Source organism: Chrysemys picta, chromosome 7 (genome assembly GCF_011386835.1).
Source record: "Chrysemys picta bellii isolate R12L10 chromosome 7, ASM1138683v2, whole genome shotgun sequence".
Lineage (NCBI taxonomy): Eukaryota > Metazoa > Chordata > Testudines > Emydidae > Chrysemys > Chrysemys picta.
The window spans coordinates 3,585,541-4,738,973 of record NC_088797.1 but is presented as its reverse complement, the minus strand read 5'-3'; the positions used below and the strand labels follow the sequence as shown (position 1 = coordinate 4,738,973).

The 1,153,433-nt window shown below is 43.5% G+C and overlaps 4 protein-coding genes and 1 long non-coding RNA gene across 37 annotated transcripts; 2 read left to right on the top strand and 3 right to left on the bottom strand.

Annotated features, from left to right (window-relative positions):
• Positions 1–49,701: 49,701 nt before the first annotated feature.
• CADPS (calcium dependent secretion activator) lies at positions 49,702–404,016 on the top strand. Of its 21 annotated transcripts, XM_065550655.1 has the most exons (31): positions 50,010–50,513; positions 120,961–121,074; positions 137,412–137,744; positions 193,742–193,822; positions 202,080–202,316; positions 204,760–204,881; positions 249,265–249,376; positions 257,346–257,485; positions 262,135–262,201; positions 273,239–273,347; positions 274,949–275,161; positions 286,592–286,728; positions 293,139–293,326; positions 294,366–294,530; positions 303,863–303,964; positions 305,082–305,145; positions 305,854–305,977; positions 308,305–308,373; positions 309,237–309,254; positions 321,756–321,862; positions 328,441–328,597; positions 329,799–329,940; positions 338,097–338,243; positions 342,734–342,889; positions 347,672–347,819; positions 356,709–356,783; positions 358,092–358,175; positions 369,073–369,105; positions 373,739–373,846; positions 400,973–401,077; positions 402,809–404,016. In XM_065550655.1, exons 1-31 carry the CDS (start codon positions 50,142–50,144, stop codon positions 402,986–402,988), a joined length of 4,209 nt encoding a protein of 1,402 aa, XP_065406727.1. In that variant the 5' UTR covers positions 50,010–50,141; the 3' UTR covers positions 402,989–404,016. The 21 variants fall into 21 exon arrangements, with proteins under 21 accessions (XP_065406730.1, XP_065406733.1, XP_065406731.1 ...); XM_065550658.1 differs by lacking the exons at positions 308,305–308,373; positions 309,237–309,254 and adding an exon at positions 318,315–318,425 and having other exon boundaries at positions 49,702–50,513; XM_065550657.1 differs by lacking the exon at positions 308,305–308,373.
• Positions 404,017–414,927: 10,911 nt separating this feature from the next.
• FEZF2 (FEZ family zinc finger 2) lies at positions 414,928–421,976 on the top strand. Of its 3 annotated transcripts, none has more exons than XM_065550644.1 (6): positions 414,928–415,190; positions 418,583–418,835; positions 419,072–419,893; positions 420,066–420,200; positions 420,393–420,525; positions 421,351–421,976. In XM_065550644.1, the coding sequence occupies exons 3-6, from the start codon at positions 419,123–419,125 to the stop codon at positions 421,596–421,598; spliced, it is 1,287 nt and encodes a 428-aa protein (XP_065406716.1). In that variant the 5' UTR covers positions 414,928–415,190; positions 418,583–418,835; positions 419,072–419,122; the 3' UTR covers positions 421,599–421,976. The 3 variants fall into 3 exon arrangements, with proteins under 3 accessions (XP_065406716.1, XP_065406715.1, XP_005297926.1); XM_065550643.1 differs by lacking the exon at positions 414,928–415,190 and adding an exon at positions 417,368–417,968; XM_005297869.5 differs by lacking the exon at positions 414,928–415,190 and adding an exon at positions 417,368–418,167.
• A 15,800-nt stretch (positions 421,977–437,776) lies between these two features.
• CEP15 (centrosomal protein 15) lies at positions 437,777–454,846 on the bottom strand. 4 transcript variants are annotated; one of them, XM_005297873.3, is made up of 5 exons: positions 454,734–454,846; positions 452,775–452,859; positions 451,109–451,232; positions 443,103–443,177; positions 437,777–440,123 (listed from the first exon to the last, which is right to left on the bottom strand). In XM_005297873.3, the coding sequence occupies exons 2-5, from the start codon at positions 452,825–452,827 to the stop codon at positions 439,980–439,982; spliced, it is 396 nt and encodes a 131-aa protein (XP_005297930.1). In that variant the 5' UTR covers positions 452,828–452,859; positions 454,734–454,846; the 3' UTR covers positions 437,777–439,979. The 4 variants fall into 4 exon arrangements, with proteins under 4 accessions (XP_005297930.1, XP_065406713.1, XP_023955910.1 ...); XM_065550641.1 differs by lacking the exon at positions 454,734–454,846 and adding an exon at positions 454,587–454,726; XM_024100142.3 differs by lacking the exon at positions 454,734–454,846 and adding an exon at positions 453,591–454,535.
• Positions 454,847–483,679: 28,833 nt separating this feature from the next.
• PTPRG (protein tyrosine phosphatase receptor type G) lies at positions 483,680–1,063,576 on the bottom strand. Of its 8 annotated transcripts, none has more exons than XM_065550638.1 (30): positions 1,063,224–1,063,576; positions 939,191–939,295; positions 760,984–761,163; positions 751,739–751,887; positions 687,018–687,113; positions 638,264–638,330; positions 620,305–620,462; positions 614,550–614,742; positions 592,983–593,167; positions 590,764–590,872; positions 587,986–588,035; positions 584,294–585,221; positions 574,287–574,419; positions 559,065–559,151; positions 536,473–536,564; positions 516,868–516,959; positions 505,726–505,822; positions 504,317–504,399; positions 503,946–504,080; positions 503,551–503,685; positions 502,961–503,133; positions 501,341–501,476; positions 500,837–500,983; positions 496,373–496,466; positions 495,325–495,401; positions 494,734–494,862; positions 492,332–492,478; positions 490,353–490,495; positions 486,369–486,504; positions 483,680–484,934 (listed from the first exon to the last, which is right to left on the bottom strand). In XM_065550638.1, the coding sequence occupies exons 1-30, from the start codon at positions 1,063,306–1,063,308 to the stop codon at positions 484,788–484,790; spliced, it is 4,488 nt and encodes a 1,495-aa protein (XP_065406710.1). In that variant the 5' UTR covers positions 1,063,309–1,063,576; the 3' UTR covers positions 483,680–484,787. The 8 variants fall into 8 exon arrangements, with proteins under 8 accessions (XP_065406710.1, XP_065406711.1, XP_065406705.1 ...); XM_065550639.1 differs by having other exon boundaries at positions 584,294–585,083; XM_065550633.1 differs by having other exon boundaries at positions 574,287–574,416; positions 1,063,224–1,063,441.
• A 14,540-nt stretch (positions 1,063,577–1,078,116) lies between these two features.
• Positions 1,078,117–1,088,436, bottom strand: LOC135972520 (uncharacterized). The gene is made up of 3 exons (XR_010588987.1): positions 1,088,397–1,088,436; positions 1,083,711–1,083,789; positions 1,078,117–1,080,934 (listed from the first exon to the last, which is right to left on the bottom strand). It is a non-coding gene; the product is annotated as an uncharacterized LOC135972520 (long non-coding RNA).
• Between the last annotated feature and the right edge of the window lie 64,997 nt (positions 1,088,437–1,153,433).

Below are 1,153,433 nucleotides of genomic sequence, written 5' to 3'. Positions count from 1 at the left end.
GAACCCCCTTTCAGGTAGTTGAAAGCAGCTATCAAATCCCCCCTCACTCTTCTCTTCTGCAGACTAAACAATCCCAGTTCCCCCAGCCTCTCCTCATAAGTCATGTGCTCCAGCCCCCTAATCATTTTTGTTGCCCTCTGCTGGACTCTTTCCATTTTTTCCACATCCTTCTTGTAGTGTGGGGACCAAAACTGGACACAGTACTCCAGTTGAGGCCTCACCAATGTCGAATAGAGGGGAATGATCACGTCCCTCAGTCTACTGGCAATGCCCCTACATATACAGCCCAAAATGCCATTAGCCTTCTTGGCAACAAGGGCACACTATCGACTCGTATCCAGCTTCTCGTCCACTGTAACCCCTAGGTCCTTTTCTGAAGAACCACTGCCTAGCTATTCGGTCCCTAGTCTGTAGCAGTGCATGGGATTCTTCCGTCCTAAGTGCAGGACTCTGCACTTGTGCTTGTTGAACCTCATCAGATTTCTTTTGGCCCAATCCTCTAATTTGTCTAGGTCCCTCTATATCCTATCCCTACCTTCCAGCGTATCTACCACTCCTCTCAGTTTAGTATCATCTGCAAATTTGCTGAGGGTGCAGTCCACGCCATCCTCCAGCTCATTAATAAAGATATTGAATAAAACTAGCCCAAGGACCAACCCTTGGGGCATGCCGCTTGATACCGGCTGCCAACTAGACATGGAGCCGTTGATCACTACGCGTTGAGCCCAACGATCTAACCAGCTTTCTATCCATCTTATAGTCCATTCATCCAGCCCATGCTTCTTTAACTTGCCGGCAAGTTACCAGCAAGCTCTACTGGGATACTGGCACACAGATGCATGGCTTGGCCAAAAACTGGTGATATTAGCAAAATGACAACAACCCATCTGATCCTGTAAAGTGTATATGTGCTATTGCTTTTCTCATGCTGTATGAGCACTTATGGAATTAAAGCCAGGTTTTCAAGGAATCATGCTGCATGCTCTTGAAAAATCTATCCCATGGTATACATGCGGTCTGTACTACCAGCTCCAACAAGTGGATATTCAGAGGATGTGTTGAACTTAAGTCACAATGTCAGCCATAGGTAAGCTAATTTCAGCTTTCCAGCCACCTCCACAGATATGCACACAGAGTTTTCTGGCTGTGAATTTTGCACATCTCTTGGCTAAATTGAGTTCCAAATGCAAAATCTAGCATGCGTGGGTATCATGTGGATTTGTGCCATCCACTTCAGGTGCTTAAATCAATAAGTGAGCTCCAAAGAGACATGAAGACAGTGCTCTGCTCTGTGATAGATTCACTCCTGTTTGAATATTGTTCATGCTATTTAAAGGATATTTTCATCCGATTCCCCTCACACCAACAGTCTGAATTTTAAAAGAATGAGAAGCAGCTCTCGGCATGAATAAATGCAGCAATAATGTTATCTCCTTGAGAAACTTCAGGCTTCTGGCACTTGGACACCAAGGGGAGAGCTAAACCCAGGTGCTAAGGAAGTGGCTTTCTTTTAACTATTTTGTAGTACCACATATTGTTATTATTCTGATGGGCTGTAAGCCCTGCAGTGGCACAAAAAGAGTGAAAGGAACCTGGTAATGCTAGTAACCTGAGGGCACCTGGGGAAAGTGTGACCAGGTGAAGGGGGTGGACTTAACAAAGAAGAGAAAAGTTCAGTTGGGACAGATCCTGGGGAGAGGATGTAATGGGTTCCTCTCGTAGTAGGAAGAGAGCCTGAGACATAAGCCCTTGTATCAGAGGCCTGGTCTGAGTTCTGAAGCCTGGGCTAAAGTAGTGGTCAAAGCTTTGCTAATATAAAGCAAAGTCAGGCAGTGAACGAGAGGCAGGCCCTGCTCACAGAATCTGGCAAGAACAGGGCTGATATTGCAGAAACACACATTCCTAAGAAGTGCTAGGCACAGAACACACACAAACACATTCCAAAAGGATGGTACCAAAACACCACATACCAAGTATGGTACAAACACCTCCCACCTCCACAAAAAATATCAAGAACACTCTGACCCCTCCTAAAGATAAGGTCAGGATGACAGTGTGATGGATAGAGATGTTTTGATTGAACCAACACGTACAAGGTAATGGGTGGTAGCTAACCACATCAGGGGCAGTGACTAACCATGTCAGCAGGGCGATACGTAACTTGTTTGTATTGGTATAGAAAATGGAATCTCAAAGGGGGTGTCTTTGGCCAGCCTTGGGGGGCAATGGACAGTCCCGCCACTGACTGAGCTTCCCCAGAGCCCTCTCTGGAGCGGAATGTTGGGCATTTTGGATTCAAGGGCCAAAAGGATCATGGGATCCAAAATGTGCTCTTGACAGAGAGCGAATAAATGCATAAGCAGCCTAACATAGAACCGAGTAGCTGCAGTGAGCTCTAAAGCACAGGTGCTGGAACTAGGGGTGCAGGGGGTGCTTGCAGCACCCCCGGGCTTGAAGCGGTTTCCATCATATACAGGGTTTACAGTTTGGTTCAATGGCTCTCAGCACCCCCACTATACAAACTGTTCCAGCGCCCCTGCCCTAAAGCAGGAGGCAGAATTGATTAAATGTACACTTCCCGCTACTTAAACAAGGCCAATAAATCATGGTTCTTACTGTCTATGCTCCATTTTATTGGCGATTTCCTATGGAAATAAAAGCCAGCGTGGATGTGATCCAGGAAGATACTCAGTGGGAAAGCCAGGCTTGGAAAGACAGGCCCAATAGATCACACTTTGTTGTTAAAAAAGTTTCCTCCTGTACGTCTGTCCCTGGCAACTCGAAGCTGCGTGCGCAATGGGGAATGCCTGCGATGGAGGGATGGATTGTCCCGTAAAGTGCTTCCACGTGACTTGGAACCAGAGTGCAGTAGTCTTAAACAAAGGGGTGGGGAGAGACCCTCCTGCCCAACAGAGTTCCTTGCGGGATCAGGGCCGCCAACAGTACAATACTGTAATCAGTGGGTGTGTTTGAGCCATCAGCTCCTGCTTTAAAAGGGGGGAGGTGTGGAGCAGCCTTGACTCTGAAACACAATCCTCCACCTCCAGCTCACTTCCTAGGTCTGAAACCCCTCTCCTGCGTTGATCTTTACCAAAGGCAGATCTATCCCTTGGACATTTGGCAAGACGTGAATGGCCAGGGGCACTGGACAGGGGGGCAGGGAGAATGGAGATTTATGCTTTATCTGGCTTGTTGGTTTATTCTGCGAGACTGTTCGAGACAGCGGCGGGATTCTATTTTCCTTTGGATCCTTCTTTTATGTTTTAAAAGTTTGCACTGGGGTCCGTGGTGGGCATTTCACAAACTGAAACAGACAATGTGACGACCTTGTAGAACCATTTGCAGAACCACGAGGGAGAGCTTCAGCATTGTCCCCAGGTTAAAAATGGTGATTTGCACAGAAGAATCATCCCAGCTTGGGGGTGGGGGGGAGATTAATTCTCCTCTCACTTGCCCTATTACATTGTAGACAGGGCTGTGCTCGGGGAGATCAGTGCGGAGCTCCCTGCCCCAGGTGGTTTGCCAAATGGAACCCATCCAGCAAAGGCTCCTGCACATGGGGAACTTTACTGAAACAAGTAGTTACAATGCGTGAACCTTTGCAGGACTGTGTGCGAAGGGTGCAATCCAATCTACATCCATTGCATAACATCCAAGCAATCAGACTCTCTCAGGTGCAGGCGGTGGGGGAGATGAAATCTACCCACCAATGCAAGGCTGATGGGTGGAACAGCTGTTGCAGCCATGGCCATCCAATCTAGTTGCATGGGGTGCCGGGAACATGGATCTTTTTAAAGGTGGATGTGATGGGACATCCGCTCCACTCCGGCTTGGAAGGGGTTAAGGTGGCCAGGCAGGCTAATTAACTCCCCCCAGATGCACCTGGAGCCAGGGAGCTGGCCACTAATTCGGAGTAAGTTCAGCTGTGCCAGGCCAGACGGGGCTCTCAGTCAGTCCCTGAGTGGAGAGAGTTAAGAAGCTGGCAAACCCAGAGAGGGGAGAAGCCAGTAACGTTGGAAGAAGCCCTTGGAAACAGCAGTGAGGACTAAGGAGATATAGGCCTTGGGTGCTTGTTATAGTGTCCCCGGGCTGGAAGCCAGTGTAGAGGGCGGGCCTGGGTTCCCCTACTGGCCACTGGGTAGTGGCACAGGGCGTTGGAGACGCCAGCCAGAGAGCAGGGTCTGGAAAGCCTTTGAATTCCCCGGAAGGGGAGGACTTTAGGGACCTGGCCGGAGGGCCAAGCCACGAAGAGGAAGCTGCAGATCCAGCAGTGAGCGGGGCAGCAGAGTCAGGCGAGAGGGGGGAAGACCCCACCGGAAGGAGAGCGCAGGCGGGCAGAGCTAATCCTCAGGATGGCCAGCAGGCGGCGCCGCGAGTGGTGCGTGAACCCTGTGATGGTGGATCTCATTGCCCCACTTGTGGCCTGACCCCCATTACGGCCTATGCAACACTCTGTCTGGGCCTGGTGCCAGACCCCTTACCACAGCATGGGGTGGGGGGGGAAAGGGGGGAATACAGCTGCACTGCCCACCTTTCCCTTCCCTTCCCCTCACTCCCCAGACAGCTTTGCTATGGCTCTCTGCACCGGGGGGCCAGTGTGCCACACGACACAATGAGAACTCTCTCTGGGCCTGTAGTGGGGTGGTCACCCTGCTCCGGCCCTGGAAGGGTGAAAGCAGCCCTGGGGAGGGCTGCAGCAGGGTAAGAGGGATTAAGAACGGTTGGGGAAGCTGACTGGGTAGCTGACCACAGCTGTGGCTGGCTTAATCAGGGCCCAGCTGGCCCTTATAAGAGGTCTGGGGCCAAATCCAAAAGACAGTCTCTCTCCAGATGTTGAGAGGGATGGGCCTGGCTGCTGGGAGCTGAGCAGGGTACCTGGACTGGAGCAGGGATGGGGAAAGGCTAGAAGGGCTGGGGAGCTCTGGCTTGGAAAACCCCCAGGCTGCAGGCCTTGCTAAAGGCCGGAAAAGGTACTGGGGTTGCAGAGGGCAGCCCAGGGGTAGGCAGAGGCAGCAGGTTCAAACTCTCCTTGCCAATGATGAGTGGCAATTACACTGCGGTCTGCCCCAGCGAGTGGGGGCTAGATGGTGACTGGCAGTAGCCCAAGAATGAGGCGAGATGGGGATAGGGGGCTGGGGGTTTCCCGGGGAGGGGAGACCCAGCGAGACTGTGGAGTACAGGGCCCCGATCCTGCTTATGCATGTAACTTTGTGTACAGAAATCAGTGGAGTTTCTCAGGCACAAACTGGCCCTTACCAGTTTAAATTATATATTGCTTTAAAATTATTGTCACCTCAGCCCCCCAAAAATGCTGGAGATATTCAGTGTGTTCCTAATTGAAGAGGTTTATTATGTATATAATTAAATTATTTCCCCTTTTAATATGATTATCCCTTAAGCCACAAGTTTTTTCCATGCCAAGTACATTTACAAAACCTCTAAAACATGTATTAATAACGTGGAGAAGAAACCTGTCTTTAATACAAATAAGTGTACAGGCTTTATGTGCTTAAGAACAAAATGAAGAGAGGTGTCAGGCCTTCGGAGTGTACATACAGTGTTTGCATTTTGCAGAAATTGGATCATTGGATCACTGTCAGCCATCTTCTAATTTGGGTTAATGTGTGTGTTAAGAGGGCCCTTTCTCAAGGCCCTCTAGATATCTGTAAATCACAGTCAGCATCAAGTGCTTATTTTCCCCAGCAGCTCACTAAAAGGTTTGATGACTCAGCCATTTTCCATGACTTGCTAAGTGCCAAGTCATCACTTCAGATGTCCTGGCTATCCAGTCACATGCATGGGTGCACATACAGTTTGGCTAGCTCTTTCAGGCAAGCGGAGAGAAGAAACAGCTAGTTGCAGTTGTGATTCATGGGCAGGAGAAGGAGAAATGAAAAACATAAACCAAAAAAAAAAAAAGGACAAATGCTAAGAGAAACAGGCTGCAGACAGCTTATGAATGGGCGCAAGCAAATGGGGAGGAGTAAGGAATGAGGGTACGACAAGCATTCCAAGAAGGCAGATGCCTGGGCAATAATGATGACGCTGTTAAAAGGAAAAGCCGGGACTGGAAAAATATTAAAGATACTGCACAGAAATCCATGCGATTACCACCATCCTGGTCAGCTCCAGGGACTGAATCAGGGACCTACAGAATGAATGTCATAAGCATCTACTGTGTGAGCTAAAAGACTGCCCCCCCCCCAAGCAATAGACTTGATAGAGCTGTGGGAACTGCAAATTTCCCTCTTCCCGGTAGTCACATTTGCAACGGATTTTGCTTTGGCTCTGCTCCCATCCCTCCGATGTTTACTATCCGGAGCCCTTCAGGTGGCTGAGCGTTACTAGCGGGAATGTTTGCAGATAGTGAGTTTCAAAGTTGCGTATGCGACTCGTGGAAAGTGACGGTTCTATTTGCCTGTGTGAGTGAGTTCCCACTGGAAGTCCTGAGCACTTATCCACTCAGGGCACGGAAACAATTCCATGATTTTAACACAACTAGCCAACAGACTGGAAGAGCTGGTATCTAGTATTTGCAAGCTATGTATCTGTGATCAAGAGTTAAGGCGATTTACGAAGTCCACTGTCAGATCATTTAAAATACCGAATACATTCAGAGAAATCACAATCTGCTCGAAGATATTATGAAAACAGAAGAAGAGGCCAAATTCACTGGTACATTTTTGTTGTTGTCATTGTCAATGATTCACCCAGCATTAGGAATGATACATAAACTGATAACAGAATGAGTAGTGACTTGTCTGAGATGAATTAGCAGGGTACTTCAGAGAAGGAGAATAATTTCATTTACAGGATGCTGAGACCTAGTCACATCCATATGTCCGTAAAATAAAAGCAATCTTTCCCTACTCACCTACTCACTGACCCAATAAGGTTACAATGTGAAGGGAAGAGAAAATATCAAAGGAAAGTGGCTTAGTAGTGGCTTTCTTTCTCCTGTTTGATATCATCATTGGAAGAATCTTAACAGATTGGACAGGGGAGGAGACTGTAGGCTGGGAATAGAGACGGCTGCTTTCATAGTTCCTGTTTACCATTTGCTTTGTGTACTTCTACAAAGAGACACATGACTGTCCAGGTGTGAATGGAAATTGATAATAGAAGAAAGGGACAAGTCTAAGCTCATGTAGATATACAGAGAAAAGATCAAGGAATCCAGACAACAAACAAAATGAATGATCTGAGAGTGAGAGACTAATGAAGCTCAATCTATTTAGTTTATCCAAGAGATGGTTAAGAGGCAACTTGGTCATGGTCTACAAAGGAAAATACCTCTGCTAGAAGAGGGCTCTTAGTCTAGTAGACAAAAGCATAACAAGATGCAAGGGCTGGAAGATGAAGCTAGACAAAGAGACTAGAAATAAGGTGCATTTTTTTTAACAGGGAGGGTGAGAAGGGGGTGTGCACCCCACACAGAGGAGGAATGGGTTGATGCAGGCCCGAGAGGCTGATCATGCTCTCTAGCTGCTCCTGGAGGGTGGGCCAAGTTTAACTAAAGATGAAGCCCTACTGGGGGAGGAACTGGATGGCAACTGTCATAAGAGGAAGCCCAGATTAGAAAGAGGTTGCAGGGAGGAACTCTGCAGTCACTCTCTGGGACTGGAGAGTAGAGAGACTGGGTCAAGTAGGAATCCCAGAGGGAGAGTTGGCCCTGGGCTCCTCTCCTGAGTACCGAAGTCTGGTGAGAGGCCAGGAGAGTCATGGAGCAGCTACCAGGGTGGACCAAGTGCTGAGGGTGAGCCCTGATCAAAGGGCAGGATTTGGACTTCCAGAGAAAGCGAGCCCTGGGAGAATTGTGTAAGGTAAACTGAGGATAACAAGTCAAGTCTGAGGAGGGCAGAAGTTGGGTTAAGTTGTAATGTTGGTTCTTAATCAGGAGGTTTCCAGGGGCAAGTCCTGGCCTTGAAAGCAGGGTATAAACTAGAGAGACTGTGGAGAGAAGACCTGTACAAGGCTATGGCAGAAAGAAGCCCAGGGAGGTAGAAGGGGTGGGTCTGAGTAGACAGACCTTGCCTGCTCACTACAGAATCCCTGGGCTGGAACCTAGAGGAATGGGGAGGTCTGGGTTTCCCTACCAGCCACTAGTGAGGTGGTGGGAGGCCAGGGAAGGGACAAGAGTGGCGGAGAGCCCCAAGAAAAGGGTGTGAGGACCACTGGGACCAGAGTTGGAGCCGAAGACCTTTTTGTAAAGACATCTGGACTGTTATTTGTTAGACTTCTGTTACCCTGAAAGGGGGGGACTCAACCATGATCCTGCCAAGTTCTGGGAGGAGAGACCACCACTGGCTGGAGCAACCATCAGCAGGGGGAACTAGAGAGGAATGCCTTCTACGTCACACCATGTCCAGCCATGAGGAGGAATTTTAACGGCGAATCCACTTCTTGACAGAGGGCAATTAACCATCGGAACAAATTACCTAGGGATGTGATAGGTTCTCCATCACCAGATGCAAGACTTTTCTGAAAGATATGTCCTACCACAGTCGTTTTCAACCTTTTTTCATTGCAAACCCCTAAAATATTCAAACAGAGGTGTGGACCCCTATGTAAATCTTAAACATAGTCTGCAGACCCTCAGGGGTCTGTGGACCACAGGTTGAAAACCACAGTTTATGAAGTTTTGCCCTTCTGGTCACACAGAAATCTATAAAAATGCAGTTCCTCTCCAAGAACCCACTGAGCGGTTGTTAATTCACCTTTAGTGTCTGCGGTGATTGACATTTTAATGCACTCTCACGACAGTGCTGAAGTGTCTATAGATTTCTGAAGGGGAAACCCAGTACAAGCCTATTCCTAGACAGCAGTCTCCAGTAATACAAAGTGCTGACTCGTTCAGAGATTGTGTAGTCTGTTGACATATTTTTGTGGCTACAGTAATTCACAATGAAGTGTTGCTTACTTTCTCCCTGCGCTTTGAGCCATAGGAGTTTAGCTGATGCTACAGTCTTTTTCCAGCCACTGTAAATCCAGCAAGCATTAACTCTTCACTGGGCATAAGCGTGCACTCCTTTTCCTCTCTGCCATTGCTGGCTTCCTTCAGTGATGCTTTGGCTGCTGAAATGGAAAAAGCAGAAATCTGTAGGTTGTTTAGTTATCTTATTTAAATAAAATGTAGAGCTAAAATAGCGTCATGATCGTCCTTGGACAGGATTCAGCAGGGACTGCATTAAAAATCAGCCCAAACATACCTGGAGTCTCATTGTTGTAGGAGCTGTATTAGCTAACCAATGTGGTCTAGTGCCTTAGAGCCCTAGACTAAGAGACAACAGAGCAAGGCCTCAGCTCTGCCGCTTGGATAATGGGCGATATTGGGCAAGTTACTTCCTGTGCCTCAGTTTCTTCATCTGTAAAATAGGGATAGTGATACGGACTCCCCTTTAAAAAGTGCTCTGAGACACAACACAAGAAAACTGGTAGATAAGAGGTAGCTATTTATTGTTACTCTATGTGTGATGTTAGCTGGTAGCTGCTGCCGCTACCCCACTGTCCTGTCTGAAGTGGAAGGACCTGTTCTAAATGCAGGTGGACAAGAGCTTTTTTTAAAGAACAGCAAAGGAAACTTGGCAAGAAAATGCCTACTTCAACGCTCTGTTGCTTCCAATAAAACATACAAATTAGTCAGTGGCAATGCACAGAATTAATTACTGCTGTTTCTCTGCATCATTAGTTTCATCAGCAGTGTAACTTTGCTAGAAAGATTTTGTGGTATTCTAGACTCCTGGATCCTATGTTACACAACGCTGTAGAGAAGGAGTTAAATCCATCCCTAGCGTAAAACTATTGATTTCAGTGATGTTAGACCTGGGATGAATAGGATCCAAGATGTCCCCTACTGTGGAGCTATCCATAGTGCTGATGTTTACTCATGCTTCCCAATGTCAGAGTATTTTCTGTCTCTGAATGTTCATACATAAGAACGGCCACACTGGGTCAGATGAAAGGTCCACCCAGCCCAGTATCCTGTCTTCCAACAGGGGCCAATGCCAGGTGCTTCAGAGGGGATGAACAGAACAGGGAATCTTCAAGTGATCCGTTCCCAGCTTCCACACCACCTGTATTAGGGTATCAAGCATTGAGTATGAGATTTGGGGTCAAATATTAAGGAATGATAAGATGGACAAGATAAGAGAATCTGAAGAGAATATTCTTCCCTTCATTCACATGGGTAGCTTCCATTAGCGTTAATGAGCATGATTCTCAGCTGCATTGCACCTTGTAACGGTATTTACATCTGCACAAACTGGGTGTAAAGTCCTACTGAATCATCACCCATTGGTGCAAACACTCTTGCCAGTGTCTGCTTCAGCTGAACTGGGTGTGTGGCCTTTTCCTGTGAGTTTTTGTCCCGAACCCACTTGAGATGAGGCCAATTCATTTGTGTTCAGCTGTTATTGGGAGCGGACGCTGAATAATGTAGGTACCTTTCCAAAGATGCTAATCTGCCTTGTACAGCTGAAAGGTTTCATGTCCCCCTTCCCTGGCCGCTCTGACTCAAGGTTCAGAAAGCCACTGCTGCAAGAGTGCAGAAAGACATGTGTAGTTCTTTGCATGTTTATAGCACCTTGCGTCTAGGGAACTCAAAGCACTTTACATGTAATAGTTTACTAATTAAGCATCCATAATCTCCCATGAAGCAGGTATTTGTCTACGGTGGAAATTGGAAAACGGTGGCGTGGAGAGGTTAAATTCCTTGCCCAAAGTCATATAACAAACCAGTGATAGTGTTGGGCCTGTACTTGTACCACTGAACCGATACCATCTCTCTCTTCACCACATTCCCAGCTCCCCAAAGCCACCTGATAAGCACACTCTTATCTAAAATCCAATAGCGCTAGAACAGCATGAAGCTGGAGTACCCTAGTGGTGACTCTTTCCCAAAATACTCACAATAGTATTTTTAGCAACAACAAAAAAAAGGTGATTTGCATGAAAATTTACTTATAACACGAATCGTCGGTATATAGCAGATTGTCCTACTGATGGCACTGTGTTACCCCAATGGATATATTCAAAGCATAGGTGCTAAAAGAGAAAGTTGCTATTATGTTCTGTGCTATACTTGATATTTATTTCAGTACCCTAGAAATCATCATCTCAGACCAAGGTGGATGTTTGTTTATTCTTCATCTATGTTATCCTCAGCATCTAATTTCTGTAGATCTCTGCGGTAGCAATGAAGAATTGTGCTTTGAGACATGCTCCAAGAAAACCTTTCCATAGACATTTCATTTTCTGCGGTGCAGCTTTTAATTGACAGCTTCCTATCTTATCTCCAGCAAAATCGGCCAAATCATCGCTCAGAGCAGCTGGGAAGTGTCAGTCTGAGACAGCCGGGACCAGAGCTGTGGAACTGAAAAAGCTATCTTGATTTGATTTTCCTTGCACCCCCGCTTCAGAACAGATGTGCAGTCTAAAAGGGAATTGTTTTACTCTAAGACTGAAGACAAACAGCAAAACTGTCCTGTCCATTTGGTTGGGGAAGGGGGACGAGAGAGAATGGACACAAAGGCGCCGACCAAAATAAGGTTGTGCTTCCAGAGAAGAATGGACAGTCGTCTTTGGATTCGCTGGCAAAAAAATGCAAATTTGAACATTCCTCCAAGATTTGTTTCTGTGGATCATGGTATGGTCAGAAATCCAACCATTTTACTCTTGGCAGATTAGAGACGGCACAGTCAGCCAGGCTATGTTAGAATGTGGGGAAACAGGTAACACATTAAATATCTCTCTGCAAATGCCAAGCAAGTAAGAGAATCCTCTAGTCAAGATCATTTATTCAACAAGGGAAACAGGATAGACTCAAGACATAATCCTTGTATTTGATATAAGCATAGGAGCTATTTTGCCACTGTGTAATTCCAGGATTGTGCTAGTGTTGCTCCACTGGTGAAACAAGCCTTGCCTTAGCTGCTATTAGCCCCATGCATGGAATCCCCACATGGAACCTTATAAGACCTGAACACTGGTAGTTCTACGTCCTCCATTCACACACATCCACAAGGCAATGCCAGAGGTCCTAGAGGTGCTCTGCCTCTTATGCTATTCCACAGTACAACAAAGAGCTCTCTGCAAATCACTGTTCTGAACTGGCTTGTGTTTTTTAAAAAACCCTTCACTGGGTTGGCGTTTGTCATTTCCATGTCATAAAATCAGCCTTTCAAACCTGCCAGCCAGGTCTTGATCCTTTGTGTGCTGCCTCCAGCCGTGCGATGTTTCCATTTCAGCTGGATCAAGGTTGCAAAAGACGCCGTGAGGATAATAGTTGACCCTCTGCTCTCTGGAAATGCACAGCATTGAGTGTCTCATGAAACTTTACTGAGTCTGTGTGGAGAGCCAGTCAAAATGCAGTGATATCCTCCATCAAATCTCTCCCCCAAATTCACCTCTTCCATACTATATAGAGGAAATTGCAACCTGATAACAGCAAGGCAGGTAGCCAGCTGTGATTTCCACTCCTGATTGGATAAGAACAATGCACACCCTATTATTTTTGTTACTCAGTTCCTCCCCACCCCCACCCCAACCTACTGGTCTGTCTCATCCACCAGTTATGGTTGATTTCCTTTAGGATTGATTGGGAAATGGTTTTCCTGTTAAAATTTTCCGCATTTCAAAAAACGTTCTGTCCCAATAGTCAGTCTCAAATTTTCATGAAGCAAAAATCCAATAAAATTTTCAGTTCAGGTCAATCCAAACATTTTGTTTAGGTCACTTCAAACTGTTTTGTTTCAATTTTGAGCATTTTCCTTTACTTAACCTTACATATTGTCATGTAAATTTGCAACAATTCCTAAACAAAAAGTCATTTTGACTTGAAAATCCAGAACGTTCTGGTTTGACAACCTCAGATCTTCTTTTACCAACAACATTGTGAGTCGGGCGTCTCATAAAACTCAATATTGTTGCCAACAGTTTCAGTTTCAATGAATGAAACTTTTTTTTGCTGAAAAAGGACCATCGAAAGATTCCCAACCAGTTCTTGCCTTTTCAGACAGCAAGTTTTGGGGCAGGGTCTGTCCTTTCCCATTGTTTGTACAGCACCCACCCCAATGGGACCCTGATCTATCTGGCCTCTAGGTGCTTCCATCATAAAAATGTTCAATAATGATATTACAAACCCTTTGTCATGGTCTCCAAAAAGTGAGGCGTTCTCTTCTTATAAGCTGGCACTCCTATAATCAAACACCATGAGGCAGACTCTCCCTAGATGACAGCTACCACAGCTTGGAGCCTTGCACCAGTTGAGGAAATCACCACAACCAGACAGGTAATGTTTCTGCTGCCACAGGGAGCCCATCTTTACAGTTTGCAGAGGCCCGGTAGCAGCCCTGCAGACAGAGCCTGCATGGGGTATGCGCTGAATCAGGGCATCTCCTAGCTAGGATGTGCTCCCCTGGGATATGCCAACCAATTCTGGACTGTGATAGGCCACTGTGGTCCCTCCCCAGGAGCAGAGATGTCAGCTGCTTCTCCCCACTGGTGGGTTGGTGCTGAGTGCTGGAGGCTTCTCCAGGGCTCACGCCATCTTCCAGCAGCACAGACTTTGGGGTGAATGAGGGCCCGGTTCTGAGCTCTGTGACCTTGCTCAGAGACACCTGGCGATGATGAAACCTGAAGGAGCTATTCCTGCTGAAACACTGCACCTCGAACTGGGCCTAGAGAGCTCCTGGCTCCCGTAGTGTGGTACTGTATCATTGGCCCGGAGCTCGGTAGGGCAAATTCTCCACTGACTTACACCCTGTGCATCTCCAGTGAAGGCGATGGGTGGAAACCAGTGCCGAATGTAGCATGCTGGTTCTCCTCACAGGCTGGCACTGGAGACAGGAAGATGCACTGGATGGGTGCACTGGCGTAGCATCTGTGCTGTTCCAGTGTTTCCTGTGATAACGACTGATGAGACGTGGCACCGTAATTCCCAATCTGGTCGCTCTTCCCAAAGTGATTCCCAGCAAACACCTGATGGCCTAGGATTCTTCACTACTATCTGCAGTAGCTCTGCTCCTGGCGTGTGTCCAGTCACTAAACCCGTCAGTAACATTAGTCATGCTCCGGCCCAAATTGCAGCCAAACCAGAACCGAGCCATGGAGTGTGACAAGCGCAGAACTCGAGCGAGCGAGTGGGACGGTGGCTCCACCTGGCCCTTTCTCTGGCTGTAACACTTTGCAGAAGGTGTATTTATTTTAATTGCCAAATGCCACCTGACATCACGCGCCTGACTACGCTGGCAGGCAGTGCTTCAGCCAAGGGCAAGGAAATGCTTTTGGACTCCCTGGCTTCATTGGCAGGTGCCTCAGGGAGGCATTAATACTGGATACCTGAGTTCCAGTCTTTGCGTTCACCGGGGCCCCCATTGTAGCCAGATGCAGCAGCTGCTTGTAAGTCAGAACAGGAGAGCAGCGAGAGCGCACCTTCCCGGTGACCTTAGCACACCAGCACTGGGAGTTTGGAGAGAACGGCTGGGAGGAAGGGAGTAGCATCTGTTCTCCCCAATCCTGGCTGCTTGTGGGAGGTGATGTTGTGACCTATGGGAAGGGATTAGGAGTGGGGAGAGGCAGACAAAGCACCTCCCTGGGGATTGCTGCCATCTGGCTGCCTGCTCCAGCGGGGGCTGGCAGGAGCCTCAGTAACAGAGACAGGAGAGGCACTAGGGTGACCCATGAGTGAGCCAAGGCCCAGGGGCAAGGGAGAAAGGGCAGCCCTTGGGTGGCATGCCTGGCTCAGCAGGGCTGAACATGCTGCCAGACTCTGCCCTGGGGAGGACGGGGGAGGTGTGGACCAGCTGATCAGACTGAGAAGGGCACAGCATCTCTCGCTGACAGACAGGCCAGCCGCCTGGTGGCAAGGAAGCAGTATAAACGCTACGTGGGTGCCAGTGAGAGGAGCTAGGGAGGCAGAACACAGAAAAAAAAAAAAGACCAGTCTGTGCAGGGCAAGAAGGACTGAGTGGGAAAGTCAGGGAGTCTATATGGGCCATGAGGGCTTGGAGAAAGATACCATCCATGGGCGAGAAGAAGGAGGAGGAAAAATCTGTCGAGGCGTGGACTGGAGGATGGCTCTGTCTACATCATTTTGTGAGGTCCCCCCTCCGCAATGTGGCTGGATCCAGGTGCTGGTTTGCTCAATCCAGCCTTGTAATGAAGGTGGGGATAGTTAGGGAGAAAATGATCTATAGACATAAAATAAAAATAAATGGGCAACAGCACTGGACAAGCTAGCTACATGTTAATAAAAGTAACAAATAACTAAATAACCCAGAGTGCTGCCTGGGGCGGTGGATGATCACGTGATAAATGGATACTTCTCTGTAATTGTTTATAGAATAACTCCAGGATAATTAGCCCGGAGCTAGGTTTGCAAAGGCTCATTATATATAATAGCCTGTGAATGAGAAGAATGAAGGGGGATTTGATAGCTGCTTTCAACTACCTGAAAGGATGGATGGATCTAGGCTGTTCTCAGTGGTAGCAGATGACAGAACAAGGAGTAATGGTCTCAAGTTGCAGTGGGGGAGGTTTAGGTTGGATATTAGGAAAAACATTTTCACTAGGAGGGTGGTGAAGCACTGGAATGGGTTACCTAGGGAGGTGGTGGAATCTCCTTCCTTAGAGGTTTTTAAGGCCCAGCTTGACAAAGCCCTGGCTGGGATGATTGAGTTGGGGATTGGTCCTGCTTTGAGCAGGGGGTTGGACTAGATGACCTCCTGAGGTCCCTTCCAACCCTGATATTCTATGATTCTATGATTCTGTGGACCAATCAGCCTCCTCGGAACCATTCCCTTTGCTACACAGCAGCCCATGGGGTAAAGATGGGTGAAACTGACAAACTAGATGGTAATGGCATCGTGTTAAAGTCAATTAGAAAACTCTTTAACTAGCACATTATTGACTCTCCAGAGGCTTTGCCCTTCATTTTATGCAGACCAGAAAGCTGACTCTTAATTCCTGTGTAGAAATCCAAGGGTGGGCTTTTTCTAGATTACCATCAGGTCTTGCCTTTGAGTCTCTCACCTCCCCAAGACAGGTGGATGCCACACTGGCTTGAGAGGTTGGAGGGTGGATTTAGGTGGTCACTAAAGGTCACGTTTGCAGAAAGGGCCACTACCTTGCTCCCCTGGAAAAATTGCATGTGCTTCATTAGGGAACACAGACCCGACATTTGCATGCCCGAATCAAGGAATTGCACATCTATCTTACTAACTGTAGGCACACTAACTAGCACAGAGGGGTCCCGAGCCTGGTTGCGCCACTACTGCACTACAAGTTAGAATCTAGTGCCCAGATTTGCAGACAGGGAGTTGGGTTGTGCATATTCAATTTTGTGGGGAGAAGTTCAGGGCCTACTCTTGAAAATGTGGATGACAATGCTTGTGCATCTCCGACCTGTCTAGCACAGGTGTTTGTTGACCCTTACCACCTGCTGGACAAGGGGGGATAGCCTCTTTCAGCCTTCTGAGGCTTTCCATTTCTGAGATCTTTGCGAGAGTAGATTTCTGCGGGCTGGCTTTCCTCTTCCTCTACAGTAGCACCGGTTACATTTTATTTCCCCCCCACAACTTCACTCTTTGCCTTCTCCACCCCGCCAGCAACACAGCGGTGAAGTGTCACACACTGTTCCATGAGTCCCTCCTTCAGGCATCCCATGAGAAAAATGCAGCCAGTCCAGCATAGCAAGCCATTCTAACTAGCTAGTGTAGCACTCTCCGCATCTTTCAGGAGCATTTGGACCTGGCCGTGCTGCTAGCCGGCAGTTGCCTTTTGACGACTGTGCCTCTGTTTTAGACAGCAGAAATACAACAGATGCTGTAAAACAGTCACTTTTAGTGATCACGCCAGCTAGGCCAATAACCCAACTTTCGTTCCACTTGTTAGAGCCCCATTTCTACCACTGTGTGGTACCAGTGATCACTCAGTGCTTACAGTCCTGGTAAGAGATCTGCTGTATTCCGTGTGTGTCCCAACCCGCTGGGCAGAACCAGAAATTCAGTGCCCCACCCAGACTCTCCGCTTGGGAAGCTCAGTGTTTAAGGGCACAGTCCCCAGTAAATGCCACATGCTCTTTGGAAAGGGCATGGCACTTGCTGGGCACTACCATTAGTAAATAGCACCGCCAATCAAGTGCTTCTGCAGAAGAAATGAAGCTTTGTACTTTGTAGGGAGCTCTCCCCCCACCCCCGCCCCCCGATCAGTCGGAGAAATTATTCACATAAAAAGCCAAATTTGCAAAGGATGGCCCAGACATAGACAAATCAGAGTCAGAAGCCCACCTGTAGTTATTTTGGGGTGGCATTCATGCTGGGCTGAGGGCCGACAGGTGTTCTCATGACTTAGGGCCCTCAGCCCAGGGTACACATCACCCCTTTTGAGCACAAAAAATGTACACGTCCTGAGGGAGCCACAACTATGGAGGCAGTGCCATAGTCCTCCGGACAATTGACCCCTCTCTTACCACGTTATGGGGAGACTGTTCCTCTGAGCTGCAATTTGTTCACTGCTAAATGTTCACTACAAATCAAGTGCAGACACAGGTTTTTATGGAGGACAAATAATTCCCTGTAAACGACTGCACTGACTGTATTCCCTTTATAACCAGCAGCTTTAAGGTTCCTGATAAACTAGCGCACAGAAAATATATATTACCTTGTTCCTCAGGGTTTTGAAGAAGATAAAATATCCATAGCACTTTGTATACACAATTCTGTTGCCTTGTCATTAGCACGGGGATGAGTTGGTACCAAAAGGCTGTCCCCGGACACACTGGTGCTCTGGGGAAGTTCAGCTCTGCATGCAAACATTTTGGGGCTCACTTCTCTTTTTCCCCATGTTATAATGTTTGGTGCCCATGTTTAAGTGGGCACAGATCCAAAGAAATGCATCTAAAGAAAGATGTGTGATGTCAAATCAAGTAAGTAGATGTAAACCATGATCAAGAGGGTCAGAAGGAATGTGCACTTTTTTACTTTCTGCGTGTAATTCCAACATGTGCACTAAGCAGCCAGGAAAACCTTTTCACGCCACCCAAGACACCAACACAGAACTGCTCCAACATTGAATGGCAAACCCTAGGGTGCACTGTTGCATACACCCAGAAGGACTTGTCACCCTAAGCATATAGGGCTTCAGGCGGAGCCAGGAGTTAGGGGGCAGATGTGGCTGCATTGACCCAGGCGACGCTCCAGCAAGAAACTGGGGTTCAGAGTGTCACAGTTCCTGCCTTGTTTCCCTCTTGCTCTGGGGTGGGAGAATAGAAGGGCCTACAGGTTCCCGTGCAGCCCTCACAACCTGGCCACCACTAGGCAGCTCACCCAAGCAGTGAGGCGCTAGCAGAACTCTGACCCCTCCCAGAGGCACCGCCCACGAAGATCCTGACTGGGGAACAATGCCTGGCCCCACAGATTGGCCAGACCAGCTTATTTAAACCAGAAGGAAGCACAAGAAATCAGGGCAACTGAGACTTCCTGATTGGATGCTGCACTGGCTCTGACCCCTGGCTTGGTTCCTGGCCTCTGATTCTGGCCCTGACCACTAGGTCAGATTGCCTGTGCCCCAGTCATGATGGGGGAGTACATTACACCACCCCTATTTAGGATGCAGTTTCCTGTTCCTTTCATGCATGACTTGTTCAAAGGGAAGTGGGGGAGGACAGACCCTTGGTTCCACTCATCCCCCACCTCTTTGCACGCTGGATGATCATGCTATCCTGCCCACAAGCCTCCCCTGTTCTCCACTCCAGGCCCACAGCTGCAGTCTGGGTGACCCTAACACATTACACAGGCTGGATGGGAGAGCCTGTGCTCCTATGCTGGAGCTAGGGACAGTCTAACCCGGGGTGGGCAAACTTTTTGGCCCGAGGGCCACATCTGGGTGGGGAAATTGCATGCAGGGCCATGAATGTAGGGCTGGGGCAGGGGGTTGGGGTGCGGGAAGGAGTGCGGGGTGCGGGAAGGGGGGCAGAGGAGGGGTGTGGGATGTACAAGGGGGCTCAGGGAAGGGGGTTGGGGTGCAGGAGGGGTGTGGGGTGCAGGAGGGGTTTGGGGTGTAGGCAGGGGTTCACGGCAGGGAGTTGGGGTGCAGCAGGAGGCTCAGGGCAGGAAGTTGGGGGTGGGGTGCAGGAGGGGTTTGGGGTGTGGGTTCCGGCCCGGCGCCACTTACCTGGAGCGGCTCCAGGGTGGCAGGGGTGTCTACCGGGGCCAGGGCAGGCTCCCTGCCTGCCTGCCCCGGCCCCATGCCGCTCCGGGAAGCAGCCGGCACCACGTCCCTCCGGCCCCTGGGGGGAGGGGGGCAGAGGGCACCATGTGCTGCCCTTGTCTACGGGTACCTCCCACAAAGCTCCCATTGGCTGCAGCTCCCCGTTCCCGGCCAATGGGAGTTTTGGGGGAGGTACCCACAGGCAAGAGCAGCGCACTCAGCCCTCTGACCCCACTCCCCCAGAGGCCGGAGGGACGTGGTGCCAGCCACTTCCCGGAATGGAGCGGGGCCCACGGGGCTGGATCCAGCCTGTGGGCAGTAGTTTGCCCACCCTTGGGCTAACCCAAAGAGGGGATTCTGCATGCTGGTCAGCAGCACCAAGCACGCTGGGATCAGATCCAAACCTCCCAAGTCATGCATTATTGATCCACAGTTTCATTATAAGATGCCTCAAGTAGTAACAGGTGATGCCAAGTCTCTTCAAACGGAGCGTTCAGTTAAACAAGCAACAAATGCAGCTGCAGCCAAAATCTCGTAGAAGATGATTACACCGAGTACTTTGATGTGGTATGGAGAGTGGGCCAGATGCTGCCAAATGAAAGCAGTAAAAGTTTCGCCTGAGGCAGGACTGCAGGCGATATGCAACAAAATGGCAGGCACTGCACTAAGCAGTTTGAGGCTGTTGCCCTGGCATATGAGGGCTCGGAGCCTTTTATGAATATGGAAAGCAAAGAGTTAGGAATCGAAAGCAGACGTGGAGATATCCTCTGTACCTTCAACGCCACCAAGGGCCCTGGGTGAACTGCTCGATACGTTAAAGAGAAAATACTCGGTGTTTTGAGAATAAAAAGAGCACAGCCTGTTGGTTAAAGTGCAGGATGGGAAATCACCTCTGGATCCTTTCCCCAGCGCTGCCACACTCTTTGTAGGAAGTTGCTTAAATGCGCTGGGTTCACGCCTGTCCCCATTCACGTCAGTGGAAAAACTCCTGCTGACCGGAACGGTGCAGGATCGTGGGCTTTCTGCACCTCGATTTATCCATCTCTAAAATGGGATAATATTTCTTCCCTGACCCCTTCATCCTCAGACATTTGGAAACGGTTCATATTTTCCCATTTCCCTAAAAGAACCTGAAGTTGACATCTCACTTTATTTGTGCAGCGTCAGTGATGATTGGGAATTGGCCATGTCTTGCTTTCTGTCATGGGATTTATTCACTGCTGGTGGCGCCTCTGGCTGGCCATCCTGCACCCTCCCCTGTCTCCCCTGTCTCTCCTGTTGTCCTCTCGTCCTGCGGATCCCTCTTGCTCCAGGAACCACACCCTCCTCTGGCCGGGTCATCGTACATGTTCCCCCCTCCCAGGGTATCAAAGTCCCTCTTGACAGATGGGCTCAGGCAGTCGGCCTGCTCACTGCCCCACTGGTGCTACTTCATCACCAGCTAGTAGGGAGACCTGGGTCCTTTACTCTGGGTCCTGGCTCAGACCTCGCTGGTTTTTCCCTGAGCCCTGCCTATCTCTCTGGCTCTCCTCCTTCTCTGGGCGTGCCAAGCCACACTCCTTCCTCCCAGGAAGTAACTGGAGGCTACTTGCCTCTAGCCCTGGACACCCCTTTCTTCTCCCAGGAAGTAACTGAAGACTTCTTCCCTCCAGTGCCTGGTTTATATAGGCGCCACCTGTTCCTGCCCAGCTGAGCCTGTCCTACTTATATCCCTGCTCCCTGTCTCCTTCTTCATGTGCAGCCCTGGCAGTTAATTGGTCCACTTAGCCATCTTAACCCTTCCAGGCCTTGTGTGGGGTGAATAGCACATCACACTTAGCTAGCTTTACACCCGCACGGCCGCAAACCCTGTGAAAAAACACTCATCATAAATAGCAGGGGCTACTTTCTGGATTATCTGCCAAAGAGTGGTGATATTTAAGCGGGGGGGGGGGGATATTTCCCATCTGGAGGACACACCCCCAGTGGCAACATGACAAAATATATAGTGTTGGCTACATCAATACAAATACAACAAAAGACAGATTAGCTAGACATGTAAAAATGTTACAGAAGTCACACCAGATTCCTATGTGACATCAGATCAGAAGCATGCCACAAAGCACTTTAATCAGTGAACTGTCCTAGATGCATTATAGTGTGAAGATGGAATCATAGAATCATAGAATATCAGGGTTGGAAGGGACCTCAGGAGGTCATCTAGTCCAACCCCCTCCTCAAAGCAGGACCAACCCCAACTAAATCATCCCAGCCAGGGAATGGAGGATGGACTACAGCCCCAACAGTTCACACTATGCTCTCATTGGATCTGATCAGCTATTCAAGGTCAAGATGGGGTCTTTGTACAGAATGCCTTAAAAGAAAACCCCAGTACAGCAGGATTGGTGATTAAATGGCATTCTTCCCTTTGAGTGGGTACCAAACAATGACTCAGCGTGGTGTTTAGAGTAGGCCTTTCATTTGCATGAGACATAAGCAGAGGTCTTGACCACTTCCGCTTACTAAAGATCCCATGGCAGTTTGGTTAGTTACGCTCTCCCAGCAGTTTCCATCAGAAGAGGTATCTGTGTTGTTTAGTGTTGCTGGGATATATTAAGCAGCTGCTGCATTTCAGCTAACTGGTGGCCACGCTTTTGTGGAAGGCCGAGAGATTTAGGCAGGCAGAATGTATTTGACAGAGCTGGGGGAACACTGTCGAAATTTTGCCACAAATATTCAGTGGAGTTGTTCACTTTCCACAGACACTCCCGCGTTTGAATTTTGCTGGCCTGAACGTTTGTGGAAAGCAGTCTTCAAGCTTGCACCCTTGAATATTTATCCACAGCCAATTTCGAGCTTGCCTGCTCAAATATTTGTGGAAAGTGAATTTGAAGTTCCCTTTCTGTGAGCATTGCCGCCGGCAGGCTGACTGCAACAGTTGCGTGGATTGTATCTGGGGACAAAAATTGCTGTGTGATTTATCTCGCCATGCACAACTAAGCAACATCACTTTGATTGTGAATGATAAATAGCCAGCCCTAATTTTAATTGAATAATATTCAAGAACACAACAATCCAATTATTAGGACCTGAACCACCGCTGATTAAAGTCAATGGCCCTTAATATTCATTATACAAACGGGGCAGGGGGGGTGGGGAATGTGGCTTGATCTATAGTTGGTTGAAAAACCTGAAAATGTTCAACAAAAAATTTTCAGTGAAACTTGAATTTTTTTGTCATACTTGAAATTCAGAAATCTATGGCCAGCTTAGCTTTAGCAACTGTAAAGTCCACCCCGTGCCGGATTCTCCCATCACACCAGTTTTATCTAGTGTAACTCCATTGCTCACAGCAGAATTAAGCTTGATTTAGACTAGGGCAGGTGTGAAGAGAAGCAGGCCAATTGGCTCGGACATGAACAGAATGATTTTGGTAAAAAGATTGTGTCACAAGAAACTACGGTGTAATAATTACTGGCACAATCGGTAGTATGATGAGCAGAACTGGAGAAAGAGGGTCAGGTTTCAGGAGGGGTTTACTTCAGTGCTGCACCAGACGGCTCAGCAACACAAGCTGTGCCCCAAACGCTTGCACATAAAACCCTAGAGCCTCAGCGTGTAACACTGGCCATCCGGCAATGTTTAATGTAGATCTCTTTCCTACGGGTCTGCCTACCTGCTGCACCACATAATGCTAATGAACCACAAGCCATTTTGCTTCTTTATAATATTTAGGCAATTGCTGTTGAATTTCTATCTCCCCCCAGTAAAACTAAAGTCATTGCAGTGTTCCTATGAATCATCTAAAATGGTGCATATGGGAGCAATTTATTTACTGCCAAATGATCTGACCATTTCGATCATTTAAAGAAGACTGAAAATTAATAGTATCCCACGTTCAATGCACAGTGTCATTTTTTTTAATAATAGGTTCACAGGGTAGCTATTTACTTGCTATTATTATTCTCTTACCCTCCAATTATCCATTAAAATAACCCTCATCAATGCCGAATTCAGCAATTCCAATGTTAGAAAATTAGAGTGCTTCATACCATCACAGAATCAAGAGGGTTTTGCAACGGAAAAAGTTCTGCAGCTAAAAGGAAGGCTACAGCTTAGAACAAAGACTACCTGAGAGGTGATAGTAAGTACTCAAGCAGCACAAGAATGACTTGGAAGGGATCCAAGCCAATGCTTTTAAAGCCTACATCAAACTCCCATTTCTGTTGCCGCTGTTATGTGATATCATGTACAAAGATGGCAGGTCACTTAGAAGGCGGAAAACTCTGCAGCTCAGCATTTTTGTTGTTCATAAATTGGAAAATCAAAGTGGAATCAAACTATCAAAGGATGTTGCCATGGGGCAGAGGGATGAAAAATACTGCCATACATTAACATGTCTAAAAGAGAGAAATTCATCTGGCTGTTTCTTTACCAGCTAATGAATGTGATTAGTGGCCATTGCCCAGCTACGATAAATGCTGTACCATACATCACGTTGCACGTTCAAATCTCTTTCTCTATCAGAATATGGAGAGCTGTATGAATAGATAATGTTACTTAGATCACTTTGTACTGACAATGGCTTTGGTGTTATTTGCCAGCCAGCATATATTAGATTCATCTGATCCAGGTAAGACCCTTCCAAATTCAGGCTGAATGGTTTCAACAGAATAGAGAGTTTATAAACTCTATTTTAAGGCGGTATTTCTCATTATTACCTTTGATTCTGTGCTTCTTCCCCCATTCCCCAAGATGTACTAAAGCCTTCAAGTAGGCTTTGGGGCCATCTGTTAGAAGGAATAATTTCTTTTTAACATGGGGCTAGATTGTGCCTTGGACTCTATGCTCACATGGGGAAGTAAAAGCCCCCTGCACAGGCAACCCACATCTTAGGGCTGGGGACACAGGAGTGGGGGGGGCATGCTTGCCACAGCAAGTGCATGAAGATGGATAAGAAATGTTGGAAGAGAGCCTTTACCCCACCTTCTCAATATGCTGGCCAGCTGAGACAAGCGGGGGGTAGGAGATGGGGTAGGGGGTTTCTAAATTACAACCAACTAACTGTGATACCTTAAAAAGAAAAGACCCTCCCCTCCCCCATTTTTCGTCACTGACATTCCAAATTAGCCTCAGAGCCTTTGGTTCTAGCAGCACCCACAAATGAAAGTGTAGTTAAGAGTCCGCCAGCATATGCATTTTAATTCCCCGTTGTCAAGTTTAAAAACAAAATATGCTCCCCGCTGAAGCTTGGCATGGAAATTTACCGTCTTCGGGTTGAGTGACTCTTGTGTAAGTTACAAGAGGAACAACGAAAATAGAAGTTTGGTGGTTTCAAATATCTTTACACTGCTGTAGCTTTAAAGAAACCTTTCTTTTGTTAATAGTCTTTCAGTGCATACACACCAAAAATAAGAAAGGACAGCAATAAGGGTAGAGAAAAGAAAAATCACAGACCCAGTGATTAAAGGCACAGTTTGGGTATCACATACCACAACGAACCAATAACATACAACCAGGTCATGACACCATCAAAATATTAAGACAGTTCAAGCAGCTAAGCAGTTTCTTTGGTTCATTCAGATTAGGGTCTCTGGCCGAGGCGCCTAAAATATCTTTGAGGTATTTCAAAGGTATGTTCTGTATGTTCACTAAATGGCTGCCTAGAATACAGGGTTAACTTCAATTAGGCTCTTTGAAGTCTCAAATAAATTACATTAAAAAGATAGTCTTTTTTTGAGAGCAGATATTTTTATTTTTATAATCCCCTATGTTCATCGGCTTATATCTGTCTGAAATCTTATCCTTTGGGGATGCCCACAGAGAAATTTCTTCTAAAATACATTCAGCTGGTCTTGAGTTATTCAGAAGTGAAACAAATACACTTTCCTGCCTAGTATTTTAAGACATTCATTATATTTCCAATATGATTGGGTGGGGGAGGGAGAAGCCATCTATGCTTTACAGACCTGAGTCTGTTAGGATGAGACTTTGATGGGGCTGGCTTGTCCTCTGTAGGGTTCCTTTGTAGAGTTTTTTTGCGCCTGTTTCTGTTGCACCTGGGGCTGGCCCCTGTTGGAGGCAGGATACACAGGTCTGATTTCATTCCTGCAGTCCACTGGACGTCAACAGCAACTTTCCCATTGACTTAAAAGGGAGCAGGAAGGATTGTGACCCCATTGAGGAGAAGGCCCTTTGCCACAATTCCGACAGAGAGGATTAAAAATCAAAACACTGCAAGCGATTGCAATGGCACGTTGGAGCATGTGGCACCTGTTATAGCACTGCTGTAAAACGCTCTCTCAGCCGGCTGGTATTTGGGTAGAATTGTTTATATTTAAGCAGAGTGCATGCTGTGCATTTAAATCACTTTCACGCTAAATTTGGAATGAGAATCATTAAATATTTATTGCATGCTTAACACACTGCTCAAGTGTCCTACTTACTGATATTACCTATTAATTTACATAGATTTTGCAGTATTAATCATGCATTTATTTAAAAGCTGGCTCTGAAGCATTTATTACGCGTGTGAAAAAAATCTTTCGGATTCAGCTTTGCGGAGGAACATGCTAGAGCGAATCCCTCTAAAACCTGGAAAGAGAAAAGTGACCTGTGGACAGCAGAATTCGGGGCTGATAATGACAGAGGCAAGCACAAGCTGGAAGCTCCAGTGATCTAGTGAAGGCCAAGAAACTGAGGCCGTACAAATACAGTCATTTCACAGCCTCTAAGAAATCACTGGTTACTTTCTGAGCAGTAGGAGGACAGTATATTCATAGAAGCAATTGCTCAGCAACAGCACAATTACTACTGAATCAATTACTACCCACTGCAGGTTAGTTCCTGGAAACTGGATGGCTGAGAGAGGAACTACCACAAGTACTTTTATGGCAAGGACCTAGAAGGATCCTAGTCAGGGTTTTGCAATATCTGAATTCAAGAAATAATCAATCTCAGGATTTACACACGACCCAGCACACAGATCGCTTGTGGTTATCTCCAGCCAGACTGCTGGCAGAGCAGGTGCATTTAATCAAGTTCCTGGTTCCTCTCCTTGACAATAAGTCTCAGTCCTTTTTAATTATTGGTTCACAATAACCCGGGAGCTAACACCGATCAAACAGCAAAATAACCCTTCAACCCTGTTGATGCCATTAGAGAAAACACTGGAGAGGGTTTTACAGATGACCTGGATGTGGCACTGTGAGTCTAGCAGTAAAGCTGAAATCAACTCTGCAGTGCTGGATTTTGTGGGGTGACTGCAAATAGTCAGACTGTTTTCTTAAAGGGTTTGAGAATTTTTTTTTTATATTGAGGCTTATTGAATCTCCTGAAGATGATTTAGCGTGTCCTACAGAAGGGCCAGATTTGGGGATCAATATTTTGATTTGGGGGTTCTGCAGAATGGACTATCTTACTTCTGCAGCTGCCTGCAGTCATCATCCAGCAATACCACTGCTGCCCTGGGTCCTATTGAGATGATGACCAATAGCCTGAAAAAATTACATTGGAAAAAGAGTAGGAGAAAAACTGGTGACAAATTCTGGAAAACATAACCGATAGTTTGGAGATTATCTTTAATATATACAATTTCTGTCAGCAAAAACAAAGATTTATACGCAATGTTTTTGGGCGTGAGGTGTCTGTTGCCTTCTGACTCTGAAGGCCAGTTGTGGGGTGGAGAGCAGTGCAGAAGATAACCTAATGCTCTGGTTGACTCTTTTCAGTCCACCTCTGGCATTACCAAGATCCCCATTACAGTTGTGCTGTTTTTGAGTGTCATTGCCAATTGTTCAATTAAAAACACAATCAACAACACCAGTAAATGCAGCAGCTACAACAAATATAAATGCAATTCCATGATGTAACAAGAAAGCTTAACTTGTTGGTTAATTGACAGTTCAGAATCTTATTTATAAAATTGGGTTCCAGCTGACATCAAGACTCTGGTTGTCCTTGAAGGTGAAAATCAGGAGTAGAGAACAGCATAGAGCATTGACAAGTAGGATGAAGCTGATTGGGAAAAACCCAGAAATCTGGTGAATGGATTTGAGTAACGGAACTTTCCAGCATCTACAAACATGTTACTCACAAATAAATTAAGAGGTGACCTCATTTCGAGCTTCAGTGTGTTGCTGGCAACATTTTCAGTGAAAGGTATTTACAATTATCTTAGCATTCTACTAATCTTTAGTGTATAACTAGAGTATTGGAGAGAGCAGATAAACTTTCCTATTCATTATCCAAAAGGAAATAATGTTGCCAAAAGTTCACTCTGGCCTACTCTACAGTATCTGTGACAGAAGATCCTGCTGCAATAATTTATAACATTGTGGAAATAGCTTTGGTTCATGGGCATATTCCTGCTTATTGAAGCCACTCAGCCTTGATAAGACCAGAGATCAATTGTCTCATAGAAATTACAAACTGCCATTAGCTTTGAGAGTTCAACAAAGAGATGGAGTTAGCCAGTCACATGGCAATGCAGATGTGGAATGGAGGTTTGGTGACTTTTCTTATTTTTGATACAATAAAAGATGGCGGCACTTAGCATCCTCCTGGTTGGCCTTTGATAGGAGTCTTTGCTAAAGAACAGAAACCCTGTTCCCTGACAAATGCCAACATGGGGTCTGAGGCAGGAGACAAACCAGAGATCAGAACTGCAAGTGAGAGAGCGGTCAGGAGCCAAGCCAGGTCAGGATGCCAGGTAGTCAAGCCAGGGAGTGGGAGCAGGAGGCATGAGGTACACAGTCAGGAGCAGGGTGGATCCCAAGTGTTCAGACAACTTCCTGTTCCTGACTTAAATAGGGCCAGCGCATCCGCTGCTCTGGAACTTCACCAGTAGGACATCAGGGGTGAAACCTCAAACTGGGGCTGGGCTTCATAAATCCTGGGTCAGCAGTTGTCAGCAGTGGAAGATTGAAGCATGGCTGCTGCTGTGGACCTGGGTTCAAGGCCCATGGGTCATGACAGTTATATCGCATCACTTACATAGTTCCCGAAGTGTGCCAGGCACATCACGGCCATGCAATGGTTACTGCTCCCCTTTCCACTCCTGGGAAAGGTACCAATGGGGTTGGTGGAGCACATCACTCTGAGCAGTCTGGCAGCTCATCCGTGCCTCTGGGACTGTGATTGCTTGAAGTAGCCCGAAGCTGGCCATTTCCCTGGGGCACCTATTGGGAAGCCAAAGAAGTGGGCCTTTTAGGCAGATGTTAGATTGATCATTCAGAGATAGGTAGTGCTGGACCTTCTCTGTTACTGCATCTGTAAGGCCTTTGACCTTGCACTCATTGTGAATTGTGATATTGACTACCAGGGTTTGCCATCCTTGCCAATATTATAGATCAGGCTTTCTCAGCTCTTATCAGTTCAAAGCAGGGGCTCCTGATAGATTTCCCACTCTTGCTGTCTGGCCTGCCTGGCCGGGATTTCACCAAGCTTGTTGTGCTGCTAGCAGGATTCCTGAACCACGAGGCATTGTCCCAAGGTGTGGGAGCAGGTCTCAAAAAAGATATACTGGCATTAGAAAAGGTTCAGAGAAGGGCAACTAAAATGATTAGGGGTTTGGAACGGGTCCCATATGAGGAGAGATTGAAGAGGTTAGGACTTTTCAGCTTGGAAAAGAGGAGACTAAACGGGGATATGATCAAGGTATACAAAATCATGAGTGGTGTGAAGAAAGTGAATAAGGAAAAGTTATTTACTTGTTCCCATAATATAAGAACTAGGGGCCACCAAATGAAATTAATTGGCAGCAGGTTTAAAACAAATAAAAGGAAGTTCTTCTTCACACAGTGCACAGTCAACCTGTAGAACTCCTTACCTGAGGAGGTTGTGACGGCTGGACTATAACAGGGTTTAAAAGAGAACTGGATAAATTCATGGAGGTTAAGTCCATTAATGGCTCTTAGCCAGGATGGGTAAGGACTGGTGTCCCTAGCCTCTGTTTGTCAGAGGATGGAGATGGATGTCAGGAGAGAGATAACTTGATCATTACCTGTTAGGTTCACTCCCTCTGAAGCACCTGGCTTTGGCCACTGTCGGTAGACAGGATACTGGGCTAGATGGACCTTGGGTCTGACCCAGTACGGCCATTCTTATGTTCTTATGTTCATACTTAGCAGAACAGCTTCTGTATCAAACATCACAGCTCTGACTTTGTCTCACCCTAGGTATTCCTTGGTAAAATATACATTCACACTGAGCTTGACAGCTGTGATGAACCGGTGATCTTTGAAGCTCTTGTGACATCTTTATCTATCATTGCTTACTGTACCATTGTGAAAGTGCTGGACCCCATGCTTTGGCAAGGAAGCTCTTTCCACTGAAGGAATTCTGCATCTCTCCATTTGCAAGGGACTAGGTATTTCACCCTGGCAGCTGGCCTTTCTCACTTTTTAAGGGCCCCGAGAGCTCCCTGACATGTCCAGCTTATCAGAGATCATTACTGGGGCAGTTATGACGGACGCCCTGCTCTCCCTCCCATCAGCCACAGTTTCTTGAATGCCTCCTCAGTGACATTTGCCATCAGGCTGTGTCATCCTTGGAGTGGATGATTCTCTGGAACTGCCTCATGTGAAGAGATAGTGAGAGCGGTGAATCTCCCCACCTCCAAGCCTCCATCCCTCAATCTACATAGGGTATTGCAGGTGTTGGCTGTCTGATGAAGTGACCCCTTCATTGCCCTCCTGATAGTATCATCAAGGGAAGAAAGAGGAGTTCTCTTGAAATGAGTATGGTCAGCCAGGTAGATAACCCAGGGTATGGTGAGCACATTCAGTATGTCCAGTTTCTGCCATGTTTTGAGAGGGCTAATCCTCTTAGTTAGGGTTGATCCTCTCTAACCAGGTATCAAGTTTATTGTACAGTGCCAGATTGGAGAGCCCGATCCATGGATCGACCTTCACCATGGAGTCTCGCTCAGAACCTCCTGGAATTATTGTGTTGAGCCCATCTGTACCTACTTTCCAAATCTCAGAGTTGTTCATGACAGGAGAGTTATGAGTGGGGCTGAAGAAGATCACAGGACGCTTCCTGGGCCAGGCAGCCTGCAGGAGGACTCCACAGTGCTGATGTTTTTGTTCACACCTTCTCACAAGTTACTGAACAGGACCAGATCATCAGTGGAGGCCAGATCTGGTATTCATTGCTGGATTGAGATTGATTTACTCAGCAGATGGGTCTAACAAATCTTTATTAAGGCAAAACACTCAGTGATCAGTTACTTCCAAGTGGGAAGCTCATCAGGACAATCTCTTCACAGTCACCTCCATCGCCAGACAATACAGCTTCACCCCAGGGCCGCCCAGAGGATTCAGGGGGTCTGGGGCAAAGCAATTTCGGGGCCCCTTCCATAAAAAAAAAGTTGCAATACTATAGAATACTATATTCTCGTGGGGGTCCCTGCGGGGCCCGGGGCCTGAGGCAAATTGCCCCACTTGCCCACCCCCCTGGGCGGCCCTGCTTCAACCTCCCTTTGTTACACAAACTTATTTATAACTTTTTGTTATCTTTTCTTGTACTGTATTAATCTCTCATTTCCTTGTTAACTCTCCTGCCCCGTCAGTACAGGTTTAGTGTTAATTCCAGCCGGCCTTTTCTAGCTTTTTAGTTACTTTCTCTTTCCTTTTTTCTCACAAACGTCGCTCTGCAATTTCTTACACATGCGCAGTTCTATTTCTGCTTACACTGTCAAATGTTATCAGAACAGACTCTTAAAATACACAGCAGGCTTCTCTCAGGCCTAAATATGCCTTTGCTTTCAACACGCCTTTAACGCCATACCAGAATCCGCTTCCTCCTTCCTCGCACAGGGATATCAGAGGATCCAAGTGCTAGGTTAAATCTTAGGGGAGTCATTGGGGCACCAACTTTGACAGTGATAGCAGGTAGTTGATTCCATGGGCAGGATGCTGCCAGGATTCCCCAGTCACTAACACTAGGATCCCAAGACTCGGATAAAATAGCTGGCAGAATATGAGAGAATACGTGAGAACAGCGTTGTTTTAACATATTATGTTGTTTGAAAGATACAGCAATCTGTATAATGCAGTTCCCAAGAAACTGGGATTGTCTCCATTCTATTTTAGGAGCTCGTGAAATAAATAAATCCTGGTGCACACTAGAATTCAATTTCCTTACTATAAATCAGTATTATTACCAACAGGCGATATTTCACACTGCCATTCTGCAACCCACTGGACTTTATTTATGCATAAAACAAAGCATGCGTTGCTTGAACCTGCTTACTCCATGCCCTGAGTGTTAATTTTCTTAGTTGCTTTTCTTTTTGTCCACACAGCTGCTAGATGGCATGGCATAAATTGCCCTGCACCGCATAATCAGTGTACAGTTAAAAGACAGCAAGTCGTCTAGCGTATGCACCATTTAGTTCCCGTTCCTCGTTCAGTCTACTCAAGGTTCACGCCGAATCAACGCTTTGCTCTTTGTCTTTCAGATGCTGTCAAACCTTGGTGTCTGTTGCTTGTTTTGTTACATTAAAAGTCTTCTTTAAGTAATATTTTCATCGTTTTCTTTCATTCTTTCGTTTCTCATTTTTAACATTGTTGTTTGAAAAATCTCAGTTATGCCCAAGAGTTTTATTTTAAAAATACAGATGAGTAAACATTTCTCATTCAGATGAGATTGCATGCTATTAATTTTCTTCTGAAATTCCTGTATGGGATGGCTGGGAGGATAAATGGAAAAGATGATTACATATAAATGTTTGGCTTCTGATAGGTGATTATATTGTTAACTCAGTTCCTCTCCTACATCAACCAACCTTCAAGCATTGGGGATCCTTAACTAGCTTCTTCATGCAGGTTCCTGCTTATAGAGGACCTGGGAATCACCACAAATATTCATACAAACACCCAGCTTCCTCTGTCCGTATCCAACTTCCTCACCCGCATAATATTAAGGTGCCTTTCCTTGATAGGCTTGCATATTAATCCCTATTGATTCATTACCATATTGCTAAAGCAAATTTGTGGTTAGACATCTGCCAAAGATCCTATCCTAAAATATCCAAGCTTAGTATCAGTTCAATATTCCTGCCGTTGCCTTGTCTCATTTTATGCCAACTTTTCTCTTAAGCAAGCTATTCCCAGTTCCCCAAAATCTAGAATGACCATTGGGTCACTTTATCTATGCTAAAGGTCATAGGTCTATGCTTCACTTACGTTAACTTGCTTAAGTCTTCCAGAAGGCAGGGCTGAAGGTTCCTTGCGTTACTGCTAAGTAAAATAAGGCTTTAACGATTTCACATTGCCCCTTTGGCCGTTTGTACCTCCTTCCATTAGATTTGTTATCACTGGCTAGTTGGACAATCCCTGAACAATGCTAATGAAAAAGTGAGTCTTTTATCTTGTGGTCCATTTAGTTCACCATTAATAACACAAAATGTATTGCTATAATAAATCTCACAACAGTTCCCTGTCTATCAAGGCAGTATATTTTCAGTGGACTCCCAACAGATTTCTTAAGCACCAGGCTATTTCTGCACCAGTCTTTAGCAGGAAAAATGGCAGAAATAAGGCATAAATTAATTGAATTAAGATGTGCATTAAACAAAGAGTCTGGGATTAGTGAAGAATCCATTCAATACTAACCTTGTTTATAAATCTGTCATCCTCCAAAATTCACTGCTACACTAAGTACCATGTGACCTCAGACAGCTCTTTGATAGAGCTAAATATGATAAGAGAAATACTTTCTCATATGCTTTGGATACTTTAGAGTCCGTTTTACTTTCTCACCGCCCTTCATACATGCACACAAATTTTACAAAGGTGTGAATTGTGTCCAGACTTTAATAAATAGTGTGTTCTAGGCCTTTACCCAGGATTAATAAAAGGGAAGAGGGTTCTTTTTTATGTAAATGTGAACCTTCCCCTGGGAGCTATTCAGTTAAATGGTCAAAATGGATCCTCTTAATGGTGTTCCCCCTTATGGGGGCTTCTTCTAAACCATTCACACCTACAGAGTTACAAACCTGGTTATAAAGACATCTAAGCCATCGGGATATAGCAGGTGGGGTCTCCTGCCCATGTAGTCACACCTATAAACTAAGGGCCAGATCCTGCTTTCGTTTAGATTGGTTTTACGTCCATTTAAATCCATTAATTTCCAATGGTGTAACAGGGGCATGCTGTATTGAATGTGATCTATTTCTAAACAAGCTAAGGGTTTGGAATGTAAAATTGGCAGGGCTTGATTGCAATGGAATTACTTCTGATTTACACCAGTATACATGAGAGAATAGGGCCCCCATACTGCAGTATAGAACATATATGCACGCAGTTAAATGCACATATTCAGGGCAAGATTCTGCTTTGCTCTTACATAGGATCACAGCGGTGGAGCAGGTACATGGAACGTTCTCCCCCACCTTGTGTAGTCTGCATGAGGAGGAGGCAGAACCTCAGGGCATGCATCCTCGGTTGTCTCAGGCCCTGTTCCCCAGCTGTGCACAGCTCCCAGTGAGAGTGGCAAGGAGGCAGGGCCATGGCCCCACCCACCCTCCGCACTGGAGCATGGCAGGAGCAGTCTCCCCCCTGTAGGGGTGTAGTGGTGATCAGGTTCCCCCAGGGACCTCCTGGCTGCATTGTCTCCTTGTGCTCCTTTGGATGGCTGGGTCCACATCATCCCCATCACTGGCTGCACCTTAAAGGCATGAGTGATGGATTGGGATCACCCAGAGGAGTAAGGGGTTCTCTCATTGCCTGCCCTGTAACCTTGGGTGCCTTTATTCTGGGCTACTACGGCTCAGAGCCCTGACACCAGCAGCCTTCCCACAAGCACAAGGGCTCACCCTGGCTTCCACCAGCCCAGTTAATCTTGGCAGGGTGACCCCAATGGCCCTTTGAGTTCCGAGTCTCCCCAAACCACTATAAGTTGCCGTGGGAGAGGTTTAGGTTGATATTAGGAAACACTATTTCACTAGGAAGGTGGTGAAGCACTGGAATGGATTACCTAGGGAGGTGGTGGAATCTCCTTCCTTAGAGGTTTTTAAGGTCGGGCTTGACAAAGCCCAAAGCTGGGATGATTTAGTTGGAGTTGGTCCTGCTTTGAGCAGGGGGTTGGACTAGATACCTCCTGAGGTCTCTTCCAACCCTAATAATCTATGATTCTATGGTACCCCTGGGCTGCATGATCTTTTTCTGCAAATGTCCGTGGGGATCGGAGGGTCAATGATGTAAATGGACCCTAGAACTGCAGAGCAAGCTCCCTGGGATCTAGAGGAGGGAGGGATGATGCCACAGAAGGAAGCTGAATCCCCTTTGCACGGAGAACAGAGGAGATCCTGACACAGCCTGTCCTCTGTGAGCATTTCCATGGGGGACAATCCTACCCGTGATGCACAGTGCGTACCGGTATTTACAACACCGCTGAATGTGGCTGTCTGCCTATTGGATACAACAGTATATACGAAGGATTCGAGCTGATCAAGATTTGTTGACTGAAAAATTTTCCTGCTGAAAATTAGGCTTTATGTTCTATTAAACGTGCTCATTTTTCAATGGAAAATTCTAAAACAAAAGACATAAACTTCATTTGGTTTTACATCAAACTGAGCTTTTTATTTCTGTTTTCAAAAACTACTTTTTTTCAAAATTTGGATTTATGTCCCCCCCCCCCCCAAGTTCTCCCCCTATTTCTTGTTTGCTAGGTTGTGGGTGGGTGGGAGGAAGGGGTGCTTCGCTTTTTCCGTTTAATTTCTTTATTTTTCCTATTTCCACTCTGCAACTTCTCAAAACTTCCTCACTCCGGGAAAGTTACAGAGCAGTAAAAAAGAAAAAGGAAGTTCTGCAAGTCTGCTCCTCTGGAACTTTTCCATAGTTTCAGTTTTGAAAAGTGAGAGTGGAAAAATGAAATAAGTGGAGGGAGGGGGGAAATAAACCCTGGTAGTTATTTTGTTTGTTTGGTTGGTTGTTTTTTGCATTCAGTAGAAAGAGGGGAAAAAATAACATTTGAAACTTCAACAACTTTCCTAAACATTGCAAAAAAACCCAACAACCCTTTTTAAAAACCCTCTATTTCAAACCCTGCAAAATGGAAATAACTTTGAAATTTTTCACAAAATAGTTTTCTGTTTTTGACCCACTGCACCAAGTTATTTGGGATCAGTTGTGGCCTCATTTATGCAGCTGCCACTCTTACAGCATGGAAGAGGAAAAATTGCCATTGTTATCTCCTTGGGGATAGGTCATGCAATCCCGTGTGTATATTTAATCAATTGCTCATTGTTTGTCGAGCAAATATAACCAGGAGCTTGGAATCATGTATTCTAACACAGTGTACATTTCATGTTACTTTAACAACCAAAAGACCTAGAAATGTAGACTTTTTATAACTAGTAATTGTCCTAGAAAGCTATTTAGAAGTGGTGATTGGTTTGTGATGCTAGGAACAAATATATAGGGTCAAATTTCTGAAACCTTTCTGCTTAGAACTGAATATACTCAAAAGGGCAGTAGCTCCAACCAGATTCAAGATCCCCTGTTATGCAATTTACATTAAATCCGACAAACTGGGTTACCACAATGCTATGGATCAACAGTTATTGTTTGAGCAACCTCAGTGAGTGAAGAGAATATATACACTCTCAAACGTTACTCAGTTAATGCTTTCATTTGTGTGCATTTGACCAGTCCCACTGGGTAATTATACAATTGCCCATCATGAAAAATCACCATTGAAAGCTACATGGGCATAATTATAATCATAGCACCACTCACACGGCTCCCTTTTCTGAGCAATGCGAGACTAGGCATGCCTATATATCGGGACATATTGGCTCCCTTTAATGACATATTTTAGATCGATTTCTTTGTGCAAAAATCACATGTGCAGGCTTTCGCCGGGGATCTAGTCCATGAAAAGTTCTCCCCTGCAAAGTCCCATGCGGGTATAGGCCTGGGGCTACGTTCTGAGGTGTTAATCTTCATCTTTCTACTGCTCTGGTCGTGGTAGCTGCTGGATTACGTGAGCAGATATCTAGGTAGCGAGGCAGGCAGGAATTAGCAAATCCTCAGTTACGTCTAGCCAGCAGAAGGGGTCATCTTGGTACACCAGGTACAAAGAAAGGCACTCTCTGCTAGGAGAGTAACAGTCTTCCATTGCCAGCATTCATTTCTGTGGAAAGGTGGGTGTAACCATTTGACTAGCTACTCCAAAGGCATGGACAAATTGTTCCTTTCTGTCTTGTTCTGAACAGAGAGGGGGACCAGGCTCGAGCTTTATGACATGCAATAAAGAAGCCCTGTTTTCTCATAGGAGTGGCTTAAATCCTCCTTTTTCATTGCTGAAATTGGTGCACAGCTAAATACCAGGTCCTTGAAGTCCTGTGCTCATCTGGCCATCTGCACGTGGGAGTGGGACATTCCATTAGGGCACTGGAAATGGGCACAGCTCTCCGGTAGCGCTCCCTTCAGGCCAGAGTGTGGCTCTGCTATCACCGGCCTTAGTTCCCCTTTCAGTGAGATAACCGTTGGTACGCGTCAGCACTCCACAAAAAAAAGCCAAACATGCTAAGTAACATCAGTGGCTCGTTAATGGAGCCTTCTTAAAAGGGCATTTAAACACTACTGTAAAGGCTCTCATCTCAGAGCCCCCATCCGGGCTACTCGGCACTTTGAGTCCCCAAACACTTGTCTTCAGGTCTGATCAGACCAATCTTTGGAGAGCTGGCCTCGGATCATCTCCCTTGGCAGGTGTGCAGCTTCTTATCAGTTAGTTTCCACTTTCTCAAGCAGCAGGACCTTCTGCTGGAAGACCCAGACCTGAAGCCTCCCACACTGCACGTTCAGGGTCAGCTAGTGGTAGTCACACACACTCTCACCTTGCAGCGTCCTGCTGCTCTTTTCTAAGGCATCAGCCCCTCTTCATCCAGCTAATTAAGTCCCGCACCCCCTCTTAGCTGTGGCTCCAGGCCTCTGCCCCCCTTAAAGGGGCAGGCCACCCCGTTACTGGCACCCATTTGAAAACCGGGTCCTCACTGTGATTTATGATGGGGCATTTGGCCCTGTGGTTACTCAAAGGAGAGGTGTATTCCCCGAGGCTATCCCAGGGAGCTAAACTGTACATAACATGGCTGTGAAGAGGAACCAATAAATCTTGGGGCATCAAGGAAGCTGAGGAAAAAAAGACTGTGAGTAGTGGGATTTTCAAAAGCATTCAGCACTGGCCTCTGCTCCCGCTGAAGTCAGTGGTAAAACGCCTATTGATTTCAGAGGGAGCAGAGGTTGGCCATTGCTTACAGCTTCTGAAAATCCTGCCCATATTGTTTTCATAGATGGAGGATCTCTATGCTGAAAGGTGATCCATGCACATAACTGGCGGGGTGTTTTCAAGCATATGGGTTTAGATACACTTATCGAGACAGGAATGGTCAGTTAATAATAGAAACTCCACACCAGGTATACACTCTCTGGGCTTTGCTCTTTTTCATTCATGAAAGAGCAGTAATTTAGTAACTTTAGGTCTAGACATAATAACAATACAATGAGGAAAACTAGACTGTGAAAGCTAATGAAAGGAAAACCAGTCCCTGTGCTTGGAAGTGGAGTTATTTTTGTTTTTCTGGACCTAATGTTCTTCAAAATGAACCTGCTTTAATCCTTCCTTGGATGCCTGATCAATCTCCTTCAAGCATCTCCATATTCAAATATGGTCAGCAAAGTTGCATCCGCTAAAGGATAAATATAATTCTGAAGACTCCTAGAGAAGTACAAACTTCTTCACCATGTTGTGTTTCTGTTTTGCATCAATTAATTACAAGAAATCCCTCCGGGTAATAACTCAATCCATAGCTATAGACAGATACAGTGCATAGATGGTGGCACTATCCACAGGATAAGTTAAATCTCTCATGCACTTTTGCCCATCTCATCTGTATTCTACCCACTAATCGGTCTCTGCTAGGACAACTTTCAACAGTCCAACCACTCAGCAGTTTCAAACAGTTGCTATTAAAATAAAAATGGCCAGAACAAACTTTCCATCTTTTCCCATTGCCCGTTAAAATGTACACTGCCCCAGTGGCTAATGGGCAAGATTCAGTGCTGGAACAGGTCTATCTCATGATCCATCATGATTCAGGAGTCTTATGCCATAGAAAAAAGAAAGCTCTCTGCTTTCTAATGGGACAAACAGCACTTTTATCCAGCCCTGGAGATTCCACACCTGGCAGATTATACACGGTGATATTACTATGCATAGAAAAGCTACTTTCAATGACTTTGAAACGTTTCTAAATGTTATTCATTTTATTTTTTCTCTCCTTCCAAGTCCTGGACAACGGACCTCGTGGCAATGAGGTTTTGTAGGTGGAGGATGTAAAAAATAACACCAATTTGAAAAACGGAAATTCTCTAGAAACATGTATAAAATAGTTTTCTGTAAAGTAAGTAACAGATACTAACTCCATGATGGTGGGGGGCGTAGAGAAAGGATTTGATTGACATTCATTTGGAATTATCAGTAGTTGTAATCATGTTTATTACGGTATTGCCTAACAACCAGCCAAGGTCGGCACCCCATTGTGCTAGGCACGGTACAAATACAGAGTAGTAGACTGCCCATACCCTATAGAGCTTACAGTCTGAATAGACCAGACAGATACAGTTTTGGGGAAGGGGTAGAACACACAAGCAGAGTGAACAATGTGATGGTGGCAGACATCACGTTAGTTGCATGAGTTTTTGCGGAGTGGGTTTAGTTAGGACAGGGCCGGCTCTGGGTTTTTTGCCGCCCCAAGCAAAAAAATAAAAATTAAAAAATTTAAAAACTGTGGGAGGGCCGGAGCGGTGAAGCAAAAAAAAACAACACCTGCGGGGCGGCCGGAGCGGCAAAGCACACACACACACACACACACACACACAAAACACCTGAGTGGTGGCCGGAGCAGCAAAGCAGAAGGAAAAAAAAAAAACCTGCAGGGTGGCCGGAGCGGCAAAACAACAACAAAAAAGACCCTGCAGGGTGGCTGGAGCCAGGGTGCAGGGGGACTCCCTGTGCTGCAGACATGCAGCGGAGTGTGCGCCCGGTCTAGCAGGGAGAGGGGAAGGGAGCGGGGGGAGATAGAGAAGGGGGGTAGCCAGGGCTTCAACGGGGCGCTCGCCACGCGGCCCCAACTGCTGTGCCGCCTGCCGGGAGGGCTCTGCGCCGCTCCGGTCGGCTGGGAGGGAAGGACGGGGGCTCCCTGCCGAGTTTGCTGCAGGGCGCTCCTCTCCTCCGCGCCGCCACCCCCTACAGGGCGGCCGGAGTGGCAAACCAAAAAGAAAAAGAAAAAGAAAAAAAAAGGGTGACCGGAATGCCGCCCCTTGGAATCTGCCGCCCCAAGCACAAGGTTGCTCGGCTGGTGCCTGGAGCCGGCCCTGAGTTAGGAGGAGAATAAGCTAAATGGAAAGGAAAATGAAGTGAGAGAAGACACGGGAAGGAAGGAGGTGTGTGTGTGGGGAAGGATAAAGGGTAAGAGGGTTACTCACCTAGCTAATAATACATCATCCTGATCAAACCCTTATAACACCCCACCCCATCATATATTCCCTCCCTCTATAGCTAGATACACACATACCTAGATCTGTATCTCGCCAAATTCTGAAGGGTATGGGGCACTCTTGAAGAAATGCCCTAAACGTTCAATGTATGGCTTTAAATTTGGGGAGGGGGGACCAGCCTTCAAAGTTTGCATCTTTGCTATATAGGTGGGCACACCCTGAGCGCTGTGGTTCACCCTCATGTGTATTTTGCCGTATAGTCTGTGACCATCTCATCTGACCTAGTTACAGCAAACATGGCTGAGTTGTGTTTGCACATGAACAGTTTTCAAAATACAAAACCGTGCATCAGCCATATGCAGGCCCCCTATTACACTATGCAAGGGGAAGGCAGAGTTTGAAGGGGTTGCATTGGAGGAAGCACATCCAGTACTTAATTTGTGCCATGGCTTGGGCACCTCTAGGCATGGTAACTCATAGCCCCGGTACCTGTGGGCTTGCTGCATCAGTTATGAATGTAAAAAAATTGCATACGCTCTGGCCCATCTTTCATTACAAATTAAGCACGGGGCACATCACCTGCATTAACTGAGCTTTGCTCCTTCTTTCTGTGGTACTTATAAGACCCCCCCCCCATTACTGTAGAATCTGATCAACAGATTTATCTCCTGTGAGACAGGGCCCGGCTATCATCCCCCTTTTGCAGATGGGGAACCATGGCATAGAGAGGCTAAGTGACTTGCTCCAGAGCAAAACGGAAGTCTGTGATAGAGGAGGGCACTAAGCTAGTGCTCTGACCACTGGACTATCTGTCCTCTCTACAGCAAATCTCTGTGGTCAGTATGCAGAGAGTAGAGGTAGACAGAGCAGTGGCAAGGCAGGACAGAGAGCAGTAAGGTGCCAGCTGTTGGAATGTGGATGGATGGCCCCTTCCTATCCCCCACCTCCTTTCAGAGAGCATGTTACAGTCACAGTGGCTACAACAGCCTCGGAGTTGGATTAACTGTCTTGAAGCTACTTGGGCTGGCAGCAGGACTTGAGGAACTGGCCAACAAGGGCAAATTTCGGAGGCGTTCCCAGATGAAAGCGTTAGATGGTTAGGAGGAGCCATATGGTTGTTAACAGCTTTACTTGCAGCAATGTCAAGTCGCTGGTGTTTAAGTACAGCTTACAATATTTATTGAAATTTACAGAATGTGCAATAGTGGGACACACTAGATTGGCTGTCAGTGAGTTGCCAGTTAATGATCTAAAGAGGAAAAATATAGCAACGGAGTCCCTCGGGGCCTGGCTGTGCCACCCTCATTCACAGCAAGGCTAAAGAATGACTTGGACTACATGCCTGCACCGGAGAGTAAGAATCTCTGTGTGCCCCTGAATGGGCTACCTGGGTTTTGACTCGAGGCATGCACCGACTTCCTCCCTCTGCAGAGCAGGTGGGTGCAGAGAGATGGAGAGTAGGAAGAGCTTTGGCTCCAACCCCACTTACAGGCTGGTGCAAGCTGAGTTGATGCAGGATATGCTGTCATTTGTTGATGGCATCAGACTTCAGCAAATGACTCTACCCCCCCACCCCCGTGCTAGAACAAAGATGAAGCAAGGCAGGAACTGTGCCTCTGGAGGTCTTGCTGTGAGTCACCTCCTGAGGCTGCTCTTGGGTTGGAGCAACTTACGCATTATCCCTTGATCAGGGCTGTGCTTGAAGTCCAAATCTAGCTCGCCGACCAACCCCTTGCTCCCATATGCAGTTCCACTGATGGCACAAGGCCCTTGATTTGCATCACCGCCTACCTTCACCCTGTCTCTTCATCCTAATCCCAGCACATTTATGAAGATAGAGATGCATCTTGAAATGACAGATAATGAGAATAGACTGTGGCTTAATTGTGAAAATCAATACACTGAGACATCTAATGTGGAATCTCAGTCAGCCAGTGCCCGCTGTTTTCACGCCGACTAGCTGTTCCTATCCTGATCATAATAACTAATGCTGTCTCAAACCATTGTCTATAGCAGTCTTTTATCTGAAAGCATTTCCACCCATTGCAGTTCCTATGGGCATGCTGAGGCAGGTGAAGTGGGAGAGAGACTGCTGATAATTGTACCTTGGGGTCATGAAGACCTGCTCGGATCAGTTCGACACAAAAGTATCCTTAACTGAGCTTTCTTATGTGACATTTCGAAGATGGTTGAAATTGCAATCATCCTACTTCAGGGGTGATGACAGAAAGTGGCGTGCTAATTGTAAACTTGCATATACAACCCAGTTATATAGTGCACCTCATTTACCACCACATCACAGGGTGTAACAACATGTACAACATTATGCTGAAATTGGAGGTGAAGTCTCAGAACATTGCATTTAATGCAATTTAAGAAAATCAGATTAGTTGGTCGTAATGCTCCCTTCCAGCCTTAAAATCTAGGAGTCCAATACAGCCAAGGAAAAATAACTGGAATCACAGTGAATTATTTCAGTTGGCTGAAACTTTGCCTGCAATTAATCTACCCCAAGGTCTCATTATTTCCCTGGCTTTAACCACCAGCTCTGTACTCATGTTCTCTGGGCTGGCTTTGAGTGAGAGAAGAGAATGGTGCGGGGATTTCTTGCGTGAACTGCTCACCTGCAAATGTCATCAATTTAAGTTGTTCTCTATTGCTCTGAATGAAACGTTAGGTCCCGATCCCGTAATCGACTCCACTAGCAAGGAGCCCTGAGCCTGTCTAGAGCCCCGTAGCAGCAAGCAGTCACTCCAGCACATCCAGTTGCAGGACAAGTCTCGTGCTTGGGCACAGCAATGTGTATAAGAGAGGGTTGTGAGTGAAAGCTTCCTCTTCCATTAATTGTTATTGTTATGAGAGACAGGTGATTGTGGAGAAGATATCCAAACTATGGCACACCTAGTGAACTGTGGCACTCTAAGCTCCTTCTCCAGGGGGACAGCCTTGGTACATTCCATGTCACTGCAAGCTATAGAGTGGAGGACAAATTTGGATGTTGACCTTTATTGTTGGTATTCAAGTTGTTATACAAATGAAGAAGGACTAATCCAGAGCAAAGTACGGGGCTCTCTGCTGCCTTCAAGTATAGTTCAGTACCGGTTACCTCCTGGTCCAGCAGTGGGCAGGGTAGTTTCTGAGCTGGGTTGGGGAGATGGAAGGGTTTTGAGTGGGATCAGGAGAGGTCCTGAGCCATATGGAAGACTAGCTGGCGGGAGAAAAAGAGGTTTCAGAGTTGGGGGAGTGGTTCTGAGACTTGGGTAGGAAGTGGGATATTCTGGGCCTGGTGAGGTCATGGGAAAGGAAGGAGTGTTGAGCATTGGAGGAAGGATAGAATGTAGAAATTTCCACCTTAGAAAACACCAAATCATTAGGGACATTTGTTGTTGTGTAAACATGCTACTTAAATTAGCTAATTTGCATCTTTGTGGTTGATAAGCATATAACCAGAAACTTCTGATTTTACAACTGTTATTCATGGATTTAGTGGTGGTGAAAGGCTACGGTGAAGGAAGCCTGCTGTTTATCTACATGCAAGCTGCCCCCATGCACTGCCCTGCCCCAGCATGTCTCAACACTGATACGGGGAGGGGGTGAAAGGGAAGCTCAGACTTCCCAGCTCAGGAAGTTCTTGGCTTCACAGCTGAGTTTGCCAGAGAGTGCAAAGTATGGTGGTGAGTTTGTTATGTGGGAGTTGCAAACCCATTTGCACCCCCCATCTGCTTCCACCCCGCCCCTCCCGGAATGAAAGAGGCTCCCCAACTGACCTTCTCTACTCAGAATGAGCGGGAGGGCACAGGGTATTTCCTTGAACATGGGGCCTGTCTAGATGAAGTGGGGATAAGTTGACAACCCCAGTGGGAGGAGGTTTTGGGGTTGGGCTGGAGGGAGATGAGTTGATTTAGGCTGGGTTGGGTTGGTTGAATTGAGTGTATGGGAGAAATGAGCGGGTGATTGTGTGTAGATGGATGGATGGAGCGAGAGAGAGAGAGAGAGAGAGTGTGTGTGTGTGTAGAGAGAGATGGTTAAGAACCAGATTGGAGTGGGAGAGAGAAGAGGCTGGAACTGGGAGAGACCAATAAAGTCTCAGAGCAGAATGCTGCTTCCTCTACCGTCTTTTACTGTGATGTGTCTGTTTTTCACCTTGAATGGAGGAGGGTGGTGGAAGAGGAAACAGAGGAATCCCTCTTTCCTATCCACTTCCCAAGTCCCCCCGCAAAACACCCTTCCCCAGGACACCCCTCCACCCCCACCCACCAGTAGTTTTTCACTTGGGAGATCTGGCCAAGCTGCAATAGAAGGTGATGGGGTGGGGTTAGGAGGCTCTGGAAGGAAGTGAAGGCTTGGCTACCTGCAGCCCTGTCACTAGCCATCAGGCTGCTGAGTGACCCTGCCTGGCCACCCAAGCTGGTTTTAGGGCCGGTTTAGGAGGCAGGGCAAAGTAAATACATTGCACCAGGAATGCAAAGCCTGTTCGGCCTGCACATTTCTCTTCATCTGCTCCCCAGATTTACTGCTCCATACCCGCACTCCTGCTCTGCTCCTCTATTCTCCCTGTCCCCCAACGCTGGTCCTCCACCTCCCCCATCCGCTGCTCCTTCCCACTCTCCAGATTTGCCCCTAATGGCCTATGCAGAACCCCAATCTACCCCTCCATCCTCCCAGGCCCCCTATCTGTCCCTCCATCCTCCCTATCTGCCCCTGCAACCCCCTAATCTGCGCCTCCATCCATCTCCCTGCAAGTCCCCTTCTGCCCCTCCAGCTGCCTATCTGCCCCTCCCTCCTCTGCCAACCCCTTTCTGTCCCTCTATCTCCCTCTAACCCCTATCTGCCCCTCCCTCCTCTGCCAACCCCCCATCTGCCCCTCCATCTCCCTGCAACCCCCATCTGTCCCTCCAGCCCCCATCCACCCCTCCCTCCTCTGCCAACCCCTATCTGCTCCTCCATCTCCCAGCAACACCCAGCTACCCCTCCAGCCCGCTATCCACCCCTCCCTCCTCTGCCAACCCCCTTCTGTGCCATCTCCTGCAACCCCATCTGCCTCTCCAGCCCCTATCCGCCCCCTCCTCTGCCAACCCCCATCTGCCCCTCCAGCCCCTATCCGCCCCCTCCTCTGCCAACCCCCATCTGCCCCTCCAGCCCCTATCTGCCCCCCTCCTCTGCCAACCCCCATCTGCCCCTCCAACCCCTATCTGCCCCCTCCTCTGCCAACCCCCATCTGCCCCTCCAGCCCCTATCCGCCCCCCTCCTCTGCCAACCCCCATCTGCCCCTCCAGCCCCTATCCGCCCCCCTCCTCTGCCAACTCCCATCTGCCCCTCCAGCTCCTATCTGCCCTCCCTCCTCTGCCAACCCCTATCTGGCCCTCCATCTCCCTACAATCCCCATCTGCCCCTCCAGCCCCTATCTGCGCCCCCATCTCCCTGCAACCCCCATCTGCCCCCTCCAGCCCCTATCCGCCCCCCTCCTCTGCCAACTCCTATCTGCCCCTACAGCCCCTATCCGCCCCCCTCCTCTGCCACCCCCCCATCTGCCCCTCCATCTCCCTGCAACCCCCCTCTGCCCCTCCAGCCCCCATCCACCCCTCCCTCCTCTGCCAACCCCTATCTGCTCCTCCATCTCCCTGCAACACCCAGCTACCCCTCCAGCCCGCTATCCGCCCCCCCTCCTCTGCCAACCCGCTTCTGTGCCATCTCCTGCAACCCCATCTGCCCCTCCAGCCCCTATCTGCCCCCCCTCCTCTGCCAACCCCCATCTGCCCCTCCAGCCCCTATCTACCCCCCCTCCTCTGCCAACCCCCATCTGCCCCTCCAGCTCCTATCTGCCCCTCCCTCCTCTGCCAACCCCCATCTGCCCCTCCAGCCCCTATCCGCCCCCTCCTCTGCCAACCCGCATCTGCCCCTCCAGCCCCTATCCGCCCCCCTCCTCTGCCAACCCGCATCTGCCCCTCCAGCCCCTATCCGCCCCCTCCTCTGCCAACCCCCATCTGCCCCTCCAGCCCCTATCCGCCCCCCTCCTCTGCCAACCCCCATCTGCCCCTCCAGCCCCTATCTACCCCCCCCTCCTCTGCCAACCCCTATCTGCTCCTCCATCTCCCTGCAACACCCAGCTACCCCTCCAGCGCCGCTATCCACCCCTCCCTCCTCTGCCAACCCCCTTCTGTGCCATCTCCTGCAACCCCCATCTGCCCCTCCAGCCCCTATCCGCCCCCTCCTCTGCCAACCCCCATCTGCCCCTCCAGCCCCTATCCGCCCCCTCCTCTGCCAACCCCCATCTGCCCCTCCTCTGCCAACCCCCATCTGCCCCTCCAGCCCCTATCCGCCCCCTCCTCTGCCAACCCCCATCTGCCCCTCCAGCCCCTATCTGCCCCCCTCCTCTGCCAACCCCCATCTGCCCCTCCAGCCCCTATCCGCCCCCCTCCTCTGCCAACTCCCATCTGCCCCTCCAGCTCCTATCTGCCCCTCCCTCCTCTGCCAACCCCTATCTGGCCCTCCATCTCCCTACAATCCCCATCTGCCCCTCCAGCCCCTATCTGCTCCTCCATCTCCCTGCAACACCCAGCTACCCCTCCAGCCCGCTATCCGCCCCTCCCTCCTCTGCCACCCCCTTCTGTGCCATCTCCTGCAACCCCATCTGCCCCTCCAGCCCCTATCTGCCCCCCCCTCCTCTGCCAATCCCCATCTGCCCCTCCAGCCCCCATCCGCCCCCTCCTCTGCCAACCCCCATCTGCCCCTCCAGCCCCTATCCGCCCCCTCCTCTGCCAACCCCCATCTGCCCCTCCAGCCCCTATCCGCCCCCCTCCTCTGCCAACCCCCATCTGCCCCTCCAGCCCCTATCCGCCCCCCCTCCTCTGCCAACTCCCATCTGCCCCTCCAGCTCCTATCTGCCCCTCCCTCCTCTGCCAACCCCTATCTGGCCCTCCAGCCCCTATCTGCGCCCCCATCTCCCTACAATCCCCATCTGCCCCTCCAGTCCATATCTGCGCCCCCATCTCCCTGCAACCCCCATCTGCCCCTCCAGCCCCTATCCGCCCCCCTCCTCTGCCAACTCCTATCTGCCCCTACAGCCCCTATCCGCCCCCCTCCTCTGCCACCCCCCCCATAGAATCATAGAATCATAGAATCATAGAATATCAGAGTTGGAAGGGACCTCAAGAGGTCATCTAGTCCAACCCCCTGCTCAAAGCAGGACCAATTCCCAGCTAAATCATCCCAGCCAGGGCTTTGTCAAGCCGGGCCTTAAAAACCTCCAAGGAAGGAGACTCCACCACCTCCCTAGGTAACGCATTCCAGGTGTTTCACCACCCTCCTAGTGAAATAGTTTTTCCTGATATCCAACCTGGACTTCCCCCCACCGCAACTTGAGACCATTGCTCCTTGTTCTGTCATCTGCCACCACTGAGAACAGCCGAGCTCCATCCTCTTTGGAACCCCTCTTCAGGTAGTTGAAGGCTGCTATCAAATCCCCCCTCATTCTTCTCTTCTGGAGACTAAACAATCCCAGTTCTCTCAGCCTCTCCTCATAAGTCATATGCTCCAGACCCCTAATCATTTTTGTTGCCCTCCGCTGGACTCTTTCCAATTTTTCCACATCCTTCTTGTAGTGTGGGGCCCAAAACTGGACACAGTATTCCAGATGAGGCGCTCACCAATGTCGAATAAAGGGGAACGATCACGTTCCTCGATCTGCTGACAATGCCCCTACTTATACAGCCCAAAATGCCGTTAGCCTTCTTGGCAACAAGAGCACACTGTTGACTCATATCCAGCTTCTCGTCCACTGTGACCCCTAGGTCCTTTTCAGCAGAACTGCTACCTAGCCATTCGGTCCCTAGTCTGTAGCAGTGCATGGGATTCTTCCGTCCTATGTGCAGGACTCTGCACTTGTCCCTTGTTGAACCTCATCAGGTTTTTTTCTGCCCAATCCTCTAATTTTGTCTAGGTCCCTCTGTATCCGATCCCTACCCTCTAGTGTATCTACCACGCCTCCTAGTTTAGTGTCATCTGCAAACTTGCTGAGAGTGCAGTCCACACCATCCTCCAGATCATTAATAAAGATATTAAACAAAACCGGCCCCAGGACCGACCCTTGGGGCACTCCACTTGAAACCGGCTGCCAACTAGACATGGAGCCATTGATCACTACCCGTTGAGCCCGACGATCTAGCCAGCTTTCTATCCACCTTACAGTCCATTCATCCAGCCCATACTTCTTTAACTTGGTGGCAAGAATACTGTGGGAGACAGTATCAAAAGCTTTGCTAAAGTCAAGAAATAACACATCCACTGCTTTCCCCTCATCCACAGAGCCAGTTATCTCATCATAGAAGGCAATTAGGTTAGTCAGGCACGACTTCCCCTTCGTGAATCCATGCTGACTGTTCCTGATCACTTTCCTTTCCTCTAAATGTTTCATAATTGATTCCTTGAGGACCTGCTCCATAATTTTTCCAGGGACTGAGGTGAGGCTGACTGGCCTGTAGTTCCCCATCTGCCCCTCCATCTCCCTGCAACCCCCCTATGCCCCTCCAGCCCCCATCCACCCCTCCCTCCTCTGCCAACCCCTATCTGCTCCTCCATCTCCCTGCAACACCCAGCTATCCCTCCAGCCCGCTATCCCGCCCCCCCTCCTCTGCCAACCCGCTTCTGTGCCATCTCCTGCAACCCCATCTGCCCCTCCAGCCCCTATCTGCCCCCCTCCTCTGCCAACCCCCATCTGCCCCTCCAGCCCCCATCCGCCCCCTCCTCTGCCAACCCCCATCTGCCCCTCCAGCCCCTATCCGCCCCCTCCTCTGCCAACTCCCATCTGCCCCTCCAGCTCCTATCTGCCCCTCCCTCCTCTGCCAACCCCTATCTGCCCTCCAGCCCCTATCTGCGCCCCCATCTCCCTACAATCCCCATCTGCCCCCTCCAGTCCATATCTGCGCCCCCATCTCCCTGCAACCCCCATCTGCCCCTCCAGCCCCTATCCGCCCCCCTCCTCTGCCAACTCCTATCTGCCCCTACAGCCCCTATCCGCCCCCTCCTCTGCCACCCCCCCATCTGCCCCTCCATCTCCCTGCAACCCCCCTATGCCCCTCCAGCCCCCATCCACCCCCTCCCTCCTCTGCCAACCCCTATCTGCTCCTCCATCTCCCTGCAACACCCAGCTATCCCTCCAGCCCGCTATCCGCCCCTCCCTCCTCTGCCAACCCGCTTCTGTGCCATCTCCTGCAACCCCATCTGCCCCTCCAGCCCCTATCCCGCCCCCTCCTCTGCCAACCCCCATCTGCCCCTCCAGCCCCTATCCGCCCCCTCCTCTGCCAACCCCCATCTGCCCCTCCAGCTCCTATCCGCCCCCCTCCTCTGCCCCTCCAGCCCCTATCCGCCCCCCTCCTCTGCCAACCTCCCATCTGCCCCTCCAGCCCCTATCCGCCCCTCCCTCCTCTGCCAACCCCTATCTGCCCCTCCAGCCCCTATCCGCCCCCCTCCCTCTGCCAACTCCCATCTGCCCCTCCAGCCCCTATCCGCCCCCCTCCTCTGCCAACTTCCATCTGCCCCTCCAGCCCCTATCCGCCCCCCTCCTCTGCCAACCCGCATCTGCCCCTCCAGCCCCTATCCGCCCCCCTCCTCTGCCAACCCCCATCTGCCCCTCCAGCCCCACCCCATCTGCGCCTCCCCCCGGGCACGCCCGGCTCCTCCCCCCCCCCCCCCCCCCGGATCGGGGCACGCGGAGGGCACGGGGGCCGTGGGCAGCAGCTCCCCTTGGCTCACGGGCACGTGCACAGGGGGAAGGGGCGGGCGCGCGGGGGAAGCGAGCTGGGCATGCGCGGGAGGGGCCGGGGAAGGGGGTGGAGGGAGCGCGCGGCGGTGGCTGCCCCGCCCCCTGCGTCCCCGCACCACGGTCAGCGGCCCGGGCCAGCGCGCGGCGGCGCTGAGGCAGCGGCTGAGCAGCGCCGGGCAGGGCAGGGTTAACCCGGCGCGGCCTACGTCAGCGCCCCCCCCTCTCCGCCCCGCCCCGCCGGGGAAGATGCTGCTTTCGCTCTTCGCTGCGGTGACAGCTGGCAGCAGCCGGGCATCGTCCTGCCGCTGAGCCCCGGCGCGCTCCGGGTTTGCAGTGCCAGGGGGCTGCATTGCATTGCATTGCAAAGCCCCCCCCCCCGGCTCGGGCGCTGCAAGCGGGGAGCGGCGCGTGCGAGCCCCGAACCCGGGAGCGGCGCGTGCGAGCCCCGAACCCGGAGCGGCGCGTGCGAGCCCCGAACCCGAGAGCGGCGCGTGCGAGCCCCGAACCCGGGAGCGGCGCGTGCGAGCCCCGAACCCGAGAGCGGCGCGTGCGAGCCCCGGGCGGGGAGGCGAGCGGCGCGTGCGAGCCCCGGGGCTGCGGGCGCTCCATGCCCCCGGCCGCTCCCTGAGCCCCCGCCGCCCAGTCGCTCCCCCCGCAGCCCGGCCGGGCCGAGCCCCGCCGCCGGCATGTTGGACCCGTCGTCCAGCGAGGAGGAGTCGGAGGAGATGGTGGAGGAGGAGAGCAGCAAGGAGGTGCTGGCCCGGCCCCCGCCGGGCTCGCCTCTCGCCCAGCCGCACCCAGCGAGAGCTCCGGGCCGGGGGCCGGGGCTGCAGCCCGGCGGCCGGGCCGGCGGCGGCGGGGCGGGCGGCGGCAGCGTCCGGCCTTCCAGCCCCAGCCCGTCGGTGGTGAGCGAGAAGGAGAAGGAAGAGCTCGAGCGGCTGCAGAAGGAGGAGGAGGAGAGGAAGCGGCGGCTGCAGCTCTACGTCTTCGTGATGCGCTGCATCGCCTACCCCTTCAACGCCAAGCAGCCCACCGACATGGCCCGCCGGCAGCAGAAGGTACGGGCTGGGGGGGGCAGCAGTGCCAGGGAGACGGGGGCACTGCCATTGCCTCGGGCAGTGTCTGGCGGGCACCCCGTGTGCCCGGCGCCCACTGGGCAAAGGCTGAGTGGGGGGCTAGCAGGGCAAGGAGGTGGCGACCAGGGGCTGAGGGTGGGTGGCTGTGCCAGTGCTGGGAGCATCTTGCAGCTGCTGTTTCTGCAGGGGCTCGGGAGGGGCCCAGCCAGAGGCCGCCTTGCCCAGGGGTAAGGGAGTGGGAGGCGGCTGGGCTCACACTGCTTCCCCCTGCTCCGGAGGCAACCCCAGCATGCAGCAAGCCAGGCCAAGGCAGAGAGGGAGGGTGGAAAAGGGGCAGCGGGGAATATAGGAATGGAGACAGGAAAGTAAGGGAGCCTTGGGTACCAAGAGCCCATCTTCGCTCCCTCCTCGCTGCACCTGCCCCTGCTGCCCCAGTGGTGGTGACATTGGAAATGGACCAGCCCTGCTTCCAGTCAGATGGCCCCTGTCCCCATCTGTCTGCCTTTTCCCTTTGCCATATGTAACCGCAGATATGGCCAGGGCCCCTTCAGCTTTTAAACACAGTCATAATATTGCTAATAATAATGAGAGAGAGGGGCCCAGGCAATGATCCCATTCCCTTTCACTCCTCTGTCTTTCTCCCTAGCCTTCCTTTTCCAAGGGATTCAGCTGGGCCCGTCTCAGGGAAGCAGTCCAACCATTGATCTAAGAGAGATCTAAGCAAGGGTTACTTTGCCCCAGTTGCTTACAGTGCTTGTACCGCTGTGAGCTCCAATTATTGCATCAAAGCTTTTGTGTCCCTGCTGGAGGAGTCCCAGCCATCTCAGTGCAGCTTTGATGCCTAACAATAACAAACCATGCTCCGCATCAATTCGGCTCACTTGTTTTCTTTCAAAACAGTCATTAAAAACTGCACCGCTGATGATTTTTGCATAATTCCTTGACCAATTATTGCACCTGCGGAGTTGGGTTTTGAAAAACGTCACTGGCCAGACCCCTGATGGAAATGATCAAATGCATAAAAATGCCTGTATTTAAATAACATTAAGGCCCACAAACAGTTCTGATAAATTTAAGAGCAATTGAAATGCATTGGTTGCGTATATACGTATGTTACATTGCAAAGGAAATATTTACCCTGTGGCCGGTCAAGTTGTTGGGGGAGTATAAACTTATGTTTTTTAAACACAGGTTTAATTTATCCACTCCTAATAAAGATGTTTTCTTCAGATGCATTGCACTCCAATGTACATTCAGATACATACGAATCTTTGCAAAGATGCATCTGAAGATTAGATATTCTGTTTATGCAGTGTCCAGATTGTAAAGTTTGGAATCTTGGCCATTTAAAGATTTTTGTTTTCCCCCCCACACACACCCTAAAAAATACAGGAGATTTGACTGTACTGTTAAATATGTGCTTGTTAAATTTATATTTTACCTAATTCAAAGTGGTGTTTGAGTTACATGTATGTCAAAAAAATTAACATAAGCGTATGTGTTTGCACTGTCGTATTTTTATATATACACACACATGCTCTCGCTCTTTACTTCTCTGTTGTAAAGCACTTCAGAATCAAACTAGAAACTTATATTCTAAGTTTCAGCCTGTAGTAAATGTTCATGGACAAGTTACAAATATGTTACTAATTACCAACTGAAGAATATATGAAAATAGAGGTTTTACAATGGAAGTGCTGACACAACATAACTATACCTTTGTGAATGCGTCACTACAATACAGCAGTATATAGCACTTCCAGACAAAAGAATAGGAAAGAACACCTCATGTGGAGTCTAAATCAGGAGGTACAATACTGCAGTGAATTAAAAGAAGTGTTATTGACTCTTACAGTTATGGTGGATTTATCTGCTAGTTCTCCGTCTGTCAGATTACAGACCAATACAGCAATTTGGGTTTTGGAGGGCAGTTAATTCCCACAGGCACAGAACGCATTTCAGTCAAATGCAGCTGACTTTCTTCCTGAAGCAGTCTGAGTAGAGAGATAATGGGACATGACTATATGGAATGTCTCCCTGCTTTCCCCCCCCCCCCCCCGTAATTTAATTAAGTTTATTGGCTCTGTAGTTTTGGACCTGATTCTGTTTTGCATTTACAAAGCATCAGTATAAACCAGCAAGATTTCAGGACATATTGAGTAAACAACATTCATTCAGTCCGGTCACACCACAAAGCTTCTATTAGTCATTGGTGCATGAGGAGGTAGAAATGAATATCTGTATCACAAATCATCTGAAGGCAATATAGATAGCAATCTGATGTTGATGCAACATTGAATGGCCCCATGCTTTGTTGGTTGAGTGAAATACAGTGATGATGATATAGCTAGATTTTTATATTATGTTTTTTTTTTATTGCAACTCTTCTAGTAGGCTGTGGACATATATTTAGTTTTGCCACCCTGTTTCCTTTAGAACTTCTCCACATTAGAAAAAAAAAAGGGTGGGGAATGTAACCTAATCACTAGTTTTTGTGTAGCTGCAAAAGGAAAAACTAGATTTCCGTTAAAAGTGAATTGCTAATAGAAATTAGCTTTCCACAGGAACCTAAAATATTTTGAGGATCTGAAAATTAATGTAGAGCAGGGAATAAATCCTATCACATGAAAAAAATACAGCACTAACAAGAAGAGAAAGGAAGATAGGAAAAAACCAAAAGGGGAAAAAAGCCTATAAAGGCAATACAGGTGAAACAAATAAGTGGAAGTAGTGGGGGGGGGGAAATGATAAAGTGGAAAACAGAAAAGGGGATCGTGAAGTTAAAACAGGACTACAGAAGAAAGTGAATCACTTTCTGTCAAGAAGAATAATATGAGAAAACATATTTGGCCTATTTATGTAAGTAGTAAAACAACTGTCAAAATAAATGAGTTGCAGTGCATTTAAAAATAATCTCCTATCCCATAATAAGAGTTTGGGAAACTGAAGAATCTCTATGGTTTTCCTTGACTGTATGAGTTCACTTTCAAGAATAGTTACATTCTGTTTTTCTACTGTATATTCCTCAACTGTGTTGTCCCAGAGATTCCATGGGATGGAGGCTAGACTCTTGGCTCAGGCAAAAAAACTCCCATTGACGTCAATGCAAGGATTGCCTGAGCAAGGCGTTAATGACTGGACCACAGGTGAACATAGGTGCTGGATCTAGGGGTGCTGCTGTACCCCTGGCTTGAAGTGGTTTCCATCATAGACAGGGTTTACAGTTTGGTTCAATCCTCTCGGCACCCCCACTATAAAAATTATTCCAGCACCCCCTGCATGCGAACTGTTGTTATCCTGACAGATTGTTGTAGAAAAGGGAAGTGGCGTTTTTGGTGTTTTTCTGTCTCACTTGGCTATGGTGCATCATTAGCGAGAGAACAAAATGTGGAGCAAGTTAGACTCATTCCCTGTCTGGCCAGTCGGGGTTGGATGTTTGTCACGATAGTGTTGCTGGATTTAAGTCTTTCTGGAAACTTTATATTCATTCATGTGTTTATTTAGAAGGACTTTTGAGGTCCTGACTCAAAAACATGCACCTCGAGACAAACTGGGATATACCCAAATACATTTTCTTTCCTAGAAGAAAAAGGATTCATTTTTTTTCAAATTCTTGTTGGATCGGTTTCCCTATTTTACAAGAGATTGATCCACCACTTTCTTTTTTACGCGTAATTTGCATTTTACCCCTTAAAAAGTTTGACATCTGGAAAGGAGTTGACCAGATTTTACAAAACCATAGTTTTTAAACAGCAAGACTCCTCTCCTCTCCTCCAGTATCGATCAGAGTTTAGAGTAAATGGAATTAGTCTAACCCTCTCCACCTTTTCTCAGAATCATGCAGCAGGGCAGGCAGGAACTGTGTCACACTAGGATGAGCAGGAGTGTTAGGTTTGCTGAAAGGGTAATAAGGGAAGGGTTTGCTTCATTACACGCACAGGGGGCCCTGGTGATTTTATTGGAGTGGGTTAGAGAACAAAGGAAATTAAATATTTCATCCCACAAGAACTTCGTCGGCCCTTGGCTTGATGAATGCAGACGGGAAAGTGCTGCGTTACTAAGGGACTGCCTTCCACTTTCGATACTCTGTGGTAAATTCCGTACATCTTATAGAACTATATATATCTATAGAAACCCTAATGAGTCTGATCCCGCAGTCCTCGCTCAGGCAAAAGCCCCCTTGATTTCCATGGCAGTTCCACTGGACTGCATTCTGCTAGGTCAGGCATGATATTTACCAGCTGCAGCTGTGATGGTTGAACAGTGTTATGGCAGCAGGGAACTACGAAGTTGGAAATATTTAGGCCCTTAGGATGCAGTCCTGAAGTGGCAGGATTATCGAAGGTGCTGTGTAACCTCCCTGGGTCGGGCCCTTCATTGCCAGTGAAAACAGCGGCTTAGAACATATTTCTGGTGGGGTGGATGGAGCCATTAGGCTCAGCCCAGAGTAAGGGACAGTGCACGCTGCTGCATGTTCCCCAGGATAGGCCAGGAGGAACTGTGCATGGGGGTGGGAGAAGTACTTTGCCACAGCCCTGTTCAAGACACAACACGCTCCTCTCCTTCCACCCACTCGGCTCTGCGGGGGCCACAACTTGCTTTTGGTGGGTGTCAGGCACAGAACCCCTGCTCTCCCCCACTGTTTCCAGAGTACAGGCCATTTAAATGGGAGCAACGTAAAACTCAGGATGTGCCATGTTATATGGGGTCTATTCAGACTGCCTGGGCTGCTTGCCACCTCCTTCAGTTATTTGTTTACTGCTACCTTAGAAATAAATAAAAAAAAAGAGGTAAATTGATTTCAATGACATTCAGACAAGTTGCAAACTCAAGGTCTTGTGTATGCTGTGTAGACATTAAAGATCCCAGATACTTTTCTGAAGAGTTGGGATTCCACCCCGCCCCCATCACCAAAGTGCAGGTATGTGTTATACTTATATAATGCCTGGCTGCCATCCTCCACCCCAGAGGTGGCCGCATTACAGTAGTGTGGTATCTGTACACTGTAGTTGCTATTTATGTAGCACCATGGATATGCATAGTGATCTATAAATAGAAAATGTAAGTTGTGAATTGTTTTGAGGTCCTTCGAGGTGAAAGGAACTATATAAATTTAAGATACTGTCATATTGGCAAGATAATTATATGCAGTTATGATAAATTATAACGTATAGCAAAACAAAGAATCTCGTGGGAATGTATGACTGCACAGCCTTAGATGACGGTGCAATGCACAGACAGTAGAGCAAGTATTCCCTGTTTATGCTATAGTCAGAATTCCTCTTGGAGTTTGAAATCGAGTGTATTTATCTATTGCTGCTCCCCTAGGATACTATTTTCAAATCACTGATTCTTGATCCGTTTCAGGGACACAGAAAGGTGTGTTTATCAGTATATTCAGACATAGATTAACTTCTTTATCCTTTCATTTATTTGCTACATATGACCTTCACGTTAGTCGATGCAGATATCTGTGGTTTAACTGTCAATCTTATTCACATTTTATTTTAATGTTCTAGAGGGTGTTTAAATTTCTTAGCAGCTTGCCTCAGACTTTTTTTGCCTCATTTGATTGTTGGGAGAAGAGTTAAGCATGGGATTTCCCTGCACCCAGTTGAGCATGAATCATATAAATCCCTTGTCGAGGCTCATGAAGGGTAGGGGAGTCAGATGGCATATATCAATTTAGGAGGGATTTGTTCGAGGCTTCGGTCCAAGCTGTTGCTTTTTTCCTATGCAACCCCTGACCTTTTGCCCCCTTCTTTCAGCATAGCTGTGTTCCCTGGCACACGTTTGTAGCCAGCTGGGGACACTTTTGATAAGACGCTAGCTAACACTTTCCTCCGAGACTGAGAGCACCACCTCCATGACTCCTTGAAACCCAAACCCCAAATACGTGAGGTTAAACGGGAGACGCCATATAGCTCAGTTCATTCATTTGAACAAGCATAAGGCGAGTGAAAGATGGATGGATGTTAGGGTTATCAATGCCACATGTTCTGTATTTTATTTAGAAAGCAGCAACGTGAAGGACTCTTTAGTTTTTTCTAAAATGTAATGAATCCATTAGGCGAGACATTAAAATTAATGAATATGTTAACAGTGGTATTAAACAGACGCCTGTGTTTTTATGCAGTGTAGGTGAACAGGCAAAAGGGAAATATCTAGCGATGTTGTCATTTCATAACAGTATAATACTGTAGTGAAAAAACAGAGGGCTTGATTCAGATTACTGTGAATTACTCACTTCAGTAGAGCTACTCTGGATTGGTATCGGTGTAGTTATGTGATGCTGTAAGGTATTTCATTATTGTTCTGGCCCCTGTTCAACACAGCACCTAAGCATCAGCTTAAGAAGCAGCACTTACTGATTTGTTGACTAAGGATGGGTTTATGCCCATGCTTAAAGTTAAGTATGTGGGGAAGGTGAATCAGGGCCTGAAAGGCCAGTTAAAATACATTTTAAATATCAACTTCTGTTTTTCATGCATAAATTCAGACTGCTATAATAACAGAAAATCACAAAGCTAGTGCAATGTCTGGAGTAACTAAATCTTTCATGGATCTCCCAGACAGCATTGTAGATCCTGCGAGAAAAGCCTTCCACCATGAGTAGACTTGCTGAAGACACTGATATATTGTGCTTCTTGGACTGAGCCGCGAGCAAGGGATGCTGTGACGCTGCCCTGCACCAGCAGCAGCCTTTGGGTGGAATTGTGACTTGGTGTCGGATTCCTCCCATCTCTCCACTCTTGCTCCGGGGATGGAAGTAGTGTACTGCAGCTCTCGAAAGCAGCTGCCTACTTTCCTTCATACCCCAGTCAGCTCCGCTGGCCCTCTGCCGTCAGCAATCCCTCGGAGTTTGAAGATGATTGTTTTCCATAGAATGAGAGCCAGTTATTGCTGGTGGATCCACAGGTGGCGAACGAGACTGATCCGGGATCCACAGATCTTGTCACAGTTGGGGCAGACATTTCCCGGTGGAAGGAGCAGAGGTGAATGGTTGAGTTGGGCTGCAGCATGTTTTTTCCTCCTTTCCAATTTCTCTTTTTTCCTGTTGTCTTTGTTGGATCTTAAAATACTGGGATCCCTGCCACAAGGTCCTTTTCCATTTTGGTCGGTTGAGGGCTTAGGTTTCCCATGAGTTAACATCAATATTGCACTTCTTTATGTTGGCTTTGAGGGTATCTTTGATGCTGGCCAGCATGTGGGAGGTGAAGCCAGTGTTCCGTCCACTTCCTGCCTGGTCTTTGACCTCTTTGTTCCCTGGGAGGAGCATCTACACCATAGCTCCGGTGTTCTGCAAGGAAGTGTGTCCAAGATCCAGGTGACCCTGACACGGCCAAGCAGGGGGATGAGAGGGAGCCCTTATGCCTCGGTGCAGCTGCGTTAGAGGTATTCACAGTCTAGCTCACACGATTAAGGCTGCAGGACTAGTCTTTAGATTGGTGTCTAGTATTCTGCTGAAGAAAACCTTGGATGACTAGTCTCAGGGTATGTCTTTGCTGCAGAGTTCACTCAGGTGGTCAGCACTAGGGTCTGAGCAACCAGATTAGCCTAGCCTGGTTGTGAGCGTCCACACTGCAAAGCTGCTCTTGAGTTACTGCATCTACCCTTGCGCTGTACTCGCCTCGTGTGGTACTAGGACTTCTGGGGTCATATCCTGTGGTTCTTAGCACTGCAGTAAACTGAGACGCGCTCTGTGTCTTTCCCAGTGAATTGTGGGAGGAGTTGCCTATCCTTCTAGGCTCACAAAGGGAATTGTGGGAAGACATCGGAGAACTAGTAGCACTGAAGTGATTTAGCCTGTGTCCTCACTGCAGAATGGGCAGATGACCAGCCCGAGTGAAAGCAGCATGGGAGCTTTAACTTATACCCCAGGCCAACCTGATTGTAAATCCCTGGGTTAGAGGTGGCATCTGAGTCAGACTAACTCTGCAGTGAAGACAAGCTGTCAGTTCGACGAAGGATCACTGCTTGGAATACGTTTACATGGGAGAGGAAATACAGCATGTTTGCAATCTGGAATTTGTGCAGAGTGAAAAAAAGAATATGAATGCTGAATGCAAAGTAGTACCTGGAACACACAAAGAATCAATAGTTTCACTTAAAAACGTCTGTAATTTATTTTGCTGGCACCTTGTCTTAATTTAATTGGAGGGTATATTAAATATTTGTCATGCTTAGGCTTTTTTTTACACTTTATAGATTATTAAATTATTAAGAAGAGATTAAATACCTTGTAAACCTGTTATTCGTTTGACTGTTTGAGATTTGTGGGTTGCTGATCAGTGGGCCAAGACTATTGCCAGCATCTCTGTGAATTAATTAATTCACAATGTGTGGAATCTCTCAGCCCAGAGACCTGACTTAACTAACAGTTGTGGGGACTCTCTGGATGGTTCAGTTTAGTTCGGCGGTTAAGTCTACCTTTAAAAATACTATTTATAGACTTGCTATGCATAGTCTAGACACTCTCCCTAAAGCAGTTTGCCTTTTGCATAACTTGTAATTTCTTCTGCTGAACTATGAATGACAATTTCATTCCAGCAGACAGTGGTCTGCAGTAATTTACCTGTATAGTATTTGTGTTATATGTGATGCAGCCTTACTCTTTTATAGGTTATGTCAAAGGAAAATATAATGACTGTGTTAGCATTAAAAGCATTTAGTAGCAGAAACATCAGCCATCAGAATCATGGTATTAGGATACTGTCACTGAAACCTTTCATTTGCAAGAGATGCTACAAAATGCTTGCTAAAGCACCCTCCATTTTTCGTTTTCTGAAAATGCCACTGTGCCATTACCCAGGGCATAGACGCTGACTCCATGGGTGCTCCACAGAAAAAAAATAAGTGAGTGATCAGCACCAATCGGCAGGCAGCTCCCCCCGCCCCCAGCATCTGCCAGTGGCCCCGCAGATCAACTCCTCCCCCTCCCTCTCAGCGCCTCCCGTTATTTTGTGGCGTGCAGGAGGCGCTGGGCGTGGGGGAGGAGCGGGGCTGGGCACACTCAAGGGAGAGGGTGGAGCTAGGTGGGAAGAGGCAGGACAGTGGCGGAAAGAGGTGGGGTGGAGGCTTGGGGGAAGGGGGCGGGACCAGGGGCAGAGCAGGCGGTTGAGCACCCCTGGCACCTGGAGGAAGCCGGCGCCTGTGACCCAGGGTACAATCTGGACTGTTGAACAGCTTTGTCCCCTCAATTCTGCAACTGGGAGTGCCTTTTACACTGCTTCTATGTGAGAGCAACCACTCCTGGTCTGTTCACACACAGCCTCTAGCATGTAACTCACTCCCAGCTCTGCTGTAGGAGTGCTATTGCCAGCCACTCTCGAGTTACGCTGCAGAGCAACACCAACGAATTCCCAGTCCCAGACTTCCCCCAGAAATAAGAACGGCCATGGTAGGTCAGACCAAAGGTCCATCTAGCCCAGTATCCTGTCTGCCGACAGTGGCCCATGCCAGGTGCCCCAGAGGGAATGAACAGAACAGGTAATCATCAAGTGATCCATCCCTTGTTGCCCATTCCCAGCTTCTGGCAAATAGGGGCTAGGGACACCTTCCCTGCCCATCTTGGCTAATAGCCATTGATGGACTTCCATGCACTCATCTAGTTTTTTTTTTAACTCTGTATATAGTCTTGGCCTTCACAACATCTTCTGGCAAGGAGTTTCACAGGTTGACTGTGCATTGTGTGAAGAAATACTTTCTTTTGTTTGTTTGAAACTTGCTGCCTATTAATTTTATTTGATGACCCCTACTTCTTGTGTTATGACAAGGAGTAAATAATATCTCCTTATTTATTTTCTCCACAGCAGTCATGATTTTATAGACCTCTATCATATCCCCCCTTAGTCATCTCTTTTCCAAGCTGAAAAGTCCCAGTCTTATGAATCTCTCCTCACATGGCAGCTGTTCCATACCCCTCATCATTTTTGTTGCCATTTTTGGTACCTTTTCCAATTCCAATATATCTTTGAGATGGGGTGACCAGAGCTGCATGCAGTATTCAAGGTATGGGCGAACCATGGATTTATATAGAGACAATATGATATTTTTTGTCTTATTACCTGTCCTGTTCCTAATGATTCCCAACATCCTGTTAGCTTTTTTGATGGCTGCTGCACGTTGAGTGGATGTTTTCAGAGAACTATTCACAATGAATCCAAGATCTTTTTTGAGTGATAATAGCTAATTTAGACCCCATCATTTTGTATGTATAGCTGGGATTATGTTTTCCAATGTGCATTACTTTGCATTTGTCAGCATTGAATTTCATCTGCCATTTTGTTGCCCAGTCACCCAGTAACTCTTGTGCATCTTGTACTGCCCAGCCCTCTCCTGGACAACACAACCTCATATAAAGTCAGTCATTTTATTAATAGAAAATGATATGCACAAATCCTGTTATCTCAAATGATGTTTCCCAAACACTTCAGTCCAAGAACCCTGGTTTCGATAAAACAATAAAACAAGTTTATTAACTACAGAGATAGAATTGGTAACAAGAAAATAAAAGTAAAACACAACTACAGTAAAAGCTTTATCTGGCCCTATACCAACCGGAAAGCTCTATAAACAATCTTCTAATCTTCATAGAAAGTCTGATTTGTAGTCCGGTTGGTGCGGGGCTGGCAGGCTCCCTACCTGGCTCCGCGTGGCTCCCCAGAAGCCGTGACCTGTGTCCGCTGCTCCTAGGCAGAGGCGTGGCTAGGCAGCCCTGCACGCTGCCTCTGCCCACAGGCACCACCTCCGCAGCTCCCATTGGCTGGGAACCGCAGCCAATGGGAACTGCAGGGATGGCGCCTATGGGTGGGGGCAGTGCACAGAGCCGCCTAGCCGTGTAGGAGCAGCAGGGACAGGTTGCCACTTGCGGGAGCCGCCCAAGGTGAGTGCCTCCCAGATCCAGCACCCTGAGGCCCCTCCCACAGCCCAACCCCTGCCCTGAGTCCACATCCTGCACCCCCTTCCACATCCCAGCCCTGAGCCCCCTCCTGCACCTAAACTCCCTCCCTCTTAGTTAACTGGAATTTTTCACTTACCGGCACCCCCATCATTTCCCCCATATGCTGGATAAAAAAGCTTTTACTGTAATATCTAATTTAATAATCTAAGTGAATTCAAAGCAGAAGTCTTTCTCACCACATGCTTCAGCAGATTTTCTGGCTGAATTCCTTTCAGACAGGATTCCTCCCTCACTCCAAAACTGTTTCTTTGTTCCACAGATGTTGTGGCTACGGTGGGTAGAGAGAAAAGGAGGAAAAACTTGGGGCATCTGTTCCCCATTCTTATACTTTTTTCCTTTTTCTTTGAGAGTGATCTCTAGCTGGGATTCAGGAGACAGTCTGTGGGGACAGGAACCTCCAGCTGTTTCTTTGCCAAGATCTACACTTCTCGCTCACAATCTTTTTCCTGTCAAAGAATGACCACTTAACCAGGGGATGGTCCATTTGATTTTGTTTACATCTGGCTGAGGCATCAGTTTGCCTTTTGCCTCCGAGGAACTGGTCTATGCCTGCTTTTCTAAACTTGGAACATGTCTCAGTAATGTCATACAGTAGAATTTTATAACTTTACATACAATTATGCTACACATTTTACTAGGACAATAATGATCAGCAAATTATGAGTTTTCGAATGATACCTCACTAGGTATACTTTGTACAAATTTATCATAGTCTTGTGAAAGAGGTGAACATACGGATACAGATTGTCACAGCTGGCAATAACTTAGTTCACAGAAGTACGTAGTAAACATCCTATAATTGCTTAATTACATAATCCCGGTTGATATAATAAATCTAATCAATAAAGATGAAAGGTGAAATCCTGGACCCATTGATGTCAATGGGAATCTTGCCATTGACTTCAGTGGAGCCAGGATTTTGCTCACAAAACACTGTCTAGTAGTGAGATGTTATTATATTTTTCAAAATTAAGATTGCATAATATGGATACAACTTACTTACAAATGGTTGGAGAAAGGATGTTCCACAGTGTGGGTACTACCAGTTTGGATACTACCAGTTTGGACCAGTGGGTAAATCCTTTTTACCCCTCCATCTAGGGTGACCAGACATCCCGATTTTATCGGGACTATCCCGATATTTGCTTGTTCGGTCGGGACACTGGACAAACAAATAATTTTGCCCTCCGCTCCGGCGCACAGGCGGAGCCCGGAGGGGATCTCGCCCCCCCCCCCCCAGCCCGACTCTGTCCCCTCCCCTCCTTCCCCCATTGGATCCCTCCCCAAATCCCCGCCCCCTCACTACTCCCATTGGATCCCTAGCTGGGCCTGGGGAGGAGATGCCCCGTGCAACAGCCTGGGCACACGGGCCATGGCTGGTCGGGGCCAGGAGCGCTGCAGTTCAGCGTGGAAGCCGCTCCAGCCCTGCAGCCCACGGGGCAGCGCATTGGGTCCGGGGGCAGCGCGGAGCGGGCAGGGCCCAGGTGGGCGGCGCGGCCCGGGGGCGTGGGCCGCCCGCCGGAGACACACGGCAGAGAGGGGTTGCGAGGGCGAGACTTGTCCCAGGTGGGGCGGCCGGCAGACAGGGGCGAGGAGCCAGTTGGGGTCCCCCGAACCAATAAACTTCCCCGCCGCTGCCGGGGAGCCCCGTGCCTCTCCCGCTCGGCTGCGCTCCAGCGGCTCGCCCTGCCGGGAAGGAGCCACTGTAGCACAGCCGAGGGGGAGAGGCGCGGGGCTCTCTGCCGGTGGCGGGACGCGCCGCATGTGCCCGGGGCGGGCCGGGGGGGACAGGAGGCTCCACGGGGAAGGCAGCGCGCGCAGCTGGGGTGCTGTGTGCAATCCGGCGGTGCGGCTGGGGCCTGCTAATGCCCCCGGCCTGCGAAATTGCTATATATATGTATATATGTATATATATATATATTTTGCTCTGCTCCCCTACCCCGTCCCTCCCACATCCCGATATTTCATCCCTGTGATCTGGTCACCCTACCTCCATCAGGTGGGTGGTAGCCAGTCCATATGCAGGATTGCTTGCCCCAGTTGCTACCCCACTTGTTCTCCTGCGTCACCAGAAGGGACTGCAGATGGTGCCTCTCTGCTAAGATACCATCTCTCGTCCCAGGCCTCAGCAGAACCTGGATGGCTCTGAACCAGGTGCTCTGATCTCTGCTTTGGCAGCTCTCTGCAGATAGTGGAGGCCAGCTGAACAACTCCCAAGTCCTCCTGAATACTCAAGAACATCAGAAGGACAATGGGAGCTCATGCAGTGACAAGCTGGAGGCATCACCTTAACTACATCCCCCTACCTCAAGTCTTTTCTCATCTGTGGTCCTCGGGCATTTGTAGTGCATCCATTGGACTGCAGCCCCGAGAGTGGCTCAGTATTAAGACTAGAGAGAGATTTGATGGACACAAAAGAAGCTGTCAGTATATCTCTGTTATCGTCCCTGCCTCAACAGCGAGGCTTAAATTCATAGATTCCAAGGCCAGAACTGTCATCATTTAGTCTGATCTCCTATATAACACTGGCCATAGGACTGCCCCAAAATAATTCTTGGAGGAGACCTAGAAAAACATCCCATCATGATTTAAAAATTGTCAGCGATGGAGAATCCACCATGTCCCTTGGTAAATTGTTCAGTGTTCTCTTCCGCTATCATGCTGAACTCCCTAACAAATTCATGTAGGCAGCCAGAACTCGGGCTGTTGTGAGTGGCCCTTTTGTGGTCTCAGTTGCAGATTGCACCCCTCAGTACCCTGGGCCATCCTGGGCTGCACCAGCAAGATCTCTCTCTCTCTCAAGCAGAAGCCATCTGCTGGTATTATCTGGGAATGTGGAGTTGCCTGAGCTGTCTGGACTTTTTGTTAGCTAGTGTAAGGACTGCAGTGACCTGATTGGAATTCAGTGATTTGGACCAGCAATAGGGAATGAATGAATTCCAGTGCGTTGTAAGAGGGATGATGGAGTCAGGAGTTTGCAGAAGAGAGGTGGAGCTGGGATGAGGGGAATTTTTATCTTCTCCTGAAATTTTGCCCTGTTTGGTACCTACCTGACTAAACAAGTTTTACCGTGTACTCTACTGTGGCTTTGACTGGTCACGGGAGGCCCTGTTGCACTTTTGTCTGCCACTTAGACAGTCAGGACATTTTTTACATTTCTGCTTTGTCTTACTATAAGAGTGAGTTCCTGCTTCAAGTGTCCTGCGACTCCTATAGAGTGTTGTTATTCAGTGCTGACAGTGTGCTTGACGCTTTCCAAGAGACACAAGGAACCATGCCTACCTTGCCCTGAGGAGCTTACAGTCTAAACAGATGTTCTGTTCAGAGAAGTTCTGTAATGTCTTAGCCCATTTAGCGAACAGGAGTGTGAAAAATGACTGTGTTACTTAGCGAGGCTTATAAGATGGCCTCTAATCACAGGCTTTGCTGCATCCTACCCCACTTCCCTCACCTCTATTATTTATTACAGAATAATTCTTTTCCTCCTTCTGGACGATCTCACCTGGTCTCTTGCTAGCAGTGATAACTGTAATGAAACCTGCCTTTCAGTTCAGGGGGTTACAGTCTTCTCCACCTCGGAATGAATCTGAAGAAGGTAAAGCCAGACAATTAAATCAACTGAGCTATGACAATTTGCAGATGGAGCCATGATGCTGAGCATCTGCCCATACACTGTCCACTGACCAACGATCGCTTCAATGAACTGCAGTTTCTGCAAGGCTGAGCAACCTAGTCTTTGAAAAATGTAGGTCCTGATCTTGCAAAAAGAGCTGGCTGTGGGCATGCAGACCCCTGCCCCAGTGCAGAGCATCCTTCAGTGAGGGTTTGCAATCAGAGTCCCATTAGGGACCTTACCGAGCCCATTTTGGAGACTGGCTTAGTTGGTCAGAGAGCAGACTGAAAACAGCCTGCTAGGGAAGTGCTGTGTGATAAGGTTGGACTTGGACGAGTCGGCGTGTCATTCTATCTTCATTTGTAAACTTTGTTTGTTCTAAATGGTTTTTGGAGAACTGTGCCTATAAAAGGGGGTCGTAGTCATTGTGCCAGAGGCTTTTGCTGAGGACCCACAAGCCACAACTCTAACTGGAGTCAGTGGCAGAGGGGAATGCTCAGCGCCATTGAAAATCCGGTCCTGCTGGTAATTCATCGGACAGCTGCAGCCAGGGCAACATCATTCTTCACCCAGCCCCACTCACGTGTCCCAGCCCTGTGTTAAAGGGACACCCCTCTAGGAGTAAGGTTGTTTTTGTTCAGTGCTCGTTCAGTCCTTGGCCTCTCTGCTAGTGCTGCCAGCCAGGCTGCTAACTGCGATAGTGGACTCCTGTCTTATTCGGTTCATATCTTTTGAGGATCTAGGCCTTTGTCCTTTGCGTTTGTTCATCATCTATCACACGGTGGATGCCACTGGAAACCGATGATAATCCTCATCTTCCAACGACCCGTTCATTTCACACAGGGGACCGAGCAACAGCCAGATGGTGATTTTCAGCTTTATCAACATAGGCCAGATTGGAACTGGTCAATTAGAGGCTGAAAGCTTTTGTGTACCTTTTAACAGCATCTGTCCTTGTCCCCCTGTTTTGCCAGCTTCTTGTACAACCCCCTCTCTGCCTTCTTCCGTGCAGCACCCTCTACATGGTGGGTCTTCACTGACCTCATCCCTGAGGCCCCTACCTCTTTACATTTAAATTGCACGTATAGACCCACTTCTGCCATGCTGTCTGTAGTGAATGCTGCATAGGGGTTTTAGCCCACGGAAGCTTATGCCTAAATAAATTTGTTAGTCTCTAAGGTGCCACAAGGACTCCTCATTGTTTTTGCTGGTACAGATTAACACGGCTGCCACTCTGAAACTTGCCTTTTGTTGTTTCTCTTCCCCTAATCTCTGTCTGCTTGTCCAGCCATCATTCAGGTGTGAGCTCCTCGGAGCAGGACTTTGTCGGGTGTTTGAAAAGCCCCTACTATGAAGTGGGCACTAGAATGAATAAATAATAATCTCAGCATTGCTCAGTCCCGTGAAACATGGTACATGTGAAGCACATGTTGGTATGTTGGCCTGTGAAAAATATGATCCCTTGAAATAATGATTTTACGCCTCAACCGACAGACCTTCATTTTTAAGTTGTTTAGGCTGAGGCCTACAATGCTGAGGCTTTGGTTATTGTATTTTTCACATGCAGTGTGCGTGTGTGTGTGTGTGTGTGTGTGAGAGAGAGAGAGAGACAAATAGGCAATGAAGATTCTGGCTGTCTGATGGAAATATTTCCATGTTTATGCAGAATCACCCCCAAAGTGAATCGAATCGTTCTGTTCAGTGAGACAGTTTTCACACTGCTCTATTTATAGCACATGCAATTACCGTGAACACATCCCAGACCTCTAATTGCCTTTTTATTGCTGTTTAGCACTGTGTCAAAGGTATCTGAACACTCTTGCCTTGCTTTCTCATTAACTTTGTTTTTTATGTGTTTCCACTGACTTTCCTCCTCCACTGCATCTAATTCAAGCTTTTTGTCCTTGCCTTCAGGGCCCTGCAGAACTCTGCCAGTCGCTGCTCGTTCACCCATGTCCCTTGTACATCTCTGGCTTGGGTGCCCTGTGCCCTATTAATGATGCCACCTTGATACGCCATTTGTACCTTCTTTCTGCACGCATGTCTGCACTTCCTTCCTTGCCCAGCCCTTATACAAGAAACACACTTCCTATAACTGCTCTGCAAAACCACTAACCTCTTCACCGTCCAGTTCCTCATGAAGTCCCGCTCACGATGGGTACAAGCACCTAACCAGCTGATGACAGTAAAGCTGTGGGTTATTTGAGGGTGGTCTGCATATCTTTACAGGTACATCCTGTGGATGCCGCACAGTAGCTATCTCGATATTAACAACTTCCGGTGAATAGCAGCATTTTGCTCTGAACAATCCCATCCTGTTGACTTTAAAGTGAATGGGCTCTGAACATTGGCCACCGCTTGTTGAACACTTCTTTTGGAAGAAAGGCCCCAGCTGCAGGAAGGCTTATGAGGATGCAGCCAGGGAAGGAAGCAGTGGGATGTGCCTCCCCTGGCTGCAGCTCCACAAACTCCCTGTGCCTGGAGACTACACAGGTAACAAGGGGCTAGGATGTCCCTGGGCATGCTACCATGCAGTGCCATGGGCCCTCCGTGTCCCCACTCTACTGCCCACAGCCTCCCCTCCCCATGGAAAGCCCTGGCATCTGCTCCGCTGCTCTGCCTGCAGGCAGCTTTGCAGGGCTGCAGCCAGGGAAGGCATGTCCCAGGCTGCAGCCCCACAAACCTCCCTTCACCTTATTAGCAGCTGCAGGATAATGGCAACTTTTTGCTGGCAACTGAGGGGTTGCTAATAAGCGGAATCCACTGCATATAAACAGGACAAGACCAATTGCCCCCGGACCACTTGATTTGTGTGTTGTGCTCTTTTCCCCTGCCCTCCACCTTGCTGTTGGTTTCTTTTGTCATTTAAAAGTGTAAGTCCTCTTCGGAGCAGGAATGAGAGGCACTGAAATCCCACTGAGGATGTGGGCTAACTCTCATCTCAGCTTTGTGTTTGTACATCAGCTAGCACATTGTGGGTGCTATTGGAAGCAAATAATAAATCTCTCTTGGGTTTGGACGCCTACGGCCTTTGAGAGTTTATGGTCCCTTTTTTTTAATGGTTTTTCTTTAAAATTTAGCCTTGTTGTTCAGCAGTTGTGTAGCATGAATTGTTTAAGTTAATTATCTCCCCAGGTTCTCGCTCTTCCAGTGTCATTCGGAATTTTACTGCCCTCCTCTTTTGCATTGAGTAACCCACATAGCTCTGAATCATCGGCAAATTGAATCATGTTGTTTTAAGTTTGTTCTTCCAGGTCAGCAATACATAAAATAAACCAAACCAGTCTTAATACTGGTCCATGTGGCTCCCTCTTAGGCACCTGGCTGTGTTTTGAAGTGCTTCCTAACCTTACATGTCCAAAGCACTCAGCCTTAATAGTATACCTATTGACTATATAGATACATTATCCACAGTTTTTTTAGAGAGTTTCTGATACAGTGTCACATAAAACATTAATGTCCATAACGTGGCCTTGTCAGCCTTATCACATTTATTAAGCATGATCTCACTGCTGTGAATCCACGATGACTGTTCTTAGTTAAATCCAAGCCTTCAGCTTTCTCAAGGTCACCAGTTCAGAGGCAGGTGGAGTATACAGTGAATTCAACATTCCCATCCTCATCCAGACATGGCTCAGCTGAACGTTATCTAACAGTAAACTGTGACCCAGTCAGGACACTGTTTCTGTTGTGTCTCCCGTTCAGTTACCTATGAGCAGACTCAAGCCAAGGGCTGGGTTGATTAACTAGAAAGCAAATCGCTAAATCAGAACAGTCATTGTGTAGGCTTCTTCTAGGTGATGTTTGCTAGTTCCAATGGTTGCTTTTCCATAAGTGTGTGGGGCCCATTTCACTGCTGCATTGTATTACTCTAGCACAAAGCGAATGCAAAGACCAACTCAGAATGGGTGGGGAAGGATCAGACCCTTAAAGTTAATGCTGCAAATCAGGAGTAACTTTGTGACCCTCAGTGAATTACAGTGATGTGAGAACAGGGGGGGTCAGCAGCTGGGATGCTGGTGTGGGTTTCGGTTGAGACTTCGGTTCAGTTCCCTGTTCTGCCTGTGTGACCAGGGCAATTCACTGAGCTTCTCTGTGCCTCTTTTTCCCCTCTGTGAAATGGGATGATAAGATTCTTCTACCTCACGGGAGGGGTGTGAGGATAAATCTAGTAAGGATTGTGAGGGGCTCCGGTGTTACAGCAATGGGGCTGCATAGGTACCCAGGAGTGATAGAATCAGACCCAATAAATAGGAATATGTTGCAGAGTCTGTGTGTATCTGAACTAAACATCCCTGCATTGCCCCCTCTGTGACTTACTGTGTCCTCTGAGCAGTGTCTGCAGCTGCTGCCTCTTATTGTAAGACCGCTAATACAGCCTTGCATAATTCATTATTACAAGTTGTACACGCTTGATGATAAAGAGAACTGATGTTTAATTTACACACAACCTCATGGTGCCTTGTGTAGGTCTTCAAATGTATGCCAACAATAGCCATGATAAAAGGAGGTGAAAGGAAAAGGTGTGTTCCAAGGGGCACCGTGCTAGAGAATTGCAGTGAGCTGTGGAAGATTAGGGGCCTCTGGTCTCCACTTACATACAGTTCTTATTAAGCTCAGATAGGAGGTACTGCAGGATCATCTGGATGAAAGCTAATTCTAGGGGCACCAGTGAAATGCCATTATCCTGATGCATCAAGTGTTGTTTTGCATTTAAATGCATGCTTTAAACTGAAACTATATCCCCCTCCTTCAATATATCCCTCAAAGTCACTTTTTTGACACTGTTCTCAACAGTAACTCTGCCGCTGGCAATGTATGTGGATACCGCTAGAAATCCCCAGATTCCCTTCCAGAATGGCTGTATATTGTGAGGTACATACAGTACTCACCATACTGTAGGGTTACGTGCTTGCCTGGTGGGGAATTGCTGTGGGGGCAGTGGTCTTAAGATATTCTCCCACACTTCCTTCTCATCCTCAGAAGTCACTCTGTCTCTCCTATTCTATGAGGTCAGCCCTCCCAATTTGTGATTGGGGCCATGCCAGGGAACATCTGCTCTCTATGGTGGCATGAACCAGCAGTGATTTCCTGGTGGGGAACAATGCTAAGCCAGTCAACCTTCTCTCACACAGGGTCACCCTCCATGTTTTGAGGCCTTCCCACTCTGCCCTCTCTCCCTCTACCATGAGAAGTGGGCTGGAAGCCATGGCAACGTGGTTCTTGTGGGAGCCATATTTCCTGGGTGAGGTTGGATTCCATAGAGGAACTGTACTTTTTAGCCCTTTTATTTATTTATTTATTTTAAATAAAACCAAAAAAGAAGGAAAATCAGGTTAAAGCGTTTGAAATATCAGGTATGAAGCAAGGCTTTCATTTTGTCCATGGTCCTTCTGTCGTCTTCCATCATCCACATCCTTTTGCTCCATATCTGCAGCTGCTGTACAGTGGTGTGCAGGTGTTTGGCTTTTGTATGATCAAGACCCAATGCCTTGTTATCGTCTAGGCCACACTGAGTTAACGTTTGCAGGGATCACTGTTCCCTGTCGAAAGAGTTGCTGCTGCCTGACATGAGTTGGCAGGCCCAATTGCATGACAGCTGTGAAGATAATGTGCCACCACTGTCGGAGGAGGAAACAGCTCCTGAATAGCCAACCCCATTTCATTTTGGGGCTAAATCCTGGGAGTTGTAAGTCCCTCCAAGGGAAGAGTTTGTCACTAGCAAGTCAACACTCAGCACGTTTTTTTCCCCAGAGAGTAGCCTAGAGAATGACACGTTTGTTTGGTTTTTAGTGTAGTGCAATACCAAGAAGGTAAAATACTGATTTTTATGGCTGTTCCTTTGTTTTCTTAAATGCTACCGAACAATTGTTGACTCACAAAAGGAAGATCCCAAAACTAACTACATACGAACCTTTGGGCCTAATTATCCGCTGCCTGGCACCTTGTGCGGTCATTCAAATGTCCATGCCGAATGAGAGTGTGACTCAGGAAAGCACATAAACAGGTGCTTACGTCCATCCTTCCTCAGGACAGCACTTGCTGTCTCGAATGGGGCTGCTTTCCTAAATCAGGGCCTGAGTGCTGAGTGGATGTGAAGTGCTGTTCAGGGCTAGATGAGGTGCAGGACCAAGGGCAATCGAGCCTGCTGATATTAGAAGTGCAGAAAGTGCAGTATTTAGTGGACAGACAGACTCTTCTCTCACATCCACTTTAAACTAGTGTAACTCCATCGTTTTCATTGTAATTGAGAGGCGAATCAGATTCCCGTTCTTTCGATCAGCCAGATTTCTAGGATTCGATGGCCAGCAAGAAGCAGATGGCTCACTATGTCCGTGCCCTTTAGTTTTATTACTGCAGGTCTGGGAGATCGTTTAAAGCTGCTCCAGCAGTTAGGCAAATCAGCTTAGTCTGTCTCGTGTTGTGATGTCAGGCAGTGTTTTACATTTCAGAGATGTTCAGACTAAGCAAATCATGAATTTTTTCATCAGAAGCTAATGCTGAAAGATGACACTTCGACCTTTAAAAAAAAACTGATTGTTTCACTCTGTATCTCTCTCCTTGCACTAACTGTAATAATATTTTTCTACCTGTGACTTGGAAGAACAGATGTGCCTTTTGATTCAGATAGAATACTCCTTTAAAAAAAAAATTACTTGTAGTACAAAGCTTTGACCTATAGCCAAGGTGAAATTTCTTATAAATATTTGTTTTGAGGGGGGGAGGGGAAGAGACACTTTTGAAGAAGATTAAGGCATGTCAGACTGCAGCTGCCCTTTCAAGTAGACAGCAGAACACAAATCATTTAGACTTCAGTTTATTTCAAGGTGAGAGTAAAAAGGATTTAATCCACTTTGAGATGAAGTTGAAATCCTTATGTGCATTAATTATATTTAGTCAGTTATGCTTGCTAGGTACTGTATACTGTAAAGTTGAAATTGAATGAGAATATCCTCCAGTGATATTTTTGTCATGCAATAAAAGGTTTGCAGTCTACACAGAATATTTGTTCACTCAAAGAACTGTAATGGAAATCATCAGTAGATGGAAAAATGACTTTTAAAGCTGCAGATGTGATGGCGATTCTCCAACTTCTGATGTCCCTGATTGAGTTATTTATTTATTTTTTTGTATGGGATATTAATAGGTAAATAGTGCATGAGCCCCAAAAATGCAATTAACGTAGTGTTTGGGGACCAATCAAAAACTCTTAAATGCGATCATCTAAACATATCTTCCAAGGCTTAAATCCACGGTCTTCCAGATTACAGTACATGTATTTATCTATAACATAGGCCTAAATGTTCATATAGAGCAAAACTCCACCCTTACTAATACCCCGTATTAGCCCACTGAAGTTAATTGGGTTGGATGGGAACGAAATATACAGTATTTGTGTGCGTGTGTGTTGTTTCCTTTTGTGTCATACTTAGTGTTTCTGCCAGTTTTAAAGTTTCCACTAGTTTAAAAGACATGTAATGGGGAATACCAGTAAAAACTTCAGACTGATAGAACTGGGGATTAAAAGTTTCTGCAGTTGAATCCATGCATGTGTGATCTTGCCTGTGAGTGCAAGGATCTCTCCACATGGATCAAATTGCAGGATAGGCTCTTGAGTGTGCCAGTTACATGCGTACTTACAAACTATGGTGTGCCCACGTACAAAAATATACAATGCATACCTATCAAATGTATTGACATCAGTGGGACTTCAGCACATGCTTAAATGCTGTCCAGAATCAGGGCCAACGTGAGCACACGTGGCATAGGCTGATTAGATGTAACTTCAATATATTCAGATTAAATCAGTCTTCCTTAAATGGGAAAGATTTAAAAATCTGCTGCTCACCATCAGAGGAAGAATGGATACAATGAGTGCAATGTGTCAGAATGGACAAATTCTCAAAAATTGTTGAATGAACAAGATCAAGTCGGAGTGGGGGAGGAGAAGGCGAACTGCCGCTTGTGTCTTTGAATATATCCCCCTTATCCTCCTTATGCAACTGAGCTTGGAACCAAGACAGTTAAAGTACCTGGCTTACATAGCAGTATGAAATGTAATGCAATATGTTCTCCCCAAAAACTTAGGAAGTGGAGAAATGAACTGCCCCAGTGGAGCCGTGTGACTCACATGTTGTAAACTTAAAGGTTATTTTTTCTTCTCTCGGTTTTAAAGGGTGAGTGGAAGAATTTTGGTGGTTGAAAACCTTTTAGTTATGTTGTTTTCTGTTTTAAGAGGTAAAAATAAAGGCAGTTAAAGATGTTAGAAAAGGCCAGGTAAGAGAGAGATCAGAATTCTACTCTATATACTGTATATAAAGCTTCAAAAACGCGGGGCCTTTCTCTACAGTGTATATGTTGCTATTCTTTCTGCCTTCTCAACAAACCTAAATGAAATCAGATTAATGACCCCTCCCATAAAACATCTCCTATTAAAATACTGTGTACAAGGTCACAGACATTTATGTAGCAAATCTGACTTGATTTGAAAAATGGCATGTCTGGGTGGATCTCTTGTAAGGTTTGTCAATGGTGTTTATAGACTTGCAGTGTACTGCTTTTGTACTGTAAGAGGTTGTTAGGTGTCATAACTACACACTGTAGGGTTGTGTTCTCTCTCTCTCTTTTTTTTTTTTTTTTTTTTTTGACTTGCAGGCCAAAGTTTTGAAACGTGGATGACTAAGCTGTGCTTAGATACTGCGTTGAAGGGTTCTACAGAAAAGAAAAGAGAAAGAAAGAAAGTTAGGCAGCGAAATCCATAGTTAGGTCTCTAAGGGCTGGTCCATGCACAAACTGATGCTGAAATAACTAAATTGGTTTTAATTCATCCCTTTTCTCATTACTGTGCAAGTCCGCATGTGGCTGCTCTTACTTTGGAATAAAAGTGCCCTATTTTGGTTTTGCTTTCGTTGTTTGTCTCTCCCTGCGCCCCCCGCCCCCCTTTCTTTTACTGTGGCCTGGTTTCCAAAGGGCTGAGCAACTGAAGCTCCCGCTGGTATCATTCAGTAACACAGAAGTGGTGTTTTGACTAGTGCCTTTTGCAATGCCAGAATACCTGCCACCAGGTTGTGCTCCTTGTGTCCCATGTGACTTGTATCTTCTGCTTTAGACTGGATTGGGTGCCCGATCCTGCTCCCATTGACTTGTGTAGCAGCAGGATCAGGTCCTTCTTGTCTTCTATTTTCCTCTTTCTGTAAACTCCGCATTGCAGACCGCTTCCTTGATGTCATTGGAGCAATGCCAGTTGACGCCAGCTAAGGATCTGGCCTTGAAATTTTAAATTACACCAGCAAATTGAGTTTGGTGATACTCTGCTCTGGCTGTTACCATCTGCTGCAGCTAATTGTATTGTCAACACGGTGGTAAATTCTGCCTATAAATAGGAATGTAGAAGACAGAAGGGAAAATTCTGGCCCCGTTGAAGTCAATGGCAATGTTCCCATTGATGGTGGGGAGGCCAGGATTTCAATTTACTGTGTAAGAGCTATGTGTTCCTAGAGGACAGGGAGTAAAAGTGCAGTTGGTGACTACTGGCTTCATTGTGTGAAAGGTCACAATAAGGGAGCCTAAACTATTGTGGAGAAAAATGAGCAATCTCTGGAGTGCTGACCTAACACTGGCTTCATCTCACGTTTCAGTTATGATTGTGATAATCCTCATTGCTCTGTGATATTTATTAAAGGAAAGAATGGGGCCAGGCAGTCTGCTCCTTTCAAAAATGAGATGGCTCCCATGCAATGCATTCATCTGTATGGTCTGGGGTTATGTCTTATGAAGTAAGTGCCAACTCCTGAGTGCTGTATCGGTAAGGTAACTGGGAAGGTGAGCGATTCCAACACCTCTAGCAGTGAATGAGAGTCATTGATTATAAACCGTGACATTTCTGTTGAATGTGAGGAAAAAATCCTGCACCTACATTTTAAGATTTTATTTTTAAAGAGAAGAGGTACTGGAAATACTATACTGAATATTCCAGTAGAAGAAAAACATCTTTCTCTGCCATGCTATGTTGGGATTAAAAAATTGCATTATTGAAAAAAGAAGAAAAAATGACTCCGCTTTTAAATTGGTTTTAAAATGTGCATGCCAATAGGTGTATGGCGCCATACTTATTCAGCTTAATGGCACAGCTATATTCGCTAAACAGCTGATTAGATTATTTGTGTTCGTGAAATATTATTCAAATGTACTAACTCCTCATCAGTGGTCACAGGGTGTTTTCTGTGTGTCCAGAGACCCATGGCCCTTATGGAGAGGACTCTTTAGTTCATGCCATTCTGACTAAAGGATCAAGTTAAACTTTTGACCTCCCTTCCTTCCCTTGCTTTCCTTAGAGGCTGACGTTTTGCCCCGTTGGGATGGCTTGTGTGAAATTCACAAGCAGTCAATCGATCTACTTTTACTGGCTTTTAAGACTGTGTAGATGAAATTCTCCTGCAAAAAATGCACAGCATCTAGTCTCCACCTTTGCTGTGGCTGATCTGGAGAGGTGCTTCTGGAGTTAGCTGCTATGCGCAAAGCAGAAGCCCTTTCTTTCTAGAGAATGCATCGTCTCCATTGCAGCTTGCCCCTGGTTCCCAGAACTGGCTGCGCACAAAGGAGAATATATGCTTCATCCCCATAAAGCTGTGTTAACAGCTGGCACTTCCCTCCTGAGGAAAGGGGAAAGAGATCTCCCTCGGTCAGAAATTCTCCCGACGCTCCCACTGGGGAATGACACAGCTGTGTGCCTGACACACCTAATTGAACCCGGAGTAGGGACCCCTGCAATTTAGCTCATCATGTGCATGATACTGGTGCATTTGTGAGGGCAGGCGTGTTAGCCTTAGCAGACTAGTACTTCCCTCCGATGTTTGATATTGTTTCCAGATGGTGAGTTGTGGTGCTGTAGACTTCGATTCTTCTTCATGACCAGGCGGTCTGATATAGCAGAACCCAATACATCTCTCTCATGAAGAGGAACCTAGAACCAGGTATTTCTTCTGTAGCATTGAACTGAGCATCATCTCTGCTTCCTTGGTAACCCATATTAACCTGTCTCTTTCAAATTACGTGATCCTCCGGAGCTTGGATCCAAGAGAGCACTATGTCACCAGTAGACAAGTTCCTCTTTCCCGTCCTGTGATATTGGCCCGAAAGAAATTATAGTTTACAAATCTGTATTCTGAAGATATGCACTGTTGAGGCTGTGCTTAGGGACCATGCTGGTCCCTAGGCCTGGCTTTTTTTTAGACTCGTCATATATAGATATAGTTTGCAAAATTATTTTGAAACTTCCCAGCAGGAAGGGGCTTGGTTTCTCTTAATATAACGTTTTTGCCAGAACTTCTTGTAACATGTCTGCCAGGCCTCCTGAGTGCCTGGATCTTGACTGGGTGGATGTAAACATAACTTCACATGAATCATGTGATTTATGCATCTACTAGAACAGTGGTTCTCAAACTTTTTTTTTTTTCGTGGACCACTTGAAAATTGCTGAGGGTCTCGGCAGAGCACTTAATGAGCTTTCCAAATGTTGTTTGTACCGTTAGCTAACTATTGTAAAGCGCTTTGGGTAAAAGCGCTATATTAAAAAAACACCTATTAATAATGAACATTTTTTGTTCTACAAATAAAAGCACACAACTCAGATTTTAATATCAGTAGTCTTATCTTTCTAATTCGATGGATATGCCCTCTCTCCCTCGCTGCGGCAGCCCCTGAGCTGGGTATCTCCCCGCCCCAGCAGCCACAGAGCTGAGGCTGGGAAGGAGGGCCATCTCTCCCCGGCAGCCCTGGAGCTGTGGAAACTCACCTCTTTCTCTGGCCGCCGCAGCCCTGTACGTCCCAAAGTCTCCCCACCCCATCTTCTCAACCCACTGCCCACTCCCACCTACCCTCTATTCCCCCAAAGCCACCACCTCACCTTACATGTGCGTCTTCTCCAGGGTCCAGGCACCTAATTAGTGGAGCCACGCCTGCGCGGCTCCACTAATTAGCTGGGTGGCCCTTCATTCTCTCGTGTGTGGCTACCCAGGCGCGAGCCTTATAGGAAACTATCCGCGGACCCCCTGAATGGAGCTCGTGGACTACAGTTTGAGAACCTCTGTGCTAGAAGCTCTAGTATATAGGTATGCTGCCAGTTGTCTCCGGCAGTTTAGCATAGAAATGGGGAAGAATGGGGAAACACTCGTCAGGCAAAAGATAAAGGAATATCTGCTATTGCTCACACATGGTTTGAATCCGTGCAGTTCTCCAGTCCAGTTGCGTCACAGCAGCTGTGAGTAGGGATAAAGCCAGAGGTCAAAGGTTCACGGAGCCTATTTCCCAGCCACCAGAGATTCGGTGGAATGGGATTGGTATCTATGCTGAGTGAGCTGGAACATTTGAGAAATGCAGCTAATGCGAAGGACCGAGTGATTATTTGGTACTGAAAGTTCTCAGTGTGCCGCAGACCTGTCTCCTGAGATAATTATTTTCCCCTGGAGTTGCAGCGAGCCCTTCACCTACGATCGAAACGCTGACAAAGCCCATGTAGTTCCACCTGGAACAAGCTCACCAACTTCTTGCCGTTTTACCAGTAAAGCTCAAGGTGCAAAGCGAGCCTGAAAGCGGCCAGTATTTCTACTTGGAGAGTCTGTGTGTTTGTGTGGTTTTTTTGTTTTTGATCAGGGACTGAAAACAGCCAGGAAGAGAGGCATTATTTTAATCCCACAGCAAAAATAGCATCTCTAATTGCCGACCCCTCCCCCTTAGAGAAATATCCATTGATTTTGATAATCTCTCCTTGGGCTTGCACACTTAAGGAGCTATTAAAAGGTTGCAAAAAGGCCTGGTCACCAGGTGGGTTTTTCTAAGCACTTACAAAGCTAATTCTCTCTACCTTTCCACTGGAGGGGAGGGACTCCGGGCACTCATGCATTTAATGGCCCTGAGTGCACTCTGGACTCCAAGCTGAGAGGGAGATCTTTCATCTCCTGTGGAATCGTAAAGACACTTAAAGCAAAACATTCCAGGATTTAAAGTGTGGGTGAGACACCCCAGGTATACTTTCATAGCTGTGTCACTCCCAGCCTGCCTTGGAAATTCATGAGTGCCTCTGAAGGAGACTTGCACCAGTTGTGAGAGTGACGGGAGAAATCTTACACAGTACGTAATGTTGCTTTGTAGGTGCCCGTTTCTTACAGAGCTTGGGCATGATGATCATCACTTGTGCTCTCAGCAGCCTAGATTCTCAGCCTGGGTTAAGTCCACCCTCTAGTTTAGGAGGCAGAGAAGAGATCAGGAGAGATGAGAGTGGAGCCAGTGTGCAATGTGCTGTGGTGATCCTCCGCTGGGCTAGCTTTTCCTACAGGGTCATTCCAGCTGGCATAAGCTAGAGCAACCACAGGGCTGCTCTAACATATGCTGGGGGCTGGTTCTGCCTTCAGTTAGCCCCATGATAAAGGAAGGTAGAAAGGTGCCTTAGAGCCACATTTGCACCCTTTCCTTCACTAGTTGTGTTGAGCGTGATCCACCATTTGATGTTTAAGGAGTTACTTAACAGAAAGTTATAAAACTCTGCTTCTGTTTTTGCACATTTCTGTACAGAAGGGTAACTGGCCAATACCTATTTTTAGTAAAACTGCATCTCCCTTTCCATTTCTCTCACTAGCAGCTTGATCCTTATCTATGCACAGTGCAAATCCTCTAATTACGGTTAATTACTACTGTGTGGATGAGTGCTGTATTGTAGCCTGTCCTGCTAACAGTCATTGTTTTATAGAAATATGAAGTGTCACTTTGCCTTCCCTCCAAGCATATCCGAGTGCTGTGTAGACATTAATAATCTAATTTTCCCAGCCCCTTCTGTGAGGGTAAGTGTTACTGGCTCACTTTTGGAGTTGGAAGAATGGGGATGCAGAAAGGTTGTGTGTCACTTGCCCAAGATTATGTAGGAAATCCTGAGTTCTTCTGGGTGCCAGTTCTGTGCTTGAGCAACAGGTCTGTTTTCCTCTCCCAACTTGCTAGCTGTGTATATTCCCTAGTACTACCAGCTTGATGTATTTTCATAGCTAATAAGCTTCCAAGAAGACCTAATTACCACTATTGATTTATGTTCATGAATTAACTAGTAGCCCCCTGTACTCTTGTCTGGTTCAGAAATGTACTTACGCTATTTCTCAGCAGGGTGAATGGTAGTGGATAGTTTTTCTTTTTTTTTCCCTCCCTTTTCAACTTTGTGTGTGCTGTGCAGCCTAATAGTTACACAATCTAGAACAAGAAAAGACAATGTGTAGGCAACTGGAACAGGGTTTGTACTGCCTTGCGTGGTCCGGTGCTTGCAAAATTCCAGAACCAAAATCCATTTTGTTTTCAAAACTGTCTTTGATGGAGTTTGATAAGCGGGTTGTTTCAGTACTGAAGATCCTTTCGTGTAGTTCCTTTGTGTGGGAACCAGGTTCAATGACTCTGTCCGTACCTTTTCCACTCTAGAACAAGTAGAAAGGCCAGGTAAAATCATCTATTCATTATTTGAGGTAAATCATGACAATTCTACAACTATATTTGCTTCAAATTAATGTTCTGTGTGTAGGTTTCTTGTGATAAGAATTTTGGGGCCTGATCCGGCTGTCATGTGCCTCAGTGGGAGTTTTGCCATTGTCTCCAGTGGGAGTGGAAACAGGCATTATTGAGCAGCCCAGAGTGAGGTGAATAACTGAACTGCAACAAAGCCTATGTCGGGCAAGTGCTGTTTGTGTCTGGGGCATGTTGGAAACCAGAATGCTAATGCATTAAGCTAGCAATGGGGCAGTCCCAGAGTTTGGGAAATGGTCAGATACGGGGTATCATGACCCGAGATCCAGTCTTGCATACGTTGTTTGCTCATAGCTGCCATTGAAATCAATGGATAGCCTCAGGTATGAAATGAATATCAAAGGCCCCCATCCTGCTTCAGCTGCTCCTTATGACTCGAATACGGGGAAGGTGACGCATGTTCAGGGCTGGGGGGGCAGAGCAATAGGAGGAGTATTTGGTAGTAGCAGGGCCAGACAAAGAATCAGAAGCAAAATTCTCCTCAGGATATGTTTGGAGTCAAGTTCAAGAAATAGCCCTTCCCTGTGTGGCTGTTGTAGTAATAATAATACCTAGCATTTATATTGCACACACTCTCAGAACATCTCAAAGCGCTATTAGACGTTGGCACTTTATTAATTATTATTATTCAAGAGCTCTTGCATTGGGCTTTTCATCCGTAAATCGCAAAGTGCTCCCCAGTTCACAGATGAGGAAACTGAGGCACAGATGGGGGAAGTGGCTTGCCCAAGGTCACTCAGCAGGCCAGTGGCAGAGCCAGGACTTAGAACCGAGGTCTCCTGAGTCCCAGTTTGGAGCGCTAGTCACTAGGCAGCACTGCCAGCTCATGAGGCAGGTATGGTAACTATTATCTCCATTTTCCAGATGGAGAAAATGAAGCCTTGAGAGGAAATCCACCAGGTTGTTGGAACTGGCCATTGGTGGTAAGGGCCAGAGGTCACAATAGGGTAAACCGGGGGAGACCTTTACGGCTTACAAGGCAAGAAAACCACAAGGACTGAGGCCTGCCAGCTAATTGTTGGTCGGTGTGAGGTACGGTCCTATATAGGTAATTAATACAATAAGACTAAAGTTAGAGGCCTTTAAATTAAAATGAGGTTTTGTGAGTCTTATTGGCACAGCTTGCAGGTGATGATGGCCCCTCAGCTCAGCAGTGATAGAGGACAAGCTTGTAATATCTTTTATTCTATTTTTATAGTCTTAAAAATGTCATACACTTCAGAGGAGGGGGAAGAGGTTCGGAATTATGGAAATGTGTCGCATTGTTACGGTGGGGAACTTTTAGAAAGCCCAGAAGCAGAGAGGAGTTTGTGCAGCAAAACCTTATGATCTTCCCCCTGGCTTCCATTGTTTAATATGTGTGCAGAAACACACAATGTGAAAGTTCATGAAAATCCATTTGGCCTGTAAGTCAGATAACTGCTTGTGTTTTCAATAGCAATCCTTGCTGCACTAGGTAGTTTACAAAAGGAACTTGTTTTAATGTGTAATGAACTTTTCCTTTCACCCATTAAAATACGTTGCTTGTGTCTATTATTAAAGCCAAGAATCTACCCTGTTATCCCATTCAGATACTGTGCATTATTATTTGGATTCTTTAAAATAAGGCAGAGATCCATTTTGTTTTTTGTGTGTGTGATGGAATTATTGTACAAATCCTTTCTCCTGTGGCTAGCGCTTCTCAATGAGCAATATACTATTTTCGTGTGTTTTCAACTTAGTTTGACACACTTATATTAATTAAATTACTTGTGAAGGATCCTGTTTATTTTCTGTCTTGCTGTCAAAATACATCTTGACATCAAACCTGTTAAGTGATATGTTTAGAAAGGTATTTTTCAGAGCAAGCTCATTATTTTGTTCCTTATGTCATGTGCTGTATTTAAATTAAACTGAAAATAGTTTTGTGATTTTTTTTTTTTTTTTTTTTTTTTTGGCTTCAAATTTGACTATGGTCACATTCCTGAAAAGAAACTGTATCAGCTTTTTATGCTGCATCATAAGAAGTCAAATTCATTTGATTTATAATCCTTTGGCAGAAGTCATTTTACCAAGTGTACTTTAAAAAACAAACAAACAAACAAAAAAACCTGTGTCAAGCTACTTAGTAGAACCGGACAGGGGCCAAGAGGTCAGAGTTCAACTAAGTCCCATTTTCCCCCTGGGAATGTCTAGGATTCCATGTGAAAAGGCCGACTGTTCAAATGTAGCACAGTGGTCATGTTTAGGCTTGGAAGGGTTAGATTTTTGTTGGTAAGGGTCTGTGAATTTCACCATCTACACACAGACAGGTGGAAAAAAAATATTTCCATTGATGATCATAGAAATTTACAGGTAGGCAAAACAAGAAAAATGTTGCTGGAGATCATATTAGAGTCAAAATCCTGTGATTTAAACTTCGGACTGGGGCTTATCATAGAACTGGAAGGGACCTCGAGAGGTCATCAAGTTCAGTCCCCTGCACTCATGGTAGGACTAAGTATTATCTCGAGCTTCCCTGACAGGTGTTGTCCAACCTGCTCTTAAAAATCCCCAATGATGGAGATTCCATGATCTCCCTAGGCAATTTATTCCAGTGCTTAACCACCCTGACAGGAAGTTTTTCCTAATGTCCAACCTAAACCGCCCTTGCTGCAATTTAAGCCCATTGCTTCTTGTCCTATCCTCCTTGTAACAACCTTTTATGTACTTGAAAACTGTTATCATGTCCCCTCTCAGTCTTCTCTTTTCCAGACTAAACAAACCCAATTTTTTCAATCTTCCCTCATAGGTCATGTTTTCTAGACCTTTTTGTTGCTCTTCTCTGGACTTTCTCCAATTTGTCCACATCTTTCCTGAAATGTGGCGCCCAGAACTGGACACCATACTACAGTTGAGGCCTAATCAGCGCAGAGTAGAGCGAAAGAATTATTTCTCGTGTCTTACAATAGTCCTGCTAATACACCCCGGAATGATGTTTGCGTTTTTTGCAACAGTGTTACACTGTTGACTGTATTTAGCTTGAGATCCACTATGACCCCCAGATAACTTTCCGCAGTACTCCTTCCTAGGCAGTCATTTCTCATTTTGTATGTGTGCAACTGATTGTTCCTCTGTAAGGGGAGTACTTTGCATTTGTCCTTATTGAATTTCATCCTATTTACTTCAGACCATTTCTCCAGTTTGTCCAGATCATTTTGAATTTTAATTCTATACTCCAAAGCATTTGCAACTGCTCCCAGCTTGGTATCGTCTGCAAACGTTATAAGTGTACTGTCTATGACATTATCTAAATCATTGATGAAGATATTTAACAGAACTGGACCCAGAATCGATCCCTGCAGGACCCCACTCATTATACCCATCCAGCATGACTGTGAACCACTGATAATTACTCTCTGGAAACGATTTTCCAACCACTTATGCACCCACTTTATAGTAGCTCCATCTAGGTTGTATTTTCCTGGCTTGTTACAAATCAGCTAGCGAATGAATGGTAAAACCAGGTATGATTTGTTGATTTAAGGATATTTGCTTTGTGAATTCTGACACACGATATTGACCATTTGTGTATTAAGTTATAAAGCTTTACCTTTGTGAATCTCAGCATCTACTGTTGTTAAATAATTGTTTGAGCCCCTCTCCCATAATTTTTTGCAACTGTGAAAATTTAAATAGATAAAAATAAACGTTGATATTCTCCATCACAATTACATATTAAAACATAATTCAATTCTGTCAAACCTAATTAGATTGTATCAACAAACAGGCAGGTGTCACGAATCACATGGGCCTGAATCTGCTCCCATAGAAATCCATGCCAAAACTTCCATTGACTTCAGTGGGAATGGGATCAGGCTCCAGCCTTTTGAAATTCAGCCACTGGCGTGATCAGTGGGGGTCAAATCAGAGACTTGAGCCTTGATTTAAAACAAACAAAAAAAAAGATTTAATTTAGGTTCCTAGAAACATGTTTAGGAACCGATGTCAAGTGGCCTGATACTCAAAAGAGCACCCAGCAACTCCTGTTAATTTAGGAGCTTAATGTTCAGCTCCTATTTTTGAAAATCTCTGCCTAAATTTTAAGTTCTTCAGCATTTAGTTTTGCGGTTATTTTCCTACAATTCCCTGCCCTTATGAGAAATCTTCCTTCTACTTCCTTATGGAACGTGTTTTCTCCTCACTTATCTATTTGTGACTCGTTAGAGTGATCTATCCTGAAATTTGGGGTCAGTCTGTGTCCACTCTTCAGTGTGCATATGGCAAAAAAATAAAGAGACTGGGAAGAATGGAAAATAACTACACCTCTACCTCGATTAGAACGCTGTCCTCAGGAGCCAAAAAATCTTACTGCGTTATATCGAACTTGGTTCAATCCACTGGAGTGTGCAGCCCCTCCCTCCCCCCCGGAGCACTGCTTTACCGTATTATATCCGAATTTGTGTTATATCGGGTCGCGTTATATCGGGGTAGAGGTGTACTCCTAAAATAATTGCTTTTACTTTTCCTCATCTAACACCCCCTCCCACCCATTATAGGAAAGAGTTACCTATCCCGGTACCTAGGTTACTTGCTTTTTCCCCTAACAAAGATGATGTCAGTAATGCAGATGATTGCACTGCTGATGGTAGCATGGCTTCATTTGAGACCTGTTGCTGCAATAACTTATAACAGAGACACATAGAATCTGTGTTTTATTTAAATTTAGTTTTCATAGCTATCAAGCTGCTTTATTAAGTAGCTACTTTGCTGGCATTCTGGAAAGAGCATAAGATTAAGTTATTATAATAATAGCCGTGCCTCTTCAAGAACATCTTGGCTTTCCTGGTACAAAACATAGCTAGGGGAGTTTTACTTATGATTTTTGGGATTGCTTGGTTATTGCATTCTCTTCCACAGAGAATGAATGTGCTTTTCTCAGAACATTCCTCGGTTTCCTTGGTCTTTGATCAAGGATAAATTGACCCCATTTCAGAACCTGGCTTTATAGTTCATCAGATGGCAAATTTCCGTAGAAGCTAGTGTGTTAAGTGATTCAGTGAGCTCTCCTAGTACAGAGTCCCACTGATTTAAATATGGCTCCATGAGGGCACAGGGCCGTACTAAGGACTGAGGCCATAATTTTTACAGTTTTTGATTTTAAGAATAAATACCCTAATGCTTGCAGTGTTGTTGGTCCCAGGAGACAAGGTAGGTGAGGTAAAGTCTTTTATTGGACCAACTTCTGTTGGTGAAAGAGACAAGCTTTCAAGCCACACAGAGCTCTTCTTCAGGTCACCCTAATGCTTATAATGTAGCATGCTCTATAAACAATTAAGGATTGATTTTTTCCTTTCAACTAGTGAGGGCTGCATTAATGTCCGTCTAGGAAAATCAGCTACTGCACAGATTATTAGAAATGCAATGCCACCATCTGCACACCTCCCAAAATGTTCTGAGGTCGGGAACATTTGAATGACGACAGCAATTGCTATCGGTACGACGAGTTTGTATTTAGTTCTCTGTGTTGCAATCCCTGTAATCTAGGATTATATCCAGTTGTTTCCTTCATGCATTATGTAGAGTCTGATAAAAGCAGTAGCTGGAGGGAGAAAAATGGCCGAGTATGGGGCTGAAAGCACCGAATATCTGTTGATGTTGCTGTCAGGAACATGAACCTGCACTCCAGTAAAATCCATGCAGGTCCACAGGCTGACAGGCTGATAGATGGAGACCCTGGGAAGGCAACCGGTTGCAAATGAAATGGTAATTGCTTTCCCCTCTCTGAATGAAATCTTCTCTGAGGCGATTATACAGATTAAAGCTTCCCACTGAAATGTACCAGAATAAATATAGTCTGCACTTCTCACAGGGACCACTGCAGAACATGGACTGTCTACCAGCTGGGTGATTAGAGCTTTATAGGGAGCAGGGGGCTGCGTTAGAATTAATTCTAATTGCATCATACCGCTGCAGTATTTTGTAGAGCTGGAAAAAAAAGTCCTCTGTCATGGAGCTATATCTGGCCTTATTAGGCGTGTTGGACTGTTCCTCTGTCTCGGCTTGAATGGGGGGGGGGGGGCATCGTGCAATGAGGTCAGTGGTCATGTGAGCAAGGATTGGCGAACTGGAACCTAAAGCATGTCGAAATCCTCCGATGGATATGCTACATGAACACAGAGTGCCCAGGCTAGTCAAGTGGGTTAATAATCTCATTCATGCTGCAGCTTTTAAAAACCGTTTTACAGCTGGGTCACAATAACATATTTGAAGCTGATTGGGATGGCAGGGTGGGGGAGTTTTCTGGAACAGGGCTTTTCGGGGTGCTGGCTAGAGAAACATAGTATTCGGCTCTCCCAAGCACTGCAAAATGCATTGAAACTGGTGCTCGAGGACAGTGGCAGCGTGCTAACACTTTTCTGAAAATGGTTTCATTTACCAGGGCCATGCGGTTTAAACAGTGTTACATTAAACTGCTTCCCAAAATAAAAGAGAAGGTGTTTTGTGCCAGTGTGACTGAGGGGCAGCCCTGGATGTGCAGGAGGCACGAAATCATTTTCTTTGCTTATCGCGGCATGATTTAACTACCTGGCATTGTTAGTGCTTGATTGGGTTATGTGCTAGCTAACTGTGCGCACTGTGTGTGCATGGTAATCACACAACGCAAATTACAAATCCCTGACACACGGGAGTCAGAAGTCGGAGAGCCACGGAGGGGTTTTATTTCTAACTAGATCCTTTCCAGAGACAAGAAGATAAATGTGGGGAGAAAAGAAGGCCCAGCTGAGCAGGTAGTAAAAGAAAGCTTTGTAAATGGGCAGGTGCCTCTCTGAATATCGTATGGCATGGCAATATGGAGAGCAAAATCTTACCTCTTGTGACAGACCCAGACCAGTGGGGTACAGGAGTCTGGGAGAGGGCAATATACTGGTCACTGGATGAGTAGTTTTCTGTTCCCTGAGTGACCAGAGCAGGGGCTGTACTAGAGGAATCAGGAACCTGCTAGAACCAGTTAAGGCAGGCAGGCTAATTAGGACACCTGGAGCCAATTAAGAAGAAGCTGCTAGAATCAATTAAGGCAGGCTAATCAGGGCACCTAAGTTTTAAAAAGGAGCTCACTTCAGTTTGTGGTGCGAGTGTGAGGAGCTGGGAGCAAGAGGCGCAAGGAGCTGAGAGGGTGTGCTGCTGGAGGACTGAGGAGCACAAGCATTATCAGACACCAGGAGCAAGGTCCTGTGGTGAGAATAAGGAAGGTGTTTGGAGGAGGCCATGGGGAAGTCGCCCAGGGAGTTGTAGCTGTCATGCAGCTGTTACAGGAGGCACTATATAGACAGCTGCAGTCCACAGGGCCCTGGGCTGGAACCCGGAGTAGAGGGTGGGCCCGGGTTCCCCCCAAACCTCTCAATTGACCTGGACTGTGGGTTCTTCCAGAGGGAAAGGTCTCTGGGCTGTTCCCCAACCCACATGGTGAATCTCTAAGGCAAGAAAATCCGCCCATAAGCGCAGGACCCACCAAGATAGAGGAGGAACTTTGTCACACTCTGCTCCACTCGTTAAGGATCGCTCACCGATCCAAAGCCCATCGACGTTCCTGGAAAACTGCTGCGGAGAGAGGCAGGGTCATAACCCTTCCTCCTCGCTGCCCTCTGGCTGGAGCACAGAGAGCAAGCCCTGCACCACCCAAACACTGACCCTTTGTCTGTGATAGCCGCGCAAGGAAGCTCCTTGTGTGCTTGTCCCTCTGACGGCAGCATCCCTGTTGGGTCCTGTCACAAGCTGGCCCCGAATATACTGGATCGATTGTAAGCGTGTCAGCGCCTTGGGGCAGGCACCAGCTTTTTGCTCTGAGTTGGTATAGCACCTAGCACAGTGGGGTCCTGGGTGATGACTAGGGGTCACGGGGCAGCTGTCTTCTATGGGGAGTTAGGGTCCTGTCTGCCCGTGGCTGCCTTATGAAGGCCCCACCTGGGGGGAATGAGCTGCCACAGGTGGCTGATTAGCACCTGGAGCTAATAAAGGTTACCCAAGCTCAGTGAGAGGGGAACGCCAAAGGGAAAGGAGCTCACAGGGGAGGCCTGAGCTGGGAGTCTGGATGGGGAGCTCTCTGGGAACCCACCTGACCGGGGAGCCTGTTTAGAGGTGCTTCTATAGGGGAAGCCTCTTAGACCGAGGATGCACTTAAGCATCCAAGCGGACCTGGTCTCAGACAGGAATCTCCCAGACACCATCTGGAAACTTGGCCAGCACCTGCTGTCCCTACAGAAGAGTTGCAGTGGATGGACATCCCCAGACCCATAAATGCAGTGAAAGAACTTGTTCTACTAGGGGCAAGAGGCCTAATGCCAGGACAGAGACTGGAACTGGGAGGACGCCTGGGGAAGAGTGTGGATAGCAAGCAAGCACAGGACTCGGTTGGGGACAGATGGACTAAGAAAGACCCAGTCACCCAGCTGAGACCTTAGGGTGAACATTTTTTGTATGTTAATAAATGAGACCCTCCACCAGTGGGTACTCTTTAGTATCTAGTTTGACTAGACTTGTTGATAACCTGCGTGAGGGAAACTAATAATAAAATTGTGTACGGCAAAGAGCCCCTCGGTGCTTGCATGGCTGTGAATTAGATAGAACTGCAGTGGTTTGAGTAGAACAGACTGTTAGAAAGGCACAACCACTTCCTTTTAATAATGCTCTGGATTATGAAAATGATCCTAATAATGCGGAATGTCAGTTGGGACCAAATAATGATAAAACACCCTTCTCCTCCCCCCCCCCCCCAATCCATTTTTATTGGCTCATAGTTAGCTTAATTAGAGGAAGAATTCGGCCATTTCTAGCCTTTAATGGTTGATGCTTCAGACATAGTTTTTGATTTAGTAGATGAAAATGATCTTTGCATTGTTACTGATACAATTGTAGTAAATGATCAGGCCAAAGTTCCAGGATAAAATGATCTGGGTAGCTGCCAACAGAGCATTAGTGAAAAATGATGATGGAAAAATTGGGCTGGATCTCAAGACCCAGTTATTTTGATAGGAATTAGAAGTGCTAAGCCCCTCTCAGGGTTTCCCTCAGGTTGGATGGTTTACATTATAAACAGCAGAACAAGTTTAAACACCTTCTTATTAAACAATTTCATAAAGAAAGCAATCTTGGCCCTGAAGTTAGCGTGCTCGGGCTCCATCCCCTTTCACTGGATGGACATTCCATACGTGGCTCTTTGTCTAGTGGGATCAAAATTCATATTTATGTTTCTGAGCCAAATTGTAACTGTTTGGACTAGTTTGCATCGCCAAAGTTATACCCTCAATCCTTGCAAGCGAAAACTTCAGAAATAGTAACAAAGGCGTTTCCATACGGGAACAGAAATTGATTTCTCAGTGTGCTTCAAAATATAGCATGACGATTGTTGAAATTCTAGCAATTTAACTAGTATGCGCTGTAGGAAAATAAAATTGATTTCTTTAATGATGCTGAAATGGAACACTTAGTGTATTAGCCCGCTTCTTCCAGTAGCCTATAGTGGCGGAAGGTGAACATGGTCATTGTACACCTGAAAAATTGTCCTGTGCGATTGGGGATGGAGATTTCTTCCTGACCACAGCCAGTGATCAACTGATTCCCGGAACCAGGTGAATTAATAGTAATCGCTATCGTTATTTTTGCTCAGTCCTATTTATCTAATCAGATTTCGAATCTTGCTGTCATTTTGCTTCAGCACTCTACAATGATGACTTGCGTAAAGCAGTTTTTCCTTTCATCCACTGCCCCTTCATTTTGTGTGTCCTCCGGTTCTCATATTTTATGACAAGGTAAAAACAAACAGGCCTTTTCTCTAACACTCAAGTTTTTATAATAATCTTTTAATTTTTAAAGGGCCTCTGAATGTACATTAAAATAAACTAACCCCAGAAAATGTCAAGGGTCAACAAGACGCCATCCCTGAACAAAGCACACAAACCAGCATGTAGCATCTTAACAAACAACCTACAACAGCTAATTAATAAACCCCCAAAAGAAATTAAACAGCTCTCTGTAATGTCTCCTCTTCCAGCTCTCTCCTGCAGACAAAATAATCGAAGAGCCGAACTCTAATGTCGTGGAGGAGAGGGACCTCAGACACATTTTAAAAGATTTGGTCTAATTTTTTTAGAAACCTTTGTTATTCCTAGCGGGTGGAAACCAAGGTGTCGCTCTCCTTTCCCCTCCCTGCCCCTGCCTTCCCCGTTACCTTTCTGTTCTCCTGCCCCTTCATTTTTTTTCTGTTCTCCCCTTATATTGGGGGCAAGAGGAATTAAATTATATGTATGTATATGTACATATGAATTTGTGTGTGTATATATATAACAGGAATGGGCAAACTTACCGACCCTCTGAGCCGCATACAATAATCTTCAGAAGTTCGACAGCCGCAAGACACGCACAACCTACGCCTTGCGGCGGTGCCTTGTGTCTTCTGCCCTGTTCCCCACGCAGCGCCCCCGCGGTGCTAAAGTCCTGAGGCTCTCCTCCCTGCAGGGCTGAATCCCCAAACTCTCCCCACCCGCAGTTTGGCAGGTGGAGAATGGTGGACGTTGGAGGGGGGCAGGGTCCACGAGCCGCACTGTGGCTCACAAGCCGCTCTTTGGCCATGCCTGATCTATAATTTAGAAGAGAGTTAAGCCCTTTACTCCTTACTGACATACTGGGAGCTTTGCTTGAGTAAAGGGCTGCAGGATTTGTTCCATCGTCTTTCCCCTTTTTAAGACTCCTACCACGGCCTTCCCATATAATGCAGTTGCCAACATACTTTTTTTAACAGTACTAAATATATTGGTAAGTTACAAGCATAATAGCGAAGCCTTTTTGTTCTGCATTGAAATTTTGGATCATGAGTGGAGACTGACTGACTGAAGTCCATGTTCAGTTTTTTAAAGCAAGACACGTTTAAATAAAAAAGCAAGGATAGCCAAGTCGCTGCTTATTGAAAAATAAATACAGTACAAGCAGGTTCTTTACCCTTGGGTGCTGAAAAGGGGGGGGAAAATTAAACAACATTAAAGTGTTTTCAGTTTAAAATAGAGAGACCTGCAAAACAACCCCTGATCTAAAACCCCTCAACTCTGAATCTAGATCTAGGTATTTTAATAATAGACTCAATCAAAATCCTGATCAGGAAACATTTGAGGTGTCTGAGGACCAGATCTGAGCTTTGCATCCTACATCCCTCTTTAGTTCAGCTATTCAATGGATGATGTTTTTACATATGGCTCCTTCCGAGAAGTTCAAATGCATTCAGCTGGGAGCTAGGGAGCCTTTCTGTCAGTGCCTCTTTGTTGCTGTATCGTTATTCTGCACGGCAAGTCCTCCTCATTACAGGGGAGAGCACTTTTATTCCAAGCCCCTGATTTTCAGTGCTGTATACCGATCCCCCACAAAACACTTTGGGGGCCGGAATCTGTCCTGTTTATTCTGAGGGCAGAAAGGTACCCCCTGCCTCACCCCAATACTTAAAGATAAACATTATGTCCAATCTCTGACGATAACCACAATCAGCTGATGCAGAAACAGATGCAAGAAACTGGTTCCACCCAGCCTGCCTCTGGGGATCACTTCCTCTTGAATGCCAGAGGTTAGAAGCAGTGTGGCTTAGATCCCTTACAGTGCTTCTATTGATTTGTTAATCTTTTCTGTTCTAACTCCGCATCCCTATAAACATCCGATCCTTCTCTGAATCCTGTTCAGCGCTATGCCTCCATGTCGTCCCTTGGCAATTTCCTATACCTGCTAGAGAAAGTGCTTTGAACAGTGCAAATACTGTGACTAGCTAACTACAGTACTTTAGCTATCAAAGGTGATTGGCAAGGGTTTTTTATACTGCCACCACTGTCGGTGCATGAATTCCCATTCGCGCTAATGGAAATTACACGCTAACATCAGCGGCAGAACAGACCACACCTGGTGCTCCGCGCTGTTTGACAGTGGGATCGTGCAGGATTAACACGGTCGGGAGTGTAGAGGTAATTCAGGCCGCACCTCAGCTCTAATTGGTGTCTAATCGCAGTGTAGACCGACCCTTTAAAATCTCTGTTATCTGGAAGTTTTCCCCCAGGGCGTTTCTGCTTTTTGGGAGACTCCTACTCCTTTCCCCACCCCCACCCCCCCGCCTCAGTTGTTGCAAGCAGCATGGAGCAACTCTTTCTCACAGGACAACCCTGTCTCTAGGGTCCCGTTCGTTGTCAGGGCTCCTGCTGGACTCTTTTTGATTCTTTTCTCGCCTTCCCTCATCGGTCTCCCTGGGGTCTTTGGAGAAGTCTTTGGTCTCCCTGGGGTCTTTTATTTTGTTGCTCTTGCTGCGTTCTGACTCTGGCACCATGCTTGAGGACAGAGACCCAGGACGCAGTGTGAGGGTATTTCCTGTCCGTGCAGGCCTTTTAATACTGGGTTACAAAAGGCCCTCTGGTAGCCTTCGAAATGTAGTGGCTCTTAGCTGCTCGAGCACTCCCTGCATTGCAGAGGCCCCTTTTCCCACCAACTGGTGTCTCTCTCCTCCCTGAAGCAGCTGCTACTGCCGCGCACTGATTGTTTCCAAGATGGAGAGAATGCACTTGTCTTCAAGACTACCATCAATCAACGCTGCCTCCTGAAGCAGACTTTGCGCGCCATTTCTGCAACATGCCAACTCGCCACAAGTTTTCACAGAAGTGCAGTACCCGTAAGTTTGGTAGGGGGACTAATCAGAACAGCTGCCAATCAGACATTTGAGTGACACCTTCAGGTAAACACAGATGTCTGTTAAATCACTTCATTTCCAAGTTCTCACTCCTGCAGCCCTTACTCAGGCAAATGTGAAGGTCTGGAATGTGACTTGTAAATACTGTTAAAGGTCTTTCTTCACAGATTGGCTGAGGTTTTTATGGCGTTCGGATGCAGCCAAACCAATGCACTGTAGATGGAAATGAGTGGGAGTCGATGGAATGATGCATGTGCGTTAAGTTAAGCACGAGAATCCATCTTTTCAGGACTGTAGTCGGGGGAAACTCCATCAAGGCTCAGACTATTGAATTATAAATCCAGTATCAAGACATAGCTTATCCATCAAAGAGAGAGCGAGGGAAAACGAGGCAGTGCAAGCCATGGCCTGAGGCACCACATTCCCTTTTAGGGATACCTCTCCTTTTGTATTTTTGGTTTTCATAATTTCAGTTATTAGTTCAGTGGGATTTGGGGACTGGAGGGCAGTGGCAGTAATAAGAAAGCTGTAGGCACATTCCAGCACAGCTGCCTTTTTCAAAGGAATAATTTGGTTTTGTATTCAGCTCTTATTTATGCCTAGATCTGCGAACGCTTCTCTAAAATGATATGCTCCAAATTCACCACAGACGGTCTGGTTCTTTTTGTGCTTCCGATACTGCAGTCACAACTCTATTACATTTGGTATAATAGACGGAGATCTTTTTTGCCCCTTCAGTTAGCATTGTACTTTTGTGTACTCAATGCACATCCTGTTTACATATGTTGATTTCATGTTCTTTCAGGCAACGCTAAAGGGAGAATAAAAAACATGAAGTTTTTGCCCCCCTTAAACTTGAGGAGGAAAAGTACAACTCCTTTTTTGTGTGTGTGAGACTAGCTGCCTCCAATGTACTGCTGAGTCTAAGACTTCTTTCTAACAGTGCCTATACAGTCATGAAATATTTACTATGTATACCAGAGTATAAGCTAATACATACATACTGTAAGTATCAGAGGGGTAGCCGTGTTGGTCTGAATCTGTAAAAAGCAACAGAGGGTCCTGTGGCACTTGCATCTGAAGAAGTGAGGTTCTTACCCACGAAAGCTTATGCTCCCAATACTTCTGTTAGTCTTAAAGGTGCCACAGGACCCTCTGTTGCTTTTTACATACTGTAAGATTACTCCTTAATTTAAATGAAAAATTCTTCTATCAGTCGTGTGACCTGTGTATTAGCAAAGGGACTTGTATAAGATTATTTACAAAAGACAGAGCAACCACGTTGGGTGTTTATAATTACCAAATTTTAGACCAGCTATGGCAGTGATCATGCTATATGGACTCTGCTTTTGCTGTGATTAGAAGCACCACAAGTCAACACCAGGTGTGTAACCTTTGGCCAGAAACATGGGCCTGCATGCTAGAGTTTATGTAGATGACTTTTGGCTTACCAATACTTCTCTCTCAACATTTCTCACCATATTATTTGAGCTCTGCATATGTATTAAAATCACATTGGAACAGAGCCAGGAACATGTACTCGCACTGAATTGTACCTTACACCTCAAGAGGTCTCATAGAAACCAACAAGATAATTTTTGCATTAAGGTACTACTCAATGTGTTAGAAACAGCCAATTCCCAGTTGTTGTTCACCTGGGAATTAGCCAGTTTCTTAAGGGTTAAACTGATTGTCCACAGACGTAAGTCAGATAGCCTCTTTATTGCGTTTTAAAAACCACAGGCCTGATTTTTAAAAAAGAAATTGCCCATAACGGTGTGCCTAATATGTATGCACAACCACCTACACAAATAGCCAGTTGCCCCATTTGTAGGCATCATCATAATGTTGGACACAGATTAGATACACATTTTGCACATGCAATTATGAATTGACTTTTCTATGAGAACATTAACTGCATATTGATTTACAAAACTACTAAAACCATTCCTGATTACTATCTCACCATTGGCACCATCAGTGTTTTGAGTTTTAAGATTGAAGGCTTCAACAAGGATACATTATAAATTAAAGCAGGTTGAAAATTTTCCATTGACGTGTTTTGTTTAGTTTATTTTTAACAGAGAATCGCTCTTGGGGAGGGGGGGGAATGGAAATTTGCACAAAAAAACTTTCAGTTAAGTTTTTCTGGATTTTTGTCACAAACAGTAACCAAAAAATTTAAACCAAACAAAATGTGTTTTTTTGGTGTTTGAAAAATGAATTGATTTGGGTTTTTGCGTGTTCAGTTTTTCAATGAAAACCTGAAAATTTTAACAAACTAAATTTTCGGTGTGGATAAATCTTTTCCTGACCAGCTCTAATTATAAATTCATATAAACTACTGTTAAAATGTGTATTCTAGTATTTACGAACTCTCTATGACAGAGAGAGCAGAAGTTATGATGCTTAAACTTGCCGGCAGCATTTTGCTGCTTCACAAAGAAAATGAATTGTTAGCAAACTTTCTCCCAACTGCAAGGAGGATACCATTGGGAGCGTCTGACTTACTCATTTTGGCAGGAAATGTTGTGGCGGAGGAAGAGGTTCAATATGATCCTCTCTCCTCTTTTTTTTTGTTAATCTAGAAATCAGTTCCATTCTGTCTTCACTACTTGATTCAACCTTTTTCAAAATGCCATCCAAAGAAGATTGCTTATCCTTTTACCAGTTTGGAATGATGTGTTTTGCTCCTTCACAGTCTGCCTTAAAACCATGGATGTTTCTTTTTCATTTGACTTTCACAGAACTAGGGGAGGTTTCAGACTGCACAGTTTGAACATAGGCATAGTCTCAGGGAGGAAAGATTAGTGCCCTTCAAAATGGGCCTAATCAGGAAGAGAAATGCGGGCCGGAATTGGGTGTGCATTTTTTCCCCTCCCAAGTCCCAATTCTTATCTACTTTACAGATGGCATTCATCTGTTCTGTGGCCAGTGATTTCATTGCCCTTCCAATGCAGGAGTTCTGCATCTTGAGTCTCCAGTCATTCGTGCATTGCTGCTGCTCAGTAGGAACCCTTTTATTTATTTATTTATTTATTTATTTATTTATTTTTAAAGTGACCTGAAGAGGAGAATCCAGGATAGTAATAAAAAAGGGAAGGAAAATAACTACTAATGGCAGAATCCTACATCTAAGATAGCTTAAATCTTTGTTACCAAATCAGATAAGAAGTTGCTTTTCAAGGTCCAGGCTGTTGGTTTTTAGTTTTGCAGATTGCAGTGACTGTAGTGGCTCTGTATGTCTGATAGCATCTGAGTCTGGAGGGACAAGTATGCTACACTGCACGTTAATCAGGGGGGAGATTAATTTATATCAAATGTAAGCACCACTCTGAAAAAAATATTAAAAACTGGGGCTGAATAATGTAACTGCTCGAGTAGGGAGAGATTTCCTAGCATTGATGTAAAATGATGTGATTAGTCTGGCTGTGTTGTAATTACACCGACTGGTGCCTCAGTGAGGTAGCTAAGGGTATGTCAGCATTTCTGTGGCAAACTTTTGTTTTTGGGGTTTAGAACTCAACTGGAGAGAGACTATTCCAGCCTGCAAATTGGCATTTGAAGTCTCTGCCAAGCAGCACATTTATTTCTGCCTTTTATAGCTGGATTTTCAGTTCCAGCAGCATGTTTTAAAAAAGAAAAAGTGGAAGCGTTATTGATGCAAGCTGTGTCTGTATCAGTTTAAAAGACTGGTTTTGACTGGAAAATTTGAGAATGTGGTGACTGCTTAATGTCAATTAATAGGAAAACCTATGTTTAAAAAAAATGGCTCAAACCGGGTGAGTTCAAAAGTTCTGTCTTATCTACATATATGGCCCCATCACCATAGTATTTGTCTGGGGTATTGAGCCTCACCACATCCCACTTTAACTGAGGCATGGAGAGACAAATGGGAAGCATGTGGCAGAGAAGAGAATTTCACCTGGGGCTCCTGAGTAGACCAGGATGAAATTTGTCGGCCACAAATATTGTTTTTGCCCCCCCCCCCCCCCCCAAAATGCAATTTGAGTCAAACAAAACATTGAGAGAGCCATATTGATTTCAGCTGATTGTTTCGGTCGAAAGGAAAAAAGAAAAAATGTCAGAAATGCGAACTGCCTTGATGGTTCCAAAACAGAATGTTTGGATTTTTCAGGCTATGTTTGCCAAAGGGACTTAAGCTCTATTCACAAAAACCAAGGAGGAGGTGGTGCTGCTGCTCCCTTGTACTCAATAGTCCAATGATTAGGGCACTCACCTAGTATATGGGAGCCCAGGGTTAAATCTCCACTCTGAAGCAGGGACTTAAACCCACATCTCAGGTGAGGCCCCTAGCCACTGGGCTATGGAATATGTCTGTCTCTCCTGTGGAAGCAGGGACTGGAACCCAGGTGTCCCCTCTACCAGGGAGTACCCTAACCACCGAATTAGAGTTTCTCTCTTTGGTCTGATGACTGTTTGTTTTTGTTTTTTCTGACTTTTGATTTCCCAAAATTTTTTATTTTAGGTTTAATCCAAACAGATTTTTTTTCTTTGATTTTCCCCCCTCTCCCCTCCCCCCCCCCCCCCAAACTGCCAGTGAACTGAAAAATCAGTTCCTGGGACTCTGGCTAGCACCTTACCCATTGGACCATTCTTTTTCCCTCCGTTGATCCTTACAGCGCATAGCAATTACTTTTATAATAATACTAATTGGTATTAATCTTCAAAGTGCTGTACAATAATCCACATGGCATCCCTGTGGATGGTAGGAAAGTACTGTTACGTTTTAATTGTTGATCAGGAGGTTGGGGAGCAAACAGTGTGTGTATTCCTGGGGTAACCTAACAGGGCAGGTTTGCTGCTTTTATTTATTGGTTGACTTAGTGAAAACCATTATTTTTATATGATTGTTTTTTTGCCGCTGGGTGGTCAGTCATCATTTGCGATTGTCAGTCTAATTAATTTTTAGGACTCCCAGGACCTTTTGCACAGGCTTTCTTCATTGTTGTTTAAATCTAAATATACAGTTATATCCCTATTTTTGCAAATGGTTCAACAGAGAGATTAAATGACTTGCTCCGCAAACACTGATAGAAAAAGGGCTCAGGATTCCATGGTTTCCAGTCCTGTGTATCCTCCATTAGATCACACTGCCTTCCCCCCTTCCCCATAGATCCATAAAATATAATGGTTACTGGAGGTTCTACCCCGAAAATATTCAGTGGGAAGGACGTATACATTGTAGTGGATTCATAGAACAGTTTGCCATTGACTTTTTCCAAGGGCACTACACAGTGTGAATGAGAGAGGACCTGTAACTTTCTTCAGCTCCACACAGTAATCTTTTAACGTACAATGTACCATGCTCTTCATGCACGAAAGCATGTAACATAATGTTTTGGAAGCCATGTCATGTCAGCACTCGTAAATTTCATGAGATTGTGCTTTATTTTTCACCCAAAGAAAAACAGAGAAAAATATATAAGGTAATGTTATATGCCTGACTTAACCTGCAGACAAAAAAGGGAAGCTTAAGTTGAGATGGAAACTCTTTCCTTGACCCATTTTCTTGTCCTAAATGTTTTGAGACCTCCCAAAATAATGGGCAGTTTTACCTATCACATGAGCTACATTATAGAGGTATGCATGTAGGTTAAGCAGCAAACCATTTACAATGCATACAGAAGATAGCTACTTAACCTGTTCAGTTGCAAACTTAACATTCTTCCTATCAAAATATTTCACATGGGGCTGATACACTGCCAGGGTTTGCACAGGAATTCTAGTTAGTAGCAGGCATCTTCTCTTGGTCCCTTTTCCAGTCCTCCTTGTCTCTCTCTCTCTTTTTTTTTTTTTTTTTAAATTTATGACCCCATGTTCTGACCCTTTTCTTCTTGTCCCCACCCTTCAATTTCATTGTATCGCTATCCCCTTCGCCCTGCCCCTTTATAGCCTTTTTCTTTTTTGCATGACTTTGTGCATGTCAAACGTCAGTCATAATATTGCATCAGTGTGATCTTGGCATTTATTTCCTTGTTATTGTTTTATATAGTTCTTTAAAGAAAAACTGAAAGGTGTGTATGTGTGTGTGAGAGACTGCCATGTTAAATAAGTGTCTGCATTAATGTGTTGCGTAGGATAGACCCGCTCATGTTATTTTGGCTGAAATCATGAAGTGTGGAGACAAATGGAGAAAAATGGATGCAATGTGTTGCTCTTCAAAATATGTTAGGAGTTTGCAGTAGACATGGGTCCAAACTCAAGCCTCCAAACTTTCTGCAATGTTAAAATATGGAGTTGGACCCTGATCTGACATCTTGAGCCTATTTCTAATTTGTAACTTAAGTGAATCCATTCCCAAGTTTATGGAACTGTGGTCCAGCTAACTAGTTTAATTAGCCAATCTAACAGAGCATGGGAGGGCAGAGGCCATTTTGTTAGCAAGCAGTAAAGCTGTTGACTCGGTGGGTTCCTACTGAAAGTGGTTGTTAAACAGTTCAAAAACTCTTGTTTCCTGTGAGTCAGAAGAAAGGAACATTAGAGGATTCATTTCCAATTGATTCATACTCTATCCAGATTGGTGCACCCATGCCTAGTTAAAACCACAAAGCAAATACTGTAGATTGAAAAATAGATTTCTAACATCTTCCGAACAGTGAGATCTGGCGCCAAAATGGCTGGGTTTTTATTTTTATTTTAACCATTCTGTTGTTAAAGGCAAATACGATAAAACAGCAATGTATAACACACATTTTATATCTATCAGCAGGAGCATACTTAGACCCCAGTCCTGCAGTTTGATCCTTGTGAGTGGAACCATGTTCCCACATATTGTCCCAATGGGTTCTCTCATGCTAAGCTAATTGCAGGATCAAGGTCCAGTGTAAAGGCAGTATATGCTGTCATCGACATCAATTCCCAACAAGGACCGTGCTTTTAATCCCCCTTTCAACAGACTGTAAATATTAGCATTATGTATTTATTAAGCAAGCAAATCCTTGTTTAAAAAAATCCCTGTTAGTGCAATTCTGCTCTGAAAAATGATTGTGGAACAATAGCATCCAGGGGTTCACCTTTGATTCTAGATCAGATGTGCTTAATTTGCAATACAAGTTGGGTTCTTTTCACACCAGTAATAGAGGCACTGCAGGTAAGCTCTAAGAGTCTGCTCCTGCCCTCATGTTAATCAGTAGTAAGGCTTCCATTGATTTCTGGGAGATGGATCATCATAGAATATCAGGGTTGGAAGGGACCTCAGGAGGTCATCTAGTCCAAGCCCCTGCTCAAATCAGGACCAATCCCCAGACAGATTTCCCCCGCCAATGGCCCCCCTCAAAGATTGAACTCACAACCCTGGGTTTAGCAGGCTAATGCTCAAACCACTGAGCTATCCCTCACCCCAGTTCATGTCCCAGATCTGTTAATGATGTGCATGCAGGAATAGAATCCAAATCCCTTTTTTAACTGTGTTGGCTCTGCAGTACTAATAGGAAGCAGTAAAACTTTCAAGTCACTAAAGATATGACTGACTGTACACAAGGGGTGAAATTCACCTTCCATTGAAGTCCGTGGCAAAACTGAACTCCCATTGACTTCAGTGGGGTCAGGATTTTGCCCAAGGAGCTATGCTGAGTAAAATTTACCATTGTTGGAAATCACTTTTCAGAGGAAAAATGCAACGAAAACAAATACCCACAGAAATACTCCTGAGAAAGAGAAGAATAGAAAAAAAAGACACCTGGACTTGATCCAACCCACCATCTCCCATGTGATGGACATGGGGCTGCCTGTAATCATTTAGGAATATTATATGTTCCATTGCTTTGCGTGATAGTTATTGTGGTGTTTGCTGTGTGGATATAATGGGTTAATCCAGGCGGAAGCTGACTGCACAGATGCAGGAAGGGAAACAATGATCTGACACAGCTGCTCTGCAGGCACCTGAGACAATGCAGAAAACCAACCTCTTTGAAGTCCATCCCCATCCCCCAAGTGAGCTGCCCAAAACGGTTTAACCAGGTGCAAGAGTCACAGGAGAAAACAAAGGACTTGGCTTGACCCAGACAAAGTACTATCTTCAGTCTGTCTGGGTTATGGGTCACAGCACCCAAAGGGAAGAGTTGCAGGTGCCTGAACCTAGCTCAGCTTGCTGAGAAAACCTGGGTGGGGCAGGAGCCCAGGGACCCATTTGAAGCATGGCGAATGGTGGGATTCCACCCCCATAGGAGGTGAAGGCAAGAGGCCCAACACATGAGGGATGCTGGGGAGGGGTCAAAGGAGCAGCTAGCCCTGTAACCATGACAACCTAGTATCACGTTTTCTAGATTTTAAATGTGTGTCAGTTGTATTTTAAAACGTGACCTGCAACATTTCCCCATGTTGAAATAAGTTGTCACATTCTGCATTTAATATATTGGGTTTCTGGCACAAAGGTTTATGCATGTCCATGTCACCCAAAATGTACCTTTCCATCATATGAAAAATAAGGGCTAGATTCACTGGTATGCCCTGACTTCTTTGCGCTGCTCCAGTGGCACACATTAGACTCTACTGATGGATCTAGCCCTAGATGGTTTGCATTTAATAATGCAACTGAGATCCATTTTTTAAAGTTTGTTGTTTTCCTTAAGGACAATAGATTAATAGATTCTAAAGCCAGAAGGGACCTCTGTGATCATCTATGACACCTCTATAACGCAGGCCAGAGACCTGCCCCAAAATCATTCCTAGAGATGATCTTCTAGAAGAACATCCAATCTTGATTTAAACATTGTCAGTGACAGGGAATCTACCACAACCCTGGGTAAATTGTTCCATTGGTTAATTACTTTCACTGTTAAAAATATATGGTTTATTTTCACTCTGTGTCTAGCTTCTACTTCCAACCATTGGATCATGTTATACCTATCTCTAGTAGATTGAAGAGCTCATTATTAAATATTTGTTCCCCATGTGGATACTTAGACTGTAATCAAGTCACCCCATAACCTTCTCTTCGTTACACTAAATAGATTGAGCTTCTTGAGACTGTCACTGTAAGGCATGTCTTCTAGTCCTTTAATCATTCTCATGGCTGTTCTGTGAACCCTCCTCAATTTATCAACATCTTTCTTGAATTGTGGTCACCAAAACTGGATAGAGTATTTCAGCAGCAGTCTCACCAGTGTCAAATATAGAGGTAAAATAATCTCTACTCCTCCTTGAGAGTCCCCTCTTTATGCATCCCAGAATTGCATTAGCTCTTTGAGCCACACATTAACACTGCAAGCTCATGGTCAGCTCATTATCCACAATCACTCCCAGATCTTTTTCAGAGTCACTGCTTCTCAGGATAGTTTCCCATTGTGTAAGTAGGGCCTACATTCTTTGTTCCCAGATGTCTACATTTACAGTTAGCTGTACTAAAACACATGTTTGCTTACGCCCAGTTTACCAAGGGATCCAGATCACTCTGAATCAGTGACCTGTCCTCTTCATTGTTTACCACTCCCCCAATTTGTGTCATCTGCAAACTTTATCAGTGATAACTTTACCTTTTCTTCCATGTCACTGATGATTAAAAAAAAAATTAAATAGTGTAGGTCCAAGAACCGATTCCTTTGGGACCCACTGGAAACAGCCACCTGATGATGGTTCCCTGTTTACAATTACATTTTGAGACTTATAGTTAGCCAATTTTTAATCCATTTAACTTGTGCCATGTTAATATTATTTCATTCTAGTTTTTAATCAAAATGTCGTGTGGTATCAAGTCAAATGCCTTACAGAAGTATATTACGTCAACGCTATTACTTTTATCAACCAAACTTGTATTCTCTTCCCAGAAAGATATCTGGTTAGTTTGACTGGATCTGTTTTGCATAAACCCATGTTGAATTGCATTAATTACGTTACCATCCTTTATTTTTTTGTTAATTAAGACCTGTATCACCTGCTCCATTATCTTGCCTGAAGTCAATGTCAGACTGACGGGCCTATAGTTAATTGGGTCATCCCATTTACCCTTTATAAAAACTGGTACAATATTGGCTTTTTTCCAATCTTCTGGAACTTCCTCAGTATTCCAAGTCTTATTGAAAATCAACATTAACAGTCCAGCGAACTTCTCAACCAGCTCTTTTAAAACTCTTGGATACAAGTTATGTGGACCTGCTGATTTAAGAATGTCTGACTTTTAGTAGCTTCTGTTTAACATCCTCCAGAGATATTAATGGAATAGAAAGAGTGTTGTCATCGCCATCTGAGTCTGCATCATCTGTTTTTTTTCCCCAGATATAGAACAGAAATATTTGAGATCACGAGCCAGGTTTTATTACATTGAAAATAATTCCTGATTTGAATAGTTAAATGAGATGACACCATGCTCCTTCTTTCAGTTTGACTCTTCCAGCTGCACAGCCAGTTGGTGTGGCTATTTACAAGAATAACTAGGCTTTGCAGATCAAGTGGCATCTGTGTTCTTGGGGCCTTCAATGCCCATTGAAGACAATTGGAAGACTTCCATTGATTCCAATGGGCTTTGGATCAGGCCCTTGGTTGGTGCCATAGGGAGATGTGCTGACGACACTGAAGCTGCTCCTAGATTAATTATGTGATTGGGCTGATGCCAGTAACTTAAGATGCCGCATTCTTCTGAATATCAATTTATTTTGGCTTATCTAGAGTTATGAACTATTTTCAGTCTTAGAATATGGTCGTGAGCCAGTTCTACGATGTAATGTGTGTGGATCTTTTATGATTAAAAAGGAGAATTTCCAATGTCTAACTGGCTTTATGTTCAAATCTACATAGTGCTCCTAATTAGAGTTCAGCAAAAAAAAAAATGGTGGTTTGGTGGCACTGAAACATTTAGCATATATATGTCAATTTCACCAAATTGCTTGTTTTGTGGGGAGGGGGGAATCTGAAAAAATCAAAACATTTTTAAAATGAAATGATTTTATTTTACAGTTTGAAATTACTTTTTGTTTCAAAATTTCCTTTTAATTTTATTTTAAACTGCAAAAATATTTTAAATACCCAAAATAAAAAACAAAATATTTATTTTTATTTCACCTGAAATGGGGGGTGGGGGTGTGTGTGTGTGTGTGTGTGTGTGTGTGTGTGTGTGTGTAGTTTTTTGGTTGGGTGGGGATCTGTTTTTGGTATTTGAAGAGGGGTTATTCACCAAAAATTTTTGAAAATTTTCTTTTTTGGTCTGACCCAAAAAAATTTTTAGTCCACTTTTTGAAATCGCCAACAAATTAAAAAATCCATATTTCCCCAGGTCTACTCCTCTTATTTTTTGTATCCTGATATGCTGCCATGCTATTTAGTATTTGCATATGAAAAAAATGCCAAATTAAATAATTTCTGTAGTGGCATGCATTGTTATGTAGCAAGTATATCTGGAATAAGCAATGCTAGGCATAACAACGTGCTTTTCATTGTCTTAACAGTTCCATTAGCTGATTCAGAATGCTGAGGGTAGCATTTAGCCAAATTGTTTGATGCCAGAATTATACTTCCTTATGTGTATTCACCTTTAGTTCATTATATGAATTTATTTTTCTTCTTTATTGGTTTTGAAAGTGTCACTGCTCAGTGAAGTGGACAGCTTGGTTTGACAGCAGGGCATGTCACATTTCTTTCTAAATTAACTTTACTTAGTGTGATATTTTGCCTTCATCTAAGATCAAAGGTATATTTTTATTATTCAATTAAAGCTTGAAAGCCTCTGTTTGCTGATGTAATAGAATAAAATACTGGCTCTCTGCTGTATTTGTCCATAACTCATTTTAATAACGGTTTACTTAGGTTCCAGCTTTTTATTTAAAAAATGTAAAACTGGGGGGGAAGTTCACACTTACTGAACACTTGTTAGTAGAGTGTCCTAGTGTAACACTGACATACCCCAGTCATCAGCGGGTAGGATCAAACCTGGAACTTTTGGAGCTAAATGCCTGAGCCTCTATATACTGCATGAGCTAAAAGCCTCATGCCTTTTAGCTAAGGCTGTAGCAGACTCATTTGGACTGAATGGTGAGTTCGTCATGGGCAGAAAAGAAGAGGCTTCAGAGGAAATGCATCAGGCAGTCACCTCCGTTTGAACACAAGCCTTTGTCAAACACTATAGATGTGTGGCATGAACTTATCCAGCCTCTGCCAAGAGAGAACTAGCGGCTGCTCTCAGGTGCTGGTCCCTCCTCTACTTATGTGCTGCTTTGGGAGACCCCAAGTGACAGTTATGGCATGGACAACCTTGAAGAAAGAAAATGGGCAGCTAGGGAAAACTTCCCTGTATATTGTAACCTCCTTGGGGCCAAGGACCACATTGCCCTCTTCTTTTTGCAACACTGAGCACGCTAATGGCATTCAAGAAGCGGTAATAGCAATAACAATGTATGTAGCCTGTATAACATGGGGGGGGGGGGAACCACACAGCCAGAATTCTGACTAGCAAAAAAGAGAGATGCACAAGTTTTGAAAGTACATTTGTTGGTTTTTTTTTTTTTTTTATAAATGGAGATATCCCATCTCCTAGAACTGGAAGGGACCTTAAAAGGTCATAGAGTCCAGCCCCCTGCCTTCACTAGCAGGACCAAGTACTGATTTTGCCCCAGATCCCTAAGTGACCCCCTCAAGGATTGAACTCACAACCCTGGGTTTAGCAGGCCAATGCTCAAACCACTGAGCTATCCCTCCCCTGCCTAGAGCTATCCCCCTCCCCCAGCTGTAAAGGTGCAACCCAATGCTTGAGTTTGATGGGTCTTTGGCAGCTCCTACCCCAGCTCTGCCACTGTGGCATCCCTAAGACAATACTTTACCGGGCCTGCCCAACAAGCCCTGAAAGCCCAGGCTAATTCCCAGCCAGGATTCAGCTGCAGCCCAGGGAAGTACTACCAGCTGAGAGCTAGTTAAGCATAGCTGGGCCAATTGAGGCTAAGCACCTTAAAAGCAGGGTGTTTGCCTCAGAGAGAGATGAGGGCTTGTGCTAAAAAGAATTGAGGATGAGGTAGTTTGGAGAAACCTCAAAGGTATCCTGCACGACCTGTATTTTTTTTTTTAAGTTTAGTAGCATTTTTTCCAAGTAGTAAAGACTTGTGGCAGCTTGGTGTCAATGTGGATTAACTTAGCACCATCCACTACAACCCTGCTTGGAGTGGGAGATTGTGGGTTCAAATCAGAGCCTCTGGTGAGCTTTCCTCTCTTGTTGCTCTGTCCCCTGGGTCCTGTGAAAATGAGAAATGCTGACGCGGGGGTTAAACCACTGCTTGCTCTGGAGATGCAGGGCAGTTCCGAGCATGGAACTGCTACTGTAAGTTTTAAGCAAGCTCCTGCGTTGTTTCTGGAGCAACAAGGATGTGAAATGTGTCATTAGATTAGATAAAGAGCTGTGAGCTCAGAAAAATAACACTTCTACTTCTTAGAGACAAGGTGGGTGAGGTAATATCTTCTATTGGACCAACTTCGGTTGGTGAGAGAGACGAGCTTTTGAACTGCACAGAGCTCTTCCCCAGTCTGGGAAAGGTACGTCACAACTAAATGCAAGGTGTAACAGATTGTAAAGCATAATAGTTAACACACGTTTGAAGAGACCATTAACACTTCTGCAGTCAGAAGACAAAAAAGAGGAGTTAGTGGCTTACAGACTGTAATAAGCCATAAATCCAGTGTCTTTATTAAGACCATGATTTTTAGTGCCTAGCGAAGTTATGAATTTAAGCTCCCAGGGTTGTCATTTGAAGGTTTCCTTTCAGGGCAAGGCCTGAGAGGTCAGTGTTAGAGTGATCGCTTTGTGAAAAGTGTTCACCCACAGGTGATAGGGTGTTTTTGTCTTTTATCATTTTTCTATGTGAGTTCATTCAAGAGCATAGTGATGTCTGGTTTCACCCACATAGTTGTTATGGGGGTTTGTAGTGCACTGGATGAGGTACACCACATGGTGTGATAGGCATGTGTAGCTTCTGAGTGCTGGTCCCTGTGTATATTCCACTGTCCTCCGTACAGCCAACAAAAACAGAACCGCTTTTGAGTTGCAGTTGGGGGCAGGCAGCTCCTTTGAAATGCTGAGCAGCTCCTGTGAGCTGTTGAGTTTAACAGGACTCGTAGGTTGCAAATGAGCCCAATTCTCCACTTGCACGTGGGAAATTCTATTGAAGTCAGTTTTGGATACTACGGGGTACAGCCAGTGTGCGTGAGAGGAGTTCTGCTCGACAGGTACTGTGAATTCCCAGCGCCACATAGCATCTTGGATGGCCAAGCCCAGAGGAAGAAAGTGCAGCTCCATTTGTACACACAACGTACATAAAGATAGTATTTATCAGCAGGATTCGGGCCATTGGCAGTGACGTTGAAAAGGCGAGCTGACAGCACTGTGTGTTTAACTGTGGTAAAATCAGGGCTCTTCTGGCACCAGTGTGAAACAGCAATATTCTGCTGCTAGATTACCATATACCAAAGGGTTACTAACCTGCTACATCAGCCAGCAGGGCTGTGAATGCAGAGAGTTTTAACATGAAGTGCATGTGAGAGAGACCGTGACATCACCCTATAGGAAAAACTTGGGCCCTATGGAAATGCCAGCCTTTAGCTAGCGCTTCAACCTCCAACCATTGGATCTTGTTGTACCTTTTTGCCTGCTAAATTGAAGTGTCCGCTGTCAAATATTTGTCCCCCACGTATATGCTTACAGACCTATCAAGTCGTACCTTAACCTTCTCTTTGTTAGGCTAAATAGCAAGGATGATTTAGGAGGATTGGTTGTGACTATGTAATAGAGAATGTGAGAACTAGAAAGAGACAAAAGAAGCAAATCTCCTTGTCAGCATAGACAGACGCAGATAGTGCTGCTGTTGAAATATGCTCTACCACACACTTTCTGTAGAGAAATGGACAGGCCAACTTGGTATCCCTAGAAAGACATATAGTGTCTGTCAGAAATGGAAGCTCTTCAGCACTGTGACAGGATGTACCAGACTCTCTGAGGCTTCCTGCTGGAGGCCTCATAGCCCTGCCGCACCCTGTCCCAGAAAAGGGCAGTGGAGAGGATTCTCCAAGTTGCCTAGAGCGGCTGTGCGGAACATAGCCAATCAGGGCCCAGCAGGCTAGTATAAGAAGAGCTGTAGGGTCAGAGTGAGATTCATTCCTTCGGAGCTGGAGGAGTGTAGGTGCTGGCTGGCTGAAGGAGCTTCAGGACCTTGGACAGCAGTGCTGGTAGAAGCCGGGGAGAGTGAGAAGGTATTTTGGGCTGGTTGCTGGGACTCCATCAGGACAAGGCCCTGAGGTAAGGGTGAAGAAAATGCGGGGCCACGGGGTAGTGGCCCAGGGAATTAGAGCAGTGGCGTGGCGGATGGCTGCTATCTATAGGGTCCCTGGGCTGGGACCTGGAGTAGTGGATGGGTCAGGTCCCCCTGCCCCCATTAGCCACTGGGGGAAGTGGCCTGGCCTCTGAGGCACCCCAGAAGGGAAACTGAACTCTTTAGTGGCCCAGCAGGAGAGCTGGGGCCTGAAACACCTAGAGAGGGTGAGGACATTGCCTCTGGGGGGAAGCCCTGGAGTACGGCTCGATACCAGGGCCGAGACCATTGCTAGACTACAGGACTAATTAAGGACCTAAACCCAAGAAGGATTACAGGGAGAGAAAGTGAAGGCCTGCACACACTTGACCAAGGGGTGCCCCTGAGAGGTGGGTGCATCCCCTAGCAAACACAATGAGCCGTCTTTGGTAATAAGTGCAAAATGTGTTTGAAATGAGGATGTTAAGAAGATTGGATCAGGTTGATAAGCAGCCAGAAAAGACTCGCTTAGACTTACCAAGAACAATTAAAACTGGAAGGTGCTGAGAAGTTGCTAGTGAGGAGCGAAGTGTCAGAATGCTTGTCTTCCTGGGTTGTGGTATTATTTGCTTTCGTTGGCTTTATGCTGACAAGATGTTGGGCATCATGGACAATGGAAACCTCAGAAGAGCTTAAAATATCCAAGATAAACCTACAGGGCCTGATTGTCATTTACACTACAGCCTCTTTATTCTGCCGGAATGCTATAATGAGGCCTTCACGTAAAAGAGAGTTGGGCCCATAGAAGAGAGAACACACAGGAAATTCCAAAGGAAGAATAGCTAAGTCTATTCTATTCTGTTTGAATTTGTATAGTGTGCCTGTCACTTGGGTATCTGGGCATCTTCCAGTGATACATTGGTAGAGTTTATTTAGTTAACAGCATCAACGGTCTTATTGTGGACTTTGCAGAAGTCTTTAGGAGAGAGTTGAATAATAATGTAATAGGAAGCTCTGGTTTGAACTGGCCTTACTCCCTGGCAGTCACTGGGGTGGACACCAGAGCTGGGTTTGGCTGAGGGAGTCTAAGAGTTTTGTGGGGGAGGTATAACTCTTACAGAGTGCTTTGGAGGGCACGTCCACACGATGGCTGTTGAGTTAAAGCATCCACAGTCAGTAAACCTGTAGCATGTATGCAATGGTTTGCTGTTAACATACACATCTCTGTGCAAGAAACTGCCCTTTAAAGAGAATAGGTGCCACATATTTGGGGTCTTACACTGAAAGTATAATAAAAAATGATAGTGAAAGTACAGTAGTTTCAGATCAGGACTTTAAGGAGGGGAAATGGTCCTGTATCAGTATTAACTGAGTAGCCTGTCATCTGTGTTTCTGGTTCATTCGAATTTAATCGATTTAAGATGTGTGTCCATTGGTAAAGTGATGTATAAAGAAGCACATGTGCAGTTGGCAAATGACCGTATGGATTACTGGAAGTGTTCAGTGAGAACTTGGCTGTGCATGTACATCTAAAACAAGCGGCATGATTTGTTCTTGTGAGTTTTAGTTCAGTTGCAGTAGGTAAGAGGGTAATGAATGCTCTTATCTCAATTATGGGCTGAGGAAATCACGCATCGATTTGACCTTTGATCAGCAGTGATTATCCTGGTTATCGTACACCCTATACATAATTAGGTAGTTGGCTGTATCCAGCCTCTCTGATCTCCTAAATGAGCATGCGTTCTAAATCCTTGTGATTCACTGTCATTAGTGCAGCTTGTGAAGATCTAACTAGGCACTGACTGTCCTTGTTATGGATGATTATCACTTTGTTAGAACAGGTGATCTGCCTTTGATTTTCATCCTTCTCTGAGTCCCGGGGAATTGAAGTAGAAGCTGGAAATATGTTACAGATTAGTTTTGAGATGTGTAAATAGGGCCCGAGGCTTCATTCTCCACCAGCTTAGAAGACTTTGTGGTTCCTGGAAGCAACGGTGCTGAGGCGTGAAGGCAGCATGCTGACTATGCTGTTAACAGTACTTCTTAAATATTTGAAAACAGGGCAATCCTCAAAGGCAGGTGGTATTAGGAGGCTGCAAGAGCATGCCGCAGCCCATATAAATAGTAACATAGTCTATTGTGTACCTAATTGCACGTTGGGAATGAAGTCCTGCTTCCTGTTGTCATTGCACCGATCTGGCTGCTGGGAAAATAACCAAGCAGTGCACACGGAGTCTGCAGCAATAGACAGTTCAGTTCTCTGTACTCCCTCATTTTGGTCCTTTGCAGCCCGCTGCAAGGCATGCAGGGTGGTGGTGACACAATACAGGTGCGAGCAGTAGCTCTTTGTGAATGCAGTTCATGACAACCACTAGGCATGGTCCTATGCACCGAGCAGTCGTAAATCTCAGTCCTCCCGCCAGCCTGCTACTTTATGGAAGGGCCCACGGGATGCAAAGAGGGGGCACTGTGTGAGTGGAATGGACATGTCTGATTAGATGCAGACCTAGGCACAATCCCCATCATTCTAATGTGGCTTTAGCTCTACTGCCCTCATTGGCCTTCCTACAACTGGTGGTAGTGCAGCAGTGCTCTCTGTAATGTAGGATTGGGTCCCTCTGCCCTCCCCGTCCTGCCCAATACTTGGATGCAGAACCGTATGTTGATACATCAGCACTGGGGATGGACAGGTGAGTGCTCTTTACCTAATTTCAAACCTACTTGAACACCCTGAAGAACAGACCTCACACCTTCCTGAGGTTCACGCTCTGTGTGGCTGTATCAAAAGGCCAGCTTCTGTCTGCCAGTGATAACTGCATGGGTTCCTGGCCCAAGCGGGACACTCCCTTTCCTCCTGACCTCAGAGACGGGCATAAATTGCCAGGCTGGGTCAGATCTGTGGTCCATCTAAGCCAGTATCCAGCCTCTGACTTCAGCCAAAACTGGACAGTGGCTCCAGATGGCGCAGAAAGATGGTTCCCTCCGCTTGGCACCCCTCTGCTTGCCCTAAGGAGCGGGAGAATATTACATTACCCACTGGCTCAGCCCCTTCCCTTGCCCCACTGAGAAGGGGGGATAGTGAAGATTGCTGTGCCTCCCATTAGGATGGAGGTGATGAGAACCCAGTGTCCCCGACCCTTCACTAATTTTGGATGTTTTCTTGATCTGGATGACTCTTGCATTCTTTACATTTACAAAATATCTTCAGGGGATTTTCATTCTACAGCAAGCAGTCTATGTAAATTCATTTGCATTGGGTAGATTACTGGCTCCATAAAACCTGTTTGGCAAAATCAAGTAATTTTGTGTTCTGGGTCAGTCAGGGATGGATTAAACCATCTAGTCTACTTCTCACACCCTGCCAATGAATAGAATCTCATCTATGCAATGGCCAATAGCAAAGTGACAATTTGTGTCCTTGTTCAGCTACTTCAGTGATGAGAGGGGCTTTAGTCAGGGGTGTTGTGAGGATCTCCATGTTAAAGATTGTGAGTGCTCAGATACTATGGGAGTGAGGGCTGTAGTAGGAAGAGAGTCTGAGACATAAGCCCTTGTATCAGAGGCCTGGTACGAGGCCTGAACTAAAGTGGTCAAAACTTTGCTGATATAAAGCAAAGTCAGGTTGTGAGCAAGAAGCAGGCCCTGCTCACAGAATTTGGCAAGCATAGGGCTGATATTGCAAAAACACATATTCCTAAGAGATGCGAGGCACGGAGCACTCACGCAAGCACATTCCAGAAGGGTGGTACCAGAACACGCTGACAGACACATTCCCCAAAGACAACAGGAACATGCTGACCCATCTTAAGGAGAAGGTCAGGATGACAGTGTGATGAATAGAGATGTTTTGATCGAACCTACTGGTACAAGGCAATGGGTGGCACCCTGATATGTCAAGGGTGATACGTCACTTGTTTGTATTGGTTATAATGATGCATCTCAGAGAGAGTGTCTTTGTCCAGCCGAGGGGGCAGTGGAAAGTCCCTCCACTGACTGAGCTGTGTCCACTGTCACAGACGTACATGTGATAGTGTAACTGTAGACATTGATCCGAGGAGCTAGGACCATGGTTTGCTGACCAAGCGCCTTCGCACCTTAATGGATTTTGTGGTCAATGGGCGGTTCACTCGAGATCCGCTGTGCCAGCTATCTGTGCAGAGCTGGGACAGCACACAGGGAGAACACACACAGCCGAACATCTGACGACAAGGACCAAATTAGTACCTTAGATTTTGGGGAAGGATAGTTCCATAAAAGAAATGCACCTTCTAACTACTCTGTGAGCGGCATCCGTTCCATTGACCACTGCCTTACTTTGTGACTGATCTGTACGTACAGCTGTGGTTATGGCAAGGACTTCTTATATCCCCATTGATGGCAAATTATGGCTAATCCCTGGCTCCATGACCATGTCTGTTCTGACTGTCCAGTCCAGCACGGCTTTTCTGTTAACTTCTCTGTTGGACATAATCTGAACCAGCGGAACATTAGCCGCTCTCAGTTGGAGATTGTTTACGCCACGCATCAGCCAACGCGCTAGTGAATAAGGCTCAGACATCTGGAGGTGCTGAGCACCTGAAGTTGTAGGTTCACAACACCTGTGAAAATCAAACCACCTGGGCCAGGTCATCTGCAGTTGAGGCCAGATTTGAAGGATGCTCAGCCCCCAGCCATTCCCATTGTGACACACCCCCCCCCCCAGTGTGCTATGCTGACTTGAAAATCGGGCCCGGTGTGTCACTAGGAAATCCAGTACTAAACTGTATCAGCCCCTTTGCCTGAATTTCTCTCACACCGCGATTCTGTGACAAGCACCACAAATAATGATGCTCTCCTGTAACTCGGTACTGCATTTTACCCAATTATTGTTGCAGTATTTTCTGTAGGGATTGCAGCATCCCATGGATACGTGAAGATAAAGAGTATGTCGTAATCTGGCTTTTCGATTGCACCATGCCACATGCTGTAGGTTGTGGCATGCCAGATTTGAATAGCAGCGTGCTTTTGGTGTCAATGTGGGGACAGGCCACTAAATACTGCTACTTCCTCTGACCTCTTGTATGCAATAATTTCATTCTGCTTACCCTCGCACATGGAGATGTGAAACTGTTTGTTAGTTTTTAAAACTAAGAAGGAAAAAGCTTCAGAGCTTGGCTCTAGGACTGAACTTCCCCAGAACTTGAGGCAGTTTCGATCTAGGCTTTTGGTTTGTGCCCCATCTGTATTATAGCTTCTTTTTAATTGATATCCGTAATTTTATATTGAATTATCATTGTCCGACTTACCCATAGTGATAAATGAACATTGCCCATTCTGCTGCAGAGCCGGCTTGTAGTGAACTCAAATATAATAACTCCATTGATTGATAGTGAGGCATCTTGGAAGAGAAGCCCTGGATTGGTTAAACCGATTGCAATGTGCAATATGTAATTCTGCTTGCAGAGAAGCTATCTTTTGAAAAAAAATTACTTCCCTTTAGGATGGTTCTGCTATTGATGAGTGTCCACCATTCATTGATTTGTGACCCACAACTCTTCAACCGATGACCCCAAATCAGTGTTATGGCTCTGTGCAGCAGGTTTTGCATTTGGCTTGCTGAGTCAACTAAAAGATGCATAAAATCACATATAGTCAGAGCTTCTAGCTGATTAGTCATCCTGTGGCGAATTCTGCATATTTCACTAAGGTCTGCTTAAGTTGAACTCATGAAATTTCATTCTTGATATGCTTAATGCACACAGAGACCTATGTATAGCAAGTGCTCAGGGCTGAGTTGTTCCAACTGGGTCAGCCACATCTCATTTCTGGGGTCACTAAGCAAGTGTGTAGGACTAAATGTGTATATCTGGGCTAACTTACGTTAGAGAAGATGGTAGGAAGGCTTGTGGTGGAAGAGCAGGTAGCACACTCTTCTCAAACCCATCGTCAATTCCATTTTTCCTGGATCTGCATGTATGGTTCCAAGATCCAAACTGGGCATTTTGTACTTAGAATATTTTACAGCTGCTATTTATTTTATTACTATAAATGCACCATAAGATTAATGAGACATCTCGTTCGCATCCGAAAATCAATTTATGCAACTCCAGCAATCTACAATGTCTGTAAAGTGTAGCAGTGACTATTAGTGCTTTCCCTATTGCCATCCAATAATGCGAATGATCTAATGGCTGTGCATGTTCGTAGTGGTAGCGAATGCTCCAAAAAGGAGTAACGAGGGGTGGAAAAGTAACGGAGACTAATGAATATGGTAATAAGAAAACTCAACTTGTCACTACTAAATATAACCATCTATTTGCTTCTCTTCTTACAATTCTGGCACACATTCATAGAGCTACATTTGGATCCCATTAAATCTATTGAAGTTACAACCAGTTCAGTGTGGATATACAGGTGCAACAGAGCAAAACTTGAGCAAAGTCCTGCCAAGAGAGCAGAATGCTGATGTGAAGTATTGATTGAATCCGAGTTGTTTCAGTGGAGCAGTTATTCTGTTTTCATGCCACTTGTAAGCACACTATGGAAGACAACTAAGTGAAAAATGCTCTTTCTGTATTGGCCTCTAAGTCCTTACTGGGTCTGCTCAGTGAGATAAGAGGTTATTTTTGTGTAGCTGATCATATTGCCTCTAATAAATATGCCAAAATAATGTATCTGGACCCTGATTTCACAAAGCATTTAAATGTGCTTATTTTGAGCACAAGTGGCCCCATGGAAATCAGTGGCACTACTCATGTGCTTAAAGTTAAGCCTCTGCTTAAGTATTTAGCTGAATATGGACCTTAGTGTTCAAGTTGGAAATCTCTGAAGAGGCACATTATAGGTTGGTTTAGATAGAGCTGCTGTTGAAATAAACCAAGGTCAGCAGATAGGACAAAAGAATCTGCTAAACCTCTCAAACTTAATGGGGTTCTGCTGCTCAGGCATGTTAGGCAACCTGATTAGGGAACTATAGTCAACAGGACTGCTGCTCACATGCATACATGCTTTGCTGAATCAGGGCATACATCCCATGCATTAGTTGGTTCGACTGATCTGATCCTGGAGAATCTGGCATTAAGCCTGGAATACTGGTTAGAATGTTTCCTTCCTGTCACCAAATTCTGAATTTTTTAAAATTAGTTAATACTGACCTTAGCATCTGAGCTGGGGCAGGGGGAGGGGGAATTTCCACATACGATCCATAAAATTTTCAGAAGGTAGAAAATCCCACAGCCCTGCCCCACGCATGGCGTTAAAGGGCTATTGACAGAGGGAGGTCAGCAGCTGTCCAAATGGCAGTTAATTAGCTCTTTGCTTATAGAAGTTGCTAGAACCAAGCAGGAACAGCCAGGCAGAGATTTCCTTCATTTACAACAATTATTTTGACTTCCAGAAGGGCCTCATGCAGCAAAGTACTCTGCTGTCTGTAGGATCCAAATCTAGGCACTGAGCTCAGTCTCTAGAGCTGTGAGCTGGGAATAATGTTGGAAAGAATTCAACAAAAGGGTGAACTTGATGTTACGGTGCTGGATTGGGAACTGGGGGGATATGGGTTCGATTCCTGGCTCTGCCACGCCTGCCCCATGTGACTGTGGCCAAGTTGTTTAGGGCCGTCAGAGTTCACTTTTCACCTGGTCTAACTAGGACAGACTCCTGTGTGGACATTTTGGTTTGAGTGTGCTTTATTTCAGTGGAGCTTAAACTTGTTCAATTTAAGCTAAACCCAAGTAAGGCTGAAATGAGTGTTCACACTGCCTTTTGCACCATCTTAAATCCAGTTTAAAGTCACATCTTTATCTAAACTGGTGCAACTCTGCATGCAGGCAAGCCCTCAGTTGCCCCATGCCTCAGTTCTCCATCTATAAAATGGGGATAATAATCCTTCCTCCTGCCCGCTCTTTGCCTGTTTTAGATTGTGAGCTGTTCAGGGCAGGACAGGTACTGCCTTTTTCTGTGTGTTTGTAGCAGCAGGGGGTGCTACTTTAATACAAATAATAAATATGCCACAACTCAAGTTAACATTAAGCACCAAGGAACTGTGTCTAACAACCAACATAGGGAACTCGTGGTTGGGAGAATTTAAAAGGCGCATGCACAAAATCAAATACCCAAAGTGTGGTCAACCCAGGGTTTCCTTTCCTGGTGTGGATTGTGTTCAAACACATTCTCTTCTTTACTTAGGCTTATGGCAGATGAAATTCCTTCACCGGTCATCTGTTACCTTGGCACTGCAAAAGCTAAATAGAATATGAAAGCAATTTAATTTTCAGTTAGAAATTGACTTTTTCTTGATGATATTCATAGCTGTAGAAAGAGGAAAAAGATCAATAAACCAGCGCTATTTTGCAGCCGGGGGGGGGGGGGAGAAATGAGAACATTAAGGTGCTATTAAGCAACACTGCACATGTGATGGGATTGGAAAAAAGGGGGCCTCCCCCCTCCCAACTGTGTGGTTTAAAGAAAACCAAACCCACAGCTCTAATAAGGAAATTTCCAATGATGCCTTTACACTGCCCCCTGGAGTAATTAACAATGCATGAGATGAATGCTGTTAGTCTCCAGAAATGTCAGGCAACATCACTCACTTTGAAGGCAGTTCAACCAATCTCCTGCATAAGTGTGGAGCAGAAACGACTTTTGTTTTGTAGTAATTGAACAAACGGGCTTTTGGAAATTGCCGTGAGAGGTAATGTGCTACAAATTGAAAATTAATAAAAAAGTTCTCTGACAAAATTATCTTAAAACAAACAAACAAACAAAAAAACCAAACCAGTATGTGGCACTTGGCCCCCACAAAATGCAACATGAAAAGTGAAGATGCAGGACACCAGGTACATCTTCCTCTGGTGTATCAGGATGTATATTTGTCGGCTGAATTTTCTTTTTTTAATGGCTTTTCTTGGTTCCTAACCTCTATTTCCTGGAATAATTTCATTGTCCCTCACTGATGTTAATAAAAGCTTCCAGTTTAGTATCCTCTACAGTTGTAATCCATGTGCTGTTTATTACTAAGCTGGAGGAGGGGTAAAGAGTGAGACCCTTGAAGGTACATTGGCATCTAGGTTGTGATTTTAGGCACTGCTGCAATTCCCCAGCGCTCCTGCTCAACAGCCATCAAAGCCTGTAAGTGCCTAACCTCACTTGGTACCTAAGGTGTTTGTGTGTAGGGCAGAGGGACAATGGGGGAGGGTTTGCTCTGAGCATGCACACTGCAACCTCAATCCTGGCACCCAGGTATCTGTCTCTTGCCTGAGCATGTGCAGTACTGCCTCCTGGTAGGTGTTCGGGCCATATTAATACCTTAGATTTGGGGGGTGGGGAAGGGATAGTTCCATAAAAGAAATGCACCTTCTAACTACTCTGTGAGCAGCATCGGTTCCATTGACCGCTGCCACCTATGCCCTGGAGCCATTACAAACCAGGGAAGAGAGGTGTTTGGCTCCCTAAGTCACAGGGGCCTGATCCAGTAGGCATGTTCAGAGGCTGCCTGCCAGATTGGGTCCTGCAGGTGAGTTCACACTATACAGCTAGGAGGTGGGGGGACAAGAAGGCAGAGCCTTATAACCTGTAACCTAGTGGTTAGGGTACTCACTTGGGTTTAGAGACCCCCTTGCCCTGGTTCAAGTCCCTCCTCCTGAGGAGAAGGGGCTTGAACAGGGATCTGACACCTCTCAGGTGAGTGCCCTAAGCACTGGGTCTCCTTCAATCTCTCCTATTGAAGCTGTTCCACTGTAATTAAACAATTGATTAACTATTAATTGGGCCAAAGAAGGAGTTAGGATGACTCTGTAACTAGGGGCCTCCCATATCCTGGGTGAGTACCCTGGCACTAGGCTGAAGGTTACACGGGAGTTTTTTCCGTCCCCCCCATTTTGTTTCAGGCCCTATGAACAACTTAAGCAGCCAAATGGCTTCTCCCCCCACCTGGTCATGAATCATAGCAGAGATCGCCACCTCCCTGCAGCCTTGTCTTAGGTGCCTGTCTCTGGGAGAGGGGTGGGTCTTAGCGCACACCCCTCGTGTCGGCATCTCCCATTAGCAAGCTTAGGTGGCTCCCCACCTAGCGTGCTGGCTTTGTGGGTCCCGTTCTTAGGCAGCTCTTGTGCTCTCCCCATTCATGGTGTAGGGGGTGTAACTCAGCTTTGTGGGATGCAGGGGTGTTCCTCTGACTTTTCTAGGCACCTAGAAGATAGGCCTTGCAACGCTGCACATAATAGCACCTAAGTCCTGTCATGGATCCCACCAATGTGCTTGGTAGAAGTAGACCTACCAGCGTTTCCCCTGGCGCTTTGCTGGTCTCGCCTCCCGCTTGCTCAGTACACTATCTTTGTGGTGATCGTTTGGCCAGTTTTCAATCTATTTCTCAGTACTTCCATCCAAGTCAAACCAAACAAATCTGTCAAGCTTTGGAAAGACCGTCTCAGGCCTGATGATGTAATGGGCTGCTGACAGAACTCGTTGCCAGCTTGAGCACTTGATTGATTTATTTTTAAATAGGATAACCAATCAACTTACCCATGTTTGATTGAGTTTCCTTGAGAGCTGTGAACTCTGAATTGTCACTAGTCACCGAACCAGGGACTGTGTTTACCCATTTCAGCAGAACTCTCCACTGAACTCCTTTTCACTCCATTACCAGTGTGGTAGGTTCTAGGATGCTGCCTAACAGTACAGGGCTCCTGCTGACGTGGTCAAATTTCAGGCGTTAGAACCCTGAGTAAATGGAGCTATTTTTGCTGATTTCAGGTCAGGTGCTCCAATCCCAAGGAATGAAGGGGTTCGTTGGAGCCTAATGTTTCGTTCTTGTTTGTTAAAGACAAAGGCTAGGAAATACTAGACACCATGTATGTTGCTGTGTTTGGAGCCGGGTGGGCCAGCTGCTTATCGCTCCCGCTTCCCATCTCGCAAAGGGGGAAATGCAGATTTGTTTCTCATTTTCTTAAATAAGCAATGACATACTTTTTTTGCAAAGCAAAGCAAGGGAACTTTCCGATAGCAGCAAAATAAACCAAACCCGATAGCCACACTGCATTTCCTTCGCTCATTCACCTTGTTCACCATGACATTCCAAAACTTATTCACAATATTCCTTAGCTAACCACATTCGCACCTTGTGAGTTGTCATCTAGACCTGGTTATATTTATGTCCACATTTTCTAAGTGTTCCCGCACCTACATTTTATCAACAGCTGTATCTAATGGGCCTTCATTATTTCTTAATGGTCTGTATTTCTCTGCTTTATTGTCATTTTGAAGAGAGATTTTTAAAATCCAGTTTGGTAACTTGGCCATTTTAGAACCATCATTACTTTGATTTCCCTCTTACATGTTGAATCGGTCTGTTTTCTAAGTTGTAGTTCCTTCTCCCACTGATGTACACCTCTACCTCGATATAATGCTACCCAATATAACATGAATTCAGATATAACGCTGTAAAGCAGTGCTCCGGGGAGGGCAGGGCTGCGCACTCCAGTGGATGAAAGCAAGTTCGATATAACGCGGTAAGATTTTTTGGCTCCCAAGGACAGCGTTATATCGGGGTAGCGGTGTAGTTGTACAAACTCTTCTGATTCTTCTCAGTGCCTTTTGTTGGCAGTAACTCATTCTGCTTTTCATAATGTCCTTATCTTTTCTCTTCAAGACTTAATTAGTCACCTATATTTTATTTAGTTCGCTCTCCCTTATTTAGATTCTTTCTTATCCTCAAATTCTGGAGAAGTCACACAGGGATCTCAGCCTACCAACCTTCTGCTTCATAATGTTCCTGTTGCTCTTGTAATCATCATTGGACTCATCAGTGTGCACATGACATCTTAAGGAATCATCTCTCTGGATTTTAGTTTTTCCCTCACTAGCTTTTATTATTCATTAAGAACATAAGAATGGCCACACTGGCTCAGACCAATGGCCATTTAGCCCAGTATCCTGTCTTCCAACAGTGGCCAGTGCCAGGTGCTTCAGAGAAATGAACAGAACAGGGCAATTATCGAGTGATCCTCTGTCATCTAGTCCCAACTTCTGACAGAGGTTTAGGGACACCCAGAGCATGGGGTTGCGTCCCTGACCACCTTGGCTAATAGCCATTGATGGACCTGTCCTCCATGAATTTATCTAGTTCTTTTTTTAATCGAGATATATTCATTGAATCCAGTTATACTTCAGTATTTATATTTAGCATTATTTCCAGTTAATCTTTCATTTCGCACACGCCTCACATTTGAATAAACCCAATTTTGAAATGCTCTTTTATTATTGCCATATTCCGCTTTTGATGATATTCCGAAAGTAAAGGCAACAGTTGATTGCTTAGACATGGCGTTAGTTACACAATAGGTGGCAGATCCTGGGGCTGCTCTATAAACAGATTCTTGTATCCATTTAACTCCATTTAGACATGACTATAGTTAAATCAGTGCAACCCCATTAGTGTGGATTCAGTTATACTGGTAGAAAGATGTTTATAGCTTGTTTCAGTGTACCAATTGGGATTTGGTGAACATTATGGGTTGGATCAGTTTTAACCTCTGTATCTAAACTGATAGTTAGAGCTGTACAAAAACGGTGTGCCGTTGCCTTGAGGCCAAAGTAAGTCTGCTGTATGCTTCCTATTGACGTCTCTGGGCCAGAATCAGTGGAACTATGCCATGAACTGTGGTGTTCAAGTTGTGTCAGCTGTAGATGGATCAGAAAATGGTCTGACAGTTAAAATGGCTTGATCTGTGCTGATTTGGTGTTCGGAGGGTGTGCAAAATGAATGTAATTTAAATGCTTTTTCTTTCAGCAGATATCAGTCGAGTGAAAATTCTCATCTAAACGAAGTTTATGGTCAAGCCTATTCTTTAACTTGGGTTAAAGGTGCAAAACTGCTTCTACAATAGGTGCTAAGTGGTGGTGCAAATTCAGGCCTAAGTGGGCCAGATTGTATAACTATATTTCAACAACAAAAAAATCCCACTTTCTTTTCTAGTCCAGGTCTAAGAGCACCCTTCTAACTCCAAGTGTAAATTATATTGTGGTTTGTGTCGCCACTGAACCTGGCCAGTATCCTGGAGGTGGGGGGAGGGCTTAGTAGTTCTGTTCAGAAAATTCCCAGTTTGGAAGAGGTAGCAATTTGTGTGCATTTTGCGTTGGAAAGAAGATGTGGATGTAGTGGGTTATTGCCCAGAATTATTTCAGATGTTCTTAGGAGTGGCCAACAGTATGAATATACTTGCCAGGATGAAGGTATTTGTATCTCATTCAACCTATATTATTGCAATAGGCAAAAGACCATGTGGTAGAGGTGTGCCTCATGGTTTCACAGGTATGGAGCAAGGGTGCCCAGCTGTTACAAGATAGAATATTATATAGGTTATTTATTTGGTTATTTTAATTCCATAATTTCCATTTTGCTAACTAATCTCTTTTCATTTGAAATGTCTTTGCAGATAAGCAAGCAGCAGCTCCAGATAGTCAAGGATCGATTCCAAGCATTTCTCAATGGAGAAACGCAGATTGTGGCTGATGAAGCTTTTATTAATGCAGTCCAAAGTTATTTCGAGGTAAGGTGAGGCAATTGTTGGGCATGAAATACACAAATGAGCACAGCGGACAATGGTTTCTTATGAACAAGTGTTGCATGGCCTCTTCTGCATTAATAGTCCCATCCAAATCTCTTTGGATGGGCCCTGACAGCCAACAAATAAACTCAGTGCTGTTTAACCCAATTCTCCCAAAATATTTTAAAGAAAATTAAATTACGGTTCAACAGTTAAATCATCTGTGCTAAGTTTAGTGCCGTGCTAAATGTATCTTAATACTTCATGTTCTTACTTTTGGGTTAAATTCTGTCCGAATGGATACCTCCACATTGCTGTTGAGGTCAGTTGGGCCAAATTCTCCCGTTCATTCAGCCTGGTGGCATGTGTAGAGAAATATCAGGGATGAAGGTAGTCCATGGGGGTGACATGGAATGCAGAAAAGAGAAAATTTGGCTCTTTGAGGGTACTGTCATAATGTATGTGGTGACCCAACAAGAATAGCAAAGGCCTTGAAAAGCTTTACATATTGCAATAGAGAGCATCATTAAAGTCTCTGCGCTGGTCATTAGCAAGTAATCTGTGTCACCTCTATACTAGAGACAGCACCCCAAATGCTTCAGTAAAATTAGTCAAAAAGTAAAATTATAAATATTTTGATGGCCACTAATTACACTTAAACCTGGTAAGTTGGGGCTAGCACAGACACTTGGCTAATATTAACGTTACCTTTTAATTGCATGGTACTATGTTTACTTATTAACAAATATAGTGAATGACAAATAGTACTGAATAGTGCACTTACAATGCTGTCTGCAATTCAGAAAATGTTTTGTTGGGAGCATTTTAAGGCCGTAAAATCACATCTGTCCTTCCACTCCCTGCTAATATTCTTTGTTTCTCTGTTGAAAACTAGCCCACTCCCTCCCCCAAACCAAACTTGTCACAAATAATTGTTTAGCAACTTAATTTTCTGATTTTGGCTAAGATATTGATTTAAAATATATATATTGCAATTGGATTCAGGATTGTTAGCAAGCATTTTTGGCAAACAAAGCTGTAAAATGACAATCTAACATGATTTTGATAAAGGTATTTAAAATGCCACCAAGACTCTGGCAAAAAAGGAAAAACCGGTATATTTTGAATCCTGCGCAAAACGTAAGGTTGAAAAAAAAAATGCTCAAAGCTGATCAATGGCAACGCAGTACTGCTTTCATGGTTGGCTCACCCCCGGCCTGCTGGTCCAACAACTGCAGTAGAGGTGGAAAGCCGTGGGACCCCAAAATCCATCTCTTGGGGTGCAGAGTGGCAGCAGCAGCAAATCTTCAGGTCAGGTCATGCCATCGGGCACCGCAGCCGGCACCACGGTGAAGTGCAGTATCTCAGGGATGTGGGGCCTTGGGGTGGACCACAGCTGCGTGAGACACACTCCCCAGCCCAGCCAGCTTTGCGTATTCTAGCTCGTGTGGTCGGAACGGAAGCACTCGGACTGGCTGCCGAGGAAGTGAGTCACTTCCTTGGCACGCAGCCAGCCAGCCCGAGCACCTGCACCCCACCCAGCTCTGCCGGGGGAGGGCTGAGGGGGTGTCGGCCACTCCACAGGGGGGCTGTGCTCAGCGCTGGGAGGGGGGAGGAGAAGAAGAATGTGCATTACGCTGGGGCAGCAAAAGGATACCGCCAGAGCCGGTGCCACCCGACCCCCTCGCCTCACGGCGGCGGGGAGAGAGTCACACAGGTGAGTTCCCCCGCCCCTTCCCAGAGACCACAGAAGTACTCTCCCTCAGAGTGCACCACTGTGCCGGCTGATTTGGCACTACGACCTGACCGCTCTTACCTGCTTGCTGTCCCGTCCCGGTGGTGGTGCCCCCAATTTAGTGGTGCCTGGCTGCGTATGCCTAAGGACGGCCCTGCCCATTGTGTCCGGTGCTTGGAAGACTACATTTCCCATACACCAATCTGCTGATATCTCGCCAACTGAGATACATAGTGCATCATGGGAGGTGCATTTTGGGAGATGTGGTTTGGGAGCCTGATGCCTCCATTCTCCTCTAGGAGCCAGGCTCCCTGGCCTGACTGTCTCCCATAACGCACATAGATCCATGCAACTCCCTTGATTCACCACACAGCTCAATCAGAGCTCAATCCCGTAAGCCCATTGCCTTATGGGAAATGTAGTCCTCCAGGGAGCCCAGCCTATAGGAGAAATTAGGGCCAGAACTGCAGCTGTGCCACTGTAGTGCAGATGCTTCCTACGTCAGTGGAAGGGGTTTTTCCATCAATGTAGTTAATCCACCTCTCCAAGAGGTAGCAGCTAGGTCATGGAGGAACTCTTCCGTTGACCAAGCTCATCTACAATGGGGGTTAGGTCAACCTAACTACATCGTACGGGACATAAAATTTTTCACAGCCTTACCACTGTAGCCAGGCTGATCTAATTTTCAAATGTAGAGCAGGTCTCAGAAATTTAGTAAGAGACAGAGCCGTGGAACTGGCTTCAGTTTGGTAGCCTGTAGGTGTGGTGACTGGGCCTGAATCTTGCACTGATTTTCCATCAAGCAAATCCATCATCTCCTGCTGCTCCCATCAGGCCTGATTCTCCTTTTGCCTAAAGGAGTGTACTTTACATGCTGAGGGGACATGAGGTGTGGGAGTAGCAGGGATACTCACTAAATATTGGGGGGAGGGATAGCTCAGTGGTTTGAGCATTGGCCTGCTAAACCCAGGGTTATGAGTTCAATCCTTGAGGGGGCCACTTGGGGATCTGGGGCAAAATCAGTACTTGGTCCTGCTAGTGAAGGCAGGGGGCTGGACTTGATGACCTTTCAAGGTCCCTTCCAGTTCTAGGAGATGGGATATCTCCATTATTATTATTAAATCTGTCTTCTCATATAGCCTACAAAATGTTCACTTACTTGTTTTCCCCAGCCACACCCTCCTTCCTGCTTCCTCTGAGCGAAAGTTACTTCTTATACACACTAATGGCCTTTTACTGAAAATCAATGGCAAGATTCCCATAGAATTCAATGGCATCTATAGGAATAGACCCTCGGGGAATATCAGAACAATGCAGGTTACGTTACACTGCTTTATCAGTTACACTTAAAGTGTAAAGTGGGCTGATCAGAAGATGGATGTAACTTGCATCCTTCTTCCTTTTTTCCTTTTCAGAAACCATCCCCGCTTTTCCAGGAAAATATGTAAGATTCTATAACGGGGATTGCTGTGTTTTTATATTTCTCTGAGCGCTTGAAATTGCCTTGATGGATGCAAGATTCCACAGATACTTCCGAAGGCAGTTAGTTTGATCTTACATGGGTTTAATAGTTCAGTTGTTTCTATTTTGCCCGGTGGCCTCAAAATGATCTAGTGGCACAATTATTGATTAGGAGTCCAATTAATGTAATAGTAAACAGTATGATGTGGCTGGCCTGGTTGATCCAAAGTGTTTTCCTTGCAATGAGCTTTCTAATTGGTTACTGTGTTGCATTTCAGAACACTTTTATATACAGTCCTTAAGAAACCAAAAAACCGCTCAATGGGGTTGACATCAGTTATTTTGAGTAGATTACAAAAATGACTTGGATTTAGTCTGATAGATACAATTTTGACTCTTCTGTTGTATTAAATGGAGAGTTGAAAATTGCCTTATAACTGAGCGACCATATCGCATATAGTAACTTGAATAAGGCATCCCTTCCGCAAATGTGTATTGGATAATGGGGTTGTTTTTTTCCAGTTTTCTAATGATGGAAAGCAGTTGGAAGGCAATAAAAGAATTAATGTGAAACTGGGGATGACTTCACCCAATAATACTCAAACATTTAATGCATATCATTTGCACAATTCCAAGGCCATAAATCATAATTAGGAAACATACTTCTCTAATTATGTTCCTTTTTAAAGAAAAGTAATATTTTGGCAATTAACTAGATTTGGTAATGAATAGTCTTCATTGTACTAATTACTTTGTAGGACTAATCACCATTAAATCTCTAGTTGTTGACATGTTGTCATTTAGCACAGTGAATGTCTTTATAACCTCGCTTTGTACATTTCAGTCTAGCAATAAACCAAGGCACAATTCCGTAGGATTCTAGCTTCACATATTTACATCCACATACAGAATTTATATGAATGGTTGTGTCAAAATACATAATGATGCAAAGCTGGGAGTTTGTATCGTCCAACCTCCATACCAGTGTTTAAATCTGAGGGCTGTTAATTCAAGGGTGTAGGCAGATCAAATATGTCAGGGTAAACACATGGAGAGAGACCCTCTGTAAACACACGGAGAGAGACCCTCTGTAACCCTAGAAGACTCGAGAGGTCAAAATCAGCATCCTGAGTTGCTGCTGGAAATGAATTGCAAGGAAGTGCAGATGCCCCAATGTACAGTGACTGTCGTGCTCTCTGAGAAATATCACTGTGACTGGGCAGTCACAGTCTGCTCTTGCTGGAGTTGGGGTGATTATTCAGGTGAATTTTGGATTATTGACAAGAATTTCACGTTTTCACCCTGAATGGTCTCTGGGTACTGTTACAGGAGTTTTCTGTCTCTATATATGTAAATAGTTAGATTAGCTGGAACATACAGCTCTGGTCATAGCTTTTGGAGGACCACTGAAACGTCTTGTGCACTGCAAATAGCTTTCTTTGTGCAGCTCTTAACGCAGACTTTCATACCCTTCCTCCGAAGGGAAGAAGGACTTGTCAGAAGGGGGACTGATTTATCTGAGCAGTGTAATTTATTTTTGTCAGCCTTCCTGTCAATCATCTTTCTCTCTCCAAGCTATTCACCATAAAAGGTGAAGATCTGGTTTATAAATTGTGGGAGTGGAGAAAAATTCAATGGTAAAACCTTGAAGAGAATTTAAACTCTCACGCATGATAGCAAAGGGCAGCAACTGCCGTTGTGCAGGGAAAGACATAATTCATCCCTGGTTTAGCTTTACTGAATTGGTCTAATGGTCCCAGCTCTGTTTCTTTTCTCTAGGCAGGTAGGAAGCAGAGAGTAATTTTCATCCCTCATCCAAAAGGGTATTGCCAGGGGATTGCCAGTTTATCACTGCTTCATTGAACACGTGCTCTTGGAGAGAATGTTTCCAAGATGGCAGTGGGATTTAAGACACGCTTAACTGATTTACTTAGATGGGACTGACTGTGAGAGGAAAAAAACAGACTATTTAAACCCAGCTGGGGGGAAAATGAAGGGGGCAAGATGCTGTGAAGTTATTTGCAGTTTCTCTCCACTTCTTTGTTGAAATCTTGATCTGACCAGCTCCACCATACAGTAGATTTTGCTTATTAGCAGCCCCTTGTTTGCCAGCAAAAAGTTGCCATTATCCTGCAGTTGCTAATAAGGAGAAGGCACGTTTGTGAGGCTGCAGCTGGGGGAAGAAGCCCTGCGATATGCCTCTCCTGGCTGCAGCCCTGCAAACCTGCCTGCTGGCAGGGCAGCATCGGGGAGGGGACTGCAGTCCGGATGCTTGAGGTTTCTGCAGAGAGCGGGGGCCAATGGAGCTGGATGGTACCTCTCCCTGCACTCTCTGAGGTCAGGGCTCAGCACGTCCCAGCACTTCCCTGGCTGCAGCCCCGGAGAGCACAGGAGAAATACCATGCAGCTCTGGAATCCGGACTGCATCATCCCCCGTCCTCGCTACTGCCCGTTCCACAGCTTCCTCCCCCGCCTGCAACTCCTGTGTCCCTGTGTGCAGGCAGGTTTGTGGGGCTGCAGCCCTAGAAGGAAGCACTGGGACGAGCCGAGCACTAGCTGCAGGCAGGTTTGCAGGGCTGCAGCCAAGGAAGGCACCTCCAACACTTCCTTCCCTGGCTGCATCCACGCAAACATGCCTGCAGCTGGGGCTTTTCTTCCAAAACAACTTTTCAGTAAGTGGCATGCAGTTGCCAGTATCTGAATCCCTTTCCCATTAAAGTCAATGGGACAGGATTGGTTCCCGGCAAAATGTTGCTATTAACTGGAAATTGTTAATATTGAGGTTGCTATTAAGTGGAATCTACTGTACTTGTGCCCTATATAAAAATGTATTTTTTAGCTTCTAATAATTTAACTTCCAGCAAACACTTGAACAAAACTTACAGAACTGAAACCCCTTTGTTCCTTTGCAGATAGGCACCCACATGGGTTCCGCCCCCCCCCCAAAATCTTATCACTGGTACCCTTTCAGATAGGGCTAATGCAATGATTCCCAGATCTCTTGGGTTATTGCCGCATACCAGTCTGCCAGGCAAGCACCTCTCTGACGCCCAAGGTAGATGCAGTTGAATGTCAAACTGACTTGAAACAAAATGTTTCAACATCTCCAAGCTGCAGTTTTTCAGAATTTTGTTATGCAAAAAATTTCGATACTTCAGTTTTTGTTTTCATCCCAAATTAGGGTGAAAACAAAGGTTGAAATAGAAAAATTGCCTGTGAGGTACAAATTCCAATTTTTTTACTCCGCTTTACTCATGGTTTGGTCAAGATTTGCAGAAGGCTAATCTCATGGCAAGTAGGAGCTGTGAAGCATTGACTGGGAGTGAGGAAACTAGTTCAGGGATATCCAGCACACAAGTCAGTCCTTTAAATGCAGGATGTGTTTATCAAATAGCTAATTGAACAACACAGAACTCACTGATAGTAAAGAATTTATGAAGGCTACATTCAAAACTTATGAACCATGTAAGAGAGAATTCTAATCGAATGATACATGTCACTTTCAATTCATTGTCAAATCTGCTTGCTATATTTTTGTTAACAGGGCCTTGGAGAGTACAGCAGAAAGTAAGATTCAAACCTTTGAATGTAGTTGCCGCATCGTAATGTGGCTTGGTAAGCCTCTGATTGGAATAGAATGGAATTTGACAGAAGTGTACAAAATGCATTCTTAATATTCAGGTTGCATTGGAACTGGATCCTAAAATAAACTGGATGGCTGGGATAGTCTTTGTTTGAAAGTTGACAGGCACCTTCTTAATATACAAAACTAGCCTGTGTTTCATGATGTCTGAAAAAGACATCTAGACCCACATCTTCAGAGGTATTGAGCCACAATCCTTTGAAGATCTGGATCATAGTAGAATCATAGAATATCAGGGTTGGAAGGGACCTCAGGAGGTCATCTAGTCCAACCCCCTGCTCAAAGCAGGACCAATCCCCAACTAAATCATCCCAGCCAGGGCTTTATCAAGCCTGACCTTAAAAACCTAAAAGGAAGGAGATTCCACCACCTTCCTAGATAACCCATTCCAGTGCTGCTTAACCCTCCTGGTGAAAAAGTTTTTCCTAATATCCAACCTAAACCTCACCCACTGTAACTTGAGACCATTACTCCTTGTTCTGTCATCTAGTACCACTGAGAACAGTCTAGCTCCATCCTCTTTGGAACCCCCTTTCAGGTAGTTGAAAGCACCTATCAAATCCCCCCTCATTCTTCTCTTCTGCAGACTAAACAATCCCAATTCCTTCAGCCTCTCCTTATAAGTCATGTGCCCCAGCCCACTAATCATTTTTGTTGCCCTCCGCTGGACTCCTTCCAATTTTTCCACATCCTTCTGGTAGTGTGGGGCCCAAAACTGAACACAGTACTCCAGATGAGGCCTCACCCATGTCGAATAGAGGGGAATGATCACATCCCTCGATCTGCTGGCAGTGTCCCTACTTATACAGCCCAAAATGCCGTTAGCCTTCTTGGCAACAAGGGCACACTGTCGACTCATATCCAGCTTCTCGTCCACTGTGACCCCTAGGTCCTTTTCTGCAGTACTGCTGCCTAGCCATTCAGTCCCTAGTCTGTAGCAGTGCATGGGATTTTTCCGTCCTAAGTGCAGGACTCTGCACTTGTCCTTGTTGAACCTCATCAGGTTTCTTTTGGCCCAATCCTCTAATTTGTCTAGGTCCCTCTATATCCTATCCCTATCCTCCAGTGTATCTACCACTCCTCCCAGTTTAGTGTCATCTGCAAACTTGCTGAGAGTGCAGTCCACGCCATCCTCCAGATCATTAATGAAGATATTGAACAAAACCGGCCCCAGGACCGATCCTTGGGGCACTCCGCTTGATACAGGCTGCCAACAAGACATGGAGTCATTGATCACTACCCATTGAGCCCAACGATCTAGCCAGCTTTCTATCCACCTTATAGTCCATTCATCCAGCCCATACTTCTTTAACTTGCCGGCAAGAATACTGTGGGAGACCGTATCAAAAGCTTTGCTAAAGTCAAGGAATAACACATCCACTGCTTTCCCCTCATCCACAGAGCCAGTTATCTCCTCATAGAAGGCAATTAGGTTAGTCAGGCACGACTTGCCCTTGGTGAATCCATGCTGACTGTTCCTAATCACTTTCCTCTCCTCTAAGTGCTTCAGAATTGATTCCTTGAGGACCTGCTCCATGATTTTTCCAGGGACTGAGGTGAGGCTGACTGGCCTGTAGTTCCCCGGATCCTCCTCCTTCCCTTTTTTAAAGATGGGTACTACATTAGCCTTTTTCCAGTCATCTGGGACCTCCCCCGATCACCATGAGTTTTCAAAGATAATGGCCAATGGCTCTGCAATCACATCCGCCAACTCCTTTAGCACCCTCGGATGCAGCGCATCCAGCCCCATGGACTTGTGCTCGTCCTGCTTTTCTAAATAGTCCCGAACCACTTCTTTCTCCACGGTGGGCTGGTCACCTCCTCCCCATACTGTGCTGCCCAGTGCAGCAGTCTGGGAGCTGACTTTGTTCGTGAAGACAGAGGCAAAAAAAAGCATTGAGGACATTAGGTTTTTCCACATCCTGTGTCACTTAGGTTGCCTCCCTCATTCAGTAAGGGGCCCACACTTTCCTTGACTTTCTTCTTGTTGCTAACATACCTGAAGAAACCCTTCTTGTTACTCTTAACATCTCTTGCTAACTGCAACTCCAAGTGTGATTTGTACCTCAAAGGGACTAGATTCCCATCAATTCAGCTTGTATCCAAACTCACTGTTGTCAAGGTCCAATAGGAAGATTATTGTATATAATGTGAGAGTGCCCTAAATTTAAAAAAAAAAAAAGGCAACAGATTTTTTTACACTCCTCAATGAAACAGCACACTCAAGTTCTGTGTTACTTCAAATGCCAAACTATGCTCACCGCCTCACATTAAAAATCTGAAAATTAATTAAAAATGTAACTGCTGTTTATGCTCAAGGGCAGTCTGGAGACTTTGAGCAAATGAAAAAAAGGCTGAAATTTTTATGAAAGAGAGAGAAACTATAAAATGGCTGGGTATGCTTTTCTCATGGCTATGACATCGTCAGGATACTCTGCCTCTGACCCAAACTGAACTCAAAAGCAATGTCATAGCTACCTTGCAACAGACCTCCTTTCTCAACGCACTGAATGCCCACTGTGTCTGTTCCTTTTACTTTTTTTTTATTGTAGCCTTTAAATGGAAATCCGTGTTTGGAGTTTACACCAGGGACAATAACTAGTAGTTCCTATGGCACTACCTCCTTGTTTTACCAATGGGGAAACTGAAGCACAGAGGGGCAGTGAGTTGTCATCCAGTCTCAGAGCTGGGAATAGAGCCCATGTCTGCGTTTCAGTCCACTGGACCACACTGCTTCCCTGATTGTGTTTGTTTCCTGGCTCGTGTGCCTGGCTCTTAGCAAGGAGTTGGAAAGTATCGACCCCAAAAAACATTAAGCTCCTGGATTCAAGGGTTGGTGCTTTAATATCCAATGTGCTCCCAGGGCAAGGCCAGGTACCAAGAAGTTGGGAGGAACGCTCTTTGCTCCCTCTACTATGTGCCTCCAGACCAGGGACTAGGGCCATGCCCCTTGCCCGCACACCTTAGGGTGCAAGCCACCCAAAGGGAGGTATGAAGAAATGGTCCCAGTCTGCCGCTTTGGCACATACCAGCAGATCTAGGTAGCCACAGAGGCAGGTATATGTTGGATCCTCTGCAGCAGGCAGGTTCCCTGCACCGTGGGGTGCTCCAGGAAGAGGTGTTGCCCTTTTGGTTAGCTCCATGCACCTCTCTGAGCAGCATTGCCTGGACCAATGGCACTATGTGCTGCTTGCTCTCCTTTGACTGCAGCTGTTGTTACTACACAAGGAGCATCAATTGAATGCGTAACACAGGCATGTCCTTCCAGGAGGTCTGTGTTCACCTTTGCCTGCAACAGCTGATTGACAGGCCGTTAACACCTCTTCCATAGCAGCATGTGCCAAGCACAAGCCCTCTGCCATGTGGTTCTTTCTACCTCTTGAGCTCCTCCACTGTATCGTCTCTTGGTGTCTTTATAGCTCTCTACGAACTGCAGCTAAACATTGCACCCCGACTAAGCCATCTCCAAATGAACAATGTGGGGTTGGCTCCCTTGCGGAAGCAGGTGTCTGTCCATTGGAAATGTAGGGTATGTCTACACAGCAACCGGGAGGTGTGATTGCAGCTTGTGTAATCATTCAGAAGCTATCTAGCCCTAGCCACACACGATCCTGAGTGTGTACACGTCTCGTGCCGCCATGGCTTCACTGCTATTGGTTCTCAAGCTAGATCAAAAGTGCAGTCACTCCTCCCAACGGCTGTGCAGACATACCCTTAATATAAAGGCAGGGAGGCACAGCAAAGTAACAAGACTGCAGGACCAGTGAACCGTTGTCCTACTTTTTCTTTCTAGTCCTTTATTAAGGAGCATTGTGAGAAACTTGTTTATGACAAACACAAACAAGGTGGTTTTCAATAGAGTGAGGGGGATGGTGGATAAATCAGCCCAGCTGACTAATCCACTGTTCTTTTTGTATATTTTTATCTAGAGACTATTCCGTATTGCTGCCTATTTCCCACAATCATTTCTCTTGAATGTCCCTTCAGTTTACATTTATGCATTAGAAATCCATATACCCAACACCGTGGTTGGATAGCCTGAAGAATCGCAGGATTTGCTTTGGGCGTTGGGGAAACTTCTTTTTTTTAGTCAATCTGGAAACTTTATCACTGACAATCCCAGCACAGGACATAATCAGTATTCCAGGTTTGAAAGATTCCTCTGAACATTCCTATGCAGTGTTAACATGCAGCTTACTCTGTTCTCTGCATTTTGTCCCCTTACCAAAATTCTGTCCTGGGAGAATGAAAGGGGAACAGATTAAATGTGGGGAGCTCGCGGGCTGTTTGATATCATTGCTCTTCCTTGTTCTGGTTGTGTGGAAGTGGCCATAGTCTCTTCCGTCATTCGACTTGGGCATGTGTGATCAATAATTTTATGAAGGACGAGGGTTTTTTTTTCTACTATACCAGATTACCGGCTTGAGTTATGCTCATCTCTACATCAGTGCCATCAGATGAAAAGTCTAGTGAACTGCACAGGCTGTGCCGGGGGTTTGCAAAACATCTGTAATGCTGTAGAAATATTGCAAACGCCACTGGGACAAGCAGACTTCCACAAACAGCAGTGCAGGGAGCCAATACCTTTTAGCTGACGGGCTTTCCACAACCTGGCCACACCCTGCTCAGCCAGCCATAGCATAGATACTCGGTAGAGTAGAGATCAGACTTTCTGAACATAGGATGCAAGACTTTCTCGGCCTTTCTCCTGTTCACGGGATTCTTTGTTCAAAATGTTTTCAGTCGAAGAAAATGATGCGAGTTATATAATGTCTGTTAGAAAGTGAGTTTTCCTTGCAAGGATCCTGTAATGGAACAAAGGGCCGAAGCCTAATCACCTAGCTCATGCTGCCACTCCCACAGCAGTCACTAGGATTACACATGTGCAACTGGCAAACGGGACTTGCTTCAAATGCATCACACTTCTGTATCCCCTCAATAAAAACACGTCTCCATGAACAGGTGTGAGCCCTTCTGGCCTGACTGTTACCTGGACACCGATGTAGTTCTGACCCGGTAATGCTGCCATTTAGACATCTAGGTACCTGATTACATCTGCACTTACACCCATTACCTTTTTCCATTGTTAATCATAAAACTGAAAAAGCCTGGATGTAAGTCTATACTATAAATGGCCATTTTACACAGGAATTGGTTTAATGGGTGTTTTGTAGCACTGTTCGCATCCTCATGACGTTTAATGTATTAACTAGCTGAAAACCTTCATCTCATTTCTGCTACTTCCCTGTTATCTGCTCAGTAGCTGACAGAGAGACCGAGAGTTAGAACGGTCCGTATAAGGCCTAGGCTTTGTTGATGGACATGCCAACAGGAATAGCTGACTTGCATAGTGAAAGAGGTGTTTGGTTTTCTTTGAATAAACACTGACACACATACACCCATTAGAACTTTGTAAGTCTTTCTCAGCCTGCCATATTCCTACTGGACATCCCAGAACCCACTGAGCGCACGGCTTATTTTCCGAAGAAAGATGCACAGTCTTCGTGACGAACCAGTTTTCCATTGCAATTGTGTCAGCATCTCTTCGTCTCTCCCCAGCTCCCTTCTCTGCCTCACTTGCTGCATGCATCGTTTTCTGATGTCCAGCACCTCCAACCCCGATGTCATCTATGGATTACCTCCTGCCTGGACCAGCTGATCACAAATCTGTGCTGGCCAAAGCTCTTGAAATGCTGCTTTTTTCTAAGTGGCATTTAGTTCCCCTGGCTCTGAGGGTTGCCTAAAAACTGTCACTGTATTAATTGGAATGAGCAATAAATGTAATCTCATTTCACCAGCGAGGAGAAGGTCACACTCCCTTCACCGGCCCTGCCCCTTGCTGACTCACCACAAGATAAACACTCTTACTGTTCACAGATAGGCTGTATAAGTACAAGTCACAGTGGCTACTGGTGAACTTCCAGTGCAGAATCAGTGCCATTTCAGGAACACCAGAGGACGAATTTCCAAGTCCCCTTTCACTCTGCTGCTGATGTTACCCAGCTGAAAAAGGCAAAGCTGGAGAAGGGTCTGTGAGTGTGCCCTGGACATGAGTAACTCTGGGATCAGAGTCCGGCCTGGTCTCAGCAAGTGTGTAAGGAGAGAGCAGGTACTCTGACTCTCTCTCTCTCTCTCTCTCCAGGACTTGCACACCCATGACAAGCACCGTGTCTTTATGGATTAAAGTCCCATCCCCCTTCCCTGACAGATGCATCTGAGAACATAAGCCCATCAAACGGCTGGGGATGCTCTGAATGCCACGCTTGAAACACTGTGGAGTGGTGTAAAAACCTGCCATGTCCTCAGGTCATCCCTGAGGTCTTTAATTATTGAGAGCTCATAGCTACCCCCCCCCCCCACTGCCTGCACAGCTTCCTCCACTGTGCTGTACTCCTGTCAACCTCTGCTTCATGAATAAAACAACCCTTTGTACTCGCCAGGCAGCCCTAGCGCTGTTCTCGTTTGGGAAGGCGGAAAGGAGTCACTCTTTCCCCCTGTCCCCTACATTGCTGCTCTCACAGCATTTCCTGCTCTCCACGGGCCTGCGTTGTCTTGACCCTTTCTTGTAGCAGGGAGAATATTCTCACCTAATATCTGGTCTGCTCTTTTTATCTACTGCCCCCACCCCAACATATCTTGTGCTGGGCAATAACCTCTTTATAACATGAGACTCACGAGGCTGAATCAAAATGCACCCTGGGTGTAACAGCCTCTGGTTCAATGGAGTTACACGTAGGCGGTGGGTATAAGAGGCCAGGGAAAGCCAAACCTCCCCACCAGCCTCATCCTCTTCTCCTGAGGCTCACCCTCTTCCCCTCCATGTTCCTTCCACATGGGAGCCTCATGGGAGGGGGTGAAGAGGTAAGTGTGAGCGGGCAGGTGGGTGGGCAGGGGATCCGGGGGGTGGGGGCAAAGGGGCACATCAGCTGGCTTGCGGGTGGGCGAACGGGGGTGAAGAGGCATGAGTGGGGGGGAAGTAGGGGGTGATGAGACGTGCACGTGATTGGGGGGACCTTGGGGAGGGTGAGAAGAGGCATGGTCATGGGGGGCCTCTGGGAGGGTTGGAAAGGGGTTGGGCAGAGCATGGGCAGGGCTTCTGGCGGAGGAGGCTGAGTGGGGGCGGGTTTCGGGGCAGGGCCCCGGTCCAGGTGCACGCCATCTCCCCAAATGGAGGAGTCACATGCTGCCCATGGAGTTACAGCAGGAATGAATTTGCCCTTTTCTGACTATGGCTGTAGAATATGCTACATTTTTATTTTAATTTATTTTTAGGCTATGAGATGTCTCTGAGTTAGCCATTGGTTTACAAAGATCAGAAGCTTTCCCCCCATCTTTTGCTCTGTTTCCCCCCTTGGTCTAGAAGGTTTGACCACGCTACTGCCATGTTGCTTATGGTCTAAGTAGGAGGGATAAAATCTCAGCATATGAGAGCTTCTGGAGACTCTTTTGCCAATGCATTATTTCTTTTGAGAAGGCATTCTTTAAGCACAACATCCTTTACATACATAGTTCAGCTCCTACATGCAGAATCCTCTCTCTCTTGCTATCTCAGCAGGACGGTCTGCTGAGGTCTGCTTCAATTCAGTAGCCTAGTGTGGGCATCTGCCACTTCCTTCAGAAGAAGGATAAGTGGATGTCATGATGTATGGAATCCAAGTCTGTCTTAAACCAAGTTGGGTTTATTATAGAATCTACACCTACAGACTTCCACCCAGCTTGAGTTGCAGTTTTGTCTCCCCTTTTTATTGGGGAATACTCACTTGTCGGCTGCACAAGAGAGTGGCTGAATAACATACCGCAAGTAAACGTACATCATTACAATCGGCAGCCATTTAAAAACCTGAACCAGTGAGAGCCTGGAAAAAGTGTTGAACGGAACTTTGTCGTGCCGGATATGGGACTACAGCCAACTTCAGGGACCGAGGCTGGAACTCAGACTAACACTATGGAGATTTCAGAGCTGTCCATTCCAGCTCTGTCATCTGTTAGTGAGATCTCAAAGCTTCCAGCAATTTTCAGTCCAGCCACCGCTCTCCAGGGTAAATGCCATCACCTCATACACCTTCGAAGATAGAGATGTATTGTTTTTCCCCAAGGGAGGGGGATCTGTGTGAGCAATTATCTCTCCGGGATGGATTCTTTTCCTTCATCCTTTAATCTCTCCCATCTCTATGGGGAAGGGGGGGTGCCTAGGAATGGAAGAGCGTGACGAAATATTTTTAATGTAGTGGCTGTCACAACACCAAACACTTTTCATCTTGATTGCCTGCCCTCTGCATGCTCATACAGACAGATAAAACAAAGCCCACTGTGAACTATGAGAGATGTGAAACAGTTACAGATAGGTTGCTAGCCCTTACCTAGTGCTATGGGTTTAACCAAGTGGCCAGCTCTGAAGTAGTGTCCTGTCTCTGGAGTCCTATATTTTAATTTAAAAATTGTTACGACAGTTCATGGTTGCCTGCTCTATGCAGTCTGTGGAGGCCTTTCTGTTCTGGGGCTAGGGCTAGGAAAGGGAGTTTGGTGCCCAGCTTGCATGCTGAGATTGTACTAATGGATGGAAGGCTCGGGGTGCAGGAGCTCTGTTGAATCCCAGCAGTGTTCCAGCCCCCATGATGCTTCTCTGTTAGTTGCCAGGTTATTGCCATGTGTTTAAAATTACATTTAAATACTGACTGGTTAAAGGAGCCAAATAGCAAGGATCATATTAAGATTTTAAGGCAGCTTCTTCCATCAGTGTTATACCAGAGTAACCACACACAAGCCAAGGGAGAAAGCAAAGGTGTGGCAGTGCACATGCACGCACAAACCCCACGTGGACCAACTAGTGCAGATCAGCATTGCTCCATTTTTTTTTTTTTACACCAGCTGAGGGATCTGGCCCTGTATGGCCAGGATCTAGCCAAGTGATAAATGTCAGAGCCATGTAGCAGAGAAATTTTATCCTGCACGTTTTGACTGCTTCACCTGCCAACTGATCTACCCCGCCTCCCAGCATTGCTCTAACATTCCAACTCCCGAGCAGCTAAACCGCTGCTCTCCTTGTGGCAATTCATTAGACTGGTGTAAACAGCCTAACTCCACTACTTTCAGTGGAGTTAGTCCAGGTTTACACTGACAGGAGAATTTGGTTGGAGAACGGTAGCTAGAATTTGGTTGTCACAACAGTAGCTAGAACTAAAATACCCTCCTGCATCCTGAGCGGTATTTATGTATTTGGTGCAACGTGACGATGACATTAGGCGAAGTCCTGATTACATCAAAATGCTTTTGCTTAGTGGTCTGGCTTCGTTACATCTCAAAGTCCAAACGTGACCGTTCTAGTCTAGCAGCGCTTGACTGCTGCATGGGGAATTGGAAAGCATTGTATAAATAAGTTAGCTTCGGGGCCTGCAGCGCTTCAGATAGACAAACCGGGTTTTAATGATGCTTTACAGTAATTGGCGACTACAAAATGGAGTCACTTTTCCCCTCCCCCGGCCTCTCTCTCTCTCCTTGCAGGTGTTTCTGAAAAGTGATCGTGTGGCCCGGATGGTGCAGAGCGGGGGTTGCTCTGCAAATGACTCCCGAGAAGTTTTCAAGAAGCACATTGAGAAGAGGGTGCGCAGCCTGCCCGAGATCGACGGCCTCAGCAAGGAAACGGTGCTCAGCTCTTGGATGGCAAAATTCGATGCTATTTACCGTGGCGAAGAGGATCCGCGCAAACAGCAGGCCAGGATGACTGCCAGTGCTGCCTCGGAGCTGATCCTCAGCAAGGAACAGCTGTACGAAATGTTCCAGAACATCTTGGGAATCAAGAAGTTTGAGCATCAGTTGCTGTACAATGCGTGTCAGGTAAGGGTCCCTCCCCATCTCGGGGGATCTAGTCTTTGACGGTACCTCATGCACCTTTTTGCGGTCATTCTCTTTGCCTTTATACTGCCAGCTTGCCAGTGTAGAGGGGAAGCACACATCCTGTGGGAAATCATATTCGTATTTGACTTTCAGATGCACAAGGGGTGAACGTTTTATGCAAACCGGCTTGTTGAGATTGTGCTGGATTGTCTGTGACCTGGGCACTGGTGTGAAGCTAATAAGGCTAAGCAATAACCAAATCCTACTACTCTCGCTCATGCCTGACCCTAACGGGACCACTCCATGAGTTAAGGGAGAAAGGATTTACTACTTAATAATGGGGTTTTTTCGCCTTCCTCTGCAGCGTGGGGCGCGGGTCACTTGGTGGAAGATTCTCTGCACCTTGAAGTCTTTAAACCATGATTTGGGGACTTCAATGGCTAAGACACAGGTTTGATACAGGAGTGGGTGGGTGAGATTCTGTGGCCTGCGTTGTGCAGGAGGTCAGACTAGGTGATCATAATGGTCCCTTCTGACCTTAAATTCTATGATTCTAATCCTTGCTGCTTGTGGTATCACTGGCTGGGCAGGTAAGGGTCTCTGGGCTTCCGCTCCATTCTTCCCCCTTTCTCAGTCCCCTCTGCCTGCCTGTAAAGGGACAGTGGGTGGTGAAGAGGGGGCGGGAATGCATGGTGGGGTATGGAGGGAGGTGAGATAAGAGGAGAAACAAATGGAATTGGAAGGAGATCACGCTTGTAGGCTTTAAATTCGAGTTCAGGCTGCTCTTTGTTCCTCTGTGTGAGAATTTGCTCTAGGAATGATTCTGGGGAAGTTCTATAGCCTCTGTTCTACCGGAGGCCGGACTACGTGATCACAATGGTCCCTTCTGCCTTTAGAATCTATGAACCCTTTGAGGTTCAGTGACCATAGTTTGCAGCTTTGCTGTGGTCCATCCAACTTGTAATTGCATCTCCTTTGTCTGAACCAGCCTGGTTTGATTAACTACGGCTTTGTCTTCACTGCTAAGAGGTGAGTTTTTACTGCAGGATAACTAACTCAGGTTCCCTATCCTTCTGTAAAATGCTAGTGGAGACAAGGCACCTGTAGTGTTTATCACGAGGTAACTAGGTGAGGTCAGCCACGGGCAAGGAACAGTGCTGTCCTCATCTAGCTACCTCGTGATAAACACTGCCTCGTCTCCGCTAGGATTGTACAGCAGGACAGCTAACACATATTACTTATCTCCTGATTCCTCCGTCTTTTTGGCAGCGGAGACTTAACCTTAGATGGAATATTTAGGGATCCTCTGAATGCAGACTCTGCAACAGGGACCAATAGGACATTCACTACAGAGTAAAAATACCCTCCAAGCTGTTTCCAAGGAAGACTGAGATCTTGGCCTCTCCGCTGTATGGAGAACGAAATGATTTTATCACTTTCTCCCCTCGTTTTGGTAATTTGTGCCCAGTAAAGATGAATTTTGCACCATTTTCTGTTCTCCTAGTTCAGATGATCTTGGCATTTCCATTTTCAAGACGGGGGTTATTTTCTGTGCCGTGTTTTCCCCTCCTGACTAAATTAATTCTCTCCTTTTCCCCCCTTTTTCATCTCTGTCATTTAAAAAAAAAAAGAGAGAGAGAGTGAGAAATGTGTGACAATGAAAAAGGATCTAATCAGCATTACAGCTCTGGTTAATAACATGGCTTCTTGGCAGAGACTCTACCGAAGAAGGACTTAAGTAGCAAATGGGCAGGGCAACCCAAGCATATCCTGGTTCAGGGTGTGCTCTGCAGTCCCATGACCACAGGGCCGTAAATATGTAACCCAATAAAACTTGGCAGATTTCCTTTGTGTGCTGAAGTTCTTCTGACCACAAACTGCACCATGCTGCTGTAGCCAGACTGTAGGACATGTTGGTGTCTGCCTTAGCAGTTTAAAAAATGGCACAAATGATATGTGGTTTTCTGATTAGTCTTGAGATTGTCTCAAGGAGCAGGAAATGCTCCAGAAAATGGCAGAAAATGATTATTTTCACCGTGATAGGACCCATAGTGATGGGCCCTGGATTCTTTGTAAATTTCTATGGGTATCATCAATCCCTAAACTGTGTGTTTGTCTGTGGGTGTGATACAAAAGTTATTCCGTGCATTGTTAAGACACGTTCCTCAAGGAAAATAGTTTCTCAGATTGATCAGTAGATGAGAGGCAAACTGAATTACCCAGACTGTTGTTTTTTCTTGCAGCAGTGTTCTCAGATACATCTGAACAATGGTTTTTCCTTGACCCACAGTGTTGATCCATCGACCTTGGAAAGGGAGTTACTTTCCAAGTGACTTCAGCGTAAAGTTAGCTTGCCCAAGTAGGAAGTTTAGCATTTGTTTTTATTACCCTGTATTTCCATTCATTCTAGCCTACTTTCTCTCCCTGAATAATCCCTGGTTGTTGTTTAGGAACACCACTTAATGCAGTCACTCTGGATTGATGGAGCAGATAGTTACTTGTAAAACAGGATTTCTGCCCAGAACCCACCTGCTAGGAGATGCAAAAAGCAGTGTGCTCTGTAGCATTTCCTAGAGCCTGAGAGTGACATCTGAACAAAGGTCCCTGCTCCAGCTGGATTGACAAGTGAAATTGCCAAGGTCATGCCCGAATCCCGTGTGGACAGCTTTACTCATATGCTTCCACTGCACAGCTAAACTATCTGAAATCATTATGGCCAACCCCACGCACTCAAAAAATCTTGTCATGTCTCCCCCAACCCCCAAAACCGTGAGATTGGCTTAAAAATCTATAGAGCGAGACCATCAGAGAGCCATGCAAACAGAGTCATTTAGTGCACCAGTGATCAGGCCAAAAAAAAGGGGGCGAGTTGGGTTATAAACCCAAATGGCACATGATTTACCTCTGAACACCGGATACTGCCAATGGTGTCACTGCTGCACTAGCCGTAGGATCATCCAGTGGTTTGCCAGTTCCTGTTGTGGGTCAGACACCAGGGCTCCATTGTAGCCAACTGCCAGTCTGGCCCTTTGACACGTGTGGACACTGCAGACTGTCTGGAAGTCAGTCCTAAACCGGACTTAAATTGGGCAGGAGGCACCTTTAACTGAGACACTGACATTAGTCACCCTTACTCCTGCTTGCCCTACGTAGCAACAGCCAGTGAGAGTGTACGCACCTCCGTTTGCATTAGCCACCCGGTTCCTGCCTGCACCTCATCCTCCAGCCCACCCTTGCCCAAGGCGCTTCTGTCACATGCACCGAAGTGTCAATTACCCTGCCGTCTCACCCACGGGCCCCAGGCGACTCTGTTGGCTACCTCTCATCATTGCTGCGCTACCCGAGGTGAGTGAAAGCCCATGATGTGTGACAGTCTTTCGGGGGTAGGGGGGTGTTAGTAGTAAGTAAGATATACTAACAGTGCTGTACCAATTGCAAATGGCTAGCGGAGCTCCTGTCTTGCATACAATATTCCCTGCAGTCAGCTTGTTAGTTTTACGGCTAGCAGGAAAGACTTTAATGCTCGGTTTGTTTCGTCCCTCCTTTGGAATCCTCACTGAAGAAGCAAAGCTGCAGTTAGGCTTTTGAGAGAGGTGTATTTTTAAAATTGAACATGCGAATGCTACTATGAGTTACTTTGCTGTTTGTAATATCTGTATGGTAACCCTCGGAACTATACCAAGGGAAGGCACCTTATATAAAGCTCTACTTGGAAACCTCCAAGCTTGTAGCATAGGCCTTTTGCCTAAGGAGACTTTTCGTGGAGGCTTGGTTTAGTTTTTGATCCCTGTCTCTGTGACCAGACTGTGGAGAAAAGTAGACGTGCTTTTGGAGCCAAATTATCCTCTAAATTCAAGCGTTGTCTTTGGTAGGGATTTTAACTAGCTATCAGAATAGCTGCCTGAGGGCAAACTTCTAGTGTGCACAATCGCCACCAGGATGAACAGTGCAACAGTGCTTGAAACTGGGGAAAGCAGCACTGGTCCTCGTAATCGGGGTGGATCCCCAATGCAGACAACATCTTGTACTGGTGATCGCCTGGAACCAGTCCCTTGCAGTCAGTGAAGTTACAGCAGCACAAGCAGGGCCGGCTCCAGGGTTTTTGCCGCCCCAAGCGGCGAGGAAAAAAAAAAAGAAGAAAAAAAAAAGCCGCGATCGGCGGCAGCTCCACCGTGCCGCTTTCTTCTTTGGCGGCAATTTGGCGGCAGGTCCTTTCCTCCGAAAGGGACCGAGGGACCCACTGCCGAAGAGCCTGACGTGCCGCCCCTTCCCCTTGGCTGCCCCAAGCACCTGCTTACTGGGCTGGTGCCTGGAGCTGGCCCTGAGCACAAGTGAGGAGAAACAGTCTCCCAGGACAAAAATAAAACCACATGCATATTAGAATTCTTTTTGCTTGGATAGAAAGATCAGAATTGCCAGATTGGGTCAGCCCCATAGTCCATCTAGCCCAGTATCCTGTCTCTGACAGTGGTTCAGGGTTGGCTTAAGCCCTGAAGCAGGAGGGTTTCTCTCCTTTCCTGAACTCTTGTTTCTTTGTTAATGCTTCCTACTAAAAGTGTGGGTGTTCTTGTGGCCCATGGGAGACTTGGAAAGGCACAAGTGGGGGTTAAGTGCTTAGTTCCCATTGACTGTTGCTGGAAACCATGCACCCAAGTGCTTCTGGTGCCTCAGAAAGTCTCCCCCATGCAGCCTTCCTGAATGCTGCTGAGCTCATGTTTGTGTGTGATGTTTCGTTGTTGTTGTTGTTTTTTTCAAGTTTGACCCCAATTAGAGAGAGAGAGAGAGACCTGCCAACATTTGAAAACTATAAATAGAGCCCTTCAGAGAGAGAACTGAGATACATCATGTAACACCACTGACATGCCTTGGGTTCAGGGAGTCTCTGGAGACAGAGTGAGGGAAAACGAACGATGTTTTGCGTATCTAAATAAAGGGTGTATGTGCGGAGGTAATATTTATGCTGTAGATCTGTTTCAGGTGGAATGGCCCATTGCAATACGGACAATTAGCACATTTTAAAATGCGTTCCCTACTACCCCTGCTTATTTTCCATGAATTTTTGTTCAGCTCTTTTCATTTTCACAAGTATGCCAGTCTGAGAAGTGATCTTTGTATACAGTTCTGCCACCCCATCAGCCTGCCCTTAAAAATTTACAGGACAAGCTCGCTGAGCAGGTAGGTTTCTGAAGACCTCTCAGCCCTATCTTTGGAGTGATATTTGCACCATGTAGTACCTTTTTATGGGCTTCAGTGCAGTTGACCTATTTGTAGATAAATTGCTAATTTGATTTCATCAGGCTGTATTGTTTCAATCCTAGTCTGTCTAAGCATTGCGTATTTGTTTCCTAGCAAAGATGTACCAAACTCAGACTGTGATTGAAACTGATACACACTAATGAGTTAGATTAGCATGGTCAGACTCTCTTGGCTCATCAAAGTTAACTGGAAGTATAACTTTAATCTTTCTCTAAGTAACCTGATTGACGTATCTATTGGCTGTTTCCTATGAATAAAACCGTATACAAATATTTTAATTGTTGATATATGAATGTGCGGTAAATAAAAAAATTTAAAATGTGTATGCCTGCCACATTTGACTGGCATTTCTCTGGATGTGCTGAAAAAACTGTAACCTTCACATGAGAGCACTAACAACTCACATTGAGCATTTGTGCATAATTAATCAGGCATGTGCCTATAGTGGATACTGAATATGGACCGCTCTTACTCTAAAATGCCACAGCAGAATCTGACTCTCTCTCTCTCGCTCTGAAAAAGTGTGGCAGAAAGGTTTGGTAGCTATAATGCCACCACAGTTGCAGGCTTCGCTCTGTAACTGATCAAGCTAAATAAAGCTATATCTTACTGTTGAAAATAGAGGTAACAAGGTAGTTTTCCATGTGTGGTTTACTTTAAGTAACATGCAATATACTCAGAAGCTATTTTGACTGAACTTATCTGATGCATAGGTACTGGTGTTAGAAAACTATTTATTTCCCTGATTGGCTTTCTGAATTTCATTATTCTTTTCAGAACTCTCAGTATACTGCCACTAATGCAGTTAGTAAGACAAGGTGGGCGAGGTAATATCTTTTATCAGACCAACTTCTGTGGGTGAGAGAGAGAGAAGTTTTTGAGCTTACACAGAGCTTTTCTCGTACCTCCCCCACTTTGTGTGTCTAATATCCTGGGACCAGCCTGACGACAACAACGCTGCAGACAACTAATGCAGTGAATGATTCAATCCGTCATGTTTAGAAAAGCTGATCAGATCTGCTTATGATATTGTTTTAGATGATTTTTGTGGCTGGGATAGTGGCATCCCCGTGAACTGTATTCTGCAGACTTAGAGACTACTCCGTAAGATCTTTTCATATCCACCCTGACCAAATGCATTATGGAGTGCAGCCTCTAGAATTAGATCTTAGCATTAACAAGTTGGTGCCTGTGTGTCCAACGCTCTTGGAACAGAGTCCTAATGGCTCAGGAAATCGGTGCCAAGAGCCTCATTACAAAAACAGATATTGCCCCAGATGTATCCAGGACAGAGCCAAGGAAATAATTTCCATGTTGACAAATCTGCCCTGTTTTACTGCTCTCCTTTCTTTCCTAGCTAGAGGTATGTAATAATTATGATCATATTTTGCACTTTGCTCAAACCTTTCAACTGACCATCTCGATGTGCTCTAGAAGGGTGGTTAAGTATAACTGCCCCCATGTTAAAGATAAAGAAACTGAGTCCCGTGATGGTTAAATGATTTCCTAAGGGTCAGCAAACACAAAGGCAAGTCCAGCGATAGAACCCAGTTCTCTGAGTTTCTAGTCCAACATTAGCTGCTAGATCAGGGGTGGGCAAACTTTTTGGCCCAAGGACCATATCGGGGTGGGGAAATTGCATGCAGGACCATGAATGTAGGGCTGGGGCAGGGGGTGTGGTGTGCAGGAAGGGGCTCAGGGCAAGGGGTTGGGGCAGAGGAGGGGTGTGGGGCGTACAAGGGGGCTCGGGGAGAGGGTTGGGGTACAGGAGGGGGTGCACAGTGTGGGAGGGGGTTCAGGGCAGTGGTGCAGGGAGGGGTACGGAGCACAGGAGGGGGCTCAGGGCAGGAGGTTGGGATGCAGGAGGGAGTGCAAGGTGCAGCAGGGGGTTGGGGCGCAGCAGGGGCTCAGGGCAGGCAGTTGGGGGTGGGGTGCAGGAGAGGTTTGGGGTGTGGGTTCCGGCCCGGCGCCGTTTACCTGGAGCGGCTCCAGATTGGCAGTGGTGCACACCGGGGCCAGGGCAGGCTCCCTGCCTGCCTGCCAGCCCTGGCCCCATGCCGCTCCGGGAAGCGGACGGCACCATGTCCCTGCAGCCCCTGGGGCAGAGGGCGCCACGCGCTGCCCTTGCCTGTGGGTACCTCCCTCGAAGCTTCCATTGGCTGCAGTTCCCTGTTCCCGGCCAATGGGAGCTGCAGGGGAGGTACCCACAGGCAAAGGCAGCGCACGGAGCCCTCTGACCCCACTGCCCCAGGGGCCGCAGGGACGTGGTGCCAGCCGCTTCCCGGAGCGATGCGGGGCCTGCGCTGCCATGGGGGTGGCAATCCCACGGGCTGGATCCAAAGCCCTGAGGGGCTGGATCCCGCCCACGGGCTGTAGTTTGCCCACCCCTGTGCTAGATCATGCTGCCTTCCCTGACCCCATTTCAGGTGGGTTTGGAAATCCATTTCAGGCTTTCTTTTGCTGTTAAAGTATGTCAACTGGTAGCTACTAATGCTAATCTAAGAAATGCGCTGTATGAATTCTTGCTTCTGTCTGTAGTATTGATCCTTTTTTTGCTTAAGCGAAATGACATGGTTTTCAATGGAAATGTTCAGGTTTTTGAGCACTTAGAAATATATTCTCCCTTTGATTCATGCACAGAGCTTGCAATGATATGAATGGTAGTTAAGCGAGCTGACATTACATCCCTCAGAGTATATCCCTTTGTGATTCCCGTTGCATCTAGGTGTATAGACTGCAACATACATGCTGTAGAAAAAATCCTGAGGCAGGAATAAATCCACTTGGCCATACAATGCAAACACTGGAGTCTTAAGGGACATTCCCACCTTGAAAATTGCATTCCTGTCTGAAAACCTCGTGCCTACTCCTAGCACAAGAACAGGAGGGACATTTGGTAACATTGAAAGGTGGCAAATTCAAAACTCATAAAAGGAAATACTTTTTTCCACACAATGTGTAATTGGACTGTGGAATTCATTCCCCCAAGATGCTATTGAGGCTAAAAACTTCACAAGATTCATGAAAGGATTGGACATCTCTGGATAGTGAGGTAATCCATAGAATTGTTCTAATTTAATGCTAACAAATTTTGGAAGGTATATTAAACCTCATGCTTCAGGTTTTAAGACAATCTCTGACTACTAGGGATTGGGAAGAGATCCAACGTGGGGAGCATATTATTCCACCTCTGCAAGATTTCTTGTTCCTTCTTCTGCAGCATTTGGTGCTGGCCACTTTCAGAAATGGGATCCTGAATTAGATAGACCATGGGTCTGGTCCAATCTGGCAATTACAATGTACCTGCTGATGTTTCCAGATCTAATGTTGCTGTAACTGAAGTGTAGCACGGAAGTAAGCACACTTTTTCTCCTGGATGTGTTTCCTTTGTGCGTTTGAAAGCCCTTTTTATAGTCCGTTTCAGTGTCTCCCCTCTATAATCATGTACGTCCCAGTCCTGCAATCAGATCTGGCCCTATGTCCACATGCCCTCCGCATTCATGGGGCCTTTATCATTTTTCCCCTTGTAGAAAGACCCTTATAAGCATCAGTGGGAGAGCAGGAAAATCCACAGAATAAACCATTTTTTTAGAACAATTTTTAAATACAATTTTCAGACCATCCCATTTAAAGGGTGCTCGGTCAGAAACTGGCCTCTCAGTCAGGGCGGAAGGCTTAGCCTATTTAATCCTGAAACAAAAGGAAAGTAAATCTCAGGCACTATCCCTAGTGAGTGCCTTTTAGTTGTCAATATTGTATGTTGTTTTTCCTTTGTGCTTCACATGTACATAAAAAGCTTAATGTTACAGCAACCGAAGAACATGTTGGCGGTGAAGAGTTATTTAAAAAGACTCGCCTAGTTGTTTTTCTCTGAAGCAAACGTTGACTGGGGCCCTGGCAACACGCCTGTTGAGGGAACCCAACTGAGCCTGAAAGTTGGAGCCAATGTCTTTGCTCTGAGATAACCCTGTCACTTGCTTCACAGCTGTGCCGGCTGGGCTGTGGCTGATTCCTGCAGGGCACGAAGGGGGCTGTAGCAGATGCAGTGTGTTGTTCCTCTCCAACCCAGTTTTGCCCTTGTGGAGTCCCGCTAGTCATACCTACTAGTCATACCCCCAAAATGCCAACTCTCGCCCCTCCCACCACCACCTCTACCCTGCTACAGTGCCGAGAGCCCTTGGAGGGAGGATCCTGTGAATGAGGCCTAAATATTTGGGCCTAAAACAGGTAAACACCAGTGGGCACTTTCAGCTACATGGAGGCAGTGTGGCAGAGTTGATCCACTCCAGGTTGGACCTCTGGGAGGAGACGCTGATTAATTCATGCTGAATGTGTCTCTTTTTAGCTCCACCTGGATATAAGGGAAGTGGATGTGGCTCTTTACTCAGAAGTAGGGTGACCAGATGTCCCAATTTTATAGGGACAGTCCCAATATTTGGGGCTTTTTTTTAATATGGGCTCCTATTACCCCTCCATCCCCTGTCCAGATTTTTCACACTTGCTATCTGGTCACCCTACTCAGAAGGAACTAGGATTTGGGGGAAGGAAGCCTCTGCAGAGAACATTTAGACACAGCCAAGCTTTGGGAGGAAATGTAGATGCGGGTTTGTACTTTAGTTACTGTTTAACAAGAAAGGCAAATCCCAGGCAGGGAATAAGGCTGGGCCAAATAGGGTGGGTGGAATCCGGGCCCCAGTGAAGTCAATGTCAACATTCCCACTGACTTCAATAGGGTCAGGATTTTACCTAGCAAGTGTAGATTCTGTTCAGAGCACGGTAGGAACTCCAGCAGCTTACATATGCCTCTCAAAGTGTGTTTCCACCGTGGATGACTCTGGTGCCTTACTGTGACCCGCTATTCATTACGTCATGGAGAGTGTATTTTTTATTCACTTCTGGAGGATATTTTTATGTAAAGGAAGGATTATTTCTAAAGAGACTTTTTATTTTTAATACTATATCCCTAAGCAGTATTCTAGGAGTATTCGTAATGTAATGGAAGCGATGCCATGGAGTCTGCACATATAACCAAAACAAACGAGATTGATGTGGTTGGAACGGTTTTGAGGAAACAATTAGATGAAATTACATTACAGTGAAATCATGATGGATTTGTCTAACAACTTTCTGACACGAAATTTTCAAATAGTGCACAGAGTCTAATAGTTTTGCATATTCACATACTTTCCTGCAGAGATGGTTTACTCCACTTGTGACAGTCTAAGAATAAAGCATCTGGGCTCCTATTGAAGAATTCTTTCTGTGTGTGTGTGTGTGTGTGTGTACGCGAGACAGATGTTGTTGATATCTGTAGTGTTTTGAGAGGAAGGGATGCTCTTGTGTGTCAGGCTCAGAGCCAGGAGACTTGGGCTGAATTCTTGGTTCTACCTTAAAATTCCTCTGTAACCTTGGAGAAGTTAGTTAGGGCCAGATTTTCAACAGAGTTTAACCCCCATTGTGCTGCTCCAGTTGGAGGCTGAGCTGTTTTGAAAATGTGGCCCTGACAGTCTAATTTTTTTCAGAGGTACTGATAACTCGCAGTTCTCGTTGACTTCTATTATAGCTGTGTCCTTGGCGTTTCTGAACATCAGGTTGTGTTAACCTCTGCCTCAGTTTCCCCATCTGTAAAATGGGGATATATTTATCTACCTCATTTACGTATTGAAGGTCCAAGAAAACCAATGAATTTGAAGCGGACTGAGAAGTGACAGGTTATTGCAAATTACTTCTCTTAGATTAAACTTTTTATTCTGAATCTCGACTCCAGTTACCTGTAATCACCTGTAGTCTTCTGTTTTTCCTTCTACAGAAAAAGCAGTAAGTTGGTATGGTTCTTATCACTCATTACTGACTGTGGCTGAAATTGGTTTCATGCCTTAATTTTCTAAATGTACGATTAAAAAGCTTATCAAATATTTTTCTTTGCATGGCATATACATTTCTCTAAAATACCAGTGTTATAATTCCAGTAGACATGAAATTTAAAACAAAGGGTAGAGCCTGTATCCATTACTTGCTGAGTATTGCATACTAGAACATGCCCTAGGTAGTGCTCTTTCACATTCTATCCTCTCAACCTCAGTGTTAGGTAAAAGAGCTCTGTAGAATATAAGTATGTGTATACAGTATATATATATATATATATATATATATATATATATCTCACAAACACAATGAGGGGCATCCCTATCTAGTGGCTAATCCACATAGCAAGATAAAAGCTTACTCCTGCTATCAGCTAATGGAGTTATTCCTTTAGCTCAAGTGCTAGGAGCCTGTGTTTTTTAGATCTGAAGGTCTTGAGCTCGAGTCCTGATGACTAGAGCTGGCCTAAAATCCCATGGCTTTTCATCCCATGGCAAATTCAAGTATTTCTGACATTTGTTTTCATCCCAAATCAGGATAAAAACCCAATATATATATATATATATATATATATATATATATATATATATATATAAAAATTCCTGGAACAAAAAGTCCCAAAAATTTCAATTCAGAAATCTCAAAATAAATACTTAAGTAGCCTCTTCCAATTAAAATATTTTATTTTGGCTTGATTCAGGATTAATTTTTGTCCCCCTGAGCAACTGTATGGCACAGGGGAGTTGTAGTTTGGTTGTTTTGTGCCCCCTTTCTCCTCTGAGCCAGGTGGCTTGGCTGGACTACATCTCCCATGATGCACCACAGCAGTTCAGCAAGGGGGGCTGTGGTGCATCATGGGAGATGTAGTCCAGTCAGGGTGGTCAGCCGATAAAGGAGAACAGGGACATGAACCCCGTGAGACACTGCATCATCTGACACAGATTAAAGTGAATCTGATACCCCACCCCCAAAAAACCATTTTCATTGAAATTAATATAGGTTAGATTTTTCCCAAGAGAAAATCAAATTTCAGCAAAATCAGAGTTTTCTAGTGGAAAATTTCAATTTTGCAGCAACTACCTTTTCCATTGGAAAAAACTCTTTGGTGGAAAATTTTCAACCAGCTGAAGTGCTACTGACTGAGGCAGGAGTCCTACTTCAGATCTATCCATCTTTATGCATATCTCTGTGTATCTTTATTATGGAGATGCAGATAGGCAATAACAGACAACATCTGCATTTGTTATTTTTTACATATCTTGGTGGCTGCTCACCTGCATTTTCAGATGACTTTTTGGCCTAACCGTATACACTGAAGAGCTTTATTGCATTGTAGAAGAAAGAATTAACATTTTTTGAAGAATGCTCTAAAATTAACATATCAAAAATACATTTTTTTACATAAAAGGAATGATTTTTAAGTTTACACATTACAAACTTTAACTCTGCAGGTGAAATCGTTTTGAACATTAATGGCCTGTTTAATGACCCCTCTGAAACGAGATTTGTCTCAGTCCAGTACCCCGTGGAAAAATATCCAACTCACAAAAACCAGCACCATCGTTGGCACTGACAGAGACTGGCCTATTGGCCCACTCTACTCAGGGAGGCCAGGTTTTGAAATTACTATGAAAAATCCTAGATCTGTTCCATCCAGAATATTCAGGAGGCAAGACAGGAAAACTTGATCTGTGGATAGAGTTTCAGGTCAGAAGGGACCACCAGATCATCCAGACTGACCCCGTCTTTTTTTGTAAAGCTATCTGGGAAAATGGAGGGTTAGGGTTGTTTAGGGGTCACAGGCTACTAACCACCGCCCAGCATCCACTCACCAAGCCAACAACCAGAATTAGACCAAACTATTACAACCCTCAGGAGCACAGACGCCGGCTTCCTCTGGGCCCTGAGGTTGCTCAACACCCCGCTCCACCCCTGGCCCCACCTCCTTCCCCTAAACCCCCACCCCTGCCCCACCGCTTCCTGCCCCTGCCCCACCTTGCCTGTTCCTGCCCAGTTCTGCCCCTTTCTCCGAGGGCGTCCTGTTCCCCCTCCCCCCCCAGTGCCTCCTGCATGTCGTGAAACAGCTGGTCATGGCGGGCGGGAGACGCTGGTAGGGAGAGGGAGGAGTTGATCTCTGGGTCACCAGTGGATGGGAGTTGCTGGAGAGGAAGGGGAAGGGAGCTGGCTCCCAGTGGGTGCTAAGTACCCACTAATTTTTTTTCTGTGAGTGCTCCAGCCCTGGAGCACCCACAGAGTCGGCACCTATGCTCAGGAGACTAAACTACTGTGCGTCACAGGCAGAGAACAGGATAAACGGAGGACTTCAGTCTGCACAGCTGTCCAACTAGCACCTTCACAACCATGAGCTTGATTCCCTCTCTCTGTCTCTGTTGCTTAAAGTCACATGAGTCCTTACTATTGCTGAGTCTATTGTGGAAAAAAAAAATCCCCCACACCTTGGCCGACGTGCTTTTAAAATAATCACTAGTTCCAGTCCTTTCAGCCCCATACTCTGTTGGCGGTAATTCAGTGTTGATTTCCATGGAAACGGGAATGGCAGACTGAAACCTTCCTCAGGGTTGCAATTACTCTTGCTGCTTTCAATGACTGAGGCTCAGCGTGCTTGTCAGCGCCGGGGTAGCTTCGAACGCAGTTTGGGATGTTAAATTGAAAAAGGAAAGTACTGGGTGAATGGCATGAAATTGCCTTTTATGATCATCTTTTTGTGTAAAATTATCTGGGGAAAATGGGGGATTAGGGTTCTTTGGCGGTTAGGGGTTTGTTAGTATTGCAGATACACACCTGAGAGGTGTCTGAAAGGTGGAGAGCAGAGAGTCCACGTTTACCGGCTTTATTTTATCACTCTAGTTAGCTTTTCCAGTTGTAGCTGCCCAGTTTTGGAAAAGGAGGCCCAAGGTTTGTATGTAAAAATGTGCACGCGGAAGTAGAGCAATTACCAGTGTTGATCAGTCATTTGGGTGCCTTGAAGGTCATTTGTGCGTGCAAAGTGGTCCTCTGTCCAATAGCAGTGTGGCCCTTAAAGTGTGATTCCTCTCTGATCAGTGACTGTGTAAAATGTTTGTGTGTCAATTCTTTCCCTGTCAAATATGTTCAGCTTCCCAAGACTTATAAAAAAAAGGGAGAAAGGGGTTCCCGCTGGCAGTTACGCAGATGCAGTCTGGGCTCTGAGAGCCAAGCCTTGGTTCTTTCCTGCCTTCCCAGCATTAGAATATCATGAATAGACCTAGAGAAAGCGGGTCAAGTTTAAGGAGGGACCTAGGTTTGTGAGGGAGGGACCAGTGGTGGGAGATAAACAGCAGAGCCTCCGTGTGTTTAATAAAGCTTTGTGGATTATAGATCTCCCATTTTACTTACAGCTAATGAAACAACTCCCACCAGTAATAGAGTACAGCAGGTCAGATTGGACCCTGAGGCTATGGGGACACTGCAGCTGGGTCGTGTCATTCCCCGTTTGGGTAGTCGTAGAGGTGCTAGCACTGGAGCAGTCTAGCCGCAGCCAGGCCCCTATTGTCGCACGCTAGTTCAAGCAGAGCCAGTGCACGTGTGTCTGCCTGAGCTGGGATTTACACTCCCAGCTACTGTGTAGACCTATCCTTAGTGACACCTGTGCATCCCCCTTGTTTTCAGCGGGTTTGCACACGTGACTGGCTGGACCTTGGTGAACAGTTGTACTGATGATGGACTCAGCTCACAGAATCTTACCTAGGCTAGTTTGAGAGCAGGGAGGCATAGATGGCAGTAATCTCTTGCCTTTCTCAGCAGGGATCACGAAGTATACAACTGGAGCTGTAGGGTCAGAAGGTGCCATTTGTACATAGACACTTTTCAGAGCAGGACCACACTTCAGTAATTTAAGGGCTCTCTCCTTCTGCTGTGTATGACATATAAAGCATGTATGTATGCATGCAGTCACTGGCTGCTGGATAATCTATTATGTTCTGCACCATAATGGACAGAGAGAGTAATTTCGGCTCCTCTAATTATATTTGAAGCAAATTAGCTCTACCATTAACCAAAATAAATCTGACGTAACATAATATGAAGTTCTCCGGTGATGGTTGATCAATAATTCCTGTGAGCAGATGGTCATGGCTGAGACATGGTCAATTAAATTTGTTTTAGATCCTTTCCTTTCATCAGAGGGTTTTTTAACTCCTTTCTTTACCTGCTGGGGATGTGTGGCTTTTGTTCAGTGGGAAGCTGGGCTCGGTTTCTGCTGTGGACTCAATCTTCTGGGGTTTGGATTTGTTCTAGAAACTGAATTAGAGCACATGAAATAAATCGGAGACACTAAGGGAAAAAACGATCATGGCCCATATGTTCCAGTAATAAAGACTCCCAGAAAAAGTTGCTTGCTCCTAGCACCAAACAGGGATATTTATTGGAAAGAGGAAAGCAACAGAGCTTCTATGCTGCATCTTTCCCAGGCTACCTCCTTCAGAGAGAGAGAGTGGATGCATCCCCACGGCATAGTGAAATGTCACTCTTCTCCCAGTGGAGCCTGAGCCATAGGTGACCTTGTGCATGGTGCTGTAATTCTCTCTTCCGGTTTGTGGTCTGTTTCCACATCTCTGTATTCCACTGTGGCATGTGGGTCAACATCCATACGGTATGTGGATATGAAGGGGAGCCTTGATTCGTGCTCTCTACTTTTCTGGCAAATGGCTTGAATGCTCAGTGTCCCATATGCCATGGCACTAGTTTGGAGATAGATTTCATTCCTAAACTGCAGCAGAAGTTCACTAGGTCTCCCCAGCTGAAATGCAGAGCTTTGTTTTTTTTATTATTATTTTTTGCTTAATAAGAGTGCTCAGTGGTAATTGTTCACATCTTATCTACCTTGCTTTTTTCCCTCTGTTCCATTCAGGTTTTCCCACTGCACTGTCACCATGGTACCTATCCCCTATATGTAACCCATTGCTAGCCTATGAGGAGAATGCGACCAATGGAGTTGTATTACATGTTTTCTACCAGCCTAATGAAAAGAGTGAGTTCTGAGCACCCACTGCAGTAATTTCAGAAGAGATCGACTTAAAAAGGCTCTGAAGTATAACAACAATAGAGCTGCTCAGCTAACCAGTAGAAGTTATCACTGGGCAGCACTGGGGGGCAGGGAGTGCACCAGTAACCGCTGTCCTGGTGCATTTCAAGCAGCAAATTCAAATTAAATTGAAAACCGTTAGGCTTCAGCTTCACAAGTAAAACCCGACCTACTCGGCACCAGCAATGCTGATGGTAGCAGAGACTTTAAGATCCAAATTCAGGGTGATTTTTTTTAACATTAATTCTCAAGGCAGTTGTTGTTGTTTTTGTTATTTTAAATTATTTATTTATTTATTTATTTATTGCTGGAGTGATGCTCTCTTAACAGTACAGGCTTTCTATACTATCCACAGTTCAAAGTTTAAATTACCATCAAGATGGCTCCTCAATTTTATTTTTTTCTAAATGTTCCCATATTTGTTCTTCATCATCGGGTTTTCAAGCTGAAAAGGGGACATAAAAACAAATGAAGACAGACACTGTAAAATATAAATGCCTTGACGTTTTCAGTCTCTTTTAATCTCTCTAGTCAGGGACTTGTAATGCTTTTTTCCCAATCTATTGGTAGGATTTCCCTATTTCATCACCAGATTTATTTTTAATCAAATCAGAAGCACCATTTCAAATGGATATTTATGAACAAGGTTCTTCCATTTCAGGAAAGAGAAGCTGTGCTATGAATTCCTGACACTAGATAATAGCTTTCAGGGGAAAGAAATAATGATCATTTTGCAAGTGCCCAGTCCAGCGTAGGGAATTTGCCTGCTGAAACTACCGTATGCAGAGGATCAAAGAACTTGAGGAGGGGAAAAGTTTTAAAACTTGAATTATGAGATGAGAGAACTGCTTTGGAAGTGTTTGAATGCCTCTGATCACACGTATCAGTTCAGTGGAATGTAGAGATGTGGAAATAGACCATAATCCAGAATGAAAGGGATGACAGGACCACACCTGACGTTGCTGTGCAGGACGAATGCTGAAGAAGTGGGGAAATACTGACAAGAGCTGGAGAAAGAATAAAGATTCTTCAGGGGCATTAAGTATGCCAGGTTAGGAAAACTTAGCTTTAAATTCACTACTTAAAGAGGAGATTTGAGGAGGTTATAACTGAGGCCCAGAATAGGAAATAATAGGTATATGCCCCAAAATTACTAGCAAGAAGAGTCACAATTAAAAATGAGAGGGAGCAGATGGAAAAGAGAGACGTTTCCTCTAAGCTTCTTTATGCTTATTGAAGGATAATTGATGTGCAGAATGGGCTCTTAGATTTGCAACAATAAATACGCTGAAATAGGTTTTAAAAGGAAAAACAATTTCCAGGTTCAAAACACGAGACAGGCAGGCTGCGACTCAGCGGAGTCCCCACTGTTACTGTGGTAGACTTCTTGTCTGGTGCTGTGTGAAAAATTCTGGGCGCCAAATTGTCATTTACCTTTCACGACAAAGTTGCCGGATCAGTCACGGAGTTCCTCCATGTCAAGTCAGTGGGAGGGAGGAGAAGAAAGAGAACCTTCAAATATATCCTCATGTATCTAGGCTTCATGGAGCAAAGGCAGTCCCCTCAGACAGTGCAGCTGTTGTAGCTCTACTGTGCAAGGATGAGGCAGGATTTGGAGGGGCCAAAGGCTGTAGCTTTATAATATTCAATATAGGTTCTTATTCCACCTTCATCGTCATAATATTTAAGCATCTTCCAGTCATGCACTGAGCTGTGTGACTAACATTTCTCACATGTGGTTCATTATTTCTCTCCTTCTCTGGGCTTTCGTATGTGGTGGGAACACCGTGGGGCTACGTGGGTCGTTCCACCTGTTGGGGAAAGGATCCCTCATTCCCAGCAGAGATACACAGGCTTGGAGTGGGGACTCTTGCCTCAGGTATGTTGTTATAGCCTCCTCACAAGCCAACTACCAGGCCAAGTTACACATCTGGGATGTTGCCATTCCATAAACCCAAGCTGGACATTGTTCATCATTGGACACTAGGGGACTAAATCACAAAAAAGCAGCGTCAAGTGCTTTAGGAAAGATCCACGGTAATTTAATAATAGTCCACAGAGTCAAGCAAACAACTGACACCAACAGGAGATAATGGGACAGATCTTGTATTTAGAACAAGGATTCCCTTGCATTCCATTGGTGTCAGTGGTGGTATCATTCCTGAGGGAGAATTTGGCCGTAGAATTGAATTTATTTCAAACGATGCCTCATTTCCTTGTGAGGAAGAGTTCAAGTCCTGTATCTGCCCTGTATCTGCAATACAAGTTGCAGGGTGAGAAAGCCAATGAATGTCACAAGGTGTGAACTGTGTGTTCAGTTAGCAATATTTTAGCAAAGCCGATTTTCATTCCTCTCTCTTTGCGTTCTCCCTGACCCAGCATGGCCAGCAGGAGGCCAAACGAAGAAATGACTTTTACCCTTTACTCCCTGAAAGCATGGAAAGATGCAGAATTATTTTTAGTAGCATTCTGTGTCTCCCCCCCCCCCCACGTGGTCCTGCCAATCAAGCTGGGAAGCACTCAGCGACAGAAGGGATGTTACCCAGACTCATCTCCTTTTTAGCAATTGAGCACTGACCAGAATCCATATGCAGTGGTGGTGGTAACAGTGCTAAGGAAGGCTAGACTATTCAATAAGGCATAACTGGTGCATGTCCCTGCCCTGTATTAGCTTCTTTTCTTTTAACATGGAATGTGATGAAGCAGTTGAAGAATTAAATTGTGTGTTCAGGTCTTTTAATTTAGTTTTGCATTCTGTGTGAGACTGTTGACCTTTGGCAGCACTTTGCTCCTCCTCCTCCCCGTTTCATGCTATCGTATTGTAGTTTTACTGGGTGAATTGTCAGTGATGGGCCAGGATTTTTGTCTAAAAACATCAATAGTCGTATGCATAGCTCCCTATGGGAACTATGTTGAATATTCACCCCAGCATGTCCAGGGTCTTCATTGCAGCCAGAAATGGTTAGTCTATACTAGAAAGGCTTTGCTGATACACCTGTATTGGCATAGCTCTACTGGCGGAGCTCCCAAGTGGAGCCATGTCTTATACTGATATAAGGAGATCTTCTGTTGGCATAGATAATCCACCTCCCTAGACGATATAAACTATAATGGCAAAATGAGACTTTCTTCCCACCCCTGACCAACGTAACTATGCTAACAACACTTTGTAGTGTAGACCTGGCCTAAGAAACAGGAGTGTTTTCTGTTGGTCTGCACTGGCCTCAGATTACATCTCAGATCACTCTTTCTGCTTTCCCTATCAAATATTTTACAAAGTGTTCTCTAATCTTTGTTTCTCCAGCAAAGTGATAAAGGTGTTTTTGGGGTGATAGTTGCTTATTTCCCACTGTTCATATCGTGTTCACTCTTCCAGAAAATAGAACTATTGAATATCTGTCAAATAATACAGAAATATGGACAACCTAGAAGAATGAACTGTACAGGAAGGGGGCAGGGAAGAGTTGAGTTTATAACTCTTCATCCTGTTGTTTTGAATGCAGTACACAATATAATGTCATTTTAATTCATACAAGTTAAAAATTGGATGGCTTATGGTGAGGACAGAGCAGAATAAATTTAAAATAAAATTAGGTGAACCCATCAATCTTGCATCTAAAACAATGCTAAAATAAAAGCTGAGAGTAAGCATATTTGCTAAGAGGAATGGAAAATCTCAGCAATTGTTTCTCCTAAAAGATATCCCTGCAGGGCTGCCTTTGCATCTCTCCAAAATGACTATAACTCAGGAAGCAACCAGCAAACATTTCAAATGCTCTGTTTTAGTATCCATAGAGCATGCAAGCCACCTCTTATAGCTTTTTCAATATGAAACTTTCATACTCAAAATATTATGCATTGGTGGTTGAACAACCTTATTCTACTTGTGCTTCTGAGTCGCTCAGTGAGAGATTGGAATGTGAGTTAAATGTGCGCTTTGATGTAAGCAAATATCAGATGTAGTGACCTAAAGAATCCCTTACCACAACACTGCAGTTGTTAAAAATCATACAGCGAATAGACCAGTCTCCAGCACGCAAGTTCAAGTGTGTTCTCTGCAGGAGAGTGGTGGTGAGAACTCCCTGGGACATTTTTCACACGTTGTTTGCCATTGTCCCAATATTAGAAATGTTTGGCCAAGGGTCTAAGAGATAAGTTGCCAGCTGAGAGAGAGCTTTGTTTGCTATGTGGTTTTTCATCATTTCCATGGGACTGCAAAGTCTTTTCATAAAATGACTGCAATCGATCGACCTTGGCCATGCAACGAAGAGAGAAAACTCATGCATTCCACTGCTTCATGACGGCAATGTCGAAACAACAATTGCTGGAAAAGAGCCTGGCATTTATAAGATTAATGACAAAAGTGAAAAGAATTTCATGGGGTGCAGGAAAAGTGTGTTTCTGACCTACTGTGCAGATGAGGTATATAAGGGGTGCTATACATCCAGCTGGGATTTCGATTTTTGGCCCTTAGTTTATACTATGCAGAGTTTGGTGGTGGTGCGAAATGAAGACCTTTATATAAGTTAGGGTTACAGTTAAGGTGGGGTAGGGAAGGATGGTGGAAGTGTCAATACACAGCAGCTGCTGGCAGATGACCGGTATGGGTTGGGTGAACAGATGGAACGGAGCATGTATCCTACTGGAGAGTCTTGAAATCAGAAGGTAGATCCTCATGCTAGTGACATTTCTTTTAGGTGTAAGTGTTCCAGAATTGCAGGAGGAAGGGCAGGGAAACAGACTCGGCATTCCTACAAAATGTATTATGAAGCGGTGATAGAGTTTTGCTGTCCTTTCATGAGCATGTGCCAAGGTTAGTGACATCAATAATAGAGAGTGCTCTCTTAGGGGAAACTGACGAGGCCACTAAAGCTATCAATGGTTAAAGGTTAACACATAGGTTTTCTGTATTCAGCTACTAGGCATGCACTTGCCCTGAATTATCATGGCAAACCATGTGTTCGGCTTCTATCCATTGCCTGACAATGGCTTCCTTTGTTTCTGTATTGGGAAAAGGAGGGATATTCTACAGAGATCTGTAGACTTACAGTTTTATCCCTTTGACCCACATAAAGAAAATGAGCACCAATTGGAGCTTTTCATCTGCATGGGTTGGGAGGGGCTGAGAGTTTCCCTGCTCATGGGTTGAGTGCATAACTTTGACTGCTCAACTTCTACTGAGTTTGTAACATAGCAAGCTAGTTTTTAGTCTTGTTATTTTCAGAGAAGATGGAGAAGTCTTGTGGATGGTGATGATTGGTTTAAAATAATAATACAGGAGGGAAGAATGTTCCGTCATTTGTTTCTTCCCTCTATACCTTTATCTCGCTGGTATTTGAGCAGGTTTGCTGGCAATCTGTCTAACGCAATTGAAGAGAGCACGTGGAAAGAGGCAAATACCTGGCACACCTTTATTCAGAATCAGGTCCTGGTTTAGGAAATATTTGTACTACTGAGTTTTATTAGAAATGCTTCAATGGCAGAACAGTTTTACTGAATCAGCTGATGCCAGCTACATGTGGTGGAAATGTCACTATGCATGCATAGAATTTTTGACATCGTTTTAAATTTCCAGTATTTTTCTGTCGTTCCTGAAACATGCAGCTCTCATAAATGGAAAGATGTGCAGTGTAAAATTTGCAAATATCTCAAACATTCCTTACTGTAGTATTTTTTTAACCACTATTGATCATTGTCTTCTAATTGCTCAGTCTGATTTTTTTTCTTCTTCTGTGTAAATTTTTTTATTTTATTTTGAACTAAGAGTAGCAGAAGTGCCAGTTCCTCAAATAGCAGCATGCCAGCTGTGCCACTGAGTTTTTGAACAATTCTACTTAAAAAAAAATGTGAATTTGCCTGTTTGGATTAAATCTTACCTTTCCCCCTCTGATTTGGGCTTCTGCTCCCCCACATTGTGCATAATTATTCCCAGCCAAAAATCCAGATGGCTAAATAGCAATTTAATGTAAATGAGTTGGAAAAGCTGTGTTTGCCATTGTCTAAATTATTCAAAAATAGTCTTGTGGAAGGTAGCAAATATCTGGTCAGAAGATGCACCCTCTTTTCAGCCGGGGAAAGAGATTTAATTTGAAATATTATATGAGAAGTAAAAAAATGTTAGACCGCATCAAAGATATGTATTAAGAATTGACTTGGTGGTAAGCAAAGGGAGTGATGAGCAATAGGATTTTGGGAAAGGAACTATTTGCCGTCCTCTAGAAAGGCTGGAAACAGAGTATCTTGGAACATCCTTGCATTGTTTTTAAAGAGACAAGAGCCGGTGCTTCAAGACATGTACAGTGACTTCCTTTGGGGAGCCCCTCTTGACAAGCGAGGCCTTAACAAACTGTACCCAGAAGGGAACCTGCAGATCCCATGTATTGTTAAGAACATAAGAAAGGCCGTACCGGGTCAGACCAAAGGTCCATCTAGCTCAGTATCCTGTCTACCGACAGTGGCCAGTGCCAGGTGCCCCAGAGGGAGTGAACCTAACAGGCAATGATCAAGTGATCTCTCTCCTGCCATCCATCTCCACCCTCTGACAAACAGAGGCATGGGGCAGGAATCTCTAGCAGGAGGGTTCTCTGCCAATTGAAGTCACTAAGACACAGGATTTGGGGACTTCATCAGCAGAGTCAAGGAAAGGGTAGGGACGGTTTTGTGGCCTGCAGCATGCAGGGGGTCAGACCAGATGATCATAATGGTCCCTTCTGACCTTAAAGTCTATGAGTCTATGAGGCTAGGGACACCATTCCTTACCCGTCCTGGCTAATAGCCATTAATGGACTTAACCACCATGAATTTGTTCCTCCCCTTGCTTCCCTACGGCCAGCAGTGTGACTCCTGGTCTTTCTTCTTATCATTAAACTATAGGCAATCATTCAGGGCCATGGCTTGGTCAATCTGTTCCTTCTTTATGTGTTGATGATTAAAAAAAAACAGCTGAGAATGTCCTAAAGTCAGTAGGAGAAGGTTTATTTCACCAGATGAAAATAGCCAAAGAAGCTAAAATACATAAAAAGGGATAATTGGGATCATTAAACCTTGCCATTATAATGACAGTCACTGCCCTATCCATTGTATGTCTAAAAAGGCCAGCTGAAGAGAGAGATTTTCATCCTGAGTATACCATCTAGTGCATTTTAATCCAATGCGAGATGGTTGGCCTACATTAAAGCTGCAGCATTTTAAATAGTGATCGCAGTAAAATGAAATCATCCTCCGAACTGATGCATTCTGCTGGACAAGATAAATATATTCACCCGGTACTATTATTATTATTACATAAACGTGAATAGGAGCCATTCAGGGGTCAGGGCTCTGGGCTCCAGCATGCTAGGAGTCCCACCTTCACTTGCATTATAGACATTCCCTACATTATACTTGTTTTGGCCAGCTGAACAATCCCGCTCTGTACAGTAAACTGGGTAAAATCTCACATGGTCTCTGAGCAACCAGCACTTCCCTCTCTCTGTATAGGCTACAGTAGAGGGAAGTTTTGAGCAGGGTCTTGGAGGAGGATTAGGAGGTGGCTTTATGGTTTTTGAGAGCTTTTTCCACTTGAAAGGCATCATAGGAGAAAGCTTAAAGGTCCTTGTGGGGGAAGTGGACGCGTGGATGATCTAGGCTGTCATGGTGGACTAAAGGTGGGAGTGGACCGTGCAGTAAGATAATAAGTTGGATAGAAAGGGTGGGGCTAGCTTGTAGAGGACTTCAGAGGTTAGGGCAAGACGTTTGTGATGAATGCAGTGGCGGAGGAGGAGCCAGGGGAGAAACTTAGAACAGAATGGCAAAGTGACGTGCCGGGGAGATATTAGCAGCAGCATGGAACTTGAGGGTGTTGAGGAACCAGGCATCGAGGCCAGAGAGCAGGAAACTGCAGTAGCTAGGGTGCCAAACAATCCAGCCACGGGTGAGAGTTTTGGGTCTTCGAGATGTGCAGGGAAAAGTGCCAAGATTTAGACTGTGTTTCGACATGTGACTCAGAAACGAGGACAGAGTCAAAAAAGAAGCGGAGACTATAGAAGTGAGCAACAGAGAGGAGGAGGGTACTTTCCACCAGGATAGAGGAAGGTGTGGTGGGGAGGAGGGCTTGGGGAGATAGATCAGGAGCTCAGTTTTGACCAGGTTAAGTGTCAAGTGCCAGCTAGACATTGATGCAGAAATGTCAAGACCGGTTGAGATTTTAGTTTGGAAGGAGGGAGACAGATCCTGAATAGTGATTTTGAAAAGAAGGGCTTGCGGGGAATGGCAAATATCAACTCAGCATGAGGGGGATGCTTTGGCGAAGAGGGCAAACTTGATCCTTGGCTGTATAAGCAGGGGAACACGAGGTAGGGATAGGGAGGTGGTGTTACCTCTGTACATGGCAGTGGCGAGACCATTACTGGTTACTGCAGCCAGTTGTGGTGTCAACACCTTAAGAACAGGTTCAGAAAAGAGTTTTAAGACTGATTTGAGGTCTGGAAAACCTGCCATCTATTGAGAGACTAAAGAAGCATATGCTATTTAGTTTGTCCAAGAGATGGTTACATGATGATCATGGTCTATGACAGGGGTGAGCAAACTACGGCCCGCAGGCCACATTTGGCCCATGGGACCATCCTGCCCGGCCCCTGAGCTCCTGGCCTGGGAGGCTACCCCCGGCCCCTCCCGTGCTGTTCCCTCTCCCTCGCAGCCTCAGCTCGCTCCGCCGCCGCGCAGTGCTCTGGGTGGCGGAGCTGTGAGCTCCTGGGGCAGCGCAGCTCCAGAGCTCGCCCTGACCTGGTCTCTGTGCTGCGCGGTGGTGGCGGCGGCGGCGTGGTCTAGCTGTAGCACCGCCAGCCACCGGTGCTCCAGGCAGTGCGGTAAGGGGGCAGGGAGCAGGGGGGGTTGGATAGAGGGCAGGGGAGTTTGGGGTGGTGGTCAGGGGGTGAGGGTGTGGATAAGGGGTTGGGGCAGTCGGGGGGGGGGGGAAATAGGAGGTTGAATAGGGGCAGGGGTCCCGGGAGGGCAGTCAGGAAGGAGGGGGGGGGTTGGATGGGGTGGCAGGGGGCAGTCAGGGGACAGGGAGAGGGGGTGGTTGCATCGGCCAGGGGTCCTGGGAGTGGGGGGGATTGTCAGGAATAAGAGGAGGAGTTGGATGGGGCGGCAGGGGTCTGGGGGCGGTCAGGGGACAGGGAGTGGGGGGAGGGGTGAATGGGGCAGGGATCCAGGTGGGGAGGGCTGTCAGGAATGAGAGGAGGAGTTGGATGAGGCAGCGGGGGTCCGGGGGCAGTCGGGACTGGGAGCGGGGGGGTGTGGATGAGGCAGGGGTCCGGGGGGGGGGGCATCAGGCAACAGGGGGGTTGGATGGGGCAGGAGTCCCTGGGGGGGCAAATAGGAGGTGGGGGCCGGGCCATGACCTCCTCCCCTAACCGGCCCTCCATACAATTTCCAAAACCCGATGCAGCCCTCAGGCCAGAAAGTTTGCCCGCCCCGGTCTATGAGTACCTACATAGGGAAGAGATTTCTGATAGTAAATGGTTCTTTGATCTAGCAGCCAGAGGCAAAGGAGAAGAGGAGAGGGCCAATAATGGAGGTATCCCCACTCAGCGAGAGAGAAAGGGGAGGAGGAACAGGACCAGCTCCAGGGTTTTGGCCGCCCCAAGCAGCCAAAACAAAAAAAACCAACCAACCAAACAAAAAAGCCGCGATCGCGATCTGCAGTGGCAATTCGGCAGGAGGCCCTTCACTCCCAGGCGGAGTGAGGGACCGTCCGCTGAATTGCCGCCGAATACCTGGACCTGCCGCCCCTCTCCGGAGCGGCCGCCCCAAGCACCTGCTTGAGAAGCTGGTGCCTGGAGCTGGCCCTGAGGAGGAGACCTACCAAACAAGACACTGATATACAGGAATACCATTAATCTGTAAATGTTACAGAACTAGGCATCACAAAATGTTCTTGTGGGGGATATTTGAATTAAGCCCACTATGTTCCCAACCTAGCAAATTGACTGTTGCTTAATGCCACCCTTGTGTTGATTTCAGAGAGATCCTGCGAGAGAAGTCATTCTGAAGGAGAAGTCATTGGGCATTTCTGTTAGATTTTTTTGTTTGTGTTGATGGCACTGCTCTTTTCACTTTAGGAAAGGGCACCATGAAGTGTTTCTAAACAGTCACAGATGGCTGTGTGAACACAAGTGCAAAGATCTCCTTTTAGACTGGAATACTAACCAGCTGCACCTCCACCATGCCCATTTCCTGACTCTGTTATCTTACCACGATGAACACTTAGGTTTTCAGCTGTGCCCATTTTCCCCCACTCTCCATTTCTCCTCTTCTTCTCAGCTCATTTATCATACACACCAGGAAACCTCTCAGTGAGCCCTGCTGTTTTCTCACGCCATTCTGTTCATTCTACCTGTAAAGAGCACATTTGGCACAGATGTGAAAACTATGGTTTGGTGTAACAGTGCTACAGACAGACCCAGGAGGGTTGGAGTTGTGGTGTGTGTGTGTGTGTGTGTGTGTGTGTGTGTGTTGTTTTTCAAGTGGAATATGGAAAATCATTTTAAATGAATCTTTGTTATATTTTAGGAGCATACTATGCAGAGCATGCGTGTGTGACATTTATAATGCACGTGGCCTTCTGTTCTGGGCCAGTCATGGGGCAATCTTTTACAGACCATGGGTCAGAGTTTATGGGGTGGCTGCACAAATGCCTCTGAAGCTGTTGGGATGGGGAGCTCTGCCTCAGTTCTGATGGCAAGCAAGCCAAGGCCTGGGCTAAAGGCTGGATGAGAGACAAAAAGATTGCCCAGTAGCTAGGGTGCTGGCCTGGGACTTGGGCGACCCAAGTTCAGTTTCGTGCTTTGCCACAGACTTCCTGTGTGACCTTGGCGAAATCCCTTAGCCTCTCTGTGCCTCAGTTCTGCATCTGTATAGCAGGGATATTGGCAGTGTCCTGCCCCACAGGGTGTTGAGGATAAATCCATTAAAGATTGTGAGGTGCTCAGGTACGACAGTGAGCATCTGTCCTTATGTAGAACCAGTGTTGGGGAACCCCCTCCAGGAGAGGAGTGAGAGGCAGTTGCCGCTTCTCCAACCCTTCGACTGGACTAACGTCCAAGGAATGTTCTCACTCTGCAGCCTGCCCGTAAATTGTGGATAAACTGCATGTCCCCCATCTAACCCTATTTGATCCACTGCGCCAGGCCCATTTACTGTGTTTGGCTTCTGTGCTGGAAGGAGTGAATTTCACTTATTCGCATTTGATGAAACCATATGTCGACACAATGAACATCAAAATGTACTCAATGCCACCTTGTAGCTGTGGAATAAGCTAGCGGGTCTCCGTTCAGCAGACAGTTGCGCGCTTTGGAAAAACCACCAACCAAAGAGGCTGCCGGAGAGAGTCTCAGAGCAAAGGCCACCTCACCCCGTTGATGGAACTGTATGGAGAAGGTTTCTCATGCTGTACCTGTCCTGCAGACAAACAGGGGACCTTGACTTTTCCAGTGCTATCAATGTGATGGGGGATGAAGTGGAGGTGGCAATGGGAAAGGAAGGGTCCGCCAGGGAGGGAGGCCCTGCGGGAGGTAGGGTCTGTCTGTAGTGATCCTGAGATTTTGGTGGTTCTGTGCCCTGATTAGGCTTAATTCATCCCCAAAAGTATCATAGTTTTGCATTTTTCACACAATCCAGGTATGTATGAGCATCTTGAAGGAAAAATTGCATCAGGCTGAGGTTTTCTTTCCACTGTCCTTGGGTTATTGAGCAAAACTTCTCATGAAGCCATTAGAGAAAAATCACTTCCCACTGCAACCAAATTAAGGACATTTCAGATTTCAGGGACAGAGTCTAACCACAGTTATCCCCATGGAAATCTGGAGTAAATCCATTTAAATCAATCGACATACTATGAATTTACAGCAGTGTAGAGGGCACCAGAATCTGTCTCTGAGATCTCAAAGAGTATCATGCTGGCAGCATGTCTGTACAATGCAGACAACTTTCAACATATAAATATTCAGTTTCTTAGCACACTCTTGTAGTTTTAAAACATTCCCACAACCTGTTTGTCAGAGTGCGCCACCTAAGTCATCGGATGCTGGTGTGCTTCATTAGTGACCGCTGGCCAAATGCCGTTTGGGTTTGACTAGCGTGCATGTCTGTGTGAGTATGTCGTTACTCATGGAGCACATCCCTCAAATGGCTCCCTAATAAGGTAGGTACCTCTTTCTCTCTGGAGTTTCATGCAGCTACCGAATGGTTAGACTCTGTTGCTAAAAAGCACAGTGCTGAAGGCAGTGGAGGTAAAATCTGTTAGATTACATGACTCCGACCCTGGACTGTGCTCATGCTGCTTACAGGAAGAGACTGCTGGGTTTATTCACAGTAGCTGTCTTCACTACTCACGGGGGGTGCTGGCACAAGTGGGTAGAGTATGGCACCCCCTTATTCTCTTGTGCAGGGGTGACACCACAGCTTCCTGGGGAAGCAGGCTGCATGGACCTAGTATGCCCCCCCTTTATGAAGGTGGGAGGGGATTTGGTGGGGCTGAGTCAAGGCTCCGTCCCATGCCCTGTGGTGCAGTTACTGTTGCATGTGTGAGCCTGCCCGGCACTGGGTATATGCCTGTCACAACTTACTCCCTCCTCGGAGTAGCCGGGAAATTGTGACTGCTCGCACAGTGATGCGCTACCTCTTGCTGAAGGAAGATCCCAGACTGGTGTCCAGCCCGAAGAAAAGCTGCAGTCTTCATTTCTGGTTTAAACGACGGCTTTTCTGTAAGCCCTGAGGGAGCATACCAGGAACCAGATTCTGGTTTAGAGCCCCAGGCTGATCCCCAGCAGTAAGTATGCTGTGGAGGTAGGTAATCTGTGCCGGTTTGTACCTGCTGCAGATTACTTCCCCAGCTGGATGTGGGGGCAGGGGCAGCCAAGGCACTACCTGCTCCCTGCCCATGGCAAGAGGGGAGTGTCAGTCCTCATGGAGGCTGCTCTCTCCCGCTGTTTCTGATGATATAAGTAGTGAGAATTGGTACGTAAGGGAACACTTCAAACCCTGCTACTCCTCTGCCTGGGTGTGAGCAAGGCTCACAATCTGGCCCATAATTAGTGTTCCGTGTCTGCAGTTTTTATTTTTTAAATCCAGGAATTTTTCAGTGTTTATTTTCCAAACATTCCAAAAATCAGAAAAAATTGGGGGGGGGGGGGAAATAAAACACTTTGTCATATACACATTTGAAACTTTTTTTTAATGTACAAAGGTGTATTGCGTCTCTCTCAAAGCTAGTAGTTTTTCCAGAAATCCTGGTTTGACGTACAGTGGCCTAATTTTCTTTAAAGTCTGTTGAGCCTCTTGCGCTCTTGGAGGTAGTCCAACTTTGAAAATACGCACTCTGCATCAGTACATCCAGGGCATACACTCCAAGCTCACTGTGCCACTTTGCTGAAGTTGGAAAGGGTGTCTTGATGACTGCTCCAAAAGCCAGCACATCCAGTTTTGCATTGTCAGGGTTAGGCAAGTTCGTGTAAGTAGTAAATGCCCCTTTCAGATCTGAAATTTCATCTCTAGTGGCAAATGGTTGAAATGCTCTGGAATAACAGTCAAAGTCTACTGCAAAATTCACCTTAAGGCACGGGCGAAACACCTGGATGACATTCCAAAAAGAATCTTTGGCACCAAACACTTTGGGGTTCAGATTATGGGTTACGGTTGTCTCCCATTTCTCGCTGAGCATTGTGTGGAAGATTTAGAATGCTTTTTTCGTTTTCTCATGTTCTGGGGTGAGAAGGAATTCCAGAAACAGTTGGGTTTTCGAATATGTTTCTCCTGCAGCTTTTGTTCTCAATTCAGCTGAGATTTTGGTTGTCAGGATCCAGTAAAGTCTGTATTGGCAAACGTATCGGCAGTGGTCTGCGAAAACTCCAGTGTTTTCTGTTTCAGAGTAGCAGCCGTGTTAGTCTGTATCCGCAAAAAGAAGAACAGGAGTACTTGTGGCACCTTAGAGACTAACAAATGTATTAGAGCATAAGCTTTCGTGGACTACAGCCCACTTCTTCAGATGCATATGCATAAGCTTTCGTGGACTACACCCCATATGCATATGCATCTGAAGAAGTGGGCTGTAGTCCACGAAAGCTTAGTCTCTAAGGTGCCACAAGTACTCCTGTTCTTTTTGCAGTGTTTTCTGTGTGTCATACAGTGATTCCAAGTTTTTAACAATGAACATTACCTTGGTGCGCAGAATCTGAGAGTCATTCTGGTTATTTGCCGGTCTCTTCAGAGTTTCTGCTTTAGAACCAGCAAACTCAAGATGATCTAGGAGACTCATTAGCAGTCCACGGTTTATTTACGTGGCAGGTAGCAAAGTACAAGCTCATCCACCCGTGTGGCCCAACAGGGGTGGGTAATCAGCAGTCCGCTCTGCACTCGTCTCACACTGTGTAAAACAAAGCCTGCGACTTGTTTGCATGCTTGAAAATGGCTCTTAATCCAATGATGCAAGATTTCACGTCTTTCATTTCTTCTGTAGCAGGAGCTGCTGACAGAGCAATGTTAATCAGACGAGCAGGATAGATAATATGTAGCAGCTCTGGTTTCTGATTGAGTTTATAATCTCCCAGGAAAATTTAGCTATGAAGGAAGCAGAATCTGTGTTAGTTGTGGCCACATTTTCCCCAAGTTAGTTATTGTCAGTTATTGATGCGTCAACAAAACGGGTGTCAGCAGAGGCAATGACTGTCACGTCAGCACAAAACAGTGCAATTTTATTCACTTTGAAATAAAAAAATGAAAACAAAAGGCCAAGAATCAGACAGTCTAAAGCATCCGGAGACTTGTCAAAAATCAGACTAGACACCACATTTCCATCAATTCGTTCCATCAGTTTAGATACTAAATCATCGTCATTTTCTTTCAGATACTTACGAGTGAGGTTGTCTGCATTAGGAAGGGGTTTTGCTGTTGGACAGTATTGCGGGACAAAGTCACCAATAGGCCCCTCTGCAGTTAACAGTGGTTGTCCTGCGAAACAAAGATCACGCACAAATTCATTCACGCAATCGTGCTGCGTCCTCTCTTTCATTAAAGCCCTGGTGAAAGCTCCTGATATTGACTGGTTATCCCAAAGCTCACTTTCTTCCTTAAGCCTTTAATGTTGCTTGCTTTTGACATGCTCCTTTGTTCTGTCAGCTCCAGCACTGACCTCAGTGCTGCAGCACTTGCAGCGGAATGCATCCTCTTCACTCCCATCTTTACTCCTCTTGAAAACTTCTAAGCACCGATTTACTTGTTGCTATTCAGGCCTAGATTTGCATTTTCACCCCATGTTTACCTTTTTACCTTATCTTTATCTGTGGAGGATTGATTGATTCAATTCAGCGCTGCACTAAACGGACGCAAAGAAATAGGCGGTCAGCATCTCCTTGTGAGCCAATCATAGCGCAATATTAACATGGTTTGATTTTTTTTTTTTTTACCCGACCTCCACCTTGTGTGTGTTCTGTGTTTTACACTGAGAAACTCTGCTTCAATCTCAGAGCTGCAGGACACAACAATCGTGTAAAGCATTAGTGTTTAACAAAAATAAGTACCTGGAAAAAAAATGAGTGGCTTGATAAAATGGGTGTAAATCAGTAAAAACTGAACTCATTTCATTAAAAAAAAAACCCTGGTAATTTATCAATGAAAATCGGTAAAAACTGAAAATGTGGAACACTACCAATAAGGTCATAGACACACAATTTGATTTTTATAATTCCCAGACCATTGTATGGGCACCTGTTTGGCTTCCATAAATCTAAATAAATAAACTACTTGAGACCTAGTGACCCGCAAAAGGAAAATGATTTCAGGTTGGCATTTCCTATTAGTGTGCCACCACACTCTCCCAGCAAGCAGCAACATTCAAAGGTACATGTAGTGCCACAGGTGTTTTAACTAGCTGATTGGCTACAGCAAAATACCACGGCGGCACTATCTGCACAGGATTACACGCCAGAAAAGAAGAAAGCTAAACCCCTGTGGAAATGTTTTCATAGTTTTCTTTTTAATCTTGTGATTCTCTTTTAAAATGAGTGACTTAAAAATACAACCAAAAATGCAAGGGATTGATGAATACACTACATGTATGCAAGGCAAATCTGTACACTGTAGGAAAATTATGCTCTTCTGTCCATAGTGCAGATCTCCGTTGCAAATTCTGCACTCTTGCATATCCTGTCCCTGTGTAAAACTCACTCACTAACCTCAATGCTAAGCTAACCAAACATTTTGAGAACCAGGACTCCATCCCGAAAGGAAACTAAGGCTTTGCCTGGAGGCCTGGCCTATACTAAGCTCCAGGGAAAGAGAGTTAAAAGCCAGTGGAGGAAGAATTGACTTGTGCGCAAGAAACTGAGAGTCAGGACACCTGGGTTCTGTTTCCATTTCTGTCACAAATTCCTTGTCATGACAGAGACGAGGGCAGTCAGTGCTTGTGATTGAAGCAGGTTAAGTCAGATACCGGGAGGTCAGAATCCGAGGCAGGCCAGAGGACGAACTGAAAGTCAGGTGTCAGGCGGCCGGGTCAGGTTACAAGGAAATCAAGGTCAGGCACTAGGTTACAGACAGCAATCAAAGAGCAGACTTGAGGAAAACCAGGATTGGAAGCCAGAGTCTAGGGTCCATTACAAGCAGGGGTCTGGAGCAGAGACAGGCGGGCAATCTGTGTTGTTGCTCAGACAGATTTCTGTCATGGCTTCCTGGTCTAACTACTGGGCTAGTCAGGGGCCCATGAGGGGCTGCCACTCAGGTCCTGCATTGAGGTATTTCCTGCTGAGCCCAGTCTCGCAGGGTCCTCCCATGGGAGCCCAGCCTAAGCTTCCTATGGCAATGCAGAGGTGTCAGTGGCTCAGACCTCCCCGGTCCCACCTTCCACCCTGTCAGGTTCTAACAGTGCTTGGATGAGCCACTTAACCTCTCTGGCCCAGATCCTCTCATGTATTTAGGCACCTAATTCCCATTGAAATCAGTAGGAGTTAGGCTTCTAAATACCTTTGAGGGTCTAGGCCTCTGTGCCTCAATATCCTCCTTTGTAAAATGGGTATAACACTTACCTACTTCACAGTGCTGTTGCGAGGATTGATTAATGTTTGTAAAGGGCTTTAAAGGGCACTGTACAAGTGCTGCATACAGAGGTATTAATTTTGTTTTAAAGAGGCATAAGCATTCAACGGTATGTTGGCTCAATCTGCCATCTTGAGGCAATTCTTAATCAAGTGTTTCAATCTACCTCAGATACCTTAGCTATTTCCTAGCACCATAAAGCACTAGGCCTCCAGGATTTCAAGATAATGGCAGTGATTGTTTCCTTAACAAGCATTCTTTGCAAAAGGAAAAAGTGCTGTGAGGACGTTATTTCCATACACACATGCAGAAAACAATTAGATAAATTTGAAATGCTTTAATGTAACATTGTTCTTCATACAGCAGGCTATTAATGACCGTGAGATTGACTGACTACATTTTCTATTGCCATTACCTACTGTATCTCTATTTAAATTGGCTTATGTTAACAGCAAACATATTTAACTCTGCAATCCTGAATTTTGAGTTAATTAGTTCGCAACTGCAAATCACTCCATGATATTTGTAATTATTTTTGAATAAATATTTGTAATGTTGCTTAATATCTTCCATCAGACAAGAGCTAAAGTAATCTTGGAAATCAGAATGTTGTTGCCGTTATTTTCTTGGTGTGGTATGAGATGGAGAAGCCTGAATGTTCTCTTAGCTAAAAAACCTTTGCCTTATAGAGCTGATACATCAGAGGTCAAGGACAACAAAGTGTCTTTGTGCAGCAGAGTCCTTTAAATAAAGCCATCTCTAAATAACTTGATATTACATATATCACAGACCAAACACACTGAACCTAGAATCCATTGTGCAGATTGAATTCAATGGCTGTCTGGCCAGGGTGCACAAAACCAAGACCTTGAGCACAGCTGTAATTAAATTGTTGGCTGAAGTGTACTGGATTATGCTTAGAGCAGGGGTGGGCAAACTTTTTGGCCCGAGGGCCACATCGGCGTTGCAAAACTGTATGGAGGGCCGGGTAGGGAAGGCTGTGCCTCTCCAAACAGCCTGGTCCCCGCCCCCTATCTGCCCCCGCCCACTGCCCGCCCCCAGACTCCCCCCCTCCAACCCCGCCGCTCCTTGTCCCCTGACAGCCCTCTCCCGGGACCCCCACTCCTAACCGCCCCTGGGGACCCTACTCCCTATCCAACCCCCCCTGCTCCCTGTCCCCTGACTGCCCCGACCCCTGTCCCATGGCTGCCCCGACCCCTATCCACACCCCTGCCCCTAACCGCCCCCCGGGACCCCACCTCCTATCCAACCCCCTCCCCCGCTCCCTGTCCCCTGACTGCCCCAACCCTATCCACACCCCCGTCCCCTGACAGTCCCCCCAGGATTCCCATGCCTATCCAACCGCCCATTCTCCATTCCCTGACCACCCCCCAGAACCTCTGCCCCATCCAACCGCTCCCTGTCCCCTGACTGCTCCCAGGACCCCCTGCCCCTTATCCAACCCCTACTTCCTTCCCCCCCCCCCCCCCCCCCCCCCCCCCCGCCGCTTACCATGCTGCTGAGAGCAGCAGGAGCTCACAGCCCTGCCACCCGGCCGGAGCCCGCCATGCTGCCCGTGCTGCCCGGCAGGAGCGATGGGCCAGAGCGCTGGCAGCGTGACGCGCTGAGGTTGCAAGGGAGGGGGGACAGCACGGGAGGGGCCGGGGGGCTAGCCTCCCTGGCGGGAGCTCAGGGACCTTGCAGCACAGTCCCACAGGACAGATGTGGTCTGCAGGCCGTCATTTGCGCACCTCTCGCTTAGAGGCCTTGCAGGCCAAAAGAGGAACAGGCAATCCCCTTCCACTCCAGTATCCTAGTAAGACACAGTAGGTTCCCCAGACAGAAAAACGTAACACACACACACACGCACACACCCATTTTTCCTTCCCTCACTCCAACCAAGCTGACCCATGCTCATATTTTCTCTTTGGATGCTGGCAGTTGGGTGCAGCAGTTTGTCATTCATTTAGGAATCTGCAGGCGGGCTGCGAGACACTTTGTTTACATTGACCGTCTGCAGGAATGGCCGGCTGCGTGTCATCTGTACCCTGCTGGAAATTCCACCAGCTTTCCTAATGGTGTCCTGCTGAGGGGGAGAGAATCTCGTGACCTTAAGCAAGTGAGTAACCCACTCAAGTCAGCGGGGCTACTGGCGTGCTTAAAGCTAGGCACTTAATAACGTACTGACCCAGCATCCCAGTCAGAGGAGTTTCGGTAGTGGAAGAATATTTGCCCATAACAACCATCTGGGTTTGGTCTGAGGGAAAGGCCCGAGTCACTTCCGGGGATTTCCATGCATGTTAGTTTGAGAAGCTGACCCTGTGTGTTACCCTCAAATCGTGAGGAATCAGAATTTCAAAAATGGGACAGTGGCTAACTGTCAGCCAGTCGCCGAGGTATCCATCAGACATGGAACCATCCACACTACTCCTTTGACGTAACAGCAGTCAAGTGATAGTGGTGAAACGTTAGCACGGGGGCAGCATTTCCAGCTTCACAAATGGGTTTGTGGAACGATCATCACGTTGGTCGTCACTGGGGATTGAACCCCAGGCCTCCATCCTCCACACCTTGTGGTAGAGGCCTAGTCACCTGGATGAGAGCTGAGCAGTCGTGTCCTCTGTGGGTCAGGCACATAGGGGGATGCAATGAACCGTGGGCTACACTTACTTTGCTTCCATTTTATTGTCAGTACGTGCTTCCGCTCCGCAGAGGCCTCCATCTTCATGTCAAAGCATTTTGCTTCACTGATGAAGCATGTGATTTTGTATATATGTAAGAACATGTGCAAGATGGTCAGACTGCTTGTTGGCTGTCCCTCTTTGCTGGGAAAAGTTCATTATTCAGCCAGTCATGTCTCAGAAAGTGCAGCACACTCACTGGAGAACTTGTCTCATCAGCTGGAGGGACTTTTCCATTTCCAATACCTCCAACATACCCTACTCTGTTTAAGACTGGCTTCTTCTAAACATGCTATGTTTTTCTGTCCTATGTTCTCCTGTTATAGCTGCCCCCCCCTTGTTACCTCTGTGTCCAATTCAACTCTCCTCATATCCTTAATCTTAATGCTAATGCCAGACCACCTTGGAACATTATCACATAGCATTAAACTACATGTGACCACCTCTTTTCAATCCAGCCCCACATCAGGTGGGATGCATTCATATTGTGTTAGTCTTCCAGAGAATGTAGCATTTCTAGTTTTGATTCTGATAGGACAGAAGGCGTGGATTACTTTTTTGTTTTAGCCCTGATCAGAGCCCTCTGTTTCTGGAGGTTGGAACCTTCATAGATTCATAGATTCTAGGACTGGAAGGGACCTCGAGAGGTCATCGAGTCCAGTCCCCTGCCCGCATGGCAGGACCAAATACCATCTAGACCATCCCTGATAGACATTTATCTAACCTACTCTTAAATATCTCAAGAGATGGAGATTCCACAACCTCCCTAGGCAATTTATTCCAGTGTTTATCAGATTGTTCCTAATTTTAGACTAATATACAAACTGTTTAAAAAAAAATTATAACCCTACACTGTCACAGGACCACTCTCTCCTATTTTAATATAAATGTCTTGGCTGTCCCTCAACATTTATTTTTTAAGTGCTTTGGCTTTGCTTCAGCATTTGCGTAACAGCAGGAGACCTTTATCCCAGGGAAATGTTCTATCCCTTGATGTTGTGTCTCAACAATAAATATATTTTTCAACGTTAAGCGTGTAGTCTTTTTTCACTTAAATTTCTGAGTTCAGGGGTGTGTTCAGAGTAGGCAAAGGGAAGGATAACAACGCAACCAGTGCCATTTCTTTCATTGTCAGATAATGTCTGGAAAAAATAAGGGCTTTTGTGAAAACCCCAATATGAAACTTGTGCAGCAAGTAATCAAATTCTATTGTCGTGGTTAATAATATTGCTTCTGTTAGAACTGGGAAATTACGTCAGACCTAAATTTAACTAAAACCTTGGAATGCTGTGAAATCTCAGCAAGCCCTCACAAGAGAACTCGGAGGAAGATAAAGTAATCATTTTTAATTGGCATTATGAAAGTTTTGTTCTGATTATTATATCTTGATGAAAGGCGCTTACAAATTCAGTGTCTCTGCTCTGGAATTAGATAAATGATATTTGCTATTTGTAAGAACATAACAGCTATATTGGGTCAGACTAATGGTCCATCTAGCCCAGGGGTTTTCAAACTCTGGGTTGCGGCTCCGCAGGGTTAGCTGCTGGTGGACCGGAGATGCTTTGTTTACCTGCGGTGTCCGCAAGTATGGCTGATCGCAGCTCTCAGTGGCTGCGGTTCACCGTTCCCGGCCAAAGGGAGCTGTGGGAAGTGGTGACCCGCCCCACGCTTCTTCCCACAGTTCCCATTGGCTGGGAACAAGAATATCCACCCCATCTTCTGCGCCACTTTAATGAAACCATTTAAAAATCTAATTCAAGTAAAACCAGTGCAACTTTCTTCTGTATTCATGGCTTCAGTTCTCACTTACTGCAGTGGATGGAAATTTTGCCACTGACTTGTCTGGGAGCAGGAGCAGGCCCTCAGTCCTTATCCATCTGATAAACATATTTTGCAGTGTTTCTAGTGCAACTGGAGCCAACCCAGCTGCTTTGGCTTCCATCTCTTTCTATCGGCCCTATTGAAATATATACAAATAATTTGTATACAAATAGTTGACAAATAGCACTTGTTAACTGATGTTGCTTGCACATCACTTCTGTGCGCATTTAAAACAAAACAATGCGTATTGCATTTTGTTAATCAATGACAGAAAGATGGATTAGAAGACAGCAGACCGTTTGAGTATGGAACGTGCTTTCTAAAGGGATATAAGAACAGCCCTACTGGGTCAGACCAGTGGTCCATATAGCCCAGTGTCCTGTCTGCTCACAGCGGCTGGTGCCAGATGCTTCAGAGGGAATGAACAGAACAGGGCAATTTTCAAGTGACCCATCCAATCCCAGCTTCTGACAGTCAGAGGCTTAAGGATACTTAGAACATGGGATTGGGTGCCTCACCCAGGGCCGGCTCCAGCATTTCTGCTGCCCCAAGCAAAAAAAAAAAAAGCTGCGATTGGCGGCGGCAGTTCAGTGGCAGGTCCTTCGCTCCTAGAGGGAGTGAGGGACCTGCCGCCCCCGAATTGGCACAGGTGCCGCCCCTCTCCCTTGGCCGCCCCAAGCACCTGCTTGTTCAGCTGGTGCCTGGAGCCAGCCCTGGCCTCACCATATTGGTTAATAGCCATTGAGTCCATTAGAGCTAGAGATAAAGCATCCTCAGGTGAGGGGATCCAGCTATTGCACGGTCTTCCAGAGAGCAAGCTAGTCCAGAGTCCAATTGTCTTTAGGATATGCTGCCAAACCACCTCCTTCAAAAAGGCCTGTCCACCATAAGAATGATACATTCAGCCATCATGTAGTCAAGCCACAAAGCCATTCTAGTACAAGGTTATAGTTGAGCCAGGAGAATATGCATAATAGCCACCCTCCACTGTGAACCCTGACCCTCCTCACCCCTCAGCCCCCAGATTAAGGCTGCATCCAGTCGCACCACTTCCTTCAGCTGCTTATGCTTCAGTTCTCTGTATTGAAGCAGGTTCTCTCTGGGTATTTGCGTGGCCTGGTCCATGTACAATCTACTTCTCTGGTGGAGTGTCCTGTTTGGTTAAGGCAGTTTTAAGTGCATTAAGGCATGTATCCCAGACCTTCTCCTTAGAGACTCTGCAAGTAGCTTCATTGGATCAGATCCTCAGCAGGGGTATGGAACAGCTTCCATATGAGGCGAGATAATAAGACTGGGTCTTTTCAGCTGGAAAAGAGACGACTAGGGAGGGGGGATATGATAAAGGTCTATAAAATCATGAATGGTTTGTAGACAGTGAATAGGGAAGTGTTATTTACTCCTTCCCATAACACAAGAACTAGGGGTCACCAAATGAAATTAATAGGCAGCAGATTTAAAACAAACAAAAGGAAGTATTTCTTCCCACCACTCACAGTCAACCTGTGGAACTCCTTGCCAGAGGATGTTGTGAAGGCCATGACTATAACAGGATTCAAAAAAGAACTAGATAAATTCCTGAAGGATAGGTCCATCAATGGCTATTAGCTAGGATGGGCAGGGATGGTGTCCCTAGCCTCTGTTTGCCAGAACCTGGGAATGGGCGACAGGAGATAGATCACTTGATGCTTGCCTGTTCTGTTCATTCCCTCTGAAACACTTGGCATTGGCCACTGTTGGAAGACAGGATACTGGGCTAGATGGACCTTTGGTCTGACCCAGTATGGCCATTCTTAAGTTCTGGTGAAAAGCAGCATAGATCCGCTGACTTCAAGCCATATCTTTTCATTATGCGTGTCATGCTGTCTGGAGTGGCTCACAACTGAGAGTGCCAATCTCAGGGCAGACTGTCAAAAGCAGGGCGAAGCCTTCTGCACATACCACTCCATTGATGGATGGGGAGATCAACATAGCTTTTGTCCTAAAATGACCCACTTAATTTTAGATAGTTCTCCTGGATCGGTGTGGGCGGGGACACTCTTTCAATCTGAGTTCACAAGTTCAGAACAAGCATTTTTACAGTTATCAGACAAACTTATGTTTTCCCTTCTAGCATGGAATGCAGATATTACCAGTGAGATTAATGCAGGCAGCAATTTACAAGCATTTCACAGTCTAAACACTAAATACATTCTTAGAAGACTAATACCTATTTTTAACAAAACTAACGTACGGGTGAGCTGGTTTGATTTCCAGCCAAGAGTTTCAGTTCTTAGCTAATGCCTATGGCCTTGGCCAGAGCTGGTACTTGGTTTACCAGCATCATTGTGTGTGAATTTGTTTAGCTTCCCGATGTAACTTCTTTGTATTTAACATTAAGTTTTTAATCAAATGACTTATGTTGGGTATGCACAGGGTTTTTTTTTCCCCCATGTCAGTTAGAATTAATATTTAAACTGCAAGATTAGCTGTTCGAAATCATAGTTTATTGTGCAGTAAAACACATGAAATGTTTTTCAGATATTGATTTGAATTTCATCTTGGAATATTTAGTGTAACAGATGAACTATAGAGAAAAAATCTGACCGAATCAACTGAACGCTGCAGGCCCCTTGCACCTTGGGCTATATGTCCTTGGAGTGGGGCTTACAGGGGACATATGTGAGGCACTGGCCCTCTGCATAGGAGTGCCTTTCACCTTTGTACAATGCCATAATACCTGAATAATCAGTCCCTTCTTTTTATTCCACACTTCAGTGTCTGCAACTATATGATTGGTGACCTGTACATCCGTGCAATGATTTTAAATTGGAATTCTGGGGCTCCAGAAGTGCTTTAAATATAGCTTCAAAGGGTGTGGTATCTTTAAGAGAGTGGTATCTTGCTTTCCCAGTCAAACCCCAACTACTTTTTAAATGCCTTTGAAAATGTACAGAAGAGCAGGCAACATCTACTTTCTCCACTCTCTCTTTCTGTTTTGTTTAATGTAATATTTATCTTGATTTATTGTTGCTCATAAATATGTAACCTTCACGTAATTCACTTGAAAATTTTCTGCTAGAATTGCTTCCCGCCCCCCACCAGCAGCGGAGAACAATCTGTCCTTGCAAAGGGACCAACATGGAATGCTCCCAATTAGATTAATGATTTAGATCAGAATGAAGAATTCCCCTAGATTTCATATACAATGCCATACACAGGGCTTTGTTCCCCGATCTTCCTCCAGTGCCACATGCGGATGCTGATTGCTGAATGGAATATCTGGGGCTTGGCGGTGGGTAGCCAGGTGTGATGTTGCAAGGGTGTGAGGAACTCTCCCAGTCTTGCAGGTGGCCTGGCACAGTGGTGGCCCATAAACACAGACCAGTCATGTGGGTTCAGATTGGCTACAGCTTCTTGCAACAGCAGGTAGGAGTGAACCAAAGAAGGAAGAACTTGCCAGAAAGCATGACCCATGTGGTGGCATGAGCCCCAGGCCTATCGCCCACCAGACTAATGAGTCGTCTATGAGCCCCTGATCTTGGCAAGAGGGACTGGTCCAAAACTTTCTTCCTGCTCAGGCTTTGTCAGCTTCCCCAATAGACAGCATACATGCCACCAACAGCACCTGCGGCTCTCTTCCCCAGTACCCTGGTTGCACTGCTTTGGGAAAGCACCTTCTCCCCGCGCCCAGTGGAAGGTGAAGCATTTGGCATATGCAAAAACGCAGTGCCACTGGTGGGCTTCAACCAGGTTAGGACCTGCCTAGCAGGTAAAAACTACGCTGGGGTGTCTGCCCATGGTGTAGAGCACAATAGTGTGTTTTTTTACCACAATGTCATCCTGGGCAGGAGATGACAAAGTTCCGTGAGCAGAGAGATGCCTGTCAGTTTACAGGTAAGCAGTTGCATCAGTACTTGGCTCTCCGTACAGCTGCCATCTCTCTGCCAGTGCCATTTCCCTTTGCACATAACTGAAAGGTAATGTAACTCCTGGAAGTGACACCATCTGGCTGTGGTGGCACAGTGCCACTGAAAAACAGACAGATTCACTAGTGCACTGTAGAGATGGGACTTCTTTGGGTAGCTGAATTGCTCCCTAGGATGCTACATGCACAGCATGAATGGTGACTGTTTCCCCACCTACAGTCTACTAACAGAGCTACTTGGTATATTCAGAACTAACGATTTGAGGAAAAGCTAATTTAACTGCTAATTGAATTTTACCCCAAAGAAGCAGGACTGACTTTACTGTTTTCAGCAACATCATGGAAACCTGCTTACTGGTGTGATTAAACCAGCATTTCTAGACCCTCTTTCTATAATAGGTAGCATTTGGAATTGAGTTAATTTAGGTTTCAAATGTTCAAGCCTGCTAAGAAGACCTATGTTCTGGCACTTATTAACTTACCTCTTCTAGAGGGCTTGGGCAGCCAAAGCTCTACGTAAAATCTGGAAATATAGCTGCTGAACTTTTTATCATTAGCATTCGGGAAGGGTGGACCAATTGCCTCAGCCTTGGGAATATTTTTATTGTCGGATCCGGGCCCAGCCCTAAAGCTTGTGAACTGTGAAATAAGATTTCAATTATTAAAGAAAGAACCATCAGCCTCTACAACATTGTGCAAGTCCCCTGTGCTGCCTTAAATAGCTCACGCTAGTACCTTCTGATTATTTTCTTACTGCAGGGTTAGTTCATTGGGTAATATGGATGCTTGCTGGTATACCAAAAATAACCAATGATCTGCAGCTACTTAACTAAGAGCCAATAGCGTGTGGCCTTATTTGTGAATGATTTACACGTCGCAGACAGTCAGATTTTGCATAGCTAAATGGAAAATTGCACAGGGCTCTTCTCCAGCAAAACCCACGTGCAGTCAGTGTTTGTCAGTTCAGTGCATGATGAAATGCTTGGTCAGATTGCGGAAGGAGTTGTGCAGTCCAGAGAGGAGGTGGTGAATTGCAAGGAAAGTGAATGAGACAGCACAGCGATTTACTAACTGGCACATCTAACGGGGCTGTGTGTAATTCCCAAGCAGAGCTAGTCAATGAATAACGTATTCCATTAATTTTAAAATAAATTATACTGAGTGGCTTTTGCCCAGCTTATGAAACCAATTGGATACATGGCCATTATGTTTCCCGAATTATCTATTTGACAGTTTTTAAAAAAAATTGAAATGAAATAACCAATGAATAATCTTCTCCAGGCACAAACTTCATTTCATGGGATTTTGCTGGAAAATGTTTCCCTGATTTGCCTGAATTTGACCCTTTCCCAAAGTTGTGTGCAATGACAATTATTGTCTAGTCAACATGAGGTTTGCAAGTATTCAGGGTGACTGCTGCCTTTGCTCAGAGGAGGGACCCAGTTTTGTTCATTTTGATTTGAAAACTGGTCTCTTCTGTTCAAAACCAGTCATTTCCTCTGCAGGTGGACCTGCTGTTGCTTGAAAATGTTGTGTACCTTAGCGAAAGTCTAAAATAAACTGGGCACATTTCCAAATTGTGTGAATTTAGAGAAGTTTTGCATTTCATCATCAATATTTTGATTACTCTAAACCTGAGACTGTTTCCAGGGAATCTAAATGGCCAAGTTAAAGGTACCCTTAGGCAGCTTTTAATTATGCCACTTGTATTTGAAGAGCAGAAAAATCTTTGGCAAAATTACTAGTGACAGTAGTGGGTAGTATAACTGAAGTTATGCTGAATCAAGGTCTTCTTGAAAGGTTCATAAAAAGACGTGCATTGGTTAAAACTTATTTCTCTTGACCCCAGAAAAGGTTGACTTCTTTCTCTGCCTCTTTTTTTATACTATGATTATTGTGGTCAATTTGAAAAAAATCCTACTCCCTACATGTATTCTGTCTCTGTTGCCTGGCCATGGATTTAGTACAGGCTATTGATGCATGCAGGTAAGGTTTTGGAGGATTCCCTTTCAAGATTCTAGAGCTGTGGAGCAGTGGGTAGCATTTGGTTTTTCTCTGAACTAGTATTTTCTTATTTTGGGATGGAAATTCATTTTCTTTCCCGATGTTGGCGTGTAACAATCCCAAATGCATCCTGTCCTTCTTTCCATGGGATGATGATATCTCAAGAGAGGAGACATCAGCATGACCACATTAAGTTGAAGTAGTTCTTTCTCAGCATGCAACCCAACAACCAGTTCCTAGCTCTACACACACAGGCACACCCCTCTGACCCTGCTGCATGGGACCTACGCAGATCTTAGGACTCTTGGGACTGAGGGAGGTGACCGTGCAGTGGCTATGTGCCTGTGAGTGAGGGGTAGGGAGCAGGCAGTCCTGGCTCTCCCCACCACCACGTGCAGCAGCTAGTGGAGATAATAAGCTATATTTGCTGTCCCTGTGGAAAATTGGAACTGGGGAGGGGGCCCTGCTGCACAGTGCTTTCTGGAGGCTCATCGTGTTGCTCCATCCGCGCACCATGCCATTCTCAGGGCTGAGTCAAAAGCCTGAGTCTGGGCCTTGGGGAGCAAAGGAAAATACTTCCTGTCTGGTGTACGAATGCTGGCAAATGAGTATCATCTGTCAGTAAAGTTCTTTAAAATAAAATTCAGTGGTGGGCTGGTATAAACACTGCTGTTATGGCCTCGTTAAAGCATAATGAAGATAAAAGATGACAAAACTAGCTACCCCCAGATCTCATTCCGGCTGTGTTGCACACCGGATCCTAAGCTCTTAAATCAAGAAGCTATTTTTCCTCTGAGGCTCATTTGTGTCCTAGATTTCTGTGAATTGCAGTAGGCATTTCTTTGACCAAAAAAAACCCCACCGCCCTGCAAAAAAATTTTTTTACGTTTCTTTACCAGCTATTATTATCTGCCTTCTCTAATAGATAGCTTGTCAGCATGGTGTCCAGAGAATAGCACTTGCACTTCTAATTCTCTGCATATTGTTCAGAAAACGTCCCTTGAATATTTCAAGTGGTAACTTAGAGTGTACATCCAGATGAGCTGATAACAGTGCCAGGCCCCTTACATAAGCTTGCTGACACAGAGGTCTATGACACATCAAAACTTCCATTCTTTCTCCTTTTTCCTCCTCGTCATTTCAAATCCCAAAACAGCTGGCACTACTAGGATTGGAATTTACTGTGCAGAGGATTAACACATTAGGAAAGTATTAGTGACTTTAAGCTACCAAGACAGCTTAACATCATTCACATTTCCAATTTTAAGAGAAAATTCAACATCCTACCTGACTGGGGGGTCATCAAAAATTAAAAATGTAGATCCCCCAGTTTTTATGAGTACAGCATCAAAAGTATTCCAGGACGTCATGTACAGTTCACAATGCAGAATATATTACAGCGTGTCCTCCCGGCTTATGCCAAAAACAGCCTGCTTTATCTCTGGGAGCAGCGGCTTTCTGATAAGAAACTAAGGGCTGCCAGGAAACGTATCAATTCAGAAGGCATGCATTTGATTTTTATTCTATTTTTTTTTAGCCTTCAGCACTCTATGGTGTCAGCTACTATAAATTACTAGAATACGTTGACTTACAGATTAATTATTAATTAAAAGAAGCTTATGAATTTTTCAGTATTTTTCTCATTGTACATTACCAAGTCAAACCACCTTTTACTAGCAAAAGGATCCCTCTAAAAGCCCTACATCAAAGCTGCAAATTGTCACCCGTATTGTTATCTTGTTCAGCACAGACTTACACTATGTTTACTTTGAAATGTTTAATCAACCATTTGCTGAGTTAGATGGCACATGTCATGGTTGAGTGGTAAGAGCCATAAAACTTTTTCTTTGAAGCCTTTGGGTATTGTGGTTGCATGATTTGCTGTTTGTATGGTGGTGTTTCAGAGAATATTAATGTTCCAAAAAGCACAACCCAATCTGCAGTCTTTAGGTGGTTATTAAATGCACACAACCCTGTACTTAACAGCACAGCCATAATTGATTAATATCGTCTTAAAATGGTCGTATGTTAAGCTACTACGATGATAAGACCTTTAGCTTAAATAGGTGAAATGCAGCTCTCTGCCATGAGTCAGCCAGTGCCTCCCTGAAACAGGGGTTACTAGAGGGAAATACATCTTAAGACGGTCATAGGCTTTATGCTGCCCCTATGCACAGGGGGTGAATTTCACCCAAAGGGACTTGGATAAGTGGGCCTCATTCTATAATGGTGGGTGTATTATTGTTCGCACACAACTAAAAAAATTGATCATTTTCTTCTGTATATGTCTAACTTTGACTAAATTCACACATTCACTATAATCCCTTTATTAAAAAAGCAAACTAAGAAAAAGAACCGGACTTGAAACCTGCCAGTTCTGCTTGTAGCTGGTGTGTGTGTGTGAGAGTATGTGTTACTCTTGCTACTAACCTTGTCTTCCTTTCACCGGCCTCCCTCTCATCTTCTATACCAGCTCGACTGGATCCGGTATTTAACTAGATGACAAACTGTTCAGAGCATGGATTGTCTTTTTCATTCTCTTTGTACAGCGCTTGGCTCAGTCAGGCCTTGCTCTTCATTGGGATCCCTAGGTGCTGCTGTAATAAAAAGAACAACAATAATAATGATGTTCCTTGCCTGCCTTTTAAATCTTGTATTCCTTGATGTTATTGCTGTTGTATTTGACAGCCTACAAGACTGCCATGCTTAGGATATATAGGGGGTTGTGACAGGATATACCAGGCATTTGCTGGAGGTCCCACTGCCTTGGCACAACCCACCCTATGATGCTGTCCTTGTGGAAAAGAGCAGTGAGTTTGGACCTCAGGGATTGCCTATAGAAATCTCCTAGGATTGGCTGTTTGTTGGTCCTCCAGTGGCGGAAATGGCCAGGAGCAGGAAGAAGCCAATCAGGGCCCAGCAGGCCAGATAAAAAGGTACTGCTGTTTCTTTTAAAGGCAGTTCTGGGTGAGGCTGCGACAGCGAAGGAAGGTTCTCCCTGTCTTAACCTAACAAACCTGGCCTGGTGATGGATCAGTGATGGACTGTTTTATGTTATGGACTTTAGTGTTCAGGTGGCCATTTTGAGTCAAGTGTTAATTTATTTCCTGTAATGGGAAGGTGAGGTTGCTCTGCCTGGCTCAGGCGAATCTGTGATATGGTCGTGTACATGCCCAGTCTTCAGAGGCAGAGAGGGAATAGAACATTTAGTTATCACCTCTCTTGGATTTCCCAGCACACTCTGTGTTCCTGAAAGGCTGGTTTTTAATGTCTGATCCTGCACCACTGAAGTGCATGGGAATGTTTGCCATTGATATCAATGAGCACAGAGTGAACCCTGAGACTGTGCGCGCTCCAGGTTCAAGGGCTGTTTTTATCTTTGTGTCTTGTACAGCATCAAGCATGTTGTTCTGACGAAGCAAATTGCTGTTTGCAATGATCCACAAGCTGCTACGATAAAGCGGAGGTACGGCATCGCCATATTCAAAAGCAGTGCAAGGCACAGGCTGAGACTAGTTTGCACCCTATGAATGATGTGGAAACCTTTCCCAACAGGGAAAAGGTTCAGACAAATGGGTCCTTGTTAACCCTGAGGCAGCATGAATCAGGACTTCCTGATGTTTATTTTGTAGCAGCACTCAGCATTAGGAGTGACTGGCAGGAAGGGGTTAAAATTAGAAAATGATCCCAACACTTTTTGGCCTTCTTGCTGCTGTCTTGTATGGTTGGAGACAATAGTGTAGACAGTGTTTGTCACATCCAAGTTGTATATTTTAAATGCCCGGCTAATAATTGAAGGATATATCTGTATGTTTCATCTTTTTATTAAAAATCCTTCTAGTTCACCATGAAGATATTTCTAATTGTGTTGCTCATTATGCTAATTTCAGGCCTAAATATTTAAGGATGCACAACACTTCACTTGAGGTGTGGTATTGTAGTCTTACTTTCCTAGTATTTACATAAGAGCATAATCTATTTAAACAACATTTGGCACTAGTGAGGCCACATCTGGAGTATTGCGCCCAGTTTTGGGGGCCCCCACTACAGAAAGGATGTGGACAAATTGGAGAGAGTCCAGTGGAGGGCAATGAAAATGATTAGGGGGCTGGAGCACATGACTTATGAGGAGAAGCTGAGGGAACTGGGGTTATTTAGTCTGCAGAAGAGAAGAATGAGGGGGGGGTTGATAGCAGCTTTCAACTAACTGAAGGGGTCTCCAAAGAGGATGGAGCTCGGCTGTTCTCAATGGTGACAGATGACAAGGAGCAATGGTCTCAAGTTGCAGTGTGGGAGGTCTAGGTTGGATATTAGGAAACACTGTTTCACTAGGAGGGTGGTGAAGGACTGGAATGGGTTACCTAGGGAGGTGGTGGAATCTCCTTCCTTGGAGGTTTTTAAGATCAGGCTTGACAAAGCCCTGGCTGGGATGATTTAGTTGGGAATTGGTCCTGCTTTGAGCAGGGGATTGGACTAGGTGACCTCCTGAGGTCTCTTCCAATCCTGATATTCTATGAACTCCTTATGTGTTCTGAATCACAACTTGCTTATGTTATTGACAACATCTAATGTTAACAGCTAACGGAGACCGTGTAGCTATGGGATTGTCAGCTGGTTTGTATCCAGCCTCATCTTCAACCCTGGCAATTAAGGTCTGACTGCCAAATCAGCATTACAACTGATGATTAAAAAAAGCAGAAAGAACATGCACAGCTTGATTTTGTTTTTCAGAAGTAGGTTGGGCTTGAAGAGGTTTCTTAACTCTCTTGTTTTAAACAACCTGAGATGTATATAATGGAGAGGGAATAAATATGACATTCTGATGTCATGTCTAGTCACCTTTTTGACTACAACTGCACTTGGATGGGTTTGTTTTCAATCTGTAACAACAAAGCCCTTACTAGAGCATTTAAACTGGGATCAATGGTGGCCTGTTATTTTTAACTGATGAAAACCCAGATTAACTCCACTGAAGTTCCTTCTGGTTTTCACTGATGTAACTGAGATCAGAATCTTGGCTGATAACCTTAAAACATAAAGCATGGTTCAGGGCATGCAGGTGTCTTAGTAGCAAACTGAACAATGTAAGACTTGAAACTGGTTTGATCCAGATTTCTTTACTGCTTCATCTTAGTGTTGCAATTCATATTGTTTAAAATAGGGCAGGTTAAATTACTAGTGGTTGTTTTCCTTTTCCTCTGACTTTTCTTCCTGCTCCTAAAGGGCAGTGTCTTTTATTCATGATGTCCCTAAAGTACAGAAGTTGAGTTTGCCACGTTCTCGTGGTGAGTGTGACTCAGTGCCGTAGACTACAACTTTGAACACTAATTGGCAAGGTTGTCATAATGAAGAGGCTCTATTAATAACCTGAAACAGTTCTTGAGTGGGGTTTATAAATTGTCGAGGGTGTATCAATTGTACACAATCATAGGATGGATTGTTACTAAAGTCCTCCTTATGTCAATAACCTGCTTTAAAAAAAATTTAGCCAGTCAAAGAATATTTCATAAACAGTTTGTATATAAGCCAATCTTTTTGCCAGATTCTTTTACTGTAATGGAACAGTCAACATTTGGTAACTACAAATGAATGTACCAGTACTCTGTTGTACATTTAGGGGCAGATTAACTCTGGTTCTGATACATATTTGTTCCTAATTTGGGTCAAATCTACATATTTTTAAACTTTTAACAACTGTAGCACCAAGGTAAATCTCTTGTCGAGGCAAAGGGAAAGAAATAATGGCATGTGTGCATAGACGTAAGAAAACACCCAATATGCAACTAGGCAATTGTGTAATGAGCAGATTAGAATTGGAAATTGAGCATGTCCTGTATTTCTGACATGTTGCTGAAGAAAAATTGGCACATGTAACATATCTCATGTACACTGAGATTTATAATACTTTTTGAGACTTAATTGACTGGGGCAACCTTATGATTTATATCTTTGCTTTATTCATAGCACACCCATAAAAAAGTCATAATGCAGAACCAGACTAATTCAATTTCTCTTTGACCTTGTAAATCATTTATATATTTGGCTGTCAGTTTTTGAATATGAAGTATGCATATATACTGCAGAAAATAAATTGCTGACTCTCTAGCTAAGAAATTGGGCTTTGATTGCTATTCAGGGATAGTTTCCTGTCACCAGATTGTTAATATTGCTTGGATAACTTATTTTACATTAACTGTTTAACTGTGTTTCACAAGCAAATTATATTTCACCATTCTCGATCTAAGATCAGTGCCCTCCTTGGCACGCATCCTTATTCTATATGGAGAAAGAATTCGAATGTATTTGGTAAACTAAGGCCATGTCTACACTCTGAGTGCTACAGCAGCACATCGGTGGAGCTGTAGCTATGTGGCCATGGCACTGTAGTGTAGATGCTTGCTACAGTGATGGAAGGGGTTTTTCTGTAGCTGTAATCCACCTCTCCGAGCGGCAGTAGCTAGGTTGATGGAAAAGTTCTTCCACTGATCTAACCATCTCTACACTCAGGGATAGATTGGCATAGCTACAGTTAACTTAGCAATGTTAGACCAGGCATAAGTTTCACTAATATATGCTACAGACTAGTTCTGGGTCCGTTTTTCAAAGAATGAGTGGTAGCCATGGAGCTGCCATGTACGATTATTGGAGTTAAGTACTTAAAAGCTTGCGTAATGTTTTAAAATTGTAGGGATATGTGGCTCTTCATATCGCTTTGTTCAACTGGTCATGGCAACGCTTCCTTTTAAAAAGGAATGCTTTATCCTCCAGATCAGGACTGAGAATGCTGCTGTGGATGTAACCTCATAACACAAATAATCTCCCTAGTCATATCCTTCCCTTCACAAGAGAGGTTCACACAATTTCCTCCAGCTGCAGCGTTACTGGAAAATGCCTGCAAAATCCTGATAGTGTAGAAAGTGCTGCTGTAAGACATTGCACTGGCTTATTAGCATATTAGAAGGACAGCTCTCCAAGAAGGTGGCATCCTGGGTTTCTACCTTTAGAATTCAGGTTATTTGGGGTAATGTGATTAACCTCAATTACTGTCGCTCAAATCGAACTTGGAATAACGACGTCTGTTTCAGAGTTCTAAAGGAAATGGGGACTTGGAATGGTACATTTCCCTCATTTAACGGAGCTGCTCTGAGAGTCTGTTCAGTCCAGTGGAAGCAAGTCTGCAGAATGCATTTGTTAATGGGGAAGGTATCTGGGGAACGTGGCATGGGGAAGGGGGTTTAACAAACTGTCCCAAAGGGCCTGCTCCTGAGAGGAGTTGAGCTCCTATTGGTTTCAGGACCATGGCCACATAGAATCCAGAGCAACCCCGTGTCAAGTTCTGACGTTAAAAGGTCAAACTATGAAATGTTTGTGGCGCAGCCACAGGGAACGGAGTACAAATAAGCCTAAGCCAAAGGTCATGGACAGGAATCGAAATACTCTCATTGACCTCAGTGAGCTTTTGATCAGGTCCAGAATGCTTAGCAGGTTTGTTGCTTACGTTAAATCAGTGACTGAGGCCTTTAAATTGAATCAGAAATGTACATTCTCTCAATGCCAGCTGTAATGCCTCTGAACTCTCTGGGAAATCAGACCTACTGATGCACACAGACACATGCGTACATATATGAGGGGAAAAGAAACATTTAAGTTATGCAAGGAGACAATAGGAAGGAAACTGTGGCACACGAGTGTTTTGATGGCATATTGCAAATACATTCAAACCTAAGCGCTGCTATCTAGTCATATTGGGAATTGAAACTCTAATGGTTGCTGTAGCTGTAACTTTCCAGACTGCACTGCACCAGGCAAGTGGTTGCTCTGTGGAGCAATTTGTCTCTGGAGAAGGATAATACATAGGGAGATAGTTACAGCAACTCTAAGCCAGGTTATAAAATTGCTTTATGGGAAGCTGTGACTGAGAGCACTAGTGGTACAATGGCTTATGGTGATGTTGCTTTCCAACAGGCAGAACAGGTCACTGTGACCATTAGGGTGATCAGATGTCCCGATTTTATAGGGACAGTCCTGATATTTGGGGTTTTGTCTTATATAGGCACCTATTACTCCCCACCCCCGTCCCGATTTTTCACACTTGTTGTCTGGTCACCCTACTGACCATCATCGTTAGAAGAGCCAAATAGCAAGACAAGATAACTGCTAGGGGAAAGGAAACCCTTTTTTCAATGTGGTTGACTTCAGTAAAAGTTGGGGGGGAGGCATTGATAAGTTATTTCTTACAAGAGACAAGAAGTGGCATTGGTACTGTCATAGAACTAATATTGTGGTCCTAGATTTTAGTTTTTGATTCCCCAGTCTCCTAAACAGATACTACTAGGAAACCGTGACAGGAGAATCAGTTTCCACTTGCATTAAGGGATATTTACAAAAGAAAGATGAACCAGAACAATATCGAAATGTTTAATGCTGCTGAACTTGATGACACTCCTGTATCTTGTGAAAAGAAGTGTTGCTACTAGCACTCCTACTTACCATTGTCAATTTGAAGTTTTTAGATTCCTGCTGTGTCTCAACTTACCCAAAGGAGTTTAAACTGTAGTTATAGTTGGGAAAGTGTCTGTAAAGTCAGCATAAAGTTGGGCATTTGAATGCTCGAAAAATACTTGGTCACTTGACCAGTCAAACATTGGTCAAATAGTGTCAAATAATGTCAAAAATGGTCAAACACTTTAAAGCAGTAATTTATTAGAACAATAATAAAGAGTAAGACTCTATGGTCTCCTGTAGGTTTAGCCTTGGATAAATATTTGCCTAATTATTAAAAAAAAAAAAGTGACTTAACTGAGTTGTTTGAGCTCAGAATAAGGCAAAATACAATGAAATTAAGTTCTTAAAAATGAAAGAATAATTATTACCTTTTTAGCAATGGTTGGTTAACATTTAAATACAAACATTAAGACTGAACATTTACAACTGAAAAAACAAAGTTAAAATGCAATAAAACAAAAACATTGCAATTATAAAAAAAAAATAAAGTCCTCTTTAAGTGCACTTATGCTAGGTAGGCAGCAGGCTAACTCTTCAAGTACCTTGCTTTTCATGATCTCTTTCTTTAAAGCTTCAGTTGCTTCATCTATATCTTTGTCATCATCATTTTAATGTGCTTTGTAAACTGATATGTACATTGGTGGCCTTGTATACAAATAAAGACACCCCCCACACACACACCACCACCTGCAATGTTCTGTTCTAGAAGATTCTAGCGAATCAAGAGGCTCAACTTTCAGTTATTTGTCTTTTCCCCATCAGGTGACCTTAGCACATAGTAAAGTGAGTGATCGAGACATTTAAGTAAGCTTGCTAACAATCAAAAAGGTAGGCCACCGCCTACACAAGGGCATTCTTGCTGAAATATTTGATTATATTTGACTGTGGTGAAATAGGCAGGGAGCTGACTGGCCAATTAACTGGCTTGCCAAGCCTTAGTTGGCACCTTCTTATTCCTCTTATCGGGGCTGGATTTACACCTTAGTGCCCCCAAGCACAGCATCTTCAGTGCCCCCCTACAGCTGACCTTCGTGTTTTCTGTAGAAATGAAACTTTTAACCCACTTTTAGCTTTTAGGCACCCCTAGAACGCCGGCGCCCCTAAGCACACTGGAAATCCGGCCCCGCCTCCTATATGCGCCTTTTGGGTCTGATTCTGATTTCACGTACACTTGTACCAACGCTGAAGATAATGGACTTACCCCGGAGTTACACTGATGCAAGAGAGAATTAGCGCCTGAGTGTCATAGAACCATGCTGGAACTGCGTGCTTAACTATCACAAGCAACTCCTTCCTGTTAGAGCTTTCAGAGTCAGTGCAACACTGCAGGATTCCACGCAGTCGACCGTGAAAGGATCTCGCCCCTGAACGCTTCAGCTAACGGGTGGTGTGGATTGGCTGTCGTGAGGGTTGAGATCTTAAGGAAAAAGAGAGAGAGAAGACGCACAACAGCATTGCAATTAGGGTGACCAGATGTCCCGATTTTTATAGGGACAGTCCCGATTTTGGGTTTTTTTCTTATATGGGCCCTGTTACCCCCCACCCCCACCCCCTGTCTCGATATTTCACATTTGCTGTCTGGTCACCCTAATTGCAATGCAAACTAATGGCCGTAAGCATTCTCAAGGGCTGGTCAAGCCAGTGTGTGTCCGAGGTGAATATTGTGTACACCTGCCTATAGCGCACAACAAATAGAAAAGCACAGCTATACTTTCTCTGTTATGATCCCTGCACACTAGGAAGTTATTTCCTATACGGCACGATAGTGAAGCCCGTGCCAATCTTTATTCAGTCCAAATTGCTATGGAAGTCAGTAGATTCAAGAACTGTTAATATAATGGGCCAAATCCTCAACTGATATAAACCAGCATTGCTCCATTAACTTCAGTGGATGCACAACAGCTGAGGGGGCTAGCCTAGTGTTTATGTAAATGTGACTATTACCCAGAAATGTAAAATTCCCTAGGAATTATTATGCATGAATCACAAAGGTATTGATCTAAACCTTCAAAGAATAACACATCAGAGTAGCCTCTTTTATTTCTCTCTCATTTAATTTAAGACTCTTTTTGAATCTAAAATGAAACTGGTGCCCAATGTGGCCCTCTCTCAGAATATCTTCAACACACCTTGAGACCAAATTGGGACATTTGCCTCATTAAAGACTTCAGGACTGGGCCTCTGCTTTTAAGTGCTAGGGAAAGAGCAGTGCTGAGAACAGAATGTTGTGTCCCTGGAAATGTGTGATGGGACTTTTAACTTCAACAAATGTGTAAATAAAAAAAAATGGAAAAGGTAGCTACTCTTTTACCTACCCCTGCATATCTTAGTGGTTTATAACAGTACTGATGACCTCTGGGTAGAGCGCTTTCAGGCATCTGCTAACCAGCCAGATTCTAGGCCCTTGGCTTCACCTCCAGCCATTAGTTATTAGCTGCCATTAAATGCCCTCCTCATCGGTCACAATTGGTTAATTAAAATCTCCAGCAGACCAAATTGATCTGACACAAGGGACACTGCAAGGCACTTAAAGCAAAAATAAAATGCAATTGAAACTTCGAGAGCAGCCTGTCACGTCCTCTGCTGAGCAAACTGGAAACCTGGTCACAACAGCTTTTCCTAGTATTTTTAGACCAAACACGAACCTGGAGCACTTGCTGTGCGTAATAGTTGCGATGGCAGTACTGATGAGAGTCCAGAGCATGAATCCCTAGCTTGTATTCCAGAACCTGAAGCTGAAAATGAAAAATAGGAGGAGAAGATGCTACAGGAATAGGATGTTATGTCCTAGAAAGGAGTGGGGTTAGCAAATGTAGTGAAAGCCTGAAAAATAAAAGGGATGGTGAAGTGTGTTTTGGCGTTATTGTCCTCCTCAGCAAAGCATCTTCCTTTCCTCTTTATATAGGTACAGGTATCTTCTGATGTTACAGGTTGACATGTGCTACTATAAGGCATGCCGCCATTACTGTCAAGAATCTGTACAGAAGGCTAGTGCATCCCAGAATTGTGCCTTTGGGTTCCCCAGGAGCCTGAATGAAGCCTAAAATGTTGACCTATAGGTAACACTGCTAATGGAGAAAGTATAATGTGAACAGGGAGGGTAGACTTTGCCCTAGAAGTAAGGAAGTTTGGGCTTAGTGCATACACTGAGTTTATCTTCAGTAAATTCCCACCATGCCTCATGTGTAAGGCTAAGATTTGGGCATGGGTATTTTTAGTAAAAGTCACGGACAAGATGCGGTCAGTAAACAATAAATCACGGAAGCCGGAGCCCCACTGCCCAGGGCTGACAGCCCAAGCCCTGCCATGCGGGTCTGAAGTTGCAGAGGTCACATAAAATCACATAATCTGACCAACTCAGCCTTACTCATGTGCCTGTGTGAGACCAACTCTATGTTCCCCATTTGCTCCTTTCTGCTGCCCTCTGCAGTAGTGCTATTTTAAGTGGCAATGATACTGGTTTTCCCACATCCGTGAATGTAGAACTGGCCCAGTAGCCCAGGGGGATTCATATGTCTGTCCATGACGGAATTTCTACTCACAGAGGTAGCGACATGGGCATCTAATGCAGTCTGACAAAATGCATTCAACTGAGCATGTTTGTTTAAATTTTTTTTGGAAAAATGACTCCATATGCGCGTGTACCATGCCTTGCAGAATGGGGCCTTGACTGGTGCCTGTCAGAGCTAGCGCAATACAAATATTAAATAATGATGTAATGAAGTCGTACACTCTGAGAAGCTGAACAAGCTTCTCCCCGGGTGGTGCTATGGTGGCCTTTTTTCATCCTAACAATCCTGTTTACCTTTTTTTCTGTTTTGCCACACAGCTGGATAATCCAGACGAGCAAGCTGCGCAGATCAGACGAGAGTTAGACGGACGCCTTCAAATGGCAGATCAAATTGCCAAGGTAAGAAAACTCTAAGTAGTAACTAGCACATACGTAGCTCCGTGGAGCCACCATACACCCCTCTTCTCAGCGCTTGCGCCTCAGGGATTCTGAGCCCCCACAGCTCCTAGTGAAATTAGTGGGATCTACGGACACTCTCTGTGTTTCTTAGGCCTTGGCTACACTTACCCGCTAGTTCGACGGCTGGAAATCGAACTTCTGGGTTCGACTTATCGCGTCTAGTCTGGACGCGATAAGTCGAACCCGGAAGTGCTCGCCGTCGACTGCGGTACTCCAGCTCGGCGAGAGGAGTACCGCGGAGTCGACGGGGGAGCCTGCCTGCCGAGTGTGGACCAAGGTAAGTTCGAACTAAGGTACTTCGACTTCAGCTACGTTATTCACGTAGCTGAAGTTGCGTACCTTAGTTCGAATTAGGGGGGTAGTGTAAACCAAGCCTTAGTGTCAGGCTCAAAATTCCTGTTGGGGGATAAGTGTGGGTTCTGGGGAGGTGCTGTTGGAAATGGCTGAGGTATTTGGGTTTCTTTCCTAGAAGCAGCTGTTTTGTTAGGAGCTGGGGTTGGTTCCTCTGTTTCTTTCCCTGCCGGTAGGTAACCTTCCCTCAATGACTCCAGACTTGCAAGTGCACACAGAACCACAATTGGCCAAATATCAGTGCTGTGCACGGGTGGGCTAGCACTCTCCTGGTCTAGTCTCATACTCCAGTCTGGGACAACACCCTCCTCGCATGTTACAGTTGAATTGCCTTTGATATCTATCCAGTGCAGCAGGCCTCTGAGCCATTCCCTCAAACTATCCTCGGCAACAAAGCATCTGGAACCACACCACTCTGCCAGGGCAGACTGTCACCACACCACAGCTTCCTGAAGCAAGTCATTTCTCTGTTTGGTATCAGGGTAACTCTCACACAGTTTCAGGTGACCTAAAGAGGACAATAGCTTTGGGAGCTTTGCCATTGAGTTCACTGGGGCCAGGATTTCACCTCTGATTTGGCCAAATCTCCTGAGTCTTATATCCAACTCCTAATGTGAGCGGCGTCGCATGTTTGCTCTGCAGCACCATGTTCAGTGCCTCTGTGATCTAACTGAAATGTTGCAGTCAATAGTCAGGACAGCATAACCCATTAGAAGAAGAGAGAAAAACAAAAAAAACTAGTAGACATCTAATCAGCAAACTAAATCCACTTCAATTCAGGATGCAAATAACAAATCAGAATTCCCTGCCTTCCACCAGCAGCCCGTGTTGTGAAACAGCTGATTTTGCCCTTTCCCTCCATGAATAAAAAAAATCCCCCAAATGCAGACTGCCAGCATATCTCCAGCCCCGTCAGTGGGTTCCTCATTCCTGAGGATAAACACCCATGCACTCTCCTCTTTGCAAACACAGAAAAGTCAGTCTCTTTATGTATCTGTCAAAGCCCTCCCATATCACTGAACAAATAAGACTCCATACTTTCCTGACAGAGCCAGATAATAAAATAATCCTGAATGGACTTTACAAGACAGATTTGATTAACAAAATGCCACAAAATGAATTGCCAATTCTGACCCCTCTGGTTTATTCTAGAGAAGAAAAGTCACACTATGAGTCCCTCCATGGTAAACTGTAATTCCCTGAAGTATAAATGTGGTTATTATATCAGAATTTTGAAGTCTTCTACAAGGAATGCAATCTTGAAGCTGCTTCTAAGTAAAGTATTTTGAGATCATTGGTAGTAAAGTATGTATTTGTAGTCTATTATTAATTAATTAGCAGCAGCACTTGTGGGTAAATCACATCCTTACAGATTTGCTTTGCATTTTTCAAAGCATTGTACAAACGGTAACCAGTTAATTTTCATCACTGCATCCTTGGGAGGGTAGCTGGTATGATCCGTATTTTACAAATGGAGAAAATGAGCTGTCTGAGAGCCATATGGCAAGTTAGTGGCAGATAGATAATCAAAACTGACTCTCCTTCCCCTCTTTTAAATCAGAGTGGCCTATTATTTTAAGGAAAATATTGAACCTTCTCTTGTTTCTTTAAAAGAAATTCTGCATGAAGCATTGTCACCGTCTAAGGTTTTGAGAATGTTAGCTGGTCATTTGGGTATTGATACTAGAGGTTCTACCTATTTATTTATTTATTTAACTTTCTGTTTACTACATTTTCGAATGAGGGCAGTAGTATTCATAACTCACTGGCAGTCAGCAGAGGGTGCAACTGCATGAGTTATATTTGCAAACCATTTTCATTTCCCCCAAGGACAGTAAAACATAAACAAGCTGCTACCGGGCCTATGAGATTAGGCCATGTGAAAGCTCCTAAAACAAATATATTCCGAAACTTCCCTTTTGCAGGGCTCAACTTTCAAAATGCAACTTTGGAGCGTGGAGGGAAATTGTATTTGAAACCAGCATATCAGTCATGATAATATATTCAGTACATATTGTTACTTAATCCCTTTTCCATGATTGCTGCTAGCCACCAATTTAGCATGTCAAAATTCTACAGCGTCTGTATACTAAGATACTTGCGGTTCTCACAACTTCATGGATGCTGCTTTTTGCTGGCATCCAAGTGACTTTCTGGATCCTTCTCTATAGTTTCTGTGCTCAAGTTTCACAGCCGGTAATTCAGTTCCGGGCTAGTCTTTAATGTTATGAAAAGAAAAATCTCTAATTTACTGGTCCATATTGCAGAATTGTATCATGCATGGTGATTGATTGTGGGTGCACAATCAACGCACTAAAAAGTACTTTGCAGCACCGAGGTGCCCATCACTGAGTTTCAGTTATAATCATATAAGAAATTAAAGTTAGGATATTTTCAATTAAGATGTGATGGAGGCTGTGCAGTCTAATAGGACCAAGCGGCAGGAGTGCCCCAGTGCTGTTGTCTTTGTAGAGCCACTTAATGGCCAGCTATGGGACCTTGAACAAGTTCTGTGCCCAGGATCCCTCAGTAACCTGATCCACACACCAGAACGCTCGAGCAGAGCTGTGTGTCTTTTCCTATGCCCAGGACAGCTCAAATGTAGTTTTTGGTGTTCAGTGAAGTCCTGCTTTGGGCCCCGTTTCAGCAAAGCACTTACGCATGTGCGAAGCCCCAGGCCTGATTAAGGCCTGTGGGTGATGCCATCATAATCATAATGGAGTCTATAGCTGAGGATCTATTGGCCACAGTCCTGCCCCTCTTCCAGTCAGTCCCCTTGTGCGAGAGCAGTGGGAGCCTTCCTACATGGGGCTCACTCCTTCCTGCTCTGTCTGCCTGACCCCAGTGCTATCCATCCCTACCATCCTGCCTCAACTCACTAGCTCCCACCCAGACATCTCATCTGCGGTATCATCACCTGCTACGTTTGCCTTCTCACACCCACCTGCGTCGTGATCTCCGCCTCCCATTGCTCCCCAGACAGCTCATGAAAGGGCAGAGTCTCCACCGGTTCTCAGCACCGCACACATGCGCCGTCAGTATGAGAAGCTCAGGCCCCATCTCATGGTTTCCTTTGAGCATTTAAAGGAACAAACATGCACGTTTCTGGGCTGCTTTATTCCTCTTACCTCCCCTTTAGCCTTAGAGACTCCTCTTGTCTTTTTTCTTTGACTTGGACTTAGTGAGACTCACCTGGTCCTCCTGTCAGGGTGAGTCAACAGAATAACCCTACATCTCCATACAATGTCCTAGAACCTGATAACCTAACACACAGATAAATCCATCTTGTCCCACTTCCAAAGTGCCTCAACTCTCCACCCTCTACATCTGTCCTGCTCACCCCACTTGCCAACCATCTATCGACCCTCCCATCACCCCATGAATATCCATCCAATTTGTTCCTCCTCTGAGCCGCCTCACATATACACCTCAGATTTTCAACCTGTCTCACAGATGTGTCCACCCACTTCAGTGGGAGTCTCGTCTGTCCAAGAACTACAGGGTTTGGGCATTGATGGAGAAGCTACTGGTGACAAACAGTGAGATTTTGTTTCTGATAGTTACTGCATTTGAAATGTGATGTATGGAAGCTGTGCAGAAGCTGGTACTGTGGGAGAGATGAGTAGTGCAGTGATGGGACATTGTTTGAGCATCAGTGCTTTCAACAATATCTCCCACCATTTAAAAACCATTTGGGTTTTTTTTTATGGGTGGTCTCTGTCTCATGTAATGCATGGGCCATCAAACAACACAATTAGATAGTTTGTCTTATGCCAGGAATAATTTACTTGAGAGGATAGTTTCTGAAGACGGAGATTTGAGATTGAAGGCTGCATTTTAATTGCCTGGCACAAGTGTTGCTTTGAAATGTGTTTGTAATGAATAAACCCTTGAGTACTCTCCGATACACTCTGCCAGCCTGTGTTGCTGTTTGTATTTCTTCTACAGCCTTAAGAAGGTTTCCTGGCAGAAACATGGTCTTGTTTTCTTTTCCAGGGTGCATTTTATGAACCTCTTTTTATGGTGTCATTATGAACTGTCAGCCCTGGAGCGAGAAGGTATTTCTCAAGTCGTCTCCACAGTTCTGTATTTAGAGCTTTTTCTGGTAGTGAACTCTGGCCGGATAGCTTATGCCTCACACAGTTACTGGTGCCCCCTATAAAACAGTCAAATTGGAGGTGACTTAGGGGGATGGACAGATGCATCAGATGTCTTAGGACAGTCCTCGAATTAGAGGCTAGTTTCTTCGAAGGGGGCGGATAGTCTTGGATTTGAACCCTTGGGTAGTAAAATAATAAAACATAGACATTGTGAGTAGGGGGACCAGACAGCAAGTGTGAAAAATCGTGACAGAGGGTGGGGGGTAATAGGCACCTGTGTAAGAAAAAGCCCCAAATATCGGGACTATCCCTATAAAATCGGGACATCTGGGCACCCTAATTGTGAGTAAAAGGCTGCTTGGCAATGGCTTTTTAATTAGTGAGCTGCTGGCCAGAGGTGCTGGAACTGTTTGTGTAGTGGGGGTGCTGAGAGCCATTGAACCAAACTGCAAACCCTGTTTATAATGACAACCACTTCAAGCCAGGGGGTGCAGCAGCACCCTCCACACCCCTAGTTCCAGCCCCTATGCTGCTGGCACCAGAGGCGGCACCTGGGGGGCTTGCAGTGGCTGTAATCACCCCAAAAGGTGCCTTAGCCACCCTCTGGAGCAGCCGCCACTTGCCAGCCACCCAGCTTTGAAGGCAGAGGGGAGAGAGTGGTGGTGGCTGGCCAGGCGCCCAGCTCCGTCAGTGGCAGTGCCCCCACCGGCAGCAGCACGGAGGTAAGCCTGCCTGAGAGCAGCCCCGGTCCATGTCCCCACCTGCTGAGATGTGCTGCCCAGGGCAGCTGGAAGGTCCGGGACTCCCCACAGCTGCCTGGACTGACCCACCTGGGCCCTGCCCCCTGTGGCCGCTGCCCCCTGGGCTGTTAGGGGGGAGGGAAGAGGAGGAGGTGGGACCAGAATTTAGGAGGAGCAGGAGGTGAGGCCTCATGGCAAGTGGGGACACAGCCTCCCCAATTTTCTGTCTAACCCACCTCAGCCCCACTCCCTCCCCCCGGGAAGAGGCTGGCGCCGCCCCTGGCTGGCACCCATTTCTGTCACTGAAGTTGTACCAAATGAATCTGGGGGTAGATTCTGGTCTGTTGTCACTAACTTAGGAAACACTTAGGGACAGATTTTCACAGGAGCTCAGAGCCGGAGTGTAAGCGTTCAGTACCTGCAGTGTTGTTGGGATAACGTTTCCAAAAGCGCCTATCTCCCATTCTCAAACGTGACTTTCGCACGCAGGAGCCATTGCAAGTCAGTGGGATGAGGGCTCTTAAGTCATTTAGGGTACGTCTACACTGACAAAACAAAAAACCCTCCACGGCAGTGAGTCTCAAAGCCTGGGTCAACTGACTCGGGGCTGATCTTAGCCATGTAGGCATTACTACTCAGTATAGGAGCCTGCGATTTGAAACTTGGCAGACAGGTGGGTCTCAGAGCCTGAACTGGCATGTCTACACTGCTATTTCTAGCCCTGGAGTGCGAGCCAGAGTCAGTTGTTTTGTTGTTGTTGCAGTGTAGACATATCCTTAGGTGCCTTTGAAAGTTTTACCGCAGGTGCCCTCACCCAGACGCTCCCATTGTGACGACGTGCTGAGCTCTCGAAAATCTAGTCACCCACTGAAGTGCCTAGATGGAAGCTGAGCAGTCTTTTGACATCAGGCCTCAAGTGCGGGTGTAGGCCTTCTGAAAATCTTGGCCTGAGAGAGAGATTGCCCTTTGAATTACCTGCTTGGCCAGTTTGTTGCAAAGAAATTGCAGGGAAGGTGCTGAGGAGACTAGAATCATTCACTGCTTCAGCCATTTCCCGCCACAATGTTTATTCCTCATTTTGTTAATGACTTAGTAGCAGGCCCTGCCCTCTCCTAGCACAGTGGAGTGGAACGAGTGTGTGTCCCAGGGGTTTGGGAAGCATGCAGGGAGCCCACACGGAGTTCCCACACCCCTTCTGAGCTACAGAGCTCTGCTCTACCAGGGCTGCATCTGCGCTGACAGGCAGGTGAGACCCAGGGCTGGTGGATCTGCACAAACCCTTCTCCTGCTATGGATGAGAGTGGGGGGGCTATGGAGGCTACTGCTGCCCCGAGACCTCTCCTGCCTGCCCATGGCCTGGGAGGGAATACTTGGTTAGCCCATCTGCTGCCCATTGCTTGGGCTCAGTGCAGCGACCAGGACTTAGGTCTTAGGATCCTGAGCTTTTAACTGGGATGATAAAGCTTAGTCAGTCACCTCTAAACTCCCATCCCATGGTAGCAGTGCCCTCTGGGAGGGAGCTGTGCCTAACACCAACCCCTTCCTGAGATGCAGCTTCCCACTGGGACCACACACACTGCATTCCCGTGGCCTAGATCCCCGTTAGCACTTCAGACCCAGAATGAGACAACCAGGGGGTGTTTAAGACAACAGCAGGGAAACCTGGAGTCAAAGCCTGGATGACGTCACAAGTGAAATTGATGGCCTCGCCCAAATCACTGGCAGATATTTGGCCACCTATACAAACCCAACGCACAGCAGGGCACAACTGGCAAGGCTTGCTCGGGGGAAGGGCACTGGCCTGGCACTGCGGAGTTCCTGGCTGTATTGCAGACTCTGGGTGACCTTGGACAAATCACTTCTCGGTGCCTCTGTCCCAGCCATGTAAAAAGGGGACGATAATCATTTGGAACCCTTCTGCGGGGGCATTGTGAGAATAAATCCTGTTGTGTTGGTGCTATGCAGCTAGGCAGGAAATTCCCACGGCTTTCTGGAGCGTTGCAGATCGTAATAAAGGTGACCTGACAGAGCTGCATGTAGGAGAAGACGCTTCTGGTGCACATGCCAGCTGGGACCAGGCAGAGTAGAGCCCTGCCACCCGACAGCACTTGACTACAAGCGCTGGGTTCAGGCTGTGCATGAAAAACAACCCGAGGCTCCCTGGGCCGGGTCGTCTATGATCACCTCCTCCCGCCCATGGGGTCAGCACGACAGCTGCCTGCCCCACTCCTGCTGGCTGTTGCCACCTCTCTCCGCTCTGCGTGGGCCGCAGAGACAGTGTGCTAACTAGTTGTGCAGCAAGGCACCGGTGGCCGGTAGGAGTAGCACATACAGACACCACCATGACAACCTCACACGCAGAGACAGATCACAGGCATCGGGAGTGGGAAGTGCCCAACGGGCTGAGCCCCAAAGACCAGTCTGCAGGGCTGACACGGGTTCCCATGCAAGTGTCGGGCTTGGGTCAATTCTGAAAATATCACGAGGCTCTTGGGTTAGGTGGGGGTTGGCTGTGATCAGCTCCAGGTTGGACTTTAGAATTCGGCCTGAGGAGATCTCTAAGTAGGAATCTGTCATTTCAAAGAGGGGAGAAAAACCCGGGTGCCATTCCTCCGCTTGTGTAAATTTGGCAAAGCTCCATTAACTTCAGTGTAGCTATGGCAACACACACCAGTTGAGGATGTGGGCCAGGGCGTGTATACTGATATATATAGGAGACAAGCTGTATGAACAGATAATGAATGTGAATCTGAGAAATGCATACAGGAAGCTACAGTTTATCACATAAATGCCAGGCACTGGTTCAGCCAGTTGCTAAAGGTAATGTATCCATCCAAGGGGCTTGGGAGACAGCTGTTATGGATGGTGGTAGTTCTCCATGTACAAGGCACTTTCCAAATGCATGTGGAGACATAACCAGATCACTCATGTGGTGTGACAATCCAACAAGCGACTCTTGAGTCTCCATTAAATCTTAATACATTTTTCTTGTTGTTTTAATCCAAGGAGCGTAAATTTCCGAAATTTGTATCCAAAGAAATGGAAAACATGTTTATCGAGGAGCTGAAGTCTTCTGTCAACCTGCTGATGGCAAACTTGGAAAGCATGCCAGTGTCCAAAGGCGGCTCGGAGTTCAAGTTACAGAAGCTAAAACGCAGCCACAACACCTCAATCATTGACCTGGGAGAAGAAAATGAAAACCAGCTTTCAAAGTCCGATGTGGTGCTGTCCTTCTCCTTGGAGGTAAAAGCTACAGACTGTCTCCATTTGAACATATAATGTGCTGAATTAGTGTGATTAAGAATCACCCCAATCAATGCCTAGCCAGTTTGAGCCATGAGAGTAGATATTAAAATAACAGCTTGAGGGGCAGAGGTCAGTAAAAGGATTTCCTAATCCCCAAGCGGGGCTTTCTTCCCTTTTAGGAAACAATTATAAAAGGCTTTTACCAAGCGTCATAATATGCCCTTTTAGATTTCTCCCATCTTCTTAGAACAATCTATGGAGATTATACTAATGTGAAATTCAAGGTAGTTTGTATCAAGTCGCTCAAACAGTAGTGTAATTAACTAGCATCTTCACAGTGTCGCAATGTTTGTACCAAGTGTAGAAGCCATGAGCTAAATTCATTTGCAGGGCAACTCCACTGAAATTGGGTGGAATTAATCCAGGGACTAATCTGGATGCCTCCTTTCTCTATACTACCTAAAAACACTCTGTTTCAGGGAATTGCAAAGTTTCATTCTCTTTGCTTTTTGCAATAATAGGGTTATGTGGGTTTTTTAATCAAAAATAGAACTTCTGGGATAGAAATATTCATCAGTGTAATTTCATAGAGACTTTATTACTGGTTCCTAAACTACTAAAACCTTGTGCTTTAGGTGTCTTTGCGTTTGATTATTGCTAAGTAGAGATGTCACTTTATTCCTCAGAGAGACAAGGTGGCCAAGGTAATATCTTTTATTGGACCAATTTCTGCTGGTGAAAGAAACAAGCTTTTGAGCATACACAGAGTGGAAAAAGATGTAAAATGAAATAAAGAGGATTTATATTTACCATTTCCTCCATTCTTTTCTATTGTTTTTTTTGCTAAATATCCCCTGTGCTGTGTAAGTTACACCAATTTTCACCATTACCCCAATTTAACAACATGCAACTTACACCACTGTTTACAATATCACTGAATTCAGCGTTTAAAATATCTAAGGTAATATTGGCTTTACGATATTCACAATATTCAGTTCAGCCTTATTGGAAATTTGGTTGTGTATGAATCCAGGGCTAATGTCTTTGATGTCGACATCAAACAGGGCATAACTATTATGTGCACAGGTATCAAGAAACAGTGAAATGTCACAAAGCACTAGACCTACTTGTAAGAAAAATATGTGCCATTCATAAACGAGCTGTTCATGACAATGTTGTTTAGCATGTTTATCCCTACTGAAACCGATTCCGAAGGAATTGTAAGTGGCGCTTTGAAGTTCTAGAGGGTGAGCAATCCATTCATATGCACAAAACATTTGCACAGCAGAAGTTTGGCCAAGAAACATTGATTCATCAGAGAGTCTGCAGAGATCTCTGTACGTATGAGAGAATCTGCAGGCGAATGACAATGTATCAGGGAATATATAGCATGGAATTTGAAATTTTAACTTATACGCTGCATCTCTAGTTATAAGAAGAACAGAAACATCCATGTGATTTCTTGATGAAGACACATTGTTAACATGATGATTCATCAACATTAAAAGAAGGAAAAAGGAAATTCCTTCTAAAAAGTTTTGATAAGACGAACTTAAGGTTGGAAATTATATATATTGTGTCGTAAACAAACACGTGCATCATCCTACTGCACTTCCTGTATAATGACACTCGTTGATGAGTCATCTACAGGGACTGAACCCTTGCTCTCTGGACCTAAACACATAAGCTTCTCCTGCTTGAGCTAAGGGATCAGTTCCATTAGCTTACCCAAAGTAGCAGACTGATAAGTCTCTATGTGGCCTAGCCATTGGAAAGGGACAGAGAGCCACATTCTGCTAGTGTGGGTGATGGAAAGAACTGGGATTGACAGAATTTGCAAAAATATTAGCAGAAGGTGAGTCCAAATGGCAGCGCTGATAGTGATATGGATTATTGATGTTTTGTGGGTGGCTTCTTGGTTGTATCTCAGCCCCTCACAGGGATTATTTATTGGTCTTACTGTGTTGTGAAGTTGAAGGCATTCAGTACCCCACAAGAGCAGACCCATATCATACAGATGCTCCCCGGGTTATGCAAACCCGATTTATGCAAATCTGGACTTACGGAAAAAGTTCCGTAAATCCCGTAAGGGTTTTTTTTGACGTACTTGTCGGGTGTACGTTCCCAACTTACGCAAAATTCGACTTACGCAAGGCGTTCTGTCACTTCCGGAATGGAACACTTGCATAAGTCGGGAGCGTCTGTATATATTTGGGCAGTCTCCCTGATGCAAGATAGGGTGACCAGACAGCAAATGTGAAAAATCAGGACAGGGGATGGGGGGTAATAGGAACCTACATAAGAAAAAGACCCCAAAATCGGGACTGTCCCTATAAAATTGGACATCTGGTCACCCTAATGAAAGAGCTTCAGCTGAAAGAGCTAATTTGCTGTTGTGTTGCCCAGTACTTTCCTTACACTTCCTCTCTTCACTCCATAGGTCGTCATAATGGAAGTGCAGGGTCTAAAATCCTTAGCTCCAAACCGCATCGTTTATTGCACTATGGAAGTAGAAGGTGGAGAGAAACTGCAGACTGACCAGGCAGAAGCTTCGAAACCAACGTAAGTTTCTCTCCCTCTCCTGCACGTTCTTCTCTGCTCCGTTGCAGCACTGTTCTCATGAAAAGTCAACAAATGTGGAGAACGTACATTCATAAATGTATAGATATCAAGGCCAGAAGGGATCATTAGAACTTGCATAGGGAAAGCTTCCTTCATTTATTTCCAGATGAGAAACATATACAGAGCTTCACCCTGCACCAAATGAACAGCAGGTAGGCCTATTTAAGCAAAGCCCATAAGCACATGCTCAAGTCCCGTTGAAGATAATGGGAGTTAAATATGTGCATAGTGTTTATTTGGTCCAGGGCCGTTTTGGGTATGTATCCATCATCTCATCCTTCCTGTCGTGTCTTTGGAAATACGGTATTCTAGGAAAGAAAAACAAGGATGATGGAAAAGGACCTCCCTTTTGAAAGGCAGCATTAATGAAGAGAGAAGGGGAACTGAAAAGCATAGATGGGGGTGCGGGGGAAGGGAAGGAGCCTTTAAAATACTTTCAAGAAACATTGGTGGGGAAAGAAGAAAGGGAGCCTGAGCAGAAGTTGGTGATGGGTGAGAACGTGCAGGGACAGCAGCTGGGGAGGTGAGAGAGAATGAGTCACATGTCAGGGATGTTAGTCATGTCACTTGCTGCACGACTGGAGAATACTCAGGTACTGCGGTGATATGTTATAAAGACCTACATCGACTAGAGCAGCAGTTCTCAAACTATTGTACTGGTGACCCCTTTCGCATAGCTAGCCTCTGAGTGCGACCCCCTGTATAAATTAAAAACACTTGTTGATATATTTAACACCATTATAAATGCTGGATGCAAAGCGGGGTTTGAGGTGGAGGCTGACAGCTCGCGACCCCCCATGTAATAATCTTGGGTCCCAACCCCCAGTTTGAGAACCCCTGGACTAGAGAGCGTGAAGAAGATAAAAGAAAAGCGGGAGAGAGGAAAGAGGATGCATTTTAGCATCCTTTCATTTCCTCTTCACTTTTTACTCCTTTTGTGCCTCCATGTCCCCACTCAACCTTCTCCTCTTCCCTTTCCCTGACACCCTGTCCCCTCATGTGTTGGTCTTTTCTTGTCTCTTAAGCAAGGGGGCGGGGGCCAGTTTTGGGAATGATGGAAATAAAGCGCTTTCTTGTCCAGGGCCCCAGAGAGCGATTGGAGAAACCTCTGCAGGGATTCCGGAGCTTGGCTCTGCTCTGTGCTGTGCCGAGGTCTTGAGCACCTAGTGCAGAGCTGGGCGCTGCTGCAATCTATTGGCTCGCGAAAGGAAAATTCCGTTTGGTTAAAAGGGGCTAGATGTGAACCACCAAACGGAATGCCCTCTCCCTGCTGCCGTCTTCCCCCACCCTCCTCTTTGCTGTTCTCCGCTCCTCTCCCCTGCAATACCTAGCACCACCCCATTCTCCCCTTCCACCGGCTGCCCCATGCTTCATTCCATCAAGGGGCTGGTGATGGGGAGGTGACAACTGTTATCATGGGAGATAAGTCTTTTCTCACAGGCCTCTGAATCTAAATCCTGACCGGCAGCACTCCCTGCTATTCTAGTCCTGAGTGGGAAGACTGGCTAGGTGCGCAAACCATCTCTGTCAGCTGAGAGTCTCAAAAGCAGGCGGAGCTCATACCAAAGCTGCTAATGAAAATGCCAGTGGCACGAGGTAAACATTGTGCACAGCTCTGATTGGCAACGTTTGAGAGACAAAAAGACCCAACGGCGTTTTCCCTAGGATTTTAAGAAAGGGCCAAGACAAAATTCCCTCTGGACTCTCTCCACACCAGGAAAGACCCAGAGAGATCCTACAGTATCCGCCCCAAGCCGCCTCATTTTTTTAAATACACTTTTCTCCCTGTAGCCCAAGCTAGTCATTGGGGGTGAGCAAAGTGGTTTATTACATGCCTTGGTGGGTTACTTGAGAGGCAAGGCAAACTCTAGAAATTTGCCTCTGAATTTTGGTGAGTTATATATCCTTGTTCTTGGTGGGAAATGGCGTGTGATGCCATCGCTTTTCTCTTTCCTCTCCTTCCTTTGCACCAGAACCTGCGGTGTGTCCTTTTTCCTTCTCTCGTTACTCTTTTAGTGGCACGGGAACATTTTATGAACAGAGCCAGTTGAATCGCAGGAGCTGCCTAGGGGCCTGCTCAAAGACCTCTCTGACTGCTCCTGGGGATATAATGAGCCCAATGGGGGCACTTGTTCATGTCCCACCATGCACAAGAGATAGTGGAACCGCTGCATGTAGGATTTATGGGTAAAATGTAAAACAATAGACTCTACTGGCCAGATTTTCCAAAAGTGCTTAGCTCCCATCAGCTCTCCTTGAGAAAACTTGGATCTAAATGACTGTTTAAGAGAAATTCCAAGGACATGGGATTTCTCAGCTCTGCAAACTATTACTTAATTTGCAAAACAAGGCTTCCAGCACCTGGAACCAAAATCAAATTAGTAAGTGGCTGTGTGAGGAAGTAGTAAGCAGGGTCCCCAGCGTACATATATCATCAGCACTGAACAGCTTTCTTGGATTAATCTTGGCCTCAAATCAGCAGTTATCAACGTTTCAGTCGCCCTGCCCAATAGGAAATCCTGAATTTGTTTACCCAGCCTAGCTGCCCAGTTACCTATCGGGCATGTTAGTACGTATTTCGGGTGTTTTATAGTACAAATATAGTACAAACACAGAAGCGGAAAAGATGGTATGTTATGCACCATTTCATACGGGCCAGTTTCACTCTGGTGTGGGCTGACTATAGAAACCAATGCCATCAAGGTAGTGGAAGGCACCAGAGAGCTGCAGTTATTTAAGCAGGCTAATGTGTCATACATGCAAAGGACAACTCATGGTACCTCACTGTTGTCAGATGATGTTGGCACCAACTTACATCAGCTGTACATACTGGCACCGGGTAGTAGAAAAGCTGTTTCAGCATTTGTTTGGGATAACTTGAATAACTGATACGTGGTTCTGTCACTCATGAGTAATGTGACCATTCCAAACTCATGCTGATAAAATCTTTCTACTATACCATTGTGTGTACAGACGCTCCCCAGGTTACACAAGACCCGACTTATGCGAATTCGCACTTATGGAAAAAGTTCCATAAGCCAGAAATAAGATTTTTGAGTTGCAGAAATTTTTGCGTAACGTACGGGTATACATTTCCGAGTTATGCAAAATTGGAGTTACGCGAGACTTTCCAGAACGGAACGATTGTGTAGGTCGGGGGCGTCTGTATATGTATATATATTGGTTCTTAGACATATGTCTATGCATAGTTTTCAAAATGGGTTCCTAAACTTAGACTCCGAAATCCATATCTAGGTATTTAAATAAGCAGCCAGCTCCCATTGGAACTTCTGGCTGCTTGGCAATTTTGTAAATCGGGCCACTTACTTGGGTCCCTGAATCAGGATTTAGGAGTCAAACTTTAGGCTCCCATTTTTGAAAAGCTTGGAGCTAGAGCAGCATCTCTCTGTAGAGAGAAATAGATCTACCTCCCGCATGAGAGGCTCTTCCCCGTCTGTGAGCACTAACCGGGAATGCTCTTGCTCACATATGAGTATACCAGTAAGCACATTTTTCACTCTGCGTCCATTATCCAGAAGTGCCTTGCCTTTCACATGGTATGTACTATAGCCATGTGATACAAAGCAGCTGAATCCACCTACATACGCACTTATATTACCCATGACTACCGTTGTTTCCAGCATGTTCGCTGCATACCAAAAGCTCTTATGATATGTTTTTCTTCTCTTCACTGGATGCCATTTGAAGACAGAGATTTAAAAAAAAAAAAAAGTCCCTCAGCTGAAGCCCAGTTGCCATTAGCCTAGTGATCAATAGGATGTCCATCAAGCTTTTATGCTAGCTTTACTCCTGCTGCAATCTGATTTCCTCTACTGCTAACTAAAACCTAGTCCCAGACTGTGTTTTCCATTTCCTTGTCTCCAGTTGCTTCCATCCCTCTGGCAGTTAGGAGCAATGTTCGCTCTCATTTTTTATATCCATGTGCGGAATGAATTGAATTAGATGCACCAGTATGGAGGTGATATGTGGCGGGGTGGGGCCAAGGGGTTCGGAGTGTGGGAGGGGGCTCGGGCTTGGGGTGAGGGTTCTGACTGGGGGTGCGGGCTCCGGCTTGGGGCTGAGGTTGAGGGGTTCAGGGTGTGGGAGGGGGCTCAAGAGCTGGGGCAGAGTGTTGGGGTGTGAGGGCTGCAGTTGGGGGTGTGGGCTCTGGGGTGTGGCTGGGGATGAGTTTGGGGTGCAGGCTGCCCCAGGGCTGGGGCCAGAGGACTCCCCACATCCCTCTCCCTGCCGGCAGCGGCTCCGGGGGAGCAGCCCCCCTTCTCCCCGCCGGCAGCATGGATTTCCGGGGAGGGGCCCTCCCTTTCCTTGCAAGTGAGGGTTTGCCTAGTGTTTGCTGGTTAGAAAACCCAGCAACCCTTCTGTAACCCTTCATGCAATTCCTTAGTTTGCTGAGAGGACATCCTAGACCTCTTTTAATCCCTGCTTTTTCAAATGTAATGGTCTTCCCTGTTAATGATGTAGCATCTGTATTAATGTCAAAGGAGAAAATGATTTTGTGACTTTTGCTTGCTAATTTTGGGGATTATTCATTTTGAAGCAATATCCATTTGGATGAAAGACAGTTTTCTCCCTTGATTCACTAGAGAGTCTTGGCACTTTTTAAATGAAACTCAAACTGAACAGCTTTATTGTGTAAAGGTCAGAACCTGAGTTACGCTAGGAGGCCCACTTTTCCTCTGATTCCCAAATCTTCAGATTTTCTTTCTCCAGAGAGCAACACAAATCCCAGTGGAGGGATGAGGAAGATGAACTAGATGACCTAATAAGTCAATTCCATCTCGTATTTCTATGATTTTTAAGATTAGTTCCAAGCACACCATTTTTTGTAGATGACTGTGCCACAATGATTGTTTCAAAGGCTGAAGAAAACACAGCTGAAAATCATTGCTTGAACTAGAAGCTGAAAGTTTCAGATTGCACTCCGCATCTGTACACAATTAATATAGCAAACACACATTTCCAGACCGATTTTCCAAGACTTTTAAGGCGGTAACAACAAAAATAAGCATTTTCGTCTGACTTTTTTTTTTTACTTAATTTGGGTTGCCCGAATATGATGTGAGTTCAGATGTTAAAACCTCGTATATGATGTAAGAATTATAAGGGTTTTTTAATGTGAAGCTTACAGCAAGTTTCTTATCTGAACAAAAAAGCACCATCATAGAGGTTTAGAGCACAGTCCTGCAAACTGTATCCCCTCCGAAGTCAATGCATGAAATCCTGGCCCCTCTGAAGTCAATGGCAAAACTCCCTCTGGCTTCAATGAAGAAAGGATTTCACCATTGTGACTAAATATTAATAAAAATCCTTCTCCTTCGAGAGATGTCCCTGTGGGTGTTCCACTCCAAGTGTCGGTGCGCTCCTGCACCTTCACTCGGAGATTTTTACAGCAATACCCGAACGGGCCGTGCACACGCCCGAACGGGTGCCTGCCTCGCACGCCAACCATGCTTCAATAGTGCGTGCGCATGCGCAGCCGGGCTCCTCAGTTCCTTCTCTACCGTCCCCAGCCTGAGACAGAGCTCAGCAGATTCGTTCAAAAATTTTTCGTTTTGGCTAGTTTCCACACAGTTTTACCCAGTAATTGGTAGATAAGTTTTAACTCTCCTTTCCCCGTTCTCTCCAACAACAACAAAAAAGTTTTTTTTTTTCCCCTTCCCGTTTTTCCTGTCAGTTAGTTAGACAGTTCGTACTGTGCCTGGCTCACCAGGTTTTAAGAGATGCACTCCGTGTAGAGACGCCATTCCTATCTCGGACAGCCACTCTCAATGTGTTCCCTGTTTGGGGGAGTTCACTGTTAAAGACTAGGGCATGAAAGGACAGAGACATGAGGCTCAATTAATCTTAACGCAGAAGTGCCTCAGACCTCCCTCCGACCCAGGTGTTTAGTCATCCTCAAGACAATGTCCGCCTAGGTCAGCAAAAAATTAAAAATCAGGAAAAAAACAGCCACTCTCCTCGCCTCATAGAGACCAACCACTTTCCAAACGATCTCCGAGCAGGTCTGTCTCGTCAGTGCCGACTGCTCCGCGGCTCAGTACGTACCACACTCCGGACACCTCCAGCACTGCCCGTATCTCGGTTGCTGCCGATGCACACTGCTCCGGTGCCGAGGCTTCAGACTTAAAGTTGCCTGCCTCTTCTCGTATTCCAAGGCCCTACCACCCTGGTATGGACACCCGTGGGTGGGACCACCCCTGCCATTCTCCGGACAGTGGCATTGCTGGAGCCCATGGAGACACCCTAGTGACTGACACAGCCCCAGAAGTGGTGACATCAGATCTCCTCCTGAGCCTCTGCACATTTCTGCGACTGAAGGACAAGAACAACCTGCAACCCTGCACATGGAAAAGGGGGCACCTGACACTTCCCGACCAATAACAACTCAGCTCCCTCACCTAGGGTGACCAGATGTCCCGATTTTATAGGGACAGTTCCAATATTTGGGGTTTTTTTATATGGGCTCCTATTACCCCCCACTCCCTGTCCCGACTTTTCACATTTGCTATCTGGTCACCCTACCCTCCCTGGACAAGACTATTATGCCCCCACCTCCAATAATAACAGATGATTTTACTCATTTTCACGACCTCTGCAAAAGAGTGCCTGATGCACTCAAGATTACTCTGGAAGAGGTGTCGGAAAATCAGCATGAGCTGACCAACATATTACAACCTTCCAGCACATCCAAGATTGCCCTCCCTATTAACACAGCCATTCTGGGCCCTGCTAAGAATATCTGGCAGACACCAGCCACTATAACACCTACCTGCAAACACGCAGACCGGAAATACTATGTCCCATCCAAGGGCTCAGAGTTCCTTTTCACACACCCAGCACCAAATTCACCAGTGGTTGAAGCAGCCAACCAAAGGAACAAACAGCAGCATTCCCGGTCCACCCCCTCTGACAAGGACAGTAAAAGACTAGATATACTCAGTCGAAAAGTTTATGCGTCATTTACACTGCAATTCAAGGTGGCTAATTACACGGCCCTACTGATCGAATATGACCACAGAAATTACGGGAAACTCATGAACTTTATTAATGACATTCCAGAGGACAAGAGAGAGCAATTCAAAGCCGTAGTCTCTGAGGGACAAATCCTTTCTCGCACAGCAGTACAGGCTGCCCTCGATGCTGTTAACGTGGCTGCCAGGTCCACTGCGACGGCCATCGTTATGCATCAGGCTTCATGCTTTACATCTTCTTCTTTCCCACGCGACATTCAAAATACCGTGGAAGCTCTCCCCTTCGATGGAGAGAAGTTATTCGCTACAAAGACCAACAAAGTGTTGCACACCATGAAGGACTCCAGAGCAACACTCAGATCCCTAAACATCTACACACCATCAACTAGAAGGAGACAATATAGGTATCAGCCTTATCAGTGCTCATGATATCTGGCCTACACTCAACATCACCACAGGCCATATGATCAACAACGCCAGAGACCTAGGCACCAGCAACGCCGCCCCATGCTGTCAGCACTGTCCCAACCCCCTCCACCTAACGAGCAGATTTGAAGCCTTGGACGAGGGTATAGAAGACCTCTCACCCACTCCAGCGCTCATACTACCTATCCAGATTTTGGGGCACCGTTTGCTCCCTTTCTACCACAACTGGCAGGCCATCACTACAGACAAATGGGCACTAGAGGTCATCAGAATTTTTTTCACTCACCTGGAGTGGGGCACCCACAGGGACATGTCCCTGTGGGTGCTCCACTACCCACCCTGAGTTGGAGCGGTCTCTGTTGTAGAGAAGGAACCGAGGAGCCCAGTCACGCATGTGCGCTGTTGGGGCATGGTTGGTGCACGAAGCCTGTGCTGGTACTGCTGTAAAAATCTCCGAGTGAATACGTAGGGGCGCACCGACACCTGGAGTGGAACACCCACAGGGACACTCATCTCGAACATCAGTTACTGCACGGATGAGTAAAGATTTTCAGGGTGAGAGCCTGCCATTCATTACACATGAAGCAAAAGGTGCACCTTTATTGCTGATTCACAAGAGAAGTGTGCCATAGACATTATTTTATCTTGTGGTTTTGTTTGCCAGCCTCCTCTAGCTAGAAAATGTGCTTCCTTCTTCAAAGAAGGCAAATATGATGCAGCATCCATCATTTTAATTTTTTTAGATTTCATTAATGTTTTAATTTTTATGTTCTTATGTTTTGAGTTGCTGTTGACCCTGACATTTTTATATATATGAACTGTTACATCTTTAAGAAAAGCCAAAGTGGAGCCTGTATGGGATTTGTACTTTTCATCAAGGACTTTTGGCTAAAACTGGTAGTCCGTACACCAAAATACAGATGCCATTGGTTATCAGCATTCCAGCCTGAATGAACTAAACTCTTACTTCCACAGGGAATGTTTATTATAGAGTTACCATCCGTCCGTATTTCCCCGGACCTGTCCGGTTTTTGTGTCTTTAAATAGCCATCCGGGAGGAATTGGTAACAAGGTTAAAAGGTCCAGGATTTTTCCCCTCCCTTCTCTCCCTCCCTTCCATGCAGAGTGTGGCTGCTGATTGGGTGGCTGGGCCTGATTGAGCCGCTCCCATTGGCCTCTAGCAGCCAGAACCCTCCCCTGCTCCCCCCTGCTGCCTGCAGCCTGTTTTGCCTACACATGGGCATGGTAAGGGGAGTCCCGGGGGGCAGTCAGGGAGCAGGGGGAGGGTTGGATGGGTTCCCGGCCTCCACCTGCCACCTCCCCTCCGCGCATCCCCTCCCCATTGGTTTCCCCCCCCCTCTGCCTGCCTGCCTCTCTCTTGCCTGCTTGTACTGCCAGAGCTGGCAGCAACTGCTGTCTGCTGCCCCCGGGTCCTAGTGCCCCCCATCCACTAAAGGCAAGACAGGCTGCCCTTACCCTGCCCTTCCACCCTAGCCCCGAGCCTCTCCAACGCCCCAACCCCTTATCCCCAGCCCCAGCCCTGATCCCCCCGTACCGTAATCCTCTGCTCCAGCCCTGAGCCCCCTCCTGCATCATGAACCTCTCATCCTCAGCCCCAATCCTCATCCCCTGCACCCTAATCCTCTGCTCCATCCCTGAGCCCCCACCTGCATCATGAACCTCTCATCCTCAGCCCCACAGCCCTCACCCTTGCACCCCCTCCTATCCCCAAACTCCCTGCCAAACCCCCTCCCCCTTCCCACACATCCCCTCCTGCCCCCAAACTCCATCCCAGAGTCTGCACCCCTCACCCCCTCCTGCACACCTACCTCCTGCCCCAGCCCAGAGCCTGCACCCAGCACCCAAACTTTATCCCAGAGCCTGCACCCTGCACCCCTCCTGCACCCTAATCCCCAGCCCAGGACCTGCACCCCGACCACCTCCCCCAACCCAACCTCCCTCTCAGAGCCTTAGGCAGGTGTGGGGGGGATTCTGGGCACCACCAAAATTTCTACAACCCTACCACCCATGTGAGTGGATAAGGGTCGGGGTAGTCAGGAGACAGGTAGGGTCCTAGGGGGGCAGTTAGGGTGGGGGGTTCTCAGCAGGGGGCAGTCAGGGGACAAGAAACGGGGGGGTTGGAGGTTCTGAGGGGGGCAGTCAGGGGGTGGGAAGTAGTGGATGGGGGCGGGGCAGGACTAGGGCGGGGCTCCTCACCCCTCCCAGTGTCCTCTTTTTTGATTGTGAGAATATGGTAACCCTAGTTTGTTACCATATTAAAAGTAAGTGGCAGACTTCTGAATCTGCACTGATACAGTTGTGGAATCAGGGTAGTATTCTATAAGCGTTAATTTCCATTCTGAAGACATAAAAGATGCTGCTACTCTTCCAACTTTGCTTGGTTCTGTGCCAGAAAAATATGAATATTCAGTAATCTGTATCAAAACAATACAGTTGAAAGTAAGGAAATATTCTCAATCAAAGAGTGCCCTCCAGCAGGGCTCACTTTCCAGAAATATTTTTAAATCCATCTCAGAGGGGGAAATAGCAGAGCTGTGCTTGGAAGAAAATTTCCATAAGAACCTGCAGTTCCTATAATTTTAGGTATTTTTGCTGCTTCCGTGGAGTTAGTCAGGATCCATTTATAGGAGACTGTTCGTACCCATTTTGAAAAGTGCCCTCGGACTGGTCTGCACATACTGTGTTAGTTTAGGCAGCCCTTACTTGAATGAGGAGTCCTTTCTCGTGCAAGCATTTTCACTGACCTCAAAAGGAGGTCCTCCTGGGAGCGTTGCTTGTAAAACTAAGGGTTGCAGGATTTGGCTCTTTACTTGGATTATTTTACACCATAATGAAATGTAGCATCTGGGCATAGAGCCATCCACCCTCAGGAAACTCCAGGGAGTTCAAAATGCTGCAGTGCGTCTCCTCAGCAACACGAGTGCCGCAAGCTCATTGCACCTGTCCTCTGCTCTCTACACTGGCTTCCCATAGAATCTCAAATCAAGTTCAGGGTCTTGGTCCTTCTCTTCCCGGTGCTCCCTGGCCTGGCCACAGGATAGCCAGAAGAGCCTGCAGCTCCAGGATGGGGACTGTGGTCAACAGCTCCTGCTCCAAGATTGTGGAATGAACTCCCCCAGGAACCAAGGACCATCGCAAACCTCACCACCTTTCACTCCACATTCCAGGGGCATTTCTTTGACCTGCCTTCTGTAGCATAAACCCAGAGCATTAAAAAAACAACAACAACAAAAAATAACCCTATGAACATCAAACACTCCACTGCATGTACAGTTCTTCTCCTGGAGAGAGGATGAACCTCATGTGACTGATGTTAGTCCTTTTCCTTAAACCACTATTGGAAGGCATTCAGCTACTACGGTGATGAGGATGGTGTAAGAACCTATATTGAATAGAATAGTCCCCAGTGCATTTTAAAAGGATACTACACTATGGAAACAGATGCCATTTCTGGTATTCATCAGTCACCCAGAAATGCCAGGTTTCATCTGTTTACGGAATTAGAGCCCAATCCTCAAAGGGGCCAATGCCTCTTTTTGAGGTCCTGAGCTTCCTGAGCTCTCCTTGAGGTCATGGGCACTGGAGTTGCTTTTGTACTTTTTACTGTATGGAAAACATCCTAAAAAATGCAACCATTCTGCAAGGGACTAGAACAGAGAAGAAACATGTAACTATCTTCCCAAAGAAATATTCTCTTCTTAACCTCCATACTTGGACAACCACTTTCTGTATGCTTTGATACCAGACTGTGTACATCATTTTCCCCCTACAAACACCAGGAATTTCAATCCTTACCTGCAAGAAAGGGCCATCTGTAAAACCTGAACCAGTGAGTTTTAACTTCTTAAGCAGTCAACCTTTTTGTGCGCATGGTATTTCGTTCTGGTTTAAGGATGTGTAAATCCACAGAAAAGTCTCTCTCTTACAAACTACAGTGTGAAGTGCAGGTAGATGAAACCATGCCCTCCTATACAAGAGTCTATCTGGGTTTAGTAACATACATCCCAAAACACGTTGCTCGGAAGCAAAATTGTCTACAGAGAAATAAGTGAAATGTAAATTCCTTGTACTCATGAAAAAACTGCTTATCTGCTCTGAAAATAAAGGCCACTGTCTCAAATTTAAATGATAAATAACATCTAGGTCCAAACTGACTGAAATCCAGTTTCCCCATGATCTTTCAGACTGTGCAGGGCCACCAGAAGACTACATTGCTCATGTAGTTAGAGAGACAAGATGGGGAAGGTAATACCTTTTATTGGGCCAACTTCTGTTGGGGAAAGAGACAAGGTTTCGAGCTATACAGAGCTCTTCTTCCGGTAGTTGTTGTCATTCAGAGAAAAATTACATTTGAACCAGCAGGATTAATTTGAAAACTGGAACTTTTATTCGGGTGAGGGGGGGAGATGAGAGGGATTGGAGGGGGAAGGCACAGGCACAGGGGGAAGATGATGTAAAATGTTTCGGTTTAGGTAACAATGCCTTTGGGAGTTGCTGTCTGTTATATGCAGGCACACCCTTCTAATGCCTACATTCATTGTCTTTACAATCTATGTGATCTTATACTTATATGGGGGGGTGTTTGGTTATTTGGTTTACACTAGTGTCTACAGGTCCTTATCAGTGCTCCTTGTTCTGAGCACTCTACACTCACCCACACTAACAAAAGGCAATCCCTGATCCAAAGAGTTTACAGGGAGGGATTTTCAAAAGCCTTCACCTAACTCTGCTCACCTTGGACTCAAAAGGAGATCTACCCTTGCAACAGTCCTATTTGGTGCAGTAAGTAGCAATGTTGAAGGGTAAACTTTTTAAAAGCATACAAGTCACTGAGGTGCCAAAGTCCCATTAAAAGTGAGTTGGGATTTTGGTTCCTAAGTCACTTAGGGTATATCTGCACAGCAAGGAAAAACCCGTGGCTGGCCAATGCCAGCTGACTTGGGCTGCGGGGTTGTTTCATTGCTGTGTAGACTTCTGAGCTCTGGGACCATCCCACCTCGCAGGGTCCTAGAGCCGGTCTCTGGCCCAAGCCCAGGATGAAATACAGCAATGAAACAGCCCCACGGCCTGAGCCGGCTGGCAGGGCCCAGCTGTGGGTGTCTAGTTGCTGTGTAGACATATCCTTAGGGTATGTCTGTACTGTGATTGCTGTGTGGTGTGCATATCATGTTAGCTCTACCTAACACAGCTAAAAGTAGCAGTGAAGATGCAATCCAAGCCCACTGGGAACCTTGCTACGTATTGGCAAGTCCTCTGGGGACTATCCCAAATCCACCGGGATTTTGACCGGTGTTTGTATGGCGACTCTACACTGCTACACAGCACTGTAGTGTCTAAGCTCCTTCCGTGCAAAATCAATAGCAAAGTCCTGAGCAGACTTGACATAGTCTCTGGTACAGCTCTGTTCTTGGGGTCAAAAGTCTGCTTGGGGTAGGGTGATTGGTTTTTTTTGTTTGTTTTGGGGTGGGATTGCGGTCTGGGGATAGCCGGATAAAAATACCGCTGTCCTACAATCTGCCTAATAGCTCCACATCTGAGGCTGTTGTGGGGAATAACTTTTCACTTGAAATGGCCGGTTTTTAAATGTAACCTGCCCTTTGGTAGCACAGTGGGAAATTCATGTTCAGGATTAGTTTGCTAGAAAAGCCCCACGGCCTGATGTAGGAGATGGACAGGTCTCACATAATGCATTCTGTGTAAAACAATCCTATTTGGACTATGGGAAAATCCCATGTAACTGGTGACATACTCCAGCATCCCCAAATAGTTAAATTCCACCTCTTATGAGGTCTTTAATTTTCAGAGCTGAGCCTAGGGCTAAATTCTGTGCCTGGCTTCACTTGTATTGAATAATCATGTCTGCTCTGCAGGTATAACTTACAACCCACTCAAAGGAGTAATTGTCTGAGAACGTATATGCCTAGTGTCCTCTCTACACCTTTCAAATAGTGAATTAAATCCCTCTAAAATCTGAGAGGCCCCTGGCTATCTTAAGAGCCTCATGGGCTTGCTTACCACGGAGGTCTGGAGTGGAGAGGATGAAATTTGAAGACAGATGGGCCTTATTCTCCTCTTGCTTACACCAGCATGAATCAGGAGTCACTCCATTTTACTCAGCGGAGCCACTCAGGTATGAAACTGGAGTGACTGAGAGGAGAATCAGGCCAAGCTGAATGTGGGTTTTAACCGTGTTAGCCCTTTTTGTCCCAAGCGGTGAGCCGGTTTTCAGGGTCTATTGGGTTATTTCCATTAGGAGAACAAATTGATGTTGCAGTGAGGTATTTCTCTGATGCAATCCTGTTAATTTCAAAGAATGTACAAAGTCCCGTTTCCCTGAACACATCAGGAATCAAATAAGAGACCGTTTCTTTCCTCACAATTCTATACCTTTTCCAGCCATCCCTGGAACCAAAAACTCTCTGTCTCTTAGTATATTTTGTTACGGGTCACACTGTCATCTCTGCTCCTTCTTTTTGGGTATGTCTACACTGCAATTAAACATCTGTGGCTGGACTGGGTCAGCTGACAGGCTTGTGGGCCCTGGGCTGCCGGGCTGTACAGTAGCAGTGTAGACATTTGGGCTTGAACTGGGTGTGCGGGACCCCTCCCCCGACCTCGGGGTCCCACAGCCTGGTGTCCAGCCCAAGCCCGAAGTCTACACCGCAATTGTACAGCCCCCCAGCCTGAATCAGTTGGCATGGGCCAGGCCTGGGTGTTTAACGGCAGTGTTGGCATACCTTTGTGTCCTGTGTTTCTGACCCTTCTCTCCCATCCAGCTCCACCAGACACACCGAGCTCCACCAATCCATCTCCCAGCCGCTGCATTTGTTTCAGTCTCCAGGGAAGCCCCTTGGGCCACATGGTTCAGCTTTTACTCGCGCCTTGCCGTGTGCCTGTGTTTTGAGTGGCATAAGAACATAAGAACGGCCGTACTGGATCAGACCAAAGGTCCATCCAGCCCAGTATCCTGTCTACCGACAGTTGCCAAACCCAGATGTCCCAGAGGGAGTGAACCTAACAGGTAATGATGAAGTGATCTCTGTCCTGCCATCCATCTCCACCCTCTGACAAACAGAGGCTAGGGACACCATTCCTTACCCATCCTGGCTAAGAGCCATTAATGGACTTAACCTCCATGAATTTATCCAGTTCTCTTTTAAACGCTGTTATAGTCCTAGCCTTCACAACCTCCTCAGGCAAGGAGTTCCACAGGTTGACTGTGCGCTGTGTGAAGAAGAACTTCCTGTTATTTGTTTTAAACCTGCTGCCCATTAATTTCATTTGGTGGCCCTAGTTCTTATATTATGGGAACAAGTAAATAACTTTTCCTTATTCACTTTCTCCACATCACTCATGATTTTATAGACCTCTATCATATCCCCTCCAGTCTCCTCTTTTCCAAGCTGAAAAGTCCTAGCCTCTTTAATCTCTCCTCATATGGGACCTGTTCCAAACCCCTAATCATTTTAGTTGCCCTTCTCTGAACCTTTTCTAATGCCAGTACTTCCTATTGTTTCAGCTGTCTGGTTCCATAAAGGAGCATGGTTTCTTAGAATAAATGGAGATATACCTATCTCATAGAACTGGAAGGGATCCTGAAAGGTCATTGAGTCCAACCCCCTGCCTTTACTAGCAGGACCAAGTACTGATTTTGCCCCAGATCCCTAAGTGGCCCCCTCAAGGATTGAACTCACAACCCTGGGTTTAGCAGGCCAATGCTCAAACGACTGAGTTGTCCGTCCCCCCCCCTCCTTATTTTGAATGAAGGGTGACACTAAACCTACCAGCTTCAGTGAGTTGTCTCTCAACTCCCCAGCATGACTACTCTAGGGGCGTTCTGGAATGATTTTCATTTTGGGCTAAATCTGACCCACTTTACAGAGGGCCCCACACCAAAAGAGCCTTGCAGGAGCTCTGAGCACGGCGGCCTGGATGGAGCTCCGAGCTGGATGGCCTCAGCCCCTGATGCCTGATAGGCCAGCATTGGGTGGAGTGAGGGGAGCTACACTGAGGAGATGCTACTAGATCTGCACCTGCATTCATCCACTGGCTGAGGAGCTGAGTGGATGGAGGCACAGCTGCCACCTTAAGCCGATGTAATGTCCCTGGAGCATCTGTGTAGGGTTAGGGGGGTGGCTTTTGTTCCCCACCCCTACGCAGGACATCCCTGTAAAGCCTGGTATAAGCTGGTGGGTGGTTTCCCCAGCCAGGCAGACATGAGTTCTTAAAAGCCCTTTCTTCAGCGCTTGTTTTATTGTCCCCAAAACAAGAAGCTAATGGGTTGAGAGACACCCCGGGAAATCATCTCTATGGGCTTCCCCGCTTCAGACCGCCAGAATGGGAGAGGATAGACGTGGTCCCTTAGCTCCCCTTGGACCCAGATGCTGCTTCCTATCCTACTTGGCCCCAAGCAGCCACGTCACAGGCAGGCACCTGGAACAGGTATAGCAGCCTTTCCTTGTCACACCTGGGTAGCTGGGCTTCATGCGCTTTCCAGAATTTCTCTCTTTACAGACTCCATTCTGCATCGCTTTTGAAATATTTCAACCACTCTCCACGCATTCCTCTTTCCCTCCCTAGTTTTATGGGCCGCCCTGATTCCGTTCCAGGAGAAAGGGGAGCACCTCTTAGCCTTCGTTATCTTTCTGCTCCTTCCTTGATTAGCTTGCAAAGGGCTCAGCTGCCAAGGGTGCTTATCGCTTATTTCACCAAGTACCTTCCTTTTGCTCACTGCACCAAGCTTTCTCTAAACTTACCACCTGCCGAGGGTCTTAGTTTTCAGACTCATATGCAGCAGTTTACTGAGGCCACTGGCTGACCGTGAGCATCTATAAGACTCCACAGCTTCTGTCTTCTTAACTCCACTCCTTGAAAATCGCCTGATGGGCAATGGAGGTTTGTCAGCAAAGTTGAATTTCCCAGCTCTCGGGGGAATTTCCCATAGGCCTTGCTCTTCTTTATAGCAATAGAAAATCTGTTCTTGTCATGAGTTCAGGAAGTTGAGTCCCCCACCCCAGCTCCTGAATTTTAAAATGACCTAATGTAACTTTTTTTTGCTACGAAGTGAACGGATGATTAAAATATTCCATTGCAGTCAATATTCTCTGACTCTGGTCAGAGGAGGGTGATGCTGCGGATGTCAGGTAATAATGCAGTGTGAATTAGGTCCTCTTGCGATAAGATAAATAAATTCTCCACCCAGTGCAGGACTAATACATTGGTACCACTCCCTGGAGTTGAGTGTAACTCAGAGGAGAATTTGGCCAGTTACGTGAGTTTATGGGCTTGTTTTCACTGCAACAGTTAACTAGAGTTACTCCACTCAAGATACCCTAGCTCCAGTGAGAGCAGCGCTCTGTGAACAGCACTCAAGGAACACAGAGGTTTTGTCTATGCTGCAATAAAAGACCTGGAGCTAGCCCGGGTCAACTGACTAAGCTCATGGGACTATAAAATTGCAGTATAGATGTTCAGGCTCCCGGTTGGAGCCTGGTGTCTGAGCCTCTGTGAGGGGAGAGGGTCTCAGAGCCTGAGCTCCCACCCAAGCCTGAACATTTACACTGGAATGTTATAGCCCTGCAGCAGATCCCCGTGAGCCTAGGTCAGCTGATCAGGGCTCTAAGACTTGGTGCCACTGAGGTTTTTATCACAGTGTGGACATACCCGAGTGATTGGATTAACAGCTGATGGCTTCTTGTAACTCAAACCCTTTGCACAATTAGCTCCAGTTTCAGCAGCCCTTGAGCTTCAAACCCCCATCACCACTATGAGCCCCCAAAGGGCCAACTAGCTACATGACTCGAGCTCGAGATTTTTGTGTGTGGATAGGAGTCAGGTTAGGGGCAAAACTCAGCTTACACTTTGAGCTAACAAGGCAGTGAAGACAAACCCTAGAGCTTTGTCATTCTGTTCGTCCTGATGTTAGCAAGGGCACTATTTTGAGTGAATCACAGAGACCAAATTCCACTGTCCACACAATGCAGCTGATTTTATATCTCAGTAACCTAGTCCCAGGTGACTGCTTGGGCCTGTTAAGATCCAATGTTCAAAGCTACCAGAGGAAGCCTTTGCATTTAACAACACAAACAAGTTTTATTGGTTCTATAAAACCCAGGAACTGTGTGACGTATCCTTGAATGCCAGCTACTGATAGCTTATCTATGAGGTAACTATTTACAGATTCTGTAACCGGTCTGTCACAGGATGTGCTCCCGTATGCTGCACCTGTTCAAGCAACCAGCTTGATCCAGCTGTCCTCCCTGGTTCCAACAATAAGATGGCAAGGGCAGAGAAAAAAGGCTCTAACTGAGTGGAGGCAGGGAGCGGCCAGAGAATCTTTTGCCAGCATGCCTGCTCACCAAACCTGAAGGCTCGTAATATATCCTGTTTTCAATCCTTTGTTTTTGTTGTGCGGGGTACAACATAAGTATTCTTCACTATTTCCCTACCAAAGCCAGTAGGAAGGGTGTGCTTGTGTATTTAAATAATAATTTAAATGTATGTTTGCTTTCATAGAGAAGCCCTAAGCAGAATTCACAACTTTGGGTAAAACCAGATCAGTAGAAAATTAAAAACTGAGGCTTGTTTCCCCCTTTCTACAGTTTTCAATGTTAATTTAAAATGAACTGCCTTAAATGCGCAAGATAATTGGATTACCATTCTAGTTGCATAGTTTCATTTAAGAGCTTTACAGACGTTTGCAGTTCTGTTTCATTAGGAGTCACGAGGAGCCTTCTGCAAAGGTGAAGATTGACAGTGGGAGAGGTTTGTTTTCACCTAGAATCGGGTGACTGGTCTGATAAAAATGATGAGGAAATCGCAGTACTCTTGAAAGAAAAAAAAAAGGCTTTCCAAATCTGGCAAAATGCTATTCAGTCCACCTCAGAGAGACAGATTCAATCACCTGTAAAGCAAGGCACAAAGATAACTACGCTTAATACAAGATAAATGGTGGGAGAAGGTAGCAGAGGATACTCAATGGTATGCGGAAACAAATGAAACAACAAGTTCTTTGATTCCTTGAAGCTAGTCTATGGACCTTCAAAGGTGGGCACAGGTTCGCTCATGATGGCTGATGGCAGGACAGTCATCAAAGACAAACGTGGCATGGAACAGAGCTGGGCTGACAAGCGAGAGCCTGTACTTTTGACTCTCCTGTTCTAGCCATAAAAACAACAAGGAGTCTGGTGGCACCTTAAAGACTAACAGATTTATTTGGGCATAAGCTTTCGTGGGTAAAAACCTCACTTCTTCAGATGCATCTGTGAGGTTTTTACCCACGAAAGCTTATGCCCAAATCAATCTGTTAGTCTTTAAGGTGCCACCAGACTCCTTGTTGTTTTTGTAGATGCAGACTAACACGGCTACCCCCTGATACTGTTCTAGCCATGTGGCCTCCGTTCAGTTCAGTACCAATAATGTCAGCACCAGCTGTCACGTTCCAGGGTTCAATCCAGACCAGTGAGAGGTTGTCACCTCTAGGGCCGGCTTTAGGTCGATTCCCCCCAATCCAGCCTCACGCCTAAGAGGGCCCCACGCCCTACACCTAAGAGGGCCCCGCGCCCTAAAGAAGAGCACCTAACTTTTTAATTTTTACTCACCCGGCGGCAGTCCAGGTCTTTGGCGGCACTTCGGCGGCGGGTCCTTCACTTGCTCCGGGTCTTCGGCGGCGGGACCTTCAGTGCCTCAGAAGACCCGGAGCAAGTGAAGGACCCACCGCCGAAGTGCCACCGAAGACCCGGACCGCCGTCGGGTATTCGAATCAGGCCCCGCACTTCCTAAAGCCGGCCCTGGTCACCGCCTGCCCCATAACCCTGGGTTCCTACCAGTGCTTTGCTGTTCTAGCTCCCAACGTAGGTGCTCAGAAACGGCCTAACAACGTGCAGGTCACACCCTGAGTGTCTCTTCTGTGTTTTACCTTCATTGTTATTCCCTGAAAGTAGAATTGTCACTTTTCAGGAGACTTGTCATTTTCTTCATGTTTTTTCCTAAGAAAATAGTCCTCCTTGTTTTGACTCGAGAGCAGAATATTACCTTCCTCCTACAGGGGGGACTGTGTAATTAATAGTGTCTGTGTGTCTGAGTTTGTACATGACAAAGGTAACTCCTGAATATGTTGTATGGGAGATTTTTCTGATGGAGGTTAGGCCAGCAAGTTCATTTCCAAAATAATATTGAAGGCCAGATGGTGACACTGTCACTCACAATGATTGTTTCCTAACTCCACAAATGGTTCCATTGACGTCAGTGGGGCCTCTCCTGAACTAACGTGCTATTCACCCTGCGTGTGGATATCAAAATTTGGCCTTCAGTAAGTGATCTGTACTGTTTGGTTTATACTATCACTTTTTAATTGGGCAGGGTAATTTTAGAGTAGCGGAATGTAACGCTTTTCATTTTGTTGGCACTGGGGATGCAGTGAATATCTGTCCACAAATCCATCCAGTTTGGGGTTTTGCTGAATCGGTCAGATGGCCGTTGCTATTAACAGGTGAATCTCTGATACCCGCCGGATTGTCACCTTTGGAATCTGCCCTGCAAACAGTGTACCCTGGCTGGTCAGTCTGTGTCAAAATTCCAAAGTACCTAAGAGACTTGGGAGCATAAATCCCATTTGCCAGTGTGACTTAGGCACTTAAAAACCATTAAAACCCAGTGGGGTTTAGGCTCATAGGGCTAGATTTTTAAAGGGGTTTACATGCCTAAAGGATGCAGATATGTGGGTAGTGGGGTTTTCAGAATTAAAATCAAGGGAAATTAGGTGCTTAGGTCCAGATTTTTTAAGTTATTTCGATGGTGCCGCCTTCAGCATTGCAATGCCTGACTGATTTCAGAGACTAAATCTCATTTTCAAAAGGAGTTTAGACACTTATGAGCCAAAATTCTATTGACATATGGGACAATGCCAATGCTCTGAGCATGATTAAAGCTTTCATCCAGTGCATTGGTGGCATCCTATGACGTGGGGTAAGGCACTTTAGTATAACAGGACTTCATGCTTACATTCAAGAGGAGCTGAGTACCCTTGCCGAGAATTCTTCTGCTTTTCTAAAGCTCCTCATGCTTTCGCTGGCAATGGGGAAGTCAGGCGTCCCTATCCCTACTCCGTCTTTCCAAGAGCATAAGGCATTTCTTTGTAGCCCTGGTAAATTGTGAGATATTGGACCTCTATAATATTGATATTACTGTGCGTACACTGGTTGTTTTCGGTAAGTTGTAGTGGTTTTGAAAATATACTAGTTCTAGCATTTCTCTCCCCCTCTGACATGTACTCCTTGTAACTAAGGGCTTCTCTACACAGTGAGTTAGTCTCCATGAGGGGGGTGTAAATTCTAGTGCATGCTATCGAGTTGCACACTAACTGGCCCGTGTGGATGTTAATGTAGTACTGTTTGCAATGGGACTTTATTAATGTGCATTAGGGAACACATGGGCTAGAACCCTCATGGGCTAGTTAGTGCATAACACGATAGCATGCACTGGAATTTGCATCCTCTAGTGTGGACTAATTCGCTGTGTAAGCAAACCCTAAGGTGACCTGGCTTTTCACACAGTGGAATACCAAAAACTCCTGAGACCTCCCAAGCATTTCTAAACTATTTATTTTGGGGAAAATATGTGACATGCTGGGTACAGGGTAGTGTCATAGGTGCTGGAACGAGGGGGACTGGGAGTGCTGCCACTCTCTCTGGCTTGAAGTAGTGATAACAACCCAAATACATGGTTTCCACCTTCAGCACCCCCACTACAAAAATTGTTTCAGCACCACTGGCTGGTGAGGTTTGAGATAGAGATTTTTATTGGCACCCTTGTAAGATAATCTACATCAAGCCACTCTCGAGTAATATGACCAGCCCACACTCCTGCTGATGAAAATGCGGACCTGTCATATGTTCTCTGTATATCTCACATGCACTCTGATATATTAGCTAGGCGCATTGTTTAAAATCCTTACTTATAAGACAGTCCCTCCCGCCAGCCCCTTAATTGTTTTTGCGGTGCCCAGAGGTGCACACAGTATGCGCAGTATCTTCTCTCAGCCCAGCTACTGCACAGACATCCTGAAAGTAGAGTGCATGGGTCTGGCTTGTTTAGACTTGATTCCTTCAGTTCATCTCCCAGTGCCTGATTCGCTTATGGCATTTTTAAAATCTTTGCTACTGTCCAAGTATTTTTCTCCCATTTTCTCCCTGGTTTGGGTGGTTATTCCCCAGGTGCATTACCTCACATCTACCCAGATTGTGTATCTTATTTCCTGCCCATGTTTTCAGCCTCTCCACGGGCTTGTCTACAGTACAAAACCTTTGTCGGTATAGCTATGTTGGCATAGCTACCTCAGAGCCCCCTAGTGGATACACAGCGTCTGCCAACTTAAGGAGTTCTGCTGGCACAGCTTTACACTTCCCCAAGCAACATGGGCTAAGTCAACAGAAGCACTCATCTGTCTGTCGGCCTAGTTGCATCTACACTGAGGGATGTGGGGGGGGGGGTTACTCTTAGACGACATAGCTATGCTGGCAAAACTTTGCAGTGTAAACTAAAGCGCCTGATCCAAACTCCCTGACAGAATCACGTTGGCCTCTGTGGGCTTTGAATCAGGCCTGACGTGCTGTTAGTTTGTTTCTCAGTATCCGTACGTGAGATACACGACCCTCTCCGTTAAGTGTCACCTGCAGAGCTAATGAATGTCCTGTTTCCCCGGCTTCCATATTATTAATAAATTGTTAAATAAAAAAGAGCCTAGCAACAATCCCTGCGGAGCCCCATCAAAGCTTTCCTACACACTGGAGAATTGCCATTTATCATTGTCCTTTGCTTAGGGCCCGTCAGCTATTTTTCAGTATACGTGACAGTGCCCACACCCAAGCTATTCTGAGTTAATTTTATGCCAGTCAAGTCCAAGAGGCAACATAACAGTCACTTCACTAAAATACATCTGTCGCGCTGCTTGGTATCTGTGGAACTTTTAAAAGGGATGGGACAGATCTTGCGGATGTCAGGGCAAGAAGGGGGTTGAATAAACAGAAAATAGAAGTGGCAATAGTTGGTGAATTAAGCAACTTCAGGATAAAGCAAAGTAAACTCTTCTTTTTTGAGGGGCACAAGAAAAAATCATTAGATCAAGCTGGTTTAGGTTCAGTCTTGTCACTTTTAATCAGGGAACTGCTTTTAAAAAATGAAATTAATCTCCACCTTAAACTCCACCGTGCAAAGATCTGCCCAGCACATGTCTGGTTAGAAGAGGCAACTCAAGCATGTGTGCAAAGGTCCCCCATTGGTTGTTTCTTTATTGAGCATTGTGTACAACCAGAGCATGTTATTATTTAAAGAGGGATACTGTAATTAATATTGCAGACTAGCATAGGGAAATATACCCTAAGAGAAATCATGCTTCAGAAGATCATTACATGGCTATTCCTTACATGAGCAAAGAGTCCAGAACATGTGCAACTGGGGACGCCAGTGCCTGCAGATCTGTCCTTAGGGAGTGCAAAAAGGGATGGTGCTGTTTCTATGGTACCTGTATGCTTTCCCCATGGAGCCCCTCCATGGGGTTCTGGCAGGGTGGGTACAGAGGGGTCAGAGAAAGGCAGGGAAGTGTCATTGCCAGATTCTCCACTCTGCCTATGAGATCTTCTGGGAGAACTGAGATACAGCATCTGCAGCAACCTGTGCTGCCTCCAAACTCCATTGTCAGGAACGCATGTTAAGAGGGAGCAGAAGATACTTGGCTTTGGCAGATCTCCAAGATCTATGGGATGCAAACTTTGCCATTTTGGAAGAGTCTGGAGGAAGCTCTCTAAGTGCAAACTCATGCAGGGTTAGGGGTTACTGAGCCCTGAGATCACAGCAGTGACCAGAGAACCAGCATAGGCTAGTGCCGGGGTAGGCACTACCTATGGCATGCGTGCCGAAGGCGGCACGCGAGATGATTTTCAGTGGCACTCACACTGCCTGGGTCCTGGCCACTGGCCCAGGGGGCTCTGCATTTTAATTTAATTTTCAATGAAGCTTCCTAAACATTTTAAAAACCTTATTTACTTTACATACAACAATAGTTTAGTTATATATTATAGACTTACAGAAAGAGACTTTCTAAAAACGTTAAAATGTATTACTGGCACGCGAACCCTTAAATCAGAGTGAATAAATGAAGACTCGGCACACCACTTCTGAAAGGTTGCCAACCCCTGGGCTAGTGAATGGCTCTCCTGAGTTGTAATCCATGTCTGCTGCTGCTGCTGCTGTTTGGCCAGGGACATCCCCTGCCATGGTTTCCTGTGGGGTGATACTTACCTACCTCACAGGTGTGCCATGAAGACTATTCAGTGGATGTTCATGTGTCACTTGGAAAATATAAAGCACCACAGAAGGGCTAAGCCATAGTATTCCTCTGATTATTTTAGTTTCGAATTGGTAGTGGAATGATACTCAACTGAGTTCTGTGTTGGGCTTATAACCATAAACCGTTCTTCTACCAAACCACTCTAGAAGTTGTTCATTAGTAGGGTGACCAGATGTCCCGTTTTTTGGGACTTTTTCCCGTTTTTTCACAGTTGCTATCTGGTAACCCTATTCATTAGCAGGACTGGGATTTTAATGGTGTGAAACCAGTAACTTATTTACCTTTTGGGAATGGGATTTTTCCCTCTTTTCAGCCAGGAGGCCCCTCTCATACACTGTTGAGACTTGGTGCATGGGTGTGAAAAACCCCAAAAGCCTCAGCAAGTTATTCAGATCATGGGCTGGACAGTCAGTGTCGGCAGCCAGGCTCTAATCAGAACAACATTTTCCTAGTAGAGTTTTATTTTCCTCTGGACATTTTTTCTCTGTCTTGGTAACAGAATTTTATTTAAAAGATTGAATGAAAGGGAATGCTGGGCAGTTACTCAGCTGTGCAGTACATTGTATGTGGTACACTATGGAGTATAGAACGGTATGTGGTAGCAACTGCAGCTGGTAAACGCACATGGACCAAGTTTGTGGGATGACTTTGTCTTGAACTGGTTCCATCTCCCTTTCCTCCAGCTGAGCTTCTCTCCTAAATTGCCATGTCATAACAGTAAGCATGAAAGCAGAGCACGTAAGGAACAGTGACATTTAAACAGTATTAAATAATAGTGCCATTATTATTCTTTTAAATATATAGTTGATTGATGAAAACATTGCTATAAATTGACTTAGAAGTCAGATGAAAAATTTCTGCAGCAAAATGCAGTCAGGAAATGCACCTGAAAGCATTGTTGTTCAATCCTGGAGATACAGCTATTGTTGCTTTTAGGAGCCTAAGAGAAACCATCTACAGCCCTGTTTTGCCATCTAGTGGCTTAAAGATGTTATGTAATTTAATTCATGAGCGGTTCTCTTCATAAACCTTTACTGTACTATGTTCAATAAATAGTTAAACTGAAAATGATTTATATACCATGACACTCCAATTTCTTCATGGTAAAGATCACTGTTTTTCAAACCCATATAGACAGTTGTCCCAGATAAAATGTACAACTAATGGTGCCTAGCCAGGACACAGGTAAAGATAAATGTAGCATAATCAAGTACAAATGAGGTCAAAACCGCTATTGTCCAGAAAGCCACAATAGATATTAGGCTTCCACCTCAATAATGGCAGGTCCTAGTTTGAAAGAATCATTTGAGGCTTTATTATATTCTTCATAAAGGTCATCATGTATTTTCTGCATCACATACTTTCAGTATGCTAGGCTCATATTTCATGTGACATTAGCTAAGATGGTATCAGTGATTCATCATGCTGTCCTCATGATTCAGACCTGTAGGAATTGCTCTAGGTGATCTACGCAGACCTGGGGGTTATGGACTATCTCGGCTATTGTCAAGACAGTTGTAGTTCCTGGGACATTTTCATGTTGTTGTCCAGATTTACCAAAATATCAACTAGTTGGAGAAGAAATAGTGTATCTTCTTCTGCATCGGGGGTGTATTGATCGCATTCAGCACTTGAAGAAAGATGGCGAACACCCTGTCCTTGCGGAGAGGAATTATCAGCATTATTTGTTCTCAGCAGAATTGCTACGGAGCTCAGCCAGGAGCAGATGCAGGCTCAGCTGGAGGGAATGACACTATTCTGAGGAGCTATGGGTCTGCTCAAAAGCCCATCAAAGTCATTCCAGTGACCTCAGCCGGCTTTGCATCAGGCCTTGTCAGAACAGTGAGTTGTTAGTCAATTATTTGTAGAGCAGGAGCGCTTGGAGGCCCCAGCCAAGGTCTGATGTTCTAGAGACAAATAAAATGTTCCATGCTGTGACCCATGCTCACAGTTGGACCTTTGTGCGACAGAGGGAGTGTGAGGTCGTGCTGACAGTGAGAGGGAAAGAGACAAAAGCGAACAAAAATAGTGCCCATCGTCAATCTCCATCTGATCATTTTGATCTTGTTGGAAAATGAGTGAAGGCAGGGGGCTGTACCTATTTTGGGATGATTCTCTGGGTAGGCTAGTAGGCGTGGGGAAGGAAACTATGCTAAAATGGATTAGAAACTGTGCATGCTTCTTATCAGGGAAAGAAGTAACCTGATTTTGACGCCTGATTTTTGTTTCACAATTAGGAAACACAGGGGGAGAGAGGGGTTTAATATGTTAATTTTGGTTTTAGTTTCAAACCCTCTTGCCACGTTGGTTGGGGAACGCAAGATCTCTCACTCCTTCCCATCGAAGAGCCAGCTTCCTTTTTTCCCATTGACCTGCTTTGGCCCCTGCTTGTCACCTTAATTTCACTTCAGGAAAGCAGTCTTTCAGAATGTTGCATAATAAAAACAAGGGCTGTGGTGTGGATGAGTCATTCCCTTGGTGCTCGTGGCTGACACCCCTAATCCTTGCGGCAGGTCCTTTGACATGCAGAATCAGAACTTGGCGCCGAACACCCCACAAAATCACTGGCAGGATAGAAATGACATGAAGTTATGCCAGAGATGTCACCAGGGCTGCAAAAAAAGTTAGAAGTTGAGGACTCGGCACTGCACAGAATAGAGCCCTGACTGCATTTTTATGCTTGGATTTCTATACAGCACAATTGCTTGTTTCAATTTAAATCTTTTGGATTCTTTTTAAAATATCAATGTCTTCTCTTAATTGAGATGATGTGCTGTCCACAAAGGTGTGCTTGTTAAAATAAATCAGCTGTTCTCAATCTTCAAATCACCATTTCCAGAGGTATAGCCTAGTCATAGAAAAACACAGACCCTTTCCTGACTGCATATGCGTCTCTATTATAAATTGCCAAAACTGATCTATTTTTATATCAGGACTCATTACACGTGATTTGTGGTCTCGGTGAAATTGCATTTCATTGTGGTGCACTGGAGAAAATCTCTCAGTGTTTATGTGGCCCAGATCCATTCTGTTTTCTTGCAGAGACACAATATGTCTTTTTAAACAATTGAATTCTTATTTTCTTAATATTTTCTGTAATCCCGGAGACATAAAATAAAAATCCATCCAGTGTCTATGATAGCTGCAAAACAATACTTTCCAGAAATCTTTGGAAACACAAGGTTTTTTCACCCTTAAGAGACCTGATCATTTTTTTGTCATCCAGCTCTGTGCATCTTGACTTTCTGCCATGGGACAGCCATTGCATACACATTCATAGGGTCACAGCGCCATCTTTGATGTTTAATCTAACCATTAGTATTCTCAAGTGAAGCAGCTATTCAAAGAAAAACAAGACGTGTCCGGTCACAGCTACTATAGATTTTAAAAGTTGGCATTTAGTGAATTGGCAGTGGAATTTAGTTGGCATTTTATGGCTTAGATGATGCGTGGAAATATACAAGCCATCATTTTCTATAATGAAATTATCATTTGCATCTTAATGTAATTAAATTAATGACTACAATGCCCTGAATTTTCCTGATGACTGATATGCCAAGTAAATGTGTTACAGTGAACTGCTGCCTATACTTCTGATGGGCAGCTTGATGAAAGTCCAGAAAGTGATGTGTCTGACCAAAAGTCTATAGGCAATCGGACAACATTCTTGTGCACTTATCTATAGTTACGAGTAAAAGTTTTTACATACTTAGAAGACCTAAAACACTAGAGACCATTAGGTTCAAGTCTTATGTGGGGAGATAAGGAGTGAGTTGAAGCATCCTTTATTGGACAGAATGGTCACGGGAACTGGATCGAGACTACGGCGCTCGCTCTAACAATGAACAAGAATGACGAGATTTATCTATGATCAGAACAAGATTGCAGTTCTGCAGGGTACTTAAGCATGAACCTAACTTCAAGCATGTAAGTCAGGGGTCGGCAACCTTTCAGAAGTGGTGTGCCGAGTCTTCATTTATTCACTCTAATTTAAGGTTTCGCGTGCCAGTAATACATTTTAATGTTTTTAGAAGGTCTCTTTCTATAAGTCTATAATATATAACTAAACTATTTTCCCTACATACATAGTCAGAAATTACTTGTAAATACACAGGGAGTACTCAGATCCCAGGGTGATATGTCATATAAGTACCTAAAAAAATGGATTCTAGGCGGCGGGGGAATTAGCGTCTTTTCCCCCCTGCAATTCAAGCACTGAATTTGCCATATGAAGGTATTCTTCCTGACAGTGGAGAAACAGGCTTCTAAAACAAAACCACAGTCCTCTGGTACGAACTTCAGTAAGAGAAGAACAGAATGCCTATTGAGTCCACTGGGTTGCATCAACATCTCAAGTGAAATGCTTTTGGACTGTAAACCCCACAAAAGTATAATATAATGGCATATAGGATATTCTAGCCCATAGCGAATTTGCATAACAGCTTAACTCTTAGCTCCATTAAAGGAACAATATTTTACCCCTTTTATTAGAGTCCTAAAGGAGTGATTTAGTACAATAATAATCATTTCACTACTTTCTTTATAATAAGCCAAACTGATTTTGTCAGTAGCCTGCACTATGGAATCCCGACAAAACAACCAAGTCCAAGGGTGTTTTTTCAGGCAGATAATTTTATAGTTAAAATGGCTGCACAGTTATAGTGCAAAGACTGAAAGTTTTGTTTCAGGAAATGCAACAGCTTTCCATCCATTTTGAATTGGCAGAGGAGTAGTTGCAGTCGATCAAAATACCCTTTAATTTCTTGCAAGAATTTTCATCAAAACGCATTCTAATTTTTGCAAGACTTCACAGAGCGGTACATTATGCCTGTTAAAGGCCTGTCCAATTTTGCTCCAACCACGGACATGTATAAGGAAGGAATTTCACAGTGGCTGAATCTGCTTCCACTCACAACTTACATTCCCTTTTCCATGAAATGTGAATATCAGTTTAAAAGTGATTCTGTGTATTTGGGAGGATGGCAGGAAATGATGGACCAGCCAGCTGGGCGGGCAGGTGCACAGAATATTATACATTCACAACGCAAAGCTCCTGGTCTGGTAGTAAACTCTAGGGACTGGCTGTTAAACTGACTCAGACATAAATTAAAGTTGATGATTGATGCAGAGCAAGTGGTTCACTAATGCAAGTCTGGTCAGTGTACACGCCTTCCTCAATATAGAATCCTAGGACTCGAAGGGACCTCGAGAGTTCATCTAGTCAAGTCCCCTGTATTCATGGCAGGACTAAATATTATATAGACCATCCCTGACAGGTGTTTGTCCCACCTGCTTTTAAAAATCTCCACTGATGGAGGTTCCACAACCTCCCTAGGCAATTTATTCCAGTGCTTAACCACCCTGACAGTTAGGAAGTTTTTCCTAATGTCCAAACTAAACCTCCCTTGCTGCAATTTAAGTCCATTGCTTCTTGTCCTATTCTCAGAGGATAAGAAGAACAATTTTTCTCCCTCCTCCTTGTAACAACCTTTTATGTACTTGCAAAACTGTTATCATGTCTCCCCTCAGTCTTCTCTTCTCCAGATTAAACAAACACAATTTTTTCAATCTTCCCTCATAGGTCATGTTTTCTAGACCTTTAATCATTTTTTGTTGCTCTTCTCTGGGGACCTTAAATCTCAGTTCATGATCATCCACTCCCTAGTCAAGTTCCCCTAGTCCTCCGTAACTTTCATCCATGTGGATCTGACCACCACAGAGAGCCGTCTATGTGGTCCTATAAAGGGGAGAATGGTGCCAGGGAGGCCAAAAGTGGGTCAACCTTTTCTCCCTTCATCTGTGCTGGAAGGCTGAGATTCACATCAGAGTGTGTGCACGTGTGAGAGAAAGAGAGAAAGGGCTACTCTGTGGGGCATCATCTGGCCATCGTTAGAGCACATCTACGGGTATGGGGGAAAAAATCACACTGGGGAGGCAAAGAAGAAAATCATTTGTAGGACTGGAAGGAAAGCAATAAGTTGAGGCACCCAAAGTAAGCCAGAAAAACATCAGGCCCATTGGAGAGATCCAAGTTTATCAGAAGTCTGAGAAGTAAGGACTTTATAAAAAATCATCATTGGTTATACGTATCTCATGCTCTGCTTTGGCCTCTTGCCCTTGAGCAGACGAGATCCTGGTACAATAGGGCCCAATCCTGTTGGCCCTCTGATGCTACCACAAAAATAATGTTAAAAATGATAAAAAAAATTCTGCATCTTGGAATCTTTTGTCTTCATCAAAGTCACACACACACACATAAAAAATTGCAACAACCATCTACAATATCCCAGAATGAAACACTGAAGCTTATGCTCCAGCTTCCAGTGGTCCCTTCTAAGACTCTAGTGTGTGTTTGTGACTCTGTTGTCGGATTGCTCAAAGATGTTGGGAAAGTTTCACGCTCTCTGGAAAAGGGCTTTTAAAAGAAAACAATGAAGCAGAAAACACCCTCCTGGTCAATAACTGATAGAGAGACAATGAAGGGCTACAGGTAATGCTGGGTCAGGTGCACCTTCTTATGTTCCATGAACACTGATAGTTATGAATAAGGACCGAGACACTATTTCCCCCCACCACCACTCTATAAGGCCAGATAAAATTTTATTGCAAGAATCTTACCAATAGACTTTGAACCCTCCTGCAGTCCTGAGATATGGGCATGTTTGTTTTTAGTGATATTTTTGGATATTTCTGCCCAGTGTTATTTCCCTTAATTATAATGTTGGAGGCAGCTTTTACATTTTCAATCTTCATTTTAACAGTCCAATTATCTTTATTTATAATCTGCAATGTCGCTTGACAAGTCACTGCCAAAAGGCTTTACATTTCACTGGCCTAGGGGATAAAGCATCTTTAAAAGCATTACGTGAAGCTATAGTTAAAAGATAACCTGGTGGAATGTGTGTTCCAAAGTGGATTCACTTGTGAGACTTACACTATGTGCGAACACTGAGGAGCAGCTGCTTCCTCCTTTATGCCCCCAGTACCTGACCAAACAGCCTTCTTGGTCAATAGCCGTCTGTTCTTGCCAGAGACTCCAAGGACCAATAACTGCTTCAGAGGACCAGATGCTGAGTTCAGTTATGCCTGTGACTCCATTGAATTAAGTTCAATTACTCCTGATATATACTGGTATCATTTAGACCAGAATCATGCCTAGAAGTTTGTCTCCCAGGAACTCAATAATGAACTAACTCGAGAGATGTTAAGTAGTAGAGCAGAACTCCATAGAACCCAGAGAGAAGCCTTCAGACTGGGCTAAGCAAAACACTCCCCAAATGAGCACCTGCGTAGGTGAGCACAGATATCCTCAAGGAGCAACGAACTGAACAACACAGCAGCATAAAAAGCACACGGATTTAAAGGTTTGGTCCCTCCAGGACCTCAGCTATGTTTTTGAACAGTAAAAAGGAGAAATGAGTTACAAAAGGGATGTCTTACTGCAGTACAGTAAAGGGCTGGGGAAGGACACCGAAGCACTGGGGCAGCAGAGGACAGAGCTGCAGGAGCACAAGAAGGGCCCAGGGAGAAGCAAGTGGGAAACACTGGAATAGCAGAAAAAGCAATAGAGGCTCATTGGGGAATTGGAGGAGGCAGTAAAACAACAGCACAGAAGATTCAGGGGTAGAGTGACCAGATAGTTAATGTGAAAAATTGGGACACTTTTTTTTTTGGAGTGGGGGTATAGTTGTGTATATAAGACAAAGCCCCTAAGATCGTGATGGTCCCGGTAATATCAGGGTGTCTGGTTACCCTATTCAGGAAGCAGCAGAAGAATCTTCAGAAGGGGGTGGGGGGATAGCTCAGTGGTTTGAGCAATGGCCTGCTAAACCCAGGGTTGTGAGTTCAATCCCTGAGGGGGCCACTTGGGGATCTGGGGCAAAATCAGTACTTGGTCCTGCTAGTGAAGGCAGGGGGCTGGACTCAATGACCTTTCAAGGTCCCTTCCAGTTCTAGGAGATGGGATATTTCCATTAATTAACACATTCCAGGATTGAGATATTTGAAAAATAGGATCATATAATTAAACTCCTACATCCATATCTAGGCACCTACATAAAGTTATCCAATGTTCAAAAGTGCTGAACATTCAGCAACTCCCATTGAAGTCAGTGGAAATTGTTGGGTGCTCAGCACTTTTAAAATCTGCCCCCATGTGACTAAATATAGATTAGCTAGCTTTAGCCACTGTTTTTTGCCTATCTTGCTCAAGATGTTCGGCAGTTCCTAGCATCACAAATTATAGACATCACAGAATCAGAGATCCTAAAAATAAATCGCACTTCAGCACTCCTCTAAAATGTTGAACAAAACACAAAGGACAGAGCATGGGAGAGGTGCATTTCAGAAATCAAAGGAGATAAAATAAATATTGTATCACTTGGAACACATCAGCAGGAATGGAGTAAGTGCGGCAACTTGTCACTCATTCAAAATCCTCAATTGTTCTGCTCTCATTTAATCAGATCTTAATTTATATAAAATATTATAATGTATTCTTTATTAAGCATTATATGTACACTACCCCACTTTCCTTATTTATTTCAAATGCACAGTGCAGCTCCATTGGAATCAAAGATCTGAAATCAGTGGAGCAACGCTAATATATACCAGTTAAGAATCTGACCATGAGATCTTATATTTCTCCACTGTAAGCATCAAACAATATTTTCTGCATTGGAAAGTTACCAGGAAGAATAATAAATATCATAGAATCATAGAAGATCAGGGTTGGAAGGGACCTCAGGAGGTCATCTAGTCCAACCCCCTGCTCAAACCAGGACCAACCCCAACTAAATAATCCCAGTCAGGGCTTTGTCAAGCCGGGCCTTAAAAACCTCTAAGGATGGAGATTCCACCACCTCCCTAAGTAACCCTTCCAGTGCTTCACCACCCTCCTAGGAACCGCTATCCTCCCTCACCCAAATGGAAGCCTCACACATGACAACCCAGAACCACCACCTGCCCTCATCTGGGATTTATTTTCCTTTAGATCCAAGGAATCTGGATGCTGGAGTATAAATAACTGATATAATTTACACCTCCCTTAAATATCGTTCACAAAGTAGCATGGTTTTCTTCTTTGCTCCATTCAGAGTATCATTTCCTATGACTTGGCTTTTTTAGTTCTGCGCTTTCAATACAGCCCTGATTAAGTGAGTCATTTTCTTGGTAGATTTTGCTCTGAAATTTTCCGACTAGATGGCACACTATACCACCCAGGGTAAGTACACTTAATCTTTTATGCTGATGCATCAAAGTGCCAAAAGTGTCTGGCAGCAGAGGTTTGGAATAAATTATCTATAGCACCATAGTTCCATGAGCATCCCAAAGCGTTCTCGTGTGGGATCTGTCAGCGATTCAATAAATGTTTTAAACATGAAGAGCAGGAAATGGCCTTATTTTCTGCTTTCAGCTTAAAACCACAGACTGTTATTTATGTGTGCTCCTTTTCCAAAAAGAAATGATGCATTGTCACCAACAGAGAAACTGAAGAAGTCAGTGGATGAATGTGCTTTGGGGGAAAGTGGGGGGAAAAAGTAAGAACACCCCCCCACACACACACAACCTTCCACTGTGTATTTTCATAGCATCTGCTTTACAGAACTCATTACTCTGTTTACTATTAAAAGCCTCTTATTTGCTGAAGCATTCCCAGACCATATGTTATCAGCAAATGTTACTAACCAAATACAAACAGTAATTTTCATTAGGTTTCCTTCATGAGAACAACAGCATTAGCCACAAAGGGAATAAACCTTTGTAAATGTCATTAAACATACATAGCAAACCTTTGACGACACTGTGGTACATATACATTCATGCTCAGTAAAGCCAAGAAAATAAAATGTCAATAAAATAAAAGTGCTTTGAAACTGGATTTAGCGTAGCAGCTGATATATCATTAGTTGCCATAGTGATGTTCAGCATAAGGGCATAATTCATGTGACTGAAATATGACTTGCATTCATTCTAAGGACACAGTTCATGTGCACTGCATATTAGATTATGGTTGATAACATTAGCTTCAGACCACTAGCAAGGTAGTAGCGTCGTTCCAGAGACCGAAGGAACGATGATTTTGTGGCTACCAAAAAAAGTTATTAATAGCTAAATGAGCTACAGCTAAAACAGTTAATTCTTTTGGGCTCCATGCTCAAACCCATTTTACACACTACACAGATCTCATAGTCAATCAATTCTGCAATGCTATTCCCTTGGCACAAAGCTCATTGTTATAGCACATTTTTATGCAGGAATGAATCCAGAACAAACTTATCCTTTCAAAAATATATATTTGCCATGGAGATGGAAAAAAACAACCACCCATGGCCAACACTTCCAAACTTGGGTGTCTAGATTTAAGGTACCTGAATCTTGCATGCCTCAGAGACTTCATTGGGAGCTGTTGGGTGCTCAGCTAATCTGAAAATCAGCCCACATCTTTAGGAATTCAGTAGGATTTTGTTGCATATACTCTTGTGGACCACAGGCAGAACTTTACATCAATAAAGTGCCACCAAATGTGATATATACTTTCAGCTCCCACGCTTGGAAAATGTGGGCCCTTAGTTTAACCTTTACAGCAAAAACACCACACGTAAGCTATACTGCCATCCAGATGGCGCCAAAAGTGCTTTCATCACATCCCTAAATCACATTGGGGCATCCATTTACCCCGATATCCCCTATCCTTCCATGCACACAGTGGCTGACTTCCACCTCATGGAGTAGAGGCACACTATCTCTTAATCTCATGCCAGGAAATCAGCAGAGAGAATGTGCTGAAGTAGGATGTCCAGGATGTGTTGACCGCCCAGGTCCTTTGCTCTAGAGCACCACTAGGAGAGGCCACTTACATTACCCAACCCAAGGTTTCCTCAGCTGCCTTTGACATAGCCTGATTTAATCATCATTTCTATTCACCTCTAGTTTGTAAGCTCCTCTAGAGAAAACACTTCTACCTGTGACCTTACAATAGAGAACATAGACACTAATACTCATGAGAACGCATTCAGTGCTTTCATTCATATGCTTCTGTACGTGGCAGAGTCTACACAATCTCTATTTAAGGTATAACAGTGAGCTTTCTCCCATTATTATTCTTGTAACTTGATCTAGCCATTATGTTGAAGCCTGTGATTTCTATAAATAATGAATAAGCATAACTCTGATTCATATCACTGTGCCAGGAATCAACCCTGGATAACTAGCTAGGCCTGTCAATAGACTAATAGCAAAGCATGTAGAGAATGGTTTGGTTTAGAGGGGATTGACATTAAAAAAATTATATGTGATCAAGTCTAGTAGACTTTAAAAGAGAATGTATCTTTTCTTTCTCTCGCTGCTCACCACACATTCATCTGCCAGTTAATAGACAAGAAACATAATAATCAGAATATCCAAATCTACTTTAAACCTGAGATAGGCAAACTGTTCCCATAAAGGGGGTCATTGCAGTTGTGTTGTTATGTATTATTTGCATTACAGTAGCACTTAGAGACCAATCAAAATCGGGGCTTCATTGTGCAAGGTACTGTACGAACACACAGTGAGAGACAGTCTCTGCCTTAAAGAGCTCACAAACTAAATAAAAACTATTGTATACCAAGCTGGGAGGGGTTACAAGTGCTTTGGAGGGTAGGATTATAATTCAAAATGATCTGGACAAACTGGAGAAACTGGTCTGAAGTAAATAGGATGAAATTCAATAAGGACAAATGCAAATTACTCCACTTAGGAGGGAACAGTCAGTTGCACACACATAAGATGGGAAAGGACTGCCTAGGTAAGAGTACTGTGGAAAGGGATGTGGGGGTCATAGTGGATCACAAGCTAAATATGAGTCAACAGGGTAACGCTGTTGCAAAAAAAAGCAAACACCATTCTGAGTGTTGTCAGCAAGAGACAAGAAGTAATTCTTTCACTCTACTCTGCTCTGATTAGGCCTCAACTGGAGTACTGTGTCAAGTTCTGGGTGCCACATTTCAGGAAAGATGTGGACAAATTGGAGAAAGTCCGGAGAAGTTAGGGAGAAAAGGTGATACAGCCTAGGCCATATAGCTTGTTTCCCATCCCCTCCTTGGTGAGTATTCTCCTTTGAGGGGGTTCCTGGGGGCAGCCATGGTCAGGAGTCCCTTGCAAATCGGCTGCCAGGAATTGGAGAGGGAAGGGGGGGGGTTGCAGATCCTCCCTCTGATTTCTCTTTTCTTCCCTTCTTCTGTTGAGTTCTGGGTGGACCCTTAGTCTCTCTGTGTGTGTGCGTGTCAGAGATGGAGAAAGGGAGGAGTGATGAGGGAGGAGCATCTCTGAGGGGAATATTTCAGAGTTTCCCAGTATTGCCAACTTTCTCTATTTTTTTGTTGTTTTTTTCGTAAAGCTCCAGCTTCTGGAGTCATGTGACAATGTGAGAATCTCAGCTTCCATTAAAAAATAAAGTACGTTTCTGGACCTGGTTGCAAGGAAAAGCTTGAAAATGTGCACCCTAAAGGCACAAGCACCAGAAGGCAAATAAACAGAACCCCACAATTATTCTTGTAAAAATCTCGTGATTGTTAAGGCAGTCTCATGATTTTGGAGGCCTGACTCATAACTTTTGACCATGTGGAATGGGGTAGTACTGTTTTTTTTCCCCATGGATGTTACTATAGGAAGAGGTGACTCAGTCCTATATAGAACATCAAGAAATGTGCAGTAAAATGCTATTAAAATTAAAAACAAGGCCCAAATTCATATTTCAGTTATTTTTGTATTTTTGTATTTCTGTACCCCTACTGAATCAGTATTTGTTTAGAGCATCTATCCCACTCCTGCAAAGGAATAACTTTAACTTTACTCAGTTATGTCAGTGGGGCTACTCATGTGAGTAACGTTACTTATGTACCTGTTTGAAGGATCCAGGTCTAAATCACCTACATGGGAGTGCAGCCGTTGAACAGACTTCGTTTCACAAATTTCATTAGCTTGTGGTCTTTCTAAATCAAAGCTGAATTTTATAAGAGTTCTGAGAAATGTCACGAGCATATTCCTCTTGATAGCCAAAGCCAAAATGCACTGCCAGGCATTCTAGGGAGAAGCAACTGCAGTCAGGATTAGATTAGTGTATTGATTTTGTTATTCAAAGGGGCAAGTTCTTTGATACTCATATAAACAGTCTGCTGTTGAGTGTTCTATAGGGTTTTGTAAACCAAACTGAGCACATGAAAAACATCAAAAGTTACAGGAAGGATTAGCAATGGGCCCCAAATGGTTTGGGCTTCTCCCCAGAGATCCACAGGTGGTGATTGCTAATTAAGGAGTGCAAGGAAATTCAAGAAAATGCCCTTATCGAAGAGACAAAAGCTTGATCTATCTTCACAGTCATTGTGTAATACAACATGGTTTTCATACTAAAATAAGACATTTCGGTCTTTTAGTATTTCCCTTAATAATAAGGCACAATAACTCATTTCATGGCAGTATTGCCCAGAATTAACTGATGTTCTTGTTTCCATGAGCATTAGTTTGTTCTATTAGGGTTAGCTGGTTTTATTTGCATTACAGTGCCAGGAGTTTGGCTGGCGTTTCAACAAACATTTACGGACATGAGCTATTCCTGTATCTCTAACACCTAAAGGCTGGGCTGGGGTCATTGTTTCTGATAATCAAATGCCCAGCTGCAGTCCTGGGCAAAAGGAGAACACACAGTGTGCCGATCAACTGGATGGTTGACTGTTGATCTGAAGTGTTCATGGGCAGGCACCAGCTAATACCACCCTGTTTCTTCCAGAAGAGTACACTACAAAATGGCTCGGATGCGTCCTAGTGATTCCCTGGTGTGGGTTGGAATGACTAAACAGTGATTAGAGCAGCAGCAAGCTGTTTACCAGAGATTTGAGTCTCAGGTGAGCCAACCCTCCTTTGGGTCACATGAATAATCAACCCGTTCTCTGCTTGCCTCCTGTGGCTCAGACCCAGTGTGCTGTCGCTTGCTGTCACAGCTGAGATGTCAGCTAGCTGTGTTTATGCCCCCATGAGACTTTAGATGAATTCTTATAAAATCTCATGTTAAGAGGTACCCTTTCCTGATACTGATCCACAGGATATTCCTGGAGTCATTAACCTGCATTGGGCCAATAACACTGCCACTAATACTTATCACCATTCGCTACATATTTTCTCAGTATAGGAAATCATTCTAAATGTTACAGGTGAGTGCCTGCATATACGTTAGAGTAGATGAAAAATCTCTAAAAATAAGTAGAGAGTAATAAGACTGAGACATTCTTGGATGCTTCATAGCAAAAATAGTTGTAGACGGAGCTCATTAATTAAGGTTGATCCATAATTCCCATTATAAGACCCTGTCTTCAGTTGCTGTGAAAAAAAATATTATGTGATCATGTAATTAAAGACTCTATCCTAATACATACATCCAAAGCTGATGGTGAAGTGTTACAAAGGGATCTCACTGAAGTGGGTGACGGGGCAACAAAATGGCAGATGAAATTCAATGTTGATAAATTTCAGAGTAGCAGCCGTGTTAGTCTGTATCTGCAAAAAGAAGAACAGGAGTACTTGTGGCACCTTAGAGACTAACAAATTTATTAGAGCATAAGCTTTCGTGGACTACAGCCCACTTCTTCGGATGCATATTATGAAGTGGGCTGTAGTCCACGAAAGCTTATGCTCTAATAGATTTGTTAGTCTCTAAGGTGCCACAAGTACTCCTGTTCTTCTTTTTAATGTTGATAAATGCAAGGTAATGGACACTGGAAAAAATAATCCCAGCTATACAAGCAAAATATGATGTGGTCTAAATTATCTGTTACCACTCAAGAAAGAGATCTTAGAGTCATTGTGGATTGTTTTCTGAAAATGTCCACTCAATGTTCAGCTAACAGAATATGAGGAACCATTAGGAAAGGGACAGATAATAAAACAGAAAATATCATAATGCCATTATGTGAATCGGTGGTACATAGGGTGACCAAATAACAAGTGTGAAAAATCGGGACAGAGGGGGTGGGGGGTAACAGGCGCCTATATAAAACAAAGCCCCAAATATCGGGAGAGTCCCTATTAAACCAGGACATCTGGTCACCCTACTGGTACACCCACACCTTCAATTCCTGTGTAGTTCTAGGCTCCCCATCTCGAAAAATTTATAAAGACGGGCAGCAAAAATTATATGGGGTATGAACAGCTTCCATAGGAGGAGAGATTAAAAAGACTGGGGCTTTTCAGCTTAAAAAAGAAACAACTAAGGGGGAGGACATGATAGAGGTCTATAAAATCACGAATGGTCTGGAGAAAGCAAATAAGGAAGTGTTATTACAACAAACAAAAGCAAGTATTTCTTCACACAATGTACAGTCAAGCTGTGGAACTTGGTGCCAGGGGATGTTGTAAAGGCCAGAAGTATAACTGGGTTAAAAAAAGAATTAGGGCACGTCTTCACTACCCGCCGGATCGGCGGGTAGCAATCGATCTATTGGGGATCGACTTATCGCGTCTAGTGAAGACGCGATAAAATCAATCCCTGATTGCTCTGCTGTCGACTCCGGAAATCCACCACGGCAAGAGGCGGCAGCGGAGTCGACGGTGGCGCGGCAGCGGTCGACTTGCCGCTGTCCTCACAGCCAGGTAAGTCGACCTAAAATACACAACTTCAGCTACGCTATTCACATAGCTGAAGTTGCGTATCTTAGGTCGACCCCCCCGCTGTAGTGTAGACCTAGCCTTAGATAAGTTCATGCAGGATAGGTCCATCAATGGCTATTAGTCAAGATGGTCAGGGATGCAACCCCATGCTCTGGGTGTCCCTAAACCTCTGACTGCCAAAAGCTGGGACTCAACAACGGGATGGATCACTCGATAATCGCCCTTTTGTGTTCATTCTCTCTGAAGCATCTGGTATTGGCCACTGTCAGAAGACGAGATACTGGGCTAGATGGACCATTCATCTGACCCAGTACGGCCATTCTGCTGTTCATAAGGGGGCTGAATTAAGGTTGTCTGTGCAACCTTAATTCTGGTATTTCCTAACTTTTGAGTGCTTGACTCTGCAACCTTAATAATGTTCTTTTAATGTCATTTTTGGATATAATTTATATAGTCTTTCCATCATGTTCCTACAAACTTCTTTGGAATCAGTTATGCCAATATAGAATAGTGATATAAGAGGTAAAGAGTTGTACAGATAGACTTCTCCTGTTAAAAAGGTGATTTCTAATAAAAACAACTTTTCTTAACTAGTTAGACAAGCCCATTCCAGTTTCTCACTGGCAGCAATAGCAGCTCTGTATTTTGGTGCAGTTTTCACTTGTAACACCACGGCTCATTTAGCTTACAATGGCAGCAGTTCTCAGAGCTCGCTGATACCTTGAGGTAGCTTAAAGCAGGTGGCTGCTCAAACAGTGTTGATGCAGGGAAGAGAATATTTTAAAGTGACAAGTATAATTTCCTAAAAACATTCTAAAAAAATAGTTTGTGCAGTGTCTCTAATACAGCTGATCTCTGTGGCAGCCAGACTTCCTCCATCAGTTCTCCCAGGATCTACAACCTAGTTCCTGGAAAAGCCAAGTGTCTTTCTGGTAATAGATTTACAACTAAAATCCACCACTGAGTGGGACCCAGATTAAGAGGTGCAGCCATGAGTGACCCATGTAAAACTGCACACACATTATGGCTAAAATCTCATTAAATCAGTCACTCAGTTCTGAAAGTTGCAGCCTTTATCTCCTGTTTTAATAATGTGTCATCACTTAAAAATTACACACAACTGTTAACGCTTTATTACAGCCGGTATTATTTGCAACATGGTTTTGACCATACAGCTGATGTTTATCGCTACTTATTTGGCTTTTTTGGTACAAGAAATGTAGCAGTTCTATAGTCATGGAACAGGCTGCTACTTCTCTGCAAACAGGGTAGAGCTGTGAAAGTTTGAAATATCCCATATGGCAAGAAAGCTCTGAAAAAGCAATTTTGAGATTTCAGGCTTAAGGAGAGCCACTTCTGAAAACTCATCTATGTGAATTAGTGACATCAGTTAATCCTATGATAACTGCATCATTCACATGTCAGTGTACGTTTGAGGGGAGGACCAGATTAATACTCTGAAGACTGCAGATAGATGGAGCATTTGTGTTGTCCTAAGAAATCACTTGCCTGGCAGTTTGGAAAATGCTACTACTCTAGGAGTTAAAGCATACAGTGAGATATTGTCAAGGAAATAAACAATTTAGACCAACGGTCTTTTCTGATAGGCCTAAAATTAGACCTAGCATCTGTATTTTGGTTTAAGTGCTTACCCCTGTTCTTCACCTGCCGTCCCTGTGCTCAGTACAGGTAGGGCATTCAGAAACACAGCCCAAGAGTTCTGCTTCCCTCTCTGCTACTCTATATTCCATATTAATGGGGCCCTACCAAATTCACAGTCCATTCTGGTCAATTTCATGGTCATAGGATTTTAAAAATCGTAAATTTAATTATTTCAGCTATTTAAATCTGGTATTTCACGGTGTTGTAATTGTAGGGATCCTGACCCAGACAGGAGCTGTAGAGGAGGTTGCAAGATTATTGTAGGGGGTGTTGCGGTACTGCTACCCTTACTTCTGCGCTGCTGATGCTGGCGGCTGGAGAGCGGCGCAGCTGGAGAGCGGCGGTTGCTGGCCGGGAGCCCAGCTCAGAAGTAAGGAAAGGCATGGTATGGTATCGCCACCCTTACTTCTGCAGTGCTGCCGGCAGAGCTGGGCCGTCAATCAGCAGCCACTACTCTCCGTCCGCCCGCCTCTGAAGGCAGCAATGCAAAAGTAAAGGTGGCATGGTATGGTATTGTCACACTTACTTCTGTGCTGCTGCTGGCGGGGCGCTGCCTTCAGAGCTGGGCATCCGGCCAACAGCTGCCGCTCTCCAGCAACCTAGCTCTGAAGGCAGCGCAAAAGTAAGGGTGGCAATACTGCGACCCCCCCCTAAAATAACCTTGTGACTCCCCTGCAACTCCCTTTTGGAACAGGACCCCCAAGTTTGAGAAATACTAGTCTCCCCCGTGAAATCTGTATAGTATAAGGTAAAACCACAACAAGGACCAGATTTCACGGGTGGAAGGGTGTGGGAAGGAAACCAGATTTCACGTTCCGTGATGCATTTTTCATGGCTGTGAATTTGGTAGGGCCCTACATATTCATATAGGAGGAAAAAAGCTAGGTGAATTAAGAGCCAGCTAGTGTAACTGAAACTAAATATATTTTGAAGTTCGAGATCTTTATGTATTTGGTGTTTATTTTTCCTGCCTTTGTACTTCCTCGTTTCTGCTGAAACTGGAAGCAGAATGCTATTCTTGCAATAGTTCCAAACTGGATTGAACCAGACAGAACCAGCAAGTTCACAAGAAAAGCCTATTCATACAAGGTTGCCAGCTCAATGGATTTACAAAATTAACTTTGGATAAGCATCCAGAGTCAAACATTTGAATGTTTTTCTTCAACTAACTTCTAAATCTTTTGAGATTTTCCTGTTCCAATTCCTTACCAGGTGACAGAACAGAGCAGATAGACCGTACAGGGTTATGATGCAAAGTGCATGAATATGCCAGCAAGCCTGAGGGCTTGTTTACACAGGGACATGCAAGACAATTAATTCGAATTAACTAGAGGTGTGAATTGACAATGGATTAGTTAAATCCCTGTGTGACTAGTCTTCAGAATTAAAGTGCCCTTAATTCGGTTTATTTTAATTCACTTCCAAAATGGTTTAAACTAAATTGATTGAAGGCCACTTTAATTCTGAATAAAAATGTTCACAGAGGAATTTAGTGCAGTTTAAGTAATCCACTTTGAAAGATCATTTGGGTTATTTTTCCTGAGTATCCACATGTAGACAAACCTTAGAAAACTCAGTGACCTTCCCAGTGGGTTTTTACTAATATTGTAGCCTCGGTTTCAGAAAATTGGTAGATTTTTCCAGAGAGAAAGTTGGAAAATAATGTTGTTAAAATAACAACTGTCTGTTTAAGGACAATAGCAATAATATGGATACTTTGTCAGGGTTTATTGAGCTTTGTGTGCTACATTAAGGAAAAGAGAGAAAAGGGAACTGCCTACTTTTGCAACAGCAACTGCACTGATTTTTTAAAAATGGGAGCACGGTTTTAAAGTTCCTAAGACAAAATTAAATGAGCTGTGAAAATACTGAAAATCCATTCTGTCTATGATGAAAAGTTTCCTGTCCGTCCAAAATCTGGAGAGAGAAAAAGCGGACGAGCACACATTAAGCACAATTGAATGGAGAAAGTTGTGCAGTAAAACTTCATTAAATCTCTGTCCACTAATCTGTAAACCCAGTAATTCCCCTACAGACGCCAGTGGACTCACCTTACAAAGATCAGTAACAGAAACAGAGCTGTGGTGAAGTCTCCCATTACTAAGAATTTGACTTTGGTTCAGGCTCTTTTATGGTCTCCAACCCCAGGTAAGTTAACGGGGATTGTATAAATCAGGGAAATATTTACTAGTATTCTATAAGTCATGAATAGCTATAAAACTAAATTGCACATGTTAAAATGAATGAGGGCAGCACACTTTGTAGTGGGATAACCGTGATTTATTGATTACTCAGTAGTTCACAAAATGTTATGATCTACAGTGGGTCTGCTAGTTACTAGCAAGATTCTGCTGAATGTTGAGGGGAAAATCCACATGCTCTGTGAAATTAGTTCGTGTTGTCTGCATACCCATAGATCTTTCAGTGACTGCAGAACTTTAGGGAGTAATGTAAGGACTGGTTGGCTATGGGGTTTGTTTATGAGATATGGGATATTTAACTTTTAGGTCGCTGTTTTCAAACCCAGGCTACCATTTGATGGATGATTAGTAGATTTTGTATAATGAATTAGTGGTCTCCATCCAGTTCTTACTTGGATAGGCCTCCATATCCTCAAAATCAGCACACCTTGGCATCCTAGTTAGCTAATCTTGCTCAGAGGTGACCACTCCAGTTTAAGGCTGGAGTCTATGGATGGGCAAGCCCGGCCACTACCAACACTGAACCTGTTTTGTGGGTAAATAGAGCTGGCAGGACTCATCCTTAAGTAACTTTTGGGAATGCAAAATTAACTTGCAACAAAAAATGAAAAGAGGAAGCTACAATAGAGAAGACTAGAACAACAGATACAAAGCATTACAGACATTATGTGTTTAGAGAGCCAATATCCTTCTACTCTAGAACTATGCTACAAACATTCACTGCAGGCTGATTATTGGGCTTTGTTTTATTAATTGGCAAACTAGATGTAAATAAATAAAGTTCTCTTCAAACTTGATTTTGTATTACTTCCACATACTCCATTGTCTTCCATGAAGAGCCAGTATGACATTTCTGAGTTTCTATCTTGCATTTTCCTAGCAAGTTAATTAACACATTGTCACTCACACAGTTGTATCACTTGTGTGTGTGTGAGCCAGACCGTGACATATGATATTAACCATTTACACACCCAGGTGACAGCACAACTGTCCTGCTCGTGTTTCTAAACATTTCCCTGTGGTTGTGTTCACAGCTGGGGCACTCAAGGTGACTTTACCACAACGCACGCACTTCCCGCAGTGAAGGTGAAGCTGTTTACAGAGAGCACCGGAGTGCTGGCTTTAGAGGACAAAGAACTTGGGCGGGTAAGAAAAATCTCCACTTTAATGATGTCTCTCTAGGTCTGTTGACGAGGTTAAGAAAATATCTCTGGAAGCAAGCAGAGCTTGGAAGTGATTCCAAGACACACAGCAAAAGAGGGCGTGCTAAACACACTCTTTCTCCACGACAGTGTTGGAAATTGATGCAGTTCATAAGTTGTTTTTGGTGTTAGCTTTTAATGGCAGTAGTTCAGCTGGCTAAGCACTCACAGAACAAATGCAGAATGTCTTTTGTGTGATATTGGCAGTCCTGGATCCCTTAGAAGTGCACACAGCTGAGGGAAAGAAGACAGAGATTCTTTTAAAGCAGAAAAAGGGGTTTAAGGCTAGACAAGTGAGTGTGAGGCTGCTTTCATATACACATTACATTCACTGCCGCACTTGGGGAAAATAGCATTGAAGGGGCTGATTTGCAGCACCTATTCACCAGGGTGAAATCCTGACACCATTGAAGCCAGTGGCAACATTCATGTTGGCTTCAGTGGGGCCAGGACTTCACCCTAGGACAAGGGTGGGCAAACATTTTGGCCTGAGGGCCACATCTGGGTGGGGAAATTGTATTCAGGGCCATGAATGTAGGGCTGGGGCAGGGGGTTGGGGTGCGGGTGGAAGTGCGGGATGTGTGGGGGGGGTGCGGTGTGCAGGAAGGGGCTCAGGGCAGGGGGGTTGCGTGCAGGAGGGGTGCGGGGTGCAGCAGGGGGCTCAGGGCAGGGGGTTGGGGTGCAGGAGGGGTGCGGGGTGTGGCAGGGGGCTCAGGGCAGGGGGTTGGGGTGCGGGGTGCAGCAGGGGGCTCAGAGCAGGGGGTTGGGGGCTCAGGGCAGGGGTTGGAGTGCAGGAGGGGTGCGGCAGGGGGCTCAGGGCAGGGGTTGGGGTGCAGGAGGGGTGTGGGGTGTGGCACGGGGCTCAGGGCAGGGGATTGGGGTGTGGGAGGGGGTGTGGTGTGCATGAAGGGGCTCAGGGAAGGGGTTGGAGTGCAGAAGGGGTGCAGGGTGCAGCAGGGGGCTCAGGGCAAGGAGGTTGGGGGCTCAGGGCAGGGGTTGGGGTGCAGGAGGGGTGTGGGGTGTAACAGGGGGCTCAGGGCAGGGGATTGGAGGCTCAGGGCAGGGGTTGGAGTGCAGGAGGGGTGTTGGGTGTGACAGCGGGCTCAGGGCAGTGGGTTTTGGGGCTCAGGGCAGGGGGTTGGGGGCTCAGGGCAGAGGTTGGAGTGCAGGCGGGGTGCAGAGTGAGCAGGGGGGTTGGGGGCTCAGGGCAGGGGGTAGGGGTGCAGGACGGGGCTCAGGGCAGGAGGGTTGGGTGCAGGCGGGGTGCGGCAAGGGGCTCAGGGCAGGGGGTTAGGGGCTCAGGGCAGGGGGTTGGGGTATGGGAGGGGTACTGGGTGCAGGCTCCAGATTGAAATCCCACAGGCTGGATTGAAATCCCTGATGGGGCGGATCCGGCCTGCGGGCCGTAGTTTGCCCTCCACTGCCCTAGGAGATGAAATGTGGCATTACATCTGGGAGGTGGATTTCATCTGCCAGTGCCCTCATCAGTAAAGGATTCAGATTCCCTGGCTTTGGCTACAGAGCCTCTGGTGACCCCTTCCTCCCCTCTCACTGCCCCACCCTTCCCCCGCAGTCACTGCTGTTCCCAATCTGGATTCCACTCTTTGTGGCTGTGTGTCCACTAGTGCCATTGCCTGCTCAGAGAGCCCATGGAGAGCACTTTTCTGTTGCTTCATGACACGTCAGTGTGTCCGTGCCTCTGATCACTTTCCTCACCCTTCCTATTTCTGTTTATGAGATCGGATGACCAGAACTGGACACACTGTCCCAGGTGAGGACATCCCATTGCCATATGCAGTGGCATTCTAATATTCTCAGTACTGTTTTCGAAACTCATTCTTTAAACCTTCTACCATGGCGCTTTCTTTTGTGACAATGACTGCCTGCCGAGCAGAGCCCTTCGCTGAACCATCCACGGTGACAAGCAGCTCTTTCTCCTGCGTGGGTACAGTTGGTTTAGACCCCAGTTGCTTTGTCGCTCTTGTTTCAACTGAAGAACTGTGATTTCCTTGCCAGGGGGCAATTGTGAGCAGTGTTGAATTTGCCAGGCTTGGAAAGGAATTAGCAGTGCGTGTTGTACAAAACATTTTTCGGGCTCTGCCTTGTCCCCAGTTACTTCTGGAATGCTGATGAGCCAGCCCCGGTGCTTCAGCGTCATTCTGAGTCCATCGGGGAGTTGCAGCTCCTTTTTAGCTTCCCAAACCCAACTGGGACTGGCCGGTGCTGATAAACACAGAGGGTGACGTGATCATTTCCTTTGGAGTACGTCCACCAGCACTTCTCAGCCAGCTGCACTTCAAAGAGGCACTCGGTATGCCTGAAACTGCCTTCTTCTTCTAGTGATGGGGCTTGTCTGGTTGGGCTGCTTTGAGATTTGTTTTTGTTCAAACAACTACATCTTGAGCGCATTAAGCCCCTGATTTAGCTGTTCAAATTGACACAAACCTGTCTGAGCTGATGAGGGAAGACAGCAGAGTCTCAAAGGGAAAGGAAACTAATGCCGTCCTGTACACAAAAACATCATGCCTAGCTGCCCTTTAAGAAGTGTTTTGTGGTCTGCCAGACATTTACAATTCTCGTTTACAATGGCAATAGCTGAATTGGGAACTGGCTAACGCTTCCAATTTAACTGTTTCACTTGCTGGTGAGAACTGGAACATACCCATGAGTCTTAAATGGCTGCTCCCAGGGCCGTGTTAGACTCATGGGGTGAAATCCTGGCCCTGTTGAAGTCCATGGCAACATTCCTACTGACTTCAGTGGGGTCAGGGTTTCACCCACGGGGGGCAGCAAGGTCAATAAAATATAAGAACACTAAGTACATTTTTTTAATGAGAACAATTTAAAAATACATCAAAACAGAGGGTCCTAAAAGTACTTACAAGGAAGCTGCTTTCCTCAAAAGCAGATGTTTTACTGGACTGGAGATCAGAGGTTTCTGTCTGCATCAAAGCTGGGGTGGAGGATCTCTGGTCCTTACTCCTTAATACCAAGCTCTGTGGGGAGTGGGGTTCCCTATGCCCCTTTGTACTGGAGGCTTTGGGAGATGGTGTGGCAGATCCCCCAATCATATGCCGATGTTACTGCAGCAGTCAGGTTGCAGGACGACCCACAGATCAGCTCTGCTCTCCTCCATGGCCCTACAGGGAGGACTCCATCCCAAGTGAACACCCTACCCCTATCCAAAGCCCAGCCACTTGGGCATGACATAGGAGAAAGGTTCTTCCCCTGGAAATAGAGAGCAGATGTTTATAACACTATCCCTGCCCTTCCCTCCTGCCCTTTTACTGCCAAATGCCAAAAACTTGCTTTGAAAAAGATTTTATTTTTAAAAAGTGATTGGAAATGAAAGACCATTATAACAGCACTAAGAAACGCGGGCCGTCTTCAGGGATGCTGGAATCAAACCTTTCAAAGAATAATACATGCCCTGCCAGTATTGTCAGTATTAATCCATATAAATAACACAGTTTTGGAATCATACCAGTAAAGTTTGTCTGGATGATTAAACATAAAGGATGAATCTAGTGGATAAAATTCAGTATGTATAGCATTAAACAAGGTGATGAATAAGGGCCTGATCCAAAATACATTACAGTTGACGGTCGATTTCAATGGGATTTGGATCAAATCCTAAAAAAGTGCACTGGGTATCAGTGTCAAGGGCACTTTGGTCTCCATGCAGAAAAAATAAATTATAGTTTGTTGTATCAGAAGTAAAGCTGAAGCTCAATGGAGTATAAAAAAGGGATGATAAACTGGGTTGGTATTTGGAAGTTGCATGGAATAATACCAGTCAGGAATGAATGATAGAAACACCATAAGTAATGAGGGTGAATACTGCCAGTTATAAAAAGAATTTGCTTGCCTATAGGCTAATATATTATGAGGAGATGCATCTCGCTGCCCAAGAGTGGAGACTTTAAGGAATTTTAACATGCATTGGTGTGAGTCACCAGAACAGGATGAAAACAAAACCAAAAAACCAATGTAACAAAAAAACCAAGTATGAAAATGAAAAGATCAAAAGACCGATGTTTATGCATCAGGAATGGAGAGAGTCATTTCAATACACAGAATAGTTACGAAATTACTGAGGCTTTAGCCACACACATCTACATGTATTATAATAATTGGGAATAAATTACATGAAGGGATAGAGGTAGAGTCACTAGAAGGAAATGAAATATTGTACTCCCAGAAAGTAGTGACAGGCTTGGTCTTTCTATTCTTCCTTATCTGAGAGGCACTGTCCTTTCTAAACAGTGGGCCATTGCTTGTCTGCAATCCATGGCCCAGTTATCATCGATGTCAGTGAAAATTCCAAGCACACAAAGAGGGTAAAACATGACCCCTTGTGGCAATTAATATTAAATGCCATGATAATGAGTGTAGAATAAGCAGATGGACAAAAAGATCCTTTTGAAGAATTTTCAGAATTCTTAGAGTTACCAGGTCATGACCTCAGCCGGTATAAACCAGTGTAGTTCCACTGCAGCCAGTGAAGTTCCACTGATTTGCACCAGTTGAGGTTCTGGACCATCATCTCTTCCCTGCCGGAGGCGGAAGTGAGAAACGCTGAAAAGGTTATAAACCTTTTGCAACAACTGATATCTTGGCATCTGATATGAATATGCACTGCTATAGGAATATGCCAGATGTATTTATGTGCATTTTAAATTCCAGCCCTGTGTTCAGTCAGGAAGCATAGAATATAGAAGGTGAACTATTGCTAAAATTTAACCCAAAATCAATTGCTCCAAAAGAGGATGTATGCTCAGACTCACAAAGGGGATGGGGGGCTCTTTGAAGACCCCTGCCAACAAACTGACCTGTCTGAAATTTTGCCTGCTGCCTCTCATCTGACTAGGTAAAAAAAAAAAAAGTAAAAAGTTGGGGGGGGGGATTTTATCTGAATTTTATTTTTCCCCCTTTTTTTTAATCTCATTGTGTGTTTAGAATGGCCAGGCAACTGCTATATTGTTCCTTTTGCGAGACAAGGTGGGTGAGGTAATATCTTTTATTGGACCAACTTCTGTTGGTGAGAGAGACAAGCTTCCGAACCACACACAGCTCTTCTTCAGGTCTCTGAAGAGGGTCCAGTAAAAGATATTAGCCCAATCCCACACCTTGTTATTTAATATCCTGGGATCGACATGACTACAACTATTCTGCAACATTGTTACTTTGTTTTGTGTGTTGCAGAGCAGTCCCTTTGGTATTTTCGGGGGGGGGGAGGCAGCTTAGTTAGGAGATAAAATGCAAATAGCTGTTTGTACGTGATGTCCATAAATATAGCCAAATATCGCTCTGCTATGGTTTGCTGGGTATTGGTGAACCCCGCCAGCAGAGGCTGTCTGGGGTCTGCTCCATGACACCTCCAACTCTCTCCACAGGAGCAGACTGTAAGCGGACCCTCATTCAGGGCTAACGAGCTGAAGGCTGATTTACTTTCAGGACTGTTTAATTGAATTCAAAGGGATTGCCTGCGGTGGGAAAGTGACCGCCGCTTCCCTTTTCAGTAGGGGTTACTCACTCTCACATTGATGTTCCAACTTGTTTCTTCTTCAGTAATATTGTGTCAAAGAATTGGGCTGCATCCTCCCTGACTGGCGCACCTGCAGTAATTTGACTCCGAGGCGTTCTGAAAGGAGCCAGACTCAGACACTGACAGGAGCCTAGTGCAGAAAAGAATGGGAGTGAGAACCAACTAGCTATCTGAGAACTTCAAGGAAGAAGGATTGTTGTCAGGGCATATATATGTAACAGAGACAAACCAAAGCGCCTACAAAAGCTATAATTTAATGAGCCAAAAGCCTCCATTTGGGAAGTGTTTGTATTTCTTCAATTAATGTAATTTTGTCCTAAGTCTTATAAAAATAACAATGAGTAAAGGACACACATCTGCTGAACATTTCTCTCCATAATTATAAATCTTTCATGGTTTACATTTAAACTTATTGCACTCTCCTGTTTAAATTACTTGACTCTGTGGCATATGATCTAAAATCGATAATTGACTGAAACACCTCTCTCCATTGAATCAGTTACTCATGGATCAGAGTCATCCAAAAATTAATTCAAATAAAACCCACCAAAACCAAATAAAAGCCAACAAATTATTCTCCTTCTAGCAGACTTTGATCAGGTACATTATTCCATTCAAAATTATAATACATCCAAATTGTCTCAGATGAGTACTAAAGGAGCTGTGACTTCTGCATTTCTGCTCAGCGCTGTTCATTTTCTTAACCTCATCCCACTCATATGTCAGTTTCGTCATTTAATTGTGTCCTGTCTATCATTTAGGTTGTGATCTCTCTAGGGCACGAACTGCCCTTTTTGTTACATTTCTGTATAGTTCCCAGCTCAATGAGACCCTGAGTTTTGACAGAAGTTCCTAGTAATATTATTACTACTAATAAAGGATTTTTATCAGTAATAATCTTTATTCTTTTCTCTTTTATTGTGTATGCTTTACTCCTTAAACTATTTTAATGAATACTTATTAATAATAGTTAATAATAATTAATAGTTAATAATATCATACATTTAAACAATTTAACCTAGATCACCAATTAATTAGTTATTTAACAAGGTTGCTCATGACCACCAGGTATTAGCTTTTCCAATTTAATAACAAATGCACTAAACCAAAACACTGATCTCTAGTAGATATTTCCCATTATTCCTTATCTTCTGCTTTGAAGGGTAAATAATATATAAAGTGCCCACACTGTAAATAGAATTACAGAAAAAAAAAAGTGTGTTAAAAGAACATTAAGGTTGCAAAGCCAAGCACTCAAAAGTTAGGATATGCCATAAGAATGCACAGGCATCCTTAATTAATTTGGCCTCTTTGTATGTATGCATTATGATGCAATTTGTAATTGCATGATCTCCTGCTACTGTTCCCCTGAATCTCTGATCCTCTCCTCTCATCCTGTTCCTTACCCACTTCTACATTCAAGTCAAGATCCTCCTTCTCCTCCACGCTGCCTGGGCACTAGCAGGGGAAACACTGAGAACACAGGTTCCCTGCTCTCAGTTCCTGTGCTCGACATCACTGTAGCCTCCAGTGGCCATGAAGAGCATTTGTAGGGAAAGTCTTGCTCAGTACCTACAGCGCTGGACTGGAGCACCACTGGTTACTCAGAGGGGATGACATACATTGATTCCAGTCAGCATGTAGGATCTGCGAAGGGAAGGAGCAGGCCCAGTGGGGTGCAGACAGAATTGTCATAGAATTTAGCTGGCAAACTTTAACAAGACTTTACTGAGCATGTGCTAACTGAGATTTTTCAAAGGCTTTTCATTTTGCCAAATGTGGGCAGATTTTCACAGGGACAGCAAAAGGCACATCCTTAATGCTAGGTTGACCTCTTTTAAGTCAAATTTTAAGTCCCTGTTCCAAAGCATTTTTAATTAAAACTTTCCAAAAAATCTCTACCTGAGGCAGCCAGCCAGTCAGCCCGAACTTTTGGCAAAGTTATAAGCAACTGAAAACGGTATCAAAATGGAGAATGTCCATTAACTATAGCAGGTTGCTACCTGCTCCGCTTGTAGTATCAGTATGAACTGCCCTGGAGACTGACTTATCTGTGAAACTGTGAATTCTTTTGCCTTAGTCGTTTCTCAGATGATTTAAAGATGGAAAAATACTGACAATGGTAAATGTCACATATCGTGACCACATGCAATTACATTTTTCAGGACACTGAGAATAATTATGCAGCGCTAGAGCAGCCAAGTAGGTACAATATAAAATCCCAAAATAATAAAATTTAACTTAAAATATGGTGAGTGAAATCCTGCCCCTAATCAAGTCAATAGGAATGTATTTTAATTCCCAGTTAAAACCAATGTAATGGGTCACTTCTCTCCTTCACCATTGCTATCTTTGTTTTGTGCAGGTGGTTCTTCACCCTACTCCGAATAGCCCAAAACAATCAGAGTGGCACAAAATGACTGTTTCCAAAAACTGCTCAGATCAAGATCTAAAGATCAAACTTGCAGTCCGAATGGATAAACCTCAAAACATGAAGCATTCTGGGTAAGTGCTTTGTTTTGTTCTGAATCAATTGGGTTTGAGTTTGGATTTTATAACTTGAGCATGACAGGAGTGGAGAGAGACTGTTTTATTCTCAAGTTCACAGAAGGATGAAAGAGGCATAAATATAGAAATGGAGCTAGTTCACTCATTTGCAGTGCACTTTACATATTTTAGCATAATCCTTTTAATACGCTCATGTGCATCATCCTAACAATTTAAATCCTTAAGCAGTACTCCTGAGGAAATGACTAAGGATTTTAGTTTCTCTGATAGAAAATAACCAGTGAGATGCCCTGGTCTTTTATTTCAACATCAGTATAATTTCCCAATTTATTCTGTTTCTTCCAACGTTGAATTCTCAGAACCAACAAACAACGGGCTTTCTGCTTGAGATATGCACCAAGGATGAAGATGAACTATTAGCATCATTATTTATATTGGGATGTATAATCCTTTACAATTGTAGAATTAAATAGAATTCACATAGAGTAAAACATGAGGGTATAACTAGAAGTAATGGGATGGAATTTAAAGTCATTAAAAGTTATACCTGAATATCAGACTGAAACTCCCACCAGAGATATCCTAGGCCATGGAATAGTCTCATGAGGGAATGATGGAATCCCCCATTGACTGAGACTTTGAAAACTACAGTAGACACAGCAGACACTAAAAAAATACAGTAGGGAAAATGTTCTTTGTTGGCAGGGAAATGGGCTAGATGACCCAACTGGCCTCTTCTGTCTTTTGGGCCCAGATCTTCACTCACATTGAAACAGTGGGAGTTGTATGTTTGTTTCTGAGGGCAGAAAATGAGGTCTTCCTATCATGATTCCATAAACCATATGCACTTCAGCCAATCCTGAGCTGGCCGATTCAATAAACTCATTTAACCAAAGAAGAATACTTCCTCGTCCTTTATTTTCTCAGACAGGCAGATAAGCACATTCCCCATACTACCGGATTATAAACCAGATCAGCTCTAGGAGGATATAACCAAGGCCATTGGCAAGGCTTTCCTCTCTGATTTCTCCTCGAGGAAGAGTATGTAATAAATAGCTACCACATAAACCATCCAGAAAAAAGATTGTTTTGTTTAACTTCTTCTCCAGATGCGTATTTCTATAGCTACAAAAATTATTTATTTTCATAAAGTTTTGCATCATAATTGATAGAGGGATCAAACCACTCATCTCCTTTCTTTTGTCTTCCTCCGCCTTGTTTGTCTGTCCAGTAGTGCGGTCAGGATCCCTAGCCACATTTGGAGCATAGTTGGCCATCACAGGGTTCCAGAAATCATCCGTAGAGGATATTCTTTCATCCGTCATATTTGTTTTCCTTGCAGCTTCTGATGGCAACTGGACTGAATAGCCTAGCTTCGGTCGTGCTTTTTTGGTCTAACGTTTGATTTAGAAGGTGCTGGTTAAAATTATTTACTTTGAAATATTGGTTCATTGCAATAGCTACCCTTGGAGCCTGATCCGGAACCCATTGAAATGAATCAGAACCTTTCCATTGACTTCACTGGGCATGTGAATCAATCCCTACAGCTTCATTGCAGAGAATCTGTGTGTTAGCTAAATATTGTACAGTGTGGAGACCAAATTTGAGGAGTTCTATTGGTGTATGTCTGGATGACCTCACTGGAGTTACTCTGGATTTATAATGGCATCACTGAGAGCGGAATCTGGCCAAAGTCTTTATTAGAATACGCTTCTCTTCAGCACTCACATCCTGGCATGCCACTTTGTTGTGCAATACATTTAGGTTGTCAATCAATGATTTGACTGTTCAAATACAGAACAACTAAAAACAGCATGTTGCGGTGCTTGTCAGCACTGAAGTCTTGCAATGTTTCACTGCTGACACTTGTTGACAAAACAGCATTTAATTATGAGAAATCAGTTATAGGTTGGGATTTTACGTTTTGTTTTGTTTTTAAATTAGCTGAAACAGGAAATCTCTATGCAGAAGGACCTAGAGTGAGTCTCAATCTTAGCGTAGAACCTACAGCTTTATATGTTACCAGGTGTGAAATCCTGGATCCACTGAAGCCAATGGCAAAGCTCCCTTTGACTTAAATGGATCCAGGATTTTAGAAGGTTTAATTTACTTGTTTGCCTATTAATTTGTGTTGAGATCACAAGTTTGCTGATACTAAATCATAACATTTCTTTTAGGGTGCCTAATGAAACAGGGTTACCTGTGGGAGGAATGGGCAGAAACCATTCTACCTTTGCACCGAATGGTCTGTATCCAGGGCTGGTGGAAGGATATTTCACGCCCTAGGCGAAACTTCCACCTTGTGCCCCCCTCCCCCGTCCCTGAGCCCCCGCCCTCAGGCACCCCCCCCGTGGCAGCTCCCCTCCTCCGCCCTGAGGCACTCCCCCTCCCCCCGTGGCAGCTCACCCCTGCCCCGCCTCCTCCCCGAGCATGCTGTCGCTGCTTCACTTCTCCCGCCTCCCAGGCTTGCGGCAGCCAATCAGCTTAGGCACCGCGAGGTGGGAGAAGCGAAGCAGCCACAGCGTGCTCAGGGAGGAGGCGGGGCGGGGTGAGCTGGGGCGGGGAGTTCCCCGGCGTGCCGCCCCCCCCCTTGCTGCAGGCGGCCCTCCCCGCGCTCCACTGCCCCAGCTCCCTCCGCCTAAATGCCGGCGGTGACTGGGGTGGCCGAAGATCCGGCTGCCGCGGTCGCTGCCAAAGAAAATGGCGCCCCCCCAAATCCTAGTGCCCTAGGCGACCACCTAGGTCGCCTAAATGGTTGCACCGGCCCTGTCTGTATCCACCTGTATAAGGACATGAGAAACCTCCCATTAAAGTCAATGGAAAAACTCCCATTAACTACAGATCAGCATCTATAGATGAAGCAAAAGTAACTCACAGGACTTTTGATTATATTCTTAGAATGCTTTTTGATGCCTGATTCTGTTAATTGGCTGGTGCACCCTAAAGTCTGAAACTGTGCACATTTTATGTAAGAGTCACACAGAGTCAAACCCCAGTTTACCATTCGAGACAATGACAAACTTCTCATTGGCTCCAGTGGCAGCAGAATTGGGCTCCAGGTTTTTGTAACATAAACCAAGACCCCACTACCCAGGTTAGCGTATTATGTGGAATTGGGTGTGTACCACGATGGAAGCCTATACACTCGCAAAGACTATGTATTCATACGGGATCGCTTTTGACAAACAGGACAACCAGCATAACAGAAAATTACTGTCTTTGTATTTATTGGTGCAGAAAAAAGGCAAAGGGATCAGATATCTTGAGAGAAACATGTTGATACAGTACACCACAGTCCCATTGAATAAAACCAGTTAACCGCACTGGATGATGTCTTTGTGTTTATTATTGTTATTATTACTACTACTACTATTATTTTTGCCAGTGTCTTTATTATGGATTGCAGTGGCAGCTACAGCAGGTGCTTTATCACAGAGATTACGCACAAAATGAGTTTTAAAAGCCCTAATTCTTCCTTTATAGGGGTGATGAATTCACTTCCTTATTAGAGAGAGTTCATTCCATCTGAATTACGGTAACCAGGTAGATGCCTAGAAATTTGCCTTAAGTTTATCAATCAGGTTATTTAGTTGAGTCAGTCCAAATTCTACAGTCCCAGTTTTTCGTGTTTTGAGTAACCCTTATGTTAGATAACTCCCCTCAACAAAATGGGTTTGTGAAGGCTAGAAAGTAATGCTAAATGTTTCCAAGATTTTCCACTGCAAATATCATCTGTTCCCACTTGACTGTATGGTAGCTGTTCTGTAAAGTTAAAGGACTCCAATAGTCAATAACTCCACAAACGTCCTTTCCTAATTCAAACGGCCCACTTCTCTGAGTTATACGGCTCTTATAGCAGATCGGATGACTTATGCTCCTTACGCTCATCCTTACTATTTATTTTTTCCTTTTAAAGAAAAAAAGGGGGAGAAAATAATGCTGAATAAATACATTTTGCCTTTTTAAAATGTGGCCATAAAAATAGGCAGTAATAGGAAATTCTCTGAATAAATCATCCCCAAAGAGCTGATAGCGTGAATCCCTGAAGGTTGGTTTCTGGAATTGCCTGCCTGTGTTAGTTCTGGATCCTACTAGGTCATCAATATTCCTCTGAAACTTGATCACAGTGGGCCCGATTCTGCTGTCACGTAAGGCCCAGTCCAACACTCATTGAAGTCTAGGGAAGGACTTCCATTGTCTCCTACAAATTTTGGGTCAAGCCCTTTATCATGTTTTACTCCTGATTTACACCAGAGTAAGCAAGAGAAGAATCAGCCCCTTCATGTTTGAGAGTTAGCAAATAATGAAATGATGGCAACTACTGTACATAACACACATTTTCCTGCTTACATTTTACCAGTTCTCCATCTAAGAGATTTAGAGCACATTGGAGATTGTGTAAATGTTCTCTGACATTAATCATGAGTCTATAATAGCTTTTTATGTTGCTATCTTTACAGCTTATTTTGACAGTAGAAATCACAACCGTGTTCTTTGCTAACTGTGCATAGTTTGGGACCCTTGTAATTCTTCCTGGTTTTGTGTTGACTTCCTTGTCGAGCTGTGGAGCAATGACACTACAAAGCAATAGGAGAATAAGCAGTGTGTGTATACTGAATTCAGCTATTCTGTATTTTTTCCCCTAGATACTTATGGGCCATTGGTAAAAACGTTTGGAAGAGATGGAAGAAACGGTTCTTTGTGCTGGTCCAGGTAACATTTCAGCTAAAAATTAGTGTTAAATTTAAGACTGATCAGTGGATTTAAGTTTGTTTTCATAATAATTTGAATTTTAACACTAATTGGTGGTATTGTTAAATCTGTTCTCATAATAATCTGAAATTTTTATAAAACATTTTCTAAAGTATCATTTGGGCAGCCGTGGGGTTCTCAACTTTGTCATAGAACAAAGGTTCTGAAGGAAAATAGTCTCTTGAAGACACATCCGCTTGCAACCTCCAAATCCAAATCCATAGCATTCCTGCAGCTACCGTGGTGCTTGGTAACATGAGGAAGTAATATTAGGGCAGGATAAGATACTGAGATAAGAGGAAATAAATTCACTCTACTGTGATTTGTGCTGTTGGGTGCAGATTCTCCATTTTGTACCTGTGGGATGAAATTCTGGCTCCTCTGAAGTCAACGGAAACTTTGCCATTGTCAGCCATGGGGCCCACATTTCACCCAGGAGTTTATCTCCTCTCCCTGCGTTTGAGCCATCACAGTTATCAGTACTGAACATCCTCTCATTCAGCCCTTACTGGTCACTGTGCAATGTCTTTCTTTCTTCCTATATATATATTTTTTTACCCCTCCACTTTTAGTGTCATCTGTAAGTTCAGTCATGGTTGAGTTTCGTTCAAAGAAACCAAAAAAACAAAAACAAACCAGGCAGAAAGCAGGCGCCACCCTGCAGAGACTTGTTTGGGTTTTTTGTTAAGTGAGTTGGTCCAGAAAGTACCCTGTAAACTCTAGAAAAGTCTTGGTCTGGGCAACAGCTGGGTAGGAAGGGTGTCTTCTTGGAATGTTTGATCCTTCACCACTGTCAGAGAAGCACTTCCATTGACCATCTGGAAATGTTGTATAAACCAGCCGTAGTCTGTCAGTCACAGCTTCGGGACTCTATCCACTCTGGCTAGACAAAGCAGCTGGAAACCTAGCAGATCCAGCTTCACTGATGATTCCCCCAGTGGAGAGGACATGTCTAATAAAAATGATGTGTGGCCAGGGTGGATTTTAGCCATGCCCATGTGTTGCCTTTGGAGCTGTCGTCAGGTGTAAGGACAGCCCTGAAGTGAACCACTAAGGTAGAAAAAAGCCATCCTGGGCAATGGTCCTGTGCTGAGAACAGCTTGGCTAGACCAGAGAATTCATGCCAGAGAGAGAGAGAGAGAATATAAGGCCTGATTCCGATTTCATTTACACCAGTGCAGATCAGGAGTAATCAAGTTAATGGGTGTAATCTTGCTCCCATTGAAGTCAATGGCAAACTTTCAGTAGAGTTAGGATTGCACTCCATGTGTGAAACTGTTGGATTTGATTCTCATTTTGCACAAAGTTTCAAATTTCAGTCTGAATTCCATTGCCTTTGCTACAGCTCACTCTTTATGTGTATAAATCTTAATTTATAAAGAGGTCATTCTGCTTTGGTACTATTCAATATTTTCATTAGTAACTTGGATAATGGAGTGAAGAGTATGCTCATAAAATTTGCAGACCAAGCTGGGAGGGGTTGCAAGCATTCTGGTGGAAAAGAGTAGAATTCAAAATGACCTTAACAAATTGGAGAAATGTTCTGAATTCAACAAGATGAAATTCAGTAACGATAAAAGGGCAAAGTACTTCACATAAGAAGGAAAAATCAAATGCACAATTACAAAATGGTGAATAACTGGCTAGGTGGTATTATTGCTGAAAAGGATCTGGGGGTTTTAGTGGATCAAAAATTGAATGAGTCAACAATGTGACGCAGTTGCAAAGCAGGACAATATAATTCCGGGGTGTGTTAACAGGAGTGTCGTATGTAAAACACGGGTGATAAAAGTCCTGCTCTACTCGGCACCGGTGAGGCCTCAGCTGAAGTACAGTGTCCAGTTCTGGGCCCATACTTTAGGAACAATGTGGACATATTGGAGAGAGTCCAGAGGAGAGCAACAAAAATGATAAAAGGTTTAGAAAACCTGACCTCTGAGGGGAGCTTAAAAAACCGGACATGTTTAGTCTTGAGAAAAGAAGGGGGAACCTGATAACAGTCTTCAAATATGTTAAGGGCTGTTATGAAGAGGATGGTGGTCAGTTGTTCTTCATGTCCACTGAAGGTAGGACAAGAAGTAGTGGTCTCAATGTACAACAAGGGAGATTTAGGAAACACTTCCTAATTCTAAGTTCAGGAATAGGCTTCTGAGGGAGGTTGTGGAATCGCTGTTACCGGAGGTTTTTAAGAACAAGTTGGCCAAACACCTGATTCTGTCTCAGCACAAAGGGCTGGACTTGATGACTTCTCGAGATCCCGTCCAGCCCTACATTGATATGATTCTACGGCACATTGTTAAAAATGCCAGTTTACACCACAGTCAGTGGAACTGCACCAGTGTTAAACCAGCAGTGAGAGGATTGCTTAGCATTGTCACTGTAGACAAAGCGCAATTGGTTTAGATGGTAATTGGGAGCCCTTGGTATCTTGCAGGAGGCACTCAGCTTGTCACAGGCCTAGGCTCTCGGAAACTAAACCTTAAACTGTTTCAGACTTAATTGCTGATAAAGGAAACTACTATGTCAAGGCATTTGGGGAGAGAACAAAGCATTATTAATGACCCTTTATGTCCAGAAGACACAGAAACACATGCATAGATAATCTGATGCTAAATATTTTACGGTGCTATTTTCTTTCTTATATTCTGTGTCTGAATTAACAACCATATGGCAATATAATTGGCAATGAAACTGGCAATTGGATTATCCTTTAGCATTGAATTATAGGTATCAATTCAAACTTTGTCTCTTCTTTTCTTGTGCACTGGAATTCTCCAAACCAGAAGCCTTACTCAGAGAAGTAGCTCTTAATCCAGGGACTCTCTCTCCTTCATTGCAGGGTCCTCTGGGAAGGTTCCTTTGGCATTGCTTGGAAAGCAAGGTCTGGGCATAACTAGAAATAAATAAATGAAGAATAATTGTGAATAAGCGTTTGCAGGGTTGGACCCTAATCTCCCATCTAATGAGAAAAGCCAATCCCATTTGTCTCACACAGAGTCCTTATTCTGATCCTTTCCACATTATTATAATTATTTGTATGGGTTTGGATTTTGTGCATTCCTTAGCATGAGTCTCACTACTAATCACATATGCAGGCATCCCACATGTGAGAGCTTGGTGTTAAACACATGAAGCCAGGCCACATTTTCGAATGATACTAGGTCTTTATTCTTCAAATGGCGTGAGTAAGATCATCATTTGGCCTAGTGGGACAGTTCGCTTGAGTAAAGCAAGCAGGATTTAGCCACTGAGAAAACTGCACTTCTATAGTCTGCCTCAGAAATTCCAGCTGCCATAACAACTGCTCTGTTATGTCACTTTGTTAATGTGAAATGTTCTGCTGTATGTCAAATATAAACAACAAATGCACTCTGTCCTGTCCCTTAGATGTAGCTCAGGCCCATTGAACTTGTCAGCAGGCAATAAAGATTGAATACAAATATTTTGATCTCCGTATGTTTGTCATTTGCTTTTCATGGGATGCTAAGGTTGGCTGCTGGTATTAACCCTGACTGGAAGCAAAGGCACTGGTGCCTGTAATTCACTGGATTCTGCTAAATGTACTGAGCGTGATAATGGTTAATTATATAGAGAATGAAGGATGGGGAGCGGTGATGCATGAGGCTAGACACCTGTGGTGGAGTTTCTGCCGAGTCTCCAGAACCAAGAGATGGAATTCGAAACATACCCGGGTCTTGTGGTACAACATCTAGATAGGATGGGTCCTATGTACCATATGTATGTTGGGGGAGAGGGAGAGGTGTTCTGTCTTCCCTGTCTTCCCGGTTATAGTTAGCCATGTGGCGAGGATTAGACTTTATATCTGAGTTTATGTCTGTGGGTTGTAATTGTAATGGTTCTAAAGGACTCCAAAAGAAGGATAGGGGAGCTTTTAGGCAGTGGTCCTGCCATTGGATCAGCGTGGGTGCAAGGAGCTGCCTGTTTGGCTGCAACGACCATGCCCAGTTGTGGCATTTTTGAATTTTATAGCAATCTGAACGAATCAATAAACGTGGTTGCCTTCTCTTCTTCTGTCCTCTCCCTTTCCTCCCCCCAACTTCGCTCCTTCTTTTGCTTCTCCTCTCCCCTCCGTTCAAGTCCAGTGTATGCTCCCAGTACAGCTTCAGCCCCACCATAAGTAATTTTTGCTGTGGGGTCTGAGAGCAGTTAAGTTATTTCCCTCTCCGTTTGGAGGGGAGAGCAAATCCTAGGCATGTCGTCCCAGGAGAAATTCACAGGGGTGATATTGCTGCCATGTATTAGCCCTTTGGGGGGGTCGGGTGTTTCATAGATTGCAAGTATTTATTAGAGTACTTGATGCACATCTGGTATGTTTTATATGGGATAAAAAGTGGCTTCCATTCGAGTAATGGGGTATTGCACAAGAAGCCAGAAGGAGATGCTTTCCAGGAGGCAAGTCCACTTTTAGTTGTCTTCAGTGTGAAAGTGCAGTTATGATTTTACTCACATTTAAAAATGTGAGAGGAGAGTAATAATTCATTTATAGTTTGGCTAAAACAATCATTTTCATTTTTTACTGGGGCTCTCTGTGTATAAGTGCTCAGATATTACAGTGATGAGGGCTATGAAAGTACCTAAATGGATGGATAGATAAATGATCAGCTGGTGTGTAGAGGAGAAATGGTTCCTTTGCTCAATTTCTATGTTTTGTGTATTGTGCTCGCTAATATACACTCCCCTTCTGCATGCAGGAGTGTGTCACTACGTGTCTCACAAAACAGTCTCCTGTACTTGCTCTGCTAACACACCGCCGTGTATTAGAGGACAGGATTGAATCCAATAGATACAATTTTCTCTTGAGTGTGTCGCCCACCCCCCTTATAGCATGTGCCACCCTTTGAGATGAGCAGCAGAAGAGCAGAATACTGATTAGATGTAAATTACATGGCAGAGACTCGTTACTTGCCTCATTTTAAATTCCAAGATATGCAGTGTGAAAATGATGGCAGAATATGGCCCTAAGGTTGGATGGAAACAACCTCGCAAGTGAGGAAACTGCTTGGTAAAGTCAATCCTAATGCCAGTGGCTGTTGTAAGCAGTGAAATCTTTTAGATCAAAGTTTTACCATGACTGGTTGAAAAAGGTAGTGCACATTCATCCTAGTACATCTGAGCCCATCACTGACTTTCTAAATGTCTCCTAACTGGCTGCTTCAGCTAAATGTACTCAGCATGCGAATTTCAACCAGCTGGCTGTTGTGGTCCTTGAGAGGCAATATAAAATACTTGGAGCATGCAGAGCTAGAATTCGTGTATAGCATACAGCAATGCACTGCAGCACATAGTGAAATGAACAGGAGTTAGTACTCATGTTGGTTTTGTTGGCTACAATAGAAAATTCACAATTGATTGTAATTCTTAAGGGCAAGAGAATTAATTACTTTGAGATTTCAGACTGAATCTATTTTTGTCATGTCATCTTCGCGATAACCCCGTTTTGATTCTCTGGCAGCATGTGGGAAGTAACACTTTACAGTACCTGGATGACATGTCTGCCATGTAGCTTGAAGCAATTTTCAACTGATTGTGTCTGATGATGTTTGTAGAACATTTTGGAACCAGATCAACTTGCTGTAGATTAAAAACAGTTGCCGTGTCTGTGCCTGGATCTATAGTTCTAGTGACAGACTCTCTAAACTCACTATAATTTAGACTAACAGTGACAGCTCCTGCTTTCAGCAAAACTCAGTTGATTCTGGGTAAGATAAGATGAAATGAGCATTTGGCAATGCCCAATAACTAACAGTACTTAAAAATAATTCCATAAAAACAGAATATTTTAAACAGACATGCTGGCTCATCACGGTAGAATTCTGACAGTAAGGGCCCAAATACGCAGCTCTTACTTGTGTAGATTGGTGTAAGTGGCACTACTTGCATAGATTTCCTGGATTCAAATCTGCCCTTGGGAACACATTCTCACAACTCCCGTGAAAAAGTTAATGTGCTTGTTACGTGTGGTAGGTACGATTGCTACCTTTAAACATTTAGAAATTGAACGTAAAGAGTAATTTATTGATATCTGACATTTTGTTCTGGTCTGTAGTGTTTTTTAGGTTAAGATAGAGTGCCCATTACGTTCACTTATGTCAATAAAGTGCTCGGAAGTCAATATATCTATCTGGAACCAGAGGAACTTAAGTCTTCTGTCGCTGTAGAAAACTGTACTGCAGCCGGAAGTATTTTAGTACAGTTTCTGTCCTCTTGGAAGAAAATATTTGTTGTTAATCTAGAAATGGTCCATTTAGGAATTCCTCATTGTCCCTTCAGTAGTGAGGAACCGGGATGAAACTGAATAAGCTGTGTTGTACTCAAAGTGAGGTACAGAAATGAACAAGTATGTGCAAAGTTCTAGGAGAAGGGGTGTCAGACAGAATTGGTGTATTTGATTGTTAAGGAGCAATTAAAAACAGTACTCATGAATATACATCCGTCCCGTTTATTAATTATTAGAAATATACACCTGGTGAAGGAATACGGTGAAACGAATAAGTAAAATCTAATTTGCCAATCTAAAATCAGTGACCCTTGTCATTTCTCTCCTGTTTTCTCTGTTTTCCCTTTTCTTGTTCTCTTTGTCCCTTTCTCTCTCTCACCTTTTGTTCTTCTTCCTTTCTTGTCTGTTTCTTATTAAAAGGGATATTCCTCTCTATGTTCTGTCTCCCTTTCATCCCCCTCCCTGTCTGTTCCTTTCCCTCTTTTCCCAGTTTGTACCCCTCAACTTTGGCTCTGTGTGAACCTTGCAGGCTGTCAAGTAAATCTTGTGCATTAGTCGTTCCTCCTGGCAGGCCACTCACAAACCTCCATACAGAGTAGACCACTGGTAAGCTCAGACAGGTTAGGGGCTGATGTAGGCAAGGTGCAATCTCCATCCAATTCTGCAGTGCTAGCCAATGGAGAAGAAATCTGTGGTTACACAACAGGCAACGAGGATTCTCTTCTCCCACCCAGACACCCCAAAGAAAAAACGCTGCATCCAGACATCTCCGTGGGTTTAAAAATAGTAACTGCCCATTTCAATTCCTGCAGAGGGCCCAGTCTGACCCTCTGAAATGAACCTGGAATATAAATCTCCCAGTAAGCAAATTTGTAGAGAATCGTTCTTAGACTGAGTGTGATGATCCCATCCCTCATGGAATAGAAAGATTCGCATTTTATCACTAGATGTGGTGTCAGCTTGTTTCTGAACCCAGGGGTAAATACTTCAGGGCCAGCACTTGCACATAGACCGCTCCTTTTGTGTCGCAATCCTTCGTCTCATCTACCTGAGCTGTTTTAAATGTGAATATTCTGTACTGCTCCTGCACAGTTAATACTTTTCGTGACTAGCAATGACAGCATATTGCTGTCTCATCTGATACCAATGAGACCTTGACATGCCATCTTCCAAGAACCTTAAAATAAGAGTGTCTAGCGTATTCGTACTGAGTTTGGCCTCGTTGGGAGCTTTATGGAAGTTCCATGATTATGTTCTTAGAAGCCTATTCTCCTCCCCATGGTATCAGAGAGGATTTCTGCAGTAACTCCTAGGAGTGCTAATGGAAAAGAGCAAACCAACTCTACATCTACACACAGGAGTCGCACTGGTTTAACTAAGGTTGGCTACTGCACTAATTGAGCTTAAACGTCTTTGACTTTGAGTGTGGACAATCTTATGCTGGTTTGAACATGGCTTATAGCTGTGTAGCTTATATCTGTTAAATAATACAATGGGGCAAGCTACACCAATATAAGCTCAGTTTAAACCCATGGACGAGTGTCTACACAGAAAGCTGAAGTGGTTTAAGCTTACTTGGTACAGCATCACACCTTTAGCTAAACCTGCGTAACTTTCTGTGTGGAGCAGACCTTGGTGAGATTTCATGAAAATGCATTTACTTGCAATACTGTAAAACTTTATTACACAGTTCCACATTAGGCTGTCCTCTGAACTCTCTACTTCTGAATATTGTCTTGCCTTTAAAAGCGCTTTATAGTTCCGGTGCTACTTAAAAGTATGTCTGCACTGCAGTTGGAGAGGGGATTGCATGTAGACATGCACCCAAGCTAGCTTTAATCTAGTCAATGCAGTACCAATTGCAATGAAGGCACAGCGTCATGGGCTTGAGCGCAGGCTGCACAAGCCCATCCAAGATCCTGGGGACTTGGGCAGCTAACCTGTGCTGAAGTCCATCACGCTTCACTGCTATTGGTGCTCCCTCTAGCTAGACTAAAGCTAGCTCGGGTGTGTCTGTACGTGCTGCAATCACACCTCCAACTGCCGTGTAGACAAACTTTAGGTCTCTGACCTCATCTCTTTCTATGGTATCATCCCTCTTGTTCCCCGTATTCTCTTTCAACCCTTTTACTTGGACACCAATTACTGCACACCAGGAAACATCCATCAGCTCCCTCAAAGCGACTTTTAAAAACTACTTATTCCATGAAGCTTTCCAATCATTCTGTTTGTTTTTACTTTGCATTGTACTTACTCGTGCCTTTAGACAGTAAACTTTTCAAGGGAGGGACTTATTTCTTGGCACCCTTCGTCTATTGCATAGCCCTTTGCTCACTTACAGTGCTATATAAATCATATTTTAAACTTGTCCAGAGGACAGTGGCTTTTGGACACTTCTGTTTTCATTTGACTCATCTTACTTTTCCTGTCATATGACATGTAACCTCTCTCTCTGATGTAAATTAACCCTATGGTAAGTGCTCAAAATCCTGTTATACCACCAATATAAATCATTAGCTACATTAAAGATCAAAAAAACTAATAGGAGATGAATGAAAACCTGTAGACTAAGATTTGGGCTTGAATTTTTAAAAAATCTATCTCAATTACAGTACCATAACATGGGGAAATATTTTTTTGGTTATGTCAGACTGAGAAAAGGAAAGTTATTGGAGTTCAAAGGTAATAAAAAAAACCCTTAGTCTTACCAAAATAATATATGTAACAACAGTGCAATTACATGTTTTAATACTTCATGAACTCTATTCTTGATAAGTAGAATGTTCCAAGCCACAGATGGAGCTCTAACAAGAAAGTTTCCTTGGATCAGTAGAATGAGAGTAGTGGTATTATTTGTATAATACTGTAAAATTAGAAATACTGACTAAAGTGTGAATATATGTGTGTAAAATATGTGTGTGTACATAGTTGATTTGGCTGGTTTCTTATTGGGAATGAAGAATATTTTCTGTGTCCAAGAACTCTGAGATGCAATATATGCATAGTAAAGAGAGTTTGAAAATCAGCACCCACTTTCTGGGTTAGAGAAATTATTCTGTACTAGAGAAGAGTTGTTGTATGTTGCTATAACTGTTGCAGGAAATAAACACAAGTTGTATCACTAGAGGTTGATGTTAGATTAAAATTGAATCACTCCAAAGTTAATTTTTTCTTGACATCCCTAATTTCAGAAGGTAACTACTTGTAGAGTAATACAATTCTCATTATTTTCATGAAGTAATTGAGAGCTGTCAATAGTAAATAATCAGTAATAAATTCAGCAGTTTGTCCAGCAGGTGGCAGCAACATACTACATGTAAAGTACAACTGATTGAAAAATAAATGCAAGAGTGCTCTAAATTCCGTGTTTGTAGGCACTAGGCTTAATTTTAAATGTATTATTGTTTTTACATTCTTTTTAATTATTGAATAGCTAGGAAGGTTGAGTACATAATTTCAATCAAAGTTCATGCCAAATGCTTATGTCTAGTATGCATCTGAAAACAATATCTGTTGGTTGTTGCTCAGTATTCTTACTGGTGGTACTAAGCAATGAACTTAACAGGTCACTAGTATCTGTCTTTTAATCTTATTCCCACAAATGTGCGGGCTGTAGATTTTTAAGAGCCGTTCCTGAGAATAAGTTGCCATAATGAAATAATTCTTATGAGTGCATGACAGTATTTAACACAAACCAGTAGAGGGCAGCAGTGTATCGAGCAGTGATGTAATCTGCTTGCAAGTAGTTTCATGTCTACAGCTTTAAATAAATAGCATTTTATGAGCGATAGATGCCACAAAAATATATGCTGCATGTATATTTATACTAGAGCAATGTCTCTGTAGTTTGGAGGCAAATCTCTTAGCTGCTTGGCTGCCGTGGAGAGCGAACACTTGCACACAGACTGTCTTTCAAGATGTTTCCGCACTTCCAAAAAATGACGAACACGATCCATTAAGATAAGAATTTTAAGGAACCACATGAAGTCAAAGTTTCATCCAGAGGTCAACAAAATGTCTAAACTCATAAAATTATGTAAGGAATCCAGGCTCTGACACAACCTTAACAAAGTCATTTGAAATCATTTGACAGTAAATTTCCCTGTAAGTTCCTAGCCTAAAGCACAGAGAATCCTTTGCTTTCTAACAGTCTTCTTTCAGACATTCCAGATTTTAAAATGCTAAGTACAAGTTGGGTCTTGATGCAGCCTGATGGCCTCCTCAAGGCAATTTGAGAGCTGACGGAGATCCCGGAAGCTGAAAAGGCTTCCATCAAGAACTTGACATTGAATGTATCATGTCATACAGATGGTAACTCAGAGGAGTGAGATCTGCCATTTACAGCACTGATGACAACAACTGCAGAGATCAGTGGGATTTTAAGATTGCTTTAATATGACTGGCACCTAGCAATTTAGCTCACATTGTTTGTGACAGGGTGTCACTCTGGCACTTGTCTGAGATGAATGATAGAGTTTTTAAAGCATGTAGCTTCCTCTTTTAGGGAAATAAAAAAACATATGTATCAATGCAGAGAATTAGGAATCAGCTGTAAAAGAATGTGTAAGAAAATGTTTTGCTAAGCATATTAAAGTCATAGTCTGGCAACGATCAATAAGAAAATAAAATCTTCTTGATCAGTAAATGAGGACATGCCCTGTGCAAAACTCCAGTTATGGAACATCATTTGTAAGCATTTACACTTTGAATCTCCCTGTTGTGGTAGCGTGGTGCCATCTTAGCTTTGTGGTTTTCTTCAGGTTAGTCAATATACGTTTGCTATGTGCAGTTACCGGGAGAAAAAGGCTGAGCCCCAAGAACTACTGCAACTTGACGGATACACAGTGGACTACACTGACCCACAGCCAGGTACGAGGAACGGTGACAGGGTTTTGCGAAGCGATAAAGCTTGTCACATTTATGAAACTGCAAAATATAGCTGCAAAATCAAATCCTTTTTTTTTTCTGTCTTTGTCGCTAAACCGTGAGTGGTTGTCTTATACATATGTTTGTGTTTATACTGATCGTTATCTGTTCAAAACTTGAAAACCACACAGCCTCTAAGTTGATGTGGGGAAACCAGCTGAAGATGAAATATTATCAAAGGTCTTTCTTAATGGCACAGAGGCTGGCATTTTCACAGGAAGCTAAGGGGGTTAGGCACTCCCAGTAAAACCAGTAGGAACTGAGTTTCTAACTGAGCTAGTCACCTTTGAAAATCCCAACCTAAGCCTTCAAGTTATTCTCCACTGACACACACGCCCACCCCTCCTATGCCAACCAATGTACCTGTTTTCATCATAAAAAAAAAATACTTACAAGACCAGAGTGTCATTTTCACTGATCTGGCTTTTCCATGGCCTTTCCTCTACCTGTTTATATACACAATAGTCCACTTCCTGATCCCATTTCTCACGCTGAGTAGCACCACACCTTACTGATTTCAATAGGACCACTTGGCAAGGACAGTGCTACTCATCATCGGGCTCTGGTTCTCTGTGCTGAGTTGTGACACTGCATTCCAATCTGAGCAGATGGGATATGCTACTTTGGGCTGTTGGGAGCTCAGCTGTTCTTCAAAGATGACCAGCTCAGCTTTGTGAAGAACTAGGAAGGACCGCACCACTCCACTCTGAAATCATGGCCACAGCGGTGTCAGTGGTAAAACTCCCATTGGCTTCAGTGGGTCTGGGATTGTACAGATTGAGGTTACTGTAGACAGAGGAATGCATGTATTCGTCCCTCTTAAATGAACTTCAGCAAGTAGCCAGAAAACAGCTGCTAAGGATCTGATTCTCTTACTCCAGGTTTACACTGTTGTAACTGAGGTCAGAATCTGGCCCCAAATCAGGGAGCGAGAAAGAAACAAACATGCACCCTCTGGAAAAGAGAAATGCATGAAGCCCTGGGTCCACCCTGAGTCTCGTTTCAAAGATGAGAATTGGTCGGGGGTTGTATTAAGGGCATGGCAGATAGCGGGAGTTTTGCTTGAAACTACAGTGCCAGGCCCAAACACCTGATGTCAAGAGAAGGGCTGATAAATGTTACATATAACTGACATCTAGCTTCTGTAAAAACAATCTAATGCTCCATTAGACTGTTAAGATCAAACAGTTTGAAAAGTTTCTTAAACCCTTTGACACACATTGTGCTCCAGCAACACCAACGCAACTTGTAGACTCTAAAGTCAATCGAGTTATTTTGGAGTAACTGAGAGCAGCTGATACACACACATTGCTATAGCTATCCAATGTGTCACCTAGGGAGGTGGTGGATTCTCCATCCCTGGCGGTCTTTACATCAAGGTTGGATGTTACTTTTTAAAAGGAATGTTTTGCCTCAATGGGCTGAAAGCAAGAATCACTGGGTGAAATTCTACACCCTGTGTTGTGCAGGATGATCAGTTCTGCTGTTAAGCTCTGCGAATCTCTGTTACCACGTTCAAATGTTTTGTTTTTTTCTCCTGCCAGGTTTGGAGGGTGGCAGAACATTTTTCAATGCAGTGAAGGAAGGAGACACAGTGATTTTCGCAAGTGATGATGAACAGGACCGTATCCTGTGGGTTCAAGCCATGTACCGGGCCACCGGCCAGTCCCACAAACCTGTGCCACCGACCCAAGTTCAAAAGCTTAATGCTAAGGGAGGAAATGTTCCCCAGCTAGATGCCCCAATCTCTCAATTTTGTAAGTAAATAAAGTTCTCCTAGACAGCAGAAGTCTCTGATGGAAAGAGTTTCTGCACTGATGTGAATAAATAGTCAGACACAAAATTCCAACTTTTTGAAATATTTTTTTGTGATTTCTAAGCTGTTCTTACATCAGTGAATTCATAACCAGTTAACCTTGTGTTTTACCCACAATCAAACTCAAGAAACAAATTATGAGGGGAGATTGTAAAATGAGTATCTTAAAGTGCAATACTTGATAGAAGAGAGATTCTGGGAGAAACATTTTCAATAGGGCTAAAGCCCAACCTTCTCTTTTACGGGAATGCAAGTGCCCAGATTTACACCCACACTTCAATTGCACATTCAAAAACATAGGTACAATTGTGAAGGTGCAAAACTCACCCACAAAAGGAGGCTCCCTGTTGAAAACTTAAACTATGGGAAAGCATGTGGTATTTTTATTAGGTTGCTTTTACAGATCAGGTAGATGTGAATTTTCATCTTATAACTCTTGATTATCTGCACATGCTGTGTGTTTCTTCATAGTTTGCTGAATTTTATATTTAGCATGATTCTTTTTGCCTTGTCAATATGATCTGATTTTAAACTAAACAAAAATCCATTATTTAAACAATCATAAGAAGCCAACACAAGTAAAAAAAGGATGAATGAGGTGCACATTTTTTCTTGAACATATCTTAGTACCACCTTTCATAGCTCTTAATTGTGGACGTGTATCTCCCTTTAACTTCAACCAGAATTATGCATGTGCATCAAGAAGAGACTGAAACCATTAGGTAAAATAAGGAAAAGACCATAAATTCCTTAAGAATTTCTTCTAATTAAATCAACTTTACATTTAAAATTGAAGAGCAATTAAAATCGGATCTATAGAACTGTAATTGTTTTGAATATTTTGACATGATCAAGGAATTTAGAACTATATTGTCCATATAAGGTGAAATCTACTTAGGGTTAACATCATTTGGGCTTTTTTTTAAAAATCAGGATTTAATATACTAGTCTCGGGATTTATAAGAACTATATTTCCAGTCCCCATAGAATACAATTGTGGGACATGTAGAACATGTGGACTATTGGACCTTTTTTACTGTGCTTCATGTACTTGCATAGTTTGGACTCTATTCTGCACTGCATATCTTGTGTCCCCTTCTAACATCAATGAGAACATAGCATGATACAGCTTGGTCAATGCATATTACGTGTTTTCCCTTCTGTGGTCCTGCTTCTGACCTTACAGAATCAAAATTCCCATTGACCTACGGGGTCATTGACTTAACTAAGGACTGAAGGATTGGACCCTAGAATGGCATGGGGCCATGAAAGAGAGTGTAGATAACTGGCTAACAGGAGCATCTTACATGTTGGGAGATTTAACCCATATGTCTTGTGCTTATTCAATAGACCTGTCTGGGGCATGGTGATCTCGGTGCAATCACAAGGATCATATTTTCACCCACCCAAATTCTTTGTCAAAAGGGTCTTCAAAATCCTGTCCTCCTTGCATCTGTTTGTGGGGCAAAACTTTTTTGGTCAGTAGCCATTTTCGTAAGTATCGTAAGCAAGCAGCAAGGAAGAGGGGTGGAGCAAGGAGCCGAGTGTGGCTGGTTCAGTGCCAGCTACGGCATATTTTAGGGCAGTCTCAGAGCTACTGCAAGGTATGTTAGCGGGTAGCATCCTGTAAGGGGCTGCCTGTCGGCATGGTTGCTATAGACCGGCAGTCCTGGGCACAGCCCTTCTCTTCCCAATATAACCCTATACCAGACCTGGCATAAGAGCTGACAATGCCAACCGAGGAGTCTTTTTGCTCTGCAAGAGCAGCACAAAGGGGCCATACTTGGGGAGGGAGTCTGGTCCACGTGTTTGCAGGTCCCCATTCTCAGACACCTTTATCCTTAACAAATATACACTAATCAAACGCATTTGCAGTAGGCCTTTCCCACCACCTTACAGGAACTGAAGACAACGAGTACCAAGGGGTGTAACTCAGCGCCACACTCTGCCCATGGTCGGGGTCCGCATCCTGTCCTCTGGGGCTGGAGTAAGCAGGATTGTACCCATTGTACTGATAGGTAAACTGAGATGGAGAGGTTCAGCGATTTGCCTGTGAGTGAGTGGCAGAGTCAGGAACAGAACACAGGAGTCCTAGCTTCTTCTAACCATTATGCAACCTCCATCAAAGACTTGGGGCATGCCCCTTCATTCTCCCATGCTCCGTATATTCCCGTACACTATCCATACGTACAGGTGTAGAAACTCCACAAGTTCGAACTTGCACTTTCCTTCTCATTCTTCCACCGAGGCTGGGTTCTCGCCTCCCTCCTTCCAACTAAAGAAGCCAGGATCTTAGACCCCTAAATTCATCCTCTGTGATCAATTAGAGTAAAGAGCCATCCCTGCAGAGCCCTCTGTTCTTCTCAGGGCCTTGTACCATCATCACCAGCCTAAGATCTGAAGCCTTTGGCCTCTACGCTACCACCAAGACTCATTGGCAGAATGGTTTCCACACCACTTTTGCTGTTCCACACCCCTTACTGCTAAAGTTGCTAAAAAAAAACCTTTTCAAGAGGATAATTCCAAAGTGCAGAGTTGGGAACCCAGACAAACGCCTGCATATTTCTTCCACAGTATCTAGATGAACGGATCCTCCTACACAAGCGACTAGGGGAAAGAGGAAAACGTGCCAGAGCCCAGATTCATCCACGCATTTCAGCTGCTCTCTGCCGATGGCAGCAGTAAGGAGCTAGGCCCAATAGCTTATTTTTTTATGTCTGTATATTAGTGTATGTTCTGTGGACAGAATATTGCGCTCATTTAAAAGATCATTGGGTAGTAAAATACATGCAGCTTAAGTCATAAAAAGCAGACGCGAGTCCTTCATGCACACATGATGTTTACAGTCAAGTGTTTTGATTATAGATAGAGATCTGGATTAAATCTTTTAACTTCTAACAAATCAAGTATTGCATTTTAAAAGGGGGGTTGGTTTGCTGGGGGTGGGTTGTTTTATTTGTTGTGTTGCCTGCAGAAAGGTAAGGACTACTGTTAAGCACTTTATTCTTGTGCATTTAACTATATACCTTGCAGATCTTATTTTTTCTTGCTTATTATAGGGTAAAGTTCTTGGCAAACGAAGCACTTGCAAGAAAGTAAATGTTAAAGCAGTGTATCTATAAGTTGTTTTGTTATTGCTTTCCTGGGCAGAGTAAGCAGCTTAAAGATGGTAGAACTGTTTTCTGTTATACACACACGCACACACACAAATCCAACACCCCAGTCTTGTTATGTAGCTGTCTGTTAAACAGAAACTTGAGAACAACACATTTTGCAGTGGGGAAACTTGGGAGTAATGCTGAATTCATTTGGTTCCCACATAATTTGACTTAGCAAATATAAACTTTATGCATTACTCAACTTGTCTTCTAACTGGCTAGCAACACTTGACTTTGAAATAAACAAACAGCTCTAAGCAAGGGTGGAGTGTATTTTTTGTGCGATTTAAATACTGGAAAAAATAGATCCTGCTATTCATTAATTTTTATATGACTCTACAATCCCTTTTACGTGGGTGAAACAGCACCTGTTAGACTGAGAATTTCTGCCTTTTTATTGTTGTTTTGCTACAATTTAAAAGAAAAAAATACACTAACACAAAGCTATACTTTTTCTCAAATATTTGCATTTATAAGAGAAAAATCCCAAAGCCATGCTTGTTTACTGTTGAAATGATGTACAGTACTGTAGTTAATAATGCTGCCAAGATATATTATACCCTTTGGCAATATATTAAGCTTCATAAAAGTGGTCACTTGTATGGGAGCACCAATCTTTGTCCATTCTATGTCAGTAGTACATTAAACCAAAAAAAATCATACTCAGCTTTCATTTTTTGAAAAAAAAATTCTTTTAAACGTTAAAGATTGGTCAGTAATTGTTTTACATACCACTTGTGATTATACTTCATTTTTAATGTGTGTTTATATTTAATGGCTGTTAACCACATCATATACCAAGAGTTGGCTGTTTTGAGAATTGTAATTATTTGTTCCACCATAATAAATGGCTAGGTTTATTGAGCTTCATAAGAAATTTTCAGCTGTAAGTGTCGTTGTTGTTTTGGGGGATTTTTTTTAAGTTTTCTTTTTCATTCTTTGCTTGAACCCAAGTACTTTAGCGCTAGGTTAGGGTTCCTGTCTGCTTTCCTGAGCCTTGTTGCTAGTCTTTATGTTATTCTGGTTTGTTCCTTCTTACCCTGCTAACTTCTAGCTGGACTCAAGGGTAAGTGCTTCCCTGTAGCTAGCACAGCTCAGATAATCAGACTAGATTATCTGACATATGCAATGTGCTTATTTTTCACTTAAATTTTTCTCATGTTTAGATTTTGTAGTAAAACTTTCCATGTTATTTTCCTGAATTTAGGTTTGAAATGTAACTTTCCATACTGAAATTAGGATGCATGTGATGTTTGCATAATTGCCTTCTCTCCCTGGCTTTCACATTGGCATCAATTGATCCTCTTAGTAAAGCCAATCATTAACATTTCCTATTTTTCATTCCAAGATGTAAATATTAATTAACATCACAATAAATCTGTAAATAATACCTTTTTTTGTTTCATGGAATTTACATCTAGTTGACTGCTTAATGCCTGAAAACAGATCATTTTGCACTCTATCATTCTTTTCCGTTCCAATTATTAGCATGGTGTAGTGCACCAGCAGTGTGGGGGTAACCATGGACACCTCAAAGAATAGAAAGGTAGGGTAGTAAACCTGAAGAGGCCTAACTGAGCAAGACAAGGTGTACTTCAAAGAAACAAAACCCAAAACAGAAAGACATTCCTTGCACATCCAAGCATGAGTCTTCATGGTTTGACAGTTTCTGATCATGTAAAATCAATAGTGGGTTATTCTGAAAACAAACTGTAGCTCTTTGTTTACTATATATATTTCCAGACAGGAAAGACAATCCACTATGCGTTAAAATAGTTTAGTCACAATAGGGACTGTTCCTATTCCCAAAAACAAATATACTTGAATGTTTAACATGTGGTCTCAAATGTCATTTTTATATCAAAGAAATGCTTTTTTAAGTATAATAAATTAAGAAAATTGCTAGAAGAGCTTTTTATCCTCTTTTTGTTATTTTCCTATAAAGATACCTATTTAAACAGAAAGATAATAGTTTAAACTTGTGGAATAAAAATTTTTTCCTCAGTTATTTGTTCAGTCTTAAATAAAATATACACTGTACTAATTCTTTATTCATGTTTAAAACGCTGTTCCTCAAACACATGGTGAGTGCATACTTTACTTAAGAGGGAGTAGAAGCTGTTGGTCATGAGAGCTGGCAAATATGTATTTGGAGTATTCTGAATGCAATTATGAGAAGGAGCAGGTGGTATCTACCCTCCTGAGCATTAAACAATACTCCTTTTTTTTTCTTGCATAAATGTACCCCCAGGTTGCAGGCAGAATTTCTTTACCCCTTCTTAGCAGATACTACTTTTTCTTTTCTTTTATCTTTTAAATTTTTTGGATGTCTGATGAGGATTCTGATCCAACTTTGCCACACAACATTGACTTGGTAAAAATTAAGGATTTCAACACTTTTTAAAGAAAGAAAGAATGAATGAATTTGTGTTTGATGTGCTTTAATTGCTTTATTTTATATATATATATATATAAATCTCATGAGAACATTATGTCTTCTTGTATTGTCAACTTGCAGATGCTACATATCAGGAATGCAGTATTAAAATATTAATTCACTTCTCACATAACTTGCATGAATTTAAAATAAACTATATATCGCTTTTTTGTGTTTTAAAAAGCATGAATGACTTATTAAAACAGTTGTATATTTCCCCATCATTAAATTCAAAATATTTAAAAAAACAGTTAAAAAAATATTTTATCCTAGAAGTAGCTTTTCTCTAAGATCTAATTTTTACTTATTCTGTGAACCACTTGGTTTTATCACATATTATAAACTGTAATTCACTTAACTACTGAACCTTGAATAACTTAGATTTCATTTAAAAATATAGTATAATTAATAATTTACAGTAAAATGATTTAGTCACTATTAAATCTTTAAAATTAAGTTGTAAAATATGTTTTCATATCCAGTAGAGGGAAAAGTAAAAACCAAGTAAGAAAAAGTGTGACAGACTAGTCTCATTATTTAAAACAGCAGTAACAATACTAAAAATGAGCTCTTGTAACTTTGGGCATGTAGGTAACTTCATTCACCTGCGTAGTCCCGTTGCTCTCAATGGGTTAGGTGAGTAAAGCTACATGCATAAGTGTTTGCAGAGAGGGACATAATCATGGTAAAATATGAAATATTAATTGGATTGACTTTTGATCAGTGGCAACATTATATCGTACATAAAGAGGAAGGGACACAAATATCATTGCCAGCAATTCAGTAAGAAACAACAATATGGTGCTTTAAGTCCTATTTAATTAATTTATTTATTTGACTAGAACACTAGCCGCGTGAGCTAGTGTTTTCAGTTCTACAGATTCAAGCAAACCTCAGTTCCTGGGCACTTTCTTTTGGTGTTTTGTTAACAAGTAGTCATTCTGAGAGTCTCTGTAAGTTCTGCTTAATCTATGAGACCATGAAGAAATTTAGCTGTTCCTCAAAGCATGCAGTCAACTGTGTGGCACAACACAATGAGCAGGGAGTTCGCCTGCAGTTCTGCTTGCCCTCTCTCCCACTGTTGTGCATAGCTGAAGAAGAGTTAAGTTACTGAAAAACTTAGCGTTGTAGTCTGACCATGCCAATAAAGACTCTTCTAGAAATATCTGTAAATGAATAGCTGCCATCAATCATTGTCATTCCTTTATTTCATGTCTCCTGATGAGGTTGACTAGTGTCATTGTTTGTTACCGTCCAAACCACATCTTCATTCTTGTAATGTCAAGCAGATATGACAAGTACACATTTTCCAGATGAGTAGGATACAAAGTCACCTTTTAATTTACAGTTTTATAAACAAATGTGTTGTAAAATTTACTGGATGTTCAGTTGCCCTTGGTACTCAAACAAAGTCACTCATTACTGAAAATAAATAATTTGGAGTCGGAAATTCTTACAATAAAATGGCTACCCATAGCCTTTTATAACAAGAATTCTTTTATGGAGCTTGTCCCCAGTTGTGAACTGCAGCAGTCTTAACAAAATCTGCCTAAATTCTTACTGTAGCAAAAGACACCAGGGGGAAAAAAACAAAACAAAAACACAAATAGCAAGAAAGGGATGTTTGACCTTTTTGTCTGTGCTTTTAATTGACTGTCGTAAATAACAGAAGGACTGCCCTAATAGAACAGAGTGGTGGGGCATTTTTTTTCTTGCTTTTTTTCATATCTATGTCTTACTGACATTGACAGATTTTTAAGACTGTGACTTCAAACATATATACAAAATATGTGTTTGACAGAGAACCACAGTAAGGATAGCTAAGGCAGACAAGATAGACATGCCAGTTTTTGGTAATGCTACAAGTAGAATAAAATAAAATTGCAATAAGAGAAGTGTATTAAGAAGGGCAATAATGTAAATTTCAAAGTTTAGCATAAAAGGCTGCAGCATAGTTTTCAAGAACGAAGGTTAATAGAGTTTGTGATGCCAGAATAACTTTACTCACAGTCTAAGATGTAAAACAACTTTTTTTTGGCCAGTAGCATAATGTTGTCTTGAGGCCTTGAATAAAGAAGTGCCAACTAACTTGGCAAAGCACCTTGGAAAGGGATTGTAAATTACAGAAACAGCACATAACACTCTCTTTTTCTTTGTATTTAATTATCATTGTTATAAGAACAGATCAGAGTCATAAGGCCAAACTACTGATTTATTAAAAGTGTCTACAAATTATATGTACAATTTGGGTCTGAGTTTGAGCCATCTACCTTTATTTTGTAATTTGCTTAAAGGCGCGTTCAAGCAGTACAAATTGTTTATTTTGAAAGATGACTGTTTTATATAAAAATCATTATTTTACATGCAGATATAGTTGTTACTTTAAAATCTTGAGTGCCTGTCTGAGGCGGTTGGGGCAAGGTATTTATGCTTTGCTTTTTCCTAGGTAGATAAATGTTTTTAGCATAATTGGCTTCTAAAATTCAGTTTTAGGAATAATTTTTAAAAAATCAAGATACGAAAACAAATTGCAGATTGAGTGGTGCATTTATTTTGTAATGTAAAATAATTCAGTGAGCGAAGGCAAACTTAGTGTAGGGTTGTAATTATTTTATCTACTGAGACATATCCTAAATGGTCCAGAGAATTTTGAGCAGCTAGACCGGTGCAATATTTTTATTTAAGTTAAATATGTGTGTGCGTAACATGCAATAGAATCATTTTCCAAAGACATCTCCAATTCAAATCCCATTTGATTTTCATGAAAGACCTCCTCTTGAAAGCATAATTTCCTCAATTCAATCCAAGATGGTGGTTTGTGCGCACCTAATCCTGCAGTCTGCCTACGTAAAACAACTACTGGACATGATGAGTGGTTTTGTGTAGATGAGAGCTGCAGCATTGAACCATGATGAGGACTGCTGTCGTGAAGCTTACTTTCTGTGCCAGAAATGGTCACATTTTCAATAATTTTAATGAGCAGAACTCATGCAAATTGCCCTTCTTTGGAATACATCTTGGTCAGTCAATTTCATAAAATACCATCTACGGTAACTGTCTCTTCATGTGGTCATTTTGAGCCCGTCAGATCTTTGGAGGGATAGAGAGGATTTCAAGTGGGTACATACTTGGGAGCTGGGTGAGGCATTGCTTTGCAAAGACTAATGAAAGTATAATTATCTTTGGGGTCAATTTACCACAGTGCAGTGGAATTTGGCAAGAGCCTACTGACCACTTAACTTTGTGGGCTGTGCCTAGGGACCTATATAGGTCCTCTGCTCTAGGGTGTAGATTGCTTGTAAACTTATATTTGATCAGAGAGGTCTCAAAAACCATGAGCAGATCCTTAGCTCCATTGAAGTCAGTTAAACTATGAGATTAACACCATCTAAGGATCTGCCCCATGTCCCTCTCGTGAACAGAAATTGAAAGGCATCCCAGGTCAGTGTGAAAGGGAGAAAGTAGCAGTAATTTATAGTTACATATTTTCTAGCAGATCAGTTTAAAGAGGTTCAACAAAAAAAGAGGGAAATGGCCCTTAAAACTTCTAGTTGGGTTACTCAAGGCTAAGAAAGTATCCTCTTTGCTAAACAACAAGATTGACAGTGCACCCTGGCTCATAATTGAAAAGTAATAAAATATCTGAGCAGAACTGGCAAATTAAGGCCTCCAGCCAGTTTGTCAGCTTGCAGTCTACTCGAGGAAATTTGAGAGCAGCAGTTTACTAAAAAAAAGCCTTGATATATCTGTTAAAATTGTAAAGCTATTTTATGGGCACTAGATGTGGAATTGAAAACAGCAGATACAAAACCTTTAGTAGTGTATTCATATTAATCAAATCGATCTTGGCCCAGAGGGACAAAAAGGATGGGGCATAATCTGTCAAAATAGATAGAAACCAGCCTATTGGCGTGTTGATAGTGCGCTACAATGAGAGACCCAAGGTTGGAGTGCACTTTAGATCCTATGCCGTAGGCTGGTGGAGACTAAATGTGTCATGGAGGTGATGCACTAATTCTCCATGTTGGGGAGGCTGCCCCACACCTCGGAGCCAACACACACACACTAGCTAATCCGTAGGCAGCATCAACTCTAAATGGACCTGCTGTTTCTCTCTTCATGCTGGATGCATGGAGTCACAGGGAGGGAAAAACTAGTTGGGGGTCAGGTAATAGGCAGATAGATGGCAAATGGGAATTTTTATGTTGAACAAAATAGAAAAAGTTAGCCCCAGTACTGTAACATACATTCTAAACCACAGTACCTGTTCAGCAGATTTCTAATCAAAACGATTACAAGCTTCTGCCGAATTAAGTATTGCTTGCAGTTAATTGAAATGTTACGTTTTGAATCTATGTTGTCATTCTGATGGGCAATGCTATCAATATATTTAACTACAGAATATCAAGGAAAAATGTAGACAATGTCTCCTATAATAGATGGAATATCTATGGGTTTAGACATTCCCAAGACATCTTGTAAAATGACATCGTCTTTCATAGGTTAATTTTAAATCTTTAATTAATCTTCTATTTAACATAATTATTTGCTTCCATATAAGTCTTACTTCTATTTTTTTTAAGTTGTATATTTTTGTGTCTTATTGGAAAGGGTTAGTTTGGTTTAGAAACAAATATAAATACCAAATTAGTAGCAAGAAACACTAAATTTTAATTTACTGTGGTTTTGTGCTCTTTCAGCCTCTGTAATTGTTTCAAGACCACACAGTTCCCCTAGGAGTTGTAAACAGAGTGAGATTTAAACCCTGCTCTATTTGTGAGGGATTTGGCAAGAACCCATGTAGCAGGAAACTTGAGTAAATGCAAAAAGAGAGTGAAAAGTGTCTTTTAATTTAGTCATTTTCCATAGAACAAAGCTACTGCCTAGGGATCTCTCCTTGGCCACACCTACACTGAATATTTTGTTTTGGTTCCACTGTTGAATTTAGTATAATTTTAGTTATATATGTTGAGATTAATTAGTTAGCCCCTAGGAGTTTGTGCCGATAGACGTCACCCACATCAGAGAAGTGTGAAGACGTTGAGGCTATTAATTCACAAAAGATGGCAGCTCATAATCCTAGCAGAGTAAATTCTGTCTGTCTGTTGAAATGGCTAACTCAATCTGCACACGATCAGGCTACTTCTTTCGTGACAACAAACTACATCTCAATTTAACTTATCAGCAATGCTTAAATGAGCATCTTTTTTATTTCATTGAGATAGCATTTAAAAGCTGTTGTAACAAAATCTGAGATTGGGGGAGAGAAATATTGGCATTTTGATGCAAAAAATTAAATCTATATATTTTTATATCTAGAAAACCTAGTAAATTTAGAGAAATTGCTACAGACATAACTTTACTAGAATGGCAGAATCTATTATATAATTAATCTCAAATAACTAAATAGGAGTTAATTTACTTTTGCAAGCCAAAAATCTGTTAGCTTATTGTGTTTTGTAAGATACAGAATAAGTTATTGGGTTTGTGTTCTGTTTTTAAATACAGAATAAATGCACTATAAAGAGCAGTTGACAAGATGTTAATTCTAAAAGCTTTGGCCTGAATGCAATAAGATAGTCAAAACGTGATGCAAGTTGACAATGGGAGGTGAAGAATATATTTTGGGAAAATAAAAGTTAATGGCAATATAGGGGAAGAGAATTATTTAGCTTTCATGCTTCATGGTGTATATTTTTCTCTCTCGTGTATATGTCAAATAGAATGTGCTGTATTTCTCTAAATTGTGTCTTTCTCTATATGTATAAATGAACAGATGCAGATAGAGCTCAAAAGCATGGCATGGATGAATTTATCTCTTCCAACCCCTGTAACTTTGACCACGCTTCACTCTTTGAGATGGTTCAGCGCCTCACTTTGGACCACAGACTTAATGATTCGTATTCTTGTCTGGCAAGTATATTCTTTGGTCTATAGTGATATAAACACCAGGAAAGAAAGTCAGAGCTAGTGCAAGTGGGGGCTGCGCCCATGTTGCCTGAGGAGTGGTCCCTGCTTTTGCCAGCTCTGAATTTGGTCCCCCACAGTATTTATTTTTAAGAGGCAATATACCCTGAACTTACTGTTGTTCGACTGCAGTAGCGATTCTGTGTTATCATTGATATTTGCACTTTTGATAATGTTACCTCCTGCAAAGACAAACTCACAGCTGGGGAAATATTATAGACAGCAGCAATGATGTTTTGCAGTTTGCACCATTGCCTTACAGATGATGGTACAGGAGAAAAAGGAATCTGTACGATCCCATCCCCCTTGTCAGTAGAGTTACACCAGAATACATGTGCCCCAGTATTTGTATGTACTGATGAATAGGGTTCCGAGCAGCTAACAATTTGCTCTGTCTGAGAAGTTACCAGATGTTGGGCATGATCCTGTAATCTATATTCATTCAGGAGTCCTGTTGTCGGGATCACTCACATGAGAAAGGATTGCAGGATCTGGTCCAGTGTGTTATAACACCGATTAAACAGAAAAAAAAAATTAAGATTGTCCAAATATGACTTGTCATCTTTGTTATTTGGCTGTTCAGCACTCAACCCAATGGGCCCCTGATCTTTGATTGCAGGTCCGTGGTTCTACAATAATACAAATAAATACTAATGTACAGGACTTGTACAGCGGATTTCTAGAATGAACAGTAACTTACAGTGTTGGAAATGCTATAAGAGCCAGAGCCCTTAGAAGTCAGTGGGAGCCTTTCCATAGACCTGAGTGGTTTTTGGATCAGGCCCGATATGCAGATGGCATTCTAGAGGGGTTAGGTCCTGATCCCACCTGAGTGCACCCTGGGTCTGTTCCTATGCCAAGCAGCAGTACAACTTGGGTCTCCCTTTCCAAATAATGCACGGAAATCTCAGCAGAAGAGTTAACTCTTTATGTACATGGAATGTTTGGTGTGCCAAAAATCTTCACCTTCTACCAATGGCATAAGCTCGGAAATTGAAGCTTTCTTGTATTGGAAGCAAGTGATACTCCTATAAACCACCCAGAGGTTGTCATTGGGATTAAACATTTTTTTCACCTAGCCAGTCCCTCTACACCCCAGGGCTCTCTTGTATTTTGTCAGTGACCTATACCCATCTTACCGCACCCAGGAACTCATCTTCTCCAATGGACTAAGGGGATGGTGATGGTGAGATGAAGGAAAGTTGATTCTAAGTGGTAGTTCTCATCCTGTTCTCCCAAGCAGTGTAGGACAACCATGTAGGACAGGAGTCCTCTGCCTCCTTTAGTAGAATTATTGTCATCGCTCGGAGCAGCAGGAAGAGGTTCCCTTGAAACAGTAACAGCTCCTGCTAACGCCAAGACTTTGTTCTGATGCTAGCTGTTCATTAGGGGGTTTGCTTATGCGTTTTCAGTTGTGCTGCATGTGCCGGGGAATAGATGGGAAGGTCTGGGGTCCTCTTTGTTGTCCTCAGTTGCTGCATGTTTGCTCGGTCCTGGTGGTGGGAGCCCAGGAAGGGACCAGGCTGAGCAAGTTTTCAGGTGAGCTTCCATGTTCACCTTGGAGAAGCATTGGGAGTGCTCAGAAGGAATAATTGGGAGGTTGGGTTTATGGGTCTGAGGCGCTCTGCGTTCTGCTCTGCAGCCCCTCACTTCTTGTGCAGCTGATCTCTGGGGGTCCTTGCAGGATGCCCAGGAGGTCTGCTCAAGGGGCAGGGAGGGGCTGGTGGAAATCCCCCTGTTGGGAGGTTATTGATAGAGCAGGTGGGGAAAGAACATTTGTCAGGCACAGAGCATGGATCCCACTAGCTCACAAGCAGCAACCCTGGCATGCAGCGTCTGCTTACTCAGGCATGGCTGGTTGCGAATAAGACCAACCCCGTCCCAGTAGGTCTTACTGGCTGGCTTGTGACTAGTTTGACTTAATTAGATTTTGGGAACATTAGGAGAGTTTCGACCAGTCGCTTGTGAAACAGACTCACAGCTGGGGGAGAAGCATCGAAGCCATTATTGACAAGATTGTTAATGTGTCTCTTCAAGAGGAAAGCTGCCAGCCACACTTTTTATTATTAAAGAGGTGTTTGGGCCCTTGCTTAAGAAGCCACTAGAGCGATGGGGCTCATATAAGCCCCAAGGCACATGGATCTTTGCAGCTTAGTCTCACCATTTACCATCCTGTCTCAAACCTCCCCATTTTAAGGAATGTGGTGATGGACCCTTTCTGGCCACACTTGGATTCCACAGGTTTCTTTCCTTCCTTTCAGTGTGGCTTCACACCTGGCTGTGGAACTGAGACTGTGTTTACCTCAAAGATTGACTTACCTCGCAAAAAGGGTCTGTGTTGACCTTCAGCAGCTTTTGATGCCATTGGCCATAAAGTTTTGTTGACTTGTCCGGGCAATGTTGTAAGAATGGCTCTTCGGTAGCTTCCCCCTTTCCTTTCCAAATGGTTCCAGAAGGGTGATGGGCAGTGGCTCTTCCTCCCATAGGACTTCAGTGTGCAGGGTCCCACAGAATTCTTCGCTTGTCACATCTGTTATTCAGTGTGTGCGAATGTTGACTGGCACTACTGGAGGAGGTGGTGAGAAAGATAGAGAACAATACTCATTTCTGTCCCCTTTCCACTGAACCCAGATTGCACAGTCTCCTGGCACAGGTATCTGTATGAAAACAACCTGGCTATGACCCATCTCCGATAAGACAGAAATGATGCTTGTTGGCAGAGAGAAGCATTTAAGGAAAAGGAGCAGGAGTCTTGCCCGTGCCATTTATTGAGTGCATCTACCCACCGTTCACCAGAGTATACACGGTTATGGCCATGGGGTCCTCTTGCTACTGGATTTTCAATTAGGACAGCTGCCTTTCATCTTCTGGCCAGGAGACTGCAGCTATTCCTCTCTAATGTTGAGCTCACAGAAGTACCCATGCCTTTGGTACCTTCAGCTTGGACACTGGCCTTCTACTTAGGGGTACCCTTGAAATTTACACAAAAGCCAGATGCCTCCATTCTCCCCCCTATGGAACATGCTCCCTCCGTGGTCCACTTCTCCCAGGATGCCCCTGCAACCATGAAATCCCCACAAAGCACCACACTACTCAGTCAAAATGGAGACTGTGTTACATCATGGGAGAGGCAGTCTACCAGGAATCCCAGCCCATTGGAGACAGTGGGGCCCTGAACTTCAACTCCCACGAGGCAGTTCACCACAATAGGGTTTAAAGTGAAACCTATTTGAAACTAAATATATTTTTTTTGTTTTCTCAATGGAAAAATAGAAAAATTTCAGCAGAATCTAAGTCCCACAGAGAGTTTCAATTTTGCAGAAACTCCATTGTACATTAAAAAAAAAACCAAGTTAACTGTTCATATGGAAAATTCCTGAGCACCGTCTCTATAACTGATACCAAGTGTTCTCTTTCCATTTCCTGAGTGGTGCCTGCTACCCTTAGCATTTCTGTCCAGGCTTCTCATTAGCTTCTGGGTGCAATTCGAGTTGTTGATGAGTATCATTAGAACGCTCAGTGGTCTAGAGTGCGGATACATTCAGTCACGTTATACCCCATCACAGCAGCGAAGAACAGTTCGGAGACCTTCTGACAGTTTGAACACTGCATGGCTGGCCTGAGGTGTGAGGCCCAGACATGTACACTCTGGTGCACAAGGCAAAAACCCAGCAGGGGGCCAAGAGCTGCCTGAGGGTGTGGGGGAATGCGTGTAAAAAAGCTACCAGCCTTTCAGTAATGTTTCCTACCAATCCTGGATCCTGCGCTGGGCTGGACAGAGAGCCGCATATACTACCACTTTGCAGTCTCTGCTTTGTAGCTATACCACAAGAGGAACAAAGGAGAAAGCTGCCACATGCCTCTGTACCCCGGACCCTACTGTTTTTAAAGAAATTTAGCTTTGCTTGGGAGTAAGTGCTTTTCCTCTCCCAGTTCTGCAAAGGTTCTTCCCCCCTGTTGCCAGATTGGAGGAGTCTGCTCCCTAACCTACGGCTGTGATGGAAGGACAGCCCATTTGTGCTCCTCCTGACTGCCACACATCCACTTGGATTTGGGGAAGAAGACATTTTCGGACAAGTGGGCCCCCTTCAGCTCCCCGTCTGAGCTCTGGTTTTGGAGTCCTCAGCTAGGGGACCGTGCACTGAGTGCCTGTAAGGCTCTTTCTGGGGTTTCTGTCATTCTGCCGTGGAAGAGGCTGCCCCCAGCTACAATGCTCAGCGTCTTTCCTTCTGTCACGCCCAGGAGTCTGGGTCTCTGCTCTGCAAGAGGGAGCAAAGCTGCAGCGGTTATGGAATAAAGAGCAGCCTCCGTAGCTGCAGGCCCTGAAAGGTTCACGACGCTTCCACAGGCTCCAAGCCAGGGAAGCAAGTCTAGATAACTCCCTGGGCCCGATCCTGTCATCTTTTTCCCGCCATACCTCCTGGGTGAAATCCTGGCCCCATTGAACTCAATTGGAGTCTCCTCTCTGACTTCAGCGGGGCCTGGATCTCACCCCCCCCCCGAAGGATCGGATCCATTGTAGGATATTCGTTGCATCGCTACAACGTGAACCATAGGTCATTTAAACTGTTGTAGCAGCGTCACCTGCTGAGCCTGGCCACTGCCTCAGGATCCCCTCAGGATCTCCCAACCTTCCAGCCCGGTTCGCTTGCGGTTGTGCCATGGCCATCTGGCTAGGCCAGTATCGAAAAAGTCCACTCCTGCCAGGGTAGCCACGCCCAAACCAAAACATCTTCAGCCCAGTCTCGAGCTGTCTCTCCTTCCTGAGGGTCTGTCTTCTCTCTTCAGCCCTTCCTGGGCTCATTTGAGACCTTCCCTGCTCTCTCTTGAGCAGTGACTCTCAGCACTTCCTACCTGGAGTATCCCTCCTCTCTCTGGCACTCCTGCGGGATTCTGTCTAATCTTCACCTGATTTACCTCCTGACCTGCCTGTCATGTGTCTTTGCTCATTTTCTCTACCTGGGGAGGTGAGCTAAGTGTGCCACAGGTGGGGCTGACCCCAGTCGTCCTGTGACAATGCCTCAGAAGCCACAGATCTATCTTTCAAGTTAATTCTTACACTCTCTTCTGGTTCCCTCTTCTACAAAGTCCTCAGTTTTGCGGGGGGGGGGGAGGAGAGGAGGAGGATAAAAGATCAACGCATGTAACAAAGGGAAACAGAGAAAGACAAGGAAATTGACTTTCACCCTGGGCTCAAGGACCAGTAAAGACCAATTGAAACAATGGACTTCTACAGGCTTCTCTTCTGCATTATTCTGTAGCTTAATTTTCTGGTGATCCCAGTAATAAAATGAACTGTATCTATTTCCTATATCCATGATTTTCCCCCTCATTATTTCAGTGCTTTTTTCAATCTGTTTTGGAGTTGGCCCAACAAGGATGAGCAAATCCCTTTCTATGTCTTTTGACTGAGCTCTTAATTGATATTTCTTTCAACTCTTTTCCAAGCAGCTATTTTGGCATCTAGAAAAGATTTGGTGTCATCTGAGTGGTAGAAAATATATTTTAATCTTTCACAGCAGCGTTGTTTCTAAGATGTAGCATTTGGGGTAGCAGATGGGGTGGCAAAGAAGTTGCCTATAGGGGCAGTGCACTGCCTCAACCACTCTCCCGCCCGCTGCAGGAACTTTTCAATTAAAAGAGGAAAGATTTTGCAGTTTGATGCATTCCAGAGCTGCATCTTACCGATTGTTTAGCACCCACATTTCCATGTAAATATTGATGGGTTTGCAGCATTTTAAAAGGGTTCTATGAGAAAATTCTTATTCTAGCTAATGACTTCACAGACTGGTGCTGCATGTTCTACTTTAGCTGTCCCCAAAGAGTCTAATCCGAGTGGCTCCTCACAGAAATGAGGGAAATGTGAATCCTCCAGTTCTGATACCGTAGAACCTTGTTTGTGTGTCTTTGGTTCATTCCTATACTTGCCAGATACAGAGATAAAAGTCATTACTGAATAATTATCTGCTCTTACCAGGGGAAGAGCATAATACAACATCTCCCCCACGACAGTGTTGTTAATATTTTGTACTGTTTCGATATACAAGTCTTTGGCTGCCCTTAAAGATAAAAGAATCTTCGAACGATAAATACCGAGTACTGGCATTAACTAGAATAGTTGAAACATTTTTCAGCATTTTGAATTACATTTATCTTAAATGTTACTCTAATGCTTTTTCATTGCAATTATCCTGTGTATTATTTGAGTTAGGAATGATAGAGCCCACTTCCTTGTCTTTTGCCAACCATTAGGTTTGCATGGTCTATAAGAACAGTAGAGCATTACATCTCCAAATCAAATAACTCTTGTGTTTAACATCTGCTGTTTAAAATCAAGTCTCTTTATTTCTAAACAGGGCTGGTTCAGTCCTGGCCAGGTATTTGTGCTAGATGAGTATTGTGCACGTAATGGAGTCAGAGGCTGTCACAGACATCTCTGCTACCTCAAAGATTTACTAGAACGAGCAGAAAACGGAGCTATGATTGACCCCACCTTGCTTCACTACAGCTTTGCCTTTTGTGCATCACATGTTCATGGCAACAGGTAAGGAATAATTTCTATCTAGCGACTAAGTGCCAGCAAGGGATGACTTTGTAGGTTTCCTTGGATTATGCACAACAATCCCCAACTTGTTTTCATATTGGATGTTTGGCAGCAGCTCTTCCGATGGCATAATTGGTTTGTTTGTTTGTTTCTTTGCTTGTTGAAATGAAAGCAATAAAAATGTGCAGACAGAATCCAAAATGATCATTTTTAACTTTTTTACTCAGAAAACTCCAAGAGACACTTCTCGTTAATGTATATTTGGGTGCATAACTGAAATCTGTATCATTGTCATACATGCATAAATGGATTTAAAGAATGTATTACATTGACTTTAATTAATGTATTAGAATGTCCAACAAGTTACCACAGGTAGCATTTTCGCCAGCACCTGAGTTCCATTTTCAAACATGATTTAGGCACATAGGAGCCTACGTCCAATTGAAAGTTGGCTCCTAACTTGCTTAAGCATTGTTGAAAATTTCCCCCCACATCTTATTGTTGTTGTAGAGCAATTTCAAGTTCGTAGTTTGCTTGTTTTCTTCTCTCAAATGTACTGTGGCAAAAAGTGTAGCAGTGCTAAGTTTCCTTTTCTATGTTGTTTTATTTACAGCTAGAGTAGCTGTTGCAGCTTCTTGCATTGAGGTTTTTTTCCAAGTTGCATTATATACTCTGAGATGTCGCACTCTATTCTGCATATGCTACTGAATAACAGAGTGTTACAAAATAATTATGTGTTTTTGTAAACTCTCCGTTAAACATCATCCAGAATTATGATACACATTGTCTGGATTTCATATTGTGAGACTGCCATGCGATACACTGTTAATTTTATACATCTTGTCATGGAAACGGAGTTTTTAGTTTCTTGTTTTCTTTTTAGTTCTGACTTTCTTTTGTAAGTTTGTATCTTTAGCTGTTTATTATTTGGTTTGGTTTGTTTTCTTTCATTTATTTTTTCATGCTTTCTTCTGCTTCTTTCACTTTTGTTGCTGGCTTTACCCTGTGCATTTAAACTCATCCCAACCATTCCCCAAAGTCAACAAATGACAGAGTTACTTGGTGGGTCACAAGCAAATGCAGACTGCGAGGGGGGCAAAATGTTTAATCCCTCTGCCACTGAAGTGGAGACAAAAAAGGATTCCAAAAAGGAGTCCAAAAAAAGGAAAGATTCCAAATCACAGCCGAATCCAGAGCCAAAAAGGTAAGAGAGAGAGACCAATGCACAGAATTGTATTCTGTAATATATAAGAACTTTTCAATCACTGAGCACACTGGGCACTTTGCATTTCCAATATTTACCTGGTTCCGAAGCTTTGAAAAGGCAGATTTAACAATATGATAGTAAAAGAACATCCAGCAATTGGGGGAACCAGTGAGTTTGTGATTTTTCAAATGTGTATTAGAAATAGAGTCTTCAAAAATGACCTAAACAGAAACGAAACAGAGAGGCTACCAGTGAAAAAAAGAGTGCCTGTCACTACCAGGTTATTAATGGCAGTTCTCTGCGCCTTAATACTAATTCCACTATCCACAGGACGCATTACTGCAGAGACCTAAATCTGTTTTGAGGATATATAGGACCTGATCGAAAATGCATTGAAGTAAATCAGAGCTTTGCATTTTACTTCCATGGACTTTACAGCAGCCAAGGGTTCATATGTCTGACTTAGAAACCAAAGACTGCGTGTCTTACCTAGGGACATGTTACATTCTCCAGGATGTCTTTCTGAACCCTGTGCTCTAGTTCAAATGGAAGTTATGGGCTTGATGCAGAAATTAGTGGAATTATTGGGTGAGGTTCTCTGGCCTGCGTTATGCAGAAAGTCAGGCTGGATTGTCACAGTGGTCCCTCCTGGTCCTAAAAAATCTGTAAATCTGTACCTTTAATTTATTATTATGGTTCAGACAGAAATCAGAGTATCTAAGTTCCTTAGATTCCTTGTTGTGATTCCTTTTTGAAAGAATATTCAGGCTATGTGCATGATTTGTTTTAGAGCCAGGCTAGACTGACACACAGCTGGGGAAAACTGATACTTATTTATGTGCTACCTAATCACCAGTTACCAGTGTATTTGGGTGTATAAAGCCCGTCTATCTTTGACAGTCTCCTTTTCCCACCTTTCGTTTGTTGCTTGCTTTCTTAGGTCTTAGGTCTACCTAGACAGACCCTTAGCTTATTGCAGAGTCAAAGCCTTACCTTGTAAGCTCTTTGGGGTAGGCATCATGTCTTGCTCTGTGATTGTACAGCACTTAGAACAACAGGAACCTATCTAGGCTTGGAACCTTTGAGCAATGCTGTAATATAAATACTAAATAATAATAAATAACATCGTTATTTGTGTGCCCAACTCTTTGGGAAAAAGTGTCATTTGAACATACACATTAAAATACATACAGTCAATATCTTTGCTATTTAACAAAAACGTATTACTTTTGTCATAAACATGGATATGTTAAATGAACTTTCTTTAGAAACTGAATGTTATTCACTTTTAGAGGGCAAAAAAACAACTGGTGGTTTAGCTTTCTCGGGAATGAGGTTGGCTGTCAGTCAGACTATGCCACTCCAGCAATGAAGGTCGAATAGAGAGAGAATTCTATGTGGCTATCAATCTCCTATATTAGCAATAGACAGTGATGGAGCTGAGGTGGGTTGTCTGTTTGTATTGTGTTTGTGTAAGGTCAGACAGTGAGACAACAGTAGCTTGCAGTCAGTGAGAAAGTGCAGAGAGAATGTGATTCAGATGTTCAGGACAGCCTGAAGGTCAGGACTGACAGAATGACAGGCCATCATAGAGAAGAAACTAACTAGTTGCTGTCCAGGGTCCTGCTTCATGAATACCGCCTTGTTATCTGATCAGTGTCAGTGCAGGACAGGAACAAAACGGCTGCTGTTAAAAATACACCTCTAGCTTTGCTGTGACCCTATTGCCATATCATGTGAAATGGTCAAAAACCAATATGGGTGATATTTCAAAACACTACTGCAGTCCGTTTTTCCTTTACCTCGACTTTTTTTAAGCTGATGAGTTGTTAGACCTTTGAAAGCTCGAAATACCTACTCCAAAGGGACACTATAAATTATTGCCATCTGCATAGTTGAATCCATGAACTTTTCTGTTAATTTTACCCATACTTTAAAAATAAAAATAAAAAAGTGAGTTAATTGTAATTTTTTATCCCAAGTTTTGCCTTCTGCAAACATCTGTATACATGATATATGGGAGTGTCATAGATATAGATACCAATCATGACTGTGCAAAACCTACTAACCCTAGTTACCATAACTAATTACAGTTCACTGCAATTAAGGAAATTATTAGTGATACTTCTTCACTATACTTAAGGGCGCAACATCAGTGCGTGCCCTTAAAAAGTTCCACCAAGTTGAAAGATTTTACCAGTTCTAATGGAAATCTGGTAGAAATCATTCAAATTGGTAGAATTTTGTAAAGGCACACCCATTTGGATCTATTTGCTTTAGGTACTTATGTGGGCCCCATTACTGTAATATTGACCATCTCACAGTCCGTTAATGTAATTATCCTCACAACACCCCACGAGACAAGGAAGTGCCATTAACCCTGTTCTGCAGATGGATAAGAAAGGCACAGAGAGACTTGTGATTTGCACAAAGTTACACAGGAATTGTCTGGTGAATCAGGGACTTGAACCCATATCTCAGGCTAGTGCCTTAACCACTGGACCATTCTACCTCTCCCTTTTTAAGATTTCCCTACTTAGGGTTTTATTCCTTGACTACAAACACAGCTGTTGCCAATTGACCCATGTAAAAACAATTTTAAAAATAAAATTGGTTAGAGTGGGCAAAAAAATTGCTGTTTTTGTGGTTTTATATACCGTATATACTCGATCATAAGCTGGTTCGTTTATAAGCTGACCTGCTTCTCTGGTACTTCCCTTTTTTACTAAAAAAATTCAGCTTATGAACGAGTATATACGGTACTTTTTTTGTCCTTATGTATTGAAAATGTAACTACAGATTTGTATATGTAAAAGTTAAGGACTGGATTAGTGGATGTTGAGCCCATCACTACTTGGACTTCATACTGAATCTGGTCCAAGTTGGTGGTGAGGGAACGTTGTGATTTTCTGACAGCTGGTCAGTGCTCTGTGTGAAATGAGCTGGTGTTCGGCCCAGTTTCTCAGTCCCATCACCAAACATCCACACGATCAATTCTCTCACTATAATTTGCCCCGTTTTTGCACACAGGTGGATTGGTGCACTGCCCTTCCCGCAGTCACTGTGTTTCACAAACATTAAATTCACTTTCAAAATGAAATCAAAATTGGCATCCCCTCTAGCTGTTGCCTTTGCAGATTTTCAACCGTTGTCAGACTCCAGAACTATTATCGTTTTGAAGTCGTTTGTGGAACTTGTGGAATTCAATATCTGCGTTACATTTTAGAGCATTCTCAATTATGTCTCCTTAATATTTGGTTTATATCATACAACAAAAATTTCATAGAGCTGGTTGAAAAATGGGAAACAGTTTTTACAAATTTGTCATGAAAAAACATCATCGAAATTTCAAAAACTTTCAACCAGCTCCAGACATTAGTTACATCTCTGTATGCTCTCTTTGGAGATTATATTTATTCTTTGATTAATAGATCCGTAGTGGACATGTTGTCTCAGAGAGCCACAGGTTAACAAAACCGTACTACAGGTAATGTCAGACTCTTTATTATTTCCTGGATCCATATATTAGCCAGAGCCATAATAGGTATGTATTGATAAAGTACATGTTATTGATGTCTTCAAAACACAGTCTGTCGTACAGGCTGAGATGATGCATTGTGCCAGTGATCCACAGATAAATAGTGTCGTGTTACATGCTGACATGATACATTACCATGGGTATAGGAGAGGGAGCATCCACGCAGTCCAAGCATGGTTCTTTGGGGATGCATGTTGCACTTGAGAAGGAATGAGCCTTGATTCAGCTCTGCATATCCACAAAGCACCAAAGCCTGGACTGAAATTAGGAGAACAGAGAAGTGAAATAAGAGCCAAAGCTAGAGTAATGAATCGGGCCGTCTTTTTATTATTGTCCCGTGTGGCTGATTAAGGTTGGGCCACATATCTATGTTAAAAGTCCCCTTAAGAAAAAATACAGAAAAAAAGGACTATACAGTCTTGAGGATATAATGTAAATTCACAAGAGCAAGAAGGATTGGATTGGATGAAATTGAAACTTAATGGCAGTCCTTTAAAGGGAGTCCCAGTGCAGTTGGTGGGACACTCTGCAGATGTATGGATTTGTCTGTAGGGCTGCCGTTGTACCATTAGTGCCCTGGACTATAAATCCCATAATAGTCTGTGATGCTAAATATAAGCCATGTGTTGCACCTGGCTGCAAAGGACTAAGTTGAAGATAGCATCTGCCTTATCTTAGATTTCCCTTTTGTTAGTTAAAATCAGATTATTTGCATTAATTTTTGACATAATTTATTTTATCATCTCTGATGTGTGTGAAACACATGCAGAGGTTTGGTTACTGCATCTAAGGAGTATTTTCCCCAATGATAAAGCTTAAAGTAGTTAAGCATAAAAGGTGGAAGAGATTTTTTTTTTTTTTTAGTTATAAGCCTCTTCGTTTTTCAGACAGGCTAATGTCAAAGAGATTAACCCAAAGGAGCTATACTGTAGATTTATAATTGCATACAAATGCATGTTATTGCTTCATATATTAGTCTTTGTTAAAAATGATTTTGATATATTTGTTTTAGCAGCATAACTAGCCCTGAGGGCCTCCGGGTATAATTAGAAAAGGGCATGGTGGGGGAGGTGTGGCTTACCGAATGAAGCATTGGCCTTAGGATCACAGGTCCTAATTATAATTTATAATTAACCCTGTGATTTGCACAACAGTCTAAACTAAAGAAAGAAAATCTTTTTACAGTTTGACATGAAAATGTATGTGTTTGTTTTTTAATTTCACAACCTGCTTTTTTTGGTTGTTTTCATACTTTAAAAATAAAAAGTTGAAGAAAAATAGGAAACTATACATAGATTGACGAATAGCATGTAAAACTTTTCCTGTGAAATATTTATATTAAGCACTGACAAATCTGCAGGTGATAACATAAAGCTATAATCAAAAGAGTTATCTCTGAAAATGTGCTGTTGGGGATTACTAAATATAAATTTATACAAAATGTGTTTTTTTATTTCTGCCCTCCCCCCACTATTTAAACCAGACTCCTCTAATTTTCCTGGCAAGATCAATATAGGATCAGATGAAAATCTGTTACCATTCAAATCGGAGACATTTATGTTGTATGTTGATCTAAATCCATAGAAAGAAAGAGACATAGTCAGTGTGTGTGTGTGTGTGTGTGTGTGTGTGTGTGTGTGTGTGTGTACACAATTATATTTAAATACAATATAGGTGCAGCACTTCTTTCACTGTTTCTCTCCTACCACTCCTACTACTGTCTACCCCAGCGTAATATAAACCATACATAGCCACTGTGAATATGTGTGTTAGTTTTCTACAGTTGTGTTTTAGCTAAAATGTATTGTGCAAATTTTGTTTGCTGCAGAAAGCTGTGATTCCATATATAAATTAAACATCCAGTATAAAGTTGATGGGAAACCTTTGTTAAATAAAAAGAGTTAATACCAGCATGAATAAGAAAATTAATTTATGAGATTTCACCTTCTTTTGAGAATGTCTTTAAGGACTATCAATTGTGCATGTTATGACAAGGGAATTATCTAGAACACAGAAGTGAATGTGACATTATAGAAAGGATAGCTTATATAACCCTTAGTTTGCTTAGCAAATGGAAAGATAAATATGCTTCCAAATTATTCAGTTTTCAAATATATTTGACAAATGTTTTGATTTTAATTAGGTTTCAGAAATTATCATGTTAATAAATTAGGTGCAGGGCTTTTGACGGTGTTTTTATGTAGTTCTATCAGTACCCTTGCATTTGTCACTAATTAATGAGTTCCTAATGCTTCAGCTTCTGGGGAGATGAGCAACAAAAAGGAACGTAACTAGTAAATCCGAAGATGCGCAGCTGGGTTATAGTATTTGAAATTTGACAAACCCATTGGACGTATTATTATTTGTGACATGGCTCAAGATGGGAGATTGTGAGGAGAGTAAAGATGACAGAACTGGTGCTAACCACTGTGACAACAACTTGAAAAGCAGCCGACATGACATCTTTCCTATCATGCTGCCGAAAATGTCAACTTTGTGAAGGACAGTGAGAAAATGGTTTGCCGAAAATTTGAAAGGTAGATTCAAGAGATGCTCATCATGTCAGATGTAATATAGTCCACAGCTGTTTGAGAAAGGAAGTCCTTGCAGTTGTGATGGCTCATAGTTGGCAGGCCCTTCCAGACATCCGTGCTGCTCCAAAAATGGCTACAGTTGACCTGTAGATTGTCTCAAGTTTGTAGTAGAATGATATGCAAGGGTGAGTTGTTGTTTATCTAGCATGCAGTTTAGTAGAACAACGTAGGGTGCATAAGGTAACTTTTTAATTGTATTAAAATGGCTGAATTTGGCATTGTGTCTTCTGATAAAGATCAAGAAAAATGCAAGGCCTAACTGTTTATTATGACCGAAGTGTGGTGAATATTTGAAAAAATGTATATATATATAGTCTGCGTGTAGCTAGATAGTCACATTTTTGTCTCAGTGCAAACCGTTTGGGCATTATAACTTAACTTAGATGAGTTGTGGACGTATATTAACTCTAGTCCAACAAGGTTTGGACCCAGCCATGTGCCCACATAGAGTTCCTAACAGTATCAGTACTTTAGACTGAAAACTGCCAGAGCGCTGAACATTTAGACTGCCGCTCCAAATTGTAATGATGCAGTTGTGCCAAAGCATTGCAAGTGTCTGAAATTGGTGTTGCCTGGCAAGTGCTAAAATAGCTAGATCAAACAGAATTAAAGCCTGATTCAGAGCCCGTTGAACTCAGTGGAAATATTTCAGTGACTTCAAGTGGGCTTTGGATCAACCCTACGTACAACTCTGGACGCTATCCCACTGAAGACACTGGAAAATGTGCTGGGACTTTGAATAGAGTGTCCCTTGCTGGGTTAAACAGCTTACTGTCATATTTTACATTAATAATTTGAATTAAAACAGGGGCTGGAAATTTATAAAACTAGTATTATTTAACAGAAAAACTTCTCGACACATGTTCTATGCCCTAGAAAATAAGTCTGCATTTAAACTCCTGAGTCTTCTGTGGCCTTTTTAGTAAATCTTTTGCTTTGAGGGCTATTGACCCAACAAATGGCAACATAATTTTCAGAACTTTTCCAGTTCATCAGCGTATTGTTCTTAGTTTGGGCTCTTTGCAGTCAATGTTTTGTGGCTACATCGGTTGTCAGTTGCTGATACAATTGACCTCCATGAAACTCTATGACATATATGGGTTTTGTGCATCTGTGCGGATGTGCGCCCAAAACTCGAATGAGGACTTCAATGACACAGAGTATTTATCATGGAGTATCTTGAAAAATCTGCCACTCTACTGGCAAGCAAACTAGATTCCCCAATGTACACAGCAGTGCTGGCGTGCGTAACTGATGGCATGAACTAGATCTGAATCTGAATACTAATTATTTCTGGAATTTTGGATTAAAATATACTAAAAATGTTCAGCAGCTGTGTTTTAAAATCAGTGTCTAACTGGATTTACCGGGCTTACCTGCTTCTTCAAAACAACTAGACCTAATTATGTACCGGTACTAATGAGACCAAATCCATTCTTCCATAATTGTTTAATAAATGTGTTTTCCAGCTAAAATTTTATATTCCATAGTTCAGCCTAAATAAAATTTTAACAGCTGACCTTGGCAAATAAATGATAGGAAACACTGGAACTTATGGAAACACTGATTAAATTTAAAGATATTCACTGTCATCTGGGCCTTTTAATATGTCCAGGATGTAAGTGTTATTTAATGTAGCTTTAGCACTTACATATAGTGAAAAGAAAATCAATTAAGATTGTGTTAGCATCTCTGTTTGGATTTGTTAAGAGAACTTTTTACCTGTATTCTAACAGCAGAGCTAATATTTATGATATTAAGAGGTTTCTGCATCTGAGGTCAGTGAAACATGACTGTACAGATTGTAATTTTTCTTTTAGTTTAGAGCCTTTTGATTCTTTAAAAGGAAAATAAAGCTAACCAATTAACCCCTGACAGGAGGTTCGTTAGAAGCTGTGTAATCCCTTGCCAAGCCTTTTGTATAACCAAACTAGTCTAGTACTAAGGATTTACACAGCTTAAGCTGAACGCTGGAGGAGGCCTTTAAGGAAGAACATTTGTTCAATTTTAAGACATCTTATGTTACCTAAAGAGAGACTGTGCTGGTATAGGCTACACGGTAATACACAAATCTGTATACTTTGCCTGTCAATAATAGAAACTAGTGATGTTTATTGTCTGGGTTGCTGATTCCTTTGGTGAATGGATTAGACTAGCCCAATTCAGCGATTATGCTGTGGCGTGTATTTCTCTGGGGAGGGGGAGAAGGGGGCATGTATGCAGAGGATGCTGATTTCTGCTCACACATTGGTGCAAATCAGGAGTCAGTTTAAATCAGCAGAGTTCAAAGATGTAAAAACAGAACGTAAGCACAATCAGGCACAGGGACTCTCTGTATTATCTATCAACATTACAGGTGAAGAATGGAAGAGATGATTGCATGTGCACTGTGCTCTGTGAAGATGGGAAATACCCCAAGGTAGCTACTTGGGGCTGCCTTATTCATAATGCGGTCCTGTGCACTAACAAAATAATAAAAGTGTCACAAATATTCATTGAAGAGCTGCTTTGATGGAATGTGTTAGTTTTTATGAAATTCTTAAATTCCTGAAAAGGGACATTATTTTTGGAAATGCAAAATGTACATTGATCTTGGAGCATCTATTTCAGTTTGTGCTCCTTCCTTTTACATGATAAAATGTTATAAAGTGATTCAATGAACATGAATGAGTGCTGTATTTTTATATTCCATTTGTACGTGAGTTTATCATCCCTATTCTTTTATGCTGTGAACCATATTTTAAATTTGATAAATGTGAATATGATTATTTCTGTAGAAATGAATAACCTATTGAGCCAAACAGGACTTACAGGCAGTCCTTACTTAACGAACATTCCCATTGTAGTATTTATATCTGTATCTGTGACTATATATATACAAATATAGGTGTGTATTTTTAGAGAGAACTACATTTTTCCAGGTTTTTCTGCAGTAAACAAAAATATAGTGATTTCACTATTTAAAAACCTGCCTACCGTAATTTTAAAAGGAGTATTTATTTTATTCTGAGATATGCTTTCTAAACCATCACGCTGCTTTGCCCGTTAGTGCTTCTTTGCATGGCACATGCACTATCTCCTGGATCTAATAGTCGATGACATCCATTTCCAAAAACTGCAATATCTTGTTTGCCGTACAGATGACTTACCAGGGTCATGAGGTGACGCTTGAGTCATTCATGGTATTTTTCCTTCAGGCCTGATGGAATAGGAACTGTAACTGTAGAAGAGAAAGAACGTTTTGAAGAAATCAAGGAGCAGCTTCGCTTGCTTCTGGAGAATCAGATCACCCATTTTAGGTAAAGGCAGAGACCCCTGGTTTAAAGCGAGAGAGGATGCCTTTCCTCACGACTCCATCCCATAAAAGACGTGTCTTTTAGATTTCAAAGGCTGCAGCTTAGTATAATTCTGCATAAGTAATATGCACAATGTAAAATAACTTGGTACATTAGGGTGCCCAAACTTGCAGCTGCAGAAGACATGAATATGTTCATAGCTGATAAACAGAAGGCTTAACCTTTTAAAGGTATTTCAACTCAATTTGCCCACATAGGCACAGCAGCAAGGAGAGGACTCATATTTGACAATTAAATAGTTCTAAGCAAATAATTAAAGACCCCATGATCTTATTTCTTCCTCTTTCCCATCCCCTTCTCCTTAACGCATTCTGCTATCTACTCCCATCTCTTCCTAGTACAAAGAAAGACAGGGTTTTTTCATGGATGGTTTAATTTTGGGAATAATGGATATCACTAACCTGAAAGCAGGGAGGTGAGTTGCCTCCTATCAAACTAGCCTCTTCATACAGTGGTCAACCCCAATTCTCAAGGTGAGAGATGATGTAACTCTCGATGCAAACTCAATGCCCATGGGACCACTCTTAGCTGCAACTCTCAAAAATAAAATAGTCAGCATAACCAATTAGTTATGACCTATGTGATTATGATAAGATCACTAATTTCTGGTCCTGTCCTTGTCAGTGCCCTTTTTCCTTTTATTGCAAGGAGATGATATGTAACCCCTTCCTGGTAGATGTAGCCACTCTCCCTCCCAGTTGACAGCCAGATTTCATAAAGTGGCAGATCTACCAGCCCTTAGTAGTCATCCAGCATTTAGTTTTCCCTGTGCTTGAAGCATAAGGGTATATCCTCTGGGCTGTGGAGCACATCATGGAAAATATTTCTGAGATTTCCTAACAATCCCACAGAGGCACCTGATCAAAATTACTCTTTCAGGCCTCGAGCCCGTCTCTTGGGCCCACATGGCGCCACTTGACGGGTAGAGGCCTAATTCAGGGAAGCGAGAACAAAGCCCTCGCCCCGCCACCCAGTCTTTCTTATCAGATCACTCTTAAGTTTATTGGTATATTTGCCCATGTGCATTTGAGTTAATCTTTAAAATTGGGCGTTTTTCTAGGTATTGCTTTCCATTTGGCCGACCCGAAGGTGCGTTGAAAGCTACTCTATCCCTACTGGAAAGGGTAAGCATCACAATAACAAAGGCAGGTTAAAATTCCTATGTTCCTATTCAATCGTACAGTAGAGTTTATGTGGCAATTAGATTTATGGATAGATATACACAAAAATTGAATTAGATAACATTACAGTATCTGTTCGTTCATGGGCATGAGTAGATTTTTGGTGTTGTAATTACACCCTGTAATGCAATGTACAGAGAATTCTAAATACTATGAATTGTGGGCCTAATTCTCTAGTCAGTTAGACCAGTTTTATATCCCAAGATGATGCAAACTAAGGAACGAGGATTCAATGGAATTATACTGGCATAAAACTGGTATAATGGGGTGATCAATCAGACCCTTTAAATGTAATGTTGAAAACTTGTCTGAATGAATAACAGTTCTAAAAAGCTTCATGTCACTGAATAAAGTAGTTGCTTGCAGAAATAGTACATGAATTAACTCTGCAGTGACACCTTTGGTCAGGTCACCAGTGGGATTTGAACCTACGACTTCTGGATCTACAAGTGTGAGTTTCTGCTGCTTGATCAAAGGGATCAAGTGCACTAAGAGTTTTAAACTTTATTATGTAGGCTGGCCACTAGAGGTGAGCCACATAGAGAAAGATAGCCACGCTGGGTTAGTGTTGGGTACACATGCATTTGTTGAACAAACAAAAAAAGGTCCATGATGTGTGTGCCACAACAAATCAGTTTTTCTTATGTCCAGGTTCTGATGAAAGACATAGTTACTCCTGTCCCTCAAGAGGAGGTAAAAACAGTCATCCGTAAATGCTTGGAGCAAGCTGCTTTAGTCAACTATACTAGACTATCAGAGTATGCCAAAATTGAAGGTAAGGCAATTACTTTATGGTGTTAAAATGTTACTACGTTTCTGTGTGGGAACTATAGCTAGCAGTTATTTAAAACAATGAATTAACTATTTATTTGCTTGACAATAAAACTGAAGTCAAAGGGAATATGGAATTGGCTAGGAAATGTATTTGTGGTGTTTGTTTTTTAAGAATTAAGAGCAGAGGTTAGCGAAATCTTTCTTTTTCTAGGAAAAAGCGATGAAATGGTTAACAGAATCATAGCTTCTTCTGAGCACTGCGCGTTTGGTACAGCATTCATACTCGTGTCTTTGTTTAAAAAAAATGAGAAGTACATGGGATGTCATGTTTGTAGCTGAAAAGGATAATGCTGCTAATTACTTGAGACAATGGAGTTCAGGGAACAATCAAAATATAAGAAGCTAAGAAATGTTTTATCTCTGCTTAATTGTTTGTAGCCAACTTAAAATGTCTTTTTCTGGGATGTGTTTCACTGCCTTTGCTTTGTGAATAGTGGAAGTCATCAGTTGATCCCATTCTTGCATCAGATTTCATTCTTGTCACTCTAAATCCAGCATAGCTGATATTATTGACCTTTTAAATTACGGGGGAATAATAACTGGTGACCAGAGACACATGTAGCCATCAAAAAGACATTTTAAAACTTGCTGGAGGATCTGTGTTTTGTTGGAGCTCGATGATCAGCTAGTTTTTTACATGTTAATCAGATTTCATTGTTACCTTGTTGGCTGCTAGACAGCAATTTGAAACTCCTACACAACTTTACAATGCTTGTAACTGAAAGCTGTATGTTCAAAAAGAATTGTTTTACTCTGGATTTTGGTCTTCTGTTGGGTGTGAAATATAAAGCTTTACTAAAGCTAGATTCACATTGTACGCCTCTAAGACATTACTGAAAGAAAAAAAAATCACCATCTGATTTGTTCCTAGCCCTTGTTTACATGAGGGCCTGGGTTATTATAAGTCAAATTTTCTAGGTTCTGTACATGATATGTCCTCTCTTTTTCTGTTTTTTCTGTCTGACAATGCAAATTGTGTACCAGTGGTAATGAATTCATTGTTATGCATCCAGTGAGAAACACTTAAGAATTGGGCACTAAAAGGATGTTTATCAACTCTTGACTTGGTAATGAGTGACAAAAATAGAGAAGGATTGAAGGTTTAATAAGCACTGTATTATCAGGCAATTTATCCAAGTACTCAACTTCACAGGATATGTTAATTGGTGTATTCTGTAAAATGCAATGTTGAAATAGACTTGACGTCGGAGAAGGACTCAGAATCAAAAAGCAACTTTTGTTTTGATGGATGCTTCTACCAAATGCTGGCTTCCCTAGGTCTCTGTGTAAATATCACTAACCTGTTGGTAAGATTTGCTCTCTTCTTTCAGATAAATCTATGCAAAAACAAACTTTATGATCTGTAAGTAAAAATGCATTCACTTCCAAAGTAGAACAGTTAGTGTGTACTTTCCTTTTGTGCCTCAATTCTTCTTGGTTGTGTTAATTATCTGCCCTCTTTTTCGCACTGTGACTTTTAGGTCTGGGAATACTTTGAAGCAACAAACTTTTTTTTTTCCAGCTACCTTTTCAGAGAAATACTTCATTCCACACTACCTGCTCTCCTCTGCTTCTCTCCTTCCTTATTCGTGATTGGCCACAGCCACTTTTCTATATTGTCTCTATAAAAGTGGTTGTGACACCAATTTCAAAGCATGCTGGGATTGTTAATTCAAACAACCCAACATCCGCCAGCTGCATGCATCAGGGTTTCGCTCATGAGCATAGTCCGCTACAAGCTAAAATAGTTTGTAAAAAATAAATTATCTCCATGTGATGCATTTCTCTATACAAATATGATTTTGACATTAAAAAGCTTCTATTTGAATATCCAAACATTTAATAAATACTTGTAACAGCTGAGGAAATATCGGTCACAGCACGGCTTGAGGCTATGTTTATGAAGAAATACCTGTAAAAGCCTTAGATACTGAAGGCTAAAATCCTTAGTATCTTGGAGCCTTAAATCAATAGAATTCTATTTCCCTTTATTCATGATGTTTTGATCATTATATTCTTGCAAACAATTCAAAATAAACCTTTAGAATCATGGTCACAACCTCTTTTGTGACTCATGGGCATGCTGAATGGTTAATCCAGTAGATTTCCAATTTTAAATCTCCTTTTTTTCTTTTATCCTGTGTGTATCCCAAAATACTCTACAGCTATTTTCCTTTTAAGCTAATGTAAAGTTTTCCTCTGACCTATGACCTATAACCTCTTTACCTCTGACCTAAGCCTCTTGCATGCCCAAATCCTCTTTTATAGGGAAAAAGAGAGAAATGTATGAGCATCCTGTCTTCTGCTTGGCCTCTCAAGTGATGGATTTAACCATTCGTGAGTACCTACCACCCTCCTCTCCATGCTGTCTTCACTCTTTCTGTTTTCATTACTTCAAGAAAATCCAGATCCAAACCAACTCACTTTCCTTGCTTCAAGTCTTTTAGCATTGGCTTGTCTGTTGCTTCTGTCTGTGAAACCCAGTGTGAGAAGTCCAGTCACTTTTTATCAGCCTAAAACAGGTTAGACAATTAAGCCATTTGTTTGTGATAAACTCAGATTGTCTGTAAGTTTTTTCAGTTATTCTTTATGTCTGTGACCTGAATGCATTTTTACTTTGCTTCTGTGTAACCCCAATTTGTAAAGTGCTTTTGTCACTGGTACACAATCAAAAGGTAGCAGCTACACTGGGGAACAATGAGCTAGAGGTCAGATAAAGGACATTCGGAAAAAGCCGTCCCTTTTCCTGTGTATAAGATCTTTAAACAATCCTGTGTATAAGATCATATGAAGCTGTCCTTTCTCTGTACATCAGATCTTACATGTCTTCTGTCTGTTATCTCTCAAGCAGAAATGCTTTCCTTGTTCTCTTTCTAGATTTTATTTATTCTTTTACACCAAGCTCTGGGTGGAACATATGAACCTGTTGCTTGGTGAGCTCTTGTATGTTCTCAGAGCTTAGTTCACTAAGTTTACTGATTTTCTATTTGTGCAGCATTTTCTTTCACCTCTGTGAAAGGAGTCTTTTTTGGTGATACCATGCTTCTTGGTGGTGGGAGTCACTGGGCAACTTATTTTCTTTTCAAATGTCATATATCACACATAACTGGGGGGCATTTTGGTCCACTTGCTCATTAATCCTGCATATCTGTTCTTGTTTCTCTCTTTTCTCTCCTTGTTGCTCTCTCTCTTTCATATAGAGAATCAAAAGGATGCAGGTGAACAATTGTATATGTATTATCAATTGCTAGGACTGTTGAGTTATATTTATCTTTGTTTTCTTTTCATAGCTCCTTAAGTTATGTACTCCTATAGACTGGAGATGGAGTTACAATAATACTTAAGGAGTTAATTTGTGCTGTCTCAACATACATACTATCTTTTACTTCTCCCTTAAGATATAGTGTAGAGCAGAACTATTTAATAGTGAAGGTACAACCTAATATGGAGTTTATTTATAGTGAAGAGAAAGTTTCTTGTTTTCCAAAGGAACTAAAACAAATTTTTGGCAGAAAAAAGTTTGGATGATTTGGCCTTTCATGTAAATCACCTAATAAGCACATTTATAACTAAACTAATCTTCATTTTTGTTTTTCATATCTTCTGTTTTATGCCCTATTTGGGAGACAATGGTTTATTTGTTAATGTGTAACTAACACTACAGTGAGACAGAAGTCGTGTTTGTCTTTTTTGTTCGTAACATGTTGGTAACATGTAATGAAACAAGAGTGCAGGTCAGATAAATACCATTAAAATGGACTTCTTCTCAGGAGTGATCCTGGAGTCGCAACATGCCAGTGTGTTCATTACTGTTACATACCCGGGTCCTTCGTTTGAAAGTTCTTGAGATCTGAACTGTTAGGGTTTTTTTTTCTAAGTTGGTATTTATGTGTTGTGGAAAAGGATACACTCGATTTCAAAACCTGTTTCTAGAAAGAAATTGGTTTTAAAAAGAAACACAGCATGTTGGGCCAAGTTCTGCTCTGGGCTCGGGGGCGCCTCTTTCACTAATAGCGTTAGGAGTGGCCCCTCTGTTATTTGGCCCAGTAGCTTTTCATTTTTTGTTATATTTGTGGTATTGGTAACAGGCCCTAGTAACAACAACAAAAAGTAATTGTTCAGAAAACAAAGCATGGATTTTCTCTTTAAATAAGTCCACAAGAAGCACCCCCCCAAAAAAGTAGTATATAATATTTTCAGGTGCACCCATAACAAATAACTACATTGGATTTAATTGAGCATAGATCCCAGTGTATCAGTAAAATAAGGACCATGGCCATCATCTTTTTACGACCAGACACAGACTTATGACTTGGTTAATATCAGGGAAATTAGGTGGGGCATTTCAGAGGGCCCCATTTACCTAAAACATACAGGGTTTATGTTGCTTGAACCCAGCGAAGGCCACACGGAGCCAAATCCTATTTCCCTCACGGAACCCTGACCTATTTTAACTAAATTGGGGCCAAATGTGAATGCTACTGCTCTAGATGTTTCTTTCTCTCGAGCAAGAATAAAATTGAGATACTGAAAATAACTGCATAACCCCCCCCCCCCCCAACATCACCCCCAGGCATTTCCTGACTTCTTCCCGAAGTGCACCTAGCTTCTCCTCTTCCCTTTAGAAATAATGTGTGGTTTTAAACAGAACATTAAAGAGAATAATATGCTAAAACAACTCAGGATTAATAATCTGTGTTAATTATTAATAAAACAAAAACTCAGATGAAGGCGTGCAAAGCCCTGGAAGGGTTTCCCTCTGGCTATTTCCAGGAATTGAGAATTCCTTTAGAAAGGAATTGCTGGAGACTAGCATCCCAGGAAAACAGGAATTGTGAAACGCAGGGCAGTCGTCAAAAAAGTGCTGAGGATTTAAAGGGCCCGATTCCCATTTACACCAAGACTATGTGACACTGCTATAGTGGTGTAAAAGTGGCTTTATTGCAAATGCAAATCCAGCCCAGGGTTTTTAGATTGTTTTACTTGGCAATTAATCGTTTACAATAAACTTACTTCTCCAGTTTTTTTGGACACAGTACTTGTATAATTCTGTTTGGATTTAGTCTTTGGTACTTGGTTCTTCTGAGGAGGACAGTGGAGGTGAGAAAAGGAGGGGAGCAGGTGGCAGCAGCAAATGGCAACAGGTGTGTTTGATGCAGACGCAGCAGGAGAATGAGACATGGGCATAAACGATGCAGTTAAAGGTCAGCCGCAATGTAACAGCACAGCCTGGTCCAATGCACTATAAATGCTTCGCCATAAAAGGGGATTGGGCTACTGTTAACCTCATCCCCTCCCCTCTAGCCTCCTCTTGTCCGAGGAAGCAAGGTTCCAACGAATGGGTTCTTCATTGTGTCCACAGTAGGCAAACAGACGTCCCCACTGCCTAGACCAGTCCCTGTCAATGGGTGACGCGTATTGTTATATATAATAATAATCATCATCATAATCATAATAATTAATAATTTTTATTAATTTATTATTTAATTATATTTTATTATAAAGTATTGTTAATGGTCCCTGCAAACCAGACTCCTGTGATGGCTCACCTCCATAGCAGTAGCAATGGCAGATCAGCACAAAACCATTCCTGACGTTATTGGTGATCCGCTGAAGCTCAAAGCACATGGGGCTGGGAGAAGATTGGCCCCAGCCCAAATGGTGCCAAGAGCTGGGAGCACCCTTTTTATGCCCCATTCCCCACCATGTGGAGCAGAGGGCCAGCCAGCGGTGACCCCAGTAGAGCACTCAAACTGCCCAGTCAGAGCATCTTGGTGGAGGGGAAGAGGCTCCTCAGGGCAGCCAAGAAGAGAAATGAGCAACATAGAGAGACAGGCAGCCCTGCTCTTCCTTCCTCCAATCCAACAAGATCCCCGAGGGAGAGGGGCGTCACTCCCTGCCCGTCCCATCAAGCCCCCATTCCCATGACCAGAGCAGGTGTTTCTTTTGCTTTCCGCTGTTGGGCAGGAGCGGAATAGCATTCGCGCTTACTCGAGAAGTCTGTGTTCCAAAGAGCTGTACGGACTATCTGGTGTCATGGCTCCTGTGTATCTGCACATGGGATTACTATTCAGAGCTGAGCCAATACAAATTTCTTCAGTTCCCAGTGGGCTTGATCCAAAGTTAATAGAAAGGCGGCCCATCAGCTTTAATGGGCTTTGGCTCTCGCCCCAAGACTTGAGACAACATGTAAATGAGTGACTCTTATCTGCAGCCTCTGATCAGCCTTTGCCAGGGTTCTTGACAGCAGCATTGTATCCTTGAACTAACAGGTTGATTCCTGGAGGCCTCCTATCTCCAAGCCACAAACCAACACCAATTTATAATCCAACTCCTAATATATTTTTTACTTAAAATACTCTCAGGCTTGGTCTACACTACCCCCCTAATTCGAACTAAGGTACGCAACTTCAGCTACGTGAATAACGTAGCTGAAGTCGAAGTACCTTAGTTCGAACTTACCTTGGTCCACACTCGGCAGGCAGGCTCCCCCGTCGACTCCGCGGTACTCCTCTCGCCGAGCTGGAGTACCGCAGTCGACGGCGAGCACTTCCGGGTTCGACTTATCGCGTCCAGACTAGACGCGATAAGTCGAACCCAGAAGTTCGATTTCCAGCCGTCGAACTAGCGGGTAAGTGTAGCCAAGGCCCAAGTCTCCATGCAGCAGAAGAAACCCCATCCCCTCCACCACTGTTTTTGTGTCTGTTGTTTATGCTTTAGGGGTATGTCTACACTACCCGCCGGATCGGCGGGCAGCGATCGACCCAGCGCGGGTCGATTTACCGTGTCTAGTCTAGACACGATAAATTGATCCCCAAGTGCTCTCCCATCAACTCCTGTACTCCACCGCCGTGAGAGGCGCAAGCGGAGTTGACGGGGGAGCGGCAGCAAGTCGACTCACCGCGGTGAAGACACCACGGTAAGTCGATCTAAGTACGTCGACTTCAGCTACGTGATTCACGTAGCTGAAGTTGCGTAACTTAGATCAATTCCCCCCCCCCCAAGTGTAGACCAGCCCTAAGACCTTCACTAGTCACTTAGGGGAATCCCATTAAAGCCTTCCCCCACTGTTTAATGTCAGTGGATTGTCCCCTGTGCAGAGGGCAGCCGTGGCTAGTGATGAGGGGGTCAATGGTTCCAAGTCCCACCACGGGAATCCCATCTCTTCTTCAAAACAACCTCGTGACAGATGCTCTCCCCGTCTCTCCAGCAGCACCACGGGGACAGCAGCTGAGCCTCAGGCTGGTCGAAAGTTTTCCATACAATTGTTTTTCGATGGGAAACTGGATTTTCAACTACACACATTTTTTTTTGTATGAAAAGTGTCCGCTTTCCACAGAATTTTCTTTTCTATACACACACAGCCCCCAGAACTGACATGTTTTCACGTTTCAGTCAAAGCCAAAATACTTCAAATCAGATATTCTGCTATGCTGACCCGTGGGATCTGTAGTTCAATTTCCTCACGTCCCCATTCTCCTTATGGACAGGGCTCCCCAGCCGGTCTATGTCTCCCACGATGCACCTCCTCACCCACCAATCGGGGAGACCATGGAGCATCATGTGAAATGTAGTCTGAACAAGGGGCCTGGCCTATAGAAGAGAATGGGGGAATGATGCACCCGAACTTATAACGCCCACAATGCACTCTGGTGGCATTTCAGAACCAAACTCTTTCCGTTTTTGTTCAAAATACTTAATTTAATTTTTTTATGTTTTTCCCCAAAAAAGTTAAGATTTTCAGAGGAGAAGGATAACAAAATTTCTGACCAACTCTTCAGCAGACAGTGGGCTGGTGGAGGGGAGAAGTATTTGGAAACATCTAGCTCCTACAAGGCAGCACCCTAGGATGTGGTCGGGGCGGGAAGGTTGGTGGCCTCTAGCCCCTGAGATACCTCCAGACTCTCAGGAGCAGCAGGGCCCCAGAACTGAGGCAAGGGGAGGGATGAGCAGGGGAAGCCTGTGATTTCAAAGAGGCATTGGCCAGGGGCTAGCGAGGAGTTGAAAGGGGTGCAGGACCCACAAGAAGGGAGAGGGTAGGGAGCGGTTGGGGCTTGCCTGCTCGTTTTCTAGAGCAGTGGGGGTTGGAATTACAGACTAGGAGCTATGGGACTAGGGCAGGATGCATTTACCGGGGGGAGGGAGGCCCCCAAATCATTTAGTCACTGACGTTATTTGGAAGTTCAGAATTGATTTTGTGTGGGGAGGGTGGGCTCAGCAATATATTTGTAAGGAAGTGGGGAAGAGATGTAATTGGCAGACGCTCCACTTCTTTGGGGCATCATCCAGCACTGACGAGGCTAAGCACGAGGCTTAAGCACCACATGAGTGCCACCTGAGTCCTCACAATAGGGCTTGAGTGGTGCAGGGGCCTAGTGCTGACCTTAAACCCTGGGCTGCCTGTCCCCTTTCCTGAGCTTGCTTGTTGTATTCCTGCCGTGTCACCAGAGATAACCGTATTCTGTGTGTTGGCAGGCGGATCGCCACGATTCCATAGCCAGCATGAATCGTGTTGGGGAGGAGGGCCAGACCACCCTGCGCTGAATGGCATGTGGCCATCACAAGGGAGCCTGGCAGACCCCAAGCATTATTGGTTTCCACTAATGTGAATCCCGGAATGTCTCACAGTTCAGCGTTCACAGAGTCAAATGTGTAAGGCATTCGTTTGAGAGAAATACGGCCGCTGAGAAACGCAGAAGAGGCCATTTTGCCAAACCCATCTTTTATAATTACAGCTGGGTGGATAACATGCATTGTTTTTTAATAAATATTAGCATTTTTAAATGAATTCCCTTCAGCCATTCTCACTCCCCTTCTGTAGTCGCTAAGTGATTCAGTTTTACCGGTATGGCTGTTTGTGGGTCTCATACTCAGAAGTTGCAGGCGTAACCCACATCCCTCCTGGGTGTGGTGCTCTGTCCCATCTAGTGGTACCGAGGCCACTTAGAGAGAGATCAATGAGTCTGCTCTACAGCGTTAGCTAAGGGGCATATGGCTTTTAGCTCATGCAGTAGCGGCTCATGCATTTAGCTCCAGAGGTCCCAGGTTCAATCCCGCACAGCACCCATTGGGGTCTGTCAGGGTTACACATGCACAAATCCATCACCCTGCTTTGAAGAGTTTACCATCTCTAGTGAGTAGCACCCAAGAAATATCACAGAAAGTATGTACCCAAAATAATGGTGCCTTTTTTTTTAATGTGTATGTTACACTAGTTGCCGTATACAGCATACTGGGAGAAAACCCTGCAACCTTTACTCACCCAAGTAATTCATATTCTTACAAGTCGTCCAATTGCCAGACTAGGCCCTATAAGTTTCTTATGTGTCCAGCTAATGGCTGGGAGACAACAATTTGCCAGATAGTGAGTGAGTAACACCTAGCTGCTGCCTTTCTGTTAATAACTCAGATCTGTAAGTCAGTCAGACACACATTAAGGAACCATATAAAATGAGCAAATTAATATTGGAATGGAATAAAAAAAATAATGGGGAAGAAAAAGTGTTGGGGGAAATCAAGTGAAACTAAATCTGCCTCCCTGAAAAAAAATTGCCGTAGGACTGTTGAATTTAGTGAACATTGTCATGTTAAAGCATCCAGAGCTGTTCTTCTAGCCAATTACTGGTGCTAAATATTAACCCAAAAAATTAAAGGAATCAAATAAAGGTTGTACATATATAGCGATCTGGGAGTCACATCCAGCAAAGCACGTAAGCTCATGTGTAACTTTACCTAAGTAGTGGCATTGAAAGTCATGGGACTACTTGTGTGCTTAAAGTTTAGCATGTGCTTAAGTGCTTTTTTGGATCAGGGCCAAAAAAAAATTTTCATTTCCTTACATTACAATCAGAGGGCCAGGAAAGACGGAAGTAACACAAAAAGTCTCAGTCTAGAATAGAAGTAGCGATGAGATTTCTTCCTGCTGATCCGAAAGGTAAGAGAAACCACTACGGCTAAGCCATTCCTGGCTGCTGTGATGAGATGCCGGCCCTCCAGCCGCTGCTTTACTCAGACTTCAAGCAAAAGCCCAGGATTTGGCTCTTAAAAAGTAAAAGAAATAAAAGCATCGAACACTTGGTGACTCGTTGAGTTGTTTGGCCTCATCATAATGAACCTGCCTTCATACGTGGCACACTCCATCACGTGTTACAATTGGGCATGGTCGTTTCTCCCCAAGAGAAGGCTGAAGTATGCTGGGTAGGATTGAAGTGTATTTGGTGGAATGAGGAATGTCTCACTCACCCACCGGGACAAGTTGCTGACAACCACGCAACAAAAGTCTCTTTTAAGCTGTCTCACGTATATTTTAATAGTGACATGCACCATTAGGTATCTTTTTGTACACGGCCTTCTTTCTTTTCTCCTCTTCTGCTTTTGACGCTTCCACAAAAATAGAAAACCATTGAGGTTGTACTATCCAGGCTTGTTCATCAGCTTCAGGATCCAGATGCTAATAAAGCCTGAAATATATTTTTCATCTGGGTATTGTAGGCATCTAGGTCTGGAACAATCCGTAGATATTTTAGCTGCTGGCAGTGCAGTAGCTGGAAACATATTTGAGGCTTATGCAGGGTCAGATTACTGCAGGACTTGAACTGCCTGCTTCTCCTGGATGCAGTTTTCCTCTGGCTTTGGTACCGTTCTGAAAACCTATCTGTCTCTGTGACACGCCAGTCACATTATGGGAACCAAACAGAGTAAATTGTATAGAGAGGTGTTACCGTAACATGGCTAATGGATGCATCTGGGAGCCAAGGTATAGTAGCTGTCTATTAGAATTACCTCCCATCTGGGATCCTTATGCAAACTTCCTTTTGTAATGTTTTGCCGTGAAATAGTCTCTTTAAATATGTGAGCTGAATTTAAGGGCCATCAGTATGTAGCTGAGTTGACTTCCTCTTGAAATGTTGAATCCGAATGAAAATCTGTAGTATCATTCCCTAAAGGCATATAATTTTCATTAGGTGGGGGGGTGTACGGAACATTTTCGAGAAAGGGGCCCTTCTGGTAGATGGCAAATAAGGATCAAGTTGTTTCTAGAGTTGATTGAATAGATTTGTTTCAACTGCTAGCAGAAAAAAATAATGTTTTTAAGCCGAGGCTCTACATTAAATCCTTTAACATCTTAAAGGAATGCAGGGCATGCGTGTCTGAAACTTTTCCTCTTTAATGGATGGTTTATGAGAATATATTTGTCTATACCCTGGTAATTTCTATAACACTGTCAGAATTAAAAGCAACCACAAATCCACTTTGTGTAAACCGGCAGCCAAATTAATTTACCTCCTCCCTTGGAAAATGCAAGCAAAATGGAAAGAACTTTTGGCAACAGAATGTCCAGATAAATATGCCAGATTCCTTACAAACAAAATAATTAAAATAGTCACAATACAGTACTTGGGCTCTTAAAAATGTGTTATTCACTATAACGGTAACTATAGCACCAGTATATTCATCATATAGGATTTGTCTATGTGTGTGCAGAAGGAAAGGCTATTTTCATAGAATTTTTGCTATGCTGATATTGTAAACTATATGACAGATGGGTCAAGTCCTGATTGCAGTATTCTAACATTTGGAATAGCAAGTAACATATTTGATAGAGCTGGCAAGTTTTATATATGATTCAACCCAGAATATAAAAGCCACTAGAATTCCAAGTTGAAAATAATTAAATGAGCTGGAAACAATCAGAAACCACACATTTTTTAAAGTGACAGATTTTTTTACATGTTTAAATTGCACGAAGAATGCAAGAATATTTTATAGCTCCTTTTCACCAACAGTGGTGTTTAAGTCTGAAATCTGTAATTGGTCTTTGCAAAGCAATTAATTCCTATGTTCATTGTTTCACTATGAAACCTCACAATAGTCATTGGGGCACCTTCAATAGGGAACCTTTCTTACCATTATAGGGTGCAAAAACCAGGCAATATTTTTTCAGATTTCTCACACACACACCTATAAGTTTTAAATTATCATACTAAACTCCTCCTTTTTGCACTTGGCTACATGAAATACAATTAGCATTCCACTGAATTCTAAGCATCTTGATTGCAAAGCACTGTAACGTCGTAGAATCTGGTGACTTCTAAAATGTTTGTTGTCAAATGGTGTTATCATTGTGTAATACTTCAAGTAATGAGAAGGAGCTTATTCCATTTGTGTTTTATCATTTCGGCTTGCTTTTCTTTCAAAGTTTACATCTTTTAGTCACTGTTTATGATGTCATATGTCTCTTTACTTTTGGTGTGTCTCTCTCCATCACTGACAAACAGCTCGTCCAGCTAAGCCTAAACGTAAGCCACCGGTTGGGCCATCACCATCCACTCAAACTCAGCCTAACATGATAAATCAGATGCTCAAAGGCATACCTAGACAAACACCAAGTACTGTCACCGTTTTTCCTTTCTTTTATTCAACCGTCTTCTAGTTTAGTGTTTTTTCGTTGTTTTAGTTTAGTTTAATATTAGGAAGCTAGTTCTACTGTAAGGATTTTTTAAACTATCTAGCACAACAAAGTAGGCTTTTAGAGACGTAGAAATAGTAGTACTTATTTCAGAATGTCCACATTTTCTGTCTAGCAATGTCTGACATATGCAACATTTTCAAATATCAACGTCAGCACAAAATAACATTGTTGTTGCATAACATTTTGCATGATAACGATGAATATGTATGAGCTTTAAACGATGTTGTATGAAATGTTTGATAAGTATATGGTATACGTTTCATTTAACTGTCAGTGCTCCAGCTATCTCAACAGAATATTCTGATGTATAGTAACTTACCCAGGGAAATATTTAAAATAAGGAAAAAAAAAAAAAAGATTGACATCTGTTGGCTGCCAAAGTTGATAAAGCAAAATATTTTCTTTAAAGACAGCATCTCTGAGCAGTTGTTCTTATTAACACTTTTGTCTTTTAGTTGTGTTTGAGAGCAGATCACTGCCACGAATGAAAGAACAAACCATACCAGGATTTATACTGCTCGTGTTGCAGTCAATGTCAAAGCTGCCATTGACTTCAGTGCTGTGGGGAAAGCACCCGTGTATTTTGGAAGGTTTTTGTGACCTGTTATTGCACAAAAGAAAAACGCTGTCTCTGCTGAGGCGTTTGCATGGATAAAAGAAAGAATGACAAGTTAATAATTAGCTCTCCGTTCAGTATTTGCCTTGAGAAAATATGTGAAGGGAAACATGTGAAACACTTTTCAAACTGGGGCAGGGGATAGGGTGACCAGACAGCAAGTGTGAAAAATTGGGACAGAGGTGGGAGGTAATAGACAAAGCCCCAAATATCGGGACTGTCCCTATAAAATCGGGACATCTGATCACCCTAGCAGGGGATGACCCTAAAGTCCATATTTAGTGCCCAACTCATCAGAACATCTGCACAAAAACCACTTCACAGGATTGGGGCCCTTGGTGCCACATAAACAGAAATGATCTGATTTTTCAAGGAACCGAACATCTATTGCTCCCATTGATTTTAGGTTTAGATGCTCATCACTTTTTTAAAACTCAAGGCACCGACATAGATGCCTAACTGTGAACTTAGGTCCTTAATTTTAGGCTTCTGATATCGAACATTTTGACCATTGTTTTTAATGAGTAACCATTTAACTATAGGGATGTGAAAAAAAGTTTCAGGTGAAATCCTGGCCCTGTTAACAGTCAACATCAAAACTCCCATAGACTTCAGAGGGGCCAAAACAGCTTCCATAATTCTTCCAGGCCTTGATTCAGCAAAGCACTTACATCTGTGCCTAACTTTAAGTTCGTGTTTAAGTCAATCAGGTACGACTAGAATTTTCAGCGGCATCTTAAGGAGATAGGCGCCCAGCTCCAGTTGAATTTCAGCTGAGTCCCTCTGGCTCCTTTGAAAATCCCAGTCTAGTGCCTTGCTAAATAGGGATGGACCATTAAGTGCTTTGCTGAATTGGGGATTAGTTAAACTGCATTTACACCACTTTAATTCTGTAAGGCCTGGTCTACACCTAAAAGTTAGGTCAACATAACTACAGCTGTGTTTCAGACCCCTGCGCACTATAGCTCTACCAGCCTCACCCCCAAGGGAGACACAGAATGCTTCCATCACCCTACCTATTGTGGCTCAGGGAGATGGAGTTCCTACAGTGACGGAAAAACCCCTCTGTCCCTGTTGCAAGCATCCACACTCTGGCACTACAGCAGTATAGCTACGGTGCCATCGCTCTGCCCCGTTAGTGCTGGCATGGCTTTAGGGTGCCCGCAGAGGGGTTTAATGCAGTTTAACTTACCCACTTTAAATTCACACGTTTAGTGAATTCGGGTTAACATTCCTGAGTGTCCCCATGTAGACAAGCCCTAAGTCAGTTTTTCACAGCTGTGAGCCACTGGTTTTTGTTCTTAGGGACTCATCTCATGGGCTGCCTACACTACAGGCCTTCCAGTGGCACAGCCACTGTAAGCTCTCCCGTGTAGCCTTTCTATGCTGATGGGAGAGAGCTCTCCCATTGGCATATTAATCGCAGCGAGCAGCAGTAGCTATGTCAGCAGGAGAGCACTGTCCACACCGGTGCTTTTATCAGTGAAACTTAGATCAGTCAGAGGGGTGTGTTTTTCACACCCCTGACTGACAAAAGTTTTACCAACAGAAGTGCTAGTGTAGACATAGCCACTGTTGCATTTGGCCAGCTCCTTGGACTTTTTCATTGATATCTGGATTATTAATGAGTGGTGGGGATTATATATTTATTTATTCAGATTTCTAATGAAATATTCCGAAAGGTGTTTGTCTACTGTACATAACATTTAATATATTGATGCATAAGCATTAGTATAAGATGTACATAAGCATTAGGTTGACTTCATTTTAGAAGGTTTGGAGAATACTGCAAGATAGTATGAAATAGCTCTGCGTTTTCTCCACCTTGCTTCGGTGTTTGAACTCATGTGTGATTTATTTAAGGGATTTTATGCTTTAAAGTTGAATATGTTTTCCCATAAAACTGTACTTATAAACACAGGGTCTGATTTACCACTGTGTCCTTCCAACTTTACTCAAGCATAACTCCCTTGTTTTCAGTGTAATTATATCTAGGAGTAACCAGTGGTGAATTGGACCTGCAACTTTTATTCTATATAGTTGGGCCCACGTATAAAGTTTCTACAAGTTTGACATTTCTTTTTATTTTATTCCCCATTATATATATAAGTGATATCTCTTAAATGGGTAAAATCTTTCAGAACAGTAGAATCTTTTTAAGCGCACCCATTGTATATCATTGAAATTAATGTATCACTGTTATATTCAACAACTTACTTTTTTAAAAGCTCCATTGAAACAAAACTCTAAAAATTATGTGTATGTCAAATATATAGTAGCACAGTCTAACCAGAAAGATACATATTGTCATCTGTTAATAGATAGATGCTGTCTCTATGGAATTTGCTATTCTATTAATTTGAATTAATAAAGTGTCACCAACACAAAATGGAAAGTAAAACAATTCATATAGTATTTTGAAATTCAGAGCTGGAGCACTGTGTTTTCATAGTACAAATAACAAATGTGGCTTTACGGTTTGCTCAGTACTAATTATAGAGCATTTAACACTTGCATGAAAAGATTTTTAGAGTTATTAACTATTATGGAACTTTTTCCACTTAAATCTATTGGCCATACGTCTAGCCTCTCATGTTTCACTCCATTTTAACTCAAGTTCTTCTACTACAGAAAATGTAGGCCGGTTAGTCACTCCTGCCAAAAAGCTAGAAGATACTATACGCCTGGCAGAACTGGTAATTGAAGTTCTACAGCAGAATGAAGAACACCATGCAGAGGTGAGTAGCAGGGCTCTAGCATGACCTTGGACAGGATCTTGTTGGTTTTGGAGAGCTTTGTCCATTTCGCTGTGCTGAATGTTGAACCACACCATGTGGTTTCATATCACTGGTAAAGCCACCTGGTCTTCTTCAATAACTGTCAAAATATAATTGCAGAAAAAATAAACTTGGGGAAGTCAGTTTTTAGAGGAGGGGAGAGGTTACGCAAAATTGGCCAGATTCTGCTTTCGTCAGTGAGAGCTGAATCTGGCCAACCCACCGGACTAATCACAATATAAAGTCTGTCCACTTTCAAGAAGGGTCATGGGTTTCCAAAAAGTCATGTTTATACTTCCAAGCATAATGAAATGAATCAGTTTCAGCCTCATCCAAACAGCATTCCCTTGTCACCATTCAGCATTGTAGCAAAGAAAAAGCACCACAAATGTTCAAGCTATTTTTGGTCTGTTTCTTTCTATATAAAATTCTTTTAACAATTTTTTTGTTTCTTTTTTACTTGTGTCATTGAATATGATGATCTTCTTTTACTCACTGTGGCTTTTCAGTCAGCTACGCCTTTCTCAGCCTGTTTGGAGTATCCTGGTTGTGCTGTGGCTGAAATGAATTGTCCTCTATTACTGAATATATAGGTTATCCAATACTTAGCAAAATGAAAAATAGCTTTATTCTTCAAAGCCGTCTAGCAGAAAGATTCTTGTTTTAATAAGACTTTTAAACAGGGAATCCATATCTCACTAAGTCCAAAATATAAGAGAACCTCAGTAGCATAGGTCTTGATCTTGTGACCACTTAAACACGTGAGTAATTGCATTGAGGTGTTTAACCTCATTGATGAGATGTCATGAGATTTTCATCTCGGTGGGCCTACCCACATGAGTAAAGTTGCACGTGTGTAAGAATATACAGGATCAGGCCCTTAGTTCTCTGCAAATCCAGTACTCTGTGATAATTGTCGTAAAGCTGATCATTTTAAAACTCAGATTTAACAATTATTTGTTTATAACTTTAGTATTGTTACAATCATTCACTATTTTCTCTTCTCCTTCACATTTTTAAATATATATATTTATATATATTGCATTAAATAAATTTGATAAATAATGTCACAATCACTGAAAAAAATCATTCTGATGTATATTAAATTTACAGTACAATCTAACTTATTTCTACAACACAACCATCCACGAGTCCCAACTAATGCCTGATTGCATATTTAAATTTCCTCCCTGTTTTTCTACTGTTCATTCAATCTTGGATGATCCTGGCAGGGGAAAGAGGTATGTGACTAAACTGAATGAAATGAGTCACCTCCTGTCATATTTCGTGCATGCCCTCTCGGTGCCATGTTTCCTAATGGGATTTTACCTGGGTTATCCTTGCTTTGTAACTTTGATCCAAGGAATGTAACAGCAACTTCAGAGTGACTGCTTGTGGAATTGGTAGCCCCGCACAGAGGGGTAAATGTGGGACCGTATCCAGTCCAAGCATGTAACAATGAGTATATTTTACAAGCACTGCAGTTACATCCCAACACAACCCTTACCTGCCTGGAATCTTTCCTCAGCCTGTTGTTACCTATGTTGTTCTGCATTTACCTGATCTATAGTACACTACTGCAATTATGAAATAAGTAATAAACTGTTAGGGTGATAATAGTCTTCCTTTAATTTTGTCTTTGTGTGTACTGTAGTAGATATACAGTATTTATATAGAGAGAGAGAATATACTGTAGTGAAGAGTGAAATAATCTTTATTTTCGTTTATTTGGGAGGCTAGCTGTAAGAGTCGGAAAGAGCAGAATGCCACAGAGCTACATGTGAATTGTGATAGACTGTCTACAGAAAATAATACTTTATTCCACTCATCACCGTCATATATTCTATGTACACACTGTAAGGAAAGAACTCTCTTTATTTTTTAATGCTAGTTATTTTTATAATGGCAGTATGTTGTGAGGCAAGTGGCTACGATGCTGGGCACGAGTTCTGTCCGCTGCATTGAGAAGATAAAAATATGCGTCATGGTTTCAGAACAGAAGGGTTTAATCAGAGACCGTGTGTTTGTGGCAATAGGAGGAGAACATGTATACTCTGCTCCTACTTTGGATGATGATCTGAAAGGGTGACATTCATCCCTGTCCAGAGGGCCAACACAAAGTCTTATTTTGAGGGGTCTAAGGGTCCGTCTACACTGCAATGAGACACCTGAGTCTGGCCTGTGCCAGCAGACTTGGGCTCACGCAACCTGGGCTAAGGGGCTGTTTAATTATAGTGTAAATGGTCAGGCTCGAGCTGCAGCCCAAGCTCTGGGACCCTCCCATCTCTCTGGGTCCTAAATCCTGGGCTCCAGCCTACGTCTACACCACAATTAAACTGCCCCTGAGCCCGAGCCCAAACCAGACGTGGGTGTCTAATTGCAGTGTAGACATACCCTAAGTGGGACTTAAGTGGTGCACAGGAATTGTGCCCATAGGGTGAATTTCACCCCAATGAGGAAAGCAATAGGTTGAATGTGGTTTTATCATGTGGCTTTTATGGTACGTACAACTATATCCACATTATTTCCTTTGTTATTGTGCAATATCTTGTTGAGATTTCATGAGATTTTGCCAAGTAACTGCACTGTACTCAAAGGAGACACCTGCAGGGATATTTATATGTAAGCTCAGTTATCAGGAGTGTTACGCACTGTGACATTTTAGAAATGTCTTCTCAGTATCTTACATATGGTCGAAAAAAGTCTTCACGGTTAAGTTCAAGATTTTCTGTCTATGTTTTCTGCTTATATCAATGTAACTAAGTCTACCTTGTGGGCTTAATTACTCCAAATCAGTTTTCATATGCGTTTTTTTTTCTGTTCACCTGGAGTTAGTAAAGACCACCCACAACGATAGAGATGACTCATATGTCTAGTTGGATATCCCTCAAGAAAACGAAGTTGTCACTTACTGGAGAAATGCCAGGATCAGTAGCATTTGTACATGGAAATTAGTCTGTTTTGTTCTAGCATGTGAATGCATGTAAACATGCCAACAATACACATTACAGACTCATAAAACAAATCGGAGAGACCCCAAATGGCCACTACCCTATGGGAAAAATTTGAAAAATATTAACATGGAGAAATTATATTTTATTAAGTTGTTTTTGTTAGTCACAATAAGGAATAAAATTGCTCAGACGAAAGCGCAGAAGAAACATCCATTGTACCGTATGTACACGACTATAATACATGAGAGCTTAGACTCACGGCATTTCTCTCATCAGGTGTCTCCAAAGTTGATTCTCCTCCACATGGAAGAATGATTGTAAATGTCATAAGACCTAAGCCTTCATGTATCTTTAATCTTGCCCTCTCTCTCTCTCTCTATGTATATGTATGTATATGTATATATGTATTTTAACTCTTTGAAGATATGCATATATACATGTGTACCTGTGTGTAAGATATACAATATTAGGTGTGTTTGTCTAGAAAGCACACTTTTTTCCTTAAATCATATTGAAGCAAAGCAGGTAAGTAGATGGTTGATAAAATGGAAAGAGATTTTTGAGTGATGAAATGTTATTTCTCTCATTTCAAGAAATTAGTGCCTAGCTGTGAAGGGGTGGGGGGATCCCAGACATGAGTTGGATAATTATGAAGGTAGAATTTGATAATTCCAGCAGAAATAAAAGTATGACTGTGTTTTTCACAAGTGATCACATATAGATTTTCTTGTTAATTTCTTTAAAAAAAAATTCTTTCTCATGAAAGCAGGTTTTCTTGCAGGACTCTTAAATAAATATTTTGGGATTTGTTGGAGAAAATATTATTTTTCTCCCCCCAAAATAGTGATTTTGTTCATCTTCATGGGCAGAGTGACTAACAGGATTCTTAGCACTCAGATCCATTTGCTAGTAACTTGGCAAGGAGACAGAGTTTTATATTCTTAAGAAACAAAGCCCAGCCAGAAAAAATGTAGCATCGCAAGTATCAACTCTTCCAAACTAGTTTAAAAAAATTGTTTTAAAGGGACACTGTCAACCGCCATAGCTTTTATGTTTTTTACCTGTGGAGAAAATTTGAGCAGACGTTGAAAGCAGAATTGATTCCTGCCACTTTTGCTTCAGATGATCTTGCCGTTGGAGAATATTGTGTAAAAATATCCAACCCACCATCACATCAAAGCAGCATTTTCACATCTCTCTCTCTCTCCCTTTTGGACATGAACCCCAGAGAGAGCCGCTAACAGCACTGGTTCACACTCAGCGGTGCTGAGCGGCCTCGCCCTGTTCATGGCAGTCGTAGAATAACTACTCAGCAAACACGTTAGCAAAAGTCCAAGACGGTCTTTGTATCTGACCCTGGGCTTACTGAACATCCATGGGGGCAGATTTTGGATGGATGTCAGTTTGCAGTCTGCCCAGACTAAGGGGCTGTGTGTTGCTGAGTTGGAGAATTTCTTCGTGCTGCTCCAGGGAGGAAGTAAAACTGCACCAGGTCTATACCCAGTGCAGCATGTGTTCCCCAGCGTGCCAGCACAGATCTGCTACTGGGCATTAATTGGTGGGGGCGGGAGGCTGGAGCTAAGGTTTCTCCCATTCTCCACCCTCTCTCTCCTCTTCCTGCCCACTGGAGCAAGAGAGTGGAGCTGCTCTGCAGAGCCTGCTTCCCTCCGAGTGCAGGAAATGGTGCTATGATGCACCAGTGCAAGGGCTAAGGGGACACCTTCCTGCCCCTCATTCCCTGGTGCTGGCACACAAGGCAGGCCACACTTATACAATTATACACACAGTTGGCCTGATTCTTTACTCTTTTCCACTGGTTTTATGCTGGTGTGACTCTGTTGAGGTCAGTGGAGTTAGAGTGGCATAAAATTGGGATAGTGAAATGGAGACTCAGTCCCATGGCTTTGTAGCTTGTGTAGCTGGAAGCTGAGTACAAGGGAGACCAAATGGGAAACTATTCAAGGGATTCTGCCGTTGGCAGGAATGTTGTTATGAGGTACAGGCAGGGCCGCAAAAAGCGGGTTCGGGCCCCGGTGAAAAAAAAATTTCGGGCCCCCCCAGCAAGGGCAGACCAGCTAAACAGGCCGACGGGGGCGGGGGAGCCGGGCCCCAGGCCCCCTTCCGGACTGCCAGGCTCCGGTAAGGCGATGAGGGGGGGGGGAGCCAGGCCCCGGGCCCCCTTCTGGACCACCGGGCCCCAGTAATTTGTACCGGCTTCCCCCCCCCCTTCATCGGCTCTGGGTACAGGTACCTGTATATGGCAAAACACCCTCCTTAGTCTAATGGATGATTAACGTTAGGCTCTGCAACATTCTAAAACAAGCTCAATAATAAGGATTAATGAACAAATGCTGCTGTCATTGATGTCAATGGCAGAACTTCAGTGCATGCAAGATCGAGCCCTAAGAAAGATAGAAATCCATTCTGTCCATTCACGTCTGACAGAAACTTACTCCTTCCAGGAGGCAAAAATATTCCTGGCTAACAGGTTCTCTTTAAACTGACACGTTTATTCTCAGTCTTCTTTGTTCCATCTTTCTAGTCTGGTGCCTATTTATTAGGTTTCTTTCTCTTGGAAAGTCTGGGATGATATTTCTTAGGTAGACACTTTAAATCTTTGAGTAGTTTCCTATCACCTAAAAATTACTGCACACGGTCCTATTGACAGCACCGCTCATACTGCATGTTCCCAGCCAGAAGTGATTACTAAACACGCATGCATGCGTTTGAAACACATTCGCATCTGAGCCATGTATGATGTGAATGTCACTTCAGAGAACCTGTACAGTGAATTTTAAGGACCCATGTGCATGAAAATGAGTTACTTCACTGATATTTTTTGGTTTTCAAGTTTATATATGTTTCCTGCCTCAGTAAAGTCCTGGCTTGATTTTGATGTTTTAAGACTGGTATCCTGACATATCTATAACATAGTTCTGAAATTGGTTACAAACATTTTCATAATAAGTGGCATTGTAAATAATGCTAGTAAGTTTAAAGAGCTTTATACCTAACCATGTAAAATGAAAGGTGCTGTAGTAATTTTTACTGGTGATGCTTGAAATATTTCTAGAGAAGAGATTTAGGAAAGACTATAAAAGTGCAGGCTTCTAGCATTTCAAGATGAACAGTACTAGCAAATCCAAATCCATTGAAAAACCATTGAAAAACGTAGCAGAAAACCCACAAACACAGTGAAGAAACTCCCAGATTTCTATACCTTAGAATAAGAACTAGTTGACTCCTCCAGTAAATAGCATGATTCAAGAAAAATGTTAGTGAGTTATTGTAAATTGAACAGACATACCTTTCCTGTCATGTTACAACTGATTATTCGTACCGTGCAGTTCTGAATGTATGCGCTATGAGACATTTCTGTATCAAAATGGTAGGTGCATAATTTATGTGATTTGCACTGTACACGCCGTGGCTAACATTTGAAAGCACTGTTCTCTTTACAATAAAGCTGGTTTTCCCTGGGATGCACATTTGTTTTTAAGATAAATGGTCTCTTCTCATTGACTGTGCTTTAATAGAACTAATACATTTCTTTATTATTATTATTTTTTTCTACCAAATTTTAAGGCCTTTGCGTGGTGGTCAGACTTAATGGTTGAACATGCAGAAACCTTCCTGTCATTGTTTGCGGTGGATATGGATGCTGCATTAGAGGTGCAACCCCCAGACACGTGGGACAGCTTTCCACTGTTTCAGCTGCTAAATGATTTCCTCCGTGCTGACTGTATGTATTGTATTTTGACCATGTATTTTTGATAGGGCAAATCTGCCAGGTTATTGGTGCTATTTCTGGCGTTTCCATGCTGTACAGAAAACCAGGATGGGGTGTTACTTTAAAACAAATGTATCAGTTTAATTTTGTGATTGCCTTAGGGAAAAATTGCTGCGTATATCATTTATTTATTTTACTTTAATATAAAAAAAATTCTTTTCCTGCCTTTCATTTGCTCAGGAATTTGTTTTAAGTAAAGATAAATTCCTGTTCAAAGTCAGGGAGTGGAACTTCTGTAATGTCCTATTCACACGGGTTCCATGGCAGTGAGTGCATTATTGATGGTTAGTAAATTCATTAAGCATTTCTACCTGCACCATATTTTACAAAATATGGAGTCTCTCCCCCATCCCCACACCCCAAAGAGTTTAAGGAAAGGAAACAGATCTGGGTTTTATATTGAGTAAAATAAATGACATAAGGTTGGTTTATACGCAAGAGAAATGCAAAGAAGCAAGGTTAGCAGTGGATTTAACTGTTTTCTCTCCTGTCATGTTACATGCTGGTAGGACAGGTGAGATTTCCAGAGGCACCCCCTATTGGCCTAACTCTGCTCCCTTTGAAGCCAATGCTTTTAATTCCTGTTAACTGCAATGGGAGCAGAATTAGGCCAATTCTGAGTGCTCTTGGAAATCCCATACAGTGCCATCCAGTCCCATCTGACCCATGTTAGTAAATTAGACCCCAATCTTGCAAAAAGAGCCTATTGCAGGATCCGGTCCTTAATTAGCTTCTTCAGACATGCCTAATGAGTGTTGAGGTTCCTCTTAGGAGAAAAACAATTTCCTGAATCAGAGAAGTGATTCTCTAATGAAGCACTGCTTTCCCAAGCTTGCACAGGCAGTGATGTTTACCACACTCTGTTTCATTTGTACTCTTTTTATAACAGCAAATAGTACATAATTGTTTTGTTATCTCTAAGTTTGATACTAATGGAGAAGAGCTACTGTTTGATTGTTCCAGTTAAGAGCTCAATCCTGCTGTGTTTATCACTGATCTTGGTGGTTCAGGACTCCCAGTGCAAACTCCAGTTATGAAATTTCTTCATATTAGCCAGCATATTCGTTGTGTAATAAAATGCCACTACTTGTGGGTTGTTACAGAGGATTCAGTAACAATAGTTTCTTACTATACTTTTATTTATCTATTCTAGATAATTTGTGCAATGGAAAATTCCACAAACACCTTCAAGACCTGTTTGCTCCACTTGTTGTTAGATATGTCGATCTGATGGAGTCCTCAATTGCACAATCAATTCACAGGGGCTTTGAGCGGGAATCATGGGAGCCAGTAAAGTAAGGAAATCTCCTTTGATACAATCGGAGTTTGGGTGCAAATGGATGGAGATTCGTACAGAGATGAAGTAGTAAACACTAGATTGGACATCCAGCAAATGCCTTATATTTTCTAGAATAATCCTAAAAATATAAGGCCTAATTTGTTAAGGGTTTTAAAGGTTTATGAAAAAAACAATATGTGATTTTTTTTTTTAGTGAAATGCTGACTTAAGTTGAACACTTTAGCTGTGCAAATGGAAATATGAGAAACGTGAAATCCTCTCATTTTGCTTGGCTTTTTAGATCTTACTACCCAATCTAAAAAGCCTTTTCCAATGCTGCTCTTAAATACAAATAGCTTCTTTTCAGAACAAAAACCTTGCTTTACTGTGTTCGGTCCAGCCCTATACATTGGGTGGGTCACTATTGCAATTTTTATTCCAAAAACTCATTTTTTTCCACCCACCCTGTGAAGGGATAATGCAGAGATGTGCTTCGTCAGTTCAGCACCACTGCTGATCGCTGGATTGATTTTTTTAAAATGCAATCTGTGAAGGGCACCAGCGCAAGATACTGCTTGAAAGCTATGCACTTTCAGTAATAAACATCTTTAAACCAGGTTCGGGAGAGATCCTGGAGGTACCTGCCCTAAAGGGAAACTTGGTGTGCTATAAAACTACTGTGGAGCAGAAATTAGAGGGAAGATTTGAGCAAAACTATTTACTGATCTCATAGAAGCGATAGCTTAAAACTAAGAAATAAATGTAGTGAGAGACCAAACTCTTAGCCTGAGATCTGTGCAATTTTGAAAACATAAAGTCCTTTAAAACAATGGCAATTTTACAGTATAATTATTACTTCTTAAGTTTCTAAGCATTGCAGAATACTGTCGTGCTTGTTCCAAGAAGGCATGGTTAGATACTATGAAAGACGTGTATCCTTTAAAAAAAATGAAAAGAGTAAGCTGAAAGATACCCAGTTGTAAGATATTGTTCTTCTCTGAAAAGTTACTATGTAAAAGGGGTGTGTGTCTTTCAGTGTTTTCCATACCAAAAAGAGATTCCATACCAGTTAAAAGAGATTTTGTGCAGACAGCCGGCCCTCCAAATTCAACCTGGAATATGATTATCTAGGATGGTTCTTGCTTTCTAGGACATCACCACCAGCAGTAAAGGTTTTGTGTGCCAAATTAGGCCCTCGTTTACACCCGTGCAATCCTTCTTTTCAGTCATTTATCCCTGTTACAGAGGGACAAATGACTGCAACTCAGTACTCCATCATGTCGATACATGAGAAGGAATAGAAGAATCCAGCTCACTTTCCCGTTGCTGTCTTGGATTTGCAGTGTTAAGAGGATTAAAAACACTAAAAAATCATTTTTGACTCTAAAATAAGCAGATGTAACTCTGAAAACACACAGGAAATTGATCTTTGAGTGGCAAAATGCCATTTTTACATAATCATTTCTTCAGCTAGAACTGCATTTTAAAGTTAGCATTAGCTTTAATTTTGCAGCCTGGCTTTAGTAATAGATAGGTTATAAAATTGGTGCAATCACTTCATGTAACCATACTACTTAACCATGCATTTGACAAATAATTAGCTCCTTTTATTTTATTTGTTTTAAATCAGAAACTTGAATAAATGAATATTTTTGGTTTTAACTAACCTTAGACTCAAATATAGATGTATATAAATGTATGTTTTTGTAACAACATTTGGGTTTTGAAATGTTTTCTCAATGTTTTGGATATGTGGAACATAATCGCTTTCAAAATTAAAGTAGGGAGTTTCTGATATGTTAATGCTATAATTTTAATGTATCCTTCAAGTTATGAAAACTTCTTTTCTTAGTCTAATGTTTCACTTTGAGACTCATCTTTCTCATAGAGTGGACTGGGATGCTTAAAAGTGCTTTGACACGGAGTACGTATTCTGTTCATGGAAACCTTATGTTCCTTTAGTGAAAACATGCATTTTAATATTTTTTTTCACTAGCAGATATTTCATTCTTAGTTTACCGGAGAGAGAGAGTTGTTAAAGATAACTCATTGGGATTTGACATAAAGCCAGTGAACATATCTGTGCAAAACATAGAGAACAATATGCACTGTGTGAAGGAAAATAGGGAATCGTATTCCGATCTTACTGATGGTCGTTTGGGGCCTGGTTCAGAACTAGATGTTAAGAAATCTTCTTTCGCTGTCTCATGGGCAGGCAGTGTGCTATTCTTTACCAGACTGGATGTTTTCCTAGAAGATCTGCTCTAGGAATTATTTTGGGGAAGTTCTCTGGCCTGTGTTATACAGGAGGTCAGACTAGATAATCACAATGGTCCCTTCTGGCCTTGGACTCTATGACTCCACAATAAACCTGCAAGCAGACTCAACGTAACAGATGTATTTTACTTACTCTCCCCAACTCCACCACATACCTCCTCTTTCAGCTACCCAGTCACACTCTCAGACAGTTGATTTCTTTGGGCTATTTGTCCTATTTTGCAGCTCTACGGAGGTGACAATTGGTAACCACCACTTCATATTTCCCAGATGAGTGCACAATATTGTTTACACACTGATATTTGCCTGTTTTTACATTCACAAGAAAGACTGAAAGAAATAGCATCCTAATACTGCAACAGTGCAAAAGACACTGACTTGACCTTCTCCTGTTACACAATTGCATAGTAACATAGCAGCAACAATGGAAATGATACTGCTAAAAACATAAAACATCTTTGCCCTTGGAAAATTCTGCCCAGCTTTACTCAGCTTTGAAGAAAGGCTTTCAACTTGGCCTGAAGAGGTGAAGCAGAATACATGTCTACTGCTATCCTGCTTTAGATCTTTACATCAAATTGTGAGAGTGAAATCCCATTACCTCGTGACAGCCAGGAAATTATTCCACAGCATAGTCTTTTCAAAAGGCTTTTCTATGCTCATGCTTGCAATCAAGGCTGAAGTATATGTTCCTATATAACCTGACCAGATGGCAGTAGACAAGCATGTCATCATTATATTTTCATTGCTGGATACTGTTCACCTAATGCTACGACTAGCTGGGTATAGAATCATATAAACAGTAAGATAGATGCCATTAAATAATGAAAACACTGAAGAAAAAATGTCCACATAATTTTCTTATGCGGGCTGTGTAATCTGACTCTTTTGCACAACTCTGAGTAGCTATAGAACTTATGAGCATGGGTTACCTGCCCTGTAACAGTTTGCACAGCTGATATGTCTGTGCAAAACTATGAAGAGAAAATGAAACCAGGTGAAACAGCAAACCTTATCACAGAGAGTGTCCGTTAGATCTGTTTCCAGATTGGTTTAGTATATAAAGTCAGGTGAGAGGCAGCTTTGTGCCCTTAGCTTTTTTTCCACTAGCTTCTCAGTGAGCTCTGAAATACATAACAACCACCAGACACCTAAATGTATACTGTTTGCAGAGCACTTAGCAGCTGAGGTCCTCTTGAGCAGACCGTCAGGTAATGACCACTGCTGGCCTTTTGAGTTGGCTTGGTAGAAAATTCTACAAATCTCTTCTGGGACACCCGAACGACCAGAAAAGTATCTTCTGTAACATTGTAGAAGTCACTGGATTTTAGTACAAGACGGTCAGTCTCAGCGCTTCTTTTCAATTTGCAAGTTGAATTTGCAGACTGAAAACCCAACCAAATGGCCACGCTTTATTAAGGATTCATTGGTAAGCAGGTTATAAAAGGAAAATAAGATGTTTTAATAAATGGTCCATCAATTATTATGGATTGTTATAGAGTCCAACAGGTTTCTTATAACTTAATCTCTCTGTGCTTCTGTCCCCCAACTGTAAAATGGGGCTAATAACCTTAAAGGGTGGGCTAGTGGGTGGAGCACTGGAATCTGTGACTCAGGAGATATGGTTTCTGTTCCTAGCTCTGCCACTGGCCAAGTGGGTGAACTTGGACAAGCACTTCCCTGCTTTGTGCCTCAGTTTCCCTATCTGTAAATTGGGAATAATGGTACTGACCCACTTCGTTAATGCTCTGTGATCTACTGGGGGAAGATGCACTATACAAGAGATAGGTATTGTTATGATACCCATGACTTATAACTATCTACAACGCTTTATACTCCTGTACCTATAACCATCCAAAACACATACTGCTAATGATGTTAACATTTGTTAATCATTTGTTAACCCTTTATAAACGTATCCTTAATATATTAATATAACATGTGACCAATTAAACAGCATGAGTATATCAGCAAGTCAGACAGAACAAGTGAGGTTGTCCTGCTAGAGCGGGGGTCGGCAACCTTTCAGAAGTGGTGTGCCACGTCTTCATTTATTCACTCTAATTTAAGGTTTCGTATGCCCGTCAGACATTTTAATGTTTTTAGAAGGTCTCTTTCTATAAGTCTATAATATATAACTAAACTATTGTTGTATGTAAATAAACTTTTTAAAATGTTTAAAAAGCTTCATTTAAAATTAAATTAAAATGCAGAGCCCCCCAGACCGGTGCCCAGGACCTCGGCAGTGTGAGTGCCACTGCAAATCAGCTCGTGTGCCGCCTTTGGCTTGCGTGCCATAGGTTGCCTACCCCTGTGCTAGAGAGATGTCCTGGGAAAAAGTGGCCTGCCAAGAAAAAGTTCTTGTAGGCGTATATTATTTACGGTTACCAAACCAGACATCAAGCCACAGACAGAGCACAGATTTTGCTACTAACGTCACTGATATGCCCCTAGTACTGAAGCCTTTGTAGAAAGACTACCACTTGGATTGGTTCAGCATTTACAGTAATCAAATAGAATTTCTAGAGGAGTCAGAGGAATAGCTGATCAGTAAGTGATTTCAGGGTACCTGTGGGAACTGAACGTTTAAGCACCAACAAGTCTCTAATTTATGGACATGTTCTGTACCTAGGTGGGCTAACTCAATAAAAACTCCACGGTTTTCTGGCCACTCTTATATCAATTGCATAGTATGGCATTTATTATGTAGTTTCTTATGCATTTTTACTGGTTTTCTGTGGACAGTACTGCAACAGAGAAAGTGAACTTTTTAATTTATTTTCATAGGGTACATTACCATGATGCCATTAGTCACTGATAGTGTGGCTGTGATGAGGTTTTTATAGCTAGACAATGGAGGTCTGAATTGTAGAAATGTAGAAAATAGAAAAAATTGGGAGTAAATAGAAGAACAGTGCAAAATGAGCTGTGCAATCTGCCAGAACTTCCCTTATCACGTACATTAGGCCCCAGTTCTGAAACTGAATGCTCGTAGACCAACCAACCCTCTGCCACTAATGAGCTGAGTGTCACCTCCATCAGACTGCTGGATTGGGGCCAAATTTAACATCTTGTATTAAAATAGATACGGGCTGATTTTTCGAAGCAGCTTCCCATTTTGTACCCGTAATTTTATGGCCTGAATAAATGCAGACACAAACATTTATGGATGATATTGATGTCATTTACGGATCTAGCTACCTGATTGCAGGTGCAAATCAGTTCATTAGATGTGTAAATTAGATCAGTTGCACCTGCAACATTGTGAATGCAAAGGAGAAGGCTTTTTTTCAAAATCAGGCCCTGTGTGTTAACATTACACTACATACACTACATTATTTTGCTGTTAAAAGTTGTAACTTATCCTTGCAAGGGCCACAACGCATCAGCAAAATAATGTGTTGTGTAAAAGAAATATGTTTAAATGCGAATACAGTATAGTATTTTCTGTGGAAAATCATTTTAATAATACAATGTTTTAATGAATATGACACTAAGTATCTTCTTGAATTTTTAGTATTAAAAACAAAGGTTTTTTTTGATTTATGTGTTCACCATTTGGCTAATCTTTTTCAGTTGCTCTTCCTTATACATTTATATGTTATCCATCCCTTGCTATTTTTGATTTATTCAATATCAATATTAACTACAAGGACATACCATTCCTAAAGATCTAACAATTTCTCAGTCATTATGAAATAGGTGTATCATTTGAAAATCATATTCACTTTAAGAGGCATATACACATCTGAATGGAAACTGGATGGTTTTGTTGCATGAGAAGTCTCCTATGTATGTTTCTTCATTCATAAGGAGAACAAGCAGATAGTGTGAAGTCAAATTTACCAGAAACATAAATAAATCAGAAAGCATCTTTTTCACCCCAAAATGACATTAGACTGTATTTTTCCTTGGAGGTGGAACTTTGTTCAAAAGTTAAGAATGAAAATCCAAGACATTCTGCCTCTTGGCTGTGTAACTAATGCCTTGAAATGCAGTTACTGGCTGATTCTTGTAATGATACCGTTTAAACGTGTTATTGCATTAGCAATTTTCTATCCAGTATTGCTGATGCAATTATGTGTATCTTTGTTTTCTGATATAATAAGATTGACCATAAGAAATGCAGCTCAAAAATGTATTTACACCTATAGAAAATTACTAATAGAATTTAATTGCTCCATTGGAAGAGGAGAACATGAAATTATACAGTTTTGCAGGATGGCCGTTAAAGCCGCCTAGAAGACAATCGCTGTATAGGGAGTGGAAGAGACCTTCCAAAGCAAAGTTCCGAAATGACCATCCGATGTGTTCATATTGCTGAGCCAGACGATTAAGGCTGGATTCATTTTTAAAACATCTCATAAACTTTAGAGGCTAAGTGCCTGAAACTGCATGAATTCCAGTCACTGGCAAAGCTTCCTCTGACTGCATTGCTACAGAATTAAGCATTAAATCTGGTGTCCTGACTCAGATTTTACTGTCTCCTTACTCAAACTCCCCGTGGGAATAAAGACACAATAAAAACTGAGCTGGGACTTCTGGATTTGCCTTTGAAATGAGGCTGTAAAGAATGTTCTTGGTTTATGCCATAATATGCTATATAAAGGCAAAAAGAGAGAGTTTTCTGAAAATGACTCATGTCTTGTTGATCAGATAGCACAAGGAATAAACTTCCCAAATTCTGCATCTTCCAGATACCAAAACCCCATGTTCATGTAAAATATTGTTCTGATGAGATGCTTTTAAAATATGGTTATAGCTATTTTACCAATGTAGGGACATTAAAATGTTTCTGGATGTTTTGGAAACCCTGGGCATGCAACGTCATTTTACTGTACGTTGTTTCTGGAAAGCAGATTACATTAAACCACCTTGTATTTGATAGACAAAATCATTTTTTAAAAGTTCTCTTTCATGTAATAATTGTGCATCTTGAGAATGCTATTAAATTCATAATGCCCAGCTATACATCCTTCAGAAATTAACCATTGAGTACATCCCATGGCCCCATTTCCAAGTGGGAAACATTCACACACAAATCTCATGCTAAGAAATCAGGATCTGTTCATAATTCTCTGCATACCACACTGAAAACATACACCTAGATGTCAGCGCACATTATAAAGTGTTCCTCCTCCCTGATCGTTAGGCCATGATCTAGCAAACAGAGACACGCAGGGAGATTCTTGCACCTGCGGTGCCCCACAAGGGTCGGCATGCATGGATACAGTTGCAAGATTGGAATCTTTCTCTTCTGGTTGGTGGAACAGCGTTCATGTGCTCCAAATGAAAACAAATCTGTAATGTTTGGAGAGAGCAGGGCAAATGGGGAGTTTTCGTTAAGGATAAAAGCCTGGCTCCATGGAGTTCAATGGCAAAACTCCCATTGATTTCAGTGGAGCCAGGATTTCACCCTCAGTGTTTACTACTTTGAACCCTGATTCCAAGACAAAACCTTTAAAATTCCTGACAGGTCTTTCAGTGTAGCTGTTTCACATATCCATCCAATCTAAATGTTGATATAAGAATTCAGATTTGCTTGCTCGTGGTATATTTTTTAAATTAAAAGCTACTTTCTGTGCTCTGAAATTGTATCAGGACATGTAAATTAATTTATTTTGTGTGGGTGTTTGAGTAGTTTGTTAATTTGCGGCTTCGTGATTTTTCTTCTTTTGTTAATTTTTTGAGGTAACTTGCTTTTTATCGCAGACTAAAAAAATAACCACACTTAAGCCTCCCATATTCATGCTTCTTTCTGAAATGTTTTGCTTTAGTTTTTTGACTGTTGTCTTGCTGTGAACTTTGCAGATTTGTTTATGAGTGTCACGTGCTTCTGCTACATCTGCATTGTCACTGTTATGGTATTTTTCTTTCTGTCTGTTTCTTCCACAGGAGTTTAACAAGTAATCTGCCCAATGTGAATCTACCAAATGTGAATCTCCCTAAAGTACCAAATCTACCAGTTAACATCCCACTAGGCATCCCACAAATGCCTAGCTTTTCTGCACCGTCATGGATGGCTGCTATATATGATTCTGAGTGTGTATTGAGTTCACATTAGATCTCATTTAAATTTAAAGTAATCTTGGCATGGATATGTGTTGTTTGTTTCTGTGCATTATATATAACTTTAAAAGAGTGACAGAGATAGATAATTAGATATTTTACTAAATGAGGCAACCCTTATGCATTTCTGGCATGTACATTAGAAGTTTTCATAAATATTGAGACTTTGTCTTACGCCCGCTGGAAGCTTGAGCAAGTGTCTCACTTCACAAAATAATTGTTGACAGTGGGCTGTAGTCCTGTTGGAGTATAAACTACAGTACTTAAAATATGAGCTGACATGTCTCAAAAGATAGGACGAGCCAACTGCAGTGCAAGTTGACTAATTTCCATGGACCAGATGTAGATCTAAAAGTGAGTTTTTATTTTTCTGCAAGTTCCTTATTGCCTGGAATTCTTGTACAATATTTCAAACAAAGGGGGGAGACATCTATAAGGATTCTTATGCATGACATGGGGAGCCCAAATGGTAATTGAATTCTAGAACCTCCAACCTCAATACTTAAAAATCATTCCGAATGTCTTGAATCAAACGTACGAAATCAAACAGGGCCCAAGTCACTAGTATGTAATAACCAGTGCTTTGTATCAGGGGGTAGCCATGTTAGTCTGTATCTACAAAAACAACAAGGAGTCTGGTGGCACCTTAAAGACTAACAGATTTATTTGGGCATAAGCTATGATGCTATGCATCTGAAGAAGTGAGGTTTTTACTCACGAAAGCTTATGCCCAAATAAATCTGTTAACCAGTGCTTTGCGTTCCTGTGCCTAACACAAGATTGTTAACCTTGTGACTGTCCTATGATGTAGGACACATACTCAATGAAGAGGCGTGATAGATGCATGTTTTTTCAGTGTAGGTCATGTGACTTCTGTAATTATGGTGGGTCCCCCTTAACAGTCACAGCCATTGAGTGGTGCCAGAGATTGATACCCAAAGGGATAAACAAAGCTGACACTGCATGTTGGGCCGTCATTCTCATAACATTTGCTAGCATAAAAATTGAGACTTTCTAAGTTCTCACTTCAAATTGCTGAACTTTACTTAGTGTTACATGGCAGAAGGATTATCTCAGCCAGTCAAAGCACAGGGATATTGGACAGTTTCTGAGCTGCCCATGTCCTGTTGTTTTTTGACCGCCATGCAGTGTGCACACCCTGGTGCTTTGACTCAGAAATCCACACTCACCTGCTACGCTAATATGTACCTCACTTCTCACGAACTCCCACCTCCCAACCGCTCTCCTGCTCCTCATAAACCACCTTCCTCCTGAGGAAAGTTCAAAGTCGCCAGCACCACCCTAGATGGCCACTTTGTTTTAATAAATGCTACTTGTATTCTCTCCCTACTCCCTCACTCCTTCTGTGACCATCCATTCCCCATCCTTTCTTCCCTCTTAAAAGCTGAAAGGGGAAAAATGCCAGGCCATGCCAGGCCAGGCCAGCAAAGCACCAAGGTCCCAATTCATGAAAGGAGCCCACTGCAGGAAGGTTAATTTTAAGCACATGCTTACATGCTTCTCTGAATCATGGCCTCAATCACACGTGTTCCTTTAAGCACATGAGTACCATGGAGGTCATTAAGGCTACACATGTGCTTTCAGCAAAGCTTTTTGTGTTGCTAAGGGTTAGGATCCCCAGAATAACTTGCCAAGCAGCAGCACGTCAGGGTACATCTGCACAGCAGCTGGGAAATGTAATTCCCAGCTCGGGTAGACGTACACATGCTAGCTCTGCTCGAGCTAGTACCTACATATAGCCGTGTTTCTGCAGTGCAGGCCGGTGACTCAGTCTAGCCACCCAAGTACCATCCCCCCCATCCCTCTAGGTATGTGCTTTCCCGAAGAGGGAAAGGGAGGCAGTGTTAAAATTGCTGCTAGGTTCGCTTCCCTGAGCTGCATGCTCTACACAGCCTGGTAAACCAATACTCAGAGCAATCTAAATTAAACCTGAAAACAAACAAAGTCTGACAAATCTACAGTGGAGTCACATCACAGGCGCATTTAACGTACGCGATTTTAACTATACGTGCTCGGCAAAACAAAACAAAAAAGAGAAAAATAACAATTTAAATACTGTACCTGTAGTGTGGGTGATTCCGCCCGCCATTCCACTCAATGAGCGTTTGACTATACGCGATGTTCACCTTACGTGCTGACTTCAGAACCTAACCCCCGCGTAAGATGCGACTCCCCTGTATATCATGCTTTGATCTTTTTCTTATACCAGAGCTGCGGATAGGTTGACATACTTATTTGTTTGTTTAACAATTTGTATTTAAGAATAAATTGTCACTTTACCCAAAGACGAAAAGTCTCACAGTAACAATAAACATCGACTTTTTATTTGGCAGGAAGGGTGGCAGAGGCGGGCAATGGTCCAGGTACAGGAAACTACACGTAATTTACATCTACACCTGGATTCTACTGAATATGCTCTATACTATTACTAATGAACTGGAGGCAAAGCCAATGACCTTTTATTTTTAAAAAATTGAAATATTCGAGTAATTTACATTTCAAAGAAATACAACTCATATTCATGCTAAGTTGGCTGTATTAAAGGCTAGATTAGGCAGTATCTGTAAATAATACTTGAAAGTTTGTATTACTTTTTTCTCTGTGCATGCTCTGTGATCTTGTTCTTGAAAAGATAAGAATCAAGACATGACAGTAAAGTTGACAGTCATCTTTAATAAAACTAAAGCTTAAGTGTGAAAGGCATTTTGCAAATTTCTATGTGATCAAAGCAATTTTGGTGCTATTGCACTAACAATGAACAGTTCATTTTGGACATAACATAGAATATTACTTTCCTCCCAGGAAAACCTAATAATGAGCTGCTCAAAAGAAGAAAAAAATACGGAGAGTAATTTTTTTGAAAATTCTGAAACCAGATGGGTGTCATAATGTTGTTGTAATAAATACCAATTATTGCATTCATGTGTATTTAATTATTTAAAACATAAATTCATGCAGTTCCAAAACTGGGATTAGATTAGAAAAAGTTTAATGATTCCTAAGCATAGGTCTCAAACAGAAGAAACTACAAATGTAGATAGGTTGACTCTCGGGGCCATGCTATTGAAGTTCCACAACATAGTTTTTTGACTAAAGATACCGTTTAAGGAAATGCCTGATTCTCTATCTTTTCAGTGTCCCAGTTCCCTTGTACCCATTCACAGTTCATTATTAAAGACTTGTTTCAGTGTTACCTCTCCCTTAGTGTCAGATACATCTGTTCCTACTTCTGAGCTGATTCGTTCTTTAAATTGTTACCTTTGTTAGCACAAGCCCTCACAGGACCCCTCTAGCATGTTGGGAGTATGGTTTTCACCTGGCAGTAGCCATGTATGCATCGGCTATATTTTCCTCTGTAGCATTAACTCAATGCAGCTGGCATCTGTCACAATAGAAACACCCTTCCTCATCTGTTTCTATAGACGATGTCAGCACAAGTGGTAATGCATGGTGTGTTAAACATCTTATCAATTACTGTGTTAGCATTAGTGGTATGCGAGGAGGGGGTTAAAACTCTTGAAGATCTCTTGGTAATTGTCATGAAAAAGAGAGAGAGAGAAAAAAGGGTTATAGATAAATTTTTCTGCACCAACAAAACACAATCAAGGCCTGTATTTTATTCTGTAAGTGGAGGTTTTAGACACAATTATAGTTGAAAAGAACCAAAGTAGCTATACACAACGAGCCCGAAGCGTCCCATCTGTGCAGAGGAGTGGGTAAGACTATGCACTTTGGAAAGAATTCAGACTTTTGCAACAGACCAAAGACATTGCAAAAAAATAGAAATTAAAAAAAAAAAGAAATCTGTTGTCCTGTAGATGCCTTCGCAAGAGGCTGATCTGTGAGATGTGGAGTAGTCAACCTAACCAAAACTCTTTCACATGAGATGTCTAGTGTTCTTAGTTCAATTGACTTACCCTGATTTTTTTCCAGCTGTTCAAGAGATAAGGTGTGTCCTCGCTCACCACTTGTTAGCACTGTCCTTTACCTGGTAAATGTTGGGGAAAAAATTAAAAATATATCATTTGAAGGAAAAAAATGCATGAAACCCTACATTTGAATAACTGCATACATTCATGTACTGTAGTTATTGTCAGTCAAGGGTTTTCTACTACAAATTTGAGCCTTAATTTTGAATAATCACATATGTCAATGTGGTTATTAGCTAAGGCTGATTTTTACCATACACACTTTTTCCAGTTAATGTGCGTAATTCATAATTTTGTCTTATCATCTGGTCTGGAAAGATTTGTGAGTTATAACAGCAAGGTAGACTAGGCAAATGTATGGTAAAACTCAAAAGCCTGATGATGGAGATTACCCAGCATTGTTCTGTGTATTAAGCCACTGTATGCCCTCAACTTGTACAAGACTGGTCTCCTCATCAGGTTTCCCATAGCAGGGTCCCGGGGATGACTTCTGTTTTCATTTTACCCTGCCAGCAATGGATCAGGAACCTCTGAAGATCTGTTTTGGAAACTTGATGCCCTGCAGACCTTCATTCGGGATTTACATTGGCCCGAGGAAGAATTTGGAAAGCACCTAGAACAGCGTCTAAAACTTATGGCAAGTGACATGATCGAGTCTTGTGTTAAGAGGTACGTCTGAGCAATGGAACTGGAAGGGCCTCTAGTAGCAGATCACGAGAAATTGTTGGGGGCGGGGGGGTTGCCCTATCTTATTGGAAAAGAGGGGGCCATACTTTACCTTTCAGCTTGACTTCAGCCATTATCTTTTTAAGCCCTAATTTATTTCCAGCCAAGACAGGCTTGGTGGTAGCACACTTTTTATCTCTGCAAATTATTGACCTCTAAAAGGCAACATCTTTTCAATGTAGGCTCTAGTCAATGCCTATTTCCAATAAGGCAACAAACCCCCCCGCTTACTTCAGCCTTTCTCTGCTGTTGTTTATTGTGCGCCTCCTCTGGGGTCAGGTTTGGGTGACACATTAGGGCGCAGGATTGTTGAATGCTGTAGGAGTAGCCCTGTGTGCTATCTCAGCACCCACATGGGTGACCGACAAAGGAGACTGTGCCATTCAGAGAACCAGTCAGGCTTTCCAGCTGCCTTTGATTGAAAAATGTCATTACCGCCAATGCCACCTCATTTGATATGCTCCTGCCCAGCCTCTGAAGCACAGCGTACACCTTAAAGGATATGTTAACAGCAGTCATTTTGGTAAGGAAACATCCAGGCTATATTGTCCCGTTACCCACCACTGTTTCTGTTTGGTTGGTTGGTTTCAGAAGGAGGTGATGGGGGTGGGGGGAAAGAAATGAACTTCGCCTCCTCTGGCCTGAGAAAAGCAAATGGCAAAAGAACAGGTAGAGGCAGATGAAAACCTCAGCAGGTATGTGCAGGTGGCTTTGTGCCACCGTTGTCTGGCTGCACTGCAAGTGCAAGCATGTGTTGTAATGTTCTCTGATTCCTGGCCGTTTGGATCCACAACCTCCCCATCCGCGAAGTGCAGACATTTGGGCTCAGAAATTGGAACTCAGAACAAATGGCGGTTATAGGGTGGCTTTGCTGCTGTGAAATAAAACACAGCGTACAGATAATTGGATTAAAGGCCAAAGCCCACAGCTTTTATTGAAATACAGTAACTCCCACTGCGGGTTATCTGGCAGCCAATGAGCCCTGCAATGCCAGGTAATGTTAAAACTTGAGGAGAGCCATCCTGTCATGGACACCAAAGAGATGCATTTTCCCATGCTACAGCCCCCAAACTATCCCAGCCTCTGGGAGGAACATCATTCCTCTGTGCACAACAAGCCCCTCCCCCACAGCATATGGAAGTAAGGCCCTCCTCCATGTTCTTGGCTGTTCCTCCCACCATTTTCAGCACATCTCTTCTGAACCCTGTGCAGCCATTTTACAGGAGGTGGCTCTGGCAACTTCTACCTTCTCAAGCTGAGCTCGGCCAGGGCCCTTTCAAGTTGCCTGCATGAACAGCAAACACCCCAGTCTTTGTAGCATTGTGCAAGGGAATTTATCCTGATCTGCGCCATTGCAGGCTAAGGTGCCAACTTCCCTTTCTGCAACCAAGTGGGACCTGCCTTTGGGCATCAGTGCTTCATTCTTCTGTACCAACCAGATCTCGCTGCAGGAGGTTCTGGGCGAAGGCGGTAGAGAAAACATCTCGGTGCACTGACAGGCAAAAACTCTTTCCCAGTCCCCGATACTGTGATCAGATTCATCCTGAGCCTGTGAGTGAGGACCAGTTGGAAAAATCTCAAGCTCATGAAGTTAGTCATCCCCCAGAACTCAATGTCCAGCTTCCCTTCTATTAACACCATTAAAAGGTCCCTTTTCCTGACCCCAAGGGAGGGCGAGTAGGAAGCACTGCATGCAGCCAGCGAGGGAGTGAGAATGGCCCCTGCTCTCAGCAACAGCTTCTCTTAGCACTTGCCAGCCTGGGGAGAGGCAATTTGCATCCATATGTACAAGGGCCACCCTTGCTCTTGCTGCCAATTCCCTGCACCACTGCCACGTCGCAGGAAGGCCAGCAAGGTCAACCTTCCCCACCATTGCAAAACAAACAAGGGAAAGGGGAAAAGAGAGGGAGACGTGAGATGCCCACAGCCGGTATCAGTTTCCCAGCATTGTCCCCCAAGTCACAGCAAGGTCTGTTCCCACAGAGGTACAGATCTTCATTCACATGTAAACCTTTGGGTGTTGATAAAGTCTCCTTCCTGATCATCCAAAAGGCATATTTAACTGTCAACTTAGTGCAGTCTCTTATTCTGTATTGTCCTGCAGATGCAAACTGCACAATAGGTCATAAAGATTCGTTAATTACGTTGTGCCTTCTTTAAAGGTCTTGTGATACCTGTGGCATTAGAAAAGCTCCTCTTTCTTGCTCTGCCGGTATATTGTCTGATATAAATGCTGAGTGTCTTGAGTTGTTTCCTTTGTCTGACTCTGTTCTCTAAGAGCAAACTGAAAATAGATGCATCAGTCTGAACCTCTAGTTAGCATTATGTAAATTGTAAATATTAGACTAAGGAAATAACTGGGGGTACATCTACACTACAGCGGGGAGTCGATTTAAGATACGCAAATTCAGCTACGTGAATAGCGTAGCTGAATTCGACGTATCGCAGCCGACTTACCCCGCTGTGAGGACGGCGGCAAAATCGACTTCTGCGGCTTCCTGTCGACGGCGCTTACTCCCACCTCCGCTGGTGGAGTAAGAGCGTCGATTCGGGGATCGATTGTCGCGTCCCCACGGGACGCGATAAATCGATCCCCGAGAGGTCGATTTCTACCCGCCGATTCAGGCGGGTAGTGTAGACCTAGCCTAAGAGGAGTTTAGCGGTTCTACACCACAGAAAAATTGTAGGATTATTCCTGAAGAAGGATAGCTGCTGGCTTGCGGCTCAGTCCTTTTAGCAGTAAAGAGGATTCTTCTTGGGTTGGATTTCTCTTGCTTCTCCATGATTTTGCTTTGACTTGGCTCACCTACCAGCATGTGTCCATGCAATACAGTGCTCCGCTCTTTATTGGCCATTCAGTGTGCCTCCCGGCTCCATGACCGTGACATTTCTTTTCTCTTTCTTTTAAAATAACTAGCCCTTCCAGTGCTATACCTTGGGGAGTAGCTTGGGGTATTCTGTACCTCAGAGTACTTCTGTTATACACTTTAGTTTCCCTATTAAATACATTTACTGTAATTAGAGAACAGTTCATGATGATGCTTTAGAAGTGGGCCTGATCGTGCTCATCTTTCCAGGCAGACATAAAACCATGGTCCTGCTCATTTAAAGAATCCATCACCTAGCGTCAACATCAGGGTGCTAACCCCTGTGCTCTGGCTAACGTCTGGTAATGGTAATTACATCAGGCTCAATCCACCGCTGGCGTTAGCCAATGATGCTGTGCTCCCTGCTTATACCAGTTGTAAATTGGGCTCATTCTGTCAACCTGTATTTCCCTAGCAGTTCCAGTTTGACATGGTATTTTTCTTCACTTCTTCCTCTAACCTACAGATCACTCTTGCCGTGCACTGTTGAACAGCTGCCATGTTTCACAAGTGGCTGCACCTCAGTGTGGGGGAACTGCGCTCCCCTATCAAAACCCGGACTGTGCTATCAAAGCCAAGCTGTACGGCCATGTGCTCCTACAGATCTGATTACAATCAGGAGCTTCATTGATAGATATGAGCCTACACTTCCATAGCTCCTTCTGATCCTTAAAGGGCAGAAGTATTAGGTGTAATTGATATTATTTGTTTCTAATTCCAGGCTCCTCTATTAATTTGTTGATACAGGCCCACTGATGATGTGATTCTGTGTTGTATTTCTAATAATGAATATAATACGCCCTTCACTACAAAGTCCCTCTAACATTTTGCATTCAGAGAATTCAGGAATCAGGGGACATTACTCATTATGCTAAAAGTATTCCCAATATGAAATACTGGAGCCACCTTATGGCCCTGTAAGTATTTTAAAATTATTGTCAACCAATCCTGCAGTCATTAGTCAGACAAAACTCTTATTGAAATAAAAAATGTAACTCCCACTCAGATTTTAACTGAGTAAAATTTAGCAAGGACAACAGAATTTGTGTGTGTGTAATTACACACATGCACTATTTTACAACTGACTTTTTGTAAAGGTATCCTGGTACGTATGTGTTTGTTTTTCAAAGAAACAACATCTAGGAACATTTGTAAAATCAAAGAAAGATTCAGGCAAGCAATAACACTGTGAAAAGATAGAATTGCAATAATCCAGCAGTGGCCTTCCAGTTAAGCAATTAACAGGTTTGTATCATCTGTGTTTAGTATTAGCAGCAAAGAGTCCCTTGGCACCTTATAGACTAACAGACGTATAGGAGCATGAGCTTTCGTGGGTGAATACCCACTTCTTCGGATGCATGTAGTGGAAATTACATTATACATCTGTTAGTCTATAAGGTACCACAGGACTCTTTGCTGCTTTTACAGATCCAGACTAACACGACTACCCCTTTGATACTTGTGTTTAGTATTGTGTACCAATAGACAGAATTTCCTTTAATTCATCACGTTTACGTTTACTGTTTGATTGCATTTCAACTGTAGATATAAATTAGCCCAAACAGTCCAAATTATAGGTGTACACTTTTAACACTTCTATTTGTAATCTCATCACACTGCTTACCAAGTATGAGAAAGACGTGGTTTCTCTGAGACCGTTACACACTTTATCCGTAGCACAGAGTGTTTCTTTTTAAGTTGGAAAATCATTTTTAGTAAAACACATTTGAAATAATTGTATTCTACCATTTATGGTAGCATTAAATTTTCTCTTTCACTAAGCATCGTGTTCCACATATTATTAGCTACAGTATCTTAAACACCAACTGAAATGGTCTTTTCCTACTTTCTTTAATAGAACCAGGATTGCATTTGAAGTAAAGCTGCAAAAAACCAGTCGATCAACAGATTTCCGAGTCCCCCAGTCAATATGCACCATGTTTAATGTTATGGTTGACGCCAAAGCTCAATCAACAAAACTTTGCAGTATGGAAATGGGCCAAGAGGTAAAAATGCAAATTATTTTTTATATAATTGAGAGAAAACTTAATGAATTTTCCCATCTCCTATTCTGCTAGTTTCAGAAACATTCTAACAATTCGGGATTTTAGCCTTCCGTATAGAGTATGCCAATGAATATTCAGGGTCTTTCCATCAAATAAATCTAATGGATATGGACATTCAGAATTCCAGTCATTTAGTTGTGATGCTTGGCAAGGATTGTGGTGTGTGTAAGGCACCTTTAAAGCCTGCTGATGCATGATGAATATGTTTATTGAGTCATTAACACCACCTTGGAGCCAGAGGTATCTTTGCCAAAAAGCTGGATATTTACATGTAGTCACCAAATTTATAAGCTCTGACTATTTTGAGTAGACAAACAGGAAGTAAACAAAAGTATTAAACTGTTTGTTTTGTTAAAAAGACAACTTCCTAAAATATATTTGAATTCCACCTGATTTGACTTCCTTGAATATTGGCTGAAATCAGCAAGTTTCATGATCCCAATTGTCCAGGTTCTTAATGACTCAAGGTTTCAAAAACAATCCAGTTTTGATCCCTTGCTGATCAATTTTGTTCCTTGTAGAGACATTGTTGCAGCTTGAAAATTCTGTATTTAATATTCAAAGTAGAAAGACGCTAAATTGGGCTAGATTAAATGCATCATCATGATCATTGTGCTCCAATGGCTTTAAGCCAAGTTATATATTCATATGCCAAGCTCGAATCAATTCAGAACTATTGCTTGGATCTCCTATCTTGTTGCCAATGGGTGTCTCCTAGATAAGATCTTCCACTACAGCTTTACATGTTTGGAATTTATAATAAATCATTGCAAGTTATTTGTTCTTTTTAATTATTTATCTCACTCTGGTCTATAATCCTCTTTAAGGATTTAAGCTCATTCGAGTCAGTGGGAGTTTGACTTTGGGTCAGGCCCATTGTCCTTTATTTTTTTATGTTTTCAGTTGTAACGTTTTGTTTGTGACCGTCTCTTTCGGGGGAAGAGGAGTTTCAAGCTTTTGATTGTTGAGTTTCTTTCCTCAGCCACCTATCCAATTTAGGGCACGTACTAAATGGACTCTCGTCAGCCCAAGGCATGACTATTAGGCTGGTTGGTGGAATCACAACATTTCCGCTCCCCGGTTGTTTCTCCATTCTTGCCCTCCATCTCCTCTTTTATCCCCCAGTTCTTCAACCCCACAACAGCCATGTTGTCTGCTTCCTATCAGCCAGGAGGGTGAGCATTGCAATGCTAATACCTTCATCTACTCTTCGATACACTGCAAATCAAGCACTAAACCTTAGTGAATTAAATTAGTGGGAGGAGTGACATTTCTGAGCTCAGGCAGACTCCCACAGTACGTGGGATACTACAGGGCCAGCTAGTTATGTTAATAAAAATGGTCAAGTCTGTTACCCAGTAACACGAGGATCTGATAGTATTGGCTAAATCCAGAAGTAGTGCTGGCGGGAGTTGTGTATATTTCCTCAGACATCCTTCAATACGGCAGTTTCCTTTGAACTATATGTGTCAGTGCATGATGGAGGCCACCAGACCCATTTTGCATTTGGCCTGAGACAAATCTAAGATCTTCAGAAAGCCCTGCATTCATCCCACTTAGCCACTCAGCTATTCTCTGTTGCGCCAAGAGCAAGCGTAAGTCTCTGGAAATCTTTGTGTGCTTCTTTAAGAAGGTATTTGGTATAGTAGCTTGGAGATAACATAACGATGGTGTGAAACAGCAGTTGCCGTGCTAGGATGTTTTTAACAAATAGCTGCACTAATAGACCTGTAAATCAGATGTAAATTATCAGCGCATACGTTACTGTTTAGGACGGCAGTACTCATACACCCTTCTTGAGCTTTGCTTCTTTTTAATGAATGTTCCTACCCTCACCTTGACCTTCTCTGCTCACACCACTCCATTTTGGGAGCTACCTCCCCTCCTCTTGAAGTTGGGTGAACCTCTGGGTTGAACCATTTATATTTGGAGGATGAAAAGGTTGATAAAGATTAAAATATGAGAAAGAGAGAGTGTGTGTGTGTTTGTAATTGTTGTGTCCAGAAATGCTACTCCAGCTATTCCATTCCAATTCTAAGCTAAACTTAGAGATTGTCATCAAATAGACTAAAAGCATGTAACCCCCAAATCAGAAACCAGATATCAATTTGGCCTCCTCACACCCTGTTATAACTAACTGTGGGTGAAGTTCACCCCAATGCATATGGCCATATAAGGTTTCTGCATCACTTAAGTCTTTCTTAACTCCTTAAAAATAGGGCTTTAAGTGGTTCAAAGGTTTTGTGCTGAACTCCTGCACAGAGTTGAATTTCTGTCCATGAACAGCTCATGAATAATCTTCAGGTTCAATGTTCACCCAACAACAACTAGCAAACAAGTTCATACAAATTGTGATCAATTGGCAGGTTGTTCATGAACAAAAAGAGGGGTAAAATTGTCAAATTAATTGTTCAAATGTCATAGCTTTCCCAGCTCTAGTCAAAGTAGACACTGCTTGGAAACATACCATCAATTTTTATCACAGTGAAAGCCACACACTAGGACAGACCAACTCTTTTGAGCTATGTTTTGACCTAACTTTTAGCATTTTTACCTACAAGCCCTTTCTTTTAAAACTATCTTACAGACGTATGAATTGTTTGATGCATTTTAAAAGTATTACTCTATTGAAAACATACCCATCGTCTCATTTCCATGTCCTTATATCTAAAGGCAGCTGTTAAAACATTTGGTAAACATACTTTACCATCTTAAATATTTATTTTTCCTCTGAATTTTTAATACATCAATGGGTATAAATTTATGTATTAAATGTTTCTCAGTTGGTCTAGTATGTTTTTATTTAATACCCAAGGTCAGATGGTCCTAACAGAAATACAGAATACACACAATCTGTTACATGACAAGGCAAAATATGCATCACGTGAAGTCAAGTGGAGTAATTTTAGTATAGGGATTGTGGATTTTATTCATTTATCTAATAGCGAATTGTGATTAATGCTCTCAAAAGTTTTTGTTAAATTGAATGAAAAAGATCAATTATTTAACCTCAAACCAGATGCATTCTCATAAGAAATATCAGGATCTGTAGAGTATGAAACAGACTTCTGCAAAAGAAGCAAATCCTTTTGTGCCAGATCCAGAACACAACCTTTTCCTAGTTGGATAATTATTACAAGGGGAGGGTCAAATGGATGTCCATCTTCAGTTTCAGGATTGAATCTCAAGTAGGGAAAGCCAGTAAGGCAGGAGCTTTGGCAGTAGAGATATGCCAATATAGTACATGCAAAAAATGAAGCAGGTGACATTTCCCAATCATTTTTGCCAGGTTTCTCAGAAATGCATTGTATTTCAGAAGCCCCAGGCCTGGACTGGACCGCAGCCACTGCATGCTGCATGACCAGCACTAAGCAGCCCTAAATCCAACCTTGCCTGCTATGGGATGAACCCCAGAGGCACTTAGAGCTTCTTATACACCCTTCCCTGCAGCCAGCTTAGGGAGCATGGCCAGGAGAAAGATGACACATGGCCAAAGCCTTTTTGTGCCCCCCAGCTGCCATCATGCCCGCTTGGGGGCACTGGCAATCTTACAGCAGGAGACCAGCCAGGAGTATGGCATCCCCAGAAGCAATGGAGGACAAAGGTGGCTTAAAGCATTCCCCTCTCCTGAGCTGAGCTGGGATGTGCAGAGCTGGTAGGGCCCAGGATTGGGGCTGCTGTGGCCAGGGGGTTGATAAACAGTGTGAGTTTGGCCTAAAAACCTAACGGGCCAAACACCGACCTGGTGTTAAGGTTTGGCTCCAGTGAAATTCCATTTACTTATGCCAGCTCTGAATTTGGCCTCCTATGTTCAGAATGAGGAGCCGTCTCCACCACTGGACAGCAGCTGGGGGAGGCCATGACCCTTCCTGACAGCAGCTGCGATGGATGTTTTGCTGTATAGGGCCCCTCTTTCACCTTCTCGGGCTCCATGTTAGTGCTCTCCATGCACTTCTTATTTGCTTTGTAAACAAGCTTTTAATTGAAAATATATTTGCCAGTACTTTTCACACTGTATTTTTTTACACACACCTGTGGCCGAACATAGGAGGCCAGATTCAGAGCTGGCATAAGTAAGTGGAATTCCACTGGAGCCAAACCTTAACATCAGGTCGGTATTTGGCCCGTTAGGTTTTTAGGCCAAACTCACACTGTTTATCAACCCATGATTTATCCCATGACAATGAACAACAACAAACTTCACCCCCACCTCCAGCAAACAAAACTCCTTCACTAAAATAATATGCTAATGAGGCAAATGAAGCATGTCTTTTGGGCTAATATGCAAGACCTAAAATTGAGTGGATAGAACTTTGATTTAAACTCAGCCCGTCACCATTTACAATGGGCCATGTCTTCAAAAGCCCATGTGCACTTCTGTGCACACCCGGCTTGTCCATTGGTGAGCTCCAGCACCCACATGACCAGTCCTGCTTTGCATTTTCCCATGTAATCCCACTCTCTGTGCACACACTGGAGTTGAGTTAGGTGTGCACATCATCACGCTCATAAATTAGTGCACATGCTTTCCAAAATGGGGCCCAAATTACATAGCTCTGTAAGTGACTATAGCATTTGATACAAGCTTCATTGTTCTGCACTTACTTGGTAGCACGTGAATACTCAAAAGGGTTACGTCCTCCAAGTTGCTTCCATTAGGGTGTGCTGAAGACACTACCTGCAACATGTCTTCCATTCACTGGCATGCCACTCCCCGGCAGCGCTGCCTGCATCCCACCTGTCATCCGCCATATCTGCAAACATGGTAGTGGCTACTGCAGATACAGAGATCCCGCAGGGAGAAGTTGCAGCAGAAAGGAGAGCGTATGTTCCCACAGAAAAGTGGTGGAGAAACTTACAAGTCTCCACCCCCCAAAATGAAACGGAGCAGTAATAGTAATTCTGAAGATAACAAACAAGGGAGATGGCACCCCCGCCTCAGCAAGCCTGGGAAGTACTTCTCAGATTCTGCTTATGTCTCATACTGCCATTGCTTACTGCTGGAAGCATTTCTGCCAGACAGCCACTCGCCCCTACTCAGACGAGATCTGATGCACACTGCATTCCGTTTCTCAAACGGCTGTCAAACTTGGGAGATGTCTGGGACAGATCAGTGGGGGCTAGGTCAGACGCCCCCTTGCCAGCCTATAGATGTAGCAGGCCGGGGTAAGCAGACACTACTGCTGACTGTGGCTTTAATTCACCATCCTCTCACCACCTTCCCCCAACCTCGAGCACCAACACCCAGTCAGACTCCCTTTCAGCCACCTCCTATTCTGCCTGCACCATCCCGACTCACACCACTGCCGTGTTCCATCAGACCCTCAGCTGCTCTTCCCAGCTTCATCGTCCTCTCGCTGCTTTCTCCACTCCACATGGCACCTGGCCAATCTCTCTCCCAGACGTGGGTGGAGCCTTCCCCACCCATGTGGGAGTTGTCACATTCCACAGGTGCCTTCTGCGCTGTTTCCGGGACTTCCCAACTGATAGAAGATGCAGTCAGCGGGAGGAGAACATGGAGAAAACGCTACCTCTCCAGATACATGCCGAATTCCATTCCTATTCACCATCTCTTCATACAGGTCCTGGCCCGAGGTGGGGGATGCACCCTCTGGATTCAACCCAGCTCCTCTGGGTGCACCCCTGAGCTCAGCAGTTGCAGCTGCCTTTCCTGATTGGTGTGAGATCTCCAGATTTTAAAGTACTGCCAAATAGGTTCTGATGAGTAAATGAAATATAGCTACATACATAAGAATATTTGTCATGTAACTATGGTTACTATAAGGCATTGATACAGATTTTGGACCCACAAAGCAGGACATTGAAACAAAAATTCTTCAGGAAGCAAATGTTTGTTTATACAAAAATAGTTTTTGCCACTAAATTGCCCCAGTCACTAAATTGCACATATGGAAGTGGGCAAGCCCCACCCTGGTATTTGGGGCTCTCATCTTTACCTGGTCTGTCCACAAGGTTCAGCCAAATGCTCACTCCATTACTTCTTAATCTGGCTTGTGAGAGGTGCTAGATTTTGGAGGTCGGAGGCTGCACCACTTGACACACCTGTCCTAGTCCAGTGCCAACACTGATCATCTCGACTCCAGTCCACCTACCTTGAAACTCAGCTGTAAAATTGTACTTATTGTTGCTGTCCGGCTTCCAAGTACAATGAAAACAAGTCCTTGTACTTTCTCATCGGAGACGTACAGTATATGTTCTATGTGAGATCATTTCCCCTCCCCTTTTACCTCCCGCTTTTACCTCCTATAAATATTACAGGTATTCTCTGGTATTTCAGTTAAAGGAGTTTTTATTCACATTTTATTTCCCATTGCTTATTGTTTCTGTGCAAGCTGCTGCTTTTTTCATGGCCCCATTGAATTAGGTCCCCCTTTTTTTGAAAATTTTATGTTATTTATTATTTATCTTCATGTGTTCTTTTTCCTGTCTTCTGCACCTTCCTCTTAATTTCTGTCCCCAATCATCTGAAAGTTTGCTAAAGAGTGGGTAAGTGTGTCCTACATTTTTTTTCTTTTTTCCAAGTTCCTGTAATCATATGTTATTGTTTTATTGCAAAAGAAAATATAGAGCAGTTCAAAATGATAGAAACTACCTAGTAAATGTTATGGGACCAGTGTCCAACACTTTGAATTGCCCTCATAGTCTTTGTTTCCCCAAAGCATGATTAGTGTTTATAGCAGATTGGTCTCTTGCAATGTAATTTGATGTTAACATTTTAAAACAATATTAATGCAAACAAGTGTCAATGCATATAGGGACTAAGATCACGACTTTAAATTTCTTATTTAAAATCAAATGTTTTATGTTGGAAAATATATATTTTTCAATTCATTGAAAATAAGAATATGTAGGTTTTTGATAATTAAATCCTCTAACTGAAGTTTTTCTGCATTAGCCAAAAATGTTTTATACCTATTATAGCCAGACCACGTTGAACTGTGGTTATATCAGAGCTCAAAAGCTAAGTGAGGTTTGGTCTGGTTGGTATTGGACGGGAGGTGCCGTGGAAAAACCTAGGTGCTGCAAGGACTGGTGCTCGTCCATCAATAGGTGGCGCTCTTTCCAGTGCACCAATGCTGAATCCAGAATGGCACTAGCAGAATGGTACTGTGCTGGTGGAGGTGCATGAGACGAAACACAGATCTTGATTATGTTATGATCATAAAGGCATCAATACAACAAGCATTTAAATAAGTGCTTAACTTGAAGCACTTGTTTCTGTGCCACTGAACCTGAAAACATGCTAAAGGGTCTGTGTCCACTGCATCTGGGAATGATTTGCACTGCTGATTTGCACTAGCAGGGCTTGCACTAGTGCACTAAAAATAGCTGTTTAGACACCCTGAGGCACCCCCTGGCTTCAGAGCCCAAGCTCCAGCCTGCGCTGCAATGTCAAAGCAACATCTACACAGCTATTCTTAGCGTGCTAACTCAAAACCCCGCTAGCACACGTCTCTGGACCCAGGCTGGGAACTCAGTCCCAGAGTGGGTATGGTCATACCCAAAGTGCTTTGCTGAAACGGAGCCTAACAGATTCTATAGCACTTTCTGCAAGTGCAGCGGCATTCCTCAAATGGTTCTGGATATTCCAGTTACAGCCTCTATTCTTTAAAATGTCACCCTTACCGTTCCTTCCGCAGAAGGCCATCGCTGCCTTTCCGAAGCTCCAACGGGGCGTGGCTGTGCCCTGGGAAAATTGCCACATTCTATTCCAGTGGTGGCTGTGTTTCAATAGGCAGTTAAATTGTTCCTTTATAAAGTGAATTAGTTAACATGGTACAACACTGTAGAAAGCCCTAGAAGCAGCAACTATTATATTTGTACACATAGGATATAAGGGCCAAAGTCCCCCCTTGGACACATACATTTAGCTCCTATCAGTGCTTAATCTGTGCCAGGTCCGAGCCCCGGCACCTCCGGGATCAGCAGTTCATAGCCTGGCACCTCTGGGCCTGGCCGTTCAGAGCCCGGCACCTCTGGGCCGGGCAGTTCAGAGCCCGGCACCTCTAGGCCTGGCAATTCACAGCCCCAGCACCTCTGGGCCTGGCAGTTCACAGCCCCGGCACCTCTGGGCCTCGCAGTTCACAGCCCCGGCACCTCTAGGCCTGGCAGTTCAGAGCCCCGGCACCTCTAGGTCTGGCAATTCACAGCCCCAGCACCTCTAGGCCTGGCAGTTCAGAGCCCCGGCGCCTCTGGGCCTGGCGGTTCACAGCCCCGGCACCTCTGGGCCTGGCGGTTCACAGCCCCGGCACCTCTGGGCCTGGCGGTTCACAGCCCCAGCACCTCTGGGCCTGGCGGTTCACAGCCCCAGCACCTCCAGGCCGGGCAGTTCAGAGCCCCGGCACCTCTAGGCCGGGTAGTTCACAGCCCCAGCACCTCTGGGCTTGGCGGTTCAGAGCCCCGGCACTTCTGGGCCAGGCAGTTCAGAGCCCCGGCATCTCTGGGCCTGGCGGTTCAGAGCCCCGGCATCTCTGGGCTTGCTGCATCAGTTATGAATGTAAAAAAATTGCTTGAGTCCCGGCACCAAATTAAGCACTGCCTCCTATTGGTGTAAGTGGAGCTGCGTGCATATTTCAGAGGTTTGCTCGTGCTTTAAAAGTGCGATCAGATTCTCCTGAATTAAAAATCGTGTGTAAATGTAAGTAATTACTATCCACATCAGTGGAGCAGAGGGTAATAAACTGCTTGTTTCTTAGCTGATACTATTACAAATTCTGTAACCAAGGGAAGAGCCTAATAATCACAGTTCCATCACTTGATCAATGCTAATATTTACCTCTGCCTTTTCTCTTTTTTTTTTTTTCTTAGCACCAGTACCATTCAAAAATAGATGAACTAATTGAAGAAACCGTCAAAGAAATGATAACACTCTTAGTGGCAAAGGTAACCTTCGGCTTCAGGTGAAATGATTCACTGTTAACATCACTTTTTTTTATATGTGCATTTCCATTAAAATGTGACACATTAAGAAGTTGAATTGGCTTGTTGTTTCTCGCGGGAAAGATCATGCATCACTCATTCCTTTCATCATGACTCTCTGATGATTGGGAGTTGCCTGGGATACAATACGCCATTGAGCAGGATTGACAAATGGGGCCAAAAAAATACAGTTTTAAGGAAGCATCTATGGATTTGTGTCCACCATCTTGTGTTCACAGACACCCACCGTCACGCACACAAACTGCACTCGCTAAGGGGCACTATTACATACTGAGAGAAGGATTTCCCTCTGCATAGACCATGAAGACATCTGTCCCATTGACACACCAAACGCACGCAAAAAGTTGTGCTCATAAAATTGTATTCTTTTTTGTAGGGGCTAGGTTGAGCCTCATTTAACAAGTTGCTTTTTACAGATTCAGACTAACACGGCTACCCCTCTGATATTTAGGTCATGAGCTCTTTGGGACGCTATGTGCATATGGAGCATCTAGCAGAGTTCTGATCTTGGTTGGGGCAGTCTATGGCATTGTGGTGCCAAGAAACACATTCCAAAATATCATGTTCACTTGTATGGAAATTGATTTTTAATGCGAGTGGTCTGATATGTCAGCTGTTTAAATTTAGATGTGCTCATCTCTCAGCTCTGAAATAACGTGGTGATAAGTACTAGGACAAATACATAGATAGGTAGGGTACATGTCCAAACTGCTTGTTCTCTAGTTTCAAACTGAGAACAATATTGCAACCCAGATGTCAGCCATCACTGTTACTCAGTGTGAAGATCTTTAAACATAGTCTCCCAACAAATGCCAGTCTGAGTCTCCTGCAAGACAGACCACATGGCACCTCCTTGATCCCTCTCACTGGGTCCATGAGCCATCTGACCTCCCCTCTTAGGAGTGGGTGTTCATTGGCTCCCACTAGAGGGAGCACAAGCTCTCCAACATTACCTAGAAAGGAGACAAGGTAACCAATATCATCTAGGTGATTTATATCATTAGAGGTAAGCTGCGTAGTGCCAAAAAAGTTTTTGACATTCATTCCCTGCATAAATGCTATGCAAGAAATAGTCCTGAATTTAGAGCGCAGGTTATCAGTTATAGACAATCTGAGCTTGGTCCTGCTCTCACTTACATCATTGTAAACCTTGCTTTTGTTGGCATGAATCCTGATTTAACCTATTATAAATCAGATCAGAATCTCTCCCTCTATGTTTAAAAGTGACTGAAATATTTTCCTTTTCAATAGTTTGTCACCATTCTGGAAGGAGTCCTGGCCAAACTGTCCAGATACGATGAAGGGACATTGTTTTCTTCTTTTTTGTCATTTACTGTGAGTAGAGAAAATCTGTTTCTTTTGGTTTTTTGGTTGGTTTCCTATTTTTTACTATAAACTCATTCAGGTCTTCTAATAGATTATTTGGGGAATAACCCTTTTTTTTAATGCTGTTGAGCTCAAAAAATAAGCAAACAGCTTGCTACGTACACACAAAGCTTAACGTAAATAGCTGATAACACTGGATTACCTTGCTGTAATAAAGTTAAAAGATATTCAAACACCATATTGGAGTAGAAAGGAAGAGCCTGGAGCACTGGGCCTGGTGCAAGGCCTGAGGCCTGAACTAGAGGCTGTGAACCAAAGTCAGGTCATGTATTAAAGCAGATGCTTACAAATTGACTGTCCGGAACGTGAACTTGGCAAAGTTGCTGCTCGTGTTGCTAAAACATAGGCACTCCTAAGAAGTACTAGGCACTAGATAGTTATGTAAATACATTACAGAAGGCTAGTACAAATACACCCCAATCTAGTACAAGGTAAGATAGTTTGACAGAATAATGATTTGCAATGTTTTGTCCAAAATATCAGGAACAAGGTACAAGGGGAGGTAACAAACAGATGACATGAAAAGCATATAGTGGCACGTAACTTGTTTGTCTCAGTCTATAAATGTCGGGGTACCTCGCCTTAATTCTTTGTGTGGCCGAGGGGACAGCAGAAACTCCCACTGATGACTGAGCCGCCCCTTGCCACAGGGCACTCATGTGTTAATGTACTTGTGCAAGTTGTGTGAGTCATTAGGACTGTGCATTGAGGGCCCAGTGCCTTTGTCACCAAACTGTGCCTGTGGTCTTTCTCTGATTAACATTGAGGTCTGCTGAGCTAGCAGGCTGCGGTCTCTGCTAGTGCTAATAACACCGGAGCTCCAAGGACAGAAGCACTGAGCAGCTGTAACAGCTTAGGAGCCTTGACAGAATGCCTCAGCAACAACATTCCACCCTTCTACACGTTAGGTGTTGGAGCTACTCTTCTGAGCAGCATTTGCAGGGAGGAGGGGATTGCACTATTTGTCTAACTTTCTAAGTCAAAAGAAGGGTTATCACATATGTGTTTCAAACCCTACCATCATTAGCAGCTGTGGAGCTGCACATTTCAAGAAGCAATATCATATGAAACTTGAACAGTCCCATATTGCTTCTGAAAGAAGAGAGGATAGGAAGATAATGGCATGAGGGTATAAATTCTCAGCACAGTGCACCGAGCCTCTTTAACCACATTTAAACCACATTTCATTTCTAAGAAACATCACAGAGCTAAAACACTGCTCCTCCCACTAAACGTCAACCTGTAACATTGACTGCTTTTCTGGCAACAGAATGGATGTGAATGGTATTCTTGTATGAATACAGTTTACAAATCTTGTCTTGTTAACAACTAAGTCTTACAAGTGCCAAGCTGTATTACGCATTTGTTTTGATAATTGCAGAGGAAGGACACACAAGGGCCAGTTTTCAAAGGTCCTCTGAAAATGAACCCTGTAAAATTTGCAAGGACATCTCTTTGCAACAGTAAAACTTTTCATGTGGGCTTCAAAACAGGTTTTATGTTTTTGACTAGATGACCTGTTGAGGTCCCTTCCAGCCCTTCATTTCTATTTTCTGTGATTCTATTTCTACTCCCAAACGGCTGCACAAATACCTCCTTTGCACCTATGTGTGTGAATAATTTTGTGAGTGCACTTTGGAAACTTCTTTCCATCAGGCCCCATTACAAATACACGTAAAGCTTCTGTATCTTGCAATCACTAGTAATTCAACTGAGAGTGGGCAAGAGACTTCACGCTTATTACAGTTACACATTATTGATATTCTCACATGTAGAATCCATCCCATGACCTAATAGTACTGGTGTGACCTCTCATTCCACAGGCCTCTACGAAATCATTTAAGTATGAATTTCATGTCTCGGCCAGATTTCCCTGGACCAGGATTTGTACTCTCCCATCTCAAATTTCTGGGAATTTTAGAAGAAGTAAGACCACATACAGCTCCCACTCATCTCGTTGTCACCAGCACAGCTCCCTCAGTGTCACTGACCTTGGTGGGACTGTAGAGTCGTGTTTGCCATGAAGAGATCTTCAGCAATATCTTGCAGTTGATTCATCACGAACTGACTGTCCCTGTAACCTCAGGCATGCATGCCTTCTCCATTCTCTTTTGTTTAACTCCATGAGGCTAATCCCCCCTTTCTTTGTGTTTTGGTGGTTCTTTGTCCTGTGCTCCCTTATCCTGTTGCTTCGCCCTCACTGACCTAGAATCCCCTTGAACACTCTGGTGTTGTTAAAACAAAATAATGGGTATTGTTCGTTTTCACCAGGAGTTCCTCTCTTGCAGAGAGGGCTGGAGAGCTGAGGCTGGCTGTCTTCCTTCATCTTAGTGTATTGCAGAAGATTCTAAGTGCGCTTCTGTGCCAACAGCAGAGGTTGTGGAGGCGGCAGCTTTTCAGGCATCGGAAGTGCCAGCATCAGCCTGGGTAGACAGTGTAATGTGCAATTCTTCCTTCTCTGCAAATCCAAGCTGTTCTTTGGTGGATGCTGCATCTCTCACACCACATCATACTGTTTACACCGAATGGTGTGACTTGTGCTGCTCCCTTCTACTGCTGTGTGAATGGAATCCCTATCTCCATGTCTGAATTGCGAAGAGCAATGGGAGGCGGACAGAGACTTGGATTTTGACCAAGTGGCTGTGGCTTGACTAAGCCGTGGAACTCTTTGCAGGATAACTACTGGGAAGCAACCTGTCCTGGCAGCTGTGGAAGGGGAGAAGGCAACGGCCACCCCAAGCTGTCACCAGCATTCCCCGTGTTCGATGTTCGAAAACCAAACCTGGCTTAAACTACCCTCTCAAAACCAAGGCTTGCCGCCCTGTGCGGGTTGCTGCATGAAGAAACCACTGACTCTCACGTGAGATCTCAGGTCTTCTCGCAAAGCTTCCCCCCCTGTGCTCCGAAGGAGATTTGGTGCAATTGGTAGAGAAGTGGCAAAAACCGCAACGCCTTTGGGTTTGGATAAACCAGCCAGCACCACCCAGGGTTGTCCCTTGAACCTGTGCCCACTGCCACGGATGTCACAAGGCTTCAGGCTAGCTGACGTACCCTATCTGTATCGGAGCAATCAGCTCTCAGCCCACATGGAGATTACACAGTGAACACATCTGCTGTGACACCCAAGAGATACGCGCTGTCGGGATGAAAGAGTCTGGGGCAGCCATGGGCCATGCTTTCATGCTTCAGCACCGAGCCCTCAGCTACATGGGCAAATGATCTCATAACCCAGTAAATGCCCCTGACCTTCTCCCAGGCAAGCCTCGAAACTGTGTATTGGATGGAAATAGGAGTCTTGGGTCTCTGGGGAAGAGCACCAGCAAAGAATTAAGGCAGACAGATAGTTCCCTAGCAGCATCGTTCTAAAGGTGTACGGTTGATTAAAGCGTGGTGAGGGGGGCAGTGCAAACCGGCCAAAGGTGCAGGGCTCCTTCGCACCCCACTAAGAATAACACAAGCCCTGGCCGGATGAAATTACTAATAACTTTGAGGCTGGGGGAGAACAGGGAGCAAATTGAGCGGCAGTAACAGGAGGGACAAAGCAGGGAGAGCCTGTTGAGAAACAGTGACCCTGCAAGTGGAGGATGGCTTAAGTTGATCAGCTGGTGGGGAAGTGGGTGCTGGGATGCACTGGCAATGCCGATGGTGTGGGCATGGAAGGGCATCTGCAGGAAGAGTATTGGTGCAGGGGAGATCTCCCGAACACCGGTCAGATGTAAGCACGGCCAAGCACAGGTCTTAGGAGGGAGGCCAGAGGGGAGGAGAGTTCTATCAGGAGGAAGCTGAGAAGCGGGGGCAGCTTCAGCGAAGCCTCCCTGGACACTGCTCAGTTGTAGAGAATGATCTGTCCCCCCAAATCGAGCGTGGTTCCCCGGCAACAGTGGCCAAGGAGTGGAAGGCAGTAAACAAAAGGAAACCCCCCAAAGGCTGCACATCAGGGATCAGGTCTGGGTCCAGTTCTGTTCACTATCTTCATCAATGATTTAGATAATGGCATAGAGAGTACACTTATAAGGTTTGCGGATGATACCAAGTTGGCAGGGGTTGCAAGTGCTTTGGAGAGTAGGATTATAATTCACAATTATCTGGGAAAACTGGAAAAATGGTCTGAAGTAAATAGAATGAAATTCAATCAGGACAAATGCAAAGTACTCCACTTAGGAAGGAACAGTCAGTTGCACACATACAAAACAGGAAAGGACTGCCTAGGTAAGAGTACTGTGGAAAGGGATCTGGGGGTCATAGTGGACCACAAGCTAAATATGAGTCAACAGTGTAACACTGTTGCAAAAAAAGCAAACATCATTCTGGGCTGTATTAGCAGGAGTGTTGTAAGCAAGACATGAGAAGTAATTCTCCCCCTCTGCTCTGCGCTGATTAGGCCACATCTGGAGTATTGTGTCCAGTTCTGGGCACCGCATTTCAGGAAAGATGTGGACAAATTGGAGAAAGTCCAGAGAAGAGCAACAAAAATGATTAAAGGTCTAGAAAACATGACCTATGAGGAAAGATTTTAAAAAATGGGTTTGTTTAGTCTGGGAAAGAGAAGACTGAGAGAGGACATAACAGTTTTCAAGTACATAACAGGTTTTTACAAGGAGGAGGGAGAAGAATTGTTCTTCTTAACCTCTGAGGATAGGACAAGAAGCAATGGGCTTAAATTGCATCAAGGGTGGTTTAGGTTGGACATTAGCAAAAACTTCCTAACTGTCAGAGTGGTTAAGCCCTGGAATAAATTGCCCAGGGAGGTTGTGGAATCTCCGTCATTGGAGATTTTTAAGAGCAGGTTGGACAAACACCTGTCAGGGAAGCTCTAGATAATACTTAGTCCTGTCATGAGTGCAGGGGACTGGACTAGATGACCTCTTGAGGTCCCTTCCAATCCTATGCTTCTATGATCAGTAAGGAGGGCAGAGGAGTTGGCTGCTCTTAGCAAAGAGCCCCAGTGCACTGCAGCAACAATGTGCATCTGACAGCAGGGAGGAGTGGGCAGGACATAGCCCCGGGCCACCTTTATTGTGTTAGACTGTGACTGAGGACAGCGCTAAAGCACTTGCTTAACACAGTCACTGAAATCCTGCTCTGGTAGAGAGACCTCCCTGAATCCGGGTTTTAGAGAGTTTAGAAGTATTCGAATGAAGCTGATTCCCATACCCCCCAGCGGGTGGGGCCAGTCCTGCCCTGAACTCCTTCCACTCCCACTGGCCTCACTGGGGCACTCCTCACGCTGCAGGATTGAGCTGTATCTTCTCGGGCAGGGAAGGTGCCTGTTTTCTGTTGGGAAAGCACCTCGTACCCCAGGGATGCGAATGGAACTAGAGAATAGTCAGTAGCACTCGACAGGTGACCCAGCCCCTATATGCTGCACTCAGGAGGTTCTGCTGAGCTGCACAATTTCCTGCCATTGTAGCATCATTTTCTGTGTTTTGTATTTGCAGTGACATAAAGAGAAGCTATCGCTCATTACAGCGGAGTAGTGCTGCCTCCCATGTTTTTGCCCTGTGTGAACAAATAAAACAGTGCTATGGTCCAAACGTTTTAATTCTAGAAAGCAGTCATCTTCCTCCCGCTCCTACCAACTCCTTCCATCATATGTGTTCCTGTCTCAGAAATGACATGTACTCGGGGGTCTTCTGACAGACGGTTTTATCACCTAGTAGGAAATCCTTATTTTCAGTTCTTGCCTGGAAATTCAATATTAACTTAATATATCTGCTGTAAAGTCCTCACTAGCCACCTCATTATAAAGAGCTTCAGAACGAAAAGACCCTTCTGCATTTGGCCAGACTTTTTTTTTTTTTTAAGTCAAATGTTTCTCTGTATCGGTAGTCCAGTCATTTGATGGGTGTCTGTCTGTGACGTTCCACTGAGTCACAAGCAATGGCAGCTGCTTAATCTGGATGGCCTCTTTCATTGAGCAGCAAAGAATTACAATGATGTTAATTAAAACTAAAGAGCGTATATTACCCCAGGGAGAGATGGAAAAGATCTCATCCTTGTTCTTCACAAATTTTTATGGTAAACTGAGACATTTCATGGAAAAGTCACATAATTTGTGAAAAACTGCAGCCTAGCAAAACTCACACAACGTCTGGTTGTTTGGAAACTTCACTAAATGTAGCCAAATCTTACTTTAGAGAAAAACAAGTCATTATTCACTTTGTTGGGGTTTTTTTTTTTAAAGCAGCTTAGCTTTTTGTGGGTGGAGAGGAGATTGTGGAAGGAAGACTGCATTTTTCTCATTGCATCTTTCCTTGGGCAGGAAGGATTGTCCCATGATTAGGTGCTAATCCAGGATTTAAGAGAACCAGGTTCCAGTCCCTGGTCTACGGGAGACTCCCTGTGGGAACGTCTACACAGCCCGCAGCCCTGAGCCATCGAGCCCAGGTTGACAAAGTCGGGCTAGCACAGCTGTGCTAAAAATAGCTACGTGGCAGCTCAGGCTCCAGTCAGATCCTTCATCTATCCAAGTCAATGGCAAAGCTTCCATTGCCGCCACAGGGCAAGAACCAGCTCATCGGTTGACCAGTGGGGACAGTAGCACCGTCCTACCTCCGCAGGGGGTTGTGAGGATGAATACACTGACGATTGTGAAGTGCGGCAGGCCATGTCGATACCACAGAGAGACGGAAACATTTCTTTTTGCTGAAGTTCCGTGTCTTGTCATTTCTGGCATTTCTTTTTATGAGTTTTAGTCCTTAAAGCCAGAAGGGATCATTATGCACATCCATTCGGCGCCTCCTGGATGAATCTCACTCGGTAATTCCTGCATCGAACTCATTGCTACAGCTAGAGCTGTTTCACGTGTCATTTTAAACCTTTAAGAGGACTGCGGGTGGCTCTCGTGCCCATTTTGAGATCCAGTGGGCTGGCTTTTTGTGTCCGTATAATCTTGTGCCCATCTAGTTCCAGGCCCACTGGTAGGGTTTTGAAAATATCCAGGGCTTGCCCCTGTTCTTTCACCCCAGTTTGGGGGTCTTAGTGCTGGAAATGCTTGAAATGTTACTCTCGGCAGTCACCACCGCTCTGGTCTTTTGTATCGCCTCGTTTTGCTTAATTATTCACACACACGCACCTCATACACTCCATACAAATACATCCACCCACTCACACATTCTGTCTCACACATACAGTCAGCCCCTCATTCAGGACACATAATTTATTCATCCCAAGATGCAACTGTGTGCGTGTTATATTTAGGCTGTTTTAATGGTAGCTTTAGAAATATTTAAAAAGCAGGTGAGCTTTTACACCCAAACAAGGATGGTGAGCCCGTGCTTATCCTAATTAAAAGCATAAGCTTCATGGAAGATCTCAGCTGTGAGCCTTCCAGATGGGCTGCATTATGGTACCGTTGTAAGAGGGTCTCTCTTTATCCAGCTGGGAATTGCTCAGTCTGAAAAGTTGAACTTGAAACTCATGGAACTCCTGTATCCTTTGCCAGCTATGGCTGACATACAGGCTTATGCATTCTGTTTTATGAAGGGCAGCAGAGAAGTAGCAAGAGTTTCGGGTCTTGTAATTGTCAGATATCTGGAAACATACCACAGCCTCCAGATTATCAACATGATCTTTAAATGTGAGCTTTGAAGAGGAGAACATAAGAAATTATCCAGTGGACTGTTGGCATCCTGAAAGGCAGGACTGCCCCTTGGTCATAGCCTTTTTTAGGGCTGTCCCCAGACTACACAAGCTCTGCAACCCATGGACTTGACCTGGAATCCTCTTCAGTGTCAGGGCCAGTTGGGAGGGAGAAAAAAGATCTCCGCATTCAGACACCAGCAGCAAAAGCAGAGTGGAAAAACACGGGTGCCCCCTTCAGTAGCATGGGACCTTACGCTTGCATTGTGCCCTACAAATGGAAAAGCCATTTGTCATGTAAGCTGGTTAAAAAAACCAAGTAAAGGGTAAACATCCCCACCCTCCAACCTGCAGAGAGGGGCTAAGGGTTGCGTGAGTTCAGATAGAAAGATAGGTTATTGTGCCCTTATATGTGGCTTTTGCCTCAGCATTTTTCATACTCCAACAGTTCTTCTTTCCTGGAATTGGTTGCAAAATCTCTGAGGCAGAAGCTGTTGAAATGGAAGCTACATACATGAAAGCTATTTGTGGTGGGTTGGTCAGTTCCTGACAATATTTTTTTAATTAAATTTTAATTTAAATTAGAGCTGTCAAGCGATTAAAAAAGCTAATTATTATTACTCGTATTGTTAATAATGGAATACCAGTACTGTAGTGCAATCTCTTTATCATGAAAGTTGAATTTACAAATGTAGAATTATGTACAAAAAATAACTGCATTGAAAAAGAAAACAATGTAAAATTTTAGAGTCTACAAGTCCACTCAGTCCTACTTCTTGTTCAGCCAATCGCTCAGACAAACAAACTTGGTTACAATTTTCAGGAGATAATGCTGCCTCCTTCTTGTTTACAATGTCGCCTGAAAGTGAGAACAGGCAGGAGCGGCGCGAGGGTTTTTGCCGCCCTAGGTGGCAGCGCTCCTCCTCTGAGCATTCGGCGGTGGGGGTCCTTCCACTCCACGTCTTCGGAGCCATTTGGCGGCGGGTCCCGGAGCGAGTGAAGGATCCGCCGCCGAAGTGCCCCGAAGACACGTAGCAGAAGAACCCCCGCCGCCGAATTGCTGCCGAGGACAGCAAAATGCCGCCCTTCCCCCCCCCCAAATCCTGCCGCCCTAGGCGACCGCCTAGGGTCGCCTAGTGGAAGCGCCGGCCCTGAGAACAGGTATTCACATGGCACTATTGTAGCCGGTGTCACAAGATATTTACGTGCCAGATGCGCTAAAGATTCATATGTCCCTTCATCTTCAACCACCATTCCATAGGACATGCGTCCATGCTGATGACGGGTTCTGCTCGATAACAATCCAAAGCAGTGTGGACTGACGCGTGTTCTTTTTCATCATCTGAGTCAGATGCCACCAGCAGAAGGATGATTTTCTTTTTTCGTGGTTCGGGTTCTGTAGTTTCCGCATCTGAGTGTTGCTCTTTTAAGACTTCTGAAAGCATGCTCCACACCTCGTCCCTCTCAGATTTTGGAAGGCACTTCTGATTCTTAAACCTTGGGTCAAGTGCTGTAGCTGTTTTTAGAAATCTCACGTTAGTATATTCTTTGCGTTTTGTCAAATCTGCTGTGAAAGTGTTCTTAAAACAAACATGTGCTGGGTCATCATCCGAGACTGCTATAACATGAAATATATACAGAATGTGGGTAAAACAGAGCAGGGGACATACAGTTCTCCCCCAAGGAGTTCAGTCACAAATTTAATGAATGCATTATTTTTTTTAACGAGCATCATCAGCATGGAAGCATGTCCTCTGGAATGGTGACCGAAGCATGAAGGGGGCGTATGCATATCTGGCATATAAATACCTTGCAATGCCGGCTACAAAAATGCCATGTGAACGCCTGTTCTCACTTTCAGGTGACATTGTAAATAAGAAGCAGGCAGCAGCGTCTCCTGTAAATGTAAAGAAACTTGTTTGTCTGAGCGATTGGCTGAACAAGAAGGAGGACTGAGTGGACTATTGGCTCTAAAGTTTTACATTGTTTTGGTTTTGAGTGCAGTTATGTAACAAACAAAAAAATCTACATTTGTAAGTTGCACTTAAATGATAAAGAGATTGCACTACAGTACTTGTATGAGGTGAATTGAAAACTACTATTTCTTTTGTTTATTAGTTTTACAGTGCAAATATTTGTAATAAAAATAATAATATAAAGTGAGCACTGTACACTTCGTATTCTGTGCTGTAATAGAAATCGATATATTTGAAAATGTAGAAAAAACATCCGAAAAGATGTAATACATTTCAATTGGTATTCTATTGTTTAACAATTAAATTAATCACAATTAATTTTTTTAATCGTAGTTAATTTTTTAGAGTTAATCGCGTCAGTTAACTGCGATTAATCGACAGCCCTAATTTAAATGTAACTTAAACTTTTGAGTGAGCTTAATCCCAGCTTGACAGCCCTGAACTCCTCAGTCTGTGTGCCAAAGGCAGTCACAGTGCAGGCCTGCATGGACCTCCTCATCCACACGCCTCGGTGCTGTATTGGAGGGGGAGTATTTGTGTGCCTTGGCTGACTGGCCTGGATCTGCCAGCAAGGGCTCCAGTGGTCTTGGATTTCCTTAGGCTGTGGACAGTTGTTTACTTTGAACTGGAATGAAGCCACCAAGTTGTCATGCTGTGGTAATAACTTTTGGCTACTAAGTTTGCATTGATTCCACTGCCAATCCCTTGAGCCATCCATTCCCCCCAAAAAACTGTTCACAAAAATACATTCCCCTGTCCTATTTCCAGTCATTAGCCAGCCAACCTCCAGGACTCCTGTGTGCACCCCAGCTCCACGTCCCCACCCCGCTTGCTTGTCTGGGTACAACCTCCTCAGTGACCTAGGAGTTGTGCAGCTGAGGATACCTGCCTTAGCCACATATATTAAAATCTGACTCATATGTCATGAGAGTTGAGAACAAGGCCCTGCTTGTTGGCAGCATTAAGCCCCCAGAGAAATAATAAAGCGAATATATTTCTGTTGGCCTTTTCCAGAATCTCTGTACCTCCCCCTGCTCATGGAGAAAAAGGAGAAGGAGAACTCCCACACCATCATCTGCTGCAATTTGTGCCTTAGCGACAGTAAAGCCACCTCTCTTGGGTTTTGGGGGTTTTTTTAAACCACCATTACGTATAGATTGAAACAGGAAATGTATCACTTTAGCATCATTTTTTCAATCAGCATCAAGTTGTACTAATGTTATCTTTAGATATTATTGTATGTATTAAACGTCAACATGAGTCTAAAGTCTAGTTTTTTTCCTTTACAGGTGAAGGCGGCTTCCAAATACGTCGATGTACCTGTAAGCACAATTTAAACATTGCCTTCTGTCTTAATAATTTGCATTGTGTTTTGGTTTTACTGCACATGTAACAACCCCTCAGTGTGGGTTGTCAGCTGCTACTGAACCTAGGACTTTCAGTGTGATAAGCGTAGGATTCTAACACTTGAGCTGAAAGGAGGACCTGCGGTAGCTGGTGTCAATATTAAACATTTATCCTATGGAGACCGGCAAGTAGGCAGGGATACGTAACTAATGGACTTCACATAGTATCAAATAGGTACCGTATTTACACAAGGGACTTGGGTCACTGCAAAAAATCAGTAGCAGTACATTCTGTAATTTTTTTGTGTTCTGTAATTTTTTTCATTGAAACTTGCCTATATAAAGTAGAGTGTAATTTCAGAGAGAAAAGTCTAGAACGTGTTAGAGCTGAGTCAAAATATATCTAACACACTTGCTAGCCTGTTTTATTTTTATTCTTCTAATTGCTGGCATATTTTACTCTTTCAGAAAATGCTTTTCGTTTTAACTTTAGGGAAATGGTGGTAAGTTAGCAGTGCGTGTATATGGGAAACAGTGTTGATGAAAATAAAAAATAACCAAATTTGCTCACGTTTGCAGTTGTTAAAGAAAAATTGTACATTGGCTCCTCTAATTAGAGCTTAACACATAAGGAAGAGAGCCCTTCAAGTTCTTAGATAAAGCTCTTAAGTTGCCAGAAATTTACATTTAAATTGAGTTTAAGTGCAGTATATGAATGCTAGTTGGAGTTAGGGATTACTGCTGATAAACGAGGTTACATTTACAGACAGACTTTGTGCTGAGTATTTACAAATAAAAACAAGTACAGGGGAGTCACATCTTACACGCGGGTTAGGTTCTGAAAGTCAGCACGTAAGGCAAAAATCTCATATAGTCAAACGCTCATTGAGTGGAATGGCGGGCGAAATCGCCCGCACTACAGGTACAGTATTTAAATTGTTATTTTTCTCTCTTGTTTGTTGTTGTTTTGCCGAGCGCGTATAGTTAAAATCGCGTAAGTTAAATGCACCTATGATGCGACTCCACTGTAGACTTAAATACATCAATCCAAATTCTGCACTCAGCCACACCAGTGTAAATTGGGTTAACTCCACGGAAATCAATGAAATGTACATGCGGCCTTGAAAACGCGCCAGGTTAGCTAGACAGGGTTACTTCAGCGTGTGTGTGACACACACCACTTACTATGGAGGTGACATATTTGCATGGGCATGGATCGAGCTGGCGCACTAAAAACCGAATGTAGCCATGCTCGCCACCCCAAGTACGCACCTCACGTCTCTGGTGGGCACACCCTTGGGGGAACTAGCGCCTCCTGCCTTTCTCACTGCTGCAGCTGCCTTCTAGTTTGAGGGCACTAGCTCAGTCAGAACTAGGGTGAGTAACGCATCCTCAACTCCAAGTGTAGATAACCCCAGAGAAGTGTTTCCATTTCCTTACCCCAAATGTGGAATTTCCCTCCCCAAGTACACCTTCCTTGGGTCCAGTATGGGCAAGATTTAGTCCCAGGCAAGTCAGAGCTTTTCTCTGCATAAAAATGTCCTGGCTTTAAAGTTTGGTATGTCATGGCCCTTGAGGGGTAGAAGTGGGCCATTTATAACACTGGGAAGGAGCTTTTAACCTCCCCGTGGGACTCAGCAGTCACATGCACGGAAAGAGCTTGAGATGTCCGACCTTAAAAATGTCTAGGCTTCTAAGTCACTGAGGCACATTTGACACTTTCAGCTGCTAGGACTTCAGATACAGAAAAGTACAGTGAATACAGCATTCCGAGGTGGAGGGTTACAAGAAAGAGTCCCAGTAAAATCTGATATAACTCTCAAACATTTCCAAAATAGATTTTCCTGTAAAATAAATGATGGTGTCATGTAGTATCAAGGGTTTCTTGGGATTCCTTTGGGATGCCTTGCACAATGCTCATGGCTTACCCCATGTGAGCAGTTCACCCCAACCTCATTCTAATAAAACCTTTAAACCCCACCACCAGCTGTTACACACACACACAAACACACACACACGTCCACCAATATACTCGTGCACGTGTGTGACCACATATTTGGGGGTGTTACCTGGACTCTGTTTTGTTTCAATTTTATGATCAGTCACTAAATATTACAACTTTGTGACATACAACAGTTTTTGTTACCGATCCCCCAGGACACCCTGTCTCCAAGGCTTTAATTTTGAATTCCTTTACCCGCTTGTCCGATTAAGATTTGGCCACAGCAAGACAGTGCTGGAGTCCATAGTTCAAGGTGTAATTAAGGTAGCTGTGAAGAGCCTTTCTCTTTCCAGATCAGAAAATTAAGAGGCAAAATGCTCCCTGAAGAGTTCAAACAGTCCAGTTGTGTTGTCAAGGTAGAGAATGGAAAAGAAATATCAGAGCTACAACACCTCTTACAACACTGTCATTAATGTGCATTTTATGTGATTGTATAGCAAAACCAGCATCACTTGGAGAGGACTGAGCTGTTCAGGAGGCATAAGGAAATAGATTTAAAATGACCCTTTATCCATAGATGTTTGGCTGATGTATACTAACTTTTTTTGTGTGAAACGAGATGACACAATATATCTGCATGGAAATGTCAAAGAACAACATCTAACTTTTTGAGAAGAGTTCTCTGTGAATATAGGCTTCCACTTGTATCGCAATGTTTCCTGAAGCCTGGACTCCATCATTTAGTTAATATGGGCCAGATTCTACTCACACACAGGTTTAAAATTGGTGAAACACCATTAACTTAGATCAGGGGTCGGCAACCTTTCGGAAGTGGTGTGCCGAGTCTTCATTTATTCACTCTAATTTAAGGTTTCGCGTGCCAGTCAGACATTTTAACATTTTTAGAAGGTCTCTTTCTGTAAGTCTATAATATATAACTAAACTATTGTTGTATGTAAAGTAAATAAGGTTTTTAAAATGTTTAAGAAACTTCATTTCAAATGAAATTAAAATGCAGAGGCCCCCGGACCGGTGGCCAGGACCCGGGCAGTGTGAGTGCCACTGAAAATGAGCTCGCGTGCCATCGGTTGCCTACCCCTGACTTAGATGGAGCTAGCCTTCCTTTTCACCAGTGTAAGCGAAAACAGCATCCACAGTAGTAGTGAGCCACTGTATCTCTCGGGGAAGTGCAGAGAAAACCACATTCGATGATGGGTTCCTTCTCTAGGGAAAAGAGACGATATCCTGTTATTGAGCAGATAAGACGCATCACTGACGTCTAATTTCAGAAACTTGTTTTGTATCAAAAAACTGCAACACTTATAGTGCCACCATGAAACTGGCACAATCAGTGTGCTGAACAGTGCTTCAAAGTATAACACTTGACTACGGCCGCATTTGTGTTGTCCTCATTGGTTTTCAAATTAATACCTTGTCATTGTTTCAGTAGGTGTTAAGAAATGTTACTGGCATCCCAAGGGCCAAGCATTGGCCCTTTGCTTGATAATTGTTTGCTTTGTATTAAAAAACTCCTTTCCCACTGCTTTCCAAACGGTCCTCATTTTCACCCTGGAAATTACACAGGAGTGTTAACTAACTTCAATTTACAGTGGCTGACAATCACATCTTAGAGAGAACCGATACTTTGTGATCTGAGGTAAATCGCAGTAATGAAAACTAATGACACTCGTTATTAACAAACTTACAATGTGCCATGGAAATTTAAGGTTCTGTGGCAGGTCTTGTAATGACTCCTGTTACAGTATTTTAATGGGTTTCCTTTGAGATCAGTTTGATTTCAACATATCAAGCAGTGTGAACTCAATGGATTTTTTAGTATATTTCTCCCTCTCCATCTACTTCAGTTACCGTCTCCTTTAAAGAAAATATCAAAAGTATCACTGCCTTTCACAAATCTAATGTACTTATAAGTTAAGGTTTAAAACCAATGAACATATTTGGCCGTATGTACAGACATAACTACAGCTCTAGGTATCCTAGAAATGTAGCACAGATTTAGACATGTTGGGAAATTAGCTGATTTATGATTTAACTAGTTTATTTTAAAATATAAGTCCATGTTCAAGCAAAAGTCTAAGTTTTAAACAACAAAGAAATGTGATTTTGGTGTGAATAATAAAATGTTCATTGCTTACTACACACATTCTCACACCTTAGGAGAAGAAACAAGAGACTAGCGCTGGGTGTTAGCTTTCTAACTTCATATAACAGAGGGTTTGCATATAGAAGGTGACACTGAAAAACCACAGCGTGATTTGTTGTTTCATTAATTAGGTCAACAATACCAAACATAGCACGAGAACTTCCTGGCATCAGTGTGTCAAGGAAAGGCTTTATTCATCCGAGTAGCTTCCCTCTAGGCAAAAAAAGCAAGCGAGATAGTGTGTTTACATGATCTTATGCTGCACAAGCTGCATAGACAGAGTGGCTCGTTGGCTTTGCGGCATACAAAGCAGCCAGCCGTGGTATCAGTTTCTGGCACCCAAGTGTACTGTAGGTATCAACGGGGCGTGTGGTGCAAAGCAACAGTTTAAGGACAAAAGGAAGCTTGAGGAAAGAAACTACAGCAACAGGACTACATAAAGGAGCTGCCTTTTATGAAGATGTTTATGTTTTTCTTTCTCTCTCTTCTTTTCTTCCATACAGAAGCCGGGGATGGATGTTGCTGATGCCTATGTGACATTTGTTCGCCACTCTCAGGATGTCTTGCGTGATAAGGTCAATGAGGAGATGTATATAGAAAGGTTATTTGATGTAAGTAAATGCCTTCTCCTCCTTGGAAACCAAGCAGGAGACTCCCCCAAAATGTGACAAAATAAGACAGGAGGATAAGTCACATTTTGAGAAAATTGATTGGTTATAGATTACAAAACAAAAAATCTTTCCTTTCCTTCTGACTAAGGCTCTTATCTGCTGTCCACCTGCTCTAACTCTGTACTCTGATCTACTGTGTCCTGGTCTTTATGTGTGTGGTTTGTAAGATAACAGCATCTTTTAAGCCAATACTTACTATGTTAAGTTTGTGAGAAATCTTCCTATAAGAGGAACATCTTGGTCATTGTTCTTATCATTAAAATCCGAGCCAATTTTATGGCAGATGTGTTAGTCGGGGACCATCTCTTTGGTATGTTAATTAATTGTTACTGACTGCCCAGCACTCAAAACTTGAAAATGAACTCTGCTGCCTATTTATATTTTTTAAAAATGACCAAAAGATAGCTGATAAAATCCGTATTTTCATACTCAGAAGGACTACGTTGTGGTGTCTAGCACCAGATGTAAAAGCTATAATATGGTCTCCCTGGGGAAAAATGGGATGGATGCTCTAGTCAAAAGGACACAGATTTTCAGGAGTTTTGTCCCCTTTGCACCCCGGCCCCTGCACCAAATTAATTGATAACATGTAAAAGAGAACATTGACCTTGATGCCCAGCAGCCTACATTTATTTTAAATATGAATGCATGTTAACTGATGTACCTGTCTCTCTCTCTGTTGCTTTTGTTGTGTGACACACTTTCCGTCCTTGTAGCTATTGTTCACTGAAGGTTTTATGTTTATGGCAAGCACTTAACATTAGTGTTTCAGTCACTTCTAGGATCTTTGTTTATATATTGATTTCTGTGACTGTGTGAAACAGCTTACATTCAAACTTTCTTTTCTTTCACCTCTCAGCAACATCATTTTTCAGTCTTCTGGCTCTAGAATGTTAATAACTTTATATGCTTTGTTTACTTACTCATTTGCTTCCACAGTGTGTAGGGAAGGCTTTTTTTTCCCCAATCAAATGCCTTCTTTACTTGATATTCTTCTTTCTTCACATCATCTTTCCCTTAGAAACCTCTTCTTACTTTATAATTCCCACTCTTTCTTTCACTGATATCCTATCAGATTAAAATGGAACTTATCTCTCATGTCAAATGTTTTATCACATTATATCAAGTGGCATGAATTAGAGTCAAATAATCTTCCTGTGTACATCTACTAGCATGGCCCATATCCACTGAGAATGCCTCATTCATGCATAAAGCACACTAGTGACTCCTTAATGCTCTATGCGTGCTCACTCTTCAAAGAATTTAAAGAACAGAATGCCAGATATAAACCACCCATCCAGTAAGCATTGAAAAAAAGGACACAGTCACTTCTATTTTGCAGCAGGTCCACTAGCGCATTGCACATCTATGTTGAATTTTATTCCATAAGCAGTAAATTTTCAGAGATCAGCTGGGTTGTTCTTTTCAATGCCTTAGTTGCCTTTCCTTTGATCAGTTACTTAAGATTCGCAGTTGTGTGGTTTTTAGAACTTTGTGTCATTAGCTCAAACTCTCAAAATCTGTCACTGACCTGAGTATTTATTTGTTTGATCTGATCATTCTTAGGATCAGAAAACCATATTTTGGTTAAATTAGCAATAAAAAAAATAAGAATAGAAGGCAAAAGTACATAATTCCCTCCCACCTCCCCTCCCCACCACACACACACACATTTTTCATAAGCTATACCTTTCCTAACCTGTTAGGCAGGTAAATGATAAAGGATTTTATTAATAGTAATAAATCCTATAATATTTACATTTCTACATATGTTTTTACATAACTGCGTGCAGCTATCGAGGCATTGTGGAAGAGCAATTCACTTTTTGCTCTGATGTGTTAGCAATTCAATTCTGGGACCAAATCCTGCTGACTACATTCCTCTGTGTCTCACTCAAATGTATCTCTTCACATGAGTAAGGTGCACAAGATTGGATCCTTTATTTCGATATATGGGATTAGAATGCACTAGACTTTCAAAGGTAGCAACCTTAATTACTTAAAACTGTTTTAAACTGGCTGCTCTCACTATTGCAAAATTGTTTCTGAAAGAAATGCTTATTTCCCAAGTTCAGCCCTAAGATAAAGGACAAGGTGCTGACCTCACTGACTGAACTAGTAATAGTGCAATTAAATTGGGGCCCGATCCTGCACACCCTTAGTACTGGACACAGTGGTGAATGCTGTGTGATGCTAGCATGGTTCCCAGTGGTGAAGGGTTTCAGGATTGGGCCCTTCAGTGTCAATTCACAGAAATCTCCATCACCTAGAAATGGTTTGTTGCAGTATCTGTAATTGAATTTCCCACATGCTTGTTTTCTACACTTTAGCAGCACAGCATCAGTTTGTGAACATTTTGCATTGTTTCAGTCAGTTTTCCTAACCGTGGCCAGCCCTGCTCCTATGACAGTTGGTGATAAGCTCCCATGGATTTTAATGGGTTCAGCGTCACATCCATATGTTTTCTTTTGTTTTGTTTTTATATAGACGTCTTGGTCCAGGTTTTACTCTCGGTTATGCCCACTCAGCCAAAAGCAGACTTTGGCCGCTTTTGCTCACTGTGTTGTTGTGAAGTATGAGTAATAAAGCAAACCAGTTGTGTATAAAACCTAGAATATTCTTGAAGTATTCAGCCCTTAATTTCATGGAGCTAAACATTGTGGCCAAATAGTTTTATTTATCTTCTTTGTTAATCCCAGTGATAGATTTCTATAAAACTGTCAGGTTTTCAAGGCGTTTTTTTGTTTTTTGGGGGGGTCCACCAGGTACAGTTTTAAGAAAGATGGAGAATGAATAATCAACATTTGTATTATAAAATAGAAATATCCTTTTAAAAATATGTGTGGGCTGATTCTGCTCTCATTTGCATCAGTATATTTTAGGAGTGACACTCTTGCAGTCTGTGGAGTTGCAGCAGTGTGAGTGAGGCCAGAGTCAGATCAGAATTTGAAATCTGGATAGAGACATCAATTAACATTTTGCAGGCCACAGCCTCAACTGGGATAAATCAACATAGCTCAATTTACCTTAATGCAGCTCTGCCTATTTATTCCAGCTGAGAATCTGGCCCTACATTTTTAGAGTATCATGTTAACTCCCTTGCCATGTTTAGTGACCAGGCTAAAATCTTCCTGTCACATGTGTGCTGCAACCTCATTGATTTCACTGGGGTTTCAGGATTGTCAAGAAGGATATAGGGACAAGGATATAGGGATAGATCCTCCTCCCATGCAAGTCACTGGAAAAACTCCCATTGACTTGACTGGTGCAAAATCAAGCCCATAATTTGGTCCATTACATGTTCCATTTTTTTTTTGTAGCTCCTGGGAGTTTTTGTTCCTCCCTCTTCTCACCTGGTATTTCTGTTTATTTGCTCTGTTTGTTTTCTACCATTAAAAAAGGCTGGATACTATTAGTTATACCATGTTCCCAACAATATTTGAGGTAATATTCTTAGTGCTCATTGTGCCAGTACCTGCATAGCAGAACTGTGCTCTTTGGTGGATATTGGTGCTTGCAGAAGATTAAAATGTAGACCACACAGCAGGATTAAGATAATCTCCTTTATTCTGTAAATTAGTCAGTTTTTTCCCTGCAGTAAAGTCATCATCTTAATTTTTAATATCTGCATTCTCTGGGTCATTAAAGGAACAGATTGTGAAATTCTGCTGGTAATCAAAAGCTAACTAGGATTTTTTGTTATTTGATTTTTGAACAGTGCCTATTTACTGCAGATTAACATGATTTATTTATTTGGCCTGTCCCACTAAACTGGTAATATTTTTTAAAGAGACAAGGAGGGTGAGGTAATATCTTTTATTGGACCAAGAAGAGCTCTGTGTGGCTCAAAAGCTTGTGTCTCTCCCCAACAGAAGTTGATCCAGTAAAAGATATTACCCCAGCTGCCTTGTCTCTCCAATATCTTGGGACCGACACGGCTATGACTACACTGCATTTGTTAAAGCTACGATACTGTAACATGGCTCACTGGTACAGAGAACTAGTAAGAGAAGAATTTAAGAACAGCTTATTGACATCTGTTCACGGTCTTTGTTTATGTGCATGTCTCTGTATGTTCATGTGGTTTAAAAAATTGTATGATGCTTTGAAAAAAGAGAAGTTGCAAACTCAGTTTAGTGTAATAGTTTGCAACTTTGTCTCTGAAGGGTGATTTTTGACATACAGACAGTCCCCGACTTATGCAAGCGTTCCGTTCCAGAATGCCTTGTGTAACTCGAATTTTGCGTAAATGGGAAACGTGTACCCGACCGTTAGCAAAAAAAAAAGGAAAAAAATCCTCCTATTTCTAGCTTATGGAACTTTTTCCATAAGTGCGGATTTGCGGAAGTCGGGTTTGCGTAACCCGGGGGGCGTCTGTATTTGATTGTTTCAAATACGAAGTGTGGGCCAGATGGGCTTGAGGTATGTCATGGACCTGAAGAAAGGTGACTGATCTTGCAGTCATTGAGGCCAATCCTGTGTGGTTCTGAGCCCTCTCAACTGAGGGCACTCAGCGTCTTTTAGGACCAGGCCCCTACACAGCCAGAATTCCCTTTGAGGCCAGAGGGAGATTTGCCTGCAAAGATTATTGCCTTTAATGATGATAGTTTACAGATTTAGATCCGCATACGTAGTTTATGTATTTTCCAGCCAATCAGAACCTATCTGATCACAAAACTATATGGTGGACCTGTTGATATTATAATCACTAGCCTGGCTTTTGCCTAACTAGCAAAATACTGATGTCTTGGTCACAGGAGTGTAGCTAGTGTACAAAAGGCTGTTGAATGTAGAGAAAGCAACCATGGTTCCTGTGAATTTCAGGATATTGATGCAAACCTCCAAAGTCCATAAATAGCGCAGATGGTATTTTTTCTTTCTCATGATTAATTCAATATCTTACCCCCCAAAAAACCCAAAACATGCTTTTGATATGAGAGATCAGATCATCAAGAGAAGCTCCTAAGATTGCAAGATCTAAACAAAAATTAATTTATTTTTTTCCTCCATGTACTTCTTGAAGACACAAGCCTGAGTAGAAGATAAGGATTAAAACAGATGTGCTTAGTGCTAGTTCATCTGCTTAAATCTAGCAGTCTCTGAGATCAGTGATTAAAAAGCCATCTCTAACTTTGATGAAATCCACTGCAATGGTAATATTGTGTCTTTGATAGCTTTCTTATGGGCCTCGTGTCTGCCTAAACCGGACATAGAAAACATTTGACTGGAGATGATACATGGATTATATGGGTCAATTATACACTTAATCTGCCTTCTGGGGATTAAATGTGCATAGATTGACTCTGTGTATTTGGCTTGTCCTTGGCAGTTATCAGATCAGTAAGGTTGCCCTTACTGAAAAGTCTGGTAAGAACTTAATCATGCAGTGATACCGTCCTGATGATGCAGTCGTAGTTACAGTGCTAACTGCTCTGTACTTTTGCAGAAGGCTTGACTTACCATTTTACTGTCACATTATACATTCAGCTGCCTCCGAACTCTATGTGCAGACAGCCTGCATACTCGTTGTTAAAGGAGTGGTTTCAAATACCTTCAGGAAGCCTCTTTGTATTTGCAGGAAAAATGAGGGTGTTTTGATGTTGACACACAGAGGCAAATGGAAATCAGTGGGTTTGGGGGATGTAGGTGAGGAAGCCAGGGAGGGAGGGCAGAGTAAGGCGGTCCTGAGAGCTGTTCACCCCCATGGTTGCTTGTCGGAGAGAGGATCTTCAGCTTTGATGGGACAGTCACCCCAGCATCCGGCATCTGCAATTGGAGGCTCTGACACAGCTCTTCAAGATGGGGCCATTTGGCCCCTTCACCCTCCCCACCTGCCAGGGAGATCCCAGAGCACCTCATGCTGGAACATCACGGGAGGTGCTGCCTCCCCCACCTCTCTACACTGGTTAGGGGCCCAGAATAGGGATCAAGAAACCTGGGTCCTATTCCCAGCCTTGCCATTGTGGTCTTAGCCAAGTCAGCTCAGCTCCCTGCCCCTCAACTCCGCCATCTCCGATACAGGGATCAGGCTTGTCCCCTGGCAAAGTGCTCTGTGCAATGCATTCCTATCAGATATGGCAGCAGGAATAGACCTCCATGCCCATGAGTCCAGCCGGAGCACAGCTCTGGAGATGCGTGAGACAGGATTTGGTCCCGTATTTTTAAAAGGCAATTATACTAAATATTAATTGATTCATGAATGTAAAACGTATCACGTCAATACAAGTCGGAATCGAAGGAGTGCTGAAGTTGAAAAAAGAAACTTCGGCACAAATGACTTGGACCCCAGATCAGCAGTTAGCACTGGCTTTTATGGGACTACTCGTGTGCTTAAAGATACGCACGTGCCCAAGTACCCTGCTGAATCCGCACTTCGTATACTCCTAAATATATGGAAATTCGCAGTGGGGATATTAACAACTATAGAAGAAGCTCGTGCAGCTGGCTGATTGAACCTTAGAAAACAGCTACTTTTCCTCCTCTACAGCCAGACTGCTCACTGGGGCACCAATTCTCCTACTTCCATCCCGAGACAGCCTCCCTGTGCTGTTTCTTCTTCAGCTGCTTTTGTCTAAGAAAGAGTCAATTTTGAAGTGAAGAAAATAAAGCAGATTGGCCTTGGGAAATACTGCATTGTTTTAAGCATGTCTTTAAAAGAGTTACTTTTAATGCAGCCTTTGTTTTTTCAGTTAAGGCATAATGTTTGGATCAGTTGAAGTCACGTCAATTGAATTTTTTACTCAAAGAAAGGAGAGTTAGATTGCAGGTACTGTGCTTCATGGCAGTTGAGTAAAAACCGTAAAATACATTGTGGTGAAAAATATTGTCTGTATACAGCTATTAGCTGCCCTGGGGAAGAAGAACATTGTATACCCTCCTTTATTAATGGGGGGGGGTTACCCAACAAAAAGACATGTTTCAAACCCACATGCAGGGTCATGCTATTTCACAGCTGACCCCTTCGTCTTTTGGAGTTCATATGCAAAGCGTGTTTTTAAAAAGGACAAGAGGTGTTTAATAGGCTTATTAATCATGGCAAAAGGGAGGAGAAGACCTGTTTTCGTACTGTTCCTGCCCACAAGCTGCCCAAGGTAGTGAGGACTTGTTCCGGAATAGGATCTTGCCTAGTAAATGTATTCCGGTAACAAGGTTTATTCTTTCATGAAGTATTCATTTAAGTAGGTTTCATTTAATTTATTTTAGGGAGCCTCTTAATAAAATAAGTCCTAGATCTGTCACTGGATTTTACATGCGTGTAAGAGTTTTTCCCTCTAAATGTCTTTATCAGAACAGCTTTTCGTGTTTCAGGAGACATTTGGTGAAGACAGTTAATTTGTTTTCTTTTCCAGAGGAGATTGTTCCATTAATCATTCTAAGAAGTCAGACTGATTGCTCTGTTACTTTAGGTCAGCATAGTCTTGCTAACATGATCTGCACAGTGCTTTTTAGCGTTGGAGAATATTCTTTTTATGGCAGACTGTAAGCAACAGACTCTTTATTTTGCCATTAAAAAAATATCCAAGGTACATTTTGTGGAAGGAATATTGTCACGTTGCATTACAGAAGACAAATCGTCCTAAATTCTGAAATGAGAGGTCAGTTAGCTTAACAGCATAGTCTTTCCTGCTTAGCCAACATAGATTGTTGGATTAGAGCTCTATGTACATATTTATCACTGTGCAATATATGCAAGTCATGTAGGGCCAGATTATTAAAGTTATGCAGATAGTGAGATTTTCAAAAATGCCTAGGTACCTAACTCCCATTGCTGGGGGCAACTGTGAGGGGTAAGGTGGCTTGCCACCTTAGGTCCTAGTTGAATTTTCAAGAGCACCTATTCGCAGCTTTTAAATACCTTCGAAAATCTGGCCCTTAACACACTGTGAGATCTGCTTGTCTATTTGTATTTAACAGTTGTTTTTAACTAATTTGAGCTTCCAGTTGGTAGTTAGTCTAGAATGAGAACCTACAGGTCCAATCTTACATTTCTTGTGACCCCAAAAGCCCCATTGATTTCCACTGAAATTTTGCAAGCCCAAGGAAAGCACGACTGGGTCAAAGTTTAAGTGTGAAGATATCAGGAGTGTTGTGTGTAAGACACGGGAGGTAATTGTCCCACTCTATTCGGCACTGGTAAAGCTGAGCTGGAGAGCTGTGTCCAGTTCTGGGCACCACACTTTAGGGAAGATGTGGACAAATTGGAGAGAGTCCAGAGGACAGCAACCAAAATGATCAAAGGTTTAGAAAACCTGACCTATGAGAAAAGATTAAAATAATTGGGCATGTTTAGTCTTGAGAAAAGAAGACTGAGTGGGACTCTGATAAGCTTCAAATATGTTAAGAGCTGTTATAAAGAGGATGGGGTCAATTGTTCTTTATGTCCAGTGAAGTGAGGACAAGAAGTAATGGCCGTGGTCAGCAGCAAGAGAGATGCAGGTTAGATATTAGGCAAAAAGTTTCTGACTCTCAGGGTAGTTAAGCTCTGGAACAGGCTTCCAAGGAAGGTTGTGGAATCCCCATCATTGGAGGTTTTTAAGAACAAGTTGGACAAACACCTGTCAGGGATAATCTAGGTTTACTTGGTCCTGCCTCAGCGAAGGGGGCAGGACTTGATGACCTCAGAAGGTCCCTTCCAACCCTGCATGTCTATAATTCTGTAATCAATAGTTAGCTCTCACGTGACACGAAATAGTCATGATACTCAAGTGAGAAAATATTTTAGCATTGGAATCTGAGACTTTGTAGATAAGTCAGTGGCAAAACGAACAATTCTGTTCCCCCCCCCAAATCCTATATTTCACTGGGCAAATCCTTTTTCCACCCCGCTCCTTTGTGCTCCTAGAAGTCCCAGCATGCAGTGGGATAGCTACACATGGGGAACAGGGAGTTCCCGTGTGCAGCACAGAGTGGGTTTTTCCAAGACAAGTCTGGGGAGAACCAGAGCAGGAGCTGAGCGGGTAGGTCTTTGACTGTCCAGATCTGTTGACCTAACCTCATGCACGTTTGTCAGGGATAATAGAAGGATCTGCTACAGGGCTGAGGCAACAGCTGTCATCACAGAGTGGTTCACTCCCTTCCCATGGCCCGTGGAGCAGGATTCCTTACACCCGTGTACAGCATACGCTGTGTGCTGGGAGGAGGATTAGGCCCTCCGCACTGACAATGAAGGATTGTTTGATGTCCAATAGCTTCTTCATGCCTCGTTCCCTTTTCTCTCTGCAGTCCAGTCCCCCACAATTGCTCCCAGGGTAGCAAGTGAGCCAGTGGTGCATGTTAGATTAGCAGTTATAGGCCACTTAATTTCTCTTGATCTGCAGCTCTTTTCTTTCCCCAAGATTCCTTTAAACCTCGCCCTGCACTTATGATATCAGCGTACAAAAATGCTTACCAAGAGCTGGAAAAGAAATATCTTTTCTCTGTCCTGAAATCCCACGTACGATACCAGGGGATCCTTTTCTCCCCATTCACTCTTTTCCAGTTCACAGTTAATACCTAGGCAGCCTTTAACTACACTTTTTGGAATGTGTAGGCTATACAAGAGAACTCAATGAAAGGTTCCCAGCTCCAGTTTGTGACGTCTTTTGATTCAGTTCTAGTGTTAAAATCTAAAAAAAACCCTGTACAATTAAAGTATTGTATAACATACATTGCATCTTATTAATCAACATTACATCCAATTATACTGTCATTGTATTATATTGCTTTGGCAAACAAAGGGCTGGGCTCTTTACAAAAATGTTACGTAGCTATTATGTTTAACCAGGCTCTTTATATGGGAACCTCGGTTTAAAATGTCGACATCTTTTCTTTAAAAAAGAATTAGAAAAACACAAGTGGAGAATGCAGAAAACAGTATTGCAATCTAGAGTCCATCTTTTTTATGCAAAAACTATTTTATCAAAATTGCAAATAATGTAAAATTTAGTGGGGGCAAAATCATTTGGGGCAGTGATCACTTGTGTGTAAAATACCATGCTACAAGCACTGTGAGTTTTGCACAGCTGAATCTGCTTGGGAGGAAGAGAAGGACAGGTACCCAGGAACAAAGCATGTCAGTACACCCAGACCACATTTAGGGCCAGATCCTGTAAACACGTACCACGTTACTCATCCGAGTAGCCCTATTGACTAGGGGTGGATAACCAGCATTGACTCTGGTGGGACTACATGTCTGAGTAGAGTTACCCCTGAGCATTTGGAGGATTAGGGCCCTAGAGAACAACTTGAAGAGGCATGTGTCCTTTGGAATTAATTGCTGCAAACACTGGGTGGGGTTACAATTCATGGGTGAGGTGCAATACCCTATGTCAGAAAAGCCACCATTCAGGGCCCAAGGGGCAGCTGTGATCCAAGAGGACCCCCCACACACACACAGGTACTCCAGCTATTCCCTGGATCTCATGACTCCCTCAGTCACAACCCAGAAGCAATTTTTAAGACCTATATCCTGCAACTGTCCCTAGTGGCAGACCCCTGCACCTGCAGGGAGCCAGGGCTCTGTCTGGACACAGTTGCAGTATTGGAGTCTGAGGCCATCTGGTTGCAACAAGTGAGTGTATTGGATCCCCGTGTCTTTTACACCTCTGCACGGGCTTTGTTTTTAAGAATTAAACATGTATTCAACTGCATTCTTCCCACCTTCGAATCCTACAGGCAATGGGTTTTGGCCAGGAGAAACGTTATAAATCTTTAATGGCCAGGACGTTCGTTTTACCTGTCATCAGAAAAACAGCATCTTCTTCAACACAACCACACCAGGCTAGGGGATTGGTTCCTTCATAACTCAGGAGAGCGCCACCTTCTCAGGCCCTGTCCCTGGAAACACACGTGTGCTTAACTTTACTCACCCGAGTCATCCCACCGACTTCCGTGAGCTGCCAGCAGTTCTCACACACTCCTGCATAGGTTCACCTCCGTGTGCTTTATGTACAATGGGCTATACAAGTCCTTCTTCCCCCATGACATAAGGCTTTGACCTTCTCCCTAGGCACAGAGGGAAGGGGGGGGAATCTCCCCTCCCCGAGAGCCTGGGCTTCTCTGGCCCTTCCATCGGGCCTTCCCCGCTTTCCCCTTCCTCTTCCTGTATCTCTTTTAACTGTCCTCAGCTGAGGAACTGAATCACTTGAATTGGTTAATCACCTGGTGTTTAACCAATTATCTCCTCAGTTTGGCCCCGGTGGGGATGCTTACGAAGTGCACAGAGTGATGAGTCCACCGTAGGCTACTCACACTCTGTGACACGCCCCTTCCTAGAGTAAGTCGCTTTTTCCTTTGACGTCCCCCATCCCCGTGCTGTTGAGACTGGGCACTGCTTCTTGTACTGGCTCTAGGGAGACGACAGTCCCAGGTGGTGAGACTTCACAATGGATGGGACTTGTGTGGCTAAATCCTAGGCAACTATTTGGAAATGTAGAGGAAACTATAGCGTTTACGAATCGTGTGATAAATATAAAGCTTGGATTGTTTTCATAACTGTCCCAGTGTCGTGAAGGTGCAGGAGTTAATGCCTCCAGTTGGCTTTTTTTAAACTCTCTCTGTTGAAATCTGTGCTTGGATGACGTTAAGGAGCTGAATGGCTTCAGAGGCACTATAATTTGGAGTTAAGGAGCCTTAACCCATCCCAGAGTGCTTAGGTGGTGGTGTACAAAATGTATTCTAATTATTAATTAATTGTATGCAGCACAGAGCCCTAATGCAGAAGCTCTCCATGAATGAAATGATTCGGATGTTTACTTATAACGTAAGTGCGAGACCAGATATATGCATAAAAACTACAAAGCAAAAAAAAAACCAGATTAGAGACGTCTTTTTCCATTAATAATACTGGGAGTTGCTTGTCTAATCTCATAAGCACAGCACTGAACATTTACAACCAACAAGTCCATTTGCTAGAGACACCAGGAAGTTCTATATGGACCTTCCATTAGCACTGACGGGAATGATATGCAAGAGACCCCTTCAAATCAAACTTAAACCCAATTAAGGGTGAAACTCCATCCTTAACTCGCCCTCTTGCTGAGGTCCTCAAACAGTGGGTGATCTTAGCTACCGTATGTACTACAAAAAGCCTGCTGTACTTAAACACAACTGTGTGTGAGTTTCAGCTTTCACTTTGAATTTCCTTCCTTGTGTCTAAGGCATTCCGTTTACATGATTCAAACAACGTTTTTGTGGTTTCTTTTGAAAAAGATGGTGTAATTCAAAGCCATTTACATCCTAGACAGATGATTAATAGTTCAGGGTAGCGGCTTGATCCTATTATGTAAGGCTGACACTGTGGTATTATTAAATAATAATACAAATGATTTTAATATCAATCCCCTTTGACTTTACACCCTGCCCACATAGTTAAGCTTTCAGTGTGAATGAGATTTCACAGCCCAGGAATAATACAGGGAAAAAAACAATTAGAAGTTACAGAGCAGCAGGGTTGTAGGAACTACTCTAAATGTATCTGCAGTGAAATCATTATAGTATTATTAAAAAAAATCTTTGCTGAAATGTCCATCTGTAGTCTTAGCAAAGCACTTCAGTCACTTATTTAAACCAGGGTTCATTATTATTATTGCTTATGCTCTACCATAGATGTCCATGGTGCTTTAACAATATAATAGTAATAAATAAAAACATAGCACTATCATTTAGCACTTACTGAGCTAAATGTTAGCAAAAAATAATTGAAGGCATATTGCTTATCAAGAGGAAAATTTGCCACTAACATAGGACCCTATCCTGCGAAATCTTTACTTACTGAAGTCCTTACTCTTATGAGCAAGGTACTGTTTGCTGTTCTATAGTGTCTTAAATAAGGCGTGTACCCAAAATATTATTGAAATGTGCATTCTGTTTCTGAAGGTAACCCAGTTGGAAATCCCTACTGGAAGGTAAGCTAGCGCATCACAAATTGTTACCAAAAAAAAAAACAAGTTATCAACTTTTATATTTTGAAAGAAACAACGCATAAAAGAATGTGTTTTATAATAGAAAGACAGCTGTCTCCGCATACTCTTTCGGTTATGCCTTGTTATTGTGTGGTCTGTGGTGGTATACAGAAAGACAGCCACCTTTTTAAGTACTCTGTAGAATATTTAGTTACTCATAGATCAGATACTCTTATTGTATGGTCCATGGTGGTATAACAGAAAGATAGCTATTTATATATTCTTTCTCAATAGTGCCTGTGATTTTATAGCCTGTGGTGATAGTAGTGGAGAATTTGATAGATACAATATTGGTGTATATCCAATTGTTTGTGAACATCAGAAGTTTTGAAACTTGGTTGTAATCGAGGAATATAAGCATAAGCTTGAACGGCTAAAGAGCAGAAAGACCCACACATAAATGCTATTATGTACTTAATGAGGCAGGGGGTTTAAAAAAAATCAGCCACACAAGTTGGTTTTATCAAAGAAAATGTATAAATAACAACCAGTGATTCAAACTCCTTTACAAAGAAAAAGCAGGGGGAAATGAAGCTAGCACTTCACTTGTGGCATCCAGATAATAGTATTTACTACACTAATCTTTTTGGCTTAGAGATTGACCATCAATATATTATCATCAACAAGCATTAACACACACAAAAAGCTTCCATTTCGCTTTTTCTTGAACCCTGTCTCTAAGTCCTTTAAATGTAATTAAAACTGGACAGCCCTCCCAATAGTGCAAATTACACTTAAAATAATATTAAATATTTGTACTGGGTGAGGACAAAAGTGTTGGCTTGTGCAGTTGGTTGAAAACGCACACGCACACACACACACACACAGAGAAAAATTCGAGCTAATCAAAGTTAAAATAAAGTCTCTCTCCCTCTCTCTCTCCCAAGACTACTGTCTATAACATGTTGTTCCTTATAGAAAGTGGGATATGGTGGCATTTGCTTGATTAACTTGCTCGACAAAAGTGACAGCTGCTGCGGGTGCATGTAGATAAGCTGCACAGCGCAGTTCCGCCTTTGTACATCTGTCAGCCAAAAAGGAAGACTAAAGAGTGAAAAGAGACAAATTGGTCCCAAAAGGCAATCCATTCAACTTAGGAGGTTTGCTCTATTCAGGCACTCACTGTGAATCTCAAGTACTAGGTAGCTTATTCAATTTCATTCATTCTTTAGAATGAACCCACAAGTGTTTAATTTCTTATTCTGCCCTATAAAAGGGGGAGCTTTTTTTATTGGAAGCATTAATTGTAAGACTGGCTGATCAATGCTTACAACATTAACTCGTCATTCATTTTCTGTTTAACTATTTTGGGGATCTGTAATGTGGTAACTTCTCACTGACTTCTCGGATTGCTGTCTGAAAAATCCAAAAATATTCCGACATACAGCTCTGTGAACCGGGGCCTGTGCCGAGGAGAGCAAGGAGTGAAGGCTACAGGCCAGATCCTCAGCAGGTGTAAATCATCATAGGCCACTGATTTTATTATTTACATTGCCGTAGCACCTAGGAACCCCAGTCACTGTTACGCTAGGTGCTGTACAAACACATGGAGCTTCATCGATTTACACTGGCTGGAGGAGTGATCCCAACGTGTGCCTAGTTACACAGACAGGTGTCCTGGCTCAGAAAGGTAATATCCTCTGCAGAAGAGTTACTCAAAGATCAGCTTCCTAACAAAGGGGGGGGAGGCCTGCAAGCATGGCAGCCTGCAATAATGATAATAGCAAAATATGGTTTTCATTGAGAAACTGGAAGAAAAGTTTATAAACTAGTGGGAAGGACACTAATGTTTGGGTAGGTCTCAGCAGGGCAGAGACGTTTCTCTTTTTGTGGCAGAAGTTTCTCTGTTCCCATCTTCTAATTGACGCTGGCGGATTGCTGTTAAATTCATGAGTCTCGGGGGCAGCAGCTCTTCACATCCACACCAGTCTTTGCCACCATCCTACTCCGCAATTTAGCTGCAGTCTCAATCTCTCTGCTCTAGGCATTTCTATGTGCCCTCCACTGTGGTGCCTAGAAATTCATGGCCCTTCTCCCCCACCCCCTCAGCACTGTGCCTGCGGCTTACCCCTCAGGGATTCTAGGACGAAGTGTACTTAACCTTTTTGTGCTGGGGTGTCTATTAACCCTGTGACAGGCTGCACCCGGAGGAGAGTCAGGGCTGATACAGGCTAATGGCAGATGAAGCCCAGCTAGGGGAAGCGCTGGGAGAGTCAGAAAGAGAGGAAGTTGGTGTTTAGAGGAGGTGGCGGGAAGGAATTCTGCTGCCACTCCCTAGAGAAGAAGGGGAGTTGGCAAGAGACAAGGAGAAAAATAAGCCCTGGGATCGTGTCTTGGACTGCAGACTCTGGCAGGACCCCAAGGGAGGGAAGTCGCCACAGGGAGCAGAGGAAGCTCTGGTGGTGACCCAGGGGTAGGGCAGAAGATAAGGAAAAGTAGGAAGAAGCTCAGGGAAAGAGCAACAGGGTCTGGGATTGCTAGTTGTAGGGTCCCTCGGCTGGAAGCTGGGGAAGCGGGAGGGCCCGGGGTCCCCTACCGTCCCCTGGGAAAGTGGCACAGTCTGGGCAGTGGAGCGGAAGACTGCCTGAGACACTTTGTCCAGAAGAATTTTGTGTCCCCAGAAGAGGAAAGCTATAATGACCTGGCTGAAGGGCCCAACCATGAAGGGGGACAAATCAAGTCAGAGAGAGGGAGACAGCCCAGGGGGCGTGCAACCAAAGGAGGGCTCATCTGACTGGTCGAGGACTAATCCCCTGGTGCGCCACAAGGAGGCGCCCCAGCGGTGCGTAGTTACACTTCCACAGAAAATAATACAGTTCTTCCCATAATGCTGTAGCCTCTGCTTAGAGCAAAGGCCTTGGGGCTAGATCTGTTGGTCTGGCTAAGCTCTGTTCAGTGCAGGACGTGGGGAGGAGGAAGCCAGAGATGGCATTACACCACCTTTCCTCCACCCCTTCCGATCCAGTTTTGCACCCTGATGCAACTTAGAGCAGCCTCAGGACAGAGCAGGGCCAAAGATCTGACCCCAAAGGTTGCCATCAAACCCAGCTCTCTCGCATGGTAGTGCCTTTGGGCTGGCCCAGAACTGAACTTTTTTAAAATGAGCATGTGTAAAATATAATGTTCCTGATTTTCCACCCACTCATGCTTATCATCATCTACACCTGGGCAAAACCGGTGTAAGCCCCACCACTGGGAACGTTCTACATCCAATTTGCATAGGTGTCAATGACTATGCAAGGGCGAAGGTAATGGAGACCCACTCTGCTACTGAGGTGCACGCCTGGGGTTTTAAAGGTTACCTAAAGTAAATTTTGCTTTGGTGAAGTCACCCCACAGGGAGTCGCATGATTTTGCACGTGACACTTTTCTACAAAGATAAAGGTGTGAAAGATGCATCAGTCACGCCTTGGGCAGTTACCATTTGGATCGGTCACTTTTGCAAAGTTCTTACATTCTGTCGTTCCCAGCATACCCTGTCTGAGTTGTCATTCGTCTCCTGTTCATTTCGGAGAGCCAGTCCAGCTGTCTCGCGGTAGCACAATGTGCTACCATGCGCGACTCTGAGTGTGAGACTACAGCTGAGTCCTTCACATCTGGGTTGGTGGGTCTGAGAAGCAACATGGAGCCAGCATGCCCGGTCACAGTGGGCAAGGAAAAAGCCATGTCGTTCCTCAGCAAGCCTCACTTAGGGGACTGAGAGAGAACACTGAGAGACTCCACAAGAACCTGTACCTAGAGGAACTGTACAGGGCCTTGAGGTTGAGGTAATGAAGCAAGTTTGAGGGGAAATCCTTGAAGCTCAGGGGACCCCAGATGGCCAGAAGTGGCTTCACTCTTGTGCCCTTCTCAACGTCGACATTTCCAGTATTCTCTCGTACAATAAGCTGAATGCAGAGGATGAGCTGTGTCAGCTCACAGCATCAAATACTGTATCCTGCCTCTGACAATACCATGTGCCTGATGTTTCAGAAGATAGTGAGAATCTCCCATAATGCACCTGGCCAATAGTGTATATGGTGGTGGGGTGCAAAATCTTTCCTTACCCCTATAACGATCAATTGATGGCCTGAAGCATGAGGTTTTGCAGTCCCTATCTTAGTATTCTTCGCTAGAAATGTTCTTATATAATTGGTCTTAAAGGACCTGGTCTTCAGAATTTAGGTCTATGTGCATCTGAGTTGTGCGCACATTTGCACTCCAAGTTTGCATACTCCAGGTGCAAGGCTCCAATTCGTATGCTACATGGCTAGATAGGTGTGGCATGAAAGGACGACTTGTGGATTGTTGTAGACTCGTGTAGCCAAGTCATGTGCGTGCAAAGTAAGTTCTCAATTGTGTGCAGACTTGATTACTAAAAAACAGGTTTGGGAGTTCTCCAGGGCTGCCGACGTATGTTCCCTCCTAAGGGAAAAATGAAATGTAGCTTCCATGAACCGTTGTGACAGCCTTAAAGGTAGAATTTGACCATCTCTTCTCCCTCCATACACTCGCTGATATTGATCCTGATCCTTACATGGGGTCGGATGAAAATCAGCATAGCTCCGATGACTTGAGCAGAGGACCTGGCTCAGTGAGTGGAGAATGGACACGAGTGTATGGCCGATCAGAGAAAAGTACCAAACTGTTTGAGAAGGGGCTCCTGTTTCACAGCAAATTCACGTGTCGGGTTAGCAGTGACGTGAGCACGTTCCTCTTGTGTGCCCCGGTGCGCGGCCTCCTTATTTTGCGTTGCTTTGATGCTGGGTGCCGCGGAGGCAGCCTCCCGCCGCAGAATCCGTTACCTTCGGAACACCTTGAATTCAAAGGCTTGCTCGACAGCCTCCTTTCAACGTTTCAAAACAAGTTCATGGGCCAGACAAAAGGAAGGGGCAGCCTGTGCTCAGTGCTTTCCAGACACTGGTAGGTCACAGTTCTAAATAGATTTGAATTGCTTGGATTGGTTCTGGTTGGAAAGCAAGGACTGAAATCAGGGGTCATAGGTGAGAGTTACTATGGTAATTGAGTAGTATCACCAGTAGTTTTGCTCTCATGAGCATTAAAGCACATAATAAAGGACAAACAAGAGTGGTTAAAGCAAGCAGGTAGGATTACTATGTTCTTTTGTCAGAAGTATATAATGTCTTGTAGTCAGTTTTAAAGACTTCTCAACCCCCAAATCCCCCCCAGCAGTCACCTGCTGAGTAATTTTGTAGGCTTAATCTCCAGCCCTTAACTACAAGCTTTCTGCTAATTTGAGGCAAATGGGTAGTTTTGACACTAAATAGGGCAGTAAAGAATCCCTGACCTAGAAAAAGTCCATTCCGAGGCACTGAGAGCAGAAAATATTCTTTCAGCATCCTTGTAAGACGTGTTGAATGACACAAAATAGCTTTGACTAAACCCTGCTGCAGCCTCCGATTAATGGTTTGCAAAAACTTGCCGCACATCCCCGCTGCAACTTCCCCCATAAAACTTGTCACTTCAGATTGCCATCAGCCACCACAACAATCATCATTTCATGCCTATTGCTAATTGCAAGCACAGCTGAGGCTCAGCGGGGTGCTCTTGCACAGTCCCAGGCCTTTATACCAGCCTCAATCTGTTGTATGGCACTTGTTCACACAAAAAAAACTACCCGCAAAGGCAGAAAGAGGCAGAGTCACCGGTTTCTTGTAATCCCTCTGCTACCCTGCTGACAACCCAGCCCCATAAGCATTCCTGGTTTTGTCCTCCCCTTTACAAAAGCTGAGGTGACCTTAAGCTACTAGTATGTGAGCTTTTGAATGAAGAATACAACTCCTTCAGGTGCATTAGAAAGCAATGCTGCATCTGGCTTATGAGATTCTGTTTGCAGCACCCCTGGAGTGAACTGTGGCTTCCTGTAACATGTAAAATATGAGTGTGAACTCCAGGTTCATGGCAAGGAACAGGAGGTCATGCTTCCATTCAGACCTCCCTAAAGAAAACGGGAGTTTGCAGATGTTCTTGTGTATGTGTAATGACACCACCTCCCCAAAAGCACAGGAACCCAGCACGGTTTTTGATAAAACGTGCCACAGTCTGTGTGTTACTTGCAGATTTATTCATATCAATTTTTGCCATTTATATATTCAGAGACAAGCCTGCTATTTCAACAGCTCCCGAGCGCCGACGCCAAACTCTCCTCTTCCAGGCATTAAACCTATTGCTCAGGCTGGCTGGGAGGTTGTCACGGTAACGGTCAAAGCCTGCCAGAGGTCATGCTTCAGCACCCTCTACTGGGTCTGTTCAGGAGAGTCAGAATCTGCCTACTTCTGCCCCGGCAAGAGTGGCAGTCAGGTGTGCTGGGAAAGAAAGGGGACTGGAGAATGGGAGACTGACAGAGCAATTGGAATCCTTAGGCGGCTACCTGAAGATGCCAACTGCAGTGTCCAGTTACAGCCATTGGGGCCGTTCCTGAAATTCTTGCTGGGAAAAGAACTGAGTTTTTAATTCATGCCTGGCTGGGGGAAAACTGCCATTGGAATTGGCAAGGTCTGAGCAGAAACAAAGAAAGAAACTCCAGGATCTGATTCAGTGGGAGTTTTGCTTGACCAAGCAACTTATGAAAGAGAAGCGCCCTATTGGGGGATAGTTTGGACTGATTGGGCAAGGAAACACTTGGATCCCCAGTGTCAAAGTAGCGGATGGGTTGTTTTCGGCAAAGCCAAATATTATCAATATATTCCTAGTAGTGAGACACCAACAGTTCTAGGTTGCAATTAGGCAGCCTTACGTTAGGAAGTAAATGTTGCATAACTGATGGCTTAGCCTTGGTAAACAGATCGTTTTAATGCATTTTAGAAATAGGCATGGGTGTTAGGAGCATAATTGTTCTGTGCAGAAGTCATTTCAATACGCAAATAAAAGCATTGCTTGAACAGTGTTATCCAAGTTCTGCTGAGTTGTCTCCCACCTATGGGTTCTGTGAGCATAAACGCATAATAATAAACATAATCTGTTAGGATTGTGTATGAAATGCTCCGAGAAAAGATTGCTATAATTTTTGAAGGATTTTTATTAAGTACAACAACTGAACAGGCAGAAGAAACTATTTAGTTCATATCGCAACAGGACTTTGTCTCTTGTGTCTAAGATCCCATTTCTGTTTGGGAGAGTGAGATGACTTGTAAAAAATATATATATAGTTGTGTGGAAATGTTAACATCTTTGTGTTACCATGAAATCAGAAGTCTTCTTCCTTCTAATAACACATCGTCTCTAGTGATTGTTTCAGTATCCGTTTCATTCATAGCTTACTCTGTTTTTATGCATATGCAAAGCTTAGATGCAGCAATTGAAGAACGCTATATTAAATCTAAAAAAATAAATAGATGTGATTTTTTAAAATCGGGATAAATGTATTAACAGATATCCCTTGAATTGTACCTCATCTATAACTTACAGTATTGAAATTCTTGTGAACTTGATGGCTTAGCCTTGGGGAACAGATCATTTTATAATACATTGAAGAAATACACATGACATGTAGGTCTCATGTTTTAAAGATCTGCATGGTTGACGTTTTAGTAGCAAATGCTTTCCTACCCATAGGAGGAAAGGGGGACGCATTTGGATCCAGAGTCAGAATCCAGTTTGAACCTCCCTAGTGTCCTGGGTGTTTGAATGCATTGTCTTTAGTAGATAATTTAGCTTCATTTGTTTTATGTTTCCAAAGACTCACATGAAATGCTGATGGAAAGAAGGGGATCAAATGTAGGTTGGCAAACTCAACAGCAAAACTGCCAACCCTGTTAGAAGAGCATTGGAAGTCACTGGTATTTTGTGGTGATTATATTGCATGGACTGTAATGATAATTGCTTTGGGGAGTAAATAACTGATAGGTGTTTTTGTTTTTTAAAGATTGAATAAGCCGTGAATTCACCTTCAGCGTCCTTATGGTTCTGCGCCTTGCTGGGAATCTAGCAAGTTAATTTGGTCCTTCTGGAGGCCGCCATCTTGATTGGTCCAGCTCTTTGTTTCAGTTGATACTGTGGAAGTTCTGTCCTCTCAAGGCTGAGGTGGTTGTTTTTATTGAATAGTTAGACACACAAAGGCTTGCACACCACATTACAGACAGATATAAAGACTGTTCCCTGCCCCCAAGAGTCTCACCACTCATTTCTGTGTATGGAAAGAATGAGATACAGCGGTGGAAGATCATAAGATGTTCTTATTGCTGCATGCTCAGCTGCTCTCTGGGTGTTGTTTTTAATACTTTAGTAAAACTTGGGGATAGTCTCCAAACAGGGCAGAGATGGAAGTCTAACTCAAAGGAATGACCCTTTAAGGAGGCATTTAAAGGAGGGGAGTGATATTTTCTGGCGCACAGGCTCAGAGGTGGGTGGGGGCAGCCAGAGGTCATGGCTCACATGAACCAAGGGCATGAGCCATTTGAAGAAATGAAACCACCTTCTTCTTTCAGGTTTCTTTTCGGTTTTATATTTTGGGGCATAGGGTTGCGATGACTCTTGAGCAGATATTTCCTGTCTATCAGAGAAACGACAGTAGCAGAGATTCATTGGATGAGGCCCTCACCCCTCTCTGGCCACTGTATGCCTGACAAAAGGGCTGGAGTGGCATAAAGCAGATCTGGTTGTGGAGGGGGAGAATTACTCTGCTGCAAGCGCTGTGGAACGGCCATAAAGTTGCCTTCTGAGGACCTCCTTCCAAGCCCTGGCCTAGGACACATGCAGGGAATGGGGCAGGAAGCGTGTGCTGGTGTCTGGCAGCACAGCAGTCCATAATGCAGCCAGGGAGATCCCAGAGTTGTTTGAAGCAGCCCTTGGCGTAGCCCAGAATTACAAGGGCACAAAGGTGGCTTCGTGCTCCGTAGTCTCCATTCCCTCAGGCTGCGCGACCTGTGCTGCACTTCTTAGAGAATCAGAAGCTCACCCATCGATTTTAAGGCCTGGGGCATCATTGTGATTATCCAGTCTGATCTGCATAGCCCAGGCCAGAGGATTTCCCCTAGGGATTCCCCATCAAGCCCATAAATTCTGACTAAGCTACAGCATAGTGTCTGGAAAAAGACATCCAATCTGATGTAGACTCCAATTGACAAAGACTCCACCACACCTCTCGTTAAGTTGCTCCAATGGTTAATTACCCTCTCTATAAAAAATGTGTGTCTTATTTCCAGTCAGAATTGGTCTAGCTTCAGCTCCCAGTTGTTGGATCTTGGTAGCTCTTTGTCCGCTAGCTTAAAGCGCCCTCCAGTATCAGTAATCTCCTCTCCAGGTGGCGTACAGTATAGACACCAAGTGAAAAAATTACTCCCCCGTCTTTTCACTGGCCGATCTTCTGTTCCTTTATCCCCGCCCTCTGTGAACAAGAAGTTTGTAAAGCTAAGCGCAAAGGGTCTCTGTGTTCGGGAGCAGTTCTTTGTCAGGAGATGTCAGCCTTGGATTTCGGCTCTGTCCCATGGAAGTGTACAGCTCATGCCCATCAGTGGAGGGGATGGGAGCCTTGTGCGTGTAGAGCAGAGAGTGCTGCCCCCCGGACTTGTCTGCCGTACCGTAGACGCCCACGGACGCCCCTCTGTCTGGCTCTACAATGGAATTTGGGGAGGAAATGGAGCTGTGAACAGCTGCACCCTGCCTGTGAGGTCATTCCCAGCTGATCGCTGGGATAGTCGCTTACCCTACCAGCAGATAATGCTGCTTGAAGTAGGCTCACCTGGGAGAACCACTACTAAAACTTCTCCCCTGGGGAGGGCAGGAGCCATTAAGTCCTTCGCTCTGCCTGGGCCACTGCCCTTTCTCCAGGGTAGAGATGCCCACAGTCACCCCCGTGATTGCCGGGCTTTATCCACACCCACTCTACATGGTGAAAGGGAGGCTCTGGGAAACATGGGCCATGCTCCAGCCCTGGGGCCCCAGGCAGTGAAGCCGCTGTCCACTCCATCCTCAGCTTTGCACTTCGGTTTTCCCCCAGCCTTCCCCCTACCCTGGCTCACCTGCTTTCCCAGCCCCTCCGCTGGCTCATTTCCCCCTCCCCTTTCAGCTGGAAACCCCACTGAGACCACAGTCCCCTTCACATGGGGAGCCCAACCAGCAGACTACAGCTCCCTCTGTGTTTCAGTCCCCACCAAAAGGCAGGGACCTGCCTCTTATTTCCTGCTTCCCCTTCCCAGCAGGCCTTGCTCTCAGGCTAGGTCTACACTACCCGCCGGAATCGCCGGGCAGAAATCAATCTCTCGGGGATCGAATTATCGCGTCTCGTCGGGACGCGACAATCGATCCCCGAATCGACGCTCTTACTCCACCAGCGGAGGTGGGAATAAGCACCGTCGACGGGGAGCCGTGGAGGTCGATTTTGCCACCGTCCTCACAGCGGGGTAAGTCGGCTCCGATACGTCGAATTCAGCTACGCTATTCGCTTAGCTGAATTTGCGTATCTTAAATCGATCCTCCCCCGTAGTGAAGACCTGCCCTCAGTCTATAGTCAGTCACACGTTCTGCCGGGAAGCCTGGCACCTTGACCTGGAAACTTGGGTCCAATTCTTTTAATCAAGAAAATCCCTTTCTAAAGCAAAGGAGGTTGGACACCTGCTGACAGAGGGCCTTTGAAATCAGTCGAAAGACTCCCCAGAAGGGCTAGTCCCAGTGTTTTACCGTCCGTAGCTCTAACCAGCCATGCTGGGGCTCACCCATTTGTTCTCCCAGCGATAGTAAAGCAACAAATTAAAATGAACCCGGGGCCATAGGCAAGGCAGGTCCCTCGCACCACCTTTAGCCTGGTCTGCTGGGTCCCAACGGACTCCATGGGGTGAATCTGACGATGTGCCAATCGTGTGCTGCTTCTGGTGTACTTTGTGAGGCAGCCTGCACAGGGGAACATACAAGGAATGTGGGAAGGGCTACCAGCTATAGACAGCCCCTGGCAAGTCACCTTATTACTAATCTCTCACAGCTTCTAGGCACGAAATAAACCTGTGCAGGAAAACTCCAGTTCCTTCCATAGGAAACAGTCAATGCAAACATTGAACACACAGCAGGTTGGCTTGCTACCTGCTTTTTCAAACAGAAGAGGCTAAATGTCTCACTGAAAAGCAGCTAAATCTGTGGTCCAAGGAGATCCTGGAGTTGAGGCGTGCTAGACAGTAGAGGGAGTGTGTACGGGTAGAGAGTGAAAGTGGGGAGAGGTTCCTCTCTTAGCTACTTCAGTGAGATCATAGGACCCCTCAAACTAGCTAAAGAGGGTAAATTTGGGGCTACCAGAAGCCTTTCATTTACTCAGCCAAATGAATGTTCTATTCAGGGTTCCCAACACGCAGAGGTTAATGTTTCCCAGCTCACTAGACAGTAATTAAGTGCAGTAGAATGAACATAGAACACCGGGATTTGAACTACCTGGTTCTCTCTGGGTTTAATTAGCTGGATGAGGCTGTCACTTTGTGAGCGTGCTGCTGAACCGTGTCTCTGAGCCTAGCCAGGAAAGAAGAGGTTTTAATTATAAAAAGTTAAAAACAAAAAACAGGCCCTTTGCATTCTTTCAAGTACATCTTCACTAAATTCTGCGCAGCCCTCATTGTGGATTGCTGCTAATTGGCATGTTAATTACGGGTCAGCCTGACAGCAGTCTTAAAACACACCTCTGCTGTGATGCCTACAAAACACTTAACCCTGGTTAGGCTGAAGGGTTACAGGGAACAAAACAGATCGAATGGGTTAAACCAGGGGATGCAAGTTAAGTTGGGATGCAGAAACCAAATTATAAATGTGGAAAAGATGGCCTGCGCCCAAAGGCCCCAGGGAGAATGGAAACATCCTACAGCGGCAGAGCTGGAGCAAGGTTACAATTGACTTTGGACAGAAAACCTCCCCTCAAGTCGGGGAAAGGAGTGGACGCCATGCCAGGGTATAATGAATAGGGAGTGGTCTGACTACAGGACCTCTTGAGCACTTTCTCAGCTACCTCAGAGATCCTATTGCCGATTTGGCAGCCGGGGACGTTCTGTGGCTCCCTGGGTTAGGAAATCAATGACTGGTCTGTACTGATCCTGCGAGGCAGGAGAGGACACCCAGATGCCATGGTGAGGGGTGCCCAGGAAAGAACCTCAATAAGTAGGTGAGAAGGAGCTAGATGAGGGAACTCGCCCCCTCAACACAGGGGAATGTAGTGCAAGAGACCCATTTAAAGGCGTATTCGGGGGCAGCTGTGGTCAAGGAAGCCTTTGAACGCACAATATCTCCAGCAGCCATCTTCATCAGGCACCAATAGCTGGGGGGGAGGGGGGGGGAGCATGTGCATATATCCCTGAGAGAAACTAGTTGAGGGGGTTTGACTTCCCGCTGTCCCCTGTTTTTTCCATGAGGAGACATCCCCCTGCAGAGGGAAAATTCATAGGACAGGCCATAGGTTTCCATTGCCCTAGGCATAAGGGGGAAGGGAGTCCCATGACTGGTAGCAAAGTCTGGGGTGGACAGCCAGAATGAGGTACCTGGTTAGACTCCACACTTCTTGCCTCTAGCACGCCCTGTGGTTATGACGTGTCTCAGTTGCCTGCTGTCTGGCTGAGGTACAGATCTGCAAAACCCAACCCCAGACAGATCATTCATACTAAAGAAGGAATTTTGTTAGTGCTGAAATGTGCAAGTTATACTAACATGGGCGTGGCCCTGCTCTTTTTTACACTAGTTTTACACCAGAGTAACTGCAATGAAATCAACAGAGGATCACTAGCGTGAAGCTGGTGGGACAGAGGCGGGAATCAGCTCCCTGGTCCCTGGTCAATGTTCATTTTTTTCCCTTTGCAATTAACCTTTTGGGGGCAGGTTTGTTTTTGTGAGTGTCTGATGAACTGATGATCTCCAAAGAGGGCTAAAAAAGACAGTTTCACTAATGGGGCCATAATCTAAGAACTAAACTACCTCGTTCTGCTTTACAAGAGAAATAAAAATGTCAGCCCAAGTTTGAAGTAACATTGACAAAAGATGTGACTGTCTAACAGACGCACTGTCTTAGAGAGGGTCGGAGTGGGGAGGGGAAGAGTATGAAAAGCATTTTTAACTAGCACTTGTTTAAATTTCCACTGGGCTCTGGTGCATGGATTGGCACATGTGAAAAGTAATAGTGTAGGAGTGATGTGTGCACATACTGAGTGTGAGAAAGAGAAGTTGGGTGTGCATATATCTCTGCACAAGTAATTTTTTAATTCCGTTTCAGTTGTTCTTTGGATAATACCAAGTGGGATGAAAACTGGTGACATTTTAAGATTTGATTTTTCCCCCTTTTTATCCAGCCGTTTGGAAGTGTTGCTCATATGTCTCTGAGATGGATGAATATAGGAGCAGTCCTCTAACCCCATAGCCCACCAGAGCCTTCCTGCTCTGCAGGGGTGGCAGTCTGCCGTGACACAGCTGTGAGCATTTTTCACAGAGGAGAAGCAAAAGTTCAGCCCCTTGAGGGGAGCTATAGTTTCAACATCTTGAAATTAGCTCTTTTTGCTATCTGCTTTTACAACTGTTGGGGTTGAGACTGGAGCAGATAGTGCAGCCAATGCTGTATGCTCTTATGACAGTGTATCCTAGCCCTGCAGTTACTGTGTACTAGTATGATCAGGTTGTATTAGAATCCCCTAGTCCATGCAGTCTGCTCCTCTTAGGGAATCAGAGGCCTCCTACGGCTGATGGGGTTTGAAATTTCAAAGCAGGTAAGTGGCAAAGAAATCTCTGGGTTTGATGTGGTTAGTGGCAGAGTCATGGTGGAGCAGCTGTAAGAAAAGCATTGGGATAAAACACATCCTTGCTGGCAAATCCAATCATTGGCAAAGGTGATACTGCCCACCCTACTGTGGAAAAGCCAGCCGTGCTGTTGCTCTCTGTTTGTTACCATCCATAGATGTTCCTTGTTGAGAAGGCTGTAGATGGATGCGTTGTGCTAAAAGTCTGTAGTCCTGGGGTGCATGGGGTGGGAGGGGGAGAATCTGATTATGAAAAAGAAATGCTCATTCATTGAAATTCTGCTTTTAAAAAAATTCCCTAGTAATCCTGTCATAGTCATTTCACAGGTTGGCAAATAGAAAAGGTCAGTCCTGATTGTATCTGCCTGTTCGCAGATCGTGTTTATTCATGATCCTCATGGGATGTGTTTGCTGGAGAACTTTTGTCTCTCTTGCAGCAATGGTACACCAGCTCAATGAATGTCATTTGCACCTGGTTGACAGACCGCATGGACCTGCAGCTTCACATTTACCAACTGAAAACTCTTATTAGGATGGTAAAGGTAATAATTTTTATGTGACTTTGCATTGGAAGCACTGTGTGTGGTAGGTTTTCTTAGAGGAAATGTATTCTGTAGCCAAACAAGTAAATCATTAATTAGAACAGTTTATATTAGATGCATATGGGGATACTGCAAGTACAAAAATTGATCAAAGGGAATTTGAGGCAGATATAGATTAGAAAAATACTTCCCACAATTATTAAGTAGTTATTTACACTGCAAGGGGGAAAATATATTATTGACATTTAACCCTAATTGTACAATAAACATTCCAAAAATTGACTTTTTTATGTGCAAACATGTTGATCACACCAATTAATCCATTTTAACTTGGGGTTTAATTTAAAAAAATCCCAAGACTTGGTTGAAGGGAAATATTTACTCCCAAAAATATTTAAATATGTCTTGTGCTTATTGTCAGAATGCAAATCATGATTGTTCTCGTAGTTAATTGAAGTAGTTTCTTTTACAATGGGTGTATACAATCAACTCTAAGGGATCACAAAGGTGAGATAACATACCCTGAAAGTAGCATTTTTTTTCTGTGCATGTGTGTGTGTCTTGGACTAATGATAATTATTTCAGTGTGAAATCACAGTGGTTTACGTGAAATAAGATCACAGAAGGGGGTAAATACGTTTTTTGATCATTTTAGGTTCTATTTGATGCTTTTTGGCCTAGTGTTTTAAAATGTTTGTATTTTCCTGTACACCAAGAACAAATCAAAGCATAACAAAATTACAACTGAAATGTCCTAAATGTACTTTTCATAAATTGGAACAATAGGCACCAGCAAATAATCTCTATTTGTTAATTAGCTGAGGAATTATTTTTCTGGGTTTATGTTCTTTTAAAGCTAATATTGCTTTCGGTAGCTGCTAGACCCAATTTGAGAATGTAACTACTTAATCCAGTTACTGTTTTATAGTGTGTTATTAAATTAATGGTATTACTGCTGGAGTCTTATCTCACAGAAATCAATCAAGAAGGTTCTAAACCTAAATTCAGATACAAAGAGGTTAATTTTAACGCTTAACTACCCAGGAAACTTTTATAACGTACCAATAGCTGCAGACTGTGGAAGGAGGGGAAGATATAAACAGATACACTTATGCACCGTGTGTTTGTTTTTGACATATATAGTCAGTGTCTCTAATGTGCAGGACTGGACTTGTCAACAAGATTTGAATTTTGTAGATAGGAGTATTTAAAATATTTTCATTTCACTGGAATAGAGCGTTTTGGTGCCGTGTAAGCATGTCTCTATGTGATATGGAGTTTTTATTTTATGAGGGGAAATAACTACGGTATGTATTGCAGCAATACATTGCCAAGGGGAACTGGATACATCCCAATATACTTTGCAGCTTGTGCATCATTAACACAGTGGGCGCCCGATCCTGAAGTCCTTACTCAGGCAAAACTCCCGTTGAAGTGGCCAAAAGTGGCCAGAGTGTCATTTACACAAAGGCCATTTTCTATTTCTCTGGCGATATAAAGCGGGCACAAGTTACAGTTACACCCATCACTGCATTGCCACTGCCATGTAAAATGCCCTTCGTGTCCGTGATGTCCGTGGAGTACGTCCGTGGACGTTCATGGCCTGGTGATGCAGGACCAGGCCCACTCTTTGATGACTCTTGAAATGAAGCATGAGTAATCTGTGTTGGGGAATTAAACTTGACTTTGTGCTGTTTGTCTCTCCCTCCCAACACGTCACTTCCATCCTAGAAAACCTATAGAGATTTCCGATTGCAAGGAGTGCTGGACTCCACCCTAAACAGCAAAACCTATGACACCGTGCGAAACCGTCTGACTGTAGAAGAAGCCACAGCGTCAGTTAGTGAAGGCGGAGGTCTTCAGGGAATCACAATGAAGGACAGTGATGAAGAAGATGAAGAGGATGATTAGATAATTCTGGTCTAGAGGCCCACGTGGTGGTGGCTTCTTCGCCAGTGCATGTACCTAGTCTATTGTTCAGTTAGCCACATTAGGAATTTTTCTGTCAGCTCTAAATACCCATGAGAAGTTTACCAATACAATTGCCATTTAGCTGTGTGGTAATAAGATTAGCACCTCTGTTTGATTCATTGGTTTCCTAATTTCATATCTCTATGTTCATAAGCAATATGGAGCACCATTGTTTAATACTGTTAATGGAAAACTACATAGAATACATGCTAGGTGTGTCCCTGTTATAATTAAAGTTTAAACAATGCTTCATTAATGTACTGTATATACATTGATGGTAAATTGTTGTGAAGATGAGTGAATCAAGTACTTTCATTTCTTTGTTTCTCTTCTGTGGATGCCAACTGCTTAAAATTAATAAAAACAGCTTTGTTTTTAAAAGAAAAGTGAGGCTGTTACAAATGAGTTTTTTGTTCTCTGTTCTTTTTTTTTTTAAATCCAGCTGTTTGAATCATTCTGCATCCCAGTTAATAAACCATGCGCTTCTCCTTAAAGATACAGTTAACTCCATAGAGGGTATGTACCAATGGATTAGTAATTCTGATTGCCACAACAGTAAATCCTAGAATAATGGCTACATTCATGCCATGGTACAGTCCAAAGCAGTTGTTTTATGTCAACATTTGCCCCTCTAAATGTTACACCTTGTTTGTTTCAAGTATCTGTGTATGTAAAAAGGCGACTTTACTTACAATCTTAGATTATAAAGAAGTGTTTATAATAATATAGGAACATTTATTCCAGTAGACTGTTACCATAACTTAAATTCCTTTGTTTCACAATGTTTTTTTTATATATGTCATGTACATTGCATTTTGACCAGTAACTGCATGTCCCCGATTTCCCCCTCCAGAAGCTGTGTAAAATAGTGGATCCATTTTGCTTTGGCCTTTTACAAGCCGACAGTTGTAAAAGTGTGGGAACTGTGGCTTTTCAATAAATGACTATTCAGATGTCCTGAGAATAAACTATGGAGTCTTTTTATGTCTGCCTTAGAAAAAAATGACAAGCTAAGATGTAAGAGTCCCCCCCCCCATCCCCCGTCCCCTTCCAGAATAAACAAGGGCTGGGGGGAGGGGGTTCCATGTGGGTATTTCTCCAGTTTATTGATTTAAGTCGATTGTTTTCTACTTCACTCACAAAGATCAAGGTGAGGAAGACATTAATAAGGACACGTTCCAGACCAGGACCATACTCTATCTTCCCCACGTAACAAGGGTGGAAATTCACAAAGGTATTTAGGTGCCCAACTCCGATTGATTTCAGTGGGAGTTGGGGACCTAAACACTTTTATGATTCTCACCCTAGGAGTTCCCAGCATCGCGTTGGCAGTTAGTCCTGCCTTTACCTGCACACACCGCCGTGTGATCCATTGTTCGGGGGCTGGCAGATGGTTTGTTCTTGGAAGTGGTTGCAAGTTGTTCCTATTGTGACACAGTAATTGGCCTTTCCTGACACTTACCAAGGGCCTCCTTTGTATTTTAACCTTCCCTCACAGTGCTAAAAACATCTGGTAGGAATTAAAAGTGCATGTTGCATGATCAACCTCTTAATTGAAATTAAAACATGATGCCCTGATGAAAAGCTCGTTAGACTCAAAGTTTTACCGGCAAATGTAGTAGTGTTTCCCCGTCGATCCCTCACACAGTCTAATCAGACTAAAAATGCTGTGATGGAGAAACTTGAATGAAGCCTAACACTTATGGCAATGTTATTCTAGCTGTGTCGGTCCCAGGCTATCAGAGAGACAAGGGGAGTGAGGGGCATCTTTTATTGGACTGTCGATTGGCAGAAGAGACATGCTTTCGAGCTTCACAGCGCTCTTGACCTGAAGATGAAAGCTCGTCTCTCTCTCTCACCAACAGAGGCTGGTTCAATAAGAGATATTACCTCACCCAGCTTGTCTCACTTCCATTATTTTTGAAAGCAGTTCTTCTCTACACACCTTGCTGCGACATCCTCTCAGTGCTCCTTGGCTGGCATTACCCCTGAAATCCCATGGTCCCAGCCATTAAAAACAGGTATTCAGCCTCTATGAATACTTAAAGCAAAGGTGGGTGTAAAAATCCATGTGCAGACTATACCTGAACTGAATGGGCCTTGCCATCCACTGTTGGGGCACAGGGTTTTGACAAGCTCAGAGCTACAGGTAGAAATCACTGGGCTATTGGGATGCATGCGCAGCACGCTGGCCACTGGGCTATTGGGATGCATGCTTTCTCAGGGCTGGGGCTTGGCCACGGAGCAGCCGCTCGGTGGCAGTTTAGGGGACTTTGACCACTGGGAACTCAGCCTCCTACAGGGGCAGGCAACAGCTGAACCGTGTTTTGTCAGTTGCACCTAAAAGTTGTTGTGAAGTGCCTATGTCCCAGTGTGAAACTCACCCTCCAGGTCTTGACCAAGGTCACACCCAGAGCCAAGACCTGAACACAGCTCTCCCAGGCCGGTGCCTTCACCACATGTCTCCCATATAGTCCTTCCTTGGCTGAAGTGGGCTTCTGCCAGACAGGGTGCTCAGGCAAGACGCCCATCTATGGAGGTGAGATTGCATCTGGCACAAGCAGACCGGAAATGGCCCAGCCAGTTCCCACACTGGCAAAACTCTTGTCCTTGTGTAACGGGAGCCACCCGATGGGTCAGCAGCAGGGACTGACTCTGGGAGCTCTGGCTCTAAAAGCCCCGACTGCCTGGCCTTAACTCGAAGGCTCATGTCGACGCACAATACTGTGCGTGGGGGCTAGGCACTGGAGGTGGACAGGGAGCCACCGTACATTACAGTGGGTTACAGATGCCGAAGGAACCTCAGGCAAACAGGGTAAAAATCTCTAATTGTTTCTTTCCCTTTTTTTAATGATGTGGAACCAGGTTTTTTTAAACCCCGGAGAAATCCAAGTGGCTTCTTGCGCCTGAAGGGTTGAATTCCCATATACCAGAGGTGCTGCTGTGGGGCTTGTTCAAACAAGGGCGGGGATTTTTCCTCCATTGGCCAGGGCACGGCCCCTTAAGCTTGTTGAGAACAGCTAAGAAAGCCAGACTTGGGCTTGGTCGGCCTCTAAAGAACATTTCAACCCAAAGCGTAACCCAGCCCTGCCACCCGACCCAGCTAACCCCCTTCCTACCATGTCAGTAGAGAAACCAACCTGGTTTCTGCTCCACCAGTGATTTACGTGGCAGGGGAGGAGGGAGAGTGGCACATAAAAAAGAACTGAGCAACGTGCCAGCTGCTGTTCCTGCTCAGAGCTGGCTACCTGCTGTGGTCATGCCTCTCCCACCCCCAACCAGGCCACTGTGGCAGCTGCGTTGGGCAAAGGTGGCTGTGTGTATCTGATTCGCCTCGTTCCCTTTAATTATCCACAGCCTGGATGGTGGGGTAAGGGCATGAACTGGGTGACTTGTTGATGATAACATCCCAGAGCTCATTACAAACAACCAGGAGCAGAGACACTGGGAGTGCGGATTGGGGGCGGCTCTAAATTTGCACGTAACTCCAGGTTTAAAGCCCTCCTGGGCATAAACTACACCGGGACTCGGACTCAAACACACACAGCCTCAGGTGGAATCCTGTTACAGTCAATCTTAGCAGCTGTGCACCCTTGAAAGGGTTTGATATACCAGCAAACACACACACACACACTGGAGAAGCTGCTTATACCAGGCATTCTTTGGGCAGTATAACTTATCCCAGTTCCCCAACCAGAGCAAACTATTCCAGCAAAGGGACTCTGTTTTTTTGCCAGGATACCCATGTCTAGCACTTCTACCAGCATAGCTAACTGTGTTGGGGGTGGAGGGGGGCAGGGGACAGGAGAGCATCACACGCCACCCCAACCAACATCGCTATGCCAAAAAAACTTTTAAGTGCAGACCGGGCCAAGGCCTCTCCCTTCTTTATGGAAAGGCATCCAGCTAAAATAGCCTTGTTTGGCAGAGTTAATGCACGTGGCATGGATACTGGAAATGGAATCCACCATTTGTCTGACAAGTCTCAGCAGCTAGTCAGCCAATTTGTTTTACATTTCAGCAACTAGTCGTTTCGTTTCCTTCCTCGCTGTTATAATGCAGCTGCCCTGGCCCAGAGGCGTCTTAAACATTGCTGTTTTGGTCCTCAGTGAGGCAGAAAGGCAGAGATTTCCTAGTAAAAGAAAAATGTGTGTCCCGAAGCATTACAAAAATGCATGGATGAAGCAAAGGTTGTTGTCATGTCGCTTTTTTTTTAATGCAAAAATGACATCACTGGGCTAGTGTGAGCCACTTTGGGTTGTTTTTTGTTTGGTTGGGTTTTTTAATAAACCAACATAGGGTTAAAGAATCAGCTCCCAAAGCGAAAAATGTTCATGTAATGACCAAGCAAAAAGTGACCCAAGGTAAAACACAGCCTTGGCAGCGATAGTTCTTTCACATTCGCTGCAGCGGCTTTTCTGCCTCCTGAGATTGACACAGCTCAAGGCTGCAAAGCTCTGAGCCTTTCTGAGCGCGCCATGACTCAGCAACTGTTGGTCAAGTGGCTGGACAGAGGCCGAATGCTGGACTGAGCCAGTGTCAAGCTGCCCACCTCGAAAAGTCCCTTTTAACCCTTCCCAAAAAATAAACCTTCTTTGCGTTTCAGAATGGGAGCCCTGGATGCTACAGAAACTAGCTGATGTCTAAGACTGCATCTAAAATGAGTATAATTGTGCTTAGTTTATCAAGGTGAGCTCTAGGTATGTTTAAATAATAAATAAAAGATTGATAGCTCCTCACCCCAGTGTATTTCAGTGTACAGCCTTCATTCAAGTTTGTTTAGTTTCTTTAGCTAAACATGCAGTGATTTCCACCCCCCTCCTCATCCCCCACCACCTTCATAGGAGAGGTGGATTTCATCTAAAATTGTAAATCTGCGTTTGTTGAACTATGCAAAGAGAGGGAGGGGGAAGTGCAGAGATTATATGCAATCTGCCAGTAGAGTTCTGTGCCATCATAAAAATGCCTTGCAGGTCAAAACAAAGAAAAACACTGTGCAACAAATTAGTCGCAGGCAGTAGCTAATATGGAGATCAAAAGATTAAAATTAATACATGCAACAACGAACCAGCCGGAATAATGGGAACACTTAAGAAGATTAAGTCAATGACAGGGGCCAGAAGTATACAAATCAGATTTTGATTATATTGTAAAATTTGAGAGTGAGATGGCAAAAAGCAACTGTAAACACGGCATATTTCACTCTGCCCATCGTAGACATATTGGCTCATTTCCTATGCGAGGAATACAGTTGTTGAAATAAACAAACATATTATGACTCAACTGTTCAATCTGAAAACAAACCAGGTGGTCAGAGCCTGACAAGATGGAGTTTTTGGAAGCGCAGACTTGCTGAGGAGCGCGCAGATGACAGCTGCGGTGAACAAGGCCCTATCGCTCAAAGCAGCTGATAAAAGTTGTCCAGGCCTGGCGCTCGGCTATATGAAAGAGTCATAGTGTTGGGCAGGGTTAATGGTTCAGATGATGAGGCTGTAACTACATCTCTAGACCGAAAAGTGTTACCCATTGTATGAGCTCTACTCGAGAAACTGGCCTGCTTTCTGGGTGAATACAGGTCAGTGATTTGGTTGAAGCAATTGGCACATTATAAGTGCTAAGGACAAGCGAGAACCCTATAAAAGTAATAATGATCACGTGTAAAATAACTGCGTTTGCCAGCACTGACGCTGCACAAAAAGGAAGAAATGGAGGAACCGTAGAAATCCAGGGAGGAATGCACCACTGGTTGACATCAAGGCATTGGCAAAATGGCAATAATAATTATCATTGCACTCCTACAAGCTAATATTTTCTACTGGGTTTTTTACTACCACTGTGACATCACCTGACCCCTCCGCTGAGCTGTCCGCAGTGTTGCCCAGCTTGGTTTCCTGAATGGTTATTGCTCATTTAGAACCCAGTAATGCACCACAATAGTTCAAATTAGGCCTTAGCTTGTAAGGCATCACCTTGTATTTGTCTCCCTGCAGTTCATGTGCCGGCTCGCTCACCATTCACCCGCCTTTGTCAGGGCCTCCGAAGTTCTTCAGTCTCCGACAGGCTTGACTAACCTGTTTGATGTGAGTGCGTAAACAAACGCTTTTATTTGCCAGTCTCCCTAGCACATCCCTTTTTCTTCAATTTTAAACCTGCTCCATAACAAATCGTCATCCGGCTCCATCCGCCGTGCAATGAAGGTCCCGTCTTCACTGCCTGCACTAACTATGTCTGGCCAGCTATGAACCGCGCTCATTGGGGAAGAGAAAAGCAATGTCGGCACCCCCTACACAATAGGCATTTTTGCATTACCACATCTTGTCATCTCCTTGGTCAGAGGTGGGCAAACTACGGCCCGAGGGCCACATCCAGCCCGCGGGACCCTCCTGCCCAGCCCCTGCGCTCCTGGCCCGGGAGGCTCGCCCCCGCCCTTCCCCTGCTGTCCCCCCCGGTCTCAGCTCGCTCCGCCGCTGGTGCAGTGCTCTGGGCGGTGGGGCTGCGAGCTCCTGGGGCAGCGCAGCTGCAGAGCCTGGCCTGACCCGGTCTCTGTGCTGCGTGGTGGTGCGGCTGGCTCCAGCCGGGCGGCGCGGCGGCCTGTCCTGGTGCTCTGGGCAGTGCAGCTGTAGCGCCGCCAGCCACCAGTGCTCCAGGCAGCGCGGTAAGGGAGCAGGGAGCAGGGGGCGTTGGATAGAGGGCAGGGGAGTTCGGGCTGGTGGTCAGGGGGCGGGGTTGTGGATAGGGGTTGGGAGGGAACAGGGGGGTTGAATGGAGACAGGGGTCCTGAGGGGCAGTCAGGAAAGGGCGGGGGGTTGGATGGGGCGGCAGGGGGCAGTCGGGGGCAGGGGTTCCAGGGGCGGTCAGGGGACTGAAGGTGTGTGTGGATGGGGTAGGGGTCCCGGGGGACCATTAGGGAATGGGGTTGAATGGGGGGCAGGAGTCCCGGGCAGGGGGGCGGATAGGGGATGGGGGCCGGGCCACAACCCCCTCCCCTAACCAGCCCGCCATACAATTTCTGAAACCTGATGCGGCCCTGAGGCCAAAAAGTTTGCCCGCTCCCATCCTAGATGCTGGTAAGACTCAGCTGGCAGCCTCACCAAACTGTGCTCTGTTCTTGGAACTACTGTTCTGATTATTATTATTTATATATTCATAGTGGCTATATTGGGAGTAGCACAGAGCACCCCCGGTCCGATATCGGGCCTGACTTGTGCTAGGTGCTGTACAAATACATGAGACATTTCGTCTCCTCCCTCTTCCCCAGAACTTAAAATCTCAATAACGTATTCATTAGCCCCTTAGCCAATGGGGAGCTGGGCGTGATTAAGTGATTTGCACAAGGTCAGACAGAAGCTGTGGCAGAACCCAGCCATCCTAAGACCTAGGCCATGGCTTTAAAGAAGGACAGTTTCCTTCACATTCATAGATACCAAGGTTAGACGGGACCATTGTGCTCATCTGGGCTGACCTCCTAACCCAGGCCAGAGCACTTTATAATGGACATTGCACTAGTGCCCAGAAGCCCCATGACGCTAGGTGCTGTACAAACACATACTGGCCGCCCCGTCCCAAAGCACATTCACTCAACATATGACCGACACCAAATAGACGAGCCCACAGAAACGATACTCTAGGCTGTGGTCTCACTGCTCAGGTCATGCACAAATTTGTTATTCACTGAGGAAGTTGCTGCCTGAGGCTCACCACGTGCCACTCCCCTGTAGCCTCAGCAATTGGGGCTGTGCTCCACTAAGGCCCCGAGCCTCAAAGGTAGTTCAGCACCTAACTCCAAACTACCGTGGAGGAGCTGGGCCTAAGGCCAGGCCTACAGAAGTAGCCTGGAGTCAAAAATTAAAATGTGTGTCACCTTTGGCTGCCGCCACCAGCCGTGGGAGGCCGTACCACGCACGCCGAGTGAGGGCATCAAAATCAGGTTCCAGCACTCCAGCCACCCTTCCCAGAGGGCGCCTTCCTTGCCGGCCTCATTGGGCCTGCCCAGCTGAGCAGGGCTTAGTCATGTGACCATGCGTTGCCGAATCGGGGCCTTACGGTCAGCGGCATCACCCTGCGCACACGCCCACCTCATGTCATCCCCAGCTTGCCCTGCGGCCCCACGTGCCTGGGGGAGCATTTGTCCTTGGCCCTGGCACCGTGTCTCGGCCTGCGCCTTGCGCGCCTGGTGGCGGGGCCGCCTCTCTGCCAATTACAGCTCGGGGCCGTTTGGAGATTTTCTCCCCCTTCTCGCTTTTCTTCATTTCACTTTTCTGGTTTCAGCCTGGTTTGGCTTGTCGCCTGCTCCCCCACTGGCTTCCTTCTTCTCCTGCCCATCCACCCACATGCTGCCTGGCCGGCTTGCCACGCCTCATTTCCGCTGGCCTTACGGCTCATTGCCTCACGGCTTAGCCCGGCTACCCCGCCGCTGCAAACCTCCCAGGGTGCTTTATCACACAGCTGAATGCAGGGGTGCTGGGCCAAGCGGTCAGGTGGGGTGCTGAGAGTCACTGCCCCAAACTGTAAACACTGTATGTAATGGCAACCACTTCAAGAAAGGGGTGCAACAGCACCCCCCAGGTCAAGCACTGACTGCTTGGCTGAATCCCTCCTTCGGCCTGTCCCAGTGCCTGCCGGTCACCTTGCTCTTGCTCCGCGGCCCCACAGCAGCGCCCCCTGCAGGCAGGGCCATGGGGGCAGGGGAAGGGGCAGTTTGCCTCAGCCCCCTCCCCCATTTGAGAGCCCCTCCCCCCCAAACTGAGTGGTGTTGCAACCTGGCACATTGGGGGGAAGGCAGTCGCAGCTAGGGTTGCCAATTTTGGTGGGCCGTATTCCTGGAGATTTAATCACATGACATAATCTTTAATTAAAGATTAATCTCTAAGGGCTGGAGACTCCAAGCCAATCCTGGAGGTTGGCAACTCTAGTCACGGCACCACTCAGATTTGGCCTGGCACCTCTTTGTTATGATGGGGATGGGGGGGTCGCAATACCAAATTTGCATGTGTCATGGCCTGCAGTGGGAGTGTGAACTCTGAAACCTAATGATACAAAGTTATTAACATTCATAACTGCCCCCCCCCTTTTAATACCCAGATAATGTGCTTATTCCACAAATCCTAGTGGCTTCTCCCACCTTCTGAGGTGTCCCCACCCAGCCATGGCGGTTCCTGTAATTTAGTTGTGCATTTTCCAACACAAAACTCTGTAGCGGGTTCAAAATGAGAAGTTTGGGAGTAGGCTAAAATGTGTTAATATCAACCTAACGAACAGAAGGGAGACCTTACGGATTGGATTGCTCCTTTTCAATCAGCAAAATTTGGAGGCCAAGGCGCTGCTGGGAAATCAGGCCTCGTGCATTTCAGGGGCCCAGATCTGAAGAAGTTTGACCTCCACTTTGAAATGTATTTGAAGCCGCCACCCAATCTGCAGCGGGCGCCGGACATCCCAGGAGGGCTGCAGAGACCTGCCGGCCGCATTAAGGTCAGGTTGCTTGCAGCAGGGAGTGGTTCCGGCAGCAGCAGGTGCTCTACCGAGTCCCCCACTCGCCCGACCTGCAAGGCAGCGCCTGGGCCCCCAGTGACTATCACCCCACTAGCGCGGGGGCGCTGCCTTGCTGCTCACACGTGCTGCAGCGAGCGGGGCAGGACAGCGCGCGAACCGAACCTTGCACCATTGCAGGGACCTGACAGCCCGGGAAACCCAGCCCCTGGTCCCGGGATTTGAGCCGTGCAAAGCCCAGGCGTGGAACGGGCCCCGTTGCAACCCTGGAGAGCGACGAGGGGAGGCTGCCAAACGGGCGGCGAAAGGTGGGTGCGTTCAAGCGGATTGCACGCAACGGTTTAGCGGGAATCCACAGCGCAACGCCCCCACCAACAAAGCGTTTGAAGGCGAACAAAGATCTTCACCAAAACCTTGGCCCTCGAGGGACTTGTATGAAGACAACTTTTACAACCACAATAAACCGAGGCTGATTATCCCCCGGGTGCATCTCATTTTCCGAGGGCTCAAATACCCGGGCTCTTCGTATTTTGTTGCATGTATTATTTAAAACAGGTGAAAACGAATATGAACACGGGTGGCTTCCTGCCCCGGGCTCTTGTACATTCAATCAGTCCAAACTTGGCTTGCTTTATGTTCAATTGAGGCTTTGCTGGTGTGCCCAAAACCAAACCCACAGTACCCCAGCAGAGCAGCCTACAGGACCGGGATATTGATTTGGTCCCCAGTATTTCGTTGCCAGTCGAACAGCAGCTAGGGACGGGCGAACGGGGTCTGTCTGCTCACGCTGGCAAATGGCTGGAGTCGGGTTTTACGAATGAGATTTCCCTGCCCTTAGCATGGAACCCGCTGTGTTTATGCCGCAGCCTCCCTTAGCCTGAGCCCGACCCGGGGGTGCCACATGCGGGCAAGTCTGTGGCGCGAAGAGGGAGATTTCGTTTGGGGGCCTAGCAGGGGCATCAGAGAGCGAAGCAGACGCTGTTTTCCCAGCACGGCTGAGCGGGGCTGGCTCGGTTCGGGAGCGGGGCCAGGCGCTGACCGCACTACACCGGATTAAAGACACTAGCGCGCGGGCTGACCTGCAATTAAACCCTTTCATTCCTCGGGTCCCCGCAATCTCGCCCAGCAGCCGAGGGCGGGGTTGACAACGAGCCTGGGAGGGTTTTGCTTTTCCAGCTCGTGGCCTTTTCTTTTCCACCCCATCTGCTTAGGAAGATAGTGGAGAAAAGAGATTGGGCACCACCAAAAGAGAGGCCCGGGCTTCCTGTGCTTCGCGAATGGGCTTGGTGGTGGCGAAAGAACCGGCTTGTCGGGGCCCCAAAGAGCCCGTTCCCAGCCTAGCCTAGTAACTTTTCCTTCCCTTTCATTGCACCACGTCAGACTCAAGGTCCCTTTTTTCAAAATAAAAAAGCTCGCCTCCCTTTCATCCCCTCCTCCTCCTCCGTGGCTGCAAAACCGGAACGATTGACACCCGAGAGGCTAACGTGAGGGGCGCTAAAAATAACCGTCCCCCGTTGAAAATACCGATTTTCATTTTCAAATCACTGTGCAGGGTAAGCGCGGCTTTTTTAAATGTGGGTCGCAGCTAGACACCAGGTCCCATGAGCAAATCGAAATGGTTGGAGCAGTCAGACTGCGGTGCCCAAGAAAACGATCAATCACCCCGTTTTCATTTGGGGGAAAAAAAGCTTGCAGCCCCCAGCCTACTTTCTGCAACCCCCTGAAGTCGATTCTGTTGTTGAGGAGGGAATTACCATGCGAAGGGAGAAGGACCTGGAAGGAAATCAAGCCGTCTACACGGCGATTCCCCACGCGGTTCTTGCCGTGAAACGGACCCGTTCAATTTCCCTGCGTTTAGGGGACTCGGGGTTGCGCTAAAGAATCTTTTTACAGTTAAATCTCACGGGCTGTTCGCCCAAGTGCCCGTGAACGCACCCTGGAGCGGAGCAGAACCAAAAGGCTAGCGCCCGCCTGACGCTTCCGACAGGAACAAATTAATCAAGAATGATTCCTATCATTCTGCTTCGGGTTTAGCAAGAAAAAAAAAACCCACCACCGTATCAGGGCGTGCGATTGGGGGCAGCTTTATCAAAGTCCGTCATAGTTAATATCCTTCCCCGCCTGGCAGCAGTGGGATCAATGAAGACAGCCTCCAGCTGTGCGCAAACTTGCAATTTCAATTAAAAGCCTGAGCTGCCGGCCCTGGGTTTGAGCGCGGAGCCGAGCGCAGTCATGGAAAAGTCATGTGTCACTCGGGCGCGTCCTGGGAAGTCCAGGGCTGAGGCTGGGAAGGAGGGGAAGGGGTAGACTTGAGCTCCTGCCGGCTCAGCTTCCTTTCCTTTTTTGGGGGGGAGCCAGATCTCGGGGGCGGGCAGGATACAACTGCCCGGGGGGGAGGGGAGAGTTACGATCTTCTGCTTAGTAAAAACCGTTTTCCACCGGGGCAGGCGCCACTCCCCGGGCACGGGTGAGGCAGGACAAAACCACGTGTCACCAGAGCTTTGCGCCTTTGGCCACTGACATGTGAACGGATCAAAATCCCCCTCCCTGCGCCGGCTTGTCTAGCCACTCCGCTGAGCCCACCACGGGCTTCTGCGCTCATCCTGCCTGGGCCAGAACCAGAACCAGAACCAGCCCTGGGCCGAGGCAGTAGCTGGTGGGTGCTGCCTCTCCGGCTGCAGCGTCTCGGGCATCCCTGCGGGTGTCTCTGGGCGGGCAGGGGGCTGGCGAGAGGCTCCATGTCTGTCCCGGGTCCTGCCCACGCGGGGATTTTGCAAGATGGGGAGCTGGGGGGGCGGTACTTTGAGGAGGACACCTGCTTGGGAACGTGCCCGGTTCTTTTTTCTGCCTCCTTGTGGGCCAGGAGCCTCCTGCCCCAGGGTCTCCCCCGGGAGCTCTTTGCCCCCACGTGCTCGGGCGAAGGCCAGGCCTGGGGTGGGGAGAGAGAGCCGGGCCCCTTTGCAAAGCCAGCTCCGAAGTGCCCATCCGCCCCCTGAGAGAGGGAGACATCCCTGCCAAGCAGGAGGGGGGCCGCCAGCCCCCGCAGCCCAGCCCCCCACAAGCGCCCCCCAGCTCCGGTTACCCTCCGGCCCGCTCTGCCGAGTCACCCCTGGACGCTGCCTCTCCCCACCCGCCCGAGGGGAAAGGCCTCAGGGATCCTGGCAGCCCCCAGGAGGACAAAGTTGTTCCTCCGGCTCTGCCCCGGCTTCTTGACCTGGCATTTGGCTGCCCCCCGGCTCCAGCCCTTCCTGGGGGGCTGCCCCAGATTCCCCGAGCCCCTGGGGATGCACAGTCCCGGGCAGAGCGAACCCGCCTCCCCCGGAGCAGAAGCTGCCTTGAGAATTCCCAGGAATTGGTTCTGCACTGGGGGTGGGGGTGCTCTCCAGCCATAGAAAAGGTTATTCCTTGTGCCGATCAAATCCCACCAGAGGGTCCCCCTCCTCTCCCCTAAATCCTAGCGCTCGGCTCCCAGCCCAGCAAACCCCCGCACTGCGCCTGCAATCCCGGGCTCTGAATTCGCTGAATTCCCCTTCGATTCTGCCCATAGGCCTGGGCTCGCATTGGGTGTGCGGGGGGTTAGCTGTTAGGGGAGAGGGGATGGAGCAGGTCGGATCTGCCCCTTTCTAGCCAGCCCCCAGGCCAGCTCGCCTGGTAGCAAAAAGCCAGAGGAGTGCGCTGCAAAGGGACCTTTGCTTTCCGCATGAGATGCATGCAGGGGGGAACCGGGGAAGAGAAGAAACCCTTTCCATAAAGGAGGGAGGGGGTTACCATTTAAAAAGTGAAGCCAGTTAAGAAGGGAGGGGGGAGGAAAGACAATAATCAGAGAAAGGAGCGGAAGAGAGCAAAAGACGGGGCAGTTTGGGGCCAGGGAAATGGTGACCTTGCAACGCAGGCTTCGGTTCCTTGCACCGGTTCCCCAGCCCCCTTTTCTCTTGCCTGAAATCATCTCGTTTACAGAAAATATTTGTTTGCACTATTAGTTGGTACTGGAGTTAATTACTCGATGTGTTAGCGTGGAGTAAGCTGGATAAAAGTAGGCTCAGTGTTTATTGTGTGGGTGAGCTGTTGAGCGGTGCTTGAATCAACTGCAATTAGGGTTAGATAGAGATTAATTAACATGTGAGTGGCAAGGTGTAGAGCAGTTCCCAACCCTCCCCGCGCTGGAGTCTGCGGGCGAGGGGGAGAAGAAGTTTGTGGCGGCTAATTAAATACTTTGCTAAAGCCCGCGCGCTTTGGGGCGAGCCGCACGTTAGCCGGGGCTTGTTGGGACCCCAATGTTTTCTTTCTGGCCGCTCTGTAGTGGGTAGCGGGCCCATTGTGATGCAGGGAAAGATGGCTAATGAAGCGGGGAGGGGGGAGGAGAGGGGCTGATGGAAGGTGGGGTGAGAAAGGGCCATGTGCCCCCCTGGGCCTGTCCTACAGGAGCGAAGGTGGACACAGCTTGATTTCGGCCGCCCTTTCCCCAAGACTTCGGTTGTAATGAAAGAGATGCCGGGACTCGAGCAATATTTTTACATTCACCACTGATGCCCCAAGCGCGGAGGTGCCAGGGACCAGCCTTTCCCCCGGCTGTTTTCAGAAATAACTGGAGGCGGCTAGTGGGTTTTTTTTTTTTAATTTTTAAATCTACTTTCCGAGCTCCCGGCAGCACCCAGCTTAGGCCAGGCCAATGTGCTCTTCCCCGGCTCCCTTTCCCTAACTCAGACCCCGGCTGGCCAAAAATGAACCAACCCCACTTGGGCTGCAGCGTCCAGGGCCCCTTTCCCCGGAGCGGAGAGCCGCGCCGGCCCGCCTGCTCCCTGCGCTTCGGACAAGCCCGATCGTCTCACACCCCTCGGCCGCTTTGCAGCCTCGAGGGCGCTCATTGAGCGGACTTTGTTCCCCGGGCTTGTTGTGCTTCGCAGGTGAAATAGGCTGTCTGCAAACAGCTGAATTCAAACGGCCCCGCTGGAAAAGGGGGCCTTTGTCAGCAGGACACAAAACGCTGAATTCCTCCAAACTTTCTTAGGCGTGCTGGGGGGGAAGGGGGAGATATAGGGGCCTTTTCATGGCTTGCTTTACTTCTGGCCAGGCTAAATCTCTCCCCCTTCCCAAGCTCCCCGTGATAATCCTTCCCTTTATTTTAGAAACATACAAAACCAGGTTCCACGCCGCGCTATAGTGGCGCCCAGTGAAAGGGAACTGAGCGGCTCTGAAGCGGCGGAGGAAAATTGGTTCTGTTGAATAGCCCCGGAGAGGGGGCGAGCGCTTAATCAGGGCAGGGGAGGTTCTGCCCTGGCAGCCCGGCCCCCGAAAACAGGTGGCTCTTGGGCCCTCAATTAGACAAACAGCAACGTCCCTACAGCCGCGGTTTGTAAAGCGCCCCTCGGGATCAACTCGTTGTCGTGCAAAGCAAAGCAAAGCCAACCCCGCGAAGCCCCACCGTTGCAATAAGGTAGCGTGGCTTCGAAACGAAACTCAGCGGATGAAAAGGGGGCGAGTCACCAGCCCCAAAGCAGAGGGTCCTTCACCCCAGCGGGGCACCGCTGAGAGATTTGCAAAACCCCTTCGCAGGCCGGGCGATGCCCCGTTTCAGAAGCAAAAGCCCCAGCCCTGTCTTGTGATCCTTGCCACGCCGTACCCGGGGATTTAAGGTTAATCGCCGCGTTACACGGGGAGGAGAATTAAACTTAGTTTAATTAACATTAATAACACCGCCCTAATTAATGGGCTGGCTATTAATGTCGACATGCCGGGGAGGCTCGCCGAGAAGTGACAATTTATTGCAATGGAGCCGAGCGCAGATGGGTTGCCAGAATAACTCGAGCGTGCTTGTGTGGTGGTTTGTTGTGTGTGTGTGTTTTTTTTAAACAACCCTCCTCCTTTAAAAAAAAAAAAAAGTCCTGCCGCTCCCTCCCAGTGGCTTTTCTAACCCGAGCAGTAACTACAGCGCTTCTTTCCACCCGACTTGTGAATCGCACTTGCTTTCTAATTTGCCACATGCAAAACGATTCCTCTGTTTTGCAAGTTGCTTTTGCTTTTTTTTTTTTCTCCCCCTTCCCCTTAAAGGCTGGCGGATAAATTGTGCGCCTTAAACTGGCAGGAGGGAAGGAGGGGGCCCGCTGCACCTCAGTCCGGCGCTGGGGCTCAGGGACGCTGCACCGTGGCCTCCCCATGTCATTCTGCTTGGAGTGACTTCGTGTGATGTCAGCTCTCAGTGTCAGAGCCGGCGAGCTGGCGCTCGGGAAGATGTTGGCTATCAAAATGTGACAGTGTGGCCACTCCGCGCTGCTGGGACGCGTCTCCTCGGTGCTGGGCAAAGGTAATTCATCCCCTCCCTGCAAGAGCAGAGCCAGGCGAGCTCGGGCGGAGGAGCCCGCTGGGGTGGTGGGGCTGTGGCTTGGAGGTTACTTTGGTGTGTTTGGTTAATGAGCATTAAGCGGGTGTCCCCCCTCCCGGGGCCATTGTTCTTGGGTAGGGTCATTTGAAGGGGGGGGGAAAGGAGGGGAACAAGGTGCTTATTAAGTTGATTTGTCCCCTGGCTTTTCTGGAATGCAGAGCTGAGACCGGGAGCGCCCAGCCGGGCTCGCTGCTCGCCTCCTGCCCGCCATGGCGAGCTCGGCGGCCGTGGAGACGGTCATGCCCTCGGCCTGCCCGCGCCACGAAGGCAGGAGCGGCGCCTCCAACCCCTCCAAGACGCTGGCCTTCTCCATCGACCGGATCATGGCCAAGAGCGCCGAGCCCAAGCCGGCCTTCGGCGGGCTGGAGCCCGAGCCGGCCAAGAAGAGCCTGGGCCTCTGCCCGCCGCTGCCCTGCGTGCTGCCCGTCCCGCCGCTGGCCTACGAGGTGCACTCCAAGGCGCTGCTCAGCTACTCCGAGCTCTGGAAGGGCAGCGCCCTGCGGGGCCCGGCCGGGCTGTGCAAAGCCAACTGCGGCATGTGCTGCAAGGCGGAGCTGGGCCTCGGGCACTCGCTGCTGCCGGCCGGCCGAGTGATCAAACCCCAGGCCATCAGCCAGGCGGCGGGGATGCCCGCCCAGGGCTCCGTGTATTACTTCAACTACCTGGACTCCGCGTACCCCTCCGAGCTGCTCCCCGGCCAGCTTTTCCCTTCCAGCCTGCTGGGCGCGCAGCCCCCGGCCGGCCTCTCGGCGCACCACAAACTCTTCCTGCTGGAGAACGCCAAGCTGGCCGGGCTGGCGCCGGAGAAGTTCCCCAGCGCCCAGTACCCGCACAAGGAGCGGCTCCCCGGCCAGCTGGACCAGGTGATGAAGGAGAACACGGCCCTGGCCGGGGAGAGGAACGGGGTGAAAAACCACAGCAAGGTCAGCGGCTCCGCGGACGGCAAGCCCAAGAATTTCACCTGCGAAGTGTGTGGCAAGGTAAGTGGAGCCCGCAGCCCAGCGCTGGGGTTCACGGGCCGCCCTCCTGGTTGTGTGTGTGTGTTTAGGGCAAAGCAGGGCCCTGGAGTTGCACCTTCTGGGGACAGCCCGTGAGAGGAGACAGGGCCCCGGCGCCCCTCGCCTGAAACGCTTCCCTTGTGTTTCCTCCTAGGTCTTCAATGCCCATTACAACTTAACTCGCCACATGCCAGTCCACACGGGGGCCAGGCCGTTCGTCTGCAAAGTTTGTGGCAAGGGCTTTCGCCAGGCCAGCACCTTGTGCAGACACAAAATTATCCACACGCAGGTACGTGCCGGGCTCGCCTTTCCCTTTACAACCAAATCAAGTTGTTGCTGTTGGTTTTCTATTTTGATTATTTGACAAAAGTGGCGCCGAGGGTCCCCCCGGCCCGGACACGGGCCTTGCCGGGCTGGGGCTTTGAACGGGCAAGATTTCGCCAAGTTTCTGCACGTATTTCTTGTCCTTGTCTTTCCCCAGGAAAAACCTCACAAATGTAACCAATGCGGCAAAGCTTTCAACAGAAGCTCCACGCTAAATACGCACATTAGAATCCACGCGGGCTACAAACCTTTCGTGTGTGAATTTTGTGGCAAGGGATTTCACCAAAAAGGTATTTTTTTTTAAAAATCAATCGCCTCGGTTGTTTTTGTTTTTAATTTAGCTGCCCGAGGTTCCAGCCAGGCAAAGCAACGGGGGAGAACGGAGAGGCTGGGTTTCCTAACCTGTGTGCCGCTTCAAATCCTTGATCTCAGCAGGAAGAAATTATTTGGGGGTACGAAGTTCCCCACTGGCCCAGCAGAATAACGCCCAGCTGCCCACAACGTTCGGGGCGGGCTCGGTCCTATATATCGAGACATGGAGGCGCTCCGCTGGGGAGGACAAAAGGGTTATAAAAAGGGGGACCCCAGCAGTGTCCCGCGTGGCCAATCTAGGCTTAAAGCGGACCCCGAGGTTGGCCGACAAGGCAGCCACCAAGCCGGGCCGTTTACACACGTATTTAATGTGGTAGCTCCGCGTTTGGGTCTCCGGCTCGCTAGCGGAGTGTAATAGAAGGAAACATTCCCGCTGCAGACAAGTTTCGGAAGAGCCTTTCTCTTCCAATGATTTCCCTCTGAGGCGGGCCGCAGCCCGGGGAATTCCTGACGGTCTTTACTAAATGCTTTTTTTAAATTAGGTGCCATTTTGGGGGGCCTTATCCAGGTTCCTCCGTTTGCCCCAGGTCAGAACACTGACCCGGCCTCTAATTTTGTTATGTGTCAGTTGTACGCCGCTCGGCTTTGATGCAAACTACGTTTGACAACTTCTCGACTCCCCCTTGCAGGACACGTCCTAATGAAGTCGTGCAGCGGGGCTTAGCGGGGCAGCCCCAGAGCTTGGGAAACCCACGAGTAACCGCATTTCCCCCCTTTCCTTTCCCCCCTTCTCCCTCTCGTAGGAAACTACAAGAACCATAAATTGACTCACAGCGGCGAGAAGCAGTACAAATGCACCGTCTGCAACAAAGCCTTTCACCAGATCTATAACTTGACTTTCCACATGCACACTCACAACGACAAGAAACCCTTCACGTGCGGCACGTGCGGCAAAGGCTTTTGCAGAAACTTTGATTTAAAGAAGCACGTCCGAAAGCTACACGACACCGCGACCCCTACAAAAGCGCTGCCCAGGAGTTTGCAAACCTAAAAGCTCCGTTCACTCCGCGCTAGGTGCCAGCCGCCGAACTTGCCACCTGGGTCCCCGAGGCCAGCACTCTCTCTGCCAACCTGGCGATTGTTTCAACACCAGCTTAGCAGGTGACTAGCGGCCAGAATTCCCAGTCGCATTTGTATATAAGAGGAAACTTATTTAAAACTCCTTTTTGCCACTCAACTCCTGGGATTTGGTTGTCTTGGGTTGAAGGGGGAATTAGGGGTTTGTTTTAACCTAACGTCTCACCAGGGCCGATCTGTAAAATATGGGCCACCAGGGCCGTCTTTATATATGTCTGTAAAATTAAATTCTAATGTACAATCGAATAAGGAATATACATATATATATGGGATAATAAAAAGTCAATTCGGAGTCTTTTTCCGCCTTTTAAAAAAGCTTCGACTAACCCTTGAATCGTTTTTAAAAAATGCTTATTCAAGCCAGGGACCCCCCTCCCGGAACGGTGCGGCCCCGATCCAGTGTCCGCTCGGATTTCGTTCTGCTCCGGGAATCGCTGCTCCGAGCGCGTTTTGTTTCGATTCCGGCACTTTAGACGGGGGGAAAGAGGACCACGGTTTGCTAGCCGCAGAAGCCGGAGTGAGAAATAAAACGCGAGACGCGAAGGAGCCTTTAAGAGCTGCAAGGACTAATAAACCAGCCGAGAAAAACTCCGAACCTGCTGTCAGTGTCTCTGGCTGGGAGGAAATTACCTGTTCGCTTAACTGCTTCTGTCCTGGGCTAGTGTTTCTCTGCAGCGCGGGGGGCCGCGGACCCTGCAGGGCCAGGAGTGTGGTGAAAAGCTACGCGCTGCCATCCCCCTTTCCCGGGGGAAGTGGCGGAGCGAACCGCTCGCTGGAGCCACTCGAAGCGCGACCGGTCGCTCCGACCCAGGTAGCAATTTTCCACCCAATATTGCGCAGTTATCTAAGCCCAGGAAAAGCTCGTGGGAAAACTGCTTGGTCCCTCTTCCCCCTTGTTTAAAGGGGGCTGGTTTGTTTTTAGTGGGGGCTTTTTAGGAAGCTGAGACAGGCCGGGGAAGAACGTTAAAAATAAAGGAAGGCACGTAGCGAAATTAAACACAATCAAAGAGGGCACAGGGCTGGGCTATTCCTCTAATCTCCCCTTCCCCTCGCATTTGAGCGAGAATCGGGTCCCCCGGCGGCTTTGCTGTAATAGGGGCAGTAGGATTCCAGCCTGAAGATGGACGGTAATTGGGGCTTTCCATAATGTCACCTTTTGGTCCCTTCATTAAGGCGCGTTTAGGCCCGTTTCCTGCAGGGCTATCTTTGCCCTGAATGCTGATGCAATGATCTCACGCTTGCTTTCTGAGTAATGACCCAAATTAAGAGCGAAAATACAGACCCTTCAAACCGCATTACATTAATCTAATCACTCCCAGCAGGGCCCAGCAACCCCTTTTTGATCAGAATATGGATAATCAAGCCCTTGGATTAGACTAACTGGTCCCGTCCCTCCTCCCAGGCTCTTAATATGCAAGTGTCTATTCTGCCCACGTCGGGAGGAACAATATTATTCTAGCGGGGAAGGGAGATTCAGCGGGCCGGGCCCGTGCGTGCGGCTCACTCCAAGCTCGCCAATGAACACGCGAACCAGCCGGGCACCAAATGGCTGGGGGCCGCTTCAGCGGAAGTTCGCTTTTCCCCACTTAATTGAGTGGCTAAATGCGGGCAGGCGAGGGGCCCCCTGCGTCCGACTGAGCTTCGCCGCTTGCTCCAGAGGGGCTCGGGGGCGCGTGATCAGATTCCCAAGGGGGCTTGTCCTCGTTATTTGTACTGGGGGGAAGCGACACAGGTTTTCAGGCCAGAAGCATCTTCCAATGGGGACCAGGCCGCTCTGCCTTCGAACTTGCTGCAAGATTCATCTTCATTTCCAGATATAAAATCCCGCTCAGAAAAAAAAGTCTCTAAATCTGACCCCCCCCCCCCCCCGGCTGCAGGGATCCCTGCTCCCGGGGGAGGTGCTGCGCCGGAGAGCGGGTCACAGAACTTTTTAGGGGAACATCCCCGGGCCGTTCGCTTCCCCGCGAGGCTGGTGCAAAGAGCGGCGCTCAGGGGGGGCTGCCCGGGCCCCGGGCGAACCCGGCCTTGGAGACACCCGCTGGGAGCAGCAGAAGTTCTCCCTCTTCCAAGCGACCCCGGGGGGACCGGGACCTGGGCCAGGTGGAGGCTTCAGGGCAGCCCCGGGGTGCATTGCTCACCTCTGGGACAGCGGAGTCCCGCTGGGGGCTTTCCCCCTGGCCCGCTCCCTAGCCAGGGGTCTGGCTCAAAGGGCACAGCCTGCTCCCAGGGGCGGTTCGAGGGGAGCAGGATGGGCCCAGCACCGCTAGAAAGGGCCTTGGAGCCCGTTTTAAACGGGTGACTCGTTTTGCAACCCAGCCCCCAGGCCGGGTCCTCCGCAGGAGCGGGCCAGAGGAGCAGCCGGTTGCCTTCGCCCCCAGCGAGGCGAGGCGAGGCGAGGCCGTGCGGGCTGCAGGGGTGGGTGGGTGTCAGAAACAGGTGGTGGTGACACAGGAATACGCGTCCGCGCTAGTCATTTGCGAGGCCCCTACAGCCAAATGAGCAGCGTAATTGCTCCTTTCTGCAGTCTCGCCTCCAGCCCCGGCGATGGGAAGAGCCTGGTCCCTAGAGCGGGAGCCCTGGGGCTGGCAGCGTAGGAACGCGGCCTGCTCACCCCACGGCCCATGGGCAGGGGGCCTTCACTGCCCCTCCCTCGGGCATGGGGTGCGTCTCCCGGCTCAGTAAGCCAGCCTGGGCCCTGGCCGGAGCATCAGCAGGTATCAGAACAGCTACCTGCCTGCACCAGGAATGGGGGGGTCGGGGGGGGAGCAACTACCTGCCTGCACCAGGAATGGGGGGTCGGGGGGGGAGCAACTACCTGCCTGCACCAGGAATAGTCGGGGGGGGAGGGGAGCAGCTACCTGCCTGCACCAGGAATGGGGGGGGGAGGGGAGCAGCTACCTACCTGCACCAGGAATGGGGGGGTCGGGGGGGAGCAACTACCTGCCTGCACCAGGAATAGGGGGGTCGGGGGGGGAGCAACTACCTTCCTGCATCAGGAATGGGGGGGAGGGGAGGGGAGCAGCTACCTGCCTGCACCAGGAATGGGGGGGGAGCAGCTACCTGTCTGCACCAGGTATAGCGCGGGGTAGGGGAGGGGGGCGCTGCAGACGTCTTTCCCGGGGTGTCACTCTCGTGTTTCTTTCTCGCATCACACGCCACGCTTTGAACGGCTCCTGCCTTCTTTTAACGCCCGCCGCGGTCCCGGTTACCCCTGGGGAGGGGCCGTCGCCCAGCGGGGTGGAACCGCGGTGCTTGCAGCAAGCGGCCCCTGCCCTCCCACGCCAGCGCTCAGCCGCCGGCCGGCCTGGCCCCGCCGAGCAGCAGCGGGCGAGCCGCGCGTGGAATCGGGTCGCTCCGGAGTGACTTCCAGACCCGCAGAAGGAATGTTAAGGGGCTAGATCCGGCTTCCCATTGACGCGAGCGGCCCCAGCCCCGCCGGCTGAAGGGAGCAAGGTCGAGTCCTGCTCGAGTTAGGAAGAGTTGAAAGGGACGGGAGGGGCTGGATTATCTCCACACGCCTCTGGGTGCGGAGCTTGATCTTCGCCAAGGGCAGGGGGGAGGCTGGGCTCTGACATTGACCGGGGGATACAGCCCCCGCTACGGCCACACGCTATTCGGGGGGGGGGGATGTTCACACACACACACACACGACTCCAATTATCTTCCCCCCCGCAAGATGTTGCTGCTGTCCATGACTGCTCACACTTCAGCAATCTTGCCAGCAAGCCTCAAATCATAATAATACAAACACAGCCATGAACACAACAGCTTGAACAGGCCTGGTACTTTTTTGGGGGGGGGTTAGAGGGACCTCTATGTAAAGTGACACTAAAGTTGCCACCATTTCAGACCCCACCCCCCTTTCTGTGCGCTCCATTTGCCTTGCTGCTGGGGGGGGGGTGCTATCCCCCACGTGCTAATTCCAGCCTAACACCTGCCCCCCACCCCGGAAGATGAGAAAAGGGGGGGGCAGGTGTGTGGAGCAGCAGGGGGGGGGCAGCGGGCTGGGGAGAAGCACTGGGAAGCGACCAACCCAAAGGCAGATGCGTTGCCCTTTTCCCTGCACTCCGCTCTCCAAACGTCTGAGCAACCGGTTTGCTGCTAGAAACATGTTAATTGCCAACGGAGCTCATTAAGGCATGCACATGCAAAACACAGCGAGGGAGATTAAATGGACAAAAGCGCAATAATGAACTGTCAACAATCGAACCCATCTACACGACCAGCAGCACTCAAGAATGAGGCATTTGGAGGCAACAAAGGATTGTCTGGGACAGGAAGAAAGGACGACCTAGACTTTTGTTTAGTCAACACAATTGATTACAAATGAGAGATTAACAGGATAGCTCCAGAGTTTTTTTGAAGGAGGCAGAAGAGAAAAGTCCAATTAAGTCCACCGAATGTTAACTACATTGATTTCCACGGCCAGCCCCAAAGAAATTCTCATTAAACCATCCCTGGCGATCCCTTTTGGAAAGTAATTTGTCTCCCTGATGGAGCAGAGAAAGGGAGCGGTGTACAGAGAAAGACGCGCTAGTTCTTGGCACAAAGCGCTTAGGAGACACACTGGAAAGAGCCAAAGGGGGAGTTAATGAGCATCTGACAAGCCGCTTGGATTCAGGCCTGGAGAGCAGTGATGAAAAGATGGAATTGGCCAACAACTATTCTTTATATCAAACATAAAAAGGCCAATCTGAAACAGGGCTGCTTAAAGCTGGTGGGGAAGAAAAGCAAGGCCCCCACTGCCCCATTGGGATGGCAAATGCATTGGCATGTCCTCTCCCAACCGGGCTCGGGCTGGACATGGCCTTCCCAGGCCAATCCCCCCTCGCGGCAGGCGCTCCTACGGCCATAGACAGCCTTCAAGCCCAGGAGCTCGCAGGGAAGCCTAGCTGTGTCACAGTCCCACCTCTCGTAGAGCACGTCAAGACAAGGAAAAAAGTGTTTTAAACACATTAGCAGATGTGTTAAAATCCTACTCTGAAGACAAGGTAGTTGCCGTTTTAACACTTGTTAATTGGTATAGGTAAATCCCAGACGCCCGCCCAGAGTTAGCTTGGACCAGCTAACACCTAGGACTGCCTCGTTTCACTGGGATTTTAACACATTAATAAAACACCTTGTTTCCCTAATGAAGACATGGTCACGTTAGCACCTGTTTACCTGAATTGGCAGGATCATAGGTGCTCATTCAGCCTTCTAAAATTGGGCTTACTTGTGTCTACACCGGTGTAGAGTGGGGTTTGCAATTGAGTTAAGATAACTCAAGGTAACAATTAAAACTAAATAAGCTTTTTTCCTACTCTAGACTAGTCCAGCATGGACACCCGTCAATCAGTTTAGAACTGGTTTATATTGATTTTGGCCTAAGTCAGTATTGACTTTGGTTTAGAAAAGGCCTAGCCAGTTAGCTTAAGTCAATAGGAGGCTCAATTCATAAGCCCTTTTAAAACCAATTTGTCCATAGACACATTAGGGGTTTGCAGCCGTTTAACTAGTTACATCTCTGTGTGTAGACAATGTCTTAAGGGAGCACTTGTATAATTTTCTATGAAGCATTTGGGTTTAGGAAATGTTACCGTTTTTTTCTGGGTGTCTTATAATGAGACAGAAAACCAGCGTTCCAGACAGGTGTCTGTAATAAACGGACGATTATTTTTAATGTGGTGAAAGTAAGATTCATATGCTACGCTGCACTGTTAACTGCTTCAGCTGTGCTCTGCCCACTCGAGAATTATGGGGTGAAAGCCTGGCCCAACTGATGTCCTAAACCCTGAGTAACTTCAGAGAGCCCCCAGTCTGGATGCAAACCTGCTTAGCACAAATGCAAAAATATCAGATGCTTCATGGCATAAAACTGATCTGTGAACGGATGAGAGTTAGGAAGAGCCTTGCTCTATGAGAAAACTGCTCCCTAGTTTGCCACTGCAGGATTCTTGCACCTCCTCTGAAGCATCTGATATTGGCCAATATTAGAGACAGGTCCACTGGTTTTCATAGCATCTATACCTCTAACCACTTTCACTGCCCGCCGCTGAGCAGGATTTAGGGTTAGTGGGGCCCTGTGCGCAGCTTCATTGGGGGGGGGGGGACCTTAGGACCCAGCCAAGAAAAAGAAAGCCAGACCTCTGTCCACCCCAAGCGCGGGTCCAGCCGGGAATTGGGGGTGCGGGCAGGGCTGCTGGCAGAATTGCAGGGCAAGGTGGGGGGCTGGCCCCCGGAAGGAGCGGGGCTGGGGGCTAGCCCTTCAGTGCTAGCCGGCCCGGAGACCCACGTGGCAGCGGTCACCCGAGCGCCCTGCTGCCTCTACACGCGGATCTCCGCTCGCCTCCGCTGGGTCCTCGCAAAACAGGGGGCTGCGATTCCCCCCTAGCCGCCGCGGCCGGGATCGGGCACCTCCCTGTCTCCCCCGGAGCCGGGTGGTTCTGTGCGCCTAACAACATGTCCTAAGGTAAGTAGCGTGGGGCGGCAGTGGAGCCCAGCATAAACCATGGGGGTGCTGCACCCCCCCCCCCACTTCCCATGCCTAGGCTTTGGGGCTCTCTGTCGTAGGGGGCCCCATGCCACGGCATGTTTCGGGGTAAATCTGCCGGTGAGCCCCATTTCTGCTCTAACGTTTTCGAGAGAGGGTGACCAGACCCAGCTAGTCTGATGGATTTACAGACTGGTATTTTCAATCCTGGTATTTGCCTGACACTGAACAGAACTGGTCCCTGAGCTGTCCACGGCTAAAGCTTTTCCTTGCCTGATTACAGTTAGTTTAGTTACTCACCTTTTACCAAAGACAAACACAATGGTTGGCAAAACCCAACAGGGACATAAGTAATGTGTTATTCCCAGCGTGTTTCACCTTGCATGTGTCAATGCTGCCCACTCGCCTGGCTTGGTTAGGGCTCTCCCAAGTTCCTCAGAGGCGTCTCTGGTCTTGGTAAATTTAAATAATTTAGGGTCAGCTGCCAATTTTCATCCCCTATATTGAAGACACTGCCCCCGAGCAGATTCCTGAGGTATGCCCCTGTTAGCCTTTTGCAATGTTGAACTGACCATTTATTCTCACACTTTGTTTTCACATAGCCAGTTTCTGATCCATGATAGTGCTTTGCCTCACACCCATGACTCCTTATCTAATGCTTTCCTTCCGTTTCCCCCTTCAGCCCTTGTTTTCCCTTTCCGATCTCATTTTGTGACCCCTGCTCCACACCCCCTGCACTGCCTACGGGCAGATCAGACACATACCTGTCTCCCCCTCCCCCATACCACACACACCTCTGCCCGCCCACAGAACACATGGACGTCTACTCCCTGGCACTGGCCAAACTCTGAGGCTGGCTCGAGAACCTAGGAACTGGCCTAGGGAGATGGGAGGGGGACTGAAGGCAGGGGGGACTATAGAGGTAGCTGTGACCTGTGTAAGTGCCTTTTTGACGTTGTTGCATCAGACTGTGGCTGTGCAGAACAGATACAGTAAAGAAAAGGGCTGCAGGGCCACCAGTGTGTTTGTCTGGGACTTCTGCAAAGGTGCGAATTTACTAGAGTACATGTTCTCACTAGCAACTCCAATTCTAGGGGCCCAAAGCCAATCATCTCATCGTTATCTTCACCATTGTGGATATTTTTGCCAATTTTGGGGGTATGGGCTTTAGCATAAGTTGGAGGGACTGATGGAGGTGTCTATGGCAGTGGGGACCAGGCTGGCCCCTTTAACCATTAATTTCCAGACGGTCTAACAGCTGGTGTGCTGTGGGTTCTGTTTTGGTAAAGAAAGTAACAGTGGGTGGCACAGTTCCATAGAGATTAAGGCCATAAGGGACCATTAGATCATCTAGTCCGACCTGTCTATCGCAGGCCATTGAATTTCATCCAGAAGCCCCTACACTGAGCCCAGTGACTTTAGACAGACCAAAGCATTTCGGTCCTCAAAACACCAAACTGTTGTGCGCCAGAGGCACGGAGCAGGGGAGAGGGCCATCAACGCACACTGATTGCCACTGAAACATGGCCATGTATAAGTCATTTTAACAGCATTCTCTAACTGTGATTTCCCCAGGGCCTTTTGAACACGCACCAGACATTTAAGTCAGGCTGGTGTATAAGGTCCAGAGAAGTAGCTTACTCTGCCAATCTTCTGAGGGCCACCAAAGCAGCCCCCTTCTCCCTTTCTTCAAGATTATTGAAGGGGGGCTGCTTTGGAGAAGGAAAACCGATTGCTTCAGGATTTAGAGCTAGAAAACTTTAAATGCTTAAAAATTTCCCATCAATCAGGATCTTTGCCTTTCCCTGTCTCCCCCTCCAATGCCCCCAGCATCCCTGCACACAGCTCAATGCTTCTCTCAATCCCCTATACCCTTCCATGTTCCCAGTCTCCCAATTCTAGGCATCCCTACACATCCTAGTCCCCTACTCCTCCTTCAGCCCCCTTTCCTACCCCTCCATACACATCCTCTTCCTGTCTTCCCCACAATGCCCTGCGCCAAGTAGCACAGCATCAGGCCATCTACTCCCCTAGCCCCAGTCTACATGCCTCCCCGTCAGCACCTCTTCCCCATTTCATCCTGTCTTCCCTGTGCATAACCTATGCCTGGTGTCAGGAATGGGTCAATTCAGAGCTGAAACCATTTCAGAGTAATTGCAAACCTTACCCTGCACACCCAGGAAAACAGCTCTGGACAAGCATCGCCCAGGCTGTCATCACAAGTAGCAAAGAGACAAAACCCTGCAGCTTGAAAACTATACACGGCTACCCTGTGGCCAGAGCATTTCTCCATTCTGGCTTCATGCACAGAGAAACAGAGCTGGGGCTTTCTCCAGCCTGGGCCAAGCCCACCCAGCAAACCACATAGCTGACACTTTCTTTAGCCTATGAAGCAGGGTGGAGGGAGGAATCAACATACCAGGTCTAGTGCAAGCAGGATCATTTCCCCAGCTCTTCCTGACCCCTTAGATTAGACAACCATTTTCTTTATCCCTGCCAAGCCCCGCCCCCAGCATTCTACTGGCCATTTACAACCCTGCTTTAATACTCTCATAGTTAACTCATTTGCTGCCTGCCTTAGTGCGGCACATCGCAAGCTACTTTAATGTTTTCATTATTAGCCTAAAGCTTTGTAATTTTGCCACTGACGGATGCTACTAAAAGCCACGTCTCCTCAGCAAGGCGAACAAAACAAATCTGCAGTTTCTAGGCCAAGCCACTTCGGACATATTGGGAGCCAAAGAAAATTAGAACATTTTTCAAAAGTGAATTTCAGGCAAATTTTCAAAACACGGTGCCTTTAAAGCTCCTAATTTGACTTCCCAGGAACACTCTACCCATGCGGGCAGGGGACAGGACTCGATGACCTCTCGAGGTCCCTTCCAGTCCTATAATCTATGAATCTATGAATATGAGATGCAGCATGAGACATTTCAGGAAAATCAGTTTCCTTTTGGGGAGGCTGGATCACCTACCACTTCTTTTATTAATCCCAAATCTCAGAGATGTGGCTTGACTGTGTTAGGCCCTGATCCTGCGAAAACGTCACAGTTTATGAACTGTGAATGGCTGACTCCAGTGTGTAAAATTAAGCACATGCATATGTGTTTGTAGGATTGGTTCCTGAGTCAATAATAGAAAGTGTAGTAGGGGTAGCTCCAGTTCTCTGATACTACCCTTGCTGGAAAGCATTCATTAAGATGGCAGATTACAAAAGTAATTGATTGGCCCTATTCCCAATCACTGAATGAAGATACTGAAAGAATGGCAGGTATTTCTAAAATCTGCTTGGATTTCACCTTTTAAAGAAGATTACTATTATCAGATATAATTTTGTCAACAGCCCAATTGGTGATTAGGGTCTCAGTGCACTAGGCACTGTACAAACATGTAGCAAAAAGATAGAGCCTGCCCCAAAGAGCTCACAAGCTGGTTATGAGATGGAACAGGAGGAGGAGGCAAACGGGAGTGGAATGAGATAATAGTCAAGGAAGCAAGTTTTCATACAGGAAACAGTGGTCTCACCATCTTTGTGTGTGTGTATGTAAATGACTAGAGTAGAATAGATTGGATTAATGAGAAACCCCAAAAGTGATGTGCTCCTAGTGGATACAGGTATGTATATATATATATAACAATGTCCACACTATTGTAACATTGGAAGTCTACCTAGGAAACGAGCCCAGTGAAAAGAAAATCCTAGTTTTGATAGGTCAGATAAATCAATCCATCTCTGGTCTGAAGAACTAATGACTTTAAGTTATGACATCTTCATATATCAGCCGAAATTGGTATTTGTGTACCTCGTATAAGAGGCTGTGGGTGCTTTGCACCAGCACAACCACAGAAAGGGTTAAAGACTTAGGTCCAGATCCTCAAAGCTGTTAAGGCTCAGTGGAAGTTGAAAACAACGGAAGTTCAAAGCCTACCCACCTTTGAGGATCTGGGCCTTTGTAACCCACAACATTGTGCTCAGTCAATGATATTGCAAGGGTTAACTACGGGCAGATTTTGGCCTTAAAGCATGCAGGTATTTTAAATTCACAGAGAGCACCTGGGATCCTTTACAATCATTTCTCCAAAATCCCACTAACTGTTATATATTCTATTTCCTTCCCCGCTGGTGCCCTTTGCCAAGATATTTTGCATAAATAGATGCTTTCTAATTTATAATCAGCCTCCTCCTCCTGATTCATTATATTAATGATTTGGGATGTCACCAAGATTGGATTGTGGCATCACTGAATGAATCCAGCAGGAGAAAGCTGATTATAAAGGAAGAAAAGCACAAATGTACTCAAAACACCTTGGCAATCAGAAACTAAGGGAAAGGAAACGTGAAGAACACAACCATGTAGAGCAGCGGTGGCTCTTTAAATCAAAAATGCACTTCAGAGACGACAGAGAAAAACTGTGACAGACTTCATTCAGTTTGTCTGGATTAGGTCTCTCTCATTATTATGGGCATTTATTTCCAGGGAAGCACAATGACAAGCTAATCTATTGTTTCCTTTGAATTATCGTTGCTATTAAGTGATCACAAATATACAAAGATTTCTTTAGTTTGCTTTTTTTTTTTGGCAGAGAGTTTGTTTCTGGCCCAGAACATTTTACCTTCCTTTGAAATATAAACATTCCCCTATTTGTTCCATAGTTTAGACCTTCAATGAGCCTGCTCGGTCTCATTTCAAAGCTCCAGAAAAATGAAGGCGTAATGCTCCTTTTATAGCATCTTGGCTTTGGGCTTTCTTAAGCCTCATGTGTCTAACTTAGAGCAATTCCATCTTCTCAGATAACCAGTTGCTTCTGTTGTAAGAAAAGTCTTTGAGCAGAGGCAAAAACACATATTTTGTGGCCAAAGCAAGGGGAAGCATGCAGTTTGGATAGCAATTTAAACAAAGCTGCAGGCATGCAATTCACTTAAGCAAATTAGCCACCAGAGTCTATTAGAGCACAACAGTCAAAGAGCTTTGAATGATGCTATTGGGAACATATACACACTAATAATTGCAGATATAGAAATATAAGCCTGAAAACAAAAACTGTTTTGTGGCACAGCTGGGTATATTTGACAGGTACTCATTGACTGTGGGCTTAAGCTATAAACTGACCAAAGAAACAGTGATTTATTTAAAGGAGAATAAAAATTATTTTTATTAATTTACAATATATTTACAAAACAATCTTATGAAATCTGGCGAGGCTTGTATTTCTTTCAAGAGCATGATGTAAACAAACTTCTTGGTATTCAGTGGCCTTTCAAATAGGGGCCTTTGGTAAGTGATATGGTTAGGAATCAGGAGAAAGAACAAACCCAATAATTTTTAAGATAATCATAATTCCTGGGTGAAAAGTTATGGAAGGGAATGATTAATTTCATTACTAATACATATGTAATATAGATCAGTGACAAACTCCTGTGATGAGGATCTCACAAAAAACAACCAGAAGATTATATATGCCCTGGGTGCAGGTCATAGCATTCTCAAGAGCTTTTTTACCATTGTTTTTGAAAGAGTAACAAATTCCCAATTTAAATGGTACTACATGCTGCGAAGACAAAAACGTGACACTGCAGGAGGATCCAAAAAGGAATTTTCTTGCATCTCTCTCTCTTCCATAAAGGCATTTTAAAAATCCATATCCATATCTTGCTGGTAAGATGATACCTTAGATAATCAAATACTTGATTGTGTCATTGTTGTGAAACAAAAATGTGAATCCATAGGTCACCTCCACTTTAGGTTTGGCAGAATATGGGATTTCTCAGCAATAAACTTCTGAAATTCTGATCTCCATCCAGCTGTTTAACTCTTTCAATTCAGGGTCAAATGAGAACTCAGGAGAAGGAATGTTATTTTAAACAAGCAATTTTTTTTGCAGCTGGTCTCTTGTACATGTATTCACTGGGTCAAACTCAGCACTGCTCTGCATTTCAAACAATTCCCATTAAATCAGTGGGATTGCCATACTGGTCTTTTGGAACCAGCATAGCCCCTTTCCTACAGTAAGCTATACATCTGACATAGCACAAGAATACCCAAAAGTAATTGTGTCATGCGGATCACTCCTTACTGCAACTTTAAAAACACGTTTTCCAAGGATCTGGTCTTTGGATGACATAAAACATATTTATGAAATTAGTTCGCTCTATTTAAAAATGGTATAACAGCTTTAAATCTTCAGAGGATTTCTAAGGCTAAGTAATATCTTGTATCTTAGCTGTATAAGTACTAAATTATTAAAATAAAATGAATATTTGAAAAACTTTTGTTTTGTAGTAAATAATTTTTAAGGGCTACATTTTCAAAAGCAACCTCTGAGATTACACTCAATTTCAGTCAGATTTTAAAATGTGGTTTAATGCACAGAAGTTCAAACGGAGCATTTTGACAACTAACTACTTGAATTGCATGCACAAAAGCAGTTTGAGCATCACACCCGAGCGTGTGTGTAAAACTGCAGCCTCCGGTGTAGAATCTAGCTCAAAGCCTCTATGAAAATATGGTCTTGAATATAAACAACTATGGATACCATACAAAGGGGGAAATGCAACTAAAAATGAATAAAAACTCTTATTTTATAAATATCTTATAGGAAAATAACAAAAGGCTCGAGAAAGTATTCAGGAATAAAGAATTTCTCATCCCAAAGAAATACCTAACTCCACTGCCTCCCCCAGTGATCAAGAAGGTGTACGGCTAAGGAAATGTGGTGGTGGAGGTGACGACATGGGTATGAATCAGGCAGTGTTCTTAGGTTAGTACAATGGTTACTCATCAGTGCATAAACTTAACAAATAAGGTGATTCAGTATTCCTTCTTATGAGACACACAAGCGCTAATCCACACACAGTAAAGTCATTTGTTTTCCCACTGCTTTTCTCAATTAAGAATATATTTCAGCCAGGAGCTTGTCATGAACTATGTGGATTAAGTTGTAGTACTAGCAGTAAAAGGACAAGAAGGGAGAACCTGAGAGAACAGCATGTAGGGCAGCATGTGCTCAGTAAAAAAGCACTTAAGAACTGAAAGGAAACTACATAGGCTAATTAAAAAAAAAAAGATGCTGGGGGATCAGAGATGTGGCTGACTACTTGGAATCATATGTTCCAAATAGTGACCATGGCTCAGGACAGCATCCCTATTCAGGACCAAATTTAAGCACAGGCTTAAACCCCACTGGAATCAGTAAGACTTAAGCACATGCTTAAAGTTAAGCACACATTCAAGGGCTGGCTTGAATTAGGGCCAAGATACACAGCAACTTAAGGCACACAGGACCAACAGTAACCCTAGCAATATATTAGGGTGGTTGACAAGGTCTATTAAGTGCTGCATGAGCGACAGCATGATTGTCCTCAGTGCTGACAACAGGCCTTGAGCTCTGCGATCAAGTGAAGGGGAGAGAATCACCCCTATTTGTTCATCTCAGATGCCCTGAGGTTTGCCTCTCTGCCCCATTTCCTTTATTGTTCCACAGGGTCCATATCCAATCACTGTATGTGCTAATCTCTTACCACACTGGGTTACAGTGGTGCAGGCAGTGATATGCCCTCTTTTGCCTTGAACACTGCATGCAGATGTGGTCGCCCCATCTCAAACAAGATATATTGGAATTGGAAAAGGTTCAGAAAAGGGCAACAAAAATTATTAGGGGTAGAGAACAGCTTCCGTATGAGGAGAGATAAATAAGACCGGGACTTTTCAGCTTGGAAGAGAGATGACTAAGGGGGGATACGATAGAGGTCTATAAAATCATGACTGGTATAGAGAAAGTAAATAAGGAAGTGTTATTTACTCCTTCTCATAATTCAGGAACAAGGGGCCACCAAATGAAATTAAGAGGTAGCAGGTTTAAAACACACACAAGAAAGTATTTTTTCACGCAACACCTTGTCAAGCTCTGGAACCCCTTGCCAGAGGATGTTGTGGTGGACAATACTATAACAGGGTTCAAAAGGGAGCTAGATAAATTCATGGAGGATAGGTCCATCAATGGCTATTAGCCAGGATGGGCAGGGATGGTGTCCCTAGCCTCTGTTTGCCAGAAGCTGGGATTGGGTGACGGGGCATGGATCACTTGATGATAACCTGTCTGTTCATTCCCTTTGGAGCACCTGCCATTGGTCACTGTCAGAGGACAGGATACTGGGCTAGATGAACCTTTGGTCTGACCCAGTATGGCCGTTCTTATGTATTTTCCTGCATTGGATAGATATATTTCCTTATGCACTAGAGTAGCTGTACCTCGCTGCTCCCAAGGCCATACCCTTTGAACAATATGGAATTTCATTTCCTAAGTCTCTAAAGGGAGGATGAGTTTAGCATCATCAGTATTGTTTTCAACTTACGCTTCAACATTCTGCACACTATAAAATCCTTACTGAATTAAACCAAACTAGGTCTTTTGGATTGTAATTGATTGAAATTAACTAAAAGAAATGAATGTTAAAATATCTGCAGCTGTTAACTACCAAAGTCAGACACCCTAAGTCGGGGAATGTGATATTTTCCCTGAATCAACATTTCACAATTTCATCATGTGTTTAGTTGTCATTTTCAGATTAATTGAAACAGAAATAAATTTCACTGTGGTTGAATATTACTTCATTATTTTCAAATCTCAGGGAGAGATTTTCAAAAGTACAAATGGGAGATAGGATCTTAAATTCCATTCTCTTTCATTGGGAGCTTCTAAGAGGGCCTCTGAGGGTACGTGTACACAGCAAAACCTACAGCTAGCCCATGCCAGGTGACTTGGACTCAAGGGGTTCAGACTGCCACCTTGCATGGTCCCGAGTCCAGGCTCCATCCTGAGTCCAGCAGTGGCACAGCCCTGCTGCCGGAGCCCCACAAACCCAGGTCGGCACAGGCCAGACCTGGATGTCTAGTTGCTGAGTAGACATACTCTGGGAATTCCTACCGGCTCGGGCCTTGTAGGCAAGATAGGGGAACTGCTTACTTTGTGAATCCTGCTGGACCTTAGGCATGAGCTTGCTGAACAGCTTGGTGGCATCAGGACTTAAGGTGGATTTGCACCTGAGCACCAACAGGAACTTCAGCGCCCATGGCATTTAGCCTACTGGGTGGGGCAGCAGCTTGAGATCCTTAAAACCACAAGTTTTAAGGATCTCAATTTTCAAGTTGGGCACATGCAATTAGTTATCTAAATGCCTTTGTGGATGTTGCCCTGAAAGTCTGTGGCAGAGCAGGGAATTGAATCCAGGTCTCTTGCTAGTGAGCTAACCACTGACTCATCCTTCCTCTTTGGGAACCCAACTTCATTTGTGCCTTTCAAAAAGCTCCCCTTTGAAGTATAAAAACTCTTGCTTTTCTATCACTCCTGCATCTGGCTGGATTTATAATTTCAGAGCTCCAGAACTAAAAATCTGTTAAATCAACAGTATGGCTGAGAATCACTTTGTAAGATTACAGAACAAAATATTACCAATTTGTCTTTGTGACAGAACAATGAGTAGGTATAAAATTGCAACAGTCTCTATGCCAATTTTTTTTAAGCTTTCTGCTTCTAAGATGAAAGCCTAATTTGATATTTTTGTAGTTATATAACAGTTCTAATATTTTGTGACATTTTGTATTGTGACACTATAGATGGAATTGTCATCGGACTGACACCCTTTACTGTTTATTCCTTAATTACAACTGTTAACAACACTGCAGAGAAGCGTGCTAATCTGCCATCACATATTATGAAAACAACGTTATTGTTACAAACACCAACACCCACTCAACAGGATATTTCTAACATGGCAGTTTCTGTAAAAACTTATCAGTTTAATGGACACATACATAGAAAAAGTTTCATATAAACTTTGAACATGTAAAATCATTTTAAAGTGCAGCTGGGGAGGATTTTTTTTTTTTTGTGAATCTTTGAGTGATTTAAATTCAGCAAACTAAGGGCCCGATCTAGCAGAAAATAGCTTCTGCAGGTGTTGGCCCTTGCAAACTGTTCAGACTTCCTGTGGTCTCCAGCTGGAGAGGCTGCTCCCTATTCTGAGGGGCAATGAATTCCTCACTAATAGCCAGTCAGCACTGGATAATTAAATCCTATTTGATTAATTAAATTCTTGTAATGCTCTAGGTGCACAATTCGGAAGGTGAACCTTCCTTATGGAGCGGTGTAAAGAGCTGTGATACTTGTGTACAGGTTGGTCAGGGAGTAGAAGAAAGGTGCTGTTAGATCATCCACCCATAACACAAAAATCAGATATAGGGACAAGGTTACCACCAGACACAGACAGATGACAAACCCCTAACAGAAAATAAGGGGGTGAGGGCTCATCATTCCTAATAGTTCCTAGTAATTAATTTGGTTAGCCTATAGCTGACTGGAGTGGTTTGCATAGCCCCATTTCATATAACCATGTACATGAATTCTTCTTGCACTAGGGAAGTAGTAATCACCCTTTATTGAAATTGGTTTCTATTGATCTTCTTGACTTGAGTCCCAATTCTGGAGGAAACCCCCACTCCCAAAGTCCACCATCCTTCCTTGCTATGGAAGAGTGAAAAAGCACAAAGACCTCTAAGTCATTTACTTGAAAGGATTTCTAAATTGGGTCTTCAATATATGCAAACACTAGAAAGCAATGGACAGTGGCTCCCTGGCACAGTAATTTACCAAGGGGTTGGCCTCAGACTGTAAACTATCTGGGGCAGGGACTGTCTTTTTGTTCTGTTTGTACAGCACCTAGCACAATGGGGTCCTGGTCCATGACAAAGGCTCCTGGGCACTTAGAGACTACAAATAGTTAACAATGTGCAAGCAAAAAAACACTGTCTGGCCTTCCATGTTTGTAGCCAGAGGCTGAGAAACTGTCCTTGATCTGAGATAGAAAGCAAGCTCCTCACCTTCTTATTCCAGTATCTGTAATCTTTGGGCACTCACCTGGGTTGGCTTTCTATCTGGTTCTTCCCCACCTCCCATGGCCTTATCCATAAATTATGTCTCTGGCTTACATTAACAAAATGAAAGTGACACAAAGCAATGACTTAAAACTACAAAGGAAACATTGCCAAAATATAATACTAATGTTTGTTACTTCAATGTCTGTAAAATGAACTTCATGGCTGGATTCAACCCAAATTCACATTGGCTTCTGCTTTCGCAAACCAGGCACAGAACCTACTATGGGAAGTCAGCCAGGGGAAGAGGGTGCAGCAGTGGTTAATGGAACAGAAATTGCAATTGCTTATGGGTGAGACCAACACAGCCCCTTCCCTGCCCCTCCAAAAAATCAGTGTCACTGACATGATCAGGAAAACAGGGGACATACAAACTAAATATGTGCCCTTTACCACTGCGCTCATAATAGAGGATCCCAGCCATAAACCAAAGCTTCCCCCACAGCCTGGTGTAAATTGCCTGCCCTTCCCAGAGTAAATGCCCCCGGTGGCCAAGGAGGTTCAAGAAAATAAAGGTAGATTCACATACAACATACTTAAAAATACAAAAGTGAAGGATTATACGTAACCTAAAACTCTTGTCATCTTAAAGAGGCAAATGTACTGGTGGGCTTCCACATACCAGTGTCTTTAATTTCTGATCTTATAAAGTCATTTTCAAAAAGGATTATTCCTCCCACCAGGAGAAATGTTATTCTGAGCCTCCTTGAGCTGGCAGACTACAGTTTAGCGGAACTCTTCAACACGGATACAACTGGAAAAAACCCATCCAACATTATTCGTTTTCATATACATACATTGAAATTGAAATTTAGTGGCCTGACACACTGTTGTCTGGACAGGATTATTTTGCCCACTGAAGTCAAATGGTAGTCTCTGTTTTGTTTTCTCTTTATCTTTGTGCCGCTCCTTCTGGGTGACTTATGTTATACTTTGTAGATTTCTTTTTCTTAAAACCAACAGGTGTTTGTGCTCTTCCTAAAAGAAACTGCTCCCACTTAGGAATAGATTCTTCTACTGATGCCCAATAGAGAGTCTAAGAAAGATATGATGCAACAATAAGCAATTTAACTTTGCTTCACAATTTAATCTATTTACCAATTTATCACAAAACAATACACACATACAATGTGTTATTAAAGCTTGCCTTATGTGTGAAGCAATTCAAAAAAGGACAAAGTATTTGGATACCAAATTTCCAATCCCTCACTTAAACCTGTCACTTAAACAATGTAACAGAAGTTGGCAGGATTTCACCTTCTAGAGTAAGTTATGCAGTGACTGAATGTGCCCTCTTGTGGTGGATAATATATTAGAAAGGGAACCCATCATAATGGTAGTATTCATGTTCATGGAATTGTAGTCATGTTTCTGTAAAACAAACATTTTCTCGAGCCTAAATATTAACATTATAATTCTAGTTTAGCAGGATTTTGAGATAAAAAACTTGTTGTTTAATGCTATCAACAAACAAGTAGTGCATTAATTTGAGGTTGGCTCAAAAATATTTGCGAGCTAAATTTTGCAATGAATAAATCCCTGATAATGTAATCGGTTCCAGTACTTAGCTCAAGAAAGAAAACTGCACAACCAGCTATCTTGTGGTCTAAAAAACAGAGTGGTAGCGAGAAGTTCCTGATTTCTAACTACAGCTCTGACATGCACTTGTTCTAGGGTCTTGGGTAAGAGGTTTAACATCTGTGTCTCAGTTTTTCCAACTGAAGAACAGAGATAAAATTCCTCATTTTCACAGGAACATCCTGACCATATATTTGTTAATGCTTATGGATAAATCATGAATGTTTATGGATGAAATCATACAAATTATACTACAGGCCATAAAAATACTTTAGTTAAGAGTTGGAGACAAAGGTCCAGATTTAGCAAACAATGTGCTTAACTTTAAGCACACTCTTAAATGCTTTGTTCAATAGGGGCCAATATATTTATCAGGAAATTGCTTTTTTAGCAAAACATTTGTATAGATTTTGTACACATATATTTAGGCTTTTTTTAAAAAGAAAAAAATCAATTTTTATTTACCTAAATACATATTTTAGTGCACATACGTGATACATCATCAATCGCTCCTTTGGAAGTGCTGGACTATTGGGTAACTATTTTGGTTATATGTGTAACTCATATGCACAGTTTCTATACATCATTAATAAAATAAAATATGGATTTACGCAATAGATCTTGTTTGAAATTTTATGTGCAATCACATGAATATGTACTTGGACTGCTAAGTTAAGGAGCCATTATAATCAACTGTGAAAATCACAGCTGATATACATATGTATTAAGGCCATGAGTTAAATATCCTTTGAAAGTTTTATTGGAAGGAATGTGGACAGTCAATTTTGTATATGAAAGATATTTTTCCTTTCATGCTATTTAGTGTCCGTTCCTTAAAAATATAAGAGACTAAATATGTGAAATTTTCCCTTATAATAGTACCACCACTCTCCTGTAACTCTCACAATTGGGTGGGAAGGATGAAGGCAAAAGTCAACACTGTTTCTATCAATAATCACTATGAATTATCTGACTTTTGTCCATTTTATCCACACTGTAAAGGTCTACACCAGATTTTTTTAATCTGTACTATTTTGTGTAATTGCTACCAGATTTGATCTAATGGTATGTAATTCTTCATAGTGATTGAACCAGTACTGGAAATGTCAAAACTCTCTAGCGTATGGGACTTCAGGCCTAATACAGACAGATGCTGGTAAAACAGAGCTGAGATAGTACAATCCATGCATAAGTGACAACTGTTTTAAATTATTAAGGACTAAAACTCTATTTGCAGCACACAAACAGACATTTATGAGTTATGTAATAAGTATATCTCAGGGATAAATTTAGGCCTGGTCCTGCAAACACTTAACTTTAGAACATGCATAGTCCTACTGAACTCCATGGAATTACTCATGTGCGTAAGTGTTTGCAGGATCATGCCCTTAGTCTTACAGACTCAGCTTAAATAGCTTAGTTCCATTTCTTCACTTTTAAGTAATTTGTCAGCTACCAGCATTAACTTTGTTTGCAAGTTGCAACTTAAAATATATTTTAAACTTTAATTCTATTTAATAGTTCATTAATATAATCAATTCACTTTAAACAGCTTCATTTCCTGAGTAACTGTAGTATACAGTACCTAAATTTATATTTTGCATCTGATTTTTATTTCGGTGGATGAGGGGAAGATAGGTCATATTTAGTGCCCAACAAATCCAAAAAAGTGAATGCATCACATCCCTATTTATTTTAAAGTGATATGACTATTTAAATAGCATGCGGTCACATCCGTCACTGCAATAGACATTTTAAAAGTATAGTTTGATACAATTTTTTTCTTCTACTAAACACTCAGGACTTCAGGATATTAATTGAATGATGGCACTCACTATAATCAGGCCCCATGTATTTTACCATGCCAGAATTCACCCTTTTCTGCAGACTTGTGCTCCAGAACCTCAATTTTAATTAAAAAAAAAATGCTTCAAGCTATTGTGGTTGGAAAGAAAATCTTGAAAATGTGAACTAACTGTGACTGCTACAGTGATATCTTCACATGTTCCCAACCACCCTTACACAATAGCTCTGATAGGTGTGAACTTCCCCATTCATCTTCATGGGCTGTTGACTGAAACATAAAGATGACAATCTGTGGTGTACTTAAAACTGAAAATGTAAGGACGAAAAAGGTAAATTGAAAAACACTATAAAGGCTGCTGTGACTCTTAAATTATTCATTTTCATATTTAATTAAATAAAAAGCTCCAGTCAAAAAATATCTGAATCTGCTAGAAAATTTCCCCCAGGCTACTGCAGAATCTAGGGACCTTAGCCCAGAATTTAGGTTCAGCCTACTGCACAGTACACAGGCCCTTGGCTATACCAGTCAATTTCAAAATCAATTATTTTTACTTTACGAATATGCTTCAGAAAAAAAGGGAACTATTTTGTTCATAGCAAATGAAAGGATGGAGTTTATTTCAGGACTTACTTCAAGGTTAACAATATCAGGATGTGGCTGTAGATGTATTCTTGCTTGCAGCCTCTTTTCTGCTGCTTCTATATCCTGTTTAAAATAACAGTTTGACAAGTTACAGGTGACATTAACAGGCAATATATATTTAATTGCCTTTTAAGTGAATTTATTTCTCCTAAAAAGCACTGGATTTGATATCCCTGGAACTGAAATCTTCTGTTTAGCCATAGATCCTGCAGCCTCTTACTTTTGACAATAACACTAATATATTGGAGGCTTTGCTGAACTTTCTTGCATTTCCTGGCTGTAAGAATTGTTTTCTTTGCCAGAAGCGTTCTGATAGACAGCACCTACTACACGTTTAATATCTCCATACACAAAGGTAATTTATAGTTAGACTATGTTCCTCCTGACAATACAGAAAAAAAAAGGAGATTGGTATTCACTGTACTATGTAGATGAACCGAAGCATGTATTCTATCTACTGTAGCTTTAAAGTAACTAAGCAAATTGTGTTCAAGATCTTGTCTCCCCAAGACAAAGATGACTTGCTAATATGCATGCATAACATGTGCACAAAAATATAGAGATGCAGCAAGCTGTTCACCAGACATTCAAACTCAGATGAGAACACACCTCTCTTAGCTTTCTTATAAAATCTGCACATGGGCTTCCACTTGCCCAGTAGACATGTGTTGGGTTCACAGAGGCCTAGACTCAATTTGAATAGACTCTTTTAAATTGTAACCCTTTCTTGCGGGCTTAGTTCCACAGCCAAGCACTGAAGAGATTGAGTGCAGGGCTTTTGGGCAGATGAAGAGATGGAAAGGGGCGTGGGAGATGGGTGTGAAGGAGCCAAAGCAGAACAGGGGGGTGGGGAGGGAAGCATAGCAGATGGCAGAGTTGGGAGCAGAAAGCAGGTGTGAAGAGTACAACATAAAAAATAAATGAGTGAGGAAATTCCCCAAAGGGACTTCCCAAACATATACCACCACTGCTGCTCAGAACAGTGAGATTCGGAAGGAGCAGGTCTACAGGAGAACCCAAACACAATTACTCATATTGAGTAGTAGCCAATTGGAACACTTGTGTACGTGCTACTCAACATGAGTAAGGGTTGCAGAATCTGGCCTAAAATTAGTGTAGAGCATGATTAAAAGAAACTAATAGTTCTTAGCTGAAAGTTCTTAGCTAAAATCCAGTAAGTTATAATGTTCATCTTTATTTAAAATGAATGAAAATGTATTAATATTTGGACTGGTTTTATAGCATATTTATAGTGATTTTACTATATGCAGATAGAAAAGAATAAGATTGAAAATATCATCCAAGCAGTTTTTTGTTTGGTCTTTTTAAAGTTTATCAGTGAACCTAGTGCTGTTTTGAGGTGGCTAACTGATCTCTGCGGAAGGATGGTATAAGGTGCTACCCTATTTATATCCTGGGATTGACAGGTGGAGGACATCACAGTAATGGAAGGCTGCCTTTTCGCATGAAGGAGAGGCCACAGGACCAGAATTAAGTACAATGGACAAAAAACGAATAAACAGGAATAGGGGTGCAGATTATAGGGTCGAAATGAGGGAGTGAGAAAGGGACATTGAACAAACGACGCAGGGGCGCCATTTCAGATTTTGGTGGGGGGGCCAACTTTAACCGTGATTCCAGGGGCTACTTAGGCACCTGAAAACTCTAGGTTTTTTTTTTTTTTTTTTTCAGATAATAATTTAGAAATTAGCTGATATAGTGCTCCTATCTAATTTCTATATAAAAATTAGGATTAAATAAATATTAGACCCACTCAGCTCTAATACTAACATGTTCTCATATCTTGTGTCAAGTCACTTCTTAAGGGACACTGGTTAGGTTTAAAACTGTAATGTATATTCTTTGTTACTAACCCTTGAATACACCAATTGAAACAACTGTAGAAAAATCTAGATTACTTTCTATCACTTTTTTGCAGTTCATCAAGCTTGAAACAGATCATTTAACTTGGGAAACATCCTAGTAGGGCAAGGCCCCATGAGTTTAGAATGCATCTGCCACGGGCTCTAGGAGTGTTACCTCACTACTACTAATAGACTAGAAACTGACTTTAAACAGGAATGAAACTGACACCTTCCAGTCACTTTCATAGTATTATTGCCAACCCCCAATGTTCAAAAATCATGAATCAGGTTCACCAAAAATCATGAGATTATGTAAAAATAACAGCTTTGGGGTTCTTTTTATTTGCCTTTTGCTTTTTGAGCCTTTAGGATGTACTGGGGTTGTATTTTGAAGCTTTCTCCACAGCCACGAGGGCTAGAAACTTCATTTTTCTTTCAGAATGAAGGCTGAAATCATCACATATCCACTTGAGTCCAGGAGCTGGGACTTTAAGGAAAGCAATTAGCATGAGACTCATGACAAAATCATGAGATTTGGCAACACTGCTTTTACTTCTGTTTAAAGGCTAGTTACTTTCCAGAAGGTTCTTAAACACGACACTACAGTGACCGAGTTGCAATTCTCACTGGAGAATATTTAAAACCAAACAGCAAGAAAATTCTATATTTTAAAGTTGAGAAAAAAAACGGACACTTCTGAGATATATCAGGGCTACTGCAGGCAGGAAAGGAAAATAAACAGGCACAGGAGCTCTGGGCATCTCTTCCTCTAGAAAGAAAGTTAGAGAGTCAAATCTTCTAGTCCTTAGTCTAGTAAAACTTCTATTGTCATCAGCACCTTCACTCACAGATATTAACATGTGCTTAATAACTATACACTTCATATCTGAGCCATCTTATCCAGGGCTACACATTTTATACACATTGGCTCAGGAACTACATTTTCTGGCATATTCTGAACAGGGCTGAGCACCAGAGATGATGCCCAGTGAATAATACAAATCATGACAGTAATTGTCGACTTTATGGACTCTGTGGATGCAATTTCTGTTCTTTGTTCTGGAATTGGCCTGGATACAGTTGAAACCATAAGAATTTGAGGCATAAACACATTTAATACTTAATACAACACCTTCCGATTCCTTCCTTTTCTGGAACTCAGAATAAAAAATGACAAAACAAAGTGATTTTCAATTAAAATTAAAATTGCACAGCAGCCATGGCTTGACAACACTGCAAAGTCAAGTTCTCTGTGCATGCACACAGAACAGCTATACTATTAACAGCACCAGGCAAGCTCCCCCACACTTCACCAATATGCCTTTGCCATGGCTTGGAGGAATTACCTGTCATGGCAAAAAGGTGGATCAGTCTCCATTCAGTCCTATCTATTTGGGTTTTTATGCACCACATTCCCCACAGAGCATTTTTCTCCCCCTATGACTTCTTCCTACAAGTATTTACACAGGAGGGGGCAAAACAGACCAAGATCGCTATCTCTGTGGCTACTTAATTTTAATACAGGAATGTTTGTGATAGTAGGAAATAAATTACTTTCAGCCTAGGGAAAACAGCTGTTGTACACATTTTAGTAGAGAAGGTCACATTGGCATGGCCTAGATATCAGATGTCTCTTTTTGTTGCTCCACTCCAGTTTGTATATTTGCAATCTATTGTCATTCAGAAAACTGATTTAATGACAGACAGTGAAAGAAATGTTTGCTTGGAAAAAAACTGAGGCCACTGAAAGATTAGATGGCACCTTTGCATGTAGCTGGTGACTAGGAGGTGCCTGTTGTGGCATTTTTATTTTTTAAAGTCTGGTGTTGGGAATTTATCTTTTCTAACTCTCTCCAACTTATCTGAAGTCAGCAGTGCAAACACCTTTGGCACGTAAGACAGAATCTAGGATACTACAATATTAAGCACTAGTCTATCCTACAGGGCTTTGGAGTGGAGCCTGGAGCTGGAGCAGCTCCGGAGCAGTGAAGCTGCAGGTTTTTGCCTGGAGCTGGAGCACAGCTCTAAAGCCCTGCTATCCCATAACACTTTGGATAAAATGGCCAGGACTACAAGAAAGACAGTTCAAGTCCCTTCCCAGAGGTAAAATGGAGATTCTGATACATACATCACTTTTATGGGGCCAAATTCAGATGTCATTTACATGCATATAATCCAGACTTACACCACCATATACGAGATCAGAATTTGGCCCAAATTTTCTGCTAAAATGACCACTATGTTACATCACACATCCTAAACTTTATGGTATACACTAAATATCACAGCAATACATTAAGATTTATGAATAACAAGGAAGAGATCAGAAAATACTGCATACATGGGTGACAGGGGATGGATCACTTGATGATTACCTGTTTTATTCATTCCCTCTGGGGCACCTGGCATTGGCCGCTGTCGGAAGACAGGATACTGGGCTAGATGGACCTTTCGTCTGACTCAGTATAGCTGTTCTTATGTACATATGTGCAAGATGGCCAACTTAACATAGCTCTGAAGACACTTCGTAGTACTACTGCAATCTCAGCACTTAATAAATACAGAACCTAAGTGAGGTGTTTAATCCAAGGCCTGAATGAACATTCTTAAACCTGACAACGCCTTCTTTAAATATGTTAGGCGGAAAAACATACTCTAACACAATTGTATAAAAATGCTGAATTAAATCTTTAAAATCTATTTTCTTCAAATTTCATTTCCCCCTCTTACTCAATAAGATTATAAAGCAAGCTAAGTTTGAAGTTTCTAGCTTCAGCCATTTTTGAGCTCTGTGAGCATAACATTTCAATTGGCAGAAAGGGAAAGCGTCGGGTTTTTTATGTTCCCATAAAACTGAATTAATTTTATTTGCATTTCTGTTTTTTCTAAGTTTAAGCAAAAATCAACACCTCATCATGTCCGTGTATTTCTGAGTAGGCCAAATCAACAACTCCCCACATGGTAACTGTGAAATGTACAGTGCTTGGTATCAGGAACAATATTCTGAAGCTGGCACATAAATATGAACCGTTTTTTCAAGGCTCTAATATATTATTCTGCATGGATCTCTTTCCTGTTTTATTTTGTTATCAGAAAGCATCTGCAGTACTGCATGTCTGTTAAAGCTAGTATAAAATTAATATATCTAGACTTATTTATGCTGCTTTATCCTGCCAGACTATTTGTTTTGATGGTCATACATATGTTTTTATTTCTTCTATGAACACTAATGTTTTTGACACTTGAAAGAAATCATTTTGAGGAATATGATAGTAGATGGCAAATATCCTGCATAACTACAAGACTACATATTTTTGCTATAGGTTTACATTAAGATATCAATAACATTTACTATCATAATGAGCATGTTTCGGTATGCACAAATGTAATTTGCATTTATTATGCTTGTAAACAAATAAGTGCTAATTTGAACCTTGTTTATAAAAACACATATGGAGAAGAGTTATGGGGGAAAATATAATGGGTGAAATTTGCCACACCTTCACAAAGTCTAGGTATTCAGGCTCTAGATGAGTGGCGCGCAGAAGGCTTGGGGAGGCCAAATCTACACATCAGTTGTTTCAGACCAAGGCTGGAATAGCAGCCACACCTGTTCCAGAGGGTTCTGGCGCCATTGGACCTGCAATCCTGCCCCTATCCTATCCCCAATGTGACCTTAAATGGGACCAGTGTGGAGATCCTTTTGTTAGCACATATCAGGTACACAGGCACCTTTGACTGGCAATTCTGCCTGCAGTCCCCAGTTGTGCAGTCTCTGTTTGGGACTTAAGTTTCACTCAAACTGCAGATGTGTTAAGTCTTGCTCCAGCACACACAGCTTGGCCAGAAATTTTTCCACAAAGATGAATCTTTTCACTTTCTAGAATGAAAAATTTGAGCCTTTGTCCCAGTGGACACAGGAGGACATTCTGGCTGTACATGAGATAAAAATATGATTTTATTTTGTACAGCATCTTTCATACAAATGAGAGTCCAAAACATTTTGCCATATTAGTTAGTAGAATTAAATAATAAGCAACAGCAAAAAGAAAGGGCATGTGCAAGGAGGAAATAATCTACTTTTAAGTGCTGTTCTATGAAGATATACTTAGTAACAGACCCCCACTTTACAATGTACTCTTGTGTTAGAGGTCAAGGTGAGATCTCTTCAGGTTCAAAATTCTAAGCTGTTGGTTCCAGCAGGGGGTATCATATGTCAGTCCCTGCAACCGAACTAAGAGCCTTCTATTGACCTAATTACCAGTTCCCCTTGAGGAAGAAGCCGAGATATATACAGAATTTAAAAGTATACAGCAGGGGTGGCCAACCTGAGCCTCAGAAGGAGCCAGAATTTACCAATGTACATTGCCAAAAAGCCACAGTAATACGTCAGCAGCCCCCATCAGCCCACCCCCTCCCCACCACCCTCAGCATCTCCTGCCCACTGGCAGCCCTGCCGATCAGCACCTCCTCCCTGTGCCTCCTGCCTGCAGCGATCAGCTGTTTCACAGGGTACAGGAGGCTCTGGGATGGAGGAGGGGAGGAACAAGGGTGCATCAGGCTCAGGGGAGGGGGCGGAAAGGAGTGCAGTGGGGTCAGGGTCTGGGGTTGAGCAGTGGATGAGTAGGTGATCGGTCATAACATGTTCCAATCACAGCAATTAAAGTGAAGTAATTTTTCCTTCTTCAAAGATAGAGGTGACGGATCCCCACCCTTGGAGACTAAAACGTTCCAGGGATGCCTTTATAAAACAAAGACACAATGTCGCTGAACAGGCTACTGCAACATCCAGTAGAAAAACAAGGTGAATATACCTTGAACAATAACAGTAAATACATGTGTGTTGGACAAAGGTGATTTTAATAGGTTTTATACTCTTTTTCATAAAAAAAGGAGGAAATGAAAAGATTTCTTTTGAACAACCCAAAAAAATCAGACATCTCAAAAATAAAAAGCTCCTAACTGGAAAAATGTTCTGGTCATCCAGAGGCACCGACTTTCTCATTTCCACGGGGAGTGCTCAATCCCTGTTATGCCCCAGGCCCCACCCTCACTCCACCCCTTCTCCCAAAGCCCAACCCCACTCCACACCTCCCCTGCCTCTTCCCACCCCCTCCCCCGAGTGTGCCCCACACTCACTCTGCCTCTTCCTGTCCCCACTCCTCCCTCTCACCGCCTCCTGCTGAACAGCTGATCACCAGTGGATGGGAGGGAGGAGCTGATCGGCAGGGCGGCTGAGCACCCACTATTTTTTTTTCTGGGGGTGCTCCAGCCCCAGAGCACCCACGGAGTCAGCACCTATTAGTCTATCAATCAAATTTTAACTCTGGACTTGAGACTGAATCTAAGCAACAGTGTTCAATGATCAGAGGGGTAGCCGTGTTAGTCTGAATCTGTAAAAAGTAACAGAGGGTCCTGTGGCACCTTTGAGACTAACAGAAGTATAGGGAGCATAAGCTTTCGTGGGTAAGAACCTCACTTCTTCAGATGCAAGAAGAAGAAGATTGCATCTGAAGAAGTGAGGTTCTTACCCACGAAAGCTTATGCTCCCTATACTTCTGTTAGTCTTAAAGGTGCCACAGGACCCTCTGTTACTTTTTACAGTGTTCAGTGAGTATTTGGAGAAACGTGGATTTGATGGGCAAATCTCCTGGATGGATACCGAACGAAGATGGCCAAGGAAAAGACTGCTCTTGTTTCAAATGGGTCTTAACATGATCTTAGAATTGTAAGTCTGCCTGCAATGAAAGATTCAGTAATCAGCCATTTAGAAACAGTTTACTTGGGATAGATCTACACAGCAATAAAACACATGTCAACTGACTTGGGCTCCCAGAGCTCAGGCTGCAGGACTATAAAATTGCAGTATAGCTGTTCGGGCTCAGGCTGGAGCCCAGACTCTGAGATCCCACTAGGGACCCCACCAGGCTCTCATGAGAAGGGTGTGAGGAATAGCTAGTGATGTCCCAGGTTACAAAGACTTCTGATTTAATACATTTTGCACAAGTTCCAGAATCAAGACCCTAATATTATAAAATTCACCTGAAAAACAGACACAAATGTTTTTAACCTGTAATCTATGTAACACTGGATTTCACAATGTGCCATTTGACAGTCACAGAAACTTACATTTAAAAGTGCTGCATTTCTTTTATAAGCTGCATCAGCTGCTTGTGTTTGCAATGTCTTTTCAGTCTTTTTGTCTCCTAGATGATTCTCCATCTGCTGTAGCAATACCAATCTCTGAGACAGTCTACAAAGGAAAATATTTTAATAAGGGGGCAGAACATTTTGCACAGTAGCTAGAAAAGAATAACCTTTTACCTTAACCAATTCTTTTGAAATTATAGGCCTAATTATCCCTGTTTCAGTGTGGGTGTGCTGAGGGAGGGAGAAAGTACAGGCAGACTCTTCCCACTGTGTTCCCATGCAGTGAGGCAGACATAATGCTGCAATCAGCAGTCCTCATGCAGGAAGGGGGCTCACAAGCACTGAGTATCTCAGATGAGGTATGGCAGGATGGGTTGAGGGAGCATAGGCATGGCACCACCCCTGCAAGTGCTCAGAAGCCAACACTGGGAGGAGAATGAGTAATATATTTTCTGAAAGAAACATAGCAAGAGTCAAAGAGCTCCCTGCAGAGTCCCCAGAGACAATTATACTTCTTGTCCTATGGACCCAGCCACCTCCACTCAGGTGGTACTTGTGAGCCATCCTTACATGAGCCTTAGATTCTCAGATGTCTCATTTTAAACTAACTTATAAAACTCAACCCTGCCCACAAGTGCTAATCTAGATAGACTCTGTTGTCACATAAGTTAGTAAATGATGGATGCGGTATAAGATGCACGTGATCATAAAATTTTGCTTGTGTTGCAGACAGAGTACGCAACCATTCTGCAAACAGCTGAACGGAATTCACTCGATCTAGTTGCATTTACTTACACTAGATGTGAATGTGACCCATGATTTTCAGAACAATTATTCTTTGTCAGTTTTCCCAGTTTGCAGCAACAGTCCTGTGCTATACTAATGAAGAATTAACTAATTTGTTACGTATTCTGTTCAGAAAGAACTGGAAGATAAATATAAAGGAGCTAATCAAACAACGTACATCCAAAGTGTTTATGAAAAGGCAGGCACCAGAGGTCAGAATTTTATAATCAACTTGTAAATGGACATGATATTTATATTATTGTAGACTTGATATAGATAAAAACGTATTTTCCCACACAACATTTATTTTTTCATAGTTCTCATACCCGGAGAGCTTAATCCTAAACAAATCTAAGAGCAGGGTGTATTACTTTTACTGACTAGTTGTCAGAATGTAGGCAAACTTTTCTAACTCATTTTAATAAGATACTCACTGTACAAGCTGAGTTTACAGTGAACTGAAGATGTATTGCTATTTTAGAAGTCAATGTGAAGAAAATACTATATTGAATTGAAACCACAAGTTGAGTTTTGGGTGGCAGAACCCAAGCTACTTGAATTGGAATTTAGCCAGCATACTGAGGTTAAAGGTCAGGTCCCCAGTTCTGCAGCTCATCTGGAAGACAACAGCATTGGCAGCACTGATCTCCCTTGTGGCAGGCTGGGATACTGATTCAGTAGTTTTCAAAGGAAGAGTGTCCTCTATCAAAACACCAACCTCTTTTTACAAGATCTAAATGTTCCGTAGAGGTCTCCCATCCACATACTCACCAGCCAGTGCTGTGTAGTTTGAGAGATTTGGGACGATCATAGTGCAAGTTGCTACAACATAGGCCACAATCCTGAAACAAATACTTACATCTTGTCATGTCTTCTAGCAAGCTGAACTTCTTGTGCTAAGTAGGATGCCATCTTTGATTCCTTAACTAACTGCCAACTTTACTCTATTAAAGAAAACAAAGTAAAGTTAAAATTATTCCTCCAAAGATATACATGAATATCTATCTTTTAAGTATTGAAGAAGTTGCATATTAGACAGACCTAATTGCATGCAGGGCACCTTCCTACCTGACTAAGCACCTTAAAAAAAAAAAAAAAAAAAAGTGAAATTGGAGCTGTGTACAATAAAACACTATATAGACAACAATACTACTGGATACTTTACTTGTTCAAAACACTGTATATACACATTACTAACTCATGATTACATCTCCTCTTGAATCTCATTAAACCCATTTTACGTACTGGAGAATGGCAGCACAAGGGTTTGGTTTTCAGCTATGCAAACTGAATGTGTATTTACATGCCTCTATTATAGAAAAATGCTCATGGAAACTGTGCATATACAAAGAACATTTAGATTAGCCATGAGAAAAGTTTAGAGACACTGGAAAAAAGACACGTCCCTATTTAAACATATAGATAATTTAAAACAGTTGAATTATGGTAATTCATCTTATATAAATGTTATTTACTATGTTATCTAAAAATGAAGTGAAAACAGCACAGTCCTGCTGCTGTATAAATCAGAGGTTGAAGAATTACACAAATGGTGGAATCTAAATCTTATTGTGGGGGTTATAATGAGACACCAAAAAACAACATCCATACTGTCTGTGCTGCATGGAGCTTAAAGACCCTATAACATTTTTTCCTCCACATAATAAAAGTTTACCCTTTTCTGTGGTCAGTTGTTTAACAAGCTCCACCTCAAAAGAGTCTGCATTACTCTAAAGGGCTTTGGGGTCCAGCAGAATGAAAGCCACTAGGGATACACAAAGTGATGAACACAACTGTCCACAGCAGCTATCTGGGGAAATAAAAATATCCCGGGTCTCAACCAGCTAGAATAGGATGCGAGCAATCCCACCCCCCAAATGTGCACGCACACAGTATACAGCCATTTATCCACATAGCATGGGCAACGCGGATTTTATTCAGACAACTAGAGAAAAAGAGCCGTTCAGCAGGGACACGCCAAGGGCCTGTCCTCCACCACACAAGCCTGGCCAGAGTGTGTGTGTCTCTCCTGTGTTATTCAGGCCTCTGTATTATGTGACCCCCCCTAACGTGAGCTCATAGGTGACAAGGGATTCAGATAATGGGATAAATGGGAGTCACCCCATAGACACGTTTTACCATGGGTGTAGCTGGGGGGGTGGCGGGGGGGCAGGGAGCTGTTGCCCTCCCACATGGCCACCCTGAAGCCGTTGCAGAATTGGCCTGACTGGAGCTGCCCCCCAGAAGTCCCACTAGGGCTCTGTGTTTTCAACTGTCCTCGTGAAGGACACCAAGGGCATCCACCTTGAACTTCGCGAGTGGACACCGGAGAGGGGGAAAAAACAGGCAACATCACACCCCCCCCCAGTAATAGCCATGAGCTACTGGCGGCGTTGGGGGTGCCCCTGCCAACGGCCAGGAAGCTGGTGCCAGCGCCTCGGGCGCCTCCCCGCCCAGTCACTGACTCCTGGGCCCCGGTCTGCAAGGCCCCAGGCAGTGCTCTGAGAAGAGAGCGCCCACGCCCAGCACAGCTATACGGGGGGGAACGACACGTCGAGCGCCTCAGGGCCCAGTGGGCGGGAAAGGCCGCAGGGCGGCGCTCGCGCTCGATCCGCCGCCTGGGGGCAGGGCGCGCGCACGAGACGGGGTGAGCGCCCCCGGCCTTCGGCACCTGCCGCTTCGCTAGCCTCCTCTGCGGCTCTACCACTGCGTGCGGGAGGAGGGGGTCCACGGGATGTACCACTCCCCGCAGGGCCATAGGCCGCCGCGCAGCGCCCCCTTCGGCGCGTCCAGTCCCCGCGGCCAACTATCCACTCGCCGTGACGCTGCCGGCGCGGCACCATGGCGACGGCAGGAAAGGAGGGGGGCGCCGCTCCCTGCCATTGGTCCCTCAACCTCGGTGGGCGGGCTCAGGCCGTGGGCTGGGTCAGGCGCCTCCCCGCCTTCGCCGCCGTGATTGGAGGAGAGAGGGGTCGGTAACCAATCACATGCGGAGGCCGGGTGGGTCACACGGGGCGATGGGGAAGGAAGGAATTTGAAGGTTAGAGGGTCCCTGTTTCTCTGCCACGGGGTCCTACCGGGCCGTTGGTTCTGCTGTTTCGTCCGTTATCCGGCCCCAACCGCCGGGGTCCGTCAGACATGCCCCTCCCCCACTCAGTCCTACCCCATGTCGGACCCCTCCTGCCCCCGTCAGTCAGATCCACCCCCCCCCACTCTGTCCTGCCCCATGTCAGACCCCTCCTGCCCCCCGTCAGTCAGATCCACCCCCCATTCCCTCCTGCCCCTCCCCCACTCAGTCCTACCCCATGTCGGACCCCTCCTGCCCCCGTCAGTCAGATCCACCCCCCCCACTCTGTCCTGCCCCATGTCAGACCCCTCCTGCCCCCCGTCAGTCAGATCCACCCCCCCATTCCCTCCTGCCCCTCCCCCACTCAGTCCTGTGCCGTGTCAGACCCCCTCCTGCCCCCGTCAGTCAGATCCACCCCCCCTCATTCGCTCCTGTCTCCCCTCCACTCTGTCCTGCCCCACGTCAGACCCCCCTCATCATTTGCTCCTTCCTCTCCCCCCTCCAGTCAGTCCTGCCCAATGTGGCAGACCCCTCCTGCCCCCACCCAGTCAGTGAGATCCACCTCCCCATCAGTCACTCCTGCCCCTCTCCCTCCCCACCATAGGGTTGCCACTGCCAGCTGTCTAAACACACAAACCCAAACACCTGTGCCCTACTCCCTGCCCTTCCCCTTCCCTGCTCCCCCTTCTCTAAGGCCCCACCCCTCTCACTCCAGCCCCTCTCCCTCCGTTGCTTGATCTCCCCCACCCTCACTCACTTACAGGGCTCTGGCAGGGGGTTGAGGTGCAGATGAAAGTCTGGGAGGGAGTTTGGATGCTGCAGGGGGCTCTAGGCTGGGGTACAGGAGGGGGTGTGGTGTGTGGGCTCTGGTCGGGCGGCACTTACCGCGGGTAGTTCCTGATTGGTGGACCAGTGGGGCTAAGGCAGGCTTCCTGCCTGCCCTGGCCCCGCGCTGCTCCCAGAAGTGGCCGGCCTGTCCGGCCCCTGGGCGGGGGGGGGGGAGGCAGGGGTCTCCGCTCGCTGCCCGGGCAGGAAGTGCGGCCAATGGGAGCTGCAGGGGCAGAGCCAGCCTTAGGCCTGCTGCGCCGCTGACTGGGAGCCACTGGAGGTAAGCGAGGTCAGGGGGCTCCACGTGCTGCTCCCGGAAGCGGCCAGTACCTGTGGCAGCCTTGGGGGCCTCCATGTGCTGCCCCTGCCTGCAGGCACAATCCCTGCAGCTCCCGTTGGCCACAGTTCCCAGACAGTGCGAGCTGCGGCGTCGGCACTCAAGGTGCAGGCAGCGAGCGGAGACCCCTGCCTCCACCCCCCTCAGGGGCCGCAGAGATGTGCTGCCCACTTCTGGGAGCAGCGCGGGGCCAGGGAAGGCAGGGAACTTGCCTCACTCCTGCTGTGCCGCTGGACCTCTAGCAGCTAAAATCTCCCAGATCGGCTTTAGTAGCCTCCGGGAGATTGAGCCCGATTCCGGGAGACTCCTGGCAAAACCGGAAGGGTTAGCAACCCTATCCCTCAATCCTGCCCCCAGTCTGTCAGATCAACTCCTCATCATTCGCTCCTGTCCCCCCCCTCCAGTGAGTCCTGCCCCTTGTCAGACCCCTTCTATTCCCTCAGTGAGACCCCTGTATCATTCGTTCCTCCCCCTGCCCAGTCAGTCCTGCCCCATAGTCAGTGAGATCCACCCCATCATTCACTCCAGCCCCTGCCCTACCTCATCCTCCAGTCAGTTTTGTTCTGCCCCATAGTCATTGAAATCTACCCCCACCAACCATTCTTGCCCTCCCCCAATCAGTCAGTCCTGCCCCTCTCTCAGTCAGATCTAGCTCAGCCTTCACTCATGCCCCTTCCCCACTCAGTCCTGCCTCCAAGTCAGATGGACCTGCCCTTCCTCTCCCCCCAATAGACCGGCCTTCCTTGTAGGGTTGCCAATATTGGTTGGCTGTATTCCTGGAGATTTCCCCACATGACATTCCTGGAGACTCCAGACTAGGGGTGGGCAAACTTTTTGGCGTGATGGCCATGTTGGGGAATAGAAATTGTAAGGTGGGCCATGAATGCTCACAAAATTGGGGTTGGGTGCAGGAGGGGGTGCGGGCTCTGGGGTAGGGTTGGGGATGAGGAGTTTACAGTGTAGGAGGGTGCTCTGGGCTGGGACCGAGGGGTTCGGAGGGCGGGAGGTGGATCAGAGCTGGGGCAGGGGTGCGGGAAGGGGTGAAGGTTCCAGCTGTGGGGGTGTGATCTGTGGTAGGGCTGGGGCTGGGGAGTTTGGGGTGTAGGAGAGTGCTCTGGGCTGGGACCAAGGGGTTTGGAGGGCGGGAGGGGGATCAGAGCTGGCGAAGGGGTGAAGGTTCTAGCTGGGGGTGCAGGCTCTGGCGGGCTGGGGATGAGAGGTTTGGGGTGCAGGAGGGTGCTCTGTGCTGGGAGCGAGAGGTTTGGAGAGCAGGAGATGGATCAGAGCTGGGGCAGGGGTGCGGGAAGGGGTGAAGGTTCCAGCTGTGGAGGTGTGATCTGTGGTGGAGCTGGGGAGTTTGGGGTGCAGGAGGGTGCTCTGTGCTGGGAGCGAGGGTTTGGAGAGCAGGAGTGGGATCAGGGCTGGGGCAGGGGCTTGGGGTGGGGAGAGGCTCAGGGGTGCAGGCTGCGAGCAGTGCTTACCTCAAGCGGCTCCCGGAAGCAGTGGCATGTCCCTTCTCCGGCTCCTACGAATGGAGTGGCTCCTGACCCTTGGAGCAGGGCTATGCCACGGCTTCCGGGAGCTGTGTGGTGCAGCCCCTGACCCAGCACCCCAGCTCGAGCTCGAGCTCCGGCCCGCGGGCCATAGTTTGCCCACCCCTGCTCCAGACCAGTCCTGGAGGCTTGGCAACCTTACTTCCTTGGCAGCTTGGGATCCCTGCAATCATGAGCATGTCTGTGGCTGGAGCTTTTTTGAACATAGGTGTGAAGTCAAGTCCTGACCATCAGAGGAGTGGGATTACCCTGGGGGCTGCAAGGGAACTTTTAAATCTCAGCAGAATTCTTCACCCTGGGGCAGAGAGGCTTTAAAAGCTGTCTTAAGCCACTCTGCTCCGTCAGTCCCCAAATAGACTCTACAGCTGCTGATCCATAGAGGCTTCGCAAACTTTGTGGGCTTTGCAGTCTCAGAAGCCTCTGCCTGTTCCAAAGGGGGATGGACCCCTTCAGAGCAGCATCATGTTTGCAATAGGACCCAGATCCCACAATTGGATCTACCAGTGTGGAGGCTTGTGCTGGGTGGAGCCTTACTGCGGCATCAGGGCCTCTGCAATACATGGATGTTCAAGCATGTCCCCTTCCCCAAGGTGGAGTCTCAGACTCCACTCACTTGGCTACAGTGCTATGGGAATGTGCCTCAGTTATACATATTTACTTGTGAAGCACACTGTGATTTATCTACACAAGATGCCAGCTTAAGTAATTCTGTACGTAACTATTCCATTATGGCCAAATTCTGAGTATGCACTTACAAGTTCCTCAGTGGGAGTGCATACGTCTGAGGACAGAATTTGTCCCAAGATATTAAAATATATCTCTAACTAAATCATTACTGAGGCTGATCCAAATTCTCTAGAATCCTAAGTTTGGCTATAAGAACAAGTAAGTTTTTAAAAGACAATGTAACCCACATTTCTTTTCATGCATATTTTGTTTTATTTCACAGACATAATAAAAACAACAAGACCTAATCCAACAACAATTTAAAAGCTTATTCATTTTTCATGATTGTTAGATTTATACACATTTTCAGCTGCAAGTGATTTCCAGAGTTGGTCTTTACAATTGAGACAGCTTGTTTTCTCAGTGTCTTCTTATATGTGCTCTGAAGCCAGTCTTTAAGCTATCTCATCACAAGCCTTTCTTACTGCAGAAGTTTTCTTTCTTATGTCTGCTTTGGTCTCTGTCTCTTTTCTGTTCTGTTCATTCAAATTCTGTTCTCTTCATTTAAGTAATTAAGTGAAGTTCTTTAAAGCCGTTGTTAATTTGCTCAAGTCTATTACAACATTCTGGAAGAAGAGCTTAGTTTAAACTGTTTTTTTCATTACTGTCACTTGCAATATGGAATTAGATGAAGACTCTTTTATAACATATTTGGGGGAGGAGGAAGGGCCTGATCAGTTCTCTTAAGTCAATGGCAAAACTCTCACTGAATTCAGTGAGGGAGCTGGATCAATCAGGCCCTACAAAATCTGCATCTTTTTCTGCTTTCAGCAATACCAGTTCTCTCCTTTAGGTGGCAGGGATCCTTCTCTGTTGTAGTGTTCAATGAATTTCAAAAAGAATGCTGACAATAGAACTTTGGTTTAAATAAGCCCAAAATGTCTTCTAATAGAATCAGAATAAATATGCCATTTATGGAAAGTATGCAAAAAGAATTTACATTAAATCTATGGAGGCAATTCCCTTATGTTATCTAGTGCTTCAGTGTAACAACAGCAGAAACAAGATGGAAATAATAATTTCCTAATTATTACTTTGTAGTTGAGAAAACAATGTCCGTTTATAGCAGATCAGAATCTACTTTCACATTTAGTATTTTTCTCTGTTACTTGAATTGGATGTTTATTATTAAAATGCTCTTTGTGAATCAAGGAACAACTTAGATCATATCTAAGCTTGTCAAGAATACAAGCTTTAAATTGTGAAGCAATTTATTGTAATGAGAGAAAAAAGAAAATTGTTAGTAACAAATACAAGTCCCAAATCCTCAAACTCTTCTGAATGGGCAGATCCTTCCACCTGCAAAAAAAACCATTGAAGTCAATGAGGCTCCCACACAGGGATCTACACATTCTTTAAGGCCCCAATTCAACAAATACATTAAGCACTTAACTAACTTTAAGCACATGAGTAGTCCCAGTGACTATGCTTACTTAAAGTTATGTATCTGCTTAAGTACCTTTCTATGTCAGTGCCTAAATATAGCAGATTCTTTTGAATACTGTATATTGTCTTTTGTCTAAGCTTTCATTTATGCTTCATGGAGTCACATTGCTAAACATTCAACATTTTTAAAAGATGTCATCAGGTTATATTTTTGCTGAAAGTTTGGCTTCTTTTCAGTTATACGTACTTTTTTCCCCAAGTGAATTTAATATTTATAGGAGGTACCAGTCTGACAGTCCTGAAACTGAAATCCTCCATGCATGGTCAGCAGCGTTGCTAGCTTCTCCACACATCAGTATGTCTCAGCTCTTAGGGTGAGAGGGCGAGTCAGTCACTGGTCTCTCTGATGAGATTGCCAACAAGGGTGCAAATTGTAGGAATGGGATTTTGCTGTAGAACCACCTAATTTCACTGAACGCTGAAACTATATTTCAATCAGAGGATGTGTCTGAAATTCTATTACTTTACTACAATTTGATATTTATCATTTTAATTTAATGGATCTGATGAACATATGAAAGTTTGTCAACTATGTGTCAAAGTGTGTTCATTTCCTGGATATATTGAATCTCAACAAACAGTTACTTTTGTTTTAGGTGAATACTTACTTGTATAAATAAAAAAATGATTGATTAAAATAGAATAATTTTTAAAAAATTGGGTACTTATAAGTTAGGCACTTACATCTATGGAAGCTCCAAGTAAGGCACTGACATCAGTATTTACTGCCTAGCCCAGCAGACACTACTGAGCGTATATGAGCACTACTCAGCAGATGTGCTGGTGTCGTTGGCGTTTGCAGGATTGAGCCCTTAGGCACTATGATCCAGTCCCCACTGAAGTCAGTGGGTGCTTACATGTGGAATAAGGCGCTTAATTTTAGGCACCACAGTGGGAGCATTTTGGCCATAGGTTTTCTCTCCACTCACAGTTCTGTCTTAATGTAAAAACCTAAAAAGTGGACCATTAGAAGAGAAATTGGTTAAGTTTAACACTAGATGGCACTTAAACACAACTAACAAGGGCACAACAGTTTAAAATAATCGTAACACAAAAATAGTAAAATATACTGTTGTAACATGCAGTTAATTATAGTCTCAAAATGATGTCTTGGATTGATATTACTAAACAAACATGTATAAAATGTAATTACAAACAAATGAAATAAATAGCGTAGGCCCATAATCGTAAGATATGTTTTTTGCTTGTAATAATGGTACACGCCTGCATGCAGTTTATATAGCTAGTATTTTATTTTGTCAGTTTTACTAACATTTAGTGCAGTATAGTGCAGCTTTATGTGCTTTTATTTACCAGTACCAATTTATATCATGTTAGTTTTTGAATTTTTTTTTTATCTATTTGGATTTTCAGTAAGAGTTTTGCAAAGGAAAAATCACTATAAAATGTGTTTTATAAAAACCCTGTTTAAAATCTGTTTTAAATATTAATAAATATCTTAGGTATCTCTTTCACTGGTAGCTTTTATTTTTCCTTCCTCCTTTGCCCCTTTGGGGTTGTTCACTTCTGTCACTATAGTAGTTTTTAATATCTTGTTGGCTGCCAAAAATCTATCTGTCCATATGCATTTCTAAAGTGCTGTCACTTTTAAAATGTATCCGGCCTGTAGGACAATGTAGGAGCCATGGAATCCTATCATACCAGCTTGTGGCCATCATCTTGGATTCTGTCAGTTCTCCCCATCATCTGTTGGAGTGGATGAAGGTCTGTAGCAATTCAGCAACCTGGACAAGGACTGGCCCAAGGTTAGATGGATTATGTTGCAGTTTCTGACCAATAATAAGCAGGAGGCTGCTGTAGTTTACAAGGGCTGGGGATACAAGGAATGCCTACAGGGCAGGAGCAGAGTAATGAGGAAACAAATCCAGGAGGTGCAAGAACTGAATCCTTGCACCTGCACTTGCCCCTTGCTTTCGAGCACACAGGGAGCCATAACCCGGCACTTAATCTCAATATTGGGAGGGTTCACATCACATTAAATTCAAGGTTAAGAATACTCGGCGTTTTGTTTCAAGTAGAGATGTATCATTATATTATGAAAAGAGAAATTCAGGCAGAACGTTAGGAAGACCTTTGACAGTGAATTTTTTTATGCTGTGTAATAGACACCCAAGAGTGGTGGTGCAAATGGCTGGGAAATATAAACTAGACTGGACAAAGCACGAGACAGCCTATTGTCAGGCCAATTCTGTATTGTCAAGGGGATGTAATATCTGGCCTAGCAGGACTTTCTATCTTTTATTTCTATGAAGTAGCTAGCTCTATTTGAGGACTCAATGCAACCCCTGAGTAATAACATTAGGCCCATTTAGTCTTTAAAAGATGACTAAAAATCTACAGGCCTCAGTTGAATTTAACAGATGTACAGGTAGTAAAATGTTTTACAAGTAATTATAGAAAGTATTTACAGTAATTAACTTGGATTTAATCACTTCTCAGCATGTTAGGATTGTAAATTACAGATTTATTTCAAACAACTCCTGTTGCCTGTTTCCCCTAACCTGATCATAGGAAACATAATACAAACAAATACTTGGAAATTCTCCATTCTCTAGTCATAGTTTGAAGCATGTGGGATGGTGGTGATATTTAGCATGCATCTTGCAAATAATGCTCAGCTTACCACTCTGGGCTAAATACTGCTTACTTTATGCCTGCAGGTAGTTAGTTTCATTGCATCCTGCGAGAGTAGCCACATGAATAAGACAAGCAGAAGTGACCCTTTGATTAAAATTGCCCACAAACTTCATAGATTCATAGATTCTAGGACTGGAAGGGACCTCGAGAGGTCATCGAGTCCAGTCCCCTGCCCGCATGGCAGGACCAAATACTGTCTAGATCATCCCTGATAGACATTTATCTAACCTACTCTTAAATATCTCCAGAGATGGAGATTCCACAACCTCCCTAGGCAATTTATTCCAGTGTTTAACCACCCTGACAGTTAGGAACTTTTTCCTAATGTCCAACCTAGACCTCCCTTGCTGCAGTTTAAGTCTATTGCTTCTTGTTCTATCCTTAGAGGCTAAGGTGAACAAGTTTTCTCCCGCCTCCTTATGACACCCTTTTAGATACCTGAAAACTGCTATCATGTCCCCTCTGTCTTCTCTTTTCCAAACTAAACAAACCCAATTCTTTCAGCCTTCCTTCATAGGTCATGTTCTCAAGACCTTTAATCATTCTTGTTGCTCTTCTCTGGACCCTTTCCAATTTCTCCACATCTTTCTTGAAATGCGGTGCCCAGAACTGGACACAATACTTCAGCTGAGGCCTAACCAGAGCAGAGTAGAGCGGAAGAATGACTTCTCGTGTCTTGCTCACAACACACCTGTTAATACATCCCAGAATCATGTTTGCTTTTTTTGCAACAGCATCACACTGTTGACTCATATTTAGCTTGTGGTCCACTATAACCCCTAGATCCCTTTCTTCCGTACTCCTTCCTAGACAGTCTCTTCCCATTCTGTATGTGTGAAACTGATTTTTTTTCCCTAAGTGGAGCACTTTGCATTTGTCTTTGTTAAACTTCATCCTGTTTAACTCAGACCATTTCTCCAATTTGTCCTGATGCTTTGGTCTATTTTTTGTATGAGAAAGCTAATAAGCTCACATACACTTTGAATAGCTACATTAAGACCCAGATTTTAATATGCATGATGGGTAAGGTACTACTCCACATAGAATAGGATTATACCCAACATGAGTAAGAGTATTACAGTCTGGCCCAAGAGTAACATTTAACCATTATGGAATTATGACACACAGAAACAGAAAGTACTTGGTATTTTTAAAATATGCAAATATGTGGCTCTTCTGCTGTCCAGTGTTAATAGCTTGACTTTTACTGTAAGTGGATCTAGAAAAAATAACATTTTCACAATTCTGGTGTGATCTAGTTCGAAGCAGAATTCTCAACTACTCCAGCTTCCATCTCTAGTTCTTATCTGTACAATCCTGACCAGGAATGCTCTCTATTTCAGATGCCAATTTAGTTTTTGAATGTTTTTATTAGGAATTTTTTCAATCACTGAAAGAAATTACAGAGGCAACAGAGTTTCTCTTATTGTATAACACATTGACAACAAAAGTAACTGAGCTTGCAAAAAAAAAGTTAGCCTCCAATAAGCCTTTTCACTAGGTTGTTCTCATGAGAGTTCAGTTTTTCATTTTAACCAAAAAATGCCTCTTTTTAAAGGCAGGTCAGTCAGTCTTCCTAGAAAAGTTTAATAAATGACTTTTCCCCTTACCAAACTTAGTCTTTTGTTGAATTATTTGAGTTCCCATTAAAGCTTCACAAAAATGTGCCTTTTATTCTATTTCCTCTAATAGATTTCTCAGACTTATACCTATAATAAATTTGTCAGTTTAGCTTCATTGAATTCTGGACTCCTAGATCCTGCCATAACAGATTATAAATCTAAGCATTTCTAAGACCTTTCAAGTAGTTTTACCTCTTCTTTAAACATACTTTATGTACTCAGCAATTCAGTAGAACTAACCTGTCAGAGTGATTCTTCTGAGTTACTTCTTTCTGGGATAGTCTAGTGGTTTGAGCAGGGGAGTTAGAAAACCTGGGTTCTATTCCTACCTCTGCCACTGGCTGACTGCATAGCCAGTGACAAATCATTTATGCTAGCATTTTAAAAAGTTTCTTCTAATTGGAGATGCCCAACTTGAGACACTTAAGCAACTAAATAACTTTAAGGTTCTGGACCTAACTCCCACTGACTAAGACAAAGAGCAAAAACCAAACCCACAATATCTCACTTGTAGTGTGTCCCAGTATTAATTTCAATGGGAGTTAGGCACCTAAAGACTTTTCTGAATCACCCCCAGTGTTTGTCCTCTTCTCTTCTTTTTAAGTCTGCCTCTAGATTGTAAGCTCTTCAGGACAAAGACTTTAGCTTTATCATTTGACTGTACATCAATATGCCCATTTATAGGACTAAGTAATATATAGCAATATAATACAGCAAAAATACACATTGTATGACAAAGAATTCTGTCATGTTGTATTGTAAGTAGGAGCAAGGAGAAGAGAGAGGCAGCTGTGGATTTAACAAGAAAGAGGATTTTATTAAAGCTGGTCTGCGCAACTTCCAAGTTTAGTGAATCCTACAGATAATGCTTTCAGTGCCTTACAATCTCCTCTCCTTTAGCTTCAGAAACACTTGAAAAGCCCAATGAGATCTAACCATACATTTTAACTGGAGGACAGAGTGGACTCCTTGAACCTCTCTGCCTGCTGAGAGAATTATTTTCTGGGCTCTCTGTTAGCCTACAATATGCTTCTTTTTAGTTATTCATTGTAGGCTTGATTTTTCTTCCTTATTCTCTTTGACTCCAACCTTGGCCTAGTTCTTCTGCTTATTCTCCTTGACTCTAGACTGGACCTTTTCCTTCTTGTTGGCTTTAATCCAGGCTTCATAAGGTTGTTGTTGGTTTTTTTCCCCCTCTTTGACTTTATTTTGCTTGTCTCTCTTTTTCTGGGTTTAAAACAAATTACTAAAGAAAAAACAAACAAAGTATTTTCTTTCAGCCTGGCTGGGCCATGCACCGTATAACAGGCCTTTGTCCTCCTGGGCCCCATCCCTATAATTGGTTTGCAGCTATGTTATCTTGGTTGCAACTGATCAGCAAGAGTCTCTCTGGACTGCTTTAACTTTTCTGTGCATCGGGCAGTGCTTTGTGTCAAGCTGGCCCACAGTCCTTTAGAAGAGTTGGTCCGCTGGCCTCACTTGTGGCAGACCCTTATGACTGATGGTGGGATTGTCCTCTGAACACAATACCTTCAAGAGAAGTCTAATGTGCAATACCCTTCCATATGGGCCAAACTTGGCTCTCAGTCATACTGGTTAAATCCAGAGTAGTATCACCGAAGTGAATATTTTAATAAACTAACAGCCTTTGAAACAACTTGAAAGCTGGAGTTCAAATTTACCTGACTTTCTGTGCCTCCAGCTATGGAGAGAGATTGAGAGAAACAATCAACAACAAATCACATAACATAGAACTTTTACTGTCGGCTTTGATTTACCTGTCAAGTCAGCCTGCTTGTGGCTAACACAGATGCAATGTAGGTGTGATATATATATATGTTCTATTCAAACACAGGGAGTAGAATGGGATTGTTGGTGTTGTTTTTACTGTGTGGTGAAAGTTCATTTTGGCTGCACGGAATGTATAATGTAAACTAGTGTTTGCTCTGATCGCAATATGTGCTTTATATTACAAAGTCCTACATTACATTATTTGTGGTTGGCTGTTTCTCTGTACCTCTGCTCATAGCCGAAGGCACAGAAAGGCAGGTAAATTTAAGTTGTCTTTCAAATGCTGTCAGTTTAAACTGTTAAAATAACAGGAAGTTGTAACAACATTCTCAGATTGCCCAGTTGAATATATGAGACCTTGTTGTCCAGTAGCTCTGTAAGTGATGAGAGATATGTACAGCGTTACAGAACCAAGGCCCTAACATAGTTGGATAGAGCATTAGTACCTCTGCTAATACCAATGGGGTCAACACATGGTGTTCTTGAGATTTATGTTTCACTTCAGAGATGACCTAGTACTGGTGATTTTCTTTGCAAAAATGAAGCAATCACCTCATTAAGGGAACATTATGATAAAAAAATTCTAAATGATGAGAAAACTAACATTCTTAGGAGTATTCATTTATTGTCCATTAAACCGTATTAGAGAGAGAACTGAGCAACAAATGACCAGATCCTTTGCTAGTGTTAATGGGGCAGAGTTCCACAGAAGTTCATGGAACTTCTTCGATTTACATCAGCTGAGGATTTGCCCAAAAGTTTTTAGCTAAAAAATTAGTTGTAGTTGAAGAAAGTGAAACGACACCCATTTATATAGGCTACAAAGGAATCTGGATCTAAAATGTGGGATTGTAATATAATTCAAGGTAGTGAGTAATATGCACTGAACTTCACATTCAGGAGATAGGTTGTCTCTCTATGGGTGACTAATCTCTCAGAGTAATTTATGATATCATTTAAAGTCATATATGCCTAATTAAAATGCTATATATCCAGTCCCAACTAAAATATATAGCTCATAAATTTTATCTACTTTGAATTGAATTAGATTGTTATATTTAGGTTCTTTTGAAGGGAAAATTATCTCTGGCATAAAGGAGACACAGACAAGTGAAGGAAATGGCTATCAAGTTCCTGGTCATGTACGAGGAGAGATACTGTGGTTTCTGCTCAAAAGTGGTGCCACCGAGAGTGCGGGCAAAAATTCAGCAAAGCAACCTGGCGGTAACAAGACACCACCACAAAATGTAATCCTGAATATAATTCACCTATCTACGTAGGCATTACTTTTTAATAAAGTGATCAAGTTAAAAATATAATTTAAATGTAATCCTGATAACAAAAGGAAATGTTCCTTGATTATTTATCAAGTATTCCTGAAAAATAATCTGATTAGTTTTTGGCAAGTCTCCCATTATAGCTATGGCATGGAATTGTGAGCTACAGACTCATTTAAAGTCAGGAAGGGGAAGAAGAACAGAAAGGAGTCAAGAGTCCATTATATATAAAGAATAGGGTGAGTGTGTGTATATTTAAATAAAAAGCAAATTAAATTAATTTGGTTTAATACCGCTGGAATTGCAAGATTCAGGTAATATCTATGCAGACAGTCATCCCTACTAGAACTAAGTTGAGCCCCTAGGAACCTTCTTTATAGGCTTTTAGCGACAGTCCCTAGGCTTCAATCGATCAACCAACTCCACCTTTCCAGGGCGCCCCTTCACCTTCGCCTTTTTGGTGGGTCTCTGTGGATACTTCTACACTGCAGCCAGGAGCATGCTTCTTAGGTTGGCTAGACAGACATAGGCTAGCTGTGTTCAAGCTAGTGACCCCAAAATATCAGTGCAGCAGAGTAGAACATACGGCTGCTTAGGCTAGCCACATGCGTACAAACCTGCCTGGACCGCCTGGTATATACTTGGGTGACTAGGCCAAGCCACCACCCATGCTATCCCCCAGCTAAACTGTGTGTTTTAGCACACTAGCTTTAGCAGAGCTAGCGTGTCTGTGACATTCTCATGGGTTGGGGAAATGATTCTCCGAGAAACCTTGATATTCTTGCACCATAGAAGGCACATTTTCCACTAAGGGACCATGTGTTTGCTAAATCCAAATGAGCTCTGATAAAGCAGGAGGATTTCTTTCTTTCCCTGTTTATATTGATTTTTGTTTTACTTATGTGTGTTTGCCAAGGTATGAGGAAATACCCTGGTATAAGAATCATCCTTGAGCACTGGCAATTTATGATAGCCTTGGCATGTTCTCCTTCCCTCCTTGAAATAATCTGTGTTTGACGATTGCTTGGTGACATAATCCATTTACTTTTAGGAAAGCGATCTGATTAGTTTTTAGTAAACAACTCTGAAGTGATACTCAGAAAAAATAGTATCTAGGAGTCATGAGATTTAGATAGAAAAATATTGTAACCGAGGGGAAATAACCTGTTTACTTTGGGGGAAAATCCTAAAAGGTAATTGGATTACCCGCTGCCTGCTAGTTCAAAATGTATGAGTGATTAGCAAAACTAAACTAAATGTAAATACTAAAATTTATACTAAAAACTCATTTTAAAGGTCTGAAAACGCTTTACAAAGGTGAGTATTATCTCCATTTTTAGATCCAAAAAATGAGGTACCAAGTGGTTGAGTAAAAGACAGTTACCTTTTCCGTAACTGGTGTTCTTCGAGATGTGTTGCTCATGTCCATTCCATATTAGGTGTGTGTGCTCACCACATGCACTGGTGCCCGAAGTTTTTCCCTCAGCAGTATCCGTAGGGGAATGGCTCTGGCGCCCTCTGGAGTGGCGCCCGTGTGGTGCGGTATAAGGGGCGCCACCAGCTCCCCCCCACCCTCAGTTCCTTCTTGCCGGAAACTCCAACAGTGGGGAAGGTGGGCGGGTTGTGGAATGGACATGAGCCACACATCTCTAAGAACACCAGTTACGGAAAAGGTAACTGTATTTTCTTCTTTGAGTGCTTGTTCATGTCCATTCCAGATTAGGTGACTCCCAAGCAGTACCCCTGGAGGTGGGTAGGAGTTCATGGACATGTAGATTGTAACACAGCTCTGCCGAACCCAGCGTTGTCTCTGTCCTGCTGAGTGATGGCGTAATGAGCAGTAAACATGTGAACAGAGGACCACGTTTCAGGTCTACAGATGTCCTGGATGGGGATGTGCGCCAGGAAGGCCACCGAGGACGCCTGCACTATCGTCGAGTGGGCTCTGACAATCGGCAGCAGTGGAACCCCGCCAGGTCGTAACAGGTCCTTATGCATGAGGTGATCCAATTGGAAATCCTCTGCGAGGACACCGGGAGGCCCTTCATCCTATCCGCTGTAGTGATGAAGAGTTGAGTTGATTTTCGGAAAGGCTTGGTATGTTCTAAGTAGAAAGCCAAGGTCCTCTGGACGTCCAGGGCATGAAGAGGCCTCTCCTCACTGGTCTTGTGAGGTTTGGGATGCAACACCAGGAGGAAGATGTCCTGGTTCATATGGAAGGTGGAGACCACCTTTGGCAGGTAGGCCGTGTGGAGCTGCAACTGAACCTTATCTTTGTAGAAGATGGTGTATGGAGGTTCTGAGGTCAAGGCTTTAATTTCAAAGACCTGTCTTGCCGATGTCACTGCCACCAGGAATGCGACCTTGCACTGCCACAAGTGGGAAAGGGAGTAGGAACCCAGCGGCTCAAAGGGCGGGCCAGTGAGCCTAGAGAGGACCAAGTTAAGATCCCACTACGGGATAGGAGTCCGTACCTGTGAGAACAGTCTCTCGAGCCCTCTCCAGAATCTGACCGTCATGTCATGGGAAAACACCGTCTGTCCTTGGATTGGTGGGTGACGAACGTTTGACTAAACTGGTATCATACGCCACTTGCCCGTTAGTAAGCAAGCTGCTCCGTTTCCCGCTTTGCCATCACTCTTGACCATGTCACTTCCTGGAGCAGCAAGCTCTTAACAGATGGTGCTCCCATGTATGTTCCATGGCTGGAATGAATATTCTCGCAAGTTAAAAGAGCCATATGAGAGAGCTTGGCAACAGACATTTAAATACACAGGACTGTTTTTTAAACTGTAGACAGGTTTGATGTATAAAGCACATTAGAGAGAAATACTGTTAAGTGGCATTGTTAATAAACACAAATATAAAACCCTTATTTTTCCAAACTGTACAGCTATAGCATATACAGACATTAGAAAAGAAACCTCCACAGATGTCATTCTTGGGTACTTTTTCTAGCAGTTGTACTGTCTATCCAATGATTCCAGATGTGGTCAGCTATGCTTTTAGTCACAGCTTTTATAGTGAAGTAGTGCAATGCTAACACACTTAAAGGCCAGGAAAATGTGAAAGGTTATCATGGAAGAGGAATTGCATCCACAGGAGCTGGGCATAAGTGCCATAAACAAGGGAAACAAGATATTACGTTGTATTGGCATGGGATAAGAACACACAAGTGGTGGTATTGTCACTATGGCCCCAGTCCTGCAATCTGATCCATGCTGTTGTGTGGAGCCCATTTGGGTATGTCTACACAGCAGTTAGACATCTGCGGCTGGCCTTTGCCAGCTGACTCGGGCTCACAGGGCTCGGGCTAAGGGGCTGTTTGTAGACGCTCGGGCTGCAGCCCAAGCTTTGTGACCCTACCACCTTGCAGGGTCCTAGAATCCAGGCTCCTGCCCAAGCCTGAACATCTACACCACAATTAAACAGCCCTAGACATACCCTTAGACTTCAAAGATATCTATCAAGTGGTGCACTGAGTCCCCACTCCTGCCATTGAGTCTACCCATGAAGATCCAAGGATCTGAACCTACCCTATGTAAACCAGGTGCCATGTGGGATACACAATATATACATTTCTGATCCCCACATCTAGAAAGGAGTTTAATGCTTTGGAGAATCTGCCACATTGATAAACCAAAACCTGAAGGATGTAGAGAGGTTAAAGGAACTGCGGATAGCCACGCTGGTTAACTTGTTAGTGTTTGAGTACTGCCCTTTTGTTTTGTAATATGGGTCAAATTTTGTATTAAGGTTAGTTTATAAATGGTTTATAGATTATTAACAGATGTCATAAGCATGTTACAGACACGAGGATTATGAGGGGCATTCAGAAAGTTTCTAGCCTGACAAAGAAAAAAAAAAACATCATTTGCGTTCAGTTGTTTGTTTATTTTTCAATATAATCTCTCGACATCTTGCTGCAGCTGGCTGTGCCCATCTTTTAGAAGTCCTTGTCCTGCATGTCCAGAAACTCAACTGCTGTGATCGCCTCGTTATCATAATTGAAAATCTTCCCATGGTGGTCTTTCTTCAACTTGGGGAACAGGCAGGAGTCTGAGGGAGCCAAATCCAATGAATTATCTGGATGGGAAAGCAGTGGTTTGAGCATTGGTCTGCTAAACCCAGGGTTGTCAGTTCAATCCTTGAGGGGTCAACTTAGGGATCTGGGGCAAAAATCAGTACTTGGTCCTGCTAGTGAAGGCAGGGGGCTGGACTCAATGACCTTTCAAGGTCCCTTCCAGTTCTAGGAGATAGGATATCTCCATAAATTTATTTATAAATTTTTAGAGTAGAGTTCAAATGGGAGTAGAGATTAAGCTCTGGTTTAGTTTCTGTTCTAAAAATACATTTTTGTTTCTAAATAGACATCTCTATTTTTCATGCCGGACAAGGACTATAGTGGGACCACAAAGGTGGGTTGTTGCTGCAGTGCCCAAAGTCAAAACAAAAACCTGTTTGCTGAGGTAAGCTAGGTTAGCTATAAATAGTTTACTATTATCTGTGACATACAGTAAGTGTGACTCTTTGGCAATGATTCACATCCACTGCCACAACCCCTCCATAGGAATCAGAACAAATCACAAAACCATTTATAGCAGTTTCAGCAGGGTGTCTTAATGGTGTAATAGGCTCCTATACGTGGTCAGTGTTTCAAGCCTACCTTGGAATGTGGTCTTCATTGCTCAGATACCATGATGTTTTGCACAACTATTTTAAAGCCAAATAAACTAGTTCTTTTGAGTGACTAACTTCAGACACCTTGAAAGGGGCCTGATGTTCAGAAATGCTAAAAAACCAGCCCTCTGAAATTCATGACCTTCTGAGTTCTCTCAAGTTGGGCACCCAAAATAATTAATCATTCTTGAAAATGTAGACCTACATCCATCGTAGTTATTTTTTATAATGCTCCATTTTAAAACTTATTGGTAGCCTACTTTTGTGTGTGATAAAAATAAATACAGAAATCTGCAATTAAGAGCCTTGTTAAAAAAAACAAGCTGAAATAAATGGCCATTTATTGGGGATTGTGTGGCTATTAAGTTCAGAAAGTACACAGAAGTGCCATTGGTAAGTGATAAGGGTGAGCTTACATCAGAGGTTCTGGATTTAGTCACATAATTTCCAAACCCAGAATGATAGAGTTGACTTTGGCTTTAGAATTTGCCATATCAAAACCTGTGACCTTAGATAGACTTAGGGGAATATGAACAAGACAGTTTAGAGGAAGCTAATATTCTTTTCAGAAGTACCCATCTTTTACCACCGGAGTCAGCCCATCTATAGACAAGGACGTTTTTACTAAGGAAACTAGTTTATCTCCTGATATTACTGACAGTAGATAGAATGAAAAGCCTATTGAGTTTTCAAAGTGCACTCATTAAATTGGAGCTAATATCCAAGATTAAGGTTATGACTGCTGAGAATGTAACCTATTGGAATAAAATTAGTTTAAAAGGCAGGGGGAAAAGTAGTCACCGTCTAGCACCCTTTTCCAGGTGGAGATTGGCTATTAGTAGCTTTATTGTAGAAACCATTCTAAAGAATATAGATTTTTTTATAATGGGCATCAAATTACTTGGCTGGCTGTGTTAAAAGCAAGATCTCCACGTTTAAAGCTCTATTTTGGGATTGCCAACCCATGAGAAACAAATGCCATGCAATGCGACTGAGCGCAGGCTATGTAAAATGTTAACACTGCATTAAGAGACCGTATGCTTTTGTGCCCCTTTAATGCACAAGTGTCTTTTAGAGCAAGGAATCAAACAGGAATATTCAGTATATGGAAAGTTAATGCATCACCCTTACCACGGAGAATGGTTGGGAGGTGATTTAGGAAACTCAATTAAGATGGTAGCCTCTGTAATGCAGGCAAGCTGTGGAATAACAGTGCTAACGACATTTAATCCAGTATCTAAAGATTAATATGACCTTTCTAGTGCGTGCTTGTTGGACCTGCTGAGTAGGAAATAGTGTAACCGAACTTCACACTATACCTTGGCAAGGTAGCACCACATAGTCTGAAATGCAAGTACAGTGGCAGGCCCAGTACGCAGATGAAATACAGCCTAGGGATCCACGGAGAATCTATTAGACTGACTGGGACACTGATCTTCAAAGAAGACACGGGATCAGGAAGTGCCTCAGATAGAAAGTCGGCGGGGGGTGGGGGGATTGTATTGGAGGCTGAAATTCCGCCCTGTGCAGTGGGCTGTCGCAAAGTCTATGCATCACTAAGGTCCCACTTAAGCCCATAGGACCTAAAGGCAGGAGCACAGAAACTGGGGTCATATGGCACAAATAAGACAAAACTTGGCTAGTTTTCCTTACTTGAAATCTCAAGTGTAATTTGCATAAATTTATGCCAGTTGTATTTAATTGGTTTGCCCATTTGTATCCTAATACCTTTCTATTTGGCAAACCTTTTATATGACAAAGGCTGTTTGGTTTGATTTGGCTTATTGGTTGTTACATCCTTAATCTTCCTGATTTTCAACAAAACAATGTATTTTCACTGACACACCATGAGATCTAATGATACAGTGAAGCCTTCCCTAAAACAACTGAGAGACCCATCGTGAATAACTGAGATTTGTGAATTAGCCAGGGGATATGCACAAAGCAAAGATGCCGCCTTGCAAAAGGTACTCTGTTCATCTGACAAGTTTACTTTGAATTATTTATGATATGTCCTAGCGCACTTGTAGAGCGTCTCCCAGTATATTTTGTAAAAGTCACGAAGCCCGAGTCATATGAGACTTTGCTATAGCAATCCATTATTAAAGCTTTGATAAAATGGTAGGGGGCTGTTTTCTGGGCATGCATTCTGGTGCAGATTAGCAAGGTAGATATTAATGCACTAAAACTCTTTTACTCCAGTATTCCACAAGGAACCAATTTAGTATATTACTATTGCTCCCAGATACAATAGATAACAAAACAGGCTGTTACAAAAGAGACAGAAGTGCCAGGCATGGCTCCGGTTGGGAAAATATTCCTATTGCAGATATTTGGGAGCTTTTTATAATTATAGCAACCTTCATAAAAACAATTTGGAAAAATTTGTTTTTGTTACATTTGATCATTAGTAATGAACACTCTAATCTTAGATTCATAATGAAATGCAGTACTCTGATACGGTTATATATTTGAGGCAATATATTACCATTAGGAGATTAGTAATGTTTTCCAGCTGTATACAAAATCTATATCCTGATACCAGCTAGCCTCCAGCCACTTCCTCTGAAAAAAGATTTACTTAGAGCCAATTTCACAGGCTGCAATGAATTTACAGTTTGCTAAAAGACAGGCAAAGGCACAACATATGTCAAACAGGTTCAAAGTAAGAGGTTATCTAGAAAATTGGATTTAAGTAATAAGGACGCTTATTTGAAGCACTTAAATTCAGAAGGAAGATCTTTCTGTAACCTAAGCTTCTGAATTTTTAAGGACCTTTGTGAATGTTTTCCCCGTTTATATCCTTTTTTGCAGTCTGAAGAGCTATTATTAAGAAGCGCGAGGTTACTGTCTCCATGTGTTACAAAGTCTGATCATCTTTTCTATAACCAGTAGGGGAACGTGTTTGTTAAGGCAACTATCTTAACCCTTTCCCTGCATGGCTTCTTTTCTGCATGGAACTTGCAACAGTTAAAAACTAGATAGTGGAAAGTTTGGTATTTTTTAGTTGTATTTTACAATTATGCACATGACAGTTTAATAGATGGTGGGTGCCATTAAAAACTGGACACTCCTCATACACAGTAAATGTCCATTTTTCTAGTGGCATGGTCTAAAATATCTCATACTTTAAAAAGAACTATATTCTATAATATTTGTCTTTACATTCATACATTTTATAGCAGGGTGGATTAGGATAAAGGTGAGGCAGCTGTTTTCCATATATATTCTAGCTATGTATAAGTACCCAGTATCCACCTGGGGTTGGAGGAAGGAGAGAGAGAAAACAGACCACTAAATATCTGTCAAATAGTTACAATCTCTTTGGAGAGACTGCACTCCAGCACACACTGGATGAGCTTCTTCAGCCCAGTGATAGCCACAGCTCAACCAATGAGCCATTTATTTAATCTGCCAGTGGACAAATATATAACACAGGATAGTCAATTCCTCTTTAGAATGAGGGTGCAAATTTGAGCACTGGTTTTAGCGTGTTATGGAAATAATGGATACTTTCTTTTTTTGTGCTCAAACCAAGGAAATTGGAAAGATGATATGTAGCGCTTTCCACCTGTAGATCTCAAAGTACTTTATTTAGGAGGTCCATCCAGCCCAGTATCCTGTCTACCGACAGTGGCCAGTGCCAGGTGTCCCAGAGGGAGTGAATGTAACAGGCAATGATCAGGTGATCTCTCTCCTGCCATCCATCTCCATCCTCTGACAGACAGAGGCTAGGGACACCAGTCCTTACCCATCCTGGCTAAGAGCCATTAATGGACTTAACCTCCATGAATTTATCCAGTTCTCTTTTAAACCCTGTTATAGTCCAGCCGTCACAACCTCCTCAGGTAAGGAGTTCCACCGGTGTGAAGAAGAACTTCCTTTTATTTGTTTTAAACCTGCTGCCCATTGATTTCATTTGGTGGCCCCTAGTTCTTATATTATGGGAACAAGTAAATAACTTTTCCTTATTCACTTTCTCCACATCACTCATGATTTTATATACCTCTATCATATCCCCCTTAGTCTCCTCTTTTCCAAGCTGAAAAGTCCTAGCCTCTTTAATCTCTCTTCATATGGGACCCATTCCAAACCCCTAATCATATTAGTTGCCCTTCTCTGAACCTTTTCTAAAGACAGTATATATTTTTTGAGATGAGGAGACCACATCTGTATGCAGTATTCAAGATGTGGGCATACCATGGATTTATATAAGGGCAATAAGATATTCTCCGTCTTATTCTCTATCCCTTTTTGAATGATTCCTAACATCCTGTTTGCTTTTTTGACTGCCACCGCACACTGCGTGGACGTCTTCAGAGAACTATCCACGATGACTCCAAGATCTCTTTCCTGATTAGTTGTAGCTAAATTAGCCCCCATCATATTGTATGTATAGTTGGGGTTATTTTTTCCAATGTGCATTACTTTACATTTATCCACATTAAATTTCATTTGCCATTTTGTTGCCCAATCACTTAGTTTTGTGAGATCTTTTTGAAGTTCTTCACAGTCTGCTTTGGTCTTAATTATCTTGAGAAGTTTAGTATCGTCTGCAAACTTTGCCACCTCACTGTTTGCCCCTTTCTCCAGATCATTTATGAATAAGTTGAATAGGATGGTCCTAGGACTGACCCTTGGATACGCCCCTCCCCTATTTGCAGAAGCAGTGGGATAAGATGGCTTCTTAATGCTCAAGAAAGTGATGGAAAAGAAGCTTCTCAACTGTGCCAACCTGTACTCTGTGATCCCCAATGGGGCATGACCTTGGAGTTAATTCACCACAAGGAATCCTTCCCTAGCTGGTAGAATTCGTTCTGCAGTGGATAAGCTGGGTGGCAGCTGTATTTGCCTTTACCGTGCCAGCCAGGGCAGGTTTTGTTCTAAGGCATTAAATGATGAAAGATAAAAATCTCAGATGTTAATCCAAGTTCAGGAAGAAAAATACCCAGAGGTTGATCCTGTGTGTTACTGAACGTCCCATCAGATGGTAGATGATGATCAGACAGAAGAAGCCACAAACTATTGTTTCATGACGTTCTATTCTGTAATTGCAGGGCATTGCCCACTTCTACGGGACATTCAGGACAGCCCATTCCCTCTAGCTGAGTAACCACCCTGGCAGCCTCTTTACAGGTGAGGCTTTCTTAGGAAGACCGTTGGTCGTAGTCCGCAGACTGGCAGAGAGAGTGATAGCCAGGACATCTCAGCTGTCACCTAACCTAGCGATTAAGTTTGTCATCTCAGCAAAGGGGCTTTTCTCACTCAGCAAAGGGGCTGAAGAATCCCATGGCCTCTCAGAGACAGGGTCTGCACAGAGCCACTCAGAACTCTGCTGATGTGTTACAGAATTTGCCAGGCCATATGCTGAACTGATATTATTTCAGGCAGCAGGGAATGCAAAATTTATAACCAGTGTTATTTCCTGTAATGATAAAAACAATGGACCTGAATAAATTACCTTTCAACCTGAAGGATTACAAGGCACTCAGTACTATCTTAAATGGCTACACAATATTAAGTGTATGAACAGAATAGAGATCACGTCACCTGCAGCTGGAATGCATTAGCACAAAATAACTCTTCTCAGCTGTTGAAGAGCGGAAGCGAAGAACAGGGAGAGTTAGGCAAATGGAGTTGAATTACCAACATTGGAATTTGGTCAGTACACTATCCAGGAAAGACTGGTTTGTGAAGTGTCACTTCTTAAAGCATTACAGAGTCAGAAAGACAAGACAAGCATGGACTGGCAATAGGCAGGAAACAGAAATCACAAGTGACCTTACAGCCGGTGTTGACACCCCAGCACAACAAGCACTGCATGGCACTCGATGTAGTTAAGACACTACCCCATTGATCACAATTATTTTTACATTGCGAACTATCTCGGGGGGAGGGGAACCTTAATCCCATTTCATAAGAATGGCACTATTATTTGTGACTGCTAAATAAGACTGCTAGGAAGTGCTGGAATTTTTAAAGGCAAACCTCATCAACTCTTATTACACAAGAAGTTGGGATTTCCTGATACTGACAATTAATTCAGGCTTAACATTACTAGTGGGAAGTGTTGGTAAATCACTGCTTGTGGGGCCAAAGTATTACTGTGTGTTTCCCATTTTCGTAAGTTTCTGCAGACATTTTCCAGACAGAACGTGAATGCAAAAGCCATAACATTCTCTCACAGCACTTTCCAGCATCACCCTGTTTTTTCTTCACATTATCTGGTGGCACAAGACGCGCTGAACTAGAAAGAGTACAAGGGATTCCACAAGACAACGGGGTCATCAGTCTAAGGCTCAGTACTGAATTTGATTAGGAGATGGATAACTAGAAGAAAAGGGTCCACTCTCTCTCTCTGCACCACACGGACAGCCCGGTTTACCCTGTATCCTGGTCTACTTTGTTTGCATGATGTGTGTGCAGATCTGGCTGTGAGTCGGGTTTCCACAGCAGTGCTTCTGTCACATATTCAAACTATAACTTGTCCAGATGGGTCTCTGTTTAGCATTTGTTGTCTGTCATGTGCCTTATTCCATCTGTTCAATGCAGGATGGACGTCCTAGCCATTTCCTAGCCAAAGAGACTATATAGCACGATAGTAACTGAGATTAGCATTATGGGGCAAATGCCACATCTGTTTCTAAAATTCCAGGCTCCGAACAGCATTGCTGAGATAGCGGAGGATCTGAAATGTAGAATCAGGCTTCCCTTTACCGTAAGACCCCTTTACACCACTCTGACATGAAACGGGGACTTTGTGCCACCATTTCTCCTCCGACCTGTGATTTACAGTCACAAGTCGCATGTCGCTCACCAGTAGATGCGCAGCATTCTGTCGCAGCTTAGGGCAGGTGGTCTGGGAAGTGTGACCAGGTGTCAGGAGACCTGGGCTTTATTCCCAACTCTGCCACTACTTCACAACCCCTCCATTTTTCAGTCTCCCCCTCTTTAGAACACGGAAATACAAATATTTGAGGTGTAAAACGCAGCAATGCAAAATTCCTCAGAACCCCCCAAGGTCCTAAAAAGCTGTTAACTAACTGGGCTTTGAAACCGTCAGGCAGTAATTGTAGTTTCTGCCTGTGATTTCTCTGTATGAGAGATGTTTACATAGGAACCGGCCTGTTGCTTGCATCTGAAGCTGCCAACATAATTTTTAACCTCTGTGATTCCAGAACAGCTGCAGTATTTATACAGCAGGTACTAATGTATAATGTACAACTGCCAGTAGTGGCGCTGCCGGAGATTGTACCCAGAAGCCCAAGAGATTGCTCCATGACCATTAAAAAGGTGGCACATGCACTGAATAGATACAATCAGCAGAGAAGACGAAATACTGAAATGTTTGCAAAATGTGCACAACACCCAGATCCACTAATGGGAACCATTGGCTACAACCTGGCGTGTGCATGTGTGATATTAAAAACATACCCCCTACTTCTTTTATTTTTAAAAGATATTTTTAAAGCCAAAACAACCCTTAGCCATAAGGAAAGAGAGTAGTGCCGAGGCCAGAGCTTAAAGTCCTTACATCTGATCCTGCCAATACATACGTTAATTCACTCACATGTACAGTCTCATTGACTTCGATAGAACTAGTCACATGAGTGAAGTTACTCAGGGGTGCAGGGATTTGCTGGATCAGGGCCCTTATTCTTACTCACTGAAGTAAATGGACATTTCATCTGAGTAGGGATTACAGGATCAGGGCCTTGAGCAGAGGAACACTCCTCCTCTAATGAAATATACACCTGAACTTTGGTAATTTGTGCAAATTTGGTAGAAATAACAAAGAAGTCTGTAAAATACATCAAAAACCATACTTTATTTTATGTATAGCAATACAATTTACATATTAAATAACACTATAATAGAATGATTTGATATAGTTTTAAACATAACAAAAAGGAGATTTTCAAGTTACAAAAAAAACAAAACCCAAAACAAACAAAAAACCCCTAAAACCAAAAACAAAACAAAAAGCAAACAAAAAATAACTTCCCAAAACCAAACACCAGTTTCAACCCACCTCCCCCCAATGGATCAATGAAACGAACTTCTCCAATGGCTGGCTAAATCTAATTCCTATTGCACACACTGACAATGGAATTGAAAGAAAATCCAACTTTCACAATCACTGCCCCCAAAGAAATAACATGTGTTGAATTCTTTTTGGAATGTGATGATCGTGTTTCACTACTTCAATACACAGAAAGGATGTATTCACATGTCCACCACAAAAAAACTATGAAGGAGTTGAAACTAGAAAAAACTTAGCTTTATATGAAAATATAAAATTCTATGATTATATACCATAGATACAAAGTTCCCAGAAGATGCTTACCCAAGCAACAAAATATTTACAGTTTTAATGATTTCTGCTATTTAAAAATGAAGGAAAAGGAAATATGAGTAGACGTGAATGCTTAGTTCTTTAGAAACAATGGCTGCTTGCTAGTTTCAAACATTCTAACAAAACAAACAAACAAACAAGTCACTACCCCAAATGTTGGAGAGTTGTGACATTTTATAAAATTGACTATCTCCTCTTTTGGAGACATGTTTATTCTTAAAACTCAAGACATTTTTCTTGAAATTAATTATCTTCTGTAGAAAATGCTTCCCTTTGCAAATATTTAACAAAAATACTAAAAACAGTTTAACAGCAAAGATAAAGTAGAGGCCAAATCTCTTCAGTACAGTTCCTTCTCTTCCTCTCTCCATTTTGTGTGCCTTCTCCTTAGATAAGCAAAGCCAATGTCGTTTACATTGTTAGAATGGCAACAAAGAGAGAAAGTAGGGGAAATAAAAGCAATGCAGTGGACTAACAATTACGCCTTTTTGCCTTCATATAAAAATTCACTGGCACCATTTGAACATAAACTTCAGAACACAGGAGTTGATGGCAGAAGAGAATGAATTTGAGAGCATGACTGCTAAATATTTTAGACTCCTACATTTTATTATTTTTTCTTTAAATTACGATTTTTTTTTTTTTTTGCTGAGAATTAGTAATAGGTATCTTTGGTAGAAACTGCTATCTGTATTTTAACTTTTAAATAAAATGCATCTGTTTAAAAAAACAGAAAAGGATGAACAACAAGGCAGTTGTGCTGTGTCATTAAAAAGGTGGTTTTTCTAGTGTTCCAATAGATCACTCTGGGCCGAAGCGATTCAAACAATCAGATATTTGAAGAAGGATTGAAACCTTGCTGATCCAGTAAATAAACCCAGTTACACAGAATGGATCCACAGGAGAGGACTAAAAGATCAGAATCAAACACAAAGAATAAACTTTAGCCTTTTTTTGTTTCCAAAATTCATATTTAGAAACAGACATTCTGAAATGCCAGGGACAAATGCTGCTTTAGAATGACAATTCTTTAGCCCTGGGTCCTGCAAACGCTTGTTCAATGTGTTTAACTGTACACATGTGAGTAGTGCCACTGACTTTAACAGAACTCCTCACACGTGTAAAGTTTAACGTGTAAGTAAGTGTCTGAAGGATCGGGGCTTTAGGCGGAGAATGCCACTGATTTTTGGATGTTGTTAACAGACAGCAGCTTTTGCAGAAATCCTTGGTCATTACTAGGACTCAATTCATAAAAGCCCTGTACTTCACTCGCCTGGTCTCCTGGCCGAATACACTTATAAAACATGGGGAAACGACATTTTCTAGAAAGCGTGTGTGCGCACACACCCGAAAACACACACACGCGTTTGCAATCCATTACTCCCCTTTCCCCCGGAGTGCAAGTGGTGAGGACCATTGTTTACAGCAAAGCAATGCTTAAGTTCTTCCTAATTTGCAGACTTGCACATCCTTTGAGAATTTCCAAGGTGTGAAAGACATCACAACTCTAGTGTACTAACGATTGAAATGTCATCACAATGTGTGTAGGGGCAGAGTGGAGCCAGCAAGGATGTGCCAGTGTGTGGCCCTGCACGTGGGGGACTTGACTGTGGTGAGACAGACAAATGCCAGCATCTCAGCAGACCCCTATGCGTAAGGATCTGTTAACATATGTTCAGTCACATGCAGCCCCAGGGAAACAGGTGCACAGTTGAACATAATAGCAATACACTTCTTGATTCCCATGAGAAAAGAAGCCAGGGAAAAGTCAAGACATCAGTCTGAGTTATTTCCCCAGGGGTTAAGCCCGGTGTCATGGATTTCAAAAACATTCATCAACATTCAACCCTGTTCCCATATCTCATTTGACTTTAAAGAAAATGGCACAAATGTAAGAATCAGCCCGAGAAAAGCCAGGCAGTGTCTCATTAAAACAGTCCACGTCCACTGTGCTACTTCCTTCCCCCAAACCATACTGAAATGACGAGTAGCTGATTACTAAATGGACTGAACACATCCAACTCTCTAACTACCTCTGTTAATTTGCAAGCCATTCTGTTCTTGCCAGGACCTGAATTATATCCCCCCAGGAACTCAGATCTTTCCGACGTGAGCCGATCAGTCCTCCTGTGCCAAGAGCTGGAATTTCCCGGGGCAGCGGCCATTGCCAGCAATGGGTGCACTGAAGCATCTGGCACCAGCGCAGACTGGCAAATTAACTTCGCGTGGAAGGCTCTCAGCCCCAGCCTAAGCAGTGCAGGCAGCAATACTTGAAATGTGCTTGAAGGATTCCTGTTATTGAAGTGATTGGAAAGCCAATCTGAACTCCTAGTGTATTAGACTGGCTGACCCCTGAGTGCCGGGCTGCCTAATGCGAGCTATTGATGGGCGCTTCACAGCACTAGCACCGAAGGGTTATTCGGAGTCATCTTGACATTTTTTATTTGAATCAGTTCCTTGGTGCTGGACATGGGATTTTCTGATAGAAAACACGAATGTATTAATGCATCGCTGTGTAGTATCAGCTGCTATTTTGGACCACTAGTATCAGGTTAAATAAATTCAAATAAATTCGAGGTAACGACATAGTTGTCACTGGTGAAATCTTTCAAATGCTTAGAAATCTGGATGAACCAGGTCTGTCCGCATGAAGAAATCTTTCCATCATTAAAAATAAAGGGCCAGCTGCTCGGCCTGTGTAACGTAGCACAGCTCCATTCAGATCAGTGAAGCTACGCTGATTTGCACCAACCGAAGACTGGGCCCCAAGTGTCTGCTCTTAACGTTATCGTAAAGTTCACTTGAAATGTCCTTTTGTATGAAAATGCACAGAATCACTAGCTTCTCCCTAACCCTCTGGAAACCCAAATTAATAATTCAACCAAAGAAGTGGGCCTGCCTGCCAGATGCTTACATCCGAGCGAGGGTGTATTGGAAACAGGAAAAAAAAAACCCATAGTTTTACATTTAAGTGAAAAATATGCTGTAATATTTTGACAGCAAGTCCTGAAACATGACAGTGCCCTTTTTGTTTGGTTGAAATTTAAAACTAATGAAAATAAATCTCTATATAAGGGATAATGCCTTTAAAGCTACACAAAACATCCGAACTGTCAAATTAACATATCCAATTTTAGAGCAAACCATACCTATTTAGCAAAGCTGTTATGGACGTGCTTAGCTTTAAGCAGTTGCTTAAGGGTTTTGCTCGATAGGGATAGACTTAAGTACTTTGCCGAACTGGGATCAAAATGCACAGGATTACGGAACCAATGAGGGATTACATCTAAGTGCTCAAGATAACAACACTGTTTAAATAATGTAATTTGGGGAAATTGTTTGATTTATGTGGGAGGGAGAATGGAATCAAGAGGTTTGTACTAAATAATTAGTTTGGCAAAGAATAAAAGAGGAAGAATGTACTTTTATAGGTAGTTATTTTTATTAGTTTGCTTCACCAGTAAATATGGATCAGTACTTTATGTTTTAGAACTAAAATAAGAAAATTACACACCTGTAAAAATGGCATCTAACAGTTATGAAATTAAGAAACGCTTGTCTTCGCCATGTGACATACCATTAGGTGTGAGGTCCTGTTCAAGAAATAGTAAGGAAATTAATGTGTTTAAAAGATTGAATAGCTTAGTAATGTAAAATATTGCTACCTTCATGTGTCTGAAAACAGACCTATTTTTGATCGTAGCACAGTTTTCATTGAATTGGCTTCGATGAAAATAAAAAATAACACACTTTCCCATATGGCGGCTTTAAAATCTAAAACTGACATTTTTATTCTGAATAATTGGGGAAGCTTTGAAGCTGTAATGTCAAAATCCGTGACCGTGTCCCAGGTATGAGTTGTTCTATACGTTTTTTTAATGTAATTTTATATGTTCCACGTGAAGCAATTCTTAGGCCTCAAAGTATACAAAAGCAGAATCTGAAACAATACAGAAGCAATTGTTTCAGCTCCATGAGGCTATTATACCTTCACTGTAGCTAGTAATCACCTGCCACATTTTATCAAGAAAGGATGAATATTGCTTATCCACTGAACTGGAATACAGAAGACCTACAACAATTAAAATTAAAGCAATAAATATTAGGAGTATGACGGGGTGCAGTATTTCTTGTAGAAAGAATCCATCTGGTCTAGCATTCAAGATTTAAGATTCAAGGGTCACTGTAGTTAACAAAACTTCACTGTATTTAAACTAAAAAGTAGCATGTTTGCTGTCATGGAATGTCACATCAGGGCTTGCTTTTGTATTAGAGTATTATAGGCAGTAACACTGATCATATAGTGCAAACTAGATAAAATTGCGGTGCACTGAGTGAAAGAAACAGAGGTGCGAATGCTCAGTAGGATACCATTAAGACATAAAATGGCAAAAAATAAATATCAAAACTTTTATCAGTGTAAAAAAGTAATTGGGTTATTGTATAACCTAGAGTCTGGCAAAAAAGGCCTCAAAAAAGTTCACTCAGTCTTCAGAAGTTCTACAAATTAAGTGCCTTTTCAAGATTCCAATTAGACAAGAGACTCCATGCTTTCTGCAGGATCCGGTTCATCATTGGCCATCACAGCACCGTTTTTGTCCAGTGTCATGGGACCATTTCCATTTTCCTTAGTGCTCACCAAGCTTAGCATTGCTTTATAAAGAAACTGGTACTGTTCCTAGAATGAAAAGGACAAATGGTTTCAATCCCCATGCTGTTTAAGAGAATGCATTTCTGCTTTGTGTTTCCAGTGCAACTGGTTATGAAGAGTCATCAGAATGAACCCATTATTTTCACATGAAATGCATGGGGCCAGTAAAATCACCAATATGATTGTAATCGTTAAATGTGGTCCAGAAATTCAGTAACAGATCATGCCCAACTAAGGCGCTTCACAGGCATGCTGCCATGTTTTCAAATTCTTATAGAATATTTATTTACTTTCATCTTGCTGTCTTCTCTACTCAGTCAATGCTACCATATCAGGCCAGTATTTAAACTATAAAGTTTAAATCCTCCCATATTCAGAGGACATAACGAACAATTGTTGTTACCACGTGGAAAGCATTAAGATGTTACAGAATATGAAGCATTATTTTTGTCAGTTTTGTAGTTTTGCCAGTTTAATGCATACAAATTTGGATGCTACAGACAGCAAAGAGACTATCTGGTGAGCAACCAAACCCAGCACATGTAATACTGCCTTATATTTAGGGTGACTCTTACAGAAACTGATACAGTGTTGTCTGGAATCTTTCCATTGATTTCAAAGGTATCGGATCAGGCCAGAAATGCACTTGTGAAGTACATTATGTAACATGCAAGAAACTGTACGGTTCATCAGGGCAAACTTAAGAAGGCTTCTGCCAACGTTCTAGTAATTGGGGCTTCCTTCCAGTTAGCCATTTTCTTTTTTCCTCTTTCATTTCATTGTTATGTGTATCTTTAACAATGTCGTAGAATTTATGAGTAATGACTCTGTAAAACCACAGTCAGAATGGCGGTGATTTGATGGCTTTGTGAATATTGGCTCTGAGTATATAAACAGACACTAACTATAGATGTCGGGCTAGATTCTCAGATGGCAGCTTGGGGGCAGGAGTGGGTGAAGAAGACAGTTATGGCTCCTTGATTCTGGGTCTTAGTCTGAGGGTTACTCTGAACTATATCAATTGGCTATGGTTAGGGGCCACCAGACAAGGATAGCTGGAGTGCAGCACGTTATGACCCAGTCCCGCCTCTATCCCCGATGCTGGGACTGTGTCTATACCCACGGGGGAATCTGACACGTTTTCAGTGTAGAGGGAGTGGAGTGATTCCCAGAATCAGGCCCATCATTTCACTAAGGCTCCCTCTCTTTGGTTCTGCTAAAGCAGTAGTAGCACTGGTTGGGATTATTTTCTGAATGTGCTTAATGTAGTGAGAGCCTGTGTGGGAGCCTCGTAGCTGCATGAAAACACAAACAGGCCCATTAAGCAACTTCCATTGCTTGGCAGCAGAGGCAACAAGGCTTGGTGATGGACACCATGTTGTGTGTGCGTTTTAATTCAAGTTTTACTTGTCAGCACAAGCCTTATAAAGGACTAATTTTATCCTCCACTGAAAGACTTACAATGTCTGTAAATACTCCAGGCCGCATAAGATTGATCATCTTTGCCACTTGGAAAACATCGACAGCATTTTCATTCTCCAGCTGTTGGGAAAGGGTGGTCAGGGCACACAGCGTTCCGGCTGACACAGCTCCATACCTGCAAACCACAACACCGCCATGGTCAGACGTACAGAGGTGAACCTGGGCTCCTTGGCAAATTGCCACGGAGCTTTGATTCAGGCTTATCCAAGTGCTACATACATTGTTTTCTTCACTTTTTGTAAATATTCAATGTTCTACTCTATATGGGCGAACAAGTCATTTTTAGCCATTTGACTAGCCAAGCAGCATTAACCATATATATAAAGAACTGTATCAACCAAATAATGTGAACCGTTTAAAAATACCCTGCTTGGACTGCGCAAAAGCAGAGTTAAATTTCACACTCTGTTTGCGTAGAAGCGTTTCCATTATGTCGGAGTGTATTTTACAATACGTTTATGGGAACTCAAGCAAATCACAGGCCATGACAACCAAACAAGCTTAATTCTTCCGCTCCCTCTGACAATTATGTAAGACAGTCTAAGGCTATGTTTGCACTACGCACCTTTTAGCAACACAGCCATGCTGCTAAAAGACATGCAGTGTAGCCACTGTTTGTCGGCAGGAGAGAGCCTTCTCGCCGACAAAAAACTTCCACCCCCAACGAGGGGCAGTAGCTTTGCCGGCAGGAGAGCTCTCCTTCCAAGAAAGCGCTGTTCACACCGGCGCTTTTCGTTGGCAAAACTTCTGTCGTTGGGGTGTGTGTGTTTTTTTCACACCCTCGAAGGACAAAAGTTTTCCCAACGAAAGTCCAGTGTAGACAAAGCCTAAGCTGGATACTAAGTGCCCATGAGTCAATGACAAACATCTCGTTAACACCCTTCAATTGAGCTAGGTCTCGTTTGAAGGCAAAAGGCAGCACTTCTGGGTGTGGCTGAGATATAAAGACGTTCAAGAAATGCTACTGAGGGTATGTCCAGACTACCCGCCAGATTGGCGGGTAGCAATCGATCTATCAGGGATCGATCTATCGCATCTCGTCTAGACGCAATATATCGATCCCCGAACGCACTCCCGTCGACGCTGGAACTCCGCCAGGACGAGCGGCGGTAGCAGAGTCGACGGGGGAGCCGTGGCCGTCGATCCCGCGCCGTGAGGACGGGAGGTAAGTCGAAATAAGATACGTCGACTTCAGCTACGCTATTCCCATAGCTGAAGTTGCGTATCTTACATCGACCCCCTCCCCCCCTCCCCAGTGTAGACCAGGCCTGATACTGATTCACTGGAGGCACCCTATCAGAATTTTAGCAATGGTTTGTGACCTGAGGGCAGCGCAGAACCTGTTTGTGAGACACCAGAGTCAGGTGAAATGTCTGTGCCAGGGATTGCTGGTATGGAGCAAGCTCCAGCCACGCCCATGCCCATAGCAACAAACCCATTGCAAAGACTATGTTAAAAGAAAGTTAAGAACTCAAGCCAACCTTGACTCTGGTTCCCCTTCTATGTTTGTGTTGCGATACAGTCTTTAAACCCAGGATTACATGCTATTATTTCCACAGGATCTCTGCCTCATTTTAATAGGACTAAACACAACACTGCCTCTGTGATTTCTGAAGATAACTGCAAACTGAATTTAGTCAAAAGTGACGCCCCTCTGTCTCAGTCAGCATGGGCCTTGCCTTAGTCACTTACGAACTGCACACCAAACAAGGCCGGGCTCATTGTCTTTATGGGTTAAGGACAACATAGGTGCCTAAAGGGAGACACCTAAATGCCTGTTTAAGGCACTAATGGACTGATTTTCAGAGAGGCTGATTACCTACAGCTCTCAATGTCCTAAATGGGAGCTGTTGTGTGCTCAACATCTTGGAAAATCAGACCAGAAAATCCTTAATTTGGTGCCTAAATATAGGCAGCCATGTTTGAAGATTTGGGTGTAAATTGTTAGCGTTTAACATGTGGTTTGTAGGTAGAGTTCCAGAACTTTTTAGAAATGTTTCTTCATCAAGTCGTCTACCAAGTGCTTCCTAAATCCCATTTGCATTTAGTATTTGCAAATCCATACAATTGGAATTAATCCACAGTTGTAATTATTAGTGGATTATTGGATGCGGCTGTTGCACATACTAAAGGGAGATTTTCATTTTCAGCTACATTTGCTCAGCCTCCAAATCAAAGGTGCAATACACATTATATGCTAGGCATAAAAATAAAAATCACTGACTACGACAAATAAACCAAAAAAGCAATTTACAGAAAAAAGTTACTCAGTGCTTTTAGAATCACAGTTTTGAGGATTTGTTTGGGGTTTTTTTCTGGGAGGGAAGGAGGGAGAGGGGTGTCGAGCATGAAATGCCCAAATCAATAACGGTTCTAATTTGGTAAAGCATAATCTTGAATAATGCAAGTGCAGCAAAACGGCACTCCAGACTGGCCAAAGCATTAATATTAAAACTAGCCTCAAATTAATAAAAGCTGCCAAAATGCAATAGAGCTTACACTATGCATTAGAGAGGCAGAAAACCCATTGCCCAGGCCCCAGTCACTCTTTGTAGGAGTTTGTCACGAGAACCTGTTGTAGTAGCAATACTTTACCGGAAAGGTTGCTTTGCAGCAGCAGAATACTAACATGCGATTTTACATCTCAGTCATTAGCCTGGCTGACCACTGAAATCCCAGTGCATGGTAAGGCTTCTGCAAAATAAGTAAGGCCTCAAAGATTTCCCCATTAGCTCCAATGTATCTTGCTGCAGCATTGACTAAAGATCATGGCTGGTCTAATGGCTCTCACAACAGTTCTTCAAAGTGGTTCCCAGACTAAGAGTTCAACCTGCATGGGCTTCCTTGGCACTTAAGTGGTGCATAATTCTTGTGCTGGTCCTCTGCATGGTGGTGAATTTCTCCCTCTGAGAAGAGCTGTTGTGGGTCTGTCAGGCACTAGGCTCTGCTTTACAACCAGTACATTTTCCAGCGCTGGAAACTGCCATGAATGTATGCAAAGCATCAGTAAAAATGAATGCGTGATATGAGAATTAGGCCTGGTCCCCACTAACCCCCCCACTTCGGACTAAGGTACGCAAATTCAGCTACGTTAATAACGTAGCTGAATTCGAAGTACCTTAGTCCGAACTTACCGCGGGTCCAGACACGGCAGGGAGGCTCCCCCGTCAATGCCGTGTATTCCTCTCGCCAAGCTGGAGTACCGGCGTCGACGGCGAGCACTTCCGGGATCGATCCCAGAACATCGATTGCCTGCCGCCGGACCCGGAGGTAAGTGTAGACGTACCCTTAGCATCCCCTATAATCAGCTGTTGAATTGTTACTGGGCACACAAACATGCGGTTGCTTTGCAGAACTATTTCTTAGAAAGCAGCGACACCTCTTGCGGGGGAGGGTGTTTCCTTCTCATCCAGCTGATGTCAAGATGGCTCCACAGAATGGCTGTAGGAAGTGGGCAAAATAAACCCACCATAAAGAAACCTCAGCTTCTTTGGCAGAAATTATCCTTGCTGTGCACCTTGAGAACCAGCAGAGCTGAACTGGTTCAATCCTATTTACATACTGTTGAAGTAAAGCCCTGTGTCATAGGTGGCACATTAGACCTACATTATTACACAGGGGTCCTGGGGTGGTTTTGAAACTGGTTTAATAAAAAAACAACTCTGGAGTCTGGTCTAAACTATGGCTCTCACCGGTTTTAAAGCTATTAGAATTTGGGGGCGGGGGGAGGGTCTGGCCTGAAAGCCCCAAACATAATAAACTGCATTAAATTCAATTTATTTGCCTTTGAAGCATGATGACTGGCTGCAATTCAGGGAGGCTAGGTACTTAGATTGTGAAGCTTAGGCCATGAAAACCCATCCTCTCCAGAGGAGTGAGGACATTTTCCTCCATCTACACCCTTATCCAGTGTAAAATTTCTTTTACAAGCTGTATGTAAATGAGAGAAGGCAGATGACATACTCATCATGAACAATGGTGGGGCCATCCCTTGTTAAGGCCTCTTCCTTGATTACATTGATAAGTTCAAAGGTACTGCTTATGGGAGCATCTGGGTTTGGCCATTTGGGACACTGAAAGTGGCGTACTTCCAGAACGTAGTCATCCTGAAACGAAAAACCATCCTGTCGTTAGCCATGTTAACTCCATATTCACACACTTAGGGATGCTGAGGCTTCTTTATAGCGGGACATTCCTCCCCATTCTGCCCGTCAATGAAAGAAACGAGAGGGGCCAGAAATGGAAATAGTATTCTCATCTCCCGGCAGGTCAGGAGCAACGACGTTAGACATGGATGAGTGCATCATCCACACCTATGTGCACGTATACTGTCTATGCACCCAGACCGCTGTGTATTCCGCTGTGCAGCAAGCTGAGCAATCCAGGGACAGACAGGCTGGCACACAAGTGGGGGCCGAAGCGGTGATGCCCAGCACTTTTCTCCCAGTCCTCTCTCCGAGGAGCTGACTATGGACCCTAAGCTTCCCTCCCTCCCCGAGGACTGCATTAACCGTGGTGCTGCTCCTACACAAGCAGAAAGCACAGCCAGGAACAGACCCCAGAATTGTTCCAAGTTCACCTGATCCTCTCTCTCTTTGAAGGGGTCCGTGGTGGGGAGAGGAAGTGGAGTCCTCCTCTCTGTAGAGATGAGTTAGACCCGTGGTTCTCAACCTTTTTTCATTTGCAGACCCCTAAAACATTTCGAATGGAGGTGCGGACCCCTTTGGAAATCTACATAGTCTGCAGACACTCAGGCGTCTGTGGATCACAGGTTCAAAGCCACTGTTCTATGGTAATGACCACCTTTTGCAAATCCTTTAGACATAGTCTGCAGACCCCCAGGGGTGTGTGCGGACCACCGATTGAGAACTACTGAGTTAGATCACAGAGCTCTTGGTCCTGCAGCTCTTCGAGAGGACCAGGGTGTGTTGGCGTGTAGCATTTCTGGGTAGTCTTCAGTAAATCTCTTTATGCCCATGGTACAGCAAATGCCAGGGTGAGCCTTGCCCCTGCCTGCATGATAACAAAATTCTCCCCTCACCCTAACTGCTACAGGGGGAACCTCCTGCCTGCTGGACAGCGCCCCTCTCCCTATCCTCTCTTCATCTCAGAGCCATCACTCAACAGCCTGCAGGCTGCGTAGCCTCTGTGAGACTCCACTCGTTGCCAGTTAGCTGCACAAATCCTTCCCCTCACTGTGATGCAGAGGCAGGCAATGTGCATGCACCTGTGGAGAGGGGAAGACATTATCCAACCATGCAATGGCTGTGTAGTTGCCCATGCAGGATTCAGTGAGGTCTGGGTGAATGCAGAACACAGCCAAGCTGTGCAGTTCTGGCATCTCTGAGGCTCCAGGGAGCAGATTTGGGTCCATACTAAATCATTTTGAATATAATGAAATATTTAATTGTTTAAATATTTTCCATTTCAATTCAGGGCCCACCTCCACATAGGTCTTTCTTAGCCCACTGGTCTCTTCAGCATCTCTAATATTCCAAGGGCAGCTGGTCAAACAAGAGAAGAGCGACCAAAGGTATCCAGACTAAAAAGGCTACCAAGGGCTTGTAACAATATCTTCTTCTCTGCAGCTAAATACATCTGCCATTGTGACAGCAGTCAAAGTATAGGTGTTGTCGCTCAATATAAATGTGGTTTAGCAAATGCAGAGCCACCATCATCGCTTCAAAACAATTCATTTATAAAATCTGAATTTATAAAAGGGGAAACAGGACACTGAATCTCAGTGTCTGGGGAGTGAGAAGGAAAAGGAACCGGTATCAATATCCTTCCCCTTGCATCGGACACACAGGCAATATATTTACAAGTAAATCCTTTTGAAAGTCATTTGCAAACTCTGTCTTATTGCAAAGTTTAACTGAAGGCGCTAACGCGTTGGATGAAAGGGAGAGCCCAAATGCACCTATTGTGGGGGTTCACTTTACCTGGGTAGCTTCAAGGATAAAGTCATGGATGATAATTTGCTCTTCATTAGAGAGGCACAGTCTGTCTTTGCTGATAAGGGTCACGGTAAAGGCCTCACAGTTCATGGATTCCTCACGACTTGGCCAGTACACAAACTCATCTTCTGCCTGGGGGAGTAAAACAAACAGATCACTGCAGTCTTCCAAATAGCTTATTTTATGTATGATTGCAAAATCCAATGGATCCAGAAACAGATTTGATACATAGACATGACCAGAAACTGTTTGTGTCTAAAAGAGATTTATTAGAGTAGTCAGCAAACCTCAAGTAATCCTTCCTGTGCCTCCCAAATAGTGCAACTCCGCTTTTTAATTGGTTTCATAGGGAAATGGTTATTTTAGTTAACTTACACTTAACCTTTATGTAGACACAATCTTTCCCAGACTACACCACCTGCTGTCTACCCAGTACATTACTCCCTTTCTTTTGCAGTCAGGTCAGGTACCTGTTTAGAAACACTGAGTGAACTTTAGAAATTGTTTGTTATTGTCTTTAATTCTTATCTATCTTGGTCTCATCCAAAGCCAGTACTGTCAGGGGACAGATTCTGACAGACTTTACTGTGCTTTGGATCAGAACACTGGAGGTTGTCGTATCTAGTTGTTGAAATTTTATGAACGGAGAAAAAGAAACCCAAACATTCCTAACCCTGAGGAAAACAGCAGGTCAGCTTAATTCTCTGTAAACTTTAGTCTACGGCAAAAATCGTCTACTGAAGGAGCAAGGGTAAATTCTAAATAAAAAGAGCGCAGCGATGGGGAAAAAAGGATTAAGAGTTTCAGTACTTTTCATGAATAACCAGCTGTAGATTACACTGACAACGCCTGTGCCTGTTCTTGGATTCAAGGTCGTATGGTACGCGCCGGCATAAGCATAGAAGTTAATTGGACATACTACATGGCATTGCTTGCCTGTGTCTCTGAGGACAAGATCAGGCAAATTGTTTTTCCTTCTGAAAAAACATGAACCATTATCCTCTGCATCTATGAATCCATTTTCTCCCTCTGTGCCCAGGGCAAGACTTTCAATGATACTTAGGTTCCCAAGTGCTTATGTCTGTTTTGAAAACAGGACTTAGGCTCCAGTCACTCAGGTGCTTCTGAAAAGGTTGCCCTCAGTTTATAGAATCATATTCAAATAGTCCCTAATATTGTTGATTGTTCCATAATTTCACCCTTCTTCCTCAGACACAGTAGTCAGTCTGCATTGTCATCTTTCTCTCAGCACTGTATGTTCAGCTTCACCCATATTGACATTAACCATATCACAAAGTTTGTGCCAAATTCCGGCGCCTGTTTCCAGGGCAACCCCCACCACCCTCCTCACAACAGAATCTGGCACTACGTGCCTTCCAAGACGAGTTGCAAGGTATTTTCATATCTAGTCACGTGTCACCTCTCCCAGTTATATCATAATCAGAACTGTTCAGCAGCATTGCTTCGTGTGCTTTTAAAGGCAGGAGCATCCTCTTCATTTTCACCTGACACTCTCTCTTTTCATCAATTCTTTTTGATTTGATAGTGCTTATCTGAAAGCTCTTTCCCTGGGAATTCCTGCTGATCCCTTTAATCTCACTGCACTAAGGAAGAATATAAACGTGGCAGCCCTCACAACCACTCTTTTCTAGGAACGAAGACCATTGTTTCCCTACCATTCTCAGCCACACTTTAGTCAGGCACATATGAAAAAAATCAACTGTTCAGACCTTAATCCTTTTCAGCACTCATTCTTCTTAGGCATATGCCGGTTAACCTGAAAGCTATCATTAACACTTCACCTGTCTCACCTCCAACACTTGAATTCTCCCTCTCTTTTATTTCCATTTATATCCACATATACAACCACAACTGCTTTCCCCCTTCAATCAGAAATCATGTATTTATCCTCTCTTTGATCTCCTTAACCTTAGGTCCCCCCCCAAGCAAACTAATAACTACACTATTGTCTCGGTTACCACTTGCTGTCCTTAACCGTAGCCCCTGGCAAACGAATAACTTCATTGTCCCCATCCTTTCCGTCACACGGGCCACAAACACATAGCACAGAGTCTTAAACTATCATTTTTGCTCTGCTCTGAGGAAACGGTATGGTTTCCTTCAGTTCATTAGTAATTCAGTCCTGGCAGGATACACTAGTTGAGGTTACCTTTCACCTATAGGAGGATACAATCGATTTGAAAGAGATCAGCGACATGGTTGACTGTAACAAGCTTGTTGTATGAACTCAGATTTAAGTAGATGGCTCAAAATTAGCTACATTTTCAATGGAAACATAAACAGCGTGCATGAGTGCCCCAATTCCGGCACCCTGCTGTGCTCGGTAATTGAAGTATAGTATATACATAGTTAAGTGTTTAACTTACCAAGCTCTGGTTATCTGGCAGCATGACAATGATCTGTGCATTATGATCCCAGATCATTCGCCAAAAGTCTTTAGTTGTATGTGGAAGGGGATGCTGGGTTATGATGAACTCATTGCTCCTGTAGTAACCCTTATAAAGCGAAGACAGAACCACACAGTCCCTTATTACACTGAGTACTTTCAAAGCATTACATTTGATTTATAGGAACAGATAATGTTGTTTTGACTACAGCTGAAAACATCCAGTACAAGTCTAATTTTTTCCTGTGCTATTATTAATATTTCTACACAAACCATTTTCACTCTGAGTACATTTCCACTTCTCAGAGTCCCTGCTGCTTTCATTTACTCTTAATGCCAATATTTATTTGAGTGCATGTAATGGAAAAATTAATTCCATAAAAATGCTTTGCATAATTTAAATATTTTAAACAATGATCTTTTATTAAAGATAGTTAAAAGTTTTACATTATGAAATGTGTTAAAACTTTTATACTCAATCATTATATGCAAAATTAAGACAATTGTAGGAATCTGGTATTTAACACCTTTCAGTTGATTTTGCTCTATAATTAAGTGCTGATTTTCTCACCATGATATAAGAGGCATTAATGTAATCAGTTCCCTTCATTCCAGGCAGTGGCGCGAGACCCACCCTAGCACGTTCAGCTATAAGATGAAAAAAATGATCACAGTCTGGTCATGGCATGGTGCAGAAAGCATGAATTTCTGAGATGACTTTAACAAATCAGATCTAACACAACTCCCATCTCCCTCAGCAGCAGGCCCGCACTGTAACTGTGATAAAGCATTGCCAGCCAAAGCAGAATATAAAATGAAATGTTGTACAATATTCCTACAAGGACAAAGTAATTTCAGGAATCAGATTTTACTATAGCAAAGCTTTTCACAACAGGCTGAATTATCAAATAACAGTCTATGCAGTGATGGCAGGGGATTTCAGATCATTCTTGACTACAGCGTTCTATTCGCCTCTATTTGCACACAAAACCATCTGATTTATTTTGCTTCTCCAGTCTTTTTCTAGCATTGCTTTATGACCATTTCGCCGACCTTGGGGCAAGCAGGCAGCTGTCTCCACAGCTGAGGCAATCCCCGTTGATTAGTCACCCAAGAACATACATAACTCCCTCAGCACATCTCGTCTCCTCCAAAGGGAAGAAATGTAGTTTATATTTCCAGTCCCCCAATTTTTTTTTGAGAGTGTGCATAATGTACTACTAACTGAGCCAAATGTGGTAATTTACTCATAGTAGCAACACTACCAAACAATCAACTTCAATCGCATTGCGAGATATTATCCGAGTACAGATGCAAACATGACTGCATTACTGTGATTCCGTAGCTAGAAAGTCCCCCCCCCCCCCCCCCGCCATATAATTATCCAAAAACTTAAACTCCTCAGATTAACATTTTGCTTGGACAATGCATTATGCTGACACCATCACCAGGTCCTTTTGCTCAGTTTCACCATAGTAATTTCTAAAGACAAGACATCTTTGGCTGAACAAAACACAACCATTCTCCTTCCTGGCTGCTATGCCTCTTCATGCATAACCAACAGAATTCAACACAAAAAGTTATGCTAAGCAGTAATCAAACCAAAGAGGTGAGCTTACAGGGCACAACTGATGAGTTTCTGTTCTTCTCTTTGTTGCAGTCTTTCTGAGCACTGAAGCATTCCACATATTTTGCATTACACTGTGTAACCAGCTGAAAGAAAATAAGTAGGAACTGGTTTGACGAAGTTTTCATAGCCCTCAAAAGGAAGAGGAAAGTTTTTCCTTGGCAGCTCCTAGAAAAAATACCTCACCGGAAGAACAAGCTGTATGGTCAGATTTGCTTAAAGTACTCAAAATGCCAATAGGAATCATCCTCTTCATAAAATATATGGCTGCTTATTGGATACTAAGGTCTCCACAGATCTCAGCTTTGGCACACATCAAAATGAAATTCCATTCCAAGTTGATTTTCAAAGAACACTCTAGATTTAGTTACTTTTGACAATTTATTCTGAAGCCCTGCAGGGATGTTTAGCCCACTAGCAGGTCTCAGGGGAAAAAAACCAACAAAAGCAAGCCTCTCTCTCTCTCTCCCTTTTTAAATTGAAACAAGCTCATGCCTAAGGAAGTTTATTTACTGCTGTGGCCTATTGTGAGCCCAAAACGCTTTCAGCTGAGGCCAGCCATCTTGGGGCACGTTCTCCAGTCTGCCAGGTTCACTTTGTGCCGCTTCCGTGGCACAGAATGAAGTTGAGGTGGCAGGAGATTTGTCCTGGAGTATCCTTCTGTGTGGGGAAAATCATTGCTGGTGCAAAGCTGGTTCTTCTGCTTTCTGGACCAGAACTCCACTGCTCAGTATAAGGGGAGGCAGGGAATGTGAAGCAGGCGGTCAGGGGGAGAACAGAGGGAGTGGCAGATCAAGGCTCCTTTATGCCTAATTCTCCACAGGGAGAAGTCAAAGCAGCTTTAATTTATGCTGGGACCAGGTGGTGAAGAATAAGGGGACGGTGACTGATATTTTGTCAACGCCAACTCTCCGCTGGGCTAGAGCTCTGCTGTAGAATCAAGCTCCTCATACCTGCTTCTGCAGGATGGAATACCCTAGAGGCATTCAAAGTTTGATGTAGCTTATGGAAAAGGAAAGACAAAAAGGAAAGAAAATTGTGCAGATACACTGCACTCCTTCTGTATCACTATCCTGCTCTGAGAGCAGCACTTTCGATGTTACACAGTTATTATATCAAGAGTCATTACAATGGCTCGATACTGTTGGAAGCAAAAGTAGGTCGTCAATATTGGAGCTGGTCCTAAACCTTGTTTTTCCTACCACAAAAATAATTTCAAATGAAAAATTTTCATTTTAAACTTTTTGTGGGAAATCTCTAAACAAAATTAAATGAATATTTCACTTAGTTTTTAATCAAAATTTTGGATTTGGTTTTTTAAAAAAAAATTTTATTTAATTTTTTTATTTTCTTCCTTTTCTCCTTTTTTTGTTTATTTTGCCAATTAATGCAATAGAATGAATGATGCTGAGGGGTAATGTTTTGTTTTTTCTTTCAATTTTTTCCTCTATTTTTTCTTTTCCCACTCTAACTTTTCAAAAGTTCCTCAACTTTGGAACAGTTTCAGAGTGCCAGAGTTACATTTTTCTTTTTACTCTTGTGTAATTTTTCCCAGAGACGGCAAAGATTTGAAATGTTGCAGAGTGGGGAAAAAAGTAAAAAGAGATTGGAAAAAGTGGAATAAAACCTGTACATTATTAATTTTATTGTTCTGCGTGTCAAAAAAGGAAAAATGAAGGGGAACATTAAAATTTCAAATTCTCAAAAACTGAAATGAAAAGTTTTGTTTTGAAATTTCTCACTAAAAAAAATATCAAAATTTAGCTGACAACATTTTCATGTGATTTTATTTTCAACAAAACCCCAGTTTTTAGCTGGAAAAGATTCTGGTTGAAAATTTTTTGACCAGCTCTATTCATTAAAATATCAACAAGAGAATAGCAGTTTAACAATCTCATCAAAGATATCCCTCTATCAGATATATAATGGGCATTCAATTAAATGTGGTGGCACTGATATATTCTGCCTAACGATCCATTTGGCTCTCTACATGTATGTGGAGGCAGAAGCAGATTATGCTTTTGTGGAGGCCTGGGCCAGAGCAAGTGGGGGCCCCGCTCCATCCCTTTTGGCTGCAGGCCCCCTCACGCTCCTGCGGGGAGCGGGGTCGGGGCATGGGGGTAGCAGGTCAATTGGCCAGGGCCCCTGAGCACAGACCTGTTGGCCCAGTGGCTAATCCCATCCCCATCAGGACTATTACAAACCTCTGAACAACTTGAAACAGCCACCATTAAAAAAAAAAAGGAAAAAAAAAAAGCTAAAAACCCTCTCAGACAAAGGTTTCTCCCTTCACTCAAAACTCTCACTCCAGAACCAAGTGCTGTGTCCCCCATTTGCCAATTAATCCTTCTCTACTGATATTCCAAACCTCCAAGTAACATCAAATAGCTGCCAATATTCACCCAGGGCAAAAATTTCAAATGTACAAAAGCGACGTAGGCCTTGTCTCCACTTACGATGGTGTGCAGAGTACAGGTCTTAGCCATGTAGCTACCTGCCGCACAGAAAGGCGGCCGTGTTCACCCTTGTCGCTGCACTCTATCGCTACATGCAGCAGGGAAAGGCTCCCGCGGGGAGAGGCTCCAGCAGCAGAGAGCTGCTCCTCCCACCAGAGCCTTTTCCTGCTACCGGAGCCGTTCACTACGGCGAGGAAAAGCTCCGGCCGGGAGACATTACCAGTGCAGATGTGAGAGGCACTGCTTGAGCGTGTAGAGAGCAGTGCAGGATGTATATCCCAGGGTTCAGGCGTGTAGGGCATGCTACTTGCCTAAGCCACGCCTCACTGTCTATCCTGCTGTTTATACCCGTGCTAGCTGGGCATGCAGTGTCTAGGCGCTACATGCTGCCCTAGTGTAGACAGACCTTTAGGAGCCTAATGTCCCATTTTCAAAGGCTCCTAAGCAAGTTAGGTAGCTAACTTACTGAAGTATTTTGGTAAATGCCAGTAGGTGCCTATGTGCATTTTTAGGTGCTTAAGTCCCTTTATACATCTGGCCCTGAGGAGTCTCATTGGGACATAGGCTTCTAAGCATCAAGTCACTTCTGAAAATGGGAATTATGTGGCTAAGACACTTAGGGTACATCTACACCAAAACCAAACACCTGCAGCTGGCCCAGGTCAGCTGACTCAGGCGTGCGGGGCTCGGGCTGCGGGACTATAAATGGCAGTGGAGACATTTGGACTCCGGCTGGAGTCCAGGCTCTGAGACGCTGCAAGCAGGGAGGGTCCCAGAATCCGGGCTCCAGCCCGGGCCTGAACGTCCACACCATCATTTATAGCCCCCGGACCCTGAGTCAGCTGACCTGGGCCAGGTGTGGGTGGTTTACTGCATTGTAGACATACCCTGCGGTATTTCTGCATTTGTTGCCACCACTCTCTAAAAACATTTTTATAGTTATTATTTACCACTTAGAAAAAGTCTCAACATTTTTCTGTGCTGATTTTTTCTCCTACTGCAATTTTTTTTTAATTTGGTTGTTAAGCCTCTAAAATGTCATGGATGCTACAGAAACCCAGAAAGTCTCACCAGTGAATTCAGAAAATGGCCTATTCATTTTTTGAATCATTTGGCACCTGGTTTAATTTGTTTAATGATTTCATGTCTTTAACTGGTACTTGTCTGAGGGAGTTTAACTGTGAAAACAGGGTCTGCACAGATTCACCTAATGAGACACAGTAACACAAAGTAGTTTTAAATGTGTATTTAAAATGTAATCAGAAAATCTTAAACGGCTGGAGGCTTTTAATTCTTAAATGTGAGAAAACGGCAAACTTTTTTTTAATGATGAAATTATCTGTAATGTATTACTGGAAAAGCAACAGCGGCAACAGCTGTTTTTTTTCTAGAGTCTCAAGAAAACTAATTTACCCCGTTCATATGATACTGAGGATTTTAATTGCGCTACCAACAACCATTTCCATTTGTTTTAACTAGAGATGGGTCTGAGACACCAAGTTTGGATCCTGATCTAGATCTAAAACTAATTAAATCTAAGGAGTGTTTGGATTCAGCATTTTGGTTCAAGCTCCTTATAGAATGAGGGGTCAGCAGCATAGTTCAAATGAGTGCCCAATTCTCTCTTTACACCAATTTTACACTAGTGTAACTCCATTAGGGTGACCAGTTAGCAAGTGTGAAAAATCAGGACAGGGCATGGGGGGTAATAGACACCTATATTAGAAAAAGCCCCAACTATCGGGACTGTCCCTATAAAATCGGGACATCTGGTCACCCTAAACTCCACTGACTTCAATAGCATTAGTCCTGATTTACATCATTGTAACTAAGGTTGTTCAATCTGAAACGTCTCCAAAATTCAGGGGTGCTTGGACCCAGCATTTTGGTTCAGGTGCCTTTCGTTCTGCCTATTAGATATGATAGCAAAGACTCTCCAAGTGACAAAAGATAGGGAGCTGTGGGTGTGAAATCACTCCTGATGCCTGATAAACCTTTACCTTGAATTGTTTCTCTAGTCGTGTCTTTCCTCCTATTCCAGGTATAAGGATGCTGTTAACATAACTATGCAGCTGGTTTGCAGATACTTCAGTCTCCTTCCCAAGGATGGCTTCCAGCAAGGCATCATGAATAAAAATGTACTGCTCCTAGAAAGGCAAGAGCAAGCAGTTTAAGAGTTAGGAGAAAATTATACCGAGCAGAGTCATTAATGAAGGCGGACAGCACACTGAAGGAAAGGGTTACATTTCCTTTTTAAAACAAGCTCAGTCTACAAATACCGCTCAGACTGGAGTATACATTCATGAGTATAATCTAAACAATACTTAAGAAGTCAAGGGAGGAATCAAAAGTTTCTGGTCTTGAAAAAAGACATTCCAAGTCACCAAAACACCTGCTGAAACGTATTCCGCATTTAGAGAGAAGTAACTGAAAAACCCATTTCCTTTTTGATCACATCATAAAAACGAGCACTGCTTTCAATTCAGTATCACTCCAAGCTTTACCTCTGTCTGAACAAGGTAGTTGCGCTGTGTCCTGATGTGTTTCAGGAAACCCAGGACGTTAACTGTGCTCTTGTCTTGTATCTGCTGCAGCATGCTGTCGATCACAATGTAGGTACCAGTTCTGCCCACACCAGCACTGCAAAGGACAGGAAAGAAACCCTGATAATTCTGCTGTATTCAATTAAATGTTAGCAACGGCAAACAGAGTTCCTACATTTCTGTCCCCAAACTTTACAGTATTAGAACACCTTGACCCTCCTGATCATTAAAGTCCTTAAGTAACATAAAGAACAGGAGTACTTGTGGCACCTTGGAGACTAACAAATTTATTAGAGCATAAGCTTTCGTGGACTACAGCCCACTTCTTCGGATGCATATAGAATGGAACATATATTGAGGAGATATATATACACACATACAGAGAGCATGAACAGGTGGGAGTTGTCTTACCAACTCTGAGAGGCCAATTAAGTAAGAGAAAAAAACTTTTGAAGTGATAATCAAGCTAGCCCAGTACAGACACACTTCTTATCAACCTGTCTGTACTGGCTAGCTTGATTATCACTTCAAAAGTTTTTTTCTCTTACTTAATTGGCCTCTCAGAGGTGGTAAGACAACTCCCACCTGTTTATGCTCTCTGTATGTGTGTATATATATCTCCTCAATATATGTTCCATTCTATATGCATCCGAAGAAGTGGGCTGTAGCCCACGAAAGCTTATGCTCTAATAAATTTGTTAGTCTCTAAGGTGCCACAAGTACTCCTGTTCTTTTTGCGGATACAGACTAACATGGCTGCTACTCTGAAACCTTAAGTAACATGTTACATGCATTCTAGGATTTCAATGACATGAAAATGTGTGCTTATTTTAGCTATTTTTCCAAATGTTTGTTTCCTTTTCCCTCTCTAGCTTCCTTCTGAGGACATCTGTAGCGATGCCTCTGCTGAGTGCAACTGCTAACACCAGTGATTGTGGGTGAAACTCTATGGAGGAAGTCAAACTAGATGATCATTATAGTCATACGATGGTTATTCTGACCTTAACATCTGTGAGAGCTCCCCCATAGCTAGCACTGGGTGTTCTATTCATAGTGAATAATGTAGCCACAGAATTTACTTGCTTTTTCTCTATGAAAGTTATCTGTGACCAGACTATTTCCCAATAACTGTTTGCCGTACAATCAGTGCTAACATCTTTCAGACCATGGGTGGTTTGCAAACTAATTCCTTAACTATGTCTTTGATTATTCATTAATCTTTATTCCCAGAGCATGACTGATCAGTCTAGAGAGACATGGTTACTCCCTGGTTGGATGGCTGGAATTTTGTAAACAAACCTTCGAAATGTCTAGTGCAAATAGCAAGTACGTGGAGTTGTACATGTCCTTTGCCAGCCCCTTGCTCGCATCTGAAATTCACCCCTGTGTCGGCACCTTGCAGAAGACCGAGGCGTCATTTACACCTGCTGGGATTAAGTGGTTCAAAGGCTTTGCACTGAGATGAGTTTCATTCTGCTTTGAATTGGTGTGTTGTATTTGCATGTTAATAAGAACCCACCTGCAGTACCTGTTGCATCCAAAGTGTGCTTTCCACGCTCTAGTGAACCAGAGTTGCCATACCTGCAGTGTACAAGCACGGGTCCCATTTCCGGGGTCCTGGCTGCTGACGATCTCCTCACAAAGGTTAGCACAGGCAGAGCATATTCTGGCACTCCCATGTCAGGCCATTGTGTATAGTGATACTGAATAACTGTTCTCTCGTTCTGTCGCCCTTTGGGGTTTCCCTTCTGACCCTGTATGTAAAACGTAGCCAGCAAGGAATAAATATTCGGAAAGGGGAGGCCTGGAACTACTTCAAACTCTATCGACATGTCCAAATAAGCGCATGTCAGCTGAGGCTAAACTGAAGAAGTGCCCCTGCTCCCCCAGCTCTGCCTCCCGCTCAATGCAGACAGAGTCCCGGGGAGAAATGCACACGACAGTGGGGAAATAATGGCCATGAGAACTCCCCCAAGGGAAAACAAACTCTGCACAGCTCCGTACTGTGGGTGCAGGGTAAATGCTGTCGCCAGACAGCCAGTAACCCGGGCTTCACTTAGTTATTTCCCACCAGCCAGCTGCTGAAAGTTGTACACGTAGCAGGCAAGACCCCTTGCTTGCATTTAACAAGCCAGACAGGAAATTAACATGAACAGAGGGGGCTCACTCACCTTTTTCATTTTTGTGTTCCTGACTGTGAAACGGCGGACGGTGTAGCAGGCATGTACCTTTGTGCTCTTCAATGTGACTATAATGTTGCCGTATTCCTCACTATTCTCTGTCGGCCAGTACTGATCACATTTTCTCTGAATGAAGGGAGAATTAGATGGGTTGGGGTCATTTTGGTTTTATTAAAACCATATTTAGAGTTTATTAGAAAGGGTAAAAAATCATGCCTAGTAATTTATATCTCCGCTATGGGATTTACATACGATATAGCAATACGCTATTTGTGTATTGAAAGCTAATGGGTCAAATTCTGCCCATTCATGAATCGGATGGCAGGATTTAATTCACTATATTAAATAGAAAAGGGTAGCCATTATCAAGCTACATGGTTCCTTACTCTTCCTTTTTCCACGAGGTTTGTAATCATGATAATGATTCCAGTATTTTGTTCCCAAATCATTCTCCAGAAATCTTCAAACGTAGACTTTAAAGGTCCCTGGGTGGCAATATAGGCTTTTGCTTTGTTGTAACCCTTCAAAGAAAACCAAAATGCAAAGTAAGATGAAAGCAGCAGCAGGTCAGACATATTAATAATTTACAGATAACAAAGAGAGGTGTCTTTCCTGTTTTGAATATTTGAGGAGTTTGTAGCAGGAGTCCAGGGGAAGTCAGAAAACACAAAGGCTTCATAAGGAGCAATCGGATAGATTTCCCCCTTTATGAACGTATTTACAACAAGAAAGGAGAAAAAATATTCAAACAACTTACATCAACATAATTAGCATTAATGTAGTCACTGTGCTTAGAATCTTTTCCTGGCGAAGGCCTTAGTTTCACCCGACTGTGATCATCTATGAGAAAAAACAGCAGAGAAGCACTAAGGGACAGCACATTAAAAATAATGCAGGTAAACCATCCCATTTCCTAGCAAATTATGGGGGAGATTCACTTTGCCGGCACATAACCTGTGTAACTGGCTTTCCGGTGATGGAAAGGGAAGGGTCTGCTCTCGCGGATCTGATTGCGGGATCACAGCCTCGGGCTGTACACAAATGAGGGGTGGTTTTATTTTTTAGTATATGACAGCGTCCCTTTAAAAAGTATGAAATGGGAGGAGTAGGTGTGCTTGGAGTAGGGGGACCTATCGAAGGACCGCCCCCTTACCGTAGTATCTGAGTGCCTGAAAGGTCTCTCCACTCCCCTTTCCGTTGTTGTTTTACATGTAATTCTCACAACACTGGGGCTGTGCTATATCTTCATTTTACAGATGGGGAAACTGAGAGACTGACATGCCCAAGGTCACACAGAAAGCAGGGAATTGTGCGGGTGTCTTCCAAGACCCAAGCTAGCACCCTAACCACTGGGCCATCCTCCCTCTCGGAGGATGTAAGTCAGAGGGTTGTATTTTTTATACAATTAAAATCATGCTGGATTTGTCCCATCTGCATTTGGTGTTCTTGAGCGCAAAGCTTTGCATTGTAACCTTTACAGGAGCAGGAATTCAGTACTGCTACACAATATGTGTTGACTGACAATCTCCCATCAGTTCTACATGAGAGATGACAACAGAGAAAGTTATTCCACCTCCCAGCTCAGACCCGGAATAATTTGCAGTCCTGAAACGGACTTCAGCTCTGCAATTCTCCGCAGGACGATGAGAGAGACCTGCAATGTGCTAAGAAGGCCATTGTTTGTCCAAGTCGCTCTCTCTTGTGGAGCAGTTTGAAATGTGACAGACATACCGATCTCAGTTTTAGCATATTTGGGAAGATAAAATGAATCCCAAGGATCATCAATAAAACACTTTGATCCACCACACATCTCCCTTAAGTCGCTTTTCAGATTAGCATATAGAGTTCTGGCAGTAATTTGATCTTAATTATTCAGTTGCATTGTCTTATGCAGGAGTGCTACTTTTGTAAGCTAAACTTGCAATATCTAACACCAAATTGTCAATGTTTTCCCGGTAAAAAGCCTGGGTGAAACCCTGGCCCCATTGAAGTCAATGGCAAAACTCATATAGACTTCGACAAGACTAGAATTGTAATTGTTAATTGCTGTCCCTCCGATTAAAACTAATTTAAAACAACCTGGGTTTTCCACTCATGCACTGACCCTCTTAGAGCAGAGGGCCTTGTACAATTTATATACTGTATTTACCGTAATTGCTTACTCACATGCTAAAATGTTGATGTATCTGTTCTTGTGCTTGTTATCTGGGTGATTGGAATGTTCTGCTGTGATGTTCATGTCGGCTGTACAGCGTTGCACTTCCTAGTGACAGAATTATTCAGATGGAAAATAGATAAATACAAAAACATGGTTTGTCTCATTTTACAACAGCTCTTTGCAAACATGTTTAAACATCAACATTTTAATGGCTTGATTTCTTTGTTGTAATCTTTCAGTGTAGTCCAGTAAGACACATTCTGGTTAAATCAGGGATGTTAACTGAGTCCTGGTCTCTGATTACAGAATCAGGTCTCCAGAATGGGTGGAATTCACTCCTTCTGCAACGATCAATGAAAGACCTATGCACTAGGAGCTGGTCAGATTAGGATTTTCTCTCCCCCAGAGAAAACGTTGACGAATGTAGTTTTCAAAAAATATTTCAATTCAAAATGGCAACATTGGTAGAAGTCATAGTTTACGTGCTTTCCTCCTCTATAAGCTGAGTTTTCTAGATAGTCTACAACTCCCAGGATGCACCAGTTTCTACTCTCTTGATGAGAAGAAGGGGTGTGTCATAGGAGTCACTGGTCATGGTGCATCATGGGAAATGTAGTCCAAAATATAATTTCATTAGAAAATTTTTGACCAGCCCTACTGTATACCTATTTATGTTGCCTTCAAAATATGGCTTTAAAGGAATGCAAGTGCCGTAGTGGTCATTTGTTAGCTTTTTGCACAGGAACGACTTCAATACAATTTAAAAAAATTTTATCTGACAGTTATGAAAAGTACATTAAATACAACTGACAGCAATGACTGAAGAGTAAAAAACTTTTTTGAAAGAAAAATGTAATGTTATCCATGTTTAGGTACATATATTTAGGCAATTCATCTAATTTATATAATAGAACAAGGGTAACAGGTACAAAGGGATTTATGTGCCTCAAGATGCAGAGAGGTGCCTACTGGAGTTTACAAAAATGTCTAAGTAGTTTAGGTGCCTGACTCCTACTGACTTTCAGTTCTCAGCATAATTCTAGCATACACAATTAAACCGTACAATGTGGGTCTGTTAAAACAGCGGAGTGGGTGTCTTCTCCTCACAGCATTAGCATAGCAGAGATTTGCCTTCTGCTAGATTCATCTAAAGAGTTACAAGGTTTCAGAGAATGTCTTGCAGACTTTGCCAGTCTGACATGTCCCTGTGCTAATCTGGGGTGATATTTAAATCAAGTGACTCACAGGCAATATCACGTTCAAGATATACTTTCTTACACGTGCTTAATCACAGCCTCAAAATGTTAACACTCTTTTACATCCAGAAAAAAGATCCTAATGACAAAGTTAAGAGCTCAGCACCTTAACATTAACATTATTATTCCATTTCTTTCCACACTTTTTGAAAATAGTTCAGTGCATGTTTAAATAGTGGTGGAAGAAACCATGTTTATAAAGATTTTTGTGGGCCCAAGAAATCCCTTTCCAAAACCCAGTTCTCTCCAAGATTATGGGGTGCCAAATTATTTTGTACTAGAGGCTTAAAAAACAACCGTAGAGAACCTGCCTAATAAAGGAAGTCATTAGCAGTGCACAGCTGCTACAAAGATCAGGAGCTAAGTGACAGAGAAAATTATCAAGAGAAATGCTATACAAACAGCAGATGTAACAGAGTTCAGCATTATGCAGACATTTCACAAAGGGGTTGCATAGTAATTTTGATATTTTCCACAGCATTTACATTTTAAAAGTGCAAAATATACTAAAACCAAGTACATTTTGTGGCTTTATATTCACAAGGCGCTCCCCAGCGAACAGTTGCCTTTCTCACTCTTCCATAGGGAGGACCAGACTACAGTCAAGGGGATGAGCTCAGCAAAGACAAAGAAATCCGGCTGAATCCTCAGCTGGTCTAAATGGACAGACTTTCATTTCTAGCATGGAAAAATATTTTTCATATTAATGTGTGCACTTTTTCTAGTTCTGCCTTGCAGCGCCAGGATGCAGAAGAGGGGAGGAGTATACTCACTTCTGGTGCTCTAATTTACAATAGGAAACATCAGTTCAGTCTAAACCACAATTGGAAAACGGATGATCATTTTTGTTGCATTTTAGAATTCAGATCTTGTCATTCCTATATAGTTGTAGGGCACTCATCATTTAAAAAAAAAATTCCTTATGTTCATTACAAACCTTTTAAAAATGGTTATTTAGTGTCAAAACATTTACAGAAAACTCCTGCAGAATTTAATACAGAAGACTCCAAATAGGGCTCTACAGAGAGAACTCTAAAGAGCTGTCGAATTTAATAGAGAATTATACCCTTGCTAAGGAATTCTCCATGATGATTTAAATACTGCATAGTAAATGTATCAGTTTCTATTAACTTCTATAGGAATTTTTCCAGAAGGGAATGATTTAGAAGGTTAATCGCTTTAATTAACCTTTTTTGTGTTGCCCTTAAAAATACTGGAGGAGTTGGAGTAATGCCACTATAGCCTCAGCTCCGAAAAGGGAAAATTCCCATCATAATCTCCATATGGAAGAGGGTGGCAACACTCACTGAGTGGCAAATACAGCTCTGGGGACTGAGTGGTATAAGTGATCAACCCTAACAAGTGCCGGTGGCTCACGTGGCATACAAGTGTTGAGGGTAGGGCAGCTTTTTGCCCCGAGAGGAGGAAATGGCTCTCAGATTGGGGTGGCTCAGGCTTGGAAGCTTTGGATGGCAGCTGATTGAGAAGGTACACTCCGAAGGAAAACTGCCACTGGGTCAGCAAAGAGGGCCAGTGCCAGCGGGCTACTTAGTTCCTAGGTTCTTCATGCTCAAGTCATTTAAAACATGCTACCACACTGGGGATAGCTGACGTGCCCTCTTCCAGGCAACAGCAACACGTTAGCAAAGACCTGGAAATTGCAGCGTGGAACGAAGGTTCACTGACGGGGAGGTCAGGAGAGATGGCAATGACTAGAAGGAAAATCCATATACTATGTCTGCAGGAAATTAGGTAGTGTGGATGCAAAAGTAAAATCTTGAAAAGTGGATTTAACATTTTTTGGCCTGGAGGAAAAAGAAAATGAATGGGGTCGCTACCATCGAGAGCCCAGAGATTGCTCAGGGTGTCATGAGGGTAGAAAGAAGAGGAGACCAATTGACAGCACTATGGCTGATGACAGAGAGGAGGGTTATGTGTGATGTCAGCATACGCTATGCAACCAAGTAGACCGATGGAAGAGGAGAAGAGTATTAGCAATGAGTTGGCAGAGTTTGTGGTTATGAGTGACAGTATCATCTTGTTAGTGGTTGGGGGTGATAGGAACTTGCTATGTTGCTGAAGGGAGCCCCACGAAAGGAGTGGGGGGTAAATTTGGCTTTGGTAAAAGAAATGCAGAAGGAGAGAAGTGGGTTGGGTGGTGTTTTCTCTACAGATTTTCAGTGGTGAATACATGGTTTGAAAATAAAAGAATCGCCCATGGTGACATTCTACAGCAGAAAAAGCAAAAACCCAAGTAGACAATAGTTTGATAAGAAGAGAAACACATGAAAAAGGTGAAAGATATAAAGGTTATACTGAGTGAATATGTTCCAGAACAAGGTAAGGTATTAATAGCTAAAATCTGATGGCAATTTGAGATAACAGGAAAGAAGATGAAATTGAGGAAGAAATTGCATTGGTGGTTTTATAAGAGGGAGACGGGGAGAAAGGAAGAGTTAAGTAAAGGAAGGCTTTCATGCTTTGCCAACAACAGTGAAGTCAGTGGAGAAAGAATGGAGGAACTTGAAAGAATGTTTCATTAAGGCAGTGGAGGTAACACGAGGTAGAGATGAGGCACTTCCAGAGAACAAGATGGTGGTGGAAGTCACATGTACAAGAGAAGTTAAAAAGAATAAAGAATTATTTAAAGAGTTTGAGGCAGCAGGTCATGATAATGAGAATAAAAAATGCATACAAACAGGCCAAAAAAAAAAAAAAAGAGGCTAAGAAAGCAGTTGCCAAGACAAGAATGGATGCTTAGGAGGAATTATACAGAAAGCTGGAGGAAGATGACAGCAGAAAATTGGTTTTGGGGTTGTTAAAAGAGAGGAACAATGAAATACAAGCTCTGAAGAAATCTGTGCGTGAAGGATGGGAACTGTGTGGTGACTAACCCTGAAGAGGTGGTTGAAGTATGGAAAAATATTGTCAAAGGCTGTTGAATGAGAAAAGGGAGTTTCAAATGCAAGCACCACCAACAATTATGAGAAACCTCAAAATATATCTATCTCTGTAGAGGAGGTAGAAGCAGCACTGAAGAGAAGACTGGTCAAGATGAGATAACTCTTGATATGGACATACTGGAGCAAAGTGGCTTCATAGATGACTATGGGTTTGATGGGATCATGCAAGGATACCAGATGACAGGAGAATGGGATTAATTGTGCCTCTTTGGAAGGGTAAGGGTAATGCAAATGATCCAAACACTTATTGGGGCATCACCTGTTAAGTCAGCTTCTCAAAGTCCTTGAGAGAATTTTGGAGGCATGGTTGAGATGCAAGGTGGAGGAAAATAAAGGAGAGGCGCGACATGGCTTTAGGAAGTGAAAGCGTAATATAAATTTGCAATGAGAGAGAAGTGTGAAAGAATGATAAATGGAGAATATTACTGCTATGTAGCTTTTATTGATCTTGAGAAAGCATATGAGTTGGTTCTGCAGGAGCTGGTGTTTGGAATATTGAGATGGGTGGATGGGAGGGGGACTTTAAGAAGTGGAGATGATAGAGGAGCTGTATCGAGGGCCAAGAGCTAAGTTGATAACAATACATGGAATTTCAGAGAGTTTTGAGTTTTTTGGCCTGGAGGAAAAAGAAAATGAATGGGGTAGCTACGATTTTGAGCCCAGAGGTGGTGAGTCCACTTCTCTTCACCCTAGTTATAGAGTTAATTAGTAGGAGACAGAGAAAACTAATGTATACTGATGGTTTGGCCCTTTTCGCTGACAGCAAAGAGAAACTGATAAATATGGTATCAGAGTGGGCATTTGTGGCTGAAGATGAGGAAACGTGGCAAAGGGATAAAGCAATCAACTGTTTCTAAAAATATAATGATCATTTCTCTCTAAACGTCCTGCTTAGCTGGCTAACTTCCTACAGGATTCATGGTAGAGATGGATCTTGAGGAAGTGTTTTAAAGGAGGACAGTTGCCTTATGACTAGTTCAGGGAGGGTGTTCCCTGCAGAGGAGGCAGTGTGGGAAAAAGTACAAAACCAGTTGTCTGAGAAATGCACAGATGAGATGGGGAGATCAAGGCTGACAGAGCCGGTGGAAGGGGAACCACGGTAAGAGAGAGCCTCAGAAATGTAGGGAGGAGCACAGTGATGAAAGGCCTTGAAGGAGAGAATAAGAAACCTAAAATGTTGTGGAAAATCCAGTGGAGAATCAAAGAGGAGTGTGACATTGTCAGAATGGCAGGCAGCATAGATGATCTTAGTGGCGACATTTATCATGGGGTGTTGTGGGTGTCGCAGAGGCCAGGGGCAAAAGGTTGCAGTCGACAAGACAGGAGACGATGTAGGTAGATACAGTGGAACTCTAATTACTTATCCTCCCACAATGTCACTATCTCTTCTGTATATTCCATTCTGCAGGTTCTAATGTATACATTATTCTGCTGCTCTATGCAAAACACCATTAATTTGGGGCCAATAAATCCTGACATCCTTACTCTGAGTTTTTACTCAGGTAAACTCCACTATCAGCTTAAGGAGTAAGAACCTCAGGTTTTAACTGAAGGATTCTTGTTGGACTGTTGTGGGCAATGGAGTCTGGAGCATTTTTTTTAAAATTCTTCTTGGTCTTTTTATTGAATTTAATTCAGGCTAGCTAGTATACTGGTGTCTTTTATGTTTAACTTCTCAGAACACACTAGTGTTTGAAGATCAATGGATAATGCTCTTGTTTTGTCCTTTTCAACTTATTGACAACTCAAGAACCCAAAATACTTGGGTTCAATCAACCTTTAATTACTGTAAGAAATGTTATATTCAGTGCTATGATGGCTAATTTAGCTTTAATAATATGGTCCATGCAAATACTAATTGGCAATTAATATACCAAGATTTAATGACTCATTTTCATTGCCTTTCTGAAACAAGTTACAGATTAGTTTTATAAACTTCAACGAATTTTCACAAAATTTAAGCGTAAAATGTTTGTACAGCACCGAACACAACGGGGCCCTCATCTGGGTCAAGGCCTTCAGGTGCTACCATAATATACACAATTAGTAACAGAAAGTCCAGGATTTGGGCTACCCTGCTGTACTGTTTCCCTTGAATTTTGTTTGTGAATTTACAAAAACTGTTCCCTGGGGTTAAACATTCAATGAGGTAATGAGAATATTGGATTTCAGGAAGAGTCTGTGATGGAATATGGATGCTCCTCCATCAGGCAGCATCACAGTGCATGCATCTTTGGTCTTTCCAGTCTATCCCTCAGAAGATCAATACAATATGGAAATGCACAGACTGGGATATTAAAATGTTAATCTCTGATTGTAGCAACTTTTGGCCAGGTCTACACTTAAAACTTTTGCTGGTATAGAAATATCAGTTAGGAGTGTGATTTTTCTTCTTTAATGACATTTTTATAAGGGCAAAAGCCCTTGCGTTGATGCAAGTCTCCTGGCAAAAACCTGTCTTCGGCCAGTGGAGGCTGTGTCGACGATAGGAGGGTGTGCCAATACAATTATTCTAGCATAGTTACACTGGCAAACCTCTTCTAGTGTAGACTAGGCCTTAGGCCCGGATCCATGTCTAACTCCCACTGACGTCAGGAAAAGTTTGGAAACACGGTGGTTTCTCGGTCTTCAACTGAGCTCTTCAGAAACAGAAACATTATGGATTACCTGATAATAAATATTCAGTGACACCCAAACTGCAACAGCTGCAAGGACAAAGGTAGCAGGTCTGTGCCACATCTCAAAAGATATGGATTTATGCTGTTTTCTTATATTTCAGAGCTTTCCGAGAAGGTGTCACTAGAGCATAAAGATATTTTCAATTTATGTGACGAGGGAGGTAGACAGCCTGCCTTCAGTTCAGCTAGCCTGCTCAGACTCCAAATTGGCAGTGAATCACCACCCTCATGCGTCTACAGGCAGCAGACAGGTCTGAGAAGTTTACATTTACCCAATCTAATCTTTCCAGCAGCAGGGCTGACCCACCCACTAAAGAATTGGAGGTGGCAAATAAAATTATCTGATCTATGAAATCCAAATAGTGTATTATGCTATAAAAATTCATAGCTGGCTCTTTGGAGATTTCCCGGTCCAATTTTCCTTTCTTAGAGCCAAAGGACACAGCTATGCTAACAAAACTCACTGTCTTACTCTAGTAATAGGCCTAATTGAGGATAGAAAAAGAGGGTCCCCTGTGGGAGAAAGAGCTTCACTCTAGGAGGAGGCAGAGAGCTATCGCCTCGTATATACAGGAGCTCTCAGGGCCAAATCCAGCAACACCCCAGAGAGTCTGACTGCGCAGAGGTGGAGGAATGCTCTCTCAGGCTCCCCTCTTTCCCCCTCCTCCGAGTGGGCTGGAATGGCCTGCTGACTTACATACTTGTAGAAGCACCCCCAAAAATCCATGGCAGCCTACCACAGAGCATTGCTGCACTGCACATGGGGTATGGGACACCCACATCCTACCCCAAAGATGCAGCAGAGACACAATGGTCCAGATGCAACCTAGGACGCCTGTGCCATAGGAAAAAGGTGCTGGAGCTGTTTCTTAAGTTGCAATGCAAAAAGGGCTTTGCATCCCATTGGATTTCACAGGAATTTTATTGTTATTCATTTATATTCTTCAGAGTTGGAGCAAAGATCAGAAATCCTACTTGAGAAATTTCAAGAGGAGGTTCAGAAAGCACCATGGACAACCATCCATTGTGGGCATCATTTTAAAAGACTGTTTTGTTGGTCAATCAGGTTCTGGACTTTAATTTCTAGTTACTTCAAAAATAATAAATTCATTGTTCTCAAGGTTAACCTTAGCCATTGTCTATACATAAGAAAGACTAGCGAACTAGCCACTAAAGCATCGACTTGCAATATGATTCCCTGTTGGGAATATGGATGTAGTTTGGATCTACCTTCCAGGGGAAGCTTGTGAGTTCAAAGTCCTTTTCTTCTTTCACATAAAATGCTCCCCAAGCATATTCACAAAATATTTCACTGTAATTACAACTCATTTTAAGACAGAGGCAATTTGGAGTATTTGGACACATTGCTTCCAAAGGAATGCTCCTCGTCTAATGAAGCTCCCAGTACAACTCAAGGCAAGCTCCCAAAAACACAGGAGAGGATTTATACCAAAAAGATTAATTAAACATAACACGACTTGTGCCTTCTACACAGGGCAGACCTCACTTGTTCCCATCATGCTCATTTCCCTCTTCAGTTTATTTCACAAAGACACAAAGGGTAAAACTTCCTATTGCAGAACTTTTGAAGCTACTTTGGGACCTCCTCTCACACTCAAATATCCCTTTCCAGTAAGAGGGCTGGCTCTCTTTGGAAAACTTACTTTTTTTTCCTGTGCTGGGTACAATTCTTTCAGCCTCCAGGCTCCTGTTTTCTCTTTTTCCAATTTCATTTTACAGACAGCAAGTAAAATTTTCAAAAACGCCGAAGTGACTTAAGAACATGAGTCCCATTTTCAGCCATGACTTAGGCAGTAAGGAGGCTGAATCCCACTGACTGTCAATGAGACGTAGGCTCCTAAGACAGAAAGCCACTTTTGAAAATGGGACTTAAGACCACTAAGTAACTTAGATGCTTCTGAAAATATTACCCCGTGTTCGTATTGATCCACCCAGGCCTCATTATCCTATCTCACTAGAGTAAATCAGGAGCAATTCCTCTGATGTCTCTGGGGTGAAACTGATGTGAGAGGAGAATCAGGTCCCTCCATGAGTCAGCAAGAGACCTTATGCAACAAAAGGAAGCGGTGTTTCCTCACAACTGTATCAATCCGTTAACTTTTCAAGATGATCATTCTACCTCTCTTTCAGGAGAAGAGATTCCATTTTTACTTGTTCTTAAGGAAACATGGGCCAAATTCTGTTCTCTCTTACACCAGTATAAATCTGGAGTTACTTTACTGACTTTAAAGGAATTACTCCAGCTATACACCAGTGCAGAGAGCAGAATTTGGCTTAGGGAGTAGGTGCTCCCCAAAGAAAATTACTTCCCTTCATAGTAGATCGTGAACTCCCAAGAAGAGAACTAATTGGCTCTCTCTCCTGACGAGCTACCATGGAGTAGCAGTCACAGAGGGGAGTTCCAGTACGAAGGGAAGAAAAAGCTATTACAGCAGTGTTTTCCTCTGCCGAACACACAGGTGGAAGATCTCCAACGTTTGTTAATAGCAATGATTTTGAGACAGCTGAAGCAAAGCCTATATTAAGTCAGATCAAGTTTACAGATGTGTAGCTGATTATTTTGAATAATTAAATGGTGTCAAAACCAGCTGTGATGAATAGCACTGGGGGCTCAATTCATAAATAATTGAGAAGCCTGAGTCGCATTTGATCATTCTGATCAAATTCTACTCTCTGGAGGATAAATGTTTGTCCTGAATACCATCAACATTGTTAAATGCCTCAATATTCCTGCTCAGTCATCCAGCCAGCAGCCAATTGAACTAAATCACTTTAACACCTCACCCATTTGCCGTTCTCATGAATACAGAATATCTGTGACTTACACAATAGTTTTTGGGTATCAAACAATGCAGCCACTCACACAGACTGCAACCAAACAGGGGCAGTAAATGTTTTAAATGATCCCATAAAAGACAATTCCTTCATATAGTCTTGTCTTTATTGCATTTAGTGACAAGGCTTTAGATATTAGACCACCAATTTTGTTCTGTGGTCGTGTTTATAAATACAGCTGCCTTTATGATCCATCCATAACATTTTAAAATAGGCATATATTGATGAATCTCACCCATTGTGGTCTCACTGTGCCCTCACTGGAGGCAATGCCACAGCTACACACCATTTACCAGATTTCTCAGCTGAAAATACCTTTTATGTGCCAATATTTCCAACCTCCATTGTGAACTGATGGAAAGGAACTCCTGTTAATGCTAGCTACAGAATGACTGTTCTCCCTCATTAGTGCCTGGGACTACAACCTTTACTCACACTGTCTGGGGCTTACCCTGTGAGTAGTTCCATGGGCATCACTCAGGCTACCCATGTTATTCAGCATGTGTAACAATTGCAGGTTCAATCCCTTATTGATCGCTAAGCTCCAAAACCTGTTTGTTACTAGGTGTAGAATACGTAAGTGTCATGTACCTGGATTTAGAGAGAGAAAAGGCTGTATTCTAATCTCAGTTTCATGTTGATGGAGGTGTTCCAGATTTACACTGGTGTAACTCCGATCAGAATCTGGCCTAGATATTTTAAAATATTCGCATAATATAAATACTGTGGGCCAAACTGGAAGCCCTTACTCAGTTTTCACTCTGACAAAAAGCCCAATGACTTCAGTGGGACTTTTTCTGAGTAAGGAGTGAGTATAAAACTGAATAAGGACTTTGGGATCTGGCCCAAGATAAACAGGTAAGAGCAGCAATTTCCATGCCCATGTTTAACTTTGCTTACTAAGGAGCAGATTCTACCACCCTAGCATATGTCTTCACTACCTGCCGGATCGGCGGGCAGCGATCGATCCAGCAGGGATCGATTTATCGCATCTAGTCTAGACGCGATAAATCGACCCCGAGCTCCCTCCCGTCGACTCCTGTACTCCACCGCCGTGAGAGGCGCAGGTGGAGTCGACAGGGGAGCAGCAGCAGTCGACTCATCGTGGTGAAGACACCACGGTAAGTTGATCTAAGTACGGCGATTTCAGATACATTATTCATATAGCTGAAGTTGCGTAACTTAGATTGATCTCTCCCCACCCAGGAGTAGATCAGGGCTGAGTTGTATCTTACTCCTCCTGGGCTACTCAAGAAGTAAGGTATTATTTAGTGTGAGTGATGGTAGCAAACCCTGGTCCATTGTGACTGGAATAAACCAGAGCTTGTCCCTTACTGTGAGTACACAGAATGTTTAGTTAGGAAAACGCTATTTCATTAAAGGTTAATGAAACTTACCTCAAAGTCTTCTGAGAAGCCATGTTGGTTATTAGAATAGAGCTCACTGATATGTTTAATGAACTGTTTGACAGGAATGGCTTCCATGTCATCTGTAGAAAGAGAAAGATATTCAGAGTTGCTAGGTCATGTTTTTTCTGTAAATACGCTGATATGTTTCATATCTGAGACTGAGAGATCCATAACTCCATCTTCAACATCAGGTCATAGAATATTTCACTTGTGCCTTATTGGAGTTCTCTAGTGGCATGGTGTGTACTGTATATACTTACAAGAAATCTTTGCATATCGGTTACTGATATCGAGGTGCGACTGTTCACACATCATACCTAATCCTAGATATTACAAATATGAGTAGTGGTTTTGGCCTTGTAATGCATTTTTGCAAAGCTATCCTTTAGCACAAAGTTACAGTACCATTTTGTCAATTATACCTTTGGGAGTATTTTAACTGGGGGTATTTTAAAAAGGAAAGTAGCTGTGAGTTCTCAGATAAGGTGACAATCAAAACCTGGAGCACTTTTGTGGCAACAAATTCTTTAAGAGTCACAGAATAGCCACACAAAAGACGAAGTATACTTTAAAAAATGGGCCTTGTATCACTGCAGACAGCTCCTGACTCAGCAGCGACACAGGTGTATTTCCTGGAGTGGAGGAATTTCTCCTTTTTAATTTACAGTACAGTAGCATCCCAATGAATCCGTAATGAAATACTATACGAGCATCATTAACGTTCACTTGGAGCAAAAGAACAGCGTGGGTAGTGAGTTTTCTCTTCACTCCAAACCCTGTTCCTAACATGACACATTCACTCTACTGGACTGCTAACCACAGAGCCATTTCTATTCCGTACGGCAATAAATCAGGAACACTCTGAATGATGAAGAAACCCAACGTTTCGATGAATGCAATAAAAACCTAAGGACATTTCCAGTGTTTTGGAAGAAGTCCCTCGGAAATCAAGACATCATGAAAAACCAGGCCAGTCCTGGTAAAACTGGGATGTAGGGGTACCCACCTCAGGCAGGGCTTGTCTAGAGGAACAATCAGTGCGCGGCAAACGGGGTGTAAATCGGCAGCACGCGGAGGCTACATCTACACTACAGCACTTACAGCGGCTCAGCTGCACCGATGCAGCCGTGCCACTGTAGTGCTTCTGGTGGAGATTCTCTGAGCCGACGGGAAAGAGCTCTCCCATTGGCTCAATGACTCCTGCCTCTGCGAGAGCCGGTAGCTACGTTGGCGAGAGAAGCTCTCCCACCGACATGGCGCTATCTACACCGGCGCTTAGTTCGGTGTAACTTACATCACTCAGCAGTGTGGATTATTCACACCCCTGAGCGACATCAATTATACCCAAGTAACCTGTAGCGTAGATAAGGTCTAAGTATCTGTGTGGAACCCACTACCTAGAGCTAAAAGCTCTCTAATGTGCATTGACCTAATCCTATTTCAGAGTGGAGTAAGACTTTGTCTACACTACAGTTTACTTCGGTATAATTTACGTTGCTCAGGGGTGTTAATAATCCACACCCCTGAGTGATGTAAATTACACTTACCTAAACGCTGGTGCAGACAGCGCTATGTTGGCAGGAGAGCGTCTCCTGCTGACATAGCTCCCGCCGCTCACGGAGGCAGGAGTTATTAATGGGAGAGCTCCCTCCTGTCTCCACCACAAGCACCAGCTACGCCGATGCTGCTGTGACGTTGTAAGTGCTGTAGTGGAGATGTAGCTTCAATCAAAGCACACTCTGGAACTTCGTGTGTGTGTAGCAGGGTCCACATGGACAAACAGGATGTAACATGCTAGTGCACTAAAGATTTACACCCCAGCTGCTCTGTTCATCTAGATAAGCCCTCTTATTTCTGGGGTCTCAATGTTGCTACATTCACCACTTCAATTGGTAAAATCCCTGTGCGTTCCGGGCGTAATTAGTTAATGCTCGCAACGGGGCATTTACAAATTGTCATGCACTACAACACAAGTGTGATTATTTTCAGCATGTGCAATAACTTATTGCCCAATGGTTACTATTGTCTGAGTGCATCATTCAAGGCACTATTTAGACCTTTATGTATTTTATTTAATATCCTTCTGAAGGTTACATGTGGCTTATGTTTACTTCAAGTATCTGTGATGTATTTTTCCTCCCACATGGTTTTGTGCTACAGCTGCAGTATTTTCTGCATTCTCCTGCTTTTCAAAAATATCTATGTTACGATGGAAAAAAATCCAAATATTGCTACAGATATTCAGCAAAATTTAAAGATAAACAAAGAGACATGTAACATTTACTGTATTCAGAGTGAAAGATCTTTGGCAAACTAATAAACCAGTTTCAGAGTAGCAGCCGTGTTAGTCTGTATCCGCAAAAAGAAGAACAGGAGGACCAGTAAGCTTTCATATATGCTTTTTTTAGCAAAGGGTACAAATATACAGTATGTGTAAATGCGGTTCTACTTTGGCCAGAATTTTATAGCGCCAACCCTGAAAATCTGATTTTTCTCTGGTTCCTGGCAGTTACTAATGACCGTGTCATTACTCATCTACTGTAATTTTCTCAAGTAAGGCTTTGGGGGAGCTGTTTGCATCTACTGACATTTTCAAACTTGAATCAGCCTGAGGGGAAAATATTCTCTTTCTTCTAGTTTATTTACAGGGGCAACTGTTTAATATGTATTTATAATCTGATCACCTCATCATGGTAATTTTGAACATTCAGAACATTTGATAAGAGTACGATCATTTTAGCAAACGGCCTTAGAATATCGCTAGCAACTTACAATATTTAAATACCAACAATGGTATATTAGAATATTAGAATATAATAGTATTTCATTAAGATACATTTATGTTTTTACAGCCAAGACATTCATGGATCACAGGGACCATAGTGCCAACGGTATGTAAAAGAATCTTCCCTCTCCCACAAAGTAAAGTACGTCCCGCGCTTCCTAGAAAATAACCGTTGCTGTGTTAAGAATTTCACATCATACAAAAATCACAGAAAAAGTGCTATTAATTATTATTATGATTTATTTGTCCTGCAGTAGAGCCTAGAGATCGAGGTGAGATCAGGGACCCATTGCATTAGCTCAGGGTGTCAAATTCAATTTTGCAGAGAGCAAAACTCCATTTTTAATGATGGCCATGGCATACATTTAGGATGACAAATTCCCTTCAATCTTCTGAATTCCCATTGATTTCAATGAGCGTTTGGTAGCAAAGATCAAGGACAGAATATGGTCCTTATGTATTAACTAAACTTTTAGCTATCATTATTGCTCAGTGACAAAGTATCCTCACCTGGATAACCACAGCTAAGTCTGCTCTTCCTTTTTCTTCCTTCCCCATGCAGCTTTCTCTGCCTCTTTCCCCCTTCTCTCTCTTCGTCTCTCTCCTCCTCTCTTTCCTCTGTATGTTCTCTACTATAGCAACTCCCAAGTCCCTCCATGGGCTTCACCCCAACCCAGTTTCCCATCCCATTTGATAAAATGATCAGCAATGAAATAGTTAATAATGCTGACGTGAGGCAGATGAACATCACAATGAGAATACTGGGGGAGGGGGAGTTCACACTTCCAGAGCTTCTGTTTCCACCTGCCTGCAGACCAAGAAAATAGCACTTGTAACAGTTACACGTGCTTAGCATTTGAAAGCCTAACTTCTCCGCCATGAAGTTTAGAAACTTAATAAAATAAAACAAAAGGTTAGATTCTACAGAATCTGAATATGCCATGGGGTGGAGGGTTCATAAATACATTGAGTGGGCTGGATCTGGCACGGGCCAGGTGTTTAACACCTCCGTGCTAGGCACCGTACATACGCATAGTAAGAGACTCAGACTTAAAGGCCAGGAGGGACCGTCATGATCATCTAGTCTGACCTCCTGCACATTTCAGGTCAAGAACCCCATCTACCACAGAACAGACTCATAACCTCTGGCTGAGTTACGAAGTCCTCAAATCTCGATTTAAAGTCGTCAAGTTACAGAGAATCTACCATTTACTCAAACCAGCAAGTGACCCATGCCCCATGCTGCAGGGGAAGGTGAAACCCCCCCAGGGTCTCTGCCATCCTGTCCTGGGGGAAAATTCCTTCCCGACCCCAAATATGATGATCAGTTAGACCCTGAGCATGTGGGCGAGACCCACCAGTTAGACACGTGGGAAAGAATTCTCTGTAGTAACTCAGAGCCCTCCCTGTTGGGAGATATTTTCTAATGGCCATATGCCATTGCAGGAACCCTTGTCATACAATCCCGGCCATGAACTTATTGAGCTCCGTCTTGAAACAAACTATGTTTTTTGCTCCCACTATTCTTCTTGGAAGTCTATTCCAGAACTTCACTGCTCTGATGGTTAGAAACCTTCATCTAATTTCAAGCTTAAACTTGTTGATGGCCAGTTTATATCCATTTGTTCTTGTATACACATTGGCACTTAACTTAAATACGTCCTCTCCCTCCCTGGCGTTTAGCCCTCTGATGTATTTATAGAGAGCAATCATATCTCCCCTCAGCCTTTGTTTTGTTAGGCTAAACAAGCCAAGCTGCTTAAGTCTTTTCTTGTAAGGCAGGTTCTCCATTCTTCTGATCATCCTAGTAGCCCTTCTCTGCACTTGTTCGAGTCCCTGCCTTGAAGAATTCATAATCTAAATAGACAAGACAGACAAACTGAATCCAGAATCCTTCTTCCCAGTCCATAAATACACCTTCATGCTCCCTGATATATACAAGAAAGTAGTGATACTAAAGATATTTAAACTGACATGGAGTCGTTTGGCAAGGCCTTCAGGTACATGATCTAAATTTGATGCGGTGTGCTAGAAGGTATCCTTCTGATTTCCAGCTCTCTTCTTAAATGGAGCTGGCACAAATTAATGCACTTTGGGGCCATATTTTGCCCATCTGTAATGCCCCCAAAACCTCCTAGTTAAGAGCATTAATTAACCTAGTTGGGGAGGGTGTGTTTTTGGCCACACATAGCTTGGGAAATCTATGCTAAAACACATACTGTACTGATATGGCACACTGTTGTCTGAAGGCATTTGCTCTGATGGTGACTGAAGAATCTCTCCTTAAACCTTTTCTAACAAAACATACTAATGTAACTGGATACATGGGAAGTACTTTTTCTTGCAGGTATCTTCAGCCACAAGGCTATGGTTACGCTTCTCTTCCATCTTAAGACAAATGAGCCTCAGAGACCATAACTCTTCTAGTCAATGGAAGAGATTAATGGAATCCTATAATAGCTAATTAGGAGCCCTAATGCTCAATGCATATTCCCTTTTGCACTGTTTGCTTTTTCCCAGCCTAAAACCACACTGACATTTGTTAATGTCAATATACTGTATACTTTCTACCAGACCTACAGCTTATTCAAAGGGAGGAAATGTATTAAAAATGTGTCTTCATAACTAATTGCAAGTGCAAAAATAACAGTTCTTTATGGCACAGACTCAGCCCTTTGTTACACCAGTGTGAACAGAATGAGCCTGGTTTTACACCAGTATAAAATGTGAGCACAATCTCTCACCATGTTAATTTTCACTGGGAAACACCTTGCTTTCCATGGTAGTGTACAAATTAGGTAAGCCTGGGTAAAGATCTCTAGATTAGAAGGATTTATAATCAGAGACTGCTCCAGTACTCTGATGGAAGTGCTACATGTTACTGTGTGGGATATGCAAATCGGAGGCGAACTGGATTCATCCCTCCCTGGCCAGCAGGATCTGGGATTGTTGCGGGAGTGACTCCTGTTGCTCTATAGTGACCACGTGTTCAACTCTGGAGTGATGTTGAGAGGCTCTGTAGGGAGCTACCATATGCATGGGCATGATGATGCAAAATGAATTTGAGAGGGGCATAATGCAACTCACTTCTCCCCACAAAAGGAGTCGGCATTGCTAACATTGTGGGTATGAATGATATTCACCTGCATTTCAAAAAAACCCCATTCATTTTTCACCTAAGAAAGGGCAAGAGACAACGAACATGCAGTACATTCCTTCAGGAATCAATATGCCCCGTATATTTTAACACTATAATGCTGGTACAGGTTCATATTTAAAAGGCAGTATAATTAGCAATGTGATTAGGAAGGAATATTTCATCTATGTCCTGCCTAATAAACCTGCTCTGATACTTACTCTAAAGTAATCAGGGTCAATTAAAAAAAAAGGGGATATTGTATCAAGGCAGCTTCTCCACAGAATAAGATCTCTGATTCATTTGTAACCGGAGACCTCAACAGATGGTTTAATGGTATTGGATTGGAATAGACATTTTGGGTCATGAGTAAATCCAGAAGGTCAAAACCAAAGTGCTGCCTGACACTCCTCATTTCTAGTTTGGATTCTCGTTGGAGTTCTGGTGCTTCTCATGGTCTCAACCAGAAGTCCAGCACCCAAATCAGGAACTGTTCATGAGAGGGAGCACCCCAGCCAGGGCCGGCTTTGCGGCAAGGGAGGGCGCCAAGCCCGGCCGCGGGCCCGCAATCCCCGACCGGCCGGAGCGCCGGGGGGAGGGCGGAGAGCCCCCAGCGGCCAGAGCGCCGGGAGGAGGGCGGAGAGCCTGGTCGCGGGCCCGCAATCCACGACCAGCCAGAGCGCCGGGGGGAGGGCGGTGAGCCCGCCGCGGCTCTCCACTCTCCCCGACTGGCCAGAGCGCCGGGGGGAGGGCGGCGAGCCCGGCCGGGGCCCCGCCGCGCCGCCCCCCTCTAGGCGCCGCCCCAAGCACATGCTTGGTGGGCTGGTGCCTGGAGCTGGCCCTGACCCCAGCCCCACTCCTGTTTTCAAGTGCTTCCTTTTTTCAGTTTCACTTTCCATTGTGTTTTCCCTAAATAATGAAAAATACCTCAGGACAACCTGAAACTTTACATGTTGCTGCTCTCTCTTACACTGCAAGGTTTCTCTGTGTAGACTCTCTCCAACCAGCAACTTCTGTACACTGGTATATTGTTGTGTGTTTGTGAAAAAAACAAGTTAAAAAAACCTTTATCGAATAAATCAGCGCCCCCTATTCCAAAAAATCACTGCTGTTATTTAACCTACACTACGTTGCTTGATCACAAAGTTGGTCCCCAATGCTATCTCCTCTGAGAGGGCCTTATATACTTTATTTTTGTTTCTTCTTCTTCTCTTTTTTTTTTTTTTTTTTTTTGGAAGGGCCATGATGCTAACATTGGGTGTGATTCCAGCAATAGTTTTACTATGTCCTGGGTTTTAGTTAAATGCTCTGGGGGCTTCACAATGTTTAATTTCAAAAAGAGATGTGCAGAAGAACTCCTGATAATGCAAGATATACCTAGTCTTGCATCTAACATATGTGTAGCATCTTGTATCACTGTGTATGTCAGAAAACTGAGTCCCTAAAAGTCATTTATAGGAAAGGGGGGAAACTACATTTACATAATATATTACATATTAAGTGATGACACAGAGCAATAATGAAAACTTGCTTTTATATATACACCCCACAGCTGAATTATCTGTGTAGCTTGCTGTTGAGATAGCTTCACAGTTAACTGCTGCACTGTCTGAACTGCATCTAACATAGGAAATGCTGCTGGTAGAAAAGATCAGTATGTAGGTGCTGATATATTGTTAAATATACACTTTGGGTCAAATCCTGGCCCCACTGACTTCCATAAAGTCAAGATTTCACCCCTTAGACAGACAAGAGCTTATATAAAAAGGTCTAAGTCTACAAAGATATCTTTCACCATTTTAACAATAGGAGTATAAGAATGGAAGAATTTGCATCTAAGACTGTGAAAAAATATATTTGGAACAGTGCTGGTCCTGTAACTGATAACTGTATTGTAAAGCATACACACGGGGGAGCTGACATTTCATGTGCAATCTTAGTGCTAGCACTGTCTGAGTTTTGAGTATTTGTGCAACCTGGCCCTGAATATTCTCTAAACCTTTAGTGTTATGTTTAAGTCTAGTTGTAGTATATGTATATGTGGATGCAGTATATTTAGTTGAGCGATAGAATGACTTGACTTGTTAAAGCATTTAAAATAAGGAGGCAATAGAAATGTTAGTGTATCCTTCAGAATTCTGCATTTGTCTGATAGATCATATTTTCTTGCAATACAAAAAGAGCCGGAAAGATTAGGCAACTTGTTTAGGGTAAAATAAAGTCGCAGAAGTGGCTATAATATTTCTGAACTGTCAGTGGACATTTTCTAGACAGATCATATCTGCATAAATAATAAAGTAGGGCAACACAGCTGGTGTCATCCCCAGAGTTTGAACTACAGGCTGAAAACCCTTTAAATGTTGGCTCCCTGCTGAAGTCAGTGACCTTAGAATTATTAAGATAAATTATAATTGTAGAGAGCCTCGTATCATGGGGAACAATTCCTTTTTAACTTTCATGTTATTCAAATTGTAAGAATGAACTAATTATTATTGGTTTTTAAACAATGTCTTTCAAAATGAAAAAGGTGAAAAAAGATTTAATATGAAAATATTCACACTCAGGGTCTTGATGTTTCAGCATATTGGAAATATTGCACAAAATACTTTTCAGCGAAACTATTATTATCTACATTTTATAATGAAATCAAATGAACACTAGGGCAGATTTCTGATACAGCAGTAATGCATAATAAAAGCCTAAAAAGAAAAGCAGAATATGTAAAATAAGACATGCAGTTCTGCAGTTACATTAATCTCACTTATTTAAAGATTTAATCTAATATAGCACTATTAACCATATGCCAATCACAAACATGAAGGACAACGTTCATTACAAAAATTATACATGTCATAATGAAATCTGAATTTTAAAACTGCATGTAAAATCTTAGATTAGGTCATCATTAATTATAAATGAAACAGCAATCCAAATGATCTTTTCCCTTTGAAGCAGAAAGGAGCAACCAAATCCACGGCACTAACTTCAGCTCAACAGAATGAAATCATGTAAGCTTTCTATTAGCATACACATTATTTTATTAACTTTATAAGCCTGGGACAGATCTTCTTATTATTTATTATGTGTATTATTGTAGCATCTATGACTATGACCCCATAGTGCTAGGCACTGTACAAACATTGAAATTGGACTACTCATGCATTTAAAATTAAGCATATGCATAAGTGTATGCTGTATTGGGGACTTAATATTTGAAAGCAAGTACTGAATTTTTCTTCCCAGCCTACAATCATTGTTGGATTTGTTTAAAGCATTTCGGTTTATTACTAGTTGTGTTGCACATGGATTATTCTTATTTGAACATAATAGAAATGTTAGACATGCTCACCAAGGACTTGATGGTACATTTCTTGCACAACCAGAATTCCCATTGCCTGCCGTGGGAGTTTGGATGTGCAGGGAATGCAGGATATGCCACAAGGTGACTACCCTTTTTAGACACATCACAGAAAGGTGAAGCAGTTTTCTTTCATCGTGGCTACAGCATGTATAAGGAGGAAGGAATATTAAAACATTCAGGGCCAAATTCTTATCCCCGTACTTATATTGAGTGGCACTTTACTTCAAGAGTGATCCCATTGATTTCAGTTGGACTGTTTGTTTAGCAAGGTATTACTCTACATGAGTCATGGTGTCAGAACGCACTACCGAAGTATTTTTAAATGCAGAACTTTGTTCGTTACTAGAATAAATTTGCATTTTCATTTCTACCTGAAATATTTTCCAGGGACGGAAATCAAGAAGGAGGATTTTTTTTGCAAGTTTCAGTGTTGTACTTTTTTGCTTGTAGGGTGGGTTGTAGGCAGTGTTCCCTCTAATTTTTCCCACCCATGTGAGGAATGAATTTTGTTATGTGCACCAATATGGAGGTGATGTGTGACATAACACCTCCATATTGGTGCACATAACAAAATTCATGTGGCGGGGTGGGCCGAGGGGTTTGTAGTGTGGGAGAGGGCTCAGGGCTGGGGCAGAGGGTTGGTGTTCGGGGGGTGAGGATTCTGGTTGGCGGTGCAGGCTCTGGGGTGGGGGCGGGAATGAGGGGCTCAGGGCTGGGGGTTTGGGCTGGGGGTGGGGGCTGGGGGGTGGGACCAGAGATGAGGGGCTCAAAGCTGAGGCAGAAAGTTGGGGTGTGTGTGGGGGGGTGAGGGCTCCGGCTGGCGGTGCAGGCTCTGGGGTGGGGCTAGGGATGAGAGTTTGGGGTGCAGGCTGCTCTGGGGCTACAGCGGGGAGAGAGGACTCCCCCAGCAACACCTGGGCTGGGGGAGGGGGAGAAGCGCCTCTCCCCGCTGCAGCAGCTCCGGAGTTAGAGCTGCAGGATAGGCGACTCTCCCCCGGCTGCAGCAGCTCTGGGCTGGGGCTGGTTTGGGGCTGGGGGAGGGGCACATCTCTCCACCACAACCCTGAGTGTCTGCGCCGTGCTTAATAGACAGCTGCACAGCTGCGCAGCTTAGAGCGAACTTAGGTCGTAGGATCTACACTGACTACCATACCTCCAAGAACCAGTTCCTGAAGGTAAGTAACCGTGCTTTCTCTGCAAGCATGTGCCAACGTGAATCCTGCTGTAGGTGACTGGCAAACAGTGTCCTCCCTGGATGAGGAGAGGGAGGAGTTTCAGCTGTATCAGCTGAACTGTGATTGCAGTACCGCTCTTGTGAACTTGGTGCCTTGGCCTGGCAGCCACGTCACAAGTATAATGTTTCACAAAAGTCAGTGTGTTACTCCACATTGCAGCTTGACACAACTCAGAGATAGGCATGCTTCTGAAGCTGGTGATAGATGCAGCCTGTGCTCTGGGAGAGTATGCCTTGATGTTCAAAGGAAAAGGCCCGCCAGAGATGACAGCAGATGGAAATGCAGTGTGGGATGCACTGGGAAGTTCTGTGACAAGATGGCATAACCTTTGGAGAAGTCAGAAATGGCCAGAGAGAAAGCAAAGTGGCTTGGTCCTACTCTGGTAATAGTGTAGAGCTCGGGATATGTCCTGGGGGGTGAGTTCCTTCTCTCTCAGTGTCGAGTGTGGCCTTGGGAAGAAGACTGTCAAGGTAACGGATTATTTTAGGTGAAAGTCCAAGACCACTTCAGGGTTGAACTTGGGGCGTGGTCTGAGCAGCACCGTGTCCCTATGAAAGACTGCGAAAGGAGGTTAAGCCATACGAGCTTTTAAGGAGACACAGAGACTTTGCTGACTCTGTGAGCCAGGTGATGGCCATCAGAAAGAGCATTTAATAGCAAGATGGTACATGGAGCATTCTGATAGTAGTTCAAAGGGAAACTCCAAGAGCTTCAGGAAGACGGCATTGAGGTCCCATGAGGGAACTGGGTCTATAACTGTAAGTTAAGTATGAAGGAGGCCTATAAGAAATTTCACTGTTGAGTGTGAAAAGATCAAATCCAGCCACACCAGAACGTGACACATCAATATTGCCGCCTAGTTGACTTCTGAATGACAGTGCCGCCCGTTCCTAGAGCATCTTTGGAATGGGTGCCTCTACTGGGTCCAGATTGTTTTGGACTGCCCATATGGAAAATAATTTCCATTGAGGAGAAAATGTTCCTGGTGGACAGATTCCTGCTTGGTATGAGAATGTTTTGGGCATGAAAGGAGCAGTCTTTTTCAGTGCCGCTCAATCAGCCAACATCCAAACCAGCATGTATAACAACTGCAGGCCTGGGTGCAAGATCTAACATTGGTTCTGAGTTATTGTATCTGGGCAGGCCTGTAGGTCTCATGGACATCTGTAGCATGTATGACAGCCAAAAATATCTCAGCCGCTAAGAGGCTATCAGGATGACTGTACTCTAAGCCCTCCTGATCTTGGACACAATCCTGGGGATCAAAGAAATTAGTGGGAAGGTGTAGCAGGGTGGACACCTGCTCCTGCCTGGAAGGGCCTGAGATAGCCCAGGGAGCACGCAGCGTGAAGGCTGAGCTGACTGGGGGAAGTGGCTGCAGCTGGGGCCACGTCCCAAACAGCCTCAGCAGGCCCTATAAAGGCAGGGAGCCAGGAGCTCAGGCCAGAGTCTCTCTCTGCCTTCAGAGAGAGAAGGGCCTGGCTGCAGCGAACTAGAGACAGAGTACCTGAGTGGAGCAGGGCTGGGGACAGGCTGAGGAGCTGGGGAGCTCCAGCCTGGAAAGCCCCAGGCTGCGGCCTAGCAGAACGCCAAGGGGTACTGGGGGTTGCAGAGGGCAGCCCAGGGCTAGGCCAAGGCAGCAGGTCCAAACCCAACCTCGCCGATGATGAGTGGCCTATACTGCAGTCTGCCCCAGGGAGCGGGGGCTAGTTAGTGACTGGCAGTGGCCTAGTGCTGAGGCAAGGTGGGGATAGTGGGTGGGGGTTCCCCAGGAAGGGGAGACCCAAATCTGTGGGGTACTGCCAGGGGGCAGCACACCAGATAATAGGGGCACAGGGTCCTGGAAGGGACACGGGTGCCAGCAGAGGACAAGGCGGATCACCGGCCTGCAGAGGGCGCTCCAGAGGCTGGTGAGCTAATTCCCTGGACGACCAGTAGGAAGCGCAGCAGGAGTGAGTCTGGACCTCTACAGAAGGCATACAGGAGTCCTTGAGACCACCAGGGAAGAAAGTCATCTGGCAACAAGCCCAGACTCACACCTCCTCTGGAACAAAAGTTCATGCATTTGCTATTGTCCTTTCTGATAAAAAAGGTCTATCATGGAGTTCCCATAGATGGAATAGGAAGTCTATGATACGCTCCTTCGGTGACCACTTGGGGTTGGTCACTATGTGCCTGCTAGGTCATTGCTGAGCCCAGGGAGATGTAGAGCCAGTGGGGTTATCCCATGTTGATGTTACCACTTCTAGAACCAGATGGCCTCCTCGGAAGGAGGTGATGAGCAGGTGCCTCTCAGTTTGTTATATAATGCATCACTGATGTGTTGTCTATCAGCATTTGCACCACGGAGTTCCGCAGAGATAGGAACCCTGTGCAGGCTAATCTGAAGGATTTCAGCACCAGGATGACCTGAAATCACGTCCTTGTGTTTGCAGGTGGAATGAGGCAAGGTGGCTTTTGAACGTAGTGCAAACTTGACTGGATCTGATGCATCTCACAATCATACCGTCAAATTTGCTGGTGGACCGTGGGAGCAGTGTGCGCTGTGAAGTAGGAGGCAGGCTGGCATCTTCTGCCATACCTCAGTCTTTTCTTGGCCTGGTAGTCAGGATGCCTGCGCTGGGAGGATGGAATCCACAGCCTTGACTGGGACTAGGGCCAGGATGGTTTGTGGTCAGGTGGCTTTAGGATCTTTAAACATGTGCTGAGCACTCTCTGTATGCTTGCTGAAGAGCTCCATGCCCTAGACCAATAGATCCTCAATTGTGGCCTGTACCCGATGTTTGGTGCCATAATGTTCTGTGGATTGTCACTGTGGGGCCACAGCTCTTGCCCTGGTGTCGGAGGCAACCACTGCAGTGCTCCCTTGGCCACCTGCTGACTTTCCTGTATTATGTCTCTGATTCTATGCTCAGCACAATCTCTGTTGGTGCCAAACTTTGCTGGATGACACTGGCTTGTCCACTAGCAGGATCTTGGACCTTGTCTCCTCATAGGCTGATGGCACCTTCACAGGTTGTTCCAGAAGGTGTAATTTAAGCCTTACATCTTGTGACTTACACAGCAGAAAATGATAGGCTCTCCAAGCATCTGCTAGGAATGTGCAGTTCCCCTGAACAGAAGAGGCACCTGCTATGTCCATCTTTTAAGGGGATCAGTTATCAGAGGATGGGCAGGGTTTGAAGCCACCATGTTAGGGAGCCTTGGTACAGAGAGAGTTTGTATGGGGTGAGAGTTCTAGCCACCAGTCAAAATGGGTTGACATGGTCACAGCAATTGCAGATGAAGGTCAGATGAAGGAGTTATGAAGAAATTCAGAAGGTTTAGCTGACGCTCACAATAAGCAGGTTCGACACTCGCCAGATTCCATCTCCCTGTCACGGGTGGGAAGATTACCGCTCTGCCCTCACACAGGGAGAAACGAGGAGGCACGTGGCACATGCACAGCCCTGACGGACCCTGCTACTCAAGAAGTCTCTGGTCTCATGTACCTGAGGCAATGTGCACCTCCTGCGGGGTTCACACTGATAAATACTTGTAGAAGCAGCATGTTTACATCACAACCATATCTACTAATGACTTAAGAATTGATTATGTTATTCAGGAACTCTATCATCCATACCATCTGATGCAATCAAAAGCAAAGAATTAACCAGAAAACATCTAATATCAATATAGTCTGAGGCCTGAGAACATGGATGTTACCACTAATGGATTTCTTAAACTGGAATTCTTAAACCCTAAATTCAACTTGGGATACAAAGTGACTGGCATCACAACTGAGACATTTCTACTCAGACCAGAAACTTTGAAGAACATCTGGCTTAATACATTTAGGTTAACTAACAGCCTCAGTGAGCCAGTCATTATGGTAATTTGGACTATGGGTACTTATAGTCTCTTAAATTTGGCCATAGAGCCAAGCATGCATTCTACTAATCTATCAGGTGTTTCTGTACTGATCTGAGAAACGAAAGGCTTGATCCTAGGGGCTACTGAGGCCAATGACAAAATTCCCATTTCCAGGATAGAAATTCTTAACTCCTGGGGCCTCATCAGGAGATCACTGAAGTCAATAGAAGCCCCAGAAGAACAGCTCACTACACAGGGGGAGAAAAAGCTATGAAATGCTTGATCAAGGAGGAAAAGTATGTGGTAGAAATGGAAGAAGTGCCTACCATATAGCTCCACTGTTACACCAATGATACCTTTGCTTTGCTTTACTGGCTCAGATCTTGTGACAAGAGTAAAATGGGCACTGGCTGGGGGCATGCCTTCTGACTACAGAAGTGTTATTCCAGAGCAGGTTTTGCATGGTTTGCAATCATGACTACGAATTCTAGGCAAAACTTGTCTTTAGAGGATTAACTGTTCCTGTTAGTTGTTGGGCCATACCAAAAGAAGACCAGCACAGAAATGCCATCAGCAACTTGCAGCAGATGCCGACAAACTTGGAAAACGGGAAAAGGAATGGAAACAGGAAACATTTACCATGAGGTCTTGCCATGACTAGATGTTTATAACAAAGAGATCCATGGAAAGATGACATGATCCAAAATTCACTGATTGAGGAAATGATGACAGAGAAGTTGAAAAAAAAAAAGATCAGGGTGGCAGGTGTGTTTAAGAAATCTGCCATTCAATTATAGGTACATTACACCCCTGGGGGCATGATCCTAAATCAGACTCATGCTGAGTTTAGATTTATACATCACTTGTAATAGCCAGAGGATGAGACAGTTAATGATCTCTCCTTTGTCCTATGTTTCTCGAGATCAAGCAGTACAGATAATTATGAATTATGAAAAGGGCTTTATGTTTCAGGGCAAAATTTGCATAGATAAGAGAGCATGCCTATGGGTTAGGTGGTTTCATGCTCAATAATTAAGTAAATTTCGGCAGAGGGAAGTGAGGCAGAAAATGGGTAAACTCACTCGTCTGTTGGATGATTTTTCTGCTTGTGGACCTGCAAAGCTCCATTTTTATGGTAGAAGCTATTGATAGTATATTAAGAGGTTGCCAGTGTTTTTAGAGTTCTGAGAGCAGAGGAATCAGTCGGTCTTGGCAAAGCCGTTACACATTTTCAGACACACTGAGCTAAACTGCCTTCAACTGAGCTCTGTATGTGCAATTGAGAGTGGAATTTGGTCCACTAAATCCAAGGAAATAGATGCATAGCTCCATGGGGATAGAGTTAAATATCTTTAAAAGGTATTGCCTTGGGTATCACAAGCTAATAAGATTACTTTGAAGAACTCGCTTTTGTGAAAATGCCACTTATATTTTACTTCCAGGATCAATATGGCAAGTAAGATTTTCTCACGCTCTCTGGCAGTTTCCAGCAGAAAAAGTTCAAAAGCAGCATCTTTTCCTCAGAATTACAGGTGAATCAAAGGAGGATTTTGCTGTTCAATCTTTTTAAACCATTTCAATGGGATGGCTTTATGGGAGCTGTAATTGATATCAGATGAGAAATGGCCCCTGTTAGCAGGCAGATTCGGGGAGGCAGGAGCAGGTCTTTTCTATTCCCGTGGAAGTGTTTAGATGAGGTCTGGACCATCCAAATGGACTAAGTAGCCATTGTCATGTGACATATCTATTTTCCTGCTGGAGGAAACAGAGTCTAGTGTTTAGTGCACAGGGTTTAGCATTCCTGAACTCTACTCGCAGCTCACCCATTGACTTGCTATGCCACATTAGACCAGTAGTTCTCAAACATTCGTACTGGTCACCCCTTTCACATCGCAAGCCTCTGAGTGCGACCCCCCTTATAAATTAAAAACCCTTTTTTATATATTTAACACCATTAGAAATGCTGGAGGCAAAGCGGGGTTTGGGGTGTAGGCTGACAGCTCGTGACCCCCCATGTAATAACCTTGTGACCCTCTGAGGTCCCGATCCCCAGTTTGAGAACCCCTGTGTTAGACAGATCACTTGTGGCCAGATTTTCAATTATTTAGGCACCTATCTGCATCTTCATACGCCTAAGTATAACCACTACGTGCCTCAGTTTACCCATCTGTAAAATAGGCTTACTGCCCTCTTCTTCAGCGAGGTGTTGCGAGGATTAATTAACTCATGTGCATAGAGTGCTTTAAGATCCTCAGGTGGAAGCCACTACATAAAGCGCAAGTTATTAATATTATTATACCTAGTACATCTGTGGGTTGAATATATTCACTGAGATCTCCCCCCCACATCAGCAGAGATACCATTCTTCACCAAAGTAGCAAGCTCTCTTTATATGAATGTATTTGATGAAGAAAAGCATTGGCAGATCGGGACGGACATTGGGAGAAAAATCAACCACAAATCAAGGGTTGAGGCATCTCCCCTCTTTGAGGCCCCGGTGGCTTTAACGGAGCTCGAGGGTCTTTTCAGAATTGCATTTTTTTTTAAAAGGGCTGTCCCAGCTGGGGAAGGAAGAGGTTGGTTTTTGGTGCGTCAGGATGTCAGCCTTCCATGCCGCTCAGTGATGATGAAGCCGGTCCCAAGTGGTCTAATGAGGGCACAGTCCATATACCGAGATGGCGGCATTAACTAGTATTATTAGTTGTATTACCATTGTGCCGAGGAGCACTAGTCATGAGCCAAGACCCCACTGTTCAAGTTTGAGCAATATCTAACTATACGTGCTGGGCCTCCTTTTCCTCAGTACCCTGCACCCAACTCTCAATCCTCCCAGATTCCGACCCCTCCCTGCTCAGCCCAACCATCATCCCAAAATTATGCTGATCACCTGGTGCCCCTGCAAAGCCCCACTGGCCCTCCATATCCCAGCTCGCTCTCTGTGCCTTTCACACCCACCAATCCTCACACCCCACAGTGATGCTGCCTGGTGCACCAAGGAGCCAAGAGAGCAGGGCCAAGCCCTTCTTGTCCTCCTGCCTGCCCCTAGCTCCCCATCTCCTGCCTGCACCCAGCTTCCCCATCGCCACATATCCCCTCACAGCCTTATTCAACTCTCCCCTTGTGCGGCTCCAGATTTCCATCTCCTCCACATCAGCTTGGCTGCCCAGCCAGTCTCAGGGACTCTGCTGCGCAAAGCCAGTGAAAGAGGAGACAGGCTAGAAACACTGCAGAACAGAACTAGCCAGCAGAAGCGAACAATCCCAGGGCTTTTCCTAGCAGAGAACAAGTACTGAATGAGAGGAATGTGTCTCTTTCTCTTCAACTGGGGATTTAGAATCTGGACTGTCCCTGGGCCTATATGCAAATGTCTCTGTGTTTGGAGCTTGTCAGGATTCTGGTTCTTTAGCCAGGGGATCCCTAAAGAACATGGGAGAATTTCAACAAGGTCTTATCTTCAAATGTTTCCTCGACCAGCGTTATTAAATATTAGCCCAAGACAATATTAGAGAAAATTCCACTCTCTCAGGTACTTAGAATTGGAAAAGGTACAGAGAAGGGCAGCAAAAAGGATTAGGAACACGGAACAGCGTCAGTACGAGGAGAGATTATAAAGACTGGGATTGTTCAGCTTAGAAAAGTGACAACTAAGGGGGGGAGGATATGATAGAGGTCTATAAAATCATGAACGGGGTAGAGAAAGTGAGTAAGAAAATGTTATTTACTCCGTCATGTAACACAAAAACCAGGGGTCATCCAATGAAATGAACAGACAGTTTAAAACAAACATAAGGAAGTAGTTCTTCACACTAGGTACCATCAACCCGTGGAACTCATTGCCAGGGGATGTTGTGAAGGCCAAAACTATAATGGGGTTAAAAAAAGAATTAGGTAAGTTCCTGGTGGATAGGTCTATCAATGGTTATTAGCCAAGATGGTCAGGGATACAACCCCTTCCTCTGGGTGTCCCTAAGCCTCTGACTGCCAGAAGCTGTGTCTGGATGACTGGGAATGGATCACTCGACAAACTGCCCTGTACAGGTCATTCCCTCTGAAGCATCTGGCACTGGCCACTGTCAGAAGACAGGATACTGAGCTAGATGGATCATTTGTCTGATCCAGTCTGACTGTTCTGAGGTACTCGTATATCCCCCATTATCTCAGCCCCACAATCTTTAATATATTTATCCGCGCAGCATGCCTGTGAGGTAGGACAATGCTATTATCCCCATTAGAGAGGTTTCTGATGCTTTCCCCTTTCCAGTGAGTGTATTTCTCCAGTGTCTCTTGTCCTAGTGTGCTACAGGCATCTTTGAAAGTTTTAGTTAAGATCAATGTAATAGCTGCAGTCGGAATCCTAGAGCTGCCAAACCACGACAGAAAACGAGAAGGAAACAAAGGAAAGGTATGTCATCATGTCACAACAAATAGACAATCCTTTGTGAAACTAATGTCACTATAACATGTTGTATATTTTAGTTCTGTAAATGAGACTGAATAATACCAAACAAGGTAGCAACCGCAAAGTCCATTCCAACATCATGAAACTTTAAAGTTTCCTTGTCGTTGTCACTGAAGGAGTAAAGAATTCTGTGTGATCGATGATATCTGGAAATATCCCATGAAAATGACCCGGAGCCAATATCTGCTCTCAGCTCCACTTCAGTGTAATTGGGAGAAGAATTTGGCCTTTGGTATCTTGAATATTACAACTATAACAAATGGCTGAGAATGATACTTTTGGTGCTTTACTTATACGCAATTCCCCTCTCCGTTCCCATATAACAGTGAAGGCCAAATCTGCACCTGGTGTAAATCAGAGCAATCCTACCACCCTGAGCTGAAACCAACGGAGTTGCTTACGCCAGACTCCATAATTGGCCCTGAATCCGTATTCAGTTCTAGACTGGATGCCCTGTGCTTCTATTTTTAAAAGACATCACTTTTGGTTTTGACATTTAAAAAAGTTATTCTGGAACTTTTAGTTGAAACCATTTGAGTGAATTGTCTGATGAATGCACAATATTTTCATGGTGAGAGTCAAACTGCAAAGCAAGTTAATTTTCATGAAACAGCATGGACATTGCAAACCTCTGTAAAGACTTAAAAGGAAAATTGTAATCTTGTCACAAACACAACTCTATTGCATCCACATAATTAAACTAGAACCTGTCCATAAAAAGTATGACTTCATTCAATAATTAACAGGAGGGTAGGCCTGCCTTACCTGGGATAGGTATAATGGGAATACTCTCATTAGGGACCACTCGAGGCGAGCTGCTGTCCTCCACGTAGAAATGAGCCGTCTGAAAACACTTTCTGTTAAAGGAACAGAATAAGTTAAGTGCTATGAAAAATAGCAGATAAAAATGCAGTGAAGAACTTTTGCACGTTCTGCCTTTCCATTTCTAGTTACATACTGTCAGATGTTACAGCTTTAAATGCTCGTTAGAGAAAACACATGTAAGCTGTATGTAGTTATATTTGTGCTTTCAGTATGACTTTAATTCACTGATACCTAACACTCCTCCTCCCCCCTCCCCCCCGGCTGAGGAGCATACTACTGCTACGTATCAGTTCACATTAAATTAAGCGCCAAAAGTTTACTATTTGAAATATTCTAGATTTTAAATACACAATTCAGAAAGAAACATACACAGTCCTATGGATCAGTTCTCAAATCAAAACTAAAGCAAGATGTTTCAAGGGAATATGCACCTACTGTAAAAGTTAATGCTGCGTAACAGTGGGCAGTATCTAACGCAGAATATGTGGCTACGTGTTACCCCGCTGCTGTTATGAAAGTTACAGTTTCAACAGTAACAAACTTTATTTCTATAAGCCCTAAACCCGTAAAATCCTCTTCATAACCTCCAGCTAACACGGAATCACAGATGCTGCTATAGAAAATCCAATCGATGCTTAGCTTGGGCCCCAGAAGCTGTCTCTGAAAAGGCCCAAGACGACAAGTCAAATGCAGAAACCATGCTAGAAACCCTGCAAGGAGGACTTAAATCCACCTGGCTGTTTTTACCTGTATTTAATGCAAAGTAGAGAGCACAAGCTGGTCATCATAGAGAAGGCACTGAGCAGATGAGAATCAAGAGATGCAAGAAGCTTCTGCATGGTGATGTTAACTGAGGCAGGGTTTTCCAACATCCGCGTCACTGCTCATTGCTGACTTAATGAGCTGCTTGAGGCTGGAACTGAATATTTAATGAGCCTTGCTCAGTGAGCAGCTATTGTGACGAGAGAAGGGTCTGCTCTCATCTGGCAGGGGCTCTTAACAAGAGCCTTGCCCTTCCATAAAGATCCCTCTTACTGCAGCTCTGAACGAACCGCTCCTCAACACCTGTATGGAGTTGGACCATAGCCCTGATTAACTGCCCCTTTATGGGAATTGTTGTTTCTCCTGCTGAAAAATATTTGGATTTAATGGCTTGTAACTTTCTGCCTTGTCCTATGCTTTTCTCTAATTCTGGACATTGTGTTCTGCATAGAAAGCCCACTCTCTATAGCCTGTTTTGCTGACATTGTCAAACTAATTTATGCTTCCATTGTTTCATCACAGATGCAAACCAGAGTGCTAAGAAGTCACTGAAAAAATCCAAGAATGCTTTAAGGCAAAACGGGTCCCGAAAAGAACCTAAGATCCCCACAGGTCAATGTTTGCACAGCAGCACAATACTAGCTATGGGACTTTGTAAATAATAAAAGTATATGACAAGTAAGTTCACATAGGCTATTGACTATGCAACCAGAAAAGATCACATTTCACAGCATGGCATGGTTTTCTTCAAGTGGGTCTTTTTATTCAGGGAGAGTGTCTTGTACCGTATTAGAGTTATTTATATGGTAAGCATACTTTGCTAGGGAACACCGTAGGGTGAAATCATACACGAGACTCCATATTGCGTGACATTTAAAGGAATTAGTTCATTTCCCCTCTCCTCCGCTGCCTTTTTTTTTTTTTTTTTTTTTTTTTAAAGCAAAAAGGGAATTCCTTTATTTTTTGGCAGCCTTTTCTTTGGACAATGCGCACCCTGGGGGCACAGAGCAGAATAAATCAGTCACACACAAGGGGAGAAAGTATGAATATGAAACAGGCAAAACGTTCACGGTTTTGATGCATTCAGGACTGTTTTCCCTTGAGTAAACTCTACAGAAAATCCACGGAGAGGTCTCCTGGTAATTGAGGCCTTAAGAACACATACCATTTTCCATATAGCAGTTTAATAAAGATAGACTTTTTTATTTATTGATCCCAGGGTTGCTTGGGGGAGGCGGGAGTTGGATTTACAATACATATGAAATGGTATTCTTTTTTATTCATTTATTTATTCTCTTCTCTCATATGCAAAAAACAAACAGAAAACCCATTGCATTGTGTTTTTTATATCTCCCCAAGGGAATCATTTAAGAAGAATATGAAATTGCTTAATTCTATAGCATAATTACATTGTGTGATGTGCGGAATGCACATATGTAGTAATATACTAAATATGCAGTAACATCTCAGTACAGTGTAATATATACAGGTATTAGTAATAATATATTAATCATATAGTAGAGTTTGCTGCTGTAATTTATGCAATTGACAAATCCATATTTCTCTTTCCTGGATGGCTGTTTATAGTGGTCATTGAAAACATCATTATGTCACAATCAGGTAATGATCCAAGTGCTTTGCCTAATTACAAATATATCAGACTACAACGCAGTGTGTACGTGTGGGTGTAACTGTAGGCATGGTATTACACATACATAATCAAGCATTTGCTTATTACAGCACTTCCTGGTAGCAAACACTGAAATTAAAATTAGTGGTAGGCTTCCCTTGTAATCCCTTTTTCACATGCTCATAGTGTTCTAAAAAACTCCTTTTCAGTTTTATCTTTTCAAATTTAGGGTTTGTCTACACTAGAACCACGACAGCTGCACCACTGCAGTGCTTCAGCGTCGACACTCCCTATGCTGAGGGGAGGAGTTCTCCTGCTGATGTAGGTATTGCACCTCCCTGAGAGGCGGTAGCTAGGCGATGGAAGAATTCTTCTGTCAACCTAGCGCTGTCTACACCAGGGGATAGGTCGGCTTAACTGCGTCACTCAGGAGAGTGGATTTTTCACACCCCGGAGCAATACAGCTGGGTCAACCTAATTTTTTTTAGCACAGACCAGGCCTTAGTCTCAGCTAATATTGTGGGAAGGGAGAGGGGAAGTTTGATGAAAGTCCATTCACCCATTTCAGGTCGGTAAAGGTGATACAAATACACCTTCTCCTCTGCAAGGAGGCTTTTAATGACATAGTAACTCCAAAGCTGAAACTTTACAGATGGCTAGTCCTCAATGAGGCTATTCTCCAGACTGATCTGTCAAAAAATCCCATACAAAATAAATGAATAATTTTTGAAGAATGAGTTTTACAAACTCACAAGATGAACTTTCCATAAAGATCAGGTTATTAGGCCAGTTCCTTGGCTTCTCTTCAGTCTCCTTTATGGGGCTGCAGCATGGGGCTGATAGCTACCTTAGCGCAGGCACTTATCCCTCCCCCGCAGTAGAGGGGGCATTCTGTGGTCACCTGTGGGTGCAATGGGGCAGGACACGCTATGTTCCAGTGATTGTGCCCAGAGGAGCAGCCGTTTGGGCAATGTTCCCTCTAATTTTTCCCATCCATGTGTGGAATGAATTTTGTTACGTGCACCAATATGGAGGTGATCAGTGGCGGGGCTGAGGGGTTCAGATGGGGCTCAGGGCTGGGGCGAGGGTTCTGGCTGGGTACGGGATGGGCCCGGGGATGAGGAGTTTGGGGTGCAGGCTGCCCAGGGCTGCAGTGGGGAGAGAGGACTCCCCCCAGCCCTCTCTCCTGCAGCAGCAGCTGGGCTGGGGGAGAGGCGCCTCTCCCAGGCCACAGCAGCTGCGGGGATGGGGGAGTCACTGCAGTGCCGCATGCCCCAAGCTCCTCCACCACCACCCCCACCTCGCCCCCCTGCCCTTGAGTGCAGCGTGAACGCCTGCACAGCCCTTGGTGGTCTCCTGTGCGGCCACACAGGTGCGTACCTTAGCGGGAACATAGCGTTTAGTGAAAGTTAGAGCAGACTCTACAATAAGAGAGTCCCTGCCCCAAACAATCCAAGGGTATGTACTGGGGTCCAAGGAATCCCAGTCCGAAGTCCTAGCCACAGTGTTCGCAGGGTCGGGACCGATAATTGTCAGCAGAACATTACACTACTTGTAAATTTGCTAGGGAAACCGAAAGTGTGACTGATACACAAGGTTTATGCCGGACACTTTTCCTGACAGCTAGAAGCAGCGTTCTGTGAATTAGCAATTGAGCTTTGGCAATGGCATAAATTATCGCTCCAAGCTTTCCTGAAATACTAGATCCAAATGACAGAAGCGATTCTACAGCAGCGATTTAAAGTAAAGCAAAGCACATTCTTAATTTTAATTCCACACAATTCCGGGCAGCCCGCATGCTGCTGCAAAGTCCCCAGGACTCTGTTGCCTTTGAAACAAAATCAGTGTGCAGTGAAACAGACTCCTCCCCCGAGCCCCATATGCTTTTTTGGGCTGCTTTTCTCTGGGGCACAATAACCAGAGATCAGACACATAATTGTCACACATGGGGCAAAGATGCAGAAAGCCAGACTCCGTGAGACCAACATCTCCACAGAAAGGGAACGGTGGGAGTGTCTGACACTCTAAGATTACATTTTTGGCAAGTTTTTTCTCCCTAATATCCTTAGAGGCCGATTTTGTTCAACATCTTCACTGATGATCTGGAGGATGGCGTGGACTGCACCCTCAGCAAGTTCACGGATGACACTAAGCTGGGGGGAGAGGTAGATACGCTGGAGGGTAGGGATAGGGTCCAGAGCAACCTAGACAAATTAGAGGATTGGGCCAAAAGAAATCTGATGAGGCTCAACAAGGACAAGTGCAGAGTCCTGCACTTAGGCCGGAAGAATCCCATGCACTGCTACAGACTGGGGGTTCGGGCTCCAGCTGGGGGTGTGGGCTCTGGGGTGGGGTTGGGGATGAGGGGTTTGGTGTGCAGGAGGGGGCTCCGGGCTGGGGCAGAGGGTAGGGGTGTGCGGGGGTATGGACTCTGGGCTAGGGGTGTGGGCTCCAGGTGAGGCCAGAAATAAGGGGTTCAGGATGTGTGAAAGGGCTCCGGGCTGGGGGCTCCAACTGGGGGTGCGGGCTCTGAGGTGGGGCTGGGGATGAGGGGTTTGGGATGCAGGAGGGGGCTCCGGACTGGGGCAGGGGTGGGGGCTCCAGCTGGGGGTGCGGGCTCTGAGGGGTTTGGGGTGCAGGAGGGGGCTCCAGGCTGGGGCAGGGGGTTGGGGTGTGGAGGGGTGTGGGCTCCGGAAGGGAGTTTGGGTCCCGGCAGCACTTACTGTGGCTCCCAGGAAGCGGCCGCCAGGTCCCTGCAGCCCCTAGGCGCACGGGTGGCCAGGGGGGCTCTGTGCGCTGCCCTCCCGCAGCTCCCACTGATCGTGGTTCCCGGCCAATGGGAGCTGCGGAGCTGGCATTCAGGGCGGGGAGCAGCGCACGGAGCCTCCCTGGCTGCCCATGTGCCTAGGGGCTGCAAGGACCTGGTGGCTGCTTCCGGGAGCTGTGTGGAGCTAGGGCAGGCAGGGAACCTACCTTAGCCCCGGGCCTGCCCTGCGCCACCGACCGGAGTCACCGGGGTCCCTTTTCGACTGGGAGTTCTGGTCGAAAACCAGATGCCTGGCACCCTAGACAGTGAAAGAGCTTGTTCCCTGCCTCTGCACATGCAGTTTTAGATTCAGTCAAATTATTTCACACTCTCAGTGAGCAATTTTTGCATGTTGTCCAGTGAACAGAGTCCAGATTAGTTTCTGATGGAACTGACAACAGAGCACCAGTACTGCACTGCTCTGCCCTTTAAACCAGGTTCACCCCTCCTCTGTGGACATTTGTCAGTGTCACCATCAAAACTGGCAACGACGTCTCAAAAAAGATCCTCAGACTGTGAAAGAGCAGAAATGCTGCAAATCAGGACTAAGTAACTGGCAGACCAGAGTATGGGAGCTTGGACAGCAACTGCCTGCAGTCTGCCAAGCTCTAGCCAGGGCATCAGTCACTGACTTTTATGAGCAAGAAAATTGACTCCAGCATCAAAAACAAACAAAAAATAAACAGAGGGACCGAGAAAACACAGACGCAAAACCGATGTCCTGAATATTAACAAGTGACTAGTGAGGAGCTATAATATTACACTCATCCTTTCACTGTATGCTAAGGAGTATCTGCACTCCCCTCCTTCATACAGGGCACGAGAGAGCGAAAATTGTCATTTTCTGAGAGTATTTTGCTTCCAGTGTCTTCCAGGCTTAAAAAAATACCATCCCGCATCTCAACAGCAGAACGATATAAGAAGCCGGAAGTGCATGCGCTCTTAAGAAACCTCCTCCAAACAGAATCAGAAAGATATCAAATGCTAGAGAGGTAACACAGAGAATGCTGCCTTCACATACGAACTGTGGAATGACGTAAACCTGGCAACGTATAAAACAAAGAGCGAATGTACTGCTGGAACAAGAGGAAAATTTCCCACTACATCTATATAAGGCTGGTTCTCCTGGGTCTCTCTCATGAAGATGATTTTCCTTCTCCTCACAAACTAATTTCTGCCTGTTATTCTTTTCTTGTTGTAGCGGTGTTGGTCCCAGGATACTAGAGAGACAAGTTGGCCGAGATATTATTATCTTTTATTGGACTAACTTCTGTTGGTGAGAGAGACAAGCTTCTGAGCTGACACAGAGTTCTTCAGGTCTGGGAAATCACCTTCGTTTTACAGCTCTGAGTAAACCCGAAAGCTTGTCTCTCTCACCAACAGAACTTGGTCCAATAAAAGATATTCCTCCCCCACCTTGTCTTTCTTGTGCAGTGTTGACCATAAGAGGCCAATACTGTACCTGAACAGAGTGTGCCCAGGTTGTGGAATCTTTGTCTAGCTACAATGGCATAAAAATACACTATCCCTTTCACAGCACTTCCTATGGGTATTTCCTTACAGTAGCAAGTTGTTACACACCCAATTAGTCCCACTGAAGTGAACGGGACTCCTTGGCTGAGTGTGTGTTCACTAAGGTGGCCTGTCTGGCCCCATGGTTGTAAAATGGATGTTCTGCTAGATAGAGCAGGCATTCCTAGTCCTCCTTGTATAATGATTTCGCTAATGGCTAACCTTCTCTCCCCCTCGCTCTCTCAGCATGCTGAAAAAATTACACCAGTCCGCGTAACAAACACACACGTGATCATTTAGACCCGTTCCTCTGCTTTTCCCGAGCCCTCTGGCCATTCAGAATCACACAAGCTCTGCTAATCACCTTTCCACATATGGAAAGAAAAGCTACACTTTTCGCAATTAAGAGGAAAGCACTCTGTGGAAAAGACAACCACCGTTAAAAGACATTAGGCAATAAGAATGAAGTAACCTAAAAAATATTACAGTGCTCATTCACTGGGTACTCCTTTTGCTGATATGAAAATTTCTTCAGGGTATGTTAAGAAGTGTATCTTGTTTACCTAGTAATTAAAAAAAAACATTTTGGGGATTCAATTAGCGTCTATGCGTGTACTGTCACTCTTCTATTCAAAAGCAATCATAAAGTTGCTAAACAGGTTGAACATTTGGGTTTTTTTATACAGACACTGAAAGTATTTGAAGAAGCACACGTTCTCAGTGGAGAAGTAGCTTATCATGCCATTTCCAGAGGCCAAAAGAAACAAACCATTTGATACCTATCAAATAGGCAAGCAAGGTCATTTCCCGCCCCCCCAAACAAGTGCACAGTTTGTCTATTCAAAATATACACATATGGGCGCGAACAAGGAATTGGCCATGAAAAATGCTCCACTGTTGTGCACAGTGTTGAAGTGAAAGATTTATAGGTGTGCAGCATTCACTTCCTGTGTGAGATAGGTCTCTCGTCCAACACGGGGCGAAGGGTATTATGTTGAAATGATGCATCACACAGTAGATCCTTTCTAAAAAGAACTCTAGCTAAGCCTGGAAGTTACTTTTATTTAAATATAAAGATTCTTATTTCATGGATCACCTTGCTAGCAACACAGCAGAGGAAAGCACTGCCTCTTATCACACCCCTTCTCCATAGCGTATACACTCAAAGCTACAGAAGCTGAAAGTGGGGATAGCCTTCTACAGTTTGTGTCTGCTTATCAGAGCCCTGCTGTTCTCTGCCCCAAACACCCCTGCACATGTCTTTGCAGCACAAGGTAAATGTCGGTGGTAGCTAGCGGGTAGAAGGGAAGGAATAAAACAACGGGATAAGAGGAAGTGGGTGAGAATTAAAGATATGGTCCCTTTCAAAGAATACATCAAAGGTCAAAACTTTCCATCTGAAAAAACAATTTGGCAACGAGGAGTTGTGACTTTTTGGCGGAGAAGGATAGCTGACTTAGTATGTAACCCCCGCCTGCTCGGCGTGGCGCTCTGTCCCCCTCTACTGGTGGCTAGACCAGCTAGAAATTGATAAGCCTGCTACAGCTTTGGCTAAGAGAAATGTGTCTTTTAGCTCAGGCAGTAGAGGCTTGTGCATTAAGCTCAAGAGATCCCAGGTTTGATTCCTGCTGCTGATGACCCACCAAGGGGCAGTGGCGTTATAAGTGGTGGTCCGTACTACGTCTCTTAGTCAAGGCTGTAACAGGCTCATCAATCTCTATCTGGCCTACTCACCACTAGAGGGAGACAGAGTGCCACACCGACCAGGCACAGGTCACAAGTATTTACAGTCTGTTGCAGAGATGTCCATGTTAAGAACAAAGGATTCATTTGCAAACCTTGTTCCCCTGATGCCAACAGATTATACAGAATAACCTTAAACTTTAGCCCAGGGTTGTCTCCCTTTCTGTAGTATACAGTGCTGAACACAGTCAGTATGCAATAAACGTTTAGAAAAAGGGATTGAAGTGGTTAAACAGCTGTAGAAAGCATGACACATGCACAAAGACTTGATTTCACAAACCCTCCCCCATTCCTAACATCATCAGATGTACAACCAAAAAGTGTCCAGGTGGCCAATGATGTAATGCATTTACAAAGCTCTTCAACTGCAAATTGTAAGTGGATAAATCTTAGTTTAACCCAGCATAAACATTTCCCATGCTCCCTTCTCCCATCTTTCTAGTGTCCCCTGAGAACAGCTAAGGCAATTGTGAAAGCTTATTAGTGATGACACTAACCCTTGTAACACTCGGTAACTAATTATTATCTTTGTGACCTTTGACAGAGCTAGAAGAGTCAGAATTTCCCCGAGTTTTAATCAATAGCTTGCAACATCTGTGTTGATTACACTCCGCAGTTTCACATGCGCCTGAGGAGGTTTTCTCTTCGGTATTTTCCACGGAAAGAGAGTATGCTCTCAGGCATATGCATTGCCACTCAGAGGAGTTCGAGGAGAAAGCCGGGTTTAAAAATCTACGGGCAACATTTTAACATAGTCTTTAAAAATGGGGTATCGGTAAGGTAAGAAAAAGTGCATCTGCAATCACATTTTTTCTCTATGAACCACAGATGTATTTAGTGCCATGGGTATGTATATGTTGCGAAGCTAGCAAACGGCCTAGCTACTGTATCTTCCACGCTGTATATTACAGGTTAAAATGGTGAGAGATTCAGTTATCCAAGCAAATCATAGCTTAAGTGGTGCCTTAAAATGCTCAGTTCCAACACCCTGACTACAGCAGGGGATCAGAAAGTAGCCTAAAACTCTTCTAAATGGCACCTAAATTTTCCTCCAAGTGAAGAGCTGTACAGTAATTGCAAGAACTCCCGTGATCAATGAAGACAGGCTGTCAGTACCAACACTAGAAGCTCAAGATTGCACTGGGGCTCTGTGCAGGCCCCAAACACATCTGTTTGCAAGAGTTGGGTCTTATTTTGCCACACCACCAACAGAAGGCGCTTGCGTGACTCGTACACAGTAGCTAGTTTTATAAAGCTATCCAATGAGACATACCTTAGAATAAGAAGAAACCTAAGTCTAAATTTAAAGTACACGTGGCTGTGTTTTTGTCCAGGTCCAAAAACTGGGTGCATTCTTTTCATGTTTTAATTCACATACGCTAATTCACTGGGGCCAGAAGCTATCCTATAAAAACTGCAATTCAGAAAAGGCTTGTTAACAGTGAGTAGCAGAGAGAGCTTTTCTGCTTGGAATATGCACCTGAAAACAGTAAATGCTTCCAAAATACAAGAGACCTGCTTTTCCGGCTGAAGGATTATCTTTCCTTCAAATTACAATAAGAAAACAGAACAATTACTTGATATTTATTTGAAGTGTCCCTTGGGTGATCACCAAACCAGCGTTTGGATCTAGACATGCCTGCAACTAAATGTACTTAAAATTTAGACTTAGTTCTCATCTTGTTCTTAGGCATTGGCCGTTTTTAACTGCAACTCAGAGATTCTTAAATGTGTTTAGTATAATTAACCATACAATGGGAAGGTAGTTCCCGCTTTCTTTCCAGACCGGAAAGATTCATTTGCTGATGGGAGTCTAGATGACTGGGAAGATCTTCCCGAAACTATTTTGGCATATTTCAAGTTCGGACTAGTTAGGGCAGGTTTTTCTTTTTGAGTGTTGTGAATAATATGGAAAGTCTTTATTGTTTGCCTTTTTACATAGAAAATGGAATTTCACAAATTTTGTGGAAAATCCTATAGCTTCTTATGAAAATTTGGTTTCAAATGTATTGAGAGGACCCTTTGATCAACATAACACAAGAGTAGCAGGTGACAAAAGAAAAGAACAGATGTTTAGTACCTGACAGACAGAGTTGATGGGGGACACAGGAAATACAAAAAGAACAGGAGTACTTGTGGCACCTTAGGGTACGTCCAGACTACCCGCCAAATTGGCGGGTAGTAATCGATCTATCAGGAATTGATATATCGCGTCTCGTCTAGACGCGATATATCGCTCCCCGAATGCGCTCCCATCGATTCCGGAACTCCACCAGGGCGAGCGGCGGTAGCGGAATCGACAGGGGAGCTGCAGCCATCGATCCCACGCCGTGAGGACGGGAGGTAAGTAGAAATAAGATATGTCGACTTGAGCTACGCTATTCCCGTAGCTGAAGTTGCATATCTTACATCGACACACACCCTCCCCGTAGTGTAGACCAGCCCTTAGAGATTAACAAATTTATTTGAGCATAAGCTTTCGTGGGCTACAGCCCACTTCACCGGATGCATAGAATGGAACACACAGAAGCTATTTATACATACAGAGAACATGAGAAGGTGGAAGTAGCCAGACCAACTGTAAGACGCCAATCAATTGAGATGAGCTATCATCAGCAGGAGAGAAATTAAAAAAAAAACAACCTTTGAAGTGATAATCAAGATGACCCATAGAAGGTGTGTGGATACTTAACATGGGGAAATAGATTCAATTAGTGTAATGACCCAACCATTCCCAGTCTCTGTTCAAACCTAAGTTAATTGTATCTAATTTGCATATTAATTCAAGTTCATCAGTCTCTCTTTGGAGTCTGTTTTTGAAGTTTTTTTTGTTTCAAAATTGCCACCTTCAAGTCTGTCACTGAGTGGTTAGAGAGGTTAAAGTGTTCTCCCACTGGTTTTTGAATGTTATGATTCCTGATGTCAGATTTGTGTCCATTTATTCTTTTGCGTAGAGATCGTCCGGTTTGGCCAATGTATATGGAAATACAACATTTAATGCTATTACTCCAGTAAGGAAATTTACAAAAACTGCTCCTCACACTAAAGGACAGAATTTTTGGCATCCAGATAGTCTTCTTTCCACAGCCATGTCTGTGGAAGCCGAGATTTATGCAGGGACAGATAACAAACCTCATATGTTATATGGGTCTCTGAGGCAGAGGTCTGGGGAATCATTAATCTCTTTAGTGATCAGTATATTTGGAGATTCTGTTCCTAATGGTGCTGGTGCTGATATATTATCGACTCTTCACAATTCTAGCTAAGCCAGAGGTATATCTGGGGAGACACTTTTAATTAAGGCGTTCCTTGTATTCTAAGGTTAACAAGTGTAACGAGGAAACACAAATATCAGACACATCACAATAACTTAGTGCTCAATGAAACATTGTGGGGGGAACATTGAGCCATAGTCTCAGCTGAAGCCAACAGATCTCTGCTGATTTACAAAAGCTAAGGGTCTGTCCAAGAACGTCAGTAGTCGATAGGGCAACTGCTCCTTACACGCATTTTTCTAAACAAATAAACAAATCCCACAAACAACAGCAATCCTCTAATACAAATCCAAGAGATTTTAGGCTCATACACCAGAAAGATCAAATGAATACAAAAAAGGTGTAAGCATTATTAAAGCTAAGTGTAATTAAGACGCATGAGCAAATGAAGACAATGCTTATTTGGACTTACCACTTTCCCAGACCTAATAAACATTGGCCAGATAATTTTCCAATAAAAAAAATTCTAGACATTTTATAACCAAATGTTGTTGCTGATACTTTAATTCCTCAAGAGGCACTGGTGACTGTACTATCTCAGTCAAAGATCAAGAATGAGTTTTAAAAAGACGGGGCACAGAGTGAGAAGGGAGAATAAAATTTTTCAAAATATTTATAAAAAGGAAAAAAGAAACAAGAACATCTTTGAAGTTTCAGAGCTATCCCTTGGTTCAAAATGCCTTGAGTATTCCTGTTAAGGGAAAAGATGTTTGTTATGCAAAAGGATTGAAAGATCAAGGAACATCATTAAATATTACAGTGGGATTTAGAAACATGTATTAATAGATCCCTGATTGTACAGAAAAGTCAAGAATTTTCAAGTTAGTAGCAGAGGATAGTCTGCCTTTCGGAGATCAGTGTAACAGTCAAAATTAAACTGAGGCCTGGAAACTACTTTCATACCCAGATCAATTCAGTTCTGAGCAGAGATACAACGTGTACAGATAATGTATTAGCTTCCATTTGCCTTAATGTGTGTATTGAAACATCTAATAAAAAGAATCATCATATTGAAATGAATATTCTGACTAAAGATAAAACGGAGTTTCAAATGAGTGAGATACAAGATAGGGAACTCAAGTCATTTACATTAATTACCAATAGGGCTGTCTGTGTTTAGATCCCTTAACAACAGATCCTCTTTATTATGTTTTGTGTTCATATTTGCAGAACATAGGCTAGTAGGCTTTATTCTACTTAATTTTGACTGATTTCTTAAATCTCTGCTCATTTAACTTTAGCACTGGTTACTGTAGAACTGTCTCAAGATTGCGGGTGAGGGGGATAAAAAGCAGTATTCATTGGAGGCTGCATTTTAACAAGAAACATGTGAGTGTTTCTGAATGTTAACGTTAAAAAGAGAGCAGGTGGGCCAGGTACCTCTTCATTGCTCTCCACTAGACAACTGGGAGTAGTCACTTGGTTTCAGAAATCTTTTCCATTCACGCCACATAAAGTGACCTCTGACTCTAAAGGCAGATATAATTTTGTCCATGATTTTTTGGGTTCTGTTCCTTATTCTATTTTGTAATACCTATGACCCTAACAATCCTGTTCGTGATATCTCCCCCCCCCCCAATCTGTATTTGCTCTCCACATTCTTATGTGATCTCTGGTAGCAATTTTAATACTGTTCTGCTGGAGGGGTTAGATTATAGCCCTGCGACCAATAGAGTGATAACAATAATTAAGGCTGTTACACCCATTCTAAGGAATACCATCTAACCAATACATAGACTTGGCACAGTTGTATTCTTCTGTTTGTGATTTCACTAAATGATCCACTCCATCAACTTCCATCTCTGAGGTCTTGGAAACTCAGTAACATTTTTCCTCAAGTTTTATACCTGTGCCTTAAGTTGAGGAATTTTGCAAGATGAAGCCTGTATAAAACACAGATTAAATAGAAAAACATTTTGCCATTCTCTCTGGTAGCTGTGTCTCAGACTTTTGATTTTAGGTCTGTGATTTCTTGTCTAGATCACTCAAGTGTGAAATACCTTTTGACCCATTTATTTGTCTTCTAGCTGATTACAACCAACTTGACAGGATGGATAAATCAACTTGGTGATTTTTGTCACATGCTTTATTTATAGCACATGAAGTTTTACTTCCACAATAGACTCGAAAAAGCTGTCCAGACACTGAGCTCTTGTATCCTAACATTATTGCATACTACGGTTTTAGATATCATTTGTTGGACCAATTCTTTGCAGAGATCCAGGAAGTCTGGGAATTCTCTAATGAACGCTCATCAAAGGAACTTCAGCAATTCTCGCCATTAGAAAATATTGTAGATATTGCTCATTTTAGGAGGATTTTTTAAAATTTAATCTGAGTATTTTTAATGTGTCACAGTTCTTTGCAATTTGTACCCACTTACCCCTGTTTTGTGACCAGTTTATACCTACTGCTGGGGGAATTCTGTGCCACTGCACAAAGCAGAATTTTGCAGAAATTAACACTGCATGTGCACAATTTCCTTTCCCCCACAGAAATGAGCTACAGTGCTGCTGGCCGCCACTAAGGGCTGCTGGATCCAGCAGAGCCCAGCTCGGACAGAGAAGACACTGCCGGGTGGCGGGGAAAGGAGCTAGAGGGTTCCTAGCAGCTGCAGTTCCCAGCATGTCCTGAGGGAAAGAGCGGGCTGTGTGCAGGAAACTCCATGCAAGCATGGGACCAAGCATCAGGCTGTTTTTCCCTCCGGATCCCTGGGCTCTGGGGGGAAGAGGGTGGATGTCTGGGCCGGGGGTGGGGGAGTCCATGGCTGGGCTCTGAGGGGAAAGGAGTGTGGGTATCTGGGCAAGGGGGGACCCCGTGGCTGGGCTGTGGGGGGGGGGGCAGGGAGTATGGGTATCTGGGCTGGAGGTGGGGGGGCCAATGGCTGGGCTCTGGGAGAGAAGGGGGCAGAGAAACAGGAATTGGGTTGTCATAGGGGTTTCTTTAACTCTCTACGCCTGGGGGAAATTTTGTGTGTGCCCCTGTATTGTTAGACACACTTGCTGACAGATATTTTGAAATAAGTTACCAAAATAATTGAAACTGGTGTGATTATGTAGTGTTATTTTGATAAATAAAATCTGCAGAATTTTAAAATATTGTGCACAGAGTTTTTATTTTTTGGGCACCTAATTTTTTAATTTTTGGCGCAGAATGCCCCCAGGAGTATTATACCAAGGGGGGGCTTTCATCACTTTTATGACACCACTGTGTTTGGCCCAGACACATCCAAGGGAGCTGCACCCAGTTACTCCAGGTTACATTTGGCCAAATGTCCACTAATCTGTAGTTGCAGATCACAATTTATTTATTTTTTTAAACCATGAGCACACTGCAGTTTGGAAAGGGGGAAATTATTGTTCTCACTTATAAAAGGGCAAATTGAACAGCTTTTATATGAGCAAGCAAACCCTGTCACATCAGCACAAGACGTTCAGTGCCAGATAATTTCAGCTGACTAACAAATGAGTCTTTTTTTCTCAAGGATGTGTGGCAGAATACGGTGTGTTTAATTAACGTCTTTTTTTGTTGGCAAACAAATACTCTCTCTCCCGTTCCAATGCACCAATGAGATGCGATGTTCCCAGGGCAGAGAGAAAAGGCGCGCGCGCACGCACGCACACACACACACACACACACACACACACAGAGTCACTGTATGCGGATGTATGGAAATGACAAAGCGTTCACCTCCCGCACTAGGGAGCGCTCTTGTGCCTGGGGGTGGATTTGGCTTATGGGAAGATGAATGGTGTTGTCGTCATGCTTCTCTTTTGGGGGTCTTGCTAGGCCAGGGAGGAGCTCTGTGCACAGGGCTCCCTCTGGGAAGATGCTGAATCAGAACGCTCCCCACTGTCCTGACTGCTGCCTGCCCTCAGCTAGTGCCGCCGTCCCACTTTTTGGGCACCGTTGAGTGAGACTTGCAGGTGCTCAAACTTACACCAGGTGTCAGCAGCTGCACACGCGGGGCACTAAGGTGATTTAAAGCCACTTTCACTCACTCTTTGTTCCTGTGTGGAGCACAAGAACGGATGAACTAGGAATCCGGCCCCTTATATCTTGAGAACTCCCTACTCTGCCTTATAACGGTGACAGGCAGGATCTACCTGTTTCTGCCTTCAAAGGAGCAGCTATTTTCAAGGCGCAGCTACACCGGGTTATCCTCCACTGCAGCTAGGAAGTCTACGGCTTCCTCCCTTAAGTTATCACAGCTCAAGCAAGCATTGCCAGACGAGAGTCAGAACACCTATGAAATTCCTGTTGGGGTTTATCCCAAATTCCAGCACTACTGTCTGACTTGGGGGCTGTTCTTCCCAAGGGCATAACTGTCGTCTCCCCCCCATTGTTTAGAAATTTCTCAGACAAATTCCAAGTTCGCAGAAATGCAGGACTGAAAGTTGAGAGGTCATCTAGTCCAGTCCCCTGCACTCATGGCAGGACTAAGTATTACCTAGAGCTGGGGTAGGCAACCTATGGCACGCGTGCTGAAGGCGGCACGGGAGCTGATTTTCAGTGGCACTCACACTGCCCAGGTCCTGGCCACCGATCCGGAGGGCTCTGCATTTTAATTTAATTTTAAATGAAGCTTCCTAAACATTTTAAAAACCTTATTTACTTTACATACAACAATAGTTTAGTTATGTATTATAGACTTATAGAAAGAGACCTTCTAAAAATGTTAAAATGTATTACTGGCGCACGAAATCTTAAATAGAGTGAATAAATGAAGACTCGGCACACCACTTCTGAAAGGTTGCTGACCCCTGACCTAGACCATCCCTGACAGGGGTTTGTCTAAACTGCTCTTAAAAACATCCAATGACGGAAACTCCACAACCTCCCTGGGAAATTTGTTCCAGTGCTTAACTACCTTGACAGTTAGGAAGTTTTTTCTAATGTCTAATCTAAATCTCCTTTCCTGTAATGTAAGCCCAAGAATTTGTTTGGACAAGATTGGGCTTGGTGTTTAGTTTTGCAGCTGCCAAGCTCACCTGTGTTGACCACTAGAGCTTTCAAACGAATCCATCCACATAAAGTGGACATTACCAATAAAATAATCAACAGTGAAATTATTAATGTTAGCACTGGGCTTCAGAATTAAGCCCCTTTTGAGAAGACTGCAAGGTAAAAGGGAAGTTCTCTCCAGAGATGTAGAAAGTGAATTGGCTCACACTCTGAAGAAGATCTCCAAAACCAAATGAAAACTTAAAATCTACAGTCCTGCAACACCGCAATGCATAGGAACCTTCCATCCATAATCAAACATGGAATTTTCATTTTCCAATGGCCCTGCCTTCGGGTTTGTATTATAAATGGTAGTGAAGCGTTCCTCATACCTTCAAATGTGCCCAGCTGTTTCTTAAGCAGAATGCCACAGAGAAGGAGGAGATTATGTATTCAGATGTTGTGAGATAAAGTAGCCGCTGCGAATGTACATCAAATATTATTTTTGTCCATAGCTAGAACATTCTTTGCATCTGGAATAAAACTGTACTGCAGAGACAACAAGCTTCCTTTCTGGTAGACTCCACCTATTGCTTTAAACTATACAATGGGGAACTTGTTCCATGTAGCTTTGTAGATAACAAAAACAGCGATACTGAACTCTAACCCTCTGTTTCTACAAACATTCAAATGAATTCCCTTTTATCCTTCATCGTGGTTTTTTGAGAAGGCCCATACGCTCCAAGAGCAGATGTAAATTAACATATAGGCTTTGCAATGCAGTAGGCATTTTCTCACAATAATGGCCTAAGAACGTTTTTTGCTGTCACATTTTTTATTAATCAGAGCACACATGGCATCTCCAAGTGTAATTGTCATTCAGGGGTCACCCCAACATGAGCCCTGGCAAATCAATAGGCAACTGAAGTCATGTAACTCTAACACCACTTCCTAGTCCCTTTTCTTCCCATAGCATGTTATCATAAACAGATTGTTTCCACCTTCACTACAGTCTGTGGAGGATGGAGGGACCTGGAAGCAAAGATTCTGAAAATCTGCTTCCCTGTGGCAATTCTGGTATGAGGGCTAAAGAGTCTCAGGTTCAGAGCAAAAACCAATCATATACTGGAGCAAGGAAGAATCCCCCGTAGGGATGGGCCAGATGCATTGTGGGGCCCCATCAGCATGGCCATTCAAGGAATTCTAGTCATCTCAGCCCCCACATTATCCTCAGGATTGAAAAAAAATGTGTATTCTCTCTCCTTGAAGCAATCTGCATTAGGGCTTGAATTAAGCTTCCCTTTTCCAGGAGAGCTGAATTGGCATTTTGAACACATCGTGGGTGGAGTGGTTTCTGAAGTGCCCAATCATCTCTGAAGAGACACTAAGGGCCTGGTACCAGCTACTTATTCAGAGATCATAATCATTACAATAAGCGTCAGAAAGAAAGACTGGATTTACCCTACTGACTGTAGCCAAGTACTACACATAAGTTGGCTCAGTGGTGATAAATGTCACGTTTACAATAGGTTTTTTAACATGAAAGTCCATAATTTGCTTCCCAGGGACCTAAGCTTGATTATCTGGAGACTTAAACACATTTACTGAAGTCTAATGAATAGAATTAACACATCATTTAAACAGGGACTAATATGTATGCAAATTAGAAAAAGTTAAAAAAATAACAGTTCAGCCCACAGTTTCAGAAAATGTAGATTGCATCCTTACAAAATACGAATTTTTGTAATTCACATTCTCAGTATCTTCATATCTATGTTATCAAATTAGGTGCTTTGCATGTGAACAATAGGTTGCATTAAACCCATTTCAATTTTATATTTAAACTTGGAATTATAAAATAGATGATATTGAAACATGAATTATATAAATGCTAATTAAATACTTCATTTAATGACCAAAATAAATAGGCAGACCAAACAGGGCTAATTTCCATTTGCAAATTTCCCTAATTACTATATTTTCCTTTGGAAAACGGAAATTGTATTTCATGACTGAGAAAAATGAATCATTTATTCCTTGCCCATTAATTTTTTTTTTACATTTAAATTTTTGTTATATGTATTGGAATTGATCTCAAAGAGATATAATTAATCTTCCCGGGTAAATAGGTATAATATTAAATTAAATATCACCAGAATCAAATTATGGCTGATTTCCACATGCAAATTATGTTACTTAATAAAGTTTCTTTAATAAGAAAAAAAAACTGAATTATTATGAAACTTGAGTAATTGCTATCAAATCTGATGGGTGTGTGTCACCCTAAATATCACAAAACATGTTCAAAACAGGTCTGTAAACTAAATGCCACTGATGTTTTATAGGAGATTCAACTCTCCCAAAAGAAAAAAGGCAAGGGTACAAGACAAACATATAGTCATTAGGAAATTGGGAAATTCAACCATTAGCTGCGACTACAAGTCGGATTTTTTCTTATGCAAAGTCCAAAAGGAGCTTGTTGAAGAAGACACAGATTGAAAGAAAAGTCCTGCAGGGCTAAAGACAATGAAGAGAGTGGTGAGAAATAGTTCATCTGAATGAAGATGAAGCCTGTAATGATGCCAAGGTCAGGACAGTCTTGTTTTGCTGCTGTGTAAATGCCGGTCATGCCTAGAGTCAGCTTTAACTTTCGCACCCAGCATCACTAATGTTTTGGAGAACAGGATGCACGAACAACCACCTCTGACACTCCAAAACCGATGCAATACTGAAATGCACAAAAAATATGAATGGGGAATGTACATGAGACTGGTATATATAAACCCTCCTTAGAACTCTCCTTTGCCATGATTCCTACAAAAAACTTGACAACAGTTAGGTCACTGGTGTGCAGAGACCATCCCCCATCATGCTGACCAATATTGTCTCATTGTTTCCTTGTACTCCCTCATCGGTCTGTCTGGATCCATCTGTTGTCTCTTGTCTTATACTGAGAGTGTAAGCTTTTTAGGACATGGGCTGTCATTTGGTTCTGTGTTTCTACAATGGAGTCTGGTCCATGACTGGGGTTCCTTGGTGCTATGAGTGAGAGAGAGAAAGAGAGAAAGAAAGAGCGAGGAAGCTTTTATTAAAATAATTCAAAAACCAAGAAAATGAAGGCTATGAGGTAGGACTAGGACAATACTTCCAGAGGTTTGGTTTTGCATCTGTAATATGGACACCAAGTAGCAATGAAGGTTACCACGATTAGGAACTGAGTACTTCTGATTAGAAAACACAGGAGAGTAAAATACTGTAGTGTGTATTACCCTTATCCAATCACAACCTTCCTTCAGCAACATTAGTTTGTAACGTCATTGGCTGGCAGCAGCAGAAGAATAGATACTACCCAAGCAGCAGTCTTTAAAAGTTTCCCTTTTTCCAGTTCTCTCCCTGCCTCCTCTGTTATCTCTTTCAGCACCTATGCTTCCCTGCTTCTTACCAACTTGGGCTAAGCAGGAGGGATGAAACTGTCAGTGGAGGTGGCTTGCAGAAATGCTCCCAGATTCTAGATGCCAGGTATCTCTCTGGCATGCAACTGCCCCTTGTATCTACATAAAATCCTCAAGCCCTGTGCTTAATTTGGGTCAGGGCTGAGCCCCGGCACCTCTGGATTTGCGGCATCAGTTATGAGTGTAAAAAAATTGCTACGGCCCTGGCACCTAGTTCCTCGAGCCCCAGCACCTCTTAGAAATTAAGCACTACTCAAGCCTGACAACTGAAAAAACCCTGGTTAACAAACCACAGATTCTCTTGTTGCTAAAATGGTGAGAATGGCAATTTTAACTTCCTAAGATGGGTTTAGAGAGTTTTTTATTCCCCTCCTGCTGCCTTGCAAAGTGCTACGCTCATATTCAGCGCACAAAGCCCCGTGCTAATACTCCATATTTATGAACAGAGGTGGATTCAATTTTCCATATGCTGTGAGCGACTCACCCCAATCCAGAGCCCACGAAAGGCCCCCATAGCACTGGACCCATATGAGCACACAAGAGGTGGGGGTGGGCACGCAGTACACTGTGAATGCTACATAGATAGAATTTCCAGGCCTCTTCAGCCCTGCAGAGCAGGGCCCGGCACAGGCCTAGAACAAGCCAGTGTGTTGGGGACCATGAGAAGTGGGCTGGGATATGGGGTGGAGCACTGTGGTCTAGTGATTGAGGCACTTTACTGGGATTGAGGGACAGGTGTGTTATACCTGGCTCAGCCACTCAGCTGCCGTGGGATGTTGAGGCACGTCACTTTCCCCTCTCTCTGCTTCCCCCTCCCACCCTTTGTCTGTCTTCTCTGTTTGGACTGCAAGCTCTTTGGGACAGACACTGTCTCTTGGTATATGTATGCACAAGGAACTGGGCTTATTTAGTCTGCAGAAGAGAAAAGAGTGAGGGGGGATTTGATAGCAGCCTTCAACTACCTGAAGGGGGGTTCCAAAGAGGATGGAGCTCAGCTGTTCTCAGTGGTCGCAGATGACAGAACAAGGAGCAATGGTCTCACGTTGCAGTGGGGGAGGTCTAGGTTGGATATTAGGAAAAGCTTTTTCACTAGGAGGGTGGTGACGCACTGGAATTGGTTACCTAGGGAGGTGGTGGAATCTCCATCCTTAGAGGTTTTTAAGACCCGGCTTGACAAAGCCCTGGCTGGGATGATTTAGTTGGGGTTGGTCCTGCTTTGAGCAGGGGGTTGGACTAGATGACCTCCTGATGTCTCTTCCAACCCTAAACTTCTATGATTCTATGACGGTCTATTAAGAAAGGAAGCTTTAAGATAAGATCACCCCTGTTCTTTATTATTTCATCCAGCTGTCTGATCCATTCTATGTATCCAGGTATACTGATGGATTGATTTGAACATTCCTAACTCTATAATTTCATACCCAGAGTGCCTCATGCTGTGAAACTAACTCGTGTTAATATTACTCCAGCGGTTGCTGTGGGATTGAGAATATGGCCCTTAGATGATTACACTTTACAGTTACATGGTGAGGACGAAAACATGATTTATCTGGCAGCTTCTGTTATTTCACTGTCTTATGATAAATGTATACGGGGCCCTCAGGATGCATCGACTTGTATTATAGGATGTTTCATTCACAGTTCTTCCAGGAGAGTCCGACACGACTGAAACTGATCTGTTTATGAGACAGCATATTATACAAACAGAGAGACTCTTCAGAGCATCACATAAAAGTATATAACCCAGCAACAGCTCAAATAAGGATGGGATAATAAATTGGTCCCTGGAGCAGGAGAGAGAAAGAGGCTATACTGTCAGTTTTGTCTTATTTGCAAAATGTTTTAATTTTAAAAATTAATATGAATATTTCACAAGAGTCATAATGACGGTTAATAATCTTTTTTAAATGGCCCATTTTCTCATCACCCTTTTAAAAAGTCTCACTTTATATCAAGGTTCCATTTTAAAAGAGTTTACAAAGGGTAAATAAATGAGTAATAGATGTTTTAATAAATAATCAATTGACATAAACGGTTATAGTGTCCATTATGGTTATAACCATGCCTTATGGCCTGCTTTGACACCTTCTACTGAGGTGCTCAATCATCAGCATCACATACTATGCATGTCCAAAACTCACTGTTAACCCTTTATAAACCAGCTATAAATAGAACCTTAATATGAAGTGTGACCATTTTAAAGATAATGGATCAAACTTATCTGTGCTGTAACCCCTCTGACTTCAAGAGGGTTACTGCGGAAATGAATCTGGCATATATAACAGGTGATTTCAGAATAAGACTTCTGAATGAACAAATTTGGTTAATTTCACATACATACATACATACATAGTTAGTAAGTCACCCCAGGCATTAAAAACTCCCCACCCGACCTGTACCGCCCTCACCTGCTCCCCTTCTCTGTTCTCTCCCCAGAAGGTGGCACTTCATGGAAACGTCGGGGTAAGCCCTTGGACTTTATTTTGTTACACTCTCTAAATAAAAAGAGACAAGAAGTGTATAAACAGAGTTTTTCAGACTGGCTGACAACAATTCTGTACGAGTTCAATTGAGTGATCTACATGGGGGGGGAAAAAGATACACATCCTCCCATTCAAATTGTATCTCTGAATTTCTCTGCTCTTGTCAGACGCATTCTTAAATAACAAAGTTAAAAAGAATACAATTCAATATTTTACATTGTCAGATTCTTTGCGGAGACAAAAGGAATTCTAAATAGTTGTTAAATCCTGTTCCGCCACTATAATATTTACGATAGTATAAAATTCACTCTATAGTCATGTTAAATATTTTATTATTAAATATGCATCAACATCTTTTGAATAAGAGCCAATCTAAAACTAGTCAAGCCAATGGAAGAGCTCCCATTGACTTCAGTGACCCTTTCCCTTAAAGTCCCCGAGGACAAGAAATTCGCATAGATGACCTAAGGTTTTGAAAGTCATAAGAGTGTAAGAACGGCCAGACTGGGTCAGACCAACAGTCTATCTAGCCCAGTATCCTGTCTCCTGACAGTGGCTGGTGCCAGATGCTTCCAAGGAAATGAACAGAACAGGGCAATTATTGATCGATCCATCCCCTGTCGTCCTGTCCCCGCTTCTGGCAATTAGAGGCTTAGGGACACCCAGAGCATGGGGTTGAATCCTTGACCATCTTGGCTAATAGCCACTGATAGACCTCTTATCCGCCATGCATTTATCCAATTTTTTTTTAACCAAATTATACTTTTGGCCTTCATAGCATCCTCAAGCAACAAGTTCTGCAGGGTGACTGTGCGTTGTGTGAAAAAGTACTTCCTTGTGTTTGTTTAAAACCTGCTGCCTATTAATTCTTGTAATTGCCAGGATCACCTCTGTCATCTTTAAAAAAAAAAATCAGCATTTAAGAGGTCTGTTCTGTTTTTTTCTTTAAGCAACATACCATCCAGGATCTGACCAGTTGGAATGGCTTAAAAACAGGATTTCTCTTCCTAGGATAATATTAAAAACTGTCTACGGCATATGAAATACAGGCACCAAGACGGCTTTTATTCAGTCATCTGGTTTATTTGAGGCTTAATTCTGAGTCCTTTTAACACTTAACATGCTGCATCTCTTTTGCAAGCACAGTTACATGAAACAATATCTGCAATACCATACAATTTCATCATCCTCATCCCTTTCCGTCAGGATGCTGCTAATTCCTCTCTCTTTTCACCTAGAATGCTACTGCTCTTTCTAGGATGTCCACTCACAATGCAGTACAGTAACTATGTAGAATCGGAGTTTTAGACCATACCTGCCGGTTCTAATAAGCAGCAGCTGTACCAAGCTCTCCTTCTCTTTGTTACAACATCTATAACCTGTCTCTGCTTTCAGGCTACCAACCACTGTAGAACAGATCAAATGAAACTCCGAACTCAGAACAGATTTGGTTTCCATCAACCTCTGGGTTTCGTGACACAGTAGCTACATGCCGCAGTGAAAGGCAGGCTCTGTCCACACTGCAGTGTGTAACGTCACTCAGCATTGAAAGGCTCTGGCAGAGACAGGCAGCTGGGAAAGGTAGCCTGTGGCCGTGGGGAGTGGCCAGAGCCTTTCCCCGCTGCTGGAGCTTTTCACTTTATTGGAAAAAGACTCTGGGAGCAGGGAGGCAGCAGGACACTGCACTGCTAAAAACAGCAGTGTAGACGTGGACGATACTGCTTCCGGGTGTAGAGAACCATGTAGGGAATATACCCTAGAGTTCTGATGTCTGGGCTTTACTTGCCTAAGCAGTACCTCACTGTCACTCCGCTCTTGCTACCCGTGCCAGCTGGGTGTGCAGTGTCTACTCGGCACGCTGACTGAGTGTAGACATACCTTTTATGTCCTTTCACTTAATACACTTCCAAGTGTATGCACACAGGCACTCTTAGCATGGAGTGAGCGTCCACACAGGGAGTTAGTAATTAATGCATGCTAACGACTCCAGGCATTCTCCCTGTGTAGACAAGCCTTCAGTTACATCCATCCATCCTGATCAGATCCATCCTGCTCTCGTTTACTTGGCCTAAATGTGGAGTTACTCCACACATACACTGGGACAAATGGGACATGAATCTGATTCACAGAGCTCTATGGGGTGGGATACGTATAACATAGGAGGATTTGGCTCAGAATACAGAGGAAACGGTGATTTAGAAATGCAATTAAATACGTTTGAGAACATATTTAGAACCAAACAATTTTTCAGTCACACAGGGCAGGTTCAAAACCCTCGCACGGCTGGAATCTGATCATGCTAACACCAGCATAAATGTGGAGTCACTACTGACTTCAATAGAATTACTCAGGTTTACACTAGGATGAAAGCAGAATCTATCCCATAGTATCTTGAGATGAGTGAATAATAATTTCTGCACTTAAAGTTCCTAAACAGGTTTTTGAAAACCTGAATATAAATAACTAAAGATACTAGTTGCTGAATTTTCTAAACTTCTTCACAGTTCCAGAAATTTCCACTAATCAGTTTTCTCTTTATAAAGTTCTGGGTATCTTGGCTTGGCAAAGTCCTCTTCATCTCTCCCACCTACCTTTTTTAAAAAAAAAAAATAAAGAAAACTAACAATAAATGTTGTTTGTTACAGACTGAAATCATCATCACATTGTCTAATGGGAAAACGGACAGCTCTTGTCATTCTTATCTAAAGAGCTTGCAGTGAAAAATAAAACTAAAGTGGCTTAAACAAATATAGAAACGACAGGTATAACAACAGAAGGGGACAATTTTCCATCTCTCTCTTTCTCTCTCCCCCCACACACTCACTCCAGTCCTTAAATCATCCAGTATGTTTAAAAAGCAACCTTCAGCCAGTGAATCTCTCTCTTCTTTTTGGGGGGCGGGGGAGGGGAGAGGAAGAGGGTCTAATGAGCATGAGTTAGTCTGTTCAAAAGCCAGAACATACATCTCCAAGCCAATTCAGCAGCAGGGGGTCCATTACTATAACAACTGACAACTCCAGTGAATTCTCAAAGGCCCTAAAGTAGCCATTTGGGAAAGAGTTACCGAGTAAAAATTGGCAAAGGAATGGCATTATTAGGTATCATGTGATCGGGCCCTCCCTGCACACAGCTGCACCTCACTATGTCAGCCATTCAAGCACAGAAGAAACATGTCACTGGCATCACAGAGCAGCTGGGGCACCGGAAAAGATCGTTTTTAGTTCCCCACTACAAGATTGGATCAAACACCACAAACTAACAATGAACTGAAATAGCTGCAGCACACCATACTTTGGGATTACAAGATCTTTTCCCCCTGGATTTCACATTGTTTTACTCTGAAAAGCTGAGCTACAGACAGAGAAGTATTTACCTGGATTATCTCGTGTTGTGTCTGAAGCCTGAAGAGGACGCAGACCGATGCTACAAGTTTGAATAAGTAACCAACAGCTGCCGAAGTTCCAAACTTAAAATGCAACAATGACCTGCCACTGGCACAATGAGACGCTTCAGCTCTCCACAGTATAGAAGAGGTAACTGATCACAGATCTGCCACACCTCAGTGAGCATGATCAGGACACCAAGATATGTCCTGAGTAAGCGAGTACTATTTCTGTACTGCCTCTAGTGGCACCGAAACCAAATACGACTCTTGTCTTTTGTACTGTATACACCAGATGCAAATAAGCTGTGAAGTGCTTCTCTGCACTGTCTGAACTGGGGAGCAAGAACGTGATGACGAAACCTACCCAACTCCCCCAAAAGTGATAGTAGGCATCAGATTTCTCAGTTTTTAATATCGTCTCCTCTTTCAGATGGCAGGAATGAGGTGGAAGGGTACGGCATGTTCCCCATCCCCACCGCTCCTTTGGTGAGGAATCACATGGACCTGCCAAATCACAGGGAGGTGGGCACGATGGACCACGCAGCAGTATGGGTGGAGTGCTCACTGTACTCTCCCCACTCCATGCAGCACTTTGCACCGACAGAAATGCAAAACCCACAGGGGGCTCAGATACCACGGTGATGGGCTCCAGTACGAGAATGTAGGTAGATGCTGTACTGCCAGTGCATGGATGGAGAGACCAACTGGAAGTTGCTGAACCTGGGAAGGGGGAAGTTGAGAAGGTAATTAAGGAATTGCTGGTGCAGAGGAGGCAGAAACACCGAATCTGGGATGGGGAATCAAGAGGCAGGTTCAGTGCTGATCAATACGGGAGTGGGGGAGCAGAGGACAGTCTAAGGAAAGAGCGAGAGTGTTTGGTAACTTGTAGGAAGTGCTTAGGCGTCCAACTGATCTCACAGCTCTTCTACGAATGTTTCTTCACCTCCAGCCTGTGAGGCCACACACTGTGGTCTGACTCACAGCTCCACTCTCTCCGGACTGCAGCACCGTGGCTAAGGGAAGCTTTATGCAGTCCCAACGGAACCATACCCACACTTTTACTCCTATGCCAACAAACCACACATGATTCTTTGGGGCTTAACTCACACTCCTGGGCAAATTTTGCACGTGCATCCACTGCACATGCTGAGACCTGCACTTGCATGTCAAAAGGATGTGTGTGGAAGATATGTAGGTACAACTTTGGAAACCCTTTGATTAGTTGTTTCCTAAGTCTTGCTGCTTCCTAACCTTTGTTAAAAATGCGAATGCTATACTTTTTGCATGACAGGAACTCAGCTCTGAATTTGATAGATTACTTTTACTACACACAAATCTGTAGTTTTCCTTTGAAAAACAATGTTTGGAAAGGTTGGTCCCAGACAAGATCTGGGGTGAGGCTGGGGCAGGGAGTGGAAAAAGTGTGTGTCTGAGAGAGAGATGTAGCAGTTCTTCTTGTCTCATCATTTTGTTGCTGCTATGGGAATATAGCAGATCATGTTTTCCAGCTAGGTACATGGGGTCATTCCTTCCACGTACAAGGAATGTTGCCACATATCCACCCAGGATGTTCACATATATCCATTGGGATGTCAGTGGGTGTCTGACAGACCAACATGCCCATACCAAACCTACACAATGGTCACTTGGATATCACCATATTTATTACTCTGTCTCATACCCCTAGATAATACATGTGAAAAAGATATGTCAATATAACGGAGTCTTTTTTTGTGAACAAATTGAAGAATTAAGTCTTTCAAGCACAAATAATGTAAAAATTAATTGTAGCATTAACTATTAAGACTGTGATTCAGGAAAGCACTTATATCTGTGCTTACGTCCATCCCAATTCAGCACAACGCTTAAGCACAAGTGGCAAATCTGAGAAACTGACCCAGACTGATAAATAAGCTGAAAAATTATACAGTAATACGTCACCGGGACCAGATGGTATTCACCCAAAAGATAGGAAATTGCAGAATTACTAACTGTGCTATGTAATCTATCACTTAAATCAGCTTCTGTACCAGACGACTGGAGGATAGCTAATGTGAGGCAAATTTGTAAAAAGGCTCCAGAGGCGATGCTGGCAGTTTACAGGCCAGTAAGCCTACCTTCAGTGCGAGGCAAATTGGTTAAAACTACAGTAAAGAACAGAATTATCAGACACATAGGTGAACACGATTTGCTGGGTAAGAGTCACAGCATGACTTTTGTAAAGGGAAATCAGGGCCGCCCAGAGGATTCAGGGGACCTGGTGCTTCGGCGGCGGGTCCCGGGGCGGAAGGACCCCCCGCCGCCGAATTGCCTCACTTGTCCTCCCTCTCCCCCCCCCGCGGCCCTGAGGGAAATCATGCCTCACCAATCTACTAGAATTCTTTGAGGGGGTCAACAAACATGGGACAATCCAGTGGGTATAGTGTAGTTGGACTTTCAGAAAGTCTTTGACAATGTCCCTCACTAAAGGCTCTTAAACTAAGCAGTCATGGGGTAAGAGGGAAGTTAAAAGACTGGAAACAAAGGGTAGGAATAAATAGTCAGTTTTCAGAATGGAGAGAGATAAATAGCAGGGTCCCCTCAGGGATCTGTACTGGGGCCAGTGCTGTTCAACATATTCATAAATGATCTGGAAAAAGGGGTCAACAGTGAGGTGGCAAAGTTTGCAGATGATACGAAACTACTCAAGATAGTTAAGTCCGAAGCAGACTGTGAAGAGTTACAAAAGGAATCTCACAAAACCAGCTGACTGGGCAACAAAATGGCAGATGTAATTTCCTGTTGTTAAATGCAAAGTAATGCACACTGGAAAACATAATCCCAACTATACATACAACATGATGAGGTCTAAATTAGCTGTTACCACTCAAGAAAGAAATCTTGGAGTCCAAGATAGTTCACTGAAAACATCCACTCAATGTGCAGTAGCAGTGAAAAAAGCTAACCGATTGTTAGGAACCATTAGGAAAGAGATAGATAATAAATCAGAAAATATAATCATGCCACTATACAAATCTAGGGTACACCCACACCTTGAAAACTGTGTGCAGTCCTGGTCACCCCATCTCAGAAAAGATATATTAGAATTAAAAAGGTCCAGTGAAGGGCAACAAAAATGAATAGGGGTATGGAACAGTTTCTATATGAGGAGAGATTAAAAAGACTGGGACTATTCAGTTTGGAAAAGAGACAATGGGGGGATATGAAAGAGGTCTATAAAATCATGAATGGTGTGGAGAAAGTGACTAGGGAAGTGTTATTTACTCCTTCACATAACACAAGAACTAGAGGAAATGAATAGGTAGCAGGTTTAAAACAAACATAAGAAGTACTTCTTCACACAACACACAGTCAACCTGTGGAACTCATTGCCAGGGGATGTTGTGAAAGCAAAAACTATAACTGTATTCATGAAAGAACTGATAAGTTCATGGAGCATAGGTCCCTCAAAGGCTATTAGCCAAGAGGGTCAGGGATGCCACCTCATGCTCTCTGTGTCCCTAGTCCCTGATTGCCAGAAGCTGGGTGTGGACAACAGGGGATGGATCACTAGATGATTACCTATTTTGCTCATTCCCTCTGAAGCACCTGGCATTGGTCACTGTCAGAAACAGGATACTGGGCTAGATGGACCATTGGTCTGACCCAGTGTGGCCATTCTTATGTTCTTAACTTTAAGCATGTATTTCAATCTCATCGATGTCAGTGGAACTTAATCATGTGCTTACGTCATGTCCTCATAAAGGATCAGCCCCTGAGGTGTTGCTGTAACACCATATCTGCATCTTACTGTATGTAAGTAGTTGCTCGAACACCTAATTTTTGAATTAATTAGAATCTAGTGGGACTGACGTTTTAGACCAATTTTAGTAAGCAAATATTCTGCACATCTAGAATTACTGGGCAGTTACTAGGTTTGAAAATAGCAACGTTTCACAGAAAACCGAGCAGTAAAAACCGTTGCTGTGTTCAAGTAGCTAGTTTTCAAAGTTCAATACGGAGCAACTTCAAAATAAGGTTTTAATTAGAAGAAGAAAGTATTGTGGTTATTCCACGTTAAGGATCAGCTGCATGCCAAACTAATCTAGGAGGCTGGCAGAAAGGGAAGCCTGGAGAATTCTGCAGGTTTTATTGAAAGCCATTATTAATAGTGGCTGTGCCAATGCAAATAATCTTTTGTGAAATAATAAATAGATCTCTCAGGTGATTGGCAACGAGAGAGACACTTTATCATCTCTACGGCAATAATTCAAATCCACTGTGGAAATGCTGAGCATTGTTACCAGCTGGATTGAGGCCACCAAACAGTTTCTTGTGAACAACTATTGACATCACAGAAAAGAGCTCTAATTAAAATGGTATCGTTTCCTGGAAGAGAGGCAGAGGCACCAACAGCTAAATTACCCTTTCACTTCTAGCGATGGCTGTCCCTCCAGAAAGGTGTTTTGATGCACTGTGTCAGGGCAGTGCGGGAAAACTTGCAATGCTATTGCCCATACTGAGTCTATTCTGCGGAGAGACACAAAACTACACATCGGCCCTCTAACTTCAGAAAAGATTAACTCCAGACCTGAAGTTTGCACTGGGCTATAGCTCCATAATGGGCTGTGGTACAGGGTGAGCGTCCCTTTGAGAGGGTTGAGGACTCAACTACATGATTTGGACCGTTTCCTGAGTGGAAGGCAATCAGTTAAGTCATCTGACAAGGCATCACGTGACCAGGAGCTGGTTCCCTGACCGAAGTGGCTGCTGGGTCTGTGTTCTGCTGCTGAAAGAAGGGCAATAACTGTGAAAGAAGGTGCCACTGCTGAAGAGGCCAAAGAAGTTTAGCTGCTAATGGAGCGTGGTGGCAGGGAGAAGAGAAAATACCATGCAAGGGGTGGACTTTTGGCATCTAGCCAGAGGGCCAACTCACCGTAGTGACTTGACAATGCAGAGGACTGGGAACAGTTCAGCCAGTTGTCTGCTGAACTTCCCAGGCCAGTGAGAGCACAGGCTGACTGGGGAAAAAAAAATGGATCCATCATCCCTGAATTTTGGAAAAGATTGGATCAGTACCAAAACCTTTCAGCTCTGGCCCTTCTCTGTCCAAAACGTCAGTACTCAGTGCCATCAAGACAGCAGGCAAAATTTTCAAAAGCGCTTCAGTGACTTTTGAACCTACATCCCATTTTCAAAAATGACTTAGGCACTTGGGAACCTAAGTCCTACTGACTTTCAGGAAGACTTAGATACCTAAGTCCCTTTTGAAAATGGGTGCTTTTGAAAATGTTACCTAGACACTTTCAAGAGTAGGACATTCAGTAGAGACAGGAACATTTTTTAAGTACATTGCAAGTAGGTTGTCTCATTAAACTAAACAAGCCATTTTAGAAATGCTGTGAATTTGCAATATAAGAGCAATATTCACTTTTCAGCAAAGTACATCAGACAAAATACACTACCATGGGTACTCATAAGAGAAAACCCATAAAATGATCAAACAACAGCTCCACCACTGGTCAGACAGAAATCTCCCTCATTTCCAATAAGTTCAAACACAGGCTGTAGTGTAGTTTAATATTAAATGGTAACTTTCCTAGAGGACCTTCATTAGTAGTGATAAATATAACAACAGTACTTGGCTCTTACCAGACGAGGCTAAGTGCTTTATCACTAATACACCAGTTGGGAAACAGGCACTGAGATATGAAGGGCCTAATCTTGCTCCCACTGAAGTCAATGAGATCTCTGCCATTGAGTTCTATGGTACTGCTATCAAACACTCAGTGGCTTGCCCAGGGTCACACAATGAATCAATGACAGAGTGGGAAAGAGAACCGAGATCTCCTGACTCGCTGTTAAACTCTATAGGATGCTATTAAAAAAACCTACAGAAAAAAAGTTCCTATAAAACTTTTGCCCAAGGAAGTTAAAATCATTTCCCCCCAATCTACCTCAAAGACCACGTGATTACAAACAAGCACTGCAAAGCTTGCTTTGCTCTCTGAAAGGCAGCAGCTGTGTTGCTCCAGAAATCCCTCCTGAATGTAAACATATTAGCACTGTATAAACAGCTTGATTTAATAAGAAAGGCAGTACAATGTTCCTGCTTTGTCTTCAGGATCACAACGTTGACAACTGCAATAATTCAAAGGTGAATTATGGTATCCACTGAAAAGAGGAAAAAAGAAAACTCTCAAGCTATACTTGTGAATTAATTTCCTCCTCTTAGCTGAAAATGAGAAATGGATATAATTTAGTTCCTATTTAAAAATTGCTGTTGGCTAAAACTCTAAAATGTTAATTGCTTCTTAATAGTGTCTACGTATTTTACCCTTTTTAAACCACTCTCTATAGCATGGTTTTGTTTTGAATAAAAGTCACAAACAAAAACATCTGACAATGAAAGGTCACCAGTCACACGAAATGCCTTTTTTTTTCATTGCAAAGCTCAGAGACAAGAACAAGTCTAAATATTTCATGTGTTCCCAGAATGTAGCCATCTCCCTCCTCCTCTATGAAACAGAAGTACGAAGAGCATTCTGGTATCAACATGCAGAACTAGTGACACCAAGTAACCGGCTTACTTTCACAGTTCTAATGATTAATAACACAAGTACCACCACACAAAGGTTTAATCTGCAGCAGAGTTCATTGAAATCAGCTGTGTAACCATAAACATGTCTCATGCCATATCAGGACAACACAGCATGATACACATATTGGTTTGCTATATGAAAAGTTAAGTGAACAGTCACACACACACACACACATCCCTCCCTACCTACCTACCTACCTAGAGGTCACTTCTCAAAGCCCAGAGAAAAGGAACCTATCCCCACATAAACACATCCAAACCTTTTGGTTTGTTCCCATCAGTACTTCTGTGACTAGCAACCAACTGTCTTGATATCCTTCCTTCACACCAGTGTGAATATGTTCATAACTAGACTCTCACCTTCCTTCAGCATTCCTATGCTAACAGTCACTAGAACAAACACTTTATTTAGCGGGAGTGGGGTACTACTAATCCAAGCACAGTATGGATAAGTACTGTGCTAGTTTTCCTTTGCGCTCTACTAATGCCCCTCATTCCAGGCATAAAACAAGTCGTCTTGTTTTAGACCTTGTGTGACCAGACATTCAAGTCATCATGTCCACTGGGGCTAAAGATCCAATTGCCAAACTCATTTTCAAATGTGAATAAAGATGTGAACCAAGGTATACAAAAGTGAAATGTTAAATGATGGACTTCTCATTCCTCCTACTCCAGCAACCAGAGGTTCACAACCAACACCAGTAAAGTTTCAAGCCAAATCTGTTATAATGCAAAGATTGGATTTCTGGTTGTCCTATGGATATCTGAGGAAGCTACCAGCTCGTTGTTCTGGAGTATCAGGCAATGGGATTTTTTTCAGCCTCATTATGCTGACATTTTATCTGCCCCTATAATAATGCAAAAAATAACATAGCCGTCTTTGCAGTGCAGCTTCATTAAAAAAATGTTAAGACTACGAAAACGAGTGTAAAAAAGAGGCCAAAATTGCTGGATTCATGTTGCAATATCTTTTCATGACTCCAGATGGTAGCAGAGCTAGAGAGAATAAAGTGACCTCCTCATTCTAAGATCAATCACGTCACAGTCTTCATTTGTCCAATCTCCTTCAGGCAAAAGGAGTAGGAAGCACAAATTGCCCCTGCAAATCAAGAATCTCATGCAGAAGTGGGACAAACCACACTCAAATATCTCCAACTATAAAGATTTTCTACTGAATACTATATTGAAGTTCAACACCTTAAACGGTGGGAAAAACTTAGAAAAACAGAGACTGTCTTTTGCTCTTTCAATTTTCAAACTGTTCCCTTACATCTACATATTATGAAACATTTCATTTATAGAACATGAAATGACAGTTGCAAAGGATCAGAACAGAGTTAATTTTGTTATATATATTCACAAACAAAAAAATCTAACTTCTTATTTAGACCTCTAGATGCTAGGGCGTCAATACAATACAAACAACCAGAAGGCTTTGCTCTGCTTCAATGTTCTATTTATGTCACCTCTGTTCTCAAATCATCTAGTCTCTCAAATGCCCAAAAGTGAAAATATCAAGTTGTTTTACCCTCAAAATGCATTGCTAAAGGGTAATCCACGTCTCTTCTGAATTTTCTAATTCTCGGTAGGAGTTTCCTAATGCTTTTCTCACACAAGAACAAAGAATTGCTGGACAGGAAAAGACCACATGGACCAACACGTCTGTCCCCTTGAGGGTTATTTTTTCTTAACTGCTTTTTGTGCTTATAGTTCAATAGCATGTTTCCCACTCTGAAAAATCTGTCTCAAACTCATTTTCATGCTATTTGCTTTGATGACCTTATTTAGCAAATGATTCCATATGTTGCCCATTTCACTTGAAGTATTTCTTTCTGAAGACCCAGTTTATCTTAATTTCCTAACTTTTAGATTGGATTGCATGGGTGGCTTTGTTTTATTTTAAATGCCGACCAATATAAATACATTATTTTTCCTAAGGAAAGTGAAGAAACTGAAAAGGGCACTCAAAATGAAGTGTAACCACTTCACTGCCAATGCTCTGTACAGTCAGAAATATCACTGTTTGCCTTTCTTATTGCCCTTATATATTAGTTTCATAGTCTCAAGGATTTTCATACACAAAATCTTAAATGAATTCCTACTCAGTATATATGGCATGACTGTTAACATCTAATGTGTACCCTTCTGGTTTGGTTATTGACTCCAAATTTGTTATTTTATATTTGTTCATAAATATCTTTAGACTGCTAATTATATTCATATATTTATGCTTCATGTAGAAGTCCAAATGTATATTTTTCATGTCTAAATAATATTGAATCTCCTTGAGTTTTCAGTATAGATTATATACATAGAGAGGCTATCCATTGTTGTGATGGGATTTAATGTCTGGTTTTCATAATTCTTATTAACCTGTTAACAAATGGTTAATTACTCATGCAAATTATAAAATAGACAAAGACTAGTTCCTGTGCCTTTATGCTATCAAATAAGTAACTGAGTTTCAATTAAGGTCTTTCCCCATGTTCCTTCCTTCCTCTATGTAGTTTTTTTGTTGTTACTGAGCAAATTAAATCTCCTAAAAAGTCACCTGAAACATTTTAAGGATAACGAGTTGAACCTCAGTTATATTTTAATTTTAGCCACCTATAATATAGCCATCGCCATTAAAAGCATTTACTAACAGTTGCTCTATAGATATTGGTGATGGAGCCGGTACTGCAATTCCACCGTATATTTTAGAGCAAATTTTTGCTACCGCTTCAGCAAATCCAACACTAGTTTTCTCAATTACTCCTCACAGTGCATTAGTGAAATTGTACCAAAAGTACCAACATTTCCCAAATAACGGATATACGGTAATCTCCCAGTGCCATGCAACCGTTTCCCTGGATGATTCCTATTAAGATTTTTTTTCAACCTCAAAGGCTTTTTCTGAGAAGGGCCTTTTAAATCACTGTGAGATAAATATTACCCTCTATCATACTGTGCCTGTAGAACCTCATTTACTTCAATGGTGTTGCATGGATGAGAAATTTGCCTCTTTGTTTGTGTATCTGGAGGAAAAATTGGACAGATTTTAGAAAGAAGATGTACAATGAAAGAAAGGCCAGCTACAGGGGTGCCACTGGCGTCTTTACAATTTAATCTTTTAACTAATTAATGTTACTACTGTATTCATGATAGCCTCATAGTAATGTTAATTATTTGCATCCGTTAATTGAAAAGATTTTAATGTGGAGCACTGTTGCCTATTTATTAATATTTGTTTGAACTTTCCAGATCCATCAAGTTGGCCAATTAATTATTGCTCAAAGATGTTTTAGAAGATAGACTGGTAGTCCCCTAAATTGGTTCTTTATGGAAGATGATTAAAATACACGGATTTCTAATGATACTACCCCTCCCATGCCCTATTTAAACTGTTTTTGAAATAAACTATTTGTATTAATCAATATTGACATTTGTACTGGGTTAATCCTTTGTAAATTTGTGCTCAACAATTTGAAGAAAAATGGTTTTAAAGACTAACAGTGAAAACTTAAGTTCTTTTGATACAGACCCAAACCAAAACGAACACGGATACTACTGACATCAGCGATAAACACTGCACCCAAATCCAACACAGCTGATCTGTGCTAGAACCTTGAAACAGCCGTCTCCCATTTCCCATTAGATGGTTACTCCATCTAAACATCTGGGTCTCCATGACAGCAAGTGGGTCTGAAAGCCCTGGAGCTCTGGACTGGGATGGCAAAGATTTAACCAGTAGAGACCTGCTGTTTCCCGGCCCTGCTATTTAAACCTTTCCTTTCTGGACAGGCACTACAGGGCTTTCTGAACTAGTCATCCCTCCTGTCCTTCAGATCCAGATTCTCTTCTAGAAAAGAAATGGTAAAATCCAGAGCAGAAAAGCCCTGCGTCTCTCCTCAGAGCCTGTCTTGCACAGAAGTACATGCTAAAGTAAACTCCATCAAATAACTTAATCTCAACAGAAGACAAAAGATGCAGTGGCTTCAGGTACATCTAGAAAGATGCTTAGAATCAAATCTGTTTTAGGTCTAAAGTGAGATGAGTTTAGTGATGCTAAACCTAGTTCCCTCATGGGGAAACTATCATCCCCATCATTAAACCAATATACAACTTGGCCTAACCAACATGATCTCTTCAGAAGAGGCAATCTGAAGGGTTTGTTCCTATTGTATTATATTCCCATAGGCTTTACTGTGCGTTTCATTACAGTAGTATCTGGGCCCCTCACTAATATTACAGAGCTAATCCCCAAAACACTGCTATGAGGTAGACAAGGATTATTGTCCTCATTTTACAGATGGGGAAACTGAGGCACAGAGAGCTTAAGGGAATTGTCCAAGATCATACAGGGAGTCTGTGGCCAAGACAGGCCTGGAACTCAGAGCCCCGGTTCAATGGGCCTTTTTCACAAGACCATCTTTCCCAAAGGTCAGGATTGACGTGTGTTCTTACAGCTATTTAGGGAGAGGTAACTGAGGAGACACTAGTCTGTGCTACAAGTGGTTTTGACCATTGCTACCACTAATCTCATTTTCATGACACGAAAATCAATACCTGAAACACCTGAAATGCTGTATATACTCGTTCATAAGCCGAATATTTTTGGTAAAAAAATGACGCATCAAAGAGCAGGGGTTGGCTTATAAACGGGTCTACACCAAAATTTGATGATTTGAAACTCTATGGAATCATTGAATTGAATATTTAATACATTGTCGTTTTGTTTACCTGGAGCATCAGCAGGCATGGATTCGCCCTTCCCAGCCAATGGGAGCTGCAGGAAGTGGTAAACCGCGGCCACAGGGAGCTGAGGGGCTCAGTGCCTGTGAACGCTCCAGGTAAACAAAACGTCCAGGCCCACTAGCGACTTACCTTAACGGGCCGGGAGCCAAAGTTTGCCAACCCCTGAAAAATAGGGTTGGCTTATGAAAGGGTCATACAGTTTTTGCTATTTTTACCTATCCATCTTGGGGGGTGTCGGCTTATAAGCAAACAGGCTAATGAACAAGTATATACGGGTAGTTAACCAATACGGCTGTCCTAACACCTCTGGAGATATCTAATGCATCCATCATCATCACAGCCAGTAAAATAAAAAATACAGAGAAATATTCAAAAGACACTCCCAATCACAATATTCAATAGACACTCTATTAAATCACAATCAATTCCCAATGTAAAGGCTCACCTCCAGTAAACCAGCACGGCAAGAAGGAGGATGAGGCACAAAAAGGTCAGGGCCGACACCACAATCAGAGGGATGATCCATTCCATTTTGCCAGGAGAAGGTCTGGTTGCCATACTTGAGCTATTCTTGTCTGCTGTACGGTAAGCATATAATGAACATAATCAGTACCAGTAAAAAGAATGATGCTACAATGGCTACATTTATACACAGAATTAGAACTGCCATGACTCCAGTTTCACTCCAGTTCACATGATGTGAGCAAATAATCAAATAATTCAAAAAAGTGTGTCACTCAATCTTTCACTTTCATATAAGCATTACAGCATGAAAGTATGGTGCATATACAGTGCATCAACTAGATTCTACTACTGTACCTAGTTCCAATCTTAACTTACTCACAATTTTAGGGCCAGGTCCTGCAAACAGGATTCAAGTGTTACTCTTACCATCAGAAGTCATTCCCCCAGGTCAATGAATTAAGAGCTCCGCATGGTAAGTAAAGTTTGCAGGTTCATGCCCCTCATTTGTAAGTGCTTTGGGGCAGGGAATGTGTTTTACTCTTTTACAAAGCTCTGTGTAAAATGTACTTCAATGTATGCACTATTGTAATAACTGCACTTAGAAAAAACCTCAACCTGTTATCGATCCAGTAGCACGTCATAATGTTCGGTGAATTGTTAAGGTCTGTTGAGTTAGGACATATGAAGGTACTTTTAGAACACTGATTACTGAAGTGGGTGGACAGATAGAACCTGTTGCAATCCACTGTGGAAATCCTTACTTCTCAGGTTTTATATAAAATAAAACTATGGCAAGATCCTGGCAGCGGATATCAGGATGAGTCAGCAGAAATAACGCTAGGATGATAGGGCCTTGCATACACGAAAGTAGAGGCCTCAGTCAGGTATTGGGACCTATTGTTCTCGGAACTGTATACACATATAATGACAAGAGGGACCCCGCCCCATAAGAACGTACATTTTAAGGACCAGTCCGTATTTCAAAAAGCCCTCTACCTTGTGCAAATTCACAACATGTTGAAAAGTGAAACTTTCTTGCACAACAGCTTAAGTGAAAAATTATTGGGTGCAGTTTCTGTCATTCATTTTGCATTACTTAAACATCCTGCTGGCTGTTCCACAAATGTCAATAAGAAGCAGCAGGGTAAGGAAGATTGTAAATGGCTTTAGATCTGAACAAAGATAGAAAAATACACACTTGACTTTTTGTTTATTCCCCCTCACCCCGCCATGTGTTTTCTCTGACTAGAGCAATTCCATGCTCTTGACCCATATTGTATTGTGATCTCTTCTGATCCAGCAGCAAATCTTACCAGAGAAACATAATTGCCTTTTCACCATAGGTAGGCAAAACACGGATAATTGGATGTCACATAATATGAAGTCATACTCTATTTTAATAGCATTTAGATTATACTCCTCCATAGGCAGGAGTAAAATTCAAACAACATGGAAGTAAAGGTTAATTGTAAATGCTTTTGCCAGACGGCTGAAAACAGAGCAAGACCATAGGCTGTTGCAAGCCCAGCAAGAAATCTTTCTAGTTTTAGGAAGTAGGCTGATGGAGGTAATGCCCTTTGGCAGGCAAGCCTAAATGAGGTGCTAATCAGAGGGATGTTTGGGGGGAAGTGAACGTGTACTGAGTGCAGAATTGATCACAAGAGAGATGAGTAGCCAGTATCATTCCTAGTCTCTAACCTCAATGAATAAAGGATGCAGAGGGCACCGGCTTTGCGCTAACTTGTCTCAGGCACATTGTTCAGAGTTTTTATTTAAAATATGTGTGCACTATACATGAAAGCTTCACATTGTATGCTTTAGTCATTGCAATACACTAACAATATACCACTATTAAGACATTTGATTTAATTTAGTAGTTCAGAGCAAGAAAAATCTTTTCATCAGCGGAACTCAAATTGCTTTTAAAAAAAACTAAGCATCACAACTCATGTGTGTGTGTGGGGGGGGAGTACTATTGATCAGAGTGGTAGAGAAGAGCAAATTAAAACATATGGTCCATTAAAACTTACTAGGAAAGTGAAATACCACTGGCAACCCCATGCCAGAGAGAATACTACTTCATTTCTCTCCTACAAGGTGAGTGTTCCATATGATCCTCTCCTTACGCTTCGGCATAAAAATGTATATTAAAAAAAATGCATGAAATAATTCACATCCCTTAGCAAACACAGCCTGACTTAGAGTTTTGACACACCGCAATTCAGTACAATACTTTTGTAATATTCATGATGTTTCTTTTATTTATTCTACTGGGGAGATTGTGCTTATCTGACCTCTCATACCCGTCTTGCCACAGATGTGAAAAGAAGAAAGAGCTCAATATGTCAAAAGGTAGAATAGCAAGCACCATTCATTGATGCTGATGGCTGAGATTCCAAGTGGAAATGGCAAAAGCAACAATCTGCCACTAGAGAGAAAAAACTAGTTTCTTGGTTTTGAAGAGAAACTAAGTGTTTTTCACTGCTTAAGCGATGTTTGGAGTGAACTGAAATAAAAACATCAGCGAAAGTTGCTATAAGATGACTGTTGATGCTAGAAGACTTTAGCAGTACATCTGGACTGCCAGCAGGTGCCTTCTTCAGTACAGGGGAAGAGAAGTAGATTAAAAGACAGCATGCTGGGTAACATGAACAAAACGTTGAGGAACTGATACATTGAAAAGAAGGATACAGAGCTTTATACTTCTCTGCACTCTAGCAAAAATCAGCCTTTCAATCTTTCATTTTTAAACTGAGAACACAGAGCAGTGGTAGAGCAAATAATGTATCCTTGTTGTAACTGTGCCCAGTATATGCCTTACTTCAGCACACACAAAAAAAAACATGGACGAGGAAACTCCAATTTTGCTAAGAAATGTAAACAGTTTCCAGTGGCATATGTCATTGTTGAATTAATTCAGTTTGCCTTTTACTGGCTTGGAATTCATCCCAGTAGGAAGGAATAAAAACTATTATCGCATATCTGCTTCAGGAAGTCCTACACAACATGAGCTCAGGCAGTTCAAAATCCACTTCTCAGTGTGCGGAAGGGTGTAGGTATCCATAACAATCACTTTCTTGAGAAACACTTATTCAGCACTTTCATCTATTTCAGGACCTGGCACAGGAAATTGGAGAGAGAGAGAACAAAGGGTGCTTTGGCACGGGGATTTATTGACAAAGGTCAATGGGAGAAAGAAATCCTACAGTCAGAAAATTCTAGCCTCTAAAGCTTTCTCCCTGAGAATATAAAAATGTTTATTCTCCAACAGTAATGCCACTTGTCACAATAAGCAATAGTTGCTGGTAATATATTACCTACCTTACCTATGCCTTGCTGAAACTTCCCCTTTATCATCCCTTGACACCGCATAAACCTCCAGCGTAGAGACAAAGTTCTGTTTGTCATATAATTTTAGATACAGATAACCAAGACAATAGATATGTTCTGAATCCAACAAAATGTCATTGTCCGAGCAGAGCTGTCTCATATCATCCACTCATTCAAATGAAAGGCAATTGTCAGTCATTCCTTTGAGTAAACGAGACTACAAGCTAATACAGAACGGTCAGTTAACAGCACTCAGAGATAATGTCAGTCATTCTAAGTGTGGAAATGTGAGAAGTTTTAAAAATGTTTTTAAAAATGTCATCATGCCAAAAAATTATTACTTATTTATTTATAGGCATTTCTTCAGTGCTCATTCCTATTGACTGCTATAACACTTAAATATGCCATTTCATTATTTAATAAACTGAGGTTGATGACCCATAACCATAATGTCAAGTAATCAGGATTCACACTGTTCTTCTGAATAAGATCTCCTCGTGTAATCCAGTACTTCTATTTACCAGCATTCAAACCCTATTTCTGTATGCTTCTACAATTTGCCACGCAAAACAGCTCAAGAGTCACATGAAAATACAACTTAATAATTCTTGCACATATGGAGAAAGAGAATTACACAGATGTTTAATTATCCTAATGAGATTATCCCCAAAAGGCTTTTCGAACCTCAGCCCCGGTGAAGATTGTTCTGAAAATCAAAGCACTGAAGTCCTATATTGAGACTAAATAAGGTTTAGAATGCATAACATGATCTCACTATAAAGCCCTCTTGTGAGCAAACTTGTGTGAAGCTTTGTAACCCCGTAGGGGATAGGGAGGAGTTCCTATCAAAGGGTCAGGGTCTAGATCTATATTGTTTTCAAGCTATGCTCACGACCCAGTCTAAAGCACCAACTGGAAATATGTTAAATTTGTTGATGACGGAGGTGGAAAGTGAATACATTATCTTGTATCAAATAGTATTTGTTGAAGCTTCCAACATGGCAAATCAAAGTTCTGTTGGTTAATATCAGCAGTTACATGTTAAGACTGAATCGTGCTTTTCTGTGCAGAATATCACTTCTAATTTCCAGATTTAAAAAATCCTGAATAATTCTGAACAGCTGTGTGTTTTACAGTTGCAGATCAAGATACAATTAGGCAAAAAACACAATAGAGAGGGATGAGCAAAAAACGGAAACAGGAGCATGTGAGCAAGCACTCAATAGCAGAAGGAACCATTAACATTGGCCAATAACACCAGACGAGGGGGCCAACGCCATTCAGAAAATAATGACATGGCCTCAGGAAAGGTATGTATATGTGCGTGTGAAATAAGCACTGAAAGAAAATGAGCCTTCCTGTACTAATTGGCCTCTCTTTCCCCATAACTTCTCACGTGTTCCTATTCTCCTCTAGTCAGCTGGGCCTCCCCTTTCAGTTATCTCCTTACGCACGGCTAATTTGGTTCCCTATCATTAATTTTGCAAGTGTACATTGTTATAAAACAATGTTCTACTCTTTAAAATGATACAATTTTCCACTCAAAAACCCCATCAAAATAACCTGACAGCGAATTTGGCTTTTCTGGTTCACTGTAGAAATGAAGTATCCAAAAAAAGCTGCTCTGTCCTCTAGAGACCAGAATCAACTGCACTAACTTTCCTTTTTGCACATCTTGGGAGTGCTTTGCACATGTTTTTCACCCCTACTAGTTCTCAGCAATGCTTTAAGATACTTCCTTCCACACTAGCCACCTAAGGATGCTAAGTTTCACAAACTTTGATCTAATGACATGTTTATCTCAATGTTGCAAAAGCCACTTAAGGCCTGCAAACCATTAGCTGTGACAGGAGTGTTTGCTCATGCAAGGACTGCTCATTGAAGACAACCACATGCATGAGCAAAGAACCAGTCTCTGCATGAATGAAGGGTTTGCCAGGATCAAGAGAATAAAAGAGAGAGTTTTAGGGCATCTGAGTGGCGTTTTGGGTGTGAATGGGTGTGTTGTGTATTGAGATGTGTACTTGAAGACATAATTGAGGGAAAACTAAATTGAGTTTGCATTTAGTGCTGGGAGTGGTCAGTTCCATGGTCATACTTCTCCTCAGTGGGAGTCCATTCCACAGCCTAGACCATAGGTGTGCGCAGCACATTTCATTAGGGTGTGCAGCCAGGGAATTTTATTTTATTTTATTTTTTAAAATGCGAACATCATAAAGGTTGTGGTGCAGGTGGGACAGCGGAGTTTGGGAGGGGGTGCAGGGTGCAGCAGGCTGGGGTGCGAGGTGCAGGCAGGGGGCAGGGGTACAGGAGGAGTGCGGGGTGCAACAGGGGGCTCAGGGCAGGGAGTTGGAGTGCATGGGGGTGCAGGGTGCAGTAGGGGGTTTCAGTGCAGCAGGGGTGCAAGGTGCAGGCAGGGGGCTTAGGGCAGGGAGTCGGGGTGCATGGGAGTGCAGGGTGGAGCAGGGGGCTCAGGGCAGGGGGTTGGGGTGCAGGCAGGGGGCTCAGGGCAGGGAGTTGGGGTGCAGGAAGGGGACTCAGGGCAGGGGGTGTGGGATGCAGGCAGGGGGCTCAGAGCAGGGAGTTGGGGTGCAGGAAGGGGACTCAGGGCAGGGGGTGTGGGATGCAGGCAGGGGGCTCAGAGCAGGGAGTTGGGGTGCAGGAAGGGGACTCAGGGCAGGGGGTGTGGGATGCAGGCAGGGGGCTCAGGGCAGGGAGTTGGGGTGCAGGAAGGGGACTCAGGGCAGGGGGTGTGGGATGCAGGCAGGGGGCTCAGAGCAGGGAGTTGGGGTGCAGGAAGGGGGCTCAGGGCAGGGGGTGTGGGATGCAGGCAGGGGACTCAGAGCAGGGAGTTGGGGTGCAGGAAGGGGGCTCAGGGCAGGGGGTGTGGGATGCAGGCAGGGGGCTCAGAGCAGGGAGTTGGGGTGCAGGAGGGGTTCGGGCTCCAGCTTGGCGCCGCTTACCTGCAGCGGCGCGCTCCCTGCCTGCCCACCCTGGCCCCATGAACGCTCACCATGTTCCTGAGTAGCCCCGGGGGGAGGGAGGCGGCACAGGGCTCCACGCGCTGCCCTTGCCGCGCCTCCAGGTACCTCCCCCGAAGCTCCCATTGGCTGCGGTTCCCCGTTCCCGGTCAACGGGAGCTGCCGGGGGCGTTGCCTGGAGCAACGCATGGAGCCTTCTGCCCCCCGGGGCCCCAGGGACGTGGTTCCATGTGCCGTCCGCTTCTGAGAGCGCACGCGGCACCACGGGGGGAAATCCGGGCCGCGGGCATTAGGGTGCACCTGGGCACATCCTGTGTGTGCCTATGGAACCCAGCGCCTGGGAAACTTCCCTCTCCCGCCCTCACTAAGTGCAAAGTTTCCTCACCCCAATCAGAGTGTAGCGGGTTGTAGAGTAAGGGGGAAATTATCTCCCCTCCCCCGGCACTGCGGTGCTTATGACCCTCCTCCTCCAGCAAGGGCAGAGCAGTGCTGTAAGGAGGCTCCTGTGCTGAAACCCTGGTGCACTCAGTCCCCACCTTTGATGCGGGAAAGTTCATGAGAGAGTTTCCCACCCTGAGGCTGGGGAATGCCATAATTCCCAATGCGCCACTTTCCCCTCACAGGAGCAGCAGGGGACTTTCCTCTCAGGCCCTCGCTCAAAAACAAAAGCCAAAAAACCCGGTATTCAGTTGCCAAAGGTTTCCCCCACCGCCGCCACACCCCCTGAGGTAGCACAGCACTGTCTCCTGGAGGGGATTGATCCCGAGATTCTTTCACAGTAGGGCAGGGTGCTCGGGAGTCCAGCGCCCTTCCCATTCGCGTGGTTACCCTTCTTCCCTCACCCGCAGCTGGGCATTGCCTCTTCGGCCTCTGACTCCCCTCCCATTCCTCACCCCGACCCCCTGTGTGGAAATCAGGATAAAAAAAGGAAAGCTTCCAAAGGTGCAGAATCGCTCCCTGGGAGGGAGGGGAGCTCTCTCCCTTTCCTCTTCTGGCTTGAAAGAGCCGGGCTTCCTCAGCCATGTCAATTTCAATTATCTGAACGTACTGAACAAATTCCTGGGGAACTTGCCCTTAGCGAGCAACCAGTGGCCTCTGCAGTCCCTGAAGGGGCCACTGGGACAAAGGTTCACATGATGACATGAAGGAGGACTTCACTGAGGAGACGCTGAAGGATAACCCTTTTCCTCTCAGCCAAGATACACAGATATTTAAAGGGATCCAGATTCTAAGTCTTCCATCCCTCAGGGCTATGACAAACATTACAAAACTCCCTCAAGACACAGCAAAAAAGTGTTGGTCCTTCCCAAAGATTGACTCAATGGTCACTAAGTTTGTGACAAATCCTCTGGTCTGCTAGAGACTAACATTTCCCCCTCAGAGCCCAGGGACAGAAAAGGGGACTCTAACTTAGGGAAATGGTGTGAATTGGCCCTTAAAGGTCTCTGCATGTCCCTCAAGGTTCACCTTCATGTTTCCTCTTCTGCAGTTTCAAGACCTAGGAGCTTAACACCATCTGCCTCTGAAGTTGAAAAGAAGCTAGACCACCCCCTGTTCTTGAACAAATTTGTATGTGAGGCCACCAGAGAGACAATTAAGATTCTGGCTTGGGAGATGGCAGGAAACTTTGTCACTCATCATTTCCCTTGGCTAAAACTTCCTCTGGAGACTTTGGCTCTAAAGTCTGACTCAAGCACTTCTCCTTATAGATATCCTGAGCCAGAACATGAAGGACACAGCTGATTCCAAGATGTCACTTCCCTCACGCCAGCATAGAAAAACCTAGAACCATATTGGCTGGGACTTCTATAGGCTGACTGTCCTTTTCTCAGGTCTCCAGGAAGATCCATTGCATGTTTTGTCTTTCCAGATAGCCCACAGCCAACTTCCAAGTGAACAATGCCCACAGACCTGATAACTGATTAGCAGAAGCCATGCCGGACTCCCTGGACTGCACCTGGGCTACTTCCTTTCCTCCCTCCAGAGATTCCTCGAGGCATATGGGCTCTCCGTGTGTCAGACAGAGTGGGAGCAAGCCATGTCAGACTAGTGAGTCCTATCCATAATAAAATATGGCTGTGCATTAGCGTTTTCTCACCTTCCTCACACTCTGCAATGGGTCCCATCTTTTCTTAACCCCCCCTTACTCACACCCCAGAAAAACTAATGTGATAATAAACCATATGTCCTCTGATGGACATCGGAGCCATCTGTCCATTTCCTCTCTCATTTACATTACACTGGCAGTAAGCCATCAGGCTCTTTGCTAGAGCTTGCACAAAGGACATGAAATTTGGACAGTCGAGGAAATCAGGACATTAGGTACTGCTAAGCAGGGGAGGGAAGAACCCAATACCTCTATTCAAGAGGTAGATTTGCTTTCACAGAGCAAGCCAGGTGGGCTCGAAGTGAGATTCCACTATGCCCAATTCTTACGACCTTGAGTTTTGACTCAGCACTGCAAAAGCCAGAGCGCACATGCTTATCCCGACAAAAAGCAGACATGGTAAGGTGGGTCTGGCAGGCTGCCTACGCAAGTGTTTTAAAGCATGTATGGTGGGAAGAGCTGACTTTGAAGAAAACCACCATGTGAGACCATGGAGTAGAAGAAAGCAAGCTAGAAAATCAGCAGAGTCTGCATAAAAAATGTCAGCAAAACCGGGGTTAGAGCATGACCGCTCCACTGCTGCTAATCTGTTTTCTTGCAGAACAGTTCTGAGTCGCAGCATTAGAGTCGGATCAGCATTTCTATAACAAACATCATTAAGGATTGGGGGCTTTGATTTTTTAAAATTTAGCCGTGAAAATTGATTCTGAGCTGTAACTTAGCATAAAAGGTCTGGATTTTAATCTTTATAAATGTAAAAGAGAAATAAATATTTAAGATGCTTTTTCACAGTATTCTAACTCCACAACAGCAAAACAAAATTACTAAACATACTATAGTTCTGAAAAATAAACAGTGATTTTTTAAAAAAACCAAACAAACATACATCATCTTACAGTCACTCAGACAGTCATCTCATTAAAACCTCAGAGGGAGACCAAGGTAAACCTTGTAATTGGATCCACGTGACATTACCAGTGCAGAACCCCCTTAACTTCCATGGACTCTGTGAAATATAAAGGACCATCTACGTGGATCAGTCTTGAGGATTGAGGCCTGTGAGTGCGTGGTGAGAAAGAAGCCAGCCAGATATGCTGGAGCTAAGCAGTGAAAGCCTTATGCATAAATAAAATAACTGTATACGTATGTCACAAACGTCTTATGAAAAACAGATATGCATAAGACACAGCGGCCATTGTTCAAAGATAATTTCACAGTTATAGTTAGCTATATTAATTTCTAACAACAAAACTCCTAAAAGCAGCCAACCAGATTGGAGGCTAATTTCTTGCCAAACTTCATTTTTCAGCTCGAAGCACACGTTTTTAATTGGAGGCTGGATAATTTCCTAACACAATAACCTCCCTCCCCTGGGTATTTCCCCCCCACCCCACCCCCAGAGTAACATCATTTGTGGGCTGAGTCCTGCACTGATTTACCCTATTGCTGCTAATGGGATCGTGTGGGGTGTCAGTCAGTGAGAAATCTGGTCCCTGTAGCTTTTTCAATGGAATCTGAAACAAGGAAGTAAACACAATTCCCACTCATCCCTCCCCCAGGATCACTCACCTGGGTTAATGGTGATGAATCTGTTATCGGATGGATTTTCCTCTGGAAACCTGCGGTCATTGGGAAAAGCTTTTCTTGATGTTGTCTCTGGTCCCTTTGGGATTTGCCCTTCATAATGTTCATTTGTGAATGCTGGTGGCACTTGGGTGGAGGGAACAGGTTGGGGCTGAGTGTCTGTTTCAGTAACCCTCTCTTCTTCAGGACTCTTATCTGTTGGGAAAATGTTTTGCTCTTGACCAGGTATGGTTTTATTTCCTTCCTCCTCTACAGTTCTGTTAGGGGAAATGGTCGTTAGTGTGGTCTCAGTGTTATTTTGTACCTCGGCAGCCTCTGTCGCTGCACTCTTCTCTTTCTTTTCCGAATCCTTTTCTCCCTCTTCATCATGTTCCCTTTCGCCATCCTCACTTTCACTCTTCTCATCCTTTTCTCCTTCCTCTGCTCCTTCGTTGTCTTTCGTCAGAGCGGAATCACTGTCCGGTCCTGGGGAAGATAAAGCCTCAGGAGTTGTAAGCACCGGCCTAACTGACTGTTTGCTGGTAGAAGCAGCACTAGGAAGGCGGGCTGGCCACACAGTGCTAGGAAAGGAGGAAATACCGCCACCACTAAACCCAAGGCCGGCAAGCAATGTGCTGGTCACCACGGAGGCCACTGTTGCTTGGCTTCCACTGGATGAAGGTCCCATTCCAGTTGCCATTGAAACAAAGGAGAAAGGAAGACCAGAAGAAGTCCAGGTCGAAGATCCAGAACTGATGGGAGCCATGTCAGCTGAAGAAGCAGGAGAAGCTGTAGGCTTGAAGAGATCACCAGAGGGGACATGGGAAGAAAACACACCAGAGAGAGTGTCAGTAGGGGTCACTGATATGCTACCTCGGCTCTTTTTTCCTTTTGTTTTCTTTTTCTTTCCAAACACTCCATTCTGCCCATTATTCTGTTCAAATGAGACAAGTATATTTATACAAACTGGAGTCAAATCTACCCAGAAACAGCACAAGCATTAAAAAGTCACATGGCAAATGACACAGATTAGGTCTACAATGCATTCAGGTGTGATCACAGACCATGTACACATTCTCGAGTTAGTTTTGATGTACACATACTGTACAACCCCATATGGGACCCTGGGTAGGTGCCACGGCTTCACTGCTACTGTTACTCGAGCTCGCTTTGATCTAGCTAGATCAAAGTGATCGCGAGTTATGTCTACACCAGCTGCAGTGACACCTCTGACTGCAGTGTAGACATTCCCAAGAGGAGTAAACGTTCTTGCATTTGCCATTTCCAAACAACAATTAGAGCAATATCTCATTACTCTTATCTTCGTTTTATACTCGACCTCTCCCCTTCCTTAGTGACTTTTGAAGAATATTTCTTTTTTTTGGGGGGGGGGGGGAGGAGGAATATATTTTTTAAAAGTTTAATGACTTTCACTATGCCAATTCTCTAAACCATAGACTAAAAAATGTTTAAAATGTGAAATCATGTACATTTTACCTTCAAATAAAAGCTGTGTTTCAGCAGCTACTATAATGCCCCTAATTTTGTAATAATGAGCCCAGTTCCTGCAATCGGATCCAAACCTGGGGCACCCCTTGCTCTCACAGAGTCCTGGGGTCCTTCCATACAGATCTGATTGCAGGATTGGGGTCTCAGTTCCTATTATTTCCTAATTATGTTCGTTACCCTGCACAGGTTGGCGTTATTCTGTTAAGGTTTGTCACTATGGCACAGTTTGGCATCATCATCCTTCAAAAGATCTCAGCTGAGACCCTGGCTGTGCACCATGCAGGGCAGTACGAGGGCATGCAGGGCCTCCTTATTGCCCTGAGCTGGCTACCACCATCACCAGCCCTTAGTCATCACCACAAGTTGCTTCTACCCATCCTGCCCAACGCACTCTGCCTTCTCAACTCAGAGCGGCGGCGGGGGGTGGGGGGGGAGGGAGAGCAACAAGCTTTAGCAGGAAAAGGGCTGGCACAGTTTATTTCCCCATGCAGCTAGGGGGAAGCAGGGGCTGAATTGTGACCCAGAGTTGCAGCTACTTGGGCTGTACTACAAGATGATCAGCAACGCTAAAACGATTAACTTTGTACACACACGATCTATCCAGAATAAACCCTGGCTAAACATCTGAAAACCATTAGATGAAGTTCGCTGTTACCGTGGCTGCCTGTAGTGGTGATTATCCTAAAGACGCCGACGTTCACTGATTTGTCCAAAGACACAGAATAATTCTGTGGAAGAGCCAGGATTAGAATTGAGTTCTGTGCTCAGGCCACTAGACCATGCTGCACTTACGCTTCACGTTACCAGTTCAATCAACAAAAATAAAGTGGAGGTTATGCTGCAAATGCATTTATGAGGGACAGCTAACATGGGAAACATATCAGAGGAATAGCCGTGTTAGTTTGAATCTGTAAAAAGCAACAGAGGGTCCTGTGGCACCTTTGAGACTAACAGAAGTATTGGGAGCATAAGCTTTCGTGGGTAAGAACCTCACTTCTTCAGATGCAAGTCTTGCATCTGAAGAAGTGAGGTTCTTACCCACGAAAGCTTATGCTCCCAATACTTCTGTTAATGGGAAACATAGGCACTGATCTGAACCTTCACCCAGCCCATAAAATGTCTACAGCCCCAAATATTTTTAGAGTTTTAAAAGCTGAGTACATTTAGTCATAATACTCTGCATCCCCTTGCTATTCCTGTTTTCCGCCAGGCCAGGAAGTTGAAATGCTGCAGCACAACAAGAAAGACTGCTCTCATGTTCTGTCTGACCCAGCTGCAATCACAAAGAACTGGAGATCTCAAGGGAGAGCCTGTTCTTCTGAGATCTTGAGCTCAAACTTTAAATAAGCATCTGAACTTCTGGATGCTTATCAATTTGAACCTCTATAGCTTTGAGAAATGTGCTTTTCTCCGGCATTCGCCGTTAGTCTCAGAGCTGGGCCGACGAAGTAAAAGTTGGCAGCAGATTTTGTACATCTCTACATTATCCGTGAAAAATGTTAATCATTCTTGTTCGAGGCCCGTGTTACTGGGGTATTACCATTCAGAATGGGACTGAGTGAAACCAGAAATAAAGCACTTAGCCTATGTTCTCTAATATGAATTCCATAAATGTGATTGACATTACAGCACTGAACATAACTATGTTCTTTCAGAACTAAAACTGGGCATTTTTAAGTGGTGTAAAATATATTCGCTTATTGCACTTTCTGGATTTTGGAATATGAAATTAGAAGAGCTGTTGAAAGTTCACCTTAGTTAATACTTACAGCCTCAAGTAACATGAAATCAAGAATTAAAATAAATAATTTGCTAAGGCCTAATTTACACAAAAGTAGATATTTCCACGGCATTGGAAGACTGCAGATGCCATATGCCAAAACATTGCCTGGCTCCTACTGCATGAACCTCTCTGTTCATTTAATTATTAAAAGAAATTAAGCATATTCCCAGTCGTCATTAGGATTACATATTTTCTCTCCAAAGAAAGCTTACAGAATCATGAAGCTATAAAGCTATTCCATGTGTGGAAACAAGCTATTAAAGCTTTTGCTCAGGATTTAAATCAAGTAACACCCTCCCAAATAACGGCAGTAGATTTACAACATTATGCTGCCACCTGGTGGGTATTATGGCACAATTTACAACTGCTTTTAAATTTGCTGCACTGATTTATGTCCAGTACTTACCACTCCTGTTTTAACAATTCTGGTCCCCTCGAATATTCGAGTAGTGTTAGCTGGGAAACAAAAGGATAATTTTTACATGGGTTATGAAGCTGAAAAAATGCAGTTATTCTTGCTAAATAATTTCTCAGAAATTAAAGGCATCTAAAAATTTCAAAACCTTGAGATCCATTGCTACTGAGTGTGCCTAGGGATTACTATAGAGGAAACAGTGGCTGGTGTTTAAGATGGTAACCACAGACCAGTAAAAAATGTCTGAAGTGGCCTGATATGTACAACCAAATCCCAATTCTGGTCCCAATTACTCCTGTGTAAACTGAGAGTCAGGCCAAGATTTTTAAGGTAAGGTGCCTGAAGTTATTCATCTAAATCCATATTAGTGCCTAAATATGGATTTACAAGCCTTATATTAACCACTTGGCTTTGAAAATGTTGGCCTTTGCCTACTGAGCCATAAAATATATGTTCTTACTCACCCACAAGTTAGGTGAAAATCTATGGCCCAGTTATGCAGCAGGTCGGACTAAACGATCATAATGTCTACTGATCTTAAAACATATTACAGCTGTGTTCATCTCAATTTAGGGTGATATAAATGAAATCAGATTCTAGTCCCTGGTATTCAGAATTAATATTAGACTGGCTAAAGTTAAGGAATTGGGTTTGTCGTAAGCAATTCTACATCCCTCAAGTTGTTTTTTGTGACAGTGGGGGAGAAATGTATTTCAGGTTCATCTGTCATGCCACATGCTGTGTATTGTTTGTAATTAGGTACGTGTTTATTGTTTGTTTAGAGTGTGTATGTGAGTAAGCAATGTTTCAAAATCAAACTTTAATAAAATACTTTAAAACACTGCCAGCCATCACAAAACAGGGTTTTTCTTGTTGTCTTATTTATTTATAATTACTAGTTTGTAAAGGGTGAAGGAAATATAAATTGTAATCATCTGCTAGACAAATTAAATTACATATTAACCATCCCAGTGTACTGTTCCCCCTCTCTCACATATACACACCACCAATCTGAGTTTCTATCAGCTTAAACTTCTAGAAGAACGCAGGCTAGCATGAGCATAAACAGCCAAACAATTCCAACCAGCAAGATATAGTGTGATGATACCTTCTGAGGAGTTATTTTAAAATTTAGATTCTGGAGCCAGTGTAAAACTGGAAGAACTTGCCCTACTTTTTTGGAGGGGGGAGGGGGAATGGCTAAGGAGGGAAGCACATTAACGTCTGCCATTGCCATACTGGTGTGTGTGTAGCCTCCATTATAGATCTCTTAGTGTAATTGGGAAGGCTCTTTTGCCTATAATCAAATGAGTATCATGGTCACGTTTCAGTGGTTCAGTCCCTTTCACCCTTAGCTTAAAGAGCTGAGGTGAAAGGTCCCCGGTACACAAACTTCTGATCCTGTTGGGCACTTAAAACAAAGATCAAAACTCTCCGCACAGATCCAGGCGCTCAGATACCACAGTGAAGTATACAGCATACATTTATTAGATCTGATAGAAGTGTACAGCATACATCTGTATGATATTAGATATGATAGAACCTCCCCTTCCACATTGGTGATAGATAATGAGGCACTTGCAGTGAGAAGATAACACTGGAAGTGGGATGACCAGATATCCTGATTTTATAGATACAGTCCCGATATTTGGGGCTCTGTCTTATATAGGCGCCTATTATCCCCCACCCCCATCCCCATTTTTCATAGTTGCTGTCTGGTCCCCCTAGGACCAGAGGCAAAATCGGCACCTTGTGGATCTGACAAATGAATCGTGTCCGTTGCCTGACTTTTCATAGACAGTTTCAGCTGTTGAGGATTATCAGATTAACTATGTTTGAACCCCACATATTTCTCCAAAGGTCACCCTTAAAAATGTCTCTGTTAATTTAATAGATAACTTCTGACTCAAGTAATTTAACTCTTTGCTTTTTCTTAGGACTAGGATTTATAATTTTTATCAATAAGTTGTATTCCTGGTCTCCGACTTATCACACTACTCAGAGTCACTGAAGTGGAAATGGGTGAGAGATGAGAGTGTGACACACAATTTATATCAGTGAGTTAAAATAGCTTTGTTTTGGTAATCAATGAGACTGTTCAGGAGTAAGAATCTGTCCACACTGTTGTCGTGGTAAGATTGGGCCTTCCTTCATCCCATACAGACACTAACCAGACCTAGTCCTTGCTACATGTGGATTACAGCTACAGTAATTCTCATGGTCCACATCAGTGGGCTATGCTACCTTTGATTTATTTTTTAAATTAGGTAGCGAAAGGCTGATTTCAAATAAGGTTACATATATTTATATTCAGTCAGATTTCTAAAAGGCACCAACAAGCATGCTCTAAACTCAGATACAAAATTTAAACATACTAATTAAACAAAATAAAACGAACAAATTGGTACAAGACCAACAAAGGATTCTCATAGCCTTCTCCTGGAAAACCTGGACTAATAAAAGGGACTTGCTATATGCACTGGAGATCATCAGATCCAGGTTCTAAAGGATCACTCAGCGGGAGATGGGAAGTAATTACAGGAGCTGACAACCTATCACTGAGAAGAGTCTGCCAAGGAGCCCTTCTCTTTTGAATGAATGTTCTGCTAACCTCAGCTGATCAGAGTTGGAAATTAGCACCGTTTAGAACACCCAGACCCTTGTAATATTATTCCATGTACACATTTTGGTCAGCAAAAGAATACTAAGCAGGAAAAAAAAATCCCATAATTTTAAACAGATATATATATATAGATATTTCTTTTTTACCTTGAAAGAGCATTGTCTGGCTAAAGTCACTACGCATATCATTTCGGCAAACTGCTTGAACTCTGAACAGATAAAGGATGTCAGGTGAGACATGGCTAATGATGGCTTTCTGTTTAAAAGAAATAGATATTATTCAGATTTTCCCCCCCAAAGGGCTCTCCATGATCAATTTGTACAATACAGAGCACTGTGCTAACATAGAACATGTAGACAAGACCATTTCTAGAGGGCGACATTAACTCTTGGGCAGAGGTCCAGCTGCTGGCCCATGCATTACGTAAGCTGCTGGATTTTAGCGGGACTTAAGTGGTGCACAGACCTTGTGCTAGCTCTGCACAGGGGAGAATTTCACCCAGGATGCATTAGCTACCACACTAACATACATGTTTGCTACTCCTTACTGCTCAAAAAACTGCAAACAAGTTACTTGATCTTTTAAAAATTAAAATAAAAAAATGTGGTGGGGGAGAAAAGGGTGTTTCCCACCAACCCGGATATGAACATAGAGCTACCAACCACCACAGTACCTAGGCCAGGTGCTTTACTCTGCAATGAACAGCAGGGTTGATGGGGGCAATTTGCCCCAACTCTGCCCTGCGCTGGGAATCACTTTCCAGCCCACCATCACTGTTACAATGTGAGTATTTGAATATGCACATGGATGTTCTGGAGATGCTGCCTGGCTACCCAGCCATTCATGCACTCTCTGAGTGCTCCTCGGTCCCCTTTTTGCCAGCAATTGCTCCTCTCTGGGCCTTGCTGCAGAGGAAGATAACTGCACTGAGTATCAGCAGTCATGGGTCATTTGCAAGGCAAGTGCGCTATCTTCTAGTCTAGTTTCAAATGTCTCAAGCAATTGGACTTCCCAATTCCCTCTGCCACAGTACAAGTACGTTGACAGTAAATTATATTTCATTGTCAAAGGCTGTTTTTCTGCCAAGCCCCTCTCTCTTGGCCCTAATCTAAACTTTGGCTGAATCCTTTACCTCCAACCCCCTTTTCCAGAGCTGGGTTCATTGCCATTTACTTCAAGCTATCACTTCATTGAATTTCCTGCAGATTTTGTTATTTTTATATAAAAAAAAGACTCTGTATTTGTGCCCAAATTGTTTCTGCTGTTTAACATACTCCATCCTCATTACTGATGGAAAAATATCTCTTAAGCACGTGACGTTATGACGAGAGAGGTTACAATACATCACAACCTTCATAACCTTGAGTGTCTTTCAATAGATTCCTCTCTGATTTCATGAAGTACATCACTCCCTAATGTGACCTAGATAACAATGTCTAGTGGGGAAATTGAAAATATAAATGGAAATGAAGTAAAAGAATCTTCATCTGAAGGAATAAGAGAAGTATTATTCTATAACTGATTGAATGGGCCCAGAGGACTGCGTATTTGAAAAAAAATAACAGTCATTAGGAATTTCTCTCAGCGCGGCTGCATTTTCATGTGCATATACAATTACTGATTTCCTTATTCCAGAGACTTCCTTTGATTAACAATAAACGGAGGCCTTTCAAACCTGAATATATAACTTTGATTTTATATGCAAAGAATGTTAAAGACTAGTACAGTATTTGCTTCCACTTGGACAAGAATGACAAACAGATCCAATCTTAACTGGAGCTGGTGGATTGGTATTTCCACATTCACCTAAACTGTTCTGCCCTTCCCTCTATTATCTCATCAGCAGTGAAATCTACGGCACTCTTCCTTTTTAATACTGCAGCCTGGGCCACTGCCATCCCCAGCTCCCGGGCCCTGATCTTGCAAACACTACCAGGGACATCCCAATAGTCTTCAATGGGCTATGCACTGTGGGAAGCACTGGTCCAGTAATAGATTTTGCACGATCAGTCCTTACTGTGAAACCAGTGAGTTGCACATAAGCCAAAAAGCTTTTCAGAGTGAGTGGAGCTAGTTCCCAAGCCAGGTAGTTTTCAATTGCAGTATATAAAAAAAAATATCTGCCTACCCATTTCCCTTTGTGCCCACCATGTGAATGATAAATTAACACTCTGGTATACTGGGCGATGTGCTATGTAGAATTCAACTAGCACTGAATGGGTGAAAAGCAATCCATTGCAATTTAAAAAACTAACCGTTCATTTAAACAGAACAAATGCTTTCGTACCCCACCTTCTCCTACTGAGGAAAGTATAGTATAAGGCTAGCTTAAGACTAAGGTCAATTGCTGATGCTGTAGTTTTACCAGGTCCTTGTCACTGTCCTTGGTGAAAGTCTTCTCTTTTTCATCTTCATTTTTAGTCCAGCTGTAGGAGATCATGTAGTTCATAATGGGAGGGTGGTAGATGATCTCTGGTTGGTTCCAAGTTACTAGCAAGGCTGTTCTGTTCACAGGCTGCACTTTCATGTTGACCGGGGGAGTACTGCAAACTAAACAAAAAGGATCAGATATGAAGCTCTCCTGAAGAACAGAGAGAAACCAAATAGGAGAATAATTGCATATAACATTAAAAAGCCAGATTTTTGACACACTTACACAAGTGCTGTAATATTTTACTCTATTTTACATTGAAACCAATGGGATTTAAACCACTTCCAGTTGCTTTCCTGTGCCAAGTGCAGGAAAGAGATAACAGACAATAGGGCCCATTACGTCTGTGGCCTTGGGCAAGTTGCGTAGGCCCAATTATTTATTTTACAAATGAGCACAAAATCTTCACTCCCCGCAGGTGCCTACATATCTCACCCTCCGCACGTTGAGAGTTCTGCACACCCAAAAGTGCTCAGTGCCCTTTTAAACCTTTGGGTCTTAATTTCCCTGTGCAACTTTCCTGTATTACAATTGCCTGATGCCTAAAATGGGAGCAATAATTCTTCCCTGCCTCACACGATGCTGGGAGAATTGGCTAATGTTTGCAAAGCACTTTGAAAATGCAATGCCCTATATCAGAGCTAAGAGTTATTACTGGGACACTCTATGGTTTCTTTTTTATGCCCACTAGTGCATAATAAACTAAGGCTATTTTATACTCTTCTTCACTTGCTTTGCAGGGAAACACAGACCTTGTTTGTCATTCAAATGTCACAAAAGGAAGAAAGGGCATGTCGGTAACAGGGGGGAATGTCCAGGAGGGAAACCCTAGGAATGGCCCGGCTTGAGCTGAACTGCTAGTTATTTCAAATGCCTACAAAAGAAAAGGACTGAGTGTGGGCACTGATCCAGCGTATGCGCTATGCATTAAAGAACTCAGCCCATTCAGGATGGCTCAAGAAAATATTTGTCTAATAACTGAAATTTAAAGGCATACTAATGGAGAACACTAGATGGCACTAATATGCTATCTATAAAGTACATACTGGTCTCCCGCTATAAGGGCTATATATTTTTCCAAGCTTGAAAAGGGACGTGATTAAAATATATAATTCAGGACAGATTCTCACACCCTCTTTCCAAATATAACCCTTGAGCCACAAAGAATTGCATGCTGTGGTACCTCAATCCACTCAGCAGGGACTAAGGATCTGGTCTTTGCTGACAGGAAAGGCTCAGGGTGTCACCCAGGCCACTAAGCCTGTGCACTGTTTCCAATATTATCCTCCCCACACCTGCCTTAAGTTTGCTCCCTGCATGTACACATACAAACATTTTACTCCTGAAGAGTTGCAGCTGCATTGAAGAGAAAACGAAGTCTATTTCCAGAGCTGGGTTTCCTGTCTGGCCATGTCGTGTGCTGCTGCATTACCAAACACCCGTGGTTTATAAATAAAAACGTGCTGCAAATGGATAAACATGTGCATCTCCAGTATTTCCAGTGGGATGGCCCTGTTAAATGTATCCCATTTGTGCATTTGTCACCCTCATTTTATAACGAATGGGTGCAAAATGAGAGAACAGAACCTTGTTGTCTTTTTGAGACACGTTTGTGAAGCAATTGATGTGTGGCAGTAGACTTTCCGCCAACAAAAAACTGGCAAGTCAAACTCGTGGCAGTTTCAAGTGTAATTTGCCTATTTACAAATGTCCTGATTACTTTGAATGGAGGTGGCCAAAACTGCACCAATGCCATTTCCAGAAACCCCAGTTAGGACACCACTAAGTCACTGTTCCCAAGAACTCTTCTCTCTCACCCTTAGCCTCTGTCTTTCTCCTCTGAGCGTACTACCTGTTCCTCTCTCCTACCGGTGCCCTGTTCTTTCAGCACTTAGCCCTACAGGCTGCATGGGGCTCACGTTCCGTCTACTAAGTGTGGGCTAGTTTAGATGGGGGCCTACGCATTAACTTCCCCTTTCTGCAGTTTTTCTGCAACACAAGAACCTCCGGTAGGTTTGACTCTATCCAGTGTCCAATGGGGCTATTTAATTCCCATCCAGAGAAAAAGAGAGCACTTAACCCACACAATCTCCTTAATGACTGTCCAGACATAGCTGTGATAGCCAGTTCCACAGGCAAGTCTCTCTATGTTCACCCCTTTCCATGGAGATTTTCCCACTGAGCACTTATTTCCATATACCGTAACAAATATTTAATTAACACCTTTGCCATAAAAGTGTAATTCTCCAAAATACCATACTGGCTTTATCGTTCCATTCAATTCAAAGCCTATTGGAACTGGGAGCATGCTCAGATCTTGTGTCAATCAGCACCCGACACACTGTCCAGTTAAGTAGTGGTTAGTCCCAAAGAAGCCCCATCCAGGCCTCCTTGGAGTTTGTTTTACTGCAGCAGGAATTGATTTAAAAAGCAATTCTCCGGTAACCTTCACATGAGACATAAAATAAAGGGACAACAGGCTCAACAGGCCCCAAATGCTTGTAATGTCCCTTTAGCATTTGTTGATTCATCGTTTAGAGACTTGTGCGTAAGAGCCTGACAGGGATCCCGCAGCCACTGTGCTGCCATTGTTTGCACCTGAACCCCGATCCAGTTAAGCAGAGTGCATGACTTTAATCGCTCTAATGCCATCACTGATTTCACTAACACATACTCTAAAAGGCTCTGCTGGATCCAGCCATAGAATGGTTGGAAAATCAGGGCCCTGGCCCGCTAGAAGGACACTGAATTCACAATGCTGCTATTTCACAGTTTATGATTTAATATCACAAAGTTTGTGATTTAATAGGACTTTGTTCCAATTATTCTCAGGCACAAGGGAAGAATGTGTTATGATTACATACTAACTAGCATTTCCTATTCAGTATCTATTTTGAAGGTTTCTGGATTGATGAATGGGAAAAATAGGATTTTTTCCCCCTTTTTGTTTATAAAATGGAATTTTATTAATTTAACCAAACCTGTTCAGGACACAATGGAATAAAAAACATTTGATCTGATAATTCAATTTGATGATTTAATTAGAACAGTACATAATGTAGCAAATGTCTGAAAGGAATGAAAAAGTACATAACGATTTGACTGTTTATAAAGCTATCTGCATTTTCTAGAGAGCCAATTTTCCTTTCCATATTGTGTGTGTCTTGCATTTTAGGAAGGAGAAGATTCACAGATTCTGGATTTTTTTAAACCATATTTTAGGATGCTAAGGAGCCCCCATAGATTTTGCAAAGTGTAAAGCTGAAGGACAAATACAAATGCAGAGAGGAAAAAATGTTTGTATGTTGCTCTGGATTGAAACAGAATACATTGAAAAGAAACAAAAAATGTTCAGGCTAAATGAGCAAACAAGCCAGTGAACTGATGATTTCTTTAAAAAAGCCATTTGACATTGAAATCACAGATCTCAGCTGTTTTTAGAGAAAATACTACCATGCCTTTCCTTCAGATTCAGCCATTCTTATTACTTATATTACCGTAGCCCGAGTCATGGACTGGGACCCCATGGTGCTAGGCACTGTACTGACACAGAAGAAAAGATGCGTCCCATCCCAGAGACCTTACAAGCTAAGTATAAGACAAGAGACAGACAGACGGACAGGGAAGGCAAAGTAACAATGAGACAATATTGGTCAGCATGATAGGCAGTGATAAAGGGAGTATAAGGTCTTGGAATTGTTACAACACAAAACCACCACAGCCAGTCCTCATATCAGGACAAATGTCTCTTAAATATGGCTCCCAGCACAGTAGTACCTGAGCTCCTCAGAGTCTATAATGCAACACCCCCCACAATACCCCATGAGGCAGGCAGTGTTATTATCCACAGTTTACAGACGGGGAACTGAGGCACAGGGAGGCTAAGTGATGTGCCCAAGGTCACACAGGTAGTCTGTGGTGAAGCCAGGAATCAAAGTCATGTCTTCCAAGTTCTCAGCTATTACCCTAACTGGACCATCTCTTCCTCTCTGGGCTGGTGCAACAAGAACAAACAGAAAAAGTGTCTGCCTTCCGTGTCCTCTGCAAAACGGCTGTAGGGGGAGGCTGAGAGGGGGTCGAGCTAAGGGAAGGAGCTCTGAGTGCACTTGGCTGCTCTGATCTGAAACACTGTTCAACCCCAGCTGACGTCTAGAGCTGATGGCAGCATTTGTGGTGGTTTCCTGGGGACTAGACACAGCCTCTGCACTGCAGATCATGGCCCCCCTGAGAAAAATGAGGTTTACGGCTGGCCTCCTTCCCCTAGCTTTCGCTGAACTATGGAGAGATTCTGCTTTTCCCTTTCACTCATGGGGGGAGTTCTGCACCCTGTCCACCCTTGCACACCGCCACAGCAAAGCACAACACAGTCATATGCTTAATCTCCAGCACCATCCAGGTCAGCCACACAACAGAGAATTATTTCCTTCATATTAAAAGCATTCAAATGGTCTGGAACAAATAAAATTAATGTAACATCTCCACACTCATCTCTCCCTTCATTTAATTTCTACGTTGTATTTGGCTATGCAACCTCCATGGGATTTTCGTAACTCAATCAATCCCCATAGAGCCTAATCCAAAGCCCTGCATGGCAGCCCTCCTCTGCATCTCTGATTGAGAGAGGTGTTAAAAAAAGAAAGAAAGAAAGAAAAGAAGATGCCCCTGGTTTAGCAGGAATTAGGCACTGATGTAAGACATACCTATGACTAACTATTTATATAACATACTTGATCACGTCATGTGCTAGAAAGGTTTTAGCAGCCGAAGTTTGGAATAGGCACCTTATTCACAGGCATATGCAGTTCTACCCTGATAAAATTTCTATGACACGCTGCACCAGCGTGCATTTTGCTTACGCTAGCTATATTACTGAAAAACTATTTAAGGAATGTTTTAAAACTTGCATTGAGTTTATTTCTTGTATCGCTTCCTCTTGTAAAGAGTATAATTTTGTCAGATAATATAAAAGTTTATTTTTAAGCATTTGTTTTTATTGATTTAAGTTTTCAGCCTTTCCCCCCTTTAAATTTTTCGCAGTTGGGGAAAGTTAGGGTGTGTGTGTCCGAAAATGGGGAGGTCAGACAATTTAATGACAGTAGATGCTGAGATTCAAAAAGTTAAGGCTTTATGACCATTAAAACACAAATCGTCAACATTGCGTGTCAAAATATAGAAAGCAAATAGTCTTAAATCAAACTCGAATAAGCTCTCAAGCAGCATTTTTCTTACTTTGCCAGTCCGTAAATTTGGATCATCATCAATGGAAATTTTTTTATCAGTTTGTGCGTGTACAACAAAATTGATGGTTATAGACTTTTAACAACCAAAATTGAATCCTTCCAAGCCTACTTGTACTATGAATCCAACAGGACAGGGCTCGGGGAGATCCATCAAAACCTAGAAATGTTCTAAGTTAGCTTTTCTATGCATAAAAATGTCACCACCATTATTTCTGGCTGTACTGTATCCTCTTTTGGGAAGCTGGGAATCTCCTCCTTCCCAAAGGCATAAATTGCTTTTTCTACTGCTGCAGAACTGGGACATATTGCATTTTAAAGTCATGACATTTTTGTGCACAGAAAAGCCAGGGCTGGTGAAGAACTCAATCTTGCCTGTGCAAGGATGGGGAGTCCTTGGGCAAGGGGACTTTTGAAGAAAATTCACAAGTGGATGGAGGAAAGGAAACATTTCTGAATCAAAATGATTTTAAAAACCGGGAGTGCATTGAAGCTGCTCAGAGGTTTGGTATGTTAGAATAAATCCTGGGAGATGGATTAGTGCAGAGAGCAAGTGAAGTGCTACAAGGCGAGGAATACATTTATTTATCAAATGGCTCTGCAATTTAGAACCTAAATATTACCTCATCTTAAGTGGCATATTATCCGCATGACTATCAATAGATACATGAATACTTGTCTGTTACTGAGTCACTGATAACTCGGAAGAAAATCATCTTGAATGCTTATGGATCAATGTCCTAACAGATAAAGCACAAGATGGGGTATTAGTTGGTGTCTGCTACAGGCCACCAAATCATATTAGGGAACAGCATGACCGGCACATTATGCACCTGGCTACAGCGTGTAGGAAAAATGCAGTGTGATCACTGGGGACCTCAATTTGAGTGACATATGCTGGAAGTCTCGTGCTGCTAGTACTAAACATCATTGGAATTCCTAAACATTAGAGATGATAATTTCCTACCTCAAGAAGTGTGCATCTAACATGACGGAATTCTATATTAGGCCTCATCTTGACAGATAAAGTGGAACTGATCACAGAACTAAAAAATAATGGTAAGTTAGGTACAAGTATCATGACTTGATCAAATGTATAATTTGCAAACAGAATTAAGTCCAATATATATATATATATATACACACACACACACACACATATATATATAGAGAGAGATGGATGATGGGAATTATTTTAGAAGATGGCCGTACTACTTAAAAAAACCAACCTGGTTTAGTGGAGAAGTGAAGACAGTCGATACAAATTTTTAAAATAATATATAGCAAATGGAAGAAAAGGGAAATTGATAGCAATGAATATAGGTCAGAAGCTAAGAACTGTAGAAAATTGATAATGGAAGCAAAGGGGCAAGTAGAAATCTATGGCTGGCAGAGTTAAGGACAATAAGAAGGAGTTTTAAAAAATATACTAGAAACAAAAAGAATTCAACAATGGTATTGGTCCATTACTAGGTGGAAATGGTAGAATTATCAATAATAATGGAGAAAAGGCAGAAGTGTTCAATAAGTATTTTTGTTCTGTATTTGGAGAAAAAACAGATGATATAGTCATAGCATATGATAACACTCTTCCCATCCCACTATTATTCCTGGAAGATGATAAATAGCAGCTACTAAAGTTACATGTTAAAATTAGCAAGTTAAGATGACTTGCATTCAAAAGTTTTAAAAGAGTTGGCCAAGGAGCTTGCTGGACCATTAATGCTGATGTTCAATAAGCCTTGGAACACTGGGAAAGTTCCTAAAGGCAGGAAGAAAACTAATGTTGTGCCAATATTTAAAAAGGGTGAACAGGATGACCTGAGTAATTATAACCCTGTCAGTCTGACATCAATCCCAGGCAATGAAGTGGCTGAAATGGGACTTGATTAATAAAGAATTAAAGGAGGGTAATGTAATTAATGCCAGTCAGCATGGGTTTATGGAAAATAGATCCTGTCAAACTCACTTGATTTTTTTTATGAGATTACAAGTTTGCTTAATAAAGGCAATAACATACTTAGACATTTGACTTGGTACTGCATGACACTTTGATTAAAAATAAGATATAAAATTAACGCGGCACACAATAAATGGACTAAAAGATGGCTAGGTATCAAAACGTAATTGTAAATGGGGAACCATCATCGAACAGGTGTGTTTCCAGGGGGACCCCGCAGGGATCATCTCTTGGCCCTACACTATTGAACATTTTTATTAATGTCCTGAAAGAAAATACAAAAACTTTATCAGTTTTCAGATGACACAAAAATTGGGGAAGTGGTAAATAATGAAGAGGACAGGTCACTGATTCAGAGCGATCTGTATCACTTGGTAAGTTGGGCTCAAGCAAATATGCGTTTTACTATGACTAAATGTAAATGTATACATCTAAGAACAAAGAATGAAGGCCACACTTACAGAACGGGGGAGATAATGCTGCCCGCTTCTTGTTTACAATGTCACCTGAAAGTGAGAACAGGCGTTCGCATGGCATTTTTGTAGCCGGCACTGCAAGGTATTTACGTGCCAGATATGCTAAACATTCGTATGCCCCTTCATGCTTCGGCCACCATTCCAGAGGACATGCTTCCATGCTGATGATGCTCGTTAAAAAATAATGCATTCATTAAATTTGTGACTGAACTCCCTGGGAAAGAATTGTATGTCCCCTGCTCTGTTTTACCAGCATTCTGCCATATATTTCATGTTATAGCAGTCTCGGATGATGACCCAGCACATGTTAGTTTTAAGAACACTTTCACTGCAGATTTGACAAAACACAAGATACCAATGTGAGAGTTCTAAAAATAGCTACAGCACTTGACCTAGGATTCAAGAATCTGAAGTGCCTTCCAAAATCTGAGAGGGACGAGGTGTGGAGCAAGCTTTCAGAAGTCTGAAAAGAACAGCACTCAGATGCAGAAACTACAGAACCCAAACCACAAAAAAAGAAAATCAACCTTCTGCTGGTGGCATCTGACTCAGATAATGAAAATGAAAATGCGTTGGTCCGCACTGCTTTGGATTGTTATCGAGCAGAACCCATCATCAGCATGGACGCGTGTCCTATGGAATGGTGGTTGAAGATGAAGGTACATATGAATCTTTAGCGCTTCTGGCAAGTAAATATCTTGCGACGCCGGCTACAACAGTGCCATGCGAACGCCTGTTCTCACTTTCAGGTGACATTGTAAACAAGAAGCGGGCAGCATTATCTCCTGCAAATTGTAACCAAACTTGTTTGTCTGAGCGATTGGCTGAAGTAGGACTGAATGGACTTGTAGGCGCTAAAGTTTTACATTGTTTTATTTTTTAATGCAGTTTTTTTTTTGTACATAATTCTACATTTGTAAGTTCAACTTTCATGATGAAGAGATTGCACTACAGTATCAGAAGGATTGAAAAATACTATTTCTTTTGTTTTTTACAGTGCAAATATTTGTAATAAAAATAATATTATAAAGTGAACACTGTATATTTTGTATTTTGTGTTGTAACAGAAATCAATATATTTGAAAATGGAGAAAAACATCAATTTCTTTTTATAAATTTCAACTGGTATTCTATTGTTTACCAGTGCAATTAATCACAACAACTTTTTTTTTTAATCGCGATTAATTTTTTTGAGTTAATCACGTGAGTTAACTGCAACTAATTGACAGCCCGTTTCAACCTGTCACTCTGACCAGGAGAAACATGTCTGCAAACAATACAGAAATCAAGGCCATTTTAAAGACTAACCAGAAAGTGGTCAAATATGAAACCCGCATATTCTGTCTCCGAACACCCCTTCCCTCCAACTTTAAATAACTCGTGCAATGTATCAAAATGATTCAACATAAGTAAAACACACTGCAAACACAAAATCCACTGCATGTATTAAACTGACTATATCATAGCAATAGAAGTAATAAAGGGCCATATTCTGCTTCCTTGCATTGGCATCACTCAGGAGTAATTCCACAGAAATACTGCAGTATGTAACGGGGGGTGAGACCAGAATGAGACCCATAGAAAACACCACCATGCTTTTTGCTATTTGATTCATTCTCTGTCCTGGAATGGTGGGTTGCCTACACTAAGAAAAAGAGACAGGTTATGAGGATCATATACAGAGGAAACACAGGCTTAAATACATGAAAGAGTTCTAAGAGGCAGATTTACAACATCTCTGCCACTTTTCTTTTACTGAATGTCTGTAACACTTAGCTATGTTTTAGTTCATGATGTTAAGTGCTGTGATCCTTGTAAGCGCCATTATTAATACATGAGAATAATCACTTTTAAAGAGACACACACTTTTATCCTTTACCTTTGCCTTCACTTTGCTAGCAGGCATCTACAGGCTACAGAGTGCACAGTACTCGCAAATATTTGTGTTGATCTACTTCAATCTACAGGCAGAATGTGTCTAGGAGACAAACTATTTATCGTCTCTGCTCTTACCTTTGACTATGTTTCAAACAAACAAGGTTGTTCCTTATGCTTAAGAAACATGGACAAAACCTCGTGTTGTCTGATGCTCCATGTGAAACAAAGACTCATAGACTCATAGACTTTAAGGTCAGAAGGGACCATTATGATCATCTGGTCTCACCTCCCGCATGATGCAGGCCACAAAGCTATCCCTACCCTTTCCCTTGACTCTGCTGTTGAAGTCCCCAAATCCCACTGGTGACTGGGTAGGTAAAATGCTCTTACAGAATTTCCCATTTAAGAAGCTTTGGGAAGCCAAGTTTTTGCCCCGTTTGCTGATGGCCCATTTCCTGAGATGAATATTCAGCTAACATCTGGGGTGCAATTTGATTCATTCCTGTATGGATTTCTTTTTAGTATTTGAGTTTCCATGGCATCACTGCAACAAATCCTATTTTACTGAAAGGCAGAAATTGTGGTGTGTTTTCTCCCCCCAAATGTTTCATCTCTCTCACACACACACACATGGGTTTGTACACTGTAGGCCAAATCCAACGGGTATCGATCAACACAACTCCCCTGAACTCAACACTGTTATGCCAGTCTACACCAGCTGAAGATCTGGACTACAATCTCTGTGTATATATTACACACTACAGATACACACAGCCTATGCGTGGTACGATACATACCTTTAAAAAGGATACCTATGTCTACTTAGATCTCTATATTTATATATTCGGTATATAGAGTAACAGGTGCAATCAAGTGCAGAGACACATACGGTGTCAATGCGGGCACAAAGGAGGATTTTCTAGAGAAGGGAAATATTTGCAGCATTAACTAGGGTCACCTATTTAAACCTTCTGATGCATGGCAGCCAACAGTTCGGCCAACTTGTGCATGGCACTTTTTTGGAACACGTGGGCATGAGCACAGTGAGGCAAGAGTCTATGCATAATATGGATGTGCATGTAGGATGCCCTGTTCAGAATGGCAAATCAGCTCCACACTTAGCTTATGATCTTGTCATGAAGGGAATCTATCATGACTCCTCTTGGTCTGAACTGTAGGAAAGTTTAAGATGAATGATCAATATTTTCCAGGGCCAAATGGCTGGCCTAGGAGAGGCACACAGCCATACCGATACAGGAGTGACCCAGAAAACTAATTCCTAGGGAGCATCACCAGGGGGCTAACTAGCATCATTCGAACACAGGTGAAGAGGAGTGCGTGTGTGTGTGATGCCAGTGCAGCTGTAAAATGAAATGTGATCGACTGAATGGGTGACAAACCCAGGAACTTACTTAAATTGGCCCAGTAAGCGAAACTTGGCCTGGCTGATAGCGAGAGCTCCTAGCTAGGGGGAGGTGGCTGCTGCAGGCGTGTGTGAGGAAGGGAGGACAGAAATCAGATACCTTGGCATCTTTCCAACCTATCAAATTATAGTAGTTTTTGGAAACCAAGTATGTTAAATGGTAGAAAGTCAGAGACCCACATTACGAAGAGTTTTCTGATCCCTTCTGGGGAGCCCCCTGCATAGAATGTAAGATAGCCTCCATCACTGTGGGACCTGAGCACCTCCTAACACTGCAGTTAGGAAGGGAAAAACGATCATCCTCATTTTACTAAGGTTGGAACCGAGGCACAGAAAGATGGAGTGACTTGTCCAAGATCTCTGTGGCAGAGCCAGAAACAGAGCCCCTGAGCGTTGGTCCTGTTAACTGTGATTTTATCGTGTTTTCTATGAAGGACAGATACACCTAGTCACGCTTCCACTGGAACAGGAGGTATATAATGGAAAACACCTATTTACTCCTTGTGGAGTACACAGCTCCCATTAGCATTAATAGGAGCTGTGCACTCATACCACAGGAGGATGCATATGTACAGTGTTAATTTTTATAACATGTTATTCATACCACTCTTTAAAAATAACCCCTGTCCATGCTCTAATCTCAAGAGCACCAGGCAAAGTTATGGTGCTTCATAAATGCTTATTAATAACTCACTCACTATCCATAAAAAGAAGAACAGGAGTACTTGTGGCACCTTAGAGACTAACAAATTTATTAGAGCATAAGCTTTCGTGGACTACAGCCCACTATCTAAACTACTACATAAACAAGACAAACTTTGCCTCTCTACAAAGGAAAAAAGGACACTAAACTATCTAAACTGCTACATAAATCCGAAGAAGTGGGCTGTAGTCCACGAAAGCTTATGCTCTAATAAATTTGTTAGTCTCTAAGGTGCCACAAGTACTCCTGTTCTTCTTTTTGCAGATACAGACTAACACGGCTGCTACTCTGAAACCTGTCACTATCCATAGTGGTCACAGCAATGGATACATCACACTAAACTAACACAAAACTAAGTCGGCAGGACACAGCAAACTGGAAGGACACCAAGCAGCTTATAAATTTTTGTAAGGAAAGTGGAGTATCTCCTTTTGAAAAGTGTCAGTTCCTACTCTCACCTTGATCCCTAATCCTTTGTATTCCATGTCTCTCAGATTGGGGGGCAGGACACGGTTTAACATGTTAGCATAGTGCACACCTACTGGGCTATATAAATAATAATACAAGGGCTGAAGAACTGCAATGCAAAATACTGATCAGGAAAAGGATGTCGGGTGATAATGAGAAGGTGCATAGAATTATCAGCTCAGTGTCTGACATGACTTAGGAAAATGATTAGAACAGTTTAAATATTGAGATAACTAGGTTTATCTGCAAAGGAAAGGACAAGTAAGAAGTGATGTGGCTAAGGTATATGTAAATGTGAAGGGGCATAACAATGAAGGTGATGGCACAAAGAAATTTGCAAAAGAAACTTCAAAACAAAAGGGAATGAACAAAAACTGCCCCTTAGGCAGTTTAAGAAAAACTTTTTTACCCAGAGGGCCGTGAGTGTGTGGAACAGATCCTATCAAAGGCAGCAAGACTAGCTGCAACTCTGACCATATGGTAAATGCACTGAAAATGATTCTTGCTCATTTGCATTTTCCCTAACGATAAGATGGGAGGAAATAAATAATGTTTTATCATTTTGTTAGTGATTTCAAGTTAAGATGTTTGTAATATATAATTTTAAATCTGTATTTCTCACGTATGCTATGTTTTGGATAAAAGATTAGGTCTCTCAGGGGAGACAGAAATGAGGATTTAGGACTTGTTGCTATACAAGATTCTTTGTTTGCCTCAAACTTTTTAAAACAACTCTTAAAGAGAAGGAACCTTCCTGCGTGAGCTATTTCTTTGGAGTTGCAGAAAGAAATCAAGGGGACTGCTCGTCTGCCTTAAGGGCTACACAAAACACTGGCTCTTAAAAAGGAAAAACAAATTATTATTCTTGTAGCTTTAGTCTCAAAGACCCGACTCCATTCCAGTCCGTCTTGAAGCAGTTCTTCGGAAACTCTGCAGCTAACGAAATCCTTTTGTATGACATCCATCCATCTAGCTTGAGGTCTTCCATCCTTTCTCTCACCCTTGCACTTGCACTTCAAAGTTTAACACCCTGTTTCCTATATATTGTTTCGATCTTCTTTTCACATGCGTGAACCGTCTAAGCCGGTGTTTCCTCAGCATTTCCATCATTGGTTTCACCTTCACAATTTCCCTAATTTGTTCGTTACGAACATGGTCCATCTTTGTAACGCCAAGCATCCATATCTTAACATTTTCATTTCCACTGTAGTCAAGATCCGCTCCTGTCTCTTCCTCAGTGCCCAGCACTCAGAACTACACACAACGGCAGGCCTAATGACCATCTTGTAGACCTTACTTTCCAACATGATAAGCATTCTCCTATCGCAGATCACTGCTCTCACCTCTCTCTCCTTTAGTTACTGCCCTTCCTGTCCTGCTTAGAAGTTCACCATTGAGTTCACCATTCTCGTGTACTACTGAACTTGAATTTTTGATAGTGGCTGGCCACCCAGACTTACGGTCTCATTATCTTCCCACAAGACAGCATCAAATCTACAGACCAGACACTCAGTTTTATTCCTGATGTTTTTCATTCCAAAAGAAGAAATAAAGCACAGGGCACAAATACAGGCAGTCCTCGATTTTACGACATTCGACTTATGACGAACGGCACTTACGACGTTTCTGAATTGACACCCTGATTCAACTTACGACAATTGGTTTCGACTTGACGATGCTTGGTCCCGCAATGGAGTGGATTGCAGTTCCGAGTTACAATGTTTCGACGTACAACGCAATTTTCAGGAACCAATTGTGTCGTAAATCCGAGGACTGCCTGTACGAGAATATAATTGAGCCACATGGCTTCATTCCATTCTGAAATATTACTGTTAATGCCTGAAACGGTCTGCCCCCAAATGACTGCATCTTCACACACTTCTTCACCTTGCACACTTGCCAGAAAAATTCATCTTTTTTTGGATGATGCTAATTGAAGCCATGCTCTGATACAGTCCTTCTAAGAGTATGTGATGATATTCAGAAAAAAAGGAAGAACTTCCGTAGGAGGTATTGCTTTCATTTCTGATGTCAGGAGCTGTGAAATAGTGACTCTGAACTACCTTGCTTTGCTTGAGTAGTGCTGTACTTTTGACTCCAAATCAATATTCGGAGCATTGCCCCAGAGTTAAACATACAGGAAAACAACAAAAACAAAACCACATCTTCTAGATAGTTTTAATAAACTGGAGGTTACAAACTGAGTGCATCATGATGGCTTAACCTGGCGCACTAAATATGAAAAACATTTACATGTGGAATACTAGAGAAATAACCCAGATGTTGACTCAGAGTCAAAAGCCATTAGGTGCTACTGTAGTGAAATTATGACTGCTCATTAGTTAACTAAGTCAAGGATCATAATTAAAGGTGGTACTCTAAGACAAATTCCCACTGATGGCAAACTGCATCATATGGGACTCAGTGAAGAGCAATCAGACATCTTTGGGGAAGTAATCAGGCATCTGCGAAAGAACTCTGATGTCAAGAGCACCTCCCCATGGGATGTTCGTTTAATTGTTGTGAACCTTATAGCTCATCTAATGAGACTGCAAGGTGAAAGGCAAGGCATTCATAATCAAACTATATATACGTACAAACAATTGTTTAAGAGCCCAAATCAGTAGCAGAAATACAGGCAAAGACTTTATTGGAAATCAGTTGCATTTTGAAACCAACTACTTGAGAGGCAGCAACTTCTCCTTAAGTTATGAATTAATAGTGGTATGTTTTCTTTGCAACAGCTGCACCAACTGGTTGTTGGTATATCTCATTTCAGTGGGGCTACTTATGAAAGTAAGGGATTTTCAGGGTTGGAGAGTTGAGCCCGTTGACTGCAAGCTCTTTAGTGAGAAGACCCTGTTTATTATTTCACTCTTAAGTGTCATGCTCACTTATTATGCTAATCATCACAAATCATCCTACCACGGCTCATTAAAAACTGAACAAGGAAGAACCAGGAGCATAATGTGTGATGCTCTTTGACAAACACAGAAATCTGAACTCATCAGGTGGGAAAGTCAGAAAATAGAGAAACCAATTATTATGGGGAGGTTTTTTGTTTTTAAAGTGCAATTATTAATGTTAAAGAAGATGGTCAAGTGGTATGCATCTAATATTGCCATTACCATTCTGTTACATGTTTTCTGATGAATATTTTTATATTATTTGATAAGTTTGATAACTAGTTAAGAATATCAATCAAATAATATGTTCAATACATTACCTATTTCATTTATTGTTTAGTTAAAAATTGTATCTAACATCTGACCAACTCTCATTTTTAAGTCTACACATGTAGTCCCCAATCCTGCAAACCCTTACACACATCCATAGCGCTAAACAGGTGAGTAGTCTTATTAAATTCAATGGGCTAAATCACCTGAGGGTTTGAAGGATTAGAGCCATAATCCGTCACTAATCTGGTATCATCGACCGGTTATTTTATGTTTTATTTACTGGCTGATACCCCTTAATCAATAAATCATGTTCCAGATGAGGTTGTTCTGAATGTCATAATTGTACATTTCAGTGACTAGATTGTTACAGAAGATTTGTATGTTTTCTTGATGTAGCAGGTTCAAGTGATCACTGTAGGATCAATTTAAATGTTATTCTCAGCTCATAGGTGCTGATTCAGCAAGGTACTTACGCATGTGCCTAACTTTTAAGATAGAGTAGTCCTAAACAAATTAAATTTCAGTAGGTTCTGCCAATGGAAGGAAATGGGATGAGGGAATTCAAGAAATTCCACTTGCTAAACACTATGAGTTGCTGCCCTGTATGGGGAACCATACTGTGACATTGCACTCCATATGTTTTATGGAAATCTTTATGAGTGTGAATATAATGTAACTGGAATATGATTTATGCAAAAGGTCTCTTGTAAGGTATCATTACAAAGCTTATAATCTACTGAGTGTGTTCATCCTATTTGTATGAATGTATCATTCTTGTATCTGAAGCTAGAAATATGAAGTATTACTCTGAAGTCCTGTTGTAACTATGCAAAGTGGGGACATTAATGGTGGTTTAGAATCTTGATGGCTCCCATTAACCAGGACAATTGGTTGTAAATGGCTCTGATTACTTGTAAGCCTTCCTGTGTTCATGTGAGTCAAACGAGAAAGAATGGAGGCTGGGGTCTCACAGGACATATAACCATGTCACCTGGTACTGGAATCCATCTTAAACCTGGTGCTTTTCCATTTAGAAGGAGGGGTGGGTACCCAGAGAGACAAAGGATTCCCGCCTTGGGCCAAAGCTATAAAAGGGGGTGGAACAGAACAAAGGTGGTTGCCATTCATGAAAAATCCCCTAGCTACCACCTGAGCTGGAACAAGGACTGTATCAGGGGAAAGGATTGGGTCCAGACTAGGAAGGAGTCTAGTCTGTGAAAGAATCTTATTGAATCATCTGTGAGGGTGAGATTTACCTGTATTCAGTTTCTTAATGTATTAGGCTTAGACTTGCATGTTTTGTTTTATTTTGCTTGGTAACTTATTTTGTTCTGTCTGTTATTACTCGAAACCACTTAAATTATACTTTTATACTTAATAAAATCATATAGACTTTTGTTTATTAACAAACCAAGAGTAAGTGATTAATACCTGGAGGAACAAACAGCTGAGCATATCTATCAGTGTTATAGAGGGCGGATAATTTATGAGTTTACCCTGTATAAGCTTTATACAGCGTAAAACGGATTTATTTGGGGTTTGGATCCCATTGGGAACTGGTGTCTGCGTGCTGGAGAGAGCTGACCTTCTGAGCAGACTTTCAGTTAAAGCCTGCAGCTTTGGGGGCATGGTTCAGACCTGGGTCTGTGTTGCAGCAGACTAGCGTGTCTGGCTCAACAAGGCAGGGTTCTGGAGTCCCAAGCTGGCTGGGAAAACGGGCTCAGAGGTAATTCCAACACGTCAGGTGACAGTCCCAAGGGGGTCTCTGTAACCAAACCTGTCACACATACATTCAGGGGAACTGGATGAACAAACTGATTTTTCTATTATGTATCTTCATAGTTTATTGGTCAGCTGGTCACCATTGATCTGATTTGAATTATCTTTGATATCTAAAGAACAGGAGTTCCAATATTGATGTATGGCATATCCAGAACAGTTCAAGAGAAGATAGTTCATCAATGGACAGCCACATGGCACTGTTAAGTGGGTGACTCTCAAAATTATTCCAAACATCCTGTAAATTCTATTTCTGTGCTCCTTTTCCCATAAAATAAAATGGCGTATTAAGTAAGTACTATAAATTGTTTTCTAGATTTATAACAGTTCACAGGGTTTTCATGAGGTTTGACATAAAAATCTCACATAACAAAATCTTAAGATGGCTACTGCCAATCCTACAATATTTTACAACATAAGCCATTAAAAAGTCAATGTTTCCCAACCATTATCATACAGTTACTGCAAATATCTCTTATGCTACATATAAAGAGAAACTATGGTAATCTTGGATATTACAATATGTTAGCTGTTGACAAATGCTGGTATTTTAATGACAGCCACTGAACGTAGAAGGATGTTAAATATGTTAAGGTTTAATACATTATGTTAACCTTGTAGTCTTGTATTTGTATGCTAGACTATCTCTGGCTGTGAAATGTTCTGTGCTGCAGTACTTTTGCATGAATGACACTATATAATGATGCACTGTATTTACTAGAGGAATAAACAATAGGTTTAGCTTTCACTCAAGTATTGTGACTTCAAGTCATTTTATTTATATGTCAGTAGTTCAGAATGTGCAGTGGACCAGGCATTTCATTCCCCAATTCACCTTCGTCAAGGAAGGGGCCACGATCATTTGCATTGCTGTATCTCTGGAGCAGATATAACTCGGCCCTATAGCCCTTGCAGGGATGTGCTACACTCCATTTTATGTTGGTAACACCGGAGCAACCTATTTACTTTTAAATTTATAAAAATGCACCTGCCGCCATTGTCCCCTGGTACATGTGCAGCTGGAAAAGTTACAATACATTGACAGAGTCAGTGCAAATAAATTCTCACCAACAGTCAGCCTCCAAAGGAAAAGGCCTAGAGAAAACAATGAATGGTTCTTTTCCAGCCTGTGGTGGGGTGTCCACTCAACACAGGAGTGGAAGGGATTAATGGAGGCCAGATGGGCCAATTAACCTGGTAGACTGAATGCTGAGGGGAAGTCCTAATTAAAGAACAGGCTCACCTGTGCAGAAACGGGGGGAAGGGGGGACTATATAAATCCAGGTAGCTGGCTGTAGACAAGGGTTGCAGGGAAGTAGGCTACATCTACTCCCTGAGTGGAGGGAGTTGGGAGAATGGCAAACCCAGAGAGGGGGGGAAGCCAGATAAGTAGGAAGAAGCCCAGGGAAACAGCAGCAAGGGGTAGGATGGTACAGAGATCTTGGCTGTTTGTTATAGGCTCAATGGGCTGGAACCCAGTGTAGAGGGCGGGCCTGGGTTACCCTACCAGTCACTGGGCAGTGGCACAGGGCGTTGGAGACGCCAGCCAGACAGCGGGTCTGGAAAGACTTAGAATTGCTCAGCATGGGAAGACCTTAGTGGCCTGGCTGAAGGGCCAAGCCACGAAGAGGCGACTGCAGTCCCTGGAGTGAGAGGGGTCACAGGGTGAGACAGCAAGGGGCAAGACACCGCTAGAAGGGCAGGGCAAGCCTGGCAGAGCTAATTCCCAGGGTGGCCAGCAGGAGGTGCTACTAGCAGAGAGTGGACCCCATGACACCACCCCACATAAAGGCACCAAAATGGGCCATCAGACAAGTGTGGGGAATATAAGTTCCAAAATCCAGGGTCCTCCACTGACAATGCCCTGCCCCCAAATGCCAACATGGTCACAACACCTGTGGATGGTCAGTATGCCTGAACTGACCTCAGCTGATACAAAAGCACCATTGTTAGAGGTTTCTCCATACAGGACTCCATACAGGCCCCCATTCAGCAAGGCACTTAAGCCTAACTCTTGAGGATGTGAGTAGTTCCATTTGGTTCACTGGAATTACTCACATGTTAAAGTTAGGCACATGCTGAATCAGGGCCTTAGGGTTGGATTTAGCACAGAGAAGTCAATGGGGATCTTTCCATTGACGTTAATGGGCTTTGATCAATGGCAACACTTTGAATTTCAAGTCTAATCCATTGCATAGTATTTGTAACATGCAGCTATAATTGTGGGTCTCAGCTATTTCCTCGGGGGGGGGGGGCGAGGCGGAGGGGAGGAGAGAGTAAGGGGCACACAAACAATCCTTTATCATCTTTAAAACAGTCCAGTGAGGGAAGGAGTATTCAAGCATTCAGCCAAAGCAGTAAAACCTTCTGCAATATTACACCACCTGATTCAGAGGTACCTGGGCTATAGGTTTTGTCATTTTAACATAATGTAAACTATTAACTTTCGTTACTGCCCTGCGTAAATAATACTCACGCAGTATCTATCGGAAGGAATAAATATTGGCATATGATGCTGATAAAACACTGCTTTAAACTTTCAGGCCAGAGCACAGCCTGGATTGTTCTGATTGACAATATCTTCTTCTCACTCCTGATATAAATTCCTTGTCCCAAAGCAGCCTTTTATGTGCTTCTCTATATGAGCGAACAAACAGCCACAGAATAATAAAGCCCCAAGAGCCCCGCTCTGTCCCAGCTCTCTTGGGAAGGCAAGGGTGGCAGCTAAGCGCCACAAGAGGTATGCTGTCTGTGCCTGGCTAGGCCAAAATGCCAACCTTGGAAGTGCGTATTTGAATCCACTCAACTGATGTGGACACAGTGGTAAAATGAGGAGAGACACCTGGATGGATTTGAAGAGGCAGGCTGCAACTTTATTAAACTTTAACACAGGGGAGGGGCACTACACACCTATCGCTCATATTCTCCTATATCAGGATATTTAATTACTACCAGTGCGGGGGTTACAGGGCTCCTTACTATATAACCCATATCTCGGAGTAGGCGCTCCTCAGCCTGCCCCCCCAAGACTCAGCTCTCTGAGTCCTTGCACCCTCCCCATTTCAAGGAGGAGAGACGGTGCAGAAGGGTGGGGACCTGGCCCGCAAAGGCCACCAAGTCAGACCCTGTCCCGCGAAGACAACAAAGTCAAGACCCTATCCCGTGAGCCCAAGGCCCATCACCACAATTCCAGATCTTTTTATCTCTGGGAATTGTCCATTTTATTCTCTTAACTGCCCTGGAAATCGGCTTCAAGTTGCGACCAATAAACAACTCAACCCCAGTATCTCAGTTAGGTACTAAGTGCCTTCCTACTTAACCCTCGGTGGTTTGAAGGTGCTGCAAGGAAGGCAAAAAACTGATCTTCTGCCAATTGGCTCATGGGAGAAGAAATTCCTTCCTGACCCCCAAATGGGCAACTGACTAGACCCTGTCAGGATGGGTTCCCATTCCTAGTTTGGATGGGTAAGGTGCGGCTGCTGGAAAGGAGCTGAAAGAGGCTCCATGTGGCCCCTGCTCCAGGTGAAATCCTGGAAGCTGGGGAAGGCTGGCCAATCAGCACCCATTCCTCCCCAGCTGGCCAATGGGTGCCAGAGACTCCTGAGGGGAGGAGCTACCTAGCGTTCTTAGCAAATGTCTGTCTCCTCGCTATTGGGACTGTCCCCTTTCGCCACACACCCCATCAAGTTCCCCCCATCATTGAGGCAGGTGGGTGCCTGACTAGGATTATTTAAGCAGTGAGCTCTGCCTAATAAAATCATCACATAGAAAAAACGGCACATAAACACACAAGAAATAAATCTCAAAGTATTATTTACACCTGCACTTCTGCTGAGTGCATGCAAAGCAGCCTGACAGCCTGGAACAGCCGTGAGGCTCTTAATGCTCTTTTCCAAACTGAGGTCCAGCGAGCTCCGCCAGCAGCAAACACCAGCTGCTGCTCCACAGCGAGGTGCAACAAACACTGAAGAAAGGAGTTATTGAATAACCTCTCCACAAGGATAGTTTCTTCCCAACTGCCATTACCAAGAGGTTGGTTTATGCCCTGAACCTAAAGGTCTTATAGCCCTTCTAAAACTCTTGGCTATTTTTAAAAATCCTTTCTAGAAGATCCAGATGTATCAATATAAATGTCCAATCCTTCTTTGAATCCTGCTAAGCTCTTGGCCTCCTTGTGGCAATGAGTTCCACAGGCTAAGTGAGCATTGTGGGAAAAAATATAAATCAGTGCCTCATAACTGTATTAAATATAATAAAGTATAACTACAGTGTATCACTAAGTCTTGCTACATTTCTTTAGTGAAGCTCCTGTACTTCTAGTGACAATTAATTGAAAGCCCTATGTAAAAAAAAAAAGACAAGTCTGTCATTCAACGAATGCAGTTAATCTCAATCTACCTTTGGAAGCCTCTGTGCCAAATGGATTTTCTAAGATGTCCATCACATCTTGGCTCCAAGCGTCTTTCACAGCAGACTTGGACACCACCCTGTCATTCAGACTCTGCTGCGGTCGGAAGTTATTCCTCAGATACTCCACAGACTTGACGTGATCTTGCTGTTCTGTGGTAAATATGGAATAGAACGCCTCCAGCTGAATGTGGCCATCAGGGCAGGGAAGAAAAAAAAGAACATTAATTAGAAAAACAATGTGGTGAAATCCGGGTGGCTGATAAGAATGTAAAATGGCAGGAAGCGCTGATGCTAAGACTGACTTTGAGTCTGACACAGGAAAGAAAACATTTGTTCTTGGATTCCCTTGTCTTCAAGCATTTAATATGTGCACAGACAAGCCCCAAACCCCCTGTACCTCCCTCCCTCCCTCTGTGCTTATATCATGTTTCTTAATATTATACTGAGAAGTGTTGTACACTCATTCATTACATCACAAAATTGTTCTTCTTTATATAGTCCCTCTACTTACTTATACTGACATGTAACTGTTAGGCTGCTGTTTTCATTGATAGATTTCAAATCATTTTACAAAGGAAGGTCAATAGCATCCTCCCCATGTTACAGATGGGGAAACTGAGGCACAAAGTGACTTGCCCAAGGTCAAACAGCAGGTCAGCAGGTAAGGACTAGAACCAAGATCTTCTGACCCCTTGTCCAATGTCCTGTCCACTGGGCCACACTGACTTTTTCTCTCTGCTGCTTCACTACTAAGGGAGAAAACCCTAACCATGCTCCTGGTATTTATTTTGTGTGGCACGTTATGTGGTACATTTAATTCTTTCATATTCTCTCCAAGAGAACAGGTTGCTGTTTCCTATGCTGCATGTAGATCCAGGCTATTTTTACCTATAACATATTAATTCCTAAGATATAATTGTAGTTTAAAAGTGCATTCTGTTAAGAAAAAGCACAATATTTCCTAGAGAAAAATTACTGGCAGACTGAATTGAAAAGATTCAGTTAAGTTGTTTGTTCAGTTGGTTGCTGAGGTCAATACAGCATTTATTAAAAGCTTGTTATCATTCAGATCAAGAACTAGAATTAGTAAGGAAGACTGAGCAGTACAGAACAGTATAAAGAATCTAATCCTGCTCTCCTTGAAATCAACGCTTTTGATTTCAGTGGAAGCAGGATCTGGCCCAGAGACTTTAGAGGGGCCTTGAGTTTCTCTTACAGCTTAATGACAAACCATGGTTTGAAAGCTATACCAGCCTCCTTTTCATTAAGTATATTTACACTAAAAGCTACAGAGACGGATGTGACAGTTCTGAGACACAAACTAATGACCCAGGGAAAAAAAAACTATTCTACTGTCAACCACATCATAGCCTCAGTTGATAGCTTCTCTCTAAAAAAAATCAGCTTAACAGACCTGTCAAGGGTTCCCCACTGGAGTCCGGGCACCCACTAAAATCATTTAATTTCCCCCACAGATCAGCAACCTTGAAGCACCCATTCTGTGACGCTGTCCAGGCCGCTCACTCTACCGTGCTCTGTGGTTTCTAGCTACTCAACTGAAACCTGTAAAATTTCTTCTGATCATTAGGGCCCATTTTGTTTCAATAGGAGGCCCGGCTGGAGCTTGACGGTATGTCGGGCCTGCTAATTCGAGACAAAATTTAGAATTCTCGCATTGGCAGCCTCAGTGGTTTGAGCATTGGCCTGCTAAACCCAGGGTTGTGAGTTCAATCCTTGAGGGGGCCACTTAGGGATCCGGGGCAACAAAATCAGTACTTGGTCCTGCTAGTGAAGGCAGGGGGCTGGACTCAATGGCCTTTTAGGGTCCCTTCCAGCTCTATGAGATAGGTATATCTCCATATTTATTTAAGGGATTTGTTATACATCTCTAATCCTGAGTCTGGCAATTTAGGATGAAGGTAGGGAACTTGAAACCGAGTATCAAGTAGGGTTACCATATCTGAACTTCCAAAAAAGAAGACACTCCATGGGGGGGGGGGGGGGGGGTAGCACCGCCCCCTAGTCACTCCCTCCCACTTTCCGCCCCCTGACAGCCCCCCCAGAAACCCCGACCCATCTAACCGCCCCGCTCCCTGTCCCTGACTGTCCCAACCCCTCTCCACACCCCTGCCCGCCTAACAGCCCCCCCCGAATTCCCAACCCATCCAATCCCACCTCCCCCCCGCCGCTCCCTGTCCCCTGACTGCCCCCCTTCTCCAACTCCCCGGCCCCCTTACTGTGCCGCTCGGCTTAGGGCAGGTATTTGGCTCCATGCCCCAAGGAGCTCCCCGCCCCGCCCGAGTGCTGCCGAGCGGCGTGCTGAGGCTGTGGAGGAGGGGGGAAGCGGCTCTGGCCGCCACTGCCAGCCCTGCCGCCGCGTTCCCTCGCAGGCACACAGCCCCGCCCCACCGCTAAGGCTGCAGGGGATGGGGGGAGCCGGGAAGGGGCTTTGGCTGCCGAGGCCCCAATGCGAGCAGCGCTCGGCCACCCTGTCAGCCGCTTTTCGGTGGATAAATAGCTGACCGGGGGGAAATCCCGGACATTTTTAGATTTCTAGAAATCCCCACCGATGGCTATTTAAAGATCGAAAAGCTGGACATGTCCGGGGAAACCCAGACGTATGGTAGCCCTAGATCAAGAGAATTCATCTGCCCTCAAATTAATACATCATCGATGATAACTTGGGCCTATACAGCCTTTTATATCAGAAGAGCTGATATCACTTTGCAAACAGTGATCCTCACGACTCCCCAGTGGAATACAGAACTATTAACCTCATTACACAAATGGGGAAATGGAGGCTTAAGTAACACACACTGAACAGTCCAACACCACAGCTCTGACTGACCCTGTGTTATCTACTTTGTGGGAATGTGGAGAACTTCCATTAGTCAACTCCACACAGTGATGTCATTTCAGGTCTTTTTTTAATGTGCACGCCATTGTCCAGTCCATGCCTTTTAAAGAGGTGGGCATAGTATTGATCATCAAGCATCAACAGTGATAAAGAAATTAAAAAGAAGAACAGGAGGACTTGTGGCACCTTAGAGACTAACAAATTTATTAGAGCATAAGCTTTCGTGGACTACAGCCCACTTCTTCGGATGCATATGCATCCGAAGAAGTGGGCTGTAGTCCACGAAAGCTTATGCTCTAATAAATTTGTTAGTCTCTAAGGTGCCACAAGTCCTCCTGTTCTTCTTTTTGCGGATACAGACTAACACGGCTGCTACTCTGAAAGAAATTAAATGTTCCCTCATCGATGCAGGCAACTGAAAGATGCCAGAATGAAATCTGGGTGGGGGAGGTGCTTAGGCTGGTTATATTTCACAACAAGAACTACAATTTGTTATATTGCAATAAGAAAAACTCAAAGGATCCAATCCTGCTCCCATGGAATCTCTAACCAGCATTTTTGGGGAAAGTTAGAGGCATCACACCTAGGTAGATAAGGGTGGAGAGACTATTACCCTACACTTTTCTTATGAGGGAGGAAGGAAGGGAGAGAAAACACGTGGTTCCTGATAATCCCTCTTGGGCCCCGATTCTTCAAAGACTTATGCACCTGCTTAACTGTAAGCGCTGGGAACAGTCTAATTGAACTCGATGGGACTACTTGCAATGTACAAAGTTAAGCTGATGCATAAGGTCTATGCAGATCAAGAATTTACGTACTAACTGCTCACTCTAAGTTAAGTCTTTACCTTTCTACTTCCATGACATTAACCTGACTTTTAAAACCCTTTAAAAGAACTTTTCAACTATTTTCTTCTGGCAAGCTACCTTGGGGAGGCATAACTGCATTTGAACTGCTGCCGTTTCAAATGCAATTTTAACTTTCCTTTTTACATGCTGATGTATAAAACCAAAGTTGAAATGATTTATTACAAAAATATTATGTAACACAAATTAGCTATTAATTGATCCATCACTGCTGGCAGAACAGATGAAGTTAAATTCATGCCCTTCACGGGAGCGAGAGCTCCAGTTCAAATGAAATAAAAAGCTCTTAAGGCACCATTGTCGGTAAGGAGGAAAGTGATCTAAAACCCAAAGTCATGTAATTACAAACTATTAAAAACCTGATGTGCACTGTTTTCTAAGTGATGGATATATAAATGGCAATTAAAAATACTGAACCTATTATAATCACAATAAAATACTCTGAGGTATGCATTATGAGAGATAATGTTATGTTTGGGTCACGGAATGCACTTAGCTTTACAATGCATTTGCGGGGTGACAGGCCTTGTCCTGTTTTGTTGTCTAATTATAAGGCGAGATGACAGTGATGGAGCATGAAGACTAAAAGAGAGGAGCCGCCACAAATGGACTGTTTTCAAAACTGTCAATTTTCCAGCCAGATTCCTTGGAAGGATTTTATTGGAACTTCAGCAGAGTTTAAATAATATCACTTCTTCCATGTGGGATTACAGACTGTTTCCTATGGTTTGTGATAAAGTTAAACTAAGGGAATGGATTACTCTGTGCGGCTTCTAGAACAGGAACACATAATAATGAGAGTATTGGCCAGGTTGGAACCTATATCTCTAAGTGTATATCCGTCTTATGCTGCAGGGGGAAATAATACTATTATTCCACATTGCCTGTTAAACCAACATGGAAAGCTTGTCTACACACACCAGTTATACTATTTTATCTCTGCCACTATACATACAGCAGTGCAACCCCTAGTGGGGGTGGGGTATATAGGTATCATCTACACTCATTGTATATTTGCTTTCCACAAGCTACTCTTAGTGATTAATGACTAAGATTTATGAGTGACGTACCTGAATATTTGGATGCTAATAACTAAAGTGTATCGTTAAATTTATTAACCTTAATTTGGAATATTGCGGATTATATACTATATTTATTTTATGACTTTTAAACCAAACTTTGTACTTTTGGTTAATTTAAGCATTATACCCAGATGTATAGACACTCATTCCTTAAGCTGTGTATTAGATAATTTTAACATTTACCTATGGAGTGTGTATACGGACATATTTACATTCACTTCTAGTTAGATACTTCACTAACTTTTACTGGAATAGCTTATTTTACAACAGCTCTGTTTTCAACAATTGAAGCAAAACAAGAACATTAAAGAAGAATCTGACTTTAACAGGAAGTCTTTCTAAAAACAATGGTTTTAAAATGTCAAAATGTTTTTAATAGTTAAACACTTGACTGCATATAGTCATTTGTTATTGTGGGATTCCTCTCAATGCAAGTTCCAGTCATTGCCTCAATCTACAATAAGAGATGCTATGTGCTAGCTTTAAAGATTTGGATAAGCACATAATGGCAGCTTCACTATGCTGTAACAACAGTTAAAGATGGCAAATTAATGGTAACATTTCTTTCCTAGTGTAATTACTTCAAAGTACTAAATACGTGTCCATATAAAGTTACTTATTTTACTTTCAAAACAAAGCTTCAATTTAAAAGACGAAAAAAGGATTCTATGTAAATATTTAGACGATAGCTTAACTTCATCTTAAAATAACCAGTACTAGCTAAATCATTAGAAGGAAATTGGGTTTCATGTTGGATTATCTCCTTAAGTTTGATTGCTCATGCTCAGAAACAATATATTTTTTAAAAAAACCCTCTAATATTTCCTTTTTTTGTCAACAGATTTTTTTGTTTGTTTTTGTCCTCTAAATTAAAACATCAGTTTTTGAGTAGTAGAGGGCAAATCAAGATAGAACCATTACTGATGGCATAAGCTTACCTGGTGATAAGAAATAGAAACAGGCCTGCGAAAAACTATCCATTCCACAATCTCGCTACATGGTGGAGTTGTCAGAGAACCTGTATAGCGATAATAACTTCCCAGTGATGTCGGCAGAAGGTCTCTCAGTACAAAGGGATCCAGAAAGGTCTCTTTTTCTGTAGGAAAGAATAACAAATAAAATTATACATATTTTACATTACTTTAAAACAGATATCATGTTGATGGATGGCTTTAAAATATGCATTGGTTACAATATATTTTATCATAGTTATAAAATATAAAACCATGTTAGAAAGCTTCTTTAAAAGGACACCTGAAATGTTCATCGATCTTGGGCCAAACATTAGTGTTTAATGTAGTGGGTATAACACAGGTGTGAAACGCATTTGTTTTTCCAATTGGTTTCTCTTTTTTTTAACCTTAGGAAATAATATAATATAGTTTTCAGCATGGCAGGAGAGTAGAAACCCATTAAATTGCTCTTCAGCTTAGTAGTCCGTAAAAGTGCAGACCCAGAAAGCTCTATTGGGGGGTGGAGCCAGCACATGTGACATCATGCTCTCCATTGGCCAGTCACAGAGCAGCATATAAAGTATTGGTCCCACATTAAACAGTAGCTGCAACCCTGAAATAGGGATAGTTACATTACACAATGCGGCTGAGAATGGGGAACCAGAGGCAGGTTGCCCATCCAGTGTCTCGTGGAACTGCTGGGGCTCTGGGAATGAAGAGAAAGCAATGGGTAAGTCTGCAGAATCATTATCATAGAGAGCCTTTGGAAATGTTGCCCCACTCTTAAAATAGTCCCTCTTAATGTGGCTCGCCTCAATGCAAGGTAAGTAAGCAGAGCTGCTGGGCAGCCCTGTTGTTAAGGAACATTGCATGTGGCAATTCTTCTTCCTCTGTCTTTTCTTCCAGGCAGGAGAGGACACTGCTGAGGCTGGAGACATCTCCTCCATGCAAGTATAGCGTCACTGACTGCCAGTGCACTGAGTTGAGTTACAGGAGTACATTGGGGTGTGGTTCTCTCTCTTACTGTCCACGGAAGAGGAAAGGAATGAGGCCAGCCTTTCTGAAAGCCTTCCCTGTCCTGATCAAACCAGGCATTTCCATAGTCCATCGGTCAGCTTCCATTTCATTCCTGCAGGTCCATCAGAACTCTGAACTGACGGCCTGTCCTACCACCGCTTTCCTTCTGAGGAGGATGTATGACAGTCCTGGTTGTGCATCAAGGTGGGGCCAACATGAGACACTGTTTCCCGGCAGGCCAAAATTACAGAACACATTGTCCCCCTCACAGACACTTGCTAAACTGCAAGCTTCTCTGATTTCAATTGGTCTCCCAACATTTAGAGCAAGAATTAATGAGGAAGTTTCTATTGTAATCACATTTTTCTATGCATCATTTAAAATATATATACTTTTAAATTGTACTCTGCACAGACAAGAGATTGGAACTGATAATCTAATATGTCTTTTCTATCCAACTTCTGTGAGCCTAAAAAGGCAGACAGGCAGGTAGCCAGGCAGCTAGGTTTTGCAGGTCTATTGTATAGTCACATAAAACAGATTTCATCATGTGTAATTCACACAGTCAAAACTGACCTGAAGTCAGTGACATGCAGTGCTGAAAACCTGCATGGTTCATCAACATTCAAAAGAACAATATAGAAGAGGTGCATTTTTATTCTTTGTGGAATTCAATTGTTTCAGGACCTCTTGTTCTCACACTTCACAGACACAGCTTGGAGTAAAACTGACATAACTTCATCTTGAAATCCAAACAAATATATTGTACAAATTCTGATTAATTAATAGCTGCAGTTTTGTAACATTTAAATTTGGAGAACGAACCATAAAAGAAGAAAACAGCTAGAGGCTAGACGGCCTCTCCACTGTTCCTTTGCGGTTATCCCCTGCAGTCTGCATGACTAACGGGCTGAACCTCCCCCTATGTCTATGGAAAAGGTACCAGTAAGGTGCTTAATAAGTGCTTTATGCCTGTGGGCTATCCCAACAATGGAACTTCTCCTTTACAGAGAAAGCATCTTCCCCTTCCTTCCTTCCTCTGTATGGCTCTATCTTCTCTGGACTTTAAACAAAAGTCCATATTAAGACTGATCCACAATTGTGCTTATCTAGTCTCATCAGAGCTAATGAGCTACCCCACTTCTCCCTACTGGTGGGGTTTCTCATGGTTTAATTGGCTGCAAGGTGATGGGTAGATCTGCTGAAATATGTCCTAAATTAGAACACAGAAAGGCAGGATTAAAAAGCTGCAGAATTCAGTTTCACTAAACCACACAGTTTTCTAGTGGCCTTGATCATATCAAAGGACGGTATATCTATATCCCAGAGCACCATTCCTGTAATCATGATATTTTTCTGTACTGCTGATGAAAGATGTAAATATGTGATGCACGGTAGGCATTTTAGATTCTGCTACATAGCAGCAACAGGTGTGCACTGTCTCTGAAGCCTTCAATACTCAAAAATATGAATAATTCTATTCATGTCAAAGCATATATGCTAAAAGAGCATGGTTGTCGTTTCCTTACTGGATATTTTTTCCATATAATGCAAACAGATATGACAAAAGAAAAAAAAAGGCAGGCCATATTTCTGGCCCTTAAACCAAAACATTATTCCTTTATGAAAAAAAAAAGTTGGTTTTTAAAAACAGAAATGGTCGAACGTACCACAGACCAAAGTTCAAAAGGGACCCTAACATGCATTTATTAATCATTGCTGTGCTTTTTTTTTTCCCCTCAAAGCCAAATTTATATGCGCACAACCTCAAATTCCATTTGCTCAGTTTTACACGTGAAAATTTGATCAGGAAAAACGGTAGGTTCAATTTTAGATTCTAATTTTCAAATGCAGCTGCATACAACTTTAAAGCAACTAAAAGAAATAGTTTTTAAAAAGGCACACGACTACATGCCTAGCTAATACCTGCAATTGCCTGTATAAATGTGGTATTTTCACGTACAAACGGACAGTTATGACCCCAACAGGCCATTTGGACATGCACATAGCAAAGGCATGGAAATTAGATCTGGTGGGTACGCATTTTTAAAAAATTGTATGGCTTACAAAGCTTCAGTTATAATTAACAATCTGAATTTTTGACTCCTTTAATCTTTTGTTAGAAGTTATGAAAATCTGTAAAATGCTGGACAAAAGTAAACATAAAACAACATACAAGTATGGCATATTCCTTTATTAAAGGACTACTGAAGAATGAAGCTCATATTCTACTTTCAAGGATTTTTGTGCCATACGCTGACAATATTATATTTTAATAATTAATTGTTCATCAAAGGAAAAGAAAAAGAACAGGGATGCTAAATTCAAAGTTATTCAAATTGCAAAAATGAATAATGTATGACTTTTATATTAAATACACACTGTATTAAGTAGTCTACATTTCACCCAAGTCTGTCTTTCATTTTTAAACATTTTGAACTACAACATGAATAATCAACCAAGGGAAGCTTATTTAGACAAAGAAATACCTTATTTGAATGCAAACTGAAAGTATCCTACTATGATTAAATTTTGGTTATCAATTAGGCAGGTTTTTTTTAAGTGTCTGGAAAGTCACAGTCAACTGTGAAAGAGAAAATTTCTTGGGGAAAAAAATGTAGCTTTGCTAACTCACAGTTAAAGTGAGGCATGATATATACTGACGAATATTATTTTTAGCTACAAGCAATGTTGTAACTTTTCATTAATAATTCCAAAGATTAAAACAAAGAAAACATATACATTGGATTAAAATATGATAATTAAAATATTAGAAAATAATCAGATGATTAATTGCATTTGCTGTGTTTTAATAACTTCATATTTCATAAAAGTCCATTAATTTTGTATCCAGATGCACAGTATTGGGTTTAAGAACCATGCAATTATAAACATTTCTCAGTTTGAATGCTTTAATTATGTTACAAGAATAGTATATTTATTCGTACCTTCTAGCACAAAGATGCTTAATTTATACAATAATTATCATTGCAATATCCACATAGTGATGCAAACAAGCATTTAGAGTGGCCATCCTTGAAAACTGGCCAGTTTCGCTTCGGATAAATAGATACTATTTTCAGTATTCTCTGTACTTTCCTATCATTTCCGTAGGAACACTGCTAACATTGAGTAGTTGTCTAATTACTAAGAGGAGCATTTTCAAAAATACCTAAGTGACTCAGAAGCCTAAGTCCCATTTTCCTTTAAGGACTTAGGAGCCAAAATTTCATTGAAAGTCAGTGGGACTTAGGAGTCTAAGTCCCACTAAGAAGTCATTTTGAAATTAGGACTTAGGTTTCTAAATCAGTTAACTGCTTGTGAAAATTTTATCCTAGATTCCCATTGCGATGTCACTAAGCGTGACTAGTGTGCAGTGTGTAGTCATTTTATATCCAGTGTCCTTCTACCTATCACTGAAATGCAGTCCTGAACTCTGGAGGGGAAGGCAGCATCTCTCAAAACAGCCTAGGCTTACACTGCACAACAGTGTAGACCAGGGGTCGGCAACCTTTCAGAAGTGCTGTGCCGAGTCTTCATTTATTCACTCTAATTTAAGGTTTTGCGTGCCAGTCATACATTTTAATGTTTTTAGAAGGTCTCTTTCTATAAGTCTATGATATATAGCTAAACTATTGTTGTATGTAAAGTAAATAAATTTTTTTAAAATGTTTAAGACGCTTCATTTAAAATTAAATTAAAATGCAGAGCCCCCCGGATCGGTGGCCAGAACCCGGGCAGTGTGAGTGCCACTGAAAATCAGCTCGCGTGCCGCCTTCGGCATGTGTGCCATAGGTTGCCTACCCCTGGTTTAGAACAAGACTTTTTACGAGCAAAACTGGAAGGTAATTTAAGGTAGGCAGAAGCACCCATTGCAGCCACTGAACAACTCAACTTGTACATTTTTTTTAAATGGAGATGACTTGGTTGGAAAAATTATCTAGCCCCTCCTACCGCCTTATATGGGTCACACCCACGTTTCCAGCCTCAGTGGCAGGGGGTGGGGAATTAATTGAGTTGGGGTGGGGTCTCTCTGCAGATGAGGGTGAAACCAATTAAACTCGGTGTGAGAACAGGCGTCTTTCTGCAGATGTCCTGAGAAGTCAGGCGCTTACGAAGGTCCGAGACCCAGGAGGCTGGACGGAGCCAAAGGATTCATGGTCTATTGCATCTGGAGACATTTCAAGAACTATTACAAGAGATATTTTAGCACTGCTGACCCAAGGTAACCAAGCTGCCTAGTGATAGACAGCAGCCTTTGGCATCACTCCACACCTGCCACAAGAGAAAACGCCATAACCCCCCGCTTTCTTTCCCAGTCTAAAGGGCAGGGAGTCACCACTTGCTGGCAGAATTAGAAACTCTTTGGGAGTAAGTCCGGTCACTTGGCAGGAGAACTGGGGATGGGGGTCTGCAGAGCACTGGCAGGATGCCACGGAGATGGCCACTCTTGCTAAATCAGCCATCTCTGGGAAAGCGCACGCAGACCCACTACAGAGGAGGACTCAAGCAGCCCGCAAATGGTGACAATGTGTTTTTAATAAGCCATCCGCACATCAGGAGCAGGCTGCACTTCAGTTATACTGGATGCTTTCTTGAGTTTCTAGTAACGGCTGCGCCGTCAACATCCTCATTAAATCACCCACAGCAAATCTCAATTCCTCCAGAACAGAGAAGTCCACAAAGCCCCTCCCACGCACACTGCTTTCTTGCCCTCACATGTCCCAAAGGCATGTGTTAAATACATGTCTCTTAGTTAGGCCAGTCCAATACACTTTCAGCAAATGCTACGATCGTATGCATTAGGTGAATGATACCTTCACTGATTACTCATGGTGGCACAGGCATATTAGTGACAGTACAGGCTCCTCCCTGTCCCCTGGAAGATGAGCCCGAAGCTGTCCTTAAGCCTGTCAGATCCCACAGAGGATCCCATCCAAGCCTCTACAATGAGCATCATCTCCCTGTAGAAGTCTCCGGATGACAGTGGTGCTCCACAGTAGGTGAGATCCCAGCCTCTGGCCCCACTAGGGTTGGGTCACTGCTGCTGCCCATTCTGGGGTGCTCCGAGGAGATTGCACCGACGTGCCAAGAAATAAGAGAAATGCACACAACCTGTCCAGTCGGAGGGACAGCACTCCCCTGGACAAACCCTGGCTGTGACTTGGAACTAGTGACCTCCTTGGGAGTCCGTCTGTCCTGAGGACCAAGGATTCATCACAATCACATACCGGCTGTTCCAGCAGCACCTCCAAGACTCCCCAAACTCAGCTTTGCATCTTATGAAACACACCCACATATATCCCCAAAACAGCCTCCTTGCCATGATGAAAGAACAGCACAAGGATTCATGAAGTCTACTAGGGACCATGGCGTACACATCTATTTTATGTGGGAAGCTCTTAGATACCACTATAATATAAGACAGACAGGCAGATGCCGCCGCATGCACTAGTGAAGACTTCTGTGTACCTCCCAAAATGCTTCATGGATTGCCTCATCCAATACTACATAGACCTATGTGTTAGCCCACCAAACTGCGGTTCCAGGCATCCTTCAAGTCTTCTCTACTCCTTTGTGCCAGACTCCCCTATCGATACCAACACATGAATATGTATGTGAATAGAAAATTTGGTATTCTGAAAAGGAACCTGAAACACACCAATTATGGCTCAAATGTTAAGAGTCCTGCACTAGACCTAAAGGAAAATTTCTTTTGAGGAAGATGGGCTAAACCTGTTTCCACATAAACATGGCAAAGCACTGAAAAGTGGCAACCTGGTATCAGCCCAATGAAATGCCACTATAAACCTAATGCAATCAGTTTTATTAACAATATACAAATAGTGGCTCCTTGCGTAAAGCACTGAAGTGCGTGTTAAAAAAAGTTAAGTGTCCACTCTGATATTTCCAAAGGAAAAACGAGTATCACAGATTCATCATCAACAATTAAAAAAATGGAAGTGGCATAAAAATGACTGAGATTGCTACAGCATAAAAGGACAATGTGCTATTTTAACTCTCTTCTATTCACAGGCAAGCGGACTAACCTGGCCTGCTGGATACACACTTGACCTCCTGATGCAGTGGTATTAAAAAGGAAAGCAGCATTAATGTCCACCTCTTGGTCTTTTTTTCAGCACGACACTGAAATAGTTTTATTAACGGGGAAGCCGAAATGAGTGCAGATAAGCAGATTGCGTCTCCTAGTTCCAGGTCTCTGCATGAGCTCTTCTAAAAGCTTCTTGTAACACCCTACTAATCCAGAAGGCAAGGAAAATATCATTCGTTTTTTTATGATCATTCATTATATTACTGCAGGTAGGCGAGCAGATTCTTTGCTCGGGCTGTTAAATTTTCTTTTGCAAGGCTGCATTAAGCCACCCTTTTAAATCCATGCAAACTGAAGACAAAAAGAGTTGCAAAGGATGCTACAAACTTATTCACATTATCTATCTGTCTAGGCACCACTGGGGTGTCAGAACTGGTACTAGCAAAGTCATTCATTTTCAAGTGCAGGACAGTTTCCCCAATAGACGACAAATCATATATTAAATGGATACTAACAACCGATCTTTACCAAAGACTACAGGTTAGCATGAGCAGCAGCCAAAGATCTTTTCTCACCTACTGTCATTGGAATGTATTGCCCCCAAAAGACTGGCTTGCTAAAAATAAATATTGGAAAAACGCTCAGTGAAGGTAACATTGAATTTAAAGCCAATCACTGAAAAATAAATGGACCCATGAGACACACAGGTAAACAACACCCAGATTATCTGCAATCTAAACCCTTTTCAAATCTACCAGAAACTTGGATCAGAGATCACAGGACAACCACTGTATGCCAAGTATGTTTGTATCTCCCACGCAGTATTCTGGGAGTCATCAGAGTTTTCCTGCAGGACAATAGAAACTCTTATTTCCAGAATTAACTTACATGGAATACTTGATAGACAGAAACACTACCCAGACATTGGACTTAAAATACTTTGAATACAGCTGTGAAATTCGCAATTCCAACAGCTTTAAAATCCTCCCAAACCTGTAAAGTGGTATTACTGCCAATTTCATTCTCACAATGAGCCAATTCATTCTAATGCTTCTGGATCCTAACCGTTTAAAACCAGCAAACAAAAACAAACAGGACACCACGCCGCACACCCACAGAGTCAGAACTTCTCAGACAAAGCAGGTTGTACATTATGGAAAAAGGCACCCAGTATACGATAGTGATTTAAAGATGTGGTTACAAATAGCACACACTGCTTTATCTGGAAGGCTGTTCAAATGAGCCCAAAGAGTACTTGATGTGTGAATCAAGAATGAAGAATTTCAGACAATCCAGTGAATTTAGGATAATTCAGGCAACTTTCTGTGGACTATTTATTAGAGCTAGGGTCCTGACTGACCGATGTAAAGCAATCTAGACAGTATAGGAGGCACACGAAGGTGAGGGGAGAGGACAGATGATGATACCATCACATTATCTGCCCCAAAGAGCTTGCAAGACAAGAGGCAACCAGTGAGTGTAACAAAGCACAGGGAGGAAGGCAACAGGGAAGATGAGTGTGTTCACAGGAACCATGTGATTCCAAATCAGTGTAAAGTTTTATTACTGGCGGGTCTGATAGCTCTGCCAATTAAGCTTGCCTGATGCTTCCCACCCCGTTTTCAGTTGCTTATCATTTTGCCAAACTTTAACCCAGGGGTCAGCAACCTTTCAGAAGTGGTGTGCCTTGTCTTCATTTATTCACTCTAATTTAAGGTTTTGTGTGCCAGTAATACATTTTAACGTTTTTAGAAGGTTTTTAGAAGGTCTCTTTCTATAAGTCTATATTATATAACTAAACTATTGTTGTATGTAAAGTAAATAAGGTTTTTAAAATGTTTAAGAAGCTTCATTTAAAATTAAATTAAAATGCAGAGCCCCCCGGACCAGTGGCCAGGACCCGGGCAGTCTGAGTGCCGCTGAAAATCAGCTCACGTGCCGCCTTCGGCACGTGTGCCATAGGTTGCCTCCCCCTGCTTTAACCACTGAGGCTGAAATTTTCTACCCTGGGTGTCTGCCTGAGGCTGAATTTTTGGAAAGTTTCTGCCAAAATGGTTCAGTTGCTTCTGAGAACAAGGCTAGGGAAAAATACATTGCAAAACAATGTTGAAAATTCTGGCAGCCTTTTCTTTGGGAAGCTTTGGCGTAGAGCCTTGAAATTTGGCAGAGGGTGGCCTTTGCAGCAGGAGTGTGCCTTTTGAAAATATGCCCAAATTTGGCCAAGTTTTAAGCCTTTGAAAAACCGCGTTTTTTACATGCTCGGTACAGACTTCTCAGAGCTTAGCAGCTAAAATCTCTGAAGATTCCATCCTCTCTGATCAATCTTGACCTACGTGTGACCGGACTGTGCGTGCATGTGTGACCCCCACAAAGCAAATGAGCATGCTCCAACCCAGGGCTTCAGGGGCAAAGCCAGATCTTCCCTGTAATTGTTGTTCCCAGCTGCTGTGGGCTAGGGCAAGGCTGGGCACCTGAAATAAGCCTGGAGGAGAAAGGTGCTTGATTTGAATGCAGTGGGGACAAAAGCTGGATCAGGGGAGAGGGAAAGAAGTAGATTGGGAAAAGGAACCTGGCGAGACCGGGACTGGAGGTGGGGCGATAAAAACTGTGATTGAGCTTGAGGGAGGATGGAGACTGGGATCTGGTGAGGAAAATGGGGGAGGAGGGAGAAGACATTGAGATCAGACTAGGAACTGGGCGGGGTGGAGATTGGGACTGCTAGACAAGGACAGGAAACCCATATGGGGGGGTGAGGAGGACAGGAGAAATAGATCAGATGAGGAGCCACCATGTGTGTGGGGAGGGGGGGGAGAATTGGGATGGCTGGGCAAAGAGACTGGGACAAGGAACCATGAAGGGGATTAGGATGGAGTTGGGAGACTGGGATTGGATGTGAAGTCTGTGAGGGAAACTGGGATTGGGAGTGGGGGCTGGGAGGGAGACACAGGGCTGCAGGGGAAACGAGTGGGGCTGGGGCAGGAGAGAGAACAGACAAGGAAATAGAACTGGCTGGGCAAGGAGACTGGAAGGAGGATGAGAAGCCTGAGGAGGGCACTGGCTCTGTGAGGAGAATGGGATGGGGACAAGGAGCCAAGGTTGGGGAAGAGACAGGATTTGAATGAGGACAGTTTGGAGGGGATGGAGCAAAAGAGGTTGAGCTTGGGGGAAATGGGGAGAAGGGGGAGATGTGTAGTGAATGAGGTAGGGGGTTGCAGGAAGGAAATGGATGGTCTCGTGGCTAATGCACCTGAACACTGCTCTGGAGAATTGTTTTCTATCCCTGCCTCTGCCACAGCCTGGGACTGGGAATGGCTGAGCCATTACAAACATTGAATCTATCTCCCCTTGTAAGTACTCTCACACTTCTTATCTACCTGTCTGTACTGGGCTATCTTGATTATCACTTCAAAAGTTTTTTTTTCTCTTACTTAATTGGCCTCTCAGAGTTGGTAAGACAACTCCCACCTGTTCATGCTCTCTGTATGTGTGTATATATATATCTCCTCAATATATGTTCCACTCTATATGCCTCCGAAGAAGTGGGCATTAGCCCACGAAAGCTTATGCTCTAATAAATGTGTTAGTCTCTAAGGTGCCACAAGTACTCCTGTTCTTTTTGCGGATACAGACTAACACGGCTGCTACTCTGAAACATGGAACAATGAGGTTAAAACAAAATATTGAAATAGCTGCTCATTAATTGAGCACCGTCCATCCTGTGCACTGAATGAGGCAGGAGTCCTGGGGCAAAAAAGGATGTGCTCATGTGATTAAAGACTGTATCAAAATGCATACGCACACGGGGCCCAAATTAGGCACAGGCAACCTTAATTCTGGCCCTTCCTAACTTTCAAATGCTTGACTCTGCAACTTTAGTAATGTTCTGTTAAAGTCGTTTTGTCTGTAACTATATTATATATAATGACTAGATACAGGGCCAGTGGGCTGATATATATATAATTATATATATATAATCAACCCACTGGCCCTGTATCTAGTCATTATCAGTGGTTCTTTCCTGAGACTAGACCAGTGGGAATTTCTAACACTTATTTTACATATTCTTGTAAATGATTCCGACCCCTGCAGTTATTCATGTAGGCGCTGGCCAATGTAAAAGGTGTGAATTGATTCTCTCTACTCTTATCTTCCTTTCCCTGCCTCCTTTCTCCTCCTGTTTGTTACACAGTGATCATGTCCCGGTCTCTCTCCCAATGAGAGCACAAGCACAGACCAGAAAACAAAGGATGGTGCCAACTCATCCTTACAACCTGTTCTTGTTCGTTTTCATTCTCAGTTAACATAACCCACCCTTATGACCTTCTCCTCTCCAAACTCCACTGGGTGTTTGCCTTCTTCAAAGACCAGTCCCAAGATAACCCTCTGTTTCCTTTCTACAACCCACAGTTCTTTAATGCAGAGAACAAACAGCTTGTCAGGTGGTATTATGGCTCAAGTTAAAAACAAAAGAAAAAAACCTGTCACGCTGCTAATGGTGTTTTCTTGTTATTACGCCTGGTGGTAGGATAGAGCCACAGGATAACTAACACTGTCTGGATTGCTTCCTTTTTAGTGCTGATTTATTTTTAACAGGTTATTCAACGCCTTTTTACCTATGACAACTTTAGTGATGTGCAGCTTATTCATTCCCTGTGCCATTCCCAGTTCCTCTCTACTTCAGCATTGTCTTCTCTCCCCTCAGGCGCCTCTAAATCTTGGTGACCATCATCTACCTCACTTCTCTCCTCTCTCCCTTGCTGGAGGGGACATAAAAGCAGTCTCTATTCTATGTCCACGCTTATATTATGATACTTACTTATTAATACAAAGTCGGAGGAAAACAAGCAAGAAATTTCCCAACTACCTGGTTAAATAAGCAGAGGTACAAACAAACAAAAACTCCTACCCACAACAACAAGCAACACATGCAAGTGATTCACTTTCTGTTTGTTCTCAAGCCTTTGATCTTGCTGTACACTTTGATTTTCAGTACTTGGTTTGACAAGGAAGGGAGTAAGAGCCCCTTTTTTTTGTGACATACATAGAAGGGTTTTCCAAAATGGTACATTATCTGTACTTCTACTTATAACTTTCTGCTGACCTGTGGAATCTTTGGCAAACAGCACAGGGGACAGGACAGAGCAGCCGAATGTGGCCTACCATCACTGGCACAAGATTTGGTGGGGTCTGGAGTGGAGCTGTCTCCTCTTCATTTTTTGAGAGAGGTAAGATGGATGAGACAATATCTTTTATTGGACCAGCTTCTGTTGGTGAAAAATACAAGCTTTCCAGCTACACAGAGCTTTCCAACAGAAGTTGGTCCAATAAAAGATATCACCTCACCCACCTTGTCTCTCTAATATCCTGGAACCAACAAAGCTACAACAAAACTGCAAATTTAATATTTCTATCTGTTTGCTTCGGTGGTACATATAGTAAGAATGAAGGAAGACGACACACATGGTGTGCGTATGTGCGCGAGTAGGGTGACCAGATAGCAAGGGTGAAAAATTGGGACGGGGGTGGGAGGTAATAGGCACCTATATAAGACAAAGCCCCAGATATCAGGACTGTCCCTATAAAATTAGGACATCTGGTCACCCGATGTGCGAGGCACAATGCTGAACAACAAAGAAGTCAACGCCACCAGGTATTCCCTTCAAGAGATAGAATATCTTGACAGGACTGACACCAGTGGAGGAGGAAGAGCTCTGTGTAACTTGAAAGGTTCTCTCTTTCACCAACAGAAGTTGGTCCAGTAAAAGATATTACCTCATCACCGTGTCTCACTAAATGGTACAATAGAAAGAGAAAAATCAGAAACACATGAGGTGGAAAATCAATACTTCCATGGAATAGCTCGATGTTACGTTAGGTGTTCCTCAGGTCTCTAGTTGGAGAATTGGGGAGGCAAGTGAAAGCTTGATCATCGATTGTAATGGTAATCTGCTGCAAAATACATGTCCTAGTATCAGTGTCCCTTGGACCTCCAAGAGTGGGCACACACTTTCTGTCTGAGAACAGAGAGCTCAGTACTCACGTTGGAGGGAGCAGCTACTGTCTGGCCTCTGCACCTCTGCCTCATGTACAACAGTATCAGGAGTCAGTGCAAAGAGAGACTCTTATTGGAAACAATAAAATGGAGGTGGAAGAGTGCATGGTTCTGGAGACTGGGAATGATATATCGGCAGGGTCACTGATCATCACATGCTGCCCAGGTCACAGCGATGACCACCATATCTTGATGTATGATTTAACTTCAACCAATTCCTAGTGGAGATCCTCAAAACGACCGGCACAACTGGCACTGACCTTTGTTGTCAGTCTCTGCAGAGACACTGAATGGACATTGAAAAAGGAGGCCAAGAGCGAAGGCTGCAAACAAGTTGGCAGGTCAGCTAGCACTCCTGCTGCCTCACACTACGTCCCATCCGTGGAGAGAGGGCTCCACTCTTGAAGCCTGTCTGTCTAGCATGAGCACCACCAGATACAGGCCCGTGCACAGTATTTTTAGTATATTTTGTACCAGATTAAAAAAAAAGGGGGGGAAAGAATAACATGTACCTCTCTGGAGGGCAAGAGCGACAATCCTTGGCAAGGCAGAAAACCGGAAGCAGTGCCAACATCAGCAACAGGCATCTGCCAGCTCTGAGAAAAGCTGCCTCTTCATTCATCGTGCCTATGCAATGCTTTGCAAGGGAGCATCCTGGAATTTGGAATCATGGACAGCATAGAATCATAGAATATCAGGGTTGGAAGGGACCTCAAGAGGTCATCTAGTCCAACCCCCTGCTCAAAACAGGACCAATTCCCAACTAAATCATCCCAGCCAGGGCTTTGTCAAGCCGGGCCTTAAAAATCTCCAAGGAAGGAGACTCCACCACCTCCCTAGGTAACCCATTCCAGTGTTTCACCACCCTCCTAGTGAAATAGTGTTTCCTAATATCCAACCTGGACCTCCCCCACTGCAACTTGAGACCATTGCTCCTTGTTCTGTCATCTGGCACCACTGAGAACAGCCGAGCTCCATCCTCTTTGGAACCCCCCTTCAGGTAGTTGAAGGCTGCTATCAAATCCCCCCTCATTCTTCTCTTCTGGAGACTAAACAATCCCAGTTCCCTCAGCCTCTCCTCATGTGCTCCAGACCCCTAATCATTTTTGTTGCCCTCCGCTGGACTCTTTCCAATTTTTCCACATCCTTCTTGTAGTGTGGGGCCCAAAACTGGACACAGTATTCTAGATGAGGCCTCACCAATGTCGAATAAAGGGGAACGATCACGTTCCTCGATCTGCTGGCAATGCCCCTACTTATACAGCCCAAAATGCCGTTAGCCTTCTTGGCAACAAGAGCACACTGTTGACTCATATCCAGCTTCTCGTCCACTGTAACCCCCTAGGTCTTTTTCTGCAGAACTGCTACCTAGCCATTCGGTCCCTAGTCTGTAGCATGTGATGCGAATGTGCCATGAGGCAGGAAGACATGAAGCAAACCTGAAAGCACTGTCGTTTCTCCACAACACTGTTAGGATGTTTGGCACATCACTAGTTTTCCTTCCAGCTAAGGAACTTTATATGTTTCTTCTTGTAAAATTAAGCTTAATATGACATTAAGATTCTAGGAAATTATGCCTGGAGATGAAAGAAATAAAGCAAATTCTGAGCACCGACTAAGTCCGTATTGATTTTTATGTGTACATTTCTCTATCATCATTACTAAACCGGTGACACTGTGAAGGGCACAATTATTTATGTTCCATCAAATTAGTGAGTAATTCAAATCCCTGACGAAATCTCAAGCTCAAATTGCTTCCACAGGAAGTATTTCTGACATTTAAAATGTTCACTCACCCCTGGAAGGGCACTTACAACGAAGAGAACTTCCCAGGAAAAAATGGAAAAACCATATGTATTGGTTTTGTATAACACGTATTGGCAGGTATAACAGCACAATTGTTTTGTATGAAATGGTGTTTCTGTACTGCCCCTTGCACAATGGAGTCCTCATCCTGGATTGGAGCTCCTGACCTAGTTGCTAGTATAATGCAAACAAATACATAAAAAGCATCATTATTGTTGGGTGAGTTTTTCTATCAAAACAGCATGATAATTAGCAAGTTTACACCATTATTTGCCAAATATTGTTGTTTCAATGGAGGGGAAGGTGGAAGAAAACGAACAGCCAAAGCTGCAGTAGAGACTGAGCGCCTCCACAAAGATGGCCCTGGTCCCCCACTGATACCTCGGGATCCCTAGAATTTGGTGGTGGATCTCCACTGGGGGATCCTGGTAGAGTTCTCCTCCTCCTCCTCAGTCTCCTTCTGAGAGTTTTACTGCAGAATGAGCCAGCCCATTGTATCTGGGGTGACAGGCAGAGAGATATGGAAGATACCACCACCACCACCACTTTAAATAACTTTTGGAAACATTTCTAAAATGGACTTTTTATGTATTGATTTATTTTTAATATATGGCACATGTAGAGTAAGCAATGACATAGTATAAAGACTACCTTGGGATGAATATAATTAACTCATGAGCAACATGGCCAGCCCAAAGATAAGGATCATACATTCTCTATTATCATCTTATACATATGTACATGCACACACATGCTCTCAGGTGTTACTGTGATAGCGGTAGCTAGGCAGCCAAAGGCCACAAATGGCAAAGACATTCAAGTTCCTTATTTTGCCCATTTCCATCTTCTTTTGTTTGTATTGGTTGTATTCATTGGTGTGCTCTTCTCTCCTCTCCCTCTCCCACTAGCAAACTGTCCAAACTCCATAAGAGTTTCCATCTAACTAACGTACAACTCAGCTGGAGTCCATATTACGGGAGAATCAGAGTTAAACGGGGCATAACTGATGACAAACAGGGGTCCCCCTTTAAGATGCAACCCCTGGGGATTCTGTATTTATTTCAGTTATAAAAATGTGTCCACATAAGGCTTTAGGTAAATTACATAAAATAAAACAATGAAAGCACTTATAGTAGAACTGAAGCTGTTACGTGTCCCACTACTCTACACAGAACCAAAATAGTGAAAGAAAGAAAGAAAGAAAGAAAGAAAGAAAGAAAGAAAGAAAGAAAGAAAGGAGCTAGCAGTATTGAATCTAACTATTTTTTTAAAATCCCCCTCCCTCCAAGAAAGCCTTTTTCCCACCAAAAAGTAAGGCTTTAAGTAGCCAAAACAGGAAGGAAAACAAGATTTTCCTCTATTTTTTTTCTTAGCGTTTTTTAAAGGAAGCAAGTTATTGAAATATATCAACCTATTTCCTCCCCTTGAAACATTCGTGGTCTTCTGTGCATTGTGAGTGAAACAAAAATAAACATCTTTTATCCACCCACATTCTGCTGTGTCTAGGCAGCTCCAAGAATATCATTATGTGGCCACGGAACCACAAGCTAGGGACCGGGTCACGTTATACCAGACTAATTTTTTGGGGAATGGGGTACTCTTACTAGACGCCAACATGATTATACGCTAGCAGTTTTTTCAGCAGCAGTTTTGGGGGGGAAAAAGTGGGAAAGGAACAGGATGGATTAAACACCATCCACCTTTGCCAGGGGAAAGAGGGCCTTGAAAGAGAGAGCAGGTAGACTACAAACCTAAAAAAGATTTTGGTTCACTTACATGGCAGCTTGACTTCAGTGTCAAATTACCTAAGGCCGGAAAATCCTAACTGCCCAACTCATCCTTGGTATTTTATTTTTTTTGCCAGCCTGTTTTGTAACTCAGTGGGAACTGGATAATAACATCTATTTCAGCTCAGTGTGTAGTTTTTATTTCACAGTAGAACACGGCAATTTATAAATGGCAAAAACCTATGGAAAATTCTCTCAATGAAGGATTTTGTGGTATGTTATCATTTAACCCCTATTTTTCACTTGCACTAGATTTATTGGTGTGCACAGCTGCAATGTTAAATGACTTTGAAAGCATAGCAATTAATCCAAAATCCTATTTGTTTTAATCTAACACTGTCAACTAGTTTTAGGTTTCTAGTCAAGAGAAAAAAAATGTTTGTTAAGCTCTATGGCACCAGCTAATGTCTAAAGACAATCCTCTGAAAAGGTGCAAAGATGTTTTATTGCGGTAGTATAGACAGAACAGAGATTTATTATAGTACCTAACGGCATTTCTGCAGATGCCTTTTGAATTATAATGAGATTATTAAAACTTTACAAATCATTATATTAAAACTTGACAAGGGGATGTTAGAAGTGGAGAATCTTGATGTCATTGCTAATGACGCATTACTAATGATAAGGTTTCAGGATAATTCCTCAGTAAAACTAGTTATAAAAATATAAAATATATTAATATTTATTTCAAGACCTTCTATAAGTTCAAGGATAATAGGTTTATATGCATCAGAACAGCTGAATGATTATATTTATGCCAGCATTAGAAAGATGTTCATCTGCTGCAAAGTTTAATTAATTTTCACAGATAGTTAATTTTCTGTTTCATTATCAGCTCCCTAAATTTGAAAGACAAATAATTTATAAACAAATAGAAACTTCAGAGGAGTATTTTTAGACCAAATGCAAGATAAATAGCAGGCATGAAACGTCTGCACTGAATTTGAAGTACTAATACGAATGATATATTGTACTAAGTTTTGATTTATAACTTACACATTCTAAAGCACTGATTGAAAAGAAACAAATTGTTTACTGTTAACCCACACCCATTTTCAGGTAACAAATGAGTCTGATCTGTACCAATCAAATAATGGCTTTAATGCCCTTAAACATCAGTGAATGAAGAATGTACATCTCAATATGTCCTTTGAAGGGTGACCCGATCCCTTAAGGACAATATTCTAGCCCTCTACCCTTCCAGCAAAAAAAGTTTAAGTAGCTACTTACCATGATGTACGACACCCTTCAACCCATGGATAATAGGGTCCAGTGCTGGATTGTCCCGCTGACTGACCTACATATAAAGGATATATGATTGGTTAAATCTATTCTGGCATCAGACAGAACAGTCTCAGTTTAATCTTCTAAAGGGGTGGGGGGGGGAGATGTTATCTAGCAAGCTGCTTAGTTCTCACATTTACAATGGCTCCTCAACAAATGCTGAAGATATATGGGACAATAAAATAATGCGACAAAGGCTAAATCAAAAGAGAGAAAGTCTTCAGAATACATTAAAACATTAGAAACGTTAAAGCCCCTGCAAAGCCTCAAACCGAACAGCTGATTTCTCTCCACAAATTTCTTAGCTAAATAGTAGTTCAAAGTTACCAAAGAAGAGTCCGCTAGCCACTGAAAATCACCAGCTCCTCAGCTGCTGCAAGTCAATGTGGCTTCTTGGAAGTCAGCAGAGCTGCATCAATTCATACCAGAAAAGGATCTAGCCCTTAGTGTATTGTTTTAAAATATTTTTAAAGCAACTTATTTAAGGGCCCTTTGCAAAAGGGAGGGATAAAGATCACATCAGGCAGAGTCGAGACAATAGCCTCTGAAATTTGATAATGCAATCCTGTGCTCCTGGAGCAAAAATGTCCATAGTGTTCTTCTGCGCAGAGATAAACCACATCCTCGGCAGAGATGATCTAGCCACAATCCAGAGAGGGGAGTAAAACCAGCAGACACAGGGGGTACGTCTACACTATCCGCTGGATCGGTGGATAATGATTGATCTATCGGGGATCGCTCTCCCGTCGACTGTTGAACTCCTGCTCGGCGAGAGGTGGAAGCAAAGTCAACGGGGGAGCCACGGCAGTCGATCCCGCGCCGCGAGGATGCGAAGTAAGTCAATCTAAGTCGATCTAAGATATGTTGACTTCAGCTACGCTATTCTCGTAGCTGAAGTTGCATATCTTAGATCAATCCCCCCCGCCAGTGTAGACCAGGCCAGGGACATTAAACCTTCCTTCCCCACCTTCAGTTCAAACCTTCCAAATTAAGGCTCCAGGATGGAAAATGATAAAATACAGGTAGGATCTGATCAGAAACAGTCAAATGAAAGAGAGTCCCATTCAATTACATCATGTAACGGCAGACAGCTAAAAAGTGACAAGTTTTTAAAGTGCTTATATACCAATGCTAGAAGTCTAAATAATAAGATGGGTGAACTAAAGTGCATCATATTCCCAAACACGAGCCATTCTTTTTAGGTGACAAATCTGAGGAACTGTCCCAAATTGAGGTATCATTAGAGGAGATTTTGGAACAAATTGATAAACTAAAAAGTAACAAGTCACCATGAAATGACTTATTCTCTTACTGTAAAGGGAAATCATGCCTCACCAATCTACTAGAATTCTTTGAGGAGGTCAACAAGCATGTGGACAAGGGGGATCCAGTGGATATAGTGTACTTAGATTTTCAGAAAGCCTTTGACAAGGTCCCACATCAAAGGCTCTTACGCAAAGGAAGCTGTCATGGGATAAGAGGGAAGGTCCTCTCATGGGTCGGTAACTGGTTAAAAGATAGGAAACAAAAGGTAAGTATAAATGGTCAGTTTTCAAAATGAAAAGAGGTAAATAGTGGTGTCCCCCAGGGGTCTGTACTGGGACCAGTCCTACTCAACGTATTCATAAATGATCTGGAAAAATGGTGGTGAGGTGAGGTGGCAAAATTTGCAGATGATACAAAACTACTCGAGATACTTAAGTCCCAGGTGGTCTGCAAAGAGCTACAAAAGGATCTCTCAAAACTGGGTGACTGGGCAACAAAATGGCAGATGAGGTTTAATGTTGATAAATGCAAAGTAATGCACATTGGAAAACATAATCCCAACTATACATATAAAATGATGGGGTCTAAATTAGCTGTTACCACTCAAGAGAGAGATCTTGGAGTCATTGTGGATAGTTCTCAGAAAGCATCCACTCAATGTGCAGTGGCAGTCAAAAAAGCTAACAGAATGTTGGGAATCATTAGGAAAGGGATAGGAAATAAGACAGAAAATATATTGCCTCTATATAAATCCATGGTATGCCCACATCTTGAATACTGCATTCAGATGTGGTCGCCCCATCTCAAAAAGGGTTCAGAAAAGGGCAACAAAATGATTAGGGTATAGAACGTCTTCCATATGAGGAGAGATAAATAAGACTGGGACTTTTCAGCTTGGAAAAGAGATGACTAAGCGGGGATATGACTGAGGTTTATAAAATCATGAGTGGTATAGAGAAAGTAAATAAGGAAGTGCTATTTACTCCTTCTCATAACACAAGAACTAGGGGTCACCAAATGAAACTAATAGGCAGCAGGTTTAAAATAAACAAAAGGAAGTATTTCTTCACTTAATGCACAGTCAACCTGTGGAACTCCTTGCCAGAGGATGTTGTGAAGGCCAAGACTATAACAGGGTTCAAAAAAGAACTAGATAAATTCATGGAGGATAGGTCCATCAATGGCTATTAGCCAGGATGGGCAGGGATAGTGTCCCTAGCCTCTGTTTTCCAGAAGCTGGGAATGAGTGAAAGGGAATAGATCACTTGATGATTACCTGTTCTGTTCATTCCCTCTGGGGCACCTGGCACTGGCCACTGTCGGAAGACAGGACACTGGGCTAGATGGACCTTTGGGCTGACCCCATATGGCTGTTCGTATGTTCTTATTTCTGTCACTTGTTTTTCGAATGAGTATATAAGTTACTGCTCTCCCCTAGAGATGAGCATATACATTGGATATTTTGTTTTGGGGGCCAAACTAGGGGAGTGAAGGGGGAATCTGTTTCGATTAGAACTGGAAACCATTTTTTGAAAAGTTTCATTGAATTGAAAACCTCAGAACAATTTCATTTTGAATTGACTGAAATGTTTTGGTTGACTGAAATCTCTCTTTCCTCCTGAGTTTTTCATTTTAGTTGTTTTCTGATGTTTTTCATCCTTTTTTGCCCCCAAAATGGCCAAATTTAAAAACAAAAGCCATTTTGAAATGAAAAAGTCAAAAAGAAATGTTTAGACTTTTTTTTTTTTAATCAGGTGTTTTCCAGCCGAAAGTATAAGGCCTGGTCTACACTGGGGGGTAGGGTGGGATTTTCCGATCTAAGTTACGCAACTTCAGCTATGTGAATAATGTGGCTGAAGTTGACGTACTTAGATCTACTGCGGTGAGTCGACAGCTGACGCTCTCCCGTCGACTCCGCCTGTGGCCTCTCGCTCCAGTGAAGTACCGGAGCGGACGGGAGAGCGCTCAGCGGTTAATTTATCGTGTCTAGACTAGACGCGATAAATCGACCCCCACTGGATCGACTGCTGCCCATCAATCCTGCGGGTAATGTAGACAATCCCTTAGTTAAGGTTGACCCACATTTGCTAATAGTTTCAGAAGAATGCATTTTTCAGCTGAATTTCTATTCTCCGGCACTTCAGGAGATTGATGCATTTCAAAGGGTGACGGTGTGTAATATCTAGATAATGTATGCTAGTTATCAGGGTGCTATCTGGTGGGTGGGATTTCCTTCTCTATTCCCATTGGAAAAGATGGGGACCCAGTAGGTAGGGCTGGAGAAGGGTGAGAGCGCAGATCTTTTTGCTGAGAAAAGTAATCCAGAATAGGAGATTCCTAGCTGGGACAGCTCTTCTTCCCTCATGTAGTGCTGTTGTTTCATCTGTGGAAGGAAAGTGTGGGGTCCCAGAAACTCCCTAGCCAGGCTCCACTCCCTTCCACCTCAGATCTTCCATGTCCCGTGAGTCTTCACTTCATCAGCCAGTGAGAAACATGTAGGAGGCATGGTTCCCCCAAGCCACTCAGTGCTAGAGGAGTTGGGAGGTCTTAATCTGCTTTAACAGGGGGAAGACTCTCCCACACTCCCTATATCTTTACCTCTGGCCCTCACTTGGCCTCTCAGTGCAGCAGAGCGAGGCAGGTAGGAGGAGGAGGCAGCCAGCCCAGGTTGTCTGGTGCCTGCTCAGCCAACCTGCCTCTTGGGCTTCAGCCACAGCACACTCATAGGAAGGAGCCATTGGAGTTCAATATGGATGTATGGGTGGGAACAACAGAAAGGCAACCTCAACCTATGCTAGCAGCAGCTCAAGTGGAGGAGGCAATGGCCAACCCGTGCTGTCAGCTTCTGATGTTCAAATACAGAATAGTTTAACTGTCCACACAACCCGCTCTGGGCCTGCAGTTTCCCAAGGGCTAGATACACCCTGCACTGAAGAAACTGTGAACCCTGTCAGATAGTTCAGGGTCTCTATGCAAATCAACCCTCTTTGGTAAAGCTGGGCTAACGCCTAATTCACAGGAAAAGGCACTACCTCCTTGTCCAACATTTGTGGGGTTGAGAGACCCGGCTGCCCTAATTCGAATGCCCACCAAAGTAATTCCAAGTCCTGCCACCAGAACAATAACCCCAAAGCTGTGACCTCACGAAAGAAGCAAACCACGGTTAGTTTAACCACATGCATATACTAAGAAATTCATCCGCACACAACCCAACCTTCTCAATTGCTTCACACTCACACAACGTGATTACCTGATGCATAATGTGGTAGTTCCGGGAACTGCATCTGTATTTCCCCTCAGTGATCCAGCCAGAGTACCACTCTCCACTTCTAGCTCCCCAGCCACTGCCTGTCTGGGTGGAGACTCATGTGTCTCTCCCTTCTGATCACAGCATTTTCAGGCACAGTTCCCTGCCTTCACTATGTCATTCCCAGCAAAGACAGATTGCAAAAGGACACCTGCTTGCTTCCTCTTCAGAGAGGGTTAACAGATATAATTGCTACATTTATAAGTACCATAAAGTTCTTTCTATGCAAGCCTATTTTATTCTGAAGGTAAAAAGCACTACAGAGAAAACATATTTAAAACAATGAAATAACCTCTATGCATGCATAGGTTTACCAGAATTAACTCCAGCCCAAACATGGATTCTGGCAGCAACAGTCCTTCAAACTCCCACCCAAGTGGGAAGCCTTGAGATCACTAGTTTATCACAGCCTCAGCACAGAACTAGCAAACTCAAAACAGGTTTATAAACACCCTTTTTATAGTTCCGGGGTCTTTGAGCTGGAGCTTCCAGGAGAAAGACATTCGTAGAAAATGGGTTTTGAAGTGGATGATTTGCATCCCCATCTATCCCCAGCTATTTCCTAGGAAATCCACTTCACACGTATTGTTCCAAAAAGCCCTTTGACGTTCCTAATACCTTCCAGAGGGTGCATTAGTCAGTTTCCTAGAGAAGTTACATACAGTTCCACAATAACCAATACACAATTGTATTTTTAACACAATGAACCCCAAAGGCATCACACCTAATTCAATAAGGTTTAACTTAACTCAATAAAGTTCATTCAGGATATTGCAGGAAATTGTCAGTCTGTCACAACGCCACACACAACCTTGCACACTAAACCCAGCTGAACGTGACTCCGCTCATGCAACAGTTAAAACTGCCTGGGAAGGAAGGTGACAGCTGCAGCAGCACGACTAGTAGAGAGAGGCCTGCTTCAGCTCATCACCACCTTGTGTGGGCTACACTGACCGCCCGCTTGCCAATTCCAGAACCACCAAGACGCTCTGAGATTGCCCAATAGCAGCTCCCTATCAAGAGAAGACGGACAGTCGTCAGCAGCCGGCCCTGGCCAGCATTAGAACGTGGCTGGCCCTCATAGCCCCGTCCCTCAAACTGGCACAAGCTGAGATACATGCAGCCCTTTTGTTTTTGAAACAGTCTGACTTGTAAGCCAGCCTTTGTTACAGGGCAGGTGCACCACAGCCGTCACTCCAGGGCAGCGAAGGGCCAGACACCAAGGGAAAGCTTGAATGACTCTCACACCTCTGAGTCACAGTGGAAAGTTACACAAATCCCCACTTGCTCTGCATTTTATTTGCCATTTAATTAACTGTCAGCTTTAACCACTCCTGCCACTTCATTGCTTCCTTGTTGTTGCCCGCCTTGCTGCTATTTAGCTAACCTAGCCATTGTTTAATCCATTTCTACATTTCATGGATGTTATTTAATCTAGTGGTCAAAGAACATTCACTACTGCATTTACATTATTGGGTTAGCTCACTCCACCTTTAAAGGGACGGCGCTAAAAAATCCCAACAATTTCACGACTTAAAAATAGTATAAGGCATGCCCCCAATTACCTCTGTCAGATTTTGTGGCTTTAATACTCATGTTGCTGTATTTTAAAAAAAGTGTTTTTCTTATAGCTGCTGTGTGAGACCTACATTAAGAAAAGGAGAAAGTAACTCAAGAGGACATATTGAGAATGCACAAAATGATACCAGATGCAAAAAAGCAACAGCAAACGGACAAAGTATATAGAAACAAACAAACAAAAACAAACATAACAAAGAAAAAACAAAAACAGGGAAGTATTTCTTCTCCATACTCTTCCAATTCTAATAATCTCAGGTGCTTCTTATAATAGTGGTAACTAAAGCATTCTCAGACACAAGTGTGGTTTTTAAAGTTTTACCTGTTTCCTCCCAGAGTGAGAAAGGAAGGATGACCCAGTGGTTAGAGCACTACCCTGGCACCTGGGAGAGACAGGGGCATTCCTCCTTTGACACAGTCTTCCTTCAAGACCTTGGGCAAATCACTTAGTCTCTCTGTGCCTCAATTCCCCATCTGTAAAATGGGGGTGATAGCAAGGCCCTACCGTCCAGAAAGTAGTGAGGAGAATTTAAAGATTGTGTGGCTCTCAGATCATATGGTAAGGGGAAGGCACGTTAGAGAAAGAGGTCTCTTGAACAGTCTTCCCTGTTTGTGGGAGTCTTTTACACAATAAAAGGGTGAAAAATGTTTTTAAAAATAAGAAAATATCTATGTAAAAATCACAAACATTGGCAGTAGAACTCAAGGCAAGTCTAGTATTGAGTGCAGCAAGTTGCAAGGATTCAACAGTCACAAGTCAGGCCTGTAGATTTTGCACTGCTTCTGGCAAATAAGCAAGTAAACAGTTTAAAAATACAGGATTGTTCAGGGCTATGCTATTGGGTCCTTCCTATCTATTTAGATTTCTCCAAACCCATCATTGCTGCCACTAAAATCACATTTTTTTTAAAAAAGGTAAAACTAGTGATTTAGTTTGTGACTCAAAGAAAACAGAGGTGCCTGACCCTGGACTTGGGCATTGCTTTACTAACCGGTAGTTTAACTGTAAACTGTGCAGACTTTTATTTTGTTCGCTTTGTTTTTATTTCTGGTGACAGCTGCAATTGGTTTGAAAAGAGGAAAGAGATGGAAAGAATCCTGAAGGGAAAAACCTTCCAGATGGGATTTTCTGTCAAAGTAGATCAATTTTTAGACCTACCAACCTTGGCAGTGTCCCTTTAATCGGCTGAGGTACAGCACCTATTATAGATCCAGCTAAGTAAGCATTTTGAAAGTGTCTTCTGAAAACGTGTGATGCTCTGCAATAAAATTAAATGGGGACTCAGGCTCTGTTCAGGGAAAAAAGTATCGGTGCATCTGTAATCACATTTTCTGTTCATCTGTATAATGCAGGGTCTCTTGTCTCTTTAAAAACCTGTGTGCAAATGGATACCATTTAGGGAGATCAGGTTTCAGTTCAGTGCTCCTTGGGAGATGTTTTTATTTTTCCATGCAGTTGTTTTGCTTTCCTCTTGCTAACGCTGCACTCCATTTTCTCAACATCTCACCACTATTGCGGCTTGGTTTTGCACGCTGTGGACAAAGCTATACGTAATTACTAGTTGGCCTTTTCCACAGGTGAAGAGACCTCACAAAAAAAAAAAAAAAAAAAATCAGCGTTCTCTCATTTCCCATTGGGATGTTTGGTGCTTTTTGAAGATTAAACGTGTTTAAAAAACTGCAAACCATTAGGAGAAACGTTCTTTTTCTGCCTGGTTCAGAGCTGGCCTAAAATCACAGGCCAGATGAGCAACTGTTTGGGAGCAGTGCATGGAATCAACCATGCACAGCACAATAGCTCCTTTCCAGCAATGGCGCTCACGCCGGAGGTCATTCCAGATCTGTTTTGCAGCTCCTAAGCCCAATATCCATTTTCTGTAATGGTTCAAACCTTCAGAAGAAAAACTCAAGTTTTCAAATTTCTTTCTTAAAAAAAAAAAGATTAATTCTCAAGTTTCCTCATTTAAATTCCCTTTGGTAGTAAAGTGTGCTTTTGAAACCCAAAGTGCTGGGTTCTAGCCCAAGTGTTACATGTCTCTCTTTTACCTGGCACAGAAACATAGGAACTGCCATACTGGATCAGATCAAGGATCCATTTAGTCCAGTATGCTGTCTCTGACACTGGCCCGCACTGGATGCTTAACAGAATTGTGGACAAGGCAGTTCTGGGATAATCTCCCCACAGGGAAAGTTCTTCGATTTCTTCTCCTGTTACCATTATTCGGACTTTTAGTAAGATGTCTGATCGCATGTATTTCTTTTTGCAGCGGTTCATTTTCAGGCTGACCTGATTGCTTTTCTTGTTGAGTCTTCGTAGCATATTCTGCAGTTGGTTGGTGCTTTCGGCAATTAGTACGATGCCGTCCGCGAATCTGAGATGAGATCATCGTTCTCCGTTTACATTGACACCACTCCTCTTGTTCATAACCATTTCGAGGCAAGCAGTGAATAGTTTCAGTGAAATCGTATCTCCTGGCTTTACGCCTTTCTCGACTGGGGAGGGGAGTTTCGAGGAGAGTAATGTCTGTTGTACATCCACTATTCACTTCCTTCAACAAACTGATGTACTGCGTGTTAATGCCCTGCTCTGTGAGCGCCTTTAATATTGCGTTAAACTCGATGCTATCGAAGGCCTTTTCACAGTTTGTATTCCCTCGCTCTTTCTAGGAGCTGGCTAAGGGTAAATATATGGTCGATCATGCTAACATTTCTTCGAAACCCTGCCTGCTCTCTCGGCTGTTGTTCATCCTGACTCTGCTAGAGTGGTTTATTATCACTTTTGTAAAGAGCTTGTAGATGTGAGACAGCAGGCATATAGGGCGGTAGTTCTTAAGATTTTCTCGATAGCCCTTCTTGTGCAACAAGATGGTATTCGACTCCTTCCAGCTTGATTCGACTCCTTCCACCACACCACTACCATCAGGTGGGTTTATATCCCTTCCAAAACTCTATCAAAATGTCTTTATTAGGGAAATGCTGTATATGCCCATTATCCTTAGAAATATCTCATGCTTTTTTAGGGTTACCATATTTAAAAAATAAAAAAGAGAGGACACTCCACGGGCCCTGGCCCTGCCCCTTCCCCACCCCCGGCCCCACCCCAACTCCGCCCCTTTCCCGCCCCTTCCCCAAAGTCCCCACCCTAACTCCCCCTTCTCCCTCCCAGCCACGCGAAAAGGACTGCCCAAGCGCTACCGGCTTCATGGTTTGGCGGGCAGCCTCCAGACCCTGTGTCCCCGGCTGGGCACTTTCCCTCCCGGGCTCCAGCTGCTCTGCTCCTCCCCTGACTCTTCGGCTCTGTTTAAGAGCCAACCTGCCCGAGCCAGCGCTACCAGCTTCGGGCAGCCCCCGTGCCTCCGGACCCCAGCCGCTGGAGCAGAGCAGCTGGAGCCCAGGAAGGGAAGTGCCCGGCCGGCGGCTCGGGGTCCGGAGGCACGGGGGCTGCCCGAAGCCCGTAGCGCTGGCTCGGGCAGCTTGGCTCTTAAACGGAGCCGAAGTCTGAGTCAGGGGAGGAACAGAGCAGCTGCGGGAGCGGAAGTGCCCGGCGGGTATTTTTCCCGGACATGTTCGGCTTTTTGGCAATTCCCCCCGGACGGGGGTTTGATTGCCGAAAAGCCGGACATGTCCGGGAAAAAACGGACGTATGGTAACCCTAGCTTTTTTGAATCCTGCTAAATACACAGCCTCCATGATATCTTGGCAAAGAGTTCCACAGGCTAATTGTGCATTGTGTGAAATCACAGTGACTGGTGCTCTTTTGTGGCCACAGAGTTATTATAAAGATCACACGTAGATGCTGGCACATCTTTGTTTCTTCTCATTTGGGCTTCACTTAAGAATGGCCTGCAAAAGCTTAACAAAGCTTTTTTCTTGTGCTAGGACAAGAGCATGAACTCATTCCCATCCCCTACTTCCTGATGGGAAAGGCTAACACTGAAGGAGACCAGCCAAATGAAGACTTCTCTAGTGTGATCATAAACGCACACCTAATACTGTTGTTCAGAAGCGCTCTCAGCTCAGTATGGATTAATGACACGGAGACAGAAAACACTATTCTGGAATTTTCCTAAAAATGCCAATAGAAACGTGACAAGACATTGTATTTACTGACTGTGAAGCATCCACTGAAGTATAACTAATGTACAAAAGATCCTCAGGAAATGGGATAGAAAACTTGCATGTATCATTTATAATTGAACAGTGCCTGTAATCCTCTTTGACGAAAACAAATAGGTAACCATCACACTAAGTGCAATGGAAAAACAAACACAGCCTTGGAGTTTAAGAATATCATTATGCTGTTTCCTATACTAATAGAACTCTCTCACCTCAGGGTAGAGATGGTATGAAGGTAAACTAAGTATATACAATCTCTTTGTTCATCACTTTCTCTGTGCTATTTCTGTTCCCCAATGCACACGCCATTCTGGGTAGAATGAACTGTTTCGTTTTAACGGGATGAATAAAAATATAAAATGAGCATCTTGTATCTTACGCAGGCTATATAACAAAGTAATATGGTCTATATAACAAGGCAATGCACAAGTGACCGCATCCCAGAGTCATAAAACAACCCAGCCATCGAATGCACAATGCATTCTTTGAGGGGGTTTATTTTGGGAAGCAAATAAAAATCATGGTAAGATCGTGACACTGTACAGTTAGTATTTACCCACAGTTCCAGTTTCCAACACTTTGAACAGGAAATAACTGGTATCTCAGATACCCACAGCGTGACCCTGGTTGATCAATGATGAACTTTTTTAATGGCAACAACACTAGCACTTTTTAATGGCAGCTGCCTGTGCTCACCTTGTGACTAAGCATGTCCCTAAGAGTGTGTGCTGTCAGCCCTTGTCTCTGTGTCAATAGGAAAGCGCAGAAGAGGGAAACAGGCATCCTCTAACCATCATGTTACTAGTGCTCTAAAGACAAAAGGTCTAAAGAGCATGCATAGTGGGACTGCTAACAGAACTGACAGTTAGCATCACAGCTGCATTGTGGTTAGAGTTGCTGGGTTTTTTTTTATTGTATGCTACTCTAGTACTGGTATTGAATCACAAGTAAAGATAATCAACAGACTCTACAGAACGATGTGTCTGTTACTTACATGGGATAAGGCTGTTTAATAGGAGTGCGAAGCGTAACATGTCGATTTCAAAATTCAGTTCCATGCCCTATCATTATCCTTTAAGTAACTGCAGCTCTTTGCTAGCCTGATATTTTAAAGAAAGAAAAAAAACCCTTTAGAAACAAACTAGGAGTCTCTTATAGCTTTCAAAATTAAAAAAAAAAAATTAGACTCCCAAAAATCCTGAATTTATAAAAGGTCAGGCTAAGAACATGCAAGTGAATTCAGACCTGTCTTTCAGCCCAAAGTAATTCTACACATTACAGTTTAATGAAAAATAGTCTTGGTCAAAACAATTTTAAATGTGCATGGAGAAGTTTGTGAAGCAGCTTACTTTCTTTTATAATTTTTATATTTGAGTTTCTAATGAACTCTGAAAAAAACAAGCACCAATGGATCCCAAGACCAGATTGTGATCACCTTGTCTGACCTTCTGTATAACCCAGGCCAGAGAACGTCCCCAAAATAATTCCTTTTGAACTAGTGCATATCCATTAACAACAATCTAATCTTGATTTAAGAATTGCCAGTGACAGAGAATTCACCACGACCCCTGGTAATTTGCTCCAATGGCTAATTACACTCACTGTTAAAAAATGTACACTTTATTTCCAGTCTAAATTTGTCTAGCTTCAACTTCTACTCACTAGACTGTGTTAAACCTTTGTCTGCTAGATTGAAGAGCCTATTATCAAGTATTTGTTTCCTACGAAGTCCCCCTTAACTTCCTCTTTGCTAAATTAATGGATTGAGCTCCTAGAATCTATCAGTATATGGCATGTTTTCTAATCCTTCAATCATTCTTGTGGATATTTTCTGAACCCTCCTCAATTTATCAACATCCTTCTTGAATTGTTGACACCAGACCTGGATGCAGTATTCCAGCAATGGAGGCACCAGTGCCAAATACTAGGGTAAAATAACCTCTACACTCGAGGTTCCCCCATTCACATATCCAAGAATCACGTTAGCCCTTCTGGCCACAGCATCACATTGGGAGCTCACATTCCACTCATTCTCTATTATGACCTGCAACTCTTTTTCAGTGTCACTGCTTCCCAGGACAGAGTCCCCACCCTGTAAGTATGGCCTACAGTCTCTGTTCTAGATGTATTCTTACATTGAGGCAGTGAGTAATATAACACATTTATAGCTGCATCTACGATTATTTTCAGGGAGTGGGTACTAGCTCTCATCTTTGATACCCTGGCTTGAATAAGCTGCATCACAGCTCTATGCATGTGAGGATTGAAGCAAGAGAGCCTGCCATTCCCCCTTTCCTGGATTCCTATTTTATGCAACACCTCCACGCCTCGGTGGCACTCCCAGCCACCAGTCTCCACATGGCAATGTCTGGAGGCAGCAGCACCACCAGGCACTACAATGAAGGGCAAGAATCAGGGCCGCCCAGAGGGGGGGGGGGCAAGTGGGGCAATTTGCCCCAGGCCCCGGGCTCCACAGGGGCCCCACGAGCCCTGGCCGAGAATCCCTTTCCTGGCTAGAGGCACCTTTTTAATTTTTACTCACCCTGCGGCACTCCGGGTCTTCGGCGGCAGGGGGTCCTTCACCTCGCTCCGGGACTTTGGCGGCGGGGGGTCCTTCAGTCCCGTGGAAGACCCGGAGTCAGTGAAGGACCTGCCGCCGAAGACTCGGAACGCCGCCCGGTTAGCCGCAGCGGGTGGCGCCTTTTTTTATGTCCGCTCCCCCACTTTGCCCCAGGCCCCCTGAATCCTCTGGGTGGCCTTGGCTAGAATCACCTTCTGTAATAGACTCACCTTTCTAAATGTACATGAATATTACAAGACTAGCAGAACAGAAGTAAGAATGTGTGTTCCTTTAGAAGCACAGTGACTAGAGCTGAGTTTCAAGATGGAAAAAGAAAGCAGAAGAAAAACCTCCAATCCATTCCAACTGGGATAAAATAAAAACTTCTCTCCCGTTTCCATCCAAAACATCTGGCATTTAGGCTTGTTAGACTGTCATAAATTTGCACAATCACTTTCAAGCTCATGAAAGGGGCTCACAAAGCAAGTACTATGCCAAAGTCTACTATATGGAAAGCTGAAATGACATGCCTTTTGTACAAGACACAGGAAAATTAATGGCAACAATTTTGTAATGTTCTACCTGAGCCTTTCCCCTCACAAGAGGGTCATCATTTACTTTTCTCTCCCTATGCAATATTTGGCCCTTGCCTTGGAAACTAATCATCTTCAATCTATCAGGTCTTACCCATCTGCTAAGTAAACTGGCCAAGACGATCTGCATGCCTTGAATTTCATATAGCCAGCTGCTCCCTTAGCACTATAGCATTAGCATCCAGAGACCATCCTGTAGTGTTGAAAAAGACTGTCTGCCGAGGATGAATGACTACATAGTTAACTGTGGCAGCTGACGTAAGTGACAACAGGGGAGACAGAGAGATGGCAAATTCTGCTTTCAGTTACAATGGTGCAGGTCAGGAGGAAAACTCTCCAGACTGCCTGGCTGCAGCACCATTCAGTTTGCCTGTGAAGTCTACTGCCCACAAGACAAATATTCAGAGTCCAGAGCTTCTGTACAAACAGTTTCCAAAGAAAGAAAACTTTGATCTATTAGCTATGCTAAAGAGATCAAACTGTCCTGTAAAATTCCCGAAGAATCAACATGGTAAAGCAATCTATTCTCTCACAATCAGCCTACTCTGGCTGGACAGATGTCAGTACTGTACTTAGGTAGGAATGCTCCTAATTTTCCACTATTTTAGTTCAAGAACAAGAAAAGCCACCTGCATGCATACACTAAACCCTAAACGAGTATCTCTTTTAATACTATAACTACCGATTTTCAAAAATTCAAGGTAACTGCAGCCCAAGGAAACACAGACAGGGAAAGGATTTGACATGCTGCTGATGAAATTGTTCAGATACAAGTCTTTTGGGCCAGATTATTTTATAGCTACCTAATTGCTCGAGTGGCTTTTATTCTTAATATTACTGAATGATTCCACTTTAACTCCGGTCTCCTGTGGTATGAAAGGGTGTGACTCTTTGCAAGGCCAGGATATGTATCCTATTATGTTGCACAAAACACATCCCCCCACTTTGTCTCTTTTGGGAAATCAACCTTGTTAAATCTCCTTTATCTGAATACATGCTCCAGTCTTGAATAAATGGATCGATGGATCCGTGTCAATGAACAGAGGTGGAAGATTTTTCTATATTCTACTTTGAAATACTGCTAGTTTTTCCAAGGGGGGGAGGGATAGCTCAGTGGTTTGAGCATTGGCCTGCCAAACCCAGGATTGTGAGTTCAATCCTTGAGGAGGCCACTTAGGGATCTGTGGCAAAATCAGTACTTGGTCCTGCTAGTGAAGGCAGGGGGCTGGACTCAATGACCTTTCAAGGTCCCTTCCAGTTCTAGGAGATGGGATAATTTGAGATCTTTCTGGAGTCTGTACTGAAAGATGCTGGTCAATACTGTGGTGCAGTGGCAGATTTGCGTGGGCAGCCAGCAGGCTGGATAGCGCCAGCACAGTGCTACGCTACAGTTAGCGCTGCTGATTTTCCATCCTCCTGAATGTTGAAAGGTCTAGAAGGATGCATTCTTCTCCGTCTCCCTTCCCCCCACAGGGAATGTGCTATGACTGCACATCACAGACAGGTGCAGCAGAGTAGAGGTGCCATCATCCCACATGCAGTGAGCGAGAGAGGGGAGGGGGTGCGGGTTGCCATATAATATGTGATGCACACAGAATAAGCATCTTGAGCCACAAACCTCCTAAGACATAGCAAGTAATAAAAAAGGTCCCTTTAAGACTTTAAATTGCTGTTTGTCCGAAGCAGGAAGAAAAACAGATATGCAGGCAAAATGTGACACTAAACCTTAAGCACGGTGCACACACTTTCGCACAGATATTGCCAGGACCTCTGATTAAAAAAAATATGTATTAGATCGGAGTTAACCTCCAGCTATGGCAATCTGTATCAGGTTCAGTGACTTGAAGACAAACTCCATGGAGTCAAACCTCTTTTTCTGAGCTCCTTTGGTTTTCAGGTGTTAATAATCCCTTCCAGGGGCGAAGGAAATATTCAAGGCTTAGAGGCACAGAAGGAGGAGGGTTCCGTTTTGATACGTAGGAACTCCCACGCAAGCAGACTGGAAGTTTTATATATTGCATTGTTTAAAACAAGGCAGCTAATGGGTCTTCCAATGATTATTTTCAATAGAATAATGGGTGTGCATTGATCCTTCTAGCTAATTCCACTTCAAAGAATGTATCTCCGAGTGAGGACTTTGTAGTGATGTATTCACTTAATACACCCCAGCTTTGTGGAGAGTATTTAAAATGAGATATTAACTAGCAATGCCAAAGAGGAGACTGCTAGGCAGATGCTGCTGCTTTTTTTTTCCCCTTTAAGGTTAAGTTAAAAATGGTTTAAAAAGCGATTGAACCGACTGATTATATTGTAACCAGTCCCCATCTACATCAGGCATTCTGGCTGCCCCACAACTGCCTTACAGCGCTGCTGGGGAAAGCATCAAAACACCCCTTACCCACCTGTGCACACACTGTGCCTTGCTCAGCACTGTGATAACCACATCCAGGAAGGCCCTGGAGTTAGCTGCAGGGATATTAGACAAGCAAACGGGAAGATGTTACATCTTTGAATATTTCCAGCTCAAAAGCTGTCTTGTTTTCAGTCTTTGTACTCTCAGCCACACTTCCTTGCTCTAGTGTTTGTTCTGGTTCACATGTTCTAAGTCAGGTTTCAGAGATCTCAGGGAGTCTTTCCCAGGATGGGTCTTTTTTCTCTATAGGGAAACCAGGCTTCCCTGTTGTCCCAGAAGTTCCCATTCCTGTCCTTATAGTCCAGCTTCAGTTACAAATGATGTAGTCGTCCCAAGCTAATCTTCTGCTTCTTGTTGGGGATTAGGGCAGCCTCAGCTTTGCTCTCCTTCTATAGATAACCTTTGGGCTGGCCCTTTGTTCTCCATAATGAGGCTCATTTCAAGACTCCAGTCTGTCCATATCGATAAGTCAAATTTCTGTAGGCAGTTTACTCCCAAATCTCCAGCGCATTATCCATATAGAAATTACATAAAAGTAATTCTACACATTATAGTTTAATGAAAAATAGTCTTGGTCAAAACAATTTTAAATGTGTATGGAGAAGTTTGTGAGGCAACTTACTTTCTTTTATAATTTTTATTATAAGTCCAGGATATAAAAGTGTAAATGAGATATTGTGATGTCACTATTTATAAACAGCAGAAAACATCTTTGCTGAGGGACAGAGGTAATGGTCTATATAATAAACTCCCCAACCCCCCCCCCCCCCATTTCATTGCATCCTGGCTACCCGGACTCACTTTTGTGGTTTTATGATGGTTGAGAATGTACTCGCACCAATAATTTTATACAAACAGTTTGTTGCAACTTTAATGTATTAAGAAAAGAGGAAAGAAACCAAATAACTTGAATGAGAAAACACATAACATCTTGATATTGAACTCCCATATTTCCCAAGGCAGGATGCTAACGCAGGATGCACTGGATCAAAAAACAAGGGCTTTGGACCCAAATGTAACTAATGAAGTGCAGTTTAATTACTCAGCTCAGAGTATGTTCTGCATTTCTATGTTAATCACATACTGTGGTGCATGCTGGCAAGTGACTGATTAGTTCACTATGCCAAGCAATTCTTCACTATGTCACATAGAATATCAATGCCATCCAGTACCTCACGTTATGTAATCGCTGGCCCCATAAGAGTGCTTTTATTCTTTTTCTTTTTTTTTGCTGTAAACCATTCATTGTCCTAAACGTTGACTCCATCCGTTGACAAAGCAATACAGCAAGTCCTAATTTCACAAAAATATTCCTAAGGCCACTTACACTACTGTTTAAAAGCATTAAGTAATAGCATTTTCATCCCAGAAAGAAAATGTACAGTGAAAAGCACACTCACTTCACCAATTGTTGAAAAAAACCTTTCTAATAAGCCTCCATCTGAGGAAAAACAAAAGATAACCCCAGCTCAAAGAGGACACATTGATAAACGGCAATTTGAGCAGTTCAATAGAGTATTTAAAATATACCACAGTTCTGCAGAAGACAAAATTTAATTATGACAAAGAAGAGACAGCTACGGTGGTGGAATCTCAGCCCTAGCAAGGCTTGATTGATAGAATAGGCTATTTGCAGCTGAGCAAAAATGGAAAAAGCTGCAAGTTTATTTAAAGCAATTTTGGTGCACTGTGCCCACTTGCTCTCCTTTGAGAAAATAATATGATTTCTTCATACAGCGTGTAGTCTACTTATTTAAGCAGCAGTGCGCAAGATCTCTCAATCCTACCAGCAGTTCAGCTGGAAAAATGGCACACCAGGGGGTAACATTTTATTGGGAAGAAATCTATTTTTATAAAAACTGCCATCAGTAATAAACTCTGTTCTCACTACTCCAGGAAGAAACTTAGACGGGTCTGTTTTTACTGTTGCTGTGATGTGTCCAATTTCAGAGAGACCTAAGGTGACAACAGCTATCACAATGAAAACGGGGCAAGGAAGGAAGCATTGCCATGAAAAACAGGGCCCGCGTTGCAGCTGGGTTATCAGCAAAGACCCACGTCTCACCGAAGAGACGCTTTACACGTTTGAAGAGACTAGATTCAAAATCGCGAAGTTATATTTAATCGTCTCGTGTTCGTGGCTCCAACTCGGTAAAGATTTGTTTGTGCAACTGAGAAAGCGTTAAAGAAAAAAATCTGTGCTGGAGGAAACACAAAAGGTGCAGGGGACCAGTTCAGACTGGCACCCAGACTCCCAGCAGCTGGGGGGAGTTTGCAAGGGGAAGACTATGGAAACCGCTCCAATGCAGAACGTCAGGGTAAATCAGGCATTTCCAGCCCTTTCCCTTCCTGCACTGGGCACAGTAATTGTCCCTTTCACAGCAGCTGTCCAGAAGAACTTTCACAGCCTCCTGCCATCACCTTTCATTCACCTTGGAAACCGCCCACTGGTGCTGGGCTCCCTGCTTTCCTAGTGCTGACTACCCACTTCAGCTGCCCACCGTCACACCACCCGGCTCGTTTTCCCAGAGCGACAATGGCTCCGCCACGGGAACTGGTGCAGAAAGTAAAGCAGGCAGTTGTGACTCAGAACACACGCAGGGGGCAGAAGTGTTGATTAAGGTAACATGTTGACACAGTCATTTTTCTGACCATAACCACACCTCAGTTCACAATTCAATTAACAAATGAAGTGAAAGTAACTTCCTGGAGTACAGGATTGAGGGGAGACAAGACTCAAATTAGGAGGAAAAAAGCAGGGCCAATTTTTCTGCTGATGTAAATGGGCACAAGTCTGCCAAAGATCAATGGAGCTGCACCCACTGACATCATCAGGAAAGTTAGTTTTTATTCTGATACTTATTTAAGGGGTTACTTTGAAATATAGTCACCAACGCAGACTGCTGGCAACAAGGAAACACAAGTGACGTGTTCAAATTTTACATTCCCCCCTCCATTCATCCATTGACACTTGCCAGCTAGTGGTAAACTATCCACTCTCCTCTTTTTGCTAACCCAATATTTCTTGCCATCAGACAACCATCAGTAACAAACGACACAGCTATGTCTTGTTGGGGAGGGAAAAGAAGGGGAGACTTTGCTTGTTTGCCTCACTTCTCCAACACAAGTTTCTCGAGGGAGACATTTCCCATTTGTGATGCAGTTGTAAGTCGAATGGACTCACGCGCCTGCAGGAATTTCGCGCTCCTTCTCCATGAACCTGGTTTTAGATCAACAGTGTTAATTAATCATTTTCTGCCACAGGAGGACAAATTAGTCTGTCAGTTACAATGTATTCTAGCTAGACTTGGCATTTCTCTTTAAGGAAGTTCCTCCTTTTTCACTGTAAACTTTTAAACTAGTTTAGGTTCTTGCAGTGTCTTGCCAACAATGTCCCTTGAGGTGCTTTGCCCTTCTTGCTCTTACTGGTGATGGCACATGTGGGTGCAGCTACCTAAACTTTGCCAGGAAAATGGGGGGAGGGGAATGGGACATAACCTACATGGTGTCACAAGACCCCCTCCTGTAGTACAAATTCCTTCCAGCGCCCCCACCAATAAGTCTCTAAACACCTCCAACTCTCTCATCCTTCCAAATTTCCAGTGATACCTCCCTTCTCCATTTATCACCATCCTCTCTCCCCCCAATCCTCCCCGCCCAATACAGCCTCCCTCTCCTCCAAAGCACACCTCATTCTCCCCTCTCCAGGGCTTCCCACAAGTGGTGCAAGTAGAAATCATTTCTTGCTGGGACCCTGCACTCATGGGAGGGACACAAAGGGGGGGCACGTGACCTCCCCACGTGACTCCTTTCCACCCTGCTCCCAGCTCGGGGCCCCCGCACTCTCCCCACGATCCACATCCATCCCATGTTACCTGGGGAGCTTTGTCCTCCTCCCGCTGCACCGGAGACTTCTGCTGTACAGACCCCAGGCAGAAGGACTCAGGAAATGCAGCTGCATGGAAGGGCTGGGGGCGAGGCTGAGGGCGTCCTCCTCCTGTGTCTTTCTAGTACGCCGTACCAGCTATAAATATCTTACTGGTGCGGTGTCCAGACCAGACCAGACCAGACCACCATACTTGCACCACCGCTTCCCACAAGCCTGAACTTCTCCCCCCAACTTCCTTTCCAAGAGCTCCCCATACGCATTGTTCCCCACCCCCAGAACCTTCTGTGACATACAACCTCAGCTCCCACATCCCCCAAATCCCCCCTGAGGTTCTGTCCGTCCCCCCCCCACACCCCGAGCCTGGGATCCTCTTCTCAAGTGCCATTCTGAGCGGCATCCACCTCCCCAAGGTGTCCCATCAAGCCTGGATCCTCCTCTCCAAGGCGCCTACAAATCTTCCCATAGCCTGTGTAGCTCCCTAATTCCTCCCGCCTGTTGTCCCTGTGCCCCACAACTCAATCACTTTCTCCTACCTGGTGTCCTTCATGGAAGTGGGGAGAGGAGATGGAGCAGGAGCGGCTATGGGGCCAGGGCTCAAGGTTTTTCCTTTTGTGCCTTTATCTGCCCACTAGGGTCCCCTCAGGGGGAGGACACGGAGCCAGCTCCAGAGAGCAGCCTTCTGGCAGCCTAGCAAAGGGACAGCGCATCGCCCAGTAGCAGGAGACCCAGCCCAGCAACTCAACAGGCTGATATGGGCAGGGAGTGGGGGAAGAAATGGTTGCTGAGATGCAGCCTCCGGCTGGTCCACCTGGAGGGGAGGGAGGCAGTAGAAAAGTTGCAAGGTGGAAAGACAATAAAAGTTGGGGTGATGCTGTCCCATGTACCCACTAGTTACCGGGGGCCCTTTGACCAGCAGGTTGAATAATCCCCAGAGGGAAGTGCTGTGAGCCTGATTTCTTGAGACACTTAAAACTAGACCAAACCAAACAGAGAAAATGGTCACTGGGGAACGACCCTCGCTGGACTGACTAACGGAACAGAGAGGGGTTGTGGGGAGGCTCCTTGTTCCTTGGGTTTGGCTGAAGCAATCTGTGCTGGACTTCCCTGCTGACCTGGCTGGGCCCAGACACACTATATGGGGGGCTGTGGCTGGAAACCGCCTGGTGAAACCTGCATATGGAACTTAAAAGGCAGGATCTTGTGCTAGTTTCTTTACACCACAAAAACATACTCCTCTGGGTGTGCCGGTCCTTGCTCAAGGTTTCGAGGGCACCAGGCCCCATGAAGACTTCTCCTCGCTTCCGGCTCAGCCACATGAGCTTGGGGAAGAAGGAAACTCCTGGGAAGGCCTGTCCTTTGTAGACGCATAACGAGGCCGAAACGAGACAAACCAGAGCAACCTTCGGGCTGTATTCCTTCCTCCACATACGCGTCCGCTTGCACTAAGCCCTGTCTGAAAAGTTCAAAGTTCCCAGACATAAATCAATTACAGCGCCCCCCCATCGGGAAGCTGTTTATTGGAAGAGTACCCACTATGAGACAAGCAGCTGCAGCAGGGGCCTTTGAACACCGATGGCATCCCCGGTATCCAACTGCTTTCTACACTGTCACACAGCTGATTGGCCAAGGGCTCCAATCCCCTTTTACCCTATTCCTCAACCTCTTCACATCAGCCTTACTCCACCTGCCTCCCAGGCTCTCACACTTCCTCCCATGCCCCTTCCTCGGTTTGTTCAGACGGTCTCCTCGCCCTAAACCCGTCCACATAGTCCCCGTAACTCTCCCCCCTCCCTCCCCGCCACATGATCCTTGAAAAAAAGAAAAGAAAAGCCCATTGTGGACTAACATGACATTTGCCTCCTCCCCCACATTTGTGCTGTATTTAAATTGTAAACTCTTCGGTGCAGAGACTGTCTCTCCCTAGGGGTTTGTTTACACTGTGGGGGCTGCAGCACACTTCTAGTGCCCTAGCAAGGCAGGCCTCACCCCCTAGAGCAGACGCAGTCTGCAGTGACACAAGGGGATGTTCCGAGCTCCTACTGAATTCAGGGCTGCCCGTTGAGGCCCAGGCATGTTGCTCCACAACTGCTTCCTAAAGTCTTCAAATCTTGCCACGGGGAAAAGGTTTCTCTCTTCTTCTTTCAACTTTTTTAAAACATGCGTTCCTTATCTCATGCAATATCACACCCCCCCATGGCAAAGATCACATCTCGAGCTGTTTATTTTTGCTTGTTTAGAATGACCTAACTATTCAGTCTGTAACGCACAAAAGACATTTCCAACAAATCTCTTGTTCTGTGTTTAAAGGAAATGGGAGAATAATTGTGCCGAACAAAAAAGCACTTAAAAGACAAGTGCATTAAAAGCCTGGAAAATATTCAGTTTACAGCAGTTATTTCTTCCTCTTGAAATACAGAAGCTGCCATGACATGTGTGCTTGTCTCAAGATGTTCTATATTGCAGAAGTGGCAGAGCTATTTGAAGGCTATTCAATCAATGTGAATATCTGATAGTCACAGAGTCACAGTACTTAACATGGTAATGGAAACTTCAGTCCTCTATTCCTGGCATTTCCCTGATCCACTGGCTTCCCCTGTGCTTGTACTGACTACAGCCAGTATCCAGGCATCATTTTCTCCCTTGCTGCCTCTCGCAGATCAGAAAGCTGTCTTCCTTTCCAAGACAGACTTCAAAATAACTATCTAGGACTCAACTGGTCTCATTAAAATCAAGATACATTAAAAATAGAGTGAGAAAATCTGATTAAAACAAGCAGCTATCTGCCCAACACACCTAGTCGTATTCTCAGCAGGTGCTAAACTACCTGCTGGTGAGCTTATCTAGGATTAGTTTTAGTAAGGGGAAAAAATCTTGTCTCCCCTCCTTTATCCCCCTTGACTTTTTCCATCCTTTTCACATCTAGACCTTGACACATCCTCTTTTCGTTTTCAGGTGTGCAACTCCAACACGTCACCCACACCCAGTCCTCGGAGTTGGTGACCATTTAGAATGTTAAAGGTGTAATTGGATTCATTAGCACATCAGACATTCAGCAATCTGTAGGGTGGTGTCGGACCAGCTGAATCACCTAGCGGAGTTGAACAGTCTCCGACCTCTGTTTGGGGACTACGCTCCCTATTTCTGCTCTACTCTGCTCTGGTTAGGCCTCAACTGGAGTATTGTGTCCAGTTCTGGGCACCGCATCTCAAGAAAGAGGTGGAGAAATTGGAGAGGGTCCAGAGAAGAGCAACAAGAATGATTAAAGGTCTTGAGAACATGACCTATGAAGGAAGGCTGAAAGAATTGGGTTCGTTTAGTTTGGAAAAGAGAAGACTGAGAGGGGACATGATAGCAGTTTTCAGGTATCTAAAAGGGTGTCATAAGGAGGAGGGAGAAAACTTGTTCACCTTAGCCTCTAAGGATAGAACAAGAAGCAATGGGCTTAAACTGCAGCAAGGGAGGTTTAGGTTGGACATTAGGAAAAAGTTCCTAACTGTCAGGGTGGTTAAACACTGGAATAAATTGCCTAGGGAGGTTGTGGAATCTCCATCTCTTGAGATATTTAAGAGTAGGTTAGATAAACGTCTATCAGGGATGGTCTAGACAGTATTTGGTCCTGCCATGCGGGCAGGGGACTGGACTCGATGACCTCTCGAGGTCCCCTCCAGTCCTAGAATCTATTTCTGCCAACTGCTACCCAACTCCGGAGGAACTCCCCCAAATTCCTCTCTCAACGTCTAGCATTACAAAGGGCACTTTAACCTTGCCTGAACCTTAGGCTTTGTCTACACCAGTGCTTTTATGCAGCAGTGTAGCTATGCTGATGATACTATATAGAAGGGACAACAAAAACTTCAGCTGAGAGGTCTACTGAGATGGTAACAGAGAAACAAGGTACCAGCAGTAACGCAGAGAGAAAGGTAGAATTGCCCAAACTGTAAAACACCTTTCAAAAAAACCCCAACCCTCACCTATCACATGAATGCAGCAGAAAACATAATGCTAATGACGCAAGAACAGCTACCTGGAGGAGGGAGAATTTCCACAGCTCAGCAACAATTTGCACAGGCCTTCAGCAGATCTATTAAACAGGTGGGGTAGGGTCCAGCTGTCCAGCCCACCCAGACACTCAGAAGTTTTTCTAAAGTCTGCGTTGTCCTATGGCACTGCAACGCACCAACCCCGTGCCACCTGGCTGGCATTCCCCATCTCTCTCTCCCCCCAGTCACCATCTGTCCTGAGAGTAAAATGAATGCTGTGACAGACCCAGACCAGTGGGGTACAGGAGTTTGGTAGAGGGCAAATATACTGGTCACTGGATGAGTAGTTTTCTGTTCCCTGAGTGACCAGAGCAGGGGCTACACTAGAGGAATCAGGAACCTGCTAGAACCAGTTAAGGCAGGCAGGCTAATTAGGACACCTGGAGCCAATTAAGAAGAAGCTGCTAGAATCAATTAAGGCAGGCTAATCAGGGCACCTGGGTTTTAAAAAGGAGCTCACTTCAGTTTGTGGTGTGAGGAGCTGAGAGGCGCAAGGAGCTGAGAGGGAGTGCTGCTGGAGGACTGAGGAGCACAAGCATTATCAGACACCAGGAGCAAGGTCCTGTGGTGAGAATAAGGAAGGTGTTTGGAGGAGGCCATGGGGAAGTAGCCCAGGGAGTTGTAGCTGTCATGCAGCTGTTACAGGAGGCACTATAGACAGCTGCAGTCCATAGGGCCCTGGGCTGGAACCCGGAGTAGAGGGTGGGCCTGGGTTCCCCCCGAACCTCCCAATGGACCTGGACTGTGGGTTCTTCCAGAGGGGAAGGTCTCTGGGCTGTTCCCCAACCCACCTGGTAAATCTCTGAGGCAAGAAAATCCGCCAGTAAGTGCAGGACCCACCAAGATAGAGGAGGAACTTTGTCACAATGCCTACCGGGGTATAATGAATATGTCAGGCTAATGAGCTATTTTTAGGCCGGGGGATGATGGATGTCTTCATCCACAACACAGAGACCTTCTAACAGACTCCCCTAGAAATGTTTAAAGGTGGCTTTAATTTTGATATGTAACTGTATGCCCAAGGTTATGAGAAAAGACAAGCCTAACCATAAAGTGGGATGAGTCCTGCATTATTATAGAAGGTAAGGTTGTTAGCCGAGATACAATAAATCTCTGAGGATATATGGAGAAGCAGAAGGTAATAGTTTGCTTAGCCATATCGCTGGTAATGAGCTGGCAAGGGTAGAACACTCCAAAAAGTTAACCTAAAGTTTAATTTGATCTGTATGTACTTTGAAAAAATACTTAACACGTCTGGTTTATCTCAGATGTTGAACTGTGTGTCTGCTCTGCATATCATGGAAATAAAATAGGATATAAAATTAAGTGTTTTAGCAGCCTGGAATACAAAATGCAGAGAAATTTTTGAAAAATAATTGATGTAGTCAGATCATGTTTCATACAGGAATATTTCAAATTATGTTAGATGTTTTAATAGGATCTAGACGTCACAGAAGTTAGCCAGGTGGCAAGATAAGCAGAAGGAAGAAACTAGAAAATTTTGAATTGACTGCTACTAATATTCAGGAATAAATATGATCTAATACAAATCATAGATGAAATATAGAAAAGAAGTATTCATGGTTACAATGACGAAGCTTGGCTTTCTAATCGACACTTTACAATATTGTCTATGGCTGTTTTTTAAAATATATATTTGCTTGCATTATCCTGAGGGAAAATGTGTCTAGAGGCTTGATTTAATTCAATCATCGAGATTCCAATATAACCCGACCCTGTTTTTCTAAGACCCCAAAAAGTGGCACAGAAAGTAAAGCTTACAGATCACCTGATGTAATATTTGTGGTGGTAAGGTAATGTATAAAGAGACTTAGATCTAAAGTTAATCTGTTTTTGCAATATTATCCACACCAACTGAAGATGAATTTTAAATTGAAAAAATTTATTTTACCAGGAGCAAAATTCAGTTTGCAAAGTCTGGCTGCTTCCTAATATAGTATATATAGTATATCATTTTATTCTCATAATAAAGAGAGGAGTGTGCCAAATCTGTAGTTAGGCCTAATTAATTTGAGATAGTACATACGATGCAAAACCAGTACTCATATCCAGTAAGTCTCTTCACTCTTTGACAATTACTGTATTGTTATACATTTTTGTCTACACCTAAGTGACACAACTACTATGATCAGAATGAATACATATCTCACACTATTAGCACTTTTTCATTGTCTCTGCATTTCTTAGTCTGTTTTTCAGAGATAGCAAGGTGGAAAAATGGGCAGGTAGAAAAATTCCTGCCCTATCTTTCAAACACTGGAAGCTTCTCTTTCAGAGTTGTCAAGAATAGGTTCCTGTAACCTTTGCTTAAAACATGAGATACATGACACATGGTTTTAATTCCCAGGGAAGAGCAAGCCCTGGACTGGTAATCCTTTGCATTATTTATCTCCAGTAGAACTTGATGCTCACAGGAGCATGCCCACGCTTTTTGGCTGGTTTGTTCAGAGAACCTGAATACCAGCGTTACTATGGAACGGTTTGGAGAGAGCGATAAAAGGCCCACACTAAGTATCACACTTGGCATTTTAACATTCCCATATCCAATGCTGGCTTTTAAAACTGGAGCCGGATTTACCCATGCCAGCAGTGAAGTCCTGGTCCCATTCAAGTCAGTGGACGTTTTGCCCTCAACTTTAATAGGGCCAGGATTTCACCCCCGCTGTGCAACCAGAACTTGTTACAACTTGAACTCATCAAAATGAAACAAGCAGCTCACCTGGTTTAGTTAAAATTAGGTATATGGTCAAAGCCACTCTTGAAAGAAACATAAAAACCATCCCCATGTAGAAAGCTATTTGTGGAAACCCTGGTTATGCCATTGTAAAGGAGAATGCTGGAGAGCTCAATTACATACTGCTACCAGAATACTATTACAGCTCAAATCTGTTTCACAGCTGTGTGGTTGTCTGAACCCTGAGAACTAACTGAAAAAGTGGAGCATGCTTGTGCGTAGAATAGAGACTTAATATTCCCAGTTTGGGGTTTCATTTCAAACTCACAACCGAGGCCAAGTTTGCTGAGTGATCTGAATCTGGAACTAGTTAGTATTAGGGGTGAAAAGTATGGAAATATTGTCAGGTTCTCATGGTTTGGATCCAAATCCAGACAAAACCTTGAAGATTCAGCTCAGTTCTGATCTGTGGTTTGGGATTAGTTAATAGCTGAACCACAAAGTGAAAGTTAGGAGGGGGAAAAGAAACAAGAATAGAGGGTAGCAGTTTCACATAGGGCTCAACCATGCAAGGTGCTGAGTATTCTAGCTCCATTCTAGCAAAGCAATTAAGCAGGTGTTTGAGCATGTAAGTAGTGTCACTGAACTCAGTGGGGCTCCTCACATACGTAAAGTTAAGCACACGCTCAAGTACTTTGCTGGATCAGAGCTAGAGTGCTCAGTACCTTGCAGGATCGAACCGATAATCCCCTATGAGCTGAAATCACAGAGTTTCACACAGCTTTGCTTGCACACGCTCTTTTCTACAGTGTTTTCAAAGCAAGAGAAGGTTTAACTCACTTTTAGCTCCCAGACCTTGCAGTGTGGGGGCTCCTTCAAGTTGAAAACTGGTAGCAAACTCCATCCCCATTTGTGTACACTTTGTTTATATTCTTTAGGACAAGAATTTCAGAAATATGCAGGGTCTAGTACAGCTATTCATGTTCTAGACATTATTAGAAGTGTGTTTGATATGGTGCCAGCAAGGCTGGGTGTCCTGGTTAGCGACCTGATGTCTGGCCCCTTGCTTCCCTGACAGGGCAGCAGAGATGCCTGGTTCCTGGCCTTGGGCTGGGAATCAACTGGCCTCTACTTACATCTGGGCCCCACAGCCCTTAAGAAGGTGTGGTAGTGGTACCCGGGACCTCCACCAGGTCCCAGCCCAGGGCCCTGTGTGAACCACCGTTTGCAGGGTCTTCCTGGCAGAGAGTCTAAGTCCACTGCCCTGGGCTACGTCCTACTTACGTCCCTTTAGTTTGGGGGCATGGCCCTCATAGTCCAAATAGCCTGTAGTGGCTCACCTGGAGGAGCACCCCTTGGGGACCTTTCGCAGAATGCTGTCATTGCCTCAGGTCCCTGGAGGGGCCTAGCCCCACAATGTCCTTCCAGTCAAAGAGTAACGTTCACTCATTGCTGGGTGCTTTCCAGTCTGCTTAACAGCCTCTCTCGGTCAGGGACGCAGTGTTTCTCCCCCAGCGGACAGAGGCTTGTAGTGATGCTCTCCTCATAGAAATGCAGGACTGGAAGCGACCTTGATAGGTCATCTACTCCAGTCTCCTGTACTGAGGCAGGACTAGGTATTATCTAGCCCATCCCTGACAGGTGTTTGTCTAACCTGTTCTTAAAGACCTCCAACGAGGAGATTCCACAACCTCCACTAGGTAGTTTCTTCCAGTGCTTCACTACCCTGACAGGAAGTTTTTCCTAATGTCTAACCTAAATCTCCCTTACTGCAATTTAAGCCATTACTTCTTGCCCTGGCCTCAGTGGTTAAGGGGAACAATTTATCACCCTCCTCTTTATAACAACCTTTTACATACTTGAAGACTTATGTCCCCTCTCCGTCTTCTCTTCTCCAGACTAAACAAACACATTTTTTACAATCTTTCCTCGTAGGTCACATTTGCTAGACCTTTAATCATTTTTGTTCCTCTCCTCTGGACTATCTCCAATTTGTCCATAACCTTCTGAAGTGTGGTGCCCAGAACTGGATACATACTTTGCTGTAACTAACCAAGTCACTGCATGTACAATAATTATATGTTGCATTTATTTGTACAATTTGAGCTATATCCGATTCATCCTTAGGAAGATACACAGGCAAAAGAGTTCTTTGCCAAAAGGGTATCTTGGTTAAATACTTTAAATAAATACATAAATAATACATCTTCTGTATATTCTTTCTGCCACAGGGATCAGACTGAAATAGGACTAAAGAACAAACTAGCAATAGTCTTTTATTTGTATTAAAAATGTATAACCTGTTGTCCAAGATGAGTTTTTATAACATTTGGTAATGCTACCCAAGAAATACTATCTGAGTCTTACATTGTTTATTATTGCCAATACTAGCACAAACTTGGCATCTTTAGATTTGAGAACTGCAGAAATATTTCTTCAGGCAGAACCGCTTACATTTAATAAGAATAACTTTCTCATTTGAGCCAGAAGATTACATTTTTAAAGATACAAAGGCAAAGGAAGTCGCAATTTATTCAGACATTACAACCAATCTCTCTTTTATAGCACAAAGCAGAACCAGGTAATCATTTAAGAATAGATTCTGACCACATCTTTACTTAAAATGAGCCATTACACTAACTGGTAGTCAGAGACATCTGAAGACTCTACAAGTTTTTAATTGCAGAGGCAGAGGATGAAATTGAGGCCACACAAATTCCTCCACTGTGTAAGACAGCCCCCACAGGGCAGTACAGGGATGGACTGGGGATCTGTGACTACCGGCTGGAGTAGACGGATTTCACCTCCCAAGCTCCTCTGCACTTCATCCACATAAAGTCTGATTGCTCAGGCTCTGTATGGAGCGAACTGGACATCATCTTCAGGTGACTACACAGAATGGGGTCTTGGGTGGGGGGGTGCAGAGAGATGGACCGAACCTACATAAAACAATTATTATCCAGGAACCAGGGCAGACTGTTAAGGAGAACAGACAAAGCTGATCTCCACAGAGCGGCTGGCTATGAACTGGGCAAGAGAACAAAGTGAAAGGGATAGACACAGACTCTTAAACGTACAACTACCGTCCTTCAACCTTTGTAACAGAGACCTATTCTATCAAGACTTGGCAGGGCTGGCCTTACCATGAGGCGAACTGAGGCAGCCGCCTCAGGAGCCAGACTGTGGGGGGGCGCCACTAGGACCCAGAGTGTAGAAAATTGTGTTTACTGCTGGTGCCTATATATTCTCTCTGCTCTTGATGCACAGAGATGGTGGAGTGCTGTGCTGGAGCAAGGAGGGCACAAGAGACATAACAGGTGGGCAGGAGAAACGGTGAGATGGAATAACAGAAAGCAGCAGGAGCTGCAGGGAGAGAAAGGAGGAGGAGCCTCTTGTGTACCTCTCGAGCACCCCCAGGAGCCTGGACTGATTCACACCAGCTTCTCAGGGAGCTTCCTGTTTCCTGCTGCTTCCCTGAACCCACGTGAGGAGAACAGGCAGTCAACTGAAGTAGTAGGAGCCAGTTAGGCCCTTAAGATGCTGATATCTTCCCTCACTTAGGCCCTGCTACCAGACTGCTTATTTGTCCCCTTCAACTGAGTGTTGAGAGCCACTCTAGCTGGCACAGAACAGCAGTCATGAGTGAAAGAAGAAAACACCCCTCTGGGGCAGCATTCAGAAAAAGAAAGAAAGCAAAGGAAGCTTTTCTATCTAAGCAGGAAGGAGCTCTCCTGAGATACACAGACACAAATGTTCACGCTGAGCCTTCCGGCTCCAGTGAGGATGTGAGTGGTCAGGAGATGCCTGATCTTCCAGTTAGTCAGAGTGCAGGTGACCTGGCAGCTACTGCGGCATCCATATCTCCATCTCAAATGGATGTAACCAGGCACATTCCTGAAGAAAAGTGTCGATCAGAGAAGAGTGTGGTGGCGGTGCAAGAAACAGCTGCTGCTGAGTTTAGTTCCTTAAGTCTAGATGATCCAGGACTGGACCCACTTGAGCAGTAGCCTGAGGGACTTCCTTGTACTGCATGGGCCACAGCAAGTGAAAAACTTCATGTTCCCCAAAGACAATGAAAATAGAAGTTTCCATCCAACACATTACTGGCGTGAAATCCCCAATGGTGACAAAGTGGAGAGGCCATGACTTATGTACTCAAAAACCCAGAATGCTGCATACTGTTTTTGTTGCAAACGCTTCCAGTCTCATGTTCCAGCCACATTGGGTTCTACAGGAACAAAGGACTGGAAAAATCTGGCTAGAAATCTGGCATGCCGTGAGAAGGCCGCAAATCACCAGCGAGCATTCCATAGGTGGAAAGAGCTTGAGTTGAGACTAAGGTTAAAGGCCACCACAGATGATCAGCATCAAGAGAAGATTGCATCAGAGTCTCTTTACAGGCAAAATGTCCTGAAAAGGCTCATTGCCATTGTGAGAATGCTTGCTACCCAAACCTAGCACTGTGTGGCACTTCATATCAGCTGTATGTGCCAAACAATGGAAACTTCCTTAAAACTGCAGAGCTGACGGCTGAGTTTGATGATGTACTCCAGGAGCATCTAAGAAGAGTCACCACCCAAGAAATGTACACATACCACTACCTTGGAAAAACAATTCAAAATGAGATCATACAGTTACTGGCAACAAAAGTAAAACAGAAGATTGTGGCAGATCTGAAGTCAGCAAAATATTACTCTGTTATTCTGGACTGCACACCTATCATCAGCTATACAGAACAAATGACTTTAATGATGCGTTTTGTAACAACAACAGAACCTAGTGGAAATGTCCCTGCAATGGTGACTGTCAGAGAGCATCTTCTAGAATTTATTGACATTGATGATACTACAGGAGCTGGTATGGCACATGTGCTTCTTAAAAAGCGGGAAGATACGGGAATTGCGATAGCTGACATGAGAGGTCAGGGCTACGATAATGGTGCTAACATGAGAGGAAAGAACAGAGGAGTGCAGACATGCATCCGAGAGTTAAACCCTCGAGCTTTTTTGTCCCGTGCAGTTCTCATTCATTGAACTTGGTGGTCAGTGATGCAGCATCAGCTTCTAGTGAGGGTGCTGAATTTTTAATGTAATTCAAAGCATCTATGTATTTTTCTCTGCATCAACTCATCGATGGCAAATTTTGAAGCAACATCTGGGAACATCCTCTCTGACACTGAAACCAGTGAGTGCCACATGATGGGAAAGTTGAGTGGAGGCAATAAAGCCTATCAAACACCAAATTGGGAAGACAGATGATGCCATAGTTGCCATTATGGAGGATAATGCTATGATGAGAACTATTCATGGGAGAACAGTGGCAGAGGGAAATGGAATCACCAGAAACATACATAACTTCAAATTTCTGTGTGGCTTAGTGTTGTGGCATGACATACTGTTTGAAATAAATGTTGTAAGCAAGACACTCCAAGGTGTTGCCCTTGATATATCTGGAGCAATGGAACAACTGGACAAAGCAAAGTCATACCTACAGTCTTACCGGTCAGATGAGGGATTTCAAAACATTCTGAAGAGAGCACAGAAGTTGGCAGAGGAACTTCACACTGATGCTATTTTCCCACCCATTCAAGAATACAAGAGTCACCAAAGAAGAAGACATTTTGATTACGAGGCACGGGATAATCCCATAAGAGACCCCAAACAACAATTCAAAGTTGAATTCTTTAACCAGGTGCTAGATTTTGCAATACAGTCAGTTGAAGAACGTTTCATGCAGCTCAAGGAACACAGCAGTATATTTGGGATACTGTATGATATTCCAAAACTCCTCACTATACCCGAAGAAGACCTACACCAGCAATGCAGGGCACTAGAGACAGTGTTGACACATGATGACATTCGTGATATTGATGCGAGTGATTTAGGTGATGAACTGAAAGCCCTTTCAAGATACATTTCAGCTGGATCAACTCCAAAGGCTGTTCTGGAATATATATGCACAAATAAGATGACCACCCTCTTTCCAAATGCTTTTGTTGCTCTGTGCAGACTTCTAACATTTCCTGTAACAGTTGCCAGTGGAGAACGCAGCTTCTCCAAGCTGAAGTGAATAAAAACACATCTACGCTCCACACTGACACAGGAGAGGCTGGTCGGCCTTGCAACCATCTCAATAGAGCATGAGCTGGCCCAGACTGTGGACCTTCAGGAAGCAGTTGTTCAAATCTTTGCAACCAAGAAGGCACGGAAAGCTCCACTTTGATTATTCAAACAGATGAAAAATGCCAGTGTTTTCTATGCCGACAAGAAAAGTTACGTTTGCTGTTCAGGTGTTTGAAAGCTAAGTGTTACTTAACATTTTTGAACAAGGCATTTTAAGTTGTTAGTTCTCTTTTATTGGGGTAGGTAGCAGAGCAGTACCATGAGAGGAGCAGAACAGGAAGTAGGCAGAATTGAGACCTTTCAAAATTTTGGCCCGAGCGAGGGGGCATGGGGGCGTCATTTGAGCTCCCAGCCTCAGATGCCAAAATGTTGTGGGCTGGCCCTTAGACTCGGCACAAGCTATGGTGTCAAGTATGAGGGGGTAGCCGTGTTAGTCTGTATCCACAAAAACAACAAGGAGTCTGGTGGCACCTTAAAGACTAACAGATTTATTTGGGCATAAGCTTTCATTTTACCCATGAAAGCTTATTTCCAAATAAATCTGTTAGCCTTTAAGGTGCCATTGGACTCCTTGTTGTTTTCACAAGCTATGATAGTTCAAAAAGAGATGATGCTTTATTCAAGGTTCTATCAATTTCTTCTCTCTCTGATAGAAACAGGATCAGGTTTAAATAGAACTGTAATTTGGAATTTCATATTCATATTGAAGAAACAATTGCTGATTATCCCAGGGGAGGAGGAAGGGCTCTTTGGGAGGCAGAGTAAACAGGTGGAGTCCACCAACCCTGCACTACAAAAGACACAAAGAGGAGCATAACAGGGATGTGAACCTTGCACTAGCAGGGGCCATAGATGATTGATAGACATCTGTGCTCCCAATGAGGGAGTTCCTCGACCTTTCAGTATGGAGCCAGACTATTAAGAAATGCATTTGTTCATGCAGCATTGACGTTTCTTAGCCTACACAGAGAGAGAGAGTATGTGTTTTAAAATGTGTTAGTAAAATGGTGCATAAAAAAATACCTCTTTCAGTGAGACAAAAGTGTAAACAGTCTAAAATTATAATTTGTTAACAAAGCATAAAATGCAAGAGGCATTAAGTGTTGCTATAGTTAGGGAATATCTAACTAATTTGTTCTTTTATTCTGATAATTATAATCAGCAGGCATCCTAGTTATCAATCTTCCCTAAACCGCACAGGGTGTGAGATAATATGACTGCTATGATTGACTACTGTAATTTTTACATATTAGACATCTAAGTATTGGTAGCAGGAGTCTGCTAACGAAACACCCATGAAGTATATTCTATCCATGTAAAGATTTTTATTGTATGGCCACAAAATTAATTTCTATTATTAAAGGCAAGCCATTCATTACTCACAGAGAACCAAATTACTAAGTTTAGGGCGCTGACATTAATAGACAATATAAATAATAGACACTGTAACTACTTAATGCTAAACAATCTGTTCCACCTTGTATTTAGCTGTGACACTCTGAGCACCTTACCTCGGAGACCTGGAGAAGAGCTCTGTGTAGCTCAAAAGCTTGTCTCTTTGGTCAGAAGTTGATCCAATAAAAGCTATTATCTCATTTACCTTGTCCCACTATAAATATTCCTATGCTAACTCCACTCCCCAGCATTTAAGAAAAATACAGGGGCAGTGATTCAGTAAGGAAAAATTAAGATATGAACTCATGCTCAATGAGTCTTTATGGGAAATAATTCAAAAACAGAACATCTTTTAAAATAATGGGATAATTAAAGTAATTCAATGTAACAAATTAAGATATACCGTATATACTCGCTCATTAGCCTGTTCATTTATAAGCCGACCCCCCAAGATGGCTAGGTAAAAATAGCAAAAACTGTATGACCCTTTCATAAGCCGACCCTATATTTCAGGGGTTGGCAAACTTTGGCTCCCGGCCCGTCAGAGTAAGCCGCTGGCAGGTCAGGACGTTTTGTTCACTTGGAGCATCTGCAGGCACGGAGCCCCTCAGCTCCCAGTGTTCGTGGTTTGCTGTTCCCAGCCAATGGGTGCTGGGGGAAGCGCCCATTGGCTGGGAACGACGAACCGCAGCCACAGGGATCTGAGGGGCTCCGTGCCTGCAGATGCTCCAAGTGAACAAAACGACAATGTATTAGGCATTCAATTCAATGATTCCATGGAGTTTAAAATCATCAAATTTTGGCGCAGACCCATTTATAGGCCAACCCCTGCTCTTTGATGCGTCACCTCTTTACCAAAAATATTCGGCTTATGAACGAGTATATACGGTAAGTCTTTGACACAAGGCAAAAAACAAATGTCATCCCAATAGGAATTATTAATTCTATTACATTAATTGATTAATAATCACTTGGAAAAGCAAAGACGCTGAAAGTCAAAAATAAAGACACCCATTCTGACAGGCAAAGGAACATGAAAGTGTAGGAGCATAGGAGTCTATTCTCTGTGCAATGCTCATGACGAACTCCTGATTAGAGTAAATGAGAGTCAGTTCAATACACTGAGAAGAGAAGATACCCCATCAAATGTTAGAGGTGGATTCAAATCTAAATCTAGAGTCTTTTCTCAGTTGTGAAACAGCTTACCAGTTTTCCATTCCTATCATCAGTAATGTTGGCATTTTCATTAAAAAAATCAACCCGATGGAATATGCTGTCTCACTAAAAGCAGGAAATAGCAAAAAGTCATTAGACAACCAGTCACCAATGTAAACTACCCTCTCTGTTAACATACCAGCAAGAGAGAAATGAAAGTCTAAGGTATAGTTACCATCTCAACACAGGCCTTAATTAGAACCTAAGGAGAGATCTACAGCGAATTAAAGAAAACACACAATTCAGTCCTCTCTCTGATTATGGATAAGTTGCATTTATGTAGATGTATTTGAAATTAAAAAAAAAATAAAAAAAATCAAGCCCGAAGACTGACTGTGCATTCTGCTATTTTGCTAAACATAGGAGAGAGAATTACATTCTGTCACTCTGTGTACAGAGCATGCGCTTATAAAGTCTGACCCTATAACCAGGCTTTAATTGAAGGTTTTACATTCTGGAGGTCATCTGTTCATGGTCTTGGGTTTCATACTCCTGTGCCCTACTGAAAAATACCATGAAACAATTTATAAAGCAGGAGAAAGGAGGGTAAAATGATTGTTTGGGCCTTATGGAAGATAAGTGCACAGAAGGTAAATTATCTTTCTGCACTGCACAGTCTGCCTGTGGATAGAAAAGTTTCAACACAGCAGGATGCAACCATCATGATCTCAAGATTGCAATGCCTCTTGGCAGAACACAGGCAAGCATAAGCGGAGAGACGCCTTTGATTCCAAGAATGGTCAGTTTCAGCAGTCTTGTCAGTCTGCCTCTCTCACTCATACACATACGTGTGAACACCACTGCACTCCAGCCATGCTCATCACAGTCTTTCTAAATTGATCAGTATGAACTACTTCTAAAGGATAATCACTAGGAATGCACCACCACATGAACAATAGAGCCTAAACCCACACTCCTCTGAGGACGAATGGGAGTTCCGGTTGTGTGAGGTATATGGGATCAAGCCTTTAGAGAGCTCTCGGGAATTAGGCTAAAGTAACTCTGGCAGTGTTTGTAGCATCAGTATTTTCCACTGCATCAAAAGAACATCTGAAGCTTAACAACTAAATTTAAGGCTTCGATGGGCGTTGTTTGCTCAGCACTCTGGAAAATTAGGCCACCTATTTAGGAGCTAAAATATAGCTTTAGCATTTAGGCTCCCCCTCCCCCGCTCACCCCCCAAAAACAAGAACAACTGTAGACATTTGTTTTAATACTAAAACTTTCCCTTATTATAGCAATCCCAAACAAAGACACTCAATTAAGATACAGTTGCAAATGTTCAGCACTCAGAAGTCAAGAAACACCAAAGTTACCATCACATTTATTTAGATACCTAACAGTGAAGGCTGGAAAATGTCCAATCCCAACCGCCTCCCCACCACCACCAGAAAATTTCGACAAAAGTGATAAAAAAAACTATGGTTTTGGTTGGAATTTTGAGGAAAATTCCATAAAAATGTGCACTTCATTCAAATCCTAATTTTTGCAACAAAAAAATTTCAGTTCAAAATTTGGGATCCGCCCTAGGGTTTAACTGTAGGCACCCACGTCTGAAAATTTTAGCCACAGAGACAAATCCTGAGAGCTGTTCGGTGCCTTCCACCTACTGAAGCCAACACTAGTTGAGGATATTAATTAGGCACATCTCAGGATCGGCTGTTTAAACTTTTTGTATGGTAAGAAATCATCTTTTTCAGGCCTGTATTTTAATAATTTTCTAGGCAACTATGTCCGCTAAAGGTAAGAAGATATTTTTCCTTCTGTAGAGATGCGCCTTTGAACTGAAACTTCCAGTATGTCATGAGCTCTTTCTTAGAAAAATACACCTGCAGAGCTGTTTTAACAGTGTATATCTTCTATGATTTGTTTGTCTATTTATGTTTTTCATATGACCCATCCTTTAACTGTTTAGAAGTTCATAGATCACATGGCCTGAAGGAACCACTGTGACTGCCTAGTATGACCTCCTGTATAACACAGATCTTAGCACTTCTTTTAAATATTAATTGGAGGAATGGGACTGGGACCTGGTTCTCTCTCCTCCCAGGTGAGTGCCCTCATGCGCCTTCTGGTCCAATGACTATTTAATTATTTACCTACAGCAGAACTGCTTCAACAGGAGAGATTGAGTGCCCAGTCCTAGAATCCCCCATTACCCAGTGATTAGTGAACTCACTTGCAAGATGGGAGGTCCATGTCCCACAGCAGACAGGGTGGGAATTTTTAACCTTGGTCTCCCACAGCCTCGGTGAGTGCTCTAACCACTGGGCTAACAGTTATAAGGGTGGCAGAACCATCAACCACCATCATTTTTCTTGAAAAACAGCTGACCTGGCGTAGGTACCCAAGTCCAAAGAGGGTTCACAGTAGGCGCCTCCCTCCAGCCCAGAGTTAGCTGCCTGACACCTTTTGAGGGCCGGGCATAGGCCACACGCCTCTCCTCAGCATATCCTGCTGGCAGGGCCGGCTCCAGGCACCAGCCAACCAAGCACGTGGGGCGTGGCGGCACTCGGTTGTTGTTTTTTTGGTTCGGTGGGGCAGCACTGGAGGGGGTTTTTTATTGTTTTTGTTTCTGTCGGGCGGTGCTCAGAGGGGGGGGGGGCTTGGGCAGCGCGGGACTCGGGGGGGTGGGGGTTTCGGGTGGCGCGGCCCTCGGGGGGGCAGGGGCTTGGGTGGCACAGTGCGGGGGGGGGGGGGGGGCTTCAGGCGGTGCGGCATTCGGGGGCGTGGGGGCTTGCACGGTGCGGCACTGGGGTGGGCTTTGGCGGCACGGCGCTCAGGGGGACGGGGCTTTGAGCAGCGCGGCGCTCGGGGGGGGCGGGGGCTTGTGTGGCGCGGCGCTCGGGGGGGGGCGGGGCTTCGGGCAGCGTGGCGCTCACAGGGCGGGTGGTGTTACGGCGGGGCGGCACTCTTTTTTTTTTTTTTTTTGCTTGGGACGGCAAAAAAGTTAGAGCCGGCCCTGCCTGCGGACTAGCTTAGGTGGCTCCCCACTCAGCTTGCTGGATTTTGTGAATCTCATTCTCAGGTGCCGGACTCTCCCCGTGCATTGTACAGGGTAACTCTGCCAGGGCTGTGAATTCCACCAGGCCACAGGGTGCCTAAAAGTTAGGCCCTGCAACCCTCAGCACTGCAGCATCTCAGTCCCCCTTGGGAGTTCCACCTTGGGTGCCTAGCTGCATCTTTGGGGGTCTAAAATACCTTGTCGAGATACCAGCACAACTCATCATTATAGAGATATTTAAGCAGCCGAAAAGCATTTCTAAAAACGGTTTAAAAATTCGTTTTTATTGGATCTTCTGTATTTGTTTAGCTATGTGCGATGTATTAACTAATCACTGCTGTTTTCTTTTTAAATGGCAAAACAGATTTATATACTCTCCTTGTGGAAATAAGAATTCTGTTACCTCCTCCTGAATTTCTGCACTATCGAATATTTAACGGGTGCTTAGGGATTCAGTATTGTGTCTTTCACAGCAGTAATCAAGGGCTGAAGTACTCTCTACTATAATGAATCCACTGTATGCTTGGAAGATGAATATTTCAAATGCAAAAGCAATATGTTTGTTTTGAACACATTTCAGTTTGGTTTTAATAAAGCAAGTAGTGAAGTGTGCAATGAATTACATTGTGATACGGTTTTAAAAAAAAGAGCAGCACAATATCCCAGAATGCATTTAATCCATGTAACTATTCATTTGAAATGTGACTTGTACATATGTTTCATATGAACTAATATGAGTGGCAAGTATCAGAGGGGTAACCGTGTTAGTCTGAATCTGTAAAAAGCAACAGAGGGTCCTGTGGCACCTTTGAGACTAACAGAAGTATAGGGAGCATAAGCTTTCGTGGGTAAGAACCTCACTTCTTCAGATGCAAGTGAGGTTCTTACCCACAAAAGCTTATGCTCCCTATACTTCTGTTAGTCTCAAAGGTGCCACAGGACCCTCTGTTGCTTAATATGAGTGGCTGGCTCAAGGACTATTAAGGGGATTTGTGACCTGTCACCACTTGGTTGCCAGGTCACACCCTGTTCACACTGCAGTAACTGGGGCCCGGATCCCGCAAAGTATGTGAAGCATTAGTTTAACCCATAAATAGTCCCATTGAACTTAAGCCTTTAAATTAAGCCTGTGCTGAATGGAGACCTAGTAGAGGCTGAGGCCTGGTCTACATTACAGAGTTAGGTCGACACAAGGCAGTTTACGTCGACCTAACTATGTAAGCGTCTACATTTAAATTTCACTCCTGCCGATGTAATTCCCCCACTACGCCAACTTAATAACTCCACCTCCATGAGAGGCATAGAGTCAATGTACTTAGGTCACCGCCGGGTCTGTGCAGACACTGCGTTGCTTTTACATCAACTGTTACTGGCTTTCAGAAGCCATCCCACAATGCCCCAAACTGAGAGTACAATCGGTACAAGTGCTCCTGGTGAGGACGCGCATCGTCGACGCAAGGATCAAAGTGTAGACACACGCAAGCGATGTAATTACTCTGGTGGCTGTATGCTGCCGTAAGTTAGATTGATTTAATTTTGTAATGTAGACATGCCCTGAGATGTGATTCTTTAGATATTTGGTGGTTGTGGATATTTCAAATGTGAAACAACCTGGTTTCACTCCAAATCACAGTAGTAGACTAGTGCGCACATCACTAAAATGATCACCATTGAGATTAGAGAGACAAGGTGGGCGAGGTAATATCTTTTATTGGACCAGCCTCCGTTGGAGAGAGAGACACGTTTTCAAGCCACACCGAGCTCTTCTTCAGGTCTGGGAAAGGTACTCGGAGTTTCACAAATAAATAAAGTAGAACAAATTGTTTAGCATAAGCAGGTAGCACATATTGTAAGGGACCATTCAAGATAGAGTGGCCTGTTAACACCTCTGCAGTCATAGGACAAAAAAGGGGGAGTTGTGGGTTACAGATTGTTGTGATAAACAGTAAATCCAACACATTATTTTTGTCCTATGACTACAGAGGTGTTAATGGACTACTCCACTTCAGAGGTCCCTTAAAATTTGTGCTAACTACCTGTTCCACATTGTATTTAGCTGTAAAGCTCGGAATATCTTTCCCAGACCTGAAGAAGAGCTCTGCTGCAAGCCCCATTCCAGAGCCTGGCAGCTGCGAAACACCATCATCCAAAATCCCTGGTCAGAGCCATCCTGCCACCCATAGGGAAGGTTGCCATGAACTCCATCATCCCCAACTGCCAACTGTGATCGGACATCGTCATCACCAATGAGGACCGGAAGATCATCATGGTGGATGTCACAGTGCCCTTTGAGAACATGACCCCGGCCTTCCACGATGCCCAAGCTCGAAAGGTGGAGAAATACGCCCCTCTGGCCGAAACCTTGAGAGCTAAGGGTTACCAGGTTCAGACACATGCGCTGATCGTCTGTGCCTTGGTTGCATGGAACCCCAGTAATGAGCGAGTGTTGAGGGAATGTGGAATCGGTCAACGCTACACTCGGCTGATGCGGCAACTCATGGTGTCAGACGCCATCAGGTAGGGTTACCATATTTCCTCATTAAAAAAAGAGGACACTCCACGGGGCCAACAGCTAAGGACAGCGGGGCCTACTGTTACAGCTGGTCAGGAAGTGGTTTTCGTCCCTGTGAGAAACCTTCAAAGTGAAAAACTTTTCCTTTTCATCTAAATTTTTGTTCATAAGATTTTGAGTTTTCACCCAAAAGGTGAAAGCCCCCCTCCCCAAGAAAAATTTTTTTCAACTCAAGCCCAAAACTTTTCTCAGTTTTCAGCTAAAAACCTTCAGTTGATTGTTTTTGATTTTTCAATGAAACCCCAAAGAGATACTTGGAATATAGACATTTCCTGCAGAAGTTTTCATTTTGATGATAAAGCCCTTTCAACTGAAAACATTTCAAATGAAAATTTTGATCAGGTGTACACACCACAACCCTGGCAGATGAGAGAAGCAGTTCACCACCCACCTCATTCTGCTGGGAGAGCTACTGAAGAGCTCTTTAAAATAATCAGAATGTACAGGTGACCAGTTTCTGAAGCCATCTACCTCCCTTCTTGGTGGGCCAACTGCTGGGATTCGTGGCCCCGCTGGGGGTCAGGGAAGAGACAATAAGGTCCAGCCTAGGATGGTCTGATCTGAGTTCTCCTCACACCTGAGTATCCTGTGAGAGAGTGATCATCTTTTATTCCTGGCTAAACTGGCACTGCTAACCGAAAGTGTGTGGGTAGATATTATGGGATGGTACAATACCTGAGCACTTATAAACCTTGAGGTTAGGCCAAACACGGACACTCAAAGAGCACATCAAAAAGCTGAAAAAGAAAGTGAACCCCTGCCAGGAATTGTGTATGCCAAAAACTGGCCATCCCAAAATGGGGCACTGACCCCAAAACACTCCGAGCAACCTGTCTTGCCCTGTGTTACTCAGCCACGGAGAGCCGTGTCCCTCTCATGCTCGAGCCATGCACACAAAAACGATACTGAACTTAATCCTGCAGCCTCATCACAGGGACTTTGAAACCATTTCTCACACTGTTGCTATACTGCCTCACGGGGACTGCACCTGCATCAGTGAGAAGGGATGCACGCAGTGAAAAGGAAAGACAAAAACAGGTGCGTGATCCAAGACATTCACAGCATGGACACGGTCCTTGATGAGCTGAGCCAAATCTACTGTTGTTTGTATGCAAGTAATTACTGTATTCCCTTATAGATACAGTATATTTCTTGAATGCTGCTTAAAGTGAGGTTATGGTCAGGACAGCAATTGTGTACAATGGCACCTTTTCCCTCACTGTATCTGCTCCGATGACTTCAGCATCTTGCTATACATATGCGAGACATGGATGCTAAGAAATCAGGACATTCAGAGCAGGGTGGATTTGATTTAAATCACTAGTCAGGAAGACTCAATTTAATCATGTATTTCTAAATAAAAGTGCATTCTTGTTGGTCATTATAACCTTAATACATATCCTTCACAACTCTGAGATAGAGGAAACCCAAACTGGGTCTCTTTTATGGCCTGTTGCTATAGGTTTTCCCATCTAGTGAGAGAATGGTATGGTAGATCTCAAATCAATGAAGGTTACGCTCAGAAAGACCTCAAGACTTCTGGAATATGCTGCTCAAACAGTTTCACTTTTGCTTTTACTGCCTGTTCCTCCCTTCTCACATTTATCTCCAGACTTCTTCTCCTTGTCCAGATCTATTCCGCCCCCAACAATCTTCTATTCATTTAACTTTTTGAAACTTTGCACTTTTAGAGAGAGGTAAGGCATTGACTATGTGTACACAAATTTGCAGAGGGACAATAGGGTTGAAGTCTGTTATTTCTCACTTCTAGATATTTATTTATTTATTTATTTAAAAACATTTTTTTGCTGTTAACAAGCATGTTATCTCTGGAGACCCAAATCCACAGTTTGAGAACTGCAAAACTAAGTAGCTCTGATGGTATCTTCTAGACTGAGCACTGAGTCCCATTGGGTAGATAGAAAGGTAACCTAAATCATCTATACAGAAGCCCCTGGAATCCCATAAGATTGGGTCCCTAATCCATGAACTATTGGAACTCATTTTCAAAACTTTTCTTAAACATAACATGACTATATTGTTTCACACTATAGAATTAGAATTTAAAATCCCTATTCCATGATGAGATATCTTTGAGCTATAATGTATCTTAATTAAAACGATCTTTAGACAGGTTTTTTCCTCAAAAAGCATTTTATTCAAAAAAGTCTGATTTAAATAAAAAAAATCCAATTAAAAAAATTTTTTTTTTTAAATCATTGATTTTTATCCACCCTGATTCAGAGGCTTTCTGCCTTCAATTTGAAATGCTACAGGCAATTGATGTGCATTAGCTCTACCTCCTATATGACTAATGAGGAGGTAACTGCCCAAATGTACCACATAAGTGGAGAGAGACCTGATATTATCAAGACAATCAGACAAGCAAACTTGAGTTTGTCGGACATGGGAGCAGAGAAGATTGCCAAAGCAAGGTTTGCAGGGACTGGTGCCAGGAGCAGGGGGCACCTGCCATGAATGTGACAATGAGAATGACTGGCTGGGATGCAGTATGGGGCACTTCTCAAGGCTCTGTGAAGACAGCGAATCATGGCGGGAAATTGCTGGCCAATTCTTCCCATGTGTTTTGTTTACTGTGCCCTGTGATGACATTTTTGGTGCTTTGTACTATGAGAGAATAGATGTATGTCTGTGTCTGCTCCCTATGCATCCAAGGAGATGAATTGGCTAATTTTTAATGACAAAAGTGAGTTTTGACTTCTATTAGGAGCACAGAGCTGTGGTAGAGTCAGCTGGATTCTTTCCTGCCTTGTGCATCTCCAACAAGCTGCCAGGGTGAAATTTGATCAAGGCTGATCAGGGCTTAAGTCAGACTTAAATTGCACACAGGCCTCATGCTGGCCCTCTGCATGGGGGGGAATTTCAAATCAAATGCACAATATTGGCTTTCAGATCCCAGTTTGAGATCGCAGTCTGGCAGTCAGAAAAAACACTGCTTTACTTGCAAACTGAGAACATCTGATATGGAGTCCTTGAGAAACAATCAACATGGAACTCCCCATGGTATTATTTTCAGAGAATCATTTTTCAGGAGTATAACCACACTCAAACAAACTCAGATTAACACCTATGAATGCATGCTGCTTGCACCTGCAAGAATTTCTCATTCAACTTAACCTTGTAATTTTATTCACTCATGAGGTCAACTACCCTGACAACATTTAAAATAATAATAATAATAATCATAAGGCTTGAGATAAAGTCTCTGAAAGCAATGAGAAAAATACAGACTTCATCAGCACTCATTACAACCAAGTTCTAATTGCTTCAATTTAGTCAAGTTCGGATCCAATGTACTATACTTGGAAAGTGCCCTTGAAACATAATGAATTCAATAAGGAAAATTCTTATATGATTTAAGTTAAATTATTAAAAAGGAGGAAAAGAAGGGTTCTTAATTATTTAATGTTTCACCAATAATTATATAGCTCAGTATAATATTCACTTACTGGGGAACCTGAATTTAGAAGGAACATTTGTGAATATCAGTCAAGCACAAAACACCTGCCAGACCATAAATTCAGTGTGGTGCACACACAAATCCAGTCTAACACTGCATTAAAACCTTAGGAATAATTCAAGCCTTCATTTAATGGCAAACCCTAGCAAATCCATTACACGATACAATATTTATGTAGAAAAATAGGCACTATTTAATTTTCTTTTTGTATTTAAAAAACAAGCTTTGTCCCATAATTAATCCAACACTTAGAAACATATTCCTAGGTGGTGAAGAGAGTTTGAGAACCGCTGCTCTAGAGTAGCCCTGATTAGGAAGAGCTGTGTCTCATTGGTGGATGAGGTTGGGCTGAGGAGAGCCCCGAAGGCTCCTTTGCCCATTACCCAAGAAGTGGAAAAGGCCCAGGAAGTGGTCAGGGGGAAGAGAGAGAGAAAGAAACTTTTTTCAGATGTCTCTAAAAATTCACTGTGATTATTTTTTGTATTCCTCCACCTGCAAAACCAGGTGCCTTAGTTACTGTGTGTTCCACTTTACAGGGCTCAGACAGAGCCATCAAACTCACTAAAAATAATGTAAGATCGTGCTTTAGTATTGTAAAACATCCTGATTTTAAGGTATCTTGAGCCTGGTTGAGTGCTGTGGCTCCTTGGAGGAAGCAGGGAATCCACATTTTTCAAATTTTTGAAACCAAGCGTCTAAAGGATTGGAAACAATGAGTCTAATATTGGACGGGCAAGTAGTATTACACAAAAAGCAGACAGCGACATCCCGGAATTTTCTGGGCGGAAGTTAGAAAACCATTCTTCAAGGTGACTACTTGCGAGTAGTTATTTAAAACTGTGGTTCTCAAAGCCGGTTCACCATTTGTTCAGGGAAAGCCCCTGGCGGGCCGGGCCGGTTTGTTTACCTGCCGCGTCCGCAGGTTCGGCCGATCGTGGCTCCCATTGGCCGTGGTTCGCCGCTCCAGGCCAATGGGGGCGGTGGGAAGCAGTGTGGGCCGAGGGACGTGCTGGCCGCCCTTTCCACAGCCCCCATTGTCCTGGAGTGGCGAACCACAGCCAGTGGGAGCTGCGATTGGCTGAACCTGCGGAAGTGGCAGGTAAACTAACTAGCCCGGCCCGCCAGGGCCTTTCCCTGAACAAGCAGCGGACCGGCTTTGAGGACCACTGATTTAAAACATCAGGATCAGTAAGGTTATTTGCAAAATACCCCAAAGAGTGACGTTAAGACAGTGGCTCTCAAACTTTTTTACTGCTGACCCCTTTCACATAGCAAGTCTCTGAATGCGACCCCCATTATAAATTAATAACACTTTTTTATATATTTAACACCATTATAAATGCTGCAGGGAAAGTGGGGTTTGGGGTGGAGGTTGACAGCTCACGACCCCCCCCCATGTAATAACCTCGTGACCCCTGAGGGGTCCCGACCCCCAGTTTGAGAACCCCTGTGTTAAGAGAAGTATTCAGCACCTAGTAGTAGTAGAGAGGGAAACCTTCTCTTCTTTTTTTTGGTTTAAGTATGGATTCACTAGCTCCCACTCTGCGATATGCCCCAGCATGCAATATGCAGCTAGATTACAACCACAATGGAAGCCCACTGGAGCAAAGAAGAAGCCTTCAGAGAGTCAGGGGTGTTTCATATTTAGATATGCAGCATGGTTTGCAAAGGTTAATAACTATTTCTTCTCCTTGGGGATATCAATTTTAATTTTACAGCTGTTTATTTTGTCTTAAGTCAGATTGCAAAGGTCATCTGAAGCTTTTTCTTTCTATTCAGAACCACTGAAATACAGAAGTTCCATATTTCATAATTTCCCTATCCCCTAACCCTCCAATCCTGCAAAGACTTACACATGTGCCTATGTAACCCACTGGTCAGCATGTGTCCTGCATCCCTGATCCATAGAGCACACAAGTCTGGTCCAGCTGACAGCTATGAACTATGGCTCTGTAGCTCAAGACACTTGCTTTCAGCTCTAGAGACTCCACAGTTCAACCCTGGGTGTTGGCCAAGATTGCAGCTGTCCTGCTTAACCTTGAAGTCAATGGGGCCACTCCAGCTGTGCCGAATTCAGCACAACTTTAAATCTTTGCAGGATCAGGGCCCAGATAGCTAGACATTTGCACAGGTGACTTGTCATCCTTTCGTACAGCTACCCTGAAGACAGTCTTCAAACAGATCCAAAAAGTGAATCATTAACACATACCTGATTTATAATTCAAACTTGGAGGCAGAAAAATTAGGAGAAAAAAAAGTTTCTTTGCAGCTCCGAGGCAGGCCTGTCATCAGGTCAGTATGCCCCAGATTTAGCTTAGTCCCCTTCTTTGGAAATGATCAGAGATCTGGGAGAGTGTTCAGCAGATTTGGTGGCTCCTGCACCACAGAAACCCAGCTGCATCATCATACAGATGTCACATCATTAAAGCCTTGCAGGCCTAGGAATTTGAAAAATGTGGATTCCCTGCTTCCCCCAAGGAGACACAGCACTCAACCAGGCTCAAGATACCTTAAAATCAGGATGTTTTACAATACTAACGCACGATCTTACATTATTTTTAGTGGGTTTGATGGCTCCGTCTGAGCCTTGTAAAGTGGAACATACAGTAACTAAGGCACCTGGTTTTGCAGGTGGAGGAATACAAAAAATAATCACAGTGAATTTTTAGAGACATCTGAAAAAAGTTTCTTTCTCTCTCTCTTCCCCCTGACCACTTCCTGGGCCTTTTCCACTTCTTGGGTAATGGGCAAAGGAGCCTTCGGGGCTCTCCTCAGCCCAGCCTCATCCACCAATGAGACACAGCTCTTCCTAATCAGGGCTACTCTAGAGCAGCGGTTCTCAAACTTTAGTAGCCAAGAACCCCCATTTTGATTTAACATTTTGCCGTGGACCCCCACGCCTTCCTCTGCTCAGCCCCAGGTCCCACCCGCACTCTGCCCCTCCTCTCAAGGCCCCATCCCCCGCTCCAACCCTGTCACTCCTCTTTCCCCATGCATATTTCAGTGACGTCAACCCAATGGAGTATGACAATTTATACCAGCTGAGGATTCACATGGAATCTGGTCAAAATCAAAGAAAAGGAGAAGATGAGCTATATTCACTTTGGACAGCGAAGTCAGGTCTGCCCATCTAACATAAAGACGACGACACACGTTTACCCATGTGTCCCTATTCCTTTCAATGGAACAGAATCGCCTCTTCTTGCAATCACACGTCATAGGTTTTAATTCAGCGTCACAAAAATAATAAAAAGCTCAACCTACTCTTCAGGACAAACCCTCCACTTTCCCAAAGGTGTGCGATGCCTCTGAAACTCATTAGAGAAACAGGATGTACCATGAGCTTTGTTGTTCTTCTGAAAAAGGAACCTTGTGTAACCCACATACCTTCTGGGGGTGGTGTTCTGTCCCCTCTAGTGGCACCGAAACCACTTAGAGAGAGAAAAACTAATGAGTCTACTCTACATCCTTAGCTAAGAGCCAGTTCACTTTTAGCTCATGCAGTAGAGGCTCATACACTAAATTCCAGAGGTCCCAGGTTCGATCCCACCTGCCGACAACCGGGGTCTGTCGGTGTTACAATTGCACCTGGCATTGGCCACTGCTGGAAGACAGGATACTGGGCTGGACAGACCATTGGTCTGACCCAGTTTGGCCATTCTTATGTGCTTATCTTTAGTTGTTTCACATTGTTCATTAGATACTACTCTGTGACAGCCCAGTGGGGTAAAGTTGCTTCAACACACTCGCCTCAATTTATCCTCCAGTCAGAAAAGTAAAACCTCTTTTCTGCTGTAACGTGACAAAAAAGGCCAACACTGCTGAACACCCCCTCAATTTGACTTGACTTGCCAGCCCTCATATGCAGCAGTCTCTATAAAGGACTGCAGGGTTCAAGTGTGCCAAACCAACGAATGAACTAACTGAACATTCATATTCTTGAAAATACATTTGAAAAAAAGAAACGCATAAATTCACACAGTTGGAAACGTGGTCTGCCCAAGAACTTGTTACCACGGCAATTCAGAATCAGAGGCTACTAAAGAAAACAACTTGACTGAAGTTATTGATTAATCTGCTGGCAAATTATGTCTGAGTTTAAAATTTTCTACGAACAGAAGCACTTTTATATAAGTCTGTTAACATTCTGAGAACCTGAGCACCATGCTTCAGCAGCAAAGTAAGTTCCATGATAAATGTGCTCGCCAATCTGTGCACGAGTCAAGTAGCTATAAAATCAGAATAATTCATGCAAAACTTTTCATTATGTTTCTAAACATACTTATTTACATTTTAAATCACACATTAGACAATATGAAATATCTTTCATTTAGACAGGTGTGACCGAGAAAACAGATGCATCCATTAAACAAGAAACAATTCAATGAATAAAATGAATAAAAAAGAGGTGGCGAACTCTTTGGTTTTAGTACTTTAGCCACTGTATAACTTACTTGAAAAAACACAGCCATGGCTCCTATTATCCGGTTTTCTAAAATTGCTGCTCCAAAACTGTCGAAGTCATCAGGATTGTAGAAGTAAATCTGCATCTGTAAAAATTAACACAATCCAATAAATTGTCTATTCCTGTAACTTTTAACTGAGGCGACATACGGTGCTGCCCTTCAATCAGATGTTTCAAATCCAAGATAAAAAATATTACACAGCAGTATTCCTTTAACTAGCATTTTGATTAACGGCATGGCTGCTTTACTAGGACAGTAACCAGGGACCAGATTCAATGCAATGAATTTTAACAACAAACCAATGGATAAACAGCGCAGCCGGCCTGTTTAGATGGCATACCCATTTACTGCCAGCATGTTCACATTTCTTTATTCATCACAGGCTTTTCTCCAGTTCTATTACAGCTGCTAAACAGGTTTATCTTGAAAATTTTTAAGGTTTTTTTTTTTTTTTACAAGCAGCATTTTAATGTGGAGCGTTACTTTTTTATTTCTAAAGCAATTCATGAGATTAAAAAAGAGTATCGGTATCAATGCATTTTTGTGAGCCTCTGATAATCAGAGCTGTCAGTATGACAGTGCCATACCTTTCCCTGACTTCAGTTAAACATCAACCAATTTTGCCTCAAGAGCTCCAGTGAAGAGCACCTTCACACCTACTCATGCGCCTTGACTAGCATCAGCACCTCGATTACAGTGTGTTCCAGTGGCAAGAGCACTGGATGAGGATCAAGAGACCGAGGTTCTATTCCCAACACTGCCACTGGCCTGCTGGGTGACCTTGGGCAAGTCTCTTCACTGTTTCCTTTGCCCGTATTTGCTATTTACATTGTAAGCACTTCAAAGCAGAGACTGTTTCTTACTATGCATCTGTACAGGGCACAATTCCGTCAGTTCCTAATCCCAAGGGCCTACGGTAACACGGGTACTGTACGTGCTGGTTCTGACAACGTTTCTACCCTTCCCTGCTCTCCGATGGCTCTGACAGACGGCTTGTGCTCTTCTGAGATCACGCTGTGGAACAAATCCTATCATTGCTTCTGCATACGTACCGGCGCTCTCTCCTGCTTTCTGCAGCTTTGCGCATGGCAGGGCATCATGCTGCCTCAACAGGCAGGTTTCCACTACAACCACATCAAAGGCACATTTAGCCTCTTCAAAGTGCAAAATAAATCTTGATTATCTTCCTGGGATAGTTACCAGACATGTTTAGTGATTCCCAGGGTTCTGGCAGCACACGCTGGTTCTAAAGGTGTGAAACTATGGCAGCACCTGCACACCTAATGAAGCATTATCATAGGGAGAAAAGAAGAGGCCCGGGTGAAGATCAATCTCTAACAGTGGAAATGAAGAAAGAAAACGACTTTGCAAATGGGTCACAACCATTGTAAAAATCCACTGGAAAATACCCTCGTCTGGGAGTGACGGAAGGTGATCCCCCCGCCGCCCGCCCCCATACCAGTGTATTTACAGAGCTCAGAGATGCTGGCCGTGTCTTACAAATGTAGTGCCTCCAGGCTTGGCCAGCTTTTGACTTGAACAAACAGACTGAGAAACATCCATTCATTGATGCTGAAATTAAAAACAATTCATTTTAAGTTGAATTGCTTAGGGTTCATTTTAACTTCTACAGACAGAAGCTCACTAGATGATGGTAAATTACATTTTACTTCCCCTTAAAACAAACAGACTACAATTGGGTATTCCTCACATAAAATATTTTAATAGACGGCCCTCGTCGGTGTTTATGAAGGAAAGTATTGTTCAGCGAGTTCAGTTATATGCCAAAATCATTACAGACCATCTTTGCTCATAATATTTTAAGGAAATTAACTTTTATAATAGACTTTTGGATAATAGTGCAAATGACTTTGGTGAAATGGTCGAGTTGAGATCCTCCATCTCAGCACTGCAATTGCGGAGTCTAATCAACAGTATGTACCTGCCCTGATTACCACATGTGTTGAAACATTTTCATGGAGCTCCCCTGATGTCTTTCCACAGAGGGTGGTGTTCTTACCTGTCTCAGTCAAATCAAGGGGAACTGTACTGTATGAAAAAGTATTTCCATTTGTCACACATTAACATGCCTACATGATCATGTGGCTGGAAGGAATTTCGGAGTAGAGTCTTCCAGGAAATGCCATAATTTACATGTGCATGCATCACACAAAAGTAGTGTTAAGAGGAAGATAACATTGCCATGGTTAAGTACTCAAAATTCCACAGTTAAGACTGCACGTGAAACCTTTGTGCATTGGTATTATGACACAGTTTGACCACGGGATCACATACTACTTCCTCCCATAATACGATGTACTTTTTTCTGCAACTTCAGATACATGTACATTATTTTATACTTAATATGTGTTCCATTATCAGAATGGTCTCGTATAATATTATTATGTAGAGTTACCATACGTCCGGGTTTCCCCGGACATGTCTGGCTTTTGGGTCTTTAAATAGCTGTCCGGGGAGAATTTGTAAAAAGCTAAAAATGTCCGGGATTTCCCCCTGAACGGCTATTTAAAGACCCAAAAGCGGCTGACCGGGCAGCCGCGCTGGATTGAGCTGCTCACTTGGGGCCTCTCCGGCTGCGCGGGGCATAGGCACTGACTTTAGCCGGCGCTGGTGGGTGCTCGCCCCCCCCGCCCCGCTCCCGGCTCCACCCCCATTCCAACCCCTTCCCCAAATCCCAGGCCCCGCCTCCTCCCCAGGCGTGCCGCATTTCCCCTCCACCCCCCTGCCTCCCAGACTTTTGCGCGGCAAGCCTGGGAGGGAGGGGGAGAAGCGGAGGTGAGCTGGGGCAGGGGGGCGCGGGGAGGGCTGCCTGCAGCAGGTAACCGGGGGGGGAGGGGCGCAGGGGAACCGCTCCCCGCCCCAGCTCACTTCCACTCCACCTCTGCCTGCTGCCTTGAGTGTGCAGCCGCACCGCTCCGCTTCTCGCCCCCTCCCTCCCAGACTTGCTGCGCGAACAGCTGATTCGAGGCAAGTCTGGGGGGGGGAGGGGGGCGCGCGGAGAAGCGGGCGGCTGCGTGCTCAGGGGAGCAGGCAGAGGCAGAGCGGAGGTGAGCTAGGGTGGGGTGGGGTGGGGCAGGGAGCGCGGCGAGTCAAAGGACAGGGAGCAGGGGAGTTGGATGGGGCGGGAGTTCTGGGTGAGGGGGCCTGTCAGAGGGAAGGGGTGTGGAGAGGGATTGGGGCAGTCAGGGGACAGGGAGGGTTAGATGGGTTGGTGGTTCGGGGGAGGCAGTCAGGGGACAGGCAGCAGTTGGATAGGCGTGGGAGTCCCGGGGATGTGGCGGGGGTGTGGATAGGAGTCAGAACAGTCAGGGGACAGGTAGGGAGTGGGGTCTTAGGGGGGCAGCTAGGGTGGGGGGGGGTCTCAGGAGGGGGCAATCGGGGACAAGGCTAAGGGAAGCTTAGATAGGGGTTGGGTCCCCAGGGTAGTTAGGGGCAGGGGTCCCGGAAGGGGGCGATCAGAGGACAAGGAGCAGGGGGGGGTTGGATGGGTTGGGGGGGTTCTGTGGGGGGCAGTCAGGGGGCGGGAAGTGGGAGGGAGTGGCTAGGGGGCGGGGCTACCCCTCCCCCCCCCTCCCAGGAATGTCCTCTTTTTTGAAAGTTCAAATATGGTAACCCTATTATTATGAAACATGTTTATTACAGTGGTGCCTGAGGACCAAACAAAGCTTCACTGTGCTAGGCCCTGTACAAACCCAGGAGTAGACTGTTCCTACTCCAAAAAGCTTACAATCAAAATAGACAAGACAGACACAGAGTGGGGGAAGGGGTTGAACACACCCGCAGAACGAACAGAAAGAGAGCAGCTAATGGCAGATTAGTTCCATGATGGGGTTTTTGTTTTGTTTTTTTGAGGGGGGAGTTGTTAGGAGGGGATCAGCTACATGGAAAGCAAAGGGAAGGGAGAGAAGATATTGTAGGGAGCTGGGGTGAAGAAGCCACGGCAGGGGAGAAGAGGGACACGTGTGGAGTGAAGCTGAGGTAGAGAGACTGGGCGATGGGAGGGTTGAAGCAAACAGCTAATCAGCACAAGGTACAAAAGTCCAGCAAAAACTGCAGGACATTTTCTGAATGTGCAAAGGGCTGTACTTTGGCTGCTCCTGCCAGCTGGAGTCTGGTAGATCTTCACTAATAGACATTTTAACCTAATGTTTTCTATTAGCAGCACAGACTTCCTTAGCTACAATTCAGAGAAAAGTTAATTAGCTATAAAGCTAACTTCACTGCATACATAGGTGACCTAAATATGCCAGTAAATTTTCACTATTACTCATTGTTATATGCTTAATATGTACAATGTGCAGTGCACGTTAGATATAAATGATTTTCAGGGACTCCGTCTGGCACACACGGACCAAGACTACAAGATACTACAACAGTGTACTGAATGTTGCAGAAAAATTGCATCTTATTATAATGGAAAATATCAGAAAGTCCTGTGGCACCTTTAAGACTAACAGATGTATTGGAGCATAAGCTTTCATGGGTGAATGCCCACTTCGGCGGAGTGGGCATTCACCCACGAAAGCTTATGCTCCAATACGTCTGTTAGTCTTAAAGGTGCCACAGGACTCTCTGTTGCTTTTTACAGATCCAGACTACCCCTCTGATAATGGAAAATATAAGCACTAGAATATGCATTAGGGAGCAGAGTTAAGGTTGCCTGTATAAGCTTAATTGTGACATTTCCTGACTTCTGAGTGCTCGAGTAGGTAGTTCAAATGCAGATTTTTGTACGCAACTTCCTACAGGGCTATTGCTTTATTTTGAGAAAAGAAAAATTGGGAGTAAAAAACAAAAAGCAGAAGCTTATTCTCCCAGACTCTGAACCTCTTCACACTTGGAAGAAGCTGACAATCTTTACAAGTATAAATTCTGCAATCTGAAACTATCTGGCTAGACATCACCAGAGTGCCGTGTTCCATGTAGCCTTCCTGACAGCTTTACAGCCAAAAGCCTTCCCCAGTGACAGTTCCTTCAGGCCACAAGAGCAGTGCTGCTTCTCACCCAAAATACCAGGTTTACACCAACCTTTTATGACTCCTTAAAACCGCTTACAAGGTCAGCAGGGGCCTAAATGGACCTTCAAAACATTTCACTGCCTGGCTCACAGGTGCGGCACAAGCTTCCTTAGCTGCCTGTTTTACATGCCTTGCAAACATTTCTCATGCAAACTGCACCATACATGAGCAGCATGAAATTTTCAGTGGCTAACTTAGTCAAATCAAAGCAAAGCTTCACTGGAACACTCAGAGGCAAGTCTCCCCTAGGAGGATTACTTCCTTGCCAGACTTCTCCCCAGAACTGCTTCGGTTGCAAGACTTTTCTTATAATGGGAAAAGTTTATATTTTTTTTCACTCCCCTTATACTCTGAAGTAGCTGGACTGTTTTTCCTCAGACTGGAGAAAGATTCATTTTGCAGGAGAGATCAAGCCTGAGTTACAAGTGAATGAAAACAGGGGGTTAGAGTGAAACCCCTCATGTAACATTAACCCTAGATCTTGCTGTTCATACCGCAATGAAATGTGGTATGTTTTGTAGGCTGCTAGCCTGCTTCCCCAGCCCAGAAAATAATTAGTGCCATACCCAGGATGTGCTCAGGTGCTTCTTCAGTGCGCTATTTATCAGTGGCATCAACAGTCTTCCCCACAGTGCAACATAAATCCAACCGCTAAATAATTTGACCCAGGGCTTCCTTGCCAGATCCTCCCTGCTCCTAGCAGCCCGTCTCCAGCCCCTTTACCTCAGGGCCTACCACAAAAGCCAACCTACTTCCTGCAGCTTCCCTCCTCAGACGAGCTTTCTGTCTTTATACGAGTCAGGTGCACATCAGCCAATCACCCAACTAATTCCAAACTACTCAGCCCCAACCTGTTCTTAACAGGGTTCTCCCTCAGAAGAGGGCTGCTGCTGGCCCCAGGCTCTTCAAGGGACAGGCCCTCCTGGTACATGTGTACACACATTGTTAGTTCTTAATGCACATCTAATGTCTATTTATCCATTTTGATTTTATTGTAAGGCCTGCTGTACCCTGGAGACTTCTGCCCTCGGTTTTTCAATATGGCATAATGAGTGGCTGGTTTTTAAGTTCTGTTTGAATGGTATCTTTTCGATCTGCTTCCAGGACAGAAGAGCTACAGATAGGCATCCCCATTGCCACAGATGAGGGCTGGAGAGGAGGAGAGTTTACACACAGTACAGACACTCTCAGTTAACTTCTTTCAGCACAGATGAAAGTAAAACAAAGATGAGCATTAAATGGAGCCCAAAGGGTCCAAGAGAGTTTAAAGTGATTGTGGAACCCAAGCAAGGAGACTTCTCCATAGCCGGATGCCAAGTATTTTAAAAAAATAATTAAGAGCTTTAAACAAGCTGCCAAAGCTATTGCCCCAGTGCAACCTCCCAGGACAAATTATTCTTAGATTAAAAATCAACAACAGCTCATTGTGCTGTCACAGAGGTGGAATAAAAAAATCTGCAATGGTAACAGGAATGCCAGTATGTGGACGGAGATCATCACAATTAGCTTTCTGCTCATTCCCTTCCCTGGTCACACAGGACTAACATGCAATTTAAAGTGGGGGAAGAATAAAAAGGCTTTGTAGGCCAGCCAATTTTCTGGTGACTCAGCCAGTTAGGTGCAAAGGCAACAGTTATGTGGGTTTATTACATACTGCGTTAGAGACCCAGAATATTTTTAGAAGAATGGAACTCAAAAGGATGGCAGGTAGACAGCAACTTTGTATAGTGCATTGAAATAAAAATTCTGAAATATTTGCTTTATACAATGAAGTTAATCACTGAATATACGCATCCTTAATTATTACCTTTTGCTGCTTGTACTGTAGGAATTATTCTCAACCACTTTTACAGCTGGATTTAAAATGGCTTGCACAAAAATAAATTGTATGCTAAGACTATGAATCATACATGATTTTGTTGTTGTTATTGAAAGCCTGTATGCAGCTAATTTATTCTGTTTTAAATATGTGCACGGATTTTTAGGGAACTGGCTGATGTCATCCATTTGATTAGACCTAAAAATTATCTAGGACCATGTTCTAATCTTGATTGCAGCAGTGTAAATCCTAGATTTACTTCTCTTCTTAATATATGTAAAACTTCTGATTTGTAGCATATTCTCTACCTGCTTCACTGAGGGGAGAAGGACCATATGGGTTTTTTCCCCCCAATACCTTTGCAAGGGCTTGATGTATTAAAACAGAATTTTGAAAGAAAGACAGAAAGAAAGAACTGGGAGAGACACCTTTCGTCTACATAACCCCTTACTCACCAATGAGTTTTTAGGCAAGTGCAGGACTCTATTACTACCACTGTCACTCAGGATTTTACAGTGCTCAAACACACTGCAAAACAAAGAAAAAGGCTCGGTCAGAAGCATTTGCAATCTGAAAAACATGATGCAAAGTTGCAAGCTGTAGGGAGTCAAAAGGGTAAACAAGAACAATGAGATCATGTGGGAGCTCATTTTTGGCATGTGCACATCTTGGAATTAGGATAAAAAATGGCTGGGTTTTTTGTTCATTTTTAATAATAGCCATTCATTGTCTATGGCAGTGGCCCTCAAACGGTGGGACGCACCCAACATTTGGGTGGGGGGAGCGCAGTGGGGCCTGGGCCAGCCCCCATTGGAGCGGGAAGGAAGAGCCACCCCACCCCACTCTGCCCTCAGTTCCACTCCAGCAGCCAAGGCCACAGCTTCAGCTCCTGGCCTCCAACTGTGGTCCAGCTCCCAGCTTCCGGCCCCAGCCCTGCTCCCGGCTGCGGCTCCTGGGCCAGCCCCCACAAGCACGGTTGCCAATTTTGGTTGCACGTATTCCTGGAGGTTTCAGCACATGACATAATCTTTAATTTCTGGAGACTCCAGGGCAATTCTGGAGGCTTGGCAACCCTACCCACAAGGGGCAGGGAGGAAGCACCAACCCGCTCCTCTCCTGCTCCGGCCCCAGCCCAGCCCCCAGCCAAGGCCCCGACCATGACCCAGCTCCCAGAAGAACATGGACAGATTACGTTACGGGTAAGGAGGGGTGTGACATAAAAAGTTTGGGGACCACTGGCCTATGGGCACTGTAGAAGAGATGTGATTTGGCCTCTGTTATGCAAGAAGTCTCACAAGATGACTGTTATGTACCCTTCTGACCCCAATCCTACAAGATGCTCAGAACTCTGATGCCAATCCAGCAAGCTCTTCAATGTGTGAGCAGTCCCATTGAAGTCCCAGTAGTCAATTAATGAGTCAAAAAGAAATTAATGAGATGATTCATGTGTTAAATGCTTTGCTGGCTCAGGGCCCACACACTCAGCACCTTGAGGGTTAAGTCCTGAATGAGGAAAGAGTCGTAGTTTGGCATGCCAGGATTTTGATTTGTATTTCGAGCAATAAATATTTCCCACACCCATCTGCCTGTCCCAAACGAGGAAGTGGTGCTCTCATTTCCATAGGGTCAGTTGCTATACAGTGTGGACAAATTTGATGCTAAGGGCTGTGCGTTAGTTTCATATTATGGAGATACAAATGAATGTAATAGTTGCAGTGTTTATGCTTTCCATACCATAAAACTTTTTTGAAATTGCTTTGTACTCCGAGTAACAGCCATATGATTCACCATGAAATGAAGTCTGGAAAATCGTTTTGGATAAATGGAACTATAAATTCAATAGCATTTCTATGACAACACAGATTGCAACACTCTGCCACAAGTAAAATGTTATAAATCATTCAAAACTAACAAGAAATCAGCAATAAATCTTCTATTTCAAAACACACTACAGCCCAGCATTATAGTGTTGTGGTTATTACCTCACCCATACTTCACATTTTTGCTCATTTCCCCTTTACACTTGTTTTATCTTAAACGTCTTATATTTCTTCCAAATGCAGGAAATGTTTGTAACATGTAAACAAAGTTAAAAATATTTTAAATATGGGCCATATAGGGTTCATGATTTTTTGTGCTTCTTTTCTAGTTAATTTCCTTGAACTATGACTGGATTTGTCATATTTTCTTGTTAGATGTATATTTACCAGGTTCTCTTCAGAGACATGGGAATGGTAAGTTTACAGTTTGGCAAAGTGAGTGTGCAAAAAAAGTGTCATTTACATGCCAAAATGATGGAAGGGTATGTGACTGTACAGCACCGATCACAATGGGGTCCTGGTACAGGAACAAGGCTCTTAAGTACTATGGTAATACAAATAATAAATAACAACTAAGAGGAGGATGTAAAATTGCAATCAGTTTCACCAACTCTTCTAATTCAATCACAAGTCTCATTATATTTGGTGTTTTTCTTAAAGCCCCAGGTCCTGGAATCATGTGATTCCAAAAGAACATCAGTTTCATTTAAAAAGATACATTTCCAGCCCTTATGGTTGAAGAGAAAAGCCAGGTAACGTGAAGTGAGTGTATTTTTATGGCACAGAAAGCAAAAGGCGAATACAAAGAACTAAACATTATTTATTATTTGAAAAGCTCATTATTTTTAAGCCAATCTTATGATTTTGGGGCCTGACTTGTGATTTTTGAATGATCAAGGTTTGGAATACTGACACGGGGTTGAGAGGAAGGATTGTCCAGTGCTCAGGGCACTAGTTTAGGACTCGGGAGACTTGGGGTTGAGTCCCTGCTCTGCTACAGACTCTGTGTAACCTTGAGCAAGTCACGTAGCCTCTCGACTACCCACCTGTACAGTGGCACTCACGGCACTTCCCTGCCTCACAAGGGTGTTTGAGGATAAATACATTAAAGATTGTAAGGCGCTCAGAGACCATGGTGACGGGGGTACATAATCAAGTACCTTGGACGCGCAGAATACAGGTATCAGAGTAGCAGCCGTGTTAGTCTGTATCCGCAAAAAGAACAGGAGTACTTGTGGCACCTTAGAGACTAACAAATTTATTAGAGCATAAGCTTCGCATCCGAAGAAGTGGGCTGTAGTCCACGAAAGCTTATGCTCTAATAAATTTGTTAGTCTCTAAGGTGCCACAAGTACTCCTGTTCTTTTTGAGAATACAGGTACTTGATTATATCACTGGAACTCCACTGAATGAAGTTACAAACGTACACCCATTCCTAACCAACTCATAGCTTTTATGTCACAGAATTTGCCCAGTCATTTGCATGGGAATGACACCCATTTGCACCTGATTCAAAGCAGGTTGAAATCAACAGAAGTCTTTCAATGGGCTTTGGATCAAATCCATTGTTTGGACTTTGCACGAGAGGTGTTGTTTTAAATCGACTGTTGTTTGGAGTATTGCCCCTTATTCACTTTATAGAACTAAAATTGAATGCAGAGGATTCCAGACCAGGATGAAAAGCTAGTGTGCATATAAACACACAGTGACAACTCTCTTACTTTTGTCTAATGGACAAAACAACCCAACAGCAGCAGCAGCATTACTTTATAAAACTGGATGGCTGGAAAACAGAAACATTGGAGCCTGTGCTTAGCTGGTGTCTAGTGTGAAAACTGAAACAGGTAATTTACAGGACATTTCAGGAAGTGGCTGAGAACCAAAAATGGATGGACTAATTTTATAAATGTAATTGCTGTTATAAGTGACTGTTACAGATATCTTCCCCATAAATTTCCCAGAGCTTGACCTTGGAATTTGGGATCACATTAAGTCCTTCCTATAAGGAAAGAATATCCTAAAGGAAAGCCAGCCCTCAACTAAAGTGTTTTACCAAAGGGACGCAAGTGTTTTGCGGTCTCCAAATGGCACCTCCAAGTTCAACTCCAATGCCAAATCTTTCTATACTTTGGCTCCTCTTAGACGAATGCATTTGCATTTCTAAATATCAAGAAGGGGTCTAAAACTTTGCTGGAACAAAGATGGCAGAAGAATCCTAGGATTTGCCTGTGATGCCGTTATGAAAAGGTAAAATGACCATTTATATCACTGTTGCTACCACTGTTGCACAATTGCACTAAATGTGATACAAAGTACATAATCTAAGGTGTCAATGGAAAAGTTACAATCTGTGAAGTATGATTATCCTGGTTAAATCCCATATCTGAAGTTTATGAATATTGGCGGTGTATTTATCTCAAACATGTGTTGTGTACCTAGGTGGCACCCCCAGAGAGATTTACATCAGGGCTAGACAGCTACGTGTTGATGGCCCATTAAGGACACGCCACACTCACAATGGGCCATTGAAGAAACTCATCCCATCCAGTAGGCCTCTCCCGTGGATGTGTCAGATAACGAGGAGCCAATGGCCATCCCCTGTGATTCAGCAAAACATGTAGGGGCACCTGATATGCTCATGTGACCCTGAACTCCACCTTGGGCCAATACCTTTCCAGGGGCTGTGCAGTCTATTTCATCATGGCTACAAACCTGATATAAGGACTTTGCAATCATTTGTATGTATATGATCTATTAACCATTTATAACTCTCTGCTTTTCTTTTATTAATAAAATCTTTAGTTAGTTTACTAAGGATTGGCTTATTTTGGTAAGAACTGAGATACACATTGACCTGCGGGTAAGTGTCTGTTCCTTTGGGATCAGTAGAACCTCAAATATGGTGAACTGGGTTTTCAGTAACCTCTCACTACATTAGACCAGTTTGTCTGGATGGGAACCTAGGGCTGGAATGCCTGAAGAGGACTGTGTTTGGCTTCTGGTTAACCAGTGTGATAATGAAGAAGCTCTTTTGTTACTGGCTTGGTGAATCTAATTATATGCCTTGATTCTTGTAGTCTGCCCTGAGTGTGGTATTCTCAGTTTGGTCCATCCCATGCACCTGATCATAATGCCAACCCATTCTCAGCAGGAGTCAGTCACTGAAGTGCTCGCAATAAAAGTACTGTACCTTTAAAAAAGACATACTGAAAAATCACACTTTTCTCAGCATGTCTGATTAATACAATTTCAAATACCATTTACTCTAGCTTTTTAAGATGCACCAGCTCTGGGATTCCTCTGAGAGATCATGGCTTAGTGCATTTATTCTTCTTGTGGTATGGAATACAGAGCATGGTTTACTGGGTTATTTTTAGGAGGGTTAGGAAGGGAGCTCTTTCATTCCATTTAATGCTATTCAAAAGGGTTTAGAACAAATTCTGAGATATTTGTAGTTTTGTTGCATCTTTGGGCTCTGATCCATGCAGCAGATGAAGTAGGTTTTCACTAGCTTTCCACTGGGCAGGAAGGCCATTTGTATCTCAGAGGGGATGTGAACTCACCCAGGCAATATACTAGCAGAATTATTTTTGTTTGCTGAGCTGTGAACTGTACGGGCAATTACAGTGTAACCAGTCCATGAGAGTGACTCACTCCAAGTGCTCTGTGACACAATTTAAAGTGCGCTCTCCCATATTTTACTGAATAATCATTTCCATCCAAGATAGTGCATTAATCCAAAAGGCTGAGTTTCTCTAATAAAGCACACAACGGTGCTAAACGTCATTTAATTCTCTGCGTCAACTTCTGGTGTTTTCTTGGATTCATGGTGAGAGAGAGGAAGGACAGACTTGAAGCAAAGACGGTGCTATCCTATTGCAGTCCCTAGGCAGGAATATTTCTCCCCCACCCCAGAACACATAATAAAAAGTGAATAAGGGGCCCCCTTGAGCTGCTCAGGGCCCTAAGCAATTGCTTATTCTGCTGGCCCTGACTTGAAGGCAAAGTACTGGACTCGAACTCAAGAGAACTGGGTACATTTCCCACCTCTGCTACATGTGACCAGAGGACAAGATTTTTTCCACAAATGACTAGTGATTTTGGGTGCCCAATTTGAGATACCTGAGGGCCTGATCTTTCAGGGGAGAATACTCAGCCCTTTCTGGAGGCATCTTAAGTTGGGCTCCCTAAAGTCAAGGCACCCCAAATCACTAGTCGCTTTGGAAAATCCTGGGCCTCGGTTCTTGATTTTCTTCTTGTACATTGTGTCCCATTCTCTCACCCCTTGGCTGTTCAGAATGTGAACATGTCACGCAGTTGGTTTCTAAGTTTGGCTTAAGAAGTTTGTAAAGTTCTACACAGTTCACTGATGAATTCAGAGGAAACTAAAAGGCAATAATAGTGTAGCTTCCTACACGGGCTGCTCTGGCGACTCACCCCCTGTGTTTGACAATAATCTCACTTTAAATTAAAATGAATGTTGTAGTTGATGAGTTCCAGCAGCTAATATCTAACCTGTGCAGTGTCAGGTACCTACAGTGCAGTTCATATCTGACTCCCATCCAAATGACAATGGCTGATTCATGGGGCCAAATTCTACTCCCAGTTACACTGCAGTAAAGTCAGAATAACTCCATTGACCACAGTAGAATTAATCCAGATTTATATCACCTTAACGGAGAGAAGAATTTGGTGCCTAGTTTTCTCACAAAATTCACATTTCCTATCTCATCACCTGACTTGGTGACCAAACACTTTCAAAAATGTAGAAAACAAAGGTTTTCTCTGCAACGTTCTAATGGCACCAGACACAGGGCCAGATTAACGCAGGGGCTTCAGGGGCTGCAGCCCAGGACCTCAGGCTAAAGGGGGCCCCACAGGCCAGTGGCGGCCCACTGCTTCTTTTCATCTGGTCCGTGGCAAGTCTCCGTGCCGCGGGCCAGACACTGGTCCCCAAGCTTTGCCCCCTCCCGCACCCAAACTCGCACCCAGAGCCCGCACCCCGAACCTCCTGCTACACCCAACCCCCGTCAAATCGCTGGCCCCACCCCTCAGCTGGAGCTGCACCCCCCCCCCCCGCACCCCAATCCCCTGTCCCAGCCCTGAGCCCACTCCTGCACTCCAAACCCGCAGGAGCCCCACAAAATCTAATAGCCCCAGACCCACAGGAGAGTTAATCCGGCCCTGACCAGACAACATGATTTTGTAGGGGGATATTAGTGCAACACATGTAACATACAACATTACTATGCAACATTACACTGCACGTCTTGTAACAATGAGAATTATTGTACTCCTTCAACAACTGGAAAAATTAGTAAGAAACTATCAGGAGGTGGAGGTTTTGTCTCCATCTCATTCTCTGAACTCATGTGTCATCCATTTTCAAATTAGCATTAACACATCAAAAGAACTACACTTTAACATTTTGCTTGCATAAATAGGGTCACGAAAGGTGAAATATTCAAGTGAATACTAAAACTGAGTGAAAAGGTAAAGCTTCTGGAAACTGCACGATTTTCTCAAGAGATGTTGAAACCTGCCCATCAATACATCTGCAAATCCACTTGCAAACACAGACTCTCTGTAGCATAATCGTCTGCAAAATGTCACCGTTATTCTGCCACAGTTGTGAAATAAAACACAAATCTAACTCCTGCCCACCCCCTCCACATACTGGCCCCTTTCTGCAGAAATCCCCAGGGAGCCACCCCAAGAGTCCCTTTGAGCACTTTGACTACACAGCTGCTCAGGCCTGGATATTTGAAGGTTCCCCGCCCCTCCATCTCCTTCTTTCAAGTGTATTGTTCCTTATACTATGGAATTTGAATACAATAACCACTCTTCACAGTTTTAGTTTTTCTAAGGCTCAATATAATGCCCACTGAGCTCAGTGAAAAAGAAAAAAAAAACCCACTGAGTTGTCAGGCTTCTGGCGAAGAGAACAGCACTGTTAAGTAAGCTGTTCGGTTCAAATTTCATTTTATAGGCCCAAATTCAGCCCAGCTCTCAGGCACATGCTTAATTCCAGTAAGCAAGTGAGTAATCCCATCCCTCTTTTGCAAAGACTCAACACGTTGTGCTCTGCTTTAGTCGAATGAGAGGGAGACTATTCCCGAGAGGGACGCGAAGCCCGTGAGTCAGTGCTCTGCTGCATCGGAGCCCCCGTGAGTGACAAAGAAACGTAGCCATAACTCCCAGCTGAAAAGATGCGGCTGGTTTTTATTTTATTTATTTTGCTTTGTTTCATGTGTTTCTTTCTCATTTCTCCCCCTTCCATTTTGATCAGCCTCTGGGTTTGTGCCTAGGATTGCCAACTTTCTAATTTCTGGAAACCGGACACTACAGTAGCAGAGCTGGAATCTCCCCGCACCGGCTCTAAGGCCCCGCCCCCGTTACACCTCTTCCCTGAGGCCCCGCCCCCTGCTCACTCCTCTCCACCCCTCCCCTGTAGCTCGCTGCTCCATCCTCTCTACCTCCCTCCCACCACCAGCTGGTCTCCCTCTGCTCTGGGGCTGGGACGGGAACTGCAGCCCCTGACACGAAGCCTGCCTGCCCATGAGATGCAGGTAGGATGAGGTCCCAGCTGAGCAGAGGCTGGCGCGGGTTGATGACCCGGTGCCTCCCCCGGGACTTTTGGTGTCCAGTCAGTAGAGTGACCAGGTGTCCGGTTTTCGACCAGAACACCCGGTCAGAAAGGGACCCTGGCAGCTCCGGTCAGCACTGCCGACCGGGCCGTTAAAAGCCCAGTCGGCGGTGCTGCAGGGCTAAGGCAGGCTAGTCCCTACCTGTCCTGGGGCAGCACGCTGCACCCCAAAAAGAAGCAGCCAGCAGGTCTGGCTCCTAGGCAGTGGGACCACAGGGCTCTGTGCGCTGCCTGAACACCAACTCTGAACTCCCATTGGCCAGGAACTGGCCAATAGCAGTTGGGGGGCAGTGCCAGCGGGTGAGAGCAGCACACGCCACAGAGCTTTGTGCCCCCCAGATCCGGACCTGCTGGCCACTTCCGGGGAGCGGCGCGGAGCCAGGACAGGCAGGCAGCCTGCCTTAGCCCCGCTGACCGGGAGCCACCCGAGGTAAGCCAGTGCCCCAACCCTGAGCCACAACCCTCTGCCCCAGCCCTGAGCCCCCCAAACTCGGAGCCCCCTCCTGCACCCCAAACCCCTCATCCCTGGCCCCATCCCAGAGCCTGCATCCCCCAGCCCAGAGCCCATACCCCCTCCTGCACCCCAACTCCCAGTCCTGAGCCCTCCCAAACCCACAGCCCCCTCCTGCACCCCAGAGCCTGCACCTCCAGCCCAAAGCTCTCACCCCCCTGCACCCCAACCCCACCCCCCAGCCTGGAGCCCCCTCCTGCACCCCAACACCTCATCCCCAGCCTCACCCCAGAGCTCGCACCCCCAGCCAGAGCCCTCACCCCCCCACCACAGCCCAGAGCCCCCTTCCGCACCCTGAACCCCTCATTTCTGGCCCCACCCCAGAGCCCACACCCCCATTTAGAACCTTCATCCCTTTCCACACCCCAACCCTCTGCCCCAGCCCAGTGAAAATGAGTGAGGGTGGGAGAGAGCAAGCCACTGAAGGAGGGGGAATGTAGTGAGCGGGGGGCGGGGCCTCGGTGAAGGGGCCGGGCTAGGGTGTTCAGCTTTGTGCAATTAGAAAGTTGGCAACCCTGTTGATCAGTACATCTGACCAGACACTGTACAGGTTCCCTTTCAACTGACACCTGGCAACCCTTGTCCGCTCCCTCTGTTTCTCCCCTTTGTCCCTCCCTCTTTATCCCCTTTGTAGCACCCTCCCTATGTCATAGAGTCCCCCCAGCTGCCCGCTCCACTGAGCTGTTCTTGCATCCCCTATTCTGACCAGGCCTTGCTGTAAGTGCTGGAGTCGATGGGCTCAAGGCATGGTTCTCCCCAGGCCAATGCTGGAATGGACCTGAGTTCCCGATGCTGCAGGCTGGACTCCTCTGCCCCATTTTTGCGTGATAATGGGAAAGGGCCATTCCTTTAAAGGGAGCGCTGCCCACACCGGGTGGAGCAGTAGTGCTAGCACTTGAGTCTGAGGAGGAGTTCCCACCCTGCTGCAAACAGGCAACACTCCCAAGGGATATGGTACAAACTTACCCCCCTCGTGAGGTTTCCCTTTATTGTTCATTTCAACAACAACTATCTGTAAACCCCAGTGTAACCTTTCTCCTGAGCCTGACTGTTCTCAGGGGTAGTGTGCCTGCTGGATACAGCACCCAAAGTCTTCAAACCTCATTCTCCTCCCTTCACTCCTCCTATTTTAGCAATCCCTGACATGAATTACAACCTTCCAGATCAGGGTTTATTTTATTAAGGCCAACGTGATTTCTCCAAGTTCTAGAGCTGCCCACCTAGAACAGTCCTTGCTCGCACAAGTGAGAGATATCACTCATTGCTAGCTCCACCCACTTAGCACTCATATTTTGCTTAGCACGGACCTGGCCACAAAGCAGCGTGCCTCCACTGAACTTCCTTCAAATGGGAGTTGCAAAACTAGAGCCTTTCCCATAAATCTGAAAATCAACGTGCACAACTAATTTTCACCCCTGCAGCATGCGTTCCTTGGAACTGCCTCCTTCCAATGTCTACCAAGAGGAGGCTACTATATTTCGTGTTTACCTTCGACAAGCTCAAAAATCCGGGATAAAAAGCCTGAAGAGCCAAACTCCATGCAGTTTTGACAGAGCGCCCTGAATAATACATAAAGCAGCTAGCTACAGTCTTATCCCTAAAACCACAGGTGTGAACCAGATGTCATGCTTATCTTCTCTTGAGATTACAGCAAACAAATGCATGCCTCCAGAATATAAAGTATCAAAAAGCCTGAAATATATTAAAAGCGTGGCATTGAAGTTCAAACTACAAATAACTTACAAATCACAAATTCCCTTTGGAGCATGGCTTATAATATATTTTATATAAAAGTTACAGTTTTTTTTTATTTATTAACTTTTTTATATCACTATATTAACATACCACAAAACTGAGGCAAATAATGTTACTGGCGTAACTCTGAAATTGTGACTATAAAGCAGAAATACAGACCATCACCTTGTCCTTGTGGCGATCTATTGCTGTACACACTGTATGGTACGTAACACCAACTGTTTAGAAACCAACTTGGCAGGATTAAAGGCAAAGTCTTGGCCTCAGTTTTCCTTCTGTTGTAGGTTTAAGTTAAGGTGCAAAGTGACGCGCATATTGTACTCACATACTGAAAGGAGACTATGCCAATCCATCTTATTGAAATGTTTGTTTGTTTGTTTTAAGTTAAATGTCATTATACAAGAAATTAACTAAAAATGGGGGGGAAATGGTGGTTTAACCTCAGATCATAGGAATTACTGATGGAAAAGACCAATTAGGTGATCTAGACATTGTTCTCTCTGAGGGATTTTGGCCAGTTCAGTTTTAGATGAACAACTCCTTCCTTATGGAGACTAGTCTACATCTAGAGGAAGTCCCTGTTAGGATATTGTTCCTGGTACAGGGGGCATTTAGAAATGCAGCAAGATGGGACAGTGTTCTCCCTCCACCCCAAACCATGGCAAAATAATGAGGCAAAATAAGAGAAGAATTTTGAAAGCGAGTGTCATACTCCATTTTTTTTCTTAATTTAGGTCAGGTGGTTAGGCCTCGTTTCTCACTTCCTAAAGTGATTTGGTTATAGGCAGCACTGCTTTTCTGTGTGCCACAAGGGCTGTTGTCTCTCGTACAACGTACATTTTCCATGTCTTCTCAGCTTCTCCCTTCCTTCCTGGTTGTCTTTGATCTTTTCTCTTTCCCACCTTCTTCTCTTCCCACCATACTTCCCTTTCCAAGGCTATCAGGAGTAGACAGCTAATGATAGCCCACTAATAATAGGAGACAGCATGGTGGCTTAAGGCATAGGCACGACAGACTTGCACTTCGGGCCCCATATCCTAGCGTCATGTGATTCCACCATCACTTTCAGCTCAGCTTTCATTTCATAAAAACTAGTTTCTAGCTCTCATGGTTGCAAAGAAAAGCCGAAGAATGGGACTTCAGCAGCAATGTCATCTGACTGAGTCTGCAGAGAGCCTGAAACAGTAGCGCCTAGAGGGATGAACTGCACCATTCATCTCAAAGGGGTGTTAATTCTAGACCCGAGAAGGTCGGGAGGAGGGGGCACCAGCTCTTCTGCAGCACCGGACTGTATGTGGCAGGAGGAGAAGAGCACAGCATTCCTTGCCTGCAACCAACTAAATACACCCCAGCTGTTAAAGTACTGGGTAGATTCTCTGGAAGGGACTAGCCCTACTGCTCCTTGGCAGGAAGAAAGGGGCACCTTGGTGCCTCTCTGGGAGGGGAGGGGGGCCCTGTCACCATACTCCAAGTGGTGGGTGGTGCCACAACATGGTGTGGGGTGACAAGGGATGAGCCCCCAAGTCGTGATGTGCCAAGGGCCCCAGCTTGCTTTAATCCAGCCTGGGAGAGTCTTCAATCCTAGACGCATGCAGAGATCTACCTGTGTACAGAGAGTGGTGGTGGGGAGAAGAGACACAAACACAGATACACCTCTGAGCATCCCCCTCATTTGCCCCAAACCAGCCATTCACCCCACTAATCCCTACCCATTCTACTAGGCCATTCTTCATCATCATTCCCGGCGAAGGGGACAGGGAATCTCTGCTGCTTTTCCAGAAGCCAGAAGTGGGGAATTTGACCCTTGTCTTTTCGTAATGGGGTCACTCATGTTTCTTCTCTCTCTTCCCCACAGAGCAATGGGCCTCATCCTCATCTCACACCAGTTCTACACTGGTGCAACTCCCCTGACTTCACCCATGTAAACGGGTAAAGGATCAGGCACTAAGACTCTCCCTACATGCTTCACATAGCACTCCCTGCTGCTCCATTCATTGTCATGACCATCAGTCTGCTGGAGAAGGCTAGCGGCATTATTAGCCTCTGTCACATCCCCACTGGTCCACCCTTGCGATAGAGATGGGGAAGCTTTGGCTTTTTAAAATTTGACCTACATTAATTTTCAAGTTATTTCTGCATATTTGCACGTTATTTCTGTGACTTACCAGGACACACGACACAGTAATTCCTCTTTACTCAACGGAGTTGACAGTAATAGGTGTTGAGTGGCAAAATCCCATGAGCCACTTTATGATGTAGGAGCTGGGGTCTAAACATGCATATTACTAATGGAAACGCACCATACTGTTAAATATTGTAATATGGGAACTTTCATCATGAGGCCTGTTAATGTTTAAGTACCTCACACACTGAAGACATTTATACAACAAGCAGTAGATGAATTTTCAAATAGATACTTTTGAGTAATTACCCTCTTGAGATGACACCAATTGCTAAATAATGCCTCAGTCTAATAGCATATAGCTCTTAAGAAACGAACAATTCTGGGGACTATTAAATCTCTCACAAACGTAACAAAGATGATGATAAATACCTTATAGTCTGTTTTAGTTGTTCCAGGGACAAGGAAAGGGCCAGTTTTGCCTCACCCATTAATAGAGCTTCTCATGGAGTAGCCCTCCAGAGAGAACTACAGAGAAAATGACTGGGTAGCTTCTCCCATTGGCTTCATGGGAATATGCAAAATTCTCTTTCCAGGCACCAGCCCCCTAGTCCTTAAGAGCCAGTTTGGCACACATACTCCCAGGGAATGTTCCCATGGCTGGATAAGCACAGGAAAGATAGCAAGGAAGAACGCACAGACGGAAGCTCTGGAGTGCCAAAGACTCCACAGAAAAACAAATTAGCGGGAAAGATAAAATTCTCCTAGTCTCGTGGAGTGAATCCCTGCCAGTCCAGAGAGAACTACTGTTAAGTATCAATCAGAGGAACAGAGAGGGAGCAGTAAACGGAAACCCCATTCAAAACAACTCAGGCCAGGTTTCAGGAGGGATCTGGTTTTGTGGGACTCCCGAAGCTCAGAAATACCTGACAAACATCGGCCACTCAGCATGTAGTTCTGGCCTTTATGCACCCTCAGTAAAGATCTTTCCTATAACTCTGTCTGCCTACAGTATTACTTATTGCTAACAAAACCCGGAGAATTAAATTTGCATAATCCAGCCTCCAGAAGCGAGTGGAGCTACCCAGCAGTTTTCGCCACACTGGCAGAAGGCTACTCCATAAAACTCCCTCTTACAGTCTGATCAAGTGAAGAGAAGCAGCAGAGATTATTTCAACCTCAGTTTACCGCTCAAACATTTTGTTCCAAAGCCTCTATGAGGTTATGAGCTCTCCAGTGCTCCAATGTCATGTCACGTTTCCCTTCACTTCGATTTAGTTGGTACCCCCATCTACAGTGTATTGTTACAATAGCAACAACTAAAAATATGGAGATGAGGCCAGATCCTCACCTGGAGTAGATAAGCATCAAAGTCACTGGAGCAACACCAATTTGCACCAGCTGAAGATCTGTCTCACTCTGTCAAATAGCTGCATTACCGTTTACCAGTGTGCTATGAAATGCTCCTTCATTTAGTTCTACTTTCCATGATGTATAAAAATGAGATGAATGCTGGGATCATTTGTGAACTGCATCTTCTATCGTACTTTGTTTCTCTTCAGAAAATAATGTTACATTAAAAAAAAAAAGAGATTAATCTGGAAGTGCCAGATTTTAAGCAATGATTGAGGACTTTACATAACAAGCCTCAAGAAGTAAGGGTGGTGAAGTATCACAAGTATTTTTAGGTGCAATAAAACACAGCATTTTAACATCTATACATGTCACTTCAGCTTCAAAGTGTGATGCATTTCCATTAGTATCTTGCCCACAATTGGAGCCCAGCCGAATAATAAGTAATGCTGGCTGGTTGCCTCTCTAAACTCTGTAATATTAGGTTCCCCCCAAAATCTGATATACAGCCATTGTGTGTGAGGGAGTTTCAGATGCTTCGATACCACTGTGCACCACTGAGAGAATGTGGTTATACAGACAGCGGCCATGTTATGAACCCACTCATTCGGCCCTGGTGTGAGTGGACGTGTCAACCAATAGGATCTGCACACTCCCTCACCTTGGGCCTCAATTTGACTTTTGGACTTTATTTTACCCTTGGAGGATTACAGATTACAGCCCAGTTGACATTGATATTTATTCATTTATTTGGGTCAAAATACATACCTGAGCAACAGAAAGACCAAGTATCCCTGTATGGACCACTCTGCCACAACTAATTCCACAAACAAGTAAAATCCCCTCCAACCGGGGGTGGGGTTTCCAGGGCCCTGTGAGGTTCCCCGGTGTGAAGCTCTGACACCTTTGGGAAAAGGCTCTTTAAATGAAGTTGGTTACAGTTGGAGTCTGCCTCATGGATGGTCCTGGCACTACAGTTAATGCCACCTGATAGAGAAGAGGACCCCCAAGGATGTTTTATTTCAGTAGGCAGAGAGCCTGGGCCCAAAGAGGTTTTATAGGTGGGAGGCTTGCAGATGCCAGTAAAGACTCAGCAGTAGAGTTTGCCAACCTTCCACCTGCAGATATTTAGTAACTGGGGGCACTAAGGACCCGGTCTACACACAGAACTTGAATCAGTTTACCTGAAGGTGTGATCATAGAATCACAGTCTCAGAGAATATCAGGGTTGGAAGGGACCTCAGGAGGTCATCTAGTCCAACCCCTGCTCAAAGCAGGATCAATTCCCAACTAAATCATCCCAGCCAGGGCTTTGTCAAGCCTGACCCTAAAAACCTCTAAGGAAGGAGATTCCACCACCTCCCTAGGTAACCCATTACAGTGCTTCACCACCCTCCTAGTGAAAAAGTTTTTCCTAATATCCAACCTAGACCTCCCTCACTGCAACTTGAGACCATTGCTCCTTGTTCTGTCATCTTCCACCACTGAGAACAGTCTAGATCCATCCTCTCTGGAACCCCCCTTCAGGTAGTTGAAGGCTGCTATCAAATCCCCCCTCACTCTTCTCTTCTGCAGACTAAACAATCGCAATTCCCTCAGCCTCTCCTCATAAGTCATGTGCTCCAGCCCCCTAATCATTTTTGTTGCCCTCCGCTGGACTCTTTCCAATTTTTCCACATTCTTCTTGCAGTATGGGGCCCAAAACTGGACACAGTACTCCAGATGAGGCCTCACCAATGTCGAATAGAAGGGAATGATCATGTCCTTCGATCTTCTGGCAATGTCCCTACTTATACAGCTCAAAATGCTGTTAGCCTTCTTGGCAACAAGGGCACACTATCGACTCATATCCAGCTTCTCGTCCACTGTAACCCCTAGGTCCTTTTCTGCAGAACTGCTACCTAGCCATTCAGTCCCTAGTGTGTAGCAGTGCATGGGATTCTTCCATCCTAAGTGCAGGACTCTGCACTTGTCCTTGTCGAACCTCATCAGGTTTCTTTTGGCCCAATCCTCTAATTTGTCTAGGTCCCTCTGTATCCTATCCCTACCCTCCAGCGTATCTACCACTCTTCCCAGTTTAGTGTCATCTGCAAACTTGCTGTGGGTGCAGTCCACGCCAGCCTCCAGATCATTAATGAAGATATTGAACAAAACCAGCCCCAGGACCAACCCTTGGGGCACTCCACTTGAAACCAGTTGCCAACTAGACATGGAGCCATTGATCACTACCCGTTGAGCCCGACGATCTAGCCAGCTTTCTATCCACCTTATAGTCCATTCATCCAGACCATATTTCTTTAAGTTGCCAGCAAGAATACTGTGGGAGACCGTATCAAAAGCTTTGCTAAAGTCAAGGAATAACACATCCACTGCTTTCCCCTCATCCACAGACCCAGTTATCTCATCATAGAAGGCAATTAGGTTAGTCAGGCATGACTTGCCCATGGTGAATCCATGCTGACGGTTCCTGATCACTTTCCTCTCCTCTAAGTGATGTTAAACTGATTTAGCTAAACTGGTGCAACTTTTTGTGTGGACACTCTTTCAATGGGTTAGCTTACTCCTGTTAAATCACTCACCATAGCACAGTGCACTTATGTTGATTTATGGCTGGGCTGGGTGGGTGCAATTTGTCACCACTGAAGTAGCTTGAGCCACTGCACACCCAGCAGTTTGGACTCTACTGGGTAAGTTACATTGGTTTAATTACAGCGATATCAACGATACTGGTGCCACTTATCCACGTAGACCAGGCCTTAGTCTTAGCATCCTGGGAAAAAATGGGCAGCCTGGTGTGGTGTTCATTAGAGGCAACTGGGAGTCAGGCCTACCTAGGCGTAAACTCTTTGTTCTGCGTTTGTAAAACGTCTATGAGATTCTGCTACAAGACTGGGCCTCCAAGGCAGTACTGCAATACAAATAAATAACAGTACTAAAAGTAATAAAGTTTACTTGCTGTGTGGCATATGTACAAATTTTGAGATCCTCGGATTAGAGGAGATTAAAAAGGGGTCAAGGGCTGTTCTACTTTCTCTGGTACAACTCTTAGTGATTACATTTTTGGGGGTGATGATTCTTTGGTGCCCTAATGTATAACCAAGAGCCATAACTGGCTTAACCTGGGTGATATTTTCTCCTCCCTCACATCCCCATTATGACCTGACTGCAGTTACATACAAATCCAAGTTAAATATATACGGCCCTCTTAAGTCTTTCTTACGTGAAAATGAGTATCAGTTTTTTATCAGAATGGAATTTTGCCACGTTTCCACCAAGGAACAGCCATGATGTCAATACGCATTTAAAGATTCAGAGCTGCAACAGAAATGTGAAATACTCTGGAAAAAACAAGCTTGGGGAGATAATGGCTTAACTTTTCAGAAGGGCTCTTTCCTCGCCTCAAATGCATGATACATACACTAACAGACTGTCACAGACCACTCAGGCCAATCTCTAAAACACTGAGCGAGTTCAGCTGTTTGCCAGCTAACATTGAATGGTTTGTAAGAGCCTTTCTTAAAGAAAATCCAAATTTGGAGTCTAAAATTAAGATTGTTGCAGTCCAAATTGTTGATGTTTAAGCAATGAAGCATAACAGGGCATGAGAGGCAACGCCAGTCTCAGGCCTGCCACAGGTGCAAATCGATATTTCCACATTCTAACTGGGCTATTCTTGACCCAGCCTCCCAGCAGAGCCACCAGTAAAGTTTGCTATGATACATTTCACAATCTTAAACAGCAGAGAGCAAGCAGAATCTGTTATTTTGGCTATTTTCAGCAATATCTTCCGAGCATACTTCTCTGAACGGCACCCTCGTTGCTGCCGGCTTTTAAAAATCTAGATTAGACAAGCATGTAACAATGCTGCACTGGAACGGATGATTTAACAGGTCTTCTCCAACTCTAATGTCTACAATTCCTAAGTTTGGCATTTTAAGTGTTAAGTTTAAGTGGGCTAAGCTTTGAAAGTGAGGCTGGTGACAGCAAGACAGCTTTCCTTGTCCCCAAAGCTACAAAGACCCCTGCTGTTTAGTTACCCAGGACTAGAACAAGAACATCAGATCCAAATCCCTCATCCTTGTGGGAAGTCCAGTACTACCTTCCCGTGGAAAGCCTCCATAACAAATAATAATAGAACTTTTAATTTATTCCCTTTGTCTACTATGGAAATGAAATGACATATCCTGAATGCCCAATCCCTAGCAACAGAGGAGAAAATAAAGACATCATGTAGTACATACGCTTCACTATAAAAACCAAGCAGGTCATTTATATAAGATACAAAGCATGAAATGGTAGTTTTATTGTGCAAAACAATCTGTTCTTACAGGGCCTGATGCTGAAACCCTCACTCAGAATCAATGGGTGTAAAGTTTGCAAGATGGGACCCACAGAACTCATTTTCTGTTTTCCTTATGTAGGTAAAACACCAGTGACATGTGATTTTTGCCTGCACAGGGGCTGTTGAAAGCCATTTCTACAATAAAGTCAAAAGTAATAACGTTGAATCATTAAATTGCAATTAATCACAATCAAACTTAGCAGCTCTCAATTAGGACAAAGCCTTTTACTTTCTTGGCTCATACACGGGCTATCTGAATTGACGGTAGCTTCTGAGCCTACAAGTAGAGGGTATTTTTAAATTTTCCTCAGATAAATTATTTCCCAAATGGGAAAATGCTAGTTTTAATGAAATGAAATAGCCTTAATTGATTGTGAAGGGAAGTAAACTTTGAGATAAACACAGCATCAATAATTCACAGCTTTCCATCTGGGGAACTTCTTCCTGAATTGGAAGTCTCCAAACTGAGATGTAATGCACATTATTTTAGCAGGCACTTCATAAGTTTAGTGTTCTTGAGATATACTGTATCTGAAGTGGAGAGCAACTGGCATGATTGATTTGACTGAATATTTTAAAGCAAAGTGGAATAAAGCTTTTCTGGCCCAACCCACTGTCCTCCAGAAAGGCGCTCTCTTTGCTGAAATTGCCTCCAACTTTAATATTGGTCCAGACACCAACATCTATATGCTGACACTTGTTGTTACCCTTAACCAGGACACCTAGCCACTTTCCTTATGATCTGTGCCATCCCATGAAATGACTAGTAAGGAGCACTGGGAAACCCACAGAGCCATCACTTTCCTGCTCTACTCTTCCCACACTCAAAGTACATGACCCACCCAACCATAATACATGAAAAGCCTTTTCATCCCGCTTTTCATGTGCAATGCATTCTACATGGGGTTACATCATAAAGTCACTCAGGGACTGAAGCCAGTGCAGAATGATGTAGTGGCTCTCTTCTTGATCAGGGTACTGTGCACATTACCTTAGTGCTCTGGGATCGGCACTGGCTGCCCACTGGTCTCAAGGTGAAATTTAAGGTGTTGGTTTGACCTATAATGCCCTAAATGGCCCGGGACCAGCCTGACAGATTTCCGGGTCCTGTTGCACAGCTGTGATCAGCAGAAGCTGGATCCCCATTATTATAAAAGAGAGTAGGTGGCTGGCAGGGCATTCTCTGTGGAGCTCCAGTACACTGGAACTTGCTTCCTGCTTTGGTCCAAAATAGCCCCAATTTGGTGACCTTCCTGGCACGATGCAGAAGACACCTATTTGACAGAGATTTTGGAAAGGCCTGAGCGTGTGCCCCACAACATGGAAAAGGGGCTTCTGTAGATTGCGGGCTGAATTCCTGTTGAAATTATTATTATTTTAATGCTGCTGGGATTTTGTTGTATTATTAGTGATGTCTTCTGGCGCCTGGAGCCTTCGTGGTTTTTTTATTATCATTTACATACGTATAAATAAAAACTCAACGGGACCAAGCTTGACAGTCCTAAATTACTCCCAAACCTGGCTCTTCCAGCTAGATTTTACCACCTTCTGGCTATATAGCTAGTTCTTACGGATATCTATATAGAACTCAATCTGGTGCCCATTAAAGTTAAAGGAAGATCTGCCATAGCTTTTAGTGGCAACTGAATCCAGCCCTTATTAAAGTATAAGGCAGTGATGCTATTGAACAAATTCAGTGGTAATCATGATTCTTTCTTATTTTCCTTTATCCAATTTGTTAGCTACTTGACAAGTGATTGTGTTCTGATCACATCTCCTATTCAGGGCAGTTACTGAATTGCCTTATGTGCCAAAAATGAAAGCTAGGCAATTTCACGTAAACAACTAAATACAGTAGAGTTTTCATGTAAATGTAATATTCAGCAATGACCGCGACTCTTTGAAGGAAATAGTGTTGATTTAAAACATAAGTATGTGCGATACATTCAGAAAAGGAAAAAAATACACCCCCCCATATATATATTTTAAATTAACACTACCATTTTTTAAAAAAGAAGCTGCTAGGGATATATCTATTTTCCCCTCCTATTATACAAAATAAATACAGAAGCATAATGGAAGAATATATTATGCTTGCTTGTGTTCTCCATCACGATTTTTATAGGACCAAATCAAACAGACAATGGAAATGAGTTTTGCAGTTTCACTATGCCTTGTGGTTATCAAGTGATAAGTTCCTAGCTGATAACCATTCCCCGCCTTTTACGCAGACTCCAAAAAAACAATTCCCATACTCAAAGTAAAACTTTTTTTAAAAGGTTTTTTCTTCTCTAGGCAATGGCAATCTGGGTAAACAGATGCCAGCAGCAGCAGCACTGGGCAGGATAGAACTTCTTTTATACGGGATACGGTTGTCTTCTTTTGCTCTTTACACAACAACAATATCCAGAAACCACACTGCCACTGGCCTACAATAACTGTGTTTATTAAATATACCCGAACACGCCAGGCCTTGCTACACACACACAGCGGCTCTGGGTTCTGGCAGCTCCTAAAACACAGAACACGGGGAGCTCTACCGGAGGGCTCACAAGCTATTTAAAGGGATACTACCCTATTTCCATACACAACAGATACAATGCATACAGCTTTGTATGTCTGTTTGATTGAAGTGCTCAAGACAGGTGCTAGGATTAACAGTCCTGAGCATGAAGTCCTTCCCATATTGAACAAGTACAGCACAAGCTTAACCCACACAATGTGTCTGTATCTTTAACTGCTTAGCCCCTCTACTGAGGCCAACTACATAACATAAGAACGTCCGTACCGGGTCAGACCAAAGGTCCATCTAGCCCAGTATCCTGTCTACCAACAGTGGCCAATGCCAGGTGCCCCAGAGGGAGTGGGGCAATGATCAAGTGATCTCTCTCCTGCCATCCATCTCCATCCTCTGACAAACAGAGGCTAGGGACACCATTCCTTACCCGTCCTGGCTAACAGCCATTAATGGACTTAACCACCATGAATTTATCCAGTTCTCTTTTAAACGCTGTTATAGTCCTAGCCGTCACAACCTCCTCAGGTAAGGAGTTCCACAAGTTGACTGTGCGCTGCATGAAGAAGAACTTCCTTGTATTTGTTTAAAACCTGCTGCTTATTAATTTCATTTGGTGGCCCCCTAGTTCTTGTATTATGGGAATAACTAAATAACTTTTCCTTATCCACTTTCTCCACATCACTCATGATTTTATATACCTCTGTCATATCCCCCCTTAGTCTCCTCTTTTCCAAGCTGAAGAGTCCTCTTTAATCTCTCCTCATATGGGACCCATTCCAAACCCTAATCATTTTAGTTGCCCTTCTCTGAACCTTTTCTAGTGCCAGTATATCTTTTTTGAGATGAGGAGACCACATGTGTATGCAGTATTCGAGATGTGGGCGCACCATTGATTTATATAAGGGCAATAATATATTCTCCGTCTTATTCTCTATCCCTTTTTTAATGATCCCTAACATCCTGTTTGCTTTTTTGACCGCCTCTGCATACTGCATGGACATCTTCAGAGAACTATCCACGATGACTCCAAGATCTTTTTCCTGACTTGTTGTAGATAAATTAGCCCCCATCATATTGTATGTATAGTTGGGGTTATTTTTTCCAATGTGCATTACTTTACATTTATCCACATTAAATTTCATTTGCCATTTTGTTGCCTAATCACTTAGTTTTGTGAGATCTTTTTGAAGTTCATTACAGTCTGCTTTGGTCTTAACTATCTTGAGTAGTTTAGTATCATCTGCAAACTTTGCCACCTCACTGTTTACCCCTTTCTCCAGACCATTTATAAATAAGTTGAATAGGATTGGTCCGAGGACTGACCCTTGTGGAACACCACTAGTTACCCCTCTCCATTCTGAGAATTTACCATTAATTCCTAACCTTTGTTCCTGGTCGTTTAACCAGTTCTCAATCCATGACACGACCTTCCCTTTTATCCCATGACAGCTTAATTTACGTAAGAGCCTTTGGTGAGAGACCTTGTCAAAGGCTTTCTGGAAATCTAAGTACATTATGTCCACTGGATCCCCCTTGTCCACATGTTTGCTGACCCCTTCAAAGAACTCTAATAGATTAGTAAGACACGATTTCCCTTTACACCCATGTTGACTATTGCTCAACAGTTTATGTTTTTCCATGTGTCTGACAATTTTATTCTTAACAATTGTTTTGACTAATTTGCCTGGTACCGACGTTAGACTTACCGGTCTGTAATTGCCGGGATCACCTCTACAGCCCTTTTTAAATATTGGCGTTACATTAGCTAACTTCCACTCATTGGGTACAGAAGCCGATTTAAAGGACAGGTTACAAACCTTAGTTAACAGTTCCGCAACTTCACATTTGAGTTCTTTCAGAACTCTTGGGTGAATGCCATCTGGTCCCGGTGCCTTGTTAATGTTACGTTTATCAATTAATTCCAAAACCTCCTCTCGTGACACTTCAATCTGTGACAGTTCCTCAGATTTGCCACCTACAAAAGCCGGCTCAGGTTTGGGAATCTCCCTAACATCCTCAGCCCTGAAGACTGAAGCAAAGAATCCATTTAGTTTCTCCGCAATGACTTTATTGTCTTTAAGCGCTCCTTTTGTATCTCGATCGTCCAGGGGGCCCACTGGTTATTTAGCAGGCTTCCTGCTTCTGATATACTTAAAAAACATTTTGTTATTACCTTTGGAGTTTTTGGCTAGCCATTCTTCAAACTCCTCTTTGGCTTTTCTTATTACATTCTTGCACTTAATTTGGCAGCGTTTATGCTCCTTTCTATTTGCCTCACTAGGATTTGACTTTCACTTTTTAAAGGAAGTCTTTTTAATCTCTCACTGCTTCTTTTACATGGTTGTTAAGCCACGGTGGCTCTTTTTTAGTTCTTTTACTGTGTTTCTTAATTTGGAGTACACACTGAAGTTGGGCCTCTATTATGGTGTCTTTAAAAAGCGCCCATGCAGCTCGCAGGGATTTCACTTTAGTCACTGTACTTTTTAACTTCTGTTTAACTAACCTACTCATTTTTGCATAGTTCCCCCTTTTGAAATTAAATGCCACAGTGTTGGGCTGTTGAGATGTTCTTCCCACCACAGGGATGTTGAATGCTGTTGTATTATGGTCACCATTTCCAAGCGGTCCTGTTATAGTTACCTCTTGGACCAGCTCCTGCGCACCACTCAGGACTAAATCTAGAGTTGCCTCTCCCCAACATACAGCTGCCATCTAGGCCCTACTGAGAAGTTGGATGGCGTGTTGGTTAAGGCACTGAACTGGAACTTGGAAGAGCTGGATGCAATGTCCGACTCGACCACAGACCTCTTGATTGTTCTTGAGCAAGTCACAAGTGCTTTGTGTCTCAGTTCCCCTACTGTAAAATGGGAAAATGCCCCCTTTCTCCCAACCCGTTCTTTGTCCAGCAGCCTCCCACAGTGCATCTGGGCACATTGCCCAGTGCAACATGGCCTGATTTCAGCTACGGTCTGTAGACGTTACTGCAGTACAAATAACTTTATTCACAATAACAGTGTGATGTAGACACTTGTCCACAAGAAACTACACTGAAACCATCAAGTTATCTCACATACCACAAAAACAACCAGCCAATGGGAATATCTTTCAATTACACAGAACCTTGGCTGGATTTGAGCTAGCAGCCTAGAGGCAAAAGGCTCAAGAGATTTGATAGCAGCCTTCAACTACCTGAAGGGGGGTTCCAAAGAGGATGAAGCTCGGCTATTCTCAGTGGGGCAGGTGACAGAACAAGGAGCAATGGTCTCAAGTTGCAGTGTGGGGGGGGGGGGGGGAGGTCTAGGTTGGATATTAGGAAAAACTTTTTCACTAGGAGGGTGGTGAAGCACTGGAATGGGTTATCTAGGGAGGTGGTAGAATCTCCATCCTTAGAGGTTTTGCTTATTAAACTAAAAATTTATTCGGGCCAGTGAAACCTTGCAGCTATTTAGTTGTTTGTGTGCGTGCACTAGTGTGAGATGTACATAATGTGCATGTGTTTGCGAGTGTTTGTATATGTGAATATTCACCTACCCACCCACTCATGCACCCACTTAACATTCATACATGTAAACATCTATATGAATGTTGATATTTCCCAAGAGTTAAATGGGCACTTATCAACTTAAACAAAATCAAATGTCTCTGAAAATATTTACCTACTATGCTACAGTTTAGAGAGAGATGGGGAGAGGGTTGTTTTTTGTTCCAGTTTGATTACTTTCTGCCTCCGATAGGACTCTATTTCCCCCTTTCCTCCTGTATAGTCACTGAGGGTATATCTGCAATGCAATTAAAACCCCGCAGCTGGCCCATGCCAGCTGACTTGGGCTCACGAGGCTTGGGCTAAGAAGCCATTTAATTGCGGTATAGACGTTTGGGCTCGTGAGGTGGGAGGGTCCCAGAGCTCAGACTGCAGCCTGAGCCCAAAACACAATTAAACGGCCCGCAAGCCCGCGTCAGCTGGCACGGGTCAGCCACGGGTGTCTCATTGCAGTGTAGACATATCGAGTCAATTACTTTTTACCTCTGTTTGCGTGAGCCTATCACAAAATAGGCAGGGAAAAAATGCATACATAAAAAAATGTGATTGTAAAAGCACATCAGGGAGCAGAGGGAGTCAGGGCAGTTACCCTTTTATCTCATTTATGGAAACGATCTAGAATTCCAGTTGACTGTATCTTTTTATTAAATAACTTGCTCAGGAGGAGGGAGCGGATTGTCCTGAGCTTCCAAAACCTTAAGGGAGAACAAACCCCAAAGTACTGAACAGAGAGCCCTTCTACAGCCAAGAAAGCAAATTTTAAAATGTTTAACATTCAGGGCTGCTCAGTGGCTTGAAAAGTAACTACCTATAAAAAATATTTAATGCTATAAGTGGAAAAAAAAGTCTTAATAATTATATTTAATGTGAAGAGCTGCTCAGGAAGTGGAATAAGTTTTTAAAATATTTAGCACATCTAGGCACTCAGTAGCCGAGAACACATTCCTTATTAAATACATTTAATGGTTACGGCTACTGTGGTGCGGAAAAAGCAACTACTTATAAAATAAACCTAATGTTTATGGGCACTGTAGCTCAGGAAGCGACCTCTTTACAAGATATATTTAATGTAGAAGCCACTACATCTGGGTCGTATTACCACACAAACCAGCTTTTATTTTTCAAATTTCAGCTAATGTTTAACACACTTTGTTAACTGAGCACCTGCAAAATTCATTTCCTACCATAGCAACTGAAATGGCAGGAGTCCAGTTATGTGAGAGGCTTCTAGCCCCCTCCACTGAGGTGAAAAATTTGGAAACACTAGTGCAAACGCCATTATTAAACAGAGCGGGAAAAGTTTACAAAGTTCTGTGAATATGTACAGCGCATAGCCCACTAAGGCTCAGTTCTGGCTGGGATCTCTAGGTGCAATAATTAAATAATAATTTCACAAGCAGAGCAGCTACAAGACACAGTGAGGTCCTGCCCTATGACTAGGATCTCTAAGCTCTACACAGTACAAATAATACATAATCAATAATAACAAAATAAAGTTTTTTTTATTTTGAATGTGGAAGAGATCGTGCATTTGGGAACACTATTATCACTTGATATTTAATTGTTCCTTCTCTGTCATCCTGCAGTATAGATGCTACTGTAAACCAAATAATATATAACTACAGAACAATACATACGCACTATAGGATCAATACTGAATGGAGCTAAATGGGGTGCTGAATGCCTCTAACCCCTCTGATTCCAGGTCACCTCATTATCCCTCTGAAAGTCACATCCAAGTATTTCTTAATAATGTCTAACCACTATGCACAGACACAGGAGTTTTCATACAAGCAGATGCAGCTACACCTTTTGTGGGTTCACTTGTGATGGCTATCCAAAAATCTGGCCACAAAAGAGGTATGACCTCATCCTCCCCAGAAGAGTTCATGTTCAACTGCCCTGTTCCATGTACAAAATGCAAGACCCCATTACAAATCAAGGGACAGCTTCCTTTCCTGTGACATAGGACATGACCTTGCAGAGTAGGAGTTCAAGGTCAAGTTTTAATTCTTACAGCCTATTTAGAATCCTCAAGATTATCCACACTGTACGTGCTAAGCAAAGCCATGTTTTCAGGTTTGGCAGACAAGCTGTTCCGTCTATCAGGATAACTCACAGATGGTATCTGTGTGACAAAATATTCATCATGTCGTATTCTTAGTGTATGCAATTTCACCCATTGCTAATTTTTCCTGCATTTGGCAAGAGCCCTAAGAAATTGCTGGTACTTCAGAAGAGATCCATTCCCGGGCACAGTGCTTTTAAAATTAACAGTCTAAAGAAAGAATCCAAAGGTTGAAGAAACTCGCTCTCCCGTGTAATTGTAAAACAAACACACCGAGTTGGAGCTTTTACCTTAGGTACTGTTTTTGAACTTCCATTTTGTATCTGGTGTTTGTTGCCTATTTTTCAGTTCACATGCTATATTTTCTTTTTGCTTGACATGTGCCATATTACCTTGGCTTTTGCTCTCGCTTCTGCTTATTTATGATCCCTTTTTGACCAAAATCTCAATAAACTTGCTTCAGGGGGACTTTTTATCTTTTTTTTCTAGGTAGTTGCATACATAAGTGAACCATTAAAATTGAATCAGTTCAGTGAATCAAACTGAATGACAACAAACTGAAATGAGTAAAAACATGCCTAAAGCAACAAACAGATTAAAAATAAGTAAAATAAATAAGTAATGTTTGGGCTTTCCCCCCATCCCTCTTCTAGTTCTTCTGATGGGGTAATGTGACTCCCCCCCCCCCAAAATCCAGAGTGAATTTTCAATTCTGAATGCTAAAGAGATTGCATCAAGGAAAACATATCCACAACTTTTTATGCTGCACGTTATGGATGCTGGCTCTGTGGCCCATTGACTTATTCCAGACTCATGGATGAGAGTTATCAGTTGGTACATGTGTAGGGGACCTCATGCAAACAGAATTGGTGAAAGTGGAGGCAGGCTGTCTTATTACATCAGTACTCTCTTCTCTATTTATTAAGAGCTTAAGAAAACAACTTCTCCCAACAGATAACCTACTCCTCGTTGACTCAGGGCTAGGGTTAAGATAAAATTAATTGGAAATTAGAATCTCTGCATTGGAAAGAGCAAGCCAACATTCAGAGCAGAAGCTCCCAGGCCTTCCCTCATGGAATGATAAATGTTACTGTCATATTCACAAATTCTCAGTGGTTTTCAATACTTTACCTTTTATGCTGAAAGCCAAAACATTAATAAAGCAATTGAAGTAGTAGGCATAGAAGTCTATGAATGTCAGTAGCGAGGTTTCACATAGGCCACTTTGCAGTAATAAAATACTTCATATATAGTGCTAGGGCTGAACGTTACTATTTTTATTTTTTATATGAGGTAGTAAGGACAGGAATGCAAGTAAATGGAAGAGAAAAATGAAGGCAATTCCAATTAATCATTTCCTCTAGTGACATTTTAATGCATTATTGTTACAATTATTCTAAAATGTCCTCGAAGGATCATCACGCCAGCTTTTTTCAGAGTTCATTTTTCACAGAGTGAAAGTTTAACAAGCAACCTTTCTGATTAGTTTTGATCTCTGAAGGTGCAATATCCTTTCATCCCTCTCCCTTTGTGGAAAGCTGGGCTACTTTCAGCTTTGAAATATCAGGTGTATCAAGCTCCAAGGGCCTCCTTTCCTTTCCTTACATTCTCACTGGCTTCTTTCTTCCCCTTGGATTTGCTTGCTACCGACTCCCCAATGACCTCTTTAAATTCTGCATTTGCAGAAGACTATTTTAAGATATGGTGCTGCACAGTACAGTATCTGTTTGGTTTTTTGAACAGCTAGAAACACCCTTCAACGTTCTGCTGTTTTACAACTTAGCAAAATAGCCTGTCCATGTCTCGGCATAATTAGTTCCCCAGTCCTTATGAGCTACAGAGCCTCGAGTTGTTTGGGGTGCTCATTCGCCAGGGAACACTTAATATTCTCATCCATCACATGAATCAATACAGTGCCACCCTGTTTTTCACAAGGTGGCAGCGGACTAGGAAGAGCAGTATGGACTAAGTTAATTTAAAAGTAATAGAGTGAGATTGTTCACATTACTTTTATCGAACTGACAGTGCTGGGTTAGTGGGATCAGAGTAATTAATCCCATTTCATGGAATCACACATAGAGAAAGGCCATAAAAGTTGCTGGACTTATTTTTTAAAAATACACTAAATGCAAGCTCTCTTTCATTTAAGGTCAGGAACATTTGAATTTTTAAACACTATACTAATGAAATAATGGGGAGAACAAGCAGATCAACCCTACCTTCTGCTCAATTACTGCACGCCCCAAAGGCCAAATTCACAAGCAGCAGAAATGGCTACAACTCCACTGTGGTGACAAAAAAACCAATCCCAAAAAATTACAGACCAAGTCCTCAGCCTAGGACATGACCCAACTGGCTGAGCTGAGCACTGGACGATCTAAAGGGGAGGCACCTGTTATGGTCACAGGATACACACAGAGAAATTAGATAAAAAATATAGATACTCTTGCTGGGAGTAACACTACTTGATGTCGTAGAACTTTGTAAGATAACACGCAAGACTCCAAGAACACAGAGAGAGAAAACAGGCTGCTCCCTAAGACAGCAAGGCACAGCTCACCCCACCTGGCTTTAACCTCTCTTTTTTAGACTGAATCGCCTCACATACTTTGCTACGGCACTCCCTAACCTGCAGCCAGGACCAGGAAACTCCCTCATCCCTAAAGTGATAGCATAGGGGGGAGGGATAGCTCAGTGGTTTGCGCATTGGCCTGCTAAACCCAGGGTTTAATCCTTGAGGGGGCCACTTAGAGATCTGGAGCAAAAATCAGTACTTGGTCCTGCTAGTGAAGGCAGGGGGCTGACTCAATGACCGTTCGAGGTCCCTTCCAGCTCTATGAGATAGATAGGTATGCAATTTCAACACAGTCCTCAGTTCACCACAGCATCCTTTCCTGAAACCATGGGGCCACTCTATGATGCTACTTTGGAGCCTTTACATCTCCAATCAGCCCCTGTTATGGGGGTGGGAGGAGAACGAGATCAATGCCGTAGAGGCGCATCTGTCCACATAAGCCCTTCTACCACTAGCCTTATGTAGCGGATCTGCACTAGTTCCAGTGCCTGGGGCACCTCTATGGCCCCAGGGATTTCCCTTTAAACTCCCTTAGGTTAATGCATTTCAACTACAGAAGAAATAGGGCTCAGGGGGAAAAGGTGCCATTGTGATTTCCTGCCAGATTTATTATTTATCTAGCTCTGGACGGGCGCATGGCGCTGTACACGCAGGATGACAAAATCCCTGCCCCAAAGATCCTGCCTCTAAATTGGACTCATAACACGGGGAGGAGTCACAGCAACACCAGGGGCAAGTGAAGAAGGGGAAGCTAATGACAAGACAAAAAGGGAGAACTTCTCTTGGGAGGGGCTATACTCCGAGGAGGTGTTGTCAGTTCCATGGGGGGCATTCTCAGGCCCATTGACTTCAATGGAGTTATGAGAACTGACACCAGCTGGAGATCTTCCCCCCCAAAATCAGATACACTGTTTTGTTTCTTTTGAGTATTTAACATTCTTAAGCACCAGACAGTGCCAGTAATACTGGAGAAGAGTCTGGTGAGTTTCTGTTGGACGGCAGCACAGTCAGAAACTGGGTCAGCAAAACAGATTTTAGAACATCAGAACGGCCATATTGGGTCAGACCAAAGGTCCATCTAGCCCAGTATCCTGTCTTCCGACAGTGGCCAATGCCAGGTGCTTCAGAGGGATTGAACAGAACAGTAATCATCAAGTGATCCATCCCCTGTCGCTCATTCCCAGCTTCTGGCAAACAGAGGCTAGGGACACCATCCCTGCCCATCCTGGCTAATAGCCATTGATGGACCTAAACTCCATGAATTTATCTAGTTCTTTTTTTAACCCTGTTATAGTCTTGGCCTTCACAACATCCCCTGGCAAAGAGTTCCACAGGTTGACTGTGCATTGTGTGAAGAAATACTTCCTTTTGTTTGTTTTAAACCTGCTGCCTATTAATTTCATTTGGTGACCCCTAATTCTCGTGTTATGAGAAGGAGTAAATAACATTTCCTTATTTACTTTCTTCACACCAGTCATGATATTATAGACCTCTACCATATCCGCGCTCCCCCTCACCTCCCAGTCATCTCTTTTCCAAACTGAAAAGTCCCAATCTTATTAATCTCTACTGATATGGAAGCTGTTCCATACCCCTAATCATTTTTGTTGCTCTTTTTTGAAACTTTTCCAATTCCAATAGATCTTTTTTGAGATGGGGCGACCAGATCTGCATGAAGTATTCAAGATGTGGGTGTACATTGGATTTATATAGAGGCAATATGGTATTTGACCTTTGATCATACTCGTGTTATAATAGCTAACCCTTTTAGATGGTTACCAAGGAATAAATTTTAATTGTGGCATACATGGATACAGTCACACATTACCGCTGGGCTTAGCAGGATTAAATTTGTTTCGGTAAATGTTGGTAAAATATTGATTTCATTGTACACACTCAAACTGAGGAAAAAATATTTCCATTGACAATCATCAAAATTGACAGATAGGCAACGTAACAAAAATGCTGCTTAAGAGTTTATTAGATTTTGATTTAAGGATATTTACTTTGTATATTTTGACGTGATGTTGACAAATGTGTTTTAATGGTGACATAGCGTTAACTTTTTGAATCTCATCATCACCTGTTGTAAAATAATTACGCTCTGACACCCTCTACTGTCTGACAACCGCCCCCCATAATTTTGTGCAACTGTGAAAATGTAAAGGAATAAAAACGGAAAAAATGCTTAAAATAAACATCCATATTGTCTGTCAAAATTATTTAAAAAAATATGCTGCCAAGCCAAATCCCTGCCCATTGCCCTGAAACTTTACCCCTCGACTGACATTTCTACAACATTCAGAATCCTCATACTGATAAATTCTTCTCTGACGTGAAATTAAAATCTTCAACTCAGAAACAGCTTTGCATCCAAGGATACATGTCATTTCTAAGATCTTGCTATTTAAATCATGTTAGACTTTGAGTGAGCTATAGGAGAAATTTAAGCTGCAGTACATTTTAGTCTCCATCATGTCAGATTTACAGTCCTGGAGTAAATCACACTGCCAAGCCAAAATGTCTTCACTTAAATCAGATTTGTTACTTCCTTCCATACTCTAAAACATTAACAAAACTGGAGTTCATGCTCATCATAATAGTTTCATCCTAAGTTGGCCATGAAGTCTTCAAGAGGCTAAAGTTCAGAGGGGCCTCAACTCCCGCTTCACTATTTCATGTTAAGAAATTCCGGGTCTTCATTTTCATGACTCCAGGAATGCCTGCGCACATGGCTTACACATGCAATAACCACAGGTGCACTAGCATTCGGGGTAAGTGCACTCATGTATTCGGGCCCAAGATCTATTTTTAATGTGCTCCCTACACTCCGTCCTGCAACTGTCTGCAGCATGGTGTCATTTAAAAAAAAATGCGAAGTGGGGATGATGAATCTGACCTCGTTTGTAAAAGGCTTTGAAATCTACTGAGGAAAAATGCTATACAAGAGTTACAAATCACTTTGTTATTAATACTTTGGAAAGGGGCAAGGACAAGAACCTAAGAATGACCACACTGGGTCAGACCAAAGGTCCATCTAGTCCAGTATCCTGTCTCCTGACAGAGGCCAATGGCAAGTGCCCCAGAGGGAATGAACAGAACAGGGAATCATCAAGTGATCCATTCCCTGTTGTTCATTCCCAGCTTCTGGCAAACAGAGGCTGGGGACACCATCCCTGCCCATCCTGGCTAATAGCCATTGATGGACCTATTCTCCATGAACTTATCTCATTCTTTTTTGAACCCCGTTATAGTTTTGGCCTTCACAACATCCCCTGGCAATGAGTTTCACAGATTGAATGTGTGTTGTGTGAAGAAATACTTCCTTTTGTTTGTTTTAAACCTGCTGCCTGTTAATTTAATTGGGTGACCACTGGTTCTTGTGTTATGTGAAGGGGTAAATAACACTTCCCTAATCACTTTCTCCACATCAGTCATGATTTTATAGACCTCTGTCATATCCCCCATAGTTGACTTTTTCAAGCTGAACAGTCTCAGCCTTTTAAATCTCTCCTCATATGGAACCTGTCCTGTATCCTTAATCATTTTTGTTACATAAGAACGGCCATTCTGGGTCAGACCAATGATCTGTCTTCCGACAGTGGCCAATTCCAGGTGCTTCAGAGGGAATGAACAGAACAGGTAATCATCAAGTGATCCATCCCCTGTCGCCCATTCCCAGCTTCTGCTCTTCTCTGTATCTTTTCCAATAGGGGTGACCCGAACTGCACACAGTATTCAAGGTGTGAGCATACCATGGATTTGTATAGTGGTATTATGATATTTTCTGTTTTATTATCTAAACCTTTCCTAGTGTTCCTAACATTGTTAGGTTTTTTTGCCTGCTACTGCACATTGAATGCATATGTTCTGAGAACTATCCACAATGACTTCAAGATCTTTTTCTTGAGTAGTAACAATTGATTTAGACCCAATCATTTTACATGTATAGTTGGGATTATGTTTTCCAATGTGCATTACGTTGCATTTACCAACACTGAATTTCATCTGCCATTTTGTTGCCCAGTCACTCTGTTTTGTGAGATCCTTTTGTAGCTCTTCACAGCCAGCTTTGGACTTAATTATCTTGAGTAATTTTGATTGTCTGCAAATTTTCCCACCTTACTGTTTACCCCTTTTCCCAGATCAAAATATGTTGAACAGGTACCTGTACAGATCTCTACGGGATATCATTATTTACTTCCCTCCATTCTGAAAACTGACCATTTATTCCTACCCTTTGTTTCCAGTCTTTTAACCAGTTACTGATCCATGAGAGGACCTTTCCTCTTATCCCATGACTGCTTACTTTGTTTAGGAGCCATTGCTGAGGGACCTTGTCAAAGGCTTTCTGAAAGTCCAAGTACACTACATCCCCTGGTTCACACTTGCCCACATGTTTGTTGACCTCCTCAAAGAATTCATAGAATCATAGAATCTCAGGGTTGGAAGGGACCTCAAGAGGTCATCTAGTCCAACTCCCTGCTCAAAGCAGTCTATTCTAATAGACTGGTGAGGCATTTACAAAAGCTGTATTGACTCTTCCCCAACAAATCGTATTCATCTACATTTCTGATCATTCTGTTCTTTACTGTAGTTTCAGCCAATCTGGTACTGAAGTTAGGCATACGGGCCTGTAACCTACTCCCACCGCGTACTGTTTGACGATGACCTAGGTCCAGTGATCCTTGCCTTAGTGACCATCCGTGCCATCGGCCTGCCTTGTTTTTGGAAGGTGGGAAGTGGTGAAGTTGTGTCTGGTGACCAAGAGACAATGGTAGCATTAACTAGCATGCAGTTTCCAAATGTGTCACAGTTCTGTGAATAGACCTGAACCCAGACATTCAACACCACTGGGCTTTCCCTGACAACCAGTTCCAATTGTACTTAACAGTACCTCCTTCCTTGGAAGTTTTTAAGGCCCAGCTTGACAAAGCCCTGGCTGGGATGATTTAGCTGGGAATTGGTCCTGCTTTGAGCAGGGGGTTGGACTAGATGACCTCTTGAGGTCCCTTCCAACTCTGATATTCTATGATTCTATGAACAGTGTTTAGCCCAGTGAAGTCCTGATTGTGTCTGAGGCTCCTAGTTGCTACTGTAATACTGAAATAATTGTAATAATATTTCTGAGGCTAAACTCATTGTAGTGTTTGTGTTTGGACCAAGTGGCAGTGAAACCTGACGGGCTGTGTATGCAAAATGGCCACCCCAAATGGTGGCGATCTCACTGAATAAGCCTTGTCCGATTTCCACCAATTTAAAAGAGCCATTCTCACAAGATTTTAGTCACATCCAAACCAGAAACAAGTCTCGCTTCTATTTCTGAATCTGACCCACAGCCAATACAGTACGAGCTGCCTCAGATCCAGTGTTGCAAATCCATCCCCTTCAAAACATAAATGTATACATCTAGGAACAAAGAATACAGGCCACACTTGCAGGATGAGGGACTCTATCCTGGGAAGCAGTGACTCTGAAAAAGATTTGGGAGCAGAGGTGGATAATCAGCTGAACACAAACTCCCAGTGCAATACTATGCCCAAAAGGGCTAACGTGATATTTGAATGCAAAAAATGGGGAAATCTTGAGCAAGAGTAGAGAGGTTATTTTACTTGTGTATTTGGCGCTGGTGCAACCACCGTTTCATTCAGAAAGGTTATTGATAAATTGGAGAGAGTTCAGAGAAGACCCATGAGAAGAATTAAAGGATTAGAAAACCTGCCTTATAGTGATAGATTCAGGGAACTCAATCTATTTAGCCTAACAAAGAGAAAGTTAAGAGAATACTTGGTCACAGTTTATAAGTATCTACCTGGGGAACACATATTTGAAAACAGGCAGTCTGGCAGCCAAAGGTATAACACAACCCAGTAGCTGGAGGTTGAAGCTAGATGAATTCAGCCCGGAAATAAGGCGTACATTTTTAACAGTGAGGGTAATTAACCACTGGGGCTCTTTACCAAGGGTCATGGTGGACTCTCCATCATTGTCAAGTATCAGAGGGGTAGCCGTGTTAGTCTGAATCTGTAAAAAGCAACAGAGGGTCCTGTGGCACCTTAGAGACTAACAGAAGTACTGGGAGCATAAGCTTTCGTGGGTAAGAACCTCACTTCTTGCATCTGAAGAAGTGAGGTTCTTACCCATGAAAGCTTATGCTCCCAGTACTTCTGTTAGTCTCTAAGGTGCCACAGGACCCTCTGTTGCTTTCTCCATCATTGATAAATCTTAAATCAAGATTAGATGTTTTTCTAAAAGATCTGCTCTAGGAATTACTTTAGGGCAGTTCCCTGGCCTGTGTTTCACAGGAGAACAGACTAATGATCACAATGGTCCCTTCTGGCCTTGGAATCTACGAATCTAAAAATGTGAAGGAGATCAATGATTTTTAAACATTCCCACTGCAGTAACACCTGAGCCCTCCAACAAGCCATCCTGGCCCCATTGCACTAGGCATTATACAAACACAAACTTCACAAAAGCAGCCCCCGCCCAAGGAGCCGACAATGTAAGAAATAGAGAAACAGGAGCGAGAGGGAGGCGGGAGGGCAGGGTTATAACAGAGACCAGGGTGTGTGCACAAACTGCAAATGGACAGTAGTGGTCTCAGTGGTACAAGTGGCAGCTACCTGCCAAAAATTTGAAGGGGACGAGACTTGAGACTCTGATTTTGGCCCATCCCTTGTCTAATCACTGTCCCCAACTTGTTTTAAAGACCAGTGCAGACAGGATGGCAGACAGGAATCTAGATTTCCAGTGGCAAAAAAAGAAAAAAGAATAAAATGCATTATTCTAATGTGCCACCCACTACAGGCACTTGGGCGCCACAGCTTTACAGATCAGTTTAGAGCACTCTGTAATATGAGGCACATGATGCTCGGAGCTCTGTGTGACGTGAAATGCTTAGTGCAGCATTATTACAATAATCTTTCAGCAGGCTTGTACCCTTCCTTGTTCTAACGAAACAATCCTAAAACCGGTATTACCAACAGGCTTTAATGAAAGCCATACATTTCATGGTGCGCATTCGGTCACGCGGAGGAGATTTGTTTGGAATCAAGATCACGCCTCTCTAGGAAGATGACAGGAGATTAAATCATTAAAAATGTATAGTCTGTAATTAGTTTATCATTGCAGAACTAGAAGAATGTTTCCCACCGCAAAGTTGACGCCACCAGCAAGAGATCATTTTGAAAGATCAATGTTCCTAAAATATCAGAAAGCAGAATAATTAGAAGGCAGCCTGCACAGCGATGCTCCTTGATGTGAGTGTTTAAACAAAAACAAAACCTTGAAACGAATAAGCCACGGGGATTCCCCTCTCCGGGGCCCGACTGTGTGAAGTGCTAAGCCCTCTCACATCCTTTTGCCTTCAATGAAAATTGAAGGCCGCTCAACACCACACTGGATCTGGCCCCAAGCGCTAATCACTTTCAGATGACATGGTGATGTCAGGATATCCCGAAGCACCATCTTTCAAGCCCTGGGAATTTACACGTGCTGCATATTCCTAGAGAAAAGCTGCACAAAGCGCCAGGAACAGGATCTTGGTATTAGTTAATTATGGCACTGCAATTTTTTCGCCCGAGGCGTTTTCAAAATAAACGGCAGTCACAGCGCTGCGGTTTGCATGGCTCTAGTTAAGGTGGTTTCAAACCACAAATTATCGACCCCAGTTTTCAGCGTTTAGAATAATGACTGTTAAAAGAAGAAGTTATTTTAAAGGTAGGCATTTACAAATGAGTAGTAGTTCAGTGGTTTCGGATGATTTCCGCTCCCACTCCACCCTCTTCCACACGCAGACTCCTCCCCTCCGATTTGCCCCCTGACTTATCCCCTTCCTCCCAATACCTCCCCCTCCCCCATGCAAACGTCCTGCGCCCTTACAAATGTTATGGCTTAAAACCAGCTTTCATTCCTCAAAGAAATTTTGTGAGCTGTCCGGGTCTACACACACAGACTACTGTCTGAGCGTGTGTTTTGAGGAACCGTTAATGCGTGAGAGAAGTATTTTATGTAGAAAGAAGTTTTAATGGCGTGACGGGTTAATGCCACCTGTAGGTGTTATTCCCAGTAAGGATAGTTCCCTTTAACCCAGAGGTTCTCAAACTGTGCTCCGTGGAACACCAGTGGTCCGCGAGCTCCATTCAGGTGGTCCGTGGATAGTTCCCTCTAAGGTGTGCGTGTGGGCGGCCATACCCAACACAATGAAGGGCCACCCACCCAATTAAGCTGCACAGGCGTAGCTCCACTAATTAGGTGCCTGGACCCTGGAGAAGACACACATGTAAGGCGAGGTGGTGGCCTTGGGGGAAATTTGGGACGTGCAGGGCTGCGGCGGCCAGAGAAAAGGGCAACTTTCCTCAGCTCCAGGGCTGCAGCTACTGGGGAGAGACCCCCCCTCCTTCCCAGCCCCAGCTGGGGGGCTGCCATGTTGGGGGAGAGAGGGAGAGACCCCCCCTCCTTCCCAGCCCCAGCTCAGAGGGTACTGCGGCAGGGGAGAGAGGGTACATCCATCGCATAAGAAAGGTAAGACTACGGATATTAAAATATGAGTTGTGTGCTTTTATTTGTAGAATAAAAACACGTTTATTGTTATTAAGGGTTTTTTTTTTATATAGCACTTTTATCCAAAGCTCTTTGCAATAGTTAGCTAATGGTACAAACAACATTTGGAAAGATCATTAAGTGGTCCGCCGAGACCCTCAGAAATGTTCAAGTGGTCCACGAAATTTTTTTTTTTGACAACCACTGTTTTAACCAATGCAGAATGGCCACGCTGATCCCAGTGCTGGACCACCACCATGGGAGTTCTGCCTGCTCGAGGATGGCTGAATTAGCACCTTGACTTGCTCCTCACCGGGCACAATCCAGCAAAACCATCCCTATTAATCAAAGCTCTTCAGCAGGTGCTGACAGTGCCATTCTAATCAATCAATCAGACAAGCACATGCGTACGTGCTTGGTTGAACTGAAGCTGGGCTTTAATGGAGGAATCAGTTTCTCCTCTGATGCCTGGCCCTTGAGGAAGCATCCTCTCTTTCTAACATAAAACCCAATGCTCTCCTTTCCACACACATCGTTAGACCTGGAGGCCATGGGGGGGTCACCCTCCCTGCCCCTCCCTTTATAGTCATTCTCTGTTGTGGGGGAACCCGTTCGTCCTGGAAAGTTACATACAATGTGTCCTAAAAGGGTTTACTAGGTGCTGTGGGTGACGACTGGGTTTCTTATCAGGGTGCCCAGTCACGTTGGGGCTTGTGGAGTTTTCTGGTTGGAACCCACTGAGTATTCAACCACCAGTCTCGCACTCTGTTTCTCCCCTTCCCCAGGCCCATCCCACTCCTCAGGTCTCCTCCAGCCTTTGGGACCAGGATCGCAGTGACAGCCTAACAATAAGTGGTGTGGTGAACGTCTCATGTTGCAGACACTTTGGCACACCACGCCCCAAGCTGCACCAATCAAGTCCCTTCAGGAAGGCCACGCCCACAACGCAAACAGCAACAGCCTAGAGAAAACGGCCTCCCCAGACACGAAGCATTTCCAGAGGGTCGCCCTTTCAAAAGCAAGTAGGATTGACCTCTGGGAATAACCAGGGGACAGGGGAAGGTGGCTAACTTCTCTGCTACAGACTTTCTTGGAGGCTCCAGCCAAGTCCCCTCACCTCTCTGTTCCTCAGGTTCCTCTCCTTAGTGGGGATAACAGTCAGCTCAGTCAGTGCTTCCCCACCAGCAAGACACAGCTTGGAAGTGGGTTTCCAGGAGGCCCCCAGTGGCAGCTGAGGAAGTAAAAACTTCAAGGTTCTCCAAGGGGCCATGTGCCAGCTGCACAGTCTCCCGAAGGAGTGCTGAATGTTGTGCCGGGACGGGGAAAGAGGAGAGAGACCTCCAAAAGCTACCAACAGTACGACAGTTCCAACCCCCTCCAACACCATGAACATCCCTTCCCCACCACATGGACTCACCCTCCCATAAGGTTCCACCCAGGGCCGGCTCCAGGCACCATCACCGCAAGCAGGTGCTTGGGGCGGCCAACGGAAAGGGGCGGCACATCCAGTCTTCGGCGGCGGGTCCCTCGGTCCCTCTCGGAGGGAAGGGCCTGCTGCCGAATTATGAAGCGACGGCGGTAGAGCTGCCGCCAAAGTGCCACCAATTGCGGCTTTTTTTTCCTTTTTTTTTTTTTCCTTTCCCGCTGCCTGGGGCGGCAAAAACGCTGGAGCCGGCCCTGGCTCCACCCAGCAGACCCAGCTCCCCCCACTCGACAGCAACAGCCAACACCATCCTCCACCCACTCAGCGCCCCAAAACATCCCACTGTTTCTTATCACTACCTGCCACCCACATTTCTTTGCGGCCACAAAGGATTGTGGGAGATGATTAGTCAGGTTGATTTGAGGGGCATTTTGCTCTGTATTATAAATAATAATTTATTTATTTTTGGGTAACAGCTCAAAATGACTCAGAACCACCAACCTGGGTGTTGGGCAAAATTTTCAAAAAGTGTCTAGGTGACTTAGGAGGCTAACTGCCATTCAGAAAATCCCACCAGGTGCCTATCTGCAACTTTAGGTGCCTAAACTCCTTTAAAATCTAGCCCTAAGTTCCTAATTACTTTTGAAAATGGGACTTAGCAGCCTAAGTCACTAATGTGCTTTTGAAAATAGCACGCTTAATTCATAAAAAAGCACTTTGGAAATATTAATCATAATTAAGCCAGCAGTTTAGAATACAGTTTGGCTTTACACAGTGCTTTTCATACACATGGTATCGGAAAACGCTAGACAATAATTAGTTTGTTAAAGATAAAACAGTAGGTAATAGTGAAAATATAATCACTACTTTTTTCTGACCCAGCGGGGTTGGATGGGGCAGGAGTCCAGGGGGGACCATCAGGAGGCGAGAAGCGGAGGGGGGTGGTTCAGATAGGGGGCGGGGCCAGGCCATGTCTGGGTGTTACCCCTGACCGGCTCTCCATACAATTTTGGAAACCCGATGTGGCCCTCAGGCCAAAAAGTTTGCCTGCCCCTGCCTTAGGAGGATGCTGTATCTTCACATTGCAGCAGTAGGTGATATTACACTGGCCGATGAATAGAATAGGATGCCCCTCTGAAGGCTCACAGTGGAGTTAATGTGGGTGCTGTTCTTTCCAAAAAAGGGCCAACAGAGACAGGTCCATCCTGCAAGGTGCTCTGCATGGGTAGACCCCTGTGGATGCTTGGAGCCAGTGAAGTCACTGGAGCTGTGTGTGGTACCCAGATCTGCCCATACAGAGCATCTTGCAGGATTGGGACAATAGTCTCATTTTCAAAAACAGCCACCGTGTATCCTCTCACTCCCTTAGCATATCGCCTAGGACATTATTGTTCCTCATTGTTTGCTTATTTGTAAAGGAAACAACAAAACTCACCAGCTACCTTGAGGAAATGCCTGCAAGGAGGGATGGGGGGATTTACACTGAACAAGAAAATTATCGTCCTGTTACTGCTCATGCGCCATTCTCATTAACACTAATGAGAGTCACCCGTGCTTTGAGAAGAGGCTGGACCCCCAAGTGTTTTACAATGGCAACAAATTATTCCTACAGAACAAACATAAGGACCCAATCCTGCCTTCCTTGCATGCTGCCCAAACCCCTAATCAGTTAAGGGGGCTCTTTGGGTGCCCAGATCAACCTTCATGTAAAACAGACTCAGGACCAAGGCCCAAGACATAACTCACCCGATATTGCATGTTTATCATTGAGAGTGATACGATACCTCTTTCTGAGTCAATACTTTCAGTATCTTAAATAGAGATACAGAAACCTCTTGAACATCATTAACCTAGACTGAAAATAATCAATATATAATCATTTTATGTGTGAGTATGAAAGGCAAATGTCTAATACATTAATTGTCAATTCCCTTTCTGTGCTAACGGTTGCCATAATCCACGAGATCAATTCCATTATGGATATTTACACAGCGATCTATTCAAAATACACAGAGGTATCATTTATTATATTGATTACCTCTCCTTAAAACAGATAGTAATGTATACTTAAATGCATGGATTGCAAAGACCATTTTTAACCTTTGTAATGTACTCTTGGCTGAAAAGGAAATCACTGAGCATCACAGTATGAAGGACATAATTTCAGTTTATAGGTACTAACAGAGGAAAGCTACACAATTACAAATATATCAATGTATATAAGGGGGAAAACAGGAAATGCTTTTTTTTAAATACACGGGGATAAGAGGGAATTGCTTAAATTGACAGGATCGATTGCTCGTAACTAAAGCCCAGCATCCCTAAAATTTGTGGGAGTCCAGAAAATAAGCGGAGATCAGAGTTTGACAAATGAACCCTCCTTTCATTACAGGATGAAGCGACATCCCAGTTCTGAACAGTCCCAGACTTTGGTATGTTTGAAAGCCAGACCCAAGTTTTGCAGTACGAGCCCATCTCTAGTTTAATATTTTATGATGCTGGATGCACAACCAGAGAAGAGGCAGAAGGTGGGACACGCCTTGTAAGTTGGTTTGGGGCCGCATTAAGGGGTGTGCTATGTCCAGCTTCCACTCGGTGCTGCAGAGATGAGGGCTGTCGGGGAGCTGGTTATCGCTCATTGTTTCTCTGTACAGTCCTATGAGCAAGTTAGAGCAGCCTAGATGCTGCTCTACCACACACCCGTTGGGAGGGGGTTTCCTAAAGGACCAACTAAGGCTTGCCAGAGCATATGGCAATGTTTCCTTCCTGCCCTGATATGCTCCCTGTATTAGGGCTGCCAGGAGGGAGGTGTAAGAGCCACTGGGCTCTTACAGTATTGATATCCCTTTGCGCCACCGGAGAGGCAAGAGGGGAGCAGTACAAGATTCCTCTCTTTGCATTAGAAGTGCAGGGAAAGTCAGTTAGCTTCAAAGACAAGTGGGAAAGGGGCAGGAAAATAGAGCAAGTTAGTTATAAACAGCCCCTGGTGATTCAGACTGCCAGCAGAACCAGTACATTCAATTTGTAAAGCATGATAATGATGAACTACTCTAATGTCTATGCCGCTGTTAAAGATGAAATAAGCACTGAAGGCCTGAGTATTGGCATTAGTGTTATTTATTTGTATTGTGGGAGCATCTGGAGGCCCCAAATTAAGGATCACAGCCTCTTTGTGCCAGGCCCAGTACATGCATTATTTAAAACTAATTTTACATATGATCTACACCAGTACAAGTGAGAGGATCACCAGGCCCTATGATCTGCACCCACTCCATGTATATCCCCATAGAAGATTGCTTCAACAACAGGGGGGAGGGGGGAAAAAGAGGGGGGGAGAAAACTCCCCCATCTCCCAACATGTTTAACATAAGCTGTTGCTAGGTGAAGCAAATTCTGAAGAAGGTATGTCATACCTGCTTTTAGCAACGTGATATACTGATTCTCTCAAGTGCCTGTCATTCTTTATGGCAATCTCCCCACCTGTTTAGAGTCCAGCTCCATTCACAAGAACCATACATATATCAAATAAATTGAAGGCCCTATTCAAATCACGGTGTCCTCTGCCAGGCCTGATCTCCCGTCCCATCTTTCACAGCATAATCTGCTTAAATTGAGCAAAACCTACTAGGGAAGAAGCACTAAATTTTCCACCCTCTAGTGAGCCACCAGGAGGTGACAATGATTATACCTGTCAATCAGTATGTCACAGTAAAGTTCCTGTCCACTGCAAGGAGGGTGGGAATTATTCTTCTAATATATTCAGAGAATAGCCAGCACGCATCTTTCCATTCCTTTATCAGGAACTGGTTATTTTGAACAAGATAAATAGGCTTTTGTAAACCAGATCCTCTCCTTTGCTGATGATAGAAGCTGACCCAGTATATTAAATGGAAACCCGTAGATGAACAGATGATACTAGCCTGCTGCATAGTTCCTGTGCTTCATAGCAGCACTCAAACAATGGAACTTCCCCCACAGTTTAAATTCATTTAAGATATTCACATTTTGGGGCCTCTGATGATCATTTCCAGCTGCAGCATGCATCTAAATCTCTATCTCTGTGTACACACACAGCCTATTATCTGAACTATGCAAATACTACTTCTGTGGTGCACATTGCAATTCCATAAATAATTCAGTATGATCAGAGAAGTGATGGGGAAGAGGGAGATCTGTTAAGAGGAAGAAACAGAACTAAGTTCAACCCAGAAACATTTGGGCATTATTAGCTCCCTGGGGGCTTGTCCAGAAACTCAACTTACAAAAACACGTAGAAAAGAGTTGGTGTTCTTAGCTTTTCCACGTCTCTCGCAGTTTGTATAGTTAGAATCTTGAGATCTTTCAGCCATCTCTTCAACACAACTTGATGTCACTGTATAAACCCCTGATTCACATCTTTTCTAACCTACACATGGCACTGATTTAAATATTTTAAGCACCTCTTTTTACAAATCAAGAAAGCACAGATAAATCTAACCAAGTGAAAAGAAGAACAGGAGTACTTGTGGCACCTTAGAGACTAACAAATTTATTAGAGCATAAGCTTTCGTGGACTACAGCTCACTTCTTCGGATGGGCTGTAGTCCACGAAAGCTTATGCTCTAATAAATTTGTTAGTCTCTAAGGTGCCACAAGTACTCCTGTTCTTCTTTTTGCGGATACAGACTAACACGGCTGCTACTCTGAAATCTAACCAAGTGAGAGCCCATTGTCAAATTAGAAGATGGATACATTAAAACAGAGGAAAGGGAGGAAGGACTGATATCTGCATTTCTGCAGGAATTATTTTATTTATACGACATCATAATGAATGTATCATCTCAACACCCAGATTGCTGTGACTCCACACAAGCAAGGAAATAAAGCTAGGAGCAGACCTTAAGTAGCATTTCAAGGATAAGGCATTGACATATTGATTTTCTGACTGCTGTTATCTGATGCCTATCTGTGAGTGTCAGGTGAAGCTCTGTTGATTGCTATAAAGACATGTGAGGTTATTGGTATCTGAACATCATCCTTGCTAATTATGCCTCTTCACCCCCCCCAGCCAAAAAAAAAAAATCTACTAGTTTAACTGGTATCTGCTGCATCCAAATCGTCACACTCACACAATCACCTGACAAACAATCTTTGCAACACTCATTTTAACTGACCATGCTGAGAAAAATCCCTGGACTAATTGTGCTCATAATGCAACAAGATGTTATGTCAAAGACCCACATTTAGAAATGTTCTTCTCAAGTCCAGGGAAGGTCAAAACTTTTTGATAGAGAACTTCATTTGATAAGAATTGGCTTTTTTTTTTTTTTTTTAGGAATGAATATTTCTGTAGAAAATTTTCATTTCCTTCCATTTGTTCCAGTTTTTCAAAATCCCCTGAATTGGAACATTTTGAGGTTTTCCTTATATTTTGGGTTTTAAAAATTGATTTTTTTTTTTTTTTTTTGGCTTTTCACTGAAAAAGAATTAAAAGTTCTGAAAAAAAAAACCCTAAATATTTTAGTTTCTTTTAATTTTTTCTTGAAACATGCTATTTCCCAAGACCACTCTGAACTGGGAGCATCAGGAAAATGCTGCTTTTGATCTCTTGGGGGGAAAAGGATAACATGAACTGCTCCTGATGTATCACTTGATATTTACAATACAGTACAACTAAGTGAGAAGGGTAGATTTCAAGAGGAAGCAGACACATAATAATGATCATGGCAGCCCAGATTTTCCAGTTCCACTCTAGGCCACATGCATCTTACAGAGCTGTAGTGATCATTTCGAAAATGCATCAAAATAAAATACACAGCTAGAATACTGCAAATGGAGCTAGTGTAAAAATATAGAATGAAGGGGTCACATTTCATCATGTGCAACATCTCTGCTAAAGGACAAATGCTCATTTTTTAACTTTTTCCAGTTTAGGGCTTGATTCTGCTTCTATTTAAGTTAGTGCTCAAACCTCCCTGGCTTCAATGGGACAGGTACTGGGACTGCAGACACCCGGTGACTCAGGCTCGCATGGACTAAGGGGCTGCTAAGGATCGTGCAAGGTGGGAGGGTCCCAGAGCTTGAATTGCAACCTGAACCGGAAGAGCTACACCACAATCAAACACCCTGCACCCTGAGCCCTGCAAGCTTGAGCGGGCTGTAGGTGTCACTGCAGTGCAGACATGCTCTGTGTGACTAGGCTGCTGCTGACAAGTGCATGTAATTGTAACCGTTAATAGGAGTTACATATGGTTATTTACAGCAGAGAGATTTAAGGCTTCTGGTTTGGAAACGAGGGCTTTTAATATACAATTTACATTTTTCCTAACTGCTTGGATATGTTAAAACCTCAGTGCCCTCTGAAATCGCCAGTTCTGCACCGGGTGTAATGACATTTCTTTTTCTTATGGGGTTTTATGGTACCTCTCGGTGTTTGCCAACACAACAGCTATGTCCATCTGGCAGACGCCACTAATTCTTGGGGAAGGCTCTTCCTGCGAGGTGGTCTATGAGCTGTTAGTAGGGACTGTCTGGCAGTGGAGGATCTTACATGGGGAGAGATCAGCAGCAGGTGAGGCAAAATTCCCCCTTGAAGCAAGGCCACTAGAGGATAACTAAGCAGAAGAGATGCTTCTAGCTTTCCCCTTCTTTTTGGAGCGTTTCTCTGCCATTTTGGGGCCGGAGGCATTGTGTATGTGTGGGGCTGGGCGGGGAGGATCCAAAACTTCTAAGAAAGCCTTAAAGCCATGAGACGGGCTAAGATGAAAGGAATTGTACGGGTTTTCTTACACTCTAGCTCAAGAAGGAAGCGCTCTGGAGGCTGCATGATGAGATTGCCAGGAAACAGAATGGACTGCAGTTTTCCCAACAATATGAGCCTGCTTAGTTCCCGTGATTGACAATTCTGTCTGCTGAAAATTCCCGTCAATTGGAGAATTAACCCATGAGTCTATTCATCTCAAAGATTTTCTAGGACCCGGAGAACCTATACATTCCAGGATTCATTTTCTTTCCCTTAAAATTAATTTGTCTTTAAAATCTTTCTGCTCAATGTTTTCAGGCAGGATGGCACATAAACCTCTGAACCCGACTAGTCGATTTGTATTTTACCTCTCGCACAAAGTAGAAATTGACAACAGCTTGAATTTCTTTCCAACCATAGTTCAACACATTCAAAAATTGGACCACCTTGAAGGCCAAGGTAAGTACCAAAAGCTGGTGTTCATTTTCCGGCCTGAACTCTTCACATTTCACCATTCATTATCATAAGACAATTCATCTACTTCCAGAAAGTCATCTTGTCTTTTGTTTCTTATAGTTCTTGAAGAGATGACAAACACTATGAGCAAATACTACTTTTGGTGCACAGTACATCCTAATTGTAAGCACTGCCTTGCGTTCATTAACTTTACAAGCTAATAAAAATCTGTTGGATTTAACATTCAAAATGGCATTTTCAGTCCTTCATTTTGCCTACAATTTGTTGAAAACTTCCATCCTCCCATCCCTACAATAACCAGCATCTGAAACACCTCACTCTGCTGATTCCTTGATAGCGATCATGGAGTCATCTGGATTTTGGACAGCGTCCTCTGCTAACAGCTCTCTCACTGTTCCCAATATCTCTGCAGAGAGCCCACGGGGAACTGTAAAATCAACCAGCCCCAAAACCTTTATGACATCTCAAAATCTCTCTTATCTAACATCATTTCCTCCCAAGGCTCTTTCCACTGGGCAAGGCATCTACTGTTTTAGTCTGAGAGCCTGAGAGCCTGTACTTCTAGTAACCACATCAACATTTTATGGTTGGCGGGATCGGACTCTTGTTGTTTGTCACTATTTGTAAATGAGAACTCATTCTCCCTTGCAGATGACTCAGTGCTCTTCAGCGGACTCTGACTTGCTCCAATTTGTTTTTCCTTGGGTAGTTGGTCTGTACGTTTTGCTACATTCCAAAGGCCATTCGTTTTTACGAGGATGCCTGTGGCTTCTTCTGATTTGGGAGCATCAGTTCCAGCATTACCAAACCAAGAATGCCATAAGGGAACTGAGGCTTTTCTTAGCATCACATTTCCCCTCCGTCTCATAAAATCCAAACATGTTCTGGTAAATTTGCCATTGACTCCCAACCCTTTGAAGCCCTAACAGAACCGTTTCTATTGGAAATATTTTTAGTTGAGCCAGTGGCAAGCCCATTAGCCTTGCTACACGTTTTGTGTGAGAGGGACATGCCACTGCTTCTTAACACATTTGTGCATCACTGTCTCATTCCTGTCCAGGGTTGTCAGTCTGTCTGTGGTATTTCTAAAGTGCCCTCCCCAGAAGTCTCCAAGTGTCATTACAACTCAGGAGGGAACAGTTCCACAAGTATGAACTACTTGAAATCCAGGAGTCTCAGACTCCTTTAATGGCATTGAGCAGTGTTGAATATTTAACAAATCCCTAATCTTTTTAACAAATGAACGATAGCTCTTCTATCCAGATGGCCTCGTTGCAATGAGTATCTTATACAAATACAAAAAGTCTGCACCTAGGGCTCTGACCATTTGAACCAATGGTCACACGACCATTGTAAATATGCTCAGTACAATATGCAGCCGGGACAGCAGTACATTCCACTGGTTTGTAACTCACTTCTACCTAAACCCCAGGAATGTTCCAACTTCCAGAATTAAAGAAAAGCTCAGGGCAGCTTTATTCAGGTCCATTTCTGACAAAAATCCCCCTGATTTATTTTAAACGGAACGATTTCAAAGTTACCAACTGCCCATTCTGGAATGACCATGTTGCCAATTTAGAATGGGCCGAATACCTTCCACTGAGAGCAAAAAAAAACAGAGCTGAGACTTCCTTCTCAAAAATACTCCTGACTTGCATCTTCTAATGGTCCAGGCAGCAGGTCCCAGGAGTGGGCAGTGCTCTCTGAACTGCATTTCGAGCAAAAGGATACTTGAGCCCAGCTGAGATCCAGCCTCACATTGCTGAGTCCTGTGGTTTAACAGCTGCTATATATGGTAGCAGCAGAACAACCCACTTGCAGCAGCCATTCACCCCACAGAAGAAGGAGGCCGGTGTAACACAGATAGTCCTGCCGCAAGGCAGTTGGACTCCTTAAATCTTCTACCAAGCATATCAAAGACAACATGTCCCTTATCACTATGTGTTTGGAAAGTGAAGTCAGTAGGAAAGGCCTCCCCATTATTATCAAACACTTACATTTTCCAAGTGCTGCCAAGATGAACCGTGGTTGACGCTGAAGTTATGGACTTGGAGAAAGCTCTCTCCCTTACTAAGGGCTTTTCATACAGTCTCACATGACCTTCTCATAAACAAACTAGGGAAACACAACCTAGATGGAGCTACTATAAGGTGGGTGCATAACTGGTTGGAAAACTGTTCCCAGGGAGTAGTTATCAGTGGTTCACAGTCAAGCCGGAAGGGAATATCAAGTGGGGTCCCGCAGCGATTGGTCTTGGGTCCAGTTCTGTTCAATATCTTCATCAATGATTTAGATAATGGCATAGAAGGTACACTTATAAGGTTTGCGGACGATACCAAGCTGGGAGGGGTTGTAAGTGCTTTGGAGGATAGGATTAAAATTCAAACTGATCTGGACAAACTGGAGAAATGGTCTGAAGTAAATAGGATGAAATTCAATAAAGACACTTAGGAAGGAACAATCAATTGCACACATACAAAATGGGAAATGACTGCCTAGAAAGGAGTACTGCAGAAAGGGATGTGGGGATCATAGTGGATCACAAGTTAAAGATGAGTCAACAGTGTAATACTGTTGCAAAAAAAAAGTGATCATCATCCTGGGATGTATTAGCAGGAGTGTTGTAAGCAAGACATGAGAAGTAATTCTTCCGCTCTACTCCACGCAGATTAGGCCTCAACTGGAGTATTGTGTCCAGTTCTGGGTGCCACATTTCAGGAAAAAAGTGGACAAATTGCAGAAAGTCCAGAGAAGGGCAACAAAAATGATGAAAGGTCTAGAAAACATGACCTATGAGGAAAGACTGAAAAAACTGGGTTTGTTTAGTCTGGAGAAGAAAAGACTGAGAGGGGATAAAGATAAAGATTGTTACAAGGAGGAGGGAGAAAAATTGTTCTCGTTAACCTCTGAGCATAGGACAAGAAGCAACGGGGTTAAATTGCAGCAAGGGACGTTTAGGTTGGACATTAGGAAAAACTTCCTAACTGACAGGGTCGTTAAATTGCCTAGGGAGGTTTTGGAATCTCTGTCATTGGAAGTTTTTAAGAACAGGTTAGACAAACACCTGTCAGGAATGCTCTAGTAGTTATTACCAGGAGTGCAAGGGACTGGACTAGATGACCTCTTGGGGTCCCGTCCAGTCCTACACTTCTATGATCCCCTCTCCTTGCTGGCCCCCCATGTCTTCTATAATCAGCTATTCAGAAAATCAAGACAGAAAAAAGCTTGAGAGAGTCTGTGCCGTCAATAAATCTTTGTGGGTTTTCTTTACATCCAGGGGTCCAATATCCACTGTGAACTGCTGCAAACTGGCCATGGGTTTGGCCACCAAAACATCACAACAGAGATCCTGGTGTCCTTTGCAAATAAGGAAACTAGCCAACACACTGTAAGAGTGAGATTATCCCATTCCATTTTTCTGGTTCCTGACAATCCAGCATTTCAAGTAGCAGTCCCATTGAATCTGCTAGCTTCCATTTAAACAGCTCTTATAACGCTGTCAAATTCTCCAACCTTTGTACTGATTTTTCTCCTATTCAAAATAACTTCCCTTTACAACAGGAGCAGGCTGTCAGCCTCTTATCTCTTATGTTCCCCTCCACCTGATCCTCCTTCTCCTTGTCACTCTTTCCACACTCCTATTAAACATGTAGAAAATTAGGGATTTATGTTGAGGGAATGTATAACTCTTAGCCCATCATTAACATATTGCAATTGCAGTGCAGTGCTACTGATTCACAACAAGCCACAGAAAATCCTTAGGGGAAAGCAGGATATTCCCATCAAACACTGAGGGAACTGTATCTGTCTCTAGCCACTAAGTGGCTCCTTTGAAACAAAACTCTGCAGGTGCCCTGTCATCTGTGAGCTACTGTAAGTTACTTGGGTCCAGCAGACAGCAAGACATCATAAAAACAGACTGCTTTTCCTTCCTTAAATTTTGTGTTGGTCTCTGCATGAACAGTCCCACGATACATTAACACCTCCACCAACCACATTTTAATTTCAGACCATCCTCTCATGTTTCCTCTTAATTATCACAGGGCATTCACAGAAAAGATCAGCCAGATGGAGATTAAATATTTCACTACGAGAAGATGAAGCATTCCGCACTAAAATGGAACCTTTATTGCAATAAAGTCATTAATTAAAGACTCAACCAATTCCCCTGTCACTATACGGGAAGCACTAAAGGCAATCACAAGGGGAAAGTGCACCAGCGATGCCATGGAAAAGAAAAAACAAAGTAGACGGTTACACGAGGCTTTGCTTCAGTTGAACATGGACGTGGCAGCTTAACACAGGGTAAACCGAGGCAATCATGTACTCAATACATATATCAATATTAATCCTTAAAATTAGACTGAGCAGAACTCCTGCCGATGACAAACCCAAAATATCATTTCAAGTGGAGGAGGGGGAAGAGATGCAAAGTCTGGAGGGGAATGGAGGAGAGAGGGTAGCTTCCGGCTTTCCTCCTTCTTTTTGATGACCTCTGTCATCTAGGGTGTCAGGGCATTGTGGGAAAAGCAGTAGCTGAGGCTTGCAACAAAATTGCCTGCAAAATGGGAGTTTGCTAAAAAGAATAATTAGTCTAAAAACTTGAGCCATCCCTTCCTTGCCTGACCGAGTAGGTCATGGACACAAGAACAGATGGAATTCACACCGACGAAATTCCCTCCGACATACAAAAGACCACTAGACAACACTGGACTTAGGGTTGGGTTGCCAATTTTGGTTGTCGGTATTCCTGGAGGTTTCATCCCATGACATAATCTCTAATTAAAGATTAATCTGTGATTCCTGGAGACTCCAGGGCAATCCTGGATGGTTGGCAACCCTAATTTAGGGCCAGATCCTGACTCCCAAAGTGGACTTTGTAGCTCTCCCTCTGGAGTTAATGGGAGCTCTAAGTACCTCCATATGACTACAAGATTGGACCTTCAAAGAGAATGCTAAGCAAAAATTCTTCATCTGCTCGAAGCCTTCTGCTATGGGATATTCCCAATGGTCTCTTTAAATTCCCTCCATCATTTACTGATTTGTACATTTCTACATTCTGCCAGATGGAGGCAAGGAATTTTCAAGAGCAACCACCAAAAGAAATGTAATGAAAACAGAACAATTCCTGTCCACCTATCTCACTAAAAAACTTTACTGCTGCTTAAAGCCAACCGCAGAACCTTAGCAACGACATTGTTCTCGCAGGTGCAGCATGCCAGTAACAAACCCAACTATTGTATGGTAAAGCAGCATGGGAGTTCTAACAGTGGACTTCAAGAAATCATTTAGCAATCTGCTCTTCTTTGCATAAACCCCAAAAGTACACAAATGTTAAAAGGCTTGCCCAAAACACTAGTGAAAAACAATCTCTATTATATGGCCCTAGGGGTGGCAAAAGGTATTAATTTTGAGGGTAAAGGCAGACAAAGAGACTAGATCTCAATTTATTTCCTCTAGAAAGAGCTTCATTGTATTGAATCACACATATTTCTTCTACATCAGGGACACACAAGTAGCAATATGAAACAATAGGGTCACATGATGCTAATGGGTCTGTAACGGGGTGCACTCATCTCTCGTGAACGCCTCCTTGGCTGAGTGCACGCACCTGTACACACTCTCTCTCAGTCTGTCCCTGCTCTGGGATAAAGCAGTGTCCCAGGGCTCTCTCCCTGGAGACAATGTCTTTTCCCTCTTGGTGCTTCCTGGCTACAGTTCTCCAGCTGGGCCACCATAGTTCAGTTCCCTCTCCGGGGTGCCTCAGTGTCCAGGCCACTTCCCCCCAGTGGCTAACTGGAGGTGGGGGGACCCGGGCCCACCCACTACTCCAGGTCCCAGCCTAGGGACCCTGTAGATAGCAGCCATCCGCCATGTCCCTTTAATTATGTTGCATGACTTCTCTAATTCTTTGGGCCACTTCCCCGCAGCCCCACGCTGTCTTCACCCTTACCTCAGGGCCTTGTCCTGATGAAGTCCCAGCAAACAGCTCTCCCTGGATTCTGGCAGTGCTGCCCGTCTGGGTTTCTGTAGCTCCGTGAGCCAGCCAAACGCCAGCCACACTCTTACAGCTCCAACAAGGAACAGAATTCCCTCTGGCTGGCCCTGCAGCTCTTCTTATACTAGGCTGCTGGGCCCTGATTGGCTGTGCCCCACACAGCCATTCTAAGCAGCTTGGAGGGCCCTCTCCACTGCCCTTTTTTGTGGCAGGGCTATGAGGGGGGCATTCATATTTGAGCAACCATCTCCAGATTTGAGCAACAATGGAGTTAGTCTTACTAGTATAATCTTGGGCAAAGGGAACTACCCAAAGGGAGTAGGAAGCAGGTTTCAAACAAACAAAAGGAAGGGTATCAGAGGGGTAGCCGTGTTAGTCTGGATCTGTAAAAAGCAACAGAGTCTCCTGTGGCACCTTTATGACTAACAGATGTATTGGAGCATAAGCTTTCGTCTGACGAAGTGGGTATTCACCCACAAAAGCTTATGCTCCAATACATCTGTTAAACAAAAGGAAGTATTTCTTCACACAACGCACAGTCAACCTGTGGAACTCCTTGCCAGAGGATGTTGTGAAGGCCAAGACTGTAACACTGTTCAAAAAAGAACTAGATAAGACCATGGAGGATAGATCCATCAATGGCTATTAGCCAGAATGGGCAGGGATGGTGTCCCTAGCCTCTGTTTGCCAGAAGCTGGGAATGGGCATTGGTCATCTGAGGCACCGGGCATTGGTCACTGTCGGAAGACAGCATACTGGGCTAGATGAACCTTTGGTCTGACCCAGTATGGCCGTTCTTATGAGAGGACAAACAGGGAGTTAGAGGAACAACACAAAGGCTAATAGTCAACCCTGGAAAATGTTCCCAGAAGCGTATTTAAGGAAGAATAAGAACTGCTCATGCAAATGATTGTTTATGATGATAATTTAGAGAAATGGGTCAATCACCATAATGTAGAAGCCTTCCATGAGAATCTGGCTAACCAATGGGAAAGGGAACAACTTTTTTAAACCCCTCTCTTCAGCTTTGTTCAATTCAAAGAAACAGAGAGATCTCCAAAAATGCACATGCAGAAACCTCCATGTGCCAAATACCTTTAGAAGACAGCTTGGGGTGCCAGACAGTACAAGTTTGCTCATGTAAGATTAACGGGATTAGGTCTCTATGGCATACTGCAGTATGGTCCTTGGAATAAGATTCCCATTTACTAAATAAATTACTGTATATTACTGTATAATGGCATTCACATTATAACTGACAATTAGAGCCATTAAAAAGAAAGCTCATAAACAGCCGAAGCTCATATCAAATTAACACAGTCATGATTAAAATCACTCTTCTGATTTCTGCTCTTCACAGAAATAATCAGCATTTTGCATAAAAATGAATAGGAAGCAACTGAAAAAGTCCCAGTCATGCTCAGACAGAGGTGCTGAATGCTGCCAGCACAGCTCTCCCAGGTCTATTGTTAGCCTTCCTGAGATGCTATACACCTGTGCTTCCACCATATTAGCGGCTACGAAAGACAGTCTGACCTCCGTGTCAGAACCTCTGCAGAGGCCAGGCTATTCCGGAGCGCAGGAGGATTGAAGTTCTGCTGTTATCACTAGTGGCTCTAATGGGGAAGACCTGAATTCTACGCTGGCCTGAGGGAGGCTTCTATTTTATTTTCTATTTTTCTATTTGAATGCTGTCACTTCACAGTTTAATGGCTTCTGGCGTTTGTACACAGATCGACTCAGCTTTGGCTCTCAGGAAAAAATGAAATAATTAGACTAGAACAGGCACGCACACAAACACGTCAGCAGCTCATTAAGATGAGGAGAAGACATTAAAAACTTTCAAGGAAACAAAGAGATTTTCTCCCAGCAGGTCTAGAGCCCACATCCTCCTCTTTAGGATTATTGACACCACGAAGAGCACTGCTTTAATCATCAGCATCACAGCACTGGTTAGTGACCCTGCTCAGACACAGGGTCTAACATGGAGTGTGAGAGAAGCGATCACCACAATACAAAGCGCCAACTAGCATTGATACTGTGGTCTTAGCACGTGGCCAAAGACAGAGGTTTGGGGTCCACTGAACAGTCACCACAATACTAGCATTTACCCATGGGTGGTGGGTGAACACGCCATTGAGGGAAGCTAGCCCTCAGCCCCTCCCGCTCTGCCCGAGGCTCCACCCCTCTCCTCCAGCTGGATAGGTAAGGAATGCTATAATGTCTGCAAAGAAAATCGAAGAACTAGATAGGTAGTCAAGACCACATCATGAAACCAACCATTTAAAATGTTTTTATATATGTTATGTATTGAAAAGAGATAACAATTACGCTCTGTATAAATAAAAGTACTGAAAGATAAGATGCCTTTGATTTGATTTGCCTATGAAATAAAAGGACACTCTCATATATCCTACCAACTAATATAACATATAAATCACAAAAAATGTGATCCAGATGGGCTTCAATGAAGGAAACCAATTAACATAGACAGCCTCACCATCTGACACATTACTTGTAATAATAAAAAACAAACAACATGGTCAAACAATAAGGCTCCGCATTATATCTGACATTTCTAATTAGTTTCTGCAATCAGTGCATCCTCCTCAACAAAAAGACTAACAGCAAGTATTTTATTTTCTAGAGGAATGTGCACCTGAACTTCATGTTTACAGAGCCAAGTCTATGGCTGAAGCAGATTCATCTGCATTCCCATGGGATGTGCTCTGGAACTAATGGACTTCGTACAGTCCACATCTGGTTTTCCAATTAGGTTCAGAGATCACTTGCTTTCAACTACTTTGACATTAGAACTGTGCCAGACTTGGGGTACATCTACACCACCCGCCGGATCAGCGGGTAGTGATCGATCTATTGGGGATCGATTTATCGCATCTAGCGTAGACGCGGATAAATCGATCCCCAATCGCTCTGCCGTCGACTCCAGAACTCCACCGCCGCAAGAGGCGGAAACGGAGTCGACAAGGGAGCGGCGGCCGTCGATCCCACACCACGAGGACACAAAGTAAGTGATTCTAAGTCGATCTAAGATACGTCGACTTCAGCTACGCTATTCTCGTAGCTGAATTTGCGTATCTTAGATCGATCCCCCCCCCCACACCCAGTGTAGACCAGGCCTTGGAATACAAAGTGCCCCTGAGTATTCCACAGATAACTGGCCTGTGTCTAGGGGCTAAGATCAGTGGGGCCATCATTGTATGATTTTTCCCCGCTTTTTCACAACTCTCCTAGGAATACTACCTCTAGAGCACAGCACAGTATAAGAAACTCCAAGCATAAGGCAGTCGGAGTTGCAGTAGGCACTTGCAGGCTGAACTGCAATTAGCATTACACAAAAACGGTTCCATCCCGTAAAAACTTACCTAGGTCCTTTTTCAAAGTGCCTATGCACGCATTCGGAATACTCACGTTGGAATGGACATGCAGGATTGAGCCCTCAGAGCCAAACCTGAACACTCCTGAGCACTTGAAGCTCCCACTAAAATCAATGGGGCCTCTTTGGCGGATGTTATAACGTGTGCAGAGAGCATTTGCAAAAGGGGCTCAAGCACAATCCCAACGGATCAGGCCCCAACTTTTGTAATTTGTTTCCTTTCAAGAGATACTAAAGGCAGAAGTGTGGGTTCTGTGCTAGTACAGTGCAGTCTAAAAAGAGCAGGAGTTCGGAAGTCCATGTTGTAACACTGAATCAAGTCTGGTTTTTAAATCAGATTTTAATTGCAATAAACCACCTGCCGTAAAATTAAAGCATTTTGAAAAAAGCAGACTGCTTTTGGGCAAACATTCAGAAATAAGCACAACCTAAATGCAGAAGCTCTCAGGTTTGGGCCATGAGGCTCAGTGCTGCATACACATTCTCACTCAAGTACTCCTGATGTGTGAACAGACACCTTAAAGACGTAAGTAGGGTTTTTTTTTAAAAGCAGAATAAATGAGTATTCTAACCAACGCAAAAAGAAACCAGGAATATACTTTTCTATTTAAAAGAAAAGGAAATTATTTTCTATATATTGCTTCTTTCAAAGCAAAATAACATTTCATTCTTCAAATGAGTGTGGAATAACGTTGTCGGCACGGGGAAAGGAATTACAACACCTGACACAAAGGAAGGGTTGCACAGTGTCCTACCACAACTTCAGAAGGCGAGTAGCCTGGCACCAGAGCTTTACATGTGTTCTTTCTTCCCCAATAAAAACCACCCTCCTCTTTGCGCATACCAGCATTGCCAAATGAGAGAGAGATGGCAACATGTGTTGAAATATGTGTGTTGTTAGTTCACTATCCTCATTGCATGAGCGCCTAGAGGTGGCAACAGAGATTGAGTCCCTATCCTGCTAGATGCTGTCCAAACACATAATAAAAGACAATCCCTTTCTCAAAGAGCTTACAGCCTCCATAGGCAAGACAGACAAAAGGTGGGAGAAAAGAAAGACTTCTATCCATATTCTCCAGATGGGGAACTGAGATAGAAAGATTCAAGAGAAGACTGTCGGAGGCACAAACGTTTGCGTTTCCAAAACTCTCCCCCAAATCACACAGGAGGAGCCTGGGAATGGAGCCAAAGTCTCCTAAAATTTCAGCCCCATGCCTCATGCGCAAGGCCTTTCCTGTCTACACACAAGCCGTCAGCATGAGTACATTGTTCGCAGACAAGATTCACAGCCACGTTACAGATCTATAACGAATACTGCAACAAAGAGTTTATCCAATACAATGGCTTCTATGTAGTGCCTTCCATCAGAGATCATTCGTTATATGTCGCGGTAGAAAACCTTCAGTCCATACTGCACACTATCAGCAAAGTTGAGTGACAAGGCAAATAAATGACATGTATTATTCATTGTGTGTCTTACCATAGTGCGTATGAGCCCCAGTCATAGACCTGAGCTCCATGGCAGTACAAACACGAAACCAAAAGACAGTGCCTGCCCTGAAGAGCTCACAGTGTAAGTATGAGACAGGACATAAGTGGCTACAAAGAGATGGGAACACAGGGAAACCAAAAAAATATTGATGACGGGAAGCAGTCCCACCATGCCAGCTGCGTAACCATTGTCTTTTGTAGGCATCATGGCAGAGGAGAGTTGTAAGGAGGATTTGAAGGAGTACAATGAGGTGGCTTTGCAGATGTTTACCAAGGAGCTCCTCTCATGCGTAAAAAATGGCCTGGGAGAAAGCACAAAGGTGCTTGTTTGAAAATGTAACAAGTGGGTGATGAGGGCTGGCACCATTAGCAGAGCCGCGTGGGGGGAGCTGACACCTCAGCAGCACATGCGAGATGATAGGCAATCAGCCATGAAGGACCTGAAAACTGATATGTCAGCGGATGGAACATTGCAGTGCTCCTGATGCATCTCACACGACTGCAATCCATTTTTCTGCAAGGACATAAACATGTTCTCTTTCCACTCACCTCAACAGGGAATCTCCTGCCGTTGATGCTGTGCTCAGAGCCTGCGGATCCATTGCTCTGACCCCAATGAAATTCCACTTTTTCGGCTTTGAATCTACCCGGCAGCCCAGCACCGCTGATGAAATAATCGTCCTTCAGAAGGATAGCGACTGCACACACAAGACAAAGAGAGGGACAAAGATTTTGAGTGTATGTTTGCTATAGTGTTTATGATGATTGATGCACAGTTGCTGGTTACAATGGCTTTCTTTTTCTAACCATATGCAAGTCCAGGAGGATAGGAAAAGCACTAATACGAACAATACATGTGAATTAGGGAGAGCTCGATCCCATGGAAACAATGGGAGATTACCAAAGTTTCTCCATAATCTCAGGAAAAACTTCCTAACTGTAAGAACAGTAGGACAATGGCAGTTTTCAAAAGGAGGCTGGATAGCCCTCTGTGTTGGATGGCATCTTGGCAGGGGGTTAGATTAGATGACGCTTGCGGTCCCTTCTAGCCCTATGGTTCTATGATGCCATCAAAAACATGAGCCAAAGAGGAACCTTCTTGTCTCTGCTGGCAAAACAATTACTACAGTTCGCTTCACACAGCGGCCAGACTCCCCACGCCTCAGTCAGCACCATGTAAGGCAGCTCTGCTCCACCAGACCATTCCTGATGAGTGAGGAAGGGCTCTGTTCCCACTCCACCAGTGGGACAAAGCTGTCATGTGAACAAGGATCTTCCTCCCTTGCCATCCATAAGTAATCCAACCCCCTCTTTCCCCACACTGAACCCAGGGGTAAATGCAGCGGTGGAACAACAGAAATCCTGCAGAGCTTCCAGAGGGGGAGAAATGGGACCCATGGAAGGAGGAGGACCCACGGATGGAGGAAAAAGATTTTCTAGGTGGGGCATAATTGCAGCTGGCATCTTCCTCCAATCTGCCCTGGGAGGAGGTATCTTCACCCCAATAGAACCGTCTCATCCCTGCCAACCATGTGATTGTGCCCTAGGGCATCCAGAAGAGATTAGCACTATACTGCCAGTCTGAAGGATATTCCCCACTGCAGTATGGCCTTCGTCACACAGAGGCACCAGGGACAGGATTCGCTCCTATATTTTCCATCTAGGGGCTTTATACAAGCAAATAACTTAACCACGTGTATAACTTTAAGCACGTGAGTAATCTCACAGCAGACAATAGGCGTATTTACTAACAAAGTTATGCTAGGGCTACCATATGTCCAGCTTTTCCCGGACATGTCCGGCTTTTCAATCTATAAATAGTCATCCGGGGGGGAGGGATTTCTAAAAATGTCCGGGATTTCCCCCCCGGTTGGCTATTTATAGATCGAAAAGCGGCGCCGCTCGGCAGCCAAAGCCCCTTCTCGGCTCCCCTCATCCCCTGCAGCCTTAGCACGCCCCCGGCCCCGCAGCTGTCTTCCCCCTCCTCCCCTCCCCATAACGCTCTGCCCCCTGCTCCTCCCCCTCCCCTGCTTCCCGCCAATCAGATCTTCGCGGGAAGTCTGAAAAGAAGCAGGGGCAGGCGGGCAGCAGCAGGTAAGCTGGGGCGGGGGGGGGGATGCGAGGAGGAGGGCTCCGGGGAGGTGCGGCGCGGCCCAGTCCGGCCCCAGCCAGCCCCAGCAGCTCCGGCCCAGCCCGGCTCGGGCCCCGGGGCACCGGCCCCAGTTCCGGCCGAGTGCGCCGGCCCCGACCCCAGCGGCTCCAGCCCAGCTCGGGCCCCAGGCCGCGGCCCCGGTTCCGGACGAGCGTGCCAGCCCCAGTGGCTCTGGCCCGGCTTGGGCCCCAGGGCGGCCGGCCCGTCCCCGGCCGAGCACCTACGGTTCGGCCCCAAGCCCCGCGACTCCAGCCAGAGCGCAGCCCGATTCCTGGGCTCTTGTTAAAGCCGGCCCTAGTCAGGGGATGGGGGGGGGTTGGATGGGTCAGGAGTTCAGGGGGGGAGGCTGCCGGGGGGCAGGTGTATGGAGAGGGGTCGAGGCAGGCAGGGAGCAGAGGGGGTTGGATGGGTCGGGAGTTCTGGGGGTCCTGTCAGTGGGCAGGGAGCAGTTGGATAGGGCATGAGAGTCCCGGGGGTCTGTCTGGGGGCAGGGCTGTGAATATGGGGTGGGGATGTGGATAAGGGTCGGGGCAGTCAGGGGACAGGTAGGGTCCATGAAGGGCAGTTAGGGTGGGGGGTTCTCAGGAGGGGGCGGTCAGGGACAAGAAGCAGGGAGGCTTAGATAGGGGGTGGGGCCCTAGGGGGCAGTTAGTGGCAGGGGTCCCAGGAGGGGGCAGTCAGGGAACAAGGAGCGGGGGGGGGGGGGGGGGGTTGGAGGTTCTGAGGGGGGCAGTCAGGGGGTGGGAAGTAGGAGGGAGTGGATGGGGCGGGGCTAGAGTGGGGCTCCTCCCCCTCTTTTCCTCTTTTTTGATTGCGCAAATATGGTAACCCTAGTTATGCACATGCTTAAGGGCTTTGCTGGGTCTGGACCATGGTGCAGTAGGACTCTATTTAAAACTTGCCTTCTGAGACACAGTGTTAAGAGTTTATTTCTCTAGTCAGGGAGTCTGCTTTCATTAGAAAGCAATTAGTTGCATTAAGGTGCAGAGATAAAATGCTGGCGTCTGCCTGGCACTATCAAAGGGTGCTTTGCATGAAATGCCATTCTTTAGAATTCTAAGACAGGGTTGTCAGAACTTTCCACTTTCCAGGGTTGCAGTCAACACAACCGAGGAGCTGAGTGGATCTGCTGGAGGATTGTGCTTGAGACACAACATAACCTTGCAGGACAGACAGATACAACCTTAGCAAGCCTCCCCCCAAACTCCGCTCCCCTATCTCAGCATCTGTCCACACAACAAAAGCTCTACACGAGCAGTAGCCTACTCGAGCTCCTTGAGGGTAACAGCAGCAGTGAAGACAGCGCAACAGAACCTGGGTACGTACTCAGCTTGTTAGCTTGCTCTAACGCCCCTGCAGTGCTGACTTCACTGCTAGTGCTACAGCTCGAGTAGGCTACACTGTGCACAGCTTTTGCTGTGTAGACAGACCCTCAGATTAATTAAATTTGGCCCCTCCACACTTCCATCTCCCCCCTTTATATTTACTTTCCTTATCGCCTCTCCTATTTAATTCTTTATTGGTTCTTACACTGTGCTCCTCTCTGTAGTATCTGTGCATCTCCCAGTAGTGCCTCAGGCAATGCAATTCATGTCTGTTACATGTGTCCTCACCATTAATGTACCGTTTAAAGTAAGGGCTAAATACTTAATTTCCAAATTCATTTGTCTTTGACATAGCAGTAGCAGTCAGAGGCCCTAACAGAGAGCAGGGTCCCATTGTGCTAGGCACTGCATGTATACTTAGTCCCTACCCTGACAAACTTATAATGAAAGCAGACAAGAAGTCGGAGATAGGAAGCATTATTATGTCCATTTTACAGTTGGGGAACTGACACCGAGAAAGATTAAGTGACTGGCCCAAGTTCCCAGAAGAAGTCTGGAGAACTGAGAATTAACCCCAGGTCTCCCAAACCCCAGTCTATTGTTTTAACTACAAGATCGTCTTTCATTTCTACTCCTCCCCCTTTTAGGAGACGGGAGACCAAATGAAGGCTTCTTACAAAAATCCCCCATACAAAACCCCTGCTTAACAATAAAAGGGATTTTTTTATTTATCTATTTATTTAATAGTTTTTATCCCAAAGTAGTTCTCCTAAAAGTAGCTAGGGAGCACCACCGACTGTGTTCAGAACCTCAGGATGAAAGGTCATATAATCATATAAATCCACATTTACTATGTACCAATGGAAAAGTTTTACTCAGTGCTGAAAAACAAACAGGATAGTTGTGAAATAACATGAAATGAAAATCATACAGGCGAGAATCTCTCCTGTCCTGAAGCTCTGTTCAGCAGAGGAGCAGGCGCAGGCCTGCGAGGGAGCGAATACCACTTCCCTGATTTCCAGTGTCAGATCTAGCTCTGATGCAATTACAGCAGCCCAGCAGCAGCTCTAAAGTTGCACCCTTGATATAGTGGAGCTCCGTTCCTTATTGTCCTGACACACCCCTCTCAATTTGTCCAGGTGGCTGGGAGAACTATAGGCGGCAGGCCCTAGTTTGCAGCCTCTATTGGAACAAGCAGGGAGTTCACCTGCAACGGGGGAATTCGCTGCTCGCCGCCTACAGCCTATTTGCACCAAATCTGGCCCTCCATCTTTATTCTAAATTATGCCCATTAAATCAAAGAAGTGACTGAAAGCAACACACCTTTCTTCCTCCCTTAAACATCTCCGTTGCTTTTTAAAATACTGCAGATTGCATTCAATCGGTTATAAATCCCATACATAAAATTGCACATGATGAGGACTCCGAGAAAGCAGATTCATGTGCATCTGTTACAATGCACAGTGGGGATTTCAGTTGCATCTTATAAATATTTGATAGTATCTAAATCATTTATGGCTCTGTCAGGGGTCATTTTACTTGTTTTAGATGAATAATTAAAAGGATAATTAGGAGGACGTACAATCTGAAATGTTCATCTAATTGTTCATTTTACAGTGTTTCTTACTACCTTGTGTCATATGACATGTGCGCCCCACCATCTCTCTGCCTCAGCATCACTCTGTTATGGTCAACAGATTTTTCTTTATGTAAATTATTTCTAGCATTACCCAGAACTGCAATATTCAAGTACCGCAGTATAAGACTTCTTGACATTTTGTCTTTACACAATGATTTAGTCAGGGAACACAGTAGAAAAATCAGCCCATCGAAAGTCATTTCAAAGTAGGCAGGCCATTCGTCCGGCTTTAAGCCAAACGGTCCTGTTTTTCAAGGTTTGTCCCCTGCCCCACACTGAGACAAAACCAGACATGGTTTTGTCCAGTATCACAGAAGGGGATGCCATTTTGAAGAGTGTGCTGCCCCACTCCCGCCAGCGTGACTTCACACATTCATGTATTTGAGGTCATGTGGGGGAAGGTGTGTGTGTGGGAGGAAATCACACAGATGGGGGTGGGTGGGCCCACACTGTTCCTGGAAGTACCGGAATGTCCAGTATTCTGGGGATGAGTGACCACCCTATTTCAAAGTACAGTATTGCTAATATCCGCACTTAGATTTAAAAATACTAGGGAATGCAGATCTAAGGCTGCAGACATCTGGACTGACAACTGTATGTCACATACCCTTTCTTACAAAGATTTCAGGGATCTCAGAACACTGTATACAATTCCATCAAAATGGCAACATTAAGAGAATGTTAAGGTTGCATGTTTAAAGGAGACAAAAGTTAGGAAATGCTAACATTGAAATGGAATTCCCTAGGGTTTTTTGGTTTTCAAAGAAGATAATAGAAAAACCAGAATTCCCCAATGTGGAGTTACTGGACTTACACATCACCAAAATGCCCTTCTCAATAGTTCACAGGCTGGCTCCCTCGACCTGCAAGCCTTAGGAGATGTGTGGCTTTTACCGTGCAAGGTGTGTTATGAATTCGCTTACTCTCTGCAGCAAACTTAGCTTCACACTGAATGCTTGGTGCATCCTACCTTCTCGCTGAACGCTGCTAGGAAGGGCTGAAAGAGCATGCCAACAGTACTGTGCATACATAAGGCATGGTTTTCAGTGGGTTATTACTCAGTTTAATTTGACCAATTTTCACTGGAACACGAAGGGCAGTTCTCCCAATTAGGGCCATTTCCACATCAATTTTCAACTCTCTTTCTCAAGGTAGTTTGTGACCAGAACAGTCAAAAATAGAATTTTTGCATGAAGAGGAAAATGTATTTTTTCTACTCCCCTGATGCTCTGAAACCCATGGATTGTTTTTACTCACGCAACCCACTGGTCAGGATGTGTTGTATAGTTTCCCACTCCTGATCCACAGAAAACAAGGGTCTGCTACAACATTCAGCTGCCAAAGCCAGCTCTTTAGTTCAAGCTGTAGAGGCTCGTAATTTCAACGCCAGAAATTACTGGTTCATTTCCTGCTGTGTCAGCCAAAAAGGTGACCCTCGCATGTTAAAACTAATGAAGAAAAACACCCTTCTTACACTTATATTTGGTAAGTTTCATTCCAAAAGGGAAGAAATTTGTCAAGTTCTAAGTGACTAGGGGTTAGAATAGCAACATTTATAAGCGATAGTAGGAAGTGGTGCTCCCCCTGGAAAACCTAGGAACAACAGAACATACATTAAGAATATTCAGTCTTAAGTCTGGTCTACATTTCATGGTTTTAGCAGCATAGCTATCTCAGTAAAAGCTGTAGTGTAAAACAGTTCTATTGATATAACTGTGCTGATACCAGTATAGCTTATGCCGGTCAGGGAAACCAGCCTCAATTATACCAGATACGTACTATTATACTGATCCACACTACAGAGTTTTGCCAGCATAGCTATATCGCTATAACGAAATCCTCCTAAGATACACAAGGCCTTAACTGAATTGATTTGCATATTCACACTGAAGTCCTGCTTTTTTATGGGTTACCATACTGTTCTTTATCTGCGAGGGCAAACCCAGTACTGCAAAGCTAACACAGCAACTGTAGCCACATGCATTTCAAATGTAACTTTTCAGTACATAAAACATAATTTCTTTCTTTTTTAAGGGAAATATTTTAGTAATGTATCAGCAAAACCAATATCTGAGTCAGGCATTTCCTGGCAGTCAGTGTGTCTAGGCTAAGAGCCTTTGGCTTTGCCTTGGAACCTCACCTCCTCCAACCAGTCATTAACTGCTAAGAAATGACCTCTGCATTTGTCACCATTGCTTAAATAGACATTTAGTTGATTTGACTGTGTCAGGATTTAATATAAAGGTCTTATGGGGCCAGCTGGTCCCATGACTCTGGTGCCAAAAAGCATAGCAATTTACTACAAAATCTGCCACTACCTTCTACCTTTCCTTCTTGGTTTGCTGCTGTACCTAACTGCCAATTCAAAAAAATTCTTCCCAGCGAAAACATCATGCAAACCCAGGGAATGGGGTGTGGCCTGAGAAAATATGAGAGGAGCTACAGGTGCTCAGGCAGCATGTTGACAGACTCAGCATAGACATCGAAGCTAAAAAGACCATGTGCACAGCTCTGAGAAAAGGACATAAGGTACTACAGAAAAGGGACAGCTGATCACTGATGTTCTGAGAGGTGTTAGCCTGTCAGAAAAAAATCCACACCCCAGTGTGAACAATTTAAACATGGTAGTAGTGTCAAGTCTGGTGCCTTGAAAGAAACCAGACTGCTCAGGACAGGCAGGGCTCTTCAGTCTTGGTAGGCAGCCCGCATGAGAGAAGGAATCCCAAATTCAAACCAGGGGTGCCATGCCCCTCAGATCAGATAATCATCCTTGTGTGACAATAACAGTGGCTGATGGAGAGGGGATGGCCATCACCTGCACTATTGTCCATGAAACATGGAGGACAATTCCTGGCCAATGACTCTGATGTGTCCATGAAACACTTGTCAAAGACTGTATTTGGTGTCCTACCTCAGATTGTTCTGACCACTGGTTTGATCCTCTACCTCCCCCCAAGGGCCTGATCCTGCGCCTTCCGCTCCCTTCAACTTCACTTCTTAGGACAGGGCCTTATTGGCAGGTGTATCCGAAACACCACTCGCCTTACAGTTCGGGTGTGAACACAGCACCGCCATGGCATTGTCTACTTTATGCTTTCTAGAATGGTTTATTTTTCCATTCTTTTGCTGGTTTCCTTCAAATGTCATAGTAATATTCTTACAAAGAATCTGATTTATTAGATACAGTCCTATTTTTTTCTACCTCAGGTACTTGTATGGTCACCACCATCCAAGTATCTGAGCGCCTCACAATCTTCAATGTATTTATCCTCACAACACCCCTCTGTGGCAGGGCATGGCTATTATCCCTGTTTTACAGATGGGGAACTGAGGTACTGGGAGGCTAAGTGACTTGCCCAGGGTCACACAGGAAGTCTGTGGCAAAGGAGAGAAATGAACCCCATTTTCCTACAATCCCAGTTGGAATCCTAGCCACTGGACCCTCCATTAACTAGAGGATGTCTCAAAACCTCTATGTAGTCCAAATGATTCTGAATTCAACAAACAGGGCAAAATGGATCTCTGGCTAGTATTTATGGCTCTGATCCAAAGCCCAGTGAATTCAGTGGAAGAACTCCCAGTCTATTTGCAGCTGTGCTACAACCCCCTGAGGTATGACTTCTATTGCGTATGTGAGCAGACCCTTAACTAGAGAAACATGATATAAAGTACTGCAGAGATACATGTAGAATATTAACAAGGATATAAATACAGATTTAATAAATAAAATTGAATTAATTATAGATTTAATTCAATTACCTAAAAATTCTTGACCTTGACAACTGAAGAGGCAGACCTTGTGATTTCTGCTTTTTACAATTTCAATATTAAAGTGCAAGCAAACGCAAACAACTTTGTAGATTAATTAAGCTTGACCTTGTGGTGAACCGTTGAATTTTTGGTACAAATAAGTAATGTTTTCAGACTATTCTTTTATAAAACAATTATAAAAATGGGCTGGAAGAGAAGTGCAGTTACAGTGCAGTACTCGGTGTTGTAATAATATCCACAATATATTAATCACAGCTACACCACTTCGCACATCTATTGCCCTTTCTGTGTCAGAACCTCCTAACTCCTAGTCTTTTCTTTTATTCACAAGAATATCGTTGAGCCTTGCATTTTGGCACATTACTGGACTCTATAGCTTCCCTTAGCGGGTAATTCAAGGTTAGACCTTCTAATTAGGTCTAATTATCCCAGGGGGGAGGGATAGCTCAGTGGTTTGAGCATTGGCCTCCTAAACCCAGGGTTCTGAGTTCAATCCTTGAGGGGGCTGCTTAGGGATCTGGGGTAAAATCAGTACTTGGTCTTGCTAGTGAAGGCAGGGGGCTGGACTTGATGACCTTTCAAGGTCCCTGCCAGTTCTAGGAGATGGGATAGCTCCATTAAAAAAAAAAAAAAAAAAAAAACCTCTCATACAGGCCTCTACTGTGATGTTCACTTGGCTGCCAAAAAAATGGTTTATACTGGGGATGAACTGTTAAAAACTGATCTACAGCACTAATTCTGCACGGATAGCAACCTGACAACTTACATTGGAAAGTTCTCATGTTAGGATTAAATAGAACTTAAACAGAACAATGGGATGTCTATGTGTTTTTTTTTTTTTAATTTATGGCTTGAGTTATTAATTGATTGCAGGCAGGCTTACGGAGACAAACAGGAAAGAACATACCAGTTTTCCCAGTGTTTTTCATCCATGTCTTGTTAGAGGATTCGCTGTCGAAACCATCAAGCTGTAATTCTTGATATTCATCTCCCACACGTGCCTGATGGTCTACGATGTCTATTGGAGACTGGTGAATGCCTCCACAGTCCACACTTGAAGTAACCCAGTGCTCAGGACCATATGTACCTGTTAAAAGAAAAGACCACCAACTTATTGTTCTGATGGGCCAACAGTGACAAGACTATCCCTAAGTAAGGGCAGCAAGCATTTTAGTTCCCAAGGTAACTACGCTGCTGCTACATTTCCTGCATGCAACCTATGAAGAGACTGAAATCCATTAACTTTATGCAGTAAATTTTCCTTCTAGCAATAAGCAACAATACTGTTATTTTAAATTGCCCTTCTATAAAATTATTTGCAATTTGCCAATCCCTTCATGACTGAGTTATGAGTTAGTATGGTGTTACAGGAACTTTCAAATAGCTAGAGAAATAGTAGAAAGTTATGTAGTTTACCTGCTTGCATTAGATAATTAATATACTAATAACGCATTTACTCTAGTTTGTGTGACAGGTTAAGATAATATGACCTTAAATAACTGCTGTTTTATTTTAGGTTCTAAAAGCAGGCAACCAGGGGGGAACTTAATTTAAATCAACTGAGAAATTAAGTGTGAACAAACTTGGGTGGTACAAGAAATAAACTACAGAAAGGAGAAATGGTAGAGGCGAGTGACAGCACAGCATTGTCTTCTACCATTTATCCTTTTTTGTGCTTTTATTTTTCTCACTACTCAAATCTGTTTTCATCTAATTTCTCAGTTGATTAAATTACTCTTCCAAATCTCCCCGCCAAAAGTCAAATAGTAGCAATGTGATGCCCCATGGACAGATCAGCAGTGTCTTGCATACAGATCTGTACATCTAGCACAGCGGTGTTTGCTTGAGATAGGATAGCTAGCAAGCTGCAGAAACAGTGCCAGAAACTGACACTTCTCCATCCTCTCTCCCCGCTTTTTATCTGTATACAGTAGGGAGGAGCTTGTTTGATTTTTACAGTTTGTAAAGGGAGATAATTACCTGAAGGGGGGGTTCCAAAGAGGATGGAACTCGGCTGTTCTCAGTGGTGGTAGATGACAGAACAAGGAGTAATGGTCTGAAGTTGCAGTGGGGGAGGTCTAGGTTGGATATTAGGAAACACTATTTCACTAGGAGGGGGATGAAGGACTGGAATGGGTTACTTAGGGAGGTGGTGGAATCTTCATCCTTAGAGGTTTTTAAGGTCAGGCTTGACAAAGCCCTGGCTAGGATGATTTAGCTGGTGTTGGTCCTGCTTTGAGCAGGGGGTTGGACTAGATGACCTCCTGAGGTCTCGTCCAACCCCAATCTTAAATTAATGGAGATATCCTATCTCCTAGAACTGGAAGGGACCTTGAAAGGTCATTGAGTCCAGCCCCCTGCCTTCACTAGCTGGACCAAGTACTGATTTTGCCCCAGATCCCTAAGTGGCCCCCTCAAGGATTGAACTCACAACTCTGGGTTTAGCAGGCCAATGCTCAAACCACTGAGCTATCCCTCTCCCTTACCTTCTATGATTCTATAAGTAAAATACATATCTGGCTTAAGATATGAGCTATTGGATTGCATCCTGTCGTTTTGCCCCTTGACCTAGCATAAGGCAATCAAACATAACAGCTATTCCGATTTTAGTGTCATTTTGATCAGAGAAGGTTGTGCAGGTTGATCCTCCTGGCTGAGGGAATTCTAAACTCCTTCTGTCTGAAGGGCACCCTACAAATCGCACTCATCTTCCAATGGGTTGTTCTAACGCAGGCCATTTTAGTGGGTACCTTGATATTGTGCTTGGTACTCATCACATACAAATGCTACACGTTAATCCGAACAAAAGTGTCCTGTTCGTTAAAACGGAAAGCTGGCAAAATGGAAATGTGTTTTAAAAATCATCATCTATGGTCTCTGCTCTATTTAGAATAACATAGCTCCTGATTCAGTTTATACTCTGAGTAAAAGCCACTTTAAATGAATTCCCAATTAAAGGGAACCCAATTATTAAATCCTAAACATGTTCTGTTTCTAGACAGAATTTCCTTACCAAAGTGTTTTAATGCATAACTGTTTTGTGGCATATTAGTTGGCCACTTAGATAGCCTACAAGCAAGTTTGCATTAAAATGGCAATGAAATTTTTGTTACATTTCAAAAGGCCCAGTAATGCAGATAACCCTCAAGCTATCACATGTTGGTATTGTTACAAAGTCAGACAAAGGTCTGGATTTCCAAAGTGTTCACCACTGGCCTAACAGTCCTTCCATTGAAGACAATGGGAGTTCTACCACTCAAACAGGAATTAGTGGCTTTTGAAAACCCCACCGTCTTCGGCAGGGCTGTGATGCAGTGCCCCCTGCTGGACCAAGCTTGGCACTCCAGGCACTTGCTGCCTCAATTCACCAGTTGTGGCAGCCCACAGTGCAAGTTCAGTATCAGTCTTTGACGAGTCAAACAGTAACAAACTCAGAATTTGCCTGGCTGCTCCTATAAACAAGCAAACATACATCAAAGGCAAATACTTGAAGCTAAGGCCCTGGGATTCTGGGCTAGTTCTGAGGCACCCCTCCTCCGTCACAGTCTCACTCAGTGATCTTGAGAAGAAGCATGTAAGCCATCTTAACAGGCCTTCTGGATCCCAATTGGTCAGTGTCCCCTCATGGCCCTTCTTGGCTCTGGAGAATTGTGTCTTGTTGGTAGCTTGGCCTGAGCGGGTTGTCCCTTAGCAGGCAGATGTCAGGTTGCCAATGCTTCCAGCTGGGGGCAGAAAAGGGCTGATGGATTGCATTGCACCCACCCACAATGCTTTGGTGACCACTGCAATCAGTGGGAGATTTTCCTGAATAAGAACTATAGGATTGTTCCTTTATGAACATTTGCAAGGCACAGATCTTTTTGAAAATCAGAACTGTTGATCAATTTGCAGAGAAAATGTCTTGTTAATTTGATTTGACATAGGGGTAAAATTTTCAAAAGTGCCTAAGTGACTCAGCCAAACCAAGTCCCATTTTTAAAAGTGACTTAGGCACTTTGGTGCATAAGTCCCATTGACTTTCAGTGAAATTCATGCTCCTACGGCCCAGATGCTCACAGATATTTAGGTCCCTAACTCCCCTAGGAGTTAGGAACCTAAGTCACTACTGAAAACAGGATTTGGGCTCCTAAATCGCTTACATGCTTTTGAAAATTATACCCGTTCTGCATTGCTTTAATAATTGATAATCTCCTTCTAGACAATTACCAGCTCCCTTTGGATCTAAATCTAGGATTTACTAATGGAGATGCAGCTGCATCTTTATGTGATCATATTATTGTTATATGCATAAAATGCTTCCATATTGGTGCTGAATTATTAAAAAAAAAGTAACGCAATAACACTCTGAGCTATTCAAATCCACAACTGAAAGCTGTGCTGTGGTTGTGAGTCCTGCCATTTCGTATCACTGTCACAAAGCTAAGTTTAAGACCTGCTATTTAGAATCACCATGGGATTTTTTAAACTGGGGATTTTCTATTAATTTTCTTTTGGAACTTTTTGAAATGCTCTAGCTCCACTAACAGTCTATTTTCACTGCATGCTAGTGTGGCATGCAAATTGCTACACACAATATGATCCGCACTATAATGCCAGCAATTGTCAATAGTGAGAAATGTAGGGCCAGATCCCCCCGCTGACGTAAAGGAGCATAGTCCCATTGATTTCAATGGAGCTATGCCAAGTTTTAGCAGCTGAAGGCTGTCCCCCATATCATTTTTACAGAACAGTTTGAAAAGACAAGAAAGGGGATGAGTTTTTCTTTTAGATTTTGAGAATCAGGGTAAATAAATAATACTTCACACTCAGGAAAAATTAGCTTAACACCCTGTAAAAATGTAATCAAGAGGTTAGCCCAGAAAGATTTATTTATTCGCTCATAACCATCAGAAGGTTTAAGTGTAACAGCTTGCTTTTTTCCAGGTACATTCAAGTGGAGTTTTAATTGAAACTGATCTTCCACTACAGATTTCAAATTAATTCTTCTTCTAAGTGTCTCATGCTCCAGACACCCTTGCCTTGCAAAAAACCTACATCATTAGTGGAGGAAATAGAACACTTTCTAAGCTTGCAGGTATTGATTACCTATTCCCTACATCAAAGCACAATTGCCATTCTGCACTGTATAAATCTCTTCAGGGTTAGACACTTTATAAAGTACTGAGAATTATATCATTAATCATTCGCAGTTGCACCTGTCCTGCTATATTGAATTCTTTGTTTTTTAGAACTTTAAATAAATGCTTTTAAATAAAAACATGACACTAAATAAAGATTGCATTTAACTTAAACCTAGTAAAAAAAAATCCTTGCATCTTACATGTGACATTTACTGGTCTGAAACAGAGAAACGTAAAACTATTTGCATTTCATTTGATCAGCAACAAGCATCACAATTTTAATCAGGTAAAATTTGGATTGAATTTGAATTGGGCATTTAATGGCTGACAAATAATTCAGTGTCCAAAACTTGACACTGGAAGCCTTTCTCTACTCACGAACAATACAGGCTTCCACAGGAAACGCCGGGAATACATGTGAATTATAATAAAATGTCAACCACCCTTGTCCTTGAGTTCTAGTGCCAGAAGGAATATCTGCAGAGAAATATTATAGACCTGCACGGTGGTGACCTTTAGCATCATTAGTTATTAATGTTAGCACCCATTCTGTGCTAAGCACTTTTCAAGCACTCAAGGAGAATGCCCCTGCTCTGAGGAGCTCTCCATCTAACCTGAATAAGCCTTTACACTATATTGTGCTAATAAGTCCAATGAGCAACACACTGCAAACATAACAGATTAATGACGTGTGCTATGGTACAAGGGCTGCATTAACCCCCCGGCTATGGAAACAGGGGGTCAAGGAGAGCAGTAACAAGAGGATCAGGATTGGGTAACTGTTCACGTAGGGAGTAGATGGATGACCATTGGGTAAGGTGGGGGGACAGGAATCAAGAACAGAGACTTACACGGTCTCACCCCATTTATTTTGCGTCATTGGGAAAGCTTCCCTCTCTTACTAGCCATCGTACTGAGAGTTTCCCACTGAGGCCACTGATTGCCTTATAGACAGAGTTGTCAGGCCTCCCGGCCCTGTTTTCCTCTCCTTGGCTGACCTTCAAAACAGACCAGCTACCTGCGGAAGGCCCAGTAACTCCAGGATTTGAAATGCTTCCCACGCAGAGTGGTTTTCCACCCCCTGTGGCTGGATAGCCGTATTTGGGATCCCGTGGTGGTTAGTACTCCTCTCGGACAGCTCAGGAGTTTGCTGAGCTATAGAAGTTTACAGATCTTCCATGGGCCAGCAGCCTCAGAATCTAATTTTGCATGATTGGTCTCTAGTGACTTGACCACACTCCTATTGAAGTTAATGGCAAAACTCCTGTTGACTTTAGTGGTATGGGCTCAGAGCCTAGGTCAGTAATCTTAGGAGTGCAACCGTCTCTTATCATATGAATTCAGGCATCTGAAGCAGCACGCAACAGTCAAGGTTTCTTTCATTTACGCTCATCGGAAACTACTTGTCGTTTCCTAGCTAGGTTCCGTAATGAACATCAAGTTTTCCTCAGGATGAGGAAATATTCCTCGTTCGACCGGCAGCTCTAAAATCTTTTCTTACGCTAAAATTTTCTGTCAGCTACTGCAGGATTTTTATTAATAGCCTTTTAATATATAAGCTGTTCTTTAAATAGAATCCAAAATTACCTTGTTTTTCTTCCTGCTACTGTACATCCCAAATAATGACTAGGCTTCACTAATGAAAAACCATTAAAAATAATGAATTCAGCCAAAATCTAATTAAAGCTGATATAAACTTCCATGGATTTTTTTTACTCAGTCCAATGTATTTATTTTTCCTTCATGAAACTATTGTTTAAAAATATAACTTTTTAAAGCCGCATTTGTATTCCAACTTTGAAATTTCCCTCATTTCCATTAACTTTCCAATTACCGGCTCAGTTATCTTTATATAAAGTCATGGTCTTCATATATTTCTTTACATAACAACACACTTAATTTGACACGTGGTACCATGTACGAGTTATCTTATGCTGATCATTCATTTACCAGTTGGAAATAAAGATAGAATATAAAATTTATTTTTCTAGAGCTCACTTTCCTTGCACTTTGACATGAATGCATGGATCTCACTCTGAGCCCGGACCTGGCATACAATCGGCCAATTTTTGATCCCACTTACACAACAACCTTAGAGTGCTGAATTGCCTTGACTCCTAACACATCCTTCATTTCCAATAGCAAATGGGAGGGACATTTGCAAAGTGACCTAACATTTCTATAATTAGGCTTCAGCACCAGCCCGACTGAGGCTCAATTACTTTGGTCACATGGTAGGGATACCTATTCCATCCCTGAAGGGAGACCACTCATCAGTAACAGTACAGACCAGGAGTGATAGCATATGAAACATACAGCTGTACAAGGCAGATATCAACAGAACCATCAAAAACTGGCGGTGGGGGTAGACATGTACCTCTCATTCCTCCCAACCTGCCCTTCTCTTCATTGACCCATATCCAGCTTTTAATGCTCAACTAGTTTGTCTGGCTTTTCAGAGCAGAGAAAAAACAAACCTGGACTGTCATCATATGAAGGAACGGTCTACAAGAATTAGTGTGCCCAAGCAGTGTGCAAATGGTCAGGTTCCTGTTCTCGTTGGGCTGGAGGCAGGCTGCTAGTGGCATCTGGCATTGGGTAGCCCTCCTACAAGGTTTAAGCCTGCTTAAACCACTAGAGGGGTACACATTTCAGAAAGGCGTTGGGGATTAAGGAGACAATTAAGAGCCTAAGTCAACAGGATCTAGGCTCCGACATGACTTAGGTACTTTTGAAAACAGGACCCTTGATGTATGAAGGCATGATAGCTCCCAATTCAAGTGAGGTAGCAGGGAAGAATCCCATGTCTCTTTTAGGGTCAACACCAAACCAACTACTAGGGACTGATGGGAAGAATTAGTCTCTCCACAAAAAAAGCTGTTTACCAGCTCATGGCTGCATGTCAACTGCATACTCAGACTCAAGGCTGTCTCAGGGACAGAAGTAAGTAAGGACTCTTGCCAGTCTGGCAGGGCAAGGAATAAAGAGGCACTGCTCCTTCCCATAAACTTGCAGATATGATCTGCTCAAGAACACTAAAGTTTTGTTGAACAAGGCTGCCGGCTTAAATCACCAAAGCGTCACACCAGGGCCCTTGTCATAATTCTCCTGTCCCAGCAAGAACCAGCTCTCTTTATGAAATATGATTCAGAATCTTACCTACCATTAAGTTGGCGCCAATTCTAAATTCCACGGTTACACTTTCTACTTAGAGGTTGGAATTTTTAAAAGGGCGTAAGTGAGTTAGGTGCCCAAACACCACCGAAATCAATGGAAGCTACAGACTTTTAAGTTCCTTTGGAAATCCCAGTCTTAACACTTCATGGGAGAAAGGGTTCAAACATACTACTTGACTCCGTAACACAAGACTTCCCCATAAATGTAGCAATTTAAAGGCCCTTGTGATGCTAAGGTTAGGAAGGCACCTAAAGAAGGAGGACCTCAAATTGAAAGGGTTAAATGAGGAGACAGGGCCACTTGTAGTGTGTACCTCAGAACCAGAGCAGCTGATTCGTAGAACCCTGTGACTCTCCATTGAAGAAGGAATAGAGTAAAGCAGTCACGATGAATCGGGAAGACGGCATTTAGACATAAGGCAAAAAAGAACACTCTGAGTGACTGACTTATCTCTTGCGAAGTAATTTGTCATGAGACTGCAGGGGTAAAAAGTATAAAAATCCCTGGAAGCCTTGATACAATCAGTTGCACCTTTCAGAGGCCTTGCCATCCCAGAAGAAGCAGTTGAGTTGTTTGAATTATTATACTGGGGGAGAAATTGCTGAAATTATCCTGCGTTGTTCTAAAAAGAATGTATCTAGCTCCAAGAGATGGAGAAACAGAGCGAAGTAGTTAGAGATCACAATGCTGGTTTGAACAATGATCTGAGGATTTCCTACCCTGAGGGGAAAAGGGCTTTTCATTTTATTATTCTCTGTCATCACTCTGTTTAACATGAGAGGCTCACACTTGCAGAAAATTCCAATTACTACTTGAAAAATGAGAGACCTAATACCAAGAGCAAGATGCTGGAGAGTTGCACTCAGAGGCCTAAACAAGGTTATAAGCATCATCTTTTTGGTTTTGCAAGCTCAGAACAGAAAGGGGTTCATGAGGAGCAAGAACAACAAACAATGGATGGCAGTTCTTTGAGAATAACACAGCTGAACGAAACATCTACCAAGGACAAGATCCAATGAGAGGTATTTGAAATTACAGTTCTTGGCATGTAAACTTTAGCAGGGTCCTTTATAATCAAAAGGTTGCTGGGTAACATCTAGAGTAAGAAAGGTTTGGACTGGTGAACAGACAAACAAGAAGTAAAAAGCGACAAAGAGTCCTGTGGCACCTTATAGACTAACAGAAGTATTGGAGCATGAGCTTTCGTGGATGAATACCCACTTTGTCAGACGCAACGAGAAGTATTAATCTTTAACAATTGTTAGCCAGTCACAATGTTAATAATCATAACTATTTATTCCCAGCATACCTAGAGGGAATGTCTAAATATTTTCTTTTTTAGCAGCAAAGCATATCTAAAAAAAGATTTATTTTGTCAGTGATACAGCTTCCGCCATGTTTAATCACGAGTAGATATTTGCAAAAATAAGAGCCTCAAGCCACGCTCCTAGATGCATGTTTTCCTGTGTTGTTTGCAACTTTTAAACCTGAAGCCAGAGTGATTCACCTCAGAAATGTTAATCTAAAATTTGTATTTTCTCAGTCATAGTTGCAAAGAATTATTGTTGCTGCATTCTTTAATGACAACCTTAAATTGTTTCACAATTGCTTTTGGCAGAAAACTTGCTAACATATGTATTTTCTCTTTCCTTGTATTCTCAACACAAATTATATATATATATAAAATTTTACACACATGTATGTGTATATAAGCATATTCACATACATATATAATTTCAAAATTCTAATTTTGTTCTTGAATGTCGTATGAAACTCTCATGAATCTTATATGAAGCTCCCATCGTACTGATCATCTGCCAAGGGCACAAATGTATGATAAATAGCCAACATAAGAAAACATCAAAAACTTAAGACAAATCATGCAGGAAGCTTGTAGTAAAGTGGAATTAACATAATTAGCGAAACAAGCTTTTTATATAAACATTCTAATATTCAGCATTCATGATCTAAATAATTTACTACTATAAACAGGAAAATGACATTCGCTTAGGTGGGGTGGATAAATTGTTTTTTAAAAATAAGGGGAGTGACTTGCATTAAACTGCTGAAAGATATGACTAATGTCTTTGCGAGTTTCTTACCTTTATGCAACATTCCAGCAATACTTGCATAGTATGTAACACACAGTACAACAGTATCAATAAAATTAATATGCAGAACTTACTGAGTAGGAGAATAAGTTATTGCATAGAATGTGCCTATAGGTAGCCAGTGACTGAGCTACAATTGACATCCTCTATTTTTCATAATTTGCTGTATTTTTAACACAAGTATCTGACATCTCACACCGTTCACTGTATAACTGTCTGTCTCTGTGGCCTTTTAAAAACTGCCCATTACCGAGCTGCATTTAATGAATGAGGTGATAAGTTACAGTACACAGAGAAAATACAAGATTAATTTATATGGGGAAAGTATAAATTTACTTCTGTGCAAGTTGAGTAAAAACCCATTAAGCCTGTAGAAAAAAAAGGCCTATGTGCTTTTTAAAAATATCATCATAGATACATTTACTTAAAATCTGATTAAACATAAATCTTAATGAAAATTACCATGTAAAGGTGCATTGCGAGTCAGAGCAGTGGCTCAGTGACAGTGCTTTGCATTGCTGCAGGGAAGACCTAGGTTTCATTGAGGAGTTTGGACATGTTTTCCTTCAGCAGGTAGCGTAGGCAAGTGCTGCGGAGATAGAATACTCTGTATGTGCAAGGTGATAGTGCCTCGCAATGACCCTTAGCAAATAGAGTCCCCCATTTTGTCCCCTTTCTCTGGAAGGATGATAGCTGTGTTGCTAGGCCTTGAAAGCAAATGTATTATGTGTCTCTGTAGTGGCTGAGAAGCCCTGGCCAGGCAGCCTCCTTGTGCTAGGCACTGAACAATATAGAATAACAGAGAGTCCCTGCCCCAAAGAGTGCAGAGTAGAAGAACACAAGACAAACAGTTACAAAAAAACAAATAACCAATTGGTCCAAAGCTGCCTCCCACCTGATGCTGTGGGACTCGAGGTCAGGTCATGGTCTGAAGAGCACCCGGTCCTTGTAAAGGCCAGAAAGAGCTCAGCTGAGCTAGGGAACTGCAGGGAGCTGTTATGGTGGGGTCCTGGAGCAGAGGAAGCATGCCGCTATTCGATGACTCTGGGCAGATTGCCTGGGGAATGAGAACTGGCTGGGAGAGGAGAGGGGGGAAGCCTGTGGAAACTGTAGTCCATGTTGGGCACAGAAATTACTTTATTTTGCCTACGTTTCTGTTTAACCAAGAAATTGCACCCTGAGACAAGGGCCTCAGACAGGTCCTGGTGTGGCATTGATGCTTGCTGGGCTGGGGAGCACCTCATTGGCTTGCTGTGATGAGTCAAGTGTGCGGATAAGAGTAATGAGAGTGGGGTCCCGCCCAGTGATTTAACCCTGCCCCTGTCTCGGACTCCTTTCTAACATTGTGGGCAAGTCACTCAGCCGCAGTGTCTCTCTCCATCTATAAGATGGACGGATGTTGTGAGGACTGGCTAACATTTTAAGCACTCTGGAGCTGAAAAATGCTATATTAGTGCAAAAACATAGTTCCCTCATAGGTTTGGTTGCAATCTCTAGATATGTGCACATAAGGAAAACCAAACACTAATTATTTTTTCTAGTGTTGGAACAATAGCTTTGAAAACCTATTTTCTCTAAGGAGTGCACTTAGCAGTCTTGCTCGCAATGATGAAAACTGCTAATGTAAACGATACCGCGCTGTAAATTAATTATTTTCAATACAGGCTGGGCTGTGGGAACAGAAAGTGCTGCAGTTGGCTCCTGGCCAACTTATGAGTAGCCAGTTCGAGCCCTTTCCCTCCCTGGAGCCCCGGCTCTGGGAACTGCACTAAAAAACTTCATTCCAAGAACTTTCTATTTTTATTGAATTTTTGCAGGATACAGATTAATAAAACATTGATTGAGAGCACAGACCAATCTATAAAGGGAATAAACAGAGGCAGGGAGGAGTTACATCAATATAGCCCTGCTGAAGGCAATGGTGGAATGGGAACCCTCAGGATTTCTAAGGAAACCTGCTTGAAAAAAAGAATGATTTTTATCTTGTGGCTACTTTGGCTTCTTAGCTTTTACATTTACAAAACCAGAAAAATCATCCATGTAGCAGGTGGGTTAAAAAAATAAACAAAACACGGAGAAAAAGATCAACTGCTTGTTAAATGGTGGCCTTACCTTGGGCTCTGAATTACCCCTTGCTGGTCCTAATCTGACTTATTAAGGGCTGCACCCTACATTTGGCCCTTATTGCTTAACTAGATCACAAGCAACACTTGTGTATCCTGAATAATTAGTATTTGACAAACCCTGATTCGACAGCGATCTTATTTTTTTCAGTTAGGAACAGTTTTGCCCACCCTATAGACTTAATATTGTCACTGTAACAACCGATTATTCAATTCAGATGTCCCTCTCTTCACTATATGCACATTAAATAGTTCTCAAAAAGGTTTACATGATTGCCAGCTTTTAATTAATGATACTGAATGCTCCCTAGACCCACCTATCATGAATATTCAATCTATTTTCCCACCATAATTGTAACAGCAGCAGGAATTAGAATAAGACAACAGCACAATACCCACTTTAGGGCTTTTTTTTTTTTTTTTTTTTAAGAGTTTCTTTGATCTGACATATGTAGGAGATGTAACTGCATCTATATCTGATGTAAGAGAACTGATTTTATAGTTTTCTACCTCAGCTGTTTCACAATTACCATTTTCAAAATGCTACTTTCAATGACCTAAATTTTCAGAGGTGTTTTTGGGATGGCACCATTTTTGAGTGCCCAAAGTAAGACCCCTAAAAAGGTTGGTTTTTCAAAGGGTCGGTGCTTAGCACTTCCTGAAACTCAAAGGTCAATTAAGCTCAGGCACCCATAATCATTAGTCATTTTTGAAAATTTAGGCCAATGTGTTTAAAAAGCTACAAAGGGAGAGCTGGTGGAAATAACGTTTTCAGCAAAATGGAAACTTCCACAGGAAATGTCTGCTTTAGAAAAATCTTTCAGGTTGTCATCAAACAAACTAACAAAATGTCAGTTTTTAGCAACTGGTGCACCTGTGATCCAGAGCAGTTTGAATCCTGGATAAATTCCCACTTTTGAAACAGCTGCCATCTTGGCCCACACATTGGGGGTTGAATCCAGGTCCTGCCTCAGTGCAGGGGCAGGACTAGATGTCCTCTTGAGGTCCCCTTCCACCCTACATTTCTAAGATTTATGACCTTTAGAGCTAAAATATTCATCTCTACAGTTTGATCTAAACAGCCAGGCTCCATAGCTGGGGCGGAAACTGGCCTACATCCCACGGGGGGAGAAGGGAGAGACATACGTCTCACAGGCTGACCAGTGAGTAAGATTACCTCTCCCTGTCATCAACTTCTAGGAGCTCAGTCGACATCCAGTGCGAGCAGAGGTGGCCTGAGCAATCATAAATAGGAGAGAAGGTGCTTGTGAGACAATCTCTCTGCTAAATACTGCTCCACACTATGAAGTACGAGAATCCGTGGTTCAAATGAGCGCATGAAGAGAATTCCCCTCCATTTATTTGTTTTATCCCTCATCATGCGTGAGCTCTTTGGGACAGAGACTGTCCTTTTATATAATACAGTGCCTCGGTGGGGCCCTCATCACCAACTGGGTTGTCTGGGCACAACTGTAATGCAAATAAATAGCAATAATAATTTTAAAAAACCCAAAACGCTAAATTGATTGTTAAAAACATTGCGTTGATAAACTGGAAACTCAACAACCGGTCAGTAAATCAACAGTCTCACTTGGGGACAAGCAGAAAATAAATTTAAAAAAGAAGGCCAAGGACAAGGTCTTGGACAAGGTCACCATACTAAAACGTTCGGTCTTTGCACAGCACTGGTTTTGAAGAGATGTCCACATGACCCAGTGCTTGAATTAAAACCGAGCTAATGCTTTTTTCTTCTCTTTTAATTAATTTGTTTGAGACTCTTGTCCTCAGTGGTGGGTGAAGTGGTTTCTAAATATAGAGCAGTAAAGTGATTTGGGCTGCCGGTGGATGGGAAGTGTTACATAAATGTAGGGCATTATCTCAATGTACCACATCCCTCCAGGACGTATGGCATGGGGAACATAAGCACCCTCAGTGTTCACAGGTTTAGTACTCACGCATGGTCTGGGTTTGATTCTTTCAACCCACCTTAACTGTCTGGGCCCACGTCCCATTTTTAGAACCCCTTGGATTAAATGTATCCCTCAGCAACACTTGCCTAAATCCAGAGGAAACTCCACTGATTTCAGTTTACATCAGTGTGACATCAGCAGTGACTCACTCTAGAGCAGGGGTGGGCAAACTATGGCCTGCAGGCCACATCCAGACTATCAAACCTAATCTGGCCCGCAAGCTCCTGCTGGTGAGCAGGGTCAGGGGCGTGCCCCACTCCACCGCTCCAGCCGGGGAGCAGGGTCAGGGGCTTGCCCTGCTTCACACATGCCGTGGCTCCGCGCGGCTCCCAAAAGCAGCAGCATGTCCCCCCGCTCTGGCTCCTATGCGTAGCGGCAGCCAGGGGGCTCCACACACTGCCCCTACCCCAACCACCAGCTCTGCAGCTCCCATTGGCCAGGAACCACGGCCAATGGGAGCTGCAGGGGTGGTGCCTGCAGACAGGGCAGCGTGCAGAGCCGGCTGGCCAGTGCCACGCCTCCACGTAGGAGCCAGAGGGGGGACGTGCTGCTGCTTCTGGGAGCTGCTTGAGGCAACCGTTGCCCAGAGCCTGCACCCCAACCTCCTCCTGCACACCCAATCCCCTGCCCCAGCCTTGATTCCCCTTCTGCCCTCTGAACCCCTCGATCCCAGCCCAGAACACCCTCCTGCACCCCAAACCGTTCATCCCCAGCCCCACCCCAGAACCCACACCCCCAGCAGGAGCCCTCACTCCCCCTCTCCTCACTCCGAACCCCTGCCCCAATCCGGAGCCCCGTCCCGCACCCTGAACTCCTCATTTCTGGGCCCACCCCAGTGTCTGCACCCCCAGCTGGAGCCCTCACCCCCTCCTGCACCCAACCCCCAATTTCATGAGCATTCATGGCCCGCCATACAATTTCCATATGCAGATGTGGCCCTCAGGGGAAAAAGTTTGCCCACCTCTGCTCTAGAGGAATGGGATTCAATCTTCTCAGCCTCAGGTCTCAATACAGTATTTAAAACAGATTGAGCAGCCACCATCAGTACCTATTGGCAGATCCCCCGCCCCGTTGTTCTCCTTTCGCGCCACAAACCAAGCAGAAACCATATGCAATTGCCCTGGTTGGTATTCCCCAGCATGGGCAAGGAGGGAGAATAGCTGGAGTTTGCTGCACTCTGGCTATCCCCAGATGGCATATGGTCCCTGGGGGACCTTTGCCTGCTTGCACAAGTTAAAGCAGCATGGAGGCTGCTCTAACCTGGATTGAGGCAGAGAATCAGGGAGCCATAATTAATTGTTGGGTCTCAGCATCTTTTTTCTTTCCCCTTGTCTGTCCTGGGTGACTGAGGAAGGGGAGCCATGCGGTACTAGGAGCTCCCCAAAGTTCAAGCAGAACCAGTCAACCTCCTACCCTAGTCTCCCTGAAGCCCATCAGTTCAGCAGGGATGCAGGTGATGGGGTTACCAGGGCTACTCTCGCCTCCCTCTTCTGCAATGCAGCAGGTGGCCATGTGGGGAGCTGCTGAGCAGCTACTGCAAGGAAGGGACCACAGCTGCACGGAGGACTCCTAGCTCCCCTGGGCTTGCAGGGGGAGCAGTGGAAGGCAGTTGGGGAGACCGCGCCCCCTATGAAAAGGCAGATTCAAACGCTGGCAAGGATGCACACTTTTAATGGAGAATCAAATAGAGATTTTCTCCTTAAGACAGTCGCCCTTGAAGGCTACAACAGGTCTCTGGGCCACAGGCTGGTCCACTGCTCTACATTTACACTGGTGTAAGCTGAGAGCATCATCTGGCTCAAAGGGCAGGACAAACCCTGCCGCTTGAAGGGCTGGCAATGCCCTCTGCTATTGCAAGGTCTTTCTGGCTTGGCATGCAGCAGGCAGTGTTCCCTGCCCCTACTGGCCTCGGGCATAAAAGCCGGGGGGTTAGCCTTGAACATGCCGCTCTTATGCTGTGTATTCATGGCACCATCGGGGCAGCCCCAAGTGAGCTATACTATCAGATGAAATCGATAGTGTATCCGTGAGCTTGTGTTAAATCTGTAAGATATTGGATTTATATAGTGTTTGCAGAGCACATTAAAAGATCATCATCATCATGTCTTTTCAAGACAACCATAATTATTCAGGCTGTCATTTTATCTCACCAGTGCTTTTGAAAAACTACTTAATATTAGCAAACCCTCACTAAAAACAATGTTTTGGTTGAGGGAGTAATCTTCATATCAGTGCACAGCCATACCTGGTCTTATCTACACTACCAATTCCCTGCGGATTGAGCGGATTCATTAACAACACAATCTCTGGAGACTGAAATGAAGTCTCATTCTTCGTATCACTGGTGCCTTGCTGTTTGCTTTTGCTTCACAGTGTGCACACAAGTAATTAACTTCCTATGCTCCACTAGCTTCTGACACATTACTTGGCATAGAAAAATTCACCAGCAGGTAGTTAAGCATGCAACACATTTTCAGTCAAACGAACTTCGTAACAAAACGCTACTTAGGAAAAGTGCAGCTCTTTCGGATACAATATGGAGGGATTTGTTAACATGCACCACACTGCCTGTGCCAATAGGAACTGCTTGGTGGTATAAAGTCACCTTTATTATTAATTTTGCTCAAAATGCAATAAATTAGTTCGGGGGGGGGGTAGAATGGGCAAAGAGTGAAAAACTGAAAGGATGAAAACATGGGAATCAGACGTGAGTTGCACATACAAAGATGTGACATAAGGACAGACACAAGATCTACAGAAGATAGAAGAAAAAGGACTAAAAGCCAGGCAGACAAGAAAGGGCCTCAATTGAATGCAGAATTATTGATTTTATCGGTGTCGAGAGAAACATAGGACAGGACATATCAACTTCTATTTAAATGAGGGGCAATTTGATATTTTAAACTCAAGAGAGCAGTACAATGTCTTTTCATGATACTAAGACTTCTTTCCAATAAATAAATAAATAAATAAAATTTACTTACTAAGACCCAGGTCCTATAAACACTAATGCACTTGAAGTACACCTCTATCCCGATATAACGCGACCCGATATAACACAAATTTGGATATAACGCGGTAAAGCAGTGCTCCAGGGGGGTGGGGCTGCGCACTCCGGTGGATCAAAGCAAGTTCGATATAACACGGTTTCACCTATAACGCGGTAAGATTTTTAGGCTCCCGAGGACAGCGTTATATCGGGGTAGAGATGTATGTGCATAATGCCACTAAAGTCAAGGGGACTACTCACTTGAGTAAAGTGACATTATGTGCTTATCTGTTTGTAGGATCAGAGCCTACAGCCTGGGCTGCAAATGGATGAACTCATGTGACTGCACAGAAACCCATTTCAGCCAATGAGTTCTTCATGGGTATTGGAGTCTCCTGGCATGCTCTCCATCGCAGATTGGCAAGACCAAAAGGCGAAATTCTGACACCACTAAAGTCAATGACAAAACTCCCATTGGCTTCAATGAGGCCAGAACTTCACGCTAAGGATACAAAGGTTATGGGAAGATTCATGGATCTCCATTCTGATCAGGGCATGTACCAAACTGGCACTTTAAACTTTGTAATCATTAGTAAATACAGCAGATTGCACCAGCCTGCTAAAAGGTCTGCTCTAGGAATTATTTGGGGGCAGTTCTCTGGCTTGTGTTCTACAGGAGGTCAGACTAGATGATCACAATGGCCCCGTCTGGCCTTTGAATCTATGAACCTGGTATGAGAGGCATGTCTAGCAGTTTGGACAATTCACAGGAAAGAATGGTCCATTTATTTACTTTACACCACCCTTCCCTTTATTTTCTAAATTCTTGTTGGGGGCAGGAAAAAAACAGTATTTCAAAATATTAGACTAAAAGCAGAAACTTGGCCAATAATATAAAGGCCCGTTCACAACATTAATATTACTGGCCACAAGTTCACCTTTTGGTGACAAAATTCTTGCTGAATTCTAGCTTGAAAGGATATGTGGCCCTGATGACCTACAATAATGAAAGCGACAGTCTCTACAAAATAACTATTCCTCCTAAACAAAAAATTGCTTTGAATTCATGGAAATTCAGACTTTTTGCCCCCCCGCCTGGGTCTGGCACATCTAGCATAGAGGTTGCTCAACTCTGTCCAGAAAGTATTTTGTTTTCCTTCCTTATCCCAAAATACATTTGACTTTTCTTTTTGTGACAACACTTAGCTGGATTTCAAAGACTGGGTCCACTGATTCTCTGACAACAGGGTATTTCTCTTGGATACCAGGGCTTCCCTCTTTGCTCGTGAGAAAAGCATTAGATCCGAGACGGACAGAATTAATTCTCCAGCATTTGCATATGCTATTTTCACCCATTCTCAAGCAGATTTCGGTATTTTGTTTTTATCCTTTCAATCGGCTCATCTGAATACCATTCTTCTGTCAAACCCATCACTTTCAGTTCCCTTCTCATGAGGGACTCTATATGCCCTTCCGTATAAAGCTACTCTTCCTTCTTATTTAACTGAGGTATTCTGCCAGCCTATTAAAATGGATGCTTGGAATTACAAGGATGGATCATGTTCAGAGCGAACAAATTAGTGAAAATGTAAAGGTGGCACCAATTATAGAAAAGCTGAGGGAATCTAGGCTTAGACGGTTTGGGCATGAGCTAAGAGAAAACGGGCTATTAAATTTGGAAATGGAGGTAAGAAAAGACTATATGGATGGACGTCATATAAAAGGATTTGATTAGCTGCAGAGTTTCTGAGGAACTGCTTCAAGAAAGATTGGAATGGAGGAGAACTTGAAAAGCCGACCTCATATGGGACCACAGCTGGAAGAAGAAAAAGAAGAAAATTTTACAAGCATGTTGTCTAGAAAGCTAATCAAATCTCCTTTTGCTACTTTTTTTTGTACGGTAGCCACTATAACCTAACATTCCATGCTTGGCCTTGATAATCCTAAAAGATCTGAAGTTAAAGAGTAAAATTTTCAAATGCACTGAAGTTATTTTGAAATTAGGCCACTTAGGTGCTTTTGAAAATTTTACCCAAAGCCCTATTTCCTTTTAATCAGTTGTGGGTTATGTTAAATTAGTGATCACACATGCAGTATGGTTAAGTCCTTTGCAATCAGTGTCATATGCTTTTCCAGCCCTGAATCTTGTTTCCTAGGTCATGTAAGCATGATAATACTTGGACCCCAATTTTGAGTCTGTTGCAACAATGGCTGCTCATAGTTTCACATGACCAAAATTAACCAAAGAAGTGCCTCTAACCAGTCATCCTGAGTAGCAGTGGTCAGAGAGCTGGGGCAGTTGACGTAGAGGGGACAGAGGAACTCCAGTGTAACATTCCTGGCTCTGTCATTGACCTGGCTTGGGCAAGTCTTTCCCCATCTCTCTCTTCCTTTGTTTCCCCTTCCACCGTTTGTCTTGTCTAGATTGTAAACGGTTCAGGGCAGGGACTGTCTCGCACTGTTTGATTATACAGCACCACAGGGCCATGATCTCAGTAGTTCCTCTCGGCACTATTGCAATACAAATGATAAATACCAATAATGCATTCTACTGGACTTCAGCCAGCTGCCCCTTGACAGCACGACAGCAGGTAAACTGCACATCCCCTCCATTTCAGCACACAGTCTGAACCAGCACTGTTTGGCAGTGGGTCTATTTGCATAATTACTTAGGCCATGCAAGTTTTCTAATCCACTCAGAGCCAGACTCTTAAGCCCTCACCTGGTTATAGCTCAGCTGTTACTCAGGCAAAACTCCACTTGACTGAAGAGACGTGGTGCCTGAGTAAAGACTTATGGAATTAGAACCACTTTTCTGTTTTGTTTCGTTCTGATTTTCGTCAGGCAGAAATAAGCCACTGCACCTAAGGCCATGTGGGTCTTCGAGCCTTATTGGCTATTCAGCCACATAGACTGCTCCCTATTCCAAGGAAGTACTCCTCCTGCGGCTCTGTATGGCTTCGGAGTCTGCCTCCTTCATGGGGGAAGAGCCACAGGTTTGGTCCAGCTTTTCTGCCATCTGCATATATATCTCGCAATTGGAAACATGGAAATAGATTGGTAGATGTTAAGGCCAGAAGGGAGCATTACATCATCTAGTCTGACTTTTGGTATCACATAGGCTATCACACTTTCACCCAGTTACCCCTGAATCAACAGCTTGTGTTTAACTGAAGCATATCTTCCAGAAAGGCATCCCATCTCGATCTGAAAATATCAGGAGAATCCACAATTTCCCTTGGTAGTTTGTTCCAATAATTAATCACCCTCGCTGTTAAAATGCTGTGCCCTCTATCTAATTGGAATTTGTCTTGCTTCAGCTTCCAGGCATTTGTTTTTGTTGTGTGTTTCTTGGCTAGATTAAAGAGCTCTTTAATACCCAGAATTTTCTCCCTGTGAAGCTACAATTCACCACATGACGAACTGCCCACTGGGTGCAAAGGTAGGGGACATCTTGAGACTTCTAGACAGACTTACGTGCAGCGCTGGGGAGAAGCCAGTGGTCGTGTTACATGTAGGTACCAGTGACACAGGGAAAGGTAGGAGAGAGGTCCTGAAGGCCAAATTTAGGCTGCAAGGTAAGAGATTGAAGTCCAGGTCCTCCATGGTAGCATGCTCCCCGTTCCACACGCAGGGTCAGACAGATAGACAGAACTGCAGGGTCTCAATGTGTGGATGAGACAATGGTGTTTGGAAGAAGGATTTTGGTTTGTGAGGAACTGGGGAATCTTTTGGGAAAGGAGGAGCCTAAACAGGAAGGATGGCCTCCACCTGAACCAAAATGGAACTGGCACGCTCAGGGTGTTGCCCAGAGTCCTCCCTGACAGACAGATCCTTTCTGGAGCTTAGTCCGGAGTGCACTGGGCTGAAGATTGCCTTCCTTTCCATACAGAGACCAAGGGAGGTCCTCTGCTGCACTGCGTAGAGCAGGTCCCCTACAGCCAAGCTGAGTAAGGACACACTACTCCATTCCCAGAGCCAAGAGGAAAGTATTTTCTCCCAAAAGGCTGAGGTGTACCATCCTACAGAGCCCACACAAGGGGTTATGCCAGCTATGCGGGAGAAATAAAACTATTGTGTGTAAAACAGATCAGTGGAATAGGTGAGGCAGGGACATTCATCCCCTCACTCCCTCACGCTGCCCTGCATCTCCCCAGTTCACAGGGTTCCTGGGTTATCCTAACTCTCTGTCCAGGTTGGCCTTTCCAGGTTGGTCTCTGTCCCAGGCTGGGGAGAGCTGGGCGCTGAGGGCCAACACCCACTCAGTTATTTTAAGTTTTAAAAGTACATCTATGAAGAGATCACATGTTTTAGTGGACCCTTCTTTTTCTAGGCCCTGATTCAGCAAAAGCTGAAGTACACACTTAACTTTAAGCATCAAGTAACTGGGTCTACTCACATGCCTGAAGTTGACGTAGGTAATTTGCTGAATCAGTACAGGTTTGTTCTGATGCTTACAGTTAAGCATATTTTTAAGGGCTTTGCTCAATCTGGGCCATAAAGTCAGATGGGGAGTTTAGCACGGCATATATAAATTCAGCTCTAAAGTGTTGACATTTTAATTGGGGAAATAAAAGTGCCGACAGGGGTCCATTCTAATTTCTTGCATACCCAATACCTTGATTTTCCACTGACTACAAACACAAAATAATGGATATATATTGACCCTGGAATTCTGCCAGAAAGGGGTTAAAAGAAGAGAGTGTGTGGTTAAATTCCCACTCACCAGAGCTCATAGGCCTTTTCAGTTTAGGTGATTTAGTAGCTTAAACTGCTGAAGGGAGTGAACAGAATGTTAAGTAAAACCCATTATAGGCTCTTCTCATCTCAGGCCACATCCCTGCCATACGGAGCCAAGCTTCCACACTGGGCCTAGAGGCAGTGATGTTGGGGGATGTTTCTGTGTAGACTTACCCCTTCTACTTATAGTACTGTCAATCCTGAGTGCTCTAAAATAAGAAATCTCGCTCCCCAAAATCATGAAATTTGATTTTTTTTAAATGTGATGCATCATTTTGGGGCCTTTTAACAAGACTGTTGGTTCATGAGTCTTGAGGATATGTGTTGATCACATTTTCATGCGCTTGCTACAGCCACAAAGGTTTTTTTTTTTTTAAACATGAAATCTGATGAATTTTTATTTGAACTCAGGATTCCAGCACTTGGGACTTAAGGAAAAAACACACCAAATAGTGTGAGATTTGCAATAAAATTGCAACACTGCCTGTAGTCTTCTGGCCCTTTTCCATTTTCACTGGCTCCTTCGTGCATTGTATACTGCAAGGCACAATATTATGCCCCTCATCAATTTAATATTAGCTACAATCTTTAAAAGTTTCAATAAACAGTGCTTTAATTTATTAGAAAAAAGTGCACCAAACAAGGCTGCCAAACATAACGTTCAGAAAAGCCGTCTCTCTACATTTGTTCGGATAACAATGCAATGTATGAAATTCACACTTAATGCACATTTGCTTTTGGAGTAGAGCCTTGGTTAAGTAGCATAAGTCCCACTGTTTCAGCTGAAAGCCCTTATCACGGGCTTCAGGTAAAGCAATTCAATACTGCCGAAGCTAAATTAAAATGGGTATAAAATGTAAATAGAAATTCTTTTTTTCACAAAAAGATGCACCTGAAAAAATCCCCAAATTGCCTTAAAGAGAAAAGGATTAAGCTCTTTTGGCCATTAGTTGTAAAATGTGTAATGAATTTAGACATTTCTTTTCTGATGAAAGAAATCTATTTAATGAGATAAGACCTATTAAGAGAGCAGAATAAACTATAATGTAGAAAACTGTTCATTAGATGATGCCTAATTGCTCTTGCAGTTGGCAAAGAAGCAGTAATTACTACACCAAAAAGATCTATATTTAGAGATTATATGTTTTTGTGCACTGCATAAAAATAATACATGATATCAAATAAAAATTTAGCCCCGCATATAAGATATCATCCACCTGGAACTGAACATATAAAACTGCAAAGTATGGCGTAGGAAGAAATATTGATCACAATGAAGAATTTCATTGCAGACATTTCTGAAACTAGACTTCAATACGGTTATAGAAATTTATTCACTGTGGACTCACTGTTTGCCTTTTTTGCTTATAAATATTTACCACGCATTATCTTCATCAAATAATTATTATTCAATGGTCTCCCTTAGGCTTATGGTCAATATCTAGTTGAAATCAACTACGCTAAAATAAGCTCTTGCAGTATCATGCGAGAAGGTTTTGGGGAAATATGTGTATTGGGAGCCTCATCCTCTAATACGTCATGGCTGTGCATATGTCTGTTTTGCAGACCTTGCAATCAACAGCATGAATCCAAGACCATGATTCGGATCTGGCAAAACCAAGAATAGAAAAGCATTAACTTCACAGACCTATAAAACCACATTGGCAGAGCGGTCAAGTGCAGAAACTGAAATCACTTTTAGCTCAGTATTTATTTAAATGGACTGGATTTCAAGTGGACGATGCCCCTTTAAGTGATGCATATTCTGTCTGTTTTCCAGTGCCTGCACTGGCTCATCATCTGTTTCCAATAGCAATTCCAGCGGTTGACTGGGATCCTGAAAGCTCCATAAGGCTCAGATCCAAGTTCTTTTCGATCTAGGCACGAGTGACATCCACCCAGTGCAGAAAGCTGCATGAAGCTCCGTGCACTAATGATGTCACTCATTAAGGTCTTAAATGAGATGTTAGCAGCACAGAGGGCCTTTCGTGAATACTTCACATGGGGCGATATTCACCTCCATGCAAACAGATCAGGAAAAACTCCTGGAGAACACTTGTGGTAGGGCTTTGTGAACACAGAGACACACAATCTAGATCCATTTCTGTCTCTATAACAAAACCCAAACTTGCTGACCTTGAAGACATGGCTCCACCTTTTATGCAGACTTTTGTCCTGAGTGGAACAGCTGGTGGAATAAGCCGAGTGTGGTTTTGGGCAGTTAGGGAAGGCCGGTTATTTCAAATATTTGTCCAAATGTTCGTTTGGTAACTGACATTGCATATGCCACCTGAGGTATTTTTTTAAAAAAAAAACAAAAACAAAACACTGTGGACATATTTTTATCAATAAAAAGAAACCCAAATGAATTTAAATTTTTAAAACATGGAACGTCAGAGTTTTATTTTGTGAAAATATATAAATATTGAACAGTATAACCACACCAGTAATGTTTATAATATAGATTTGCAAATCCTGCAATAAAAATTAAAGCTCTCATGGTTAGAAGTATGAATTTTAATCCCTGGGATATCATTCCATCATAATTCCTCGTCCCATTCTACTGCTAAGGTAAACTTAAGAGGAGGATATTTTAAAAGAATGGGTAACTGGAGTGTAATTTGATATTCCATTGCAATTGAACAGGATGGTATTCTCACTAAATGTGTTATATTCAGCATCCAAACCTGCACATAAAGTTCCAGAGAAAAACTGATTCAACATTTATTTTACTTAAAATGTCATACTGCATGCGTAAGTCACACTGATCTTTTTGTATTTAAATAAAGTTGTTTTTAAACCCAAATTTCCATTAACGACATAGCATATCAAATATTATTCCAAATTTAAATACAATTTGTTCATCGCTGTAGTCATTAGCTAATGGTTTTATCTTCCTTTGGGACAATGATAAACATTAAAATTCAATTTATTTAACATTTACTTCTCATAAAGGGGGGGGGGGAGAAATGGAGAATTTCCTGGCAACAATAAAGCACTCTTGAGGTCACAAAACAGATGAGAATTACGTATAACATATTCTCTTCTGAAGGACTAATGATGTGTGTGTGAGTATCTACATCTATACGTATCCAAAACACATGCAGTACTTATATGCCATATGGGCCCAGTTCTACAACACATCCTCATGTGAGTTTCTCCGTTGCCTTGAATTCTGTGGAGCAATTTACACGAGCAAGGGTTGTAGGGCATATATCTTTATGAGATACAGACAGACAGGCAACATTATTATTGCAATGAGTAGGAATTATATCTTATACACAAGAGCAGAGACGATGCATGTAACGTTTCCTCAATCTCTGATCGCCATAAAGTAGATTCTATTGGATAAAAATCATGCTGTAGTGACCACAGTATGTAGCAGGTTCAGTCACTCAGTTATTACTGAAGTCTCTAGTCTTCCCTCTGACATGTTTGTATTGTTTAATCAAACCTCTGATAAATGCATTCTTTTCACTTAAATTGATTTCTTTTCAAAGCTCCCCTTGCCATCTGATTTGTTAAATACTGGCGGACTCCACATCTTGCTGAGTGCAGCTCCCCTGTGTATTTATCCTCTACACTTTCCGCTGCAGGGCTATCAGATTTCACTGCAGATTATTTTTCAGTGGACAATTGCTAGAGTTTAGTTTAGTATTTATAAATGTATCGAATGAATTGCTTTTAATTATTCCAGTGGAGTCTACTTTTACAGTGGCTATTTAGTTTGACAAATGGAGAAATATTACTGTGAAAAGCATTTCAAAAAATCCATACCCTGCCTGGCTTCTAGCTGAACAAATCAGAAATTTAATATACAGCATGTGCCTCCGTGTGATATGTATGAAAACAGCAAACTCTCTCTCAACTGCATATAGGCAGAAACATTTTCTAACATGCTTTGAACATCCTTCCCCATTTTGTGTTTTCACATTCTCTTTTAGACAAGGCTTTAAAAGCCTGTTTGACCATTATTGGGGAGTGTGTGTGTGTGTGTGTGTGTGTGTGTGTGAATTTCCAGTATTAAGAAAGCTGTTAACACCAACTCTTGAATTATACAAAACCTGGGGATAAGTCAGCACCATCCATATTTATCCCTGTCCCTCATAGCAAGGCTCCTTCAAGAATTGTTATGAAACTCACAAGACATCCCCGATGAATACTCTGATGGGTTTTATTGTTAGTCTAATTCAAATGACTTTATGAGGAATACAGTAACATGAAGGCGAAGAGGATCCTCTTTCAACAGACAAATCTAGGAGGGACAAGAATGGGAGGCAAAGAAGATGATATATGGAAGGCTGTCTCAAATTTTGCACTGGAGCTATCATCTATGAGAATCACTACCTTTTAGTACATTTGGAACAATCACTATTCCCCTAAAATCTTTTCAAAGACTTATTAGGTTTTGCAGGTCAGAATTAAAAGACAGAAAAGTCTGAATGTTGAGAGATGATAGTTGCACTAAATGTCTTTCTGATAACTATTCATTTTATTAGTAAAGGACTTCATGATACACCTACAAGACCAAAGACCTCTGGGGAAATACCTACTCTGATAACATACTATTCCCCAATCTATAGCAATACACAGCAACCGAATCACAACTTCCTCCCAACCTTCTATAGAAACATAGGAGAAATTTTGATATTGTTGATGAGTAGAAATAATAGCACTTTTGAGAAACAATCTGACTTTCAGCAAAAGACCTCTGTGTAATGAGCAGCTTGTGTGTTATTCAGCTCACTCAGTTATTTAATACCTACCAGCAAGATAAGGAGGCGGAATAAAGATTTCAGATCAAAAAGTGACACTGCAAAGTTATCTGTAAAGCTGTCCCTTGATAGAAATCAGATAGAAACATCCTATTATGGAGACATGGTTGAAATTTTACAAATGTTACAGTGCAGTCTCACTAAAATCAAGATATACTGTGAAAATAATTAAGACTTTTTTTTGACAAAATTCAAAATAAAATGCGTTTTGTTCAGTTTGAAATTAAAAAAATCAATTGTGAATTTTTTTTTTTTTTGAAAAAAATTATTTCATTTAAAATTTTTCAGGGAAATAAAATTGGACTTTTTGACCTACTTTACTATTAAAGCATCTAGTCCATCCCCCAGCACCTGATCAGGATTGTTCCATGCAGAGTTTTGTCTAATCCAGTTCTAAATGACACAATTAGCCTCTAATCCTGCAATGATTGACGTATGGGTTTATCTTTATAAATCACAAGTCATTCCATTAAAATCTATAGGACTAATTCCACGTGCATCAAGTTAAGATTTTGCAGGACTGGGGCCTTGGTGGGGCTTCCACTACTTGACTATAGGAGCTATTTCCAAGTTTAAGGCATGGGTCTTGCAACTTTAGCAGCCTTTTCAATGATTAAAGATTAGGGTTAGTGTCCTGTTGTATTAATTTAGATGGAATAAATGGGCCCAAAAATTCAAAGATGTTAACGTGATCCGGAAACGATCCAACATTAAACACTTTAAACAAGGTTGGAGTTTGATACACTGAGACCTCAGTTTGTTAGTTTCATGGCAAATGCTCTAAGTTTAGGACTTTATTAACTAAGATCCCAAAACAAAAGCAGAAACATGAAAGTTTAAAATTAAAATTAAATTATTATATTAGACAAACGTAACCCACACCTATCAAAGCCCCTTTTAAAAAGAAGATATCGGTTAGAGTCCCTTATTTAGTTGGACAACGCTTCTTTGTGGTGAGAAAAGGGTTAGTTTTGTTGCTGAGTTCCGAGATGTGCAGGATATTTATTTTCCCTGGCGTGAGGGGGAGAAGAGATAGGCTAGTAAAGGCAGAGGAAATACAGCATCTGTTGATGTTCTTAGGATTCCAGGTGGTAGGTCAACCACAGACAGATGCTTTGGGTTGGCAGATCAGCCACCACAACAGCACCTGAGCTCTGGCTCATTTCCTGGGTTGGGACATCATTGGGTTAGTCTGGTCCCTCTTCTTTACCAGTGGCTCTTAGGCTGGGCAGAGCTGGATGGGCTGCTCTGTCTCATTGTGCTGGGGCTGTGTGGTACAGCTGACCTCAGGATCAGATAGGATGGACAGCAGATAGAGAAATGAACAGGAGGAAAAATAGTGGGGCAAAAAGGAACACACAAGGGAAAGCGAGACAAAGCGTGATCTCACATCCCCAGCTGCTGGCCAGGTGTCCCCACTGGTGTGTCAAGGTCTGGACTTCATGATGCCCAGGAGAAAGACCAGGCCCCTGTAATGGAGCAGGACGGAGGCCTAATGGCCTTCCTCCTCCTCCAGGAATTCCCCCAGTCAGTTCACCAGCCCCCAAAGCCTCTTTTTAAGGGCCGAAAGAGGGGCGATGGAGGGACTAGCCCATCCTTTCGTTATTTTGATCACCACTCTGGCCTAACTTCCTGCAGGCCAGGGCTAGTTCACTAACTTCCTTATTTACCAAGTCCGGTCTCAGCAAAGCCCTTGAGTTATACTGGTAAAGCCCATTTGTTTAGACTAACTCAGTCTCTTCTTCACTTTTATTAATTTTTTAAAACAACCTTATGCAAGTCTGAGTTGGACTTTTGGTACCTTTCTCCCATCAACATGTGTTATGACAAGTGACTAAACTATTTTACAAACTTCCATCCCCTTTGCCCGCAGTTAGCTCATGGTTAGGCTCACAAATGATCAGGACTGTTCAATCCACCCTTGCAGACCCAATATCCCTGTTGCAGCAGCCCCCCGAAGTCTGTTTCCTGTTTTTTTCATTCCCTCCAGGAAGAAGGAAATATGAAGTCTTCTCTCTAGGCTTGATAATTCTGGCTGGGGTTGTGAGGTATTACTTGTATGCAGCAAAAACCACGAACTTTTCCCTGCTCTTGTCCAGCATATTGTTTACCCACCCCACTAAATGCAACCCATGTCTTCAGGGAGCGCGAGGTAAGTAATTCAAAAGAAAGTGTACGACAGAACTCTGATTTACATAAGAATAGCCGTACAGGGTCAGACCAAAGGTCCATTTAGCCCAGTATCCTGTCTTCTGACAGTGGCCAATGCCAGGTGCCCCAGAGGGAATGAACAGAACAGGTAATCACCAAGTGATCCATCCCCTCTCGTCCATTCCCAGCTTCTGGCAAACAGAGGCTAGGGACACCATCCCTGCCCATCCTGGCTAATAGCCATTGATGGACCTAAACTCCATGAATTTATCTAGTTCTTTTGACAAAAAACAAAACATTAAACATTTAACAAAACAAAAATATAAAACCAAGCTCCCCAGTCACTTTTAATCTACACCGGCTACTGTACACAATATTACCTCAGTCCCTCATATCACCCAAAGAGTCTTCGCTGACCATAAACCAGAATATTCCATGCCTGCTTGTCTCGCCTGGAGGGGAGGTACATTAGCAGTGTCCGGGGAGCCAGAACACCTCTTCCCCTGAACACAGGAGACTTTCCTCTCTCAATCTAGATGTCCAGTTCCGCGTGGAACCTTACAGCTCTTACTCCAGCCCCCCAAAAATAATTAGACGCAGAATCTTGGTTTCCCTGGAGTCAGATCAGTTTCACAGGCTGTGCATGACAGCCACGCTGCAATCCTCGTGCAGCCTTCAGCCGAGTCTCCCAGCAGTGTATATTTTATTCCATTAAGAGCAATCTTTTGTCATCCAAAATCTGCCTTATACTTAAATACTGTATTATGTTTTACTCATTTTAAATACTTCTACAATTGACTGCAAAGAAGGGAGGGAGAAGATGTCCAGGATTGATTTAACAAATTCTCCTCTCACATTTGGCTACACAGGGTCGAAGTCTTTCCTCCACCCCAGTAAATGAGTTCAAGCAAACACTTTCAGCTTTCTAATCTGACAATGCAGTACAGCATGCTGCCAAGCAGCCACCTAATCCACCAAAAGATGCATATTAATTACCGATCACACCACCACCACCTGAAAAGTTCCAAACAAGTCAGTTTTCTGGTGAAACTCCAATAATGTCACAAGGCCACAAACGTGGGAAAACCAATCAATGGTGTCTCCAGCTCTGACTGATCCTTTCTTCTTTGCTAATGAGCAACATAACAGCTTCATCTGATTCTATCACTGTGCAAAAATCATCAGAGAACTACTAACCAGAGGAACACTTTAAAACTTTGCTGGAAAATCAGAATGTGCTTTCAGCCCACGCTTGTTACATTTTCGCTTCTTAAACCAAGGATGGGGAATGTACGGCCGGTGGGCCGGATTCAGCCCGCTGCCTAATTTCATTCGGCTCGCGGCAAGTCTCTGCACTGCGGGCCAGAAGCCCCAAGCCTCGGTGCCCCCCGCCCAATCCCTGCAGGGCTGCAGCCACGAGCACCAGCTCACCCCACTGCAGAGCAGAAGATGGAGTTGCCAGGCCATTAAAAGTCCAGTCAGCTCTGTACAGCTCCCAGAACCGACCAGCATGTCCCTGTGGCCCCTAGGCGCAGGTGCAATTAGGGAAGCTCCACATGCTGCCCCGCCCCGAGTGCCGCCTCCGCAGCTCCCATTGGCTGGGAACTGCGACCAATGGGAGCTGCAGGGGTGGCACCTATGGGTGCGGGCACCACAAAGAACCGCCTGGCCACGCCTCCGCCTTGTTGCCACAGGCACATGCTAGCTGCCTCTGGGAGCAGCGCGGAGCCAGGGCCGGCAAGGAGCCTGCCTTAACCCCCCTGCATCGCTGACCGGGAGCCACCTGAGGTAAGCGCCACCCAGCCGGAGCCCGCACCCCTAAGCCCCTGCCCCAGGTCGGAACCCCCTCCTGCATCCTAATTCCCTCCCAGAGCCCGCAGCCCAACACACACCCAAAGCCCCTATCCCAGTCCTGAGTCCGCTCTCGCCCACCAAACCCCTTGGCCCCAGCCCGGCCCTCCTGCACCCCAAACTCCTCTTCCCCAGCCCCACCCCAGAGCCCGCACCCCCAGCCAGAGCCCTCACCCCAACCCCCTGCCCCACCCCAGAGTCCCCTCCCGCACCCTGAAACCCTCATTTCTGGCCCCACCCCAGAGCCTATGATAACCTCTGAGCCTCTGCCCCCCCCCCATGGGGCTGTGTGTGGCCCATGACTGATTTTTCCTGGTGGGTCAATGGCCCCTGATAGAAAAAAGGTTCCTGTCTTAAACAATGCTAAACAATAATCCATCCATGCTAGGTTCTTGGATTCCTAGTAGCTACTAACTTCTCTCGCCTGTTAGCATCACATACGCCGTGTTTAAACCACTGCACGTTCTTTTTGGCTCACTGCTTTCCCAGAAGGCACCCGAGTCTCCCAGTAATAGGGAAGGAGACTTCTGAGCTCCTAAAGCTTCTGGCAGTCACTGTAAGTGCAATATTTCTGTGTTCTCAGATTCTGATTCCTCATCCGTTTAAGCTCTTGACTTATTTTCAATTCTTCATTGCTTTTCAACTGATTCCATTTTGCTTCTTAAGAGTTTTACTTTCATTTATTAGCCATATTTCAGATGATCATCCCAGCCTCCCGCTCCCACCCGCCACCCGAATTTACTTCTGGAGCAATGATTCTCTCATTCGTCCTGGTGCCTACATTTTGATCTCGTTTATCAAGGCAGAAAGGCATTACTTTTAGAGTTGGGTTTCAATGAGGCAGGATTAGGTCTTTTTTCCACTACACAGATGCTATGACAACCTTTCTGAGGGCTTTTAGAAAGCTGAATTCACTCTGTCTATGGTCCCGAGAAAGACGATAATCCTGTCAGTAGTGCTGCTCCTTCAACTGTGTTTGCACAAAATTGGTGGGAGGAGAAGGGGGAAAAAACCCTTCATGTTGACAGGAACTTTATTTACTTTTGGACCTCTGATTGGCAGTCATAATTGTTTGTGCCAATAATACCTCTATTCATCATGAACAATTATTTCCAAAGTCAGAGAGGCAGCCATATAGCAGGAGAAAAACATCTCAGAATAGTATTTTTGGTGCTCAACAGGTCACACGATTTACGCTCCCAAATCCACATTAACTGTCATTTTAAGAGCTATTCTTTTCTCATTGAAAGTCCACTTGTATTTCCCTCTTACTTTATGGTCTTTTGAAATCAAGAGAGGCAAGCATGTTATGTTTTAAAGCATAAACACAGAGAAGTTAGCTTAAAAACAAAGTGCTCTTCCTGGAATGTGGCAATGTAACACTACATTATTTCTAAGAATTCAAAATGATAGCACACTTGAATCCCAGAACATAGAGAAACAAAGCAGGCTGCTCCCTAAAACAGAGAGATGTAACTCAACCCAGCTTATGATAATCTCACTGGCTGCAACCTGACTGCTGCTAGGCCCAGCTTGTGTGCTTCCCTACAGAGCCCACTAGCCTGCAAGCAAGCTCAGGAAAACCCTGAGAGTTTAAAAGTGACAGATCACAATTTTTCAATAATCCACAAAGCATGTCACCATGGAGCTCAAGTATTAAGGTCCAGGACCTTCACCATAAAGTTGACTGGCTCTTTAAAGACATGCAAAACAGATATATGCACATGTGTGTACGTGCATGACCTGTGCATGTATGCATTTCCCAGATTTAATGAATGCCCATTTCCAGTGTAGACAAACTGCTAGGGATGGTTTATTTCCCTTTTCCAGTTACTACACACTGCTAATCAGACACTTTGCCACTGCATCCTTCTCTCAGGAGCGAAATCTGTTTTTACAGTTATGCCAACGCTTCGGAGATGCCCAGCTGGCTGCTGGAAGAGCCACGCCATCAACGGACTGGGTGGGTGCCGAACGTGAGATCTGGACCCGTGCAGACGACCCGATCCTGGGTTCTAAGCAATTTCCTTTTGATAATTGGAGACATTTCTGTGGAACAGAACTCTCCGTCCTTCACAGCATTAAATATCCCCTCCTGCCCCCCGAAGAGGAGGAAGTTGCCATTCTGTCCAGAAGGTACAAATGTACCGACACTGAACGAACCCCGTTAGCTCACCAGTTGCATTTGGCACAGCAGTGCCTACATCGCTCTGCATTCGCAAGACAGCTCATGAGTGGGGGGAGAGGATTTATTTAAGCAACTTCGGGCAGTTGAGTGCCCTGGCAGGGCACCTGTATGTTAAAACTGACCCTCTGCAGCATACAGCTGCCAAGCTTGGCGCAGAGCCATGCGTGACATTTCTCGCTGGTGAGGAGAAGTTTTTGGTTTTCTGTTTGGTGTCCTCCTGGCAATAAGAGCAGGGCAGTGGAGGGAGGGAGGCGTAGTAAGGTAGGTGATGGAGGGACAAAGACAACAGGGCCGCTGGAAGAAGCCAAAAGGGAATTGGGATTTACCAGCAATACCGGGAAAAGCAAGGGGAGAACTTTGTGGGCTGCGAGACAGCCTGGTGGGATGACCCTGCCAGCGAGGTGATTATTTAGGCGGGTTTGGGGAGCCTGGTGCAACCTTGATGTCCCTCTCCCTTCAGCTCTTCCTTACGCCCTCATCCTGTACCCCCTTCCAGACCCTCCCCCCCATGCCATATATGATTTCCAATGCCTCTACAACCCCTGTTCTGTCTTCCACCCCTGGATCCCCATCAGCAGGGGACTGGGGCGGCCTGATGCCACCTCCATGCTAGCTGGTTGCAGTGCGGGAGCAGAGGCAGAGGAGGGGTCGCAGGTGACAGAGTACAAAGCCCTACAGCGTTCTGCTGCAGCCAGGATGTGAAAACCCTGAGGAATCACTGCGGTCTCTATACAGCCCGGCTAGATGGGCAAGACTCCAGCAGGGGGAACTGATCATCAGAGATACCACACCTGGGCCGACCCTGCTTCTGGGCTATCAGCAGGAATCTGTAACCCCGAGGGAGCCAATTCTTAGGAATTAGCAGTTCAACACAATCTGTGGGGTTAGTGGCGGTGGGAGCAAGATGATGGTTAGATTTTTAATTTATTTTGTGACTATGAAGTTTCTAGTCTCGGGTTTATTCGTTTTTTTCTAAAGAAACTGCCTCTAGCCCACCCCATACTGGGAAACATCTAAGAAATGCATCGTCTGATGTGGGCCGCAGGGTGTGGCTACCCTCACCGGTGTCCCTGGCTGCTACCACAACACATAAAAACAACAGTCACACGTTATTACCAGTATCCATCTATTTGGGGATTTGTGAATTGGTCTCCAGGCTCATGTACAAGAATATATATGGTTTATTGACAAATGCCAAGCAAAACAGACTTCCCTTCCCAGATTAAAGTTTATCACAATCTCCTCAATCAGCCCCTTGAGCATAAGCCTGAGTGATAGATGAGCCTGCCACGGTGTCCTGAAAGCAAGCAGATGCGGCTGCTGACAAACACACAACGGAAGGTAATTCCAAGCCAAGGCCCCTTCAGTGAATGGACCCCTACCCCAGGCACATAATTGTAGCAAACAGCTCCCCCATCTATTTCCTCTGTCCTCACAGTACATCGCAAGAGAAGCCGTCTCTCCGCGAGCCAGGAGCTAAGCCACAAAGGACATTACAGATCAATATCAACACCTTGAATTGTACCTGGGAATGCACAGGCAGGCAGAGCAGCCTTTGCAGAATGAACAGAGTATGCTCCCGATGCCTAACGCCCCTAAGCAAGCAGGCAGCTGCATTCCGCACTAGCTGTCGTTTTGTACCCTCTTTAAGGGTAGCCCCAGATAGACCATATCGCAGCGGTTCTTTCCGCAGGTCATAAACGTGAGGGTACATATGGTGGGGTCCATAGCAAAGGGACATGATTGGGACTTTCTAGAAAAATGATGGTGGAAACAAGTATTCCACTTCACAGCCGGTATCTGGGATACACAGAAGCGTCCCCAGACTTCAAACCTACTTGACAACATGTGGGCATGCTATCAATAGCGGGGCAGACAGCCACTGCACCTCCTGGTACCCTGTAGCTACCAGCACTACCTTCTGTGAACTGTGTTTCAAATCGCTCACTCCCACCCATGCCCACCCCAGCAGTGGGAAAGGAGAAAGATTGCACCATCAGGGGTCTGACAAATAATTACAGTGGGGTTCTGTATAGCTCTAGTTTGTCACCCTCTGTCCCATCTCCCCCAGCAGTTTGGGTGACAAACTAGAGCTATACAGAACTCCACTGTAATGATTTTATTCTGTATGAGAACACTTTGAAACCAGATAAGCAATTACCTGACAATGCTCCGGGGACATTACTACAAGCAGTGACATGCATGACAGCTAGTGCAGATTAGTCATAGGGCACTGAACTGGAGCCCAGGATCGGGCAGCTGTCTGGGGACTCCCAGGCCTGGGTTCAAGACCTGTGACATCACAACAGGACCATCCTCAGTTGTCCAGGCTCAGCTTCTGACGGTCAGAAGTCTAGAGACACTCAAAAGCATTGTGTTGCATCCCTGGCCACCTTGGCTAATAGCCATTAAATGATCTATCCTCCACGAATTTATCAAATTCTTTTTGAACCCAGTTATACTTTTGACTCTCACAACATCCTTCGCAATGAGTTCCAGAGGATTATTGTGCATATGTGGAAAACTACTTCCTTATATTTGTTTTAAACCTGCTTCCTAGTAATTTCATTGGCTGATCCCTGGTTCTTGTGTTATGTGAAGGGGCAAACAACACTTCCCTAGTCACTTTTTCCACACCAGTCATGATTTTATAGACCTCTGTCATATCCTCCCTTAGTCATCTCTTTTCTAAGCTGAACAGTCCCCATCTTTTTAATCTCTCCTCCTGTGCAAGTTGTACATGTCACAATGAATCCTGATTTAAGCAGGAAACCAATATGGTAAGTAGGAAGAAACGGTATATTAGCTCATCATAAACCCCTTGCTCAAAATTAAGATCCAGGGTGATTCCCCCCCCCCTTTTATTGCATTGTCTAACAGTTTCTCAGCAGCACCAGCAATTTGTAAAAATGCAGGGGGGGGGGATGTTTAACAGGTAATTGCAATGGTTTTGGAGATTGTAATAAAAACACTGGGGAGTTTGGAAGAGGAAAAGTCATTCAAGCCCACTACTGTCACAAACAAGCAACGGTGCATTCAGTTAACTGCTATTTGATAGCACGTTGGATACAAATTGATTTTCCTGAATCAACTATTAGAGAGAAAATTCTAGCTGTTGAAACTTTTTCAGATGACTAACTTTACAAATGGAGTTTGCAAGGCTATGATATCTAGTGGTCAGAAGCGGTGTGAAATTTAGCATCACATCCATTTGATCATTTATACATTATAGAACAACAAGATTTTGGTGAATGCCATGGCCAAAGTCAATCTGATAAATATATTCAGCACTAAAATTCCGCCGTAGTCTCAAGAAGAGCTGTAATTTACAATGTTTATGAGTTCTATCAATTATGTGACAAGTTTCTCACCAAAGCTGAAGGTGGAAATCTATGCAGACAGTCCAAAAGAAGCCCCTTCTAGATTAAAATTGACTTTCAGCAACACAGATGATGGGTTGTTAAAACGGTGAAAAGTACAAGAAGGAGCCACACAATAAAACAGATCAACAATAGTGACATAGCTTGTAGGGATTTTAGCTGCTTCTGCTCAGCCTGCATTACTATATCTGGCTGCTGTGAATTGGCTCGTGGGGGGAAAAAAGCCGTTTATGTCTGATATGATTCTTTTGCTTTCTTAAGAGTCAAATTCTCCGCTGAAAGACCTTTCACAGCTGAAGGAAGCGATGCTTATATAAAGGGGGCATGAGCCTTTCCCACTAGACTCTCTTTCTCTTATTTGAACAGAATGGACAGCAATGCTACTTGCATTTTGAGAATACTGCTCCCCGTTTTAGTTAGACATTGGCGAACAGCAAATCTAGTGCAACTTCCTCATCTGTCCACTTGATTCAAGCTATTTTGCATGCATTAAACATGGTTTCCTTGTAGTACAACTGTTATCATGTGTGTATATTAAGATATAATTACATACAAACATAAAACATATTTCTTTATGGAGACTTCAGTGATACCATTCAAACAAGGGGCCTTGTCGAAGACAACGAACAGGAAACAGAGGTATGATCACATAAGAAAAGATAGAATGAAAATGCAAGAATCCTGCAACTATACTGAGCAGGACATCAACCGGACAGGCGGAGGAGGTAAAATCCCCCAGGGGATTGTGGTTATGGCACAAGAAAAGTTTCTCCTATTTGTTGGGTAGTATTTGTGTGATATACTGTAGCAAAGAGAGGTTTCCTAAGTAAAATCAATTTTAAAATTCAGCTGCCTAATACTATTCTGGCAACGTCAAAAACAATTTAGCGACTTGGTATAGCTCTATGGTGCTTTTACACAGGAGCTAATATAACATTTTTAACTCTGCTAACCTATTTCTCTTAAAGGAAAAATATAGTTAGTTAGAAAACTAAGATACAAGCTGCATAAAAACATTAAGACTTTGTCCCATTCAGCTGTATGAAGACTAAAATTTCTAACTTTGGAGACTCAAGCTGGCATTGAATTTTGCATTATTTTTTGCCTGCTATTGAGTGCACACTTTGGAGCCAGTCAATCTGCGGGTTACATATTTCACTAGGACACTGAACCTAATAAAGGCTGGTGCTAAAGATATGTTTAAAACTAATGCAGTGAGTGTTGTAAAACAAGGCAACTTGTATCCCAATAACCCCACGTTGAACAATAAATGATTCTCTTTTAGTGTAACAGAGCTGCGATTCCCAGCCTGTTGATTGTAACTGCCAAGGAGGTTAGGAGTGGTAGTTGGCAGTGAAGGAGGATGCCAGGCTGTTCCCATGACCTGTCTCCACGGTTCTTCTCAGTAACTTTCTGCTGTCCTTCTCAGACACCCACAATATCCTATGCACCCCGGCCTCAGGAATTCAGCACCTCCTGTGTGCCACCGGAAAAGCCAGCACACAGAACTCTGGGATATGTCTGGGTCAGACTGACACAGTGGGTGGTGATTGCGCTATGAAATGAAAAGTGTTCAAAACTAAGTGCACCAGGCCATTGTTCCTCTAGAAATAAGAGGTTACTATTTCACTGCTCGATGCTCTCCTTGCATCTAGTCTTTCCAGAATGACCCAGGAGAAACCTTCTAATTCATTTACACAAACCAACCATCAAACAGCATTAGTTATCACTAGCCTGAGGATTGCCTTCAATAAAAGAAATCAGAGCTCTTCTCACAGCTGAATCACCTCCACAAACCAGGCCTGTTGATGTGGTCACTACATCCTGCAGGGTAATCTCCAGAATCCTTCTGTCCTCTTCATTGCCACCGGGAAAACACTCACACAGGCCCTGATCACAGCCATATCCTCTTCACCCCAACAGTCTGTCTAAAAAAGACAGCTGTAAAAGATGATGCAGCCTGCCTGATGCCCTGACTGCCTCCAGCTTCTCTTCAAAAACTTTCACTGTGCTTCCAAGGGGGAGGGGAAAGGGTGTAGAACAGAGCAGAATGGAGGTTCGTCAGGAATCAAATGCCCCAGCGCTCCATCTTGGGAAATAAGATATAGATCTGTTGGTCGTTATACATTATTCTTACCTTTACAAGTGACACTAGTGGCACAAGCACTAGGAGCCCAAGATCAGCTGCCACTAGAATCTCTGCAGTCAATGACAAACTATAAAATGAACTGCTACCCCAGTGAGGCAGTGAAACACGGTGCTATACAACAGCGTATATTGATTGGCTGCCCTGTAATGCAAGGGAACTGGAACACTTCTCAAAGTTCACCATCAACTATCAAAAGTGAGCCTAAAAAGGCTAGCATTTATCTAGTGGTTTTATAGCAGCAATAAAATTACAGGAACACACATCTTCTCCTGCTTTGGCCAATACTGCTAGCACATATCTGCGTAAACTGTATTGCGCACAGATGCGCAAAAGTGCCCTGCTTCTTCTCAGTTAGCTGGTGACTTTAAAAGTGGTTGAGTAAAAGCACTGCTCGCTGTTCTTGCAATAAAGTTCTGCTGATGCATAAAATCAGAAAACAAGCATAAGAATCACTAAGAATTCTACATTTAATTATTCCCTTGTATTCCATTATTGCTTTATTTGGAACTTGAAGCCCCAGCATGACAAGTACAGCATCTTGCATGCATTCCCATCTGGTTTCTATATGCTCTTGTAGAACTAAAAGGTGCCAAAATTGAAGCAGTAAAATATATAGGTCTGCAGACTGCCTCTGATATCTTAATGATTACAACATTAATGCTGCTCAGGCTTAACGTAAGAAACATGGGAATGTCAAAGGGCTAACATTGCAGCGAGCTTGGAACGGCTGGTTTACTGTTAATCATTTCAAACAGGACAGGTACTGAATGAATTTACTGTACTCTAGAGCAGTGGTTCTTAACCTTTACTGCATCCTGCACCCCTTTGGTTCTCAAAATAAGTTCTCGCACCCCTTAAACCTAAAAAAATATGTTCTCGCACCCCTTAAACTTAGATATATTTTTGTTTGTATATTACAGTAATCGTTAAAAAAATGTATAATGTTAATAAATACATAGGTTTGATGAAACAAAGTAGTTGTACTTACGTGCCTGTGCTTAATTTGTGTTTTCGATGATTTACCTTCAAAAAAAATCTGGCATGTCTCACACCCCCAGAAAGGGTATCTCGCACCCCCAGGGGATGCGTGCACCCCAGGTTAAGAACCACTGCTCTAGAGGGATAGTCACAGACTGTCAGCCAAGAGCCTTCACTTTTGTTTTCAAAATAGTTTTGCAAGTCACTATGAAAGTGAGTTTAACACCTAATTTATCACCTTTTGGGCAGCGATCCACATGGAAAAACTCACATCCAAAGGACAGTTTGGTTCAATTAATGGCCTTTTCTCAAAGGAAGTGAACAATTAAAAACATATGGAGATGGAACAAGCTGCTCACTTTTCAAATAAATGTTTGATCTAGTTCTGGGAAATAAATTTAGACTCAAACTGTGCTGAATTGAGTCAGTGGATTAAGAGAGGATTGAATTCCCTTATAAACTCAGTCCCTTTCCCTTTCACAACCAATATATTTTCCACAACATTTTTTTTCCATGCGGCAGTGAGAAGGAACTGGAGACACCAGCGGCCCGGTTTATCGCCTCGGGTAAAACCAAGATGAGGCACAGGACGCATGCGCAGACCACCAAACACTATTACTTTCAAAAGCTCCTGCTCTAGGCGCATGTCCATAACCCTCGGTGGAATACAACAGGGACCATCACTGGAAGAAGAAAAATGTTTTTCCAATCAATATTTTCCAACAATGCCCGACGATCGGGAATAACCTCCAGAAACAGTTTTGTACAAAGTTCACATTTGATTTGTGTTAGTTCCAAGAAATAGAGCCCTTTCCACACTAGAAATATTTGACATATTTAGGTGTTTAGATATGGTAATAGAAAGTGTCAGGTTAAACAAGTAAAAGCATCAAGGCAAAACTAGTTTTAAAATGTGTACATCAGTGTACATTGGTTTTGATTATAGTGGAAATCAATCATTGGGGTTTTGGTAGAACTGACATTTTATTATATCTGGAAAATGTCATGGTACAGTTGATACCTTTACAGAAATGTATAAAGCTTGAAAACATATATGGAATTTCCATTTTTTTCTATGAGACGTGACAGTGCCCTGCACAATGCCGAGCCACTTGGCAGCATTTGACCAGATCAAGCTCTCACTGAATTCTTCCCATTGACTTCCGTGGATGAGGCCCTAACGGAGGGATTTCATTTCATGTCAGCCAAGGTTCTTTCTTCTGCTTATCTGATTTGGCTTCGCCCAGATCACCATAGATATTGGTTCTTCCCCTGAACAGCTGTGTATAGTGCTGTTGATAAAATAGTTGTCATGTTTCATGTTTAAGGGGGCTGGTGGAATGACCCCTGTCTACAGTTTGCACATACGCCTGTTAAATTCGTGACATGCTATCGGAGCCTTCAAGATGAAAAGAGAACATTGTGTACTGTAAAGCAGGTGGTTTCCACAACCCTGACAAACACAATCCATGCGGACTGCGGTGGGTCAGAACTAACCCCTTCCCTGGGTTTGGCTTTATTCACAGGAGGAACTCAAAGTGAAACACAAAATCCAGCCCAATGCACAGCTGTGCCTCAAAGAGGTGGGTCTTCTAGCATACCCTACAGGTGGTCAGGCTCTAAATTAGCCTTCTGTCTCTGGAAATTCATTTAGTGAGCCCACTCCAACAGAGACAGCTTCACCTCCAGCTCTCACTCACTACGTGTGTGCTTTGTCAGCCGCATTAGCCCTAGAGAAGCACAGTTGTCCCCACTAACTATGGAATATGGATATTGATGTACCTGGCTGCTGATCATCGATGGATAACTTAGAAGACCCAAAGTCTTGAACTGACTGGGAGCCAGTGGTTTTCATATTTATTCTCTCTATGATCATATGGTTTAAACTGCAACTCATCTTCTCTGCTAAAACATGTGGGACAAGAGACCGACAGTGGAAACAAATTATTTCAACTGAAAACAAGCCCCCTTGTAGGATTTTCAAAAGCGCCTAAGTGATTTAAGAGCACCAATGCCATTAATTTTCAGCAGATTTGTGTCATAAGTTACTAAGGTGTTTTTGAAAAGTCTGCCCACCTGTCTTATGGAATTTTTTAAACCTTTAGCTGGTAAATTTCAGCTGTATTAAACTAATGTCACTCCACTGCTAGACTTAAACCATTGACAAAAAAGTCAGTATTACATAGTGATATGCTGTGTTTGCTTCACCTTCCCATGCGGATGAAAAACCTCCCAGAACAGGAGTACAAATTTAATTTTACACTGCCACTATTATCAAAATATTTACTAATTACCTGTTAGTCAACTCTCATTGCCATTCATTAGCGAGTGTCACGTATTATAACCGTGGGTGTAAACATGGCCACTATGTTGGCCAATACATTGGAATTGAACCAGAAACCTCCAGAGCTAAAAGCAACAGTTGTTACAGCTTGAGCTAAAGTGCTCTAGCATGGGTTGTAACAGACTCGTAGGCTGTGCAGATCAGGCACGCAAGGGGACCTGTAGCACACACTTATCAGTCACAAGTCAGTTGAGAGGCCCCATTCTGAAGTCTATGTACGTACTCCAATGCCCCCAAGTTTTAACTATCTTTCTGCTGTCCTCCCACTGAATAGCTGCAGAACTCTTGTATTTGCATTCTCAGTCCCCACAAGATTTTTTTGCGCGGGGGGAGAGAGGGAGCGCAGGACCAGTTGTACTTCTGCAGACCTCTCCTCGGTAAAATTTGTTTCAGCTTGAATATCTATTTGTTACACTACTGGACATGGATATCCAAAAACCATGTAGGATGCTCTTCCAACTGGGTACTACAGGTGTGCTTGTATGCTCAGCGAGTTCTGCTCACTCAAAGACACATATTCTGCCACGGTTCTGCATGCACCGTTCCCAGGGCAGTGAATGGAAACTGGAATTAAAAAATGGCACAACATTTTGTGCCAGAATCTCCATTCTTTTAATGGAGGGCCAAAATTCTGTTTCCACCAAAGGCACCGAGAATCAACTTCAATGGACCATGAATGGTTTTCCTTATGTTTACTCCCCAAATCTTTCTTGCTTATGTGATGGCCACCATGTTGACTGGCATCAGGAATTGAACTGGTGACTACCAGTATTAAAAAGTATGAGTCATTACAGGCTCAGCTAAAGAGCCAGGGTTTCTAGGTAAGATTTGTAACATTCTAACATCCTCTATAGATCAGGAATAGACAGGGACACCACACACACTGACCAGTGGGTTACACTAAGTATTTCCATTAAAAGTAGTAGTCATCAGTTAGAGCATACTTGTGATGAAAATACAAAAAAAAAAAAAAATGGAAGCTCTACCCTTGACAATGTCTTTTAATGTTTATATGTTGCAATGAGTCTCAGTATAATCTGCTGGATGAAAATATTAAAAGTAAATAAAAATCAGGCCCACCTAATCTTATCTTCACCCGCCTTCTGCTCATATCTGTTAGCGTTGGTCTTATTTACAGCTTGACATCGGTTTTAGTCAGGAAGAGAAAGTCCTCAAAATATCCTTTGTGCTTCTGTCTTTTAAATGAAAAGTTACAGCAGAGATCAATTAAGTGAGACAAGAAGAGAAATAGAACCCAGAATCTTGGTTCAGTAAGTCATCTGCTTACTGTGCGTACCATAAAGACCAAAGGTTTGATGGTAATTTTCTGTGATGCATTTTCCAATAATCCATGACTGTGAGCTTGAGTACTGACAGGAGAAAGTGTGGTATTTCACAGCCACACAGGAGCAGACACTTGTAAGATCATTTATTTAATTATGCAAATGCTGCTCTTGTGACAACAAGAAACAGGCTCAAGCCGAAATCTTACATTCGATAATAAAGTTCATACCCAACTGAAGATTCATTACCTGCTGCATCAACTCTAGCTATTACCACCTCATTATAGCTTTGCAGTGGCAATGCTTCAGGGTAGTTAAAAATCGAGAAAGCCCTTCCATTCTAAGCCCTTATTTTAGCTCTTTTAAACTAAATGTTCTTTATGTGTGTTCCTTTAATTGGTTATTGCATACCATACACCCCAGAATATACAAAAGAAAAAAAATCTTTTGCTTTAAAGTTAATCACTATTGAACAAACAGACTTCTTTCTATTTCATGTGAACTCCATTTCCTTCCTTTATTTGACGGTAAGGAGTACACAGAAGATGATGCATAGCTTTTCCCCATTTCCTTCCCCCAGTTATCACCTTAAAAAAAATGACAACTCTAAATCCTACCTGGAGAGCCAGTTTGAGGAACTCTGAAGACAAGCTATGCAACATTAGATCAAATGAAATCTCTGCCAGGCTGTCATACTGATGAGTGGCAAAACAGTATTTTTAAAAGAGCTGAATTACTAAACTGATTTTTGTGTTAATGTTAACCATCGTTTTGCTGCATTGCTCACTACTGTGCCAAGGCCAGTCATGCTGTAGATATTCCAGCAACTCCTGGGACCTAACTCCTCTCCGCACAGTGGTTTTCTAATTTGAACAAGAAGCAAGCATGTGGATTTTAAACTGTAAGGTCTTTGGGGTAGGGACCGCCATTTTGTGTGTGTTTGTACAGCACCTTGCACAATGGGGCCCAACCAGGTTGTGGTCTCTAGATAATAGGGCAATAAAAATGTTACAAATTAATTCATATAGTTTAAGTGTTTCTATTGCATTGAAAAGTCTCGTCTCTGTGTAAAGGAACAAACCTTTACAAATTGATGGAACAGCAGATTCTCTCAGGCACAGTTGGGCTGTGGAGAGGTATCCTGAAATATCTGCTCGTTTTAACATTTAATCTGAGACACAGTATATAATGTGAGACGCAACCATTACTCCAATATGCACTGTCATTGTTCTTACTAGTATATTAAAATGTCACTTTCAGAGAAATCTAAACTGCACCACCACAAATTATACATGCCACACAGTAAATACAGCTTCTACTTGGCCTTTTTAAAAGAGGGCTTTTATTACCAAGCTGTTCTTAATTACATCTAATCTCTCTTTCTTCTCTCTCACACACAGTACATGCATGTAACTAATCCCAATCCTACAAAGACTGATATTCATGCCTAAATGTACACACTGTTACTAATACGTTTGGAGTCCCCCTGGGGGTAGGTCTGCACTTAAAACTCTGCACTGCTGTAGCGCTTAAGTGAAGATGCACCTACACCGACAGGAGAGCTTCACCCGTTGGCGTAGTTAATCCACCTCCCTGAGAGGTGGCAGCTATGTCGAAGGGAGAAACTCTCCCATCGACACAGCGCTGTCTACATATGGTTGATGTCATTATGTTGCCATGAGGTGTGGCTTTTCACACCCCTGTGTGACGCATTTATACCGATATAGTTCTGCAGGGTAGACCTGGCTTGGGGCTACTCACCATATGTGACATTCAATACATGCATAAGTCGTGGCAGGATCAGGGCCCATATGTTTAAGAACTATGATAAGGTTATTTTGTGTGTGCATTATATACTCAAATTTAGTTAGGAGAAAAAAGTATTTCAATAAGGCAAATATTACATGACACAAAACATATGAGGTCCCTGCTTCCACATAAATGGCTTTTTTCCAGGAGGATCACTGCAGTCCTTTCCCTTTGTTTGCTATTACCTCCCCACTGCACTGCCCCTCCCGGCTTCTATTACCTCCCCACTGCCCCTCCCGTGTTATTCACTGGGATGTGTTAAGTTTAAAACTTAAACCGATCCAGCCCCCACTGAAGTCTCTGGATTCCGCCCTTATCTCCATCTTTGAAAGCATCATGGACACCTAGAACACTCCATAAATAACAGTAATGACTAATATCCTCACAATCTATTGTTTTATTTTCCTTTCATCCTTTTAGCCTAGCTTTGTCCTGTGCGCTATGTCTTTGATGAAATATTTTATCAATACCAGACACCACCCAAGCGATACTTTTTCCCTACCCTTTCAGCTCCTTATGTGCACTTTTTGTATCGTGTGGAAAGCTTAGATTTTTTTCACTGCATTACAAGAACCACATGCTATGATAATATTTAGCATTTTTAAAGAGCCTTACATTTGAGGATCTCAAGGTGCTTAAAGGGTTAGTAAATTAATCCTTACATCCCCACGAGGTAGGGAAGATGGGAAAACTGAAATACAAAGAAGTGAAGGGTCAGACTTTCAAAAGTATTTAGGCACCTAAAGATGCAGATAGGCACCTAAAGGGAACTGCAAAGTACCTCAGCAGGTTCGGCACCTAATTCCCATGGAAATCACTGGGAATTCAGTGTCTAACTCACTCAGGCGCTTTTGAAAATCCCACTAACCACCTATCTTTGGGTGCCTGTAAACAGGTCGCCTCCTCCCCAGTGGCCCCTTGTGGCCTCAGGGCAGTCCTGCAAGTGGCCCTTTGCCTCAGTTTCCCTCTTGGATAACCCAAAGGACTACACTTCAGGCTCTTACTTAAACGGTACCCCTCCTGGGGCCACTTTGTTACCAAAACCTTGTGCCAGCAGTCTGTAACAGATGTCCCAAAACACAGTCCGTACAGTCCTTGTTCTCACCACACCCCAGCAAACCCTTCTTTCTGCTCTCCTGCCTTCTCTGTCCATTCTTATCTCCTTTTCTTCTCCTACCTGACTCCTGACTGACCTATTACAGCCCCCAGGTGCTGCCCCACCCACTTATTTGACCCAACTGGGAGGATCTGGTCTGGAACAGGAGAGTAGAGACCAGTTTCATTTAATGGGCCAGCTACCGTGTTACAACACTTAAATAGCTCTGAGAATCTGAGAGACAAGGCCCTAGGTGACTTGACAAAGGTCACATGGGAGGCCTGTAGCAGAGCTGAGACTAGGATCCATGGCTTCTGCCTCCTGATCCTGAGCCAGCTCTTCAGCTGGTGCAAAAGTCAGCACAACTCCATTAAAGTCAACAGATGCAAGATATTCAGACGCAAGACGTTTTAATGCACCTGACCTTACCCAAAGGAACAGCTATCATGAAATTTTACATATGCACTGGTAAAGAGACAAACCACCTCAGTTCTCTCTTGCTCTTGTAGCATTTCCAACCCTCGACAGTTGAAAAGGGAACTCACACTGGAAGGTTATAAAGAAGCGACTCTCCCAGTGTAATGGGAACTCGTTGCATCAAGCACCATTTCGACGCAATGCAAGAAACCTGCAAAACTAAAGGGACGTTAGAAGAAAGGCAACTGCCTGCATGGCATGCTCATCACTTCAACACTCCATTTCATTCCAAGGTACCAAAACGATAATAGACTTTATTCTAATTGGATTGTCTGCAATGAGCCAATTTAAGTGCTAAATGCTGCGAATTATTCAGCATGACATAGCAATGCAATGATCTGAGCCTCTGCAGGGCAGGATGCTTGTTGAAAGCTACAGTTCCTGAAGCGTACTAAGAAGATGCAAGTCTTACTTGGCCAGACTCCACTAACCAAACTCAGATTGTTTCAACAGCTGCAGTGTGTCTACAAAGCATTAGTTAGGGCTCTGACCTAGAATGCAACCACTGTCAGCAAACACCTGATTAAAATATGATTTGCTGAACAATGCCCCTTTAAGGCCCATCTCACTGTAATTACTGGCTTTACAGAAGGCTAGGCGCTTATGATGCTGTAATGTAGATTTATATGGATTTGTGAAATATCTGATCTAACTACAAGCCTTAAATATTATTCTAAGTTAACCCAGTTTGTATTTTTGTGGTCAAGGTAAGAATATCAGCCTTATTTCCAACAGATTTATGGAACCACTGATAGGCAAGTGATGTTTAAACATTTAAAATTTTTATTCAGGTGCAGTTCCAGTAACCCTGCATTACAAATTCAAATTAAAGGTTTTTCTGTTATTGCTCATTTTTGTATACAATATACAGTTCAACAGACAATGCTTGTTTTAGAGTTAATATATCAATGCTTAGTAGTTAACATACAGTTTTCTTGTTACATATTCAACATAGGCTGAATTTTATGGCTATGTTTTGATATCTTCATCGAGACTAGCAGTGAGCCACAAAACTGAAAAGAAGAAAAAATAAAATAATCCAGAGATTGAATAAGGTTTCAAAACAAATATCGTTTCCTTGTATGATAGCCATAGGAGACTGTCAGACTGTGTCTGTGGCATAGGGTTTTAGTGCAAACGCCATGGGGGTTTAGGAATTAAGCTCCTCTAATGTTCCGGGTTGACTTGACTTTAGTCCTTGGATCCTCAATTTGTTAGAATTAACATCAATGGATGAGTAGTTTATTGTACTGTATTTCCCCACATATTTTCTAATCCATATAAGCGAAGGCACATTAATTCAGGAATTGGCTGCAATTATTTTTGCTATTCAGCTAGGAGCAGTAAACACAAACAGAACTGGCTGGAGTTCAATGTCATTGCATGCGATTTTCTCTATTGTTCCCTTAGATCAATGTGAAAGTGGGTAATGTTAGCTCAAAATAGTGACAATACCATGCAATTTCTAAGGGTTTCCCCCTAAAGGTTTTCTTGTCTTGCTGGAAAATTAGTTTTCTTTTACTTAAAGTTCCTAAAAATAATCAAGAAATAATAGAATTAAAACCACTTCCTCCCTTACCAAAATGTCAGGAGGCAAATGTCTCAGCTGCCCATCTTTCATTTGAAGCTCATGATATAACTTCTAAACTAAGATTAGCAAGCTTTGTGCGTTCATCTCTAGCGTGAAGGCTGTGTAAGTTATAAGAAGATAAAGAGGATATTCCACCGTTCTATTTGCATAACGACTCCTCTTCTCCCAAACCCTAATGCCTTTTGTCTTACAAACACAGGAGACGCTTGCACAGCTTGAGCAACAATCAGGGTTTGAGCTCAATTCTCCAGTTTTAGTCTCAAACCAACCACCGCCAAGTTCTGTTGCACTCCCGAAATGCTTAAACCCACAGAAAGACGGGAAATCATAGCGAGGGTAGGCTCCATTCTTCCGAATGTGTCAGTTATGGGCTGTGGTTTTGTCTTGTAAAAGAAATACACAGCTATTGCCACTGCCTTTGAATGGATTATTTGCAGAATTGATATTACTGCTGTTCATCACCTAAAAGTTTGCTCTCCGAGGAGCAAACCGTGTGGGAGACAATACAGAGACTGAGCAGACACTACCCAGGCTCTCCCTTCACGACAAATGTAACTAAAAATACCAATTGTCTTCCCAAAACTCTCTTAGACAAAAGAGGGGCATTGCCATGATACCCCCGAGACTTGGCAGCCATCTTTTACTTCTCTTTAAAAAGAAACTACCAGGAGGAATTAAAGGAGGAAAGAGTGGGATTAGAAACACTCTAAGGAAGCTTGCCCACATAAAACATCCATCTCCTCCCTTTGGGATGCCTCAGGCAATGGTTTTTACATCTCCTGGTTGTGCAATTCACTCTGCGTACTGAGGACCATGTCGGAATTGCAGGATATCACTTTAAGAGCTGGGGGAGGGGAGGAAGCTTCTTACTGAGCGCCCCCCTGCTGGCCAGGGGTGTCCCTGCAGGATCCCCACTTCTGGTTTTCCTCTCTACGGGGCTCTTTAAGAATTCACAGAGGCTCTCCCTGGTTAACAACACCCTTGCAGGGGTAGTTTAATGCCAGCACCTCTTTATAACAGCCCCAAGTCCCAAACTAAAATCCATTCCTATACCACGAAGAAAAAGTCCATACTTAGCTCTGCCGTTTTCTGTCACTCCAAGGGCTCTTCTTCCATCCCAGTCTGATCTCCCAGCCAGTCCTCCCAGCTCTCCCTCACTGGAGCTCTGGCGTCCAGTCCCAAACACAGTCAGATTGCCTGCCTGCCGGCGCCTCCTGCTCACTGGACTTTATCCTCCACAGTCTTGTATGAGCCTTTTTTCTCCCTGCAGTGTCCACCAGCTTAGCTCCAGCTTCCTTCTCTGTTTTACTGCAGCCACCTTCTGCTCTTTATAGGGAATTGCCTGATTCCCCACAGGTTGGGATCATTCTGTAATCAGGGCTGGCTTACAATCCAGTCCATGGGGGCAAGCCTGCCTGTTAAGGATCCCTGGTCCTGCTTGCAGGGTAGGGGGCTCCACAGCAACGTGTAGGAGCAGAATCAGGTTGCAGACACCAGTTTATAGCAAAGTGAGGTGAACTGTGCCTCTCTAGATTAGGGAGCAGCCTGTTTTTCTCTCTGCCTGTTTTTGGGTTCTTGTGTGTGATGTTCTGAATTCTCAGAAATAAAGTATTGTTAAAATGCAACCTTCCAGCAAGAGTATTTTATGTTTTTATCACCTTCTCTGTGTGCATGAGACTAAACATGATCATAGGTTATCAGATGAATAGTGGTGAGAAAAGAACATGCCATGATTTAGTGCAACAGACTGGATGTTACTTGAGCAGTCCATGTTGCCAGTGAGCCCACTATAATATACATCACCACTACAAAAGATAAACCAATGTAAAGATGAGCACACTCCAGAGGTAATGAGCTCTATGGGGATGAATCAAGCATCCTAGCTTGAAAGAGGTCCCCCAAGAGTAAGATTTTATTTACACTACTTTAAAATGCTTCTAGTTTTACAGCCTGAAGAGTGCGACATCTTGATGGTGCTGAGTGACAACTCCTACCCTTTTTAACCCTTCACTAGTGACTTTCAGTGGCTATACAGTTGCAACTAACTCACTTTGTAAAATTAAGGTTTATATTTTAATGCACCAATCTAGCTGTTGGAATAGAAGATGAAAAGCCACATAGTACAATTGAGAATCATGGCCTGGCTGTCTGTTTCTCTCTCCCTGGCAGTTATTTTCCAGTGCAGTACTGCAGGGCAAGCTAATGCCGTCAATAAAAGTTCAGTGCTATCCAGGCTGCTTTGAACTCGTGGTGATGGTGGTGGTTGTTCTTTTATTTTAAAACATCAAACAGTGAGGGTCAGTTGGAGACTGGTAGTGGGGGAAATATGAGGAGGTTTACACTCCCCATGCGCACACCACGTGTGAGGGTCAGGGACAATCACATTGCCACTGTATACCAGTACCACTCCCTTCCACCCAACTGGCAGAGCGGACACCTTTGCAAAGCAACACAGGGAAGGAGTGGCTCATCCTCCAAAGTAGCCCCTGGACCAGACTGTATGAGCCACAGAAGCAGGCTGTGCCAGACACCTCGCTCCAGAGCACTAGGGACAGACAAGGCCCAACCACTACCTGAGCTACCCCGGGGCCCTGTGCAGCTCTAGCTGGCATTATCTAGCCCTACAAATGCCTTGGGTTCAGGTGAACTTTATTGTCGCCCACAGATTAACCAATAACAACAGCAGCATCCAAGAGCAGAATCAAAGTAAGAGAGAAATAAGTCAGAGCTTTGAAGATGCTGCAGGGTCCTAAAGCTGCCGGCGTTCTTGTATGCCACTAAACTGATGAAGGATGTGCTGATGTAAGGGGGAGAGACTGTCCCACATGGTAGTTCTCTCCATCCAAAGCATTTCATTAAAACAAATTCTCCAGCCTAGTGATTAGAAAGCAGTGCAATGTCTTTCCACCGAGAGGTGTTTTCTTCCGCATGCCACTGTAGACTTGTAATGGTCTCCAAAGGAAGACACGCGTGTCTCGGTTTCAGGGTAACTGCACCTGTATCGCCCTCTCTGCGGTCCACTCCAGGAGTGCCCGTCATATGTTGCCATGTCCCCAGTGAGCCAGTTTGCCTAACAGCCAGAGTTTGCACTTTATTTTCTCTCAGAGGACTATCAAAGTGCATTGTCAGCAGTAACAAGTTACCACACAGCTCTTTCTAAGCAAGCACATTTATTCTTAGGTATGAGCATTACAGAGAAAACATCATAAAAACAATGAACAGCTTGAAACACACTAAACATTCCAGGAGACACCCACCAGTATATGCATGCTTCCTCAGGGGTGGTACCTCTCTGGAGGTGTTTGCTACATGAATGATTCACTTTAATCACCCTGCCCAGATTTTGCTGTAGGATGTGTGGTAACCCTCACACTGGAGTTGCATACAATCCCTGGCCCACAGGGATACAGCATTCACAAATTTAACACACTATGGAACTGAGAGATGTACAGGACACAGATGTGGATGGCAACTCGGCCCAACCTGTGAGAAAAATCAAGCTTGCCCGTTAAGAGTTCTCCAACTGTCCAAGGAAGAAGAACGATCCTTGTTGGAGAGTCAATCCTCAGAAGAATCAAAAGAACATTCTGCAAGGGACAGGTGGACAACAGGACACCGTGCTGCCTTCCCAGAGCCAAGACACGAGATGTCACTCGAAGGCTGGCTTGTCTTCTGAAGTTGACAGGCAAGAATCTATTGGTGATGCTTCATTTTGGCGCTAATGCCACTACGTCGCAGGATATCTTGAAGATAGTAGATGACTTCAGGGAACTCGGAAGCATGCTAAAGAAGAAGAATGTCCAAGTGATCTTCTTGGAGATCATTCCTGTCTCATGAGCAAAGGAAGACAGAAAGCAGAAGATTCTGGAAGTGAATCACTGACTAGGTAAGTGGTGTAAGGTGGTGGGTTTGGGTTCTGTGGAACATTGGTGCAACTTCTATGGGGAGAGGGGTCTGTATAATTTGGATGGTCTCCACCTTAGTAGAAGTGGGGGGGGGGAAGCAATCTCCTCAGGACAGGCTGGCTAGAGAAGTCAGGAGGGGGTCAAACTAATAACAAAAGGGTGGAGGGTAAAGAGAGGGAAGATATAAATACTAATGTAGCACAAAACTGAGATGTTGAGAACAAAAATGAATCAAGGAACCAAAGGATGTAAAGAAAAGAAATTACTGAATTGCTATACACCAACGTTAAGAGCCTGGGTAACAAACAAGAGGAATTGGAATTGCGCATTTATGAAAATAAATTCAATCTAGCTGGTATTATTGAAACCTGGTGGGCTGATTCACATGACTGGAATGTTAAAAATCAATGGTAAAACCTTTTGGGTAGGACTGACTGGGCAAAAGTGGAGGGGGAGTGACACTCTATGTCAGCAATGGCATTTCCTGTTTCCAAGTCACTGATAACTTGGAAGAAAGAAATCTTGAATGTTTATAGATCAATTTACTAACTGATAAAGCACAAGATGGGGTATTAGTTGGTTTCTGCTATATACCATCAAATCACACTAGGAAACAGGATGACTACTTCCTTATGCACCTATCTACAAGAAAAGAAAAAAACCTGCATGATCATGAGGAACTTCAAGCTGAGTGAGACATGCCTGAGATCTCCTGCTGCCAGTATTAAAACATCCTTTGAACTTCTATACATTATAGATGACAATTTCCTAACTCAAAAAGTGTGGCAGCCAACATGGGGGAATTCTATATTAGTCCTTGTCTTAGATAAAAAGTAACTGATGACAGAACAAAAAATTAATGATAGTTTAAGTACAACTTGATCACATTTATGACAAACAAGCAGAATAAAGTCCAGAGCAATAATATATATTCTTGGTGCTTTAACAGGGCCAATTTCACAAAGCAGAAAACAATTATGAGCCAAATCAGCTGGGAGGAAGAATTTAATCAGAAAAACATGAATGATCATTAGGAATCATTTACAAACACCTTACTAGATGCCCCAAAAGACACAATCCCACAATCGAAGAAGATGGCCATACTGGTCTAAAAGGAAGTGAAGGAAGCTGTAAATAATAATAAGTTATAACAAATGGAAGAAATGGGAATTTGATGGTAATTACTGTAAATCAGAAAGTAGGAATTGTAGAAAATTGATAAAGGAAGCCAAAGAACACAAGGAGCTACTACTAAAGTCAGACATTTTAAAATCAGCAGGTCCATATAATTTGCATCCAAGAGTTTTAAAAGAGCTGTCTGTAGAACCTATTGGACTGTTAATATTGATTTCAATAAGGCCTGGAGCACGGGGGAAGTTCCAGAAGACTGGAAGAAGGTTCAAGTTGTGCCACTTATTAAAAAAGGTAAACGAGATGACCTGCATAATTATAGGACCGTCAGTCTGACATTGATCCCGGGCAAGATAATGGAGCAACTGCTAAAGGACTCGATTAATAGAGACTTAAAGGAGGGTAATGTAATTAATTCAAATAAACATGGGTTTATGGAAAATAGATCCTGTCAAACTAACTTAATATTTTTTTTATGAGATTACAAGTTCGGTTGATAAAGGTAAAAGTGTTGACATAATATATTTACACAAGATATGCTGATTAAAAAACTAGAACAATATATAATTAACATGGCACACTTTAAACGGATTAAAATCTGGCTAACTGATAGACTCAAAATGTAACTGTAAACAGGGAATCATCATCGAGCAGGTCTGTCTCCAGCTGAAATGTAAATAAGATGTCAGTTTTTAACAGTGAGGGTAATTAAACAAATTGGAACAAGGGTTGTGGTGGATTCTCCATCACTATTTTTAAAATCAAGATTATTGGATCTTTTTTCTAAAAGATCTGCTACAGGAATTGTTTAGAGGAAGTTCTATGGCCTGTTTTCTACAGGTGGTCAGACTAGAACACAATGGTCCCTTCTGGCCAAGTTTTATTAATATCTGATCCCCAGAGATATTGCATGTGATTGCAGGATCTGACACAATGTGCACATCTAGAGGTAAGCAATGATGGGCGTCAACAAAATCACTAGGCAAAATAGGGTTAATGTTTTTAGTGGGTAGTGACAACTCCACTGCAGAGGGGGTTGAATCAGAGTGACCAGATGTCCCGATTTTATAGGGACAGTCCCGATTTTTAGGTTTTTTTCTTATATAGGTTTCTATTACTCCCTCACCCCCACCTGTCCCGATTTTTCACATTTGCTGTCTGGTCATTCTCAGTTGAATTGATTAGGGCAAAACTAAATGCCTACTTTAGGGAGCAAAGGAATAAAGAAAACAGGATACAGAATGAATGAGGAAGCAGATGGAGACTCAGATTTTGAGTGTACTCCCCAGAAACCAGTTTACTAAGCCCACATGTCAGGGATACCCTTAGACCCTCTGTGTGGGTGACAAACCAAGTGTCAACAACCCCCCCCCACACACACACATACTATAGTCGAGAAGACACTGCAATAGCCAACAGAGGCAGCAGAGTAATTGAAAAGCCAATTTTAATAAAAGGTATTTATTGAGTAAATGATAAAATGAGCTAATTATCATTCAAATAAGAATCAGCTCAATGTAGCCCTCCATGTCAGCCTAAGGATCTTGGTTTGAGCCCGCGTTATGGTCTACGTTTGTGAAAACAGCACTGAATTCATACTCTGCAGATTTCTGCAATGATTCAAAATTCTGCAGAGCAAAGAGGATTTGTTAACTGGAAATATGCATAATTATGAATTTTCTATTTCTCTTCTATAATTTCTAGCCTTGATTTAAAGTGAAGGGTATGAACAAAAGAATGAGAACAACATACCAAATGTACCAAACAAAAAGAAAAGCCAAGAGATCAAAACACAAACATCAAAGTCTCTTGAAATCTCACTGGTCTTTAATGTACAAAAATCAATCATAATGACAAAATCCTTTATTTGACATTAAAGGGTAATTGTTTTGTGCTTAAGTGAATTTGTGGTTTCAGTTCAGTAAGCAAAACCTAATTCTTAAAAATGACATTGACTGTGGAATATAGATCCATAATTAAATTTTAATTTAAAAAACAGAAGCAAGGAAATACTATCTATAATGTGTCAATTTGCTTTTCAGACACACATTGTTTTAAACAAGGAAAATTAAATATTTATATTGCTCTGTAGTGCAGAAACAGCAGCATTTAAATATCTAGAAGGTAGTTAGCAGTTTTGGGAAATTCTGCAATGTGTGTTTTTCTCTCTCATTAAGACAAAAACCACCCCATTCCCCCATTGAAGATGTCACCTTTAATCCTGAAGGAAACCCCTCTAAGAACATTACTATATACACATTCCATGAACAGCAGAAGACTAATATATCATGTGGGATGCCTTAATACATTATTAACATAATCGTTTTGTTTCGCTTTTCTATAATTTATGAAGTCCAATGAGCATGCTCTTGTGGAAAGTTCAGTTTCCAACAGTCATTTACTGGTGTTATTTATATTTTGTAGACTAAAAATTCTAACAAGGGCCGTCAAGTGATTAAAAAAATTAATCACTGTTAAACAATAATGGAATACCATTTATTTAAATATTCTGGATGTTTTCTACATTTTCAAATACATTGATTTCAATTACAACGCAGAATACAAAGTATACAGGGCTCACTTTATATTTACTTTCGATTACAAATATTTGCACTGTAAAAAACAAAAGAAATCGTATTTTTCAATTCACTTAAGTACTGTAGTGCAATCTCTTTATCATGAAAGTTGAACTTACAAATGTAGAATTAAGTACAAAAAATAACTGCATTCAAAAATAAAACAATGGAAAACTTTAGAGCCTACACGTCCACTCAGTCCTACTTCTTGTTCAGCCAATCACTCAGGCAAAAAAATTTGTTTACATTTGTAGGAGATAACGCTTCTTATTTACAATGTCATCTGAAAGTGAGAACAAGTGTTCGCATGGCACTGTTGCAGCCGGCGTTGCAAGATATTTTCATGTCAATGTGCTAAACATTCATATGTCCCTTCATGCTTCATGTTTTGTTTTTGAGTGCAGTTTTGTAACAAACAAAAAAAATCTACATTTGTAAGTTGCACTTTCACAATAAAGAGATAGCACTACAGTACTTGTATGAGGTGAATTGAAAAACACTATTTCTTTTATCATTTTTACAGTGCAAATATTTATAATAAAAATAATAATATAACATGAGCACTGTACACTTTGTATTCTGTGTTGTAATTGAAACTGAATATTTGAAAATGTAGAAAAGCATTCAAAAATATTTAATAAATTTCAATTGGTATTCTATTGTTTAAGAGTGTGATTAAAACGGTGGTAATTAATTGCAATTGATTTTTTTAATCACGATTAATTTATTTGAGTTAATCGCGTGAGTTAACTGCGATTAATCAACAGCCCTAATTCTAACATTTAAAATATTTATCTTTTATTCCCAAAAGCATCTCCCCCATACCAGCTTCCTTATTACACCTTGTGGCAAAAATGGAGATGACATTTCAAAGATTCATGTAAATCAACAAGCAAAGGGTGAACATGGTCTGAGAGGATGTTTCTCATCACAAACAAGCCTTATGTAAATTCTCGCAATGTGCTTAAGCTCTTAGCTGCATGGAACCTGTAATTCTGCAAATATGTGGCTTGATTTTCAGTAACTCCAATCACCCACAAATATTACTGAAATCAGTTTAAGTTAGAAGTACCCAACATCTTTGAACATCAGGCCACTTGCACTTAAACAGAAGAATTTTGGAACTGGTAGAAAATGTTACATGAGCAAAGCAAAAATGCCATTAAAGAACAGATTTCATATTCCGTAGAGCAATGAGAATATTATAACTCATACCCTGCAAAGCTTTGCTGGAATCAAAGATTTCTTCCTTCCATCAGGAGGTTTTCATATTGTTTTGTGGATAGTGAATGCTGTAGAATTCACTGAAGTTTCCCACAGAATTCTTGTATAGATGCTGCAGAATGCGGCAATGGAACACCAAGTAATTCCAGGGACCCAACTCACACTCTGGAAATAAACTCCGTACCTGCTGTGTTTCTCCCCCCCCTGCTCCCACCAAAGTGAGGGGATGCAATGGTATGACCTCAATCTGGGGCTTCAATCTTCATGTCACATCAATAGTATAGTACTAACGTTATTTTTACATTAATATTCATGTTATGTAGATTAATGATAATAAATATGTGCCTTATCAACAGACTTTTCCTTAACGTTCATTTAACCTCATAAAACATAATTGATTCCTATTTGCATTATGTGATCTATGCCTAGGGCTCACTGCTGAGCTCTGTCAGGGAAAAAAGGAGTAGGTAGAAAAGGTGTGTGTGTGTGTGTGTGTGTGTGTGTGTGTGTGTGTGTGTGTGTGTGTGTGTTCTATACCAAAGCTTCTTAGCTTAATTACCTCAAAATTCACTTCCAAGAAGTCTACAATTTGTAGTCTATGATATGCTCTTCAGCTGGAATCCTCACTCTGTATAAAAGACAGAATAGAAAAGGTGTGTGTGTGTGTGTGTGTGTGTGTGTGTGTGTGTGTGTGTGTGTGTGTGTGTGTGTGTGTGTGTGTGTTCTATACCAAAGCTTCTTAGCTTAATTACCTCAAAATTCACTTCCAAGAAGTCTACAATTTGTAGTCTATGATATGCTCTTCAGCTGGAATCCTCACTCTGTATAAAAGACAGAATATCACTGGCTGAGCTTTCTCCTTCAAGAGATCCTTTCCTTTGGAAACCTTCTCTGCCAACGCCATTATCATCCTTAATCCAAAATCTTAAACCAAATCTTAAACCAGCTCCAAGTCTCAGCACAGGCTGCAAGAGACTAAAAGAATTTGCTTAGTGTTTCCAAATCCCATGGCCTCTCACTGCAGATTCAGCTGCATATGCACCACGAAAGTGCAGTGCTCCATATCTTCCATGCTCCAGTATTTGCAGCTTCTCTTTCTCGACACACCCACTGTCATTTCCTCATGACTGGAAGGCATGATACTTTTATACAATTCCACTCTATCCCTGAACTGCAAGACCATATCCCCTTCTGAAATTGTAGTTGTTACTTCTTGACTTCAGAGTAGTAAATTAAACAAATTCAATTAAATCCCAAAGGCTATTTGCAACCATAGGTGCTGGAACTAGTGGTGATGGGGGTGCTGTAGCACCCCCTGGATTGAAGTGGTTTCCTGTATATCCAGGTTTTACAGTTTGGTTCAATGGTTCGCAGCACCGCCACTACAGAAATTGTTCCAGCACCCCTGTTTGCAACCAATTAAAACACTTCAAAGGGAGGGTTAAGTTGATTAGGTCCATAGAGTTCTTTAAAACATAACTTGTCTTATTTATTAGTTCAACATCTTCAAGGAAGATATGAGTAAGAGGTTAATGAAACTGTCTTCTATGGAAGACAAGCAGAACTTTGTTCATTTGCTCTAGTGACTGGGAGATGAAATGCAGTCTGTGGAATTTTGTTTATTAGCAAGTAAGGGTCTGATCTCAGTAGACCCATCAGTGGCATAACCTCACACACTGCAGCCTAAAATAAGTACTGGATCAACCCTGAATGGACAAACATAAAAACAGCAATGCTAAATGCATTACAAAATACACTGTGTTCATTGATAGTAATTATTTATGATACTTCACAGTATTACTAGCAAATATTCTGCTGTAAAAGTATCAGTCATAGCAATGAGATCTCACTACATTCAGCACTTTTCTTTACATCTGTGCTGAGAAGCAGTGCGAGGGAGGGAGACCGGCCCTGTGGGTGAATTATGGGGTTTATGGCTCAGCAAAGATTGGATTACTGAAGTTCCACTGTATTTTTATTTTTCCGAAAGCTTATTAGATTATGGGAAGTCACCACAATTCCCAGAACATCACTGTAGGGAATCAGTAAACTGACAGGGGAGCTCTTAGATCACCAAAGAATGCTTAGACTTAGGTGAACACACAAGTATGTTATTTACATGCAGGCCACAGCCGGACACTGACCTATAAGAGTGCTGTCATAGAAGTCAGTATATATGTTGTATGTTATTGATGCCAGGATACAACTCTTACATACTAAACCCTTAATTCCTGAATTCTTTCAAATGATATGGCTCTTGGGGACTGATTTCAATGGGTGTTAGTTAGGGGCCTAGGTACTTTTGAAAATCCCACTCTGTGCCTAAATACCTTTAAAAATCTTGATAAATAAGAGGTTAATATCTGGACTATACACTCAGGCAAACAGTTGGAAATTGAACTTTCCAAAAATATTGAACAAAGCAACGAACAAAACATTAACATCAATTCCTTCACGCAGATGAGAGGATTCAGCTAATTTCCTTTTTCTAACTTCGAAACCAATGTAGGAGTTTGAGCTGAAAAACTTTTTTTTTTTTAAACAAAGGGTTTTCTCTAATCCCTTTTCTTTAACTCTTGAATATGACAAAAGAACCACAGAAACAGATAAATAGATGACTGTCTTTTTTTAAAAAAAGTTAAATATTTTTACAATATGGTGCTTAAATATATTGTAAGCTTATTCCATGATTTTATGAAAAACTATTAGTCATATCTGAAAAATGTATTTCTTGCATATAGTCCAAGAGTGAAACATGAACTGAATGAATAAATACAGTGAAGGAAAATTTCAGAATGCCTTTTAAAAGTTGGGGTGGATGGGTAGAGGTGTTGGCTAGTTGTAGGGAGATTTTTTTGCTTTTTGAATATATTATTTTATTTATTTATTTTTGCCTTATCTTCCCATTGAAATCTTTTAACGGGAGTTTGGAATAATTAATAGAATGTGGGCTTTTAACTAATACGGTATCTGTTAACCAAACCATTAGGGTCAATTTTACCATGTGGAAGAAATGTTCTCCAGTGTATATAAAATCAATTTAATGTTCTGAGAACGTAATTCATTGTAATTTAAAAGTTCACCTGCCCTGCATTTCCTTTGACAGGTTTATCAATTTTTAACCTACCCTGGGTGTAATAATATTTAATACTATGCACTAAATGTTAACCAACATTTAAGAGCAACGAAATGTGCCAAAAGATACTTTAGGGTTTAGAGATGTCGAGCTGACCAAGGAAGCTAATCACCTCCACAGGAGATACACATCTGGAGGAGATGAATAAGGCAGGAGAGCTTTGTGTTTAACTCTTCCCAATAACCATGCCACATTGAAGATCTGAAGAGACAATTAAAGGAAAGTGAAGTAGGCTTTCCAAAGAATTCTTGCTGTGAGATGATGCTGGAACAAATCCGCCTTCTCCCACTGGGACAAATTGGCTGGATGGCAGAACAACTTTCAGGCAATACAGCCTGAACATAACACTGGCTCAGAGGAAGAGAACAAAGAGCCTTTGCACTTTCTCCTCCCCTTTTTGTTGGGAGACACTCCTTTTATTAGAGACTGTGATGGTCTCTCAGCCCAGCTGGAGTGGTATGTCTTGGCAACCCATGCACCAGCTGGGCGCACACAGCTGGCTCAAAGGTTTCAGATGAAGAACAAGGGCAGGGTCTAGTCACGCAGCAAAAGAAGCAACGACACATGGAATCTGTTCCCATTAGGACAATTCCTATGTTTGCTAGACAAGGGGGAGGGAGCGAGGTAATATCTTGTATTGGGCCAACTTCTACAGGGAGAGAGACAAGCTTTCAGGTCTGGGAAATGTACTTGGAATTCCACAGCTAAATACAAGGTGGAACAGGTTGTTTAGCATAGGTAGTTAACACATATTTCAAGGAACCATTCAAGGGGAAATGACCCATTAACACCCCTCCCATCATACAGAGGGAGAGGGGGAAGGAAAAAATTCATAACTTCGCTAGATACTAAAATTCATGGATTGAATAGACACTGGATTTATAGCTTATTAGAACAATTGATAACACACTAAACTCTGCCCCCCCCCACCATAACTGGAAAGGTATTAAATGGGCCACTTCACTTAGAATGGCCCCTTGAAATATGTGTTAACTACTTATGCTAAACATTCTGTTGCACCTTGTATTTAGCTGTGACACTAGTACATTTCCCAGACCTGCAGAACAGCTCTGTGTAAAATCGGAAGCTTGTCTCTCTCTCCAACAAAAGTTGGTCCAATAAAAGATATTACCTCGCCCACCTTATCTCTCTAATATCTGGGGATCAACCTGGCTACACCAACACTGTGTCTACCTGAATAACTGGTTGTTAATACTTTAACTGTATCACTGAATTTATTAATCTTAATTTGGGATACTGTAGATTATGTACTACATGTATTTTAGGACTTTCAAACCAAATTTTGTACTTTTGGATAGTTTAAGCATTATATTCAGATGTCCAGACACTTTTTCTTAAACTATGTATTATATAATTTTAACATTAGCTTTAATAAAAATTGTAATTCCTATGTTTGTCAAATTAACTTGAAGTAGAGGCAGGAGAAACTTAACCAGATGAATCTCGCTTGCTGCCAAAAGGCTCAGATTCATCTTTCTAATGTGACAAGTTTAAGCTGTCTCAGCAACGTGTGAAGATCGGATTGACGGAGATGGAAAACAACAGAGGAAAAGTAAGAATTTAATGTTTCTTTAATAACACATTTAATAACACATTTCCTGTTAGTGAGCATTCCCCCTCCTTACTGAATGCTGGGCAGAACTATTCAAAGAGTTAGGAGTAATGTTTGTTAGGCGACATTTGGTACATTTTCAGTTTAGACTCTAAACTACTCTTGCATGAGTGTGTAAATTGGCTGGCACAAATACCTACACCCACACATTACAAATGCAGACACCTGTGTTAGCGCTATAAAAAGTCCTAACAGCTACATATGCACTTTCACCAGAGCACACACCTGTGAAGTTAACATTTCACCCACAAATCCAACGAGACCAGTTTCTCTATCAGTGGGTTGCGATGCGCAGGGGGCTCCTGAAAGGAAATCAAGGGAGCTGCAAGACATTGAAAATTGTCTTACAAGCTAAAACCAAGAAAATCTGGCTCCCCCACTCCCTGTATATCCTCACCTCACCTGTAGGGTCAATTACTCTCTTCAACCTCGGAAAACACAGTCTCAGATAAATTACAGAGGCTTAGAAACATCCACACACTTTTTCCTCTTGCTTTATATAGTTAATGTAAGGGGATCATATACAATTTTGACTTCAAATACAGGGGCACTAGCCTGAAAAGGTTGAGAAACATTGATCAAGATTCAATGAAGTGCTCCCATTGATACTTTTATATCAATACCCTATAAAATTAATTGCATCATGTGCTCTATTATGGTAATTCGGTGAGTCCAGTGGGTGCCAACTGTAACATTGGCAAGCATGGGTGCTATTTAAAGTGTGCACACAAATGTTAGATAATATTGTTACAGCATATGCAACAACCAACGGTGTTTGTAACTACAAAATGTGACTGCAAGTATGAGCTTATGCAAAAGGGAAGCTGGTCTTTTTAACACTGTTGCCAACTCTCAGGATTTCATCACAAGTCTCTCAATATTTGGTAAAAACAACGAGGAGTCCTTGTGGCACCTTAGAGACTAACACATTTATTTGGGCATAAGCTTTTGTGGGCTCGAACCCACTTCACCAGATGCATGGAGTGGAAAATACAGGAGCAGGTATAAATACATGAAAAGATGTGATTTGCCTTACCAAGTATGAGGTCAGTCTAACGAGACAATTCAATTCAATTGACAGCAGGATACCAACGGAGGAAAAATAGCTTTTGAAGTGGTAATGAGAGTGGCCCATTTCAGACAGTTCCTGTCACAATATTTGGTGTTTTCCTTCAAGGCCCAGCTCCTACAATCGTGGGATTATGTCAGAAGCTCAGCTTTCATTATTTATTTATTTTTAAGTAAGTACATATTTAGCCCTCATGGTTGCAGAAAAAAAACTCGAGAACATGAGCTGAGTGTACCAACAAGGCTCAAAAACCAGGAGGCAAATAAAAAGAACCACAAATTGGCAAAAGAAATGGGCTACAGACTAGATATTTGGCCCTCCACATGGTGCTACTTAAATTATGGATTGACTGGTGCATGAGTCACAGTTAACAGTCACATAAGTGAGTAAGTGACCATGTGTCTATACACACACATATTAAATAAATGCCAGGGCGTGTCAGGTGAGGAAGGGAAAGGATGGAGCCTGTGAGAAACCCAGAAGGGGTTGGAGGAGAGAGGACCTGGGGACACAGTGCACGGGTGGTAGTGGTAGGGAAGCGAAGCGATGAGAGAAAGTAGTTGGGGGAGAAATCAATAAGAAATTCAGTAGCCTGAACAGGGCTGCAGGCCTTGGCTAGTGTAAAGTTATTGATATGAATTGTGACCGTATAGATCATTGTTGCAACCAAGGTCCTATAGTTGTACCAAATCCTGTACAAAGGAGGTCAAGTGAGGTGTCTATGAAAAGGTTGTAATTTGCTGGTGATGATTATGCTGTTTGTATGTGTGTATCATTTTTGTATTTGAAGTTATGAAGATTGGCTCTGTACTTGTATCTCAATGTGTGTGTTGATTCTAAGTAGCATCAGTGAAGCATTTGGTCAGCTTCTTGAGAAGGGACTATTCTTAGTAAGTGCCCAATCAAGAAATACTTAACTGATTATGAACCTTGGGAGACTCCAATCCACATCTGAGGAGCCTTCCTGGGGACGTTCAAGGGAGCATGTGAGCAATGGTTGACAGCTGCAAACTGAGTCAAGCATGGACATGTGACTTGCCGATGTGACTCCAAACTCCATCTTGCTGCTGTAATTTTCCACAGTAAGAACAAAGGGGTCCTTCGACCTGGCAGAGGATATAAGAGGCCCTGGGAATTCCTCCATTTTGTCTTCAATACTGCTTCTGATCTCTGCAGGAACTTTCCTACAAACTGAAGCTCTGAACAATGACCCATCCAAGCTGTACTCCAGAAACTTGACTTAAGCCAGCAGTTTATTCTATCACTGCTACAAGCCTGAATCAAGAACTTTGCCATTACTGTATGTAATTAATTCCATTTAACCAATTTTAACTCTCATCTATATTTCTTTCTTTTTATGAATAAACCTTAAGATTTTAGATTCTAAAGGATTGGCATCAGCGCGATTTGTGAGTAAGATCTAACCTGTATATTGACCTGGGTCTGGGGCTTGGTCCATTGGGAGTGGGAGAACCTTTTTTCTTTTACTGGGGTATTGGTTTTCATAACCATTCATCCCCATAAGGAGTGGTGCTGGTGGTGATATGGGAAACTGGAGTGTCTGAGGGAATTGCTTGTATGACTTCTGGTTAGCCAGTGGGGTGAAACCAAAGTCCTCTCTGTTTGGCTGGTTTGGTGTGCCTTAGTAGTGGAAGACCCCCACTTGGGCTGTGACTGCCCTACTCTAAGCAATTTGTCCTGAATTGATACTCTCAGTAGTGTCCGGCCAGAGGCTGCTTTGTTACAGCGAGGTCTTGTAATAAGATAGGCCTGCTAGGCTCCAGGCTTTAAGTGGGGAGGTTAAGCCCACAACACATAGGGTGCTTTGGATTCAAGCATCAAAATAGGGGAAAAAGGGCTAGTGATAGCTTGATGCAGCTGTTTCCTTCCCCACTTTTGCTGCTGCCAGGGCATATTGCCTTCCTGAAAGTATCGAGCTTAAAGCTACAAGGCTTAATAAAGTTGTGGCCATTTGGCCAAATTCTAAATATCTGTTTCCATCCCAATGGCTTTTCTGTCGTTCATAACAGTGCTTGCCTTTATCATTTCTCTCTCTCTCTCTCTCTCTCACACACACACACACACACACACACACACACACACACACACACACACACACACGTATTTCCACATAAAGATGTGCAGCAACACACACACACACACACACACACACACACACACACACACACACACACACGTATTTCCACATAAAGATGTGCAGCAGGGTTAAGGATAGAGGCATCTTCTCCTAGCCTGGCTTTCCTGCTACTTATGCTCCTAACCCCTGGGCACAACACTCTCACAGTGGGGACTACAGTAAGAAAGGCAGAAAACCTGAACTAACTGAACCCAAACCCCGAACATTACTTTTTGCTGGCACATGGGGTCAGATAATTGTATGTCTGTGTATGGGGTCATGGAACTGGATTTATCTGAATACACAGGGATTCAGATTTATGGCTGTCCAGTCTGTTTGCCGTAATTGCTGCTCTGACTCTGGGATTTACTAGCATTTGTCACCTTAAACAAAACCTTTAACACTGCCTGAATGTATCTGGATGTGTGCAGCAATGTAATGAAGCTCTGCTTCCCAAAAAGTCTATTCCTGAATAGCCCAGCCGAGAATTTATTTGAATTTATAGGCAGCAGCCAAGTCATATATTACTTTCTTAAATGTCTTACATAAGCAAAAATGCACAGCTGGGCTATGGAAAGTTCAACTTACCGATACACCACTCTTCATAAAAGCATAAATTTTATAAAGGAACTTTTCAAAAGAGGAGACTTGGTAAATAAACTCTACATTTTAAGCGATAAAAGAAGATGATCAAAGCCTAGCTAATGAATTTCCTGAGCATATAGTACTTTTAGTAAAGCTCTGCTTTGCATAGCCTATGTACTTCTGCTGTATATCCTGCTATCCATTATGGACCTGCCATTAAAAGGAACTGGACTGAACTTTCTGGGCATGAATTTCTGCCAATAACGTACCATGGTAACTGTAGCAGGGTGGTTACCTGCTCCAGCCTGACAGGGGAGAAGCCAGCCCTGGGAGAGGGCTTGGGGCTAGGAGAAAAACCCGAAGCTGATTGGGGAAGTAGCTACACCTGGGCCACGCCTCAATCAGGGCAGCTGGGCCTTATAAGAAGGCCAGGGCAGCCAGAAGTTTAGCAGAGTCTCTCCTCTAGCGGTGGAGGGAGACCGGCCTGGCTTCAGGGGAGTAAGAAGGTACCTGGGAGTGAAGCAGGGCTGGGGAGGAGCCAGTGGAGCAGGGGAACTCCAGGCTGCAGGATCTGGTTCTAGGCCCATAGAGGTACTGGGTGGTAGAAGGCGGCAGCAGGTCAAACCCCCTTGCCTGTGACGAGTGGCTTTTATACTGCAGTCTGCCCCAGTGAACAGGCTAGGTGAGGACTGGCAGTAGCCCAGACTGAGGCGAGGTGGGGGTTCCCCGGGGAGGGGAGACCCACAGAGATTGTTGGGGTATTGCCAGGTGGCAGCACCTCAGAGAGAACGGGCACCAGGGTCCAAGGGGGACACGGGGCCCAGTTGTGGCGGATCACCGGCCTGCAGAGGGCGCTCCGGGCTGGAAATCGAGCTAATTCCCTGAGACCAGCAGGAGGCGACGCAGGGGTGAGTCCGCACGGTTACAGTAACCTGCTACTAAAGTGAATCAGCTCTTAAAATAAAATATTCTAAATTCTCCAGATTTAGGGCTCTTTCCTGTATTAAAATGCATGGGAATATGCTGCTGCTTAATTTACAAAATTAGCTACAGTACAATGTTAGTCAACACTGTATCTAATTTTATGAAGCACACGGTGATTCACGTTTATGTATCTGAAGACAAAATGAAGCCACTGGACGTGCTCTACGTTTAATGGCTGCAAGAAGAATGTGCTCCATTTACAATACATGGAGAAATTTCCAATTTCAAACTTCCTTGCAAAAAAGCCAGAAGATTTCATAGTGGGTACAGGAAAATAAATGGGGCATTTGATTTTGCCAAACTTGCATAGATCAGCTGTCACTACATAACATTTTCTAGTGCTAAAGCTTTCTGTAACTACAGAAATATTCTTTTTCCCAAAATACACTAGTTCTAATAACCCAGATAACAGCTTTTAAATTTTTAACACACACAGATAGAAACGTATTCCAATTAGGGCTTCTTCACCTGTACAACATCATGTTCCTAGGGCATTAATATGCACTTCATCAACAGTTGTTGATAATGATGTGTCACCTATCAAGATAACAGTCTGGATGTAATAACATCTGTTACATTCCTGTGTTAGGAAACTGGGAACATAGTTTCTGAACACATCAAATTTGACTTTTAATTACCCTATTACACCTTCTGTTCAGATATTCGCCAGCATTAACCCATAAGGTCATTTCAAGTATTAAGAACAATAAAACTCATTCCTATTAAGTTAAATGTCTCCATATGAGTGAAACAGAGAGAGGATTTTTCATGTAAAGTCATATCTCCCTGGCAATTAATATTCTCTTTCATAATTCTGGAGTCCAGTTGTAATGAATTGTCCTGTTGCAGCTTTATATTAGAAAGAAATCAAATACACTACCTCAGGTCAAAGAGTTAAATATAATTGGACTAAGTGAACTAAATTTTAATTGCCATAATTTAAATACTAGTACATTCCAGTAATTTAAATAATGTAGGTTAACTTTTTATATTTTATTATTTAATTAAACAAGACATCTTTTGGCAACATATTAACTAGACACATAACTAAAGCAGTGGTACATGTATCAGGAAGAGCTGTACTTTATATAATTACTTTCAGCCAGTTATCATCCATTGCTTTTTACCAGGACTGATCTTTCTGTTCATAACTGCAATATGCCCATTCTAATTTAAAAGAATCAACTAGTTATCCTACCGAATGTTTTCCTCACTTTCCCCATCTGCTCTCACAAAGGGATGCTTCATCGATAGCAGAGGAAAATAACATCTTATTTAAATTAATTTAAAGTTACAAATGCAATCTTGAGATTTCATAGGAGTCAGCTGTTGAAAAGATCTACTAGGTTATTTGCTTCATGTTCCTGCCAATGCAGGATCATTCCTTATAGCGGGGGGGGAGGGATAGCTCAGTGGTTTGAGCATTGGCCTGCTAAACCCAGGGTTGTGAGTTCAATCCTTGAGGGGGCCACTTGGGGATTTGGGGCAAAATCAGTACTTGGTCCTGCTAGTGAAGGCAGGGGGCTGGACTCGATGACCTTTTAAGGTCCCTTCCAGTTCTAGGAGATGAGATATCTCCAATTTTCGAGTGCTCAGTCTACTCAACCTTGTTTTAAAACCTCACAAAAGGTTTGACTTCTACCACCACAGATTTATTGACCTTGTGGTTACCTCTTCCCCATCATTCAAGTTGAGAACACATAAGTCAGGGTGTTAAGGGTTCCCAGTGCAACAACATACTTTTCACTGATGCAATATTATCTTTGAAACAGGTACCAGTAAATGCAAAAGGCCAAACTCTGCAGCTTTTAATCAAGAAAAACACTCATTACTCAGTGAAGAAGCACAAGACAGCTGATTTAGCACAAAGCGTGAACATGGACAATATGGGTGTATGGGATTAAAAAGTGTTTAGCAAGACACCTGTAAAGAAATATTAAAAGTGACAATAATAAATAAGACACAAATATAGCATTTCCGGTTTCCAAAGTGCCATGCACTCACTAATCAATCAGCACTGCCAGTAGTAGGCAAACATTATCTCCATTCTATAGCCTGGAAAACAACTGCCTCAGCGAGGTGAAATCTATCTTACTACTCACAGGGCCCTTGCCACCCTACAATCTGGGCACCTCACAGATCCTCATAGAATCTCTGCAAGGCAGGGCAGCGCTATTATCCCCATTTTATAGATGTGGGACTGACATGCAGAGAGGCTACATAACTTGTATAGGTCACATAGGGTGTGTGGTAGAACTGGGAACTGAACCCAGGTCTTCAGAGTCTCAGGCTACTGGCCTAACCCTTGGATCACTCTTCCATCACCAACTTGACCAAGATCACACACTGGGCAGAATTAGAACTCATGAGCTTAAATCCATTGCAACAAGCTCAACATTTGAAATTGAAAGTAAAAAACTTCTACAGTGCCTTTTACTTGCCTCACACTTAAAAAAAAAAAAAAGTGTTTGCAATATCAATACTAACCTTTTCTTCGTGTACAGACAATAGCAACTCTATCTATGATGGCGTCTCATTGTCTGACTGTGTACTAGACTCTGATTTCTAAAAATTTTTCCAAGCCTCTCACTTTACTTTGCTTAGTTTGAAAGTGAGGGAGAAAGAACCATTTTATAGAACCTAATCCCAGGTGGTTTACTAGAAAAACCATTTCACGGCTACCAAGTGCAACTGCACAATGCTCAATGAAAACAGTTATCACCGACTGCTGAAGACGCTGCCACCCTGCAGGGCTTTGTAATGCCCATTACAATGCAATGGCTCTGCCATGGGCAACGCAACAAAGGAAACTTCATTTACACTGCCTGAGAGGTCCAAAGTATGAAATATGTTCAAACAAGCTTCTATTAACACTGCTTGAACAATTGGGAAAGCCATAATTGTTGGAGACTTAACTTTACTCCTCTAAAAACTCTCATATAGCAGATACTAACTTTTCCATGACAGCACATTCCCACTAATTTCTACCAACACAACGCAATACAATTTGTTAAATTAACAGTGCTGGGTTTGATTTGGCTTAAAATTTACATTTTATAAAAATAACCATTTCACCTAACCTAAGATGTCAAAAACCCAAGAGAAATGCTGCTATGAAATTCTAGTTTTGCCAATCCCAAGCATTGAAAATTAATGAGTCTGGACTCTGAAAATAATGAGATTGCCTTGACAATCATGAGATTTTTTAAAAAATATAAAAGTAACAAACTTTAAGTTCTGTCTGTTTGCTTTTGGTTCTTAAGCCCTTAGTGTGGAACTGGGTCATGTCTCCCAGCTCTTCTCCACAAATACTGGGGCTAGAAAATTCCTTTTCCTTCTAAATGAAAAATAAGATTCCCATGTATTCACTTGGCTCCTGTAGTTGGGCCTTTAAGGATAACAACAACGATTGTGAGACTCGTGATAAAATTGTGAGAGTTGGGAACACTTTCACAGCAGGGCTCCATGTACGTGCAAGGGTTGGGCTACACTATTCTCTTTGCAGGGTCAGTGTCTGTGAAACAAAGCGGAATGGACGAACCTTCCATCAACTGTCCAAGAATGCAAATGCAAAAATTAAGCAAAAGGGCATAAAGAGGAAAAGTAAATTATTTTAAAAACCCACAAATGTTTAGTTTTAATAATCCAAGGTATTTTCAATAACATAGGTCAGTAAATTTGTTTTGATGGCTATGTTTTTTTAAACAAAGCATGTTCCTAAGCAATACTGGATTGAACTCAATAATATTTTATAAAGTTATTCTCTAAAATTCAAAATTTTTGTTGTTGAAAATAAAACGATAAAATAGCATCTAAAAACACAGAGCAGTGAGGAGGTCTATGATTTGCATTGTAGCTTCTCTGTTAATCTCTTTACAGACTCCAGTTCCTGAATAAATCTCAAACATATGCAATACCTTTTGGAGTTAAATGGTGTATGGCCAATACAGTTCACATTATCCAGTGAAATCTGCAATAGATACATTCAGCTCACAATATAGTTAAAATTGCGCTCCTGCTAATTTAGCCAAGGGCAGGCTTGCATTCATCCAATTTGTCAAGCAATTCCGTGTCCTTTGGGCTAAAGCACTTTAGAACTCAGTTTAAAAAAAAAAAAGTTAAAGATTAAAAGAAGAGAGTGAGTTGACTTCCAAATGCATAATTCCAAGGGAGAAATTAGAAAATCAGAACCATTTTTCATCTTTTATTGGCAGGGTACACATAACACTTCATTATTTACTTGATCCCCATGAACTGCATGCATGGATTGACTACAACCTTGATCAAACCTTCACTTGTTTAAAAAGACCAGTCTATTCATGCATCATGTTTCCCATAATGGGTGGTGGCGGGAAGCGGGGATGAGGTGGGGAGGTGTTTAAGCTAAAAAACCCAAAATCGTATTTGCACACCTTTGGCCATCTCTAAAGCATGGAGGTATACGGGCAAATCCTGCCCTCTGCTGTCAAGTCCCACTAGGGTGACCAGACAGCAAGGGTGAAAAATCGGGACGGGGTGGGGGTAATAGGAGCCTATATAAGAAAAAGACCCAAAAATCGGGACTGTCCCTATAAAATCGGGACATCTGGTCACCTTAACTCCCACTCTCACTGGAGAGGAAAGGATAGTCTAAGCAGCTCCAGTTGCATGCATTACATGAGGGTCAGACTTGGGCTGAAGTCTCAAACTGAACTGACACAGCTGAGGTCAAAATGTAGCCATTAGCACTGGAATGGCAGGGGTTTTAGAACTCAGAATTGAAGTGTATTAGCAGAACTACGGGCCATGCTTTCCCTTTTATGAGTAGACATTTACAAAACAGAATATTGACCTTCTTCTGGGCTGGTGATAGAATATCTCCAGGTGTTTGTGAGAATAATTCTAGCCTAGCTCCCAGAAGCATAGGATCAGCTGTATTGAATTTCAGTTCACCTGTATTTTTACATAATGTAAAAAAGCACTTGTATTCTGTATGAACACCACAACTTACATGTTGAATTTTCACATTTGGATTGGCCACAGGCAGATCTTCCACATCTAACCGCCAAAAATATAGTTTAACTCACAAATATGCCCGTGCTCTATATAAGGAATGACAACTGTATAACAGATCCAATCTCTCACCTGGCTGTGCAATTCTTTTCTTGCATACTCACAACTGGAGCAACATTCTGCCATGAAGGCCCAGGTTGTGAACAATAGTGAGCAACTACTAACATGAGTAGTCCCCCTGAAGTCAGTAAGTCTACTCACATGAGTACATGCTCACTAATATGAGTAAAAGGTTTGCAGTCTGGCCCCAAATCATTTCTGCCATGTTTTCTATGCTCCCTACCCCTACCCCTACCAAAAATACCCTTCAAAACACCACACAGCATGTCAATCAACAGAGGAAGGGGAAAATATAGCAAAGTGGCATAGCAGTACTGCACCCTCTGAAAATTGGGGCCCAGAGCGAACATCCCGCTCCCCTGTCCCTAGATCCAGCCCTGGGCAGGACTACTTCTAACATCCCAAAACTCTGAGCAACTTTCAAATATCCATTAAGAAAATGTTTAAACACCAAGTAACATAAAAATAGGTTTCCCTCTCTCCCCCTCAAATGAGAAGCTTCCCTCCCAAGATTTATACTTGGGCGATGTGCTCCAAGTTGAATTGAACAGACAACCTCTGGGGAGAATGGCTTCCTTCCTTCCTGCCCATTCAGCCCTTGACCTCCCTATTGAGACTGCCAGCTGTGTGGGTTGTTAGGTGGACTCTGCAAATTGAACAAAGACATCTAAACTCACTTCGCAGAGAACAAAGGCACAGCACCTCAAAAAGTAAAATCAATGGGAGTCAGACATCTAAATACCTTTGAAGATCTGGGCCAAACAGCCATTAGATGTTACCTTTCAGTCACTCTTAACTTGGGCTGGATTTTAGCTTGTTACCTACAGGTGAAAGCCATCTCATTACCAGTCTCCCAAACAATCCAGATCTTTCCTTTTCCGATTTATGTCTATAGTTTCAACACAAACCTTCATTTTTCCCTGCAGCCCTTACCCTTCCCCACTCACCCCCCGGCCACACCTATCCTCTCCTTTTATACCCAATATGCTCCAAAGGCCAAAGATATGAAGCCTTCTCTTAGATTTGGACAATGGTAGATTCCACCCTCTCTCAATAAAACGTTTTCTATGACAGTTTAAAATTGGTCAATACTATCATGCCTTTAAAGCTGGGGTCTCTAGTTCACCATCTTTGGTTACTTGCCAAAGGCATGGAGATTTCCTTCTGCTGGTTTCTGTGTTCCCACAGAAATACTCTATTGGGAGTCTATTACATTCTGAAATATTTAGCTGAAATTAGTGACTCAGACAAATCTGGAGGGTATAAATTCAGACTTGTAACTTAATATATTAAATAGCTGCCTTAGGGCCCCAATTTATTTTAAAAAATTAGAGCTACGGATTTTTTGCACATTTAGAATGAAATGCTGTGATCAGATCCACACATGCTTATCTCCTAACATGCCTTTTGTGGGCTATATCGGGATAGCTGCACCAGTTTAACCTAAATCAGTGTCCTTGTGAGGACACTCCTACAAAAACTTAGTTTAAACTTGTTCCCAGTTGATTTAAGTAACAGCAAAATAAGTCATTCTTAACCGAAATCAGCATCCACTAGTTTGCACTGGTTCAGCTAAATGGGTTTAAATTCACATATTAGGTTAAATTAGTGCAAAAGTCTCATGTAGACTTGTTCTGAGACACCCTTAAGTGTGATCTTATAGGACTCTTCCTTGCTTAAGTCTATATTTTGATCATGTCTTCCATGTTTTAAGAGGCGGAGCATGGAAAGGGCCATCTTCAGCACAACATGCAACTTGTGCAGTTTTTATCATGCAAAAATCCATTCACATTTTTCTTAGATGAACAAATAATTCACCCTTCACCAATATGCAGCTGCTGTTACATGCATAGTAAGAGACATTCCCTGGACAAAGAGCTTGCAATCTAAATAGACAAGACAGAGGATTAAAAGGGGAAACAGGGGCACAAAAAAGGAATGTGACTTGCCCAGAACCATGCACTGGGTCATTTGCAGAGCCAGGAACCGAATCCAATTAATCCTAAACCCCAGTCTAATGCAGTATCCACTGGCCATACTGCCTCATAATGGAGCATCAATAGGGAGCGACCAATTCATCCAATGGTCTCTGTACATACATACTAGCTAATATAGATATCCCAATGCAAACACTTACAACATTTAAGAATCTCATGTGGATTTTGCCACAATCTCGGGAGGAATTTGATTCCACACAAACATTTTTATGTGTATCTACATATAAATGTGTGACAGCCACACTGTTGCTCCTGTATGTTTCAGGCTATTTAAATGGAAACTGTCCCCATTAGTTTCAGACCAGCAGCGTGAAATCTCAGAAGATAGGAAACAAGTCAGTATGAATAAAGTACAAGGTATATACGTGAAATAATTTGGTACAAGTCTTTTGAAATTTCAGAGTTTAGAGATGAACAAAATGGGTACAGGTTTTCTGTATGCATTTTACACCAGGGACCTGATTCTCCACTGCCTTTTATAATCATTATTCTTTATATTCTAGTAGTACTTGCTTGGGACCCCAACCAAGACTGGGACCCCACTGTATTAGACACTGTGCAGATACAGAGGAAGAGACCGTCCCTGCCCTGGAGTTCTACAAATCTAAACAGACAAGGATTGGGGAGAGGCAAATAACAATTTAGAATATTTTATTCCACGTTTTGAGGAGGTTTTTTGCACTGCCTTGCCTTTTGTATAACTATTTTATATCCATGCAGAGTGGGTCCAAGACACACTAAATCATAACGGTACCACTTTGCACTGGTATAAATGAACTTGTCGTGTCCGCAAACATGATTCTCATGTAATCACCTGACTCCTGGAGGTAGGGCTTTAAGACTTGTGAGGATATTGAGAGAGTGGCAACATAGGGAATATAGATCAGCAAACTACTCCCACAGCCAGATCAGTATATTGGGAATGGCTGTCTGCAATAGGAAAGAGATTGGCAGAAGTAAAAGAGAAATAATTAGACTCAAGAATTCCCTTTAAAAGCTCAGAATGAGCATCTCCCTGATGCAAGAATTTCACCATGACAGATGAATCACAGTTATATTAGTAATTAGGAAGGATTCCTATTCCCATAGCTACAAGATGCCCCTATTCCATTGTGATCCCCACCAATAGCAAAAAGGCAGGTACAAATAATGTTCCTATATGTTCACACCACCCCCCAGAAAAATATTCCTTTGAGGAGCTCAAAGCAATACTAATTGCACATTATTTGCGTCCTATTCAGCTTTGTAAGATCTATTAAGCAGCACGTGCAGTTCTGAATGAGTTGTGCATTTCAGCTTCTAGTATCAAATAGAAGCTACATTAATATCTCTTTAAACTTTAAATATTTAGTTTGGTGTTCACAATTAATGCCAGAATATTAAAAAGAACTCTGACACATCTAGTGAAAATTCTCTCATACCAAAGTCCCACTTTTAACAACACAGAGATCTCAGGAACTACTTCTCTAACCTAATGAGCCTTGGCAGCCATTCAAATTAAACACTCTATTGTGCAAGGAGCTAATTATGCTGAAATTAAACCCAGAGACTGATGGGGACATTTACTGTACTTTTAGCAATTATAACAGCCGTCAGCACTGGAGAATACAACTTGTATTTCATAATTTTGAAAGATGTCACTGATAATCCAATAAAAAATGCATACGTGTCCACATGAGGTTGACTTAATTTTTAAAACATTATGAAACTACTTCTGTCACATTTTTATTACCCACTATTAATACTACACACTATGTTGCACTAGTCCTACTGTATCAGAATGTTCATACTGTACTCAGCTTGTTCACATACAGGAATCCCCCTAACATTTTTTGATAAGCAATTAAATGGTAAGTTATCCCTTTTTCCCAGCAAGCCTAAGGCCATGTCTATGCGTACAGATGGACGCAATGCAGATGTACCAAGAGAGCTACGCTGCTGCAGCGCGTCTGGTGAAGACGCTCTATGCCGACGGTAGACGCTCTCCTTCTGACATAGCGCTGTGCACATGAGCACTTATGTTGGTGTAATTTTTGTCACTCGGTGGTTTTTTCACACCGCCGAGTGACATAAATTATGCCAACATAGGCTGTAGTGCAGCCATAGCCATAGCCTAAGTAAAGACTGTATCATTGTTGCTCATCTAACATGCTAATTAACTACTGCAGTTTTCCACTGCTAAAGCCCTTCCATTCCTCAAAGTCAGCTAGTCAACTTTCTTTTTATGCTGCTATTGATAATCTGCAAAGACAATGCAACTGCTCTGTTCTCTATCACCATATTGTTCTCTTTAAAAAGATAAAAGATATACCCGTGAAAACCACACTGACCTCAGCATGATTGCATGGGGGTAAGTCAGTGCAGAAACTAGCTCGATATTTGTAAGCAATCATTAACTTAAGCAAGACGCCAGAGTGTTTTAAGGGCAATGCAATGCTACTATTACTAAATGGAACTCAATGTGAAACAAAATAAATCAGACATAGGCAGTTATGTGTGATTATTAATATGACATCATCAATCAACAAACTACATTTAAGTGCATTGTACTAAAGCAACTACATAATTATCTGTTTAACACGAATGCTTTCAGTGGGAGAAAACAGCATGGAAGGTAATTGTTTTTATGAAAGAAGATAAACAAATTACATGGGATGCACAGGAACAGAAGTGGGAAATGTAGTAATATACTCATTTTAATCAATGTTGTAAGTTTGTAACTTTTTCTGCTCTTCAAGTTTTTTAGGCCTGCTGCCCAGCAGAAGGGAATAGTTCAATTTACATAACCCCATCCAGTTCGTGGAAATAGTCACACCTACGTATCTTAAAAGGACAATTTGGAGTTCTCCCTTCAATTGAATTTCAATCCCAGTTAGCATTTAACATTTTACTTTTCTCTGTATTAATTTTATTCTTTGATAACCTTCTGAGTTTTCAAATTTCTGATAGAAAGATTGCCCTACTCCACCCTGCCTCGTTCAAATAAAGTAGAGGCCTGGTCCCCACTAAGTCCCCAAATCGGACTAAGGTACGCAAATTCAGCTACGTTAATAACGTAGCTGAATTCGAAGTACCTTAGTCCGAACTTACCGCGGTCCAGACGCGGCAGGAAGTCTCCCCCCGTCGATGCCGCGTACTCCTCTCGGCGAGCTGGAGTACCGGCGCCGACTGTGAGCACTTCCGGGATCGATCCGGGATCGATTTATCGCGTCTTAACCAGACGCGATAAATCGATCCCAGAACATCGATGGCGTGCCGCCGGACCAGCCGGTAAGTGAAGACTAGGCCAGAGTAGCATCAACCTAAAGAGAAATATTGCTTTGTGTTCCAGCAATCGACATACTCAATAGACCTAGAATTAGTTTGGAAATGAGTTATAAGAGTGCAAATAATGTGGGGAAGGGGATCAAGTGAGCAAACTTTCCTTTTTCCTCATAGTAAAATAAATAAATAAATAAATAAAAATCAGCATTATAAATTCTTGTCAGTTGTACCTCTAGCTACAGATTTGGAATATTGTGACTTAATACATTTTTTAAATGGCCCAAATCAAAATGTCTTAAGTGTTGTTAGATGGAAACCCCACTCTACCTTATCAAGGGCTTTCTCAGGATCTAGACTCAAGAATTTGCTAATTATGTGGCCCTCAATTATAGATGTTATTCTGGGAATACTGCCTAAAATACTCTTCCCTCCTGCAAAGCCTTTCTGACCAGAATGTGAAAGTTTTGCCAGTCCTTTCTCAAGCCCTGAATTTGCAATTTTTGTGAAATAAATTGATTCAATAGGAATATTATAGGCCAATCTTATGGCATCTTTGTTTGGTTTATTTTCCCCAGTTAGGTAGCTGAATGTTTTTGTAGATACTGAATTATTTTGGTCAAGAAGAATTTATAGAACTTTCATGTAATACCATCTAATACATGGGCTTTGCCTGCATGAACACGAAATACAGCTTTGGAAACCTTTGCAGATGCTCTGATAATTTTCCCCAGCTTCAGTTTCTCTTACACTTGTAAGTGTAAGTAAAACTTAAATAAGTATTTTTCTATTTCCGACAAGGATACTTGGGATTAGATATGGATAGTTAAAATGTATTAAAGCTTTTATTAATATTTGTGTGGATGTCATTAGTTTGCCAGTAGTTCATTAACTGAACTTTGAGTCTCTTCCTTCTTAATTGCCAAATGAGAAGTTTTCCTGTTTTATTTCCTTCCACACCCCATTCATATTCTCTTGCTTTACTGAATTTTAATGATTTTTCTGTCCTTTCAAAGGCTAATTGTCTATCATCTTGTATAGCAATATTTAAGTAATGAATGTTCTCATCTCTTCAGTATTTTTCCCTAATTCGTGGATAGGGTGTAATAAATTATTTTTTATTTCTTTTTGTGTTTTGTTTTGTTTTTTCATTTGAGTATTCTGTTATATGACCCCTGAGGACTAATTTAAGTGCTACCTATTAAGTTAGTGATGACTCTCCCATATTAGCATTTGCCTCGTCAAAGAGCTTAATTTTCTCTTTTATAGTATTTCTGAATTCTTTGTCTTTGAGCAAAAGCATGCATGTTGAAAGTCCATATTCTCTCATAATTCATTCCTTCATCCATTCTCCACTGTTTTAATAGTAGCACGGCTGCAGAGATGAAATGATCCAGTATCATTATTTACCGCTCCCCAGACATCTCTGGGAGTAAAGATCTGGCAAACACCTGCCTAATGTTAGTCACATTGGTTAAGGCACTCCTGGAAGGTCCTTGGATACAGTAATGAGCACCGCATAAGAACCTATGCAGATGAGAATAAATTTAGAAATGAGAAAAATCAATAAAAAGGGATTAATATGGATAGTGTGTATTTTGGGGGTCTTTTTCCTTTTCGTAGGCTTCACTATCTTTAAGTCTTTATTAATGTTTCTATTGTTTCTTTAGCTTTTCCTTAATGCAGAAAAAGCCATGTAAGGAATAATCTAAATGATCTCGTGGAGCAAGGTTGAAGTCTCTGGCAAATAAATATTGGCTTAGTAGCTTGGCAGATTGTGAGAATAAATCACTGAAGATAAATGCTCCCTCCCTGTTTGAGTATAAATATAATCTACTATGAATTCATTATTTATATTAGGATGAACTATCACATTGTAACCATTATTTATTTGTTTTTAATTTGAATAGGATGGAAATTAATTTGCCAACCGTACAGACTCCTCAAATGTTAGCTAACCCGCCTGCTAAAAGAGCACATCTTTTCAGTCTGTCAGTAAAGTCTTTACGTAGGCGCATTTCCTATGGGAAAATACTCTCTCTAAAGCCCTGGTCCGGCAAAGTGCTCTGCATGGTGGGCTCTTCAGCTGCACAGAGCCCTATTTGAATCAGTGGGACCCTGTGGCAGTGCAGGGATCCACCAACACATGTGGGAGGAGGCACTTCTAAGTGATTTAGGATGCCTCTTTCTCCATTAGTTTATTAAATCCTCTTATATTTCAGGAACAATTATTTTATTTTGTCCCACAGTGTCATTAGCAGCAAGTTTCCTATGCCGTATATGAAGCTGTGTTATTTGACTCATGAAAATATAATGAATAATTATAAAACAATACACCATATGCTTCCTTTCGCCTTGTGGAAAGCATGAATACCTCATCTGCTACAGTACTCAGATAAATTTAATCAATGTAGTTAATAGTTTGAAATTTCAATTGCCGAACACAAAGAATACTCACAACAGCATCAATTATTCTGAGCACATTTGCACACAGAAAAGAATTGTGCTGGACTCAAAAATAGAAATGAGGAAGTGAACAAATGCTAACAGGAAAGTGTTTTCACAGAACTTAATCTATCCCAGAATCAGCAGCTGTACTCTCCTCTTTAAAGAATTGCCATACTGGGGATAGCATTATTTAGACACAGATTACATTTCCCAGAAATTTCTCTGCCATTTCTTAGAGGTATGTCTATTTGCAAACACGTTTCTCTTCTCAGGATACAAGCTCTCAGGTTTGGAACTCTCCCCTCCCCTACCCCGTACATGGAGATGGAACGGCAAATTATTCAGATTTGATTGGCATTGCATCCTAATGGACCAAACCAGAGTGCCAATGCAAACCCAAACACCAGGTCACAATGCCACCCTGTTTGGGGGCCCTCGGCAAACTGCCCCTGGATTGCTTGGTAAACTGAGCTCATTTGAACCACATGCATCTTAACACAGCCAAATGCTAGGTCACACATCTAGGAATAAAGAATGCTGCTCACATTTATAGAATGGGGGACTGTATTTTGGAAGGCAGTGATTCTGAAAAGGACTCGGGGTCATGGTGAACAACTAACTGAACACGAGTTAAGAGAGCTAACATGTCTTTGGATGTATATGTGGAGGAAAACTGAGCAGGAGTAGAGAGGTGGTATTAATGAGACCATTATTGGAGTACTGGGTGAGCTCTGGTATGCACACTTTTAAAAAGATTGACAAATTGGAAATAGTTCGGAAAAGAGCTACATGAATGATCTAATGTCTGGAAAACCTGTTTTACAATGGAGAGACTACATCTATTTAGTTTATCAAAGCAAAGGTTAAGAGGTGACTAGATCACAGTCTACAAGTAACTACATGGGGAAAAGATTTCTGAAAATAGAAGGCCCTCATCTTACAGACAAAGACATGACAAGATCTAATGGCTGGAGGCTGAAGCTAGACAAATTCAAACTAGAAGTGAAGTGCACATTTTTAACAGTGTGGGGAATTAGCCACTGGAAAAACATATCCAGGGATATGGTGGATTCTCCATCACTTGAAGTCTATAAATCAAAACTGGGTCTTTCTGAAAGATACGCATGTACTTTAACCAGAAGTTATTGGGCTTGATGTAGGAATTACTGGATTAAGTTATCTGGTCTGTGTTATGCAGGAGGTCAGACGAGATGATAATAACGGTCCCTGCTGCCTTAAAAATCTATCAATCTAGAATGTATTGGGACCAGATCCTCATCTGGAGTATAACCATCTAGCTTCATGGATTTTCCTGGAGCTACACTAATTTACACCAACTGAGACTCTAACCCATTCTATATACTTGTATTTCAATTTGAATTATGCTGCCACTAGAAAGAAAAGGTTTTAAAACAGTACGCAGGTCACGGCCCGACTCACGGTAAACAAACCAACCCACACGCTCTCACCATCTCAATGCATATGTCCCAATCCAGGCCTAGTCTGCACTACAAAGCTTTGCTGGTACAGGTATGGAGGCAGAGCTCCCTAGTGTTGACTCTGCTAATGGTGAGAGGAGGAGTTTTTCTTTCAACATAGTATATAATCACCTGCCTGAATGATATTAGCTCTGCAGACAGAAGCCCTCTGCTGTTGCCATAGTAGCTTCTACATGGGGAGTTTTGCTGGCATAGCTATGTTGACTAATGGTGTGGTTTTTGTATACCCCGACCAACACAGCTATGCCAACAAAACTTTGTGGTCTCACTTATTGAAAGTAACTTGAAGATAATGGTCCTGAGAGACCAGAGTTTTATCGAGCCACATTGGGAAGTGTCTTTTCAATATGTCAGGCATAAGACACAAGATCTTGTAGAATTATGATTTGATCAGAAATAAAAAGTTTGTGATAAAATGCTGAAGTAAACCAAGCCTTCAAAAAATGGACTGTTCCATAAATGGAGACATTAAGTACCAATATTCTCTCTCATATCGTCAAGTCCCAAGTTTGCTTTGTTTTTAATTATTGATGAGATTAGATAAGGCTTCCACAGACTGATTTAATATGTAAATAGTGCAGAACCTTTTCCGGCTTTTGAATGTTCCCATAGAATATTGTATAAAAACATGCAAAATCTTCCCACCCAGCCGTTAATCAAAAGTACTGCAAAGAAGTGTTCATGCCGTGGAAATCTAATCAACAGAAACATTTTCCAACTGAGATTTTATCTGAAATGCTAACAATGTTCTTTTCACACATTTAAACCTAGACCATCATTTCTGAAGTCTTTTCCGTGAAAAGTTAGTTATACGACCCTGGTAAATATTTTATCTGAAGCCCGACTTGGGCTCGTTTACCCTGCGTAGAGGAGCCAGAGAAATGTAAAGGGGCCTAAATGTCCTATATCCAGCGGTTGGCACCTCAGAAGACAGCCATAGAGCTGCCCCACAAGGATGCCCTCGCAAGCCATGGAGTAGGAGGTGGGCTGGGGGCAGGAAGGGCATGTCGGAAACGGGGCCACATAGTGCCCTGCAGATTCCAAGCAGCGCCATGATGCGTAGGGCAGTCCAGGGTTAGGCATCTCAGGCAAGAGGACTGAAGCTTGTTGAGACTGGGGGGCTGAGGGATAGGAGGAGTGAGGGGAGTTGCTGAGACACAGCAGTGCAGTCTGGGGTGACAAAGGGAGGGATCCCCAAGGTTTCTAACTGCTCCTGGCCCAATCATCAGCGCTCCAGCCCCTCTGGGTCCCACTTTCAGTTCTGCCACATCAACATGTGCACAAGTTTACAGGGGGGCACAGTCCCCCACAATATTTCCATTGCAGGGTGCTAGTCCATGCTGACTCCCCAGTTCCACCACTCCGGAGGCTTCTGTAACTTAGGACAGGCCCCCAGGAACACGTGTTTCACACCAGGAGCCTCCCCTGCCCCTGCAACAACCCAGCAGAGGGAGGGCACAAAGGTGGCTTAAAACTCCTTAGCGCTCTACTCCGCCTAAGTGGAGAGTTCGGTGCCGCACCAGAACAATTTCTCCCCTAGAATTGCCAATGAAATTCTCTGGTGGCCTGACCGGCTCAAAATTTAGCTCATGACATAATAAGTGCATTCAATTTTCTTCTTTCTGCAGAACATTTTATTCTTGAGCCATTTATTGCAAAGATCAGAAATAAAACAGAAGCATAAAAAACTTGTTATTGATGATAATAGTCTAGTGATGCTCTTTATTTTGTTTCTGTATATACACCTTCACTCCACACCCCCACATGCACACAGAACAGAGTGCCAGGGACCAGCAAAAGGACCTTCACACCACACAAGCTCTTGGTCCCAATCCAATGTCCATTTAAGTTAAAGGGAAAAACTCCTCCTGACTTCAACAGGCACTAGCTCAGCCCCAATATGCCTTGCTCGGATATAGTATACCTAGCTCTTATATCACACTTTTCACCTGTAGACCTCAAAGAAGGTGACAAACTGTGACACTCTTTACTTCAAAATAGCACCCTGGAACCCCCATATTCACCACAGTCATATGATTATGATGTGTTCTGGACAAAGTATGCCTTGGGAGGTATCACTTAACAAGTCTTGATTTGCTGAACATTAATATCCTGTTCAATTGTGTGCACTATGATTGTATGTGAAGTTATGAAGTACTGCTATGTGTGTGATACTGTTGGGAGACACCCACAGCCCACCTTCCAGTGGCAACAAAGGAGCAACTATCAGTGGCCCATCGAGAAGAATCCACTCCCATACAGGGCCGGCTCTAGGCACCAGCCTGGCAAGCAGGTGCTTGGGGCGGCCACTCCGGAGAGGGGCGGCACGTCCAGCTATTCGGCGGCAATTCAGCGGACGGTCCCTCACTCCCGCTCGGAGCGAAGGACCTTCCGCCGAATTGCCACCGCAGATCGCGACTTTTTTTTTTTTTTTTTTTTGTGGCTGCTTGGGGTGGCCAAAACCCTGGAGCCAGCCTGCTCCCATAGACTCTTCAGAGAGAGTGCATACCCAGTGAGGGCTGCCTAACAAATGGCACAGCAAGGATCTTTCTAGCAGCTGGAGAGAAAGTATAAGTGAGGATCGATGACATCCCCACTTGGCGTCTCTCCATCTCAACACCTGGAAGATCATCTGGAAGACAAAGACTGAACTGGGGAGATTGGTCCAAGGCAGAGAAGGAAATTCCGCCTGTGTAATAAGAACTGTATAGAATAAAAACTGCCTGAAACATCCAATAGGGTGAGAAACTGCTTGAGTCAAATCTTGCTTTAGTCTGTAGAATTTAGAGTGAACGTTTATTTTTATTTCTTATGTAACCAACTTTGATCTCTCTGCCTGCTCCTTATAATCACTTCAAATCCATTCGTCTGTAGCTAATAAATCTGTTTTATATTTTTTCTAAACCAGTGTGGTTTTGGTTGAAGAGCTTGGGAAATCTCAGCTCAGGTTCACATGGGCTGTTGCATGCCCACTACCCTTTTGTCGGAGTGGTGAACTAACTAATGAGCTTACACCGTGCAAGGGAGTCTTGAGCAGTGCAAGACGGTATATTTCTGGAGAGCCACGCTGGGGTGATTGGCTGGGGCCTTTCTCTGTATGGTTCATGAATGGCTTAGAAAGCACTAGTGCAATGTAGCCGGGCATAGGGCTCCACATGCTGATGGCTGAATGATCACAGTGCCTGGAGGGGTTTTGCTGCTTATCACTGGCATAGCATTGTGTGAAAGAGCCCAAGCTGGAGAGTTAAGGGGGCCCAGCGGTCCCACAGTTCCAGGTTGTACCCCAGTGATCCCATCACACACACAAAAGAAAGAATCAGTATTTTACAAAAGGGGAAACCAAGGCAGAGTGAGGTGAAATGACTTGCCCAAGATCACATAACAGGACAGTAGCAGAGCTGGGAATACAGCCCCAGGTTTCCTGTCTACTGCCAGGCCCACTGGTCCACACTGAGTTTAAGTGATGAATAGGGCCTTTTGCAGACTCTCTGCAGAGGGGTGAATTTCACCCATATTGACCATCTTTTAAGTCTTCCATTCAAAACATACATGTAAAGACATTTTTTTCTAAACACAATCCTGAAGTTAGTAGCCTAATTTCACATATAGGCCATTTAGTCACTTAATATAAATTTAGAAGGCTAATTAAGATATCCACATTTGAATGTTTTGGTCAGTTCACAGCAGTACTAGCCTTGTGCAGATAAATCTAAGTATGTGGTACTATCTGAAGATAATATCCACTTTTCTCTTTAAAAAACAAATCCCTCTGTTACATCAGATAGAGATTAAAACAACAAAGTTCCCAACTTCAAACAGAAGTGCTGAAAGATGTAATATATTATCATTCACCACATCCTTTCCCAGCTACATGTGTTCCTTTTTTTAACAATTAAAATATATTTGACGAATCAGCATTTTCAGGCTAAGTTTCTGAGCAGAATAAAAAAGTGTTTTTCAATTTGTTTACATTTCATTAACTAAAAGTGAATTGTTTTCATTCACTTGTTAAAATGGAAACTGTAGTGTCTGCCAAATCCCATATTTAAATAAAAGATACTGTAATCATTTCAGATGCATTCTGTTATCAGGGACTGTATCCTGGAAGTACACAAATTTAAGATAACCCAGTTAAAATATAGCCACAAGTATAACGCCATAAAAATTCAGTCTATAATGTAGCTGAGTATTAGTCATTATTTGCATACACATACAGGGCAAAGACGAAATTGCACAGGTTGTTGTGCATGTATTTTATCAATGATTAGCAAAGAAAACACCACAATATGTCGACATATACATATACACTTATTTCATAGGGTCAACAATTATGACTACATTATTGCAATGCAACCCCATGAAAAACTCCATTTAAAAAACATTTTGCAAGTCATTGCTCGGGGATATACATGAAGATCAGTCAAAATAGGGATGATCCCAGATTTATTGCCAATATGAGCACCAAACGGGATCCAGATAGTAGCTCCACAGGCTGTGTCCTAACGCCCCATCTCCAGGCCTCTGGATCCCTTGTGCAGAGCTGCCCAGCAAGGATGTGGTTTCATGGCTTTTAGAGCCAGAAGGAACCATTACTTTATCTAGACTGATCTGCTGTATAACAGCAGTTATATTTCATCCAGTTACTCATGTCATGAGCCCATTGATTTGTGGCCACTATGGGTATCTGGACAGTACCTAGCACAATGGGGCCTTGACCTCAGTTACGGCTTCTAGGCCTTCTACTCGTATGCAGTGTAGTGGTAGCCGTGTTGGTCCCAGGATATTAGAGGGCCAGGCCTTGCCTAGGTTGATCCAATAAAAGATATTACTTCACCCACCTTGTCACTCTAGGCACTACTGTAATACAAATAGAATACTTTAATAAATTTTATGCCCTTGCAAAATTCATGACAGCAGGTAAACAGCATGTCCTTCTCCACTTGCAGCTCCTTGTCTGCACCGGCATGGTTTTGCAGTGGGTTTATTTTCATTGTTACTTAGGTTACAGAGGCTCTCTAATCCACTCTGGGACGAACTCTTAAACCATTTTTCGTTTTTCGCTCAGCTGTTACGCAGGCAAAACTACCTGACTGAAGAGGAGCATTGCCTGAGTTGGGACTTGCAGAATTGAAGTATCTGTTTTAGCTCTGATTTTCACCAGGCAGAAATGAGCCACCCACCTAAGGCCCTGTGGATCCTTGGGTCTTACTGGATATTCCTGGGTCTTACTGGATATTCAGCCACACAGGCTGCTCCCTGTTCCAAAAACGTACTCTTATTGCAGCTCTGCATGGCCCACAAAATCTGCTTCTTTCCTGAGGGCTGGTTTTGCCCAGGTTTACTGCCATCTGCATATCTGTGGCAGTTGGAAACATGGGAATAGATTCATATATTTTAAGGCCAGTAGGGGCCAGTAGATCATTTATAGCCTGACCTCCTGCATAAGACAGGCCCATTAGATTTTACTCAGTTACCCGTGTTCTGAGCCCAATTAACTGTGCTTGACTAAAGCATACCTTCCAAAAAGGCATCCACTTTTGATCTGAAAACGTCAATAGGTGGAAAATCCACCATTGCCCTTGGTAGTTTGTTCTCACTATTAAAATTTTATGGCTGAGTTCTAACTGGAATTTTTCTGATTAACTTCCAGACCTTGATTCTTGTTATGCCTTTCTCAGCTACATTAAAAGGTCCTTTAATATCGGGTATTTTCTTCCTGAAAAGTTGCAGTAGTGGAAAGTTAACACTTGCCTACTAGGAGGCTAGAACATCAATTCATTTCACACATGGCAAATGTTAGAAGGCAAAAACTAACCCAAGCTGGAATTGAACCAGTGATTTGAAGGTGAAAAATCCTCAAATCCTATTACCCATTGTTGAGCCATCCAGTACCATGTGTTTGGATACAGAAGTTTTAAGAAGTTTGAAAATCTCAAAATCAACACCATTATTTATCTATTCAGGTTTAAGGTGGATTTTCCATCTGTTGAAGAAAAACAAAGAGGAAGTTTCTCTTTGGAGACAATCTCTTTGATCAGAGAACAATGACTTGGTCAAAAAGCAGAGCTTCCACTGGAGTTGTTCCCATAATTAGAAGAGTTAACTGAACTTTCAGCTGCTTCCATTTAACATTCTGATCTGTGTCCCTGCTCAGCTAGTTAAGGATTCAGATTATCCCTGCAAAAATATTCCAAGCCAAGGCTGATTAAATGTTAACCCACTAGGCGAGATGTTATTTAATTGGTAACCCCAATGGTTGTCAGTATGGAATGATAACATCCTTTAAAATCAAACAGAGAGATCTGGAATTAATTAGGATAGACTACAGTATTCAATACAGTAGGAACAAAAAGGGCAACTTGTGGTCAAAGAGAAGGGGGGAAAGAGAGAAAATAATGTTTCCAACTAGAACATGAAGAGACAGACAAACAAAGTGGGGAAATAAATTATATTCTTGGGTGTAAAAGAAAAATCATGTTTTGTTCTAAAAGATATTATCCTCTGGGCAGTGGTAATTATATACTTGTTATACTTCAATGACTCTGGCTTTTATTTATTTTTACAAGAGATCTTGAACAACCTCACACACCCACTTCTAAGACAAGCTGAGTCAATAGAAGGCCCACAGCTGTGCAGGTGTACAGAAATGCTTCTCCACTATAGGTGGACAGTGGTAGAGAGACCCTACCATCTTGGTTTTACCAGAACATTCTGGAACATTCTAGGGAGCCAGGAACTTATTTTGGGATGCCTGAAACGTTCTGATTTGCATTTCAATCAATCAAGATGTCCGAAGTGCGTGGTGGTTTTAATTTTTTTAAAAATATATGACTACAAAATGTTTCTTCAAGATGTACTGATGCCCAGATAGAGACTGTACTGTGCATACCTTGTTTTTGTTCTCATCACGTAGTGAGCAAGTGTTCCACACCAAAGCATGTCATATCTGGTCAGTCCACAACATTGCAACACAAGTCTGGTGGCCCAGCCTAGACAGTGCCAACAAACCACTTCTTTGGGCTATCGCAGAAGGATTCGGAAAAGTCCCCAACTCGGGGAAATCCACATAGTTGCTGTAGCGTCAATGGCAATAGAGACACCAGGTGACATTAAAAAAATAGTAAGTGTAAGTATTTTGCAAACTTAAAAAAATGTTGCTACAAAATTATTCCTTTTTTAAATTTTGAAAACAGTCACTGGACACACAGCCTTTGGAGAATGTGTGTAGGATCGTACGGACTGTACAAATAGCAAATTCCTTACAGCCTAAAACTAGCAATGTGAATGGCACAAGACAGCAGTAAAGTAACCTTGCATTTTCCAACAATGAGAACAGCCACAGAAGAGGCCACAGATGACCCACTCGTGCTCACGAGAGATAACTCTTATGCAGCGCTGAAGGGCTACGTGACACTCCAGTAAGCAAATGAAAAACTGTGAATGGATACTGAAGACAGAAATATTTGCAAATGCTTTCTAAATTGCAATGCTATTTTCAGAATTACAATCTTTATTCTCAGAAACCCAACTGGAGGATTTGTACTACCGTACAAGTATTTAACTACATACATATGCCTTTTAAATCTCACAAGACTGGGTTAAGCTCAGTTTGACCTGAGCCTTATGGGGTTTTGATTTTGCATTTCTTGAGCATAAGTCAGGGATAATTATCTTTTACAAACATTGTTCTGTACAGATTCCCATGTATCTGTACAGCTGTCAAACATTCTAAACAAACCAGATTTCCTGATCTCATCCCTACATCTTCTCACAGGAATATTCTCCATTAAAAAGACAGTAAAACAAACAAACAAACCTCCAAAGACCACAATTAAGCGAAACAAGGGATCAGACCATCTTACAATGAATGAGAGAGAGAGAAAAGGAAGGCAGAAAGTATATGCTCACAAACTCTACTCTCTTCACCAGACTCGGTTCAAGCCAACTGCTAGTGAAGTTCTAAGCAAAAACCTGACCCAATGGGGAAATTTATACCATTATAACTGCCAGTGTGGATACTCTTATTCAGAATATCAGGAAGCTAAACTGAAAAAGACCACTGTTATTCCAAACAAGAGTGATCACACAATGGAGTTATACCAGGATAACTATAGTGGTGTAACTGAACCAGAATCGTAATGCCAGTAAATTTCCCCCATGTAGACAAGTCCTTGGTGTGCTTACTGATTCCTCTCCCATAAGGCAATGCAGATATAGTAGATGTACACCAGGCAATAATGCAGCAAATCATGAACTCTCAGGTTCCTACGTCCTGATTGGTTTGAACACCTGATGCAAAAATCAGAGGGGTAGCCGTGTTAGTCTGAATCTGTAAAAAGCAACAGAGGGTCCTGTGGCCCCTTTAAGACTAACAGAAGTATTGGGAGCATAAGCTTTCGTGGGTAAGAACCTCACTTCTTCAGATCCAATGATTCCTTGAGTCAAAGAGGTCTGTCTGAAGCTGAACCCACATTTGATGGTTGTTTAGTCTGCACATTTTTCTGCTCAAGGATCAAACCTCAGTGTCCTCTATTTACATATAGACACAGAGGTAATGGAGACACAGGCCCTACGCTGCATGGAAAACCAATAAAGAGATGCACAGTGGCAAGGAAAACCGAACTCGGTTTTCTGATGCTAATATCAGGCCAATGGATTTACTCCGGATTTACACTAGCGTTACTAAGAGTAGAATTGGCACATTATGTTCATTTCTAGTCTCATTGGAGTGATGGAGCCGTATTGGGATTGCTGCCATAGACTTATTTATTAGGGAGGGCTTACGGCTCTCAAACCATAGGAACCAATTAACTAGTCTGAACTATAATTATATGGGTTTGCATACTTCAGAAGCCTGTGAAAGAATTATGTGTTTGCTGTCAATTCACAAATTGGGCCTATTGTTTTATTTTATTTTGCTTTGAGTATCAGACATTACATATTTAAAATTGGTTTTCTTGAGCACTACTTAAAATATTCTGTCTTTGTTTTACAGCTTCATTAATCCAGTTCTAATTCATTTCTCAGGTTTATTCAACAGCTGTGTCTGATGTAAACTCCAAATCTGGATAAAATTAAAGCCGCTACACTACTAAATCGCTTTATTTTTAAAGACTTAAAAATGCATGTGTCTTGTGCTATTTAACACCACTGTAGCTTGTAGGTTAGTATTTTACTTGAAGTAACTGACTGGTGGGTGGGGAAGTTAAACAAAAGTAACCTTTCTATAATAAAATGTACAAATGTTTGAATATATAATTAATGTGTAGGTTGTGTACAGAACATTGACTTTCCTTGTGTGTTGTTTTACTTGGATTGAAGTTCTCACGGCAAGCTTTTGCATGCAGTATTGTGAGGACGCTGAAACTCCTGTAACCTTGAAAGTAATTTCATTATCATACTCTGGTTTCAAAGAAGAGCAAAGAAAAGCATATGTAGCTCACTTGACTATTGTTTGTATCAAAAACATGACAAAGCAAATAAAATTTTCTGTCTGATTTTGCTTATATCAAAGCATAATCAGAGATGAGGCTGTCCTTGGGTATGTTTCAAGTGCACAGTATAGCGGTCTCTCTAAGAACACCGATTCCTAGTCAATTCTGTCCTGGTGTATTCGTATACAAGTAATGAGTTGAGATAGTTTAATAAGAGCTGCATCTTTCATCCTCCTCTAAAGATGGCCTTTGTATAATATTACTGTACAGCTGCGCTATTCTCCAATTTAGGAAATGTTACACTAATTGAGTATGCAGGCACGCGTTCTCCCCATCTCTGATTAATTAGCACCACTCTAGGTCTTCACATCAATCTTGTGAAAACCACTGTGACTGATCTTGTCTCACTTGGCGCTGAAAATTACTTTGCCAATAGCATAACATAATACTTTGGGTATAAACAACAACAAAGACAGGCCTCTTTGGTGGCCCCATCACCATTTCTTTTATGTTGCACATTTCTCCAAAGCTTCTGAAGGCAAAGGACAGGACTTTACCAACAGAAACCAAATGCAAGACAGTAAAATTAAGACAGCATATTTGCACCTAAAGGGCTTATCTTTGATCAAAGTCACGATGGTGTTTTTTCAGGCTCCAAGTTTGACAAGAGACGGGATCACTTGTGCCATTTTTTTTCCTCTCCCCCATGACTAGAAAAAGGCTACTCTAGCAAACTGCTGGAAAGCAAGACTCACATGGAGCTACTGTCCACATTCGGCTCTGACATCCTACCCGGTATGTCCCAGTGCTACACCAATTGCGTGGGGTTTGTTTGGGTGGTGTTAAACTTTCGAGAAAGACTTTCTCCCCAACCTCCCCCCGCCCCTAGCAGCAACTTTGAGGGAACGTAAAACAACAATAGCTTTTTGTGAGCTAAGAAATGGTTTATCTCACAGTTTCTTTTAGTGCTGACAAGTCAAAGGGCAGAGCCAAAAATGTCAGCGAGATAAAAGTGAAGGATGATGATTTCAGGGCACATTTGAAATTGTCAGGCAGGATTTCCTTACTGGCCCAGTCTGCTTTTATCATGTATATTTCAACTCACAGCCTGCCCCGAGGCAGAACTTCTCTGCTTTACACTGTACAGAGTATGCTTCCATTCCCATTATTTTCCACATTTAGCTCTCTGACAAAGTAATCATCCCAGATTTCACAGACCACGTTGCCAGACTTTGAATTCACTTACTAGTTTTACCCAAAGTTTGCTGAGCTCTCCTTAAGCTGCATGTTTCAAAACAAACCAGTGAGAAAGGTTTTATATTTGGAACCGGCCTTTATTTAATCTTTTCACTGCATGTAGCTTTCCTAAATGAGTGTCCCTCTATTTTAGGGTTACCATACGTCCGGATTTTCCCGGGCATGTCCGGCGTTTTGGTCCTCAAATCCCTGTCCAGGAGGAAATTCCAAAAAGCCGGACATGTCCGAGAAAATAGGGAGGGGTCGTGGGGCTTGGATCCAGGCTGGAGCCGCTGGGGCCGGAGCCGCTGGGACCGGCGGTGCTCGGCCGCTGGCCAGCGCCGCTCAACCAGGGCCGGGGCCAGACCGGAGCCGCTTGGCCGGAACCGGGGCCCGAGCTCAGCCGGGCCAGAGCCGCTGGGACCAGGGCTGGGGGTGCTTGGCCGGGGCCGGTGCCCCGGGGCCTGAGCCAAGCTGGAGTCGCCGGGGCCAGAGCCGCTGGGGTGGGCCGGAGCCGGCGCCCCAGGGCCAGAGCTGAGCCAAGCCGGGCCAGAGACACCAGGGCCAGAGCCGCTTGGCCGGGGGGGCCGGACTGGGCCGCACCTCCTCGCGCCCCACCGCTACCTCCCCAGCTCCAGCCCCAGCTTACCGGCTGCCTGCCTGTTTCAGGCTTCCTGCAAACATTTGATTCGTGGGAAGCAGGGAAGGGAGAGGAGCAAGGGGTGGAGCGTTCAGGGAAGGGGCAGAGTTGGGGCGGGGCTGGGGGCGGGGCAGAGTTGGGGTAGGGGCGGGGCCTCGTGGAGTGTCCTCTTTTTGTTTTTTTAAAATATGGTAACCCTACTCTATTTGAGATAAAAAACCCAATAAGTTAGATGGGATCTGATCATAACCCCGCTCCCCTGCATGATGCATAGGGGAGGGGGAAGACCAGTCACTGGAAGCAGAGGTATAGCGTTCCCGTGGATCCCACAGGACCCACCCACTACATTTGGATGCAGAACCACTGTTTGTCCCCTGTGAAGAGCAATCCCCGTTACCCCAGTGAAACAACTCAGAGAGACGTTACAAAAGGATCCTTACTGAGCCTTCCCCCATAGGTATTCCTGCAGGCTGTGGCAATGTAGACCAGGGGTCGGCAAACTTTCAGAAGTGGTGTGCCGAGTCTTCATTTATTCACTCTAATTTAAGGTTTCGCGTGCCAGTAATACATTTTAATGTTTTTAGAAGGTCTCTTTCTATAAGTCTATAATATATAACTAAACTATTGTTGTATGTAAAGTAAACAGGACCTCGGCAGTGTGAGTGCCACTGAAAATCAGCTCGTGTGCCGCCTTTGGCTTGCGTGCCATAGGTTGCCTACCCCTGATGTAGACCATCAATTTTCAAGTCTTAAGAAAAAGAATGTCAGGTTTGGGACACACTCTCCTTGACGGTGTCCATTAAAGCTAATGGGTGGGCTGATCACAGCTCCTTAATAAAAATCTTTATTATGCCAGCAGAAGTTATCTTTGCTGAAATAATGACTAGCCTCGTGGGGAAAGTATTAACCTTCCTAATTGTTCGGGGAAAACCTACCAGTTATTATGAAGAGGCAGTAGTTTTCCCACAGTTAAGAGGACATTTAGCTTCCATTGTAAAGCACCAGCAGTTAAAAAAGACCGCCAGGGTTCCAATAGACGGCGGTAGGGGAAGCATAGCTCCCCAAAGCAAAGCATGGGAGCTCCTCTCTGCTTTCAGTAGAGCATGGAGCGCTGTGCAGCTCCCCTCAAACCGCTTCCCACCCCCTACTTACCGTAACTTGAACCCCCATAAAGCCCTGTTTTAGCAGCCCATAAAACTTTGTCGTTTCTAAGGAACTTGGCCTGAAAATTACTCTGAAGGTAAGAAGAATATTTCTACAAAGCTTGAAAAAAACTTCAAACTGTTCTCAAGTTACATGTCATTAAAAGCGACAAAGAGTCCTGTGGTACCTTATAGACTAAGAGACCTATTGGAGCATGAGCTTTCGTGGATGGTATTCACCCACGAAAGCTTATGCTCCAGTACGTCTGTTAGTCTGTAAGGTGCAATAGGACCCTTTGTCGCATTTTACAGATCCAGACTAACATGGCTACCCCTCTGATAAATGTCATTAAAAGTTATCTACAATTTCTTTGTCTGTCTCTAGCTCAGAAGAGCCTGCTACAAGCCCTTCCTACCTTCCATACAGTTAAAGTCTCATTGAAAATGCATGCACCACCTACAGTGTGACGAAAATAAATAAAAAGAACAGGAGTATTTATGGCACCTTAGAGACTAACAAATGTATTTGAGCATAAGCTTTCGTGGGCTACAGCCCACTTCATCGGATGCATATGCATATGCTCAAATACATTTGTTAGTCTCTAAGGTGCCACAAGTACTCCTGTTCTTTTTGCGGATACAGACTAACACAGCTGCTACTCTGAAACCTGAAAATACATAAGTCATTAACAATGTTGTGGGCCACTGGGGCCCAATCCTGCTTCCACAGATTTCAATGGGAGTTTTAATGAACTGGAAGCAGGAATAGGTAATATTTCTGTAGGCATGTTGCCCTCTACTGGCTTACAAAGAACAGAAGAGTATGGTGGTAGCTGACAGCTATGAGCGATCTCCCTTTAGTCCCAGTGGCCGAGTGCTAGGTCTCTAGGAATAAAGCTTGTGGGTTCTAATCCCAGTGCTGCAAATATGAAAGTAGCTCAGCTGAGAAGAGGTGGTAGCATCGCCATCATTAAGGCTGCAAAATGGTCCCTAATTTTGATCCCAATTTGATCTTGCAAATTGAAGAAATAGCCCCCTTCTTTCACAATTTTAGGGCCTCACTGACTGTTACAAAATTTTCTATTAAATTAAGATTTAAAAAAGACTTTAAATGCCACATTTTTTAAAAAATGTTTGCAAATGCTACTATTTTCAAAGCTCCCTAAGGAAAGCCTAGAACCAGCCGAAATAAATTGGAATGCAAAATCCAAAACTCATAGATGCATTTGAAAATCCTAGCCCAAACAGCTAATGCTTCTGTATGTCCTATCGGCCAAAGACACCACCATTTAAAACAAAGATGATTTTGTCAGTGGCTAATCCAAGAGGCAGTTTTCCTGGGAAAAAATAGTGAAATATTAAACCAATTGGTATTTGACAACTTGTCATGAATTGCTGCAGCAGATGAGAAAAGAAAACTATATACATCAAAATAATGAATTGTGAAACACACAAAAATAATACATAAAAAGCTTCAGCAATCCATAGGTCAGAGCTCAGGTTGGGTTGTGATGAAATATGCATTACTTCATACTTGATAAGAATAATGTGGGTGTTTATTATGTGGGCATGTAAGATTTATCATGTCCTTAACTATTCATTACCTTGCATTTAAGTGCTGAGGTAACTAGATTCTTGTCCCTCCAAAGTCCTAACAGGAGTCTGAAACAGAGGTTTGATTTTTGTAATATTCATATTACAAGTCACCATTTATTGATCATTCCTACTTTACTTCAGGCTAAACATTTAGGACACTATCCTGCAATTGTAAATTTCACTTGAATAGGTCCATTGGCTGCAATAGGATTACTCTCATGAGTAAGGGCTCCTTGTTCAGGAGTTGCAAGGCCAGGCGCATGGCTGTATCAGTAACAAGGAAAATTAAAACTTAAGCTTAATTTTACATGGGGAAAAAGCCCTGTTGTGGAGAGCTTTATAAAAGGTCACACCAGCAAACAACGGGGACTCAGAGACAAATGTAAGGACTTCCTATGCTGTGCAATTTCTTGCTTCCTTATTTGATCTAATAACTTAAGCTATGTACCCCCTCTCCAGACATCCATATTTCTATACAGTCAAGGTTAGCCTGAAAACACTTTTTGTTTGCTGTTCAGAATGACTTGCCTACAATTGGTTTCAATGGGACCCCAAGTAATATTATAACTAGCCACTCATCCAATGAGAAGGTGTCAAGACAGCATATTGCCACAATTCCCTAGACCTCTATTTTCTACAACTGTGACATTCTAAGTAAGAAGATTCAATTAAACAGATTCTTTAAGCTTACTCACCCAGCAGTTTATGAACCATCTCACCTCTTATCAGGCTAAACCAGATATTTATTTTAACAATAAGGAGTTTTTTCTACTGTTCACTGAAGCCCTGAAATATTAAACAAGACCATTTACCACTCTCTGTTGCTGTTTGACGAAGTGCATTCAGAAAATGTTAGGTGTTCAAAGGTTAATTTGGATGAATGTCAGTAGATTTTGCTTCCTTTCCCCAACCTTTGATTTGCAGAGTTCGGTAAGGCCGGGTCTCATATACCTTCAATGCCCTTGTAGAGACAGAAACTGTACACAAGGAGATGGAAAAAATGCCACTTCTGATGAATGCTTCATTCTTCCCCCTGGCCTTGTGACAGCCCCTCCACGGGGACTTCACAGGGTACTGGGTCTGCCTAGGTTTAGGGGTGGAAGAGTCAGGAGAGACTGCCAGATTCCCCGCTTCCAGCCCCCCAAACCTGCAGAGGATACTTGAGGAAGTCACTGGAACTAGTAACTACTACTGTTGCTCTCTCCCCACTACAGAATCCCTTTGTAGTGGGGGTTCAGGAAGACAGCTGTGCTCAGGAGAGTTACTGGAAGAATTGCGCTCACAGGGGATCAGATATCAACCATCCAACGACCCACATAAGACGTGATCAGGGAAATGAACCTCTGCTTAGTCCATACAAAAGGCAAACCTCACCCTCTGCTATAAAGGGTTAAAAGTTTCAGCAAGAAGTTTACAGTTGTCACATGCCGGCTGGTCACTGTAGGCTGTGTGCCTGCTCCCCATGTATTGCTGCCACAGACAGACCCAGGATCAATTAGCAGACACCGAGACACTGAATGCAGCCAGGCTGGACTGCAGCAACACCATTACGTTTTCTGTATCTGTCCTGTTAGTTAACCTAAAATCTGCCTGAACAAGGGAACGAGTAAGAAACTCTGCTAGATGAGATTCAGAATTTCCTTTCCCCACACGAGTGCTTCTTTAGGGAACAATGGGCTAATGAGGTCTGCAGAGTTGGCTAACTGAAGAGAAAGCCAACTGAAAATAAAGGGAGGTGAAATACAAAAAGGTAGATAATACCTTTAAAAATGCCATTTTACATGCACTCCGCAATGAAAGGCAAAGAGTAATTTTTAAAAAAATATGAAAAAGTACTTTATCTCAAAGACAAAGTTTTGAGCTACACAGAGCTCTTTTTCAGGTCTGAGGAAGAAGTGCTCTGAGTAAGCCTATCAGCTTGTCTCTTTCACCAACAGAAGTTGGTCCAATAAAAGATATCACCTCACCCATCTTGTCCCTCTAATATCCTGGGTCCCACATGGCTACAACAATACTACAAACAACAGGGAGGAGATATCTAATCTTTCAGAGATTAAAGGTAAAATATCATCCCCCATGCCCTGTAATATAAATTGTGCTATACAGGTTTGGGGATTAGAATGCCATCTATTGTCATGAACTATAGTTTATTTACCTCATAAGAAGACATTAATTTGATATAACTAACCCAGAGCAGACATGCCAAACCTGTGAAAAAAATGCAGAAATCGGGCTTGGTTTTGGCTTAATTGGCTTGTGAGTTGCTTGTTGGTTAGTTTTTGGCTTGTTGCTTGTTTAGTTTGTAGCTTGTTGATTTTTTTTTTTTTTTTTTTTAGATCGGCTCCCGGCAAGCAGGGGCAAGGAGGGGAGAGAGTCGGATGCACAGCAGGCCCACCACAGTCCCAGACTGCACACTGGGAGGGATCTAGTCACAGAGTGTTGGGATTCTTAGGGATTGGCTTGTTTTGGCCTTGTTTTGAAATGGGATTAGCTTGGTTTTTGGCTTATTGTGGAAATCGGGGTGCTTATTTACTGCGTGAAAGTTGGCAACTGTGAAGGCTGATTTTACATTTTGTCTCTTTTTACTTGGTCTTCTCATGCCACTGCAACTATTTGATCCCGTTACACATGAAAGACAATACTGGAACCATTATATACATGAAATGCATCCTAGTTATCAGCACATCTATACATTGAACCAATTGATTTTGGCCCAGCAGTTTTTATTGGAGTTAGCATATTCCTCCTCTCTTTGCCAACTGCTTGGTAGCTACAGCACTGAAAGATACTCTACATTCCATTCTGTATTCATAGTCATAAAAGTGGAAGTTGAAAAAATAAAGTGTTTTTGTTAACAGTACAATAATACCAGTATATAACCATAGCTAAACAGTGGTGTATAATCCAAAATGTCTTAATAAGAAAGTAACAGCAATGCATAAAGGACCTGATGTAAAGTCTTTGACTACAATGGGCCCTGGGTTGGGCTCCATGGAAAGTGGTGAAAGATTATCATGATTTTATAGCACCCAAAAGTGTGGTAGGCTTCTCCTGATACAAATAAGACAACACAGTCCCCATCCTGAAGAGTTACAAACTATGGCCCTGATTGTGTAATTAAATTCATAGAGGTGGACCCTTGCATCCGCGCAGAAATACATTAGCCTCAATGGGGGATTGGGGGAGGAGGCCATGAAGGCATAAAGGCAGCTGTGTGGATCCAACTATAGGATCGTGGCCTAATTTCATACACGACACAACAAAGTTGGGTAACGAAACAGCAGGAGGGAACTGAGGGAGGAAGCTCAGGGGCAACATCAGTAAAATTATGCTGTTTCTCAGCAAAATCTGTTGCACAGCAGGGCGCAGTAAAGAATTGGTTTGGTTTGCTGATGCATAAATTGCTACAGTACTTTCTAAAGTGTTATGCTTAAACTATGCAAGCTATCTTAAATGGCATGTGAGCAGTATCTCAGCATTACAAACAAACAACAGTGGAATCTATGGGCCACAACAAATTTTATTGCCATTTCCTCCAGCAGAACGGCAACTTCCCAGCTGAGGCCGATTCCCCAAGCTGCACAGCACAAAGCAACTGCAGAATTGAGTCCACGGATGTAGCATAGAAGCCACAGGGGTTTGTGCTGGGTATCCTGGGTAGGGAGGTTTGTGAAAAACAAAAGGAGATGTCATTAGCTTTCCATATTGACTCTTATAGGGGGAAGTGCCTAGCGGTCTCGTTCAGGATCGGGGCCCCATTGTGCCAATTGCTCTGCACACAACAACAGATGAGCAAACTCTGGAAAAACAGCAGTTTATGAAGCAGAAAAGTAGCTAGAAATACGGTATGATGCTACTTTAAAACCCCAAAACTGGCTTTGGCCAGAGGCCTGAACCCCGGCTTATTACTTTATATCAATCCAAGCATGACCGTGGTGGCAGCAGGACCATAGCAAGGACTGACCGTGTCTGGGGATAAGATGTAAAAAAACTCAACCGCTCCCAGTTTTCTTTCTTCTTCTCGTTTGTTTCCCGCAGTTGCTCGCCTCCTTCTCACCCTCTGCCCAGATTAGACTGCTCCATCTTCCTCTGAGCAGGAGAGCCTCTGACTGGCAAGGGCTAAAGAAAATGACAGTTGGCACAGAGCCACCCATTCTCCCCACTTCTGCACCATGCAGCTTGTTCTCTGCCTCTGTGCTACAGCAGAGCGCTGTCAGCTCCCAAGCCAGAGCCGAGATCACCAGTTACATCTGTTCCTCCAGTGGCAGTGGCTTCCCGGATGGAAGTAAACTTAACTCCCTAAAGTAAAACTCTTCCAAATTACCTCCTAGCTGCTATATGTGTGTGTGGGGGGGGGGGGGGGGGGGGATGTCATTTTAAACCAGTCTTCTTCTTATGAATCCGGCCCAGTGGTTTTCAACCAAATTTGGGCTGCGGCCACACATGCAGCCACAGCAAATTCACAGTGGCCGCGGTTTTGACAGCTAAATTATAATACTAGTGGCAGTCCAATCATGTGGTTATTTGGAAGTGCCATGTAAATAAAATAAATCTTTTCAATGTCAAGTGGAACATGTACTATTAACACCACCACCAAAGTTACATGGTTGTTACTATGTCAATTTAGAAAAAAAAAATTATAACAAAATTTCTCACATGAAGTTCCTACTGGTCACATACCCCCTAAAGTCATGGGGGCGGTACTGGAAGTCCCTGGGGGGCCACACTGGAGAAACACTGACTAATCGGGTTCCCTTATTCGCACAACATAAATACAAAGCAAACTCTAGTGTCAGAAACGTAACAGGGTGTTCTGGTGTTCATGTGAACAATCAACATATAACTAAAAAATGCCAGAAAGTATTCTTTTATTCCATGCCATTTGCCTTTTCTTTCTTTCTCATTTTCGGCAGTGGGGGGCGCGGGGGGAGGGAAGAAGGGCAGAGTGGGAGAGAAAGGAAAATTAGAATTAAAAAAAAAAAAAAAAAGAGAGATACTCTGAGGCCAGGCCTACACTACAAACTATTGCTGGCCTACCTATATTGATCTGCGGCGTGATAAAGGGTGAGCCCTGCTGGACAAGTCATGTCTAGTGTAGATACATTTATATTGACAAAACTGTGTTTTTACGGGTACAGCTTATCTCGTTGAGGGAAGGGGACAGAATAAGTTATACTGTGAAAGTGCAGTTTTGCCAGTATAAGCTATATTGACTAGGAGCACTGGGTCAGTATAGTATACTGGTATAACTATACTGGCACGGTGCTCCTACCGTAGCCCTGATTTAAATCGTCTCAAGCCATTTCCTTCACCACGTGGATACAGCCCATTCTCATTACCATCCCGAAATACCGTAACATCCACAGAAGCAAGACTGTCATGGATGAAGCCAACATAGCAGGACCGATGACCACATATTAAGCCCATATTTGTAATTCTTGACTTAACAGTGAATTGCTTTCCAATCATAGAATACCAGGGTTGGAAGGGACCTCAGGAGGTCATCTAGTTCAACCCCCTGCTCAAAGCAGGACCAATCCCCAGACAGATTTTTGCCCCAGATCCCTAAATCGCCCCCTCAAGGATTGAACTCACAACCCTGGGTTTAGCAGGCCAATGCTCAAACTACTGAACTATCCTTCCCCCACTTGAGAAGGACTGCAAAGGGAGTTATTGTTGCTTAGTCCCCCACATAAACAAGACAGTTAACACAGGGAAGAATAAGGTTCCTGAATTCTGAAAGCGAATATCAGCGTGACGCCAGATTTAAAATCCTGTTCCTTATTTGAGAGTAGCGGCACATTCTATTAGTTGCTTAGTGGACACTCTTTGATCAGCTATGGAAACAAAGTTCAAAATATTCCAGTGCAGACCCTTCATGATCTGTTGTGAAAAGAACAATTCTTTGCTCTTTTGGGTAGGGACCAAAGGCTATCAATCAGACACTTCTTACTCAGAACCTCTTGTCTAATAAAAGGCAACAACGCAATTTCTCACAGCTCTGCAATCTCTAAGGTTCTCAGTAAGAATACAGAGATTTCAAATTGTTCACCAAAGTTCCTGCCGTCTTAGGGCTGGTCCCCACTTAGTCCGGACTTCGGACTAAGGTACGCAAATTCAGCTACGTTAATAACGTAGCTGAATTCGAAGTACCTTAGTCCGGACTTACCGGGGTCCAGACGCGGCCGGAAGTCTCCCCCCGTCGACGCCGTGTACTCCTCTCGGAGAGCTGGAGTACCGGCGCCGATTGTGGGCACTTCCGGGATCGATCCGGGATCGATTTATCGCGTCTTAACCAGACGCGATAAACCGATCCCAGAACATCGATTGCGTGCCTCCGGACCAGCCGGTAAGTGAAGACTAGCCCTTTAACTAAAGCTTAAGAACTTTGGAAATCAAAGAGAATCTTCCAGTAAGAATTTGGCAGATATTAGGAAGTTGGGCATCACTTGGTGAATCAAATGCTTTCTGCCTCATGAAGCAAGACCAAAAAGGAAAGACAAAATAACCACTTTCTAGCTAGTGGGACTAACAGTGAAGTTTTAATGACTCCAGCTTAATTTTTAGTCCTTATAAAACAGCCCCATCTACCCAGCAAGTGTCATCATTCCTCCCAAAAAACTAAGTAAAAAATGTGAATGCTCCTTTTCTGCCCTAGATATAGGTATATAATTCCCAGTGGACAGTATCATGCGCTCTATGTTTTTAGCACAGAACCAAACCCCTAAATTAATAATATATCAATGTAAAGACTCTTGCAGACTTGTTAGACATAAACACAAGTTAAATAAACGTTTATATTATATTTGTTGTCTAACTAAACCAACTGTAGTGCCTGGTTATATATACCAAGACCACGTAAAGGCACTGGATTTTCCAACTCTCAATTAAATTTAGTTTGTATTCTTGTAATACACTTCAAGAGTTACACTCATCAGCAGATTTTGACTGTTGGAACAGAACTTTAAATTCGGTTGCACAATGCAGTTGTGAAGTTCTCTTTTTAATCATATCACTCCTCTGTCTCATAGGGCCCATAGTATCATTTCCAACAGAAGATGGTTGTACCTCCACTGCAAGTGCCATTTACCCATCACTATCATTATTTCTGCAATATCATGTGTGCTCTCAATCCTGTTCCCTAGGAATACTGTTCTACACTTTGTGTTCAGACGGTTTTGCTAGCAGGTCTCTACAGCCTAAAAATGCAAAGTTCAAATACTGCACTTTCAAAAGTTAACTTCAAATTGGATCGTTAATTAAATATATGCATTCATGTGAGAAAGGAGTAAATCAAACTACATATTATTATTACAAATTTGAAAGGTTTAATTGTGTATAGTGTTCTTAAAACAGGAATGTTATCTATTTGCTTCCTGAATAAACTTAGGAGAAACGGAGGTTTCCTGTTCTAGGGTGTTGTCCAAAACCTACTCAACAGAAGTCTCCAAAAATAATCTTTCTAGCTTTGTTTGAAGAGAAATACTTGGAACTTTTCCCATTACTAAAGGAAATGGGCCCGTCTGAACTGCAAATCCTTTATAGTCTTCAAAGAATAGAAACAACGAAACTTGAAACTTCCCTTCCCTCCCACCCCGCTCTTTTTTTTTGGAAGGAAGTGCACATAAAACTAAATGACTGGATTTTTATCTTGATGCCATAAGTTAGATTTAAGTAAAACAAGTATTATTGAAAGGCTGTAAACCCAGAGTTGGACTGAAATCATTTGTTTAATATATAGCATAGCTAGATGACAGAAGAAAAGGAATGTCCTGTTTTAAATAAAAATGAATAGAAACTTTCTGGACTAACTTCAATCTTTAAAGATAAAATTGCTCTTTGGATTTACATGAGTAGAATATGAAATGCTTTCCCCAAGATATTCTGGAAAGTAACTACTTGCTCGGAAGATGCTGCTAGACAGGAACCATTTTTTATTTTAAATTGCCAGACACACTTGCTATATTTTGGAATTTTTGTTTTGGTGTAAGTGCTGTAGTGTTTTCATCACTCTTCTGCGTGTTTCAAAAAATAAATTATGCCGTACAAGTGAAAGAGAGGCTGCCCCAGAGCTGGCTGAATAATGAACACCGCACAGCTGGGGTGCAACTTTCTATTTTACTGCAGAAGGGCGAGCGTGTGTAACTTGGGAGGTGTATCATACATCCGAGGCAAAGAGGATAAAATTCTATAATGACTCATAAAGCTGTCCTGGGGCAAGGCTGGGAAATGGTACGCTTTCATCCCTCGTTTAAGGGTTAGCTATGGATTTGCAGAGCATTTCATTTGTGGTCACTGCTCCAATTTCCGGACTAGAAGAGCAGCCATTGCCACTCCAAGCTACCGTGTGTGTGGTTTCCTGGCCACTGCAGCATGGAATAGTAGATCCTCTCCTGATTTTCTCACCACCACCTCCCGTCCACATCTACAGTTCCCTCATCATGAAGTGTCACTGCAGAGCTCAGCTCACCCGGCAACCTTACCGCACAGGGGGTGCTGCAGGGTTATGCATATGTGGATCCTCTGCCAGTGGGTGAATTTACACCTAAGGGGTCCAAAAATGCATTTACCAACATGTAACAGGAGAACATCTTTCAGAAGTAGGAGGGAATTCCAAAGAAATCATCAACATAATGAAGCTACTGTACCTCCATAGGGTGTAAAATTACTAAAAGAAAAGCCAAACATTGACCAGGAAGAGGACCAGCCATAGCTGAGAAGCATAAGCTGGAACTTTGGAATAAGGGGTAATATGGGTGCCAAGCATATGTCAGGAGCTGTTCCAATGACTTTGTTCTTCTGTAGGAGTACGTCTACATTACCCACCGGATCGGCGGGTAGCGATCGATCTATCGAGGATCGATTTATCACGTGTAGTGTAGACATGATAAATCGATCCCCGATCGCTCCCCCGTCGACGGCTGAACTCCAGCAGCGTGAGAGGCAGAAGCAAAGTCAATGGGGGATCCACATCCATCGATCGAGTGCCGTGAGGATGAAAAGTAAGTAATTTTAATTCGATCTAAGGTACATCGACTTCAGCTACGTATTCTTGTAGCTGAAGTTGCGTATCTTAGATCGATATCCCCGCCAGTGTAGACCAGGCCAAGGAGTCAGCAAAAACTAAAAAAAAATAAAAATTGGGGGTTAGGCTCCAGCTTTGAATCAGATCTTGCAAATCAAAGAGATTACTCCATATGCCTGGAGACTATGCATGAAGCAGTTATGAAAAATGGTAGTAATGAAAGTATAATCTGTTGATGTGCTGGTGTATGAAACATGGATTGCACATATGAGTTTCAAAATGTTTAACAAGAAAAAAAAAAGTCTCCCGAACAAGGACATCTGCACATATTTTGTATGATTTTATAAAGATATAACACCATAAAAATAAGTTGTAACAATTAGTGACAGAAAAGACCTATTTGTTCATCTTCTCAGTTCCCTGCCACGGCAAGATTGTTCCCAAGATTGTTCCCAAAAGTATTTTTAGGTCTTAGGAAAAATTTGTTAACCTTATAATTAAGTGCTAAAGCCACTGAAGAGGAAGAGTAGCTGGTGTTTGCATCTAAATATTCTAAACACACTTAAAAAAAAATACCTCTGGAAGACCCTCTCATGGGCTGCTGACGGGTATGAGGTCCCAGAACACATGGGGACAGCTCAGCTGCAGAACAGGACTGCTCGGACCATAAAGGAAGCCCACTTCACAAGGCTAGGAAGTATAGTGGGGAGCAATCAAACAAAATCAATAAATTAATGGAGATATCCTATCTCCTAGAACTGGAAGGGACCTTGAAAGTTGAGTCAAGCCCCCTGCCTTCACTAGCAGGACCACGTACTGATTTTGCCCCAGATCCCTAAGTGGCCCCCTCAAGGACTGAACTCACAACCCTGGGTTTAGCAGGCCAATGCTCAAACCACTGAGCTATCCCCCCCCCCCATTTATTTATTTAAACAGTTTATTTATTTAAACTGCAACTATCTGTCCCAAAGGGTTTAAAATAGTACTTAAAAACTGCAAAACCTTTAAAGGACTCCAGTGAACCGGTATCAAGAACTTCCATAAACCAACAGATTTGAGTTATAACATTTTCCCTGTTATTCATCCCTAATCTCTTTACGTACAACTTCATCCCATGACTAAGTTATGCACTCAACTCATTAAACAATCCCTTTTGGGCCTGATCCACAGAGACTGTTGTACCCCTGGCTACAGTGCTCAGCTCCTCAGTTTTAAATTGAACAGACTCACGCTTTCAGCTGAGGCGGCTCATTCCCTGATATCAGCCAAGATGGCTCCCTCACATTTTCACAGCTTGAGGGGCTCTCAGGAGGACGTATGTATTTAATTAAACAAGAAACCTGGAATAGGGGTGTATATAAAGACAACATATTCAAATGGTTTTCCTCTCCCCCACCCTTTGTATCTTATTTGTGTCGGCTATGGGGAGAATTTAACACCATGTGTCTAATGGCTTTCCTTGTACGTATCCTGCTACCCCTCTTTTTCATCTGATTCTAAACTCATTGGGGCAAAGGCTGTGCTATATATGAAAGAACAGTACCCAGCACAATGGGGCCTTGATCCAATCATGCTTCTGGACGGTACTGCGATTCAGGGCCACCACTACTAGTACCATTTGAAAGCCTCGTTGACTTTCGTCATTGTCATCGTTGACTTTTGCATCTCTTATTTGTCGATGCCCTTCCTTTAGGGCCACCTGACTAATGAAATATGATGAGCATTCATCGTCTCTCTCTTTAAGCAACAGTTGGGCACAATCTTGCTTGCATTTAGGTCGATGGGAGTTTTGCCACAGACTTGAGGGAGAACAAGATTGGGGCAGAACTGGTTTCCTTGAAGGTTTTTGCCAATATTCTCATATATCTGTGTTGCATGTCTACTGTGCATAGAGATGGGTTGAGTACTGTGCCCACTGGGTTTCTGAATATCAAATACTTTGGAAATTTTGGCTACCGCTATGCGGAAAGCTAAATAAGAAGTCAGGCAGCTAAAGGAAGTTAAATATAGTTATAGCAGTGGTATGCCTAGGTTCTTGATGTTGTCAGTTTTCATTTAAATCTCTAAGTGCTATTAAATAACAGGCACTCAAGTATGAGCAAAATAAATATGCAGATATGAAAGTGGTTTAATGCCTGTAAAGCTTCACTCTGAATCCTTTTCTTGTCTTGCTTTCTTTGATGCTGTAAATTTTATCATGTAAAACGGTCAAGCGTAGAAAACAAATTGTAGGGTATGATCCTGCAACACGTTTAGTGTCCTAAAGTCTTATTAAAGCCAATGGGAATACAGAGCACTCAGCCTCAGGCCCATGCTAAGGTAAATTTGTGCAAGTCAGTTTGCCGAATGGATCCTTGTGGAGGGATAAAAGTTAACACAAATATAAGCTCAGCCAGCCAAACTGTTTTGCCTGATAAAAGTCCTGTATGTTTGGCGGAGGCTAAGTGAGTTATAAAGGGAAGGGATCTCAATTTAAACCAGAAATGACTAAAATACATCTTTGACTGGACCTATGAATAAATCTATGACTGGGTTTGGACAGTACTTGCTTTTTAGGCAAAACAATGAATGATGCAATCTGAAGCTGGTATTGCATCATACATGATATGAATTGCATCATGTTATTCTTAGAAGTCATGGATGATGCAATCATAACGAAGCTTACATCACTGTGCTGAACAAATTACCCTATATCAGCTCTAGAAATCATACAGTGTCATGCTCTCTTATTTGTCAGTGTTTGATTTTGCAAAGGGACACATTTCTGTTTAGCCGAAGTGAGCAGAGATGCCTCGTACTTGTGTGAACAGTGCAGATAACTTCTGCTATGTTTGTGGTGAAGTGACTTTTGCATCACAAAAGTGCAGTATAACCACTATGGTTAAGAAAGCCTATCACCTTTATTTTGGCTGCAAAATTGGAGATCAGAACAAGAGGTGGGCCCCACACATATGCTGCAACACTTGTGCAACAAATCTTCGCCAGTGGTTGAACAGGAAAAGGAAATCTATGCCTTTTGCAGAGCCAATGATTTGGAGAAAGCCAACAGATCATACCAGCAATTGTTACTTCTGCATGGTGCCTCCAGTTGGGAAAGGTGTGTCAAAGAAGAAAAAGTGGACTGTGCATTAGCCAAACATTCCATCAGCTATACGCCCAGTACCCCACGGAGAAGGGTTCCTGATGCACCAGAATCATTCTCACTTGAGTCAGACGAGGAAGAGGATGAAACTTCTGGTCCTGAACCATCAACGTCACAGGACCCACATTTTCTCCCATCCTCCTCCTCTGAACCACACCTCATAACACCAGGTGAACTGAATGACCTTGTCAGGGATTTGGAAGTACCCAAGAGTAAGGCAGAGCTGTTGGGCTCCAGACTACAGCAGTGGAATCTCCTGGCAGGTGATGTTAGGGTTTCCATGTTCCGTGACCGTCAAAAGGATCTTGTCCCATTCTTCTTCATGGAAGGTGATCTTGTAGCCTGCAACAACATCGATGGTGTGATGGCAGCCCTCAACATCATTCACGATCCAGATGAGTAGAGACAGTTCATTGATTCATCGAAGACGAGTCTTAAAGCTGTTTTACTGCATAATGGCATTGTTTTACCATCAATTCCAGTTGGTCATGCAGTCCATATGAAGGAAGCCTATGACAACATGAAACAACTTTTGAGGTGCATAAAATATGACCAACATCAGTGGCAGCTTTGTTGCGATTTGAAGGTTGTTTCTCTCTTGTTTGGTCTGTAGACTGGATACACAAAGTACTGCTGTTTTCTCTGCGAATGGGATAGTCATGCAAGAGATTCCCACTACATCAAGAAAGATTGGCCACTCTGACAGTCATTGGAGCCTGGGAGGAAAAGTGTTCAGCATCCACCACTTGTTGAATCAGGGAAGATTTTGTTACCACCGTTGAACACCAAGCTGGGTCTGATGAAAAACTTTGTCAAGGCCATTGACAAAACACAAGCAGCTTTCAAGTACCTCCGTGGAAAATTTCCAAGGTTAAGTGAAGCTAAGATAAAGGAAGGTGTCTTTGTTGGTCCTCAGATTTGTGAACTTCTTCGAGACGATGCATTTGACCATGCACTGCGTGGCAAGGAAAAGACGGCATGGAAAGACTTCCAGTTAGTGGCAATAAATTTTCTCGGAAACAACAAGGCAGACAACTACAGGTTGTTGGTGGAAAACCTCCTCAAGGCATACAAAAGCCTTGGTTGCGACATGTCACTAAAGATACATTTTTTGCACTCTCATCTAGATTTTTTTTCCACCGAACTGCGGAGCAGTGAGCGACAAGCCTGGAGAGCGATTTCACCAGGACATTGCAACAATGCAGAAACGCTATCAGGGCAAATGGAGCCCATCAATGCTTGCCGACTATTGCTGGACAGTGACAAGAGATGCTCCAGTTAATGAATACAAGAGACAAACCAAGAAGCACTGAGTAGACACTGAATAGGACTAAACTATGTACAGAATAATTTTTTGCCTTTTGTTTCATAACAAACTTTATTTATATAACACTTTGGCTGATTTTTAAAGTGTTACATAAACAGGACAGGTGAAGTATTATCATGTAAAGCAACCATAAACACATGAAAAGACCTAGGTTTACAATTTATGATTAAAACTCTACTATCTACACAATATACATTGACATAAAATGTAAAAACTTACATATCTTAGAAACAGTAGCCAATCAGTTGTTTTAATTGTCATATTTGAATTCAGCACATCAAAATACATAATAAATAGCACATTTTATCTCTGAAGCAGACGACTTCTAAAAAATTGTAGACCAGTGTTATCCATTGACCCAACGGCCTCACTGTTCGATTTGAGCAGCAGCAGGAGACCATGACCCTGATACAAGAGCAAACACTTCCTTTCTAGATTTACTCTGCCTTTGTGGAAACGACGGACGCCACATGAATATTTAATTTTCATCTGGTCATTTAGCATAAAAATGATCATGCCACGTTTATTTGCATTTTTAGCGTAATTACCTCTAGCTTGACGTTATACTTGAGAGAGTTCTAATAAGAAGTTAAGAAAGGAGCAGTTCTTTCAAACGCTGCCTCAGGTTAGTTCAATGCCCCATTAGCCCATTTAATGACTTCTTGTCTGCAACCTTCTGTGTGAGTGTGCTGAAGTCAATGTAAAGGGAAGCATGGAAGCTGAAGGAATATTCTAATCATCCTGGATTTAACCCATTCATCTATGCATCTTTTAATTACCAATAAAAGGTACCAGACAGGCACAAAATATACTTCCCTAACTTACCCTTATAAAACACCTCATATTTTACTTGCTGATCAATAAAAAAGGAACTAAACACGTGACTTGCTCTTGCTACTTGCAGTGGCATTTTTAAGGTGGTTTTATTGAGTAGGTATGAATGATCCCATTTAATTCTTTGCGATATTTCACAGCATCTTCACAGCACTTGTGGGGCTTACTGTTTGTAGTCAAGAAGGACCATGCTATTTTTTCTGCTGTTCCTGGTCAAAGAATCATTTGTGGTTTCACTATGATAAAGGATCTCAAGGCTATGCTGCTAATTCCTATTGTTTCTTATTGAGAAAGGCAGCACGGTCCCCTCTTTTCCCCCCATCCATTCAGAGTGCTTTATAAAATTATTTCTAGTCCCTATCACCAGACCTGCCTTTTCATTCTTCTCCTTGAACTTAATGGCTGGGACTTCAAACTTCAGAAAAGACAATATGTTTAACACTCATCACCCTTCCCTGCCCTCCCTCTCCCCCCCAACAGGTCACCATTACCTCCTGAGCTCAGTTCAGGCATGATGAAGGGGAAAAGACTACTTTACACTATCTTTTTAGAGCCTGAATTCTGGAGCCAGTTTGGGACTAGAGCCAACCCTAGTATAAGTTAGAGCAGCCCAGTGGCTACTCTAATTTACACACCGCAGCAGTATCCCTCTATGGAGTGTTGTGGTAATCCAGAATAGGAAGAGCTCTGACTACATCCTCCCCTCCCCAGACCCACACCTTACTGAGTTAGTGGCACACTCCTATACCAAGGGCTAAGGAGGAGGTGGGGCTGAGCAGCACAGGACCACATGGTGCCAAGGAATGACTCATGCTTCCTGGAGCTATTTGCCAACACAGCCGGTGTACATAGGATCCAAATAATCCCAGAATCAGGGCCTAAAATATTGAATATACTCTTACTCACTTAAACAGAGAGCTGTACCCTCTCTCTTTCCTTATTGAGGGATCCATGTGATTTTAAAGACCATCGACTGAACATGTTCAAGCACGTGGAAGTGCAGTCATATCTGCTTAGATGCCCACACAGCCATTTCAGGAATGTATGCTGTGCACCTCTGTTTGAAAATGTAGCCCTTCCCCGGGAAATCAGCACTTTTACTTACACATCACATAAGTCCAAATGAAAGTTAAAACAAAAAACACAAAACAAACCAAAAAAACCCAGCTAAAACACTTACTGAATTAAATATTTAAGCACCATTTGTAAGACAACCCAATTTATCCACATTAAACACTTATTAACTGCTGTTAAATGAATTGATTTATTAGATTACCAGTCCATTATTTGTTACAACAGAAAAAAAACAAGATGAATTTACTTAAAGCATAATTACTTATATTGGGTGTGCCCTGCTGCATAACTAACTTCCCCTTACTCCAAGTGCTTTGGGTGTGATCAGGGAATGGACAGAAGGCAGCACCTCTCTACTTAATGAGCGTTTTCGAGATTAAGTTAACAGGAGAAAAACAATCACACTCATTCAAACATACTGAGATCTCATGTCTCACACTGAACTCATTGTCTTCTAAACACCCCCTGAAGTACTGACATTATCCTTCACTTTCCTATGCAAATTCATATATTTTACTTTCTGTGGCGTAAGCTACCAATAGAAACCCTAGAAAACATACATAAGAAGTATTTTGTCTGGTGCCAAATATGCATCCTGCTCGCTAACTTATCAAATCCTCTTGCACAACACATTATAATAGAACAAAGCGTCTTAATTCACTATTATTTTTGACCCAAGGGTAAAGGGAATCATAGAATCATAGAATATCAGGTTGGAAGGGACCTCAGGAGGTCATCTAGTCCCCTGCTCAAAGCAAGACCAATTCCCAACTAAATCATCCCAGCCAGGGCTTTGTCAAGCCTGACCTTAAAAACCTCTAAGGAAGGAGATTCCACCACCTCCCTAGGTAACCCATTCCAGTGCTTCACCATGGAGGGGGAATGTATGATGCACTTTTTATGGGCCTCAGTTCACAATACTATTTACCTCAAAACATCCCAATCAGCCTGAAAGGGTTTATATTATTCATCATGTTTTTGCATACAAACTCACAAGCCACTGAAAACAAAGAGACGCAGCACATACTATTTTATTTATTGAAGCACAAGACGAGAACTAATTCTAAATTAGAGTTGAGAGGAAAAAAAGTATGTAAGAACAGCCATATTGGGTCAGACCAATGGTCCATCTAGCCCCGTATCCTGTCTTCCGACAGTGGCCAATGTCATCATAAAGTGGCTCTGCTGTATGTTTTAGACCATTAGCATCAGTGTCCTTCAGCAAGCTTTCACTTGGTAAAAAGCTTATATTTTTTGTCACAAGGACAAAAAACGGTCTTGTGATTAGAGCACTGGACTATCCCCAGGCATCTAGGGTCAGTTTCTACCTCTCCCACAAGTTTGTGGTGTAGTCTTGTGCAAGTCACTTAATCTTTCTGGGCCTGATTATTTCATCTGGAAAATGGGAATATCACTATTTCTCTCCTCCCACTCTTTACAGGTCTTGCAATTTATATAATAAGCTCTGCAGGCCACCTCTTAAGGACTCTTTCTCTGTGTCTGTATTGCACCTATCACAATGGAGCCTCTAAGAACCACTATAATATCAGTAATTTATTTTTAAACATACAAAACAAAAGAGGATTTATTGAGGTCAGCAGGATTACATGGGTGGAAGTGAGAACAGAATGGGCACAAGTCAGTAGCACCACATTTGTTACCTGAATGTCACAGAGACATTGGATAAGATAATTGAGGTTTTGGATAATCAAGGTAATTTTCAATGTAATTAAATAACGTCAGGGGACATGACCCTGTTTCTGGTAGCTGGGAGGGCTGAATAATTGAAGTTTGGATAATCGAATGTTTGTCTTTTACCACTTATCTTACAGAATACTGTACAGGTTTTTATTGAAAAGCTTTCCCTGAAAAGAAATTCAAGAGACCATTAATTTGACACGTGCAAAGCACTGCAACAAGATCTTTTGTGCCAAACCACATACTGTTTATCTGCCAGACAACAGAAAAGTCTTTTGTATCCAGCACAGTGAACTCCTCCCTCTAAAGACTATATTGTGAAGCTCAATCACTTCAGCAGTGGAAGCACATCAAGAGTTCACATCAGGTCCCCAGAAAGCTCCCCAGTAGATAACAAGCTATATTTTCATCTCTGGAAACCAAGATCCAAATCTTGATGGACTCACTAGAGAGATGAACTTGATGGTCTCAATCTTAATACTGACCCCCCACAGAAGCCCCAAAACAGTTGGCAATAATTAGTATTCGCTGCTCAAAATAAGTATGGTGTCTAGAAGAACAGGAGTTTCTCAGGGCAAGCGGAGTGAGTTTCACCAATGGACATGAGGGGAAGCTTCGTCGGTACTCAGCTTCAGCTCTGCATGACTCCAGCCAGCAGATATGAACATCAGTAAAACTAGAGAAACTAATGGATATAAAGGAAAATTTTGGTTAACAGCTTTTGTAATGTCTTCAAGTCAATCTCTGCTGTGTTTTTATTTCTTTAAAAAAAGATAAACACTTCCTGGGTTGTGTTCTTAACAGTGGAGAAGACATTCACATGCAGATTTTCAACAGAGCTCAGCTGAAACCGCTCCTGAAATTCTACTATGCTGACAGGACACTTCTCCCATCGGCGTAGTGAATCCACCTCCCTGAGAGGCGGTAGGTATGTCAATGGGAGACGTTTTCCTGCCGACATAGCGCTGTCTACACGGGGAGGGTGTGTGTGTGTGTGTGTGTGTGTGCACGCGTGTGTGAGAGGTCGGTATAACTACATCGCTTGGGATGAGGATTTTTCACTCCCGCAAGTGACGTTGTGATACCGATATAAGTCTGCAGTATAGTCCTGCCTTCGCACTGCACTTAGAGTGCTGTCCCCTTCTACTGGCTTCCTTGCCACTATCTCTGCTTCTTCTCTCACTTTGTATTTTTGAAGCGCTAACAGCACCAGCAGCAGCCCGGGTGATAATACCATTGTGCTCCTTTACAAGGCAATAATCTACCTCCCTCATGGAGATAAAGTACTAGGAGGCACAAGAACTAGGTTATTGGCTTGTAAAACAGCGCGGTGATAGTGTTATCATAGAAATTAATGTCATTTAACGCTTTATGCCACAGTTCCACAGGTCCCACCTGAAGCATTAATAATGCATTTTGTTTTTTAACATGCCATATGGGAAATGGCGGACTTCGGGCACCGAGGGATTACATCAGTAAAACATAACTAATTGATGCAGTCTACAAGACCAACACAGGCAAGTGTAGCAGAGCATAAGAGGAGTTTGGTGACTTCCCCCCTTTTCACCCTCCCCTTCCTAAAGCAATATTTTTGCTACTGTATTTTATTTAGGACAGGGTTTTTTTAATATAGAATACAACTGGCTAAAAATATCTCTGCTTCACATAGACCTTTTCTTCTTCAGAAGCTAGCCGAAGATACAAACTCTTTTCAGCTACCTTGTTTTCATTCATGTATTCTATCCCATTTATCAATGTAAGAAATTGAAGCTTTACAAAGGAATCACCAAAACAGACAACAAATCAGGCCCTGCATTGTTAAGACATGGTAAATAAGCTTGTGGCTGATAAATTTGCTTATGACAATATTGGCAGTAATTTGATTCAAACACTAGCAGAGTCAACTTTGAATTATAGCAACAAGGGACAGAAAATAGCTGCTTTTCTTCACCGTTAACCCATGAAATCTCTCTTTTTGAATCAGAATATAAGTCTGAGATATTTCCCTGGTGGTGTAGCTTAAACCAGTGATCAGAATAAGTGAAGCATGATAAATAGCTGCGGCGCTACACCCCCGTCAACTGACGGCTGCACAGGTCCGGGTGTGGAAACAGAAAGGTCATTCATTACTCAGTGTGAATAAACAGATGGCACATTTGAGATAAATAGCCATTATAGAACTACAACACACATTGGAGTTTTCTGCTCCATTGATGTACTGCACATGACATACTCTGTATTGCTCTTTCAATACTAGTTATTTAATCTTGGATAACAGGGTACATAGACACCTACTTGTATTGTTTACATTCCTAAGCCTGGAGAGCTGTATTTATCATATATACAGTCATGAGAGGCATGGAATAAACCCTTTCTTTCATCCATCTTGGAAGAAATTGGATTTATTACTGTTTATTATTTGTAGGGTCATCGTGCATAGGAGCTCCAATCATGGCCGGGACCCCATTGTGCCAACTGTACCAATACAAAAGGAAGTCAGTCCCTGCCCCAAAGAGCTCACAATCTAAGACAAAGACAGACAGACGGGGAGTACAAGGAAACAATGAGACAATACTGGTCTGCATGAAGGGCAGTGGTCACAGCACACCAGCAGCCTAACGCTTATCAAGTTATCTGTATCCTCACAGCAGAGGGGAGTTTTAAGGAGAGACCTCGAAGAGGTTATGAGCCAGTTCTGCAGATGTTTACAGGGAACTGCTCCCAGGTGTGAAGGGCACCCTGGCAGAAAGCATGAAGGTCCTTGTTTGACAATTTAACAAGTGGATGATGGAGGCTGTTGATTCATCCTGTACCTTTGCCCTCACTTGCCTCTTTCCCATTTACGAGGCCTCAGATCCCTTGGGCACCAATGGAATATAAATGGTGGATAGCTATCCATCTCTGCCAGGAGACTCCTAAAATTCCAAGCCTCGTAGCTGGCTTTTTAAAAATGATCTATCAAAAAGCTTTCCATAACTACCAACCAGTGGCGGCTCTAGGCACCAATGCTCCAAGCATGTGCCTGGGGTAGCAAGCCACAGGGGGCGCCCTGGCGGTCCCTGCGAGGGCAGCAGGCAGGCTGCCTTCGGCGGCGCGCCTGCGGGAGGTCCGCCGACCCCGCGGATTTGGCAGCAATTCGGCGGCGGGTACGCCGAAGCCGCGGGACTGGCGGACCTCCCACAGGCATGCCGCTGAATCTGTGGGACCGGCGGACCTCCCGCAGGCAAGCCCCCAAAGGCAGCCTGCCTGCCATGCTTGGGGCGGCAAAAAAGCTAAAGCCGCCCCTGCTACCAACACCCCAAAATGGTGGTGGGACGCTGGCAGACCAGGGGCCAGCTCATGCCAAGGCCACTAGGCCTCAGTGAACACTGATGAATGCAGAGCTGGGAACCAGTCTGGCTCACCTGTGTGTTAGTATTGTTAAAATAGGCATTGGAGTTATAAGAAGGTGCTTAGTGTTTAGACTTTATGGAACTCTTGTAGAATGCTGCATGTATTAATCTTACTTATAATATCTATATCCCATGGTATAAAGTAACGTTAAAAGGGTTTGCGCTGTAACTATAAAAATGTTTGCTAAGGCTGTAAACCCGGGGAGAATCATTACCAAGTGTGAAATGCTAGATTACCACAAAAGACATTGACTTCTCCCTGACAAAAGAAGGCCTAGAGACACCAAACAAGTCATTGTGGAACATCAGTGCACCAAAGACATTGCTGATTGCTTTCCCCATGCCCCTGAAGAAGGTGCATGAACAAGCCCTGGTCCCATCACAGCTTGAATGCTGAGGAAGATAATAAAAATCCCTGTTTAGGAGAAATTGTATCCCTATGTTGCTTGAACTCTGAGGGGCGAAGATTTCTAAGCATAGGCAAGGGGTCCCCAGCTGTTTGGCTGGGGTAAGCCCTAAAGGGCATATAAAGCATGTATCCTATAGCAGCTATCATCATCTTTTGGAATCTAAGACTGTATCTCATTTGTGTGTGTATGTTTACCTGATTTACCCTTGTAATTAACTCTCATTTCTTTTTCCTAGTTAATAAATCTTTAGTTTATTACAGGATCAGCTACAAAGCATGGTCATTGGTTTGAGATCTGAGGTACAACTGACCTGGGGCAAGCAACTGATTCTTTGGGACAGGGAGTAACCTGAATATTATTGTGATTTTTGGTGTAAGAGACTATCACAAAGGCAGACTTGTCTGGGTCCTTAGGGGACAGTCTGTGACTCCATCTTATAGTGCTTGAGGAGTTCACACTTGATGCTTGGTTGGCAAAATCTAATTATAGAACACACAACCAATGGGGGGTTTGGTGCCCTGGTTTGGGGCAGTCTGCCCTGAGGTTGGCACCCACGATTGTGAGTTGCTCCAGATAGCCTGACAGGTGGTTTCTGGCACTAACTTGGTTTTCCATTTGTTCAGTCTCGTAAACAGAAAAAAAATCAACATTTTTATTATTGATCTGTAATGCTGGCAATGTTTATACAAAGCTGAAAGCCTTGCAAATGCAGGTTTCCCTGTGATTGCAATAATGCAACTATTATAGGCAATCATCACAATATAAACAGATCAAAGGGTCAGATCCTGAGACTCGTACTCGTGTTGAGAAGTATAGTAAATAATGAGAGTGATCCAGCCAATCAGTGGTAGAGCTCGGAACAGAACACAGGTGTCTCCAGAGTCTCAGACCAGTGCTCTATCATTAAAAAAAGGGGGACTAACTCAATGTGAGTGAAAGTATCACAATCTGGCCCCAAGCCTTATTTCAGTGCAGAAATAACCGGCATGTGTTTGTAGAACATACTGTCCACTTTCTCAGCTTTGTATATTGAAAAGGAAAACCCTTCACTGTTCTGTGAATTGCAGTGACTTCATTTATACGACAATTTACTGCAATGGCCCGGTCATCATTCAGCCTTGTTATACTTCAGGCACTTTTTTGGTGGTGGAGGCTGCTAAGAATATATTCTGCATTGAAAAGGACATTTTTTTCCAAACATTTTTGAAATCCTTGAATGATTTGTAATCAGACTTATAATGATCACAGAAAGAAGATCAAGTTACCTTGGCTAATCAACTCACTTCCTCCATCTGAAGCGCCCAAATCTACTCTCAGACATGTGCACAAGGCTGCTGTTTAAGTCAGTAGGAATTACAGTTCTACCCCCCAATGCCAGATTTCATCCCGTCACATAACAGAAGGACTACACTTCAGTTTGTGGTTCTTTCACTTTACGGCCCAGAATCTGCAATCAGACCTGTGTAGGTGGACCCTTGGTGGCTGTAGAAGGAACAAATGAAATTAAGATGTCTCTGCAGGAGTGCACGGGACCACCCCATGTGTCTGATTACAGGATGAGGCAGCACTTGGTATAGTCTTAAGTAGCCAAGAAACTCTCTTTCTCTTCCATTGCAATTCTCTACTACAAGTGCAGCAGCAGCAATTCATTTTTGTGGGGGAAGGAGGGAAAGTGCTGAAAGTTTTGAACTCTCCCCAAACTTGCATATTTATCACATTCTGTAGGTTCAAAGTAAGAAACCAAAGAAGCAAATGATTTCCTGTAAGTTTCAGTTCTTCATTTGCATGTTAGATAGCAAACACAGGTCATAACTCATAGCCACTGGAGTGCAAACCATCAAATTAGTCCAATAGAGTTTGTCACTGAACAGATTTAGAAACAAACAACGACCAGCGACGAAGCCTCCTGAAAGTAAGAGATATTCAACTGAGCATATTATGCAATATGCAAGGATGACTGTTGTGATTACTGGGAGTAATGACATGAATAGCAAAGTGATACAGAGCATTTAATGCAACCACAGACATCACAGAAGTCGGCTACACTTACACTTTGAGCTTTATAGCTAGAGGCCAGGTGGGTTCTATGAAAAATAAAATCTTCCTAATGATTAAAGGGAAAAAAAACAGAGCTTACCTTCTTTAAAAAAAATCCTTTATTCTAGGGGGTCTTCTTATAATAATTTAAAAACTGATCTAAAAACCTTAGCACATTGTCCAATTACAAAACAAACGGACAGGCATTTATTCAATTCTTCATTCAGGTGCAACAATGACACACATGCACACTAGCTTTTAAAGGAGTACTGATTAAATTTTCAAAGAAAGGCTTCTGAAACTGAGGGACCTCAGCTCTGTAGCACCCCAGGTGGTCAGCCGTGGAACTGTGATGGTCCCTGCCTCCGTTTCCCTTAGCGGACCTTCACTCAATAGTCCCAGGAGTTTGGGCCTTTGTCTCAGGTCCTTTCCTAACCCCTTGTCTGGTGCTGGCCCCTTTCTTCCCTTCCTTCTTCAACAGAGCAGATATAAAGTAAGTCGAAGCAAGAGCACAAAGGCAAAGTCCAATATTCCTGTTGTTATTGCCACCCTGGTCAGGGTTCTCGGCTCTCTCTACTCCCGTCCATGCAGGGGTGACAGTGGGAGCCTGGCGTGCCGTCTCCTCTGGGTCCCAGCCCAGGGACCCAAGGTGGTACAGTCAGAGACTTGATTGTTTAAATCTCCGACCGCTTCGCTGGGCTCCTTCCTGCCTTGGGACCTTGCAGGTACTCCCGCCTGGTAATCTTCTTTGATCCCTTCTGGCAGAGAACTGATTTATCAGGGCAGCTTCCTCCGGTCTGACCCTATGGAGCTCTTCATTGTATCTGTGTCTCTCCGGCAGCTCCCCTCTTCTACCTGAGTAGCAGTCTTTTATCCCTACTGTTCTCAGCCTGCCCATAGGCTGCAGCTGGGAAAGGGATTGCTCCCTTTTTTAACCCTTTAGTGTCTGTTTCCTTGTAGGGTCTATCACCCCATCACAGGTTCCCTTTCTTTCTTTTTCTTTGGAGAACTCTTCCCCTTCTTTTATGAGTAGTGTTTAAACCAGAATGGGAAACTCTGGCCAACATTTTCAAACCCGGGCGTCTGAAGTTAGGCCCCACGATTCATAATCAGGCACTTAAGCATCCAGGTTTGAAATGTTCAGCTTATATTTATTCTTATTAAGGCCAAAATATGAATCCAGGTGTCCCAACAACTAGCAACCTGCTGGATTCAGGTGCATCAGCAGCAGAACATTCATATAAAGTTCTCTGACCTTACAGTATCTGGTCATTTCCCAGAGAGAGGGGGAGGGATAGCTCAGTGGTTTGAGCATTGCTAAACCCAGGGTTGTGAGTTCAATCCTTGAGGGGGCCATTTAGAGATCGGGGGCAAAAATCTGTCAGGAATGGTACTTGGTCCTGCTATGAAGGCAGGGAACTGGACTTGATGACCTTTCAAGGGCCCTTCCAGTTCTATGAGATTAGGGTTACCATATTTTGAGTGTCCAAAAAGAGGACACTCCACAGGGCCCCGGCCCTGCCCCCAGCCCAGCCCCAACTCCACCCCTTCCCCAAAGTCCCCGCCCCAACTCCGCCCCCTCCCCTGCTTCCCGCAAACATTTGATTCGCGGGAAGCCTGAAGCAGGCAGCAGGTAAGGGGGGGGGAGGCGCGGCCCAGTCTGCCGCCCCCCAACCGAGCGGCTCCCTCCGGCCCCAGCCCCCGGCCCAGCACTGCCGGCCCCGGCCCCCGGCCGAGCACCCCTGGCCCAGCACCGCCGGGCCCGGCCCCCGGCCGAGCGGCCCCGCACCCCCCGGCCCCGCACCCCCGGGCCAGCCCCCGACCAATCACCCCCGGCCCAGCACCTCCCTATTTTCCCGGACATGTTCGGCTTTTTGGGATTTCCCCCCGGACCGGGATTTGAGTCCCAAAAAGCCGGACATGTCCGGGAAAATCCGGATGTATGGTAACCCTAATGAGATAGGTATATCTCCATTTTTTTTTTTTAAACTTTCTTAGGCTCCTAGGAAATTCCCACCCTATAAGTGTAACTTGAGTGTCCACTTGAAGACAGAGCGTTCGGGCATCTTCCAAGTCTTCAGACTGTGACTTTTGCCAAGGCTGAATTCTGATATGTCAATGGTGGCGGGTCAGCAGCTTGTACATTTTCAAGATGGGCATTACATTATTAGCACCCAATATTTAGCAAATCTGATTCCAACCATGCTGGACAACAGTTAAGATGCTCTAGAAGTTTTCACAGCTCACCTCCCATCATGCCTATATCAGAGTCAAAAGGCAAAAACCGCCTTGTTATCACTTCAATAGATTGGAGAGCTAAAGAAAATGCCTTGCCCCCAATTCACTTCTCACTGACAATCAGCTAAAGATGTAGCCAATTTCCCAGAGCATCCAATCAAATAAACTGAATGTCAGGAGGAATAGGCTGTATCCAGCTACAACAAAAGCTTTTACAATGCAACCATTCCTCTTTGCAGATCAATAAATGCAAGCAAGACACTACACTCCGAGAACTGTTCCACCCACTGGGATTTGGGTGGGAAGAGTTAGTGAGAAACTTCTACCATTGTTTGTTTTTTATCCCCACGGACAATAACATTGGTATATTTAAGAGTTTCCCATTGAAATTAAAATTCCTTCAAATGAAATAAGCGTCTGCTTGCCTCTGGCCAAAAGAATCTTCTATTTTATATCTGAAAATATTCACTATTTTCTCCATAGTTCAGAAGCTGGAGTGGGAGTCTCTGTTTTAAATGCATTGATAGGTCAAGCAACCTACGCCACTTCTAGGGTTAACATGAATATATTATCACAGTGAAACCATAATTCCCTTTCCCATAAAAGGTCTTTAAAAAAAAAAACATGTTATAAAAGACTCAGAGGAAAAAGACAAGGACATTGGTTGTGCCATTTTTCAGGTGGAAGATTGGCCGAAGTGTGTTTTTCTTGCCAGCATATTAAAGGTCGCTACACAAAAGACCATCAAATATTTTTGTCACTGAAAAGCTACAGGCAAATTTAAAGAAAGAAAAAAAAATCCATGGTTTGGAAAATACTCTTCTGCTTAAATTAAGAGCAAAGTCTCTGGTCCATTAGCCCTAACAGCATAAGTACAATGCAGAATACCCTCAAGGATGTTGCTTCTGAACTGTCTCCTTTCCCTTAAATGGCTGATTGATATTTCTTGTCTCGGTGCTCTTTGGAAAGATGGGGCAGATTCCTTGGAGGCTACAAGGAGATTTTTCTTTCTTTTGCTTAAAAAAACGCCACTATTCTGCATCAGTCTCAAGATGCAGTTTTGAGAATTTCCTTTGGGAAACTATTAGAACTGCAGTCCAGGGGTCATCATCCTGATTTTTGCAACCACATTGATTGCAATGAACCTTGCAGGATGGATTACAGGGGATAAATCATCATATAGTCTGGGCTTGAAGGTCTGGTTCTCATATACATTAAGCTCCCGTTGCACCACTGTGGCAGCATAAAGGGGTCTCAAAGTGAGTTTAAATTACTTATTAGGAATTATACACATATATAAAATACCAAATTTCATTCAGAATGGGAAGCCAACCTACCCTGAATCTTACCTGAAATTCTACAGGTGAGGTGCCCTTTTTTAAAAGGAAGTAGTCACACATCTATGTAGTTCCAGTCTGTATCTAGACTAGGAAACAAATACTCCCAGAAAGGCTCTCATTGGTTCTTTTGACCAAGGTATATACTGGAAATCTCACAATAAAGCCTTTTAGGGAGATTTATGGGCTAAAGGGACTTGGGCATTTATTGAGATGCCAATAAGTACCTAAGTATCTAAGAATTTTGATTATTTGAACCACACTCCAAATCTAGCAAAGTTTTCCCTCTTTGATATTTATATTATAAAATCCATATTTTAGAGGGCCTAAAAGTTTAAATTGTTTCAAAATGGATCACGATATATTCTATCTAAAACGTTTTGTTACTTGTGCTTTAGTCAACAATGCACTAATATCTGAACAGGTAAAAGTTGCTAGGAGCAAATCCTTGAACTGATGGAGATCGCAGTTGACAACTACACACCTCTGGCACAAGAGAACTCTCTACATAGTAAGGGTAAAGCTTTCTCAGGGCTGGTCTGAGACTGGAATACACCCAGGAACTAAGGACTATCACAAACCTCACCACCTTCCACTCCAAATACAAGGCACACTTCCTTGACCTGCCTCCTCCAACCTACCTAGAGAGCAACATGTGTGTTAAAAAATTAGCAGAGCCCCCTAAAACAAGACATTCCACTGCACATGCTTCTCCCCCTGGGGAAAGGATGACAGATCACACAACATGATGCATGTTTAGTCACACTGCTACTAATGGAAGGTCTCAGATATACTGCACTCAGCATCGTAGTAAGAACCTATACAGTATAGAATAGAATAAAGCAAAAGAACAGAACAAATCCTTTTTTTTTTTCAATGTCCATAATGGATGAGAATTTGTTAATTAGCGGTTAGACATGCTCCCTAATTTTATTTATGTATTCGTTTGTTTATTTTTTGAGGACACAAACAGCTATTCTCCACAGGAGTAAAGACTGCTGATATCAGGGCTGGTCTCTTCAGCAAAGTGTGTACTTTAACCAGTGCACCTCTGGGCTTGCTGCATCAGTTATGAATATAAAAAAAATTCCTTGAGTCCCAGCACCTCTTTCATCACAAACTAAGCTCTGACTTTAACTTTAAGCACATGACTAGCCCCATGACTTCAACGGGACTAAGGCACATACTCACTTGTTGTGCTTCATAGGGATGCTCTTACATGCAGTGCTGTCACAGCCTGTACGAGTCGTCCTGCTTAGGAACAGTGGGCGTGGCTTAACAATACGGAGTCGGGCTATGGATTATTAATTTGTTCTTGCTGACAGAAATATACGAATACACACATCACGAAGGGATGGGCAAGGAGGAGAGAACTACCCTTCACCCACTGAAAGCTGAAGGCAATTTTCTCCAGAGAAGGTGCATGACATGAAATTTAAGTGGTTTTGGTTTGTTTATTCCCACATCCCCTCTCATTCAAGGATCCAAAATCTGGAAGGAGGAGGCTTTTTGTGTGTGCCATTAGTAGGGGCGGTTTGTTTTAAGAGTAAAATAAATTACAATGTGAAAAACACTGCCTGGTCGAGAAATGGCAAGCCACCAGATGGCCTGAATGGCTAACACACTTTCCTTTCACTCGAAGTCTCTTGTTACTCCTATAGGAGTTTGTTCACAGAACTCCTATTTAAAAGAGAGAGGCGCTGGGGATTTCAGAAGTTTGCTCTGAGTCCTCCTTGTACGATTTGGGTGAGCGAGCTTCGAGAACATGACTAACAGAGTCTTTCATTTTCAGGCTTTTTAGAAATGAAAGCGCCCTAAGAGAATGAGGTTCCGCTCTAAAGCAGAATTTGCTGTTTGTTCTTGCCTCTCCAGCTGGTCAGGAGGTTTAACAATGGCAAATTGGCTTACTTTCTGCTTGGGGTCACGGAAAGTTGAAATTAGCATCGAAAGAGACGGAGTTGTGTCCAGCGGTTAAAGCACAAGACCGGGAGCAGGATTCTCAACCTCAATCTCAGCTCAGCCAATGACTCACTAAGACCCCAATTCAAAATTGTACTTTAAAGACTCATAACTGTACGCAGGTGAGTAATATTATCCACCTGCTTAAATGTCTTAGTGATCTGGTGCCCAAGTGACCTTGGCATTTTATTTAACCTGACTGGGGTATTAAGAGGTTTACTTAATGTTTGTAACATGATTTGAGGTCCTTGAATGAATGTGCATATCATAAATATTATCAATACTTATTATTAGTTGTCCATAACTGGCTGCATACGTTCTACTGTTTCCAGAGTCGAAGTCAGCAAGCAATCTTTTAAATCTATACTTAAAACATTGGTAAGTCAATAAGGTACACAAAATGCTACTGCTGGTATATTTTGCAGTGCTCTCTTCCTGGAATATATTTTGTGATGACGGCACATGAGAAGAGAGATGTCCATTCACCCCAAAATACCTTTTCTCAGTTCTCTGCGTCCCCTCCCCTTCCAAAAAACAAAACAAAACGAACTAACCACCATCCATCTCTTTATTTCAAAGCCCAACCTGCTGGCTTGCATGCTTTGTCTGACTCACTGTGACACTACGCACTGACACACTCCATCCTCCCCGTCACTTTTAGTAGCTTTCCATTACCACGCAATACATTGGGGCAGCGACTGGAAGGCTGCAGGATACAGAACTGCACTTCATAAGAGAATGTCTGACCTCCTGCAGCCTTCGCAAGTCTAGACATATCCTTCGTTACTTGCAACATGGACACGGGCTGTAAATTCCTACTTAGAGAACAGTTAGCTAATGAAGATTGGCACAGGCCAAATTGTAGTAGCAAGGACAGTGGTGAATGTGTCACCTCACACAGGATTAACACATTTTACCCAGGACAGAACAGCTACCAGAACTGAAATCTTTTCCAAGGGCCAGTTGGCCTTTATAAAACTGAAACAAATGCACAGTATATTTTATATTTTGACATTATACAATGCAAGTTTGATGAATCACTAAATTAGGCCAATGAAATAATTTACAGCAAATATCTGTCTCTACAGCAGTCACACTTACAAACTTGTCAACTGCCTGAGTTAACTAAAACATAACCTCAGTATCATCTACAATACACACAGGGAGATTCAGGAGATACTGAGCCAATGTTGTCTAATTGCAAAGGCTATATATTAGGGTAACCACTTGTATTTGATGGTTACAATCGCCTCCTGAAATTAGCGCAATTAGAAAAAGGACACCGGATAAAAAGCAATATAGAATTTCTGTTTATTCCAATATGAAGTGTGTTAGTTACAGGCTTAAGTAGAAATAAAAGGGAGAAAAAGGTTTTCTTATTAGTCAGAATTCACATTTGAGAAAACAGCAGTTGTTAAATAGCTTCTCTGAATCCCAGGGCATGGCTACACTTGCAGATGTTTTGAGTTAAACCAGCCTTCGGAGAGCGCAGTAGGGAAAGCGCTGCAATCTGTCCACACTGACAGCGCACTGTCATGGCCACATTCGCAGCTCTTGCAATGGCCACAGAGAGCAGTGCATTGTGGTAGCTATCCCAGCATGCAAGTGGCTGCAACGTGCTTTTCAAATGAAGGGGGTGAGGTGCAGTGTAGTGTGACACGGAGTGTGTTGTGTGTATGTTGGGGGAGAGAGAGTGGGTTTTAGGGGGGCTGAGAGCATGTCAGCATGCGGTCTTGTAAGTTCAGACAGCAACAGACCCCCCCCCCTTCCCCCTCCCCACCTCTCTCTCTCACACAGCATTCCACAGTAAGGGTTGCTTTGTCTCAGAGCAGATAAGCAGCCGGCTGTCAGAAAGGGAGCTTTCAAAGGGCATATCGGCATGCCTGCAGTGATTGCAAAACAATGACAAGAGTGGCCACTTGACTTAAGGGGATTATGGGACATTTCCAGAGGCTGAGCAGAGCGCAGTAATGCAACACCTCGTCCACACTGACGCCCGGGCGTTTCAGCCAATGCGCACCAAGTGTTAATCTTCTCGCCGAGGTGGAGTACCAGGAGCGCTCTAGCCCTGGAGTCAGAGCGCTCTACGTGCCTTGCCAGTGTTGACGGGTAGTGAGCTAGGGCGCCCGGGTCTGCTTTAATGTGCTCTAACTCGCAAGTGTAGCCAAGCCCTCAGTCATAGACAGGAGGGTAGCAATTATTCTGAACCCCCCCCCCAAAAAAGGCCAAAATCTTACTCAGAATTACAGGTCTTGAAAATAGAACTATCTCCAATGCAATTTTTTAAATGAACTAAACTACCGGCTAAACCAGTCATATACATTGAAATCAGGTAGTCAGGATAGAAGCATGAATCCAGATCTAACTAATTTGAAGGTCAGGTAAACAAAGTACTATTATCATAATCCCCAAATATGCATTTTCGTGCAAAGCTGCCATTATTTTTAGATATCTATTGCCCTGTCAGGAAAATCTCCTGCTGAAATTGAAGACAAAGTGATAGTACAGTTTTCTACTGCAAGGCACATGTTACATAAAAGCCTTTTTCTAAAAGACTGACCTAGTGCTCAATTAAATCATTCAAGCTACACAGTAACTATCAGAAAGGAGATCTAAAGCTCATCGCTAGCAATGAGCAGTAATATAAACTGTTAGACCTGATTTTCAATATAATGATATTCTGGTACTGGAATGAGAAAAAACAAACATGAGCTGTAATAACAGTCGAAATGTGTTAGCACACATTAGGAAAGGCTTTTTGTTTTTGTTTTGTTTCTGGATTTCGGAAGGGAGCCCAAGTCCAATTTTGCCTCACTTGACTGACAAAGCTTGCTACACCTTTAATTAAATCTACTACTGTATGCTGCCTCTGCTAAGAAGAATCAGGAATTAAAAATTAATTTTCTAGAGTAAACATCCTTCTCTCTCCCCACAGACATACAGTATGACATTTTTATATATATATATATATAAAATGATTAGCTGAGACTGTATGCATGGCATTTCCAGAATAAAACTTATCAGCGTTACCATGTGCTCCCTCACACCTCTGGATTTGCACTTTTTCCTGGATTGCTTCCACAGAAAGAGAAGCATTGGCTTAAATACAGAAGTAAAAGGACCAGCTACGGTATGAACAAAACACTGATTTAAAGGGGACTACAGAATCAGACCATGTAAGCATAACTCTATTCTACCCCACAGGTGCACAGACAACATTGACGAGCATGAATTTACTATCTAGCTAGAAAGATGGGCGTATGAAAGCCAGTGGGAAGTGTTTCAGATCATGTTTTTGAGGTACAGACAAAAATAAAAAGTTGCCATAGCTCTTGTCAGGACAAATACAGTGTTGCTAACTCATGATATTTTCCTTACAGTCCCAGCTCCTGGACTCATGTGATATAAGAATCTCAGCTGACAGGTTAAAAAAAAATAGTTTCTAGATTCCAGGGTTGCAGCAAAAACCTTGAAAATGTGTTCCCCAACAGCTCAAAAACCAAAAGGCAAATACCCCCAGCCCGCCAATAAATAAATAAATGGCATGATTTTTAAGACAATCTCATGAAATTTTGGGGGGCCTGACATTGTTTTTGAACAATGGGGGTTGGCAATACTGCATGAGTTCCCCGGGTAGCCAAACCAGAATGCTTCTGGCTCTACAAGAGGGATGGCAGGATTCCAGGCGAGGGGAAGTGTGCAAGAGGTCTACCTCCCTCGGCGTGAGATTCCCATCTCCGTGAAGAACCCCCCTACCCTCAGGGGAGTAGGTCGTAGCAGAGGCAAGTCAAAGACTGGAGAATCCACCCAGTTCAGTCCAATCCTCCCAGGGGAAGGAGAAGAGAAGGGCCTACACTGTAACTACACAGAGGGAGACATCTCCAAATTTCTCACTGTCTTGGGGAAGGTCATGTCCCTCTCACTTCCCTCATGTTGCACCTATAGTCTTCCTTGCCCACTAACCCAAGAGGTACCAAATGGCCATGGGTGCTATTGTGGTCTCAAGGCAGTGAAATGGCTCTGCAGCTGTGGCTTTGGGTGACAAGGGAAAAGATTGCCCCTCCTATGGAATAGGCACATAGCTTGGTGCTTGGACTTTACCCTGGTTGGGTGAATTTGCTCCTAAATGCATTACAAGAGCTCATCAAGAGGTGAATACACTTTTAACAGCTGAGTTAATGTGACATACCAGGGTGCAAACCAGACCAGTGGGGGGCTCTTTCACTCTTGCCCTGAAACCAGGAATGCCTTGCAATGCCTTACTCTTTGTTGCTTCCAACCGGGAGCACTCTCAAACAGCTTGCCAGCCTACAGGTGACTCTCAGATACGTTTGCATAACTGCAGCCTGCCAGTCACACCCTGGCTCTCACCAGCCTTGGTTATAATACAGGGTGACCCTCAACGTATTCCCAGTCCCAAATTTTCCCTCCCAAATTTTCCCTCATAACACAAGAACTAAGGGGTCACCAAATGAAATTAATAGGCGGCAGGTTTAAAACAAACAAAAGAAAGTATTTCTTCACACAACACAGAGTCATCCTGTGGAACTCCTTGCCAGAGGATGTTGTGAAGGCCAAGACTATAACAGGGTTCAAAAAAGAACTAGATAAATTCATGGAGGATAGGTCTATCAATGGCTATTAGCCAGGATGGGCAGGGATGGTGTCCCTAGTCTCTGTTTGCCAGAAGCTGGAAATGAAGAACAGGGGATGAATCACTTGGTGATTACCTGTTCTGTTCATTCCCTCTGGGGCACCTGGCATGGGCCACTGTAGGAAGACAGGATACTGGGCAAGATGGACCTTTGGTCTGACCCAGTATGGCCATTCTTATGTTCTTAAAATATATGTCTTGTACTGCCCAGCCCTCTCTGGGACAGTCCAAATATATGAAGTCCATTATTCCTTTAAGGGAATGATACACACACAACTTGCCACCCTAAATGGAGTACCCACACTCTTCAACTTAAACACACTGGATGAGATAAAACAACAAAACAAATTTATTAACTATAAGGAGATTGCTTGTACTCATGTAAAATCTATGAGGCATAATAGTCAGAAATGGTTAAAGAAAAATAAAGACAAAATGTGTTCTAATGCCTAACAAACTATATTAGATTTAAAGCAAAGTTTCTCACCACATGTTGCCAACAACGTTACCGACTAAACTCTTCAGGTCAGGTGAGGTGCCTTGGGGTATTTTCCCCTCCTTTTGTATAGTTTCAGTCCCTCTTTGAAAAGCATTTCCAGCTGAGAACCAAGAGACAGGGGGTCTGGTGGAGGAAGCAGACCTCATGCTGTTTCTTGGCTACAATGCAGAGCTCTGTCCCTGCCCCCCCCCTTTCTGCCAAAGAATGGCCACTTGATAGTGGATGGCCCATCGGCTTTGTCGACAGCTGGTGGGGCGTCCGCTTGCCCTTTGTCTTTGAGAAACTGATTTAGTCACTCCCCAGATCCATCTGGGAAACACACTTCAGTCGTAAGTGAAGTTTATGTTCACAACTTGATACATAATGGTGCTACACGCATTTTAGCATACTATTACTGATCAGCAAGTTATACCTCATAAGGCATGCCTTGTACAAAAATTATTACAGCAGTGTGTATGTTGTGAATACAGGGGCGTGTTTCATCACAGTTAGCTCTTCAGGCGGTGTGACAGATCATAGTGATATCCATTTTAAGAAGATAGTTCCCTGAGGCAAGTTTTGGGGGTTTCTGTAGGGCTTCACAGCAATATTTTACTAAATTTCATATCAAACTACTTCACCGGAGAGACTTCCTTAGGGTACATCAAAGGCAAGCTTCCACATGCAAAATTTCTCTTAATAAATGACAACTGGATTGCTGCATATTCTACACAGTCAGATGCTTCTTAAGGCAGGATTAAGTTTGCAATAAAATGCCCTATCATGTAATAAAGATAAAGCACCGCTTCTCGGTGCTTGCAATCATCCGCTAAACAGAGGCAGAACAGACTCATGGCTATTTGCCTGTCCTATGGCTCCGTCTTAGGTCTTTGCACATCATTGCAGTATCTGAGAGCCTTTCACATAAAACAGACAGGCAACAGTGAAGTGTTTAGTGGACTTCAGGGAGACCCTGGCTCTTCTCCCTTTTCTAGTTATCAAAACCTCTGCTTGGGGTGGGGTCTCTTTGGGCTGAGAGAGAGGGGAGATGTCTGATGTTGTCAATGTCCGTCTGAGTATGGGGGGAAAGCTTGATTAAATAGAAAGGGTTTTGCAGTTGTTCCTAAAGGTGGACAGACTCTGGATTTATCTAATCTCCTCTGGAGTTCTCTAATCTCCAATTCTGTATTCAGGTAAAGAGATTGAAAACCAGTTCTGTTAACTGCTGAGAACAAGACTGATCAAGGCTCAGGCGATTTAAGTACAATTACAGTGCATCTGAGAACTTCAGTACTCAGCTGTGGGATGCAGAAAGCAAACCCTCTTTTTGTGGCTATAGGAGAGGGGCACATATTGGTTTAAAATATGCAGCTCCTGGCTCAAGGATGCACTGGACATATTGTGAAGAACTATGTAACTGAGCTCTCTCTAGGCTTCTGACCCTGATGAACATAAGAAGAGCTTGCTTACCAAGTGGGTTTTCTCTAAGATTTCATTGGTACAATCCATTTTTATTAATCTTTAACAAAATATTACATTTCCTACTTTGGCTTTGACCAACTATGGCATGCCCTCTCTCTGTGATTTACAGGAAACTTTTGATATGACGATATAATTATACTCTTAATTCTTCGGGGAGTCTGAGAAGCTTTTATGCTGGTTTTCAGTGTGCAGCCAGTGTCACATGTATACTGATATTGCATTATGTGCAGATGCATGGAAGGAGGAATTTATAAGGAAGAAATGAAGGACTAAGAATAAATTGACACCTAAAGAGCATAAGGTTCAATTCTGCCTCTTACGCACCAGTGCAATTTACACTTCATTACCCCCATTCATCAAGATTCTGGAGTCTTCCTACAGGACCAAAACAAAATAAAAACCAACCACTTTTCCCACTATTCTTCAATATATGCTAAACAGGTCTTATTTTCACTCTAACAAGGCTGATCACACGATTCCCTAGGAGTACCTTGGAAGGGAAACAGATTACCAGCGCAGTGATTAAGAGCTGTCCGTCACTGACATACTTCTGCAGAGCTAACAGATCTCACCAGTTCAAACAGGTAACAGAATTCTAAATTGTGAGAACAAGCTTCCTCTTTAAAAAAATTCAGTACAGGTTTGATGCAGGAGGCAACTGCACTGACACGATTCTGAAGTCAAACACTGCCCAAAATATACCAAAGCCTTAGCTTATGTACCAGAGCCTCTTCGATGAGCCAGCAGCCATATCTTCCAACTGATCTAACAGTCCATCTTCATATTATTCAATCAAATATGCATACTATAATTGGATTCTCTCACTAGTCTCTGGAGAGACCACACTCATAATGCTGAAGATGCATTTCAGCTCTCAGTCTCATCAGCTGAAGCTTGCAGTGGTTTGTACTCTGTGATGCACATCCAAGTTGCAAGGTAGCTCTGGAATGAGTATTGTATTGAATACCACACTGCGACTTGTCACAGATGGTTATCATTAAGAAAGATCTTCTGTCTCAGAAGATAAAGCATCACGACCATAAGCAACAATGGCAAACATTAACCAAAAATATTTCTTTACCAAACTAATGGGCACCCTTGTAATTAACACTGTTCAGAGGTGTTGGTATTCACTTACAGAAGTAGTATGTGGAATAAAAGACATGCCAATCATTCAGTTCCAGGCAACATGTATCGCCATTATGTCAAGTTTTTTTAAGTCACTTTTCAGAGCAAAAATGCACTTTTAAGTAATTAGGAAAATCTGCAGCTTCTTTCAGGTTTTCAAATACGGAGTTCCAATTTCTTTGCCAGATTCTGTGCTGTTTGTCCTGGGTGATACACCACATGCTCCTGGGAGAATTCTGTGCCACTGTGCGTGTGCAGAATTCATGTCCCCTGCAGATTTCTTTGCTTCTCTGCAGAAAAATGGCTTCTGATGGGGAAGCAAAGGGAAGCTGCAAGCGTGGTCATGTGTCCCTCCCAGCAGCACAGGAGTGTTGTTTTGGGTGCCCGGAGCAGCCAGCAGAGAGGTAAATCACCCTGGGGAGCAGGGCTGGGGATGCCCTAGCCAGTGGCTCCTACTCTTCGCAGAGCTCGATTGCTAGTCCTGGCTGGGCTAGAGCTGGACAGAACTTCCTTTTCCCCTGCAAAGAGTGGCCGGGGCCACCCCCAGAAACTTCCCCCTGCACACACCACCATCCACATTTCCTGTTCCCATCACTCCTCAGCTGCGACAGGAGGGGTCACTGTATGGGGAACTTCTCCCCCATCCACCCAAACCCTGTGCATCCAGACCCCCCGCCACGCCTCACACCCCTGCACACAGAGACCCTCACCAAGCCCCCCCAACACCCGACCTCCCACCCTGCCGAGCTTCACTCCCAATCCGGAGTCCCCTCCCACCAAGCCCCACGCACCCAGACCTCCACCCAGGCCCCCCCCTACTGAGCCCCTGCGCTCAAGCCCCGACTCCAATGAGCCCCACCCCACCTGTACCTATACCACCCGGACCCCACCCCACTGAGCCCCAACCAGCTGCACCCAGACTCCCATCCCACCAAGCCCCAGTCCCTGACCCTTTTGCTGAGTCTCCCCACACTCCACCACCATGTGAGCATCAACCACCTTCACCTGGACCTCCCTGCATAGTTCCATTCCCCCTGCACCCGGAATCCCCCAACGGCCCCCTGTGCATCCAGATCCTCCCCGCACTTGAACATCCCAAGAAGCCACTGCCCCCAGATTGCCCCACACAGAACCCTCTTACCAGACCTGGATCCCCCCACACTAAGCCCTTCCACACTTGGACCCTGCCGGGCTGAGCCTGCCTGCCCACACCTGGACTGGGGGCTTTGGCTGAGTGTGCCTGCAAGACTCTGTCCCTCTCACTTGATATCTTGGAGTGCCTGTCATGGAGGGGCGGGGCTCCAGGGTGTTTCTGGGGCAGGGCCAGCCCTTGCACTGTGTCAGGGTCAGGTGCAACCTCACCACCGAGTCCATGTCTGGGGAAGGTGTAGAAGGGGGCTGCAGGTTGATCTCCCACCTCTGTGCAGGCAGTAGCCTGTGCTCCCCACTGCCATGTTGGAGCCTCTATATGTATTTATTGACAAATAAAATATGCAGAATTTTAAAATATTATGCGCAGAATTTTTTATTTATTTTTTGCGCAGAATTCCCTCAGCAGTAACCACAGGAGGGGCAGCCCAGGTTGTGAGGAGAGCAAAAATTGTTGTACACCAGCCTCTAAATTCTGGCGAAGGCCTGCCTGGTTTCCAACGCAACATACAGCCGTGCTGGTGGGTGCTCTGCTATGGCAGCCTTGCATAGCCATCTCTGAATCATTCCAGTGGCCTCCTCTTTGCTGCTGGAGTGGCATAGAGAGGCTGTAAAAGGGTGAGGGGGGAAACAGAAGCAGGTCCCATGGGCTTGATCCTGCAAACAATTCTGCATAGGAGTAATGTCTGGTTGCATACAGCCCTACAGTAAGAATCACTCGCACTGGTGAACTCACACACGTACCCAAGTGTGCACAGCGTCAAGTTCCAACTCAGCAGAATGACTTTTTAGCAATTTGCAGTGTTTTATTATATATATATCAATCCAATAACTTTTCTGTCATCTACACATTTTTACAACATTAAAAAAAATAAACAAAGAGTAGTTTTCTTTCAGTCCAATATTTCAGTACAACAATTTGTAATAGACAATGTGATGGAGGCTTCAAACAGCTAAAATGCCTCATCTGGAAAGCTGGTGGGCTTTGAATTTTGAACCCAAACAAGTTGGGTGCCTGCCAGAAGTCCTTCGGCCATACTAAGGCAGCTAATAGGTCATTTAAATTATTCATCTTCCTTTAAAGTGACTCTCTCAGAATCTCCATGTGTCTGCATTTGAGTAAAGTATTGATTAAGACAAAGTAATTAACAAGTCAATCCACAACTTCATGAAGAACCTTGAGAGTTCTGCAATACAACACCTAGCCATCGAAGAAGTCTAACAAACGTTTTTCATTTGTAAACAAATCTCCTATTTCTGCTTACTGTTACTATGAAAGTATGTAATGGATAGTTTTTCAAATGTAACATATATTTGTATTATTTACACACACACACCCCTTCTCCCCCGCTAGAAATCCTACTTTAGACCTCAAAGTCCTGCCCATACGTGTGCATTAACTTGCCAATGATTTTCCGTCTTATTGTTGAGATAAGTAATATGCAAGCCTTGCAGTTATTTAAACTCTCATCCATATGACTTTGTAATGATTTTTTGGTATTTACTGGGTGCAGTTTCTTTCCTATTCCTGGAAGATATTCACAAATTAAATCAAATCAAAGATAGGTCTGATATATAACCAAGGATCAAAGTGGAGCTGTTCAGTTAAAAACAAAGATGTGGGTTGTATGAAGCTGAAGTTTTTACCCCTGGCATTGCGTAAAATCAATGCTAAGGGCAGAGGACAAGGGAGCAAACGCTCCAGAGTGGTGGAACCAAAGTCAGGAGAAGGGAAAGGACCATCACGTGACTTTCCAAAATGCTCTATGGCTAGAGACATCCTGTAATAGACAAAACCTCTTCATCACAAGACATTCCAGCAAACATTGAGCTTGAGTTTCACATAACCACATATTGGGGCGTGTTAAGTTATTTTATCTTATTTTATCCCTGTAGGTTTTAAATCTTGAGCCTTCCATTTTGGCTTGCACACAAGCCCTCACTTCTGAACCTATAAAAGCAACTGGGGCAAATGCTGAGACATGGCACCAAAGCAGTCCTGCTTCATATTAAGATCTAGAAGTCAATGTAGAGTTTCCACCGTGTGTCATGGAAAGTAGGCAAGAGGCCAGCCTAAGTAGATCACATATGAAGAAATTACTGTCCAGACCAAAGTTCCAGCTTTTTGGATTGGTGGTGGTATGAGTGTTGGTGGGGGTGATAAAAAGAATTCTTCTGAGAGGACATTTGGGGAAGATGTATCACTCTTCTTGTAGTCTACAGATTGCAACATGCAAATCCTAGAAATGGGGTCGACTCTTCACTTCAACACCCTCAAACTTTGGGCTATGTTTCTTTTACCTCCAACTCCATGCTGTCTGCTAAATTGCTCTGCTAGCATCAAAAGAGATCTACGAATCTCTTCTCCCTGAAGTTGTACCACCTTCCCCTAGAAACCGCATACTCATCATGATGTTTACAATAATTCAGAACAGGTTGCATCAGAGAAGAGGTCTGTTTGCAACTCAACTCTTTCCTATTTGCTTTGCTATTTTATTTTGTGTTTCCACGTATACTAACCCATACCTTTCCCTTCCCTGTTTTGAGCCATCCCCACAACAGAAGGGTATAAGCGGTGGGTGTGCGGTGCACATGAATCATGAGCGGTATCTGCCACAAGTAAGATGAAGTGTATATTATAATTAGAGAAATCATCTTCACAGACCCTCTCTTTCCATCCTAACAGCTTCCCTCACAGATGACAGCTTACTAAAAAAAGATACACCTCTCAAATTAACTGAATATTATTAGGGAGCTGACAACCCACACAAATAATCATGCTCAGGGTACAGGATGTTACTACTTTTTACATCTCCTGAAAAGTTTGCTCATGTTGCTAGCCAACTGATTTACCAGTAAGTAACTTCATGTACGGTGACAGTTTATTTTAGGAATATGTATAGCTGTCTCTTAACACACCGATGCGGCATGCCTAAAGATTTGAGAATTAAACTGAGAACCACAACTCCTGAGTTCCACTGCTAGCTCGGTCACTGACTTTTTATGACACCTGGCTTTACACCAGTGGCTCCCCAACTGTGGTCCATAGACCACCGGTAGTAGCTGGAGCGTTAGCTGGTGATCTAGGAAACTGGCTGACCAAACAGTGCTGGCTCTCCTTGTATCTAGACAGATGTTCTATTGTGCCAAACACAGCTAAAAATGCACTGCACGTTTTCCTAAAGTTATTGTCCACATAAGCAGATGTTGTTGTTCTTACAAGCATGTTATGTGATGGCAAAAGGGAGAGGAGGTGGCCTGAGCCATAATAAATAGATGTTTTTATTAAGATGTTGCCCACAGTATGAAAAATTATTGCAATCCTATACTAACCGTTAGCTTACCTATCTGTAAAATGAAGATACCTCTTGCTAAAACTAGAACGATATAAAATTAACATGGCACACAGTCAATGGATTAAAAGCTGGCTCACTGATAGGTTTCAAATCATCACGGAGTGGGTGTGTTCCTAGTGGGGTCCCACAGGGACTGGTTCTTGACCCTATGCTATTTAACATTTTTATAAACGACCTGGAAGAAAACATGCACTCACCACTGACAAGTTTGCAGATGGCCGTGGTAAATAACAAAGAGGACAGGTCACTGACTCAGGGCGATCTGGATTTCCCAGTAGGCTGGGCTCAAGCAAAGAACACGTTTTAATATGGCTATGTCAACATAGACACCTAGGAATAATATAGGCCATACGTACACGATGGAGGACTCTAGCCTGATGTCATGATCAGGACATGGGTGGTCAGACCTACTGGTCAGAGCTGGAGGAGTCGGGAGCCAGACCAGGTCAGACACCGGGGGATCATAGTTCAAGACAGACCAGAGGGCAATTCAGGTGTCAGAAGCGAGGCACAGTTAGTTGACCAGTAGATCAGTCATGCAGTAGGAGCAGGTAGCACAAGGGAGACAGTCTTAAGCAGAGGAAACCCAGTTGCATGGACAACTTCCAGTTCCTGTGCTTGCTTTAAACAGAAGTAGAGAACCAGTCAGGACCCCCAGCATTCTGCCAATCAGATCCCAGGACTGGAGTCCTCTGTCAGAGTTGAGCTCCTAGTTCTGGTGACGGTTGGCAAGTTGGAAATTACTGGCCCTTGACAGCCCTGTAAACCAGCGTTTGAGACCTGGGGTTCCTGTGACCTAGGAAGCAGCAATTCTGAAAGAGATTTGGGGGTCAGGGTGGATAATCAGTTGAACATGAGCTCACAGTACTATGCTATGGCCAAGGCAAAAACGGGAATCGCAAGTAGGCGTAAAGATGTTATTTTATCTTTGTATTTGGCACTGGTGCAACCACTGCTGGAATACCATGGCCAGTTCTGGTGCCCAGAATGCAAGAAGGATATTGAAAAGCTGGACAGGATTCAGAGAAGAGCCACGAGAAGAGTTAAAGGTTTGGAAAACATGTTTTATAGTGATAAAGGAGCTCAATCTATTTAGCTTAACAAACAGAAGATTAATTACAGTCTATAAATACCTACATGGGGAACAAATATTTAATAGTGTGCTCTTCAACCTAGCAGAACAAGGCCAGAGCCAATGGGCTGGAAGTTGAAGCTAGACCAGTTCAGACTGGAAATAAGGAATAAATGCTTAACAGTGAAAGATAATTAACCACTGGAACTGTTTAGCAAGGGTCATGGTGGATTCGCCATCACTGACAATTTTAAAGTTAAAATTGGATGTTTTTCTAAAACATACTCTTGAGGAATTATTTTGGGGAAGGTCTGTGTTCTACAGGAGGTCAGACTGGAGGATACAATGGTCCCTTCTGGCCTTGGAATCTATGAATTACCTACCTCATGGGGAACTAAGGCTCTTCATTACATTGTATGCTTTGAGATCCACCTGGTTTGCCAAATGACGAGAAGTGTATTGTGAACATAAAATGGCTTCCAGAAGCAAAACTGGGAAATGAAGTGAACCCACCACAGATTCAAATAGGATCCTATTGGGCTAACATACAACACATCGGAGAGCTCTATTGACTACAGCACTGTATCCTGCTGACGATCTGACCCAGAGTGTCTAAAGGAGAATAAAGAGCCAAACAAGCTCTAGCTAATTAAAACCAACCAAAAACTATCAAAAAAATAACTCATTAAAATAAACACTAAGGCTAGATAACACCTCCACACAAAAGAGGAAGCACAATATCGCAAGGAAGCAAATACTTGGAGACAAAACCTCATTAAATTCTTCGGGAACAGCACAAGCGACACGAACTCGGAAGAGACATGAGCAAAGACTTGGGAGAGGCAGCTGTCTAAAACTGTTCACAAACCAACATGCTTTTACCAAATATTCAAACACAACAAGCATTTTTATTATGTTTCAAAACAGAGATCTCTAGACTAAGAGAAGCACCACCTTGACTAAAAACCGAAAAATACATGGTTTTAAATCACAAAATTACTTTCGTCTATTAAAATCGTTTTAACATTTGTGATTAAAGATTCAGCTCTTATAACTTATATGTATATCGACAGGTGCAGTTATTTAGGCTAACTACAATTTTATTTGCATATAATTTTCTTCAATACAATTCATTCCTACAGTGATTCGTGCCAACAGAGCCAGTTGCAGGATCAGGGCTTAATTTACTAGTGCTGCAATACAAGATTTTAGCCTAGTTGTCATTTCATTGTTAGCCCTTTTTTGGCCTCTATTTGTGCATGAGCAATCACTCGCATGTGCAACGTTTCGGACACTTTATCTTTTCTGTGCCTGTGATAGAATTTACATGCACAAACCCCAGTAGCACATGAAAGATTGAACACAAGTAGATTTCATGCAACTAAATTCTAACCCATGCACACAAATGATTGAGGCTGCTGCTGGTCCCAATCAAACACTAAAATCCAAGCTGAGGGCTCACAGAAAACGTGGCCGATGATGTATTTAAGTTTAGTCACTATGAAATGATGGGATTATTTAAAAACTAATTTATGCACCAAAATGTGTTGCTCCCAGGGCGATGTCGTACATCATTGTACTGAGTTCAACACATTATTTTCCATACATTGTATCTGAAGTTATCTGTGCTCAAAAAAAGACATCAGTGTTCCAAGTCCTGGCAATTACAAATGCCTTATTCAGATTTATTTGCTGACCAGATAATTATAGTATCACAAAAATGAAAAAGAAGAACAAAGTATCCTGAGATTCAAATATAAAGGTACTTGGGGGATGCTCCTCATCATTACTCTGTGGCCAAGTTCGACAGTAATTTACTTCCCGTGGAAAACCATTTACTTAAATGCACTGTATGTCAGTGCAGAACTGAAATCTACCAACTCTGAAAGGAAATTTAAAATTAAACAGCATGAGAGACTGTTATTTTATTATTGTTTATATGCCACCGCAGATACATAATGCATTCAGATACATTCATATTGTAAACTGCTGAGTCCCTACCCTGAAAAATACATCTATAAGGGGAAGGGGGAAATCTTTATTGACGCTATACTTAGAATTAGTCCTACATCATCATTAAACAAACACCACAATGAATTCCATGAAAGCAATGTGAAGGGTCTAAATGAAACATGTAAAATCATTGTGCTTAGATTTTTGCACAAGGCTCCATCTTTAAATTTATATGCAGCTTCTGATACCGTAGTTTAACACGATCCACTGCTTTGAGACTCAACAAAGAGAGAAAGCTAGGGTCCCTCGGTGTAAACACAGACAGAATTCAGTCAAGAGTTCCACCCCAATTGATTCCCCCCCCCCTCCCCCGCCACTACCATTTTTAAGTGTTTGACTTTATGTCTTGTTATTTTTAACCTTGCTGTGGTTCTCTGGCCTTTTCTTTAAAATATGGTAGGAAGCAAAAACAACGTCAACAGAGTGTATTGGCCTGAGACTGTCCAGGCTGTCCATCCTTCATTGACAGGACAGATGGTAAGCTAGAATCTTTAAGGTCTATCAACTCAAGGTTGAGCTGACAACTTCTTTAAAAGATTACTGGCACAATAACACGCTGAGCCATAAAGGTGCTGCCATTCAATAATCTGGGTCTTAGGAGGTGTCCAAGAACACAGATTTTAACAACTCCAGAAGGAACTGGTGCTGTCTACTGCTCCCCATTGAACCAGATACGGAGGCATTTCTAAATCTGCATTACTATTAAAGACCATAAGAGCTCTAAAGGAGCAGTTATAGTCCACGGTATCAATGATCTCACATTAAAGGGCTCCCACGAAGGCCTTAATATGATAGCCTTTAATGAGCAAGTCATAGACTACTGTGTCATAGTCTACTTGGGGACACTTTAGTACACGGATCACTTAAATGAGAGACAGTCATCCCATATGGACTACCACACATCTATGTAAAGACACTAACTCCTTAAACCCGTATATAAAATGGTAAAATCTTCCCTACACCCTCTAAACTTGTTCCCGCTGGTAGAAAGTAGCTGATATTATAAATTTAATAACTCTCCCCAACCCCCTAGCCACCAATAGATGACAAGAATGTAAAAATACCATTAATAACTAGCTTGTTCACTGTAATTAACACCCTCACAGCCACCTTAGCATGGAGAGATTGGCACACTTAAATACAGCTCAGCAAGGTGTTATTTACTTAAGGAAAAAGAAAACATTCAAAGCTTTAAGTGAAATAAAATTATCTGTTATCTCTCACAGCTCTCCCGAATAGATTTACAGCAGTGAATTTTTTCAGCCTACATTAAAAAAGCTTTTTAAAAAACCCACTAGAAACTCAGGTTTTGTCTGTCACTTTCTCACGCCCTCTCTTTTGGGGTGTTCACTATGAAGTCAGCATGCAGATCTCAGAGTTTCTCAGGTTCCATACTGTGGGTGTACTGAAGGCACCAATGATGCCTTGATGACCAGAGTCTCAAACAGATGATGGTCCTTCTGGACTGACTCAGGAATTCATTACTGCCCTGACAACCAGGGACTGTCTCAACCCATGGAGGTGGTAGCACTATAGATGGGACTGGAGTATGGGGAGGTAAACATTATTCCATTCACATGGATTAGTCATTCATTTCTTCAGGAGCTTGAGACAGGAGCATTCTCATCTTGCTATTGATTTCTGTGATGAGCCACCAGAGATCACTGAACCTGTCCACTTTCAGAAGACTCAAAGAATGATATGGTGGCTCTGAGATTGGTTCTATCAAAGCCCTGGTCAGACTTCATAATCATCTTTTCTCCTAGACTACACAGAAGCCTCTTTCTCCTGGTTTTGCTCTTACAGGTTACTGTAGTTTACAGCTGAAGTGAGGGGACTGCTAGAGCAACAGTAGTCATGTGAAGAGTCTGATCCATTGCATCATAGAGGAATAAAGGGCCTTCAAAGTCTTAGCCTGCTGCCTTGCAGGAGGCAAAAGAAAGGATTCCTTGCCTCCTCCATGCAGTCTGCAAAGTCATATATAGTGAAATTGACCCAACTGGGGAAAAGCCTCATCAATCAGACTGCCATTATTTGGTTACCCTATCAAATTTTTCTCCCGGTGAAGAGTTTTAAAGTTTTGCTGGGGATAATAATCCTTGCTTTCCGATTCCATGGAAACAGAGCAGTATCATGAAAGGACTGCTGCCCCACTGCCGAGATGTCGCAGGTCAGCTTCCTGCTAGAGGAGAAATCGGTGACAGAGTCTGGGTATATTCTTCATAGTGCATCTTGTTTTATTTAAACATCTTCACCAGTCCTGGAACAGAGGTGGTCAAACTGCATGCAGGCAATCCCCTCTTTCAGGGGTCTCAGCCCAAATACCAGTGTCTGGCATCTGGAGTTATTCTGCTCCAAGAATTGAGTCTAGTAAGAGAAATTAAGGCAGGGAGCAAACTCTCTTACTGCTTGTCACTGCTCCCCCAAAGAAAACTAACAGTAACACAGCATTTTCTTCAAAGACAACTTGCTTGCATACTAGGGAAAAACATGCAAGACTACATGTAACAGTGCCCTCTGGCAACGCCTCCCATAACAGGACAAAAAGCAGAGTCTTCGGAAAGTTTTAGCCAGTGTAACTTGCAAAGCCCTGGGAAGAATTAGCGGCATGTGAAGTTACTGGATGTAGGGATAATAAATATAGTCAAAATGGCATCTTTCAACTTGTGCTTTGTGCAGCAAATGTGATTATTTATTTCACATGTGAATCCAGCTACACCTACCAATGCCTTGGCCACCTAATATTAGTGCACTATAATGCACACTCCCTGAGTCTCCTGAGACTCCTTAGAAACAGAAGCCAGTGCAGAATATTCATTTGCTGATTACAGCATCAGCTGGCAGACCTACATACCTGTGTTAGATTGAAGGTTCTGGCTTTAACTTGTAAAGCCCTACATAGCTCTGGGACTGCAGCCAGCAATCCATTCCATAGATCCAGGCCAGAAGGACTTAGGCAGAGATGGTGTGATAATCCTGTACAGCCCAACAATGTGTTTGTAAGATAGAAAGCAAAGTGTCTTTTTCAAAGAAGGTGCAATGCAGAATCCCTTTGCATTTACTACACTTCACTCTTTTTCTGTGTTGCAAGGGCCTTTGGAGAGACCTACTTATCTGAGAGATGGCCCCTCTCCTCATGCCATTCTGCTAGAGTTCCAGTCAGTGGAAAGGGCTTGAAAAAGAGGTTTCCTGGCTCTGAACAAGAGGAAACTATGGGCCAGCCTTTCTTCCTTGTGTCTGGAACTGACTTTTCCTCTTGCTCCTGGATTTGTTCCCCTTGTCACACGGCAGGGTCCATCTCTTCTCATAGGCTGTTGGGGAATGGAGCCTTGAGATTTTTCTATTCTTTTATTAAATCTACTCTTGGATACCTGGGGGTTGGCTATCAATTTACTTTAGATAGAACCAACTGTTTGTCATTTGTTAACCATCTCAAATTCTAACTCTTCCCAGCAACACAGGTTGAGCATCTGCTAGCTACAATATTTTACTTTTTTTAAAATCCCAAGAATAAGTGAATCAAAGTCTCATCCAGATACATCCAAAAAAGATATTTTAACAAATCTACACTTTTCCTTACTTATTCCAGTTCAGTCTTCACTGTGAAATAATTACATTATCTTTGAAAATAGCTTTTTCTTCTTTTTCAAAGAAAGTATGTATACTTTATGCATATAAATCTAGAGCATATTCCTTAAGAGATAATGATAATTCAATGTTGGTTTTAAAATATTGGACAGTGTCCCTTTTAGTTCTAAAAACTCCCCCCATCTAATTATATACAAAGTACAGGACACTGAAATATTTTATACAACATCTTCACACAAGTAAGATAATTCCATAGTAGACATGGTAATGGCATGAAAGCATAAAATAACTTTCTTTTCCCTTGACTGCCAAACAATTACAGATGACAGGTGGTTGATGATTACTCCAAGTACCTGTCAAACAGCAGAGAGTTCCCCCCCACATCCCACTCATTAAAAGGGCGCAAACTAGAAAACTGGAGGGAGGGGAGGAAGAAATGCACATAAAAAAATCAATATCTATTTAGCTATTCTCTTCAGAAAGCCTATTTGTGATTAATTTTCTTGACTTTTACAACATCTGGTAACAGGAAAAGAAAAAGAACACTTATGTATAAATTAGTTTATTTAAAATGCTTTAAGGGTCGTTTTACAGATCCCATTTTGTTTGAGTAATTCTAGCCCCACCCCTGCTGTAAAAGATTCTTTTCTACCGCCTCTGGAATAAGGGATTTTGAACACTATAAATGGAAAAGCATCTTAAATAAGTCACTTCCTATTCAGGGCAGGGAACAGAGCTTTAAGGTTACCATTTTTGGCAGACCAGTATAAGGGTAGTTATCACATTGTTAGCATGGGAGTGGGACATCAATGAGTTGCTGTAATGCTTATGTTACCGTAACTCTAAAGACCTTGTCTACACTGGCAAGTTTCTGCCCAGTAAAGCAGCTTTCTGCGGTATAACTCCTGAGGTTACACACTGCCAAACCACTTCGTGCGCAGAAACTGCGTTTAAAAAACAACAACAAAAAACACCCCAACAAGACGCGTAGAGCTGTCTGCGCTGGGGCTACAGCACTCAACACCCGTCCCTCTGCAGTTTAGCCCTGCTGAACTACAGTACCCGCTGCACTGTACTCCAAAGGATAAGGTTGCATATGATACCTGGACATATACAATTCTTTAACTGTCCTGGGACCCCACCTCCCCCTGGGACCGTCCCTTCCCCCATGCCCCACAGTGCTGATGTGTTGTTTTTTGTCTCTCTCCTCGGGTTGTTGTTTTTAATAAAAGAATTGTTTTGGTTTGAAAGCAATCTTTATTCCATTAATTGAAAGCAAACAGAGCCCTGCAAAGCAATAGGCAATTTTCTTAAACCTTCATAGTGCATCGTCTGCACCAATCCTAGCATTACAAACACTGCACTCCTGAGCAGAGCAACAAATATCAATGAATTTCAGCTTCAAATTGCTGCCTCAAGGCATCCCTGATCCTTATGGCCCCACACTGCGCCCCTCTAATAGCCCTGGTCTCTGGCTGTTCAAATTCAGCCTCCAGGCGCTGTGGTCCAGCCCTGAGTGAAACTTTCACCCTTCCTTTCACAAATATTATGGAGCGTACAGCACGTGGCTATAAGCATAGGAATATTGTCATCGGCCAGGTCCAGCCTCCCATATAGGCAGCACCAGTGGGCCTTTAAACGGCCAAAAGCACACTCAAAAGTCATTCTGCACTTGCTCAGCCTGTTGTTGAACCGCTCCTTGCTGCTGTCAAGGTTCCCCATGTATGGTTTCATAAGTCATGGCATTAAGGAGTAGGAAGGGTCTCCCAGGATCACAATGGGCATTGTGATCTTCTGGACCGGGAAGAAAGTCCCTACTCACAGCTTCCTGAACAGGCCAGTGTTCCGAAAGATGCATGCGTCATGCACCTTTACAGACCAGCCTGCATTAATGTCCATGTAACACCCAAGGTGATCCACAAGCGCCTGGAGAACCATTGAGAAATACCCCTTCTGATTAATGTACTTGGTGGCTAGGTGGTCTGGTGCCAGAATTGGAATGTGTGTGCCATCTATCGCCCCTCCGCAGTTAGGGAAACTCATTTGTGCAAAGCCATCCACAATGTCACGCCCATTGCTCAGAGACACGGTCTTTTGGAGCAGGATGCGATTAATGGCCCTGCACACTTCCATCAACACGTGACCAACAGTCGACTTTCCCACTCTGAATAGGTTAGCGACTGATCAGTAGCAGTCTGAAGTAGCAAGCTTCCACAGTGCAAGGGCCATGCGCTTCTCCAATGACATGTCAACTCTCATTCTCATGTCCTTGCGCCGCAGGGCTGGGGCGAGCTCATCACATGGTCCCATGAATGTGTCTTTCCTCATCTGAAAGTTCTGCAGCAACTGCTCGTCATCCCAGACGGGCATGACGATGTGATCCCACCACTCAGTACTTGTTTTCTGAGCCCAAAAGTGGTGTTCCACTGTGGTCAACACCTCTGTGGATGCCACAAGCAATCTTGTGCCGTACCTACTCCGCGTGGTGAGATCAATGTCTAACTCCTCTTGCCTTTGTAGTTTAAGGAATAACTCCACTACCACTCGCGATGTGTTAGTGAGAGCGAGCAGCATTCTGGTCAGCAGTTCGGGATCCATTCCTGCAGACCGAAGAAGCAGAGTGCGCAGTACACAAACTGTTGAAAGATGATACCAAATGCAGATGGAAGCCCAGGGACTGCTGGGATGTGAAGCAAAGCATCACGGGGCATTGAGACAGGACTCAGGATGCCCAGCGACCCTCTCCGCCTTCCCACAGGAAGAGATGCTCTGTGGGATAGCTGCCCAGAGTGCACCGCTCCGAAGAGTGCTGCAAGTGCCACAAGCGTGAACACATTATCGCGCAGGCAGCTGATAGTGTGAACACACAACAGCGGTTTCCCTTCAGCACTCTCTGAGCGGCACTAACAGCCAGCGATGTAACTGTGCCAATGTAGACATGCCCTAAGTCTTTGGTTAAGCCTATGAGCATGGCCAGATTCGCCAGAAGCCTGAGCATACTCAGTCAGACAAGCTATTCATGCAGGCTGGGATATTTAAAGGACCTTAAAGAATTTCAGTGGGAGTTGAGTGCTAAGTTTAGGTGCCTAACTCCCACTGATTTCCCTGGGAGTAAGGTGTGTAAATACTTTTAAAAATCTGGCCCCAGTTCCCATTAGCTTTTCTGGAATGCTAGCAGCAGTTAATACAAGCATAGCAACTTCTGTCTTGATTTTTTACTAACAATGACCAGAAGGAGACAGTACCAGCAGGGTTCAACTAGCCACAAAAAGTTTGCTTCTCATAAAGCTTCACCTAAACAATGCAAAAAGAACAGGAGTACTTGTGGCACCTTAGAGACTAACAAATTTATTAGAGCATAAGCTTTCGTGGACTACAGCCCACTTCTTCGGATGCATATGCTTATGCTCTAATAAATTTGTTAGTCTCTAAGGTGCCAGAAGTACTACTGTTCTTTTTGCGGATACAGACTGACACGGCTTCTACTCTGAAACCTAAACAATGCAGGTTCTCACTTGTGGCATAGAGAAGAAGGAAAAAAAGGGGTGGAGGGGAGGGAAGAGTTCCTTTTCTCATCAGGATAGTACAAATACACATAGAAGGCTAATCTAGCCAGTTCCATCTTTTTCTATTATCCAGGCAGTTTAGAGAGTTTGGCAGATGATGCAAATATTTGTGAACATAAGAATTTTATGACTTTTTCCCCCAAAGCAAATATTTGCAAATAATAGGTTTCATTCTTTGTCCTGCTCAGAGCTAATCAAGAGGCCACCACTGGTTCTGGGTTGCTTTGCTACAGAAAACACAGAGGAAGGAAACTCAGATGAGTTTCCGCCAGGAATGTACCGACCCTCTTCATTGCTGCCTCTTTGTAAACCCTAGCACAATGGCCTTCCCTTCATTCAGTCTATGCAGTCTCTTTGTGGCAGGGCAAGTGCATACCCAAATGAGGGGATTTAAAGCCTGTCTCAGCCAGCTGGGTGACAGTCCACACAACCTCTTTTTTTTTTTTTTTAAATGGTGGAGAGGATAGTCAGCAGTTCCGTCTATTATGAGCCAATAGCACAGTGAGGATGGATGGAGAATACTGGCTGGTACATCCTCAGGCCAAGAAATCCTTGCCTGCACAGGCCAGTAGTCTGCTTTGTGAGCCAGCACGACATGACCCAGGGTAGGACTTTTTGGTTCACAAAACAAGAGTCAAGTGAATGCTGACCTGCAACTGGCTAGCACTTGCTGCTAAGGGCAGCATATACATAACTGGCCTGGGGTTGCATAACCAACACAAGCCTGCATACCTCATGCACCAAGGAGGTAAACTCCTTATATTAGGATATTCTTATTGCCCTAAGAGGCTCTGTATGCCCACTTTCTTCCCTCCTCAACACAGCAGGATCAGCAGACGGGCCTTATAACCCACGATACATTTTGGACTCAAGAACTACCCTGTGAAGAAACACACGGGGCTCACCCCGACTCCCGTCTTGGCTAATATATAAAAGTAAAACACTAATCTTGGTGTGCAGAACACCACTAAAGGACTGTGTGTAAACCTACAGCATCTTTCCATCTCCAGTTCAGATACTTCTATAGTGGAAAACATTGACGGGGTTAATGCGTAACTGACACAGATTACTTTATTCACAACAGATTAATGGTGCAATGCCTATCAGTTCTGTTCCGTGCACAACCACTGAATTTTCCTTTATGTTTTCTGTATGTAATAACCCATCGTTTTCTTTCTTAGCTATCTGTCAAAGCACAAATGCACTTCTGCCCTCCATAATGATGGCAGACAGCGACAACATATTGATATATGGTGCCATTTCCTAGCCAGATATGAATATTACATTAGCTGAGTTATCACTATAGGGTTCTGACCTTCAACTATCCAATTTTAAATTCATTCATTTTCAAACTATTAAACTGTTCACATCAGAGATATCGATGGTGCAAGGGTAAATTTTCCTGACAATGTTTAAATCAAAACAAACCCAGGGGTATAGTAACAGAATTCCATTTTTCCCCCTGGATTAAAAAAAAAATGGGGTGGTGGGAAAAGAGGGGCGGGGAGAGTTTGTTGTCCAGAGTCGATTTTGGTCTGATCCTGAGAAGTCAACTGGAGTTATAGGCGTTCAGCACCTCTCAGGTTCATGTCCTTTCGGTCCTACCGTGAGTTGTGATACCAGACACAGACAAGGTGTGAAGCAGTACTACTCTTCACTGTTTCCCAGATGACATCTATAATCTGTGCAGTACATTCTCCAGTGAGGCGTGATTCACAGGCAGAAATCAAGCTAAATTAAGGACAGGGCAGACCTTAATTAAGTAGGAAATTTTAAAACTTCGCCTGACACACAGAGTGTTATAGGCCAAACTCAAGGGTGATTCAAGCAAATGCTTTTCTTCAGTTTGATGCCATCAGAGACTCCCTAGCAAGTCCCCAACTATTTAACAAGTCACGCCTCACATTTTGTTCTATCCCGATGTTAAAAGTTGGGAGTTGCGCTGGTTTGAAAACAAACTCTGCAAACAGCTTTAGGCAGTCTTTCATTATTTAGCTGCAACCAGCTGTTGTATCATTGTTAACTACGCGTATCTATTGAAAGGGAAATACCAAAACAATAGGAAATGTCTCACAAATAAGCATATTTATGCAGGAACTTTCATATAAACGATAGACACAGAACTTTACCCTCATTATGATTAGATTGTACTTAAGGAAAACAAAAAGTGAAAGAAAATACCCTTGCCACTTCTTATATCGACACCACCCAGCACCTGTGCAGTAAATCCAACAACTGAAATTGGACCCAAGCGTACAACCCACAGAAGGCTAGACTATTCTGTACCACGGATGGTGTGATGTGCACCAGTGCCCCAGGCTCCCGCAATAGCAGGGAAACGATTACGTGAGATATACCCAGATAACCCTGACAAGTGACCTGCACCCACATGCAGCAGAGGAAGGTGAAATACCCCAACGGTCACTGCCCATCGGATATGGGGGGAAATTCCTTCTCGACCCCACATAGGGTTTTCAGTTAGACCCCGAGAATGTGAGCAAGAACCAGCCAGCCAAGCACATGATAGAGAGACACTTTGGTGCCAGCTCAGAGCCCTGGCCCTCCCCGTGCAATGTCCCATCTCTGGCCGTGGCCATCCCTGATGCTTTTAGAGGAAGGGCCCACATGGGATGGGGGAGGAGAATCCCTTCCTGATCCCTGCAGCATGAGTTTTTAGGAACATAAGCAAACTGGAAGTAGGCTCTAGGCCTGCTGAGCCCTACCCCTCACCATCACAAGCAACCCAGTCATACAGCCACACTCATAAATGTGTCCAGCTCTCTCTTAAAACCAATTAAGTTGTTCATCCCCACAACTCCTATTGGGTGGCTGTTATTAAGATAACCCAGGAACATCTGGAATACACTTACTATAAAATAAATAAGTAACTCTATGTTTGTTCCTCCTAACAGGGCCGGAAGAAAGATTTTGGTGTTTACTTCTTGAGGTGAATGCCAGAAACCATGTCCAATCTTATAAAACCATAGACAGACTGCACACGGAAAAAAGGAACCAAAACCCATCCATGTGGCAAAGACTATCGTAGAAAATTGTTTTTCGTATTTGTGACAGACCCAGACCTGTGGGGTACAGGAGTCTGGTAGAAGGCAAATATACTGGCCACTGGATGAACAATTTTCTGTTCCCTGAGTGACCAGAGCAGGGGCTGCCCTAGAGCAATCAGGAACCTGCTAGAACCAATTAAGACAGGCTAGCTAATCAAGACACTTGGAGCCAATTAAGAACTTTCTAGAATCAATTATGACAGGCAGGCTAATAGGGACACCTGGTTTAGAGGACCTCCCATCAGTTAGTAGGGGGATGTGCAAGGAGTAGGGAGTGAGAAGATGTGCTGCTGGAGGAGTGAAGAGTTCAAGTGTGATCAGGCTCCAGGAGGAAGATCCTGCAATGAGGATAAAGAAGGTGATACAGGGAACATTGTAGACAGCTGCTATCCACAGGGCCCTAGGCTGGAACCCAGTGTAGAGGGTGAGCCCGGGTTCTTCCCATCTCCCCAACTCCTGATCAGACACAGGAGGAGTTGACCTGGTCTGTGAGAAACACCAGAAGGGAAGGTCTAAATTGGAAAGGGATCTGGTCTGTCCCGGACCCACTAGGTGGCACACAGAGACTGTGGGGATTGTTCTCCGTTTCCCCCATGCTGGCCAGTGATGAGGTTAGCTGAATGGACGGCAGGTTTGAGCCACTAGCAAAAGTGGCCAAATTGAGGGCTGCTGTGAATCTCTGAGGCAAGCAAATCCGCCTATAAGCGCAGGACCCACCAAGGCAGAGAAGGAACTTTGTCACGTATTTTAATAATAAAAAGACTAAAAGCAGGGATGCAAAGTGGGGGTTTCACTTAAGCATTCAGGTTCTAGGTAAATCTGGGAACTTGAATTGTCAGGTGCAATCATGTTTTATCTTAATCTGTTTTGTGTGTATTTTGCATGTCTACATTATAAATATGAAATATTCCTACACCTGTGCTCTTAAATGGCACAATGCCTTTCAATGAGCCATCATCTCCTAACTGCCTATCTGGAATTTCTTCTCTCCAGTGTCACAGGTCACTGCCCTCCAATGCTGCAATAATCAGAACTATGGGATGCCCAGGTTAGGAATAGCCAAATAGAAGTAATGCCTTCTATTAGCATAAGGAAACTTCTTCTTGAACCCGCAAACAACTGAAATCCTGAATTTCCTAGTAGACAATAGCATAGTTCCTCCTCCCACCTGAAGATTTATGAAGTCCTAACACCAAAAGTGTCTTCCCCATCCTCTCCCTCTCTGCCACAGCTTGATTTCTCCGTTTTTATACTCTTTTTCTAAAGGGTCTCAATGTATGCCAAGAAAAACATTGCCTGTTAAATGGCATCATTAGACTCACATGACTTCTTGTGGTACATGTGAAGTTTTCGGTCTCCTGCATACCAAATGATCCTTACAGTTGGATAGAAACTGGTAGAGACAGCTGCTTTATTCTGTGCTCTGATAATTAAAAAACAGCCCTCAATGAGGAAGGCATGGTTTGCTCAGGGTAAAAATAAATGGGTAAGAAAGAAGCAAATTAGCACATTACCAATGTGAGTGTGTGCTGTAGGAAGACAGTCAGGTATATATTTTCACAAGCATATCTCCATCCTTACAGCCCATCACACACCTACTTCTCCCATGGATAATCCCCTATACACCTCCACCTACATCCTGTGGCAAGAAAAGGGGCCAACCAGGTATAAAGAATCAGAGGGGTAGCCGTGTTAGTCTGAATCTGTAAAAAGTAACAGAGGGTCCTGTGGCACCTTTTTCTGTTAGTCTTAAAGGTGCCACAGGACCCTCTGTTACTTTTTACAGGTATAAAGAGGCGCCTACTGGACTCTGGGGCCTGCAATTTGAGGTACAGTATATGCCACTGCATGATGCATTTCAGTGTCTTTTACATGCCAGTGCTCAAATTTTGGGAGAAAGGGGCATCTCCATCTCCTACCCCTCCCCCATTTCTGGTGCAAAACAGGGAAAAGTTGAAAAAAGTGTGGAAGGGAGGGGAAGAAACAAGCTAAAACTGGATTGTCACTTTTGGTGGGGACAGGGAGGTGGAAGGGGTGGAAATTAGGGAGGGGAGGGAGGAAAAAAAGGCATCTCTTGACTCCCTCAGTCTGAGAATGGATACTGAGGGGTTAAACCCAACCCACTTTTGCATGTATCTGAATCTCCAAGTCTGCCAAAGAAACATGGCCACATTTTATTAAAAACATTAAACCAAACTTTTTGCACTTTTTGGGCCTGATCTAAATCTTCTGAGAATCAGTGAAAAAACTCCCACTTATCTCAATGGGTATTGAAAGAGGTCCTTAAACAGCACAGAATAGATAGGCCACAAAATTTTAGCAAACTTCCCAAAAGCGTTCATTCACCTTCAGATTGAGTGCTAGCGTGAGAAATGTCAGACCAAAGAAGAATGTTGTTAGAAAGTTTGAACATGCTCATGCTAGAATGCGGTCATAAGAAGTGATCCGACAATTGTGTTACAACAAACAAAGGCCCTCTCTCTCGTGAAACAAACAATCAAGGGGGAGATTTTCAAAAGGCATAAATATCATCTCCATGCCTAGCTCACACTGACTTTCACAAGTGGCTTTTGACTTTCCTGGAGACTTTCCATAGGAGTTAGGTATCTACTTTATAACTCTTCCCCTAAAACCACCATTCCAGTGAGGAAAAAACATTGGGATGGGGCCAGACATTTTAGTGATCATTAATTGCCAAGAGTTATTTATTTGCAAGTTCTGCTATCAATTGGAAACAGAGAGCAAAAGGAAAGCATTTCTCTTTTCTTCCACCAGATCAGCTGTTGTAGCACCCATACCTTCTGGGCACCCTGGAGGGTGATCAAATACACACCCAGCTTTGTCCACTGAGGTAGCAGTGTGTGCAGTTACACCCAAGGAAGAATGTGCTCCAGTGAGTCACATTTCTCCACAACTCACCACCCAAGAGTGAACCAGGGACAGCTTTCAGAATTTCCATGGCAACAGTTTGTTCCCTTTACAAACTCTGACATCACTGATCATTTCAAAACTGGACAAAGCAGCAGCATACAGAGATTTGGCATCTCATATCCAGGTAATATTACAGCTCTACCCCGATATAATGCGACCTGATATAACACGAATTCAGATATAACGCGGTAAAGCAGGGCTCCGGGCGGGCGGGGCTGCGCACTCTGGCGGATCAAAGCAAGTTCGATATAACGCAGTTTCACCTACAACGCGGTAAGATTTTTTGGCTCCCGAAGACAGCGTTCTATCGGGGTAGAGGTGTAGTTACTTTTGTTTTTAAACATGTCACAAGCATCAAATCTTGATTCCAGCTGGAGGCAGGACTCTAGATTAGGCCACCCAAGGTTGGATCCAGTACGGCCAACACTCTGTTCCTATCTTTGCTTTCACGGCTTTAACTAAATGGCCAATAACAGATGACCTTTAAAAGTTCTTCAAATAGAATTGAGGTCCCAACTATTTGTGATCATCAAAACTATGGCAATTTGTATAAATACAGGGTCACAGTGCTTACATAATTTAAAATTATGTACCGACATTCTACCTAACTAAAAAGTTTTCCAGTTGTTCCAGCAGGATACAATATTATTCACTTCAGGCCCTGAATCACTTTGTAATGTTTCTCTGTGCTGTTCAACCATTTCTGCATTTCACTCCAGAGTTGGCTGCACGTCAGTTGTGCATGAAGTGTATTCTCTGTATCACTCTGCAGTTCATGTCTGTTAAATGCTGTAGGATTCTTACTTTCACCGGATCCCATATCACTGAAAAAGGCTACCAAATGTTATTAAAAGCAACTGCACACAAATTTTAAAAGAGCAGCAAAAGAAGAAATACAATTAGAAAATTAATTACGCCATGTGGTACTGAATTGAAAATTAACCCTGAAAAGTTTCACTGTAAAAACACCTACTGCATCAGTAATTAATGTCTTAGTTTGGGTTGAATGCATGAGGAGTATAATGAATGCTGTTCTAGATTCTGGTCCAGGATGGATTCAAAGGTTCCAAGCCTACGGACAGCATGTGCATAATTTTACTCACATAAGTAGTTCACTGGAACTACTCATATGAGCAAAGTTGCACGTGTTTAAATGTTCGCAGGATTGAAGCCCATATGAGTGATTCCAAATATTGAGCTTTAAGTACAAATCCCACCTATGGCTTTTCCAAATTAAAATGTAGTTCTGTATCTACTGTAGAATTTACTCTCCGTAGCAAGGAACGCCCTCTTGCCCAGAGCAACACATTTGGCTGAGGAAGAGGTGTCTCCACTGCAGTTTACAGCATCAGCACTTCCAGATGCATCTGATCTCTGGTATCGTGCTAAATTCTTTGAAGTAAAAAAAAAATCCCAGCTGCCAAATATTCCTTGATCTGATATAATGCTGGGGAAAGCTGATCACAAGGAAATGTTATAGGTTCCCCCCTGCCCTCCCCCATGGATCCATCCACCCACCTAGCCTCCCAAATAAACGTTAGAATTTTTTTTTAAGAAGTAGAGACACTCTGTGCTGTCATAGCCCAATGATAATTGGCACAAAGGTTTGAGATTGAGAATACCTTGGCTTTACTGAACTGCTTTGATTTCAAGTCCTGTCAGCAGAACTTCTGTGCTGCCCTATATAATCCTGTCTTAACTATCACCATGGTCCATGAGTTTGAAGCAAGAAAGAAGCTTACAGACACAGATCTGTATCAGCATTCGCTCGTGCCAGGCCACTGCATTTTTCACCTATCAAACCCTAGAAAAACCTCAGGATGTAAGACGTACGTGGAGGACCTGAAGGATTCTAATCCAATGCAGTTCGTGGGAACAGCAGATGATCATTTGAAGGCCGCAACAGTCAGTACCATTCCTTTCTCATGCTTTATTTGCTGACTGTTCAACACCAGGAAAATTCACCTCTTCGAATCAATAGGTTAATGCAGCGGATTTCATCTTGTGGACAACTTATGTTAGAAACTCCCCCATCAACATCTGCCAGGTCCCAGACCTGCCCTGAGACAATTATAGCCAATTGTTACATGAAGGAGAAACATTAGGATGGTATTAAGTCAGTGATGGAAATAAACTCACTTAAATAGGTTGGGGGCAGCTGCTGTTTACTCACATCCACCTATTTTGTGTCTGTGCTGTTTTATTTCCTTTTCCTGGACATACAGCTGTTCGTTTACTAATACCAAATCTCCCTATATTGCCTGAAGTCCCGCATTATACCATCTGGATAAATTTGAAGGTCAGGTCTGGTATATTTTTCATAAAATGAAAATAGGATTATGGTTACATTTAAGCCATCATCACCCCAAATATAAAACCCAAAACAAAGAAAGACGCAGAATACACACAGGAGCTTGATGTTGAGATTAATTGGCTTTTAGAAGAGCTGATGGAAACCCTGAAGTAGACCTGCATTGGGATGCAATGAGCATCCTGAGGCCTGACAGAAGTTTTGCAAAAGGTTCTTCCATCACATTGGCATACCACATGGAAGTGGTCTGTGGACCACAGCTGGAGAACCCCTGGATTCGAAGTACTGTGTTTAAAAAAAAAAAAAGCAGCAGACATCCTTTGATACTTGAAGCTATGTATAGACATTTCGCATTAAAAAATTCTCTGTGCAGTTACAAATGAGCTAATCTCATTACTTTGCCCTATCCCCACACCTATGACTAATCATGCAAGATTTAAGTCATCACTAGTACTAAGAATAGAATTTGCAATTTTCTTCAAATTACTTCCCACAGGTTTTTTTTTTTTAAACTTAAATATAAAAAGTATCTGCTCAGCAGACTTGGATTACTATATTTCATTGAAAGCTCAGAGATAACCTCCAGGAAGGTTATCAGAAGTTTGGGGGTTTGGTTCTGGTTTTTTGAATTTAGCACAAAAAGGCATAAGGTTTTGACGTTTTTTCAAATTTTATACTGAAAAAGCCAGTTGTACGAAAAGAGATACGAGTGCCCAATCCTGCAGCCCTTACTCTCCATGCTAGGGCAAGTTATATGAGGAAGGGGTGCAGGAATGTGGCCCAGATTTTTAAGGGTATTTAGGTGTTGCTCAGCTTAGCATTGCAAGACCTGAGTGATTTAGTTGGCAATGCCTCATTTTTAAAAGGGACTTAATTCTCATTAAAAGTCAATGAGACTTGAGTGCCTAAATGCCCAAGTCACTTTTGAAAATGAGACTTCACTATTTAAGTGGCGAAGTCCCATTAAAAAGGCACTTACACACTGCAGCGCAGAGTGGAACAACGCCTAAACACCTTTTAAAATCTGGGCCCAAGTCTTTTACAAGAGAGACCTAAACTTTTGCCCAACTCAGGCTACTGTACTCCCGACAATACTTTCTAAAACACTAAATGAAGCCAAAAGTCCTTGTGAAATGTAGACCATATTTGCAACTCCATGTGCTGTTTACTCTAGTAAGTAGTATTATGTCTTGTCACCTATATGCCAGCCATTTATCTAATTGGAGATTTCTATTAAGATTTCTACTAAATTCTCTTTTCCACTAGCACTGATGCATTCAAATTCATCTCCTTGCAAGTGAAGTCCCATACATCCTCCATATTATCATTCCCTGTGAGAGTTATTGGTATTGCTTTGGATTAAGCAAGCAAGAAAATAAAATCTTCACATCTGTGAAACTCATTTACAGTGTAAGATTTTGAAAGACCCTTAAGTTACTGAAGGCATAAAGCTGCCTTAACCTGTTTTTAAGGCTGTGGAATTTGTATTTTTATGCTTAAAATCCATATTCAGTTTAAAAAAAATAGAAGGACTGACTAATAGAGAGGACTGGGAAATTGACCATCATATTATAAATCTAAGTTAAAGTCATTTATTTATAATGTATTTCTTACACAGAGAAAACAAATATTTAATTATTTATTGAAGCATTAACATGAAACAGGAGTCCGTTCATTTCACCTTTATAAACCTCTGTTAACCAATCACTCATACAGCTAGAAATGCGATAAAGTAAGCCCAAAACTAAAACATTCTTGCATTAGTTCTCTACCCAATGACCTCCATGCACCACGTCTCTGGTACACACTGCTAACTGATCTAATGTTAGCCTTATTTATTACTCCTTCCTCAATATCCCCAAATATCTTAAAAGGTATTTGCTGTTTCAGAAATGGATCAAAATTCTTGACTGATTGAGAGTTCTACATGTAATCAAACAGTGCTTATAAAAGCTGCCTGTGTCAAGAGCCTTTTTGTTCTCTCAGTTCCCACCAGACAAAGACTGAACATCTCCCTTCCCAACTTTGCTGGATTTAGCACAGGTGCTGTGCTCTTTCGGTGGTACGGTAACTAAGAGTTTCATTATGATAATGTATCAAATCTCCATCACAATTAGCTTTGTTTGCTCTTTGGTCTCGTTCCCAAAAGGCACAGTAGATACCAAAATAGATAAGACTGGTTTTAAAATAAAACATTAAGTCTCACTAAATGAATAAACTTCTCATCGACAGCAAATCAGTGAAAACTGCATCAAGTTAAGCAGTAATGAAACTTTACAGAAAAAAGTTTGTTAAATAAATATTGCTATTAATTCTAGCCTCCATACAATTTGTAAATACAATTGTAGCTATTTCATTTTAAACTATGCATTTAACTATGACATGCTACTTTTCTTATTAATGGCTTTGTTACCCAGGGTTTTCAGAACCCACAACAGGGGCAACTTAACTGTTTCATTCCAGGTGGCGTCAGGAATAAATCAATGGGAACACAGCAATTGCATCTGATAAAAGATTAATGCAAGTAAGCATGCTCTATCTAAAACTGCAGTTGATTAGATTTAAGCCACACACAGGCAGAAGCAATAGGTTTAGAACATCCCAGATATTTACTTAGGTTCTGGAACGATACTGAGTAATTAACAGCAGGTTTGCAGTGACCAGTTGCTCACCCACCGGGAAGAAAGGGAGTCAGGAAAAACATCTCTCAAGATGGCTTCAGAGGACTGTTCCGAAGTTACACTCTATAGCTAATCTTTTATAACTAACTCCTACAGAACAGATAAGTCATAATGATCCCTACTGGATCATCATTTTTCCTAACTTTCAGTAAACTTCTAATATCAGAGGCATCTAGACTCAAGGTTTTCCAACCACCAAGGTTTTCAGCCTCACTTGTTTACTTTTCTTTCCCATCCTCCCATTCTGATTAGCAGAAACTAGCAGCTAGTTTTGACCCCGCATCTAAAAGCCTACTTTCCAATTAACCCTTAACTCTGTGGTGTTCTAGTTTATTAATTCATGGTGGCTGAATGCACATCCGATGGTTGCAATTAGCTTGATCACCTTCTTGGGTACACACTCCCCATAAATCCAGGATAACAGCTTCCGTAGAGCTGGGGTAGGGGCATCTGTTACCCAGTTGAACAGGGCACTGTATGTCTTCCCAGCTCAGTTAGCCAGTGTGCAGGGGTGGGGTGGGAAGAAGAAAGAGGACCATGGTCTCATCCATGCTCTGCCTCTTCTCCCTTTCAGGCTTCACTGAGAATTCCCTGGTTCTTGGCATGCTAGGAATGTAATAAGCATTACTTCTGGTTCTTGCACAGGGGCACAAAAAGGCTAGTGGTGGAAGGAAGAGCACTTTGTGGCTTCTCACCTTACCCAACAGCACAGGACTAGGCATAGTCAAGCGCCATCTCTAAACAGAAATTTAAAATCAATATAACCACAAGGAACTTTGTCTTCTCAGCTCCAATGGAGTGGATTTTTCATTCATTTTCCTTACCATTTTTCTCCCTGTGCGTATGTTCTTCAGCTTCCAGTGTGCCTTGAAATGGGCTCTAGCATGGTCGGTAAACAGCCTCCCGAGGAATATGACACACAGAGAACGCTTCCATCATCTACATATCCATACATCTAAACATCACCATTTCTACTGAATATTTCCATTGACTGTAGGGCTCATATATTTATTCCCAGTCAATTAAACTGACTGTTTCATATGCTCAAGGGAATTCTTATTCCCCCTCAATGCACAGAAGAACAGCAAAGTGCACTTCTGATATGTATCTTTTATTATTAACTGTTTACACTGCAGTAGCACTGAAAGGTCTACACCAGCTCCGGGCTCCATCTTGCAAAGTTCGGTAGGAACATATAGTGAATGACAATTGCCTGCCTCAAAGAGCTTGCAAGCTAAAAGGAGACGAGATGTAAACTGGTGGGTGAAACCAATAAACAGGCTTTTTGTTGTAAACACATCCTCACATCAAAATACCCCTGCTGATTACACTCCTGGATCATAAGCATGGAATTCTAGTAATAGTGTTTATAACACGCATTTTATACAAAAGCGATCATCACCCGTATCTTTCTAATCATGGTACTGCCTGTCTGAATGCTTAGGTCCATGCTGCAGCTACACCATTTCCTTCTGAAATTTCAAAAACCAACACTTCAATTTTAAACTTTAATATGAACTTACATTTTAAAACATTAAATTATCCAGTGAAGCGGACTTGAATGTAAAAAAGACCATTTCCTCCATCATTTACATTAAAGCTGAAAGTACTTATTTATTAAAATAAGCAGAGATGTCCATATGCCAGGAAATTAACATCAATGAATGTTAAAAATGCCCAGGATCACTTAAAAGACTGTAGAGCATTATGGTCTTTTAAAAATGGTATAACTCAGCAAAACTATCTACACAGCAGTTATTTTTATTATAGAGACCAATGCTACTTTGATAAGAGGGATCAGAAAGCTCTTTTCTGTGCGTTGTGACTCTCAGTTTATAACTGTGTATTGAAATCATGACACGAGACAGGAAGTTATCACCATGTCTTCCATAATTTAAGGTCTCATCTTTCAGTGATTGGTAGATTGCTGCATCCACGTAGGTCGGGGTTCTCAAACTGGGGGTTGTGACCCCTCAGGAGGTTGCGAGGTTGTCAGCCTCCACTATAAACCCCGCTTCTCCTCCAGCATTTAGAATAGAGTTAAATATAAAAACATGTGTTTTTAATTTATAAGGGGAGGTCGCACTCAAAGGCTTGCTGTGTGAAGGGGGTCACCAATGCAAAAGTTTGAGAACCACTGACTTCAGTCCTGATGGACTTCAGTGGACCTTTGTGCAGGTTTAGCCAAACAGGATTGGCACCTTCAATCTTAAATTCAGTGACTCTGGGATTGTTTCCCCTAGATATTCATACTGCACTGAATGCAATGGGCCAGACTGTTAAATGTATATAGATGCCTAAAGATGCAGAGAGATGCCCAGTGGGATTTTCAAAAGTGCAGAGGTGCCCCTCTGTATCTTTAGCCATCTAAATACCTCTGAAAATCTGGCCCAACATGCCTCTTTTCTTTACACTTCTCTAGATGCTACCAGAATACAAATATTGGTGATCACAGTTATCAACTATGCAACAACTCCAAAGAAATGTCAATTTTGTTTTTATTAGGATTCAAGCTCAAGTACTTTAAATTCACATTCAAACTATGGATCATTACTTCACCAAACACACAAATAATCTAAATTCCTAAAAATGTTATGTAGATTGCTATATTATTCCTACAGTGCTATCGGTAGGACTGGTGCTTAACAGACCAGAGGACAAGTCATTGGTAAAAATGGTTAATCAAAGGGCCCAATCTTGCAAAAAGCTGCACCCAGAAACGCAGGCTATTCCTGCATGGCATCCCATGGAAATCAATGGCACATCACGTGAGAAACAGGCATAGCTGTTTGCGGGATTTGGACCCAACTCCAAACTAGGTCTTGATTTACACAGTGCATATTTCTTGTACTGGTCCACCGTGCAGGCCTTAATTTCACCTCCTTATGAATTCAGGTCTACAATAGGCTACTACAAGCAGGTCTTGTTTAGATTTCACCCAGGTGCTTCCAAATATGTAGCTATTAAACAGAACTGGCAAGGAAACGGAATGACTGCCTGTCAGGAAATTCCAATATTTCAAAGTCTGTTGTCATACAAAATTGGGATGACAAGTCAAAATTTCAAGGACTGTCACAGAACTTTCAAAACCCAGTGATGATTCAAACTGGAATGTTTAGTTTTAAAACGTCACCAAAATGGTCCTTTTTCTGTGGAAAATTTTGAGTAAACCACATTTTTCCAAAATATCAGAAAATGTGGTTTAAATCAAAATCAAAAATTTTCCCTGGGAAAAAGAATTTTCTCAATATCATTTTTCAATTTGTCACAACATTTTTGACTAACTTTGCTCTGAACAGGTTTTGTAGTGTTAAGAAATTGGCGTGAGGCTCTCAAATGGCAGAGACTCCCGGTAGAAGTTTGGGGCAGAGCTGCAGTGTATCCAGAATGGCCACTTCCAAAACTAATACGTTTGCAATTTTAGATTAATGCAGCAAAAAGAGGCCATACCGGATGTGTCAAATGCACAGGGAAAGCTTTGATAAATGCATAAAAGAAGAGGGAAGGCTTATCTTTTTTTTCCAGTTGTTCATAATTGTCATATTGTTACCTTGTGCTTCTCCAATCTGTTTGTTGTAACTACCCATTGTCCCTTGTCTCTCTTCAGTTGTAAGCTCTTTGAGGAACACGCCACCTTGCTACACATTTTTACAGCACAACAGGGCCCTGTTCTGTGTTTAGTGCTCCTACGCACTACCGCAACACAAATAATAATCTTCACTACAGATACAGGAAATCGTTAACATGATCCTGAACTGTAAAGTCAGATTTGCTGAGTGAGAAATCCATCTTATATGAAAATAAATTCACTCCCCTGGGAGATCAGAATGATTACAAGGTATCTGATAGTATTGTATAACACAGAGCGGTCTCTCTCTTTCTGGTCTTGAAAAAACAAAACAAAACCATTTCTGAAGAGTTCTGGAAGCCTCTGAGTAGGAAAGTATTTGGAAAGATAATGTCACTTCTGGTTAGAAGCAGATTAGCATCTGGAATGTAAAGCCATTTTCACACCCCAAGGGTGAGAAGGACCTAGCATGTGATGCGAGCCTAGGCAACCTAAGATAGGACAATACACCTTTAGAACAAAGACAACAGGCAAACGGAATGTGAAGTGATTTAAACTCTCTGTGACTTCACAGTAGCCGTTACCTCAGGGGGGTAAGCTTGTTTTTCTACTTGATAAAGATACACCGAAAGCAAAGCATATACACAACTGACATTCATTCCAATGGGGTAGGAGGATTGAGGCCATAATGCCCAAAGACTCGACAATGCCAAATAAGCCATTTAAGGCTGTGCTCTTGCAAGATGCAGAACAGTAAAGTGAATGGCAATTAAAGGCAGTCGGTATCTCTCAGGATTGGGTCCAAAGGCAACAATGGATGGAGTGTGTGGAGAGAGGTATGTAGCCATAGTTTTATTACAGGAAGGAGAGAAGGAAACAAGGTAACTTTTTTTGATTGGTTACCTCAGCACAGTCCACCTGTCAGTATGAGTCTTCTATTTACAGTGTTGTTTTCTCCTTCGTTGAATTCTTAAGACGTTTATCTGCTGGGCCAGGTGACAGTGCCTCAAAAATAATGTCAGAAGAATAGAAGTACCGTATTGTTCCTCAAGTTCTTTTTGGTCAGCTAAGATGTGCATGCAATGCGGCATTACAGCCGCATGTTTAGAGTCATTACTGCAGTGGGGTAAAAGCTGTGCCAGAAGAGAATCGGTGGAACTTTACCCTTGCAAATAAAACCTTTAGTGTGCAAGGCAGGAAGAGGAGTGGGTGCTAGCATTCGCATGTGGGTGACCTAAGCTCAATTCTCTGCTCTTGCTACAGACTACCCTGTATGGCCTTGGACTCAGTCTCTCTTTGCATCAGTTCCCCACCTGTAAAATAGCATTTCCATTCCTCCTAGAGGTACTGTGAGGATAAATACGGAGAAGACTGTGAGGGGGTCAGATACTATGGTAATGTGGGCCAGATAAATGCCTATGATAGAACTGCAAGGGTGCTCTTGGAAAATTTCAGTTCAATAGAACCTTAGAGGCTTTAATTCTGAGAAAGACCTATCCTAGAGACCCTACGGACTGGGGCTGGGGTCGTGGAGAACTTAACAACACTGTGCGGAAGACGGACATTCAGGAATTGCCTTGAGATGGAGAAAAAACTCAAGGCCAGATCCAATCCCCGCTAGCACCAATGGACAGACTCCAATCAATAAGAAGACTGAATCTAAGGCTTTGTCTACACTGGACTTTCACTGGTAAAACTTTTGTCGTTCAGGAGTGTGAAAACACACCCCTCCCCCTGAACGACAAAAGTTTTACCGACGAAAAGCACCAGTGTGAACAGCACTTCGTTGGTGGGAGAGCTCTCCTGCCGGCAAAGCTACCGCCACTCATTGGGGGTGGGATTTTTTGTCAGCAGAAGAGCTCTCTCCTACCGACAAAGAGCGGCTACACTGCGCGCCTTTTAGCAGCACAGCTGTAGCTGCACAGCTGTGCATAGTGCAGACATAGCCTAAATCTTTCCTGTGCTGTCAAACATCACTCAGGGCACAGACAAGACCTCACCATCCCTGTCTACCCTGGGCTGCTCTTTGCACATCCTCAATGGTGTTAATTCCCATCAATTGTCCCTCTTGGAGTAGTATTTGAGAGAGCAAGTCTTTCCATCGTCCCCTTTGCATTCCTCCAGCAGCCCAATGGCGTGCCGGCCGCGGCAGATGCTCCAGCACCTTGATGGCAGTAGGAAGGCGTGTGTGTTCCATTGACCCCGTGAGCTATGCCAGTAGGTGTTCTAACACCTGAAGGGCTACCCAAGCCAGGCAGGCCAAAGGGCAGGGACCAGACGAGAAGCAGTCTGCTGGTCCTCCGCGATGAAAATTATAGAACTACAGAAACACAACAAGGTAGCCATTGGGAAGACTGCTTGCTAGTCAGACCAGAATACTGAAGGCTTTTAAAGCGGCTGCACATCGCTGGAAGGTGTTTTTCCCTAGCTGACAGTTCAGTCATGGAGAATAACGAGGGCCCTGTGAGTCAATAGTTCCCATCACTTCTCACAAACCAAATGTCAACAAGAGTCAGGGATCTCCACCCTCTAGAACAGCAACAGAAAACAAAGGCTTCCTGCTTTTCACCAGCGAATTGGGATAATTCATTCCTCCATCCTCATTAGGAACAAATTAAACCCCAATCGATCTGCCCACCCAGCAAGGCTGTGCAGTGAGGAAAGGTGGGAGTAAGGGTAGGAGACAGATCACTACTAGGAAGTACAAGTGCAGGAGACAGGAGCTTCATTTGCTTTAAACCCACTTGTCTCCCCAGCTCCACAAATGGGTTCACGGAGAGGCTTGATGTTGTCCTTATGCTGTAGATTGACGTGCCTCTTAAATAAATCATCCCACTGCCAAGTCCGTGCCAGTGGTCTCCCTCAGCCTGCACAGTTTGGAAGGCTACACGTACAACCCTGAAGAGTTCAGGGTAAAGTTTCAAAACATTTCAAGAAAATCACTCAAGTGCTGTTTAAAGATGTAATTTAGATGCACAGCTCTGCACTCCGCTGCGGGATTTCATATTTATTTAATTTGGTGTTTTAAAGTGTACTCACCCAGTTCTGCGGGCACATGCAGGCTTTAATAAAAACCTAGCAATTGAGAACCAACGGCCAATGAACTGAGCCCTCCCAGCCGCCCCTGTTACCTCCCGCTTCCCACACCTTGCATCCCCCACATCCCTGGAGAAAACCCAGGAGCATCCATGGGCCTTGCAGCATGATTTTAGGGTCAAAGTCCAGGTTTCCCAAACAGGCAGGAACTGTACCCCACAACTGGGGATCCCCCCTCAGTGAAGGCCTCCTGCCTCCAGCCCCTTCATTGTTTCTCATGAGCCTCTGAACACCTGAGCTGCCATGATACCTTGGCCATGAGCTCTCCTTGTGGGCTAACCAGGGCCTCTGTATTTATCATCTTGTAAGGGAGGAAGGATGGAAGAGAAGGCACTGGAGTGGGACTCAGGAGATTTGAGTTCAATTCCCAGATCAGCCACAGACTTCCTGGAGTGCCTGGAAGAGAAGGCACTGGAGTGGGACTCAGGAGATTTGAGTTCAATTCCCAGATCAGCCACAGACTTCCTGTAACAGCTTGGCCAAATCAGTCACTTAACCTACCCTGATCCTCAGGTTCTCATCTGTAAAATGGGGATAATACCCCCTGCCTCAAGCAAAATCCTTTGATTGAGAGGCAGTCAGATGCTATAGTGACAAGAGCCACATATGCACCTAGCGAGATAGAAGTGACCTGTTAATTCTACAGGCATACACCCGAAATCCAGCCTGAAAGGAATATGTGACCATTTTAAGAACTACATCAAACATTACACTGTTGGCAATTGACTGGCATCCTGTCAGCAGCCATTCAGCGCTGTATTTGCTTGCTAATTCCCACGGTTAACGAATGCTATATTCCCTATCCAGGCACAGGCTGCCACTTCAAGGACCATAATGTTTTGATGTTACATTTTGCAAGATGGAGATCCTGCCTTGAGGGCAATTCCTGGGTAGAGATACTAAGAAGAAGATTATCTTATAACTGCCTTTTTTATCATGGAGACTCCACCACAGTAGCCACCACAGACCTCGGAAATAAAAGCAATAAAAGCAGTGCTACCACTTCTTCATCTACTGGAGTATTTGCACTACTCACTCCATGTATACAGCATGAGGATTCCACTTCTATTCTGCAACTAAACTTCTGATTCATTCCTTGATTATTTCACGCTTGGGCTATTGCAATAATGTTGGCACCAGACTACTTCTTTTATCCACACCCTGCAGACTATTCACAGCCTTCCTGCTTGCTTTGTTTTCCACTGCAGTTTCCTCGCTACTCACAAGCCACTCAGTTATTTATTCTGCTATATTTATTCAGTTATATATTAAACCAAAATTGGAAGTTCAATGTATTGCTGCAATCTTTTAAGACCCTCAAGGCAATGGCACTCTCCTACCTTCTGTGCATTCTCCAGCACATTTGTTCAGCTTGAACTACGGTTGGTTTCTGATCGCGCCATCTCTCATTTGCACATTCAAAAGACACAGCGATTGTATATTTATCTCCACACTGGGGGAATTTTTCCTTAGAAAAGATTCAGGAACACTTTAGACTCAATTCCCTTTTAGAATAACTAGAACTGAGGTTTGCTCTTTTAAAAACGAACATTTAACTCTTTGCGGTGTCTGAATACGTTTTCCATTGTTTAAAGCACTATAATGATGGCGATGTCAATTTTCAGCAAAATAGCCAATTCTGGTTATAATGAAAGAGTTCAATAGCCAAAACACAAGACATGTTGAAAGGGTTGTGTGTCGTTAGCATTGTTTTGTAGTTTCCCATTTTGGTGGAAATAACTAGACCCAGGATTGTTCTGTGGCAAATGAGAGAATTTTGAGATAATACGGAAGCTGCAATATTCGAATCTGTGAAATCCCCATTTAACACTCCAGCTTATGTTTATTATATTGAGACAGGCAGAAACCCCATGAAAGAATTAAAGCTCCCTGAGATCTTTTTCTTGTTCTTTCCTGATTGCCTGCTCATTATCACACCTCTACTCTAGAGAGGGGTTGGACTCAAGAGCTTAAGGTTCTCAGTCAAAGTTATTCAGCAGCCTACCTCCCAGCCAAAAAACAGTTTTCAGTCACAGATTCATTTATTTTTTTCAGAAGCATAGAAACCAATCAATTCACAATTTCAACAAGGGCACTGGCCAAAAAAGGTGAAAAATGGCAACTTTACCTATAGCGATCAGAGAATCATAGAATATCAGGGTTGGAAGAGACCTCAGGAGGTCATCTAGTCCAACCCCCTGCTCAAAGCAGGACCAACACCAAGTAAATCATCCCAGTCAGGGCCTTGTCAAGCCTGACCTTAAAAACCTCTAAGGAAGGAGATTCCACCACCTCCCCAGGTAACCCATGTCCAAGACTGAAAAATCCAGATATTATTCCTTGCACATAACGAGGATATCAGCAGTCATTCTGGTTGTATTTGGAATAAACCACAAGTATTTCAACCATCAGAGGGGATAAGGAGAAGAAGAAGACAGTGTTAATAAAGTGTCTAATAAAGAAATCACTTTGTCTGTGTCTCTGTGAAAATAAGTTCGGGTATATCTACAATGAGCTAAAACCCCCTGGCACCGATCTCGGAGCCTGGGCCAGCTGACTCACAGAGTTCGGGCGGCGGGGCTAAAAACGGCAGTGTAGCGGTTCGAGCTCGGTCTGGAGCCTAGACTCTGAGACTCTCCCTCATCACAGGATCTCAGAGCCGAGTCTCAAGTCTGAGCCTGAGCGTCTACACTGCAGTTTTATAGCCCCACAAACCCAAGTTCTGTGAGCATGAGTCAGTTGGCTTGGGCCAACCGCAGCCATGCCGGGGGGTCTTTTATCGTAATGCAGACATACCCTTAATGTCCTAAGCGACCTCGCGGGAAGGTGACATGGGGATTTGCCAATGGGTGACTAAGCGAGAGAGGAATGCCTCTCTTAATCCAGAAAGGGTGTCTTGGAGGCAGAGAACAGTAGGAATGAGTACCTTCTGAGGCTCAAAAGCCAGCAGGGCAGCTTTTGCTATACAAAGGTTGTGACAATCGTGGTCCAGACACATCAAAGGGAGAACAGAAAAAAAATCAACAATTAAACCAAGTGGTTGCATCCTACATTCTTGTACTACAAAAAATATATATATCATGTAAGATCTCCTATGAAAGCCTGTAGTGCTTGAAACGTAGCAATCATTATGAGAGAATATACAGGCAATGGTTCTGTGAATTTTTGTGTTGGTGTATATAGAAAAAACTGCTCATAAACTGCAGTGCAACTTCAGCTCCACCTCTCAGTTGGGTGGTGAGCAGTCAAGCAGGAAGGGCCTCTCCCAAACCAGCTGTTTACATGAAACCAGCTTCGATGAGTAATTATCCATTGTCCAGCCCAGGAAGAGACAACGGTGGTCCATTAACTCTGATAGTAAGACACCGAAGGCATCTCCATTCTTGAAAAGCTGCAGTGGTGCAGCTGTAGTGCTTCAGCGTAGACTCTACCTATGCTGTCAGGAGGGGTTCTGCCGTCAGCGTAGGTACTCCACCTTCCCGAGAGGCAGTAGCCAGGTTGACGGAAGAATTCTTCTGATGACCTAGCACTATCTACACTAGGGTTAAGTTGGCTTAACCACACTGCTCAGGAGATGAGGATTTTTCACACCCCTGAGCAACACAGTGAAGCCAATTCAATTTTCTAGTTTTAACTCGAAGTTGACAAGAATATGATGGCTCTCGAACATCGAGTCAGGAGGGAATGTTACCACTCTGACTAGTCATGAGTCGCTGGGGACTAAGGGGGGAAAAAAAGACTTTTAAAAAAGCAGGCTTGGAACTACGCTTTTTTTAAATCAAGAATTTGGAGGACAACCTCATGGTCGGAGACTGTCTGGGAACACTAGATCCCCCCTATAGCTAGGGGGTATGCTGGGAAACTGTTTGAAGGTAACAGAGAGACAAGATGGGTGAGGTAATATTTTACTGGACCAACTTCTTCTGGCAAGAGAGAAAAGCTTTCAAGCACCACAGAGCTCGATCTGAGGAAGAAAGCTTGTCTCTCTCACCAACAGAAGTTGATCCATTACAAGATATGATCTCACCAACCTTGTCTCTCTAATATCCTGGGACCGACATGGCTACAACACTCCATACATGAAGGCAACATAACTCTTATTAGAAAAGGGATTTTATCGAATATAGAAGTGTGAAGCCTAAGGCTGGGTCTTTAGGTTTGGTTTCTGTGTAATGTCCATGGGTTTGCTTCCACCTTACTATTTCATCTCTGAATGTGTTGTTTTTCTATTTAAAAAAGTTTTAGATGCACAAATAAGTCAGTACTTATGCTTAGATAAAAATAGTAAACTGTCAAGCCATTCCATTTCATGAAAAAGGTGAATACTAATATCTGGATCAATTGTTAACCAATCCAATTGCCTTTGTAAGTAATGGCATCATAGCTGGTTTCAACATGGCTCAGGGCAGACAACCATTCACCTCTGATCAGCAGAGACAGGATATGCAAATCTCAATTTACTGATCAGTTCAGAGATTAATAGGAGTATTTTTCTGATCTTCTAACTACAATTCATCTTTAGAATGTTAGCTTGAAAGGAGAGGTGACTTACTTTTGAAATTCTTAGCTGTAGCAGACATTTCTGGATATTTTTGATGAATGTGTTCAGAATGTTACAATAGAGAGAGTGTACAGACTTCATATTTTTTGTCAACATCAAGATATATTAGCATCCTGAGAGAGAGAGAAATATTGACCAAGGCAAACAGGCCATTAGTTACCTCTCAGCACAATAAGTCTGGGTGTTCACCTCTACAGAAGTCACTATGTGACAATTGTTTCCGGTGTAGTTCATATTAGCTGTTTGCCTAATGAGAACACCAGACCCAGGCAAAGAGCTGGAAATTGAGATTTTTACAAAGGACAAAACCAAGTTACATTTCATCATATTTTAAACCATTTGCTGTTCTTACAGGAAATAACCTTTAGTGGTTTTTTCCTGTTTTAATGCCAGGAATTGCTTTTAAGAAAAAAATTCTCAAGTCTTAAATTCACTGGTTATATTTTAAATACTGCATCTTAAAGGACAACAGAAATTGCCATTTGATGACAGTCACATTCATATAAAGCAATGGCTGCTAAAATGACAGCAATGAGCAAGATCCCTTTTCTTAATGGATTGGTCCTGTTTTGAGCAGGGGGTTGGACTAGATGATCTCCTGAGGTCCCTTCCAACCCTGATATTCTATGATCTGGGTAGAGGTTTTCTGGTTTGAGTGAGAGAGTAAGATGCTTTGGTTTGATTTTGTTTTTTTTCCTTGCTGCTACTTTCTTTTATGTACTGAGATGATCTCATTAACCATTCGGTAAATCATCCTTTCTTTGTATCTCACTATTTAGTCATAGATATTTCTCTGGACCGTGGTTATTGACAGATTTGTAGAGTACCAGATTTGGATCCAAAAATCCTATCCTCCATCACATCCCATAGGCTACTGAGTGACAAAATGGGATTGGACCAGGTAGGGGCCAAACGCTTTCAGAACCCACTGATGTAACACAAAAACAACATTAAAGTTTGAAAACAAAAAATTGGTTTACTCTTCCGAATATTATTCTTTATGAAATACAGTAGATAGCCTAAGGACGTGTCATTCAAAAAGCCCTCAACCTGGTACACTTTTCCATGTTGTGTATTTGTGAGATTTCTTTTTAATTTAAAGAAAGAAAAAGACAGAGAAAGACTTATGAACTTGCAAAAGACTTATGAACTTTTCCACATTACAGAACTGCCAGTAGTCACCATTATGGATACTGGGAGTATGCCCCATTTAGCCTATTAAATATGGGAATATGGAGGTGTTTAACAGACATTTTAGGACCTGATCTTGCAATTCACTAACATCAGAACGTCCATACTGGGTCAGACCAAAGGTCTATCTACCCAAGTATCCTGTCTTCCAACAGTGGCCAATGCCAGGTGCCCCAGAGGGAGTGAATAGAACAGGTAATCACCACGTGATCCATTGTCTGTCGCCCATTCCCAGCTTCTGGCAAACAGAAGCTAGGGACCATCCCTGTCTATCCTGGCTAATGGCCATTGATGGACCTATCCTCCATGAATTTATCTAGTTCTTTTTTTAAACCAGTTATAGTCTTGGCCTACACAATAATCTCTAGCAAAGAGTTCCACAGGTTGACTAACAGACTTATTTGGGCATAAGCTTTCGTGGGTAAAAAAAACTCACTTCTTCAGATGCATAGAAGAAGTGAGGCTTTTTTTAATCCACGAAAGTTTATGCACAAATAAATCTGTTAGCCTTTAAGGTGCCACCAGACTCCTTGTTGTTTTTGTGGATACAGACTAACACGGCTATCCCCTGATACTTTACAGGTTGCCTGTGCGTTGTGTGAAGAAATACTTCCTTTTGGTTTGTTTTAAACCTGCTGCCTATTAAATTTCATTTGGTGATCCCTAGTTCTTGTGTTATGAGAAGGAGTAAACAACACTTCCTTATTTACTTTCTCCACACCATTCATGATTTTATAGACCCCCCTATCATATCCCCGTTAGTTGTCTCATTTCCAAGCTGAAAAGTCTCAGTCTTATTAATCTCTCCTCATATGGCAGCCGTTCCATACCCCTAATCATTTTTGTTGCCCTTTTCTGAACCTTTTCCAATTCCAATGTATCTTTTTTGAGATGGGGCAAACACATCTGCACGCAGTATTCAAGAAGTGGGCATACCATGGATTTATAGAGGCAATATGATGTTTTCTGTCTTATTATCTATCCCTTTCTTAATGATTCCCAACATTCTGTTCACTTTTTTGACTGCTGCTGCACATTGAATGGATGTGTTCAGAGAACTATCCACAATGACTCCAAGATCTCTTTTTTGAGTGGTAACATCAAATTTAGACACCATCATTTCATATTTATAGCTGGGATTATGTTTTCTAATGTGCATTACTTTGCATTTATCAACTTTGAATTTCATCTGTCAGTTTTGAAAGATCCTTTTGTAGCTCTTCGCAGTGTGCCTGGAATTTAACTATCTTGAGTACTAAGCACAAGCAGACTGCTGGTCTCATGTGGTAAGGTCCTATACTGGTGTGACTAGTTCTCATGGAGTTCAAAGGGATTGCTCATGTGAATAAAGGTACACGAGTGCTTATGTGGTTGGAGAATCAGGCCCTGCAATGATAAAGCTATTTAAACTGAGACTCCTAATTCATTCAGGTTGAAATACTCTTGATCCAAACCTCTGCTTTGCATTATGCTGTAATATTTTAGCTAAATATTACAGTCAATCTCTTTTGAATCTCTCTAGCCAGATTTGACATATGCACACGTATACAATATATTGCTGAAACACACACAAAGTATTTCCCATAGAAATGAACTTTAGCACTTTGTATCAAAAATTCCATCTCCATCCATCCTTGCAGGTTTAAAAGGAATTTGCCATTCTTTTTCTTTTCAGTGGGCTTTCATTCGTTTCTGAAGCTGGTTTAAAGAGCTACTGGCATACTCGTTTCTTTCGATACATTGTAAGCTTCTGCTCTGTGATTATGACAGAAGCCATTAAAAACAGACCTTGAGTTCTCACTTCATTTAATTATCTATTCTTTTATTTTTTTCCTCTCAAGTTGCTACTTCTCTTATGCAAGTTCTCATTTATCCCATCTGCAGTTAAGGGCATCATGAGTGAGACTCACACAAGAGCTGTATTTGTCCCCTGCCAGCTACCTCACCCCAATCTCTGTAGACATGTTCTCTCTACATCAGTCCCCAAGGTCTACAAGCACAAACGTGGAGAAGAGATATGGGATAAAAGCAGCCGAGCTGGTTGAAAATCCCACATGCAGCTGGGGATGATAGGGAGGTGGTAGACATGGGTCACGGGAGAAGTGGAGCAGCTCCCTTAGAAATGAATGGTAACTAGACAGCATCGAGAAGCATTTACATACTAATAATATAGTCACGCTCTCCTCAGTCTTCATTTTATTGTACACTCCATTAGTTTTCCTTCCTTAGGCCTGGCAATGCCGGAATCCCCTCAGACTTCTGAGTGAGCATTGCAGGAGTATTTTCCAAAAGCTTGGATATTTATCCATCTTGTGCAAGCCTCTCTAGTTATTTCATCTTCTGTTCTCCTTACCACCTCACAAACTTTTCATGAATAATGCCCCTCTACACACTCCCTTTCCTTCCCCGCTCTCCCTGTCTCTGAGAACAACTCCTCCTGCTTGGCGCTGAAGACAGCAGTTCACCTTGCCTCAATACAGCACTCTCCCACAAGGCACTGCACGCGCTCAAGTGCCTTCAATGTGGCATGTGCACTATCTAGACAGATTCCGCACTGCTATATATTGTGTATTTACTGAGTGATAAAATGGGGTTGGACCAAGTAGGGGCCAAATGCTTTCAGCACCCACTGATGTAACACAAAAACTCCATGCCAACTACCATGGAGGCCTGCACTGTGTCTCCAAGTCTGGGATGTTAAACTCTAAAAGGGTTTCTTCCGGAATGGAATTTCATATTGTACTGCTCAAATATTACACTTACGTATACCACGAGCGCAACTTAACAATAAATCCTCTTTCAGTTCCTTGGCAAGGAAATGGTACATAGATCATTTCTGCCATAGAAACCCGCCACAATAGTATTTAACTTAAAAAAGGGGCACTACACAAAAATGAGGAAACTAGTTAAACAGAAATTAAAAGGAACAGTCAAGGGTGAAATGCCTGCAAACTGCATGAAGACTATTTAAAAACAAAGGCTCAAACTAAATGTATACTCCGAATGAAAAACAGTAAGCGGACTGAAAAAATGCCACCCTGGCTAAGCAACAGAGCAAAGAGGATGTTAAGGCCAAAAAAGCATCCTTTTAAAATTAGAAGTCAAATAGAAGAATAAACTCTGGCAAGTCAAGTATAAAAGTATAATTAGACGGGCTAAGAAAGAATTTGAAGAGCAACTAGCTAAAGGCACAAAAACTAACAGCAAAAATTGTTTTAAGTATATCAGAAGCTGGAAGCCTGCCAAACATTCAGTGGAGCCACTGGATAGCAGAGATGCAAAAGTAGTACTCTAGGCAGACAAGGCCATTGTAGAGAAGCTAATTGAATTCTCTGCCTTTGTCTTCACTGCAGAAGATGTGGGGGAGATCCCCACACCTGAACCTCAGATTGGTCACCTAAAAGAATGGAACTGGCCCAGATTAAGGTGTCAATAGAAGAGACTTTGGAACAAATAGATAAATTAAACAGTAATAAGTCACTAGACCCATATGGCAATCACCCCAGAGTTCTGAAGGAACACAAATATGAAATTTCAGAACTACTAACTGTGGTATGTAACTTATTGCTTAAATCAGCCTCTGTACCAAATGACTATAGGGTAGCTAAAGTAAAGCCAATTGGGTTTCACTCCCAGGCAAATTGGTTAAAACTACAGTAAAGAACAGAATTGTCAGACATAGATAAACTCAATATGTTAGGGAGGAATCAACACAGCTTTTGTAAAGGGTAATCATGCCTCACCAGTTTATTAGAATTCTTTGAGGGGGTCAACAAGCATGTCAACGAGGCTGATCCAATGGTTATAGTGTACTAGGACTTTGAGAAAGCCTTTGATAGGGTCCCTCAACGAAGGCTCTTAAGCAAAGTTTAGAGTCATGGGACAAGAGGGAAGGTCCTCACATGAATCAGTAACTGGTTAAAAGAGAGGAAACAAAGGGTAGGAATAAATGGTCAGTTTTCACAATGGAGAGAGATAAATAGTGGGGTCCTAAGGATCTGTATTGGGACCTGTGCTGTTAATCATTCATAAATGATCTGGAAAAAGAGGTGAACAGTGAGGAGGTAAAGTTTTGCAGATGATACAAAATTACTCAAGATAGTTAAGCCCAAAGCTGACTGTGAAGAGTTTCAGGGGGATCTCACAAAACTGGGTGACTGCGCAACAAACTGGCAGATGAAATTGAATGTTGATAAGTGCAAAGTAATGCACATTGGAAAAAATGTCAACTACACATAGAAAATGATGGGTTCTAAATTAGCTTTTACCACTCAAGAAAGATCTTGGAAGCATGTGGGATAGTTCTCTCAAATAATCTGTTCAATTTGCAGCAGCAGTCAAAAAAGCTAATGAAGTTAGGAACTGCTAGGAAAGGGATAGATAATAAAACAGAAAATATCATAATTCCATTATATAAATCCATTGAACGTCCACACCTTGAATGTAGTTCTTGTCACTCCATCTCAAAAAAGATATATTAGAATTGGAAAAAGTAGAAAAGAGCAACAAAAATGACTACGGATATAGAACAACTTCCATACAAAGAGAGAATAAAACTGGGAAAGTTCAGCTTGGAAAAGAGATGACTAAGGGGAGATATGATAGAGGTCCATAAAATCATGAATGGTGTGGAGAAAAAGTGATATTTACTCCTTCACCACAAGAATCAGGTATCCCCCAATTATATTAATAGGCAGCAGGTTTAAAACAACCTTAAGGATGTACTTTACACAAAGCACTGTCAACCTGTGGAACTCATACCCAGGGGAAGTTGTGAAGATCAAAAGTATAACTGGGTTCAAAAAATAACCTGATAAGTTCGTGGAGGATAGGTCCATAGTCATTAGCCAAGATATTCAGGAATGCAACATCATTCTCCGGGTGTCCCTAAACCTCCAATTGCCAAAAAGTAGGCCTGGACGACCGGGGATGGATCCCTCAATAAATTGCCCTGTTTTGTTCATTCCCTCTGAAGCATCTGGCCGTGGCCATTATCAGAAGACAGGATATTGGGCTAGATGGATCATTGGTTTGACCCAGTGTGGCTATTCTTATGCCTCTATTTCCCAATTTTACTTCTTTTATCAGCAATAGTGACAAAAAGGGTTCTAATTAGATAACACTAATCAAGCAGAACTGCATGTGATTGACGACTGAGAACACACTATCTGTCCTCTGTAAAACAAAACAGATTGGCTATTTTCCCTGTAGAAGCTGGAGATTTATCAATAGACAAAACAAAGCAAAAAAGCCAACAGATAACGTGTAATTAAAGATCGGTCTATACATTTTACACTGACATAAATCTAAAATGAGCAGTGGATGGTAAAAGCTTTTATTGGGGATAAGTTGATAGTCACCAACGAAAAAACTGAATAGTCATGAGAATAGAATTTAGAAAATTGTTACATGCAGAGACGTTTCATAAACTGCAGGACTGATTAAAAACAAAATCCAATAACTCATGCAAAGAGTTTTCATATCTATGACAGCAAACTAATTCCAATAGTGTTTTATTTGTTTTCTTGAAACATTTTCCTTTAATAGGCTGCAATGAATATTCCAACTACATTTTTAGGTAACCAAAACCAAGGAAACATACCAAATACCACTTAACCTGTAATTTTTGTATAGTTGGTAGAGCACAAATAAGAATTGACAAATTATCCATCTTAACAAAGATTTTTCCTTGATTTGTTTCCTTCTACTATCAGATTATTTAAAATCCAATAAAGAAATAACATTTGTGACAATACCTTTCCTGTTCATTTGCTAGTATTCTCAAAGTTTAAGCGGAAAGAGTTCATTTGTCATCTGTTACTAAAATGTATTTTGTTTATACGATCTCATTTGCAAATGAGACAGCATCTCTTATTATGACATCAAATTAAAGGAAACGGTGACATCTGATATTTTTGTGTATTAATGGATGAATTCTAACCTCAGCTAGTCATGCAGTTTCAGTGAAACTGATAATTTATTACTGAGGACAGAATTAGCAGTATTATCTAGGGTATAATTTTCCTATTTAGCTGACATCAGTATTCAAATTCCTTAGAAACCCAACTTTATCTTTTCGATAAAACCAGTTCTACACAATGTCTCCATCAGGACTAAAATCCAATGTGTGAAATACATCATCCCCCGGCTCCTGAGGAACTAGTCTGCAAATAAACTGGAGGTCTAGAAGCTTCCAAGCCTGCCATAACCAGAGAATTGTACATGGAGGTGGGTTAGTACAAGTTACATTGTATCTTGATTAGCAGTCTCAAAACTGATCCAAGAGAACAGGTTTCTCCTAGACCTTTCCTAACAAGCCAAGAGGACAAATAATAAAACATCCACCAAAACCTACCTTCTCTAACATATGTTGCATCAGTCTGTCTCACTGTGACGCAAAACTGTAAAATATATACACTCAAAGCAGTCATTTGAAAGCCCCAAAAGGTTGGCATCTGAACTTCTGAACACTCACACTTCCACTGTGAGATGCTGGGAGATTGTTTGAATAGCATAGGATAGGCTGGGGAATTACTTGTGAAGGGGAAAATGGTAAAGTGAGAGTTTGTGGGAGCAGAAAATTCCTTAGAGGGGTCCAGAAGAACTACTTGAGGTAAGAAAGAGAGAAGTAGGAGAGCAAGTTGGGGAAGTTTGGGGGAAAGTAAGGGGAAAGCAAGCAATGGTAGGAAGACTGACCTGGAAAACCGGTATTTGAGTGAGAAGTGGGTAAGGGATTTTTGACTGGGGTTGGAGAGCGCAGGGGTTGAAAACCTAGCAGGAGCATAATTTGCAAAAATGTAAAATTGGAAGCATGCACACTTAAAATATACAATACTTATGTAACCCTAATGTCTCAATGTCAGCCAGTAAAGGGGGTTACAAGAATATCCTGATCCCGGTATGTACATTATGGTTCACCAAAGAATATCATGTAAGGTCCTAAATGAAAGCCATGCTCACACTGGTCATTAATATCATTGTGATATGTACACATAGATACATTGTAAAAAGTAATGTATGTATACTGAAAATATGTTCCTGTCAAGGAAGAACTAGCAAACAGATTTTCTCTCAGACAAAGGAGGTTTATTCACCTGTCTGTGCAACATGTAACTTAAGCATTATAAGCTAACACAGTTTATATACAAAGTTAATAGGGAGATGTGAAATCAACAAGATAACAAAAACACAGGTAAATAAGACACGGGGGTTCTCCTGAGTTGGAGAACAAACAATGAACTTTGGGGATATAAGTAGATGGCAAGGAAGACACCTCCTTATCCCCCACCTAGGAAGTAATTGGGCAATGAGATTACATTAATGAAAACAGGCTCTCAACCAGGCTTGGCTGAAAATGCTGCAAAGGACATTTGAGGTGAGATAACTTAGGCTAACCTTCTGTCTGAATAAGTTTTAAGTTTAGTCTCTAGGAACCATGTACTGATTTTGTTCCATCTGTAACCCTCCTGTTACCATGATCCTTATTCACTCGCTCTTGAATCTCGATCTTTGATGATAAACTTACGATTATTTTCACTATAAACGTATCTCAGTGCTGGGGTATTATTTAAGGAGGTGATCCGGAGCGGAATCATTTGAGCTGGCATGTGCATTGTTCCTTTGGGGAGAGCATACCCGGTATTACTGTGAGTGTTCAATGGTTACGGGGCTGATCACTACAGGGAAAAGTTTCCAAAGGACTTGGCGATGGGCTGCACCTATTATTCATCTACAAGGCAAAGGGAAGGCTGGTATATCCCGGAGCGCTTGGGTGGCTGACAGACTGGGAGCTGACACCAGTAAGGCATTTGATACGGTTCCATGTGGGGAATTATTAGTTAAATTGGAAAAGATGGGGATCAATGTGAAAATTGTAAGGTAGATAAGGAACTAGTTAAAGGGGAGACTAAAACGGACCATACTGAAAAGGTGAACTGTCAGGCTGGAGAGAGGTTACTAGTGGAATTCCTCAGGGATCGGTTTTGGGACCAATCTTTTTATTACTGACCTTGGCACCAAAAGTGGGAGTGTGCTAATAAAGTTTGCGGATGACACAAAGCTGGGAGGTATTGCCAACACAGAGAAGGACCGGGATATCATACAGGAAGGTCTGGATGACCTTGTAAACTGAAGTAATAGTAATAGGATGTAATTTAATAGTGAAAAGTGCAAGGTCGTGCATTTAGGGAATAGCAACAAGAATTTTTGTTATAAACTGAGGACTCATCAGTCAGAAGTAGAGGAGGAGAAGGACCTTGGAGTATTGGTTGATCACAGGATGACTATGAGCCGCCAATGTGATACTGCCGTGAAAAAAGCTAATGCGGTCTTGGGATGCATCAGGCGAAGTATTTCCAGTAGAGATAAGGAAGTGTTAGTACTGTTATACAAGGCACTGGTGAGACTTCATCTGGACTACTGTGTGCGGTTCTGGTCTCCCATGTTTAAGAAGGATGAATTTAAACTGGAACAGGTACAGAGAAGGGCTACTAGGATGATCCGAGGAATGGAAAACCTGTCTTATGAAAGGAGACTCAAAGAGTTTGGCTTGTTTAGCCTAACCAAAAGAAGGCTGAGGGGAGATATGATTGCTCTCCATAAATACATCAGAGGGATAAATACCAGGGAGGGAGAGGAATTATTTAAGCTCAGTACCAATGTGGACACAAGAACAAATGGATATAAACTGGCCATCGGGAAGTTTAGACGTGAAATTAGACAAAGATTTCTAACCACCAGAGCAGTGAAGTTCTGGCAAAGCCTTCCAAGGGGAGCAGTGGGGGCAAAAGACATATCTGGCTTCAAGACTAAGCTTGATAAGTTTATGGAGGGGATGGTATGATGGGATAGCCCAATTTTGGCAATTAACTGATCTTTGACTATTAGCAGTAAATATGCCCAATGGCGTGTGGTGGGATGTTGGATGGGGTTGGATCTGAGTTACTGCAGATAATTCTTTCCTCGGTGTCTGGCTGGTGAGTCTTGCCCACGTGCTCAGGGTTTAGCTGATCGCCATATTTTGTTTCGAGAAGGAATTTTCCTCCTGGACAGACTGGCAGAGGCCCTGGAGATTTTTCGCCTTCCTCTACAGGGTGGGGCATGGGTCACTTGTTGGAGGATTCTCTACACCATGGTCTTTAAACCATGATTTGAGGATTTCAATGGCTCAGACATAGGTTAGGAGTTTGTTGCGGGAGTGGGTGGGTGAGATTCTGCAGCCTGCGTTGTGCAGGTCAGACTAGACGATCATACTGGTCCCTTCTGACCATAAAGTTTATGACTCTATGACACCCAGTTAAGCACCAGCAAGTCTCTCTCGTGCTGGAGGCAGAGGGGGAGGAGGTATCTAGGCGACTCAGTCCTGGGCACGCCAAGAATCATCACAGCTCTTCGGTGCCATTCTGTGGAGAGCGGGAGGGGGAGTGCAGTGGCTCCAAGAGCAGTGCATGAGTGTGCTATGCAACTGTGCTGTTGTGTGTGTGGAAGGCAAGGTCAGGGTGGGTCAGTCAAGCTCTTGAATTTTCAGGAGTGTCAGTACAAAAAACCAAGTTGCAAAGCTTGCAAAATAAAAGTCCAATTCCGGTTTCAAATTCCTGAAGCATACATAGCAGCAAAACTAATACAACAAACATTTCAAACAGGTAGTTTGGGGGTTGGCAGTGTCCCAGTCACATTTCACTCCAATATAGTATGAGTCAACTCACCTGAGTAAGCCCAGTAAGAATCCCCTGAGGCCTTACGCCGCCGTATTTGCACAGAACTACCATGTCTGTTTTCATGCAGCGAGCCAACGTATCCTTCAGTCAGAGCTGAGAAAATAAAAGAAACAGCAGCAATTAGGAAAACGACGTTCACTCGCTAAAGATATTATTTGTTAAGCCGAGACAATGGGTGTGGTGCTATTCAGGAGTAAGGAGCGTCTCTGTTTCATGAAGAGTTCACAATCTAAAGAGACGACACAGAAGACAGGGCGTCCTGGGAAACCCTCATGACCGAGTTACCTTCGGAATAGGTTTTGTTGCTTCTTGAACGAAGACCTTTCCTTGGGGGGAGGTGGGGGGGCAGAAGAGGGTGCAAAGAGGAGAGAAGGACGTGATGGGATGTTCGGGCTGACAATGCTATTGGAGGAAAGGGGGCACGGTGGGTACGCTTTGGGGAAGGGTCTGTCTTTTTGTTCTGTGTTTACACAGCACCTACCAAAATGGAATCCTGGTGCATGACCGGGGCTCTTAGGCATTACAGTAACACAAATAATAAATGACAACACGATTTCAGCCTGGACTCTATGTGTACAGACTCCTGAGTCAGGCATACGGTCTCTGAAGAGACAACAGTGGGTTACTGTGACACAGAGGCTCCTAGGCAAAGCGTCCCCTGTTCTTTGCCAGCAACTCTCATCTCAGACCTGACCAACTCACTACATCGAACACATCTTACACAATATTTATCCATAAAGAGTATCACGCAAGGTATCAACAGCAAAACGTACACCAGCAGAGAATCTATCCCAGGACATTTAGACTGTTGATAGACTTTCTATCTAGCCACACGAAGGGTACATGTGGACTTGCTTTACTATTCATACACAAAACAAAAACTGGTATAGGAAAAACAGCAGGTAACCAGATTCTTGAGACACACACATGCCCGAGTCCAGCACATTCTATAAACTTTCTGCTTTTGATACTGTATTGTATTGGGTTCCACTACAGCAGAAACTATATTTAAAAGGGGGAAGGGATAGCTCAGTGGTTTGAGCATTGACCTGCTAAACCCAGGGTTGTGAGTTTAATCCTTGAGGGGGCCACTTAGGGATCTGGGGCAAAATCAGTACTTGGTCCTGCTAGTGAAGGCAGGGGGCTGGACTCAATGACCTTTCAAGGTCCCTTCCAGTTCTAGGAAACAGGATATCTCCATTAATTTATTTATAAAAATCCCCAAACAGGTAGCCCTCCTATGGCACAGAAGTACCCTCTCTCCCCGACTGTGTGGAGGTCTTTGGCGAGGCTAATATTAATTGGCCAAAGTGGTGAAGGCTTGAGAACTTCACTGAGGGGAAGTCACACTTCAGCAGCTTATGCCCTCCAATCCAGCATGGAGGACATTGACACTGCCTTCCAGCCAAGGAGAAGGGGCAGTAGTGTCAGGCAGCCACCTTGTGTACAATCCCAAGACCACCATGCAGCAAAAACATCATTAAAAAGGAGCCACCAACCTGGTTTGCTTTCATAAAGTAAAGAACTAGAACCCACCAAACGAAACAAAAAGAGGGAATGCAAACTACACTGTCACAGAGTACTTTCATGTTTTTTTTCTGGTTACTGTTAACATCTGCTTCTTTCTTTTAAAGCAACGCTCAGCTTTCACAAGAGGACAGGTTTATACATGCAGATTTTGTGTATTGCTTCTGTACACGTGACCATCAAATCTGAGCTGTACGAGTTGACAAATGTCAGAAAGGTAGTCTGAAGAATTCCGCTCTCTTTCACAATACACCGCACCTGCATACCAATGTCTTATAATAAATGCACATAAAAAAAATAAAACCGCCTTTTAAATCCAAAGAGAACTGTCTAGGCAGTATTAGAAGAAAAGCGGAGCACAGTCTGACTCAACAGCAATTTAAGTCTGACTGTTCTCAGTTCAGTTATTTAATCAGAAAGTTACTAATTAAATAATTCCAACACTTAACTTCAGTAAAGTGTCCAAAAGGTTACTGCTTGTAGTAGCCGTACCACAAGTGGTGTATGCCCGTCACTTCTCAAGCCAGGCATAGCAAGGCTGGGCTTGTAACAAACCTTCATGGAACACCAAGTATTGGCAGTTCAGTTCAATTCTTCCCATCGAAATAAATCCAGCTTCGTACTGAGGTACCTTGGAGCTTGTTACATTTCAGTAGCAGGTGTATTAAGCTGCCCCACTTACAAAGCAGTGCAAAGAGTTTCATTCTATGGCAGGGCCAATTGATTTCTGCAGCACAATCATGCTAAATTTTGTGGCAAACTGGAAGTTCTGTACCAGTGTGAATGGAAGAAAAGAATTTCCCAAAAACATACGGTAGGGTTCGCCCCAGCCCACGTGAACAACAATCTTGACAGATTGTGTTATTTAATCAGAGCCTCTGGTTTTGAGTATTTTTCCTGACATTTCAGGCAGCTGCCAAATTCCTGGTTCACTTGTAGGATCCAATTGTGAAAACTTGAACTTAAAGAAATAAGAAATCAGGAGTCATGCTGCAGGATTCAGGTTCAATATGCCATACCCCTTCCTCCTGTCTGCTGGGAGAGAGTCTACTTCCTCTCCTCCTCGCAGCTGACAGAAGAGTAGGGGATATCAATGTCAAAGAGAAGGAGTATGTGGAGTCAGAAGAGGGACATGGAACTCCATAGGGAGAAATGTGAAAAAGCACGTGGGGGACTGGGGACAGCAGGAGGCAGCAGCCGGGGGGAAAGGAAAAGAACATGGTGGTTCAGAACTGCAGGAAGTTCTGACTTTGAACCATGTGTCCTGGGACATGTGCACTGCAACTAGTTGTTAACTAATGCCCCACAAGGGGGAGTTAGACAGTCATAACTTCATTGAGCATGCAGATATAGATTAATTGTAGATAGTAGACAAGATGGCAGCTGATTTTCCAGAAAAATCTGGATTTCTTCACCCAGAAGAAGGGCGCTAGATAGCCAGTTCCACCAGAAGTAAAGTTTTGCTACTAATTCCATAGCCACCAGACCCTTGGTAGGCCCTACCGGCAAAACAGGAAAGAGACAGGGTCTAAACCATTTAGGGATTCTATAGGGAAACACTCCGAGTCAGCACACAACATTTAAAATCAATTGTAGAACTCTTTGAACTCTTAGCTTAAGCAGTCAAAGAATGGCTGCATGGCAATTCTGCGGTGTGGCTATGAATCATGCTATTGATTTTCAGTATCGTCTGTGCAGAAAATTAAATTATGTAAATCTAGGCCTTTACAAATCTCTTACTTTAATGTGAAATTGAATATTTGCTTAAGTCAGCATCTTATTTATGCAATTAAAAATTGACATCCTTATGAAAATATGCAGTTTTAGACTTCTACATAGACACTAATTATAATTATAAATCTATCTATATTTTTAATAGGTGAGCAGCCACATTATGCAACTGAAAAGTTCTGGCAATATAAGTCAAGAAAGTAGCGCAAGTGTTTGTTAGCGGAACTGCAGGGTGGAATTTGATTGCGTTACACTGTTAAATATATTTTGTATGATACAAAACGATAACAATACTCTTGAAATACAATGTGCTAAACAGCTCATGTCTACTGAGTGGCAACTCAATAGTTATGTAAATACTACTCTTCTATGGTCTTTGGGCATTTTCAGATGATTGACACAGTTAAGTGCAAGATATAAAGCCACACAAATGGAGGAGTTCTGAGAGAAGGAAAGTTGGTCTTGATGTTAAGGCATTGTAGTAGAACTCAGAAAACCTGAGTTCAATCCCTGAGTCTGCTACACACTTCCTATGGGTATGTCTATACTGAAACAAAAAATGTGGTGATGCATCTCAAGGTATGTCTATACTGCAACTAAAAAACAGTGGCTGTGACTCAGGCTCGTGGGGCTCTGGAACCCGGCAAAGGGGATGGGTCTCAGAACCTGAGCAGGAACATCTACACCGCTAATTTTTAGCCCCGTAGCATACGCCCAACTCAGTTGGCCCAGGGTCCGAGACTCATTGCTGCAGATCTTTTCTTGCAGTGCAGATTTGCAAGTCATTAATCTGACAATGCCTCCATTCTCCAAGTGTCACATGGAGTTAGTAATCCTTCCTTACCTCACAGAGATGCCTGAGGATACAGTCATTAATGTTTGTGAGGCCCTCGCAGATCATGGTTATGTGAGTTATTTCAGTACCTACATAGACTGATAGACAGTCTGGTCAAATGGATGGAGATTAGCTCGTGTGTATCCAAGAACAGGAAAACACTAAGTAAATGTTCATGGAGCGAAGTTATTAACATGAATCATTACAGTTTTCCATAATTCCTTCACAGGTGGGAGATGGTGAACTCATGAGCTCTGAGGTTCAAATCAGTTCAGCAGCAGAGAGCAGCAAACTAGTTTCTCGTCGTACTCGGTAAGAACTGGATTCTGCAATGCAGCCAGGAGCCGGAGGTCAATACAAAGAGGACTAGGGAAGCAAGGCAGCTTGGGAGTGATTGAGGTTGCAGGAGGGTGCACAGGAGGGTCAGAACAACACACCAGTTGCCCTGGGAAGAAAGCCACAAGAGGAAAAAAGGAAGGAAGTGGGGGACCAATGTATACAAAAGGGGAGAGAGATTGTGATACAAGGAGACACACAGCAAGTGTCCAACTGCAAAGGGTGCTGGGTACATACACCAGGCCAATGCTGAAGGTAGAGAGGCACACCTTTATGCACACCAGCATATGGGGTCTGAGAATTGTAAATACATATTTAAAATACGTTGGGCCCAATTTGGCTCTCAGATGCACCGATGTAAAATTAAACCCAGAGCAACTCCACTGATTTCTGCTGTACTATTGATACCTATCAGCCGGAACAACAGCTGCAGTCAATGGATTTGCACTGGCTCCTATCAGAACTACTTGCTGTAAGAAGGTAAAGATCCCTACAGATATCACGGTGAAATCTCACTCATCCCTAATTCCCTCTCATTTTAATCAGCACTAAGTCTCAGATCCTGCACAATATTCTAAAGTGAATCAATCCGTGTCGCACTTCCACAGCCAGCAAAAGCAATGAAATTTTGTGCTGTTTATTTAATATTCTGATCAGCTTTCCATTTGTTCTGTCTCAGTATATTAAGTTTTCAACAAAATGGATTTGATAAGTACCCTCTAAGGCACAATAAGGTAATTCCTTCTTGAATACTCTAGTGATATTCAGAGTTCACATGAAAATACAGAATTTAACCCCTATCTACTTGTATATAAAACTATTATAATATTTGGAGAGATTATACTCTAGGCATTAGTGTTCAAATGATATCTAACAGTTATCCATGTAAGGGGGGGAAAAAAAACCCTTTAATGCTGATATTTCATAACTAATGATTTCATCATTCATACATTCTGTTAGATTAACTCGCACTACATTCTGGGCCAAATGGTGATCATTTTAGGCCTTGTCGGCATTAGAAGAAGTGCACTGCTATGACTAAATCAATTTGAAATTGTTCTGATTAAACTGGTGCAAACCCCTAATGTAGACACACCTAAACCAGTTCATCTTAATTCAGTATTTTACCCACGCAAGCTGATTTAAGCAAGCATTAAATCGGTTAAGTGTGTCTACATTAGGGACTTGCACTACTTTAACTAAATAAGTTTAGTTAAACCAGTGCTACTTTTGTAATGTAGATAAGCCCTTCAAGACTATTCCTGAGAGTTAGGCTATTAAGAACTTGGCCCTCCATTATTATGTGAAGTCTTAAAGCGCACAGAGAAAAATCTCGTTAGTGTTTTAGCCATAAAGGGACTTTGTTATCCAAACTGTTAGTAATTAGCCCTGTGTTTAATTCGGGCTGCAGAAAGAGTTGTGGGGTTGGGTTTTGGGTGTTTTGTATGTGTGCACCAAAAAGGTATTTTATTGAAAACGACATCATTTTTCAGCTAGAGAGAGATTTACAAATTTTAGAAGGTAAAAGAGCATGCACAAGACCTATCTCTTCGTGTAGACCATGGCTAAGAGCTGTGAGCCAAGACAGTTAACTATCTGTAAAACAATCATTATAAAAACCAGCATCTTAGATTAGGTACACTAGCTTTATTTTCAATCACAATCAGATACTACTAGAGACAGTTAAGATGTAGACACCACAAGACTTAACTTTTCCACATGTTCAACTGAAAAAGCGTTTACTATTCCAGATGATGTCTTAAAATAAACACTGCATGATAGGCCAGAGAGGAAGGGGGGAAAAAAAGAGAACAATTGATAGAAAACAGATTTATAACGGTTAACAGTATATTTGTGCAATTAAAATAAAAAATGATTCAATCCATCTCTCTAGTCCCTCTCTCAGGAAACTGCCTAAACAGAACTAGGCCATTTGCCTCAAATATTTTATCAGCCTCTGACAGCAAATAAATCTACAAAACATCTCAGGCACAGCTAGTCCATTTTAATACTGTATTGCTTTTAAATAGATTTCTCAACCACAGAGCCCCACGTTTTGTCCAGATGATTTTATATCTTGCCAAAAAAGGATGAAAGTCAAACGACATATGGTGGTCAGACGGTACCAACAAATTATATTCCAAGAAAGACTTCTTCCTTTGATTATACAACAGTGACTTTCCTCTGATTCTCAGATAAAAGACGAAATCTAGTCTCCAATGGATGAGTGGGTAATTTTCATGGATGGCGCCCATTAATGAACAATGGGAGTTATGCTCATAAATCTCTTAGGACTCAACAGGAGAAGAGGCACCCCTTGAGCGGAGGATCTGCTGAGTGATGCAGACCCTACCGCCCATATGAGAGTCACCCTGCAGATCCCCTTAGGGTGAATATAATCTACAGATCTGTTCATGTAAATGGCATGGGACCTTTCGGTCTATTCATTCTTTCTGCTGCTTATGTACCTGATATATGATGTGGTTGCAGCGCAGCGGCTGAGAACAAGAACATAAACGCAGAGCACAGCAGGCCTTACAGGAACTAACCGGCAGATTGCAATTTGAAGATGAAAAATAGTTCAGGGAACACAGTGTCACATTGTGGGGAAATAAATTAACCAGTGGAATTAAAACTCCCTGTACCAAGCAAGAGGAATGTAGCAGCTGCTAGGAGCATTAACCCTTTGCAACCTGGTGAGTTAGAAGCCACTGAATTCACTCTAATGCATTTTCCATTATTCCACGGTATCAGGAAAACACAACTCCCACCAGCATCAGGGCTGCTGTAAATAAACCATTGAAAATCTATTTTCACAGCACGAAAGCAGGCGTATTGTGACAGGATATAGAGCCCTTTGGGGATTGACAGGGAAGTCCCCCACTGCAGGGCAGTGAGACTCCCACCCTTATGCAAAGGGATAGCCTCCCCTTACCCGTGAATGAGGCAGGGCACCTAGCCACTGCCAGGGACATTCGATGAGCTCCCACGGAATTGGGAAGAATGAATCCAAATCCCCAGGATCATCGCCAGGTTTTATGGACCCCTCCCCAAGCCTGTCTGGGTCTGAGGCAAGGCAGCCCAGCCTCATTAGCGAGTCAGCCAGGCAGCCTCAAGTTATACTAATGACCCCATTAAGGGAACTTAAAAAAAAAAGAGAGCCTGGGGAGGTCAGGGAGAGAGAGAGGCTGCCAGTTTTGTCCAGGGAGGCTGCTGCATGATTACAAAGAGTTTGGGTTTTGTATTATGCAGTTTACAACTTAGTTGGCATCAGCTGTGTGAGATGCAGCATTGCTGGTAATTTTGGGCCGCTGAGCCAAATCAGATAATTGGAATCCCCTGCAGAACTAGCATTAGACATAAGCAAAGCTGGCCAGATACCCAGCAGTGCCAGAAAACAATTCATTTTCAGCCTTTTTCCAATGACCAAAAAAAAAAAAAAATCAACTAGCTGCATAGGGAGCCCCCCTCCCCACTGGGACCTGGCTTCTGCCCATGGACTTGCTTAGACCATCCCTAGTCACCAGAAGCTGCAGAGAAAGCCAAAATCCTAAGGAGAGCTTCGTTTTACCCAAATCCAGAGCAAATATCTATCCCACTATTCTCTTACCTGCCCCTTCCCCCCTGTGTATTCAACACACTATCTTCAGGCCAAGCATGTCTAATAGAACTAGGTATTTCAGGTGCCTAAACTGAGACACCTTAAAGAGGTCTAATTTTCAGAGGACAAATGCTTAGGCCTTCGTGAAAATCAGGCCCCTTTAAGAAATCTCAGGTTGGGCACTCACACAAAAAATGGAAGTACTGGAAATCACAAGTAACTCTAAAAATTCTTGGCCTGTGTGTTCAACACAGGTGGGTTTTTTTTTTTTTAAACTTTTGATAACTGTCATTATCTGTGCTTCCCAAAGGGGGTAATCCCAATGGCTGCCCATCTCCTCCCTCTACCGGATCTCATAGTGAAGTCATCAGACCCCATTTCGGACATCACAGTTATGACACTAGCAACTGCCCAATGTACACACAAAAGTTTGACTTCAAAACAGGGCCAACAGGCAGAAGGTTTTAGACAAGCATAAGGAAGTACTTCACATATGAGAAGAGATAAAGAGACTGGGACTGTTCAGCTTAGAAAAGAGACAACTAAGGGGGGGGGCGGGAGATATGATAGAGGTCTATAAAATCACAAATGCTAGGGAGAAAGTGGAAGTGTTATTTATCCCTTCACATAATGTAAGAACCAGGGGTCACCCAATGAAATTAACAGGCAGCAGGTTTAAAACAAACCCCAAAAGGAAGCACTTCACACAATGCACGATCAACCTGTGGACCTCGTTGCCAGGGGATGTTGTGAAGGCCAAAAGAATAACTGGGTTCAAAAAAGAATTAGACAAGTTCATGGAGGATAGGTCCAACAATGGCTATTAGCCAAGAAGGTCAGGGATGCAACCCCATGCTCTGGGTGTCCCTAAGCCTCTGACTGCCAGAAGATGGGACTGGATAACAGGGGATGGCTCACTCGATAAATTGCCCCGTACAGGTCATTCTCTCTGAAGCATGTGGCACCAGTCACTGTCAGAAGACAGGATAGTGGACTACTGGCCATACTGGGTCAGACCATTCTCCTGTTCTTATGTCAAGAGAGCAAGCTAACATAGAAAGGAATCTGACCCTTTCTCTCCCTCTCTCCTTCAGTACAGACAAAGTCAGTGCTGGGTTAATGCAGAAGAGAGAGAAAGTAAACTAATGACTGCGGAAGGGGATCATTTTATTTCCATTCTCGTTCCCCCATGAGCAAAGCGTTTGACAAATGCACCCAAGTAAGGGAACTCTAAGCTCAGGCTGGAAGCGCGGGCTCTAAGCTTAGCTCACCCTGCAGTAATATGGTGCTGTAGCCCACATGGCACTGTAAGATCAGCTTCTCAACAGCAATCTACGGGGGCCTCAATGGAGCCTTTTGTGCTTCACTTCCTTGCTTTCGGAATACCACAGAATCACACCGATTCCCACTTCACTAATCTACAAACCTAGTATTTGCCACCACCCTAGCCCCCAAACTACACAGCAGTTTAACCCCTCTTGTCAGCAAAATTTCCCAGCTAAGCATAGTCAGTCTTGTATTACTAAACTTTCATTCCATTTGCAAAACTTACTATAGAACAGTGGGGGGCAACCTGCGGCCTGTCAGGGTCATCAGCTGGCAGGCTGCAAGTTTGTTTACATTGACCATCCGCAGGCACGGCCGCCCGCAGCTCCCATTGGCCGGGAACGGTGAACCGCAGCCACTGCGAGGCTGTGGCCGGCCATTCCTGTAGACGGTCAATGTAAACAAATGGTTTCACGGACCGCCAGCAGATTACCCTGACAGGCCGCATGTGGCCCACAGCGTGCCCACCACTGCTATCGGGTGCGATATACCAAGAAGTATCCTAATTAAATACAGGCTACATCAGTCAAAAGAAATGAAGAAATATTTGTTCACCTGGACTCCGCTCCTGCAAAACGCACACATGCTCACCTTTACGTAACACACAGTCACATTTACTCATCTAATCAGTCCCATTGAAGTCACGTGTATTACTCATATGAGTAAAGCTAAGCATGTGTGTAAGGATCAGGGCCTTAATTGCTAATACACAATGGGTGAAGTACTGATCCCACTGAAGACAATGACAAAAGTCTCCTTGGCTTCAATAGGGTCAGGATTTGACCCACAATTTGTTAATTCTCAAAGTTGTCTACATGGTGTGGTGATGCCCATCAGAGGGGAATAAGCTGTGGAGTGTTCTGACTGCCCCACATAGACCTCGATGATGCGCGCTAAAAGGTTCCGATGGTGCTTTGATGTAGTCTCATCTGGAACAGTACACATTGAGATGCACTAGGAACTTCTTAGAGCTCACCGTCAGGGTCTACGCGGGGCAGTTAGAGGGCCACACTTTAGATCACTCTATACCCCTCTGGTGTGCACTGCAATACCATGTAGATCAGCCCAAAGAGTCTCCTTGCCATTACGGTTGGATTACTACTGTAATTTTAGGGACTCCACTAATACAGCCTCCCCAATTCATTCCGTCCCCAATATTAATATTTAAAAGTTATTATTTAAGCCAGGGGTCTCAAATTCAAATGACCACGAGGGCCACATGAGGCTAGTACATTGGCCGAGGGCCACATTACTGACACCTCCCCCCGCCACCCTTGGCCCCGCCCCCACTCCACCCCTTCCATGAGGCCCTGCCCTCATTCCAACCCCTTCCCTGAAATCCCCACCCCAACTCTGAAAGAGGGGTGTGGGGCTCAGGGCAGGAAGTTGGGGTGTGGGGTGCAGGAGAAGTGTGGGGTACAGCAGGTGGTTCGGCTGCAGGAGAGGTTCGGGGGGCGGGCTCCAGCCCGACGCGCACCGGAGGTTGGAGCCGCTCTAGGTAAACGCTGGGGGGGGGGGAGCGCCACGAGGAGCTCACGGGCCGCAGAAAACAACCCCGCGGGCCGCGTGTTTGAGACCCCTGATTTAAGCCATGTGAGAATATGAGATGTAAGAGACCCACAAGACCCAGTGAATCTATACTCTTGCAAAGACAGCCCATAGTTCTCCTGATGGGGGAAGATATCCAACATAAAGCAGATCCCCCACTGAATCTTCGCCAAGGCCCATACATCTCCCTCTGACCTATCAAGTTGCACAATTTTGTCACTGAAGCCAGGTCACTCAATGAACGAGCAGGATAGCACTTCCTCAGCAGTTCACATAGAGACTGATGCCCTTCTCATTCACATTGTAAATGAAGAGTGGCTCCACTTAAGTCAATTGACCCATCTTGGTGTGAAATTGATATGAGATCAGCAACAGGCCCATGATTGGGATTTTACCAGGTTCCTGTCAGGTTACAAGGTTTACATACCTGGACAATTTTACAATTAATTTAACTGTGTGAATGAAGTAAAACCACATTAATTTCTCTCTAGTTAAGTTCACTCTGGTTTCCAGGCACTAACATTGGAGCTGCAAACTCCAAAGGGGAATGGTTATGACAGAGAATAAAAATGTTCTAATATATTTTATAGGTTATTTTTCTTGTAATTTGCAGTCAGGTCTCAAGGTCAATAAGGCACAAAATGCTCTAAGGGAACAAATTAAAGGCTAAGAAAAGCTTTTTTTTAAAAAAGTTTCGAATCCAGTTGGTAGGCATTAGTGTTTCTATGCCTAAAAAGTTATTAATGGTGTTGATGTTTCATATAGTGATGGCATCTTAATCCTTTTATGCTGGCAGTACATAGCACATACAGATATTGCCAGCAATGGACTTCACCTGGAAAAACCAATTCCATCTTTATTTAAAGATGACATGCAAAGACCAAAACAATAGAAAACGGAGTTAAAAAGGCAAACATTTGTGCTGATTGACCCTACTAACCAGGCTCGGGGTGGAGGGGCATTTGGAATATTATCCCACCTTTCCAACCAGTCTTCCAGATAAACCATCTTGTTCTTTCCGGGGAAAAGACAACCACTGACAGCAGTTAGGAAGAACCTTCGCCCCGGGCAGACTATTCCATAATTCTCCACCATCTGGTTTTTTGCAACAGCTGATAGGTGACAAGATACTGGAGCAATTCCCTAATTTAGACTCGCGGCGGTGCCACGCACCCCTCACAGGCTGGTTAATAGGGATGTTCGGTGTACAGCTGAGCGTTGCTAGTCACTGTTAATGGTGTATTTAGGGGAAGGGACAGTTCTGGCAATCTAGCCGTAGCAGGGCATGATGCCACATGAGGGAAGCAGGGTTCAAAAGTAACAGTTCATTTATTGCGTTCTCCAGGAACACGACACTCCTCCTCGGGCGCGCGAGTAGGTAGGGAGTTTCCTTGCTCTGCAGCAGTCTTTCTAACCACCTCAGGAACCAAGCGGAGCCAGAGCTGGCTAGAAGATTGCTCTGCCTACAGCGAGGCCGTTGGCAGAAGGGGGCAGAAAAAGTAGAAATGGGGCTCAGAGGAACCAAATGGACAAGAACAATATTAGTTCCAATAACTGCTTTGTAACCAAGTAGAAACAGTCTGAAAACGAAAGGCGGTATCCAGTGGGTCCCTGAAGCAATCCATTTTAGGACTTGGACTGTTCTTTCCCCTCCATTCACATAACAGTCTGGAAGATGACGTTAACTCCACATTCATTACATCTCTGGGTGATGCCAAGCCAGGCAGAATAGTAGACACTAGAGAGGATACATCAAAAATATAAAGTGAGCTGGCCAGCTCAGACAGCTGGGCAGATGCAAGTGAGATGACCTCCTATAGATAAATGTACGGTAGTGCCCCCGGGGAGAAATAATCATCTGTGTAAATATAAAGTGGAATATAAAGTGCTGTTTCAAAAGCAGCAACAGCAAAGGACTGGGGGTGAGGGTGGATAACGAATTGGAAGAGCATTCATGCTGCGACGCCATTGCCAAAAGACCAACGCCAACTGCCATCCCATGGTGCATGCACAAGCACTGGAGGTAATGCTGCTGCTTTAAGCAGAAGTCAGAGAGGCTGCCATCGCAATGCTGAATGCAGGTTGAAGCCGCTTCTCTGAAAAAGGGAGCTTAACAAGTTTAGAAAAGTGTAAAGGACAAAACACTTTGCCCTTAGCCAGCACGTACCACCTCTCGCTAAAGGATCCTAACGCCCTTGGCAAACATTTATTAACAAGGATAAGTATTACTCTCCACATTGCCTATATGGGGGGAAACAGGCACAAAGAAGAATCCAAGGTCAATAGAGGATATCAGTGGCAGAGGCAGGAACTGGAGTCATAAATCATCTCGACTCCCAGTCCTGTATTCTAATCACTAAACCATGTGGCCTTCCTAAGTCAGAAGGGCAGCTGAAAACAGGGATATAGGAAAGTATCTATTAGATGAACAGTTTGTCAATTGTATCTGAGCCTGTATAAAAAAATAAAGGTATTGGCTTTTATTAAATTAACATTAGCATCTTGGACTCACTGACTGGAAGCTGCAATCTGGCAGGGCAGAACATGGTGGTGAAGATAGAGATGGGCAGGAAGGTTGCTAAGGCACATACAGAGCGAAAGAGAAAGAAGGGATGGGGGAAACGGGCAATACAGGGACGTTTTCAGTTGGCGTTGGGGTTGCGTTACAGCTAGGAATCGCTTGTAACGTAAGCTTGTTGTGGAAGTGGGGTTTGTGTCAGGGGAGAAGGAAGTTAGCACACACAGGAGCTTGGGACCGGCACATGTTTCAATCACTATGTGAATCAGCTTTCGGTCGGTACCTAAAAAGATCGTGGTGTCTGACTGACACTTGGCAGGGAGTCGTGGAATTCCACATACGTGAAGGCAGGATCTATACCATAGAAAGGCTCCTCCCCAGCAAGCCCTTACCCAGCTCCCAGAGAGACTAATGGCTGCATGGTCATGGAGACCAAACTGTTTCTCTTCCCAAGCAATGGTCTCCCCAGAAGCAGCAACTTGAGGCACATTAGCAGTGAGAAGCTCTCATTCCTGCTGTCTATGCTTTAACTAGTGAGCGGAGGGCTTTCAGTTTCCAGGGCTATTAATCTGAAAATTACTTTGAGTACTTAATTCATTTAGGAAAGAAACGTGTTAAAAGAACTGTGCCCAGGTAACAACACCGCATTTAATGTGCAAGTCACATTGGTCCGAAGAACATAGTTACTTTCTTAAGCCTCTGTTCCATGGTAAATAGCCAGGGCCCTCTGAGTTGCATAACCCCACAAAAGCGCTGGTGGATCTAGTTTTTTGCACACAGGAAACCTTTGCACCAGGAACTCCGCCAACTTTCAGAAAGCAAGACTGATGACTGCAGGTTTCTCTGCTCAAGAGCAGATTGGGCGAGATTTAACTATAATAAGACTTTGCACTGTAGCCCCAATTGATTTAGGAGGCCCCAGCATGGTCCTCAGTATCCATGGAAAGTTTAATTACTCCAAAAAAAAAAAAAAGAGAGAGAAAACCAACTTTCCCTTAAGATGTGTGTTGCTGTGCCTCGCTGGCAAACGCTCACCTAGCTACTGCGAGCGCGTGACTGCTGGGGCAAAGTGTTCCTACATACTGTGTTATAGGAGTTAAGTTACTTATCCACAGCAGGGGGAGTTAAGGGCACTGCCAACCTTAAGTTGGAAGTTCCTTGCTTTTGTGGGTTTCACAGTTGCTGTTTTCGTATTCCATACGTCTGTTCGTGGTAAACTGTAACAATATTTCTTCCTCTTGTACATCTGGTGCCAGTGTTAAAAATAGATTAATCCTTTCATACAGTGCCACAAAGGAATCTTGTAGGGAACATCCAACAATCTAAGTTGGCCAAAAAGCAGCTATTACCTTAATACCACCACAGTTATTCAATTTTACTACAACCAACTTTAAAAAGCCATTATAATTTTAAGTAAATGATTTTCTTTAAATAAAACCCTAATGCATTAAAAAGTGACAGCATGTCAGTGATTGTTTTGTAAGAGCACTATTCATATTCATCTTAACTTTCTACAGATGCAGCGCTTGCTGCGGTAAAGCAGAATTTTTAAACAAGAACACCGCGCAGACTACCAAATGCTCTTTTTCCTTGAAGAAGTTTAGGAGCATTAAATAAGTTGTTACTTTTTTTTATTTGCCTGACAGTCTGCATATTATATCGTGGGCTTTTATTAGATTAGCTTTGACCATATGAATAATTTGATTTTAAACGGTAAAAAATCATAGTATACTACAGTAAAACATCGTCCCACCACTAAGTGATTAATTTTAAAGCTACAGGAAAATGTTTTGTGCTGTACATCCCTAAACATATGCATGCAATAATAGCATGCTAAGTAACCAACATGCTGAGTGCTGCACAAGGCACGCACAGACGGTCTTTGCCCCAACAGAGTATTCATCTTATTATACTACACTCCTGAAGGGATACTACTTAGTGAGCTAGGCATCAGGTTTGAAGTCAGTTTAGCTAGATTTGCTAGCTCTGCAAATTCAGCTCCCAGCAAGGATGGCTCAACCCCTCATTCTTCTGCGATGGACACTACAGCTGGTCTAAGAATTTAAAAAAAAAAAAGAAACTCAACCAAAGAAAGATAAATTTTTCATAAAATATTTCACAAAATATTTCCCCACTTTTTAGCCAGCTCTGCCTGCTGTGTGCCTGGGGTGGGGGTCATTTGGGGAAAACCTGAAAAAAACAGACAATTATTATTATTTGTTTGTAGTGTACTGTCATAGAGGAGGACCCCATTGTGCTGAGCACTATACAAAGGAACTCAATCTAATTAGCTTAACAAAGAGAAGGTTTCATGGGCCTGAGTGACAGGCAGGACAGTGGTGGTGTTCACAATGATGGCGAAAGGAGGTCGTGAAGAGGGGAGGAAGAGATCAGAGAGGAAGCCTGATGGATGGTAGAAGACAGCGACATACAGAGGGGGAAAAGGAGAGAAGAGTCAGATGCAGTGTCATTCAAATGAGAAGAAAGAGTGGGAAGGGGGAGGAGGCAGGGGCTGGTGGCAGGAATGGGAGAGGAGAAGCCCAACACTTCCACCATGGTCAGAGCCAGGGACGGAAGTATGAGAGAAAGACGCCTCTGTAAGGTAGGGCAGTTGCAGAGGCAGATATTCTGCTTGTTCCTATGGCATTTCTTGCAAGAGAAGGGGTTGTGCCCAGGGGCCTCGGATAACATTTTCCCCTCCCCACACCCTGATGGTTTGTTGCTGTCTGCCTGTCTCCAACTTGCCAACCCAGATGCGGTTGCACCTTGCTGTGCATTATTCTCTTATATGTTCATCTGCAAAGGGCTCTTGGACCCATTATCTGAAGCCACGCTACACAGAAAGATAAGGTGTTACTACTGCCACATCCTGGGGGTCAGATTGTGGACAGCCGCTACCTGGAATACATGCGCAGACAGAGAAGGAGGTAAGCAGCCCCTGTTTTGGTTGCAGGGCCAGGTCACTGCTACAAACTGTACACTCCTTTGAAGGCAAAGACCATCCCTGGCTAGTGGCATTAGCTACCCCAAAAGCATCAGTGTGGAGGCTACCACCCATTCCCTGCTTTAGCTTGCAGGACTGGCTGCACCAGAGGCAAGCCCAAGGTACACTCTCTTTAAGGGATGTAGCAGCCAGTACAGGCCCCCCTACATAGCTGGCTGCTCCCAGAACTCACTCTGAGGCCATGCAGCTCCACATGGTCCCTGTCATGGATCTGTGACTGAGAGGCACAATTGAATCCTGGGTAAGGGTGATGAGAAGGTCACAAGTTCTCATGGATGTACCGTCAGGGAAAACATTATGTAACATTTCTATTACAGTCCCTGACCCAAAGAATTTACATGAAACACTTAGTCCATATGCTATATCTAGCCCAGGCCAGGGGGTGGCCCAGGTGGGCAAGGGGAAAAGGAGAAGGGAAGTACTCTCTTGAATGGAAGGGATTGGAGGAGACACCGCAGGAGGACTGACAGTCCAGTGAAAGCAAAAGTTCAGCAAACTGCATAAAGTCATTGAAAGATAACCTGATTGCTCGTAAGAAAGTACGTAGGTTTAAATGAAAAAAAAAAAAAACCAACCTGAGCAAGAGGCTGTTTGTGCAATTTACAGCCATTCCATTCCAGAACAGTGGCATTAATTGAAGTGAACCAAACCCCACATTAGTTCGGAAACACTGAATTTGAAAATTTTAGTTCACTAAGCAATGTGCAATCAATAGCAGTTCATTATCATCTGTGCGGGGCTTAAAGTGGAAGGGGGGGGGGCATGGAGAGGTAGAAAGCAGACAGACACATCATGGAGTGGTTCTAGCTGCAAGAAGCCAGAGCGAAGATTGCTCAGGGCTTGGGAGGATCATGACCATAAAGATTAGGGCATTGAGAATCCGATATTACCCAGGCACCAACATTTATAGGTTAAACCATTTTTTAAAAATGGATTCAGGGTTATTTGTATTCAGTAAAATTTCAAGCAGCACAGTCAAATTAAATCATGTTTGATTATTTGGTTCCTGCTATTAGTTACAAGTAGCACCAAAGGTTACAACTACTGAAAGGTAACAAGAAACAAAACAAAAAAAATCCATTTGCTTATTTTGTGCTTTCAACATTAAAATTTATATTTAAAGGACTTTCTAAAAAAATATAAGCATCAGGACATAAATAGTGAAAGACCATATCGTCAGAGACTGGAGTTCTTTAAATATAACGATGTGCTTTTTAAAACAAAACAAAGACAAAATAAAAAACGACTGTGTCCCTTTAAGATGCAATTTCCACAAGTTTCAAGTGTAAGTTCTAATAAATTAGCACTTGCTGCATGTCTTTTAATAGGATTACATTCATGATTTTATAATAAACTGTATTCAAAACAGAAGAGATTAAATGGTAAGAAGAGATGTCTTCCTTAAGGTTCAAATTTAATTTAAAGTGGAGAGACTTTTTGTTTAATTAAACTTTTCCTTGCAGTCCTGTGAATCCATTACAGCAGCAGCATGCCAGTGCCTAAGACCTAAGAAGTGAAACTAACCAGTCTTATGCAAACAGACTGAAATGCAAAATGGAGTATGCTGCATAGATCCTGAGAAGGTGAGACTTCAGTCATTAATTTGAATAATATGCAGCCCCAAGTCCTGCCCTAGGGTGCCCACACAACTCCCACTGAAGTACAGGTTGACACACGCAGCAGCAGGGCAGAAATTTGCATGCCAAGCATAATGTTCACTGAGTAAGTGGATCACTTACAGTAGCCACTTGTGGGTGCAGTTAGCCCCTCCACTGTTCAGTGAGGAGAACTGGAGATGAAACAGTCTGCTCAAGGGAGACCGGAAGTCAAGGGAGGGAGTTTTGTAAACCCTTCTCTTCTCCTACCTCCAGGCTGGTGGAAAAAGCTGAACGAACATCACTTAGCTGAGCTTCCAAATGCTTCTCTTACAGCACTAGTTGTTAATCTGCACTCCTAACCCCACTGGAGGAGCATAACGAGAATAGCATGAAGCAACAGGTGGGAGCCAGTGCCCTACAGCCCCTGAGCTTGCTGTGCTCCCAGAGGAGAGGCCACAGAACGCACAGGGCCAAGCAGCCCCCAGTGATGCTCTGCGACCTGGCCCCAACTCCAGTCCTGCAGATCTCCCGGCTCTAGGCACCTCCTCATCCCTTTTCATGGCTGCTTGTCCCGCCCCCCGAAGGGAAAACGGTTTGTGTTTCCTGTCTCACTAAGCCACGGCAGCTGAGTCTCCATTATTAAGGCTATGTTTTAGTCACAGGTATTTTTAGTAAAAGTCATGGACAGGTCAGGACCAGTAAACAAATATTCATGGCCCGTGACCTATCCATGACTTTTACGAAAAATAGCTGTGACTAAAACTTGGGCGGGTGGGCTGCAGGTGCACTGGAGGGGGTGATCCGGGGGTGCTGGTGGAGGTGGCCTGGGACCCCTGCTGGTGCTGGGGTGGGTGGGTTGGCAGGGCTCCCTACCCAGCTCTGTGTCCCTGTAGCTCCTAGGCAGATGAGCGTCCAGGGGACTCCTTGCGTTTCTCCTGCAACAAGTGTCGGTTGCCGCAGCTCCCATTGGCTGGGAACGGCAGCCAATGGGAGCTGTGGGGACGGGGCCTGCGGGCACAGGTAGCAGGAGACATGGAGGCCCCCTGCCACTACCTAGGAGCTGCAGGGCTATGTCAGTGGGAGCTGGGGAGTCCGCCACCCCAAGGTAAGTACCCCCTGCTCCCTCAACCCCCCTCACACACCCAAACTGCTGCTGCTGTTGGCTCAGGCAGCCCGTGACCCAGCACCAGCCGCTGCAGAAGTCACAGAGATCACGGAAAGTCACGGAATCCGTGACTTCCATGACCAACTCGCAGCCTTATCCATTATCAATACCTTGCTCATAGTCACTTTTGAAAATGGGACTTTTGAAAGTTTTACCCTTGATGACTGTACTCCGTAAGCATGCTTGAAGGATGCCTCAGAGTTATAATACCACTACCCCCGCTCTTAGGTAGTGCCTTTCATTGGTAGACCTCAACGTGATTTAGGAAAGAGGTCAGTATCATTATCCTCATTATACAGCTGGAGAAACCGAGGCATAGTGAGGGAATTGGCAGAGCCTGGATTAGAACCCAAGCCTTCTGAATCCTAGTGCAAGCTCTATTAGGCAACACTGCCTCCTTCTGCCTGAAAGGGGTGGCACAGCCTGTAGATAATTCACTCTGAGGAGACTAGGTCACATAATTACAGTAATGCTATACAACGTGGAGTGAAACAGACTCAAAAAAGTGCAAGCCGGTAATGGAAAAATACTGAATGGTGCGGATTTAGAGTTGGGAAATCTGAGCCCTCCAGCTGTCCCTTGGAAAGACTCCTCCCAGTACTCCCATCTCCCCTAAAATACATTTTCCCCTTATGCTGTATGGGACTAGTGTTTGACCTTCCTAGAAGTAAGAACTAGCACTAGATACATTTCTAGGCTACGCTATACTGAGAGAGCTTTTTGGTCCTGTAAGCTCCCACTACATGACAGAGTTTTGCAGGCATCTTCTGACCTCCTAGTGGGTTCTAAAAATAAGCCTCTATCTGCCATGCCAAGAAAGGTTTATGCCCCAGATCACTAACTGATGGTCTGAAATGATGTGAAGCGTCAGAACAGTCCCAGAAAACAAAAGACACACCTCGGAATGTTCTAGAAAGTCACTTCTCAGAACAAAACGGGCAGATGGAGCCATTCGCCCTGTAGGCAGAGGAGTGTACTACAGGTAAAAGAAAGGCTCGTCATCTACAATGTATAGTCTGAGCAGACTTTACGAAACCATCCCTGGGGCAGTAACTCGCTAACATGTTCAAGAGTCCAGAAAAAATTTAAATGAAAAGGGATGTTTTCCAGCTAGTTCTTAACTGGGCCTTGAAGGTCAACAAATGTATAACAGATGTGCCCTGTTCTGAATGTGGAGGACTGGGCCGCTGCTAACTGTTATTGTCAGGATGCATCAAATGGAGCCATATGTCTACAAGGGTTGACAGCGTTAGAAAAGTCTCATATAAAGCAACACATCTTATATTTTCAGCACAGTCCTAGGTTTGCCTGTCATGGGTAAGGTGTTAGAGAATTGCCTTTTCTCTTCGGTTTTAGAAAAGTTTATTCAAAGCAGCTTATATATTTAAATTCTTTGAAAAGAATCATTGTATCCGATACTTTGCCTTCCTACTGATTTCACAGATAGTGGTTATAATTAACATAAAAAACTACAAATTAATCTCAGGACACATTTAGCTAAGACTCTTCTTTCGCCTTTCAGAGAAGAATGTCATCAGAAAACCGAGCAATCTTCCAACCCACTGCGGGTATTTCTCTTCCCCACCCCCTCCTCACTCTATCAAATGTCAGCTTTCGTTCCCAGTTATAGACCCCAAGAGAAATGCACAGGCTTGCGCTGCAATTGTGAGATGGATGGAATAAAAATTCCTATCAAAATAAAAAGGGATAAAAATGCTAAGATCACACATGGCTATAAACTCGAGTTATGTGTGTAAAGTCTTTCCTCCTACAGGACTCTGCCTAGATTTTTCAGGATGCTAACGCTGTTGGTTACAAAACAGCTTTGCTGCAAAACAGGAATGGTCATACTAGCACAGACCTGCAGCCCATGTAGTCCAGTATTACTTGGGCAGTACACAATGTCATTTTCCTTACTAGCTCAGAAGAGTAACTAAAAATTCAAAGGAGAAAGTGGCTACAATAATAGGCCGTGATCCTGTATTGCTAGCATACGGGCAGACTGCTGCTACGGTGCCGAGTGTCACTGCAGGCATTGAAGCCAGCAAGGCTCTGAATGGAGGCAAATGCAGTGCAAGGCCAGGGCCATAAATAGTGATCAACTTTTTAGCTTATCGACTTATTGCAGTAGGTGAATGTGTCTCCGTGCTTAGACAGCAACCCAGTCCTGAAGCCTGAGGACATATCCCAGAGAGCAGGAGCTACTTACAGCGGTTTTATTTCTCTGAACAAATGAGTTTTTGATTTTTCTAAAGCAAAAAAGTGGGGGGGTTGTTTGTTTGTTTTTTGTATAACATATTCCTGATCACGACTGCCATAATTTCAGATGAAATGGTACATATTTTCTCCGTGAGATAGTCACACACAAAGCGAATGGTACATCAACCTTGTTTAATACTGTAGATAACTTCCAGAAAATGAAAGCCAGCATACAGACGTCCAGAGCTCTTTAGGGGATATATAGTTACATTTATCCTGAAGTTTTAGCACAGAAATTGTGTCAATGTTCAGGATTTACATTACAGGTTTAAAATGCTCAATATTCTCCTGCCCTTTTCCCATATACTCCCTCTCAAGGCTTTTCACATGTAGGTCACTATTTCAGACTCAACCCTGAGCTGGCTGAAAGCCATTACTATTAGCTGGCTGCTCAGTGAGCTGTGTGATCACATTTGGTGACCCCACAATGTCAATGCACCCTTGTTGGGAGTCTCAGAGAGGCGCTCAAATCTTCCACCCATCAAAACCCAGGGGAGTTTTCCCACTGACGTCCCTCGATCAGGGTGCAGACTCAATGCAGAGCCTTTTCCCTAGAGGGGTGCCTTCCAGAACAGGCTTGCAACATGTTCACTTTGGTGGGGGAGCGTCAGGGAGGGGCATTGCCACCTCTTCATTCTGCAGACACAAAGACATCACTTGAGTGCTATCACTTAAGGTATGTCTACCCTGCAAGTAGAGGTGTGACTGCCACACGCACAGCATACCCGAGCTAGCTTTGACGGACAGCAGTGAAGCCGCGGCAGCAGGGCAGTATCAGCCTGTCCGCAAACCTGGTTACATACTCAATGGCTAGCCCAAGTTGCCGCAGCTTCCCCATTATTCTTGTTTGAGCTAGCTAGATCAAAGGGAGCTCGGGTACATCTACACACGCTGCAGTCACATGTCTGATTGCAGGGTAGACACGTGCTCAGTCTGCCAAGTTTCAATAGCTCTCAGTTTGTGTTAAAGCCTCAAAAACAAATTAACCAGGAGTGCGCTGAGAGCTGACAGTCACCCAGGAAAGCGGCAGACCTGTTTCTACAGGGCTCCTGCCACCAGGGACCATTGCTGTTTGGTTTCCGTAGCGACCGCAATAAAAACTGAAGAGAGAGGAACGAGGAGTACTTGTGGCACCTTAGAGACTTGAACAAGGAGAGGAGTAATCTTCAGTCTCCCATCTTAGCAATGGAAGCCAGGCTGGGTGCAGATGAGCATTAACTGGAGAATATGTTGGCCCATGTCCAAACCTGGGTACTCTGATAACTATGTTAGAGTCCACAGCTTAAATGAAACAGCAAGGCAAAGATGATATCATATTATCCAGGTTTGCATCATATTAGAAATTATCACAAAGTGATGTTAATAGATATTTTTAAAACAATCCAGCATTTTGCACTTGACTAATCTCTGCAAATAAAGAGAAATCTGATCACATTGACATTGGGGAAAACTTGTTTGACTAGGCTTGGTTAGAACATTAAACATGCTCTCAGAGTACCCTAGTTCTCCGTCACTTTGATTGCAACAAAGTGTGCTGCAGAGTTTCACCCTTCATTAACAACTGATAGGGTCAGAATCCTGGCTACAGCATGCAGGAAAATAGTTCTGAAACTTGAAGCATCTAAAATATATATCCCTGTTTCAGATGTCAGCACCACAATAAGGGGGTGAACCTTGATAACCTGTGTTGTATGGGAGTTCAGACTAGATGATCTAATGGTCCCTTCTGGCCTCAAAGAAAAGAAAAAAAAGGGCCGGTGGGGGGGGGGGGGGGGGGCAATCAGCCCAGACTTGACAACATTTTGTAGCGTTTGTATCCATCTAACTGCATATTTAACATGGGGGGCACCTTCCGCCTTTTGGCAACAAAGAATCTGCAACAAAAACTTAAATTGTGGCCAAGCCATCCCTTCTGATCCTTGCAGAAGGAAAATACCCCACCCCCCCCGCCGCCGCCATTTGAATTTAATTTGGCTATTGACAAAATTAATCTACTGCTATGTTCTTCTGTTGACATATGGTTTCAGTGCTTTACTGCTCTATTAATCCTATTTTGTCTTTGGGATAATAGGATATCATTGTTACTAAATAGTATGCTAATAGTTTTTCCTCTAGTATTAAAAATATGCTTCATTGTCCTATTCTAATTAAGTTGAGATTAGTACTGAAATAATGGTTTATTATTTTACCATAAACACTTTCCTGCTTCGGAGTATCAGTTGTACTCAAACTGCTATTATGACTTTGTAGCAATTGGCTAACTATGATGCCATTATCCAGAGTCTAACATTTAACTGGGGGAAAGCAGAGAATGCTTTCCTACTGCAAGATCTTTGCTTTCTAATTGATTAGAAATCAACTTCAAAATATAAAAATTAGATTTAGTCAGTTTTTTCTCTTCTGAGGAGAGTGTCCCATGAGGCTCAACACGAGCTTAGTCTGGCTTAATTAGGGGGGAAGATTTTTTAAAATATGTGATGAGCTTTATATTGATGCCCTCTAGCATAAGTCTCTCCATTTCATACATCCCGTAAGATTTGAATGGCCAAAAAAATCTTCCCTCCGCCCCCAACAAATTGAGAGCATACTTAGAGTATGTTTGTTAAATGGCATTACCATGAATTATTTTTTATATTCATTTTCATTGCTCTATTTCATCCCCGTCTGTATCCATTTGCTGTGTTGCAGGTTTCTGATTTTGTTTTTTAATTGATATCACTTTGTAGAAATCTTTATAACTTAATGGCATAAATTCTCATCTCAGTTGCAAGGACAGAGACCCACCGAGTTCCGCAGGGTTGAGCGGATGTCAAGAACGGAATTTGGCCCAGTGAACGTCCTGACTGATAATTAAAAGCAGCCTTTTAAAAGTATTTAAAAGTGAAAGTATTCTAAGGAACACCTACTAAGTGAAGCCATTCACTCAAACACGGTGTACCCTGCAGTATCTCAGCACAAGAACCTTAAAAGGCACAATAGCAATGGGTGTGGGAGAAGCATTTCCTAATGTAGCTGCAGAATGGTGGTGGTGAAACAGGCAGGCAGCCTGCTAACCTACAGATAACCGGATGGCAAACGTGTTTATTTACTGGCTGCCCTGAAAATTGAGACAGAGGTGATGGACATGTAAAGAGGCAACTGGACCAACATACACCCATGAGGACAGACAGCTATGCACACAGACGAGAGCACCCTGTTGAGTGAGGTGGTGCTATGGACAATACTTGTGCTTAAGGGCTCAAATGATATTTTTGCTTGTGGTCTAGCGTAATGCATAGACAAAAACAGCCCTGCTGAAGTCTGAAATGCTACATTTTACACAGTTCCATCTTCGTTTCCTGGTTTCACTGGCACAGTCTGATCATAACATTTTAACGATGTGTGCATGTCTGTCTATGTCTATTACTGAGATTAATGGTCAGAGCCAATGCCTTTCTAAAAGCAGTCAAAGGTCTGTCATAAGTTATACAGCCGCTCTTCTAACTACTAGTTCAGCTATATGGACCTTTCATTTTTTTAAATTATGCACAGATTACAAAAAAGGCTAGAACGAAAACCATTCAAATGGTACCGAGGTGCTTTTAAAAATAAATAAGAATAGCAAGGTTTATACACTCCTCCTGCCATCTGAAGTTCTGGAACCTATCAAGCAATTCAAACCTTCATACATGTTCCAAGTCAATATGTATTAAACTCCAAACTTCTACGGCAACTGAGTAAGGACAAGCAAAGACCGGTATACCTATGCCCTAGGAATTAAAACAATTTATCAAAAGCATATTTTTAAATGAAGAAATGAAGTGCAATCTGTTAGACATTTTCATCAAGATTTAATTAAGCTTTTTTGTTATTTGGCTATTCATAATTTCTGGTGAGTTTTATTTCCTACATGGCTGGTTTCAGGCTCATCGCAGGTAGTCCTCATGGTCACTGCCCTACTCTGCTAGTTAGAGGCTGCTGATCAATATGCATTTAATTGCACATATTTTACTGAAAGCATTGTAGGGCAGGGATACTCTATGCTTCCCTGCCTTTTCCCCGCCAGGTGTAAAAACACTCTTTGGTCTGAATTTAACTCCATATGCTGACAAGAGAGCACTTAACACAATTACTCTGGAAGTTCTTATGAACTACAATACACTAAGGTGATACATGAGCGCTTCTCCAGTTTAGCTATATTTAAATATAAATTGGGGAACCACCGGACAGAGGCCTCATCTACACTTAAAATTTAGGCTGACATACCTCTATCACTCACCCCTGAGCTCCATAGCTATGCGGAACTAACCCTTGATGTAGGCACAGCTAGATCAACAGAAGAATGCTTTCATCAACCTAGCTACCCTTGCTTGGGGAGGTGGTGTTCCTACAGTAATGGAAAAACCTATGTGTTGCTATAGGCTGCACCTACATCATGGGGTTATGCCGATATTAGGCCACGTCTATGCTACAGAACCGGAGCTAAGTTCAACGTCATCTTGACATTTCAAGAGCACGTTGTTTCGGAAGGTACATACCAGTCCTTACTTCCAATCACCGATACCTGCAACAGAAGGGAAGACTTACACTTGCTGTGAGATGGGTATAAAAAGTCTCATGCCGTGCTGTGGCACGCGTAGACAGAATGTCTTGAATCTTCTGCACTGGCTCTCTGTGTATTAATAGAATACTTGTGGGTTTTCTTTGTTTAAACCTAAGGGCCTTCATCTTTGAACGCAGCACACATCCATCCACTGAGAGACTTGAATGCCAAACCCCTAGAGAAGGAGAGCCATTGTGCAGCAAGCCATTGTTACAAGTCGCTGCCATGTGGTTTTTAAAGATTCCTTTTGGATTTCAATTGTCGCAGTTACATTTGGGGCAATTCCCCCTCCCACCACACTGGTAGTTGGGGTCAATTTCTATTGCTGGCACGATGTTCAAACACTAAACCAGCCCTGAACACTCAGCTACCAGGAGACAGACTCATCAAGGCTTCAATTGGAAAACGTTTCTCCGTCTTCTTCACTTGGCCTTGGGCATGTTTCTTTCAGACCATACTCACTTCCTGAGCAAAACTGATGAGGAGGAGGAGGAGAAAACAGAGACACTCAGTCACACTCAGATTCGGCTGCCCAGTACACGACAGTGATTCCCTGCAGCCCACCACAGAATGATTTTTTTAAAAGCTATTTAAATATGTGGGAGAGAAAAGAACAAAGAGATGGGAAAATGCAGCTTCGGTCTTTGATGCTTGCAATTTAGTTGCTGCAGAAACAAAGCAAGTGACCCACAAGGTTCCGAGCCCCCCTAGGATGTTGCAGCCGAATAGCAGAATTAGGGTGTTCTGGCATTTTTAGTTTGCCACTCGGGTCATAGAGTGTTGTAAGAAGAGATTTGTCCAGTTAGTTCAACTAGACATTTATTAGACAAAAGGGAGTAAAAACCAGAAAATATGGGGTAGAAGTTGATACCTTAAGTTAAAATCCTCCTCAGTGTAAATGGGCACTTTGGTTGTGCCAATAAGAAGCTGCTAACAGTGAAGAAATATTGATAATGACACTTTCACAATCAGGGTCTTAAACGTGTTCCTAAATGACAGGTTTCAGAGTAGCAGCCGTGTTAGTCTGTATCCGCAAAAAGAACAGGAGTACTTGTGGCACCTTAGAGACTAAGGTGCACTGTTAGAGACTGTTAGTCTCTAAGGTGCCACAAGTACTCCTGTTCTTTTTGTGTTCCTAAATGCGCGCCACATTTGTTCCTCAACTTGCACTAAATGAACTTTAACATGCGCTGTACTTAATCCAAAACCTGGCTGCATTCACCTTAACGGCCTTTATAGGCCCAGTTGTGCACATACAGAGGATGCCCCAATCCCTGCTCTCTCATAGCAATCTGTGTCAATATTCACACACACACACACACACACACACCCCTTCTCCTCTTCAATTACACCATCCTATTCACAAACTAAATTTCCTAAAATGAATCACTTTGGATAACGAAGATGCCAAGGCTGACTCACATAGGTTGAGAGAGGGCCAAGTTCTTAAACACAGTCTATTTTTTCACCTTTGACTAATTATAGGCGCAAGAGATGTTTAGTCACCGAACTACCTGATTTCACCAACAAATCAGGCCATTAGGCATCTAAACCCTCCTAACCGCATCTACAATTGTGCCCACGATTTTGTGCAACTCTGGGCACCAGAACAGACGCCAGGTTGAGGCTCCTTTAAAAGAGTCTGCACCCAAATGTTACATAATCTGAAAGCCTAAAGACTAAGCTTTCAAAAGGGTTTCTTCACTTTGAGAGCTGCACTTGGAAACAGTGTCATAAAATTAACTTGAAAGCTCTAATACTGGTGGCTTTTAAGCCAGTACCCTACCAGGATGTCCGTTACAGGGGAATCAGTACAGGACTAAACAGACGTTTGCAGTAATTCCCCACAAAATGGCCTGCTTCATCTCGGACTATTGAGTTGCTGGGAAATTCAGTAGATCCTACAGGACAAACTGGAACCACAGTAGATAACTAGCATACAGAAAGCATTTCATATTTCTCTGGCCCGTTCTCCATAATCCTCGCAAGGTCCTTCTGTTGCAACAGTGGGGAATAAATACATGTAATCAGTCTATGACAGCACAAGTTTCCCTCCTGATCATCACAGTGACATATAGCATCTAAGCTATAATGCCCCAGTGCTCAGTGCTCTACGCATATAGCACTTAGACAGATGGGTCTTTCAAACTGCCCGTCGCAAGACAACCTCCATTTTATACATTTTCAGCTCATACGGAGTCTTTGTTTTGTATTTTTGATTACATTTGACTACTTTTTAAACAAAGTTTTGTTCTGTAGCATGCTCAGCGTTCCCCATTGAAGTCAATAGAAGTTTTGCCACGGACTTCCATGCGGCCATGATTTCATCCCCCAAGTGTCTTGATGAATGAGGTTCTCTAAAAAGGCCCAGAGCCTTTCCTAAGTCACACCATTGTCCAACCAGAGTAACTCTGTTGCAGTCTATACAATTACATTGGATTTGCACTAATACAAGAGCAGAATTTGGTCCAAATTATTGTTCTCTCCCAGTTTAATGTCTCAGCTCGTGAACATTTCATTTGTATGGCTTTTTATTGTCCTAAATACACCTCTACCCCACATAACGCTGTCCTCGGAAGCCAAAAAATCTTACCGCGTCATAGGTGAAACCGCATTATATTGAACTTGCTTTGATCCGCCGGAGCGCGCAGCCCCCCCCCCCCCCCCCCGGAGTGCTGCTTTACCGCGTTATATCCAAATTCGTGTTATATCGGGGTAGAGGTGTAGTTCAGATTACAAATAGGAGCTGCATCTACACACACACACACACACACACACACCCTAGAGATTGCCAGGGGGGTTAACGTAGAGGCTGCATACAGATTTTGCACTCCCTGGCACTTGAGGAAGTAGGAAGAGGGGAATACTCCACAGAGAGGCTATTCCATTAAATAAATCCTTAGACCCTACGTCACCCAACACATTACAGCCAGTGGCAGCTTTGTTTCTCTCACACCTGCGTGCAGTGCTACAGGCTGCCTGCTGACTGCAGCTTGTCGTCTGGCAGATCCATACCTAACACTTCTTTCAAGTGCCAGAGAAGAGTGTGTGTGAAAGGGCTGTGAAAGTAAACACACCTAATTTACTGGCAAGACACTTGCTGTCCTTTAAATCTGGGTGCAGCAGCTGGCTGGAAAACCTCAACAGCACAACACAGCTGGTCTATCCAAGGAATAACCTTTAGATTGTGGCACTCTGTGGTCTATTGGCCTGAAAAACGCTACGTGAGCCATACACCTCGATGTGTCCTAGCGCTCCCTCAAGCCTTCACCCATGCAGGCCTCTGATTAGATGCCTGAAAGTCATGTGGTGTAAGTGAAACAACTCTGTTTAAATTAAGAAAGCCAGCACCTCTGCACTTGTTTGTTCCAACTGAATCGGCTGTCCCCGCACGCAACCATGCCTGCACCCCTACCGTTGAGCCTGGTGTCTACTGTAACAACAAGGGTCTCAAATGCAGAGACAACATGAACATATTCCCACAGCAGTGGAGGTGACCCTCCTTGCATTTAGCAGCTGTAAGCACAATACCTTATGCAAGCTGCCCTCTCTGTCCTCTGCCTGACGCCTGTCTCTGCTCCAAGCACACTACAGATGAAGTTCCCTTCATAGAACAGGGACACAGACAGTTGAAACGCTCTGTGAGAACACATGCCTTCCTGCAGGACATACGCCTACCTGACAGGTCAGTAGAAATATAATGAAACTCCTCAGGCCTGGCAGAACTTCATCAGTTATATATAAAATGATATCATCCATAAGTTAAGAAAAGAGCGTCTGGACATCCGGGTGTAGTGCTTGGCTTATCCAAAAGTACAAAAGGTTTGTTTAAAAGTCATACAATATATATATAGTACATAATCAGCAATAACCCACATTTAGATTAGTAAATCTAAAGATACAGCTTAGATATTAGAATCCGAATACTCGGCTACATCACTCACAAACACTTACACAGCGAGTTGGCTGTAGAAAGCCAATATAGGAATGAATGGAGATCGTCCCTCACTAATCGAGCCATTAGGATAGGTTGTCCCTTAGTAGATATAATCCAGAGAAGTATTTCAAGTTACTTTCCAATTTGCTTCTGAATGGCGCTCCAGCTCATTCCTACTGGTATTGCCGACGTCCGGTGATGTGTTCAAGGTAGATATCCCTCGACTACCTGATGGCATCTGACACCATGAGTTGCTGCATCAGCCAAGTGTAGTGCTGACCGATTCTGCATTCCCGCAACACTTGCTCATTGCTGGGGTCCCATGTGCACACGGCTCTGACAATCAAAGCGAGAGTTGCATTCGCTTCATCCCCATGATCGGAGATGTGTCTCTGCAGACATCGCGACCGATGTCTTGGTGGCCTTTTCCAGTGATGCCAGCTTTCTTCTGCACAGACTACGGCCAGGACTGCCTTTAGGAAGTGCAGGGCCCAATCTGAATACCCGGCGGTGGTCCGGGTCTTCGGCGGCACTTCGGCAGCAGGTCCTTCACTCACTCCGGGTCTTCCGCGGCACTGAAGGACCTGCCACCGAAATGCCGGCGAAGACCCGGAGCGAGTGAAGGACCCGCCAAAGTGCCGCCAAAGACCTGGACCACCGCCAGGTGAGTAAAAATTAAAAAGGCGCCTAAGTTAGGCACTCTTCTTTAGGGCCTGGGGCCCTCTTAGGCGCGGGGCCCGATTTGGGGGAATCGACCTAAAGCCGGCCCTGACTACGGCTCCGTCTCACCTGCCTTCATTATACTTGGGTCGCTTTCCTTCCTATTCATGGTTACTTGCCCAAGAGGCCAATAACGGGACAAAATTAAGTTCTTTCAAAGCTCTTGCACCCACACATCTATGGAAGTCTCTGCAAGGCTGTGACTCACTTTTCTCATCCAAAGTGAGGCTGTACTATCATTGGCTATACTATTCTTCATGAAAGTGGTGTAGCATACGATTTTACATCCCATTTTTTCATGTATCCCAGTAGCACGTTGGCATTTTGGCTTATGTAGCTGTCCTAGCTACAGGACAGCAGCACCTCTGCCCTGCTTCTGGTCTCTTTGAGGACAGCACCCAGCTCAGGTCTTTGGTCTCTTAGCCTTATCTGTCTCAGAGGGAATTTTACAAGACAGACTGAAACCCATGTACACTGCCCCCCATGCACCAACCCTTTACCACACCCTGCGGGTCTGAGTAGGTTTTAGGCACCAGCATTCCCACCCCTCAGGAGCCTACAACCAAGAGTATTTATTTATCAATGGGATTAGAGAAAGAGGATTTTAAAACAAACCACGTGCATGTACAGTTAGTCTCATTTAACCTTATGCGTCACTACTTATGCTGATTTAGTCATAAGAATAGTATCTGATTCCTTGTACTATTGTAGCATCCAGGAGCCCAGGCACGGACCAGGACCCCACTGTGCTAGCTGCTGGACAGACACACCAACAAAAAGATTGTTAGCTGCTTTGGACAGGGACGATCTAAGTAGATGACCACAAATGACAGACAGACACAGACAGACCAACAGGGCAGTACAAGAAATCATGAGACAATGCTGGTCAGCACGACAGGCAGCGGTCTCAGCACACCAGCTGCCTAATTTAAGGCTTTCCACTTACGTTACAGGGAGGGGTAAAATGGACGTCCATTCTTTTAGGAAGGCAGGGAACTGAACTGCTGGGACCTAGTCAGGTCTCCGTTTGGCTCAAAGAGCTTCTCTCCACCAGCCTGTTTCTCCCTTTCTTGGGGGTTCTCTCAAAAAACCTCACCCCTCCCTGTGTGTCTCTGGCCTCCACTGACAAATATTGCTCAATAACATCTATTTTACCGGTCCTAGGTGCGACGGGTCAAACAAGGCTCTCCCAATCAGCCAGCCAGACCATCTAGGAACATGGCCTTGTAACTGGGCCAGGCAGCCGTAATGGTTTGCAATCACTGGTTTTACACCTGCCTATGAGAGGCTGTGTTGAAATTGCCTCTGGCAGTCCAACACACCAATGCATAAATCACACTGCAGAGGTACAGATCAATAGCCACAGAACGCTCCCACATTCATTACAGCAGCATGTGATGCCCACGTCTTTTCCCCTCCCAGAAGCTATTACAGTTAATTTGGAAACTCGTAAGGTGTATGAATAGGTCTGATTATTCCTCCCCTGCTAAGTGCATTACCTTGCACTTAACACAATTTTATCTGCCACTGACCTAGCTTGGTCAGGTCCCTCTGAAGTTCCTCACACTTCTCTAGTCCTGATTAACCTTCATAATTCTGTGTCATCTGCCAATTCTGCAGCATCACTGTTCAACCCCTTTTTCAGGTCATCAATAAATACCAAGTTAGTCCTAATACACAATGTTGGGGTGCCCCACCATTAGCCCTTTACCAGGATGAAATCTGATTATTTGTTAGAAATCCTTGTTTTCTCTTAAGTCTAATCCACAGCAATGCTTTAAAATAGTCATCGGGTGAAAAGACCATGGAATTTTAAATCAACCATAATATTTAACGAGGCAGAATTAATCGCTGAGAGAGAGGTTCAAAAAGCAAGAGAGAAGGCAGTAATCCAGTACTTGTTGATCAGCAGTTGCGACAGCCGTGGTTGGGGAAAGTTGTTGACTAAGACAGCATTTTGTCTGACACCATTGTGGAGAAATTATTTTTCTTTACAAAAAAAAAGTTGGAGACTATTTTTCAGTAAACCTTCAGCAGCACTCTGGCTATGTACAAATTTACCAATTAGCCTCATCTGTATCCCACTGTAAAGCATGCTAAGGGTCCGCATCACGCTAGCTGATCCATGCAGGCAGACCCAGACCCCAATGAAATCAACAGCAGAGTCTGCCTGTACAGAACAGGTTGCAAGATCAGAGGCTAAGGGACTGTCCACATGAGAAGTTATACTGGTATAAGAGGTGAGCCTATACTGCAATAAGCGACAGAGAGTCCTGTGGCACCTTATAGACTAACAGAAGTATTGGAGCATGAGCTTTCGTGGGTGAATACCCACTTCTATAAGGTGCCACAGGACTCTTTGTTGCTTTTTACAGATCCAGACTAACACGACTACCCCTCTGATATACTGCAATAGTTATGCTGGTATAACTATAACCGTGTAATTATACCAGTATAGTTTTATACTTAATTTCCCCATATGGACAATCCCTTCGAGTGGTATAAGGCTTCTGTCCACAGGAGCAGCGATCGGGGGCTGGGATCACTTTTACTATATGTTATATACAGATATCTGTAGGTGTGTGTATTTACCGAGTGGGCATCTGACTATACAAGCGGACTTTTGCCTATTTATAAAAGCATCGCCAACTGAAACTTAACACACAGAAGCCAGATCTTATTTGAAAAATATTGAAATATTAATTTTCTCTCTACTGGGGAAAATATGTCAAACACACCCGCCACTTGCAGGTAATAGTCATGAAACAGAGACACAGAATAGAGCCGTAGCAACTTGGGAAAAGCTACTTGGAGAATAAGCTTGTTTATTAGAATGACAAGCTCACCGAGTGCACATGGAGAGGTAAAGAGAAAAATTAGGGCAGCAGGAGAAAAAAAAAAAGTAGAAAAACAAACAAGTTTCAAGCAAACCCAGGAGATGCCAAAGGGGCTTGGTGCCAATCATCACTGATGCAAATGATGGAATGTGTCAAGGAGAGAGAGAGAGAGAAAATGTCATGTGGGAAATGTAATTAAACACTGTGGAAGGGAAGGTCAAGACCTACCCACCCACTCATAAGCCAACCAGCAGAGCCCAAGATTTACTGGTATAGCTCCTATTTGCTCACTTGCTGTTTGACATTATTGTACTAGCAGGAATTATAAAGCTATCAACCCATCTTGGCATGTTACAGCTTTCCACTCAATTGTCGCTCCCTTTCCGTCTAGCTTCCTTCTATCCAAACAAATGCAGCCTAATGGAGGAGGGACAGCAATCTGATCGATCTTTTCCAATGTGCTTGACTGATTTGGCAATAAATTAGTCCCTTTACTCGTCAGGACGGTCAGAGCGATAATGTGAGGCCGGAACGTTTCTGTTTAGAGGATACCCTCTCCCTGCATGGGGGCTTCTTAGCTTTAGCTGCCGTTACCCACTCGTTATCACCGTCAGACCGGATCAGCATCTTTGTGGCAGCATCATCTTCTGCATTAAACAAGCACTGGGCCAGATTTTCAGTTGTGGCACAACAGGTGCACCCACAAATACACACATGGCTCCTCTGCAGTGAGGGAACCCTGGCTGGCATGCACAAAAGCTTGTTTGTGAGTGAACCGTGAGTTTGCACTTCCTGGTGTGCGCGCACTCTAGCTGCAGCCACACTGGACAAAAACAGGCCTCCTGAATTCTCCCTTTAAAAATATCACATTGTCTGCGTTTCGGAGACATAAGTAACATTTTCGAAAGTTACCTACGTGACACCATGGAAAGTCACTTTTGAAAATGGAACTTAAGTGCTCTTGAAAGTTTTACTTCCGCTTAAATGCTCGGAAGAAACCTCACAGTAACAACAACAAACAACAACAACAATGCTGAGCACTTTCCATCAGTTAATTTCAAAGTGCTTCACAAAGAAGGTCAGTATCATTATCCGAAACAGGCAGCGATTTGCCCAGAGTCACCAAGCTGAAGAGCCAGAAATAGAACCCAGAATTCCCGAGCCCCAGTCCAGGGCTCTATCCACTAGACCATGCTGACTCCTAAATGAGGCACTGCCTGTGTCACCAGTAGGGTTGGCTCCAGGAACAAACCTTTTCTTCTGTGCAGTTCTGTAATTCTATGCTCTGAGCCAGAGTTCTCCAGCAGACCTATGGATACCAGCAGAAGCCGTAGAATCCTCATTCTCATCACCACAGCCAGATTAGCTCCTGTTGACATCTTTTTCCCCTCCCCCCACTTATTTGTGCTATCAGAAAACTAACAGAATAGTCTCCTAAGAGCCTCACTTAGGTAAGCAAGTCAGAAGGTTGGAAGCTATCGAGTCACTGTAAAGTTGGGTACATAAAACATCCCTCCACTTCACCTAAGTATCAACGCTCTTAAAAACAAAACACAAGATACCCATGGTTTTAAGATTTTAATGCATTTCCCAGAGGATGAGTAAAGGCTGCAATAAGCTTGTATCCTTCCCCTCCTTTGTAGGGTTCTCTTTCTGCAGCAATAAACCCTAGCGGAAGCCTAAGAGATATCTCACAACCCTTCACTTGGAGGAATACGCTTTTTATTTTGTAGTGCTAACCCAGAACGTGGCCCTACTGTGCTGGTCACTGCACATACAGATAGTAATGAACAGTCCATCCCGTCCCCTCACCCCAAGAGTTTACAATCTAAATAGACAAGACCAAGGAGGCACTGTTATCCTCACTTTACAGATAATGGGACACAAGCAGATCAGGTGACTTGCTCAGATAGACAGATCCAGCTCTTTCCAGTCGTGTTTCAGTGCCTTAGGCTCTGACTACACGACAGTTTGGCAGCATAATTCATGTCACTCACCCTCCCGAGCAACATTGTCACACCGACACAAGTGCCGGTGTGGACAGCGCTAGGTCACAGGGAGAGCTTCTCCCTCTGACATAGCTACTGCCACTCGTGGAGGTGGTTTTATTATGCAGACAGAAGAGTTTACTCCCATCAGCAGAGCGCATCTTCCCCAAACGCGGTGCAGCTGCGTCACTGCCACGCTGTATGTATGGACACGCTCTAAGCCACAGCCATCTTTCCTCTCAAACCTTCTCTCCTGACGCCCCAATTTCACGGTGCAGAGGACTTGGAACTTGACACTCTACATGCTGAGCCACGGTCAGCGTTACTCCAGGACTACCTCTGGGCTGATTCAACAAGCAATGAGCAACTCTTCATCCCACCGAGGTGTGCACACAGACGCTCTAGCTGCACACGTGTATTATGAAGGTGACACTGCTCAGTGCCACCTGGCTAAGAAGCTCCTGAATCCATGTCTCCTATGATTCAGCTGTGCCACCACTCCCACCAAATGGAGCGAAGAATTAGGAGAATGAAATTGTGCATAGCCACTTTTAAATGTCATGAAATCTGGCTCTAGTACAGTAGTGAGGAGGGATAATTCAGGTAAAAATTTGTTCTCAGAAAGGTGCCCTTATCCCTTTCATCTATTTTTATAAGAGTGTGGCTGCCTGGAAATGAACTGCAAATACTCTGTTTAAATGCTTCAGTGCTTATATAAATGGGGTAAAGACGCATAGCTTAGCAACATCAGTGCACTGTTGTTCAATCATGGCCACACACAGAAAAAACTTAGCACAATTTGCACTGACTCCCCCTCCCGCCTGCCCCCCTTTCCTATTATAGCATTAATCCCTTGATTTTAGTTACTTGGACCTTTATTGTTTTTAAAATGTCGTATGCTATATCATAACCTTTAATGCAGGGAGAAAATGACTATAAATAATTTGCTTGTAAGTACATTTGCCAAGAAACTGATTACATGCATCCATGAAACATGCATCCAGCCATAACAACTAGTTCCAGAAAATGACCCAAGTAGCCTGGAAAACGGATATATATTGCCTTTTTGAAAGTCACACACATGCATAGAATTGCTCCGTTTTTAATCCCAATAACAATTAGGTTTTTATTATTAGGGTTGTCAGTTAATTGCAGTTAACGCATGCCATTAACGCAAAACAAATTAACTCGATTTAAAAACAGTTGTGATTAATCACACTTAAATAATAAAAGAATACCAATTTATATGTATTATGAATATTTTTGGATGTTTTTCTAGATTTTCAAATATATTGATTTCAATTACAACACAGAATACAAAGTGTACAGTGCTCATTTTATATTTTATTACAAATATTTTCACTGTAAAAAGATAAACAAAAGAAATAGTATTTTTCAATTCACCTCATACAAGTCCACTCAGTCCTACTTCTTGTTCAGCCAATCGCTAATACAAACAATAATTTACAGGAGGTAATGCTGCCCGCTTCTTACTTACAATGTCACCTGACAGTGAGAACAGGCATTCTCACGGCACTGTTGTAGGCGACCATGCAAGATATTTATGTGCCAGATATGCTAAACATTTGGATGTCCCTTCATGCTTTGACTTGTAGGTTCTAATGTTTTACATTGTTTTGTTTCTGAATGCAGTTATGTTTAAAAAAAAATAATTCTACATTTGTAAGTTGCACTTTCATGACAAAGAGACTGCACTACTTGTATGAGGTGAACTGAAAAATACTATTTCTTTTATCTTTTTACAGTGTAAATATTTGTAATAAAAAATATAAAGTGAGCACTGTACACATTGTATTCTGTATTGTAATTTAAATTAATATTTGAAAATGTGGAAAATTGAAAAAAGATTTATAATACATTTAAATTGATATATTATTGTTGAACATTGCGATTAAAACTGCAATTAATCACGACTTTTTTCATCTCGTGATTAATTGCAATTTTTTTTTTTATCGTTTGACAGCTCTAGTTGTTATGTTGCCATTTGTGTAACGAGTTATTTGCTGGGTATCAATGTGAAAAATTTCACGCTGGAATGCTACATGTTCCAACAAGATCGCAAGCCCCACAGGCCCAAAGATTCAGGGCCTTTGCGTGCAATCTTATCAAATCATTAGAGGAAAAAAACCATATGGCATGATGGGTGAGTGCTCTGGAACACAGTGGGAAATATGTAGCCCCATGTGAACATAAAGGGTGTAGGAGAGAAGACAGCAGCTACTAAGATGTACAACTCGTTTCGCTATAGATTATTCATTAGAAGCTCAGTTATAGACCGGTGCATTTCTAATTGCTGAGGTTCATTAGAGGACATGACTTTTTCTGGCTAAACTAGAAAACTTTCATCCCTATCATTACAAGAATAATTGAAATCTTGTTTCCATTAAAGTGTAGATGGCTTTAAATATCCTCCTTCTAGAATATAACAGCACGTAATTTAGTGCTCACACAGGCAAGGGAATACAAATGATGCGTTTGATACACGATATACCCAGGAACAACATTTTGTCTTGAGACACCTAGACAAGAAATATGCTATGATTATGGCACAAGGAGTCATAAGAGGGCCAATAACTATGGACAAATCCATACCATCAAGCTAGGTTGAATCCAATCGAGATCCAAGTTTGTTACAAAATTATGCTAAGTTTAGGGGGGGGGAAGAGACAAATGGAGAGAACAGGTGACTCATTAAAAAACACAAATTCCAAACTGGAGGCTCAGCCATATAATCCTCCTTCTTACAACCTAACTGCGCCCCTCACCACCCCCAGCCTGACTTCAATGGGCATTACATGCATGAAAAGGCTGTGGGATTAGTAGGAGCTTTTTGTTGGTATATTTTAGCAATTTTGCTCATTATTCCCTCCTTTATATTTTAGATAAAAGCTAAAAAAGCATGTAATGAAGAAAATTAGCATTTCCAGTCCGCTTTTAAAGTTTAAGCAGCGTGCTTATTTCTCAACTCCTCGGTATTCTGCAGTATCGTATGAGCAAATCTTATTGCTTGTTTAGTGTAACAAATTTGCATACTTAGGACCTAATCCCCACCCCCACCCCTCCACACACACACATTTAAGCATGTAAATGTGCATCAGGAGAAGCCCAAGAATGCATGTGTTAAGCGGTTGCCGAACTGGAACTTTACTTTTGGGAATTGATAAAAGGTGTGGCCTGAGGGTCAAACTCTGGAGTGTTAATCTTGGGTCGTTCTGTAGACGTGGGAAATTCACATAGCTTCTCTGCCTCAGTTTCCTAACTAATAAAATGAGGATGGCATTTATGTATCTCATAGAGGTGTAATTAACATTTGTAAAAACCTTCAAGTCCTAAGTAAGGGCTGAACGTTGCATTTGAAGGAGACCTGATGTTCTCCTTTGACTTTCTGTCAGTGCTCATGTCCAGTGACAAAACTGCTCCTTTAACATGGAATGGACACCGTTCCCCCGACATATTTCTTTGTATGCAGCCTTGTTTAGCACCTGCTCCAGTTGCCTGCCTCCCTGCCTTTTACAGGCTAAACAGCAAAAGCGGAGAACTGGCTGGAGAAACAGTTGCTCCCACTAGAAGAAAGGAGGTAGAGATAGAGACTCAAATTAGAAACGCAGAGAACTTGCAACCTGCCAGAAAATTGGTTTTGGCCACATTCAAGTCCCAGCATTATTTTCCATCTCACCTGAGGATTTTTGTTTAAATTCCCATCAAACCTTTGAGCTGCTGTGCTTGATATGCTCTCTTCAGGGTCCCTTCCTTTGGGGCAAGGGCAGGCTCTCAGGAAATCACCTACACAGCAACTGCTCTTGCTATTACTACAAGTAAAAGCTATTGTTGAAACAAGAAGTGTGAAGAGGATGGGAGGGGGAGAAGGACCTTAAATCCATTCTCTGCAACCTTATTTTGGGAGCTCTTTTCAAGTTGTTACTTGTATGGAAATCACTCCGTGTTCCCTTGTCATCAGCAAGGCTCTTTGCTGTTCTGATGTTTTCTCCCTTTGTTCTCTTTTTATTTCAATGAGTTAAGCTTATCTTATGCTTTTGTTTCTCTACAGTAGTAAAACTCTATTATGATGGTTGGCAGACAATTTAAGCTACTGTGACAATCATCTTTGAAAAGGGAATCTGCTTTCATAAACCCTTTCTACATAACTAAATATTCATCTCTGAGCTAGAAGCAGGATGAGATTCCACAATCCTCACCATCTAGCTTATGATTAAAAAAACTACTTTTGAAAATGAGAGGCATGAGCAGGTGGTATTTGCAATGGAAAGTTTTTATAAGAGAGGTAGAGTATCTCCTTCAATAATACTTTACCCAGTAGGATATTTTAAATGGAACAAAGTAAAGCAATTACAGATGATAGAAATCTGTAAGCTCCACTCCAAACCCTACCACTGAGGATGCACAGCATAAAGCACCCATCTGTTGTATCTGTAGATAACAGTACTGGCCAACCCCAACCATTCAAAACTCACGAATCAGGCTAACAGAAGTCATGAGCTTGGCTTAAACAATTAGGAGGATTGTTTAGTTTGGGGGCTTTGTTGGAGATAATAAACGTTAGATTCTTGTTTATTTCCATTCTGGCTTTGGAGTCTCTGTGGGTCACATTTTCAAGCTTCTCCCCACAACCATGAGGGCTAGAAATTTTCATTTTAAAAAAATAAAGTAAGCCAAGACTTTCACAATCACATGACTCCAGGAGCTGGGGCTTTAAGAAAAACTCCAGGTATCATGAGACTTGCAATAAAATTGTAAGTGTTGGCAAAAATGAGATAACGATGTCTATCCATAGTAGGTTACTAAATCTTGGAAGCAGGCTCCCGCAGCTTAGACTCGTGTGTGTCCAGCTGTGCTATTAGGGTTGCCAAGCCTCCAGGTTTGTCCTGGAGTCTCCAAGAATTAAAGATTAATCTTTTTAATTAAAGATTATGTCATTTGATGAAACCTCCAGGAATACGTCCAATCAAAATTGGCAACCCTATGTGCTATATGAGCCCATGGGAATTTCACTGGATCCAGGCCATAAATCTGAACATCTGGGGCCTGGAAGGAGATGCTGCTGCCACAAACAGGAAGACACGTTGGATCCAAGGACTGCACAAACCCATGTGTGATTGGCCTACAGAGAAGCAGCAGCATAGGGTGCCTGAAAAAGAGAGAAAACAGCCTGCAGAGACTAGGGGTGTCCAATCCCTGTTCTGACCACAGGAAGCCCACACTGGGGAGCACAGACAATGGCTGATGACCCCTGCCTTGTTGCTCATCCAGTCACCACTGCCTGTCACCTCCAGCTTTCCCCCAATCTTCTGCATCAACAGCCTGGGTAATGGGGAGCCGGAGGATGGACAGGGGAGTAGATAAGGGCAGTGACTTCTTTTACTGACCGAGAGACTTAAGTGATCCGAGATGCTAGGTGGGAGTGTGTGGGTCAGAACCACTGGGCCTGTAACGAGAGGACAGGGACAGCATCCCCTTAATATTATTGTCAATCACTTGTGTTACTGTAGCGCCTCAGAGCTTCAGTCCCACACCAGGCCCCTGTTGTGCTAGGCACGACGCAGGACAAAAGACCATCCCTGACCCAAAGGGAAATTCTGGCACGGAACAGCCCTGTTTTAAGGGAGTTTACATCAAAAACAAAACCCATTCACCAACGGACACTAATCACACTTCGTTGCAAGGGTGCTAAGAATTCCAGCACACATCCTGAAAAGTGGTCGTATAAAAACGAGCATTTTTTCAAATATATAATTAAACCAGATGGGAGCCCGTTTCTTACTAGCTATAATTGGCATTTCGTCAATACAGTGGTTACCCTTTATTATTATCGTATTATGGTAGCACTTGAAGGCCCCAATCAGGATTGGGGGCCCCTTGGATTAAGGGTCGTATAAAAATAGGGAAACTCAGTCCCTGCCCGTAAGAGCTTACGATCTACTCTAAAGAAAAGATGCAACGAGTGGGTGCACCAAATGGAGAGAACTGGGGAAGGAGGACAGGGGTCATGTGGTTATAAAGGAGTTATGCACCCAGCTAGGCATTTAAAAGGGTTCCCTCTCCTGAATGCAAGAATAAGATAAGCAAAGCAAATGGGTATCAGCAATCCCCCCAGGGCACTTATTAGCCTATCATCAATTGAGAGTTTCCTACACGCATTGTGATGGAAGGGAGGACTGCATAAGGAGCAGGTATGGACGGAAGCATAAAGACTCTTGGAAGAGAGGTGGACAAATCAAAACTGGGCATGTTGGCACTGGGGTGATAAGGTGCAAGAGCAGACAAACAGGAGGATCCAGAGTTGTGAAAGCTGTTTAATGGTGACGACAACACATTTGAATAGAACATGGTCACAATGAGCACTTCCACAAACAAAACACTTCCTAGCTTAAAACCAAGCTGTGTACAGTCTTATAGACTCCCACACTGGGAAAACATGTCTATGTGACTCGCTGGGAATGGCATACTTAATACTTGGCTGATTACTGGAAACCCTGATACCTTTAAATTTCCATGGTTATCCAGCCAGTGTCCCCCAGGAGTGAACAGCATTGTGAAGAAAGGTTTGATGTGGAACCAAACAGCGTGTTGTTTGGTTTGGGCTTAGTTTTCAATTTAAGCTAGATAGTTCTCAAAAGCCATTTCTAAACACAAGTAATTCCAGAGCATTTAAAAATAACTGACCAGACAGTAACATAACTCCTTCTTTCTGACATCTTTGTAAATTGCATCTACTGAGTAACAGAGAACCATGTTCCCTGCCATACTCTTTGTCCCCCACTCTAGCAAGAGGTACAGCCATGAGCCAAACGACTTTCACTAGACCTGTCCTGCACAACTACTCAAGGCAAATAGTGGTTTAGTTAGATTTAAATAACGTTATGGAGCACCCTCAAACTAGCCACCTCAGTTTTCTAGAGACCTTCTAGTTTCCAAACTTCCTGGTGCATCTCACCAAGATCCAGTGTACTTTTAAGCACACCTAGTACAGCAACCCAGAAACCTATTCTGTAGTGGAGGGAGCCTGAACAATGGGTGTGTCTATGATGCTTATGCCTGATTGTGCGGCAGGTTAGGTAAAGGCTCCAAGTAGGAGGACCTAAACCTGTGCAGCTGGTGTAACAACCTGAGCAACCAAAGCCACATTTTCAGCTGCTCACTTCTCCTATGGGTTTACCTAACAATTTCAAAAGCCTTCTGGGAACTGAAAATGGTGCCCATGTGCCTCTGCCTGCTCTCAGCAAGAGACCAGTCACTGCAACTTGGCATCAATTCAAAACAGAGCAGTCAGCCTGTAAGAGTCCAAATTCGTTGTTGGTTGCACAAGGCCACCACCGGTGTGTACTCTATCGAACACCAACCCAAAGCTGGTCAACACGGAGCTGCCACGTGAGCATCTTCAGTTCCCATACTCTGTGTCCCTAGACTTCCCTCTGTGCCATGTCCACACTGCCATGCCGATAAGCGGATTTAGATGACGGATGTGTCTGAACCATTGATTTAAATTGAAGATTATGCAGAAGGAGTAAGACAGTTGCTGGTGCATTTTATTGGACATAAAGATACTGTTTCCTGCAGAGTTATTGGTGAGGGGACTGCCAAAGTTCTCCATTCATGGACACACACACACACACACACACACACACACACACACACACACACAGCTATTTTGCTGCTGATAATTGTGCCTGCATCCCAGCTCTTTTAATGGGATATGCATATACCAATGGCTAAACAGGCTTTTGTTTTAACATGCAGCAAAAGAACTGGTTTTATTGCTGCAAAGGCAAGAGTAAATGGCATGGAAACTACAGGAAGCCTTCTGCCTCATCATGGAATGGAGAAGAATTAAGATCGCCTTTGTTGCCAAACAGGTTTCCTGTTTGGATTGAGATGTTCTCCTGAGACGAGAGGCACCATGCCCTATTACACCGTGTTCCTGCCACATATTACTTTTACTGAGTATCTTCAGGCTGCATTGGTAGCCAAATAAAATCACACATTTCCTCTGTTTTTTCTTGGAAGTCCTTTTGCTTCATCTTGTAATTTACTTATCAGTACTAGCCAAGAAGGACTACTCACCAAGGGACAGACATTGAAAACCATCTGGATTCTAGAAAGAGCAGAAGTAACTAATAAGCAAGAAATAGATCTGGGCTAGAGGAATTAATTAATCCTCCACCACCACCCCACTGCCACCTTCTTTCCTTACAGCTTAACAAGAACGTATGACAAAGGCCGTGTTCATTCTCCAGATGGCATTCATGCTATTCTAGTCTATGTAGGTTCTTATACAGCCCTGGTCACCGTGGTATCTGAGCCTTGCAGCATGTAACATGACTCCATTTGGTGAGACATGGTTCATTCTCTCATCCTCTCTTCAGGAGAAGAACGGTGAGTGCTGTGGAGGGTTTTGTTTTTCGTAGAGTTTTGTTTTACGATGTGCGCACAGCTCTGTCAGTATGTGTTAGAAGGCAGGTTGGTGCTTGTGGCAGAGTGTGGTGAGATTTGAGATGGCCCTTATTTCCCACGGGAGTTCATTCCACCATCCCAGGTCAGCTCCCAAGAAAGTTCCATCTCCAGCACTGACAAATGTTACCCTCCTTGGAGAGAGTTCCATTGTACCAGAGCGGTTATCCAGGGCCCTCGTCCTGCAGCTTTAGGTGATCTCCTACATATGCCAAGCCCAAGTCACTCAGCACACTGAAGGTAAGGGCAGAAGTGAATGACAGAGACTCTAGGGCTTGGAGTGCTTTCATGTGACCTTCACAATACCATTTCTCGTTGTAAGTGAGCCAACACTTCAGCTCCTGATTTTGCAGGACAGTGTGTGCAAATATCACCAAAAAACCAGTCCTGCGGGTGGAATGGCAGGATGTTTTCATGTTCCTTGAAATAAATATTTGAATGCTGATGTTTTGATCCCGATGCTCGTATCATTTGGAACATAAAGTCTCCACATGACAACTTCAAGAGGTATTTGATCTTGTATAGATGATATCAGCATGCAAATAACACCCTTGTCATATCAGGCAGCCTAGTTTAAGCAATGATAAAAATAAAAGAAGAGAATTCTTGACTCTCTCTCCCTCCCCCCGCCTCCGAAAAAGCCAAACACACACACACACTCGCCACTCTTCTCAGACAGGATGCAGTTATAAAAGGAGCTTGGATTTAACATACTGCTCACCCTGCAGAGTAACCACAGGAATAAAGGAACTGTTAAATGACTTGTAGAAGTAGACAGCGTGGTTAACCAAGTTTTACGTAATGCACCACAAGTTTCCTAAACAGGGTGGGGGAAATGTATTGAATTTGCAATTAAGATTAAGTTGCCCTTTGCACTCACTGCAGTTTCCATTTCTGCTTGTGGAATAGCTGCTGCTGACATCGCCCCATGAACTCCCTGTAACTTACCAGTCTGGGCCTTACACGTAGTGTATGGGTTAGCTGTTCAGACGGACACTGTAGACCAGCCAGGCGGTTTCTGTGATCTGGTCTGGCAGACCGAGGTCATAGGCTGTCAGCCTTTCTGAGGAGATCTGAAAGTCAGCTGTCTGAGTGGTGATTTTTCCCTCCCCACCACACTTAAAATCTTTAAATAAAAACAGCTCTCTTCTTTCTTTAGTTGTTTTCAGTGCTGTTGGTACCATGTTGGTCCCAGGATATGAGGGAAATGAGGTGGGTGAGGTAATCTCAAAAGCTTGTCCTTCCCACCAACAGAAATTGGTCCAATAAAGACACCTCATGCACCTTCTCTCTCTTTCCTTCTTCTGTGTGAGAGATAGGGGTGGGCAAGTAGTAGGGTTACCATCCGTCCGTATTTCCCCGGACATGTCCGGCTTTTGCGTCTCTAAATAGCCGTCCGGGAGGAATTGGTAACAAGGTTAAAATGTCCGGGTTTTTTTCTCCCTCGCCTCCCTCCCTCCCTTCCATGCAGAGTGTGGCTGCTGATTGGGCGGCTAGGCCGATTGACCCACTCCCATTGGCCTCCAGCAGCCAGAGCCCTCCCCTGCTCCCCCCTCCCTCTCTCTGTAGTCCTCTGTAACACACAAACAGACCCACGTGGAGCCAGAATGGTAAGGGGAGTGGGGGTGCGCAGTTAGGGAGCGGGGGAGTGTTGGATGGGTCCCCAGCCTCCACCTGCCACCCCCCCTCCGTGCATCCCCCCCTCGGTGGGTCCCCCATTCCTGTCTGCCTGCTGGCTCGGCAGTACATGCAGACAACTGCTGTCTGCTGCCCCTGGGTCCTAGTGCCCCCATCCACTAATGGGAAGACAGGCTGCCCTTACCCTGCCCTTCCACCCTAGCCCTGAGCCTCTCCAACACCCCAAACCCCCCAGCCTTCATCCCCACACACCCTAATCCTCTGCTCCATCCCTGAGCCCCCTCCTGCATCATGAACCCCTCATCCCCAGACCCACAGCCCTCACCCCTGCATCCCCTCCTATCCCCAAACTCCCTCCCAATCCCCCTCCCTCTTCCCACACACCCCCTCCTGCCCTCAAACTTCCTCCTAAAGCCTGCACCCCCTCCCTTTGCACCGCCTCTCACCCCCAAACTCCATCCCAGAGCCTGCACCCCTCACCCCCTCCTGCACACCCACCCCCTGCCCCAGCCCGGAGCCTGCACCCAGCACCCAAACTCTATCCCAGAACCTGCACCCCTCCTGCACCCTAATCCCCAGCCCAGGACCTGCACCCCAGACCTCCTCCCCCCACCCAAACCCCCTCCCAGAGCCTTAGGCAGGTGGGGTGGGGGGTTCTGGGCACCACCAAAATTTCTACAACCCTGCCACCCATGCGAGTGGATAAGGGTCAGGGCAGTCAGGGAACAGGTAGGGTCCTGGGGGGGGGGGGCAGTTAGAGTAGGGGGTTCTCAGCAGGGGACAGTCAGGGGACAAGAAGCAGGGGGGGTTGGGGTTCTGAGGGGAGCAGTCAGGGGGTGGGAAGTGGGAGGGAGTGGATGGGGCGGGGCTAGGGCGGGGCTTCCCCCCCCCCCCCAGTGTCCTCTTTTTTGTTTGTGGAAATATGGTAACCCTAGCAAGTAGGGAACAGCTAAACCAGGCAGACACAGATGGTAAAACTCTCTCTCCTTTAGGTACTAGAAAGTTCACTGGTTAAAATACACTCAGGGCATGTCTACCCTTCAAAATTACGTCTAATTAAATGGCTTTTGCGTGTTCACGCTACACTGCTTGTGTTGGCAGTGTGCGTCCTCACCAGGAGCGCTTGTACCAACCATATGGCCAGTGCGGGGCATGGTGGGATGGTTTCTGAAAGCCAATAACAGTCAACGTAAGCAGTGCAGTGTCTACACTGACACTACGTTGACCTAAGTACATCAACTCCACGCCTCTCATGAAGGTGAAATGAAGTCGGCATAGTGGGAGTGATGCTCACATAGTTAGGGGGATGTAAGCTGCCCTGTTTCAACCTAGCTCTGTACTGTAGACCCGGTTCCAGTTTTCTTCCTTTACCATAATGCACAAAAAACTTACATCCCTAGAGCTGTTTTGTGAAGATACTCCATGTTACTCTAGCTGCCCACAGACAGCTCTTCATATGTAAATAAAGGAATGTGGCTGTACTTCTTGCTCTTGTTAATACTAAGTACACAATAAAGGGAGACTTGATTCCAGAAGAATGAGCCAGCAGAAATCAAACACACAAGATAGCATAGGAGGGACTTTTTGATACTTCCTTGTTGCTACGACGTTGCTCAATCCAGTTACAAATTTAAAAGAAAATGAAGACATGTAAAAGCTACCGTGAGGCACATTTGTCTGTTCCTTTAAGACTTCCAGCTGTTGCTATTCTACTAGGAGAACATGTCCACCAATGTTGCATTGAACTGCCAAGGAAGACTTGGGAAAAACAAACATTCTATACAAAGACAAGTCTGTCGGTACATCACACACAGTACATCGCCTTCTTACTCCTGAGGGAATCTAAATGGAAACAGGAGTCTATTGCTCTGGTGTTCAGATGCTCCTGTTACTTATCCTCCCTGGCAACATCACACTTCCCTGTGAATCCAGCCCTGCCATCCTTGCACACTCAAGACTGCCACGGAAATCTATGACAGCTTTATGCATTTGGCCCACCATGTCTGACTTGTGTTCGCCACATCCCAGTCATACGCACACCGGAGCACTCAAATGCCAAGGGAAATGCCAGGATGATATAAAAGCGAATAAAAAGCCAAATAAATACAAATGCATATGGTTATGTCATTACTAGTGAAGGTTTGTGACTATGTGATGGACATGCAATGGGAGCAGATGAATTCTTAAACAGCACAGGTCTTTAATGCAAAAAAGTGCTCAACATAACAAAAAGTGAAAGAGACCAAATGAAAAAGTCAAGTGTTCTCTAAAGAGAATATTTGTGTTTCACAAGAGGCATCAACAGCTCTTTAAGGTGTGATGCCAGACAAGGTGGTCATGATAAACGTTTAAAATTAATATTTCATACACAAGTGATTTTTTCACATCATCCTGTTCTGCTAAAGTAACATCACTAACTTAACATGATAAAATAAGAATAACAACAATAATAAAAAGAAAAATTGACCTGGCAAGCCTAAAATGAGCAGGTCAGCCTTAATTTTGAGTTTCCTTGCTTATTGTAGCTTGTGTCAATTTCACTATTATTTTTGTAGTTTAATTTCTTTGCTTTTTAAAGGACATACATTTAAAATAAAAAGGACCACACAAAAGTTTATTGTTTAAGACCTCCTCTAAAAACAAACCGATCCACAGTGCCAGAGCATCTGCCACACATGCAGTGTCGCATTCTAAAAATCCTTATGACATTTCTCTATAGACGTGACTCAGCAGATTAGCAGATGTCTCATTCACACTGTGTTTGAGTTTCAGTTTTACCAATGAAATTAATTTAGGACCAAATTGCATCTTCAGTCACACACAGCGAACACTCATTGACTCCCAGGGCACCTAACACGTGCATGGGAGAACAGAATTTTGACCTTCATTTTAAATTTCATCATCGTATTAGATTGCCAATGTAGAGACAGACTGTGATGCCCCTTACTCAAGTTATATAGTACATCACATCACATGTTGTTCCACTGAACTCCATGAGACTACTTGTGGATTAAGATACTGCTCAATGGATTAAGGGTTTCAAATCTGGCTGTTACTTCTACAATGCCTCAATCTTAGGGCTTGTCTACACTGCTCAACAGTGGAGACTAGAGGGTTGTGAAGTGAAGTGTTGCACTCTAACAACTGCCCTGGGTGGACCCTGCTAGTGCAAGCTAAAAAGGTACCCACTGCCAGGTTTGCACCAGCAGAGTTCATATTGGGCAGGTCAAGTGCAACACTTCAGAGCACACTACTGTTCACACCCCCATAGTCTGCATGGCAGCACCATGTAGACAAGCCCTTACAGGTATTGTTATAGCCCGTGTCACTAATGTATTACACAGTCTTCCAGGATTTTTCTTAGCATGTGAACGAATGAGTTTTTTACTGCAAAGTTCTGTAGCACCAGTGGCCCTTGGAGAGGGAGCTGGACAAGCAACAGGAAAGTTTGCTTTCTGCCTTAGGCACTGAATTCTCAATTCTTGAGGCAGAGTTGCTCCATGGGAACCGCGCATTGCTATTGGGCTGAGATTCCCGAAAGAGGTGACTGACTGCTCTGCATGCTGTTTTGACTACCTCTGTTCCAGGACTGGTGTATGTGTGTAAATAAGTTGAGAATATACCAAGGCTGCATATCTGATTTTTTTCCTCCTTTGGCAAGCTAAGCTTTGAGGCCCCTGCTATCCACTATTGTTCAGAGGGGAGATGCTGTTGTCAGAATGGTACACTGGTATAAGAAGGGTCAACAGTATGTTTAAAAATGGTGGGCAGAATTTTCAAAAGTACCCAGGTGACTCAGAAACCTAGGTCATATTGACTTTCATTGTGCTCCTAAGTGACTGGAACACTTTTGGAAATCCCAGTGTGTCTCCAGCCATGATCGATGCTTCATTTAAATCCCTATGGAGGTTTGTTGTTATTTTAAACAGACTTCTGGCATGGGCTTAAACCTTCACTGTTTAAAAGCCCTGGATCTAAGCACGGAGGCTCGTCACTGTTCAAGAGTCTTGCATCGTTATTGATAAAGAGAGACTCCTTAACTGGCAGGATGCAGCAGAAGTTGAGGACAGTTTCCGACTTTAAAAATACACCTTCAGGGCAACAGGCCATAACCACTGACATGGCCAAGAATAATAAGCAGTAAAAGCACAAGATCAGTGAACTGAACAGAGACAGGATCTTAGATTTCTCAGGAATAGAAGTGGCTCTATGAGAGCCTGGTGACCTGATGCTATTTCTGTGCTTTTCTGGGGGCTCTGCTGTTCCTGTACTTCCTTCCTGTCTAAGGACAGCCCAACCCTTACTTAAAAAGCCAATATCCACTGCCTGTTCTGGCAGTCTGTGTGCAGTCTGCACTAAGACTCTAATGCTGAAACTAGCAATGTTCAGAAAGTCCCGACTCATGTATGTCAGGGTGGGCTGATTTGTTATTGTTACACAGGCTTCATTCAATTCGGCCTCTCTGCAATGCTGACTGAGCCGTGTTAATGATCCTATTCTATAAAAATGGATGTCAGATAATACTCAGAGGTTTAATTCAGCTATGACTGACTTTATGACAGATAGTCCAAAAAGCAACAGCCTCTTGCATCTGCGGTAGGAGATCAGTTTCCACCAGAAAAGCCATTACATTTACTATTAAGATTGTGAAGATACAGTGAATAATGCAAGGTGTTTGCCTTGATTTAGTTCGGTCATAGATTATTCCTCTAACTGTACGTTCTTTTTACCATCTCAGGGAAAACAGTCTTGAATTAATCCTGTTGCCTCTTTCCAAGATGAGAATCCACGCTTTGAAAGGTTACAGGATACCTTGTTGCAGTATGTGTTTCATGGACTAGCAGAGAGCAAACACCCTCCATCACCACCCTCTGTCAGATTTCAGCTTATGGAAAATTCTGTTGCCAGGATTCTTAAATATACCCCTATTTTTAACCTATTTCTTCTGTTTTACACTCATTACATCGGCTTTCCCATTCTGTTTCTTACTACATTCTGAATTGCTGCATTCATATCTAAAGCTCTCTCTCTCTCTGTTGGTTACAATGCATTTCCGTGACCAGTCAGAGACCCAAGGTCCATCAATACAGGTTGCTCAGCAACTCCTGGGCATACAATCAAGACTTCAGGGTTTTAAAATGCGCCGCTCTTTTGCTAGGCCCATCATATCTCTGCAGAGACGGAGTAGGGTTGGTATTTGCAATATTGTTTTAAATATGAACAAGCTTTGCTCAAGTTAAAAAAAAATCCTCACACAAACAAGGGGAGAAGAATTAAGAGCAAAATTGTTCCTTCAGTTGTGCAAACTCAATTAAACCCATGTTGTCCGGTTGTGAGATTGCCAGTGCTGAGCTAGCTTGAAAAAGTTTTGATGGGTAGGATGGAGACAGTGAACATAAATGTGGTTTTATGCCAGCCACTCAAAGCCTGTCTCAATGGGCCATACACACATTGCATTATTTTACTGCAAAGTGCAACCATAAGTGTATATAAATATTAGTTAAGAATTTCATCCATGTTTTGATAATTTCACAATAACCCATTTAAGTATTTTAATAATTGATGCTGGAACCCCTTTAAAGTCAGTGAAAAGTGCTTCCACTTGTTAAGCATTACAGGAGAAGTAAAGTATGAAGTTTAGAGGTTAATCAGCTTCAGAGACATAACAAGTCAAACAAAGCATTAGGGAAAATTTTTAAAAGTCCATCTCTCCTAAACGAAATTCCTTGTGTGATCTCCTTCAAACTTTCAACAACGTTGAACCTAAAATGAAATGAGGCATGCAGAATTTGTGATAGATTCTGGTTTGATCAATTTATGCCGTGGGGGGAGGGGGGTGAAAAAGACTGGGTGTGTAGCAGAAAACTGGCTTCAGCTTTAATTATGGAAGGATTAGCATCCCCTTCAGAATTTGACTCTGTACAAAGTTGTAAAGAAATATCTAACAGCTGCTGTACATTCACTGGGCACAAAACACAACTGAGTGACAGACATCTGTGGTAGACGAAGGCTCTTTTTTGTGTTATGCAATGAATGATCTCATTTATTTTAAACTTCTATTTAATTAAATGTGTAAATGAATAAATGTATTGGGTTGGGGATTTAAAATAATTCAATACAACTGTACTTTTAAAAGATGGTATAAGAGCCTTTGATATGTTTTCATCTTCAAGGAGATATAGAAAATAGTTGTTTACAAATATGACTTCCATGTGAAGAGAAAAAAAACAAATAATTGAGAGAGAGATTAATTTCAGTATTTCTTGACATGAAAAATGGATGTGTCTGGCCACCTTATTAACGAGCCATGTGCCAATACTAAATGTTATGGGGGGAAAATAATTCTACTGACATGTATGAACCTTAAAACAAATATAATGTTAAATGAGAATATGAACAATTTCAAAATATGTCTGCATGGGAGTTCAAATATTCCACTGCCCTGTGGAGTCGTTTAAGTCCCTACTTTCATAACAAAAGGTGTGTTCCATGTTATATACCTGGGGGATGCCTGTATATAGGATCGCCTTATTTAAATTAAATGAAGACTTTGTTTCTAAAAAAAACAGAAACTACATTATAGTGCTTTCTAGGACCTCAGCAACTCAAAGAGAGACCTGCTTTTCCAGTGGCTGAGGACCAAAGCCAATTTAAACATCTGATTTAATTGGGACAAAGACATTACTCCCGGGATGCTACATGGAATTTAAGGAAAGTATATTTGGGGGCCCGAAGAGACTGACCATAGTGCTTTCAAATCATAGTGTGAAGTCCTGGCCTCACTGAATCAATAGGAATGTTGCCACTGACTTCAATTGGACCAACTTTTCATCCATTGATTTCAATGCCAAAAAGAGACCATTATGCTTATCTATTCATGTAGACCTCTTCCATAACACGGGCCCTATAACATCACCCAGTGATTCTGCCATCAAGCCCATATCTGGTGGTTGAGTTACAGCACATGTTCCCCCCTCCCCTCCCCACAGCAGTAGTGAACAAAGGGGAATACCAGGAGTAGAGCACAAGATTTATCATGCCTTGGATTTTATATAATGGATTTTAATTCATTGCCATCATTTGATTAGCTACCACTTTCACTCAATAGCTGAAACTGGTGGAATAAAACAACTAGCAACAGTGGAAGCTGGAAGTTGTCATCTCTGGTCACTTAACATTTATTTCTACCGTTCAGTTCAGCACCTCTCCTTCCTTGTGATTTAGCTACCCAGACCGACCACGCATCCTGCCTCTCTTTGCTGGGCTTTTCATGTCCCAGTCTCTACACAACACAGGGTAAACGTTTGACAGCATTAGCTGGGTCAGATGTGACAGAACTGGGCGTCATCAACATCCTGACAATAACGCAACTCATGCCTCCTCATAAGCCCCAAATACACACTGAACAAGTAAGAGGTTGTAACAATTCTGCAGAACTATATGCGACATTCCTTGGCTAAAGCCACCCTCCAGATTATCTCTGTGCAGTGCATAGGAATAGAGTAGCATCCCTTCAAGTAGTTTGTGAGGCATCCAATGGTGCTCACTGCATTTTATGTTGTAGAAGCTGCCAAAAAACAGCCAGAACAGCAAAATGTAGACAGCTAGGCTTCGCCTGATCATGTAAGCACTTATTTAGGACCCACATGTGCCTGCGTGGTTTCTTCATATTGTTTTTTTGTTGTGAAAAAGAGCAAGAAACTCATCATAAAGATGGGCTGTCAGTCAGAATGTTTCCACACGCCACCGATGAGGTGAACCATGCCTCCACTTCATATACCATCTAACGTGAGATCTAGCTATAGACGACAGAAAAGTCTCTTTAGTCTCGTAAGCGTCTAGGGGCAGAGTCTCATATTTTATGTGAAGTTCCATGAACAGTTATGACACCATGTAAACTCTTTAAACATGTCTAATAAAAATTTAGTATTCATTTAAATCTTGGTGTTTCATCCTATAACTGACATCAAAGCCTTAACTTTCTGTTACTAAATCATGATTTATAATATCTTGCTGCCAAATGTACTTTGATTAACCAGACTTGGAAGGAGCTATTAATAAAACAACCAAAGGTAAGTTTCTATTAACCGCAGCATGGGAATAAGAACTGTTTTTAAACTTTTTTTCTTTAAAGTACTGAGATTCAAAGTCATAAATATGCATTCAAAACTAGGCCAATTTAAATTTAATATCCACCAAATAAATATTCCATCAATTCTATGTGTAAGTAAAAAACCTTATGTTATGGCGTACAGCTATTCCAGATAAAGAGTTTGGGTGGTGGAGTGAATCCAGCTAATAAAGGATTGTCATAGTGCAACGTATTTTTAAGCACAAGATAGCACACTTCTTGAAAATACTTCAGAAGATAATTCATGATTTTTCTTTCAAGATCTCGCTAAGTTGAAAACACCAATATACAAAGACAAGAAGCGATAAAACCATTTAAGGCTCCTCTCACTTTTAAAAAAAATAGTCTAAATACTGATCTGGCAAAAATACACCTCCCCCCCGCCCTTTTTGTAAAATCACGATTAGTAAAAGAAATGTCTAGTTGGCTCCATGTCTAGTTGGCAGCCGGTTTCAAGCGGAGTGCCCCAAGGGTCGGTCCTGGGGCCAGTTTTGTTTAATATCTTTATTAATGATCTGGAGAATGGTATGGACTGCTCTCTCAGCAAGTTTGCAGATGACACTAAACTAGGAGGCGTGGTAGATACACTAGAGGGTAGGGATCGGATACAGAGGGACCTAGACAAATTAGAGGATTGGGCCAAAAAAAACCTGATGAGGTTCAACAAGGACAAGTGCAGAGTCCTGCACTTAGGACGGAAGAATCCCATGCACTGCTACAGACTTGGGACCGAATGGCTAGGTAGCAGTTCTGCAGAAAAGGACCTAGGGGTCACAGTGGACGAGAAGCTGGATATGAGTCAACAGTGTGCTCTTGTTGCCAAGAAGGCTATCGGCATTTTGGGCTGTATAAGTAGGGGCATTGCCAGCAGATCGAGGAACGTGATCATTCCCCTCTATTCGACATTGGTGAGGCCTCATCTAGAATACTGTGTCCAGTTTTGGGCCCCACACTACAAGAAGGATGTGGAAAAATTGGAATGAGTCCAGCGGAGGGCAACAAAAATGATTAGGGGGCTGGAGCACATGACTTATGAGGAGAGGCTGAGGGAACTGGGATTGTTTAGTCTCCAGAAGAGAAGAATGAGTGGGGATTTGATAGCAGCCTTCAACTACCTGAAGGGGGGTTCCAAAGAGGATGGAGCTCAGCTGTTCTCAGTGGTGGCAGGTGACAGAACAAGGAGCAATCGTCTCAAGTTGCAGTGGGGGAGGTCCAGGTTGGATATTAGGAAACACTATTTCACTAGGAGGGTGGTGAAGCACTGGAATGCATTACCTAGGGAGGTGGTGGAGTCTCCTTCCTTGGAGGTTTTTAAGGCCCGGCTTGACAAAGCCCTGACTGGGATGATTTAGTTGGGAATTGGTCCTGCTTTGAGCAGGGGGTTGGACTAGATGACCTCTTGAGGTCCCTTCCAACCCTGATATTCTATGATTCTATGAAATCTCATCTTTACCCACGTTGTACTGTCAACCAAAAACCCGATGAGAGTGAAGACAGCCTGCTGCAGAGAGAGGATGCTTTACATTAGTCACTACTTTCAGTCTTATCTGTCAGTTTGACTGAAATGAATATCTGACCTGCTAACTAATCAAGCAGTGTTGTTGCTTATACTTCGGGACGTGCACAAAGGGAGCAGGCAGGGGCATGGGTCCCCCAATAATCATCTCCGCCACCGTCCCCTACTTCGACACCCCCCGCCCCGGGATTCCCTCCCCCCGAGCCCATCTTCCCCCGCTTTCTGCCAGGGTGGGAATCAGGCTTCGTAGCTGAAGGGACATGCCTGGGAAAGGCACTGCAGCTGGCGCTCCCACTGAGCCCCACTAGATGGCGCCTGGCATGGAGAAGCCAGACTGTCAGCACAGCTTGGCCAGAGGGGGGCGCTGGGAACCCTCCCGAGTCCTCGCCCGCAGCCTCCCGTAAGGGTTTGGAGCCCGCCTGGGGTGCACAGAAGGGAGCTCAGGACAATGGGGAGGGGTAAGGCAGTAGGGCCTTGGGGGAATGGGTGGGGATGGGTGGGGAGCCCGAGGAGGCAGCAGGGGCCTGGTGGGTGGGGCAGGCAGTGGGGGCCTAGGGGCACTGTGTGGGGAGCCAGTGTTTAAAGTGCCCCTCCAAAAAAATAGTCACATTTAAATCCCTGCACATGCCCCTGCTTATACTGTACTGTAGAATATGGTTTTACTAAAGCCACCCCAACATTTAAAAATATGGCCATTACTTACCTACTTCACTTAGGAGTATAACGTTTGTAAAGCATTTATATTGTTCCTTTTCTTAAATTAATAGCTGTTCTTCCTGTAATATCTTTCCACATTCATAGTTAATTTGGTTCATGCACATAACATCATGAAATGCTGTTTTCTGACAACAACTCATGTTGGGCTTGGACACTTTCACTGTAGCTATTAGAGTGAAAGGACAAGTGGATTGGACATTGCTTTAGACTAGGAGCTGTGATGAAAGACGGGAGATGAATTTCAGACAATGCTTTTGAGTTTCTTTACAGCCCTTTGTTCTACAGGATCACTGGCTTATCAGCTTCATTCAGTAAATTCAGCTTCGTCTCATTTACCCCTAAATGATTTAAAATTCATCTTACAAATAAAGTGTAGTCTGCTGTGATTCAGAGCTGCAAGTCTGCTTCGATGACACTAAGAAGGGTGTGACTCAAAGGTCACACTGAGCCTACTCACAGCTTCACTTTTTGTAAATTATTTACCATCTGTTCACAGTACTGTCTGTTTAGACTAAGGTGATTTAGCTCTCCATACCCGGAGTTACAAGTGGAGAAGCTGTACCACGAAGTCAGACTGATTCATACTCAGTATTATTGTTTAGTGGGAATCACTGCAAAATACATACTAAGCACTTTCCAAAACTTAAACGGGTCCCTGCTCCAAGGAGCTCAGAATTTAAAAATAGAAAATTAGAGAGAGGTCAGGGGAAGAGGAATAATAGGCAATTTGTATACAAATCAACCCAGTTCACTAGGCAGCATGGCACATGTGGGTCTTTAAGAGGGATTTACACGTTGACAGGAAGCTATCAGAGAGGTTGTCTCACGCGCAGGGAGCTGTACAGAAGGTGGCACAGAGAGGATTATGATAGAAACTGACAAACACGTGGAACAGAATGCAGCATGTGTGGAGTGGAAGTGATATTGGGCTACACAAAGTTTGATGAAGGACAGTAAGTGGGAGGGAGGGGTCAGAGTTATACAGAGCTGTCAAAGTGATGACTAGAAGCCTTAATCTGATACAAGCCAGGATAAGAAGCCTATTGAGGGATTCAAGGAGGAGAATTCCATGTACAAGGAAAAGGAGGTAAGTGGCAGCATTTTGTATAGACCAGGGGTCTCACCGCGGGGTTCTTTCGTGCAGCCCGCCAAGCTCCCCCCCCCCCCCGCCTACCCCGTGGCGCCGCGAGCCCCACACCGCTCCCTGAAGCGGCTGGAACTATGTCCCTGCAGCCCCGGGCGGGGGGAGGTGGGGTGGAGTAGAGGGCTCCGTGCTCTTGCTTCCAGGCACTGCCCCCCGCAGCTCCCATTGGGCAGGAACGGGGAATCGCGGCCAATGGGAGCTTTGGGGGAGGTACCTGGAGGAGCAAGAGCAGCACATGGCGCTGTTTCCCCCCGGGACTTCGGTTGCTTCCTGGAGCGAAGCAAAGCGGGGCCAGGGCAGACAGGGAGCCTGCCCTGGCCACGGTGCGCGGTGCTGCCACCCCGGAGCCGCTCTAGGTAAGCGTCACCAGGCCGGAACTCGCACCCTGCACCCCAACCCCCTGTCCGGAGCCCCCTGCCACATCCCACACCCTCCCGCACCCCAACTCCCTGCCCTGAGCCTCCTGCCACACCCTGCACCTCACACCCCAATTCCCTGCCCTGAGCCCCCTGCTGTACCCTGCACACCTCCTGCACCCCACACCCCAATTCCCTACCCTGAGCCCCCTGCTGTACCCTGCACACCTCCTGCACCTCAACTCCCTGCCCTGAGCCCCCACCACACCCCGCATCCCTCCTGCACCCCCTGGGGGCAGGAAGGGGGCAGAGTTGGGGTAAGGACTTCAGGGAAGGGGTTGGAATGGAGGCAGGGAAGGGGCGGGAAGAGGCGGGGCAGGGCCTCATGGAAGGGGTGGGTGTCAGTGATGCGGCCCTCGGGCCAATGCACTAGTCCCAATGCAGCCCTCGTGGTCATTTGAGTTTGAGACCCCTGGTATAGACTAATGGGGATAATAGGTTTGTTTGGGAAGTCAAAGAGGTAGATGTTGTGATAATCAAGGCGGGATACAACAAGGGCCCGAACAAGAGAGTTGATTATGGTAAGAGAAAAGCACATGACTATGAGAGAAAAGCACATATCATGGAGATTCTGAGGAGGAAGAAACAGCAAGATTTGGACTGGAAGGCGGGGGAGACAAGAGAAAGGCAAAAATCAAAAATAATCCCCAGGTTGTAGCCCTGAGTGACATCACAAAACAGAGGCCTTGTTCAGTTTATGCTGACAACAAGACATCCAAAAAGAGACACCACAGAGACAAGATGAGATGCAGGATTGGACAGGAGGAGATAATTTAGTCGCGAGAGATTTTTGCAAGTCACTCACATGGAGACTGATGAGACCATCAGTCAAGCCATGTGACTGATATGACCATCTAAAGAAAGAATATAACCGGAGAAGAGCAAAGGGACAAGGACAGAACCCAGAAGAATCCAACCCCTGACTCTGGGAAAGGAGAGGACCCACCGGCGGGGAGGTCAAATAGGAAGGAGGAGAATCAGGAGAGGACAATATCTCAAAAGGCCAATGAGGGTAAGATGTCCAGGAAAGGACTGGCCAAGCATCTTTGCATACAATATAGGTAAATTGAGAGGTTACTAACACACACTGTGAATTACCGGGCAACATTCAGGAACTGGGCAACATGTTATTCAGAAAGTCAGATTAAATCATCAGTCCCTTCTGGCCTTCAAATCTATGAAAACCCAAGACACCGGTAGCAGTTCCTACCTGACCTTTAACAAAATCCAGAAGATGTATCTCCACTACCTTTGCATAGACGTGATATGTGTTGCCCCCAACACTAACCCCACAGCAATGGTTCATCAACCCCAGAACTGAGGCTGATATGCTAGCAGATATGTATCCCTTCATACACAGTGTAGATTTCTAGAGGGATTTCAGTTTATTAATTAAGGTGTCATTAAGTTAACTGGGATATGGCTACATCTGCTATTTATTGTACATTTGATTTCTGTGTTGACATGAAACTTAAAATTAATACACACGTTTCTAAAAACAAAAAAACAAAAAAAAAAACTTGTGTGACAGACAGGACGAGTCCCTTCAATATCCTTGAAAACCATTATTGAATTAAGTTTAAGCATCTTCGGAGTCCATAGCATTAAATACAAAGCGTATGTGTTATTATGGGATTGTGTGTAACTTCTTCAGTGAGGAAATGTGACCAATGTAAGCCTCAGGAAATGTTGTGTTTCAGAAGACTCTTTTACCCAATGGGCCAGACAGGAAGGAACTTTTGGGACAAAGTTGAGTGCGTTTCCTAGGAATATCGGGGGGGGGGGGGGGGGGGAGGGAATTTAAACTCCCACTTCTGGATCCAGCCTTATGAGGCTACACCCTGAAGATCGAAGGCCCAAGAACACAATGACTTATTCACCGGGTGCTTGTTCTGAGCTGAAGCTGTTATGAACCTTTTGTGATGTGTGAAGGAGAGTCTCCTGTCAGAGCTGCTGCTGAATTTGGTGGGGGTTGAGTTCTGGTATGCTTATTAGCATGCAAGCAGGATTTATTGTTTTATTACATTGTCTCTGTAAAGCTTTCAATGTAAGAATAAATGTACTTTCTTAGAAAGCACTTCTAACTATGGGCAATTAGAGTCTGTGAACAGCCACTGAGGACAAAAACAAAGCACAGACGGGCCTGTGTCTTGCTGGGGATCTCACCGTGTAGGTAGGCAGCTCCACTGCCTAGAAAAACCCTGTCGGGGTGATGGCTGAGGAGCCGGAAGTCTTGAATGAGTGCCTGTGCTGGACCCTGGAGAGAGGAATACTGGTGCAGTTTCCCTGAACTGTGACATGCATCTTAAAAATGTAAGAATGGTCCTGCCCAGTATGGCCAATGGTCCATCTAGCCCAGGATCCTGTCTTCCAACAGAGGCCAGTGCCAGATGCTTCAGAGGGCATGAGCTGAATAGGGAAATTTATTGAGCAATCCATCCCATCATCCAGTCCCAGCTTTTAGCAGTCAGCAGTTTAGGGACACCCAGAGCATTGGGATGTGTCTCTGACCATCTTGGTTAATAGCAATGTTGGACCTATCCACCAGGAACTTATCTAATTCTTTTTTGAACCCAGTTATACTTTTGGCCTTCACAACATCCCCTGGCAATGAGTTCCACAGGTGGACTCTGTGTTGTGTGAAGTAGTACTTCCTTATGTTTGTTTTAAACCTGCTGCCTATTAATTTCATTGGGTGACCTCTTGTTCTTGTATTATGTGAAAGGGTAAATAACATTTCCTCATTGACTTTCTCCACGCCATTCATGATTTTATCCCCTTTTGGTAATCTCTTTTCCAAGCTGAACAATCCCACTCTTTTTTTCTCTCTCCTCATGCGGAAGCCGTTCCATACCCCTACTCAATTTTGTTACCCTTCTCTATACCTTTTCCAATTCAAATATATCTTTTTTGAGATGGAGTGAACAGAACTGCACACAGTATTCCAGATGTGGGCGTACCATGGATTTATATAGTGGCATTATGATATTTACTGTCTTATCTCTCCCTCTCCTGATATTCTGTTACTTTTTCTGATTTCTGCTGCACATTGAGTGGATGTTTTCAGAGAGCTATCCCCAATGACTCCAATATCTCTTTCTTGAGTGAGGGCAGCTAATTTAGACCCATCATTTTGTATATATAATTGCGATTATGTTTTCCAAAGTGCGTTACTTTACATTTATCAACACTGAATGTCATCTGCCATTTTCTTGCTCAGCCACTCAGTGTTGTGAGATCCCTTTGTTACTCTTCACAGTCAGCTTTGGATTTAACTGTCTGAGTAATTTTGTATTATCTGCCAACTTTGCCACCTTACTGTTCACCCCTTTTTCCAGATCATTTATGAATATGTTCAACATTATTAGCCCCAGTACTGAGCCTTGGAGAACCATGCTATTTGTCCCTCTCCATTGTGATAACTGACCATTTATTCTTACCTTCTGTTTCCTATCCATTAACTAGTAACTGACCATGAAAGGACCTTCCTCTTATCCCATGATGCCTTACTTTGCTTAAGCGTCTTTGGTGAGGGACCTTGCCAAAAGGCATTCTGAACGTTCAAGTACACTATGTCCACTGGATAAACCTTGTCCACATATTTATGGACCTAACAAAATTCTAGTGGACTGGTGAGGCATGATGTCCCTTTACAAAACCTGTGTTGACTCTTCCCCAACATATTGTGTTCATCTGTGTGTCTGATAATTCTGTTCTTTACTATAGTTTCAACCAAAGTTGCCTGGCACTCAAGTTAGGTTCCAGAGGCAATCCTGGCAATTACAGGCTAGTAAGCATTTTTTTTTTTTAAAAAATCAGCATCATATTAGCTATCCTCCAGTCATCTGGTCCAGAGGCTGATTTAAGCAATAGGTCACATGCCACAGTTGTTAGTTCTGCTATTTCATTCTTGAGTTCCTTCTGAACTCTTGGGTGATACCATCTGGTCTCATGACTTACCATTTAATTTATTAATTTGTTCCAAAACCTCCTCTACTGGACAGTTCCTCAGATTTATTATCTAAAAAGAAAGGCTCAGGTGTGGGAATCTCCCTCACATCCTCTGTAGTGAAGACTGATGTAAATAATTCATTTAGCTTCTCCACAACGTCCTGGTCTTCCTCGAGTGCTCTTTTAGCACCTCCGTCTTCCAGAGGCCCTACTGATTGTTTGGCAGGCTTCCAACTGCTTATGCATTTTAATATTTACTGGTAGTTTGTGTCTTTTGCTAGTTGCTCTTCAGATTGTTTTTCAGCCTACCTAATTACGTTTTTACTTTTGACTTGCCGGAGTTTATGCTCCTATTTTCCTCAGGGGGATTTGACTTCAATTTTTAAAGGACGCTTTTTTGTCTCTGATCACCTCTTACTCTGTTGTTTACCCATAGTGGCATTTTTTGATCCTTTTACTTTTTTTATTTGGGCTAGTTATCTTAAGTGCCTGTAAAAGAACGCTAGAAGCCTGGGAAACAAGCAGGAAGAATTAGAAGTCCTGGCACAGTCAAGGAACTATGATGTGATTGGAATAACAGAGACTTGGTGGGGTAACTCACATGACTGGAGCACTGTCATGGATGGGTATAAACTATTCAGGAAGGACAGGCGGGGGAGAAAAGGTGGGTGAGTTTCACTGTAAGTAAGAGAGCGGTATGACTGCCCAGAGCTCCAGTATGAAACTGCAGAAAAGCCTGTTGAGAGTCTTTGGGTTAAGTTTAGAGGCAAGAGCAACAAGGGTGAGGTCGTGTTCGGCATTTGCTATAGACCACCGGACCAGGAGGATGAGGTAGACAAGGCTTTCTTCGGACAATTAACAGACGTTCCGAGATCACAGGCCCTGGTTCTCACGGGGGACTTCAATCATCCTAACATCTGCTGGGAGAGCAATACAGCAGTGCACGGACAATCCAGGGAGTTTTTGGAAAGTGTTGGGGACAACTTCGTGGTGCAAGTGCTGGCTCTTCCTAATAACAGGGGTCCCCTGCCCCAAGGGGTATCCTCAGTGTGAGGATACCATGACATTATCTAGATCCTTTCCCTCTGCTCCAGCTTGATGTTCTCCTTGTGGAAGAGCTTCCTTCTTCTCAACAGCACAGAGTCCTACAAAATTTTCTATTTTAATTAGGAAACCAAGTAGAGAGACTGAGCATTTCTAAGCAAGAGGCTTTATCAAGCTCATGCATTATGGATGTCATGGAGTTGTCACCAGCATCCCCAGGTGTTCAGAATTTCTGCAGACATGAAGTCTAACTAATGCAAGGAATCACGCCCACTCCAGACACGAAAAGCAGACAGAAGCTTCCACAAATCAAACATGCAAAGACTCATACAGCTTGTACCAAGTGACTGCTGTCACACACACACACACACACACACACACTCACTCTTAGAACACCAACACAAAAACGTATCTATGAATCTAGACACACAAAAAGGACAAGCTGCAGTTGCAAAGAAAAATGGAACATGACAAACTGCTGCATATTTTAAATGCCTCGGGGACACTGTAAAGACGTATGTAAAAACACCCAAGGAACTCTAGCCTGGCATGCAGGAATAAAGACCATATCCACAGGAGGTTAAAAATTCTCCAGTCCCAACCCCTATTAATAACCGCTGCCTGCAAATAATAAGGTTGTCCCCACATGGTTAAAAGCTCTTAAGAGAAAGGAATCACTCCAAATACAGATACATGAGAAAAGTCTCAGAACAATTTGCCAAGTAAGCGCAGAAATCAAATGAAAAAGAGGCAAACAAGAAAGGTCAGCAGGAAGATGGCAAATTATGTGTGTGTGTCTGTGTGGGGGCAGCGACAGCATGACAAAGGATCAAGTTGAGGTTTCTACCAAAATGACTTCTGTGGACTGCCTAGGAGTCAACGGCTCTTTGCCACCTGGACCCTACAACAATCACAATTACCAGGTATTAACAGAGAAGTTAGTCAAAGGGCATCAATAGCAGAGTGAAAAGGTGGATCTTAGATTAGTGAGGTGCCACGCTCATTCATGCTGGAAGTGCTAAAATCTGTACCGAGCGGATCAAAATTGGTTAGATGTGACTCCATCACTGGTGACTCATTAAGTAGTACCCAAAATGGGTTGGGCTCTTTCTAAACACAGATGGAGACATTCCCTGCCTCGAACAGCACAGCATCTAGAAATCACGCATGTTCAGTATAGGACGAGAAGCACGGAAGCCCAGTGCTGGATAAATAGGGTACCTGCTATAAAAGAGATTGAGACTGCAATTTTCAAAAGAGGCGGAAGGGAGTTAGGCATTAGCATCCTGCTGAAATCCAATAGGAGCTGGCTGCCGAAAGCCTACCCTCTCTCAGCTAGACCAGCTAACAATTTGTCATGCAAAGACCTTACTGCCATCATCACGTGCTTTTGTCACTTCAAGACTAGATTCCAACAATGCGGACTACATGGGACCACACCTCAGTTCCATTTGGAGATTGAACTTCTGTATTCTGCACCTTCTTCAATCATGCAGTCTCTCCCCCGCCCCCTCAGTAGGACACCAGTACTCCGGGATCTTACCGAAAACTTCATGGCTGGGATGATTTAGTATTCAATTCAATTCTTTCCTGCTTTGGGGATGTGGAGTATTTGCTGGGCCGTGTTTTTTTTCTTTTTTTCTTTTTTTAAAAGAAATAAAAAACCAACCTAGGACTATATTTAGTTGATAGGCAAAGCACCAGAAACCTCAGATATTAAACTTTCCTTATTATAAATATAATCATCATTAATTTCTTTTGCTGTAGCACCTAGGAATCCTAGCAAGGATGAGATCTCCAAGGTGCGGCATGGACAACAAAAGATCATAGTTCCTGCCCAAGAAAGTTCACCATCTACATGTCAGACAGGACACAGTGGGCAGCAATGGGAGGATGAGGAAAGTCAGGCAAACCGAGTGGAACAGAAGACTAAATACCAGGAAGGAGGAGTCATAGTAACATCAGTCTTCCAGCCTATTTCTGATCTTAAATGATGACAAATGTTCTCAAGGGAAATAGCAGTTCCTGCCACCACACCCACTACAGTATGTTAAAGAATGTTTTGGCTGTTCAAAGCAAGTTTGTTTTAAAGGAACAGCTAGCTAGAAATCCAGTCAAAGCCCATCAGTTATTTTCCAGTGCTTCTCTTGCCTCCTCACTCCCCAGCCAATTTGTGGTTTTATAATTGACCTTTCTGAAGTGTCAAAGAGATTCTCTCCACGCTGTTGCTGTGTAAAAGACAAACGGGTCTAGCAGACGTACCATATAGGTGAATAGGTGAACCTCACTGTACAGAGCGATGTCAAATGTACAGAGTGCACCACCTGTAAAGACACTGAAAGTTTTCTAATCCCATTCAAGGAGAGTAGCTTTAAGGTGTTGCTTTTAAAACTCTAGGAGATAAAACCAGTCTCAGAAAGCAGCATTACAGTTCAAGTGGATGGTGGCCCTTTGGTAGCAAGTCACGGAGAGGCAGGAGTTCAGTTCAGTCCATCAATTGTACTTTACTTGCAATAACCAGGCTGTAACTAGTTGTACCATGAGTTGCCCGGGCAGCCGGGACTATTTTCCACTTCACTGGAAGCTAGATGCTTCCCATTCTCACACTCCATGTCAGTCCACCAACAACCAAGGCCTACATTAAAGCTGACTAGAGCTTTTGGGGGGTCTACTATAAAAGACCCCAAATTTCAGGTGTCAAGCACACAACCTCTGAAAAGGAGACCCTTTAAAAAAAAGGCAATCCTTAAACCAGGCACCCAAAAATTGATGCACTCCGAAATCTCTTGCCAACAGAATTTGGTCCAATAAAAGATATTGCCTCACCCACCTGGTCTCTCTAAAATCACTAGTCACTTTGGAAAATTCGTGTCTATTTAGATTGTAAAATCTGGGGAGGGACCATCTTTTCGTTCTGTGTTTGTACAGCACCTAGCACCGTGGTGTCTTGGTTCCCGACTGGGTTTCTTATACACTATAATACAATTCAGAAAAAAATTAATAATTAAAGCTCAAGAGACCAATTTGGCAGTGTGGTATAAATGGCTCTTTACCACTGTCAGGACCTAATACTTAACAACGTCCACTGCTGCAGTGAGAAGTTTGCTTAGGCCAGGAGTTTGAAACTTTTCTCTAGACACAGACCATATCTTAGTGCAGAAATGGTTTTCTGGACCCCCAATTCATGTTTATATAACATCCCTGGGCAACTGCAATCAATCACCTACATGGCAAAGTAATTAGGAAAATATTTATGTTTCCTTTAGCTCTCTTCATTGCAATGGGTTTTGCCCTTTTTGAAAAGGGTTAGTCAGTCAGTCGGCCCGTTATATTCAAACGCTGAGTAACCGTTTCTTTAGTCTTTTCCTGGAATAATCCAAAGCTCTCATGCTGCTGACAGCTGGACTGAGCCTGGGTAGGGCAAAGGCCCCATCTTTGTGCCAAGTAGTGCTGCCGGTTCCCCGTCTGGAGTAACAGAGTACGTCACCTCCCTTAGGGCTGCATTACAGGCATGTTCTATATGTGGGTATCTGTCAGTCGTTAATAGGTAAGATGCCAGTAGATGGTGTGGCAGGTTAGGAGCTGCCACGTATTATCTAGAATTACTGAGCTGTAAGAGTGGTATGAATATTGTAAATTACCTGGTCAGTCAGCTAAAGTTACTGTATAATGGGGAGTGGAACTATTAGACTTCCCTATATCAATGTATTGATCTACTTCATAGGAGCTGTAGGAAGAGCAAACAGGAAAGCAACACGCTAGGTCTAGAGAACCAACCTCAAGCACACTGCTGGAAGACAACAGGGGCAAGCTGATCACTTCTAGGAGGCAACAGTTGGTCTCCAACAAGTTGCCAGAGCTGTGAGCTTGAAGATCAACAGAGCCCGCAGAAATCAAGAGCTGTTCTCAGGAAAAGATGACAGGTTCTCTTGTCAGGCTGCTGCCTAGGGAGCGGATCTCTCTCTCTGCAGGAGAGGGAGTCTACATCAGCTCAGCCTTCCTGGATCCAGGGAATGGTAAGTCTTAGGGTACGTCCAGACTACCCGCCGTATCGGCGGGTAGCGATCGATTTATCGGGGATCGATATATCGTCTCGTTAAGACGCGATATATTGATCCCCGAACGCGCTCCCCATCGACTCCGGAACTCCACCGGAGCGAGCAGCGGTAGCAGAGACGACGGTGGAGCCGCGGCCGTCGATCCCGTGCCGTGAGGACCCAAGGTAAATCAATCTAAGATACTTCAACTTCAGCTACGCTATTCATGTAGCTGAAGTTGCGTATCTTAGATCGATCCCTCCCCCCCTGCCCGCCCAGTGTAGACCAGCCCTTAGGGCACAACAGGACACATACATGCTGCTTTATTGTTTTTAAAAATGTTTTCTCTGAAATGCTTTTGTTCCACTCAATATTTGGCATGAAGAAGGCCATTTGGTCACTGCTAACCAGTGTCTTTGCTCCTGGAAAAGAGACCAGGGCTGCAGGATCCGAGCCCAAGTCAGACATGTTGAGGCAAACCTGGTTAGTACCAGGAAACTGCCCCCAGAAGCTTCTGGTGTCAGGGGGCTCACCCCTGGCTCGTGCTTTCGAGTCTGGCGTCAGGAAGCCTGGCCCCAGGCTGCACTCACATCTACTTGCTTTTTCAAATTAAAGCTGCTGGAGGAGAAAGAGGAGGAAAAGGATGCTGCTTATTGAAGGACAAGGCTCTGCCTCTACTCAGCTCTTGACCAGCAAGGTGCATGATTGGCACACTACCCCAGCACAGCTACAGCCAAGACAAGCGCAGGAACAGGCAATGAAAGGAGCATGGAACTAATACAGATATTGTAGCAGCTGGAGGAGAGGGAATCCCTACCTTAAGAGGAAGGAATTCACTTCTATTCTTTCCAAATGTTTTGGCAGTTCAGACAGACAGTTGGCACTAACGATCAGCTTGGTAGCGTTAAATGAAGAGCCCAAACCTCTTAACTACAGTTTGCTCCAGATAAAAGATGATGCTGAGATATTGCGAAGTGTTAAAACCTAAACTTTTCTATGATGCATCAGCCAGAAGGTACACTGCAGAATCCTATATATGGGAGAATAGTGTTTATTGTGGTTTTAGCTTTATTCCGGAATATGTGCAGAAATGATGAAAACGGTAAATGTTCTTGTCCCTGGCGCTTATCGATTTGCTATTGTCTGAAGGAGTGGAGTAAAATTTCAGTATGGTGTGTTTGAGCTGAAATCCAGTTTGAAGAGGAAAAATTAACCAAGCATCACCCGGGTGGGGGGGGGGGGGGAAGGGGGGAATCCCTTTTTGAAAAGTACTCAAACAATATGACAGGGGTCGGCAACCTTCAGCACTCAGCCCATCGGGGTAATGCGCTGGCGGGCCACGAGACATTTTGTTTACATTGACCGTCCGCAGGCATGGCTCCCCGCAGCTCCCAGTGGCTGCGGTTCGCCGTTCCCGGCCAATGGGGCTTTTTAAAACTATTTTGAGTTTTTAAAAATAAAATTAAAGACATTTTGAAACGAAAAGTAGTTTAGAAACAAACAAATCAAAAAGTTCTGACTTTTTCCAAACTATTTTGTTTTCCAAATGAACAATTCAAGGAAACCAGCAGGCATTAGCTAAATGCTTCAGTGTCGCCAAATCTGCATTTTTCGCCAGAAAAACGTTCCAACACAAAATTTCGCCAAGCTCTAGTCCTGAGCACTTCAGGGAAAAAAAAACTAGCCCTACATTTTTCCACAAATTTTCTTATTTACTTACATACTTTCCAATGTTTTCTGCATCTAACTTTCCCCCCCAAAAATAAAATACATATTGCAAACAACAAATGCATGGAAAGGGTAGCATACTTTGCATGTATTTGTGTTCTGTTTGATTCTGTAGTCTGCCAAACCCAATCACTATTTCAGACAGGCTGAGCATTTTGGGATTTTTTTTTTTAAGTTTTATTTTAATATTACAGCCAATGCACTCATCTGGTGGCATACACAAGTTGTAAAAAAATCAAGATAAACCTGAGTACTTGAGGTCAATGAATAGGACGCAAAAATTGTGCACAATAGGGAATATAAATGCATACCCCCAAACAAGTGAGCACAGTGTCTCCACATCATCAGAGTCAGTGTTACCATAGAGAAATTACCACCGTATTGTTCACAAAAAGGGGTAGCTTTAGAACGCTGAATCATTGTTCTAGTGCAATGGAGCTTTTATACAAGATGGCTTACAACAAAGTTTACAAGTACACACACACACACACACACACACACACACACACACACACCTGCTACTTTCTGCTTATGTAGTAAAATGTACACGTTCCACATGCATAAGCCAGCGAAGATCTTGGGGCTGATTCTCTCTGCACCTTGGATAGTCATTGATACCAGTGCAGAGTGTGTGGAATAGTACCACTGTCATTTGGAAGCATGACGCCCACTCTGCCAAGGTCTCAGAGGCTCCACAAAGTGGAAGGTGATGGAAGATCAAGCCCTGTGTGTCCAGCCAAATGTGCATGAACTGACTTGAACGGGAAATTAAATCCTATACCTTTGTAGGTTATTTTATAACCTAACAGGTGTTTACAAACAGTAAGTCCAACACCCATCCCAGATATACATAATAGGTCTGAATCTATAAAGAGAATTAGAAATTAAGTGAATAATCCCAAAAGAGTCTAGATTGTCAACCAGGAATCGATCCTGCTCCACTGAAGTCATTGAGTTTTGTCATCAGCTTCAAGGGGCTCAGAAGCTGGCCCCAAGCCATCCCTTGAAGATTACTCAGGAGAACTACACTTTTATCCCTGGCAAATCAGCATGTTAAACTGCTCCTGCATTACAGGCATGTACAGTTCTAGGATAGGCCATCTTGTTTACCTGCTTCTAATCAGTTTTATGCTAAAACTTTGCTATTTTCTTAGCAAATGAACACTCAAATCATCCTACGGGTATCCTGGGTGTTCCACCCTCTCTTGTACTCATGTGTAGCTGATTTTGAAGCTCTCTCTTCATGACTATTTATGATGTTGGCTGGGCCATACACTGCCCTTGATTTGTGCACAGAAGCCTCATGAGCCATCGACATGACTAGCCCCTATAAATAGAGCCTTTAACCTCCAACCTACATTAAGCTCTGTTCCACCTCCTTTGCAGATATTTTTTTTCCCATTGGTAAGAGCAGCATTTCTATTTTTCATTTCAGCTGTGTTTATACCAGCCTCACTACCACTCAGAGAATGGTATATAAAAAAAAAAAAAAAAATCTAAGGAGTTTATCTGCTCTTAAAAAAAAAAAAACCACGCAACTAAAAATGACAAGCCTGATTCTCCTCTCACTTAACACTGATTTTGCACCAATTAATTACACTGACTTCACTGACATTATTTCTGGCTTAGACCGGTGTACGCAAGATGGAAATCAGGCCACAAAATCTCTAGAGGAGCAGTTACTGAGCTTGCTCTTTCAGAGGTTTCTCTGGGCCAAAGTTCACCATCAAGGCCTAGGACGGCTGCACTTAGCACATTCGCTCAGCTGCTACCCAGAACAGTTGAGATGCTTTTCTCTTTTTCTTGCACAATTTATTGCCTCTGTGCTTTTTATCCATAAGAGTAGGAACAAAGGTATACAGGGTAAATTCCTGGCCCTGATGAAGTCAATGGGAGTTTTGCTATTGACTTCACTGTAGCTAGGATTTTAGCCCCTGCCTGTCTATTCGTAGGGAAGAACTAATGGGTACACCAGGGGTAGGCAACCTATGGCATGCGTGCTGAAGGCAGCACGCGAGCTGATTTTCATTGGCACTCACACTGCCCGCGTTCTGGCCACCGGTCCGGGGGGCTCTGCATTTTAATTGAAGCTTCTTAAACAATTTAAAAACCTTATTTACTTTACATACAACAATAGATTAGATATCTATTATAAACTTATAGAAAGAGACCTTCTAAAAACGTTCAAATGTATGACTGGCGCGCGAAACCTTAAATCAGAGTGAATGAAAACGAAGAGTCCGCACCCCACTTCTGAAAGATCGTCGATCCCTGGAGTACACATTTACCCCAAAGGATCTCTCTTTCTAACCCGTAGAAAGCTGGTATTTCCTAGATGGGCTTCTGCAGCCTAAAGATTAGAGCCAGTCTATGCAGCACCCATGTAAACACCAGCATATATAGAAAGCTATATTGTTGGCCTGGAATGGAAAGCTTGTGTGTTACAAAAATGGTAATTTGCTTTGTTTGAGGCAGCGTAGGGCAGGAATACACAAGAGCCGCATGCTGAGACAGTAAGGAATAGTCGCATTCATTTCCACTTGCCATTTTGACATAGTAAAGTGAAAAACAAACAAAATCCTGGTCCTGCTGAAGTCAAAAGCCAAACTCTCACTGATTTCATTAGATGCCACCCTTTGCATTTAAAAAACAAGGTTGGCTTTGAAAGCAACGGCGTTTCCTAGGACTAACAACAATTCGAAGACAACCAAATCAGTGAGTGGAGAGGATAGGAAGAGTGAAAGGAGCCATGCTCCAAATCAGAAGGACTCAAGTTTTAAATTTTAACCAGACTCTTGTTTCCTATTAACTCTCAGTCTGATCAGGCCTGCTCCCCCTTCCATCTCTCTTCCCCCACCCCCAAATATCTCATTATGCAGATAAGTCCTTTATAAGCCACAGTTTGCTAACAGATTTTCTTTGCAGCCCTTGTCAAATAATTGATTTGACCATAAGGATTGGAGACAATTTCTAGTTTGCTAGAATCCAAAAAGAAACAAAATGGTTTCTGCAACCAAGAACGCTAAAAACAGCCTGCTCAATATCAACACACATTGCTGGTGAGCTACACTAGTCATTTTGACAATTGAAAGCATCCTCCTACTTCTGACCACAAGACTCCAACTAGACCACAGTCGCAGTCAGAGAACTGACGCTTTAACGTCTTATTTCTGAGCTTTGGCATACGTCCCTTTCAAAAATGCTCCAGATGACGAGTCACACTGGCACATACTGTGTACCCGCCAGATTGTGCCTAGGTGAATTTTCCCATGTTAATAGTAACTTGAAGTATTTCAATATCCTGTGTTAGGTCTTGCAACACCCCACGCTTGGAAGTAACATCTGCCTGCAAGAATTTCAAGAGACCTCTGTATAAATTTATCTTGAATGTTCACACTCCTCCAGGATGGAAATTGAATGACTGTGGTACTGTCCAGCCTTTTTTCTGCCTATCTGAGGTCACAAATGGAGCCTCAGAAACCAATTTTTAATGGTATTTTAGGTTTCAAAAGGCATCATCCCCTCCTTTGTATCGTTTGAAGTCCTCAGAGACTGAGTAGCTGTTCTGAGTTACGTAAGCGTTTGATTGTTAGTAATTTACTAGTCACACTTAAACTGAAGGCCTCATACTACGCTAGGTGACTTGTGCAAAATGTGACAGAGGAAGGCACACAGTGGGCAGATACAGACTGCAGCACGGCTGTGAATTTGAACTGCATGGAGGCCTCGGAGCATCACCTAAAGCACCCAAGCCCAGATCTCTCGCCATCTATCACCTGCAACCAGTTGCAGGAGCTCCACAGAGCTCAGCTAGTTTTAAGTGTAAAAGGTATAGGAGAAGCAGCAGTATGGGGTTTTGTCCTTAAGTTCTGTAGCATTCAAACCATTTAAATTAACAAACAGATAAATTAATTTCATGTGTGCAAAAAGCATGAGTGACCAAGAGATTTATACCAGTTAAGTCTGCAGAGAGTGGGAGAACAAGTCAGGTATGTTCATGTGCACACGCACTCTCCCCCAGCCTAGGGCTGGGGCAATGGAGTGTGACTATAGTACATTGGACTCACAATGTTGTGGACTTCCTTGTGATATTTGGTCTTTTCCTTTATGCCCCAGATCCTGGAGTCATGGGATTATGTGACAATCTCAGCTTTTGTTATTTTAAAGAAAAGAATAAATTGGTTATGGAGAAAATCCTGGAAAGATATTTGTGCATGGTAAGGCCGGAAGAGGCTGCTGTGATGATTTCGTCTGACCTGCTGTGTAATGCAGGCATAGAACTTCCCTGAATTAATTCCTGTGCAAACAGATGCTTTAGGGAAGCGAGCCAATCTTGATTTTAAAATGTCTGGTGATGGAGAATCCACCACAACCCTTGAAACATTGTTCCAATGGTTAATTACCTCACTGTTTCAAAACTGTACCTATTTTCCTAGCCTGAATCCTAAAGGCTCAAATAAAATGAAAGTAGGAACCAAAATTTATTTTTAAAAAGTCATTCATTTTTGAGATCGGACTAATAATTTTGAACAATCAGGGCTGGCAATTCTGGGTTTATGAAGGCAGAGGGCCTGAATTTCACCTTATACAAATACACGTCAACATTTTCATACACACCCATACACGTGCCCCTTTTCTGCTGTGGGGTATTTTAAGAAGGGTACTGTATGGGGCTCGGCGCGGAACACTGACTTTTCACTGCAGCACACTGACAGCAAAGTCATTCGCAAGTTAATAGATAAGTAAAATATATATTTTTTCATGTTAACATCCTTCAGTCTAGACAGGTTTATGTACAGGGAAGACAATTAAATTAACAGTTGGTGGCCTACTCCCTGGCTTTGGTTTAAAGTTTTGGGCGGAAAATAATAAGTTCATTCTTTGGAAGTTAAACGCTAAATGTTATACCCACATGGCTGGAGTTCTGGGAGAGGATAATGTGTTTAAGCTACAGGAGTGTCTGAGGCGTCAGTGCTGATTCCAGGGTCTAGGCAGTTGGAGCGCGAGATTACCATTTTAAAGAGGGGGTGATGGAGGATGTGCACCCTAAGAGTGTGCACCTGGCCAGACCTGTGACAATGCACTCAGTGCTTGACCTGGGGTTAGGTTTGGAGGAGTATTAGAGAGGAGGGGTGGGGGGAAACACTTCACCCCGCAATAGTCTCGTCTCCTGTGGGCTGTAATACTTTAGTCTCACTTCAGGTGTTGGGTTCGGTGTGGGGTGCTGGGTGGTGTCGGTGGCCTGTGATACCCAGGAGGGCTGACTAGATGAACTGGTGGTCAGTTATGGTCTTCAGCTCTATGATTCTGACATTAGGCAGCAAGGTTTTCTGCCTTTGTTCTTCCCCACCGTCACGTTACACATTACTCCTGTCTTAGGAGACAGGTTCTGTCCGAGGACCAAGTGGACCTATCTAGGTATTACATTTTGCTATAGAATATCTCCCCTATACTTATTTAATAAGCATTAATAGCGTTTCTCCATCAATCCTCACTAAAAGTTAAGGTCATCGCTCCCAAATCATTTTTTACAAAAGTCAAAGGAAGACGCTGCATATAATATGCTGCTGGAAGAGATGTGCTAATAAAATATGGAAATTAAATATGGGTCAAGGAACCGTTAACAGCAAACAAGAAGGTAACTGACGGGATTGATGTGTGACAACTTGCTTGCAGGATTTTATTTCAGTTTATCTGCAACCAAAGCAAACCAATTCCAAGCAACAAGGTAGACCTTGGCATGGAAGTAACCTTACAGTAAACTAAGGTGTACTTAAAGCTTTAAATAGTATTTAAAGCTAACAACAGTATTTAAAATTACGGTATTAATACTGTAAGCTCTAAATAGTATTTAGTCTCCTCTTCAACACAATTTATCTAATTTTCTATAAATTAAGGGCTTGTTAGGCAATCTGTAGCCAGATTTAACTGTCCAGTTAGGGTTACAGACACGCTGTATATGCCTGAGTAGTTAATAGATAAGATGGCAGCAGATGATACTCCTCATGTAGTATACTTCTTGACATTTGTAGAACCAATTAAACCTGCTATCCCCAACAAATGGCTGCTCTTTCGATCACCACTGAACATTTAGGCCTATTTGAGATTACAGCAAATCTTTCCAGAACTGTCTGATCTGACAATCTGTTCTGTTAGACTAATAACGAATTTCTAGAATCCACTAGAGAGTTTGAAAATACCAGGGGGGTTTAATGGTGGGATGTACATTAATAACTAAAAGTTATTCAAAATGGAAGATAGTTAGCTCCATAGGGTGCTGAAAGTTCAAAAGTCAAGTCAATTCCCTTTTGAACCTCAGGCCAGCATATATAATAATAATTTAACAGCTCTTTTACCAGGTTGTTCCTAGATATTCTCCCATTAGAGAGTATAAGATTCTACTGACTCTGTCTGGATTCCAGTATATTAACGTACTTTTATATTTTACTGCTTTCATTCCAATATGGTTTGTTACCACATCTATGGGTATTTTTAAAGTGGTATCTTCCGGGGCGGGGGGGGGGGGGGGAGGGAACACGACAACCCACAATGCACCAAACAAGTAGGAAGGGAACTTGTCAAGCAATTGGTCAGCTCTCTCTGCTTTGGGGGAAAAAAGCCAGTAATCCACAATGACTGCTGTGTTCCTATTAAAAATGGAGCTAAAGGACTCCAACAATTAGCAGACAGACAATTAACCAAAATTTGTTCTGAATAGTATGTGGCTGATCATTTAGCACACGTGAAGAATGCCAAGGCCATGATGACTGACAGAATAGTTTCCCTTTCAGCTCAGAACCCAAAAGGACCCCCCTCAATCATCTATCGGATTCTGTATAAAGAAACTGCCATTCTGAATGACAAATCCACACAGAGCAGGGACTGAGCACTGAAGTGCTCCACAACAGTTCCCTTCCTTAACGCCTGTGCATGGCTAGACAGACTCCTCAACCTTGCCTTGAGCTGCCACGTGATCCCTAGTAGGTATCTGTGAAAAAACACACACAGTACCCCTTGGGGCAAGCCAAGAAAGGTCCTCGTCACAAGGGCAGCAAGGGAGAGAGAACTGACAAACAGTAAGAGCTAGATTTACACAGTCGAAAGATGAAGAGCCAGAGGCAAAGAGAAACAAATGCCTCAGTACTGGGTCAAAGTAGCCTGATCACAAGTAACTTTATTATGGGGGGGTGGGGGTGGGATATGAATAAAAACAAAGATGGCTTGAAGACAAGGCAAGGCCTGTGCTTTGCATTTTAAAAAACAAAAATCCATCTGAAGCCACGTAAGCATACAACATTCACCTTAGCCAGAAATACCCTGAAAAGGAACTTCTCACATCCCTTCAGCGATTCATCTTTTACAGAGATTACCCAAATCATGCCTGGCTATTTGTCATCCAAAGCCATTCATTCACAATTATCAGCAAACTCTGGTTTGAATGAGAGTTGTTGCCATATTAACTATGGACATGAAACCCGATAAGAACCATCAATTTTATAGCCCTGTTCTTTCTTGTAGAGAAAGTTTATTTCTTTCACACTTCCCTAAATTCTAAATTGTGCAACTAATGGTTCCAACATTTCTTACAAATGCAGTTTCCTATCCTCCCAACTGTTTCTTTCACAGGAGAAAGAAGAAAAAAAAGTCTACAATTAGTCAGATTTAATCAAAACATCTGCTAAGAACTACAACCCTGGATTAAATTCCAACATAAAGGAACAACCTTTCAGTAGAACAAGAAAAAGTTACACTCTGTTCTATAACACCCATTTGAAACGTCTAATGTCAAAGCACTGATAAATTCTAAAAAAAAACCCTAACCTTTTATCTTAAGTATCTGCATCAGTTAGAATTATTTTTTTAGATTTAGGTCTTTACAACAGTAAAGAATGTGTCGTACTACAGAGCTATCAACAAAGAGGATATTCCAGCTTTAAACCAGTGGGTCTCAAATTTATTTGAATGGGGGCCCCCCTTGTGTCTGTAGCCATTTATGCCCCCCCCCCTTACACACAAGTACATATAGCGCCACCCAGCTCTGAAGGTAGAGCGGACAGCAGCAGCTGCTAGTCAGGCGCCCAGCTCTGAAAGTCACATCGCACCAGCACAGAAGTAAGGGTGGCAATATAAAAAGTGATATTCATCAATATTTTCACAGCAGACTTGGCACCCCATTGCCACCCTTACTTCTGCGCTGCTGCTGCCATCCCGGAGCTGACAGCTGGAGCCCCATCGCCTCCAGGAAAGGGATGGTGGAGTGGAGCCTGAGTCCGGTCAGTGGGGCTACGGCTGTCTCCTTTTTCCCCGCCTCCTGGGTGTGTGCATGGCCCCAGCTTTTTTTTAAAATATAAAGCACACAACTCTCACACCTCCCTTGACACATTCCCATGCCTCCCTTGGGAAGCCCGCCCTGTAGTTTGAGAACCACTGCTTTAAACCAAGGCATTGACACGTATTAGGTTTAATTTGTGCTAATAGTGCTCTCTCAACTTTAAGGTTCTATGCCCATCTGACTTCCAAATAGCAGAGTCGTACTACAGCTAACTATATCAGAGAGAAAGAGAATATGAGTTTTGTAGTGGAGAATTGGGACTTTAATCCTCAACCTTCATATAATGCCATCAAGATGTTATGAGGTCACTATTTAGATGTGCCAGGTGGCTTCCAGCCACATCCAAACCTCAACCCTTAGTCATATCCCTGCATACAAAAACCAGAACTCATTCTCAAGTATGGAGCTCATCATCCAGCTAGAAACCTGCAGCTCTACTGAAATGATCTGATCTAGAATGAACTAGGTCAAGTGAGTAGATGAAACAACGTTATACAAAAAGGAAGAATTCCTAGATGGCAGGTAGGGTGACTTTCAACTCAAGAGAGAAATCCTAGGGCGTGGGGAAACTGCTGTTTTGGGAGAGTCTGTGGTTGATAACAGTTTCTAAACAATGTGCAGGCCTATTAAATAAAGTAGCAGAACGGCAGAGAGAAATAAGGTTAGTAAAAATACAGAACAGGATATTAACACTGCATATAGGGCACTTGCCTATGCCACCCTAGCTTTGATATAAATCACAGATTCCTTTTCATGAGAATAGCCTGGTTCTTAACATTGGATCATCCTTGGGGGTCCGTGGGGAGGCGAGATGTTAAATTAGAGAGGAGAGGTTTTCAGCTTAAGAATATAGTTTTTGCAAACCTGAAAGTATATAGTTCAAGAGTTTCATAACAGCTTGAACTCCATGAACTTCACCTCACCCCAGTGGAAAGGCATGTTCTTTTAATTCATACCCTTGGATACAACTAATCCTGATGAGTAAGTCAAATTCCTATTAGAAATGTACCAGGATAGGTTACAAGTGAACCCTTTACAAGAGGGTCCAAGACTATAACAGGTGGCAAAAGTGAAAGGTTCTTCTGGGCCTTAACCGTAATAAGATGTTTCGCAGTAGGTCAGGTCCCCTGCAGTCTTCATTAGGTTCAAGGTCAAACTTCTACAACCCATACACATCAAATGATTAGTGCCAATTACTTTGGGAGGCCTGTGGAGAACAGGTAGCCCGGCAGAAAGAAACCCTTCATCTCCAAAGGAATTTCCATCACCATAATGTTATATGTTCAGTCCAATTTTGGGGCAACAAAATCCCTCCCATGAACTACAATATCACATTTATTATTTGACATCAGCATGTTGTAGCAAAGCCAATACATTAAAGGGATTATAAATGTACGGACTATAGAGCGGGCTCTTTCTGGATGTCTGCCAAAAACCAGAATATCTTGCAAAAACGGACTCCAAACTCAGTCACTCACCTGCCCCCATCCCCACTCATTTTGATAGGTTAGTGTAATCATTTTGAATTGCATAGAATGCTATGGAGTGAGCCATCGTGGCCTTCTTTCACTTCGGAGCCTAGCACCATTATCGAAATAGGCTACATTAGAAAATAAAATAAATAAGATAACACACACCAGCTAATTCTACTCACAACAGATTGTTGTTTATTCTGATGCTTTGTCAATTTAGTAATCCAGCAAAACCATATAGACAAACATTATCTTGTGGGTGCAAGCAAGAGAGATTATTAAGAGGAAAAAGGAATTTAAAATGGTCTGTAAAAAACAAACCTTCAATGTTTAGGGGAAAAAAAGCCACCCAGATAATTTCAAATTGCGAGACTAACGGAAAAGTTTGCTCTTGGCTTAAAATAATAATAATAATAATAATAATAATAAAAACCCACAACAACACAAGCTCTTTCACATGTTCAGAAACCATTTTTACCCCAGTCAATAATTTTAAATAAAGAAAAACCTATGCAGTAATTCTTTTACCGGTCTATTCTTAAGTGAAGTGCTCATATGCTCACTGCTCATATGCTTCACAAACTGTTGAAACTACCATAAGAGGCAAGGACAGCACTGGAGTTCTGAGTAAGATGAATGTATGTCCTGATTCTCTAAGATTTTCTGCTTTACTATACTTGCAATTTCTAACTTTTAACGTTAATTTGAACGTCCATTTTGCTTGGGAAAAGAAACAATTTTAAAATAACGTTTTTACCACACTGGGGTACAACCACATGTTCCACTAAGTCTTTCAAGCTGGGAAATTGAATGAAGAGTATTCAGTCGTTTTGCGGTAGAAATTAATTTGAGAATCACTTGAGGTAGTGTCACATACTCATAGCCTCCCTCCCACCTTCCATAGAATTGGGGGTGGAAGGGTATGTGCATACAATATTCCACTCAAAGAGTTATATTAAAAGAATATTAATGTTGTAAAGTGGGACACTCGAGATTCAGGAAATGAGTGTTAAGGTTGTCCGGCAACATGAACTCCTCACCCTTTCCCATTTGCATCATACTACAATCGTTAACTACACGTGGTCAAATAGTAATTCTTCTAAAAGATCTGACACATTCAGTGCACAATTTGGATGGCGGGGAATGTAGGTGAAATGACTGCAGGCCGATTGGCCTGCAAGTTTATACCAGTCTGAAAAAAAATATATCCAGGGCAGAGAGCTTGAACTATTGGTCTTTAAATTGCTTATTTTGTGCTACACTGAAGACATTTAAGGAGGTTGCACCTTGATAAAGCTCAAATCTGTTTTTATGACTTAATCAATTACATTTTGCCATATTTGGGGTGTTGGAGCCAAACAGGGTCTGCTCCTGAAATAAGCTACTGAGACGCCTGGAGGCAGGGATTTAAGTCCTTGCTGCTGATAGGTTTTGATGATGGCATCATTGGAAAAAACATCTCACTTGCAGGATAAAATGCAGCATTTTGCTCTCTTCAAATGTTGAAAGTTTCATTCAACCATACATTTGATCCTGAGGAACCTGCAGTGATTTTCTGTTTTTTGATGTGAGCACAAATCCTTTCTAGCTTGTGACTTACAAGCTCTTGACATTATTTTCACTTTAGCAACAAACAGTGACAAAGGATTTCCACTATGACCCTGTCCAGCCATGCCTGTCTCTAATCAACACTGACTCCAAAAATCCCAGCCCGTTGAGCAGGGCCAGATTAACCCAGCACTGGGCCTTCGACAAACACACACAGATGTTGCTTATAGTTAACCCCTCTCCTATCCAGGTTAATCCTAGTCAGTTAATCTGGCGGCATGGACATTGCCCTATTAACCCCTTTGTATTTGTAGCCACGCAAGTCTCCCTACCACCCTTGTCCCAGATAACACTCCCCCTCCCCCTTGTGGGCACTTACCACAGTTCCCCACCCTGGCAGCAAAGCTACGGCTGGTGGTCTGGGCAGAAGCCAGCCCTGTGGCAGAGGTGAGGAGCAGCAGCACTGGCCATCCACTGCCCACTCAAGTTTGGCCCTTACAGGGGGGCAGTGGGACCAAATTTGAGTGAGGAGCACTGGGGCCTAGCGCACAGGGATTGCAGCATCACTCAAGTTGGGCCCCAGGCACCTGCCTAGGTTGCAGGGGCCTTAATCTGTCCCTGTCTTTGAGGCATCTAGACAATTCACTCGTTTTTATTGTTTATGCCTTTTAGGCCTAGTGGGAAATAAGCGCCTTGACCGTTTCATCTCTTCCCTTTTCACTTTAATTTGTGTGTGAATTAAAAAAAAAAAAAAACTTTCCTTTCTTCATAGACCTTGACGTTTCTAGTATGGAAAACTTTTCAAATACGCCATGTTCATGTCACGTGAGGAACAACAGCCGTTAAAGAAAATGGAAGTCTGGGGAGGTGAGCAGGGAAAAGCACAATAAGACTCAGGGAGGCAGTCTTTGACAGGCAAAAAGGCACCACTGACAGAGGTCTATCCATCCCTGCTGAACTTTGAGTTTAACGCCCCTACCTTCGAGAAGCTTGAGCTGTTCATATAACAGCTTGCAAAGCTTGTTTGGAACTGCTGCAATATGTTTTTCCTTCCTCTTGCCAAAATAGCTGTTCTCTTTTTGCTCAAACTCTCCATAACATTCTGTAGGGCTGAGCAAAAACGTGCCAAATTGTAACCAAAAAAAGAAAATTGTAAGGATCTTAAAGTGACCATATAGAATGAAAGCTGCCCTGGCTGCCTTTCCTATAGGAGTCATGCTGCACTGGGTTAGAGTAGTACAATTATATACAAACATGAGTGCATATTAGAAAGCAATTAGTTTATTGTTGAGTTGCAGATTGCATAAACATTTGGTCCCCTACAGCCACTGAACTTCCCAGATTTTTGGCATGAAGTAATATCAGTTGGTTAAAGTTGACAAGACATTGCATTATTGACGGTAGATGTTTACGCAGGTTTAGTAGCAATTGAATCAGTGTTCTCCCCTTCAACAACCACCACTTGCGAATATTCATTTTAGTGCATCACGCATGGGAAGACCTTTTAATTTAGACATAAAACTGCCACAGTGATCTGAAAAAGAGAGACCAGATATTATTTCACATGTTGTTAAACAATAAAACCTAACAGCACCCAAAAAGATAACTTAGGCCTGTTTAAGAGGGGTCGACAAGCAGAATTTGAGATTTCATGGGATATTCAAAAAAGCCCATATGTGTATTTATAGGGTCTCTGCACTCCTATGAACCTTGTCTGTTATAAATACAGGCTTTAGATATATTCTCACTTTGAGATAACTTACACAGTTGACTATTTGCTGGGCAAACGAATGAAATCAAACACTAAAGCTTCAAGGAGATTACAGAGCTGCCAAGGTCTGAACTATATCAACAGCTTGAAATCAGCTCATTCAACATAGCTTTGACAGTATTACACTGGCAAAACAAACACACCAATGGCATTCGCATAGCCGGGGCATTCCATTCCAGTAGTGCCTTTTGCTAGTTTCGGAGGGGGGGGGGGGGAAACCATCTTGTTATGTAGCCATTTCCACAGGAAAAATTACATCCTGCCCTCATCACAACACCACAGAAGAGACCTTAGGGGACAATCGCATTGGGTTGTAACCCAACAGGGGTCAAGTGACTTTGGGCCAGAGGGCAGAATTTTGCCTATGAGCGGAGCCTCAAAAAAAAAAGTTTGCCACAGTGAGTGGGGCTACAGGACGCCCCTGAGGCAAGGTGGGTGTGAGGGTTGGGGGTTCCCCTGGGAGGGGAGCCCCAGAGCATGTGGGGGTACTACAGTGGGCAGAACCCTGGGGTAAGGGGCACCGGGGTCCGGGAAGGACACGGGGGCCTGAGGCAGGCGAGTCATCGGCCTGCAGAGGGCGCTCCGGGCTGGACGAGAGCTAATTCCCAAGATGGCCAGCAAGGGGCACCAGACCGGTGAGTCAAGCATTGCTACAATGGAGCTACTAAAAGATGCTGCCGAAGGGGGAAGAAATAAAGACATGGCACAGACTCATTTTCCTTGATTAGCTTGTCTTACATAAAATTCTATGCACATACAGCAATGGAGCAAACAAAAGTCCCTGTCACTTGTCTCTCTTGACCCTTCCTTGCGGCTTCTGAATAGGGGAGAACTCTGCTAGTCTGACTAATGCTCCCTTCCTTTAACAATGCATTTTCTAGAGTCCTCCATCCAGCATGCTACCCGAATCCAACAGGGAAAATGCAGATTCCCGTATGCATTTGGTTCTATGTCTAACTGTTCCCTCAATTAGTTTGCTCACCAGAAGAAAAGAAATGCATGTCGGGGGGGGGGAGGGGTGTTAAAATATGTTGTTTCCAAAAAGTGTGTAAAACACTCTTTACTTACACAACAAATATGAAAGCTATAGGATCCAGACTGTTATACTGACTTCCATATCACTTTGGATCAAGGTAAACAGGCGTGTTTCACTGTTATTCACCTGCATAGGATGAGTTTTGAGAGCTCCCCAAGACAGTAAAGCTGGTTGAAAAGTTACACGTTTTCAAGAAAATGTTTCTCCGTTATTTAGATTCCTAGATTTTTGCAGCCAAAAGGGACCATTATGATCACCTCATCTGACCTCCTGCATAGACACAAGCCAGAGAACTTCACCCAGTGACTTCTACACCAAGCCCATCACTACTCAGGTACAGTATCTCTTCTAGAAAAAATAGGCGGTTTGGGTTTAAAAATTCCAGTTATGGAAAAGCCACCTCATCCCTAGGCAAGTTGTTCCAGTCATCAGCACGGTTAACAAATGTCTTATTGACAGTCTGAATCTCTCTAGCTTCAGCTTCCAATGCTTGGACCTCATCTCGTTACACCCTTTTCTGCTAGATTAGAGAGCCATTTACTACCAGAATTCTTGTCCCTACATAGCTACAGTAGACCCTCAGAAGTTATGAACACTAGAGTTACGAACTGACCCATCAACCACACACACCTCATTTGGAACCAGAATTACACCATCAGGCAGCAACAGGGCCCTTCCCCCCCCCAAAAAAAGGTAAATACAGTACAGTACTGTGTTAAATGTAAACTACTAAAAAAAAGGAAAAGTTAAAGATTTGTCAAGAGAAGGAAACTGTTCCTGTGCTGGTTTCATTTAAATTAAGATAGTTAAAAGCAGCATTTTTCTTCTGCAAAGTAAAGTTTCAACACTGTATTAAGTCAATGTTCAGTTGTAAACTTTTGAAAGAACCATAACATTTTGTTCAGAATTACGAACAACCTCCATTCCTGAGGTGTTCGTAACTTGGAGGTTCTACTGTACTAGTATACCATGATCAAAGAAAAGATTAAGAGATCACTTGATCAGCTAAATAGACTGCGTATCTTTAGTTAATGCCATATACAGAGGTAATACTACCTCTTTATTTCTACTTGGTATCCTTCGCTTATGAATCCAAGGACTGCATTTGTGCTCTTAACCACGAGAAAGTGAGCTTCCAGTGCAGCATTGTAGATATCTATCATGACCCCCAAGTCCTTTTTAGGGTCACTGCATTCCTATGTATTGTATCCTCTCGTGTGACCTACTTTCTTTGTTCTTAGATCTATTAACCTTGCATTTGGCATGCTGTTCTCGTGAGCCTATCTTACCAAGCAACCCAGCTTGGTCTGTGTACCACACGTCCCCTTTATTTACCATTCCAACCATGTGTCAGTTGCAAAATTTTACCGACAGTTAATTTATATTTTCTTCAAGATCATTGATAAGATTGAATTGCATTCAGCCAAAACCAGGTTCCTCCAGGGCCCCAGAAACACCCCTACGCTGGGAGATGAGTCCTCATTCACAGTTGCTTTTTGTGATCAGGTAACCTAATTTTAATCTATTAAATATGGCTACACTGATTCAGTATCGTGCTAAATTTTATTTTACATCAGATCATCATACAGGACTAAGCCGAGCGCCTTACAGAAATCCAAGCATATTATGTCAGCCGTTATGTTTTTCAAGAAGCCTTGTAACCGCAAACAATTATATCACGTTTAACTCTTTTCAGCAGAGCAGACTTTGTATTTGGGAGAAGGAGGGATTAAATTCCTTGTTCCTCTCTTCAGCAGCGAGCTAGTTCCCCGTCAAGAGAAGCTAGCAGGTAAGCAAAACAGAGCTGCTGTCGGTAGTTACTAATAAACCCATCATATCCCATGTCAAAGGCAGGGTAAATATGCATGATGCAAGCCAATTCAATTTACATGTCACCAATTCAATTTACATGGTACTGTGGGAAGCCAGTAGGACAATCTATGGCCTTCACCTGAGAAAGGCCCAGGCAAGGCCCTCTTGAGTTCTAGTTTTGGCTTGGACACCGACTCCTTCCAAGACCCTGGGCAAGGCACTTCACAGCTCGGTCTCAGTTTCCCCACAACCAATCCTTGTCCTTCCCCACAAGGATGCTGGGAGGCTTACCTCAGTTGTCTGTGAAGTGCGGAGAGTGCCTTGCATGCATGTTGCTTTAGAAATGCAATATATTAAGATGAATTAATGTGCTGACCTCCACAGTTCTGAACTTATGTCAAACAACAAGTTTGTGTAAAAATGTAACACTCCCACATGGGTGAGATAACAGCATCCCATGTAACTACTGGATCTAATAAATGGGACACATGCCAATTAAACTAGGCACAAAGCATAACCTGTAAAAACCAAATACCCTCAGCCTCATTTTGTGTAAGCCTCCCCTCCCTCCCTCCTCATCTGACATCTCATGTAGCAAATGTAACCTGGATTGTAATCGCTGACAGAGGGGCCACTTATTTGTTCAGTCCTATAGAGCTATCAGTCAGGCTGCAAACAGTACAAATTCAAAGAATGGCTTTATACGACCCACATAGCCAGACATTCAATCATGTTGGGGCAATGCTTTAGCTTCCGTTATGGAAATGGACTGCCAGTTACACTGGTGGGGAAAGCATTGACTTTAGGGAAGATATGCTCACAGACACCAACGATGAATTTAGCTTATACTCTGGATCCAACTAGATGCTGGTCAGTCTTTCCAGAGCGGATTACAATAGTCGTGGAGTAAATTCATTCCTTTTGTCGTGAAAGAAGAAGGCAGGCACACTTCCACACTCCTCTCTCCCTGCCCCGCCATCCATCCATATTACTCACTTAAATATGTACTACGATACACGAGAGTCAACAGCACCAGGGGTTATGCCAATTACAAGACACCCGCATGCAATCTAGTCGAGTTCAGACAAGGAGTTTAAAAAGTACTTTGAGGTTCTACCCCAGCAGTTGTTGTGGATTTAGCATTTTCTAAACACAAAAATTGACAACGATTCCTTTTGTTTCAGCCATGCCTGATACACACATTTTAAGCCACAAATTCTAATCCCTCAACCACTGCCCCAGTGTTGCTGGCCCCTTGAGGGCAGTCGGGGCACAGGTTCCCCATGAGGAACAAGCCCAGCTAGGCAGTTAGTTGAATAAGGAGCTCCAGGGCCCAATAAAAGGCCATCAGCTGAAGAGAGGTGCTGACAGAGAGGGAGAGAAGCACCCAGAATCTACAGGCCTCAAGGAAGAGGCTGTGAACTCCTGACACAGCATATGCACATAACATATGAAGCCACGGTGGGGAAGACTACAGGCCAGAGATGCTAGGATCGATACACACGGGCCCCAAGGAGGTAGGCTGTACAACCCACTGAGCCAAGGGCAAAGACTGTCTCAAGTTTATTTGAATTTAATAAATTAGAAACCTAGCAGGGAATTTTGCCACACGGTCCAAAAGGGTGTGAGGAGTTCAGAAGGGCCATGAGAGAAGGGAAACTGAGGCGGAGTGCCTGAAGAGCCACACTAGGTCAGCTGGGGGCATGCCCTGTGACGCACCCAAAAATAACGCTGCTGCTTTTAAAAGCACCTCTGAATCATTAACTACTGTTGTGGATCTTCAAGAATATTAACTTTTCCAATTAAAAACGTTAGCATTTGATGGTTCGTTATCGCTTGGAAGTTACTGTTTCAGAGCCAGTCCAGAAATGCTTTTCAAAGCTCTCTCGGTAGCTGGGTTTTTCAGGGAAGGCGGTTCCGTGACAGTAGGATATGACATGACCTGTTTGATGAAGCAGCTAAAAAGCTAAAATCATTTACTTTCATAACACTGGTTAACATCGGAAGTCTCACGGAGATCAATTTTAATCTGCCATTTATTACTACTTCAAGAACTCTACATGCCTTCAAGAGAATCTACAGTAAACCCTTGCCCTTTTTATCTCCTTCATACCTGAGATCACAAAAGTAATATAAGTCACGAGCTTTAAGAAGATATTGCTTTCCTGTTGACTCAGATTGCTTCCAAGCAGCTTTGCACACAAAGGTATCACTGCATTACATCATAGAGACCTTTTCAACTTTCAGTAAGAAGCAGTGGGAATGAATACAAAATAGCTAGAGAACAGGTTTCATTTCAACAAAACATTTTGGCGGCTGTCTTTAGACGGGATCCTTTGTTTTCTTGTTAATGGACTGCCACCATAAATGTTTCATTAACTTATTGTTATATGCAGGTACTAAATAGGTGGGGGGGGGAGAGGGGGAAATTGACTCCATCCAGTAAAATAATTGAACCTTGAACCGTTAAATAAAAATATCCAGAACAAATGCCTGCATAGTCACACATATGGTAAAAGAAAAAATGTTCTATTCAATCAGTGACATTAATGACAAATACCGGCTTCCTCTTGAAAAATCTTATAAACCAACATGAGCAAAATACTGCTGCAATGGAAACGTAGAAATATACTACTCCACTGCGCTACATAAAACCTAAGGTGGTTGGGAAGGGAACAAACAAACAAAAACAGAGAATAGCAGCCACACCAGTGATCGTATAAGCAAATTTTGTTTAGATGAAAGTTCAGGTTTTCCCTTCGCAGTATGTGGAAGAACATATGTTGTGTGCATGTTGCAAATTATTAAAGCAACAGATGCACATTTTGCAAAAACAGAAGGCTAAAGCCAAGCAACACAATCACCTACATTGTTTCAGAAAGAGTTCACATGAATTTTAACTAGAAAATCATTTACTTTTTACTGAAAGCGACATGTTTTTCCACTGCTTTGGCTCCGATTCAGAAAAGTAATTAAGCACGAGCTTAACTCTAAGCATATGCTGAAGCACTTCCCTGAATTGGAGCCTTGAAGAATAACGTTTGTTTGTTTAGCAGTGACCCGATATGGTGCCAGTATGGAAGCAGAGAGTTAAGCCAAGTGCATGGCGCAATGTAACACGACACCCCTTGCGTATACAATTGGGAGTGGAGATCGAGTCTGCAGCCTCCGAGTCTTAAAGCACAAGCCACTACTGCCTGAGCTAGAAAATTACCCTATTACCCTAGGTCGTAGCAGACTTCCCAAGCTTTATACGAGGCCCAGCCACCACTAGAGGGGGACAGAGTGCTTGTGGGTTACACAAACATAGAACCTTAGTGCAGTGGTTCTCAACCAGGGGTATGCGTGGGTACTCCGAGGTCTTCCAGGGGGTACATCAACTCATCTAGTAACTTGCCTAGTTTTGTAACAGGCTACATAAAAAACACTAGAGAAGTCAGTACAAACTAAAATTTCATCCACAAGGATTTGTTTATACTGCTCTGTACACTAGACACTGAAATGCAAGTACAATATTTATATTGAAAATTATTTATTTTATAATTATATGGTTAAAAATGGAGTCAGCCATTGTTCAGTAATTGTGTGCTGTGACACGTTTCATATTTTTAGGTCAGATTTTGTTTTTAAGTGAGGTGAAACTTGGGGGTACACAAGACAAATCAGACTCTTGTAAGGGCTACAGTAGTCTGGAAAGGTTGAGAGCCACTGCCTTCGTTCTTTCCATCAATACCAAGAACTGAGTCTAGACAAAACGCTCACGCATTTGTTTAGGTGATACTGAGCTGGGAGTATCATTTTTTAATCAGCGATGTCTTTGGGAAACACAGCAGCTCCTACTATGCTTGGGAGTAGGCCCGTATTTGCAAATTGCCCATTTCATCCAAACTTCTCCAAGAGGAACTGTGGGCTTATTAAGAGAACATGTTAATCCTTTTTACCATTGAAGAGTGGACCTCATCCTGCTTCCCTAACTTAGCTAAAACTGGACTGCTAGACAACCAGCTTTGTGGCAATGCTGATTTAAGAGATTCTTTGACTAGAACACACCATTTGCCATTACTCTGGACTTCACTGGGAGCCTTGCTGTGATAGGAACCACAGGATTCAGCCCTTAGAGGCTAGCCTAACCACCTTTGCCCCCCCAGAGTTTAAGGAAACTCATTGTTGGTCTTTAAATCAGTTACCCTTCTTCGCTTGCCAAAAGTTCACATCTGATATTTCACACTAAATCCCCTAGAACAGCAAGTTTCAGTTTCTGGGTTGCCAGCAATGTGCACGGGGGTATTAGAGAAGATGGTGCAAGTTAGTTCCTATTCCTTGGTTCTGGTTTCCTGCCAAAGCCGATGTGTTCGGTCACTTTCCACTAGTCCCCTTCAGATGCCAGAAGCATCCCATAAATCATTGCACTTCCATGACATCTCTTTTGAAGGGCCGTGGGATCTGGGGTCTCTTCTGAATTACCATGGAAACGAACACAAAGGATTCTGGGATGTATCTAAAGACGACCACTTGTGAAAGACTGGATGTGGGGGTCACAGCAAGTACAAGAATGGAGAACCGTAAGCAAACTATGGATAATGACATGAGTGAGTTATGCCAAGATAGGAACACTAGTGCTCTATCTATGTAGAACGGAACTTAAAAGGAAATCTGGGTATTACCTCAACAACAGCAAGCATAGAGACTGTATCCCTATGGAGTCTTTGGCATAAACCTCATCACTTCAGCATCATACAGTTTTATTATAAAATCTGGCCATGGAAGAGGTCTGTTACATTGTATGGAGGAGATTCTTGTTCCATTTCATCTCACTTTTAACTAAAGCTACACCCCCCCCCCTTTTTTTTTTTTAAACACACACACACACACACACACACACACACCCCCTACCTAGCTATGAAATTAAGACCAATGTAACTTGGATTATTTTTTCTTTTCAAGTCAGAGGTACATTACCGGTAAGTTCCCATAGAAAGCATTTCCACTTGATTCAGGAGGTAATGGGAGATCCTGGTTCTACAGATCATTTATCATCTTCAGCATCTCACCGCTCTGATTTGAAGTTTGTAGACTAGCGGAGAATATATCTGTGCCTTCGATTACAAACCTAATGCCTAGTAGTGCCGCAAGGTGCGGAGCACCATCAACTCCACTGACTTTAATGGGAGGGCAGAGAGCTCAGTGCCACACAGAATCAGACTCATAGACTTTAAGGTCAGAAGGGACCATTATGATCATCTGGTCTGACCCCCTGCATGCTGCAGGCCACAAAACCGTCCCAACCCCTTCCCTGGACTCTGCTGTTGAAGTCCCCAATCCTGTGTTTTAGTGACTTCAATTGGCAGAGACCCTCCTACTACTAATCAGACCCTTAGCAAGTTTTAACTCTGGTAAAAAGTGTGCTTGTGCTACAACATTCAGGAACTCACTACTCCAGGTCATTAACAGTTCAATCTGTACCTGTTTATAGAAAAGCAAAATTCTCAACTCCAGGTATGTCAGTCACTTATTAAAAAACCAAAAAAAGGTACACAGCAGTTCACGCTTACAAAGGTTCAAGAGGGAGGAATGGGCCATTTAGGGTCCAGGCTTATGCTATTTCCACACATTACTGCCATTCGGGAGTCTGCAGAATTAATGGGTCACTTTAAACAGGACACAGTTAGGGTCATCTTGGTCTCATCTCCGTGACTCGGAGCATCCGTGTAGACATGTGTAAGGACACAGGAAAGGGACCAAGTTAGACGGGTAGGATCACGGAAACCTCCTTGGGAACTGCCAACTGATGTGCCAAGACTACTTCTGTCCCTGCTTTCCTGCCCTGCCAGCTTGGGACTCCAGCACCCTGTCTTGTGGAGCCAGACACGCCCGTCTGCTCCAACACAGACCCAGGGTCTGAACCACGTGCCCCAAAGCTGCAGACTTAACTGAAAGCAACTTAGGAAGTGTTCCTGTCTTTAACACTCAGATGCCCAACTCCCAATGGGGTCCAAATCCCAAATAAATCCGTTTTACCCTGTATAAAGCTTATACAGGGTAAACTCATAAATTGTTCGCCCTCTATAAAACTGTTAGAGAGAGATGCACAGTTGTTTGCACACACACCCCAGTATTAATACATACTCTGGGTTAATTATTAACTAAAAAGTGATTTTATTAAATACAGAAAGTAGGATTTAAGTGGTTCCAAGTAGCGACAGACAGAACAAAGTGAATTACCAAGCAACATAAAATAAAACACGCAAGTCTAAGCTTAGTACAGTAATAAAGCTGAATACAGGTAAAATCTCATCCTCAGATGTTTCAATAAGTTTCTTTCAAGACTGGACGCCTTCCTAGTCTGGGCACAATCCTTTCCCCTGGTACAGCCCTTGTTCCAGCTCAGGTGGTAGCTAGGGGATTTCTCATGAGGGCCGCCCCCTTTGTTCTGTTCCACCCACTTATATATCTTTTGCATAAGGCAGGAATCCTTTGTCCCTCTCTGGGTTCCCCCCCCCCTTCTAAATGGAAAAACACCAGGTTAAAGATGGATTCCAGTTCAGGTGACATGATCACATGTCACTGTAAGACTCCAAGCCTTCATTCCTCTCAGCCTGACTCACAGGAAGGCCTGCCTGCAAACAGAGCCATCCACAATCAACTGTCTGGTTGATGGGAGCCATCAAGATTCGAAACCACCAGTAAAGGCTCACGCTTTGCATAACCACAATAGGCCCTCAGAGTTATAATTCATATTTCTAGTTTCAGATACAAGAGTGATACATTTATACAAATAGGATGACCACACTCAGTAGATTATAAGCTTTGTAATGATACCTTACAAGAGACCTTTTGCATGAAGCATATTTTAGTTACATTATATTCACACTCATCAGCATACTTTCATAAAATTATATAGAGTGCAACGTCACAGGCATGTCTTGTTTAAAAAGTTTCCATGTTGACAGCATACCCCCTTTTAACATGAATGTTTTGCAGGTTTCACACAGCTGTAGAACTAAACAGCTCTTTATACACAATATTCTGAGTCAGTTTTATTCTCTTGCCTGTGAGGAGCACAAGCAAAACACATCCCTAGGCATGAAGACACCTGCTCCAATATCTGTGCCACAGAAAGGCAGAAACTTATGCTTCCCACTACCACTCCCAAATAAGTGCCCATGAATTATTGAGACCATTCGGCATGCTTTCTTCCTCAGTCTCCAACATCTTTATATTAAACTATATACACAAGTGCTGACGGCAAAGAGAGAGCAGAAAAGATTTTTCCCTTCCCAGGAAGGGACTTTATTGCCCAAATAGACAAGCAGGGTTAGATGATGCAGTAGTATTTTTAGAGTACCCAATGCTGAAGTTAGCTTTAGCATTCTGGCCATTTGCTAGTAGACACGAAGTTCGGGACCCTTTCTTTCAGTGCTTGCCTTCTAACATTTGTTAAAGATAGGTTGTCCTACTGTGGGTGTTACGGACAACATGGCACGGATTTGCTCAAACCTTATGCAACTTTCATTTACTTAACCCACATTTCTGCCTTTGCCTTCACAGCTATGCATACTGGACCATTAATGATTCTGAAAAAATTGTTTTTTTTAACCCCTAACAGGAGAAGAAGCCATCGGGAAGTACTTTCACCTATTACTTGTTTTGTACCTAGGTGGCTTGTACTCAGGTTGCCAGCTTGCCAGCTTGCATTCAGGCCCATATATTTCATCTTTCCTACCACTGTTACCCAGGTTAGCTAGATTAAAGCTAGCACAGGTACGCTACCCACGCTACAATCACCCCTTCATTTGAGGCATAGACGTACCCTTAGAGGACGATCAAGCCCAACATGTATAGTAGCGTGAAACATGATTCTACATTCTTCTAGCAGCCAAGAGCATGTCTACACTGCAGCTGGGAAGGAGCCTCAAAGCCCCAGGTAGACTCTCGGTAGTCCGGCTCACGCTAGAGCTTGGGAACTCATGCCCATCCAAACCCATGGGCCTGAGCTTGGGTGTCTAGCCTGAGTCTCCGCCACAGCCACAACGTCCATGCTGCTATTTTCAGCGCACTGGCTTAAGTCCAGGTAGTGCTCATCTTGCTCCCAGCTGCAGTGTAGACACGACTCCAAACTCCTCGTTCAGTCAGTGACTTAAAACAAAACAACAGAAGACCCACTGGAATGTGTGCATCTTTGCACTAGGCATCAGATTCAGCTCTGTGCTAGGTTGCCACACCCCCAGGGCATGCACCTGGGCTATTTGGATAGTCTGTGAAGTGCCTTGTAGGTTTACAACACTGTATAAGTAATGAACAGTGGGGAAGAATTCTCAGGGTCCATACCACAAACCTAAAACACATTCTTAAAAATGTATGCACCACGGTATATTTCACTCTCTGTGTGACAGTTAGTTACTAATAAAAATATGTACAAACACCAACCATTTTTCCTCCCATGTAAATAAATCTCTCAGTCCCCTTCTGCATTTAATGAAGTCACTGGGAACAGGCTGGAGTCCAATGTTTGCCTACCTGTTGTTTGCTATGAGCTATTAACTCCTACTCACAGAGCTAACCTATGCTTCTTTCATAGTCACCTCCATGAATATGTTTTGTCAAATCACACAGTTGGCAAAAACAATGAATGAATGACCATTACAAATCCATTTGGGCTACATCATTATCAGTTTAGACTGCAACCAAATCCCATTTTCCCTTTGCAAATTCAATTCCCATCAATAGCCCCATACATCACTGGCTGCTCATGTTTGCTGCCTCATTTTTTATGTTAAAAAAATTGAAAGATTACTGCCAACATAATAGGCAAACTGCATTTTCAATTCCCAACCCATGTGCTTCAGGGGGAAAAACCACAAGGTAAGGGGAAGAAATGCAAATGAAGTCACTGTTATCAGCTGTATATTACACTAGTGACATTACCCTGCTTTCTACCTCTAGTCACATACTTGGGGAGAAAAAAAAAAAATCAACTGTGCTGTCATTCAAGTAAGTTCCTTTATCATCCTACTAAATATTAGTTCACTTTACTCTTAATTTTTGAGCTATTTACACACCACACCATAAAATTAAGCTGTGATCTTTCTTCCCACATATAGTTGATCTTCATTAGCAAGAACTTGCCAACACTGACTAAAGCCTAACGTGGAATTATTTGTTGTAAATTACTGCTTCTTAAGTATTGCAGCAACTGAGAGGAAAGAGACCTTTCAAATAGGAGTTTACAGGGGAGCCTGATATGTATGGAGGGGAAGAGGAGAGAGTTTGTCAGAGAATCACAGATCAATTAAGTTTCCAGGGGGGGAAAAAAAAAAAAAAGGATTCAACCCTTCTTAGAAGAAAGCCCTACTGAATCCCTATTAAAGTCTCTGAGACAGCTGAGCTATTCTTGACCCAGTATATTACACAAACGTGCATTCAAATTTCCACATGCACATTATTCTAATAACTCAGCGATGCTACCTGGCCATTGCTGGTAAACAATAGCTTATTCATAGTGTGTTGCAGCAAACAGCAAACAGGAAGCTGAACAGAATGATCAAAGAAAGGATTCTGGATTACACTTCCATAGAGAATTAGAATGCAGAGGTAATACCTGCCAATCATTTAGAGGGTCCATTCTCCCACCAATGTGCTGAAGATTTACACAGATAACTCCCATTAGCACTAATTGGAGTTCTCGCTTTAAAGCCCCTTTGTATCCCAGAGGTAATGGAGCCCTTAGTGTATTGTTCTTAGCAGAAGCAGAAGCACCTTCTAATTTTGCTTGCTTCAAAATATTTATTTTCTTAACACACAGGTGTATGCTTGATAATTAAGTTTGCTGCTCTCTCACATGGCTGAACAGGTGACCATTAAGCTCTAAAAACTACATTTTTTCCTCCCTGATTTATAATCCAGTGAGTCATACAACTACCTCCAGTTAAATATCTTATGGTGAGTTGTGTGTTTAGAAGCACAGTACTTGCCATATTTGTCAATAGAAAGCCATAAAGATGAAAACCCTATGGGACAAAAAACATTCTTCCTAATGAACACTGTATTTTAACAGCACTGAAATCTACTAGCAATAGTATTTAAGGCCACAATGTTGGATCAATGCTGCAAACTCTTATACATGCATGAGTAACTGTACCCACATAGGTAGACCCCATTCACATCAACAGAACAACTCAGACCTAAGTTACAAACCTGTGTAAGTGTTTGCAGAAATGAGGTCTTCGTCAACACATGCTTAAATTTATGGTTTATAAACTACCTCAGTATCACAAACAAAACAAAAAAAACAAAGCCAAGTTTTAAATTTTAAGTTAATGAAACCAGCTCCCATAAGCTCAATTTCCATCTGCAATTATAATCATTTCCAATTTAGAATATCCACATTTTATTCTTAATTAAAAATGACACATCCTTGTGATGTGAATTAACAATTCAAATTTTATCTATGCAAATTTGTTATGCCTTTGATTCCCCCCACCACCTCCCCCCAAAGTCCTGTGTGTAAGGCTTTTTTTTTTAAGCTTGTATAATTTTACTCCATAATGTCTTTTGCTCCATTCTCTAGACATAATATTTTCAACCCAAGAAGGACTGGGAAAGTGATGCAAACGGTGCAACAGAAGCCACTCATTTAAGTACAGTATCATTCGTTTAAGGTTCAACCTATTTGTGAGCAGATGCTTTTCCCCAATTTTTGTTTGAAAGCACAGTCCACACACTATGTAGGGTGGAATTTCCGCAGTGGCACAGCTCCACTCCCCTTGGAGTCAATGGAAGTTTTACCATCCCCTTCCTGAGCACTGCCATTATTAATGAAGAGAACAATAAGGTAACAAAGTCCAGCTCAAGTCTTCTTCCAGGCTTAGCCACTCCCAGCATTCCAACCTCTGGACCACTCAACAGACCCCTCACTCTCTGAACCAGCATCTCTCCATCCAGGTATCAGCATGCTGAAGCCAGCCTTCTCACTTTATATTCCCTCCACAGCTAAAGGAGCTTCATCCCAATCCAGGCTCGAGGTCAGGTGATTCAGGGCAGGGCCATCTTCATTTGCCATTTCCAAGACAAGCTATTCCCTTCTTTCTGTGTGGAATTTGAGCACCACACATTCTAGTATCAACACACTAGAGATCTAGGTCGTGATTTGTCTGTCTGAGCTTTCTATTGATTTTTGGAGATATTCCCCAGAGCAGTGTTAAAATGGTAACTACAGCAGCAGATGCGCTTTTTACAAGTGTGTTTATGTAGTTCAGTATAAATTTTATGCCAGGGAAGTTTCAAATTTATTTCACAGAATTAGCAGGGTTTTTTCATATTATATATACACACACACACACACACACACACACAGAGCCAGGACTGACTACATTTTACTTGCCTGAGTATTTGGCTCGTTTGTCTGTTACATTAATCATGGCAATAGAGGTCTGGTATTCCTACAATAAGAGTCTCACGTTGGAGTGAGACGCAACAGTATTGTACACGATAGTGTAAAATATCCCATACACACCACAGGATTTTTCCTCTCTTTTTGCTATTAGTAAACTCCCTCCTAAAGGACGCTTCCTCAGATCTGCTATAATCTGGTTTCTTTGCTGGAGTAAGGCCTCTGGCAGCCAGAGAAAAATAGGTCTGCAGACAATAAGCCTCCTTCCAATGTAAGGTTGCAAAATGACATCTCTCAGAAGGGCAATTAGCTGTGTATACCAAGTTAGGAAGCAAGCAAAGAAGGCCATCTGCTTCACAGATAAGATTCATCTAGTGATCATCATTATAGACCTGGAGGTGAATTTCTCAAGTTCAAGAGGGCAGCGCCAGGCTTCAGTCTGAGCATATATTTATAAAGCATGTTAACTGTGTCAATAACCAGGCCCAAGAAAAGCAGACAGTATCTCCGGACAAGATCTGCAGCTTATCAATCACGAGTACATACCTTGAAGTTCAATTACACAAAGACTATTATCTTTCAAGGGAAAGGGCTTCAGAATAGTCAAAAAATTAAAAATCTTGCCACATTCTGTGACTAAACCCTAGCAGGCCCAAGTTTAAAGAGGTGTATTCACTGGGTGTTTTAAGAACTCTCTATTCAGTGATTGTCTTTTACGGTCAGATTCTACTTATCTAATTTAGACAGAGCATTCTCTTGATACGCAAGTTACTAGGACTTGCATCCTGCAGCCAATGCACTCTTCTGTACTGCACTGGAACAAGGAGGTGAAAGGTGATACCCCATGCCTCGTGGAATATGGGGAGGGGGTATCGGCACAGCACAAGTGCCTTCCCTTCCTCCACAGGGAGCATGTGTAAATGCTCCTAGACAACCATCCTAGTCGTGGCTCTGCAGGGGAGGAACTGCTGGAGATCAATGGAGCGAAAGGGGGATCAATGGGGCAAAAGGGCTAGCAGCCACCTGCTGGGATATGCTCCTTTCCAAACCTAGTGGGATTTTTGCCAGAAAAGTTGACACAAGGAGATGGCCACCCATGGAAATTCCTGCTGCCAGAAGCCTTGGCAACCTCTGTTCCGGGGGCTGATGATGAAAGATCAGCCATAGGGAGGAGGGTCACCACAGTGCTGAGAGACAGGCTCTCTGGGCAGCTGATCCGGAATCCACAGGGTTTCCACTTTGCAGGAAGGCTCTCTGGTACCACTCTGCTGCCACTCCACGAAGCCAGACCAGACCCTCACCACCAAGGGAGCACACGGTGGAAGTTCTGAACTGGGTTAGAGTCCATTGTCCCCAACTCCAACCGGAAGGGACAATTGAAGCAAATGTTTCCAAAGCTAGCAGTGCAAGTGGAGAGCATCTCCTCATGTCGTAGGCAGCTGGTTTGCCTCTGTGGCCAAGGACAGCGCTGGTTTGGATTCGGGCTATGGGAACTTGTGTTCGCTGAAAAATAGGGTTGAAGAAGAAACCAAAATGCATTCCCTGTCATGGGTTACTGCGTTTGAAGAGAAACAGCTAATGGGTGCCACTGTCAGCTGGGAGTTAGGACAGGCAGGAGCTTCTTACAAAAGACTCCTTCCCACTGTGAACACATGGCTGGCCCCACATGGGATGCCAAAGAAAGGGAGGTCACAAGTAGTGTTTGCACACACATGCACGCCTGAATGCATGGGATTAATGCTGCTGGGCAGCAAAATAAAAGAAAAACCCACAAGTGGAGCTGGACGGCTGGCAATTCCATTCCCATCCCTCCCCTAGAGTGGGATGAAAATAGGTGGGAGCACATGATGAAGGGTGCAGTAGGAGGCGTGTGCCGAATCTCTCTCCTCCTCCAATTAACTCATTTGTTCTCTACTAAATCTCATAAAAAAGCCTCTACCTAGCAATGTAATTGGAAGGGTTTTAAATAGATAATTTAACCTTGGGAGGATGTTCATTTTCACTGAGCACATCCTTCCAATCTAGGAAACAGACAATCCCTTTCACCTCAGCATGTCTCTCTTTAATTGTGACAGCAGTGCGAGATAATTCATTTCAAATCGCTGATCAAGCCATGGGGGAATATTAGTACCTAAATATTTAACAGATCATGAGGCCTATTTAAATGAAAACTTGGTTTACAGAAGCTGTTACTCTCTGCCTGACAGAGTAGTAATACCTCTGCCCTGGAATAGTTTACTTTGCATGGAATAAGTGCCTTTGGAGACAGTTTATGAGGCAATAAATGAGAGATCTGTAACTATGTGGGTGTCTGTCTGTTTGCTTTTCGATCCCTGCATTATACCTGAAAAGTTCACAGGCACATGGTACTTTCTCAAAAAGTATCACCAATTAGAGCAAAAAGCAGGCATGATGGATGCATCATTCAAGATCACATTGTGCCATTCGCTCCATTATTTTGACATGATGCTAGACTTCAAATTCAGGCCTGTGAGGCTCCATGCAAGGTCTATACCCACTAAAGCCAACACCATCCACAGCTCAAAAAGCAAAAAATTGTCTGAAGATGGGGTAGGTCAGAGACCAGACAGGATGAGGCAGACAGCCCTGAGTAACCACAACTTGTTCTCTCCACTTATTTGGTGCAGCACTGAGAAGAAACTGAGCCAAAGGGGTGGCCAGACCACTACGTGGGATTCAAGTCTCTATGCAAGGCCAAGAAGGCTCCCAAGCGATATACAGACCACCCCCTCTTCAGCGGATCCACGCAATAGAATCTGTGTTGAGGCAAATACTGGGACCTCTAAAGCTCATTGCTACTCGATTACTGTCAAGTAGGCTCAGGACCCGCACAGGCGACATCCACGGCCCATTCACACAGCGTTACCTCGGTCACAACTACGCCCACCGCCTCATCCCAACAGAGATGGGCAGCCCTATCCCGGATTCCATCCGACACAATCCGTAAATGCTAATTCACAGACAGAACAGCATCCAGCAGGCTGAACAAAGCCGAGCACTACAGCCATCTACTTTCCGCAAGCAAAGGTGATCCATACTCCAAATGAAACGGGGGGGGGGGGGGGGGGGGGGGGGGGGGAGGATTTACTGCCATTCATGCTCCTGACACAGCTGAACCTGATTTCGGCACAATAATTTGATTCACTCCTCTGCCACAACAGTAAGGAAGATGTCTTTTGGTCTCTCCCCTCCACCATGGATGCAGCAAGATGGCGAATTAGTCTGGGTTGCCCATCCCCTGGCATACTACTGCTCATCCTACCGCACAGGAAGCGTTGACTGAATTGGGGAAGAGCGTCACAGGCCCTCACTCAGAACCAGGATGGAAGAAGACAGCAAAACCACCTGCCCTAAAGTTCCAAACCCACAACAGGACGTGCTGCAAGCACTGGGGAAGTCAGTGCTTCCACATGCAAAAAATGCACCCAGGCTCTTCTTGGCTGGTGGAAACCCATGCAGAATCTCAGTCCACTTTTGACTGAGCTAGTCAGCGCTCCTGAGAGAAGGGAAGCTATTGGCAATCTTTACATGATTATAGTCCAGGAGTAGGCAACCTATGGCACGTGTGCCAAAGGCGGCACGCGAGCTGATTTTCAGTGGCACCCACACTGCCTGAGTCCTGGTCACCATGTCCAGGGGGCTCTGCATTTTAATTTAATTTTAAATGAAGCTTCTTAACCATTTTAAAAACCTTATTTACTTTACATACAACAATAGTTTATTATATATTATAGACTTATAGAAAGAGTATTTTTCACCATCTTAGCAGTGGCTCAAAGCTAAGCTACTTTCGATATTACAATCTCTGGCCTCCATACCTAGAGTAGATTGATGGTCATGGTGAGTGGACAGACTTGGGTCACCCCCCCCCATAAGTCTCAAAGTTTTAACTCTCTTCCAATCAGGGTTCAGCCCAGGACACGGATAGAGAGGCAACAGAATCAGACTCTCACCAACACAATCATCAGAATCCCTCCGTGGTTTTATAACTGGGGCAAACATCCTATAGTCCAGTATCTTACTGCAGTATCTTACTGTCTCCACTTGCAGAATTCTGAAGTGTTGCACTGAGAATTCTAGGCTCCAGAGACATTGTTGTACAGAGCAGAAATGGGAAACCAGTGGGGAAGAAAAGCATTTGGAGTTTATTTTAGTGTATTAAGATTCACTCTATAATTAAACTGATTTTCAGTGCTGATATATATATATATATAAAAATAAAATCTGCCACCAGAATTTCTACTGCTCTTTTAGTCTTCAAAATTTTTACTTGGAAGAGAAGTGCAGATGGTAAAATGGGAATATATACCAGGGGTCGGCAACCTTTCAGAAGTGGTGTGCCGAGTCTTCATTTATTCCCTCTAATGTAAGGTTTCGCGTGCCAGCAATACATTTTAACGTTTTTAGAAGACCTCTTTCTATAAGGCTATAATATATAACTAAACTATTGTTGTATGTAAAGTAAATAAAGTTTTTTAAATGTTTAAGAAGCTTCATTTAAAATTAAATTAAAATGCAGAGCCCCCCGGACCAGTGGCCAGAACCCGGGCAGTGTGTGTGTCACTGAAAATCAGCTCGCGTGCCGCCTTCGGCAAGCGTGCCATAGGTTGCCTACTCCTGAGATAGACGATAAGAGAGCTGCCTGTGACAACATATATAATGGTGCTAATAGAGTTTTTCCTCCTCCAATTGGTTTGATTAATGTAATCTTTATTTTATTAAAGATTTATTAATCTTTACTTTATATTCTATATTAAAGCCACAGTATTTTAAAGCATGCAATTTCCACACATGCATTCACCACCACCAGACTTCCAAATCTCATGAAACATGCACCATACTAGCTTTCCAGGGAAGCAACTGTAAAGAAACACTATTGCCCTTTATCAACATATCCTGTAGTTGATAGTCTTTTTCCTTGTCAACACTACAGTAAGTCACTCACTAATCAAATATTGCTTCATATTATACCAGACATTAAGCAGAAGTCCCCACTGAATTCAGCAAGGAGTTTTGCCAAAACAAGAAGAGGTACTATAGGGGACCGTAGATTTAGGGTGTCTTTAGAGAAGACTCCTCAGGATGGCCTTTCCCTACTCTGTTTTGAGTCCCGTCATATAACAATTCCCCTACCAGTTTTCAGGTGTCACCCTCAGGTGATATTGACAAACTACTGCTTCAACTTTATTGCCTCAGTAACAACTGGCTCTTGGTCAGCTTGTTAAAAATCTGCATGTTCCTGAGTCAGCATTTCACCCCCATCCAACGGAGAGCACCGTTACGCCATGTGACCTCCCCACTGTCTACAGGGAAGTTTTCTACTTTGGAAATTTATCTTATCTAGTCCATTGGCCTGACCATACTTTGTGCTCTTCCAGAAGCACGGCCTTAGACACAGATTACAATGTCACTTCATTAAATTAGGACTGTGATTTATTAACCCAACGTTTGCTAAAAGTTATCTACTTCGCATACCAATTGTGCTGGAGGAAACCTCTTCAATACCATCACTTTGTTTGCTTGTTATTTTGCAAAGTTGTAAAGGGGCAGAATTTCATTTATAAACATTTTATAAACAATCCTTGAATGAATGAACCATAGGTGTTCGTTCTATCATGAACACCGTTCATTTATAAACAGACTTTAGCATTAAGGCCCAATTCAGCAAAGCAATATCTAAGTACATGCTTAAGTCCACTGAAGTCAGATTTAAGCACGTGCATAGGTACTTTGCTGGATCGGGGCCCTAAACAGCATTCCCTTCCGCCCCACCCCACCCCCACACTCATTTCTTAAGCATTTTAAAGAGACCAAACACAAATGAAACATGGTATTAAGGTCAAAAATGAAAGGATAATGGCCAGTAAAAACACAAAGGCTTACCTAGAGCATTTTTATTACTACTGACACACAGGCAGCTGCAGCCATTACCCGAGTATTAAAGGAAACACTTGGGAACCCTTTACTCTTAATGGGTTAAGCCCTTCAGGTCTGAGTTGCTCCTCTAGGCCTGACACAGGCAAGGCTGCCATTGAAGTCAATGGACTCAGTGAGCACTTCAGGTTTGGGCCCTTCATTCCACAAATACCTTTGCATATGTTGAACTTCACTACCGTGAGCAGTCCCACTGAACCCCACACCCCCTCCAAAACTCCCCTACTCCAATGCATATGCAGTTCTCCCCACGGGGATTGGCGGGGGGGGGGGGGGCGGAGGGGAGGGACAAGCTACGTGTTTGTTAAGCATGTGCTTAATTCACAACTGGAAGGTGGTCATGAGGGTGCTAGAAGACACTACATGGAATGTCAGTGTAGCTGTGAAAGCCGTGCACCACCAAGAAAACAACGAACAGAGGACAATGCTGGACAGACAATAATAATGCTTATTTCCTCAATAGGTCTCAAAGTGCTCCTCAATATTTTGATGTGTTTTATCCTCACAGCACCCTTGTGAGGTAGGGAAGGACTGTTATCCCCTTTTACACATGGGAAACTGAGGCACAGAGCGGCTAAGTGATGTGCCCAATGTCACACCAGAGTAGGGAACTGAGCCCAGGTCTCCCATGTCCTAGCCACTGGCCCATACTGCCCTGCTGCAAGACAAAATAAGCAAAAAGGGACGGACAAACAGCCTTCTGAATCTGCAGCTAGACAGAAATATCTGCTTCTTCAGCCAAGGCATATACATCAAAGTATCAGTAAAAAGGTAGAAAGCTTCTGCAGAGACACTTCAAGCAACATTTAAAAAAGCACACTTCCAGTACTGTATTACTACAGTATCATTATACAGTTCCGCTGAAGCCCTCTGATTAATTTCTGTATATTCGTTCTCTACTAGATTTATAAATCCAACTACTCCTATAAGGCCATGTGTAAAGTTAAAAGGAGGAGGAAAGAGTTAAGCAGATCCTTCATGCCACACTCTATAAATATACATAAGGAAGGCAAGAGTTTAAAAAGCAAATCACACTGTTGTCTCTGCTTTATTCCTGGATTGAGAGGTACAGCAAGCGTGTGACTTTTGTTTATACTTCTTCATTCCTCCTCTGACACAAATCACTAAATAAACCCAAGGGGAAATATGAAGGAATTCATCAATGTTCCTACCCAGATAGCAAGCTGGCTAATGGCTTCATCGATTGTTTTGCTTGACATCATATGGTACACTGGATGAAGAGGTCCATACAATGAACAGGAATGGAGACAGTGTTGGCAAAATGGCCTAATTCATTTTCAGCTTAGCAGAAATACCTGGTGACTCTCAAAAAGGGAGTCTATGAGTTTTCGAATCTCTTTTACTAGATCAAAATGTCATGCAGCAAACTTCAATATGGTCCCTATGTATAAAGACCCCCCCAAAATAATCTGTCTCTCCCTCATGCACATAGCGTACACTATTTTGTACAGCTCGTTTTGAGGAAGAAAACATCAGGACTGCATTCTTCTGCTGGGCACTTCCAAGCAGTTATCAATTCAGCAGAAAGCACAATTGACAGGCAAATTAAAAATTGAAGATTAGGACTACAGAGTTATTTAGTAAATTAACTTGGCACTAATAGAGTGCAAATGAGATAAGCTGCTGTAGTTATCCATTCATAATGTAAATCCTGTGAGTACTTACCTGGCTCTACAGATAGACTGTGCACTCGAGTATCTAGGAGAATGCGGCGCAAGAGGAGGTTTACACCTTTTGGAATTATGGCTATGAGAGAGACTATGGTGAGTGGGGGCCCCAAAATGTAATGCCTGGTAATTCAATGTACAATCACAGAAGTGGGAGGTTTGCAGGCCAAAACAGTCACCAAGGACCAGATCCTCAAAGGGACTTGCAGTGCTTAATTCTTATTGATTTCAATGGGAGTTACGCACCTATACACGCAAGGATCTCGACTCAGAACTCTAATTTTAGAGGAGACCGGGATGACTGGAAAACCTTGTACCAGACTCCCCAAGATCCAGAAAAAAAATTAGCTGATGATGAAAATTCTATTTAACATTTAAAACTAGTTCGTTTAAAAAAAGAAAAGTCACATGGCTTGATAATACAAAACGTACAAAGGCAGAGAGCCTGCAGAACTAGGCATTAACTAACTCTGCACGCAGATGAACTGCATGAGCTGGAAAACATTACTGCTTTTATTATACTACTATCCTGGATTTGCATAGGACAGGTATGACTAAAGTATGATCAAACCCCTATTAGCTTAGATTCACAGGTGCAATGTGCATAGAGACTATCTGTACATTTTAAACACAGCTGGCCATCTGGCACCTACGTGTAAATTCCTATATAGTTCTAGGTGATTAGCTGACAAGAAATGGTTTGCTGTTTTGATATCAGAGCCGAGCAGTTCGCGTGCTACTCAAGTTGCCTTCAAAGGTGAATGAAATAAGCTCTGCATCAACACAAGCTAGTTATTAATTACATTTTGTAGCAACAGAACATTGTTTTCTTACAGTGCTAAGGGAACAAAAGCTCACCTTGATTATCCCAATAACCACGGCTGCCATTCTCTGCCCTTCTCCCCCAATTCATTAGCCTTTCTGAATCAGTAAGGTAACTATGAGCAAAGCCAGAGCTACGAGGAAGCTACATGCAACAGAGTAGGTAGCTCACCTCCAGGTACCCCTGGATGGGAAGGGTGTGTGTGCGTGCGCGTGTGCGTGCACGTGTGCGCGAAATAGAGGTCAAAACCGTAGCAACTCAAAGTAGCAGAGTGGAGGAGATCCTGGCCCCAGTGAAATCATCTGCATTTGCCAGTGAATTCAGAGGGGCCAGGACTTCACCAGCTATATTTTATTTAAAAATGTGATAGACTGGATAATGTAATGGCCTTTAAAGGTGCTGGTTTGACAGTACTAGTAACTGCACTTTTCTTTATCCATAGAGGAGGTATGATGTTAGCAGCAGTGCAAATGAGCACACACGCGCACACACACACACACACACGAGTGTCCCACCAGTAAAAGTCTGAATCCTGTCTGGAAGGGCTGTCTTAAGTTGGAAATAGCAGTTGAAGTCTCCATACCCAGTCAGCTCTTGGCCTCTGTTGAGATTCCCAACCAGATGCAAAGATTGAGGGAGGACATTTGCTCACCGGAAAGTGAACCAAGACCACTGAGTTCATAGATGAGACAAATCATCAAGATCGTAACAATTTCCTCACTACCCTCTTGTGGAAAGAATTTGAAACAAAGAGAGAGGAGAATTCCTGAACCGGCTTACCAATCCCTTGAGCCATCCACATATTTGATTAATAAAGATTAAATTATTATGAAGGCTTCGAGAGTGCTACTTTAACTGGCTAACCTAGTGAGGACGGCTTTAAACTAGGTTTGAAGGGGGCAGGTGACCAAAGCCCACAGGTAAGTCAAGAACATGGAGACCTGGGAGAAGGTTCGGAATTTGGGTGGGAGCATGGGCTGTTACAGCAGAGAAAAAAGGAGAGACAAGGCAGAATTGGCAGGGTGGGAAATCAAATCAGTATCTTAGAGGTCTGTATACTGATGCGAGAAGTATGGGGAATAAGCAAGAAGAACTTGAAATACTAATATATATAAAAACACAACTATGACATAGTTAGCATTACAGAGACCTGGTGGGATAACACACATGACTGGAATATTGGTATAGAAGGGTACAGCTTGCTAAGGAAGGACAGGCAGGGAAAAACGGGAGGAGGTGTTGCCTTATATATTAAAAATGTATACACTTGGACTGAGGTTGAGATGGAAATAGGAGACAGACATGTTGAAAGTCTCTGGGTAAGGATAAAAGGGGTAAAAAACAAGGGTGATGTCATGGTAGGGGTCTACTACATACCACCTAACCAGGAAGAAGAGGTGAGTAAGGTTTTTTTTTTTTTTTTTTTTTTAAACTACCAAAATCACCCAAAGCACAGGAATTGGTGGTGATGGGGGACTTCAACTACTCAGACATCTGTGGGGAAAATAACACACGAGGGCACAGATTATCGAACAAGCTCTGGGAATGTAGTGGAGACAATATTTTATTTCAGAAGGTGGAGAAAGCTACTAGAGGAAAAGCTGTTCTAGATTTGATCTTAAACAGGGAGAACTGGTTGAAATATGAAAGTGGAAGGCAGCTTAGGTGGAAGTGATCATGAAATGGTTCTAAGGAATGGTAGGAGGGAGAACAGCAAACTAAAGACAATGGATTTCAAGAAGGCGACTTTCACAAACTGAGGGAGTTGGTAGGTAAAATCCCATGAGAAGCAAGCCTAAGGGGAAAAACAATTGAAGACAGTTGGCAGTTTTTCAAAAAGAGAGTCATTATTAAGAGCACAAGAGCAAACTATCCCACTGCATAGGAAAGATGGAAAGTATGGCAAGAGACCAACCTGGCATAACCAGGAGATCTTCACTGATCTAAAAAAACAAAAGAGTCCTACAAAAAGTAGAAACTAGGTCAAATTACAAAGGATGAATATGAACAAATAACACAAGTATGTAGGGACAAAATGAGAAAGGCCAAGGCACAAAATGAGATCAAACTAGCTAGAGACAAAGGGCAACAAGAAAACATTCTACAAATACATTAGAAGCAAGAGGAAGACCAAGGACAGGGTAGGCCCGTTACTCAATGAGGGGGCAAAAATAACAACAGAAAATGTGGAAATGGCAGAGTGCTTAATGACTTCTTTGTTTTGGTTTTCACCAAGAAAGTTGGTGGTGATTGGATGTCTAACAGAGAATACCAGTGAGAATGAGGTAGGATCAGAAGAGGCTAAAATAGGGAAAGAACAAGTTAAAAATTACTTAGACAAATTAGAGGTCTTCAAGTCACCAGGACCTGATGAAATGCAACTAAAATACTCAAGGAGCTGATTAGCTATTACACTGCTCTACAGCCAAAATGCTTCTGAAATAAATGTAGTCAAACGTTACTAATTCTGGGTCACTGAGAACCAAAATGATGCTTAAAATTGTTGATTGGCTCTAGTTTTCAAGATAGGCTATTGGGACAGTATATACGACCCTTGACTTGGGAATGGCGGAGGATAAGTGAGTTATAAAGGGAAGGGATCTCAATTTAAACCAGAAATGACTCAAATACATCTTTGACTGGATCTATGAATAAATCTATGACTGGGTTTGGACAGTACTTGCTTTTTAGGCAAAACAATGAATGATGAAATCTGAAGCTGGTATTGCGTCATACATGATATGAATTGCATCGTGTTATTCCTAGAAGTCATGGATGATGCAATCATAACGAAGCTTACATCACTCTGCTGAACAAATTGCCCTATATCAGCTCTAGAAATCATACAGTGTCGTGCTCTCTTATTTGTCAGTGTTTGATTTTGCAAAGGGACACATTTCTGTTTAGCCAAAGTGAGCAGAGATGCCTCGTACTTGTGTGAACAGTGTAGATAACTTCTGCTATGTTTGTGGTGAAGTGACTTTTGCATCACAAAAGCGCAGAATAACCACTATGGTTAAGAAAGCCTATCACCTTTATTTTGGCTGCAAAATTGGAGATCAGGACAAGAGGTGGGCCCCACACATATGCTGCAACACTTGTGCAACAAATCTTCGCCAGTGGTTGAACAGGAAAAGGAAATCTATGCCTTTTGCAATGCCAATGATTTGGAGAGAGCCAACATATCATACCAGCAATTGTTACTTCTGCATAGTGCCTCCAGTTGGGAAAGGTGTGTCAAAGAAGAAAAAGTGGACTGTGCATTATCCAAACATTCCATCAGCTATACGCCCAGTACCCCACGGAAAAGGAGTGCCGGTTCCTGATGCACCAGAATCACTCACTTGAGTCAGACGAGGAAGAGGATGAAACTTCTGGTCCTGAACCATCAATGTCACAGGACCCACATTTTCTCCCATCCTCCTCCTCTGAACCACACCTCAGAACACAAGGTGAACTGAATGACCTTATCAGGGATTTGGAAGTACCCAAGAGTAAGGCAGAGCTATTGAGCTCCAGACTACAGCAGTGGAATCTCCTGGCAGGTGATGTTAGGGTTTCCATGTTCCATGACCGTCAAAAGCATCCTGTCCCATTCTTCTTCATGGAAAGTGATCTTGTAGCCTGCAACAACATCCATGGTGTGATGGCAGCCCTCAACATCGTTCACGATCCAGATGAGTGGAGACTGTTTATTGATTCATCGAAGACGAGTCTTAAAGCTGTTTTACTGCATAATGGCAATGTTTTGCCATCAATTCCAGTTGGTCATGCAGTCCATATGAAGGAAGCCTATGACAACATGAAACAACTTTTGAGGTGCATAAACTATGACCAACATCAGTGGCAGCTTTGTGGCGATTTGAAGGTTGTTGCTCTCTTGCTTGGTCTGCAGACTGGATACACAAAGTACTGCTGTTTTCTCTGCGAATGGGATAGTCGTGCAAGAGATTCCCACTACATCAAGAAAGATTGGCCACTCCGACAGTCATTGGAGCCTGGGAGGAAAAGTGTTCAGCATCCACCACTTGTTGAATCAAGGAAGATTTTGTTACCATCCTTACACATCAAGCTGGGTCTGATGAAGAACTCTGTCAAGGCCATTGACAAAACACAAGCAGCTTTCAAGTACCTCCGTGGAAAATTTCCAAGGTTAAGTGAAGCTAAGATAAAGGAAGGTGTCTTCGTTGGTCCTCAGATTCATGAACTTCTTCGAGATGATGCATTTGACCATGCACTGCGTGGCAAGGAAAAGACGGCATGGAAAGCCTTCCAGTTAGTGGCAATAAATTTTCTCGGAAACAACAAGGCAGACAACTACAGGTTGTTGGTGGAAAACCTCCTCAAGGCATACAAAAGCCTTGGTTGCAACATGTCACTAAAGATACATTTTTTGCACTCTCATCTAGATTTTTTCCCACCGAACTGCGGAGCAGTGAGCGACAAGCACGGCGAGCAATTTCACCAGGAGATTGCAACAATGGAGAAACGCCATCAGGGCAAATGGAGCCCATCAATGCTTGCAGACTATTGCTGGACAGTGACAAGAGATGCTCCAGTTAATGAATACAAGAGACAAGACAAGAAGCGCCGAGTAGACACTGAATAGGACTAAACTATGTATATAATAGTTTCTTGCTTTTTGTTTCATAATAAATTTTATTTATATAACCCTTTTGCTGGTTTTTAAAGTGTTACATAAACAGGAAAGGTGAAATATTATCATGTAAAGCAACCATAAACACATGAAAAGACCTAGGTTTACAATTTATGATTAAAACTCTACTATCTACACAATATAAATAGACATAAAATGTAAAAGCTTAAATATCTTAGAAACAGTAGCCAGTTGTTTTAATTGTCATATTTGAATTCAGCACATCAAAATACATAATAAATAGCACATTTTATCTCTGAAGCAGACGACTTCTCAAAAATTGTACACCAGTGTTATCTTTGAAAAGTCATGGAAGACGGGAGAGATTCCAGAAGACTGGAAAAGAGCAAATAGAGTGCCCATTTATAAAAAGGGAAATAAGGACAACCCAGGTAATTACAGACTAGTCAGCTTAACTTCTGTACCCGGAAAAATAATGGAGCAAATAATTAAGCAATCAATTTACAAACTTCTAGAATATAGTAAGCTGATAAGTCACAGTCAGCATAGATTTGTCAAGAACAAATCATGTCAAATGAACCCGATAGCTTTCTTTGACAGTGAAACAAGCCTTGTGGATGCTGGGGGTACAGGGGTGCGCAAGCGGTAGATGTGGTACATCTTGACTTTAGTAAGGCTTTTCAGACTCTCTCTCTCTCTCTCTCATGACCTTCTCATAAACAAACTAGTGAAATACAACCTAGATGGAGCTACTATAAGGTGGGTGCATAACTGGTTGGAAAACTGTTCCCAGGGAGTAGTTATCGGTAGTTCACAGTCATGCTGGAAGGCAGGGCTGCCTAGAGGATTCAGGGGGCCTGGGGCAAAGCAATTTTGGGGGCCCCTTCCATAAAAAAAGTTGTAATACTATAGAACACTGTATTCTCGTGGGGGCCCCTGCGGCGCCCAGGGCAAATTGCCCCACTTGCCCCCCCCCCCCTCTGGACAGCCCTGCTGGAAGGGCATATTGAGTGGGGTCCTGCAGGGATCAGTTCTGGGTCTGGTTTGGTTCAATATCTTTGTCAATGAGTTAGATAATGGCACAGAGAGCACACTGATAAAGTTTGCGGACGATATCAAGCTGGGAGGAGATGCAAGTGCTTTGGAGGATAGGATTAAAATTCAAAATGATCTGGAGAAAGTGGCTGAAGTAAACAGAATGAAATTTAGTAAGGACAAATGCAAAGTACTCTACTAAGGAAGGAAGGAACAAGGAGTTGTACTCATACAAAATGGGAAATGACCGTCTAGGAAGGAGTACTGCGGAAAGGGATCGGAAGATCATAGTGAACCACAAGCTAAATATGAGTCAATAGTGTAACATTGTTGCACACAAAAAAAAAAAAAAAAAGAGCAAAGGTCATTCTGGGATGTATTAGCAGGAGCGTTGTAAGCAAGACACAAGAAGTAATTCTTCCGCTCTAATCTGCTGATTAGGCCTCAACTGGAGTATTGTGTTCAGTTTTGGGTGCCACATTTCAGGAAAAATGTGGACAAATTGAAGGAAGTCCAGAGGGGAGAAGAAAAATGATAAAAGGTCTAGAAAACATGACCTATGAGGGAAGATGGGGAAAAAATGGATTTGTTTAGTATGGAGAAGAGAAGACTGAGAGGGAACATAACAGTTTCCAAGTACATAAAAGGTTGTTACAAGAAGGAAGGAGAAAATTGTTCTTGTTAACCTCTGAGGCTAGGACAAGAAACAATGGGCTTAATTTGCAGCAAGGCCAGTTTAGGTTGTATGTTAAGAAAAACTTCCTACGGGTTCCTTAATACTCTTTCTGCACTGCATGATGCCTCTGCAAGGTACAGACGCCAGCTACAAACCTGGGGATGACGACAGCATGGCTAACCTGTTTCGGTACTACATTCAAGCACCCTTGGGAACTTCTAGTGCTCACCTGCAAAGTCCACAGGGGCCAATTAGTGCACAGCACATATGCGTGCTCTAGAAATCACACCCCGCTAGTCTGCATTGCTGCTCCATGTAGACAACCCTCACAATGGTAGTTTTCTACAGTAAATAGCCGGAAACCATGTAGTTCTGCTACTCTAGCGGTCGTGATTTGGGCAATAGCTGTTATAAGGGAGTAGTGGCCAAAAGCCCCTCCGCCTTCAGCTGGCCAAGAGATCTCTCTCCTTTCCATTATGCACCTCCTTGGAATGACGACAGCATGGATCGCATTCAGGCTTGCACCCAGGGCCCTGTACCTTGCAGAAGCTTCACGTAGTATAGACTATGGTTCTCTCTTGAAGAGGGCAGACTAGTAAGCATGTACAACACCTGTGCACAGTACTCTGTGTCTCACAGTTTAGCTTCAGGTGAAATGGAAAGTGCTGGGTACTCTCGGGATGGAACCCTTAGCTGTCATGGATATATATATATATATATATATATATATATATATTAATTTTTTTTTTTTTGGAAGAAACTATTGACCCTCCTACTATGCATATTGTTTTCCTCAGGAGTTGTTGCAGCATTCTTTCAAATATCTTATATTGGTCATGGTTGGGGAGGGGATCATTATTAGACGGGGCATTACTATGATCTACTGTGGCAAGGCTTATGCTCTCTTCTGTAAGTGAGCAGTTGCCAGACTTCTGCTCTGCCCTCATGACACTTCACCGTTCATTCCAGAGAGGATGCTTGTTGGAGCCTGAAGCCGGGTGCCATCCGTGAGCTTTTTGTCTTTGAAGACACTTGGTTTCTGAGCAGGGATGGCTGCTTCTGGAGTAACGTGTAAAGTTCCTCTCGCTGCTCGGATTTTTGAGAACATTGGAGAGAAGCATTCTAACCTATCCAAGCTTGCTCACGTACACCAGTGAGGGCAGCCGTGTAAGGCAGTTGCCCATGTGCACGTATGTCTGTGGGGGTGGGGGGGTGGCGAGGGCCTCTAACTGGTGTCCTCTTTACAGGCAAGTCTTTTTCTACTGGCACTGGTTGACTTTTTTCCCCAATCCCTTTTTTGAGGATACAAAAACCTTCATAAGAATTTGTTTTCATTGAACCTGTTTCATTTTTGTTGGGCAATAGATCTCTCGCCAGAGAGCAGGATTTTCCCCGGACCAAACTCACTTTTTTTTTTTTTTAAATATTAAATTGTCTGGACATTATCAAACTAAGAAATGTGACATTTTAAAATGAACCTCCCCCAAGCCATCCAGCGTGCCCATCCAATAGGCAAAATCAAAAGGCTGACATGGAGGTAACCTACAATGACAAACATAAGTGTCCAATAGGGTAGCTTATTCATGGCTTTTTGGTACTGCTTGATTAAGAGAACCTGCCCCATCACCTCCTCAGGATGCTAGGTTAAGGGCACCGCTTATCTGAAGAGAATGTCTTTGCATTACTGAATTAGTACCTGATCCTAAATATGTGCTAAGCACTTACAGCTCCCATTAACTTCAGTAGCACTTAGGATCAGGCCAGCAGAATGCAGTTAACTGTTTCCAAGGGAGTTACCGTGTTAATTACATCAGCTGCAACGTTGGCTCAGTCTTTCAAGTCCAATACCTGGTGTGGGTTGTATGGTTTCTCATATTTACTAATCTTTGCTCAAATTACTCACAAGAAGAAACTCCACATTTAAAGGAGATGGTGGTGAGCAAAAGAATAGCTGAAGCCCCTGTGACATGGCCTATTCCAAGACTGCTGCAGTTTTTCTTGCCAGAGTTGTAGGGTGTATTTTCTGATATGGACCAATAACTTCTGGTGCATGTCTCACATTCGCTAACTCTCCTTCTAAACATACTGGTGTATTTAGTTTTGAGGGTGATGGTTTGTGCACAGGGGAGGGGTTTATTCCAAAAACCATGCAGCACTTCCTCCAGCAGCCATTTGCGGAAGGGTTTCTAGAAATACTGGCCTTGCCCTCTATGCTTCCTGAATCCATTTCCCCAATCTGTGTACTGCAGAGCACAAGCAAACCCACATGCGCAGGAATGGGGCAATAGTGAAAAATATTCCTTTCTGGAAGTAGGCCTTACAGTCTCTGCCAGAGAGGGGGTGTGTCAACATACCAGGAATGTAGCTTTCAAGTGCTTAAGGACAAGATTAAGGCAAACTTATGTATTGATCCATACATAGTCTCATATTTTAACTACTGTCTAACTTGGAGGTTGTCTGTGTTCTTGATTGCTTAAGAGTCCACCTATCTTATCACATCTTGTACTCATTTATAGTTGCTTCCATTTCTGGCATTGTTCAAGAGACAGCAGTGTTTCAACGTAAATTAAAATCAATAAGAAGCAATTTCATTTGTTTTTAACTACGAGGAAGGGATTTTTCAGTAAAACTCTATGTTCAACTAAGTCACTTGGTTCATTCTAGCAAGCTAATTGCCAAACCCCATTAACTCACACACACATTTATTTTCCAGTGCTTCTAAAACCATGTCAAGTATGATTGACAAACAAACATGTTTGCTTGTCAAGGGGAAGTGAAGACAGTAAAGAGTTTTTTTTTCCCCTTGGCCCTTACATGGGATTTTAAAACTTGTTTTTAAAAAGGAAAATCATAGAAGTGTTTATGGAAAGGTGCCCTGTGGATAGCTCTTAACATACGAATTATACCACGGGTGCAAGCTTCCCTCACCAGTGTCCCTGCAGAATGTTGTCCAAGCATAACAGCCAGTGTCAAGAGGCTAGTCTAGGGCTCCAGGTGCATTCAGTCCTTCGTTGCTCTGCCGAGACTCTCACTCCACTTTAGACAATATGGACCAGCTCCTCAAAGGTCTCTCCTATCTCCCATTCATTTCAGGTACCTAAATACCTTTTGATGGTCTGGTCATATATGTCCACCTTACAAAATCCCATGTAAAAAGCTGTCATTCCATTGTCAATCACATCTTTTTCACAGAGTCACTGAATTGCCAGTAAGAACCAAGTGGCCTGGATCAAATTCAAATTGGTATTTAGACTGAGATAATCTTAATTTCCTGTCTGTTGCCTGGTTTAAAGTCTGGCTAATAGGTTAAATCATTTAAAAAAAATAATAAAAAAAAAAAAATCACAGAACTGGAAGGGCCCTCAAGAGGTCATCTAGTCCAGCCCTCTGCCTCATGGCAGGATTAAGTATTATCTAGACCATCCCTGACAGGTGTTTGTCCAACCTGCTCTTAAAAATCTCCAATGATGAAGATTCTACAACCTCCCTAGGCAACTCCTTGTTCCTTCTTAAGTGGAGTACTTTGCATTTGTCCTTATTGAATTTCACCCTATTAACTTCAGAGCATTTCTCCAGACCATTTTGAATTTTAATCCTATCCTCCAGAGCACTTGCAACCCCTCCCAGCTTGGTATCATCCACAAACTTTACAAGTGTACTCTCTAGGCCATCACCTAATTCATTGACAAAGATATTGAACCAAACTAGACCCAGAACTGATCCTTACAGGGCCCCTTGATATGCCCTTCCAGCATGACTGATTACCCCTCCAGAACTGTTTCCCAACCAGTAGCTTCATCTAGGAAGAATTTCCCTGGGTTTGTTTATGAGAAGGTCCTGAGAGAGTCTGAAAAGCCTTACTAAAAATCAAGATATACCACATCTACTGCTCCTCCCGCCCCCCCCATCCACAAGGTTTGTTTCATTGTCGAAAGCTATCAGGTTGGTTTGACATGATTTGTTCTTGACAAATCCATGCTGGCTGTAACTGATCACCTTATCTACACAAAGTTTTTTTTTTTCCTTAAAAAGAATAAGACTGCATAACAATGGTCAATAGTGACTTGGGAGATTTCGGAGATGTTAAAGGCACACAGCATGGCTTACAATAAGGAGGTAGCTTTACAATGAGAAGCCAAATGAAGATGTTGCTCTACACCTATAAAAAAAACCCTCCAATGGTTAACAACAAAAATTAAAAAAAGCCCAAACCATGCAGACAGGCTCTGTTGAAGTATCCTAGCTTTTTATGAAGACCCTAGATATTGGCAAACCAAAATAATGTAGACTTGGGATTTTTAAAAACAAAACCAAAAAAGATAGTTACTGTATTTTAATTTTATTAAAAGACATGCATCAGTTACTGTTATGTTCTGACCAAATTATGAGTCTTTGTGAGAATCTCATTCAACAACTCACTGAAATTAACAAAATCCCTAGTTTGAATATGCAACATTTTTCAAGATAACCTTTTCCACCCCCCACTATGAAGACAATAGGGCAGAATCTCAGCTGGTGTAATTTGTCATTGCTCCTCTTGTTAAATGGAGCAATGACAATTTACATCAGCTGAGGATCTGCGCCATGTTAAGAAGAGAGACATTATATGATCACACATTCGCACCCATAGTTTACAAAGATAACAATGAATTTATTCACAATAAACAAAAAAGAGGAACACTTTACTATGCATCAACAATGTAGTAAGAAACAATTAAAAAAATCAGTTTCTGAAACTGCTGTCACTGAGCCCACACAGTTAACACTTACTTAAATAGCTAAAAATTCAGGAAGGTGTTGCTTTGAAATACAAACAGTTATACAGAAGCCACATAATCTGATGCAAAACCCTCAGGCACCGAAGAAAGGAAAAATAAACAACTAATTTTAGATCTTGAGTACTCTCATTAGTGATTCTCACCAATTAGAATATGATGCAACTGCTGTCAACAGGCAAATTTTAGGTATATTTTTAAAAAGTGTTTAGAACATTTATGCCTAAATTATTTTACTGTAAAAAGAATATTGAACATAATTAATTGGTGAGCAATATGGAGATTCTGACCCGTTGAATTAGTGCTCCGGCTCTCTCATGTCACTGGTTAAATGGAGGCTGTGCTTGAAAGGTATTCCTGCACTGTGAAGCCCCAGTTTACAGGTTTGACGGTTATCCTTTCTAGTTTGCCTCTGTAGTAGATCCAGAATAAAAATTTCAAAAGCACCTAGAGTGATTTAGGAACCTTAATCCCACTCAAAGTCAGTGGGACTCGGAGCTTTTGACATTTCTACCCCTAGTTTTTCAGGTTAATGTAGATCCGCACCAAAGTTTTCAAAAGCAACAAGCAATTTTGGGTGCCTCAGTTTTCAGGTAAAGAAAACTGAAATGGGTCTGATTATCAGAATGTCAGAGATCAGCTGGGGGGAAAAAATCAGCACCCACTACGGGGTCTCAAGTTGGACCCCCAACAATTGGGGCAAGCAAAAAAAGCCACTAGTCACTTTTGGAAAAATCTTGGCCATCTGAGACCACTTCTTTCTGATGTCTTTATTTTGGAACTCCATATTAATGGTTGCAATACCTCTTTAAAATGGCCCTTTTGACATCCTAAGTCTAAGGAGCAGAAGCTAGCAAGAGTGTCTCTCCAATCATATAGGGCTGCGTTTAGAACGCTGTGCAGAATAGAGTACACAAAGCAGCAGTCTTTGGTGGCACTAAATGAGCATCCTTGCTGAAGGCTCCGAGATCATTTAATGGGTCCAGTTCACCATTGCCTTGTACCACACAATCACTGTCCCGTACTGCCACCAGTGCCAAACGAGTAACACTGCAAAAATCAGCACAGAAGTGTTTTTACACAAACTTTGTAGTGGTGCAGAAGACTACACAATGAACCTGACCTTTTTTGGACAGGGGTTGGGAGCGGGGTGGGGTGGGGTTCATGAGTTGTGCCTTCTTCAGTTTAAGTCCTTCTGCATTCTTTAAGCCTCCTCTCTTCAGAGGAACACTAATGCTTTTTTTTTTATTAAAAAAGAAGGTGGCACAGCCAGGAAGCAGAAATGCCAGTTTTAAGGCTTGAGAATGATGAAGGGCAATAATCCAATACTTAAGCGCTTTTCTATGGACACATTCTGAAGCACTGTTTTGATTAAAACACTGGTGCATTTTATCAGTCTCTTCCCCTCCAAAAGTGTGTGTGTGTGGGGGGGGAGAAATCCTGTACTACTGTCCATTTTGGTGAGCAAAAGAGATCAGATAGCATTCCTCTTTTTCACTAGAATAAGCTGGCTGTCAGAAGAAGAGCTCTAAAAGCATTCCATCGAAAAGACAGGCATGCTTTTGAAACAGAAAAAAGAACCAACAGCTGCCACATGACCAAATAATGGCCAATATTTTGCTCCCAAATACCAGTGCAGCTCCCCCTGGCTCCAGGTTTCATTCATCAAGTATCTGTGAGCACAGAAAAGGGTATTCAAAGCAGTTCTGTTAAGCGAAGTAGCCAAGTCTCAAAAAAACCCATCTAGATTTTTCTTACAGAGGTTTCCATGCTATGAATGCAAAATCCCTCAAAGCAGCAACTGGCAGAGAATACATGTACTTGGGCATCACATCAACATTTACGTACTCAAGAGCTGCAGCACCCCGTCTCCAGTGAGATTTCACCTGTCACCACTGCTGGCAGGTGCGCACTGCAGCCAGGAGTTCTATAGAATGATCCAGCACTATCCAAATTACTTGATTCAGAACTCTAATACGCCAGTTGCCAAACATCTAAAATTTGTACAACGACATGAAAAAACCCACCCGTTACCTGATTTTACTGTTAGCCTCCCCATAAACTGTGGCTAATTTAAATTGTTCTAAGCTGAACTTGTTCCGTAAAAATCAAAAATAAATCCTAGGCCGAAAGGAAAGCAGCAGCCATGCATCACGGTAATCGGTCTCTTCCTTTCCCCACACATTCCTATTTAGTCACTTCCTGCCCTTCCCCTCATCCCCATAAGAAAAAAAATATGGAAACGAGACAAAGGAATAGAAGCAGCCGCCATCTCACCCCTCACCTCAATGGCTTTGTTTAAATGCTCTCTCCCTCCTGTCACCTGTTAGCTTCTGGTGGGAAGGGTCATTTAGATTGTAACCTTGTCAGGGTAGGATTGTGTCTGCCTGTGTTTGTGCAGCAGCATCCAGCCCAACCCGACCACATTACAAAAACCCCTATCAGCTACCTACATGCTTCCCCCCCGCCCTCCCCTTTCTTTCATTGAAGGAATATCCATCTACAAGTGGAGAAACTAGGGCTTCCAACCAGAACAGCTGGTCTTCAATTGACCTTACCAGGTGGGCAATGTAACAGGCTCCCCTCATTAGTACAGAAATGCAGTCTGAGCAGGACACACAATAATTTATATTTTCCTCCTAGACTTGGCCTCCCAAACATTCCCAGAGAGATGCAGATGTCAATGTCAAGTGGAGTGACTCTCACTTAAGTCAATGGAGTTACACCCAGGTCAGTATTATGTAAAGAAAATAAAGCCTGCAGATTTACTCAGACAAAAAGTAAATGGCAGTTTGCTTGAGTTAAAAGTATGGCCCTTACTTTTTAAACCTGTGCACCTGAAGACGTGGTTAAGTGCCTACTGGGATTTTAGGCACTTGAAAAAAATCCCACTAGGAGCCTAAATACCTTTTAACAAATGGCTCTAGGGGTTCAGGATTCGGCTCCCTGACAGCAGAACAAATTGACTGAAATATTTAAGAGCACTGTATAATTAAGCCTTAAAAATGACTTCTTGCTGCCACGTGAGAGTATAAAGAATCACAATTCAGTCAGAAAGTAACAGCAACTATGATGTATGTTTTGTAATAAAATTAAAATACAGTAACTTAAAAGCAAACAGAAATTAGTCTCATTCTCTCATAATTCCTCATATTAAGGTTATATACTGGATAAAGTGCAATTTTATTACTATACCCTTAGGCTTCCAAGCACATCACGCCACATGTTCGACTGGCTGCTAAAAAGCAGCCACCAAGAGATTAGCATTTGTTCCAAAGATAGTGGAGATTAATAGTTTGAAACTTTTTTTTAATTTAACCATAAAACTCAACATTTAAATTAGAGTCAAACTTAACAATGCTTTCTTTCCAAAAGCTACCAGCATGTTAGTCCTTAAACGCTGATCAGAACAGGGATAGGATCTTCATCGTATTTTCTATAACTGCATAGACAATGAAAACTATTCATGTTACTTTTTTTTAAATTAAGTGTAAGGCTTTAATTATGTATGTAAGGAAAGTGTTGGAGAAAAACACCCCAGGTGAAATTCTAGCCCTATTAAGAGTCATTGACTCATTACAAGTCAATGAACCCAGGATTTCAGCCCCATGCTGCTGACAGAAAGTGGACACTCCTAACAGAGGCCACATCATATTCCTGGACAGTGAGATTTCTTAGGAGATGCTGAACTGCACTGCTCCACCACCTTTTCAAGGAGAATAGAACGGACAATGGGACTTGGACAAGTAGGTCCTGGCTGAGTTGTCAACAGCAGCTCTCAGCAAGACAATCAGAAGCTACTGTACAGACTAGCTGATGAACAACACCAAGTCTCTATGCTAGATTATGCAAATCCTTCGTTAGTTCTGAGTAAAGGCTCCTCTTTTCCCAAAATGTGCTAGAAAGCTATTTGCACCAGTTTTCTGTAACATAGTGAAGAGAAGGGGGGAGAAGCACACACAGGATGCTACCTCACTTCTTCACCCTTAAAAAACAGAAGACCCAGAATAGGGCCTGATCCCACTAGGCGAGAACAATGAATGGCTCTATAGAATCTATAAATCTCAGACAAACAGAAAGTTGCTGCACCACCACTAGGTTTCTCAGATATCCAGATTCTAGTCTAGCCTCTGAAAATGGATTACTCTCCCCAATCCCCTTTGAATTGACTGAGCTCCCCTTCCCTCCCACCCCCAAAAAATATATCACACTTGCTGTAGCTGTTCATCTACTCAGCTTCCAGCATCACTTAGAGTTTACAAAGCTCTGTCCTGGCACTGTTAGCTGTGAATCAGTTTCCATAAGTCTGCAAACAGTATCAAAGATCTTCCTTATTTTTCTCTTCAGAAGCATACCAGCAAGCTCAGCTCCCAGTGCACAGGAAAAAAGGAGAGAGGAGTATTTGACATTCTTTAGCAGCAAGGACTCCATTAGCCACTTCCTGGAACATAAAGCATATTTAAAAAGGCATTGAAAAATAAGAGAATAATTAAAATGTAAGACGTGTCATCTTCATAAAAGCCATAGGACTAAATAAAGTCTTGGAGAGCCCTCTCCTGTACATTCCATATTTCTCTATGAAAGGGAAGTGCAGGAGTACACACCTTGCTCTAGAAAATCTTGGATAAACAAGGCCAGTCTTATTCAGCACCTTTAAAGATTTTGAAAGTGGCATTTGATTAGCTCAAAGGCACACGCTCCTAGGAAACAGACAAACAATACTAAAGATTTCTCCCTCCCCCCTAAAGAAATTATAGTCTTCATACTTGAAGAGTGAAGAACTAAAAGCCACCAACATCATATCATGCCTTTAAAAAAAGTTGGAGGCTGATATATGCTAGGTCAATACTGAACTACATTTGTTAGCCAATTCGGTCATTTAGATTTTTTTTTTTTTGTTAAATCCACCTTTTACATATTTCTCCTAGGAAAACTGAAACAAGTTTCTAGCTCCATAGATGCCAGGTACTATACTAGTCACAAAATGCAGAACAGAACACAAACATTCCTTACCTCAGGGAAGCAGATTATTAAGGATGCTATTGTATTATTAATATTTAGGCCTTTTCTTACTCATTAACACAATGAATTTAGCTGCATGAGTGAGCAGACCCCATAGCAACAATTGTTTTTACTTTATCTTAGTTGGATTTATTAACCATCGCAATTACCAGTGACAAGTTCACAGTTAAATGTACTGAAGTGCTAGTGCAGGAAGAACAAAAGCTCCCAATATATTTTCCTCATTGTTACTGATGGAGTAGAGAACAAGATATTTATACAAAGGTAAAAATTCATTACAAGTCTGTTAGAGGACTGCTAAAGGTGAAAGGGTTTATTTTCTAGATGACCTCATGCTTTATTTTACAATGTTAAATTGTCTGTTTTATGTTGCTTCACTAATGAAAGCGATTGGGGAAGGAGAGGGGGAAGAGACAAAGTAGCGATCTGTATCTCTTGTTTAAAGGCAGCTGGGAATAAAGTTTTTCTACATAAAAAACATCCATCTGCATTCGCTAAGCTTCTTAATTCAGGTTTTAAAAATAAATTAAGTAGATTTTGTTTCAGATGCTAAATAGTTAATTTTTGGCAGGGATTCCCCATTAACACAATTTTGACAATTTGCCATTTGGTGTTGTCAACACTGATGTCCTGTTTTAGTCCCCTGAGGCGCTCGCTGCAGCCTTCCTGCCTCTGGCACTTCTCATGTACCGGGTCACAGTAGAGAAGGCTACAGTGTCCTTATTTGTCTTAATGTTCTAACTTGCCCAACCCACAACTGTGATCACTGTTTGGAAGAAAACCTACAATAATGAAATCAGCGAGGCCTAACATGGTAGCAGTGTCACGAACTACAGCCACAAAAGCCTTCATAAGAAAATACTTTGTTTTCCAAGCAAAGCCCCATGTTGAACAGCATCTGTAAGTATTATAAAGCTATTTCTCAGTTACTAATGTTAAATCATTTAGCTATACACAGTACATGAACATGGGTATGCAAACACAGAGCATATATCTACATCAACCCATAATGTAAATATTATCTAGTTTTAACTCCATGGATATAAATCAGTTCTTCTTACAATATTGTAATATTAAACCTACATCAGAGCTTGTTTTCCTAAATTGTTCTTAGAGCCTGCTTTCTAGATGTAATTACTGTATAATATACATCAGAACCAGAGAGAAGGCCCCACTCTCATTGAAATGAAAGAGAAGAAATCAATACAAAGAAGATAAATGTTTTTTCCTCAAGAGCTGCAGAATTTCAAACAGATGGAGGTTTTAACTCACTCTGGCTTATTTTATTTTTTCTTGAAATCATTTTATCATCTGATAAGTTACTGGAGGTGATTGGCGTATACGGACTATTTGCTTGTGTCCTTGTGAGTATTTTAAAAGAGAATTGAAAGTTACTAGAAAGCTTCCAGAAAATGGATTTTACTCTTCTCATGCATCCTGTAAGTGGTCCACAATACAAATTGCATCAGAAGGTCAGTGTCACAGCTTTTCAACTTTAATAGCTATGAAGACATAGGCTTAACTAACAAAATGAACAGAAAAGCCAGCAGCAAGGGCCTCCAAAATATTCCATTTGCTCACTTTTCTGGAATAAGAGATACCAAAGTACGCTTTTAATATATGTATCTCCCCACTTAGTGGTACCTTTTTGGACTTGGTTATTTAAATAAAAACCATCACATCTGGCTGAAAATTTTATAGCTACTAAAGTAACGAGTAACACTAAGCAAAAGAAGTTTTTTAAAAAATAGTTCTGCTCTACATACATCCACTTCGCCCCCCCCACCACACACACACACACACACACACACACCCACACACCAGCTTGTGCATTTGACAGCATTTTGTGCTCAGTCAATTTCATTATTTCCACTAGTCAGCTACTTCCCTGCAACAAAGATTCTCATAAGACAGGAATGGGGAAAACAGGAAAAAACCCGAGATATTTTTAAAGGAATGTACAGAGAAAGAGAGAGATACACAACATTCTGGAGGGTGCTGGAAACTGGAGTGTCATATGTACAGTTGACAGTGCCCCTTTAAAACTGAAGGGTGCACAAATAAATTCTGGCAGAAATGGGTTTTGTAATTGTTTGGGTAGAGAAACTGGTCAACTTTAGACCTTGATCTCCCCAGCTGCGTTGGGGGAGATTGTGTGGCGACTGAAAGCCAGCAGATGTGCAGACAAGGGAAAGTTATGCTCACATACATTCTAGCTGGAGAGAAACTCAGGAGAAGTTCTGAGTAACTCATCAGAAGGGCCACGTCCATCCCGGAGCGTGCGTGCGTGTTTGGGGGGCTTTCTGGAGAGGGGACGAACGCAGCCGGCGACAGACAGAAGCTCAGCAGCGCCTCTGTGGGTGCATCTGTCTGACTGCAGCTTTGGGAAATGGAATAGCAGACCCCTCCAAAGCCTCTGACATTTTAACTTTCCTTAGCCATTACACACACAACACACCTACACACACAGCAAGCGTCCTCCTCTCCGCAGCCTCCTGGAGGATTTTGCTTTTGACCTGAGCGCACTAGGCTGGAGAGGACGTGTTAAGGCAACCTTGGGGTGGGAATCCACCCCTGCGCCTGGCAGTGATGCGGGAAGCACAGCCCAGCGCCCCCTGAGCACTGAGGCTGTGGCCAGACCCCCACCCACCCACCCGCATCCCCACCCGCCGAGGGAAGTTTGCGCATCAGGCTCCGCTGTCTCCCTCCTTGCCCGGGCTAGGAGCAGAGGAACCAGATCAGCCGCCAGGGTTTGTGTGCTCAGCTCGCCCCGATGGACGGGCAGGCTCCGACCTTTGTCCCTCTGGCCCCGGCCCCCCCAGACCACATCCCCGGCCCCCAAGGTCAAGGGGACAGCGGCGGAACGCAGCCAAGCAGGCGCGGGGGGCGCAGGTGGGAGGCCCCGGGGGCGGCAGGACCCAACTAAGTTTGGGGGGGGGGGGCGAGGATCGGGGCGTGGGGGCACCTGAGCCCGCCTAGCGGGAGCCTCCCCGGGGCGCGTCCGGGCCCCTGGAGCTGGGGCGCCCGGTGCCATTAGCGCCCCGCGGCGCAGCGCCCCGAGCTCCCCCAGCCGCCGGCTGCTGCTCCGCCGCGGGAAGCGCTGCGCCAAAGCCGAGCCCGCCGGAGGGAGGAAGGGAGCGGGCGGGCACCCCGGGGTGCCCATCCCTCGCCACGGGCGCGCCCCGGGGCAAGGGGCCGCCGAGGGGCCGGAGTCGCTGTGGGGCATGCGGCTGCCGAGCGGGCAAAGCCCAGCAGGGGCGATGGGAGGCGGCTGCGGGCAGGCAGCGGCGAGCCGGGGGCCAGGCTCGGGCAGCCACGATCCCGGGGGTAGGGGGCCTCTCCCGCAGCCGGTCCCGCTGCGAGCAGGGGCGCCAGGGGAGAGGGGGAGAAGTTGGGCAAAGCGTGGCTGGGAAGCCGGGGCTGAGAACCGGCCCCCCTTCCCCAGGGAAAGCCCACCCCGGAGCGGGGTAGGGGCAGGGGAGAGACCGGTCCCCCTCTCCCCTCGTTGAGTCTCGCACGCCCATGGCTGGGGGGGGGGTCAATCAGCAACACCCCCCACACACACTTTCTCCAGCCCCCCCCCCCCGCCCCAGCACAGCCAGCCCCCCAGGGAGAGGCAGCAGCCACGCAGCCTTGGGGACCCCCAGCCCCCCCACGGGCCAGGCGGTGCAGCAGAGCGCGCAAAGCAGGAGCCCTGTATTTTCAAACACACTCCCCCCCTCCTCCCCCCGCGGCCGGCGCCACTCACCGGGGAAGCACACCACATACTGGAGCACGGAGCTGGTGATTTTCAAGAAAAAGATCCACCAACACGGTTGCAGTAGCCTCCGCATGTCCAAAGGCGCACATCGAAAGGGGGCGAGGAGGGGGCTGGAACTTGTGGAGAAGAAGTTGCCGCTTGTCCTCCCCCTTTCCCCAGCCACCCACCCCCCCAAAAAAAACCAGCCAGCCAACCAGACCAACCCCGCCCCACGTCCCCGGGTCACCCGCCCCGGCCGGGGGCAAAGCGGGGGTGCTGGGGGGCCGGAGCAGCAGGTCCCGGACGCAGCAAGCGCCAGGCCCGGAGCAGCCCCGCGGCGGCTGGGTCGGCTCCCGGGGAGCGCTCAGAACTTCACTCCCCGAGCGGCGGCGGCGGCCGGAGGAGAAGCGCCGTGGCGGGGCTGGGGCTGGGGCTCTCCCTCGCTCCTCATGCAGGCAGCCTCCGGGGCCAAGCCATGGCAGGGGCCGGGCGCAGGCTCTCAGTCCGTGCCCCGGGCAGCGGCGGCTCGGCGGCGGTCAGACGGCAGCCGGGCGCGCTCCATTCCTCCATGCAGGACGCACCATGTGAGCCCGGCGCCTGGCTCAGACTTTAAAGCGGAGTGAGGGAGAGAGGAGGCGGGGGCGCGCGGGGAAAAGGGGAGTCGGGCTTTTGCGCGCACCCGGGGCTCTTAAAGGGGCCGTGCACACATGGCCCCTGTCTCTCTCTGGCCTCCAGTCCCTCCGCTGCAAACCCAGGAGGCGTTTGCAGGTGAAAAATAGGCGTGTGTGTGAGCCAGCCTCTGTTCGGTCTGCGGGAGCATGGGTGTGCACACGCACACTTGTTGTGTGTGTGTGTGTGTGTGTGGAATGCACACATGCGCTCACATACTGTACATCTCGTTTCTCACGCCACACTCGCCTGCAAACCCTGCTGGCTACAGACACACGCTCGCAGTCTCTCTCCGGCGCGTTCCTTCCAGCCGTTTGCAAATCAGGCCCGCGGCTGCATATTTTTTTCAATTTCCTGACAGCAGGGGGGTTTAAAGCAGTATCGATCTATTTGGCAGGAGCCTGGCTCACTACCGAGATACAATAGCAGACACCAGGACGGATGTTCTGCCGTTTTAATCTGAGACATCATCATCATACGAAGAACGGCCAGAGGCTTTTGCTGCTGATGTTTAATATTTGGAGGATCCCAGGGTCCTGATCTCCGGCTCAGAGTTGAGGTTAAAGGGAGCCCATTGCAATGATCAGCGCCCAGAGGCTAGGCTGATTTCTGGCAGATACTTGGAAGCGATTTCCTTTTTAGCCCTGGCGTTTAAATAAAAAGCAATCCGAGGGAAATGGGAGCGCTGCTTATCTGTAATGAGTTTTGTCCCTTCCTTTAGACTGTAAGATTTTATCACGTTTTAGTTATAAGCACCGTATTTTGCCTTTATACTGCTTCTAACTAGTGCAGGGTCGTTTTTGATTAAATGTGTAATTGAGTCAAGATAATTTCCCATTTGTAATTTAAAATTTCTCACTCTTATCTAAATTGTATCTGTTTGAAGTTATTTATGTTATTACACCGCCCTCAATATACACTATAGCATCCTACATAGCTTTTTGAGTAATGTCCATCATACTTCTGGTTATGGCCGGAGACCCCCCACAGAATAATAGACTAGCATGGGGGTTTGTAAACAGGTACCTTTAAAAACTACTTTCAAGTTAAGCTTGGTCCCTAGCCTAGCAAGAGACAGGGGATTCTAAGGGAATGAGAACTTTACACTGGCATGGGAAACAGACAATGCAGTGATGCTGGAACAATTATTTTTATAGTCAGGGTGCTGTAAGCAGAAACCATGTATTTGGGGTTCTTACTACTTCAAGCTAGGGGGTGCAACAGCACCCCTAGTTCCAGTGCCTATGGTCTGAATTGAGAATGAATTATTTTTAGTATGAACTGGAGCTCATCTGGCTTTGTTGCCTTCTGTCAAAACTTGAACTTTATTCAGATAGTGTTTTTGTCTGATTTTTAAAAAATATATTATTACAGGATTTCTATTTTTATTTTTTACAGTCAATACAAATCACATGATTTATCTGGGACTGGAATGGTCACTGCTGGTTTTGCTGTTTGCTGGCATTGTCTTACCTTTATTTACATACAGCGTCTTTCATCTATGAGTTCTTTTCAAACCATAGCTTCAAAAGGGGGGATGGAGAGGAAGAAGGAACAAATCTAAGGAAGTCAGCAGAATATTATTTCCCCCCAGCCATTGGAATGGCTATGTCAATCCCTTGGGACACAGACACAAACCCCGCTGGCACCGGTGTTAGCAGGGAGATCACAATAACCACAAAGGCGGCTTCCAATCTACAGCAGTTCAGTGCGTTTCCTACTATCTGCAGGCTGGAAACTCTATATCCCAGTTCACGACTAGCCTTATCCCTGGTGCCACAAAAGAGCCTGGAATGCAGTGGGACCCCCTCTCCCATTCCTCCCCACTGCACACCATGAAAGAACCCTGTACTCCAGGTTACGGGAATTCGAACCCAGAGTCACCACCAGCCATCATGCCCAGGTGCAGCAGGTAGGATGTAGAATGGGGTGTACTGCAGCCTAAGCACCCCAAATTCAGGAGACACAAAGGTATCTTAGGTCCACCTTTGCTCTCGCTTCCCCCACTCCAGGTTGTGCCTGCTATGAATTAGGGGCTGATCCTGCATTCCTTGCACACTCAAAACAGCTGTCGAGGTCATGCATGTTTTGGATTCACAAGGAATGCAGATTCAAGGCCCCTGCATAAAGACTAACCAACAACCAAAACAAAAGACCCAGAGGCCTGAAGAAATAGACAAATCCCATAGTTTCTCAAAGTAGGTGGTTTTTGTCTGTGTGATTTAGTTTCAAATAGCTTGAAAGTAAAGAAAGTAAAACTAAAAAAACCTGCATCCATTTTCTCTTCCTATGCAAATAGGAAGTAGGGGGGAACCACACCTGTTTTGACCTTAAGGATTACACAGTGACACAGATATTCAACTAGTTCACTCACATGGGTTTGCTCCAGAAAACCTGAGCAATGTTCTCTCTTCAGCACTCCAAGCCTGACATCCCTGAGCTAACCACAGCAATAGGTAAAGCAGGCCTATTTTAACAAGGGTTATCTCTCTAAAATTATGGAAGGCTGGTGTGCAAAACTGGGACTGTAAACGGAAGTTCAACAGGTGACACTATTTGAAAAAAGCAATTAAAAAGCAATTGCATTCTCATAAGGGCAGAACAAAGTAACAGTGTTTTTTTTAAATGCAATTTGCATTAATTATTCTCACTGATGCAAAATCATTAATGAAAGTTACTGGGACCACAGTGCTTTATTTAAAAATATCAATCATTTTACATTAGCCTATGTCTTTCTAGACTAGTAAGTTAAAATTCTGAAACTAACTCCACATCAAGGAGTCTGGTGGCACCTTAAAGACTAACAGATGTATTTGGGCATATGCTTTCATGGGTAAAAACCTCACTTCTTCAGATGCATGGAGTGAAAATTACAAATACAAGCATAAATATACTGGCACAGGAAGAGTAGGGATCCTGTGCCAGTATATTTATGTCTGTATCTGTAATTTTCACTCCATGCATCTGAAGAAGTGGGGTTTTACCTACGAAAGCTTATGCCCAAATAAATCTGTTAGTCTTTAAGGTGCCACCAGACTCCTCATTGTTTTTGTGGATACGGGGTCGGCAACCTTTCAGAAGTGGTGTGCTGCATCTTCGTTTATTCACTCTAATTTAAGGTTTCGCGTGCCAGTAATACATTTTAACGTTTTTAGAAGGTCTCTTTCTATAAGTCTATAATATATAACTAAACTATTGTTGTATGTAAAGTAAATAAGGTTTTTAAAATGTTTAAGAAGCTTCATTTAAAATTAAATGAATATGCAGATTCCCCCCGGACCGGTGGCCAGGACCTGGGCAGTGTGAGTGCCACTGAAAATCAGCTCGCGTGCTGCCTTTGGCACACGTGCCATAGGTTGCCTACCCCGATACAGACTAACACGGCTACCCCTCTGATACTTAACTCCACATCTTGAACCTGGAATTTTGATTTATGCATTTCCATCTTTAGAACAAACACACACAACTGAGATACAAGTATGGAAGCGTTTGGTATTAGTGCCTGAATTCAGACAGCAAATTACCTCATATGTCTCTGTAAGGCATATTTTGTAAACAGCTGTGCCCCATTAAAAGAAATGGAGGAGGTCAGACTAGAGGATCCTAATGGTTCCTTCAGGGTCTTAACGGCTATGAAATATTGAGAGAGAGAGAGAGAGAGAGAGAGAGAGGTAGTAAAGGAGCAGAACTCTTGGTTCAGCATGCCAAAGGTACAGCGTGTATAACCCATTTTCTGTACAGCTGCAGATCAATCATGACATCATCATATATCAAATAAAGACCTGTAGTGAGGGAAGTAGCCTTCCTTTTACATTAGCAATTTGGGGTGGGTAGGAGAATGGTAAATCATATGACAGGGGTCTGGAGAATGGGATGCAACACAGTTAAATGAGAATCCATTTCCTGCAGCATCTCTTTGCCTATTGCACATTGTCTAACAACAATAGCTAGGTAGGAATCATTATGAAGATTTCCCTTGATTGTCCAAATAGAGAAAACTGCCTCGACAGCATGAAGCCCGGGAACACTGATGCCACGTGGCTGGGAGGAGTGTGCATTAGAGAGGACAGTGGATTCTTTCCCATTGTTTAAAGTAACTACTGCCATTGTGTGTGATTAAAGTAACTCCTACTGTGTGAAGAGATGAGAATGGACGGTAAGGGGAAATTATAATATAGTGCAAGGAAGACCAGACTGATGTGGATTCTGCAAATCTTGCTATATTTACCATTACACGTGGTGGGCACTGTCAAGGTGAAAGGAGTAGGATCAGCATCTCTGTCTGGTTTGCATGGAAGAGTGAATAATGTATAATAACTTTTATCTTCTTCTGTTTGAACAGGTAATATTTTTACCCTGCTATCCTCAACATATGGGCATCACTCCTGGGAAAGGAATGACAGTCTGTTAATTTATTTGATCAGACAAGGGAAATAATAGAAAACTGAAACCAAGACTCACATTTGTCATATGTTTGAATTAGTGGAAAGCTGAAGAAAGCAGAAAAATATTGCACATAGTTCAAATATGAGAAGGATTATTGACTTAGAAGAGTATTAATAACATTCATCATTTCCAAACCAGGCTTGTTAATATGTATAATGACTGTATAAAGACTGAGGGAGGGAGGATAAAAACTGGGGGGAGGGGAAGAAAATCCCCACATAGCAACTTACATTTTGTAACATTTTAAAACAAAAGGCGACATCCTCCGCTGCCGTAAAGCAGCATTGCTCTATTAGAATCATTGACTTCAATGGAGTGACACCAATTTACACGTGATTTGGTCCAGAGAGAGAGAGGGCGAGCACACATCATCATGAAGTACCTCAGAGGCTACAATTCAGATGACAAGAAGTCATGTGTGTTATAAGATTCCAGATTAATTCAGCAGCCTTTATTTCTGTCTAGCATTGCAAAGGAAGGAATGGAGGAGTGCTGAATTTGGAGTTTCATGGATTATTTTATCAGAAGAGCTACTTTCCCATAGCCTCAGGACAGATTCATTCTTCTTTAAGTGTGTTGTGAGGCATTAAAAGTCTTACGTGGCATCTGAGAACCTGCTGAGAAACAGACGTGGAGGGCAAGCAAAGTAGCTGGAAGAAAAAAGGGCCTTTATTTCAATGTAATCATAGCAACATGCTGTGTTGTTTGATTTATGAAGACATAAAAAACAGATTAATCCAGAAAGATGCGTGAAGCAAAATGGAATGAAGAGTGTTGATAGGTGATGTGAACTCTAAGTAAAGACATATCGTACTGGAGGTCATAGATTACTACAAATATTGTTTATTAGCCAGCACATCTGCCACCTACCAGTGATAGATGGATAATGACTTCAGAACATTTACTTGTACGATACCCAAACATATCTTGATTGGCCAATCTCCCCCAATGTTTACAATGGTTTGGGAGACCAATAAGCTTTGGTCTATAAAGAGACCCCCCTCCACAGGCTGCTCTTAGGATAACATCTTCAGAGCAGACAGCTGTTCGTATGCTGAAATATTCACATGAAAGCCTCATGCTGGTCTTGAAGTCACATAGAGCTTTTTTTAAGAGTCCCCAAAATGGCTTTGTTCTATAAAAGTTTGTCGGCAACTGACACATTGGCAGGGCAGATTGATCTCTTGTGAGTTTAGTTCACTCAAAAGGACCTCTAATTTAGTTACTGTGGTAACCCATAGACAAGAAACTCAGTAAGATTTTTTGGGGGGAGGAGAAGATCGAGAGATGCACAAATTCCCTCTTGTTATAAAAAAAATAGTTATGCCCAATGCAATGGTGAGCAGAGCATGTTAGACTTGTCTACACTGCCACTTACTTCGGTATAACTTACATTGCTCAGGGGTGTGAATAATCCACATCCCTGAGCGACCTAAATTACATTGACCTAAGCTGTGGTGTAGACAGCTTCTTCCACCGACATAGCTACCACCACTCACGGAGGTCGAGTAATTAAGTCAACAGGAGATTGCTCTCTCCCGTCGGCTTAGAGCAGCTTCACCAGATGCGCTACAGAGGTGCAGCTGCATCAGTGCAGATGTGCTGCCGTACAACTTCTAGTTCAGACTAGTCCTTAGTGACAAGAGCTGAGCCCAAGGAATAGAGGGCCTGATTCACGGTTGCTCTGCACCTTGTGGATCGTCATTTGAACCAGGGCAAGATGAATGGATGCAAAGTAGGTGCCAAAGGCTATCAAATCAGAATGGTAACAGATCGTGGGAAATATTCATTCAGCAAAATATTGTCAAGTCCTGAGGAAGGCTGAAGGCTTACATGTTACAGCAGACATGAGGAAGTGACCTACTAAAAACCAGGACATTTTGCTGATCTCCTAATGCAAAAGTGCTCATTCTGAAGTGGGTGGTTGGTTGTGAATTTCGGAAATGACCTAAGGGAGTTTATATGGCTAAGATAATCATAATATATAATAATTACATTTATTAGGTACCTATCCATCAAGTGACGCCCTAGGCACCCTATACAATAAAAATATAAAAGTCATCGAAGTACGAAAACATAAAAACAACTCAATGTGCTACGCTGAAGGCCCTCTGAAATAAAACGGGGTTAAAACTCCTAAGAAGGGCTCTCCTGGAAGTAATTTTAAGATTGAAAGGAAGGGCGTTCCACAGAACAGAGTCTCTTGAGGCAAAGATTTGAACAGTTCTCATGTCTGAGCAAACCCGTACTCCAGCGCTCCTTTGCCTCCAGAGATTGCGGCACATAAGAAACCAGAAAAACGGGGAGACGTCCTGCCTTATAAGGATTGAAAACATTACAGCCAAAGCATTCAAGTCAGTCTTTGCCCACACAGGCAACCAGTGAAAGGAACATAACAGATGGTTGGGTGTGGGCAGCAGAGACGTTGCCCACGCCCAACCAACATCCCACTGCTGCACACTGCTCTCGCTGTGAGCACAGTGCATTGCAGCACAGATCATGATGTCATAAAGACATGCATCATGCACATGAAAGATAGGGACACAGATTTTCAACGTAGCAAAACGCTGCCTAGGCCACGACTGAGGCCTGAACTACCATAAATCCACGATAAGCAATGCCCAGGCTCCATTCCACACGCATCCCCTTCAGTGATTCCACAAGGAAGATTGGTCAGACTATGAAAAGCCTTTTCCTAGCTGACCTACTGAGTGCACATTAAGAAGTTCTGTGTGTTACAAATGGCAGGGTCATTTTAAGGGGTGGAATATCACTGGCACTTAAAATGTTCTTCATTTCAGCCTGTGTATGAAGAGAAGGGTTTGGCTGGCCAAAACCACACACTTCTGGAGACACATTTGCCCCAACGAAGGTATAAGATGTGGTTCTTGCTTGCCTTACCCCTTGTGGGCAAAATTTATACCTGTGCAGACGGGGTGCAAAATACTACTTTTCTGGGTCATCCTGCACCATTTTGCAATGTGCAAATGATTGCACAGCAAAGGTGAATCAGGCACATGTTGGGCAGCTGCTCTAAGTCCTTCACTGCAGCATGGAGCATCGGAAGAAACAACATTTCTGTATTGCCGCCATGATAGGCACTCATCTGGCTTTTGGCCTGTGGATCTGGCTGGGGGATTTAGCTCTCAGTGCTGCAGTCGAGAAATGCAGGGGGCAGAGTTCAGCCCAATCGTGACTTAGACTTCTCTGCCTTCACTGTGAATTTCCCTGCACCTGGGATTACTCTGAAAACTACCAGTTACTTAGATGTAGTTTTATGTGAATTTCTCTAGGTTTGTGTGTTAAGAAATTGCTGTTGAAATAGATCCTTGTGACATACAGTACATTAGCTAACAAGACCCCATTAAAAAGGAAAGGGATTCCACCACTAGTACCCCATTAAGTGAATGAGAGTCGATAGCTAACAAACCCTCCAAGGAAAGGAATAAAACTGGATACTCACACCGACCTCAGTGCAGTTCCATAGTTGGTACATCCTATAGGCATCAGTAGACTAGCTAGGTAACAAATGCACATTTAGGCTATTATGATTTGACTGTTCAGCACTAAGTGTCCTCTGGATTCCCTAATTTTATGCTTTTATTTCCCCCCGTTCTACTGTGATCAGTGTCATGGGGATGATCCTCCCTGAAAAGGACTGTGTACCGTTTTGGCTGAAGTCCATCTATGTCATTCCACACCTGGTATAAAGAAGGTTTCTTGAGAGTGACAAGATGCTGCCCCAGAAGGTAAGCAGGCAGTACTCCCAATTCCTGCCAACATACCTCCCTAATGCAACCAAATTGATTTTCATTCAGCTTTTCATTTGCATTTGTAATGAAAGGCCACATACAGACCTACTATACCTGCCCCCAGCTCCACTAACCTAAATGACTCAACATTAATTTCAACGCAGTTACACCACTTACACTGGGTCTGAATTGGTCTTGAATGTCACTAAATCAAATAGGGATGTGACCAAATATCACAAAAGTGTAGTGATCATCCCAAGTACCAACCAGCTTTAAAATATTAACATCTGTTTTATTTTGACAGGTTGGGGGGGGGGGGCAGAGGAAAGGTTTAAATCACACAAAACAATAACATTTTGGGGGCCAAATCCTGCTCTCATATTGGTGTAAATCTGAAGTCACTTCACTCAAATTAAATTCATACTCATGTCACTAACTGCAGAATTTTGCCATATGACTTTATAACAAAAAAAGTCTTTCGCGCCCCCACCCCCAAATCTTAACAAAAATTATTTACAGTATAGGCTAGATAGCTAAAGAAATGTTTAATAGATGCTGGGTTAATATTAAGGACGAAATAGTTGAATCAGGGCTGATAACTAGGCTTCCAAGGGGAAATATTTAATACGAATACCTGAAAGGGAGATATAACATAAATGCGGGCAGAACCTCCTACTGTCCTGTTATTCCAAGTGACTTTTGCAGATCCAGGTTTTAAAACAGCAAGTGAAATCCATGCACATAGAATTACTTTATCATCTATTAAAGGTGTCAGCTTTCAAAGTAGGAAATTTTAAAAATGGGAAGTTGAAAGTTACGTTGTAAGATTAATTCATTCAAATGACAATATGAGACCCCATGATTCTTCTAAAAGACATGGACAGGAAAAAGGTTACACTTTTTTTTGTTTTGTTTTTTTACTGAATAAAATAAAATGTAAAACCACTGTTCTCATGTGGGCCAAGCTAATTTTAAAATGTGGGCTACATCTGCACCTGGGTGTGTTCCTAGGCCCACTCTTAGGTAGGGTAGCTGCTTACTTGCCAGTCTGCCCACAATAGGCATTCTAGGTAGTTGAGATCACTAGTACCTTGAACCTACCACAGCATATTTACCACAAGGGGGAGTCTCTCTGCTTAAATGAAGGAGTTTTTCTATTTCATAAATCCTTCTCTTGGTAACTCGATTGCTCTGTAACGTGCAGCTATTGCAGTTTGTCTGTGAGATAACGCAGCTTTTGGGACAACAGGTGGGGGAAATATCCAGCATTCTAAACCAAACTGTTTTTTTTGTGAATGGATCCAGTTTAAAGTAAAGGAACGAGCTGGGATTTTGTGGGTAGGCATTGGGGGGGGCGGGGGGGGGGGGGGCGGGGGGAGATTTGTGTATCAGACAAGGCTCTTTCTCTTAAGCCCTAGTGAACTTGCTGGCTTCCTGGACAGCTCCTCGAGGAAGGGTAAGACAAGCGAGGGAAACAGCCCCGAGTTAAGAAAATGTCTGAGATTTAGAATATAATTTAGAAACCTTCAGGGTGTGGAAGTTTCCTAAGGTGACCAGACAGCAAGTGTGAAAAATTGGGAGGGGGGTAATAGGAGCCTATATAAGAAAAAGACCCCAAAATCGGGACTGTCCCTATAAAATCAGGACACCTGGTCACCCTACAGCTTCCTGGCATGTCACTAGCCCGCATTATCACAGCAAAACAAAGGGAGAAGAACAACCTTGTCTGAGCAGGTTTTTGTCATTGCACATTGCTCAGCAGCAGGGATACCAGCTATTCTCAATTATCCTTCAGCCTGATTAACATATTAATCATTTGTCCAGTTCCTGTAAGTGTGGGCAGCCTCTGATGGTGGTGGGAGGTTGTAACTAGCCTTGGTCCATTTCTCTTTGGGATTCACAAGGGTGCTCTTTTTAGCAGGTAGGCTAGTCTTGGACTACGATACATGAGTAGTGGGAAAATTACATCACAAACCTCAGCGATTCCAAAATTCTCTGATCTCCTGCATTCACATTAGCACCAACGCGCATAGTAGTTTCAATTGCCGATTTGGAACTATTATGTAGAGCAGGGAGGAACTCCTCTCGCTCTGCTTCTTTCAAGCTCGTGAACGTCTTGGATTTGGTTTACACCAGGTCAGAAGATATTCACATCTGTGTGCTCATGCATTTGATACACCATTTTTTCTGTCTTTGCTATGGCACAGGGAAGACTCGTTTCCCCAGTCCATTGTTACAAGGCATTAGTGTAGACCAAAGCTATTACACTGGGATATTATCCAGCAAAACAACATGTCCTGACAAACAATGTCTAGTGAGTACTGGCTGCCACTCCAAGGAAACGAGGGTTATTATTGAACAATACCAAAGACCGCTCTCTAGCTTCTTCCTCCTTCTCCATTGAATGAGTTGTTAATAGACAAGTTGTTATAAAGAAAAAGAACTAAAGAGTTTACTGGTGTCACATCTGAGGGTGCCGAGGATTACAGTGCCCTAGCCATCTGAATCATAGCCAAAGTAATCTCTGACCCAGTTTCAGAGTTGGAAGTGTGACAGTGGGTCAGCTGGAAGGAAAGGAAGAACAGTGACCAGGTTTGTAGCATGTGAAATGAGAACTGTATTGTTAGCATCAAAAGTTTAAGCAACCCACAAATTGTCATATACAGCTTTTGGAAGGCCTAGAGAAAGGTCCATATGTCAATCCTAGCGTTGGTTGAAAAATGGAAGAGACTATTTTGAAAAACATGACATTGTTTCCAGTTCACAGGATTTGAAATAGAATAATTTTCCATTGTTTGAACTTCTTTGATTTTATTTCTTTTTTTTTTATTATTTGTAATTTTTATTTTTCCTCCATTTATCCCAGTTTCTCCTTCCTCCCCTCCCCCTCTCCTTTTCCCGACTGAATGTAATAACGTGTATGATGGCCAGGGGTGGTGGTGGTTGTCTTTTAATTTGACCTTTTCTTATGCTAACTTTAGTACAGTGACAGAGTGTCATTCTGACATTTGCCAATCTGTAACTTTTCCAGAATTGAGGGAAGTTTTGATAAGTTACAGAGTAGCAACAAGAAAAATGGGGGGAAAAACAGAGGAAAATGTGAAAAAGCAAATCAACTCTAAACATCATTTATTCTATTGCATTTAATGGCAGAAAAGAATAAGAGAAAGATGAAAAGAGATGGGAAAAGGGGGAAAAACAGATAATTCAAGATTTCTGGTTTGATAAAAGAAAAGATTTTTTTTATAATCAAAACCAGAACATTTTTTGTGAAAGTCTTCATTTTAGATAAAAGGTCATTTAAAAAAGTTTCAAACAAAAAATGTCAATCAGTTCTAGTCAATATGTTTTCACTTTTATATTATTGTTACAATTTGGTACAGTCTTCAGTTAAAACCGAAGCTTAGTATCTTCTCACCATTGCTGCAATGACATCTGTTTGAGTTACTGTAGTAAGAGCCAAGACTGATGATAGCTAGTTTAATGCGGCACTTACCAACAATTTGTAGCGATCAGGAGATTGTCGAGAAGATATCCAGTGAAGTATAGGGGTAGCTGATTGCAGTAATTCCCACTAATGGGTAAGCTATCTTTGGGCTGGTCCACACTAACCCCCCACTTCGAACTAAGATACGCAACTTCAGCTACGTTATTCACGTAGCTGAAGTCGAACTATCTTAGTTCGAAGTTACCGTGGGTCCACATGCGGCAGGCAGGCTCCCCCGTCGACTCCGCGTACTCCTCTCGCCGAGCAGGAGTACCGGCGTCGACGGCAAGCACTTCCGGGATCGATCCGGGATCGATTTATCGCGTCTAGACAAGATTGCTTACCGCCGGATCCGGAGGTAAGTATAGACGTACCCTTTGATAGCTCATTTACAGTTCAGTTAAACTAGATGAAAATCAGCCCCACAGGAAACTCAGTTTTGTCTTTTTTTGTTTTAAACAGATGTCTTGGCACATGATCATATAAATCATTGCTCACAAACTGGACTAACGTGGATCAGTGATCCAGATAACAGCTTTTCTAGCCACTCTTAAGCTTTGCCCATTAACCATTGTCTCGGAATCAGAATATCTGTACCACAGAGAAAATTTCCAGTCACATACACTTAAACACTGTGTCTCTATGGCTTAAACCTGAAGGAAAGCATCTCCCTTCACTCATTGGACCACGGATAGTATTAGCATATTGCAAACTGGGGGTGAAATCCTGGCCCATTGAAGCCAATGATAAAACTCCCTTTGCCTTCAAGTGGGCCAAGATTTCACCCTGGATCTTTATAAGCTCCCTGCTCTGCAGTTACAGTTACAGTGGGTCAATGCTTGGTCCCTGCATTCATCCAGCATCAGACCATGAGCACAGCTTTCTCAGCTGTGGAACGCTCCCGAGGTCATAGACTATCAGGGTTGGAAGGGACCACAGGAGGTATCTAGGTATCTGCTCAAAGCAGGACCAATCCCCAACTAAATCTGCCAGAGCCCTCTTTTAGGGCAACGCATAAGGGCCATTTATTTCACCAGCCTGATCAGTGACCATTTTGGGGAGCCCCTCTTTTGTTTTAATCCTTTATGTAAATGTGCCGGTGCCTTTTCTTCCCTATTTTGGTGGGGCAAAACCTGAGGTCCCATCTCAGCCTTCACAGAAACAAATTCCCCCTTGAAGACTTCAGTTGAGACATGATTTCAAGGGTAGTTTGGTTCAGTACAGACTGCATATAAACTAGACAGGACTGGGCCCCACATAACCTGGGAATTGTCCCTGTTTTGTTCTGGTGGGTTGGTTTGCTTGAGAGCTATTGTGTTTGCCCTGGTACCAGACCCTTCAGTTCTGGTTGGCAGCCTATTCGGCTTGGTCGAGCTTTATTTCTGATTCTAATGCTCTGTATTGATTTTATCAGACTGCACTTAGAAGATGTCCAGCAGGCACCTTATTACTGTAAATAAAATGAGATAAATAACTTGGCTTTATTTCCGCTTTTAAAGTGTCTGGCAGCAGCCACCTCCACACTTAACTAAGGATCAGATGCTATTACTGCCAGTCTCCCACAGGGCAGCTGCCCAGATCTAACTGGCTTGTGCATCTGTGACCAAATGTGATCTGTCAGAACGTGGTGCTCCCATCCTGCCCGTGCACACTGCACAGAGCCCCAACTTGCATCCTTCCTGGGCTTTTGCTTTAGTGGTGACTCAAATAGCAATAACAGGATATAATCCCAGCCCTGATTTTTCTCCCCAGATTTGACTGCTCCTCTGCTGGCACTCCCATCCCTGGTGTGGCTTCGTGCTCCCCTTGAGTCTGAAATCTATTCAACCTGCTTGGAATTTACAAGGGACATCTGCTATAGTGATTCAGAAATCCCTACCCAGCCTCTTTATGCAGGATGGGTCAGTATAGATATCCTGCATCCCTAAGGTTGCTGACTCTGTTATAGGGTAGTTGCAGTCACCTGCGTACGGGGAGCTGATTACAGGATTGAGGCAGGTGACAGGACCTTCAGTGGGTTGTGTTATAGGGCATATGACTTGATCCCACCCCCCCTTATATCAACCTCATTCCATCTCTTAATTTAAAAAAAAAAGCATCTTAAAGCCTTTTATTCCCAAGGTGGGGGCTTTTCAGGCTGATTGCTATTGGCCCTGTCAGCTAGGGTTGAAGGTCAAATGAGGGCTAGGATTCAAATCAACTGCACTGAAATCTCATAGCCCAAAGAAGTGGAAAATTCACAATATCAGCTGATCTCAGGAAATTTCCACCATCTCGGACTGTGATATCCTGCCGTGACTTGCAAGATTCTAGCCACCTCTGAACTAGAAAATAGACCTCATTCCAGTTATTGATCCAATACAGACCCCAAGTTGGAGGTGTGGGCTCAGATCCAGGTATTCAAATACAACCCTCCACCCTTATCTCTACCCCAGCATCCCAAAATTTGAAGGAGTTCTGATTTGGAGGTACTGTGCTGGGCCCATCTTTGCTTTAAGATATGCAGGTAATAAAAATTACATTTAAAAAAAATGTTATTGCAAAAATAAACCAATACATTTTAATTAGGTAATCCAAACTCTGTTAAACAGAGTTGTGAATATTACTGTAAATATGTTATGAAAACAAGTAATTAAAAATAGTCAAAATAATGAGTAAAAATAATATGCCAAAAAGCACATAAAGAGTAATCAAGCAGAGTGAAACTGAATTAGATTAGTTTAAGTCAGGAGCTCACATACAGCACATTGTATTTTTTGTGTTTGGAAGAGTAATGCATGCTGTGAGAGGGTGTTTTGAACTTCATTAAAGAATAATCTATGTACACAACAGTAGTACTGTGCAAATAAATGTAGTGAAGCAAAATAAATATGTTTTGAGAAATGAATGACGATCAGTAGTTTGTTAATTAATTAGAACAAAGTGAGGAGTCTAAATGGGCAACTCGAATAAACGAATAAGGAAAGGCAAAATTTGCCTTAACGTCTACTGTTCTCTCTCATTCTGCTCTTTGTTCATTCTTCTGCTCACAGCTTTTGATATCTTGTAGCACTGTGGCTTACGCTCACGATTTTATCTCAGCTCTTGTCATGTCTGGTGTTTTCCTTAAGACCCAGCTCGGGGAGTCCTGAAATTACAGGAGAATCTTGGCTTTCATTTAAAAAAACGAAACAAAACAATAGTAGTTCCCAGGCCACATAGTGGTGGAGAGAAGCTTGAAAAATGTGAGCCCTGTAGGGTCAAATGCCAGAAGGCAAGTCGAGGAAAATCAGAACATAATATTGCCTCCGAAGTGTCTGACACAGGATTTTTTTGGGGCCTAGCAATACTGTTGGGGTGTCTGTGTACATAACACCAACAGACCCCGATCATTGGCGGGCGGGATTGAACCTGAGACCTCTTGCAGCTAAATGCACTAGACGCTACTGCATGAGCTAACAGCCAGCAGCCTCTAAGCTAAGGCTCTACAGACTCATTACTCTCCAAGGGGTCTCGGTGACACTGAAGGGGGACAGAGCACCACACCCTGTGGGGGTTACATGTAGATTCCAGTAATAGGGTCTCCTCCCTAGCAGGGAGAAAAGTCCACCCGTCACAGCTACGCAGTATGCCCTGGAGCAGTGACTCTCTGTCTCTTTACCATCTGGCCACACAGGTAATTAAAGCAAATGAGCTCAGGCCCCACCTTCCCGTGTGTTAGAGGCAATATCCTTCTATATCAGCTACTAACAACATACTAGGACCCCAAGGTCTCAAACATTGTAACAGCCTTTCCTGGGACACCCTTCAGTGGGAGGGAGGAGCTGGTGTCTGAGCACAGGGCCTAAGCCACTGTGGGAAGACTGACCTAAAAGGAAGCCGGAGAATGACCTGTGAGTCCCATAGGAGCTACAAGGAAGAATGGCTGGAGGAACAGGGAATCTGGAGGAATCCCTACTCCCCCCACATGCATCCATTCCCTCTTATGTCCCTGTCTCCCTCCCCTCCCTGCTGGCAAGGCCAAGATGCCATTACTTTCTCCACCTCCCCCACCAGCTCCTGGTGGGCTGGGAACCCCTGGGTGCTGATGGGGAATAGACGTGGCTTTCCTGCCCTTAGTTTTGGCCTCACAGCAGAAATGTGCATGTTCTTGTAAGTAAAAACAAACAAACAGACAAACATTTGAGGTCCCAGCCATGCACTGCCCAAGCCCCAGCGCTGAGGTCAGAGCCCATAGTTGCCCTAAAGGATCCTCCATTAAAGGGTGGGGGAGTAGGCAGGGCAGAGACAGTTTGGGAGATGTGCTACCGAGTAGCCCCTTTCCCACCCACCATTGGCACCTCCCCAGCACCTAGCATAGCTGGTGGCAGAGCTCTTGCTCAATTTCCAGGCTGCAGTGCGCTTCTCTTTGCAGACAAGCCCAGCCAAAGTACACATCCCAGTTTGCCATAAAGTGGCAAGTGCACCTGCATCCCTGCCATACGCAAGTGATGAGGGGTGGGGGTAGTGGGGGGGGTTTTCAACTGGTTGGTCCAAAGATGAATGGCTCCCAATTGGACCTAACTCATTCATGATTGCTAGAAATGGTTGATACGGTGGTACTCCAGGTAGGGAGATTTGCAGGGCCAAAGCTGAAAGATGCAGCAGATTTGGGGTTAGTTTTGTATGGCTAGGACTATCTGCATGCACCATATTTCTGTACAATCAGTTATGCTGCGGCTTTATTGACTGAGAAATCATGTCTCTCCCTTTCATTTGCACACTGAGGAGTGCCATTGTTGAGTTGCTAAATTTCAGGAATCCATTTATCAAAGCAAGTGAAAATCGCTTTGGTCTTGGCATCCTCTAGCGAACAAATTACCACTATGTTCCTTGCAGAGTCCTGGTTATCCAACACTTAGTTTATAATCCATAGCCCTCTGCCCTTTTGCAAATAACTTGTACTGCCTATCTACAGGCAGCCCATCCAGTCTTCCAGAAGCTTTATATTTGTGCCTGTCTATATGGGTTGTGTCTCCCCAGTATGCATCTTTCTTCTTAGGTTCTTCTATGGTGACCATCACCCTGGTATCTGGCAATAACCTACTGCTTAGGATTCATAGGTCTACAGTGAGAGTTTGTCCCATTTAGCGCCCGGGATCACTGCTGCGGTCTTCCGCGTGTGTTTTTGAACTAATAGCCTCCAGCAACCTTCCTAAGGAATTCTCTCTCGGGCTGGAACAGCAGCAACCCATTCCTCCAAAGAGGTTCCCAAAGACAGGAAGTGCTGTATTCCGTTATGAAGCCAGACATTTTCACTTTAAAAATTCAAGATGCTGCTGTTTATTTTTAGATGCTGGCCTTCTTGCTCCTGTAAGTACAATCCCACAGGCCTCCGGAGATGGAGCCTAAAAAAAAAAAAATCAAAAAAATCCTATTTTTCTGTTTAGTTAAATTCAGCATATTGCAGACATATTGCCGAGCAGGCTAAGCAAGCATGTGTGCTGGGCAGGGCTCAGTCTCTGGTGCGCCTAGATTCTCTTTGGTGGCAAGCTGCACTCTGCCTCTCCCATGACTTTTAACCCTCGCAGCACAAATATGCATAAGCACTCAGCTGCGAGAGGCTAGAAAGAAAAGCAACATTCTCTCCCAACCCCCCTTTCCCCTCCTTCGCTCCTTTCCCCCTGCTGGAAAGCTGCCCCCACCCCCTGGCAGGTGCCTAGGCTGAGATCCAGAACATCACCTGTCTAGCAGGCCAGTGATCTCTGCCCACCTCTCGGCTGTCGCCTTGTAAGAGCAGGCAGTGCACGCTGAGCCCTGCCAGCTGATTATTATTAACCGTTTGTAACCCTGACGGGTCAGAAACACTAAAGAGCAGTCAGTCTCTACAGCACTCCAGTGTGTCCCCCCCCTTTATTAAAATCCCCGCTCTCTCGCCACCGCCTCCATCCTAGTTCTTTGCTAATGCTGGACTAACTTCCCAGCATGCCCCAGGGAGAGGTGCGATACAGCAGGAGAACAGGGTGAGGATGGATGTGGATTGAAAGGCGGCCGATCAGGCACAGAGATATTTGCTCCTCCTGGAACCCATCACCTAGTCATGCACCCTGGGGTCAGAAACACGCTCTCTTTTCCAGCACAACACCTGCGGATGACTTTGCTTATACCCTAACATAATGACGAGTCCCTAGGATATGATACACCTCAGAACAAGCCAGTTTCCTAAGGGGCATAAAATAAGACATCTGGCTTGTAAATATGTATGTGTTCACAAGGCATAATTCAGAGAGAGCATCTAGTCCTCACATCACTATGTTGTTTCTTTAGTATAAAATAGCCTGCATTGCCTTTCACTTTCATTTGGAATTGTATTCTATACATATTTGATATTACTTCAGAATCAGGTTTTAAGGATGTTCAAATGAATTGGGACTGGTGAATTAACTAGAAAGGAGTTTAACACAGATTCAATAATCCTTCCTCTCTGCCATTTCCCCAATTTTAGTTTTAAATGTACTCCTCCTCCCCTGCGGTCATGGCATAATCAATCGCTAACTTATCTCAGATGGCAGGGAATTTGACTTTTCACATTTGAAGAGTTGGGTTTTTTTTCAGATGATTCTGCAATAGGTGGAGTTTTCTTGTAATTGTTTCAGAGCTGCATATGTCAGGGCTAACTGGGCCCCCTCCTCAAATTCAGATGGTCAATCACAAGAGGTCTGAATTTGCAGGGTGGACTATTTAGAGGACCCAATTGTGTCTTGTTAAATGTGATCATTTAGGGTGGGATTCAAAAGTGGCTAAGGGTACCTGAAAAATCTTTCAGAATCTGGGTTTAAACAATGTAGGACAACAAGTCCCATTGTTTTTCTATGGGACTGAAGCTCCTAAATCACTTGGCACTTTTCAAAAGTCCATCCTTCATAACAAAAGCCCCAGTCTGCACTGGGAGCTGTTTGCACAGACCCCGGGTGTTCACTCTGTTTGAGCAGCACCCTGCACCCTTGTAGCAGGTGAGGGCAGGAGTCCACTCCCACGGTTCCAGTGCAGGATCAGGGCCTTACTCATTGAATTTTGGTTGACATGTCTGGTTTTCACACAGACAATCACCTGTGTGGGGAAAATGGGATAAAAGTTTAACTTAAGCCCTTCACTGCTGCGTGAGCATCCTAGTGAATAATCAGGAACCTTGTTGCTCAAAGGTATTGATGGCTTGGGTCCCGGGCGGCCTATGCTGGATAAGATGCCAAACTGAGTAAGTGGTTTAGGCCCTGTCTGTCCACACGGCTCAATGCAGTATCATGGCCTTAAGTTTTATCCACTCTAATTGACTTAGGGCATAGGAAGAAGCATCTCTCTACTACACCTCATTAAAGCAATGCCAGTCCAGGATCATGAGAGGAAAAGCCAGAACAGTATTTTTCAGGACTGTTTTAAACTATAGCCTAGGTGGTATTTTGACAAGAGTTTTTTGATTAGGTCTCTGAGGCTCGGTGTAAATTTACAGTTGTTTAGCAGAGATATAGAAACAGAAACTTTTTAAATGCTTCAGAGAGTCTCATACGCATTATTTGCTATACCAGAGGGCTGTCCAGAGTTTCAGCCTGTTTTCTAATACCATGTAATTCATTTGCAGTGGTGTTTGATTTGTATATAGCATTTAAAATGCATTTGGGACTGGTGAAAGGTGCAGGACTGGCGGTGATAGAGAAAGACGTTACCCGCAAAGCCCGTACAGCGCAGACTACCAGGGCAATGTTTTCCTACATTGTCCTGCCACTGTGCAACTTTTGACCAGGAGAAGTGTTAATCTCTCAAGGGTGGTGGATAGTTGAGTCTACAAATGGTCTATCATGATGGTGGCTTTTCTGAGGTGGGTACTTGTCTCCTAGATCAATCTCACACAGATCACTATACAGCTTGAAACAGCAAAACACATAGACAGGTGCTTCGGTACCATTGATTTCAATAGGACCATTGACATTACTGAAGTCGAGCATGTGCTGAATCAAGGCCTCAGCTGGTCACGTCTAGCAGCCCATATCTACCTGTCCCCTAATGGCTTGAAAATCTGCAGGATTTTGTGATATCTTTAGTTGGGAGGTGAGGATCAGAAAGACAACTAATGCATTATAGATTGCAGACCAGGAGATGGGTCTTTGTTATCAGGGAAAGCAATTTCACCTTGGTATTAGAAAGATGCAGTGCTGCAGCCATCAGGCAACCTTGGGCAAGTCAATTCACCACCACTCTGCCTCAGCATCTGTAAAATGGGAATAAGAATACATAAATACCTGCTATTGTGTCCCTGTTAACGGGAGAGTTACTTAGGTGAGTAACATTAACACTATTTCTTATAGAGGGCTATTCCTCAGTAGATCTCAAAACACTATACAAAGAAGGTCAATATCATCAGCCTCATTATATACATGGGGAAAGTGAGACACATAGTTGAAGTGACTTGCCTAAGGTCACCCAGTAGGCCCATGAGAGAGCCAGGAATAGAACCCATGTCTCCTGAGTCCAAGGTCAGTGCGCTAGCTAGTAGGCAACACTGCCACTCCAATGTAGGCACTGTCACTAGAGTGAGGTACATAACATAGCTGTTATCCTGGGACTTTGGACTGCATGAGAGCAGTCACACAGCATTCGCCAGACTCCCAAAGTTCTGTCTCAGCAACCAGTGGCTTCAGTGTAAAATCTGGAATGAATTCTCTGGAGCCATTCTCCTCTGCAGTAGTTTCAAAGAATTTGTGCAAGAGTCTGGGAGGGATGTCCCCAAGATATTGCATATCACAGAGCTGTTCTGAGAAATAATTTGTTAACATGCCAAATCCTGCAGCCTTTACTTATGTGAGTTATCCCACTGAAGTCACCAGAGTACTCACCAGAGTACAAGGGCTGCAGGATCAATCTTTGTACAGCCCTCTGGACATGTAGAGAGAGTGCTAAATGTTATTATTTAATATATTTTAGTTTATTATAGGCTTGTGAGACCCTCTATGGAAATTTTGGGTGGCTTGAAATGAGTTTGTGGACTCCTTATCAGACAGTAACCGGGGCAAGAACTGAAATTTGCGAAACATGTTAGAAAGAGTAAACCAGTCTATTTTGGAATGTAAACATCCATCTCTAATCTAACAGCTCTCTCTAGCAGCTAAACTAGTGGCCTTGTAGACAGCCGGATAGGGAGATGATTATGCTTCTCGCAGTATTTTTTTATTTTTAAAGCAGCTAATCCAGGTTTTTTTCTTTCAATAAGCCGACAATGGTTTAAATTGGAAATAAGCCACTGTCAGTCATTGAGTCTCACTGGGAAAATAAAAGGTTTGTCCATTCTTCTACCAGCCAGTGTAGTGAATGGATCTTTTTATATGAGAAGGAAAGGAGAGTAGACAGACAACAGGAACATAGTGATGGAAAAAGGAAAATTCTGTTTTATTGGGGGGTGGTTTATTAGCCACCACTGAAAACCGAGGAGCTCTGAATCACTGGGATATTTTGGAAGGGCCGTTATTATTTAGGAAGTTACCCCGCATTTTATTCATCAACCTGTGATTGTGAAGTGCCCTGTGATATTCAGTAAAAACAAACAAAAAAAACCTGTTTCTATGCCAGCAAAATCTTCATAAGTTGCCTCTTTAGGGGGCTTTAGCTTACAGCCCAATCCTTCACACTCAAAACTCCCCCAGAGATCAGCTGGAAGTGGGAGTTTTCAGTGAACAAGAGAGCACAAGATTCTGCATTAGGTCCCAATCTTGTGCATAGGTCCCGATCTTGCAAGGTGCTCAGCATCTGGGATCATTATATCCCTGGGAAAAAGAAGAACAGGAGTACTTGTGGCACCTTAGAGACTAACAAATTTATTAGAGCATAAGCTTTCGTGGGTAAGTTCCCGTTAAGGTCTAGTAATAGATTTTATCACCTGTAGGGAAGTGGGATGACTGATTTTTGTTCAAGACACAGGCTGCCCCTGCTCTTTTCTTTTGGGGAGGTGGGAGAAGAAAGGAGCCAAATTCTCTCTGAGCTGATGGACTGTGTCTAGCTGTATGCCCCAAAGGTTATACTCAGAAAACTGGCTGTGCTTTCCCATTGTGACTCTAGCTAAGTCCTGTTTTATGGTTAAAGGAAACAGGTCCTAGGGCTGTAGTCACTGCACGAAGAGACCTATAATGAGCTTTCTTGAACCCGCATTTAATAATAATTAAAAAAATTGCATATCTACAAGGTCCCATTCAAGCAGCAGACCTGCTAATTGCATACATAAAGCATTTGCAAACATTAGCCTTATCTCCTCAAGTGCCAACAGCAAACTGTAGAGCCATGGTGAAATTGCTGGGAGTTACAGAAATAGTGCTTGCTGAGCAAAAGATGTCAGAGGGATGGGTGAAAATCATTATCATTTAGAGCATAAACATTTAAATGATGTTTTATGAACAGAATCCATTCTCTTAGGCCCTGATCCTGCAAACACTTATGCATGAACTTAACTTTACTATCACGAGTAGTCTACCCATGATAGTAGAAATTTAAACACATGCTTAAGTGTTTGCAGGATTGCAGCCATAGACAGAGTAAAACAAGGGTGAACATCATCATCAGCAGATTCTGTCCCTAAATTAACATGCCTGTCAAGATAACTGTTCCTGTTTTATTAGTATTCCCTATGTAGCCCAAATATTTGGCCAACCCCATCTTTTTTTTATTTGTCAACCTCTCAGAATGTTAAAAGTGATTCTTTTCAGGGAGTTAGTTGGTTTCCTCTCTTTACAGGGATTCTAGGAACTCGCATGGCTTAGTTAAGGCACTTGACTGTCTATGTAAATAGTCTAATACAAAATCCTATTGCCCTCAAATCTTGATATAATTAAGCAAAATAATACAGCTCCCAGGGTGGGAATAAAGTATGTTTGTGAATTATCAATGGAAATAAGGAGGATTCATTCCTGCAACAGCTCAAAATTAAATGCCCATCAGCTATTAGTTCCCAACAGTAAAACAAACTTTTAAAGTACATTTTTTCCATGTAATTCTCAACTCATCTGAAAAATGATAAGGTGTTTGTACCAATTTAGGATGTGATCCTGCATACGTTTACCTTTACTCACATTACTAGCCACACTGAAGTTAAGGAGACAACTCATGTAACATTAAATCAGGTGCATTTGCCAAATGTTAGTCCTCTTTGATGCCATCACCGACATGCTGTGCATCCAGGATTTTAATGTACATGAAGGGACAGATTCTGCGCTGGGGTGCCCATGCATTGAACGCAGTGAGAACTGGGTGTGGCTCTCGGGGCAGAGATTGCCTCTAACGGAAAAGCTGTGTTATACACCAGCAGAGTGATCCACTATATTATTTATATATAGTGAGCTATGTTATGAGGTGGGCGTAACCACCACCACCTTTCATTTAAGATCCTTGTAAGAAGCCATTAAGCTCCTCTATGGAACCAGACAGCAGAAACAATAGCAGCCTTCACCCAAAGCACAGGCACGTGTCACTGCCCAAAACAAAGGCACAGGGAAGGCATGTGGGGAGAGGGTTTTTCTGGATATTGTTTTGTGAACATTAGTGCGTGTTTGAAAGAGAAACAGAAAGACCAGAGAAGGAGAGAAAAGTAGCAAGGAAGCACCAGACAGCCAGAGGAGCAGTTATAGCTAGAAAAAACGAAGATAATTTTAGGCTAAGTACTGGCTAGAAAGAGGCTTGGAGCTGTGAGCAAAGAAACTGTCTCCTGCGGTGTTCAGGGAAATTGGACTTTGTGCAAAACAGGATGACATCAGAGAAATTCCTGATTCTATTATCCATTTTCCCTCCTAACAGAAACAATCCTCAGAGCCCAGGGGCAACAACATATATTAGCTACCGCCAGGCTCAGATTCATACAGATACTGCCCTTTATCTGTAACTCTTGTGACGTGTATTTTTGCTTACACAACTCAGCCTATTATACTACTTCCCTCAGAAGGATGAGGATGCATTGCACACTGCCACAAGGTTTGACCCACCATGTTTATAGCACACAATAGATGAGCCTTAATTTGCAGAAAGTCTTTACAAATGGAAAAAAAAACTTTTCTAAAACACATTATTGAATAGATATCGTGCTGTGCTTAAATCAATGAAGCTTATATTGTGGCTTAGGCCTAATTTTAGGCCAATTCAAAAACGGAATCACCTGATGTTAGGATACTGGCAATGTTTCATGACAGATGTGTATGGTGCTGATTATGTGTGTTTGATTTGTGTATGGGGGGGGGGGGAAATCAATGGAAACATCTTAAGAAGTCAGGCAGATGAGATAAAGATAGTAGCTCTAACAGTTCTCATTCAGGGGTTGGTTGGTAGGGTAGCATCATCTAGTAATCAGGGGGTAAGCCTGGCCCCTGCAGGGGAGTTGTTGGTAGGGGATCCCTCACACTCCACTGGGCTCCCACCCAGGGCCTTTAAGGGCCATCAGTGATCAAACAGCCAGGGACTGCTTAAAGCTTCCCTCCGTGGGCCACTTCCTTCCCTTCCCCTCCCTCCGACAATCCCAAAATCGCTGTCTGGGTTACAGCAGCGTGAAGGGTGTCCACTCACCACAAGGCACCTTCGGGTGGCTGTGCGAAGCACATAGCATGGTAGCTCTCTTTCTCTCTCAGGCAGCAACTGCCTCCTCCTGGGCCATATCAGTCCCAGGGCTTTCCCTGGCTGAGGTAGTCCAAACCAAACAGAGGGAAATTAACAAAACCCAGAGTCCATATGAAAGGGAGAGGGGTACGCTTCCCCCTCAGCCTGCTCTGTAGCAGGCCTTCCCTTCCCTCAGGGAGGGACTTTTGGGCAGTTGTTGTGGGGTGGGATTCCGCCTCGCCTTCAGCTTACCTCTGCTAGAGCAGCAGAATGCAGGTCCACTCTCTTCTCTGGTCTACCCCCAAGTGAGCTGCTCCCCTGCCTTTTAACTGCTCCTCCAATCAATGCATTTCCTACAGGTGTGTGTGTGTGGGGGGGGGGCAGGCCCAGCTGAGGCCATACCAGTTCCTTAATCCCTTGTTGCCCAGTGTGGGGGGTTTGCATACCCAGGGCCAGTGCAACCTATTAGGCGACCTAGGCGGTCGCCTAGGACACTACAATTTGGGGGGCGGCGACCGCGGCGGTATTTCGGTGGCAGGACCTTCCGCTGCCTCTGTGGGGGGCGGCATTTCGGGGCGGTACCTTCCGCCATCTAGGGCGGCAGAAAAGCTGGCGGCGCTCCTGTGCATACCCCATCACAGTAGCCTAAAAGGCAAAGAGGAAGACGCAAGCGTGTCGATTTGGCAGAACTGGTAAAATTTCAAGCATTCAGGCTTGATATCACGGTCAAAAGATATTTTTCCTGAATAAGGATTTGAGACTGTTGCACCAATACTGTAACAGGGTCAGCACCCACCTCTGGCGAGCGCCCTCTCTGGGTGGGTGTGTCTGCAGTCTTTAAACCAGTCCCTCTGGAGGCAATGGTTTTGCCCTCTTTGTCTGTTTTGGCCCCAGTCTTCTGCTGGGCCTCCTGACAGTTCAGTCTCCTTCTGGGAGTTTACTGATGTCCAATTGTAGGCCCTTTCCCAATGGCCTATGGAGGGGACCTGGGCCCATGTAGCCAGCCAGGAGCTCTTCCTTGCTCCCCTGGTCTCTACTAGCACTGTGCTGTCCATTGTGTTGTCGTTCCCTTTGCCAGCCACACGCCTCCAGTTCTAGCAAGGAACTGCTCGGTCTCTGCTGCTGTAGCACCTGGTGCTGGGCCCTGATTGCCACTCTAGCCAGCTTGGAGGACCTCTCCACTGCTCCTGACCTGAGACAAACATGGCAGGACTCTGAAACCTCCAGCAATGGCCCTCTGGGCCTAGTCCACCCCCTCACAAATACATTTGAATTATTTGGGAGCGGAAAATCAGTTAGTGAGTTATATCACTGTGGAAAGTATCCTCACTAGGAAAAATGTTATGCCCATACTATTTTCTTGGCCTAGAAGATCAACCTTTTTTTCCGAGAAACTTTTCTGAGACCCTTTGTTTGCTTCTTGCAAGGTGGCTTTATGCAACTAGAACTACATTTTTGTGTGTTAACTCAGGGCTTGTGAAAGGTGCTGAGCTGACAGTCTTGGATGCTGAAAGCCTCCAGTTTATCCACAGAGCAGGGACAGCACAGGCTGTGGCAGTGCAGGGGCAACACTGATGTGAAAAGACCATCTCCCTGCATTAGCAAGCCGCTCATTGTCCATGCATATCCATCTCCTGGTCTCTCTAAGGCTATGGCTATACTTTCAGATGTAGAGCGCCGGGAGTTAAACCAGCCCTCGGAGACAGCCACAGAAAAAGTGCTGCTGTGTGTTCACACTTGCTCCATGTGACTGTGGAGCATGTCCACATTAGCAGCTCATGCAACCCCACAGAGAGCAGTGCATTGTGGTAGCTATCCCAGTGTGCAAGTGGCTGCAGCGTGCTTTGGGAAGGGTTTGCAATGCCTAATGGGGCAGGCACAGCGTCACATGATGCAGGTTTCCCATTCCCATTGTTCCATGGGTAGCCTACCAGATTGCCAGCTGCTTTTCAAATGAGAGAGTGGGGAGTGTGACAGGGAGTGTGTGTGTATGTGGGGGGAGAGACAGTGTGTTTTGGACGGCAGTGTGCCAGCATGCTGTCTTGTAAGTTCAGACAGCGGCAGGGGGAAGGGGGAAACCCACATAAGTCCCCTCCCCCTGCCTCTCTCTCTTTCACACACACACAAACGCCTGCCTCTGCAGCAGGAGCATTCCACAGTAATGGTTTGCTTTGTGTCCCGGAGCAGATAAGCAGGCCGGCTGTCAGAAACGGAGCTTTGAAAGGAGATATCCGCATGCCTGCAGCTGAGTTCAAAACAATGACCAGAGTGGCCACTTGACTTCAAGGGATTATGGGACATTTCCGGAGGCCAATCACAGCGCAGTAATGCAACACGTCATCCACACTGACACCCCGGCGCTCCAGCCCGGGCACAGCAAGCTCTATGCTTCTCGTGGAGGTGGGTTACCAGGGGCGCAGAGTCCAGGTGCTCTAAGTGCCTTGCCAGTGAGGACACCTCAGGAGTTATGGCGCCTGGGGCTGATTTAATGCGCTCTAACTTGCAAGTGTAGCCAAGCCCTAAGGGGCTGCCAACAAGGCAGGCAGCATGTACTAATTGTAGTGATGGATGTTGTGATGCAGGGGATTGTCCACTTGGAAATGGACAGACCATCATACCTATTCCATGTAGACAACTAAGCAGCCAGCTACTCCCAGTAAAATCCAACATCTCATTAGGCTGAGTCTGAAATGGTGACCTAGAATTTAAATGCATTCTCAGTCCTCTGAGCCATTCTGTGTTTCTAGAGATAGATCCTGTTTAATAGCTAGAACGCTTCCTAAGAGGCCTGTAACAAAGCCATTCTGCTGGCTTCTAGGGGGGAAAAAGAGAAGTGATTACCTGTCACTGGAAGCAGAACTTCCTGGCCTCTTGTGGTTGAGATCACATAATTCAGCACCATTAACAAAGCAGCTGGCCCCCAGGCAGTCTCGCAGCGCTGTTCTACTGCTGGGTAGATTCGGAAGACATCTAAATCCAGGAACAAAAGCCTGCTCACCACAACAGGGTTGTGCCAGCACGAGGAATCTGTTCCTAGTGGGGCATAAATGCAAAACCCCTTGGATTAAAAACAAAAAAGGTAAAACAAATCAGCAGCGTAAGTAGGACACAGTCTACACGTCACCCCCCTTGTGCTGGGCGGTGGTCCTGAGGACATTCCACCCTCAGTTTTCCTCAGTGTCCCAGGAATAATTCACTCACACTCAGAGTCTTTAAAACAATATTCCCCCTCTCCTGGGGTCTCATTTGTTAAATACATTTGGCTCCAAAAAGAGACCTTTTAGTCTTTCCCTAACCCCCAACTTAGGTTCAGGATTCCACAAGTCTTTCTTTTAGGGCTGTGTGTGGCGTTCAAATCTGGCCTGCCCATCTTACAAGCTCTCTCCTTAAGTTCAGGGGTTTTCCACAACCTTCTTAGGGACTGTCTCTCTCAGGTCCTGGCCTCCTTGGCCTGTGGGCTCTTCTCCCTTTAAGTTCAGGGTTTTTCACAGCCCTCCCTCTGGGGGCTGTATGATGGCTGAGTTCTTCTTTGATCTGGCTTGGAGCCTCCTTTTTGAGCTATCCTCCCCATCATCTCACCACTCCCTTCATCCTTTCCAGGCAGTCTAATAACCCCCAAACACCTGGCTGGGCTGGCTGGGAGAGATGGGAGTTTGCCCCACCCTCTCTACATGGCTCCTTAAAGAGCAATGGCCTAGGTTTTCCTACTCCTTTCCTTTCCTTTCCCAGGCACTAACAATTCCCCAGGACCATCTTCCTCTCACCCAGCATCTGCTTTGGCCTTCATTTGCCTTCCCCGGAAACCTGGAGCACAGCCTGCCTCGTCCGGTCTTAAGGGGCCAGTTCCCCTGTATAAACAGTTTATCACTTGAGCTAGAGCCTACCCTAGCCAATCTGGGAGGGTTGGCAACCCTACTCCCTGTGGGTCCAAATCCTGCCCTTTTATCAGGGCTCACCACCAGAGCCGGCTCCACTCCCAGTGGCTGCTTGGGCTCTTTCCTGGAGTCGTGACAGACTTCCTGGCTCAGGAGATGAGCCCAAGGCCAATATTCTCCCTGGGCTCTCTCTTCTCAATCTTGATAGTCTCAAACAGTGACTGAAGAGTGCCGCACTCTTACCTGCAGCCCCTTTCTGCTCTCAGCCTCCTGCCTTGAAAATCACTTCCCAGCTCAGCTTCATTTCTAATGAGCCCACTCTCCAGGTGCAGCCAGATAACAGCAGGGCCTCTCAGGTCCTCATTAACCTTTCCTGGACCTGCACAGCCCATCACAGCACCTTTCACAAGGGAAGAAGTTAAGACATACTTTAACAGATCCTGGTCCTGGCAACCCCCGTGACCTCTAATGGGAAAGGGCTTTTAGACCCGCTAGTCATGTCTCAGGATCCCGTCAGTGTGGGAATGCTGCCTTCATTATATCTTCTTGCACTTTATCAAGTCTTGTTTTAAATGTCTGAAGCAACAGGAGCTCACCAGCGTCACTTGGGAGACTAACACAGCCTAAGCGATGTCACTGTTAGGAAGTTTTTCCTGATTTGGGGGCACATTCTGCCCTCAAATACATGCAAGCTACAGTGAGAGTTGCCTTTATTTATCTGAGAGTGGAATTTGGCCCATTCATCCTAAAATTTTAATTCTTAATCTCATCCATTGCTTTGTTATACTTTATATGCCTAAACCTTCCCTCTCCTTAACTGCCACTGAACCAAGTTCTCCCCTTAGGTGTTTGAGCAAACGGTACACAATGGAGTTAAATCAGGGAGGAATACGGGCCATTTAGTTCTTTCAATCCTTCCTACTAAACCAATCTCTCCAGTCCCTTGAGCATTTTGGGTACTCTTCCCTCAATTGCTATGCCTCCAGTTTATTTATAGATCTTACTGCTCCTTGAGATTTTATATATATGAAGCAGACTTAAAATAAAATAAAAAGCTAATGCAAGTTATATATATTTTTGCTAAAATATGCCACTGGAGGAATGCATCTAATTTACTGACCATTATTGCATGTGCATCTTTCGGCATTTCTGCTTTTCAGGTACATCCCTCCTATTAAGTATCTGTATTTTTGGCGTATTTTCCCCCAGGCACATAAGTTTGCCTTTGTCCAGGTTAATGGTAATTTTCTTATTTCCTTTCCATAGTTCTAATATAACGCCATTTGTGTTTTTATTTCTCTGCCCTCAGTGGCGTTCACAATGCCATTTAACCGCTTTCTTAACATTTCCAGTATTTTTCTAGCTTTCTCCCCACTTAAGGCATTTCCTCTCCCATAATAACCACATTAGAAAGTTAATTCTAAAGTTTCCTTTTGTGAAAGTCACACTTCTGGACAGCAACAAGGCTAGATTGTTTCTCAAAAGTCAAAGTTCTACTGCATTACAAAGCTTGTACTGTTAAAATGAGCATCTCTTCCTCTCCCCATCTTCCTTCAATATTTACAGTAGATTATCCTACGGTTACCCTGTTCATGACAAAGCGAACATGCTTTTCTTATGCTCTACTGAGTTGTTACTTTTGATTTTTTATTTAAGCCAAAAACTAGCTGTTGACGTCCCACTGTTCAAACTATAACTTCTCTGATTCACAGCTAGGAAATCCTTCCCAGTATAAGAGTCATGTTTGTAATCTAGTGGCACACAACCAAAAAAAGGTCTTTTGATTTTCAGTGTTGTCTTATCATAGAATCATAGAATATCAGGGTTGGAAGGGACCTCAGGAGGTCATCTAGTCCAACCCCCTGCTCAAAGCAGGACCAATTCCCAACTAAAGCATCCCAGCCAGGGCTTTGTCAAGCCTGAACTTAAAAACCTCTAAGGAAGGAGATTCCACCACCTCCCTAGGTAACCCACTCCGGTGCTTCACCACCCTCCTAGTGAAAACGTTTTTCCTAATATCCAACTTAAACTTCCCCAACTGCAACTTGAGACCATTACTCCTTGTTCTGTCATCAGGTACCACTGAGAACAGTCTAGATCCATCCTCTTTGGAACCTCCTTTCAGGTAGTTGAAAGCAGCTATCAAATCCCTGCCTCATTCTTCTCTTCTGCAGACTAAACAATCCGTTCCCTCAGCTTCTCCTCATAAGTCATGTGCTCCAGCCCCCTCATCATTTTTGTTGCCCTCCGCTGGACTCTTTCTAATTTTTCCACATCCTTCTTGTAGTGTGGGGCCCAAAACTGGACACAGTACTCCAGATGAGGCCTCACCAATGTCGAATAGAGGGGAACGATCACGTCCCTCGATCTGCTGGCAATGCCCCTACTTATACAGCCCAGAATGCTGTTAGCCTTCTTGGCAACAAGAGCACACTGTTGACTCATATCCAGCTTCTCGTCCACTGTAACCCCTAGGTCCTTTTCTGCAGAACTGCTTCCTAGCCATTCGGTCCCTAGTCTGTAACAGTGCATGAGATTCTTCCGTCCTAAGTGCAGGACTCTGCACTTGTCCTTGTTGAACCTCATCAGGTTTCTTTTGGCCCAATCTTCTAATTTGTCTAGGTCCCTCTGTATCCTGTCCCTACCCTCCAGCGTATCTACCACTCCTCCCAGTTTAGTGTCATCTGCAAACTTGCTGAGGGTGCAGTCCACACCATCCTCCAGATCATTAACGAAGATATTGAACAAAACCGGCCCCAGGACCGACCCCTGGGGAACTCCACTTGAAACTGGCTGCCAACTAGACATGGATCACTACCCATTGAGCCCGACGATGTAGACAGCTTTCTATCCACCTTATAGTCCATTCATCCAGCCCATACTTCTTTAACTTGCTGGCAAGAACACTGTGGGAGACTGTATCAAAAGCTTTGCTAAAGTCAAGGAATAACACATCCACTGCTTTCCCCTCATCCACAGACCCAGTTATCTCATCATAGAGGGCAATTAGGTTAGTCAGGCACGACTTGCCCTTGGTGAATCCATGCTGACTGTTCCTGATTACTCTTCTCCTCTAAGTGTTTCATAATTGATTCCTTGAGGACCTGCTCCATGATTTTTCCAGACACTGAGGTGAGGCTGACTGGCCTGTAGTTCCCCGGATCCTCCTTCTTCCCCTTTTTAAAGATGGGCACTACATTAGCCTTTTTCCAGTCATCCGGGACCTCCCTCGATCGCCATGAGTTTTCAAAGATAATGGCTAATGGCTCTGCAATCACATCTGCCAACTCCTTTAGCACCCTCCGATGCAGCGCATCCGGCCCCATGGACTTGTGCTCGTCCAGTTTTTCTAAATAGTCCCAAACCACTTCTTTCTCCACAGAGGGCTCGTCACCTTCTCCCCATACTGTGCTGCCCAGTGCAGCAGTCTGGGAGCTGACCTTGTTCGTGATGACAGACGCAAAAAAATCATTGAGTACATTAGCTTTTTCCACATCCTCTGTTACTAAGTTGCCTCCCTCATTCAGTAAGGGGCCCACACTTTCCTTGACTTTCTTCTTGTTGCTAACATACCTGAAGAAACCCTTCTTGTTACTCTTAATATCTCTTGCTAGCTGCAACTCCAAGTGTGATTTGGCCTTCCTGATTTCACTCCTGCATGCCTGAGCAATATTTTTATACTCCTCCCTGGTCGTTTGTCCAATCTTCCACTTCTTGTAAGCTTCTTTTTTTGCGTTTAAGGTCAGCAAGGATTTCACGGTTAAGCCAAACTGGTTGCCTGCTATGTTTACTGGTCTTTCTACACACTGGGATGGTTTTTTCCTGCAACCTCAATAAGGATTCTTTAAAATACAGCCAGCTCTCCTGGACTCCTTTCCCCCTCACGTTATTCTCCCAGGGGATCCTGCCCATCAGTTCCCTGAGGGAGGCAAAGTCTGCTTTTCTGAAGTCCAGGGTCCATATTCTGCTGCTCTCCTTTCTTCCTTGTGTCAGGATCCTGAACTCGACCATCTCATGGTCACTGCCTCCCAGGTTCCCATCCACTTTTGCTTCCCCTACTAAATCTTCCCTGTTTGTGAGCAGCAGGTCAAGAAGAGCTCTGCCCCTAGTTGGTTCCTCCAGCATTTGCACCAGGAAATTGTCCCCTACACTTTCCAAAAACTTCCTGGATTGTCTGTGCACCGCTGTATTGCTCTCCCAGCAGATATCAGGGTGATTAAAGTCTCCCATGAGAACCAGGGCCTGTGATCTAGTAACTTCTGCTAGTTGCTGGAGAAAGCCTCGTCCACCTCATCCCCCTGGTCTGGTGGTCTATAGCAGACTCCCACCACAACATCACCCTTGTTGCTCACACTTCTAAACTTAATCCAGAGACTCTCAGGTTTTTCTGCAGTTTCATGCCTAGTGCTCATGCCCACTGCGTAATAAATGCAGCATTGCAGCGCTCTTGATTGCTGGATGCTTTTCTCCCCGTGAAGTTGCTACAAGTAGGACAACAAAAAATCCTACATTTCCTACCTGAAGAAAAATGTTGAAATAACATCAAGGTGGAGATCATATTCAAGACTGTAAACAAGCTAATGTGGCAATAAACTGACCAGGTCATAGGCAGAAGGGATGGAAAATGGCCTCTACTTATACTGGACTAGACCTGCAGGTGAAGAAAATGAAGAAAAACCTCTTGCTGAAATAGAAAGCAAGGGTCTTGATCTCTTGTGTTCATTAAAGCTTCTCTAGCACTCCTCCCTTAGGCAGATTCCTGGGGTTTATATGTTTCAGCATGAAAATAAAAGTTAATAACGGAATGTCATGCCACATCCCTTTGTCTTTCCATCTTCTAAGATGTCAGCTTCTGGAAACTGCCCATTCTAACCAAAGTACCAAGTCTCACTAGTTGCACTTTAGTTTAGGTTCACTTCTCATCACAAGTCTCATGGATTCATTCAAACTTGCAAGCATGAGTGAGCTGGACAGGTGAGGTCTGACAACCATCTTTGGCAGAGACAAAGGACCTGGATAAAACTTAGCAGCATTCTGATTTTTAGAACGGAGCATCATGAAAACTTATTCTTCCATAACAGAACTCAGTGCATCATATACTCCACTGCTCGTTCCTCAGTATAACATTGTGTTCTTATGTATGAACTGTGTTATATGCATGTATACATCTCGATAAGTATACACAGACAAAGTAGTTTATATATTAAAACCATATGCTGCTGATTAAGTAAAAGGTCTACATTTAATGAATGACTAATTTTTAACTTAACAACCATATTTTTATTAACTAATTCCATCAAAACATGGGTTCTGAGTTATTATTAATTCTTATTAGCCTGAAATGAATGGACTCAGACAATTAGACTCCAGAATGTTGTCTAATTACTGCCTTTCATCTGTGAGATAATGTGAAACTGGTGGAGTGAGTCAGCAGAACTAGAGCACAGGTGCAGACTACAGTCAGTGAGGATTTCTGCTCAAAGGGATGTCTATAACCAGAAAACAAAGCAGCAAAAAGTGTAACGGGAACTTCTCTACCTGGGATCCACCCAGCCCAATACTCCAGCGTGCAGAGCCTGACCACCCCAAAGGCTTTTCCATAACCACCTAATCTATAGGGCCTGATTCATTTGTGTCATGTGAATACTTTGTCAGTGACATTAGTGCAAAAAACCTCACTTCTTCAGATGCATGGAGTGAAAATTACAGATGCAGGCATTATATAATGACACACGAAGAGACGGGAGTTACCTCTGCAGCTGTAATTTTCACTCCATGCATCTGAAGAAGTGGGTTTTTTACCCATGAAAGCTTATGCCCAAATAAATCTTTAAGGTGCCACCAGACTCCTTGTTGTTTTCGTGGACACAGACTAACACGGCTACCACCGATACCAGTGCAAAGTGGCAGCAACGCAACTGAAATCACTTCCCTCATCTGGGAGAACATTTGGTGTAAAGGACAAGACAGGGTCTTTGTTTCCCCATCCCATACAGAGCCCCCTGATGCCTGGGTCATATCTGGGACAGTCTGAGAAGAGACATGGCCAGTGTCTCCCTAGGCCCTCAAGGCCCTTGGTTCTCAGAGCTCCCATGGACTGTGGTGGGGCCAAACCAATTCTCTGCAGCCCCTGTATAGGGGACGTACAAGCTGCCTCCGGTCAGTTCCTGCCCAGAGCTCTGCACCAGCACGGGGATGAAGCAGGCCAATAGTCCTTTCTCTGACAGCCGGGGGGAGCTGAACTGATGTTAACCATTTGCTCACCAATGAGGAGCTACTGAACCCTCCACCCTATCACAGACAGTTTTCAGTAACTGTATCTGCATCATGGTTCTGCCTGCTGGACACACGCTGCAAATGTCAGACTCTCCCTTTGTCTAGCAGCTGGGGGGAAAACTCACACTTTAATTCTTATTTTTAACTGCCCTCAAAATGTTTAACCATCAGATATTAGCATAGCTTGATGGTGCTTCCCTTTGGTTCCATCAGCTCTGTTCTCTGGATTTGTAAACATCTCAGCTTTTGGCCTCTAAGTTGACTTAGTCCAGGACAGAGTTGTTACTTCAGAAGCATGAAACCCCCTTGCGTTATCTAAATAAGTTGATTTTTGGAATTAAGCTTTAGCGAATACAAGTAATTCTTTCCTGCCACCATCTCTTTTAACTTTACGTTTTGATTATTTTGAGAGCTGACCGTTGCCCTATTCAAGCACTGTAAACATTAAAAGTAACCTCTCTGTAATGTTACAAGGAGATTTTAAGGCATCCGAGTAATGGAAGTGTTGACTGCTGAGTGAGGATATGGGAGCACTTGGTTAATGCAAAGGAATGGCAGCACGGCCCAGTGTATGGTGCATTGGAGCACAACTCAGCAGACCTACTCCTGGTTCTGCTGCATGGCCTGGGGCAGGTCACTCCCCTTCTCTCCCCCTCTGTTTTCCCTCTCATCCAGTGTCAGTAAGGCACTCACCTGAGAGTTGGGGAACCTCTGTTCCAATCTCTTCTCACCTCATCAGGCAGAGGGAGGAACCGAACAAGCGTCTCCTACATCCCAGACAAAACACCCTAACCACTGGGGTAAGCATGGAGCATACTTACCTGACTGGGCCCCACAGGCAAGATAATGCTGATCTTCCCTTGGTCTGAGGATTGTGCTAGGGGCTAGGCCTGACATACATATCCGGATGCCTGCCTGAGACAGCAGCATACATGCGCACAGGCAGAAACTTAAGCGCCTAGAGGACTTCTACAGGAGAAATGTAGGTGCGAGTGAGTTTAGGCACCTACAGAGTTAGCTACTAACAAAGTGGGGGTTTGCTGTATTGCAGCGGTGGCTAAAGATGGGATTTAGGCACCCGAAATCTCTGTGTGGATTTGGCCCTAAACTCTTTGGAGCTGGGGCGGTCTTACAATGCGTTTGTACAGTGCCTAATCCAATGGCAGATGCTATTGTCATACAAAATAATAATGAATAATGCAGCGTACTAGGAGCCAGTTGGGTTGGGTTCTATTCCTGGTTCACTGTACAACCTTGGAGAAGTCACTTAACCTCTCTAGGCCAAATTCATCCTCGGTGAAACTCCACTCACCACTTCACCCTCCCACCCAGGCTTGGATTTAGCTCTCTGTAGTGTAGTTTTCCCTATCAGTGAAGTGCATACAGTAGCTCTTATCTACCTCCCTGCAGGTGGAATACTTTGATGTTTATAAGCACTTCTAGATCCTGGGATGAAAAATGCTGCACTAATGCTCTGCACTAATAGCAAGCAATTAAGCACTGTACGGAGGGAGAGGTGGTGGAGATCCACCAGGAGGGAGATTAAGCCAGACAGCATATGCACTGCCTGAGTAATATAGAATAGGGCCTTCAACCACTGAGCAAAGCAGGCCCCAGGTGGTAAGCATGGTTGCCAATTTGAGCTAGAGATGCTCAGTGCATGGCTGCCCTTGCATTCATAGAGGTGTAATCAAAGAGCTACTAAACTTCTGCCGTAATGATAAGCCTAAAGAAGTTTAATTGCTCCAATTTTAGAACTGGGCAATTGTAGCTGGGTGAAGTGTTTCAGCACTGACGTAATAGTTAACCGTATAGCGTATGGGTGCTCACGAAAATCCTGCTATCAGCTCTTGCAGCCCTGATACTTTGTTTCTCTATTAATATGCTTGTACATCAGTATTTTTCTCACTAACCTCATGTTCTAAGAAGGGACATCAGGAAACCCAGAGCTTAAATGCACCCATCTGAATGCATAGATGAGATAATCTTGGCTGGAGAACTAGTGTCACTTAACTTTTGGGGGAAAAAGAGCATCATTAGATGTCGCCCTAGCATTCTACATAATCCCATTATTTAGAAAACTTGTTGACACCCCCCCTTTGTTTCTGGGTTCCTACTAGGCTAGCCAACCTAAAATACCCCAGGAACTATTATGTAGGCACTAATAATTTACTTAAACTTTAGGTTTCCAAAGACCACTTCGAGGTACAAGCATTTTAAAAGGAAAGTGTTAAAAAATCATTGAGTCTTTCCTAAATTCTCAGGCTAAACTAGGGCACCTCTAATCACTTTCTGGGTCAGTTTACTACAGAATAAATTTTGTTAATTAGGTGAATCTTGCCTTACTCAAGTTACTTTAGGTCTTAAACAGGAAGCAATAATGTTAGGTAGATGTTGAGCTACAACTCCTTTAGATAACCAATCTCATTTAGACAGCAAGAAGAGAGTGAGAGGGGGGAAAAAAAAACAACTAGCAGCAAAAGCAAAGTTCACATTGCTGCTGGGCTGGTTTGGGGGATGCCAGTGGAACTCTGCATGGTTATCCTGTCATAGCTTTATAGTTCAGTTCAAGCAAGTCAAGGCTCTAAGGCTCCTCAAAGCCTTTGTGAGATGAGTAACACAGAATGTTGTGGTTGCATGCCTAAAGGCAGTGATTGAAAAACTAGTCTAGATCAATCTATGCAGCTTTCTGTCAGCAAGATCCACCCACCATAATCTACAAAGTCTCCTCCAGGTCATATGTTTTATACATGAGGAATACCGCGCTGAAGAAGCTGACACACCGGATGCCAGAATGGGATTTGACTCAATCTAGTGGCCATGTTTTCCAAGGTGTTTGAATTCACTAAACTGGGTTTAAATTCAGTTTGGTTTGATTGGCTATGAAGCCTCACAGCCAAAGTTTTAAACCAAATCTTAGATCTCCCTCACCCCTTGACAACCCATATCACCGTAGAGCATTGCTAATCCTTACTTCTCATTGTATTTGTTCTGCTTGTATGGCCCCTAGTAACGAGAACAGGCAATAGCTCCTATGCAACAAGCATTCATATTTTATTGCCCTGGGTAAATCTTCAGGAGGGTTTGAACCCCAGACTTTCAGCAACTGTAGGGCACACCTCTACCTCTTGAGCTAAAGGAATAATCTGGAGTTGCTGGTAGCAATAGTAGGCTGTTATCTGCCAGAAGACCAGCCTGAGGAAGATGCCACACGCAGTCCGCCATTGGACTGTGCAGTAAAGTAAAGTGAGTTATACCATTTTCATGCTGCCAATATTCTGTTTTCAAATCTGGAATGTTTATTGCACATGGTTAAAAGCATAATTACAGAATTCTGGAGCCCTGCTCTGAGGTTTGTTGTGCTTGTTTGCTGCTGTTCTTGTTCCATCTGACCCTTCCACTCAGCTCCAGCTGCCAGCACTGCACCTATTTCTGGTCCCTCGGTTCGGCTTATTGTCCTTGCCTAGGGAGTTCCAGCCATTTGCTGAAGGCAGGCACATCCAACCTCACACAGATGGACCGGGGAGCATCCAGAAAGGCCTTTTTGGTCTGAAAGTAGAAGAGGAAGTGTTCCTCCGGCTGGAGTTTGTGGCTCCAACCACGTCCATGATCTCACGTGCATTCAGACCAGCTTCTCCTGGCATGCTGAAGACCCTGCCATCTCTAAAGTGCTCTTCATCAGCATGATGAAACTAAAATGTTCCAAACACTCAGTCAATGCACATTTATCCTCCCCCACCCTCCATAGCTAGCTTTAGCTAAGGTCAGTGGCTGACACACATGATGTCTACCAGTCACCTGCCACCTGGCTATGCTGAACAGGGCGGGAGGAAAGCCTTTGCATAAGGGAAGGTGGTGGAATTACAGCACCTGATTCTTGTCAGTGATGCAAACAGCCTTTATTGGTAATATTGGTAAAATAAAATTCAGTAATATCTTTCAACAAATTGACTGTTTGGGGAATTTTATGGTGGGTAAGGACTAGGTACAGGGGCCAGTTTTACTGTTCAGTTGGGCTACTTGCTCAGTGAGAGTAAGGGTGGCAAAACTGGGCTGTAAATTAGGGTGACCAGATGAGAGGAAGAAAATATCAGGACACCGGGAGGAGGGGGGGAGGACAGAAAAAAAAAAAAAGGCGAGTGCTGCAGAGCGAAATATCGGGACAAATTGCGTCCCGACCACAGATCGGTCGGGACGCGGGACAAACAGCTAAAAATCGGGATGGTTCCAATTTTATCAGGACATCTGGTCACCCTACTGTAAATTGTTAAATAGTTTAGGCAATTTAGCAAATCCGTACATTGAAACATTACCATTTTACTAGAGACAGTGTTATATTGATCACAAAGAGCATGAAATCTAGAATAATGTCAGCATTAATTCTGTCAGTAACACTAGCATGATTTACTTTACAGAGCATGCTGTTTAATTGTAAACCAGGATAACTCTTCAGAGGACTGGATTTCAGTTTTTACAGCAAGCTAGTACATGGCTCAGTTCAATAACACCTGGACTGATACATTTCCATTATTTATATAGGATGGAGCTAACACCTTAGCAAGTTCCTGATGCAAGGCCTGAGATACTCCTCATTGACAAAGATACAGGGTTAAGGAGGAAGTTTCTTGCACTTCAATTGTGTGTATTTCAAATATACAGCTGTAGAATTTGCATTGGCTACATCCTACATTTGTACATTTGGCAATTCTGATTAGAAATATAGATTTGGAATTACAAGGGTAGAAGTGTTGCTATAGTTCAATATATTCTACTGGGGAAAAATCATTTAATTAAAGTAAATGGATTGATTCTAGGATGTTTGGAAACTACTTCTGGACAATATTAAGTGAAGGATAAGAATGTACTTTTCCTAACAAGCATGGTAAATGATATAATCTCTGATGGCTGATTTTTAGTATTTGATATGAATTATATGTCTCTTAAGGAGATGAAAACCATCCACTCAGTGTGTAGCTGCAGTCAAAGCGCTAACAGAAAATTAGGAACCATTAAAGCTAATAAAACAAAATATCACCATACCACTTTATAAATCCATGGTATGCCCACACATTGTGTACTTGGTTGCCCAATCTCAAACAAAAAAAAAATGGGAAAAGTACAGAGAAGAGCAACAAAAGTGATTAGGTGTATGAAGCAGAGAACAGATTAAAAAGACTGGGACTATTTGGCTTAAAAAAAGAGACAATTAAGGGGATATGATAAAGTCAAAAATCATGAATGGTGTGGAGAAAGTGTTATATACCTCTTCACATGACACAAGAACCAGGGGTCACCCACTGAAATTAAAAGGCAGCAGGTTTAAAACAAACATAAGGAAGTACTTTTCACCTACAATGTAGAGTCAACCTGTGGAACTCGTTGCCATGGGATGTTGTGAAGGCCAAAAGTATAACTGGGTTCAAAAAAATAATTAGTTCAGTCTATGGCCGACAGGTCCATCAATGGCTACTAGCCAATATGGCCAGGGATGCAACCCAGTGCTGTGGGTGTCCCTATATCTGACTGCTAGAAGCTGGAACTGGACGACAGGGGATGGATCACTTGATAATTGCCCTGTGTTGTTCATTTTCTCTGAAGCACCTGGCACTGGCCACAGTCGGAAGACAGGATATTGGGCTAAATAGACCATTAGTCTGATCCGGTATGGCAATTCTTACGTTTCCAAAAAAATCCCCACAAGATGATACAGCATTTCAACAAATATTTATTTCCAATGTACTGTTATTACCAATGTTCCAGGTCAGTGAAGACCATTCCCCAGGCAGCTGGGCACTTTTTTGCTTCATGCAATGCCCTATTACATAGCTCATGGGATAAGCCATAGAAATACTATAAAAGAAAATCTTGCAGAATCATACACCACTCGTTGCCTGGAGGAAGCAACGACCTTAACTTAACTCAGACTGTGTGCCCTGTGCCATAGACACTAAATTCCATGCTAAGTTATTTGTGTAACAGTATCTACATATTCCTTCATGATCAAGCTTTTTTTAAAAACATTAATGACAGCAATCCAATAAATATTCTCAAGTATTGGATAGTTATTTACAACAATACATCTATTCTCATGCAGATTTTTGCTTGATATAATGTACTGTGCACTTTCAAAGGAGCAACACAAAAAGTACAGCTAACAATGCAAAAGCCATTGGTATAGTAATCAAATGCAACAGCCATAATAGGTTACTCTAGACTTTGTATTTTAGCACACATTCTTGTGTAATTACATCCCCATTAAATTAATATGGTAAGTGCATATTAGTCAGATACACTCAGCTGTGCATATCTACTAAGTAGCTATCCAGGACATAATAGAAAAAGGCAAATCTTGACTAAAATTCACTACTTCAATTGAATTGACAAAACAGTAACATTCCAACTGATCTAGTTCCCAGTGGCTTGTGGTTTCACTGTTTTCCTTAACTAAACTTCTGATTTCAGAAGTATGGGTACGTGATGCATTGATTTGCCATGTGGGAGCGAACGCCTGTTTGTCAATATATTTTTGAAGTTTACTCTTTATTTTAAATGTCTTAGACCCAAGGGTTAGTTTGTTTGGGGACATATATGCAGCACTGTAACACTTTCAAGTCCAGAGTGACAGATCTTAAAATGCTTTAGTTTCCTATATCACCCTGACGGTTGCACTCATCTCTTGAGTACTCCCTCGTTATCCGGTCATGGTGCTGCCATTCTCTTTGGCTACCAGCACTTCTTGCAGGTTCTCTGCCTGCCTCTGTGACTCAGCCCTCCAGCCAGGTCACACAGTCGAAATACCCATTCAAGGTATAACGCATTCAAGAGGTAAAAACAGTTCCTGGCCCCTCAGGGCCAGTTATAAACAAAAACAGCTTCTTACTCTTTCTGGGTTAAAGTCCCTTTCTGGGATTGAATCAGCAATGTTCCTTCTTAGCCCCCACCACTGATTGGCGCTAGTAATAGGGCCTGGCCTGGCCTGGCTCCTCTGGCTGCAGCCTAGGGATTATCCCTACTCATTCCTCTAGCTCCAGCTAGGAAGTGACTTGCCGACAGCTTGCAGCTTTTTATTTCAGCCTTCTGGGGCTTGACTGGCTGTTGTTGGCCCCTAGATTTCACTGGTTTTCAAAATGGCTGCCCTCCCCCCGATAAGTTTCCTTGGGTGAGACACAGCACTGCCTCCACTAGGGGCCACAAAGGCCTGGTACACCCCATCTCACAGACATGCTCTGGTTACCAAATTTTTAGTGTACTTTTCCATTACCATTTCTCTGTAGACTTTGCAATAGATTTGAATGGAAAGTAACTATTTACCCTTTGGCCACTGCTATGTTTCCCATACTGTATGCTCCCCTTCCCACCTAAAACCACGTTGAAGCAAAGAACCAACCCTTTCAATTGTGTATTCTTTGCTGAGCCTCCATTCCACCATACTGACCCCTCCAGTGGAAACATGCCTCAGGCAGGCGCGGCGCCAGGGTTTTTGCCGCCCTAGGCGGCAGCGCTCCTCCACAGTAATCGGCGGCAGCTCCTCCTCTGAAGCTGCGTTCTCGGCGGCGGGGGTCCTTCTGCTCCGGGTCTTCGGGGCACTTCGGCAGCAGGTCCTGGAGCGAGTGAAGGACCTGCCGCCGAATTTCTGCTGAAGACCCAGAACGGAAGAAGCCCCTCGCCGCCAAAATTCCGCAGAGGGCGGCAAAATGCCACCCCCCAAATCCTGCCGCCCTTGGCGACCACCTAGGGTCGCCTAGTGGAAGCGCTGGCCCTGGCCTCAGGCATGCTTTCTGAAACGGTATTAAAGTCAGCTTGTCTAGTCTACACTAAGATGTAGACCATTTACTGTACTGGTTCCAGGGGGGGAAATTACTGAAAAGTGGTTTCCCTAAATGGAAAAAAATCTGGGGAGAATGAAGGGTTTTTGAATTTTGATAGACAGTGAATAGCTAGAGGTGATAAAGGAGGAGGAACCAAGTGTACTTAACCTGGCAAATCACCTGGCTATTGTAAAAACAGAGAATATACAAATTCTAAGAAATAATAAAAACAATTACAGGAAATATATATACTCCCAATTCAGGAAAGCATATAAGCATGTGCTTAACTTTAAGCAACGCTTAAGTCCCATTGAAATCAAGGGCTTTCCTGAACTGGGATCTTAATGTTGAAAAATTAAAAATTGAATTGCCAGTTGTTTTGTGTATAGTCCAGGTCTTTTCTGAACAGTTACAATGAGGTAACCAATAGGACAGTAGGAATTCTTAGTATTCCATTAGGTTTATTGTATTAGTTTACGTCCATTTGACAATATACTATCCATAATGTAAATAACGCAGAATAGTGGTTCTCTGAATTTATTTCCTGTTGTGCCTATCTGAACTCTTCATCACACTGTGTATATCTTAAAGCACATGATTTTACAAAAATAAAAAAAGTGTTGGGAAACATTATTAGCTTGGACACATTTTAATGTGTGTGATGAAAAATCTTGGGCCATTTCCTCATCTGGTGGAAGTCAGTACAGCTCCACTGAAGTCAATACTGCTGCACTGACATGCATCAGCTGAAGGGATGGCTAATGATTTATATTCTTAAATCAGACTTCCTAACTAATATGACCCTTAATGCATCCAGAAGAACTCCTTATGGAGCACAAATCAATCACCATAGTAAAAAGTCATAGTCTTTATGGAAGGTATATAAAGTACACACACTGTAGTCTGAGAGGCGAACCGTTCAACTGAGACAAAACAAAGTATATACATGTTTCCAGTTCTCACATACACCTCTACCCCGATATAACGCTGTCCTCGGGAGCCAAAAAATCTTACTGCGTTATAGGTGAAACTGCGTTATATTGAACCCCGCCCCCCCGGAGCCCTGCTTTACCATGTTATATCCGAATTCGCGTTATATCGGGTTGTGTTATATCGGGGTAGAGGTGTATATTAAGGTTTGCAAGCTATTTTTGGATCTCTGTCCATGACCAGAGACCTTTGTTCTGCTCCGAATCTAATGATTTGGCCTCACATTTTTTAAAAAAGCTGGTAATGTAGTATTTGCAGCTGGCAGCTCAAATAAAAGAATTCATAGTAGAATGGTCATTTCTAATCCCTTTATTGATGCTACTCCCTTTGTCTGTGTAAGGATATATTGCATTTCAGTAAAAAGGACCAAACCAAGATGATATATTTTCATCCAACTCAAGTTTTAGACTCGAAATTAAGCATGTGCCTAAGTCCATTTGCCTTCATCATTCATCCACTGCTGAATCAGGGCCTTAATTTTTAATCATAGAATATCAGGGTTGGAAGGGACCTCAGGAAGTCATCTAGTCCAACCCCCTGCTCAAAGCAGGACCAATCCCCAACTAAATCATCCCAGCCAGGGCTTTATCAAGTCTGACCTTAAAAACCAGTAAGAAAGGAGATCCCACCACCTCCCTAGGTAATCCATTCCAGTGCTTCACCACCCTCCTAGTGAAAACGTTTTCCCTAATATCCAACCTAAACCTCCCCCACTGCAACTTGAGACCATTACTCCTTGTTCTATCATCTACCACCACTGAGAACAGTCTAGATCCATCCTCTTTGGAACTCCCTTTCAGGTAGTTGAAAGCAGCTATCAAATCCCCCCTCATTCTTCTCTTATGCAAACTAAACAATCCCAGTTCCCTCAGCCTCTCCTCATAAGTCATGTGCTCCAGCCCTCTCATCATTTTTGTTGCCCTCCGCTGGACTCTTTCCAATTTTTCCACATCCTTCTTGTAATGTGGGGCCCAAAACTGGACACACTACTCCAGATGAGGCCTCACCAATGTTGAATAGAGGGGAATGATCACGTCCCTCAATCTGCTGGCAATGCCCCTACTTATACAGCCCAAAATGCCATTAGCCTTCTTGGCAACAAGGGCACACTGTCGACTCATATCCAGCTTCTCATCCACTGTAACCTCTAGGTCCTTTTCTGCAGAACTGCTGCCTAGCCACTCGATCCCTAGTCTGTAGCAGTGCATGGGATTCTTCCGTCCTAAGTGCAGGACTCTGCACTTGTCCTTGTTGAACCTCATTAGATTTCTTTTGGCCCAATCCTCTAATTTGTCTAGATCCCTCTGTATCCTATCCCTACCCTCCAGCGTATCTACCACTCCTCCCAGTTTAGTGTCATCTGCAAACTTGCTGAGGGTGCAGTCCACGCCATCCTCCAGATCATTAATGAAGATATTGAACAAAACCGGCCCCAGGTCCGACCCTTGGGGCACTCCGCTTGATACCGGCTGCCAACTAGACATGGAGCCATTGATCACTACCCATTGAGCCCGACGATCTAGCCAGCTTTCTATCCACCTTATAGTCCATTCATCCAGCCCACACTTTTTTAACTTGCCAGCAAGAATACTGTGGAAGACCGTATCAAAAGCTTTGCTAAAGTCAAGGAATAACATGTCCACTGCTTTCCCCTCATCCACAGACCCAGTTATCTCATCATAGAAGGCAATTAGGTTAGTCAGGCATGACTTGCCCTTGGTGAATCCATGCTGACTGTTCCTGATCACTTTCCTCTCCTCTAAGTGCTTCAGAATTGATTCCTTGAAGACCTCTTCCAAGATTTTTCCAGGGACTGAAGTGAGGCTGGCTGGCCTGTGGTTCTCCGGATCCGCCTTCTTCCCCTTTTTAAAGATGGGCACTACATTAGCCGTTTTCCAGTCATCCGGGACCTCCCCCGATCGCCATGAGTTTTCAAAGATAATGGCCAATGGCTCTGCAATCACATCCGCCAACTCCTTTACCACCATTGGATGCAGTGCATCTGGCTCCATGGACTTGTGCTCGTCCAGCTTTTATAAATAGTCCTGAACCACTTCTTTCTCCACAGAGGGCTGGTCACCTTCTCCCCATACTGTGCTGCCCAATGCAGCTGTCTGGGAGCTGACGTTGTTTGTGAAGACAGAGGCAAAAAAATCATTGAGTACATTAGCTTTTTCCACATCATCTGTCACTAGGTTGCCTCCCTCATTCAATAAGGGACCCACACTTTCCTTGACTTTCTTCTTGTTGCTAACATACCTGAAGAAACCCTTCTTGTTACTCTTAATGTCCCTTGCTAGCTGCAACTCCAAGTGTGATTTGGCCTTCCTGATTTCACTCCTGCATGCCTGAGTAATATTTTTATACTCCTCCCTGGTCATTTGTCCAATCTTCCACTTCTTGTAAGCTTCTTTTTTGCGTTTAAGATCAGCAAGGATTTCACTGTTAAGCCAAGCTGGTCTCCTGCCATATTTACTATTCTTTCTACACATCGGGATGGTTTGTTCCTGCAACCTCAATAAGGATTCTTTAAAATACAGCCAGCTCTCCTGGACTCCTTTCCCCCTCACGTTATTCTCCCAGGGGATCCTGCCCATCAGTTCCCCGAGGGAGTCAAAGTCTGCTTTTCTGAAGTCCAGGGTCTGTATTCTGCTGCTCTCCTTTCTTCCTTGTGTCAGGATCCTGAACTTGACCATCTCATGGTCACTGCCTCCCAGGTTCCCATCCACTTTTGCTTCCCCTATTAAGTCTTCCCTGTTTGTGAGCAGCAGGTCTAGAAGAGTTCTGCCCCTAGTTGGTTCCTCCAGCACTTGCACCAGGAAATTGTCCCCAACATTTTCCAAAAACTTCCTGGATTGTCTGTGCACCGCTTTATTGCTCTCCCAGCAGATATCGGGGTGATTGAAGTCTCCCATGAGAACCAGGGCCTGTGATCTAGTAACTTCCGTTAGTTGCTGGAAGAAAGCCTCGTCCACCTCATCCCCCTGGTCTGGTGGTCTATAGCAGACTCCCACCACGACATCACCCTTGTTTCTCACACTTCTAAACTTAATCCAGAGATTCAGGTTTTTCTGCAGTTTCATACCGGAGCTCTGAGCAGTCATACTGATCTCTTACATACAATGCAACTCTTCCAACTTTTCTGCCCTGCCTGTCCTTCCTGAACAGTTTATATCCATTCATGACAGTACTCCAGTCATGTGAGTTATCCCACCAAGTCTCTGTTATTCCAATCGCATCATAGTTCCTTGACTGTGCCAGGACTTCCAGTTCTCCCTGCTTGTTTCCCAGGCTTCTTGCATTTGTGTATAGGAACTTTAGATAACTCGCTGATCATCCTGCTTTCTCAGTATGAGACAGGAGTCCTCCCCTCTTGCACTCTCCTGCTCGTGCTTCCCCCCGGTATCCCACTTTCCCCTTACCTCAGGGCTTTGGTCTCCTTTCCCTGGTGAACCTAGTTTAAAGCCCTCCTCACTAGGTTAGCCAGCCTGCTTGTGAAGATGCTCTTCCTTCTCTTCATTAGGTGGAGCCCGTCTCTGCCTAGCACTCCTCCTTCTTGGAACACCATCCCATAGTCAAAAAATCCAAAGCCTTCTCTCTGACACCACCATTCGTTGAGTTCCACGATTTGACAGTCTCTACCCAGGCCTTTTCCTCCCACAGGGAGGATGGACGAGAACACCACTTGCACCTCAAACTCCTTTATCCTTCTTCCCAGAGCCACGTAGTCTGCAGTGATCCGCTCAAGGTCATTCTTGGCAGTATCATTGGTGCCCAAGTGGCGAAGCAGGAAGGGGTAGCGATCCGAGGGCTTGATGAGTCTCAGCAGTCTCTCCGTCACATTGTGAATCCTTGCTCCTGGCAAGCAGCACACTTCTCGGTTTTCTCGGTCGGGGTGGAAGATAGATGACTCAGTCCCCCTGAGGGGGGAGTCCTCAACTACCACCACCCGCCTCCTTCTCTTGGGGAGCGGTGGTCGTGGAATCCCCATCCCTAGGACAGATCCCTTGAGATGTCTCTTAGAAGGCAGAATTCAGGAAACTGACCAAAATATATGCCAATATAATTACCGACAAAATGTGCAAACTGGCCTAATTTTTATATTCCTTACACCTTCAAAATTCCCAGAGGAATGTAAGATTGGGTCCAGAACCAAAAAAATCGGGATCCAGAAGTGTTTGATGTAAGGACAAGCTCAAAGAATAGTGCCAAATGAAGCCCGGGGAGTATTTACATTTATGTGGGTTTCACATAAAAGTTATAAGCAACTTAATGTCATAGCACACTAAAGAGACACAAAAGAAAACCTGTGTATAATTTTAAATTGAGTTTACCTGGCTTCTGAACAAATTAATTCATTACTGTGGGCTGGGAAGGGTGGTATTTTAAAATAGATTCTTTCTGATCTTTCCAGATATAAAGAATAATCCATGACTCTGCCCAATCTTTGGCACAAGTTATTCATAAGGGAGCCATTAGAGGCTGCAAACTGTACAGATTAAATACAGACCTGTGAAGATGTCTCTGGGTAACAAAGTCTAGTTCAACCAAAGCTGAATTTGTGAATGAAACAGAAAAACGTCATATCTTTTGCAGAGTTATGTATAAAAATGATTATTGGACAAATATAGTTTTTGTGTTGGCCAAGAGGGGAAATACAAGTAAGATTTAAAAGCCTGCCTCATATGCCAGCTGTGACCACATTTTAAGAGCACCTTAAAAAAACCCACACTACTGAAAACGGATTATCGATACAAAGGAATCAACAGGGATAGAATTTTATGGGCCTCCTTCCATGCCTAGATAAAGAGGATTAAAATTTACTGCTAGGCAGAAGAGAGAAGATTATTATAGAGAAGGAAAGATTTTGTTCCCTCCGCACATAACCTGTGGAAGCAGGAACCATTCAATCCCAAAGAAACCTCTGCTTCTTTCTCTCTTTAATTATCTGCACAGATGAAGGACACTTCACTTTTGTTTCTGGGTGGCCTCCCTTTACAAATTCAATGCATGAAGTAATTTACAAACTTTTAAACCATTAATGCTTATTTATATTATGGGAGCACCTAATCAGGTTCAAAGTCTCATAGTAAAAACACACGTTAGAAGAGACAGTCACTACCCCAAAAAGCAAAGACTATATGAAGGGAAATGGGAAAAGGGATAAAATATAGACATAAAGTGGTTATAACAATTACATAATATTTACCATTATATTATGTGAAAGTTGTAACCCTTGCCTTTTTTCTAGGCATTTGTTTTTAACCCTAGTCTTGTTCTAAGGTCCATAGCTCCTAAATCAAATCTGAAAATGTGACAGGCATTTTTGAAAATTTTACCCCTATTCCTTTTCTGGTGTGTTTAATAGAATAATTTTTAATTCTTGCATTTTAAAGATGTGTTGCTTTTGCATTTTCCTTTTTTGTCTTTAATCCTACCTTTATTTCTCTGAAATACACAATTTCATTATATTTAATCTAAGCATTTTCTAGTTTTATTTACCACTTCATTTAAATTTAACCCTCTCTTTGATAAAGATAAAAGAAGTATTTGCATTATAAAGAGGATTAAGTCATTTTAACCAGATTGACTCTATTACATCTTGTTTTTCAGTTTCCTAATTAAAAGGATGACATTTTGTTTATATACAGCTTCTAAGGAAGATGAAATTCTCAGCCAAAAATATATTAAACCTCTTCCAGAATAAATTTAAAGACAAAACTGAACTTCATATGTTTCAGAGTGAAAGGCCAGTGATTCACTGCCTCTGACTAATTATACTAATTTGAAAAATAAAATGTTCTTAAATTCATTATGATTTTATTACTATAGAGGTAAAGGTCTTAGGCTTGGACACAAGAAAGATCATAAACGCAGAGCATCAATTACTTTTTCTTGAGAACTTATTTGAGGCCCCAATACAGCAAGACATTTAAGCTTATGCTCACGTTTACCCCATTAAGCAAATGCTTAAGAGCTTTGCTTCAGTACCAACTTCCATGGGACTTAGGCATCTGCTTAAATGATTTGCTGAATTGGGGCCTAAACGCTGATGAAGTTTGGATGGGTGGAGCACAGTTCGTAGTGTCTCTAGGAGCAATGTGGGCAGCTAGGGAGATCTAGGAGAAACCTTTCAAGCTTTCTGCTAAAATGGAATCTTATCAATGGTCATGTATTGCCAATTACATAGGGATAAGAGTAAAACATTCATATGTATTTTCAAACTTCAGTTCTGATCCTGGCACTTTTCAGTAAGATCTTCCATTCACATGCTGAAGACCTTTTCAGAATTGGATGACATGAAGAGCCCATTTTGGTCTGATGGACTGTTCTACAAGCATTCAACATTATATGTGAAGTTACTTCCACAGAAAAATTAAGCCTCGAAAGGTAGCTGTCTGGTGTCTTATCAAGATAAGAATAGCAAAGGAATAGATAGGAACAAAGTTGCTGGAGCTTATCAGATTGTTGGTCCAACCAATTCAGTAACCTGCCTGTCAGGGCCTAATATCCCAAGTCACCGAGGTAGGTGCATTATGAGTGTTTTCACCTGTTCAATTGTGTTACTAACGCTTTGCATATAATTTCACAAATTGACAAAACTGACAGATGCAAGATAGCATCAAATCAAATATTGTGACCTTTTTTTTTGAAGGGCTCTGTATTTGTGTGCCCATTAATAACGTCAGCAGCAATGCAAACTAAAGACAAGCAAATATCATGCTCATGGCCTATGCTGATTATGGACCTGGTCTAAAATCCGCAGTCAATGGAAGTCTGTCCCTTGACTTCAATGCACTTTGGATTAGATCATTTTGGAAGGTATTTTTCCCTCCACACCTAGCATCACACAGTTCAACAGCTGTATTACAGTTTCATTTTCCTCTAGGTATCAGGTAAAGATCAATGCTGGCAAAAGGGCTCTGCACTGAATATAGGAAAGCTGTACATGGAGGGAAAGGGTCCTTCCTGGCCATCACAGGCGATTACAGATTTAATTACACATCATTATCTTACAGTGCTACATATCTGAGTTATAATATGATCAAACCCTGTTTATTACCAGCCACAGTATTTGTCTGTAAATAGTTAATAGATAAGGTGCCAGTAGATGGAGCTCAAGAATACATAGCATAGTTCCTTGGTTTGGTAGAACCAAAAATAATCTTTTGTTTCTTCCAAATGGCTTCCTTTCTGCAGCTCCTTACCTGGGCTCTTAAAAACAGTAATCTTTACGACAGCAATACAGTTTGTGACTCTGTTGCACATAGTGAGGATAACAACTTTTAACTGTAATACTGGGGGGCATGGATCAGCATTCACGTTGCACTCCCCATCAGTACACAGCCCAAGCCAGGAAACCTAAATGATCCAACCACTGGACTAAATTCAGTGATGAAACCTGGTCAAGTGCCAGCTAAAGCACATAACACATATGTTAAGAAGAATTGTAACATTTATGGCACAAGCACAGATATATTGTTAGTCACTTTTATTCAGTCATCTCTTATGCATCCTCATCACTAGTTGGCAGTACAGCAACACACCATTACAGCAACAATTTTGCTATCTATTAAGAATTCCTAGGGAAAGAAACTTCAGGCAAAGAGTTTAAGATTAGCCAAATGCCAAGCAGAGGTGATATGAGAATTACATATACTACTGAGTCTTTAATTCTGGTCATCCAATATGTATGCTGAGAAAAAATGGGAGTTTGAGGTGTATAATTTGTCCTGCTGACCAGGACAAAGATTCTACTGTATGAACTGCTTGTCCATCTTTGGTTGATTTCCTGTCTGCTCTGAGAGATAAGAGGAAGTTTGAGGAGCCTGTGGCTAACAATTCTCCACTCTAAGCCACAGAAATGACTGCCAAATACAGTAAAATAAGGAAGCTGGCCAATATGAACAGAAATGTACATAACGTTGGGACTAGATGTTTTTATGATGTTTAAAATTTAACAATTGCTATCTCAATATCTTATAAAGTTAAGGCTGCATGTAGCATGTTGGCGATTCCAGGATTATAGAGCATTCGGATATTGACGGATATTTTGGCTGAAATATGCCATTAATTCTGCCCTAATTATTTGCACTTCTTTGTAATACTCAACACTTTGGGTTCCTATCATGGGGCAAACCACTTCTTCAGCACCCTGTGATGGGGTGTTCACTCCACACCATCCTGAAGGGGTTAAAATAGGTTAAATGGGCCAATTATTCCTCACTTTTCCACTTTAAAACAACTCCTTGTGGCCACTGCATTTCTTTTATACTGCACCATTTTAGTGGCCGATAGATATGACATGTAATATGGAAACCAGCTTGGAATGCCTCTGGATGAAAGATACTACGTAAAGATACGATGGCCGTGTATGAATTAGAGATTTCTGGAAGCAGCATAAGCTTGTTCCAGGATGCAGAAGAGACACTAGGGAATGGTGCAATGCCACTGATGTCATTGGTGGCAGCGCTAATGGGATCCTTGCTGTACACATAGATGCAGAGTTTTAATGGACATGGGTAAAAATGCTGGTAAACCACAGGACCCTTTTTGACACGAAGGAATCCATCTCTGAAGCTAGAGGTGTGGTAGTACTCATGGGAATTCTTTGCCCATTTTCTCAGGGGAGAGAAAGCCTATGACCGCTGTAACAGCATGCCGTTTGCCAATATTCACCGAACAGCCATAGCTTTTCTGCTTCTTTGTGTAGGTGCCGAGTTATTTCCTTTCAGCCAATAGGATATGTGACATTCCCCCGGGTACAAGCTGGACTGTTCAACAGCGATGTCCCCTCAGCTTTCCAGCCTGCTGTGTCTTTTATACTGCACCGTTGTGAGAGCAACCACTCCTGTTCTGCCCCCCCCACAGCTTCCAGCATGTAAATCACTCCCAGCTATACTGTCCGAGTGCTATGACCACCGACTCTTGAATTACGCTGCAGAGCAACACCAGCAAGTTCCCAGTCCCAGACTTTCTGCCAGAAATGCACGTCTTGCACTGCCCATGGTTTGTGGCCCGGAATTGGAATATGCTTTAGTAACATCCCTAGAATCTTATAACTTTACATACAATGTTGCCACATATATGTTGCCAGGACAATAATGACCAGCACATTATGTGTTTTCAAATGATACCTCACAAGGCATACTTTGTACAAAATGTATGATAGTCTTTAAGAAGGGGTGAACATAGGGTTATAGACAGTCACAGGACTACAGTATGCAAAGGCACCAAGGACAACAAAAGAAGGAGATGGAGAGAGGTGACTTATCTTTGCTGTCACAACACCACCATTCAGTAATAAGCTGTTCAGAGAGCAGGCGCCTCGGGAGAGGACAGAGAAGGTAAGATGAAATGAAGGAACTCTACCTCCACCATCCCCATGAATTTTTCATGGTCATAAGCTATAAAAAGTAAATTATGAAATGCAAGAGGGAGAAAAAAGGAACAAAGTTTGTCAAGATTTTTCATTGTAAAAGGGGACTGGAACATTGCATCAAATCCTTCCAACCATCAATGCTTTAAAATTTGAAGTATAATGTTTTCACAAAGGGTCTATAAGCTTCACAAATTTCAGATTTGATCATTCCAGCATGCAGAAGAGATAAAAGGAAAAAAGTCTCACTGTGATTCTTAAAAACAAACAAACAAACAAACAAAAAAGCAAATGAAATCCCTCACTAGAAAACATCTGCCCAATACCTTGATTGCTTGTTAATTGGTGGTGTGTGTTTTGGGATTTACTTTCTTCACAGTTTACCAGATTCCTCAGAGACCAGTTACAATTAGTGTTCCTACTAAAGATAAATTAGTCAGGAGGCTAGCCTGATGTCCCAGTGTAGAATTTGACTGGGTAAATAAGAGATGAAGCCCTTAACCTTTAGGGACTATGTTAGAAGAAAGCTGAGTTTACTATATTGAAGCATGGATGCAACTATCAATTGTCCTGAAAAATAGATAAGGCAAGGAGAAAGTTTTATTTAAAAAAATCTGAAAATGTGTGTGTTCAATTCTCATAAGCATTATTTATCAAAATCCCCAAAGTTTATGCAAAAGTTTTCCTTCTTTCTCTCTCTGTGTATAAAGAGTGCATAATTCTCCCAAAATACATGCATCCTCAGGGTAAAACAGGAGCCTTTCCCCAACCTAATCTAGTCCACTCTTGATGCAGTCAAAATGCACTCTTTTTCTGGAGTTTGGCTTTATTAGCTGTGATGGGGTGTAACAGCCCCACACTGGCGCAGCAGGGGTTAATCCTTCTCTCTGGGCTGAGGAGGCCACGCCCCCTCGGCTCTGCTGGGCGTGCTCCAGCTGGAGACATGATATAAAAGGCAGCAGAGCACCTCAATCCAGGCTGACTGCTGGCGAGGAAGGAGGTGCTTTGCAGACTCTTGGGGGAGGACCACCTGCACTCCAGGATGCAGAGGCCAGCCAGCCAGAGACGGATCCCGACACACAGGCTTGGGATGCTGCAGAGAGGGGAGAGACCATGGAGACCCGGAGATGGCAAACTGCAGAAAATTGGGTAGGAAGTGACCCAGGGAAACTTTGCGGGAAAGTGGTTGTAGAACTGGAGACAGGCTCAGTGTGTTTTGGTGGAATCCCCGCCCACCTCCCAGGATATCTAGTAAGGCCATCAAAAGGGCCCTGGGTTGGGACCTGGTGGAGAGGGTGGGCCTGGGTCCCCCTACTGGGCCACTGCCCACCAAGGGGTGGTGGCCCAGCTCACCAGCACTATTGACTCTGGCCGCTGGGCCACACTGCCCTGAGAGCAAGGACTGTATTGCTGACTCTGGTGGCTGGGCCGCACTGCCCCAAGAGCAAGGGCTGGGCTACTGACTAAGGCCACTGGGCAACATCAGGGCAACAGCACTCTGGAGTCTGCTCTTTCACTTTTAATCCCGCCAGTTGAAGACTCTGTCCTCTCGGCTTCATATTGTCAGTTGTTGTGGAACAGGTTTGGTCTCAGGCGTCAGGTCTCCCAGGTAGGCCATTAACCCCTTCCTCCTTGGGTCCAGGATGAGTTTGTGTCCTCTGCTACAGTCCTGTTTAAGATAGCTCCCATTGCACATGTTCACCCATTACTTAAAGGCAGAGCTTTCCCAGCCAATTCCACGTGACGGACAGTCTTATGTCTGGTGCAAATAAGAGATACAAACTTAGTTTAAATATAAATATTTAAGCTGCAATTAAGCAGCATGAGTTCATCCTCTTCATCCATCCTTTCCTACAGAAACCACCAGATGTAGGCATGGATCTCACTGACACAGATTCTAATGTACCAGCTTGTCCCCTGCTTAGCTCACTTCCAATCAGATGTCCCAGAGACTTGATACTGCCCTGAATATGCATTTTCTAATCACATTGCCCTGAATATGCATTTTCTAATCACATGTATGGGATGCAAAGCAGCAGGAAATACAGTAGCATTTCACGAGCAATTTTTAAACATTAGCAATTTTTTTTACAAGTGCTCTTCCCCTCCGCCCCCCCAAGGCGGCAGGGAGGGAGGAATTACAGCAGTATGAAGAAGGGTGAAGAGAAGAGCTTTGTGTAGGTGGGAAATAACACTGCTTTGAGCTACTGAGGCATTCCTTTTTCATCTTTTCCTTCCTCTTTGAGCATGTAGCTGGTGGATACAGTACATCAGAGAGACCTTTATAACCGACAAGATTGGTAGGAGAGAAAGTGTCATTAATTGTCTATAAATACAGTTTCCCAACTTTAGCAATCCGATTTCAGGATTTCTGCCTGGCTCTGTTATCTTCAGCTCCTCCTTTTGACAAAGGGTATGTCTGTACTGCAAGCCTGGGTATGACGGGTGCTCACGTAGACATACACAAGCTAGCTTTAATCTAGCGAGCTCAGATACCACAGCAGTGAAACGATGGCAGCGCAGGTTAGCTCAGCAAGTCATTGCCCAGGATTTCGGGTGGGCTTGCACAGTCATGCTGCCACAGCGGCGCTGCTCCTGTACCCAAGCTAACTAGATTAAAGCTCGCTCAGGAAGCGAGCGGCGATCCTACCCTGTGATTGCAGTATAGACCTACACTAGGCTTATCAACTCGTGTTCGCTCTAGCACAACTCAACATTGTGCATGTGGATCACCCACAAGTGCTTTGCACTTGTGATTTTGAAAGTACTGTGTGTGGAGTGAATATAACACATGCAAGAGGGGATCACATTCCCAAAAGCTCAGGGCCAGATTTTCAAGGGCTGGGCACCCACAATGGGGGTCAGGTTCTCCAAAAGCGCAGCACCCTGCTGCTCCCATGGTGATGCTTGTGGCCAGGTTGTTAGGACAGGTTGGCACCCAATATGCTGAGCCCTGCTGACCATTCCAGCCACAAAGATGAAGAATCTGTTAGTTTTTATCTAATAAGGCTTGTGTTTTAAAAGCGAATAGGGAGTGAGGGGAGAGCTTTTTCTTCAGCGTGTCATGCCTTGCATACCAATGGATGAACCTGCAAATTCTGAATGCACTGTGGAAAACCTGGTCATAAAAGTAATTTTTTCCAAAGCCATTGCTATTAAAAAAAATGTCTCCTACCAAAATGTTATGTTATTTTAAATCTGTTTTTATTTCTCTTTCCTTTTTATTTACTATCATTTCCCCACTTCCAGCTCTGGAGAGCTACAGTTGCAAATAAAATTTGAGGGAACTTTTATTTTTATGACATGACATTATGACCTATTCTGAAATTGCAATAATAAACGAGAAAATTAAGTGACTACAGTGAAAATATCAGCATGTGGTACTGTGAAAGAACCATACCCCAGATGCCTGGGCGATGAGTAATAAGGGAAGTATCCTAATCTTGTTGATGGATAACTGGAGGAAGCACTTTTGCTGTATATACTTCTGCTCTGATATTGTCAGTAGCAATTGACACCGCCTTATTCTTCCCTCACTTGCACTGGTTTGTAACCTGATTGGCAGCAGTGGATTATTACTGATTTGCATTAGTGTGAGTGAGAGGAGAATTAAGCACACTCTCTCCACATATGATCCAGTCGATCTTCCCTATTTCCTGCCAGTTTTTAGCTTTCCTCTGAAGCTGGCTAGAGGGGTAAGTAGGGGCTCCTTGTTCTACTGGGGTGAGATACTCAATATGAGGCTGCTGCTGATCTTGCAGTTAAGACTGTCAATCAAACATGTCCAAGAGCTATATAGTTCCTGTTACAATCCCACAGGATTGTATTTTCATTTGAGTAATTCATTTCAGTCACCAGAAGCAGAAGTGTATCATGGTAATAACCTTTTTTTCCCCACCATAATCTTATCAAGTTATGACATACTAATTGCCATGGGACACATGCTACTAGATGGCAGAGCTTTATTATTAATGCTATTGCCTTTCATCAGTGCCAACAGGTCCAACTGGATTGGGGCTCTGTTGTAGGAGATAATGTACAAACATATTGTAAGATACAGTCCCTGCCCCTGTTTACAAGGTAAATAGACAAGACAGACAAAGGACAACAACGGATTAGTTCCCTTTTCAGATGGGCCTCAGGGTGCCTAGAGCGATTAAGTGCTTTGCCCAGGATCACAGTCTGTCACAGAGTCTTAGGGTTTGTCTAAACATCTGCTGTTGCATCATGTCTGGTGAAGACGCTCTATGCTGATGGGAGAGTGCTCTCCAGTATAATAAAACCATCTCCGTGAGTGCAGGGGCGGCTCCAGGCACCAGCGCAGCAAGCGCGTGCCTGGAGCGGCAAGCCGCGGGGGGCGGCGTGCCGGTTGCTGTGAGGGCGGCAGTCAGGCTGCCTTCGGCGGCATGCCTCCGGGAGGCCCGCCAGTCCCGTGGTTTCGGCGGCAATTCGGCGGCGGGTACGCCGAAGGGGCGGGACTGGCAGACCTCCTGCAGGCATGCCGCCAAATCCGCATTACCAGCAAACCTCCCGCAGTCATGCAGCCAAAAGCTGCCTGACTGCTCTGCTTGGGGTGGCAAAATACATAGAGCCGCCCCTGCGTGAGTGGTGATAGCTATGTCAGCAGGAGAAGCTCTCCCACCAACATGGCGCTGTCCACTGGCGCTTAGGTCGGTGTAACTTATGTTGCTCAGGGGGGCAGTTTATTCACACTCCTGAGGCTAGGTCTACACTACCCGCCTGAATCGGCAGGTAGAAATCGACCTCTCGGGGATCGATTTATCGCGTCCCGTTGGGACGCGACAATCGATCCCCGAATCGACGCTCTTACTCCACCAGCGGAGGTGGGAGTAAGCGCCGCCGACAAAGCCGCAGAAGTCGATTTTGCCGCCATCCTCACAGCGGGGTAAGTCGGCTGCGATACGTCGAATTCAGCTATGCTATTCACGTAGCTGAATTTGCGTATCTTAAATCGACTCCCCCCTGTAGTGTAGATGTACCCTAGGTGACATAGCTTATGCTGACATAAGCTGTAGTGTAGACATAGCCTTGTGCTGCTTTTGTCACCTCTGATGCTGCAATGTCAAAGCCTTTTCAGTAGCCAACTTTTGACACCTCTTTTCTATGCCTCCCAGGCACATCCTGTAAAACAACGAATACAGTAGTAGACAACGATTCAGATGGTCCCTTAGTCCTATCTTATACAGTGTGGGTGGAATGTCAACTGATTACCATAGTCTGGGCCCAATTAAGTCAGGTTTTTAGGTCTTCCCTCAAATGTGACTTGTTCTTCTCAGTATCTCCCTAACCATGGTATGATTCTATTAAAAAAAAAAAAGCAGCTGGAATTGTCCCTGGCCTAGATTTAGATACAGATGAGATCTTTTTCTTGCAGTTTTGGTAACATGGCACAGAGTGAATCACTGTGTGTAACTGGAGGCTGACCACCTGGGATGGAGCGTGACTCACCACTGCGGCGCTTCCTGCTGGCTGTCCGGGGAATTAGCGCTGCGCCCTCTGCTGGTAGTGTCTTGCCCACTGTCACCTCTGTTGCTGGACTTACATCGCTCCCAGGACCACAGCGTCCTCTTCGTGACAGTGCCCTCAGGCTGTGTTTCCCCCCTTCCAGGGGAACTGCAGTCCACTGTCCAGCTATTTTCTTCAGTGGCAAGCGCAGTCTACTGTTTACCCACTTGCCCAGTGGCAAGGAGTAGGGGGGAGGGACCCGGGACCACCCACTGCTCCAGGTCCCAGCCCAGGGACCCTATAAATAGCAGCCACTTACTGCATCCCCTCAGACTCCTCTATGGATCTCCTAGGGCCACTTCCCTGCGGCCCCAGCACCCTCTTTGCCCTAGCCTCGTGGCCTCAGCCTGCAGCACTACTATGTCCAGGGTTCTTGCTGCCCTCAGCCTGCAAGGCAGCCAGTCTACCTCCCTCCTCAAGCTCCAGGGAGTAACTCCCTCTGCCCTGCAGCCCTTCTTACATGAGCCTGCCGGGCCCTATTTGGCTGCTCCTCTCAGACCCTTTCTAATTGGTTGCCTTCAGCACAGCCTCCCTAGGGCTGCTTTGAATCCCTTTCCTGCTAGTGTGGGGCAGCTGACCCATCACTTTTAGTGAGTTGTCCTCTCTGGACAGAGTGTGTGCCGGGGAGTTAATTTTAAGTTCAAAATGAAAAGTGGGTTGGTATATCTTGGGGCCGAATCCTGCAGGGAAGTTTGAATTTGTCAGGGCTGGAACCTAGGACTTGACACTGGAAGAGGAATCCTGTCCGACCTTCAGCATCTTTAATATGGAACAAATCACATCCAGAAAGAACATACCCCCAAATCGGTGAGATGCTGAAATCTAATAAATGTTAGGGTTCAGCGGCTCTCAATCAGCATCGCTTAGTCGCTTCAATGGAACTACACTGACTTTCACCAGCTGAGGATCTTTCCCCAGGGCTTGAGATTTGTTTTCAATGTTTTGCCATGTTCCCATAACACAATTGGGGAGTTTCTATTGAGAGCAAGGATGTTCCAGTGGCTAAAACCCTCGCCAGGGACTTGGGAGACCTGGACTTGCTCCCCTGCTCTGCCACAAATTCCTGTGAAACTGAGCAAGTCACTGGGGATTTTCAAAAACCAAGGTGCCTAACTCCCACTGGTTTCCATAGGCCCTTTTAAAAAAAAATCGCACAATTGATTTTCCTGTGCCTCAATTCTCCTTCTGTAACATGTGGGTAATAGCACTTCACTGGAATTATGAGGCTAAATGTCTTAAGGATTCTCAGGTGCTTAAATAACATGGTAATGAATTTCCTAAAACAGATTTTGTGCACTGCTGGAAGCGTTTACTGGGAATGTATCTTTAGAATGAGACATTAATAGCTGAGAACTTCTATGCTCTGCTTGGACACTCAAGAGATTTACAAAAGCATATGCGGCACTTAGGTGTCCAGCTCTCATTGACTTTAAAAGGAGTCAGGTGCCTGTCATTTGTTCTTTGAAACAGTTTACCATAAAATCCCAGGATCGTCTTTGAAATATTTGGGGCTTAACTCTGGTGCCTTGGGTCAAAATTTCCCCTTCCCACACTGTGGTGTCACTTGCTAGATAGATTTTGTCCACCTGGCTTCCAACCTTTTAGAATTAACTGCATCTCCTTGGTACAGTCTGTACTGTATATGATCTGCAAAATTATTTGGGATTAATTGCATTGTCTAAATGCAAGTTGTTGTTGTTAACTAGCATCTAATCTAACTGTAGTAAACAGGCTAGGTTCATCTTGCTTGGTAAGGGGAGTGAAAGCTACATCTCCATTCCCCACCTGGCTATGGGGAGATTCAACTGCAGAGGAGGGCTAATGGCTTTTTACACTGCTGCCCCAACCTTGGGTTACAAAGGGCAGCTCTGGTTTCTATGTTGGGCTTCATAGGAATTTCATCAGTTGAGGCTGCAGAAGGGGGTGCTGAATCAGTGTATCTCCTGGCTGCCTTGGTTATGTATTCTCCCTGACCATGGAACCCACTCTACGGATTCATGGATCCCAAGGCCAGAAGGGACCATTGTGACCATCTAATCTGACCTCCCGTATAACACAGGCCATAGAAGTTCCCCAAAATAATTCTTACGACATATCTTTAAGGAAAACATCCTATCTTGGTTTAAAACATTTTCAGTGATTGAGAATCTACCACAACCCTTAGTATATTGTTGCAATGAGTTAATTACTGTTAAATTTACACCTTATTTCCAATCTGAATTTTGTCTGGCTTCAACTTTGAGCCTATTGGGTCATGTTATACTTTCCTCTGCTACACTGAAAAGTTCATTATTAAATATTTGTCCCCCAGGTAGGTATTTATAGACTAATCAAGTCACCCCTTAATCTTCTCTTTAAGATAGGGTTACCATATTTGCATAATCAAAAAAGAGGACACGGGGGGGGGGGAGAGGAGCCCTTCTCTAGCCCCACCCCTGCCCTGCCCCATCCACTCCCTCCCCCTTCCCACTCCCTGACTGCCCCCCTCAGAACCCCCAACCCCCCCTGCATCTTGTCCCCTGACTGCCCCCTCCTGAGAACCCCCCACCCTAACTGCCCCCCTAGGACCCTACCTGTCCCCTGACTGCCCCGACCCTTATCCACACCCCGACCCCATATTCACACCCCCACCCTCAGACAGACCCCCAGGACTCCCATGCCCTATCCAACTGCTCCCTGCCCACTGACAGGACCCCCAGAACTCCCGACCCATCCAACCCCCTCTGCTCCCTGCCTGCCTGAACCCCTCTCCATACCCCTGACCCCCTGACAGCCCCCCCAAACTCCTGACCCATCCAACCTCCCCCATCCCCTGACCAGGGCCGGCTTTAACAAGAGCCCAGGAATCGGGCTGTGCTCTGGCCAGAGTTGCTCGGCCGGGGCCGGGCCGGCCGCCCTGGGGCCTGAGCCGCTGGGGTCGGCTTGCTCGGCTGGGGCTGGGCCGGCCGCCCTGGGGCCCGAGCCGCTGGGGTCGGCTTGCTCAGCCGGGGCCGGGCCGGCCGTCCTGGGGCCCGAGCTGCTGGGGTTGGCTTGCTCGGCCGGGGCCGGGCCGGCCCCGGGCCTGAGCCGCTGGGGTCGGGGCCGGCGCACTCGGCTGGAACTGGGGCCAGTGCCCTGGTACCGGAGCTGCTGGGGCCGGCTGGAGCCGCTCGGCCGGGGCCGGACTGGGCCGCGCCTCCCCAGAGCTGCCCTCCTCGCGTCCCCCCCGCCCCAGCTTACCTGCTGCTGCCCGCCTGCCCCTGCTTCTTTTCAGACTTCCCGCGAAGATCTGATTCACAGGAAGCAGGGGAGGGGGAGGAGCGGGGGGGGTGGAGCGTTCAGGGAAGGGGAGGAGGGGGAAGACAGCTGCAGGGCCGGGGGCATGCTAAGGCTGCTGGGGATGGGGGGAGCCAAGAAGGGGCTTTGGCTGCCGAGCGGCGCCGCTTTTCGATCTATTAATAGCCGACTGGGGGGGAAATCCCGGACATTTTTAGATTTTTAGAAATCCCCCCGGACGGCTATTTATAGATTGAAAAGCCAACATGTCCGGGGAAATCCGGACATATGGTAGCCCTAGTTAAGACAAATAGAATAAGATCTTTGAGTCCATCAAAGCTGGCCGATTTTAATCGTTCTTGTGACTCTTCTCTGAACAATCTAATTTTTCAACGTTCCTCTTGAATTGTGAATACAAGATTCCACCAGCAGTCACACCAAAGCCAAATACCGAGGTAAAATAACCTCTACTCCTATTTGAAATTCCCCTGTGTTCATACATCCAAGGATCACATTAGCCCTTTCGGCCACCGCATACACTGGGAGCTCATGTTCAGCTGATTTTCCATCAGGAATCTGAAATTTTTTTCAGACACGCTGCATCCCAGAACAGAGTCCCCCGTCCTATAAGTAAAGCCTACATTCTTTGTTCCTAAATGTTTACAGGTATCTGTATTAATTTATCTGTATCAGTTTACAAGTGATCCAGATCGCTCTACTACTATTTACTACACCCCCAATTCTGGGGACATCTGCAAACTTTCAGTGATGATTTTATTTTCTTCCAAGTCCTTGATAAATTGTTAACCAGTATAGAGCAAAGAACAGATCCCTGTAAGACCCCACTAGAAACACACATGATCAATGATGATTCCCCATTTACAGTTAAATTTTGAGACCAAACAGTTAGCCAGTTTTCAATCCATTAAATGTGTACCATGTAAATTTTATATCATTCTAGTTTTTTATCAAAATGTCGTGTGGTACCAAGTCAAACGCTTTACAGAAGTCTATTATGTAAACACTATTACCTTTATCAGCCAAACTTCCAATTTCAGCCAAAAAAAAAATCAAGTGAGTTTGACTTTTCTATTTTCTATTAATTCATGTTGCTTGGCATTAATTTTATTCCCCTCCTTTCATTCTTTATGAATTGAGTCCCTTATTGGCTGTTCCTTTATTATGACCAGGATCAATGTCAGACTGACCGGCCTATCACTAGCTGGGTCATCCAGTTTACCCTTTTCATGCTAGTCCCATGCAAGCCTTTCAGTAGAAGGGGAGGAGGGTATTGCACCTACCACAACCTTTGATACAGACTTTCTGCTGCTGACAGTCCTGGACCCTGTTTTTTGCCAGCAGAAACTGTTCAGCTATGGGGTGATGTGAATCACCTCAGCAGATGGACAGGTGTAGGGTGACCAGATGTCCCATTTTTAAAGGGACAGTCCTGTTTTTTGGGAGGTGCCTATTAAACCCCACCCCCTGTCCTGTTTTTTCACAGTTGCTATCTGGTAACCATAGGACAGGTAGAAACAAGGGGTGAATGTATTCCCATATATGTAGGAAATACATCTCTTCGGAATCAGTAAAATTAGTAATTCTTGATATAGACAGTTACTGCAGGAGATTTATTTTACTGACCAGAATTTTAAGAAAGCAAGTATTTTTAGTAGCATTTGCACAGTTAAAGCACTGAGATTTTCATAGATTTTAGTTCAAAGTCATGCCTCATACCATTATAGACTTCAGTGAAGCTGGGCTAGGGATGAATTCAGCCCATTCATGTCTCCTGTATGGTAGAGGTGGAGAGTCTCAAAGACAACGAGAAAAAAAGTTAGCAAACAAAATTCACCTAGAGTCTGATCCAAAGCCTACAGAATTCAATGGGTGTCTTTCCATTGACTGTAGAGGGCTTTGGACTTAACTCCTCTATGATGTAAAGACTGCTCAATACATTGTTCTACATATCTGAGAACCTGCTTGGCTTCAAATGCACAACATGAATTCATTCAATTCCTGGACTTCCAACTTTCTGGCTTACTAGTGAGTGGGAGCTGGCAGGTTTCCCAGTTGCTGTAAAGGACCACATCCTGAATCCAGTGCCCAATAAAGAAATGATTGACTAGTGCTGGTTAGCAGATATTGCATGGGGATTCCTGCTGGAGTATCTCCCCGGAGAGTTCGCCATAATGATGTGGAAAATGAAGGGTATGGAATGGGGATACAAAGTGAAGAGCCAGGGGAGTACGATGGCCACAACTTGACCAGATGCATTTGCAGCTCAGTGTCCTGCTTCTGCTTTGATCTCTGGCTGCTGGCCTCTGGGTGCTGCTGGATGCTGACACACCCACGTCGGAGGCTTTTATAGACGTTTAGCTGGTAAACTGAGGCCTGCTCATTTTTAGCACTGGCCCCTTCTCTAGGAGCTTTTCCCTTGGTGTTAGAGGTGCAGCTTTCTAGCTGGGTTCTGCTTGTGTTGCATGAATGGCCTGAAGAAGAAATAAAGATAGTGAGGCAGTAAGGAAGTAAAAGTCCAGAAATTGTTTAGTCCCTGGCAGCAAAAAAATGCTCTCAGAGCTCCCGCCCCAGAATGAGTGAACTGGAAAAATCACCTGGACTCAGCAGCTTTGCCTTGGCAGCGGCAAGCAGGTGGAAGTGGAAGTTTACTAGCTAATTTCAGCATTTGCTTGGGAACTTGTGTTTAAAGGCGGTTTTGGGGGGGGGGAAACAATGTAATTTGCAAGATTCCTTTAAAAAATAGAGTTGTGTGAGGTAATGATGGAGAAATTGGTTGAGAAGGCTTGAAAGAAGTGGTTAATGTTTTTGAGTCAACACTAGAAACATGGCAAGTGATCAGACATCTGCTAGGCTTTTTTAGCTACACAGGAAAACAGAAAATGTGGGAATTTCTTTAGAGTTAAAGAGCAACAATTTTAAGCAAAAACAATTATTTAAAAATTCAAGAACTATAGACTTTATTTAGGAAAGGAGATTTCCAAGTATTGTGCTTTATGAGGACTTAAACTCCTCTAGTAAAAGTTTATTTTTGCCATATGGCTGTAGGAAGAACATTTCTTTTGGCTCCATTGAATTGTCTCATTAGTACAGAATTCCTTCTCCTGATAAGTCTTTGGAGCAAATCTCTAGAATATTGTTTGTCAGCTCTTCAGATACACATTGGGTGGTTTTGGCAATTGTAAAGTAAGATTGTTTCATGGTGAAAAGGTTGTGTTGTTCCTGGACGTTCCCAGGGGAATGCAATTATTCAGCTGCCAGTTTGTCATATAAGCAGCAGATCTTCAATCTTAGTGCAGAATTCTGTCTTCGAAGCCTATGCATGTGTCATAAGTTACCACAGCAATGTATATCTTTCAATTATTCTAATAGTTATTTATTACAAAATGAGCAAAACAAGTGAAACTGGGAGAATCACCTATTCTTACTCATGAAGAACTTAGTGAACTGGGAACTTATTGATCAGATGGATAATTAGGGTTGTGAGAAATGTACCTTTATGCATCTTAAACCCTTGTATGTTAATAACTTCAATCATGTGATTAGTCTCATACTATAGAAAAGGGACAGTTTAGATCATTCTAGGTTTATAGGATCTACATATAACTGTTTGCCTTTTTCCTATTTTTATCAGTAAGGCAAGACGAAGCAAAGTTATAATCACTTTAACACACAAAGGTCCAGATTCCTCCACTCAATCACACTGAGCAGTACCTTCCTAAGAAAACAGTACAATTGAAATCAGGGGTACCACTGGTGGTGTTAGGCGTTCTCAGCAAGATCTGACCCTACACTATTTTAAACTTTATTCTACGAAGTGTCAGTGTCTCGTATACTCCTTAATAGTCACTTAGGAAAGGATCATTAAAATGTAATCCTCCTCCAAAGAGGTTTGCAATGCATTAGAAATTCTAGCTAGCATAGGGCAAGTATAAGTGGCTCAGTAATGGCTGTATGGAAGCACTATGTGAAAGGCTGAAGATCACAAACCTTCTTTGGGACTGCCAGCCAAAGCCGTTCTAAGAGTATATATCCCACAGTCTGTAAACAGATACAAAGGGGCCAGGGTATACACCTCTACCCCGATATAACGCTGTCCTCAGGAGCCAAAAAATCTTACCTCGTTATAGGTGAAACCGCGTTATATCGAACTTGCTTTGATCGACCGGAGTGTGCAGCCCCGCCCGTCCCCAGAGCGCTGCTTTACAGCGTTATATCCGAATTCGTGTTATATCAGGTCGCGTTATATCTGGGTAGAGTTGTATTTCCAAAAACTTCTGAACTCTTCTCACATCTGCATCAGTCACCAGACACATGAAATGGTTCAGATTTACAGATTTGTGAGGATTCATGCACCAAAATGTAACGGGGCTGAATCTTCTAATTATTTGGAGTCCAGAGAATAATGTGTTTTTAACTATATTGATTTCCCCCCTGTCTTTACCTGTCTTCCTGTTTAATAAAACAATAAAGTAGAGAAAGGGGTAGACAGAGTGAGCTGAAGAAAATCAGAGAAAGCTCATTGAACACAACAAATGGTGGCTTAGCTATAAATGGGGGAGAATTAGGGTTGCCAACTTTCTGCTTGCACAAAACCAAACACTCTTGCCCTGCCCTGCCCCTTCTGAGGTCCCACACCCTCACTCCATCCCCCTTCCTTTGTCACTCGCTCTCCTCACCCTCACTCACTCGCTCATTTTCACTGGGCTGGCTCAGGGGGTTAACTTGGGATGAGGGCTCTGGCTAGGGGTGCGGGCTCTGGGGGGGGGGGCAGGGATGAGGGACTTGGGGTGCAGGAGGGGGGTCTGGGCTGAGGGGTTCAGGGTGTGGGAGGGGGCTCCTGGCTGGGGCAAGGGGTTGGGGTGTGGGGGGAGTGAGGACTCTGGCTGGGGCGTGCGGGCTCTGGGGTGGGGCCAGGATGAGGGATTGCATGAGGGGTGCAGGAGGGGGCTGGGGCAGGGAGTTGAAGTGCAGGAGGGGTGAGGGCTCTGTGGTAGGGCCATGGATGAGGGGTTTGGGGTGCAGGAGGGGGGTCTGGGCTGGGACTGAGGGGTTTGGAGGCTGGGAGGGGGATCAGGGCTGGGGTAGGGGTTTGTGGTGCAGGCTTTGGAGTGGGGCTGGGGATGAGGGGTTTGGGGTGCAGGAGGGTGCTCTGGGCTGGGACCAAAGGATTCGGATGGTAGGACGGGGATCAGGGCTGGGGTAGAGGGTTGGGGTGTGGGAGGGGGTGCAGGCTCCAGGCGGTGCTTACTTCAAGCAGCTCCCAGAAGCAGCAGTATGTCGTCCCGTCCCCCCCCAGCTCCTACACAGAGGCACAGCCAGGCAGCTCTGTGCACTGACCTGTCTGCAGGTGCCACCCCCGCAGCTCCCATTGGCTGCAGTTCCTGGCCAATGGGAGCTGCAGAGCTGGTGCTTGGGGCAGGGGCAGCGCACAGAGCCCTCTGTCCCCCCCCTTAAGGATAGGAGCTGGAGGGGGCACATACCGCTGCTTCTGGGAGCCACAGGAGGCAGGGAGCCTGCCTTAGCCCCACTGCGCCACCAACCAGACTTTTAATGGCACAGTCAGCAGTGCTGACCAGAGCCGCCAGCGTCCCTTTTCCTGCAAAAGGCCAGGATTGTCTTTAATATCTTTTTCTTTGTAAGGAAATGGCTAGAACTGCAAACCAGCTACAGAAAGTCCACTGTATAAATGGCCACTGCTCTTCGTGTGGTCACTGTGAAGAGACAACATTAAGCTCCCTACTTGTCACTGTGCCTGATTCTAAATGAAAATAGCAACAGATTCTTTCATAGACTTCTCCAGCATATTTTATGCCTGCAAAGGAGGTTTAGCAAGAAAGTTTAAGCTCTGACATATCTGTGCAATGCAAAGAAAAACCTGAAAAATGAAAAAACAATGAACCCTAAAAGATTTCATGAATATCTTCTCTGATAGGAAAGGCACTGTTAATAGTTTTTCCGTGTGTCAAATGTTCGATGCACGATGCATACAGTATTTGAACTTAAAGTGGTCTATTCTCTACATGTAAGCACCCAACTGCCATTATGCCTGTGGGAACTACATGCGTGTCCCAGGGTAATGGACATTAAACCTTTTAAAAGCACTTTTCCAAAACTTGCACTTAAAATTCAGTAGTGCATTAGAGGTGGCAATCTACTGTTATTTTAAGGCCAGATAACGGAAAAGCTCATGTCTAGATGGAAAAGATTTCTCATTATATAACTAGATGACTCTTCATTAGGTCATTGGGGGTAGCTTGCTGATCAGTGTAAAAGTGGTGTGTAAATGACCAGAGAGGGAAGGAACAGAGCAGACAGCAGTGAATGAAGGGTTTGAGGAAAAAGGAGAAATGACTGCGAAAAAATCTCCTGAGTTGAGGATATTTAAAAGAGCCTTCTGGCAAAATCTATCCTTTAACATTTAACCGAGAAGCTTGCCCCTATCCGAACGTGTTTGCTTAGCCAAAAGAAGAGTGAATCTACGTAGCAGAAAAATAAAAACTTCACAAGTTCCTCAGAGAATCTCCTTTTTGTATAGTTACCACTGATCTAGGAGCTGCTATTTATAAAAGGGGGAGGGGGAGAGAGAAATGGGCTAAATCCTTATGTTGGACAAAATGGTTGAGTGGTGTTTGTTAGAAACCGTACTAGCTCAAAATGCAAGCAAGTTACAGTTTCAGTTCTGCACTAGGCAAAGGCCAGGCACAGTCCTTAAATTAGTCTTACTCTGCAACCTAATACTCGGCTACTGTACGTTAATGGAGAGAGTAAGAGCCAGATTCCTGAGAGCTGCGGCATGGAGGTCACAGTCCCAACCTGCTACCGTCACAACTCCCAGATTCTGTGCTGCTCCAAAGGTGGGGGGCACGTTGAGACCCCCAGAGTAAGTTAGAGCAGTCCGAACTCTAACTACGGCTGCCTATGGACTGCCTGTGGCACTATGGTGCTCCTGCATTGAGGGGATTCCACAGCAGGCCTTGATTGTTCCTTTAGAGCTCCTTTTCTTCACCAGAATGGCATAAAGGGGCTCCAGAGGGGCCTGTGTATGGGAAGGGTGCTCTTGGCCAGAGGTCTGCAGCAGATGATCCTGGCCCACATTTCCTTTCTGGATTTCCTGTTTTTAGAATGTGACCTCTAGCTCTTGAGTGTCTCAGCCGTGTGGATCTGGATTTCCTGTAGTTAGATTGAGCTTCTCAGAAGTGTGGATCTGGTTGATCCTTCTTAAATACATGCATAACATTAACTACTTCAGTTGTCAGCTTGAACTCTATTATTAAATTTCCTTGAAAACCTCCAAAGTAAACACACCTAACTCTTTTTAACTGCCTTGTGCCAAAGATTCTTGCAACCTGGAATCATCCTGGCTGCCCACGCTGCACCCTTCCTGGGCTGAAGCGGTAAGGAGAGCAGTATTGCAGATGGGACCAGATTATAGATTAACAATAGCACATTTTTTGATTAGTATTCCATCGCTGCATTTTCCTCCTCCCATTGATGCATTTCAGCTAGCTTCTTTTCCAATACACTGGGCTGACATCTTCAAGGTCCTTTTTTGACAATAGCCCTTAAATCTTTTTTTTTCTGGTCAGTACTCTGCATGACTGTTCTATTTAATAAGTACTTCCTACTTCGGGGGCTCACACAAAGCAAAATCACCTATATTGTTGGACCTTGTGGCGGTTAGCAGCTAAAGGCTGCTGCCCAATTCTTAAGCAGTAGGTGCCCCTTGGTAGATGCTCTTGAATGCCCCTGTAGTTACCCAAGTATGCTACCTTCCAATAAGGGACGAGTGGGTCATGAAAATGCGTGTGTGTGTGTGTGTAACCCCAAATGTCTCAATCCATGGGCAAGGAGACAGGGAAGAAGGCATCCTTCTCTGGGTGATTGGATGATTGATAGCAAGGCTCCTGTAAATCCCATGGGTATCATTATTATTATTATTATTATTATTATTAATAATTATTTATTGTACCTAGAGGGCCCATCCAGGATTGGGGTCCTATTGTGCTTGGCACTGTGCATACCTACAGGGAGATGCTCCCTACCCTGAGGAGCTTACAATATAAAAATAGACAAGGCAGCCATGGGCATGAGAGAAGGAAGGATTATTACCCCAGTTCCCCAGATGGAGAACTGAGGCAAAAGAGGTTAAGGGATTTTCCCCTAGACCACACAGGAAACCTTTGGCAGAACTGGTAAGGAAAGAGAAAGTGCTTAGGAATCTGGAGGGGCAAGAAATATTTTTACATCACACTGGCTCTCCTGAGCAACAACTTGGGGTGTAGCTGAGGTATTTTGTCTGACTCTTCTGCAGTGAGCTAACCTTCCCCTCAAAGTAGTCATCCCACTGCAGAAAGTATCTGTGTCCTTCTAGTGCTTGCAGAGATTTGTTCGGCTAATGAGATCCTGAATTAGTTTTCCCCAACGCTTTACTTCATTTTTGTCTAAACTTAATTCCCTATCTATTGTTTTATCCTGACAAGAGTTCAGCTCTGGCATAGCATTTCCCTATACCGGAAGTCATCACAAGTAGTATATCAGGTCCCTTGTGTCAGCAACAGGGACTGGAGCTTGCGGATGATCAATTGGGAGGGCGGGTTGAGAGATCAGTTCCCATGGAGCACCCTATCTGACTCTCCCAAACTTCAGTGCTGCTTCTCCCCAGGCTTTTGATTTAAAAATTCTCCAGTGATTTGTTTTCCTAGCCTCCATTTGCTCCTTTATGGCTATGGCAGTTAGAGGCAAAGTTAATGTTCCAGTCAGAAGATTGAGGACAGTTTTTGTCCTGGAGTCATTGTTGTAAGTGGGACAGTAGTTGTCTGAGCCCCTCTGGCCCTGCAGGAAAAGGCTTGAGGGGGACACACAAAACACAGAAATGACAAACCACATTTCATTGGGTAACCCTGACTGGGAGTACAGTGGCTGAAAAGTCCATCCTCAACCCACTGTGCCTACATATTTCTGGAAGTACAATTAGGAAAATCACCTGGTTTGGGAGAAATTCTACAGAAGTTAGGCCGTGTTATAGAAATGGATATTCAGGTATTATTATTGGAGCCCCCGTTTTGGACCAGGACACCATTGTGCTAGGCACTATCCAAACACAGAACAAAAAGTACTTGTCCAAAGAGCTTACAATCGTCATATATGACAAGAGACAGCAGATGGACACAGACAGACAGGAGAACAAGGAAATAAGACAATATTGGTCATAAATAATATTTGTAAATTATTTTGCCTTGCTGGGATTAATCAGACCCATCATGTTACTTTAGCATAAGCTGTTGTGGCTTGATTTTCTTTTTTGGCTGTTTTGCATTAGTGTTAAAAATGTGGGGTGGAAAGAGAAAAATGTCTCACGAGAAACAAGAAATGCAAAGGGGGGGGGAATGCTTTGTTTGTAAGTGCATCAGACTCTGAGAAAGTACATAATCCATGGATCATTGGCACGATCAACTGTAATGGCTCTAGGAGAGCCATTGTGTTAATGTAGCTGATGAGCACGGATGCTGCCTCTGCATACTAAAAATCCTTATGAAAATCTGACCACAGTGTAGATACTATGTCAGTGTAGCAAGCAGTTGTTATTGAAATAAAGAACACTGATGGTAAATTTGGTTTAAAATGCAGAAGTGATTAGTCTAAAATATAATTAACTAATTGTTTGCAAGAATTCCTTTTTTAAAAAAAGAGAGCCATTGATGATGTATTGATAAAACCAGCAACTCTTGTGGGAATGACACACAGATTAAATATCTTCCTCAAGACCACAAATGTAGAGTGACTTTCATAAGTGCTTAAGTGACTTAGGAGCACAAGTCTCATTGGCTTTCAGTGGAACCTGTGCCCCTAAACCTGTAATTTTTATACGTTGGAATAGAATATGGGACTTCCTGATTCTTCATCCCACGCTTAAAATGTCAGCCCACACCTGTCTCACCGAATACATTTTAATAGTATATAAATCAGGGGTCACCAACCAGTAGATCACAATCAACTGGTCGATCACAAAGCCTCTGCCAGTTGATTGCAATCTCTGGTCGCTAAAAGTCCAGTGTCGCACCAGGCCTACCCTGGCCTCACACCACTCCCAGAACCATTTGGAACGTCTTTGCATGGGGCAGGGAGCTGGTGGTCTCCACGTGCTGCTCCTGCCTGTGGGCACCGCCCCTGGAGCTCCCATTGGCCAGGAATGGGGAACTGCAGCCAATGGGAGCTGTGGGGGCAGTGCCTGCAGGGAGGGGAAGCACAGGGAGACCCATGCCCCGCCCCAGGGGCTGCAGGGATGTGCCAGCAGCTGCTGGGAGTGGCATGGGGTCAGGGCAGGAAAGGAGCCTGCCTTAGCCTTGCTATGCCGCCCACCAGGAGCAGCCCAAGGGATGTGCTGCTTGGTGGGAGCCCACACCCATCCTGCACTCCAACCCCCTGCCCCAGATCTGAGCCCCCTCCTGGAGCCAGCACCCCATACCCCCTCCTGCACCTAAACTCCCTCCTAGAGCTTGCACCCCAAGCCCCTGCCCCAGGCTCAGCCCAGATCCCGCCCCCACCCCCTGCTCCAGCCCAGTGAACGTGAGTAAGGGTGGAGGAGAGACCGACCGAGGGAGCGGGGATGGCGTGAGCGGGGCAGGGCCTTGGGGAAGGGGCGGGGTAGATCCTGGTTTGCACTTGTATTCAAAAAGATCTCGTGCTTAAAAAGGTTGGAGACCACTGCTGTAGGCAGTAGCCTCCTGCTGCCTCTCCTTAACTTCTGTCAATGCTGCTTTAATTCCCTGGGCCGCTCCCCCGGCACCTTCTTCACCATCTTCTCCGTGTAACTAGTAATAGCCACAATTCCTTTGTTTCCCTGTATGTGTGCGGTTAGAGGGCTAACTAATGGCAGACATTATTTAGATTAGCTTGGACATTGGTTTGTGCAACAAAGGTAGAAACCATAAATATGCACTCTCCATATGCTGACAGTAAAATATTGTGGTGATGTGGTTGGTGACAATATGCTGTCCTTCCTAGAGGTTTTCTCCTGGTCGATAGTGGTTTTTATATAATTTACATAATTCCTTAGTGTATTTCCTATTTCTTAACTTTCCTAAAGTCAAAATGTATGTGTTTCTAAGCTAAACCCTACAGTTATACAAACTGTTATATTCACAGTCTGACCTCCTGACTATGTCATAGTCAGGCCATAGAACTTCCCTGAATTAATTCCTCTTTGAACTACAGTGGATCTTTTAGAAAAAGATCCAATCTTGCTTTTAAAATGTCCAGTGATGGAGAATCCACCACAACCCCTGGTAAATTGTTCCAATGGTTAATTATTCTCACTGTTAAAAATGTGTGCCTTATTTCTACTTTGAAATTGTCTAGCTTCAGCTTCCAGGCATTGGATCTTGTTACAACTTTGTCTGCTAGACTGACGAGCCATCTATTCTCAAACTTTTCTTCCTCATGTAGGTACTTATAGACTATGATCAAGTCACCCCTTAACCTTCTCTTTGAGAAGCTAAACAGATTGATCTCCTTGAGTCTATCACTATAAAACCTGTCTTCCAATCCTTTAATCATTCTCTTGGCTCTTCTCTGAACCCTCTCCAGCTTATCAACATCTTTCTCGAGTTGTGGACACCTGAACTAGACACAGTATTGCAGTAGCAGTTGCAGCGGTGCCAAACACAGAGGTAACATAGCCTCCCTTCTCCTACTTGAGACTCCCCTATTTATACATCCAAGGATTTATTGGCTCATTTGGCTGCAGCATCATATTGGAAGTTCATATTCAGCTGATTATCCACCACGACCCCAAATTCTTTCCAGAGTCACTGCTTCCGATGATAGAGTCCCCCATCCTGTAATCATGGCCTACATTCTTTGTTTCTAGATGAACTGATATTATTCTAATGGATTTTTGTATGTAAGGGAAACTATAGGGGTCTGTGGCCATCCACCCGCTGTCAGTCTCAGAGGGTCGCAACACCCCCTCACTACTGTGTGTCTATAAATGCAATGCTCAATGGGAAATTAGCAGTCTCAGGGCTCTGGCCCTCTGGACAGGACAGAGCTATCACCTGGCCTCCTGGCTCAGGCAGACAAATGCAGGCCTCTTGGCTTAAGGTGGATAGGCAGCCATCCCAGGAGTGGGGTTGGCCGCAGGAGTAGGGGACCCAGACCCACCCTACTCTACTGGGTTCCAGCCCAGAGCCCTAATATTGGTGGATGGTTCCACCACTGGGTCAGCGAGGATCACACTGAAACACAATGACCTGAACTCTGGCAACACAACCAGACTATTGTCAGGTGTCCTTGGGCTACTTACACTCAGAAAGGATAGTAGCATCTCTGTTTCCTGGGATTCTTCCGTCTCTCCAGAGAACACAACCAGCTCCTCTGGGTACTGGTCAGTCGGCATCCCAGCACCTTCTCAGGGTCCTTGGTGTGGCAGAGCTCCATCTCAGGCGCAGGGCTCTGCAGCAGGTAAGAGAAGTCTGCTTCCTTCTCCGGCTCCTGCCCAACTGAGCTGCAGGGCCCATCTTTTAAACTTCCTGTCCTGCCCCTCTGCTTCTGGCAGGAGAGGTGGGTGTGGCTTGTCTGGCTCCGACGACCGGGGGTGGAGAGTGGTTCCTCCCCATCAGTCTTGGAGGGAGGCCACACCCCCTCACTACAGAAACCACTCATTAGGCTAAGTAGAAATAAACCTGAAGTGTTATGATTGTAATTAAAGTGTCATAAATTGAAATCTTTCATTTTTTAAATGAAGAGTGGGCAAAAATAAGATTTAGCTATAATAAAGATATAAATACATTTGAGACTGCTGAGTGATCCCCTTTCTTTTCAGTTCTCTTTACTACTTCCATTCTACTGACATGAGAAATTTACCATTATAAACAGAGATCACAAGCTGATGCATGAGTTACCCTGGGCGGGAGAGTTACCTTGGCAGCAGAGAGCTCTAGTCAATTATGTCTAAACTAATTAGAGCTACAAAGACATTATAGCATAATGAAAAAATAACCATTGCAATGTCATTCATAGCACCTTTTGGACTTTATATTAAACTTTTGTTTATCAGTGCTGATTTTATGATGTTCCCCATTCGTTTTCAAAGTTCTGATCATAGTGGGGTAATTTCACCCTACTCTAAAAGAAGCAATGGTAAATTTGATTAAACTGGGCAAATTTAGAAAAGGAACTATATTTCTATAGTTCGAGAATAAAAATAGGCTTCTTGCCCAAATTCTAGGCCTGCCACCAATTTTTAAGATTGTATTTCCTTCCACCCTAAAGTATCCCTAAAGGGACTCCACTATTCCAATAACATTTCATAACTTCCAACAAAAATGGGACCTAATCAACAGCATCTCAATGCTTTTGGGAGAGTTCTACTCCCTTGACTAGTTGAAATTGCTTAGCAAGAAATTCACATACCCTTCCTGTTTTTTTTTTTATTTTATTTTTATTTGTGTTTATTTTTCACAGGAAGGGACTCTGGATATATATGTGTGGAATACTCAGGAAGAGGAACCTGATGGGTTTTATTCCATTTGGGGGGAGAGTACAGCTTTGCCTCCCGACCCCCAACCATCATTGCAAGAGTTGGGATGATCTATAAACAGAATCTGCAGATCTCCCAAGATCAATATGACACAAGACCCATCCATATGGAGGCCCTGTATGCCTCTGCACTGGCTATAGGGCTTCTTGGCCTCTCTGTTTGGAGCAGAGACTTCACTAGAGCTCTGAGAAAACAGCTGCTGGGGAACATTTTAAGTAGGGTTAGGCAGCATGGAAGGAACTCCATGCAAAGCAACGCCACTTCAGGTTGCATGAACTTTTCAGCAGACTTACTGCTGGTGGCCAATAGAATCCTCAGATCAGACTAACTCTTCCCCGAATCCTGAAGTTGGTCCTATGCACAATGCTATTACAACGGTGAATAGGAAGCGGTTGTATTTGCGTGGGTGGATATAGGGGTGTAAGCAAGAATGATTTCACAGGACTGCTTAGAAATGCATGCAGCCTCTGGTTAGTTTAATTCAGATAGGAAACTGCTGGATCACACTGAGACGTGACACTAATGGACATATCTTTCATTGACTTGTATGGGAGTTGTACCCATTTATGCCAGGGCTGACTTTGGTCCATATTCTTTCAAGAGCAATAATAAAAATAGTGTGTGTGCTCTTTAAGAGGAATTTAAGTTGCTACTTTAAAGCTTTTTATTTATATAAATTTTTTAACCTTCCCTGGCTGTTTTACTTTATTGTTTCTGTCTTTTAACCTTTGTTTTTTCTTTAATTTTTTACTCTAAGCATTCCCTTTTTCCTTCTGGAGCCAACATCTTTTAGTCTTGCCCAGAGGCAGAAAGATTAATAGTGTCAAAACCAAAAGGGAGACCTACTTTGAACAGCCAGTTACCGGAAAGCAATGTTTGATGCATGATAGCTTAGTGCCTTGGAAGATTATTCTAACACTATAATGCATTGAATGATAGAATGTTAATTACATACAGATTCATTATCACCATGAAATGAATTTTTTGAACATATAAAATGTAAATATAATGTGTAAATTTAAAATTCAACAATACAAGTTTTAGCTTCATATTTTTACACCTCTGTCAAGTAGTCTCATTATTCATGTTTCTTATTATTTTATTTGAAGACAAAATGGAACAATGTATTTATTATTCATGATGTGAGATATTGCTTTCTTATTTGTCTCTATTGCTGTTTAACTCTTTTGTGATGTAGGTCTAGCATAACTGCCATTAGTTGTAATCTAACATGTCGTCCCCCAATGGTAGAATGGAAAATCTTGTCTCCCATCAAGAAACCTGTAAATATCTAGATCATTTTTAAAAAGCTGGATTGGAGGCACAGATCCAGTTTTCTCTGGAATGTGACTAGCTCAGCTAGCCAGCAGGGTGTAGTTGTCTTTGTTTAGGATGGGTAGACAAAGCATGCTAAAAGCATTCTCCTGGCAATAATATTGCTAAGGTTATGTTTAGATTTATAAGCCTTGAATCAAAACTGCCTGACATATTGGCATTGGAACCTGAGTCCTTAGCCAGATTTCATGGCTCACTCCTTTATCATCACAGGCCAAAACACAATCCTAGAGCCAATGCATACACATACCTCCTCAACTGTTGGGTGTTCAACTTGTTCAGATCAAGTAGTATAGATTGGGGGCATCCCAAATTTTTAATATAGTATTTTTCTTGACATTGTGGAGAAATAACTGGCCTATAAATGTTTCTCCCCTTCCTGTTTCTTAAGATTTGTGCTATTATTCACTCTTCTTCCATCCTCTGGTACCTTACCTGTTCTTCATGAGGTCTGAAAGATGACTACCAATGTTTCTTCTCAGACAGTTCCTTAAGAATCTTTGGATGAATATGAGTGATCCCTTCTGAATTATAAATATTTAAATTACCTAAATATTCTTTTACCTGCCCCTTATTAATTCTGAAGCTAGATATTCCCAGAGCCTTATTAATATTTATCTCACGGAGCTTCATGCTTACTTCACACTTTATATTAAAGACTGAAAAAAATATGGAGATATTCAGCACTTTGTGACCAGTATGATTTGACCTTACTATTGATTCAGCACTGGCCTTTGTTTTCCTTTTACCCAAAATGTATTTATATTTACTGTTTACTCCCTTATCTAAAATTCTATTTTACCTCCTTGCTTCCCTTATTGATATCCCTTGTTCTGTATTGCAATTGTAATATCTTGTAGCTTCCCCCTCTTCCATTGCATTCTTCTTTGCTCTCTTCCGCTCTTCACAATGGGCTGGGTTGCCATGTTTGTGGCTAAGGGATATTTTGATGTAAAGCTTGTGTATTAAAATATATTTGTTGGCCTCCTAAAAGCTATTAAAGTAGCTACTTTATATATTGTTCATAAATACATGGATATAAGAATATCAGTCCATTTCTGCTAACTGGAAGTAATAACTTGAGAAAATAATTTCTGATGACTGTTAAATTCAGGTGTTTGGATATTAAGACTCTGCAAGTGAAATCCTGGCCCCATTGAAGTCAATGGGTATTTTGCCATCAACTTCAATAGGGCCAGAATTTCACCTGTAATCTGCAACACTTATACATGTTCTTAATATTAAGTGCATGAGCAGTCCCATTGACTTCACTAGAACTACTCATGTACTTAAAGTTCTGTCTATGCATAAGTGTTTGGATCAGGGCCAAAGTTTCAACATGGGTAAATTAATTTTAGACAGACAGCAAATTAATGTAAAATTAAGATCAAGGATGTTCCTAGCTTTGATTTAATGAACAAAATGAGAGAATCCTTTGAGTATCTGGTCAAAAACATATTGTAAAAGTACCTCTGGGCAATTAGCATTTGCTAATATCTGAACCACATATATTCTCATTTATACCAATGTTGTTTCACTAAGTGTTCTGCATAGGCGGTTACCTACAGGCATTCTCAACAATTTTTTTGGTGGCCTCAGAGTGCAGCAACCAACTCTTGCTGGGTTGCTCTGACAATTTTTTCCTAAAATACCTAATTAACTATAGGAAAAACAAATAAATACGCACATATACATGTCCAAATCATAGTAGTTTATTTGTGGGGTTTTTTTTTCAGACTCAATAATAAATGTACATTTGTTTCTCCTTTACTGGACCTAAACAGAATAGAAACACAAATAAGGTGCTTTGATGTTCTTGTTTGTTTTTGACTTGCTAGCTAGTAAGTCTGCTTCTGTGGAAAGTGATATTTGCCCAAAGACCTGCAGCCAGGGACCGGAGCTGGAGGACACAGTGTGGGGCCAGGAACAATGGAGGGGTGGTGAGCCCAGGGCCAGAGCCTGAAGCCCTGCCGCAGGCAGGGGACAGAGCCCAATGCCACGCAGCTAGACCTTGCCACCCAGGGCTGAAGCTAGACGCCCAAGCCCCACCACCCCTGGGAAGGTGTGGAACTTACTCAGCTGCCTGCTTCTCTGGCATTTGCAGCTCCAGAGGGGGGCAGGGTCAAACCCCTGCTGGCAGCACCCCCCTCCCGCACGATCACCCCCCAGCAGGCTGTGGCTGCAAGAAAATCTCCTGGTGGCCGCATTTGAGACTCTGAGCCAAATCCTGCCACTGTCATACAGGCTTAACTCTTGATGTCGCTGAAAATGTTGTCTGAGTAGAGAGTACAGAATCTGAGTGCAGTGCTCTAGCCAGCAATGCTCAGGTTTGCAATTCCCTTCTTGATCAATGTGAATAACAAATAATGTGTCAAACAGAGAAGTCTGGGGAGTTTGATACAGGAAGCAAGCACATACATAAATGTGACCCCCTTCTTTGTAAATTTTCATTTTAGGTTCAATTAGTGTTATATATATATATATATAAAGTATATTTAATAATTTTTCAAAAGATTAAAATACCAATATGAAATAGCTGTTAGCTTATATTTGTGTGATCCATTAAATGTTATTTTCAGGGTAGCTATGGAGGCATTCACCCTTTTTATTGGTCTCCCTCTCTGGTGGTTGTGGTTTATGGTTTTGAGGTAATGTGTAATAAAAATCAAACCAAAAATCCCATTTTTTTTTTAAAAGCAGTTGCACCTTGAAAAAAACGTACATCTGTAGATTGTGAGAGGCATCTAAATGTAGATCCAGAGAGCTTTGCAGATTGTAAGGCATTCATGGAGAAGGTCATGCAATTGATATTGATATTTACAAGTATGGTTGAAAGCTAAGGTGTGAGAATATGTCACATCATCTGTCTGAAGACTTGTCATTTAAGTAGACTGGTCCAAGATTACACCATCTCTCTCTTCTCAGCTTGTTTAATGAGTATTTCTTGGTTGGTATAGCTCTATGCGCATATCTCATTCCTGTATAGCTATACTAGAAAATGCTTTCTTATGTTGTGTAGTTACAACTATCTTCATATATTTGGTAAAACATAAATCACTCATAAGCTGAGGTTCTTTGTGTGATTCTTACCCCAGAATTAATGTGTATAGGAGTTATAATATTGTGAAAAATTAGGCTTAAAATGGAAATGCAGACCTAATATTAACTACAGGAAAGCCAAAGTCTCTGCTGTTAATAACTAGTGTCTGGGTATATTATAGCAAAAATATCCTGTTCTTAATTACTTTATTCAGAATTAGAGTGATAAATAAAACAGAACCATCAAATACTTTATAAAAGGACTATATGTAGAGCATATAACCTCAAGGAGTAAGCTAAATCTTTGCAATATAAATTAGACTTATTGTACTTTTGTTAATTCAGTTTCCATGTGGTGGTATTGTGTGTTCTAGAAAATACACATGGTTGGACAGATATCTGTCTTGCAGGCTAGGCTGCTAGAAACTATAATGCCATAAGAATGAGTGTGAAAACCGGCATGCTGTGAAGGATGATAAACAGGGATGCAATAGCATGAAAATGATGGCTCTGAATAAAAGAGTTAGCCTGAAAAACATGATTTTTAAAGTTTATATCATCACAGTATAAAATTTCCCTCTTTCACTTACTCATCAGTAGTGAGGTTCTTCCGAGAAAAGGAACTGATACTTGCAAATCAAGAAAATAAGCAATTGTTCAATAACCAAAAAGACAGTTGCATGAGAAATGGCCATAACAATACGCTGGAGTTGCTCACACAGTATCATTTGGTTTATATCGATCCCTATACAACGTTTGTGTGCAATAAAATATTTTAGTCACTTTTGCAACATAGAAATAAATATTAATGTCTAATGATATACTGTCTGTGTCTTTTCCAAATGTAGGTTTGCCATCACTATAGTTTCCAATTTGTCTGCCTTCTTTCTCAAGTAAATAGAACTAGTTTTCTACCAAGAACAATTGAAGTAGGAAACAGACTATTTGGGATCCAACTAAATATAAAAGTGGAGATTCCTAAATATTTATGAAAATATGGCTGCCAAATGCCGGAGTGATATTTAAGTAGTTCAATTAATATAGCTGCCACTGTTAACAAACATGCAAAAACCTGATGGCCCTGAATTGTGACTGTTCCTCTGTTTTTATGCAGATATAACTCCACTGTCACTGGTATCACAGTGTAAAACTGGGATCAGATAGGTTGTAATGGAGTAAAATGCAGTGGTGAATGAGGCCCTATCCAAAACATTTAGCTGATATCAGCCATTCACTTGTACCATCAAAGGTGAAAATGCAGCAGTTAATGGTCAGAAATTACAGCTACTATAACATATTAAAAGGTTATATGCCTGATTGTCCTCTCTCTGGAGTTACTTGCAGATTTACACCAGTGTAAGTGAGGGGAGAATCATACTCACCATCTGCCATGGGCTCGTTGTTTCTATGTGAGTTGGTAGTGGAAGCATAAAATTACCAGTAAAGAATCAGCCTTATTTCCATTACAGCCTCTTTGTTAAAATAAAATGTTTAAAAATCTCTGGCCAGTCATTGAGCTCTGGATTTGAGCTCTCTCTTTGGTGCATTTTCCTCCATCTCTCAGGAAAGAGGGATGGCTCATTACTATGCAAACAGGGGGAGCCCTTGATGCAGGCTAATTGTTACAATATGTATCTGTAAGAGAGGATTTGTATCTTACCGAACACTAAATACACTGTAGATACAGTTTACATCAGGCAGAAAGAAAGACACTACACATCATGCCAGGAAAAATAATTATTTGTTTTCAATAACCTATTTTTGTCTGATTAATTAAAAAGACCAGAACATTTCACCATGATAACAGTTCTCTATTATGTAATATCTTTTGTGTCCCAGTTTTGATTATAGAGTCTAGAAAATGACTTTATAGTTGAGGATTCTATCTGATTCAGGTTCTTATACTTTGCTCATCACGGTGATATCTCATGTAACTTGCTTGTTATTGTAGTCTGATTATGACACCCTCTATCTTCCAGAGGGGAAAATCCTACCTTTTGTACAGGAAATTTTGCTTGTGTGGTATCTAGCCAGTAGAATTTTGGGGGAAAGCTAATGATGATCAAACAAGGTGGTTCAGAGAGGAAATCTGCCGAGATGAGGAAACTGACTTTTAAAAAGTCTTCTAAATCTTCTTTGTACAAAAATTGTCTCAAAACCAGCTAGGGTTAGAATCCTCACATTTGATTTATTCTTGAGTCCTAAATGATATCTTGTTTTCTGGCCTATTTTTCAGAGGGCCAGGTACAAATATTAGAACTAACTCCCTACAGGCTGTTAAACCTTAAAAATACCCATCAGGTTCTGTCGGACTTAATAAAGTTTGCCATAGACAGACTTGCCATCAGAATTTTAAAGTGAACTTCTGTGGTTCAAGGAGGCTACAAACTATGTGGATACTGCCTAGAGCTTGCTTATGATTTTTGTATATTGTATAATTTTTGCTTGTTGACTTTAGGGTTGCAAAAGGCACTACAATGTTTCTCTGCTATATATAGCTGATTTGAGGCTAGTTATATATAATTGTAAACTGGCAGCAAGCGATGCCTTATGCTCATATGCCCATGTTGACTTTTTGGTAAATGTGTATGACACATAATCACTTATAGGAATGGAGACAATAGTAAACCTTGTTTGTGCCCATTTACATTTCAAATGACACATGGATTATAGTAAATAGATAAGGTGGGTTTTTTTGGTTTTTCATAGAACAGCTTTACCCATTAATTTAAATAAATGAGCTTTTGATCGGTTCCAATCGTCTTAGACTATCACATTACTATCTTCTAATGCTGTGTTTTGCGGACTCATTCTGTACATAGACTGGCAAGAATATCTAATCTCTTCTAATCTATATTGCTCTAATTTTGCTTTTCTGTTGCACTGCTCATAGTACATGAGAGTACAGTAGTAACTAAGCAGGATAAGGCAGGATGTGTAATTCTGTCCAGAAGGAGGATATTTGCCACTCCTACTTCATTTTACACCATTTAATTTTTTTATTGTTGTAATCTTGAAGTTGGATCCTTCTTGGTGTTTGTTTCAAGGAATGTGTTGCCAGCCCACTTTACAGTCATTGTTACTGGAGAAATACCTGTACAGAGCTGGGGTTTGCATTTCACCCTGAAACTGGTAAGGTTCAAGTTCACCCTGATATCTGGTGGCAGAGAGCTTTGCAGCCAAGGGCCATCAAACACACATGGCATTAAATCTGTTGGTATAGGGCTAAGTCCTGCTTCATGTTGAGCTGGCACACTGTATGAGTGGGGCAGCTGATTAAGAATGAACATAACAAGGTTTTTGTCTCTGCACAAGAAGCAGGATATGATTTCTTCCTAGTACTCAAGAAGGCTAGGCAGGAAATGCATCAGCTTGAACACTGCAACAGCAAGATGACATGATCAGCTTCCATGGAGGATATCTCTATCTCCCCTATCAAGGTAGCATGATATGGTATGATCAGACCAAGTTTCATAATGCTCCTTTTCAGAGTAAAATATACCTCGTTGTGCCTTTCCCCAGGACTGCCTGGTAGGATCCTTCTCTACTTTATAGGTGTCTTAGAGGAGAGGATGGGTCTACTAGAACCCCTATCCTGCCTGCCCCCCTCTCTTCCTCCTCCCTAGTGCCGTGCCTATCCAGGCAGAAATTAGTCTATAGTTTTTAGCCATTCTTCTGTTGGGATAATAAATGGTATGGGGAACTATTTTTGTGTCGTTTACTTATTTAGGCAAGCATTCTATGCCACATTTAAATGTCCCCATATAGCCTAAATGCTTGTAGAATTAAAGTTTATTTGGATGTCTTTGTTGGCATTCTGTTGGATATCTGTCTTGCCAACTCGGAGGTCTTCAATAGCATTATTAGTTTCTAGAGTTGCAACATTTTTCTGTAATTCCTCTTTTGCTTCTCACATTAATTTTGGTTTGCTCAGAAGTTTCATGTGGTTGCTGTATGAACTGGCTTTGTATTCTGAACGCTACAATGTGCAGACAAAATGACAGCCAAGGAAGATTTACTTTAAAAATCCATGAGTGTTTCACAGTGGTTTCTCTACTGCATAATCCATTAGTTGAATCAGTGATAATAGTCTTTTAGAAGAGGCAGCAGGGAAGGCATGTAAAGGACCGGAAGCCAAACCTCGAGGATACCCAACAACACACCTTTAGCTTAAAACCATACTTTGCCACCCACCCACCAGTCACCATGCCCGGCTCACATCTTAGGCATCCACCCAGGTCCTCAAAGATATCTGAACCTATGTTGTTTTTTGAAATAAATGTGTCTATCTTCTTATAAATGTTATTAAACCACCTAAAATAATGAAAATGTATCATCAAAGCTATTAATAGTAATATTAAGCTAAGGTAGAAATGGAGTATTACAACATTCCAATCAAGATGAAATCAAGAAATTGGTCTCAAAACTGGTTTGAGGTTAAATCCTCAAATTAATTAAATCAAATTAATAGTAAAATAATATTCTTATAAATTCTAAAGAGGACTCTAAAAAGGTCCATTTGGTTCTGAACCCCAGTTAAAGAATTTACTAAACTTAATCAAATATATGATTAAGAGCTTGTTAAGAACCTAATAATGAAACAAAGTTATCTAATCTCTAAACCACAATCTTAGAGCCAATTATAAAGTCTCTTCTTTAAAATTCTTATTAAAATACAGACTTTAACATAAAACTCTCTTGATAAGCAGAAGTTTGGCAATTCTTGCTTACCAGAAATTACAGATGACAATTTCAAGTTACTCAGGACTTTTTAACATAGGCCACAGAACACGATCTAATGAATAATTTTATGAGACAATGCTTAGGGCTGTTTAAACCTGGGAAACTTTTTTTCCTGACGCTTTCCCTATGTGAACTGTATGGGCTTTCACACACACATATGCATCCACACAACCATACTTTCACAGCTTATAGAAAGGTTGGTATGCCTCCCAGCTCATAAAAAGAGAGAGAAAAAATAAGATAACAGGGATTTGCAAACTCTTCACCTCTTGCAGTTTTCTGAACTCATGTAAAGTAGAAGCTGGAACTGCGGTCAAGGAACCAGATGGTGATGTTCTGTTGACACATTGCTTCTTGCTAGCAGACCTTCAGTTACAGGGACACTAGGGAAAGGCTGCAGAGACTCTTTGTTGATGTCATGACGTCCTTTCCCAGGATGGCTGCTCTTTGAGATTCTGGAATGTGTGTCTTGTTGATCCCAAAAGATAATATTTCTGGACCATACCTTTGATTCTTATAGTTTGTGAACTTCACCTACTCAGCCTTGCAGTGCCTCCATCCAAGGTCTTCAAATATATCAGATGTGAAATCTACCCTGGAGTCATGCAATCAGGTTCAAATTAGGTCATCTTTTAGCAAACATCAACTTGGAAAAGTCCCACTTAAATCAGCAGTTTAAAAAATATTCAGTGTTTTACATACTGTAGAGACTATAAGTCTGTGACACCTTCCCGCTCCCCCCTACAAAAAAATCACAAATTGGCTACAAGAGACAATTCTGAGGAAGCTGGCATAGTTTTAGCTGGCTGAAAATATCTTGAAATGACAACGTATTGCCAGTTTACGTGAAGTTCAATATAAAAATCCCTTAAATAGTTGTTTGAAAAAGAACCCTAGCAACAACTAGTCACTCAACATCCATCCATCAGCAAAATTAAAAAAACCTTTGAACTAATTATCAGTTTTATCAACTCCAGTTCCCTCTCAGAAACCAGGGTGTTAGAGTAATCTTTCTGTTTTGGAACTAGGCTATAAGTCAAACGGCTTATCTTCTGGAATCGTCATGTGTCTAGAGGAAAGTTACTTTAAAGTCTATCAAGATAAAACCCACTTGAAACGTAAAATTTTGTATAAGGTCTGTATTCCATATAAACTGTTCCTCTCACATGGTGCTTGCAATGCATTGTTTGCAAGGAGGAGCTGCTGCTGATTCAAGGGACAGGAAGAGCATGTAGCGAAGCCAACATTCCCTTCAATGTACAGGCCCATCCCCTACATCACTTATGCACCTTTGTTCCTCTCTACATTGTACAAGTGCTGGAGAAAATCTGAAAGAATAAAATTTGCTAATTCTGAATGAAAACTCCTTCTAAAATCTTCTGAGTTCAAAGTCATGCCATATGTCAATGGAAAAGTAGTTTCCCCCTACATTTTGCAAGAAGATCTCAAATTTAGCATTAGCCCTTGATAGCAAAAGTGTGAGCATTCTCACCAGGGATACGTCCATTCATTTTTAATCTTTGCAGACACCACGTATACTGTGGTTTGTTTGTTTGTCCAACCCTTGCTTTTATATTTGACTGCTGTAGTATGTGTTTTGTTTTCTTTGTTTTCATATAGCCTGGCTAGTATTTTGCCTGACAGATTTCATAACTCAAATAAGTGTGTTCAGTAACACTTAGGAACTTATTTATTTTTCTTCTTTAGGATGAGACCCAATTCATTTTGTATTAAAATGATGTTGCTTAATGTTGTGTGCTCTCCTTTAGCTAAACAGAAATCCTACGGCTTCTTTAGTTTCTTTTTCAAGATGTAGGAGTTTCAATTATCCTTTATAATTGTAATTTGCACCATTCTATAATTATACCTTGCATGTATATTTTGTAAGTTTTTCCATAGTATTGAGAAATTGTGCCATTACCCCAGCATTCATAAAAACAGTCTATGTTCACTGTATTAAGCACACTATGAAAGCTAGTCCCTTGGATTCTATAGCTAATTGGATTCACTACTGGTGGCCATGTTTAGTGATTGCAGATTTCTGGAGGGAAATGTGCCTACACTTCTCCTCATGCTTAGATATATTTGAGAGTCCTCCTCCGGATTTTATTGTTGGGAGGCTTGGATTTCACTACCAATATTTTTCAAAGTAAAGAAACATCATACTCTGTCTATGTAGCTTTCTTTTGTGTTAGACTTGGAACACTCTGTGTGTCATCACTTTATGCAAAACATGGTTGACATCTTGATTTGTCAAGCTCTCTGCTTTCAGTAAAAAGTTATATTAGACTTTTTTGCTGTTTGTAGACTGTTTGTCATGGGCGATGCAAAGGGCACAACTTCAAAAGGCAGCAGTTCTGTGGTCAGCAGCTGCCGCTGTCATGCTAGTGAAGAAGGCGGCTCACAAAAGGATGTGGTGCTGTTACTGAAAATAGTCATTTGTGGATGTGTTGTGGGTACAGTCCTGGGAAATGCACAGGGTGTAGCTCAGCAGGCATCTGGGGATGACGATCTAATAGGGAGGAATGAATGACTGGCCTCACATAAGAGGCTGTTTTGACTGGATGTTGGGCTGTTGTTACTATGTCAAAAAACATGAATACTGTTGCACTTTTTGAGGAATGACCAGTGATGAGTTAGGAGAAATGATGGACTGGCCTTACAGAAGAAGCTGTTTAGTTGACCACTGCAGACTGTGCAGTAGCTTGAATAAAAGGTTTAGAGGGAGGACAAGAACTGAATCATAATCAAAACAATATTTAATAAACAGCAGCCATTGAAGGGATACTGTAAAGCTATCAGGCTCAAAATTTACTTTAAAATAGTCATAATCCAGTGGAGAATATTCTCTGGATTCTATATACCTACCCTGTAAAAATAAAAACAAAGCAATCTTTTGTTGTTTTTATGATTGAGCTCCAAAAAATAAAAATGTAATAACTGTCTAAGCAGGTCCTATAATGTTTTGCTGCTTTTCTGCTGCATAACTGGCAAAATGAATCCAAGCACCAAACCCTGGTATCAGAGCTGTTTGGAGGTCATAAATAATGTTTCCTGATAAACAGGATTAAACAGAAATACACTGTCAATCTCAAAACCGGGTAGAAACATGGTGATGAGGAAAAGAATCAGTTTGCCATATGGAGAGAAGAGAAAAGAATTGGTAAGGAATTTATTATTTTTATTTTTAAGATTAAGTAAGGCTATTACTAATACCACTTACTTCTCCACGACGATTATGTTCCCACTTCTTGGCCACCAAGAAAATAGGGCAAGAGATAGAAGAGTTTGTTTGAATTTCCCATAGGAGAAAATACACATTGCACAACACCATAAGTTCTAGGATTTGTAGTTTTTTAGATAAAAGCAGTTTTATATTGGAATCACTGAAATTCATTGAAAAATAACCTACAATTCCCATTAAACACAATGGCAGACAGCTTCTCAAATTTCACTTGGCAGGGAAAACTGCTTTTAGAAGCACCTGGGACATTGAAGTAGTGAGGCTAGCAAGGACAAGATATTGAAGGCTTGTAGTATTGCTAAGGATTAGGGAGAGTTTTATATTTTTGCATCTTAACCAGTAAACAGCTGAGTATAAATGAGGAAAAGTGTAGAGTCCCTATTGGGCTAAAAGAGTGTGTTCCCAGGATCTCTACTCAGCTTGTCTTCAAGAGATGTCATGCTCAGTTGAATTTTAGAAACATTATCTAGCAATATGCATCACTTTTTGCTTCATGTGTTTGCATTTCTTTCCTCCCTTAATAGCAGAATATTAAAGCCATCTTTTGGTAAACAAAAGCTTCTGCTCTAGTAGTAACCCACCTCTTCATCTGTTTTGTGTAAATTTAGCTGTTATAATTCTTTATGTAATGCATAATCTCTGGTTATAGAGAGGTTATAGCATTAGAAATGGAGAATTCTGAGCGTTCCCAATAGCTCTTCTCATGTTTTCCAATTTCTTTTAACACTGTTCAATAATACTCATAGTTTTTCCCCCTTCATCAGTTTTAACTTTTTGACATGCTTAACCAAATTCTAGGATATGCCATTTTACTGAACTCTGGATTTTTTCAGGGTTTTTTTTCTATACAATGTTTGTGTTTTACACTCATGACTGTATACAGTGAAGGCTGAGGGAGACAAAATACATTCTTCTTTTTAATGTGCCTGCCTCTTCAGTCACTTCTGAATGTTCAGTATCTGAAAGGAGGAAGAAGTACATTTAAAATGCCAAGTACAAAAAGAGGGAAGACAGATGAAAGGATAAAGGAATATACTTGCAAGGTGAACACCTCACTATCCCTTGATTGGGGGTAGTATATGATGTCAGTGAAAGAGAATGCATAAAAGGTAAGCTTTTTAACCCTTTACTTCTGATTTAGTTTAAAGCCAAGGCTAAGATTTTAAAATTTCAAATATGACTAGAGATTTTTTGGTGCCCAACTTGAGACACCTTGAAAGGGCCTGATTTGCAGAGAATAGGTTCTCAGCACTTTTGGAAAATTGGTGTCTCAGGTTGGCCATCCAAAAATTGAGGTGCCCAAAATCAGCAGTCATGTTAATTGATTTAACTCCCTTCACATACAAATTTGACAGGAGTTGCACTGGGACACACCTTTTGAGGGGAAAGTCAGGAAAGTCAGGTGGGTTGGTAGGTCAAATGTCCTAGGGGAAAGCAGGATAGCGGAGGACTTGTGTGTGTGGAGGTGGGGGAGCAGGGAGCTACATCCAGTGCCATCAGGTGCTATGCTAAGGTGGATTGCTTTTTCAGAATGAGGGTTTAGCTGTGTGCCACTTACACCTCATATTGTGTGTCTGACACTGGGCTGATCAGCAAAGCCTGCAGCCTCAATGATGGTCTATTTTAGGGGTAGGCAACCTATGGCATGCGTGCCAAAGGCGGCATGCAAGCTGATTTTCAGTGGCACTCACACTGCCTGGGTCCTGGCCACTGGTCCGGGGGGCTCTACATTTTAATTTAATTTTAAATTCAGCTTCTTAAAAATTTTAAAAACCTTATTTGCTTTACATACAATAATAGTTTAGTTATATATTATAGACTTATAGAAAGAGACCTTCTAAAAACGTTAAAATGTATTACTGGCATGCAAAACCTTAAATTAGAGCGAATAAATGAAGACTCGGCACACCACTTCTGAAAGATTGCTGACCCCTGGACTATTTTAAGAATCCCTGCTGGCTCTGCTATGATTCTACATTAGAGACTTCCCTTCCTCATGCAAAATTGTGGCAGGTAAGAGTCAACACTGTTTGTGTAAAAGGAAATCATTCCTCACCGATATTAGAATGATTTGAGGGAATCAACAAGCACGTGGACAAGTGTCACTATACATCATTGGGTCAGAGAGAATGCGAGATTCAGGACAAACTGCTGAGAAATAGGGCAGACTCACCCCACACTGATGGTTATTCTATCATTAGATTATACCAAACCAGTAACAAAAGTAAACTTCTGTCTCACCACATTGGTTAACAAGA

Excerpts from the sequence above, each read along its gene's own strand:
- PTPRG (XM_065550638.1), bottom strand. The coding sequence starts at position 1,063,308 with ATGCGGAGGCTACTGCAACCGTGTTGGTGGATCTTTTTCTTGAAAATC. Across the intron at positions 574,420-584,293 it reads ATTCATCACCATTAACCCAG|CAGACAAGAATAGCTCAAGT; the intron begins GTGAGTGATCCT and ends CTTACCGTACAG. Across the intron at positions 495,402-496,372 it reads AAACTCATCAGTTGTGCCCT|CTGAACGTGCTAGGGTGGGT; the intron begins GTAAGCTCACCT and ends TTCATCTTATAG.
- CADPS (XM_065550658.1), top strand. The coding sequence starts at position 50,142 with ATGTTGGACCCGTCGTCCAGCGAGGAGGAGTCGGAGGAGATGGTGGAG. Across the intron at positions 286,729-293,138 it reads ATGATTCGTATTCTTGTCTG|GGCTGGTTCAGTCCTGGCCA; the intron begins GCAAGTATATTC and ends ATTTCTAAACAG. Across the intron at positions 342,890-347,671 it reads ATCGAGTCTTGTGTTAAGAG|AACCAGGATTGCATTTGAAG; the intron begins GTACGTCTGAGC and ends TTTCTTTAATAG.
- FEZF2 (XM_065550644.1), top strand. The coding sequence starts at position 419,123 with ATGGCGAGCTCGGCGGCCGTGGAGACGGTCATGCCCTCGGCCTGCCCG. Across the intron at positions 419,894-420,065 it reads CCTGCGAAGTGTGTGGCAAG|GTCTTCAATGCCCATTACAA; the intron begins GTAAGTGGAGCC and ends GTTTCCTCCTAG. Across the intron at positions 420,201-420,392 it reads ACAAAATTATCCACACGCAG|GAAAAACCTCACAAATGTAA; the intron begins GTACGTGCCGGG and ends GTCTTTCCCCAG.
- CEP15 (XM_005297873.3), bottom strand. The coding sequence starts at position 452,827 with ATGGCATCCTACTTAGCACAAGAAGTTCAGCTTGCTAGAAGACATGAC. Across the intron at positions 451,233-452,774 it reads GCTAGAAGACATGACAAGAT|ACTGTCTCAGAGATTGGTAT; the intron begins GTAAGTATTTGT and ends TTTCCTTTGTAG. Across the intron at positions 440,124-443,102 it reads CTGATATTGTTAACCTTGAA|ACTCTCTATTGGGCATCAGT; the intron begins GTAAGTCCTGAA and ends TATCTTTCTTAG.